Source organism: Tenrec ecaudatus, chromosome 8, assembly GCF_050624435.1.
Source record: "Tenrec ecaudatus isolate mTenEca1 chromosome 8, mTenEca1.hap1, whole genome shotgun sequence".
Classification (NCBI taxonomy): Eukaryota; Metazoa; Chordata; class Mammalia; order Afrosoricida; family Tenrecidae; genus Tenrec; species Tenrec ecaudatus.
Window position 1 is genome coordinate 13,817,522 of NC_134537.1, and position 1,024,957 is coordinate 14,842,478.

General features: G+C 40.0%; 1 protein-coding gene across 6 annotated transcripts; it reads left to right on the top strand.

Moving 5' to 3' along the window:
* The first annotated feature begins 59,175 nt into the window (after positions 1-59,175).
* On the top strand, positions 59,176-867,256 carry NLGN1 (neuroligin 1). 6 transcript variants are annotated; one of them, XM_075555594.1, is made up of 7 exons: positions 59,176-59,668; positions 60,153-60,212; positions 308,799-308,858; positions 316,575-316,727; positions 860,860-861,045; positions 864,695-865,484; positions 866,434-867,256. In XM_075555594.1, the coding sequence occupies exons 1-7, from the start codon at positions 59,176-59,178 to the stop codon at positions 867,254-867,256; spliced, it is 2,565 nt and encodes an 854-aa protein (XP_075411709.1). The 6 variants fall into 6 exon arrangements, with proteins under 6 accessions (XP_075411709.1, XP_075411711.1, XP_075411710.1 ...); XM_075555596.1 differs by lacking the exon at positions 308,799-308,858 and having other exon boundaries at positions 860,860-861,072; XM_075555595.1 differs by lacking the exon at positions 60,153-60,212 and having other exon boundaries at positions 860,860-861,072.
* Positions 867,257-1,024,957: the final 157,701 nt, after the last annotated feature.

A 1,024,957-nucleotide genomic window follows, 5' to 3' on the forward strand; every position in this document is an offset into this window, starting at 1 on the left:
CAGTGAACAGTTTAAGCTTCCTTACTATGTTATTGGGAGCTACCAACTCTTGGAGAAGAACACGATGCTTGGTAAAAGAGAAAAATCCTCAAGGGCTTAGACTGATGTCGTTACTGCAGCAGAGTGGTCACCCGGATCAGGCAGTGTCTTGTTCTGTACCTGGATGAGCTTGGAATCAGAAAGGACATATCACCTGACAGCAATAACAACGGCAGCTTTTCTGTCTGTTCAAGGGAAAGGTTGTTTTTCATTTTATCCTAAAATATATCTTGATCCTGAGTTCAAACAATCCTTCCTCATTTTTTTAGATTAAACTATTTACATGAGTAATGCTAAATCATAGCGTGCTTATAAGGAAAATTTCTCAGAGCAATTCTTCATGATGCTTATTTGATTTGTGGAAAGATGACCATGCAGATACTGAATTACAGGTTGCTTGCTGACAATGTCAATCGTTAGGATTTGGAGGGACATCCAATCTTTTGTAAATTGTTGTCTTATTTCCTTGTCCACAAGTCATCCGACAGTTTGCTCCACTATAAGAGTCAGTGACATATTCTCTCCTAAAAGCTAACCTTTCCCAGTGGGACATCATCACCGGCATAACCTTCTCTTCTACCTCAGTGATAGATTCCACAGGTCACTGGCAGATGGCGATGAGGACCTGTGTCCCCTGAGTTGGGCTTTGATAGCTGGAACCAAATCCCGAATCCTTTCTTTGAATTGGTCAAGATTTGACTTTTAATATCCCACTTGAACTTATCCACACTCCGTCTGCCATGTAGTCTTGAAGTTTGTTGTAGGCTTTGCTCTAGGACACTTGTAGGTATTTGACAACTGAAATATAAATGAGAATTAAATTGAGCCAATTAAGCTGGAGACGTTTTTGTCTCAAATTCATATAAGCAGAGATCTAGAGCAAAAACACACCAGAACACCCCTTTCTAACTTCTCTTGTTTAGGAGATACAATGTATGTCATGACTTGAAAAGTTTCATTTCTAGAGATACATGCATGGGCCATTCTAAATGGTGTTGTGTCCCCTTCTTCACAAAGGGTCCATGTCAAAGAACAAGAATGGAACCGATCTGCATCAGTTCATCCATAAGATTATGTACTTACCTTTTCCTGAAACACATTCATCACACAAACTGTGCAAACTATCTGGAAGCCATCAGATGGCTACATGGTATTTAATGCTTGTCTAAAAATCATTGAAAAACAATAGCGCATATTTAAATGCTTGGAAAACTCTCCATCTTCGTAAATCACATTTTTGATCGGGTATGTACGTTTGAGATCACTATGCATCTACCTATCAGAACCAAATGCATTGCCCATGCATCCAATGTGACAGAGTAGAACTGGCCCTAAGGATTTCCTATACTGTAATCTTTGTGGAACCAGACTGCTACGTCTTTCTCTTGCAACGTGGCAGCTGAGTTCGAACCACTAAACTTCCAGTTGGCAGTTCATGATCTTCTAATTCCATTTCCCCATCAACTTTTAGAAGTCCCCCTTATATTCCCACCTTAATATTATAGATGACGGCTTTCAACTGTAAGGAGTTAATTTAGATTTGAATTGCCCAAGGTTCTTCCATTATTCCTCTCTCTCTGTATATGGTACCTTTTGTATTCTGTGGGGGCCCTGGTGGCACAGTGGTTAAGCGTTGCGCTGTGATCCGAAAGGTTAGCAGTTCGAAATCACCCGCTGTTCCTTCCACAGGAGACAGAATGGGGCTTTCTACTCCAGTAAACCATGGCCGTCCCTGAGACTCACAGGAGCAGTTCTACTCTGTCTGTAGAGGCCCTGTGAGTCTGTGTAGCATGGGTTCCATGGCAGGGAGGGTTCTGTTTGTCTATTCTCATCAGTGTTTTCTGATATATTTAAAACTCTACCCCTCTGCTTTTTAGCCTGATAGCGATGTTTAAATAAGGCCATCCTGACTCTCTGAATATTTCTGCTAACTTAAATATTAAAAGTTCAAGTCTGCCCTCAGAGGAAAGGTCTAGCAAAACTATTTTTGAAAATTCCACCTGGGAAAACCCCACGGAGCACAACTGGACCGTGACACACAGGGGATCAGTGCACTAGGTGCTTCACGAGGTTTGAATCACTCCTGCCATTGCCTCGAACTTTTCTGTCACGTTCAACCACTGAAATACCAGTTTGAATAGGCCTGAAGTTGTGGGAATTTGGTAAAGTGGTTATCACAGAGAGTAAAGAAATATCACTATTAGTTGAATTTTCCACATGTTCCCAATGGTGTTTCATTCTGGGGAGGAAATAAGATTAAGGATCATTGTGTCTTGGGAAAGAAGCCACAAAGTGAATCTATTTCAAAGCTCAGCTAAAATAGAGCTTTTGGTTCTCATCAGCTGGTTAGGAACTCTGCCATGTAGTTGATAAATGAGTTTAAAATGAGAGTGTTTTATTTGCTTGTTTGTTATTGTTGTTTTTGTGATGGCAAGATCAATGCGTCTGGAAGATCTTCTTAGACACATGTATAGTATCCTGTAGTAGTTACACAATTTCATGTCAACTTGCCAAATAGGATATAGGGGTGGAGTCTAGCCTGTCCATCAGGTCACAACCTGATTGATGCCTCCTTGTGGGTGTGGCCTTCTCAAGAGGATTCTGGGATTTTCCTCTCTTCCTCCCTGGAGGTGAGACGTCCTCTCTCTGCTTCACCTTTCTGTTGACAAAGCACGTGGAGCCAAACTGATGGCAGCCAAAGCCCTGGAGATGCATCCACTGCCATCGGAAACACAGATGTTCCGCCCATTGGGCCTGTGATCTTTCTGCAGTTAGCATCATTGCATGTGCTGCGTGAGTCTGAAGAGGAATTTATGGGCTGATATCAGACATGTAGACTAATATCAAACTTATGGACTTGATCCATAACTGGCCTGGGGTGTTTTATTTATGCATATTTACCTCTTGTTATAAAATTCTCTCTTGCACATATATGAGTGTCATTGAATTTGTTTCTCTATTCTACCCAGAATAACACAACACAAAAGGCCTTCTACATTAAAAACAAAAGATTGTTTTGCCTTTTACATGTACTCTTGCTTTATATTATTACTCGGTTTTAAATTGTATTATATCAGTGTTACCATAATAAGTATTTTATATATCACTGGTAGCCATAAACAAGCCTTGTGGCTCTTAGTGTCAGAGCCATCTGGGTACAAATCCCAAGAGGGTCACTTAATACTCTTGTTACCCCAACCAAGCTACTTCCATTATGCCTGTGAACTTGTTTTAAAAACAGTTCCTTGCTAGTTGGCTGAATGTAAGCACGTACACTCCCCAGTGAACAATTCATACACATTTGATTCATGTCATTGACTGTAACTCCCACAAAGTGCCAGCACTGATCCCCCTTTCTCCCTTGTTCTGTGTTGAGCGCTCCTTCTTTCCGTACCCTTCCACACTTTGACCTGGACTCAGTTCGACCCTTTTGTTCTCACAGGATGGACCACTCTAAAGTGCGCACACCTCCCTCACAGTCTTCTTCCCATTACAGGCCTGTTTTTGGTCTTCTGTTTCTTCATCCCTATAATGCTGCCAATTATATATACTTTACAAGGTTCTAACAATCATGGAAGATGCCACTATTGGGAGCAGTAGTTATTACCATTGTTGTCATTCTTATAAAAAGCTATGTATTTAGTTCTAGATCCTTCTTAGGATAGTTAAGAAAAAAGTATATATCCCAGATGATAGCGAATGCTCTTTATAAACCAGCATTGGGAATGAGCAATGGAAATTTTTTTTTTAATTTGAGAGGAACGTGTTACTTCTTCCATTGTGGAATGGACTCTGGAGACCATTCTTGCTATAACCCATGTTTTAAAGTCTGTGTGTGAAATTCCTCAGAGAAGTTAATCATTTCCATCTTAGTGAATATACAGAAAATACCTTGGAATGGAAACAGCGAGAACTGGACACCAGGCAGGAGGGTGCCTTTGGAAATGAATCCCTTAATTAACAAGTAGTATATGGCCCGAGGAAGTTATGATGATTTTAATCAGAGCATAAACTTTGAGTCATTATAGGCTTGTAAGTGGGCCAAGATAACGTAAGGTTTTGTTTTGTTTTATATCCCTAGTCAAAGCAATTCAATATATGATAGTAAGAGATAGCCATGAAGGACTAATGTAATATTCTTTTTATTTTTCTGACAAATTTTAGAGCCTTGTGGTAAATGGCATATTTTAATGCTACAGTGGTAATGTCAGTTTGGCCTTCAGTGCATGTTTACATTAGATGAAAGAGTATGGACAATTACTGTGTATATGTCAAGCTCAATGAAATCCATTTAAGGAATTTTCTTTAAGCTCTCGTTCCTCAAACCAGGGCTGGTGGATCAGTAACTTGGGGTCATGTTAAAAAGGCATAATCCCAGGCCCTGCCTCAGGATTATTGACTCAGACACTGCATTTCAGTAAAATTCTCTGCCAACCCATACATGCCTTAACAGTTTGAGAGGCCCTGGGGTTGATTACAAGGCTATCCGTAACGCTGACATCCCCTATCCCTCTACTTGGAATACCCTTGCCAATCTAAAGTGGCAAAGTGATGGGACCCATCACCAGGTAACTAAGCCATCAAGAAATAGAGCATCAATTCCATGGGGACACAGGTGAAAAGGGAATTATCTTGTTAACCGAGCCTGATTTCTAGACCTACAGAAAGAACTCCTATAGGAAGGGCTACCCAGTAGAAGAAGACTTGAAATCACTCTAGGTTGGACCAGAGAACAGTTCTAGGACCAACAGATAAGCATTCACAGGAAAGGAGATGGTCATACCAGATACTTGAATTCACTGACATGACCTCTGTCTTTTTCTTTTAAATCGTTTTATTGGGGGCTCCTACAACTCTTATCACAATCCATCCACCCACCCATTGTCTCAAGCACATTTGTACACATGTTGCCATCATTGTTTTCAAAGCATTTTCATTCTACTTCTGCCTTTGGTATCCGCTCCTCATTTTTCTCCTCCCTCCCCTTCCCTCCATCATGAACCCTGGATAATTGACAAATTATTTTGTCATGTCTTGCACTGTCCAAAGTCTCCCCCACCCCCTTGTCTGTTGTCCATTCCCATAGGAGGACCTCTCTTTCACAAGGACAAGCTATCTCTCGGGGATACTGTTGATAGAGCCCAGAAGGCACGAGGTTTACACTGGAAAATCTCAAAGGAATGGTCTCAAAGGTCACTTTCAGCTCTGAAATCTGAGGGTTTGCCCACTCAGGTACATGCAAACGCCTATGGATAATTAGATATATGTGACAAGTGAAAAGAAAACTGTTTGAATGAACATAAGTAGTGGTTAGGTTTAGCAACTAATAAGAATAATCAACTACGCTGCCTGTGCAGATTTAAGAGGCAAATTACATGTTTAACAAAGCTGAGTAACAGAGGTGCCCTGAAGCTATTTTGCAAGGGCCTGGAAGTTCACTCATTGAGCCCTCTGCTGGCTAGTAGGCACTGCTTTTTTTATTTTTAATCTGGAAACCCAAACGAGTGCCAAACTCATGCCCTGGAATAGATTCGGACTCATAGCAACGCTGTCTTGGGTATTTATGACCATACATTGTTCCTGGAGCCATCTATCGTTCCTGGAGCACATCTTTCTCCTGTCCAGCAGGCCGTGGGCTCAGATAGCTGTCTCCAGGAAGAGCAAGGGTTAACCACTCACTGTTCACAGAGGCACCTGTGACAACACTATCACACGTGTTGTACTTATTTTGAAACATGAAATCAGCTTTATTTTACAAAGAGGAGGATAATGACATTTTCCTAAACTGAACCCGAGAGATCATTGAACATTACTTTTGAGGAAATAAACACTGGCTCAAGTTTCTTCTTGGGATTCTGGGTGCTTAGAAATCAATTTACAGGAAGCCTGAAATTGCAATATTGCAATTAATGGAGAATTTTACCCCCAAAATGTAATGATGATCTACCACATGGGACAGAAAAGTACTTCCCTATCTGGGGGTAGGAGGTGGGGGTCTGCTAGCATCTTCAGAAGTTTCCATTTTGATCTTTCATCCATTAAATCTCTAACACCTATACATCCAAAAAACCATTCTTCTGACTGAAATCACATTTTAATAACCGTACATTCCATTTGTTTTTTTCTCATTGTGAGATAATCTTGAAATAATAGTTTAAAATAAAGTATAAATGGATTTTCTTACTGTGTTTGGCTTTTCTGTTTTTATTTGGATTGAGAGATAAACCCAGGGTGTTGAAATTACCGGTAGTATGCTCCTATGATTGACAAACAGTATCCCACAATTTATCAGTTCCCTTGCCTGAACTCTGAGCGTGTTTCCAGGTTTGGGCTAATAGGAATAAAGCCGCTATCAGATTATATTATTTTTATTCTATAAACATATAGATGTTGAATTGCTGCTTCCCAGGGCCAATGGGAACACTGTGATGGCCTGCAGCATAGATTCCTAATGGTTGAGACTGTTCCCACCAGAACTGGAGCATTCCAGTTGCTCCATGTTTCCATTTCAACGCTTCTGGTGTCAGAGTGCTTGTGGCTTTAACTCACATGTCTATGAAGACTGCTGTTGGGGAACATCATTTTCTATCCTTATTGGTTATCCCATCTCTTCATTCATAAGTAATCTATTAGAATATTGGGTTATTTAGTTATTAATATTGGGTTATTTAGTCATACATATATATAGATACATGATATATGTATATATAGATATAATCTTTAATCTAAAGTCTCTGTGTCTGGTGCAACATGCATTGCTTGTGTAGAATTTATACCTCTTCCTAGTAGCTGCCTACTAATTGTTTATATATATATAATGATTCAGCCTTTTATTAGATCAAGAAGGTTCAGTGTTATTGCTGATTTCATGAGACATATTTTTTTAACTCTCGTCCAGTTGATTCAGACTCATAATAACCCAAGCAGGGTTACTGTGGCTGTAACCATAGTTACATGGTTATGCAGTTACTTAGAAACCAGGTTTCCTTACGAGAGCAGATAGCCCCATCTTTCTCTTGCAGGACACATGGTGGGTCTGAAACACCAACCTTGCTTACCTGACAGCTCTACCTTCCAAATGCTTTTTTCCATGAGTTTTCTTTATGTGGTGAATTATTATGAATAATACTTGAATTTTCAATCTGTCTTGAATTACTAGAATAAGCCCTAAACATTTAATCATTTCTATATATTCCTGGATTGAATAGTCTAACATATATTATGTCTATGTTTAGTAGAATTATTAGTGAGTATACCCCCTCTCTAATGTTCTTACAATATTTTCTATCAGGATTATGTAGAGCTCATAAAGTGACTTGGAGAGAGTTTTATCTTCTACTGTTTTCTGAAAGAGTTTTTGAAAGATTGATATCTTCACCACTTAAATGTTTGATGAAATTCAATAATGGAGCTTCAGAGACTATATTCTTAATCAAAAAGAGGCTATTCATATGGTGTGTTTGCTTAATTACTCTGGATAGTTGTACCTTTCAAGGAGATATCTATTTGATCCCTTTATTTTCTTCTATTACTTGAAAAATGTTTCCTTGATACTTTTTTAAATCAAGATATTGGTTATTTGTGTCTCCTATTTTTTCTCTGATTGGTCTTCGTGTTTTTCAATTTTTATTATTAGATTGAAAGAACAAGCGGTCAAAATATTTCCCTAATAATAATTTCACTATTAATCATATAAAATAAGGTGAAGAAGAGCATAACATATTAAGCCGGTTACAGGCCATGATGCTGAAAAAATATATATGGACATAAAAATATTAAGAAAACTATTATCTATACAGCATAGGGTTAGTTTTGTCTAATTTAATCTTATATCAAAGAAAACCCCAAACCCTGCTGGTCAGTAATCGCCCATCACATCTTAGAACAAAGCAGTACTTCTTTGTGAGCACAGATTTCAGTCACTACAAGCATATCTGTCATGACTTGCCCGGAGTCTTGAGTGGCCTCCCAGCCTTTCAATTTAGGAGTGGCTACTCTCTAGGAAGACTGTGAGTCCTGTGTTAGCAGACAAACTATTACTTTCTATCTGAGGGGCTCTTATCTTTACCCTAAAATCTCTTGTGTCTGGCACAACATGCATTGATGACTTGTGTAGAATTGATGTCTGTGCCTAGTATCAACTACTTCCTCCTATGTATTCCTACTCTTTGTTTCTGAATTCCACAATTCTCTACATCTTCCTCAAAACCCTATATCTAGCTGAATGCTGTTTGCATTCTGGTTTTTACTAAAAATCCAAATGGTTGACTTTCTGCCCAAAGCAAGGATGGACACCAAAATGTCTGTGGATGCATCTCTGATAACAAGATTCCCCAAGGGCCACAAACAGTATAGAAACTTTCAGCATGACTTTCGAAAATAAGACAGCAGACGTTAAATGTGATTGGCAGTAGTATAATAGAAACTAAGTACTATATAAAAGATAAACATTAATTGAAGACTTTTCTTTACCAAAGAACTATATATTCATTACCTCATTTAGTGACTCACTCTTTAAATTATTAAATAAGTTATTGAGCAAATATATCAGTCATTAAATTAGAAGCTGTAAAGAATACAGAGATTATTAAGACATTATCTCTGTCCTTAAAGGATTTAACCATCCAGCAGAAGAGATAAGATGTGCACATTAACAATTATAGCACAGGGTATAATGTGCAAAAGGCTATAAAACATGGGAGAAAAATTCTGTAATGATTCATATTATTTTCAGTGGTGTGGCAAACATATTGGAGAAGGTGGGCCATGGAGAATTAGCACAGTTGCACTTAATTTTAGAGATCAGGAAGGCTGAAAATACTTCAGGCCCCAGAAAAAATGTGGAACAAAAATCGAAGTGAGCCATTGAGAGCCATGAGCAAGGGAAGAAAGAATTCTGCTTTGATCACATGCGAGGGACTGGGGTGGGGCATACTCACAGGTAGACATAACTCTGAACAAGTGGTTACAGGTTATATTGGGTTTGTATGTTTGTGATGTGGCAGTGGGGAGTGTCATTAGTGGATTCAATTCAGTGACGGTCAGGGGTGGTTCTCTAGAGAAGCACAACCACTGATGCTTATATACACGAAGAAATGGCTAACACAATGGTATAAGCAGGTAAATACAGTCTTGTTCAATTCAGTGGGTTAGTCAATAAGCTGGAGGCTTCCCCTGACCTGTGTGGTGGCAGACACAGATGAATCAGGAATCAAAAAGTTGAAGCAAGAAGACCACAGGCTGGTGGACGCACAGCTCTACGAATCCAAGGTCAGTGGTCCCCCGTGACTCCTGGGATCGGCAGACAATCTACCAGGAAGTCAGCAAGGCAGATGGAAGATCTAGGTCCAGCAAAGGTTGCAAGTCAACTTTCTCACACCATCAATCTATATTAAGAGTGGCCCATACCCTGAAAGAATCCTTTCCATTGTACAAGGTTATGGTCAGATTAAGGAGGTGTTCCTGTACCTTATTCTTCCCACAATTGCTTTGTGCATTCACAGAATAGCCTAACAAGGAATTGATAGAATACTAAGTTAGAATGCCTCATGGGACAATCCTGGTTCAGCCAAGCTGATATAAAATTTAACGATCACAACCAATAAACCTAATGATATTCTAAATTTATATAGCACTGTGCAGTTTGAAAAGCATATTGACTTGCTATTTGATTTAATCTTCCAAAGGGTGGCTTTCGTTTGTTGTATCTTAGTGTCTTTTTTGATATCTATGTAGACATTTTCAAATTGGGGAACCCGAAGGTTCAGTCGCTAGTTCTCGTGCTGTTTTGACTTTCACTGATTCCTTTGCTTATTTCATCCAGCATCATGTGCCATAACCTTTCAACGGTGTACCTCTATTATAGAAAACTTGTTTGAATTCCAGATTTCTATACAAGGAAAATATATATTGTGGGTATATTAAACATCTCCTCCAAGATGCCTTATTGCATTTTACCTAACATGTGACTAGTTCAAATCTTAATAGCTCGTTCAGCACTGCAAAGTCATCAAACTCAACCCCCTGCACCCCCATCTTCCCCATCTTTCTTCATCTCAGATCATGGGAATTTGACTATTCTCACTTCTTGGACCTGAAGCACAATGTGCTGCAGAGATAGAGAAGCCTGCTTCCAATCTGGGTTATCCGAGGCCATGAGCTGGCCACAGGACAAACCTAAAGCTTTTCAGTGCCCAAATTGTATAGTGAGAAGTTAGTCATTAGTCAGTACATCCACAGTACATAAAAATTCACAAACACCAAGGAAACAACTGACCAACAGCAATACGAGATGTCCCACCTTTACTGGGAAACCAATGGATAAGAATCTCAGAATGAGTGAGTACATCTCTCAGAAAAGTCAAAGGAAGCTACATATAGCTAAATCTTGCTACACAAGTCAAGACCTCTCTTTCAGTTTATCCACTAACAAGGGAGATCTGTAGATGGTGCTAATGGCTAGGCACTTTGATGCTATCCTAAAGCTATTTCCCCAGAGGCACCTCAGAAGAAAGTCTTGGAGAACTAAAAAGTTAGTTATTGTATGGTATCAAGTTTAAGAAAGGCGATAAGTCCATGTCACTGAGGATTCCCGTCATTTTCTGGACTCCCGATTCTCTTCAATCTGCGCCTACATGTTTACTTTCCAACCAGTTCACATTTGACTAAGATCTTTGAAGATGCGGTAACATTCTGCAACAAGCTAGGAGAGTTTAGGGTCATCAGTGATTCATGTCTTTCTCTCACACACTGATAATCTCAGTCGGGCAACCCATTGACCTCTATCTTCACGAAAGATCCAGAATCCCACACTTTCTCAATGCATCCTTACTATTTTTCGGGATAAGGCCATGAACATTTTCACTTGGAATCCTCATTGGGTTTCTAGCAGCTGATTTTTTTTTTTCATTTCTACCCTTGGCTTTCTCCATCAACATTCAACAGAGAAGTCAGTTGAAATTGGTAGCAAGATAGCACCACTCTTCACTCAAAATCTTTGAACACATTCCTATTTATCCTAGGATGACATTAAAAGCCCGAGTACAAGTTATTCCAACTCAGTGTTTTAAGTCAATTCTGAAATAAGTCGTTCCTCTTCTTAACACTTGATCAGTATGATTGCACATTATTATCAATATCTTTATAAATCAGTTCTTTATTTGATTCTTAGGGTTGCCATAGGAATGCTAATCTCATTTCTGGGCTGCATATTGCTTAGCACTGGTCATGACCTGCAAAAGAGAATTTCAGGAAGTTCATGGCAGTGGACTTAAAAGATAATGGAATATATCTAACAAATAACCCCCCCTCAGAAATAGCTAATGACAAACAAACTGATCTGGTCTTTGATACATTATCTCTCATTTCTACCCCTTCATCTCCCTGTGCCCCAGTCACACTGGTTGCCTGAACATACCCTGTGTGTTTCTCTCTTTGGGTCCCTGTGTTTGCTATTCTTTTCCTTAGAGTCCAATCTCTGCAAAACACACATGCTTTCTCTCTCTCTCTCTCTTGTTAAAAGATGATTTTATTGGAGGCTCTTACAACTCTTTTAAGAACCCATACATCAATTGTATCAAGCATCTTTGTACAAATGTTGCTGTCATTATTTTCTAAACATTTACTTTCTATTGAGCCCTTGGTATTAGTTTCTCCCCCTGCCACCTTGTGACCCCTTGATAAATTATAAATTATTATTAATTTCATACTTTCTACAGACCGCTGTCTCCCTTTCTTCATGCTTTCTGTTGTTTGTCCCCCTAGGGGCTTGGGGATTATGAATCCATCATTGCAATCAATTCTCCTTCCTCCCCTCATTTCCCACCTCCCCCCTACCCACCTGGTATCACTACTCCCATTCTTGTTCCAGGATTCTGTGTGTCCTGAGCTCTTACCTCTTATCTGTACCTGTGCACATGCTCTCATCTAGCCCACAGTGAAAGACAGGACTGGGGTCATGACAGTGGGGGGTGAGGAAACCTCACAAGAAACCAGAGGAATAATGTGTGTTTCATCGGTGCTATACCGTGCCCTGGTTGACTCACCCTTCCTTGTGACTCTTCTGTGAGGGTATGTTTCCTTCTCTATTGATGGGTTTTGTGTCTCTGCTTAGATCCTTCATGTTCTAAATTGTTTTGTTTTTTTGTTTGTTTGACTGTTTGTTTGTTTTGGGTCTTCTGATGCCTGTTACCTAATCGTGTCAACTTCATGATCGCACAGGCTGGTATATTTCTTCTATGTGAGCTTGTTGCTTCTCTTCTAGATGGCCACTTGTTTACCTTCAGCTCTTTAAGACCCCAGATGCTATATCTTTTTATAGCCTGGTACCATCTGCTTTCTTCTCCACATTTGCTTATGCACACAATTTTGTCTCCAGCGATTGTAGGGTGAGCATCACAGAATGACAGTTTGTTAGAACAAATTGCTCTTGCATTGAGGGAGGGTATGAGCAGAGGCCTGAAGTCCATCCCCTACCTCAGTGTATTGCCTTTTAAATATATGTACATAGGTCAATAGCTCTATTTTTATGAATTAGTATATTTTCATATGTACACACCTATGCATATACCTCTATCCATAGCTTTCTTTCTTAGATCTTTCCTCTGTTTCCTTTTACCTTCCTCCGGCCCCATCATCATGCTTGCCCTTCTTCCGTGAGTGTGTTCTTATCACACAGTCCATCTATTAAAGCATAGGTTTCTGCTAAAGGTCTCTGATTTTTTTCTTTGTTCTTTATACATTAGGTGAAAAGAAAGAATATTAGAATTTAAGAGAAGTAATGAAGATTTCAGATTCAACTTGTCTTTTGTATTTGAGAAGTTTTGAACCCACATTTCAGTAGAACCATCCCGCTCATACTGGAATGAATGTGTACCTGGCATATAACCTACTTTGGCCATCTGAGTGAATATCGACAGATGTGCTACTTTTCTATTAAAAAGACCTCGGCTCATTTCTTCACATTATTTTCTCCCTTTTGAACTGTGAATTCCTGAGAAAATGGCACCATCATAAAATGGTTTAACCTCCAGTACCTTGTGCCCGTGAGTGACACCCTGAACATAAATCCAACTGCATCATGTTGAACACATTGCACAATAAATCAATCCTTGTTTTGAAAAACCCACAAGGAATTTTTTGAAGTTATTCCAAGGTAGCTTAGCTTACATTGAAAAGACACTGTAATGTCAATTCTCTCACCGATTTCTATCAGAATTGTTCATGGAGAGGTCAGAAAGCTAGCTGAAAGTTCTGAGAAAATGTACCATTTGATTTATTAATATGTGTTAATGATCATCTTTTGGCGGGCTCTAGGAAATGTGATGTTGCTAGCTACCTTTCCCATCAGTGCCAACGAATGCTACCCCTGTGCCCAACAGACCGAAACGTTGCCCAGTGCGATGCCCTCCCTGTGCTTATGATTTGTGTGTTTGAATTTCGTGTTGTTGCTCTGGCATCAGTCCATCTTACTGAGAATTATCCTGTTGTCGCTGACATTCTTCTACTTTACCAAACACCTGGTTCATCTCTAGCCATTGGTCTTTCGTGATGGCATGGCCAAAGTGAGAGAGTCTCACGGTCAACATTCTAGAACTCTGATTATATACATATTTTTTCCTGGCGCTTTGTTCATCTTTCTGACAGTTTGTGGCATGTTCAATGTTTTTTCTTAAACAATTCAATTTTATTTTAAACACCATTCTTTTATTCATTTTAAATACCAATCTTTTATTAATTTTCTTCCTTCACTGTCCTGCATTCACACCCATAAAAAGCAAATGGATAAACTGTGGCTTCAATCGGGCACACCTTGGTCCCTGGAGTGACACCTTTCCTTAAGCAAAAGCTTGTTGGATTTATTGACGGCTACCTCTATGGACATTGATTATTGATTCAAATGGAACAAAATCCTTAAATATTTCCATTTTTCTCCTTCATGAAAATTAGCACGGGACTGGTCCCAAGAAGATGGAAATTAAATATATCCCAGATGTTTCACTTTGGGCTCTATCATTCCATGGCTTCTGACATTAGCCACAACCTTCACTCTTGATATATTCCCTTACATTCGGGCTCTGCACTTTGCTGCAATGGCCACTCAGAACTCACAACATCAAGGTAAATGGCTCGCATCCTGTGGGTGCTACTAAGTCCCAAATCACAATTCAGATATCTGTCTGGAGGATCCTCCTTAACCCTGAGGCTGAAGAAGCCAGTGAAATCAGAGTCATGGATCAGATGTAGGATTTTAAAGCCATACTCCACTTAGGCATGCGCTCCTAGGAGCATCCTCCCTCCTGCAACTCGGGGAGCGGGATGACAGCACAGGAGGCAGCGGGTTAACAGTCACAATGCATCCTGTTTGCAGTCACTCACAGGTGAATTCCACCAGGGTCTTCCTCTACCTTCCTACCCAGAGCCATGCAGGAAAAGGCCACTTGATGGACGATACTGAAGCGTTTGCTAGAAGAGTCACATTGAATAATTCGCTGCCAAGAGTCCACACAGTCCCACTAGGCATAGAGTGATAAGACAATTTCTCTATAATGTGTGAGTCTGGATAGACTAGAGAAACAAATGCATAGACACTCGTGTGTATGAGAAAGAACTTGATATGCAAGGACATTGACTAGTGAGAAAACATCCCAACCCAGTCCAGATCAAGTCCATAAGTCCAATATTAGCCCATATGTCTGACACCAATCATTAATTCCTCTTCAGACTCATGCAACACATGCAATTACACAAAATGAAGGAAGATCACAGGCCATTGGTTAGGAAGTCTTGAGGATCCAGTGGTGGTGGAAGCATCTCCGTGTTGGCATGGGTCTCCATGTGGCTTCTCTAGGTCCAGGCTCTAGCATAACTCCATGTGTCTTGTCAACAGGAAAGTCTTGCAGGAGAGTGAATGTGTGTCCACCCCCAGTGAGTAATTTATCTCCATTGTGCCTCCAAATGAGGTCATCAAGCTGCGACCTGATTGACAAGTTAAATTCCACCCCTTCACTCTTAAGTCTCAAAATGACAATAGATTACATAACTACCACAATAGGGATATGCCAAGTTTTCTTGCTTTATAAAGCTAATCATGCAAGATAACTTGGAACCCAATGGTGGGTAGAGAGAAGTACAAGGTCAGCATATTGCCAGAAGGGGAACTCATTCAGGATGATGATGGTGATGATTGTGACAGTGATAATTACATACAAGGAGTGGGTGAAAACCTTGAAGGTGCTGGGCTATATTCAGTCTAAGGTTGGGGAGGTCTTATAAGACTTCTATTACTCAGTCCTGGGTCGGAATTAGGAAGAAGACAAGATCCATGACAATAATTCAACAGTGTTTCCCTCTAGTGATTCTGACTAGAGCCAAGAGAGCAATGGTTCTCAACCTTCTTAATGCAGCTCCTCTTGTTGTGGTGACCCCCAACCATAACATTATTTTTGTTGCTACTTCATAACTATAATTTTGCTACTGTTATAAATTGGGCAAACCTGTGAAAGGATCTGTCAACCCTCAAAGGGGTCGCGACCCACAGGTTGAGAACTGCTGCAATGGCGTAAGCCAAGCTAGCTAATGGATGAGGGAAAGTGGGTATAAAGCCTAAAGCAAGTATTTTGCAGTGGAATCAGTTATGAATGATGAAAGGAAATTTGAAAGTAAAACAGGAGTTGTTGGAATTTGGGAACAGGGCAGCAAAAATGTTGTGCGAACCTTGCTAAATTTGAGGACCTCGGCAGCTGAATTGCTCTTTGGTGGGGTGAAGCAGGGGAGGGCAGTAAATCTAGAAAATAGCAGGAGTGCACTGAGCAAACAAGATGCCCACTCTTCCTAATTATGATGGGATTTAAAAAGTGCTGGCACTAAGCGATAGGGGAAGAGACAGCCAATTTCCCAGAGAGCTACGTCTACTAGTTTGCATGAGGCAACAGGGGAACATTGTAAGCTATCCATCACCATGAGAAAAAGGAGGAACCATTCCGGCCCCTGATTTTGAGACCCAGATCTAAGACGGCTACTCATGTGTAGTACTCTGTACAGACAGGTGAGCTTAAGTTATTGCCAAGGTGTTTTGACATAAAGAAATGTTCTGAGAGACATGGCACTTTTAAATTCAGCAAAATTTGAGTGAATATGAATCTGATGCTACAATGAGAGTTTTATAAAAGCCATAATATATGTATTGAAAAGTGTTTTCTCTGAATGAAAGAAAACAATACCAATTAAAGCTATTTAGTGCACATTAGGATTTAGTGAATTAAACCAATTTTCTATTAATTGTGATTAGCAATTCCATCCTTCATTATCTTCATCCTCTTCAAACTCAAAGCAAACAGAATTATTTATCGAAAGAGAAGAGGGCTGAGAATACCAAGATTGTGTCAGAAACGGGCTGTAAGAAGTGAGGTTTAAGGGGCAGGTGTAATCCTATAATTAATGGCTGACAATGGTAACAATCCTTTATCATTTCAAATTACTCTAAAAAAAAAGAACGTCAAAAGATCCATCAGTTAACATGGTTCGTGAATGGGTTAATCAAGCCACAGCTTCTCAATGGAAAAGGATAGCTTCAGCACAGAGGTTGAAACCACAACCCCTAGCTCCTTTCTTTCCTGGGCTTCTACTTATTTTCAGGTATTGTTCATCACCTTTCCTAACCTTCATTTCAACCTCTTTTAGACAAATTATGTGGAGGTGATGTGACCCAAAGAAGCGTAATGTGTTTCATATATAAGTATAATCAACCTTATGCAAGTCAATACTGTACCTGTTGGTGTTGTTGCTGCTAGGTACCAACAAGTTGTTTCTGACCCATAGCAACCTATGCACAGCAGCGTGAAACACTGCCCCTTCTACACCATCTTCACAGTTATTGTTATGCTTGAGCCCATTGTTGCAGCCACTGTGTCAATCCCTCTTGGTAGAATCTGCTTTTATGCTAACCTCTACTACCAGGTCTAGGAATTGGTAACAGGTCCAAAGCACAGGAGATGAACTCTTGCCATCTTGACTTCTAATGAGCTTTATCGTTAGACTTCTTTCAAGATAGGATTTGTTTGCTCTTCTACGACTACTTTCAAAATCCATGGCCAGCACGATAATTCAAATGCACTGATCCTTGTTGTTCTTCTTTATCCACTGTCTCAGTTTCCCATGTATTTCTTCTCAGCAGAGTGACGTCTGTGGGTTTCTGAGATGGTCACGGTTTACAGGAGTAGAAAGCCCAGTCTTTCTCCTCGTGGTGTTGAAGTGCCGACCACATGAATCAGAATCAAAAGAGTAACCATTACACCCCCAGGTCTCCTACCACCAGGGCTCCATCCCAGGCATTTAACGGAAATAAAAACATAGGCATTTGAATCAGGTGCACTTCAGCTAACTCCAGGCAAGGGACTGATAGAAGAGATCATCCATTACTCAAGTAAGGTCAGGATAATGCTGAAGAACGCTAAAATAAGTCGACGAGACCAAAGTAGGACCTTGAGTCTATCCCACCTGCACTTGGAGAACATCCCGATTTGAAATGTTGAACACTAATTATGGAAGACCTGATGGACTATGGGAGGATTTGAAGACCATCATTCATGAAGAAAGCAAACGGTCATTAAAAAGATGGGGAAATACAAGGTCAAAGTGGATGTCAGAAGAGACTCTGCAACTTGCTCTTAGTTGTGGAGTAGTAACAGCAACTGGAAGAAATGATGAACTCGGAAAGCTGCATAGAAAGTGCCAAAGGGCAGCTTGAGAAGCTAAAGCCAACGATTCAGCACATCTTCAACTGAAAGAAAAAAAATCCTCAAGAAGAGATTCAAGCCTTGAATTGTAATCTTGAAAGATTCCGGAGGCAAAATATTGAATGACTCAGGAAGCATCAAGAGAAGATGCAAAGAAAATACAGTCTTTGCTGATGCCAGATGGATCTTGGCTGAAAGCAGAGATTACCCTAAAGATGTTTACTTGGGTTTTCTCGATTATGCCAATGCATTCGGCTGTGTGGATCATGACCTACTATGGACCGAAGAAGAATCAGTGTCTTGGAATTGGGGTGCTGGAGAAGAATATTGAAAGTACCATGGACTGCTAAGAGGACAAACCCATCTGTCTTTGAAGAAATGTGAGTGGAATGCTCCCTAGAGGCAGGAATAGGGCCTCTACAAGAATGGTGCCTCCTAATCTTACATGCTGTCGACATACTGATAGCAGAGACCAGTCCTTAGAGCAGGTTATCGTGTTTGCATTGACACAGTGGCTGCAACCATGGGCCCCAGAGTAGGAGCCATTGTGAAGATGGAGCAGGACTGTGCACTCTCTGGTTCTGATGTGCATCAGGCTACATGGGTCTATAACACAATGAGGCTTTGATGAGAAAAATAGAAATTTCTTTTGCTTTGCATTTTAAAAATCTGTACATTAGTTTTAATGGAAGTTGAGATGCATATGCAGTAAAGTAAACAAAATACTTTAGATTTTGTACCTCAAAAATGTTAAATATTTGTATATACTTGAAAGCATAACACAGACTTTGCTTTCATTTCTTTTACCTACCCTTTACATGGATTTTTAGACATTTTTCTATATCCCTACTTAATCTTCAACTTATAGTCCACTCAGTGTATGTACCAGATAACTTAAATTGCAAAGAGATTTTCCCAGAAAGGTTCCAAATTTGGGATTATTTCCATGGGTTAAGTTTACAGAGAAAAAAAGAGCCATTTGGGGTAGGTTGATCTCCAACAAGCATTAGTTTCAGAGAAATAATTTTTTCCTGAATAAAATGTTCTATAGAACATTGAAACTCAGAGTCCATATTAATGACAATTACAGATTATAATTATGAATGATAAAAACTATTAAATCATAACAAAAGTACAAGCAAAGTAGAAAAATAGAGATGGTTCCAGGCGGAAACAGAGTTAGGGGAAGTTAATCCTTCAACAGATTATTTGTTTTCTCGGTGCTTTGGACTAAGGGGGAAATACAAGGAAAATGCGATGCTTTAAAAGTGTGGGATTTAGACTAATATTATGCCTCGTTATTTATTCCATCGACTTTCTAAGAGTATTGCATAGCATTTGAAAGTATTTTTATTAGATATTATTTTAAGTAAAATTAAGGAATTAAGGTTTTCTTGAAAGTGACTAAACAAAAACTAAAGGGAGTGTGTGTTGGAATATAAATGTTTCTCTGTCATCTGCTTTGTAATTCTTAAGAGGAGATTTTCCATTTATCTTTCAGTTCACAAATTGAACCAGTCATGTGCCTTCCATTACTAACTCAGGTATTCTATCAAACATTTTTTTTTCATTTTGAAATTCACATTCTATAAGAGCTCTTCTTTGTTATTTTATAGCCATGTTTCCAAAGAGGACTACTTTTCTATCTTTAAAGTAATGTGTTCTCAAAGCTCTTTCAAAGCAAGCGTATACATTAAAATATATATGCATATATTTGTTTCCTTAAATATGACTCCTCATAAAAATAGCTTTTTCTCCTTATTTATCTGTTCATTCCATTTAATGCTGTTGCTTTTCTTCATATTCCTTTTTTGTTTCTAGTTTTCTGCTCGTATTTATGGATAAAAGAGTAGATTGTTTATTCTAAGTATCTGACACATTTTTCTCTCATGGTAATGGAAATTTTTAGAACTGAGAATTAAGATCTGCTGTGGGGCATGGCTGTCCTATTTTTGGGCAGTATGATATAGCACATGCAGAATGCTCAACTGAAATCCACTTCCCTGGAATGCACATCACACTTTTCCATATTCATTCTTTTTGTAAGAATGGGCTCAGGTAATAAGGTTCATTCTGGTATTTTTTATTTTCATCGCATTTTGATTGTGCTCCTCAACAGGTTGAAATTAGGAGAGAACAAAGGCAGAAAAAGTAGACAGCAGTTTGCCCCTCGGTGAGCTTACAGTTTAGTGCAGGCAGTTGGTGGAAGTGAAGGTGTGATAAGAGATATGGAAAAGGTTATATTTACTAAGAATACGACTGAGCTGTGGGGTGGAATGATGTAAGACAACTCTGAGTCAAGGCATCCTGCAGTTAGATTTTGTGTATCTGTATAATTTAGAAAGGTGAATAGAATGAGGAAGTGAGCACCCAGGAAAAGAAAACGCTTTAGAGAGAAAACCACAGGCAGACGTCAAATTCTGGTGAAAGGTTATGGTGCACAGGGAGGTAGCTTGCCTAGAGAGGCAGCATGTGCCAGGAGCTGGACTACCTGGACCAGAAAGCAGGTGGTGGATTTGCGGGGGGCAAGTGAGGCTGCTACCAACCCATCTTTGAGCCATACCAGGAAGAAGCATGTGACCAAGGATCAAGACATTAGAAGTCACTGCTTGGGTAAGGAGGAGCAAATCGCTTGCTCATTTCTCTTAGGTCTCTGCTTCCTCATCTTAAAAGGAGCACCTTGTATGCAAGGAGTGGTTGGAGGAGTCTTTCAAGAGCAACTGCTTTTAGAGAAACCTGGGGAACGGACCTCCTCTGCTTCCCTCTTCCCTCACTTCTGCAAGATCAGCTCTCTTTTCTAAATTATTTCCAATGCAGAGTAGTATCTTTGGTCTTTCTGTAGCCTATGCAAGAAACACATCAATCGTGTCTACTATTATAAAGAACATTGTTTTGAGATCCCATCGATTGGAAGTCTACAGCTAGAAAGTAACTAATTACCCAGAAGGTCACCATTTATCTGAGATTTGTTTTCAATTGTAAAATAAACACTAGCTGCCTTTTTACTCCAAAATATTAATCAAAAGTCAAATAAAGTTACCGTATATATTCGAGTATAAGCTGACCCATATATCAGTGGAGGTACCTAATTTTACCACAAATACTGCATAACAAATGCGCTGAAAAACTCGGCTTACACATGAGTATATATGATGTATTTGCTCGTGTGACTTGAAAATTGTTAAGCAAACAACAACAGCAATGAAAACTGTTAAACATTTTATAAAGGACTGGCATGCTTGAGGAAAATGTGCCCTCTCCCTAGAGAGAGCGATCTACATAAGAATGTCTTATATAACAGATGCCCTTGGTTTGAGGCATACAGTCATTTTGTGAAGGGGTCAGTCTTGTGTCATATGTTCTTAGCTCAAGTTTCTCAACCCACACGTGAGATAAATGATTTCTGTGCTGAGTAATTTTTTCCACAAGTGGAAAGATCTATGAGCATGTGTTTTATTAAAAGAAAAGTGAATATTCATGAGCATTATATATTTAATGGTAACCTGGCATCCCATGATGTTTCTTGACTTCTTCATTCTACCTATGAACATGTATCAAATTGGCCTACTGTGTACCTGATGTTCATTGTGTGTACCTTTATAAAGCTCTAGAGAAATGAGTTTAGATGTTTGTTTGCTTTTTTGTTTTTGTTGTTCCAATGGAGTACTTACAGAACCCGTAATGCTTTTTTCTTTTCTTATTTATCATTCCCAGTAGCAGAACTTAGACATATGCTAGGTTAATAAATGTTTCCCTATGCCGGATGAACAGGGGAAATCATAAAGGGGGAGGCTCAGAAAGAGACAATTCTGTGTTTTTGTAAATATCGGAAACATCCTCCTATTAAAATAATGAAAGAGAAATGAATAGGGAATAACCTAGTGAAGAAAGTTTCACTCATAAGTGATAGACTTCAGCTCTCCAATGAGGTCTGTCTGAAAGCAAAGCCCATGGGCCTCCCGTAGTGGCGGCAGGGCTCATTTGATAAAGGCCTTTGTAGCCACTCTATGAGGTCTACAGTGGACCCTCAGGGTCAGTCTTCTTAACCTTGACCGCACATAGGCACCATCGGGGAGTGTTTAAAAATGTTCTTTACCTAGCCCATGCTTCAGAGATTCTGATGTAACTGGTCTTGCCGGAAGGTCCAGGCATTTGAGAGTTTTAATCCCCAGTCTCCACCAAGGGATGGTAAAGTATAACCATGGGGAGGACAATTAATTTGGAGTCCTCATAATAATTAGAGAAATGATTTAGTCATATGTGTGTTATTAAAAAATATGTTCCAGTGAATGTGAGTAATAGATTGGAGGCAAGTTAGGGGAGGATGAGAAGATGCTGGAAATACTAGGCCAGCTTCCAGCAAGAAGCGATGCAGGGACACCTCAAGAATCCCCATGGAGAGCCGGGAGTTCTGGTTAAAGAACCTCTGCTTATGTGAGATTAGGTCCTCTGTGATGTGTTACCCTAACCTCCATTGGCCCTTGTGCTGCCATCACTGTATCTAACATGCGTTTCCGGTGTATCTGGTTACATCTTTCGATGCTGTCTCTAGTTTCTGCCCGGTGTCCTTTCCCATAACAACCAAGAAGCCAATTATCTTGCTAGGAAATCAAAGTGCTGGTTGGGGCAGTGTGAGTCTTTTCTCTCCACGGACACAGAGGATGTATTCAATCAATGAGGATTGGTGCTACTATTTATTCTTATTAGTAAGTTTGCATAGCTTCAAGGCTGCTGCTGACAGGGTTAGGGGAAAAAATTGATACAAAAATGTTAGTGCGCAATAGCCCACGGGGCCCACATGTTAAAAACAAGGAAAGGGGAGAGGGTGGGAAAGGAGGTAGGACAGAGGCATGGGGCTATTCAGAGATTTTATTTTCTAGTGCCCCATATTCTTTGCTTTATTGCTATGTTAGTCTGGGTAGATTAGAGAAACAAATCCATATAAACTCACATGTGTATAAAAGAGAGTTTTATGGAAAAGGTAATTGTACATAAAGAAAACAGCATCCCAATCCAGTCTAGTCCAAGTCCATAAGTCTGATATTAGTCCATATGTCTGATACCAATCTATAAAGTCCCCTTCAGATTCACAAAACGCATGCAATGACACCGAATGCAGGATGATTACAGGCCAGTGGAAAGAAAGTCTGGATCCAGTGGCGTTGTAAGCATTTCTTAGGCTTCTCTGTGTGGCTTCTCAGGCTTCAGAGGTCTGGTTGCATCAGGGTCCATGTGTCTTCTCCAGCTTAGGGCACTAGCATAGTTGCATATGTCTTGTCAGCTGCAGGGTCTCCCAGGGAGTGAGCCAGAGGGTCTGCCTCCTGCCTCCAAGCAGGAAAATCAGCAGTTCCCAGAATTCTCGGGAGAAGGCCATGCCCACACAGAGGTCTCATTGGCTATGTCCGGATTGACAGACTAGATTCCACCCCTTCACTCTTAATCCTCTGAAGTGCCACATTGACACCAGGTTATGTAATGCCACAATAACAGGCATACCCCCCAAACCGATCCTGCTACCACAGAGTCTGTTTCATTTCTTAGAAGCACAATTTAGGCTTTGTAAGACTATGCATCTTGATGGCACCAGACAGCATCATCTTTCCCTTGTAGATAGATCATCTGTTGGGCATGAAGGCCAATCTCGCAGTTACCAGCCTGACCCCCAATCCACAGCCTCCCCAGGGATCCTCATTGTACCAGGAGCATACTCCTCAGAGATACTTTGGGTTCTGTTTCAGTAAACTACAGTAGAACAAGCATTGCAACTGAGAAATTCACATGAATCTTCTGGTCTTTGCAGTGCATATAAAATTCATGTTTACCCTCTAGTCTATTAAGGGAATAAGGAAAAAAATACTATGAGAATTGCCAACAGGTGGTACAGACTCGAAGTGAGTGCGTGATGGTGGGAAAATGATAGTGATGGACTTGTCCTGCGCAGTTATCAAAGACCTTGAACTTGTGGGAAAATGCAAACTCTGTGTGAGGCACAACAGAATGAGGTTCACCTGTATCTGCTTCCTGGTCTGTGATGGACTAAGAAAGAGGAGGAGAGTGCCAGTCTTTCTAACTCTATTGAGATTAGGGTTAAAGAGGAATAAACATATTGCTACTATATCATGAAAATGCACTTAAAATATCCGCTGCTAAATTCAAGATACTTATTGTTGTTGTTAGTACCATCGAGTCGGCTCCAACACACAGCAGTGCTACGCACAACAGAAGGAAACAGCGCACGGTCCTGCCATCCTCACCCTTGTTCCTAAGCCTGAGCCCGTGATGCAGCCACAGTGTCAAAGCATCCCAAGAAGGGCCTTTCTCTTTTCACAGCCCTTCTACCTTAGCAAACATGATGGCCTTCTACAGGACCTGGTCTCTCCTAAATATCTGTCCAAAGACAAAGTCTTGCCATCCCTGCTTTGAAGGCGCACTCTGGCCTTACTTCTTGCAATACAGATCATTGTGTCTTTTTAGCGGTCTATGGTACTTTCATTGTTCTCCAGCACTGAAATTCAAGTGTATCCATTCTTCTACTGTCTTCCTTATTCACAACCTTTCCCGATACAAATGAGGCAATGGAGAATACCATGGCTTGAGTCAGGCACACCTGAACGACAATATTGATATCGCACATAAGTAAAATTTTGCTTAAGACCATCCAATGTTGATAGGGACCTGCCAGAAGTTCAGGCCAGATTCAGAGGAGGATGTGAAACAAGGGATATCATTTCTGATGTCACATGGACCTTAGATCAAAGCAAAGAATAGTAGAAATATTTACTTGTGTTTCATTAATTATGTAAAGGCATTTGACTATGTGGACCATAATAAACAGTGGATAATCTTAAGAAGAATGGGAATTCCAGAACCCTTCCTTGTGCACATTTGGAACTTGTAGCTGGATCCAGAGGCAGTTGTGAGAACACAACAAGGGGATACGGTATGTTTCCAATCAGGAAAGAGGGTGTCAGGGTTGTGTCCTCTTACCAGTCATGTACAATCTGTATGCTGAGAAAATCATCAGAGAAGCTGGATTCTGTAAATAAAAAGCATATAAATCAAAATTCATTACATTTTGTTACATATGCTTAGCATTTAGGTTCATTTTGAAGTTTTTATTTAATGCATTTTGTTTACAATACCGAGTCCTTTGTAGTTGTTCATTTAAATATCATCAATAAGAAATACCTTTTGATAATAAAATATACTTACTCAGATAAGAATTTTTTGTGCTGTATCAGGTAGTAAACCAAAAATAAATAGCCTTGATCCATGATGTACCTACCGTATATACTGGAGTATAAGCCAGTTTTTCAGCACATTTTTAATGCCCTTTTTGTGGCAAAATTAGGTGCCTCAGTGCATATTCAGGGTGGCTTACACTTGAGTATATATGGTATAGGAAACTCCAAAATTAAGTGTAATGATTTTATTAAATTACATTAAAATTGAGTTTACAATTTAAATTAGATTATAAATTGTTTGAGCAGCAATATTGGAAAACACTAAGGCAAAAAGCAATTGATGGCTTTGGGTAATGTTCTTCAACTTGAAGTTTTAAATGGATCAAGTTAAGGCTGGTTGTTACCAAAGCCTGCCTTATGCTTTACCACACTTCCCACGTATTCACACGTACCATTACACTAACCTGCTAAGTGGGCTGTGGCCTAATTTTGAACCAAGTTCCTTTAGAAAACTTAATCCTAAAAAAAAAGGAAAAGTTGCCATTGGAGGACTTTTGATATTGTCATCGAATGATTATCCTACTTTCAAAAGATCAGATGACAACACAGCCGTTCATCAACATTGTTCATCCCTCGCAATGTCATTCTGTTAACAAGAAAATGAAAAGTGGCAGAAAGCCCTCGATAAGATATCAGATAAAAAATGGAAATAACTTTTTCCAAAAAAATCCACTCTTTTTGAAGTTCTTAAAAAAAAAAAGTCTTTTCCAACTTGACAAACTTATTGAACACGTGTGACCATCCATTTTAGAATTCTGGCCAATATCCAGATTAATAAACTCCAGCCACTGCAATTATATTTGAACCCCAGGGTAATTACAATTTTCACGACAGTTATGGTTCTTCATTTAAAATGGATACTATTTCCAAGAATACATCTTTGATTATCTACAGTGTCTTCAATTTATGCGGGATATCCTTGATGATGTCAGATGGAGCTTGGCTCAAAGCACAGAAAACCTGAAAGATGTTTATAACAAACCATGGAAACCATTGTGAAGAATAGGAATTTCAAAGCATTTAATTATGCTCATGTGGAACATGTACATAGACCAAGAGGCAGTCATTCAAAGAGAACAAAGGGATGCCGAACAGTTCCCTCTCTGAGAATGTGTTTCTATGATGCATCTTTTTACTATACTTACTCGGTCTGTATGCCAAACAAATCACTTGAGAAGCCACACTAGATGAAGAAGAAATCATCATCTGGATTGTGGAAAGGCTCATTAGCACCATTCAATATGCACCTATTGAATTCTTGCTTGCTGAAAGCAAAGAGAACTTTCACTTAGCTTTCAGTATGCCTTAACATCTGGATGAAAAGAAAACAAAGCTGGGAGAGGGACGGCAGAGAAGGGGGGGAAGGGAGACTCCGGATAGAGCAAGATATGACAAAATAACGATGTATAAATTACAAAGGGCACATGAGGGAGGGGGGAGTGGGGAGGGAGGGGGGAGTGGGGAGGGAGGGGAAAAAAAGAGGACCTGATGCAAAGGGCTTAAGTGGAGAGCAAACGCTTTGAGAATGATTGGGGCGGGGAATGTATGGATGTGCTTTATACAATTGATGTATGTATATGTATGGATTGTGATAAGAGTTGTATGAGTCCCTAATAAAATGTAAAAGAAGAAAAGGGGGAAAAAAAGAAAAGAAAATGATTTGGGCAAAGAATGTACAGATGTGCTTTATACAATTGATGTATGTATATGTATGGACTGTGATAAGAGTTGTATGAGCCCCTAATAAAACATTTAAAAAAAAAAAGAAAAAAAAAGAAAAGAAAACAAAGATCATCAACAACTAGATCAATAAGTAAACATCGTGATAATTGACATTTTCAAGGACAACCTTTCATATCCACAACCAATCCTCATGGAATCAGCGGTCCAGAAATCAAACACTGTATTCATTTGAACAAATCAACTGTGAAAGACCTCTGTAATGCTGTAAAGAGTACATATTTGATTTTCAGGACGAAAATGCATGTGACCCAAGTCACAATATTTTTGGCAAACTCATAGTCACGTGAAAACTGAGCAACGAAAAAGGAAAACTGAAGACGAATTGGTGTGTCTCATTTATGGTGTTGGCTAAGTTCATGGAATATGCAACTGACTGCCAGAAGAATGGACACATCTTTCTTGGAATAAGTACAGCTAGAATGTTCTTTAGAAGTGAAAATATCAAGAGTTCATTGCATGGAGTTTGTATCTACCAGAGGGATCAACCCTCTGGTAAAGCAGAGGTCAGAGAAAAAGACAAGATGCTCAATGATATGGATGATCCCAACAATCCACTCAAACATAACAATGTTGAGGCTCGCACGGGACCAGGCAGTGATGGCTTTTCTTGTGCTGTGAGTTGGAACTGATCGGAGGGCACCTAACATCAATAGGTAACTAATTTGGACCTGGATATTAAAAATGAATATAAATAAACTACAGGTTTATATTACATCCCAGTTGGAATATCATTTTTCTCAATGGAGATATTGGAATAAACAGATTTATGTGTTGAAATATAGAGATAGATTTAATGATTCATTCCTTTAGGAAATGCTATATTATGTGGTTTTTGTTTGATTTTTTAAAGAATGAAATAATGGAACTACCTTTTTGAGAGAGGTAAAACATGTTCATGTAAACACTAATTTAAGAATAATGCAAATTCAGGCCAGTGTTTATTTTTAAAGATAAGTATTTTTAGACATAGGTTATTTTAAAACATATGCAGCTAGCATAAAATTATTTTCAGAGGATGAGAAGCATCCATTCTATGTCTCTGATGTCAGATGGGAATGACTGAAATGTTTAAAATATTTTGTTCCATCTGGAATATTACTTTTTCTCTTACTTGTCCCTAATTAGGGAAATTTAAAGTACATTTTGCTAATCCTGGGAACATGGACTCAAACTGATATTCTATAAAAACTTTAATAAATGATGATCAATAGGATGTTTTTTTCAGGTTGTACTCTTCTGTGCTTAAAATCACTTACAGAAATGAATTCATTGCCGACTATACTGCTTGAGAGGTACTGTTCAGCCTCTTATGTACAACATAAAATTTACATTAAAAATAACAAAAAGTATTCTACAAAACAATAGTGTGTTAAGCTATTAGTTAAATTTTTCAGTTTTACAAATTAATAAGTTTTAAATAAGTAACAATTGTACCAAATCAATGAAAATAAACAATTATACCAAATCAATGAGAGATAAACAAAGGAGAGCTCCTTCAAAAATGAACATGATGGATTCTTAATTGTTAGCATAATGGCACCATCATTTGGAAGCTATTTAACAGGTCAAAATGATTGTTTTGAAAATCTGGATTTTTTTCTGATTTAAACCTCTGGGGAGTCCCTCTGAGAAAATGATTTAATGCCTTTGTGTTAGTGCGGGTAGACTAGAGAAACAAATCCAGGGAGACTCATGTGTGTATAAGAAAGGATTTTATGTACCAGAACAATTGAATATTGAGAAAGCAGCCCAGCCCAGCCCAGTTCAGATCAAATTCATATGTCCGATACCATTCTATAAAGCCCTCTTCAGAATCATGAAACACATGCAATGATGCCGAATGCAGGAAGATCACAGGTCAGTGGGTGGGAAGTCTTGTGGATCCAGTGGCGTTGTAGCATCTCAGCACTGTCAGGGGTCTCCACATGGTTTATGCAGCTCCAGAGTTCTGGTTCCATCAGCCTCTCTCCATGTGTCTTCTCCACAGGATGTCTCATAGGGAGTAAGCAGAGAGAGAGAGAGAGAGAGAGAGAGAGAGAGAGAGAGAACCCCCTCCAAGGAGGAATACAAGAATTCCCAGAATCCTCAGGAGAAGGCTATGCCCACACAAAGGCTTCATTGGCTATGACCTGATTGACAGCTTCGACTCCACCCCTTCACTATGAATCCTCAAGGTGACATCAGATTATGTAACTACCACAGTCAGTCTGTAACCACCCTTGATGAAAAAGCCCCCATTTCCTCAAGTGACAATCACAGCCCAAAATATCTGCTCTTGACCATTTCTTCTTTGGCTTCCATTACCAGTCTTGAAACCATGGAAGCTAAAGCTTCATCTGGCAAAGTTAACATCCAAGTCGGTGTGTTCTCCCAGTACACACCTGAAATATTCAGTTCAGACAAGTTTCAAGAAATCGTTGCTAATTAAGCAGGATTGTGTGAGAGCAGCTTCTCCCTGTGGAAAGAACCTCTGCATAAATAGCAGCTACCTTTGCAGTAGTTAGTTAGACCTCGTCTCACTGAAACACTTTTGTTTTTTAATGCCTTTCAGAATTCCCAGTTGCCATTCATTTAGATCCAAATGTTGATCACTTAATACGAGGTTACATCAGGGGACCTCCGAAGGTGATGGAAGAATATCTGCCCCCAGACTTGCCTTAGAAATCTGCTTTCCATATCTTATAAATAATTTCCTAGTTCTCTTTCTATTCAGTCACGAACACCAACCATCCACAACATTCTGAAATGTTGCAACCAAGCAGAACTTAACTGATCTGAACTGGTCATAAAATGTGTACTTTTACATCACTTATCAAAACCAAAATATTGGCAGCTTGTGAGTGAAATGAGTCAGTCATTGGAAAGGACAAATAAAGAGACCACTGGTACAAGGGAAAAGATTTTTTAAATTAAAAAAATAAGAACAAACAAGAAAAAGACTTTCGTACTAAAGGGAACAGGCTTAGGATACTGCCGGGGTGGTGGGCAGTAAGGGGCTGGGAGGATGAGGGCAAGAGAAGGGCAGTACAGCAAGAGGCTAGATTGTTGATGGGTGTTAATTCAAGTGAGATCGAAGACAGGAGTCCATAAGAAAAAGAAGATAAATCAAGGAGCAGGGGAAGTAAAAACTAATGTGGTGTTTGATTCACAGTTTAAACTACTGGATACAAAGTTGAGCTGTACTATACCCCCCTGCCCGATTTACAATTAAACAATGAAAACGCATACACACAAACAGGCAGTTGGAACAAACCCGCAGCTCCCCGTGATGGACTGCGTCCTTAGATTTTTAGCTTGGAAACATATCAGGAACTGACTTGCCTTCTTCTGCAGGGCTGATCTGGGTCAGCATTGATTCAATGGCAGCAGGGTATCAAGGAAATACTCCAAACATACTTAGCAATAATAATCATTCATCTGCGTTGTTATAGAACCTTTGTCAGTTCTTCCCAGAATCCCCTTGGTATGAATTAGTTAACCATGTCTTACGTTTTAGACAGTATGAGCAAAAACGGAATGTGTGGTTATACTAGGGATTTTATCAGAACTGAACTGATCTTGACACCATGAAAACCAGAACGCCCCATTACACTCAAACTTCACTTTTCTTCCTTTTCCCCACCCCTCCTCTTTTCCCTATGTCTTTCTTGCTTTCTTTTTCTCTTCTTCCTTCATTGACTTAAGTGAAGTTTAAGTTTGCGGTTCACTGTGCTGGAAATGGCCCTTCAGCCCTATCAAGAACATGTAGTATCTGTTTAGGAAGGGTGTCGAAGTATTCATTCAAACCTACTACTAGTAGTAATTAGCCAGCAGAAATCCATCATCAAGAAGACATCGATAGTGTACTAAAGGGTTTGTGCTGTTTGTTTGCTTGCTTTAAGGTCACATCTCCTATGGGATGCAAAACGAGTTCTGGTGGCTAGTTATAGTCAGTCAAAGCCACCAGCTATTCTTTGGTAGAAAGAGAGGGCTTTCTACGCCCATAAAGAGTTATGGTCTTAGAAACCGATAGGGTGGTTATTAGTCAGCACCAGGTCGATGGCAGTGAGAATCAGATGTTTGGGGATGGAGCCAGGAGATATTCAGTAAGTGGTTGCTGACAGCTTTTGTCAACCTCTCTAAATTTCAGAAGTTTTACATCTATTCTTCCCTTTTGTCTGTTCTGTCATCGATGAAAATTAAATTGTCCTTTCACTGTTTTCTTATCGCTACGCTGTCTTGGATAGTTCCCAGAAACTCTCTTCACAATGGTTGAAACTGACTGTTTGCTAGGATAGCTCTTTTTACTTCTCTGCCTGGCTTCTAACATATTTCTTTCCTAGTATTAAGTATCTTCAGTTTTTCAATAATTAGGAAAAACAGTGTTGTTACTTTGAAATGAGATGTCTAGTTTTCATACTTTGTATAAACACTGCATCCTTACTTGAATCATATATATTTTTAATATTTGCAGAGATATTTTTTTTGAGTTGTGGTTTGACTTCCCTAGCTTTGGACAGGACCTAATACCAAGTCAATTGCCTGTTTAAAACTTCAGAGACCTGTGAAATTTATTAGGTCAAAGAAAACTACAAAAAATAGTAGTGAGATTTAAAGAATATTTAAGCATATTTTTTAATGCTTAGGGGATAATTTTGCTTCTTAGAAATCAATACACCCATCATGGAAGTAATAACAAACAAACAAACATACAAACAATCTATTTCTTCTTCTTAGGCATAGGATGTAATCACCAATTTAACCAAAAGGGAATTTCTCTATAAAAAGTACATTATCCAGATGTGAAATTCCATCCTATTTTTCCATGCCCATATGTACTTATGCAAATGGGTAATGTATGCTATGTAAGTATTCAGAGAAATCATTCACTCTATTTCATGGTAGCATTTGATACATTTTGGTAGTAATAACAAACACCTCTGTACCCAGGATTCAGAGAGCCCTGGTGGTGGAGTGGTTAGTGTTAGGTTGCTAACTGCAAGGTCAGCAGTTTGAAACTGCCAGCGGTTCTGAGGGAGAAAGATGAAGTTTTCCCGCTTCATGAAGAGTTAGTCTGGAAAACTCACAGGGGCATTTCAACCCTGTCCTGCAAGGGCGCTAGAAGTCACCATCAACTCCATGGTTTGTTTTTTTGTTGTTGGATACCCAAGTTTTAGCTTCAAGATAAAGAAAATAAAGAATTGCTATCAGTCCAAGCTTCCTGTGATTCCTTCTCAATTCCAGGAACCTCAAGTCCTTTTCACTAGTAGTCTCTGAGCTGAATGTGCTGTGGATCCTTGCCAGATGTTTATCCATTGTTACTGCATATGCATGTACTCCTGAGGAGCAGATGCTGATTAGCCTGTGCTTACATTTTATACACACGTGGGATCACCCCACAGACATCGTCCTGCTGCTTACTGTGGTCTTGTGGTTCCACATTAGATGTGTGAGATTCATCTATGCCTATTCCAGTAGCTCTAGTGCCTTCCTTTGCCTTCTCACTGCTTCTAGTACAGATATGAGTTAAAGTCGGGGGTATGTTTTGTGAAATAAGACTTTATGTAGTTTGGGCTGGCTAACATCAGCTTCCCTAGCATGTATGGAGGCGGGAAGGAGCTTCTAGAACACTCATTCCTGGTTAGTCGTTCCTGGCATGCTCCTGTGGAGCATGCCTTCCTAACTAGAACCAGAGTCACTCTTGACTGGACCTGCAGTGACCGCATCAGAGTAGGAAAGGGTAGCACTCCACCTGCGAGTTCCTGACACTAACTCTTTACAAGAGTGGAAATCTTGGCCTTTCTCCTGTGGAGCTGCTGTCGCTTCAAACTGATGACCTAGTGGTTCGCAGATCAACTCCCAACCACTAAGCCATCAGAAAAGCAGTGGCTTAGCTGTCCGGCCGACTCTGCTTTCTCTGCGAAGCCAGCTACGGGCAAGAGCAGCTCACACAAGAGAGCCTGCTCAGGTTGACGATGGTGTGGGTCAAGAGAGTCAAGGAGGCTCAAGCCAGGACTGGGGCTCCTGTGTGCCAATACCCTCCCATTAGCCCTCTACAGAGCCATACTGGGCAAAAGAGACTAGACCTATTGAGTGAGTCGGAGGAACATGGAAGGGTGAGGAGTTTGGGCTGGGTCTCCATTGTCTCATACTTGGTGACTTCCAGACCACACCTGCAGCAGTCTGGCGGAAGTGCTGCCTGATCTAAAGAAGAGGGTTTGGTATCCTGGTCTTCAAACACCTAGGTGCCCTGACACATGGATGTACAATATTAGCTTTCGGCATTGCCTCAAAGGATGGTAAGGGCACATCCTTGTATTAAAACAGGCACATCGTCTGTTAATTCTGTCTGCATTCATTTATCCTGCGATATTTAGATTACTTTAACTTTTGACCTTTTCAAGTAATTCCGCAATAGTCTTTTCTGTACACACATTTTAAATTAGGAATGAGGTTCCCCAGGAGTGGAATCACTAGATTTGGGGTATGAGTGGTCATGGTGGTTAAGGCCTTGTCTGCTAACCACCCCGTGTCTCTGAAAAAGAAAGTTACAGAGATCTGCAATCCTGAAGATTATGGCCTAGACAGACCCCTTTGGGGTCAAACCACCCTTTCACAGGGGTCACATGATTCATAACCATAACAAAATGACAGTGATGAAGTAGCAACGAAAATAATGTTATGGTTGGGGGTCACCACAATACGAGAAACTGTATTAAAGGGTCCTGGCATTAGGAAGGTTAAAAACCACTGCTCTAGAGCATCCGCAAGATTTGGTGTGTGGGATTTTCAAATTTCAGCTGATTTTATAGCTTTGACTTGAAATCTTATCATTTCCACATGGGCTTCCTATTAAAAATGTTAAATATATGTTTTTGTTAAGTATTCACCGATCCTTGACAATCCTCTTCTGTCAATCCCTTGATATCCTTTGCACATTTTAAAAATCATTCACTGTGTCTTTTACATAGATTTACAAAAACTCTTTATGTGTTTTGAAATGAAGTCTTCTTTAGTTACTTGCCTTGCAAATCTTTTCTCATCATCTTAGGCTTGAGTTTTTTTGGTGATGGACATAATTTTTCAATCTCTAATATAACAATCAAGTGTAATATTTTCCTTTGTGGATTTGCTTTATTTGTCCACTTTGCTAAAATGTCTTCTTGTTTCACTAACATCAAATTATAAACCTATTTAAAATTTTTTCTCTATCTTTAGTTTACCTTACATAAATATTTAGGTATCAAATTGGAAGCTAGTGGAGTTCTTTATGAATGGCTAATATATTGTTGAATGGTGCACTTTTCCTTCTTGCTTTCTGTTTTTTCCTGTTAGTTATCACATTTTTGTAAATTCATGGATAGATTTATGAACTCTGTATACCACACCATTTCTATTTCTGAACCCAAACTACATGGCTTAAATGACTATCATTTTATAAGTCTTAGTAGATAAGAAGAGATGTCATTTTAACTAGTCCTTCAAGGTTGTCTTGACTTCTTGACCCTTTGTTTGTGCAAACCCATCAGAGAATGAACTTGTCACATTCCGTGAAAAAAATGACAGTGGGTTCTTCATTACAATAAGTTAATTCACAATATTGAGTTTTGGCATCAAGAAACATGCATTCCATTTATTTTCAACTACTCATAATTTTAATAGGAAAATGGACAACTGACAAAAAAGTGACTGTTGAAAGTTGTGGTAGTTACATAATCTGTTGTCAATGTGAGACTGGAGAGTGAATGGGGTGGAGTTTGGCCTAATGACCTCATTTGGAGGCTCTAGGGAGATAAGTAGCTCGCTGGAGGTGGGACACATGCTCACTCCCTGTGACATGTTTGCTGACAAGACACATGGAGTTACACTAGAGCCCTGGGAATGGAGGAGCCATGTGGAGACCCCTGCCAGTGCTGAGATGCCTCTACTGTCATTGGATCCACAAGACTTTCCACCCACTGGCCCATGATCTTCCTGCATTCGACATCACTGCATGTGTTCCATGAGTCTGAAGAGGAATTGATTGATTGGTATCAGATATAGGCTAATATCGGACTTAGGGACTTGACCTGGAATGTTTTCTCAATATTCAATTGCTCTTGTATATAAAGCTCTTTCTTATACACATGAGTGCCTATAAGTTTGTTTCTCTAGTCAACTCCGACTAACACAAAAGTCATATCCTATTAGCAGCAAACAACGCTGATTGGAAGAAGGCTTCTCAGTTTTGACACTAAAATACTTAGTACTGAATCAATTGAATGGAGATTTTAGAATCCCTGTGGCAACTAAACCCACAAGAAAGCATGTGAAAGACTGAACCCTGCAATAGCCTATTGTCCTAATCACCTAAGTATGACACTCCAGGGCTCAGCAGAGATGCAAGATTCCAGCCCTTGCATGCACCTACTTCTCAGATTCTGGGGTGATTAGTAAGCAGGTATATCAAACTTTGGGAAGCACTGCTTAGCACAGCTAAGCCTTGCGATTCACTTTCTCTGAACCATGTAAAAATTGCTAGTAGTCCTATTGAGGTTATTGATATCCAGGGACTTCTGTAAACAGCACGGAAGCCTATCATGCAAATTGACTATTGTCTTGCTCTTTGACCAACAAGTCACAGTACCCATCTCCTGCTTTCCCGGATGAACATCAGATGGCTCCCATGAAAAGACATGGTCTACGTGGTGCTTCCTTAACAGAACCAGATAGCTAGAACACGTTAAGAATTTTTCTAAAAGCGGCCTATTTCAGGAAGACTGAGGCGTCTTTTGATCTGTCTAGTTACTCGGGAAACAAATACATTTGCTTTGAAATCACTGTGCTGCCCTCAATTTGGCATTTTCGCTACTAAATGCCACTGGGGAAAATTCTCCAGAAAAAAAATAAAAAGAAGATGGGATACGGAGAAGAGAAGAGCACAGAAGGTTCAGTCTTTAAGAGTAAAACAAAAGAAAGATCAGATGATTTATTCAGGCAGTCTTATGCTATTCATGTTAATCGCGGTTCGGCCTTCTTGGCCTTCTTCTTGTTTAACCACCACAGCAGTTATCTACAGCGGGAGGGGGGAAAGGTGAGGGAAGGGGTGGGGGTGGGGGGAGAGTGGTGGAGGGGGGGAGTGACATCCTGCAATCTCGCCTCTAGCCACTAGGGGTATCTTTGTACCATTTTTCATCCTGCACCGATTTAGAGTAGAAACCTATATTGGGGAAAACCAGGGTCCTCGGCATTTTTTTGCTAGCAGTGCACCCAGAATCCGAAAAGATCTTCTTCGTCTTTTTTTTTTAAAAAAAAGAAATCCCACAGTTATTTTGGTCACTCGCGCAGGTCTACGAAATCGCTCCACTGGACATCGCGCCGGGGAATTTATTTTTTGAGGTCAATTTCCAATCGAGATAAATCTATTGGATTAGTAGGATTATCTGATTGCGGCGGAAAGAAGTAGCGCTGTTTGATGATTTGTATTTCTTGCCGGATGGTCGCATTTACATGGAGGCGGCTTTGGGTCCCCAGGATGCTGGGTGCCGGTGGCATCTGGAAACCAAGCAGGATCAATCGACACGTTTTGGAAGTGTCCGTGGGTGAATAAAAAAAGGAGGGGGGGCGAGCAAAACTGAGGTTGCGGCTGCTTAAAGAAGAGCCAAAAAGCAAGCAAGAAAACGTCTCGATTTCTTAAGCAAGGAGGACCGGCTGCCAGGGATTGTTTTGTGGGGTGTTTTCTACAGAGACTCTCAACTGGTAAATACTTTGACGATTTCGGCTTGGATTTGACGGCCAGTGCTGTTAAAAAAGGTCTCCTTGAATTATCTGAAGGGGACTGGGGGCGATGGGGGGCTGCCCCAGCGGATTGCTTGCATGGAGGGTAAGTTTGTGGCCGTGTCCCCTGGGAGGGGGCTGCCTGGGGTTTTCAGTGCCACCGCGCTTTAGGGGATGCGACACGGAGCCTGGGAAATGGGGGGGCACGCGGGGTAGAGAGAGGATGGGGGTGCTCTGAAACCACCTCGCATGTCCCTGGCTGGCTCGCTCCGGGGCGACCTCACTGGAGCCCAAGCAAATCCCGATTTCCTGGCGTTGGCGGGGAAGCCAAGCTGCTCCCCTAAAGCTCCCAACTTTGCAGGGTGAATCTCTGGGCTGGGAGAGCCCCCTGGGATTGGGAGAGGGGTACTTCCTGGAGGCGGCAGGCAGCTGGGAGCACCAAAGTGGAGATGGCTGCGCCTCCGCCCGTGGCTCCCAAGGAGCAGCAAGTCTGGGCGCCTGCGGGGGACCCTGCTGGGGTGGGGGTGGGGGTCGGGATGGGGGGAGGTCTGCTTCTTTCTTCCCTCCCCCCACCTGCCCTCCCTTCCTGTCCTCATCCCAGCCAACTCCCTCCGCCTCTACAGGGGACCACGAAAGGGTTACAGGGTCTCTGCATCTTGTAGCCGGAGAAGTGGGGGGCTGGCCCCTCGCACCACACTAGCAGCACTTGCCAGGACGCAGTCCAAGGGAACTTTGTTTCTCCGAGTTGGCCAGGGGCAAGGTGGCTCCCCTGGTCCCCTTCTCTGCCCAGGGCCCGGCCGCGCGTTGCGCCCTGGTGGCAGCTGCTTTTCCCAGGCGCCAGAGTCCCGCCAGCCGGGCTCCTCTCTCCCAAGGCATGGGGCGCGCATCCTTCCCCTTGGCTCAATGCGGGAGGTGCTGTTTCTTTGTAACTGGGAGGAACAAGAGATGTGGCTCTCAGGTTCAGCTCACCTTTATTTGCAGGCAAACAGGAAACCCGTTTCAGAAGATAGAGTGAACATGAATCGCTCAGTTCCTAGGAATGGACTTAGAAATCGGAAAGTTGCTTGGAAATGCAGAAAAGCCTATTGCTAGCAGCCAGTATTGGCATCTGCAGGGTTTAAGGACCTTGTTACAATAAGCCATGGACTTACTGAAGTGATAGAGACAGATGCTCTAATCTTGTGTTTCAGAGGTTCATCAGAGCCCCTCCTCTTTTTCCTCCCGACCCTTCAGCACATATAAACGTATACAAATATTTTTTCCCATTTAAGGCCAATTCCTTCACTTTTAGCTTTCAGACATTTAAATGCATTGCAATGCAATGGGAAGAAATCATTGCTAACAGATAAAACCTTTTATTTTTTACAAAATATATCCATTTTAATCTTTTGAAGGAAACCAGCAATTTTCCCCCCAGTAATTTTTGTTTACTGATGATGAAATGTTGTGAGATACCTGATGGTTTCCCCACGGAAGCATTTTCATTATGTGTAAACTCTGGGAGAGGCCACTCGTCAATGTCACCTGAAGCACACGCATAATCCAAATAATTTAGTTCAAGGATTCCACCTATCTCAAATAATAGATTTATCCGAATAAGAGCCTCCTCAAAGTTTCTTCCTTGATAGGTGTGGGTTTCTTTAATTCTCAAGTAAAGACATGCCACATACACAGGCTGAAACAATAAAACATGCAACTTTTGTCTCTCATGAATTCTATGCAAGAGAAGTTAGATGATTCCCTGATCTGCAGGCTTTATGAAAGCTTTTCAAAAGGGCTTAGAAGTAGCAAGACATTATACCCATAAACCTCATTGTTCATCTCATAGGAACTGTCTAAGAGACTTTAGGGCTCATTTCACAGGGCTGGGTCACGTGTTTCTAGTCTAAGGGACTAGAGCTAGAAGAAAGAATGAATGTGTATTGTTGCATGATTACATCCTGGACACTGCTCGGAACCACAGAGCCCAGGGATTTTTAACGTCTTTTTTTTTCTTTGAACTTTAAATTCATAAAGCCACTAGCAATTGAATAATGAAGCACATACTGAATAATGAAAGTGAGTGTTAGGTTGGTTAGGGTTTTTTCTTTTGGGGCTTGAAGAGAATGTAAATTGTTGGTTCTTAGCACTTCTGACTACACTCCTGTGCCTGGGGTTTCTTTGCCTGTTTTTACAATTCAAGATCTAAACCATATAAGACATTTGCACACTGATTTAAAAGAAGACCAGGTAGGCGGTTTACAAAATGAGAAAGAGCTACTTTTAAGAATCGATGGACATATCTTGAAGTCATTGAACCAGTGGTCTGGGCAGGCTCCATGGTATTGAAGCAGAAGACTTCAGTGAAAAGGCCATTATCATGGCTGAGCAATCTATTTCTCTATTAAGAATAATTTACACTCGGTACTCTTTCCCTATATTCTCTTTTGGCAATGACACAGGAAGGCGAGGGTTGGGCCCGCTCTTTGCTAACCTCTTTTTCCATGGTGGTGGTGAAGGGTCTTTATTTCTAAAAGCAGTTCTGACACAAGTTGTAGATAAATGTCATAGATGATCTAGTCACTCTGGCAAGCCGATACAAATGAATATAAACACAACAACACAATACACCACAAATTTCTTTAGAGCCATAACCAGTCCATGAAGAACAAGGTAACCCTTTAGATAAATGTAGATCATTCCAAGAACATGGTGGCCTTGGGCAATGGATCTAGTTTTGTGTCACAGTATTACAAAATGTGGTGTTTGGGGATAAAAGGATGGAAGCCTTTAAGTAGCCCTGAAAATAGCATGCATACTTCCTAATGAAAGTGACAAGAAATAGCAATAGGTCCTGCAACACTTACCACTCTGCACAAGTTGATGTTCACTCTCTGCAGCGTTGCTGCACCTGTCCTTTGGAAGCTTCCTGTAATTCTAACTGGTCTAAAATTTAGGGAAAGGTAACACATCTGAAAGAGCTTCCTTCTATGATCTTGAGACCCTTAACTGCAAGTACATTTAAATATTTTCCAACATTAACTGATTTAAAGAAAATACTATACTCATTCAATTAAAAGTAAAGTGAAAAGAGGATCCTTTTTTTAAAGACTTGTTGAAATTTAACTCCTGGCACTCCAAAAATGCAAATAAATCTCCCATCTCTGTGGCTTTATAAAGAAATGCAACTATACCGAAAAAGGCTATCATGGACTTTGAAATTTCCTTTTCAACTATCTCAAATTTGTGAATCTCAGAGCAATAACTTTTTTATAGAGAGCAGTAAGAGATACTTTTCCATACCCTCTTAAAGCACAACTAGAAATAGATATTTAATGGACAACACAGCACCCGTCCAAACGTTTCAGACCAGAATATTCTCAACTGTCAGCAAAAGAATGATTCTGGAAGGCTCACAGGTTTATTTTAGTTTTGTTATGGATGGAATCACATTGACAATGGACAATATTCTTATGCTTCTATAAAACAGTATGAATCATCTCTGCCCTCAAAACAGCCTTTCCCTTCTTCACTCAGACACCGCGTAAACATTCTTTTTTTCCTTAGCAAACCTGTGTTTGCTACGCTGAACGTTGCCTTCCCTCAGTTTCACGGCAGTCAGAGCAAAAGTAGTAGATCATTCTACCTATTTGAAATGATTAGACATTAACCTTTTGGGGAATTTTTATATGAATCCCTTTTATAACAGTCAGTATAATCTCTTCTGTGCCTATTTCCGTTGCATGTAAGAGAAATTCTAGTAAGTGGGAAAATGCTTTACTACTGCCATCTCTGCAGACTTTATAGATCAGAGATGGGTCAGCATGTTAGCGTTACCAGTAATGCCTCTTTTGTGTGAAACCTGATGGGCCTTGCCGGCACGCTCTCATCCTGACACTCATAAAACGCTCAAGTCCTCGTATTTATTACTTAATTTTCTTCCTATATATAGCAGCAGAGGACTTCAACATATGAATATGTAGCGAAAAGTGACAGGCAAGCGTGAATGGGACTAATGAGTTTTAATAATACACATATCGGGGTCTGCTAAAGGAAGTTTAATTAAGAAAAACAAGTTGAGCATGAAATTCATTTTGGAAGGAACGCAATTTAAGTCCCCGCTACAGATGTAAAATCAAAAACCACGATGATACCTCCCAGGAAGTAAAGTTCTAGACTGGGACCAGGCCTATGGCTAAGTGATGCGCTTGGGATCCCAGGACTTGCCTTTCAGTTGATGCGTTAGATTGGATATATGAACTACACCATTGGTACTTTGCCACAGGTTTTTGTGTGTTTGTTTCGTGTTTCCTTGGTTTCTACAGTGATGCTAGATGGCTGTTCCTGACTATGTCAGCACTGGTACCTTTTGTACTTAATACCAGTTCCCTTGGTACTGCAGGCCCCATAGCATTCTTTTTCTATAAACAACTTTTCTGCCATTTTTAGATGCCTGTGTTTTGAGCTCCCTGAAAAAGCCCAGGCCATTTTTTGTGCTTAAGGTAGTGTTTCAATGAGAGAATTGCTGATCGATTTGCCTGAATCCATAATTATGTTTACAGTTTTGGCATAATTTAGGAAGCTAAGATTCATTAAATTGTGCATTTCCTTTATCTATCTATCTATCTATCTATCTATCTATCTATCTATCAGGTAGTGGTGGTGGAGGAGGTGGTGGTGGTGGCAATGTGTACTGCAGGCCAGGAGCTGGGGAGAGGTAAACTATTAGACATGTATTTCCTGAGAACTGGATTTCGTATATGCTGCCTGTTTCTAAGTAACACAAATACACTTTGGAAAGGACAAAAGAAGGCAGCCAGTAATATGAAGATCTTAAAGATATTCTTCAACAGTTAACCTGGCTGAAACATGCACTTGTTCTCCTGATTCAGTCTACATACTGATAGATGCGGGCATCGCTTAGGTGGCTTTGTGAGATTGGGACTCAGCAATCCCATGTACCAGATGAGTAGTACCTTGTCACATAGGGGTTACTAGGCTCTGGCCTTGATCAGAGCAAACGGACAGGTCTCTCTGGTACAGCAGCTAGTTGGGTTTGAACAGCCAACGGTTCCATAAGCAATCACAGTCTTACCTGCTGTGTCTCCAGGGCACTTTTTGGGTAATAGTCCTGGTTCGTTTTTCTTTCTTGGATACACCCAGTGACTGTGGGTTTTCAGGGGGAAAAATACAGGTTATTTGTAAAAATGAAAGTAATTAAAAAAACATTGTTGCTTTAAAAATTACAACGATAGTTATTGATACCATCATATGAAATCTTACTATGCTTCAAAGTCAACACGGGCAAACAAGAATTCAGGGACTATTAATTAACAAAAAAACCAAGTTACATTAACACTAGTTGACTTTTTCTCTGTAGGAAAATCATTTTTCCTGCGACAGCAGTCACCAGGGAAAAGTGATTAGTACATGTGTCATTGACAGTTATCCTAAGATCCGCAACTGAAAAGAATATTTGAACCATTTGATAGTTAACCATGAAGCTTAAAGGAATAAGAATTCCCTTCAGTAACCATTATGTTACAAGTCAATGCATCTGTCGTTTTTTATTTGAATTACTTAGCCGTCCAAAACTTTACAAACAAATGACAGTGCTATCTCCCCTTTGCTTAGGGGTGAAAAATAAAAGTCACCTGTTTCATTATCTCCTTAATTGTGCCAAGGATTCTGTGTTCCTATGACTGATGTCAACATTCCTATTATGTAGGCCCTGGTTTTTCTCAAGGCGGTCTAAGGAGTTACCGCCTCTGCAAAGATAAACTGCTTTGTATGGTTGGAAGAAGGGTGTAGTGCATGGACCAACTCTTCTTGAGTCAATTCTGACACACGGTGTGTGTGTCAGAGTGGCCTTTGTAGAGCTGTCAATGACTGGTTTGTTTGGAAGCAAGTCATCAAACCTGTCTTCTGAAGTTCCTCTTGGAGGGCTGGAACCGCTAGCCTTTTGGTGAGGAGCTGCAGTCTTGAACAATTCGTGCCACCTAGGGACTCCTTTGTTGTTGTCTATGAGATCACCATGCTTTCAGGGATTTTTGTCTGGCTTGTTCAATATGTGTGTTTTTCCTAGAAAACATGGATTTTTATGCAAAGATAAGTAATTAATGAAACATTTTTATATTTTCACATAGAGATGGTACAAGGAGCCCTGGTGCCATGGCGGTTACTCATTGGGCTGCTAACCACAAGGTCAGCATTTTTTTAATGTTTTTTTTTAATAAAAGATCATTTTATTTGGGGCTCTTACAACTCTAATTATAATCCACACATCAATTGCATCAGATATATTTGTGTATAGATTATCATCATTCTTTTCTAGACATTTGCTCTCTATTGAGCCCTTGGTATCAGCTCCTCTTACCACCCACCCCCCCCATGGCCCCTTGATAGATTATGTTATTATTATTTTCTGTTTTTTTTTTAAGCAAAAGGGAAGAAATTTATTGGAGCCCATAGGGGAAACCCTAGGGGGTGGGGCCAGCATACCCTACTGTGTAGGCATGCCCAGCAGAGTCATACCATTCACTGTACCCCCATGTCCCAGAGGGGCTCCCCTTGAGCCAAGCCCCAAAGCCCCAGGACTGGCTGGGGGTGGGGACGTATTATTATTTTCATATCTCACACCAACCGCTGTCTCCCTTCCCCTCTGGTTTCTGTTGTTCTTCCCCCTGGAGGGGTGTGTGTGGTATGTGCCAATCATTTTGATCGGTTACCCCTTCCTCTACTGCTCCCCCACCCCCACCTTTCCCCTTCCCTTTTGGTATTTATTGCTACTCCCATTCCTGTGCCTAGATTCCATGTGCTGTGAGCTGTCCTGGTCCAGTGTATACCTCTTCTGGTCCAGTCCAGATTGAGAAGCCAGCACTAGGGTCGTGACAGTGGGGGGTGAGGAAGCCTCAAGGAACCAGAGATTGTGTGATCCATCGGTGCTCTGCTGTACCCTGGCTTACTCATCCCTTCCTTGTGACCCCTCAGTGGAGCGTTATTCCATTGTCTAACAGATGGGCTTGGGGTCTCAGCTCCGACCTTCTTCATTCTCAACATGTTTTTGTTTGTTGTTTGTTATGGATCTTCTGATGCCTGTTACCCAGTCCCAATGATACCTCATGATCGCATTGTCTGGCAGGCTTCTTCCATGTAGGCTTGTTGCTTCACTGCTGGATAGCCGCTTGTTTAACTTCAAGTCTTTAAGACCCCAGATGCTATATATTTTTTAATAGCTGGGCACCCTCTGCTTTCTTCACCATATTTGCCCATCCACCCATTTTTATCTTCAGTGATTGGGGCATGGGGGGGATGTCCATAAAAAAAAGCCAGTTTACTAGAACAAAGTGTTCTTGTATTGAGGGAGGGTATGAGCTGAGGCCCAAGGCCCATCTGCAGCCCCAGTGTATTGCCTTATAAATATATGTACATAGGCCAATACCTCTATTTTTATGGATTAATGTGTTTACATAAGTACACATCTCTGTTAATACCTCTATCTATAGCTTTGCTTCCTAGAGCTTTCCTGTTTCCTTTGCCTTCTTCCTGCCCCAACATCATGCTTGGCCTTCTTCTACCTCTTAGTACTTCCTCTTAGCTAGATTGCTGTTGTTCTAATACCCACACTATCTCTGCAACTTCTGCCAATGACCCTGGAGGATCTTGGAGGAGAAGATGATGGGGGTGGGGGAGGAAAGCAAGGCCATAGATAGGGGAACAACTAGGGAATTGAAACCAGCAACAGAGTCAGCATTTTGAAACTCCCAGCCAGCTCCATGGAGAAAGAGGAGGCTTTCCACTCACCTAGAGTCACATTCTTCAAACTCACCAGGGCAGTTCTACTCTGTCTAGAGGGTCACTATGCGTCAAAAGCATATTATGCTCTTCTGGTATATCATTTAAACACTCTGTAATGAGATTATTTGCATATAATTTACTACAAATGCACATTCAAGTCCTTTTGTACCTTGAAAAAATGTTATCTCAAGGATAACTAATCTTGGATTAGTTTCTTGGGGTCATTAGAAACTAATCCAAGAAGGGAGAAAGTGGGAAGCAAGACAGTAAGATTGACTATGCAAGGGGACTCCACAAAAGTCCATGGAAAACAGACACTAAATAATAATGCAACATTCCCGCCCTCGGCAGCCTCCCTGTAAGTGTGGAGTTTGGGCCGTGAAGGATCACTTTTCACTTCAGCGTTTCAAAGTCATTGTTCAATATTGTTCAATTGATGATCTCATGTAGCCACTTGTGCTTCAGGTCTAGATTATAGTCGTGGCAAGAGCAGTCATCTAGTCCACGTGTGGCTGTGAATGGCTTGGGTTGTGTAACTTGCTGGTCTCTGGCGTGAAGGGAAATAAAGGATCTCAGAAGAAGACTGCCAGTGTACTTTTCTTTCCGCTGTGGGGCTCTGGTGGAAATCTAAGACAGGTCAGGAGTGACAGGGAGCTATTATGATGTTGGGTGCCTCCCATGGAAGGAGTAGCTGCTCTGAGTTCACATCGTAGAAGACAGTTATTCCTTAAACAATAGTCACTATAGCGTTTGCCAATTACAGCAGGAGCCTGGAACTGAATAGGCACAAAGGTTTAACTACGCTCTCTCTGCTGATCATCCTGCAAGGGGTCACAATGGACACCCTCTGGCACAGGGCCATGCAGAGAAAGCCAGTATCTCCTCTGCCAAGGCTGTAGCTGTTCTCTGGCAACTAGAGATGTTTTAAAAGAGAACTTTAATTAAGGCACCAGGGCACCAGGCATGACAGTTCTCCACTCTTCCCAGGCACCAGCAACTCACTCAAAATAAAAATAAGCTTCAAGAGTGAATTAAGAACGTCACACTGTTCGTAGGTTGTCCTGACTTCTCTATAAAGATACTGGCAGGCATAATTAAGTTGCTGCTGGAAGCAATGTGACCCATTGACTTACGGCCCCTTTCAGACAGGAGCATCAATTTAATATCAAGGGAAGTAATCAGCTCTACCTGATGATCTCTTCTCAATGCTTCAGTGTGATCCATTGTCTTCTGGCGGCTTACGGGGTCTCTTAGAGTTTTGTGTTTTTTTTCAATATCTGGAAATATTTTCATGTACATTCACATTGTTGCCCACCCCACGCCCTCATTCTGTCTCTGTGTTCCTGTCCCTCTCACCTACCTTATTCTTCTATGCACGTCCAGTCGGAATTCCTAAGCAGAAGCGAGGCTGAATATTTGGACAGTTTTGTTGAGAGTGGATTCAGAGGAAATGGAAATGAAGACTTAGTTTATGCAGTTAACTGTCAAATGGTTTGCTTTTTTTGTTTTAGCTGTGTGTGTACGTGCATGCACGCACACCCAAAAACAGGAGACAAACCAGAAGTAAAACAAATGGAAAAACCTCTCCAGGCATTTAGCCATGTGTTTTCATGATGGTCAGAGCAGAAAGGGACAAGGATGCAGTGAAGAAGGAGATGCTATCACTCTCCTTTGTGTTGTCAGGAAAGTTGCCGTGCCATCTTAGAATTTCTACATGCATTAAAGAATGATCGTCTTAGCCAGCACTTTGTATGGACACGTTCGAACATCCACTATGGCGAAGCATTTCCATTATCCTTTCATTCGTTCCACCTCTTTTCCATTTCACCCCCTCTTGATACAACGGTAAATAAGAAAATGTCTTCCTAGAGATCAGGTATCTCAGACTGATAAGTAACATTTGAAGCAACCTTGATGGATGAAAAAACTAAAAACGAATGAACAGATTGTTCAGTCAATAACTGTGTTTGGAAAACCTTACATGCGACGCACTGGGCTAAAGGTGATTATTAAAATCAACAAATTAAAAGCCTTGTAGAGCCAGGGTAATCTTGTTATGTCATTTTGATGTTTTCACTCTTGTCATTACATTTGGCAGAAGGTCACATATCCCTAAAAGAACCCATACATTATTGAGTTATCAGACTCTCCCTTCTCTCCTGCATGGCTTCCCACTCCTTTCTCAACTCACATGGGTCCTCTCTGTCTCAGAAACGCCCTGGGTTTCCTGTTGCTTCTGCCTGACACACTCTCTGCTGTGGTGTTCACTGCCCACTGCGACCCACCCTTCTCCTTGCATCTTACAGGCCGTGGCCTCAAGGAGGTCACACTAGCTTCAGTCCTCCCCTCGCTCCCTCCAGCCTGGTGTTCACTCTCAGCATTCGACTTTGTCCTTTTGCGCATGACTTACAAGTGTTGTTAGGTAGCATCTAGAGGTTGACTCAGTTACACCGTAGGTGAAAAACGGCCTCGTCTTGAGACATTCTCACCGTCCTTCCTTAGTTAATGCACATAGTTGCCGCCACTGGGTCAATCCGTCTCATTGATGGTCTTTCTCATTGCTCCTGGCTCTTTACTTTATCAGGCATGTCATTGTTCTCCCTATATTCCCTCCTGGTAACTCTGCCAATTTATTTTGTTCTTGTGGCAGTTCATGGAATATTCTATTAGATTGGTCAATGTGATCACTCAAATCCATCCATCCTTCAGTCTTCCTTACTCATTGTCCAGCATTTAGGTGCATGTGAGGCGATGGACTGTACCCTGGCTTGGATCCAGTGCACATTTGTCCTCAAAGTGACTTTCCTTTGGGTGTCAGATTTTCGAGTATAAAGCTTTGTTTCATTTCTTGACTGCTGCCCCCATGAGCAATGACTGTAGATCCAATCTAGAGCTGAAAATAAAGTGAAATCCTTGACCACATTGACGTTTCATCCATTATCTATGTAGCCTTTTGCTGCTTAATGGTCCCATTGTGGTGGTGATGATGATGATGGTGATGATGATGATGATGATGATAATGATGATGGTTGTGGTGTACTAGGGAAATGAAGAGGACTCTAGCTTTGGGTTTGGTCCATTTACCTATCCCTCTGGGTACGAGAGCCATGGCTGAAGCAACAATAGGAATCATCCTGTGACCATCAAGAAAGGGGAGCGCCTGCAAGACCTTGGTCTGAAGTAGTGGAGGCCGCAGGGGAGCAGCACTTAGATCACCAGGCAAAGTGGCAGAAAAGTAGGTTTCCTGACTCAGGGGACAAGTCAGAGAAACACATGCCTGCTGGCAAAGAAGAGACTGATGTTGACCAAATATGATGTGCTGAAAGTTTTATGATCCTGACTTGTGGCAACTTCCTAACTCCCCTAATGAGCCCCATACCCATGAGCACTGAGTACTGCTTCTGAGACCTGCTTAGCTATCACAGCAGGTGATCAAACCGAGCAGAGGAGAAGAGTGAGTGTCATGGGAATAGCATTGGTGTCAGAAGAGAGAAAAGAAGGTGGGGGCCTGTCTGGCCTCTCCTTGTAGCAGTAGCCCTTGGGGTGGTGTGCGGTTAGACTCTACTTTTCCCTCTTGCAGCTGAGGAGGTAAATGTGCCCCCCACCACCATTTCCTCAGTAATTCACACTCAAGGCTGTATTCTTTGATCTTCATCTGTGTTTCACGTTCTCTTCACTTCAGCGAGCAAGGTTGTGTTAATAACATTTTGCAGGTTGTAAATGAACCTTCCTCAAATTCTTCTTCATAGAGATTTTTGGATTATAGACCTAGCATATGAATTGATTATATTGGTGAAAAGATCCAACCCTGACAGACATCCTTCCTGAATTTAAACTGTGCATTGTCCTCTTGTTCTCTTTGAAGGACTTGATCATTATGCAGGTTCCAAGTGGGCACGATTCATTATTCTGGAATTCCTGTACTTTCAAGTGTTGTCCATAATCTTTTAGGCCCCACATCGCTTAAATGGCTTTTCAAAGTCAATGAAACACAAGCAAACATCTTTCTGGGTTTCTCTGCTTTCTGCTAAGATCTACCTGCCGTCAGTATCAATACCCTTCATTGTAATGTGCTGTCGTATGTGTGTGTGTGTGTGTGTGTGTTTCTGAATCGGACTTGGATTTTTGGCAGTTCAATATCAATATACTGTTACAACTGTTTCAAAAGTATCTTACGTAAGATTTAAATTGCGTGTTACATTAATGATTCTGTTAAAAAATCTCCACATTCTGCTGGCTACTTTTTTTTTGGAACTCTTGTCATTGCTTTGCTCCATCACTGTCTGCTGGATGTTTAGGCATAAACATGTGAGAGATTCCAGCAGTGGAACCATTTCTTGAAATCCACTGATTGATATTTGGTCAATTTGGGCGACTTTAATTTTCACCAATGCCTCCAGTACAACTTGAACTGCCAGTGCCCTTGGATCTTGATCACGTGCTACCTCCTGGACGGTTGAAGGCCGACTACATATTTTGGGTACGGTTGGTGTGGGTATCCCCTATCTTGTTTTGATGCATCTTTTATCCATTAATATTTTGCTCATGAATTCTTTAATAGTTCAACTTGAGACTTGATTTTTTTTCTTCAGTGCTTACAGCGTGAGAAATACATTTGTTCTTTAAAATAGTTTTCTAGCTCCAAGCATGTGCATGTAGCTATGACATGAACTTTAGAGTTAAATAGGTAAATTTGTAATTATATATATCTGACAGCCCCATTGAGCGGCAATCCCCATTGCAATCAGCAATATTTTAATCCTCTTCATGATGACCTACACAACGCCTAGCACTAAATAGCAGCTGAAAGAAGACAGAGGGAAACTGATGTGACCATTTGCACTGACAAAAGGAAGGAGCCTTAGTGCCAACATGTGTTACCTTTGCCGCTGATAATTGCGAAGTCAGTCTTGGACCCCACTGCTCCACGATAGGACGATAAGATTTACAGTCTTGGAAACCCACAGAACAGTTCTACTTGCTCCTAGAGTATTGCAAAGAGTCAGAATCAACTCAATGGCCGTGAGTTGAGGGAATTGACAGGGCAGTGAGCTGCACGAACGTGTAATTGAATTATGTGTTCAGTGACTAGAAAGAAAGGAAGTGCTTTGAAAATTGAGAGAAGGAGGTGATTTTGAGACTTGAAGGATCAAGGAATTACATATTGCCATTTGAGTTAGGTATGCAAACTGGGCCTTTTCAGGTAGGAACTGATTCAGAGAGAATTTCCAGAGAAAAAAGCTCTTGGTGAACAAATTGGGCCAAATCCACTGACCCCCCTGCAAATGCACTGTGCGTTAGTATTGTTTACTCCTAATGGTTAGCTGCCAGGTTTAACCTCTGCAGTGCCCTCAAGTTTGCGTTTCCTGCACACTTTTAAATGCTTTTTTGATACAACGTGCTTCCCATATTGCAACCAAACTTTTAATTTACTTTTTCTCGTTAACACTCTATTGATCTGCCGTTGTCTTGAATCATGTCGAGGCATATTTAGAGTGGAGCGAGTCCAAAGGGAAATGGGAAACGTACAAGCACTTACATTTGCTGCAGAAGAAAGGAGGGTGGGACTTAAATATGAAACGAGTGAAGCCTGTTCACCGTCAGTGCTGGAAGGCGACGCTGGGAAAAAATTGAGCTGCAGGCTGAGAGTTATCTTTCCACACCAAACCCACGACTGTGGAATCAATTCTGACTCATGTTTTTAGAGTCCCTTCAATCTTCTATGTGTATCCTTTTCTATTTTTTGAAACTCCCTCCACCCATAAAACTCTGTTCTGTTGATGGAAGAATTCTCCAGTGGCTTTGTATTTCTGAGCTTCAATTTAATTATCTGTTACAGGGGAGTAATAATTACCTTTACACTGCCATTGAGTTCGTTCCAAGTCATAGTGACCTTTCTCCCACGGGTTTCCAAAGACCATAACTCTAGGGAGTAGAAAGCTTCATCTTTCTCCCAAAGAGAAGCTAGTGGTTTCGATAGGCTTGTCTTTCTGTTAGCAGCCCAATGCATAACCCACTGTGCCAAATGAGATGATGCAGTCAGCTCAGGGTCTGGTCTAGGGTATGTGCCTAATGGCGTGGTAGCCATGAATCCAATCTCCCAAACTCACTGCCCTTGAGTTGGTGCTGATGCTGGAAATTGATAGAGTAGAATTGTCCCCCGAAGGGCTTCCAAGGTTGAAATCTATATGGAAGCAGAACACAACATCTTTGTCCTGTGGATTTGCTTATACATTTGAACCACTGACCCTACAGTTAGCTGCTGGGAACTTTGACCACTTCATTGCCAAGGTTCCACCATTAATCCAGCCATTAATTAATGATAGTCATGGAAAAAATATACTTGGCACCACAATAGCTTTTTATTGTTCTGTTAATTACAATTTGATAACACGAGCCATGACTTCCCTTGAAATTCACATGATCAAAGCCTTGAACTTAGATATTTTCACCTCAGAGTAGAATCTTTTCAACTTTGGGTCCTTTCTCTTGGTCACTTTTTCCATTTTGTACCCTAGTCAATTTTAGTTAATTCCACTCAATCTGAGAAATGCAATTTCTGATGACCTTTGCTACGTGGAATTTCCCTCTTCTTGCCCGAGGCTTCCCCAACTGCAGAGCATTGTCCAAGAAGCCTTAACCTCAGCAAGTGATGGCCTGTGTGTTTACTTTTGCCACGACCTCATCCTGACCATATGACTGCCGGGACTCGACCTCCATGGGAGAATGAACAAATTGCTGTGGATTACAACAGTCCTGGTCATGACCTTCACAGTTCGCCAGCTCCTGTTTTCTTTCTTGGATCTACCACTTCCTGGTTTGGGGGTCTTTATGAGAGTTACCTGGCCTCCCAAACATTCCGTTTTCTCATCACCAATAACAGTGCGTGCTGCATTTGTCTTAAGGACTATGTAACACTGTGTCTGTCACTATCATTTTCACCTAAGTGTGACTACTTCACTGAGTGACACCAAGGGAAGCCACGTCCCTTTGAACTGTATATGAAAGCAGAGGATTAGGTCTGCGATCTTTATCACTGGCCCATGTCCTAATGGTCTCCACACCCCGATGATCATGTAATGATGTGCTTTTCATAACTCAATGCAAATGTGTGTCTTGAGCCAGTTCTGAGTAGGCCCGTTCTCCATTTGCCAGACTCGACTTGTGGCCCAGAGGAGTTTCAGTGGTTGATTTTTTAACGAGTAGCCCAATAAGCCTTTCCTCTGAGTAAACTCAACCCTCCCCTCCATAGACTCCTCCAAAAATATTTTTATACATTTTGCAAAACCCTGAAAAGCCATCAGCTTGAGAAAATATCTTGTTAATCTTGATATTTGTATTCCATCATTTGTTAAAACATAACATTCTATTGCTTCGTAAGGTACAGGTTAGAAGGGAATTGAGTATAACATTAATATTTGAAGTGCTCAAATAGGTTTTTCTGTCATTTTTCCTGATTAGATTGGCCTTGCTTTTCACATGAAGATGAATTTATACTCAAAATAGGAGAAATCTCAGTTACTTGTTCTTATATTTGTATTACTACTGCGTCCTTTAGTCTGTATTTATGTGATAGATATGTATCAATCCAATAGTCTATTTTTGGAGAGCAACTTTAATTACAGTTTGATAAAGTAAAAATCTGTGAGTGTGCTACTCCAGAGTTCTAAACTCTAAAACATTGTTGGGGGTTGAAATGACGAGTGAACACATTAACAGGTCACCATTTACAGAATTGCTTACTGTCCCAAGAATACTTAAGTGTCCTATGTATTATGATGAGTAGGGACAACACCGGTATTAAATAGTTTATCCACATTACACAAAAGTGAAGTTTGCCCTCTTTTTGCTCTATATAAAATTCATGGTAAATGAAAGCTGAACCCTTTATTTCCCTTCCTTCAGTTGACCACTCGGTGGATAGGTATGGATGTACCGCTTTGGAGATGCCGGCTCCCATGTACTGCCATTTTAAGTTTCCTGTGAATAATTTGATTAAATGGATGGACCCAGAGCCTGCAACAATGGGCTCAAACATACGAATCATGAGGATGGGGCAGGACCATAGTGTTTCATTCTGTTGTATATAGGATTGCTATGAATATGAACAGACTCCTGGGCACCTAACAGCAGCAGCAACAACAACAACAACAACAACAACAATTCTCTTCCTAGGAATACGTTCTGCTTCCCCATCACTCAGTGAATCACATCGGAACCCTCTGGTCTTTTAATGATGTGCTTGATGTGGAGCCAGCCTGCCTTTTTAGCATCATTCAATGCTCCCACTCCCTTACTGTGCTCTGGACACTACGTGGTAGCCACCTGAAGTGAACCTTCTTCATTTCTTCCCAGGACATGTTGGATTTTCTGGGAGGGTGCCGTGCTTGAGAAGGAAGTTTGTCTTATGCAGTGTCTGTGTAGTGTGCCATTGGAAACCACAAGTGTGGTGTAGTAAGGGATTCACAAACAGTCCCTCCCTCTGCCCAGTCTCTCTTTCAGAGGAGTTAGGCATCAGGACAAGAAGAGTGGACCTTTGACTTGTGTGGACCAGTCATTAGAATGTGGGCTTCCCTGAATGAGGATAAGCTCTACTGGATCCATCACACACACACACACACACACACACACACACACACACACACACACACACACACACTCTCTCAGAATGTGCCCTTTGCTGACTGGAATTCCTTCCGTGTGCATCAGTATTATTTCAAACCCCTCTCCTTCTTTGAGGCACATTTAATATTTTGCATTATTCATGTAAGCTTTCCTGAGCCAGCACTGGGAGAACAATCTGTCTCTTCTTTGAAATTCTAACACTATTTCGAGCATATCTCTTTGGGCGTGCCTCCACTTTTTATTTATTCATCTTATTTTAGTGTGTCAGGATTGACTTTGGCTTTGGGAGTTATGGGAAATAATTGCACAGGAGATCCTGTAAGTGTTCTGTTTACAGATTCACTCACCGCATATCTTGATTGGAAGAGATGATACAGTCCTGTGCGTGATACGGTGTTTCCATACCTGATGTTCACACTTCCTTGATTTCCTACTCCTTCCTTGCACCGGCTCTTTCTCCAGTTTCTGACCCCTACTTATGTTCATGCAGAACAGCTTGGTTCAAAGAAACCAAGATATACTGGTGGTCCAGTTCTCCTATATTGAACTGGCTATATGGGGATATTCCAGGTATGCAGTCTTAGCTGTCAGAATCCTTAGTCTTCCCTAAAACCACGTGCAAATGAAAAATGCAGTTATTACTAACTATCAAAAGTCTCAACCTCAAAATAACTCACAGATTCATGACTACGGGATTTTATTTATCCTTCATTTTTAGTCATTGTATTGCGTTGGCTAAGGGTTCCCATAGGGCAATAGGCAATTCTGGTGATAACCATGCAGTCAATCCAGAGCAGCTGAGATCTCTTGAAGTATGTTCAAGGAGCCCTGGTAGTATAGTGGTTACACATTGGGTTGCTAACCTCAAAGTCAGCAGTTCAAAACCACCAACCTCTCCATGGGAGAGAGGTGAGGCATTTAACTTCCCCAAATACTATCGCTCTCTGAAACCCAAAAGGACAATTTTACCCGGTGCTATCAGGTCTCTGTGAGTCAGAATCAGCTCATTGGTAAATATATTGATGTTTTTAAAGCAAAACCAAAATTGTAAGTCTTTTCTCTCACACAGCACTTTCATTAAAGAGAGCTGTTTTTCAATAAAAAAATTTAAGCATCAAGGGATAAAATGATGAATAACCAATATATTTCTCCTTACAATATTACAAGGTACTTGGGAGCAATGACTAGGTCTTAAAGTAATAATAAGGACCAGTTGCTGTCCGATCAATTCTTACTGCTGGTGACCCCATGTATGTCAGAGGGAACTACGCTCCATAGGTTAGTGAGGGGCTCACTTCTCAGATGTAAATTTCCACGTCTTTCTCCTGGGAGTCTCTGGATGGACTCAAACTTCAGACCTTTCAATTGGTAGGCAAGAGCCCTAACTATGTCAATCATCAAGAAACTTCAAGAAGGTCTCAGTTCTCTTCCAATTCTCCATCAAGTTCAGCACAAAACTTGCGTATGATGCCATGTAAATATTTGTTGAGTGAATGAAAGGTTAGATTAAGGAAGCCATTGCTTCTGACTATCTAAGGCCCCAGGCTGGTCTTTCTAGTCCCTCTCCAGCCTTAGCTCTTTGACCTGGGTCTTTTAGGGATGACTTGGGTGATGGACTGCCTCTTTTGATGAATTCACACAAGTGAGATTCTATCTTCCCATTTCTAATGATTTTAATATTAATTTTTGTTTTACTTACATTAGTGGGGCTAAATAGATGTGCCTTAAGGCTTGTATGACCACATTATTGAAATGCATTTATTATTAGATATCTTAAATTTATAACCATATGTGTGTGTTTGTGCTTTTCTTTGCTCCTTATTTAGGTATGAAAACTATTCGGTCACTACACATGGGGGAGGGCTCTCCAAAAAGTTTGTGGAGAAAATGCCTTTACTTTTAATTTCTGTTTTCCACACACACTTTGGAACCTTCTCCTATATATCTGTTAATATTTATAATATTATTTTGCATACTTTATTTAAATAGTATGTTACTATCACAAACCTTCTCTATGCATAGGAGTCCTGTTGGCTTAGTGGGTTACTAGTTGGCCTGTTAGCTGCAAAGGTCAGCAGTTTGAAACCGCGTACTACTTTTGGAGAGAAATGTGAGACTTTTGAGTACCATAGATACAGTCTCAGAATCCTACAGGGGCAGTTCTACACTGTGCTAGATAGGGTGCTTTGAGTCAGAATCAACTTAATGGCAGTGAGTTTGGCTTATTGTTACCAAGTAGCCTAATTGGCGCTGTCTGGTAAGCATGGGATTCAAACCCACCTTCCTAGCAGCCGGAGAAAGCTCCTGTAAAGATCTACACCAGCAGTTCTCAACCTGTGGGCCTCGATCCCTTTGGGGCATTTAATGATCCTTTCCCAGGGGTCGCCTAAGACCATTGGAAAACATATTTCTGCTGGTTCCTAAGACCTAAATATGTTTTCCGATGGTCTTCAGAACTGAGACACCCCTCCTCCATCGGCCTCTAAGCGGGTCCACCCATAAGCAGATATGCCTACAGACAAGCACCCAGTATTAAGACTGTGACCCATGCTACATCATGCTTCAAGACAAAATTTAATTTATTTGTAATTAGAAATAAAATATTTCACAATATATAATTACAGACTGTTTTGTGATGAATCACTATGCTTTAATTATGTTCAATTTGTCACAATGAAAATACATCCTGCCTATCAGATAGTTACATGACAGTTACATCATACGAGCAAAATGACAGTGATGAAGTAGCAACAAAAATAATTTTATGGTTGGGGGATTACCACCACATGAGGAACTGTATTCAAGGGCCGCGACATGAGGAAGGTTGAAAACCACTGATCTACACCCTCCAAATCTTGAAGCAGTACTTTTGGCTTATTGTTACCAAGTAGCCTCGTTGGTGCAGTCTGGTAAGTATTGGGTTCAAAACCACCTTGCTAGCAGCCAGAGAAAGAATAGACTGACCGCTCCTGCGAAGATCTGCATCCTTCAAAGCTCAAAGCAGGGTTGTTATGAGTTGGAATCCACTTGATGGTGCTAGATGTGGTTCTAGCATAATCTGTGTGACAGTTTGTGAAGAACCCACTCCAGAACCCCATGGACAGTCAAAATGATGAAATATATCTAATGAAACATCCCAAAGGAATCATGTCAGTTATATACATTTCTTTATATCTAGGAAATCATTGGCATATGTACCTAGAATTGTCTTCTGAAAGAACATAAAGCATTTTCATAAATTAATTGTAAATGTACTAGGGTCAATTTTGATGAGACTTGCTTGTGTAATGCTTACATGATGGACACTAACCACAGGTCAGCAGTTCAAAACCACCAGCTACTCTGAGGAAGAAAGATGGGGTTTTCTAGCCTGATACATAGTTGCAGTCTCTAAAACCCACAGGGGCACTTATACCCTGTCATTATTAGTGAAAATTGGTTTCGTGGCAGTGGACTTGAGTTGTGAATGAATCAATTTTATTTTTAAATGTTTTATGTTACATTAAATTTTTATTTCAAAATTAATTTTATTTGAAAATGTGAGTTGAGAGATTGTGTATTTAAAGTGGTTAAGAGGATAGCCTTTAATGGGATGCAAGGGGCTTCTGATTCTGCTATTGATTAGCGGAGAGAGCGTGGCCGAAGTATTTAACTTCGGCGTCTGGTATTTATTTAAGTTAAAAAAGGTGTAATTTTTGGAGCCATTTTATAAGATTATTGTAAATGAAATGCAAATGCAGAGAAATTAAGGTTTTGTCATATATTCATCTACAACTAATACATAAAAATCAAACAGAAGCCAGCAAACCACACAAGTGTGAACAGCTTTGATTGTGAACTGCTTTGAGCATCTTCATACCTAGGCATCTCTGTTTTTATGTTTTCACTAATTCAAGCAAGGCGTTTTAAAGAAAAAGAGCTATATTAGACAGGACTGAAAGTTATTATCATAATGATGATTTCCCAAATATCTTGGGAGTCAATATAGTGGGTCTCTGAACATATAAGCTCATGTGAAGTGGAATATTCTGGTAATCTCAGGCTAGAGCTCTGCGGGAGCGAAACATCCTTAAAGAACATTTCAAAATTCCCTGTGGCATGTGGCATTCTAAAACTCCTGTATTAGTGACAAAGTGACACAGCAGTGAGAAACAGGAGCCCCTTAATTGTAACATGCTTCAGGATTTGTAAAAAGAGGAATGTTATTTTGTTAACAACCAAACACGTGTATTTATTATTAATGAGATGCAAAGTATGGGAAGCAGAATGATTAGCAATTGCCATACTTGAAGGTTAGACTGAATTAAAAAAAATGGTGGAGAGTCTTAAAGCCTCACTATGGGAATCTTCATTGTAGGAATCTAGGTGGTGCTTTTTAACACTGAGAGGTAAACTGGGAAGACAGTTGTGTCCTGGCCAGTTGTGTTCTGCACCAGCATACACTGAATATACTCTTAATAGAAATGGGTTTGTGTAGTTAAATCTCCAATAAATACTGGAGATGTGGAGCAGGCTTCAGATGGGTCTAAGCCCGTCTTTTGTATGCTAATGTGCTTTCACAGCAAAGGAATGCGAATTAACACAGACCAAAGTATTCTTAGAGGGAGGCATTGATCTTCTTATTACCTTCTGAGATGGATTTTTGAGAGGTAAAGGAACACCAGGGCAGAACCAAATCTCCCGCTGCCCTAGATAAGTTTTACAATCTCCTGTTAAGTAGTACAAAGTCCGGGCAGCCCCACTGCCAGGCCAGTGCTGCTTCAAGAACCTTCCTGTAATATGACAGAGTAGAAACTTCTGTAATACAAATCTGCACTATCATTTTCAATGTAAGCACTTTAAAAGGTTGCGTGGACAAGAGGAGGCGCACTTTCTGAGTTTTAGTCTACTTTTCAGCTAATGCAATATTGTGTGCCGAATTACCTTGCACTGGGATGCTACATTTTAGTCTGATGCCTAACTGTGCAAACTGTGTTAGATGTTTGTTTAGTGTTAAGATGCAGAATGCCATGATTCCGTGTGATTGTTCTTTTAAACTACTGTAAGCAGTTTTTTGTGGGTTTTTTTTGGTGTTCCTCATTTATTCTTTAGCAGCCAGAAAAAAACATTATTTCTAATTTAAAATACCTTGACTGTGACTCATAAATTATTTTTCAAATTGCAAATTTCTTGATACCTAAAAAATATAATGTGGTAGTAAAATGACCTTTTCTTGTTGAAAAATGACAATGCCAACTCCTGTCTTTTTCACCAGTAATATTTACAGCCATGTTTGCTTTTAATTTCAAGAATCTAATTTAAGGTGTGTGATGGGGGTGCATTTGAGTCAATTGTTTTATACAAACTTTGAGAGACAACAACACGGAGGTTGAGCTAATTAGAGAGGTGTATTTAACTGACCATAGTTGGATGAGTATGTATTTTCTTGTTCTAACTTCTGCTTTGCCATTTCTACGTGGCATGGGCCTGGATAGAAAGCATCTTTTTGTTTGTTTTTAGACATGTAAAGTCATCCTGAAAGAATCTGTTCATGTTCCCTGATTTCTACCTATTTCTTTTAAAACGCACCCCCATCCTCTCCCGGTACTGTATTCTGGTTTTGAGTATGTTTGCTTCCTGTAGTCACGTAGAGTGATTGGAAACTATTATCCCGGGGTATATTTCATGCCTTGAGTAAATTAAAAATACTGTGCTGTGAAATGCTCCTGAAACTGTATGTTTTGACAAGATCTGCTTCCCCTCAATGTATAGAAAATCAGCAGGTATGTTTCTCAGGAAAATTCATTTTTTTTTCATCTGTCATTTCATATCAAACCATCATTTTACTATGGTGGTATTTAACGGACCCGGCACTAGCCAGTATTAATGTATTTCTGCAGCTTGTAAAACATCTAGTGATCATTCTGTCTATGTTAGCTTGTTCATACTAATGATGTATTTTCTCTCTCTCTAGGATATAGACCTGCAGCTAACTGGAGTTGATTTGTAAGCGGGAACGCTACAGTCCATGGCCACTCGGACGACAGCGCTACTATGGAAAACAGCATGGTCAATAGGATATGGTCTGATAAATAGAGATGATTGAAGATGCTGCTTCCGTACATGTGAAATCAATGGGAGTTACTTGCTGCGTAAAGAGCTCTCTGAGCCCCTCTCCATAAAAGCTCACCTTTCAGACATCGGAGGTGTATTTTACCATCGCCCTGCGCAGCTTCCTCGGTGGATACAAATACATTTGCCTCGCTGCAACCAGGCAAATGGACAACTAATGTGGGACTATGGCACCGCCCAGATGCACGTGGCCAAATTACGTCCGGGGAGCAGCAATGGCGTGTTTGGTACACAGAGGGTTGGCCGCCTCCTGGACTCTCTGTCTGTTGGTGTGTTTGCTGCAGGCTCCCCCTGTGCTCTCACAAAAATTGGACGATGCGGACCCACTGGTGACTACCAACTTCGGCAAGATAAGAGGGATTAAAAAAGAACTCAATAATGAAATTCTGGGGCCTGTTATTCAGTTCCTGGGAGTTCCATATGCAGCCCCACCAACGGGCGAGCATCGTTTTCAGCCTCCGGAGCCGCCGTCTCCCTGGTCAGATATCAGGAATGCCACTCAGTTTGCTCCTGTTTGTCCTCAGAATATCATTGATGGCAGGTTGCCAGAAGTCATGCTTCCGGTGTGGTTTACTAATAACCTGGATGTGGTTTCTTCCTATGTGCAAGACCAGAGTGAAGACTGCCTATATTTAAACATATATGTCCCAACTGAGGATGGTGAGTTTATTGCAGGAGAATCACACACACACACACACAGACACCAACAAACAAAACCCAGGGAGATCTTTGTTCTATATTTCTTTTCAATCCTAAGTTCTAACAGTATTAATTCATGTGTATTGGTAGCATGCATGGCTTCTCCTGTTGGCATGTAGGCATATTTTACATGCGTGCATGTCGCTCTTTTCGTTTATGTGTGTTGGTGTATATTTTCTTATTTATTTTTCCTATGCCTACTCATTTCTTTCCTCCACAGCACGTCTATTTAGGTAGAAATGGGTTCCTAATTTCCATTTCCTACCGAATGACTTCCGAGAAGATGCATCAACCTGTTTCCATTGCATGTGCAGGCTCAGCGAATTGGGGATCCTTTTGCTCTGAGTAAGCGCAGGAGCATATTAAGTGAGATAGTGTTGTTGCATGCTCCGGCGGTCTGTGATGGAGCGCCATGTTATTTTCTAGTCTTCTATTCATTTTTCAGTAAAAAGAATATCCAAGGAATGTGCCAGGAAACCCGGCAAGAAAATATGTAGAAAAGGAGGTATGTATCAAAGTGGAAACAAAACGATGGGGGATTAAAGGTCGCAGAGGAAGAGCAAGACACTCTGCCTCAGGATGATTTGCTGATGCTTGGAAGTGACTGGTTAGGTGATAGTTGGGATTTTAAGAAGACTTTCAAGATATAGAAAACCGGTTAAGGAGGCTTCTAGCTGAGTAGGTCATGCTGGCAAGGATTGTTGGTGATGCCTTGTATTCTGGAACAGATAGCACCCACAAAAGTGGACTATTTGCTTGTCATTTATGTTTCGAGGTGAAGATACTCCAGTGATCATGTTGCCTGAAAGGAACTCAGTCAAACCGGTTTTACCAACTGGTCAGCTTTGAACTCTGAACTGATTTCTGCAGATAGAGATTTCTATTCTTCTTACAACTGATCAGATTGACCACAAGCCTAGGTTTCTTCTTTGTTTGTTTTTTAATTCTCACCTCCTTCTCATTGCTTTGTGAACTTTCTCACCGGGGTGTAAATCGGTTATGAGTATTGGACAGTTGCCATTATTAAGTTATGGTATTTTTGTCCTCACGGTCTTTTAATTTCAGAAGTAGAATGGAATTTTCCAGAGTTTATACTCAATATTTCTAGTCTTGGAGTTACGCTAACATTTTGATATTTGTGTTAAACAGCACAGGGAAGAGCATGATTCAGATGCTACAATTTAATCAACCTTCAAATCATCCTCTAGCCAGATTGAGCTAACGTAGACACTGACAAGTGCAAGCTTGCGTCTGAATGTGGCTTGCCCACACTCCGTTTTTATAGCACATCCACTAAATCACTCATAGGAGAGTATGCTTTGCGATGGCAGTAAATCATCCAAGTGTTATTTTGACCTTATTCATAACTCTAGAATTTCCAGTCTTCATACAGAAGTCGTATTAATATTCTAGTGCTGCACATTCTGTTTCTCTATTCACTTCAAATCTCCTGGCTGGACCAAGTCAGATTTCATTACAACATCCTTGTGGGGGGAGGGAGTGTCCACAGTGTTCTCATTTATTGGGACTGCATTATGTGGAAGACGCTTCATATAATAAAATGCCCAGCTTCAGATCAGAGGTACTGGCGTAAGTTGAGTTTTGTCATGTTTTTGGTTTTTGTTTCTTCCATGCACTGTTAACGCGGTGATTTACCTTTTATTAGTAGTATTATTATTGGCACCATGATTTGGGCTAAGAGCATGGTGATCCTTAAGAAGATGAACGTGGATGCTCAAAGGGTATTTTAACCAAGTAAAGCAAACCAACAAACAACAATAACTCTTGTTTTCCCCCAAAGAAGAATACCTGCAGCGATTCACATGCCTTCAGCTCATGTACAATGCTGCAGTGGTTGCTCTTACGCAGCTCATCAAGCATGTGTAATTAGCTAAGTGACTTTCCCCTCCTATCACAATAATGTTGACTCACAAAGTCATAAATAAAGATGCCATTGAAGAATGCATAAATAGAACATAATGAATAGAAATATGTACAATCAAGTAAATGATAAGGACGTAAGATAAGCTAGTAAATGAGAGAGTGACCTTTCATCTCATATATAGCTTCAGAGGGAAACAGATTTCAGGAAAGCCTTCTTGATTGGTCTTTAGATTATTGGTTTCCTCTGCCTCATGAGGGAATGTGAAAAGAGGTGCATAGACCTGTGCTATTTACTCAGACACACTTTGAACTCATGATTCGTGCATGGACTTTGACAGATCACCACTTCTACCTGTGCAATTTATAGTTTAGATCGGCAGTTCATTGATATTAGGCATTCTCCAAAATTACTTTGCTTGGGAATGTATGCTCTTATTATTCTTCAATAAGTTCAGCTCGCTTATTAATGATATGGACATTATCCTAAAGTCTAAATAACAAAGAACCAAGATGCAGTGGTCCATATAGAGCAAGTCCGAGAGTTATGAATGTCCAAGTTAATGGCGGCTCCTAATTGTCCTTGACGTTATGTAAATATTGCCCTTGCTTTGAAGTGACTGAGCGAACTCCAACTTTCAACAGTGCCCATCACCATCGCTCTTTCACTTGCTGCTCCTGAAGGCTTTGTAGCTGGAAGGGCTTGTGACCTTTTCCTGCACTAAAGTAAGACGGAATAAGAACTTCATGCACTCTGCCACTTATACATTGCACTTAAAGACTAAGACAGGAACATATCTCATTCATAATCTGGGATCTGTCTGTCAACAGTCTATTTAAAATTCCCCAATCAACATGTTAGAACTTGACTTTTGTGTGGTGGTAGAGCATCCCCCCCCCCAAATATTTACTTTGGCTCTTTTTTTCCCTACCCCTTACTGCCTTCTCGATCATGAAAGGTTTATTTTGATCATTTTAAGAAATCATCCTGAATGGGGTAAATGCTCATCATTTTGTAGAGATATGTGTACTTACTAGCGTATTATATTACATGTGGATTTTGAGATCTTCAGCTGAATTGAAAACGTGTATAAATGATCATTTGGAAATTATAGAAGTTGTTTCATTTGAAGTTATTCCAACTTGCTGTTATTTATCTCTTTTTAAAAAAGAGTCAAGTATATTATAGTGTGTGCATATGATATTTGCTCAACATATTTCCTCATTGCCTATTATAACTCATGCATTATTCACTGGAGTCAGTTATGATTCAAACAGAGGAGATTCCTTTGTCCATGGAATAGACATTTCAGTAACTTTAGAAGGAACAACATATATTGTGCACTTTGGTAGAAATAACAGACAATCCCTTCTCTTCAGAGATGAAATGCTTTTTTATGAAGAGCTTTGTTATAATATTTTCCATGCAGTTAAAATGTACATTTCTTATCATTAAACTGCCTCTCCTTTAAATGCGGTCCCAGTTGTACTTTTTAATCTGTCTTTTATATCCCCATGATAGTTTTAGCCATATGTTAATCACTCTCTAGCTATTTTCTTCAGGGCTTTCTCCTTGCTGAATTGGAAGGATGAGCAAATGCTTAGAATTAGACAAAGGCCGACACTCATACAAATAGGCAGATGATATTGTGATAGGAACTGAAATGTGGACGGGAAGCTCTGATACCTGCTTTTACAGGCTAGGGACTTTGCATAATTTATTCATCGGAGAATCTCCACAGTTTTATGAGGAAGGTGTAGTATTGCTCTCTATTTTGTATCAAATGAAGAAGTTGATTTTGAGGAACCATGCCACTCCAGCAACTTTCTGCTGCTTGGGAACGGTCCCGTCCCTTTTGACCTCAGTGCTTGCTCACGTTAGCTGTGCTTCCGTGATTTTGCTTTATGTAGTGTGACCCATTTCTAGTAGCGCAGCCTGTATCTCTCCACTCGTCCTTCCCAATTGCTTCCTTTGCACCTGAAAATGTATCAGGCATTCTTTTTCCTACTCGTGAACACAGTTACGTAGCCTTAGCGCTCACCTGAACTGAGTGGATTAAGGCCATGCTAGCAACTGATTTTCAGTAACTAGGCTCAGTGTTCATCGTAGTTAATTTTGTTAATTAGTTCATGGACTTTCCTGATCCCAATCCTGGCAGCCTCCTTTGGAATGCCAGCTCTGAGTGGCTTTGACGTGTTTAAATTTTCCCTTGTTTCGCTAGGTTGTTCTCATGCGAGAATTGCGGGTGAACAGTTGGGTGGCCAAATATTAAGCAAGAAACATGAAAAGGAGGAACAAGGTACCCCGAGACGCCACAAATAGATTGGTTGGCCGAGCCTTGTGTAGTTGCTGTAGAGTTGTCTAGTTTGCTATTTCTCCAGCCACCAGACCATAATTTGCATAGGTATTCTGAGGTGTTTGCAGAATAATTTTTCATTTCTAGAGTTCTGAAAAAAATTCACTTTCCCAATTTTTTATTGTCCAGAACATTACAATCTTTGTAGATAACCCTGGTAGAATTATTTACTCATTGACCATTTTATTCCTAATTTTCATAAGTATTGTATTTGTCATGCTCTGTTTAAAAGCCCTTACCTGAGGCATTATTGAATCCATTCAAGAGCTTTTCCACAAATTTAAGGTTTACTTGATGGTTTGTGTAGCATGAGAATTGAATTTCCCTAATTAAATATATGACAATGACTTTTATTACCTTCAATGTCTCTGGGATTTTTAAAGGATATTCTATTCTAGAATGCCTTGCCTACTTGCTTTTAAATCTCCAATTAATTTTTCTCCTTAGTTAACAAATATTTGTTACTTACTCTGTTCTTTGCTGCTCTTGGCTCAAAGGATACATCTTGTGAACAAAGCAAAACATGTACCTTTGGCCTCCTGAAGGTCATATTCTAATGTGTGGGGACTGATCACAAATCATAAACACTAAATACAGAGCTGTTAAAAGGCGTGAAATTGGATGTGGGGGATAAAGAGTGCCGGGTAAAGGTTAGAGATGATTTCACATAGAATTGTCAGCACAGGCCTCATTTAAACAAAAGACCTGAAGGGATGAGAGGGGAAAGTGAGGAAGTGGCCCAGGAAAAAGCTAGTAGGCAGGCATGAAGGCAGGAGTGTGCCCTGAAAATTTCCAGGAAAAGTAGGAGAGTATTGTACCTGAAGGGAGTGGGGCAGAGGCCAAGACTGCATCTGAGAAGCAGGGGAGGGTGCTGGTGCAGATCCTATTGGATCTTGCTGCCTCTTGTGCAGAGTTTGGATTTTGATTCACATTCTATAAATGCACTGAGATCCAGTGGTTTCTGACCCCAGACAGGGCCAGACTGCCTCCTTTTGAGTTCCCGAGACTCTAACTCTTTATGAGAGTTGGTTGCCCTGCCTTTCTCCTGTGGTACTCAACTGCTGGAACTTTCAGTGTGTTGATGCTGCCCTCAGCCATCTAATGCATAACTACAAGCCACCAGGGTGGATACATTCCATAGGCAGGTGTGGAAGGATTTCATGCACAAAATGCTCACGGTTCACATTCATTTTGAAAAGACTGATCCATTCAGGGTGCTGCTGCTGTCGTGGTTAGAGGTGCAGTGAACAACATAGAGATCCTCCCCCGCCCCCTCTGGTATTCTCTGCTTTCAGCCAAGGTTCATGGACTATCAAAAGTGATATCCCTCATTGCACATCCTCGTCTGAATCGGGCTGGAATTTCAAGCAGTTCCCAGTTGATGCACTGCTTAAACCAGTTTTGAATAATTTGTGCAGTGTTTTCCTAGGTTATGATATTAGGGATATTGTTCGATGATTTCCATCATTCTGTGGGGTCACCTTTCTCTGGAATGGGCACAAATAAGAACCTCTTCCAGTCTATGCCACATAGCTGTTTTCGGGATTTCTTGCCATAGATAATTGATGCTTTTAGCATTGCATATATTTGTGGAAACATCTCAATTGGTATTTAAATGAGTTCTAGGGTCTTTTTTTTAAAATAACCTTTGTTTTCAGTGCAGTTTGGACTTCTTTAAATACCATGGATTTTTGGTCATTTGCTACCACCTGAAATGGTGGAATGTCAACGAGCTCTATTTGGCATAGTGCTTCTGTGCGTTTCTTCAATGTCATTTAGATGCTGGCTGTATCATTTGATTTTTTTGTGCCCAGAGTCCATTTGAAGTTTTTCTTCATTTCTTTCAGCTTGAGAGAGATTAGGCATATTCTTTCCTTTAGTTTTCTAATTCCATTTCATTATATTCATTATAACATTTCATTATAATACATGTCTTCTCAAACTACCCCTTGAAAGCTCAGATATTTCGCTTCATCATTTCTTCTTTCACTTGAGCTATTTAATACCCGAGGTCACATTTCAGGGCCTCTACTGATGTCCATTTTGGTTACTTCTTTATTTTCTACCTTTTAACTTTAAAAACCGACCTTGTTTTTCTTTCTGTATGATGCCTTTGGTCTCATATACATCTCAACTCTGCTTTGGTCATTACTAGTCCCTGTGTCAAAATTTTTTTGAGATTGTCTCTAAATTCAGATGGGATGTGCTTGAAGCTTTTCTTGACTCTAGTAGACTACTTTTAATTTTTTCTTCAGCTTCAACTGAAATCTCTTTTTCACAGAGAACTAGGTGGTCTGGTTCAGTCATCAGCTCCAGGCCATGGTCTGACTGGAGATAGAGCCTCTCTTGTGTCTCCTGTCCCAGATTCTGTCAGTTCCTTTTGTATTTTGCCCGCCAAGAACTACACGTACAGAAGTAGTTCTTTTGTTGGAGGGAGAGAATTTTTTTTGGGGGGGGGCCTGTGTTTTCAGTATATATATTATAACTCTTGCAAAATTGTATCATGAAATCTCCCATGCCTGTTTTATCACTAAGATCATAGTTTCAAACTATTGATCACTCTTTTTGTGGCTGCCATTTGCATTCCAATCATCAATAGTTATCAAAACATATTGCTTGCACGTTTGATAAATTTCTGACTGCTGCGGTTGATAAGCAGTCTTCCACTTCTTTATCTGTGCTATTAGTTACTGGTGTAGAAATTTGAATAATGTTTGTATTAATGGATATTAATTGTAGACACTGATTTTACTTCCTGATAAATCTTCAAATGTTCTTTTTTTATTTTATTTTATTTTCAAATGTTCTTTTTGATGATGAATAAGAAACCATTTTTCTTCATTTTTTTTTCAGCCCCTGTGTTGTGACTATATGTTTTTTCAGATGCAAAATGGTTAATGCCACTCCTTAGTAGCCCCCTCATGCTTAGGACACCAGTCTTTAACGAGGCCAGGTTATTTTGACAACTTCAACATGTCTCTGACTCATGTCTTTGATTCATGTTTCAGTTATGAAAGGATGTCTTCAGTCAGCTGTTCTAATTTCAGGTGTGTCCACATCAGTGAAAGTGAGTGGAAAGGCTTAAATCCCACTGTTCCGTTAACCTCAGGTCTGCCTTGAGAAGGCAGCCAATCTGAGTGTTCACCTTCTTATCCACTGAAACCCACCTACCATGGTGACCCTGTTGGAATTGGACATGCAGGTGACTGTAGCACCAGTGTCACAGCATCGTGCAGGCCACCACAGTGCAGCATGCCAGCAGACCGTGATGGATGTCCTGGGTAAATTGTCGTCAAGCAGGAGAGAGCATGGAGAGCAATTAGTGGCCTATTTTAGTCTAGACAAGATATAAGCCTGGTCTAGGCTCAAAACAAAGGGGTAATAATGGAAGTAGTCGATTTTGGGAAAAAATATATTTTTGAAGGTTAAATTTCTTGATTTTCATTTTTCATAAACTGTGAAAAGGAATAAATGGCCAAAGAACATTTCTCAATATTTGATTTGAGTACCTATAGAATGTAATTGCCACCCAGTAAGGTGATAGTGAGTAACGTTGAGTAGTTTTGAGGAGGGCATAGTGAACACATAGTGGTGTCATTGTAGGTGCACGAAATGGAGGTGTCTCTCAGATATCTATGTCTATAAGGATACTGTTTGGATTTCAGGAGAGGAGTCCGAGTAGAGATAGAAATTTGGAGATGATGACAAGGAGGAAATAAAATGTTAAAATCATAAGGCTGAGTAAGAATTACAGGAAATGCATGAAAATAGAAGAGAGAGAGAGAGAGAGGACAACAAGAAATAATCCCTTGGACATTTTGAGGATAAGAGGTCTGGGAGAAGAAAATAACTAAGGAACCTATGAAATGCAAGCAAACCACATTTTTTGTTGCCTGAAAGTTAACTGAGGAAAATACATGAAAATAGATAGAGTGTCCAAGGCCATTTGATGGGGGGGTATGCATCTGAGATGTTGTAGCGGGTCTAAGAAGTGGGAAAACTTAGAGGCTCAGCATAACCCTTTTAAGGACTTTTACTTTAAAAGGAAGGAGTCCTGGTGGCTTAGAGTACAGCTCAGTGGGGTGCTAAACCTAAGGTTGGCAGTTCAAAACCACTGGCTACTACACAGAGGAAAGATGAGGCTTCCTATTCTTGCAAAGATTTACAGTCTCAGACACTCCCAGGGGAAATTCTACTCTGGTCTATAGGGTTACTATGAGTCAGAATCCGCTAGATGGCAGTGAGTGAGGTCATTAGAGGTTGTTCTGTTGTAGGATGATGAAGATTGGGCCGGGGGGGGGGGGCATGTTGTATATATTACAATTATTAAACTGGGAGGCAGATGGTGGAATTGCTGGAACGATATTTTTGATTAAGTGAAGCATATAGGATTTAATGTATAATTGGAGGTTTTGAATGGCAAGGGGCATGCATGGATAATCCAATGCACACTGCCTGGTTACATTAGATTCCAAATTCACATGTACCCGGGCAGAGCGCACGACTGCAAGTACCTGCGGGGACTAGAAGTGGGGTTCCATCAGGTGCTCATCTGATTGTCTGCATTTGAACTTTCTGATGTGTCAGACTTGGAGAAATAGAGATAGAAGTAACATCAGCAAGTGCTTACTATGTTCTAGACATTTGGATTTATTAATGTGTTTAATACCACAACCATCCTGAGAGATTTTTGTCTTCACTTTATAAAGGCAGAAATAGAGAAACCAAGAGCTTAAGTGTCTTACTTAAAGATGCATACTTTATTGCTTTCCAGGTTTAATTCCTTGGAGAAGAATATTTTTCAATGGAAGGCATACAACAAAACAATACAGCAGCCACGACATCAAGTTTGTCTATCTGGGATCCCAGATCAAATAGGACATGAAAACAGTGGCCAATTTGCTAGGAGAAAAATCACTACAACAAGGGATAATTACAACTTCTGGTTCATTTGGGGTTTGAAGATGAAGGAAAATCAGATTGAATTTGAGATTTGGCTTCATATTTGAATTAGCCGTCTTAAACCAATGGTGTCAAATGTTTTAAAAGCTAAACAGCCTACATTGGAACGCTGAAGTAGGTCTAAAAAGTTGTAAAAATCTAAAAGAACAACATCAAGCATTTCATTATTTACTGACGGTCAGAGCAAAGATGATTAAAAGATCATTATAGTTGTCCAACTCGATATTTCTAGATAAAACCCCCTTTTTATCCTTTGTAGAAATAGGGTCAAAGTCTAAAACGTTTGAAACATTCGCCACCCGCAGAAAGACTTAGCACACGAAATTAATCTCCTATAGAATCTGCTATCTTTTCTCCATTCCTTTTCCCAGCGCATGCCACACTTCATGTATATTAAAAAAATATTAGCTCGGTAAGTTTGGTGTATTTTTTATTTTAATTCATTTTATACATTTTAAAACCCAAACCCCACTGCTGTCAAGTCAGTTCTGACTCGGAGTGATCCCATCGAGGGCATCCTAGGCTCAAGGTCTTCACCAGAACAGACAGCCTCCACTTTTGTCCTGCAGAGGGGCTGGGGGTTTGAACCCTCATCCCAGTGGTTATCAGCCTACCCTTACCAGAGATTTGGGACTTTGATATATTTTCAATGAATATTTCTTCTTCCTTCTCATGTGGCATTACCTGCAGAAGTAGCGTAGGACACGACCAAATTAAAAATTTGCACCCACAAACAAGAGGGCTTCCAAAAAGCCCAGGGACATTATGGAATGGAAAAAAAAATCTCATTTTCATGTCAACCTGTTGGCGGCACCTTGGGTGTACTGTAAAAATAACTCACTGTCGTCCAGCCAATTCTGCCCCCTGGTAATCTTATAAATGGAAAAGAAGTGCCTTTGTGGTAAGTCGTCATGGGAGTAGAAAGCCTCATCTGTCCCCCTCATAGTACGTGGTGGTTTTGAAGTGCCAACTTTGAAGTTCGCAGCCCAACCTCTTAGCACGAAGCCTTCCGGCCTCCTAATCTCATTGTAGAGTTGATAACTTTAGGTTCTGGGCTAGCTATGATAGCTAAATTTTAATAGCAGCTCTTCATGTGGCCCTTGATAAGTGACCACCGTACTCCATATAACATTTCCACATAATATTTTCAATTAGAATTTGAAGTTATTCACCAAAAATGATTTTATCATGACACTGATTTTGTAAATTGAAGAAGTATTGATTGGTGGAATATATCATTTGCCTAAAGTTATATGATTGATGGTTAAAATGTCAGGGCTCCCATCCGATCTAAGCCCTCCAGTTGCATGTAGTCGTCATTGATGTCCATCGCCATGGTCCCTCCTATAGCTATGATTCTCTTTATTATTCTGAGGAGTTTCTTTAATTTCACAGGAGGGTACTATGAATTAAACCAGATGCATTTAAATAACCAACTGCGATTCAGCACAGACAAAATGATGCAGATACTATTTTTTCCTCTTCCTGAAATTTAAAAAATTTCATCCAGATGGCCGCTTGCATGCAAACATAGTTTTAGTTAAAATTGAGATTAGTAGCATTGCTTTTCAATTCTGTTATATTTTCTTCACATTTAAGTAATTAGACAAAGTTCCTTTTGAAAATTTTTTTAAATTTAAGATCTCTTTCTATGTTTGGTATAATCCCGTTCATTTAGTACCTATGTGATGATAGTATTGGGACAATTTAATTACAGCCCAGACTGGTCATTAAAGCATGTGTAATGTTGCAGACATCAGTTTTAATCAGTGGCTAAAGAGTGTTCTTAATAAAAGGCCCTGGGGTCCTGGTCACCACGGATAGAATTTTCAAAAGGAGAAAATCCAATTAATCACCCTCAGTCTAAATTTTTGGCTCTGGTTTCAAGACTCTGGAGGAAATCTTCCAGCTTTCCTCTGCCCCTCCCTTTGGTGTTGTGCCCTTGAGACAGGGCTTTGCGGCTGTAAAACCCAAATGAAATAGCATCTTGTCCCCAAGTTCGTGAAGAATGGTACGAACCCCACCCTACCTTTTTCCCTTTGGGCACACAGCTTCATTCTGTCCCCCCCAGACTCTTCAAGGCTCTGCTTGTAGAATCTTTTGTCTTTTTCAGTTCTTAAGTGGAGGAGGGGGGGAGGGCAGAAGGAGCAGGAGAGACTTTTGAATAACACAATGGCATCAGGGCAAAGAGGGCATTCTGGCATTACAATAAGGAAGTATTTGTAAGTATGCAGAAAACTGCTTCTAGGGAAAGGAACAGGATTTGTATTCCTGGATCTCTCAAGAACAGATAACTTCCCAGGAGAAGAATCTCTGGAAAGAAGAGTACCAACAGCCAGCCCTAACCTTCTTCCTGCCAAGTTTTCAGAGCAGCTTCCTCTGTGCCTCTGCTTTTCAGGCGGCCTGCGGGTCAAGCCTCAGTTCCAACTCCTACCTACGTTCTTATCAAAATGAGGTTCTGTGGAGCAGCAGCTCATGGGTTGGGAAGGTTCAGACCCTCTGTTGGCCTCCTCCTCCAAACACCCACTTCCTCACCTATACCCCGCACCCACAGGACAGACTGGCAGTGATCCCACACACCTACATCTATGGGCAGTCCCCATCAATGCCAATTTTTTTGTTTTGCAAACAATGTGAGAACGGGGTTCAGCTGTTTAAAATAAAAGAAGGTTGTTACTCTAGGGAATCAATATCCTTTTAATGATTTATATATCTAAATTTATATAAATATATACATCATATATAAATTTATATATATATTTATTTTAAGCAGAACATTTTTTCTTTTTTTTTAAACATTTTATTAAGGGCTCATACAACTCTTATCACAATCCATTCATATACATATATCAATTGTATAAAGCACATCCATACATTCTTTGCCCTAATCACTCTCAGAGCATTTGCTCTCCACTTAAGCCCTCTGCATCAGGTCCTCTTTTTTTTTTCCCCTCCCTCCCCGCTCCCCCCTCCCTCATGAGCCCTTGATAATCCACAGATTGTTATTTTGTCATATCTTGCCCTATCCGGAGTCTCCCTTCCCCCCCTTCTCTGCCGTCCTACTCCCAGGGAGGAGGTCACATGTGGATCCTTGTAATCAGTTCCCCCTTTCCAACCCACTCACCCTCCACTCTCCCAGCCTCGCCCCTCACACCCCTGGTCCTGAAGGTATCGTCCACCCCGGATTCCCTGTGCCTCCAGCTCCCATATGCACCAGTGTACAATCTCTGTCGTATCCAGTCCTGCAAGGTAGAATTTGGATCATGGTAGTTGGGGGGAGGAAGCATCCAGGATCTGGGGGAAAGCTGTGTTCTTCACCGGTACTACATCGCACCCTGACTGACCCGTCTCCTCTCCTAAACCCCTCTGTGAGGGGATCTCCAGTGGTCGACACTTGGGCCTCGGGTCCTTCCTCTGTTTTGTCTTTGGCCTCTGGTCGAGCATTCTCAGGCAGTCAAAAAAAAAAAAGTGGGGGGAGAGGAAAAGCAAATTGTAGAATGATTACTGGCACCTCGGAGAGTTATGAACTGACAGCTCTGATTCTTCGAAGTAGCACTTTTCATTACTGAGTGCTGAATGCTCTTGGTTCTCTTTGACCAGTCCCTGGTAACCGATAGCCTGCTCGGGGAAGGAGAGAGTCCGTGAAAAGAGGTAGACCCTCAAGGAGGTGTTGGACATAGTGCCTCCCCCAGTGGGCTCAACCAGAGCAGATTCTGTGCTCAGGGCCAGGCAGTGTTTCCTTCTGCTGTGTAGCCCCCCACCCCCATGAGTTGCAACCAACTGGGCAGCATCTCACCACACCGACAGCATTCTTTTTGATGGCGTGGTCACTTGGTTCCGCTGTGTACCTACTGCGTGTCTAGGAGGGGCTGCCTCTGAGTTCCTCGATGGCTCTCTTCTCACTGACTTGTGGCCAGAGCGTACTGTGTTCAAAGCTCAGGTCCAGTACTTGCTGGGGACACTAGCGTAAGACACAATATTTGCCTTAAAGGGTCTTATGGTGCACCTGCGGCCTGTCCCTGCCAAGAACAAGACATGCGTATCAGTGATCATCTATCAGTGATTCACACATGTCAATACCACCAAGTAAATGTGAGTCTGAATTATATGAAACTCTGAAAACACAATTAAAGAATCAGTCCTTCTCTGGGAGAACAACAAAAAAGGGAAAGGATGTTGATATTTGGCACCAGCTCCCTATCATAAAACTTTTAATTGACTCCTTCATTGTGTATGGAGTACGAAATATGCCCTTTGGAATAAAACACATCAGGCACAACCCAAACTATCATTATTTCAACCTTGTTGCCTGAACCCACCTTAGTCACACTGCCAGGTTTGCAACTCCCTATCCATCTGAGCCTTCTTTTGTTGTTGTTGTTGGTTGTATGGTAATACCCGTGCTGTAGCTATCACATCGCTGTTAAGCTTCCGCAGGTTCTGCCTCTTGAGGCAGCTGTGGAATTAGAGAATTACGTCTGTTCCTTCTCCAGATGACTAACAGCTGCCGCTCTCAGCCCCGTCCACACCTCTGATGAGGTCTCCCCTGTGCTGTCCCTGGGGCCCGACCTGGAGGCAGTGCGATGGAAAGGGCATCGGTGAGCTGCCCTTCCAGAGACCACTGTCTGACAAGGGAGGCAGGTCCACAAAGAGAATGACCGCGTCCTAAGTGCCCTGAGGATGGGAAGCGAGGCGCGGTGCTGTGGTGTAGCGGCCTCCGAGAGGTTTTGTAGGAAAACAAGCTGTCCCTGCCATGGAAGCATGGGCATGGATAGCGGTCTCCCCACATCTTCAAAGGCAAACATGATCTTTGGGACCTTTTCCAGGCAAGCCAGATCCAGGCATGTGTGAGTGTTCGTAGAACACATTTGTCAGCTTGTATGTATGCCTTTCTCCATCTTCGTGAAGTATAAAAGTGTTACCCCATGCAAATACCTCCAGGGGGTGGTTTTCCGGAACAGAAACGTACTGTTCACAGTTTGGGAGGTGAAGAATCTCCATGAGGGGCAGCTCTTCCAAGAGCAATCCTGCCCCTCATTGGTTCTGGGAGGAAGTCCTGTCTCTTTCAGTCCTCAGATCCGTGGCAGTCTTCAGGTGGCCACTGCATTTTACTGGAAACTCTCTGGGGGCAGGTCTGTTCTGTCCTGTAGGGTTGCTATGCGCCAGTATCTACTGGATGGCAGTGAGTTTTGAGTTTTAGGACTCAGCAGTAGTTGGGTTTAGGACCCGCCCTGTACTGATATGATCTCATGAATCATTCTCCCATAAATCCCAGGGCCTTTGCACTTGCCAGCCCTCCTGTTTTACAGGTGAAAGGTTCAGTTCTTTTTTTTTTAATCATTTTATTGGGGGCTACTACAATTCTTATTACAATCCATATATCCATGCATTGTGTCAAGCATGTATGTACATATGTTGCCATCCTCATTCTCAAAACATTTGCCTTCTACTTGAGACGTTAATATAAGCTGCTCATTTTCCCCCTCACTCCCCCCTCCCCCCTCCCTCATGAACCCTTCCTACTTCATAAGTTATTATTATTTTATCATATGTTACACTGTCTGACATCTCCCCCTGCCCTCTTCTCTGTTGTCCCCAGGGAGGAGGTTATATATAGATTCTTGTAATCAGTTCTCCTTTTTTACCCCAAATTCCCTCCACCCTACAGGCATCGTCACTCTCACCATTGGTCCTGAAGGAGTCATCTGTCCTGGATTCCCTGTGTTTCTAGTTGCTATCTGTCCCAATTTACATCTTCTGGTCTAGCCAGATTTTTTTTTAAAGGTAGAATTGGGTTCATGATAGTGGGGGGGGGGGAGCATTTAAGAGCTAGAGGAAAGCTATAGGTTCATCCTTGCTACTCTGCATCCTGACTGTCTCATCTCCCCACAACCCTTCAGTAAGGGCATGTGCAGTTGGCTACCTATGGGCTTTGAGTCTCCACTCTGCACTAACCCACATTTCCAATGATATGACTTTTTGTTCCTTGATGCTTGATACCTGATCCCTTCGACAGCTCATGGCCACACAGGCTGGTGTGTTTCTTCCATGTGGGCTTTCTTGCTTCTGAGCTAGATGGCCACTTGTTTTTCGTTGAGCCTCCAAGACCCCAGACGCTCTATCTTTTGATAGCTGGGCACCATCAGCTTTCTTCAGTTCAGTTCTTCTAATAATCGACTAAGTGTTGAAACTAAAGCTTTGACAAAACTCCGTTGTGTTTGCAGACCACGCTGTGGCAGTAACCTCAAGCTCTCCCTCCAGTCATTCAGCTTGGATCTTTCCTTCCTTCTATATAGTTTTCTGTACAAAAATATAGGATTCTCTTATGGGCTTAAATATTTGGTCCCTTTCTGCTACGATGTCTCTCCTTTTGCTATGATATCCCTAACACTCGTTCCTGTGCTTGACAGAGAGTAAGACTCAATAAATATTCACCAAAGACATCAACAGCCGGATGAAACAATGCACTTTGTTGAAGAGAGCTTTCCATATACCTTTATTTGAGTAATACCACACCCGCTATCATTCCTCACCAGACATGGTAAATACAAATATGTTCTCTTCCTCTGTGCTAGGGATTAAGTATTTGTTTATGGCACAAGGCTCTTAAAATGAAGAAAATTTCAAAGCCAACATCAGAGTCCTTAACTAAGAAATAACAGTGTTCGGAGCTCAGTGTCTGACAGATATAACCTGAACTCTATTGCGGGCGCCCAAGGGGCTGAGTGGCTGCCAACAGCCCAGGCTTTTGGCTCTCTGCCTGTGCACGTTACTACCAGCCTTATGGCCTCTGCACTGAATTTATATTTTAATACAGGATGCCAGCGGCGCATTTGTGTAATAGGGGCATGGAGGATGATTTTCATTTTCCAGGCCAGAAACTTCATTTTCTCTCTCACCTTCTAATTTAATTTCTTTTCCCTCATACTCAGTCTTCACTTCCCTCCCCTGAGAAATAGCTCTTCCCTTTTAATTATTTTCTTTCTTTTCCCCCCTTGCTCTCCCATCCATTGCTGTGATAGGTCATTTTTGACAACGATTCCACTAAAATGTATTATTTGGAATGACCTAAGGGACTTAACTTGAGGGCAGCAGAATCCGAGAAGAGGTACAACTGCATTTTCTGCATCTCATGCAGTATCTTTTCTGGTGGGCTGTGCACGAGCTCCGTTCCTTTTGACTTGCCTGTCAGTTTCTTGTCATCATCACTAACATACACATACCTCCAGAAGATTATTATTTTCTCTCTTTTTTAGATAGTAGCAAATACTGGCTCTCTTAGAAAGTTCCCGAATGGTTAAGTGCTCAGCTGTGGATGGAGAGATGGGCGGTTGCCACCCACCAGCTCCTCCACCGCAGAGAGATGTGGTAGTCTTCGTCCATGAATAGTATTGCTTTGGGAACCCTGTACAACTTGGATCCTGCGATTACAACTTGATACGAAAACACTATGGATGTGGGCATTTCTACTCTGTCCTATGGCTTCATTATGAATGAGAATCAACTTTATTGTAATGGGCTTTGGGTCTGACTTGGAAAGGATAAAACAAAACAAAACAAAGCCACTTTGTAAAGTGATGCATGCCAAAGAGTTCATATGCATTGGGTGGTAGCATGAGCAGCGCTTTGGTACATGGTTGTTGCCTAATGAACGGTTGATAAGTGAAGGAACATTTGGAGGTTGAGAGACATTGGCAGTTTAGAACGCTGAGAGAAGCGGGCAGGTCACAGGTTTTTCTATTGCAGTACTGAGACCGAATCCTGGACAGCTCGAGGTGGTCAGCCTGGGGAAAGGATGATCGATGTAAACCCTCTCCATCTAGGTTCTGAGGCTAAGCCGGCAAAGATAGACCCGCACTGTGTCTCAGGAAGCCTTGCAGAACAAAGAGAGAAGCGGGCAGAGGTAGCTTCTTGGGTGAGTGGTCTGTGCAGTCGCATTGAACCACGTTTCAATGAGCTCCACCCTTGGTTTGAAGATCTGCTCTTTCTCCCTTGAAATTCAGAACGATATTTCTAAAGGGGATTCCGCACTTTTATTGTACACTAAACCCTGGAAATTAAGCAACTAGCCCTGCTGCCTTCTTTTTGCTGGCTTTCTGCCCCTTCTGCACACCCGAAGCTGCTCATCTAATACTGGAAACCAGTAAAGCAGAAACTGTGCATGCTGGGCCATTCGGTTCAAACACCATGACTGTGTGTGGCCCTGACAGCCCGTTCACATCCAAGCAGAACAATGGAAAGGGGACGTGTTTTGAGTGGGAAAAATGAAAATTTGTTTTCCTTCTTATTTCTGTTTATATGTATTTGATCATTCACCATCATTAGATGCTATTGAATATCTCATATATCATGGGAACTACACTAGACATCGAGGAGGAAAACACACGCACACACACACACACACATACACAAAGCCTGACATGTCCTTTTGTTGTAAGAAGCACTCAATCAAGGGATAATATGAACAAATATTAAAGAGATCTTCGTGTGGTTCTTACTATGGGCCAGCCACTCTTTTAGGAGTTTTATAGATTAACTTGCTTGGTTCTCAAAATAACCCTTTGTAACAGTTACTATTTGTAGCTTTATTTACTGATGAGGAACGTAAGGCAGAGAACCCCTAAATGAACTATGTAAGGTTAGATGGGCAGAAAAGGGTGGGGCTAAGATTCAAAGTCGGACAATCTAGCTCTGTTGACTAAGCCCCTAGCTGCTAAGTGTGACAAAATGTTAGACATGCTACGATAGAGTGAGTCAGTGTGTTAGGCAGGGTTCTCTAGAGAAACAAAACCAGGACACTTACTATTATATATATATATATATATATATATATATATATATATATATATATTAATATATATATATATTAATATATATACTATTTATATATATATACACATACTATTAATTATATAATGAATATAACAGCTAATTAGTCCACACAGCATTACAGAAGGCTCAGTTAACTCACTTTTGTGCAACAATTAATATATTGGAAGTCCTTCACCTCACATGGGCTGCTGGTCCAATCTTCCCTCAGGCAAGGCAGGCAGCGTCTGCCCTCAGGCATCAGATAGCAGGGTGGGTCAGCAAGAGTCAGTAGCTTAGGAACTTCGCAAAACAGGCCCCCATGGGATGCCTGACTCAAGCAGGGACACAGAATGCTCCAGCCTCAAGCTCGAACAGTGATCTCAAAGGAGCTTCAAGCTCTGGTGACAGGATCCACAGGTTGGCTTGGCCCACAGGTAGTGGAGCACATAGGTTGAGGCAGAGAACTAGCTAAATCAGCAGCATGTTGGTCCAATCACCAGGGAGCAAGAGAAAGAGGGCAGGTCTTGTAGAGCCATTTTCCTCATTGCCCTCCAATCAAACCGACCTGATTAATCCCTGCCTGCATGTTTCTATTGGCCTAACTGGAACATTAAACCTAAGTATCACAGTCAGGTAAAAGTTAAGTATGCTAGAATGTTGCCCAAGGGGGAGGGGTTCATCCCTTGGATGCAGATGGAGATTACTGAGGCAAGACTTTATGGTAGTAATCATGATGGAGATAAATGGAGCATGAGACAGTGGTTCACTCACTGAAGAGTGGGTGAAGGCATAAGTGGGTGAGAGTGTGACTAGGAAAATAGAATGTGAGCAAAGAGCACAGTGAGGGAGAAGCATGAACATCAATGTAACTCCCAGTCCATCCTCTCAGAGCAACATGACGTATTTCTTTTTCTAATCTTGGCGATGGCAAGTCACCTAAGGATGGGCAGGAAAGCTTGGCAGGGTCATAAGAGCATTTTGAATGCTCTAACATGAGTGCAAAGAGTAGAATGTAACAGTGAGAAACCATGGTAGGGTCTAGTTTGAAGGTTTCTGTGATGGTGGATGTTAGTGCCAACGAGGACCTTGCCGAAGACCATAGACAGTGGATAGGGCAGTAGAACTAGAGAATTCGAGATGTTTATTGGTGGCTTGATAGAATTTGGTTATTGACTGGATGTTGGATGGGATGAGGTAAGGATGTACCAATACGTAACATGGAGTTCAACGCAACTAAATGTTCAGAAAACATATGTTGAATCCAATCTATATGGATTTTCCAAGTTGCTGTGCTCATTTCACCAAAGTGGATTCCCTTTAATCTCCTCAGCGTGGATTCTGTGTCACTACTCCAGTCTGAAGGATGGCCTGGAGAGATTGTTAAATTACAGATGGAGAGAAGAGATTATGTGATTATGGAGAAAAACAGAGGAAAAGGGACAAAGCTCTAGAATGCAAACAAAAGAATAAGGTCGACTACTAAATAAAAATTGCAACCTCCCACCTGCCAGATATAAGAAACATTCGTGAAAGTATGCATCAATGTGTTTTGTTGGTCATGTACTCATCATAAAAAGAGAACTTGGGAGAGAGATAAGTATGTCAGAACAAGCCCTAGACACATGGCAGGGGCGTGTGACAAGAAGGGGAAAAAGAAACGTCCCAACTCAGTAACCTCTCCTTTGTCAGCCATGCTTGGAAAGTGAGGCAGAAGACACAGGCAAAGAGGAAATACAAAAGATGGCTTCGAATGAAAGAAAAAAAAACAGCCTTATAAGTGCATTGTTAAAAAGAACAGACCGTTACATAATTTATGTAGATTTGTATTCACCGCTCAAAAAGGGAATGTCATTTTTCAGAACACTCACAAAGACAGTTCATGTTCCTGGATTCAGCATGTAGCTTCTGAACGGTTTACTTTGTGGCTGTCTCCACACTAGGCTTGGACTGCAGATGCAGTCTCCGTGACACACAGAGACATACATAACCACAGCACCTTCAGGTTCTTCACATTTAGTGGCAAGCAAATGATAAGGAATTTAATGACTGTGCTGTAAGACTGAGGAGGTCACTGTGGGGAGAATGGGTAGGTTTGCTGTAGGCAGACACGTGAAGGATTTTGCCTACCACAGCAGTTCTCAACCTGTGGGTCCTGACACCTTTGGGGGTCGAACGATCCTTTCACAGGGGTCACCCAAGTCATGACAGTATCAAAATTACAGAGATGAAGTAGCAACAAAAATCATGTTATGGTTGGGGGGTCACCATAACATGAGGAACTGTATTAAAGGGCTGCGGCATTCGAAGGTTGAGAACCACTGGCCTAGCAAAATACAGATAGAGCAGTTTAGGAAACCTGGGGACCAGGGACAAGGACAGACCAGCTGATTAGATCACAGAAGCTATTGGTCATGCTGAAATGTCAGATGTCCTAGAAGGCCAGATTGAGGATGCTATACTCCATGAATGAGTAGGCATCAATTTTATTGGACACAGGTGCTATCAGGAGGTGTGCTTTCAGAGAAAGGTGGGAAAGGTGACTCGATAGGAGGGAGTGGCCATACTCTTTTGTGGGGCATAGTAGTTGACATTGGAAGTGGATGATGTGAGAGCGATCGGAAAGCAGAGATGAACACCATTGGGAGTGAGTTTCACATGGGCATAGAGTGTGGACAAGATGCATTGGCAAGGCTGGCTGTAGATTGCAGCCTCCATGGCCAGGAGAAGGTTACACCCCCTAAGAGATCTTATTCCCAAATCTACCCCAGGGATGGATCCCTTATGCCACTGATTCGATGCCACCTCATAGGTTTCTGAAAAGTTCAGCAAAAATCCGATCAGGTGAATGAGTTTGTCATCCTTTTCTTTTCTCCTTAAGAAAATCTACTTATGTCTTTGCAGGGTGTTCAAGTGATATATAACCTCATCTACCCTTCTCCCTTAAAAAAAAGCAACACTCTGAAAATTCCTATATTCATTTTTTATTTTTATCTTGGAGAGAGGGGGAAAAAGACAATGTGTTTTCTGCACTCAAATGCTCTATTAGTGTCATTTCTGTGCTGTGGATAGCTCTAGATTTCCCAAAGAGAAATGAATAGGATACATACGACTTCTCTCTGGAAATGGCCACCCACTGCCATGCGCTGTGTGAGTATAATTCTCGTTGACAGGCAAGATTGAGGAATGTATACACGGCCAATTGTACAGACTCAGCCTGTTTTCCAGGCATTTAACTCTTCTCATCAATTGCTGTGCTTATTTGCATGGAAGCAGAATGGACCCAAAGAATGGGAGGCAGAACCCTGACACATCTTTCTGGGAGAAGCACGGAAGGGACTGGGGATGCTCTTTCCACACACACACATACACACACACACACACACACACACACACACACACACACACACACACACACACCTTGATTCATTAAAACCATCGACGCCTCGGAGAAACAGTGAGACTACAGGAGGTGGGATGTGAAGCAGAACATGGTCTACAGCAGTGACAGGAAGAGCCGACGAGAGCGGAGCATGAGAGTGTGCCCAGAGAGCTGGCTGATACTGACCTGCTGGAAGGAAAACAGAAAGGGTCTCAAACGGATGGAGAGGAAAGTTCCGCTCATGCTGACGTTTTAGGGAAATGAATGGAATTCTACATTTGCCTGATGATTCTGCCGGTGGCAGGTCTGACTTGGATCAGTGTTGTTAATTTCACCCAGTCCAGTCTGAAAGGACCCCCTGGTGGCACAGAGGGTTAATCGTTGAAAATCACCCAGTGTCAGGTTGGCACTTCAAACTCAGCTTTCGCTCTGTGAGAGACAAGAAGCTATTTCCGTAAAGATTTATAGCTAGCCTGGAAACCCCGTGAACCAGGTCTGTGATGTCCTAGAAGGTGGCTATGAGTCCGAATCAACTCAATGGCAATGAGTTTGGGTTTGGGGTTGTCGTTCTGTCCTAAATGATAGCTACCAAACCTGTGCCATTCGTTCTGGTTGGAAATGATCTTTGGAAACACACATTGGAAAAAAAATATGTAGAGTGCTCACAAAAGAACTCAAAGTGTGAAAACCAAACCAAACCCTTATTTCCTGGCATCTCTTAAAAAAGGAGGGAGAGCATACAGTTACTAACTGGCCCAGTCCGTAAGTACAGCGAGTCGCCATCTTTCCTGCCCAGTAGCAGAGGCAGGCCTTAGGGAGAGCGCAAGCACCTTTCACATCATCGGACCAATGGCTTCTTCGGTGCTCGTTAAGTTGAAAGAGTTAACACAGCTTCCACACCCCAAGGGGGACTGGAGACCCAGGGATGCTCAGCTGAAGGAAGAAGCAGGCAGAGTTTTCCTGAAACAACAACAACAACAAGGTCAGGGTCTTCTCAATATTCTCCAGGCCAGCTTCTTTGCTTTGTTCATGCTGATGGACTGTGTTGAACATGGCCACCACATTATTCTTTGTAAGTAAAAGTTAAGGTCAACTAACGGGTGTGTGTTCTGTGGCCAGTTAAGATGACACCCCCCACCCCCCAATACTGGTCATGCTGAAGTCTCAGCTGGCCACCACAGCCAGCTGAAGCGGTTGGACTCCGTGGACTGGGAGGCAACCCGTCCAGTGCTGTCGGACTTCAGGCCAATCGTTTTCATCTTTGTGGACCTCAGTATTGAGTTCCTTGAAATGAGGATTGGGGCTTGTTAATCTCCAATGTCATTTTCATCTCGTTCACGTTTTCTGATTCTTCTGTAGGAAGAAATGTCATGGCAGTGGATAAAAGGGTGAACTCCTGTCTGCTTTTCTTTTGCCCATTTCACTACCTTGACAAGAATTCTAGGGAAGAGGTTGAGTTGAAGACGTCACTGAATGCAGGAATTTAACGGAGCACCAGCTCGTGTCATTGTTGCAGCAGCTTAACTACCATCTGCAATGTTTTCTTGGCTTGCTACGATTGCTGCCTTCTCCTGTTTCTGAGAAGCTAAACTTCTGCAGATGCCTGCACCCCATCCTACAATGAATTAAAGATGAATTAAGAATTCAGTTTCTTCTTTCTAGTTAAGAAGACAAGCAATACCAATTTAAATAAATTAGTGGTGGTGAAATATTGGTATATCCTAGTTTTATCTGCCAGGGAATAATTTAATTCGGCTAGCTATACCGTACAGTTGTTTAAAAACATGAATGTAAGACAGCTATTTTATGCAGTGAGAATACACAGAAGCTGTTTCAACGAACGTATTTAATTCTAATAGACTGGAAAAGAGTATTAGGCAACCAATAATAATATCTCCCAAATTAATTGGTAATTCACAAGTTGTCTCCCAACATGTTTTTTTTAATAAAGGAGAGAGATGATGTGGTTTGTAATTCTTTGAAAAAACATATCCACTCTTTTTTAATGAAAAATTCAAAATAATTTCACAGCAATGTCATTAGAAAACGTTGGGCGATAGTAAACAGTCTCTGGAGTGCATGATGAATATGTATTTCTGGTGGGATCTTCTGGAACCCTCTGTAGGTGGCCAAGGATTTCATCCAGACGGGTTTGGGCAGAGAGGTCTATAAAATGATGAGATCAAGTTTTCTTACTTCTAAGGACTGGCCATTTCGTTAACTCTAATTAGGAGATTGGCAACTAGTTCTGAATGTAGTGTATCCATATAAAAATAGTAGGAGCTTCTACTCTTTGTGGTGCCTGTGCCCCTTTTCATAGGCATGTTATGCACACCATACATGTGAGTCCTGTAGACGTGGAGAAACCCAGTGCTCAGTAGTTAGGTTTTAGCAGTATCTCACCAACCAGAGTTAGAATCTTCAAGAGAGTGAGGTCACGCTAATGTGTATCGCACACCTTTTCTTGACTTCTACAGAACCAGTGAACTACTACTGAGCGAGAGTGATGAGCCACTCACACGGGCATGCCATTATATCCTTTAGGAAACTCTTTTCTTGATCTGGATTTCAGAGCTAGCTTGATTTGAATCTGTCTCTCTCTCTCTCTCTCTCTCTCTCTCTCTCTCTCGTTGTAAGTTCCTATATTATGTGATTGCATTTAGTTGGAAAGATCACTCGTTCCTCCCCCCTCCGACACACACCCTGGGTTCTTCTATTCAGTTAACATGGAATAAGCACTTTTGAGTCTACGAATTGATTTCTGTAAATTTGGTGAACTGAAGATAGTGTGCATGTACTCAGGCTGCTGCAATTTCTTCCAAGTGGTATTTCTAAGATGGAAGCATAGCATACCAGGCCAGTTTGTGATTGGCTGCTAAAATGCAAAGGTTAGTGTTAGTTCTGCTCTGTAACGCACTGGGCGTCGATGAAGGGAATGGGGGGGGGCGGGCAATACACAGCAGCTAACAATGGGATTTCCAAGTAAGTATGCTCTGGTAAATCAGCCCTGTTAGTAAACCAATCCACTGCTAACCAAAAGTTTACATTACAAGCTATTTATTTAACATCTGATATGCATTATTTGTGAATAAGCTAACATGGATTTATGTAGCAGTTATTGAGGAAACATTAAAATACAATTCATTCTCCAATAGAATAATTAGATGATTAAAGAGTATCTCAAGTTGCCTAACCTGTTCATCTTAATGCCTAGAGCACATCAGACTATTTAATCTAATAAAAGATGGATTTGAAAAGTCGATAAATACAAGCGAATAAATTTTTTACCATAGTTTTCAGGTTGACATATTAACTCTTCAGATCAAGTTGAAATAAACTTGATATACGGTCTATGTACTTTGTTATAATAGAAAGGGGTATAGAATTTAGTGTTGCTAGTTTTTCTCATAATTAGAAACCTATCTTCAATAATTCAATTTATATGAGTAAGGATATAAAAATATTCCAAATATATGGTCCCCTTTCTCTATTTAAAATGGACAGATTAGTGCTGTACACCAGAACTTTCTCTAATCATGAAAATAGACTTTACCTGCTTCTGGTAAAGTGGCTATCCAATGATAGCCACTACTTCATGTTATGGTACCTGGTGGTTGCAGCAGTCAAGCAACTTTGTAGGAAAAAGACCTAGTGATCTTCCATAAAGATTACGAGGCCAGTTCCCTGGAACAGAGGTTCTCCGTGAATTAAAAATCTCTTGGAGGGCACTTAATTTCACGAGAGGGAAACATAACTAGTGTGATTGAAGAGCTGTTCTCTTATGCTGAGTTCCAATGAATATACATTCAAACTTAAACAATTCGCTGTGATTAATGGCCACCATTCTGGACAGCATAGCTAGACGTACTATTAGACTATTAGTTTCACTAGGAGAAAAATACAAATCACCGAGGAGTTTCAAATCTGAGGCAAAACCTACTCTCTGCATGTCGCCAACTTCTGGATTTCAAAAAATAATCACTAGAAATTGTCACAGGAAAGGTACTGACTCAAATAGAGGATGTTGAGTATGATTTATTTTTAGTCTGGCGTGTTTCAGAATAGAATAATATACAATTTATTTGCTCTACATCTTTGAAGTTCTATTTTCTTAAAATGTCATCAGTTTTTCAAAATGAAAACAAAATGAATTCAGAGCAGTCAGCTTCATCAAGGACTACTTTATATAGAATGTTTTTGCAAATATCTTTTTTGGAGAGATATACAGTGAATTATTTCCCCCTGAAACGAGTATTTAGCATATTTATACTGAGATAGTAGCCTTGTGGATTTCAGCCCTCTAACCTGAACTGGTCCCTGAGAAGTGACTCTACCCTTTGGAAATCTTTTTACCCGTTTGCCTGTGCTTATGATGACTCCCTGGTTACACATTGTTATAGATATTGTTTGGAGATGTTTCTAAGGCACCTTTATAACTTATGCCTTTTTGAAGCCTTTCCTGAGGCCGTGCTGCTGATCTCTTGCAAAAAAAAAAAAAAAAGGCAAAGCGATCCCAATTACAGAGAAGGGCAGATTTCCTGTGTGCCTGCTGAACTTCTCTGACAGGGAAAGACACTTGCACCTCTTCTCTCATGCCCCTCTCTCCTTCCGCTGATCTGCCAGGGTTTTCAGTTAGATGCATTTGTATGGAAAATTTTAAATGTGTGATGTTCTACCAGGTTAACCTGAAAACCAAAACTCTGCTTAGCAAATTTTGTAGACTTGGTATTCTGTTTGCGCTGTTAAGCAAGTGATTTCACTCCAAACACTTGGCTGAAAACCTCTTGCTTTTTTGAGGCTGCTCTTTTGAACAAGTGTTCTAGATAGCAGTTCGGCTTTCCCTCACGCTTTGGAAGCTTTGCTCTTGTGGTGGCATGCTGTGATTCAAACTCAGAATAACCCCGTTTGACAGAGTACAACTGCCACTGAACGGGGCCAACGAGGCTGGGTTTATTGGTTTGATCTTATGGAAGCAGATGTCCTGCAGAATTGCTAGTAGTTTTAGATAGCCCAATTTATTATTATTGTTACTATTTTAAATACGTGTTCTTCAAAGTTACTCAACCGATTGTGTAATTCATCCAGATTAGGTGTTTTGGTGGGTTTGTTTTGTATTTTAATGTGACGCCTGCTCAGGCAGAGAAGTCATTCCCGATAACGTCTGCATTATCCCGCATTTCTTGTTCTGTCTTCCTGTGAGGCTTTGTTGCGGTTCCGTCTGATTTCAGTATTTGTCCAGTAGATTGTATTTTTCTTCTGTGTAACTGTCACTGTTCTGAGTGTGCCTGCTTTCTTTCCTGCCCATAGGACTCTTCTCTTACATCTATTTGCACAGTGAGCGTTCAGGCAGGGGAAGTAATGTGTACTGACTTGGGCTGCCTGCCTGCTAAGGGAGCTCAGGAGGCCCTGCAGTCTGCTGAAAGGGCTCGGGTTCCACATATTCGGGATCACATTGCTCTTCTCCTGAAGATGGTTTTCTGAGCTTGTTTGGAAACGTGAGCTTGTCATTTGACATGAAACTTCCGGTGAGCTCACTTACCTGGAGGAAAGAACAAAGCAACCATCCCCCATCCCTGCAAACACACCTGTGTTCTCTGTTTACTGTTGACTACTTCTGTGTGAAATGTTTGGTTTTGCCTGTCAATAGTAGTCATTGAACATACAGACTTTGCAGAGAAACATACTTGGCCTTGTGGGTAGTTGGCTGTGTAGAAGTTAGCGTACACACACACCTAGAGAGAATTTACAAAATCCTCCAGATGAAACTTTCATGTGTCTCTCCAGTCAACTTGCAAGATGCTAAGTGCTTCAGGATGTATAATGATAAAGTGTTACAGGGTCTGCAGAGGTGAGGCCTGTGTGATAGGCAGGGACGGGGGATTTGGGGAGTAAATAAGGAAGGCGGGAGGGGGCAGGGAGCACTGAACCTGATTGTGAGTGTACAACTCATTTTAAAGGTGATTAAACCATTGGGGGAGGGAATGCTCTAAGATAAATGTGGTGGGGATTGTACAATTCCCCTTGATATAATTGAACGACTTAACTGTTCAATTGTATGATATGTAAATTATGTGGCAATAAAATTGTTGGGAAAAATGTTTTTTTTAATGGTTCCCAAAATTACTGTGATTGCTGGCTAATAAAACTGGGGAGAGGCTTAGAGATATTTTAATCAAAGTCTTCAGTTTCTTAGGAAAGAAACCTCTTGGAGTCTGATGTAACTTAAAATTGTTATCCTAAAGACTTTATGTCGCAGTATTCTGATTGCTTATTTCAGTGAGGTCAAACCATTGCAGAGCAGTATATAAAAGATATGATTACTCTAAAAGCAATTTTACAATATGCATGTACATGGTCTTCTTCCATTTAATGATCACAGTAAAAGCACTTGCCTGCGCTATGAAATATCATGGTGAATTTTTGGTTGCTAACTTCTTGATAGACAGGTCTAGCTGTTTCTTCATGCAAGACTCAAGAATTCCCATTCTTCCCATTTTACTCTGTTAAAAACTAAAATTCAAATAGCAAAATGACCAATGAACAGTGCCTTTCTTGATAGACAAATATGTCTCAAATTAAAGAGAAGTATTCTGATCTAGACATGTAGCTTCAGTTATTATTAAAAATGGAAATGTGTATTTAACTATAAAGGAAGTGTTATGTAACAAGAGGTCATAAGGTATTCAATGAAAAGTTATGTGAAGCTGGGGAATCATTTGATAAAGGGCGGTTAGCAAGTTCTAGACCAAGTTTCTGTTAGACAACTTCCTTTGAATAATTATGCATAACTCATCTTCTTAGATCCAACCACCTCTTCTCTATAGATCAGATTCAACACTACCCATTAAAATACATATAGTTTCATCACTTCATGAAAACAGGTATCCTTTCAGATTGTATCCAGTTTGTACCATTATACTTCCAAAAGCTTGAAAATAGATAGATTCCTTTTCTAACTTTTATATATGTATAATTTTCAATATTGTATACTAAAAATTCCAAAGAATGTGGAAAGTACTAAAGGTCAAAGCTGGCAGGAGTTGTTTGACAGGGTCTCCTGTGTCTCAGACAAAGGAAAGAGAAACAATTGTGCACATCCTCGAAGCAAACTCTGAGTCTTCATTGCTTGTGAGGCTCTCCCGGGACAGGGAACAAAGGCACTGCTAGTCAAGTGTAATTGGGAAGTGAAGCTATTTTGGAAGGCATTACCAAGTCTACACAGACAAGGAGACGTTATTTTCAGGGTGGCACCGTCATGGCTGACATCCTCTGCACAGTAACAGGATGAATTTCCAGCCCCTGACTAGCATTGCCCACCATCGACACCCGAGATGGGGACTGTAGTCTTTCTCTGATACGGAGTAAGGAATTCTTGAGTCTACCTACTGTCCTCAAGCCTTCATATGATCTCCTGTCATGTGAGAGTAAGCTTGAGGTGGTGCAGCAGGCAGAAATCAAAGAAGTTAAGAATGAAATTGAGTAGGACTTAAAAATGATTTTCTTCCAAAAATTTGTTAACATGTGCATGGATGGCATTTTCTGGGAACTAAGTGATCTTTTAAACTTTAATTTTAGTTCTGACTTCACAAAAGCCCTCCAACCGCCCCCCATTTTCCCATTAATACACTTTAATTATTTTTATTTGATGTCATCACCTTAAGGACTGATTTAAAGGCCCTTTCCTCACATGCTTTCTTGACATATAGCATCCTTGTTCTTTCTGTCCATGCCTTCCTTGAAGCACTAGGAATCTCTTGACTTTGTTGCCCTTATTAACATTGTATGCAAATATTAGAGTTATTGGATTTTGGGGATGGAGCCTCTGGGGAAGGCGCGCATTGGAGAGCCTTCAATAAAGAAAGTGCCCTGAAGGTGAGAAGTGGGGTAGAGTGGTGTGGTGTCTGAAAGGTGATCCCAGAAGGCGTGTTCTGAGAAAGTGCCAAGAGGAGCATTTAGGTAATTGTTCCTTCCGGCACCAAGGCACGCAGGACCTCTGCCCTCTGCGAGGTCGTTCCACTCGTCACTCTGTCGTCACTTCACATTTAAACCCTGGAGAAGAAACCACTTTCTTCTGAAAATGTCCTTAGAAAGCACAGTCCAGAACACTATCCTTAACAGCAACGTCTAAAGCACCCTCTGAATAAAGACAACTCCGTTAAGAAAGCCAAGGTGGGATTCTCAGGGTGTGGAGAACTCAAGTCCCTGGAGCAATTGCATGTCAGGGATATAAGTGGTCCATCTGTTCTACATGTAGGCTATTTTTGTTTTATCTTTAGAACTTCACTTTTCATTTATTTCCTTTGAAAAATTTGGAAACTTGACTTTCTCTTAACCTTGGAACAACAACAAAAAATCCCAACAAAGACACCAATAAAAGCCTTATGAATGTTGTGTGTTTTTTGTATCTGGACATGGGAAGAATGTTATTATATCCACATAATACATGCATGTCTACAATAGAGGCCTTCAAAACATGTTCTTATTTTTTTTTTGAAAATGAAAAAGTGGAATTACGAGATGATGGAATTTTCTAAGGCGTTTTTGTAGGGTCCTTGTAGCTGAGTGTTAAAGAAAAGATCTTATTAGGAACATGGGATTCACTTCTGTGTTGTACTTTTTGCCTGTTGACTTTTGCTCCAGAGTTAGCTTTGAAGGATATGATCATTTGGAGACAACCAAGATTATAGGAGTAGAGTAGGCTAGAACCCAATCTTCTCTGGAAGGAAATGGTTAATTTGACTGCAGTTATTCTGTAATATATATGAAAATGGGTTTCCATCCCATAAATTCCTGGTCATTAGCTTTCTTGCATTATTTATGAAAGTTTTAGTCCTGCCACACAAAGCCTTGGGAGTGATGCTCCACAGCTTGCAATTTCAAGATGGAGTTTAACATGTGGATGTGTGTGTAAATATCTATTAGTTCATAATGAACTTTAGTATTTTTCCTTGAGCCAACCAAACTTGAGCCTGGAACAGATTTTTCACAGCTGGGTTATAAACTCTTGAAAAAAGTGTTGATAGTAGAAATGCTGCCATAACTTTAAATCTGGTAGTGCGAAGAGACAGCTTTCAATCTTCGGGAATTGCTGACAACGTAGAAGTTTGTTTTCAGATACATCTGCAGTGACTTATCGTGAGCCTTCCAGGCTGGGAAATGAAGTGCTTTTCTCTTTTAGAGGGAAAAAAAGAGAGAGAATATATTCATTCAGCTGAGGGCAGAGCCAGTAGAAATGGGTTCATTATATTGTACATATCACTTACTGCTTCTTGAATTTTGTTAGATATTTTGGTTGCTATATGGGGCTTTGCAAATGATGGGCGTACCAACATTTGTTCTACCTCCTTTCCAAGTGCTAGGAACAGCGTGAAGGGTTTCCCCACATTCCACTTGTCGAATGAGAACCTGTCTTTGACTGCCAGTGGAGTTCAGCCCCGAAACAAGTTTGGCAGGCCTTTTCCCCTAGCCCAGCTTTGAAAGGTCGTCTGAAATCTGCTCGGCACACCGGAGCCACACATTAGCCTCCACTGACCGAAGGGGGCGCAGCCATGCTTGCAGTGCCCTGGGCTGGATGGAAACTGGATTTCTCTCTTGGATGGAGACAATATTGCCAGTGGAACACCATTTTCCTTCGAAAACCTGTTTTCCTGGTCCAAATGCTGTGCTTTCCCAGAAACTGCCAAGCAGATATGAGAACAAGGTCATTGCATCTGCATTGCTAGCAGGCACCTTTTGTGGTCAGAATGAAAATGATAACTGATTCTTTTTGAAACTGTGATGACGCATGTATGTTGGGGAGGGGGTTGAGGACACCTCTGCTTGTACCTATCTGTCTTGTAAAATATTGTGGTCACTGTAATTTATCAGAAGGGATTTTTGCCTTTATTGCCCATACATGCACAATTGAGGGGAGAAAAACCTTGTATATCTAGCCTATTGTTTTATCCAGGAGCCTCCAGTGGTTACTTATTGGTCTGCTAACCTCAAAGTCAGCAGTTCGAAACCACCAGCTATACCATGGGAGAAAGACGAGGCTGTATACTCCTGTAAAGAGTTATAGTCTCCGGAACCCACAGAGGCAGTTCTGTTCTGTCCTAGTGGTCTCTGGGCATCAGAAGAGAATAGATGGAGATGTTAAATCTATTTATTTTTTATCATGCATGAAGTCATTCGTATATTTTAAGGACACTGGTAGAGTACACTGACTTCTTTGAATAGTTACTGTAGGTTCAAAGACTTGTACCCTACGAAAAGCTTAAGGAGTCAGACTTATCTTGCAGCTGACTCAGCACCCTTTCTCCAATATTTCCCTCTTGAGATGAGCTGAGGACAACAGCCAGGCATTTATGTTTCCCTGGTATTTTGTATTCATGAGCTACACTGAGATTGCTTCAGGTAACTGCAAAGAGCTGGCCTTGAAGACATAGCTTTGCTTGTTGCTGTCCTAAAGAATTAGGAGTCTTGATGGTATAGTGGTGATGCATTGGACTGGGGTCCGTAGGGTCAGCAGTTCCAAACCACCAGCAGCTCTGCAGGAGAAAGACTGGGCTTTGTACTCCTGTAAACAGTGGAGTGGCAACAGTAGTGTCTCACATGCCCCGTTTGCATGCCTCCACTCAAGCGTTTGGTGGGAGTTTTGAAGGCTCGGTACAGAAGTTCCATGCCACCACACAATTCCATCAACCAGTAGCTGAGACGCTGAAGAAATTTCAGCAGCATCTAATTCAAACGTTTATGATAGGTGGAAAATTTGTCACAGAGGCTCTCTGTGGACGCCTGCAATGACAGAACGCTGTCTGCAAAGGAAGGAAGCCCAGTCTATTGAGGAAGTGCTGTTAGAAACAAGTTATATGAAAAAATGCAGTTCTGAGGAGGTCTGTGGAAGAAAGAAAACTATACTTTCAGAGGCAACAACAACATTTTCTGCTTTCCTTCGGATTTTCATTTAGTGATAAAGTATTTATATGAAAAGATATTGAATCAGATTGGATGTTTTTTGTCCTCCATAACATTCTCTTCTTCACAGATTTTCAAACTTCTTACTTGCAGTCACCATATATTAGCTTATACTGTGAACATCACTTCAACATGTTGTTCTGTTGCCTATTTTAATATAATTGGGAGATGCTGTATTATGTAACAGATCACTAAATTATTTCCAATCAGAATAAAAACCTTCTACTCAGGGTTGTGTCCACTAATACAGATACCCTTGCCTGAACCCAGATAGTAAATAATAACAAAATGGCTTTTGTTTTTGAAATTCCAAAAACATACATATGTATTCTTTATTGGAAAATAATACAGTATTCAATAGAATTAAGTGATAGTCCCATTCACTTCTCCAGTCTCTCTACAAAATTTGTTAACATGCATGAAAGGTTTGAGTACAGTTGAAGATGTAAAATGACGCTTAAAATTCAACAATATGCATTTCAGCTTTCTTTTTATTTTTTAAATAGAGTGTTTTATTGGTAATTTGGTCGAATTTATAATATCATCAAGGAGATAATTGTTCTTTCATTTGTTTTCCATTTGTTTTGTTCAAAAGCAAACTTCAGAGGCTCCTCCTATGAAATATATATTACTAATTTGGAATTAATACATCTATCATATTATTCCATAGTTCAGTCACGTCTAGCAGAATTGTGCAATAGCTACCACAACCAGTTTCCAAACATTCATTTTCTCCCTGGACTCCTTGACTTGGTATCCCTATAACCCCACCATTACTCCTGTGCCCTGCCCCGCCCAAACCCTTATTCTACTTGCTCTCCCTATAGGTTCATCAAATCATATACCGAATCATATAAGAACATATGACAACACTGCATGAGGGTGACCTCCAATGATACAACACCTCTGAGATACCCGCTAACATGAACAAACAAAAGCATCCACTCAATAATTCATATACATTTTGGTTCATCTCTTACATTGCTTCTCCCCCATGGTAACTGGACCTATCTAATGTCCTCCTGGGGTTTGCTATTTCTATTCTGACTTGTTTCTGTACTCTTCCGAACCTTGTCCTTGAATGAACACTGCCCTCTTGATCTCAAATGGTGAATCATTCTGTGTGTGTACCCCAAAGTGTTATTGTTCCCTTTGTGTTGTTGTGAGATGCCTGCCGATGTGTTGCAATTCGTGGTGACCGTATGTACAAACAACACACTGCTAGTTTTCTCCTGAGAAAAGAGTCCAGTACACGAGACTGACATTGAACTTTCTCACTACTCGGGATCACTGGGGCTGTGCTTCCTCCATGACAGATACCAGTATTCTGCTGGTAACTCATGGTACTTTCAGTCTCTTTTGGCAATCCCATAATTCAAATTCATCAGTTCTTCTTTAATATGTCTACTTGTTTAGCTCTGACATGAATATGAGATGATTGAAAATATCACAGCTTGGATCTGGTCTCCCATAGTCCCCAAATTGATGTCTTTGCTCTGTAACACTTTAAAGCAGTAGTTCTCAACCTTCCTCATGCCACGCCCCTTTCATACAGTTCTTCATGTGGGGATGACCCCCCAAATAAAAAGTAAAATTATTTTGGTTGCTACTTCATAACTGTAATTTTGCTACTGTTATGAATCATCATGTAAATATCTGATATGCAGAATGTAATTTCATTGTTGCAAATTGAACATAAGTAAAGCATAGTGATTCATCACAAAACAATATGTAATTCTATATTGTGAAATATCTATTTCTAATGACAAATCAATGAAATGTTGTACTGAAGCATGGTGTAGCCTGGGTCACAGTCTTCACGCGGGTTACTCACATCTGGGCGTGTCTGCATGTGGGCGGACCCACCTGGAGACGGATAGAGGAGTGGTGTCTCAGTTCCTAAGACCATCAGAAATAGGTGTTTTCTGATGGTCTTAGGCAACCCCTGTGTCAGGGTCGTTTGACTCGCAGGTTGAGAACCGCTGCTTTAAGGAGTTGTTCTGCAGTAGGTTTGCACAGTGTGATGTGCTAATTTATTATGATATTGTATGGAGAGGACTTTCATTTTCTTCTCATTGCGGCTGCCATGCTTACACTTTATTAATGAATGCTTCCAGTCCTCTTCTCGTTTAGCAAGCAAGGTTCTGTGCGCTGCATATTGCAGGCTGTTAATGAGCCTATTCTCCACCCCTCAGGCCTTGCTCTTCTTGATATTGCTCATTATCTCTGATTATCCGTTGTTAAACAGATTGAATGAGATTGGAGGATAATGTCCAGATCCATACTCACCATGTGCTCTGGCTTGGCTGCTGCTTCTCTGCCACCCTTAGGTCCCAGCTCTCTGTCTCCTGGATCTCAGGATCCAATAGTTGTGCTCCACTCCTAGGTCGTCTCTCTTGATGGTAAAGAGATTTCCCCTTCCTGCTTCTGAGGTGGCTCATTTAATACCCAACAGGATGAACAAACCCCACTTAGAGTGACAGATGTCCAAAACTCCTATTAGCTCTGTGAATAATCACAATCATTTCCCCAGACCTTCTCTAATACAGACCCATCAGGACATAAGGATGTGGTGGGATTTACAATGGCCAGAAGATCCATATCAAGCCATTTGCTGTGCCATTCCTGTAGCAACCTCATTCATTGTGCCCGTGTAAGATATTTCTAGAGACATATTTCAAATACCTATCACATGCTTAATTATGTAACTTTTAAGCCACATCAAAACACATCATTTATACTGTTCAGTGATATGTTTTTTTTCTGATTAATAATATATTAGAGACTTCACATGACATCAGTAATTAATATTTTAAACTGATTTTGAATATATGTATAGGTAAAAGAATACACTATGGCTCATTTAACCATTCTGTATTAAAACTTTAATTTTAAATGAATATTAGGCATGATTTATTACACTAGTAATTCAGCTTATTTATTATTGTTAATGTTTTAGGAAAATTGTTCTGCCATCAGTGTGTGGGATGAATTGAAACTAGGAGACGTTGTACATTGTTGATAGCAAGAGCAATAAGAATATCCCCCTGATCCTAGTGATCCAGATAAGGATCCTTTGTGGAGCAGTGAGTTAAGTGTTGGAACGCAAGCCAAAAGCACAATGGCTAAAATTAATTTGTTACTCTGCAGGAGCATGATGAGGTTGTTTGCGTCTGTAAAGACTTACAGTTTCCAAACCCTAATGTGTGGGATGACAAAGCTCAGTCCTACAGGGTCTCTGTGAGTCAGAAAGGACTACATGGCAGTGGGTGGGTGGCATGATCCCAAATCTGAGGTGGGGAGTGAGGAAACGTTGGAACACCAGAAGTGAAGCTCAGAGACAGAGGAAGTTGAGTGGGTAGAGGATCCTTTGAGATGGCACTAGAACATCTGAGTAGAGCCAGGGGTCCTCAAACAATGGCCTGCGGGCCACATGTGGCCCCCGCCGAGGACATTTATCTGGCCCGCTGGATGTGTTTCCCCTTTTGTATTTTTATGTGCAGTGTTCATAGGAATTTGTTCATAGTTTTTTTTAAACTATAATCTGGAACTCCAATGGGTCTGAGGGATAGTGAACTGGCCCCCTGTTTAAAAATTTTGAGGACCCCTGGAGTAGACAGTCAAAGGACAGAGGAGAGTACTGTGCTATGCAGTGCAGGGCTTGTGCCTTTGGGAACACACGGGTGGATTAATTCCTTTCTGAATCTCTTCTAAAATAAAGCATACCTTAAGAAGGCATTCGTTGAATTTATCAACATGAATGTTTTTCTAAAATCATTCATAATTTTGTTAGTATTATAAGAATGACAAATTCACAGACATTTGTATGTTCACCACCTCCAGAGAGGCTCAGAGATGGTAAGTAATATAAGTTGATAGAGTGATTATCTCTTGCACTAGGCTTCCTGAAGCAAATAACTTCAGCTGACACCTCTCCGGAAGTCAATATTCACCAGGCTATCTGAGGAACCAATGAACATCAACTTGTCTGTCTTTGCCTCGGTGTTTTCAACATTCAGAAATATTTTTACTTTATTATCTTAATTTTCTCATTACCGTTATTAATTAGAAGACATTTTATGTCAATGACTAATTTGAAATACTAATTCCTCTTCCACAAAGTGTTTCAAGAATATGTCTATGGGGAGTTTAATTAATTGGATAAAGCATTTTTGAAAGGAGTGTTTTTTTTTCTTTCAGTAAAACGAGACTCACATTTCTGTTGAGTTCTTTCATGATTGAGTCTGTTAATAATTCAGTGTGGAAGAAGATAGTGATCAAGAATATTAGCCAGACTCCCCATGAGTAATTGAAAAGCAGAGGGCTGCAGTGTATGTACTGGTGATGAAGAGACACAATGAGTGGCAGATTTTAAATTCCAAGTTTGAAAAGTATTTTAATTTTGCATTTGGTAAATTATCTACCTTAGTTTCTATATTACTATTTAAAAATTAAGGCAAGAAATTGCTATTGCCTTTATCAATGTGTTCTCCAGTAGAGTATAACTAATTGGTATGAGGAAGCATGACATATCTAAATTTTACCTGTGATTCCTCTTCTTTGCTTTTGAATTTTTGCACTGAACATTTGGATATTTATTTTTGAACTTCTACCAGAACTGGAAAGGAATGGAGGATGGATGGATGAATGGTTAGATGGATGGATGGATGGATGGATGAATGGATGGATAGATGTCAGAAAAAAGGAAAGGAGGAGAGGAAAGAAGGAAGGAAAGAAAGATGAAAGAAAGAAATCAAGAATAGAGGAAGAAAGCTTTGTGGTCACCACCTTGTTCACTGTACAATGATTCCGGGAAGTGATTCCATTGCATTTACAGAGAAAAGCAAGACTCAGTGTTAGAGTGAAGAAATTCTTACATGAAGAAATTATAGCTACTGTCACTATTTAGAAAGAGTCAAGAGTTGATTGGCAATCTTCTCTTTTCCTTTGTTTTTGCTCTTGGTCAAGTTTATTATCATTTTTTAAAAAGAAGAAGATTTATCATAATCAAAAGAATATCTGAATGTCTCATTCTGCAGAATTTTGACCAAATTTGAAGTAGAACATTTTTCACGTTATCTATTTTCTCTTTGGATAATTATATATTCATACCCTTTACCTATTCAACTACTAGGCTCTTGAGGTTTTTATTATTGAATTTTATGAGTTCATTAAAAAATCATTTTATTAAGGGCTCTTACAGCTCTGATAACAATCCACGCGTTCATCGTGTCCAGCACGTTTGTACATATGCTGTCATCGTCCTTTTCAAAACATTTTCTTTCTACTTGAGCCCTTGGTATCAGCAGCTCTTTTTTTATTTTCCTTCTTACTCTTGCCTTCACTTCCCTTCTGCATTCTCTTCGCATTCCATTCCTGAACTAGGACATTCCTCATTCTACCTGGAGTGTGTGATGATTTCACTGTTCCACACTGGGGCTTCTTTGCTATGTTACAACAAAACATTTGTAAACTAAGAGAATTTAGATGAAAGCCAGAGGAAAAAGAGTTTCCTCTTGGGAGTCCTTAAAAAATGATTTATGAGCATTTAACATTAATTTGATATATGAGGATAGATAGGATAATTGTCTTTGAGAGAGTAATACTGATTTTCAGATTCTTCTTGAATGCATTCATTACTGGGCCATTACAAATATGAGCATAGTTCAAAAAGTTTGTGAAAACATGGAATGAAAAGAGCATGAAGTATTTCACTAGGTTTTGTAAGATTCTAGTATAATGAAAATGATGGTCACAATAAGCAAAGACAGAAATTTACAATGTGACAGAAGAGAGGTCAGTAGGAGGTATCTGTCCATATTCTGACAATGCTATGCTTAAACCTGGGTGGGAAATACATTTCTCTATTGTTAACATTAAGGTTTAAAGTGCAAATTTTAAAAAGTTAATTTCTAGGGGGAAATTATCTTTTTTTACTAGTCTAACAGTGAATAAAGTAATTCCATTTGCCTTGGGATGCATCAGGAGCTTCGTACCACAGTGACTTAAAAAATGTAGATGTTAACCCAAAGGTTGACATTCTGGCCCACTGGCTGCTTTAAAAATCCTAAGGGGCAGGTCTGGTCAGTCTCATAGGATCACTGTGAGTCTGAATACACACTATGACAGTAGGTTTGTTTTTGCTTTATGATATTGTACAGAATATTAATGGTAAATATTGCCCATAATTTGCTTCAAAATAAAATTCGAATTACAGGGTTCATATTAACTATGACTCATATGGATCTTTTAAAGCCATGATTTCTTCATATATATATTTTTGATGCAGAACTCTGGGCTAGCTCTACATTCTGGTGAAAGTTGTGGAATAAAAAGCTCGTCAACCCAAAGTATACTTTAAAAAATCATTTTATTGGGAGCTCGTACAACTTTTAGCACAATCCATACATACATACATTCACTGTATCAAGTACCTTTGTACATCTGTTTCCCTCATCATTCTCAAAATATTTGCTTTATACTTGAGCCCTTGGTATCAGCTCCTCACTTTTTCTCTCCCTCCCTGCTCCCCCTCCCCCATGAACCCTTGATAATTTATAAACTGTTATTATCTTGTCATATCTTACACCATCCAATGTCTCCCTTCACCCACTCTCCACCGTCCTTTCCCCAGGGAATAGGTCATATGTAGATCCTTGTAATCTGTTTCCCCTTTTCCCCTCATCTTCCCTCTACCCTCTTGGTATCACCACTCTCACCACTGGTCCTGAGGGGTTCTTCTGTCCTGGATTCCCTGTGTTTACAGTTCGTATCTGGACCAATGTATGCCCTCCATTCCAGTCATATTTCTAAGGTAGAATTTGGATCATGATAGGTCAGTGGGGGGGTAGGGGGAGGAAGCATTCAAGAACCAGAGGAAAATTGTATGTTTCATCATTGCTACACTGCACCCTGACTGGCTTGTCTCTTCCCCATGACCCTTCTGCAAGGGGATATCCAATTTCCCACCGATGGGTTTGGGTCCACACTACGCAGTCCCCCTCATTCACAATATTATGATTTTTTTTTGATCTTTGAGTGTGAGGTCCTACAGGCTGGAAGATAAACAAGTGGCCATCTATCTGAGAGACAACAAAGCCCACATGGAAGAAGCACATCAACCTGAGAAATGACAAGTATACTTAAGACCTCCTTTTACTCAGCTCTGATTTGTATGATGCTGTATTGTTTGCCGAGCGTGTTCATAGATATTATCTGACATACAGAATACTAGAAACTGTCATATTATATAGCAGGTCCATAGTTACACTAATGTTTGTTCTTTGGAAGTTTAAACTCGTGTAAACTTACTCCCATTTAAATGAGCTTAACCTACCATGATGCCTTAGAATTGAGGTAGAGGTGGAAAGATGAAGAAGAACTTACAACGGTCAACTGAGCTGATATGCAGACACATGACAATGCTTGCTTTGTGCCCAGGTCACCATAGTATGCACATGGAATATGCATTTATCTAGATGTGCTTGCATGTCTGCTGCTATATTTTATATTTGACCCTGTAGACCCTAGAGCTTACCAAAATCCCAAGAAGTATTCTTTTATACTGTATCTTGCAACATTTGGAAATGAAAAGTTGTGGAAGTTTGATGGTAAACGATTCACTAAAACGAAGAAGTTTGTTAGGTATATTGCTCGATTATAGCACAGAGGTGTGCATTTCTCACACCCTCCGGAGTTCCGCACTTTAGGATGGGACTATTCGTCCTTCTGGTTTCGTGTCACTTCACTTTTGTCAATACAGCTTACTTATTTATTTTGCCAATGAATAAACGGGCAGTGTTTTGTGTGAATGGCTCTTTCATGTAGCCATGTGGGTAAGACATTGGCTGTGTTCTTAGGCTGAGAAAGTATAATTGTAGCTGTGAGATGAAGTGGGTGTAAAATGAGTTTAATGGCTCGGTCAACTTCAGGAGACCAATGTCGATTTCTCCTTTTGTGGCAAAGGTTTTGCAACAACCATTTTTAAAAACTGTTTTATTAGGGGCCCATTCAACTCATCACAATCCATGCATACATCAATTGTCTTCAGCGGTTGTGTCTGGAAGGTGAGCATCAGAGAATGCCAATTTAATAGAAGAAAGTATTCTTTCATTAAGGGAGTACTTGAGTGGAGGCCCAATGTTCTTCTGCTACCTTAATACTATGCCTATAAATATATGCACATAAATCTATTTCCCCATCCTCATATATAAATATATTTGCATATGTACATGCCTTTATTTAGACTTCTGTAAATCCCCTTTGCCTCCTGGCTCTTTCCTCTATTTCCATTGACTTTCCTCTTGTCCCACTGTCATGCTCAGTCTTCATTTAGGTTTCATTAATTCCTCTTGGTTACCTTACCCTTGATCACGCCCTACCAGGCCTCCTACATCCTCCTCACCACTGATTTGGATCACTTGTTGTTCCTTTGTCCCTGAGTTTGTTAACACCACTACCTTTCCCCCTGCCTCCTCCTCTCACAGGTCCCCCCCAGAACTGTTCCCCCATTGTGTTATCCTCCACTCTGTTCATCCAGCCTATCTTATTTAGACAGACCTGCGGAGATAATAACATGCACAAAAACAAGACAGAGCAAAACCAAGCAACTATATACAACAGAACACCACCAACAACAAACCAATGACAGAAAAACAAAACAAAACAGAAGAAAGAAAAGCTTGTAGTTAGTTCAAGGACTGCTTGTTGGCCTTTAGGAGTGATTTCCAGTCGAGTGTGTTGGGGCACCACACTCTGGCCCCAAAGTCCACCTTCAGCATTCCCTGGGGACCTCACTGCTCCATTCCCTTGCTGTTCTGTTGCACCCATTTAGTGTTTTGCCTCGATGTGGCGTGATCAGATAATCGCAGTGTGTTGGTGACACAGTGAAGGAAATGCTGCCTGCATTGGAAAAGTATATTCATGATATTAAACACTCAAACAAGGGAGATTCCAAGGAGAAGTCAACTTCACCATAGGTTTTGTACCATCATACGTTTAAAATCCAGCATATGTGTATTAACTGTTCCCCAAGATGAATGATTCACGTGACACATGTGTTACAGGATTTTATTTTTGTTGAATAAATAAAGAGTAAATGCTTGTAAAAATATTTTAATTTTTTGATGAAATTTTCAAATGAGTGCTTTGCAAGCCCTTGTGTTTTTTGCAGCCAGTGTTGTGTGTTAAACAGCAACGATACAAACCCACAGCCCTGGGGGTAAGGGACATGGGACTGCTGCGTTGGAAACTTTTGTACTCAGTTCTTCCTTCAGAGTTGGGTTGCATTATGTTTATTTTCTTAATTTAACATAAATCAAAGAAGCCATTAAGAGTACAGTATCTGATTAGCACGTAATTGTTCTGACCTTCATGCTCTTTGTGGCTCAGTTAGAGCTTCTTTCGAGGGAAAGGCTGCCAAGCAGTCTTCTCCCTCATACCTCCCAATGGAAGGAGGCAATCGTTCGGAAACTTAGCTCCCTGGTTCAACTTGACAGGCAACTAATTTGAGTCACAGGGTAAAGCAGAGTTCTGGGCTTATTCTGGCAGTGTGAGAATGTTCCAGGGCTCACAGACTCTTTGTAAAACTGAGCCAGACCTTCCTGAGGGGGTGGGCGGAGTGGAGGGGCTGTCTCCATCCGGTGGTGTTTTAAAGCCCGTGGGCCAAATCGCACGTGTCTATGTGGAATGGAAGGGGCCCTGTTCTCAAGGTCTGAGTTGACGTGGCAGATGTAGAGAGAGGTTTCTGCAGGGAGGCATCTTCTAGACGAGCTTTACGGTAGGCAGAAGTGTATTAGTAATTTCCTCGATCACGATGCTCTCGAGCTATTAAGCTAGGAAACGGGAAAGCGTAACGACCAAGGCTGATGTCAGGCTATGATCTTACAGCTGGAAGGCTGATCGTGGCTGTCTGAGGAAGTTTTGGCTCCAGGGAGCCATGTGCATTTGAGAAAGCACCCTAAGTCTCTTTTCTCCTATTTGTATCCTCCTTTTCTTCCCTTTCCTTTATCCTTCCTCTTTCCTCTCTTGTTCTCCTCACCTTCTTTTCTCCCTCTTACTCTTTCTATTCAAGAAGCACTGGTGGCGCTGTGGCTCCAGCAATGGCCGCTAGCCCCAAGGTCGGCAGTTCACACCCAGCAGCCATTCGGAGGGAAAGATTTCACCCTGGAAGCTTCTAAGGTTTCGTTGAAATGGGATGGAATCTATTGATGTGGGAATTTGGTTATTCTTCCTCCCCTCTTTTATTCTTCCACGATAGGCTTTTAGTGTGGATCCATATTCCTACAATCTTCAAAATATGTGAAAACAAACCAAACACCCATTTTCAAAAAACCGACTATGCGACTTTGGAGGAGAACAGAGTCCAGACTATCATGGTGAACACTCTACCAAGTTTGTAAGATATGACCAAATGAATCACATTATGACCAAATTATCTATCACTAAAATTATTCGGTGAAGCGATCCAGTGATCAAAAAGACTAAAGTTAATTGTTTCAAGCTTGCTTTTAAACAAAGAAGGACATTTAACAATTTTTAAGAAAAATCTACATTGTCTTCAACATTTCAATTTGGACCATTTTAAACATAGAGAAAACCCCAAGCACACCCGTTTCCACCAAACGGATTCCAACGCAGGCCCACCTAACATGCTCCATGGGGCTGTGTTCTCTGTTATTTGTTGTTTGGTGCAATCGAGTTGGTACCAATTTATAGCGACCCCATCTACACAGACTGGAATACCATCCAAATCCTCTCCAACCTCTTACATTTGAAACCAGTCAGACAGCCACTGTGTCAATCCTCATTTTCACTGCCCCACGACTTTCCCATGCAAGGTGCCCTTTTCTAGGCTGGACTCTCCTAATCACTTGTCAAAAGGACATGAGAAGTCTCACAAGTTTTGCTTCTGAGGAGCGTCCTGTCTATACCTTCTCTAAGACAGATTACTTTTGAAGGGGGGGGGGTGTCCTTAGGGCCGTCCATGATCCTCTCAATATTCTTCACCAGCACCATGATTCAAGTGTGGCAGCTCTTCTGCTGTCCCTACGCCACGCCCACGTTTCACACGCATGCAAGGTGATTGATGACACAGTGCGTTGGGTCAGGAGCCTCTGATCCCTCCCAGCCTCGCTTGGCGGCAGCCGTGACTGTAGATGAGCATAATAAACACCGGTACGCACGTCACTAATTACCGTAGTAGTTGTAGCTACTGAGTTTTTGTATTTTGAACTAGTTGAAGATCCCTTGTATATTTTAGGATATTTTACTCCCAAATATTTCAAAATCCTCTAAAGTGAGGTCTTTTGCCACGAGGACATAATAAGGTATGAAACAAGCATTAGTTCAATAAAATAATCTAGTATGTAGTCATTGTTTAAATAGACCCTCACTCACTCATTGCCACTCAATTGATCCTGACACCCAGCGGCTCCATTAGACCAGGAACTGCCTCCTGGGTTTCCATGGAGGAAATTGCCTCACTTTTCTCCCTCAGCCATACTGGTGGGTTCGAATTGTTCCCCTTTCAATTAATCAATTAATATCCCAGGAATAACTACTGTTCCTAATTTGAATGAACTGTTCCCAGTAGGGTATTTTAAAGATTGTTTCACCTTTTTCTTTTATCCGAGATGCAATACAATTTATAAACCATAAATTTAATATTTTTATCTAGTTCTCTCACTCTTTATTTATTTAGGTGCTGTTGTTGTTCATAAAATTTGACATTTTCATTAGCCCATCCCAGGTATTGATAATAACAACTCACATTGATTTCTTACAGGTCAACTTACATAATTTTGTGCACAACAGGTAAGTGCTGTTAGGGACTTCTAACAGGAAGCAAGCAACGTCAACATGTCCTGTGAGTGACACGGGAACGTATTTGTACCCATGGATATAAAAATGTCTATTATATCACATTATTTAGAATCCATTTTTTCCTTCTAATTAACATGAGGATGGATATTCTGAGATATTTACCACTGTTTTCCAGTATCCACTGGTAATCTTTGAGGAATCAATTATTACCTTAGAGGATGTCATTTAAAAAAATATTTGAATCCCTCTGTACTTGGGATAAATTAAAAGTGAAATTTTATATGGTTATATTCAATTATACCAAGTACAAATTCTCATAATATCGTTTCCAAAATGAGGCCATCGGCAGCTCCTTTAGCTCAGTGCCTGTGTGTCCTTCAATCCCCTTCTTCTTGGAGTCCTTTTCTCCCTCGGGAACAGCAGCTCTTTTTGTCGTTTCCCTGTCGCGGCCACAGCATGAAGCACTTCTCCAAGAAGCCCTGATTTCTTTTCATGGAAAATAGTATTTTGAAGACAAGATGCCAAAGCTAGGTTTGCTCATCGCTACCAAGAGCAATGTTCTAGGATTCAAGTGTGGACATTGTTGTCTGATTTCTATTTACAGATTCCAGGAAGCACAGCCCTGCTCGCTGTGTTTACATGTCTCCAGTGTTACTTTTGTATCATCAAGGCAACCTGGCGTAGTTGCAAGAGCTACCACATGGCCTGGAAAATCTAAATTATATGGCACCTAACCTTTTAGAAAAAAATATTATTTAGAAAAAAATGCAAGTTTGCCAAACTTTTATCTAGTTGCTTTCCAGTAAAGTTTTAGGAATGCATCTTTTTCCCAATGAGCTTTTCATTTGTGATTCTGACCCACAGAGTGCTACAGAGATCAACTTTATTTCCTGAATGAGCTTTACAAACAAGCAAACTGACAGCAACAGCCAAGCAGGCACACAAAACAAGAACAACAAACAAACAAAAATACAATCAACAGAGAATAAGGATATGAAATAAGAATTTCAAGGCTTTAGACAATAGATCAAGAAGTAGAAGAGCCATTTCTGATCAACTGGAAACAAATAGATGAGCTCTCTTGCTGCCTCAAAATATTGCTGTGAAATGATTTCTGGACACAGGCATGGAGAGAGGAATCAGGATGGACTCTAACTGACTTCCAGAGTGAGGCGCTCCTGGAGTTTTAGTCTGAACATGATTCCAGGAGACCAAGGGGTTATGGAGCATCAAAGAGAATAGAGCTGAGCAGAAAGAGTCTTAAAGAGTTTCAAATGGCCTCAGCAGAGTCTTCAGTACAATAATGATTAGAGCATCTCTATCAGAAAACTATCAGTGTCATGGAAACATTTTCCCTCCAAATTCAAGTCATAGAGAATCCAAGCCTACGAACTAAAAATGCACAATGAACCCCCAATCACAAAATACAGATGAACAAAAATGATACCCAAAACTCCAAAATCAAATTGTTCAAAACCAGTTATATAAAGATACAACATTTAAAACAACAGGGGAAAACAAAGCAAAACAAACCAGAAACCAACACTTCCCACACAGAGGGTAAAGATCATAATGGCAACAGATTTCTCGTCACACACAGGTGAGTAAAAGAGAGTAGAGTGAATAAGTTCAAGCGTTTAAGAGCAAACCAAAAATTAACCTATTAACCTAGAATTATCTATATATAGCAGAGTGAAATACAGTTCTTTTGACACAAAGAATTCATCATCATTAGACAAACACTAAAAATAAGAGAACAGAAGTGCATGAAGCAGAACTGTAATATCAGGTCATAATGTGAATCTACAGAAGGAAATAAAAGCATTGGAAATAGAAATCACTTGGATAAATGCATCATTTAAATCTCTTTAGATGATAATTGAATATTTAAATAAAACACCTGGGGCACTTATATGTATAATTAAATGTATGACAACGCATAAAGATCAAGAGGGAAGAAACAGAAACATAATCTTAGAATTTTTTAGGCTACAAATGAATTTGTATGTAATTACTTGAAGGTATGCTGTGATTCTTTAAAGATGTGTGTTGTGAGCCATCGGGAACTAAAATGATGGAGCAAAAAGTTATAGCTAAGGAGTCAAAAAAGATATAAAAGGCAATTACAAAAATAATTTAATGAAAGCAAAGGTAGACAGAAAAAGAGGGATGATAACACCGATTAACTCATGCAAATGACACAGGTTATTTGCATAGTCTAATACTCCACAGGAGCACTAATATCACACTGATTAAGCGCTTAGCTGTGGACCGGAAATGCTACGGGACTTTCCTAAAGGCACGGTGAGCCAGCTCCCATAGAGACTCGGACTCACTGCCATGGGTTGGTGCTGACCCCTGGTGACCCCTGATGGGTTTCAGAGCCTGTCACTTGCTGAGGGGAGTAGAGAGCGCCATCTTTCACTTGCTGTAGGAACTTGCAAGTCTCTATATCAGTGGTTCTCAACCTTCCTAGTGCCCCAACCCTTTAATACAGTTCCCCATGTTATGGTAACCCCCAACCATAACATTATTTTCATTGCTACTTCATCACTGTCATTTTGCTACTGTGATGAATCATTGTGTAAATATCTGATAGGCTGTATGTATTTTCATTGTAACAAATTGACCATAATTAAAGCATAGTGGTTCGTTACAAAAACAATATGTAACTAGGTATTATGAAATATTTATTTCTAATCGCAAATAAATGAAGTTTTATCTTGAAGCATGGTGTAGCGTTGGGAATAGTGTTTGTGCCGTGTACTCGTGTGTGGGAATACCTGCAAGTGGGCGAACCCGCTTGGAGACGGATAGAGAAGCGGTGTCTTGGTTCCTAAGACCATCGGAAATATGTGTTTTCTGATGGTCTTAGGTGACCCCTGTGAAAGGGTTGTTCGACCCCCAAAGGGGTCGCCACCCACAGGCTGAGAACCGCTGCTTCATATATTAGATAGACAGTATTTGTTCATGACCCATTTGCAAATACTCTATTCCATTTAGCTAATTTTCCTTTGGTTTTACTTATAGTATGTTTTACTGTAGTTTTTTTCTTTTAAATGTCATTGAATTTATTAATCTTTTAATGGATGTTTCATTACTTTTAACCATAATTAAGAAAACATGCTCACATTCAAGGTTGTGCACTCTGATTGACTTGTCTTCTAGCCATTACCCAGATGCCTGTGAACCTCTTAGAGCTCAGACACAGTATTATGAGAAAATCTAAGCAGCTCCACACAGAGCCTCAGATGGACAGGAATTAGGTATCAAAAGTGTCTGGCATGGGGTTTGGGGCTCTGCTCAAAGGGATTCCCTCTGGGACTTGGGGGTACAGTGAATGGTATGACCCTTTGCTGGGCATGCATACACAGTTGGGTATGCTGGGCCCCTCTAGGGTTTCCCATATGGGCTCCAATAAATTTCTTCCCTTATGCTTAAAAAAACAAAAGCAACCTCTAGCCAATAATTGTTCCAGAGCACTATATACTTAGCAGTCATATAAATGAGTCTCCATGGAAGTGGATGCCCCTGCTATCTGAGGGGTACCCCAGTGGGTGCTGCTTAGAGTGGAATGAGCCACCTTACACCCTGCCTGAATGTGTAATGTATGCACATAGGACACACTTACTAACAATTGCAGATCCTTTTAGGTAAATATTTTGGGGATAATTTATTACACAGAGCAATGATCTCAGAGCAAATTTAACAAGATGACTATCTTTTGATTCCCCACTTAGTACTATGGTAAAATTTAAAACATTTTTAATATAATATATATTCTATTAAATTATATTATAGTGTGATCTCTTTTAATAAGAAATTTAACCTTAAGTGCATTAGTAATAATAATACGAAACACTGATGTTGCATGGAAAAGCATTAGACTGAATAGTATTTAATATTTAAGAGAAGTTTTATTAAAGGTTGGTTATGAGTCAAAATTGATTTGATGGGAGTAAGCATGGTTTGGGTTATTATCTTTTTGTCTTACCTACTGTAGAAGACCTGGGATCTGAACCCATGCCGTCCGATTTTAACATTTATGTTGGAGCAGTTAAAAATCATATATATCAAAGTATATATAAGTGATGTCATATATATATATAAAGACACACACATGTAAATGTCAAGCTATGAAAGTGTACATGTTTTTTTTTAACTGTCCTAATGTAAACGCTGAACTCAGGCTGCATGAATTCAGTCAGATCTCAGGTCTTCCACGGTAACTGTGTTGCCTTGAGATATTGGGGAAATGTTGTCTACATTATGGTTTGTGTATGTGTACGAGATAAGATCTAAGGGACACCCTGTCCTCATTATGGTTTGTTTTAAGCATTAACAAGTTAATAGTATACAGCTCACAGGAATGTACTTGCATCTAGTACAGCTCATGGTGGTGGTTGCTATCTGCAGTTGTGTCTGTGACAGACCCCTGCCTCGTCCTGGGCCATCCTCCAAATGCGTCTTATGTTTGAGCCTATTCTTGCAGCCACTGTGTCAATCCATCCTGCTGATGGCCTTCCTTGGGTTTGCTGCCTTTCTAGATTACTAAGCATGATGTCATGCTCTAGGACCGATCTCTCCTGACAGCATGTCCGAAGTGTACATGAGATGAAACCTAGCCATCTTTGCCACTAAGGAACACTCTGGACGCACCTTGTCTAAGACAAACCTGCCTGTCCACTTGGAAGTCCATGGCAATTTTAATATTCTTCACCAGCACTGTTATTCAAGTGCACCAATTCCTCTTCAGTCTTCCTTATTCAGTGTCAACGTTTCATAAGCATATGAGGTATAGAAAGACCCTGGCTTGTGACAAGCACACTGTAGTCCTCAAAGTCCCACCCTTGCTTTTCAACCCTTTAAAGAGCTCATGCAGCAGGTTTACCCAATGCAGTGTGTCATTTGATCTCTTGACTTCTGCTTCCATGAGCATTGATTGTGAATTCAAGTCAGACAGCATCCTTGACAACTTCGGTCAGGTCTGCATTTTTATCAACATGTTACCAACTGGTCCAGGTGTGAAGACGTTTCTTTTCTTTCTATTGGGTCATAATCCATGCCGAAGGCTGCAATCCTTGATCCTCCTCAGTACGTGCTCCAAGCACTCCGCACGTTGAGCAAATGAGGTGTTGCTATCTGCGGATGGCAGGTTGCTGAGAAGCGCAGCTCAGTCTCTTAAATAAAACAGGGAAGAAAGGCAGGATGTCTGAGCAAACTCTAGCTCAGTGAATAGGATAGGGGCAAAGGAGAAGGAAACACAGGACTGGGGACATTGTTGGAGGACAGGATTCATTGAAGCAGATGACATGTCTCTGTGTCGTGTCCTATTTGCTCTCATGCAGGTCCCCCTGTGACACAGGGCAGCATGCAAGGAAATTCTGAAAAGTTTCCCGGACTTCGAAGATTTGAAGCCCTGATATAGTTAAACTTCTGTGCCTGGCAGTCAGTCATTCTGTTATGTACACACATTTTAGTACAGATGGCTGTTTTGAGAGAGTGTAAGCAAAACTGGTTATAACAAATGAATTTTGTATTCCCAAGATTTGTTTTTCTCTCGGTGTGTTATCATTTTGAGCTCCGATTCTGGAAGCATAGATGACAGGTGTGCTTACCAACTGTGCCTGAACTAATTATCTTTTCGGGAGGGGGGGGCATCTGCCACTGCAAACCCCTAACTCCCCATCCTTTCTTGTTGCATTTCTTCCTGCTTGAATTTGTTTACTTCATCTTTCTCGGGCGTCTACTTGTGATTGATGTTATGCCAACTTTCCAAAGGACCTTAAGGTGGCTTTTTAAAATTCATGCACGAGAAAACAATTAAAGTAAAAATAGCTCCTAGTCCAATGTATATGAGGTTATGTAAGGGCAGGCTTCTCCGTGGAAAAGTACAATTGTCTAACATTTTGGTCACTGATATTAAAATTCGGATTTGACTCCCCAGTCGTCAAGAGAAAAAAAGAGCAGCTGCTGAAGGACTCTTCCCAACTAAATTAGAACTGATAATGAATTTATTTTCCTGGGTTTAAATTTTGAAGAATAAAAAACAAAACTGTTGGGTGGTTTCTACCAACCCAGGACGTGCCTTTTCTATAGCTTTTTTAAATAACGAGGAAAGGCTTCCCATATTTCCACCATCGATGAGCATCAATGTGCGGTCAGTGAATGAAGGTAGTCTTCGTTTTCTTGCGCTTTTCAGGAGATTTGGCTAATGTGGTTTGATCCGGTTGCCTTTCCTTCTACGCTGGATACAATTAGAATAAGGAAGTGTTTGTCTAAGGATGGGCCTGCAGCACGTGCTTTCGAATCCCCGGAAAAGTTTACAATCCCGTGTAGTCTGGGATCTCAACGGTGACTTAGATTCTTTGGCAATGAATCGTGCTAATCCAGTGCTTTGGGTGATTTTTATAATATCTGACGAGGTCAGTTCGCTTCCTTAGACTCTCAAAGTACTGGGGGGAGGGGAGAGGGCAGCAGAGGGCAACACGAGCTGCAGAGAATTTCCGATGGGAAGACTTTGGTTGTCACTACCTGAGTTTTCACCGCTGGCAAGTGGATTTTTACACCGGAGCTGCTGCTTCATCGTAAAATGAAAGATAACCGTGTTGCTTCACCTACTGCAGAGCCTTTTTGAGGGAATTATATTAGACAAGAGCAAAGGCCTTGAAAAGTATGAAATACAAAATGAGAGTTGGTTTCCCTTGTTATCACAGAAAGCATATGATTTAATAGCTAGCTCTGAGAGGCGTTTGTAGAACAGAGGAGCTTTGGGGGACTGTGTTGGCTTTGATTCCTGAATTCCACACTCGGTGGGATCTCAGATCATAACCTTACCTTCTCGTGGTGGGAGAATCTCGTGACCCGTCTGTTCCTTCAATAGACTGTTTTTACCTCCCTTCCAACTTTGTGTGCGATGCTGTCAATCCCTGGGCCATTTGGAGCTCTTCAGTACAAATTAGGTGTTTTTGCCCTTTCCTGTAGCCAGTGACAGAATCAACTTTCTTAGCTAACTTGCTTCTTTTCTTCCTGCCAAAATAGTGCACCCGTCTGCTCTTCCTTCTTTGTTATTTTAGGCTATTGCCTCTATTCAAAGCTTTGTACTGACTGTCATTTTAAGGAGTATTGAGAGGTAGTAGAAACCACTAATCCAAGATTATTACTTTGAATATATTCTTCTGAAAAGTAAATCCGTTCTCTTTAGCATCATTAGTTAGAAATTTGATTCATGCTCTTATTTTAGAATGCTTTAAAATATGGTAGCTACATTTGCTTCAGTTAAAAAATCATCCCTCCCACTCAAAGCCCTAAATCCATTCACTTCAATCTTGGTAGCATAAAAAAAAAAAAAAGCCAACAAGATCTCCTGAGACGGACAGAGCCACCAAGAATGAATATTAATTTTGAAAATAACTGAGTGGAGATGTTGGCTGGCAATGTTCTCCCCTATAATTTCTTATGGCCTCACTATTTTTTTTCCTAAAGAAAGACTGATAAATAGTGCAGAAGATGAATTCCTGAATCTCCCATGAGATTGATAGATTTATGTTTGACTGCTGGTAGAGAATTCCACTCAAACCGAGTACAGTGATTTGAAATAAATTAGATTTGGGGGATCTTACCAACATGGGTAATTAAGAAACCAATATGGCCTAACTTGTGTGTATCAGTTAATGCAATTTAGCAAATGCGATGAGAACCAACAAGTCTGCCCTTGTCGGGTCAGGGAAGCAACATTTGCAAAGGTAACTTCAAACCCTTGTAGCATGTTTACAAAATACCCTTACTGATAACTCATCCTTTGTCGGCATCATTTCTTTTGCTGTTAGCACTAGGTAGAAGTTCTTATAGAAGAATCTTGGGAGTCATAAGAATGGAACAGCTGATGTACTTTCCAAAGTGAAATCTGACAGAGAAGACAATCAGCTAACTCTAAGGGTAGTTCTAAAGAGGACGCAGAGATGTCTTAAAATAACGTTTGACACTGGCCTCTAATGTCCTGGGCTAACTATGTGGAGCCAAGTACAAGTTTGTCTGTCTGCATCTTTCTGGCCAGTTCTTTGATGGTCGAGTTAGAAGGGACGCTTAGAGACCAACGTCTTTCATTATGCATTTTAGGAATTTGATGTTTAGATAAGCCAAGTGACTTTCCCAAGCTCATTCTTCTGCTGAGGGATTTTTAAGTCTGGTAAAACAAATGAACTTTGAAAGCTCTCATTCTCCGGGACATGTGAGACTGATACCACTTTAGGGAATATGAATTTGAGGGCTATATTCGATTGAATTATGATTTCACTTTTGCACAAGGTGAAAAATGATAAATTCATGGTTAATATATTTGAGAGCAGACAGTAGGCTGCACAATTCTAGATTATCAGTCACAGGTACCACATAACCATTAGCAGTCAGGAAGCCCATAGGCCTTTGTGGAGTCACTTCCCACTGCTGAATATTCCTCCTTGGAATCTTGTCCTAGGTCTGGGAATAAGGAGTTTTCATAGCCCAGACTACTTTATTGGTTGACTTTCTGATGAGTGGAATTCTAGAAATGCTTTGGAAGCATGGCGAAAAATAGCTGGGGACTGTCGCACGCTCAGTCTCGCCAGCAAGAAGGACGTGCCACAACAGGATTCTTCCACAGGCGTTTAATGCGGGTTCGATTTGCAGATGCGGAAAAAGTCCCCGAAGCCCCAAACTACTGCTGCTTATATGCCCTCTATGGGGACGTGCTGTGCATTGATTGGTGCGTTCGTCAGAACCCTTATTAGCATACTCCAGGGTGGAGTTATGACTACGTCATCTAAGCAGTGTGCATGCTCTAAGTGGTTGTTTACCACTTAACTGGGCCACCGCCCTGACTGCCCGGCGCCATCTTGTAATGGCGGCGAGAGCTGCGGCTTCCCACAGGGGACAGAGATTTTGAAAAGCATTCTGGACTGAAAGTGGAATGCGCACTAGTGACTTAAAGAATGATCATCAAGCGTGTGATGTGCCAGGACAGTCCTTTTGATCGCCAATTGAGGCATTCAGGATGACTGTAATTTACATTTGTTGTCATTGTTGAGGTTGTGAGGTGCCAGGGAGTCAGTGCTGACTCATAGCTACCAATGCCCAACTGAACAAAGGACTGCCTGGTCCTGCACTCTCCTCACAACTGTCCCTATGCCTGAGGACATATGTCAACTAGAGTAGCTCATTGAGGTCTCTCCTCTTTAGCCCTGCCTTCCATTTTACTAAGCACCACGTCCTTCTCCGGGGACTGGTCTTTCCTGACCACATATCCAAAATATGTACAACCAAGCCGTGCCACCCTTGTCTCTAAGAGACTTTCTGGCCATACTTCCAAGACAGATCAATTTGTCCTTTGACTATTCTTCTCCAGGAGCACAATGGACATGCATGATTCTTCTTCAGCTGCCTTAACAGAGTCCAATGTTCACACACGTATGAGGCAACTGAAAATATCATGGCTGGGCCAAGCGCATTTTAGTCCTCAAAGTAACATCCTTGCTTGTCAATGCTCTAAAGAGGTCCTGTGCTGTAGATAACTACTGAAATACATCTTTTGATCTCCTGCTTCCATGAACATTGATTGTGGATTCAAGCAAGACAAAATCCTCGACAACGTCCATCTTTTCTCTTTTATCATGATGTGACCTATTTCTCCAATTGTGAGGATTGTGGTCTTCTTGACATTGATTTTGGTCTTCTTGACATTGAGTTTGGTCTTCTTGACATTGAGTTGTAATTTATACTGAAAGCTGCACCTCTTGATCCTCATCAGCATGTGCTTCAGGTTTGATTCATTTTCAACAGGTCAGATTGTGTCACCCGGTTATCCCAAGTTGTTAATAAGCCTTCCTTCTGATGCCACATTCTTTTCCATATCACCCCAGCTTCTCTGATTTTTTGATCAGCTTACATCTTGAGTAAGTATGGTGAGAGGATACAGCCCTGAAGCACACCTTTCCTGATTTTAAACAATGCAGTGTTCCCTTGTTCTGTCACACACCTGCCTCTTGATCCTTGTTCAAGTTCCACATGAGCCCAATCTGCAATCCCCATTCTTCTTAGGGTTATTCTTAGTTTATTATGATCCAAACAGTCCAGTGCTTAAAAATATCTTTGTGCTATTTTCTGATTTCTGCCAAGATCCATCTGACACCAGGTAGCTCTTCTTGTAGCAGCTCTGAAGGCAGACACACAGTCATCTATTCTGGAGTGGCGAAAAGAATTAGAAGCCCACAGTTCTCTCATTAGATGGTTCAGATATATCAACTCCTGGAATTTTTATATTTAACCATAGACTCAGGGCTCCCATTAGTGTCACTGTGAGCAATGACTAGTGTAATTAATCATAAATAGCCATTGAAAGAAAGCACAAACATGGAAAATATGAGAGTTAACCAGACATATATGCATTCTCATAATATTTCATGGTGATGTTGAGCAATTAAGGACAAAGTAAATTTAAGGACAAAACAATTTATATTGTAGGTGTTTTAAATAAGTAAAAGGAGCTTTCTACCTTTTTTATTTTTCTATTTGCTGGCTTCATGTTAGCTGCAGTTCCAGCCCTGGGGTAGTGGAAATAGCGGTTGCAGCCCAATATAACCATCCACCTAGTGTAGACAAGGGTGCGTCAGAAATATCGACCATTTGGGACTCGTAGGTAAAGCAAGCAAGTGTGGCCGAAATCCTTCAGCACCTAGAAGCTTCCATCCCAGCAGTGAAACCCATAGCTCTGGGCTACAGTGCCTTTCTTCCCTTCCTTCAGAACATGTTGGGTTTATTAGCTAAAAGGAACATTGCAACAGCGGGATCTCTGATTTACAATTTGTAGAGCATTGCTGACTTCGGGACTTGACATGCATCTTGTTGTTGCTTGCGTGCGCCTCTCAACAATCTTTGTGAGCCTCTTGGGGATATGATCTGTCCTGTGTTTTCATTCGTGGCATGCGTGTCTTTGTTTGTAGTCCGTGGCTTCCTGTCTGTGGTCCCATATATGGTCAAAAGTCCTCCATCTGAAATGCCCCTGCATTTTCTGAGTTGTATTTCATTGAAAGTAATTGAGATTTTCTTCTGCTGCGCTCCGTTGGATGGTGTCGTTCTTCTGTCTGAAGGACACAGTGAGAGAGAATGTGGCAGATGTCGAGTAAAATCAGAGGTTATTCTAGCAGTTCTGTAGAAACCTATATGAGTCGGAGACAGGTGAATTATGTTGCACTATGTCAGCCCCAAGCTAACTGGCGCTTTTTCTTCGCTACATAGTGGAAACATCTAGAGGGCATGCAAAGTAGTTTCCATTGCACACTGCATCACTCATTAATGTCAACTGACACCCAAGGAACACCTGTTCCAGATATCACAGCTATTGGGAGTGGGAAAGAAAGTGAGAATACTACTTTGGGCCAAGCCTAACTCTCTTTCCTTTGTAACCAAAAACAAACACATTTGGAAAGACATTTATGTATTTTCTCTATACCTAAGTTTCCTATGTCATATTATAAGTGTCTGAACACTTTTGCATTATTTAAACCTCTAAAAAGGTACTGTAGGCACCATGGTGGTGCTGTTGGGTAAGTGATGAACTGCTATCAGTAAGGTCAGTGGTTCAAAGCCACCAGCTTATCAATGACTGAAAGGTGAGGCTGTCTATTCATGAAAATATTTACAGTCTCAGAATTCTTACATAGGATCTATCTCTATGTGTTGGAGTCGACTCTCTGGCAATGGGAAAGAAAGTCATTGAAACTCCTACAATGCCAGAGTGATTGAGGATCCACATGATTACAGCTAATTAATCTGAGAATGCCTTTTTGTATGAAGACCAGTGGGACATGATTGTGCATATACTGATTAAGCAGTGCAACCTTAAGGCAAACCTGAAAAATTACATGGGACAAACACTGCTGTAATATATTATTTCATTCAATTGAATGAAAAAGGATGTATCTGCTTACTCTTTGCATAACTGCAAGTATTGGATTCCTTTGGTCTGAGTTTCCTCCTTTTATAAAGAAATATTATTTGAAGATCGAGTAAGTAGAATTCAGTTACAGGTCTGTTATAAAAGTTCACTTGTGAATGAGCATACCTTTAATTAAGGTTGGGGCCACTGAAGTGGAAGGAGAATGAATGAATGAATGAAGAATATTTTTATGGTGTTCCAGTAATCTGAAGTAGAATAGGGTGAGTGAGCTGAAAATGGGATTCCAAGAGGAACAAGAGAGGTTGATGATGGGAATATATTAAACTGTGTGTTTATTGAAGGCTTACTGTTGTGGTATTATTCACATTTTTTTCAGATGAGCAGCTTGACGTCAGAGAAGACAGTTACGTGGCCTTCTGCTGAGTAGTGGGAAGGTTTTAATTTGACTCCATTATCTTTACATTTCTTTTGTCCACGAGTGTTTTTGCAGCCCTATGTTACAGATACCTGACTCTTGCCATTAGCTAAAGCTGCTTGTCGATCTATGTGGTTATCCTTAGGCTACAGAGTTGTGTTAGGTTGGTTAGGTTATGTTCGTAACATAGTTGGATACCACCTGTTGCTGTTAGTTGATGTTAAGCCACGGTTGCCCCATGTGTTGCAGACTTCATACTATTTTTAAAACTGTGACATTTTGGATGCAAAATGGAAGGGCTTTTGTCCTGAGAACCCACTGTGTGGGCATGAATTACTAACTCGTGGGTTCATGGTCCCCCCCCCCACCTTTGGATACTTATTTTCCCACTCACCCTTCAAAAAAGAATGTTTTCTTTGATAAAATATTTGGCACATGGTCCTAGGATTAAGGAGTTCTGGTGTCAGAGTGGGTTATGCTTTAGCCTACTAACCACAACGTGAACATTTCCAAACCACCAGCCACTCCTCAGGAGAAAGCTGAGGCTTTCAATTCCCACAAAGATTAAAGTCTTAGAAACATTCAGGGGAAGTTCTATGCTGTCGTCTAGGGATTCTATGAGTCAGAATCCACTTGAACCCAGTGAGTTAAAGATTTTGATTCCTAGAATTGTGGTTGGTCAGACACAAGTCTCTATTGTGATTAAGAAATGAATTTTATCCCTGGCCTTAAACTAACTCTTAATGCAGCTATGCTTCACGACTATAAATGATCTAGAATCGTTAAGTACGCAACCTAATCCAGCATATTTGGCTACTTAGTGCAGGTCATTAGAATACCATTGAGTTGATTAAAAAGAGAGATTTACCAATAGAGCTAATGTAAACAGTGATATGTTTATGTTATGTGCCTGGTTACAGGGCAAAGCAGAGCATGAAGCAGTTGTGCATTTTGGATCTGACTAATCAGATGGCAACAGTTTTTTATTAATTAAGTTGCTGTGAGAAGATTGCTGACGGCTTTGATCTGTCAGAATTCAAATGACAAGACCCGTGCAAGTGTTTTACATAGTGCATTCCTTAATCATTTCACCCTGTATTGTGTGGTTATAATTCCATTACCCTCCCACTGAAAAATAACCCAGCTTTCTTTCATTTTAGCAATGGTTACTAAAGATCCCTTCAATGCAAATGGATTCATGACATGAACATTATGGGTTTTTAGGGGAAGGGGGGAATCAAACTTGTAGCTGTTGAGTGGACTGTAATTCATATCAATATCCCTTAGTGTTTTCAAACCTGTAACTCTTGACAAGAAGTGGACTGCCACATCTTTTTTACCCGCAAAGGGGCTGGTGGGTTTGAACTGCTGACCTATGCATTAGCAGTAGCATTCTTTCAACACTGCAGTACCATGGCTCCTTTGAAAGCACTGTTGACGTTGTCCTATATCATAGAGCCACCAGAAACCCTATAGGGCACCATTAAACTGCCCAATACTGTTTCCAAGCTTGGGAATCTTTACTGAATCAAACTGCTGTGTCTGTCTCCCATACAGCAAACGGTGGGCTGGAACCACTGACTTTTCAAAGAATAGAAAGGATGTCCATTCCACTGGCAAATCATCCCTCACATGGGTATTTATGGTATCCTATATCTCATAGAATAAAGATAGAATAGGAACTGAAACTTAAATATTACACTTTTTGGCATAATTCCACTACTTTAAAATATTTACATATGTGTTTATATTTATTTATGTATGAATATGTACATATGGACTTACATATCATATGTAAGTGTATATGAAAGAACAACATCTGGGCCCAGTTACTTAACTCCGTTTCCTCACATATGAAATAAAGGGTTTTATAATTCAAGGGCATTTTTAGCCAGGGTATCCTAATATTTGTTCACCTAGTCAGTTTAAGTTCTTAAAATATATGAAATTATTGGAACTATCTGTATAATGTAAAGTTTATTAATTTTTCTACTTTCGGTATGTACTTTTTTTCCGGTGCCCACAGTTTCCCTGCTCTCATTTATACCTTATATCTACTTTATGTTTGATTCTCTATTGGAATTGGACTGTATTTTAGCTAGCAGTATAAAATTTCATTAGTTTTCTTTAATAGAATTAATAGTTCTTGATCTGGTATGAGTTCACCCATAGGAGATATTAAGCGATGCCTGGAGACATTTTGGTACCTAGTGGGTAGAGACCCACGGTGACTTCATAGGACAAGGCGAACTGCCTTGTGGGTTTTCAAGAATATGGATCTTTACAGGAATAGAAAGCCCCAACTTTGTTGCATGGAGCAGCTGGTGGTTTCCAACTGGCGGCCTTGTGGTTATCAGCCCAACAAGTAATCCACTATCCCACCAAGTTTCCTATGAATTGGAATCTGTTCTATGACTGAGTTTCTCTTTTGGTTTTTTATTTGTTTATTTTGTTTTCTAGTTGAATGGGTAGAAGGAAGGAATGCTTCTTTCCATCCTCCGATGCAGAGAATAATAAACTCCATCCAGGAAAACACCAACTTATCCAAAATGTCCAAAGTGCCAAGGTTTAGAAACCCTTAACTACATCTGTACTCTCAAGTTGAGAGGAATGGCTCTGGAAGCCCTATCATCATCATCATCATCATCATCATCATCATCATCACCATCATCATCAATTAGGCATTAGAACACAGTGTCAGTTATCACCTGCCACCAAGTCCATCGTGACTCAGAGTGATCACATGTGGCCAGAAGATCTGCTCTACAGGGTTTTCTTGGCTCAACTCCATGGAAGCAGATCTCCAGTCTTTGTCTGGTGGTACTGCCAGAAGGGTTGAACCCAACCATAATGTTAGTAACAGATTGCCAACGTGTTGCAGGGAAACCTTTCCACCACCTGTGGGAAAAACATGTAAATCGTTTTATTAGGCATTCCCAAAGCTTTCCTTATTGTACGTAATTCAATTGTATTTCCATAGAGTTCTAAAGGACAAGCAGCAGGTAGGAGCGTGGGTTTTGGTTTACACAGAGGTGGGTTCCCATCCTGAATTTGCCATTGACGCTCCATGTTACCGTGGACAATCCCTCTCCTTCAGAATCACAGTGATCTCTTCAAATTGCTTAATTATTCCAAACAAAATGGTAAGGCTTAAGATAGAACATTAAGTGCTTTTATCTGAAATCTGCTTAAAATGACAGATGACAATGATTAATCATGCTATTATTTTAGGGAATGCTTTAGTTTTGTTAATTGACTTACTATCGAAAATATTGTATGAATCAAACACTTTGAGTCCTGTTATGCTGCTTCTTAAGGTTATACAGCGGTGTTAATCAGGGTGTACTAGAGAAACAAATTCATAGACACTCACATATGTATAAGAGAGAATTTTATATAAAGGGTATTTAATTGTACATCTCATCCCAGTGCAGTCCAAGCCCTTAAGTCCAATATTATTCCATATTAAAAATCTATAAAGTCCTCTTCAGACTCAGAAAACACATGCAATAATGCTGAATGCAGGAAGGTTACAAGCCAGTGGGTAGAAATTCATGGATCCAGTGATGGTGTAAGCATCTCAGCACTGGCAGGGGTCTCCACATGGCTTCTTCAGTTCCCAGGGCAATATCAGAGTATTGTCATGTGTCTTGTCCTTAGGGATATCTCTTAGGAAGTGAGCAGAGACAGAGAAGTGTCTCCCATCTCCAAGGAGGACAAATACAGGAGTTCCCAGAATTCTCAGGAGAAGGACACGCCCACACAGAGGTCTCATTGGCTATCTCCTGATGGACAGGCTAGACTCCATCTCTCCACTCTTAATCCTCAAATTGATACCAGATTATGTAACTACCAACAGGAGATACTAAATATATATGTGGGTTGTTTGTTGAAACATCGAGAAAAAATAGTTTTCAAAAAAAGCTTTTAAAAATATTCTGCATTTTTAAAAGAATATGTGAAAAAATTCATATATCATATGAGAGGAAGCACTTGGATAGATTGTAGCTGCTGCCAAAATAATACATACATTGGGAAGATATTGTAAAGAGACCTGGTCAATAGGAGAAGCTCCTTAAGAAAAAAAAAATGAGGACCTGATGCCAAGGGTTTAAGTGGAGAGCAAATGTTTTGAGAATGATGAGGGCAATGAATGTACAGATGTGCTTTACACAATTGATGTGTGTATGAATTGTGATAAGAGTTGTATGAGCCCCTAATAAGTTGATTAGAAAAACAACACAAAACAAAAAGATAGTAAACCATGTACAAATCAATCATAAAAAACTGCAGAGAGAAAAGTCGAAGTGGTTTGGTAGACAATGTGCGAATGATCTTCCGCCTGACCCATTTCTAGGCGTTTCATCTTTTCTGCACTGATCTCTCTTGCCTGGGTCAATGGCTGCGGAAGATGGTCAAGCACAGGAGAGTGAATTCGCTGACACTTGCAAGCCAAGCTCCTAGGATAACACCGGCATTACTATCTGTGCATCAGGCCTCTTCTTTTCCATTCTGAGCAGTCTTTTCCCCAAGGCATCCTGCCTGGTGAGTAGGAGGACGTGGTTTGAAAGAACTGTGGAAGGACTTCTCAGGTGGTTTTGCCTTTAGCAAACTGTTGGGAAGATGGAGGAGTATTCAGCATGAGGTATGCTGTCATTAAATTTATTCTGGGCCTTTTCAGCACTGTAATTTATTTCCGTGCCAAAACAATATGAATTGTTAAAAAATGTACCTCTCCACAAAATGAAACAATTGGACTGGATCCCTATTGAATTATGCACATATCTTAACTAAAAGACTGGTATTTGCTAAATAATAAAATGCATGTCCTTTAGCAAAAACAAAACACTTCAAACATGTATCAGTATATTTTTAAGGGCTGCTCTCCCCATTGGACATAAAATAAACGACTTTCACTCAGAGAGGGTCTGGGCAACCCCACCTTACCTTGACTTAGAACAGTATTGGATCCACCATCTCTTATTAAGGCTGTGCCACCTGGGAATGAGCATCGAACTAGAATCAATTTCCATTTTAGAATTACAGAATCGCCTTAAAGTGTGCACATGAGAGAAGCATGTGAGAACCTTAGGTGGGGACATCGTTAAACAGCTACAAAGTGAATGGTGGATAATATTTGAAGTTCTGTTCACGCTCATCCAAAGACAAACGGGAAGAGAGTGTCCATTCCTGGTGCTCACAGGATGGATGGGCATCGTCTCCTGCCTTCCCATTTGTCCTCACACGACTCTCAGAGTCATACTACAGGGTGAATGAACTATATCAGCAATCTGTCATCAACGAGGGGAAAGAGCATCCGAGTTTACACTCCATCAACTGAGTAGAAACTCTGTGTTTGAATCCAGAGGGGCAGGTGTCTAAAGTTGAACGCGCTGCCCAGTAAACCACAAGACCTCCATATTTCTATTTTATAAGCATTCTTAAATACTTCTCAAACGACTTTGAATGATCCTTGCTGGATGAGTTTGCCAGGGTCAGGTGCTGTAACTTGACCCATTTTCTGGGCTCATTCTGTGCTCCATAGAGTGATTGCAAGGGGCTTTGGTGGCCAGCGGTTAAGGACGAACTGCTAACTGAAAGGCAGAGACACACTCGTCACTCCACAGGTGTGGCAGTCTTCTTCATAAAGGCGACTGCTAGGAAATCCTTGAGGCAGTTCTCTGCGGTGTTGTCACTGTGAGTTGGAATACACGTGGAAGCGCAGAACAACAATAAGGGGTTGGTGCTTATTATAACTGCTTGTTAAGTAGATGCCAGGCTTGGGACAGGCACAAAATACACCTTCCTATGAGTGTCAAAAAAAGGTGGCAGAATGGCATACCTGTCACAGCATTTAGATATTCTGAACATCCAGGTTATATCATAGCGAGGGTCTATTTCTGTTGAAGTGACAAGGTTTACACATTTGACATTAGCGACTTCAACATGTATCAACAGCACCCCGTAGGTGTTCAGGTAAACGGTTCAGTATCTGTGGAGGACAACATGGGAAGCACAGAAACACAAGCATTTAAAAGGGAAACCTTCCCTTCCCACCCCCCCTGCACCCCCACCCTCCACACAAACGGTTATGTGAATTTTTTAATGATCCCTAGGAAAAAGTAGACTTGTGAAGAACTCTAACGTAGTAGTGACCAAAGCCTTGTTGGTAAATTGTTTCCATAATATGAGGTTTGTTATAATTAGTCACACATTTTGAATCCTTAATTGGTAGTAGTTTCTAGCCCCCTTTGACATTATAATAGAGTGTTGCCCAACATATTTTTGTTTATGGGACTGAATTTTCATGAACACCTGGAGGGTAGAAACTAGCTATTCATCTTTGTAACCCTGCAGGTGGTTAATGGGGGAGCTCATACTCTGCCACACGGATATGAGGGATGGAGGATGCAAATTGTGTTCTAGGAGCGCAGGAATCCTCGCCGGACAAGGAATCTATCTGAAAAATCTCTTAAATGCCTTGAGTTTGGGTTCCTAAGAAGGAAAGTCATGGCGTTGTAGTAGATGCCTGTAAAATCCCTTTCCTCGCTGACAAAGGTCTTCTATTAGCGTAAGCAAACACACAAGCTTAAGGATCCTTTTTTAAAGAATTAAATCTCTAGTTAGGTGCGTTTCTGGCCAATATATATGCTAATAATCATTTCTCCCTAAATTAAAATGAATAGCATTTCCTGAATTTTAAGAGTTACATCTTGTAGGGAGTTGTGAACACATTGAATGTATTAGTGTTAAAACAGCATTGGTGTTAAAACAGCCCCCATCAAAGTTTCTCATATTTTTTCTCATGTGCAAACTTTAAAGTGATTTTTGTATTTCTAAAATGGAAATTGATTCCAGTTCGATGCTCACTTCCAGGTGGCGCAGCCTTAGTAAGAGTTAGTAGATCCAATTCTGCTCTAAATCAAAGGTGCAGTGGGGGTTCAGAGGACCCCTCAGAGTGGAAGTAGTTCATTTTAGGTCCAACAGGAAGAGTGGCCCTAACACACGTTCAGATAAATGGTTTCAGTATTGTTTTTTTGGCAAAAGGAAGTGTATTGTTTTTGAAGGCAAAGTGTGTTACGTTGGGAACAGCAGAGTTCTGCTTTAATCAAGGATGTCACCATGTAAGAATCTATTCTCCTGCACAAAGATATGATTAACAGATCAATCATCCCCTCCCAGGGACTCTCCTGGTGATGCTCTGTCCCCTTGAACACAATCCCAATTCTTTCTGGATATGTCATGTGTCATAGATTCATTGCTATCCCGATGGGGGAAAGCTCAGTGCTCTAGTGATCAATGATAAATAAATAAATAACCTAGATTGGTGTGCATGCTAAAGAGACAGTGCTGATTAAGACCTTTTTTTTACTCTATTGGTCTTTATGATACCCACCAGTGAAGCATCTCAACTCAGAAGCAACTTAGTTTTTTATTGTACAATCATGCATTTAAAATGCAAATGAACTAAACCCATTAACCTAACTCACCCAAACAAATATGATATTAAAAAGTAACTGGCAGCATTTTACATTGTATATGCTGTAAAAGAGACTGTTTTTAACACATGCTTAGAAATAAGAAATCTCGTGACTTAAGCATACAAACATTAATGAAATGTATTCACGTAGAGTAGGGGATGCCTGGCATGTATTATTCTGCCTTTTCTCACAAAACGAAGATCACAAACATTTTAATGCTGCATAGAGATTTGTGTGGCTACAGCTTAATTTATTTCTTGGGAATTTTAATCTTTTAAAACAAGGCCATAAGAGAACATACATGAGAACACAAATAGAACATCATCACATTTCTGAATAATTCCTTGATTTATTATTTATTTTTAATTACTTCAGATTTACAGAAGAGTGACAGATAATGCCTGGAGTTTCTCAGTAGGCCCTTTTCTGATAAACTTACTATCTAACTTCACCATGGTATATTAAGTAAACATAGAAAAATAACATTGGTAAAATACAATGAGCTGAATTATATACTTTAGTCAAATTTCCTAGGATTTTTTTTCCTGTCATATGTTTCACCAGAATCCTTTATGGTTCCACACAATGATTTCAGTTATCATTTTGTCTTTGTCTCATTTCCAGCATTGACATCTCAATCTTTGCATGTCGGCATGACTGATTCTGTGCAAGGACACCAGTCATTTTGGGGAATGCCCCTCAGTTGGGGATAGAAGATGCTTCTTCCACATTAGCCTGAAGGAAAGCACTTCTGACCAGAATATTGCAGAAATGAGGAGTGTCTTTCACAGTGTGTTGTGTGAAGGATACATGCAGGCCATGTGTCTAAGGTGATGACTGCTGGTTTTCCGCCCCTTCTTTTTCATTTTTAGTTAATAAGCATCTTGGAGGGGACATTTTGAGACTTTGCGAATGCCCTCATTCTCCTCAAACTTTGGCCTACTAACGTTAGCAACCACTCGTTACCCTTGTCAGCAGCAGGCTCCACGGTGGCGTTTAACTCGTGGGTCTTCCCTTTCCTCTCTCTCACTGCATCTCTAGGATGATTTCTAAAGATTCATTTCTGCTTCACGTATGAGGTGTTTTCAAAAGGAAAATATGGAGAAAATGGTCTGTGCACTCTCCATGTTTAAAAAATAGGTAATAGCAGTTTGCTGCATTACGTTCAGATCTCTTGTTGGGTATCTATGTTTTGTTTTGTTATGTCTTTAGAAATGAAATGTAGAGCTAAATTGTTTTCTTTTATCCTCTTACTCTTTGTCTCATGGAGCTAGTATTTCTCTCATACAATTGTGTGTGTGTGGGGAGAGACCAGAGCCTGCGTGGTACCTCATGCTTGGTGGCGGGGCAGTGAAAAAGAGGAAGACCTTTGACAGGATGGAGTGACACAGTGCCTGCAACAGTGGGCTCAAACGGGAAAACAATTGTGAGGCTGGCCCACAACTGAGCAGTACTTTTTGTTGTTGTTCATAGAGCCACTATGGGGTGAAAGCGATTCAATGTCAGCAAATGACAGCAGCGTATACTAGGGGTACTCCTCAAAACCAGACTTCTTTCCAAAGATATGTATTTAATTTTTTTTATAAAAACAACTCTATCACCTTCAAAGGACTCCCCATTACTCTTAATGCCTATGTTGAATCTGCGATTCCATTCTTGGAAACATGTTTCAAACTCATCTATCTGGATGGCTGGCAGCACCTCCCTCGTGTTTTTCTTCTTCTCATCTGCCTTCAAGTAGCTTTCCTTTCACGTCTCTCTTGTTCACAGAAGCAAAAATAAGATGCCCAGAGGGAGTTCAGGTGAGTAGGCTGTGTGTGGTAAAAAAAGGCATGCTATTCTGCCCCAAACTGGCGCACTGAGATGGCTGCTTGAGCAGGTGCCTTGCTGTGGTGGCAAAACCAGTCACCCGTTTGCCACCAATCAGGCCTTTTTTGTCGCACAATATTATGCAATCTTTTTAGAACTTCTAAAGAGAAAGTTTGCTTAACAGCCTGACCGGCTTTAACAAACTCCAGATGCCTTACCCCCCCCTTACAATATACATGCAGGTTTTTTGGGTACCTTTTGTGTGTGTGTGTGTGTGTATGAAATTATATTTACATCTAGTATTTATCGTTATTTATAAGTGCTCCATGTACCCATATAAAACATAAACCAAAGCCATAGCCACAGGGTCCCTGCTGGCTCATATCCACCCTGTTGACGGTACAACCCTCCATGTGAGTTTCCCAAACTGCAGCTCCTGCAGGAGCAGAAGGCCTGTCTTTCTGCTCGTGTACAGTCTCAAGTCCTATAGAGTGTCTTTAAACTATTGTCTAAACTGTATACTTTGTCTACTTATGTTTTATTTGTCAGAATGATGTTATTTTTGATTCATCACTATTCATCGGATGGATATAGTTCATTTAGTTTAACTGATTTATCAGTCCATTCAAGAAAAGATGCTTCGTAGTCAACATTGATCGAGCGTTTATGGGTCACTAAATACCCTGCTGGTTGCTTCAGAGAGAGAGAATTAATGTCTGAGTACAAATTGTATTATTGTTTGTAATAAAAACACTTGGAAACACAAAACTCTTAGAATTAATAATATTCTTTATTTTATTCATCGTGAAATGAATGCATGTTCAACTTCATTTGTAGGCTCTTAGCTTGCAGATTCCTCTCCTTAAGAACTTTGTCTAATATGACGTGAATCGAGGAGGAGGAAATAGACCCGTGGATAATAATAGTGGATAATAATATGATTGTCTAAATGCTATAATTGTCAACCTTCCAGAGTACCTCAAGTTCAGAAAGTAGGCAGTGAGTATATATTTCCCCTTCGGGAGAGTAAAACTCGACTTCACGGAAGAAGTGGCAGGTGCTGAGGCCTGGAAGACGCGTGTGAGAAGCAGCTTGGTTTGAGCTTCGTGGGCAGGGTGCGCGAAGAAGCACAGGCAGCTTCCATGAGCAGGGGCTGAGCCGCGTACCTGCCGGCTGCCTTCAGATGATGCTGACTCCTGGTGAAGCCATGCCGGTCACAGCAGAGCTGTGGTTCCAGTGGGTGCTGCTTCAAAATTGGAGCCCCAGGTCTTTTTTTCCTGAGGTGACTCTGAGTAGATGTGAAAATCCAACCTTTCTATTTGAGGCTGAATTCGTTAACTCTTCACACAGTTCAGGAGCTGCTCATTCACAAGGGATTCAGAGGTGGTAGGAGGGCCACTGTAGAGTAAAGGAACAATACAGAAGTACATCCTAGATAGAAATCGTGTCAGGAAGGGACTTCTATGCTAGTGTGGTTTGCTTTGGAAAAAGGCAAAAACCAAGCTTCCTGCCATTGAGTTTATTACAGCTCATAGTGATCCCATAGGTCAGGGTAGAACTGTCCCCGTGAGTTTCTAAGGAGTTTTCTTGTTGTGGGGACCAGAAAGCCTAGTCTTTCTCTCACTGAGCACCTGATAGGTTGCTGACTTCATAAGTAGCAGCCTACCATGTAAAGACTATGCTACCAGGGCTTCTGGGAAAAAAGACAACTCCAGGAGAAATCTTGACCTGGCCATTCTCTAAAGTGGTGGCCTTGGAAAACTCATTTCCTCTCTAAGTCTCACTTTCTGTCTTTTAATATGGGCTGTGATATGGGGCACCTGAATGCTCGCTTCTAAGGGACACTAGGAGGACAGAATTGAAGTGGCAAGCCCTTAGCATGCTGCATAGCTTAGTGCTGTATCACACACTGTCATGTTGCCACCGTTAAATGCACACGCACCGTCGAATGTGCTGTTCTGCAGATGCTATGAAATCATTGCAGGGTTCTCAGCAGGAGAGTACAATGATCACACTATGAATTTAAGAACTGATCATGTGATGGCGATTTGAGGGCTGAACTTGAGAAATATAAAGCACAGGGAGACTTCTCAGGAATTCTTTGCAGTGTGGGTGAGCGCAGAGAGAAATGGTACAGTCTTGTGTTTTAGTCTTCTTGCTTCCTTCAGGTCTCCATGGTCCTCTTTAGGTGTTCCTACACACTGGTGTGATGAATAAACCAAACCAAACTCCTGCCATTGAGTCGATGCCAACTCAAACTGACTCTGTAGGACAGGGTAAAACTGTTCCTGTGGGTTTCCAAGATTATAAGCATAAGCAAATTATTTTTTCTTATAAACTAGCTTGATTTGGCTTTTAATTATTGTCAGAGGTATACACCTTCTACTTACTTACTTAAGGGCACACTCTTGACTAAAAAATTCCCCCCACAAGCCAAACTCATTGACATCAAGTTGATTCTGACTCATAGCGACCCTATGGGACAGGTAGAACTTCCCTGCGAGTTTCTGAGACTCACTCTTTATGGGAGGGGAGAGGCCCATCATTCTTGCTCATAGCACCTCATGGTTTCAAACCACTTCTCTTGGGCTTAGCAGCTCATGGGGCTAGTTAAAACAATGAAGTGAGGTGACGTTTTTAAAAAGCAGAATACAAAATCTTATTTGCAGTTTTATTAGAGCTATGTAAGTAATAAGTGTATATGTATGGTTGAAAATATACTAAAAATAGGGTTGACTTTATTTTGCTGGTGAGAATATGATTTTTTTTCAAACTGATCATTAAGCCATTGTATTTCCTTACAAGCAAGGATAAAACAGAGAAAACTCCAAAACAATAACTGATAGCAAGATTGAAGGGTTTGAATTCTAGTACTTCATTTTTACACAATCAGAAAACTCATTTTCCTGGGCACACAGAAGGAAGTTAATACAAATTTGGTTCCTTGGTGGAATTATGTGTTTGACATCTAAGTTGTGACATAGAAAATGGGCAGAGCAGGGATGTCTTGCTTTCGTTCGGTTTTTAAGGATTAAATACAAACATTGTTTGCCACTAGAATTAAGTTTCATTTTGAGGCATGAAGAAGTGATTTGTAAATCATCCATTTACAAAAAGACTATGATATATCTTGGCAGAATTTCATTTTTGTTTTCCTGAAAAAAATAATTTTGTACTCAGAATAAAGATTCAGTGCATTTGAGTGTATCTTTATTCTGAGATTAAAAAAAAATTCAAGGAAGGTCACTATTTACTAATAATGAGGGATTGGTGGTATTTTTAGAAGTTCTTAAGTAGCTCCACTTAAAAACTATTGAAATGGACAAAGGGTCCAAAGTTATTTATGAAACAAAATAATCTCTGAATGTATACTTTTTCACATATTAAACTAATAAATAGTTCAGAAAGTCCTTTGCAAATTTATCAAAATGTCATCTTCAGGTATGGGTTGGAAAATTCATAAGCGCTGGACGGTGTGGCTGTTGAAAGATGTCACGATATGCAGATGTGCAGGGGACTCTCAGGGTTTCGCTTCTGGCTTAAAGCAATGATGCTCATCATTAGTGCTGAAATTTAAAAGTGCAGAAGTTCTGAGCATAAAAATGAAGATTAAAATTATGTATCAGTTATAATCCTCATGTACCAAATGAAAACTCACTACTCAAAAGTACTCAAAAGGATGTTTGGCGTTTACATATGGGAACCTACTGTCATAATGAGCTGCTAATGCCAAGGTTAGCAGAGAGAAAGCCCTAGAAAGGAGAGGCTGTCTGCTCCCCAAGATTTAAAGTCTCAAAAACTCAAAGGGCCAGTTCTAGTCTGTCCTGCGGGGTCGTTATGACTTGGAATCACTCAATACAGTGAATAATTTGGCTTTTAGTTTCATAAGAAGTACTTAAGTAAGTTATCAGAATTAAACATGACTTAGGCAGCAATAATCTTTGTTCAATGCATAAGCAAATTATTTTTTTCTTATAAACTAGCTTGCTTTGGCTTTTAATTAGTGTCGCTCTTTTGAGTCTTGGTAGAGTATTGTATATTTTTCATACCTGTACCATTCACTTTTGAAAAACCTGTGGCCATTGCGGTGCTTTGACAAACATAATTTTGTTTCCCTGAGAAAAAATCCTAAGTGTAAGACATAGCATGACATCCTAATGAAGTGATAAAGACATTGAATCATTTTACCTGAACCTAGTTAATTACACTGGATGGAAAGAGACACAGACACCAGTTTGTCTTCTCTCTGGCTCTGACAATTTCTTCTCCCTCCACTGTACAGTTAACACCGTGCAGTTTTCGGACACTTACACAGATAGTTTGTCTGCCGCTTCCCAGGAGGCACCTTTATATAATACAGGGTGAGGTTTAAATAGGCGTTACTGTTGGACAGATGAGGAAGCCGAAGGCTCTGAAATTTTGAGTTTCTGAGCAAAGGCAAACACGTGCTATTTGAATTAGATTCACATTCAAATTTGATTTCACAGTGAAGCATTGTCATGATGTGGCTTGTCAAGTGCATGGTAATATGAACTTGGTGTTCATCGGCGTTCAAATGGGAAAGTAGTAGTTCATCTATAGTCATGAGTCTATACCGGTCTGCAAGGTTTTAGGAGAAAAACCGTGTAGTTCTATGTTCTGTATCTTCGAAAAGGGAGACAGGAATTCTTCAAATGCTACTTATTTATACCTGTTAGAAAGCACTTGTAACTCTCATGGTCATCGGAAGTTGGTCCAAATTACTATAGAGACCTGCCCAGGGTGAGTCTATTGTGGCACCTGGTGTTAGCAACCCTCAGATAGATCAAATCCTGGCCGCGTACTCCATGACATTGGACATGTCTTTTAACTACCGTGAGCCCCTTGCCTGGTAGTAAAAAGGGGGCAAGAGCAGTACCATTGAGCTATCGCTAGTGCAGATAGGAAAGGATACCTGCATCGTCAAAGAGAAGCCTACCACATTCAAAAGACCCAATCTGTCTCTCTCCTTTCTGTTACGCAAGCCTCTTCATTATTTCCATATAGGTTACCTCATTCAAATTTAAATACTGCTTACCTCGCTACTATGCTCATAGTACCTTTCCGTTTTATTCAAAGTTCAATGTCTTATTGTAAAACACCTCCTTGAACTGTCTCCTTTAGTTCCCCTTGCTGACAAATCGTGGTCAGTGTCACTTCCTAGCAGCGCAAACGATTACGTGTGACTTATTGTTTAGGGGACAATTTTAGAAGCAGACAGACCTTTAGAGAGTCAGTGTAGGTTTTGGCCGGATTTAGCCTTGTCAATAAAGGATTGATCTATTTGAGTAAAGGGATTTGAAATAGCTGAGTTTGATTTTTAAAAACCGTTGAGGTATGGCAAGGGAGTTGGTTTGTGATAGATAAATGATTAAGTCATTTTTTAAAAGGATTAAATGAAGGTTTTAGTAAATTATATGGGTAATTCAAAGATTTCTGTGATCAGTATTTTTTCCCCTCCCCTGAATAACTGGGATAACTCTGCATGATCAAAATGCCATTTTCTTGATGCTGCGAAGTCTGTTCCCAGGATAATCAAGCCAGCAAAGTCACCCAGAAAGCTTTCCACCAAACCAGTGGAGGGATGAAGAACATGTCTAAGTACATTCATTTTAGTTTGAGCATAATTTACAGGAAGCCATTATCTTGGCAAGTATGAGACACCAGTATAAAGGAACCCTGGTGGTACAGTGGTTATACACTGGGCTGCTAACCATGAGCTCAGCAGTTTGAAACCACCAGCCAATCGGCCAAAGAAAGATGAGGTTTTCTACTCCCCTGAACAGTTACAGTCTTGGAAACCCATAGTCTAGGCATGCATGGGGGCAGTTCTGCCCTGTCCTACAGGGTCTCCATGGGTCAGAATCCACTCTCTAGAACTGAATGTTGTTTTGTGGGGTGCCGGTGAGTCCCTGATGCAACCCTGATTGTGTAGTGATTTGGCCACGCCAGTGTTGTTACTTCCTTGAACTCGGTTCCATGCTTGTGTCCAGAGTGGAACTGCTCGTTGTGCTTCTGAGCACAAAGACATTAAAAAATCAATCGCCAGGCCTTTATTCTGCACCTCCTCTGGAAATACGTTGAGTGTTCTGCTCATAGTTGCATCCTGAACCTTTGTGCTCTGTAGCACTTCCTACTATGTAAGTGACAGAATTTTCTCTTACTTGCTAGGGTGGAATAGTTGTGCATTTGTTCAGAAACCACCAGCAGAATATTAAAGTGTACAGAAAGAGAAAAAGCATTAAAATAGGATGGATTGGTAATTCCATTTGAAATAGTAGTCTGGTCTCTCAAGAGTAGTATATCTGCTGACCATCGTTTTTGTAGGGATACTGACATGTAAGTTTCATAGACAAGGATAGCAGTATCAGACATGAGGCCAAGTTATCTTACCTTTTTTTTCTTTTATTAATGCATTAATGTTCTCAAAACACCCCCATAAGCTCAGCAATGCTGTTCCTTTTCACACATGAGGAAACTAGGGCCAGGGATGGATAAGTACCCTGTCAATGACCCACAATTAGTTGGGTATCAGAACACCCACTTTGAATACAACTCCTATGTTATTTTTAATTTTATGCAGTCATCTAATAATTAGTATCGTCTGATGATCCATGTGAAGACCATCAAGTGTCACTCCATCTTGTAGTGTAGAGAGAGAGCGGTGAAAATACGTTACATGAGCTGCTTCCGGGAGATTTCTGTAAAAGGGAAAAGAAAAAATCCGAGCATACTTTCAGTCATGGTGCCAAGAATATTTGAGCCTTATTAATGTGCCAAGCCCTGTGAATTAATATTATTATTCAAACTTTACAGATAAGAATTAGAGATTTTAAATGACTTGCACTAAATTGAAAAACCATACTGGAAAAACTGGAATTTTTTTCTGAGATGTCCTTAATTACTATGCCCAATCTGTGGCTGGAAGAGGCAGCTCTGTAGGAAATTTAATAGTTGATAATTTTTGGATATATTATTCAAAACTACATAAAAATGTCTCAAGATCTTAAGGCCTGTCCTTTCAGAAAATGAGTAGGTGAATGTAGCTCTACGAGATCATTACTGAGGAATGTATTCAAGCAACTCTATAATTGAAGATTGAAATCCATGAATATTAGAATTGATTTTTAAAAAGATTTTTAGTACAAAGATTTATCTTTGATCTATATATTATTTTTTTTAATTTAAGGTTAAAAAAACATAGTGAGAGAATTGACCAAGTCCCTTCAGAGATGAGACTGTGGTTCTAGGTTAGATTTGAATAAAATGATATAGGTGAGACTTGGATAAAGTGACATATGTTAGGCATCAGGCTAGGTTTTCTGGATTCCATGAGTGTTACTAAACTACAGGTAAGCAATTCCAATCCACCAAGGTGCTTTCTGGGAGAAAAGAACAGGCAGTCTCTTCCTATTGAGATCATAGCCTAAAAACCAATGGGGGAGTTCCATTTTCTCATATCGGGTCACACAGAATCAGAATCCAAGCTGTAACACAACATCAAGAGGAGCCTGCAAAAGTCGCAATAGGAACTTGATATGTATCCTTATTATTATACACTTTTGCAGAATAAGCTTGATTTTCCCATATATTTTCATGATCAGGATATTCAGGCTAACTACACTTCTTACGTGTTTTTCCCAAGATAACTAACCAGTATGGGTGTCTTCTTTTGCCCCGCTTGCTTGAAGTTTAATTTATGGGCCTGTGCCTTTCATTTTCTCAGCTAGGAATGTGTTGACTCTTAATAAATGGCATTTTCAGCCTTTGATGACATAATATCTTTGGGCGTAGAACAAAAAGGAGAGCGGAAGCAATATAAAGGAAGGGAATCCTTGATGGCTACATGTTTGGAAATGATTGCTATGTGGGCCTTCCTTAAGGAAATAATTTCAACCTGACATGGGTGGATTTCAATCAGATTATTATTATGCTTTGTTTATGCATTCAGAGTAGCAGATTTTCAAATTGCCGGAACCCCGGGCTCATGTCATTACTGAGACGTCTCTGATTTGACTCTGGAACTGAAAATCACTTGGTTGCATCTGCAAGCTTCAGGTAGCAAACTGTAAGCAGATAACTTCTATTACAACAAAGCTAACCAAAAAACTCTGGAAAGCCTTTAGATAGAACAACTCAATCTCAAAACCAAACTGTAGTTCAATACGGAAAATGTGCAACTAGGGAAAATATCATCTTTTGTTGTTTGTCTGCACGGAGTCCTTTATGACACTTAGAGTGAGCCCAAGTGTAGAGCAAAATTGCCAGTAGGGCATTGAAGGCTGCGCGTGTTAGGAAGTAGCCTAGACTAAATAGTAATAAGCAAGATGTTGTCCTGGTTTGCAGCTAATACTATTGTATCCATCATTGATGGATGCCAGAATCCATGGGAGATACTTAGCAAATAACTACTTAAAACCCACTCCCCTCCCCAAGGAATCCTACTCCCTCCAAGTTAAAACCAACTCAGAGTGACCTATATAGGTTTTCCGAGACTATCAAAACCCTTGGGTTTGAACCCCCAACCTTGCAGTTAGCAGCCCAAGGCTTACCTGACACTATGTGCATGCATGTAGAAGAAGGTTAAATAGCTTGCACAAGGTTACACAGAGTGGTCTTGGGCCCAAGCTAGTCTGATGCAAAAGCCCGTGTTTCCTTCTGCAAAGTCCCTTTAAAAAGTAATGCCCCAGAATTAAGAATGGTGATACATTCTTTCCAGGGGATGCTACTCAACAACAACAAGGACTGACCTATGGATACGTGCAACAACTGAAGTCAGTTATGGTAAATGGAAAAAAAAACGTTCCAATCCTAAAATAATACATGCAGTGTGATTCCATTTATGTAACATCCTTAAAATGACACACATGATGGAAATGGAGAACAGATTAGTGGTTGCTAGGCATCGAGGAGGGTGTGTGTGGTGGTGGGGGGTGGCAAATGAGAGGCAGCTAAAAGTGGTTTGAAAGGGTGACACAAGGAAACCTCGTGGCAAGGGGCCTGTTCTGTATCAGGACTCAGGTGATCGACACATCGGCCTGCACTGGTGATAGAGTGGCACACACATGCACAGTGAGAACAGTGAGGGAAGGCTGAGGGCATTTAGTGCAATGCCCGCATGCCAACATCCTGGTTGTGAACTTGGACTGTGGCTGGCTTGTCACTGGGAGAGACAATAAAGGATGAGGGATTGCCCTGTACGATGTCTTCATGAAATCTACAATGATCGCAACAGTAGAATGATAACATTTCATTTAAAAACTATAAGGATGCAGCCATGGATGTTGGAGATTAAAGCCTCTTGTGAGTTGAAGGGAATGCTACTCTTCCTTGGCTTCGAAACCATCACAGAGCCGTGGGGGATCTGCTTTCGACAGAGTGTGGAATCTTAGCAAGCTGCCAGGCAGAGAAACAGAGCTACAGGTCAACAGGGCCCAGATGGAAATGGGCACAAACAACAAGACCTGGCGGTGGGACTGTGGCCCAGATATCTTTCTAAACAGCATGAAGCCCAGGCAAGAACCGTGGTCTGTTCTTTCAGTGCCTGACCGTGGCCATTCAGCTTCCTATAACTAAGAAAACCAAAGCGTACGTGTGCAGTCTTTTCTGGTACAACAAAATTCCACATCACCTGGCAGAGACAGCACATATTCTCTCTTAATTTTCTTAGTGATAAGAAATTATGTACAGTGTATAGATGATTGTATTTATGAATCGGTGGTATAATTTCCATTTCAGTTTGACAATGCACTTCATTGAAATATGATATTTTGTGTGGAAATATAGACACTACATATTGGAAAGATTAAGTATATGTCTAGTGTTAGTTTCACAAATTCTTACCCTTTCAGTGTGCATCTCATATTGTAATTATCAGCTTGCAGATGTTTCTCCACTAGACATTATGTCTTAAGATTATGGAACAATTCCTTCACATCTGTTTGTGTCTCCCTTCTTCAGTTTACCACGCTCATTTTACCCTGGGTCTTCATGTCATACCGAATAATGGACAAAGAAAGCAGACTTAGCAAACCAGTTGCCTTCAGGTTGATTGCAGCTCCCAGTGACCCTAGAGCCCACAGGAGACCCATAGTTTTCCCAAGGTCAGAATCTTTGGAGACCCAGACCACATCTCTTTCCCCAGGGGGCAACTGTTGTTTTCAAACCACCGCCTTTCAGGGACCAACCAAGCACTCAACTGGAGCCCCACAGAGCTAAATGGGTCAATTGAAAAAAAAATTAAAATATAAACAACAAACAACCACACTGCCATCAAGTTGGCTTGGGCTCACAGCCATCCTACAGGACAAAGTAGCGCTGCTCCCTAGGGTTTCTGAGGCTGAAAAGGAACACAGGAGCAAACTGCTCCCGCCTTCCCCCGGGAGTGGCTGGCAGATGCAAACATCTTGCCTTATGATGAGCAGCCCAGTGTGGAACTTGGGCTTCTTGCATGGGCAAATGATAATGTGCTTCCTAGCAGCATGTTGAATTGATGTAAAAGTAAATGATGGAGAACCAAAGCTTTGTGCTGTACATGTTCTTCCCGGAAAATGACAGAGCACGTGGTACAGCCATGCATCAGCGGGGGAGCGGAAGACCCTTCCAGAGGTGGACTGGCCTGGCCGAGGGGTTGCAAACCCAGCAGCCATCGTGGGGATGGCGCAGGGCTGCGGAGGAGGGTTTTCTTCTGTTGTCCAGGGGTTGCTATGAGTTCAAGGCCTCGACTCCACCCAACAGCAGACATATCTGTTCTGGATGTGTACCATTCTTCCTTCTGGAGAATGGAATATTCTCTGGAGACACAAGGAAGGAATATTTGTGTAGCCGTCAGAAAAGCACTTTGTGGAAGGAAGGGGGGATGAGCTGATATTCAGGAGGAGCCCAGGTGGTATAGTGGATTACACCTGGGGTTACAAACCCCGTCTGCCTTTGGAGCTGCCAGCCACTCGGTGGTAGAAAGTTGGGGCTTTATACTCCTATAAAACGTGAAGGGCAGCGCTACCCTCTCTGTAGGGTTGCTAAGCATTAGTAATTGACTTAATGCAGTGAGTTTGCTTTGGGTTTGGTGTGGTAAAAGAAGGGATTCATCCAGGCCAGAAGATTCCTCTGGACCCAAGAATCACACCTAGAGGTACAATTGGAAAGCAGATTCTGTGTGGAAACCAATCTTTTACTGCACCTAATGGTGATGCCTAGTTGCATCTTCCTAGAGCTAAAAGGGAGAATATCTTTCCGACGACATCCAGGCTCATTCAGCAACATTTGCAACCCCTAGGCCTTTCTGGATTATGACCTGCAGGCATCTAATCTATAGTTCATCTTCCATTGTTATTACTTGGTTTTATTTGCCTCATTTTATTAGTAAATTTATCATTTCAGGTTCCCAATGTATCAGGAATAGAGACTGTGATTTAATAGCTGTGTAACTGTGCTTGAACTTTACAGAGTGTAAGCACACGCCATTTTCACACACATACATATTGAGATTCAGGAAGCTGGGCAAATGTCATAAAGATATGATTTGTTGTGAATCAGGCACTATGTGCCATGGATACTCAGTCTTCATAACTGCAATCCTGTCTGGCACATTAATGTCCATATTTGGCAGGGATAACAATCAAGCTTTGCAGACAAGAAACAATTTGCTGAAAAGCACACAAAAATACTGGAGAAGGTATTAAAGTCCATATCTACTCGACGTCAGAGCCTTAGTCACTCGGCAACACCTAGTAACTATATGAGAGAAAATAGCAATAAATAAATAGTCACCTGATGTCAGACATCTAATTTTCAGTTATCTACAGTTCCTGGTGCCAATTTTTTCCCCTTTTGGTTCAGTTCAGAGTGTGTGTGTGTGTGTGTATGTGTAATTTCCTCAGTTTGACCCTTATCTTGCTACATACGGAGGCAATTATGGCACCAGCTGTTGAAACTCTTTCATAATTGAAAAATGATACATCTAAGTCTACCTGATGTCTCCCAGGCTCTTAGATCATTTTCTCAGGCTCTCTGAAGAAGTCATTCAACAAACAAATATTAAGCGCCTCCTATTTATCAAGGCTTGTTCGATATACTAAGGCACCAGGGATCCTTGTGGTATGGTGGATCACACTTTGGACTGCTAGGTGCTCACCAGCCACTCTGTGGGAGGAAAATGGGACTGTCTGTTCCTATAAAGATTTACAGTTTCCCAAACCCTAGGGCACAGGTATACTCTGTCCTGGAGAGTAGGGGTGAGTTGGAATTGACTCCAAGGCAGTGTGTCTGGTTTCTCATTATGGGATTTACCCAGATTGATTCTATATACTAGGATGATTACGATGAGTAAAAGAGCATTCCTCCTCTTGAAGCACCCACAGGCTGGTCATGCAGAGAAGACTCGGTTACCAGGCAGGTAGGAAAGGACCCATAAGGCAGTAGGGGTTAAAAGCAAAAACCAGTGGTTGTGCCAAGAAGGGAGGAATTAACTTTGCCTAGCTAATGTGAGTAAATGGGGAAATCAGGGCAGAGTTCACCAATGAGGTGATGCTTACATTATGTGATGAAGGAGTAGTAGGATTTATATGATGTGGTAGTTACATGATTTCTTGTCAACTGGATAAATAAGTGTAGGAGTGCAATCTTGCCTGCCAATCAGGTCATACCCTGATGATATCTCCTTGTGGGTAAGGCCTTCTCATGAGGATTCTGGGAACTTTCTTTCCCTGTCTGCCTTGGCCTTCCTCTTGACAAGCCACAGGATCCTTGCTGAGCCTTGCTAGAGTCTCGCTTTCTCTGCTTCACCTTGCGGTTGAAGAGCTACATTTGGAGAGCTGGAGGAGCCACATGGAGACCCGTACCAGCGCTGAGATGCTCCCACCGCCATTGGATCCACAAGACTTTGCACCCACCAGCCTGTAACCCTCCTGCATTCAGCATCATTGCATGTGACTGCGTGAGTCTGAAGAGATATATATATCAGACTTATGGGGTAATCTTGGACTTATGAACTTGCTGTGGACTGGGCTAGCATGTTTTCTTGACATGCAATGACCTTTGATAGCAAGGTCCTATACAGATATGCGTGTCCCTGGATTTGTTTCTCTAGTCCACCCAGCCTAACACTTATGGGTACTTTCAGTCTGAGTAGAAAGGTCCGTGCCTTGGATGTTGCAAGGGCACTAGGACAGCTAGAAATTGTTGTCAAGGTGACTTTGGTGAGGAAGTCAAGTGGTTGCTATAAATAAGGCTGAAAGGTAAGCTGTGAGACTTATATATACTCGCGCAGAATCTTTTGGTGGCTGGAATAGTTAAGCATTGAACTACTCACTGAAAGGCAGAGGTTCAAACCCAACCAGAGGCATCTCAGGGAAGCACAAGAACACATACAAAACAGCAACCTGCTACAAAGGATCACAGTCATGAAAATCTCAGCGATGCGCCTACAATATCCCATGAGTCCCGATCCACTTGATGGCAGAGTGGGTTTGTTTTCAGTTTTTCTGGTTACTTGTTTTTATATATCAGCGACTATGTTTGGACTTTATTTTCTTGTTAGGTATAAAGTAAATAGGTTTCGTTTATGCCAAGTCAATTAGAGTATGTATGGGGTTAGGTAGGGTTGAGGATACCCGGGCAACTGTTAACTAGTACTGACCGAGGCTAGCCATCTAGATGTTCCCATCCCGCTGTGCTACGCAGCTTAGATGTAGAAATGAGCAGGTGGTGGAGAGCACAAGTGGTGAAGAATTGATGAACGGAGACCCCTTGACGGATTTCATTGGTGAGAATAAGATGTAAGTGATCCACTAGGATCACTTATACAGTTGTGAGTGTCCCTGGATTTGTTTCTGTAGTCAACCCGGCCTAACACTTGTGGTAACTTTCATTCTGAGTAGAACGGCCCATGCCATACATGTTCCAGGGGCACGAGGACACCGAGAAGTGAGTGTGCCAAAGAAAGAAGACAGGAAGAAGTGGATGGATGGGTAGAAAATGCACAGTGCGAGGAATCTGAGGTGCTGTCATTTCAAAAAAGAAAGGGGAATGGAATGAAGAAGTGGTAAGTCATGTTCAATAGTTTGTAAGAATATGGAACAATCCTGAGTCACGTGGTAGTCTGTAGAGTGAGGTGCTCTGAGGGAAATGTTTGGGGAGGAAATGTAGTTTGAGAAGCTGAGAGGTTTGATAGGTCAGCTCCATGTATTGTAGCCACTCAAGATCATCACCTGAGTTAGAAGGCCAAAGGAGACTGAGCCAAGAGCCACTTTTTCTCTAAAAAATGATCTCCCTCCACCAGCACCTAATAACCTAAGGGAATGGCCTAGAGATAGGTAAAAGGGAAGAGGAGGAAGAGCAGAGCATAGTAGAGTACAGTGTACTGGACTCAGGAAGCAGTGACTTTGAAAAAAATGGAATAATTGTCAACGGAAGCAAGAAGCCAGGCAAGTATCCTAGTAGCCCTGTGTGTGATTATGCTTGTTATGCCGTCATAGGGGGCCGCCATGGTGCAAACCGTTCATGCCCGTCTGATGACCAAAGGATTGGAAGTTTGAGTCCACTCCAATGCAACACAGAACCCACTCGTTCAAAAATCAGCAGTTCTACTCTGACGCATAGGAAGTCAGTATCCACTGGAGCTGGCTCGGTAGTGGTGCCCTGAGACACCAGCCCTGGGGTGGCAAAGGTAGAGGTGGACTCAATGGATGGCATGTGGACACATGTCATCAGTAATCACAGACAGTCTCTCAAACCCACAGGGACCCTGACCTATAGGGTTGCTATCTGTCTGAATCCACCCCATGACAATGGGTTTTCTTGCTTTGATTTTGACTTTACTTGATAACATGTTTCATATTAATATAGATAAAAGATGCTAATTGTGAGGTGATCAGAAATCTGCTTTTAGTATTATATAGCACAACTTTCATGGTCCTAGAATATCTTCAAACAAAAGTGAAGGTTCAAAGGGAATAATGCAATCATTGAATTTCTTTTAAATGCAATCTGTTTTTAGAACACTGTTAGTCTGTCTGGGTACTTTAGGGAAACAAATCCACAGAAACTCATATATAAGAGAAAGTTTTATATAAAGGTTAACTGCACATCAAGAAAACATGCCAACCCATGGATGCCCAAACCCACACGTCCAACATTGATCCATATGTCCGACACCAATCCAGAAAGTCCTCCTCCATCCCACACAGCACACGATGATGCTGACTGCAGGAGGAAAGCAGAATCAGTGAACACATAAGCATCTCAGTGCTGGCAGGGGTCTCCACAGGGCTGCTCCAGCACCCAGGGCTGCATCGGGGTAGGTCCATGTATCTTCTCCTTGGAAATGTCTTGCAGGAAGTGAGCCTTGTGGCCAGAAGCAGGGAACTGGCTAAGACAGCTGCACCCTGGTCCAACCATCACAAAGCAAGAGAACCAAGAACTAGAAAGGCGAGGCTCACTGAGCCATTTATCCCTCCACCCTTCAATTAACCCCACATGTGTTTATCGGCCAGGTGGGCACAATAAACTTTATCTATAGCAAACACTATTCTCTGCATTGTAAAGGTGGTAAATCCGGTATTCTAAGAAAAACAAATTAATTTTGCATTCTGATTTCCCATGTCAAGCATGAAGGTGGACTGAGGTTATGATCTTGTATGCATTCTATAATCCTCTTATGACCATGATGACGTGTCAGCAATCATCAGAAATGTGTTAATAATAACAAAAAATTGAAGGAGAGGAGACTGGTTGCCAACAAGGTAGGCCTCCGTCAACAGGGGTTATGTATGGAGTCTACACAATTTTGGAGGCTTAATTAAGAAAAAATATGAAAATGCATTTACTTCCTGGCTCAAACATTTTTAAAAATGCTCTGGACAAGATCTAAAACAAATGCACACTATCTAATGTTAACTTATGCAGTTTGATGTCTTAGAACTGGAATTTCAGGTAAGGGCAACTGGGTCTGATTCTCTGTCTGCTCCAGGTTACATTAAAAAGAAATAAAGAAGGAGAAATTAGAACAATTCATCTTAGCAATTGCGCATTTCCTTCATGTTAAGGTAGTATTTTTCAGGAAAATAATATTTACCAGTTGGGATTTTAGCTACATATTTTTATTTGAAAGTTGGTAGACTGCCATACATGTGATGACAGGCTTGACTATTAACTTTGTATGCATTTAGACTCCACTCTTCAAAATAGATGCCGCATTTTCTGTCCTGTGAGATGAGAGAAGCGCAAGTTGTTTTCTATGCGGAGTGGTGCTTTTATTCCTGTTAATATGATAAGGAAATATAAAAATGAACTGTTTGCTCCAAGCCAAGGTAACAGAATGACTTTATGGTCAGTGTTTGGTATATGAAAGGAAGATAGAATGGGATTGATGTTTTGATGGATAATAATTGACTCTTAGCTGCTCTCACCCTTTCTAAGGGAAGGATGGATTTGCGCTGATGCTTCCTTGCTGCTGTTCTAAATAATACATTTCTGTGGCTCAAGCTGTTATCAGTAATTGTAAGTAAGCATTTTAGTGACAGTTGGTCTTCTGGTGCCTGCGTGATGAATCCATCCTTGGCCCCTGAGAGCCTCCCCAGCTGATGAGCTGGAGGTTGGAATCTCTGTGCAATCTACATTTCAGGACATGCACTGTCTGCTTTGTACTAGCTTTGTGTGAACGTCCTGAGTAAGACACATTGTTGTCTTAGATTTTGGATTCAGAGTGCCCTGGAATATCTACTAGGAATATGGTTTGGGGAAAGTGGTGACAAAATCCTGGAAGGGTAGGAGGTTGTATGTTGAGCTCCTAACTGCAAGTCCAGTGGTTTGAACCCAACAGCTGTGTTGTAGCAGATGTTTTCATTTGTTTGTTTCTTCTGTGAAGGTTCATAACCTGAACAGGGGTTCTGTGAGTCAGAACTGACTCAATGGCAGTTGGTTTGGTCTTGGTTTTTATGCCAGAATCTAACACTGGTTATGAGAATATGATCCAAACCCAAGGCCAAGTTCACTGGGGTGGAGCCAATTCCGACTCACAGCAACCTTGGCGACCACATAGGAACACAGAGACCATCCTTTCCTGTCGTTGAGTAGATTGGAATTGACAGAAACCCTGTAAGACAAGGTCTCGCTGCCATGGTAGGTTTCCCAGACTCTTATTCTTTATGCTTTAGGAGAGTAGTAGAAAGCCTCGGTTTTTCTCCCTCATGGTTAGCAGCCCGTAAGATAACCTCAACACCCCCAGGGCTCCATCGTGACCCTCCAAACCCCTGTGGGATTCTGACACTATCATTCTTTACAAGAATGAAAACAAAACAAAACAAAAACAACCTCATCTTTTGTCTTCAGAGGAGCTGACGGTTTCGGATGGCTGATATTGTGGTTAGCAGCCACATGCATTTCCACTATCCACATACAGCTCTGGGAATATTGTAAGATCGTGTAAAACTCAGTAACATCACTGGGGGGCGGGGTTGACATTGTCTATAAAAATATGAAATTTTTGTTCCATATTTCAGTGGAAAGGCATCATTTTAAATAAAATTTTCTTTTTAATATGGTAAGGAAATATAAAAATGAAATGTTAGTTATAACATCAAATATTTTGGCATGTAAACTCAAATTTAGCAATATGGCTATAGTGTCAAAGGGCATCCCTGGTGACAGCAGTGTGTGTGTGCGTGTTGTTGTTGTTTGTTTGGCATGGCCATAACACCGTGTTAATTTGCTTTTGACCAAAAGATGTAACTTGGTCATGGTGTTACCATGCGGTCCGGCTCTATTTTGCCTTGCAACCTAACCTTCCTCCCATTTCACATCATGCCGATTTTCAACATGAAGGGGAACATGTCCCCATATGACAAAATGGAGAATGACTACACCAGAGCCTAACTGCCAAACTACATCTTGACAAGGTGCCCAAACACGGAGGCTCGCTTCCCCACCGAGCTGACACAGAACCTTAAACAGCCCTGACAGTTTTACTCTCGCCTCCCATCTCAGTGTTCCTTCATGCCAGATGTACATACTTGGCATTCGAAATAGTGGCATGGTGGCGTTTTTACCATTGTTGTAACGGAGAGAGGGAGAGGGAGATAGTCTGTATGCAAGGAATACAAGTAAGTCGTTAAATAAGCAAAAGCTTCTGCCTCATTAATAATAATTCTGTAAGGAATAACAGTGCAGATTTTTTCCTAAATAATTTTGATTTTACTATTTTATAATCTAATAAATATTCCATTTAAGAATGTATAACAATATGAGGGTTGGAGGTACAGGGAATCCAGGGTGGATGATACCTTCAGGACCAAGGGTGTGAGGGACGATGCTGGGAGAGTGGAGGGTGAGTGGGTTGGAAAGGGGGAACTGATTACAAGGATCCACATGTGACCTCTTCCTTGGGAGAGGGACGGCAGAGAAGGGGGGAAGGGAGACTCCGGATAGGGCAAGATATGACAAAATAACGATGTATAAATTACCAAGGGCATATGAGGGAGGGGGGAATGGGGAGAGAGGGGGGGGGAAGAGGACCTGATGCAAGGGGCTTAAGTGGAGAGCAAATGCCTTGAGAATGATTGGGGCAGGGAATGTATGGATGTGCTTTATACAATTGATGTATGTATATGTATGGATTGTGGTAAGAGTTGTATGAGTCCCTAATAAAATGTAAAAGAAGAAAAGAGAAAAAAATGATTAGGGCAAAGACTGTACAGATGTGCTTTATACAATTGATGTATGTATATGTATGAACTGTGAAAAGAATTGTATGAGCCCCAATAAATTGTTAAAATAAAAAAAATTAAAAAATAGAATGTATAACAGTACCGCACAGTATGATATGATTAAAATAGGTAATAAGTATGACTAAGGATTCAGTATGTTCTGGTTTGGCAGGAGGCTTTTGGGTGGCAGGTGACACCATTGAGTTCCCAAACTGGATGACACAAATCCTATGGCACCACTAGTTACTCTCTCAGTGCCACATCAATATGTTCACGGGATATGCTCAAAAAGTTCACATTTGTTAAGAAATGTTATTTCAAGAGTTCATTTAACTACTTAGTGAGCCTTTTTGATTTCTAAAACAATTGAACATTATTTTTAAGGGTTTTGAGATTCATAACACGAGCTTACTAAGAACTGACAGACAGTCAACCCGGTTTCTTAAAAAAGTGGACTGTGAAGTCTGGGAGCCCTGATTTGAACCTGATTAAGACACTAACTAGTGTTTGTCTCTAGGCACTTAGTTTAAACTCTTTTGGGCTATTTCTATAACTCCAGAATGGTGATAATAACAGTCCTGGCCACCTCATAAGTTGAAAGAATTAGATAGGAGAACGTACATAAACTAGTTGTCATAGCAGATGTCGTAGTCAAGAATCTACAACTCTTATTAATATCTTTAATTGTTTTCAATCAAATGATTTTGGGGGGGCGGTTGTCTCTGCCCACATATCCTAGCAACAATTATTACTATAAAATAATGGTTTTCCATATCTGTGGTTAGCGTTGGGGGGAGCCAGCCCCCCACCACTAATCACGGGTTCAATAAGTACAATTGTAGGGTTGAGATATATAAATATTATATTAAAGTCATTGATAGCATGAGAGATAAAATGCAATACGTCACAGGAATGGGTTGCACTATAGGTTTTACAACATTGAGATGGGGTGGTCTAGGTACATACATGCAGTAGGAAGAGGAGGGATTGGGGGTATACATGTGACAAGATGGGTGGATCCTGGATTTAGGATGGCAGCTTAACTTTGACCTGTTCTTTGGATCTCCATAGGAACCATTATCAGTAGGGTGTGAACTCCACCTACATGAACCAAATCAATGACTGCAGGCCTGTCCATTGTCCATAACAGCAGGGAGTGCTCCCTGCAGTCTGGCAACTGATCCTCCTCAGGGGGGATACCTGTGAGCATCTGACCTCCCCTCCATGTATCTCCAAATTCAGATTTTTTAAATTGCTGCCTGATTGATTTACTAGAAAATTATAGAAAGCTGAAACCTGGGTTTCTATCAAATTTAAATATCTCTTTGGATGAAGAAAGCAGCAAAGCTGTCGAATGTAAGGAGTTTATTGCAGCATGAGAACATTTGGAGATTTTTATTAAATTGTCATCCTGTGTAAGTTGCAGCTCTGGCCAATGTTGACAGAGATTAAAGCTGTGTTTTTCATCGCAGGGCATTTTGTATACAGCATGTATTCTTGTGGTTAGTTTCACAAAAATAAATTTAAATGTTGCTTCCTTCCATTTAGTATTAATATGCAGCTGGCGTATATTTATAAATGATGTATAAGTAGCTGTTTTTTGCTCCTTTCAAAATACGGAGATTTCATTGGATTTGCTTTTCCTTCATTTGTTTCCCCTTCTGTTCTCAGTGGAAGAAACTCATGGCTGCACTTTTCAACTGCCCGCCTTACATTCCCCCCGCCCCCGCCGCACCCCCTCCAAGAAAGTAATACTGCTTCATGCCCTGTGTGTTTGGAAACACCCAGTTTAGTAAGCACTGCTATTACCTTTCTAGAACATAGAGTTGACATATCCCCGGATCCCATGGATCCTTCTTCAGCCTGTCCCTTAGAGGATGCAAGGCTGACTTCAAATCAGGGCTCTTGAAATGGCAGACCGGGGATAGTTGTTGAAATGTGTAAATGGTAAACGATTAGCGAATGGACTGCATTTGATAACCTAGAGGGAATCTCTTAAACTATAATTTCCTTGGTCTCATCTCCTGATTTCCCATTCCCCTGGTCACAACATACACAAACAACAACACTTTAATTTAGCATTTATTCCATGGTAATAATCTAACGGGAGAAAAGCATTCATTCTCAATCAACCTCAAATACCCTCCATTTACAGAGAAATCACACGATTCCTCTCCCTCAGTTGAGAGAATCAAATGAGACCTTGTAATTGGGAACATAAGGCGAAACTCTAAGTTGGGAATCGTGCGTCAGGCTTATGCTTGTATTTGACACTTATTTTCAACTATAATCATCCTTTAAGCCATCAAATACATGTAGTATCAGAAAGTTGCAGATAAAGAAACAGAGGCTAATATTGCTTGTCTGGTAAGTGATTCTTCAGCTTGATTTTACAAACAGCAGATCCACCTGATGCCCGAACTACTGGTTTGGTTTTAGTTTTTTGTTTTTTTTGAAATAATTTTATAGGATCTATTCTTATTATAGAATACTACATATGAAATTCAAAATGATCATGGAAAGATTGAAGTGAAAGATGATGCCATGCTGTATGGGCTGCCTGGTTGGGTGTGAACAGCCAAGCCCACGGGACTTGGCGAGAAAGGGGTCAGCTTCAGTAGGCAGGGCGGTGCTAAAACCCTCTAGAGACCGATGGTGGTGCCAAGCTATCTCTGTGTTGCTGACATTTTTAATAGTGATTTATAAAAAAAAAACTGTTCTCATCACAAAAACACAGCATCCCTGGGGAAGGGACCCAGCCCCGAGGTCCAGCCACTGCACAGGTTTCCTCTGTCACTTTGCTGGCACTCTCTGGCCCGTGGACCATGCTGTCTTGGCATGCTTCTAAGCTGTCAGGTTTGGATTGCTTCCTTTTATGTATTGTTTATGTTTACAGGCATCTTATATTTCCCTGAAAATAAAGTAAAGTTTGGGCCTTTTTAACAGGGAAAACAAAAATGAAATCTTTGAAGCCCATTCATAAGTAACAAGGGATATTTTATTCAATGGATTGAAATTCAAACTTGCAAAAACTGAGAACAATTAAAATTATTATTGTATTTTTGAAAACGATTAATTGATTTTGGAAACAGGAAAAAGTGCTTTTTTAAATATTGGGTTTTTATCAAGTGAAATTAAGATACAATTTTATTTTTATAGACTATATGTATGTAACTTTCCAGTAACATGCGTTTTGGTTACACTGATCTATCTGATCCTGGTGTGCATCTTCAATTCAGATTCAGGAACTGAAAACATCACATTTGACCAGAATTCCAACAACGCCTTATTGGACTTTTCCTGAGAGTGGAAGTTTCAAGGGCACCTAGACAATTAGCTTTCCATACATCTGGGCTTTGAAGAACCGGAACAAAAGGAAACTATGCTTGGGACAGCTTAGGAACTCAGTTTTTAAGACTGTGCTAACGCTATTCAAGTGCATATGACATTCTGCTTTGAAAATATTGGAGATGTCAATGACAGCATCAGATAGATGATTGTCCACGCCTCAGCTTTATAATCGGATACTGAGAATTTATCATTCCCAGGAGGGCTGGTGGTGTTGTGGTTACACACTGGGCTGTTGACCCTGAAGTCAGTAGTTTGAAACCACCAGACACTCCGCCGGAGAAAGATGGGACGTTCTACACCCCTAAGGAATCATCCTGGAAACTCACAAGGGCAGTTCTGCCTTGTCCGACTTAGTCCCTAGGAATGGGCATTGGCTGAATGGCAGTGAGTGTGTGAAGTATGGTGTAAGCGGTAAAGCATGTTGCTGATACCGCTGCTAATGGGAACAGTGGTTGTTTAAACTCACCTTGGCCTCAAGGCAGAAAGATTGATGTCCAGTTTACCCCCAGATCCCAGAAAAGGGCAATTCTATTCTGTCATATGGAGTCATTGTGTAAGAATTGACGCGTCAACAACTAGTCGTGTTACAGTGAAGATAAATGAATTCTGAAGTTTTTGCATTAGGTCTGTTGACTAGATATTGATGGAGGTATTTTGTGAGCCATAGAAGTTAAGATCATAATTCATCTATTCTACAACTTAGTAAAACGAGCAGTGACATGATATTCAAACACATGTTAAAAGCAAATCCTTTTTGTCTCGCATCTGGTCTGATTCTTTATAGGTCATTGTTTTTAATGAAGTTGTTTTGCGGTCTAGAGAATAAAGCAGTTCATACTGACAGTACGTAGTCAGTGCCACCATCATCATCTGTTGGTCCCCAGTGTGGCATCTGATGATTCTTACTAGCACGAGGTGAACTCTCTTTATTAACCCATTTCTGGGCCTTTCTCTTGAATGATAGAAGCCACTTTCATGAGGTATGGTTTGTGTAACATAAAGATTATCACAGGATGCCTAATAGTTGCTCCAGTTGAAAATCTATTTGAATAAGTTCGTCCCAATGTTACAATACACACAAAAATAAAGCTTATCAGTAATTACTGATTATTGAACAAAATCTTTCAGAACTCAGTGGAGAAGGAGAGAAAATATTTGACTAATTTTTAATATATAATTTACATATATAAAATATTTGACTAATTTTTATGAGTTAGATGGAATGAGATAACTAATATATTATGAAAGTTCAGTGCTAAAAGTTTTTAATGCGTCAGTAATTTGAAGTGCCCTAAACACTCTGGTAGAAATACTCCCAAGCTTCCTACCCAAACAATAACAGGGTGACCACTGATGCTTTAAGTTAATAGCTACAGCTGTCACACATCACCTCCAGCCTAGAGCAGAAACTCCAGGCAGACATCAAGCCTGAAGAACAGAGAAGGAGTTTAAGGTCCAATTATTGATTGGAAATCAGTGATTCAAGAAGGGAAGCTATCCATTTATTAGACAAGAAGACAGCTGCATTAGAGTAAGGATACGATTCCAATAAATTTAGGAAATCAACTAAAATTGCCAGGACTGCGTGGTTCTAGATGACTCTGAAGCAATGAGTGGGGCTTTCTATACACAGTGCAAACAACAACAACATGATAAGAAGGTTCAAGGTAAATGTGGGCAGTTCATTTTCTCTTCCTTGAGCTCATGGTCAGGTGATACATAATGAATACCCTTCATACTTGATTTACATGATCAAAACTTGAATTCATGTGAGGGCAGGGACCACATCAAGCTATTAGAAGCCATCAGAGACCCACAGAAAGCCATGGTATATTCTTACAATCACCGAATATGCTCCCTTGAGGAGTTGGCTAATGGCTAATAGCTTAAAAAACAAAAACAAAAGAAAAGCATTTGTAAGTAAGTTACGAGAAAAGTGCAAAATAGCCATTCTCTTTTCATTTCATCTTCCATGAACTTTTTGAAGCTCTCTTGGATTTTTAAGAAAATCCATTGACTTATAGTGATCAGGGCCAGAACATGTTCATTTGGTCTCAGTGCACAATGGGCCTCACGTAGCATTGCCTTGCAGCAATATTTGCTAAGTGTGTGGATCTGGGAAAATTTTGACTTATTATTCTTGTACTGCTGAATCCAGATTTCACTTACAATCTTTGCTAAGATGAGAAAGTAAGCACAAGGAATTAGCCCCCAAATAATAAACAAAACAAAATCAAATTATTTCCCAGCGTGCAATGAATGGCAGAGGAATACGAGGCTATCTCCTCCCATAGGGATTTAGTCTAGGGTCTCATGACTCAGAATCCAGTGGACAGCAGTGGGTTTCTGTGTACGGAGCTACATTTCCTTTTATTTCACCTCGTTTTTTTTCCAAAAGGGATTTTACTTTTCTTGTACTTCTCTAGAAAACATGAATAAATTCATGAATATAACATTTGAAAATCTTTGAATGCTGTAACTCACTATAACGGGAAACAAATGAAGTTTTGTGGTGATTTAATTAAAAATATCTTCGGCAAAGATATTCTATGATGGCTATGTTTTTTTTTTCCATCACCATCTGAATTTCTTCCAACTCCAGATCAGATCTGTGCCCTTGTTTATGCTTGCTTGAGTAACCACACCCCAACATGAGATCTGAAAATAGACCTGGGATGACCTCGACGTTCTGTCTCAACCACATACATGCGGTCAGGTGAGGCGGTGATATGCGTGTGGCAGAATATTATTCTAGAAACTGCTCCTTCTCTGTGGTTACAAAGTGATTGGAACCCACTTCAGATATTAGACATACCATATATACTTGTGTATAAGCCTAGTTTTTCAGCACAAAAATGCTGAAAAACTGGGCTTTGGCTTATCCACAGGTCAGTGATGTTGGGTCCCCACTACCAGGGAACAGGATGAGTGCCCCTTATTTCGCAGGTGATTGCCATTTCTCCGCTGTTCATTCAAAGCCCCACTGACACTGCAGGGTTGTTAATGTTTGTTTACTCACATCTAACCAATCAGAGCCGTCCTATGACGTGGACGGCTCCAATTTGCAGAAGCACCTGTAGTGATTCACTTACACCGGCAGCTGAACTGACAAGGATGTGTCTGTGGCTGAGCTCAGTCTCTCCCTTCTGGTCTCTGTGTTAATTCACATCCTGCATCCCCTGCCCGCAGGGATTCCCCCCTCCTCCTGGGCAGGGGGTACATTACCATTGAAGTTCTTTTTCAAAGTCTTGTTTTTTTATCCAATTAGATACACTTGAACCAAAACAAAAACACCGGTCATATGAGGCTGGTTTTAAAATGAAGGTGGTGTCAACAGCAGAAGAGAGCAATAACAGTATTGCAAGTAGGGAATTCTGTGTTGACGAAAAGCAAGTGAGGGAGTGGCGCAAAATGAAGGCTGACTTGGAACAGATTCCAAAAGCTGAAAAAGCTCATTGTGGTTTAACGTCTTTTTATGGGGCTCTAGAGAGTGAATTGCATAAATGGGTTATGGAGTGTTGTCAAAATGGTTACTGCATAACACGCATGGGAATCTGCATACTTGCTCTACAAACGGCTAAGGATGAAAAATATAAAGCACCAGGCCTTGAAAAAATTGCTGCATCAGCAGGATGGTGTACCTGCTTCATGAATAGGTTTGGCCTACTATGTTTGAGACAAAGAACAATGATTTCGCAGAAATTGTCATAAGACCTTGAAGAAAAAATTATGTCATTCCAGTCATTTATTATAAAACAAAGAAGGATGTATAATTATGACCAAGCAGATATTGGGAATATGGATGAAACTGACATGACTTTTGATCTTCCAAGCAACAGAACTGTGGCAAGTTTAGGAGAAAAAAATATTTTCCTCAAAACCACAGGAAATGAAAAAAAAAAACACTTTACAGTTGTTCTATCATGTTTGGCTAATGGAACTAAGCTGTGTCCTGTCATTATTTTTGAAAGAAAGACCTTGCCTAAAAAGATCAATTTCCCACCAAGAATTACTGTGCATGCACATGTTAAAGGCTGGATGGCTGAAGACGGAACAAAAAAAATGGCTGGAAGAAATTTGGAACCGACGACCAGGAGCAGCCTTAAAGAAAAAGCCATTGTTACTTGTTTGGGATATGTTCAGAGCCCACCTATCGGATGACATAAAAATATTGGCAAGATCTAGTAAAGTTACTTTAGCCATTCTTCCAGGTGGGCTTATATCTGAATTGCAGCCTCGGGATAGATCTTTGAATAAGCCTTTTAAAGACCATGTATGAAGGATGTGGCATGAATGGATGTCATCTGGTCAAACCCGACTACCAAAGGAGGAAATCTCATGATGCCTGACTTAGGGTTAATAGCAAAGTGGATGCGAGATGCATGGGAAGACATTCCAGAAGACATGGTGTGATGTGCCTTCCAGAAATGTAGTATTAGTAATGCTATGGATGGCAGTGAAGACTGTGCTTTATATGAAAATGACAGCAGTGATGGTGATGATGGCAATCTCAGTGAAGACAGCGTCTATGACCTCACACCAGCTGAAATTCTGCATTGGGATATGGATGATGATGAGAAATCCAGTTTTGAGGGATTTTAACTCTATATTTTAGCTTGGTTGCTGATTGAGCTCACGGAATAGTACTCTTAAGGTATCATTATTGATATCTTATTGTTTTTGTTAAACCGATGTTCCACTTACTGTGCTGGTTTACTAATGTTAAATGACTTGTTGTACTTTTTATTTATGTTTTAATTTAATATAGATATTTAAATGCATTACCCCGCTGATGTCTCAATTTTTAGTAATTTTATTTTCATTTGTTTTGATTATTGAAACTCACCAATAGCTTCTGCATTTTCCACCCTAGGCTTATACTTGAGTCAATCCGTTTTTCTGGTTTCCCAGGTAATAATTAGGTACCTGGGCTTATACTCATGTCAACTTATATTTGAGTATATACAGTAGTCATTTGTTTGTAGAACTCTGATGGATCACTGAGTAAAGTGGATTCTCAATCTGATCGGGTCCTATAGCCACTTAATATAAAACCTATATGAGAGCAATTGTTTTTCCTATACCTGAAGCCTCTCAGATTGCAAACATCTGACTTACAGAGAATTTCTACTTGTCCTTTAATGTTACACAAACTTACCTACACTTTGAGAGGTTTGAGTCAGTCCTTGCCTGCAACAAAATCTCCCTAATTGCCTTCACTTACTGCACACCCAGCTTTTCAATCTCTGAAAAGCTTTGAGTGTCTTTTTGCACAACAGGAAGGCTGAAGAAGGCCCTAATGCACTCGGTTCCAATGTTCATGGGAGTTCCACTTGCAGGCACCCTCTGAACAAACCTCATTCATCATCCAGAGACTTTCTGTCCTGAAAAAAAATTCATGTTCCCTGCCTGCAGAGGTAAGTTTTTTTGCGTGATAAGAAAAATTATTTGGTGTGACTTTGCTGCCCTTTTATCACAATGCAGTATTTGATCATTAAACAAACAAACTTCTTTGTAATAAGCCTCCATGATCTTCCCATGTCCTTTATTTTTTAGGATATTTTTATTGGGGCCTCTACATCTCTTATCACAATCCATACATTTCTCCAATGTGTCAAGCACATTTGCACATATGCCACCATCATCATTTTCAAAACATTCTCTTCCCAATTGAGCCCTTTATATCAACTCCCCATTTCTTCCCCTCCCTCCCCCTCTACCCTCCCTCCCGCCCTCACGAACTCTTGATAAGATATAGATTTTTCCCCCATATCTTACATCGTCCTTTGTTGCCCCTCACCCACTTTTCCATTATATGTCCCCCTGAGAGGGAGTTTTAAGTTGATCCTTGTAATCAATTCCCCTCTCCCCCCACGCTCCCCTAATCCTCCGGTTTCTCTACTCTCCTGTTGACCCTGATGGGTTTATCGATCTTGGATTCCCTGTGTTGTGGATTCTTATCTGTAGCAGTGTGCATGCTCTAGTTTAATCTGTTTTGTAAAGTAGAATTGAGGTCATGGTAGTGGGGGGAAGGAAGCACCAAAGAGCTAGAGGAAAGTTGTGTGTTTCATTGGTGCTATACTGTACCCTGACTGGCTCATCTCTTCCCTGTGACCCCTCTGTGAGGGGATGCCCAGTTGTCTACAGATAGGCATTGGGTCTCCACTCCATGCCCCCCTCTCCCCATTCACCTTAGGTATGTTTTTATTCTGGGTCTTACATGCCTGATAACTGATCCCATTGTCATTTCATGATCACACAGGCTGGTGTGCTTCTTCCATGTGGGCTTTGTTGCTCCTGAGCTAGTTGGCTGCTTGTTTATCTTCAAGTCTTTAAGACCCCAGATGCTATATATTTTGATAGCCAGGAATTATCAACTTTCTTCAGTACATTTGCTTATGTACCCATTTTGTTTTCAGCAGTCATGCCGGGAAAGTGAGCATCACAGAGTGCCGGATTGTTAGAGCAAAGTGTTCTTGTGTTAAGAGAGTGCTTGAGTTGAGGCCCAATGTCCATCACTTGCAGATATAATTTTGTGAATTACTTTTTAAATATATATCTTACTATATCAATGCATGGGGATGGCTTCCTTTGAAGATGTAACAACATATTCATATGCTTGCCTGTGTACCTAGAATCATGAAGATAGAAGACAATAGAAACACAACTAGATAAATGTGCTATAGAGGTGATGCAAACACGACCAGCGGCTCTACCTGCTGTGGGACCATCTGATTTCCCTGAATGTTAACTGACTCATTTTTAATCAAAACCAAACTAAACTCACAACAATTGTATTTAGGAAAGAATTTCTATTAAATTGCCACAAAGTTGAAATGTTTTCAAGTGGTTATGCAAATATGAGTTAGATTATGGGCTCAGGCAAGTACACACTGTATTTCACTTCCGTTGGAGACCAACAGGTATTTGAAATATGCATAAGACGTAAGATAATTCTTTATGGCATGGAATTGTTCTGTGAATGCAGAATATCTATTTTCTCTACTCCCTGCTCACAGATGATCGATAATGTCTGATGATCAATTAGAGATCCACATATAATAGAGACCAACTGAAGCAATACAAGACAAACAAGCAAACAAAGAACAAGGAAAATAATTCTACAATTTAGAAAGCAGAACTACTGCCGGGGAGAACTCTTTCTCCATCCCATTGTGCAGGGTTTGTGGTTGCTGACTTCCAATGGAAATTTAGGGAATATTGTTTTTCTCAGAGGGTTCTAAAGACAAATAGATGGTACACAATGGCAAAAGTCGATTATTATGAGGATTCTGCGACTCACAAAGAAGTGTATACATTAATTGGACTACCGACCTAGTTCAAATCGGAATGAGATATTACTATCCATGTGGACAAATGTTGGCAATTCTAATACAGATTCCCTTAAGTGTTGATACAAAGATTGTTTTAATGGCTTCTGAGCACCTTCTACTAGGATCCTCTATTCACTTGCTCTTCAGAGTTAGTTAGTTTAAATGAGTTTAGAAAAAGTGAATGGTTATTTATATATAACATTTTACTGGTTTCTTAGGACTTTGTATTCTTCAGTGTCCTGCATGACTGAGCAGTGGGAGAGCCTATAAAGGTCACTCACGTTTTTGGTTCACCTTAGCAATACAGTGAAATCATGGAATCATGAAGCTTAGAGAGTGCTTTAATTATTTTAAGGAGCCCTGGTGACCTCTGGCCTAACTATTTGTCTGCTAAACACAAGCTTGGAGGCTCCCTTCTGTGGGACAGAGATGAGTCAGTCTGCTCCCTTCTGTGGGACATAGATGAGTCATTCCTATCAGGAATGAGTCTGGGACCCTCTCTAGGGCTATTGCTAGTCGGAATGGATTTGATGGCAAAGGGTTTGGGGTTTTGCTTGGCCGGGAGCGGGGGTTGGCATAGTTCTTTTATGGGATGGTCACAGTGTGGTTAAAGCACTTAATTGCCAACTGAAGGATACAGATTGCGATTTTGGAAACTGGACAGCTCTATTCTCTTCTTTCAGGCTTCATTGGTTCAGGGTAGACTCGACATCAGTGAGTTTAGTTTGTTAATTTTTTATTGTTCTTTGTGATTTAATACCGATATATCATTCCAAATTCCATTCATGTCAAGTAGAATGTACAATTGTTCCTACAATCAGTTTCCAAACACTTTTTATCTACATGGACTCCTTGACTTGGTCACCCTTTTGCCCCACCTCCAGTTCAAGTGGGATGATTACAAATACCATACCCTGCCCACAAAACCTCTTCTAATTAAACCAGGCTCCTCACCATTCCCCAAGTATGCCTTAAATTGCCCATTGGCATGACTGTGAGCTCTTTGTTTCTCATTTTTTGAATGACATCTCCTCTCACATCTATGTATTGTTTTTTTCCCCAGCTCAGATATATCTTTATTCGTGAATCTAAATCTGATGATCACATTGACAAATAATGTGTTATCTCCTGATATGACCTTATAAATTACTGCTTGAATTATTGTATTGTGGTATTACTGAAACTCATTAGTGGTCTAAAATATGTAAACTCATTTTATTTAATGCTTTGTCCATCGTGATCAGTAAATATTTGGTGAGTGAATAGATGAAGTATGTAAATGAAAGCCCTTATGCTAGGTTCCGCTTAAAATCTCCTAGTACATAATTGGCTCAATGGCTTTATAATCATATCTTGTAATGAGAGACTGTTCCTGATGGATGTATTCAAGGATAAAAGTATAAGGGGACATAAACATAGGTACTTGATGGATTGCAGTTGGTATATGCGGAGATCAGAGCCAGTGTGGTTCATGAGAGGTGCCAACAAGAGAAAGACCTGAGTTGATACTCCTGACTGAAGGCTTAGCTGGAGAATTATGGGAAAGGGACAGGGGGAACTTTGGGTCCTGTGGTTAGGATCTTCAGTTGTAGTCAATGGATAACTTGGAGCCATTGTCGGCTTCTAAGGAAGGGAACTTGAAGTACATGTGGGGAACACTTCCACCTGTGTCGCACGCCCACACTGTTTTTCCATTTGGAAGATCTATTTTCCTTCTTTTTCAGCTTCTGTCGATCTCATCTTTGCTCAAGGCTCAGTTGAAGATTTTTTTTTTTGATGTGTCTAGCCCTTGTGTTTCTGGTTTTATGTTTTCATCCCCCCCAGTCTCCCACATTGTCTGCATATATCATTTGGACCATAAAATTATCAGACTTCCCCCCCCCCCAATTTCTTTTTAAAAAGTTGTTCTATTATTATATGGTCTTGTTTAGTAATCAACAGATTCTGTGGAAGATAGACCCTTGAAGCTAGGAACACTTATTTTTGTCCTTTGTGTTCCCTCTACCCCAGATCAATTCCTGTGGGGCTTTTCTATGAGTTCTAAAGCATAAAGTGTGAGAAACTTTGATCTAAGCATTGATGTAGTTGAAGTGTTAGGATTAGAATAGACCTTGGAGTCTAGCTCCCTAGCTGGTTTGGGCATCACAAATTGTTATAATTATTTGCATCATATTTTAGACCTGCAGTGTTAGTTTATCAGATGCTTGGTTTTCCACATCTGATTCTGAATTATATCACCTCATCTCAAAGCAAAAGAAAAGTAGCAGCAACAACAATAACACAAAATATCTGTGTTCTCCTAGGGGAAATATTTTCACCCTTCAATGTTAAAAGGACATTGAGGTTGACATGGCATATAGATGTTAATTAAAAAAACAAACAAACAGTTAAATTCCCATTTATGAAAAGGCTCCCAACCTGTTGGAGGCAAGATTATAAAACACAAGACATATTTTTGTAAAAGCACGATAGTAATTTTATTTTGTTAACACAATTTGGGGTGGGGGACACTGTGTATTTATAATATTAGAAGGAAGTAGAATATTAATTTTTGTAGCAATAGTCAATGTATTGAATTTAATGTGCTACTAATTCTATTTAAAATTCTGGCAGTATTGTGATTCATTACTTTTTAATTGCTAGAGATGAGAACTTATCATCTGAATGGACCATGCCCAAGCCTTTTGAGCTTAAAGAAGAACAATGTTTGGTTATTCACCTGGTCCACCTTATTATGTGACTTTGTGGGATAATTACCATACCTCCCAATATAAAAAGAGGGAGGAGTAAATCTTGTTTGGTGATTAGCATATATTTGTGCACAGATGAAGCTCTATTCAATTAATAAGAAAAGAGAAACAAAATTACACGAATACACTCAGGTTTGCACTCCTCTGTTAGGTTATTGTGCAGAGTGGGTTGCATATTGTTAGGCTGTTGGGAAGATTTGCCAACGGTATTTCAAATGCCAGTAGGGGCATCTATTGTGAACAGTTTTCAAGATGTTTCAGACAGACTGAGACAGACTGGAGGAAGGTATTATTGGTCTACTTATAAAAAATGGCCTTTGGAAACTTCCTGAATAAAGCAGGACTTTATCTGTTAATGGACAGTGAATCTCTCAGGTTAGAAGACACATGAAATATATTAATGGAAGAGTTGCATCCTCAAAGTAATCTGCCTTAAAGATGTGGATGGAGCAAAGCTTTTGGACCTCAAAATGAGAGGAAACAGATGAAAACATCTATTAACACGCCAAAGATAGAACATACAAATTATGAATCTTGGAAAATGGTAGTTTGTCAAAAGTGATATATAAAAGTTTGAAAGTCACTATACTAGGCATCTAAATTGACACGGGCTGCTATTGACATGGGCTGCTATTGACATGGGCTGCTATTGACACTGGCTGCTATTGACCATTTTATTTAAATAGTCCTACGACCTACTGTGCCAGAAATAACAAATTTAACATCAAAACACGTATATCAAAACTTAGCCTGAAGTTCAATACTGTCAATGATGTCAATACTTCTATCTAGAATATGTTTGATGCGACTATTATTCAAATTTGCATACCAATCACTAATGTCAAAGATAAAGACATTGAGTATTTCTCCCCAACTCCTACCATCTGAAGTTGAGCAGCATGCAATCAAGAAGCACTAAATATTACTGGTGATTGTAATGCAAAAAAGAAATATCAGGGGTTGGAAAATATGACCTTGATAACAGAAATTATGATACAATTATATACTTTTGCAAGATCAATGGCCCACTTATTGCAAATATCTTTTTTTTGCAAATATCTTTTTTTTAACAATAGAGTACACAATAAACAATTCAGTTGATCTGTGGAAAGACAAGATGAAGAAGCTCAATATAATCAGTCATATGTAATTTCAGCTACACTGAGGAAATGTTGAAATAAATGCATGAGAACCCCAGTACATTCCACCTACATTTATAGACCAATCCAATTATAGATTTTACACATTAAAAACTACTCAAGTTGTTGGATTATACCAAGGAGTCATACATGTAGAGAGCAGCATATCATTTAAAAGCCAGGAAAGACCAAAGTGGATATCAAAAGAAACGTTTAGTCTTGCTTTGGAATGTAGATCAGCAAAATCAAACGGAAGAAATGATGGACTGAACAAATTGTGCAAACCCAGAGATAGATAATCAAAAGGAAAAAATATTTTTGGCATGTTTCCAAGAGCAATATTTGAAGAAAACTTAAAACTTAAAGGGGAAATCCCAAACAATTTTATGGACAAAATAGTGAACAAAGGAAATATCAAAAAAAGAGATAAGAACAATACGCAGAGTCATTGTCATTGCAAGAAGAACTAAACAATGCTCAGCCATTTCAGGGGATAGTACGCGATCCAGACGGAGACTAGTGGACATTTGGAGCTGCATGGAAGGCATTGGTAAGGAACAAGGCGCCTGAGTGGAAAGAATAGCATGTGTTGGAGAGTTTCAACAACTGGATGTAGCGCTGGAAGCACCAAGATGACTATGCCAACACATTTGGGAGTCAGCAACCTAGTCAATCAACTGATGAGATACGTATTAGTAGTACTGCGTCCGAATCAAAGTGACCCAAGAGAAGGAGGAAGTTAACAAATCATATCTTTTATATCACTTCCAAGTAAAAGTGTGTTGAAGGTAATTCTTAACGAGTTTCAGCAGTACATTGTTCAGGAACTGCCAGAAATTCAAGCTAGATGCAGAAGAGGTTGCGCAATGATGATGTTGGATTGCTATGGAGTGAAAGCAAAAAATACCACAAAGATGGCGTCCTGTGTCTTATGGATTAGGCAAAGGCATCCAACTGTGTGAATTAGAATACATCAACGATCACAGTGTGAAGTCTGGGAAACCCAGAACCCTCCATCGTGCTGACGTAAGAGCTATACATAGATTAGCAGGTATTCTGTAGAGTAGAGCTGAAGGAGATTTGGGGTGAGGGTGTCAGGATGAGGAAGAACATGGCCAAGGGATTGAGTGCTGACGACTCAGCCTTCTTGCTGAAAGTGAACAGGATGTTAGACACTTTCTGATGAAGATGCAATGCTCCTTCTTCCGTATGGATTTTACTCACCAGAAAGAAAACAAAAATTCGCACAAGTGTTCGGTAAGCGCCATTCTGATCATTGAAGAGTGTTTCATATTATAAAGGATTTTCTTTTCCTCTGAGACCCAATCAACTCAATGGGCATGGAACAGCAGTCAGAGACGGTATTGCATGGAGAACATCTGACTTTTTGAAGAGCGAAGATGACACTCTCAGCATTAACCTGGACTTGACCTAAGCCGTTGTTTTTTCACTCACTTCATTGGAGGCAAGAGCTGGATAATTAATAAGGAACCCCAAGTAAGAGCTGATGACTTTGAATTATGATGCTGGCCAAGAATATTTCACCTGCCATGCACTTCCAGGAGAACAAACACCTCTGTATTGGAAGAAGCACCGTTAGCTCCTTACAAGTGGGAAGAGTGAGACTTTGTCTTATATCTTGGACTTGTTTGGGGGTGGGTGCCATGAGGAACTGAGACCAAGGGTTCAAGTAGATAGAAAACGTTTTGAGAATGATTATGGCAACAAATGTGCACGTGTGCCTGACACAATGGCAGTATGGATGGATTGTGATAAGAATTGTACGAGCCCCCAATAAAATATTTTAAAAATAAAAAATAGCAGAGCATCGGGTTGAATAAACTAGAGGTTCAGTGAAAAAGTAGCCCTCCATGAGCTGGATTGACACAGTGTCTGCAACGGTGGGCTCAAATATAGCAAAAGCTGCGATGTTGGCCCTGCACTGGGCAGCATTTCATTCTATCAAACATAGCGCCACGATGAGTCGGTGCCAACTGAACAGCACCTAACCACAACTGCATGTGTGGCACACATATTAGCTGTCACTATTTCTAAAGACCCCCAAATGCCATGTGAGTACTCTATAATGGAGCTAGTGGTCGATGACTTTGAAAATATGTAGTTAGGTTAAAAGTGACTACCTTATCATTTGATTTACCTTTTAACTCATTTTAAAATTTTATGTGATTTTAATATTTTTCTTTTCTTTTATTTGTTTAAAAAAATTGTGTAATCATTGTTGTTTTTTTTGTTTCATCCTGTGTTTTATATGATTCTCTCTATATGAAATCCAGGAGTTAGATCCATAGAGACAGTCACTGGATTGATAATTTCCCTGGGCATGGCTGGGATGGATTGGGGTGAAATGGGGATCTTATAACAATGAGTAGCAGAATAAAGTGTTCTGAAATTGATCTTGAATATGATTGCACAAATCATCTTTATATGATTGAACAATTAAACTGTATGATATTTGAGGTATATGCCAATAAAAGTATTTTTAAAAAACACTATATAAATGTAAATTATAACTTTTTCAAGTTCTGTGTTTCTCTTCAGTACACAGGTAGGATTTGACTTATCAAATATCTGCAGTGAATGTTGAAAATCCTAGGTAACATTCTACTTTAACATTTATATTGAGTGTTTTAGAAATGTGTTTGATAGCTGAGATTTGGAAATGCACAGAAAGCTACAGAGCCCTGAAGGCAAAGTTGAGCTGTTGGAATTTAATGTGAAGTAAATGATAATACCTTATACTTAAAAGGTATCTCTTTTGCAAGATCCTCGATAATCTTTAGCTGCGTTAACTCTAATCCTCAGACCATATCTGTGAATATGGACTCTGTGAACAGGGTTAAATGTGAGGCAAGGCGAGCTGATGCAAATCAGGAAGGGTCACTTTCCTTTGACTACTGCACTCCAGTCTCCCGAAGGATACACGTATTCACAGGGCCATCCGAAGAGTTTCTTTTTCACCGGTAGGACAGTCAATCAAAATCAAGTAGCCTTGCTGTTTCACGTAGTAGACATTTCTGGCTGAGAGAGATGTTCTGTATGATTTCCTCAAGAATACAGGGTGAGTGCATGTCAGAACTAGTTATGAGAAGCTGGCTAAGGTATCTTTGGGAGGTAATTTTGTGGAAAAATAATAGAGTGAATGATTTGACATCTCGAGGCACATTGAGAGGGAGTACTCGAGATCTTGCTGTATTGGAAAGTATTTTGGATGACCGGTGTGTCTTCAAATGTCAGTCCTTGATACGTTTTGAAAGATGGGATTTATTTTAATCACGAAATTCAAAAAGAACGGAAATGCAATGTACCCATCCACTATGGAATCAGATGATATTATTACACATGTCTTCGTGGATAGACAGGTAGCATAAATATGTAACTGGTTCAGAGTAGAAACCATGGAGAATAAGTGAGGCTGGGGAAAATGAATAGTGCATGTCCTACTAACAAGTATTCAAATTCAACTGCATTTGACAATTGAGCCAGAAAAAGGTAGAAACATCTGCAAGCTTAATTTCAGACTGCAGGGTTCTGGCTTGAAGTTTCTGCTATATGTCAAAGGGGCTTGCCAGAAACATTAAGACAACAATTACAAAGACATTTGGTGGAGATATTTAAGTTTTAAATTCAAACTTGATCAACACTAGCAAACGTTGCATATCAGTTTGCTGAATCATATTGAGGTGATATATGTAAATTAAAATGGTCCACCCATGGAAGATCATTCTCTTTATTTAGGCATCACTTTGGCAGTCTGCTTATAGTCACATGTTATTAAAATTGTAATCCACATGATCCTTTACTCCCCTCTCCATCCTGGATTTTGGTATAGATTTTTTTCTCTCTCTAGTTTTGGTTTTAGGACAAAATCATAAATAAGTAGGGTTTAGGAAAAATGTAGCATGGGAAATAATGAATAATAATGAGAAGTGAAATTGTGGTTAGGAGGATATTTTTGAAAAGGAAAAAGGTGAATTTACCATAAAGGATAAGAAACTAGGTTTTCGTTTGTGTTGACCTTAGGCCTCTGGGTTTATCAATGCACATATTTTGTATAGAAGTTGGGGACAAAGTGAAAGTGATTAGGAAGCTATTCAAATGGAGATTGTACCTTATCAATTCTGAGCAGTGAAATTTATAGAAATTTATAGTATGAGGACTGAACATTATGCTGGTGATTGTGCACATAACATAGTTCTTGGAAAGGGGCTCTGGTTGAGTAGATATGTTAACCCAAAGTTGGCATTTCGAGTCCACTCATCGCTCCTGGGAGAAAGATGAGGCTCCCGTTCCTGTAAACACGGAGACACTTGGAAGCTCCCAGAGGCAGTTCTGGTCTTTCCTTTAGAGTCCTTATGACTGGGATCTACTTGAAGGCAGGGAATATTTTACTGGGTTTGTATTTGATAGTCACAGAGGAAATGGACTCAAAAGTACCGATAGAGTCAGTGTCTTGATGTGGACCAACCCTGCCAGTGATTTGATCTGACATGTCATCAGTGGTGGAGGCTGGAATTGTGAAACTCGGGTTTTTCTCCTTGCAGCCTGAATTAAATAAAATGAGCTGTCACATATATTTCATCTTTTCTGCGTTTAAGTCTATAACGCAGAGTAGGTCAAGGTATGAGATGACGAAGCACCTCATAAAACACTACATGATAAAGGAACTGATATTGTTTGGACATTTGGGGGCCAAAATACCATTTCACGTATCCGCATGTTTATTCTATTAGGAGACAGTGGTGTTTAAATCAGCGAGAACTGCAAAGCAATCCAGGTATCCATTTAATCAATAGCACATATTATGCTCTAATATGTGCAGCACCACAAAATATAAGCAACACTTGTACAAAAATATGTTTGCTGGTGAGAATGTGCGACGGGGTTTCTGGTTCTCAGAGTGAAAACGTGGCGTTCTTGCATCGGCACGGTTTGAAGTATTTCTATCCCATAGATCCATCCCAACTTGAATAGAAATTGAAAAGAACATAACCTAGGGCCCACGGTGTATCTAGGTAGTCCTGCAAAGATGACTATGCACGTGTGCAATTGTGTGATGGTGTTCATTCACTCTGATGTGTCATACACGCTGTGTGAACATAGCAAGTTCTTGGAGGGAATATTTGTAAAAAATGAATTCCAAGAAGTAAGGATAGAAATCTTTTGCCCACAGCCACCCATACTGGTTTGGACAGAATTAAAATATTGATAACTTTCAGATGGATTCTCTGTCTCTAATAGAGTTTACATGTATCTTTATTTGGCTTTTCTTTTCCAATAATGGCAATGACGTATATCCAGAGACTACTTAGCTATATATGTATGTTTTCATAGGGCCTCCATGACTTATAATTTAGTCTTTTTAATTGATATTTTTGAATCACATGCTGTGGAACAAAAAAAAAGTCGCCAACTATGCACTTCAAGGTTGATTTTTTTCAAGAGAAAAAGTGAAGATTGTCTATCTTCAGTGCCTATGATTTATTTCTTTACTTCGTTAGCTTTCAATATCCCATCAAACAGAAAAGCCCTCACGCTTTCTAGGAGTTGTGCTCTCACCCTTTCTTTTAGGCAATAGCTTGGGAATGAAAACAATACAATTTTATGTAGAAAATGATAGTTGGATTGGCATTCTGTCCCACAAAATCCTCCTCAAAGACAGGACCACCCACAGGGATCACTTCATACTTTGATTTTTTCTGAGTCATTGATAAAGGTTTCATTTTTGATCTGGTATTTCCCCACATTATTTGCACTAGCATTCTATTTCTAATATCTATAATTTCATACCTGTTAGAATCCGTAGTTGTTCTTTAATTTGTATTTGCAAATATGCCTCCCCTTTTCTTCTTCAATTCCTTCAGTAAACCTTTGATATAATCTCCTTTTAACACCCAGCATCTTTACCTGTAAAACTCAGCGAATCATCCTTGTGTCATGGAAGGTCTGTAAGCCTTAGAAAGAAAAGTGAAATGCCTAGTACAGATCCCAGCATGTATTGAAACATTCAATAGCTGGCTATCCAGAATTATTTGTGGTACATGTGAAGAAACTAAATTCTAACAAGCTGATCAAGAAAAGAAAATCTATTAGGTCAAAGATCCTAGAAAAGATTTAGCAATCAAATAGTGGCATGAGATTAGAACCACTGGTCTTCAGAAAGTTGCACAATCCAAAATCCAAATGCTGACAACATTCTATCTTGATCTTTCATGTTTTTGTGTCATGCCAATTGCCAATTATTTCTTCATTATTCTTGAGACAATAAAACATCACATGCAAAGTAAGTCAAGATAGGACACGAGGAACCAGCAAATAAAACACTAGGTAGGGGGTGAAATGCTATGTTTAGATTTCAAGTTTTATATTTTACAGTCATGCTTACCAACATAACAGCTTCTCTGCTCCAGTTCTTTAAGTCTTGGGAAAGGACACTTGAGTGATCCTATGATTCAGGTGAAAAACCACTGCTGAGCTGAACATTTGTGGCAAAAAGATAAAATTATTCTGAGCTAATGTGGAGATTTATTTGCTGCCCACAGGAAGGGAGTGTACTAAAGACTCAAGAAAATGGAAGATGAAGTTAGGCAAACTATTCTGTTCAACTTCAAACTATTTTGTTCCCTGCACTTGCTTGGTTATCTTTACTTCACATCCCTTCCATGATTTAAAAGAATATGTAGCTTTTGACAATTAAAATAGTGCCAGTAGACTGCTTTCTTTGTTTCTTTGTTGTTTTAATTTTGAGAAAATGCCGCCTTACCTATATGAGAAGGTATGGGTTTCTGTAAACTAATTGTACTTCCATGATTGTATTATACACATCTGTTTTCACCTATAATAGGTTCTGCAGAAATTGTAGGATGAATACTTGAACAAAATAGTTTGGTTTACAAAATTATTGCTCCGGGTTAGATTAAGATTGTAAGGAGGGGAAAAAAAAGGTCTTTCCTAAAAGTGGACATTAGACAAAGTTTTTATTTGTTTTAAGAGATGATTATACAAATTACGTCAGTGTTGCTGCCCTTGGATTGGTGCAGCCTCTTAACGATAGCATGTACACCAGAGCAAAAGCTCTGCCTCGTCTTCAACTATTCTCATAAATGTCTCCAGCTTTGGGCTCACTGGTGTAGCCACTGTGTTAATCTGTTATGTTTAGGCTCATCCTCATGTTTAGTAGTTTAGTAAACACAATGCCCTTATTTATTAAATATGGTACACTCCTTCAGAGATCGGTCTCTCCTGATAAGATGTCCAAAGAATATGAGAAATGAAAAAATCTTACCAGCCACGTTTTGAAGGAGCATCCAAGCTGGGTTTCTTCTGCTTCAGTTCCTGGTACATCCTCCCCAAAACTATCCCTTAGATACATCAAGTATTGTTTGGCCTTCTTTATCCATTACCCATCTTTCCAAAGCATAGGAGGCCAGGCCATTGAAAATGTCAAGATTTGGGATAGGTTCACTTTAGTCCATAAAGTGACATCTTTGGTTTTGACCACTTTATAGTGTAGCGGATGTCATTTGATTTCTTAACTGCTGCTTCTGTGGGCGTTGATTGTGTATCCAAGTAAAATTCAATCCTTGACAATTCCAATATTTTCTCTGTTTATTATGTTGTGTATTAGTCTGTCTGAGGGGGTATTTTTTTTCTTTATGTGAGGTGCAGTCCATACTAGAGTGTATGTAGGCTTTGAACTTGATCAAGCAGTGTGTCAAGCCCACTTTTCTCTCAACAAGCAAGTTAATGTAATTTGCATATAACAACAACAAGTGTCCTCCAGTGAATTTTGACAATGATATAGAGCTTGTTGACGTTAGGTGCCATCAAGTCAGGTCCAACCCATAAAGACCCTGTTCCCAGCAGAAGGAAGCACTGCATGGTCCTGCATCATCCTCACAAATTTCCCTACACCTGAGGCCTTGGATGCAGCCCCTGTATCAGTCCATACCATCATGGGCCTTCATCTTTTTGCTTCTCTGCTTGACCAAGCATGATGTTCTTTTCCAGGGCCTGATCTCTCCCGTCAATAAGTCCACAGTATGTAAGACTATGTCTCCCCATTCTTGCCTATGAGGAACACTCTGGCCTTAATTCTTCCAAGACAGATCTGTTTGTCCTTTGAGCAGCCCATGGTCCTTTCAATATTCTTCCATAGCAGCACAATTGAGAGCCATCGATTCTTCTTCAGTCGTCCTGGTTCAGTGTCCAACTGCCACATGCACATGTTGCACTGGAGAAAACCATGGCTTGGGTCAGGCACACCTTAGTCCTCAAAGTAACATTCTCACTCTTCAATATTATAAATTAGATGCTTCTTGTATCATTCAATATTTTGCCTACAAAATCATTCAAAGAAAAGGTTGAAGTTGTCAAGAATTTTGTCTTGTTTGGATCCACAATCAATGCTTATGGAAGTAGCAGTCAAGAGATCAAAGGACATGTTGGATTAGGTAAATCTGCTGTACAGGAAATCTCTAATTTAATTTATACATTTCTTATATTTGTTGGAACTATCTCACTAGATTCTTTCAATTCCTAGAGCCTTGCTTATCACTAATCCATTCTGTATAGCTAGGATTTCCTTCAGTACCATTGGTTCTTTATCATATACTACCTCCTGAGATATTTGAACATTGCTTAATTGTTCTAGGTACAACGACTCTGGGTTTTTCTTCCATATTTTTCCTGAGGCTTCATGCATTATTCAGTATTATTCTCATGGAATCTTTGCTATTAAAACTCAAGTCCTGAATTGTTTCACCAATTCTTTCAGTTTAAGAAATGCCAAATATTCTCTTCATTTGTCTTTTGCTACTCCAGGTGTGCGTATTTCCACACACTCTGTTTTTCTGCTTCATCATTGCTTCCATTGGCTTTAGCTATTATACGTTGAAAGGCAAGTTTCATTTGGGCTTTTACTTCATTGTCTTTGATATAATTCCCCAACTCATCTGGTGTCATAGCTTTAGTGTTAATATTGACAAATTGCTTGTTGAGATGGCTTATAAATTTACAGAGGACCAGCTCAATGTCATGTAAAATTTTTTCAATTGTTTTCAGCTTGAACTTGAGTTTTCTTATGAGTAATGTAGCACAGTTGGCCCCTGGCCTTGTTCTGACAGATAGTGATAAGCTTCTCTATTGTCTCTTTTCATAGATGTAGTCTATTTGATTCCTGTATGGTCCACATGTGTAGTCAACATTTATGTTGTTGAAAAATAAGTTTGTGTTGTATAAGGAATTTTGGTTGTACAAAATGCCAACTTCAAAGTCTCTATGGCCTTATTTCTACTATTCAAGTCATGATTTCCACCAATGGATTCTTTATTTTCAACTTCTACGTTCCAATCACCAGTGATTATCAATGCATCTTGATTATATGGTTGATAAATTTCTGATGGTAGATATTGTTCAACATCTTCAATGTCTATATCTTTGGCACTAGTGACTGGTGGATCAATTTGATAAAAGTCATATTATCTAGCGCTGCTTATAGAAATACAGATATTATCTTATTACTGATTTGTCCCTATCTACAGTGTTGTACTTCAGGATAAATGTTGAAATACTGTTTTCAGCAATAATTCAGATGCTGTTCATTTTCAGTTTATCATTCCTGCCTTAGTAGACCATATGATTGAAAATGTCCAATAACCATCCATTCATAGTTCTTATGTTGGACATGTTGATAGTTATTATTTGAAGTTTAAAGTTATATAATTTCATTTTACTCATGCTATATCAATAAATGAAGGACTATACATCTTTATCTATGTTGTCTAAAGCTGACTCAAAGTTGAGGAGGTGGCTGTTTAGCAGCTGTATTTTCAGTGTCTTCCGATCTGAGGGACTCATCTTCTGCACTATACCTTTTTATTCATAAGGTTTTACTGGCCAGATTTTATTCAGAAGTACATTATCAGGTCCTGCTTCCTAGTCTGTATTAGAATAGTCACTCTGCTGAAACCTGCCAACCTTGTGTTAATCTGCTATTATCTAAAATATTGATAACATAGCTTCTTGTATCACAACCCATAGCCTCCACAGGATGACAGCTCAGTAAATAATACCATTGCTGCTTTTCTCATATTATTAAAACATTTTATCAGAAATAATTGCTTTTATCCTGAAAGAAATTAAATATTTCTCTTTCCGTTGTTATGCTGCTTTCTATTTGCTTGATTAAATATTAATTACATATCAGTTGATTACACAATTACATATACAATTGAATACATACATGGACAACCTGATGAGAGGTATCAAAACAGTTTGTTTTATTTTTTACAAAACAATAAACAGTTTGTTTATTTTTTATAAAGCAGTTTAAAAAAAACAACATAGGCTTGGAAGTGGGCAAATCAGATCATACTTCTTTTGCTATACTCTGCCAAGCTAAGTGTGATTAAGTCAAATAAACCAAAATACTCACTATAGCAACCGATAGTGACCCTATGGGGCAGGGTAAAATCACCCTTGTTAGTTTTTGAGAATCTAATTCTTTAAGCCCCATCTTTCTCCCTCAAAGTAGCTGATGGTTTGGAACTTAGATATTGTAGCTAGCTGCCCAAAGTGTATCTACTCTGATACAAGAGCTCTTTTTACACAACATCATTTACCTTGTTTGTCTCACTATCTAGATCCGTTGAAACACACACACACACACACACACACACACACACACACCAGGTTAGTTATAGTTTCTACCACATGAGTGTCAGAATAAAATAAAATCGTACATGCAAATCAATCCATAGGACATTAGAATAAGTTAGCCATGCTAGAATTGATTAAAAATGACTCAGTGGCCACTTTTGTATTTTGACAAATGCTTTTTGACCAATATTGGGACAAACATAATAGAGTAACGTGAAAATACCTAGGTTGTATTTCTAAAGCGATAGGGAGAGGAAGGTAGATTTTTAACCCAGTACCATTTTCCTACCTACTCTCCTTTTTAGGCCAGACTCTATTTGTGATTAGAGTACAAATTGTTCACCTTTTAGTGGCACATTGCATTTTTTTCCCTGATAACTGGGACCATTTTGTAAATGTATGCTCCGGAGCAGGGAATAGTAACCAGTAGCCTAAAAGCATTAAGACAAGGCTTTAAAAAAAGTGAGGGAAATTACTTTCAGGATAGCTTAAAGACTGTCTGCTTTCCCACATTTTAAGTTATCAAGCCCATAAATCCTTAAGAGAATCACTGCTTTGTTGCACAAAATAGCTTATTGGTGGAGCTTGGCAGTCTTTTCTGCACCCAATAGATACTCAATAAATGCTGTTTAATGTTAGTGGTGGGGTATTCTACCCAAGATATGGGAATCCAAGGTAGAAAGGCACATCACATTGCAATATCAAATTATTAGATAGTGGATGTTTTCTTTCTTTATGCAAGGGGAAAACATCAGGGCTCAGGTGTTCTTCCTTCCAACATCTCATCTTGTTTTCACTAATGAGAAGTAAAATGCCCTTCAAATGATCCCATTAGAGAGTTTGGTCACAGAGGTACACAGGTACCTTCTATTGGGAGCGAACCTGTATTCTCCTCGGTGTAGGTGGCTTTCTCTATTGATTATCAAACACTTTAGAGCAATAGTCTTTCTCAGTCAATTGACCACCCTATTTACTCGGTAGGATACAATGTATTCCGTGGCATACAAAAAAAATATGTCCTCCAAGAGCAGCATTTTTGTCAGATTTCTTTCTTCCATTTTTTTTTTTGCACAAAAATACCTGGTACTCTGACTATAGGCCCCTGCTGTGCAAGGCATTTACAAATGAGTGGTTAATTTTAAAAAGATATATTGAAATTGGGAGGCTGAAAAAATGCAGAGGAAATGCAAAGAAGTATTGCACATGATGTAGGTAGAAAACAATGCTTAAACGGAAAGGAAAGGCTAGAAACGAATGCTTTATTATTGAAAACCAGTTCTGAAACTCATGATTATGTGTTTGCACATACCCATAAATCATGCTAAAATTCCTTCTCGAAGTGACAGAGCATATAAATATCTATTCATTGATCTATTGTATAAAACAACAAAATCAAGGAAAATGTTTGCTTAATCCAATTCAAATAGCAATTATAGCTGAATTAATTGACTAAGAGACTGACACATATGTTTTTTGACTGAGACTTTTGAATTATCTCACTTCTCCTTTGTGTACATAGTTTATTACTAATAATATGCTATTATTTTTCTCTCACTCTATTTCTTAAATCAAAGGCACAAATCCAAAATTAAATTAAACTTTAGAAATCTGGATTAATTATATTTCACACTTTTTAGAAAAATCATTTATGACAGCATGACTTTAACTTAAAACATATTTTAAATATTATAGACAGTCTTCTAATCAGTTAAGGTTCATTCAAAATATATATTTCCCCTAAAAACATAACAGGTTGTGAAAATATTCACTCCCCCATTAAAATAGCCTCACAATACCTTGAAACCTTTACCTATATGACCATGTTTTAAAATATATGGCAATCTACATAAGACATAGCTGCACATAAATAGATATTTAGTAACTTGATTATTAATATTTATGATATATCCTCTCTGTTCTTTTTTTCTAAAAACTGAATATTTTTTCCTTAAATTTTCTAAGCTAAAAGAGAGACTCAACACATAGGAACCACATTCATCTTAATTTTATTCTCTATTCTGTCTACCTTATCTATTTTTCCATTCCAAAGCCCAAATTTCATGATGGCTTACCAAGCATGAACATAAGAGAAGAGAATCCAACCTAAATATCACCAATGCAGTTTAAAAATGCACATCCATAAGTTTTAGGGCAAATTTAAAATCAGCCTGACATTAAATGTTAGGCTCCTCTTGTCAAGCTCAACTCTCTTGGCTTATTCTGACCTAAATTTTCAACCTGATGTTCTGATTCCAATGTGTCATGAGGGCAGCCAGATGGCCTCATTTTTCCTGCAGTAAAAACTATTCTGCTTTCTCTTGGATTATTTGAAAGATTTTTGTCCTTGCAATGAGTCTCACTGTCACCTTCATGTCGCTGTGAACGAAGTAACAGAATGAGAGTTTGAACATCACAGGTTCAAATCTGTTGCCAGTACCACATCCCCACATCATCTCTACAGATTGTTCGGTGTCCCTCTGAGGATGCATTGAGCTGCTCAGTGCAAGTCCGCTGATGGAAACCCCCAGCTGCTCTCCAGGGGAGAAGACAGGGCTTTCCAGTTCCTTAGACATACAGTCTGGGAGACTCTCAGGGCCAGCTCTAGCCTGTCCTACAGGGTCACTATGCCTCCACATTGGACGTGAGGCCAGTCTACTAGCACTAGTGCTAATTTAGTCTAGTCTGGGACTCATTGTCACTACTAGAGTCACAGTCTCGGAGACCCACAGGTACAGTCAGTCCCAGGAAACTCCCTGTCCTGGAGCGGGGCTCTGACTCGGATTGGGCTCAGAGCTTTGACAGAATTTGACAGGGCGTTTAATTTTCTCCATTTGGGAGAAGCTGGATGGAAACTGGTGTCGTCAAGGCGATGTTTTGAGGACTGGCTAACAGAGAGACCCCATCAAGCGCTGCAGCCATCGACTCCATCAGAACCATTGCGTCGATGGTGCCGGGCGGGCAGTGTTGCCTGCTGTTGGGCACAGGGTTGCTACCTAAACCGAAGTGCCTCACCGTGAGTTCTCCACTGACACCGGTGGGGAAAATAGTGCCCATCACTTGGGTGTTAAGAAAAGGAATAAGAAAAAAATGAAAGAAACGAACAACGTTGATGCTCCAGTGTACAATTTAGTGCACCGCAGCAGAATTTGCTAAGTGGACCTTAGTGGCTACAACGAGCTAATCCACCTACCAAACTGAGCAAATTTACATTCTTTCCTTCCAAAGGATGAGACCCTGTGTAGTTGCTTATTAATCTTTGGGGGAAATAACGTGTAAGATATGGGCAGTGGAGTAAATCAGCAAAATGAAAATGCATTCCCCAAATGCCCAGAACTGTGCACTCCTGGGGAATACGCCATAATGCGATTGTACATTGCAGATCTACACAAAAATTCCTGTAAATGCACACGTGCTAATCACTACTGGAAAAAGTGCTATGCTTCTTACTTTTAGACGTGTTCCATTTCTTAGAAAAATGCTAGATAATTTTGAAAGCAATCAAGAAAGTTAGATTAGTTCATTTTAATTAAGTCTTAGAAAAAGTGGCCCTGTCATCTCTGTGGTCCTTGGTTAATGTGACTTTCTCAAGGTGAGGAAAAACTGCATCCACACCTCTACATTATTGTAATGTACTTTGTGCTCTATAGGTAGAAGCAAATAAATTCCACCAGTATTAATACTTCGTGGCGAGTGTTGAACAGTGGTGGTTTATATTTTCATAACGAGTTTCTTGCATTGCACGCAGAGCTTCTGGAGCATTCCATTGTGTTTGCATAGCATCAATTTATAATGGGATACCTTTTCCTCCTTCCTGATGTAACATTTTAGGCAGACAACTGCATCTGTGGTTTCAATGTCTAGATAATACCTCAATCTAATCTTGCCTCTAATGATTTATGTTCACAAGTATTTTTCACGGGAAGGATTATATGTTTGTCCTAGAAAATATATAACTAAGAGATGGCCAGACAAACCAATTTTCCAGAAACCAGTCACCCACAGTGCTGCACTAATGTGTTTATTTGGGAGTGGCTAATAATGGGAGCGGTGGTCGAGTGGTGATGCTTGGGACGGAGTTCTGCAACGACAGTAGTTTGAAACCACTAGCCACTGCTTTGGAAAAAGACAGGGCTTTCTACTCCCGTGAACAGTCACAGCCTGGGAAACCCACCGGGAGCTCGCTGTGAGTCAGTATCGACTGGATGACAGTATGTTTAACAGAAATATTAAACTCCAGACCTCAGAACGGTACTGTCAGGAAATGTCATTAAAGTGTATCTGATTTTGTATCGATCTGAAAGTTATAAGGCATACCCATGTAGTGAGTCCCTGGTTGCAATCTGTGGTCAGTCAAGAAGAGTTCACCAGGGAGGTCCTCATTCTAATCCCCAAGGATGTCCACTTCCCTAATCCTCTCTGAATGTACTAACTTCCAAGGAAAAATGACTCTGCAGATGGGATTAAGTAATGGGTATTAGAAAGGGAGACACCCTGGTTATGCACCTAGGTGCAAGACATAGGATCCTTATAAAAGAGGGAAGCAGAAGATGTGACAAGGCAGAGATTGGAATGCTGTGTCCATGAGCCAAGGAATGAAGGCTCCCTCTAGCCCAAGAAACGAATTCTCACAAGCCAGCCGGCAAGAATGGATCCTTACTGACTTGACTGCGTGATTTTTAACCCTTTGACACTGGATTTCAGATACCCGACTTTCCAGAACTGTAAAATAATAATTGTGTGCTGTTTTAGGCCACTCAATGGTGGTTTATTTATTGTAGCTGCAATAAGAAGTAAAAGCACAGCTGTATTCTGAATTTGATTTTCAGATTTAGATGATAAAATGCTAACATTTAAATTTGAGCATAAGGATCCAGACATAACCCTGAGCCACATCCTTAGTCGTGTCAATACAACAGAGATAGATGAGATTTTAGTGAAACAAGGTTATGGCACTTGACTAACTACAACTGGGGGAAATAAATGACTTGCTCAAAGTAACACGGCTAGTGGCAGAGCTGAGACCTAACTTGGGGTGACCAGCGTGGTCAGAAGATTTCTACCACAGTGCTCTGCCTGATGGCGGGAAAGCATTTTCTTGCAAAGGTTAAAGGCTGTGAAATGATTTCAAATGTGATCAATGGGGCGAGGGGTATGATTGTGGCAGGATCATGATCTTGCTAAATTCAGAATGTACCAAGGAGTCAATCACTTAAAAATGGTCCTTGCCCTCCACATACCTGCTGTGCAGAAGACAGATATAAACAAGTAGAACTGCCATTAATTAATAAAGTACTTGCAAGGCAAACATGTTCTCAAAGAAGAAGTCATAAATCATAATATGCAAGGGATGCCCTTTTGACTAGGATGATAGCCCCCCTCCCCCTAATTACTTTTATCAGGAGATCATCATGTGGGTTTGAGGTGATATTCTGGTCCTGCAAAGATTTCATGGTTGTCCTTCACTCTGCGGGAGGATGTTTACAGGTGCTTTTCAATGTCTTGGGAAACCTACTTGTGTGTATTTTAGAAGCCTGGGTTTGTTGATGACACTTCACTGCAATTGCATCAGTTTCTATGGCGACGCTAACTATTGTGCAGTTAGGGGTGAGGGAAGACTCCCCCCTTCCCTGTGGCTTGAAAACGTTTTTTTTCTCATCTTTCTATTCCCCACTTTCAGAAAGAAAATTAAAGTGGTTTTCGTTTTCAAGAATATTGCTTGGATGCCAATACAATACAATACAACCTGCCATATAGGGGTTCGGTGTGTGTCAGTTGTACTGGCGCTGAAAGCCTCATCGTTCTCCTGGAGAGTGAGTAGTTTGGGGAGCCGGGCAATTGAGCCCTGGACTTCCGGGTTAGATGTGAAGCACGGTAACCACTGTGCCACCCAGGCTTCTGTGAGCGCCAACAGTATTCCACTGTCTATGACAAACAGGTATACATTAAGTAGCAGTAGGGCAGAAAATGAGATCTCTCCTGGCCATCCCACGGTGATGGAACAGAGAGTGTTTTCCTCTGTGGGGTTTATAAATCCCCATTTGTGTGTGGGTCATTATATTATATGAGATTAAAAAAATAACTTACACAAATAACACTACTAATACCATAAACATTGTTGTCTCCCCAGCTGTGGTGTGGAGATAACTGCCATTTGTATTAACTGGATTTACATTTTCTTGTGGTAGAAAAGGCGTGTGGCGGGGGTAGAAGACAAACTTTTCAGAACAGATTTAGTATGAAACTAAATATTAGGACAAATTTGGTCTACTTAGATTAGAAGGACCCTAACATTCCCATCAAAAAAGAAATTCTGCGCTAATAGTTGCTTTCTGGATTCTGTTGTGTCCAGTCTGCCTTCTTTTGAATCATTCATCTTAAATAAGTCTGTTTCTTTTTCCTTGCTGTGTTTTTAAATCTTAGGTTAGTGACAGATCCTCTTCTTGGGTCGAAACTCCCCTTTTAACAGTAGATTTGTTTATTGATTAATCCTGTTGGTTCATTTTAATTCCTTCTTCCAACACTGCAAGAATTTAAATCTACTTTAGCAAGGGATCGCTGTTTTTGTTGTCGGTGGTGGTAAGGCTTATGAAATACCGAGTTTCAGAAATATCAGTTAACATTGAACTGTTAGCGAAGCATACTATAACTATTAAACTTGATTTAAGAATGACAAACAAACCAAATGTCTCCCCTGAATCCACACATTCAAGCATATTTTGAAATGTGTCTTAAATGTCAAGCAGTGAATGTTAGCAGTGAATCCATGGAAATAGTGTCATACTTGGCAGTCCAAGTACTTTTACGTCACACCAGGTCTTTCAACACAATTAGCACAGAATATTGAACCCCACTAGAAAGATGAGATTCGTCATTAAATTTAGAGGCTTCTTTATCTCTCCGAGTCTAATCATGTGTGCAGAAGACTAATTGTTAATGGCATAGTCTTTATTGCTCATAGCTTCCTTTTATTTTAAGTGAAATGGCGTGCTTTGTGAGAAATAATTAGGTTTTATAGGCCTACCTGCATAGAGCCTTTTGTTAAATGTCTTATGGTTTTGCCAATTCAGATCCTGAGAGCAATTAGAGTCTGTGGCAGATCTGTTCTTTAAATCACACACATATTGTGTTATTGCCTTTCTTCTTCTTCTTCTTTTTTTACATAAACAGATGCAGAGGCTCTAGTTATTTGGGAGCAATGCAAAGTAAATATTAGCCAATGTTAAAACTTGGTTTTCAAAGCATACCTTAAGAAAGACTCATTATGTACATCTGTCACTTGGCAGTGTGTCCTGTCGTCAGACATGATTCCCAAAATAATTCTTTCCTCACCTCTAGAAAAACCGGGCCCTAGCCATTCTCTTCTAAGCAGAAAAGTATTTTGAATATTTAACAAGATAGTTATATTGGGCCTTAGTGCAATCCTGGAAGAATCGTGCATTTTTGAACCATTATAATTTATCTGCATCCATGGAACAGCCAATTGGGAAATACGTGTTATTGAGTGAATTAAATGATAGGGAGAGCCTTTTCAGAAGTGTCCCTCACAGTTATAACAATGACATTCCACACGAAAGAGCTCAAATTAGATGATGAATCAGATACTGAACCAAAGAGATTTAAGTATTTTCTAAAAGTTTTCCAATTTCAATAGTATTTTGAATGAAATTCATGTCAGGGTGGATACAGTTTCTGAATTAATTTGGCCATATTGTCCTGTTGCTTGGTCCATGACACAGAGCTCAATGGGAGTGGTGCTAATCATATATCTTACAGTAACGTCAGTATTGCTTTTATGCTAAGTGTCCTTCTAGACAACACACTGCCCCGGAATTGATTGTCAAACAATGGCGATATGTTGCTAGTCACGTTTCCAATGTTAACTCATCAAATTACAGTACATTCTCAGTGTCTCCTTTTACATTTGACTTGTATCTAACAATGTTTCTCTCTCTCTCTGTATCCTCAACATGTCAGCCTGTTGCCATTTGCTGATTCAACCACTCTCCCACTACCATGTAATCAATAACAGTCAGGATACATTCAATCTTGACAATTTGCTTTAGTGGAAAATTACTTCGCATAGGCTTTTCACCATTCCAGTTGACAATCTCCAATCCATCTTCTCTTAAATCTAAGATGCCAGGCATGATCACCCCCTCACCCCAAGCACTGACAGCCTTAGACATATGCAAGTACAAATCAATATTCCTTTTCTACTAATATTCTTTGCAAGCATTTTTTTTTACTGAAATAGTTGAACCTAGGTATATTTGTGACCTAAATCGAACGGCAAACCAGAAAGTGAGGTTGAAAATGTCTTGTGAAGTTGCAGGATCCAGTGACACAAAGTGGGAGGAAGTTGGGTGGGGCACACCTGTCATTTTTTGATATGAAAATACAGGTCACTGTGAGAATAATTTCATGCCAACCTGCCCTACTCAGATGTTTCTTTCCTGATTTTTTAAAATTTATATTCGGTCCCCGGGGAAGAGAGCAAAAATGAAAATATCTTTTGTTATCTGGCAGAATCCACTTTGGGTAATGAACTTCACACAGGAAAAAATTCATATTGCTGCTTTGAAGCATACCAAAGCCTTTTGAAATCCTAAGAGGGATACATAGTTGTATAAGAAATTGGCTAATTAAAATATTGTTGAAAGATTATTTGAAGAAATACTCCCTTTTATGGAAAACAATGAAAAAATAGAAAACCCAAGAATAACCTTAATAAGTACCACACTTTATTTGAAATAATTTGACTTTTTTTCCTTGCATAGGAATGGGATAATTATTCCGTCGTCTTGGAGAAATCCTAGCCCACCTGTCCTTTTTCTCTTAGACACGAGAGTATTTTACATTTAGGGCAAGAGCCTTTCAACTTGCTCAGTCTCTTTCTTTTCTTTGACATTTTGGACTCTCTCTCTCTCTCTCTCTCTCTCTCTCTCTCTCTCTCTCTCTCTCTCTCTCTCTCTCTGTGTCTTGTACTCAAGGGATAGTCTTATGAAAATAAGTTGCAGTAGTGGTATATTATGGTCTTTAGAAAATCAAACATAGCCAGGGCAAAACATTCTCATGGACATTTAGATGTATTCATGGAATTTATCCCCAAATGCTGTAGCATCTGAGAGAAGTGCCTGTTATGTGTGAATGACAACTTGGATTTTTTAAATGACTGATATAGAAATAATTTCTATGTTCCTTGCAAAAGATTAAAGGTGTCCAACTGCTAAATGGGACCTGGAAATTCCTTTTCCCCAGAGAGATGCATCGAGGCTTAGGAATAGACCTTTGCACACCTATGCTTCTTAAATGCAAGCGTATTCATCACATTGTAGTCTGACATTCGTTCCCTGCCTTCACAACACAGTGCCTTGGGAATGCATGTAGATGTTGTTACCTTAGGTGTTCACAAGTCGATTTCAAGTCATAGTATCTCCCCGTCATAGGGAATTGCCCTTTAGGGTGTTTTTTTTTTTTGTAATCTATGGTGGCGCCATGGAAAAAGGGTGGGGAAGGGACACAGGTCAGAACCACCAGTATAATGACACAGGGTAAAGAGACTGTTGTCTGTTTCTGTAAAGATTTCCAACCTTAGAAAGGGTTGTTGAGTCAACATCAGCTGTCCCCTGAGAAACGAGAGGGCACCATCTTCGTCTCAAAGAGATGTGCCATCTTGTGCATGCAGAGCCACTTGATGACCCCAAGCCTGGACCCTTTGGGTTAGCAGCCACACCCCCAAGTAGAGGTACTGCAACTAATATAAAAATCCCATATTATTATTATTCCTATATAGACTGTTTTCAAAACATTTGTTATATACCTTACTATATGTATAGTATATATGATATACATATGCATTTACATACTTATTCAGTTTTCTTGTTAGAATAGAGTCCTAGAATTCAATTTGCTGCTAAAAGGTTTCTGGTAAATCATACCTATTTACACACCTGCCAAAAATGTATGAAATTTCTGATTTTCACAAACAGTAACATTGTCTTTAACTCTCATGTCTTGTCTGGCATATTGAAATAGAGGTATGTGTTGTTTTTATTTTTAATTTGCTGCCCTGTGTTATTCATAGATTGATTATCTTTTCAACAATGATATTAGCAGATATTCGTGAACCTCATATGATTTTATATATATACATAGACTTAGCGATAGATAGATGCATGCACACATGAGTACACACACACACACGAGTGCTTTTCCTCATCATTAAGGTTTAGCTTAAGCTGTTTCATCTACTTGGAAACTTCAATTTGTCCATAATCATCTTGGTAATACTTTCTCTACTGAGCCATTACCCTTTTGATAACTCCTGCCAGAAATCTGAACTCTCTCATCACTGCTCTGGCACCTGAATTCTTCTGTGAACTTATTTCTTTATCTCTTCAATTTGATTTAGACATATCTCAGCTCCTTGGCTCATGTGTCCTCGCTTATCTTCCATTCCATACAGCTGTCTTCCAGTTTAGCAATATTATGGGTTTGGGGAAGGTGTTTAGCCAGTGTTTCATACACGTAGATCTTCCTGGCTGTGGGATACTAAAGGACACATACACATTTTAAAGGTAGCCAACCTTCTGGGAAAAGGGATCCGGAGTCAGAGGACGGATGATGTAATTGCTGTGTGGCTTTGGGGTTTTCCCTCCTCATCTGTGAAAGAAAGTTCAAACATAAGGGCATGCTTTCCAAAGTAGTAAGGAAGACTCAGCCACATCATGGCTTTGCAGAGTGCTCTCTAAATGTTTCCACAAGCATAACTTATGTTATTATTGTAGCTAAGATTTAGAAATGCTCATGTTCATAGAAGTAACTAAGATGACTGGGTCCTGCTTCTCACAGGGTAGATCCAACCCTGTGAATCTGAAGTTCATAGATGGTTCACAAGATTGCAGGTGTAAAGGTTGTGCCCCCATGTATCGTTAGGAATTGCTTAGTAAAAGCATAAAGAAACATCAACTCTCAAATAGGGTGATATTCTTTTTCCCGTAGGATAAAATAGTTAAATTAATGGCTAAATCTAATTAAGAGACTGAAAAATTACGGCCTATCTGCTGCCAAAACTAAACTCAATGGACTGCGAGATAGGGATACGGTACGACTCCAACAGTGCTTCACCATTGTTGACTATGAAGGTGGCTTTGCTCCCTAACCTTAGGAATAAAACAGCCCCTGCAATTACATTTTGGAATTTGTTATTGGTTCAAAAATTAACGACTTTTACTGCTATAAATGGATCATCACAGGTGACAAAGCACAGTTTTAATTAACAGTGACAGGTAAAGCCCCTAAAAATCAGATTGAATTTATATTAGCAATTATATACGAAATGATGCTTTCATCATCCCAGTTTTACATTGTTGCAAGAGTTCGGTTCTGCCTCTGCTATTTTGTCAGACCTGGGGAAATATATAATATTATTAAATAAGCTAGCAAATAGTATAGCACACTTCCTGCATAACTTGACTAAAGAGGGGAGAGAGTACCAAAAAATTGAACTTGGCTAATCAGTGAAAGGCTGGTGCTTAGAACCCATCCTCTGACTCCTTTCTTCACCAGAAGAAAAGGATGATTGATCCTCTTTCCATAAAGATGACAGCAAAAAGTGTGTGTGTGTGTGGTGTGGTGTGTGTGTGTGTGTGTGTGTGTGTGTGTGTGTGTGTGTAACTGTTCTGCTTCACGGCAGCTGACCACAACCTTGGAGCACATTTTCACAATCACTTAGAAGCCCAGATGACAGGTCAGAACTATCCACCTTTGGGACTTCCAAGTCTTACCTTGGCTGGAGAGCAAGGTTCTCACTTATCCCGGATTGCGGTTCTTCCCCTTTCTTCACTCAAGCCTGCCCCAAAGATGTCTGTGCACACGTTTAAGGAATCCCACTGCTAACCTACGCTCATTCCAGTGCCGTCTCGGGGACCCGAGGGATTCAGGCTCCATCAGCCTTCTGCTCTGGAGATGCACGCTCAATGAGGACATTCTGCCTCCAAGACTGCAGGGCAAGAAAGAGGCCTGCCCCGGTCCCTGGGCTGGACTTGAAACTACTCTCAATCACTGACCGTAGCGACCCTATAAGACAGGGCAGAACTGCACGCGTGGGTTTCCTCTTGGAGAATTAGGAAGTCACTTCTTTCTCCAGCCGCGTGGCTACTTTCAAAACTGCCGAGTTCTCAGCCCAATTCGTAACCATTCTGCTGAAACTATCAGAGTAGGAAATATCAGTATTGCAGGTCTATGTGGAATATTCTAGAAAATGACATACTGGCCCCTCGGGTAACCCCACCCCTCCTTCAAAGTCCCACCAAGCAGAAGTCGTTTCCCCTGAGAAAAAATGCATGATAGCAGAGGGCCATCCTGAGCCCGTGTAAAAGGTATAGAGCCGATGGAGTAACTATGCTCGGGTGTAGGGATCATAATGATCCATCATGAAGTATTTAATTTCAGAGATCCTATTTCAATAATGGCGCTAATACATTCACTGTGATGGCCATGATTTAGATCACATGTAAGTTAGGAAAAAGGGAAGCTTTATTATTTATGCCCTTGCAATGCTCATATATATTGTGTTTCAAAAATAAAGTTCTTCAGAACTTAAGATTCCATTTGTGTAGTGCTGCTACTTCTTTATCATCTAGAGAGATACATAGTTAGTCAGTTATTGAGAAATCTTGGCTTCTTGCATTTAAGATACAATTATTTTAAATAATTTAATCAGTAAATAATTTAGATATAGCTCACAGCCATGAGTGTAGGCACCAGTCGAGAAAGTGTAGGTTTTGCTGTGGTAGAATGCTACGAATTCAATTATTTCCAAGAATGATTTACACCACGTGGCTACTCTGAATCAGTCCTGGCCTCTGCTTCATGACAGGACCCTTCCAACTGTGGGCCTCTCCGTGATGGAGCAGCCGCTCTCCGTGGCTCCAGTGGACGGATCTTGCGTTACCGATCATGTGCTCAACCCAGAAGTGACACACAACTCATTGTGAAAAATGAACAATGATCCTGAGTTATCGGAAGGAGACGGAGACTGCTTGTTGAATACAGCGGACACTTGCTGTACACTATACACATCGTTATAAATCCAAACCGACTGCCATCTAGTAGCCAATGCTGACCCATAGGGATACCCTCCCCCTCCCCCACCCCACCCCTAGGTTTCTGAGGCTGTAACTCTCTCCGGGAATAGGAAATCCAGTCTTTCTCCCGCGGACCTGCTGGTGTATTCAAACCACCAACCTTGTGGATCACAGCCCAACTGTAACCACTACATGACGAGGGCTCACACATAGCTATAGCTAGAAAAAGAAAAGTAATGTCATGAAGGACCTTGGAGATACATTTGGAGGGGAGGCCTTACTTCTAATTGCCATTTGTTATGTGTTCTTCCTAAGATATACATTAACGATTTAAATATCTAGTGCAATACCCATATGTTGAATATTAAAATATATTGTTCACCTAACAATAGTTTTGCTTTTATACCTTGATGAGATTTTAACTTTGGTACATAAAACTATTTAGAATTTTTCAAGGGTTTAAGATATGAATATACACTTAACCTGATACTACAAGAAAATGACAATATAGAAGATATTAACTCCATATTCATAAAAGGTCAATATGGTACCTTGCTTAGTCTTCTTAACATCATTGGCACACTGTAAACAATGGCATATTTATCTTTCATTTTATACTTTAGTTTTATCTATATACTTACATTTAACAAGATTTATGAATTTTTTAACTGGCCAGCACAGTCTTATTTTTTTCACTATTTATCTAAATTAAGTTTTAAGTACAATGTTTCTAAGTTATTTCTAAATGTTACCCCCTAAGAGTAAAATTACTGCTTAGAAATATTTCACATTCTGTTAGTTTAAGAATACCCCGGGAGCCTATGCCTACAACAACCATTGAGCGTTTCACGACACGCAAGTATGGTATTTCTGAATGCTGGGGTTCTGTTAAATTAATGAAAACTTAATAATTAAAATTTTAATTATTTCTAAATTTTTCATTAACTGAGGACTTTTTAACAATGAAGTCTATTTGTAATTGGGGCACTTTGGAAGTGACACACAATTTTGAAGTCATATAATTCAGGCCATTAAATGCCATGGTATATAAAAACCAATCAAGTACCATACCTAGTCGATGGGAAACCATAAGGTAATAGTACTGCTGGGACTTTGAATGACCTGTTTGGTTACATTCCTCTTGGTATGTGCCCAGTGTAGTTGGAAATATATGAAAGTGCTGTGCTAGTAAAATTAATCACTCTCATGGGCAAGATTGGGGAAGCTGACTACTTACCTTTTATAAAAAATCAAATCCCTTGCTGTCTAATTGAATCTTCACACAGAAACCCCTTAGGACAGAGAATAACTGACCCCACGCATTTCTAACACTGTCGGTGTCTATGGGCACAGACTAACACATCTTCCTCCTGCAGAAAGGCTGGTGCGATCCATATGCTGATCTCTTAATTAACAGCTGAACACGTAACGACTGGACCAAAGGAGATCCTTCCATTTATCTTGGGGCTATAGAATTTATATCCTCTCTTGCCAGCATAGTCAATTATTCAACACTTGCCTCCATGTTATGAGTGTCATGGCTTATCATTATCTAAATTAGAATCCTCAGAAGGACTAGTGATAAGTTACTTTAAGGATATACACAGATAAGTAAAAAATATGGTCCCCAAATTATAGAAACTTTTATTAACCAAAATAATAAAAGGTGAAGCTATTATTTTCAACAGAGCCTATAACTAGTTCCCTACTTCTGGAAAAAGTGTTTCCTTTCTTTCAGCCTTTCTCACAGAGAATCTTTACTCTTCGATGTACACCGCATCAGAATGCCAGTTAGTTTCCTTGAGAGATTAGAAGTGTGTTCCCTTTCCTTGTTCTTTGAGCTTTGATGGTATGGGATAGGATATCCAGTGGGATTTCCACAAGCTACCCTTGGCTATCCTCAAAGAACCAACAGGTGCATGTTGTGTCGGGAAAAATAATATTTCTCAGTAATTTTCCTGGCCTTTTCTTCACTGATGAAATTTTTCATTTTCTTAATGTTTCTTCCTAAAGAGCTAGGATGCCACGTTAAGGACAAATGTGAGCTGGGCCTAAGCCATAGTATTTTCAATTACCTCCTATGCAGGTGAAGGTGGACATTTATAAGGGATACCAAAGAAGCGCTGTATTCAAATTGTGGTGTTGGCGAAAAATCTTGAAAAGTACTGTGGACTGCCAAAAGAACAAACAAATCTGTGCTGGAAGAAGTACAGCCATGATCCCCCCTTAGAAATGAGGATGCTGAAACTTTGTCATATGTACTTTTCACATGCTATCAGGAGCGATCCTTTCCTGGAAAAGGACCTCTTGCTTGGTTAAAGTAGGGAGGCAGTTAGAAACAGCTCTTGACTAGATGGAGTAGCGCAGTGGCTACAACAATGGGCTCAAACACAATGGCGGGTGTTATGCTGGTGCTGTGTCCCCCTGCGTGACATAAAGGATCTCTAGGAGTCAGGGCTGATGCGATAGCGCCTCACAACAGTAGACCCCTTGATCTTTCTGTGTCCCTCAAGAAAATATATCCAGATTAGCCTTATGGAACCCTCCCCTCCCCCGCAACACCCCACACCCCCACCCAAGAAAACAAAACACCCAAAAAAGAGTCACCATAAAATCTGACCTAACCTCTCTGTCTTGAATTAAGCTGACACAATAGATCCTCTTGGAAATGGCTATTTGCCTGGACCCTTTTTTTGGAAAGCACCTTAATACCAATACAAGTGTATTCCTCAAATAATATGTCTGCAGCCATCCACTGAAGACAGAGACATGTTTAAACACATTTTTTGTTGGGAGTGAATCTGCGCATGTATACAGTTGAGCTCTAGTAGTCACTACTATTGGGTTTTCCATCCTATGGTTTTGCTGAACTCATCCTGGTCTTATTTGTTGGACGTAAAAGATTCAGATGACATGTTTTACAAGCATCAGAATTTAGATGCCTTAGGGGCATGGAACAAGAGGGGACTTGCTAGGTTGTTTCTATAGAGAGCAGAAGAAATGGCAGAGTATCACTTTTATTAGGAAGACAACGGGTGAGCTCCCCTATCAAAACACGGGGAATAAAGAAGAGACATTTCCCAATTCATCAGGCGTTTGGTAATGCATGAAGAAAGCATAGCTGATTATTTTTTATTTCCGGGTTAAAAGGTAATTAAAGGAAAATGCTAGGTATTTGTTTGTGTATTTGTTTGTTTGGGTTTATCTCTTACCTCTCTTTGGGAAACCTATTCAATGCCAATAGCCTTTTATACCTCTCACTGGAATTGCCCCACAAAAGATGACATTGAGCCTTCATGACCTGACAGTTCAACAACCAAAGGAGAGAAGTTACAGACTGGGACCTGATTGGTCCTGAGACTGCCTGAAAGCCTCGCAACATAAGGAGAAAATAGCTGGCACTCACTCACTTGGAGTGGCATGGAAATATCAAACTTGCGGCATCCTGTCCGTTCTGACCGCATGCGCCCTTATGCACAACAGAAGGAAATACTGTGTGGTTCTGAGCCATTCTGACAATTGATCCGATACTGAAGCCCACAGAGGCAGGCACTGTGTCAATCCATCTATTTCTTTGAGGATCTGTCTCTCCTTTGCTCTACTCAGCCTGATGTCCCTCTTGAAGGGCAAGTCTCTCCTGACACTATGTCTAAAGTACGTAAGACAAAGCTTTGCCATGCCTGCCTCTCAGGAACTGACCCTAACCAGAGGACCAAGACTGTTGAACTGTTGGTAGGCGTACAAACATGGTCATGCTATTCAATGCCTTGTTTCCTATATTAAGGTATCTACTATTACTAAATTCTGTTTTATTTTGTTTTTGTTTGTACATATTAGGGTGTATCTCAGAGGTGTTATGTCATTGGGGTTCACCCTCTTGAAGTTTTATGTTTTTCTGTAAATGAATCCTAGAATTGATGAACCTATAGGGACAGCAAGTAAAATACGGGATTTGGGGGGGCAGGGGATGCAAAGGGGTGGAGGTGGTAAAAGGGTGACAATGTCAAGGAGTAGTGGAAACAAATGTCCAATTCTGCTTCACTTGATTGAAATATGAAGCAATATATGTATTAACTCCCAATTAATAATAAATTAAAAACAACATAAATCCAGGAATGGGTTTAGGGCTTGCACTAAGCGCCAACTTAAGAACAGTTAGTTCTTTCACCATGGCCCCGCTCTATAATTGCCCTCAGGAAAGGAATGCAGAAGATATGGGTGTGATGGCAAAATGTGACATAGAACTTAGATGGTGCCCGACTAGCAGATAAAATAGTGTCTGGGGTCTTAAAGGTTTGTCTCCAAACAAGCAGTCATCTAAGTGAGATGGCAAATACCCGTATATACTTGAGTATAAGCCAATCCGAATATCAGCTGAGGCACCTAATTTTACAACAAAAACAGCATTAAAAATGTGCTGGAAAACTCGGCTTCTACTCAAGTATGTGTGGTAAATCCACACCATCATCAGTCACCAAAGATTTGAGTCATACAATCCGAAGTCAAAGTACGGATTAGTATCAGAGCTTAATTGTGAGAATCCAGTGTGCAGAAGGCTGTGGATGGCAGTGGGAGTGCAAGGTTCATTTGTGGGAACCACGTAGGAAATCAGTCCCCAGTCAGCTCCCTCTAGCCACAATTGAGGGATGGAAGAAAGGGGTTACTAAACGGAGTGCATTGGGAGATGAGTGTAGAAGGTCAAAGGCATCAATCTGACTTGGACAGTTGACCTCCCCTCTGATGCATACTGGAACTTTTTTGGTTTTCAACATTTTCTTCATTTTTGGTTACGTTTCCAGGTGAGACACCAGAGACCTGGAGAAGATAAGGCATTTACCTATGTGCACACAGCTAGTAAACAGTTATTCAGATTTCAGCTATGTTATATATATAACAGAATTCAGATTCTTGTCTGTTTGATATCCAATCCTTAACTACCTGCTATTTACTTGCAAAGATTAAACTTGCCATGCACGGGATTCTGAACCACTTAGCTTGTCTAGAAGCTTAGCAGCAGAGCCTGTCGTGGATGATATAACCGAGCAATTAAAATTTGGGCTGCCGTCAGGCTGTGTAAGTTTGGATTCTAGCAATACCACATACCTACTCTGTGACTGCAAACAGATTATGTTACTTTTTCTTGCCTTAGGATTCTTACTGCTAAATGTGGATAATATTACATTTAATTCTTGGGGGTTTTTCGAGCAGTAAATTAATTAATACATGTGAAATAGACTAAATGGTGTTTTGTTCATAGTGTGTCTTCCATAAATAGTAGGTATTATTGCTATAATGCCATTAGCATTAAAATTTTAATTGTTGAGCTTCACTAGTTCTACAAGTACTGACTGAACTAGTGTTATAAATAAATGAACTGTGGGTTTTCTCCCCATATCCCCTTAAACCTTGTGGTATTACAGATAGGTGTTTTAAGTTATAATGAGTAGATAATCTGTTTCAAAGTAAACAAATTAAGTTTAAAATTTCTAAATAAGCTGATATGAGTAAAGAGATAAATGAAGATGAGGGGGGAATAAAATGATAAAGGGGCAGACATAGAGGGAAGAATAGTGAGAGACTAAGCTTGAAGCAACCAAGTCAGAGACAATGATAGATGTAAAGATAAAGGGACACACGGACGTTTTAGAGGCTGCATTAAGTCAGAAAATGACTTGTGATTTCAAATGGACCTACAAAACTTTAAATAAAATTATATTATCCCAATTTTAGCACAGGGCATTTCATGTCTTCTTTGTGCATTGGTTCTGATGGAGGCGGAAATTAACTCTTCGAAAAAAAGGTTTCAGAAGGGTCACAGTATCATTGGACACTCTGTGCTAATGAGGAATCAGAATGGGGGAAAAAAAGAATCACAAATGAGTAGGAAAATACCGTATATGCTCTAGTATAAGCCAACCTGAATATCAACCAAGGCACAGAAAATGTGCTGGATAAAAATTCAGCTTATACGCAAGTATATAGTTAATTATCAGTTTTGTCTTTCTTCAGAACTATACCTATTGCTATGTCTTAAAAATTGCCTAGACATGGCTTCATAATTTCATTTTTTTATTCTCCCCAAATTCACTTCATTCTCATTCTGTCTTGGGAGCCCTGTTGGTATAGTGGTTAGCCATTGGGCTGCTATCCACCAGGTTAGCAGTTCAAAACCACCAGCCGATCTTCTAGAGAAAGAGTTGTCTGCTCCCTTCAAGAGTTACAGTCTCTGAAACGCGCCAGGGCAGTGAGTTTGGTTTGGTTTGGTGTTCGTCTCTGTCTTTGATGAGCAAAGTGATCATGGGTTTGTGTGGAGGTGCTAGGAGGGGAGGAGAAGGCTTTGTATTCTCCAAGTTTCTCTCAGGCGCTAAAATTATTCTATGCTATTTTGTAGACTTGTGAGTATTTCCATGTACTTGATGTATCTATTGTAACTTGTAGTAACACTGTGTCCTATCCCTATATCTCCCGGCTTTGATCTCAGTGTCACTCCTTGCTCTGTGACCGGTTGCATTAGATTCCCGTTGATGCTGCAGCAAATTGTGACTTCTTTGGTGGCGCGACACTTCGCACATTTATTATTTGACTATGTGGAGGCCACCATTTCAAGTCAGGTTCCCTGAAATCTCTTACTCGTAAGAACTGGGCGAATAGCATGGTGTCCACAGGGCAAATGCTTAAAGGCTCTCAAGGAGAACCAATTTCCTTTCTTTTCCATTTTTCACCCATACAGGACTCCTGTATTCCTTAACGTGTATTTACCTCCATCTCTCAAGCAAACAATAGCATCCTCAGCACTGTGAGGATGGCACGGTCTCCCTGCAATATCGCTGCATCCTCTTGAAGAGGGCACGATACTCTTCAGATTCTTAATCCCATAGGAGGACTCAGTTTTGTGACTCTGCGTTGCATATTAGCAGATTTGAGACATTACGGTATGGGCTTATGAACGGGAGGTATAATTCTGTCTGCCACGTTGATCTGGGACAGTTATTTGCCTGTCCTGTGCTATAGCACCTCATCTGCGGAGTGGCCTTGAGGGCCCTCCAAGACACTTGTTGGAATAAGTTGGCTCAAAACTCCAAACAAAATCACTGCTATTGAATTTATATAAATTTTGAACGACCCGACAGGACAGAGTAGATCGGTGTCCCTGTTAGTTTCAGAGATTGTGAGTCTTGGGGGAAATAGAAATTTCCTTCTTTCTCTAGCAGAGCGGCTAGTGGTTTCAAACTGCTGACCTGTGGTTAGAAGCCCCACCTGTAACCACAATGTCATTAGGGCTCCCATGCATGGGCTAGTAGATGCCCCAACGCCCGTGGCTGCAGTGATGAAGTACTCAGCTGGTAACTGAAAGATGGTCACTTTTAATCCACTGTGACACGCTATGGGAGAAATGCCTGATGCTCAGCTTTCATTAAATATCACAGCCTTGTAACCCCAATGGGGCCATTCTTCTTGCTCTATGGGGTAGCTGTGGGTCAGAATGGACCTGACAGCATGAGAGTATTAATATAGGAAAAGAAATTAAAATAGTGCCTAACGTTGATATTTATTCAATACAAGTTTACTGCTATTAGTAACTATTGGGTACGTGATTATATTCTGTATTAAACCAATCCATTACCATTGAGTTGATGCTGACAATATGTCAGAATTGATTCAAGAAGTCATGGTAGCCTCACGAACGAGTCATTGGAAAGCAAGGAAAACAGAGGGATTAGACACACAATTGGGTGAAATCAAGATTTGGTGGCTGACTAATATTTGCCTCCTCACTTATTTAAATGAGTGAGCTAGGGTTTCTTTAATATAGCTATTTCATAAACTGCTTTAATTTTGCTTCCTGACTTTAAATCTGAGCACTGATGCATATTTCCCTGAGAACTTACTCATATAATTCTCATGTTAGTGGCCTTGATATAAGTAGTGTTCATTTCCAAATTCACAGCTATCCTGGGGAAAATCTAAACTTAAAATTTACTGTTCATCCCAGTAGCAAGACAGTAATAAGCAAAAATAAATATGTCTTTTCTTAATGTATTTCCTAAAGAACGAATAATTAGTGTGCTTGGGATTCTTCTCACTTATCAAAGAATTCCGTGTCCCAGGGTGTGGTTTTCAGTATCTCAGAATGAAGCTGGCTAAAGAGAATGAGGGCCCTGAGCTCTGTGTGTATCACGAGTCGGTCTTTGTCATCTCCTGGATTACAAACAAACCTGACTTCAGTTTCCTCTTTATTTTCTCCCCATTGAACAAAGTACAGAAGTTCTTATTATACTTCCTAATATGCTATTGCTATGAAAAATTAAATGACTTAAATGATTTTCATCCACTGACTTTGTAGACAGAAAGTCTAGTAGTCAGAAGTATCAGAACTCCACACAGTGCTTTGGTTGGAGAAAGAGAGAATCCATGGCTGATCACGTTGATCTTTTCATGTGGCAACACCAGGAAAGACTAGGGCCTCAGATTTATATTTATTTGTTTAGTCTTATTTTGCTTAATGTATTTCAGCAGACATTTAGACAAAGTACTAGAAAACCACATTTGGAACATTTTGAAATATTTTAATACGCCGAATAGCAACACATGGATACGTTCTTCTAGTCAGACATATTCATAGCGAGATTCTCCAATTAATAGAAAGCTCTGCATTGTTTTATAAAACAACATGGAGTGTGGCTCCCTCTTTATTGGTTTCCTGTCACCACTGGCTATATGGAGGAGAGGGTAAAGACAATGAATTCAGATTTTCCAGAAGGGATTTATAGATATTCATCTTACAGACATGTCTAATCTCTGAATTTAACTAAAGTATTTGTCATTTTCTGAAAAGATAGCCCACATAGTTGGCCTAAGTGTTTGTTGATAAGATAGCTGTTTTATATATTTCGTTAGTGAAAGAGGCTATATATTACATACACAAAATATATCATGTTTGTATTTCCATCTAAAATACCATATGCACATATATGTACATGTACATATCTATGTATATGTATATCTATATATAGATATATAAAATCTTAACAACAGTGACGCATTTAAGTTCAAGTCTCTCTTCCGAGAGCCTCCTAAGTGCTGGTAATGTACAGGAAGCAAGACGCAGCAGGATCTTAGCCTCCATAAGGCCTTTGCATTGCACCCCATTGAAGCTCATCAGAGCCCATTCAGGTTTATCCCGAGGGGTCAGTTGATGCACCGCTTGCTACCCGTTCTTCCAGAAGGCTGAGCATACAGCTTCAGCAAGACACCCAACTCCTGCTGGCTTGAGAAAAGTGTTATTTTAATGATGATTATAATGAGCTTTCATATTGCTGGGAGCCAAATGTATCCTTATGTCCGAGCGAGAACTCCGCAATCAGGGTGAAGTATAATGTAGTTTAGATGATCATTTTATAAGTTGGCCTCTTAATTAGGATTCCCCCCTTCTTCTGCCCTCATTTATCACCTACTGTTCCAAGGTGAATAAGTGCCCTCTACCCTTAGGAAGATCTCATAGCAACTGCGACACAGTAAGAGAAGGGGTCTGCAGAAGGCTGCTTATCCTGACAGCTTAATCAATGAGACTGCAGCTTTGATCTCAGCTCCCGAATTCATTTCTAGTATTTGATTCCCCCTCCAGCCACCATTACAAGTTCCGTTTTATTAAGTGACTCCAATCTTAGCAGACAGCCTTTAACTACTTCTTAAGCCCATTCTCAAAGTGCATCATCATGAGAAGCTGATTGCAGAAACATCTACTAAAAGAAACTTTAGACATCGATTCAGGTCTTGATGCTTAGCAATCCCTAGGGTTAGTGTAATTTAGGTATAATGGGATTAAAATGTGTCTTATAATATTTAGTTTTTCTTAAGGATAGACACAGGCAAAGCATCTGCTAATTCAACACATATGCAATTCAGTAATGTTAATTAACCTACATTCTTTGATTTGTGGAACCAATCTCACCCTTCTCTTCTCTCCTCCTAAATTAGCCTAAACTCAGTGGCTCTGAATTTCCTACCCATTCTTCCAAGTGTCTTTTGTCAGTTAGGGCCCAGATACATAGTCCTTAAAAGATCAGCTGTTTTGGGCCAGTTAACATAAACTATTCTTTGGTTTTAAGAAGAATTGAGAGACCATTTTAATAGGCTGATTGGCGTATAATTCACATATCATCAAATCTACCATTTCATAGTTCAATCATATTAAGAGTGTGCAGTGCCCCTACAATCAATTTCAGAAATGGGGTATTTGTGTTTGAAGGTTTAAAGATAATCACAGGCAATAGTTTCAAGGGTTCACCCAGCCTCCACCATCCCCACCCAACCAGGATTCTGACTCACTGCGACCTTATAGGTCCCCATGGAACTACCCCCTCAGTTTGCTAATGTTATAGGAGCCAACAGGCTCACTTTCTCTTTACTGGAGTGGCTGGAGGGTTTGAACTGACGACCTTGCTGATCGCAGCCCAATTCATAATTCGCGACTCCACCAGGGCGCCTTAACCAGGTTCCATGGCTCGAGAAAGGGGCAACTCTATGAGAAATTTGAAATGCTACTGTGAATTCCCCCTGTTCAACAGGATTCCTCTACAGAATCTCCAATCAGATTAGTCAGAGCCGTAAGTGGGTCTCACATAGATTGGTGGGGCTCATTGCAAAGCAGGCAACTATTCATTGAGGCAATTGGCCCCACATTTGATTTCCTCCTTCTCTTTCTAACTTTTATTTCTTCTCTTGAATTACGTAAATCAAGATCAATTTTAACTTGGATGGACATTTTCAGGTTTCTAAGACTGTGGACATTTTGCAATAAACTAGGAGAAAGAAGGAAGCACTAGAGAGAAATTATATGCCAAGTCACTGAGCTGTCCCTTGAAACCTTGATCTTAAACCTCAAAACCAAGATAAATCCAATGGGATGTCTGATTGTAATATACCGCCTTTGTACTTTTTAAATGATCCAGATCGCCCCATGGAAGTTTGACTCTATCGTGGTTCATTTCCATTTTTATAAAAAATATAATTTAAAAATAATTTTTCAGTTTTTTCAAAGCTTTAATTTTTGAGAGTGTTTTAAAGCTAGGGAACTTGGGGTCTTAGTCCAGGTAACAGTTATAGATCAATGATTTTCAAACTATTTAGGCTGTGATCCATAATTTGTAACATCTTCAACACGGAATACACACATGGGTGTTTGTGCATTCAAACCAGGATGCAAGACTCACAATAGAATAGTCCGAGTGTAGGCATTGAAACTGGCTTTCTTTTCTCTTATATTTAATTATATCAATGCATGCCAAAAATCATAGACTTGATTTCACAATCCATGGGTGAGCCTCACTTGGTAAAAATCTGTTGTTGGCCTCATTATAAACCTAGAAGAGAGAAGGGAACACAATGTATTTCTAAAAGTTCCCCTCATCTCATCTCAAAGCTTTGTGACTCTCACTAGAAAATTAGTTCAGTGGATGCTCTTCCAGCCATGTAGGGAAGATCCTAGTGCATGTCTATCTTGAATGGGCCAATCAATGCGTTGCTACCTGTGTGACATTCTTCAAAGTATACTCTCATCTCATGCAAGTTATTTCTAGACTAGGTAGCCAACATGTAAGACTTTAAATTAAAAAAATATATAGAACTAAAATATCCTATTAAAATCATGGCATTTTATTATGGTACCTTACATGTGAGTATTATGATTAATGACTTGAGTGTATGTTTTTTTTTTCTTGAACCATTAAAATTAGAAGTGCTTTAAACTGCTGAGCAAGAGATGACGTAATCCATGTCATGAGATGTACTTTTTTTGACCACTTCGTTTCCTCTGCTTGCGAGATTGACCGGGCTGGCAGGGAAACTTCACGAGGACAAGAATCATTTCCATCTCTGCACATTATTGATCATTTCATCTTAACACCTGGGCTCTGATTTAGCCTCCATCCAGGACAGTTGGTATATACTTTCTGACTCTCGGTCGTCAGGAGGGACCAGTCTCTGGAGGAGGACACCACGCTTGTGAAAGTCGTGGGTCAGCGGAAAGGGGGAAGACATTGGACACGATACTGTGATATGGGCTGAGTCAATGGGCTCGTACTTGAAAACGATCGTGGGCATGACACAGGGCTGGACCGTATTTCGTTTCATTCTGCACAGGGTCACTGTGAGTCAGAACCAACAACAACCGCAACAATAAATGACTTGCAGGCCTTGTCTAGGAAGCTTCTCTGACTTCTCTTGTTGTCGGCCCTTAGTTCTCAAGGTGAGTGTGTTCTGGACTTCTGCTCACTGCCGCTCTGAGTTCTGGATCTTTCTGATTTCACATTTCCTGTAGAAAATTTACCTAATCTGTATCTGCTACTTCATTTGGTTATATACTAATCAATGCTAAGGAATGAAGAAATTTTAATGGCTTATATCAAAACTGCTCCCAGGAGGATTTAAATCTCACCCTCTGGGAAAAAGCATCATGTTTGATGTTAAAATTGCTTAGATCTGTGAGAGAGGAATGGAAAAGCTAATAGGGCCTATATTGCTGGTGACCCCCAAATAAGCTCTCGTACTTGATTGAGTTTTCCTTGGGTGGGAGGAGCTGAAATTATTTTGGAGATAGATGTTAACGGGAACCTCGAGAATGCCGAAACATTTAAATAAAGTCTGATGTGCAGACTATTTTCCTTCTTTCTGTCATCTAGGAGAGGGTTTCTCAAACAGGGGCTCTGGATCTGAGGCTAGTTCGAAACCACTTCCAACTTTTGAGCTACAAATAACCCCATGGAAATCCAAATGCCTGCGGGTGGTGTCCAGAAGTCTGTATTGTAAAACCAGTTTTTACAAAAGATGCATATTTATGAAAATGTGAGAATCAACCTTTCAGTGTTTTTCTAGGCCAAAAAGTGACCCAAAGATATGTTCAATTTTATTTTTACTATGTATTAGGACACCCCTCCCCTTTATAACAGGTGGCCATTGGAGCCATGTGAACCGAACACAAAACATAATCAATAAGGTGATTGTAAGGAACTCTGCTCAGGGCTCATGCAAAGCCTGTTCTGTAGCAAGCAGAGGTAAATTCTAGCCTTCAGGTCACAGGTTGCCTTTTCTTAGGAAGGACAAAAGATCCAAACTGACAAGATAGGAGTAAATGATTTTTTAACCCTGCTTAACCTCTAGGAATAAAAGATATATTTTATTAGACCACACATGATGAGTGAGTTAAATCCACAAATGGCAAAGCACACAACAAATTCATGTTTTATTTCTCTTCCCCTGAAAATACAGTTTTATAGTCCCACTACACCCTGCTGCTATCTTGTCAACCAGAGTCACAGAGACCCATTAGAACAGAGTAGAACTGTTCTCTCGGGTTTCTAAGGCTCTAAGCATTGTGGGAAGCCACAGCTCATCTTCCTCCCGCAGAGTAACTGATGGGTTTGCATTGCTGACCTGACAGCTAACAGTTAGTTGATGAATTCACTGTACACCACGCTCCTTTGTATATTCCAGTCTTTCGCATGTTCCTTTGGAGTCTCTGTTCTGATTCCCACACTGCACTCTCCACCTTTCTGCTACTGTCTGTTTTTTAGTTCCTGGGGACTTTTTGTGAGAAAAAGATAGACTTCCTATTCCCGTAAAGAGTTAGACTCAAACACCCAAAGGAGCACTGTCTCTCCCACAAGATCACTGTGAGTCAGCATTGACTCTGGGCCGTGAGTATGGAGTTGTTGGTCCACTTTTCAACTGGGATTGATAACGCAGTAAAATGGCCACACAACGCTCAAACAACCATTATGTTTCACCATTATGTTTTCTGTTTTGTTTTGTTTTTTTAAGGAAAGTTAACAAGTTTTTTAATTCAGGTGAGAAATGCTCAGGATACAGGTGTTCAGTTGTGACGTCTTACAAATTCGTTAGGGTTGCTAATAAATGTCCAAAGGGCATGCCACTCCACTACAAGCCCGAACCAGAAGCCACCCAGCTCCATCTTCATGTGTCAGCGAGCCCAGCTTCCCCTATTAACTGTGCAGAGACACCCCACTCTGCAAGACATCCTCCTGTTCAAAAGCACTCAAATTTGCCTGCTTGGTGGGCTGGGAAGTTCACCCTTCTCTCTCATGTGTCACCTCTTCATTCTGCCTCTGCTGCTCTTCTGGTGTCAAAGCTGCCTCCTAGATCAGGGAGTTCCCATGCCTTGGGGTCTCAGGGTCCCAAGGTTCTTCTCATTGGCTGTTGGGGCTTCTTGAAGTGGTTCATTTCATACCTACAAAAATGACAATCACAATGAACTCTATTAACAAGCACTGACAACCAAATCCTGTCCACGTCTTCCCCACCACAGTCCCTTACTCAGCCCCTTAGGAAAGGGTCACTTGGTGAGTCACAAAGGCTATGATTGGAGGAGCCATATTCAGTCATGCATGGCATCACAGATTTTCTATTAACAAGGATGACTGAAAGTTAAACTAATTAAAAATATGTTTGAATGCCTAGTCTAGATGGGATAATAGTGCTAAGATCTGGAGGGAAAGTAATAAGAGACTCGATAGCTGTTCTTGAGCTGTTGATCATTGTATGGGGAAAGTTGCTTTTTTTGTTATGGAAGTCCAGTTGAAGGAGGGTTCTTGAAGGGCTTGGAGAGGTGGGTGAGAGTACCTATTCAGTCATGGGGTTTAGGGAAGGTTGCCTTGGGGTGACATTTAACGGGAGCCTCAAAGACGCAGCAGAAAGCAGTTGACTAGGCAAAAGGTCGGGGGGAATTTCAAGCAGAGGATAGTGCCAGGGAAGATTCTACCCTTTCTTTGTCATGTGTTTAGTAAGTGACCATATTGAGCACAGCACTGCAAAATGCAATATGCTTTAGAATGTTTATTTAAAGCGGTTCTAAATTTCAATAATAAAATCATTAAGATGCTTACTTGTCATTTGGTGAAACCAGTGATAGAAACCGGGCATTTTACCTCGCGCTCCACTGAAAATGAACTTGGTGTCCACTGCACTGTCCCGATTGACTCTATGTTGAAAGAAAATTTGGCAGAACTTGTTTCAAATATAAAAAGAAAGGTAGCAGGAACAACTTCGATGCTTTTCTGATTGTTGAGTGAGGCTCATTTAAGATATTTTCTAAGTGAACCCTGTAGTTGTAATTTCACATAAACACTGCTTTCTGCTTTCCAATTTCTCTGTTCTAGTCACTAAACTCTAAGGCAAAACATAAACATGTAATAATGTATAATAACAACACTAATAATTATAGTAATATGGACAGGGTGATTACTTTGTTCCAGGTACTGCTGTACATTTATTTATAAACTCCATAATTTAATCTTTATAACAGCCCAATTTATTTATTAAGGTGTTTAAGGCACAACACACAATATAAATTATTATGGAACTATTTATGGAGATAGCTGCAGAAGACCAAAAGGAAGACTTTAAAAAATTATTTAAAGATCTTTAATTAAAGATCAGGGTGCAGCTACCTTAGCAGTTCCCTGCTTCAACTTGCAAGGCTGACTTCCTGCAAGACATCCCCAAGGAGAAGCCACATGGACCTACCCCGATGCAGCCCTGGGTGCTGGAGCACCTGTGTGGAAACCCTGTCCGGGCTGAGATGCTTACACGCTCACTGACTCGGCTTTCCTCCTGCAGTCGGCATCATTGCATCTCTTTTGTGAGATGGAGAAGGACTTTGTGGATTGGTGTTGGACATATGGGTTAATTTTGGACTGTGGGCTTGGGCAGCACTGGGTTGGGATGTTTTCTTGATGCACACTTAACCTTTATATAAAACTCTCTGTTATACATGAGTTGCTGTGAATTGATTTCTCTAAAGTACCCAGATTAAGACAGTATCAGATTTTCTTTTCCCCTACTTTACCCCACCCTCACGACCTCTTGATAAATGATATTATTTTCATATATTATACTGACCACTGTCTCGCTTCCCCCATGGTTTCTGTGGTCCGTCCCCCTGGAGGGAAAGGGTGTGGTTATGTGTCCATCATTGCAATTGGTTCCCCCTTTCTCCCCTCCTCTCCCCGCCTGCCCCCTACCCTTCTGGTATCACTATCCCATTCCTGTTCCTGGATTCTGTGAAGCATAGACTTTTAAAAGCAAGAAAGCACCTGCCACTGTTAAGACCGTTACTGTAACATCTCTGCAGCACAAGAGAACCAGTAACACACAACTAGGACTTCACTGTTGACAGCAATTTGCCCATTTCAAAGGGTCGGGAAGTGGCCCTTATTTGGTCAAGACAAAGGACTAGCCATACCTTGCTGCTTCCTAGGAAGACAATTGGATGGTGCCTGGGCCAAAAGTGTAACCCAATGACCTTGAGTTAGACCTTTAGTGATTAGGATCTTAAGCATCTGTTTTTTGGTTTTTTTTTCACAATCCCTCTATAAAATGTAAATACCTCAGCATGGAGAGACACCTTAAATAATGACACCTCTGAAGAATTCAGAAGGAAACAAGATCGATGGAAAATGACATCAGACGCTGGTGCCAAAAAGACCGAGTTGGCATCAGTGTGTGTTTTTTTAAGAACTCTATGGAGACTCTTAGCTGGTAGGAGATATTCTGTGTTTTGGGGTTTTAAATGACTCTGAACTACACTCATATGTATGAAATCATGGAGACAACATTCAGTGCAGGCTAATTGTTCAGTCATGGCTGCCACACCAAATTCAGGGTCTGACATCAATCTTACCTATGTAACCTTGACGAAATTCCTCGACCTCCCTATGCATCCTTTTCTTCATCAGTGCAATGGGAATCATAGTGATGTGGTTATCAGTGATAATGTTCATAGCAATCATTAAGGTTGTTTGGAAGACAAATTGGGTCACGTTATTAGGTCACCTGCTCTGTGCCAGGCATCCCAGTGCCTTTCAATGGAGGAAAGAGAATGATAGCCCCAAAAGAGTATGGCAAGAGTAGGGTATGGAGTAAAACAAATTGACAGGACAGGGGATGAAGATGCCTTTTAAATAGAACATGTTAGGAAAGTGCCTCTGATATCTTGGCAAGAGAGCAGAGCTCTCGAGGAAATAAGTGAGGGATTCACACAGGCATGAGGAAGAGGGAGCCTTCCAGGTAGACCAGCGATTCTCAACCTTGCTCTTGCCTCGACCCTTTCATAAAGTTCCTCATGTTGTGGTGACCCCCCAACCATAAAATGACTTTCATTGCTACTTCATAACTGTAATTCTGCTACTGTTATGAATCATCATGTAAATAACTGATATGCAGGATATATTTTCATTGTTACAAATTGAACATAATTAAAACAGTGATTAATTACAAGAACAATATGTAATACATTGTGAAATCTTTCTTTCCTTTTAAAAAGTATTTTATTGGAGGCGTATACAACTCATCACAATCCATAAATCCATCTGTTGTGTCAAGCACACTTGTACATTTGTTGCCATGTACATACTTATTTCTAATGACAAATAAATGAAATTTTGTCTTGAAGCATGGTATAGAATAAGTCACAGTCTTCACTCTGGGAATTCCTCTGTGGTGTATCTACATGTGGGCAGACCCGCCTGGAGACAGATAGAGGAGCGGTGTCTCAGTTCCTAAGACCATTGGAAATATGTGTTTCCTGATGGTCGTAGGTAACTCCTGTGAAAGGGACATTCCACCTCCAAAGGGGTCGCGACCCACAGGTTGAGAACCGCTGGTAGACCTAAAAGCACAAAAGTCTTTGGACATAGGTTTTATGGCCTATTTAAAATTTGCAGAGAACATGTGGCTAGGTTATGTGGAAATGGGAAAGAATAGTGAGAGATGATTTCACCAGATAAGAGCACAAAAGGAATTTGTAGACTAGAAAGAGGACTTTTATGTTTGTTTTGCCACTTAAGATCATGCTTTTTGTTGTTCACTTCATCATTATTTCCCGTAAAAGTAGCATAATTAATCATTATAATTATTCATATATTTTTAAACTTTATGTTTATTCAAGAGTTATTTAGTCTTATTTAGACAAAAATTATTTTTTATGCCATGCTGATCTGTTTCTTTGTCTTTTTCCACACATGGTAACTTTCTCATTTCAGTGTTGAAACACAGTGATGATGTATTGACAACAATGAACTTCAGATGTGTATTCCCTGTAGTGTCTGTCATCCAATGGGAATACCGACACTACAAGAAGCTATGGAAAAGTTTGTTCTTGTGTCAACAAAGACCACTATGTCTCAATTGTTATCTTGGCCACAGTGATTATAGAACACTTATTGGTTCCATATATGAAAAAAGAACGTGTATCAGAATCCATTAAATATGGGACTATAAGTATGAAGCTGGGAGAGGACTTTGAGAAGAGGGGAATTGATTTACTCGAAGGATCAAACTAACTGCCATGAAGGGGCTGAAAGGAGCAAGCGTGGAAGTGGAGGATGAGCTGGGAAGTTTTCACTCGGGTGGATGATGTTAGCTTGATGACTGTATTAGTATGGAGGCTTTGAAAGGTCACGATCAGATTCTGATATATATATATATAATTTTGTCTAAATAAGACTAAATAACTCTTGAATAAACATAAAATTTAAAAATATATGAATAATTATAATTATTAATTATGCTAATATATATTGAAGGTAGAACTGATAAGATTGTTGAATGTGAGACACTACTGATGGAATTGAGCTCCCAAAAATGCATGTTGTAAATATTAACCTCTCTTCTCCTAGTTCTGAGGCAGGGTTACCATAGTGTGTGATATAAGTCAATCTTTTACAAGACACATTTTTAAGAAGCAGAGTAAGCAAGCAGGGAGAGGGCAAGGTTGCTGCCAAGCACCTGGGAGGTCTCTAAGGAACTGACAAGAAGGGACGATCTGCCTCTGAATTCATGCCTCTGGCCTCCTGGAATGTGAAAGAATGCTTTCTGTTTGTTAAAGTCATCTCCTTACGGTCTTTGTGTTGTGAGTACTATGACATGGGGCATGAGAAAAAGAGAAAAGTCAGGGTTATTTCATTCTATTTTTCTTTTAAACTCAAAGTGGGAAAGACCATCGAAGGATGAGTTCAAGTTCATGAGAATATACATTTGAATTTTCTATTATATACTCAAGTGAAATATTGAGTACATTGCTTGAAAATGCATCTGTGGTTTACAGGAAACGTATAGTCAGAATATAAATTTGAAATAAAATGGTAGAGTTTGGGGCGATGATCTTTGAGTACAGATGCTTTTTCAGACAATGAAAATAGATGGCATTTCCAAAGGCAATGTTCACAAATGTTTTGGGCCAGTGTCCACATTTAAAGTAAGATTTTACTTTATTAAACTACTACTCACTACATATGCACACACACACAATGTGGACTATTTTGCAGAACTTTTATCTTGCTAGATGTGATACCTCTGGTTTCCTTTATCTCTTCTCTCTCATTTTTGTTCAAAAAAGTTACTGTACATTTCTGTGGTAGAAAATCACTGACCTTGACCAAAAAGATGGCAAAGAGTTCAAGTTCAGAGTCTGAACTTGAGAGTTCTCCAATATTTAGCAGCTCACTGTTGCAATACACATAAGGGCCTTCAATGTTGCTTATTAATTGCGTGCTGTGCACTCCAAAGGTTGTTTTTATGATGGAAGGAGACTTCCAAGAATTTTCCTTGATCTCTTTTGAAATCTTTATAGTTAAAAGACTGGGACTTACAATATCAAATAGATACATTCTTCATTTTCTATGCTATATGATAAATTACCACACACATAGCAACTTAGAACAATACTCATTTATCATCTCACAGTTGCCGTGGGTTAGAAATCTAGCCACTGATTTGCTAAGTCCTATTTCCCAGGGTCCCGCCAGACTGCAATCAGGATCCACTTTTCGGTCCTGCCAAGCTGTTGGTAGAAGCCATGTACTTCATGGAGGAGCATGAAAGCCCTGGATTCCTGCCTGAGGTTGCCAAGTGATGGCGCTAAGCATCCTTCGAAAACCTGCAGTTCTGTGCTGGGCAACCCTCTCCAGGGAAAGTTCAGCTCCCTTTCCTAAGGCATGCATGAGAATCTCTGGCTCCAGTCTACTAAAACGGAGATGGATTAGGGTAGATTATAAGTATGAAATGTAGCATACCTTAATCAAAGAGTAACCATATTCTGTTGGTTAGAAATAACTCCCTTGCTTTGCCTGTCCTCAAGGGGAGAGAGTTATACCAGGGCCTCATTGGGGTTCACCTGGGAGCAAGACCTGCTCAGGTATTGCATAGACCGCAGCTACAATACCTTTCTCTTTATCTCCTATAGGATAAGCCTGTCGGAAAGAGTGAGAGTTGTGTACTTCATCTTCATTTTAAACTAGGAACTCCATGAATAAGAGTAAGAAATCTGAGCGCCAATCTTAGTACTTTTCTTTCAACATGTAACTCTGATGACAAATGGAGCCACCTCTAATAGCCTCCGTTTCTCATTCTTTTAAATGGTGATGGCAGTGTTTTCTTGAACATCATTTCTCACCAGACCCTCAAGTCTAGGATATGAAATAATGAATATAAGATTGAATTTTGAACTGTAAAACGTTGAAACCATACGGTGACATTTTTGCAGGATTCTTATACTCTAGCTCCTGGAGTTTCTGTCGCCTGTCTTGAAGCACACAGTGGTTTTGTGAATGGCCTTCGACCTTGCACTTTGTTCCGAATCCTGTTCATAATAATCTCTCAAACATCTATTGAGTCACCAGGCTTTTGCCCATCCCAGCTGCATCCTGGGAGCCTTAGATAGTTTTATCTTCTTGTATAAAATGTGTGTGAGTTTTACAACAAATCAGAAGTGTTGTACCATTTGTACTGAAGGACTATTTTATTACTCTGTATATTACCCGAAAAATGCAACAACATTTAACATTTATAACAGCCAGTAACAGAGCATGGGATAATCAAAGTTATGTTCCTTACTTCAGAAGCACCTCTGGCTTCCATTTCCTCACGAAAACTCAAACAACCACAAACAAAGATAACCAAACTGTGTGTGTGTGTGTATGTGTGTGTGTGTGTGTTTAAATCAGGGAATGTTCAGTGAAGCTAAAAGAGAGTGTGGAGGCGAGGGTAAAGGAAGCAGGGAGAGGAGAGAGAAACAGAAGACTTCATAAACTAAGGCTTAACTTTACGACTCAGCATCTCTCGAGAACCAAAGTGGAGATTGGCTTAATTTGGGCCATTCTTTCATGCCCGGAAGTGCCAGAGCAAACTGAGGGAGCAGAAAGCAGCCATGAGACATCGAGGGAAAAGCAGATTTGCCTCGAGCCAAGCAATCCTGAGAACCATACGTTAATTAATTTATTTTTATATTGCCTAAGACTGCTTCAGTTGACACGTGACAGGTTTAACTGGCCACGCTCAGCAATCGTATGTAATATACAGTGCTAACGTCTCAGGAGAGAAACATATTCTTCATTGGAGACCCATGTCTAGTTTGCAGTTATTCAAAAATAGAGAAACATTTATCAAAACCTTTTCCAATGCTATTCATTTAAAATAAATAGCGCTTTGCCAATAGCTTCCATTTATGCCGTCCGCCGATCTATCTAGTGCTAGTTTCATGCCCTTTTAGCATCTTAATTGATCTCAGAGCAATCGTATTGACATAGCTCAGGCTTGCACTTCAGCATCCACTGACTACTTCCAAATAAGTGTTCTTCTTTCAACTGAATTTACTCCGGCAAAATCTAAGGTCTGACCTTTAGCCAAGTCATGCCCAATGCATCTCCCCTTCTTTTTTCCTCAGGAAACCATTGAGCCCTCCTTCCATGTGCTCTGGGTACCCAGTTAAGAATGAATTTATATCTCCCTCCTTACCCTTCAGTCTTGGATGACAGGATGGTCCATTGACAAATCCTTTCTATTTCTGATCTGATGTGATGTGCTTTTGGAGATGACAGTGGAATTTTTCTGTTCATATTTTTCTATGCTGCTTTGAAGAAATGTCTGTCCATTTCCCTCTTGGGGGCCAGGCCATCCTAGTGGAAGGGAAGGACGAGGAGATACAATGAACCTGGGCATTAGTGACTGAATATTTCACTAAGTCAGAACAGGAAGTTGATCTGGGTAGGAGAGTTGGGCCGGAGATGGAAAGCGAATGAAGAAATCATCAGCAATGCCTTGCCCTATGGTCTGACATGTTTTGAGAGAAATGTTGCATTTAAAGTACTCACTTTAGTTTCAGGCAATAACGTTAGAGAGAATTAGGAGTGAGAGAAATGAATAGACATGAGGGATGAATAGCAGGGAGGATGTAAGGGACACAAGGATAGGATAGGGCTAGAGTTTATAAATCCCCAAATTAAGATAAAGTAAACCAAAATTTTGTTAATAAAGTTTCATTAAAGGCCAATGTTAGAAAACAGTAAAAAATGGTTCTGCAAATATAGAGGGTCATTGAATGTATAAATGAGATATTAGAATATAGCAAAGGGATTGTCTCTTTCACACTAAAGTGGTTTCTGCCCAGTCTCTTATTTTGCTAAAGTTCCTTGAGCCCTAGACAGAGTTCTAATGAACATGTATTGAACCATCAGGATGAGCATGACCCTATCTGAAAGGCTTTCTCCAGCAGTTTACAGAAACTGTATTATTTCATTTCTAAATGAGGAAATCAAGGCTTTGAGGGATGTTTTTTAACCTGAGATTTCATTTGTAGTAATCAAGTGGAACCATTGCTAAGAATAGCAGTTGGATTGTAGCTCTATGAGGCACATTATCTCTCAGATGTGTCTTCAGTGACTGAGCCACTAGAAAATGCATCTCAAGCTTTGAAGAACTCCAAAAATTATTTTGGTTCAGCAAGCAGAACTAGTAAGAGTTGCTGTCCAGATAAAATGTATGGTTTCTGTGTTTAGACCTCTTGGGCCTCCTGTGTGCCTCTGAGCCCTTGAGGGTCTGCAGACTGTGGTGATCAATTCCTTGCCTTCCCACCCCCACCTGACCCAATCCCAAGGAATTCTGGTGTCCAAGGTTTGACTGCTAACCCAAAGACTGGTGGTTTGAACCCAACCCCTGTCCATGTGGAAGTCTACTCTCTGAAATATTTACAGCCCAGGAAACCCTATGAGTCATTATACTCTGTTCACTATGAATTAGAATTAACTCAAGGGCAATGGCCTTTTACCTCATGTCCCCAGGTTCAGTATCTAGAAATTTTCATAATCCTTAACATTAATTTACCCAATGACATAAGTTATGTGGGTGGTTTAAAATGCACACACTCCCTTAAACTCAAAGTTGTAGTGAAGAAATATGCTGTTTGTTTTCTAAGTGATTTTTCTCATCATCATGCTTTTGGTAGAGTGTAAGTCTGTATTTTCCCATTTCTTCTGTTTATAGCAGGTATGTGCGGTAGTTATGTAATTGTCAATTTAAGGGTGAAGCATGTAGCGGGGAGGCTAGCCTGTCAATCAGGTCATAGCCAATGAGCCTTCTGTGTGGGAATAGTCTTCCCCTAAGGATTCTGGGAATTCTGTTATTTCCTCCTTGGTATTGGGAGAAACATACTCTCTCTGCTCATACCCTGGGAGACAGCAGTTGACAAGACACATGGACTCACCCTGATGCAGCCTTGGGTGCTGGAGAAGCCATACAGAGACCGCGGCCAACGCTGAGATGTTTCCAATGCCACTGAATCCAAAGACTTTCTACCCACCAACCTGTGATCTACATTCAGCTTCATTGCATGTGTTTTGTGAGTCTAAAGAGTACTTTATAGATTGTTGTCGGATATATGGGCTAATATTGGACTTATGGACTTGATCTGGCCTGGGCTGGGATGTTTTCTCAATGTTCATTTGCTCTTGTATACAAGCCTCTCTCTTATATACATATGAGTGTTTCCGTGAATTTGCTTCTCTAGTCTACCCAGACTAACACAGTAGTCTGTGTTAGCCTTGGCCCAGGACTGGGCACTGTTTCTTCCTGCTGTATATAGAGTCATTGAGTAAGAACTGATGCTTTGATATCTAGCAACAACAACAACATACTTTGGAAAGTGAAATATCTATATTTAATGGAAACTATCACCAACACTGAGTTTCTTTAATTTTCCAGGTCAGGAATACATTTCAATAATATGATTAACTTAATCCAATAGATCCAAAAATTGTCATTTCAACTACTGTTGATAGATGCCAATAAAATTTAGGTTCCATTAAAATAATAGTAAGGTAATATTTAGATTTCTTGCACACCTAACATTGACATCTACTGCCCATTTTATAATTATTATTATTTTTTTTACCAATTTATTGGGGCTCATACAATTCTTTTCACAGTTCATACATATACATACATCAATTGTATAAAGCACATCTGTACAGTCTTTGCCCTAATCATTTTTTTCTCTTTTCTTCTTTTACATTTTATTAGGGACTCCAACAACTCTTACCACAATCCATACATATACATACATCAATTGTATAAAGCACATCCATACATTCCCTGCCCCAATCATTCTCAAGGCATTTTCTCTCCACTTAAGCCCCTTGCATCAGGTTCTCTTTTTTTCCCCCCTCCCTCCCCATTCCCCCCTCCCTCATATGCCCTTGGTAATTTATACATCGTTATTTTGTCATATCTTGCCCTATCCGGAGTCTCCCTCCCCCCCTTCTCTGCTGTCCCTCTCACAGGGAAGAGGTCACATGTGGATCCTTGTAATCAGTTCCCCCTTTCCAACCCACTCACCCTCCACTCTCCCAGCATCGTCCCTCACACCCTTGGTCCTGAAGGTATCATCCACCCTGGATTCCCTGTACCTCCAACACCCTCATATGCACCAGTGTACAGCCTCTGTCCTATCCATCCCTGCAAGGTAGAATTCGGATCATGGTAGTTGGGGGGAGGAAGCATCCAGGATCTGGGGGAAAGCTGTGTTCTTCATCGATACTACCTCACACCCTAATTAACCCATCTCCTCTCCTAAACCCCTCTATGAGGGGATCTCCATTGGTCGACACTTGGGCCTTGGGTCTCCACTCTGCACTTCCCCCTTCATTTAATATGATATATATATACATATATACACATACATATATACATATACACATATATACACATACATACACACACTTATATCTTTTTTTTTTTGCATGATGCCTTATACCTGGTCCCTTGGGCACCTCGTGATCGCACTGGCCGGTGTGCTTCTTCCATGTGGGCTTATTTGCTTCTGAGCTAGATGGCCGCTTGTTCACCTTCAAGCCTTTAAGACCCCAGACACTATCTCTTTTGATAGCCGGGCACCATCAGCTTTCTTCACCACATTTGCTTATTGGCCCCAGCACCATAAATTAAGTGGATTCCTGCCCCTCCCCCGAAAAGAATTTGTTCCAAAGGACGACATTGACTCTGCAGCTCTGGGAGATGGACATATTTGATCAGAGCACACGGGAGCAGATGAAGGGGCAGGAGGAGAGAGTGGAGCACAGCCTGGCCCACCAGGCCGTGATGATGATGTTCCTGAGTAGAGCAGCCAGTCCACAGAGAGAACAACATGGCTGGCCCCACTATGAGACATGATGCCCCTCAGTGACTAAGGGCGATACAGGGGACAGCACCGGAGATACAGTGTGGGAATTGCACCTGACCTGATCCCACCACACCGAGGAAAATCACTGGGGGAGTGCAGCGGAACAGCAAGGGAATGGAGTGGCAAGGTCCCCAGGGAATGCTGAAAGTGGACTTTGGGGCCAGGGCGTGGTGCCCCAACAGACTGGACTGGGAAACGCTCCTAAGGGCCAGCAAACGATCCCTGAACTAACTACAAGCTTTTCTCTTGTGAACTGTTTTGTTCTGTTCTTTGCCATTTTATAATTATAATGTAGCTCTATTCAAACTAAGACATTTCAAATGAGCAATAGCCAAATCTGGCTAGTGGCAATAGAACTGGATAGTCCAAAGCTAATGTCTGGATTTTTTGTGTGGAGGTTCTCTACAAGTGAAATGGTGGGATTGTTTATTTCCTTTTCTTTTTCAGAGAATGGGAAATAAATGTTAAAAAAGAAATGAGGGTTTATATTAAATAATGTCTCTAATAGTTGGATATTGTATGATTATAGTTGTGTAATAAAACATTTTTAACTAAAACGGTCAGAAGCTTACTTACAAGAATATTCGATTTTGACAGCTGAAACAGATAATAACATTGTTGATCTATTATTTTTTTTAATAATTGAGGGAATATATATTTTTCTTAACCTAGAAACTTAAAGGCAATGCCACTTTGGGTAAGTTGGAAATGTTTTAAAATCGTGTGCAATGTGCACCTTCTGAGTTCCTGTCTCCCGATAAGAGCTCATTCTTTTGTTTGGAGCAACTGCTGTATAATTTCACCATCTAGCGTTGTGCCTGGTTTATTTCCTGGATCTTGACGTTGAGTCTCAAATGACCATATCTCTTCATCTCTGGTAGAAGTCAGTATGATTTTATGAATAATTTAGGTTATATTATTACTAGAAAGCTTTCAAGATGACACTTATTGTTTTGTTTGCTTTGGTAGCTCTTGGTTCCATTTCATTCTTGATATAGGGTGAGCTTTATACATTTATTTATTAATCATGAGAGCGGACCTGGTCATAAAGTTATAGAATGAAAAAATAAGAAGCTACTACTTTCAAATTTTGTTTTTGAAATTAAAAATAGAATCATTTAAATGCAAAAAATGGACTATGTTCAATTTTATTTTTTTATAGAGGAGATAAACAAACATTATGAGAAACTATATGGCTTTTCGATCCAGAGTCCCACTGGGATTATGAGGTTCCTCATTAGGAAAAGAGAATCATACTATCTATCTGTGGGACTATTCCTAGGAGTAAATGAAAGAGATGTGTGGTATTTAGCTTAGTCTGGCTATTCTAGCAAGCTCTTAGGAAGCATTACTCACCTTTCTTGCCTTAATTGAATTACTGGCGATTTTTCTGCTAAAAAATTGAAGCTATTTCTTCACATTGAAAAATAGCAGTGGAAACATTTTTCTTTCTTGAGCAAACTGATTTAAAAAACAAATGTGGCTAAAAAATACACGCAGAATAAAACCCTATCCCTATATATACGCGTGTACATAAACGTGTAAGTTAAAAGTGAATAATCTGTATCAAATTTTTGAAGCATGGCTGGTTCTTGATTAGTTCAAAGAGAAAACCAATGACAACAATTGATTAATCAAAAGATGAGATCTCTGAAGCTTTAACCCCATAAACATCGTGAAAGAATATTCGTGGTTGCTTTGGGAACGCTCGTGCATAGTTTGTATCAAGAAAAGAAGAGCTTAAATAATTACCTGCACACCTCCAATGTCTCAGTGGTTAGAACTGTATTTTTAGCTCCTGAAGATGAAATATTTTCTGTCATGTGAACTGCTTAAACCTTCTCCCCTAACAGCCTAAATGCCCTAGCCTAGTAGGGTATCTTTGCATAACGAGATGTTTTCAGTCTTTTAATTACTATGACTAATTTTTTTCCAGCTCAGTTACAAACCCTTGAAAATAATGACACCATCTTAATTATAACTGTGCACACAGCCCCACTCTAATACAGCGAGGCTCACATTGAAAGGAATTTCCCCAGAATGGAGCTCTCTGATTGCTTTCCACATCACGTTTTAAACAAACACTGTGGTGCTTTAGCCATTACTTGGTTGCCTAGGAGACACAGTTAATGTAGCCCTGAGATGCTGCTAACAGTTAGGCTTTGAGGCCATGTCTGTAAGTGCTGTCATAGATGCTCTTTAATAAATTAGAAAAATTTAAGAGAGGCGCTGAGCGGGCCACCTTGGGGTTCATCAAATAACCAACTGCGTTTTAGAGCAGTTACACTGAAGACAGTTATTTCAGTTCAGTATAACTTAGTTATCTGTGAGAAACGCCAAAATGTGACTGTTTTTGAAACAGATGCAAAATTGATTCCCTGACCTAATTCCCAAGAACATAGTCTCCAAGAATATAATTTTGTTTTGTCAAAAGTCCCGGAAAAGGTAACTGGATAAATCACACGGAGGCATTTCTGTAAGTGTCTTCACTTGATAGTGTCTTTGGCTGTTAGATGTTCATTTTCAGTTGGGTGGAAAAAAAAGTGCCACTGTTCATATTGGTTGAGTTGTGAACAGGTTCATGTAATAAAGTACATTTTCATAAAGTACTTATTATAATGAACATATGAGGAAGAAAGGGTTTGTAGCAGTGACTATGATAGTATCGCTGCCGAACTACAGACGCTTGCACACATTTGAATGTTACATGTGATCATAGCTTCGTGTAAACAAATTATTCCTCAGTGTGCACAGTTCATTCCACTGAAAGTCGGTACAGGTTTCAATGTGAGCTAAAACTCTAAAGCTGGTTTTAAATATCGTCAGATTTTAGGTTGTCTAATTTTAAAAATCACTATTCATTATGCCTGTGGGAAAAAATGGAATTGCTTTCTTGGCTGATTTAAATGCAAATCAAATGGGAAATTGTTGGCTGACTGGGAAGATCCAGTCCGGCACCAGCAGGTGGTGCTTGAGTTTTAAGTGCATTCGGAGCAGAGCTTTTGCAAACCTTGCAAAACCTTCAGGAAGGATTGCTCGTGGTTGCCTTTTAATCCATAGGGTCATTGCGTTCTGGAGGGGAGGACAGTCTCTGGTTCCTCTGAGCTATTACCAGGAGTGCTAAGCTCACCTTCTTTCCTTTCTGCTTCTCTCCCTCCCCTTTCTTCTGTCACTGGCTCCTATTTCTGCCAGGGCTGCTAGCGGCAGCTGCTGCCGTGAAGAGGAAAACAGGAAAACTTTTGTCCAAAACAGAGCCCCTAGGTGGGGGAGCAGAAATGCATTCTCTCCCATCAGGTAATTAGGAAGAGCTTCTGGCTGCTCGCCTGCACTAGGCCACTCTCCTTCACCTGGGAGAGGACCCAGCGGCTCTGGCATCACATTGAAATCAATGGTGTGTGCATACCGCTTCACTTTTCCAGTTGACTCCTCCATGGCTCATCTCTCTTCAGGCCTGTGATTATTAATACGCAGACTTCTTCATCGGATCCTCAAAATAAATTGTGATTCAAATGTCACAGTCATTGGTAGTCAATACCGACTCCTTGAGACCCTGTGTTCAAGAGAACAAAACACTGTCGGGTTTGCTCTATTTTTGGACACATGAACACAGGCACTGTGTCAATCCATCATGTCAAAGGTTTCCCTCTCTTGCTCCCATCTATGTTACCAAGCATGAGCTCCCTCTCTAGGGACTGGTCTCTCCTGACATGGCCAAAGTCCATGGGACAATTCTTTCCTCGAAGGAGCATTCTAGCTATACTTCTCCTGAGACAGATTTGTTGGTCCTTCTGTTAGTCCATGGTATTTTAAATATTCTTCCCCAGCCCCACAAATCATATGCATTAATTCTTCTTTGTTCATCCTTATGCAATATCTAACTTTCACAAGCATAGGAGGCAATTGAAAATACTACTGCTTGGTTCAGGTCCACCTCAGTTCTCAAAGAAAGGTGCTTGCTTGCTTTTAGCAATTATCACTAAAGGGCCAAAGGGAGTTGCCTTGCTAGGTTTCCCAGAAACTAGTAGCCAGTTAAGTCAAAATCAACAAGGAGATAGGAAACATTGATTTCTATAGACCATTTTCTATCATACTATACATTTGATTGTTGTTGAATATCATTCAGTAGATTCTGACCTATCGTGACCCCAAGAAGGAAGGTAGAAATGCCCCCAAAGGGTTGGCCTGGTGGTCGTTTTTACGGAAGCAGGTCTTTAAGTCTTTCTCCTGTCGAGTCACTAAGTTCAAACCACCCACATTTGAAGGCACAGAGAAGTCCCACAACATTGCCTTTCTAGGGCCCTGGTAGCCTACCGTTAAAGAATATGCACAGAACCCAGACAACAGAGGACACGGTACTGCGGGGTGCCTGAATGCCAGTCCTTTGCAAGAGTTTACCAAGTATACTTTACTATTGCATGTTAATGATTAAATACGGGATCCTTATAAAGGCCTGCGCGTTTGCTATTCCCACAGAGATAATCAGGTAGCAGTTCGTAATTGCACTTGTCCACCTTAGCTAAAGCACTTTCTTGGCGGTGTCCACTGAGTAGTGTTTTGGAGGTAGTCATATCTTTACACTGTGACTGTTTGAGAGCTCTGGCGGCACTGTGATTGGGAAATTGGGCTGCTAACCTCAAGATGCGTGGTTCAAATCCAGCAGCCACTCACAGGGAACAGGATGTGGCTGTCTGGTCCCTTAAACTTGGCAGTCACGGAAACCCTCAGGAGCAGGTGTACTCTGTGCTGTACCTGTCCACGAGGCCTCCTTGACTCAATGGCCATGGAATAGGTTTTAATGTGGTTTGGGGAGCCCATTCTATCTGTACCTTCAGATGGCCATCACTTCTGTTTTGTAACTCTGGGGTGTGATATGTTCTTATTTAATTGTGCCGAACATCAGGTAATGGTTAACCTAGATGGAGAGTTAATGCCTGGTATTAACCAATCTGCATAAAGTAACTTTTCTCCTCCCAAGTGTTTATTTTCCTCCACATGTCCTCCGTATGGATTTTTCCTGGCCCAAATTAATATCTTCCATCAATTAATCTAAGGACTTCTTCCTGGACTCCGACTCAAAGTGGTTAGAGCAGGGGGTCTCTAAGCCATGGCAGAGGGCAATGATGTGCATTACGGGCCTCTCCTTGGCATAGAGACAGGTTTCCTTTGGTGTGATTAAGGTGGCATTACATCCTTTTCTGCAGAGATTTGTCTTTCCCTTCTAAGAATTAAACCAAATGCTGCATTTGTCAGTTATAAATCGGGCTATGCAAATAGGGGTCTGCTAGGTCTATGAAGAAGGGAATGGAGTTCAGTCAGCCCAGGGAGCTTGGTTGGTTTGCATATCCTATTAATGTTCAGATTCCATGTCCTTGTGATTATTAATGGAGGCACAATGCAAACACGAAGGATGATTCATGCAAACTCCAACTGCTATTAAAAATAATATCAGAAATCAATACCCCTAGTCCTCTTGGCCCAATGAATTAACATTTTGATTCGTGTTTTACCCAGGCGAGTTTATTTTCATGTACCTTGTGCTATCAGGAGCCCTGTTGGCACAATGGTTGAAGGCTTGTCTACTAACTTAAAGAAAATTGGTTTGAGCCCCCCATTTTCTCCTTACAAGAAAGATGCAGCAGTCTGCTGCCTTTTAAAGATGTACAGCGCTGGAAAACCTATGGATCAGTTTGCTTCCCAGGGTCTCTGTAGGCTGGAGTCACCTCAGAGACTGCGGATTTGGTCACCATCCATGATGCACATCAGAGCCAGGGAACCGCGTGTCTCCATGTCCAGCTTGCTTTGAGATTTGAATGTACTGTAGAGCTAGAAAAGAGGAATGTAGCGCACTCAGCCAGAAGCCCCTCTCGCACCCCACACTCCTGCAAGTCAGACTCAAAGATGAGGGAAGAGACGCCTCTCACCCATTTACAAAAGAGGCTAAAACTTCTTACCAGTTCATGAAATCTGTTTAACTTTTCCCTCCTTGGCAGCTTGTTGTCCGTTGACTGATTCGGGGCGCACCAGCCTCTTTTTGGACCAAACCTGCATGGCGATAAGCTTTGAGATCTGCAGTGTCCCTTGGGGGATGAGATGTGCTTTAGCTGATTTGTGTTCTTTCTCTTTCACAGAGGACGATAGACTATGTTTTCTTCTCTGGGGTCTTGAAATCACAGTAGAGATTGGTCATTCAAGTTGGCCTCACTCTCTGTGCCCAAGTTGAGTCACGTGACTCAGGGGAAAAGCGATGCCCACGTGATGTTTTGGAATACCTTTTGCATTTAAATACTACTTTTGCAATTACAGATGGCCTTTGGAGATGCGTTCTTGGGTTGTGTCTTACTCAAACTTTTAAATTTACCTATGTGTGCGATTTTACTGAAGAATATCTACACGTTCTTTTACGGCAATATCGGCAGTTGAGAAGGCTAAAGGAAATCTCATTTCTCAGGCAAACACCAGGTGGATGGAAGCAAAGCAAAGTTGAAAGACATTATGTTGTATGACCTCGGCACACACTGAAGAAGCCCTAGGTTAGCGATAACACAATTTTGGGAACAGGGTAAAACAGCATTTAACTCGACTTTTTATATTACTATAGGCTTTGCTTGGACTATAGAACTCTCATCTACTTCTTATGTACTACCCCCACCCCCAATCACCTAGTTACCTTCTCTCCTCTCCTCTACCTTTTCTTTCATGAGGAGTTAAACCATACATTAGGGTGTGTGTGTGTGTGTGTGTGTGTGTGTGTATGTGTGTAGAATGAAGAACATTTTCCTTGTTTACTCTTGTTTTTGCTGGTCCTTGAAAAGTGTTCACTAAGTTTGGGGAAAGGGTATGGAATTCAATGATGTGCATTTTGTGTACACTGGACCAGGCAGGGGTACAGAGTGCATTTGGCAGATAGATATTCAGGGTCAATATCTCAATAGTAGAAGAGCGACACAAATGCACAGGGAGAGAGCAGCTGTTGGTATGGGATGAGGTAAAGTCATCACTATTTTTATTTTGTTTTTAGTCTTAAACAAAAATGGGGTTTTTTGCCCCTTGTTTTGGAGTTTTGGTTTTTATTTTAGTCAGGGAGGGGTCCTTGGGGTGGAATGCTATATGAGAAAGGACTAAACACAGTCACCAACATGAGTTATCGCTTGGCAATTAGTATTTACAGATATGCAATGATTCTAAGTAACCATTTATTGAACCATATTATCTTTGAAATCTCAACTAAATCAGACTACAATTGTGAGTATAAGAAGATATGTGCATGTAATTTTCCATGCACGTATTTCCCAGGAATTGGTTTGAAATGCACATTATTGATCACTTCAGATTATACATATTTGTAAGATATCTCCGCTAAATTATGAGCAATAGTCAATTTTAAAGCAGACCTGGAAATGTAATGGCCAACAGTAAGTCTTAGCACCTATATATGATTTTTATTTTACCTGCTGTAAAGTCATAGTTAATTTGCATAAAGAGCCAAATTGTAGACATATTTTTCAGAATATGGTTTTTGAATGGGCGGAGCTTCAGATCTGTTGTTGGCAGGCCTTGTCGACGCCGTTGCACCTCAGGTGTCCTCGGTACAGCAGAATGACGCTGTGCCCGATCCTGTGCCTTCATCACAGTGGTCCTGACTGGAGTCGATTGTTGCAGTCCTTGTGTCAAACCACTGTATCCAAGGTATTTTTTGTTTGCAGTGACCTGAAGTCAAAATCTACTGTGAACCTCTACGAAGTTGAAGTCCCATGTGCAAAGGGATACTGTGCACCTGTCTCACTGCGTTTCCCTACACGACAAAATAGGACAGTTCCCTGAACTAGGTGTGACCAGTAGCGCAATGGCTAATAGAGAATCTTCTCATGTTTTGAAAATTATAATAGTTTTCTTGAGATAGAATTGGCATGCAGTACAATTCACCCATTTCAAAGTGTCAGAATAGCGCAAACATAGACCATAGTCAACTCAAAGGTTTGAATAATCTCCGAAGATGCCTCGTGCCCATTAGTGGTCACTGCCTTTCCCCCCCAGGCCGTCTAGCCCTCTGCACCCAGTCTTGGGCCATCTGAACAACTCTCACAATTATTGTTGTGTGTGTGTCCATGGTTGCAGCCACTATGTCAGTCCATCTTAGAGTCTTATTTGTATCCACCTTCTACTTTACCAAACATAATGCCCTTTTCCACAGACCATACCCCACTGTGAACACGTCCAAAGTACATGGGGTGAAGTCTCACCATCCTGGTTTTCAAGGAACATTCTAACTGCCCTCCTTTCAGGACACATTTGTTCTCCTGGCAGTCCACTGTCCATTCAATGCTCTTTCCCAACACCGGGACTCAAGTGCATGAATTCTTCTACATTCTTCTTTATTAATTGCCAGCCTTCATCTACATAGGAGTGATTGAAAATCCCATGGCACAGCTGAATCCTCAAAGCGGTGTCCATACTCTGTAATATTGTAAAGAGGTCTCGTGCAGCAGAATTTGCCTTCAATTGTTTGATGACAGTTATTGCTCGTGCGTACAAGCAGAATGATGTTCACAAGTTCCCTCTGTTCTTTATGGATCCTGATGAGATCTGTAGCCCTGGATCTTCATCCATAGATGCTCAAGTCTCCCTTGCTCTCAGCAGTCATGGTTGCGTCATCTAGATATCACAGGTTGCTAAGGACCATTGCTCAGGTCAATACCACATTCTTCTTTATACATTTTCTCAGATTAGTTGCTCATTATCCAGATTGAGTAAGTATGGTGACAGATTCCAATCATGAAGAATTCCTTTAAGGATATTAAACTAGGCACTACACCATTTTTTTTTCTGTTAAAAAAACCACTTCTCTTTGGTCTATATACAGGTTCTGAATGAGCACAATTAAGTATCCTATAATTACCATTATTTGCATGGCTATCCGCAGTTATTGTTCTCCACACAACCTACTGCCTTTGCACAGTATATAAAACACAGATAAACATCTGTCTGGTGTTCTCTGCTTCAACCATTAATGACATGACATTAATTAGTAAGGACATCTGTTGTTCCAGATCATCGTTTGCATCAGCTTGAATTCTGGAAGCTGCCTGTCTATACAATCATTGTTGAATTATCTTGAGTAAAATCTTACTTGCATGTGATATAAAGGAGATTGTTTTATAATTTTTGCCTTTTTAAAGCTACCTTTCTTTGGAATGGGCACAGATATAGATATGTTCCAGTTGATTGGTGACCAGGCATCTGTCTTCCAAATTTTGGGGCATAGCATAGTAAATGCTTCCAACTCTGTTTTTTTGAAAATTGCAATGAATATTTTAAATACCCGGAGGCTTGTTTTTCCTTATTGTCTTCTGTGCAAACTGAAATTCTTCCTTCAGTGCCGTCCGTTCTTAATCATGTGCTACCTCCTGAAATGGGAGAAAGCCAATCTTTTTTTTTTTTTTTGCTTTCACAGAGCAAATCTTCTTTTGAATGGTGCTCCCTGCATCATTCAGTTTTTTGGCCATAAAATCCTTCAGTATTAAAACTGGTGACTTGATACTTTTTCTTCAGCTCTTTCAGCATGAGTTATGCTGAGTTTGTCTTTCTCTTTTGGTTTTCTAAACTCCGGGTCTTTGCACATTTCATTACAAAACCTTAGTCTGTCTTGAGCTTCCTTTAAACATTTTTGCACATCTCTTCTATGTTGCCATCTCCTCCATTCCCACCAGCTAACTCTGCACGCAAGTTGCAGGCTCTCTTGTGGCGTTCACTTTCATTCTTCTTCACTTTCCTGTTTTGTAAATGACCTTTGCTGGCTTCCTGTATAATGCTATTGCTGGGTATCACGATCATGCGTTCCTAGCTTAGTTTAGTGCTCAATGCTTCAACTCTATTCTTGAGGTGGTCTCTAAGTTCAAGTGGGTTACACTCAATGTTGAATTTTGGATCCAATTTTCTTCCACTTCCACCTGAACGTGCATATTGGCAATTGGTAGTCTGATCCACAGCCAGTCCCTGGCCTTCGCTGGCTGAGGATATTAAACTGTGCCATTAGGCCTCGCGATGAGCTAGCCCATATGTCCACCACACATGGCATCTGATGAGAGCAACCTTGTAGTTGTTGTTTTCAAGACACTTTTCAATGAAGAAGTCAGTGGTTTTACAAAATTCGATCCTGTGATAGCTGTGTTTCTCCCACCATGCTTCTGTTTTCCCCAAAGAGTGGGCTTCCCACTTGTTTCCATATGTTCCATCCCAATCACCAGTAACTATCAATTCATGTCAATTGCATGTTTTATCTATTTCAGATGGAAGAAGTGGGTAGAACACTTCAATTTCTTTATCATTGGCCTTAGTGGTTGGGGTATACGTTTAAACAATAGTTAAATTAACTGGTCTTCTTAGTAGTATAGATATTATGCTACCACAGGCAACAATGCACTTCAAGGTACATCTTGAAATGTTCATTTTGGTGATTAATGTGATATAATTCCTTTTTTAATCGCAAGTGTTTTCACAATCACTGTGATATAATGTGATGTAAAATCAAATTTATCATTCATAGCAATGTAAACCATATGAGTGTATGATTCAAAATAGTCAACATCAGTCCATTTGCCTAAGCTATCAGGAGACAGCTCTCCTTAAGTTGTGTTTTGTGCGGCTTTCAAGCTGATGTCCCCAGCTTTGGACAGTGGATCAGACAATGTTCCACTCTATTCATGAGGTTTCTAGTGACTAATCTCTGTTGGTCTCGGAGCTCTGCTGAAACCTGTTCATCACGGCTGGTCCCGCTGGTGTTTGCAAAGCCAGTGGCATAATGCCAGCATCACAGTAAATTACTAGGCACCTCACTGTGACAACCTGATAGAATAGAATGTGTTCATCTGAAATTGTTTATATATTTCTAATATACAATCTTGTATTCCAGTAGTTTGCCTAGTTGTGCTCCCTAGATACGCCCATACAAAAATCTGATAGAAGTGATGAGAGTGTTTCTGGTCTTTGAGGGGAAATATTCACTCTTTCATCACTATGGATGATTTCAATTCTGGGTTCTTTATACATTCCCCTTTATTAATGTTGGTGGCTCAAACCCACCGGTTATTGCTTTAAGGAAGGCGAGGTAGTCTGCTTTTGGAAACCATGTACAGTTCTCTGTATGTTGGAAAAGACTTGATATCCGTGAATGGATCTGTCATAGTCATTGTGCTTCCTTGTACTTTTGAGTGTTGAATGTTTTTATCGCTATTAACACGTTGGATCAGATTTTGTCTAAGTCTGCGTGTTTGTGCTACATGTGTCTATTGAAATAATACTTTGGTCTTTGTCCATTAGTCTACTGATGTAGTGTACTCTAGGAGTTCATTACAGGTATTAAACCAACTGTGCATTCTTAGAATAAATCCTACTTGTTTGTGGAATGTAACCTTTTTATGTCTCTGGATACAGATGGCTAATATTTTGTTAAGTGGTATTCTTATTTTTCCAATGAAAAAGCATGTCTGAAACAAGTTGAAATACATCATTAAAAACAGATTTTTTCAGGAATACTCATTAATTTCATTCAACTATGTGGTGTCAGCAGCATAATTGAGAACATATAAATATGAAAGGTTTACTGTTTTCAGTCCAGCTGTGCAACAGGGGCATCACTGAATATAAAGATAAAACATACAAACCATGCCAATGCTGGGCACCAATATGTAGCATGACTAAATCTGAATCTAGGTATTCAGGAAAGAAGATGTACTTGCCTTCATATGTAGGTTAAAGAATTATGGATGCATATCTAGCTGTTCTTATCTATCTGTCTTCTATCTATATCTCTATAATCTGAACAGATTTGTTGAGGAATTTATGTCTTGCATAGAGATACATTATTATTATGACAAGTAACTACCTTGGGGAGGGGGGAGCTTAATTCTTTCTCAGAGGTGCAAACCATTTAATATTAGGCCACTGAAATCTATAATAGAACACCCGGGAGCATACTGGTTTGCCAGTTGGACTGCTAACTTCAAGGTCAGCACTTTCAAACCACCAGCCTTTCCACGAGAGAGGGAGAGGTATATTTCTACCCCCATGAAACTTTCATCTCAGAAACCAAAAGTTGCCGTTCAACTCTGTCCTATAGCATTGTGATGCTCATAATTGAGCGTACGTTTGCAATGAGTTTGCGTTTTTTGTCTGAAAGAAGTATAAGATTTGTTATAATAAGTGCCATAAAATGTATAATCTTCTCAAGTTCACAGGAGGTGATTGGTTTTCTATGACGATAGAGCGTAGACTTTGTGATGTATGCTGTATACCTTGAGAGACATCAGCTTGCACCAGCCTGGGTTGGGAAAGAAGGACACTGGGAAGAATATTCGAGATGAGAGAAATACTGTGAACAAGAGCTCCCGAAAGAGTCATACTTAGGGAATGTCAAACATAGAAGTTTGGCCAGAGAGAGAATACATGAAAGGTATTGATCAAGCAGTCCAATGAAATGGTCATTCTCAGAGGCTAAGAATATCACAATAAAAAGTTTAGTTCATATTTGGTAGATGATTCCAGACCCAATGAAGTCCTTTGACTGAAGACATATTAAAATAGAAGCTCTAAAATCTAATTCAATGGAAAAATCAATCCAACAATGGAGCTCATTGCCACTGAGCAGCTTCTGACCCATAGCGACCTTATAAGGCAGAGAAGTGCCCTATGGGCTGTGAGAACATAAGCCTTCATAGGAATAGCAAGCCTCGTCTGTCTCCCACAGTGTGGCTGGTGGCTTCAAACTGCTGACCTCTGGGCTAGCAGTCCTGTCTTGTAACCCTCTCTGGTACCAGGGCTCCTGAATGGAGAGCACAGGTACCTACAGACAGTTTAGCTCACATCAATGGCTGCATTTTAAATGCCCAGGCGCTGACCACCAGCCTGGTAGAACCTCTCTTAGGGAAGGAAAAAAGGAAGTATTGTGTATCTTCTCAATGGAAGGGGTTTACCTATTTTAATTCAGGATTTAATAGCTAGGTAGACCATGGGGAGTTGCTGCCACGATGAAAAACGCCACCGGAGTCCTGGAGAGGTACTCGTGATGTAAAAGACCTCAGGGAAAGGTTTCTGGGCAACCCGTAATTAAATGTCACATCATGGCAAGGGCAGAGGAAAAATGACTCTACTTCAATAATGTTAAAATATGAATGTCTGGTCAAAATATTTTTATACCTATCAAAAATTGACTCTCCTCTCACTGGTTGTGAGTTTACAATCAACTAACCTCATTTAATAACCCATTTACAAACAAAAGAAAAATTGCGAATGCAATTTAGCTTGGTTTGCTGGTAAAAAAATTATATTCCTGATCACTGGATGGAAATGCCTCCTGCTAAATTGATAAACAGAAAAAAATTGAACAGATTGATGTGCCCGGTGGTCTATGTCTTCCCAGACTGTTTTAAAGATAGTGAGGATGAAACGTGAAACGGAGGTGGGGGTTGCCTTGCACAATTTAATTTTGTTGATGTTAAAAAAGAAAAGAGGGCAAAAGCGACTTGGCTTTTAGCTGTGTAGTCCGAGCAGAAATGATTTTGATTTAAAAACAGCTCCTTTCTCTAGAAGAGTCTAACCCACTGTGGCGCGCACATAAAATATAAGGAAGGTGGATCAGCGACAGAACCTTTCCCTGCTAACAGAGCCGGATAATTAAAACAGCTAGGCTCCAACTGACTGTAGGTTGGATGTCCTAGACTAGCACCAATACCTGTAAATATTTTAACACAAAACACTATGTCCTAGAGATGCATTGCCTTACAACCAGCCACTTAACATATATTTAAGATAAAGGAGAAAGCATACATTTTCTGTTCTTTAACATTGATTCCCACTTTAAAAAATAGCTTTATGGGTGTATACTTCACATATGATACAGTGTAATTGTTCAATTTTTTGATGAAGGGTTGGGAAATGATCAGCACAATCAATGTCAGAACATTTTCTTCTGGACACCACTGTTGCTAGCTCTCCATTTCTCCCCCAGCTTCCTGTGCTGTGTCCCCCAGTTATTAATAACCCTGATACTGTCTCTACCTATCCTAGATTTCATATACCAAAAATCATACAAAGCATTTAACCGGGAAGCAAAACGACAACAACAAAAACAAATTAAGAACAATGTATAGACAAAACAGAGCAAAATCTCAACCAAAATGAAGCAGGAAGTAGGAAAAACTGAACCAATTCTAGAATGAGTCAAAGGGAGATCCAATGATATGACATTATATTTTAACCTAACCAGATCTGTCAAAGTCAATTTTACATTGTTCTCAGTGACAGCATGGCTGTTCACATGCCTGGATTATGGCCAGCATGGATTCACCAGGTAGCTAATTGTGGTAAACAGTCTACCATGGAGTCAATGGATGACTCATCGAGACCCCCATCTGGGTTTCTGAGACTGTGGCTGTGTACTAGAGGAGAAATGCCAGTCTTGCTCTGGTTGTAGGAACCTTCAAATGGACGTGGGCTTCTGCTGTCAGCCTCTGCCTTTTGATCGTCACAGTTTAAGCTCTGATACCATTTCATCTTTAGGATTTAGATGTTATCATGCACAGTCCTTCGATCATACAGATTGATGTGCTTCTTCACGTGAATTTAGTTGACACCTCAGTTACATAGCTGCTTTTTGGAGGACATGCCTTTAGAATCCCAGATGCTATGCTTTCTCAGAATCAGATGCCACTTGGGTTCTTCACCATGCTGTGCTAAAGCACTCATATCTTCAGTGACCTCTTCATGAGGAAGTATCTAGTAGGCCATGTCATAAGAACTAATTGTTTTTAGATTGGGGCCCAAATTGAAAGTGAGCCCCAAATCTGTACATATGTCTAACTTTTATATATGTCGCTAGCACACTTGAGAGATATCATTTTCAATTTCATGATAGAAAACACTATAAATCACCCCCTGGGGCATACATTTATTCCATTGATAGTGTGATTAATTTAATCAGTGATATCTAATTTAAAATATTGCTAAAAGAGGAAATCATGCAAGTTTAGGCCAGTTTCAGACAGTAATTCATGAATTGTTGACTTGTACAGATTGTGTTAGTCTAGGTAGATTAGAGAAACAAATTCATAGACACTCATCTGTATATAAGAACACAGTTTATATACAAGAACAATTGAATATTGAGAAAAAGTCCTAGCACAGTCCAGATCAAGTCCATCAGTCCAATATTAGCTCATATGTCTGATACCAATCTATAAAGTCCTCTTCAGACTCACAAAATACATGTGATGATGCCAAATGTAGGAGGATCACAGGCCAGTGGGTGGGAAGTGTTATGGATCCAGTGGCAGTGGAAGCATCTCAGCTCTGGCAGGGCTCTCTATGAGGCTTCTCTAGCTCCAGAGGTCTGCTTGCATCAGGGTAGGTCCATGTGGCTTCTCCAGCTCCCAGGGCACACATTGTGCCATCTGTCTTGTCAGTAGAGCTTCTCTCAGGGATTGAACCAAGGAGGAAATTCAGGAATTCCTTGAATTCTCAGGAGAAGGCGATGCCCACACAGAGGCCTCCTTGGCTATGATCTGATTGATAGACTAGACTCTACCCCCTTCACTCTTAATCCTCTCAAGTCCCAAATTGTCACCAGATCAGGTAACTGCCACATAGATTAAGCTCTTAAGTGACTTGAATCTATTTACACTAGAAATAGCAGGTAGTGATAGGACAACACTTTCAATAACTGCCCTTGGGTTCTGTACAAGTATTGGTGTTCTTCCTGATGGATGTTTGCCCTAGCTGCACCAACAGAAGTGTCATCATCTTCTCTGAGAAAATATATTAATGCTCACTTCTGACTATGGGAGGGCTTGTGTATTGATTTGTGACTGTAATACAATGTTCTATGGCAGCAACTGAATGGTCTTTGAAAGTGTGAAAAAATGCAATGATATTTGGCCAGTTGAGGATATGGAAACCGCAGTTATGCCAGCAGGCAATGACATCTGCACTGAACATGTGTTTGATACTTTTTTCTCATACAATAGTTCACAGGCAAGACAATGCCCATATGTTCCATTGTTGGCTAATGACAAACTGCGGAATTCACATTGAAAAAAAATGGTTTGATTGAAAACAGATAAGGTCTAAGGCCTCAGGCTGACAGATGACAAAAGAACCAAAAGAAAAAAGATGCGATGTACATCCGGTAGGGGTCAAATTATTTTCTGTGACAATTCCAAATCCGATTGAAAACAGTTTTGACTTTACAAAAATACACTATTAAGAACTACCAACAAAAATACACTATTACAAGCTAGTAGATTTCCAAAAAATGATCAGGAGATCGGTATACCATTCATTAATGAGAATAACTACATACCCAGAAGTGTGATTTTATATAACATTTATATATTAACATTATATAAACAAAGAGTCTAAATAAATATTGTTATCAGTATAATGATCACATCTTAAATACTTTACAGCAACAACTAAAATTATCTATATAGTGAAGTGTCCATTAATTAGCTACTTAATTTTCATGGAGTGACAATAACACTATTCTTGTGTCCTGTACAATATTTGACACATAATAGACAACTGGAAAGTATTTCCTGAGTTATAATGTAAATAAAGTGTAGAACAATGCCTAAACAGAGGACATCATAATACTTCTCTTGATCCCCCAAAATATTTGCCTGCCTACTGTGTTGCAGATAGAAGAAGCATACTGATGTTCCAAAGGATTGATAGTCTAAAAACTAGAATAAATAGTCTCATTAGCAACTGTTCTACCAGTATCTTTTATTTAAACTCTAAAAGTTATGAAACCATAATCATGATGCAACTTACGAAGTTCAAGGTGCAAAGCCTGATGCATCCCTCCAATTCAGGCTTCCTGGAGTCCTCTAATTCCTACTTACTCCAGGCAGTGAGTCTCCCCTCAATTCTTACATCTAAGCTCACAGAGGTGTCGTATTTCATCTGTGACTTTCTTCATTGTTTCTGAAACATGATTTGTTTCATTCTTCCTTCCCCTTTTCTAGGACCCCATTCCACTTCCTTCTCCCCAAGGACAACTATATTTCCTCCTCGGAATGTACAAGATATCTATTTTCTGGTTATGAGGAGGTTGACAGTTTTATTTTGGAAGTAAGAGTCATCAAATCATCAACAAGGACACTTGGGAAGACGAAGGCAGGGTGTAGATGAGAAACTGAGACTCATTTTTAATGTAGGGTCAGAATCACTGAAAATGCTTATGAACATCTAATTTTCAATTTGTCCGGGTTTATTTAATATAATTAACCTGTTTTCCTAAATATTTTTCTTAATGTAAAAAGGGATAGAAATAAGAGACTCTTTGATCTATATGTTTTACATTTTACAATCAGCGTGTTACTCATTTGTTATAACAATCATTCTAAGTGGGTAGAATATCCCTATTTTACAGATGATGACAGTATCAGAAAAATTAAGAGATTACTCCAAGGCCAAATAATTAAATGTATTATAGCTATATATCCATATCCATATTTTTTCCTATTGATCCATCTATTTATCATTCACTTTTGAGCTACTTTAGGTCTTTTGCAAGAAGGAAAAGTTTGTACCTTATTATCTAGAAAGTGGTTCCTTCTGGTTTGTTCATTTTAATTGAAGTTTCAAAACCAATTCTCACTGACCATTGGTGCCACAATAGAGAGAGTGTAGTGAATGGCATCTTAAAATTAATATTGCTCTATATTTGAGAAGTTGTTGGTATTATGCTTGTAACATTATTTACATATATTAATATTCAAATAAATTTCCCCCCAAAGTGTCAACACGGAGATTTTCTAGAAAACTATATTGTAATAGAAACTGCTTTGTCTACCATCCACCAATGCAAGACCCTTTGATTCTCTAAATATTTTGTAGCTTCCAAAACTCACTTGTATAGAATGGGTATTAAGACATTTCACTAAATGACAATTTTCTGCTGTTGACCCTGGAAGACTCATAATAAACTTGCACATCAGCAATAGATAGAAACAGTTGACTTCTGCAGTCTAAATGTAATTTATTTTTAATCATTAATATTTTAAAATGGTGTTAATATTTAAAAGCCTGCAAGTGTCTAAGGAGGAGGATGACATGTAGAGAATCCTGAGTAGCTGGTCCTGGAGTGCAGTCTAAATTATGTTCTCTGTGAGAAGGCTTTCATCATGACTAAGTATTCATCAGTTCCCAGGACAAATACACCATTTACTTTATCATGTTATATTTCCTTCTTTGAACAGCTGCTACTTATTATTCATATTACTTTATGTCAATGCTCTGTGCTATCAAACATAACACAGCATTTACTCACACACTTGCCTCTCTCACAAAGAACTTGAGAAGAAAAATAGATTTTTTTCCCTTCAGAATTTCCTCTTCATGCTTTTCAGCTTGGAAGCGGTGGCACGGTTGCTAGCGTCCTATGTTCTACATCTAGATTTCACACGTTCTACATCTAGATTTCACATGTTCTACATCTAGATTTCACATGCTTTATGCTTGCGGGAGCTACAGATGCGTGAATTCACAGAAGCAGCAAGCCGCTAGCATCTCACTGGACAGTGTAAAGGTCTCCCTGCCATCGAGTTGATTCTGACTTATAGTAACCCTCGAAAACAGGGTAGAAGTGCTCCTGTGGGTTTTCTGAGACTGTAATTCTTTATGGGAACAGAAAGCTTGGTCTTTCCCCTGTGGAGCTTCTGGTGGCTTTGGACCTTGAGGTAAAAACATAATATGTAACCACAATGCCATTAGGGATCCTAATTTAATGGTAGGAAGTGGGAACTGCTCAGACTTGACTTGACCTCTCTGGGTGGGGCTCTTTATTTCTATCTCAGGTTAACCTCATCGATTCATTTGCTTTCACTGCCTACAGAATTTGATGTCCAACTGAAATTCAATTGGAATACTGGAACATCAAATTTACTTTTATTCAAAATGAGCTAATTAGAAATTCTGAGAAACTTCCAGCACATAAACTAAAACAGGAAACCGATGGGAAAGTATGGATGTGGAGGGCAAAGCTATCAAGGTTCGCATCTATATTCAATCTATTACATAGAACGCAAACAACACTAATTGCATTGACGCGCTATCGTGAGAAAGCTACAAATGCCAGACAACACGTGTAGAACATGTGGTTTCCATCCTTCTTCGTTCTTTAAACAGATAGCTTGGTGAACTCTCAGACATCATGTTAAGACATAGAAAGAGAATGAGTAGTAGAAGCAGGTGCACTGTCTACTCACCGCTATAGTGTAGTGGGGTGGAGCAGGAGAGCCACCTGGAACAGTAAGATGATGGGGAGTCAAAGGCTTGTGGACACCTTCCACTCTCCTCTAATTATATTTTGCTTGAATTTATTGAAGGCCCCTCTTGTCTGCAGACTTTCCCTGAGATAGTTGCCGAAGGAAAGGGACAGGCGAGAACGTATCTCACTGAGATGTGGGAAGAGTTTTGTGTGAGAAGGGCAACTGAGCTGAGATCTAAAAGACCAAGAGGGTTAGCTGGGCAAAATGGAGGATGAAGACCTTGATCATCATTATAATTAAAATCAATCATATAAAAGATGGTTTCATAAGTAATGAGCCTTGGATTGTTTGTTCAGAGAAGCAAAATTCACCAGAAATCCTATAAATGACAGGATTGTGTTGTGCATCACATCTTTGGTTTTCTTTCAAAACCCAAATGAAACCACGCTTGTTGCCCTTGAATTAATTCGGACTCGTGGTGACTCCATAGGACAGAGTAGAACTGCTCTAAAAAGGTTTTCTGGACTCTTATCTTTATAGCCAGAGACTGCCTTATCTCTCTCTTGGTGGATTCAAACTGCTGACATTTCAGTTAGCAGCAGAGTCCTTAACTGGTGCACCATCTGGGCTCCTTCTGTCTTCTGTACATTTCCTTGCCTTTGGCGTCTCCTGGAGGCCACTGAATAGCAGTGGTACTGACGATGCTGCCACTCGTCTCCTGGCCTCTTCATTGCCCTTTGGGGATGAGGATGATAGAGCTCCATCCACTTTTGCACATGCAGTCCGTCCAAATAAAAGCATCTCTACCCTTCAGCAGAGCCATGTCAATCACTCTTTGTCCACATCGACAACTCCAGATGTTCTGTGTCTTGTTAATAGGCCACCTGTCTATTCAGGTGTTTTTTTGCGCAGAATAGAAACTGAGTGGTACAGCGGTGCCAGTTGGTGCACATGCTGAATGGCCCGCTCCTAACTAGGGCGGATGAACCTGCATTATGGGGCAGCTTGTATCTGAGAGCACAATGGCAGGTCTTCTCATCATCTGCCGTGAAATGGCTGGAGAATTCAGCGACTTGATAATTCAGCTCTTACCATATTTCCTGTGCTCTGAGATGCTTTGCTCGTGACTAATGTCCTTATTACAGCTTGAATGAAGGGGAAAAAGGGAAAAGAGGAACAGATGACAGCTTTCCTCCGCACTGAAAGAACAGTTATTTCTTTTCTTATCTCCATGTTCTCAACAAATACGTCCCCAGCTATCATTTGTGTAAAAAAAATCACTCTTTGGCCATCCAAACGTAGTTTACACTTACTTGGGAGAATATTAGTAATTGTCTGTTTCCATTTTCGACAGGAGTACATCTGAAGTTTTTCAAAAGGAATATTTCGTTTGTGTGTATTTATTTGTTTTAAACAGATTAAACTTCAAACACAGCTAGATCTGCGTGAGTCATGTCAAGGACAAGGACAGAGAAGGAAATAATAGGTGTAATTATTTGTGTCCTAGAAGGGATTTTAAAGATCATCAGATATACCCCCATATTTTTTTCATAGGGGGGATTTTGGTACTTCCCTAGATTCATGGCATGGGATAGTTCAAGCATTGGCTAGATGTCTGGATGTAATTTGATGTAGCTCTTGGTGGCCATGGTTACATAACATTATGGAATATCTACTATAGATAAAGGGATCAGAGGTCTGTTTCTTTGCTTTGGGAAGCATTTGGCTATTGAAAGAAAAGTTTAGGCATTGTTGGCCATTGGTTTCAAAGAGATTTCAGAGCTCCACTACATCAGACACATTCACTTCCCAAATGAGGAAGCTCAGGCCCAAATATTCTAGCCACATATGCTGCATATGGTAACAGATCACCTGTCTGTCAGGTCTCCAATTGTCTGTCAGTTTGTATTACTGTCTTTGATAATATATTATCTATAGACTCACAAAGAAATCCAGTTAATATGATTATTCAAATTTATGTCCAACCACCAAGGATCTTACTAACTGCCATCAAGTCATCACTGAATCATAGCAACCCTATAGGACAGGGTAGCACTGTCTTCACCTTGCCCCCCCCCCCCCCTGAAAGTCTGTAAGGATCTAACTGTTCATGGGAGTAGAAAGCCCTGCCTTTCTCCAACAGAGCTCCTGTGGTTTCAAACTGATGATCTTTCAGATCGCAGCCCAACCAGGAACCAATAGACACTAACCACTAAAGACAGTCGTGAAGAGATCAGAGATTTCTAACAAAAATGTTTCACTCTGAAATGGATCACAAAGGCATTGATAATTATCAGTTATCACAATGCGAAAGTTTGAAACAATGAGGAAGAAAAGTAGTAACAAACTAGAATTTGGGTGCGAGAAAAGAAGCTGAAGGGTGTAAGATAGACGGCAAGTCTTGGCAAGACCGATGACTTCATTATTGAAAATACTGCTTTTCAACAACATAAACCATGACTGTACAAGTGGAATTTGCCAGATGGAATACACAGGAAACAAAATGACTACATTTCTGTGAAGGGACGATGGAGAAGTTAGATGCAAGCAGGCAAACAAAGCTGGGGGCTGACTGTGGGCATATCATGAATTGCTCATATGTAAGTTCAGATTGAAATTGAAGAGAATTAAACCATGCCTGGATGACCAAAATAGGGCCTTGAGTCTACCCCTCCTGAATTTCAAGAATATCAAGAATAGATTTGAATGATTGAACACGGATGACAGAAAGCCGACAAGCTGTGGTATGGCATCAAGTACAGCAAACATGAAGAAGGTATCACAGATATTGAATAGGCAGGAAAGAAAGGAAAAACAAACAGAATGGATGTGGCAGATGGAGATCCATTGGAGAGCGAAGAGGAATCAAGAAGCAGTAGGGGTGGGCAAGCACGGGGAGGTTTGATTTATAGTATAAACTGTTGAAAATCAATTTAATGATGTGAAATGTAAGATCCCGTGGAATTTACAATAAAAGCAACACAGAACAAAATAATGAATTAAAAGAGATGCTAACTAGTTCAAAGAGTAGCTAAAGCAAATGGAAGAAAGGATGAAACAAGAATTGAACAAAAAATTGAAAGGGCTGCTTGAGAAGACAGAGTAAAATATTATCCTGAAATGGTGAAAGACCTGGAATTAGCAAACCAAAAAGAAGAACATGCCCAGCATACCGCAAACTGAAAAACGAATGAAAAAAAAACAAACCTTATGTTTAAATAGTGAGAGATTCTATGGACGAGGGAAGGGGAAGCGGGGAGAGAGGGGAAAAATGAGGAGCTGATACCAAGGGCTTAGGTAGAAAGCAAATGTTTTGAGAATGATGAGGGCAACACATGTACAAATATGCTTGACATACAATGGATGGATGTATGGACTGTGATGAGAGTTGTATGACCCCCAATAAAATGATTTTTTTTAAAAGAGGAACATCTTCTCCCCCCCCCACATACAAAATATTAAATCCTACAGGAAACATCAAACAAAGATGGAGGGAATGTAGAGTCAATGTATGAAAAAAAACAACAACTGATAGACATTCAACCATTTGAAGATGTAACATACTATCAAGAACCGGTGATACTGGCAGAAGTCCAACTGAATTAAAGGCATTAGCAGAAAACAGTGTTCTAGGATCTGATAGAATACCAGTTGAAATGTTTCAATATGTTGATTAAGCATGGAAAGTATTCACTTATCTTTGCCAAGAAATTTGGAAAACCTGGTTACCTGACTGGAATAGATACATTTTTGTCTCTGTTCCAAATAAAGGTGACTCAAGAGAATGTGGGAATTGTCAAACAATATAATTTACCTCACATGTGAGCAAAGGCTATCATTGAGAATATCAGAGGGGACTTGGCTGAAAGCAGAGAATACCAGCAAGATGTTTCCTTGTGGTTTATTGAATATGCAAAGTTATTCCCCTTTATAAATTAGAATAAACTATGGGGAGCATTGAGAAGAATGAGGATTCTTGAAGACTCTTGTGCTTATGCAGAATGTGTCCATGGACCAGGAGGCAGCCTGTCAGCTAGAAGAAGGAAATACTCAGTGTGTTAAAATTAAGAAAGATGTACTCCTGGGTAGCCTTTCACCAGGCTTATTACTTGTATATACTGAGGAAGTAATTCAGGAAGGTAGACCAAATTGTGAGTGCCATCTTGATGGGTATAAAACACACCGTTAGAGAAGAAAGAGGGGAATTCACTACTGGCAAGAGCCTGGAACGTCACGTGGCTGCTGGACCCGGAGACCCCTGCACAGGGAACCTCTTTGATCCAGAAGACACCTTTGATATCAGAGGAGCCACAGAGGAGTGGCAGCAGAATCAGGAGGTAGAGCACCAGAGAGAGTGGTGGATTTTCTAGTCCAGAGATGAAACAAAGCTAAGTGCGGGCAGGAGGCTAGTGTGTGCAGTTGAAGATGCTTGGGACATGTAATTGGAGGGGGAGCTTTATCAAGGTCTTCAACAGGCTGTTCCCCTACATGTAATGATTTCCACTCATTCTGAAAATGTTTCTCTAATTACTTAGATCAAGTCCATTTTGCCACATCTTCCTATTGCACGTGTTTACTGGTTCTCTATAGTCACAGATGGGATTAGTCACTGCCATCGGGTTGATGCCTACTCAAGTTGACCCCGACAGGCCAAAGCGGAATGGCCCGATGGGTTCCTAAGACTCTGCTTTGTCTGGGAGGAAAATGCCTTCCCTTTCTGGTGAGGAGCTGTTGGTGGTCTGAGTGCACAGCGGCGGGTTAGCAGCCCTGGACATGGCTGCTATGCAACCAGGGCTCCTTACAGATGTAAGGTTACATACTTGTTCATACTTGTACATAAATTCCATGTGGTATGTTTTTTTCTGATATTAAAGGTATAGTTTGCATATGCCTTTTAGGAATCCATATGATTGATACCAGCATCTCCCTATCTTTCCCTATCTCCCTGTCCTGCGCACTCGGAGGTAAGTCATCTCCATCCAAGAGAGACTGCGCTCTGTTTGTCGCCCCTGTGGGAATGCACTCGATAGAGTGAGTTTGGTTTTGGAGGTGCCACAGGGAAAGAGGGGTCTGGTAGCACAGTGGCTAAAAAACTTGGCTGGTCCCTGACATGTCTGCAGCCATAAACCTCTCAACTCAGGGGGGAAAGTGATGACAGTCTCCTTCCAGACAGATGACTCCTCTTAGAAACTTGAGGAGGGAATTCTATTGTGACCCACAAGCTCCCCATGAATTGGAATGAACTTGATTCTGGCAAAGTGTTAGTTCTATTGCTCTTTATCATAAAGAACAGGGCCTGAAGCAAGTAAATCGGCAATATCTATTTGGTGAATGAAGACTCTCCGAAAATGATTAGTCCCTGCAGCCACTTGATTGGCAAGAGAGAATCCTTTCCTAACCCCAAGGGTGTTTTTTCTTACATACCCATTGAAATAATTAAGGCGATCTTTATTCACGCATGCATCCATTTCTCCATGGAAGCATATTTATCTTTTACCTGCTAATTAGCAGTGTATCTAAAAGAGCAAAACATACACTCTTGGTTCTCAGACAATTTCCAGTCATGTTCATAGGTGAAATAGTCTTAAGACACAAGCCCATACGCAGATAGCAGAAATGTAAAACCAAACTTTCTTTGTCCTGAAAACGTATTTAAGAGCCTTAAGTCAGCTTCCTACTGGATCTATTACTAACCTGAAGTCATGGAAAGTAGCTCTTAACTTTGTTGTAAGAATCAAGTAATACTTCATCTAGAAGGATGCAGGTCATGAAACTTTCAAATGCAAAAAGAGAGCAAACTGTTTACTCCTCAGGTCAACTGTAGTTGCTACCCGAACTGTTTTTGATGAGTACAATGGTCTCTTCGGTTATGCAGGGAAAGTTGAAAATTATACTGGAAGAAGTGGTATCGACTTAGAATGTCCAGGCAATCTTGAACTTCTTGACACAGCTTCTGGGAAGACGAGGCACGAGCGAAGCGTCTCTCCCAGAGTTAGCCACCAGTGTGCATGGGAGGAAGCAGATGGGACTTTTCTTCTCTGTAGAAACATATTTTATTATTCCCCTATCAGAATGAAGAAAGGGGGAGGAGAAGAGAGAGGATGGTGGTGAAACTTGTCTGGGGCAGCTGACTGTGTCCACATATTCTTAAAGCAGTCAACGGAATAATATATTTTCCAAAGAGAATATTTTTTGCAACAGAACAATTCCATTGTAATAGCGCAAATATATTCTCCATGAATTTGCCCATGGACTACTGGGTGGCTTTGACAGTGTGTGTTTTTTTCTCACTTTTCATCAGCCATATTTAGAAATGTCAATATCACCTCTCCATAAACGCTGTGATAGTTCCCTAATTTAAAAATACTTGCTTCAAAGCATTGAAATATAAATATGACATCTGGGAGTACTTCTCTGGCTAATTCCAAATTTGTCTGAATGCTGCCATTTGACATTTTTTCCCCTCTCTCAATCTATCAAGGACAGGTAAATTGCTCTGATTTAGCACTAAGAGTATATCATAGATTTAAATAATCTCTGAAAGTTTGCCACATGTTTTAGAGTTTTCTCTTACATGGAATCTTTGTGTAATTCTCTGAAAGATGTAAGAATAAGTATTATCAGAATAGTGTGTTGATTAAGGTGATAGGGATAATAAGAATTAGAGATTTTGGGGTTTCAGTTGCCAAAAACTTATTGTATGCATATTGTCATTTTATTTAATTTCTGTTCACTGAATATAGAGCTTGATAGAGGAGCGCTCTCATTTACTTACTGCCACTGAGTCAACTGCAACTCAGAGTGACCCAACAAGACAGGGTAGAACTGCCCCTGTGGGTTTCTGAGACTGTCACTCTCTATCAGAGTACAAAGCCTCTTCTTCTTTCTCCTGTGGAGTGGCTGTTGGTTTAGAATTGCTGACCTCACAGTTAACAGCCCATCGCACAACCCATTATGCCATCGATAAAGAATAGTTTCTGAAATGTATGTAAAAATGTTTAAAACATATGGTGCAATCAAGTTCTTTTGCTGCTAGGATCACCACTTGTTAATACCAGAATTTATCTTACTTGACATGGTATACAATAACTGAATTCTACATAAATTACCCAGAAATATTTGATTTGCTGACAAAACTCCATGTGGTATGTTTTTTTTCCCTGATATTAAAGGTATAGTTTGAATATCCCTTTTAGGAATCCGTATGATTGATACCAGTATCTCCCTATCTTCCCAGCACTTTTCTGTAAGTTTGGTATAGTGTGGTAGCTTGTATGTGACCAAGAAGCTAGAAGGTGTTTCCGTATACCAGCAGTTTTAAATACCAGCAGCATCACCCATGGTGAACAGCTTCCACTCGAGTTTTCAGAAGGAAAACAGACAAGGAATAAGCTCTCTACTTCTGATGGATCAGCCACTGAGGAGCTTATGGAAAGTAGTGACCACTGGATCAATAGGCATCAAGGAAACAAAAAAACAATGAAAGCTGGCAAGAGTTTCATTTTACTTAGCTCCACAACCAATGCTCATGGAAGCCATGGTCAAGAAATCAAAAGACGTTGTACAAGGCTCCTTTGAAGTGCTGCAGAACAAGAATATCACTTGGAAGATGTAAGTGCTCTTGAGCCTGCCATGGTGTTTTCAATGGCCTCATATGCGTGTGGAAGTTGGAAAATGACTAAAAATCGATGTCCTTGAAATAGGATCTTGGTGAAGGGTCTTGAAAGTAATGGGGACCATTTGAAGCGCAAAGACATCCATCTCGGTTGATGTACAGCCAGAATGCTCTTAGAAGGAAGGATGGCAAGACTTTGTCTGTGGTACCTAGGACATGTTATCAGGAGACACCAGTAGAAGGGCAGCAAAACAAGGAATGGATACCATCAATATGATGAAATGATGAAGTGACTGCAACACGGGTTGGAACATAGCTATGGGGAGGATGGTGCAGGTTCACACGGTGTTTTGTCTTTAATCCATAAGGTCGCTATGAGGCAGAACCAATGCAGTGGCACCAACCAACAATGCTATTCGTCTCAACATGTTTTTAAGTCACATGATATTTGAAATCACATTAAGCAATAACCTAATGGTACAGTATTGCACTCATAATATTGGGGTTTGTCTGTAACATTAAATTTACCATAATCTGTCTGACCGTGTATTTGTTGCATTTTAGTCAAATCACTATAAAGTCAAGAATATTCAAATGCATTTGGGTTGTTTTGTGTGGGTATATGGTGGTAAGAGTTTAGAAGAAACATAGTCCTTCCACATGAACTTTCAATGCTGTTTTGTTGATTCTGACTCTTCATGACGCATACAAAAGAACGAAAAAGTGCTGGCGTTAAGCCGTCATCACAGTCATTGATGTTGGATCCTATTGTGGCAGCTGTGTTACTAACCCATTCATTCCTTGAAAGTCTTCCTTTTCACTGAAGTTACCGAGCATGATGCTCTTCTCTAAGGTCTGCTCCCTCCTGATAACGTCCACATAGAGGTCCCGAGGACTTGAGAAGGATTCTTGCCATGTTCAAATCTAAGTACCTTGTGGGTTGTCCTTTTTCTAGCACATATTTGGTTGTTCTTCTAGACGTCATTGCCTCCTTTGATTTTTTTGTCAACCCCCAAAATGCAAATGTGTGAATTCTTCTTTGGTATTCGTTATGCAATGTCCAGCTTTCACTGTATAGAAACACATGTAAAATATCCCAACTCGGGTCAGGCACATCATCAAGTGAAAGTTCACCATCATTGAGCCAATATTGGCTCAGGATGACCCTACAGGACAGTATAAACTAATTCTGTGAATATTTGAGGTTGTAGGTCTTTCTAGGATGCTAAAGTCTCATCTTTCTCCTGCAGAGTGTTGAGTGGGTGTGAACAATGGACTTCGTGGTTAGCCTCCCATTTCATAAGCCTCTGTAGCCGCAGAGCTTCTCAGAATAACATCTCTGTCCTTTAACATTTTAAATAGCTCTTGTGCCAACAGTACGTTTTCTTTTTGTAGTACATCCTTTAATTTACTGACTACTGTTTCTATGAGCTTTCATTGTTCATCGAGATGTCTATTGCTCCACTTGTGAGAATTCAAGTTTGCTTTACAGTGAGTTCAAATTCAAACAGAAATCTGTAGTATTTGACCTCCAGTAGCAAGTACATCAAGTCCTCTTCGCTTTCAGGAAGTTCACTTGTGTCACCTGCTCATCACTGCTGTTTTATAGGACGTCCCCCAATCCTGATGCTGCGTTCTTCATCATGTTCCAATTTCTTGGATTAGTGCTCTACATACAGATTAAGTCTGCTGGAAGACACAGCTTTCCTGACTTTACACCATGCAGAGGTCCATTATTCTGTTTGAACAATTGTCTCAGTCTATTTTCAGGTTCTGCATAATCACAACTAAGTGTTCTGGATTTCCAATTCTTAACAATGGTACTCATAATTTATTATGACACACACAGTAAAATTTCTTTGCAGTCAATGTAATATAGCTAATCATCTTTTTAGCTATCTCTACTTTCAGCCATCAGCCATCTGACCTCAATAGTATACCTCCTTCCGCATTCTCTCCTGAATCTGGCCAGCATTCCTGAAGCGTCCCCATTGAGAATGGCGATGGAATTGCTTTCCAATGTTCTTCAGCATCATTTTACTTGTGTTTGATATTCATAAGAATCGTTAATAATTTTTGCATTCTGTTGGACTTTCTTTGGAATGGGACGTGCATTTGGATCACTTGCAACCAGTTGATAACATTGTTTGACAAAATTTTGGCATCGACAACCGAGCGCCTCCAGTATCACATTCCTTTCTAGAAAACCTCTCTTGGTATCCCGTCAGTTCCTAGAGCCTTCCTTGTTGCCAGTGCTGTCTTGAATAGCATTGGTTGTTGATCCTAAACTTGCACCTGGGCTTCGAAGGAGTATTGGTGGTGCAGTGGATTAAGAGAAAGATTGGTTAATTGAACCCCCAGCTGTTCTGTGGGAGAAAGATGGACAGCCTAAGAACCCCATGGAGCTGTTCCACTCTGTCCTGTGACGTCAGGCAGTAGAAATAGATGAACATAAATCTATTGGGGGTGGGGGTGCGGGGCAGGGGTTGGTGTAGAGTAACTCTGTGCTGTTCCATCTTCTTCTGTTTTTCCCAAGTCTTTCGCCATTTTCCCCCCACACAATCCTTCAAGGTTATGACTGTAGGTTTGAATTTTTCTCCAGACTTTTCAGCCTGAGAAAGGACAAGCATAATTCTCTTTTGATTTTCTCAATCTAGGTCTTGGCACATTTCATTACATTACTTTACTTTGTCTCTGGGACTGCCCTTTGAAATCTTCTGTTCAGCTCTTTGACTTCATCATTTCTTCCTTTTGGTTTAGTTATTCTGTGTACAGAGCAAATTTCAAGTCTCTTCTGACATTTATTTTGCCCATTGCGTCTCCAACCCCCCACCTTTATTAAAGGGCTTTTTTCTTTTTTATGTGTAATATATTTTAAATAAACTCATAATTTTTTCCAGCCGCTGGCCTTGTTTTGATTTATGATAGCAAGCTTCTCCACTGTCTCTTAACAGATATCAATTTGATTCCTATGATTCCACCCATATTTGTCATTTATGCTGTTAAAAATAAATTAATCATTGGTCTCACAAAATTCTATCATGCAATCTCTAGTGACATTTCACATTGGAGTAGAGTACTGTGGAAATTTATTAACAATAACTGTCTAAAAATCTTTGTGGAACAATATAATGTTTAAATACATAGATGCGTACAAGTACTAACTAGTACCTACAAAGTGAAGTTTACATTGCAAAAATTCCAGAATTACATTCTGTTTGCATTCTTTAGTGTTTCACACTGAGTACTTTACCATGCCATGTATTTATACTATTCTATAGAAAAGTTAACTTTGCTCATTAACTGAACAGCCTTTGTAGGATTTTTAAAATATTTTCTATGAAATAAGGTTGAGACCATTTATCTAATGGGATGTTCAAAGGGATTAAATTCTTATTTACACACAAACCCACAAAGCACCATTACACCTAATATAATGTCTGATCTATAGCCCATACTTGAAATATATGAAGCTATTTTCACTTTTCTTTTGAATTCAAAGCATGAAAGAGACAATAATTTATACAGGAGGAGCAAATATGTATTCAAGAGTGTGTTCAGAATTAAACTATAAGTTATGAAATATTTTAGTTATTTTAAATCCATTAATGTTTATCATACATTGAAAATAATTTGATTCTATAAGTTGTCAACTAATGTTGAACCACAGGATCCAAAAAATGTTTTAAAATTTGATTATGTCAGAGTAATAGTTTAACTTTCCCTTTTGTTGTAGAAGAATAGCCCTTCTTCAGTATGCAGCTTGTTTTGTGTAGGTGAATGTGTTCATGTTATCTCATGTTTCCTGGAAGGAAAGACTGATGCTGGGGATCTTTTGCAGGCTATTTGTTGAGAAAGTACTTGTGAGAGATAGAGCATGCAAGCATGATCCTGTAAGTAGACTAGAACACAAGGCATAGCTAAATGTCAGTATAGCTTTGGCTGAGCCATCTATAGTCTGATCCCGTGGGCTATGTTGGAACATAAACGACCCTGCAGGGCTGATCCACTCTGACATGGGGACCTGCTCTTTTATACCTTATGTCTGGCACACATAGATAGGACAGATGTATTCCAAGGATGCAAGATGGATCCTCTTTGCCCAAGGACAACTCTCCTTAGAGAGAGGAAGCTGTGAACATTAGCAGCCAGCGCACAGCTCTGGTTAAGGGAACCTGGAAACAAATGCTCTAATGACCACGCAGTGTCTCATGATGTGACATTCGTGTATTATAGGCAGTAGTTCTGTTCTTTAAGACAGTTTGTATCATATCATGATAAATATATTGCCCAATGGCGTGTCGAGCTTACACCCTCACCTGTAGTCTTGGTAATACTGTAGTCTGTAGTGCTACTATAACACAACCTGCCCGTGATGGCTTTAACAAAGACACTGTTTTATATGGGAAGCCTTCTCTCTAGGTAAGCTCTGAAGGAAGGTCCTAGCCCACTGCCATCATCTGTCATAATGTTACAAAGAGATTTCCATGTGTCTTGGCTTCAATCTCCCTGGTAGTTTTCAGTGCAGTGACCCCAGGTCCAAACATGAGCTGTGTGTGTTGGTGCTTATTCTATCTGTGTATTTCAAACTTTTGTTTGCATGTACTTCACATATCATGCACTTCAATTTTGCAATCACATCAAGAAGAGTTGGAGGATCATCACCACAATCTGTTTCAGAACATTTTCTTCAATCACATTCTCATCGTGATTGGCCCCCTACTTCTCCCCAACCATTCCTGACGTGCCCACAGTGGCCCATTAATCCAGTTACTGACTCTATAGACTTATATATCCTGAATTTCATATACAGAAAAAACATTTTAAAAAATCGACCCATAACAGGATAAGAGATAAAAATAGCAATAGAAAAGAAAGCCGAAAATATAAAGAGCTAGAATAAATGTAAATGCAACATAAAGGAGATCAAATGATAGGGTGCTAAATTTCAACCTACCTGAACTTGCAGCAATACACTGCAGTGCATTCTGAGTGATTACAAGGGTGTTCACTGTACTGGTCAATGATCGGGGGAGAATCACGGGGGGCTCAATCCAGATGTATTTCCCCTTTACTTAAAAAAAATAAAACAACTATAAAATGGTCCAAAAGGGATGACAAGATGTTGTATTTTAACCTAACTATATCTTCCAAAATAGACTTTAAAAGCCCTCTGACTCATAACAGCGCTATTCTTATCCCTCAACTATGATCAGTGGACTGGAGCTTTAATCCACGTGTGGACCCTGCAAAGGGATTCTGGTGTCCACTGAGTCCATCGCCTTCTGCAAAGCAGATGTTCAGCACTTAAACCGCAATACCATTCCCTCATCTAGATTTGGATTATATTGTTATTTACAAGCCTTGGATCACACAGGTTAATGTGCTTTTTCCATGTGGATTTAATTGACACTTCACTTAGATGGTTGCTAGTTTGAAAAAAAAAAAAGCCTTTTAGATCCCAGACACGATGCTTTCTGATAGTGGGGCACCATCTAATTTCTTCACCACACTTTGCTATAGCCCACATATCTTCAGTGATTTCTTCATGAAAGCTAGCATCAAACAGGCCCATGTCATAAAAGCGAATTCTTCTCAGATTGGGGATAGAATTAAATGCAAGTCCAAAATCCATTTGTGGTTTATACATGTCTCTGGTTTACCTTAGAAATATTATTGTCATTTTGTTAGAAAATGGTATCAATCAGCCACCTGGAGCATCGCTGACACCGCCATCAAGTCAATGTTGACTCTTAGGTTCTCATACAGGACTAGATAGAACTGCCCAGGCAAGGCTCTGAGCCTGCCAATCTTCATTGGAGTAGAAAGTCTCATTCTTCTCCTCTGTAGCTGGCTGGTGGTTTCGAACAGCTGGCTTTTTGGTTTAGAGCCCAATGCATAACCACCACGCATTGATAGTATTGTTAGTTAGCTAGTGATTTAGCACTGAAAACACTGTTGAGAACAGGAAATGATGTAAGTATAGGCCAGTGATGAACCAAAATGTCATGAGTTGTTCACTTGTACACATTAAACTACTGACCGCACACTACACAACCACAGGAGCTGCGATAATGCAAATCTGCCAATAATACCCATTCACAACAGCAAAGTCATACCTGAGAGATGAATGTGTTATGATAATGAAGCAGGAGGCCATTACAATAGTAAGTGTATGGGAATTACGCACCACCATTCTTTAGGGAACCTCAAGCAAGAGATTTGAACCAAGGTCCAAAGATCTCCAGTTCTGTGCCCTTGGCCTAGCTGTCATCTACTCCCACTAGGGAGCTTCAGCCTTAAGGCAATGACTGCAGGTAAAGCCTGCTGGTCTGAGAGGGGTTCCACGTGGAGACCTTCAGGTGTGGCCTCTGAAGGATATTCTTGATGGTAGTCACGCCCCTCCTCCCTGTTCTTTCTCTTGTAAGATAATAGGTGGGGCTGAAACAAGAGCGAGACTTAAGTCTGAGTGGTGACATGAGTCATGCCCTCTTTTAAGACTGGGGTTCAATTATAGCCCTAACTGATTATAATTTTCTTTTATTTTATTGGGGGTTCTTACAGCTCTATCAAAATCCATACATACATTATCCATGTGTCAGACACATCTATACATATGTTGTCATCATCTTTTACAAAACATTTTCTTTCTACTTGAGCCCCTGGCATCATTTCCTCAGTCCCCCCCTTCTCTCTTTCCCCCTCCCTCCTTATGCCCCCTTGATAATTCATAAATTCTTTTTTTTTCACCCCAACTCTTACACTGACTGCTGTCTCATTTCACCTACTTTTCTGCTGTCCATCCCCCTGGGATAGGAGCCATATGTCAATCATTGTGATCGGTTTCCCCTTACTCACCCCCCACCCTTACCTTCCTAGGTTTGCTGTTCTCCTTATCGGTCCTGAGGGGTTTATCTGTTCTGGATTCCCTGTGTTGCAAGCTCTTATCTATACCAGTGTACCTGTCCTGGTCTAGCCAGATTTGTAAGATAGAATTGGGGTCATGGCAGTTGGGGGTGAGGAAGAATTAAAGAACTATAGGAAGGTTTTATGTTTCATTCATACTATACTGCACCCTGACTGGCTCTTCTCATACAAAGATAAAGATTTGATGTAATTGCATTACATGAAAACATGGAGAACCACCACAGAGTACCAAGAATCATAGACTAGCCAAGTTGACACAAAGCAGGCCATGACTAAAGTATATCATAAATTAGTCAAGCTGTCTTGTCTTTCCAAAAGATCTCTTTTGGGGTTATAAGGTATATTTCATCTGCAATTCTCTTTTTAAAAAGAAAAAAACATTTCTATAAAAGAGATGTTTTTGGTAGCAAAGCAGAAGTGGGAGATTTAGCTAAGCGATTTATCTGGAAATTACATTTCTCTAGCAAGCTTCCTCCTTGGTTGAAATTTACAGGTCCAGGTTGCAGCAAGAGAGGCCCATGGAGATATGAGGTAAATATGAGATATGAGGTAAATATTGCTTTGGCACTGCCAATGAACATACCGAATCTAGGTTGTTGGTGAACCATGTTTACAAAACATGTGGGACCCTGGTATACAGGTAGTGTGATAGTGTTCATTCTGAATTATTTTTTTTAACCATAGGAGATCTATCCCAATGCATATTTATGTCTAATTTGTGTATGTATGACATCCTCTTAGGGTTTGTTGCCAGTATATCTGGGAAGGTTTATGAAAAGGTCACTCACTCACAAAGTTTCTGGTACTCGGATGCTAGCTACAGTGCCTGCCTGAGAGGGAGTAGGATCTGTGGTCTTTCCCCCATCCTGCACTTCGGCATGTATTTTTTAATCTTTCCTCGTTTCTTTCGGCATCCATATTTTTCAGTTTGATGGCTTTCCCTATACAAAAACATCCTACAGCAGACAAAAGGAAAACATTTGGGGGACTTATTTAAATAGTATTTTAAGCCGAAATAGTGTCATTAAACAAAGCCTGTGAAGTGAAAAGAGAATTTTAAGGAATGAACCTTCGAACCATACAAGCAGAGATTGTCTTCAAACAATGTTCCCTTGCTCTTGCTTTTAGTGTATATGTGTCTCTTTTAATCTTAGGATCTTTTTTGTTATACTTTTGAAAGAACTTGGAATAAAGCCTTGGTTAAAAATAATAAAAATTGGAAGATGATTGATAGACTGCTGAATGTACAGTCATTTCCCACCCCCTGCCATCCATTCCATTCCACCCCATAGGGACCCGATAGACCATGGTAAAGCTGCCCTGCTGGGTTTCCAAAATTGAGTAGACAGCCTCATCTTTCACCCAAAGAGCATCTGGGGGTTTCAAACTGCTAACCTTGCAGTTAACTTCCCAATGCTTAATCAGCTTCACCATCAGACCAATCTCCAATCTCAGTGCCATCCAGTCAGTGCTCCCTCCTAGTGACCCCTGTGGGTTTCCGGGGTACAACTGTTTACTGGAGTAGAAAGTTTAGTCTTTCTTCTGAGGAGCTGCTGGTGGCTTTGAACTGCTGACCCTGCATATTGAAGCCCAACTCCATAACCACTACACCACCAGGTCTCCTCACTATACCACCAGGGCTTCTAATAGGAGTAAATAGATCATTACAGGGATTACTGAATGGGTGATGGAGACATTATTGGTCCTTGGTGGATACTTTCCAGCCCCAACCCCAGGTCTGAATTTCTTCATCTGTAACATGCGATGGTTGTCCTTCCTGAATGTCCTCTGAGACTCCCTTCTGGTCCCATTTTAGACATTTTACATCAGGTTATAGGCTGTGAAATTTTGGCACTTTCCTGGTGAATTCCCTTAGTGTAGAAAACTTGAATGCCAATAAATCAAATCATACCTGATTATTTCATTAGCTGAGACAATCCCATTCCAAAATAAAAGTCTGCTTTTCAGTTGGAAACAGTATGTACTGATCTTTATTCTAAGTGCAAGAACATCATTTCTTTTATTTTTACTACAAAATTAATAAATGACATGAACCTTCATATTCACATATTATCTCTTGAAACAAAACTGTTTCTCTTCCAAGAAAAGTTTCTTATAATATGGTCTATGAAGCATTTACTTTACTCCCCTGTGATGAACAGTATATATTGGCTAAAAGGTCAGGGGGGTAAAAAAGTCCTTCATTATCTGGCTCTCTGCTGTCAATCCAACTTTCAACAGGATGACTATTATCGTAAAATCTTCAAAAACTATAAATAATTTTCTGGTGATGGAACTATGCCTGATAACTTTTAAATGCTGTGTGTTCACTCATGTCCAGCTGGAGAGAGACAGTGTCCAAACTAATAAAACTGCAATAATATTTGTCCTTAGCCTTTTGTGTCCATTCTTCTTCTTCCTGCAGTTTACATGGAGGTCTAAACTTTATTTCTGCTTTGCTCAGAAATTTGTCTAGATGGAACAGGGGAGTAGGAAGGGATTATATAGACTTGCCCTGGCCACCTCTGCCTTGCACCGAAGCTATGTGTCTTAGCCCATTGCTCCTCTGCACAGAGGAAGAGTTTATTATATCCTTCCCCACCTGATGATGACGCTGCTTCATTTTGTTCAGCCTTATATTTTTACTTCACTCCAGACTTGATCATAATTTACTACCACAGCTGCACTCATGCCCTCAAGGAACTCCGTAAGCTTCCTATCTTTGTTCTAAACTCAGGTAATGAACTTTCTGGTAAGACTGTGTGATTTGATTTCTTCCCCTTGGAAAATTGGATGTTGCTGCACTACAGCAGTAGCAAATTCATTTCCATGTCATAAGCAGCATATTATGTTTTATGCTTAACAAAACTTAACCAAACATTAGCTTACAGATTGAATGGGGTTTGTCAATTTTATAAAAGCGGGAACACATACAGTACAATTAAGAGTGGAATGTACCAAAATAATTTGACATCGATTGAGAAATCAAAATCAACGTATGTGCCTCAAAGGAATGACTGTGCACACTAATTGTTGTTGCACACTGCAGAAATAACAGTTAGTAAAGGTGTCTTTTTATGGAAGGGCAGATAAATCTACTTCCCTGCAGTTAATGCTTTCGTTGGGGCATGATTCTTTTATGCTGATGGAAATCTTCCTGCAGTTTTCACTGAGGTCTAAACTCCAACATAGTTATGAGGTGGGGTGGGGGAATTCAAAGTGAAGAAAGTTCTTTGTAGCCTACTTGACCCTGAGATCACGACAGCATTTTGTGGACAACTCAACCCCTGGAAGAAAGAGCAGAACTTTAATGGAGGCTCAGAAAGCAAAGGAGTCCAATTGGAGGTCAAGGGGTTGGATGATATGACAATTGTGTCTCTTGATATTATGAATTCTGGTCACAAGCTGTAAAACTATAGCATGTATTTAAAAATGCTGCAGGCTCATCATCAAAAGTTCACACCTCACGGGACTGTACGAGCTAGACTTCTGTTATCGTTACGTTTTATATAAGAAATTCCTGATGCGATCCAGTTTTCAAAGGGTTAAGTATCTGCACTTCCACTTAGTGCTTTCCCAGGAGAATCATGTAAACATGGGAATGTTTATGAATAATCCAGTATATATAAATTTATAATATATCCAGTTTGTATATATACATATATATATATAAGAAATGATGCTCACAATTTTAATCTACCATTTGTCTGTTAAATTTAAAACTAAAGAAAGTTTTTTTTCTCAATTTATTGTATTTTTATGTAAAATCAAATCATGAACCATGATTACCATTTCTCACTTATGCCAGAATGATGCATTTGTTTATCAAATTTAATTGAGATGGGCCTTCATGTACTTCTCTAAGTGAAATGTTCCGTACTAAAGGTTGGAAACTGATTGAGACAGTGTCTTACAGTGAATAAACTATAGGAAAATAAATAATTCTGGAATGTTCAAGAAAGGAAGGGCATATCCTAAAAGGAATACAAAGAAGACCATAAACTTGAAGCGATTTGAAGATGAAAAATTAATGAGTCACCGAGCAGTGCTCCACACACCAGGCTTCTCATTACCGTCTAATACCATTCCCACAACCACCTTCAACGTTACTTTTGCAATAAAACCCAATCCAACCAAGCGTGTTGCCATCGAGTTGCTTTGGATTGGAATCAACGCCATGGCCATTCCGCATTTTCCAGAGCAGAACTGCTCCGCGGGGTCTTCTTGTGCCTTTACAGAAGCAGATCACAGGCTCTCCTTATGCAGGGTCGCTAAGTGCATTTAAGTCACTAGCCTCTTGGTTAGCAGCTTGAATAGGAACTATCTGAACCACCCAATACATATTTTTTAACAATTTATTGGGGCTCATACAATTCTTATCACAGTTCATACATATACATACATCAATTGTATAAAGCACATCTGTACAGTCTTTGCCCTAATCATTTTTTCTTCTCTTTTCTTTTTTTACCTTTTATTAGGGACTCATACAACTCTTATCACAAACCATATATATACATACATCAATTGTATAAAGCACATCCATACATTCCCTGCCCCAATCATTCTCAAGGCATTTGCTCTCCACTTAAGCCCCTTGCATCAGGTCCTCTTTTTTTCCCCTACCTCCCCTTTCCCCCCTCCCTCATGTGCCCTTGGTAATTTATACATCATTATTTTGTCATATCTTGCCCTATCCGGAGTCTCCCTTCCCCCCCTTCTCTGCTGTCCCTCTCCCAGGGAAGAGGTCACATGTGGATCCTTGTAATCAGTTCCTCCTTTCCAACCCACTCACCCTCCACTCTCCCAGCATCGTCCCTCACACCCTTGGTCCTGAAGGTATCATCCACCCTGGATTCCCTGTGCCTCCAGCCCTCATATGTACCAGTGTACAACCTCTGCCCTACCCAGCCCTGCAAGGTAGTATTCGGATCATGGTAGTTGGGGGGAGGAAGCATCCAGGATCTGGGGGAAAGCTGTGTTCTTCATCAGTACTACCTCACACCCTAATTAACCCATCTCCCCTCCTAAACCCCTCTATGAGGGGATCTCCATTGGCCGACACTTGGGCCTTGGGTCTCCACTCTGCACTTCCCCCTTCATTTAATATGGTATATATATACATATATACATATACATATATACATATACACATACATACACACACTTATATCTTTTTTTTTTGCATGATGCCATATACCTGGTCCCTTGGCACCTCGTGATCACACTGGCCGGTGTGCTTCTTCCATGTGGGCTTTTTTGTTTCTGAGCTAGATGACTGCTTGTTCACCTTCAAGCTCTAAGACCCCAGACACTATCTCTTTTGATAGCCGGGCACCATCAGCTTTCTTCACCACATTTGTTTATGCACCCATTTGTCTTCAGCGATCCTATCATGGAGGTGTGCAGTCAATTATATGATTTTTTGTTCTTTGATGCCTGGTAACTGATCCCTTCGGGACCACTCAATCACACAGGCTGGTGTGTTCTTCCATGTGGACTTTGTTGCTTCTGAGCTAGATGGCCACTTGTTTATCTTCAAGCCTTTAAGACCCCAGTCACTATCTCTTTTGATAGCCGGGAACCATCAGCTTTCTTCACCACATTTACTTGTTCACCCACTTTGGCTCCAGCCGTTGTGTCGGGAGAGTGAGCATCATAGAGTTCCAATTTAATAAAAGAAGGTATTCATGCATTGAGGGAGTGTTTGAGTAGAGGCCCAAGGTCCTTCCACCACCAATACATATTTTAAGAATGAACAAATACCTAAATAGGACAACAAGTAACTGTTTTGTCACAAATTCAATCCCTGCTGGGACATAGATATTCAAATCTAACCTTCAAGCTTACATTCAAGACAGTACTGCACTTAAAAACAACAACAACAACAATGTATACCTCACTTTTAATGTCAAATTTGATCATTTGCACTAAAGCAATCCTTTTTGTTTAGCACTTGTTTATGTCAGTCCTCCATTTCATTGGATTCAACTTTTGCATAAGTGTCAATGTTTGTTACCTTCAATCACTGATTACAAATTATAGTATCAAAGGTCATAGAATCATGAAAGTTGGTATCTACAATCTGATTTTGAAGTATAGAACTAATAGTTTAAAGGGTGTCTGTCTTTCCTAAGGAAAAAAAATTAAAACCAAGAAAAACAATCGCCCCCTAATGGAGTGGATGCTAACTCATAATGACCCTATAAGACAAGGGAGAGCTGCCCTCGGGGGTTTCCATGATTGGAACACTCTACAGGAGCAGAAAGCTCCATCTTTCTCCGGAGGAGTGGCAGGTGGGTAGGGCAAGGTTGGATTTCATTCTTCAAGGAACAAATACCTTGCCGTATGCTGAATGGGAAAATGAAAGAGGAAAATCTAGTTACGTGTGTGGGTAGGTGTGTGCTTAAGACCAGGAGGAACGTATGTGAAAAGCAGTATAATCTCGCCATACTTTTGTTTTCCTCATGCTTACCTCTTCAACAGGCTTCACTATGAAAGCCATACTCAGTTGTGTTCAGCACACATGTGTGGTTGCTTAGCAAAGTAACTGGACAAACCATCTTCTTTACTTATTCCTATTGACATATTCTTTCATTAAAATTTGGCCTATGAAATTAATGAATTTGCAAACTAATTTGAATTCAAAGATATTTTCAACAAGTACAGTGACAGAGAAATTCTTCTACTTTATCCAGTAATCGTATTACTAATGATATGCATTAATATCTTGAAATTATGCAACTCACATGTTCACATTTATTAATATAACACAAATAAGTGATGATGTTCACTTTGGTAGAATCTAGTAATTATGATCCAAGAGAAAATAGATATAAATAGAGAAATCAAAAACATGCAGGACCGGAAAGTTAAATCAAGCAAAATGACCAATAGGAACTTATGTTTTATTTATTTATTTATCTATCTATCTATTTATCTACTATTTGCTGTAGTTCTATAAAGAAGAACAAGTCTTGTGTTCATTAGCTTATATTGCTATGAAATAAAAGTGTGTAAGAGAAAGAATATGCATGTATAAGAAACGGATCTTGTTTGAGTGGAGAGCATTGTAAAAACTTAGAAATATCACCATCAGTGTGTTTTTGTTTGTGTGCATCTGCGTTTGGCTATATAAATAGAATATATATATATATATTCTTTCTTAGTTCTATTCATTGAAAAGTTTTGGAAATTGTTGACATCACAGGAGCAGTGATGGTAAACATTGTAATTTCTCAATACTTATTTCCATTAATAGTAACAACAGTTTATTAGACAATGTCAGATTTCCACATCTGAATCTACATATGGACAACATGAGTCAAGATCTAGAAAACCAAGTGTGTAAGGACCCTGAAGTAGTTAAGTCAAGAGGACCCCAAAACCTACATGAAAGAAATCTCATGGGACTGTGGTTTTTAGTGGATAAAGAAAATTAGTCAGCATTTGATACAAACAGTTCGAATGTATATGAAAAATGTCAGAGTTGATAAAGATATAAAGAAAAGGAAGCTCAAAGGACTGAAGTATGATATCAACAATGAACTCTAACTCTGGTGACAAGTAGGACCCTGGCTCCTTCTTCTAATTGTCAATTCATGGGGAAGACTTAAACATTTTAGAGTTGATGAGAAAAAGATCTTCTTCCCGAGAGTACATTATATAAATTATAAAATATGATGTCCCCGAGAAAAATAAACATTTTTGCCAAACCCAGTAAAGTCTCTGATTCAAACAAAATTATCAAGGCATGAAACAATTTGATGAAAGGTTAATAAGGGATGAAGGGAGAGGAATCTAGTGACTCTCTCTTGGCCCACTGTTCAATCTTAGCTTTGCTAAGATCAGGACAACCTAACATAATGTGATATATTTATCCTGGTACGTAGAGACAAAAGTGGATTACAAAGAATTGACTCAGAAATAGTCTTGCACAAAAGTGTTACACCCGAATTTAATCAAGTCTTTACAGTTAACTGCTGGTTTACAAATGACACAAATGACTGTCAAACTCATTAAATGCTCTCATGTAACAAATAAAGCAGTAAGAATGGAAACCATTCAACAAAACAAAGAACTTTGTTTTGTCATGAAGCCAATGATAAGAAAAAGGCATGATTAGTAGAAGATGGACATATTATCCAGAATGCAAGAGATATATGATGTATGAATACTGTTAACATTTGGAATCAAACAGATGAGCAGAAACAAAGAACACTTTTGAGACAAGTAGAGAAATTAAAGCATACTTGAGCTGTTAGATAATACCAATGAATTACTATCAATTTTAAGAGATCTGAAAATGACCTACTGGCTATGTCATTAAAAGCCATATATTTCAAAATGGCACACTGAAGTGGATTTGTTGTTATTGGTGTGAGATGTTGTAGAGTAAGTTCGGACTCATAATGACCCAATGTACTAGGACCAAATGCCACACCTGCCACACCTTTGCCATCCCCTTAAATGTTCCTGCGTTTGAGCGCATTGTTTCAGCATCTGAGTCAGACTGTCTCTCTGAACTGGAATCTTCCTCTAGCTCACTGGTCCACTGCTGGACAAAGCATGGCGCTGTCCAGGGACTGGTCCCTCCTGATGGCGTGTCTGAATGACTTGAGGAGTCTGGCCATGCTCACTTATAAGGAGTATTCTGGGGGCGCTCATTCCAGCACACAATTATTGATCTTTATGGCGATCTATTGACTAATTCCATAGTCTTCACCAACACCATAGCTCAAATGGAATGTGCACATTCCTTTTTTAGTTTTCCTTATCCATTGTCCACCTTTTGCAGGCAGAGGAGACGCGTGAAGATATCCTGGATTTTGTCAGGTGCACGCACCTTTGTCCTCACATTGACTGCATTGTTCTTTGACACATTAATGAGATATTTAGGAGCAATTTGTCATTTTATGTCTTGACTGCTGTTTCCACGTGTGCCGTCTATTGGTCCAGTTAGGAGGAGTTTGTTTTTTTTTTCTTGAAGACTGTAATCTCTGATTTTCATTAGTGAGTGCCCTAAGCCTTTGCAATCAGGAAGTGGGGTGTAAATATGAAATGGTATACAGGCTTGCTTTAAAATGCTCTGTAATTAAAAAGAACATAAAGATATATGATTTAGGAGTGGCAACATATTGGAAAAGATCCGATTTAGCTGGTGGGTATATGGGAATTTATTATATTGGACTGTCATTTTAGGCATTTAAAAAATAAATTTTTCTACTGAAAGTTTCTGAGCCATGTCAATACAAATTACATGTTAATTGAAGTTAAAATTTTATATTGCTACCCTTTGTTCCCTGTCCCCAATTCATTTGATCTTGTAGCTTTCTTCCTAATATATTACCCACAGAGCTTTACAGCCTGCAAAAGGAAGTCTCAACTGCTTGGTCAAACATTGAAAGCCTTTCCCATAATTAAGCTCCAAATGATTCTTTCCTCCCAATAAAAAGTTTCTCTGCAACCTGTCTCATTCTCCAACCAACAGGCACTACCTTGACCCTATTCAACATATTTCTAATGGTCCACCAATCTTTCCAGTTCACCTCAATTGTCATATTAAAATTAAAAAACACAATAGTTGCTCTACCGAGTAATGTCTAGCTAAGTAAATGACAGTCATGTAGGTTCTAATATCAGCCTCCAATATTTCCTTCCTAGGGAACTTTTAATAACCCTTCATCAGCACAGCTAAAGGATTACTTCTGACAGAGCTGCAGATCTGTTCCTGTGGTCTCACACTAGGAGTCCCATTGGTTTAGGATGTCTCCTGGTTTCAACGCCTTTGTTGATGAGTCCTTGGATCTGCAATTAAGTGCTTGTACCATATTAAGCCCATAAGTAGCGAGTGGTTTACTTTTTCTTTTTGCATCCTCGCCTTCTTTTCCTGTCCTGCAACCAACTATTTTAGAAACACATACACCGTCATCACAATTTCACCTGCTAATAGGCACTTTCCATATTCTCTAAGGTCATGTAATTGTACATAAATACACACTCCTACTTAACAAACAGTACAAATCATTTGGTTTAAAAAATAGGAACAGTTCCATGCACTTTTGTGCATCTTGTGTTTTACTTAAATAGCAATTCACTGTGTCTCCAGCTGAAAGAAACATAACTCATTTCTCTAGTTCTTAAATGCTTCCTCCCCCCACTACCATGATCCCAATTCTACCTGAGAAACCCAGCTAGACCAGAGGATGTACACTGGTACAGATAGGACTGGAAACACAGGGAATCCAGGACAGGTGACTCCTCAGGACCAGTGGTGAGAGTGGCGATGCTGGAAGGTGGAGGGAAGGTGAGGCAGAAAGGGAGAACCAATTACAGGGATCTACATATAACCTCCTCCTAGGGGGATGGACAACAGAAAAGTGGGTGAACGAACACGTCAGATAGTGTAAGATATGACAAATAATAATAATTTATAAATTATGAAGAGTTCAAGAGGGAGGAGGAGTGTGGAGGGGAAGGAAAAATGAGGAACTGATATCAAGGGCTCAAGTAGAAAGCAAATGTTTTGAGAATGATGATGGCAACAAATGTATAAATGTGCTTGACACAATAAATGGATGTATGGATTGTGATAAGAATAATGTGAGCCCCCAATAAAATGATTTTAAAATAAATATTTAATCTTTATTCATAGAAATAAATCACAATCTATCCAGGTATTCCTTTATTGGGATATATGCAGTTATTTTTTCTAATTTTCCGACTAGTACATGAATGACTATTTTTTTATATAGTAGTGATTTTACTTCATGGGATTGATTTTTTTACTTCTAAGGATAATGGGAACAGCTCCACATGGCTTTCCAAACTTCTTTGATGGTTTACATTTCTTTAAGCAATGTCTGAAGGTACATTACGATATGGGGCTGTGCTAGGTGCTGTGTTGACCATGTGTCCATCATGACGACCTTCATTGGCACTTCACTCATCCCCAAGGGGTTCCTCAGATATATGTGGGAACCTGAGGGAACTTGCCGACCCAGAAACACATGGGAGCATCATGAGTTGGAATGGACTTAATAACCAATCTGGTCTTGCCTGGCCCTTGTGCATTTGCATTTACTCTGTAAATTATTCTTATTCTTGTACCCATTTTTCTATTGCAGTACCAATCTTTGCATATTAGTTTCAATTTTTAAGATAGACATAACTCTCTTTTATTATCTGTACTGCGGATAATTTTTCCTCAGCCATTGTTTGGTTTTGACTGCCTAAGAGATGTTTTCTGTGTACACATTCCACAGGTTTCCATAGTAAATGCAGTCATCTTCTTTGTCATAGTTTCCACATATTCTTGTTTACAGTGAAATTCCAAAATAGCTCAGTTATGTATGTAATTGTCTTTTATGATTTTATAGTTCTTCCATTACACCATACCAACTGGCATTATATTTTCTTTCAGCAGACTGATGGTTGTAACATGCACTGACTCAATCAGATCATCCTTTCAAATAAATCCAAATTCCCCTTCAATGACCCAATGTATTCCATAAACTATTGTGATCTATTTCTAAACCATGTATGTTTCTTTTTCAAACACTTTAGAAAATTACGTTCATACAAAATCTTTCTTAACTGTGGAAAATTCTGTCTCCTTGGTCTGGAGTCACATAGTACCTTATTTTACTTCTGTTAAGACCAGCGGTTCTCACCTGTGGGTCACGACCCCTTTTGAGGGGGTGTGTTTAGTGATCGTTTCACAGGGGTTGCCCAATTCATTACAGTAGCAAATTTACAGTCATGAGGTAGTAAAAAAATAATTGTATGGTTGGGGGGGGGGTCACCACCTGAGGAACTAACTGTATTAAAGGGCCGTGGCATTAAGAAGGTCGAGAACCACTGGTTAAAACAATCGCCACTCAATCCTCGATTTATACTTGTATATATACGCCCCCCAAACCAATGGATATAGTTGCTGTTGAGTCCTTCCTCCTTGTGAAAGTCTGTGTTGCAGAATTGAACTGGATCCCCAAGGTTTCCGAGGCTGGGGCATTTTGAAGGTGGGCCCTCAGGGTCATCCTGGGATGCCTCCTGGTGGTTTCCATCGTGGACCATTGAGTTATGGCCAAAGCGTTTACTGTAGGCACCACTTAGCCTCTATACGTGCCCTTGTGTGTATGCAAACCTCTACTACTCTAGTTCACTGTAACCCTTGCAATGTGTATCTATCTCATCTTTGCATTCCCCACAGTCCCCTAAGTAATGTGTAAGCTTCTGACATGTTTTTTGGAAGGAAGATACACTCATGAGTAAGCTCAAATTGTGAAAACACTAATAGGTACCTATCACTTCAGAAACCACGGTGCAGTGAGAGGAGTCGTAGCGGCATACTGATTCCGTGCGGGCTGTGAGCTGAAACGTCAGCAGTTCAAAGCTCAGCTGCTCTGAGAGAAAGTTGGGGCTTTCTCCTCCTGTCCAGAGTTACTGTCTTAGAGACTCACTGAGGCCGGTGTGCCCAGTCTTGGAGGGTCACCATGAGTTGGTAAGTGAGTGAGAGGGCAATGAGGGAGATAGTGAAGTGGTGGTGGTCAAAATGGAGCATACTTTAGTATTATCTTACCACAAAGGCTTTTGGATACAGCGAATGGAATTAAATCAAAAAGTGATACCTATGTCATAGCTTACTGTCTTATCCACTAGTATGTAATTCTAGACGGCTTGCTATGACTGTATGGAGATGTGCTGGGTAGTTCAGTTTTATTGAATTTTTGATTACATAGGCACGGATGGCAGAAGTAGGTTGTTTGGTTTTCCTGATCAAGGAAACTTTATGCATGATTAGACAAAACCACAAGAAACATGAAAAACATTTTATTAGTGTTTGCCCTTAATCGTTGCCTCTCAGATGCAGATTTTGCTGGAGCAATGCTCAAAGCAACGGAAATGTCTAACTCATTGCTGTGTGGGCATCACACAAATTAGGATGTTCAAGTCAGCAAACAGAGCAATTAGCAGATGTTTACCTGGAGCTCCCTAAAACCAAGCATTCTAACTCTGAGCCTATAACACTTTGTAGAAGAACTATTCGCAGGAGCCTCTGGGTAAAATAAACTGAAAAGTCTGCTTCACTGGGAATCATTTTGTGTAACACACTGAAAAATGGTGGATGCTGACTCAGTCTTTCCCCTTTGGGCCATAATGTTTTCTTTCTTCACATTCAGCATATCAAGCGCTTTGCAATAATCTAAAAACTTATGTGATCACATCATTTTTAATAATATTCAAAGACAATCCTTATGTAAAAACCAATTCTATTGTTCTAATAAGGTCCTCAAAGGCCACTGGAGGCATCGATTGCTTTCCTTTCTGTTAAAAAGCAGTCTGAAGATATCAGGGAGCCAGGGTCAACCATTATGAGAGCACTGAGAGGTGGCGTTGAACTGAGTAAAAACTGATGTATTCTGAAGAGGCAGGTGGAGGGCCAGGGCGGATGGAGCATGGCCAGCTTTTCCATTTGGTTCTAAGGTCACGTGAGGCTGCTCTCAGCGATTGCTACCACTTGTAATGAAACAGACCAGAATCAGCCAGCCATCCACTGAAGTTTTGATAGACTTTCTCCTCCTTCATCACTTGGCTTCCCTACAGAAATATTTCTTCCAACCTAGTAGCTTCAAGATTGGCACAATGAGCAAGTGAAAAAGTGGCTACCATTGTGGGCCCTGCTTTTCCTCTCCGTTGTCGCCAAGTCAGCCTCCTGGGGAGACTATGAGATAGAGTAGAATCGTCCCCTGGGGTGTCTAAGCTGTAGATCTCCATGGGAGCAGATGGCGGCATCTGTCTTCTTTCGCATGATTGGTGGTTTGGACCACTGAACTATCAGGGAGTCTCTCTTCTGTGATGTAAGGGCCTTAATGGAAAAGGAAGATGCTTTTGGGCCAGGAACCCTCAGAGACTAAGATCCATTTAATACAAATGAGCTTATTAAGGAGAAAAAATACCCCCAAACTTACTGCCAGCCACCAAGTCGATCCTGTCTCATTGCGGCCCTATAAGGCAGGGTAAAATGGCCCTGGGGCTTCCTGAGAGTGTAACTGGTAGGCGAGGAGAAAGCCTCGACTTTCTCCTGTAGAGAGGCTGACGATTTTGAACTGGTGACCTTATGGTTCGCAGTCCAACACAAATCCACTATCCAAGAGGGCTGGCTCCTCAGTGAGCCAGCCTGTGATCATTGCCTGAAGGCAAAGCCTTCGGTTAAATGGTGGGAATAAGCCACCAGAGACAACTGCTTCTCAAAATTCAAAGCAAAGAGGCATTACACGAAGGTCGTGAAGGCTCCACAGGAGGTTGTATGGGCCTATCATCTTATAAGCAAAGAGCTTTCTTACTGTTCAGTAACACTGAGGCATAATTCTTGCCTAAACCTGATTATTTCGTGTGTTTATCCTAGGACAGGAAATAAGGGGTTCAGCTTGGTTGATCTTGAGTTTAGAAAAGAACATCAGCAGAGTGCTCCCTTGTCAGGAAGGAAATAAAATGAGTTCGGAGCTGCAGAGCCACCCACCACCACCCAGATAATCAAGCTTTCCCGAGATCAAACCTACTGCACCCAACTTGCCTTCCCCGCACATAACAAGACAGCCCTGTGCTTGTTTGTTTGTTGTTGTTGTTTTAATAAAATAACTGACTGATTATCTTTTTACAATAACAGTGATTGCTGTGTGGAATTCATCACATCAGTGATGGTAAAATAAATAATTGTACCATGTACAGTGATGAATAGAAAGAAATGGCATATGAGTCACTGTTTAAAGTCTGAATGAGATGGACATACTATAGATTTATAAAACATTTGCATAATGCCATCTTTTCATCATTAAATATGTCCTAATGGTGGTGGGGGTAGGGGAGGGGCAAAAAGCAACCAAAAAAATGCACTTCCAATTGATACTAAAAAGAAACTGTTTTATTATGTTTACTACACAATGAGACTGCCTAAGGCTTTCTCTAGTTATGTTATACATTATTAACTGTTATAAACCATTACTCTGAATAGGACCCAAGCGGCCTGGAACTTAATGTATCTCTTTAAGTGCTTAGCTCACAACAAGAGAGTAACTTAGACATTGAAAAGTGAGTGCTTTCGCATTCCATCTGATTCTCTCCAGATTAGAATGAAAACTGGAGTGCCGTTTCAGCATGTCAGTAAACATAAATGGGAAAAGGGTTAAACCCACTTAGAGAGAAAGTCCAAGTAATGATTTTATGATACTCTAGGCAATTCATCTGCTGGCTATTGTGGAATTCTCCAACCCACAGTGTGTGTGACTGAGCCTTTTACATTACACACACACACACAGCAATTAGACAGATGTACAAGGCTTGAAGAGCTTACTTACTTCAATTATTTCTCCCCTAATATTGTAAAACAATTTGGTGCTAAAATTAAAATATATAATAATAAATCTTGGATTCTGACAAGAACAGAAGTCATTGCTGACTACTTAAAAATTGTTATTATGGTACATTATGATATAAGAGCAGATTCTCCCTTACTCTACCAGTTCCAACCCAACCTTTACTAGAAGATATGACTATATACTCCTTTGTCTGATTGAATTCCCTTTTGCATTCAGTAAGTACTTAGCTCACACGTCTATCATTATGTGCATAATAATGTGCAAGGTGTGGGGTGGAAAGAGGGCAGATATATTCCATGTGCTCACCAATAAAATCGAATCATGCTTAAGAGGAATGTATAGTTTAGGGTTTGTTTTCTATTGTTATTTTTAATTGCACATATATTTTGGTTTCCCGGGACATTGATAATGCCTAGTGCTCGCAGCATTTTGGACGCACTCAAGTGCCTCATTTTTGTTTGCATGCAGAAAGCCTAGCAACCAAGGTTCTGATTGTGCTATTAACTCTGTTCTTCCTGACTGTTTCCTCAGCAGATAGCCCCATTCCACTGTCTAGGTACTTACAAAGAGAGAGGGAGGTGGATGTCGGTGGGGGGGGGGGGGTTGATGAGGTGACCTGGTATTGGGGGGCTTTAAAGAGGCACCCTCAATTTCAGTTATCCTTTCATCCATTGAACACAACGACGCATTGTCACAATACATATAAGTGTATAGATAAATATTGATAAGTCAAAAAATTTGCTGCACCTAATAATCGAATATATTCCCATGTGATTTTATTTCAGAAATTGCAACATGCTACTTATGTATTACTTTTCATCAAGCCTGATATCTCTTTGAAGTTGCCTGAGACATTTTTAGAGCGTTCTGGATGTTTCAGACCAGCGACACAAAGCAAACAAATTCTCCCGCTCGGGGTAGAGAAATGTCCTTTAGCAAGAGCTTAGGAAGGAAAGGACTTTCCGAGCAGGCTAACAATGTGCTCTGCATGTGATGTGGCCAACCCCAACCCCAAATTATGACCACAGGTATCATATCCATGACAATGTGCAGACAGGAGAAGATAATTAGGAACTAGCCTCTCTGAGCGGATCTGCTGCCGGCTTACACAATTACAGCAGTGGACCCAGGCAGAGGATCCTCTGTTCAGAGGTGTGACGCGCAGAGTGATAAGCTGCACCCTATGAAGTTTGGCTGTAGATAGAACAAGAAAGGAGCAGATCCAGAGGGGATAGAAAAGCTGTCTTCCACTATCTACAGGACAGCCATTAGAGAGAGGTATGTTTGGCCATGTGTCCCTGCGGGGATAAGGTTGAAGGCTGAGAAATAAGTTTCTACTCACTGTTCAGAGATCATTTTCACAGCTACCGTCGTGATTAGTAGACTGGGCTGTCCTAGTAATTTCATTGTCAAAGAGTCATTATCACGCTTACCACACTTGGGACATTTGCTTGATAGAATATTATTGTAAGGATTCACTTAGTTGGTGCATCGTTGCATACAGTTTCTGTGTCACTTTCATTTTCCATGCTACTCTCTGCGTTATTTTTGATCCGTGTGGCTATGTCTGTGTCCCTTGCTACTTCAAAACCACAGTGAACGGAGCAGGAAGGGAAACGAGAAATGCATGATTGATTCTCTGAGTCTTGCCAATGTCTTGGCTGGTGTGCTGGGCTGCGAACAGCAAGATCAGTGATTCAACCCGCCAGCCCATCTGTGGGAGAAAGAGGAGGCCATTTGCCCCGGTAAAGTTTTGCAATCTCAGCGAACCAAAGGGGCAGTTCTATTTTGCCCTCTAGGGTCACTGGGAGTTGCAATTGGCTTGGAAACACTGGGTGGGCTGGTAGTTAGCACACCCAAAGATATATATTGAGACACAAATAATATTCACAAATGTCTTAATCAAGTTTTCAGAATAAGTACTTTTACTACCTCATGTCAGTCCATCATGCATTCATTTAACTCCCATAACACTACATGGATGCTATCTGATATCTCTTCCTGGAATCAGCTTTACTTCTTATTCATTAGAAAGGAAAAAAAAAATCTTTACACCCATCAATAGGCCTCGAAGCTGGGGAAGTGAAGACATGTGTCGAAATTGCACATGTGGGTAATGTGAGCATGCATACATTTTCGTGGGAGAGGTTGTTTCTTCAGGGAGATGATTCCTTCTGGCTCCGATCGTTCCTTCTGGCTCTTGAAGACTAAAGAGAAAGAATAAGCAGGCTGGAGAAGCAAAGGCACTCTAACTTAATGAGGAAATATATGGAGAGTGATGTGTTCCCAGAAATTGAAAGCCATGCAACGAGAATGGTCCATCCCCTTGATAATAAAAGTCATCGACCAGGCAGACAAGAGCCGGTTCTATATTGTGGCCTAAGCAGATCGAGAGAAACAAGGATGCACTCTCTGGAGAGATGTTAAAATGACATGAAAAGGGGCGAAGAGAAAATTTACCACCAGAGCCAGAGGGAGGAAAAAAGGCACTCCTATCCTCTCTCTCCTGTTTTGCAATCAGAATCCTTCTGCGTATGTCTTTCCCCTTTCTCTGAAAATCCCAAAGATCCAGGGAGCACCTTGGCAGGACTGGTATTTCTCCTAGAGAATGGCACACGCCTCTACCAACAGTGTACCTCCTTCATCCAGCCCATCCCGGGACACTCAACCGCCGCTCTCTCCAACTTCCTGCAGAAGCTGAGCTTATATCAAGCAAGGCAAAGGCCAAGGGATTTTGTTTTTCAAAAGTTTGGTACCCACTTGGATGCAAAATAAAAGTGAAATGACCACAGCTTTCTTTCACCCTATTTTATGCCAGTGCATATTTATTGTTCTATGAGTCATTGTTCTACAATCTCTTTCTGCCACCTGACAGTTCCTTCGCTGCTTCTCTACTGTACCATCTAATCCCTTTGTCCTTTCAAAGTAAGCTGGACTGTGGACTGTGCTGGCATAGTGAGGCTTGAAGGAAGAGAACATGATACTCATGCATGCTGTTGTTTTTGTTAGGTTCCTGCTCCTAGCTACGATAGGTGACACGGAACAAAACACGACCAGGTCCTTCGTGGTCCTCATTGCGGATGAGCCCATTGCTGCCACCACTCGGGCAGTCCATCCCATGCAGGGGTCCTCTCTGTGATGACCTTGTGTGTTGCCAAGTACACTGTCTGCTCCAGGAATTGATCTCTTCTGAGAGGAGCCTGGTAGCTTAGTGGTTACTCGATGGGCTTCAAATTCATAAAGTTTAGTTTCCAAAACTCATGGGAGCGGTTCTATCCAGTGAATTTAGTTTGGAATCGAGGGCAGTAAATTTAGGTTGGTTTATAATTTCTCCTGATAACAAAGTCCAACGTACAGGAGACAATAATCTCGCCATCTTTTCTCTTTAGAGGCATTCCGACTGTTTGTCCCAGGCAGTGCATGGTACTTCCAGCGTTCTTCACCAGCACCCGGATTCAAAGGCATCTGTCCTTCTTTGGTCTTCGTTATTCTCCGTCTAACTTTCATAATCATATGAATCTATTGAAAATGCCATGGATTTGGTCAAGCACAGCTGTCTTCAAAGTGACATCTTGCCCTTAATCACTGTAACTAGATCTTGTGCAGCAGATTTACTGATTTCAATGTGTTATTTGAATTCTTTTACAAACATGAAGGAGACTGCAAAAAACTTGTGGAAAAATCAAATTAAGAGATAATAGAATTTTGCAATGAACTCTGAGGCCCTCTCACATGTACACAACACACTTATTTAAAATGACTGTATTTTTGTATTATCTTCCAATTTTTCTCTTTTGATTTTAGTCTCGTTTTTCTATTATTATTATTATGAGTAGTAGCATATTAGTAGTTTAGTTAGTACCAGTATTTGTAGCAATAATAGTGATTTTATACATTGAATCTGGACCCTACATTACCTGTGTGATTGTAATCTTACTAACAGTTATGAAACCTTAAAATATCCCTATAAAGCGATTATTTCTTCCCTTTTTGTTACAATCAGAAACAGAGGAAAACAATGTTAAGTCATGTAGTAGAGCACATTGAACTATTTGAAGAATTAGTGTGGTAATGTGGAAGCTAAAAATTCACAAATTGTAGAGTTAAGATAACTGGTCTCTAGAATTGGAACTGATTTTATTTTGCATATGCAAATAGACTCCTTGTGTTTTATAATTTAGGAGTACATTTAGAGTCCACGATGCTTCCTTCAATCATGATCCTCCATATAGTCAAACATCATGGAGCGTGTGTAGTAATTTATTTGAGCAAAATCAGTACCAGTAGTGTCGTGGTTACCCATTGGTCAGCAATTTAAAACCATCAACTCCCCTCCAGAAGCAACATGCATTACGTCTCTATTCCCCAAAGAGTTACAGTCTCAGAAACCCACAGGGAAGTTCTACCCTCACCTCTAGGACAGCTGGATGGCAATGCATTTTACTTTTGTTTTATTTTCTAGTCCCAAGAAGTTGGAGGTTACAATGTCCCAAATGACCCAGTTTTACCAAGATTAATCTACTCCATCCACCCACCCCACTCCTCTCCTAAGCATATTTCCTCATGCCCTTGGGGTCTGTGATTTGCTGCAATGGCTCACTTACATGAATGAAACTTTAAGGACATGTGTCATGCGGTTGTGGGTGCTGTTAAATCCCAGATCTGAAGATCAGGCAGAGGTCAGCCAAATGCAGGATCCCAAGCCAGAAGCCCCAGAGGTCCCAAAGTAAAAGCAAGTCTTCTCACTCTTATCAAAGCTCAGCTGTAAATAGAGGCATGAGGTTGATGGACATGTGGTTACTGTCTTTTAGCTGCCCCTGTCCCTAAAGAAAATAAAGCATGGCGCCTTAAAACACAGCCTCTAGTAAAGTGCAGTCTAATGACACCTCTAAGGAAACAAATGTTTTTATTTATTCATCCTTTTGAAATACGTCCTCTAAATCAGGTCCTAATCCCACCCTCATCCTGTCAATAATTTTAGGAGATAACACCCTCCAAAGTGGGCGTATAGCCACAGGCAGAGTCCACACATCTAATGCATTGCCTTCGGCACTATGGCCAGAAGGGCCATATTAATTGACCACAACTCAGAATATTTGCTCAACATACAGTTTAAATAATTTCAGTGAAACGATACAATCTTCATGCATACTTTCCCCCCTGATTTTAAAGCATTTGGTATCCTTTGTTCTGTTCTAGCAATTACTGTAGATATTTGCCTATTAGCCTAGTTTTTCAGCACATTTAAAAAAATCATTTTATTGGGGGCTCCTACAAATCTTATCACAATCCATCCATTGTGTCAAGTGCATCGGTACACTTGTGTCCATCATCATTCTCAAAATGATTTGCTTTCTACTTGAGCCCTTGATAGCAGCTCCTCATTTCCCCCTCCCTTTCTGCTACCCCTCCCTAATGAACCCTTGATAATTTATAAGTTATTATTTTTTTCATATCTTACATTGTTCAATATCTCCCTTTACCCACTTTTCTCTTGTCCATCCCCCAGGGAGGAGGTTATATGTAGATCCTTGTAATCAGTTCCCCTTTTTTACACCACCTTCCCTCTACCCTCCTGGTATTGCCACTCTCACCACTGGTCCTGAAGGTATCATCTGCCCTGAATTTCCTGTGTTTCCAGTTCTATCTGTACCAGTGTACATCCTCTGGTCTAGCCAGATTTGTAAAGTAGAATTGGGATCATGATAGTGGGATTTGGGGGAGGGGGAGAAGCACTTAAGAACTAGAGGAAAGTTGTATGGTGCTACCCTGCACCCTGACTGACTTGTCTCCTCCCAAAGACCCTTCTGTAAGGGGGTGTCCAGTTGCCTAAAAATGGGTTTAGGGTCTCTGCTCTGCACTTCCCCTCATTTATAATGATATGATTTTTGTTCTTTGCTGCCTGATACCTAATCCCTTCAAACCTCATGGTCACACAGGCTGGTGCGCTTCTTCCAGGTGGGCTTTGTTGCTTCTGAGCTAGATGGCTGCTTGTTTACCTGGAAGCCTTTAAGACCCCTGATGCTATATATTTTGATAGCTGGGCACCATCACCTTTCTTCACCACATTTACTTATGCACACATTTGTCTTCAGTGATCATTTTGGGAAGGTGGGCACACACTGATATGATTTTTTGTTCTTTGATGCCTGAGACCTGTTCCCTTCAATACCTCATAGTCACACAGGTTGGTTTGCTTCTTCCATGTGGGCTTTGTTGCTTCTGAGCTGGATTGATGGTTGTTTACCTGTAAGCCTTTAAGACCCCAAACACTATATCTTTTGATAGCTGGGCACCATCAGCTTTCTTCACCACATTTATTTATGCACCCATTTGCCTTTAAAGGACAAGTACAACATGAGTCCGTTGAGGTTAGTTTATAAAAAAGTAAAGAAAGAAATTCAAAAGGAGGCACAGGGGAAAAAAACAACTGTATACAAACAGCCTAGTGGTGAGGTCCAGGTAGTATGGCAGGGCCCAAACAAAATCCAGGGGTACATATGGTAGCCAACTAAAAAGGAGGTGGGGGCGTGGAAGGATAGGGGGAAAAAAGATAGAGATGTGGGGCGGGGGAATAGGGAAGTTTCAGTGCATTTTTAAGGCAGTTTTGTGGTAAGATTAGGTACCTCAGCTGATATTTGGGTCGGCTTATATTTGATTATATGCAATGCCTCTTGTTCTCAGTACAGATTCCAGATGAGTACAGTTGAGTGTTCAGGAATTCCAATTCTTCACAAAACTATCCATAGTTTGTTAGGATCCACGCTGTCAAATGCCTTTGCATAGTCAAACAAACTCAAGTAAACATCTTCCGGGTAGTGTCTGCTTTCAGCCAAGATCACCATTGACCTCGCTTGTTTCCACACCTCTTCTGAATGCTACATGAAGTTTGGACAGTTGCGACCACTTTTTTTTTAAATCATCGCCATCAAAACTTTACTTGCCCATGATACTCATGATATTGTTGAACAATCTCCTCATTGTATTGGGACAGCTGCCTTGGTAGTGGGCGCAGATATGAATGTATCCCAGTTGATGGGCGAGATAGCTGTCTTCCACATTTCTTGGCATAGGAAAACGAGTGCTTCTAGTGCAACATCAAATGTTGAACATGTCTAAGCTATTTTTGTTATAATTCTGCCCGTTTCTAGGGCTTTGCTCTGTGTCCAAGCTTTCTTCAGAGCTTGACTTTCCATTACTAGTGTCACTTCTTGATGATGCACTGGCTCTTGAAATGGTTGATTGTGGATTTCTTGCTTCTTCTGTGGATGATTCTCAGATCATTCAATATTTTGCCCACAGAGTTCCTCCACGTGGCAACTTAAAGCTTGGATTTCTGGAAATAATTTAATCAATAGGGAAAATAAAAGAAGGCGCAAGTACGATTTTCTCCTTAAAGGAACCAAACTAAAGAATTGGAAACTACTCCTTAAAGCTACATTTTATTGCTTTAAAAGATTTGAAAATATTTCTAAATCACTAACCAGACAGAAGATAGCTAGTAATTTAAAAGAAGGCAAAGACAATATATAATGTTTTAAGAGATTTCTTACATTTGGTGACATAATTATACTCATCATTTCTCCCATAGAATATACACTGACTGAAACATGATTGATGCCTAGTTTATTAAAGGTCTTCAAAAAAGTTGATGGAAAATGCATATTTTGAAAAAAATGGTTGGGTTTCATGTTGGTTTTTTTGTTTTGTTCTGTTTTGGCATCAAAATAACCTTGTACTGACAGTAATAACTTAGTTGAGGCACAAACAAGATCAAAGACATTGTTTTACAAAGAACCCTTAGCAAAAGCCCATCAATTCCGTGAACACTGACACAAGCATAACCCTGAAATTAGAGGTGAAGCTCGCATGGAAGTATGGTGAAATCATTGATGCTTTATGAAAAATATATACAGAAAAAACCCCTGAAGAAATTGGTAGCTTACATATGAGAAGCTTATTTAACGAAGGGAAGAGATGATGAATCTATTCTTTCTGGCCTCAGAGTCACAGAGACTTAAGTTCATGTCGTTTATTCATTCTTTTTAATTATCTTCATCTTCTTTATTCTGGAGAGGAGAGACCATTAGTTGGACCTGTAAGAGCCACTCACATGCTTAAAAAACCCCAATTCCTACTCACAGAAGTGGGATCTAGAATATTGCCTTTATTACTACCCTAGGAAGATTGGCCAAGATAGCCTCCACCACTGTAGGCCTGAGCTACTAGACCCAGTGGTCCTTTCAGCCAATGTGTTAGGGTATGGCTAAGAAATTGATATCCTGTTGGCACATTTGTTCTCATGTACACCAGGGTATATTGACCGTTCACACATGCATGTAGAAATATCTGCCAAACTTCTATATAGTTGTGAGTGTATCTCATGCCTAATCATACGTGTTCATATACTTGTCTGCCTATGTACCAACTTATACTATTTGATATGACTGATGATACAAGTTGCGTATGGAATAGTATTTTCCTTTGTTTTGTGTAGCTCTTGTACACCTCCCTGTGCCTTCTTTTTTCTTAATGACATCATACTGATCTCATCTTCATTGTACATTGCCTTTCCCTTCCTTTAAATTACTACATAGCTTCTATCTAGTTAGTGATATTTCTTCCCCCTCCCCATCCATGGTATTAAATTTATGGTTATAAATTTTTATACTGTTATAATTTTCTCTGTACATAATAAAAATTTTTGACTTTTTATAATAGTGTACTCATACAATATTTGTCCTTCGGTTATGGATGTATTTCAGTCAAAATAGTGGCCTCCAGGTTCGTTAATATTAAGATATATTTCAAGGATTCTTAATTACTCTTCAGTGTCACAGAGTCTTCCATTGTGTTAATGTAGCGTGTTTTTTTATTGTCCACTTACCATTGATCAGCACTTAGGTTATGTCTGTCTCTTTGCTATTGTGAGTAATTCTGCTATCAACATGCCATCCTAATCCCCTTATAACTGATTGACTGATCACACCACATCACATTATAGGGGATAATTATGTCAATCCATACTGCCAAATTACATTGTTACTTCACTGCAAAATAACTGAGAATCATGGCCCAGCGTTATTGCCACATATTGTGAAAGACCTCATATGCACGCAAAAGCTGGGCAATGAATAAAGAAGACCAAAGAAGGGTTGATGCATTTTAATGATGGTGCTGGTTAAGAATATTGCATAGACCAAGGGACATCAGAAGAACAAAGACAAATTTTCTTGAAGTACTACCAGAATGCTGTTGAGCAGGAAGCATGTCGAGACTTCATCTGCCAGTGTTGGAACGTGTGCTCTCAGGAGGGACCAGTCCCTCAAGAAGGACATCGTGTTTCAGGAAGTACAGAGTCCATGAGAAAGAGAACATTTCCCAAGAAGATGGATTGACACCTCGGCTGCAGAGTGCCTGCAACCTTATGCAGGACCAAGCACGCATTTGTTCTTTGTCCATGAGGTTGCTACGATTCAGAACCAACTTGAATGCACTTAATAGCAACGTTTGTTGGTGAATTCATGAGTGGATGGACCACCTTCACTGATCATTGATATGCCATTAGCTTAAAACAATTTTTTATATAGAAGAGATGAGGGCAAAAAGATGGGGGAAATGTGTTCAGAATGATGAGGGCAACAAATGTACAAATGTGCTTGACACAATGGATGGATGTATGGATGGATTGTGATAAGAGTTGTAAGAGCCCCCAATAAAATGACCAAATAAGCCTTGGGAAAATTAAAGCATTTTTAAGAAAGTAGACATTTTACCAGAGGAAAATATAATCTTAATACTGAAATTATTCAGATTGCTGAAAATATTGACTCTGGAAAACTTCTACAAGGGAAGTTTTATCACAGTATTAATGATCATTTAATTAATTAAATCATACAATTTGATTTGTAAGTATACAAGCATCTAAAACTAATTAATTCTAATTAATAGCTAATTATCACAATTAGTGTACACCTTACATATTACATGCCCCAAGCTTTTCCTCAAAGCCACTTTTTAAGGCTTTGTGGATTCACTAATTTGTAGGAATCTTAAGATGATTGCAGTGATTTGTATTCTGATTTTATATATACGGAGTCATTTTCTTCCAATTAAATGATATATTTCAGAGGTGGAAAATACGATAGTCATTTAACAAAATTAGATATTTTAAATATCATTATATTTTGATACCATTGCATCCATGATCATTTTGCATTCTGCCTTAGAATAGTTGATTAGAATAGTCACTTTTAACGGTTCCTTTAATTTTTACACGTCCACTTCATTCAAGCTTCCCAGTTAAACTCGGCAGTGGTTAGTTCACAGTTACTACTCAGAAACATGTTCCTAGTATTGTGTCCTGTGTTCTCTTATAAAAGAATATCTTTCATAAACTATGGAGAAGATTATTTCAGGTTAGATATTTGTCATTATGTATTCATACATGAGAAGGCTTAAAAAGGTATCAGAGAAATTTCATTATTTTTTATTTATATTTTCCATGGACTTTTCTAAGCTCCTTTATCTATAATAATAATATAATTCAATTTTCCAACACTTGAGTTTGGCTAAAGGCAGAAGAAAATAAATGAGAAAAATATATGTTAATGCTCAGTGTTAAAGAATACCTAATTCCTATTATCTAAGAGCCAAGATGCTTTCTTAAACAGAATATATTGTTCATCTCTAGTGGAAAATGAATTTATTTAAAATTTCCACTGAATTAAAGTGAGCAACAGGAGCTCGGAGAAAACATGCTGGGGCTATTCATACCCTGAGCAGATTCTCGGTGAATTAATTACTCTCAATACCCCCCTAATCCTAGTAAATTATCTAGGGATATAGCTATGTAATTTTCAAGATGGACAAACTATTGGAATGATCAAAATCTATTATGCCATACCTTACATATTGCATATTACAAACTTTTCCTCAAAGCCAGTTTTAAAGTACTTTGGGACTGCTAAAACTGATTTATTATTTCTGCATCACTGATTTTATTATTTCAATTATTTTCCTCATTTCCTATATGAACACATATGATAGTCAAAACCGAGCTAGAAAAGCCCAACATTAATAAATTACTCTATCAAGATAAAAAAAGTGACAATTAAAAATATCATTTTAGTTGACCTATGTAAGTCTCCAACGAGTTTTGATGGAGCTCTAGCGTAAAAGTTAACGGCAAGGTCAAATCCATCAGCAGCTCTAAGCGAGTAAGATGAGGCCGTCTGCTCCCATTCGTATTCCCCTTTTGGGGTCCATATTAACAGGAATCAATTTGGTGGCAGTGTGCGGTAGGACATAGGTTTTCAATACTTTGCAACTCCATAGCACCCCCAAAAAATAAAATTAGAAGGCACAATTTGGAGACATTATTCGTGAACATGCCACCCCAACCCATTACTCATTTCTCCACAGTTACTGGATTATGATATGAAACTGCCCTGCTGAAACAATCAGTGCTTTGTCACTATTAATGATCTTACAGTTAACTTCAGTCATTAGCTATGAGGATAATACAAGATTAATTCAGCCTCATATTTGTTGCTGGCCCTTAGTCCCATTAGGTATTGCTTTCACTGGTGTACTTACCCGGGTAGGTTGGACAGAACAAGAGCTGATATCTCCTCCTTGGTTCCTAGCACTTTAAGTTCAGTCTCTCTACCCAGGCCTTTATAGATTGCCTTTGGCAATCTTGTTGGTGCTTTGACTTCATCCTGGTGTTTGAGAAGGTTTTCTCAGGGTTTCCCAGATGTGTCTGGAGCTTCTAGGTGCCGCCCTGGTAAGTGGTTTGCTTTTTTTCAGTGAATCTACAGTGATTCAGCATTTCTTACTGGGCTGTTAGTCTCTCAACATGGAGTCACTTAACTTCATAGGTGGTATGTAAGTCAGCACCTTGCAAAGAAGTTCCACGTCTTGCAAGGCAGTTCCATGTCTTGTAAAGTAGTTAAACATGCTCTCATCATGATTTCAACATTGTCTAGTAGATAACTGTCAAACGAATTAGTTTAAAGGATAAGGGTAGGCATAGCCCACACATTCCCCATTTTCCACCATTGTTTGAGTAATGCTTCATGCCCAAATGACTCTAAGCTACTTGGACCTGCAACCCACACTTATCTGCCAACATTGTCCACTGCCTGACCCTGGTCCCCATAATATAGCCTCTGATCTAGAGACTGATTTTAGCCTTTTAGCGTGTGCTCCCCTGACTTCTCATGCAATTGTCTATAGTTATATATGCTATGCAAACAACTACCTGCCTCTCTAGGCTCTTAGTTCTTTGGAAGCATCTTATGTTTTCACAGCAATCGATTCAGAGCAATACACACACAGACACACACACATACGTGCATGAATGGAGATGGGTTTCAGGCCAGCAGAGATTGGGGCAGATTGAAAGATGAGCGCATCCGAGCAACCATTACTTACTTCCCTTGTCTGTCAGTGAAGGAGTGAATAAGGGCCTGGTTATCATTTGAGATATGTAAAAAAGCCTCAGCGTTACCTAGACTTGTTGCATTCTTCTTTAATCGCACTCAGTCCATTGGAACTAGTAGAGCTTCAAAAAGTTCACGGGCAGGGCCATTACAATAAAATGGAATATTCTAGGAAAAGTTGAAGACCGCTCATATAGAAAAACATGACGTTTTCCTGTGCAATCTACCAAGAAACTGTCCAGTGATTTTGTACATTTTATTCTGAAAAGTGTCAAGCTCCTAGGTCATTAATAGTAGTTTCAAAATGTCTACTATGTTCCAAAGATGCAGCAAAATTTGCGAGTTAGGTTCACTGGAATATAACACACAGAAACTTCTGGAACTGGAAGGAAAGTAAAGGAGCTAAGTAAAATGTATTTTATGGATAAGGAAACATGCATTCTTGTATCCAGGATTTATTCTATGATTGAACAGCCCAGAAACAAAAATGCCTGGTTCTTGGCTAAAATTAAATAAACATACGGCTCCTTAGATAATTCATTATCGAGTTCGAAGTAATGACATAATTTCATTACACTTACGCATCTAACTTAACATAACTTAGGACCCCAAAGATGAGTTGATTCTCCCAAAAGTTGATGCAGAAATAATTGATTGTTGATCTGAAATCTACGATATGAATGAGGTACGGCAACATCTGTGCTTTGCTCTCTAAAATTGATAGCGTTTAAAAGGTTTGTCAGCTACAGAGCGTCATGTGGTTGTTAGTTACCTCCACGTCTGTTCTGACTTAGTGATCTTGCGCACAACAGAATGAAACACTGCATGGTCCTGCACCATCCACACCATTATTTTAACCTTTGAGCTCACAGTTGCAGCATCTCATGGAGGAGAAAAGAATGACATGGATATCATTTTATTGTGACTCCTATGCTTCTCTTTGGTTAGTTGAATGTTAAATCAATGTGGCTCATTTCGGATTCTTTTGAGAGGGACTAGGGTATGATACTGAAGGGAGCACGTTTTGGGTTGTGAGGCTTGATTCCTCTGGTTCAGCATTTAGAAGAAAAATAAGTGAATCGACCATCTCAAGTCTTAGCGATCTCATCTGTTACATGAGGATGGCAGCATTCCTCCAACATAAGGCTTTTATGAAGAGTAAATAAGATAATGCATGCAATGAAACTAGCACTCAATAAAAAAGTAAAAATTTAAAAAATAAAATTCTGGATCTTTTAAAAAAATTTCACCATGAAGGACTCTTCAACCTTTATAGTATACTTTGTGAATCAGAAAAATTAGCTCCAACAACCTAATCTTGTCCAGCTGATGTGGAATTCATTTACATGATAAAATAAATATCCTTTGCTCATGCTGTTGCTTAACCTTGCAGTGTTCTATCACCTCCATTTTGCCTATTTAAATTTCATTTCAAATGGCACTTCTACCAAGACGTCTTCACTGAGACCACTGAAAAGATCCTAATTCATTTTATTTCCCTCCCTTCCCATTGTATTTCCCTTACATCACTTTTGGATTATTTATTTCAATCATCCTGATCTCTAAACTTACTTCAAATCCATCTTTCCATCACCAAAAGAGACCTGTGAAAATGTGGGTACCAGTTTGCATCATCCTTGGGTACAGTGGATTACTAAAAAGAAAACATTTGTTGAATTGCATTTAGCTGAGTGGACAGTGAGGGACTCCATTACTTTCATCCGCCATATTCTTTTGCAATGCGGTACCATCTTTGAATGACTCCTGGTGGCTCTGCAGGTTAGGCACCGGGCTATGTTGGTCGTTAAAAAACATTAGCCATGTTGCAATGGAAAGATGAGGCTGTTTGCTTCTGTCACTAAACCCTGTGTGTGAGTCGGCCGTGACTCAGGGGCAGTGGGTTGGTATTTGGGCTTATGCCATCTCTTAAAATCAGTTGCCCTAGTAGGGGAACGCAGTAGCTTGCCAAGCAAAGAGTTGATGGTTCAAAATCACCATCCCCTCTGCAAGAGAAATAAGTGGCAGTCTGCCTCCTTCAAGCATACTTGCCATGGGAAACTTCTAGGTCAGTTCTCCTCTGGTCTAAAACATCACCATGAATTGGAGGCGACTCCATATAGCAATGGGTTCTTTTAACATAAACACTGGAATCTGAAATGCAGATTGGATAGTGAGGCTATCAAGACATAGAGAGGAGTGTTACAATTATAGGAAATTGTAGACAATGCAATCTTTTTGCCTGAAGAGCAGTGATACACTCACCAATTCTTAACTGGTGGTGCTACAGATGCTCCTCAAAGGAGAACGTCCTTAAGAGTCTAGCCAACCACTTGAATAGCACAAGGTTTTTATGGAATGCAATACTTTAAACATAACATCTAGTAAACAGGTTACTAGAGCTTCATTTATTCCTATACTATTTTAAGTATTTAATAAGCTCTTAAAGGTCACCAGAATTGAAAATATTATTCAGACCTCATTCTCCAAGAGTTCAACATTGTTAAGTTATGGTACTGATATTAGACTTGATGGGTAGTATGCTTTTACTTGCTTTAATTAAAAAATGCATATATCTGCATACAGCCAAATTTTACATATATATTTTGAAAATATGGAATTCTTATGGGAGGGAATATCTTTCACTGCCAGTTGGTTGATTGCAATGTATAGCAAACCTCTGCTACAGGGCAGGCCTTCTAATGTGGGTGCTTGAAACTAACACATCGCAGAGTGCAGAGCCTCATCTTCTCTCTCAGAGCAGCTGGTGGTTTACTTTACTTTCAGAAGCCTCATGAGTAAACCTCTACATCAGCACATGAACAATATAGATTTGATATCGTCTCAAGAGTAATTTCATGGTTAGCCTTGATAAGGATGGGAATCCCAGGACATTACAGTGTGCTCATGCAGAACCTGGACATGGATCAAGAGACACTTGTGCAAACAGAACAAGGGACTAGTGCATGCGTAAAAATCAGGAAAGATGTGCACCAGGGTTTTGTCCTCCCACCATATTTATCCAATCTGTATGCTGAGCAAATAAAGTAATGAGCAAAGCTGGATTAGATGAAGTATAATGAGGCATCAGGATTGGAGGAAGGCTTATTTATAAGCGTTGATAGGCACATGACACAACCTGGCATGCTAAAAGTGAGGAGGACTTAAAATACTTGGTGATAAAGATCAAGGATCATAGCCTTCATTATGGATCACAATTCAACATAGATAAGACCCACTTTCTCACAAATGGTACAGTGGCTAACATCCTGGAAAATGGAGAGAAGCTTCAAGTTGTCAAGGATTCTGTCTTGCTTGGAACCACAGTGAGTTCCTAAGGAACCAGCAATCAAGAGATCAAAGGACACACTGCATTGGGTAGACCAGCTGCACAGGACTGCTTTAACGTGTTGAGAGGCAAAAATATTACTTTGAAGACTTAAGTAAGTGAAGTTGGACACGGAATAAGAAAGACTCACAACGAGTAGAAGCATCCAGTGTATGGTGCCAGCTAAAATATTGAAAGAACCATGGACGGCCAAAAGGACCAATAAATCTGTCTTGGGAGAAGTATGGGCAGAATGCTTCTTAGAGGCAGAGAATTTGCAGCTCCCTCTTACATCCTTTGAACTTGTTGTCAGTACAGCCTGGTCCTTGGAGAAGGACATCAAGTTTGGTAAAAGAGAGGGAAAGTGAAACAGAGGGACACCTTAGACAAGATGGATTGACACAGTGATTGTATCTATGGGCTCGAACATAAGAACAGCTGTGACGATGGCAGAGGGCTGGGCATGTCTGTTTCCTTCTGTTGTCCGTAGGGTAGCTAGAAGTCTGAACCGACTGCGTAGCACATCTTCAATCGCACAACACCGTATTCTCAAAATAGGCACCATCCATCTCACTTTAACATGCTTTTAATTAACTGACAATTTTGTTTTAATTTGACATACAAGCCACCACCACCACCACCACCCATAACCCAAAGAAGTAAAATAAAATAAAAAGAGAAACCACATGCACATACACACACAGAAAAATGTATCCTTTATTTGAAAAATTCTCTAAAGCCTTTGGTAAATATACTGATCATTATTATTGGTCAGAAGGGAACACAGTTCATGGCACATTTTCAATGGCTTCATACATTTTTCATTTGCTTTTCAGTTATTTACAAGGAGAAGTTTATGCATTGAAAGGAAGCACCGCATTTTTATTTTTGCATTAAAAATGAAAGAAAGAAAGAAGCAACTCACTCACTACCATCGAGACCATTCTAACTCATGGCGACCCTATAGGACAAGATAGAACTGCCCTGGTGGCCTTCGAAGACTGCCACACTCTCAATGGGAGGAGAAAGTCTCAACTCTCTTCTGCAGAGGGGCTGGTGATTTCGGGTTGCTGATGGTGTGGTTAGCAACCCAACCTGTAACCCACTCTGCTACCAGGACTCCCCTCAAAAATGAAACAGTACAAAACCCCCAAATTGACTACCATCGGGACCTTGTAGGAGGACAGAGTAGAACTGCCCAGTGGCCCTAAGACTGTAAGTCTTTATGTGAGCGGAAAACCTCATCTTTCTCCTGTGGAGCGGCTGGCGGTTTCAAATGCTTATTGAGATGTTCATCAAGATTGTAACTTGTATCCTCACCTGAAATATTCTAAGGTCGAAAAATTGGGGGATTTTACTTACAATTATATCACGTTATTATCATAAAGGAATAATTACACAATTTGTTTTTTCTCCTATTAAATAATGTAATATTTTACAAAACATTCAGTTTAAAAATGGTATTTGAAAAATTAAGAAGGGAAAATTATCATTCTCAATTTTACACAATTTTGTACATTAAAATTCATGTATTTCATGACAACTTAATGGGACTATATTGTCAACTCTTTCTCTGAAATTTTAGTTTATTTCTGCATAGTTGAGGAACCCTGGTCATGTTCTCAGGTAAGTGTTGACTGCCTGCTGACCACAAGGTGGGCTGTTCAAAGCCACCAGCTAGCTTATCAGTGGAATGGGAGAAAGTTGACGGTATCTGTTCCCTTGAAGATTTGAAACCATGAAGATTCCAGATAGGATCACTCTGAGTCAGGATCGACTAAATAGCAGTGGACTTGCTTTTCATTGTAGTCATAAGTATAAAGAACATATGTGAGTATTTGTGGTTGTAATAAAGTAAAATCTTAAAGGTGAAGTTCATCTAATCTCCCTCCAGTATTCAGAAGCAATCACTGTGATCAGGATACATTTTTTAGTCATTTTTATACACTTGTACAGTTACACACAGTCATTAAAATCACATCTTAGGTATTCTAAAACAGATTTTATACTCGATGTTTTTCTTTATGTATTATTTGTCTTTTTTGGTTCTCTTTGGTAAGTTTAATGTCTTTATAGTGTTTGCAGAAATAAGTATTGACAGTTTTAAATTAAGCCAGTAGTGTTTATTATTTTTGTGAGTGAAATATGTTCTTTATATTTTATTATGGTAATTGAGGGCTCTTTATTTTTCATATGTCTATTCTTTTGTGACTCCTCCAATGCACTTTCTTTTCCTTCAGCTGGCAGCTTCTAATTCCCTTCATTTTGGGTGGAGGGGCATCATTTCAGCTTTCACTTGGAAAAGTTCTCATGGACCACTAGAATCCCATTTGGGTAGCCTGTCTTTTCAAGTGAATACAGGAATCATTCCCTACCATGAATTTCATAATCAATCATGTACATATATTACCTTTGACCCCCCTTTAGTGGACACACAAGTTTTTTTAAAAAAAGCAAACAAACCACAAACCCTTCAAATTTATTGCCATCAAGTGATTTCCAACTTCGGGTGACCCCATTGTGCCAGACAGGACTCCCCTGTGGGTTTCAGAGACTGTAATTCTTTTTTAAAGTTTTGTTTTGAATCATTTTATTGGGGGCTCATACAACTTATCACAATCCATACATACATCCACTGTGTCAAGCACGTTTGTACATTTGTTGTCAACATTATTCTCAAAACATTTTCTTTCTACATGAGCCTTTGGTATCAGCTCCTCATTTTCCCCTCCCTACCCCACCTTCCCTCTCTCCTGAACCCTTGATAATTTATAAATAATTATTATGTTTTCATGTCTTACGCTGTCCTATGTCTCCCTTCACCCACTTTTCTGTTGTCTGTCCCCTCAGGGAGGGGGTTATATGTAGATAATTATGATTGGTTCCCCTTTCTCCCCCACCTTCCCCTTATCCTCCTGGTATCTCTACTCATTATTGGTCCTATGGGGTTTAACAGTCCTGGATTCCCTTTGTTTCCAGCTCTGATCTGTACCAGTGTACATCCTCTGGTCGAGCCAGATTTGTAAGGTAGAATTGGGATCAGGATAGTGGAGGTGGTGGTGGTGGTGGTGGTGGTGGTGGTGGTGGAGGTGGTGGTGGTGGTGGTGGTGGTGGTGGTGGTAGCATTAAAGAACTAGAGGAAAGTTGTATGTTTCATCGGTGCTATATTGCACCCTGACTGGCTTGTCTCCTCCCTGTGACCCTTCTGTAAGGGAATGTCTAATTGCCTACAGATGGACTTTGGGTCTCCTCTCCGCACTCCTCCTCATTCACAATGATATGATTTTTTGTTCTTTGATGCCTGATACCTGAGCCTATCGACACCTCATGATCACACAGGCTGGTGTGCTTCTTCCATGTGGGCTTTGTTGCTTCTCAGCTAGATGGCTGCTTCTTTATCTTCAAGTCTTTAAGACCATAGATGCTATATCTTTTGATAGCCGAGCACCATCACCTTTCTTCACCACATTTGCTTTTATACCCGCTTTTTCTTCAGCCATCATGTTGGGAAGGTGAGCATCATGGAATGCCAGTTTAAAAGAAGAAAGTGTTCTTTCATTGATGGAGTACTTGAGTAGAGGCTCAATGTCCATCTGCTCCCTTAATACTAACCTATAAATATATGCACAAAGAAAATAACTCTTACAAGTAGAAAACCTCCTCTTTTACTCATTGAGTGGCTAGTAGTTTCAAACTGCTGGCCTTGAAGATCGCAGTCCAATACCTATCCAGTTGTCAGAACTCAATAAGTTGACTTAGAACTCACTGAGTTGATGCCATTGAGTTGATACCTACCCATAGTGACTGCCCTACGAATTTCTAAGACTTGAACTGTTTACAGAAGTAGAAAGACTCATCTTTCTACCTTGGAATGGCTGCTGATGGTTTCAATGTGCTGACCGTGTGGTCCACAGCCCAACTCTAACCACTACACTAACAGAGCTCCCTTCAATAAGTTGACAGTTGCCTGCATCTTATTCCCACTATGCTCAGCCAGTGTCAACATATTCACATGAGGTGTGTGAACTCGTTGAAGCTCTCCAACTTGGACTGATAGTGAGCTGAATGAAGCCTTTCTTCACGGTCTTCAGTGAGGAGGGAAGAATTGTGCTTCAATAATACTTAAAACTTTCTCCAAATGAATTCCAAAAGTAGATTTAGATGCTGATAAGTTATGAAGAAAATATACCATTGCACTGTGAGTGACTGGGAACAAAATTAAATGGGTTGCATGGGACACACAAGCTTCTCTAAAATAGATGACAATTTACTCGATCCTAAAATGAGTTCAATCATGTAAACAACAGGCAAGAGATTATTCTAATCAGAAAAAGTAGCACATGCAAAATCATATGGTTTGTATGTCCAAGAAACAGAATGAAGACCAATAACACCACAACAGTGATCTAGGGAGTGGTAATGGATGCTTTTGAATAGATTAGAATGATAAGGAGTCTGGGATTTTATTTAGAAAGTAGTTGGGGAGAATTGGTAGATTCTGAATAGGAGAATGACTCAATAATGAAACTGCCAAAGTACAAGATGGGTGTGTGGCCACCCGACCTAGAAGGCTAGATGGTAACCAGGTGAAAGAATGCTAGTGTTCTGAGCACTCATTTTTAGTAGTTTAAGTGAAGTGACTTCTTATAATAAAAAAAATGAATAAGAGAAGAATGGGTATCTTACTGACAGGGCCTTTAAATCCTTTCATATCTGCCTGTGGGTACTTACTAATCTTTCTTTAAGTTTTTAGCTTCGTTATCATCCAATCATTTCAACCAAACTTTCATAATGTAAATGTTTTTGAGAGACAGTGATTCTTGTTCCAAGAGAAGATATAGATGATATGTGGATGGTTCAACTCCGTTCCTAACATCATTAGACAAGTAGGTCATGTGTGAGTTCACCGTATACCCTTCACTTTTTAAGAGTTGACCTCTGATCATTGTCTTCTCTTGGTCATGTATTGGTTTTTTGGTAGCAGTGTTCTATTATCATTTTGTATAGCAAATTCATTGTTAAAGCCAATATAGTCTGTCTCTATTTTTCTGAGATTCCTTTGTTCTCAGTACATTTCAGTCACATTTTTATTTTCCTTGTGTACTTATTGGGGAAAGAACAAGGCTAGGACTTTTTTTTAATTAACTGTTTGAATTAAGCAACCTTGTAATACAACTTCTCCTACCCATGCTTGCATGCACATATTCACACACATAACACACACACACAGAGGATTTGTTTTATATTTTATCAATTTAAGGTAGAATTCTTTGTTATTAATGAAATGCTTAAGTTCATTCAGATAATTAAGCCACACTTTTAATATAGTATCTACTAGCTGTGACAAAAGGTTTAGACTTAACATATTACATTTAAATATTTCTCAAGTTGTGTAGGTATTGTATAAACAATTTATCAGTGCATCAAAATATTCAGAAAGCTAAAGTTAGTGTTTCCTAACTTGGGTTCATCAAAAAATATCAATTAGTATAAGCTTCTTTTTAGAAATTTCTGAGTTTTTAATAGAAAATCCTTGTTTATTAAATGCATTTAAGTTATAATAATTCTAAAAATTAAGTACTAAAAAAATAAATAAAAACTAAGTACTAAAACCCTTAAAATGCATTTCGTTGTTATGCATTTAGATTACTATGTGGCTCTTCATTCTTCATTCATGTTATGCTATGAGATTTTAAATGAGGATGGCTTTGCTTGGGTTCCCTTGATCTATTAATGGACTCTGCTGCTTCTCCTAAGATTTCAGTCTTTGGAGGAAAACTGACTTGGATGAATGACTGCCATTTATCAGTGTGTGACAGTTAGTAATATGCTAACTAATAACATTGGGATCATGCCCACCTACGATTGTGCAGATGTGTGATTTACTCAGTGCTCTTTTCACAGTGCCTGGTCCCGATGTGTTTTAGTTAGTATTGTTTCCGTTATGGATTTCATTTTTAGCGTCCAGGTTGACAGAAGCAACTTGGCCTTTCTGAAAGCATAAAACTTAGGGTTTTACTAACTGAGAGAATAGACAACTATAAAAAACAAACTATCACATAAATTCAAAGTAGGACAAACAATTAGAATGGAGCCTTTTGTTCACATAGACCATCAGATAACGTACCTCTGTTTGCTGTTACAGAATAAAAGCCGGGGTTTATTTCCTGATATGCCTACATGGCACTGACCCGACAGGACGGAGACATCAGACACTCAGTACCCCAGGTGTGAAGGCCTGGATGCTCATGTGTCTCCTTCAGATCTGGGGTTGGACTTCATTGCTGTGCATACCAGCCTCTTCCCACCCAAACACATTCACACACCCATTCACTTCATGCTTCTCCCGAAAGGCTTTTTCCTTCTTGTTTCTTTAGAAAAATATGTAGGCAAAAAAGAAAATATGCCACAGAATATATTCAACACTGACTTTAGGAGTGAAGTGAATTTTCTTGTATCTCAGTGTTTCTATGTTGTTACAGATGGCTTTTGCTGGCAGCAGATCAGAGCAATCGGAAGCCAATAAACTTGTGATCTTTTCCCTAAAAACATGAATACGGAAGCTTATTGATCTCAAAATTGAAAATGACATCCTCCTTTATTAATATCTATTTCCTTTTTGTTATCTGTCTTACACAAAGACATGATTTAACATCCATATGTCTTAATGGAGAAAATGTAAGATTGTTAGTAGAAGTCTTTTGGCTCTCAATCTTTCTTTTTTTAACAATGAGGTCAATGCTCAAAAAAAAAAAATGAATGACCAAAAAGTCAGTTTTAAATAGAAGTGGAAGTTTTTCAATAAACAAAATCAATTATATTCATATTTTTCATATGGAGAAAAGGGAATTCAGAGTTTTATATTAAAATAAAAATAAGGAAAATTAATCAACAATCTCAAATGTAGTACTCTTATAAATTAACTAATAATTTACAGTGGTGAAATTGATTTTAATGGAGTAAAAGTAAATGTAAATTTATGAAATATTAATCTGTACATTTAAGATATTCTTAGAATAATATACTAAAAGATATAGGCTAGCATTGCATTTGAGGTTTTATTCATTAGCACATCCAAGAATATTCCTTAATAAAGGTGTATTAAACATTATATATTATATCAATATGCTGGGGAAATTTAATTACAGAAACCCTGGAACTTTGATGTTAAGAAAAAATTTCAGATTATATTTTCTGATTTATTAAAAGTTGATCTAAGTATGTTCTTTATTTCAAGCTCTTTTAATTATCTTTCTTGACAGCACGAGTTTATTTTCCTGTCTCGGCTGTATACCGTGTTCAGCATACACTGGCTTTTTCTTCCTATTGTTGCACTCCGTTAGGAATGGATCTTGATGGCAGTGAGTTCGGTTGGTGTATCTGCTGCCATTTAGTCAGTTCTGATTTATTGGAACCCCTTAGGACAGAGTGGAACTGTGCCCTAATGTTTCCAAGGCTGTCAACTTTACAGAAGCAAACTGCCACAGCTTTATGCGGGGTGTGGGCAGTCCAGAACTACTGATGGTTCCATGAGACTCTGAGTGCTCAACCACTGCACCACCAGCGTGGTTGGCTTTGGTTTCCTTTTATAGTAGGTGTCAAATGCTCAGAATCTACATTCTATCTGCTAACTCTTATTATATCAGATGTTGCCTTTAACCAGTACGTAGAGGGGATTTGTTTAAACTTTTAGAAGACATAAGTTGCTCAAAGTTGCTAGCCTAAGATTTCACCTCATGTTTGTTTGTTTGATTTTTTTTTTTAACTCAAGCCAGTTTTCCTGACATCTGTTCCTCATTCTCTTATAGACAGGGTCTCCGTGAGTCAGAACTGACTTGATAGCATGCAGAAACCACAGAAACAATTGGAATATAAACAATGTCTTAGTAGTTTCTGCCCATCAACTACTATTCATGAAAAGCATACACCTTTGAATCACCACTGCATTCTCAATGTAGTATGCACTAGGAATCAAGCAAGTCTTGCTAATCAAACCAGAATGTGATTCTGAATGGTCATTTTATATGATGAGGTAAACATTCAATACAATTATCCCAGAGGAATGTAAGTTCCTTGCTAGAGCTACAATTAACTGGATAAATTAAATATTTATACTGTGTCAATAAATATTTTAGTACAAAGCAAGTCAGAGACTTAGGAGTGCCAGAAGTAATCCAAGAGAAATAGACATTTAAAGGTATGTCCAGTTTATACCAGTAATTCACTCCAGGTGTGAAGTATGTTAGTCATTCGGACCACTTGTTATTTTTTCTAAATAATAAAATACAATGCATGGATAGCAAAAACTGAAAATTTCAAGAAGGGTGTAAGTAAAACGTGAAAGCCAAATTGATCTCCCCATTTCAGATACTATATTCAATCCCTGCAGAAAATAATTTTTTTAGTTTATAGACCCTCTTTCTAGGAAATATCTCGACATTTGAAATATTTGCATGATTAATCATTTTGCATTCAAGCAGACTGATACACTTCAGACTCATCTAAAATATTTTTTTCTTTTAATTACCTGTCCTGAAAGTACCCACCATTCACTGCTATTGAGTCGAGTCTGACTCATAGTGACATCATGAGACATGAGTGTGTTTGTCTGGGTACTTCACAGAAACAAATCCAGAGAAACTCGCGTATTAGAGAGAGTTTTATATAAAGGTGAAGTGCACATCAAGAAAACATCCCAACCCAGTGCTGCTCAAGCTCACAAGTCCAACATTAACCCATTAACCCATATGTCAGACACCAGTCAACAAAGTTCTCTTCCATCTTACAAATTACACACGTTGATACCAACTTCAGGAGGAAAGCCGAGTCAGTAAATGTGTAAGCATCTCAGCACTGGCAGGGGTCTCCACTCGGCTGCTCCAGCACCCGGGGCTGCTTCAAAGTAATCCTACTATTAGGGTGTCTTCAAAAGCTGTTATCATTGCCTAATATATTAATTGTGAATAGGGTGAAATAAATAAAAGCAAATTCATATATATATATATGTCATGTGACAGTCTGAGGAAGATAAATATGTAGAAATAAATAAATAAGATAAATTTAATAAAGCACCTAGCAACATTCTTTACAGACTGATCAGCCATAAATGTTAATTCCCTAAAGCATTATAAATAGGAAAATTAATTAGACCAGTGTAATGGCAAAGGGTAAGAAAATGATAATAAACAAAGATTACTCAAAAATGCTTTGGTTTACTATAAAATATAGGAAGAAACTCTGGGTGTGTGTCTGTGTGGTGTGTGTACGTGTGTGTGTGTGTGTGTGCCTGTGTGGTGTGCGTGTGTGTGTGTGCCTGTGTGGTGTGCATGTGTGTGTGTATGTGCCTGTGTGGTGTGTGTGTGCCTGTGTGGTGTGTGTGTGCCTGTGTGGTGTGCATGTGTGTGTGTGCCTGTGTGGTGTGCATCTGTGTGTTTGTGTGTGCCTGTGTGGTATGCATGTGCCTGTGTGATGTGCGTGTGTGCCTGTGTGGTGTGCATGTGCCTGTGTGGTGTGCATGTGTGTGTGTGCCTGTGTGGTGTGTGTGTGTGTGTGTGCCTGTGTGGTGTGCATGTGCCTGTGTGGTGTGCGTGTGTGTGCTGCCTGGTAAAATGATGACTTCAAATAGAAGTTGTGAGCACTGCACAGTTTCAGAAAGTTCAGCTCCTCAATAACAGATCCCATTTTAGGAACGCTTGTTTCCATGGACTCTTGCCCCTGGGAGTAGGTAGTAAAATAACTGGAGGTATTTTATCTCTTCTCTATGCCTCGGGCAACCCCAGGGAGAAGAGCACAGGGAACAGGTGTGTCCAGGCAGCTTTTATTCTGTGCTCAAAGCTTGTGTATTCCCTTCGCTTTGGATTGCTCACACATTTCTCACCACTCATGAATTAAAATAGGTATGGAAGTTTTTTTTCAAACAATAGCCTTACAGACAGCCATTTCACTTGATTCCTTCTCCCCCGCTATGGTTGGAATGTTCACAAATATTGAGGTTTCTTAAACAAAACAAAACTGAAAACACACTGTTGTAACAAGAAGCATAAAGAAGCATTTCAGTATTGCAATAGGAAGATCACCCTGTTATATAAGTACATTAAAAGGGCCAGGTGGGAGGGTGTGAGTGGGGGATTGGAAGCAATGAATTTAGTATGCCTCTCTTAAGAAGAAATAAAAGGCAAAGATATACATACCACATGATTTCTGATGTTTGTAAAAACCATTTCCTAGAATGTGCATAGAGCACACAGAGTGTACACAGGCAAAAAGATCAGACTCTAATGGCTCAGAAAATTCTACCCCTGAGACAGCCTGGTCTCAGTTGGTGTAGGACCAAGCAGTAAGTCACAGACAGATTCTCTGCAGCAAACACAACGACAATGTTCATACAGATGGGATCAGGGGTTTGAGGAGCTAGGAATTGATAGGTAGAAGTACAATTTTTTCCAATGTGCCTTGATTTTTATCCTTTTGAATTTTGCATGACAGAATTTCTCTTAAAAATAGCTGATTATATAGCAAGTTTTGTTGGAGGAATTAATCTCAATCCAAATCTCGGTTTGGAAACACAGATTGATAAAAGTAAGAGCACATCTGAAGCTCCGACATAGTGTGAGGAACTTCACATTTCCCATTTTCAGACCAGTCCCACAGAGAGATGCGTTCATCTGCATTTCCTTTTGGGGAAGTATCAGGAGAGGCCAGTCATCGTCATCATGCTTGGTAAAGTAGAAGGGCAGAAGGGAAAACGGGAAGGTACCGGGCCAGTTGGATTGGCCCAGTGGGTGCAACAATGAGCTCAGCCATAGGAACAATTGTGAGCAGCAACGCCAGCCAGTACCCGGGGCTGCCGAGAGTCTGTTGCTTGTACCTAGGGCTGCAAGGAGTCTGTGTTGGAACCAACTCAATGCCACCTAATAGGTCATGGAAGAGTTATCCTCAGCTCTATAAAACTTACCTGTCGGGTGGGGTCAGGGTAGATATAGGAGCTGACTTAGGTACAGTGCTGTTTGGAAGCAGATGCAGGATAAGGTGGTTTCCTGTGTGTTCCCACTGGCAACCTGTATCTGAGGGAAAGTGCCTATCTTGGGAACTCCTGTCCCATAGGAATGCTCAGTAGACAAAAATGAATACATTGTGATACCTGATCAGTGATGTCCACCCACACAAGGAGTACAGAAGGAAAGAATGGAGGACAGAACTGTACCAGAAGCACAGAGATAAAACATACCAATGGCATATATACAGCAACGCAGGCCAAACACAAATCCAGAGAAGCCTACTACCGTGCAGCTGAGGAAAGGGCAAGATCAGGGAGTCACATCGAAATAAACACAAAATGGAGATAGACATGTACACACATTTAATTAAAATAACCATCTACATATCAATTGTATTAAGCATATTTGTACATATGTTGCCATCATTTTTTTCTAGACATTTACTTTCCATTGAGCCCTTGGTATGAGCTTGCCTCCCCCACTTCGTTCTCAACAATATGTGTTTTGTTTGTTTTTTTTTTTGTGGATTTTGGATGCCTGTTAACAGATCCCTCTGACACCTCGTGGTCACACAGGCTGGTGTGCTTCTTCCATGTGGGCTTGTTGCTGCTCCGTTAGATGGTCATTTATTTACCTTCAAGTCTTTAAGACCCCAGAAGTGTATCTTTTGAAAGCCAGGAATCTCATCTGCTTACTTCACCACATTGCCTTATGCACCCATTTTGTCATCATCAATTGTGCCAGGAGGGTGAGCATCATAGAATGCCAGGTTGTTAGAACAAAGTATTCTTACATTGAGAGGGTATGAGCAGAGACCCGAAGGCCATCCATTAACTCAGTGTTTTACCATATAACTGTATGTAGATTGGCCAATACCTCCATTTGTATGAATTAATGTATTTGCATATGAACACACCTATGCTTATACCTCTGTCCATAGCTTTGCTTCCTCCTCTGTTTCTTTTCACCTTCATCCTGACCCACCGTCATGTTTGCCCTACTTGTGCCTTTGGTACTTCCTCTCAGCTAGATCGCTGTTGCTCTCACACCCCCAGGAAAAATGGAGAGAAATTGATACACAGATGTCAGAGAGATTCAGAAGGAGAAGGGTAACGATTCATGTGTAAATTCATAAATGCATACAATAGAGAGACATGCACTTAGTCAGAAAGTTACATAAGCAGAGATAGGCACACAAGTAAGGAGAAAGGCAGAATTGGGCAGAGAGCTTCATGCATTGAGAGACACAGACATGTCTAAAGGCATTCACACACAAAGAAATACATGTGCAGAAGCAAATGTGGCCTCCCTGTAAACAAAAATAGATACACGCTTACACATGGAAAGAGACGTAGAGACCGGCAGCCCGGAGATGCAGGACTTCCATTATCCGTAATACTGCTGATTATAGTCAAGATACTTCCTGGCTTCCTTGGCTCCTCCACTGGCAGAAGAACAAGAATTCCTTGTTTTCCAAACCGCAGCTGGTGCCACCCCCCTGGGGTCACTGTGGTAAAATCTTGTTACGGTTTTCTTGTCTTCCATTTATTTCATTATGATCCGGGGAGTGATTTTCACTCATTCTTTGACATTTAGTCCCTTTACTGTTTCTGGAGAGCTTCTGCCGATGCCTTCGATCACGTGTCTTAGTTGGACTCTAGGACTCCAGGTGGCACAGTGTTGCAGACCTATGCTGCTAATGGAAAGGCGTTTGGTTTGAAATTAGCCAGTCACCACACTGGAGAAAGGATCAGGTGATGTGCTCTCAGTAAGACTGCTCATGTGATTTCCAGTGGTTACAATTCACTCCAACACTATGTAAAGTAGAGTGAAACACTACCCAGCCTGACACCATCCTCACAATAATTGCTCCATTTGCCCCCATTTTCGTACCACCGTGTCAATCTGTCTAACTATGGGCCTGTCTCTTTTTCTCTCATCCTCCAATGTACCAAACACAGCATCCTTCTTTAGGACTGCGCCCTCCTGGTTAAATGCCTAAAGGTCAAGACTTGAGGCAAAGCCTCTTCATCTTTGCTGTCAGGAATATTTTGAGATGTGCATCTTCATTCTTCGGGCAGTGGATCCAATGTTCTAATCCAACTGCATCAATTATCTGTCGGTGGTCCTTAATCACTGTCCCACTTTCACATGCATATGAGGCCATTGAAAATGTGATGGCTTGGGTCAAGTGCAATTTAGTCCTCAAAGTACTATCTTTGCTTCTTAGTATTTGAAAGAGAGTTTTTGGTGGAGATTTGCCCATGGCAATGCATCATGTAATTTCTTGACTTTCACTTCCATTGGAGTAGATTGTGGACCCAAGTAAAAGGAAATACTTTTCAACTTCAATGTTTCCTTCCTTTGTCGTCCAGTCTAGAGTTTACTTGTCCAGTCTAGAGAATTTCACTTTATTGCGTAAGGTCATATTCCATACACATAGCTGTAATATTTGATCTTTAAGTACTTCTAGTTATCTTCGTGTGTCAGTTTGCTAGTAAGCCCTCCATCAAATCTGATGCCATGTTCTTTCGACACAATGCTTCCGGAATTATTTACTCTGGATACAGACCAAAAAGTATGGTGACAGCTTACAACTCTGATGCACACATTTGCTGGTTTGAACCCGCACAATATCCCTTTGCTCTGTTTGAATGACTGCCTCTTGTGTTGTGTTCAGCTTCCCCTGCAGTGCAATGAATGAAGTGCTGTTGAATTCCTATTCTGCCTGACGTTGTCCATATTACTTATGACCCACACAGTCTAATTCCCTTGCATAATCAATAAAATACAAGTAAGCATAATTCTGATATTCTCTTATCTCAACTGAGATCCATCTAATTTCAGCAATGTTGTATGTTGTTCCTCCCACTTTTCTGAATTTCTGACAGTTTTCTGTTAATACACTTCTGGAACTGTTATCTTCATCAAATTTTTACTTATGTATGATACTAATGATAGTGAATCCTTTTGGATCACATCTGCGTAGAATGAGTGAAATTAAAGGTACCTTCTAGTCACTTGGCTAGATAGTTGTCTTGAGGAATTTTGGCACAGACATGTGCAAATCCATGGTTGCATCTGTTGGTTGAAACATCCCAATTCTATCACATTAATTTTTGGAGTGTTGATTTTTTGCTACTGATTCCATTGAAATTTGGACTGGTGTTTTTATTTTATTTTTAAAATTAATTTTATTGAGGCCTCATACAACTCTTATCACAATCCAAAGGGACTTGTGATGTTAATACCAGTGTTTCCTGACCATAGGTTCCTATGAAAACGCTGGAAAGCGCATTACTATTATTTTACGCTGCTTCCTTCCTTCCTGTGTTTCCCTTTTCCCTCTGTGTTCCTTGTGCACTTTATCCCAGAGAAGGTGCTGCCCTTTAGATTTCCTACGGTTACTCCCGAGAGTCTGGGCCTCCTGGGCATTATCACTGACTTGGTGGCCTGTCCGCCTCGATGGGCTGAAAGTGAAACCGTGGATGGCAGACGTGAAGAAGGTCTAAGAGTCATAGTCTGTGGGTTCCACCAGTCTCTGTTAGACAAGTAGGCCTGGTCTTCCATATAATTTTGAATTTCTTCCATGTTTTCCTCCTAGGATATTTTATTGCGATTCTTTTCAGAGAGGGCAGAGGTAGTGGCCAGTCACGCTCTAGCCCTCCTAATCTGTAGTTTGTTGAGGATGGGCTTCAAGTTTCTATCGACTTACCTTCGAGTTGGTTAGACTTGCATCTTGGATTTGTTTCCCCGTGTTTCAGCACTGAAGCTCACGGCTTGGGTGTTTTCTTTAGTTCTTTCTGCATGAGGAGCACCAGCATTCCCTTCCCCTGGAGTTTCCTAACTTCAGGCACATGTACAGCTCGTCAGCACGCTTCACGTGGTCTTTGCAAGCTGCCCTCGGAAAGCTTGTGGCCAGCTCTTTTGCCTCATCATTTCTCTCATTTGCTTCAGCTACTCCATAGCTTCTGACATGAAAGCAAACATTTTTGTTTTTTCCTATTTCCTCTCTTTCAAATGATCTGTTCCTTTCTTCATGCCTGAGATCTTCTGGTCAGGGTCATTAGTGTTCAATGGGTCAGATTAATTCTTGAGATGGCTTCTACACTCAAGTGGATTCAACTTCTCAAAATACTCATAGTCACGATATGACCCTTCTTTATTTGTTCTAATAAATAAAGCTTCAACTTGAACCAAACCCCCAACATGCTGCTGTGAAGTTTATTTCAACCCACAGTGACCCTCTGGTACACAGTAGGACGGCACCGTATTTTGTCCAACTTGTGAATCTTCCTGTAAGTAGACTGCCTTGCCTTTCTCCCGTAAGAAGGCTGAGGCCAACCTTTCAATTAGCAGCCCAGTCCTTGCCCTGAAAGACGTAAACAATGCTGTCCTTCTTGCCGTGTCTTCTCAAGAAGCATTTGAATGATCTTGCCAACACAAACATTTCACTCACTGCCTTTTCGTGAATATTGACTCATAGCAACCCAATGGGATCGAGTAGAACTGCCCCTGTGGATTTCTGAGTGTGTCTGCTGCAAGTATAGAAAGCTTCATCTTTCTTCCTAGCATCAGCTAGTAGTTTTGAGATACTAGCCTTATGGTTAGCAGTATAAGTAACTATACCACCAAAGCTCACTAAGGCATCACGCACTACGCTGCCAGGGCCCCTGAAAATGGCATAGCTAAGTATTTATACTATATAATCCATTCATATATCTGTGTGCAACTAGTGGATAGCTCTCTAGCAAGGGTGAGAATGGGAATGGAATTAAGAGGCTAAAAATAGAGAAAGAATCTGGATCTCAAATTTCCTTAAAATGTGCTCAATAGACCTCATTCATCAAAATCATTTGAAAATGTTCATTAAATGTCAATTCCAGGGCAAACTCAACTGATTGCAAGAAACTAAAAGGGTAGAAATTATCATTTTTAATAAGCTCCCTGGGCATTTCTTATGAACACATGTTTGAAAGGCACTCTCTAGAGAAGTAAATTGTATTGATTTTTTTGCGTGAGCAAGTATTCGTTCTAATACCTGTAATACCTAAGCAATGCTCAAAAAGAAGCGGACACTCGAGGGAAATCATTCCAGCTATGAAGATTGCATTGAAATAGGCCTGATTATCCAAAGCTGTTTTGTTTTCTTTAATTTAAAAAATGTTAAGCTTTTTCAGGATTTGTATGTTTCTCTTCTCCTTTTTGTCCCCAACAGTTTCATTGGCATATAATTCACATATCATGTAATTCAATAGTTTTAATCATACCAAGAAGAGTTGTATAATCATCACCACAATCAGTTTTCCTGTAAGTTTTCTAACTGCCTATTGGATTAACTGGATCCAAAACAATTAAACTGCCTGCAGAAATAGATGGTCACTGCCCTTCAAGAAAATAATGTTGACAAATTTTACTTCTTCATTTGGTGAATCAAGAGGGATATGTGAACCAGTAGTAATGAAAATATTAAAGCTTTCCACTGCAATGGGTCATATGTTAACATGCACATTTATGTACGCATTTACATATCTGTAGGTAGGGATGCGATGTGGGTTAAGCATTCAACTGCAACTATAAGGTAAGAGGTTCAAACCCCCAACAACTCTAGGGTGGGGGAATATCACTCTGTTTCCTGTAAAGATTTACAGTCTTGGAAATCCTATAAGGGGTCGGGAATTAGCAGTGGGTATGGTTTGAGAGGTTTATGTATAGAATATTAATAAAAATAAATCAAGCATTCCTATCATGTACAAAACTCTATGAACAGTTTCTGGTCTAATTATGTACAATAAAACATTAGATAGCATTTCTTCACATGGCCCAGAAGAAGGAAGACATGTTGTTTTGTTAGAGGCTGTCGACTCTATGCACAACAAAATGAAACATGACTTGCTTTGTGTCATTCCCACCATGACTATTAAGTTGAGTCAATTGGTACAGCCACTGTCAATCAGTCCAAGTATTTCCTCTTTTTCCTAATCCTTTTATTTGATCACACATGATGTCCTTTTCCAGGGACTGGTCTCTCCTGGTACCATATCCAAAGTCCGTGAGGCCACGTCTGGTCATCCTCACTTCTGAGCAGTCTTCTGGGTATACGGCCTCAAAGAAAGATTTGTTCATTCATCTGTCTGGCAGTCCAGGGTACCTTTCAATATTTTTCACCAACATTACAATTCAAGTCATCCATTCTGCAGTCTTGAGTACTGAATATCCAACTGTCAAGGGCATATGAGGATATTGAAAATACGATGGCGTAGGTCAGGCACACCTGAATCCTCAATATGTTTGCTCTTCCATAGTTGACAGAGGTCTTGTGAAGCTGATTTGTCTACTACCACACTTCTTTTGATTGCTTGACTGTTGTTACCACAAACCTTGACTGTGGATCTAAGCAAGAGGCTATCTTTGACAACCTCAGTCTTTTCTCGGTCATAATGTTCTCTAGTCATCTTGTGAGGATTTGGGTTTTCTTTTCACTGAGTTGCAATCAGTTATGAAGGCTCTAGTCCTTAGTATGACTCACAAGAGGTGATTTAACACTAAATAAATATGAAGCATTTACATTTAAAAATATGCATATGAATGGTAGCCTATGAAACAAATATTAATGGATTTATTTTTTTCCTTTGAAAGAGATTAATTTATCCAAATTATTTTCTACAGGGTGCTCCACATTGCATCCTCTCTGGGTGTACTTCAAAATGACAAACATTGATTCATGTACAAATACATGAAGCACATATTTTGCCTAAAGTCAGTTGCGTATTTTTTTGCTTTACATTTTAATAGATACTTCTATTTTTCTTCATTAAAATAAAAATTCCATGATATCTAACATAGCAGCTATTTATCTAAATGTGAAACATTTCACAAAATCAACTGTGATTTTCATATATTAAGGAAAATATAATTGTGTTGTAAAAATACTGGGCACTAAATGGAAAAAGCATTTTTCAATCTATTGTTAAAAAATTTTTTCAGAGGCAATCTTGGCTACAAATAACTAAATATTACTCTTAAAAAGTGTTTCCTTTGATACATATTATTATTCTGCACTATCTTATCTAAAACAGTTTGACTGAAATCATGTTAAGAGCTTACACGGAAGAATGAAATTGCTGGGAAGGGGAAATCCATAAAATATAGGGCCTCTTATCCTATATTGATTCTTGTAATCCAGCAACTATTAAATACTTGAAAGATAAGCCTCTTTTAAGAAGGCATGTTTATATTTTGAAGATCAAATGCCTTAATTTTGCTCCTGGGTTCCCTCAAACCACAATTCATACTCAAGCTACGATGGGAGCTCTTAGCTACCGGGTTGTCACTTGGAGAAGCTTTTAAGCTGAGCACACTATGGGCCATGTGAGCAGGGCCATTCCCAAGCCAGCCCTCCCAGCGTGTGCTGATGAGAGTCAACCCTTCCCTGGTGTTCTCCCCGAGTGGCCAAGTGGTAGACTTAGCAAAACATTGTAATATTCAAAAACCTTAGAAGTATGAGTTCCTCCAGGGTAGACCATTCTTCACGTTCCCCCAAATTTATTAGTACTATCATTTTGGGGTGGTATTTTAACTCTTAGCAAGGTATTAGAAATTCTAGCATATCCCAAACCTGTTGACTCTTTCCCTGCTGAGTATTATTACAAGGGAAAAAAAGAATTGCTCTGACATTTTGCTTTCAAATATTCTGCATTCCCCTCCCTCTTTGTTACAAACTCACCCCTGACATTCTGAAGAGAGGTGAACAAAGTGTTTATCCTCATTTTTGGGTAATCAAGTTCAAATCTATCATGACTAAAGGCTGACCAGCGTGTGGGCACTCACGGATGCCATTAAATGCAATCTGAACCTTCACCATTTTAAGAAGGCATCCCACACATGTTCTTCCTTCAGCAGTCATTGTGATTTCAACCAGTGTAATTTTTTGTGTGTTTGCTCTCCTTTTCGATTTAATATAGCGCAGTCTTTGGGTGGCACACATGGTTAAACTCTGGACTAACCAGGCAAAACCTTGGTAGTTCACATCTACCCAGCGGATCCTCGAAGACAGGCCTGGTGGTCTGCTGGGGAAAGATGTCTGCTATGAAGAGCCACACCCATCAGAAGGACAGCAAGTAGAAAGGCCACTAAGTGAACCCAGCTTTACCTCAAATGCACTTGTTCACCTTGAGTTTAAGGCTAAAACTCCCTAGTGAAATGCAGATGCTGACTGAGCCTGGGCATAGAACTGGCGTGGGTTGGACTTTGAATCTGTCGCCTTGAGGGTGCCCAGTGAATGGTAGCCCAGAACGACCACATAGTTACTGTTTTAATGCTTCCTTTTGACAGGTATCAATCTCGTAGGGCGTAGCTCTGCTGTGCTGAGTGAATATTGTTAGAAGACTTGCGCTGTCACCAACTTGCACAGTTTGTGTAATAGTGTCCAGCCACATGAATCTACCCAGTGCAAGTCAATAGTGCATGGAGCATGGTTCGTGGTCAGCCTATATGCATACACCGTACAATTTCCTTTAATCGGCCGTGTTTTAGAGTCTATATTGACTGAACTAATGGGTCAATCAATAGGATTACTGTATACCTGTGTGTGTCTGGGGACATTAGAGAAACATCCACAGAAACTCATGTATAAGAGAGAGTTTTATATAAAGGTTAAGTGCACTTCAAGAAACCATCACAACCCAGTGCTGCCGAAGCCCACAAGTCCAACATTAACCTATTAACCCATATGTCCAACACCCATCCGCAAAATCCTCCTCCATCTCACAAAACGGACACAACGATGCCGACTTCAGGTGGAGAGCCGAATCAGTGAACGTGTAGGCATCTCTGCTGGCAGAGGTCTCCACACAGCTGCTCTAGCACCCAGGGCTGCATCAGGGTAAGTCCATGCAGCTTCTCCTTGGGGATGTCTTGCAGGAAGTGAGCCTTGCCAGTTGAAGCAGGGAACTGGCTAAGGCAGCTGCATCCTGGTATGACCATCACAAAGCAAGAGACTCAAAAGGTGAGGCTCACCGAGCCATTTATCTCTTCAGCCTTCAATTAACCCAGGAGTGTTTATCAGCCAGGTTGGCACAATAAACTTTAACTATATCAATACCCCTTAAGGCAAAGGAGAATGAAAACCCCATGAAGCAATTCGACTCTGAGTATAATGAGTTGATTTAAACTAAATGGCAACCAACAAGAAAACAATAATATATGCCTTATATTTGCTAAATAAATCTTAGCGCTATACACATACTGCTACTTTGAACCTTAGAAACAACCCTAGCTATTTAGTATTATTGCTATGCTTCATTTACCTTGTATAAATCTGGGCTCAAGATTATTACAAGTGTCCCCAAAGTTGGTGGAGTAGAGGAGCCAGGATACTACTTTAGGTAATCTCAATCTAGAGCCTGTGCTCATAATGAGCAGATAAAGAAGTAAAAATATGTCGGCGTCTAAATATATACACATGTTTATTTATATATGTGTGTGTTTGTATACATACATATATACATATATGGGAGTACTCCCAAAAACGGAATTGTGCTGAGTGGATTGGAGCTTTCATTGTAAAGGTTTTTCCCCCCCACTAGACCAGCAGCCAGCAACTTGCTCTGTGTTAGCTCACCCAGTGATGGTGCCTGGGAAGCTTCTCTCTGGCCACGGTGAATTTTTCATAAAAGCAGTTTGGCTCAAACCTCTTTTTTTTGGAATGGTTGATTTAAGAGACCAGCATCCAGCTATGAAATTTTGTTTCCAGCTCAGAAAGAATGCTGCAGAAACTATTGCAATATTGAACACAGCTGACAAGGACAGTGCTATGGGAAAATCTCAAGTGTATGAGTAGTTTTCTCATTTAAAAAAAAGATGAAATGTCCATTGATAACCAACCTTGTTCTGGATGTCCATCAACTTCCAGAATAATTGAAAATATTGACATGTAATGTATTTGGAGTTCATTCCACCGGGTCAGACTGTTAACCAAGCTTTGTATTTAGACATTCTGAAAAGATTGTGTAACAGTAGGTCACAAAAAGTCCTGATTTATTGCAGACGAGGGATTGGTTTTGCCACTCTGACGATGCACCTCCTCAGACAGCCATTTCAATGCACCAGCTTTTGGCCCCAAAAAACGAGTATGCCTCGCTTGCCCCCCAACACCTGACTCACCTGACCTCACTCCATGCAAATTCTTTTCGTTTCCACAAATGCAGAGGGACATGAGAGGACAGCGATTTGATGACATAGAAGAGGTGAAGGAAAAAAACAAGGGATGAAGTGAGGTCAGCCATCCAAATAGATGAGTTTGAAAAATTGTTTCCACGAATGGAACCGCAGATTTGACAAATGTATTAAGTGTAATGGAGAGTACTTTGAAGGTGATAAGGTTGTTATGTAAACGAATATTAAATACATAGCTTTGGAGGGAAATTCCGGGGATTGTGGGGGGTACCCCCTCGCAGATACTTACGTATCTGTGGGTGTATATATGATTCATCATGTGTTTCTTCTCACATCCCCATTTCATTTTCCATTCATTTAGTTTTATCTTCATTTCAGTGCACCCAATGCCATGTGATACCTCAGGCACCCCTTGGTTCTCAGAGAAACAGCCCTGCTTTTCAATACTCTGAAGAGGCATTTTGCAACAGATTTAACTGAAGCAATGTGTCTTTTAATCTCTTGAGTGTTGCTTCCATGAACATGGATTGTGGGTTCAGGCATGACAACGTCACTCTTTTCTCCATTTATCATGATGTTACCTACCTATTATTCCAGTTTTGAGGATTTTGGTCTCTTGACATTTGAGTTGTAATCCACACTGAAGATTACAGTGCTTGATCTTCCTGAACAAGTGCTTCGATCCCTTCTCGATTTCAACAAGGTTGTATCAGCTGCATGTGGCAGGCTGTTAATAACTGTGCATTCAACACTGATGCCACCCTCTTCTTCATCTGCATCTAGCCTCTAGGACTCTTTTTCAGCTTACATATTGAACAAGTTTGGTTAGAGGATACAACTCTGACGCACACCTTTCCCAATTTGAAATCATGCACTATTCCCTTGTTCTGTTAGCATAACTGCCTAATGAGCCATGCACAAATTCCTCATGTGCACAATTCTGTAATGCACATTCTTCTCAAGGTTACCCACAATTTATTATGGTCCACACAGTGAATGCCTTTGTATAGTCAATAAAACACAAACATCTTTCTGGTATTCTCTGCTTTCAGCCCCAAACCATGCACATAAGCAATGATATACCATATTCCATGTCATTTTCCACATCAGCCCTAAATTTCAGGCAGTTCCCTGTCAATGTAATACTGTGATCCTTTTTGGGTGATCTTCAGCAAAATTTTACTTGTGTGTGATATCAAGGATATTGTTCTACAGGTTGAGCATTCTGTCATGTGATGTTTCTTGGCAATGGTTACAGATATGGATCCCTTCCAGTGAGTAGGCCATGTGGCTGCCTACCAAATCTCCTACTGCAGACAAATAAGTGCTTCCTCAACTTGAAACATTTCTGTTCATATTCCGTCAATTTCGGGAGCCTTATTTTTAGCTAATGCTTTCAGTGCAACTTGAACACTTTCCTTCCCCATCGTTGGTTCTTGCTCGTACGCTACCTCCTGAATGGTGGGGTGTCTATTCGTTCTTTTTGGTATAGTGACTCGGTGTATTCTTTCCATTTTCTTTTGTTGTTTCCTGTTTTATTCAATAGTATGCCTACAAAACTTTTCAAGACTGCAACTTGAGGCTTGAATATTTTCTTGAGTTCTTTCCATTTAAGTAATAATGAGCGTGTTCTTCCCTTTTGTTTTTCTAATTCTGGGGATTTCACATTACTTTATAATGTTTATCTTTGTGTTCTCAGGCTGCCCTTTGCAATTTGGGGTCTGCTGTTACACAGCATTATTTCTTCCATTTGCTTTCATTAGTCTAAGGTTAGGAGCAACTTTCAGAGTCTCTTCTGACATTCACTTTGACCTTTTGGCTTTCTTCCTTTCCTGTCTCTTTAATGACTCTTTCGGTTCCTCCATGATTCATGGTCTTGATGTCCTCACACAGCTCATCAAGGTCTGTCACATGTGTTCAGTGATGAAATCTGTTCTTGAGATGTTCTCAAACTTCATGTGGGGCTACTGGAGATCCCCTTGCAGAGGGATCTAGCAGAGGAGATGAGTCAGGGTGCAATGCAGCACCAATGGAGAATACAGCTTTCCTCTAGCCCCTATATGTTTCCTCCCCATCCCCCAACATCACTATCATGATCCAAATTCTACCTTGCAAGTCTGGCTGGACACTGGTGCAGATGGGAGCTGGAGACACAGGGAATCCAGGGTGGATGATACCTTCAGGACCAAGGGTATGAGGGGCGATACTGGGAGGGTAGAGGGAGAGTGGGTTGGAAAGAGGGAACCGATTGCAGGGATCTGCATGTAACCTCCTCCCTGGGGGACAGACAACAAAAAAATGGGTGAAGGGAGATGTCGAATAGGGCAGGATGTGACAAAATAATAATTTATAAATTATCAAGGGCTCATGAGTGAGGGGGGAGTGGGGAGGGGAAAAAAAGAGGACCTGATGCCAAGGGTTTAAGTGGAGAGCAAATGCTCTGAAAATGATGAGGGCAGTGAATTTACAAGGGTGCTTTACACAAATGATGGATGTATGGATCGTGATAAGAGTTGTATGAGCCCCTAATAAAACATTTAAAAAAATTCATGTGGAATAGACTCCAGGTTGGATTTTGGTTCTTGCGGACTTACTGTAGCTTTCTTGGTTTTAAATTCGAGAGTAACACAGGCTGAATCCACATCCTGCACCATTTAGTAAATGAAAGACTGTGGGAAACTTGTCATCTTCTGAGCCCCAGGTCGTCCTTTCTGGTCCCCATAAAATGGAAATTAGAATAGTTCTTCTGTATGTGATCCTTAGAAAGCTTCACATGAGCTTTGCTTGTGGACCCAAGGAAGACAGAATCCTTCACAACTACAACCTTTTCTCAATTTATGATGTTCCCTTTTGGTCCTGCTGTGAGGACTTGGGTCATGTTTACATGGAGCCATAATCCACTCTGAAGCAGCAATAGGTGATCTTCATCAGAAAGTGCTTCAAGTCCTGTTTCCATCTGCAAGGTTTGGTCATCTGCATATCAGGTCATCTGCAAATCAGGTAATTTATAAATGTTTCCTTTTCCAGGTATAAAGTAGGCTGGAAAGAAGTGGAAACTCTGAATTAGCCAAAAACAAGTCTCTAAGAATTGATGGAATAGCAGTTGAAATGAGTCAGCAAGCTGATGAAGTACTAGAAGGACCTACTTGTCTATGGCAGAATATTTGGAAGACAGCTATTTGGCCAACTGACTAGAAGAGATCATATGTGTGCCCATTCCAAAGACAGATGACTCAACAGAATGCTCAAATAATAGAGCAAACTTATTAATATCACATTCAATGAGGGTTTTTTGTTTGTTTATTTCAACATAATGTTTCTGGGTCATTAGTAGAAAGTACTACTTAATCAATTATTGATTCCTGCCTGCTAACAAGGTTTTCAGTCATAGAATAAATGAAACTTGCAAACTCATTCTTCCTGAGAAGTATTTTTCTTGTTTCAGGATATTTATTTTTCTCAAAACCAATTTGATGTGAAATATATTCATTGAAGCTTGGGGTTTGTTTTGTCTCCTTGTTTATCCAATAACATTTGGCCATATATTATGTGCAAAAAATACTTTATTTTAGTGAAATTTCTCTATGAAATAAGTGAGGGCTGGGTCAAAGTTAGAAACCCAGTGGAAATGAGTTGGCCCATTTATTCACGAGGCACTTAGTACATTGTAAGGCGTTCACAGTCCGTAAGTTCTCAGTGATATCACTGTAGTCTACAGATAGGACTAGCAGGGGCTTGGTGTCCTACTTATGCTCTTTTATCCACTGTACAATGTTGAGTCCTCACGGCGCTGTGCTAAATGTGTGTTACCTTTTACATTTGAAGGAACCTAGTAATGGAGATGGTGAGAAAATGACCAAGATCAAGTGCTGATGAGGGGACTAAGTGGGGATTTTAGTCAAGATTCAACAAATTCTTCACCCTTTCTTCATTCATAGGGAACCCTGGAAATACAGTGGCTTACACATGGGGCGATTACACAGAAGGCCAACAGTTCAAACCCATCAGTCTCTAAAGGGAGTGATTTGAATCTTTCTGCTCCTGTAAAGATTTACAGCCTTAGAAACCCCAAGTGGGCACTTCAACTCTTTTCTATCGGGATTTCTATTGGCATCTTTTTTGTTGGTTTCTTGTTTGGGTTTTTATTTGTGTCTCTTATACTAGGAAGTCTTTGTATAAAGCATAGCATGTTTAATAATGATTTGGGATAAAAAATAGTGAAGTGTTGTATAAACAAATATACTTCTCTGTGCTGTTATTGATCATCATCATATTTTAGATGGGTAATGTCTTCCTCCCAAATCTGTATGGGATAAAATAGCATGCCTAAAATGATGTAGATTATAGATAAAAGAGCCAGTATGCAAACACATATATAACTGTTTCCAAACAATTCCACAATATAAATAGTCTAGAACAGTGGTTCTCAATCTTCCTAATGCCATGACCCTTTCATACAGTTCCTCATGTTGTGGTGACTCCCCAACCATATAATTATTTTTGTTGCTACTTCATCACTGTCATTTTGCGACTGTTATGAATTGGGCGACCCCTGGGAAGGGCCGTTTGACTCCCAAAGGGGTCATGACCCAGGTTGAGAACCGCTGGTCTAGAAGAGCAGCATTTCCATTTTATAAGCTTATAGGCTTAGAAATATCCCAGACAATCACAAAGAGATAATATTAAAATTATAATGTGTCTTGTTAGAAAGGATATCAGCTCACAAGGCTATAATAACTTCCTAAAGAAACTGCCCTGCCATGCACAAGCCTCCTCTCGGGTTGTGAGTCACGGGCCAGTGGGGCATTCTGAAGGAATCACGTGGGGAGGAATGCTGTAAGCTGCACACTGAGACATTAGTTATGTACTGAACGCTACGGAAATGCTCATTATTTCATGCGGTGGTATTCATTAGCCACGGTTATTCTTGTTCGCTCAAGTCAAGGAAGTCTTTTAATGTTTCCACACTTAAATTATTCCACACACGACTCAGTTTAATAATATGCATTACTTGGGAATTATTCTTCTTAGCGGCTATTGCTCATTTGGTTGAAACTCTGAGACAGTTTGTCCTTCCAACTTGATTAGGTTCTTTTTAAGATTTCTCTCTGAGGTTTTCCATATAAAAACATGTCTATAAACAATTTATCAAAATGAACATTCCAGGACATCTAAATGAAATGAACCAGCAAGGAGAGTTGTGGTTGTAGGATCTCTCAAGTGGGTCCCGACTCATGGAGACCTGATGGACAAAAGAGTAAAAGACGGCCCGGCCCTATGCCATCCTGGCCATCATTGCTACACTTGAGCCCATTGCTGTATCTTCTATGTCAGTCCATCCCATGATGGAGCGTCCTATTTTGGGCTGACCCTCTGCTTTACGATGCATGAGGTTCTCCCACAGGCACTGTTAGCTCCTGGTCACGTGCCTAAACTACATGAGTACCAATGGCTCTATACTTGTGAAGGATTATGTGAAATGTACTGATTGATGCTGTCATTTTAAAATTTCTAGGCTAGTCCAAAGAATCCTAATTTGAACCCCCCCCCACACACACACTCTATTTATTGGACTTCCTGCCAGGGACCTGCCTGCACTAGGTGTTTTCCTATTCCCGTTTGCCATAGAGTTATCTCCATGGCAGTAGAAGCGCAGATTCATCTGTGCTATCTACACAGTGAAGAAGGCTCTGGTGACGTCCCTCTCTCCCAAAGAGAGGGATGGGAAGAACCTGGTTACCAAACAGGGTGCTTGTCCATTGCTTGTCCCTATGCATGTCTGAGTAGAATTGTACTGCATTGGACTTTCAGTGGCTGAGTTTTTTGGGAGTAGATTCTTAGCCTTTCTTCTAAAGTGTCGAGTAATGGACTCAAATGACACACTTTCAGCCATTTCTAGCATCCACAAACAGTAGAGTCTACTATTTCCTTAATATTTATGGTATCTGGTGAGTAGAACCACCGTAGCGTGTTTCAAAACTATTCCAACCTGGGTAGGAAGAAAGAATCACTGCCAAGAGCCATTCAAAACACTCTCTTCCTTTTGAACTCCTTGATAGCACGTCCCATTTATTCTGCTTCCATCACTGACCCACCAGGTGCCCCTATTTGACTTGCTATCTCTGTAGGCTCATCGATCCTGGGTTTCCTATACAAAAACACAGAAAAGCAGAGACCCCAAATTCAATAGGGTTGCCTCCGAAGACAAAATACATCTGAGATAAATCCCAATATGAAAAAGAACAACAATAAAAACACAAAATGTTGCAAATCAGATCTGGCCTTTCATGCATCAGAAGGGGGAACCAACGGACTAGCTCCCTATTTGGTAACCGGGTTCTTCCCATTCCTCCCTTTGGGAGAGAGGGACGTCACCAGAGCCTTCTTCACTGTGTAGATTGCACAGATTTATCTTGCACGTCTACTGTCATCCATGGCCTTCCGCCAGCCAAAACCTCATAGGCATTGAGCTAATTGTGAAGTCAGCAGTTAGAAACTACTGGCTGTTCCACAGGAGAAAGGCCAGGCTTTCTATACAAATAATAATTTATAAATTATCAAGGGTTCATGAGGAAGGGGAGAGCGGGGAGGGAGGGGGAAAATGAGGAGCTGATGCCAGGGTCTTAGGTGGAGAGCAAATGTTTTGAGAATGATGAGGGCAATGAATGTCCAAATGTGCTCGACACAATTGATGTATGTATGGCTTGTGATGAGTTGTATGAGCACCTAATAAAATGATTAAAAAATAAGAAAAAGAAGGTTAAAAAAAGAGAATTACAGTCCTGGAAACCCACAGGAGCAGCTCTACCCTGGCCTATAGCACGGCTTTGTGTCAGCGTTGACTCAATGGCAGTGAATTTTGTTTGGTGGGAGTGAGTCATTGAAATTGATGATTAAAGAAAATTAATCTGCTATATCACAGTGTTAAAAACTATCCTAAAGGACTTGTTTTCATTTAAAATATAAAATATCTTATTTGGGGTCATGAATTTCGAAAACATAAAAACGAGTTTAAAACACATTCAATTTTCATCTGTCATGTTATAGCTATTTAAAAACTGACAGTGACAAGACTCCCCAATCTGTTAGGCTGCCTATGTTTTGAATCTTCTTCCTGTGGAAGGTTTGCATTAATCGTCTTAGAAGGAATCACATTGGTGGGGTAAAGGAGGTACAATTTAGCAGTTGATAATTTGTCACTGTTATCCTTTCCAACTTCAAGTCTAAGTTCATGCCTAATGTGGACAGCGAGATGATGATAGCAACAGTCAACAGGATAAAACAATAATGCAGTAAGCAGGGATAATGAGCAGTTTGAGGAATTGGACGCCTCTTGAAAATTTTAAATCTGAGTAAGAACAGGAGAAAGAGGGAATGATTGAAGGTCAAGGCAGGTTAAGTTAGGGCTTGGAAACCAAGGGAAGAATTAAATCTCTGAAAGAAAAGCCCACATTGGAGGCACCTGGCTCTGGAGATGAATTGATGGGTAGCCCCACTGCACCAAGACACCAGTGAAACATCCAGCCAGAGGTTGGCAGAAGAGTTCATCTTTATAAAAATGTAGTACTACTAAAGATATCATCATTTAAAAGCAAAGTGAATGTAGGCGTACATGTGTTTAGTTTCATCTTTAAATTCTCTCTAAAGTTTCAGGTGTGCTGGGATCTTTGATATTACTTTGGGAGAATCCCCACTTTATTTGTGACCCAATCAAGAAGCTGGCATTGCTGGCTTCTTGTATGTCGACTCATTCCACTCAAACGAAGCTGGTGAAAACAGGCTGCTGGAGTCTGTAAAAATATTCTTTAGCATATTTCTTAGAAGAAATTTGCCTTATTTTGCTCAAGATTCAGAAAGAGCAGGGTCTATCAGTGTGTGCTTTGACCCTTTAAGTCGCGTCCCATTGCTTTTAGGATTAAGACAAAGTCCCCAGGCTAGAGGAGCTGCAAGCTCTGCTGGATGTCGGGCTAGCTCTCTATCCTCACCTCCCACTGTTCTCTGCTCTACCCCTTGTACACCAGCCTCATGGTTCGCCTAGATTATGCTTCTTTGGGGGCCTTCTATGTGCTATTGCTTCGGAGAGTATCTTGTTCCTTCCTGCCTTATTTTCCTAGGTGTGCCACAACCTGAGTGGTTTTCATGAGCAGAAATGTATTGTATTAGGGTTGTGGAGATTGGAGTCTGCAATGGCAGTCATGCCCTCTCTGGTAGCTTCTGGTAGTCCCGGACATTTGGGGCATTCATTGGCCTTGCATACATTTTCAAGTAGGCTCTGTCTTCCTCCTGTTTGATTCTGTTTCTGTGGCTGCTCTTCCCTCTTGTCAGACACCAACCAGAAGAAATCAGGCCCATCCAGGTCTAGCTTGACCTCCTTCATTTGGTAATCGAATCTTTTAAAATGGTATTGGTCAAAGGAGTGCAGTTTGCATTCACAGTTAGAGGTGTTAGGGCTTCTACCTGTCTTGTAGGGATGTAATTCCATCTTTAGAACACCCTCCTGCATCCCCAGCTACAGGCTCTGTGTGTGCTGAGCACTAAATAATAATGTCCTTCTCAGCAGACTCCAAAGCACTTATTCAATGAGGCCTTCCCAGATTCAGCTGCCTATCCAAGTATAACCTGTCATAACATTAAAGGTTCCCTTTATTCACACTTATCACAATTTGTAAGTATACAGCTAGCTCCCTGTGTGATTATTTTTCTTTCTCCTACCCAATGTGATTTTTTATGAAGGTGTTTTGCCACCACAAAGCCTGAGCACCTAGCATAACCCATGTAAATGACTAACACAGCCCTGTGGAGAGTTGGGCTCTCGATGCCATTTTAAACTTCATCTCTCACTGACTCGTCTCTGGGCATTGGTACCCGTGTATCTCTACCGACCTACTGTGTTAGGTACAGTGCTGTGTAATTTCTTCTTCAGAGTAATGGCAGTGGAGGATATGTCCCAGCAAAGCTTAAAGGACTTATACATCATTCCTCCAATTCATTATTTGAGACTCTTGATGCTGTGAAAACACTGCATCTGAATTTTTTTTTTAATTCAATGCTAAAAGTGCTGAAAAGCAATCCATGAGCGTGTACAGATTTGGTGATCCTCAGAGAAGGGATTCACCCATAGTATTTATTTTGTATCTACATTTTTTTTGCTCAGGTCCTATCATTTATTCTAAACAGGATTGCCTTTGACTTCAACATATTGCAATCCAAGTCATGTTCTAGAGGAAAACTTGTTTTTCTTATCAAGATATAGGAACTCTACGCAATGACTCGACCCAAAGAAGCTTTTTCATCTCCTTGTTTCAAGTTTCATAAGCTACATATTGTCCGAAGAGAATACATCCCTGAAAATATGGAACCTACTTTCAAAGGCTCTTGCCCCATGGTGGTTCAGTTCACCAGTTCTGGGAAAACGTCCACAGGAGTCCTGGTATCAGTTGATGTAAATATGGCTGGGAAAAGAGGGTGAGGAAACGGGGGACCAGGTCATTAGCCAAGGTTTCCCATCTATCACTGCGGGGCTTACTGGAGACAAGAGCTTTAAATAATTCTGAAAATTTCAAAGACGTGTTCTGTTCCTGTGAGCAGGATACATTTCTCATAGCCAGCCACCTAAGTCAGGAGCTAATAATACCTTCAACCTACTTGCCTTTCACAGATGTGTGTGACACAAAGTACGGATAATTTCTGCTGAATTGAACCTGCAATGAAGGAATTTATAATCACTTCTAATGTATTTGAGGCCTGAAGTACATTAGCCCTTCATCAAAGAGAATGATTAAAAAGCAGCATTAATATGGGTGGAGAGTAATTATTTCAGAGCACATAATTATTCTCCAGTTAACTACAGAGAGATGTTGGTCTTTTTGCTCCTTTTTTAAGAAGTGAAAATCACTGTGGTCATATTTTGGAACAAAAGAATGCATTCTATGGTCTTTGGAAGGGCCAGGATTTTGAGTTATTCTCAGGCTAATGGCAAAGAAAGTATGTGGGGATGAAATGAGCTCAAAGTTCATGGGTAGGACTTCCATTTACCTTTGCTTACCTCTAGTAGTCCTGTTGTTTCAGCACTGAATCTATTTATTGCCTATAGGAGATATAAAATATAGTAATTACTCTCCCTCCCTTTGAAAATGACAAGAGGTCTACTTTCCTATTAACTCTAATGAGAGTTATGTGCACGCTCCTCAGGGAGGACGGACCTTCTCGAGTTCCAAGGTAGAATAAATCACTTCTACACTCAGGTTTTAGAAGTCTCATTCCCTTTATATTCTGGTGCTTTAAGCCACCTATTTACAACTTGAGGTCTTGGAAATGCATTACTGTAGTTTAAAAGAAGCCTAGCTTGTGGTTGGAATGCTGCTAACAACTGTGATTTCTGTTTGAAAGATAAATGCCTTACCTTTGAGGCAAATCATGTTGCTCCATTGATAGGAATATGTGACCTCTAGAAGCAGGTGGTTTCATTTTTGCAAGAAAAATGAGCACAAATGACTCTTGACAATATTATTCTCTTTTTTAGTTTTTTTTATAGGAATCTTCTTTATAATTAAAAGGTTTCAGCTCCTGCAGTTTCATCAATTGTAACCATTTAGCATAAAGCAGTACACTGAGGGGGATGAGGTCATCTGTAGGAAGTAGGGAGATCAGGCAGTCGACAGGCTTGCTTCCAGACGGGACACAGGCATGTTGAGATCCTGTTGGGATCTGTTTCTGTAATCCTCAGGCACATGTTTACTGACGCTTCCTCCCAAGACGAATGTCAGGTTTCTCAACTTGCAAATCTGGACCTTTTCAGTTATTTATTCTCAGTGCCTTTCGGTGTAAGAGATGAAGGAAATCTGTTTCTCCTTCTTCGTATAATCAGTTTTGCCAGAAATGGTTATCAGCCCTTCTCTTCACAGGGAATCTTCAACAAGCAGATGTGTAGAAAATTCTTGATGTTAAGAAAACCCAGTTATGCTAGAATCACTAAAATAGCACTGGAGTCCCCACGGTGGAAGCAATTTAATATAATCTATAATAAGGTTTTACTTAGTATTCAATAAGTGAACGTCTTTAGCTGTTAGAAGTATAATGATGTTCTTATGCATTTATGGTGCTGCGTACCTCTGTGTGCTTCTAGTTCTTCAGTTACGTTTACTTCATCACATGTGAAAGACAGCTTATTCCATGAGTGGATGTAGTCAGTGCGCAAGTCACTGAAGAGGCACAGTTTCTTGGAAGCACGGACAGTAAATGTCACACAAAGCGGTGTCAACCTTTTCGTCCATAGAGAACCTCTGCCTATCAGGAATACCTGGCAGCGCAAAGGGTTGATGAGCAAGGCTACTCACTGAAATGCTGAAGATGTATCCAGAGGCACATAGGAGACCTTTATAAGTACTCCCCTACCCTCGCCCCAACCCCGCCCCCACACACAAACAAAAAACCCCAAAACAATCATGGCAAAATCTGTAGAGCACCATTCTGCTCAGACATACAATGGGTTTCCATGAGTGAGAATCGACTTGATGAATTTGATGGTCACTAGTTTCATATTGAATACCGTTCCGCTAGTGTCTCGGTTTATGCAGATGAAGTCTCACAGAAACAAGTAATTCTGTATTATTGTGAAGAGATGGGAGTGCGTGCCATAATAAAATATGTCTTACAATATAGCAGCTACTGTTCACCAATTAAAAAAAAACACATACACTCACTGCCCTCCAATAGGTTCAGACTCATAGCAACTTTGTGGGAGCGAGAAAACAACCCCTGTGGATTTTGGAGACTGTAACTTTTTTTTCCAATTGTTTTTTTGGGGGCTCTTACAACTCTTATCAGAATCCATCCAGCCATTGTTTCAAGTACATTTGTACATTTGTTGCCATCAGCATTCTCAAAATGTTTTCTTTCTACGTGAGCCCTTGGTATCAGCTCCTCATTTCTCCCCTCCCTCCCACACCCTCCCTCCCTTACAAACCCTTGATAGTTTATAAATTGTTATTGTTTTTTCATGTCTTACACTGTCCGATGCGGAGACTGTAAGCCTTTAAGGGAGTAGAAATCCTTTCTCCCAGAGTAGCCAGTGGTTTCAAAGTGCCGAACTTGTGGTTGGTAGGCCAAAGGACAACCCACTATGCCACCAAGGCTCCTTTATGGTTGGTGAAAGGCTAGCAATTCTGTCCACCTTGAGAATATGTCAAACGATGGCTCAGTCACTGTGGAGCCTGAGAGATTTCAGGTTAATGGCCTTGGGTAATCTAAGGAGGAAAGAAAAGGCAGGACCGAAAGCGTGGTATAGCCCTTCACAATGTGAATTGTCCAGAAGCGTGGTATTGCCCTTCACAGTGAAGGGACCGGGTTGATTTGATTGGATTTAAGGGTGATGGATTTAACTTATGCCTCCCAATAACAGTAAACGGTTGCTTTGGCAAAACACCTTGGAGCTCACATTTTGTATAGTCCTAATACAGTCAAGAATTAAGCAGGTGAACTGAAACAGGAGAGTAGCTCATGGCTTGTGGCAGTGACAAATAACGACTCAGCTACTACTGTACACGCCCTGCCTTGTTAACCAAGAAATAAAACATACTTCTTACACATCAATCCCTTGAAAAGAGGGCCGCGAGAATATATATTGCTGAAGTGTGCTCATTTACTGCTTAAAAATTATTTTTAAAAACCTTAAAAGCATAATACTCGAAGTCTACGATTCGAGGTGGTGGTTTAAAATTGGGACATTACACACACAGCCACCATATGCAGCTACTTTTAAATTTAAAATTTAAATTCAACATATTGCTATATTTCAGAAATGCATCAACCTTGTTAAATGAACATCAGATAATTCTAAGGGTCCTTTTTTGCATTGGAACCAGGTCATATTAAAGAAAAATAGATTTCTATGAAGAAGCAACTGAGAGTCAATTAATATAAGCTATTGCTTTCATCTAGATTTGCTTTTAATGGAATGATTGCTTGCTGGTGTGCCTGTCAAATGCTATCACCTAAATTGTTCTGTCTGGTTCCCGGGTCTGTCTGTGCAATGTCCTGGAGACCAAGACGTTGTTCTTTACTATTGAGGCAGTCAGTGGACCCCTTTGATTGGACCATCAATTGCTGCATTTCCAGGCTTTGCATCGTTGGCAGTTTCTCAAGCCCTCTCTTTGCTGATGAAACGTAACTAGGTTCTGTCTCACTTTTGCTCCTCCGTTTTCTGAATGGTGTTTCTCCTTCTTTGAGGGTTTGGATTATAGGTTTAGTTTTGAATTACAAATGTAATGCAGAGTAATCAATGGGAAGACTGAGAAATCTTTCTCAAAATGTTTAGCAATCTTTCCCTATGAAGTGTGCTTAGAGTTAATGCCTGCTTCTTCACGATTTACAGTATTGACATCAACATAGGACTCCCACTCCTTTTTATGTTTTCCTCTTGCTTTTACTGTGACTGTTACTTTTATGCATGGTCAGTTTCTCTTGCTTACTGCTGTATGTTTGGCTATCTTTTAGCTTGAGTATCCTGTATTTGTAAGGTGTTTTTTTGTTTGGTTTTGCTTTCATTTTGCATGTACATTATGAAATGTCACATAACTTAAATGGCTGTGGAACAAAAAGAGAACGTCACTTGCTTTTCAGTGGGTTAAATATGCCAATGTTGTGACACTTAAAATTACTTTCATGATCTTTGGCCTCCCCTTTGTGTGCTTCTTTATTCTAGCAAATTAGCATTAAGTATCCTAAAACATTTATTAAACATTGACCGTATTTTAATATAATTATCCTCCAGAAATATGATCCTATCATAAATAACTATACCATGTATGAAATTGTGCTAAGACATAATTCCATTATATTATTAAATTGATTAAGAAATATAAACCCTGACTCTCTCACAACCTTAATATCTAAACACTGGTTTTCATTTATGGTGCCTTTGGGCCAAGTGAGAAGATGAACTGGTGAAGCATCTGCCCAAGTTACAAAGGCCTGAAATTCACAGCTAAGATTTAAATCAAAGCCAAAGGGGAAATAGTTGTCTCATGACGAGTAATTTTAGAGTGTCGCATTTGAAAAATGTACGAATTAAAAAACATACAAGCCCATATGCTAGTGTGTTCACCAAAAAAGAAAGAAAGAAGGAAATAGTACTCCCCACATGTTCTTAGTTCTGTTTTGCCTAATGTTCTTTTATTCTCCTAGATTAAAGAATGAGTCTGAACTACTTTCTTTATGACTGTCACCAATTTAAATGAGAAGAGACTAAGTGATTTCAGCTAATAAAACTGATTCTCACTTTTTGTATGCATTTGATATATTTTTAAGTTCTTTTGTTTACAATCTGCATTCCAAGTCACAATGTAATTTTTATGCTGGATACATTCACAAACAAAATTTTTTTAAAGAGATAATTTAGGGAAAGGATTTTTTTTCTTAAGCAATAGAAAATCAACTTTGACATGACCACTTCTCCCCTCTTTTTGGAAATATCCTTGAGCATTTTAATATTTACATTAATTTTTTGCCCTCAGTCTTGTTTATTCTTGAATTGTCTTTTTTTTCCCCCTTCCATTTCTCCATTCTCAATCCTAGGTCCCCTTACAAAGAAACAGACAGATGATTTAGGTGATAATGACGGTGCTGAAGATGAAGGTATTTTTTTCCACCAAATATATTTGCATGACAAGGGCCTCAGTCATTTTTCCACCCTTTTCTATTTTTTTACTTCTTGTCTTTTTTGAAGAGTTGTTTTAAATTCCCGTTTTTTGATGTGTTTTGTCTTCTTGCTTGTTGTTACACATAAGTACGCATTTTTAATTTTTTTAATATAATAAGTGTTAAGTTTTACATTTTGATGCCGACCATGAAAATGCTTTAAAATGAGGGGCCTTTTTGTTCTGTTTTGTTTTCTTGAACCGACTCTTGATATGTTTCATCCCATGTTTTGACTGAAATCTGTCCATATTCTTTGAACTAACAATCCCCCTTGTAGTCTCTCTGTAACCATTTTGCATGTTTTCAAGTCTATGTAAATATTTTACCCAATATCAAAATGCGTTTCACTTTTATATTTGACTTTGCTTAAAAAGAACCCTATGCCTAATAACATGAAGCTAAATGCTGATATAAAGTGTTTCTTGAGCAATATACTTTAAACATTACTGCTTTCTATTGATTTGGTTAAATATTAAAAATGAATTTTTATAGATAATAAAAAAGTCAGTGCACCTATTTATATGACTATTGAAAATATTGTACAGTCACTTAAGTACTACTCTGGACTTTGAAGAATAAGTATTTTGGTTAATCATTATAGGTGTTATTCCAACAAGACTGATAGATTGCCCTGAAATTCCAAAGGGACATATTTCTAAAATTATTCTCTTTCCAAATTCCTTATAATATACAATTGCAAATCATAAGCTCACTAGATTAATTTGACATATCTCATTCTTCAGTGTGTCTTTAACTGGTATTTAGTATGACCATTGATCCTCTCAGTTGATCTGAATTCCAGGCATGGATTTTAAAACTCACATACAGTTATGATCACAACAGAGCTGACGGTCTTAATTCCAGGTTTTAAAGTACTTCCTAGAAACCTGGAAATTAAATGTCATAAAGTTATTTATAATAGGATAATAAACCTTTTCTAAAGCAGAAGAATCCCCAACCAATGTGACTAAAGCGCTAGTTCCATGAATTACAAGGAAGCTGTAATTGAATGAATCTTAACTCAACAATTTGCACAATTTTCATTGAGGCACATATTTAATAAATCTCTTTCAAAAAAAATCTCTTTCCAGTAGAATCAATAGTATGAATATTTTAAAAGTTATCTAGCAGATTATAAGCTTGATAACATTTAAGAATTATGTAGATTAAATGCATTTTTTGCCATTTGATTAAAATTTTATTTTCTATGAACCCTAGCAGTAGATTAAAGATTAAATAAAAAGAAGTCATTAATAGTTAAAATAAGTCATGATAGCTGCCCAAGTGTTATCATTTGGCACGTTTTATAGCAAAAATAAACTATAGTACCCAAATAAAGATTGTCATTTTTAAAACACTAATCAGAAATCAAGAAATTCAAGTTGTTTGGTGAGTTACTCCATAAAGATTTGTTTCCTCAGAAAACCCAAAAGGAGGAAGTTTCATTCTGTCCTCTATTTTTGCTGTGAGAATTAACACTTTGTCAGTGCATTTTTTTCTAAAAAATCTCAAATATTCAAATATTCAAATATTCACGACAGCTATTGGCTTTGTAGAACCTTGATGCCTGTCCCCAATGAAACCTCTCACCGTTCTTAACTACTTACTTGCTATCTTAATACCCAAACATCTCAAATAAACCCCAACATTTCCTAATGCAGCCACAAAGTTTATAGGCATCAATATCTTCCTCTTTAAAAAATAGTTTGATCAATTCTTCAGTGTGACTTTCTTTTTCTTTTCATAACACCGCATGGAGTAAGACATTCTACCTGTTCACTAAGGGCTACCTCCGACTTACTATGGTGAGCTGAGCCCTGTAAACATGAATCTATTTTATAGACTTGTTTGAAAGCCCATTTAACATTTTTAAATAGCCATTAAAAATATCCTGAGCTCCTATTTAAACTGGCATGTAGTATTCAGGTTAAGAACTAAGGTAGTCACTCAAAAGAATGATCAAATCAATAAACATTTTTAAATGCTCAGAAGTGTAGAATGTCAGTTCAAATTAAATGTGCCTTTATGTTGTTGCTGTGGATAATTCTTTAGAAAGAAAGATTAGCTCACGATTCCTGGAGGCAGGGAATAAAAACATTTCTTGAAAATCCCAAGGGTGTGTTCCATTAATTCATAGGTTATTTGGTAGACTTTTATGTGAATGAGCATTGAAGTCGCTTTTCATATTTGATTTCTTTCAACTCTTGAATTAGCACCATTGGACATAAACTCCAAACTAAAAACTCACTGTCATCTAAGCCGTTCTGAGTCCTCGCACCTCCACCCTGCTTCCCGGGCCTGCACATCCTATGGGAAGAGATAATTTTGTCTTTCTCCCGACATGGCTGATGCTTTTGTTCTGTGGTTTGCAGCCCAATGTCCGATGGCCAATGGCTGCGGGGCTCCTTTAACATAAAGCAGCACATAGTAATTACTTACAAACTCTTCTTTTTCTTTAGCCAGAAGCCTATTGAATTAGTCTTAGGAGATGATCCTCTAGGGCAGTGCCCTGACTCCTCCACCCTATTTCTGAATCCATCTCTTAGCTATCCCCTAGAACCCCGTCCTCAACCAAAAAGAGAGCTTCCGGGAGGAGCAAAGGCTGGTTTGTATTTCTGCCATCGTGCCTCACTTAACTGGCTTTTAACAGAGGCATGATGGGAATATTTTCCCTTGTGCTGGATCATAGGGAAAAATAACTGTATTGTGACTTTTCCCATCGATTAAAAAAGAAAATGGTTTAAAGAGGCACTCTAGATTTCCATCAGTTTCTTTGGGGGCTATGAGAAAACGTCTTTAAAATTTTGAAATTGACGGTGTTAAAAATCCCTCAATACTAATATGACTTGAGTTGATATCAAACATAAATTAATAGCTACTCCAGGGTTGACAATGAGGCGTGGCAACTACATGAGTTCTCCCTTTAGACCTGGGCACTACTGACCCTAAGCTCATTAGCAAATCACATGACTCAGGGGATGCAGATCCAATAGAGCTTTAAAACACAAAAGTCTCTTAGGCTTCTGTGTACTATTCGACTAAAAATGTACCAGTGACTTTATTAAGTCCATTTTAATAAGCACAAATATGGCCAACTTTCTTTTGGCAGATTTTGATAACTGAGGGTCATCAGGATAACCGAGCATGCGCAAAACTCTCTCAAAATGCCGTTTGATATATCAGAGGAAGATTTAATTGAGGCGATGCTTCACAATGTAAAAAACAGTTAAATGACAAAAACTCTACCACGTAGGCAATTAAAACTTAATGGCTCCTTTAAAAAGAGAGAAACCAGTAACATATTTGAGGGCTTATGTGACCAATAGTTATTCATTTGGACCATTAAAGGGAATTGTGATTCTAAAGCCTGGTTGTCAGATTCAAATAAATCCCTATTAACTGCTCTAGACACACTGACAATGCAGCTGCTTATAGTTTTGGTTTATCTTAAATATAAAACAGTTACTAAAATTTAAAAGACAAAGTGATTGTGTGGATTACAGGTTTATTTACTTTCTTTTGCTCTAGAAACTTAATTCAAATATACTTTTATCATGAAATTTTAGAAAATGAATAGACAGTAGTGCATTAAGATTCCACCCCACACCCCCATGGTTTAAGAAACATTAGGGGTGTTATCTATTCAGAATTAGGCTGCTAACTGCAAGGCCAGCAGTTCGAACCCACTTTCTCCCAAGGATGAGAGAGATGGCTTCTGCAAAGATCTATAGTTTCAGTAATTCTTTGGGACAATTCTACTGCTGTGGGTTTGGCAATTTTAATCCCACCCTTTTAGGAGCCCCGGTGATGTCATGGTCGAGAAGTTGACTGCTAACTGAAAGGTCAGCATCTATCATCCATCAGCCCTTGTCTGAGAGGAAAGTTAATTCACTCTCCTTCGATAAAGATTCCATTCTTGGAAGTCCTTTGGAGGTGATTCTACTCTGTCCTATAGGGTCACTCTAAGTTGAAATAATAGGTTAACTAATAAATGAGCTGTCAAAAATATTGGTGCAAAATCATAGAGACCTTTAACAAACAAACAACAATCACACTGTGTATCTCTTGCTTCGCAACCTCTTCTCCACCTACCACAGGGCTAATACTCCTCTGAAGGTTTGCTTCCAGCTCTCTGACCCATCCCTTCAGATTTCAGCACCCTTTGATTTAAAGCACATGCAAGTGACCGAATTGGCATCCTGGACGGATTCAAATCCTGTCCCTTTTCAATGTGCTCTGACTCTGGGGAGCAGAAGGGAGTTTGAGGGGGTAAGAATAGGTAGGTCCGAAGAGTGGGTCAGACACATTGCCTAATGGAATGAACACTGAGCAGCCCTCGCTACCTTGGGAGAAAGGAGCAGGAACACTGTCGTGATGAAAAGAACAGACGTCTCGAAGTCCATGTTTCGTCCATTTTCTCACCAGGGCAATTTTCGGCACACCCTTCTTGTAAACTCCCCAATTATCATGTGTCCTCCAAAATGGTCCATCTGAATTACTCAATTGGAAGTCCCCAAATCAGTGGCCATAACCTTCTGAGCTGACTTCTCTATCTTGAATTTATATGGCCCAAATGCCTCAGCAGACCCCCGAGGATGGAAGAGTTAGCATTGAACTTTTTTTTTAAGGCTAAGACAAGTGTATTACTGAGAATTGGTCTGCAGGTATCCACTGATCACACAACCCTATTGAGACACCTCCTAGTAACAAGAATTTTGTACTTACCCTCAGGTAGATTTTATTCAAAGGTGCTGGGTCTTTTAAAAACAAGGTAAAAGAGAAATCATTTTTGCTGTTTATTTTACTTTTAACATGAAACATCTTTATACTATTCAAAAAAGTAAACTCTCACTTGCATTTTTAGATAAAACAATATCCAAATGAAATCTAATATAAATCACTGATAAAACACCATCAAAGAATCCCTATAGTTCTATAACAGGAAAACTGCATTTTCTTAAATTTTACTAAGAATATTTACAGATTTTGTGTAAAACAGTTTTTCCTCTTTCTAGTCACTCATATCCTTCGTGGCATTAATCTCACATATAATTCACGAGAAAATAAATATTATTCAGAACATTGTTAGATACTTGTAGGAACTTCTGGAAAAGACTCGCTGGGTATATTAAATTCATAGGCAATCTTGAAGTGTTTCAAAAGTTTGAAGAGAGAAATTGAAAGCTAGAATAAAACCCAAACTCAACTCCAATGTTCAAAGAAAACAAGGAGTTACAGCTCAGAGCAACACCAAGGATCCATTGTGATATAGATTTCTATCTTTCCTAACCTGGTCCACTTTGTTTTGTTATTAGCCACAAAAAGTGGCAGGTCTTCTCCAGGTTTGTACGTATTGTTTTTCAGGTGAACAGAATGGTTCTACCAAGATTTCATTACTGTTCACAGTTGGTGCTTTGTAATTCTATGTCATTTTAATTAAAGAAGAATTCAGAAGTAGCCTCCCTCCGTGCTACCCCCAAGCATACAATTAGCAGAGGACAGTGTCTGCTGTGAACAGTCCGTTAATGATTTCAGCTTAATAATTTAGTATTGCTTCTTTAGTGCAGCCATGCTAGAAAAATAAGGCGCTAATGCTGTATACAGAAAACAGGCATTTAAAGTGAATAGTCCAACAATTTCACGACTTGTGTCACTAGGCAAGACTAACAACCCCAAAGGTCCCCATCTCCTTATGAGTGAGTGCCCTTTCCTTCCCAAATTTCCAGGGAAACATAAGTCTAGATTTCCCTTCAGAATGTAGTTGGGAGGAGTTGGCATGGCAAAGAGCATCCTCTGTCCGCCACTGAAAACACAGCCTCTCCTCCAGAGAACTCTCCCAAAGTGAAGGCGGTGTACGCTGAATAAAAAAGTCAAACTTAACATGCTGTTTTTTAAACCTCTCAGTGCTTCAATGAGCCATTTCCAGAAATGTTGATCAAGGAAGTTGAACTATAATTTTAGACTCTGAAATACATTCTCATTTCCACAAATCCCTTTATTATTAAAGTAGAATAATCTGAGCATTGCGATGGATCACGCTTATAGGGAATGTACATAAAGCAGCATCTAAATAATTGACAGTATTTTCAATAAATGTGTATTATATAGTCCATTTTGAAAGCTTGCACCTCAGTCATAAAAATACGGTGACATTAATATGACAAAAGATATCAAAAACAAAGGAGAAAAACCATATTTTCAAAAGACACTTTTCAATAGTAATGTTCAAAAGAGAGAAAGAAACATAAAGCACACAAATACATTTGTAAAACCATTGATGCAAGTTTGCTTCACATATGGCTGTAGGAAGCTCATGAGCAATTCTAATTAGTTATTAATATTAATACCGTTCATATCATAGTCATCTTTAAATAACTATCAATTTCATTCTCTAAAAACTAAACCAGATTTGCCTAAATGCACTTTAATATGCTTATAGAAATGAGTCATTTTTTAAAATACTAACTTAAGCTATTATAATCTTTGCTTCTAAATCGGTTGTAGATATTTGTTGTAAACTCTGTAATTGAAGGGACAATATCTTAAAAAATACATTGAATAAAAAAATCAGAGCTGTAGAAATCACTTTAGAGCCACTCTGAATTGTTACACATGGCCCTTAGATTGGAGCCTGGTGGTGTAGTAGTTATGTAGTGGGCTGCAATCCACAAGGTCAGTGGTTTGAAACCACCAGCCGCTCTGTGGGAGAGAGAGTGGGTTTTCTCCCCAGTAAAGAGTTACAGTGTAGGAAGCCTACAGAGGCAGTCCTGGATCTCTATGAGTCCGTACAGACATGATGGCAGGGAGTATGGCCCTTAGATTCAACTTTCTTGCCTCTTAGCTACAACTTGATATATCTATCAAGGCTAAGAAGAATGAAGTAGTTACACCTAGAGATGGGAAAACAACTTACAATCTTTTCTCCAATCCCAAAGAGTGAGTGTGGCTGGAATGACCAGATGACCGACATCAATTAAATGATAGGCCCCTGAATATAGCAGGAGGGGCACAGAGGCAAATGACTGTATTGCCCCAAACAACTCTGAAGGTCCTTAGCTGTGCAGTGAGGCTTCCTGTCCATGCACACAACATTGTAGCTATGTGCAGAGTTTGCAACCAAAATGTGATTTACTGTCATCATGCTACATTTGATGCAAATTTCACAGGGCTGGAGAAACACGAAAAGAGCTCATTTTATTCATAAGAGCAGTTTTAAAATTGTTTTTATCAATACATTTTATGAAAGGTCTGCAATATCTTTAAAAGGTAATTCTAAATATAATTTCCATTCCATTATTTTCTTTAGGTTTTACCATGAGTTCACGAGTCACTCCAGAAGTGTGAAAATCTATATTTCCTTTGAATTGTCCAAGTTTTGCAATCTAAGTCATAATTTGTAAGCAAGTTACATTATATTTATACATGCACACACATGTGTGTATATATATGTATTCACACACACACCACATATATATAATAAGTGGCTGTGTCCTTCTCTCTTCCGCAGTAGCACTTGATACCAATTGCTTGAGAAACACTTTTAAAAAATAGCAAATTTACAATGATATTTTACCCCCTTGTCCCCATAATAGAAATTCTCGCTGCCCTGTTTGTTTTTGAGGATAAGAACAATTGCCACCATTTCTTTTTCAGATATTCGGGACAGTGGGGGCCCTAAACCAGTGATGGTGTATATCCATGGTGGTTCATACATGGAAGGTACTGGAAATTTATATGATGGGAGTGTCTTGGCAAGTTATGGCAATGTGATCGTCATCACAGTCAACTATCGACTTGGGGTACTTGGTAAGAAGCTTCTTTCTCACTCCCTCACCGACTCTCTCCCTCTCTCCCCTCCCCTACTCTCCCACCCTCCCTCTCTTCCTGCCTCTCTCTCTTATTTTATCACATATAGTCCATGAAATATATATGATAACTTATTTTGACTTTTTGTGTCTTGCTTTACTTTATTGTTCTTTATTTTACTTTTGGGGGGAAATGTTGAAACTAAATCTTGTGATATGTTTAGCATAATTCTAGGAATATGCCATAAGTTACCAGTGAAAGTGTGGTCACAGTGGATGTTTCAGAGTTGAAACTAAAAGATAAAGAAAGTATTCACCTTATTGAGGAATGTTCTTCCTGTTTGGTTTTATAAAACTGTGAAAGGCAACAGTGCACGGACTTCCTATAAAAGAGTGAGTCCCTGGTCACATTTTCCCTTCATCTACTTTTCTTTTTTACGATGCCATAAAATTGCCTGCGGTTCGCAATGGGCTCAGAAACAGGCTTTTATTATTTGCCAGAGTCTGTACCGGGGGTGAGTACTTGTTTGCCATTGCGGGATATGTTGTGGTTGTCTGTGGTTGTCTGTTTTTCAACTGGGTCCAATAACAATTAGTAATGCTTTGTCTGGGTGTCTTTTGGATGGATTACTTAATTTTGAAAACATGCATTGATTTCATAAAGTGACGAAGTATTCAATTCAATAATGTATTCAGTTTCTCAAAGAAATGCAAAGCAAAATCTGACTAGAAATCTTATGGTTTGAAGAAAAGTATAGTGACATTCCGTTTTAAAAAATAACTTCGTTATTCTGACGCGAGGATTTTGTTTTCTTGTACGTGATCAATTTTTGAAAAGATGAATTTGTGATTTAACTTGTGTAGGTTCATTTTTGGTTGAGCTGCCATAGTAGCTGTCACAGTAAAGAAACTGTCATTAAAGAAAGCACTTTTATCTGTGATGTGTTAGTTAACACAGTTTTCTAAACTATATCATTCAGTCTCAAACACTGTATTTTTATATTAATTCTTTACCGTCATATTCCATCCTATACATTTAGAAAGGTAGGTTTTAGAATGTTATTTCAGAACAAAGGGACACCTCATTCTCTAAGCTACTTAGTAAAATTGAATTATGAAAATATCACAGTTAAAAATAATTGTGACTAGCATATATTCCATCATGTTGGAGAAAAGTTTTGTATTCAATATCACTTATTATCATTCTATTTATTTATAGTCATAATTTTATGATGATGCTCCCTCCCCAAGCACTTAAACATTTATCAAATCGTTTTCATTAGTAAAGTTTACATGTCCTCAAAAAGGAGATATTGTAGGGATACAAAAATTCCCTCTTGATAGTTTTTTTTTCATAGTTTGCCATTTTGAAATTTGGGAATTTACTGGATCTTAATAAAGATCCGCTATGTGAATATAGGTATAAGAGATTGTTTAAAAAAAGAGAGATTATTGTACCATTATTCAGAAATTATTAGCTCTGCCATGTCATCTAAACATGCATCTCAGAGGGCAAGTACTATTATTATTTTCTCAGGAATAAAAACTTTATATTAGAAGATGGGTACAGAGATTCATAATAATCATAGGCTCTTTTAGTAATGTTATTTGTTTCTTTTGATGTGTTGTTATATGTGGCACTTCAATACCTTCAATGAATTTGATGTTGATTATATAATAGGAAGATTAATTATGTTAAATTATTTTCATATTTATCTGAAAATTTTATACTAGTGAAATTTGGAATTTAAAAAGCATATATTCCATGTCACATGGTTAAAACAGCGTTTGTAAATACCTGAACATTTAGTCATATATAAATATATATATATATATATATATATATATATATATATATATGATCATATATGTATTTGATTCCACCCAATGTGGTTCCTTTGGGTTACTGGTTGTCTTCCCATGAAGTAAGAGTTTCATACATATATAATGTTGTTATTACTTTTCCCCACCTTATTTTTAAGGTTATTCAATCTACTGTAGACCTACCTGTCTTTGATCTAGTTTGAGTTCCATATTCATGCACATAATCTGTCTTCGTAATTCCACACTGAATATTTGGAGTGCAAAACAAAAGATTATCCTGCCCAACACCGTAGAACTCAATCAACTTCTTCGTCCGTCTAATGGCAAACAATGTTGATGATGGATGACTTTCTCAGTATTACCTGTTTGTCCTAGCTCCCCTGCAATCTAATAATTTAATATTTAATCAGCAACTGTGTTCCTCTCAAAGACATCATAAACAGCATAGTAATCATCTACAGCGTCTCCTTAATAGACCTCCTCTCAGTCTGACAAAGGGCAACATCTTGCAAAAGTGAAATGATGTTAGGGCCATCTTTTGCTATAGGTCCAGAATAGGCATAATCTGGGCACTTTATTTCTAAGATAGAATTGAATCGTGTGACAATGTATTGACCTGAAAGATAAAAAGCCTGAACACATATTGCAAAACACAGTGTATGGAGCTCCACAACCAGACTAACACCTTGCCTGAAAGAACTCCCAAGAGCACCGTTCAGTGTGTCTGCTCTACTGTTGCGAATGAATGCGAAGTAAGGTGCTGGTGACAAATATTGATCATACCATGGGCTGCCAGAGGAATAAGAAAACCTGTCTTGGGAGAAGCCCAGCCGGATGCTCCTTAGATGTCAGGATGCTGAGACCTTGTCTGCGTACTTTGGATATGTGACGAGGAGAGTATAGATCATGGAGAATATACCACAATTGGTAGAGTTGAAAGGCAGGGGATAGAGAAGGCCTTCAGTCCTTCAATGAGGTGGATTGACTCAGTGGCTGTAACAATGGATTCTGACATAACAATAATTGTAAGGATGGTGCAGGACCGGGGACAGTTTGGTTCTGTTGTACGTTGGGCCGCTATGAGTCAAAGCCAACTTGTTGATACCTAACCACTTCAATTGGTGATTTGCCTACTGGTTACCAGGTAAAGTAATGTTTCTTGGATACGACATCCAAAATCCCTGCCGCTTTGCTTGTTACTTAGGAGAGTGTTGGAAATCAAAGCAAAAGTAAGATTAGATCACACACCAGAAAAAAAATCCCTGGGTTTTGTTTGGGCCTTTTATTTTATATGAAGGAAATAAATTTGGGGAGTCAACTAGACCAACTGACCGATTATAAGATGATTGTTCTTCAAAAATGAGTAAGTCGGAAACAGTTCATGTTTGTTTAAGTTTGCCATCTCAGGGGGAAATACTACACACTTAAAAGAAAGTTAAAAACAAATAAAATAGGGCAGCTTGTGCTTGTAAACTGTATTTGGTTATCTAGTCATCAGCGTTCTAATTTAAAGTAGTTGGGTTGACATGTTTTATTAACAGTAGATTCAGTCTGTTGTTATGATGGAGCACTGAGTCATTTTGGACGCATGGCGGCCCAGTGTACAGCAGAAGAAAACACTGCCTTTTCTTATACCAGCCTCACAGTCTTTGCTCGGTTTGAGCACATCGTTGCATTGACCTTGTCAACCCATTTAGTTGTGGGCCGTTCCCTTTATGCTAACCCTCTTCTCTAGAAGCATGATGTCTTTCGTATGACAACAGGTCCATAGTATACAAGACAACACCTTGCCATTCTCTCTGAGGACTTTGATTGTGTATCTTCTGAGACGTCTGTCTGTCTATGGTCCATGCTACATACACTGTTCTCACCACACCCTAATTGAAAGGCATCCTGTCTTCTCCAGTCTTTTTCATTCATTGTCCCCGTCAGGCCTGCATCTGAAGTAATGGTCATTGTCCTCAAAATGACATTTTTACTTTGTAAAGCTTTAGGGAGTTCTTTGGCAAAGACTTGCCCCATGCAATTTATTGTTGAAAGTTCTCACACGTTCTTGGGGGTGTTGATACTGAATTCAAGTAAAAGGAAACCTTGCCAATTTCACCCTTTCCTTCTTTTACCTAGAGGTTTCTTTTCTTCTTCTTCTTCCTTTTTTGTTTGGTCCCCCATGGGTCGAGGGCTCAAAAAATTGTGTCTCTCCTTCCATGTAAGTGCATGCTAAAAGAGAAAAGGTTTACATGACAAAGAAAGCTAACAACATTATCTTGATGTTTCCGTTCGTTCCTATTCTGAGGTCTTGATGTCCTTATTTGGAGGAATAACTCTTCTGCGAAGTGAACTTACTGACGGTGGCTTTTCTATCCGTGGTCTTTGCAGCTCCCATGCAGTGACCGAGTGGGAGCATGAAAATGAGGGGTTACGGACTCAAACTCAGGATTTTCCAGTTTTGCCAATCCACTGGCTATAAAAGTGAGCTGCCTCAGAAGTGGGATCAGAGACCCCCACAAGTATCAAAAGAGAAGGACCTGAGCAGAGTGAGTGTCAGATTTCGGCCTCGGTTGGCAGAGGTCGCAGAGTCACCAGAAACCACAGCACCAAGAACAGGATAAAAAGCAAAGGGACCGCTCTGAAATCAGGAGTGGATGCAGGCAGATGGCAAGGACGAGACAGAGGTCTATCTGTAGACATGGTGAGAAGAGTGGCTACTGGGGACAAAAGTCCGTATCCTTCATGCTTTCTGATCTTGTCACGTAGTAAAGTATTATTTTCCCTAATAACCCCCCCCCCCCCAGAGTCCTGAGTATTGCCTGGGAATCTTATGAGGTCCTTTCAATGGGTTATCAAACCAAGCCAAGAGGAATACTGCCAGGGGATAAAAGCTGTTTCAGAATAGGATAAAGAAGGATGCCTGACCACAGCCTTGCAGCAGTGAGTTTGACTTGGTGTGCAATTGGATTATCCTTCTCCCTCCTGAAGCCAGAGGAGGCTAGGCATGCCCCCTCACTATTTCCTCTGATCCACCCTGAAGGCTGTAGTATTTCATAGCCTTCCGTAGCAGCTCGGAGTCATCGTCACTTTAAGCTCACAAGGGTTTATCATTTACTCAGTGTAGGTTTAGCATAGAAGTAGAAGGGAAAGGTGGGGGGGAGGCCAATACCTCATAGTAATTTTGATATGAAGAAGCTGGGATTGGGTTAAAGAGAATTCCTCAAGCTGTGTTGTATTCTGGGAAGCAATATTGATGATCGGTAGGTAGGTAGGTAGGTAGGTAAGTAGGTAGATAGATGATAGATAGAAAGATAGATAGATAGATAGATAGATAGATAGATAGATAGATAGATAGATAATTTTCATTGAGGCAACCATCCTAAAGGGCTCTATGGACCACAAACACAATTGTGGCCCAGGCCTGTACCTTCCTGGCTCTAAGCAATACATACCAAACCATGCTTGCATCTACCAGCCAAACTCACCCATCTCACCCAGAAGCTTCCTCACCCTTATTGGCCTTTTATGCATAAGTAGAAATTAATCCATCTGAAGGATCCTGCCTGTGCAAAGCAAGTGAGTCAGGCAATGTTGTATGACTATACAGGATGTGTACGTGTGCTTCACCCCCACCCCCGGGAACTGTATTGGCACATATGAAAAATATGTTAATCGGGGTGAAAGAAAAGACAGGGATATGCAAGACTCGAAACCCTACCCATTTCTTCAGGTTCATCTTAGAATGCTCTAGAACCTTTTCTTATTCAGTGTCATATAGCCTTATGTTGTGAGTGGTTTAACTTGATTTACTTTTGGTGATACCCCTCATTTATCCTCAGATGCTGTTGATATCATGCCTCTCACTCTATGAATAATCGTCAATGGAGACATATTCTTCACACTCTAGCACATGGTCCATAGAGATTGTTATAGTGAAGATTATTGTGAAAGACATTTACACGATGTGATCTTAAATGAAAAATAGCTATTAAATGTTTTGCTTATAACTGAAGTAAAGAGGTCTCTGCCTATGGGAAGGACTCTGAAATAAATTGCTCACAAGCCAGGATGAAAGATTTTGCAATAAACATTTTTGAAAAGCAAAAATATGTTTTATCTAGTCAGAATAACATAGATTCAAATATTTCAAATGGAAAAATACATGTTAATTTTTCACTAAAATGTTTCAACCCCTCTCCAAATTTAGAGTAAATTAAAAATACGTCTTTAGAGAAAAAAATGGAAAATGTTTTATTCCACTATGAAGGCAAATAATGTTTTTTTCTAATCTGATAAAAACTTGATTAATTATTTTACCTTTGAGATGGATTTTTTAAAACACATTATGTGATATATATTTCTAAATTATGTGGTTTACATTAGGAACAAAATGTTTTTAAGATTTGAGAAAAACTCATATCTGGAAGCAATTTGGGAGGAAAAGTCTAATTAGATATTTTACTTAGCACTCTAATATTCATACCACTTATGGAAAAGTAACTCACAATGCTAGCCTCTTTCTCCATATTTGAAGAATTTAAATTCGTTTGTATTGGCCCAAAGAACAAAATCATTTAAAAGAAAAATACTTTGTTGTTAACTTTGTTTTGTACTGTTAAAGAAGCATATATTTATGTTAATTCTACTAAGAGTGGTTAATAATTTGTTGACTCATAACGATGTTCCTCATATACGAACAATGTTTCAAGTATGATCAGGAGAATGGCAGAAATCAATGGAACTTTGACATGATGAGTCACCAAATTTCCATTGATTTCTGCCATTCATCTGATTGGTATGACTACACATATTCCTGGTAATACATAACTTTCCAAAGGCAAAAGAGGAACTTACTGCTCTGGATTGACTCTGACTCATGGGAGGGAGAATTGCCCCTGGCGGTTTCCAAGGCTATACATTTTTACAGGCACAGAAATCTTATCTTTCTCCTGATGGATTTTCAAATCCCACCAATCTACCATGACTTCTTTTCTACGCCTATAACTCAAACAAAAATAAATCGACAAATCAAACCCATCGCCACTGGATTGGTTCTCACGCACAGCACCCTTTGAGACCAGGGCAGACTCCCTCCTGTGGGCTTCAGAGACTGACTTTCTATGGGTCTCAAAAGCCTCATCTCTCCCTAGATCGTCACCTAAACTAAAGGGAAAAGAAGTAAAAATAACGCAATTCTCACCTTTAAAATAATGTTCTCTATTTTTAGAGGTAAAGATAACTTAGTAGAGAATAATCATGAATACTTTATGTTTTATAATGGTACATGTTTATTTATGAGTATAATGTGACCACATATCACTTGGGGAAATGGCAGGGGACTGGTCTGGCCACACAAAGGAGAAGATTCCAGCTTCTTGGTAACTCAGAGCCAATTATCACAAAGCAGAGTGCTTCCACCCTCCATCTTCTGGACCCCATGTTCTCTGCAGCTGTCACTCCCTCTGCACTCTACTTCTCTTCTGGGTTTGAAAATTTACTGCAGTGGACACAGGCAGTACTCATGATAACAGGGATCTCTTAGAAAAGCTGATAGGTGTTAATGTGGTAAGCATACAGCTCTGTGGGCAGCAGTGGCCCTGCTCAATTCGACAGGTGAGTCTCCCTCTGTGCCTGGGTCTCTCAGACACGTTGTCCCTTGACCTTTGCTGGCCTCAGGATCTTGGTGTGGCTCCTCTGCTCTGGCTCATGGTCTCCATTGGCCTTTGTGGAATCAGGCAGGGATTTTGCATGACTTCTGCTAGTGGCGTTCCCCTCCCCCCCACCCCCCGAAGCACGCAGTATCCTCTTTCTTCTGAGATGTCTCATGTTTAGCCCAACAGACAGTAAAACTGACAAGTCCCCAAATTTGAGTCTTAGACACCTTATTTGCATGGTTTCCCCCAATCAATTAGGAGCAGTTGCAAATATGGGAGTAGAAAAGGCAAGTAATTTCACTTCATCTCAATAATATTGAACAAACAAAAATCACATCAAGGACAACAACAACAAAAAACAAATCACAGACAGCATTAGTTTCATGCGCTTTCTCTCTCTCTCTCTCTCTCTCTCTCTCTCTCTCACACACACACACACACACACACACAATAGCAACAATTACACCAACAAACACTGAGACATCAATTTGGACCCATATTGACCATCTAGGACCAAGTGGAACCGCTCCTTCACTTTTCTGAATTTTAAATCTTTACAAGAGCAGGTGGCTTCATCGTTCTACTGGGGGGCAGCTGGTGGGTTTGAACAGCTGACTTTCCATTAATAGCCTATACAACATGTGTTATATAGCCCAAATGACACCTAGGATGTGTTTTATATTTTTCTAAGCAACATAACTTCCACACATTATTTTCATAAGCCCGATATGCTAGTATTTTTTCACATGTTGCTAAGTCTACTTCCATGTATCCCCCTTTGTTCAGTGGATGGACTTACTGTTGAGATAAAATGGATTCATAGGTTGTTTTCCTAAACCAAATTCAACCAGTGGTGAACTGAACAGACTTATGATGGAAATGGATCACCATGCTGAAACCAGAACATGAAAATTAGTGACAAATGATCGGTGGCCAAACACTAAGAATAACATGTGTTTTCCTTTTAAAAATTGCAATTTATGTTTATTCATTCATTAGTATCATCTCATCCACCTCCCAGGATCCTTCAGTCTGGTTGGTTGCTGCCCCACAGGGGTTCCTATCCTGACGGAAAGGCCCTTCCTTTCCATGAATTTAGAAATCCATGTGAAACCCACTTTGATAAATAGGATTCCTCTTGCAGTTGACAGAAGCTTCCCTTTGATCTGAATTGCTTCAGTAAAGCAGGTTGTGGTCTTTGAGAAAGAATCCACTCATGGTAGTCATTCTACAACTTGCGTCTCTTTGCTTGGAGCCCACAGTAGGTGCATTTTTCTGATTCATTTTCTGCAGTTCTTTGAGGTCTCCACTCACTCAAGGACTTTTCCAACATCTCACTCTTTGGCTGATCTGTTGCTTGCTTCTTCCCTCCCTAAAGCAATTTCAGTGTGAAGACAGAGGGCTGGACCTGTCATTTCACTCCTGACATAAGGCTCTGTGATATGGATTTAGAAACTGAAACACTGTGTACAATTTAATGGAAGGCAGACTGGCTTTACTAAATGCAAGGTGAACAAGAAGCCAGGGTCTTTTTATATGCTATCCAGCTCTAACCAAAGGTGACTTGCGATCATTGATCTAAAGGCATTGGTGTGAGGAAGACATTATTAAACTATAAAATAAATAGATCTAACAGAGCTTCGTGATTTCACTTAGATGGTCTGATAAGGTTTTAGCATTGAGCTGTTGAGCCAAGAGTTATCATGCATGTGATTTGCTTTGTTTATTTCTCCTGTGAAAGCCAGAGTCACAAGATGACGGTGACAAGTAAGCCAATGTCAAGTGGATGAAGACTGATGCTATGCATGCTAGGGGAAGCTTTATTTTAGTTACACTTCCAGTTGATGGCTCGTGACTTGGTGGATAGACTTCAGCAGTTTCAAGGTTCTGATTGCAAATGGAAAAGTGTACGGATACCATATCTACAGAAATTAATTGAAACAAATACATATCTTCAACTGTTTATTTGGTATTGTTAATTACTGGGGGTACTACCAAACTAGATCCATAATTCCTTGACCAAGGTCTATATCCTCATTGTTCAAGTATGGACAAATAGCACTTTTGAACTATTGAGTGAAGGTGAACGAGACTGAAGTTTATTTATGGAAACGCCACAATATGTGCGTGGCACACGATGCTGTGGCTCTTTTCTCTTGCCATGTCTGCAATGCTCTATGTGTATGTGCATGATGCTCAAGAGTGTGTTCTTTGTGGAAAATGCAAGGGTTCAGTATAATGAAAATAAAGAGCACCTCACTGCCAGCCAGTCATGTCCGAATTCCGATTCATAGCAACCCTCCAGGAAACTATTTGTAAAAACAATTTTTTTATAAAATACTTTTATTGGGGACTCTTATATCTCTCATCACACTCCATACATTCACCTATTGTGTCAAGCACATTTGAACATATGTCGCCATCATTTTCAAAGCATTTTCTCTCTATGAAGGCTGTAACTCCTGATGGGAATAGAGTGCCTCACTTTCCTCCCCTGGAGCAGCTGATGGTTTTGAACTGCTGATCATGCGGTTACCAAGCAGCCCAACGGATGACCCAGCTATATCTATATGGATAAGAAAACAATATTCACATTTAAATCTGAACAGGTTAGCAGGAAGGAGATACAGGAATACCTGCTAACTGTTCGTGATTAAAATAGAAAATCTCAAGTGGTACAATGCTTTGTTGTTGTTTGTTTGTTGTATTTTTCTTATTTGTTTGTTTGCATCTGTTTGGCTCTAAGTCCTAGAACATTATATCCAAAATGATATGATAATTGACAGTATTTTTGGAAATATTGAATTTTATAAGATGATAAGGTCCTATTATGCAACCAAATGTCTTAATGGTAGTTAGAATGGAATTTTGTCATTAGAAACACAAAAATGCCTAGTAAATGACTTGTGTAATAGCTATTTTTGTTATTCGGTGTCATGGAACCCCTTCTGATTCATAGAAACCCTATGCAATAGAGTAGAACTTCTGGATGTGATTTCCTACACTGCAATCTGTATAATGGAGCCCTGCCTGGTGGTGGAGAGAATTATACATAGGGCTGCTAACCCCAAATCAGCAGTTCAAAATCACCAGCAGCTCTGTGGGGGAAAAGATGAGGCTTTCTATTCCGGTTAAGAGTTACAGTCTTGGGGACCCTGTCCTCTGAGCTGGACTTGAGTCAATGGCAGTGAGTTTGAGGATTTTGTGTTTAATTGTGTGTGAATCTCCATGAGACTGTGTGGCCAGGTGAGGTCTTTCCCCTTTACAGCTACGCAAAACCCAAACTCACTACCATTCAATCGATAGACGTTCTTAGTGTCCCTTGAAGACAAGGTAGAACTGCCCTTGTGGGTTTCTGAGACTGTACCTCTTTTCGAGCGTAGAAAACCCCGTCTTTCTCCCACAGAGTGGATGGTGGTTTCAAACTACAGCACTTGTAGCTAGCCACCCAAAATAACCGCTAGAAGACTAGAGCTCCTCAGACACCAAAGTGCTGACTCATAGTGGCCCTCTGTGGGTTTCTGAGAATGTAAGTGTTTACAGGAGTAAAAAGCCCAGTCTTTCTCTTGTGCAGCTGCTGGTGGTTTCGATCTGCCAACCATGGGACTCAAAGCCCAATGCCTAACCACTACTACACCAGGGTCCTTAAGTGGGTTCAAATCTCCAATTTTGCAATTAGTAGCCAAGCATTGTGCTACCAGAAAGAATAAATTGGGTCAAGGATTATATTAAGAGATAAAAGCAAACTCATTCTTTTAATTTTTATTTGTTTAATCTTTTTCAACTTCTTATAGACACACAAATATGTGGGTTGCTAAATATGGACTGTTAACCACAAGGTCAGTAGTTCAAACCCACCAGCATCTGTGTATATATAGCTCCCTGTAGTTAGTTGCTATGGGCTGGAATTTATTTGATGTCAGCAGATAAGTAAAATCATTCTTGATCTAGAATACATATAATAAAACATAAATCTCCAGAAATGTAGGCCATGAACATGTACTGAGGCTGAGCATAAATGTGTGTGTTTCCAAAAATCAAAATGAAAAGGTGGGTGACTAGATTTTATAATTATATGATCCGATATAGAAGATTAATATATTAACCAGAAATAATATATAAACAGGGAAAATATTTTTTGCACAGTCTACTATAAAGAAGTTGAGTGTATAAGTGATTGTCTTACTCAGAAGAGGGAAGATATAAGAATCCTCTGATGTACATATCTTCATTATAAGATATTCTCAGCACGTGATTATTTTATTAACCCTCGTTACCAGCCATAGAATTAAAGCCATTTGCCATCAAGCCCATTCAGACCCATAGTGATCTTGCAAAGGGTTTCCAGGGCTGTACCCCTTCCCTGGAACAGACACCCCTATCTATGTTCCAAGGGACAACCTCAGTTTGAGATTGCTGACCTTTCCTTTAGAAGTTCAAGGTTTTGCCATAAAAGTCAATGGCATACTACTCACTTTGCACACCTTTTGAAGTACCATTTGAGTAAAGAGCGAAACAAGGGAGACATTGGCTGGCTTCACTTACACGGGATCAAGTTGAAGTCAATTTATAGCAATGGTTGGAGGGTTGACTAGTTCCAGAATGTCTTCTCCAGGAGTCGGTGTGTCAAGTAGGCTTTGATAAGGACTAAATGGAGTCAATTGCAGATTGAGTGCTAATGGGAGCACCTGCGACTGAGGGGTTATTTTTCCTGAAAACAAACAAGCAAACAAAAACCCAAACAACTTTAGATAATCAAAGAGTCTAAACTTGGTTCTCTGTTCCTTGTTTTATTCTGCTTACCCACTCTAAACTGATTTTAGGGACTTGTAATAAAGGCACTAATTTAGTTCTGTCAAGACTTAGAACCAATCTACAAGTAATTATAGCAGTTGTCTAATAAAGTCATGTGGTGGTATGTCAGGTGCAATGTAGCAGAGAAGATTCTGGGAGGGACGGAGGATCACAGTCCTGGTTCCTACAGATCTGAAGGCACAGCATTCCACGGAACATGCCCCAGAAGGATTGTGTGAGATAAGCAAACAAGTTGGAATTGTAGGAGAGGATTTATAAGTGGCAAGTAGGGTGAGCTAGTTAGATAGCACAGAATGTCAAGGCCATTGAATATTGCTGTGGTTTCAAGAGCATCAGGCATTTCTCTGGTTGTTTGTTCCCTGGCCCTGAGCCACTCACGATAGGTGAGCATGTGCAGAAGTGAGGGAACTTTGACAATGGGAGGATTCATTTCCTCAAGTAACAAAGCCTTTAGTCAATTCCTCAAAACTCTGATGAGGCAGCATTACAGGAAAATGGTGGTGTACGTAAAGTGTTATCAAAAGAAGAAAAACAATATGCCCAGGGTACAGTCGTGTGAAGGCCATTATTTACTTAATTCACCATTAACTAGCTCATTCAATGGACATTTTGTGATGTTATGCGGTAGATACTGGGTTGCTTTTTGAAGAAACTGAGTCGAGCAAGAACTATGTGATCCCTGCCAATTGGTAGGTAACATGCGGTGAGAGATGAGAAACATAGGAATGCGTGCTCAAATGACGTACTGTGGGTAAATAAGGATTCAGGACCACGTTGATTTCTTTACAATGACTTTGAGAAAGTCAGTAGGGTCGTGGCAAGTGTAATGAGAGAAGAGATAGAGACCCAACGGTCTTTCCTAAGAGGTGGCATCTAAGCGTGCAGGCCTCGTACTATTAAAAGGTGGATAAAGGTTGCTAAGGAATTCCAAGTGGCCCATGGGTTTTATCTTACTTGATCCTTCCAGAGCTCAAAGCCCATGTAACAATACCTTCTTGGCCTGTTTCCTTTCTTGGCGTCAGTCCTTCATTTCCTCTGACTCTGCCAGCTCCTACTCACTCCTGCCATTGCCTCCTCCTCCCCTGGAGTCTCATGACACAGAATTCATAATTCCTTTTTGCTTCTTTCTCTACAATACCTCCTTGGAGAAGGCCATCCTTGGCTCTAAATGCTCTCACCATGAGTCTTCCAAAATCTTCAGGACGGGCTGGTCCTCGAACTTCAACCTTTATATGTAGACATATTGCTGCCCACTGGCATCTCTATGTACATTTCTAACGAATCTCTTCCATGTAACCTGCCTATGAGATGGAGGTGTTCCCTCTCAGGCCTCTGTATTTTACTGTAATCATTGCGTTTACAGTTGAATGTATTCATCTCGGGATATATTTCAAAATATGGTCTGGGTACTTTGCAAAAAATACTGAATTTAATCATCTCAACCACCTTATAGGGTAAGATTTTGATTGTCCCCATTTTATGAAGACCCCCATGAATGAATAGAGAGGTTCATTAATTTATGTGTCATCCTTTGGGGCTCATAGTGTTTAAATGGGGGTGCCAGCGACCTTACCCAGACTGTCTTTCTTAAACACAAAATGATACTGTTGTATTGGCCCTGCTATCCCTCTCCACCAGTGGTTCTCAGTCTTCCTCATGCCATGGCCCTTTAATATGGTTCCTCATCTTGTGGTGACCCCCAACCATAAAATTATTTTTGTTGCTACTACATAACTGTAATTTTGCTACTGTTATGAATCATAATGTAAACATCTGATATGCAGGACGTATTTTGATTATTACAAATTGAACTTAATTAAACATAATTAAAGCATAGTGATTAATCACAAACTAATATATAATTACATATGGTGAAATATTTATGTGTTTTCTGATGGTCTTAGGCGACCCCTGTGAAAGGGTCATTAGAACCCCAAAAGGGTTGCGACCCCCAGGTTGAAAACCTCTGGTTTCAGTGTTCATGCTAGTATGATGGGGACTGCCCTTGGTTCATCTCACCTGTGTTGAACATCCAGTTCATCAGTTGTCCCATTAAATTATTCTAAAACACACCCTGGGTACTTTCTTTCCATTTCCTTATTTTCCAAACAAATGCTATGCTCCCTGAACGTCATAGTTTATTTCCCTCTATCAAGTTCATTCCCTAACTCTTATCGATTCTCTGCACAGTAAAGGCAGATTGCCTTTTTAAACTATAAATTATACCACCTCTCTTCTCTGCTTATCAGACTTCAGGGGCTTCTCCTTATAAAATTCATACTCTCTCCCTACCTTGTGCCCAAACTCTATGTGACGAAGCCCTTTACTGCATCTTTTAGTTCATCTCAGAATGAACCCTTATGCCAACTATCTTTTCCCTCAGACACATGAAATTCATTCTCGAGTATGAAATTTCATGTTTGCTGCTGCCTCTACCCCTGATCTTTATGGGATTATTCCTTAGCCTTTTGATTTTCATTTAAATATCATCTCCCCAAAGAGTCCATTCATGTTATCCTAATTGAATAAGAGTTACCAAGTCACAAATCACTCTGTTATAAATTGCTCTTCATTTCATTTATCATCTCCATTTTTTTAAAATTTGTATGGATATTGTCTAACTTATTAGTAACAATCTCCCCAAAGCCTTGAATGTCACCTGGCCCAGTGCTCGGTCTATCATTGTCGAACAAATTCCATTGGATATAAAGATTCAATAGATATTGATCCAAAATGGTTGTGGAAGGGAGGGACTTGCAGAATCTCAGGAAAAGAGGGGAATGTAAGTGATAAACCAGAAGGAAGGAAAAGTCCCCATGTTTATCAATTGTATTTCCCAGAAGAACAGGTGTGGGCTGTGCAGAGGGAGGAGTAAGGAAGAAAGAACCATGTGGAGGAGAAATGTCCACCCAGGGTTCAGCTCAGGCCACTCTGGAGCTGCTGGTCTAGCACCATTTGTTTGTTTGCTGATTTTTTTTATGTTGCTTTTTGTGCACTTACAAAGTTAAATTTAAAAGCAGATACAATATTTTGAAATAATTGTAAAAGATGTACAATAATTAGAAGCAAAACAGATCGTTAAAACAAGCAGCTGTGGAATAAATGCAGAACTCCAAATAAACAAACAGACCACCCACAGCAACCAGGCAGAGTTCTCCCTCTGAATTAAATGAGCAGAGCTATCTGGTTAATTTCCAAGAACGAGGGGAGAATCCCAGGAAGGATGAGTAGCCCTTACTTCCGTTTGTTGGAGGAGACAGGAACCATAGGGTGTGTACAGTGAAAACACCATGCTTTGTTCAGGGATTTAATAAGTTTTTTCTTCTTCAAATGCCATTTCCTTCCTTAAGTCTGTCCATGAGAAAAGCCAGGTAACAGGTGATAAATCAAATCATGTCTTCCAGACTTTATGTTACGTTGCCCCCCTTTTACCCTTGAATAAGACGCTGTCTGTAAATATTTGATGCTGTCTGAGGGAAAAGATAGTTGGAGCATAAGGGTTCATTCTGAGATGAACTAAAAGATGCAGTAAAGGGCTCCGTCACATATAATTTGGGCACAAGGTAGGGAGAGAGTATGAATTTTATAAGGAGAAGCCCCTGAAGTCTGATAAGCAGAGAAGAGAGGTGGTATAATTTATAGTTTAAATATTTGATGCTGACTCCCAGTTACCCCGCGTCCAACGTACCAAACACCTCTCAGTCCAGCTCCATCCGCACCAGAGTTCTTGCTGAGCCCATTGTTGCAGCCGCTGTGTCCATCCATCTGGTTGGGGGTCTTCCTGTAGCGCTCTGCCCCTGCACTTTAGCAAGCATGATGCCCTCGTCTGGGGCCTGGGCCCTCCGGATCACATGAAGTCTTGCCATCCTTGTCTCCACGGGCTGCTCTGGCTGCACCTCTGCCAAGGCAGATTGCTGTGTTCTGGCAGCCCGGGGTACTCGCCATATTCTTTGTCGAAACCATAATTCAAATGCATTTATTCTCCTTCTGTTTTCCTTATTCAATGTCCAGCTTTCATATTCCTATGAGGCAATGGAAAATATCATGGTTTGTTCATCTTAGTCCTCAAAGTGACCCCTTTGCTTTTCAATCCAAAACAAGCAAGCAAGCAAACAAACAGGTCTTGTCCAGTAAATATGTCCAATGCAATATGTTACTTGGTCTCTTCACTGTTACTTCCATGAGCATTAATTGTGGAAATTGATGCAAGATAACATCTTTGATAACTTCAATTTTTTCTCTGATTATCATGATGCTACCTATTGGTCCAGTTGGGAAGATTTTGATTTCTTTAAATTGATTTGTAATCAATATTAAAAGCACTGTCCTTCATCTTCATGGGCAGGTGCTTCAAGGCTTCAATTTCTGCAAGCAAGGTATTATCAACTCCATATAACAGGTTTTAAATAAACCTTCCTCCAGTCCTGTTGCCACATTCTTCTTCATCTAACCCAGCAACTCTAATTATTTGCTTGACATACAGATTGAATAAATATAGTGAGAAATTGCAACCCTGACTCACACCTTTCTTTTTTAAAAAAAACAATTCTTTTATTGGGGACTCTTATAGCCCTTATAACAATTCATAAAGCAATTGTATCAAGCACATTTCTACATATGTTGCCATCATCATTTCAAACACGTTTCCTTTCGCCCTGAGCCCTTGGTATCAGCTCCTCTTTTTCCCCTTCCTCCCTCTCCAGCCCCTCCAACCTCATGAACCCTTGATAATTTATCAATTATTTTATGTTCATATTTGACACCTTCTGCTGTCTCTTATCACCCATGTGTTTGTTATCCATCTTTATATTTTATAAATTATTATTATTTTGTCATATCTTGCACCCTCCGACATCTCCCTTTACCCACTTCTCTGCTGTCCATCCTCCAGGGAGGAGGTTATACGTAGATCCTTGTAATCGGTTCCCCCTTTCTCCCTAACCTTCCCTCCACCATCCCAGTATCTCCCACTCTCACCATTTGTCCTGAGGGGGAGTTCGGAATGGGGACCCAGGGCCCATCTGTAACAAATTGGACATCCCCTTGCAGAAGGGCTGTAGGGAGGATACAAGCCAGTCAGGGTGCAGTGTATCAATGATGAAACATATTATAATTTTCCTCTAGTTCTTGAATGCTTACTCCCCCCAATATCATGATCCAAATTCTACCTTACATATTCAGCTGGACCAGAGGATGTACACTGGCACAGATAGGAACTGGAAACACAGGGAATCCAGGACAGATGAACCCCTCAGAAACTCTGGTTCTTTACCCTTTCCATCATAATAATTGACTTTCTCTTCCAGAGCTGCCCTTTGAAAATGTTCTGTTCAGTTCTTTGACGTAGTCATTTCTTCCCTTTGTCTTTCTACTCCTCTAAAGAGTCCCGGTCTCGGAAACTCACAGAGCCAGTCTTGTCCTATGTGATGGCGCCCCGGTGACCAGAGAGGACTCTATATCAGAGCAAGTTTCATAGCCTTTTTTGATAAACACTTTGATCTTTTCCTTCCAGGTGGAACTAGGAATCTTCTTTTGCTGCACTAACAAGACAGTGTATAGCTGGGTGTTTCAGAAACTCAATCCATTCTGCGTGTCTTGTGCAAGGAGCAGAGGAGCCATGGACGCTCGTGTTTACAATGTCAGATACCATGTGATGACAGAAGCTAGTCCTGTATAAGTCCAGGGCTCCAAGAATTACCTGTTACTCCTAGAAAAGAAAGGAAAAAGAAAAACCTTTCCCTAGAGACAAGACTTCTAACTTCTAGACCACTGAGAAAACATTGTTTAAAACCGTACACTTGTGGTATAGTTTGCTATAGCTACTCAAAAACTAACCCAGAATTTAATAAATTAGTCTGGCTGTTTGCTAACAAATAGTCATTTGTCCCTGCTAACATTTCCCAAACAAGGAACTATGGAAGTGCTCTGTATCTTAGGGTAACCTACTCCCTTAATCCTCGATGCTTCACCCACATTCACGGATTTCCCTTTAAAATCCGTTGCAGCTCCATTTGCTGGGACACCATGTGTATTCCTTCTAGCTATTCTGTGTTTTCTTTCATTCCATTACAGATATAGTTCCCTTCATGTCCGTTTGGGCAACATCCAACCACACACATATAGTGGGTGCCAGAACCCACATTTCTGAGGGCTTTTGTCTAAAATCCCATCCCCTGCCTCAATACACACCCCTCCACACTCCCTTAGCCCTTTGGCCAGCACTATATTCCTTTTGAGATAGAGTCTCATGAGTGAGTTAGTTTTCCTGGCAACAGGCTCAGCAGAAAAGCCAGAACTGAACAGGGTACGGATCTGAGGCGCCTGCAATGGAGCTGCCAGTGCTCTGTAGTAGTCCCCAGGGCAGGGGATCCAAGAGCTCATTTCACAGACTAGGTTGTCAATGTTTAAGTTATTCTTGTCCAGGACACTTTCACATCTTGTTATTGATCCTTTCTCTCTTTACTTAGCACAGCTTGTTTTTATCCACACGATTCTCTCTCCATGTACCTTTTCTCCTGGGAACACCCAGCAAGGTCACCTTTCAGAAAGGGTCCCTTCTTCAGTCTCAGAAAGGGATCCAGGGGCTATGGGATCCACAATGGGCTTTCCCTGGGGTTGCAGGCCTGCCAACGGAGTTTGTTTCCTCTCTAAGCAAATTTATGTGTTCTTGCATTCTGGAAAGATTACGTTTCACTCCAGCCAGGCCCCCCACTCTCCTGATTGCCGAGTAGGATGAGTTGTGACCATTTATCATAACTGTTCTTGCCCCGGCTTCAGAGCCTCGTGTTGCCCCATATTCTACAACACAGTATATCTCTGCAATGCTTTACAGACTTGGGGCCCCTATGAGGCAGTCCTTTTCAACCCTAAAGGGTCGCTATATGTAAAATCCAGTAGAAAGCAGAGCATTATTTCCCCCCCTACAAAGCTAGATCAGGCTGAATTGGACTCTCTTGTCTCTAAGTTTCCCTAGGATTGCAAGCCATCGAGTATTATGCAGGAAGTCAAGTCAACTGACACTGCGTAGCATGGAGCTTCAGAGAGTTCAAGGGAAAGTTCCCTTGCCTTGTACCCCCATTTTATACAACCATTTAAAGCAAACTCATATGTCAACTGCTTAAAATTGTCTAAAACTAGAAATAAGTACTATTATCTTTTTCAAGTTCCCACCAGACTGGCAAGACATTCTGCATAAAAAACCAGGAGATTAAAAAAAAGTCCAAATGCATTACTGTCTGATCAGTTCTGACTACCAGAGTCCCTAAGCGGATAGAGGAGGATGGCCTGATAGGATTTCTAAGGTGTCTTTATAGAAAGATTGTCATATCTTCCTCTTTCATAGGGATGGATGGGTTCAACTATCTGACCATTTCATTAGCAGTCATTTTAACCACCGTGTCACACATCAATAAGCATGTAAATTAATTCACGAGGCCCTTTGCGGGGGACGTACATGTCTATGGCTACAGATCAGGTGCATAGAGTGACTGGCCGTGGAGGCTGTGAATACTTGAGAGGACTAGTCCCATGCAGGCTCAAGTCTCATGTCCAGCGTCTCAGGCACTGATAGCGATGCCAGCTATCTCCTCCAAATAAGCACATTCCAGATATTCCCTTAGGATTTTTTTTATCATTTATAATCTTGAGATATAAAAGTAATCAAAACGATTGCCAGAAAATCATAACAAACTCTGTTCAACATAAATAGGAATCCTTAGCCAAAATATTATTCCTTTCCTACTTAGGGAACAATTCAATCCAGATGCTAAATTTTGAACAACTAAAATGAAATGCCATTCTATCGCCAGGATACAATGTTTGTACTATAATTAACAGAAGAATTTCCAAAGCTGCCATTATTTCCTTTCTGGGACTTAGGATAACTAACTAAATAAAATATCAATTGTGTTCCTTGGTACCACTGGCATGCTCTGTATGTTAAAAAGTCAGGGATGCTCATGGCTGCAATATGGGCTAGCACAGATTTGCCTGTTACTGCACACATTGAAAATGACACACACCTGTTAGGGGAATGTTGTGCAGTAAGCTCACCAATTTATGCATGTGTTTTTAACCTGTACACACATAGAATGGCCCTAACATGTTCTATAGCGATATAGATACATACATAGGTCTATTGTAATACATACAAAGGAGCTAGAAATTTTAATGATAGAGTAGCGTGTTTAAATATTATCATTTTATTGTGCTCGTTCAAAAGAACACCTTTTAAAAAGCTGTGTGTATGATAAAGCTTCCTTATTTTTACATCCGTTATCCAGGGGCTTGGAAGACTGTTACTAAGATCAGTGTAATGTTTGGTTCTAATGGCTTTTACAGCGGAGAAAGCTGATTCACCAGGACACAAAAGTACAATAACATACTTAAGGAGCAGTTCCTTCTTAATCATAGTATATTTAAATCCACATAATAGTCTTCTTGATAATTCTCAAGACTGAATTCTTGTCAGATAGGATTAAATTGTCCTGGTTTCTACCTTTTAATATGGTTGACTACAAGCACATTCTGCAAGTTAAAATAATTATTAAAAAGCGTCAGCTTTGCCATTTTTACGAGGCTCATTGGTATTGCAATATCTTCGATCCGTGGTTTAATTGCAGGACTTCTTTGAAGCTACTTACATCCTAGATAAAATGCACTGAACTGGGCTCCTGCCGCTGCCAGAATCCTAAGAAGACGAAGGGGACTGCCCGGCAGCATCCTCTGGGCTCTCTGGGCACCTCCTGTCCATGGGACGCCGGCACGTGGCTTATTTACTTAAGTCACATGTTCAATTCACTAGAGATGGCCTCCGTGTCATTCTATCCATACAAAAAGTAAGATGTTTTTTCTCTCATAGGAAAGATCAATATAAACGCCTGCTTTGTTATTGTCCCCGACATGTTCAAGGATCACACTCTGTCTTTCCTGGGAAAACACACTGCCATGATGTAGGCTCTCCAAAGGTTATTTTGTCCCGGATCAGCATCAGGGGTAGTGTGGCCATATTTATATGATGATCCGAGCATTGTTTTCTTATTGATTATTCATAGCAATGTCAATATATCTAAAATAAGCAGCTAGAAATAACTGTCACTAGCATGGCTATTTTAGAACCTGTTAGAAACTCTATGTGGGCTCTTTCAGCTCTGAGTGTATAAGATCCTATCCAGTATCAGCAAGGCCTGAAGTGGGCCTAAAAAGCCCCTTCGCCCCCTTGAACAATACACCAAGAGAAGCGATGAGAGATCTGTGCCAGCTCACGAGCACATGCGCACAGTGGAGGGATTACATTCTCTATTTTGAATTATTTTTCCTCATTTTCATTTACTTCCTAAGGATTCCAATTATGTGCCCTAACATTTTAGATTATACTATTCTGTTGAAAGGTGATTTAAAGCAAAACAACAAAAACTTGTTAGCAAGGAAAAAAAGAACTCTTGTTAATTTTTGAAATATTGATAACATGGTTAAGTTTCAGCTATTGTATAAATAAATAAATAAATAAATAAATAAATAAATTTGTGCTTTGGACCATTTGTTTTCTAAATGCCCTGATGCTAACAAGCAATTCAAAGGAACTTCAAATGTATTTGCATGGGGTGAGTAGGGGTGGGGGTAGAGCAAAGGGTCTAAAAAACAAGAAGCAAATGACGTTGTTTTCCATTTCGAAATGATTACAATGTTTATCCTCTCTGTTCAGGCATATTTTACATTAAGAGTGCCTTACATTGGCAGAATGTATTCTCGCCCTTAAAGTGTTGTCCTTTTTATTCTACTTATGTTCTCCTCTCCCACGTGTAAATCTTTTGTTGGTAGTGGGGGCTGGGGACTCTTCAGGGCCTGCTTTCTTAATCTCAAGAAGTTCTCAGCCAAATTCCATATTCTCCCACCTAGTCTGTGCTTACATGCTGTTCTATACACAATTGTCCACGAATGCAAAGGACATATTTGAGAAATGGACCTTAGAAATGCAAAGCATTCAAGTCATCATACCCTTCATTCCGAGCAGTAATTGAAGGTACTAAAGTGCTTCAGCTTTCACTTGTGAAAAATTAGTACTCTCCTCCTACAAAAGATGTTGGTTCTCTACATAACCTAATCCTATACTATGGGTTTATGCAAATAGATCCTGTGATGGTGATGGAATGGGTAGAAGGTAGTTGGTATTAAGACTCTGGAAATAAGGAAGATTCTCCCACCATGGCTCAAATGAACATTTAACACCCAAATTCCTTAGGCTGGACTAGGTGCACATGTAAAATCTAGTCATTCAAAAAGGGAGCAAACTCTTGCTTTTCAAATTCTGAGTGTAAAGGTAGTATTATTTTTTGGTCACGAAAGTGCATGAACAGTGTGTGTGTGCATAGGATGCCATTTTTTATTAGAATCTGATGCAGGAACAATAAACTCAAAACAGATGTGTCTTAATTTCATGAACTGTATATTGATTACTCGTTAGAGAGAATGAAAACTATTTTAATTATCTGACTTTGGTGCAACATTTTCTTAACTTTGAATGCTTAGATCTTCATCTAGTTTCTCTGCTATCTCAGTACCTAGCTTCCTCATTTGTGCCTTCCAAGAGAGAGAGACCAGAGAACTGCACATACATTTTTTTCATTGTTTCAATTTAATCTGTGACCCTGGTGAGAACAGGGGACATGCCTTCCCCTAACTGGAAGGGCCCTGGGAGATGTAGTGGAGCAGATGCACGACATACAGAGAGTTACTGTGGACTGTGTGCAGAGAGTTTACTCGCTCATCCGTATTCTTAAGCCATTTGCCTATAACACAGAAGTTAATGTTTCAGCAGAAAAGGAGAGGAGGCTGATGACACCGAAAGATGGCGCAGGAAGCCAAATGCGGCAAGGTGCAGAGCTGGGGCGATCCAAGGTCATTAAAAATGGCTGGGTCCCCAGAGCCCTCAGGGTGAGGCAGTTCATGTGGACCACCCTGGAGGCAGGCAGGCATTGCAAGCAGGAAAGTGAAGGGGAAGAGGAAGGGAGAGGCTCCCAGTTTCTTCCTTATTATAAGACCCCATCTCCAAGGAAGACATCATTCAAGGCTGACTTGAAAACGTTGGTCTGAGCCCCCCCATAGAATTTGTCTTTTCTGTAGGTGACGGCAGGAAAAACTACTGTCCAGCAGCTGGTGGGGTGCTCAGATCTGGACACACTGCATGAAATCCGAGCTGGCTGTTCAGTTTTGAAGTGGACATGTCTCCGTGCCATTGGTACACTACTGTCTGTAGTTTAAGCGAGATTGGCAGGCTGGAGATAAATATTTGGCAGATTGTTTATACTCGCATTTACTGTAGATTTTCACAATCCAAACATGCATGGATCTCAGGGTTTAATTTCTTTGATGGAGTTTACCTGACTTCTTTGCTTTCATTCAACATTTTGTTAATTTTCTGGCCTCGAGGGCAACGAGTGTATAAATGTGCTTTACACAATGGATGGATGTGTGGACTATGATAAGAGCTGTATGAGCCCCCAATAAAATGATTTTTAAAAATTTTAATAGCTGCCATTCAGCCTCTTCTTCTAATAGCTGCCATTCAGCCTCTCTTATTTAATGCTTGGCCTTGAGTGTAGTCATGGCCAGTGTTTTTATTAAAAATCAGTGGCTCTCTCCTTGTTACTTACAGTATAGAAAAGCAATTGATCCCTAGGTAGCTCACAGAGTGGTAGAAATATTTTTTTATGGGTTTGAGGAGTTTAGGAAATTACTATAGATGAAGGGTGTATGGTGAAAAGTCTTTCATTCCACACATTTCTCATCAGCTCCCATGCACTTACATTATGTTTACTGGGACTTATCTGAACACATTGAAAAGATACCTATTTACTATTTTAAGCTAGGCCCACACTCTTACTCGCACTCATGAAGATTTATAATTCTCCAATTTCATAGGTCAGTTAATAGGATTCCCATTCAGCCTCCGGGTTGTCATAATTCATGACATTCCAGTGTGTGTGTCGGGATGGTGTTAGCCAAAGGAGGTCATGGAGCCAGTGAAGCAGAGAGAGGAAAGAAGATTGCCACGCTTGAATCTGTACCATCAAAGTGACAAAACAGGTTTATAATAAACAATAGGTTAGTGGCTTCATATGCCTGCGGCGTCAATTGCAATACACAATGGGCAAGTTATTTATGAAATGGACCTCTTGAAAATATATAGCTCTCTTAGTATGAGTCTCATTTCTATGGCCTTTCAAACAAAACAAATTGGCTTTATTCATCTATTTAGAGCACATGGTTTCTTTATTATTTTAAAATATATGGTGACACCATAAAGCTAGTAAATATTAAGGAAACCTAATCCGTGTAACAAATTGAGTGCATACTATTTTTCTTAAATAGATGGGGTTGCATTTGACTTTTCCAATTCAGTAAAAATACTATAGAGAAAGTCTATATTCATATATATGTTAGACAGGGTTCTCTAGAGAAACAGAACCAGGACACTAATGATTTTATATACATTTATATAGCTAGATAACATAAGAAATAAATAATTAATTTATAAATCAATACTAATGGCTCAGTGCAACTCACTTCTGTGAGACCGCAAATATACTGGCAGTCCTTTAAGTCTTGAGGGCCACCAGGTAGTTCTCTGTAGAGCAATTCAGGGTATCCAGCAACGGGCAGCAAACAGCAAGGCAGGTCAGCCAGATGACAGGGTCTGAAAGTCCCCAGCTCAAGCGATGTATACTCCAGTAGCGTGGTGAAGCAGGTCTTGAAAGCACCTCAAGCTACAGTGACACAGTCCAAGGGTTAGGTTTCCCACAGGTAGTGCAGCTTGCAAACTGAGATAGAGAACAGGCGAAGGCAGTTGCACCCTGGTCTGATCATCAAAGACGAAGTGACAAGAAAGGTGAAGCTCGCTGAGAAATGTATCTCTCTAGTTAATCCCACATGAGTTCATTGGCTACTCTGGCACAATAAACCCATCTATTAAAATATATTATTGATATTGTATACTAAAATAATGCTAGTGATGGATTAATGCTGCATATGAAGGAGCTTCAAAAAGACTCTGGAAAAATAAACTGAAAGAGAACAAATGTATGTCCCATGAACTTTTTGAGGCCCCCACATACGATGTTGGCTAGAAATGTGTGTCAGCTGACATCCTGGAGACGGCATCTGAGTAAGAGTCTACGTTTTACTTTGTTGTTGTGAGGAGACTTAGAGTTGGTTCCAGCTCACAGCAACCGGATGTACAACAGTACAAGACATCGCCCGGTTCTGTACCATTCTCAAAATTATTTTTATGTTTGCATCCATTCTTGCGGACACTGTGTGAATCCATCTGCTGAAGGACTTCTTTTTAGCGGCCCCTGCATTTCACCCACCATGATGTCCTTCTCCAGGGATTCGTGTCTCAGAAGCTAGCCACATCTTTATATATATATTTGACTTGGCATACACACTGACGTCCAGAACTGTACAGGAGACTAGTGCTCAATTACCTTAATCCCAAAGATGCCTCACTCTCAGCCTCCTCAGCCAGGAAGAGGTGCTGTTTTATTTTCTTTGAAATTTCATCCATAGTTGTGATTTTCATATCAATCAGCAGCAATATCCCCTTTTAAAAGCAATAATGGCAATGTCCCTTAATTACCCTTAAATGGAAATCACATCCGCTACTTTATTACTTAATTGAGTATACATTTTTTCTAACTTGGTAGGTTCTTGTTTGGGGCAATTAAGTTGGTTCCAACTCGGAGCACCATGATGAACCAAACACCAAATCCCTGCTTGGTCCTGTGCCGTTCTCACAATTGCTCTGTTGGGGCCGATTGCTGCAGCAGTTATGTCCTACCATCTTGTCCAGGGTCTTCCTCCTTTTCACTGTCCCTTTACTATACAAAGCAGGATGTCCTCGTTCAGGCCCTTGTCTCTCCTAATAACCTGTCCAAAGTACATGCGGTGAAGTGTAGCCATGCTTGCTTCTGTCGAACACGCAGGCTGTCCTTTGCCCAAGGCGGATGGGTTGGCTCTTTGGGCAGTGCAGGCCTCTTTGAGAACTCCACTCTTTTCCCAGCACCATAATTCAAAAGCATCCATTCTTCAGTCTTCCTTATTCCCTGTCCAACTTGCACACACAATGGAGGCAATTGAAAACCCCATGGCTTGGGTTGGGTGCCCCTTAGTCCTCAAAATAGCATCATTGTTTTTCAACACGTTAAAGAGACCTTCTGCAGCAGATTTTCCCTGGGCACTTCCTTGTGGATGCAAGCAAAATTGAAATGCTCGGCAACTTTTCTCCATTTCTCATGATGTTATCTCCTGGTCCATTGTGAGGATGTTGGTTTTGTTTGCATTGAGTTCTAATCCATATGGAATGCTGTAATCCTTGATCTTCATTACCAACTCTTTGAAGTCTTCCTCACTTTCCACAAGCCACGTTATATTATCCATACGCTGAAGGTTTTAATAAGCCTTCCTCCAATCCACATATTGTGTTCCTCTTCATATAATCCAGGCTTCCTGATTATGTGCTCAGCATACATATTGAATGAGTATGGTGAGAAGATACAATGTGGACACACCTGCCTGATTTTAAACCTTGTTGTGGTCCCTTGTTCTAGTTGTCCCTTGATACCCGTAGAGACTCTGCTTAACACTGTAAGTGTTAAGGAATTCCCACGCTTCTCAGGGCCATTTATAGTTGGTTATGGCCAACCCCGTTGAATACTTGACATAATGAATGAAACACAACTAAACATTTTTCTGGTATTCTATGCTTTCAACCAAGGGTCATCTGACACGAGCAATGATATCTCATGTTCTAAGTCCTCTTCTGAATCAGACCTGAATTTATGGCGGCTCCCTGTCAGTGTCCTTCTGCAACTTTTATTGGATGATCTTCAGCAAAATTTTACTTGCATGAAATATCGATGATACTGTTCTATAATTTGTGCATTCTGTTTGGCCACCACTATTAGAATGGACACAAATATAGCTCTCTTCAAATTAGTTGGTGTGGTAGCTGTCTTCAAAGTTTCTTGGCATGGATAAGGGATGCTTCATCAACTTGTTGGAATAGTTTCATTGGTTTACTATCAATTGTTTGGGCTTCGTTTTCAGCTAATGCTTTCAGTGCAGCTTGGGCTTCGTCCATTAGTGCCATTGGTTCTTGCTTATATGAGACCTTTTGAAGTGGTTAATTGTGGAATAGTTCATTTTGGTTCGGTAACTCAACATTCTTTCCCTCTTCTTTTGGTGTTTTCTGCATAGTTCATCTTTTGCCCATTAATGCTGCAATTTGCCTGATTTTTCTCACTTTAAGATGTTGATTGTGTTCTAAGTTTTGGTTTCTCTATCTCAAGGTCTTTGTACATTTCATTATAAAAGTCTAGCTTGTCTTTTCAAGTCTTCTTGTTGCTTTTGTTTTATTCATTTTATTAGGAGCTCATACAACTCTTATCACAATCCATACAAACATCAATCGTGTAAAACACATCTGTACATTCATTGCCCTCATCATTCTCAAAACATTTTCTTTCCACTTAAGCCCTTGGCATAAGGTCCCTTTGACTTCATAATTTCATTCTTTGTCCTTAGCTAGTCTCTAATTAAGAGCATACTTCAGAGTCTTTCTAACATCCACTTTGATCTTTTTGTTTTCTTGTCTTTTTTTAATACATAAGTCATTTTATTGGGGGCACTTACAACTCTTATAATAAGCCTCAGATCAATTGTATCATGCACATTTATACACATGTTGCCATCAACATTGCGATCATATTTTATTTCTGTTTAAGCCCTTGGTATCAGCTCTTCTTTTTTCCCCCTCCCTCCCCCATCCTCTCACCCTCATGGACCCCTGACAAATGATAAATTATTATTATTTTCATATCTTTCTTGTCTTTCAATGACCATATTCTATCTTCATGTACAATGTTCTTCATGTCATCCCTAGCGTATCAGTTCTTTGGTCATTTTTAGTGTCCATTTGTTCAAATCAGTTCTTGAAATCCAGGTGTGATGTACTCAAGATTGTACTTTCGCTAGCATGGACTTGTTTAATTTTCTTCAGCGTCCATCTGAACACTTACATAGGAGCAGCTGATGGTCTGTTCCACAGTCGGTTGTCAGCCTGGTTTTGGCTGCTGGTTTTGAGCTTCTTTCTCCATCCCCTCTTCTCACAGCTGTAGTCAGTAAGATCCCTGTGGATTCCATCTGGAAGCGTCCACATCTACAGTCGCCGGCCTGCTGTCTTCTGATTGAAAGGCATTTGTGTTGGAGAAGTCATTGGCTTTGTAAAAAAATCCATCATGTGATCTCCAGCTTTATTTCTATCACCAAGGCCATGTTCTTCAACTTCTATGCCTTCCTCTTTGTTTCCAACTTTTGCATTCCAGGCACCAATGACTATCAATGCATTTTTTTTTGCATGAGTGATCAATTTCAGACTTAAGGCTTTGGTAAAATTCTTTCATTTCTGTGCTGCTTGGTTTAGTGTTGGTGCATAAATTTGAATAACAGTTGTGTAGGCTGTGTTTGCTTGCATGCAGATAGACATTATCTTATCACAGACAGCAATGTGCTTCAAGATAGATCTTGATGTGCCTGCTTTAAAGATGAATGCTAGGACATTCCTCTTGCATCTGTTAGTGATTTTCTGCTTTAAATGGCGATTCCCAGCTCATTTCATCTCACTAACACCAATGATATCAATCTTTATGCATTTCATTTCCTTTTTGATGACTTCCAATTTTTCTAAATCCACACATCGTACATTCCAAGTTCCAATTATTAATAGATGTTTGCAACTATCCCGTCTCATTTTGAGTCGTGGCTCATCAGCAAATAAATGTCCTGAACTCTTTTCTCCATCCATATCGCTATGGTTGACTCTCCTTTGGGAAGACCGTTCTTCCTTAGTCATATTTTGAGAGCCGTCTGGACTGAAAAGCTTAGCTTCTGGCACTTTCTCTGGCAACACTCTGCTGCTAGTCATCAGGTTTTCAGTATCCAAAATGTTTCAATGATATCCATGAGATTTCCCGTGACTAATTCTTCTCCAGTGGATAGGCTATTTGTTCAGCTCTGCTGGAATCTTCTCACTTTGCATGAGCCTTCTGGCATCTGAAACAACTAGCGATATAGCTTCTAGCATTGGAGCAATGTAGAAGCAACCACAATAATACAAACCAAGAGACAACAGATGTATGTATATATGTATGCATGGATATATACACACACTCATGTATATATATAGCAAATTTACATGTAGGCATAAATGCATGTTTATAGGCATAATCCAAAGGTTCATCAAAAGTCCCATTATTTCTTAATTCCATTTTACCACACATTTTCTGAAGGCCTCTCATAGTTCCAATCCATGCAACGTGTATGTGTGTATACACATGCATATATGAGAGTAAGTCCAAAGTATTGCTATAAAATCATAGAAAACTTCATAAAACAAAAATCTCAAAATGCAAAGCTATCATTTCTAGACATTCTATTTCTAGGTCCATAAACTTCCCAAGGCAGCATTTTCAGGACTGTAGTAATGCAGCAGTTTCCACTTAGACAGGACAAATGGCCAGTGGAGCATCCTTGAGAGTCTGCCATCATGCCACCTTTAAATGCAATTGGAGTTTGGGAGCAAAAATAAGTCTGAGAGAGAAAAGGCTAGTTTACAAAATTCTCATAAGATAGCCCCGTCACTCTCCAAGAACGAGCAGGTAAAAAGTTATGGTGAAAAAATGTCTCGGGTAATTTTCTTCACCTTGTTCTCACCAATGCAGTTTTCCATTTCCTTAAAATAACTTTCTAATAAGCCCTGGTGAACATCCTGTTTCCTTAGAGAAAATCTACCAATATTTTTTCCATTGGAATTAAAAAAGAGAAAAGAAAAACAGTGACGAAAACCTTGTGAACTGACCTCTTTGTCTTGACTGGAACTAGTTCACGATAGAGCCCTAAAACACTGCTTTGATTGGTCATTTTTAATGTGCTGGCCTACTAAGATGAAGCCCCGTGGATTACTGAGAGGGCTGGTCTGTAGCTATTTACTGTTCACAGAGTGAGCATGTTATTTTTGGAATGAGCTTATGTGTGTATGAACTGAAATCTTAGAAGAAATATTTTTGCACTTAGCCTCAGTGTGTGTGTGTGTGTGTATGTGTGTGTGTGTGTGTGCATCAGGACATGAGGAAGGAAAATGTGTTCCCTGCCTGAAAAGCACTGTACACATAGACCCTGCTGAGACAAAGCAGCCCAACGCTGGTGGTATTGCACTTTTGGCTAATATATCACCAGGGCATTGTCTCTTGGTAAAGTCATTTCTCTGAAACAATATAATAAAAATCTATAGAAACCAAAGTAAAATCTTTGTACCTTGCAGAAAGTGCAGTAAACTGCTTTGGCTTTGTTGTGTGGGAAATGGTAATTTTTCATTTTTGCATGATAGTCTTATACATTGTGCTGCTGTCTAGCCCACTTATATCATTTAGAGAGATTGAAAATTATTTAAACTTTTAAATAAGAACCCTGGATCTAAAGTTCTCTGGGGCTCACAATAGGTCATTGTTAAATGTCATGACTATACATGGTTTATTATTTATTGTAGATAATCAGTAATATATCCATAATCTAGTAGAAAAAATTTGATTCTCTTTCATTTTCCATATTCTTTGTAGAGGTTAATTGGCCCGCCTATCTTTAATTATTAATATCTATTTTTGAAAAGCTTGTTCTGCATTTTTGTTTCCTTTTCCTAGAATATTACTTTGCTTATTAAATCCCTAAATATTCCCTGGTTCTTCTAGCATAGATCAACTATACCATATACTTTTAAAAACATCCCATACATTATTCAATTGATTGTATTTTTATACTTTTCACTATAGCATTTCTCTTTCACATAATACCAAATTCTTATTCTCTATTTTTTGCTGTTCTATGGAATATATGAACAAAAACATGGCATGTGGATTGAGGAAATCTTATTAACAGTTGTAATATGCATGTGATGCAAGCTCCCTTGGTGACAGAAAGGACTTGTAGCACATGTTAATGGAGACCGAAGATTGCAGCCTTCAGTCTAGATGACAACCCATAGCAAAGAAATCCCTGAGCGTCACACGTTGCTCACTAGAGAACATCAGAATACAGAGAGATGATATGAAGGTGATCCAGGATTTCAATTTACATCGATGAACGATCTTAGTACAAGGAAGCTGCTGTCAGGAAAGCTCGTGTTCTTTTGCACTGACTGAATGTGTTGCAAAGGCCCTTTTTAAAATGATCCAAAGATGACCCTTTTGAAGGACTCACGTGTACTTTCTCCAAGCCCAGATGTCTCAGGTAGCTTCACAATCAAGAGAAAATTGGACAATGAGTAAAGAAGTCTGCAGAAGAATTGAAGCATTTGAACTATGACGGTGGAGGAGAATATTGAATATAGCATGCATTCCCAGAGGACAGTCTGTGTTGGAAGCAGGGTCCACAGGAAGCCCCATAGAATCAGGTACTTTGGGTGCAAGTTATCAAGAGAAACTGATCCCTGGAAAAAAAGACAAATTGCTTGAGAACATGAAAGGTCAGCACAAAAGACGAAGACCTGCAAGAGGAATCGACAAAGTGGTTGCGAAGGTGGCTCAGGCCTCACTGCTACTGTGAGGTTGGTGCAGGACCGTGACCACAGGGTTTCATTCTGTTGCGGCATGGGTCTCTCTGGATCAGCACTGCCTTGATGGGACCTCGTAACAAGAATAAAAGCAACCTAATCTCACACTAGGTAGATGCTGGTCATCAGATCGAGAGTTATGTATTAATTAAATGGATGTTATTTTTCATGATGTAAATAGTATTTACCTGTGGATATTCACTGGCCAAGAAAAAGTTAAATGTGTCTACAAAACTAGCAAGCTATGTGGGAAAAGTCTATGACACTGGCTTGCGTAACTTGAACTATCTCTATGTTCTCCATCGTTGAGAGAGAAAGAGAGAGAGAGCGAGAGCGAGAGCGAGAAAGAGAGAGAGAGAGAGAGAGAGAGAGAGAGAGGAAAGGTTATACATTTCTCTTTGGAGAAGTTGATTGTCAACTGTCTGATTCTAACAGTGACAGTGGGTGCTTTTTCATTTTGTGATAGACCTAAATCTCCCTAAATTTGCCACAAAAGGAGGTAATCATATTTTGCATGATTTTTACTTACTATGTTTATTTCCCTGTACCATCTTAATTTTGCCTAAAGTTGAACCAGAAGTTTTTCTGTTGACATAGCATTAAAATGTTTTATCATAAATATATTACATTGGTGAGTATGTCATAATAATATTGTACAGAGGATCATAAGTATTGATTTTTATAAGCAAGCAGGAGGTAGATTAAGTTTCTCAATAAAAAGATCTGTTTAATTTATAATTGAGAGTGGATAAAAGTTTCCATCCTCAAATATTCCTGGACATAAAAATTTAAATTACAATAGTCATCTTTTCCAGATGATGTCTATAGGAATACATATTACTGACAATAATCAACGTCAATGTGATATTTATTTTCATGTAAATGCAATGGATAATGTAAATATAGTTGCATGAACATTCACTTTCACCTATGTATCCATTTATCTAAAAACCAGATAAACATTAAACATCCACCCGCGGTAATAATTTCTTTTAGAATTAATACTTAACTAGTTGCCAGTAGCTGGATAATAAGGATTCCTGAAATGTCCAACTTTTCTAAGATGCAATTCAGTCCATTTCCCCCCATTCCTCCCTTGGCTCTCTATCTCCTTACTTCTCTGTGCTCTGGGAATGCCTGCGACATCCCACAGAAACTCACAAAAGTTTAAAGAAATTCCACATGCTGTTCAAAATCTGAATGTCCACGGAATAAGTCAGCTGCAGTGTCCAGAAACCAGATTTTGAAATACCCAAAACTGACAACAGGTCCCGCTTGCTTCTCCTAAAGCTTAGTCAAGAAACAGAGGTCTGATTTTCCAAGAAAGGCAGATTCACCCCCTCTGTTTCAAACTCAAAACAAAACTCCTGTCAAGTCGATGCTGACTCATAATGACCCTAAAGCACATGGTCGAACTGAGACGGTGACTCTTTATGGTAGCAGAAAGCCCCATATGTCTCCTGTGGAGAAAGAAGGTTTCCAGCACCTCTTAATGACATCTGATTCCTGTTAGTAGAGAATGCCCTCCAAAATGGGATTGTACTCACAAGTGTGTAAAGTCCAAAATTATATCACTCCAAGGAATTATGACTGGAAGGGCCATATTAATGGACTATAACTCACCAGACCACAATTGACTATAGCACCATCTTCCTACACAGTGATTTAAAATAGCATGGAAGAAACATACCAGCCTGTGTGACCACGAGCTGTCGAAGCGATCAGGTATCAAGCATCAAGGAACAAAAAATCATATCATTGAAGATGGGTGCAGTGGAGACTCAAAGCCCAATGGTAGCCAACCGGACACCCCTTGCTGAAGGGTTATGGGGAGGAGATGAACCAGGCAGGGTGCAGGGTAGCAATGATGAAACATATAACTTTCCTCTAGTTCTTAAATACTCCCCCCCCCCCGCCAATATCATGATCCCAATACTACCTTGAAAATCTGGCTAGAGCAGAAGATGTACATTGGTACAGATAGCAACTGGAAACACAGGGAATCCAGGACAGATGACTCCTCCAGAACCTGTAATGAGAGTGGCGATGCCTGGAGTGTAGAGAGAATGTGGGGGGCAAAGGGGGAACTGATTACAAGAATCTACATATAGCCTCCTTCCTGGGGGAGGGACAGCAGAGAAGAAGGCAGGGGGAGATGTCAGAAAGTTTAATAAATGATTAAATAATAATAATAATATATGTATGATGAAGGGTTCACGAGGTAGGGGGGAGTGTGGAGGGAGGGGGAAAATGAGCACCAGATATTAAGGGCTCAAGTAGAAGGCAATGTTTTGAGAATAATGATGGCAACAAATGTACATATGTTCTTGACACAATGGATGTATATATGGATTGTGATAAGAATTGTATGAGCTCCCAATAAAATGATTTTTTAAAATAGCATTTGGGTAGAAGAGATAGCTAATATGCAAAGTTAGTCTTATTAAATTAAAATTATGTATCACAACCTATGGAGAAAAGGGAGAGGTGGGTAGCTGGCGAATCCTAAAAGTTAAAAATTCGGAAACATGAAAACAAACCTAAATCCATAGACAAGGGATGTCAGGAATCGACAGCGTTACTTTTGGTCCTTGTGGTGCGTTTGCATGGTACTTTCCTCAAGCATTCTTATGCTGTTCTGTAAGGTGACAAGGCAACAGCAATAACAGAATCAAAAAGAAACCAAGCCCATTGACACCAAAGTGCATCCTGACTCATAGAGAACCTCACAGACAGAATAGAAGCACCACCGTAGAGGGTCTCCAACATTGTAACCTTTTCAGAAGGAGACTGAACAGAGGAGAAGATATATCATCTTTCTCCTCCAGGGGGACTGGTGAGTTCCTTTAGGTTAGCAGCTGATGCTCAGCCATTGGGCCACCAGGGCGCCTGAGGGAGGTGTTAATCATGTCCTTTGGTAGGTGTGTAGCGACCAACCTGGGACTCAGTGAAATGAGCAAACCTCCTATTATTGTATAAAAGGGCTGAAACTTGACGCCCGGATAAAAATGTAGCTTCAAGTTCGTTAAGCCCACACCTTACAGAGACACTCGTATGCTTAGAGAGAAGAGTCATGATGAAATGTCGAAGACACCAGAGTGTTTGGGAGTCGAACTCTCACATTAAGAAGCCTAATATGTTACATCCCATCCATTGTGATAATTAGATACTAACGGGTCATGCAATATCATAGGGAAAGCATGCACCAGGATTTTTGAGTGTTGTTTGTACTGAGAGGATGATTATTCCTTGGGCTTAATAACAGAACTAATATAACTGCTGCTACTATTTTTGTATCTGATCTTATAAGAGTAATCCTGAGGATGCTAATTAGTCCAATAATAATAATTTATTAATTCACAAACCTTATTGTATGAACACAACACAGGATCTTACGAATTAAAAATATAGACATAAAATTCACATCATATTTCTTTCTTCACGGGATATGATAAACCTGAAAACGGATTTCATCAACTTGGAAAATAACTTCAGGAAATTAGAAAAAATGAACATTCAAATTTACTTAACTTTTTAATGTGGTATGAGAGCATAGAGAATACCTTCATGTAAATTAAACATTACTTCCAACTCTTCTGTATTAGTCTGGGTATTTTGAGAAGCAAATCCATAGAAACTCATATGTATGAGAGAGAGTTTTATATAAAGGGTAGATGCATATCAAGAAAACATCCCAACCCAGTGCTACTTAAGTCCACAAGTCCAACATTAGCCCATAGATCTAACACCAATCCACAAAGTCCTCCTTCATCTCACAAAATACACAATGATGCCGACTTCAAGAGGAAAGCTGAATCAGTGAATGTGTAAGCATCTCATAGTTGGCAGGGTCACATACAGCTGCTCCAGCACCCAGGGCTGCATCAGGGCAGGTCCATGCTGCTTCTCCTTGGGGATGTCTCGCAGGAAGTGAGTCTTGCTAGCTGAAGCTGGGAACTGGCTAAGGAAGTTGCACCCTGACTGACCATCACAAAGCAAGAGACCCGAGAACTAGAAAGGCGAGGCTCACTGAGTCATTTATCCCTCTGTCCTTCAATTAAACCCACGTGTTTATTGGCCAGGTTGGCACAGAAAACTAACGATATCATCTTCCATTGGTGAAAGGAAACATTTTACAGATCCATATCACCATCCACATTTGATCATTTTCCCTTCCATGGTACAGTACTATTGGTGCCATAAAAAATGAAAACAGTATGTAGTTTCATAAAACGAGTTAAAATGAGCATTAAAAAATTTTTTCTAAGCTCATCATAAAACCATAAGGCCCACATGGAGAAGGGATCCTTAATATCTCATTACTTGCTAAATTTATCTAAAGGCTTCATATTGATCTACTGGGTACCATAATATTCATTTTTGAAAAACACTATAATATGTGTTATGAAATTCATCTAAAATATATTTTCATAATAGATGTTAATATCTCCTTTGGAACATTTGGATCACTTTTACATATTTATACAATGATCTGAATAATTTTGAAATTCCATGTTGAATAAACAATTTCTTTTTTCCCCAACTAAACATAAAACTAAGAAAGGAAATTAGGAGTGTAAAATGTTCATTCTTAATTTACTTCACAACTGTTTTTCAGAATTTGGCTACATTAATCTTTAAAGACAAAAAAGAGGTTTCAAAGTGTCTTACTATATAAAGTTAAGTAAAAAAAGAGTCATATGTTTTAGAGTAATAGTTCCTTTAATTTTTAAAGAAGTATTTATATTTAAATGAATGTATAATGTCATAGTAAGAATAGAATCTTTAAAAATTGGCCTTAAGACTGTACAAGTAGACAATTCTCAGCCTTTTAGGAGCCAATGTGAATTTTAAATGAATGTGTAATATACAGTGTCTGGAGACCTCAAAGCCTTTTGTTCCTTAATGATATTCATTAATGTTCAATATGTCAAGCAAAAGTTATGACTGTCACCTGAGGTGGACTCTCCACTTTCTGTTCCCATAGCAAAACAAATCCGATAACATGCTTTCCACTTAAATTCAAATTCCACTGTTTAAAATGTTCTACATTTGTGTCTGTATATGGAATTGCTAATTATTTCTATCTAAGGCCGAAGCTTTTCCTAGCATTATTCAGTTTACATGTAAGCAATGTTTAAAAATCTTGGCAATGCAACAACCACAAAAATAGCCAAAATACGTGTGTGTGGAAAGTCTGCACAGTGGGAAGCAGGTTGATCCCGTGTGCACGTCTCCCTGTTCCTCACTCAAGGCCACAGGAGCGGGGAGCCTCCTTGTTGTCTTTGGAAGCAGTAGATGGCTTCAAATTCATTCCGGCGAGCAAGCCGGCGCAGCCCCAAGGTGCCCTGCATGCAATTCTGGACAATAGGTACTCCACAGCTGCTTAGTTTATATTCTTTCATAGGCCAGTATATCACCTTGCATATCTGATTTTTTCTAGAAACGCTGATGTCTGAAAACAAACAAGGCTGATTTTGGTTTTATCAGCTCTCTAAAAGTTAAGTAATAGAAAAATGGTGACAGAATTGAGTCAAGGACTAACAAAAAAAAATTCTTAAATCCATATTTAAGACTTGTTCACTTTTGGTGAATGTGAGCAGGTAACTTGTGCGCATTTGAATTTGAGTATTGCCTGTTCATATTGCCATTTTGACAATTGCAGTTGGGACAGGGAACATAGGAAGAAATATCTTGGTCATGTACCATTTAAGCACAAAATTCAAATTTTATCCATTTTCACATCGAATTGGCTTGAGTGCAGAGTCTTGTAAAGTAGGTCAGGTCACTGAATTTTATATATCATTTTTATTCTAGTGTATTAATGTGGCTTTTTGTTGGGCCAAATGCAGATTAATTGAGATATCTTATCTTAAAAGGCATTACTTAATCTCTATGTCATGGTTCATTATTACACTAATTAATGATAATTGATCAAATTAATCAAGTGAGGATTTCTGAAATGTTTTTTGCCATTTTTTGAAAGTTAATTTTGTTTAATCCATTTAATAATTTCAACCGACCCGAGCGTAAATTTCACTCCGCTATAACGTGTGATCGAGGTGAACTGGAGATCTACCTGCTGTCTCAATGCCGACTTCCCAGCCTCTGAGTCTGAGTCATTCCCTACGACACGGGAGTCTTTCAAGAAATGCTTTTTCATCAGTGAATGGATCATTGCTGCTCTGCTATTGAACTTGTTTTAAAAAAGAGGATATTATTTCGATAATGTTTCAGAGTATTTCTAAGAACTTCTGATTTGCTTAGCGAGAAAGAGAGGGGGAAAAACAGAATTTATGATTGCTGAGGCAATGGATTCTATACTTACAGAGTGAAATTGTCTCTATGTTTGGAATCCCGAGACTGTGTGAATAAAAATGTGATGAGCATGCAGTTGAATTTTGACTGATGCTTCACATGAAAAGTCTCGCTGCTATGGAACTATATTTCTTCTTCTGCATCTATTCATCCAGTTCAAGGTGCCGCTTACTTTTCACTCAGCAAATTGGGTTTCCTATTTCGTTTTGTGTTAGCAAGCACGCAGCCAATTGTAAAGAGCACATCAGATCCTCATTTTCTTCTCCTTTATTATTATTTTTCTTTAATTAGCTGATTTTATGTTTTAGAAAAACAAGAGGGGATACATATTAACATGTAACTTCCTTTTTAATTCCTTAAAGTCAAGCAATGTAAAACAGTCCTTAGTCTATTATTTGATTACTTTTTAAATATCAATTTAATTGAGCATTTTCACAGTTTACATGGATAGGAGATTTGTATATTCTTAAATAATGGGTTTTTTCCAAAGTTGATGGGTGAGTTCAAATCAGCAGCTTACTGCCACCCTAAAGACCCCCCACCCACCCCGATGCTTTAAAAGGTACTCTAGACATCTTCCTTGTAAATAACATTTAGAAGAATCAAATATTAGTGAGAGTCAGAGTGAAGACTATTCGAATAGGCCAACCAAGGCCTAATGGTGCTGTGGTTGTAGGTGTTGGGTGTTAACTGAAAGGTAGGAACCACTGTGCTCAAACCCATCGGCTGCTTTAAGGGAGGAAGTTGAGCTTAATTCTTGTTTCCATAAAGATTTACTGCCTCAAAGACAAAGACTGACTCTCTCTCTCTCTCTCTCTCTCTCTCTCTCTCTCTCTCTATATATATATATATATATATATATATATATATATATATATATATATATATATATATATATATATATATATATATATATATAATCTCAGAATCAAACTGATAGTAGTGTGTTTGGTTTGGGGTCCTAGGAAGTGTATGACAAGTAAGTGCTGTACCACTAGTCTAAAGGTTGTTGGTTCTAATCCACCCAGATGGCCTTCTCAAGACAGTGCTGATGATCTTCTTTGTCAAGGTCATGGCCCTGAATTCCCTAAGGAGCAGTTCTACCCTGCTCACCTGGGATCAACATGAGTCTGAACTCACAGGCAGCAGCTAAGAGCAAGTAAAAGCAGCCTCCAGAAGGTTCAAGTCAGGTACTGCAACAATAACAACCAGCCTATCTTATTGATTTCACAGCTGGACTGAGGAAGCAATTGAGGCACAGAAAATGTAAGTAACTTGAAATATTCACTCAGTTCAATACATGATGAGTGTGGCGATTTGAGGGGAACCCTGGTGCCTTAGTGGGTTACATGCAGGGCTGTTAACCACAGGGTCATCAGTTCAAAACCATCAGCCCTCCACAGCAGAAAGACTTTGCATTCGCCCGTAAAGTTTTACAGTGGGTGGACACCCATAGGAGCCATTCTACACTGTCTTATGGGATCCTTAGGAGTCAGAATGGATTGGATGGCAGTGAGGGATCGGCCATCTGTGTGGAAATTTGAGTCCAAAAGACACCAAAGGCAAAGACTGCCACCCTAATAACTGTGATGCTTTCCAAACCCAGCATGTGCACCCTCGAAAACTCACGGGGAAGTCCATTGCACGTCAGTGTCCAAAAGAAGTGTATTGATCTCTCCAGAGCTTTGCTTTGACACAATTCCCAAACTGCCTTAGCTGACAAATAAAAACGCTTTTATTCCAAACATCTGTGACAGAGTCTTACCACATGGTAGTACATAGGACAAATGTATAAATGAAGAGTGATTTATCCTATCATCATACACATACGTATGTGCTACCATGTCCCCTTGATTATATAGAACAGGAGATGGTCAGTTTGGCTGAGTGTTAACTCTTTTCAGGAGCTTACAGTGGCGAACTGCCTTACAGACTTGTCCAGGCTCTGAGTTCAGGTAAGTGGACTGACAGATCTCTCCTGCTCTACAGCTGGGTAGGTGTGAGGAGTCTTTGTAACCCTTTGTACCACAACAGGTCCGTCAAACATGTGACACTCTCTCTGTGAGTGTTTAACTAGTTTACACATCCAGGGGGAGGAGCCCTGGTGGCAGGGCAGGTCTGAATTGGACTGCTAAGCACCACCTGACTTCATGCAACAAAATTGAAGCCATCTTCTCCCACAGACACCAACTAGAGGATGGCTGTGAGTCACAATTGATTTGATGGTCCCAAGTGTGTAAATTGTGGCGTTTCCTGTACCACCGGAGTCCTGTGAGTTACATGACATCTAGTGTGTCTGCGAGGGTGCAGGCAGAAACGAGCTTGTCTACGGAAGTTGACATTGGGTGGTAAGGGTGTGAAAACTGGAATAAGGCCTTTATTCTACTGAGTTCAACAGGCAGAGAAAATCAAGTGACAGGTTTTGAGACAGAAGGATGTAGACGGCACCGTGAGGAAGTAAACGATGGAAGATAACGGCGGGACTCTACAAAGAAGAAGGGGAGGGGGGGATGTCCTACCCCAAGAAGAGGAGTAGGACAAGAAGGTGGCCTTGTCTGTAGGAGACAAGAGGACACTGAAAATGCCCAGGTGGCACAGTGGGTGAAGAGCTGTTTGGACCCAACCAGGAGAGAGAGATGAGCAATTCTGCTTCTGTGAAGTTTACGGCCTCAGACTCTGGAGGGAACCAATAGATTCTGTCCTCGTCCCAGTGTCGTGGAGTGGATGCTGATGCATCGGTGCCCTGGAGGATGGGATAGAACCGATCTTGTGAATTTGGGAGACAGTAACCTTATGGAAGTAGAAACCCGTGTCTTTTTTCACACAGCTGCCAGTGGCTTCAAACTGCTGTTCGCAACCTAAAACAGAACCACCGTGCCACCAGGGCAGACTGGGGCAGGACACTTCCTTTATCCTTGCGTGAGGAAAGTAGAGTGACAGATGAAGCTGTGAATTTGAGTCTCATAGATTGAGAGCATTGTCCTGGCATCTACTATATAGGTGAAGCATGGAAAGGTTGTTGGAGGAAATAATGCACAGGATGCATGCTGCCTTGCATATGTCGGTTGAATGTAAGGTACTAGCAAGACCATGATTGTTCTGTTGGTTCCAACTCTCCATAACTCACCAGGACAGAATAGAACCAGTCAGCTGTGTTCCCATGGTGTCAACTCTATGAGAGCAGACTGCCACGTCTTTCTCCGGAAGAGCAACGGATGCATTCAGACTGATGACCTGTTGGCCAACAACTGAGTGCTTCACCGCGGGGTCCCTGTGGGAGCAAAAACAATCCACAAACAACAAGCAAACCCACTGTCATTGAGTCAGTTCTTACTCAAAGCAGGTAACAGTGTAGCTCTGCTCTCTTGCACCCCAGATGATATCTTGACATGAATAGACAGCCTCTTCTTGCTCCTGTAGAGTCAGTGGTTGGTGAGTTCAAATTGCTGACCTGGAAGTTCATGAGGGAGAGAGGTGAAAACACCCAGGGAGAAGTACTAAATCTTGGCGTACATTTCTAAAGGGAGGTATGTGCGGAGGTACATTCGCATGTGTCCACAGCGGGGGGGTGGGAGGGGGCAAATAACCGAAGCTTTAAGATTAAAGAGCAAACAATATATAAGGCAGTTATTTGGGGGAAATTCTCAAGAAATAGGAAGGATCATAGCAAAGTACGGGATCAACATAGAGAAGAATAAACGTATTAATGAGCCATGAAGAACCAAAGGATGTTCTCCAAGGAGGCAAAGGAAAAACACTGTCGATTTTTAAGATCTTTGATGAAGTTGGGAAGAATAGTTTGTTTAGAATTATAGGGCTCCATTCAAAGAGCAAAGGATTAAGAAACATACATGGTATCATATTCCCTGACATGCTCCGTGATAGCCTCAATATATAGCAGATGCCCCGGGCTCAGTGCATTTTATAAGATAAGCTGGTCATGCAGTAACAGCTGCACTTTGTGAGGGACATCGCCCCTTCAGAGTTAAAATGTTAAGAGCAGATGAGGGATTCCACATAGGTACAAGGGGATGGGAAAAGGGAGGCTATAGTATGAATTCATTTTGGAAGTCCTTATTCAACTGACTGCCATCAAGTGTTACTGACTCATAGCGACTCTGTCTAGGGTGTGTGAGGCTATACATCTCTGCTGGGGCAGACAGATGTCAAAGGAACTCTCTTCTGGGGAGTCCCTGGTGGGGTTGGATCGTCAACCTTGTAGTTAGCAGTCCGATTGTAGGGGTGTGTAATAAGAGACAGACTATGCACAGACACGCTCAGAGAAGGCGCACCATGTGCACACCCCTCTCCAAGCAAGTAGTGTCCAAGAATTGCTAGAGCTACCAATAAAAACCACCCTTTAGACCCCTGCCCTGATTTGACTGCTAGCCTCCAAAATAGAAAGACAATACGTTCTTGTTCTTGAAAGTTACTTACTTTTACCCTGTTCCATTAATACGCCAGGGAGGAAAATATTAACTCTCCTGTAAAGTCTAATAATATTTCAAAGTTATTGCCTTAAAAAGTATATTAAAGGTGCCACTCTTACAAGTCTTCCTTTATGTGATTAAATGCTTAAAGAACAACTCCTTGAGGTGATGAAATTGCTAAAAGACAGTTAAATATATTCCTGTTAAAAAATAATAATGCAATGAGCTGGTTGTTTGAAAGATACCTTGTGATTGCATTCTGAGACGACAACTGATGAATAGCTTTGTTTTGCTCTTTTTCCCCTCTCACTCTCTCTGCCAGAAAGACTGTTTATACATTACTTAGATCTCTCAGCACATTTTTCTCACAGCTTGAAGATGGCAGGACTTTTTTATTACTTACTAAATGCAAATTAAAAACAAGAGGATAGAAGATATTTTGGTCAAGTCTTCAATTCTTCAAATAAGTGTTTCCAACTCGGATGCTAACAGATATATTATAATTGCTATCTTAATAGGAATAGCTTATTCTGGTATACAGGAAAAAACAGATAAAATAAAAAGAATCAAAAATCTGAATTTTATTCCTATAATCCTGAATGATATTTGCATTATGAGATTCTAATCATATGTATTGAAATATAAAATATTAAACTTTTATCAAATTCATGCATGCTCACCTTTGCCTACTTACTTTTTTTATGCAAAACACAGCATTGGCTGAGCAAACATAAAATAAATGAACAAACAATTAAATTAACCACATCTTAAAAATTATGCCTCATAAAAATAATTACTTACCTTCAGTTTACTAATAGAATTCTAGTAGAAAAAATTACATTTAATACTATTTCTTAATGTAATATAATAAACCTTTATTAAAGGCTTGGAACAAATTGTCGACCACTCCCCCCCACCTCCACCACCACCAAAATAAAATACTGAAAATAAAAAGATGCAAGCTAATTGATGCCAAAATTTGACTCATAGTGAGTTACCCCAGGACAAAGTAGGACTCCATGATTGGGTTTCCAAGGCTGCAAATCTTCATCAAACATACAGTTCCCCAGAGGAGCTGGGTGGTGCAAACCCCTGATGGGGTAACATTTGTTTTGAAACAAAATAAATGGAGGTAATATTAAAAAGATGAATAAAATTATCCAATAAACCAATGCTTTTGGCTCTTGCAAATCTCAGGCTACTGAAGAGAGTACGAAGCACAGCTAGTTTCCCTGTATTGAACCTTGACTGTGCACTATTACATGAGAAGAGCGTGACTTCTTGACTTTTCTGCAGGACAAAGATGAAGCTGTCTGCTCACGTGAAGACTGATGGTCTCACAGACCCTGTACACTGTGTATGGGTTCACTATGAATCAGAATACAGTCTGTGGCCCTGGGTTTGGATTATTAAGCCACCCACCACAGGAGGAAGATAGGACAATCTGCTTTGATAAAAATCTATAGCATTAAACGCCAGAGAGTGCAGTTCTTCTCTATCCTATGGGGTCACTATGAATCAGAATTGGCTTGTTGGAAGTGGATGATCCAGCTGCTAAGGTCCCTGGCTGGTGTTACTGGTTCCTTCTCCGCTGTTCACATAAAGGTCGGTGGTTATGCATACCCAGGGGTGCCATGAAGGCAGGGCTGGCTATCTGCTTCTCTAAACAGTCTAGCTTAAAGAAGCCCTCTGAGCCCTATCAGCACTGCTCTGTTACAGGGAAGTACACCGTGATTTGAAGTTGCCCGAAAGGAAGCTATTTATTTATTTACTTTCCTTCAAAGATTTTACTTAATTCCTAAACCAGGCATAACCTTCAACTGTAAAAACAAGGGATTATATCCTGCTTATTAATTATTCTTGAGATACTTACATATCTGGATGTGACTCCTAAAATATAGTAACATGTATATTTTCTCTTAATAAGATAACTACAGCATTTTTCAGTGCTCAATATTTTGCAAAATCATCATGACACATAAACATGGCACATTTTATGATGTCAATTTTAGAAAACATGTGTTATGTAGATCTGTTCTATATTCCCACAGATGGATAGATGGACTGAGGTCAATTTAAGTCACAGTCTATATGAGGATTTGGGGGGGAATCATTCGACTTTGTGGCTACATATATATTCACTTATACACACATGTGTGTAGTTTTATATACACACAACACAGTCAGGGTAAGCTTGACTTTTTTCTTTCAGCTATTATCATTATTTTTCTACTGCTTGTAATCACTGCCCTATGCATATCAAGTTGTTACCGGAAGTCATGTCAACGTTATTGCAAATAGCCACAGATTCTCCCCTGGTTGAGAAGTTTTAGCGAACAGACTAAGGAGCAGAATCTAACAGTCTACTTCTGAAAAATGGACCCATGAAAATCTTGTGAGTGGCCTTTGGCTAGCATCTGGTATAGTACAGGAATGTACATCTTTCTGATTGGAGAGCACTCCATTGTGACAGAGGACGTGCTGCCTCTTCAAAGTAGAGTTGATCTGACGGACCGGGGTGCAGGCAAGCTTTGATTCCCATCATTTCCGCATGCGAAGCTTTGGTTCCCTTCCTTTTCTGCGTGAATCAAATGAAAAGAGACAGCTACAGACACGCATTATTAATCATACCATGGAATATAAAAAGTGTAGATGTAGGAAAAGTAGAAGGTGTCCAAAATAAAATGGAGCACCAAAGGTGTGGTAGCCTAGGTATTGACATTAGGTGGCAATGGATTGTTACTGGATATTTTGAATCAAGCAATCATATGGTCCACTGTGTCAGGAATAACACATTGAAGTATTATCACATTCATAAGTGCCGATTGAATGCGATATTGCCAGGAACAAGGTCATATCCGTGCATCTCCTAGGAAGACTAGTGTGTGGGACTACTATGCAGTTTATAAGCCGGACAGAGCTGACAACCGTGAGAACATTAGAGAGTTTACCAACTTCTGCAGTCTGAGATTGATCCACCCTGCAATCAAAGTTCATGGATAATTACTGCTGATTGGAATGCAAAATTTGGAAACAAAAGAAGATCACAGCTAGACAATATGGCGTTGGTGACAAGAACAATGTTGGACATGGCATGATGGAGTCGTGCGAGACTAAAGACTGACTCGTCATAAGCACGCAAGTGCTTTTTTCTTTCTTTTCCTTTTTTAATGAGGGAGCTGAGAATACACATGTGGAGCTCACCAGATGGAATACAGAGGGACCAAATTCACTCCATCGGAGGGAACAGACAATGGAGAAGCTTAATATCGTTGCGTAAAACAAGGCCAGGGAGCAGTTGAAAAGAAGATCCTTCATCACTTAAGACCACGTTCAATTTTAAGCTAAAGAAATGTTTTAAAAGTTCACAAGAGTTAAACTATAAACTTAAGTAGATCCTTGATGGGTTAAAACAGATGAGTTGTGAGACAACATGAAGAAAAAAAATATCATTACAAAGTCAGGAAAGAAAGAAATATCAAAATAGATTTCAGTGTATGCTCTGAAGCTTACTCGCTAAAGTGAATGAAAGAAATGATTATGTAAAAGAGCTAAGCAGAAGATTTCACACGGCAGCTCTAGAATACATAGGAAAGTAGAATGATGGAATGTGCAAAGACTTGGAGCTAGACATTTAAAATGTTGAGCAACGCACGTGGCATCGATCAATCTGAAACAAGCCTTACTGGAAGAATTTTGGATTAAAATATTGAAGGAAGCAAAAAGCATCAAACGAAGATGGAAGGAACACCAAAGCCATTGTACCAGATGGTTGATGCACAGTAATTTCAGGAGGTAACATATGATCAAAACCTGATAGCACTGAATGAAAAATCATATATTTTACTATATGTGTGCCCATTCCAAAGAGAAGCAATCTAATTCAGCACAGAAATGACCAGATAATAGCATTAATATCACACTCAAAATTTTAATGAAGATAATTTTCAGCAATACCTCCACAAAGAATTTTTTTTAAATCCCTACTGCATACATGGAAGGCAGAACACCACTGCTGGTTTGAGATGGAGCTTATTTATATGCAGAGAACACCACAAATGTGTTCAGCTACTGCTTATTGATTATGAAAGGGCAGTTAACGATTACTCCAAAGCAATTGTGGCCAACATTGCAAAGGGTGGGAATCCACAACACTAAATTGTGCCCATGTGGAACATGTGTATAGACCAAGTTGTAGTGGTTTGAACAGAACAAGAGAATACTGCAGTCTGAAATTGGGAAATGTGTGTGTCATCCTAGAATCCTTTTGCTCAATCTTCATGTTGTGCATGTAAGCCAAGATGATGGATTATAAAAAGAAGAAAACTGCACACTGATTGGAGGAAGACTCACGAACAACTTGCCATATATACATGATACAAACTTACTTGGCGAAAGGGATGCAGACTTCCAGAACTTTCTGATCATGATCAGTGCTATAATCTTCAGTATGACAGTGCCGTCCACCTCAGCATCATGGAAACATTATCTTCACAACGGGACCCAGGGACAAGATTGCAATCCACTAAGAAAATACTGAAGGGGAGAAATATATCTTTTTTACCTTGATAACCAACCAACATGTAAAGTGCAGCAATAAAACAATCAAGTCAAATATTATATTGTACCAATCTCCTACAAAAGTCCTCTTTAAAGTATTAAAAAGCCAACATGTGCTATTGAACACAAGAGATATGCCTGACCCAAGCCAGGGTATTTTCAATGGCTTTATATCCCTGCAAATGCTGGATAACTAATAAAGATAATTGAAAATTCATTTGAAATAGAGTGTTCACAAAGAATATCGAATATACCATGGATGGTCAGAGAAGAAAAAAAAAATCTGTCCTGGAAGAAGTACAACCTGAATGTTCCTTAGAAGTGGGGAGGGGAAGACTTTGCATGATGTCATTTGTCATGTCACCAGGGTGCAATCGTCCACAGAGAAGGTTCTTGATACACAAGCATGCCATCAAAAAAAGAGAAGAATGTCTGAAAGATGGACTGAAACAGTGGTTGCAAATATAGCCATGAGTGTGAGGCCGATGCAGCAGCACCTGGCTGTGCATGTTCTGTTAGACATGTGGTCACTAGAAGTCCCCAAAGACACCATGGTACCTAACAACTAGAAGAGGTGCTATCCAATGGATTCCAACTCATAGCAATCCCATTTTTCTGATAGTAGAAATATACTTCATAGGATTACAGTGCCTGATCTTCGGGAAGTGGATCCCCAGATCTTTCTGAAAGACACCTCCTATTGAATCCGAATCTCTGAGCATTTGGTTAGAGACGAGCATGTTAACGAGATTGCACTGTCCAGGTTCGCTGGACCCCCATTGCCTGAGTTCAATTTAGAGTCTCCAATGCTATGAGGCCTGGAGAAGATTGCTTAATTTCTGTTTCCTGTTTCTTATCCCTACCATAGGGGTCATAATCGTATGTAAGGGAATTAAGATCTTTTAATCACAGGATACGGGTGAAGACCCTTGAAGGGTACTTGGCACACAGTACGCAGAAATCCATTCTAAGCAGCTCATGACACTAATCCTCCTTGTACATCGATGTGCTGGTTTATCCGAATCCTGGACAGAGACTGAACTTGAGAGAAATCATATCACTTCTCCAAAATTCTGTTCGACAAAAGACCGTGACTCACTCCCAATTTAGCTTACAGATCACCAGTTTCACACTGGTCTTCAAATGAATTTCAGCAGTTAGAAATCTTCCAGTCCTTGACCTCACAAACTAGTGCTTTTAAAAATCATATATATATATATATATATATATATATATATATATATATATATATATATATATATATATATATATATATTACTACAAATCTCATAATTATTTATACTCAACCGCTTTACTGTTTTATTGATTTATGAGCATACAAAAATTAGAACAATAGTACGCCATTTTCTCCTAAATTACTAAGAAAGGGAATGTTTGGAATTAGCAGTAGACCTTTCAGACTGTGTTGGCTTGCATTTAGTGAAACACGATCACCTTCCACTTTGGAATAATTTGCTTATTCAACCAAATTTTTCCTGTTCTCAATAGACATTTGACTTAATATTTATGTAAATTGTCTTGCTGCCTATGATATTTATTTTAACGAGATGTAAGTGATTGGATTTCTTGACTATCATCAAGGTTAAATAATAGCTACAGACATTAAAAAGTAGCTATACTTGCGTGCAATAGATTTCACAAACAGATTCACGGGTGGGTAATGACTTAGCAGTACACAACCACAGGCATGAGGTAGTGTGTCTGTGTTGGTGGTGACCAGGAGATGAGTTTCCAATTGAAGATAAAAGGTCTAAAATGTCAAAGAGGAGCTAGAACACATTCTGTTCATTAAAAATGCTCCTCTTTGAGTGATGGGTTATTAACCAAACACATCTACACATGCAAATACACACGAACTGGACCCCTGGTAGCTAGAATTGTTGACTCTCCTATCGGTAAATGCGTCGCAGAGCACGGCTACTTGAGCTGGTTTAGAATTTATGTCGTTATCACAGAAATGAGGGACTTTTATTACTCCTGATGTCCTGGATTGCTTCAAGTGTTGAAGCCAATAACATCCATAGATCAGAATCATAATTCTCAACCCAATACTAAAATACTAAACATAACATTTGCATGTAAAATGCTAAACAGTCATACCATTCTATGTTAGAATATTAAACATGCTTATATGCTGAGTCATAAGTATATAAAAATATTTGGCAATTGTAACTTTAATAATATTTGGCTTTATTGTTGTTTTTTTGCCTACTGGTAAGTTAATTCAGTGTTTCTTGCTTATGTGGGACCTGAAAGAGCCCTCTTAAGTAAAACAATATAAAGTGATTAGTATATGGTTGAATCCAAATTGATTAATGTATATGGTTGAATCCAAATTGATTAATGATTTAGAATAGACTAAGAAAACCCTCTTAAAAGGGGCTCATCTGAGAAAAAGTACTGATCAAACTTCAGGGTAGAGCTACACCTTGTGATGAGTTTAGAGAATTTCTAATAATTAAGTAACTTCTATTTCTAAGATAAACTATTCTTGGTCATGGCATATTATATGTTAAACATCCTAGTTAATTCTACTCATATGTTTTGGTTTTTGTCTGACTATTAATGTGAACTTTTGTTATAACATTACGATATATTTGAAGAAAAGTCAGTATACAAGTTAAAGAAATTCTCAACATTCTCTTTATTTCAGCGAAGCTTAAGTCCTTACTTAAATGTAGAATAATCTTTTATACTTTTAATAGTAGCATAGCTATCTGATTTGTTATACTGAGGGATGATGATAAATGAGAATAATACATTTTACTTGAGAAAAATATGTTTTGCATTTCAGTTTTAAATACCACCATTCATAGTTTTAAAATGAAAACAAAACAAACAAATAGCAGAACAAATTCACTGCTGGTAAGTAGGTTCCCATTTACAGTAACATTTTAAGGACAGAATAGAAATATTCCTGAGGGCTGCTGAGCCTACAAACATTGATAGGAGCAACCCACCTCACAACCTCAGCTTTCTTCTCCAGACTGGCTGGTGGGTTTGAACAGCTGACCTTGTGGTCAGAAACCAAATGCTTAACTCACTGAACTAACATAACATCTTAGTCTTTAAATATGTCTACATGATGCTGATCACAGGTTGAAGACATTGCCTCCAGCCTTCAACACTTTTATTTATTGAATTTTAATCAAACATTCCATTGGGAGGGCTCCTACTCATCTTATTAAAATCCATCATTCAGTTGTATTAAGCACAACTGTATATATGCTTCCATCATTATTTCCAAAACATTTTCTTTCTTCTTGAGGCCTTGATATCAGCTCCTCCCTCTCCCTGCCCGCCCCCCACCCAAATCCCCAATCAATTATACATTATTGGTATTATTTCATGTCTTACGCTACCAACTGTCTCCCCTCATCCACATTTCTGCTATTTGTTCCTCTGGGGGCTTGGCCAAAAATCCAACCTTGTTATGGGTTTGCCCTTTCTTACCCCTTCCCCGCCTGAACCCACCACTCCCTTACTCTCATAATATCGCTATTCCCACCACTGTTCGTGAGGATTTTCTCTGTCTGTACCAATGTGTGTACTCCAGTCTAGGCAGATTTGTAAGGTAGAGCTGTGTTACTGTGGGGGGGGCGGGCAGGGGGAGCATTCAGGAACTAGAGGAATGATGTGTATTTTGTTGGTGCTATGCTGCACCCTGATTTAATTGTCCCTTCCTTGAATGCTTCTGTGGGGTGATGTCCAATTGTCCACAGATGGGCTCTGGGTCTCTACTCCAACCTCCTATGCATCAATGCAATTGTTTGCTTTGGATCTTCTGAGACCTGATACCTGATCCTGTCAACACCCCATGATCACATAGGCTGGTGTGCTTCCTCCTTATGGACCTATTTTCCTCCCTGTCGGATGGTTGCTTGTCTAACCCTAAGGTTCCAAGGCTCTAGACACCATATATTTTGATAGCTGGGCACCATCCACCTTCCTCACCACATTTGTCCCTGCACTCATTCTGTTTTAAGTGATTGTGTTGGGAAAGCAAGCATCAAAAAATGCCAGGTTTTTAGAACAAAGGATCCCTGTGTTTAGGGAGGCCTTGAGTAGAGGCCCTACTTTACACTATTTGTAATGTAAGATACCACCGCAATGACAGGTAGTCTGCTTCATTGCTTAGCACCAGAGACTTTTTCTAAGATTACAAGTGCATCTTGCCAGGATGATGATGTCCCCATGGAGACAGTTACTACAGATGCAACCTTTTTAAAGTTATTCAGATAGCAAACAATTTGTCGTGTGTGTGTGCATGAAGGGAGTATACAAAAACAAAAATAAAACAAAACTTTATTTCCCTTATGTACTATTGATGCTTTCATTGTTAATATTTATGGGACTTTTTGAGACGAATCATGTCCAAGTACACAATTCTGACCAAATAGTCTCAGGGCATCTGAAAAGACAGGAGAGAGAATGAGCTTGGTTGGTACCGTGTCAGTTATATTGTAAAATAATAGGTAGAATGGCTTCTTCTTAGAACCTGTGACCATTTGAGGTGACACTGTGGGGTAGAGTTCTAAACTATGTAAGAGGAGCAGACCTTTGGGGGAAATGTAGCCGTGAGGATGGCGCAGGAGGGCCGTGTTTTGTGCTGTCGTCCGTAAGGTCTCTGAGTTGGAAGCAATGACAACAATACTTCTGAATTGAAAGCAACAGATTCCCATGATTGATCTAGAGAGAAAAATGATAAATACACTACAGAGTGTTCAAAAAGCATGACAGCTTCAGGAACATTGGGTAATTATATTGAGATGTCATGGGTTGCTGAATTTCACAAGTGGAATGAATGAAACTGATGTACTAGCCTCCCTTGTATGTGTTTACTAAATATGCTTTGCTCTTTAACTTTGCAAAACTGTGTATTTTGGGACACAAAGATGGATACAATCATGCTTAGAAATAGCTTATACAGGCTTCATGTTTTCTGCACCTGTTGCTTATGTCATAGGAGATTTTATTACTTAATATAGCAAAATCATTCAGTCTCATACCATCGTCAGCTATAATTTTGATTGTGATAAACTTTTTAGAGTTGTAATTAAAATGAACAAGTGATGCCACAGTGGAGCAGCTAGGAAATTAAAATCAGCAAAGAGGAGGATGGACAGATGCTGGGGTGTTGGCACAACAGCAATCTAGCTGCGAGGTGTTACTGAGAGGCAGGAGCGGGGCAAACGTGATGGTGGGGCAGGAGGAAGGCAAAAGGAAACAGTGGAAAGATCTGGGAAGCAAAGCTTTGCCTAGAGTTATAAATATAGCTGTGTGCGTACATAAATATATTAATTCACAAAAATAGAGGTATTGACCTATGTACATATATTTATCAGGCAATACATTGAGGTAATGGATGGACTTTAGGCCTCTGCTCAAGCCCTCCCTCAAGACAAGAATGCTTTATTTTAACAGCCTGGCATTCTGTGCTGATCACCCCCACCCCCGACACAATTTCAGAAGACAAAATGTGTGTACAAGCAAATGTGAAGAAAGCTGATGGTGCCCGGCTACAAAAGATATGGAGCTTGGGTTTTAAAAGCTTGAAGTTAGACAAGGAGCCATCTAGCAGAGAAGCAACAGCCCGCATGGAAGAAGCACATCAGCCTGTGTGATCACGAGGTATTAAGAAGGTCAGGTAACAGGCATCAGAAGACCCAAAACAATAAACAAACAAACAAAACATATTCATGAGAATGAGGGGGCTCATAGCAGAGACCAAAACCCCATCTGTACACAATAGGACATTCCCTCAGAGAAGGGTCACAAGGAAAGGACAAGTCAATCAGGGTACAGTATTGCACCGATTAAACACACAACAGTCCTCTGGTTGCTTGAGGGCTTTCTCACTGCCCGCGTATGACCCCACTGCTGCCTTTCAGTTCTGACTAGACAGGTGCATGTACAGATCAGAGCTCCAGACACATGGAATCCAGGTTCAGAGAAACCCCTCAGGAACAGAAATGGGAGTAGCGATACCAGGAGGGTAGAGGGAAGGTGAGAGGAGGAAGGGAGAACTGATCATAATTATTGACACATAACCAAACACACACACACACACACACACACACACACACACTCCTGAGGGGAATAACAACAAAAACCATGGGGGAAGGGAGACAGTGGTTAGTGTAAGATATGAAAACAATAATAATTCATAATTTATCAAGGGGTCATGAGGGTGGGGGAGGAGAGGGGCTGATATCAAGGGCTCAAATAGAAAGTAAGTGTTTAGAAAATAATGGCGGCAATATGTGCACAAACATGCTCAATACAATTGATATATGGATTGTTTTAAGAGTTGTTAGAATTCCCAATAAAGTTATCTTTGAAAATAAGATAAAACCTCTTTATTAAAAACAAAAGCTCAGAATAAAGCAAAACAAAACCATAAAATGGGATAATCTACTTACAAATCAATTTCCAAAATGTATACACATATAATTTGATATATACTGCTTTAGATGGCTGATATATTCTTTCAAAATATTGTTGGTATATTTAAAAATACTATATCTTTCATGAATTTAAAAATGTTAATGATGAAGCACTTTGATTAAACCCTTAAGACATATAAACAAAATATTGCAATTTCTACCATTTAAATAAACAAATTCTGATATTTGAAATCATATGCCAAAATTGGTCGATAAATAAGATACTCATTTTTTTGTTTCAGAGTGTATATTCTATTATAAAAAATGCTTAGTCCCTTGACTTGATTCCACCTCATCCTGACCCTATACTCTGGGTTTCTGAGACAGTAGCTCTTTATGGATGTAGAAAGCCTCATATTTTCCCAGCCACTGGTGGTTTCCGACAGCTGACTGCAGATATTGCAGTTCACAGCCCAGTGAATAATCCATTGTGCCACGAGGGTATATAGTATAGCTTTTGAAGAATGGTCATTACTTAGGAAATCATTTAAATTGAAGAAATCAAATTACATTTGGTATCTAAATTAAATGTCTTGCAACCGTTCTGCCACTTCAATACCTAAAAAGGAACACAGTTGAATGTCAGGTGAACTCCCCTAGCAAAGATGATCTGGTGTCAGAGCACAAACTAGCTATTCAGTAACTGTGTTTGCGACATAGGAAATCCTGTGGTGCTGTCATCAGGTTAGCCTTGGACTGCTAACCGTAAGGTCGTTGGTTCAAATCCACCAGCCCCTCAATGGAAGAAAGATGAGGCTGTCTGTTCCAGTGAAGATTTACAAAGTCTCATAAGCCATGCATAGAGTTACTATGAATTGGAATAGGGTTTGTCTGGTGTTTGCAAGAGGTTGAAGAAAACGGGAGTGGCCCGTCTATGTTTCTTTCTTCAAGATCTTCTCTTCCACTCAGGAGCTGGCCCCAGTGAGAACCAGTGACAGAGCTCTTATATGGCTCTAATGTCTCAGTTTTATCAAATATAAAATTCAAAACCATCTTTGGAAATACTGAGGTGCTGATGTGCGTGGCACTATGCTCCTAGAGTCTTCGATAAAATGGGAGTTGTTTTTGTTTTATACTTACAGGAGTGGGCACTGGTAGATTAGAGTAAATGGGATGAGGCCCCCATTTCATCTTTAAGACAGAAGTTGATTGATAGATCCATTTTATGCTAGAAATGTCTTTTGAGGCTCTGTGAAAGTCCAGGAACACAAAAAAGTACAGATTGCAAAGTGGCTCCACAGTGTTTGTGAGAGATCCCTAGAAGACTGAGCTCTCTGTTTCTTGCATTTTTTAAATGTTCTGAGCTTTATAGTTGTACAGTATTCTTACCCTAAATTTCCCCTCCTGTCTGCCTTTTCGATTTTGTCACTCATTTTTCAAAATTCAGGTGAATTTTCAATATTCCTGACTAATCTGATTGATTTTCTTCCTGTCCTACAAAATCACCACACACTTACACACACACACACACACACACACACACACAAATGCTTTTTGAGTTGGTCAAAATAATATTGGATGATCCTTGGAAATAGATCCCTGTGTTTTTAAAAAAAACAAAACCAAAAACTAGCTGTGACCTTGGAAGGATAGATCACTTCTTATAAATTGTGGCCTCTGAAAATGTCTTTCGCTAGATTGAAGAGCTTCAGGATTTTACTAATTCCTTTGTATCAAGGAACCCAACAATCCCTTTATTCCAAGTGGTGGTCATTCATTGGGCTGCTAAGTACAAGATCAACAGTTTCAAACTCTGGCGGTTCTATGGGAGAAAGACACGGCTTTCTATGCCCATAGAGTGGAACAGCCTTGGAGACTCACAAGGGCAGCTCTATTCTTCCCTATACGGTCACCGTAACAGTGAATTTGTTTGTTAAATTCTTATAGGAGTTTTGAGGGCACTCTTGGTAAGCAATGGGCTGCTAATGTAAGGTCAGGGGTTCAAATCCACCACCCACTCTAAAGGAGAAATACGGAGCTCTCTGGTCCTATAAATATTTACAACACTTTGTATTGGAATCAACTTAATGGCATTGAGTTTGGTTTGGGTTTAGGCTAAATATAATCATAAAACCATAATCATAACAAGAACTGATAATAGAAATAATGAGGGGAAACCACTACTGAGGTATAAAAATGGTCCCATATGCAAAACATCCTTGTTCTTTGTTGTGTTTTTGTTTGCTTTTGTTTTTTAATTTCACTATTTTTCACGAAGAGTCACGGCTATGCACTGCTTAAGTGCTAGGTTGCTAACCAAATGATTGCCACGTGGAATTCCCAAACTGTTCAGCAGGGGAAGGAGGCAGTGACCACAGCATCACTATGAGCTAGCATCACCCAAAAGCCATGGCTTTGCTTTGGAGGGCTATTTCTAATGACCCCATTTAGCAATTCTCTCTCTCTTCCTCTCTCTCTCCCTCTCTCTCTCATTCTGCATTCTCTGAGAACTGTGCTGGATTTTAAAAGATGCATGAGTGAAGAAAGATGAGCGCTGTCAGACTTCTCTGCCTGGGCCTGAGTCATATATTTTCCCTGTATCCATACACCAGACAAAACAGAAGGACAGAATGATTTGTCATTTCCTGCTCTAGGATGCTTAATTTCAGACACCTTTCTCAAGGTCTGATAAGAAGAGTTACTTTCTGTTTTAAAATTATAATCTGCTAATCAAGCCCATGTTGGGCCTGAGTGAAATGCTAAGATTTGATTTATTTCAGGGAGAGTCACCATTTGGTTATATTGCTAATTTTGAACTCTTATTCATCACAGTTGGTGATTAAAATAGGTCATGATTTCTATCATTGGTTCTCCCATTATAAACACACACATTTCCTATCAAAAGGAGTCAGTATGGATGGTTGCCATTGGAATCTCGAACTCACATTATTTGATTTTATTTCATTTGGAATGCCAGGTGGAAACCTTTAAGTACTGAGCCCAAATGAAAATTTCATATGAGCCTCGTCTTCATCATTAGCACTCAATTGCACAGATAATTCATACAGGTAGCTCTAGATATTGTCATGACTACAACATCGACGAAAAATATTCATCCTAGTTCTGAATATAATACCTAAACAAGTATTCATGCCTTCACAATCATAGAAACCACATTGTCGGTGGTTCATTTAAATCAAGGATAATGGGCTAGCTTGAAAAATATCTAGACAGTTTTTGTCTATGACAAAGTCTGATAAATTTTTACAAGACAGAAAATCATAATCAAATTAAGATGTTCCATTTCTAATTGAAATACACCCCCCCCACACACATACACGCATGCACGCGTGCGCAGAAATGTCCCAAAGCACTGCGCCTCAGTCTATTCTGACTCGAATGGTCCTGTGTAGGTAGGCTCTCCGTTTGTCAGCCTTCGGGAGCACATAGCTAGTGTCTGGTGGCTTTGCACTGGGCTCTTTGCAGGTAGCCATGGACTGCGTGCCCAAGGTCATCTATTAAGGCACACAACTTAGTTGGTTCAGTGTTGGTTCCTTTGCCTCTTTTGATAGTTTGCTTCATACCCGACTGCACGCCAACGAGGCTTAAAATGCTTAGAATGCAGAGGGGGATAAAGAAAGGAAATATCCTGTTTAAGGAATTTTCAGTCAAATTAACAAAGTATTTTGAGTTTCACCCTGATAACTAACAGGTTATCATGCAATCCAAGGCATAAACTAGTTCTCTATTAAATAATCAGTTTCGTTTCACTAGTATTCTAAGGTGCTTGTCATTAGGCATCCTGCTTTGTGTTTCTCCCCCCTCCCCACCCCCTCCATCCCTGTCCCTCCTGCGTAAGAGACTGTGAAGGAGCAGGGTTGAGTCGTGAAGAGAGTCCACCCGGCTGGACCTTGGAGGCAATATTAAGGTCTTTCTTTCAGAACCGTAGTAATATTTGACGTGAGCAAAGAGGAGAACGGTGAACAAGGCATTTTGGTGATAATCCTTGGTTCCAGGGATATAAGTTATCAAAACTGAGATTTTTTGGGTCTAAGGCTCAGACTTCTAATCTATATATTGAGGAATATGAACCTGATATGTTAATGCAATCTCTTGTTATATGAATATAAATCTCTCATTCAACATGTTATGTTGAGCAGGCATTTTAGAAATTATTATTCATTTCATTCAAATTTTCAATGTATTGCTCTCTAGTTTATTCATAGTGTATTCATAACAGTTTAAAGTGGTAATCATATCTCTTGTTGCATAAACAATTTTTGTTCCTATTATTTTATTTATGCTTTCTCTAGTTTCTTACTTAATTCTACTACAGAAATTTTTCATTTTTATACATTTTTTTGTGTGATTAATCACTATGCTTTAATTATGTTCAATTTGTAACAATGAAAATACACCCTGTGTATCAGATATTTACATTATGATTCATAACGGTAACAAAATTATAGTTATGAAGTAGCAACAAAAGTACTTTTTTATTAATAAATATTTTTATTGGGGCTCATACAGCTCTTATCACAATCCATACATACATCAGTGGAGTAAAGCACCCTTATACATTCGTTGCCCTAGTCATTCTCAAAATTCGCCTTCCACTTGCATTCCTGGAATCAGCTTGGTTTCCTTTTTTTCCCTCCCCCGCCCTCCCCGCTCCCCCCTTCCCCCTGCACCCTTAATAGTTTATAAATAATTATTTTACCTTACCTTACACTGCCCGGCATCTCCCCTCACCCACCTTCCCATTGCCCATCTCCCAGATAGGAGGTTACACATAGTTCCCCAAGATCGGTTCTCCCTTTCTACACCCCCTTCCCTCCCGGTGTCACCACTCCCACCGCTGGTCATGAGGGGTTCATCCGTCCTAAATTCCCTGTGTTTCCAGATCCCTACTGCACCGCTGTCTAACCAGGTCTGCAAGGTAGAATTGGGGTCATGATAATTGGGAGGGGAGGGAGCATCAAGAACTAGAGGAAGGTTTTGAGTTTCATTGTTGCTACACTGAACCCTAAGTGACTCATCTCCTCCCCACTACCCCTCTGCAAGGGATGTCCAGCTGTCTACAGATGGGCATTGGGTCCCCATCACCCACTCCCCCTCATCCACGGTGATGTCATTCCCACCCCTGCCTTTGTTGTTTGAGACCTGGTCTCCTCTGCCCTTCACGATCACCCATGTTGGTGTGCTGCTTCCGTGTGGGCTTTGTTGCTTCTGAGCTAGATGGCCGCTTGTTTGCTTTCAAGCCTTTAATTCCCCAGACGCTATATCTCTCAATAGCCAGGCACCATCAGACTTCTTCACCACACTTGCTTATGCACACATTCATCTTTAGTGTTTATGTGAGGAAGGTGATCATTTTTATACATTTTTAAAAGCAGTTTTGTTTTACTGTTGAAGTATTTTCCAGTTGCAAATATTTAGGAGTTGATATCACAATCTATTCCTTGTGTGATACATTGCTTAAAAGCATTCTTTTCATTTCTAACCTTTTACAAGATGTTATTAAAAAATAATTTCAAAAAATAAAAATTAATATCACTTCTAATTTTATTCGGTGTGTAACAATTTTTTTGTTCACGTTTCCATTTGTGGACCATTATCATGAGGAAGTGATTATCTTTTTCTAGAAACATCCATCATAGTTTCTCCAGTTAATACATCAGGGTATAAATAACACAGCAGGAAAAAAGGGCTGTGCTGGTGCTGCTTATTGATGTTGGGCTCGTTCGCATCCGTTCCAACTCACAGCAACCGTCTACGTACAACCGAAGAAGAGATTGCCTCTAGAGCACTCTTGTCTTTTAGTCCAGGCTGGTAGCCTCTGGGTTAATGCATTTCCTCCTTTCTGAAGCCCCTCTACCTGATCAAGCATGCGGTCCTTTCACAGGGCCTGGTGACTCCAGACAACATGTCCACAGTTTGTGTCACCAAGTCTTGCCATCCTTTTTCTGTTGTGTTTTGATATATACACCTTATTATTTCTTTGTTTTTTAAATGAAAATCATGTTACTGGGGGCTCTTATAGCCCTTATAACAACACATACATCAGTTGTAACAAGCATATGTGTCCAGTTGCTGCCTTGATCTCACTTTGGACCCACATGAAAGTTGGTCCAGTTTTTAATATTTTCTGGTTTCTTTTTGGTTGATGTTTGTTCCTGTTCTTTTTTCAAATTATTTTAAAAATAATTTTATTGGGGGCTCATACAGCTCTTATCACAATCCATACATCCATCCACTGTGTCAAGCACATGTGAGTCTATGTTGCCATCATCATTTTCAAAACATTTTCTTTCTACTGGAACCCTTGATATCAGCTCTTCATCCCCTCCCCACCCCCTCCCTCATGAACCCTTGATAATTTATACAACATTTTTTACATGCCTAACACCAACTGCTATCTCCCTTCACCCACTTTTCTATTGTCCGTCCCCCTCAGAAGGGGTTATAGGTAAATCATTGTGATCAGCTCCCCCTTTTTCTCCCCACCTTACCCTTACCCTCCTGGTATCGCTACTATTTGTCCTGAGGGGTTTGTCTGTCCTGGATTCCCTTTGTTGCAAGCACCTATCTGTACCAGTGTATATGTTCTGGTCTAGCTGGATTTGTAAGGTAGAATTGGAGTCATGGGGGGAGAGGAAGCATTAAAGAACTAGAGGAAAGTTGTATGTTTCATCGGTGCTCTACTGCACCCTGACTGGCTCATCTCTTCCTTGTGGCCTTTCTGTGAGGGGATGTCCAGTTGTCTAGAGATGGGCTTTGGGTCTCCACTTTGCCCTCCCCCTCATTCACATTGATCTGATGTTTGTTCTGGGTCTGCGATGCTTAATACCTGATCCCATCGACATTTCATGAGCACACAGCTTGCCATCCTTTCTGAGGAGGATTCTGACTGGACTTCTTCCAGGTCAGATGTGTTTGTTATTTTGGCAGTCCATGGTATTTTTTATTTTCTTCACTGGCACAATAATTCAAATGCATCGATTTTCTTCATCTTCTTTCTTCAGTGTCTAATTTCCACATGAATAGAGGGTGATTGATACTACCATGGTATGGTTAAAATATTACCTTAGTCCTCAAAAAAAAAATCCTTGTTTTTCCACACTTTAAAGAGGTCTTGTGTAGCAGATTTCCCTAGGCAATGCATCCTTTGATCAATACTTCCATAAGGATTGATTGTGGATCCAAGCAAGACAAAATACTCGACTACAGCAACCTTCTCTCTATTTATTGTATTACTTAATGGTCAAAGTGTGAACTTTTTGATCTTGTTTCCATTGAGTTCAAGTCCATAATGAGGGCTGCACTCTTGTTAAATTTCATCAGCACGAACTTTAAGTCATTCTCATTTTCGGTAAGCAAGGTGGTGTCATCTGCATGCAGGTTGTTACTAAAGTTTCCTCCGATCAGGATGCCAAATTCTTCCTATAGCCCAGCTGCTCTGATGAATTGGTCAGGATGCAGATTGAATAAGTTTGGTGAGAAAACACAACCCCGATGCAATGCCCTCTTGAACTTATGTAGGACCCCCTTGTTCAGTTTGTACATCTGCCTCTTAACCTCCATGTGAGAAAAATGAAGTGTTTTGGAATTCCCCTTATCCTCATGGCTATTCATAGATGTCATGGTTCTCACAATGAACTGTTTTTGAATAATCAATGAACGACAAGCAAACATCTTTCTGGCATTCTCTGCTTTGAGCCAAGATCCATCTGATATCAGGAATGATATCCCATCTTCTGAATCCGCCTGCATTTCTAGCTCTGGCAATGTACTGCTGCAACCATTGTTAGTTGACCTTCAGCAAAATTTTACTTACCTGTGATATTAATGATATTGCTCTCTATTTTTTTTCTGCATTCTGCTTGGTCACCTTTCTTTGGAAGGGGTACAAATATGGATCTCTTACAGTCAGTTGGCCAAGTAGCTGTCTTCTGAATTACTTGTATACATAAATGAGGGCATCCAGTACTTCTTCAGCTTGTGTCAGTGGCAGGTTAGTTAAGATGTGATTTTAAAAGCAATGAAGTTGACCTTGTGGGCAATGTCATCTAGGTTATTGATTAAAGAATCCAAAAGTCTGAGTCATTTGAGCCCAATTCTACTCTATCTGCCACCAATGTATTAGAAGTATAAGGTAGCTTAATTAGGGGCTAATGCTTATTTAGGAATAAAATTATAATACGTTAATATAATTTGCAGTTCAATTATCTGGAGATCAATTCCTTTGATTAAAAGATAGATTATGTGTTACAGAATTTCAACTGTGTAAAAAGGCATGTATATATGTATTTGTTTCAAAAATGCGTGAAAAAATCCTGATTGCTACCTATCAAACATGAGTATTTGGGCCGTGCTTATTTTGTATTTCTTTATAGTATGTGGTTACATTTTCCACCCTATGATGCATTGATTTTATAATAACCATTTAATAGTAAAAATTTTTGAAATCCCAGATAGCTCTCTTGACTGGTTTCATTTACTCTGAATCTCCAGTAGTCCCATGATGGCTGGGTTCTCTAGAGATTCTCTCTGCTCTAATTCCCGCAGGCAGCCCAGCCCAAACCCACTACCATCAAGGTGACCCGGACAATAAAGGGTTGGTGAGGCTATGTACATCTTAGCAGGAGCAGGCAGCCTCGTGGGTCTCCTGTGGAGCAGCTGAAAGTTTTGAACTTGGCAGTTGCAGGCACACATGTATTGTTGGAATGAAATTGTTAACAGAAGCTAAATGCCTAATGTAGCTTGTGACACATAGAGGATGCAATCAAAATAAATTATTATTTTCTTATATAGTCTACCTGAATCTGCATAAATTGATAGCTCATAATAATTAAAATGAAAAGTCCTTCAGATGACAATATGACAAATGAGTTGATGGGCAAGTTTCATTTATTTCCCCCTCTGTGTATCCCTTCTGCTTCTTCTGTAGTCCCTTTGTGCGAACCTTACATTTTTAAGATAGAGTTTGTTTTGAATGTTTACTGCAGATTGTTTGGGCTCAAGAGTTAAATTACCAAACCCTCTTATGTGGGCCTTTTCCATTTCGTTCCCTGTCATAGAACTGCCTATCTTTGTGGCTCATGTTTCATCTAGATCTCTTCAAATTGGACAATGTGTCCCCTAAATTCACTCCATTACCATCTTTCCCATCAGCAAAGGAGAAGCAGAAATCTTTATTTACTTTCAGTTCTCAGAATTCTAATAAGCAGAGTGGTGCTCCATTGCATCAGCCCTATCTACAATAAAATCCTTTTGATCAGAAAAGTATGTAATGACACTTACTTCCTCAGTTAATTTCATTGTAGAGGCATAGAAGTTGTGTCAATGAAGTCATTCCGAATATATTTGTAATGCGCTTCAGTCCCGATCAGCGTGAATGAAAGGGAAGACATGCATAGGGAAAAATAGGAAGGTTATGGCTTTTGATGGATTTCCTCTTTCTTTAATATTTGTACCAAAGTGAATAGAAACAAAAAAGTTTCTTGTGACTTTGCTACACTGTCTTAGCTTTATGCAAATCAGTTGTGTACCGGTAGATCTGGTACCGTGCATGAGGATGCTGAGCGTAGACTAGCTCTTAAAAGAAGATGGAGGGTAGGACTTTTCAGGCAAAAGACAGGTGCGTCAGTTGACACTGTTCCTTCATCGTCTGTGAATGAAGACTAAGGGACCAGGCCATTGCAACACGCCTGGTTTTCTTCCTCTCCTGTCCCCACAGAGAAGCTGACATAGTTGCTCCTGCCATTTGGATGATGAGCTCATTTAAATTCTGACTCCTCAGGACTCCATAGGTGACAGAGGACCAGTGGAACACAAGCCATGCAAACCACCTCCGCCCTCGAAGATGATAGTAAGACAAAGACTAGAAAGAATAACCATCCACCTCAAATGGAAAAGTTGTGGTCAAGAAAAGAAAACTTTAACCATTCAACTTGGTGTAAATAAAGATGTCAATCCAATAAGAGAGTGTTGAATGGCTTGTTTCAATGTAAGAACTCAGTTTGGTGTTCGTGAAATATGACCATATACTCCGTTTCACAAGCATAATATGCCAGGAAAAATAACCTCTTGTCTCCATTTTAGAAATGAGATCTAAGTAACATATTATAAATTTCTCCTAGTTCATGGCTATGACAGTTAATAGATGTATATATTGGCAATTTGCTTAGTGGATTATCATTTACTGTCACTTTTTTAATTAGAATGTGATCTTCCATTGTCTCATCTATTTACATCATGAATGACAAATTTCTTTCCCTTAGGCAAAATCTTTATTTATCATAAGGCAATCTTTACCAAAACAGCTACATGAAGTAGGAGGAAACCGTAATTGGAATCATTTAACTTTTGAATTTAGAAATGTCTTGGCATCTCGAAGAAAATAGCAATATATATATATTAGGATAAATGGATATTAGGATAAATGAGTTTTAGAGACTTTAAGTAAAAGAACATTGCAACTATGTTTCCAGTTCATATTTGTTCCAAATAAAACCCATTTCAACAAGTCTCAGCAATCGATCGACTGCACGACTGCAGGCGCGGTGTGTATGTAAGGTGCTTGCCTTTGTCTCGTTAGGGTGACTGCAAAAATAGGCGCAATCAAAACGGTGGCTTTGGAGGAGCGCTATGGGGCTAGTTAAAGTCAAGGGATGGAAGTGAACTCAGAAGGTTATGGTCACTTTGCGGGGGGTATTTCAGAGCAACGATCTTGACAGATTCTCTTATGAGACACAGAACAATCTCAGGAGTTTACTGGGGAGAAGGTTTCAGAAAGTTGAAAATTATTCTGTTGAGAAAAAGGTCAGTAAATTTGTGCTGATGAATTTTCCCCCATCTCAGCAATGCATGTGTTCAGTCTTTGAGGGGGACAAGCGCTGTCGTATGAGACATCTTGCTCTTCAGACTTTTATGTGTTCTCCACACTCAAAATATTGAAAAGGAACGTTATTTAAGCACTTAAGGATGACAAGCCTGCCGTTTTGATGTGGGGCAAACCAAGAGGGCAGACGTCTTCAGTGAAACGTCAGAAAGATGCACACACTACTTTCACAAGCGTGCAGAATGTAATGAGAACCAACAGTTTCCCATATTGATATCTCTGTTTCATGAAGTTTTCTACCATCTTGTAGCAATAGTTTTACTTGCATGACATGTATTTTTTGTCTAGTTTTCTTTCCATGCTGTGAAAATATTTCCTATCAGTTCATGATGGACGCCATAAAAACGGAAAGGCAGGGTGTGGTTAACTGTATTTCCATCGGAAGATCAAAGAAACTACACATGAGTGATCCCCAGCTTATGGAGATGTGTCTGAATCACTTACTATGACTGTGGTTAAATGGCATAGTTGTTGTTTGCAGGCACATGGAATGTGACCGGGCCCTGCGTCGTCCTGGTGATCAGTTGTCAGACTGGATTGTGCTCGATCAGATTTTCACTGGCTGCCTTTGAAAGTGGATCGCCAGGTCCTTTGTGTCCGTCTTCGTCTGGAAACACTGCTGAAACCTGTGTAGCATCATATCAATGTCAAGCCTCGACTGACAATCCAGTGTTCATTCTTCATGAGCTTCGTTGGCCAGATCTGTTGCATTATATGTGTCCCCCCCTGAACGATCACTGCACCCAGAAGTGCCAATTCCACAGTCAATTGCAGAGTTCATGTGGTCTTTGTTAAAATAAATGTGCCTCTATAATTGTCAGCTGTATTTAGATGTTTACCGTTAAAGTCCGTGTAACCTAAAGGGAGGTCTATAGCCCCATTGAGTAAACTTTGGAGTGTAAAACCACCAGTCTCTCCGTGGCAGAGAAATGAGACCATTTACTACCAAAGAGGTTTACAGTCTTGGAAACTTTATGTAGAAACTCGATGCGTCAGAATCAACTCGATGACTATGGTTTAATTTAAATTTCATATCATTTAAGTTAATCCTTCACTATCATACCTTGTATTTATTTCATTTTTTGCCATTAAAAAAATCTAAAGTGATAATGTGTTAAATTTTAACCTAACCCCATCTGTAATCATCCACTTTTTGCATGATAGAAAAGCTGTTTGTGATCGGAGGGGCTTCACCAGAGGCTTACCGCACCCATTTTAAATTGGGTCTAGTTTTAGTATGCTCTGCTTTCTTTTTGATTGAGATTTTTGTGTTTTGCTTTAATATTAAACAGTTTTTTGTTGTTTTCCTTTTTAAATGTTTCTTTTTAAATTTTTTTGTCTATGAAATCCTGGATAGGTAAATCTATTGAGACAGGAGCTAGATGAACTTGGGGGTATGGCAGGAGCTGCTAGGAGCAAATGGGTAGCTAATAAAGATGAGGGCAAGAACAATGACCATGTTCTCAATGTGGTGACGACTGAACCACTCTTCGTAATGTGATTCACCTGTGAGATTGTAGAGTTTGTGAATCATATGCCAACAATGTTATTTTTTAAAAACTCAACTTTCTTAATTCAATGACTGCCATTTATCCTCTAGAGAAAAAAAACCACTCACTACCCTCATGTTGATCTCATAGCAACCTTGTAGGACAGAGTGGGACTGCTCCCTTGGGCCCCTGACAGTCACTCTTCATGGAAACAGGCAGCCTCGCCTTCTTCCTGTGGAGTGGTTGGTGGTTTCCAACTACTGACTTTGCAGTTAGCAGCCTAATCTGTAACCACTAAGCCACCAGGGGCCATTTTTATTATATGCCTGGCTCTGGTCTAAGTCCTTTGTTGTTTATTTCATTCTAGCCACGAAAAATTTTAAAAGGGTTAGAATGTTAACGTGGTATGTTGTCATGAACCATCAGTAAATTTCAATGGATCGTGACCGTCGAGGACCGAGAAGACCCATGTTAGAAAGTTTTCTCAGATGGCATTTTTAGGGCAACAGTTGGCTGGGCCTTTTCTCCTGCTAATAACTGGAGAGTTGTAACTGTCAACCTTTGATTTAGCAGCAAAAGAGCTCCTTGCATGCTTTCCACGTGCAATCTCGATGGGGTAGGTGATGCTACATACTCTGTCTTCTATCAATAGACACCCGAGGCAGAGAAAGATGAAGGAATTTTATCAAAGTAACCATCTGGAAAGTGGAATGAGGATGGACATCCTGGCAGCTTGACTCCAGAACCTTTGCCTTCAGCCTCAACATGAGAGCGCTGATATATTCAAGCACAGACACGCTGCTGGGAAAGATGACTATCTGTGATTATTGGGTGTCATGCTTTGATGGACATATACTTAATAGTCAATGGGAGGTGGAACTTTCATGAAGAAAGTTAGCTGAAGAACTGAAATGTCGCATGCTATGAAACATCAGACGTTGCGCTCAGGATTTCCATTGCAGACATGTATGTGAGTGGTCCTATCCCGATAGCCAGATGGGGCAGAAGTCTGAGAATTCATGGGCAGCCAGCATCCTTTTCTGTTTACTCTACTTCAACAGTATTAGAGCTGCCCTTGAGAAAGTCCTCTAATGGAACCAGACTTCTGTGGCAACACCATTCCCCACACCACCTTCCCTTGAGCCCAGCACCTGTTCTTTCATTAAAGTCGTGTAGAGTTTGGGAGAATGTGGTCATGAGAATATCTTGTGGAATGCTCTGTAAACAGGTAGTAAGGTAACCAGTTACCCTGAGTGAGTAGTTCCCTTGCTGGCAGCAGGAGGGGGAATTTGAAAATAGGAATGGCTGTAATTAGATTTCAGTTCCCTGAATTATTTAACTTAGTAGGAGCTGTTGTATGTCTCTGTGTATATGAATGAGTAAATAAATGAAAGGAGGAAACAACATACTACACATTATGCCGAGAAAGTATCAATGTGATTGTCATAATTTATTTGGAGTAAAAGTTTTCAGATATCAATTAATTTAGGAGGGACTTTAAAGTCAACTTTGTTTTTTCAACTTGGTTTGAGTCTATCTCAAACTTGAAGCCATTGCAGTATCCAATTGGCTGATTTGTTTTCGACAACTCATGATCTTTGGAAGCATAGCAACGGAAAAAAACACTCTTCAATAAAGACTTGTTTTATTTTTCTTTGTGTGTGTCCCTTACCCTGGCAGTGGAGCTCTGCGGCAGTAGTGTTAGATGGTTAGGCACCCTCTGAGAAGGGCATGCTCTTATAACTGGGCATAATAGAGTTTAAGTGATTCCAGATTCCTTTAGATATTTTTGACGTCTTCATGGGCCAGAGCGGTAAAACTGAAGAAGGGCTAATAATAGAAAACTAACCATTCAAAATCATAACTTTCACACTGTGAGTTTTCCATGCATTGGGCTTTCTTGGGCACACTTATCTCCCAACGGTATGTTTTCTTCATTATCTCGCAGTGTTGTAACAGAAATGCAGAGGTAAGAAATCCAAATTCAGGGGGGAGCACTGGTTGGCTAGTGGTTACCACACTGCTTGAAACCACCAGTCTCCCCTGAGAGGAAAGATGAGGCTTTGCATTCCCGTAAAGACTTCCTCTCCCAAACCCGCACGGGCCGTTATAGCCTGTCCTATAGCATCACTATGAATCAGAACTGGCCCAAAGGCAGTGCAGTTGCTAAGGGAACACCTTCTCTCCCTAGTGGCGCTGGGGAAAGCTCCTCTTACCTTTCAGCAACTGATTAAAAAACTAGAGTTACAGTAATTGTCAAAGATGTGTTTTGTCTCATTATTATTTTAACAATTCCAACTGGAAATCCAAACTCACTGCCATCAGTCAATTATGACTCAGAGTGTTCCTTTTCTGAGACTGCCCGTCTTGGGGGTAGAAAGTCGTTGTTTTTCCCCCTTACATAGCAGCTAGTGGTTGGGAAGTGCTAACCTTTAGGAGTCAGACTAAAGTTGAGGGCAATGGGTTTGGCTGGGAAGACTGAGCTAAAGTAGCATTGATGGTACTGTGTGATAAGTGATGGTCTTCTAACAGTAAAGTGGTTCATTCAACCTTTTGGCAGCTTCATAGGAGAAAGACGAGGCTGCCTGCTCTTGGAAATATTTATAGTCTTAGCAACTGTAAGGAACAGTCCTACTCTGACTATAGGATCCCTATGAGTGAACATCAACTCAGTGGCAGTTGTCTGGACTGTTTGCCTTAATAATGGTCTCTCTGTAAAGAAGGAGCCTGATGGCACAGTGGGCGCAAGTTGGGCTGCTAGTGACAAGCTCTGTAGTTCTAAGCCACCAGGTGGCCCGTGAAAGAGAGATGAGGCTTTCTGCTCGCATAAAGATTTATGCAAATCCACATGGTCAGTTTGACTCTGTCCTATGGCATTACTATGAGCTGGAATCGACTCTACAGCAGTAAGGAAATATGTTGAAATAACATTTAAAGTGAACTAGGAAATGTGTTAGGCCTAACTTGAAATGGAGAATATAGAACTTAGAAAATAAGCATTTGAATGCCAAGCAGGTGGTCCATTCTAGAGAGTATAAAAGGAGGAACGAAATACAAGTGTAGGTATCTTTTCTTACCATGTTTCTCCATTAAAATCTGTGAAAACAATCAGAGAAGATAGAGTATGAGACGGTGAACACTGCGTCGTGATTGGAAGATGGTTTATTAACAACCTGCACGATATGCAGATGAGAAAACCTAACCTCACCTGCTGAAAGTGAGCAGGGATGGCAGCCCTTGCTGATGGCAATTAAAGACTGAGCCTTGAGTGCGGATGTCAACTCAGTACATAGCAACCGGAAACCATCACGGCTGATAACATCAGGAACATCTGATCTCTTGCAATTACGTTGAAACTGTCAAGGATTTCTTCTTGCTTGGAATCCCAATCAAGGAGCCTGGAAGTAGCATCCAGTAAACCAAGTGACATATGTCATTAGGCGAATCGGCTGTTCAAGCCTTCTTTAATGTGTTGAAGAGCAAGGATGTCGCTTTGAAGACTAATGCCCAACTGACCCAGATGATAGTTTCAATCACCTTCTATCCATGTGAACATTGGGTGTGAATAAAGACGACCTCAGAAGAATTGATGTATTAAAGTTACGGCTTCGGCCATGGAAATGGAAAGTAGCTTGGAGTCAGAGAAGAAGCAAAACTGTGTTGGGATAAGTACGTCTGGATGCTACAAAGAAGCGAGGAGGGCAAGAATTTGCCTCATGTTAGTTGGGCGTTTTGTCAGGAGAGACAGATGTATAGACATGGGCATCATGGTAAAGTACAAGTGAGAGAAAAAGAAGAACTTGACAAGATGCTAAGGGTCAGAGAGAAAGACTACCTTGAAGGATGGATGGGCACGGTGGCTGCAATGATGGGCTCCAGCAGAAAAATCGCGAGGGAGACTCAGGACCTATGTTATTGATAAAGTTGCTGTGAGTCAAAGCTGAATGGATAGGACCTCCCCACAAAAGTGTTTTATTAACTCCATGTGTATCATGATCACTTTCTGACTCAAACCAAGCATTCTACTCCAGTAAACAGTTACAGTCTCTGAAGTCCACAGGAGATTGCTATGAATCAATATGGACTCAATGGCAGTGAGTTTGGTTTTGGTTATAAATGTGTGAATGGATGGATGGATAGATAGATAGATAGAGCTATAGATATAGATATATTCTTTACATATATGTGGCACAAATAGTTAAGGGCTTGACTGTGAATGAAAAATGTGTAGTCCCAGCCTTGAGTATCCTGTGGAGCAGTTCTGCCTGACATACATTAGGGTCACTAGGAATCATAGAGCACTCAACAGAAACGGATTTGGCTTTAGTTTTTGCACATCTCATAAACTAGATATATTTGGGGGCCTTTATTTTTTATTGAATCAAAAGGATCATTAGGAAATAAACCATCTTAGGATGTCCCTTGTGTTTTATAGCGTTAACTCGAAATTCTTGTTTGTAATGTCTTATTAACTTACATTGCCTTTGGTAGGAAATCTCTGCTCTGTAATTGACAGGAATTCTTTGGGGAGATACAATTATGAATAGCTGTTAAAAAAACTGAAGACAGAAAAATAAGGTAGGAGTCAACTGTAGTATAACTTTGTTTCCAATAGCCTGATTTCCATTCTAGACATGCTCAAATGTCCTCTCCTGGTCTTAAAATTGTATCCTACTTGCTATTTGTAGTATAGGCATTGTAAGAATATAGGTGCTTTGAGATTGATGATGTGCCCTACATCTATTCATAGTGATTTTCAAGTAACAAAAATAATTGTTAAACTTTTTATATTGTCTGCTAACATATTGTTGACAGTGAATGAAGGGAAGTACTGCTTTAGGTTACATAAGATGGACCTATAAAATTAGAATGAGTTAAACAGTTAGAATGAGTTAAAATTTTTACATCAACATACTTATATGCATGGATGTGTGCATAATTATTTATTATGCCATTATATAGGTTCTGCCTCATTGCGTCCTCTATAGGATGCTTAAGCTTGTGGTTAGCAGTCCAGTGCCTGACCCTCAGCACCACCAGGACATGCATTGATATATGTACATATGCATGCATGTATCTACCTATCTATCTACCTATCAAACCCATGCCTTTGAATTTTTTCTGAATCACCTACACCGCATATGTTGCAGCTCAGAACTGCTGAATAGATTCCTTTGGCCTTAAATTGTATAGAAACATATCCCCAGGCCTTTCTTCCTTTGCAATAAGAGCAGGGAGCCCATACCTGAACTCTCTATTTCTGAGAGAGAGAGCTCGACCTGCCTCGACCTTCCACCCTCTGTGCCTATCTGCTCTGGCACCAGCCCTAGCACTCCTCTCCAAGGCTGGGCTTCTCCTTCGTTCGCTAAGTTAGCAGGTCACAGCAAGGCAAGATCACCCAAAGGACAAAACCTCTCCAAGAACCTTGGCAGCCAAGTTCCTCTACCCCTCTCAGCCACGTGGTAGCTTGGCCTTTGCCTCCGTGGGCTAGGAAACCAGGTCGTTCTGTCTCATAGTTCCCTGGTGTTGGGTCAGATGAGGAAAAGCTACCCTTTAGCCTTTGTACTGCTCATCAGAGCCTCTGCGCTGAGGTCTCTAAGTGCATCTGGTCTCACTTCAGACAGAGACCTTGGACTTGCTCCTCCACTATCTGGGGCCGTCTCTCTCTGGGTCCTCTATACACAGAGGAATGCTTTGATGGAGGTGTGGGTTTGGTCTTTTAGACAACCATACCCCAAAGGAATGTGGAGAATGGTGTCTTTCAGCACACTTTCTAGAAAAGTCGTCTTCAAGATACATCCCATCCTACTCCTGTAGCAGAGCACATCCCAAAAAGCGAGATGATAGGCACAGGTGACCACATCATGCCACTCTGTGAGTTGGAACCATGAGCCTTCGGTTCATAAACTCAAACACACTGACAGCCATCAAGTCACCCTGACTCCTAGTAACCCTCTGGGCAGGGTCAAACTGTCCCTGTGAGTCCCTGGGACTGCCACCCTTTTCTGGAAGACTAACCATCATCTTTCTCCCAAGGAGCACCTGCTGTTTTCGGTCCGCTCATCTTGCGATTAGCCACTTAATGTGTCACCACTATGCCACCAGGGCACCTTGGATAGCCCACCTAAGAATATTATAAAATTTCACTAATTATTTATCTTTGATTAAATCCTATATGGTGTCATTTGGTGTGTGCATGTATGTATTCGGTTGCTTTTTCACATGACGATAAAGGATATGGAAACAATGAATTAAACAGTGTCTGGGTTGGTATCTGATCCCCTCTGCCATCGCAATGAGGACATAATCAATATTTGTTATTGCCATTTTTAAGGCATGGGTTATTCGTCTCCTTTGATATCTGTAGTCTTTCAACAATGTCCTTTTGTAAAACCATTAGATACTATTCAAGAACGGTATTCTCCACCTTTCTTATTTGCAGGGCTTGTCATATTTTAGAAACTATTGTGGTGGGACGGTCCTACCATCTCTTGACTCACAGGGACTGTAGACTCCCAAGGAGTTTAGAATCCAGACCTTATACTTCATTCATCATTTTTAAGGCCCCGTTTACTCTCTCAGAGAATCATTTGTATTGTAAAGACAAGGTGTGTATTAAGCCTGAACTCGCCCCTCAACTTTCACAATTTTCAAATGTACATTCCAGAGACGCTAATTGCATTCGGTTGGTTGGGCAACTTCTAACTCTCTCTCTTTCTCAGCATTCTCCTCGGCCTTGGTGATTATGAAACATATTTGGTAAAGTCTAATATTCTGTTGAAAATCTTAGAAGTTAAAAAGTCTGGAAAAATGTCATCTATTTCCCATTCCTGAACTCCCTGCAATTCTAAAGTTTCTGGAATTGATTAAAGGAGGTGGAGTTCTAGCTATTAACTTAAGTTGTTAGTAATCTTAATATGACTATCCTCTCGTTAGTTTAAATGTCACCCAAAGCAATCACTTTTTCAAAATACACGAGGGAACATAATTTTTCATTCAAAACATAACAAATTCTAAAAGGAAGCGTTCAAAGTTTACCGTTGCTTCAATAACCTTATTCTTTTTAATAATAACCTTATTATTTTCTTCTTTAGAAATTAGAAATTGTGTTTGTAATATTTCAACCAGTAGATTCAACAGCAGCATTATAAACAAACAAAACAAACCCACTTCCATCTCTCACCAGCACCATTAAAATATAGGTTCTTTTAAAGAAAATAATTTATAAACTGTTAATGGAACTTTCTAAATGACTTTGAACTGATCTTCTGCCTGGATCCTGCTGCTTCAAATAATGAGGCTACTCCTCGTGTATAAGAAATGATTATTAAAAGTGAATTTGGAACATGCTAGCATATATGATTTACATGCATGAAGTCTACTCACTGCCATGAATTCAGTTCTGAGTCTTAACAACCTAATAGGACCAGGTAGAATTACCCCTGTGGGTTTCTAAGATTGTAGATTCCTTGCAAATTCCCCACGTGCAGTGACTGGTGTTTTCAAACTGCTAACCTTGTGGTTAGGCACCCAGAGTTTCATGCACCAAGTCATACGTGAGGCAGATCATACAATCCTTGTGAATTGCAAAGTCCTATTCATTCCCTTTCAGGACTCTCACTTGTAAGGCTACCTGAGCCTCCTCGTTCCAACAATTGATTTAATATTAGGTATCCAAAAGCACAAAAAATCATGATGCTCTTTCCAGCGATCAGAAGTGAATTAAATCTCATTGGGTATATTTTTGTATTAGGCTCATTTTAATACATATTAACCCTTTGAAAACTTATCATAAATGTATAATACATTTATGATTTTGACTAATGTATCTGAAGCTCCTGAACTTCTACCTAAAATAAATAATATGTCAGGGAATATGGGTGCTGGTGTTTGCCAACTCTTATGGATTTACATGATTTTTTTAGATGTTTAAGAGAGCACAAATATTTATTTTACAGATAGTGGAACTCTCTACTCTGTCAATTAAAGGCAAGACTCAGAGGTTCCCATTCATTACTCTCCATGTCCTTTACTCACGGACTGTTGACAAATCTCCATTTACAAGACATGCCAAAAGGCAGAATATTCATGATATAGTTATTAACGGATTGATTTGACTGGAATGTTTCTGTTATTGGCATAGAACTCTACATTGCAAAACCACTGTGTACTTTCTGGGGGGAAGGGTAGGGGAGTTGTTTGACTCTGCTCACTATTTGTATGCAGAATGATTTTGAAACTAAAATTGAAGGCTTCTAATTCCGTGCAGAATGACAGCCATGTATTTCCAGAAGTGTATGAACATTTTGATATGAAACTGTTATTTCTCATCTGAAGTCATAATTGTGCAGCAGGAAAGTAGGCCACGGGAATGAATGATAATAATAATTTCCTTTTTGAGATCATGGCAATAACAAGCATAATTTTTAGTGATGCATACAAGCAAAAAGAGCTTTGCCTGTAGGTGGTAGGACAAGATGGTTATTGGGGGAGACACTGGGGAATCTCTGACATGTGGGTTGCCCACTTTTGCTTCCATCTTGCCTCCCTGACCTAACGGTCTATGTAAAAGTAGCCTCTAGCCAGATTCCTGCCACGGTTTTGCTCGACACTGTGACAAAGAATAAAAACCAGAGGTCAGAGTCAGAATCCCAGAAGGTTAATACCTTTTATTCCCAAGCTTGGTGGTGTGACCATTTAGTTGTGACATGTCATTTTTAAAGCAATCTGTTTCCTGTCAGAAGAATCCATTTCTCTGGGTTGTCAACAAGTTAAAAAGAGGTTTTGCTATTGTTAAATGATGTTTAAAATGCCCCATCCAGTTTATTTAAAGAAGGTCCCTATGACGGCCGAGGCTTGAAAGCCATGGAAAGGGCAAAGAACACAGCAAACAGAAAATCTGGCAAAGATCATGATAGCTTGTTAGACAGCCAGAAGCACTTATAAGGCGAGCTGTATTGATTTGCCCCCCAAAAGTTGTTTGACTCAGATATATCCCATAAAATGCACATTTTTCTAAAGCAGTAGGGTGCATACATTTATATATTTAAAAGCACCTCTACCAAAGTCTGTCCTGAAGTTTTTTTTTTTTTGGGGGGGGGGGGGAGAAGGTATAGAAGCAAGAAAGAATTTCTAAATTATGGAATTAAGTAGCAATTTTTGCGAAGAATAAAAGCCTGTTGTTGTGTATTTCTGAGTGTGTGTGCACAAGCACATGCCTACGTGTGGATCAGGTCGGGTTACGTGCGTTCCTTAAGGCTCTGTACCGTTTTCTGGATAAAGCTCTCATGGGGCAATTGCTACCTTCGTCTACTCATAGAAATAGTGGGGATTCAAACCCACCAGTAGCTCCGCAGGAGGAAAACCTATCTACCCAAGTAAAGATTGCAATGTCATTGACCCACTTCCAACTCACCACTGCACTGAGAGACAAAGAGGAATGGACCCATGTGGTTTTCTAGCCCTTAGGGGGGCAGGAGGAGCTCGGGGTGGGAGTGGGGGGCACCATAGATAAGTACTCTGTTCTTCACAGAATGGTTGGAGGTCCCCATCAGTCACATGGATGGAAAATGTGGCAGTAGTCTTCACAAACATTGAGAGCCATGGGGAGGTTCTACTCTGTCCTAGATTATCAATAAGAATCCAAATCAACTGGACCGTGATGGGTTGGGTTTGTCATTTAGGTAGGAGAGGAGATCGCCAGGTGTTTTCTCTTGGGTAGCCGCTGGTCGAGTCAAACTAGCAATCTTTCAGGTGAAGTCAAGGGCATGAAGCACGGTGCTTCTTGAACTCCCTCCTGCCTAGGGAACCCTAGGGGACAATGCTCCTCTGCCCTACCGGGTCGCTCTGCGTAGTCAGCAACATGACAACACACAGCTCAGCACGCAGCTTCTGGGGACCCAATGCCTTCTCCAATGACTCCATCTAGGTGTCACGAGTGAGAAAGAGAGATATGGAATCATAGAGTTGTTCTCTTTAAGATTCAAATATCGGGTCTGAAAGGCTTGAAGATAAACAAGCAACCCTCTAGCTGAGAGGCAACACAGTCCACATGGAAGGAGCATCTCAGCCTGTGTGATCATGAGGTATCAATGGGACCAGGTATCAGATATCATAGATCAGAACCAAAAAAATCATATCGATGTGAATGGGGGCGTGGGTGGAGTAGAAACCCATAGCCCATCTGTAGACAATTGGACATCCCATTACAGAAGGCTCACAAGGAAGAGATGAGCCGGTCAGGGTGCAGTACAGCACCTGTTCTTTAATTCACACCCCACTATCAGGACCCAAATTCTACCTTACCAATTTGGCTGGACCAGAGCATGTACACTGGTACAGATAATAGCTCACAATACAAGGAATCCAGGACAGATAACCCCTCAGGACCAATAGCGAGAATAATGATACCAGGAGGGGAAGGGGAAAGTGTGGGGAGAAAGGGGGAGCCGATCACAATGATTGACATATAACCCTCTACCAGGGTACAGAAAAGTGGGTGAAGGGAGACATGACTTGTGTAAAACATTAAAAAAATAATTTATAAATTATCAAGGGTTCATGAGAGAGGGAGAGGAAGGGAGGAATTGGGGGGGGGATAAGGAGCTGATACCAAGGGATCAAGTAGAAAGAAAAATTTTTGAAAATGATGATAGCTATATATGTACAAATGTGCTTGACACACTGGATGGATGGATGGATTGTGATAAGACCCCCTGATAACATGATTAAAAAATAAAAGAAACTATTATCTATTAACTTGGTCTGTGAGGGGAAAGTCCCTTATTAACAAAGAAGAAGATACTACTGTTTACACAGGCAACTCTCTTTTATGTGCTCAAGCCATGCCATCAAGCACAGGCAATGTTCCCTCCATAATTTCCCAGCTCACAGTGAGAGGTTTATTCACCATCGCCCTCTCACATGCATTTGGTCCCTCGCTGAACAACAGAAAGTGTTTGTGAACAAGCTGCTTGCATCTGTCAAAGCCTGGGCCTTCGGTAAAGATTCATTTGCAGAACGAAATATAACTGACCTTTATGAGAATCGCATTAGTATCCGGCACACAAAGTGTTCAACTCCCTTACTTTTGAACCCTGTTCCCTGACCCCAAACAGAGGCATCTTGGCAACACAAATGTGCAAAGGATGGTCATTTATATAAACCGAGAAAGATACAAAGGTATAGCATTGGAAGAAAATTGTTACTGCACTCTGATCTTGAGGGAAATTGATTTATTATTATGAAATAACAAAGTACTCTTAAGGCTAACACCCTTTTTGCCCTACTTCAACCTGACAAAAAGGTTTACTTCCAAGTTATAAACCCATCCAACGCCTGGCCTCTAATGGAAATTCCGAGTGTGCCTTCGCGTAAGACAAAAGACACCGCTGTACTAATAAGAGCTTCATTAAAATGTGGTTGTGATCTCCGGACGGTGGCAGCTTTCAATGACAAATTGAAAAGGAATTAGTGCACCTTTAATGAGAGTTCAATTAAGTGATTATTTTTTTAGGAGGGATTAAAAAAACCTAGAAGGAAATTAAATATTGAGTTCTTCATCATTGAGCATTTATCTTGAAGGGAATGATGTATGAACTGGGGAAGAAAATAGTGAAAATCAACCAGGCCTGGCCTCCTCCATTTTTATTTGTATTGCTAAGTAGCCATTATCACCCAACAGGCCATTCTCAGCCAAAGGTTATTTCTGATGCGCACCGGGGTGACCCAAGAGCACATGTCCCACACAACAGAGAGAGCATTTAAGCGTCGGCAGGGATGACCTGTAAAGCAGCCTGCATTCTTTGAGCCAATAGTAATGATTATCCAGTGCTCCTTATGTGAACTATATCGATCATACACAATGACCTGGCCAGTTCACATCTTGGCCTCTCTGCTCCCACATGAGCAACTTCCGTCCAGGAGCAGTATCTCCCTACATTGTCTTGAAGCTAACGTGCAATTGTGTTGGATTTTCAAATCATCTGCATAATCAGAGGACCCTCTTAGAGAGTTCTATTCAAGCCAAGATATCTGCTGCATTGACTCAATGGGCAGCCCTAACAGGGTCCCTCATTACCATGCCTGCGACCTTGTATGGCCTGGCTTTTGTTCTCTCTGCCTAGTTTACCATTTATCTTTGTTCTTGATTGCATGCTTTCTAGATGAGAGATACATCAACATTACAAAGTGGGAATCATTTGCTCCTGGCCAATGTCCAGGGTCTTTATCACACCATCCAACCCAATCCCAAATCTTGCCAGAATAGGGGTGGGGAGTGACTCCTACTGAGAAACGCTCGGGGCTTCCATCAAGTCCAACACTTTCAGATTCAGAAGGGTTGGTCCTTCCCCATGCCCAGTGCTCAAGTACAATCTAATCTGATTTTCCCTAAATAAGCCCCGCAGCCCTGTCCTCCTCAAGCCACAAGAATGCCCATCAGGCAGAAAAGACAAAATTTCTACTCACACACTCCCTCACACCTTGCAGTGAGTAATAAATGCTTGATGAAGAATATGCAGGAAAGTGTCCTAAATGGCAGCACACATATTCTACAGCGAAGGTCAGAGTGATTATGTTTCTGGAAGCAGAGGAGTAATACTGGCTGGAAGAAGCAGTGTTCTACTTAAGCACATAAGCCAAGTGGTCTTGTTTCTTGCAAGGGGTTGATACTTGAGAGAATCTACTTTCACTTTTTAAAATGACTTTTTTTAAAGTGTATTTTATGTTATTTAAACAAGAAGGATTTTCCACACATATTAACTTTTTTTGTTGCAATCCCTTTAGATTTGTGTATTTCCGTAAGCATTCCCAATTTCACTCTGGGCCTGTGAACAGTTACTACTTTCTAAGTTTCTTTTTAAAATCATTTTATTGGGGCCTCTGGCATCTCTCATAACATTCCATATATCAATTGTATCGAGTACATTTGTACATTTGTTGCCATCATCATTTTCTAAACATTTACTTCCTATTTCAGCCCTGGGTATCAGCTCCTCTTTTTTTCCTTTCCCTGCCCCGTCCTTCCCACCCTTGCGACTCCTTGATAAATTATAAATTATTATTGTTTTCATATCTTACACCGACTGCTGTCTCCTGTCACCCACGATTCTGTTGTCCATCACCCTGGGGCGGGGCAGAGAAGCAGGGTTATACATCGATCATTGCATTCGGCTCCCCCTTCATTTCTAAGTCCGTTATGTTGTTTCCTCCAAACACTTTCTGCCATCTGTGCTGTCTAACAGTGGTTATTTTATAAAACACACTTTCGAAGTGTGGGCTGATAAGATGAAGGGTCGGCCGGGACCTTCTGCATAGTGATATTGTGCGTGCTGGATGATGGAATCCAACTAACGTGCTTGGCACAGTGACTACCCTAGGAAGACCCAGCCAAAAAATACTGAAGATGATGATGATGGAAGATCCTTGACATTTTCCTCAATGCTTTTTTATTTAAATAGTCATCACATCCTCTGTATTCTGTTAACTAGATCCTTTCAGACCTTCCCTTTTGCCATAAACCCAGTTTATATTTTACATGCTCATGGGGGTAGTTCCCATTTACACTGGGGCTACTCTCTGATGACTCACCCTGAGTCAGTTATGACCGAAGTTGAATACTTACTTTTTTGGTGTTCGTTATTATTGCCTTTTATTATCAGCATCTTTTATAAATTAGATATGCATTTGCCTTTTGTATCAGAAACGTTACACAAAGACAGACAGATGCATTCTAATAAATACATATTTTTAACTAATTGAACAAAATGAAACAAAAACAAATGACTGTTAAGTGTGGTTAATGGTCGCTTGAATATGCTGTAAGGTCATTAGTTATTATTAGGTGCCGTCGAGTCGATTGCCCTCATAAACACCCCATGTTTGACAGGAGGAAACATTGACAGACCGGCACCATCCTCACAATGGTTGTTATGTGTGCGCCAATTACTGCAGCTGCTGGGTCAGTCCAACTTGTTGAAGATTGACCTCTTTTGTGCTGTCCTTCTACCTTACCAAGAACGGTGTCCTTCTCTAAGAACGAGTCCTTCCTGGGAGCGTGTCCTAAGTAGTTGATATGGAGCCTCACCGTGCTTACTTCTAAGGAGCCTCACCATGCTTACTTCTAAGGACTGTACTTCTTCCAAGACAGATTTGTTTCTCCTTTTGGCATTCCATATCACCGTCATTATGCTTCGCCAGCACTCTATTTCAAATGCCTCGATTCACCCTTGGTCTTCATTCAATGTTCAACGTTCGCATGCATATAAAGCAACTGTAAAGACCCGGCTCTGACCAGGTGTACCTGAGTCCTCAAGGTAACATTCGTGCACAACCACATTAAACTGAGGTGGTAATATTTGGTGTCTTCTCTCAGTGGTTGTTTTCACAACTTGCTATTACCCTCTTTAGCTTCTCCAAATCAATCGTGAAACAGACAACCTGCATTGGTGTCCATGGCAGCCTTTTAGGACCTACAAATTACAATTCAAGTATGAGCATGAAGATCGGATGCATTGTACAACTGCTTAAGCATGAGCTCAGTTCTCAACAGACAAAGATTGTCCTAGTAAAAGCAATTTTACTTTTGACAAGTGCCCCGTAAATCCAGGGACAATTTACAACCTGCTCTCACTGTGTCTCAGTTACATCTGTCATACTGATAGTCTCACTTGAATGAAACGTAGGCAAAGCATTCTTGTTCTAACTAGTAAAGGTAAAATAAACAATATATTTCAGGTAAAAAATTGTGTTCCCTAAACTGGAAATGCTTTAGGGACTCAGTCTTTTAAGGAGGCTATAGATTTGTTCTCTATTTGCCATGAGCCTCTACCGCTCATGTTGCAAATCAATACTAATACACTAGCATGGTGTTCTTTCCACGGCTAGACTGCATGCATCCCCCAATCAATCAAATTTACATTTCTAAAAGCTATAGTGGACTGAAAACGTTAACACTGGGGGTAAGGAGGAAGAACTAAAAAGCCACATATGGAAGAAATGCATTTCAAATTTATGCTTAAATTGCTATGATTGCAGAGAGAAAAATCTACTAGAAGGTTCTCTTAAAAATTAGCTTTCATTGACATGTATAGTTGTTCATTTCTCTGCATGTAAAACATCTAAACCTCACTAAAAGAGGTGCCTGTCATGTCAAGACCTTTATTTATGAATTATTGTGTTTCACTCCCAATGTTTTGGGTTCAATGTTTCTTCAACTTCTTAGAGAATTTTCTTTTTATTATAGAAATATAAATTTGGCAGAATTTTTTTCTTAAAAAGGGATCTTTCCAGTTTCTCTTTTACATTTGAGATCAGGCCAATCACTTGTAATTTCTATATATCAGGAAGTGGTGTTCCCACATTGGCTTCTATTGGTTTGCACGTGCTTGTTTCTTCATGACTGTGCCGGACTGTGCCTGCGTGGGCCAGATTGGCACTATGTACAACTTTGGAAATCAACAAATGCTCTAGATAATGATTCTCTCCCTAGAGAACTAATCCTAAGCAATAACCAGTATGCCACTGATGTCACCGTACCTATCAACTGTTACAAGGAGCCCTAGTGGTGTGGGGGATTTTGACTTGGGCTGCTACTTAGAGCCCAATAGCTTGAACCCATCAGCATCTCAGATGAGAAAGATGAAGCTATCTCTTCCTGTAAATATGTATGAGAGGGCACCTCATTACAAACCCAAAAAAGCTCAGCCCACCACATTTTCCCCACTAGGCAAGTATCCAGCAACTCACTGTGAGTTAGTGCACCCTGTGGCATTGCCCGGGAAAATTCTTTCATTTTTTTGTGATGGCCAATTCAAGAGAACAATGTGAAGCTATGAAATTTTGTTTCCAGCTCAGGAAAAATGCCGCAGAAACTGTTGTGATGTTGAACACAGCTATAAGGACAGCGCTATGGGAAAAACTCAAGCATGAAAGTGATTTTCTCCTTTCAAAAGAGGTGAAATGTCAATTGATGACAAACCTCATTCTGGACATCTGTCCATGTCCTGAACAGATGAAAATATCAACTTGTCCTGCATTTGGAATCTGCCCCAAATGGTGAGACTGTTCATCAAGCTTTCTATTTAGAGATTCTGAAGAGATTGCATAACTGTGCGCCACAAAAAATGACTGATTTGTGGCAGATGAGAGACTGCCCTTCCCACCACAACAATGCACCTGCTCACACAGTCATCTCGGTGTGCCAGTGTTTGGCAAAAAATGGCAGGCCTCCCTTGCCCCACACACCTGACTGACCTGATTTCACTCTATGCTACTTCTTTTGTTGTGTTTCCGTGAATGAAGAGCCAGACAGAAAGGACAGTGATTTGATGATGTAAAAGAGGTAAAAAAAACAAGGGTGGTGCTGCCTGCCATCCAAACAGATGAGTTTGAAAAATGTTTCGACAACTGGAATCACAGACTTGACAAATGTATTAAGTGTAATGGAGAGTATTTTGAAGGTGATAAGGTTGTTTTATTTTTTTTTAATTCAATACCCAGCTTTCTGGGGGAAATCCATTGGGGCGATGGGGAGGGATATCCCCTTGTAAAGCCTCATCCACTCCAGAGAGCATTTCTACTCTGTCCTGCATGGTTGCTTTGAGTCAACGTGGTCTCAAGGGCAGTTGATTAGGTTGTAGGTTTGGATTGCCTCCACAACAATGTGGTTAACTGTTACATGGGGAGAATTAAGTGGATTGGGTCCTGATGTTGACATTTGTATGCATAGTTGTGTGTGTGTCTATGTGTTTATTTATTTTGTTTTAAAATTAACAAGCAACTTATTCTAAACTTTCTCACTGAACTGTGGCCCCCTTTATAATAGGATTGTATATATAGCGTTAATGTGGCATCAGCCACAAATAAGCACTGAGATATATAGACGATCAGACACCGAGTCAACACTCTTTGAGAAATGCCTCATCAAGCACCCCTTAATTAAAGCTAGTCCTGGAGAATTTTAAACAAACTGAACTTTAAGGGGAAAATGAAATTGTGCTGTGGGTCACTCAGATACCTTTAAAAGACAAAGGAAACAATAGTAGCTCAGGAAATGTTAAGTGTTGAGATTATCCAGCTTGTTATTACTATTGGATGCCATCCAGTAGCTTCAATACAAGGAGACACTGCCCAATCCTTGCCGTCCTATGTTTTACCCATTGTTGCAGCCACAGTGTCAATGCATCTCAGTGAAGGCCTTCCACTCCTGTATTCCCCTTCTACATGACCACTCTGCAGCAATTGATCTCCCCTGACAACATGTCCATAGTATTGAAAAAGAAGTCTCACCATCCTTGCCTCTAAGGAAAACTGTGGCCATAGATCTTCCAAGACAGATTTGTTTATCCTTTTAACAGTCTATTCTATGTTCACTATTCTTTGCTTCCATTACATCATTCAAATGCATCAATTCTTATTCTTGCATATTCAGTGTCCAACTTTCACATGTGTATGATGCAATGGGAAATACCATCGCTTGTGTCAGGTGTACCTTAGTCCTCAAAGTAACAGCCTTGCTTGTCTTGTGCAGCACGACCTAATGTAAATTGTCTTTTGATTTCGTGATTGCTGCTTCTATAAGAATTGATTGTGGACCCAGTAACACAACATCCATGAAAACTTCAACTTTTCCTCCATTTACACTGATGTTACCTAGTGGTCAAGTTGTGAAGATTTTGGTTTTCTTTCCTTTGAGTTGCAATCCACACTTCAGGGTGCAAATCATCATATTTCTCAGTAAGCAAGCTTCCTCACTTTAAGCAAGCAAGTTTGTGCCATCCACGTATCCCAGGTTTTAAGAAGCCTTCCTCCAATCCTGATGCCACTTTCTCCTTCATAAAATCCAGCTTCTCTGATTATCTGTTCAGCATACAAATTGAATAAGTATGGTGAGAGGATAGCATGCTGAATGCACCACTTTCCTGCTTTTAAACCATTCTTCAGTATGGCCCTGTTCATTTCATATAGGTGCCTCTTGACCCGTGTACATGTTCGCATGAGCACAATGAAGTGTCCAACTTAGAAAATAGTAAATATATCCATCTCTGATTATCTTAGCAAAATATTATGATCAAGAAGCCGATTCCATCATTCTTTGTTTTCTCCTGTATTTCACTTTTGTTTCAAACTGTTGGTTTCCAAGAGTTTAGCAGAGACCTATTTCTGAAATTGATAGAAACTTAGAATTGAGTCTTCTCATTTTTATAGTCCATGCATGAAGTATAGCATTTAACTTTTTAAATGGCGGAAACAAAACAAAGAAATCCAAAAATCAAAAGGCGACTAGTTTAGGAAATAAGTAAATTACATACAACTCATGTTTATAAGAAGATTTTATTAGAAAACACCTGTCCTTTGACACATCCTCTGTGACTGCCATCACAGACTCTGGACATCGTATCAGGTGGGGAGAGTCCCTGAAGAACAGCATCATGCCTAGTGGAGTGGACCAGAGGAGGGAGGGATTGAAGAGATGGATTGAGTGATGAAGTGGCTGCTACAATGGGCTCGAGCATAGGAGAGGTGGTGAGGGCTGGGGCGTATCTCGTTCTGTTCTGTACAGGGGCTGTGTGACTCAGAATTGACCTGATGGCACCTAACAGCAACAGTGACTTGGTTATCTTCAGGTAGCACCAAGTCACTGTACCAGCAAGTATATGGGCTGCACAACCTGAAATATTTCATATTACTCATTTACCTAAAAAAACAGAATTAAACTATAGTGCTGCTGCATTTAGTATTTTAATTCCATTCCTTTGACTTAAATCAAGTTAATAAGGTCATTTTGTCTGTTTAAGAATAACATGGAACTCTAGAAGTTAATTAGAAAATAGAAGCCATATGAAGATGCTTCTGCAGTCGTCTGATGTGTTAGTCTGGATAGACTAGAGAAACAAATCCAGAGACACTCATATATGTGTCAGAGAGAGCTTTATATCAAAGAGTAATTGTATATTAAGAAAACACCCACCCCCCCCAAAAAAAACACCCCAGCCCAGTCCATATCAATCCCATCAGTCTGATATTAGCCCATAAGCCTGAGACCAGTTCATAATTCTGTCTTTAGACTCATGCAATGGAAGATCACAGGCCAGTGGGTGGGAAATTGCTGGCGTGGGTCTCCACGTGGCTCCTCCAGCTCCAGGTCTCTGACTCTAACAGCATAGCTCCATGTGGCTTGCCAGCAGGAAGACAAAGCAGCAAGAGAGGGTTTCCTGCCTCCAGGGAGGAAGACAGGAGTTCCTAGAATCCTCAGGAGAAAGCAATGCCCACACAAAGGCATGATAGGCTATGCCCTGATTGACAGACTAAATCCCACCCCTTCTCTCAAATTGATAGGGTTCTGGTGTCCAGATCTCTACTTCCCTCTACTTTATTTCCAGCCAAAGGTCTGAAGCAGCTGGGGAGCTTCTTCGCTTCCTGTGTTCTCCTCGCCAGAATACAGAGGAAAAAAGTGCAGTGAATTTGGAACTATTAAATAGAGGTTAGAAAAAATACTCAACACTGAGAATACAAAGAGGAGATCATATACAGTGATGAGACTATCTTTTCGGACCATATGCATTTATAATATTCACAGAATGGACTTGCAAAAGCAGGCACTTTGTCCAGGATACAGTGTGAATGAAATTTTTTTAATAAATCCCCAATCATCCTGATAATAGTGTATTCATAAATATACTGTATGATAGTGTTTGGACTACTAAGGTTATTAACGTTGTTAAAGGTGAACTTTAAAATGTGCTCAAGTTTTGTCAACTTGGTTTGCATGTTGCTTCCTAGTCTGACCTTCCCAACCTCTGAGCAGGCCTGTTTGGATGCATCTGCCACGGTGTGGAAGTAAATATGCCCAAATGTCATTTGGCCTCTTTATATGCAAATGCAGATGAGCAGCCAGAGGAAAAGACTGTAATTATTTCCATGTACAAAACATAGATTTTGAAAAAGCATGGCTTTTCCCCATGAATCCCTTTTTTTAAATTACTTTCCTGCTATTATTGAAGGTGGTTTTGAATAACTATGCCTGTTACTTCATAACTAATGGAGGTGGATAGGTGGTTGGGCAAGGAATTAACTTCCTGTTTTAATAGGTAGGATATACTTAGGCTTATTTGAGCAAATACAAAACCATCTTCATGCCTTCAGATTTTCAGGGTATGTCCAGGTTGACTAGAAAAACAAATCCAGAGATAATTATATATATGAGAATTTTATATCAAGAAGTAATTAGGCATCAATAAAACATCCCAACCCAGTCCAGATCAAGTCCATAAATTTGACATTAGGCCATAAGTCTACTAGGCCATGAATTCCTCTTCAAACTCGTGTAGCACATGCAATGAGACCAAATGCAGCAAGATCACAAGCCGGTCTATGGAAAGTACTGTGGGTCCACTGGCAGTGGATGCATCTCCATGGCTCTGGTTGCCATCTGTGTGGCTCCAGGAGGCTTGTCAACAGGAATGAGAAGCGACGGGGCTGGGGGTGGGGTGAGGCGGGGAGTGGCTCACCTCCTCTGATGGCAGTGTCAATAGAGGATGTCCTAAAATCCTCATGAGAAGGCCATGCCCACAAGGAGAATCACCTGATTGACAGGCTAGATAGACTCTACCCATTCCTTCTTATTTATCAAGTTGACATGAAATTATGTAACTACCACAGGGTATAGTTAGAGAAACAAAATGTAAAGACCTATAGAAAAAACTATTGCCATAGAAATTGGGCAACATTCATTTTGACTGATGAGATAATACTAGAATGTCAGCAAAGCAATTCAGACTTAATTACCCTTTACTTAGCATTTATCCTGACACGGGCCCTGATAGGAAAACCGTGACATGTTTCCTCATACCACAGTAGAGAAAACTAGATAATTTGATGTATGAAGTAATTTTTTCAAGATCACAAATCTAATATCAGAGTCATGATTTAAAACCAAATCTGCAGATTTCTAATCACAATATCTGACAACTGCTTTGATAAAAAAATAACATACTGCTCAAAAAATTATTTAATTAAAATTTTAAAAAATAGCATCATGCCCAAGGGAAGCTACATGGGAGTGGTCTCTCAGGGTTTTTTTGTGGGGTGTTTTTGCCATGTAATTCAAAGATGAGTCTGTTAATTTACTTGGTTTATCTAAGCAAGAATACACATCCCCCCATTATGTTTATCATGAAACTGAAACTGACCAAGAATGAATTAGGAATTCCCCTTTCTATGTGCATGTATTGTCTGACTCACAAAAGAGAGAGAGAGAAGGGAAACCATTACATGTTCTTTCTTTTGAAGCGAACAAGTAAATATAGAGGTAGAAGGAGATTACTAGAAACCAGATACTATTTTTTGGGGGGTCTCCTTTAATTATGTGTTTTTGACTTTTCCTTGCTTGGTTTTGAATGTGTTTTCTTTCTATTGCATATTAGATTTGAATAAGGTAAACATCTTTCTTCACTGTGTTGATCTCATCCTGAACTTCATTTCATTTGTTAGCTTCCCTCTAAATAACAGCTCTTATTTTGCCGTATTCAGGAGGGGCCTCGTCTGCATGTAAAACTACAGTGTCTGATGACACCGAGATGACATTTTGCGAAGCTGCTATGTGAAAGCAGGGTCTCCCTCTTCGGAGGACTCCAGAAATTTTGATTCAGTCATTTCCTTTTGGAAACTATATTGGAAAAGGACCTGAACTTACAGAGGGCTCAATTTCTTTGCCAAGAATAGGCCCTAACATGTTGTGGGATGCTATTGATTTGCTCTGAGTCACTCACTGCCCTTCAAAAACCCTGAGCTGAATGGAAAGGACTAATTGCAGTTCCTGTGTCACAGGGGGACCCATTTGCCCTCCAACATTACACAGCAGCTTTGGGCGCTTCCCATGTATTTTGCTCATCTCAAATGCAGCTTTTATATGAAAGTCATTGTAATGACAAGCCCGCAAAAAAACAAATGATCAGATGTTCTGGTGTGGATTTTATGATGGAAAGTCTGCACGGTGTGTGGTTTCCAAACCATCTTTCTTCACTCGGCTAGCTAGGCCTTGGGATGAGGTTATTAATGAGTGGCCATACTTTTTTTCCCAAGAAATTTCCTAGGTTGCCCACTCTGCCATGTCTCATATTTCTCATTGATTTTTGCTTGGGTATTTTTCTTTAATTTTTCTACATTACATAGTTCTCCTGGTGGTCCTGGACATGGATCTATGAAATAGAACCCAGGCCCTCCCAGGAGTCTCAGGTTCTGTCTGGGGGGTTGGCCTTCTCCAAGGGCCTTCCCACCTGGATGGACGTCCCTGTTCCTGAGACGTGACAGCCTGGGCTCTCCATTTCCCCCTGGCCTGGTGAGGATTTCAGAATTGCCAAAGACCTCGCTGGCCTTTGGTGATGAAAGCATTGCTTAGGAGAGTCTACGTGAGAACTGAGAAGGAAAATGTGATATCTGAAATCGGCGAGTCAATCTGATTTCATGTACCCACCATTCCTGATAGGCACTCTTCTGGGGCAGTCGCTACATGGCCCAAACTCTGAACATACTGAACTGTTACCCTAGAGGTTGAGGTGGTTTGAGATCATCCAACAGTTCCTAGGAAGGTGACCTGGTAACCTACATTTGAAAATTTAGCCACTGGATTCTCCAGAGAGCACAGTTCTACTGGCCCCCAGGGGGTGGTCATGAGCTGGAACCCCCTCGATGACAATGGGTTTATTGTTACACTGACACGTTTTCCTAAAACATGGATAAGCTGACCTTATCTATGAACACACGTGATCTTTGAGTAATAACTGGCAACTTAAGCCAGTATCAGGGTTCCCGGTGGCATAATGGTTGCAAGTTGAGCTGCTAACTGAGGAGATATAGAATAGAGTATATTCGTGAACTCACTATTCTCAAGTGCAGCAATTAAAAACCACCCTCCGCACACACAGTCACAGGCCCTGGAACTCATGGGGCAGTTCCACCCTGCCCAACCGGGTTGCTCTGAATCAGCATTGACTCCATGTCAGTGAGTGAGTAATCCGGTTCTGAGGCTACCAAGCCTCTGGCAATGGTACTAATTTTTAAACTTGAATCATAGTTTTGGTTTGGGTTTTTTTTTTAAAAAAAAACAAACAACAGACTGGTTATTCTTAGTCATCTTATACTCACACCCCCATTCTCCATGGAGTAAGCAGAGGATAGGTGTGCAGTGATGCATGTTGGCTCTTAGAGATTAGAGTATCAAAGCCAAAACTCACTTCACAACACACACACACACACACACACACACACAAGTAGGCTTGTTTCTGTGCTGCTGAGAACACAAGAACAATTGTGTGTTTCCTGAACTCATGGGCGCCATATTAATAGATGGAATTTCACATCAATTTAACATAAGAAGCCCGGTACTGCTGTTGAATAAACATGGATGGACTTCCTGCAAGGGGTGAGGTTCAAACCCACCAACCGCCCTCTGTGGGGAGGGTGGGGGGAGGACCAAGAGGCTCTCCCCTCTCATCCCAATTGAGAAAGCCCTCCAACCCTGTGAGTTGTAATGGAGTAGATGACCATGGGTTTGGGGGGTTGATTTAACAGCCTTGCTTTGTTACTATGCTAGCCCACGAGTGAGTCACGGCACTTGTATTTACACAAATAAATAAATTAGACATTAGTGCCATAATAAAAAGAAATAGCATGGCAACTCCTTGGTTTTACACCTGATGGAGCCTTGGTGGACAAGGACATGACATTTTCAGTTCATCTGGAGGGCGTGTCCAGGATTGCTGAGCAAAGGAAGAGGTGCAGAGGAATTAGGATATTCTGAGCAGAGTGGACAACAAGAATGAGGATAAATGTAATTTCATTGCTGAGAAGAAACTTGTCCATCAGGGAATCATTGCCTGTTCTATTAAGGAGTTTATCCTGGAGATGGAGAGCCACTACAAGTGGGCTTTGCAGAGGGTTAAGACCTTACCTTAAAAGAACAGATCTACAGCAATCAAGGAAAGTGACTGATGGTCCAATGCAAGGACAAAGGGATTGTTATCCGTCAAAAAGGATACATGGTAAAGAGAACAAACCAAGTCTGACTACTGGCTTGTTGACAAGACCAAAGGAAGTGGGGTAGTCAAGGCTAATAGTGGGTGGGTGACAGTGATGAGGCTTTTACTTTAGTTCATATATTACTCTGTTAAAGAATAGTTCCATGATAAAGATAACTTGAGCCTTGTGAGGTGATATTATATACATATTTTAGAAAATTTATAAGTTATTTAACAAATAAAACCCTCTACTATTATTTGCATTTTCACATTTGCTTATTATAGGAGACAGACAACAGGCAGTCCCTTACCGGAAGAGGCGATTAAAAAGTGTGGATTATTTGTTAGTGGGGCCAGCCCTACTTCTTCAAGGAAGGTTTTACTCTAGAAACAGAATGTCGCTGGCGGGTAGGAAACTATACCTTCGGGCAACGAATATGGAGGGCCTGTGAAACAATGAAGAAATCGCTGAAAGGTGGGACAGTTTGTCTTCTATTTTAAAGTCTCAAATGAGAGTCAGTGTCAGTCTCAGCGAAGTTCCTTGAAATACTGTCATATATTTCAGGGAGCTGTAAAGGGATCTTTTATTACATCCTTTTACATCCTGATGTGCCCTCTAGAAGTTGGCTTTAAAATACTTGTAGGCTTGTCTTCCTCGGTTTGAGCTCCAAAGGCACTTTTTCTTTCTTTCTTCCTTATTTTTTTCTGCTTCCCATTTTCAAGTAGCTACAAAGTTTGCTTTTGTTTGAAGTGAAGATTTACTCTTCCAAGACATTCCGAAGGTCTTCTAGGCAGCGGTGCAATCTCAACATCCAGAACTTTGCAATATATTCAACTGATGCGACTCAGGACTGCCCGTTTGTGTTTTCAAAAGTTGGAGGGTTCCTTTGCGGAGAACAATCTGATAGGTTCCACTAAGCACTGTCCAGCTCATTAATACATGGCTGTGATATTCTGGGTAGACTAGAGAAATCCATAGACCCTCATATGTGTATAAGACAGGGTTTTACATAAACAGTAATTTTACATTAAGAAAGCATCCCAACCCAGTCCAGTCCAAGCCCATAAGTCCAACAGTAGCCCATATGTCTGATACCAATCTACAAAGTCCTCTTTAGACTCACTCCAAATACAGGGCAATCACAGGCCAGTGGGTAGAAAGTCTTTGGATCCAGTGGAGATGTAAGCATCTCAGCACTGACAGGGGTCTCCATGTGCTTTCTCCAGTTCCCAGAGCACGGGGTCTATCAGCGTAGTGTCAGGTGTCTTGTCAGTAGAGCGTCTCCAAGGGAGGGAACAGAGAGGGAGCAGTGTCTCCTGCCTCCAAGGAGGAAAATACAGGATTTCCCAGAATCCTCAGGCAAAGGCCATGCCCACACAGAGGCCTCATTGGCTATGGCCTGATTGACAGACTAGACTCCACCCCTTCACTCTTAATCCTCACCAGTCTCAAATTGACACCAGATTATGTAACTACCACAATGGTGTATTTTAAAATATAATAGGTATGATGTGAAAAATCTACCTTTTCCCTTTTTCTCTTCCTGCTTTTCTTATTGCTTCCTTTCCCTGCCTCATTTCCATCCACAGACAGTCTAGGATGTCCCTACATTCAAGGATCAGACTTTCCTTCTCCCCTGCTCATGCTGCTACTGCTGCTGTGCTGCTTCCTCTTTCCTCTTTCCCTTCCTCTTCCTCTTCCTGCTTCCATCACCTTGGTTTTTCTCTTTAAACCTTCTCCCTTTTTTATCACTCCCTCCTCTAAATGCGCTATACTTTAGGATAAAGCGTGTGTGCATGTCGGTTTCAATAGGCAAGCAGGCACATTTTCACCTTGCGTCCAGCCACTGACAGAGGGTGTGGATGGCATTCCTTTTCATTTCTTCATCTGGGGCTCTTAACCTGCAGAAGACTTGGGAAGGAATTCCCTGGTCCCACTCTGGTTACATGTATAAAACCATGTTTGGATTCTTCACGGTACTAGATAGTCAGCAACGTGGTAGTGTTAAGAGTTAATAGAAACATTCGATCAATGGGAGACAGAAGTGAGTTCCTTTCCTGTGGCTAAAGGTGGAAACTCCACAGGCTGCACAAAGCTGGAGGCATGGCAAGGGTCCCAGCGAGGAGAGCAGATGGCCCCGTGTCAGGCCTTAGAAGAACCTGAAAGTGCTCCTGACACTTTTGTGAAGTGAGGAGCACAGCAGAATGTTGTCAAAACTGTCCCGACCAGTGTCACTCCGTTTTAAAACCCCATTGGCGCCTTTTAACATTTAAGTCTCTTTCTGGCTCATTGCCAGATGCAAGTAATCGGTAATTGTTTTGCTTTTTATATATATTAAGTTCGTGCCTGAGTTCTCTTTCCCTATTGGTCTATTCCCATGACAGATCAGGCCTTGTGGGTGCCGGCATTCTATTCCTGCAGGCTCCAACTTCTACTGTGGTCTACAGCTGAATGACACTGCGTGCGTCTTTCTTATAGCTCCATTACTTTGCCCAGGTTGAATGCAACTTCAGCCCAGGTGCTGAAAAAACCAGATCGAGGATATACAAGAATGTCATATTGGCTTACGGCTTCAATTTATGCTGTCTATTTAGAACAAGCGGTTCAAAAATATCCCGGGGCTTCCTGCTTGCTCAGAGTGAGGCCTGGTCCATCAGGAACATGATCTGTAGATGGAGGCATACCTTCCTGACATTTCCCATTTCTGGTGTAGCACTACCTTAAATCTGTAGGAAAGGAAGAAAGACCTCCGGTGCATCCTTCCTTGGGGCATGCATCATCCTTTTGGATGCTGGCTTTGAGTTATGCTTCTAGTTCTGCCAGTGACGATGGATGCAGTAAGAAACACAGCACTTGAGGAGCATCTCACAGCAAGCACAGAAATGCATGTACCGTCACAGTAGACACGGATGCAGCAGTGCTCCATGGCAGATGTGCCTTGGGATCACAACGGAAGCCTCTGTGGTTGGGCTTTCCTTGAACTAAAGTGGATGTCACTGTGATGGGCAGATTTGTAGTGACACCTTAACCTAACAGAAAGAAAAAGATCTCCCATCAATAATACGTCGGCGATACCTGCAATGAAATCATAGGGAATATATCCCTGATTGATCCAACATTGAACCGCACTCTGTAAACGGACCCGCCAACTTAACCAATTGTTGGAATGAGAAGGGGACATTCGGGCCACTGATTTCCTGATGATCACGTTGTCCGTGAGGAAATGGAAGCACCTAGACCAACGGGATCCCTTTAATGCTGAGTGGAAAGGAAACTTAATGTTCATTGGTTGCACGAGAGCAGCTTGTTTTAAAGATGAGTGCACTTGAAAGTGGGGAGCTTAGCCACATTTTTAAAGGACCACATAGCAGGTTGGTGTGGGCAGAGACAAATAGAATCCAAAGACACCTGGCTTCTAAGCCTGGATAGGGCTTAGAGCTCATACTGCTTCCTTTCAAAACTATCATTTTTACCGTATATTCTCTTCCCTTCTCTATTAATCTACTACCTCTCTTCCCCTACTAAAGCATGATCTCGAGTGTGTTCAGTGCAGCAAAGGTTCTGAGAAACTCATGCATGGCTTGTGTTAATGGTTGATGGGACTCAATGCCTAAGAGACCTCACTGTGCACCTGCTTTCTGCTAGTCTTTGGGGATATAAAAACACGATCAGCCGTGTCCTTAAAAGTTCCAGAGTCCTTTTACACGGCCTCGTGTGTAGTCAATCCACTATTTAACAACAACAAAGAGCCCACTTGTGATCATGTTAGAGTTCCAATTTTCACCATGCCCAACATGAAGGCCATCAATGGGGATCGTCGCTTGAACTACAGTAAATGGGCTTCCTCCATAAAACGTTATGAGAATAATTTTTCAAAAGCATAGCTAAGAGGGTTCCAATTCAAATATGCACAGGTTTCTTTCAAATCACACAGCTTCAAGTGTGTCTCTGAAGTCAGAAGCTGTCTGCAGACAAGTTCTCCAGGGAGTAACATGGATCTTCGCCTCATCAGAGTCCCTTCAAAATAAAGGTCCAATCACAACAGTAGTATTTCAGGGGATCTACCAGGTCCATTAAATGCAAGGCAGAGCGGCCAGCTGTGTGGGTTACAGTGCTTGTTTGCAGGGATCCCAAAGGGGTACTCATTATATGACTCCCTGAGGGACAACAGGATAACCACAAGGGCTTTTGAGAGCAGAATAGTGACAACTGCATTGGTGAGAGGAGGTCAGGAACGTTGGAGTGAGGGATTGCTTTCCATCATTTTTCCATGGTGACAGTCCTATGAGAATTTCATTGGGGACCTTTACCTACCACCACTATTGTCCCATCAGATTTCTTTTGGTCCCCCAAACCCAAGGAGCATGGAAAGAAACAGTTTGCACCCCTGAAGGAGGCCAAAACGTGATGTTCTGAAGTGCTGCAAATTATGGAGAACAGAATTCTTCCGAGGAATGTTTAGAGAGATGGAAACACCACCGTCAGAGGCACAGAGTTGGAGGATATACTGAGAAATAGCAGCTGCACCTTTGATTTGTCTGCCTGATGATGAGATCTCTGATTTTGTAGCTATCCATTTTGCCTTACCCTGACATTTATTTTGCCCTTTCTATTTATGAAATACAAAGAATATTCCCTAAGGCTCTTTGATTAATTAATAACAGCCTTAAAAGTTGCCTCAAACTAGATGCCCCCAATACTCACCAGCACTGCACTTTCTGACATCACAGCCCTGCCTCTGTAGGAATATGAAGGGGTACCCTACCATAAAAAAGGAACTCTTTTTAAGCTGTGTATTTGAATTATTTTATAAATAGCCTTATCAAATTCAGAGTACTCTCCATTACACTTAATACATTTGCCAAATCTGCAATTCTGTTCTTGGAAACATATTTCAAACTTATCTGTTTGGATGGCTGACAGCACCTCCCTCCTTTTTCCTTCCCCTCCAATGTCTGTCATTTCATGCCCCTATCCATTCTCAGAAATGAAAAGTGGTTGCACAGAGTGAGGTCAGGTGAGTCAGCTGCCTGGGGCAAGAGAGGCATGCTGGTTAATGCTAAAAACGGACACACTGAGATGACTGTGTGAGCAGGTGCATTGTCGTGGTGGCAAAAAACAGTCCCCTGTGTGCCACAAATTGGGTCTTTTTTGTTGCACACTGTTATGTAATCTTTTCAGAACCTCTAAATAGAAAGCTTGATTAACAGTCTGACCTGGTGGAATGAACTCCAAATGCACCACAAGTGGATGTTTTTGTGTGTTTGGGAAGCTGACGGAACTCCAAAACAAGGTTTGCCATCAATTGATTCACCTCTTTTGAAATGAGAAAACAACTCGTACACCTGAGGTTTTCCCATACCACTGCCCTTCTTCAGCATCACAATAGTTTTGCAGCATTTCTCCCAAGCAGGAAACAAAAATTCATGGCTACATGCTGTTCTATTAAATCAGCCACCACAATAAATGAAGTTTCAGTGAATCTGCTTTTATGAAAAAATTCACTGTGACCATAGAGAACCTTCCCAGGCAATGCCACTGGTTGCACTAACTCAGAGTGAGTTGCTGGATGCTTGCATACTGGGAAGAAGGCATACTCCAAAAGCTCAGCTCCACTCAGCATGATTCCTATTTTTGTCTCTTCCCAGCTTTCATTAAACACGAAGAAGTAGAATTGGTGGCTTGAATTGCCTACTCCTTATTGCCCATAGTCAGACTCCAGAGGAGGAGAAATTCCAGAACCTAGAAAGTCTCTATCAAGGCTTCATTTTAAATAATTGCTATCAACACACTTGCTTCTTGCCGGTCTGTAGTATATTCAAATTGGTTGGTGTGGGTGTCGTTTTCCCAGCAATTTCCTTGTTACATACATTGAAATGTTGTGTCTGCATGATGCTCTCTGAGGAGGAAGCACCATTTAAAGTAATGATATTTCCAGAATTTCAGATCCCACAGAGAATTTCTTGAGGGTCAAAGACAAGCATTTTGAGTTTATATGTCCCTAAAGCTGTCTTTTAACTGTCATTTTCACTCCTCTTATCTCATGCACATGATGGAAGAGACTAAGAAGAGAGGATTACCATAGAAAAGGCATAACACAGCAGCATAATTATTTCCTTTGCCTTTCAGCCTGCTATAGGCATCCAAAGGAGAAAACTGACACGTTTTCTAGAACTAATAATAAATACATGTCAGCTGAGACAATTCAAGTAATGAGAAGAGTAAGGGAGCAGCTTATCTTCTCATGTAGAAGGAGTGAAAGCATTGAAGTGGTAGTAGCCATGCAAGTTTGATCACAGTGGTTGTATTACTCTCATTAGGGGTTCTCGACTCGGGCTATAGATTAGGATCTCTTGGGGAATATTTGTAGTATTAAAAATGTCATAAAAATAGTTGTCTCCTTGAGTCTCCTGATCTTACTTGTGATGCATAATCTTTTAAATCATTCAAAGTATGGAGATAAATGAGAATAATGCAGTAATGTATTATACTTAAAATGTCAACAGTTTAAATATCTAATGGGTAAGAGTAATCTCTAGCTTCATCACTCTATGCCGGTCAATATAGCAGGACCCCGGGAAACTTGGAAATTGGTGGTGAGCCTGGACTGGAAGGGAAAGAGCCTAGGAGTGGCTGATCTTCGTGACTTTAGTGGGGCTGGCAAAGTCATGGGCAATTAGTATTGATGTCATTACTGAAATGATTTCTTTAAAAATTAGACATTACTTCTAAGTGACCAGAATAGATAAAATGAACATAATTTGGCTTGTGGAGATCATGGGATCACGTAATCACTAATTTTCTTTCACTTTGAATTCTGTTAACATAATTTTATATCTGTACAAACATTTTAATGGGAACTTTTGGAAGGCTAAAGATATTTTTAGCTTTATTAATTTATCTAAAGATTGAAATGCAATAACACAAACTTGCCAGACACAAGCAGCTTAATTCCAGCTGGACCATTTGTCTCAGCGGTCACAGAGGGAGCATCTCTTCCTACCAGTAGGCTGGGAAAATGGATTGCTCTCCCATGCTTGACACACATTTGAATTAGGACTTGTCTCTGAAGTTTAACGTCATTCATTTGTGGAGAATGACTAGCATATCCACTTTGAAGTAAAAAAGAAAGCCATCTTTCAATTCGGGTGAACCTGAGCTTGACTCATGAACAAGGTTCATCTCATAGGCTGTGGGACTTCAGTTTCCTTCTACCATCATCAATTTAAGCATTTGATGCCAGGGGCCAATATTGCAGTTCATTCTTTATGATTGGACTTTCTCAAACAGAAACAATAGCATGCTGTGGGCATTTCCCTGAACAAGGTTGAGAGAGAGAGAGAGAGAGAGAGAGAGAGAGAGAGAGAGAGAGAGAAGTATGTGAGAGAATAGATGAAGAAGTATGTGCCAGGGCACTGCTCCTTTAACCTCACAATCCATATCAAGACCCTCATGTGTTCAGTCTCTACTGTTTTGCCCTCCATTGCCTGGAAGATTGAAGTATTTCTGTCGAATAATATCATTATGACATCTGCCTGCTGATATTTGCATTTGAGGATGGTTTCTCACCTCTTTCCTCCTCCCTTCAAAAGACAAACAAATGGAAGAAACAGCCTGAGACCCCTCTCTGACTCCAGAGGCTGATCGTCACAAAGTGGAGGTCATGCTGGCTTCCACCCTCCACCCTTCCTTCTGAAGGCATGCTCTGCTTCTCCGCCGAGGTTTATCAGACATTACTGAACCTTTTGTTTAGGTTCTATGTATGGCATTTAGATTGACATGCAGATTTAGCAAATATAATCTCCTGGACATCTTATGATTCTAAAATACCCCAATTTTTATACATCGTATCTACTGTGCTTGGTTATATGCATCTTATGTAAATGCTTAGCTATTTTCCTGGAGAATGGAGAAAGGGAATTATTTGGGTACTTATGTAGAAGGAAGAATTTATAGTTGGAGTCAGAAAACTGGATGTAAATTTGGGGTGTTTTGATTCCAATGTAACTTTGGCACATGCAAAAGTGGCCTGTGGGCTCCTTTGGACCTCTCCAGACCCTGCACGTCAGGGAGAAGGAGCAGCCATCTCCACCGCTGCCCAAGAAAAGATGTCACAACACAGAAATCAGAAACAGCTCCGTGCTCCATCTTTTTTTTTTTTTTAACTTTATTCTCAGAGCAACCATGCCTCGCTACTTCTTTGCACTGGGTTCAATGATTTTTTTGTAATTACCGGGTTCCACGATTGATATTCATTGTAATGGTCACAGAGAACTGGCAGAAAGCATTCACCATTATGGGGATTTATTAAGAAAGTTGAAGGTTACCACAGGCCAGAAAAAGGAAACATTAAGGAGGCATTCATTGATCCACAGCAATGCCTCTCCAGAACTCACAGCTCCTTCTGGTCCTCGGTCCTTCAGCCACTTTGTCCCTTGACCTGTGTTTCATGGGCCAGCAAACCTGATCATGATTCTGCCTCACAGTCTAGTCCTGGTGCTGCTCCACTGTTCTGTTTCACAGTCTGCTTGCTGAGGCCTCTGGTTCTCAGTATGATGTGCCTTTTGCTGTCTCTGTCACTTCCCGGATGATCCAAGGGATTCTCTGTCTCTCAACTCTGGAAATAGCTCACTTCTACATAGAGGAATGGCAGTGGCAACGTACCAATCCCCTTGATTCGTGTTTCACACACCCTATTTGCAGTGCCCCACCCAATCACCTGGTAGGAGTTACAGAACCATGGATCAAAGAGCCTATTATAGGATCGCTGAGGACAAACGGGTGCATAAGCAAATATGTCGAAGAAAGCTGATGGTGCCCGACTATCAAAAGACATAGTGTCTGGGGTCTTAAAGGCTTGAAGGTAAACAAGCGGCCATCCAGCTCAGAAGCAACAAAGCCCACATGGAAGAAGCACACCAGTTTGTTTGAACACGAGGTGTCGAAGGGATCAGGTATAATGAATCATCAGAAAAAAAAATCTTACCATAGTGAATTAAGGGAGAAGTGCAGAGTGGAGACCCAAAGCCCATTTGTCAGTCACTGGAGATCCCCTCGCAGAGGGGTCTAGGGGAGGAAATGAGTCAGTCAGGGTGTGATGTAGCACCGATGAAGAATACAGCTTTCAACCAGTTCCTAAATGCTTCCTCCCCACCAACTACCATAATTCGAATTCTACCTTGCAAGTCTGGATAGAGCAGAGGATGTACACTGGTGCAGATAGGAGCAGGAGGCACAGGGAATCCAGGGCGGATGATACCTTCAGGACCAGGAGTGTGAGGGGCGATACTGGAGGGTAGAGGGTGAGTGGGTTGGAAAGAGGGAACTGATTACAAGGATCTACATGTGACCTCCTTCCTGGGGGACGGACAACAGAAAAGGGGGTGAAGGGAGATGCTGGACAGGGCAAGATATGACAAAATAATAATTTATAAATTATGGAGGGCACATGAGGGAAGTGGAAGAGGGAGGGAGGGAGAAACAGAGGACTTGAGGCAAAGGGCTTAAGTGGAGAGAAAGTGCTTTGAAAACGATAAGGGCAAAGAATGTACAGATATGCTTTATACAAGTGAGGTATGTATGGATTGTGATAAGAGTTGTATGAGTCTCTAATAAAATGTTTTTTTTAAAAAAAGAAGAGCCGTATTAAGAAACTTCTGTACAACCATTGTTGGAAACTACATCTGGTACCACAATAGATCTGTTGGATGTATACCCTCAAGATATGAGAGCCATGGTATGAACAGACATAAGCATTCCCATTTTCACCCTAGCACAGTTCACAGTAGCAAGAAATTAGAAGCAGCCCAAGGATCAACATTAGAAGAATGGATAAAGAAATTGGTACATATACACAATGGAAGAGTAGGCATCCCTGAAAAACAAGAATGATACCAGGATGCAGATCATGACATGAAAGAGTATACTGAGTAAAGTGAATCACGAAAGGATCAATATTAAATGGTGTTTACTCTAAAGGTAAAAACCAAGATAAAGACTTCTATACCAATAGGGAATAGGCATTGCAGGGACCAGGGCAGGGTGAGTGAGGGAGAGACGATAAAGCAACGGACTGAAGGGTTGGCAGATGTTGACCTGTGTGAATCAGAGGATGGAAGTCCACAGGAGGAAGAGACATTGGGAGGGGTGGTGGGGTGTTACAGAGTGGTTTGAACTGTCAAAATGCTAAGTGGATTAACAATAAATGTGCATGAAGGGAGATAACGTAAGATACGGAATAACACTAATAATATATAATTATCAAGGATTGACGGGAGTGAGAAGGTGGGAGAGGGAGGAGCTGATACCAAGGACCCCAGTAGAAGGAAATGCTTTCTTCCTCTATGAAATGGATACCTGGGTCCTCTAGGACTGTTGGGATAAAAATGCCACAGTGGATGGCCCCAGCATGTGAGGCTCTATTGTCTCCCTGCTCAGGAGGGTCCCAACCCACATTCAGCACACCAGGCCTAGAGGAAAGTGCTCTCTCTCTCTCTCTCTCTCTCTCTCTCTCTCTCTCTCTCTCTCTCTCTCTCTCTCTCTCTCTCTCTCTCTGACTCTGAGGGGAAGTTCTTGATTCATTTCAACCTGTGGGGCTCAGGGTTCCTGGTAGCTCTTTATATGCCTAGGTATCAGCGTTCCCCTGGGGCTTGGATTTTCTCAGCACAGGGATCCTATGTCCAAAGGATGGCACTTCACTCAAGGCATTTCCTCCTTGGTGGCAGTGGATTCTCCCTCTCCTCTCTCCTAGCTTCTCTTACAAGACAAAAGGTGATGCAGGCCACATGCCAAGGACACTTTGGATCAGGACTATCACTTGAATGCAGATGTCGCATTGAGCTGGAATCCCCCTCCAGCACACTGGGTGACCATATCCTCCGTGTCCAGGCTAGGGGATGAGGACATCATTATATAACTGCCAAATTTCAGGATTACATAACTGTAAAAACCTATTGAGAATCAGGCCCCAGCCGAGCTGACATATATTTTGAAGGGGCATAATTCAAACCTTGACAATAGGTATGATAATATTAACTGGTTTTTGAGAAACAAAACAAAATCTGTGGGGAAAACACCATGCAAACTGAAAATACTTTACATGGTTGCTAAAATCAATTATTCATTACATTTTCATGTCCCTTGTCTGAAGCAATAAAATGCATTATTGTATTTCACACACCAATGTCCATGAGTCTCACTAAATTTCATAAGTGATAGAATAAATTAATTTTTTAAAATGCTACGTTTCATTTATGTCTGGAAAGAAAAAAGCTGTTTATTTCAATATCCACACAAAATTTATTAAGAAAGCAATGCCCTAAACAATAAAAATGCACTAATTTTTGAGAAATAATTATTGAAGCTATTACAAGCTCTGGTGCTTTTATAGCTAACATTTACTCTCTCTAGCTTTGCTAAATCTTGTAGTTTATCTCAATTATTAAGTGACAGTAATATGTAAGTACCTAAGAGGTGAAATAAATCCATATTAACCTTGCATAGAATTGTTCCTAAAACAATGATCAAACTTCAACAGAATGCAAAAATACTCCCTAAGTATTATCATCACTTGGAAACACTTGCACATGTATCTAATGACTCAAAAATATTAATTTCCTCTTCTCTCTCCCCCAATATATGTAAATGTTAGCAAGCTTGCTAAAAAGGTTGCATCAGAGATTAGCTCAAAACTGTTAAGGAGAATATCAGCACGGCACCTTCTGGGGCATGTAGGCAAACCAAATACGTAGCTGAGACAAGCTAATTTATCATCGCGCAGTTGCGATGGCAACAAGAGTTCTTGGGACCATGTGACCCAAAGCAGTTTCTGTTGACTGGCTCTAACCGACTGTCGGTTCAGCAAAGGTTCCACTGTTTCCAGTAAACGGGAAGAAAGCGCATTGATACTGGTTGAAAAGACATAATAATAACGGTGTATGTCAAGCCATGAAAGAGTCCCTTTGTCTCTTGACGTTTATTTTCATTCTAGCTAAAGGAACCCCTCCACTTTCTGCTCCACAAAGGCCCCTTATTTTTTCACAGATTAAATATGTGTTTCTCGGTTTACAGAGTTGCAACCAACAAATAGTTAAGTCTTATAATATAATTGTGATCGTAACAATTTATTCATAATGTGATCAAATGTGTGGGGCAGTGTTTTTCCCTAATAATTGCACATACATAAGAAGTCAATTTTTAATGAAAAATGGAGTCCATGAGTGAATTTCCTACATAGGCAATTTCTTTTCCAAGTGTGAAAAACAAAGGTTGACTTGCTCCTCTCTGCTCTGTGACAGCATGGAATGTTTAAGGCAGGGAGACAATAGACAGGATCGCACCTCGTTTTCCCCTTTCCTGCCTTTTCAGTTATTTTCACTGGTGGGTTTGTAACAGGGGCTAGAGATGTAGTCAGTCTTTGATTCAGCCATCCCCCTCCCGGGATTTATCTTGGGGAACTTCCCCTAAAGAAGTCGTTCTGTCATCAGGGAGGGAAGGGTGAAGGAGATTTCAAGTCAGAGAGATATGAATTACAAATCTGGTTGTACCACTTGCTCACTGAATGCCCCAGGGAGATTTTTTTTTAAGGTCTATGAGTCTAGTTTCCTCGTTTGTAAAACAGGCTGGAGAGTACCCTCCTCGGAGAGGTTAGGGAGAACCTGATAAATCCTGTGTTAAGTGCTTGTGTGGGCCCTGGTGTCTCTCAGAGCTGTCAGGAGGCCGTGGCGCCCCACGCGGCAGCATCCACAAAGCGAAAACTTGGAAACCACTCCAGTTCTCTGAATTAGAAATATGAGTTAGTAAATTCTCGATTAAAGGATTAGGCCCATCAACAAAATTACACAGGATGGAGGCTTTTAAAATTTTGATTTTGAAACATCTGACAGTTATAGGCAATTTTATGACATTCAATGAAAATAATAGTGTTACAAGGAGCAACATGAAATTATGGACTTGGTGATATATTTTCACCGTATCAATCCCAAAGCCTAGGAAGGCGATGTGCCAAACGGAAGTAGTTTTTCCTAAGGAATATGATTACGACGGAGTTCTGTGTTAATATAGATAACATGTTTTAAGGAGCTCGCTACCTTTTCAACTATACAAAACTAAAAAGTATAATGGAAGAAAAGAGAGAATGTGGAAGTTGATGGGGTGAGGAGAACATTTCAGGGGCTTACACCAATGGCCCCAATGGCAACGTGTCCTTCAGGCTGTCGTCCATTGTGCTTACAGACGCTCATTCACCCACAGCCCATGGCAGTCAGAGGCAAAGTTGATAAAATATGGTACTGCTAGCACTTTGGCCCCAATGTCTCCTGACAAGCGTCGCTTCCAGGGAGAAACAAGAAAGAATCCGTGTATGAGACTTCCAACATGTGCACAAACGAGCACACATGGAGGAGAAGTTGGAAAGTGAGAGCCATTGGCAAGTTCCATGAAAAAGTATGACTGACAACTGAAATGCCTTCCCTTTTCCATTTAGAATTTAGACGCGGGAAGCCCTAAGCAGGAACAGGACCAACTTCTAGTGGTTGTCATATGGCTTCAAATTCCTTTAAGCCCCACATTGAATGACCACAGAATGAAGAAACCCATGACTTTCTAGGCGAGTCGTTTCATGGAGCCGGTGAACTGTTTATTGAGTGCCAAGTTCAGTGCTGACAGCTGAGGAAGGCATGAGCAACAGATAAGAGAAGATATGGACCGAAGCAGCTAAGCAGGTCTCACAGTGTATGCTGACATGCCCTCCTCTCTCCACATTCTAGCAAACCTGGCCAGTGTCCACGTATTACCTGCTCTGGCCAGGAAAAGCCACATTTTACGTCATGCAAAATGCTTGTCACACTGGAGAGCTCAGGAACAGCCGTGGAAAGCGCTGGATCCATTATGATGATCTCCTAGACTCTTCTGCTTCTCCCAGCCCGCTGATTCTTACTTTACATGAGGCTTCTCTCATGGGCTTCCTGGCTATCTTCCCAAAGTGATGAAGCACATTTTTAAAGATTTAAATTATAGAGTGAGACGCTGCCCTGCTAATTTATAGTAGAATTTCTGTTGTGGTCATTCTTAGGGTCTCTAGCTTAAAACCAGAAGTGCATTGTCCTCCAGGGGACTCACAGGTTATGGGCACAATGAAGACACCCCAAACCAAACTGTGCACTATCATAAAGTCAATTCTGACTCATAGACACCCTATGGGACAGGGGCGAACTGCCCCTATGCGTTCCCAAGAATGTCTTTCTCCCCTGGCGTGCCTGCCGGTATCTAAATGCTGATGATGCGGTTAGCAGCCCCATGCGTAATCACTGCGATGACACCAGGCCGCAGCAAAAAGGAAGGATGGATATTGACCGCTCACATATGGTGGCCACCGGCATCCTCCCTGACAAAGTATGCGCCTGACACCTGGCTCTGTACTTCTTTCTTTCTTTTATAAATCATTTTACGGGGGGCTCTTACAGTTCTTAGAGCATAACACACATCACTTGCATCATACATATGTTGCCATCATCATTTCCCAAACGATTTTCTACTTGAGCCCTTGGTAGAAGCTCCTCTTTTTCCCCCTCCCTCCCACTCATGTGAATCCTTGATCAATTATGTGTTGTTGTTATTATTGTCATACCTTACACTCTCCGCCATCTCCCTTCATTTCTATCAGGCAAGGCTGTGTGGTGAAACCAAAAGCCCAGGTGCGGTGGTCCTATGTCCAGAACCTTCTGTCCGTGAGGCCTTGGCCAATAGTTAAAACGTCCACTGCTTTGTTATCCACGGGCTTCTCTCTCCCCACTCGCTGGGGAAATCGCTTTTTGTTCTGAGAGAAGTGTTAGTTCCACATTAGCTAGCCCCATACCCTCTTCCTAGTCTTCCAGGGATTTAAGTTTTTATAAAACAAAACCCAAGAGGGCTTCCAGGCTCAGCTTTATTTCTGCTCACCTTCCACAACCTCAGAGAGCAGGAAAGAGAAAAGGCGGGGTGGGGGGCATAAATATACATTATGACTTAGAGCTTCATGTTCCAGGACAAACAAGAGATAAGAGATGTCGTGGGAGTGTGGGTATCCGTGTGTGTGTGCTGTATAAAAATGAGAGCGCAGCAGCACAGAGACACACAGCCATGTAATGACAGAAACAAGCATCAGTCAATATCCACAAGATCGCCAGGTTGAGTGGAGTCACAATTGAGTTCCTGATACAGGCCCTTGAAAGTAATGCTAGATCAGCTCTAAAGCTCAGTGTTTCGTGGATCAATATGTGTTTCCAGTGTATTCATTTTGACTTGGGACCAGGTGCAGGTGATGCGCATTAGACACCGTGCCGAAATTTGAATGCTCGTGAGACATGAAATTGAATGGCATGAAATCTCTGGTTGTACCTTTAAGAATACTCAAGGCAATTATTAATTGTCTGAATTATGACATTATTTATTTTATCATCAAGCCTTCCGATCGATTTTAGCCCTTTAGATTAGCTGGTTTGGGTAACATTGACTGGACAAAATCACAGGCATGGATTTCTTGGGGGCTGGCTTACCTGACTCTGTTTCATGATTATAGATTATACTTCTAACCCTATCCAGACGGTTTTTAAATGCATTCTTCTGTCTCAAGGGGTATTTTGTAAGAGCATTCAAACTAATTAATGGAAATTGATTTCCTATTGAAAGAAACTCATATTTTATGACCTACATCTCATGAATAACCAGAAATTTTGCATATGGAAGACATAAGCAATTCATTCATTTTCAAATGCAATTACCTAACAGGCTGTCAGGGTAAAAAAGATTTACATTAAAAGCATTGCTTACTCTTAACAGATTAGTAGACTGAAGTCTATATCTGTAGGCAGAAAATTCATTGCTCTTGATTAATATCCAATTAAACTTTCCAACATTTTCCATACACTTTCTAAAGATGGGAGAAAAATATTCTTCCTCTGGTTCTTTGTCTTACACGTAAATCAGTTAACCTGCTAGGATTATTTTCACCGTTGGCAATATGATTTATTAAAAGTCCTAAAATTGAAGAAGGCCCATTTCATTTTTTTAATATTAAATTCCTTCTAGCCTGTATTTTTTATTTCAATAAATCATTTTAGTGAGGGCTCCTGTAGCTCTTACAACAATCACTACATTCATTGTGTCAAGCACATTTGTGTACATATGCTGCCATCATCATTTTCAAACCATTTCTCTCTATTTGAGCCCTTGGTATCAGGTCCTCTTTTTTCCCTCCCTCCCCTACTCTCCAAACTTCATGAACCCCTGATAAATTATGATTATGCTCATTTTTTAGTCCATACAGGTGCTATTGTGAATTGTAGTACATGTTCTAGACGTACTAGTGGGAGCTTGCAGTTGTAAAGACTCAAGTTGTACAATTTTTCTGTTAGCTCTCACTCTCCAATTCAAGCTTAATTAACCTTTTAGATATTTTTAAAGAATTATATTGATATATTTTTCTCATATTTTCACTGTCCATATTACTTCTTATTTTATTTATTTATTTGAAGCAAACACTAGTCTTTCTACTTTTGGGATTTCTTTCTCACTTTTTTGGACTCTCATTGTAGCTGAGTCAGGCTGTGTGAGAAAGGCCGGAAGCTTTAATAGGTGGGCTCTCACGAGAAGCACACATCTGCCTTGCCTTTTCCCAACTCAGGAAGCATAAAGCCATTTGTAACTTCTATGAACCTGAGATTTCATTTGTTATTAATTGTATTATTATTCTTTTCTGTGTGAATAAGATCACATGAGCATTTTAGACACTAATCCAGTGTTAGCAACTTAATAAAAGTTATCTGTAATTATTATTACAGATTATAACTATCAGATCTCAGGTTTTTAAAAAATTTTGTTGTATTTTAGCTCTCTCATTGTGACTATTTTGTAACTTTTTTGGAACTACCTGGATATTTACAGAGCAGAAATTAGGTTTACATTTAAACACTTATATACACTTTCTTTTTTTTAAATCATTTTATTCGGGGCTCATACAACTCTTATCACAATCCATACATCCATCCATTGTGTCAAACACTTCTGTTCATTTGTTTCCTTTATCATTTGTAAAACATTTCTTTCTACTTGAGCCCTTGGTATCAGCTACTCATTTTTCCCTCCCTCCCCCAACCCCTCCCTCTTGAATCCTTGATAATTTATAAATCATTATTTTTTTTCTTATCTTGCACCATCTGATGTCTCACTTCATCCACTTCTAAGCTGTCCATCCCCCACGGAGGAGGTTATATGTAGATCCTTGTAATCAGTTCCCCCTTTCTACCCCACCTTCACTCTACCCTCCCAGTGTCACCATTCTCAGCACTGGTCCTGAGGGGTTCATCCGTTCTGGATTCCCCGTTCTTCCAGTTCCTGTCTGGACCAGTAATATACATTTTTTTAACACGTCCATTATCCCTCAATGAACCATCACTTCGCCAACTTGCGGAGTCCTGTGTTTTTCTGTTTCCGTTACTTCTTGTTTCCTCCTCCTTGGATCAATGCTGCCTTATTGGCTTTAAACTGGTGATTCCTCTCAGAAGAAGGTAAGTTGAGTCTGAGACCGGAGTGGTGACTAAAATTCTAGTTCCACCAGTCTCTAACTAGTCAGCCTGGACTCTTTCATCAACTTGAGGGGGTCTTTCCTGCACTATATTCTCTTTCTATTCAGGACCTTCTACTGTGTCCCTTTCAGAGCCATCTGTATTGGTAGCTGGGCACCATCTAGGTGTGGCTGTGGACACTGATGTGCGTGGGGTCCTGGAGGCCACTGGACCTACGGTTCCCACTTGAATTCATCTTTCATCCACTTTCCAGGCAGATGGGGAACAGACCAATTGCTGTACCTCCTAATACTCCAGTTGCTACTCACCAAAATGAAGTGTACAACATTATCTTTGTGAATTACATTATGCTTAATGACCTTGGACACCCTCCGCCCCAAGTGTATAGCCCAGATCCCAAGGCCCCTTAGCTTTTTTATTATGACTGATGCTAGCGAGTGACTTCTCATGCACAGTGAGTGACTTCTAACACGGGTGGATTTTACCAACATACCTGTATGGTGCTAGGAATACGTTGCTCATTCTCTCATGTTCTTATTGATCACCCAAAGTGAAGAAACACTGAGCGCAAAGACAAAAGATGCTTGACCTCTAGAGGAGGCTGCCATTGTGAGCTTTCACATAGTGTAAGAGTATAAATAAGTAGGTCAAAGTTAATAGTTCTTTGGGAATGGTGTCATCATAGTGACCATAAAGGACCGAGTGAAAGTCTTTACTACTGGTGACCAGGTAATGACAGGTGCCATTCCGAAGAACTCCAGTGAAATGTTTCCGTTAATGTTATGTTTTAATTATCACCGAGCCTAAAGAAGAGCTCTATCTTCAGTAGGATTACACAAAAAATGTGAAGGATAGAGAGGAGGCCAACCATTTTGTTGTTGTTTTTTTTAAAATGCATCTATTGGCAGGCTAAGTGCAGCCTAACTAAATATCTGCGATGGAGGAAAGACTGGCTCCATCTGACTCTTAAGAGCAAAACTACCATGTTTTAATCAGTATAGTTTTAAAAAGATAAGAGCACATGGAATTTTATGGATGGATTCCATGATTGGACCAAAGTATCAAAGGAAGAAGAGGGCAAGAAAGGAACCTAGTTGCCTTTCAGGTTGCTATTGTTCCTCTCCCTCCCTAGGGAATGGTGTAATTACTGAGTAAGCTGATCCCGCCATACTTCTAACTGAGGGAGTATAATTTCCAAAGGGAGGAGGCCCACATTGCTAATTCTAGCAAGGAACTCCCAATAAGGACGCTCCCATAGGATTTGAAAGGCTGCCAATCAGAAAGAAATTCCAACTTGGGAGGGTATCTGATTTGGAGAACTGGCTCACAAACTTTTTTTTTATCATAGTGGAAAAATTAAAGGTAGACAGTAATATGTTTCATTATTTACTATTTTTCTGCCGTCATCCACTATCATGAATTATGGAGTCCATCACACCTGAAGTTAAATTAATTACAGAATTTGGAGTAAATGTAATGAGCCCCAGTTTTATCCTTAACAATGGAGACAGTACTGTGGATAAAATGTGGTTGCCTAGATTGAAGTTGTTAGTTTTGTGATGGTGAATGACACAACACTAGGCCCCCAAACTGGATTCATATGATATTAGATTGAAGTATTGAATGTCTAATACAGATACCAGTATTTGACCATTTCAGAAAATAACTAGGTCTGGAATATGGGTTATAGAAAGTAAATAATTATATCCTTTTTTTATCCTCAATTTTTTTAAAACTTTGAACTAGAATAGCCAGTACTGAGTTTTCTAAGGATAATTAGATCAAATACTTTTTTATTTATGAAGATGTTCAGACCAAAATATAGGCAGAAACTCAGGGCAAAAATCAACAGATGAAGTTCCTGACTGCAGCTGGCTGAAAGCCTCATATCTGTGTCAGGATGAGCTATTTGCATTTTGTGTCAGGGAGACACTTTTAATTTTTCTCAAAGAAAAATCTCTTGTTTATAGCACCCCCTTACCGCAACCCATCTCTTATCTCAATTTATCTTTGCTGAAGGCTCTGAGACTGTCAATCAATAGATCTTGGTTCAAACCCTTGTCGTTCACTTTCACACCATTTGTCCTGCTGCAAATGAATCTAATAAATTTAGTCCTGCATCTATAAAGCTGCAGTAAGCATACTTGCCTTGAGGGTAGTTTCAAGGATAGAGATAAATATGCAAAACGGTTAACACATTAGTATATAATGACTTTTCCATGAATTGAGGCAACTCTAGTGTTGCTTAACATAAATCATACATTAAAATATTGTTGATTAATATATTACAAAGTAGGCGATCCAGACCAGATCCAGGAGAGGATGCAGAACAGGAATATCAGTAGTGATGTGGTTACATGGATCTTGCCTGAGAGTACAGAATCCCAGAAAAATATTTAGTCGTGTTTTATTGACTATGCCAAGCTGAGGACTGTGTGGGCACAACAAACCATTACCTGGAGAAGAGTGGGAGTACCTGAACCCTACATTTGCTCTTGGTGAACCTGTACTCGGACCAAGAGACAGTTCTAAGGAAAGTAGCATGATTTAAAATTTTTAAAAGATGTGCATCGGTGTTGCATCTGCTCACTCTAATCACAGATCTGCATCCTGAGCAAAAAAATCAGATAAGCTGGACTATCTCTTGAAAAACATAGCATTAGGATTAGATGAAGGATTACTCTCAACCCTTTGTATGTGGATGATACAACATTCAATCACATGTACAATATTGCTTGCTGAAAATGAGGCGGACTTGAAGCACTTGCTTATGAATATCAAGGATCAAAGCCTTCAATATAGATCACAATTTTATGTAAATAAATGAAAAATCCTCAATAGTGGATCAATAAGTCACATCCAAATTGAGAAAAGTTTGACGTCAAGGATTTCATCTTGCTTGGCTCCACAACCAGTGCTCATGGAAGCAGGAGTCAAAGGATCCAAAGATACATCACCTTGGGTAAATCTGCTGCACAAGGCCTCCAGTGTTGAAGGCAAAGAAGCTTCGAAGGAGACTATTGTGACCTTGACCAAAGCCGTAGTATTTTCAGCCGCCTCCGATGGCTGTGAAAGCTGCACACTCAGCAAGGAGGACTCTAGAAGAATAGATGCATTGGAATTCTGGTTCCGGGCACAACCTGGAAATACCAAGGACTTCCAAAAGAACGAGCAGCACCGACTTGGGCAAAGTACAAGAATGTTCCTTAGAAGCAAGGACTTCTCATTCATTTTGGACACACTGTCGGAAAAGACAAGTCCCTGAAAAAAGATGTCATACGTGGTAAAAATCAAGGGGCAGCAAAAAAGAGGAAAGGCCTCAACAAGATGTACCGACACAGTGGCTGCAACGTGAACTCAAACATAACACCCACTGTGCGGAAGGTGCAGGCCTGGGCATGGCGAGGTCCCTTTGTACTATGAGTCTGTACTATGTACCAGAACTTTGACAGGAGTGACTTATATAATTTAATTTAATTAGCTAAGCTCTGGTCATTTTATTAGGTACATTGTTTCATCCCCATTTTAAATATGAGGCAACAGTGCTTTAATAACAACTTGTCTAAAAGTACAAATTCGTGGTAGAAAAAAGGATTTGAGACAATTCCTGAGATAAAGGAGGTAGCACCTTTAACTTGCATAGGCTTTGCCTATAATTCATTGTGTCTCACCTAGAAAAGAATAAAAGGCTGTCTGAAAAACAAAATCTTTTGAGCATTTTGCATTTCATATGGTTAGTTTCTTCTGCATTTTACCTTTGATTTGAACTTTTATTGAACTAAAATTTGAAAACAAACAAAAAATCTGAAGCAAATAAAATATTACAGTATACTGTTAAATATGAAAAGATTCATTGCAAAAGAGACTCATTTTTTCAATTAGCAATTTCTGAAAATTTGTTATCAAAGCAAATTTGGTGAAGAAAACTGATGGTGCCCAGTTATCAAAAGGTATAGCATTTGGGGTCTTAAAGGCTTGAAGATAAACAAGCGGCCATCTAGCTCAGAAGCAACAAAACTCACATGGAGGAAGCACACCAGCCTGTGTGATCATGAGGCGTCAATAGGATCAAGTAGCAGGCATCAAAGACCCAGATCAAATAACCACATCATTGTGAATGAGGGGGAGTGTGGAGTGGAGACCCAAGCTGATCTATAGGCAATTGGACACCCCCTTACAGAAGGGTCACAGGGAGGAGATGAGCCAGTTAGGGTACAGTATAGCACTGGTGAAACATACAACTTTCCTCTAGTTCTTAAATGCACCCCCCTACTATGATGACCCTAATTCTACCTTACAAATCTAGCTAGATCAGAGCAGATTTATGGGTACAGATAAAAACTGGAAACACATGGAATCCAGGACAGATAAATCCCTCGGTACCAATAGTGAGAATAACCATACCAGGAGGGGAAGGGGAAGGTGAGGAAAAAGAGGGAACAGATCACAATGATCTACATATAATCCCCCCGGGGGGACAGTCAACAGAAAAGTGGGTAAAGGGAGACATCAGTCAGTGTAAGACATGAAGAAATAATAAGGTATATATTATCAAGGGTTCATGAGGGAGGGAAGATGGGGGAGAGGGAAAAATAGAAGCCGATACCAAGGGCTCAAGTAGAAAGAAAATGTTTTTAAAATGATGATGGCAACAAATGTACAAACATGCTTAACACAATGGATGGATTGTGATGAGTTGTGTGACTCCCCAATAAAATGATTTTTTAATTGTATAGATTTTATAAGATAAGTGATTGGTATCAAACATGTTAATGTGGTTGCTGATCATAGGAAGGCACTACATTTTTAAAATCTTAAAAAAAAACCAACTTAAGTAGACTCTAGATCACAAACTTCCCAAAGTAGAAGTGAGATATTAATAACAGCAATCTTTCCCCCCTTTTCTAGCCTGGTATTCATTTATTGGTGCAGTTGTGAGAATTCTTGTTTTCTGTGTGTAAGTGTGCAATCCACAGTGAAAGCAGTCTTCTTTGATCTTCATGGAAAGTCCCAGACTCTCAGGAGGTAAGGCTGTGTCATCTGAAGTCCTAAAGATGCATGGTTCTTCGTCTAGCCCATAGTGTCCAGATCTTTTCCTCGGTGTACAGACTGAGCCAGTATGGTAAAAGAATAGAACACTCATATAAAGGATATTGCCATTAGTCACGACAATATCCATACTTTGCCATAATCCATATGGTGTAGTGTCTTTTTATAGTCAGTAAAACATAGGTAAGCATCTTTCTGTCACTCTCTATTTTCAGCTAAGATTCTGGTCTGATAACACACACAACATTATCCTTCCTTCATTCCCTCTTCTGAATCTTGCATGAGCTTCTGGAAGTTCCCTGTTGACAATCACAACCATTTTTTGGTTATGTTCAGCAAAACTTGGGTTTAATATTAATGGTATTTTTAGATAATTTCCACATCCTGCTGGATGATCTTTCTTTGAAATGGGTACGATATGAACCTCTTCCAGTTGATTAATCAAATATCATAGCTTTGAAAGGAGACACTTCCAGCACTGCTTCTAGCTGTTGAAAAGCCTCTGTTAGTATTGGGTCAATTTTTGGAGTCTTAGTTCCCTCGAATGCCTTAATTGCGGCTTACACTTTTTCCCTTCAGAGCCACTGTTTCTCAGTTGTATGCGAGACCTCTTAAATACTTGAATTCAACCAGTTCTTTCTGGTACAGCCATCCTGTGTTTCTTCCATCTTATTTGGATGTTTCATATGTTGCTCAAAGCTTTACCCATATATTTTTTTTCTCTAGTGCTAGAGCCTAGCATTTTTATTTTTCAGTTCCTTCAGATTGCCAAATACGTTTTTTTTTTCCCTCTTGGTCTTCTATCTCTGTGCTTTTGCACCTTTTATCACACTAGTTAACTTTGCCATTTTAAATCTGTTCAGCTCTACTATGGCACCATTTCCTCCTTTCTCTTTTGCTGCACTCCCTTTGAGTGCAAATTGAAGACTATCTTCTGAGATCCATTTTGGCTTTTTCCTTCTTTGTGTTCTATGTGTTTAATGTCATATCATAAATCGTTGGGTCTTTATCCCATCTATTTTTCAGACATTCTCTCAATTCAGGTAGGATATACGTCGACACCTGCAGACGTGTTCTAATTTCTGCAGCTCAGCTTTAAAATGTGAACAGATGATGCTCTGCACTGCGCTTGGTTCCCGTCATCTCCTGATGGGCGTTGTTGAGTTTATTCATGGTTCCTTCCCACTGGTGTCCTTGATTTGATGCCAGTGTATTGTAGAAGATTGGGTTCAGGTATATAGTTTTCGTGTCTGTCATTTAATAACAGTATTTCCAATGAAAAAGTTGTTGATGATTTGATAAAGCACATTAACACCCATCATTCAACCTCTGGTATCTTTCCAATCACTAAAGCCATATTTTCCAAATACTAATACTTTAGTTCTATTTACAACTTCTGCATTCAAATCACCAGTAACTATGTAGTGGTAACACTGGGCTGTAATCCACAAGGTCAGCAGTTGGAAACCACCAGCCTCGCAGTGGGAGAAAGACAGGCTTTCAACTTCCATTAACATTCACAGTCTTGGAAACTCACAGGCGCCGTGCTACACTGTCCAGCAGGGTCACTGCGAGTCAGCATCAGATTGATGGCAGTGAGGTTGTTTGTTTTTCATAGTAATCTAGAATGCCTTTGACTTTAGTTACCTGCTGTTGTCTTTATATTGATTTATTTTCTAGGTATTAAATTTCAGTTGATACCAGGAAATTTAGACACTTTCTAGATGTTTTTCCTTTCATCAGTCTAAAAACATCATTTCCTTTGTTTTGATTGTGATTAAATCTCATTTATTTTACCCTAGGAAAACAATGATTTCCCCAGCAACTCAAATTTAATTGAATTGATAAATATTAATTTTCCTTTCACTTGAGAGATTATCAAATTATTTTTCCAACAGAATTGCATGATCCTCATTAAAGAAAAATATTAACAGTATCCATGAATTCTGAGCTGTCCCACATCATAGAGTAAATGAGTCTCGAAGTGAGATGTGAGATGCTGTCACCTTATATCTATCACTATCATCAGGCCAAGTTCATGACTTTAGCAGCCAGGGCCATGCTACATACTTCCTAGGCTTTATCTAAACTTCTATTTTTTTGTTGTGCTGTTCTGTGGCTATTTGCTTCATTTATCACTTACAAAATAATGTTTTAAGGAAGGAGCCACAATGACGCGAACTAAGAGGATTACAAATCTCTAGGGAAGAATATAAAGATAGATTTTCTTTCTGATTTGGAGAATAAAAATCATATTTCATAAAGAAATAAATATTCGTCTTTCTGTATTGTTAAGTTGCATTAGCAAACTCTGCTTGGACTTCAAACAGAGAGAAACAGACAAATATAAGTTATTTGTTAAGAAAGAGAGAGGGAATATATGAATGGCGTTCAGGAAATATACCTGTAGCTATATATTTTCTACAATAAATTCCAACACAATAATTAAATTATTTCCTCATGTGGCAGCTTCAAAAGAGGAAGTTAATATGTATGGTCTAAAGGTTTAGATGAATTATCTTATGGAAAATTGGAATCATTTTCATTGTTTTCTTTTAGAATTTGGGAGCTCAGGAAGGAGTGGTATGGCTTGTTAACAAGTGCTCATGAAAATTATTAGGAATAACTGAGTAACATGGTAATTATTTTCATCCACGTTGAATCTTTGGATAAAAATAAAACTTTAATTTGGCAACATGCACTAATCATAAGTTATGTGACCAGTGAATTAAAGTAAACCAATTGAGTACTGTTAATCACGTTTGATTTTTTTGTATATCAAGCAATGTAAATTAACATTCTTTTTTGATATCTTCCTTCAAACTATAGAAGCAAGAAAATATAACCATTTTAAACATCTGAATAAATAATATGTAACAAGAAATTTCCTAGATCAGCAATATACTGGTCAGCAGACTGATATATAACGCAGTCCAGTGGGCAGCCATAGACTGAAGGCCCACAGACACTTATATAGTCAATATGGTACCTATTCTGGTTCGCTAGCATTGCACCGCAACCCACTCTAAACCACGGGGGATTCAAACTGATTTTTCTATCACTGACCAATAGTTGACTGGGCTCAAATTTGTTGTTCTTGCTTGAGTTTCACAAGGTTTCAAACAGTGGCTGGGGATTGAAGTTATCTGGAGACTTTACTGAGGTTGACATCCACCTTAGTTTCTCCATTCACATGTAGGACACCTCGGTTCCTTCTGGTGCTGTGCTTTGCTGCAGCCACTCGATTCGATGCAAACGTCGCCCTGTCACAAGAGGAAAGTAAAAGGAACAGAGGAAAGAACTAGGAGGCAAAGAGCATTTATAGAAATCAAAATACAGCCAAGTACATATGTAAATATATTCATCTATAATATGGAAATAGATCTCTGTGCATATACCTATTTATGAATTATTAAGACAGCAGAGGGACATTGGACCTTCACTCAAATACTCCCTCCATATAAGAACACTTTGTTCTAACAAGCTGGCATTCTGTGCTACTCACGTTCACTGACACCATTGCTGAAGACAAAATGGGTCCATAAGCAAAAGTGGCAAAGAAAGCTGATGGTGTCCAGATATCAAAAGATATAGCATTTGGGGTCTTAAAGGCTTGAAGATAAACAAGAGACCATCTAGCTGAGAAGCATTAAAACCCACATGGAGGAAGTACACCAGCCTGTGTGATCATGAAGTGTCGATGGGATCAGGTATCAGACATCAGAAACCCAGAACAAAAAAAAATCTTATCAATGTGAATGAAGGGGAGTGTGGAGTGAAGATCCAAAGCCCATCTGTAGGCAACTGGACATCCCCTTACAGAAGGGCCACAGGGAGGAGATGAGCCAGTCAGGAGGCAGTATAGCACTGATAAAACATACAACTTTCCTCTAGTTCTTTAATGTTTCCCCCCTCCCCACCTAACACAACCCCAATTCTACCATACAAATCCAGCTACACCAGAGCATATACACTGGTACAGATAAGACCGGACAACCCAGGGAATCCAGGACAGATAAGATCCAAAGTAGAATTAAATTCTTTAACAGTTTCAATGACTTCATTGTTTATCATGATGTTGTTTATCAGACTTCGTTGTGAGGATTTCTATTTTCTCCAAGCTCAGGTGTAATGAAGACTATGCTATTTCATATTCAGAAAGTAAAGGATACTTTCATACAAAGTTTTAAGAATTTCATCTCAAGTGGGCTATCCCTAAATATTTTCAAGTGTTTTGATTCATATCAATTTTGAACAACTGTCCTAGAACTGTAATTTTTTTCTCAAAATTGAGTTGATCGTGGATTTTTCATGAAGATGTTTGGGAAGGAAAAAGTTGGAAGTCTCTTGTTGGAAAGAGTTTATTATTTTGTCCCCCTTCCGTAATTCTATGCATATTTTTCTAAAATTGTAGATAGAATTTTATGACTGTGATTGGTACATAGTCACAGCAGAGTGGCTGCTTGGGATTTAACCCCCATGAACAAATTGCTCAGCTTCTTCATTCCTGAGTTTCCTTGTTATAAGATGGAAACAAATAATGACAAGCTGGAAGCGTTTTCAAGGAGTCTTGGTAGTATAGTGGGCCACATATTGGGCTGCTAACCACAGGGTAAGTAGTTCAAAACCACCAGCTTCTCTTAGGAACAAAAATGAGGCTTTCTACACCTTTAGAAATTATAGATCAGAAATGCATTCGGGTACTTCTACTGTGTCTCGTACTGCCCTGTGAGTCAGAACGGACTTGATGACAGTGAGTGTGGGGAGGGGAGCTGTTATTAAATAAGGACTTCTGGAATTTGACGTATTTGTAATAATAACTTACAATAATGAGGCAATAATGTTTATGTAATTGCTATCTTTATTGTCATTATTCATATACCTTATTTTATTTTCATTTGTTTAAAGCAGTCTTTCCTAAGCCAAACAATTGGATACAAAACCCCAAATACATTACTATCAAATTGATTCCAGCTCAAAGTCATTCAATACGAATAGAACTTCACCATAGGATTTTCATGGCTGTGAATCTTTATGGACTCTGACTACTATGTCCTCCACCTTCAGGAGAGCAGTTGAGTTTGAACTGTACCGTTTTCAGTTATCAATTGAATAGTTTATCACGGTTGTACTGGGGCTCTTGGGGATGGGGGGGAGATACAAAGTCTTATCCAAATTTATCAGATTTAATTTCTCAAACTGTACCTATATAGTATTAGAAGTGACAAAGTAGAAAAGGAGGTTTATGAGTGGAAAAATATCAGTCCATTTTGGATTGTGGATTTTTAGTGGTGAGCACGCAGGATGAAAGCTGTGTTCTTCCAACTAAAGTGGCAATCTCAGGAGTTGAAGATTTTCCAAATGTTTCAGAATCAGCTAGTTTAAAGGGATCAAAGTCCACCTCCTGGACGGTCTTTACACTTCACCTTCACATAGACCCGCCATGCCTGTGGCTGCCATCTTTTCTGCCTCTAGTTTTGATGGCCACTTTAATTCTTCTAAGGGCAGCTTAAGTTTCTACATCTCACACTTCTGAAAATGTACTGATGCCGGTTGTTTAAAAATCTCAGAAGTGGGCTAACCATCCTCCAAGTGGAACAATATGGTCCTTCCCTCTACAGGTACCCTGTAACTCTTCAAGGCAGTAGAAAGCCTCGTCTTTCTCCTGAGGTGCACCTGGTGGTTTTGAACTGAATGACAAACAAATATGATACCATTTTCTGTATTAAATCATCACTACAAAACTGAATTAAAATAGAAGAGAGAATGTAGAATATTGGAGACTGTATTGATATAGAAATGGCTAAGACATTCTTTTACAAGTCAGAAGCAGTCAGCTTCTTCTTTTATACAAAATTAAAGGAGATGTCAGCTGAGAGATCATTAGCAGTAATTTTTATATGCAATTTTGTGCATAATACTTGGAAGAAGTACAAAGCATTGATTGACATTTCTAAATCAAAACTTCTATTCACATTTACTAATTTATGTGGATGAGTTTTCTCAGAATTGATATCTCTATAGAGGAAAAACTAAGACTCAGATTTATATTGCATTTTAAAAAATCCATTCTTAAGTACATCGGAGAAACAATGTCCAAATATTTCAATAAGAAATAAAGATTTAAGATTCTTTATATTTATGCTTAGCAATTAGAAAATTATAATACATTTATTTTTTATCAACTGTGATAAACGCTAAGCATAGAAAACTATTAACTGTGTTATATGACCACATAAGTTTAAAAAGATTATATACAGGTGTGTATTTTTATTGTATATAGTCCTAACAAGGATCAATAGAAATTATTGAAACTTAAAACAATTTCATTAAAATACAATCTTGAAGGAGAGGTGGAAAGAAACAGATTTTTTAGAAACGGGAGTGTGACGGTAGTGAATTATTCAATGGGGCTCTTTGGCCAAAGTCTGTAACTCCCCTCAAAAGACCTCTTCCTCTGGGTTTGCTTAAGAAGGTAGAGATACTGATAGCTCTCACCTGAGAGTCCTTGTGAACAGAACTCCCCGGAACGCTAGCTGCTGGCTTTAAACTGAACCTTCAGAGGCATAGGTGAGGGGGATCTCATTACTAGCAAGAGGCAGGAGGGGTGTGTGTTCTCTGGACCCTAATATCCCTGCTCAGTGAGCCCCCCTGAATCCAGAAGAGAGCGATGACACAAGAAGACCAGCAGCAGCAGAATAGAGAGCACGAGAGAGAGTGGTGACTCCACAGTCCAGGGAGCTGAGAGCCCCGTGCTTTCAGGCAGGAGGCTAGCATGTGCAATGGGGCACTTACCTGGGGGAGTTGGACTTGCTGACCCACAAAGTGGGGCTTAGTGCTTTGGGGCTGAGGCTGACCGGAGTGCGGTAGATCTGAGCGCTCCATTCATGGACCTGGGTCCGCTGATCCACAGAGCTTGAGCTGAATGTCTGCAGGAGAAGGCTTACCATAGAGTGGCATGACCTTGGCCATTTATTAGCAGCCCTAAAAGAATGTTGTACTTGTCCTGATGAATGGCCATGTACTGAGCATTTATCGCTGGCATTGCAAACTGTTAGGTTCCTTAATAAACCTCATACTCATTAATATTGTTGTTCTGTGTAGCCACTGGAAGACAATTAGAATCTAAATGAAAACAGGTAGTGTTGTTTGAGACAGGGACAGAGAGAGAGAGAGAGAGAGAGAGAGAGAGAGAGAGAGAGAGAGAAGCATTGTAAAATAATGAAAGCTCATTTGTGGTTTTCATTTTTAATGTATAGGGTTGAGTAATAAACTGGTTTGACATTGAGAATCAATTCGATACAAATATTTTTGTTCCAAGCAGCCTAGAGTCTTTTCTGAATTGTGGTGATTGTCCATCTAACAGAACGAATGATTCTTGGTATGCTTGAGTCCACTGTTGGCATTCTTATGTAGTTCATTCCATGTAGGGGACTGCTCTCCCAACACTGCTTATAGCAGACAATATTTTGTTGTGATTTAGAAGATTCTCATCACTGAATTGTGGGAAGTCGATTTCCAAGCTTTCATATAAATACATGTGTGAAAAGTAACTTTTGAAGTCAATATTTTGATGTTGGAATCAAATATGTTCAAAGGTTACGTTTTTGAGATTATCAACAAAAGTTCTTTCTCACAGGTGACTAGTAAAATATTTTCACAAAACAATCTAGTTTGAACTAGAATCAATCATGTTTGCATGATTATTTCAGAAACGAAATAATCATTGACGGTCCTTAATGGTTTTATATAGGATTTTATCCAAATTTGCTTTAGAAGGATCTGGTTTTATTATCTCTCAAAGTTGATTTTTAACTTTTTCTTTTTGATTATTGAATTTTTTCCATTGGCAATTTTATATTCTTCTAAGGAAAAAAAACACGCACTGTGTACATAGAAATCAGAATAGGCGATACTTTTTTGTTGTTCTTGAAAGTGGGGGCAGGGACAGGAAAGGGAAGAAGTCAGGGATATTAATTAAAATACTGCTTAGTGTAGTAGAACATTCTCTTTTGTTGATGATGATAATGTGATCCATTTTAAATAATTAAAAATGGCATCTCAAAGAGCTGTACAAGGGTCACGAAAGTAAGCACCAAGGATCTTTTGGGGGAGGTTAGTATTTGGAAACACGTTTTGAACTAACATGTCAAAGGGGAAAATGATATTTAAAATACACCGAGAAGAGCTTTTCCACCAGTTAGAAGAGCCCAATATTTTCAAGAAGGACCCAGGAATTTACTTGGCCTGCTGCTGCCACCATTTAATCTGCCTGAATACTTTAAAAGGTATCACACGGGAGCCAATGAAAATTGTTTAGGGAAAAGGTAAAATTGGTAACCATTGATGTTCCCAAGTTTATCTTTCACTGCTTGCCTCCCAGGTCCACTGTGCTTCACCCGTAACCCAAACCCGTCACCTCTATGTTGCTTCTGACTCAAAGGGTCAGACCCAGTGTGCTCCTTGCTGCTAACACAGGGGAAATTAGATCCCTTTCCTTAATGCAAAGGAGCCCTGGTGGCGTTGCGGTTAAGCGTTGGGCTGCGATTCTCATGGTGGGCACCACCAGCAGCTGCAGGAGAGAAAGAGGAAGCTTCCTAGTGTGGTCGAAAGTTGCAGTCTCAGAAACCTCTAGGGGTCGCCAGGAGTCAGCATGAACTCTATGGCTAGTGAGTTTCCTTTGAGATTTCTTAATATGAAGCAAAAGAAAGATGGTCCATCACGCAGAGCAAACACGGGAGTCCGTCCACAGAACATGGGGTGAGCTTCTGGCTTTCTCTCGGGGACTCTGGATCTCCTGAGATACTTATACTCTAAATACATGCTAAGGACACTAATTTGAAACATTACTCCCTGTAAAAATTTTACTTTATGCAATCAATAGAAAAGAGTGGTATATATGTATATATAACATTATATATAATACATATTATATATAGAGAGAGAGTTTTAATAATGATATTAAATCAGCAACCAGATTAAGATATTGAACATGACAGTACCTTACAAAAAGTTTATTTCTTTTTAAAAATAGCATTTATGGCATTGTTCTGATCGCCCCCCCACCCTCCAATTAGGATGCAAAATTTTTCAAAAATTATAAGTGTCATTCAAATCTTCTTTAGCTGTCACTCATTGTTATTTTTAGGCCTGTCGTTTTCATTAGCTTCGTGGTCTACTAAAAACTCGATGCTCCTGCTATGATTCCGGGTTTAATTAACGTCTGACTAGTGAAATATTTCCAGATCTGCAGACATCATTATATAAAAAACAGGTATTTTCATTAGTTTTAAATCATGTTTTTGTTAGTAATGCTATTGGTTCATGTTATCTATTGAAACAGACAACACCTATGTGAGAAAATGGTTACCTATTGTGTTCTGGAAAAGAGGCTGTAATTCTATCAGCATAAATTAGGTAAACTGTGAAGTCTCAAAAAAACATTTCCCCAACTCTAATCACTTCCCAAAGCAATACTGTTTTATTTCATCATCTCCTTGTCTAATTATGAAACTCAGAAAGAAAAAATATTAGCGCTTCTCATAGAGAATAAACTTCACCTGCATCCAGTTTGCAGGGGTTCCTATAACCCTACCATCACATTCTTCCTCAGCAGAGCCTGAAAATAATCTGTCTCAAGCAAAGCCGCCTGTTTCTTACAGTCAAGCCTCCGGAATGTTCTGCCGTTGAAGCTCTTCACCTTCAAGCAGGTCTTTCTCTGCCTTAAGATACAAGGAATTGCATTTATTTGATTTTGTACATTTTTTGTTCCTCATAGCATCCTTAAAGAAACAAACAAAATCCAACCAAGCAAACAAAAACAAGGCCCAGGGAGTCATTCTGAACTCATAGAGATCTTATAGAGGGTCTGTAAGTCTAGAAGAACAAACAACATTTCTTTCCCCTGTAAATTCGCTGATGGATTTGCACCTCCAGCCTTGGGTGGTTAGCTATCCAGTGCATACATTCATAGTGCCCCCAGGGCTTAGCTACCTATTTTAAATAGTGGGTTGTCAAGTTCTCTTGCCTTTCATGTGCATATGCTGTTACTATCTCCATAAAGGCAAGTTATGTTAGAACTTTTTAGAAAGTATGTTTGGGAGGTGAGGAAGGAAAGGGTGAGAGGCTATGATACTGTATTCATATGGGCTTTAAAAATGCCTTAAACATAATTAAAATTTAAAATGCCTTTAATTCATTCAGTGTTACCAAATAATAAGTCGATACATTAAAAACCCTTTATCGTCCCAGTAAACTCTGACTTAGCAGCAGTATAGGATGGAGTAGAATTGCCCCATTGTGGTTCCAAGCCAGTAAATCTTTTAGGAAGCAAATTGTTACATCTTTCTTCCTATAAAGCAGCTGCTAGGGTTAACCCACTGAGCATTCAATTGTTATTTGGTTGATCTTGGTGTGGAGCAAGTCAAAAGCAAGTTGAATCTTATCTTTGCCCGTTTAATCAACTCTGGCAATTCACATTTTGGTTCCCTCCCTATAGTTCAGCAAGTCTTCATAGGTTGTCTGACTTTGAATGTCAAGATTCAAAATGACCAATTAATTTGCCCAGGTTGACACATAAGTGAGAAATCCTAGTTTTTTACCACTTGATCCTTTCTTCTTTTGCATCATCACTTGGCCTTTTTAGCCAGTGACAAATGGGTGCCATTGAGTCAAGGTGATGCCACCTCATGGTGATTCTGTGTGTGAGAAAGCAGAGCTCTCTGCTCCTTAGGGCTTTCTTATGACCGGTTTTGTCCAAAGCTAGATTGCTAGACCTATCTTCTGAAGTATCTTTGGATGAACTTGACTCTTAAACTTTTAAGTTAGCCATTGATTTCTTGAACTCTTTTCACCATCTAGGCACTCCATGAGCTCATTAGTAATGCACTTAAATTCTGAACACTTTCCATTGGGTCTTGTGATGAGTACTACATCCCAACTGAGTAGCACACTGGTGTATACTGCCAGTGTGTTCTAATATACTATGAGTGTACAACTTGTATGCTCTAGTACACTAATGTAAGTGTGCTAGAACCCTTATATTTTTTGTCTCAGTTATCTGTTAAACAGAATAATCTTACTAATTCTTATCTCAGTGTCTGTGACATTTTAGACCTGCGATACCAAAGACCAAGGACGGGGCCTCGGGGTGCGGGAGGCATACGATGTACTCATGATTGGTTGAACTTCATGAAACCGCACCGATTATAGGAAGGTTTTTGCTTTCATTATCTACTTCATATTTGTTTTTTATATTTTCTTTGGTGTTTACTTTTAAGCTATCAACTGAGTGAGAGTACCCTCATCAAAATGATGCAGAGATAATTTTGCAAGGGGGTGGGGTTTAAAAAGAAAAGGTCAAGTATCAAATTGCCCATTTTCAGAATTCTGTGCCAAAGAGCTTCTAAATTTCCACTGAGGTAGTCAGATTTTTTCTGTTTGGTCCAGAGGCTTTATATCAACTTGGCAAACTAGAAAGGTTTCATTTCATCCATGTTTCACATACATGAGTCACGTGAAGTTCTTAGTTCCCCCCAATTCAATGGCTCACAGTGGCATCTGAGGGAAGAACACACGTCACAGTTGCAAGATGATCAGCGTCCCTCCTGTTGGCAATCGGAGCGCCATATGGTTGGTGTCACTTAGCTCACCTTCCTGCATATCCTTTTTTTTCGGAAAATTGCCAGCTAAATTGTATGTTCACCTTAAAGGAATTCAAAGTATATGGCAGGTTGTCAGATGGGCCCACACAGTATCAGATGTCAGACCACCCACTGAGAGCTTCTATTGGAGTCATCTTGTACTGAATAGATGGGCATCAGATGACTTTTGATTCAGTGTGTATAATAGAATATTTCATAGATGATCCCTGTCATTTGCAAAAAGAGAATGAAGAAGAACAATTGGAAGTTTCCCAAATTGTTTCATGGGAGGAACAAATAGTTTTTATTAAACTGTTTATCACCAATAAGCTTTACAAACAACTTCTTCCCTGGAACTACCATCCACCCCGGTGTCATCTGATGGCAAAGGCACGAATAGGTGTTTATCATGGTGAGAAGAGACTGTCTGTCCCAGCATCTGCACTTGAAGCTTTGAGAAATGATGGATGTTTTAGCTGGAAAACTCTGGACCTACTGGGAGATATATACTTTGATGTCATCTATCAAAAGTATAAATTGCATATTATTGTGGTGTGGGACCAATGATTCTAATGATTCTTATTTATTATGTTTAGTCCCCTCCGTGCTGTGTCCAGTTACTCCAGAGAGGATGTTCAAGTTAGAAGAAGTATTATTTTCATATTTCTTAAGCGGCATCTATTTGTCTGGCTACCATTTTAGCAATAAAAAGCAAACTGTAAAATTGCAGCGTGCTGTGATGGGAAGTCCACACACTGAATGAACACTGCGGGGATGTGCTCATAAATATTCATTAAATAGGGTTTCATTGAAAATGAAATTTAAGTTCTGCAGGTAATACTATACAAGGAGGTGAAACATCGTCCCATGTCAGCTAAGGAAGCAGGGTAAAATAAGATAATCTAAGAAAGAAGAATAGGGTTTAGAAAATGCTTTTAGACATCCAAATATGAATTAGGAAATAGAGTTGATTCAAATTCCATACTTCATCTCGGTGTTTTTCCGATTCAAGTCTTCACAATAAGAGGAGCTGAGTCTTGTATGAGGAGAGCGTTTCTAGGCATTCATATGTTAAACTTTCTGTCATCATAGGAGAGATAAATCTGGTCCTGTGTTGGTTACATGTTGAGCTATGATGTGCATGGTGGGCAGTTCTAAACCACCACGACCTCTGCAGGAGAAACACTGGACTTTTGACCGCCATAAACATTGACAGTCACAGAACCCTGGGGGAGGAAGGGAAGGGAGGAATCACTGTGAGCCAGCAATGGCTGGAGGACAACGAGCTTGGTTTTATCATCATCTGAGAGCAGCCTCACTGCTCCCCAGAGAACAAGCAGGTTCTCTAGGTCTCTGTCCCAGTCAAGGGTAAGAATCTCACACTGGGATTATAGTACTCACGTTCCTTGGATCCCACAGGCTGGGGTGTTTCCTTCAGTTGGGCTTAGTTGACGTCTCACCTAGATGGCTCCTTGTTTGAAATCAAGCCTTAAAACCCCAGACGCCATTCTTTCTGCCAAGGACTGTAAGTAATGTGATCCACAACTAAAGGAGGGAATGGTATCAGAGTTTAGATTGTAGACACCTGGTTTGCAGAAGCCTGTGAATGACCTTGGAAGCCCCAAATCCATTTGCAGGGTGCACACAAGGATTAAGCCTCTGGTGAATAAATACTCGCTCATCATAGTTAAGAGTTAACTGTTAACCTGTTAACAGATAAAGAGCATTGTAAAATTCATAATGGCAGATATGGTTAGATTAAAATATAATATCTTATGATTTGATAAGATATTGGATCTTTTGACCCATTTTAAAGTTGTTTCCTTTTTTGTTTTGTTTTGTTTTCTTAAAGTGAATGGGAAGTACGTGTGGATTAAGGCCTTGGTAAATCCTCTCTGACCATAGACCATGGAGGTGAACAGCCTAGCTATCATGCAGAAAGTATTAGAAAGTGGATTAGTGAAGGTGCAGTTGGGTTAAAATTTAGCACCCTATCATTTGCTCTCCCTTATATTCCATTTAAATTTGGTCTAGTTTTTAAACATTTCTACTTTCTTTTTTTAATCAAAATCTTTATCTGTTTTACTTTGCTATTCTTGCTATCTTAAAAAAAGGTTTTTCCTGTATATGAAATCCATAATAGAGATTTAGTGGTTGTATAGTTGCTTGGAGGCATGGCAGGGGCAGTTGGAGGAAAATGGGGAGCTAACTACCATGAGTATAAAAATGAAGAAAATGTTCTGAAACTGATGATGATGATGATGACTTTACAACTTTTCTTGAAGTGACCAAACTATTATTGAATTGTATGAGATGTGAATTTAATACCAATAAAAATGTTGACCAAAAAAGAGTTACAGTCTCAAAACCTGCAGGAATATCCTGGTAGATTCCCAAGTAAGTCGTTGGTTGCTAACCCCAAATTCAGCAGTTCGAACACACACCTCACTCAGCAGAAGAACGGCCTGGCAGTCTGGTTCCCTAAAGATTTTTGACCTTGGAAACTCTATGGGGAAGTCATTGCTACCCTTTACTCTCAGGCTCCTGTGATTGGGATATACTGGATGGAAATTAAAAACCAACACAAAAACAGCATTAGATGATATGCCGAAAGGCCTGGTGGTGTGTGTCTGCAAAAGCACCGAGAGGAAATTATAGGGGCCACAGTTCTAGGCCGACACCCATGGGATCGCCATGGATGGAACTTGACTTGACATCATGATTTGCATTTGGAAAGTGAAAGTCCACAGGAGTCTGAGAGTGATAATGCGATGTAATGAAATGGAAATAACATTGGTTAAACTAGTGGCTTGTCCCTTAAGATCGCTGAAGTCACTAATGAATCTGATATTAATTTCTACCTATAAAATCAACATAACACTACACCCTCATCACATGACCATTCTAAGGAGAGAGACAGAGAGAATGAGCAAGCATATGAATTAAAAAAATTAATATAAAGCACTTTGCACTCTTCACTTTTCTTCTATAATTCATTTATAATTTTTTTTAGAGTTTAGTTACAACCTCATTTTTAAACTTGGTTATAATACCACTTTGTAATTCACTATTTCTTCTCTTATAATAAATGGATAATACCATTTACTCAACCAATAAACATATTGAAGGGGAATCTTTATATTTCAAACATAATTCTTAGGGCTGAGGATAGATCAATATACAAAAAAAGCAAAATGTCCATTCTTGTAAAGTCTATGCTCTAGTTTGAAGGGATAGCCACAAGAAGCTAGCATAAGAAATAAAGCAGGAAAGGTGCTTCTAGGTGAGAAGTATCTTGCACTTAAAAACAAAGTATGAAAGCGAGATAAGACTACATAGGACATTTACATGGGTGTAAGGAACTGGAAATGCCATACTTTCAAAATACGTTGGTTATTCAAAGTGTCAGTAGAGAAATGTCATTTGACAACAGATTTGAAATAAATGTGAGAGTTACTATCTTTAACATATAGAGACATGCATTTCAGGAAAAGTAAGCAGTTAATGTGAATTCCCTTTGACACAGTTATTCCCAGTTGTCCAAGGGATATCAAAGACACTGCAGAGTTAGACACTGGCCAGTGCGGTTGCAAATAATAATGAAGTAGGAATTTTGATATCATAGGCACTTGACGAACATTTCCTTTTACTGTGGATGAGTAGATGGGTGGAGCTTATTAGAGACCTTTGAGAAATCTCTTTCTTATATGAAGAAGGTAGGTGACCAGTTAAGAGACATCGTAATAATCTCACTGAGAAAAGACGGTGGATAGGGCAGGGTAATAGCCATGAGACTATTAAAAAGTGATAAAATTTTGGATGTCATTAGAAGGTACAACTAAATTAAATTGTTCATCGTTTGAGGAGAGGAATGACAGCAACAGCAGAGCCACTGAGTCCCCATTAGATTAGGTAAGAGGTTGTAAAAAGTGTTCTGTGTCCATGTGGGTATATGGATAGAGTACATAGAGTAGCTGGTTGTTTTTTCTTACATTAGACTTCTATAATGAACTTTTCTGTTCCTGTCATGGTCAAGCTAATAGTGCGACAATTTTACATTAAATTATAGAGTGGTAGAAGTCAGTTGCCACAAAATCTTAAGTGACTCACATCCCAAGAGAGGACCTTAGTTTAAACAACAAACTATTTCATTCAACAGAAAACAAAGTGGGATGTAACTCTTGTTCCCATGTTTACTTTTGTCTAACCTAATGATGGACAGAAAAATATGCCTGCATATTATTAATAACTCATGCATCCCAGAGATCTGTATTCAGTATGAAAATAAGAAAGAACCAATCTCCCATTAGAAAATCTATCCATAAAGAGAAAATCTGGCTGTATAGCATGGAAAAGAAGACGAAGAGGTAGGTGGATAGACACTAGAAAGAAATTAGATCTTATACATTTTTCCAAAATTCATCACCCATGACACCTGAGAACTTTGTATACCTGAACAGATTCTTCTGAAATGTAGTAGCATGTGAGACGAGAAGGAAGAAGATGTAGGGGCATATCTGCCAAACTAGATTTTTAGCTAATAATCTTTTGAGATAGTTCTGGGTTCACCGTATTCTCTTAGACACCCATCATCAACAACAAAATCAGTTAAATGCTTGTGAAGCTGTCTGGCTGGGCGACCCACTGGAAGCTAGGCTATGTATGACTGATTTGCCTGAGAACTCAGATAGATGTAACAAAGTCCAAGTGTTTGCTTCCCCAGGGAGCTGATGTGGTACAGCTTAGCTCACATGTAACCTTAGGGTTCCTTTGGCAGAACTAACCTGAAATAAATAGAATTGATTTAAACAGATAGGCAGCAGGCGTAGAGAATGGTGATGAGATTATTGGGAAGATGCTGAAACAATAACAAGTAGCAATGCATTTAGAAGAGGAGGAAGTCTAGATACCAAACGGACAAATAGTGATATAGGATAAATGATACTTGGGCATGGGGTGGGGTGGGGTTGTTGAATGACTAAATTAAAAGAGCAGGCATCAGTAATCAAAGATATTAGATGGTGTACGCATAGAACCTTTATGGAGACATAGAAATAATTCAGTGATTTGGAATAGAAAGGACCATGACTCAGATGCCAAAAATTTTGGTGAGTCATGGGACTGGATGTGTGGGGCTAGAAGTTCAATGAGTGGCAGGAAAATGGAGTACAGAAGAGGAATCATGTACAGCTGGCTCTTGTAATAAATAACATTTCAGTTGAGGTGAGACATACAAAAGGAACTGTGGATTAAGAGGATTGTTGACCGCAGATCTGGCTTCCAGAGAGAGTCCATTAAAATGAAAGCGATGAGAAGATGAAAGAGCCAGTATCTGGATTTGGATGGGATGTAAAGTGATGGTTGAGACACAGTTTATTTAATTGCCACAAAAGTACAAATGACTTACACTCCAAGAGAGGACCCAGAACCTTTGGGAACAATACAGATTTTATGTAATTAGCTATTCTTCCTTTATCTTTTCTTATTTCCCCTTTCAAAGGCACGTGATGAGAAGATAATGACAACCAATCAGATAAACCAACGGAGCTTTATTATGATATTTTATTTGCTCTCTTCCAATATAGATACAATTCCCATTAGACGCTGATGAGGTTGTTTTTGTATTATGAATAACATCAGTGAGACATTCCCTGCACTCCGTAATTGTTCATTTAATATCTGTAGAGCTCCATGTCTTACTCAGTTAGATTTTTTACTAATTTTCTTTTTTGTAAGGTTTCTGTTAGATTCTAATTCTTCATATCAATATTGTGTGATTAGTGAAGGATGTTTTAGTAAATGGTGAAGAACGGTCCTCTCAGTTGTTGAAAGAGAAATGTTTAACACCCAAAGGATGCACACTACTAGTCCTAGTGCTGGCGAAGATGCTGAAGACGTTGGGTTATCTTCTAAGATTTTATAATATCATACGGGGGAAAGCACGCATGCGCATAATACCACTACAGCCGTGCCTTCTTATATATTTTGCTTTGCTTTGTTGCATTCAGAAACCCTGTACTTTTTTTACAAATTAAAGAATTGTGGAAATTCTTTGTTGAGCAAGTCTATCAACACCATTTCCCCAACAATACGTGCTTTCGTCATGACTCTGTGCCCCATGGTGGTGATTCTTACTATATTTAATATTTTCCATAATGCGATTATACACTTACTAGGTGACGGTCTAGTGTAACTATAATTTTAAATGCAGCAAAACTCTCATTTTGTTGACTCCAAATCATAATAAGGCTCTATAGAGTTTCTGAGGCATGAAATGTTGACATGAGTAGGTAACCGTAACTTGCTTCCTAGGAGCTGCTGTGGGGTTTGAACTGTGGATATCATGGTTAGCAACCCAGCATTAACCAATAGCACCACAAGACACCAAGAAGTACATGTGATGTACTTGATTGCAACATTAGCGACTTGGTTGCAGTGGTCTGGAATTAAACTTGAAACATTTCTGCAATATGCCTGTATCCATAAGTGAACAATCTTAAACAATTTTTACCAAATTTATGGGGAAACTGCGTTAGGATGCTTTATGTTTTGTGGCAGTTATTAAAAATGAATTAATGCCTAAGCTGCTCAATCCATTATATTGTTTTATAAAGAGGTTGCTTGTAAAGTGAATAACAATGTGAATCGTAAAGACGTGCATTTGGTTTATCAACAGATATTTTCATTATTGTGACAATCATAAGTTGAATTACTATTTTGATAAAACTCAAATGGGGTTTACTTTTTTAATGAGGGATCAGAAAATAACTTGAATAATGATTTTTCATATTTTCCTAAAATGGAGATGATGACATTGAGCGTGCTTATCTAAAGCAAAAGTAAAACTCGTTGCTGTTGAGCGGATTCTGACACATAGCAATGCTAGAAGAGAGTGTGAAGTGTCCCCATAGGGTTCCAGGACTGTCACCTTTGTGGATATAAACGGTCACATCTTTCTCCCATGGAGTAGCAGGAAGGTTCGAACCACTGACCTTTGGCTTCGCAGCCGGGCACTTTCACCACAGCACCACTAGGGATCCTTTCATTAGTCACAATTAAAAAGATTTTCTCTCTCACTTTTATACTCTGAGGAAAAAAACCATAATTTACAAATGGATAATAGTTTTTGTTTAGCTTCAGTTTACTCTTTATTCAATATTCTCAAATATTTTCTTAGAAAAGTTCTTGTTGAATTTGTCTCAATCTCAAAATTATCTCTGAAGTATGAATTAATTGACAGAGCAGGCCAAGTTTATAACTTGGCAAGGAAGATGCCCCTACTTAAATATTAACTGATGTTGATTTTAAGCTCTAGAATAGCTCTTCTTAGATTCATAGGAGGCGGCTCTGTGTGCCGGTGGCAAATTCCCCAACAAGATAGCACACATTCCCACTTCATACCAGTGTGTTTCCAACGCAGAGTCACCCTTCAGGACAGAGTAGACTCGCTCCATCAAGACTGTAATTTTTACTGGAGCAAATAGTTTCATCTTTCTCCCACTGACTGGCTGATGAGTTTGAATTGCCAAACTTGAGTAAGCAACCTCCTGCTTAACCTACTTCACTAGACCGGGCTCATAGCACACAGTTCAACTAGAAATGCCTACAGTTCATCTCATCCATTTGGAGTCTTAGGGACTCTAGATAGTGTCTCCAAGGGAGTAATCTGATGTGAGCAGCTAGCCTCATCGTTCGCTCATGGAATGACTAGTAGGTTTGAATCACCTTGTGATGGGCTGTCCCACACTTACCTGGCAAAGACCCCGGGACATACATTTCCAACTCACTGCCGTAGATGGAAGTGATGCCCACTCACAGTGACCATATAGGACAAAGTAGAACTGCCCCCTCTGAGTTTCCAAGACTGTAACTCTTTATGGGACTAGAAAGTCCTGTCTTTTTTCCAGGCAGATGTTCAGGGAAGATGTATTGCCAGGTCCTGTGCTACATGTTGTTTGTGTCTTTCCCTAGGTCATTGAGTGGCTGCAGCAACCTCATGGAGTAGGGATTGTTACCTGTTTTACATAGAGGAGTAAGATGAGCATCAGCAAAGCTGTCTTTAGCACCAGTCAATGCTCTTAACGTCTGCTGAGGTCTCTTCTGAGAATTCAAGCGTTGTTGTCTTCCTCTTGATGCCCATGACCTTAGTTAGCAGGCCCCCACCATTTTGCATCAAATCCAAACTATGTCTTTAACAAACAAAGCTTCTCATGATCTTGCCCATGTCAATTCATTTCCAGTTTTAACTAGCTGAGGCTCATGGAGGCTAAAGGATTTTCCCAAAATCTTACCATAAAAATTTTCAAAGATTGCGTATATGCCAACAAAGTGAATATATATATAGATTCTATATATATATATATAAGTGAATCTATATCTGCTATATATTATATATGAGTGAATATGTATTCTATATATATAAGTGAATCTATATATATATATATATATATATATATATTTGTTAATAAAAGTCTTGGGCTATTATAAGAATTAAAAGTAAAAACGAAATCTAAAGCTCTTCTTTTCTGTAGTCCAGCATGCAAATACATTTTTTAAACCTGCTGTAGTGGTCAATAGTTTTATAGTTTTCGGGAAACCTTGGAGAAGCAAAAGATCCACTAATGCTACTTCTCCATAAAGTTAGTCAAGTTGCAATTGTTTGAAGTCCAAAATGGCTGGTGTTATTTGTGATGAGAATATAAAGTCCACATACCACGCATGCAGGCACGCGCACACACACACACACATTTTATTTAGACAAAGCATATATTGAAGTGAGAAATTAGATTTGTGGTACACTAGACAAGTTTGAGATGTTTTATATGGCCTGTATGTCGTTGAGTCTTATAAATCAGTTGTTATAGAAACAAGCAATGTATTAAGAAACAAGAGCTGAAACATTATTTGAATTTGTGAACTAAGAGAAATCATTGAATTATACCATGGGGGAAACCGATAGCTGCAATAGATTATGAAGCTCCGAAGACATAAAAATTACCTGTGGATAGTGCAAAGTCTACAGAAAATAGTGTTCTGAGCTACTTAAAAACTCTACAGCATTTTGTCAATGGTCATACTCCATGGAGTATACTGAACTGCTTGCCAAAACTTCTCAGAGATATGGGTTCTGTTTTTCTCCATCATCCTTTATTTCATACATACATTTGGAGTCTACAGTAATTAACTCTTTAAATTAAATGGTAGCCTTTTCAAATGTCATCTTCCCTCTCGGTTAGGGTTCTTCCCTAAGCGTGCACTGAGAGCAGCACCGTCCAAGGCAAGCCAGCAAACAATAGCCCTTAAACCAAATCCAGGATGCTCCCTATGTTTGTGTAGTCTGAGCGCTTAGAATAGTTTCCACATTGTAAGTGCCTGGAACAAAAGCCAAAGAAGAATGTGATTCTGTGACATGTCAAAGTGTTATGACATTGAAGTGTCGTTGTTCAACAATAAAATTGTATTGGAGAATGGTCCTGCTAATTGCTTATTCCAAATCACTCCTAACAGCATTATTGATTAGCCTAAAATCTTTAATGCCCATGCCTTTGCAGTGAAGGTGTGCCAGCCCCCATTGTAAGACAGTCATCTTCAGTTCTTCTAAAGGTACATTGAACTGGGGAGTCACCTGCTTCTCTTCTGTCTAGCTGTGATCCTCTTTTGGTGGTCTTGTACATACTCATGGTATCTGTAGTGTAACTTCAACTGAGACAATGAAAGAAAAACACGCAAAAAATATATCCTGTAGACTGCAATTTCTAAAGAGAGCCTCCTATTTAGAGGGAAGATGATGGAAATCTCCCCTTTGTTTTTAAAGTGAAAATATTGCTCCTCAGCCGATTTGCCAAGAAACCCTGATGACAGAGCGGTTAGGCGCTTCCTGGTGACCCCAAAGGTCCACGTTTCTAATTCACCAGCCCCTCCAGGGGAGAAACACCAGACTTTCTACTCCCCCAAAGCATGACACTCTCGGAAATGCTCAGGGTAGTTCTTTCCAGTCCTAGAGGCTGCTATGTGTGGGTATCAACTCGACGGCAGGGCGTTTTTGAGTAGACTATATGTTAAAACTGGAAGATTATCAGCCTGTATTCTAGTTTCAGGGTAAGACATTTCATCTCTCACATGTTGATTCATGAGTCTGAGTTATCTCGGTGCCGGTGGGCTTGACTCTTGGTGTACTCATTGAAGGAGCCTTGGTGGCACAGTATGTAAAGTCCTCAGCTGCTAAGCAATATGTCAATGGTTCTCTGTCCCCTGATGCTTGGGAGAGAGATGTGACAATGTGATTCTATAATGTGTTCAGCCTGCTCGGTCATTGTACATGGTCCTGTAGGGTGACTCCGAGTATGATCCACTCTGTGGCTGTGGACAGATTCTCTTGGTAAATGTATACGTCAAATGGGGACAATGGTCTCAACCTTCCACCTTGGCTGTTTACAAGAGTCCTAGTGAATCCCGTTCCGGATTGTCGGCAAATCCTTTTGCTTCTCCTTCACAGACGCTGGATGCGGGCTCTGCTGGCTTCCAGCTAAAAGCCCACCTAGAATCCCATGTGACGGGCGTCACAGAATAGCATCCGCATGCCCCTTTTTTGTCATTTGAAAATGTTTCCACTTTTTGGTTTCGTTTCTAAGCCCAGGCCCTGCAACTGCTTTCTTATGGACACAGTGTTTCATCTGGAGAATGGTCCTATCCGTGCCCACCTCCTCCACTTCCCTTTTTAGTACCCAGCATTTCATGTTGTTTATGGTTTACTTAGTTTGAATGACTTCGGGAGTTTATAACTTGGGCTTAACATTTTCAGATTAATAACATACTAAAAAGGGTTTATCTTATTTATTCTAGCAAGTTAAGGGTAATGATCGCTAAGCCATATGAGGCCATTGGGAATCCATGTGGATGACCAGGATCACAGTGGAAGGTAGCAACCATCAATAATACCATTACAGTTCATTGTAGCGTTGTCACAAATTCCTGCATTAACATTTTCAGCTTTAAGACTGAAGAAAGGACATTTTAAATGAAATAACTTATTTGAGCTTTCATGAATTAGTGTATTGATTCGGCCATTACTTTAGATCTTTAGACATTTGCCCTATTCTGTGGTACTGCTTCTATATAACATTGTGGGCACAAAAGCAACACTTGCTTGCATTAGCTTTTTACTTGGAAATTAGTACTCTTTATTTTGTTCTAGACAGTGAGTAAATTAGTACTGAAGAATTTTGAAGTAGCTCAAGTTTTACTTTATCTCAGATTAATATCTTTTCAATGTTCAGAAATATAATATCAAGCTCATTTTTGTCTTGATTTCTTTTCTAACAAGAATTGAGTGTAGATCATGTAAAGTAGTATGCATGTCAAGTCATGGATATGTACAAGAAACTGATAAAATATTCTGAAGTAAGTCATAACAAAATAAATTAAATTATGGACCAATGGTTTTAATTTTGTTCCTCTCTTTGTTCGCCTAGTCCACTCTAGAGATCTCAGATACTTGGTTAGCATCAAGATTTTTAGTGATATCAACTGAAGTGCATATTTCACACAGCTTGACTGATGTTGATCATAGGAACAAAATGTTGAGGAAAGAAAGTCAGTTACTCAAATGCAGCAATTCTCAACCTTCCTAAAGCCAGGACCCATGCATGCAGTTTCTCATGTTGCAGTGACCCCCAACCATAAAATTATTTTCATTGCTACTTCTTAACTATAATTTTGCTTCAGTTATGAATTGTCATGTAAATATCTGATATGCAGAATGTATTTTATTGTGACAAATTGAACATAATTAAAGCATAGTGGTGAATCACAAAAATAGTATTTTATTATATATTGTGAAATATTTATTTATAATTACAAAAAATGAAATTTTGTCTTGAAGAATGATGTAACATGGGGAACAGTATTCAGGACAGTACTCTTATGTGGGCATATCTGCACATGGACAGACCTGCCTGAAAATTGGATAATGGAGCGGTGTCTAGGTTCCTAACCTTCAGAAATATATGTTTTCCAATGGTCTTAGATGATCCCTGTGAAAGGGTCCTTCGATCCCCTAACGGGGTCCCGACCCACAATTGAGAACCATTGCTCTAATGGAATAGCTTGACATCTTCCAGATTGGGGGTGGGGTGTTACCCTTTCTTTGAATCCCATTTGAGCAACAGAGGACGACTGAGGAAGGTGTCACCTCAAGGGCTCCCAGCCTTGTGATTTCCAAAGGATGCATTGAGTGGCAGTCGCAAAGGTTAGGGCTCCTGAGACTCCTGAGACATGCTCACAATTTTTGCTTGTCAGCTGAGTTTGGGGCGGCATTTGAGGCAGAAGTGAGTAAACCAGGGTTTACCCACACTTGATTGTTATCAAAGTGGCCTTATAAGCCTATTTTAAAAGGCTCACGTGCGTGCGTGTGTGTGTGTGTGTGAGTGATATTGATGTGAGGGGGGAAATGCAAACTATAGCAAAGTGTTATAAAATTAAACAAATGGAATTTGCCTCCCCTTACCTAAATTAAAAGTTTATTCTCAAAAACACCATAATGAGTTTTTGTATGCTTGCAGAAAGCATATAAGGAAAAAATATATAATCTCTAAATCTTTTTATTTTTAAGAGGCTTATTCTATACTGCTGTTATACATGGTGCCTTTTTCTCCTTAGCATATTTTTATGGATCTGTATCTGAGGACCTTATTAAAATATTAATTACTAATTCTCCTACTGGCTCTGATTGAGCATATTTGGAGGGTGGGTAGACTCAGAGTTAACATTTGAAAAGCGATCCAGGTAATTCTGATTATCTGTCAGATTGGTCATTCCTATAATAGGAGATTTTCTTTTCACCTCTAAGGCTTTTGGGGTGTTGTGTTTTTTACTCTAAGGTTATGCTAACAAACATGGCGTCACGATGATATTGTCCTGGATTGTGCATAGAACCATCATCCTTTTTTATCTGAAATTTTAAAACAAGTTTCACTTGGGATCTTCTCTGTACTCCATTTGCAGTTAAGTTAGAGGCCTATGGGGTGGGTTCATAAACCAGGATTGCATTAATGCCTTGTTAGGCTTTGTACAAAAGCATCCCTAAGCATGGCAATAGAAGCCCGAATGATGACTGGCCGGAGGTAGATTAAAATTCCACCAGGAAGTATTCCTTTAAGCAAGTACTTGTGATAAGAGTCCGGCAATGTCGGACGCAACGAGCAGCACTGATTTTCCATGGTCTGTCTTCAGCGGCAAAGAACCCAGAAAAATCTGTAGGGAATGAAAACTAAACTGCCCTTAACATGAAAGGTCCATGTCCTGTTGCATTTATCTCTTAGGTTAAAATCATTCATTGATCGCTAATCACCTGTGGTTGTTTACACACAACAGGCTCCCTGAATCGCACAAAAACCACAAGGAGGATTATCCATACCACAGGAAGCGATCGATAGAAAAGGCTCGCAATGATCTTCCTGAGAGGAAGCTGAAGGATTTTCCCATTGTGCTGTCTGCTTACGTGTGATAGCTGGTCAAAATACACATACGGCTTTCCAGCTGGCAGGAAGGTGTTTGCTTGTTTGTTTTTAACTTCTGGATTTTTAGTTTTACTTTTCTTGTCTCGTATAATGATATGAAATATTTAAGGCACTTTTCAAATTTCATTTTAATTGAAATTAAATTCTTGCTCAAATCATTGTGAAGCACTCATCTGTCACCTTTGGAACATTAGTGTCATTTGAGGGGAGGTTGGAGTTGACAGCGATGGTAGAGTGCCCCATGAAGAGCTCAGGTTTGTCATCGAAAAATAGTTGAATGATACTTAACATTGGATTCCTGAAAGTGGCTCTGTATATCTTCAGTAAAAATGTCATTATTTGATAGCTCTGTTCCCTGGAGGCCTCCTCACCCTGCTATCACGACCTCAGGGCCACCTCCCAATCTAGACTATACTGGAGTATGTTCATGGGCATAAAACTCACACCACATGGAACCCAGGAACAGGAATGGGAATAGAGATAGCAAAAGGGTAGTGGGGAGGGGGGAGAACTGGGAAGGGAGGGGGGCACAAATCACAATGAACGACACATAACTACACACCCCCAGCCAGGGGGAAGAACAACAGAAACCAGAGGGGAAAGGAGACAGCAGTCTGTGTGAGAGTGACATTTGAAAGTAATTAACAATCTATAGTCTATTAGGGGAACATGAGGTTTGGGGGTGGGGAGAGGAGGAAGGGGGAAAAAGAGGAGCTGATCCCAAGGGTTCGATGGAAAGTAAATGTCTAGAAAAAAACGATGGAATACATGTACGAATATGTCGAATACAATTGATGTATGATTTGTAACAAGAGTTGTAAGAGCCCCCAATAAAATGATTAAAAATAAAGTCATTTGATCTTAAACATAGAGTACATTGTGTATAATTAATTAAAAGGACTGCCATAGGAGCAAATCAATAAATATAACCTGTCAGTGAATTAGAATTTACCTTTAAAATCTTGACACTCCAATAATATGTCTTGTGGCTTGCTGGTCCACCGTGTATACTTTTAAATATGCAATTCTCATCTGAGGAGATAATGGAATTGATTAACTAGATCAACAAGAATTTAAGTATCTTTTTTTTATATTTGCTTGCATTATAGGGCACTTATCTTAAAAAATGGAATTTATTATGCCTTATTCTAAAAAACTGATCTGAGCAAATTAAATTTGGGGGTAAAACTTTCACTCCAATCCATCTTGACAAGAGTGAAGATTAGCCTCTCTGAAAGTGTTACACTTGAGACAGCAAATATCACCTGAACTTCTTTGAGGTTTTTCAATAATCACTTTTCATTATTTCCCGGTTTTTACAATATGCCTTGTCATTGCCTTGATATAATACTCATACATCATTTCAATATTCGATATAATACTCATAAATAGATTTGATATAATATTCTATGTAATACTCATAAATCATTTAAAATTGTTGAATCTCTAGGTACACGTTTAAAACCCAGCCTGCTTTTTCTAGTTATAAATGTATAAGAGTAAATACCGGTTATTTAATCATTTATAAATGTTGTTGCTTTTGTCGTTAAGTGACGTTGAGTTTGCTCTGATTTATACTGACCCCGTGTCCAACAGAATGAAACACTACTCAGGCCTGGACGTTCTCGGAATAATTACTGTGCTTGAGCCCATTATTGCAACCATCTAGTCTATCCATCTCCCTGAGGAGTTTTCTCTTTACTTACTGACGCCCTATCAAGCATCAACCCCATGCGTGGCTTGCTCATCACCCTAATAACATGTCCAAGCACACAGGCAGACGTCCCACCGGCCTTGCTTCTCTGAAGCACTGAAGTGGTTCCTCTTCCAGCAAAGATTTGTTTGTTCTCTGACAACCTGAGATTGATCTGACATTCTTCACCCACACCATGATTCAAATGTATAGATTACTCTCCCGTCTTTCTCATTCACCGTGCAATATTCATATGCGTAGAGAGTGACTGAAAATACAACAATGGAGTGCACTTTAGTCCTCCAAGTACCATCTTTCCCTTTGAACACTTTAAAGAGGTCTGTTTTAGCAGATTTGCCCAATGGAAAATGTTCTTTGATTTGTTCCCCGCCGCTTCCATGCGCATTGATTGTGCGACCAACTAAAATGAAATCCTTAACAATGAGAAGATTTTCTCTGTTTATCAGGATGCTGTTTATTGGTCCAGCAGTGAGCAATTTTTTCTAGTGTAATCAATACTGGAGGATGTGGTCTTTGATCCTCATCAATAACTGCTTCAAATACTCACTTTAAGTAAGCAAGGTTATGTCACTGTTTCCCATGTCTCTTTCTCCAATCTTGATATCATGTACTTTTTCATATAGTTCAGTTTCTCAGGTTATTTGCTGAGAATGCAGATTGAATACATATTATGGAAAGATAAAATCCTTGCCTACTATTCCTGATTATAAATCATGCACCCTGCAGTTCCCCCTTGGTCTTTTCAAAGGTGAAATATATATATATATATATATATATATATATATATATATATATATATATATATATATACATACAAACACATTATTTTCAAGAATGGGAAGTCTAGAGCATGCATACATGTTCTATAACATATGTACTTAATTTTTCTATATATAGAAAATGTACATATAGAACACATATACAATTCTAAAATATATGTGTATATACATATAGAACTATATGTTCTTCACAGAATGGGGATTCTAAAACATATATATGTTATATATATATGTTCTAGAATATATATACACACACTGGTATAATTTCTATTCTTTTCCATAATCTGTTATGGTCCACACAATGTAGTACCTTTGCATATTAAGCAGAACACAAGTAAACATCTTCCCGGTATTCTTTGCTTTCTGGCAAGATCAGCAAAGATAGCCGTAATGATATTCCTCATTCCAACTCATCTTCTGAATACAGTTTATATCTGGAGTAAATTTCTGGCCCTTCGCTGTTGATGTACTGCTGTAATAATTTTGTATTACCTTCAGCAAAATTTTACTTGTATGTGATATTTCTGACCTTGTTCAATAATTTCTGTATTCCATTGACCACCTTCTTTGATATATGCACAATTGACTTTTCCAGTCAACCGGTCAGGTAGCTCTCTTCCAAATTTCTTATCATTGTGTTGCATCTGTTTGTTGAAATATTTTAATTGGTATTTCATCGCTTTCTTGGACCTTGGTTTTCAACATTGCCTTTCATGCACCATAACTTCTTTTTTCATCACCATTTTCATGCTTGTTTCTTGTCCATATGCTACCACTTGAAATGGTTGAACATGAAGTATTTTTAATATAATGACTCTGTGTATGTTTTGCATCTCCATTTGATGCGATTTGCCTTGTTAAATATTTAGCCAATGCATTTTTGTTTATTCAGATTGTTCTTCCTTAGGGTTTTCTAATTCAAGTCTTTGCACATTTGAGTATAATACTTTCCTTTGTTTTTTTGAGTCACCTTTGAAATATTCTGTTTATCTCTTTACTTCATCATTGCTTCAAGTCACTATGACTCGTCTATGTTGAAGATTATTTTGTGTCATTTTATAAAAAGTATTAATTTAGAGAACATTTATTAGGTCTGAAACAAGACAAAGAAAAAGACACATCATCCAGATGACAGAGACCATTAACACAAGACCATAATGGCGTTCAAGTTTGCTGCGATTCAGTCTTAAAAGAACCTGAGAGTGCAAAGGAGATTGTTATAAAAGCATGCTTGCTGACAGATCCGTGCATAACAGTTACATTTGGGAGTACAGAAGAGGAACAAGTTCATGATTAGGACACATACATTGTGTTACAAAAACTTACAAGATTGGTCTAGGGCCCTTTAACCAAGGCAAACAGCTCTTAACTCATGACAGTTGACCCTAGTCTGACACTCTCTATTCAGAACGCATCCAGGCATGCTCCTCAGGGAGACTTGTCTCCGGACTGGGCAGCAGGGTGGAGATAACCCACTTTCCAATGCACTCTGCCTGAGAGCATTACTGTTCACATTCCACTGACTGGTCAAAGAATTTCAGCGGAGGCTTTTCTGTGTTTTAATTGCCTATTGCTTTCTTCATGAAAGATTTTGCCCTGTCATCCCATAGCTCATTTGGTCTTCAAGCATTACTTTTTAATACATCAAATTTATTCTTAAGGTGATCTCTAAAGTTGGGTGAAATATACTTTGGCTTTGGTGGCTCTTGCGTTTTCTTTTTCTTCAGCTTCAACTTAAAAGTGCGTTGGAGCAATTGACGATGTGTTTGTTGTTCAGCCAGCCTGTGGCCTTGTTCTGACAGATGATATTGAACTTCTCCATAGATGTCAATTTCCTTGCTGTGCATTCTATCCAATGACATCAACGTGTACAGCCTCCTATTTAGGATCTAAACAATAAGTCCTTCATCTTGAAAATTTCTATCTTATCTTCAGTATTGTTTCTGTTACCAAGGTGGTATTTTGTACTTCAAATCCCAGATTTTCAATTTTCATCCTCCAATTACCTGTTCTTATTAATGCATCTTGATGTCATATTTGATTGATTTCAGAGTACAGAAGTGGGTAATTTTTTTTCAATTTCTTAATTTTCAGCATTAGAGGTTTATGGGACAACTTAAATAATAAGGACACTAATTGGTCTTTCGCTTAAGCACATAGAGAGTAGGCTGTCACTGACAGTGCTGTACTTCAAGACAGACATTGCAGTGTTCTCTGTGACTATGAATGTAAGGCTACTGTTGTTCAACTTGGCATTTTCAAATAATGACTATCGGATAGAAAACAACAAATACTAGTCTCTCTTGACCCACTAATGCTTAGAATATTAATCTTTATGCATTCAATTTTACTTTTTACAACTTCCAATTTTTCTATATTCATCCTTAGTGCATCCCATGTTCTGGTTGTCAGTGGACATTGGCAGTCACTTCTTCCCATTCTGAGTTAACCTACATCAGCAAGGCATATTCCCAAAGTTTTACCCTATCCACTTTATAAAGTTCAACTTTATATTGGAAAAAGTAGCACTCTTACTAAGCCATATGTAAGCATCTTCCACCTAGAGGGGCCCATCTTCCAAAAATATATTAGACAATATTTTGCTGCTATTTATGATGTTTTACCTGGATACTTTTTTTTTTAAAGAAATAAATTGCCAGTCTTTCTTCTTAGTGTTTGTCTGGGAGTTTCTTTAAATCTTGCCCATCCTGGGTGACCCTACTTGTATTTGAAATACAAAGTATGGCTATTAATGTCACAGCAATATCTAATGAGATAATCATGTGATATCTAATATCATACGAGGGCTGATTATAAATTGCTTAATGGCTACCACTTTCTTTCACTCTCTTAAAATTGCAAAACCTTTTCTCCGTTTTTCACAATTATATATATGTATATTTTAAGTTTAACGTATTTAATACAGTTTAATAAAGGAGCTTTTAAGGAACAACAGAAGGTGGGGGAACAGGTGGAAATTCTATACTTCTGCAAATATATGTATACTTTGAGAATAAATGTCAATATTATACAGCAGATAGATTTGCTTGCTGCTCTAATTATCCAAAGTTCACAGTATGGAATCATAATTTGTTCCCAAACTACCCAGGCCTTCCAGAGCACTGCTTGAAATTAAATCTTCTGCCTGTGCATAGCTTATGAAAAATTGAATGGCAGTTCATTTTCACAACACATGACAAACATAAGAGAAATTATGAATTAATTTTAAACCCTGCTTAGCGGAGTCTTATCAAATTGATGGCCCCCTTTGTCTCACTGAAGTCAGGCATCAGAGTTGATATGCTTAATTAGAAGCAGGGATCTCTAAATGTATTAGAGTGACAGCTAAGATCATCCCATTGGACTCCCAATGGTTTGAAGCTGAAAACAAAACAATTGGCTTAAAAGGTTGACTGGCTATGACTTTCACTTGCATACACTACATTAATCACATCAAAATGTCTTATTACATCGGATGTTCAAATAGCAAAAGCCAAATACTTTTGAAGGATTGTGTTGATGGAAGGATGGATGGATGAATGGATGGATAAATCTAGATTTTTTTTTTAATGGGCTTGTTTGTCCTTGACTCTCGAATTAGTTTCCTTTCAGTGTCTCTGATGGGAAAACATGAGGACATTAGAACCGACCATGGTTCTTCAGTCATCTTTGGATTATTTGGGGACTAATTATGTATGTGATGACTTATTTGGGTTTTTGAGTCCCTTTTGATGGTTCCACAGCTCATTAGGAACCATCATATAATTTCCCCCAGACACCAGGCATATAAGCATTATCCATTTTCATGGCATCCTCCCTTTGAGCAACATGCATCCACGGATGCTAGGGGACACTGATTCTTTGTTTCCAATTAGATGCTGACAGAGTTGCCTGCTCATCCAGACTTGCAAACTTATGACACCCACTCTTGCCTACTGTGCAGTGGGTTCTGGAGTTGAGAGCATTTTATCAGGGAAACATCATGGTCAGAAATATTGGGGGACATTTTATGTGAGGGTGATCTGGCTGTGACATCTGATCACCAGGGTTGATTTGGCTCATTCGGCTGAGAAGGAGGGGTCCCCTCCTCCTTCATTGCTCTGAATGCATCACTCTTCACCTTCCCCGATAGAAAGAAGGGTCTACAAGTAGCTCCTCTGCTGGAACCTCCAAACAAGTTCTCAAGAAGCATTAGAATAAATAATAACATACATTTTGTTGAGAACAACTATTTTATTTTTTTTATAGCAAAACTATTCCAGGCAGAATGGTTCTGGGGCCAAGAGGGATGGTCAAGCAATTTTAGAGCAATGCTTACTTAACTCATTAAAGTAGCACAAAGAGAACCCCACTTTAACAGTGTTGGTTTGATACAGGAGAACACTTAATATTTAGAAGCCAAATGTTCCACAGGGAACAGTCCAGTAGGCATGGGATGACGGTGAGACGCTGGAGGAGTTTCAGATCACGGTGCTGTGGTCCAGATTGAAATGTCATCCAGGCAGATGATGGTCCCAAAGCAGCATGGGCAATGATGAAAACTGTGGCCTGAAATTTCTAGTTCAAGGTGTTCTAATTCACAAGGAAAATGTGTTTGCGTCTCTTAAGAGTAAAAGAAAATCAAAAGACCTGTAAAATGTTCTCTCGCCTACAGGAGGAGTAAAGGATCTGTTTCCTTTTTTTTCATGGTCTTTAACAGCCTCATTATTACCTTATTCAATTCTTTATTTTCCCATTAAAATAGTGAGTCTTTTAGGCAGGGAAATATGAAAGACAATGGATCTGTGACAGTCGTGAAACTTTTTAAGTATTAATTGAAATAAAAATTGAGTCTATTTACTCTTCATTTGTTTTGCTTAATTTTGGCGGATGGTTTAAGCACTTGGTAGCTGAGGAAATAATAAACACCACCTAGCCGAACTGCCTTTTGCAAGGACATCCATATCAAGACCTTATTAAGGGGGACAGTGTGTATTGCTTTCATTATTGAGCCCTAACCAAGCCCTTGCTGAGCCAAGTAGTCTCTCTTTGGAGTTTGGAATTAAGTATCATACCAGCTCCCCACCCTCATCGCCACCAGGAACACCAAAGGTCTGGGTCTCAGGAAACCCCCTAGCACTAGGACTTGACTTCAACAATAGGCCATTCACAATGACTTGAACTCTTCCCTTTTGCTAAGTGCTTGGTATGTTGGGTGCCCTGAAGCAGATGTTATTGTCTGCTTTGTGAATAATGAATCCACAGTGGCAACTTTTGGAGGACCTTGACTTCTTAGGTTGGGTCTGTGCTGCTGTCTTTTACAGGCCTTTCCTTCCCTGCCTTCTTACTGTTGGCACATTCTAGGACTAAAGCCTATGAGAAGGAGAGCAACATTCCAGGAGTCACCGGAGCTCCCCAAGGTGAAGTGGTGCCATTTGTTGCTCCAGAACCACGTGAGGAAGCAGCGCTGTTTTTCTACTTCACATTGAATGTTTTGCAGCTGCTAAAGAATGATTCACTCAGTAGTAGAACAGGGGAAAATCAACCTTTTCCTAACCTCACTAGGAATAAAGATGGTTGCTTACATTTTCCAAGAGCAGAGACAAGACAAGACAAAAAATGCAGATCATGAGCAACAGATTGACAGACTCAAAGATGCCCGCCAATAGGAGACAAAGGAAAGCACAAACTAGTTTAATAAATGTTTAATAAAACCTAATAGATCAGAATTGTTGAAACTCTGAGCGAGGAGGAGGAACCAATGACCCTGGGGAACGGTGCATCACACCCCTCTTCTTGGAAATGCTAAGTCCTTCTGATATGAGGGGATTTTTTACTATATACTTTTTAGTTTGTGATAGCTTTTATTCTATTTTATTTTATGATAGTTCATAAGTGAATATCATTTTTTTTAGTGAGTAAGCATAGAGGAGCAAGCTGGACAGACATTGAACTTCTGTCTTCATCTTTGCAAAGGCAAGGGAACCTGCAGACATGTCCACTGTTGCATCTTCTCTTATTGACAATGCAGAGGGAAAGGAGCCGAAAGGGTCCGTCGTCGTGTACTAGATAATTTGATTGGGATCAGATGTTACCAGCCAATTATTCATTTTCGATTCAGGATGTTTATTGACTAGTGTGGCTAAGGGGGAGGGGCAGGAAGGGAGGGTCCTCTTATTTGAGCAAGAAAGGAATATCCCTCTCACCCAAGAGTATCAAAGACTTTATCTGTTGTCAATCTGAACTCAGCTCCAAGATCATGACTTTCCCTTGGCAGGCCATCTTCATCCTTCGCCATCATCCTCAAGCTTTGTGGCTACAGATTCGCTCCAGTTCGATATTTTACATTCTTGGTAGCCTGATGCACTCTGTTTTAATTGTTTGGGGCCTCTGTTCACTCTAAGATTCTTACCTCTTTGAAGGAAAATATCATGGCAAAATGCATGTGGCTTGTCTACAGTGGGTCCAATAATCATTAGTTCTAGAAATAAATATAGAGTAGAGGGTTCTAACTAAAGTTTTTGCGTTGTTTTCTTGTTTTCTCTGTCGGGCTAGAATTCTCTGGGTGATTTTTTATTTGACAAACTTTGATGATGAAAAGAAAATAAGACCAAGGCCGTTTTCTGAATAATTTAGGCTCTTAAGTCCCCTTTACCTGGACTTAAATGGAAATTTGATTGGATTGCTTTTATCCAATCTGGGCTTCATTTGACCTGATTTGAAAGTCAATAACCGGGTCTAAGAGGAGGCCTCCTAATCTACGCCTCATCTGCTTGATTTCAGGAGTGCTATGGAAATTCTGAACTAGGTGGGTATTTCCCATCTTGTCTTTGTTCCCTTTGGAGGGGGTGGTGGGAAAAGGGAGCCACAAACGGCTCCCTCTGGCGATGTTGGCGGCATCTGAGCCGCTATCAGTGTCTCCTCCTACACCTCACTCTGAACAAATACACTTTTTTCCATGTGGGTGTAAACCTCATTTCTCTGTGCATAATGTCCGTACCGCTGGAGCGGGCGGCGCCGGCTGGAGCTGCGCTAGTGGCTGGGGAGGAAGGCGTTCCTTGTCACTGTTTGCAGTCTGCAGTCGTCAGCTGCCAGGCCAGGCCATAGTATTTGTCTGATGCCTGCTGACAGCCTGTGTTGAGTTTTCGCTATGATTCTTGACATAATTTAATGAGCTGTGTTCCTCTTGCAAGCAGTATGCACATATTTTCCATGCCAATGAAAAATTGTTTGTTTTACACACATATTGTTTTTTTTCAGAATACAGGATTTAGACTGTTAACACATATTAACATTATCCACGTGTTACATAAAATGTACGTTTCCGCCACCCCCACGCCCCCACACACACTTGCATTTCTGAGAGTTGTCGTCTTCAGCATAATTGAAAGAGGAAAATGCACCCACTTGGTTGCGCAAGGCTTGCTTCTTCCCTGCTCTTCCTAATTAGCGTTTAAGAAACTGTCAATCTCTCACTGTATATTGCATTGCCAAGGAAAGGACCGGGGTGAGTTGCAATCTTTCTGTGAAAGTAGCATGAGCCCCTTCAGGGAGGAATGTCCCAGCTGTCAGGGCGGGCCTTCACACCTCAGCTTTGAGTCAAATACAATATGACTTGGGCCTGGTGCTCTAAACTGGCGCTGAGCACATGTTTATGCGCCTGTGTCATCTGCCCCATTCCTCAGAGATGTCATCAGTCCCTGCTACCCAGACCCACTTTAACAGAAGAAGAAGAAGAAAATAATTCAGTATTTAAATCTTAAAAAGAAACAAAGCCTGTATTATTTTGTAAAATATGAAATTGGTATGCATTCAGTATGCAAATAATTTGCAAATTATCCTGAAAAAACAAACAAACCAAACCAAAGTTTCCCGTGAATGTGTCACATGAAGATAACCAGTGACTATTTGGGAACCCTACTTTTAGGATTTCTTGAAGGTACACACATCTGTATGTGCATGCACATCTGCAGACAGCCATTTATTGCTTATGACACTAAACATGTCTGCTGGTTTGGGGGCACATTGAATAAATTCCAACGTATAGAGTCCCCATGGAACAGACTAGCAGGGCTACCTTAGGACGTCCTTGGTTGAACGTCACAGAGCAGGTCCTCGGGCCATTTGCCACAGAACTCCTGGGTGAGTTTTACTTCATGACAGGGAACTCCGAGTGTTGTTACAATAAAGGTTTCAGTCTCAAAACCACTGCCATCACTTGATTCTGACTCGGCCGTCCTATAGATCGGGGTAAGACTGCCCCTGTAGTTTTGTGAGACAGTAACTCTTCATGGGGGTAGAAATGCTCATCTTTCTTCCGGCAATAAAGCTGGCATTTATTTATTATATTGTAGCATCTATTTTAACTAGAGAACGATGATGCTGTCTCAGCCTATGAGGATTTATGGTCTTGGAACTCAGAGCCATTGTTAGGATCCTATAGGGTCACTGGGCGGTCAGAATTGAGCCAGGTGTGTTCATTGGTTAGCACACATTTTATTATGAATATTTCCTATGCCAGAAAACATTGCTTATAGTATGATTTTAATGTCTAGTCTTTTAAAACCACTCTATCATGTGGTAATTTGATCATTACTTAGTAGCTCCCCTGTGAGCAGACATTTAGCCCATTTCTGGATTGACTGTACTTAAATGATCTCTCTACATGTCCAGACCATCGCTTGAAGATAGATTCCTAGATGTGGAATAGCTTGATCAAAGGGTAAATAGACACATGAACTTTTTGTTTATCATAAACTACCTTCCAAAAAGACGAGTCAACGTCAGGCTTTCCAAAGCAAGAAATGAAAGGCTCTTTTCTCCACTGGTCATTTACACACAGGGATTCTCAGTCTGCTTAATCCCTGACAAAAAGACAAATGAGTGTAGGCAATTGTGTTTTTATTTACATTGCTGTTACCACATAACAAAAAGTCAGTTCTAACTCATAATGACCCTGCAAAGAACAGAAGGGAACATCTGCGCCTTTGCCTCTTCTTCACAATTGTTACTATGATGTCGCCCATTGTTGCTGCCCCAGTCAGTCCATCTCCAGGATGGTCTTTCTCTGTGTCCTTGACCTCCTCCTTACCACGCATGATGGCCTTCTTCAGGGATTGGGCCCTCCTGGTCACATACCCAGAAGAGAGTCTTACCATCCTTGCTTCTCAGGAACATTCTGGTTATATTTACTTTAAGACAGATGCTTGTTGTCTTGGCAACCCATGGCATATTTAATATTATTGAGCAACAATGTAATTGAAAGGCATCAAACAAAGACTTTCCTATCAAAGGGGATACATTTAGAGGTCAACAAAGGGGCACGGGCAAGAAGATTAGCAATTGGCTAGAGTGTGGACAAGCATTATCTTGGGCCAATGGGCGGGTGGTGACCCACAGGAAGGAGAAGTGAGATCAAAGGAAGAGGTAGCATGAGCTATTGAAGGCATTGATCAGTAGTGTAAACCTTTAAATACCAAACTCATAATCTGAAATATAAACCTCTGCGTTATATTCACAGTAAAAAAATCCTTGTTTAAAATAATAATTAGAAGGCATCAAATCTTTGGCTTATTTGGTGTTCTTTATTCATTTTCCAGCTTTTACATACATATTAAGTGATTATAAAATACCAAGGGTTGGCTCAGACACAGCAAAGACTGTAAGTGACATCTTTGCTTTTAGACACTTTAAATTGCAGAGTGGCCGAGTGCAAGACATTCTGTGATGTTTCGACTGTAGCTTCCATGGACAATGATTATGGAGTTAAGTAAGATTACATTCTTGATACTCTCAATATTTTCTTCATTTAGTGGGATGTTATTTATTGGTATAGTTGTGAGGATTTCTGTTTTCTTTACAGTGAGGTATAATACATATTGAAGATTGTAGTGTTTGATCTTCATCGAGCTTAAAGTTGGCATTTGAGCATAAAGTTGAGTAATAGTCTTATTTATGTGTCTTTTTTTCTAGGTACATGTAGCTTATATTTTGCCCATCAGCATTGAACTTCAGTATAGAGCTTGAAGTGTTCTTTGAAACAACAAATGTGGCCCACTTCCTCTCAATTTGCCATTTCCAGCATAGTAGACCATATGGTTTCTGATACAAAATGGCAAATACCAGGCTACTTCACACTGTCGTAGAAACAGGACTATTGTGTATACGGCACTCTTTAGTTGCTAATGGGTATTTCAGATGTTTCCTCTCTTTATCGAGTCATGCACCGTCAATAAATGCAACTCCCCAAATCGTTTCCTCAGCCCCGCCAGGAAGTTGTAGTCTCCTTTGAGGAGGCCTCTCATCCTCTGTCGTATTTTCTGGGCTTCAAACCTGAGGGACTCATCTCTGGCACGCGATCAGCGGGTCATCGTTTGGCTACTCAAGATTTCAGAGGCCAACTTGTTTGCATGAATGGATGGTCAAGTCTTCACTCCTAGTTGGTCTTAGGGTGGAAGCTCCAACATAAGACCTGTAATACAAGCACAGAATTAAAATAAATGTTGTCGATTTTAGAATTGCATAGACTGTGCCAGAGTGTCCAACCTACATCAGTATTTGACTTTGTGGTCTAGGCAGAACATCGGCAGAGAGACCACCAGAAAGAAGATAGACGTGTTTACCTAGGTTAGAGGTACATTTGCTGAGGAGAGCGTGGAGACTGGGAAGAGAAATGAATCTACAAACCAGTGCAATGCAGAGGACATGGAGTGAGGGCCTTTTCTGTACTCATCCAATGATGAAAGCGAACCCAAGTCCCTACAAGTCCAAAGCCATTTAACACAAGATAGAAGTCAGACGAATTTCCCCCCTCTGTCATCTCTATCCTATTCTGGCACTAGCCATCTCTCCCACAGTGCTCTAGTTCTCTGCTGGCTTTGTAAATCCCTGGTACTTGAACTCATAAATAACCCTCATAGTTATGGGGCTTATTAGGGATCCTTACAGATTACAACAAGTCAATATCCAAAACATGAAGAATATAGTCATCTTGTCCATATCAGCAAATCTTCTTAGTCATGCCAATAGTCCGTGTCTGTCACTAATTGTCAGTCTCTAAGCCATGTGATCCCTTGGCCTCTGCTTTATCCCATGCTCCTGAAAGCCTGTTGTGTTGCCTCATGGTCTGAGTGTTGCTCCAGTACTCTGCCTTCTGCCTCATTGTCTCAGCTCAGCTTTCCTGTTCCATCTCAGGGTCTCTGCACCGCTTCTTCAGGTGCCTCTCTCTGTGCCTCTGCCATTGCAGACACAGATAGATGTTGCAGGCTTGCTCCCCTGATTACTCTTCTTGATGGATAGTCACACGATCCCCTCTCTGTGTCTGAATTGGTTCCCTTTTCTATTCCCAATGTGATGGCTGAACTGCTTAATACCGTCTATCATTGTGTCACATGCTCTGTTTGCATGGTCCCACTCAATCATTTGGTGGGAGTTAGAAAATTCAGACCAAGTAATTCTGTTTCACCGCAAACACCAATATATCATAAATGGTCAAAGAAGAGAAGTCTGCTGAGGAGTTCAAGGATGTCTGGGTAGGGGAATGCAGAAAGCAAAACAGCAGTCACTTAAGTGAAGAGAAGATAGTCTTTAAGAAATTGGAGAGATTTCATTCCACCAGGTGATCCTAAGATATCAAAATATCGGCTGTTTTTAACACAAAGGATACTGCTGATCTTGAAGGGCGCAGTTCGGGGGACTCATGACTGGGAATGACCCCTTAGCAAGATGCCAAGTGAGAGGTGAGCAAAAGGGAAAAAGCTTGGTCATGGAGAGGAAGACGAAAATGAAAGAGACAGTAAGAATGTAAAACTTCCTTAACTGTGATAAAACAAGAATGGAGAAAGTAAATGACAACATATGAAAAGCTCTATCAGGTTTAGGAAGAGGAGGGAGGAAAGAGGCAGAAATAGAAGTTTCAGAAGATAGATGGCCCTTGAGATAGTGAGTGGCAATAGGACAGCTTCCATAAATAAAAGGAGAAATCTTTAAGTCATGGAAACGGAGAGAAAGGCAAAAGATGGCTACAGGCTAAAGCATGAATATTTATATGATATTTGTCTGAAACTCCAGTAACTGAATTTATGAATGTTAAGCATTCATGCTTTTTGAACCAGATACTTTCTGTAGTTTTATCTTTAAACAATAGTGTGTCTGGAAATTTTAATTGATTACAACAACCCCAATTTAGTGACAACTAGGGATTTGGAGAAATGCTCAATTTATTGCACTTTTTCTAAGATTCTATTTTGAATGGAAGATGCAATTAAATATATAAAAGGGAGCTTCGAGAAATGAGTGGTAAAAATTATGCACTTTTATTTCCATATGTGTGTGTGTGTTTGTGTGTGTGTCGAGAAAAAGGATGACTTTTATATAGAACACCTCTTTCCTCTGTTTTTTTTAACCGTGGTCAACTCCTGTTGTGTGGCAGGCTGTCAGGTGGCACTGAGTCGGTTCCAACTCGCATTGGTCCTGTGTAAAACAGAGCATAACGCTACTCAGGCCTGCCCCATCCTCACAGTTGCTTTGCCAGATTCCATGTTTCAGCCACTGTTTCCATCCATCTCCTTGAGGGTCTTCGCCATTTTCATTGAACCACGATTTAACTAAACATGATATCCTGTCCCAGAACATTCTGATACATCCCCAATGATTATGAGGTAAAGTTTTGACATACCCACTTCTAAATAGAATCCTAATCATACTTCCCCCAAGACTGGCTAGTTTGTTTTTTCAGTAAGTTTGTAGGATTTTCAGTATTCTGCAACAACACCATAATTCAAAAGTATCCCTTCTTGTCAAGCCTTCCTGTGTCATTGTCCAGCTTCCACAGTCATATGAGGCTGGGGAAATTAATCTTATATCAAAAAATATGCTACCTCCTGAAAAGGAAGAATTCAATAATTGGATAACAAGTATATATATGTATTTATATATTAAAATTACCATTTATAAATGCAGCACCTGGCACATTCCTTTTATAAAATTCCCTTCATATAAGAAAATTATTTTATATGCTGTTTATTATAGTTGTAAAACCTCAAGCACCTTCTCACACATAAATTTGTCAGTACTCCACCTGATACATGTTTTAATGATGTCAATAATTTACTGCTAAAATCAGGGGATGGTGGGGGCTTTCTATATGATGCACCCTTTAGGATTTCTTTTCTACCAGCAGAAATTATGCATTTAATATAAGATTCCTTAATCTATGATGTGGAATAAAAGGAAAACTATAAAAAAGATACAATTAGGAAGATTTAGTTTTCTAGATGACTTGGACGTTTTGTGACTTCTAATTCTGATGATTTATATTTTTAGAAAAGTTCTCCTGACAGTTAATGCTATAAATGTCCATTTATAGGCTCTGGGGTAAAAGAGACATCTGCACTGTGCTTTTGAACTTTGTCTTTCCTGTGTTCTGACTGAATATGATGAATTTCAGACTAAGCTTCAATTGCTGAACCCAACTCTTGACAAATGAAGGCACTCTTTATATTCTATTCAAAACCACTAAAACCATCACTTCATGATGCAAACGAAGTGTGGCATCTTAAAGTAAAAAATTAGACAAAGCTAGAATTTATGATAATTTTCTGTATTGAGTTTATCAGATTTTTGCAATATTGTCAGGAGCCCTGGTGGTACGTAGTGTGCTGTTCATCCACTCACTGAGCTTCTAACCACAAGGTCGGCAGTTGGAACCTACCAGCTATGCTGTTGGAAAAATACAAGGCTTTCAATTCCGATCAAGATTTACAGTCTCAGAAACCCAAAGGGGCAGCTCTGCTCTGTTCTGTGGGGTTGCTGTGAGGTGGAATTGACTCAATGGCAATGAGTTTTGGCGGGCCTCTTTTTTCTCTTTTGGAATATTTCTGTGTTGGTGGAGCAAATTATTATGTCTTACACTGTGGAGTTAATGATCATTGTGCCTTCTTAATTTTGCCTTCCCATTTTATTAGGTGCTCAGCCATCTACCTGTGGAGAAATATCCATGTCGATAGCTCACAAATATTTCAACCAAGAGCTTATTAGTCTTCTCAACTAAAAGATAGAAATACTTTTGTCATTACTGTGGAGTAAACAAAATTTGAGGTTATGTGACTATTTTAATAAGTATTTAGACAATGTCTATTTATGGTTAAAAAAATAAGCTCATTCAGTAAAATTACTGTTTTTCTTTATTATTTATAAATGCTAAGAGAGAATAGTTATTAGAGTAATTTACTAAAATTCAACTGTATTGAACAAACGGGACATTGGTGAATGCTTTCAAAATATTTCTTTAAATGTTAAACTTTTATTTTGCCAAATTTACTGTTCTACTCATAAATATTAAATAAGTATTTGGTGATATAAAAAAAACAATTACTGAGAACTACAGCATTTCTTTTTAATTACAAGAAATTTAGTAAATTCTTAAATATGCCATAATTTATCTTCTTTGATACATATATTTCTATACAAAAGAGAACTTACATAAGAATGTAAGTATGTAAGTATTCTGAATTATTCTAAAAGCGTCCCAATAAAAACTAAGGCTAAAATTGATTATATAATAACATTGAACATAAAATATATTTCCATTCAACATGAAAACAAATGAAATGATGAATCTAGGTGTTTGGAAAATTATTTGGTAGTGTTTACATTTATAACAGTTATTCTCATGCATGCAGGTAATTTCTGATAAAATCAGACTACGGCTAAAATTTTGCTTGGCATACTTCGCATTAGTCCTGATTACCAAAACAATACATTGGAATACAAAATAGGCTCTCTTCCTATTTAGATGTAGCATCTTTAAGAGAAGTTATCATTCTTATTTTTATACTCTACATTATCTTAGATTACAAAGAGAACAAAATAAACTAATTAAAAGTAACCATTAGTGTCAGTTTCTTCCAACTCACAGTGACCCTAGAGGCTAGAACTTCTTCATGAGGTTTCCAATGAGATGCTCTGTATAGAGACAGACTGGACTACATACATCTTTCTGCTTTGGTGCAGATGCGAATTCAAAGTGTCGACCTTTCAGTTAGCAGCTAAGCTCTGAATCTCAGGACTGTGAAGACTTTTTGCTGTGCGGTAGTGTCCTCCAATTAATAGACGAAACATTCCTATTTTGAATAGCTATATTCCATAGGGTGTGTGCGTGTTGTTTTTTACGGAGCCTTGGTGGTTATACGTTGGCTTGTTAACCACAAGGTCAGCAGTTCAAAAGCACCAGCTGCTCTGTGAAACTAAGAAGGGGCTCTCTCCTCCTATAGAGAGTTACAGTCTCAGAATCTCACAGGACAATTCTAATCTGAGCTATGAGTTGGAATAGACTCCACAGCAGTGAGGTGTGTGTGTGCGATATATATATATACATATATGTAGTAAATTTGAATATATGACTCTAAACATTCATATAAATTTCACCATACTGTAATGTTAAACCATTTCATTTAATTCTTTCACAGGGCAATTCGTGAACACTACATTAGAAAGCTCATGGGTTTGAGAGGGCTTGCTGTGGAGATATCAATTATTGGCACTGGTACCACATTCTGTTTATAATAATGACTTTGAAAGGGGCGTGCCCTTTAGGCCTGGCAAACTCCTTTCTGCAGAAACACAGATGACCTTGTGGCAATTAGTTTAGCTCTGCCTTCTCCCGATATAGTTAAATCAGTGGGGGGCACAAAACATGATCAGAGCCCAGGGTTCACAAGTCCCCAAAATGGGTCAGTCTTTCCCCTGAGACTCTGAGTTGAGAATTGTAAACCCGGCATTACCAGCAACTAGATTTTCTTAAAATGGAGAGGGACTATCTAAGATTGAAGAGAAGAGGTGGGATAAGGAAGTCTTGGTAACTTTCTTTAATTTCTAAATCCTGTGAGGTTTTAATTTAGTGCTACTATGTATGGCTACTATAAACTAGATAGATGGATGGATGGATGGATAGATGATAGATAGATAGATAGATAGATAGATAGATAGATAGATAGATAGATAGATAGATAGAAAATGTTCAATTACATGAGCTAATACATGGCTTTTTTATGTTTAAACCTACTTGAGTTAGATTCATATTTCTTCCAATTTAAAGAAACCTGAATAATACAGTACTCTACCAGTTTTCTTCTACAAAGCTAAGCAATTACCAGAGATGGTCAATTTCAGAAAGCAAAGTCTAGAACCATATGGAATTAGTTTCATATAATCTCTTTTTGTATTTTTTAATATTAAATCATAGATATTTCTATATTAGATGCTTTCATTTTAAATCATAGCTATTTTACTCTCCATCTTGTTTTTGTGTTCATTCTGAATGTTGCTAGTTCTTCTGCCATACTTATTACAGCTCAGAATTCTTAAAATTATACATGAAGAAATTTACTGATAAATCTAAATTTTAAAATGTTAATGTTTATCCTCATTGTTGTGTACTGTACTATGAGGAGCATATGGAATATATGCATATGCCTGTAGAGGAACTTTGCTTGTCGAGAATATACAATCTGTAGAGTCTTCCCAATGAATCACGATGGCAATGGACATTCTTTCCTACATGTAACAGACTATATAGAAGGATTAGAAATGCTTTCTGAAAAATCACAATAGTAAATGTGTTAGATGCTGTGGGCTGTATAGTATTTGCTATAACCACGAGACCATGCCATCATATCACAAAATAGCCGTAGACAGTATATATTAATAAGCATTACTATATTCCAATTACACTTTATTCGTGGAAAATGACATTTGATTTTCATATAATCACTGTGTCATTGCCTGTAATTCTCTTTCTGATTTTGTTCAGCCATGTAAAGACATAAATATTCTTAGCTCACAGACAGTACAAAACCATCAACAAGCTGAACGTAGCCTGCCAGGCATAATTTGCTGGCCATTGTCATAGAGCATCATGACACATGACATAGAGGATATGACTTCCCTCCCAGAAAGAAAGGAGATACAAAGACCCATGTGACATTCTACAAAACTTCTCTCTGTGCATCAAATTCCTTGAAGTGTGTCTAAAAAGATTGTTTTCTTCTTTCCATAAAAAAATAAGGATTATCACATGACTGGGTAGAGTTGTATAAAAACAACTTCAATTAGTTTTTAAATAAGAGATTCTGTAAGCAATATATTGTACAAAGAACATATTTTGTTATGGCTGAGTATGTCAATTTCATGGAGAACCAACTTCCTTGCCAATCAAATAATGCTACATATAGGTGTAACATCATATTTGGGAAAAATCACTGTTTTGACTGATAGTTTGGAATAAGGAATATCAACAAAAAGTTGGAAAATGATTGTCATAAAATTAGAAAAAAGTAGTTTAATAAGTGTAATAATACTAGTATAATAATATGTTAAGAATTATACTAAAGTTTTTTTTCATTTATAGTTGCCAAATAGGATCCTAATAAGAGAAAAAAACAAACTGTTTGATATAATTTAATTTAGTGTTTACTCAATTAATTACATATTCATTTAACATTATTCTCTATATCATTCTTATTGGTAATATAATTAATGATCATTTATAACTGCTTGAAACAAATACAGAATTAAGTGAAAGCATAAATAGTTGATGTCAGTTATTAGCAAGAAAGAGAAGGAGCTTTGAATTGCTACAGTGGAGTTCTGTATTTAACACAAAACTATATAAAATGAGATTTTCTAGACTTTATAAAGACCTTGAATGACATCAAAGAAACCACATTTAGAAAAGAAGTCGTCAACATCATTGCATCATACATCTGTCCAAGCCCTCGTTTAGGAAGGAGAAAATGAAAGCACAGAGTGTAAAGTAATTCCTTTAAGATTATATATACTACAGATTGAACTACAAAGGAACACATCCAGACAAGAATCCAGGTCCTTCCCATCCCAATATTCTACAACCAAAGGAACCATGGGGAAGCTGGTTGGTGAACCTGGCAAACGCCGTGTTGAATCATCCAGACCATAAGATCTGTCAACAGGATCATTACATTTTTTTCTTTTCACGTTCCTCCCTCCTTTTCTTCCTCTTCCTTTTTCATCTTTAATAAGCTCATTGTAAATTGTGTTAGTCTTAGACGACTAGAGAAACAAATCCATGGACACAGACATGTGTATAAGAAAGATTTATATATTGGAACAATTGAACATTGAGAAAACATCCCAACTCTGTCCATCAAGGCCATAAGTCCGTTATTAGCCCGGATGTCCGACACCAATCTGTTTATTCCTCTTCAGACTCACGCAGCACATGCAATGATGCTGAATGCAGGATGATCACAGACCAGTAGGTGGGAAGTCTTGTGGGTCCAGTGGTGGTGTAAGTATCTCAGTACGGGCAGGTGTCTGTGGCTTCTCTGGCTTCCGGGGACTGGTTGCGTCCATGTGGCTTGTCTTCTACAATGTCTTTCAGGGAGTAGCAGAGAGAGAGAAGTGTTTTCCACCTCCAAGGAAGAAATACCAGATTTCCCAGAATTCTCAGAAGGCCATGCCCACACAGAAGTTTCACTGGCGATCTCTAGATGGACAGCCTAGACTCCACCCCGAGACTCTTATTGCTTAAATTGACACCAGATTAGGTGACTACCACATAAATTAGTAATGTTTTAAGTAAGAAACAAAATAGGCAGGTTTGTGTATAATGTTGCTATACTGAGGGGGGCGGGGGGAGTATGTATTTTCCGTCAAGTTCTTTAGAAGTCCCAGTGTCCTCGTGGTTCAGGTTGGACTGCAACTGCAAAGTCAGCAGTTCAAAACCACTAGTGGCTCCGAAAGAGAAACATGGGATTTTCTATTCCTGGAAAGAGTTCGTCCCAGTAACTTCCCAGAGGCAGCTCTGTTCTATCCCGTAGGGTCCCGATGGTAGTGAGGTTTTCTTTTTCTTTCAAGTTCTCAGCTGGAGAACTGCTATGTTGGCTGCAGAAACCCATCCATTGACGCTGAACAGGAGATAGCCTGGTGATCCGTTTCCATAGAGATCACAGCCACTAAAACACTATGGAGCAGATCTCCTTTGTCACTTGTGGTTGATGAGAGTCAGAATGCTCTCAGCTGCAGTCAAAACAACCACAGTCGTCGCCAACTAGCTCCTTATGAAGTATTAACTCTGTCTTTGTTTTATGTGTGAACACCCCATTCGTTACCAAAAGGCAGCTGGGATACATGTCTGTGAATATATAGTCCTGCTAACAGCGACAAGGGTAAGTATCGTATTTCAGGGCAGTTTGGCTCCAGGCCCCTGGAGATGGACACCCAAGTCCACTCGCGCTCTAACCTTGACACTTCCCACAGCCTCTCAGTGACTGAGCGACTGCTTTGAGCACTTACTGGTCTTTTTCATCCTCAGAAAGAGAGACTTTCACACTTATTTTATTTTAATACTTGACTTTGTCTCCTAGAACTTCCCTTTGAAGGGTTCTACTCATATTTATTTCATCATTTTTGTCTTTATTTACCTATTCTATACTCACCTCCAGTTTTTCTTTCTTCTCGCATCCATTTTGGCCTTTGTTTTCTTTCCTGACCTTTTAACAATGGCTTTTTAGAAAATGATTATTATTAGTTGCGCTTTAATACCTATATTGTACCATCCCATATTTCAGTCACGTCAGGTAGAATTATACAATTGCTACCACAATTTTTTTTTCTTTCTTCACATGTGATGCCCATTATGTCATCCCGCAGTTCCTCTGATCTTAGGTCACTGGCGCTCCCTGTGATAAATCTCTTCTGGAGATGGTCTCTAAGTTCAGGCGGGATATACTCAAAGATGAGTGTTAGCTCTTGTGGATTTCATTTTTCTTCAGCTTTGGCTTGAATCTTCATGTGAGCAGTTTATCTGTGTGTTCTGCAGTCAGCCCCTGGGCCTGTTCTGAGTAATGATCTTGGTCTTGTCCAGTGTCTTTTTCCACAGATTTCCTCCACACAGTGACTATGTGTTCCATGTGACCAGTTCATGTATGTAGTTGCAGTTTATGTTGGTGAAAGGAATAAGCCATCAGTCTTACCAAATTCTACCTTGAACAACTAGAGTCATTCTTTCTATCAAATTTCCCCACAATGGTTCCCTAGACATTGTTTCCAACTTTTGCCTTCCAATCACCATTAATTAACTAATTATCAGTGCATTTTAATTTCACGTTTGATTAATTTAGAGGGAAGATAATGGTACCTTCTGTTTCCTTATCTTTTGCATTAGTGCATAAATTTGAATAATAGTATCCATGTAGGTGTGTGGACAGTACCCTATCACTGATCATGTTGCACTTCAAGATAGATGTCATTTTGCAAAACAGCATTATCCCCTTCAAAGCACTCTCCATGACACAGAACATTTCTCAAATCTGTGATTCCATTCTTGGAAACATTTTTTCAAACTCAACTGTTTGGATGGCTGACAGCACCTTCCTTGTTGTTTGTTTTGGTTTTTGTTTTGTCTCACCTCTTCTGCATTGTCAAATAGCTGTCCTTTCATGTCCCTTCCCACGTCAGGTGAGTAAGGTGTGTGGGGCAAGAGAGGCATGCTGGTTTTTCAACAACAACAACAACAACAAAAGGCATGCTGAGACTGCATAAGCAGGTGCATTATCATGGTTGCAAAACCAGTCCCCCACCTGCCACAAATCAGGCTTTTTTGTTGCTGCACAGTGTTACACAATCTTTTCAGAACCTCCAAATAGAGAGAGAAATAACAGTTTGACCCGGTGACACAACTCAAAATCCACTCCAAATGTGAGTCGACATTTTTGTCTCTTTAGGAAGTTGATGGATATCCAGAACAAGGTCTGCTATCAATCCACATTTCACCATTTTTGAATTGAGAAAACCACCCATACACTTGAGTTGTTGCCATAGCGCTGTCCTTGAAAGCTGTGCTCAGCATCACGGTCATTTCTGCAGCATTTTTCCTGAGCAGGAACCAAAATTTCAGCCGTACCACTGTTCTCCTAAACTGGTCATCACAAAAAAAAAGAGATTAAATGAAACTGCTTTTATGAAAAAATTCACTGTGGTCTCAGAAAACCTTCCCAGGAGACTCCACCGGGTGCACTAACTGAGAGTGAGTTGCTTGATGCTTGCCTAGTGGGAAAGGGGTGTGTACCCTTGCGTATATTAAGTCAAACACTGTTCCTAGGTTTGTCTGGTGAAAGTCCTACTATGGACTGTCAACTTTGGTCAAACCGCTACCCTCAACCAGTACCATCTAGTTGATTCGGTATCATGCCAGCCCTAGACAGGGTTTCCAAGGCTGTAATTCTCTTAGGGGAAGATAGCCTCATTTTTTCTCTTGTAGGGTGTCTACCAAGTTTGAACTGCCAACCTAGAAGATAATAGTTCAACACTTACTCGGCACCACCGCCAGCACTCCCTAAAGCTTCGAGCAGTAAAGTTTTAATTTCCCTTGTCCCGGAATAAACCAGAATATAGCTGTGAATTCAAAAACAAATGCTAGAGTGGTGTCCATATTTCCTGAAATAAACAACAAAGTTCGAAAAATCTAAATGATATGCTACGTAATAAAGACAGATATTCTATTATGACATAATGTGTTATTTTCATTAACAACTACATTATTGGATTTTTACTCAGTAGTTACAAAGTTATCCTTCTGATATCAAATCACATAAGAGTGATTTCTAATTAAAAATCTTAAGGCTGATGCGCAGTATACCAGATCTATCTCCAGTTCTAAATTAAGCTAGGATCTCTTAATTTGAGTTTATAATCTTTTCTTTCATGGCAATGTAGCAGCTGAAAAACTTCTGATTTGGTAAATCAAATCAAGTGCAACCCTAAAATCTTATTACTATAGAAAATAAAGTTAGCAGGAGTTATGGTCAAGTTAATTTATAGGACCTCATAATCCTACTAGTAATAAAAATAATAACTCCAGCAATAATAATATTCTCCCATTTATTGCCTCCTGCTGTATTCCAGGCCTTTAACTGCATGATCTCATTTGGCTCCTGCCACAACTAGATAAGGGAGTTACCATTTCAATTCTACAGCTAAAGTGGCAGAGGTGAAAAAAAATAGAACATTTTTAATTAACGCATAAATGGGAGGCTGAGAGTCAGGTGGTGGGGTAAAAGTAGAAGTTAAAAATTGGAATGTGTTGTAAAGCTCTCCAAAATGTACAAGTAATGTTTATTTTGTTGTTTTTAAATTGCTTTAGTAGTACATATGTGTCTTAGAAAATATGAGAAAATAAAGGAAAGCCAAGAAGAACGTAATGATCAATTCCATTTGGCACACGCAACAGTGCACAGATTTCCAGAGGGGATTGGGTATTCATCAGACAGGGAAGGAATTCAGGAAAGATGCTTTGCTTACAGTTTAATATAGGAAATTATCGGTATAATTATGACAATATTGGAAGTTTCAAGGTGTGGATAAGACATTTTAAAGATGCTTTAGGAAGTGAGAACAGGTAAGGATAGAATGAGGGGAATGCTGATATTTAAACAGTAATTCTAATTAGAACCCCACTAATTTGTTTGCTTGAATGGTGATGATGGGAAAGAATACTGGAAATACTATGGACTGCTAAAAGGACAAAGAGATCTATCTTGGAAGAGTACAACCAGAGTGGTCCTTAGAGGCAAGCATGGTGAGACTGTGTCTCGTGTACTTTGAACATGTCTATAGGAGAGAACAGTCCCTGGAGAAGAACATCATGCTTAATAAAAGAGCACAGCAATGAAAGAGAGAAAGACACTCAACGAGAGGGATTGACATGGTGGCTGCAACAATGGATTCAAGCACAGGAACAATTGTGAGGATGGCACAAGACATGCAGTGTTTTGCTCAGCTGTGCAAAAGGTCGCTGTGAGTCTAGCCAATTCAATAGTAGCGAACAGTAACATTGGGAGCTCTGTAGCTATCCTGCATGTTGCCATGACTCCTTTCAAGTAGAAGATGGGTGATGGCAATAGAACGTTGCCATGAAAGTTAATAGAAAAATTTTAAGAAAGAGTTACCGAGAATATTTAATTCTACAGAGCAATTGACTAAGATAAAGCTGAAAAAGTATTACTGGATTTCCTGATTCGATAGGGCTGCCTGCTCCTAGTGAGAAGACTAGGGGCAAGCAGACTTGAGAACTCCATACCATGTGTTTTCAAGAAAGGTGAGTACACAGGTGAGGTCGCAATTACCAACAGAGACAGCTAGGTCAGAATCAAGTAATCAGTTCATTAGAGAGCTATGAACACGTTTGTCTGTGGAGAAGGAGAAGTTAGAAGAATGAGACACACCAATGATATGCAAGGCGATGAGGTCTTAAAGAAAATTGAGCACTTAGAGCCCATCAGGATGCCCACAGATGGTTATGGCAGATACAGAGTTACTGTATGCTGAAGCCTAAAGCTCCATCCGTTAGAGAAACATGCTGCAATTTTACTAATGATCCTGCTAAATGAGACAAATGTTTCTGTTTATTCTGCTTAGAAGGACATATTATATAATCCATCCTCCCAGACGAAAGCCCCCTACTTCGCAAAAGCCTTGGTTAGTGGCAGGCCAAACCTGAGCATTAGACTGCCAGTATGTTATATAAACCCCTAAAGAGAGAGGCAATACGGGGCCCTGCATTCTTGTCGCGCCCATGTTAAAATTACAGAAGGCTATGATAGTAAAGAACTCGCAAGTCATCTTTTGTAATATTTACGTGTTGCCTTCATGCATATTTCATGCCAAGATTCTTGAAAAACAGGAGTGAGATTTCACTTCCATGAGATGTTTTAAATAAAGAAATGAGAGCGGGATTGGAAGTCACATGGAACAGAATGGAGAGGAGATTGCGTGGTTGCTGCGGGGTGGTGGGTTATGGGTTATGTTTGTGCTAACTGCAAGGTCACTGGTTTGAACCCACTGACCATTCCATGGGAAAACATGAAACTTTCTATGCCTGTAAGGGAAACCCACAGGGGCAGTTATCATCTGACCCATAGGGGCTGTGAATGGGGATCTATTCGATAACAATAAGTTTGGTTTTGATATCAGTTAAGATATGAGATTGCATGGCTGAATAAGACTATATGTAGTCCTGAAACACATGAGCAGGACACCTCTGAAGAACAGAATGCTCCATTTTTGGTTTCTATTTTCTGCCACCATTTCCCAAATTGTGTGTCTGAGTCTTCGTATTCAATAATAAGTATTCAATAAATAATTCCATCTGTCCACTATCATGATCCCATTTCTACCTTACAAACATGGCTAGACCAGAGGATATACACTGGTACAGATAGGAACTGGAAACACAGGGAATCCAGGGCTGATGATCCCTTCAGGACCAATGGTGTGAGTGGCGATACTGGGAGAGAAGAGGGAGGTTGGGTTGGAAAAGGGGAACCAATTACAAGGATCTACATGGTTAGTGGCAGGCCTAAATGGTATGTCCTACATGGCAGGCCTAGTTGTATGTCCTCCCTGGCGGACATACAACAGAAAAGTGGGTGAAGGGAGATATTGGACAGGGCAAGATATGACAAAATAATTTATAAATTATCAAGGGTTCATGAGGGAGGAGGGAGCGGGGACGGAGGAGAAAAAATGAGCTGATGCTAGGGGCCTAAGTGTGGAGCCAATGCTTTGAGAATGATGAGGGCAATGAATGTACAAATGTGCTTTACACAATTGATGTATGTATGTATTGTGATGAGTTGTATGATCCCCTAATAAAATGATTAAAAATAATAAAACAAACAAACAAAAAAAGAACTCTCTGTTCAGAATTACTGAAACCCAAATGAAGACTGAGCATGATACTAGGACAAGAGGAAAATAAAAGGAAATAGAGAAAAGAGCTAGGAGGAATAGCGCATTTATAGAGGTCTAAATAAAGGCATGCACATATGTAAATGTATTTATATATGAGGATGGGGAATAGATATGTGTGCATATATTTATTAGGTTTAGGATTGAGGTAAAAGTTTGACATTGGGCCTCCACTCAAGTACTCCCTCAGTGAAAGAATACTTTGTTCTATTAAACTGGCGTTCCATGATGCTCACCTTCCTGACACACTAGCTGAAGACAAAGAGGATGAATAAGCAAACATGGTGAAGAAAGCTGATGGTGCCCAGCTATCAAAAGATATAACATCTGAGGTCTTAAAGGCTTGAAGGTAAACAAGTGGCCATCTAGCTCAGAAGCAACAAAACCCACATGGAAGAACACACCAGCCTGTGTGATCATGAGGTGTCGAAAGGATCAGGTATCAGACATTATCAGAACAAAAAACCATATCATTGTGAATAGGGGGCGGGGAGAGTGGAATGGAGACACAAAGCCCAATTGTGGACCACTGGACATTCCCTTACAGAATGGTCTTAGGGAGGATATGAGCCAGACAGGATGTGATGTAGCAACGATGAAACATACAACTTTCCTCTAGCTCCTAAATGCTTCCTCCCTCTCCCCCTCCACTATCATGATACCAATTCTACCTTACAAACATGGCTAGACCAGAGGATGTACACTGGTACAGATAGGAACTGGAAACACAGGGAATCCAGGGCAGATGATCCCTTCAGGACCAGTGGTGTGAGTGGCGATACCAGGAGGGTGGAGGGAGGGTGGGTTGGAAAGAGGGAACCGATTACAAGGATCTACATATAACCTCCTCCCTGGGAGGCAGACAACAGAAAAGTGGGTGAAGGGAGATATAAGAGTGCAAGGTATGACAAAATAATAATTTATAAATTATCACATATTCATGAGGGAGGGGGAGTGGGAAGGGAGGGGTAAAAATGAGGAGCTGATGCCAGGGGCTTAAGTGGAGAGCCAGTGTTTTGAGAATGAGGGCAATGAATGTATAAATGTGCTTTACGCAATTGATGTATGTATGGATTGTGATAAGAGTTGTATGAGCCCCTAATGAAATGATTTTTTAAAAAGATCTCTCTGCTCATGCTTGGTATCTGCTCACATTAGCACATTTCCTTCCAATGTGACAGCATATTTCCTTAGATCAAGACAGAGGATGATTTGTCACTAATTGGAAAATGTCATGAGAGCTATTTGTTTGTCTTGCTATATCTAAACTGTTATTGTGAGGTAGAAAGTCTTGAAGAAATTCACATTGTGAACATGCTATGTAATGGACCAATGGACAAAAAGATGATTGAATGATAAACAAAAGAAATTCCTGAATCTCCCCTCCCACCATTTTTTTACACAGTGGAAAAGTAGATGGAGCACTGTTTATATCAATTTAAGAATGTAAAGCTACTACACCAACCAACTCACAAATATATATATATACACATATATATGAATGAACTTTAAAAACTCCTGGAAAAATCTCATTTTTAACCCCATTTCTCCCCCAAAGCCCCTTCATCCATCACATTCACTAACTCAATCTCCCATGGGGTCCCAGAGATCAGCAGCCTTTGTGAGTTGTGGCAGTTGGAAACCACCTTTGACATTTGCTAGATTTAGAAGGGGCGGTGGCGGGCTGGGGAGAGAGATCATTATTTAAAATATACATAAAATCATCCCTCACAATAGTGTTTTGGGAGCACATTGCACACTTTATAGTTAATACTATAAAACCAAAGATGGAAAGAGATTCTAATGATTCAGAATGTCTTTGTCAAGGTCAGGAAGCCTGTGACCTAGCAGTGAGGTTCACTCAAAGAGGAAGGGCCGTGCGTACATGATAACAATTCTCAAATAAACAAATAAGCAAAAATGCACCATTTCTAGAATTGCTTCATCAACTTCGTCTACAAGTCATGCTTAACATCTAGTGGAAAGACAAGGTCAGTGACAGCAGGGTCCTGAGACATCAGCGTGGAAAGTCAGCTCGCTGAGATTCAGATTTACTGGGCTGGACATGTGGGGAAGATGGATAACAGCAGGGTGGCAACGCCGTTGAGAGACTTGCTGAAATGGACTGATTGTAAGCACAGTAGGTGAGAGAAAGATTCGAAGGCCTTGCAGCAATGTGGCAGAACGGCGCACCGCTGCCGAGCAGAAGCAGCCACCAGACCGTGCTGGCACCTAGCAGTCCGAGCTGTGTGGGTCACTCCTGGGCAAAACAGGGACTCTTGCCGAAACCAGAATGAGGTAACTCCAGTGAGAAACGCAATTCTCTGCTTTCTCTTTCAAAATGTTCAGATCTAGTGAAGCCTTTATTGGGTTAATATGAAAACCATTAATATCTCCACTAGGAAAAATAAAGTGTTGCCCAAATCTGCCCTTTGACAATTTTGTTGTCACCCGTAATGTCCTTTCTCACTCGTAAGGTCCTTGCGCGCTTCCCAAATCTTTCTATGAAGTTTTTCCTGATGAATGCAGTTCCTCAGGAAGGTGGATTTGCTTTCTGTCCTTAGCCCCGTGCTCCTTGCTTCCAAGGTTGACTACTACGGTCACGCTCCTGTAAGAGCCACACGATAAAAAGGGTAAACATGAGATTCAGTGCTCATACCGTATCAGCCGAGCCCCATCGACCCTCCTTTAAGACTTGACATGGAAAGTAGCTCCTGCATTAAATCTTCTCAAACTAGAAAATTTGATTAAAACATACTCACGTTAGGGCCGTAGACGCTCTGCAGGTAGGCGATATCTGTCGCAGTAAGAAACAGCCCAAATGGAGCAACCTTCATCTTCCTGGAGGTTTCGACTTTACCTCAGTCCCGTGATGATTGGATGGCTCACACTTGTGTTTGTTTTTCTCTAAATTCTAATAAAGTGGAAATTATATTTTGAGAATCTAATAGCTCTTGAAAACACTTTTAAGTTTTTCAACTGGAGAGTCTTAGAATAGTCCCAAAATCATTATCATAAGTTTCCCAAGTTTTCACTACGCAATTCAGTTTGGTCATCAACAAGATCATTCTTGTCCCCTATGAAAACCCATACTGTAAATCTTGACTACATTTTGAGCAGTCATTGTACCCGCTGCACAGTTACATAGTTACTGGAGGTCAATGGTGACTCATAGCAACCTTGTAGGACAGAGTAGACGTGTCCCTATAAATTTTGGAGGCTGCCAATCTCTATGGGAGCAGCAAGCCTCCTCTTATTCTCAAGGAGTGGCTGGGTTTCCAAACTGTGTACCTTGTGATTATCAGTCCAACTCTGACTGCACTGCACCACTGGGCTCATCGTCTCGACAGAAGAAGGAAAACGTATATTTATGAGCAGCTTTAAAAATTTATGAAAACCTTTCATTATCACAATACCACTTTTCCAAGAACGGTTCAAGTCTCTCTCTCTCTCTCTCTCTCTCTCTCTCTCTCTCTCTCTCTCTCTCTCTCTCTCTCTCTATATATATATATATATATATATATATATATATATATATATATATATATATATATATATATATATAATGTGTGTGTATGTATATATGTATATGTATACATATATATATAAACATCTATACTATAGTGTATATTATACATACTACATATATCCTCTCACTGCCATTAGACGCCAATGCCGACTCAAAGCGACCCTTTGATCTGCCCCTGGGAGTGTCTGAGACTGCAACTCTTCATGGGAGTTGGAAGCTTTATCTTTCTGCCACGTAGAGACTGGTGCTTTCAAACTGCTGGCCTTGAGGATTGTAGCCCAACATGTAACTCACTCAACCCCCCAGACTCGTATATATCTTAAATCTCTTTCTAGAGATATTGCTAGGACCTGATATTTTATTCTGTTATTTTTATCCTATATTTATCAAAGGAAAATAAAAATATGGCTTCAAAATCATATCACATTTTAAATAAAAATATAATAATGTGAAGTTATTATTTCTCGACAGAGTCAGCATGAGGTCCATATGCTTCTAAAGTTAGTTCTTTCATCTCTCTAGCACTTCCCTGCAAATTTTTACTTTCCTGATGAACCCAAATGGTGTTCCTTTTATATTCTTTGAATTTGGGGGCACATTTCAAGCCCACAGGTACAAGTTCTGACTGTACAGCAGATGGGGCAAGATTTCCTAATGAAATTCCAGTCACGTTGCCAGAGCTGCCCTTGAAGAACGGGAGCTGCAGTTTCAGAGAAAAAGAAAGAAAATTCCTCAGCATGACTTTCCTGGTTTTTTCCTCATAATATAATTTTCCCTTTGCTTCAAACCTCTTTCTAGAAAGCCCCAGGAGAACCCTGTGTTCTTTGAGGAGAGCCTATTAGTAATATCCCTTGGAATCCCTGAAAATTACCCCATAACCTCCAAGCTGATCTCTCTCCCTTGAATTTAACTGGCCAAGCAGATCTTTTCTGAGTCCAATACTGTAATTGGACCTTTCTCTTTGGATTGTTTTGGAAAAGCCCAAGCCCCTCACTGGTTATAGTGAATTCTATAAAATCATCTTCCTTAGAATTGATCTCAAAAGACTGATGGAAAGGTCAGTGGTTTGTGCCAGCAGATACTCCCACAATGCTTTTGTCACTCAGAAGGCTAATCGCTTGCCAATACCAAGAATTTCACTTAAAATTCAAAATGCGGCACCACACGAGATCCCAATGTCAGTGGCTACTGCATCAATAGTAATTCCGTTATTTTCCTCCGCCACTTTTGGATCTTCAGATCTAATGTTTTTCATGCGTCAAGGTCAGGGGTCCTCAAACTCTGTAAACAGGGGGCCAGTACACTGTCCCTCAGACCCATTGGAGGGCTGGGCTATAGTTTTTAAATTAAAAAAGTATGAGAAAATTCCTATGCACATATCTTACTTTGAAGTAAAATAAAACAATGGGGCAAAACACCCAGAGGGCCAGATAAATGTCCTCGGTGGGCTGCATGTGGCCCGCAGGCCATAGTTTGAGGTTGCCTGGTCAAGGTTGATCATGTTCTGTCTTTTGAATCACCCTTGAGATCTTCCTGACTGCCCTAGAGCTGTCTGATCCATGCAAAACTGCAGCTTTATGCAGCTAGAGCATTCCCATAACAATGTCACAACGCTGCAATGTTTTGGGAAGATGGCTAGATGGATGTCTCGATGTTGTTGTTTTTTAATTAAAATTCAGATGGAAGCCCTGACCTCAAAATCATTTTTCCCATAATACCAGTATCTTTTTTTAAGGTACCCAAACCCACCCAAGAAGCTCTGGTAACTTGTGGGGCCACTATCTTCAAAGTCAGCAGCTGGAAACCACGGGCCACTCTGTGAGGGAGATGTGGCTCTGTATGCCAGGGAAGAGGTACATTCTCCAAGACCCTACACGGGGTTGCTCAGAGGTGGCATCCACTCAATGGCAGTGGGTTTGGTTTTTCTTCCTGTGCGTCCGTGAGCAACCATTGTGAGGGTGGCTCAGGACGGAGCAGTGGTTCCTTTTGTTGGGCACAGGGTCACTATGGATCGGAACTGACTCTATGGCAGCAACCACAATTTACCTGAATAAGACTAAGATCAGTGCATGAGGTAGTTTATTGTGCCAACCTGGCCAATAAACACATGTGGGGTTAATTGATGGGTGGAGATATAGACGGCTCAGTGAGCCTTGCCTTTCTAGTTCTCAGGTCTCTTGCTTTCTGATGGTTGGCCCAGGGTGCAGCTGCCTTAACCAGTTCTCTGCTTCAGCTGGCAAGGCTCACTTCCTACAAGATATCCCCAAGGAGAAGCCACATGGACCTACCCCGATGCAGCCCTGGGTGCTGGGGCACCCGTGTGGAGACCCCTGCCAGTGCTGGGATGTTTACACGTTCACTGACTCCGCTTTCTGCCTGCAGTCGGCATCATTGCATCCATTTTGTGAGATGGAGGAGGGCTTTGTGGATTGGTATTAGACATATGGTTAATGGGTTAATGTTGGACTTGTGGGCTTGGGGAGCACTGGGTAGGGATGTTTTCTTAATGCGCACTTAACTTTTATATAAAGCTCTCTCTTATACATGAATTTCAATGGCTTTGTTTCTCTAAACTACCCGGACTAATACAGTGCATTATTGAAAGTGTTTTTCTGTAGCCTTCCGCTGATCACAGAAGCATGTTTAAATATGTTTTGTTTGGATTCAACTAGTGCATGATGAACTAGAAACCCCGCAGAAGTAAATTGACTTACTCTTTAATGTTCTTCAGATAATTCTAGTCTTATGATTTAGTATTTCTGAAAAAATATCAATACCAATTATGACTTATTTCACAAGTTTCTACTTAGGGTGTGAGATAAAATGTGTTAACAAAATAAAACAAAATACTTTAGAATCAGAGAACAAATGAGTATAATGCTCGATTTCCTAAATGCTAACCTTTCTGGCAAAGTAGTATTGCATAAATTTGAATGTAGTCACTTTTCTCTAATACTTCACAGTTACTGATAAAACATCTTTAAAATTATTAGATTATTAGGTGACTAAGAGGAGAGTAACATACAGAAATGTAAGAAGAAAATCCCAACTTAGTCATATTCATTATACTTATTTTTGGATACTTTATGTAGTCTAAAAGGGAAAATATTCTAGGATGATTTCTATATGAAAATGACAAACCAAAAAGAAAATGCAAGAACAAGGAATACATACCAGTTCCTCTTGAAAAACATATTATTTCCTAGATCTGATTTCTAGAAGGAATTTATTATATGGTTTTTCACAAAGTACCTTTCAGTAACATAACAGTCGATGTATTTTACACAGAAAGGAAAAGGCTCTTCAAATATTCTATAGCACCCATTTATAACAGCCAATAATAAAATTCTATTAATAAATGAAATTAGCACTATCCCAAATTTAGGTAATTTAGATCCTAAATGAATACATGGACCAAAGATAGAAAAGCTAAGGCAACAGTTTCTCCCTTGAGTAGTCTATCTCAAATAATGTTGCTGTAAGTGAGATTCCTTTAGAATCTTGCTTACTTCAAGGCTGGGTTTGCGATGACAAATGTCAAATGTACCAACATTTGATTCTGTCGATACAATGGCAGCCCATACGCTTTACCCAGAAGACTGGGAAAGAGACAGCATCTGGTAGGAAGATTTTGAACTTGGTTTGTATTCTCGCTGCGGTTGCACAGAGGGGTACCTATGGGAAGAATCACAATTGGTACCAAAAAAGACTTTGACTCATCCTAAGTAATTGCCCAATTATTTATTCGAAATACCAGAGTTCTGCTTCATGAAGCATGAACAGGAATTTGGACTTAAAAACATTTAACCAGAAAATGAAAATTGTAATGGCTTATTTTTTCTTATACCAGCATGCTGTTATAGAATGAACTTTGTACATGTGTTTTAGTACAGCAAATGGATGCACATAATGCATTTATTGCAAGGATAATTTATCTTTTAACTCTTGGCATAGATTTTGATGGTAGGAACCATCAGGTTAGGTGGTCAATTTTTGTATCTTAAGATGTAATTTGGTTTGAACGTTAAGCTAGATTAGACATTTCCCTCACCTAGACCTTATGAAAAGCCCACTCTACGGTACCAAACGCCTACTAGATGGCGTGGGCAATCCTTGTGACTAAAGACCCACAGAGCACTTACCTCACTGAGGGCGAGATAAGCAAATGTTAATAGTCACATGTAAAATTGGGTGGTAATTCTATGAGAGGAACATACTCACAGTGTTTCGGGAGAACGGAGACAAGTCAGCTCACCAGCCTGAGTCCCACAGGCCATGTGGTACTTGATTCTGTGAAGGGAACTCTGGGTAGGATGAAAGCCATCGTCACAAGACATTCGTCCAAAGGCAAGAAGTTGAGTGTGGCTGCTGTCGAGATAGTTTATGGAGAGAACTTCACAGGAAGGATGAGAAGCAAGGTAAGGAAACAATTTGCTTGCCATAGAAAGAAAGGTGGAATTCTTCCAAAGTGATGTCATGAATTAAAGCTTGGAGAGATGGAGAAAGTGCCAATGCTAGAGTTATTAAAAGAACACTGTGGTTGAGAGAATCCGTTTAGACCTGAGTTTAAAACCTAGCTTAGCCAACTAAGAGTTGTACATACGATTTGGGTAACTTATTTTGCCTACACACCCAGATCTGCAAAACATATTCCTGGCACGTAGTAACTATTCAACGTATGTTCTGACTATTCAGGTAGCTGTTGCTGTTGATGTGCCTTCTACTACCAAGTCTTAAAGACGAGAGTTAAAGGCTGGATGCTCTAGGTCAACAAGGACTATGGTGCTAACGGAGAGTTGCCTGGTAAGAAAGGAAGAAGAGAAGGCATGGCATTTGGTGTTTAGATGTATTGGCTTTGCAATAGCTAATAGAGATCCACTGGGGAATTAACTGCAGTGTTGTGTTGAGGGCTGAAAGTGTGGGTGAATGGTGAACTTTCTGAGAAGGAGAATTTAGAGGAGAAAAATATCCATAGTCAGAATGCTGGTGCATGCAGTAAAATTTGAGGACCGGTCTGAGCTAAAAAAGCAGAAACAATAAAAAGCTCCTGAGTGTGAGAGGTAATGAGAGAGGATGGTGTCATAAAGATCTGAGAAAGAACAGGAGTCAGGGAGGACTTGCAAATACTATTAATCACAAATGAGAAGTCAACTTTGACAGGATTGAAATATATCCATCGAAATGCAGGATGTTACCAGTTACTTTTCAGAGATACCCTGGAGATTAATTAGGGTGAGAAGTGATTGGAACATGACAAAATGGAGAACGAAAAGACAGAAATTTGTCTGAGAAGAGATTGAGGTAAGACATTGTGAGGGAAAGATGTGTTTGATTTTATGTTGAGTATATTATTACACTGATGGGAAAAAAAAGCCAGAGAAAACTTAAGCACAAAAAAAGTGTTGAATAGTTTTGTAATGGAAATTTGAGTTGAAAATTCCTTCCAAAGTCACTGAGAAACAGTAACTGTGAAATCCCAGAATTATACAATGGACCACCTCCTATAGAGTTGTCAGTTTCTTGAGCTGCCTGGGGTCATATCACGAGTTTCCTCCACACTCAGGGCAGAGAGGGAGGACTGGTGGCCAAGTCACTTTAAGAAACGACCAGGCTTCCCTTGGCACCTTTAGAGGCAAACTCTAGTCACGGAATTATGCAGGGCCTAGGCAGTCTGAGTGAAACCTCTAAATGTACTGTGAGCTAAGACTAAAGAGAGTTGGCCTGCGGTTCCTCTGACATTTTCCCAAATGGATTTCCTGGGAGGATAATGGAATAATGATGCGTGTGGGGAGTGGACTCCCTGGATATCAGGAACCCAGAGGGCAGACAGAAGGGTCTGTCATGTATTGGTGCCATCATGGGGGATGCGGTGACAAGGGCTCAGCTCAGAAGTCTCTGAAGAACTCACAGAAGTCCTCATAGTAAGAGTCAGCTTTAGATGTGTACCAGCACTTCAAAGAATAAAGCATCTGGCCAGTTGTCATAGAGTTTTCCTTCTCTCTCTCTCTCTCTCTCTCTCTCTCTCTCTTTTCAGAAGTATATCATCAAGCCTTCTTTGGAGTAGTTTTGAACACGTCATCAGCCTTTCTGTGGTCAAACAAGTTGTTTGCTTTACCCATTGAATCTATAAATTAGTATTAAACCATACAACACACACACCCACACACACACACAAAACCTCAATGCCATCAAGTCGATTTCAACCTCTGGCAACCATTAGTGTGTCAGACTAGAACAGCTGCCCAGGGTCATCTTGGCGGTAATCGTTATGAAAGCAAATCACCAGTCGTTTCATCCCCGGTGCCAATATTTGTGTTACCGGTGGAATTGCAAACCATTTTCATTACAGGGGTATATATTTTTTGATCATTTTATTGGGGATCAAACAACTCTTATCACAATCCATCCAAGTATCCATTGTGTCAAGCACATTTGTCCATTTGTTGCCCTCATCGTTCTCAAAATAGGCATATTTTATACCATTATTCTTCAAGGGATTATTTTCCAGCTATCTTTACCTAGTTCCTTGAAGGCCATCTGTAGAACTTCCTGTAGCAGAAGTAGCTGCAACTGGGCATACAATTACAGAGTGTTTTTATATAGGGCGGAACTACTATTTAGTGCACATCCTGTGTGATTTTAGAAGCCTGGTCGGGTAAGTAGGTTAAGAATTGGACTGGCAACTCAAAGGTTTGTGGTTCAACTCCACCACAAGGAGGTGGTTTTCATAAAGTTGTACAGCTTCAGAAGTCCTATGGAATGGTTCCACTCTGTGCTGCAGGGGGCTGACCAGTTAGACTCGACTTGTCACCAGTGACTTGTGTTTGGTTATTTGTGATTTAAACTGATTAGTGATTTTGATTACCTACAAAACATTAGGAGAGGCATGAGACCACTTGAGTTTTCAGAATGGTGGTGGTGGAAGTGAGGGGTTCCTACACTGACAACATGGAAATGAACACAAGGAGAGAAAAATGAAATGATGTTTCTTCCTTGTATAAATGAGTCGTGTGTATTTAACATAACATGCAGTTGAATAAGTCCTGTGGATGTGGGAGTGGGTGTAATGTATATTTCAGAAAACGAGCTTTGCTCAGCAAGCTGGCACAGATATAGAAGAGAAGAAAACAATGCTCACAAGAGCCGACGGAGACCAATTTTAGTTGGAGGAGGGTTTGGGGAAGAAAGAAATACATCCAGTAGAAATTCGACTTTCCGGGCTCTACTTTCTTGGTAAAGTGGTACGCTCCCCGGTGCAGAGTAAGCATAGCAGTGAGGTGGTGCTTAGATGGGAAGATTGAAGAGCTTGGGGGAGATTTGGAAGGCAGTACAGCAGTCACTCTCAAAGTGTGGTTCCTGGACCAGCAGCACCAGCCATGACGGGGAACTTGTTGGCAATGCAAATGTCGGTCCTCTTCTCAGACTTGCAGAAAGAGGAGAAACTCCAGGGGTGATCCCAGCCTTCTGTGCTGTAATAAACCCTCGAGGGATTTTTCATGCACTCTAGAGTTTGAGAAATCTGATCGTAGAGTAAAGGGGCTTCAAAAACAAAGTCTCTGTTTAAATCACGGCCCTGACTCTTCATAACTGAGTGACTTTTGCAAAATACTCTTGATGCCTGATTCTTGATCTTGGAAATCAAGGTATTCCATAACAACTAGCTCACAGGATTCTCATAAAGAATACGTGATGAGATGAATCTTAAATCTTTAGACCAATCTCTTAACACACTCAGCACGTGGTAATAACTATGTTGAAAGAAAATGGTTTAAAATGTCGTTAAACTAATCTTTTTTTTTGTTTTATTTTAGTCTAATGCATCGGTTCCCAAACACCTTTGGGCTACTGCTCTCTTGGTAGGGAAAAAAAAATTACTCAGTTCTCCCTGGCAATTAAACACTTTTTTACTGTAGACCATAATCCAGGATAAAGTGTAGGCATCTGCTTCGGTTGCACCCCCTGGAACAGTGTGCTATTGCTCACGTCAGTGGAATGCACTGTTCTTTGTGATAATGTCCTGCTCTGTCTCAGCAGAGGAGCCATGTCATCTTTACCATTTTAACCTGCACCTTATCTCTAGTACCATTTAGCATGCAATTCAGGATCTTTTTGAATTAGTCAGACTCTGCAGGGATTTTGAATAAATATGTGATAACCACTTTTTGAGGAATAAGAATATGTTCTTTTTAGACTTTTTGGAAACACTTTAAATGGTTCTTTGAAGAAATATTGCTAGGAAACCTTATCAAATGTGGTTACCTGGTGAAAGACAATTTTGGCGTTAACAGAAAAAACAGCTTCCAGTATATTTGCAAGAAAATGCAATTTTTCTTTGATTATTTTTCCATTTATTAGATCTCCATGGCTTCCCTTTTGAACAGTTGAATAATGTTTTTCAAGACCCAGATCCTTTGATTGTTATGTCGGCCACACTGATGAGTCCCCAGTAGTTTGTGCTTACTATTAGTTATAAAAGCACATTAAAAAATATCCTATTTGTCTTCTTCCAGTTACCCTCTAATAAGCTGGAAAGGTGTAATAAGATACCCTAATGACTACACCTTGAGAAGTAAACCGTATTCTAATTGCTTTGATGCATGGGCTAGCAGGGTAATTGATTGACACTAAGACCACTCAGTAAACAGCCAGCTAACAGAATTAGATTAATGAAAACATATGGTAATTACGACTGTGCAGAACAAGTTGGAAGCCACAATGTAGCCTCAGGGTAAATAATCAAACGTCTGATCAAAGAGCCATTAGAGTTAATAAAAGTCTTATTGTGTGATTAGGATTAAAAGAGGCTGGCAGATAAAATTGTAAAATTTTAAGGTACTATTTGATTAAAGATTTACTTTATTCCTAAAAATAAAATGTTTTAGTACTCTGGAGGAATCATTGAATTTTTATAAGGGAGCATTGTCATATATGTTTTTGATAGTTTTATTGGCATCTACTTCACATATAATACAATTTAATTGTTCAATAATAGTGTGATGAGTTGTGCAATCAACACCGCAAGCAATCTCAGAACATTTTCTTCTAGTACTTGTTGTTATTAGCTCCCCAATTTCCCCCCAGCCCCTAGGTACTAATACAATTACTGTCTCTATAGGAGATCTAGCCTGGATGTCATATACAGGAAATCTTATAAAACATAAACAGGAAGCAAACAAAACAATATAACAATGACTAGGTGGGAAAAACAGAAAAACTTTAATAGAAAATAAAGCAGAAACATTAAAAACAGAGACAACTTTACAATGGTTCAAAAGTAAGCTCAGATAACAAGGTGTTACACTTTCACCTAACAATTATAGAATGCCTTCTGTGAGAGAGCAAATCTAGTCATATCCCCAGACTCTGTTCAGAGGGAATTCACAGGAGGCTTAATCTATGTTTGGACACTGCAAAGAATTTAGGCTTCCACTCTCATATATGTTTTGAAAACGACTTAAAGATATTTATATTGACCCCTTTTATAATGTTCATATATGTTCATTTCAAAGAGTCCTTGGGTGCATTCGTTCGTGTGACAAATCATAAGCACTTACTGTATTCAAGACTGTCAAAGAGATATAGGCATTTCAACCCCCATAAAGTGTCACACTCTTAGCCATCCGGAGGAGAGGTTTTGCTCTGACCTTTAGGGCTTGTTGTAGAACAGCATCAACTCCATGGCTACAAGTGTGGCTGTTTGTATTTAAGGCTTTAAACGAAATGCTTTTGTTGAGAAAAGGGAGCAGAGTCACGGATCCTGCCCTTTGAGATTACAGTGTAGAGGAGAACGAAAATGTATTCTTAGAAATGTGATTAAAGGTAGATGGAGGTAGAAAGACTTTTGGGAAAAGCACAGGTAAAGTAGTTGACAACCAAAAAAGAAAAAAAAAAGATGACTTTTGTTGGAACCTTGGAGAAAACTTTAGAATTAGTCTCTAAGTCTAATATCTAAGACATTTCAGGGATTTGTCACACATGCTTATAAACATACAAACCATTACTTATACTTTAATAACTTTTAATTTATGAAGGTCTTTTGTTTTATTTTTGGTTTTCCTTTTACTTGGACATAGATATGTCTACAATATTTCTCTTTTTTATTATTAAACTATTTTATTGGGGACTCTTACAGCTCTCCTACCATTCCTTACATCAATTGCATCAAGCATATTTGTCCATATGTTGCCATCATCATTTTATAAACATTTACTTTCTATTTGAGCTCTTGGGACTGTAAGTCTTTTTAAAAAAATCATTTTATTGGGGGCTCATACAACTCTTATCACAATCCATACATACATCCACTGTGTCAAACACATTTGTACATTTGTTGTCATCATCATTCTCAAAACATTTGCTCTCTGCTTAAGCCCTTGGTATCAGCTCCAGGTTTTTGTTTAATGATACTCTCTTAAACCCACTGCCCTCTAGTCAATTCTGACTGATAGGAGGGCAAATGAGCGATACTCAGGATATAAGTCTTTAAAGGAGCAGAGAGCCTACTATTTCTCCCTCAAAGTAATTGGTGGGTTTGAATTGTTCCCATAGCAGGTCAGTGGCTAGCCATACTCTCTTGAGTGAGCCTATTTTGTGTTTTATCTGTCCACACACAATATCTTTGTAATTGAAAGTAAATATTTCACATGATATTCACATTGGCTTACTTCCTTACTCCAAACTCACTGCTATCTGGTGGATTCAGACTCGCAGCGACCCTGTAGGACAGGATAGAATTGCACCAATGGATTTCCCAGACTAACTGCTTAGAAGAGTAGAAAGCCTCATCTTTCTCCGGAGCGCCCGAGGGTGGTTTCCAACTGCCAATCTGTGGTTAGCAGCCTATTGTGTGACCTGCTATGCCACCAGGATTTCTTCCTAGATTGATGACAGTATTATAAAGAAAGTGTTGCTGGGTGTCTTTGAGTCAATTCAGACTCAGAGCTCCCTATAGGAGAGAGTGCACCATCCCCAAGGGGGTTGCAAGGCTGTGGTCTTCAGAGGGGCAGCTCATCAGCTGCTGCTGAGTTTGACCTGCTGATCTGCTGGTTCGGAGCCAGGACCTCAACTGTTGGGTGACCAGGGCTCCTCTAAAGGATATCTATGGGTCATGAATATTCAGTCTGAGTCTCTCAGCTTTTATTTTGTATTCTATAAGGTCTTCATAAATATTTGTTACTAGGTTTTGTGAGCTCAAGTATAGTCCATTTTAAAACCGAAACAAACATTGACTTATAATGGAATTTACTCATTTTAGAACTAGGCTTAGGTGGATATTGACATTATAAAAATATAATATACTCACTTTCCAGATGTTACATGTGTGCATTTAGCTGTTTTGAAATGTATTCATTATCTCTTCTTAGATGCCTTGAGCTAAATATAATTTAGTTTATTCCTCAACATTTCAGACTTCAGGTAATATGGGTAGGGAGTTCATATGGATATTTGATGGATGGGTTAAACACTGAGGATTATTTCAAAATCTCCCCATGTAGGTTCCTTCACCCCTGTCTACCATCTCTATTCAGAAGCAGAAACAGGAATTGTCATGGATAAAGGCACTCTAGCAGGAAGCCCTTAGATCTGGTTAAGAGAGGATCACTGGGCAGGAATTACTGGATCAGAAGAAGGTAACAGAGTGGTGTCATATAAACAAAAGGCAAGAAAATAAGGCAAATTGATTTTCCAACAACGGTGAATTTCTTAGTACTAGAACTTTAAATATATATATTATATATTTAAGTTTTTAAAATATGAATAATGAGTATAGTATATCATCACTTTAAAATAAGAAAATGGAGACCCAAAAAAGGGTAAGAGATTTGTCCCATTTTATATATATATAACAAACTATTGTCTTGAGATAATGCCATCTGATTTCTAGTCCAGTCCCTGATTGCTTGAACATCAATGTCAAGCTCTCCCTGATCACACTTGCACCTGACCTCATTGCCTTTTGTCATCTTACTTATGGTATTTATGTGTTCATAACCTTCTATAGTTGATTTTTTTCATGCATGTCTGTTTATTCACAATTTCCCTTCCCCTAGAAAGACATCCTTTGAGGGCAGTAAAATGTTTCATTCATCACTGTCTCTAAATCTGGTCACCATTGCGTTGTAGCCAGCACCTCGCATAATGTTGGCAGACCCTCCATCCATAGAGATGTGCTGCGTATTGTATTTGCTTTCTAATTGACTTTGACTCATTGCACAGACTGGGTTGGTGTCGCTGAGTGGATTCCAGCAGGTGCTGAGTGCGTGTGCACCGACTAGAACTGCTCCTCTGGGTTTCCAAGGCTGTGGTTCTGAAGAGGAAGGTGATCCCCACTCCTCTTCTGAGAACTCTGGTGTCATTGAGCGGTTTTATACCATGAACTTTTAGTCAATAGCTTGCCACTTAACCATTTGCATCAGCCAGGGGCTCCTTAAAAATTGGATCAGATGTTGAAAAACCAGGATAACCCATACTGAGTGTGTTAGTCTGGGTACTTTAGAGAAACAAATCCACAGAAACTCACTTATAAGAGAGAGTTTTATATAAAGGGTAAGTGCACATCAAGAAAACATCCCAACCCAATGCTGCCCAAACCCACAGTCCAACATTATCCCATTAGCTCATGTGTCCAACACCAATCCACAAAGTCCTCCTCCATCTCACGAAACAATGCAATGTTGCTGACTGAAAGAGGAAAGCCAGGTCAGTGAGTGTGTAAACATCTCCACGCTGGCAGGGGTCTCCACATGGGTGCTCTAGCACCCAGCGCTGCTTCAGGATAGGTCCATGCGGCTTTTCCTCGGGGATGTCTTGCAGGAAGTGAGCCTTGCCAGCTGAAGTGGGGAACTTGCAGCTGCACCCTGATCTAACCATCACAAACAAGAGGCCAGAGAATCTGAAAGGCGAGGTTCACTGAGCCAGCCATTTATCTCTCTACCCTTCAATTAACCCCACATGTGTTTATCAGCCAGGTTGGCATAATAAGCTTTAACGATATCACTGAGTGATAAACACACAATGAAAGAGGAGTAATGTAGAGAAAGTAAATATTATAGAACTCTAGGTCTGTCCCTCTATTATTTGACTATATTAAGGAAGGTGTTTCTCATTTCTCCCGAAGAAAATTGCACATGACCTAAAATTCATTATATACTCTTAATTTACTGACCCAAGATAAGAAGGAATTATCACAAAATGAACAATTCAACAGACTTCATAACTCAGTATACCTAGGCATAAGCTTCTGTGTTAGGTAATGGGGGGTGGGGGTGGGTCATAATCTCATAATATAGAAAAGTATTTTAGAATGACTGAATTAGAATTTCACACTTATTACAGTCTGTCCTGATGAAGAAGGTATGGCCTATTTAGGCAACTAAATGTAAGCCAAGGTGTGAGATAAATTACAGAGGTAAAAGTGAAACTCAAGTCTACTTGGGTTAACACTAGTTGCCTATGTATTTTTTTTCCTTTTTGCTATTTATTGACCATGAGTAAGTGTGTCTTTAACAACAACCAAAAAGCTTCCATCAAGTGGATTCTGACTCACTGTGACCCTATGAGTAGAACAGCCCCGTAGGATGTCCAAGACCATGGCCTTTATGGGAGTAGACTGCCCTGTCTTTTTCCTGCAGAAAAGATTTCGTCTGCTGACCTTGTGTTTAGCAACCAAATGCTCTGATCCCTGTGCCACCAGGACTCTAGATGTATCTTGCCATGAATTAATGTCTTGAGTTTTCTTAATCTTATTTAGGTTTACCAGGCTGTCCTTAACATAATGTCTGTACAAGCCAATGATCCTTTCCTTGGCCCATTCCGTTAAGGAATGTCCTTTTATATCCTTTCTATGTCCTGTCATGTTTTTTTAACTATATTGACTTAAGTAAAGATTGGCAGTTCTTTTAATCTGTCCTCATAGATTGTGTTTTCAACCACTTAATCAGCTGATAGTTTCATAGTCACTTCTAATTTTCTAAGTGTACATACTGTCATCTCACTGATTTGTGTCATTTGAAGCAAAATGTTCTTAACGTGACTTCTGAGCAATAAAGAGAGAAATTCACTCAAGCATTCTTTTGTACATTCTTCCCTCTAACAAGTATTTCTTGAATGTTAGACACCATGTTGCACACTTTTCTAGGCCACAAATAAAACAGCAAGCAAATGTAGTCAACCTTCCTGCCTTCAAAGTACTTCTACCCTATAAAAAAGGTGCTATAAATCAATATTTTAAAAATGTGGAGTGGGCTTGTGCCTCTGTCAATAATGTATGGATTTCCACTGAGACAAATGCTAGAGAGTAATCCTCGCTATGCAGACTAAGCGACTTGGCACTGCCAAATAGAACAAGAGAATCTTCCTTAAGAAAATGAAGCTTCAGCTCAAACCTGAAGCGTGGCCAATTGAAAATCCAAAGGCGAGGGAAACCTGTTCCAAAGGGCCTGTCAGGGTGCTACCAAGACCAAGATTGCAGGAAGGGAGAATAGTATCAAAAGCTAGAGAAAGGGACTAGCGAGAGAGCAAAGATGTGAAGCGTGGAAAGCGCTCTATCCAAGTTGTCAAGGTTGTAACATGCAGGATCATGTAAGGACATGAAAGCACTTCATCATCCTGAAAGAAACAGGCAGCCACTGAAAATATTTCTGCAGAAACTTATGATCATCTTATGACATATGGAAGTGTCTATTAAAACCCTAGTGAGTCTTGTTTGTGCACTTGGATATTTAGTGAGGCTAAGGCATATATGAATCCCATTTTGGCCATGTTGAGTTTGAGATGTAAACTAGACAGTAAGTTACACAAGTTAGGAGCTCAGGAGAGCTTTATGGCTTAGAGATGTGGTTGTCTGAATCAGTTCTGACTAGATGATAATAGAGTCTGTGAGCCCCGATGAGGTCACTGAGGGGAGCATACACAAAGAGAAAAGGCGCCGACGCTAAGAAACAATTATAGGGGAAAGCATTCTGTCACTGGGAGGATGAGCCTGCAGAATAGAACCAACTGACAAAGACAGAGCAGGAAAATCAGGAGAGAACATCACTGGAAAAGAACGTGTTAAGTAAAATGTAAAAAAAGAAAAGGGAAAAGAAAGAAAGAAAAGAAAATGATTAGGGCAAAAAATGTACAGATGTGCTTTATACAATTGATGTATGTATATGTATGGACTGTGATAAGAGTTGTATGAGCCCCTAATAAAACGTTTAAAAAAAAAAGAACGTGTTAAGTGAGGAGCAACGGTTGTTTTCCAAGTAACTAATCCATGATGATATTCATCAACTCTGGTCATTGCAAAGTCCAGATGTAGGGATTCAAGCCAACCTCTCTCAGACAATGTCACTAAGATCGATCTCTCCTCACTCCTGATTGAAAAGAGAAGGATCGTGAGTATGAAGGGGATACAATGATTAACTCCAAGTTCAGGATGATGCACCTGATCATAGATTGCAAACATTAACCCAGGTTAATATTGCTAGAGGAAGAGCCATTTCAGGGAGAAGTTTGATTTTAGTCCTGCATCTCTAGACTGTGCGAGATATTTGAGGTATCCAAGTGCAGATGTTGAGTAGGCAGTTGGAAACAAGGGAAGGTGGTAATTGAAGCTGTGGGAATGCAGAGGATTGCCTATGAAGACAGTGTACACAGAAAAGTGAAAGCGACTTGGCCTCCAGCATTGAGAGAATTCAGCATTTGAGGATGAGCTGGAATTGAGTAACCAATAAATAAGCACAAAGGGTATCATTCAGAAAGAAGACAAAAATCAAAAGATGGTGGTATCAATAAACCCAGGGCGGGGGAAAGACTTTTTCAAGAAAAAGAAAGTGGTTAATCTTGTGATGTACTGCAAAGTCAAGTAAAATGAAGACCTGGACCATTTATTTTAATTCATAATTAAGGACACTGATGGTCACAGTAGGAGAATGACATGTTTGAGGCAATGGAAAGGTGAGTTAAGGATGAAGAACTGTCTTTACAGACTTTTGACACTATAAATCTTTAAGGGAACAGAGAACCTCATATTTCTCCCAAAGAGTAGCTGGTGGTTTTAAACTGCTGACCTTGTAGTTAGCATTCTACCTTGTAACCCACTGTATCACAGGGTTCCTGAGTTAGGCAGATGGAAGTAAATTAAGGAATAAATGGGAAAACATGAAATCTAGGAGTATAGACTGTGAAGTAGATTACTACCTCTTTTAAGGGAATTTGTTGGAAAGGGGATGGTATAAAGCAGTGCCTAAAGGGCAAATGAGGATCCAGATATTTTATGTACATTTGTTTGATGCAAGACATATGAATATGTTATATGTAGATGGTAATGGTCGAATAGAGAAGGAGATTAGATAGATAGATAGATAGATAGATAGATAGATAGATAGATAGATAGAGCTCTTCCACTGGATCATTATATATATTTATAAAGGTATCAATGAATAGGAAGGGATAGGATTTAAGAGTACAAGTTTTATAAAGTGAGGCAAGTTATGAGATCAGCAGGTTACTTAACATTACATTTTATTAAAGTGGCTCATAAAACCTAAGTTGAATAGAAAAGAATTGCAGACAAAATGGAGTCCTTCCTGGGTAAGAAGGAAAACGAAATACCAGCGATGTGAAGATTCCAATGAGAATAGCGGAGGTTCTCATCAGAACTGATAACTCCCACGTGAAGAGGATTCCACTGTTTCTATAGAGATTATAGCCAAGAAGACCTAGGGAGCCCAGTGCTTCCCTGTATAACACATGCTGTCACCATGAGTTAGAAAGTGCTCAAGAGCAACCTGTTGGTTTGGCCTTGACTGAAGTCTTACTCTTATCCTTTTGTTTATTGCTTCGACATCTATCTACATGAGCTACATTTTGAGCCTTTAAAACTCTCCATTCTGTTGTCCTTTCAGTGCCTATAAAGTGTTTTGAATATAAAATACTCAATTTGGCGAATGGATGGTAGAATAAGTTTCCATTCAGCACTTTATTGGTTCCTACACCTGAAACCCCCTGGAGCCCCGGTGGCACAGTGGTTCCGCACAAGGCTGCTGGCTGTGAGGTCAGTCATTTGAAATCACCAACCATTTCTACTCCCTTAAAGAGGTTCCGTCTCAGAAACCCACAGGGGCACAGTTACCCTGTCCTATGGGATCACTATGACTCAGTGACAGTGAGGTGTTCTTTTGTGGGGGGGAGGGGACGCTGTATGGGTGAACTTCTGATGTAGATCTGCACCTTGTCGGTAGGGGCAATGGCATAAACTTGTTCCCGTGCCATCTTCTGGGTTGTGACAATGTCCTGATGTTACAGAGATTTAGCTGTAGTGTATAGCATCGCTCTTCATTCAAAACCATTCACTTATTTTAAACATAAATGCACTTGTCCGTCATACCTCTTAGACAAATTTAAATCACTGGAGAGTGAATTTTTAGAATCATTCCATAGCACTAACAGGTGCAGTCTTCATCTGAACATATATGTATGTATATATACATAAATGTGTATAAATAAAACTAAGTGAAAAATAATACTTTGAACAAATCAAATGAAAGTAAATATTTTAATCCATGAATATTTGTTTGGTTTAAAGCTGTTTTAGGTTTATTTACATTTTACATTGTTTAATCATAGTATACCTAGAACATCTCATTTCAATTTTATCATAAAATATTTTCATATTGCTATCTTGTCTGCACCTTTATCATTCTTAATTACTTTACAAAATGTCATTGGGGTGATGCATTGTAATTTCACAGCCGCTCCCCTTTCACTTGACATTTAGTTTCTTTCTATTTTTACCTCATTATATACTTTAATGAACATCTTTGGGAATATAGCTCTTCATTTTTGTTGTACTGTTTCCTTAAGTTATATATCTATAAGTGAGATTGCTAGATCAAATGATAAAACACATTCCCCTACATGTTGGTATGCTTTCAAAGAGTTTGTAAAAAAAAAACCCAAAAACACAGTGTTCCAGATTCATCTCATCATTGCCAAGATCAATTATTTTCATTTTATATAGTTTAAATGTATAAATCGGCTTCACTGTTTTACTTTGTTTAGGTGAAAGTAAAAGTTACATGAAATTAGTGTGAATATTCCTCCAATATATGATCACTCTGGTGATCAAATTTATATTTGGATACATTTATATTATGAAGACTAGTGATTATTTCTTAATAAATACGATGAGTTCTTTTTTTCAGAGAAATGAATCACTCATAAATTGACCCATATATTTATCCAAGTCCAAACCCTTCTAACTTAGTATGACACACCCATTGGGGTCAGCTAGACTCCAATTCGGGGTAACCCTAGAGTGCTGAGTAGAATTGCCCCATAGGTTTTCCAAAGCTGTGATCCTGACAGAGACAGTTGACTTCCTCTTTCTTCTGTGGAGTAGTCCATGAAAAGTCCAACCACTGAACTTTTGGTTAACAGTCATGCACTTGAACCCCTCCACACCCTTGATTTATCATAGTTCAGTACATTTTATGATACGCAATTCTAAATGAAATCTCTTATTGAAGTTCAATCAAATCTTGGCATCTCGCTCTCTGTCAGAATGTATTGGTTCAGGCTGTGGGCATTGGAGTCATTAAGGACTTGATTGAACTCTAGTTTTGTCTCTTCTATTGTCTTAATGGTAACTGAAACCTCATTGTTTCCTCTTCGGAGAGAGTAATAGCTATTTCAAGGTAGTTGTGTAAAGATAAAATATCAGGACATTAAGCACCGTGCTCAACAAACATTAGCTCCTCACTGATTTACATTAATAGCTACTGCAAATTCGCTTTTATGTTGTTCTTTGATCATATCCTTGTAAACTCATCACATTTTAGTTGGGGAGCGCTGAATATTTTACAGTAGGTATAAAATCACAGACTACTGACCATTTCTATTTCCCTGGATAGCCTAAACAGTAAGCTCTCCGTCCTAAATGAAAAGTTGGCAATCTGCTTCTGAAAGATAACAAGCGTGAATGCTCTATGGAGCAGTTCTCTGCACCCATGGGTGCCCCATGAGTCAGAATCTTTAGCAACTAACAAAAGCTAGAACACACGTCCAGATAAATCGTCGTATCCCACAATGCTGGAAGGTCGAGGCCATGTTCACAGCTACCACGGTTACACGGCATAGCTCCAACAATTGATATGTGCGCTACAACGAGAACCTTCTTCCATCGATGACTGAAATCTGCTGCTCAGTGACATTAGCTGCGTGTGCTTTTGTCCTGTGTATTGCTATGCATGGAGGAGCTGTGCTTTTTGTTGTTGCTGGTGGTGGTGGTGGGTTTCTCACTGATTTATTTTGTTTATTTATTTTGGAATTGTCTTGTATATGTGTATTAGGGCTTCCATTGGCAGTGTATACAACTTTGTATTGACCACACATTCGCTGCAGAGAATCATCATCCAACAATACATTTTATTTATAATGCACTTTATAATTTCAAGCATTTTGCAAGCATTCATGTTCTCTGTGATTAAGGAATGTCACCTGATACAAACCGTATACCATATGAGTGTCATAATATGGAGATCGCTTGCCCTGCTTCTTTCTTTCTGCTTCAAGTAAAATTATTTTAATAGCTGACATTTATGTGCCATTTTTATGATGTTTTAAATACCTTCTATTTAAAAGGAAAACTGTTTTGATCTTCCCCTTACACGTGGCAGGAACAGAAAAGAGACTTTAGTATCCTTAATTGATGGATGAAAAAGCTAAGGCTTCAAGGCACTGAATGGCATGCTCTATGATAAGATCATTATAGGAGAGTGCGATAACCTGTGCTAGAACGTAGGTCTCTAACCCTTAGCTGGATTGTAACTGTGGATGCGTATCGTTCTTTAAGGTGGCATAAATATAAATGACAAAAGAGAGGCACCGTGAGAGCCAGAATTGACAGCAACCAACGGAAAGAAAAGAGATGATGTATCTGAGAAACATTCCTAAAAGCGCTGTCTAAAATAATGGAGTAAATGAAATAGCTTATATGTTTTATATTTAATCATTTCCTTTGTGAGCTAGCTTAGTTGTATCACCTCCTCTCGGCAAAAATGAATCACTGAATGAATCTATAGATACATGGATAGGTAGACAGACAGACGTAGGCATTGATAAATCAGGCAAATGGGAAACAAATAAAAGATTTTAGGCCCAAGAAAATACCACTGCAGTAGTCTATCATCCAAACTGTGACTGGTATCTTTAAACACTTTATCTGTGGAGCTGAAAGACCCCACAGAGAAGGAACTGGAACAGTTTGTGGAAAGAAAATGTAGACGAAGGGCAGTTAACTCTTAAAGGTGAAGGATTGTTGATAATTCTGCAAAAGGAGAAATTTTAGAAATGATCATTTGGGAAGGAGCTGATTGGTGGTCACAGCCAGCTAGTCGCTGTATCAATTTCATAGTCACACTGCTGTCTGTCACATTGGCTTGATTGATCCGGTTTTCATCTCTGTGCTGCTGACAGCTTTGTGAGGACAGTGGGGATATGGAATTCCTGAAATCCTTAAGCCTTGCCAACAAGCAGGTTCTCCCTTTGAATTTCAGTTTGCACTTTGAATTCAGGGGCATGATTGGTACCTTCCTGGGGTCAATGGAAAAGCCTTGTGGCATTGCACATGACAAGTTAGGCTGCTAACTGCAAGCTCAGCCGTACAAAACCACCAGGTCCTCAGCAGGGGAAAGATGAGGCTTTCGGCTCCCTTAAAGATGTACAGCATGAGAAACCGTGAGGGGCAGTTCTACTCTGTCCTGCAAGATCACGACGATGAGACAGCATCAACTGCATGGCGGTGAATTTGCTTTCTGAGTTTGGTGTCCAGTAAGAAGTTGCCTGTTGCGTGTCAACTTGATGAAACTCCCCAACCAGCACCAGTTTTAAAGGATACCCTCTCCTTAACAGCCCCTAAATTGCCCATTGCATTGTTCTCCAGCTTTCCTGAATGCAGGGCGCTGGTCTTATTCTACTCTGAAAATATTTCCAGATTTCTCCTTTGGGACTAGGGACAGCACCAAAAATTAGTTCAAGATTTCTTTCAGTATTTTTACGGACCTCCCGAAACAGGAACATTTGGACCATTAAAGCGCAGGTCCCTGTGTCCATCTATTGACTCAGACGTTGTGGTTTGGATCCTGTTACTGGAATCCAGGACTCATCTCTCACTCAGTTGGTTGTCTGTTCCCTTCGGCTCTGGGTTATCACAAGTTATTGCATCTTCTTGGGTGTCTGTGCACAGCTCTTCCCCCTGCCTGAGCTCTCATTGCCAAATCTCTAAAAGGTAGTTTCTTCTTGTTATTCATCCTTCATCAAATATCACCCTCTTGGAGCGGATTTCATCGACCATTTCACCTAAAGTAATCCCTACCCTCACTACTTCATTTTCTATCTCAACAGTATGTGCTATGCTCTTGAGATCAATTTATATATATATATATATATATATATATATATATATATATAAAGTCATTCTCTTTCTACTAAAATTGAAACTTCAGTAATGCAGAGTGTTCGTCTGAGTTGACTAGAGGAACAAATCCAGAGAGACACTTATATGTGTAACAGAAAAAGCTTTTTGTAAAGAGTAATTGTACATTAAGAAAACATCCCAGCCCACTCTAGATCGTGTCCATAAGTCTGATATTAGCCCATATTTCCAATGCCCATCTACAAAGTCCTCTTCAGACTCATGAAACATATGCAATGATGTTGAATGCAGGAAGACCACAAACCAGGAGGTGGGAAGTCTTGTGGGTCCAGTGGCATTGTAAGCATCTCAGCACCGGCAGGGTCTCCAAGTGGTTCCTCCAGCTCAGACCACTAGAGTAGTTCCATGTGTCTTGTTAGCTACAATGTCTCCCAGGAAGATAACAGAGAGAGAGAAGTGTCTTCTGCCTCCAAGATGGAAAATGCCAGAGTTTTCCAAGAATCCTCAGGGGATGGCTATGCCCACACAGAGGCCTCATTGGCTATCACCTGATTGCCATGCTAAACTCCACCCCTTCACTCTTAATCCTTTCAAATTGACAAAGGATTATATAACTACCACATGCAGGACTTTCATCTCTCTAGCTCATGACTATGTTTGTACAAGTTATTGAATCAGGGACTCAATTTTTTAAATAAGCCCTTCAGATCTTACACCCACAGTTTGTTAATGTGTTTTTTTGTTTAAAAACAAAATAGTACAATAGCTCGGGTAATTCCACTTCTTCTAAATAATCAGATCTTCTCAGAGGAAAAATCTTTCTTTTCCTTTCCAATTGTAGTAAACATGTCACAACTTTGAACATTCTTCACATGCATAGCTTGTATATTTACCATGTTCAATCATTTCCATTTCTAAACTTTCAGAAACACATCGTAGTCCGTGGCAGCATCGAATGTCTCTCTTCTGGTTAGCAGACCATTAGTTTCTGGGTCCTGGCTTTAAGATTTATTATATGTATTTCTTAGGCCAAATAATTATAATAAAACCAAAATTAAAAACCTATGGATTTTATAAAACTCTTGTAGATGCTCCGCCCTCTTGGAAGTCAAGGTGGCATGGTGGGTTAAGCCCTTCCCTGGGTTAGCCTGAAGCTCTGCCCCTCAGAGCACCAGTTGCTCCACGGGCGATAGATGAGGCAGTCGGCTAAAGATGAGTAGTCTGGGACCCCCTATGAAGAGTTCTAGTTTATCCTCTGGGTCTCTATGAATCAAAAGGCCTCAAGGCAATGGAGGGTTTCCATTTCTAAGTATCCGCATACAAACATTCTCAATGCATTGCGACAATACATGTTGTCTTGCCAAGACTGAACACCAAGAAATGTTCAAGCTTAGGTAGGCAAATGGTCTAGGTTAATAATTTACATGTACAGTTTTATATTACTGAAAAATCCTACATCTAAAACCTGCTCCAATTTATATTTAACTCAGCATTCGCCAAACTAATTTGATAATAGCATTTTCTTTTACTGTAACAACCAAGACTATTTTACAAAATGTAATAGGAGATACGCTGGTCTTCATGATCCTAAAGCTAGTTTCTGACACCAGTGGTTCAAAATTGGCGACTGTCACAATTTAACAAGGCCTAGCATTCTCTCCCCATGCTCTGCCTGCCCCTGGCACTGATCTTGGTTTTGTACATGGGGAGAACTATGACAATTGGAAACTTACAGCTTTCCATGTTGAGATCCCTTATGGAAGCATCCACAAGGTTGGAGGCCTTCCTACTTGAGAACAGCCCCTTCTTCTAGAACAGGGACCAAAAGCCTTCCCACTTCCACCAGGCAAGATTGAATCTCAAAAGCTATGCAACGATTTGAAAGTTTGCCAGGTTCAAGCCATGGAAAACCTTAAGTACAAGACAGAAACACACTTTTGTTCCAGGGCATACATTGACCCAGAACTTTTTGTCTTTCTCTGTAGAAAATGTGCAGGGGAAAAAAAATAAAACAAAGAATTGAAATGTGTACCTTTGCTAGCATTATCTCTATATGGACACATTATCAAAGACTCAATTGATTCTACTCAGGAAATTTTCATATACCTTGGAAACAAGCATTTGGAACAAAAGTGCTAAATACTACGAAACTTCTGAGTTCTAGATGTTGGAATTGGGTCTCTGTCTTTGAAAGCCATCCACCTAACTGCCCGATGAATTCCTCCCCATAGACTGTGAATTTGGGCAAGAGAGAACAAAGTGGTGAACCATCTTCTTCAGACCATGACTTTACTTCTTGTGCTGCCCAACAACCAACAGGCTTACCTCTAGTGTTGGAAAAGATGCCTCGATGGCATTTCTGTGACCCCTCCTTTACTGTCTGGACGCATTTTGCTTCAGCCATAAGAGACAAAGATGGGAAGAAAACACAAATATTGCAAAGATCAAAGCTAATGAAACTACTTTCAGACCCACTTTGTACAAGCCATTATGTTGACCAAACAAAATTTTGGGCAAAATTGCCTAGACTTTTAAAGTGGATGTTGGAAGCAGAGAATATAGAAAAGTGAAGTAAATCTTCCCTAAAATTACTACCATTGCTAATGGTGTTGTTTTTTCTCTTAAAGATTAGCTAATGGGATTTGTACCCCTTTTGAACTTAACTCTAAAAGGCCAGAAATTTAAAATCGCACTTGTAACAAAGGAAACCATCAAATTGCTCTTGTCGCTAATTAGTTCGGCTGCTATTTCAAATTCACTTTAGGCCTGTAATTGAATCAAGAAATCCAAATCTGAAGGAATCAAAGAAGATGATACTGTCAGCTAGGACAATTTGATTACCACTTATATTTTATGTTTAGAAGATGGATTCTATATTCATGTTTAACTTCTGTTTGTCATTAATCTCAATACAGCAGGATGAACAAAAATAGGGAAGTCATAGTAAAATGAAAAAAGTAAAGTCTTGAATTTTGACTGTGAACATTGTCGCTGCTGTTCCTAGTTTTATTTTTCCATTTAGTGTTATTTTCTATATCTTTTAGCCCATCTTATCTTAGTGGATTTGTATTATAATCTATAACACCAACAACCTCACCATTAAGTTCATTATTGCCGATAAAATTAACATGTAGTGTTTTTTCCACCTGAGGCTGCACAGAAATCATTGTTAAGTTTCATTTTGCCCATAGCTATTTAAAATTGCAAGATAAACCACAATAAGAAATACCTTAGCTTGTTGTCTTAACTATATGTCACATTGTAATTCAGTCAGACTTAGCAAATGACAGAATTCTTCTTGATTTTATCAGGAGAGAAGGGCTTTATTTTCTAGGCCTCAATGCACTTGAGATTGCCAATTATACTCAGGACTTTAGTGCAGAGAATTCCAAAGGCCTTTCCTTACAAAATCCAGTCATTTCTGGTGTATTTAGATTTTATTAAAGTTAGTGGTTTCAACTTGGGTCATGTGCTTAGACTAGAACAATAACAATCGAAGCATATGTTTGGGGGGAAATTCTATTTTTTCCCTATTATCTAAAGTTAAAAAGTAGTGATGGGCCCATTTTCAATGTTGTTTCAGATACAGTTATCTTGTTTATAATACAGCAGACAGTTGAATCACAAACAGTCCTAAGCAGGAACAGGGACTTTAAATCCCCCAGTTCAGTCTGATGATGTCAATCAAGGGTCTGGAAGATGTGACTCTTCCATTGTACTTCCCTCTGTAGAAGAGTCACACAAAAGACAGACTCCTCTGGCAGCGTGCTTTGTGTGTGTGTGGACCCGGGATCTGCGTGAGTTAGGGACACGCTTTTTCTGTAAAAGGAAATGAAGGTGCAGAATTTTTTTATTCTCTCAGCTACCATGTTTCTGTTTTTGTCAATCCTTTATAATAAATCTATTGTAGGGCATCCTATATCTACTATTTTTAGCCAATTTCAGGATAAATGAAGATAAGGACAGGTTTCTCCGACCTTAAACTAGGGAGTAGTCAGGGTGGAAAGGCTGTACCTTTGAGCACAAGCCTGTTCATCGCCATTTCCAAGGATGCGAATACGTACTCCACTAATTATAAGTCATGTTTCCTGGAATCTCAACTTTTAGGCAGATGTTTCCTTCTCTCTTCCATGTTCTTTGTGGTCCACTTAACCTTCCTGAAATCTATAGACCAATGGTTCCGTTTTGAAATTTTAGGTATCCCTGATTTCTTTTTATCTAGCACCCCTCCAGTTGATTTGATTTCTCTTATTCTAATGTTTCTTTTAATCACATACTCCTCCCACCCCCACCTTTGGTACCACTGCTTGCTTCTAAAAAAGGTTATTACTCTTCATGAAATTCTTACCAACTCTCCTTGGGATCTCTTTTAAATATTTTTCAATTTTGCTTCCTTCCCATTTCTGCTGCTCAATCCACTTTTGTGGATGCTAAAATTCTGATGGAAAAGTAAGACAGGAGAGACTAGCCAGTTGAATACCAATACATTTCATGAGGCGGCATTTAATGTACTGAATTCACCAGGCAGAGTTTCTGCTACCTTCCTTCTGCCCAGGAAAGATGACATCTCTCACAAGTTGTCACTCCTTACCTAAGCCTGCCGAATCCTAGGTATATAGTGATATCTATTTATATATATGGCAGTTACTATCTTAGGATGAGGAACCAACAGTTCCATGGGCCAATAGAGCAGTGTGTTAGTCTGAATGACTAGAGAAACAAATCCAGGGAGACGTTATGTGTGTGAGAAAGAGCTTTATATAAAAGTGCGAGTGTATATTGATAAAAATCCCAGCCCAGTCCAGATCAAGTCCATAAGTCCGATAATAGCTCATATAGCCGACGCTGAGTGCAGGAAGATCACAGTCAGTAGGTGGAAAGTCTTGTGGATCCAGTGGCGGTGGAAGCATCTTAGAGCTGGTGTGGGTCTCCAAGTGGTTCCTCCAGCTCCAAGGCTCTGGCTCCATCAGCATAGCTCCATGTGTCTTGTCAGCAGGAATGTCTTCCAGGGAGTTGAAGCAGAGTGTGTATCCCGTCTCCAGGGAAGAAAACACGATTTCCCAGACTCCTCAGGAGAAGACCATGCCCACAAGGAAGCCTCATTGACTATGACCTGTTTGACAACCTAGACTCCACCGCTTTTCAAGTTGACAGGGGATTATGTAAATGCCACCAGCAGCATCAGTTTGCCTTATTTATTACCTGTAGAAAGAATGGACATAGGGATTCACATTGCTTGCATTCCCAACAACCTTAGTCCATGTTTGCTTCTGTGGTTGTTTGTTTTTTCTTTAAAGGAATGATCCACAGATAAGAGTTTGAAAAATTATTTCTGACAGTAGGTATAACAATCATAATCTTTCAAGTCTGTTCCTGGAATTCTTTCTCTCACAATTAGCAATTGGATAGGCAATGTCAGTGTTTATTTTTCTCTCTGGTGCTTCTCTTTGTATACTTCCACGCATTAATAGCCTTGCTTAGTATTGACAAATTATTCAATTATGGCGATAAGCTAAATTAAGTTATAATCCTATTAGTCTTCTGTAACTTTACATGAAGGTGCACGCATTTGACCTCAGTCACTATAATTAATGCTTACAATGTGTTCAGACAAAAGAAACAAAAACCCAATCCACAGAGGTTTAATCATAAGGCCACTAAACAGAAGTCTGAAAGCGTGCAGCCTCAGGCAAGGTGCAATAACTTCATCTCATCTTGCTAAGCTGTTCCACCGACACTTCTCCTACTTGCTCAGTGGTTTTGCTCTGGATGTCATGATTCTTATAGCATCACATGTTTGTATAACAGCACACAAACCAAAAAGGCAAAGGGCTCTCTAATCTTGGAACGCAATGAGAAGACCCATTCATTCAAGCCAACTTCTACCTCCCGCTATTCTTCTTTTGGTGAAATCCTAGTTGTTAGGTGCTATGGAAAAGGTCCTGGCTCATAGCAACACTATGTACAACCAAAGGAAACACTGCCTAATCCTGCATCATCTCAAATCCACATGCTGGAGTTCATTGTTGCAAACACTGTATCAATCCATCTAGTTGAGAGTGTTTCTTTTCTTCCTTGACCCTTCTCTTTCTGTGACCTTTCCACCAAGCTTGTTGTCCTTTTCCAGGGATGCACGCCCCTACTACCATACCCAATGTACATGAAGCAAAATCTCACCATCCTTGCTTCTAAGGAGCATTCTGGACTTATTTCTTCCTGGACAATTTTTTTCCTTGTCTGGCATTCCATTCTATCATCACTATTCTTTGCTCCCACTGTTATTCAAATGCATCGATTATTTTCCAGTCTTCCTTATTCATTGTCCAACTGTTACCTGCATTGAGGTACTTGACAATATTCTGGCTTTGGGGTCAGGTGCACATTGGTCCTCAGGGTGACATCCTTGCTTTTTAACCCCTTTAAGAATTATTTTTTTGAAAGAATTCTTGTTTATAAGATTTGTCCAAAGCAAGTTGACTGACACTTCCATGAGCATTGATTGTGAACCCAATAAAAAGCGATTCTTGACAACCATAATCTCAGGAGGAAAGATCAAATATGCTAAGTCTATTTGTGGACACATTATAGACATAGAATAATAGGATTGGCATAATTGGCTTAGAAAAATCATGACCCTCCTCTAGCAGCTGGACACATTGCCTGGAATGGGGGACACTGGGTACTTGAGTAAGCAAGAAATGGAACTAGAGTTTAAACCAGCTACCGTAAATGACTGCCCCATTGGGTGATTATATAGCTGCAATATTCAGGACAAATAACTTGCTATCTACATCCCTCCACCCTACCCCCAGCCCTCCCAGTGTGATATGTCCTTTTCTTTCTATAGTTTAGACCTAAAATTGTTTTTATTATTTTAAAAATCATTTTATTGGTGGCTCTTACAGCTCTTATAATATTCCATACATTAATTGAATCGACCATATTTGTATATATGTTGCCATCATCATTTTCTAAACATTTACTTTCTATTTGAGCCCTTGGTAGCAGTTCCTCTTTTTGCCTTCCCCCCCCCCACCTCCCACCCTCATGACCCCTTGATAAATAATAAATTATTATTATTTTCATATCTTATCCCAACTTCTGTCTCCCCTTCACCCATGTTTCTGTGGTATGCTCCCTGGAGTTGGGATGAGGGTGGGGTTATATGTGTATCATAGCGATTTATTCCCCCTTTTGTCCCTCATCCCCCCCATTTTCCACCTACCCTAATCCTATCACTACTCCCATTTCTGTTCCTGAGGGGTTTATCTGATCTGGATTCCATATGTCATAAGCTCTTATCTATATCAGTACAAGTTTACATGATCCAGTCTAGTCAGAACTGAAAGACAGGACTGGGGTCATGATGGTAGGGGGTAAGGCAGACTCAAAGAACCCAAGGAATATTATGTGTATCAGCAGTGCTACTGCACCCTGGTTGACTAATCCCTTTCTTGTGACCCTTCTGTGAGGGTCCTATTGTCTACAGATGAGTTTTGAGTCTCTGCTACAACCCTGCCTTGTTCTCAACAACATGTTTTCATTTTGTTTTGTTTTGGGTCTTCTGGGGCCTGTTACCTGATTCCATCGATACCTCATGATCACAGAGGTTGGTGTGCTTCTTCCATGTGGGCTTCTTGCTTCTCTGCTAGATGGCTGTTTATTTAACTTCAAGTGTTTAAGACCCAAGATGTTATATCTTTTGATAGCCAGTCACCATCAGCTTTCTTCACCACCTTTGTTTATGCACCTGCTTTGTCTTCAGCGATTGTGTCAGGAGGATGAGTATTAGAGAATGCCAGGTTGTTAAAGTAAAGTTTCTTGCATTGAGGGAAGACTTGAGCAGAGGCCCCAAGTCAATCCACTTCTTCAATGCATTGCCATATAAGTACATGTACATAGGCCAATTCCTTTATTTTAATGAATTAATATATTTTCATAAGTGCACACCTATATTTAAACCTCTGTCCATAGCTTTGCTTCCTAGATGTTTCCTTTTACCTACCCCCTGACCCACCAGATATATATATATGTGTATATATATATATATATATATATATATATATATATATTCTTACATTTTACTGCTGACATCACCGTTCTCTTTTATTCAAATTCTTTGTTTTATGTTTGCTCTCTTAGTTGGAGATATTGTAAAAAGAATAGATCAATGGTACCTTAAAAAGCAAACATGTTATTTGATGTTTGTTTGATATTTGTAGCATATTTAACACTGCAAGCTGTGTGAAACGTTTTTTACAAATAAGCACTCAGATTCTTATATGACCTGTATAACATTTCAGGAACAATGTTCTCTTCCCTTAAAGTTTTCTTTTCAGAGGGTTTTCATCTATTTTACTTTTACTTGATGCAGCTAGTATCTTGAAAGTCGTTTAGTCTTTTGGCAACTTGATTGTTCCACAATTATAATGGCAGTTCAAGCAGTATGTGCCTGCTTGAGATAATGTCATTATAATTTAAAGAGAAAATTAGTAAACAACTCACAGCTGTTTTGATATGAAATGTGCTTGTATAGTTATGAATATTCATAAATGTTTTATCCTGATAAAATAGATTAATTTTCATTTTCTTAAGAAACATTGGTAATGAATCTTGCAATACAAAAATACTTCTAATTTAGAGGATCATTTTTATATTCTTACTAAAAATAATTTTTCTTAAGTTGTGCTGACTTTTTAAGATGTCAAAATATATTCAATGACATAATATAATAGAAAGACCTTTCATATAAATATATATAGTCTCTTAGAATCACGTGTATTTTAGGAGTTATAAGTAGACCCAAGTTCTGAATTTAATATGAATATATCTAGTATCAAAACCTAGTGTTCCTGACTGCATAAAGCATTGACAGCCATTAAAGCAGGGCTGTCTAGGCAACCTTTGTCTGATGATGTAAATGTTCTACATCTGGAGTGTCCAATACAATTGCTAGTAATTAAATGTGACTAGTGAGTGTTTGATGTGCTTAGTATAGTTAGAATCCTTGATTTTATTGAACACTAACTTAAATGTAAATGGCCATCTATCCAACAGTGTGGCTATTGCACTAGACGCCACAGATCTACAATGTGGCCACTCACTATCGAAGGCTCTGGACACTCACTCTCTCCCACCGAGGGAGGCTCTTTCCTACAGTGGTTCTCAAACATGAGGGCGCAAGAGAATTACTTAGTGAACTCCTGTTTCGTGAAGCTCCCTGGTACTGAAAGCTGTTTGAGCAAGTAGGTTTTGAGTCACACCTCAGATGGAATGACGGGGATGCAGGTGGTCTGATGCTCCTCCTCCGACACACGTGTTCTTGGGGTCTGCCTAAATGTCCCCTGTCCCCTGCCCCTAACCACCAGTCCCAGCCGCTGAAACTCAATAGAATAATGATGCTCACATGCTTTTGCCTTTGGCCCCACAACTTACGGTAAGAAATAAGCTTATTGTTACCTGGGTTGCAAGTACACCCGCGTGTGTGGAGGAACATATGTACATGTGCGTAATGTGTGTGTGGCCATGTATGTACAAACACATAGTACATAAACTAAAAAAAAAAACACTGTGTTGGATGGCCATGGCTTAGGGTCTGAAGCTGCCCATAGCACAGGGGCACAGGGGCACAGAGGCACAGGGACAGCACGTGGAGAGCATTTTAGGCCCCACCCTCAAGTGAGCTATGGGCCGCTCCTATAGGGCTAAGTAACTTCTGATTTAAAGCAGGCACCAATGCCTCTTTTTTAAAACACAGATTCAAGAATAAACTGCATATTTATAGGCTAACTGCCATAAAATCACACATAAACATCTCATGAAGGAATTATTTTCATAAGTAAAGTAGGTTTATCTTCTTTATGTATGATGATGAATTTGTCCAAAAATAGATATTGTGGTGACTTTTATGTTACACAATAAATGAATAGTTATAATGGCCTCTCAGGGTTTGTTATGTTTGTTTTTAATGTAGTCTTTAATCTTTATATCCCCAGGGGAAAAAGCAAGAAAAATATTAACAGCACACAAATAGTCTATGGCTGTATTCTTTGTATGAACCTAAATATTTATTATGGTCCCTTATGCTACAAAATACAGACATATTTGTGCTTATACATTTAAAACACAATAAACAGAAGAGTTTTCTGATTACAACAGTCAGTCTATTTTTCCCTCTAGTTCAGATCGATCTTAATTTTATCCACGTGAGCTATAAATGTGAAGCAATTAAAATTAATAATTGTGTGGTATAATAGAACAAGAGGCTATTCAATCCCTTGGGGATAAATGGTTCTTCATTATCATTTATTATTCTACCTGGTTCTTGTTAAAATATGTAAATAACTAGAAGAGGGACACCTTACAGAGATTGTCATTAGTTTTGATGTCACTGGAACATATTTTAATGCGCCCATAATGAGTGGCCTATATGCAGTCTGAATCCCAGAGCCCGTCATATAGCATTTTCATCAAAACGCCTTAGGTGTTTTGTTGAAACATGTAAACCATCTGAAAGATCAATGCCTCATGGATTTCCTTGCATGTGGCCAGGGTAATCCAGCAGTTTAGTTATTCATGTTACTATTTGTGGTGTGTAAAAGTTCCGCCATGTGTGCGCAAAATGACCCATTTCCTGCTAACTGTATTTGTGGCATAATGTCATATTGAATTTGGATGTATGATTCACTCACCTTGCTTCAGAACAGACACAAGTTATCACAGCATAAAAGACACAAGTTATCACAGCTACTACCTGTTAGGTCAACTGTTTTGTGTGTGTGTGTGTGTGTGTGTGTGTGTGTGTGATCTTGTGTGTCTGTAAGCATGCAATGACAGCTTTTGCTCAGTAGATGGAAGTGCAGGTTTCAGAGAAGCTAATTTTTTTTGGTATGCTTTGACCTTAAGGAGACAAATTATATAGAGATCAACTGAATAACTCAAGTTTTCTTTCAGTTCTTTAAGAGATAGGTGATTAAGTAATTGATTGATAGAATAGATAGAGATAGATGATAGCTAGAAAGAAAGAAAGGAAGAAAGAAGGAAGGAAGGAAGGAAGGAAGGAAGGAAGGAAGGAAGGAAGGAAGGAAGGAAGATAGATGATAGATAAAGACTAGCAAACCAATTTTAGGCTAACACATTTAAAAAATCATTTTATTGGGGGCACATACAACGCTTCTCACAATCCATACATACATCCATTATGTCCAGCACATTTGCACATTTGTAGGCAAACACATTTTGTCTCATGATGTGATAAGTAAATTTCTCAGATCAGTCAATACAAGTGAATTATCATAAAGGATCCCGAATGTTCAACTTTTGGTGTTAAAGGAAAATAAATTAGAAAAAGTAAATGAGCCTCATATTTCACTTAAATGTGAGGCACACAGAAAGCAGATTGAAAACTTTCATTTTAACATTGAAAAAAAGAGGCAAAAGTGCCTAATTAGTAAAGCATTGACTCTATGTTAAAGCGTGTTACAATTTCGTTCTCTCTCTCACATCTGATGGCATATGTTTTAGCTCCGGCATGATTTATACCATTTTCACAGTGAGACATTTTGTATAACTTAGACCCTGGCAGAATTAGGTAACAGCATTGATCTTCTCTTTCTCTCGACCAGCATCTAATTCCTTGATCTTAGGTGAGAATCAGGGACATGTGCTTTGCCTGAAGGGGTCTGTTATTTTTGTTTTGAAAATTCTGAACAGTTTGTGGAATCCCACGAGCACTTCACAAATGTCAGGCATCATAATAAGAAGCAGCAGCAGGCTAGGCCGATACCCACAGCTTTCCAGAGGAAATGTGCAAAACCTTACCCTTGCAAAGAGGAAACGTAAGGCGGGGATGGAAAGCTAACCGAATCAGACAGCAAATCTTCCAGCACTGTTAGATGTTGCACACGTGCACGCGCACGCACACACACACACACACACACACAGACTTTCAATCAAAATCTCCCATCTTTTTTATACTCACTTTAGTGGGTTTTCATGGACCAAAAACTCATGTTTCCAGAATCTTTAAAACCATTTATCAATAAGTCTAAAGGTTTCAAGGTTAAGCTGCACAGGGGAGGAATCAGCCCGGCCTTACTCACAGAAGGTTCTACTGGGTTTCTTACGTATCATGAAATTCAGGAGCTAGGCTCCAGTTGGTCCCCAGGAAGGGTCTGCAGCCCAGGATATTGGAGCCTGATGGAACTCACTGGCATCCTTCATCCTTTTTCTCTTTGTGCAAGCTGCTCCCTTCTCTCTGTAGACCTACGACTTTCAGGCTTTCGTAGGTCAAGGGAAGAAAACATAACTCTCCCTGTTACCCTGAGTTTATTTTCCAGCTGCATCAGGGAGAATGATTGGCGTTCTCGGCATCTCAGTCCCAGATCCCTAAAGTCTCCTAGGAGACAGAGTCAGGAGCTCATGCTTGTCAGTCTGGGTGCCACTCCATGGTAGAGAGTGTCTGCGGAGGAACTTCTGCCCGGGCGGAGGAGCGGGCTCAGAAAACCTTTGCTGTAAGTTGATCAGGTTCTTTAAAAACCCCAAGAGAGAGCTGTTTTAGTTTTATGTCTTGCTTCTCATCACACCAGTGACTCGAATTAAGTATGAAAGATGGACGAATATTTAGCAAATCCTTGAAGAGGAATGGAATGCCCGTGTAAGTGTTCCTGTATTCGCTAAATTGGAAATAAATAAATATACAACTAATTCAGAATCTCATAGTGCCAGATGGGAAACTCCCACTTCCTGCTTCTATCTAATGGATGGAAGTTCAGCATCTGCAATTTATGGATAACTCTTTGTTGCTCCACATGATTCAAATTCTTTCTATTTTGCCCTGAGTTTCCTTGTTGACAGAGAGCTGCTGTTTCCTTAAATGGGTGACTCTCATGTTCATCAGAATCTCAGGAGGTGAGAGGGGATGCAGGGGGCAGACTTGATAAAACCCATGCTCAGCCACATAGCTAGAGTTTCTGATTCAGCAGTGAGACTCGAGTGGCGGCCCCACGAACGTGAACTACTGATAAGGTGATGCTGAGCCCACTTGGAGAATTCATGCCTCACCTAAAACACAATAAAATCCAGCTCCTCCGAAGTCGGACAGTGAACAGAACACTCCTTTTAGAGCCGTGATTCTAGCCCTTGCTCCCCTTGAGATTGGCTTTCTCTTTAGAGACTGCTTTACTAATTAGCACCTTTACCATCCCCTCGGCTTCGGGAGGTACTCACTAATGTTTCTGCTGAACTCATAATTTATATCTTAATTGCCAGCAGCACAACTGGAACTAGATGAGACTATATAAACAAGGCATTATTCCAAAATAACATAAACGTATAGAAAAGGCCATCCACCGTGACATAATTCGGAGTGCAGTCTTTGTGCTATAGTCTTTCTCTGCTAATGAAGGATGGGGGTGCGGGTAGGGGGTTGGCTTTCCACACAGACAATTGCTTAACTAACAACATGACTTCAAGTGCGGGACTCCGGGAATTTCTTCAGCAAAGCCTACTGTACCACGGCATACTATAAGCCTCAAGTCCATGTACAAACAAATGTTTCCAAAGCATTTGGTGATCAGTGACCAAATCAATGGAGTGAGGTCCCTTTTCCTCTGGAAAGAGCGTGCATTACGGACTCAGGGTCAATGGTCCGGTGAGCCTTCTGGATCACACTACTGGTTATGGTTATATTAATTTAGAATAAACTTCCCTAAATAATTTTATAATCAATTTCACTGAAACAGTAGCATTACATAAGGCCAGCTTGAATTAGCACTGACTCGGTGGCATATAACAGCAATGAATACCTTTTCAAAATGAAAGAGATACGAATGAGGCCAATGTAATTACATTCAACTAGGTCTGCTGCGTCTTCTCCAATGGGGAGGAGGGGGGGATGAGGAAGCAAGATGAGGCAGCCTTCAAAAGTGCGTGAAATATGGAATTGAAAGATAACGGAAACTTTCCACAAGCAACTTTTTCAAAGCATTCCCTCCTAGAACCCATCTGGTGATTCGTTCTTCAACGGAGTAGCCATAAAATGCATATAAATGCTTCGGAAGTGGTGGCCCTTCGAAGTGACATGCACTATTCTGCAGCATTGATTGATTCCCAAGGATCTTCAGACCGTGTTTACAGACTTGTCAGTGTGTTCTGGAGGCTTCAAGGGTTGGCTAATAGCCAAGAGGGATAGCTGCTTGGTGTTCATATGACAGTGCTCCGGTTGGTAGTTTTCCCAGAACACAAGAGCGATCTGCCCCAAGGGATTTTAAGGTGCTGTCAAGAAATCTTTTGAAAAGACATTTGTCCCTCACCCATCCAGGTCATCACATTTGGGGGAACTGGATTCCCTTGGAAGCCCTTGGTCATAAGTAACATTACTGGAGTTCTTGGAGATTTTATCTCTTTAATATTTCTGAATGCAGGTTTTAAAAAGCCAGAAACATAATTTTACCTATATATGTTATAATATTGAAAAATACAATAATATTACACAAATAGCAGAAGGTTCCTGTGATGTTGTATCTGGAAAGTTTTTTGAAAAGTAACAACATAAATTTCAGGTGATCTAGGTAAAAGATGTCTTTCTTTCTATATAATCTCTCATGATTAAAAATTCTGACAATATTTGTGGAATTTCCCTCCTTAGTTGCTTTCAGAACCAATTTATAAGATAAAGAGATAAATGTCCTTTCTATGTTATATACTCTCACCTCACTTATTTTTACAACAATAGTTAAGAAAATCTACTATGTGACTATTTTGTTTCCCATAATAACATACTTCTGGCCGTAATGAATACTGAGGCAGGAGGCAGGAGTCATGCTGGTTCTGAGGGTTGAGGTTATGTCTCAACAAGGTTGGGTCATGATTCTCAATGGTTTGACATGTAGATAATTAATTATTTAATGGTTTTCTTTGCCAATTCATAATAATATAATCTGGAAGTGATGTAATGTTGTCACTTGGCATTGTGTGGTGATACACTTTGGCAGTTATGTCATGACTTAGTCAGGCTCCATGTTGAGATCTGCTGTAGCCAACCTCTATTTTTACATAACACCAATGTTTGCGTAATGACTGGTCTTTGGAACCCGAGGAGGTAAATAATTGAAGACAGAGTACACTTATTCACAGGAGTAGCTTATATTCGCATTTGACTGATTCAAAGAAGTGAATTGACTCTTGAAGAATGAGCATATGCCATGAATAAGTAGGCTGGAAAAGCATTTCAAGATATATCATCATCATCAAAAGAAGAGTAAAAACATACTTTGAACAGTATGGTAATTGAATGGATTTCTAGAGTTACAGCTTTGAGAAATCGCGGATTTTTTTTATGAGATGACTAGGTAGTAAAAAACTCATTAAAGCAGAGAAGCATAATAAAGAGCTACATGAAGGGTGATACACATTGACTATACCATGGACAACCAGAAGAATGAGAAAATTTCTTTTGGAAGAAATCCAAACAGAGCATTCCTTAGAAGGCAAGACACCATCTCATGTACTTGAGACGTTGTCTCATGTACCAGTCCCTGGTAAAGGATTTTGTGTTTGCAAAGTGGAGAGTCGGTAAAAAGGAGGTGCGCTTTCAAGGAGATGGATTGAAACCGAGACTATAAAAATGGACTGAAGCATAGCAACTGTTGGGAGGATAACAAAGGATTGCACAATGTTTCCTGCCAGGGGAGGCCCACCCCTAACACATCATCACGGGTCCGGTAGGCGCAATTGTACAGCGATAATAAGTAAGGATTAGAGCAAAGTTGTAGAGAGCATGGGAGATAGAAGTGAAGTATTGAAATAAGCGGAGTCAGACACAATTCATAGTAGCATGCTCACCTCAGCCCTGCTTGGTGGTCCACATAGAGGGAGAGAACAATCTTTAATGCTAGCCCAGGCTTTTTTTTTCTTTAAAATAAAATCATTTTATTGGGGGAGCTTACTACTCTTTTTTTTAATCGTTTTATTAGGGGCTCATACAACTCTTATCACAATCCATACATACATCAATTGTGTCAAGCACATCTGTATATTCATTGCCCTCTGGGGACATGCAAGCCCCTAATTACAGGTGAAGACATACGTCACAGGAAGGGGTTGTGCTATAGGTAATACAGTAATAGGAGGGAGTGATCTAGGGGTACCATGCAATAGGAAGAGGAGGGATTGGGGGTATACATGTGGCAAAATGGGTGGATCCTAGATACAGGATGGCAGCCTAACTTTGGATGTCACAGAGCCAGTTTGGCCTGTTCCCTGGCTCAACTGATAGAGACCATTATCAGTAGGGTATGAACTCCACCTACAGGAACCCAGCTAATGATTGCAAGCCTTAGGGGGAAATGATCTATTGTCTCCAGCAGCTGGGAGCAGGTCCACCCCTGTGGTGGGGTGAGACAGTAGTCTGGCAGTGACTGCCTTCAGGGAGGATGTCTGTAAGCATCTGACCTCCCCCCACAGTTTTCTTCTGTTGTTATAAGTGGGCAATGAGTTTTCACTAACTTGATGTGAACTAACAACAACAACATGAACCCTTAAACTATGTTATTAACCCTGAATATGTAAATGCAGAGAATTATGTTGCATTGTTTATTCAGGCCCAGGTTTATCCTGTGAAATGCTCCACTGAAGTTCCATTCTTTCTCATTTATATGACATTGACCATAGAATCCTAGCTTCCTTTCTTTAACATGGAGTGAAATTTTAAAAAAATATTATTAATCTTTTCTCAGATCCTTAATTTAATAATTATTTTACTATAGTTCCACCACAGAAAAGTTATGAAACATGTCTGTTGCTAATCAGCATTTTTACTTTTCACATTCTACTTCATCATTATAAGCAGCATGAATCTACATATTAGATTCAACTGGTACAACAAGGTCAGGAACAAATTGGACAAGTAGATAACCCACCTTGGGGCATCAAAAGGAAGTAGCAAAATCAGAGAGAATCCTACCTACATTCTGTAGATCCTAGAAGTGGTCAATAAGTTTTAAGAAATAACATGGACCTTTGGTTGATCCAAGGAGCTGCTTAATTCGAGATTAATTGATAAAATCCTAGTATATTGATTAGGGAATTATCTGTTTGCCTTATGCAAGTAAAATGTGTTAACGAATCCCATGTGAGAGTCACACAATGAGAGTAAGAATGCAGAGGAGTGAGATCCCATTGGGTGGAGCTAAGTAGAGAAGGATTCTTGTATTTAGTGGAATTTAAGTCCTGGGTAGGTTGAAATACCCGTTACAGTAAAATTAATTTCAATTTGTAACAACTCCATTGTGTCAAAGTAGATCTGTGCTCCCTAAGATTCTCAATGGTTTCTTTTTCAGTAGAGCCCCAGCACTTCTGAGGCACTCCAAGGGGGACTCAAACTTCCAACCTTTGGGTTAACAGCTTGGAGGTTGGATTACATGTAGAGGTGCCTCAGAAGAAAGAGCTAGGGAAAAACCAGCTATTGAAAATCAGCTAAAGCACACTTCTAGTCTAACAGATGACCCGGGTTCCCATGAGTCAGAATCCAGTGGGCAGCAATGGTAGATTTAAACACGTGAGGAGAGGGGAGAGAGGATCAGATGTGACTTGAGAGGAACGATGATAAATCAACAGGTGCAGGCACCACATTTTTCTGATGTGCTCAGCAAGGGGACAGGATTAAATGACTCGGAGAAGGGGCAGTGGGGTCACGGAGCTGGTCTTGGTCTCTTCTGCATCTCAGGAGATCAGCTTGCATGGTGTGCGCTCTGCATCTCAGGAGATCAGCTTGCATGGTGTGCGCTCTGCATCTCAGGAGATCAGCTTGCATGGTGTGCGCTCTGCAGTTCTCTAGTGTGGTGCGCACACCACCACTCTTCCTCTACTTTGTCAGGCTTCAATAAGATATTTGACCGTACTCAAGATTCCCCAGAAGAAAAACGAAAACCACACTAATTTATCCTGTTCCATGAAGATAAACCTGGAATGTCATGCTAGAGCAAAATGAAAGTGGGCTCTCAAATATCAGGGCTATTGTTTTTTCTTGAAAGCCCATGACAGAATGATTTGTATAGGCTATCGATGGAATTGCAAATCCAGATTTTAAAAAGGTTTATTTTTATTCAAAATGTAATATGCATTAAAAGAAAAAGAATTCAAGAAGCAAAGCACATGGTAATAGACCGATGGATAGTACCACGTGTGAGGTGACCAGGATCAAGCGCTAAGAAGGGCAGCCCAAGGCTGGGAAGATGCCAATTCAGTACCAGAGCGAGCAGCCGACGGGGCTAGATGCAGTGTTAGAGGTAAGCTCTGAATGAAAATATGACCTCTGGTGAGATACAATTCAATTTGATAAATATTGCTTTAGTCACCATAGCGTGGGAGAAATTGAGGACATCTCATTATGCGATCAGTTCCCAGAGGGGTTACAATCTTAAAAGCAGTTTAACCAGGAGAGGTTCCACAAAGTGCAACATAGGTCAGGGTGAAGAGCCCAGGAAGGAGCCCTGGGCCTGCAGAATTTAAGCAAATTGGTTGCTAATAGAAATGTGGGTGATTTTAACTCAGCAGCCACTCTGCAAAGAAAACCTGCTTCTGAATACACCACAGTCTAAGCACCCTATAAGGCATTTGGACGTGGTCCTTTTGGATCTTGAGGAATCAGAATTGACTCGATGGTAATTGATTTGTTTTTTCTTGAATGGCAGCATTCTTAATCCATCAGCTCGATGGAGGCTTGTATTCTGAAACCACTTGGATGCAGGTCTCACAATTATTGTACCCTATCTGCGTCACTGTTTCAGTTTCCATGTCGGTAAAGTATGTCTTTACCTCACATCTTTATTTGAATTGTGTCTCCCCCCAAATATATTTCCCTTTGGCTAGGCCATCAGCCCCAGTACTGTTTTCTCTGTTCTGTAATGTGATGTAATTATGCTCCGTCTTGTGATACTGTTGTAAACCCTCACTGTTGATGAAGAAGCCCTGATGGCTCAGAGGGTGGCTCAATGGTCATTCAAACCCAACATCCACTCCAGGATGGGGGTGGGGGTGGGGCAATGGCCTGTCTGGTCCCTTAAATAGGTGCGGTTGCTGGAACCCTAGATAGCTTTATTGTGAGTCCAAATAGATTTGTGAAAGTGGGATTTTTTTAATAGATTAAGGAGACATAATTAGGGGAAGGGGGAAATGACAAGAAAGGCTTGCATCCAAGAATCACTATTAGTTGACGTCCTTAAGTCATTCTTAAGGAGCCCTGGTGGCAGTTACTTGTTGGGTTACTAACCACATATTCAGAAATTTGAAACCGCCAGCCCTGCTTCTTGGGAGAAAGATGAGGCTTTTTCCTCCTGTAAAGTGTTACAGTCTTGGAAAACCAAAGGGGCAAATCAGCCTGCCCTGTAGAATCACCATGAGTCAGCATGAACTCCATGTCAGAGTTCTCTTGAGGTCACTCTCATGACATAGCAAATTGAAAACTGCTGACCTGGATGTAATATGTGATAGGCTGCTGTTGATTCCAGCATCAAAATGGACTCACAGACATACTGCGCCACCCTGCGTCACCCTCAGAATAGGAAAGATGTTCTGGGTTCATTTTTGCCGCCACTATATCAGTTCGTCTCATTCTGACTCTTTGTCGTTTTCTCTGACCTTCTCATTTACCAAGCATAATGTCCTTCTCCAAGGATTGGCCTCCTGTAAAACATGCCCAAAGCATTTGAGAAGAAGGTATGCAGCCGGGCCTTGTATTTTCTCCCCAAGAAGCAGACATATGTTAGAACAGCGGTTCTCAACCTGTAGGTCGCGACTCTTTTGGGGGTCGAACGACCCTAACAGAGGAGTCACCTGATTCACAACAGTAGCAAAATTATAGTGATGAAGTAGCTACGAAAATAATTTTATGGTTGGGGGCTCACTACACCATGAAGAACTGTGTTAAAGGGTTCCGACATTAGGAAGGTTGAGAACCACTGGGTTAGAAGGTCCAGTAAGTTTACAGTGAATTTTTCTCTGTGAGAAGCTATTTCTCTCGCAATGCATTTGTGAGGAGGAACTGAGGGATGGAGTGAAGCTGACTGGTGCTTCTTCATCTTTTCTCTGTCATGGTTCTGTTAGGATGAGGCAAGAAGAACCTATTCATGCCAAGTGGAGTTCTTTCATGCATTAGAGTTTTAAGGCTGGATGGGGTGAAGATCACTTCTCAATTCACTTATCCGCAAATTGTTAAAGTCGTAGCAGAGGTGACATGGAGACTTGTATAGGAGTCCTTGGAGCCTGTGGGTGAAGGGAAGAGAATAAGGCTAATAGGGAGATAAGATATGGAGGAGTTAGGCTGGAGTCACAATAGCAAAATGAGAGCAAGGCAGGATGGTGAAACCTGTACCAGGACAATGACCTCTCTTGGAGCGAAGGTGGTAGGGAATACATCTTTCACAATTTAAAGGATGAAAAGTAAACTCCACTGCCATCAGGTGGATTCTGACGCATCAGGACCCTAACGGGGAGAGCAGAGCTGCCCCTGTGTAACTCTTTACATGAAACCAGGGGCTCATCTTTCTGCCAGGAGCATCTGGCGGTTTCCAAGTGCGGCTGACCATGGAGGTTCCCGCCCCATGCTTAACCACCACGCTCCCAAGGCTTCTGTTGAAGAAGTAGGATGGCGTTAGGGAGAAGAATTGCATCTACAAATTCTAAAGACTTGCAACGATGAAAAGATGGGCCTAAGGTCTTTTTCTTTTTTGAAAATAGCTTCTCTTATTTTACCTTCCGTATTTAGCTGAAGTTGTTCTGAAATCAGTGATGGCATGGATGTCTTTGCTGTTCAATGAGCGGTCCTTGCTTGGATCAGCATTGTCGATATCACCAGGGATCTTGCTAGGATTGCATAAATTGAGGCCCTGGACAAGAGCTACTGGTGCATTGTGTGCATATTTAAAATTTGAGAGGCATTGACCTAAATTACAGAGCCAGAGGTTTTGATGAGTAGATGTGTATTGGAGCTAAGTGATTTTTGAAAGCCATTTATGTCATATTGTAAATCCTGGTGAGTTTGGAAACACTTGAAAAAGTTTCATTATCTAATGAATATCTTTTCCTACAGGAATGCTAGAAATTTGCATTATTAAACTGTAACTTATCTTTTTATATAAATTTTAATATAAAAATGACATTGGCTCTTGTTCAAAAAGTGGATCAAAAATAAGAGCTTTGAAGAGAAAACATGTGCATATATCTTTTCTGTTAAGTCTATGTGATTCTATTCTTCCTCAGGGTAAAAATAATAACTAAAAACTGCTTTGCGGTTGAACCTATCAAAGTAATCATTATTTTATTAAGAAGTACCTACTACATATAATCAAAAATTAGATGTGCAGTGTTTAACGTGATCTGTGTGCTGTGGGTATGGTCTAAAATAGTTTATACTTTGCATGTAATCATAAAACATTAATTCTGGAATGCATCTTATAAGTGATTTGAAAATAATTCATATTCAAGTCTGCAATCAAGTCCTCTGTATCTGTACATAAGTTCTTGCCTACCCATGTCACTTAAAATATGGGTCTTAGTGTTGACACAAGAATTATCTCCACAAGCAACAATTGCCTCCTGTGACTTAGAACCTGTACTTTGATAGGTGTAGGCTACGTAGTCCTGCTAGGTTTTTCATTATTGTTATTGGCCTTATGTAGAGTCATGTATATAAAGAATATGCTTAACCAAAACTAGGAGAACACTTTCTCATGAACTTTTCTGCCTAGAAAAGTTCTCTGAAATTCTGGACTTATACCGTTGTTTTAAAAATCATATATATAATGTAACTGGCACATACTGGTTATGTTGGTCTACATTATCATCTGAGTGTTTTTGTCAAGGTAGATTTGAATTTTATTTTAAAACCTCTTTTAAGAACTATTCTATAATGTGTACTCTGCTGATTTTAGACAGATGTTTGTCAAATGTTCAATCCCTAAGGGAGTCTTCTGCTAAAATTAAAATACTCATTCTCTGATTTGTTAATACAGTAGCCATATTAGATATAGCCACGAGAGTTGAGAGTGGTCTATGTACAAACCTATAGTATTGCCTTCTGTTCTTTCCTTCTTTCTTTCTGAATGCAAAGATAAGAAATGGGGTATTTTGTTTAATCTTAAAGATAGAATGAAAAACATCAAACTTTCAAATGGGGGAAATATTTCATGTAGATGGTGAGAGGGCACGTCAATCCAACTGTCAGTATCTGTTGATTCAGTAAAGTAAAAGATTAAATGGAGAGGGCCAGGGATGGCTACAGTGGGAGTCATAACAATGTCTGGAATTATGCCCCTGTGAAACCTCAATCATAACATCATTGTACCGTAAGGCTGTTGTATTCAATTAGCTTCTGATTTTACAAATTATAGCTTCATTACTTCTGAAGAAAATGATAAAAGTCTCTCAAGATTATTTGATGTATTTAAAATAACAAGGCTGCCAAGGTAAAATCCAATAATTAATATTTCCCTAATGAGAATAAAATTATTTCTTGCTATTACGTAGTATGATATGCTGTCTTCATTTATTAATATTGCTTTGCATCTGCAATGTTCCCTTTTTAACCAAAGGTATAATACATAATTTTTTATCTGATCTCTACTTTATTGATGGACAAGCTGGGATATGACTTGACTTTAATTATCAGTCCCATTATTGATGAGGATTTCCTTCTTCTAATGTATGACCTCTGATATCAACTAAGTTGCTCTAGTCTTTATATATTAGTGTGGTGTTGCTTTTAACTTATGGGGCATGACAACTAATCGTGAACCAATTGGATTTCAACTCATAGTGACCCAATATGACGAGGTAAAACTGCACCCAAGGTTTTCTGGGCTCTAATTTTTTTTTTGCTTAGTTTTTAAAATAATTTTTATTGGGGACTCATACAACTCTTCTCACAACCCATATATACATCCATTGTGTCGAGCACATTTTAAAATTTGTTGCCATCATCATTCTCAAAACATTTTCTCTCAACTTAAGCCCTTGGTATCAGCTCCTCATTTTTCCTCTCCCTCCTCCTCCCTCCCTCATGAACCCTTGATAATTTATAAATTATTATTATTTTTTCATGTCTTACACTGTCTGATGTTTCCCTTCACCCACTTTTCTGTTGTCTGTCCCCCAGGGAAGGGGTTATTTGCAGATCATTGTGATTGGTTCTCCATTTCTCCCCCCACCTTTCCTTGACCCTCCTGGTATCTCTACCCTCATTATTGGTGCTGGGGGGTTTATCTGTCCTGGATTCCCTGTGTTCCAGCTCTGATCTGTGCCAATATATGCTCTGGTCTAGCTAGATTTGTAAGGTAGAATTGGGATCGTGATAGTGGGTGGTGTGGGTGGGAGTGGGGTGTGAGTGGAGGGGGAAGCATTAAAGAACTAGAGGAAAGTTGCATGTTTCATCATTGCTATATTGTTCCCTGACTGGCTTGTCTCTTCCCCGCGCCTCTTCTGTAAGGGATGTCTAGTTGCCTAGAGATGGGCTTCGTGTCTCCACTCCCAACTTCCCTTCATTCACAATGATATGACTTTTTGTTCTTTGATGCCTGATACCTGATCCTATTGGCACCTTGTGATCAAACAGGTTGGTGTACTGCTTCCATGTGGGCTTGGTTGCTTCTGAGCTAGATGACTGCTTGTTTATCTTCAAGCCTTTAAGACCCCAGATGCTATATCTTTTGATAGCTGGGCACCATCAGCTTTCTTCACCAAATTTGCTTATGCATCTGCTTTGTCTTTAGCAATCGTGTCGGAAAGGTGAGCATCATGGAATGCCAAATTAATAGAACAAAACTGTTCTTGCATTGAGGGAGTACTTGAGTAGAGACCCAATATCCACCTGCTACCTTACTACTAAACCTATAAACACATGTATATAGATCTATTTCCCCATTGTCATATATAAATATATTTACATACGTCCATGCCTGTATTTAGACCTCTATAAATCAGGCTCTAATTGTTACGGAAACAGATCACCATGTCTTTTTCCCACGGAGCCTCTGGTTGGGCTAAAGCTACCAATTTTTAGTTGTTGGCCCAAAACTTCACTGTTGTGCCTCCAGGATCTTTACTAGCTTGAAAATCCAGATGTTCTGGGACCATTACTATATTTTCCCCCATCATTTCTCTAGGATCTAGATACTTGTTGAATGAAAGTATCAAAGGCCTCATATTGCTATGTTCAAATGTACAAATTTTATTTATTCTATGAACTTTCTCTTGTCATATCTATCTCATACACAGAACATTCAAAATAAGTTCTCTGCTGCATTTGTGCTGAACTAATAATAAATACCCCTCTCAAGCCCGCATCTGCATAAACGCACACCTTACTTGGTCTCTTTCTTTAAAATGGGCTCATGCTTCCCAGGCCACATTTTTACAAACTCAATGTCTTTAGAAAACAGGAAGAAGAGTCAAGTATGTATGTTCCTGATGACAATGTGCAGGACTACATCTAGGTCTTTCTTCTTTGCTCTTAATCTACTACTAGAAAGGGATTTCACTTAGCTCATGTAGAATGTGAGGATGTGCCATGTGAAAATGGCACAGGACCCAGCAACGTTCCCTTTTGTTTGTGCATAGGGTTGCTATGGGTCAGAACTGACTCGGTGGTACTTAACTGGGACATCAGAACGGGGTTATTGTAATATTTACCTCATAAGGTGTTGTCAAAATGGAATAATTCAATCCCCCACAGAGTTACCTCTGATTAGATCTCTACTTTATTTGTGACTCGGTTTCCATCCTCCTCTGTGCTATGGAATCAAGTTTCTCTCTGCTGCCTCCACGTTCCCTCCCCCAAGCTCTAGCTCCTTCCTGGACTATGGCCAAGGGTTACCCATAGCTCCCTGCTTGCCAAACACAATGACCTTTCTCAGAACTGTCTCCCCTCCCTCTCTCTGTCCCATAAACGGTTTTAAAGTCCCCGGTGAATCTGACATTTCTCTCTTCTTGGTGACTTGTTCTAGGATCTCTTTGCTTCCCTCTACATGCTATTTCTCTTTCTAAAACTTCTATTTTTACTCTCTCCAGGAAGTTCATCATTTTCGTGGTCTCCACAACAATAGAGTCAGTGGTATTAGCTCCTCAGTGCTTTACTGTCTCCAGCCAATAGCTCTTCATTATGTCTCACATTTTCCCTACGGCGTATGCCCATCTTTCTAAAATGATTGTTAGTTTCCTTTATCTGAAAATATTTATCCAATCTCTCCTCTTGCCCTATACACTCCCACAAATGTCAGTTTGATATAAATTACAGTTCTACTGGTGGGCTCCCTCAAACACACATTTTCAATTATTTCCAACTACAAATAAAACTTAACCTAATAAAATCTGACCACAAATTCTCTCTCAGATTCTCATGCTTTTTACCAAATGTGCTAGTCTGGGTTGACTAGAGAAACAAATTCATAGACACTCATATGTGTGCAAGAAAGAGGTTTATATAAAAGAGCAATTGAATATTAAGAAAACAGCCCAGCCCATTCCAGATCAAGCCCATAAGTCTGATATTAGCCCATATGTCCAATACCAATCTATAAATTCCTCTTCAGATACACGAAATAGATGCAATGATGCTGAATGCAGGATGATCTCAGGCCACGTCGCTCCCCCAGCTCCAGGGCACTAGGGAAGCTTGATGTGTCTTAGCAGCAGGAATGTCTCACAGGGAGTGAGATTGTCCTGCCTCCAGTGAGCTATTCATGTCCTTAGTGCCTCTAAATGAGGTCATCAAGCTGTGACCTGATTGACAGACTAAACTCCACCCCTTCACTTATAAATCTCAAGTTGCCAACAGATTATGTAACCACCACAGGAACCCAAACTAATTACCACTAGTCTTTGATCCTGCCTTTCTTTCACTTTCCTCCAAAAACCACTCCATCAAGAGGCATCTCCTAAATCTTTCCTGACCTCTCATTGCACTGCTTCATCTTCTATTAATTTATATCTTACGACTTATTAGAGTTGAAGATGTCCAACTTAATTTCCCCCCACAGAAGGCAACTTCTTTGATAAGATAAAACACATCTAGCAAGACACGTGTGTATTGTCCTCTATACCTACTGTATGGGGCAAAGCCATGTACAGTATTCTGAAATAAGAACTATTTTATTTTTTCATTGTCTCCAAGTTTCACATGTTTTATTTCATCAATCTAGAAATACACAAAGGAGCCATGACTTTGTGGTGGTTGTGCTTTGAGGGCTGTGATCCAAATGGTCTGCAGTTCGAAACTACCAGCAGCTCAGAAGAAGAAAGACTGGACTTTCTACTGCCATAGACTAGTTTCAGTCTCAGAAATCCACAGGGTGGTCACAATGAGTTAGCACTGGCCCGATGGCAGTCTTTTTGGTTTGAGAAAACACAAATGATGTCGTGTCACAGAAAATATTTAGAGAAGAAGTTTGAAATACAAAGAAATCTTTTTTTAAAAAAGCAACAAATGTCTTAACTTATGAAATTCATGAAAAAAGAATGTGCTCAATATTTAACTACTGAACTTTCCCAATCAGGAGTATTTGTTATACTGAGCTAACAAGTCCTGGGACAAGAGCCTGCATTGAGTGCTTAGGAGGTCTATCCAAGTAGTGGTTTAGTGAAGATGCTATACTTGAACTGGACAACTTCTGCTGGGCTAGCTATGGCAATAATTTGAGACATTCCTTCTTAATTTCTGCTAGGCTTAAATCAATGGGAAAGTGTCAAGAAAATGGTCTTATAATATCTGTTAAAGCTTCTTCTCCGTGTGGCATCAGCCCTTTGGCTCCTCTCCCATGGCTCGGTCGCCTTGCTGAACCTGATGTCTGTGGCATGAGCATTATAACCCCCAGGAGGACCCTGCTTGTCTTCAGTGGGGCTTCCTGTGACAACTGTACAATTAAAACGGGCAGAGAGCTCTCGACAGTTCCCATGCATCTCAACTCAGCATTTCTCCCTCCATGGTCTCTTTTGTTTGTTTCTCACTTCTATTCCTCCTCAAACCCCATTCTCTCTTGGCTCTTACACAGTCTGAGGTCTGTACAGACAAGCCCAGTCTAAGTGGAGATGTGCTGTTTCTCAATGTGCGCAAAATAGCCCCAGGATCAGATTTGTGGAAGTAAGTGGAAAAGTCAGACTACGGTAAGACACAGGGACAAGTGACACCGTTTTTCTACATGCTTACTTTCACCATGATGAAGGGTATGACGACTTGAATAGCCCTGGGTATAGGCACGGTGCCTCTTGGAAAGAACTTAACAAATAAACAATATAGAACCCTCCCTCAAATGAGACCTTTGTGTCTTTTGACCGCTTTAACTTCATTGAGTTTTTTTTCAGTCGTTCCCTTATTTTGCAACTAGTGTGCATTATTGTATGCTTGTGAGATATTTTCATTCATTGTTACTTAGTATAATTCATAAGGGAACACAGAATCTGACATAGCGTTTCAAAAGTCACTGCCGTCAAGTTAATTCTCCCTTAGAGTGACCCTGTAGGTCAAAGTCAAGTGGCTCCTGTGGGTTTCCAACTGTGTAACTTGTTACGGGAGCACAACACCTCAGCCTTTCTCTCTTGGAGCAGCTGGTGATTTCAAGCCAACACCCCACCCATAACCACGATGCTATATGATCATTGAGCATTAAATGGATGCCTATGAAGTGCTTCACCATTGGTCTGTCAGTCTGTCATACTATGGCGGCTTGTGTGTTGCTTTGATGCTGAATGCTATGTCACTGGTACTTCAGATGCCAGCAGGGTCACCCAAAGCGAACAGGCTTCAGCAGAACTTCCAGACCAAGAACAGACTACAAAAAAGAATTGGGCTGTCCACTGCAGAGTAATTAGCCACTGAAAACTCCCTAGAAAGCGTCCGAACATTATAAGCTACTAAAAAAAAATAGGGGAAGAAAAGCAGAATTTCATCACAGAGAGTACCAGAAGATGAGCCCCTCTGGTCAAAGACCCTCAAAATATCACTGAGGAAGAGCTGCCTTGTCAAAGAACAATGGGCCATAGTGCCATGGACGGTGCATGTCTCACAGGAAAAAAGCCTTCCAGACCTTCACTTGCTGGTGGGGCATGACTCAACATGAGACGAATCAGCTGCCATAATCAATTAGTTATGAAAGCTTATAATGTAGGAGGTGTGAATCTAGGAAAAGTAGACGTTGTTGAAAATGAAATGGAACACACGAAGATTGAGATGCTACATGTTAGTGAGCTGAAATGGACTGGTAATGGCCATTTTGAGTAAAGAGAAATCAAGGTTTCCTATGCTAGGAAAAACACAATCAAGGGCATGCATCGATTTCATAGTCAAAAGGACATTTCAAGAGCACTCTTGAATTACAATGTCTATGCGCATCTGAGGAAATTCAGTCAGTACACTAGTGTTCAAATGTATGCACCAATCACTAAAGCTAATGAATGATAAAGAAATTGAAGAATCCTATCAAGGACTTCAGTATGAAATTGATCAAACATGCAATTCATATGCGCTAAAGCCTCCTCACTTTCAGCAAGACAGGTTGTGTTATCTTGTTCACATCCAGCTTCTCATTTCATTTGCATAGTTTACAGATTGAATGAGTAGAGTGAGGGGATAAAGCCCTGACGCACACCTTCCCTGATCTTAAACCATACAGCGTTCCCTTGTCCTAGTCAAGCAGATCTGTCTTGGTAGAAGTGCAGTCAGAAGGCTCCTTATCAGCCAAGACAGAGAGAACCTTATCACAAGAACTTTGGACATGTAATCAGGAGAGACCACTCTCTGGAGAAGGACATCGTGCTCGGAAAAATGCAGCAGCAGTGAAAAATCAGAAGGTCTTCAATGAAATGGATTGACACAGTGGCTGCAACAATGGGCTCAAAATGGGCAATTATGTGTCAAGAACGATGATATAGGCATTAGCAACTTATCCTCCTGCCAATGAGTTCATTCTAACTTGCTCACCTTATATGGGGTTTTTAGTCGGTAACCTACATGGAAATAGACAGCCTCCTATTTCTCCTGGGAAGCAACTTCTGGTTTTGAACGGACGACCTTGTGATTAATAACCCAATTCCTAGGCCACAGCACTATGAGGACTCCACAGAGAAATGAAAAAAGGTATCTTACTTTAGCTGAAATTTTAAAAACCCTTATAGGTACCGGTAGGCAATATCCATTTTCTTAGGGAAAAAAAGAGGCTTAAAGAGACGACCTAGTTTGGCCCCTTATACTCAGCTATGTACAGGGAGAATGAGGCTATAAATCCTAGTCTCTTTGGCTTTTAAAGCACAGACGCCCTTAACCCTTTAGTGTATATAGTTGGTTACTTTAAGAACTACAGTTACTAACTGAGTGATGAGTAGAAGTATTGATTTTGAAATATCTAAGTTAAATAAAAAGTAGACAGCAAAATCATCGCAGAACTTCTAGTCTATTTTACATAGGGAACTAGAGAGAAAGGGGCCGTTGCGTGGAAACATGAGAAATCTTCCTAAAGCAGATAATGACTTGGGTCGACAAAAGCAGCATGGGAGAGAACAGTTCTTTCTTGGGCAAAGCCAGGGAGATGAGGTCATGACAAAGGAACAGGGCATGGGCTTGGGTGTGCCTTGTGGAAAGCAGACCTGGTTTAGTTAGGGAGAAGGAGGTTGGGTGCAAAGGACCGGAGGCACTAATACTACTGGAACTAGGGCCTTGTAGAAAATCTATAAGCAGCAGCAGTCAGCACCTCACACCGTATAAATAAACTTTGTAGTGATAGTGTAGAAAATGTAGAATGATAAATTTAAGGACTGCTTAAAATTGAGCTTTTTTCATTTTGAAAAATCAAAACACAATACCTCGGGAAGACACATTGCAATGCTTAAGGCCAGTTCAGTTTCTGGAGTTCAAATGAGTAGAAATGCAATTAGCCAGTGGCTCCCTTAAAATGAGGGTGGATCTGTCTAATGCAGCCTGTAATTAGCCAATTACACATTCATCATGTTCCCCCGAAACTCACTGAACTTGTAGAAAGGGCAGGACTTTCAATCTGTTGATCCCAAATGTTGTCACTTAAAATGCACATGGATTGTGATATGGGATTTTAAATTACAACTCAGTACAAGATCATAATCCTATGCTCAATATAATTAAATATTATTGAAAAGATTCAGGGATACTTCCTTTGGATCATCTGTCCTCAACAGTGCTTGTTTTATGCCCTACATTTGTTTTATTTGATTGCCTGCATTGTCGACCTATGGAAGTGATTCTTTTTATGATAGATTTTACATGACATCTTCATCACAAAATAGTGCAATATTTTACAGCAGGTAAAATGTTTTACTTAGAAATTGCATTGGCAACTTAAAGTTTGGCTTCACGGAAGTTTCTCATTTCCGCATGAACATTGATGAGCACGTTGATGGTTTGCAGCTGTTTCATTTGGAAGCCCCTTCATTAGTGCTATTTAGTGACCATAGAAATTCTTTTTTTTTTAACCCAGAAAAATGAATGCGATGTCTTTCTCAATTTTGATGACGGGATAAGAAGGTGAAATCTAAATCTCAGTCTTCAAGGTCAAATAGGAATTCCTTGTCTGATTCAATTACTGCTCAATTTGATCGCGGTAAAGGAGCTAAGAGCATCTCTCCTATAATTTGGCTAGATTTCATTATAAAAATAGAACACATTAACAGGAAACCATTAAACACAATTTACCTGTGAATAGGCCCCTCAGTGGAACCTTTGTTTCTGCCACTCGCAGGGTAAAATTAAGGTAACTATTTCACTTCAATTACCAGGTGTTGCAGACAACATACTTTTATTAACTCGGTGGTCAAATGCACTCATATTTATAGTTTAAGAATGACACAAATCCATTCTTTTCTATATTAATCCACATCTCCCACAATTACTTCCCTGACATTTATTGGAGTAATTAATTGGTCTTAGTGTTTGCTAATGTTCCCCCTCCTTTCAGTCCCCCTGCTTTGCTCTATTGTGTAATGTGCCTTCATTTTTAACTGATTGGAGGGAAAAAAATGTTCCCAATTTCACATCAGTGCATGCGACCCACTAACTTTATCTCCTTGGTGCTCCTAAAAGGGATATGTGTGTGTGGGGGGGGGGCGTGGGGGGGGGGGGAAGTTCTATATTGAGAGTTTCAATTCAAGAATTGTGACTATAAGCAAATGAACAAAAATGCAAGTTATTGAGAGCATAGCTGAAAGCTTCTATGAATTTTCAAATTTTGCTTAGTGACTTTTGGATCAAAAGCTGTGCTGCGATAGTGGAAATTCTGTAATTGCTAGTAAGCGGCTTGGAATGGACTTGACAGTGACAGGGAGTCAAGTCTAGATCTCTCTCTCTCTCTCTCTCTCTCTCTCTCTCTCTCTCTCTCTCTCTCTCTCTGAAACTGTGGGCCCCAGGCACTTTTCTGTATATGTTCCTATCTCATTCCCTCATTGTAAAATAGGAATTCTAATATCCCTTTTCAAATTCACTGTGAGAATGGACTAAAATAGCATATAGTTCTCTAGTTCTAACTTGTGCCAGACGAGTCCAGGATCAACGCACAGGAGCCAACTGTAAGCACAAAGGAAATCACGTTGCGTTGAACTTGACGCATAAAGACCCAAAGGGTCTCTGGGACTAAAACTCTTGACAGGAACAGAGCAGACTGAGCTTTCTCCCATGGGATGGTTCATGGGTCTGAACTGCTGTCGTAGTGGACAGCAACCCAGTGCTTTCCCATAGTGGCAGCAGGCCTCCTGTCAGTGAACAGAGCTTAGGAAAAACCTCTCACTTGCGTGTAAGAGTCCATGTTATTGTGATAGTTGGGGCCCATTCAGTTAGTTTCGATTCACAGTGACCCCATGTGACAGAGGAAAACTGCCCGAGAGGCTTATCTTGTTTGTCATCTTTCAGAAACAGATCCCCAGGCCTTTCTGCCACAGAGCCACTGCGTAGAAGCCTTTGGGTTAGCAGCTGAGCACGTGGCTGGTGGGCCAGGGTTCCCTACCTTCTAACATATGAGAAAGCCCAGTGGGCTCACTAGTCAACTTTACCTGCCTGGGATCATCGATGGAGATGACATTTCTTTTAAAAGCAATGTTTGGGTAGAGATGGGACCGTAGCTTCCCCTCAAGCATTCTCAGTATGTCCCAGAGTCCCTGTGGAGGAGGCTAAGGCAAGTTTCGAATACATATCTTTCAGACTCTGTCCCTTTCTTTTCATCCCGACTCTCTCTCTCACGTCCTCGGTAGGTTTATGGAAGGCCAAATTCCTATCACACTACGTAGCCATGTTTTTACACTAAAGCAGAAAATGAAAGTACATTCGACCCCATTCTTAAGGAGGACCCTCGTAGTTCTCATGATTTAGCCCCTAAGATTGTCTTCTTTTCTTTCCTTTTGAAAAAGTATGATGACTAAGAAAAGTTTCAGAAGAAACACCCCTACCCTCTTGCTCTTAAGAGGTGCAAGATGCAAACCCTGGCCCTTGTTTGCCTGCCAATGAGCAGAAGATAGCAGTATACCTTTGTTGATCATTCTGAATGACTACTGTATGAAGCACACCAGTTGCCCAGTCCATGTCCCTTCTACGTGCAACACGAGGTAAGAGCAGTGTCCCCAGGTCCCTTCTGCAGCTCTGAGCTTCTGTAGCCAGCGAGGAGGAGTAGGGGGCCATGGAAACACAGGAGCAGGAGATTAGATCAGGGAAGATTTGGAGAGGTCTGATAAGATGTTTAAGTTATTAAATGCAAAAAAATAATGATGATCTGGTGTGTAAACCCTCACCTAATTCACAGTAAAACATTTTTAAAAAAATATTTAAACTTTGCCACTTCTCTCCTTCCATCATTGTTTCCAAGAAACCAGGGTCAATGTTGGGTCACTGTTCAGCCCTAGGATGACGGGAGCAGAATGCCTGTTCACCTTTTCAGATCCAACTCTAGGGCGGATCGTGTGCTCTTGTCATAGACATTTTTTATTGAATTAATATGGTTAAAAGTGTTGAAGCAAAATCAGAGGGATTCAGTAGAGATCAGTGTTCTATTACCACAGAAAAGACTCAACTCAATGCAATAATTAACCAAGAGCTCCACTTCTTAATTTCTTTCAGGAACTTTGGTTAGATGTTAAGTTACCCCATCAGGGCACGATGCATAGAGCAGAAAAACTGAATCAGAGTGTGAGGCGGGACAGCAGATGCTGTATGATATTTTTATATGAGCAATAAAGCATCAATATTGTCATCCTCTAATATGAAAATCCACCTTTTGCAAAATCGTAAGGGAATGGTAACTTCTGAAAATGCGAGTGACTTTAAACCCTTAAGTTCATGACAGGTGAGGTGTTAAAATACCGCTTCAAGATTTCGCCCAGAGCAATGCCTTCATCACTTTTTGAATTAGCATATTCTCTTTGGGACGATGATAAGCAATTCGGGATTTTAGTATCAGTAGATAAAGTCACATTTCTCACACCCCTCACATACATGATCAATGTTTTGTTGTAAAGTGTTTGAAAGGCTGTGATATTTGATGACTTGTAAATTACTAGTCCTCCATCCTCACAGTAACACACTTGGCTTTAAGGCCATCACACACGCCATTGGCTGAATTCATAGGAAATGAGCAAAATATAATAATTAGTAAAAATAGTTAGTAATTTAGAAGCAATTAATTCAGAGAGTTGGGTTTATTTTCGGGAGAAAATTCAATACAATGGTGTCAACTTCAAAATAGCTGGTGTGTCATCTAACAATTATCTGAGATGATTGCTGATTGAATCGGAATTGAAATTCCAAAGTAATTTCTGGGACGCAAACAACCAAAACGTGTTTGGACCCAGTCAGATACATTTTTTAAAGCCAGTAACCATAGAAGAGAAATCTTTAGTGTCCTAGTCTCCTCTTCAATTTGCTGAATTCCAAAGAACCTAAGGTATGATTGATAGTGCTGCATGTTTTAAATAAATTGATCATTAATTCAAGATATTCCAAGCATTGAATAGTTAACGTATAGTTAACAGAGATTCTTAAAAATGAAAACAACACAAACAGTATGTAAAATCACAAAAAAGAACATAAAAGATAAAATAGTAAACTGACACCAAACTTAGAAAACTGTTAGCCACATTGATCTATGTAAAGGGGAAAACTTCTTGTTTATTCCACTTATTTTTCTACTTATTTTAAGACCAAGCATCTTACCATGACACTCTCTATCTTTCAGTACCTTTCCTGACCTACCTTTCCACATTTCCCTGCATGTTGTCTAAGTTTTAGGCCATTTGGCAATTGATTGTCCTTGAACTCGTCGATATTGTTCCTCCCCTGGAAACCTGTCAACATTCTATTTACTCTTCAAGGTTTTACTCAGTTGTCACCAGTTTAGCACTTTGGGGAGACCTAATCACCCATATTCAGCCTACACATTTGGTTCATACAGCCATTAATTACTCATTGCCACGTTACCATTTGATTATGCTTCACTCTTTATATCTTTGCATCGCATACAGAAAATCATTTGTTCAGAGGATAAAGCAACTGTGTGGGACCCCACTTTTTAATCTCTGATAAGGTGTCTTGAAAATTAGACACTTTGGAGACCGACAAGTTAGAAGTCGGAATCCTAATTCACAAGTGTCGTGCCTCAGAGCCAATCACCCCGTCTTCTGATGGGCTGTGGGCTCCTCTAGAAAGTGATGGAAATAGCTGATCCTCTCAAGCTTGTCTGGGGAAGCAGCTGAGACCCAGATGTAAAGCACCTGGGCTGACAAGTGGTCCAGAGATGAGCTTAATTGATAACCACAACGATTCTTGAGGGAGAAACAGGAAAAGGAAGACATGGCCATGCCTATCAGAGTGCTGGTGAGAGTTGGGGTAAGGACAGTGGGTTCCGGGACGGGGTTGGTGAACCCACTTGAGGAAATCTTCACACATCTAGATGATTCTTAAGTGGCTAAGAACATAGTTTCAATTACTCTGTGTCCAAAGGGTATGTTCCTCATTATAAACATTTTTATTAATTTTTACAGTTTTTATTATTAAAAAAATTAGGACATGGCTTTCATTCTATGACCATCCCTTAAGAAGCAGTATATGGTGTTCTAATCAAATAGAATGTCGACTGGCACTTTGCATACAAAAGTACTTCATACTTAATCATAGGCCTCAAAGAATTTCAGGTTTTGAAGATTTTTTTTTCATTTGACTAGAATACCTCATTGTACACTTGAGAAAACAAAACAAAAAAAATAGAAAGGATTGGAAGGTATGCCCGAGGTCATTGCACATAAAATGGAACTAGAACTCAGGGTCTTTTATTCTTTATCTTGTGTGTTTAGCATTTAAGTAGCAGATAAAGCCACACATGTACAAGGAACACTAAAGTGTGTACGTGTGTGTGTGTGTGTAATGAGACTAAACAAGAAAACAGATACATATGGCAGTAGAAGAAAGCCGATGACTGGGAATGGTTGTCAAAGGTGTGGTGGAAGTTGGGAAACTAGGAGAGAGTAATGTTAGGTACAACAAAAGCAGCCTGGAAGGATGAGGAGTTGGAACGATAGGCCAGCATTCTATGTAATGCAGTAACATGACCCCTATACTATGGAGTAGCTGTTTGCAATGCTATGTCACCCACCTTTTATTATTGGGTGGTCATTAGCAAGTGAAAGCTTGCAGCTTGAGTCTAACTCTGGGGATCCTAAGTTTCAGACATAGCTGAGGCCTAGAAATGCAAACTTGCCAGAGGAATTTTGGAGTGGGTCAAAAAGGTTTGAGTTATAATTTATTCTAAATGATAAGAAATGGGAGGTAAATATGCTCTAAAGGTACAAGTTTGATTCAGCATAGCAACTGTCACGAAGAACTTCTTCTGACCCAGTCCCCAGTGGAATCAGACCTGAGAGATGTTTCTTTAAGTGGCCACAGGACATTGTGTACAAAAGGTATCAGTAGAATCAGTACCAGCAGCGGTGACTGGAGCTGGTTCTCAGCATGGACGGTACCAGGTATTGCCAGATGGAGGAAGGGTTGCCTCAAGAAATTAGTAATACTCTTTGTAGATATCTACAATTAAAGTACTGATGACAGCCATGGAAAACGTGGGCACTATTCCCACTCAGCAGGAGAGGAGGGACTACCTAACCTCAGAAAGCAGCCAAGAAGATTCGCTCAGTCTGAACTCATACATCCACTAGAGGTGGGGGATTATGTTCCTGAGACCTTTGTGTTGCTAAGGACATTGGATTGCATTGGATTGGAAATAAAGCATGGGAGGCCATTATAGAGCAAAGAGCAACCGGGAAAATACCATTGGGGCACAAGGAATAAAATAGGTAAATGGCAGATTGAGTACATTAATTTTTTTTTTTAGTGGAAGGAGTCTACACACTTGTTTTTGTTCGGTGCTGTCAATTCAGTTCTGACCCATAGCAACCCTATATCCAACAGAACAAAAAAATGCCCAGATATGCACCATCCCATAGCTGGTCTCGAGTTTGAGCCCATTGATGGAGTCACTGTATCTGTCCATCACATGGAGGGCCTTCCTCGTTGGCACTGCCTCTCCACTCGACCAAGCATGACGTCCTCTGGGGACTAGTCCCTCCTGAAAACATTTACAAAGTCCATGAGACAAAGTCTGGCCACCCTTGCCTCTAAGGAGCATTATGAGTCTACTCCTTCCAAGATAGAATTTGTTCTTTCGCAGTCCATGGTGGTTTCAATATTCTTCGTCCACAGGACGGTTCAAATGCATGGATACTTCTTTGGTCTTCCTGTTCAATGTTCAATTTGTAAACACATATAAGGCAATTAAAAAAACCATGACTTGGGTCAGGCGCACCTTACTCCTAAAGAAGTGGATATACACACAGCAAAATATAATCACCAAATAATTTACCAGGTGACTACCGCATTGTTAGAGGTCTCACAAAAAGTAGGTACACGGTATTTAGAAGTTGACTATAGTTCAGTGAGGGAAAAAACCCCAAGATAATGGGTTCACATTTTTAATGGAAATATTTAGCTTTCCTTTTCATCGCTATTTTGGCTGATATTGAGTTGAGATCTATTTAGTGTTCATTGTTTTCTAGGATTTTAACTGGGATCCATGGTAGCTTCTGAAATACTTTGTTCAAAGTCAGTCTATGAGACAAACCTGTTTATCTTAATCTATGAAACATGTATATTAAATAATTTATTTGGTAGCCACCCAATATATTATAATTAGTTGACAGTCATATATCTTTAGTAGATGTTGGTTAGTTGACAGTCATACATAAGATGTATCTCTTTAGAAGATACTGGGAGTATGTACAGTGTGGTCTGTTTAAAGCAGTGTCTTTCGAGAAGTAAAACTAGTGATGCTTATCTGTGTACATAGAGGAAAATTATATAAAAAAAACGCTCAAATGTTTTTAGAAGTGGACAAGTCCAAGTCCAGGCAGGTTTCAAGTCTGTGGGTCAGATGTTAGGCTGGAGCTTCTCCTGGCTCATGTAATTCCAAGTGCTGAAGATTAGCAGGAAAACCAAAGAATGATGAATCTAAGGTCAACAGGTCAGGTTTGTGGCTGCAGAGGTGAAGAATACAAGGTCAGCAAGTCAGATGATAGATTACTGGTCATTCCCAAAGTGACAGGCTGCTGACTCAAGTCCAAACAACCAGGTGTTGACATGCCAGATGCAGGAGCCAGACCCAGAAAAAACCCCAAATTTTCCTACATACATTAGAAAAAATGTGATCCGCCCAAGACATCCAATTGCATCAGGATTATGTTCTAAGGAAGGGGTTTGCATTCTCTCCTACTCTTATCTGATGATAGATACTTGTCATTGGCTGGCTGTGATTACCCTTTATAAAGTCTTATCACGGGGGCTTCATAGGTGTTGTCACACCTGAGAATCCTGGTCCAGGCAAGGTAACACAACACCATAACTATCATAACCAGAAATGTTGAGAAGGTTCTACATTGCTTCTTAAGTAGAAAGATTAAATAGGCATATCTGGACATGCTGTTAAGACAACACTGACATTCCCTTTACAAGTTGTTTTCTACAAAGGTTCTTTTATTCAAGCTTATAAATCTGGCATTGATGCTATTTAATTTCTTTACTTTCCCTTATTCCTGCAATATTTTTTCCTTTAGGAAATATGTATAGACAAATACTACTGTGTCTGTCTTAGCTTCTAGACAATGTAGAAGAAAGTTGTCTTTTAACCTTTATACAATATTTTTAGAAATATCACAAAACCAATAAGATGCATATTTTTTTCTTGAAATAGTAGAGAGAAAAACTGAGAAAGATCATAACATATAAGCAGATATTTATGTAATTAAGAGGATGATGATTTCAATACGATTTCAATATCAAAAACTGGAAACTTCTAAATGTCTAAAAAATGTAGAGTTTCTTGCATTTCATATATGTAATATCACCAAATGCTAAAGAGTAGTACAAAAACCATACTGCTGCAGGAAGGTAAGAAAATGTCTTCCAAAAGTTCTTAATATAGTATGCAAGAAAATGGTAAAAGTATGGAATGACAGTATGATGCTATTTTGTTGCAAATAAACACTTTCAAATATGCAACTGGAGCTAGATGGAGGAAGTAAGAGCAGAAACACCACCGTAACAGTTGCTTTGGACATTAACCTTGTGGGTGACTTTGATGGTTTTCTTCTTACTCATTTGGATTTTCTACAGTGAATGTGGGTCACCTTGGTACTAAGGAGATGGAGAACGATTAGTTTTCACAAAACCAAAACGTAATTTTAAAAAATATTCCTTTTAAACTGTTTGCACTACAAGAAATGATTGACCTTAACTAGATCAAAGAAAGAGACAGATGCGATGTTTCTATACCTGTAAAGAGTTACTACATCCTGGGAAACCTATAGGGCAGTTCTCCTCTGTCCTCAATGATCACTGTGGGTCAGAATCAACTTGATGGTAGTGAGTTTTTGTTTTTGAGCGCAAAGATACATATAAACCACTTAAGCAATTTGTTTTGATTTTCACCAGAATTTAGCCCTCAAGCACCCACCTGATTCTAAAACTTGAAATACTAATGCCTCTAGGTTAGAGGTTCCTACTGTGGAGTTTTGTGCTGTAATATAACGTGTTGTGATTGCTTTCTTTCTCCTTGAATTTTAACACACGTTTAAAAAATAAGATAAATATCATGAATAACACAAGTTGGTGGGTCACATATGCATCTTAACCTGTCATTTGTCCAAATCGCAAAGCCATCATGTGCAATTTGTCTCAATTAGCAATTTTATAGTTTGCAATTAGCTTTACTGTTAATTGGCTCTCTGTGTAATAAATGCTCGAGGAAGTGAAATGAACATGATGTGATTTTTGTTTTTAATTTGGTCAAAGACAAAAAATTTTGAATTGAGTCTGAGTAAAAACTGCAATTCCTTGGAAGAACAAGATTCTTTCCCAGCCAAAAATGTCACCAAATGATTTATGAGAATTTTTATCAGCTCTATTTATAAGTTTGAAAATTATACAGATAATTTGCGTATTGCTTTCCTCTTTCCTTTAATTTTTTTTCTTGTTAGAAATGCAAGGCGTTAGGGCGTTTTGGGGTTGTTGGTTTTGCACATCGATGTCTAGGTCTTGTGGTTCTCCTCTCCCTAAAAGATGTGATTAGATGTGCTTTCATGAGGAAATTGGTGACAGGAACAGTTGGAGAAAGCCAGTATGAATTTGTAAAGAATTAATTTTAGATGATACGTGAGTCATTCACTAATGCAAATGCTAATTTGAAAGCTTAGCTTGTTGTGGAGTGACTGAATACATCTTAGTGTAGCAGTTTGCATTATGCTCTTTAGTGGTGGGGGAAAAATCAGTTTGAAGATTTCATTATGTTTAGGAATTTATAGGAGGGTTGGTAAAATGCAATTAGAAAACAATACAGGCAAATTAGCATGCATATTCTTACTTGAATATCTGAAATCCAGAAGTAATTCGATGCTTTTAGTGGTGCTGAAAGCAACAATTTAGCGTGTGGCCTGTGTTTTTATACAGTCTTGAGGAAGCTCAAAACTTCAGCGTTTGACTGGCCTGCCTGTTAGCTAAAATGTGGAGGGCTGGATCCACCCAGGGATGCCCGAGGACATGTGTGGTGAACTGTTTCTAGAAAAACAACATGGAACCCGTCTACCCTGTACATGAAGGGTCACTATGAGTCCAAATTGACTCAAATGTAGTGAACCCCTAGCAGATGCAAAGACAATGAGGAATGTCAATGTGCTTCAGAAAGGGGCTGGGACGGCCATACCTGCCCTCACCTAGCTTTATGATGAGTCCACTCAGTCACTGCTCTCCATCCCTCTGTCGGGGTCTGTCTCAGCTCAGAGCCCTGGCTGATTACTGTGTGGATTACCGTGGACAGTGGAAAATATAGAAAACTTAGAACGAGGCTCTCTGCAGAGAGAAAAGCGTATTAAAACAGCAGCTTCCAGAGCAGTTGGCTAGGATCTCTTGGTATGTTTGAACAATGATTTTTAAGGACTAGTGCTGCTCAATCACGATGGATTCCTGAATAGAATTTAAAAGAAAGAGGTCAATAAGGAATCATTTCCGGTTATTTATTTATTTTTATCTTTCCATTGTAGGAAAAGCAGGAAGATCTAAATACTAATTTCTTGTTTCTCCAGTATTTCCTTCATTTCATAATTCTGTGGAAAGGTACCGTGGTTATGCAGGGTTAATGCACGTAACTGCTTGAACCGACTAGTCACTCTGTGGAGCAAAGATGTGGCACCCTGTGCGTTTCTGTAAATATGGACGGTCAGGGAACAGCTGTGCACCCGTCTAATCTGTCTACAAAGACACAATGACTCAGAATCAATAAAGAAGCAACAAGTTTGGTTTTGTTTTTTAGTTTGAAATCCAATCATATTACAAGAAATCTAATGTAAAATATCCTTAAGAAGCCACAAACTAGATTTCAGGTTTCATTAAACTAGTAGTGCTAGCCAATGCTATCCTTAGAATCTACCTTTCATGGCCAGCGATAAAACTACTTTAGAATTTTCCTTTGAATTAGGAATTTTCCTTAGGTTCATTCTGCCTTTTATTCACACTGCTTTCTCACTTTACTTCAGGAACCCAGCATTATAGCTTACCTATAAAACAGAAGAAATTTAAAATAAGTCTATGAGAGTCCTCTACAACTTTCAGTCTATCCCACTAGAATTTGGAGAACACTTCAAGAATTGATTTCACACATTGAACATTAATGACAGAAGACCGGACGAGCTGGGCAATGGCATCAGGAATATCATGCATAAATAAATTCAAAAGTCATTAAAAAGATTACAGCAATGTCAGAAGAGACTCTGAAGCTTGCTCTTAATCTCAGTGTAGCTAAGGGAAGCAGAAGATGAAGAACCGGAAGTTTCAAAGCACAGCTTGAGGAGACAAAGTAAAGTATGTAATGAAGCTTGAAAAGACCTAGAGCTAAAAGATCTAAAAGCAAATGCTAACTGTACTGTTCAATATTTTTCTCAGCATATCTTCAGCTGAAAGAAGTGAGGGAAAATATCAAACCATGAGTTTCAATGTTGAAAGGTTCCATAGGCAAGATATTGACCGATGCAGTAAGCATCAAAAGAAAATGGAAAGAATATACAAAGTTCTCTACCAAAGAGAACTAGTCGGCATCCAATCATTTCAAGAACTAATGATTCTCAAGGGAAAAACCCAAAATTCACTGAGGCCATTAACCAAAAGTCAAGCCTCCAGAAACGGATGGAATACCAATTGAAATGTTCCAACAACCCACTGAAGCACTGGAAACACTCACTCATCGATTCCAAGAAATTTAGAAACAGCTACCTGGCCAGCTGATTGGAAAAGATCCACATTTTGCCCATTCCAGAGAACAGGGACCCAACATAATACACAACTTATAGAATAAGAGTAGTGATTTCACATGCAATTAAAATTTTTTTGAAGATCATTCAACAACAGTTTCAGCTGAGAGCTGCCAGAAATTCAGGTTGGCTCAGAAGAAGATATGGGACAAGGGATATTATTGCCGATGTCAGATGGATTTTGGGTGAAAGCAGAGAACACCAGAAAGAGGTTTACTTGTGTTTTATTTAGACTATGTAAAGGCATTTGACTGGGTGGAACGTATCCAACTGTGATGAGCCTTGAGAAGAATGAGAATTCCAGAACACTGAACTGTGCTCACATGGAAGCTGTTCATGAAACAAGAGCGGATTGTATGAACAGAGCAAAGGAGTACCGCATGACCTACATCACGAAAGGTATGCATCATGGTTGTGTCCCCTCACCAAATTGATTCCATCTAAATGCTGAGAAAATAATCAGATAAACTAGATTACTTGAAGAGGAAGGAACAAGGCATCAGGATTGTTAGCAACCTACAATATATAGATGGTTCGATCTTGCTTGCTGAAAATGAGGACACAGTATTTGTTGATGAAGATCACAGATTGCGACTTTCAAAATGGCTTTATTACAACTTAATGTAAACAAAATGAGAAGTCTCACAACAAGACCAATAGGTACCACCGTTCTAAACAGATAAAAGATGGTGGTTGTCAAGGATATTGTCTTGGTGAAATCCAAAAGCAATACACATGGAAGCAGTAGTCAAGAGATCTAAGGATGGATGGTATTGGAGAACTCAGCTACAGAAGGCCTCTTTCGAGTGTTGAAAAGCAAAGAGGGCCCTTTGATGACACCGGTACGCCTGGCACAAGCCACGGTATTTTCAATCTGCTCATCTACTTGTGAAAGTTGGACATTGGAAAAGGACGACACAAGGATAATTCATTCATTCTGATTATAGTGCTGAGGAAGAATCTGGAAAACACTACAGAGTGCCCAAAGAGGGTGGCGTGCCCTCATCTCACATGCTCTGCACATGCTATCAGGAGAGACCAGACCCTGGAAAAGGACATCGTGCTTGGTAAGATAGAGGGGCTGTGGAAAGAGGAAGGCCCTAGACAAGATGGGCTGATCCAGTGGCTGCAACTATGGGCTCAGCCATTGAACAATTGTGAGGCTGATGCAGGAGCGGTATCGTACATGGGGCTGCGATGTCAGAATGACACAGCAGCACCCAACACCAACCACACAGAGTATCATATGAAACCTGTAGTGTTCCATGAAATTGTGAATTACAGTGACCTCATGTGTTTTCAGAGTAAAACTGAGCACCGTAAGGTTATCAATGGTGGGTTTTTTAGAAGGAAATCTCTTCTTCCAGGGCACTTCTAGGTAAAGTTGTATTTTTAACTTTCAGGTTGCCTACCAAGGATTCCAGATATAGCGCCACCCAGGGGTGATCCACTATATCACAGTGCTCTCAACCTTCCTAATGCCGCGACCCTTTCCCCAACCATGAAATTATTTTCATGGCTACTTCATCACTGTCCTTTTGCTACTCATTATGAATTGAGCAGCCCCTGTGAAAGAATCGTTCAACCCCCAAAGGGGTTGTGACCCACAGTCAAGAACCACTGCTATATCACAACTGTGTGTTGTGCCCTTACTCATTCTTGTTGTTGTTGTTTAATCATTTTATTGGGGGCTCATACAGCTTTTATCACAATCCATCCATCCACCCATCCATCATGTCAAGTACATTTGTACATTTGTTGCCATCATCATTCTCAAAAGATTTGCTTTCTACTTGGGCCCTTAGTATCAGCTCCTCATTTTTTCCTTCCTCCTCCATTCTCTCTTCCTCATAAACCCTTAATAATTTGTAAATTATTTATTATTTTTTCATGACTTATACTGACTGATGTCTCCCTTTACCCACTTTTCTGTTGTCAATACCCCTGGGAGGGAGTTATATGCAGATTATTGTGATCTGTTCCCCATTCTCTCCCCTCACCTTCCCGTTACCTACCTGGTATTGCTACTCCCAATATTGGTCCTGAAGGGTTTATCTTGGGTTCTCTGTGTTTCCAGCTCTTATCTGTTCCCATGTACATGTTCTGGTCATTCTTATGGATAATGAGAACTATATTTTAGAGTTATCCATATTTTCTTATTCTGATTTCCTTACAACATAATATCTCAGGCAGTATTCACTAACTTAAAATCAATTCTCTATTCATATGTGCTTACAAATCCACAATAGATGCAAGTCTTGCTTCTGATTAGGGACTTAGAAACAAAAGCACAGGACAAACATTTGGGGGAAATGTAGCATGTTTTAGTCAAATTAAATGTCTTAAGGATGCTTCACTGGAGTGTTTCAAAATTACTTTAAAACAGGAGCACCAAATTATTTTGAAGTGAGAATTGCAGAGCTAAAAAAGACTTTGAAACTCTTTTTATTTTCTGGAGTATCGCTGGTCTTCATTACCCCTCATTAGCTTTGCATTCTCTTTTGGGTTGGCCAGTCCTCCCTCTTCTTGTTCTGCTGATTTCTGAGAATATGTTTGAATTAAAAAAAAGTGGTTTTTTTTAAAAAAAGCCCATTTATATAAAAGCAAATAGCGCTCCTGTGTATATTTTAATAATCAGACTTTTGAGTGTGCAGGGATCCAGTGATACTGGCAGTCTAAGATGACGCAATCAGCTCAGAGCAGTAGCCGATCTTTCAGCAGTCTGTGGTGACTGCTGCGGGGGGGGCTGCCAGTCCTGAAGGAGTTAGTATTCTTTTCCAGCTGGAACTCCCGATTTTCTGTCCAAATTCAGAATGCTGAGCAAGGTCAGTGCTTCCTGAGGGAAGGGATTCCATTCACTGCGTTATAGAGTAATGGTTTTTTATTGTTTTCAAGTCTTGCGAGAACAAGAAAAGGCCTATGAAAAATGAATATATATATCGTTTAGTCTGTACATTAGTTGGTATAATTCCCTTATAGATTGTCCAAGGTTTGTAGCAATAGTCATAATTACATAGGGATTATTTGACCAGCAATCCTACTTTCTGAAATATCATCTTGGTATCTTTTAAGTAAAAAAACTGCTTCATCCTGACCTATAGCTTCCACATTCTGTCCACATAGTCTAAAAGGGAGCTGTCAATCACAGTGATGCTCGGCCTACCTGCCCAAAGGATAATTCCAGCTGTGATAATCAGAACCCCTGGAAGCCTTTTTAATAAGACATTCTTGAAGATAAACCTGCAGCCATTGAGCTGAGAAGCAACAAAGCCCACAGAGAAGAAGCACACCAGCCTGTGTGATCAAAAGGTATCGATCGGATCAGGTATCAGACATCAAAGAATAGCAAATCATATCATTGTGAAAGAGGGGGAGTGTGGGCTGAGGACCCAAAGCCCATCACTAGGCTAGTGGACATCCCCTTACAGAAGGGTCATGGGGAGGAGAGGAGCCAGTCAGAGTGCAGTATAGCATCAAGGAAACATACAACTTTCCTTTAGTCTTTTAATGCTTCCTCTCCCCAACTATCATGACCCCAATTCTACCTTACAAATCTGACTAGACCAGAGATGTACACTGTTACAGATAAGAGCTGAAAGCACAGGGAATCCAGGACAGATGAACCCCTTAGGACCAATAATGAGAGTAGCACAATACCAGTAGGATAGGGGAAAGTGGGAGAGGAAGGAGGAACCTGTCACAATGATCTACATACAGACAAGAGCAAAATGGGCGAAGGGAGACATCGGACAGTGTAAGACATGAAAAAAAGATAAATTATCAAGGGTTCGTGAGGGAGGGAGGGAGGGAGGGAGGGTGCAGGAGGGAGGGGCAAAATGAGCAGTTGATATCAAGGGCTCAAGTAGAAAAAATGTTTTGAGAGTGATGGCAACAGATGTACAAATGTGCTTTACACAATGGATGGATGTATGAATTGTGATAAGAGTTGTATGAGTCTCCCAATAGAATGATTTTTAAAGAAGAGTTTATATTCATATATATATGTATGTATGTAGGCACATAGGTATGCAGGTAAGTACAGCTGAATACATATGTGTGCACAGATTAAAAAAAGACCTATGAGCTTGTATAGTTGCAGATGTGTGTACAGCACATGTATTCACAGTACAGATATTTCTTAGATATAACCACATACATTGTGAGATTTCACTGCAAGGTTTGAAGGCTCATGACTGTAGACTCGGTCAATTGGCGCATCGTTCACAAAGCTCCTGCCTGTGAGGTGAAGGGTATATGGAGTCCTAACCACTTGTGAGTGGACATCTAAGATACAACTGTTGGTCTCTACTCATCAGGAGTAAGAGAAGCAAGGGGAAAAGTTCCCAAGAAGAAACAGCTATAGGACGAACAGCTTACACAGGCCACCGCAGCATCGCCCCTTAGACCAGAAGAACTAGATGGTACCCGACTACTCTGCCTTACCATTCTGTTCTGGACCACACTCCTGGACCCTGAGAGAAGTGAGAAGGATGCGGAACAGAACTCAAATTCTTTAAAAAGCCTGATTTCACGGAACTCGATACCAAAGTACACCCTGAGACAATCACCTGGAGGCAGGCTTTACATCTTGAATCAGAACTCCCACCTGATATCACATGTCAGCAAAATAAAAGATTGGCGTGTAAATTTAAGCATGTTATTTTTTGGAATAATGCTCTACTTTAAAAAGAAATCTGTAAGAGAGCAAAAGGTCAACCATTTCTCTTCAGTGAAGTTGAAAAGGTAAGAGGGCAGGGGAATGACTGTAGTGATGATTAAAGAGGATGCTGACACGTTGTGGGAACCTCATTAATGCCCTTGAACAATTTGCATATAAATGATCAAACAGAAACCAATTTACTGTGTAAACTTTCACCCAGAAGACAATAAATATGTTGTTTTAAATAATAATACAGAACTTAAGAGAGAGATAGCTCCTTTCTACCTGTGCGCATAAGAAGATATAAACTTGGAAAGTGTCCCAAACCATGGCACTAGCCTTGGAAATAAAGCAGTTCTCAGTGAATAAACAGATGAGTGATGAGAGAGAGAGAGAGAGAAAGAGACAGATCATGACAGAGAGAGGAGAGTGACAGACAGACCAACACGCCGCCAGTGCCAGAGGTCATTACACTTCTGTTCTTATGGGTGGCTGAGATCAGTTAAGTGAATACTACCTTTTCCTTTTTGCCTGAAACAGTTTGAGTCGGATTTCTATCCCTTGCAAGCAGAAGCATCCAGGGGAAGGCGTTTCTGGAAAAGGCAGTCTCTAGGGCTCTCTGTGAAAGGGTCCTTGACTATTTGCTAATAACAACAATTCAGCAAAGAGCAGAAAGATATAGGGATGAGGGGACTGGCCTGGCTCCCTCTTCCTTTTCCTTCCTTCTCCAGATGATCTGGATTTGACAGGAGCCCTGGTGGTGTCATGGTTACGCTTTGGGTTGTTATCCGTGTGGCTGGCAGTGTGAAAGCCTGCGCTTTCTGCTCTCCAAAAGCATTACAGTCTCAGAAACACACAGGGGCAGTCCTACAAGGTCAATATATGTCGGCATCAACTTGATGGGAGTTTTGAGATTGTCTCTTGGGTTTTAGGATATTTTGATTATTTACTTCGATAATATAATATTTCAAAAATTCCGCAGGGTGTGGTCGTTATCAGACGGCTGTTAACCCGCCAGGCCGAGCATTTGAATGCCATGGCTGTTCAGAGAGGCTATTGCATAGGTAGTCCAGAAAATTCCAGAATTGCAAGGTCAAAAGGAATGATGACCATTTGATTTTTCAAGAGCTTCCAGGACAGAAAGAAAGAGACCTTGTGAGCTTTTTGATTTTAGCATGTTTGCACATGTCCATGCATTGGGAGTCTTTTGTTAAAATATATCTAGTACAGAGTTGAGTCCTTGGTTATGCTCAAGTGATTGACTGGTTTCCACAAGTTGGAAGTTCAAACCCACCCGGTGGATTGTCAGAGCAAATACCTGTACTATGTTTCAGAGACCCCCAACGCTGAAACCTCTGAGGAAGGAGTACAGTTAGCCTCTCTGCTACCTTTTCTTTCTTTTTCTTTGAGAATTAGTTACATCTTCTGCTTCCTTCTAGTGAAAGAGAGTCCCTCCCTATCCATTAGTTTGAAGTCTATTTCAAACTAATAATTATCCTACTCAATTCAGAGACCAGTAATATACCATTTATTTATGTATTAAAAGTCAAATAGGGAATTTCTATATCTGAAAAATGTTGGTACAGAGCAAATTAATAATATAAAAATATTATTAAGAAGCCTGGTGGTATAATGGTTGAAAAGTTGACTGCTAACTGAAAATTTGGCGGTTTGGGTTTTTTTTATTAATTAATTAAAAATTCATTTTATCGGAGGCGCTTACAGCTCTCATAACATTCCATACATCAATTGCATCAAGCATATTTGGACATAGGTTTCCATCATCATTTCTAAAACATCTTCTTTCTACTTGAGCCCTTGGTATAAGCTCTTCTTTTTCACCACCACCCAGGCCCCCAACTTCCCACCGTCATGAATCCTTAATCTATTATATATTGTTGAAAGTTTGGCAGTTTGAGTCTACTCAGCTATGGAATAATCATGCCCAATCTATGGGGGTGGGGATGCCGGTTTATCTTCTTGTCATTTTCGCCTGTGAAAGACTGCAGCCTAGCACACCCTGCAGGGGCAATGATACTGTCATTTGGGGGTGGCTTTCTTTGGGTCATACATTGGGCCAGTGAGTCTGTGGGCAAAAGATGAGGCTTCTTGTGCCCACCCAGATTCACAGCCTCAGCATCCTGTGGGCACCGCTCTTCTCGGCCCTGTGGCCCTGCTCAGTCACAATTGACGCAATGGCGTGAGTTCTAAATTGGATACTGAGAGGCACGCAACAGCATGAAGCTGGTACCCGGGGTTTTACAGGAGTTAAATCTTTGTCTGTGTGAAAGCAATCGATATGCTAATTTTGGAGCATTCATACTTTCCTCCTGAATTGTCTTGATTTGATGACAAATGTCACAGGAGCTTTTATGAGGCACACACTCTGCTGCTATGCCCTTGTGGCATAGTGAGTTAGTTTTGGACTGCTAACCAAAAGATCAGCAGCTTGAATCCATGAGCATCCCTGCCTGGGAAAGAGGAAGCTTCTGCTCCTTAAAGACTGACCGTGCCACTAATCCACGGGAGGTAGTTCGGTTCTGTCCTGTAGGGTCACTATGCATCAGGCTTGACTCCACTCTGTGGAATTGACTTTGGCTTTGGTTTTGAACTCAGATGTATTGTACCACCCTAATTATTCAGTCAGGTCTGTGGTCTGCTTAGTGAGTGTCTGAAAAAGTTTCCATTTTCATGATTCCCAGCGGACATAAAAACAATGAGGTCTCCGTATGAAGAATTTTCATAGTTACAGAGAATTCCCTTCCTCCCCCACCCCAACCCCCCAAATTGAACAGCACCATATCAGAGGGTCTGTCTAAAGAATACCTTGTGGTTAACAGTTTTGGTTAATGGCGGCCATCTTTCCTGTTGAAGGATGAATTTCCCTATACCAAGGACCACTTACTGGCCAGCCTGTGGGATGGTCTGAGAGAGGACCTTCTTCCAAGGCCACCAAGAGGATTGACTACAGAAAGGGTGGAATGAAATTTCTCCAGATAAAGTCCTGGTGTCAGAGGTTGGAACACTGGGGAGAAAGCAGCATTTGCTATCTGAGAGGGTCACTTGTTCTGAGGGCACAGTTGCTCAGGATATTTCAAACCAGTGGAGGACGCTGGGACTCACTTTTGTCCTTCAACATGTTACGGAATTTGGGAGAAACACGAAGACACTTTTGGAGGTGTTACTATGATCTCTCGTCCATCTTGGTATTATTCAAGTTCGCTCGTGTTGTGATAATTCATTAAGTTGTGCACTTGTGATTTCTGCCTTTTTGTCTGCACATGGTATACTTAGATAATCACTAATGAAGCTAAAAGGAAGCTGCATCTGATGTCAAAAACCAGAGAGAACCACTGATATTCCTAAATGACTAAAAGAGAGTCTAAACGACAGAGAGGAAACAGAGGCCGGGGGCGCGGGGGGTCTTGCAACCTATATTCCAGCTGTGACTCACGTTTCTCTGGCACCATTCCTGAAGGCTAGGAATATGCTCTGTGCTCTGGGCAAAACCTCATGTAAGGCTCCCAACAGCTGTGTGAGGTACAGATAGTTATTTCCATTTTTCCAAAGGGAAAATTGCGTGTTCGCGAAAGTGATGTGAACTTGGAATCGCAAACTTAGTATTTGCAAGGGCTGGGGTGTGCCTGGAGACCGCGCCTTCTCTCAGGATCTGCATGATGCTATGTGATAAACACGGGCACCCGCGCTGCTTGGGCCTCCGAAAGGCTGGCATCTGCTTGCAGTTTGCAAGGGTAAAGAATGGGCTCTGGGTAGGAAGGCATCGAATGAGTATCGTGAAATCTCAAGGGGATTCATGCCCATTACTTCCTTTGAGGTGGAAATCCATCATCGCAGTGTGGAGAGGCACTGCTGTTAAATTCTCTGCCCTCTGCAAACAGCCATCTGTCTGAGATCTCCCTGAAGTGGCTGCCGTCCAGGATGACTGTGTGCTGCCGTCTCTGAGTGGCTGGCGTGCTGTAATGTCTATGTTAATAGCTGAGAAATGGCAACAGCAGCAGCCAGACCACTCCAATAGAACAATTCGAATCAGGGTAAGTTTGATTGAGCAAAAAAAGTCATGCTGACTGTGTGATGAAGAGGCCAACCTGGTAAGAGTGACAGGCTTTGGAGTCAGCAGCTGCAGCTTTTATGTGAAGGACAGACAGATCTGGAAAATGGGAGAGGTGACTGCCAATAACACCTTGCGATTTTGGGGGGGGGTGGTTCTGTTCCATCCCTCGTCACATGCCTCCCTCATTCTTGTCACCCATCGCATGCTGGAGCTTAGGAAATAAAAGGCACTTGTAAGCATCACAGGGCTCAAGCAAGCACATGTTTATGATCAAAGACAAAACCAAGAGTGTATTCCTTGCAAGAATATCCAGGAAGGAACAGGGCTTGGCCCGCTGCATATGGAAGCTGATAGCAGCGTGATAAGCCCAAGAATCCTGAAAATTAAAAACAAAACAATGCATGGCCTGAACGATCTTAGAATTGCCACCTTGGCGCAGAGGCCATCCGTGCGGAATGGTGAGTACTAGTGGGATCAGAGACATGCCCATGACTTCTACCCAACAAGACTTTGTGGCTTATTTTTAAAATTATGATGGTCAAGAAAGAACCAACAATTTTGCCCAGTACATGATAGCAGGCCAAAGGAACATTATGGTCGGCGGAGGCTCTGAGAGTGAGACCCATGCCTCTTTCCCAGAGAATAGATTATCTGCCGGACAATGTCAGTTGTGTTTGAAGTGGCGGGAAAAGCCCCTTCCAAGTATTGGGAATACTTTAAGTTTATGACTTGTGTACAACCACTCACAGATGTACACTTTCTGTATCCTTCGGAGAAAAATCATCTCCCTGTACACAGGGCAGTCATTTGTGCTTCGCCTTCTGTAGCACTTTGGGATATTTCTGGGAAGAAAAATGCCATACAATAAAAAAATAGACTCATCATTCAAAGCCATGACAGACGCTGAAGACTTTTTAAAGCATTGAATAACCTGATCAAAGTAAAACCAACCAACACAGGGAGAGCAAACAGAGCCTTTCATAAGCACCTAATCACTCTCCAAATCCTTTCATATGTTTGTTGACAGTGTAAAATCACCGTCATCCAAAACTCCAAACCCAAACTACTATCGAGTTGATTACAACTTCTGACATCCCTCTGTGATTGGACACACTTGGCCCCACGTGTTTCTCATATGATAACCCTCTATGGAGCTAGAAAGCGCCAGCTTTCTCTCACAGAGAAACACAGGCAACAACTTAATGGCAGCTGAACTGACAATGCTATGGAGTTTGATGATGTAGTGGTTAGGCTGCTAGCTGCAAGGTCAGTAGTTCTAAACCACCAACCACCCCCTTGGGAGAAAGACAGGCTTTCTGCTTCCTTAGAGAGTTACAGGCTTGGAAGCTCACTGGGGCAGATCTACTCTGTCGTGTAGGGTCACTATGAATCAGCAATGCCTCCATGGTCGTGAGAAACCAGATACATTTGGGAACTGATGGTCTAGAGTTTCAGAAATACGAAAAGCAAGATCTGTGTGCCACAAAACAGGAAGCATTGTAAACAAATAAAAGAAAGGTATTACTATAAGAGAACTAAGATATTCTATTCCATAAAGGGCATTCTGGAAAGCTAACAGAGATGACAGGTTAGCAGAAGTTTTAAGTAGCACTTAAACCTGAAGCAGGAGGTCATTATGTAGAAAGGGCTCTTTCAATTCACTAACAACCATAAGGTAAGGGCCGCCAATAGGAAGTAGGCAAATATTTGCTGAAAACCATGCCTTTGACTAGCACATATGTTAACCACTAAGAAAGACAGGCAAATTAAAACAATTAGATTCCATTTTATGACAACCTAGGTGTTGTCCATTAGCAAGATAAATGAATAAATGTCGGGATTGCAGAGGATAGAGGAAGCTGGAAGCCTGCTAGTACTCTGGATAGGAGTATGAACAAGATAAAACTTTTCGAGGAAAATAAAATAAAAAGATTATAACGACTAACATGTGGACAACAGCATTGACTTTACACATATGAATAAAACACAAATACATACGCAATATTACCACTACATATCTTACAAGTTTAATGCAGGGCATCTAGCAACTATAATAAAGCCAGGTTAGGAGGAGGTTGGATGAAAGGTGTAGTCAGAAGCAAAGGATGAAAAATTGAAGCTTGAGGAAAACTGTTACCATTCTTATTATGACCATATGCATGAACCTTTAGCTAGGCAAACCCACTTCTCTGCGTTTGAGGCATAATCAAGAACTAGCACCGTACACCCACACCCAAATGATTATGTTAACAATTTTAGGGGGAAAATTTAGAATTTGATGCAAAGCTAAAAGATTTTCTCTTTGTGATGTGATCCTCGTTCCAAATAACAAACAGCCTTGGTACAAAATTTCTACATAATACATCCTTGCTATAAGAATTAGTATAATTCAGTTCAAAGACATTCATTAAGAATCAGCTATGTGAGAGATTGATGGTCTTAGGTGTTCAAGGAGACTAGAGTATAAGCCAAGTAAAGCTTGGCCAAGAAAAAAAAATAAAAGAAAAATGCAATCATTAAAATTGGACTCAGATCTGAGACTGATGTTAACATTTTAAGTCCAGGGACTTAAAATAATTATGAATAATATGGTATTCTCACCTTTACTATTAGCGAAAAGACTTAAGTGTTACTTTCAGACTAAAATAGACTTGTAAGAAATTCCTGGTGATGCGCCAATGAAAACCTATAGACACAACAGTCCAATCTGCTTGTGAGTGAGGTCACCATGAATTGAGACCCTCTTCTTGGTAGCTAACCACAGTGATTAATGCATTAAGCATTCTAGCTTGCAGGAATAAATAGATAATCTAAGCCAACAGAAGTTTCTAAGAGAAAAATTCAAAATAAATGTTGCAGATCAAATGATGGTAATACATGAAGAATTCCTTCTATGAGCTCATTAATATATATGATATAGCCAAGGGAAGAATTAATGAAACTAAAGATATTAACTTCCCTTACTGAAATGCTATAGGAAAAAAACCAGTATAAAAATAGAACATCCATGAATAGCCAGACAATTTCAAGAGTAATATATATGCAGTTGGAATCCCAAGAGAAAGAAGGAGAATGGAAGAGATGAAATAGTTGGATTATAATGGCAAAGAACTTCCTAAAGTTAATGGCAGAAACCAAGCTATAGATCCAGAAGTTCAGAGAACATTAAACATGAAAAATGCATTAAAAAAGCAACCCTACAACTAGAAATATCATGTGCAAATGACATTTTTTAAAAGTCAAATAGAAAATACATAAGGGTCACAAGGAAGAGATGGGCCAGACAGGGTGCAGTATAGCACTGTTGAAACATACAACTTTCCTCTAGTTCTTTAAGGCTTCCTCACTCCTACTATCATGACCCCAATTCTACCTTTCAATTTTACCTCCAGCTAGACCAGAGGATGTACACTGGTACAGATAGGAGCTGGAAACACAGGGAATCCAGGACAGATAAGCCCCTCAGGACCAATATTGAGAGTAGTGATACCAGGAGGGTAAGAGTAAGGTAGGGGAGAAAGGGGGAACCAATCAAATTGGTCTACAAATAACCCCCTCCGAGGGTGACATTGGTCAGTGTAAGTCATGAAAAATAATAATAATTTATAAATTATCGAGGATTCATGAGGGAGGGAGGGGGAGGCAATGAGGAGCTGATACCAAGGACTCAAGTAGAAATGTTCTGAAAATGATGATGGCAACAAATGTGCTTGAGACAATGGATGGATGAATGGTGATAAGAGTTGTCTGAGTTCCCAATAAAATGATTTTTTTTAAGTCAAAGAGAAGTATTAAAGAAACCAGAGAAGATAAGCCACCTTACCCAGGGAGGAAGAACAACAATCATGTGATTTTCTCATCAGAAATCATGAAAGCAAGAAGTAAAGTAACGACAGAATAGATGAGCTGCCCATCTAGAATAATGCCTCTGAGCATATGTAATACAGCCACCCTTTACTGGTGAGAAATACTTTCTCATTCCAATCAGAACTGAGGGAATTCATTTCCAGCAGACCTGGTCTGCAAGAAATTTTGGAATAAATTCTTTATGTAAAAGAAAAATCACTTAGGCCAGAAACTTGGATCCACAGAAAGAAAGAATATCAGAGAAGAAAATAAATAAAAGTATAATGTAATGTTTTAATTGATTTAAGAGATAATTATTTCTGTAATAATAGTAATGATTTATTAAGGGATTACAACACATGAATGACAAATGAATGATACCAACTTCACAAGATGAGAAGCAACAATTAGGAATATTCTGTTTCATATCAACTGCATTGCATCTGTGATATGATAGGAGTGGATGGTGAACTTAGATGAGTTTAAAATGGATATTATAAATCTAGCACAACCATAAGTTTGAAAAGACATAGAGTTTATATATTAAAGAAGAAATAAACTAAAATCATATAAAACGCTCATTTAAGCCAGTGAATGCTAAAAACGAGGAAACAGAAAGAACAAAGAACAATTGTAATGAGTAAAATACGAGTTACAGATATGGGTGACATCTGTACAAATACATCAGTAATCCCTTTAATTATGAATGATATAAAGAGGTCCCGCCAACAGCCAGGTGGTGAATATGGGTTCATTTTTTTTTTTAGGCCCAAATATTCAGCCTGTAGAAAGCCAATTGGCAGATAAACACTCAATTAGGGTAAATATTAATGGATGAAGAAAGATATGCCACACTAACCTAATCGTAATAAAACTGGCATATCCATGGCAAGTTGAGACTTCAAAACCAGGGAGAGTAGCAGGGTTGGAGGGAACATTACATATGAAGCACCTGGTAAATGGCTAACACCACAGCTGATCCTTAGGCTTACAATGTGGCGTTGTTCCTTGTGAAAATCTGATCAGGGGCGGCGTCTGGTCTTTGCTCGCATGTAGGAAGATCTATCCGTGTGGAATGCGGCATTGCGTAGTGGTCTTCTCTTACTAAAGAAACTGAATTGGCCCTGCGAGTAGAAAATCCGTGTTTGAAAGCTGCCAGCGAAAACGCAATGCTCCTTTATGTTTCTTCCTCTTGTATTTCGTTGAGTGTTCACACGAGCCTATTCTGTACAGCTGACAGCAGGTCACTCAGGAAGTCGTGTGGCTGGCAGAACCGTCCACACCAGCCAGTGGCATCGTGTGGTCTGCTGCTGCCTTGGCCCCAGGATACTAGAGTCATCCTCCTTCTATTGCGTGTAATCCTGGTGGTAATGTCGACTGCTTCCCAGGATCTCAGTGTTGCCACATGGCTGGATGTTTGGTTTGTGCTTAGGGCATGTCTGTCAGCTGCTTGCCAAGTTCGAGTTTGCTCCACTTGAAGCTCGTTGTACACAGCTCCCATCTCTCATCCACGAACAGAACCAGAGAGCTGCTTGTCAGTGGCAGTGGCTGGCTGGAATGCAGGGTCTTGTTGCCAGTAATCTTCAAGTTCATTTAATAATCTTAAAAAGGCCCACGGTACTGCTGGTGCAACTGTGACCAGCTTACATGCCACCAGCACTGCCCTGGCGCAGGCCACTGATCTTGTTCAGGGTTCAAGGACCTCTGGTCCTCTAGTCCTCCAACCTCACGCACTCCATTTGCAACCTAGATACTGTATTCTGTGGAATTATGTGGGAGATGAGGATTTTTAATATATCTTTGTAATAGAGACAACTGATGTCTTTTTATTATTAATTGCACAAGTCATTCAATTATGCAAAAAAAATCACTGCTACTAAGTTACAAATAGTATTGTTTTAAAAGTCAACCAAGTAGAAGGCTTTAAAAAATAAAACCAAGATTACACTTTGGAATAATACATAAAGCATGAATAATTTTATCTGCATAGTAATCCCACATTCCTTTCTCAAACTTGCTGGATTTTGGAGGGTTTGGGACAGATTTCATTTATTTAATGAATTCCTTATGGAATGCTTCTTATTTTGAGGCACTATCTTAAGCACTTTATGAATATGGTTTAACATGCATAACAATTACATAAAGGAGATGCTATCATTATCCCCACTTTATTGAGGAACTAAGATACAGAGCTAAAATTAAGCACTCAGAGTCTTACAGCTAGCAAGAGATAGAACTTAGAGCATACCCATTGATTGGAGCACTTTAATCTGACTTTGTACCATCTATGACAGAAAACAGTGTATCCTCGCTGTTAAATTTCAATCTTATTTGCGTGCAAACTGCTGGTTATGAAAATGTTTCCTTACACCTTCCAACAAATCATGTTAAGGATACACTAGGTGTTTACTGAGTGCAAAGGAATTAGACAGGGTATAAAAATGTTCGGTTTTGAATTTTAACTAACAATTCAGTGGGGCATTCAAGTCCAATGACTTGTTCACCATAGGCACACGAAATGTATAGGGTTTAAAGCAAAAATAAACAAATAAAATGAGGAATACTATAGTGTTCACAGTCACACTGGCTGCATTTGAATAAACTTTTAAAAATGAGACTGAGAATCTGAATTGAGTAAAAGTCTACTGACGGAGGAATTTAAAAATTGAACTTGTATTTTGTCCTGAGATAATTGTATTATTTTGGGAGCTGAACTACAATCTTGCAGTTTCTCCACTTCTAACTTACCAGATTCTCCTTTTATGTCTTTGAGGTGTGGCTGTATCACCCTTCAATTTCTTTTTCTTCAGAGCAAGCATCTTTTCTTCCTCTCCTCCTCCTCCTCTACTTCTTCTCCCTCTCCTCCTGTTCCTTCTGTTTGGCTTTCTAACAAATCTTGCTCGACACTGCAGGCTCTACATGACTGCGTTTACTTATTCTGCCTGTCGGAAATGTCAGTCTCTGTGAGATGCAGAAGGTTCTTCTGGACTATTAACCTTACTGTTGTCAGTTGATGGCCACGTACTATCGCCATGAAAGAAAGACTTGGCGATTTGCTACTAAAAGTTGTCAACTAAGAAAATGCCAAGGATCAGTTCCTTGTATATATATATATATATACACACATACAGACAGACAGAGATAATAATTTAAATAATTTTATTGGGGGTTCATACTACTCTTATCACAACACATACATATACACACATACATATATACATACATTGTGTCGAGCACATTTGCACATTTGTTGCCATCATCATTCTCAAAACATTTTCTTTCTACTTGAGCCCTTGGTATCAGTTCCTCATTTTTCCCCTCCCTCCACACCTCCCTTCTTTACGAACCCTTGATAATTCATAAATTATTATTATTTTGTCATGTCTGACGTCTCACTTCACCCACTTTTCTGTTGTCCATCTCCCAGGGAGGGGGTTATATGTAGATCCTTGTGACCAGTTCCCCCTTTCTACTCCACCCTCCCTCTACCCTCTCAGTATCTCCACTCTCAGCACTAGTCCTGAGGTTTCATCTGTCCTGGATTTCCTGTGTTTCCAGCTCCTATCTGTACCATTGTACATCCTCTGATCTAGCCAGATTTGTAAGGTAGAATTGGGATCATGATAGTGGAGGAGAGGAAGCATTAAAGAACTAGAGGAAAGTTGTATGCTTCATCGTTGCTACCCTGCACCCTGACTGGCTCATCTCCTCCCTGTTACCCTTCTGTAAGGGGATGTCCAGTAGCTTACAGATGGGCTTTGGGTCCCTACTTCACACTTCCCCTCATTCATAATGATATGACTTTTTGTTCTTTAATGCCTGATGCCTGATCCCATCGACACCTCTTGATCACACAGGCTGGTGTTCTTCTTCCTTGTGGGATTTGTTGCATCTCAGGTAGATGGCCGCTTGTTTATGTTCAAGCCTTTAAGACCCCAGACACTATATCTTTTGATAGACAGGCACCATCAGATTTCTTCACCTCATTTGCATATGCACCTGCTTTGTCTTCAGTGATTGTGTCGGGAAGGTGAGCATCATCATAGAATGCCGGCTTAATAGAACAAAGTGCTCTTGCATTGAGGTAGTACTTGAGTGGAAGCCCAGTGTCCATCTGCTACCTTAATGCTAAACCTATAAATGTAGGCACAGAGGTCTATTTCCCCACCATCATATATAAATACATTTACATATGTACATGCCGGTATTTAACCCTCTATAAATGCCTTTTGCCTCCTTTAACACTTCAAGTCATCAGGAGTTGGTTTGTTGACAGTGGCTTTTTATTTGGGGGAGTCCCTGAGTGGTGTAAATGGTTAAGCCCTTGGGTATTCAACAAAATATTGACCATGTCAACCTATACAGAGATACCTTGAAAGGAACGTCTGGAAGTTACTTCCAAAAACCATTATAGCCATGAAAATCCTGAGTAATGCAGTTCTAGTCTAGAACCCCTGAATTAGAATCAGCTCATAGGCAACCTGTTCCAATGGGTGTGTATTCCATACTCTGCTACTTAACTAAGCCCCAGACTATGTTTTGAGAATGCAAAACCGAGAGACATTGAATGTTGTCTTTAGCGTGTTCACTCTAGCAGGAAAGATATATGCTTAGGGTGCTTAGGTAGCGAGGGCTCAAAATCCTTAGGGATTCACAAAGGAAAAGGGCATGCAAGAAGCTGCACAAAGCAGAGGATGTGCCAACTGGGCTTGAGAAAGGAGTCAAGAACGTGCATCAATAGAGAGCTGAGTAGGGTGTGCAGAGGTGCAGCCTGGAAGAGAATGGTGACAGTATCACCTCTGGAGAGGAGGGCGATGAAGGACTTTATGCCATGGATTAGGAAGTTACAGCCTATTTATCTCCAAAGCTGTTGGCCAATGGTTTCCAAACTGTGGTCCCAAGACAGGCAGCCTTGTCATCACCTAGGAAGGAATGTAGTAGTAGAAAGGCAGCTTTTCAAGCCCTCACCTAGACCCACTTCTGGGAATGCCATCTTGTACTCTGTGATTTCACAAGTCCTCCAGCTGATTTTGACGGGGGCTAAACCGCTGATGTGGAGAGAAAGGTGGCATGCCTTATGCACCTTTTGTGGACATGTTATCCCACCATACTCTTTCTACATTAAAAAAAACAATATTGATACAGAAATAACAGACCTTATGAATCATCAGAAGATTTGAATAACATGACAAACCGAAAGGCAGAGAATTCCTAGAAAGAAAATGAGGGCATTGAAAAAATGTTTGGTCACTTTCATTGTTTGTAGAATGGGTGTTTAATCTGCAACTCCCGTTGTACAGCCATGCTTTCCTTCGCTTCGGGGTATGCTTCAAAACTGAGCACTGCTGGTGATTGTGTCTCGATGTGGCCCATTCAACAGCAAGCACAACACCTCCCTGTCAAGGGGCCTGCTCCCCTCCAGCATGAGTGAAATCCCGAAAATTAACTCTCTATTGATGTTAGAGATCATACCTTGATTCAAGCACTACCCCTTGCAATAGAGACCCCCCTGCATAAAAAGCTTCACACACGAAGCTCTGTTGAACAAATACATTCAAACCTTAAATGCTATATAACACTAAATATTTTTCACTAATAATCAGAAGTTAGATCATAGAAATAAATCTTTAAAAATTTTAGTTAAACTTATATTCAAAGGTGGACTTGATTTTGTAGGGTGTTTAATTCAGATTTTTTTTTCAGGATAAATGGGTCAGAAAGGCTATTTTACTGATTTTAGCACCTCTTCATTCCTCTGAGGTAAACACATCACAATAGAAATTTCACAGCCATAAATGGAGATCAGGCTCGTGACTGGAACCCACTACTTGCACAGATAATGTAGCACAATTGACTGTGTAGTCAAACAGATTATTGGAAAAGGGTGCGACGGGGAATGTGTTTTAATAGGTTGAAGGGGGAAGTCTTCATGCAAAAGGTAAGAGCAGAGGTCATGTCTGCTATTGCTGCCTCTGCTAGAGGTAAAAATATGTTGAATGACTTTCATGGCACAAATATATTTGCACATATGGAAAACTATGTATCTTATTCAAAGAATGTTCTGAGACATGAAGTCTCCTGAAAAAATATTAACAAAAACAAGGTAATGGAGAGAGAGAGAGAGAGAGAGAGAGAGAGAGAGAGAGAGAGAGAGAGAGAGAGAGAGAGAGAGAGAGAGAGAACTTATTACTATGGCTCTGGGCAACATCATTCTCCACAGAGTTTTGTTTCACACTCTGCATCTTAGTTGGCTTCTGTGAAGAAGTCACGGAACTACACTGCCCTGCTGACTCAGGAGGTTGAGGTCAAAGTGAGATTTGTGAAGCCGTGTCTAGTTCCTCTGTAGCCGGTCCATAGTTGTATGGACAGCATTTCTTTTCTTCAGTGCGGCAAGCTGAATCAGTTACGGGTCAGCCATCCCATCCCTGGCCACGTTCTCCACTCACTCTTGACAAGGACACTGACCATGGTCCTCTTTTTTTTTTTTTTTTTTTGTAATGTGGACTGGACTGAATGAGGAACATGTTTTCAGAAAGTGATTCTCCACAGAGAGCCTGGGTCTTTGAGTGATCTGGAGAGAAAGGCTGTACAGGAAACGCAATGACAGACTTTCTGCAAATGTCACCAGCAACGAAGTCTTAGAATGTTCCTCCTGTGAATTACATCATGGGGAATTTCCCCTCTAAGCTTCCCCTCTGAGTCCATAATAAATAAATTAATTAAATAAATAAAAATCTCTTCCTACCAAATATGTAAGATAGGAAACTTTTTGTTTTTGGTGTTTTTAATTCTTTGGGTCTGAAGCAGTTCCAGATATCTTAAATTTTATTTGTTGAGTGTTAGGGTGACCGGTTCTAAAGCCTACACATTTTTTAAAGTGAGTTTCTCCTGTCCTATGAAACAAAAGGAAAAAAAGTGACAAAAATATACTCTTTAAAAAAATCATTTTATTGCAGGTTCGTACAACTCTTATCACAACCCATCCATCCCTCATCATTCTCAAAATATTTGCTTTCTACTTGAGCCTTTGGTATCAGCTCCTCCTTTCCCCCCTCCCTTCCTGTTCCCCCTCCTTCATGAACCCTTGATAATTTATAAATTATAATTATTTTGTCATATCTTACACTGTCTGATGTCTCCTTTCACCCACTTTTTTGTTGTCCATCCCCAAGGGAGGAGGTTATATGTAGATCCTTGTAATCAATTCCCCTTTCTACCCCACCTAAACTCCATCCTCCCAGTATCACGACTCTCGCCACAGGTCCTGAAAGGATCATCTGCCCTGGATTCCCTGTGTTTCCAGTTCCTATCTGTAACAGTGTACATCCTGTGGTCTAGCCAGATTTTTAAGGTAGAACTGGGATCATGATAGTGTGGGGGAAGGAAGCATTAAGAACTGGAGGAAAGTTGTATGTTTCATCATTGCTAACCGGCACCATGACTGGCTCGTCTACTCCCAGCAACCCTTCTGTAAGGGGATATCCAGTTGCCTAAAGATGGGCTTTGAATCTCCATTCTGCACTCCCCCTTATTTACAATTATATGACTTTTTTGTCCTTTGATGCCTGATACCTGATCCCTTCAATGCCTCGTGGTCACATAGACTGAAGTGCTTCTTCCATGTGGGCGTTGTTACTTCTTAGCTGGATGGCCGCTGTTTATCTTCAAGCCTTTAAGACCCCAGAAACTAAGTCTTTTGATAGCTGGGCACCATCAACGTTCTTCACCCATGTACCCATTTTTCTTCAGTGATCATATCGGGAAGGTAGACACACACTAATATGATATTTTGGTTTTTTTATGCCTAATACCTGGTCCATTCTACACCTCATGGTCACACAGGCTGGTGTGCTTCTTCCATGAGGGCTTTGTTGCTTCTCAGCTAGATGACTACTTGTTTACCTGCAAGCCTGTAAGCCCCCAGATGCTATATCTTTAAACATATACTCTTGTGTATGGTTCAAAAGCTAGCCCATCTCAAAGATAATTTAAGGAGAACATTAGTTATGTCTTGAAAGAGACAAAGACAACACACATGCAGAGACACATGGTCTGGATGCGAGAGACCAGTCACACAGGGTCAAAATGGTGGCCAGGGAATCATAGCCACACAGCTGCTTAAATAAGGCATGGAGAACAAAGGAAATGGACCCAGATTTATGATTGGTGTAAGATCAATGCATCACCATTTTAGGTGGGACTACAGAAGGAGGAACAGGACCACGATTGGGACAGGTTTATTATGTTAGATAGAAGGGCTTACAAGATTTGTCCAGGGCCAGCCAACAAAGACAGTCCTTGTGGAACTGATAGTGCACATCTCTTGACTATGGGACCCCTTGCACTGTCCCCAACATGGTGGTGACCTCCATCAAGGACACACGCAGACAAGGCTCTAAGAGAGAATCCCCCTGCCTGGGCTGACTAGAAAGGGGTGGGGTGATCTACTGTCCATGATACTCTGCCTCAGAGAAAGCTTCTACATCCTTGGTTAATGATTTTTTAAAAATTTAGTGGAGGTATTCATTTCTGTGGGCACACTGCAAATGGCTTTGAGTCTCTTATTGCCATCCATGGTCTTTGGAAAACAATGATGCTCAGAGAATAGTAAATGCTAGATGCATAATTCCTTTCCTTTGACATCTGCAGCAGCCAGGAGACTTCTCTGCTGTGTGTTCTGAATTGTTCTTTAACTGCCTCATGTATAGCACTTTGAGGAAAATAACTTGGGGCATTTTCCTTTTGTAAACTTCCCAAGACCTACCATAGAGTTGAATTTCAAAAACTTCTCATGAAATATAAAAGCAATTCCCTTAGCTCTCTGCATCTTGGATGGAGATTGTTTCCCTTGCCCTAGGGCTTCTTGGGCAATATCACAATCAGGAAACGTTCCTGACTTTAGAGCCAGACCTTAAAGAAGGGGACAACTAGTGGCAGGTGACAGTTGCCTCATCTTGTTTTGAACTTCAGGTCCAGAATGTAATTTCTTCCTCACAAAAGTGATCAATTGGGAGAATCCTAAGGTTAGTCTCTATCTTCTAAAGCCTTTTCATTGGTGCTGAGTGATTTTCTTTTTTTCCCCCCGTGTGGAGGAAGCCTTCACAGGCATCAGGTAAGAAAGATAAGACTCAGTCAGTTAGTGACACTATTAAAGCTCATCACGTGCAAAGGACAAAATATATACACCTGCAAAGTGGAAGCAGCAATAGAGTGGCTTCAAGGGGCAAAGGAGGGGTGGGATTTCTGGCGTGTCGGTGGGATCTCGGTGAGGTGTTAGAAATCGTTTGTGCTCACAATTCCTTTGTAGGCCGGAGACCGCCTGTGCTTTGGAAGATAAGGAATGCCAAGAGGTAACAATTTGCTGCCTACGAACACGAGAAAGGAAAATAAAATAGGGAGGACCTTCATATTGCAGCGGCTGCAGCTGGAAAGCTTGTCAGAAGTCGAGATGCTGATACGCACAGAATGGAAATAAGGCTGGCCCTCTGAAGCCCTGACCCCGTTGGTGAACATGAGCTTTTTTAGGCCGGTGTTCACAGTTTAACAATTCAGAGGCGATTTCCTCTGTCCGAATTCTCCTTGACTTCCTCTCCATAATATTATACACTGACTCCCCATTAGTAAAAAGTGCCTCTAAATTGATGTCTAAATTGTCTCTAAATACATGGCATTCTACTCTGGTCTTGCTTCATTCACCTATTCCATCGTTGATTTCGTAGATAATAGGCAAGAGGTTCCTGAGGAAGGCTGCGAGCCCACCATAGTGTTTCTCTGTGATTAGTTCTTTGTGTTGGGTGGGAGTGAGGGAGAGAATACTGTGTCACTGGGAGCGTCCAAGGACAACTTGCATAAGCACTACAAGCGAAGCAGCTGCTGGCCGACTGTGTCTCCAGTGTGGGGAAATCGGGGTGGGGGGAGGGGCAGGAGGTTCTAGTCCCTTGTGAAAGGAGCTTCCTGGGGCCCTAAAAGGAGCGTAGACAATGTAAGGGGCGGGCATGACCAACCCTTCATGAGAACTGATTCTACATGTCATTGACTTCATACAAATCCTTGAGATAGGGAACAGACTTTCATGTTTGTCAGAAGATGACAGAACCTCGGAGAGTTTTGCTATTTAAAAACATGTTATTTGGAGAATCATCAAATGCCAATATAGTTGAAAGCACTTTGCGGTGACCCTTCATTTATTCATCACCCAAATTCTACCATTAGCGACACATTGTTTCCTTTAACTAAGGCGACCCCTGTATCCATGCCAAGCCATCCGATGCTCTTGATGTAAGTCTGCAAAATGCTTGGCAGACTTCGGGACATCTCTCCCCAAATATGTAGCCATGCATATCATGAACTAGATTCGATGTCTGTTCATATTTCTTTTCTTTCTATGCTTATAGATAGATAGATAGATATCTACAAAGAGATATACAATTAAATATGCAAATATCAAGTGTACATTCAATGCGTTTTGAAAAACGTCAACTCCTGAAAGCTTAAACTGCTAAGAGATTCAGAATATTCACCTTCGTGTTCCCTGTTAATCATGACTTGCCCCCATTTCCAAGGGGCAGCATTCTTGATATTGTTTCACAGTCGTTTAATTTTTTTCCTGTTTTAGGGGTTCTTATAAATGGAATAAAATACTGTTTTTATTTTGTTTTGGTATTTTTTGTTGTCTGCTTGTTTTTTTGCCTCTAAGACTCAGCACAATTTTTTTATTTTGAGATCTGGCTACTCTGGTGAATCAACATTCCCTTCCTCTTGTATTGTTCCTGCTCTAATAAAGAAACTCACCAGAGGCAGCTCCACTCTGTCGCAGAAGGTCGCCATGAATTGGCATCGACTGCATGACAGTGAGTGCGTGAGATTTTGGGTTTTATTGTGGAGTAGCATTTCTTTATGTTCTTAGTCTACCCAGTGTATTTATTTTGTTTTGCTTGTTCTAGACCATTCTCCCATTAGTGGAATGATAGTCTGTTTACAATTTGAAGCTATTATGAAAACTGTTGCTGTGGATATTAGTGAGCAAATGTTTTCTAATGCATATATCTCTTCTTATATTCTTATATTTTCATTCCTACCAACAACATATGCCAGTTGTAGTTGTTCCATATCTTGGCCAACGTGTTCTGTGGTGAATCTTTGAATCCTAGTCATTCAGGAGGAGTTTTATCCCACTGTGATTTAATTTTCATCTTGCTGCTCGCTAATGATTTTGAGCAACTTTTCATGTGCCTTTGGTTATTTGTGTATCTTTTTATCTTTAATTTTTGTCCAAAAATCTGTCCCATTTTTAAATCGAGCTGTTGGCTTTTTATGATTAACTTGTAAAAGTTAATTTTTATCCTGATATCAATTCTACATCAGATGAAGATCTTGTAAGTCTCTTCCTCCATAAGGTGACTTGACTTAAAGGTGAACAGTTCGGGTCTTTGATGTATTTTATCAGTTTTTCCTTCTATAGGAACTACTCTCTTTGATCTATGAAATCTGTGTCTACCTCCAATTCCCTTTGGATTTACTCCACGCTTTAGAATTTTAGATGCTACATTTGCCTCCACCTTCCATCCTTCCTTATCAATTCACACGCCAACTGTGTCTCTGTACAACACACTCTAACTCTCACTCAGCTGAGATAATTCATTTCAGTGGCCACACAGAACTCACAATGCTCATGCTCAGGACTTTACAGGTTACACTAACAGGTTACCATTCAGGATCAGAAATCCTTAGGATACAATTGTTTGGTGAAGGCAGCCACTTCCCATTTATGCACCCAGGCAGGCCATCAGCCCTTATGCCTGGTCTCCTGCTCTGGCAATGTTACAAAGCTCATTTAGCACTGCTGATAAATGGACATCGTCCCAGGAGATACCATTCACTGAAATAAAAATCAAACTTGGGTAGAAGACCAGCCAGAAGAAGAAGAAGACCCTCAGTGAGATGAATGGACACAGTGGCTGCAACAATGAGTTCCACCTTCACAACGACAGTGAGGATGGTGCATAACTAGGCAGTGTTTAATGCTGTGGTACTTAGCTAGGGTCACTGTGAGTCAGGATGGACTGAACAGCCAGTAACAACAACTACATAAATACATAAAGGGACATCACTCTGCTCCAAGCCTCAGCCCCCAAAACCTTAGCTCTGACTCTGGAAGTCAGCAAATCTAGCTCCCCCCAAATAAGGGTCTGGAGGCACTCCACCCTAAAAGCCAGCCTTGTACCTGAGCACACCTAGCTGTTGGCTTTTTGAGTCAGGAAGCCCATCACTCTGTCTGGTGCTCTGGCTCTGTTCCTGACGGTCCTCTGCCACTCCTCCTAAGTCCTTGGAGCTAAGATGTCCAATGGGCAGGAAGAGAGGGATCCAAAAGACACACTCCACTCCAGACTCTTCTTTCTTGATATAGTAAGATCCCTGCCTGCTTCTGAGAAGGCTCATTTCATACCCAGCCACAAAGCAAAATTGACCCATCCCCACATCAGAGTCCCAAGTTTCCGTAATCACATTCATCTCTGTTCATAATCACTCACAACGGAATTATATAACCCTTGAAGCATCTCCCTAGTCCCTGCCTTTACCTTAACTTGATTAGACCCATCAGGAAAAATCTTTGGGTGGGAGTTCCAAAGACAATGACTAAAAATGCCAAAGCAAGGACATCACAGTTCCACAGCTGCTCACTGAGGCTGTCCATAGTAAAATAGCTTTGTTATTCAGAAAATGAAATGTTTACATTTGGAGCCCTCCATTACTTTGAAAAAAGGATTGTTTAAAACCGGGGAATGTTAGGCATCGTACAGCTAACTGCAAGATCAACCACTCAATCCTATCAGCCCCTCCAATGGAGAAAGATGAAGCTGTCTGCCCCATAAAGAGTTAGTGTCAGAAACCCTATCTAGAGTCTGCTGCTAGAGTCAGAAACAACTCAGTGGTAGTAGGTTTGGTTTATTCATTTGAATGGTTTTAACCTTATATGTTTAATCTTGTTTTGTGTGTAATGGCTTTAATCTTGTATGTCTTTAACATTTGTTCTCTGTTTTACTGACATCGTTTAAGTAAATCTGGAATAAATTACTAGTCCAAGCTTGATTTATTATTTAGTGAATCAATAGTATTACCTTTACCTATAGTGTGCCAGATGTATAAAACTGATACAGACCCCATCTAAAGGGTTTGCCCTCTTCAAGCTGAAGTCTCTCTTCATTTGTACATGAATGGTTTTTGAGACAGAAGAAATCATAGGATCCTAACAACATTCATTAAGAATGCATGGGGTCTTTAAACCTACGATAAAAGGTAAAATCTACTAGATATAAATTTTTGAAAACTCACAAACTATAAGAATGTTACACAAGATTATAATTTTACATAATTAATAGTGTATTTGGACATCCCGTATAAATTTCAAATCTGCATAACAACATTGCCACACCATGTAGAAAAACAAAAATATGTAGAAAAATATTTATGATAGATAAAATTATTACCAAAAAACAAGTAAGTTAGTCTGCTGACCTATACCATCAAAACTAGTAGAGCAGAAAATAGTATAGAATAGTATAGAAAGCTTAAACTCTAAACCTGTTTTCCCTTTTCCACATCAATTGAAAGAGAGCAGGTTGTCAGTTCTCTAGAACAATTTCTAAAACCTGAATTTGAATTTCCCATCATATTTTCTTAGTTTCAAGAAGCCTGGAAAAAGCTGCTATGATTTAGGGGACGACTGGTCCAAAACTACATGAATATTTGTATGAGGAATATTTGGCCATTACACTCATAGTGTTACAACGATGACTTACAGCAAAGGTGCCATCTCAGTACGTGTGAAATTTATTACAACCATATTAGTAAGGAGAACTGTAGTCTACTATTGTGTAAAAGCATGTGAAAAATTGAGGCTCCGCATTATATTTTCTTAGATATAATTTAGCAGTGACTTGAAATTGCTTTTATATACAAAAGATGGCAATAGTATTTCCTCAAATGGACTTGAATGCAGTGTTTTGTTCTTTAAATGATAATGTAAGATTGAAAATTGGTAGGATAACTTATTCCCCCTGCTTTCTTAAGAGAAGCCTCTACTGCTTCCACTGGAAAGAACCCCACTTTATTTCTAAGGGTTTCTTTTGTTTGTTTGTACCTCCCTGTAGCAGTACACATGGTGAACGGATTGTACAGTGGCTAAGCACTCAGCTGTTAACTGGAAAGTTTGTGGCTCAAACTTACCAGCCATCTGACGAGAAGGATGTGGCAGTCCACTTCCCTGAAGATTATCACCTGGGACACTGCATGAGCCAGTTCTCTTCTGTCTGATACGGTCTCCATGGGTCAGAATGAGTCAGAATGGACTTGGTCATATGGATTTGTTTTTTATTTGTTTCTGGCTACTTATTATTATTTATATACCTACCATAATCACAAGACAATGTTACTAATATTCTGAATATTATAATGTGTCTAAATATTATCATGTTTCCTTAATTTTAACTATGGGCTTCATTTCATATATGCCTCTATAAGGTAATTGTTTTTCCATCCTCCCAAGTCAGGGGACAATGCATTCCATGAACAGAAATTCTTTTTATAATAAACCCTGAGATGACATTTTTTTCTGTCAAGTACAGGATTACAGTTTTACAAGGCCAGATACACAATTCTATATATAAGTGAGATGGTGGCTGAGACTTGATATTTGGAGTTAGGGTTGAGGGATAGATTTAGAATCTTATACAAGTCCAAGTATTAAATCATCATTATAGGTACATATTATTTGTTTTTAAACATTGGCAGTAGGAGTGGGGGGTGGAGACAAAAAGTTCAACTTAAGCACAATTGCTGTCCTAGGGAATTTGCAATGTTATAGGAGAGAGAAGGTAAATAAAAACATCTCAACACACAAACATAATAAACACAGTGTTGTGTAGCAACACACATCAAATAAGTAGACAAAAGAGCCAGAGAAGACATAGTGTGCCCCTGGGAGACAGACCCCCGGTACCAGGCCCTAACTCCATTTGACTCAGTTAATGAATATGTATATCCTGCTTAACCACCCCCAAAGCATTTAAGATAGTTCACAAAAATAAGCACTATACAAAATACCTTTCTTTGTTCATTTTCATTGTTCCATGGATTTATAGTTTGAGCGTTTTTTTTATTTTCAGGGAGGGTGGGGAAGGATAGAAAATTTCCTCTCTATACTCATTCTGCCCCACAAGATGATTCTTTTATTATTAATATCTTGAATTTCTGTCTAGTTACTTTTTAAACACAAAAGTAATGAATGAAATTTAGGTGAAAAAAAACATTTGGTAGGAAAATAGTACTTGGAAGCCAAAAGGGGAAAGACCTTTTTCAATGGAGGCTTTTAACACTTGTCCAGGCCTTAGACACTTGACATAGGTGGACAAAACCTTGACTGTGGACTTCACCAAGACAAAGGAGATTGGATCGGGTCAAATGCACATGTTGCATGGGAGGAACCCAACTCCTTTTCGGACACCCAGGGAAGAGTCTCAAGCAGAGACCATTGTGGGAGAGAGTCCACATCTTCAGTACCTCATTGCTGTCAATGCAGTTGATTGCATGGGGTTGTTTTTATGTCACCCCTCTGCATGGGCTCTTGATATCATATTAATTTGTGGGGGATGTCAATTTTGATATGTGGTTCTGGACAAGTAATAGCTTTCTCTAACCTTTCATTTTCTCATCTGCACAATGAGAAGATTAGATTGGATGCTTTACAGAAGAACTCTCAGTTTAATGTGCTAAAAGGTAATAAGCAGTTGACGTCATGAATGTCTAAGGAGTCTTGGGGAAGAGCTGCCCTTTCAGTCACACATAAGTTCACATCGTTGATAAAACTGAAGAGACTGATGGAACCAGGACCCTAGAGAGTGATGAGGGCTGAAAAGAAAGGATCTGTATGCACAATTTAGAGTTAGAGTTATGAGAAAAACAGGACAGAATATTGTGTTACACTCCTATGTGTACAATAAAGAGGTTTATTACAAGAGCAATGGACTATTGAGCACACATCCCAGTCCAGTCCAGATCAAGTCCATAAGTTCAATATTAACCCTTACGGTTGATACCAATCTATAAATTCCTCTTCAGACTCATAAAACACATACAATCATGCCGATTGCAGGACAATCACAAGCCAATGAGTGCAAAGTCTTGTGCAGCCAGTGGCAGTAGAAGCATCTCAGCACTGGCAGGGGTCTCTCTGTGAATCTTCAGTTCCCACGGCATGGGGTCTATAGGCATAGTTCCATGTGTCTTGTCAGTAGTGTGTCTCTCAGGGAGTGAGTAGAGGGAGATTGTCTTCTACCTCCAAGGAGGTAATACAGGAGTTCCCAGAATCCTCAGGAGAAGGCTATGCCTACACAGAGGCTTCATTGGCTATGACCCAACTGACAGACTAGATTCCACCCCTTCCCCCTTAATCCTCTCAAGTCCCAAACTGACACCAGATTATGTAACTACCACAAACATATAGGGAGGACACAGCACATTGAGAAGGGCTGTCAGAATTGAAGTTCAAGGAAACCACTGCCCTAGATCCGACTCCAATTCATAATGATCCTGTAGGAAAGTAGAACAGCTCCATCCTTAGTGTTTCTGAAGATATCAATCCCGTCAACGGATTGCCTCATCTTTCTCCCGCTGGACAGCTGGTAGGTTGGAACCACACTGAGCTTTTCGTTAACAGGTTAACACTTAGCTATCATGCCACTCAGACTGCTGAGCAGTCAAGAGCTGAGCAGCAAAAAGATAGTGGAAAATAGAGTTCAATAACTTAAAAATAATTTCATGAATTTTAAAAGAACAATCTTCTGACAATCTGTAGGTAGTGGAAATGGTGAAGACATCTGGCTTCTAACTGAAAAGTTGGAGATAGCGGTTCCTCCAAAGGCAGCTCAGAACCCGGGAAATTACCGTGGAAATGAAATGGCAGGGATAGAGATGGGTTACATCAAAGCCAAAAAAAGCAAGTCCAGGGCCATTAAGTAGATTCCAACTCACAGGGACCTTAGATAGGGCTTCTGAGATGGCCAATCTTTAGGGGAGCAGTGAGCCTCATCTTTTTCCTGCAGAGCAGCTGGTAGGGTTGAGCTGACAACCTCGCAGTGGGTAGCCCCACCCATATGGGCAAACGTGGAAAGCAATTGGCTATCAGTGAATAACACCTGGTAAAGGACAGTGTGACCTAAGGCTGCTTCCCCATCTCCTTTCTCACTAAGTAAAACGTGGATTGCAGTGCTTCTACCTGTACATTACAGTACATTCAGAGATGCTGTCAGAATCAATTACCCGTATTTCCCCCAAAGTAATCTAAAGTGCTTTAATTCATGGAACTGGACACTATGTAAATACGATGATTCATTATGAATAAAAGAGGAATACAGGATGATGGATGTGCCTAGCCAACATGAGGGTACGGTTCAAGAATGCTGAGAGGGAAAGAGGCTAGACGATGTGAAGCTTAATGTGCAGGGCTAAAGACGTTGCTAAAATGATACTAATTGAAAGGGAAATTAAGGAGGCTAATTCTGAACTGCGAAAGACTGATGGAAGATGGTATGCTCTGTTAAATCAGCTCAGAATGCAAAAAGGGAGTTTTGGGTTTACTAATATTTAAAAGTAATAAGAACGAAGTTCAAAATAAAACTCTGAAGTCAGTGGTAGGATTTAGGGAGTGCTAGATGAGCACAGGATGCAGATAGGAAGATAGTCTGGATTTTATATGAAAGGTTTCCAAGATGTATATGTGAATATAGAGCATAATTTCACCTCAAAGACAAGTGACTAGGGTGGACACTTCACGATGACATTGGGGAGATGGACGCTAGAAGGGTGCAGAGAAATCCTCCTAGGTAATGCTTACATCTCTAGCCATAAACAAGAAAGAAATTGGTTAGTGGAATTTAAAATGCGATCTTTAGCTACTTCCTGACTTGATGAGTTCCCAGTAGGCTTCGCACCACTGTCCCAGTTTGGGAGACAATTTGGCGTGCTACCACTCTAAGGGTCTCAGTGTGCACTCGCGTAAGAAGAAGGTTCTAGTCTCACTTTGGGCATTAGTTGGCTGCCACATACACCAAAGAGAGCTTCCAATTGCTTTGTGCGAATTGGCTTTTGCTGTAGCAGAACGAATTGGCTGCAAGGCACAGATTTTTTTGCAATCAATTTGGGATATCTCTGCCTTTCCCTTCCCCTTATGTGTGGCAATGGATGCTACCTGAAAGCCTGGAGGAAGCTTCGGGGATTAGAGGATGTGAACAGGTCTGAACGACCTATAAACCTGTGCATGTCACAAAAATGAAAGAAGAGGGTAATTATGGTACTCGGGGCTATAGGGAAATCTAATGGGATCAAACTAATAAATTGAGCTGTTGCTTAAGAGCAAGTGACATTAGCTCATGTAAGAGCCTCAAAAAGACAGTGAGTGGAGTGATGTTTGTGTCATTTAAATCCATACCCCAACCACCCAGAAGTGAAAGTTTACCCCAGGCAGACAGATGGGCCTCATATGCTTTTGCTCTATCTAATTTTCTGATTGTCTGAATAAAGATGCAATACAATGCAATTGAAAAAGAGATGTAGATTTATGTGCTTGACAGTAATAGCTCTTGGGTTCTCTGCCTCTTTAATGCAAATAAAACCTCCACCCTCCTCTCTGTGGAGAAATTTAGTTATTCATGTAGCATCCTTCGCTTTAACACTTAGCTCAAGGCTCACAAACCCCGAGCAGTTCTCCAGTAAGATGTTAATTTCTTCTTTTTCTTGCAGCCTCACACTCATATTGAGATGTCACGGACTATTTTATTCCCCTTAGTGAACCAGTTTTGTGAATTTGCCAGGTGGGAAATGTAGAATGAGATTGTCATTTCAATGTGGGTGGAAGGGAGGGCATGTGTTGGGTAGGGACAAAATTACCCAGTGCATAAATCTGTAATACATGTTCAAGAAATACTCGGGGATGATTCTGGCTATTTTGATAGCATAATCTACTTGTCCTTTCTCTTCTTAAGAATGTTAATTATTTACATTGGAGAATACCTTAAAGAGTTAACAAGATCATTTATGAGTTTTTCTGTTTTGGTTTCCAACAAGCAAGGAACCTATTTTGAATTCATAAATTGTAATAAATAAGTATCAAAACTTAGGAAAGTGATTAAGTAAAGTTCACTGGGATCTGCTCATTTCTTAACTTGAATACATGGTAATGAATTAACATATTTCTTATAGCACACATTTTAATGCACTGAATAGAGTAATATATCCGCCCCCCACCAAAAACAAAACAAAAACTGAACCCTCTATTATACCATCAATTCCTAACTAGGATTTCAGAATCTGTGAATCTTTACGGGAAGAGTGTTTCATATTTCTCCCAGCAACTGGTGGTTTTGAACCACCAACCTTGTGGTTCGCAGGCCAATGCTTTCCCGACAATGCCACAAGGGCCCCTGGGTACTCCATGGGCATATTAATTATGCCAATAAATACCCAATAGCATCACTCTGATTCATGTGATAGAAGGCTTGAAGCTAACATATTGCTATTTAATTTGTTAGTTAGCTCTCCTGAGATTTTAATGGAAGAAAGGTGAGGGAAATAGGGACTTCTGTTACATGGTATACAGTATTAGTGTCTCTCTCACCGACAACAATGACAGGCATCTACATTTTCAGTACTGAGAATTTTACAACAAACTCACAATCAATCGACTTTTCATATGATTCCCAATTTGCCGTAACCAATAGACATGGTTACTTCACAGGGCTGACTGCTTGGTTAAAGCCGCCGCAATGTGCTGTCTAATAAAAAGGTTTCTAACAAGATAGCCGTGACACTGCATGTTCTCTAGCTGACGAATGCAGCAAGGGCCGTTGTGCAATGGGATTGTCTGTCCTCTGACTTATCCTCTGACTTCTATAGCATCAGTACAAACCCTGGAGGATTATCACATATATTCAAGCCATACCATCTCTTTAGATGAGTACTGTCATGTTGAAAAAAAAAGTTCCTTGAAATTTGATTTTGAAAATTAGGTTGCTTTTCTAGCCTTCCCCATTCGCTTTCATGTGATTGGGGGCTGAATCCTTAAGAGCGCCACACCTTTTGGCACTCTTCCCGTAAATGAGAATAAAATTCCTTGTCCAACTTGGGCAATTAATTAGGCTAGCTTATTGTGATGACAAAGATGAAAGAATGATCTAAACTGTGAAGCAAGAGATGAACGCATATTAGTCTATTTTGAAAAGCTGTTTTTCTGGAAGGCTAGCAAACACAAATTCATAGCCACCAAGTCACCATTTGAAATTGTCCCTCTATAAGTACCTTGACAACATACTTAATTGTTTGTGCTTTTAAAAAAATATGGTTCCCTTAGCTTCTATTAGATGGAAAACCATTCTAAATAAATTCTTTCATGCTTTGGGAGCATTGTTTATTTTTGCGATAGATCAATTTCTATTAAAAATTAAGTAGTGTGTGAACCTCAGTGAGCATGGCGTTCAGGATGCTAATATGTGACAGTTGCTTCACTTTGGGACTTGGCTCGTTCTTCCCCTACTTTTTTCACTAGCGCCCCACAGTCTCCAGTCTCTTTCCCTTTTCCCTAATCTTTATTCTTCTTATCCTTTTGGTTCAGCTCTGTCTTATGACGATCTGCTCTCCTTGTTTGTCTAGCTATTACAAAGAAAATGTATGGCATACTAGTTGTGTCAGTTCCTCCACACCACCCACACACACCCCACCCCCAAAAAGAAAGGCATCTTCCTATGTTCATTCTGAAATTTTTGATGTAAGGAATATAATCACTCAAATATTTTAAATACTTTCCTGTATCCCTTATACACCTGGACATATTTCTAGCACATCTGTAGGCCCGACAGGCAATCGTACGCTAGACTTTTGTAGAGCAGCTACTTCGTGGCAAATAAAGCCTGTGAACCACAAGCATTATCCATTCATGTGTTTATGCTGAGTTATGAGCAACTGAAGAGCAGAGACTGAGTCTAATTTGTGGTGGCTGCCTGGTGCCTAGCATAGAGGTATGCGTAATGAATCAAAATGGAAAATTAACAGATGCCGTGTGTAGGCCTTAAGCAAATCTCTCCAAAAAGCAATGTACTTACATTAATTTGCATTAATCAAAAGCTTCACTTGCTATAAGGAGGCAAACTAGGCTATTGCAATTCAACAAATCAAATTCAATAATTATCATAATCATGATAATAATTCTATTTAAAGATTTTTTTGGTAATATAGACCTGGACAGTTGTGAGAAATACAAAGATGCCCAAAATAAAGTAAATTCTTGACAAATAGCACATCATCCTGAGGGGATGAATTAATGTGAGAACAATTGTGAGGACTGGTCAGGACTGGTCAGTATTGTATTCTGTTGCACATAGGGTGGCTATGAGTCAGCTCTGACTTGATGGAATCTAACATGAAGAAGAAGAACAACAGCAGCAAAAATAGCAGCAGCAGCAGCAGACTCTTTGTGTTGGCCCTCATGACCCTTGTGATCAAGCCTTCCTTTTTCCATTTCCTGTTAAGCCTCATTTCCTGCCGTTCCCTTTTCTCTACATTAGGTATTTTATCCCACACCGTATGTATGTACATTTAAAAAGTTTCTTATCTTCTCTAGACTTGAGCACGGCTCTGCTCTATCTGACTCAGACGGCACTCATGCCACAGTCGCTGTAGGATTTAGACATTTCAGAAGTGAAATGTTGACGGCGATGATGATTCAGCCTGCTAATGTTTCATGTCACCAAATGAAAACAAATGGAGCTGAGTCTAAGACCCTACATACCAGCTGTAGGAGTACGGAGAACTCGTGTGGAGTTTTCTTCACTGTAATCTTCACGAGAACAACTCAGTAGGGCGGCCGGAGGGGCTCAAGCTGCCGGTCATTAGACCACTAGATGACTGTTTATACCCCCAATAACTGTGTGACACGTTTACAAAAGTTTTTAAATGCTTATTTCCAATTGTGAACATAGATAGTTTGCCAGTGAATTGGTGGACCCCATCTTTAAATAACACAGTTCTAAATGACTTAGGGTTCTCTCAGCCAGTAATTGTCTCTGACATTCCACTTGCTATTTTCCCATCCTGTAATGACGACGGCTTTATGCCTTGATGAGCCCTCTTATTTCCTCAGTGGCCAAGACTCAACAACAGAGTACCAGTAATTGCCCCCAGAACATCGTCCAGGGCTGGGACTCAAAACCCCAAACCAACTAAAAGATGTGGCAGTATCTTTAGCAACAAACATAAAATAGGGAGATGTTAATTCCAAATGAGGGGTCTGGGACGGTGTCCCCGAAGAAGCAGTATTTACTAACCTGGAGAAGAAGTTGGCAAATGCAGGAAAGAGCAACATATTTCAGCTTGTGTGTACAAAACATGAATAAAAGACACTGGATCATAAATCCTGATCAAGACGCAGTGACTTGTCTCATCAACCTGGAGACAAGAAATCTAGAGAGGGGCGCTTGTAGAATTAACTTGTCGACTATAGACAAGCATTGAGGCTTGGGGGCAATATAGGAAGCTAATCCATATGTTGAGTCCACAGGGTCCTAAACAAGTGAATGCCAGATCCTATATTTTTCCTCTTCCTGAAATATAATTTCCATCTAAACAACTAACAGGATACACAGACAAGCATCAATGCAGCCTGTCTCAGTAGCTTTTTATTCATGCTAATTAAATGAGTTAATAGGTGCAAAGCACTTGAAATAGCGCCTCCCTGGCACCTTGCAAACACTCCGTAAATGCTCCCAGCAATCAGCTCCGTGCCTGACATTACTCTTTTACTTTTATTATAAACAAATCCACAAGTTTCTTCATGTCAGATATATCTCCCCAATTACATAGACCTTAGTTTGGTTTGCTGTTTCTAAAAGTTGGTTATAGCCAATCCACATATAAATTTTACTTTCTCATTAGAGCTAGCATGTACTGAGAACCCACTAGATGCCAAATATTGCACTCAATACTCTACATGGGTTATTATTTCTGCGATTTAATCATCACAACCATTCAATGGAAAAGATACATGTTATTATCCTCACCATAGAGCTTCCTTGTGGAAGAAAGACACGACTTTCTACTCCCATAAAGAGTGACAGTCTCAGAATCCCACAGGGGCAATTTCACCCCATCCTCTAGGGTTGCTCTGAGGTGGCAGTGACTCAATGGCCATGAACTTGTTTTAATAAAAAGAACCTGAAAGGTGCAAAGTAACTTGTCCAAGGGGATCGCAGCCGAGGCGCATAGCCAACAATCACGTCGTACAGCCTATGCATCAAGAAAGAACCTTTATTTTATAGTCATCCCAAAATATATTGAGTGTTATCCCTATACTCCATGCTGCATGCTCTTTGAAATATACATTTTTACTAAAAGCAGAATAATCCTCTCTCCCCCTTGTCAGCTTCAGACTGGGGTCTTGAAAGCAGTACATATGGTTGGGAGAAAAAAAGACCTTAAAGAGGTTTTCTGATTTTATTAAAAACAAATCTTTTCCTTCTGGCTATTTATCATGATCTGTTCTACTGAATTACATTTAATATTAAGTTATTAAGTCATCCTTTTGTGTTTCAATAAATAGATCTATTAGTTAATTGTTCTAATAACTTTGGTCATAATTTCCTTGACACAATGGATGGATGTATACATTGTGATAAGAGTTCTTTGAGCCCCCAATAAAAAGATTTTTAAAAATTTCCTTACAATATAAGGAGACTTTGAATCTCTCACTGGAGTACTTTTACCTTCAGCAAAATAAAGGAGAATTCAAATTTTTCACCGGGCAAATTCTCTAGAGCCAGTATACATAATGAAATTTCTGTAGTCATCCCTCAAAAGATTAATGACCACTTCGGTTTTTATTTCCTTGTAATGAACCATTAACAAAAACACAGAATCTCTGTATGCCATTTAAAAATAAGCTTAAGTGCTATATTTCAGACTTAAGAAACCCAATCTCCTTTCAGGCAATTTTAATAAACATAGCAGCTTTGTTATTTATTAGGGTAAACATAAACTCTCGAGTTAATAATAAAGTACTTCTTATTCATATTTTGAAGCATTCATTCCCTCAGGGGATACAATTTTATAATGTGACTTTTAAGTGATGTATACACTTTTTTTCTTTCATTTTTCTACATTGACTAATTACTTGCTGATTGACATTTGGATCTGGATCCTATTTTCTTTACACCTAATTATATCCAATCATTTCATTATCTTTCTGTACTTTCATGACAACTCTACTGAAAGTATTGTGACTGTGCATGAATATTACACAACTTCTCATATTCTGGTAATTTATGGCCCATTAATAGCAGACTGGGGGAAAACAAAAGCAAGGCAACAACAACAACAAAAGAACTTAGTTTTAAATTTCCCTTTAATTCATAATTAAAAGAAGCAAGTCATAACTTAAGTATTCTTTATAGCAACAAAATTTGGAGGCATAGATTTGTTAGAGCACTGTTTTGGGTAGGGGGAGGGAATTCCCTGACAATGACACATATGTGGCCTCAACAATGCATGGCAAAGAAAAAAAAGAAACTAGCACTTGTGTAGAAAGTCAGAATTTGGCAACAGGGACTTGGAGTCTTTCATCCTAACACTTCTGTTCCAGGTGCACGTGTGGAAAGATAGAATTGTGAAAGGTATAAGTAGATAGATGTAGATAGACAGATAAAACTATAGATGTAGATATATAGATAGATAGAGATATAGATATGTGTAGATAGCTTTCCAGCAAGATACGGAGCACAACAATGAGTTGCTTTATTTGAAGATGATGCTTCAAGTCAGCTGGGATTGAGTCCATACCAATTGTTGGAAACTTTATATGTAGCAGAATGAAGCACTGCCTAATAACACGTCATACATATAATAAATAGTCAGCTTGTTTGAGTCCATCAGTGCAGCTCCTGTGGCAATCCATGGTAGTGAGGGTCTCCTGTGCCTTCATTGGCACTTACTTCACCAAACGATGTTCTCCTATACCACTTATCCTTCAAGCTAGTAAATCAGGCAGTGTTCTATTATGATCATTATAGTTTTCATTGCATTAAGTTCCAAAATATTTTGCCATGTTTCTTCTTAGTCTGTCTCAGTCTGAAAATCCGTCACCTGCCTTCTAGAATTATAGCAACATTATAGCCACCACCATAGGGCAAATTGACAGTTAGTGATACTCCAAAAGGAGTCTTTTAGTGCAGCAGGTTAAAAGTTGGCCTGATAATCAAAGATTGGTGGTTCAAACCCACCAACTGCTCCTTGAGTGATAGTTAAAGATGTTGGTTTCCCCTAAAGGTGTACAGCCTCACAAACACTCTGGAGGAGTTCTCCATCCTTCGGAGTAGATTGATGACACCTGGAAGTACACATGGAGTAAGCCCCCGGTGATTTCCCTCTGACCATAGTTGAGACCTGGGAATGGCCTGGTGATCAAATAGAGAGTACTGCAGGGATGATGATGGTAGATTAAAATGATACATCTGACTTCAATGGCTAAAACCTTTTCATTCGATCTCTCCATTTTGACACACTTTGAGTTTGATCGAGTTTTTAATATTTTTCTGTTTGTCTTTTTTCAAACGCGTTTATCTGTCTTATTTTGTTACTGTTGGTAGCCTTTTTTGATTCTCTGTTATGTTTTCTGGGTAAATGAATCAGGATGGCTGAATACAGAGACAATAACTAGATTAAGAGTTCTTTGGGAGTATGATGGGGACGTTGGGAGGGTCATGGGGAGCTTATATCAAGGAATATAAGAAGTAATAAAATGATTGTGATTACAATTATAAAACATTTATTTATATAACTGAATAATTGAATGGTATGATGTCTGGATTATGTCCTAATACAATGGTTTGAAAACAAACAAAAACAACAACCAAAAAGAGAGTAGATTTTTGGTGAACTTACAGAAAGCCTTCTAACCTAAATAACCATGTAGATGTAGACACAGAGAAAGAGACAGGGATTTAGTGATGACTTTCAGTTCTGGTTGGATGTATCATTGATTTTGCAATGCTTTTAGAATGGATGTAGATGGCAGGGCAGTCGGGATGCCATATTTATCACTCATTAATTCTTCACAGTAAATTCTGCTCATTTGGCTTGCTAGGTGATGTTCTCTAACTCTTTCAGCTCTTCATGTGAAATATATATAATATGTATAACATATATTATATATATAATCCAATATACAGAAAAGGTCATCTTCCAGGAGGATTGGCATTGTGGAGCCCTGGCGACTTAGTGGATTACACATTGGGCTATTGCCTGCAAGGCCAATAGTTTAAAACCACCACTAGATCTATGGGAAAAAGATGTGGCTTTCTGCTCCCCAAAAGATTTGCCACATTGGGAACTCAGAGGAGGTAATTCTACCCTGCCCTATGGTCACGGTGAGTCAGAATAGACTCAACAGCACTGAGATTTTGAAAGTCTTCAGTATGAAGGAAAATCCATGTGAAGTCAGATAAAGAAGAAAGAGTGACCAGAGGATGTACACTGGTACAGATAGGAATCGGAAACAGAGAAAATCAAGGGTGGATGATCCCTTCAGGACCAGTGGTGTGCGTGGCGATACTGGGAGGGTCGAGGGAGGGTGGGTTGAAAAGGAGGAACCGATTACAAGGATCTACATGTGACCTCTTCCCTGGGGGACGGACAACATAAAAGTGGGTGAAGGGAGACGTCAGACAGGGAAAGATATGCCAAAATAATAACTTATAAATTATCAAATTTTCATGAGGGAGCAGGGAGGGAGGGGGGAAAATGAGGAGCTGATACCAGGGGCAAATGGAGAGCAAATATTTTGAGAATGATGAGGGCAATGAATGTACAAATGTGCTTTACACAATTGATGTATGTATGGATTATGATAAGAGGTGTATGAGCCCCTAATAAAACGATTAATCCAAAAAAATAAGAAAGAGTGGATGTAAGATCTAGAATTGGCATTCTCCCAGAGCCTTGGTTGAGATATTGAGAGAAGCTTAAGATTATTTCTTTGCATTATTCATGTAGTGACTGTAGAGGTACAACAAAGATACAGATGGCAAGAGGAAAGATACCATGTAAGAATATTGTGACCAGTATTTCTAAAATAATATTTTATTGTAAATTAGATGAATGTTTACTAAACTCCCCCCAGTAGCTTGCCGTGTGTGGGCCTTTGATTTCTCTTCTCCTTCTTGGAGAGTACGATCTCCTTCACTCACATTAACACCTGTCTACACTCTAGCCTATGACTTCCTATTTCCTCCTGTGCCATCCACTCCTTGGTAGCCATCAAGGCCTAACTTTTGATGTGAACATTTTTGTCTTTAGATAGAGAGAGATATTATCATACAATATTTTTCCTTTTGTGACAGATTGTATTCCCTCAGAAAAATCACTGGGACCATTCATACCATGAGCTGCTTCAGAGCTTCATCATAATTTTTTCACACTGTAGAGTGTACCACCGTGTGTATTCATCAAAGCGTCTTCATCCATCCTTCTCCTGATGGACCTTAAGTTGTTTCTCAGTGAACATGAGTGTGCATACGTCTATTTGTATTATGGCTCTTCCTTGTTTAGGGTATATTCTCGGCAAAGAGCTTCGGACATATAGAATTTCTATGACCTTTTTTGGGGGCGGTGGTTGTTTTGAGGAAATTTCATACCACTTCCCACAGTATTTACAAATATGTCCAGTCCCACCAGCTGGGTATGCAGATGGTAATCACTCCACACCCTACCTAGTATTTGTCAGGGTTTTTTTTGTTTGTTTCAATGCAGGTGTAATGTGGTATCTCATCATGGTTTGGATTGGCAGCTCTCTGATGGCTGGTGATCGTGAACATTTCTATGCATGTATGTCAGCCACGTGGATGTCTTCTTTGGGGAACTGTCTGTTCAATTTTCATTTGTATCCTTTTTCTTCTTCTTGTTGAAGTGATGTAGTTCTTGATTGATGATAGAGATTAGTCCCTTGTCTGATGGGTTGTTGCAGTTTTTTTCCCTGGTCCATGAGTTTATTTTTTTAAATGTATTCTTTTGACGGAGCTTTCTGTTTGACATTGTTTCTTTCTTTTAGTAGGCCCAGCTATCTCCTTTGTAGTCTGCTGTGTGTGTTTTCCATTATGCTTGGAAATGCTTTTATGCCTACGTGAAAGCCATTAAGTTTGTCCCTACATTCTGATCAATTGATCTCTACAGCTCTTGGATTTACATTGAGGCCTTCATCTACCTTGAGTTCATTTTACGTAGGAATCCAGCTTCATTCTTCTAGAGATGAAAATTCAATTTCACCAGCACTGTTTGTTGAAGAGACTATCTCATCTCCATTTAAAGTTTATGGCCATTTGTCCAAGATCAGTGGTCTGCAGGTGGATAGATTTATTTTCTGATTTCTCTGTTCTGTTCCATGGGTCTATATAGCTATCATTGCATCTGTACTAGGATATTTGGAATACTATGGTGTAAAATTGACTTGAGTTCAGAAATTGAGGGTCTTCTTGCTTTGTTGTTCTTCTTAAGGAGTTCTTAGATTTTCCTAGTTTTCTTTCATCTCCAGGTAAAGTTGGTAATTAGGTTTTCCATTTCTTTAAAGAATAAAGTTGGGATTTGGATCAGAATTGCATTATATTCATAGATTGCTTTGGGGAGTTTTGACATTTTCACAATATTAAATTTTCTTATTCATGAGCATGGAACATTCTTTACTTTATATAGGTTTCTTATAATAGTTGTAGTTTCCTTTGTAGATGTCTTTTGTTTCTCTGGCTAGGTTTATTCCTAAATATTTAATCTTTTGAGTGGCTTGTTTTCTCTGTGGATGTTTTTCTTCCTCTTCTGGAATCTCAATAAGACACTATTGAGAGTGTTCCACAAAATTCTTTGGCGTTCTTCTGTCTTATTTTACTCCTTTTGTTCATTGTCCTTCTTTTAGATTGGAAATGAGAAATTTGTCTTAGAGATTTCTAATTGAGCTTTACACTACTTCAATTCTAATGCTTTTCTTATTTAAAATGTTGTATAATTCTACTATCTTAGTATTAATCTTTTTTGTTTCTCTTTCATTTCCTTGTTGCAAGGATTCTAATTTTTCTTTCTTTTTTTTATAGCTCTCTTGGTATTTTTCTCAATCCATTGAGAAAACTTGAAAATCATTCTTCTAAATTTGTCCTCTGCTAGTTCCAAATTCCAATGTCTTTTCTTCTTTAGAAAGTTCCTTTTATTCTGTGTATTGTTTTTTTGTTTGGTTGGTTTTTGGTGACTACCTTTCCTGCTTCTTCCTGTGAACTGAGATTGACTCCTGTCTCTTCCACATCACGAGGCAGCTGTTCCTGGTGGGAGGGTGGCAGGGTCAAGTTAAGGTAAATGGCTCTGTCGGTTGGTGCAGGAAAGGAATAATAGAAGCGCACACACACACACACACACACACACACACACACACATTGTGCTATTGGGTGGCCTCCTCCCTCAGCCATGGAGAACAGTTGGGAGAGAGGATATATGGTCCACATCCCTTTCAAGTGTCATGTGGGTGTGCACTCGTCTCGGTTGTAGAAAGATGCAGGGAGCTAATGCCCCCTGCTAGACTGCAGGTCTGCAGGCTTACCGAGAAGAAAAGGCCTTTGCGTTGTTGGACTTGTCATCTCAGATCAACGGTAGCAGCCATGTCGCAAAAGGGAACGCGCCAGTGCCACCCTGGTTGTCAGCACTGCTGCTTCAGTGAGGAATGAAAGATTCAAGCAAGAGAAAGTAGAACAGGACAAGGTCATCACACGGACTCCATAGCCCCAGTCCACTTGCAGCCGGTAGACATCTCCCTCCACAGAGGTCAAGACTCCTGGGGAAACAGAGCCAGTTTGGAACTCAGTGACTCTCCTCCCAGCGTCAGTCAGTTGATTGTTGTCCTTCTTGTGTCCACACCCACAAACCCAGGAGTGTGGGGAACTTGATGTCTGCTTAGCTCAGTTCACCGAGTAAGCCTTTAGCTTGTCTTCCAGGATTTCAAGCACCTGGTTTTGCCTGTGTTAGTTTTCCCTGTTTGTTGTAGAGGGATTTTATAGTGTACGTGCCCACGTTGGTCATCTTGGCCAGGAAACCCCTATTTCCCAGTATTTTTAGCACTCTTTTATCAAGTGCATGAGTTCAAAGCCTTTTATATCAGGATCCACACATAAGACAAGAAGGAATTTCATTTTCACAGCTACCGACTTTTTAGATGATAATGATTTAGCTTTGTTAATGCTGCTTGCTTGTATATCATTCTGAAACATTCTGCAATGAAACTACGGTGAGATAAAGCATTTCATCTAGAGAGAACCAGTTTTAGTTGAATTAGACAATAGTGTACAAATTGTGCATGTTTCCAATCCCACTGCTGATGAATTTTACTTTTGCCGACTTTTGTAAAAGAGCACTAAGTATGCCAGTTTGCAATACAAATGGAGAGGCTCGGGTATTTTGTCTTCTTTCTTGCCATTTCTGAGTGCCCATGAAATTGGTGGGCAAATGATGAGCACTCGCCTTTTGGAAAATCAATACATAAACAGGAACATAATAATTTTAAACTAGTTTTGAACTCACCACCATACATTAACTAAGAAAATATATTATTACTAAATAATATATTAGTTGATTGTTAATTTCAATTATCATGCCTTTGCCTAGACGCTGTAAGAATGGTTTAACAATAGGCACGTGCTTTGGTAATTAATGTGGAGAAAGTGATTCCTTATGGTAATCAATACATAGACTTCTGAAAATTTAAAGCACTGAATTTCTATGCATAAATCTATAAGACAGTGAATTTGTTGACATCTCCTTTTCTATAGATAATTTCTATTACCCAGGGTTCACCATTTCCTGGGGCAATATATTGACAGCTCAAGTCAACCGGCAGCTCTTTTACATTTGACCCAGCAGGTATGAGTGTGAGGCACATGAGCAATATATTCTACTGATACATTTGCAAAGGACTATAAAAGCTGCATGTAGAAAGGATATGAAAAGTGTCCCTTTTGTGTTGAATTCTTTTATGTGCTGCCACAAATGTCTTGGGCTAACTGGGCACCTCAATTATGTTCTGAAATGTGTGATTATTACCAAAGCTGCCAACCATCACACTGCATAGGCCCTAGAATCCAGACAAGAAAAGCGGTAGTCTACTATTTCTTTCTAAGCTTGCCTAGCTATTTAATCTCATAAGGGATGACCTTGTCCCCCATATCAACCTAGGTTATGAATGGCTTCGAGGCTGACATGGCCTCCAGGATAGCTTAGCCTGGGAGGAAGACGTTGTTGTCAGGTGCTGTCAACGATGATGGCTCATGGAAATCTCACATGTCCAGGTTAGAACTATTTTCGGCTTTGATCTTTCAACGCAGATCTCCAAACCTATCTTCCAGGTTGCCTCTGTGTGTGTTCAAATAAAAAACCTTTCAGCTGGCACTCCAGTAGCTCAACCCATGGGTCCTATTGGGAAGAGAATATGCCAGAATGTCACATGATAGTGTCTTTTGTGCAATTGGGATGGGCTGGCAGATGAGTGGAACCACTGCACAGTGGAGTCCATTTTCTGGACTGCTGGACTGCATTAAAAAGGTATCAGTCACCAAAATCAATTTCACTTCTTATTAAATAATGTGTTGCGTTACTCCAGAATAGTCTCTGAAACTCACAGGGACAGTTCCACCCTGTCCTATGGGGTCCTGTCAGCATTGACCTGATGGCAGGGGAAGGCTAATCTAGATAACCTTCCCTGTGTCAAAAGAAGAAACAGAAGGAAACAATCCAAATTCCGACTTAAGAAAGAAAGAAGGAAGGAAACTCCTGTAAAGACCTAGAAAATCCACAATTTTCTTTTAAGTTGTGTAGCCATTTTTTCACTGACGGTGAAACTTTCCTTGGTGCAAATGACCCTCCATGAGGTTTTGCAAGATTTCAATCAAGTCAGTGCCTTGTGATGATCACAATTACCATTTACTGAGAGTCCATTCGGTAGCAAGTTCTGTACATGAAACTCTACCTTGATTATTTGTGTAACTTTTTTAACCACCCTGTGAAATAGATACTATTACAAAGTAACAGAAAGGAACCCACACACCAGGAAGTGACGTCATTGTTCACATGGCTTGCACATCTCTGAGCTAACAATTTAAGCTTGGCTCTGTGTGAAAGCAGCACCTGTATTCTTATTCCATTACACTTCTATCATGGGAGAACTCAAAGCGCACATGAATCTGTAGCTCATTTCTGTGACATCTGAATTCTCATATTGCCCTCTCTAAGACATCTGGAGAATGTGTGTGCCAGGGCACACACATAAAAAATTATTTCGCTTCTCTGAGGAGCAGTGGAGCCACTGCTGAGTAAATATTGGCTTGCTAAACTAAAGGTCATTGGTTCAAACCCACCAGGCACTCCCCTGGAAAAAGATCAAGCTATCTTTTGTCTAGAGATTTACAAAGCTTCGGAAACTCTATATAAGGTTACTGTAAGCCAGTGTATTCACTAATAATGGTGGGGTTTTGTTTCTTTGATTAGGGGCACTGAGAGCAGTCACTTACTGTCCACTCTTAGAGTTCGCTCTTAAGCTTCATGGTATTGTGAGTATTGGGCTCATTTCCTCACCATTTCCTCACCATTTCCTCACCTACCCCACCACTTGCCCCATTAGTATTTCCACATGGTTTACAATATTTACTCTATAAACTTTTAGAATGGAGGTTAAAATGGAGGGGATGAATAAAGAATTGGAACACGTTCACTTTCCCCATGAACCCTGAACAGGCTATTTGATTTCACATGGCAAGGGTCCACCCAGCTCCAGTCAGGGAAAGCATGAACCTTTGCAGTTGATACAGAGAGCAGAAAGGAAGAAACAATGGTGCGGCAGGGAATCAGAAATGTGGAACAGCCAAGCACCTGATTTAAAACGACAAAAAGAACCAGAACATGTATTTCCTGTTACTCACCTTGAGCAATAAGACTGAAAACAAGTAGAAATAATAGGACGCTCTCCTTCCCCAGGGAAATATTCATTTTCTTGCAGGGGATTATTGCTGATCAAAATCAAGCATTCCCTTCCTCTCTCTGGCCATGTCCCACCAGCCTACAATTCAACTTGCTTACTCCAACGCCTCCAAGACTCCTCCACTTTGAGTCACTCAATCATGTCTAGAGACATGCTGTAATTTTGTGCTTTTCACAACCTTAACTTAGGTGACAATGGGATTTTCAGGTGCTTTTTGCTGGCTCAAGCTGATAAAAAAGGAGGCAGAGAGAGAATGTGTTGGCTTCTTGAGCTTACTTACACCGGCGCTGTGATTTATATAGTGAAACCTGTCTGGGTTGGAATCCTAAAACTATTTCTCTGTAGCACTCCGGTAGGGTACCAAGGGAGCAATATAGTATCTTTCAGTTATTTATAGCTTGGGAAATCGGGTTCTTTTCCTCTTAGAAAAGGCTTGTTGATGCCAGTTACTCAACTTATCACATCGTCAATATTTTGTATCATCAGCCCTCAGGAAACTTACTGAATCCAAAGGTACATTTCTGTCTCTTTAAACGTGGTCCCCATATCTGTTCTGGTGGTGTTTGAAAAGTTTTCAGTTGGGATCTCCTGTGACCTTGGTGTTGTGTGCCATTTGTGCCTCATTAAAAGGTTGTAATGAAGTTCTGCCGCACACAGATTGTAAAAGGTCAAGCAGAAAGTTGGGAGCCAATAAGGTTGGGAAGAAAAATTGTGCTTGCTGCAGAAGCTGAGGGATTCATTATATTGATGCTATGGGGTTTTCAGCAGAGTAATAACTGGGTTAGCAACAGAATGTAAATCTTCTCAGCCACTTAGTCTGAATCTTCTTCTTCTTGATTTGTGGGGATATATTTTTAACAGAGTACAAGGAAAGTCATTGCATCCAGAGGAAAGCCAGTGAAATTGGTAAGTGCACAAGAGAAGGGCCAGCTCAAAGAGCAGGATCCGAGGGATAAAGGACATCAGCCTGCCTAGTCGCCACTAGCAGAAGAATTGTCAACGCGCGTGAAATAATTTTCACAGAAAGACTTCGCATAAATGAGTACTTTAATTCTTTAAAGGACATAAAGGCCTGTTTTTAGCTTCAATGGTCCAGAGGTACAAGTACAGCTAATTAAAAGTCTTAAAATAGCAATCAGTAGAATTAATTAAAGGGATTTGAGGTAAAAATAACACCAAAATAGCAGCACTCCAGTCCATTTATTTAAAATGATCGGCAAGGTAAGTTAATAAGGCTTTGGCCCCTATAAAAAGAGGCAGCAAGTCCAAAGTGATGGGCTCTCCGTTGAGTAGTCCCTGGATGCGGTACCTTAAAATGGAACCCTAGAAAAGATGTGCCACAAAAGTACAGCAGTTGATCACACGTCTCACAAGCTTACATACGGAGTGAGGTTTTTTCTTCTTTTCTTTCTTTCTTTCTTTCTTTCTTTCTTTCTTTCTTTCTTTCTTTCTTTCTTTCTTTCTTTCTTTCTTTCTTTCTGTTCTTCTTTCTTTCAATAAGCCCCAACCATCTGTTGACTTAATTCAACCCTCTGGATTGTACTTAAAAATAAATCAGAAACCTAGATGTTCAGTGTACTTCTTGAATTTACACATGGGCTTTTGATGACGTGGGGTGGTGAAAAAAACGATTCAGAGAGAAGGGATAAAAGGTCGTGGAGCAATGTCTTATAAAATTAGGACTATTATTAGGAATTTCAACTTGGTTGAGGTACGCTAATTTGAATTGATTGATTAAAAGCTTTTGTAAAAGTAAAAATGCCTTCAGAAATTTCTAAAAGTTTGGAAATGAAGGTCAGAACAAGGTTACCGATAATTATTTATAAGAACAGTATTATAATTACAACATTTAAGCTTTCACAGGATATAATCTAGATGTATAGGACTCTATACTTTTGTGTTTATGGATAGCACCTTGCATTATGAGGAAATTGATTTTTTCCCTTTATGAAAACTTGCTAAAAGAATTCTTCAGACAGAGTTCAGTTTGAGTATTTCTTAATGTTGTTCTGATATGATAATCTTAAAATAGCTGGAATGTTTGCGTTCTAAAATTTTTGACTACCAAAGAAGAGGAAAGACATAATTCAGTGACTAGAAATCATTTCTCTAAAGAAAAAAGAAATCATGCCTTATCTAGGATACTATATCACTATACTTTAGGACTAGAATATTATATATCTAATATTTCTATATATAAATATATGGATTTACATATAAATATACATATATATGTGAAATAACACCCATTCATATAGCCTCATCATTTAAAGGATGAACCTACTAGTTCTTTCTATATATATTTTTCTTCCAACATTTAAGTGGATATCTATGTGGTGGAAGAAACCTACCGAATAATTTATTAATATGCTATTTCTTTATCACTTTATAAACAGCCTTTCTATTAAACTATATCATGATGACTGTGGCAAATACAAATTAACTGTGATAGTAATATGTGAAAAAAATTACACATATGACTCCATTTTTAATGAGAGTCTACAGAGGAAAACACAGCCCAGTCCGGCACCACCCTCAAATTGTAATGTTTGTGCCAACCTTGAAGCCACTGCATCAGTCCCTCTCATTGGGGATCTTTTTTCATGATCTTTCCATGAAAGGTTCTCAGTTTCATTGAGTTTCTACAGTATACAGAGTATTAGGTATTGATAATAACTACCAGAGTCTTTGCTTGGGCAAAAAAGTACCTATGTACTTATTTGCTCACGCATCTGAAAAACAGTTACCCATAAGTGCTGACTGGCTGAATGCCAGGCTGTGGCAACTCTCAATTTCCCATCTGAGAGCTGTGCTTATTACCAAGCAGAGGATCACCGTCCCTGAAATCAAGTCAATTCTGACTCATGGTGAGTCTAAAGGACAAGGTAGAATACCCTCTGTGGGTTTCCGAGATGGTAGGTTTCAAACCACTAACCTTTTGGTTAGCAACCCAGCTGGTAACTGATAGGATAAAGGCATGGGGTTGGGGGATACGAAAATTGAACTGCATCAGAGTAATGTATGAAATGAAAGTTTATTCAAGTAAGTTAATTAATGTAATAGAATAATGTGGTTGATCCCATAGAGTCAATCAAGGTGCAAATCATCCCTTATACGTGAGGTGATTTGAGGGTAAAGCATTTATTCATTCCTCAGGATTCTTAGCATTCACTCATTCATCATTAAGCAGATATTTACAGATGGTTGTTTCTGTCACTCACTGTACGCACACTTCATGTGTATGAATAAATAATTCAAGTTCTTTGCCGTAATAGAGTTTACTGCCAAATTGAGGAACAAGTTAAAAATATATATTATCTAGCATGATATATGCTTCAATAAGACTATATACAATGCCACCAGATGTAGGGGAGTATATAGCTGCCTAAATGGATTAGGGAGGCTTTACTAAAGAGCAAAAAAAAGTAAAGCTTGGTTAGATTCTTGAGTTTTCTGAGGGGGAATAAACGGAGTGGGAATAACACAAAATGCTGGAAGGACATTATAATAAAGAATAAACATTAAGGATATGAGTCCCAGGGAGATAGTCCAGGATGAGTTAGCAAAGACAGACAAGAATGTTCTTACCATACGTTTCTGTGGGGGACCAGCCTCCCCACAACCGAATGGGTCAAAGGGGCAGTTGTGAAATTGAGGGGTAAATGAAAGCAACATCAGACCAGATGAAGCATGCACGGTCTCACCTCCTTCCATGATGATCGGAAGCAGAATGAGGCCATTCTTTATTGACTCAACAGACCTATGATCTCGGGAAACAAGCCACAGTAAACGCATATGTAACAGGAAGTGGTTGTACAAGAGGCAAACAAGGGACACGAGGAGGATGAGCTAGGGGTATCCACGCAATAGGAAGGGCTGGTCCCGCCACATATATGTGACAGGAAGGCACATGCATAACAAGATTGATGGGCTCTAGAGTCAAGATGGCAGCCTAACCTTGGTCTTCTGAGCTGGCTTGACCTTAGATGTCTTTGAGTTCCTCTTCAGGGGAACTCATTATCATTATCCATTGTCCTTATCAAAAGGGAGTGGGCCATATTTAGGATGGAACAGGCAATAGGGTCTGATTGCCTTTGATGGCAGACAACCTTCAGTCAGAGAGCCTTTAAGCAGTTGACCTCCAAGAGTATAGTCGGCGACCATGTGTTTGCAAAAGGCATTATTATTGGGGGGACATCCTGGGGGGTAAGTTTTCCCTAGGAGAATAGGCTTGGGATACATCTCCAACCCATGAATGTGAAGGTTTCCTCCATGGGAGCATTGACCCCCGAGACTCCTTAACGTATGGATTATGAGAATTTGTCTATACTGTCTTCCAAATATTCTTTCCCACACATTTCCTTAACATTCGAGCATCCACACACTTTGAAAGAACAATGATTTAAAGCATTTCTTAATTTGTCATATTGATTTAACATTGCATGGAAAAACAAAAGAGATCTTCATATAGCAAGATCAGTCTAATATTAGCAAGGTTAGTCTAAGATTGGAGAAAGTCTAAGATACAGAAAGAGAGACAGAGAGAGAGAGACAACTATACCCAAATCAACTGTCATCAAGTTGATGCTGACTCGGAATAGTGACCCCAGAGGACAGAGTAAAACACTCTCTGAGGTCCCTGAAACTGTAAATCTTCCTGAAAATACATATTTCATATTCCTCCCGTAGGGTGGCTGGTGGGTTCAGCTGTTGATCTCTTGGTTATCATCATAATGTAGAACCAATTGGGCCATCGGGGCTCCCTAAAATAATGATCTAACATAATAAATAAGAAACACATAAGTTATTATTCAAATATACATTACGATACACAATCTTTCCAGGTACATTAAGAAAGTTTAAATTAAGATCACTAAGCTTTGAGGGGGCTTCCAAAAGTTCATAGAAATATTCCACCATCTTTCTATGTAATTGACTTTTATATCCGGCCTCACTTAATGTGTGAAAGAAACCTTGTGTACAGATTGTCCAATTCACTTGATTGTTTGACTGCATCTTCCATGGACATTGACTCTAGATCCAAGTCAAATTTAATGTTGGAAAATTAAATGCTTCTCCATTTGTGTTTCCAATTGGCCCACTCATTACTCGGTGTGTAGAATGTTATTTTACATGGAGTTGTAATCCATACTAAAGCCAACACTCTTTGCTCTTCCTCAGTAGGTGCTCCAAGTTCTCCCCCCTTTCAGCAAGCCTGGCAGTGCTATCTGCACATCACAAGGTGTTAGTGAGTCTTGTTTTGACTTGATGATATGCTCCTCTTCTTCATATTCTAAATCTTCTTTCATTACTTCCTCAACATGCTGGTTGAAGAATAAGTATGGGGACTATAGACAACTCTGCCATGCACCTTTCCTGATGTAAACCCTGCCTAATCCCTTTGCGCTGTTCCAATGACTGCTTGTTAGTCTATGTACAGGTTCCACACAGCACGAGTATCCTGGAGTCTCATTCTTCAAATTTTTATCCATAATTGATGATAAATTATGCCCTTGCATTGTCCAAGATCTTATACACATATCTCTCTCTGGTGTTCTCTGCCTTCAACCACAATCAGTCTTCCACCAGTTATGGTGTTTCTGTTCCATATCCTCTGTGGCCTCAGGCTTGAATTTCTGACAGCTTTCTCTACTGTTACAATTGTTTTTAAATCATGTTCAGCAAAAAAATTTATTTGCAAGTGGTATCAACAATATTGCTCAATTATTCCCACAATCTGTTGGATCATCTTTCTTTGGAATGGGCACAGATGTGCATCTTTTCTGTTTGGTGGGCCAGGTAGCTGTCCAAATTCCTTAGCATAGCCAGGTAAAGGCTTCCATTGCTGTATCTCTTTGCTAAAATATTTCAATTATGATTCTGTCAATCCCTTGATTTTGGCACCAATGCCCTTAATGTGCTTAGGCCTTTCCCTCGACATCTTCAGTTCTTGATTATATGCTGCCTTCTGAAATGGTTGCATGTTGTCTAGTTCTTTTTGGTACAGTGACTGTGACTTATGCCCATGTCCTTTTGATGCTTCGTGCATTATTTCATAATTTGCCCACATATTCTTTCATTATTATTGCAATTCAACGTTTATATTTTTCTCCAGTTCTGTTAATCTGAGAAAGGCTGAGTAGAATCTTCCCCTTTGGTTTTCTAACCCTAGGTCTTTACACATTTCATTATCATATATGTGATACTCGTGGGTTTTGTGTCAACTTGTTGTGACACTTAACACCTAGCAGCCTCCAATGGCTTGCCTTAAAACAATGTCATCAGAGCCAGCCCATACTAATGGTCCATACTGCGAAGAGGTTAGGGCAAAAAGCAACATCCTTACTGGAGTCACAACACCCATACAATTGACTGCCTCCAGGGTGTGGCCTGCTTCCAGTATAAGCGGCCACTATGGGAAAGGTAGCCTGGATTTTACATCTGGTATAATTATGAGTTAGATATTAGCTGGGCAGCACCTATGAAGGACAACAACTCTTCTAGCATGTTTACTAGATCAAAAACAACATCTAATAAATGGAGAAAATATTGAAATTCCCGAGGATTTTACTTGGTTATACAATTAACCCTAACCGAAAAACCAAGATTGTAAGATATATTTAAACATGTGTACATGTTTATTACTTTAAGTCTTTATAGGAACAGATAGTTACATCTTTCTTCTGCGGCGTGTGGTGGGATTAAACCTCCAACAGCAACCCCAGCTGCCTGACTAGTTACTGCCACAATCTACCCAATTGAAATATCAGTTTATTGAAGAAGCCAACTTGTTGGTGGTGCTGTCGAGTGGGTTCCGACTCAGTGTGTCCCAGAATGAAACACCAACTCACTCACCGTGCACCATCTTCACAATCATTCCAACGTTGGAGCCCCTCTGGGAAGCCCTCGCCGGAGCCTTCTACTGGCATCTTAGAATACATAGATGGGCAGTGTATTTTAAAACATTTGAAATTAATTCATTGAGCAGATATCACATACCTTATCTTGATATCACTTCATTTGTTCCTTATACCACATAAATACAGAATCTCAAAAATAATCCCTGTCCATAATTTTCAAATGATTTTAGTTATTGGGTTATCTGTTCCAAGTGAGTAAAGATTTTTTTTTTTAAAAAGAAGTGGAAAAGTAAAGGTTGCACTTCCTATGCAGATTTTTATGATGAAGGCCATGAATAATTAAATGAAAAAAGCCCACTTGTACAATGGTGCAATTTCCATTAACCCTGCCATTGTGACCTTTTTAAGGTCTCAAAAGTGTTCTTAAGATATTTAGTTATTCAAATTAATTCAAATATCCAAATAATATGCCCTCTAACAAGCCCATATGTACTGATTATTTAATGGTGTATGACAAATTAACCCCAAACATCATGGCTTTACTCACGTCTACTCTCTCACAATTCCTGTGGGTCTCAAATCTGGCTGAGACTCCCCTGGCTCTTCTGATTCCGGGTTTCCATCCAGGTGTAGGCCAGTGATTCGGTCATAAGGTTGGCATGCGGATGGATCTCCTTCAATGCTTATTTGTATGCCTGTTAACAGGATTTAGTTTCTTCTGGATTGTTGGATTGAGAGCTTGGGTTTCTCGCTGGCTGGTGTCCAGAGGTTAGTGCACTAAGGTAGTTTCCCTTCCTCTGGGATGTATTCCTTGATCAGGCGGTAAACACATATGTTATGTCTGTGAATCTCATCTCCCTTTGGTGCTTAAATTGCTTCTTCCTAGGGGGCAGGTGTGCTTTGGCAAGACTTCCTATCTGAATGAGTGTGCACATCTCAACAAAGGTTCAGAGCCAATAATCTGTTCAAACGAATCTTCTGGTGTTTGATGGAAGACAGATTTGATAGCATATAAATTCTTGTGGTGACAAAAATAAGAATACTGGGAAACTTTCTTAACATAGTTAATCTCAAATCCTTTTGCTATACTGTACAACTGAAATTTTGCTCAAGAAACATTATCCCTGTTTCACTGAGAGAAGCTGCCTGCAACACCTTTTTCAAAAAATGGAAAAACACAGTCACAAAGGAAAATCAGTCAGTAATGACGCTCTGTTTAAAATGGTCAGAGTTGGCAAAATCTTAATTTTTTTGCTTCTGTTGCTCTGAGCGTGAAATACAATTGATAAATCTGCCTTTTGACATCTCAAGCCCCATTAATTAATCATACTACAAATGGGAATTTAGTAAAACTGGAATATATTTTGGGGGGTGGTGTCATTATTGATTATAAAAGTGGTCTGAATTGTAGTAACTTTTCCTTCTACTGACTGTTTAGAAAACATAGATCAATAATCACAAAGTCAATATCCAGAATTGATTTCCTTCTATTTTAAATTAAAGAAGAGATTTACAACGACATTTGTTTAGAAAATGCAGCTTAAATGTGGTGAAGAAAGCTGATGGTGCCCGGCTATCAAAAGAGATAGTGTCTGGGGTCTTAAAGGCTTGAAGGTGAACAAGCGGCCATCTCGCTCAGAAACAAATAAGCCCACATGGAAGAAGCACACCGGCCAGTGCGATCACGAGGTGCCCAAGGGACCAGATATAAGGCATCATGCAAAAAAAAAAAAAAAGATATAAGTGTGTGTATGTATGTGTATTTATGTGTATATGTATATATGTATGTGTATATATATATTATATTAAATGAAGGGGGAAGTGCAGAGTGGAGACCCAAGGCCCAAGTGTCAGCCAATGGAGATCCCCTCATAGAGGGGCTTAGGAGAGGAGATGGGTTAATTAGGGTGTGAGGTAGTATCGATGAAGAACACAGCTTTCCCCCAGATCCTGGATGCTTCCTCCCCCCAACTACCATGATCCGAATTCTACCTTGCAGGGCTGGATAGGACAGAGGCTGTACACTGGTACATAGGAGGGTTGGAGATACAGGGAATCCAGGGTGGATGATACCTCCAGGACCAAGGGAGTGAGGGACGATGTTGGGAGAGTGGAGGGTGAGTGGGTTGGAAAGGGGAAACTGATTACAAGGAGCCACATGTGACCTCTTCCCTGGGAGAGGGACAGCAGAGAAGGGGGGAAGGGAGACCCTGAATAGGGCAAGATATGACAAAATAACGAGGTATAAATTACCAAGGGCATATGAGGGAGGGGGGAAAAGGGAGGGAGGGGGGGAAAAAAGGAGGACCTGATGCAAGGGGCTTAGGTGAAGAGCAAATGCCTTGAGAGTGATTGGGACAGGGAGTGTATGGGTGTGCTTTGTACAATTGATGTATGTATATGTATGGATTGTGGTAAGAGTTGTTGGAGTCCCTAATAAAATGTAAAAGAAGAAAAAAAAAAGAAAATGATTAGGGCAAAATATGTACAAAAAAAAAAAAAAAAGAAAATGCAGCTTAAAAAAACCACCTGGAAAGTCAGTGTTACCTCTGTTTCCAGTGACCTTAGTGAAATAGATGAAGTTTTCATTGTTTCACGGCAGGCAGATGTTAATAGATTTCTATGAATGTAATTGTTCTCGGCTCTCCTCTACTCTGATGGGCATTATGCCTTGAGGACTTGCATTTGGTAGAGGTGTTATAAATCTATGCAGACCAGCTCCATTTGTCAGTTTGTATCATCTACACCTTGTGCTTAGGGTCCCAAGTTATATTTAAAATGAGATAATCAAATTCATGTGTTTGAAGAAAGCAGTGGGAGGCATTGGAAACAGTCAAAGGGAATAAAGATAAAACAAAATTTAAAAAAAATAGAATACTGAAGTACAGAGAATTTTCTCCAGGATCAGAACAAAAGGGCATTCCGGCATTTGTTGGGGCAGGCATAACACAACAGACTTATTTTCTTTGAAACTCTGTGGGGTTTCCTCGCGGGAGACTGGCCTGAAGCAGAACTGGTAATTAGGTGAGGTTTGAGTCAGCTTCTGTTTGTGCCGCCTTGTCATAATGTATGTACGCTGCATTTTTAACTGGGAATTGGCATTGCCGGCACCGTGCAGTCAGATGAAAGGAACGTACTTTTGAGGAGGGTAGATTTTGGAGCTTCCTCTCTGCTTTCTGTAAAAATTCGAGGACCCTGTCACTTACGTTTGCACATTTCATCGTGCTTTTGGTGAAAGTTTGCGCCAAATGTTTACCAAAGTAAACTAGTTTCCCGATTAATAATTCATCCATAGCTTATTCTATGATGTGGCTTGCAGTCCCTGCAATATGTTAACAGTCTCATCCCGCTTTGGGCGGGACAGTCCCGATTTTTAACATATTTTCCCGCATCCCGTGGAGTTTTAAAAAGGTCCCGATTTTTTGGAAAGAATGCATGACAAGCTAGGGTATACGGTATTCGGCTGCCATGTGGCTTATGTCACCAGGATATGAGTTTTATCAATGGTGTCCCGCTGGCGTCCCGCTTTACCAATGCTAACATCTGGTCACCTTACCCATTTCCCACCTGGGTTGCCCATCTCCAATCTTCTGGTTTCCCTGTCTCTAGTTGCTTTCTCATTTTGCTTCTAGGAAAACATTACGCTTTGGTCTATTCCAGTTAGAGTGATAAAGAGCGCATTTCTCCGGGGCATAGTTTGTTCTTTAATATTTTAGACTACTACGTGACTGGATGATGACTGCTAGCAGCGGCATGAGTTCCAAGTGACAAGAGTGGTTTGGGGGCGTCAGTGGTTTGGGGGCCCAATCAGTCCGGTCTTTTTTATGGATTTGATTCTTGTTCAACGTGTTTCTCAATGTGCAACCAGGACTTTCTATTGTGTCCGTGGTTCGGGCAGTGATAGTGGCAGCCAGGCAACAACCATCGCGTTCTTATTAGGAGCCCTTAGCCGTTTGGATTAATCGCTTCCTTGAACTCTGTGTTTCATTATCCACCTTTGCTCCAGCGAGGGATCGGCCAATAGTTGTATTTTAAAAGTCTCCTTGCCCCCTTTTTAACCCAGCAGCTACCCACCCAATTTTTATTTTTATGAACTGGGGTATGCCAACTAATCTAAATCTTAAAGACTATGGGCCTTACACTTCCAGTAGGGCCACATCTCAGAAAAACCTAGTAGGGATCTTTAGCTATTGGTTGGAAAGTTGGCAGTTTGAATCACCCCAAAATACCTCAGAAGACAAACGTGGTTATCTGCTTTCAAAAGATTACCGACTTGAAAACCAAGTGGAGCAAATTGCATGTGCATGACCAGGTTTTCTCTCTCTCTCTCTCTCTCTCTCTCTCTCTCTCTCTCTCTCTCTCTCTCTCTCTCTCTCTCTCTCTCTCTCTCTCTTCCTCTCTCTCTCTTATGCACCTTATGCACTCTCTCTCTTGCGTTGAGGGAGGACTTGAGTAGAGGCCACATGTTCTTCTGCTACCTTAATACTTAACCTATTCTATATTAATATAGTACAATACTTAACTATCTATATATTGATTTATAATAGCACGTATTAATTTAAAAGGTTAACTAAATGCATGCTTTTTGGTGCAATTGAATTCTTTTAGGCAACATGCGTAACAAATGAATTAACTGGGGTGCAGAGAGCTGGACATAGAGGAGGGACACTGAATCCCAAATGAGGCTGTATCAGAAACTCCCTAATTTATTCAGCTGTCCAGAGAGTGCCTGGCCTAGAAGTCAAGGGAAAACAAAGAAACCATCTCAGAGTGTTAGAAAAGTAATTTGGGCAGCAACCTTGATGCCATCTCTGGGAAAGTCATATAGTTGAGGAGTTGTTCACGTGGACGTTAGAATCAGAAAGACTGAGTTAGGAGTCACAGTTTTAAAACAGAATACTCGTTTGACCTTGATTGAGTTACTTAAATATGTCTACATTGCAGTATCATTATCTGTAAGACAGAAAGAATATTAAACCAAATCCATACTCATTGACCTGGAGTCCATCCCAATTCACCACAACCCTACAGGACAGAGCAGAACTGCTCTGCAGACATTCTAAGGTGAAAAAACCTCCCTGGAAGTGCATGCTGAGTTGGGCTCCAACGCTGCCCTTTTGACTAGAATCCCAGTGCTCTTACGCTGAGCCACTGAGGCCCTGGGGGGAAAAATATAATGCCCTGTAGACTTATTAGGAGCCCTGGAGGAGCAGTGGATAAGCACTTAGCTGCTAATCTGAAAGTAAGTTTGAACCTACTGGGGGAGAATGATGTGGAGGTCTACTTCCATAAACATGTATGGCTTTGCAAGTCCTATGGGAAAGTTCTAAACTTCAAGGGAACAACAAGTGATCCAAATTGGTGGTGAAGTGGGTGTAGGATACCTGGTAGAACGTGATTAAGGGTAACGTAACCAAGAGGAATTGCTGAAACCCAAATGAAGGCTGAGCATGATAGTGGGACAAAAGGAAAGTCAAAAGAAATAGAGGAAAGAGCTAGGAGGCAAAAGGCATTTATAGAGGTCTAAATAAAGGCATGTACATATGCAAATATATTTATATATGAGTATGGGGAACTATATCTATATGCATATATTTATAGGTTTAGTATTAAGGTAGCAGAGGGACATTGGGCCTCCACTCAATACTCCCTCAATTCAAGAATACTTTCTTCTATTAAATTATCATTCTATGATGCTCAACAACCCCACACAACTGCTGAAGACAAAGTGAGTGAATAAGTAAATGTGGTGAAGAAAACTGATGGTGCCCGGCTATCTAAAGATATAGTGTCTGGGGTCTTAAAAACTTGAAGGTAAACAAGCAGCCAGATAGCTCAGAAGCAACAAAGCCCACATGGAAGAACACACCAGTCTGTGAGATCACGAGGTTCCAAAGGGATCAGTTATCAGGCATCAAAGAGCAAAAACATCATATCATGTGTGCTCACCTCCCTGATCTGATCACTGAAGACAAATGGGTGCATAAGCAAATGTGGTGAAGAACACTGATGGTGCCCAGCTATCAAAAGATGTAGTGTCTGGGGTCTTAAAGGCTTGAAGGTAAACAAGCGGCCATCTAGCTCAGAAAAAACAAGGCCCACATGGAAGAAGCACACCAGCCTGTGCAATCATGAGGTGTCAAAGTGATCAGGGATCAGGTGTCATCAGAACAAAAAATCATATAATAGTGAATGAGGCAGTGAGTACGGAGTAGGGACCCAAAACCCATTTGTAGGCCACTGGACATCCCCTTACAGAAGGGTCTCGTGGCAGTGACGAGCCAGTCAGGGTGCAATGTAGCAACAATGAAACACACAACTTTCCTCTAGTTCCAAAATGCTTCCTCCTCCCCCACTATCATGATCCCAATTCTACCTAACAAATCTGGCTAGACCAGAGGATTTACACTGGTACAGATAGGAACTGGAAACACGAGTACTCCAGGGTGATGATTCCTTCGGGACCAGTAGTGTGAGTGGTGATTCTTGGAGGGTGGAGGAAGAGTGGGTTGTAAAGGGGGAATCGATTACAAGGATCTATATATAACCTCCTCCCTAGGGGATAGACAACAGAAGAATGGGCGAGGAGAGACATCGGACAGGACAAGATATGACAAAATAATAATTTATAAATTATCAATGGTTCATGATGGAGGAGGGAGTAGGGAAGGAGGGGAAAAAATGAGGGCCTGATGCCAGGGGTTTGGGTGGGGAGCAAATGTTTTGAGAATGATGAGGGCAATGAATGTACAAATGTGTTCTACACAATTGATGTGTGTATGGATTGTGATAAGAGTTATATTGAAATATGTTGTCACATTGAAAGAAAATGTACTAATGTGAGTTCTGAAATGTAGAGCTGTGGACCTTTCCAGAGAGCAGATACCAAGCATAAGCAGCGAGATCTTTTTTTAAAAAATCATTTTATTAGGGACTCATATAACTCTTATCATGATCCTTCCTTCCATCCATCCTTCCATCCATCCTTCCATCCATCCATCCATCCATCCATCCATCCATCCATCCATCCTTCCATCCATCCATCCATCCATCCACCCACCCACCCATCCATCCATCCATCCATCCATCCATCCATCCACCCACCCACCCACCCATCCATCCATCCATCCATCCATCCATCCATCCATCCATCCATCCATCCATCCATCCATCCATCCACCCATCCACTGTGTCAAGCACATTTGTTCATTTGTTGCCATCATTTTCAAAACATTTTCTTTCTACTTGAGTCCTTGCTGACAGCTCCTTTTTTCCCACCCTCCCTCCTTCACAAACCCTCACTTCTATAATTTTTCTATAGGGTTGCTGCAGATTGAAATGGACTCCCTGGAAACACATTTTGGTTTCAGGATAGAGTGATTGCAAAGATTAATAAAACATAATTTACAATGCTTAGTACACTGTTTGGAATCTAGCAATTGATCAGTAAATAAAGAGTTGCTGTTCTGGTGTTAGAGGGGTTAACACACTGGGCTGCAGTCCCAAAGGTAAGCAGTTTGAAACCGTCTACCGCTTCAATGGAAAAAGATGGGGTTGTCTACACCTCTAAAGTGTGGGTTCTTGAAAACCCACAGGGGCAGTTCAATGAGGTCGCTATGGGTCAGCATTGACTCAACGGTGTGTTTGGTGTGTTGGTTTTATTCTTATGATGGCATTGCAGTTATTCTATGGTTCAGGGAGCATAGAATGACAGACTAGAAGGGGGTTAGAAGCAATGTTGGAAATCTCTATATCTCTAGAAGAAAACTGAAGTGTGAAAGAAGACACTTTTGTTAGATTCAGGAAAGAGAACTGTGGAACTCTGCATTGTTGTTGCTTATTCTTCGCCACATAATCTCTAATGTTCTTCATAATCTCTAACATTTTAACATAACGTTATTTCATTCAAAATGATAACATCAGTTTAAAAATAAGTTTCATTAGACTATCAAGACTGACTATATATCTCAACTGAGAAATTGCTATGAAATTTTGCAATTTTCATTAAGACTAAGGGGCAAAATAGAATGTAAACATTTTAAGAAATTAAAGAAGAAAGAAGAAAATTCCTAGAAGAATAATAGGGAACATCGTGAGCTTTTTCCTCTTTCTTTAACTTGTCCCTTAATCAGACTTCCTTTACAAATTAAGTGGGTACTCTGTGCCTGGCAGACTAAGAATTGTTGGATGAATAGTGAAAGAATGAAGTACTTTGAGAAATCGAATCACTTTACTAGGAAGTAGTAAGAAGCTTGCAGTCTCAATGTGTTGGAAATGGTAATACATTTGAGCGCTAAGTAAACAGTTTGGAGGCTTGAGTCTATCAGAGGGGACTTGGAAGAGAAACCTGGAAATTGACCTCTGAAACAAACAACAAAAGCGCAATGATCGAAACCCCTGTGGAACATAGTTCCTCTCTGATACTTTAGAAGGAACTGGCTGGATGGTAACTGTTTTCTGGATGAACTTGAGTTTGGTTTCGTTGTCTGGGGTGTGTTCCTGGAGTCGGCTGTGTTACCTGAGAAGATGTCAGGTAGGCATTTGGAAATATAAGTCTGGCAAGCAGAAAGGAAATGTACTTAGTTCATCAATTTTTGATTAAATACCTGTTCTCTGGAGAAAGGATGTTTAGAATAGCCATGTATAAACACAAAAAATTGAAATATGTAGAGTGGGGAATAATATGAGAATTCATATAATACAATACCATATATAATAATAAATGATAAAATAGAATTATGAACTGATAAAAGTCAGGGATATATTAAAGGCACTGAAGGCAAAGTAAAATATTGTGGTATAATGGTGGTCTCCGTTGAAACTGAGCAACACAAATGTGCAGGCAGCTATAGCGATTACGCTGTCTTAAATTATCCACAATGTTTTATGGCCCAGGCCAGGAACAGATACTTTGAGTGACAAAGAAAATGTTATTGGCATAGGTGCTTTGGCACAGCAGAAAGTTCAAGACTTGGTTTTGTAGCCTCCAGAAGGCAGTGACCATGAGCTACAAAATGAGTTCACGGCCTGTGTTATTCAGAAGAAGCTAATGGTTTCTGAGTCAATCAGGATTGGGAGAGTGAATCATCCTCGATTTGAACCATAAGTAGCTAACATTGAAGATATACGTACATAGTATTGCACTAGAATATTTGCTTATTAATAAAGGGAATGGCTCTAGGTAGAAAAAGAAAACAAACTTCCAAATGGAATTTCTTGTAATTTTTCAATGGCTGCATTACTTAAATAATTACGAAAGCTATGCTGCCATTATACAATATATTCTCCAAAGGATAGTGAATCAATAAAAGCAAGTTTCAGAAATATTGGGTTCTATTTTGTGACTGTATGACTGATAAAACTCTCCTAAAATGGTCCCCCAACAACAGAAAGCCTTAAACTTTGAAACCATTTCTTTGGATTAAGATGGTGATTCTCTGCTTTCCAGTCCTTTCTTCCAGAAGACCATGCATGTAGCAGTGCAGCCTCAAATGTTTCTTTTGGATATTTCAAAACCATTCACGAAAACCATACTTCCTTACATTTGATTGAAAGTATAAAATCCTACTACATTCGAATAAGCTCATATGAACTGTTAGTGAAATCCCCCAAACTCTGGGAAATGATTGAGAAGACCTTAAAGTGCGCATTAAAACCAACAAAACAGTGAACAAAATTGACTGCTGTCGAGTTGATTCCGACTCATGGCAAACGTATAGGATTGAGTGAAACTGCTCCATAGGTTTTCCAGAACTATCAATGCTGTTAGTTGCAGACAGCCCCATCTTTCTTCTTTGGGACAGCCGGTAAGTTTGAACAGCAGACCTTCTAGTTAGTAGTGCAATGCCTAGGTCATAGCATCCTTGAGACTCTTTAAAAGTGCCCATAGCCTATTTTTGATATTACTTCGAGACTTCGTTGTTCTGCTCCCCTTGCTGTTCTATTGCACATCCTTAGTGTTTTGCTGCAGTGTGGTGGGGGTCAGCTCGGTCACACATCCCACACTATGTCTCCTGTGTTGTCCCATGTGGGGCTATGAGTCAGTGCAGGATGTCGCATCTCATAGTGGGACCGGCCATATGGTCCTCTCTGTGCTTTGGCTTTTCTGAGCGGAGCTATTGTCCTCAGAGATAGGTGGGCCAGCATGTGCTCCACTCCCTTCCACCCCCTTGATTTGCTTTCACTTCCTTCTGGGTATGTGGGTATGGTGGTCAGTTCCGTTCCTCACCAGAGGGTCTACTGTCATTCCCTGTGGCACACCCTTCCATAGTGGGGGTCAGGCTGATTCTGGTTGGTACTGGGCATATAGTCTAGTACCTCCTCCCTGGGTGATGGACAACAAACAGTAAAGTGGGTGAGGGGAGACATCGGGCGGTGTAAGATATGAAAAAATAATAAAAATTATAAATTATCAATATTTCATGAGGGAAGGGGGAGCGGGGTAGGAAGGGGAAAAATAGTGGAACTGATTCTAAAAGCCTGAGTGGAAAGCAAATGTTTTGAGAATGATGGGGTCAACAAATGTACAAATGTATTTGACACAATGGATGTATGTATGGATTATGATAAGAGTTGTATAAGCCCCCGATAAAATGATGTAAATTTAAAAAGTTAAAAAACTGCAAATTATAAACAGAAAAATAAAAAGTGCCCATAGCAATCATTTACTTGTTTCAGTTACAAAACAATGTTCAAAATCCTTTGGTAAATAAGATCTAGGGGTAGGGGTTCTTGGGAAGTGGGCTCCTTTGCAGGAGAAACAAAATTCTATTTTTAAGTAGCAAGAAAATTCTTATTTAAGTAAATGTAAATGCCCGGATTGTGTAATTAGTATATTGCTTGTTCACACTTAACATAATGAGAAGTCGGTTTATCACATAAGCTAGCTGGAGGCTGAGAAGGATATAGTATGAAGGAAAGACATCAATCAAAAGGAAAGCAGTAAAAATGTGAGGAACAGAATTCGCTGAGAGTGTTTGTGAAGTAAGTTTATTTATATACCAGTGCAAAAGAGCTTCTCAAATATAGAACTGGGGATTTGACTGATAAATCTCACATGTTGTTGTCCCATATTGGCTTTGTTTAACTGCCTTGGAAAATGAAGAGAATCAAATAGATGTTATAGATCACCGTTATTTCCATTTCTTATTGTCAAAGAGGATGATTTCAGAATATATTCATGATTTCATTTCCAAGTTCCCGGATATTTGTGTTTATAATTTTATTATTACATAAGTGATGATAATCATAATGGAATTGTAAGAAAAAAGGAATGAACTATTATAAACTAATTTATAACTAAACGCAAAATGACAGTGCAAAATTCAAACGTTGGGTTGTAAGACGGGAAAATTCTAGGGCAAACTATTGAACAATGAAGAGACCATCCAAAGCACAGGGAAGAAATATACAGAATCACTGTACAAAGATCAATTGGTCAACATCCAACCATTTCAAGAAGTTCATATGCTCAAGAACCAATGGTAATGAAGAAACAAGTCCAGCTGCACTAGCAGGCTTCATGAGGCACCAGGTACCAATTGACATGTGCCAACAAGCGGACGAAGCATTGGAATTATGCACCATCTATGTGAGGACATTTGGAAGACATTTTTCTGGCAACTGACTAGAACAGATCTACATTGTCACCCATTTCAAAGAAAGGCAGCCCAACAGAATGTGCCTAAACAGTCCATTAAAGCCAATGTCCTCCATGATTGAAAATTCTACAACTATGAATAAAACTTTCCTTAACCCTCACTTCGGTAGTAGGCTGTGCCTAGAAATTACATGTTCTAAAAGGGAGCAGAATGGAGTAGCATAAGAGGAGACATTTCTGCACATTCCCATGACTCTTTCTTTGTTTCGTAGCACCAAGTCTAATACTTGGGTGCTGGTGTCTCTGTTTAAAGATGAAAATTACTTCAAGATGTTTATTTTTACCAACCGAGCTAAAAACGAGAAGAACACATAAAAACAAGCCATATGTGGATAAGAATATTTAAATGTAAAACTTAGCTGAACTGAAAATTATCCATTAATATTTTAAATTCCATTACCTTAATTAACTTTATCAGTATCAAATCATGCATGAAAATAACTAATTTGACAATAAAAATACAGGGTTTATGCTGTTTTATGGAGATCTACAGTGGGTGTAACATCAGCTGAGATTATAATTAAAATAAGCAATAGCACTTTATCTTACATACCTCTGCCCACACTGTATTCTTCAATTAGCTCTTAATTGCTAGCACAATTAAGTTTTAATTTTTATATTAATTATGGTCCAATAAACATTGGCATTTTATGCTTACAAAATTTGAAGAGTGATTTTAAAGCAAAATACTTTATATATTTTTAAAATAAATCTTTTCAAGCAATTTTGTCAGTTTCAGAAATGATCCAAGCAATAATTTAAATGTTTTCTGTCAATATGAAGTGTTTCATGAGGTTTAAGAAGAGCAGCCCGTGAAGCCAGGTTACTTTGCTAATTGAGTTATAGCAGGTAATAATTCAAAAGGATGGCTAGCATATGGGCCAGATTAGTCCCTTTGGGGAAAAGGTTTAAAAACGCCTCATTTCATTATGTCAATATAGTTCTCTGAATCAGCTGTTTACTCGGTGATTGGTATAGTGGGGAAACACACGGGAGTTAAGTAGCATTAATTGGCCATATTAATAGTGATAAACTATCCATCTGAATAGTTCTGGGGAGAAATGTAGACTATAGCTTTTGAAGACACAACTCTGAAGGTCGATGTTCTCAATGATGTGTTTCTATTCATATTTGCATAGGATTCCTTCAGGAGAGAAACATTTCAAAAATAAGAATAAAAAAAGAAGCAATCATGTGAGAACCTGCTCTTTTGGTTCAAAAAGATGGAAATGTAAATCCTGACCTGAAACTTTATGTGATGACTCAGTCCAGAAATCTGTTTCTCTTTCCATTAAGTTGTCTTAAGGAAAGATATCACTTTCTCTAATTTGGACCATATATTCTCTGAAAAACAAACAACAGAAAAACTGCTATTTTGTGGAAGTAACATTGGCTGTTATTTTAGAGAACTCAGCCATTAAAAAATTTTTTAATAAATCATTTTATTGGGGGTGCTTAAAGCTCTTATAACAATGCATACATCAATTGTATCAATCACTTTTGTACATATGTTGCCAGCAACATTTCCAAAACATTTTCTTTCTACTTGAGCCCTTGGTATCAGCTCCTCTTCTTCCCCCTCCCTCCCACCCTTGTGAACACTTGATAATTTAGAAATCATTTTTATTTTATTATTTTACACCATCCACTGTTTCCCTTCACCCAGCATTCTGTTGTCAGTCCTCTGTGGGTGGCGGGGTGCATTGCATGCCAATCATTGCAATAGGTTCCCCTTTTATCCCCCTTGTCTCCCCACCTTCCCCCTACACCCATGGTATCACTACTCTCATTATTGGTCCTGAGGGGTTTAAATGTTCTGGATTCTGTGTGTCAAGAGCTCTGATCTGTACTACTTTATATGCTCTGGTCTAGCTGGATTTGTAAGATAGAACTTGGTCATGGTAATGTGGTAGAGGAAGCATTAAAGAAATAGAGAAAAGGTGTGTGTTTTATTGGTGCTGTACTGCACCCTGATTGGCTCATCTCATCCTGTGGTCCTTCTGTGAGGAAATGTCCAATTGTCTACAGATGGGCTTTGGCTCTCCTTTCTGACCCCACCCATTCTCGTCAAAATAGTTGTTTATTTTGGGTCTTCTGATGCCTGATACCTGATCCAGAACACCTGGTGATCATGCGGTTAGTTTGCTTCTTCCAATATGGACTTTGTTGCTTTCCTGATAGATGGCCACTTGTTTAACTTCAAGCCTTTAAGACCCCAGATGCTATATCTTGTAATAGCTAGGCACCGTTAGCTTTCTTCACCACCTTTGCTTCTGCACCCATTTTGTCTTCAGCGATTGTGTAGAGAAGGTGAGCAACACGGAATGCCAGGTTATTAGAACAAAATGATCTTGTGTTGAGGGAGCCCTTTAATAGAGTCTCAATATTCATTTTCTACCTTAATACTTAACCTATAAATATATGTACCTAGACCTATATCCCTAGTGTTATATAGTAATATATTTATATATGCACATGCCTATGTTTATACCTCTACAAATGTCTTTTGCCTCCTAGTTCTTTCCATCTATCTCCTTACTTTCCTCCTGTCCCACTGTCATGCTTGACCTTAGTTGAGCTCTCTGTATTTCCTCTCAGCAACATTGTACTTGATCGAACCCCACCAGGCATTCTATGCCCTCCTTATCATTGATTTTAGATCTTTTTTGTTTCTTTGTACTTGGGTATCTTGGCTCCTCCCTCCCTTTCTCCCATCTCCTCCTGTCCCCTGTCCCCCTCCTGTTGTTTTCTCTTTGGGAATGTTTATCCTGCCTGTGTGATTCTGGGTAAGCTAGAAAAACAAATTCATAAACATGCATATGTGTTTAAGAAAGAGGTTTATATAAAGAGTAACTGAATATTGAGAAAACATCTCAGTCCAGTCCAGATCAAGTCCCTAAGTCTGATATTAGCCCATTTGTCCAATACCAATCTATAAAGTCCTCTCCAAACTCACAAAACACATGCAATGACACTGAATGCAGGCCAATCACAGGCCACTGGTAGGAGGTTTTGTGGATCCAGTGGTGTTGTAAGAATCTCAGTGCTGGCAGGGGTCTCCAAGTGCCTCCTCTAGTTCTCAAGGCACAGGGCCTATCAGCATACTGTCATGTGTCTTGTCGTTAGAATGTCTCCAAGGGAGTGAGCCGAAAGAAAGAGAGAGAGAGAGAGAGAGAGAGAGAGAGAGAGAGAGAGAGAGAGTCTCCCACCTCCAAGAAGAAAAAATACAGGAGTTCCCAGAATTCACAGAAGACGGCCATGCCCAGAGGCCTCATTGGCTATGATCCAATTGACAGAGTAGACTCCAGCTCTTCACTCTTAATCCTCTCAAATTGACAAACAATTATATATAACTACCATACTGCCTATCTTATACAGATAAACATGAAAAAAAAAACAGGGAAAAATAGCCTGTGAATTTTTCCAGGGCTGTCTGCTGATCTTATGAATTATTTCTGATTGGGTCTGAAAATCAGCCATTTTATTTTTTATATTAAAAAGCTGTTTATAATTCATTTACTAATTTGGTCAAAATAGTATAACATTCATCAGGGAATGGTATTATATTGGTAATCCTCTCAAATTGACACCATATTATGTAACTACTACAGGTGGGCTGCTGTCTGTGCCCCTAAATGTTTGTGGGATGTTAGGATGTGTCCCTCTGCTCTGTACTCACCTGTGGGTATTAGGGGGATTTCAAAGGTCTATGGAATTGATATTGAAAAACATACAATGGCTACAATATGATTATTACTATTATTATTACTTACCTGGCAAAGTTCGTTAAGTTGAGAATCTAGAACTTCAATTTACAGGTTCCATTATACTGAGTAAAATTTTGTACTAGCTTCTCTACTTAAAGTAAAAACTACCAAGCAATTTAGATAGATCCTTCATTTTGAGGTGTGCATTTACATAAACTGTATGCTTAATCCCAACCAGGAGCCCTGTACACCAGGAGCCCTGGTGGTGTATTGGTTAAGCATTTAGGCTATGATCCTCATGGTTAGCAGTGTGATATCACCACCTTATCTGCGGGACAATGACTGGGATTTCTACTCTCCTAAAGTTACAGTCTTGGACACCCACAGGGCATCACTATGAGTCAGCAGTGACTCAATGGCAGTGATTTTGGTTTGGTTTATACACATAGGTGGAGTTCTTGTGGCATGGTGGTTAGAAGAGCTTGGCTCCTAAACAAAAGATCAGCAGTTCAAAACCACCAGCAGCTCAGTAGGATAAAGATGATGTCATCTGTTTCTTCCAAGATTTACAGTCTTGGAAAATTTCTATGGCAATTGTACTCTGCCCTGTAGGTTGTTGTGGGTCTGGATCAACTCAAGGGAAGTGGGTGTTTTTGCTTTTTGTGTTGGTACCCATCAATCATTCCAAGAATATTCTGTTTGAACAACTGACTCTTGGTTTACGGACAGGTTCCACATGAACACAAAGAAGTTTTCTAGATTTCCAGGTTTTCTCAAGCCTCTCCAGAGTTTGCCATGGTCCACAGAGCCAAATGCTTCCACACAGTCCATAAAACACAAGTCATGTCAGGCAGGGTTCTCTAGAGAAACAAAACCAGAATGCTAATAATTTTAAATATATTTATATAGATAAATAGCACACGAAAATAAACAGTTAATTAATCTATAAAGCAGTACAAATGACTCAGTGCAACTCACTCCCACAAGACAGCTGTGAGACACTGGCAGTCCTTCAAGTCTTGAGGACCGCCAGGTAGTCCTCTGTAGAGCAATTCTGGCTCTCCGGCCACAGGCAGCAAACCACAAAGCAGGTCACCAACAGTCAGCCAGATGACAGGGTCCAACAGTCCCCAGCTCAAGAAATGTAAATTCCAATGGTGTGGCAAAGCAGGTCTTGATGGAACCTCAAATTACAGTGACACAGTCCATGGGTTAGGTGACCCACAGGTAGTGTAGCTTGCAAATGGAGGCACAGAACAAGCAATGCAGCTAGATACTGGTTGGATGGATGATCAAAGAGCAAGAGACAAGAAAGGCGAGGCTTGCCCAGCCATCTCTGCCCCTCAATTAATCCCACATGTGTTCATTGGCCAGGTTGACACAATAAACATTAACCACCTCACAAGTAAACATCTTACTTTCTGCTATTCTCTGCCTTGAACCATTGATTAGCAATAATGATAGTAGCTTAACATCATTAGTTATTATGTTGTTTATTTTAAAACAGTATAATCTGAGCACACTCTTAACATCTGAAGTTCTTTGACAACACATAATTCATATATAGTTAAAATATACAGCAGCACCTCGGTGAGATCACTTCACATTTTTTACTATTTAAAAAATGTTTAAAAATAAAGGTTTTTCAATTTAAGAATTAAAAGAAAAATGAATGCAAAAAGGTTATTTTCTGATGCTCACTTAATTAATTCTTTAAAAATGTAAACTTCTATTCAGTATTTTTTTTAGATATTCAACTGAAACTCACTGCCGTCAAATCGATACTGACCCACAGCAATCCTGTAGGAGAGGGCAGAACTCCCACTTTGGGTTTCTGAGACCATAGCTGTTTACAAAAGTGGGAAACCCTGTTTTTCTTCCTTGGAGAGGCTGGTGGTTTCAAACTGCTGATATTGCAGATTACAGTTCAAGGCACAACCTCTGCCACTAGAACTGCAATGACAGTCAGTTTTCCCCGTGTAACCTCAACCAGAACTGAACAGATGGGAATGCTTTGAGATTAGAAGCATGTACCCCAACAGCCCTAAGATGTAGCCTATAGCCAAATAGTAATGACAGAGACAAAACAGTATATATTCAGGAGAACACAGTCCCCAAAATATCAAACCCTAGACCTTCAGGGAGGGACAGACAGCTCCTAGGGGAAAACATGATTTAGATTTTTTTTAGTATACAGAATAATAAAAAGTGAAGCTTCGGCAAAATAATTATCATTACATTATGCTCAGAATTCAGTATTTCAAAAAGCAGGAACATTTTTCATACATTTTAGAAGGTTTTTTTTATTATTATAGAACTTTGGAGTGGGATGGGTGTGGGAAGAAATACTTATATGAAATATCTGATTCTTCAACAATTTCAGATAATTGAGTACCAATACAGAAATTGCAACACCATTTAATTTTTCTTCTACTTTAGTGTTCCTCATATATTTTCTCAAATTGTGCCGGCACTTACATCCCAGCTACAGTCAATTAATTTAATTAACAGGAATTGTTGAAGAGTTTATTAATGGTCAGATGACACGGAAAATCCACATATCTACTTATAGCACTTTTTCTCTGAAATACTTAAAGTCTTCCTACTGTCTGGAAAGATAGGATAAAATTAAATCAACAGACTGAACATATAAATTATATTTTTATGTTCCTTGTCCTCTAAGAATTTAGAATACAAAAGAACTGAGATAACCAAAAATAAGGGAGAGATTATGATTATATTTATCAGTAGTCTAAAGTAAAAACAAAAAGTGGTAAAAAGGATTACTTTTGCCTAAATAAAGAGACAAAGTGTGTCAACATGTTAATAACCTCCCTGAGAAAATTTTATTCCTGACATTAATGTTCCGAAGTCTTACCGTAGTCTCTGTTCTGCATTTTCATGGGCCATAAACGTCAACTCTTTCACATCCAATCATGGTTCATGTGTTTCTATGTGAACTTCAGTCTTGATGTTTGCTAAATTTAGGCCCCAATATTGTAAATAATATTCAAATTACTCTTTGTAAAGAATTTCAGAACAGGTTTTATAATAAAAAGACTATTCTAATTCATCTTCGTTGTCAAAACTAGGACTGTGTTTCCTTAGTTTCAAAACACCTTTGACTGTAAGAAAGAGCACCAATTTAGTTACAATTCTCGAAAGAAAAATAAACACTACTGTCATAGTTAGAATATATACAGTGAGTTGCAATTCTCTTTCACAAATGTTAAAATGAAAAAATTATAAAAACTTAAAAAATCTGCTCATTAAGAATGGATACATGGCTAAGAAAGTGATAAAGCACGTGTCTTAGAATATTAGGTGTAGTTGTTACATGAATGTTTACTGTGGTCTTTTGGCTCCACTATATATTTGATTTTTTTTCAAAATAAAATCTTGAGAAAAATATGTTTCTTAGAATAGAGCATTGAAAAACTCCTTATTTAAATCCAGAAAAGTAGCATTAATTAGGCTTTCAATTGCTTGACTGAATTATCTATTATTATTCAATTCTGAATAAGCTTTTATGAGGCTGGAGTCTAATAAATCAAGGATGAGTCAAAGCAATTTCTTGTGCAACACAGGCCCCAAAAGTTATTTCAGTTGCATCCACTAGGATTAGTTTAACTTTCTTTCTACCACCCCCGCCTAATTTCTTGGTATCAGTTCCTCATTTTTCCCCTCCCTCCCTGCTCCCCTCTCCCTAATGAACCCTTAATAATGTATAAACCATTATTGTTTTGCCATATCTTACCCACTTCCTTCCCCCACTTTTATGCTGTCAATCGCCCAAGGAGGAGGTTATATGTAGATACTTGTAATCCGTTACCCTCCCCGCCCTCCACCCTCCCAGTATCACCACTCTCAGCACTGGTCCTGAAGGGATCTTCTGTCCTAGGTTCCCTGTTCAATTTTATTTCTTAGTGCCATCTTTCTTGGTCCTCACAATTTTAAGTTAAAAGACTTTGGTAACAAGAAGCTGTTCCCTTATAAAGCACCTCTTACTTTCTGCTTTGTTCTGTGGTTATTGTTCCCTGCGTTTAAGCATTTTGAAGAAATACCTTTTTATCTTTCACAACAAATAAATTATAACATGGAAAATGATAGTTTGTGAGGGAGAGGAACAAGTCTATCTATGTATCTCTTCATTGACTTATAAGTCTAAGGGCTAAAATTTTTCTCTCTTTTTGCTGCTTCTAAATTTAAATTCATTGTTTGGAAGTGAATGTATTACATTATAAATTTTCACATAACTTCAACTCTTACTATAGTCAAGAAATGTTTTTGGATATTTATAACCAACTAATATCTATCACAATTATAATTATTGGTTTTTATGAGTAAATGTGTTTTTGGATGAACTCACTAGTATCTGTTCATGCCTTTTAAACAAGTCAAATAATTGGAGATGTATGTCTTATAGCTTTTTATTCTCTGCTGCGCAGTTCAAATGTCCCACCAACTCCTTGTCTTAGTCCTAACCACATTTTCCTTTCAGAGATATTTAATGACATATATAGGTCGTGTACATATTTTTATGTTTTTTGTGTGTAAAGTTAGATTGTATTATGTAATTCTTGAATAATTGAATTTATTTAACCTTCCCTTGTATCATTTGTTTAATTGTTAATGGTCTAAAATATAATCTTATTGAAAGGCACATTTTCAAAAATTTTGTCATAGCCTTTAAAATGATAAAGATAGAGTGGAAACATGGAGTAATAAGTATCGCACAATTTTAAGTTCAAAAAGCAATTCAAAAAATTTTTAAATCATTTTCCTGGGGCGCTTATCACAATCCATACATACATCCTTTGTGCAAACACACTTTACATAAGTTGCCATCATCATTTACAAAACAAATTTCTTCTACTTGAGCCCTTCATATCGGCTCCTCATTTCCCGCCTCCCGAGCCCTCCCTCATGAACCCTTGATAATTTATATTTTCCCCCCATGTTTTACACCAACTGCTGTCTCCCTTCACCCACGTTTCTGTTGTCCATCCCCCTAGGAAAGGGTTATGTGGGTACTAGCCCCAACCATTGAAGTGGCCCAGGGGGTGGTTGTATAATTGAGGGGTAAAATTAAAGAGACATCAGCGAAGATAAAGTAAGCAATTACTCACTTCCCAGACAGTCATGACCTCAGCAGCCAGGTCCACAGAGAGAGAGATAATATATTTCCAATAACAGCATATATGCATTTTGGAAACATGCAAGTCCCCCTAATTACATCATAACAGGAAGGGATTGTATAATAAACATATGTGCAATAGGAGGGGAACAAGCTAGGGGTGTATACACAATAGGAAGGGGAGGCGCTAGAGGTACACACATGACAAGATGAGCGGACTCTAGATTCAAGATGGCAGCCTAACCTTGGTCCTCCTTGAGTGGGCTTGACCCTGTCTTTGGATTCTCCATCAGGGGAATAATCCACTATCCTTATCAGAAGGGAGTGGGCCCTACTTAGGTTGGGACAGACTGACTATAGAGTCTGATTGCTCTAGATGGCTGATAATCCTCAGAGAGATAACCTTTAAGTAGCTGACCTCCAAGTGTATAGACATTGACCATGTGTTAGCAAGCACCATCTTATGTTTGGCATGTAATTTGGGGGAACAGCCTGGGGAAAAATCTGCTTGTATCCCATAGCTTTATTGGTAGATCATTGTGATCAATTTCCCCTTTCTCCCCCTGCCTCTTCCCTTTCCCCTCTTGGTATCCCTACTCTCATTATTGGTGCTGAGGCATTCATCTGTCCTGGATTCCCTGTGCTTCCAGTTCTTACCTGTACCAGTGTACATGGTCTGGTCTAGCCAGATTTGTAAGGTGGCATTGAAGTCATGATAGTAGGAGGAAGGAAGGATTAAAGAACTAGAGGAAAGTTTTATGTCTAATTGGTGATATATTGCACCCTGATTGGCTCCTCTCTTCCTAGTGACCCTTCTGTAAGGGGATGTCCAATTGTCTACAGATGGGCTTTGGGCCTCCACTCTGAGCTCACCCTCATTCACATTGATATGATTTTTTTGTTCTGGGTCTTTGATGTCTGAAACCTGATTCCATGGACACCTCATGATCACACAGGCTGATGTGGTTCTTCCACGTGGATTTTGTTGCTTCTCAGCTAGATGGCCGCTGTGCTGGGGTCAAATAGGGCACAATTGCCACACTGTATCACCAGTGCTGTCCCCTGTAATGCTATGGGTCAGTAAGGGATGTCATGTCTGTGTCTCATGGTGGGGCCAGCCCTATGTCCTCTCTGTACTCTGAGCAGGAATATCATCCTCAGGGCTTGATGGGCCAGGATGTGTCCCACTCTCTCTCCTTCCCTCTGTTTGCTCTTGTGTGCTCTTATCCGATGTGCCCCTCTTCCTGAGCTGTAGCTTCAGTGCTGACCTCTGAAGTGCATTCTTCTGCAGGTGGGCAGTGGGGGTAGACGGGGTACACAAGCAACTCAAGTTTTATGAGTCAATATAAGTAAGTGCATAAAATATCTACTTACTTAAATTAAGTGAAAAACAAACTAAACTTAAAAAATTAACAGCCAGCCTTTGCACATTTGTGAAAGGAATCCTGGTCGTACTGTGGATTAAATACTGGACTGTTAACCAGCAAGGCTCCCTATACATTATTATTGCTTAGGTGGCAGTGGGTTTGTTTGGAGATTCGTACATTTGTGAGAGAAGACAAAAGATTCGTTGCTTTTCTGTCCAAACTCACTAACCCAAATTCCAAAGTGTTTTCAAAACATTACACTATGTATATTCATGTTACCAAAATGCAAACTGTAAGTTATAGGTGCTATGTTGTTGCATATTGTCTGTTGCCTATGCGATGGTTCCGATTCGTAGTTAACCCATGGTTTTTAAGAGCAAAGTCTTCCTAGCTAGACTTTCTTGACTGTAATCTTATTGGGAGCAGATCAAACACTTTTCCACATGTGGCTTCCAACCACCCAGCTGTAGATTCAAGTTAAGCACAAACTGTACCACCAATGTGCTATAAACATCCATATTCTTTTGATAGTATACTGCAAAATGTTATAGAACATCGGCCTTCTTTGGACATATTTTCATTTCCTTAATACGCATCTCTAGATTAGAGTTCCTTTTATCATCTAAATTCAAATTAATCTGGAGATGTGGTGGACAGTTGGCTCCACATGACACAACTTTTCATCTTTCACTTAACTATTAGTTGTTTCTATTTCATTTTTTCCCTTTGACATGCTTAGGAATGTGTTAGTCTGGGTAAACTAGAGAAAAAAACATAGAAACTCATATGTGTATGAGAGAGTTTTATATAAAGGGTAATTGTCCATTAAGAAAGCATCCCAACCCATTCCAGTCTAAGCCCATAAATCCAACATTAAGCCCATATGTCCAATACCAATCTATAAAGTTCTCTTCAGACTCACAAAACACATGCAAAGACGCTAAATGCAGGACGATCACAGGGCAGTGAATAGAAAGTCTTTCGATCCAGTGGCATTGTAGCCATCTCAACGCTGGCAGGGGTCTCCACGTGGCTTCTCCAGTTCCCAGGGCACAGGGTCTATTAGCGTACTGCCATGTGTCTTGTCAGTTGAGTCTCCAAGGGAGTGAGCAGAGAGAAAGAAGTGTTTTCCTCGCCCAAGGAGGAAAATACAGGAGCTCTCAGAATCCTCAGGAGAAGGCCATGCCCACCCAGAGACTTCATTGGCTAAGACCTGATTGACAGACTAGACTCCACCCCTTCATTCTTAATCCTCTCAAATCCCAAATTAACACCAGGTTATGTAACTACCACAAAGAGTGTACCTGATAACTCTTATTTCCCTACAGACATTTTGTTTACTTTGTTTCCTTTTACTACAGTTGGAACCAGCTGACAGTTCCTTTTGTAGTAAAGTATCACATTGCTGCTGTCTCTGCAAAAATATTTTAAAATGCCTTAATTACCTTGAGCCCAACAAAGACAGTTTGAAAGAAACAGTTGTGTCAAGTTCCAAATTACTACCAAATATGTCCCCTCCTGTCCCAACCCTGAATTCAAACACAAACAACACATCTGTACTTGCATTCTCTGGGAATGATTTCTTTTTAAGGACCATGTACCCGGGCACTTAATTTAAGGAGAAATGCTGTGCCACAGGTTACATTGGTGGCCACTCTACAATTCATCTCAGTATATTCATTATCCTCATGAGCTTATACTATTTTTATAATTAAATGTAAGGTGGCATCCCCTGTGGTTTTTTTTCTGATTTGAATAGTTATGAGTGGAAGTTGTGATGTGTCGCGTTTTTTCTTCGTTCCAAGCTGCATATCAGAGAAAGTAAGTCAATAATCTGTCATTTTGGGAAGGATTTTTATTAAATACTTTTATTGAGGGCTCTGACATCTCTTATCACAATCCATACATTCGTCCAATGTGTCAAGCACATTTGCACATGTGCCGCCATCGTCCTTTTCAAAGCATTCTCTTCCCACTGGAGCCCCTAATATAAGCTCCCCATTTCTTCCGCCTCCCTCTGCCACCCGCTCTCCCGCATAAATCCTTGATAAGTTACAGATTATTTTTTCCATATCTCACATCGTCCTCAATCGCCCCTCACCCACTTTTCCATTATTCATCCCCTTGGGAGGGGGTTCTAGTTGATCCTTGTGATCAAGTCCCCGTTTCTCACCCCCACACTCCCCTAATCCTCCTGGTATCTCTCCACTCATTGTTGGTCCTGAGAGGTTTATCTATCTTGGATTCCCTGTGTTGTGGGCTCTTCTGTGTAGCAGTGTGCATGATCTGGTCCAATCTGATTTGTAAGGCAGAATTGAGGTCAGGATAGTGGGGTAAAAGAAGCATCAAAGAGCAAGAGGGAAGTTGTGTGTTTCATCGGTGCTATACTGCACCCTGACTGATTCCTCTCTTCCTTGTGACCTCTCTGTCAGGGATGGCCAGTTGTCTACAGATGGGCATTGGGTCTCCACTTCATGCCCCACTTGGGTATTGTTTTATTCTGGGTCTTAGATGCCCGATACCTGATCCCAGTGACACCTTATAATCTCACAGTTTGGTGTGCTTTTTCCATGTGGATTTTGTTGCTTCTGAGCTAGATGGTGCCTTGTTTATCTTCAAGCTTAGCTGGGAAACATCAACTTTCTTCACCACATTTGCTTACACATCCATTTTGTGTTCAGCGATCGTGTCGGGAAGGTGAGTATCACAGAATGCCGGATTGTTAGAACACAGTGTTCTTGTGTTAAGAGAGTACTTGAGTTGAGGCCCAAAATGTCCATCTGCAACCTTAATTCTTAACATAAAGATATGAGTATATAGTTCTTTTCCCCATTCATTTTATATATATATTTACATATGTACATACCTGTATTTAGGTCCCTATAAATGTCCTTCTCCTCCTAGTTCTTTACTCTATTTCCTTTTTACTTCCCTCTTGCCCCACCATCATGTTTGACCTTCATTCAGGTTTAGTAATTCCTCACTGCTACATTGCCCTTGATTAAGCCCCACTAGGCATCCTAGGACTTTGGAAGGATGGTTTATTGTCATCGTTTGCTTTATATTCCTGCAGTGAGGCACCATGGCAGAGATTTTCAAATCATTATAAGTGCGATCAAAGTTTTAATAGGTTTTTCTGCATGATCTATAGTAGCATTCATTACATTTTGTGATTTTCTCTCTAATGTCATGGTATAAAATAAGGTAACCATAGAACAATTGAAAAAGAAAAACAATTCGTTTTGTTTCAAGATGCACTGTGTTGACATCAATAATATAAGTAAATCATTAATTTGAAAATAGTAGAAGCATCTTATTCCAGGAGCCAAGAAAGTTTCAGTTACTTTTGAAATGAAGGTGGTAGATTCAGAGCTAACCGAAGATAGAAGGTGCCTAGATGGGAAGAGAGGAGCCCTGGGGCCAGAGTGGTTGCGTATTGGGTTGCTAATCCCAAGGTAGCTGTTGGAACCCACCAGCTGCTCAGAGGGAGCAAGAGGAAGCTGTCTGCTCAAATGAAGGGTCACAGTCGCAGGAGCCCACAGGGGAATTCTGCTCTATCCTGCAGGGTCACTGTGGATCAGAATGGCTCCCAGGGAGTGAGTGAGCCAGGAATATCGCTTACTTAGGAGACTTGGAGAGACAATGTAAGGAAAGGGCACATTCAACGTTCCCAATTTGCCCTGTTCAGTGCTACAACAAGGAGTCTCGGTGCCGTTGTGGGTTGCGATAGTCACCAGGGCAGTGGATTGAAGACAGCAGTCACTCTTCAGGAGACAGATGAGGTTCTGCTGCTCCGAAGATTCACAGCCCCAGAAACCTGTCCGGGCAGTTCTGCCCTAGAGCATCACACCGAGAGTTTGCTGTTTAGTTAGTGCCACAATTTGGAGGGGGTGGGGGAGTGGGGTGGGGTCTTGTTTATTAAATCATCAAAAGAAATGTGGAGGAAACCGCACAAAGCAAGACACAATTATTCTTCCAATCCTCCTTAAAAAGCAAACGAGTACCCCTAAACTTCTAAGACACATTTTTAAAGCGCTTAAAGTACATCACCAGCATCTGCACCAAAGGGAGCCCTGGTGTGTCGTGGTTAAGCATTGGCTGCAATCTGCATGGTCGACAGCCCCAAAGCACCAGCAGCTGGGCAGGAGAAAGACGGGGTTTCTAGTGCTGTAAACAGTCTCATTGGCCCGCAGGAGGGCCACTATGCATCAGCGTTGACTCCCTGGCAGTGAGCGAGCCAAGTGCATCACCAAGTCCTGGTACCTGCTGCGCCAAGAGCCTATTTTATCACCGATTTGAGATAGAAGCTGAGGATGCGACAGTGGAGCACCACCATCTCTTTTAAAATAATAATCATAAAAAAAATCAATAGCTTTTAAAATCCCAAACACTCTCACGGCTGAGATTAATAAAGAGAAAGAATTCATTCTGAACACACACAATGACTTCTATTGCAAAAGGAAAAATGAAAATGCTGCTATTACTGACACCGTCAATAGATCCCACCTCGGTGTATACTGTATTTTCTATATTCGTAATTTAAATGCATATAGTCTTGGGGACTGGAGCATGATCAGCTTTCATTTTCTCCAGAGCAGAGTGGAAGATGTGGACGTTTGTCTCATAAATAAACATATAACCTGTCTTGGGTACTATTTTCTTAAAATATTTCTCCTGGAAAGTTATCTAGCCCTCTCGGTATGTACTTCTTCCTGTGGCCTGCTCTCTATGACTACATTTCGTCTGTCACAATGATATTTGAGCAGCATCACATGAAACTGGGGTCTCTGATTCAGGTGCGAAGAAGGCCTAGAAGGGCTTCTTTCCAATCCCACCATGCATGAGAATTTGCATTTCCACCCCAGACACTAGTGGATCAGGATCTACAGTTCAAGCAAGGCCCTCAGTTGAATCACTTGCATAGATTCGGAATCACCTGGGGAGCTGGTTAAAATGTAGACTTCTGATTCAGTGTACATGGGGTAAAAACATACATTTCCAGCAGGTAAAAGGAGCAGAACAAACTGGCCCGAAGCCCTGTTTGAAGACGTTGATCCCAGAGGGGACAAAAGTAGCAGCCGCTGTTTGAGAAACAGGAAAGGATACTGAATAAGTCTATATTCCGACTTTTGTTAGTTTGAAAGCAAACCACCACACAGACTTCCCCAAGAGCCTGGACATACCTCTTCCTCTCTGTTTATGAGCCCTTGAGGTCAAAGACACTGCCACTCAAAAGAAAAAAAAGTTGATGACATAATTAAAATATATTAATCTAAAAGAACCTTCACAGCACTTGTATGATTATGAAGGGAAAGCCTTCCCATAAATCATTCCAGAGGGCTCTGCAGTGTTCAAGTGGAGGGAACAGCAGATTCGCTTAATCCAATTATGTTCAAGAAGCAATTCTCATTGATAAGCATCCAACATTTCTATGGCACAGAAACACATGCCGTCAGAGGGCAAAATAGTCCCCATAATGTGCAAACAGATTCTAGTTTTCTTTTCTTTTTGTCCAAGATGAAATGCGGTAGGCCCACGTATTTGGGAATCACGTTAATTGTAGCCAGATCCATCATTGCATTTCTTTAACCAGTTAGCAACCTTTAATCAACCATCAAGTCCATGGATAATGATGAGCTTTCATTCAGAATTTCCATCATATGCAGGACATCACAGAGCACTAGTTATATATTCATTGTTTTAACTGGAAAGTAAAGAGCAGTATTTTTCTGTCACACCGGACTAACCAGAGTCATAAACGTCAGGTACCATTAACCTAATCATAGACATTTGGCTGAAGGGCTAGGCAAATATATAAATAAAGTAGTATTGCTTGTAACAATACAAATATAGATGGCTAGGTGAAAGGAACAAGAGACAACTGCTAGGTGCAAGGAGTGTGTGCTGTTTTGGGCTTTGTTGGGTATCATGAAGTCACTGCTGACCCAGAGCGACCCCAGTGCTCTACAGCATGAAGCAGCACCTCGCCTGGCACCGTCCTCGCAGTGAGGCTCACGTTTGAGCCCATGGTTGCAGGTGCTCTATCCATCTTTCCTTGCACATTATTTCGTGTTACAGTTTTAAATCTAAAACAGAAAAGAGATGTTTAAGAAAGGGCTTGATGATGGCCCTAAGAAGGCTCAGGAAAGAGGTTATTTTAAGGAGAAGGAACACTTGGATCACTTCCTGTGGGGAGACTTGGTCCTTTGGGGACCAAACAAAAAAGAATAATCTGGAAACAAAGAGTAGAACGTGGATGGAAGGTAGGACACACAGGATCAGAATCGTAGGAGGACTGGCAATATGCACACGCAGTGTACAGTGACATTTCAGAGAGCAACGTTTTGTTTATTTTTGGTTTTTCAAAATACCCTAGCCATCTTCAAGAAAGTCCAGAGATGGCTTAACTTCTCAAGGTAGGGCCCGTCGCCTAGCAACAGAAGCATCATCAGAGAGCTTGTTAGCCTTCCCAAGATCAGGGCCCAGTCTGGCCCAGGTGAATCAGAAACGGCATTTTATCAAGAGACCCAAGTGAATTGTATTCACTTTCAACTTAGAGAAGCAGAGTTTAGGCTTCAAAAATATTTGCCATCCCACCAGATTTTCTCCGTGTACATAATGAGGTGACATTGATACACTGCTAGACCTGAAGCTGCTGTGGCCCAAGGAAGTACAATGCGAAAGCTACAAGACAGAATTTCTCTTTTCCACCCAGCTCTGACCTCTGATTGATCTCCTATGACCTGGTGCCTGAAGGAAATTAACCTGGGGCTGTGGAGCCTTGGTGTAATTTGCAGTGGTGACCTCTAATCAATCTGGCAAATGGTTGATTCAAGGACTTTGAAATTGGTCATCTTTAGTTAAACATTTTATAACAGTGATGTGTTTTTATAGCTTTTTATTTTGGTCACCAGTGTTTCACACTGGTTTCTATATGTACCAAACAAATGCAGGACATATGAGACATTGACCCCTTGTGAATATTTTTTTAACTTTTTTAGTGGCTTATACATTTTTTACAGTTGATGTTAAAAAATACCTTTCAATAACTTTTAAAATGAAGCCCAAATAATAAACGTTTCTTGTACAGTGTCTAGCCAAAATCCATGCTAGATTCAAAACTATTTTTCAAATCTTCTATAGTGCTTTCTTTAAGACCAGCCAAGACATCATGCAGTGCTTGTTATCAGACCTAATCTAGATAATCATCTTTTCACATAGTTCAATAAATCATTTTCTCCAGGGGAAACAAAATTCATATTTGGAAACACATATTTTTGAGAGGGTAAAACTTTTATATTTATAACAGCAACCCTTTTAAGTTTGTGTGTGTGTGTGTGTTTCAGTGATTAAACAACTTTACAAACTCTAATTCTAGAGGAATTTATGAATGTGTTTAAAAGTTGATTTCTACTTTATGAATTGTGCTTCATGTTTCCTTTCCCTCTTTCTGCCCAGAATTTGAACGTTTTCATTATAAGAATCCAGTTCTGCCCAGTAGAGTCTGACTCACAGTGATCCTATATGGGCTTCCCAAGACAGTGAATCTTTATGGGAGGAAATACCCTCACATCCCCCTGCAGAGTGGACAATAATTCTGAACTGTTGATCTTAGCATTGGCAACCCAAAGCCTAACCCACAGCAGGGGTCTTTTTTCCCCCCTTGAACTAACAAACAAACTCGCTGTCCTTGAGTCCATGCCAACTCATAGTGATCCATTAGGAGAGGGTAGAACTGCCCCGTGGGTTAGCTCGGCTGTAACTCTTTACGGGAGTAGAAATCCCTTCTTGATCCTGCCAAGCAGCTGGTAATTTACAACTACTGCCCTCACTTTTAGCAGCCCAAAACTCAACCACTACACCACCAGCTCCTTTTTATTTTCCCATTTCAACTATCTGAAATGTCCCAAAGCCCCAAAGTATGGAACAAACAGATAGAGTTCATTCTAAGGCCACTGTACTAAAGCCAAACTCAATGCTGACTCATAGTGGCCCTGTAGGACCAGGTAGAACTGTCCCTAGGAGTCTCTGGGATGTCGAAAGCCCCCTCTTTCTCCCAAGATGCAGCTGGTAGTTTCGAACTGCTGGCTTGGCAGTTAGCGGCCCAAAGTATAACCACTACATCATTAAGGCTACTTGTCACTCTACCTAGCAAGGCTTTCAACTGGATCATTCTGATTCAATCCACTGCTGAGAATCTGCATTTCTACCCTAGACATACTGAATTGGACTCTATATTTCAGATCTCCAGGTGAGTCTTACAGGTCTTGTTAGAAGGTAGATAAAAGTCTGTACAGCTGAGGGGGAGACAGGAATTTTCAGCAGGTGGTCAAACGGGAAGGTACCACTTCAAAGAACTGAAGCTAAGAAACCCCTGGAGTAAATGAATTAAGATTTTTAAACCCCTGACCTCGCTGAGCATATAACTGGACTGAAAAACCAACCTCTATAACAAACAAACAAACAAAAGAGAACGTCAAAATTGATGCATCTGTACCTAGCATTTCTGAGGGGTTCCAAAGCCACAGGGCCGGCTGTTATAAAGTACAGTCGCTCTGAGAAAGCAGCAAACACGGACGATTCATTAGAGCTTAAAAATACAGTAGGGAACTGGCAAGCGAACGCAAAAAAACACGAGTATGTGTGGTGAAAAAGACCTGAAATGAACCAGGGATAAAAAGGGACAGAGTGGAAAGGAAGGACGTTTGATAGAAAGAAGAAGAAATGTGATTTTAAAAATAATGGAGAATGGATACCATGGAGAGCACCTGTTACCCATTAAGCCACTACAGGGGGAAAGGAGTGTGAGCTGAAAGGAGGATTTGCGGAACAAGGTTAAACGTTCGGCTGCCAACCAGAAAATCGGCAGTGAAAAGCTACTGAGCACTTCTGGTGAGTAAAGACCTGGTTAACTGCTTCTGTACAAACTTAGAGTTAACATAAAAATCCAAACTCACTGTCCTCAAGTTAGTACCAGTTCACAGCAATGATCTTATAGGAGAATGTAAACCTTCCTCTGTGGGTGTCTGAGACATGAATCTTGTCGGGCACAGAAAGAAAGCATCATCTTTTTCTCTGAGAATGACCGGGAGCAGACCTGCTCATAACCTACTATGCCACCAGGGATTCCTCTGAAGTTAAAAACAAACAAATGCCAAAGTCACTGCCGTGGAGTCAATCTTGACTCGTGGTGACCCATGGGGCAAGGTAGAACTGCACCTGGGAGTAGAAAGCTTCTCCTTTCTCCCCTGGTGCTGGCTGATGGTTTCAAACTCTAGACCCTGTGGTTGGTAGCCCAATACATAACCTTTATGTCAGCGGGCTCCTCTGTAACAGTTGCAGCATAGAACATCTATGGGGCAGGTCTCTTCTGTCACGTGGGGCCTCTCTAAGTAGAAATGCACTTGATGTCACCTAATATGTGTATCCAAAGAACTGTACTGACTTCCTATTAAGAACTGTTATCAAAATGATTTGCCATTGTGTAACTCAGGAAAACCAAATTAAAGTGATCTCCATGGCAGGTTTCTCCGTCCCACTCTTCTGAACAAACAAGGGGCATTATTTGCAACAATTCTATGTATTTTTTTCAGTTAGGACTTGGGGGAACTAGCCACCTCAACATTTGGTGGTCAACTCATGAAGATACATGGACTGCCCACTCCTGGCATCCCCAAAGACAAGATGAACATTCAGCCTAATGATTTTATTCAAATAATGTAATTCCCACTATTATTCAAATCATAATAATTTGAGGGATGGACAATTGCTAATTCAAATGTTGACCAAGGGTTCCAACTTCAGACCTGTCTCGTATCTCCCTCTCTTATCCCCTGGAAATCTAGCAAGTCTTTCCATTTTCTAAGCCATTATCAAGATAAGCTGAATCCATCCCGGGGTTCTAGAAGGGAGTAGCCCTATAGCTCTTTTGTCATCCTCTGAGCTAGTCATTCCCACAAGCTATGCCTAACAACAGTGGATGAAAAAAAAATAAATCACACCCAAGGCTGGATTGTACAATCTGTGTCTTGTGAGAATGAAGCTTTAACCTTGCCTGGCACATCGGGGTTCTGAAGGAAAACAATCTTCCATTTATTTGCATTAGCCAGAAAGGCCATGTGCCAACACGCAGCCTTATTTCCAGCAAACACAATTTTGCTGGAAAGAAGGAAAAGGAAGAATTGAGATATCTATCTGAAGTAATTTTAACAAGATACAAGGATCCAGTTATGGCTAAATAAGTGAAAGCAGCAAAGATACATGCTTGTAGAATGGTGCTTTGTTTAATAAGTGAGCCTGTTGCGAGATAAGGGTGTTTGGAAACACAACTTCCAGCTAAGCAGCTGCAGTACATAGCAAAGCCGTACATGAAATATTGGTTAGAGAAAGAAATAAGGCAGATCTCTGTATACTTAAGAGAACAAATTAAAACAGTAGTTTGTCTTTCTGAGGCAAACTAATTAATTGGTACACACAAACTCATCAATAATGCTAATGCCTACCAATAGGTTAACACTGCACGTTAGCTTACTTGGTATAAATAAAACCACAGGAAACATACATTAAAGTGTTCCTTTAATACTGCAATTGTTTCTTTCTGAAGTTTGACTTAAAATTTCAATTGTTTGTACCTCCAATAAAGTCGTCTCCTCACTATTTGTATACATTTAATATTTGGACAATCCCCTTAAGCTAATGACATTATAATTTAGCTCTGTATTAGTTACATAATCTGTTGTCCATTTGAGACTATTATGAGCGAAGGGGTGGAGTTTAGCCTGTCAATCAGGTTTCAGATTGATGACTTCATTTGGAGGTGCTAAGGAGATAAATAGCTCGCTGAAGGCGGGACACACACTCACTCCCTTTGAGACATTACTGACGAGGAGCCTGATAGGGCTCAGTGCCAGCACTGAGATGGTCACACCGGCCACCAGATCCACAAGACTTTCCGCCCACTAGCCTGTGATCTCCTGCTCGCAGCATCATTGCATGTGTTGTCTGAGTTTGAAGAGGAAATAATAGACTGGTACTGGACCTATGAGCTAATATCAGACTTACGGACTTTATCTGGACTTGGCTGGGGTGTTTTCTTAATGTATAATTACTCTTTAGATAAAGCTCTTCCCTGTACACACGAGTGTCTATTAATTTGTTTTCCTAGTCTACCCAGACACGCAAGCTTGTATTCGCTACCTCTTAGAAATAGTCTCTTTACGTATAGCTATTTGAAAGTATTTCATTAATTTTCCACCTCTAGTGTTTTCTTCCCTCCATGTTTCTTTGTAATGACAAAAATATATTGATATTTATCATTACAGTTTTAGAATGTTAGGAAATTCTATTTTCCTCTGTGTACCCTGGGGAAATGGTGTCTTTATGATATGATTCTACAAATCTGAATCGTATCAAAGAAAGTAAAAATTAATAATCTAGTGTTCTGAATAAGGAGATCTGTTGTAATGGCTGAAAACTTGTCAAATAATTTAAAGGTTAGTGACGCACACCCACCAGCTGCTCCATGGTAGAGATCTGGTGATTTGCTCGTGTAAAGATTACAGCCTAGAAAACCCTACGGGCAGCTCTACTCTGCCCTGTTTGGCTGCTATGAATTCGAATCAACTTGAGAGGGCACAGAGCATCGTTCGTGTCGTCAGTAGCATCGCTAGAGTTGATGTTGCACAGTGTCATGACTCATGGTGGCAGCAGTCTATACCCAGGGATGTGCTCCTGAACCAGACCATACTGATGCCTTTGTGCTACTTACTATCATTAAAAAATAGAATGTGATATAGTTGTGAATTGCTTAAATGTCCCACATCTCAGATCAGATGAAAACAAGCATCACAATTGTTTTGTAAAATCTCTCTGTTGATAGACAACATTAGTAGTAACTGAATGCATTCTGTTTTGTCTCAAATCCTATTCCCTGCCCTTTTAAAAAAATTCTAGTTACTATAATCCATTACACTGGCTATACAGAACTCACAGAACATGTGAATGATGTTCGGGTCTCTTTAAGAAGTTAACAGTTTTCAGTCCAAGTGAGAAATACTCCGCATACTATTGTTCATCAGGACATGTTACAAAGTTCTTTCATGGTTGCTAACAAAATGGCCAAAGGCCATGCCCTCAGAGTAAGCCTCAACCTGAAGGCATTCAGCTCAATCTCCAAGGCTCAGCAAGTCTAAGTTCCCAGGGGCACCCCACTCCATAAGGCAACCAGAGTACAGTCCCAAAGCGCTCAGCTTTCCTTGGAAGTCCGCCGCTCCGTTTCATGCTCTGGCTCCTGTTTCTGTTGCTGCCGCTCCTATGACGTCACAGCTATCTTCTGGATCCAGGAGAGTCACTGTGCGGGGATCTCCAGGTCCAGAGGATGTGCTGCCCTCCTCCTGCTTCTCAGAGGGCTCCTTTTATACCCAGCAGGATGGCACTGCAATGAACATTACCAGTCTCTTCCCCTGCCTTTCACCCAGACCGATGTAAGAAAAGGTCATGTCGTGGGAGTCAGGAACTCTGTCTGGCTAGAGTGACATAATTCATTGCCCCTACAGTGGGGAAGCTCCTATAGAGTGGCTGCTGTTTTCCTTTAAATACTACGTACTTTGTTCTTTTAAAAAAAAGTGATTGATATAGGTTTACTATTCCAAATTGCCACAGGAATGTGGCTAAACTAAGAGGGACTCTGACTTCAGCGACTATAAAGGCCCCAGTACTGATGAAAGCATTTAGCACATGCAGATACGACTATGTGATGTACTATTGCAAGTGGGTCTTCTGCCTTGTGTTCTTTGTTGTTAGGCACCTGCCCTTAAGTCACTCTCTTCTCACTCACTGCCATGGAGTGGATGCTGGCTCATTGTGACCCTCTAAGATAGGGTAGAACTGCCCCTGCAGGTTCCCAAGCCGGTTTGTGGGTGCCCACACCTTCACCTTTCTCACACGGAGGGGCTGGGGATTTTGAGCTGCTTGTCGTTAGCATCCATAGCTCCTCGATGAGTCATGAGTAGATTCAAAAAATAAGTTTTGCCTAGAATTTTAGCCTTGTGGTAGATAGATACTTCATAAACTGGGCTTATGAACATTTTTTGTTATTATAATTAACTTCGGGGGTATTCATACAAACAGTGATCCATTTCTGCTGAAACATGGCACAAAAACTCTATTGACATCTAATCTGGTGTCACCCCTCTTACGACATCATTCAGTTTGGTCCTCACCCCCCTCAACCCACTCGGGATGGCACTGTGTATAATGCAGAGTGGATGCAAAGCAGCAGTGGTGCTAATGACAAATTAGGAGTGTCAAGATGATTTTATATGTATTTTAAACGTTTTAGTCACATTGTATTTCATTGTTATATCCCCTGGTTACCTAATAAGCAATTTTGAAATCGTATGCACAAGGCACACCATGCAGAAACATACATGAAACATTCATTTTTACCTTTCCTCGTCTGTTGAAAATGTTTGAACATTTGCTTTTCAAGGACCTGTCTCCTGAAGGAGCCAGTTGCTACAAAGGGAAGTCAGTCATGTGTAGCCTGATGGAAGCCAAGTTGGATGGAGGCTTAGGGCCTTTCATTTCACATTGCTTCAGTTCCCTCAACGGACATGAAGCATTGGTCATTATGATTTAATAGGTATCGAGTTTCATTTCAGTTGGAATCACATCTGAGGGTTACAATATCTACTAATCTACAACAGCTCTTTTATTGAAGTCTAACTGTTTCATCAAATAAATGCGGGATTGTCTGAATTCCACCTATTTACTAGAGTTGTATCTTAAGCGATTTTCATTCCTCTGAGATTCAGTTTCCCCTTGCTCTGTCTTGTTAGATAGAAAGATGCACTTAAAAATATAGAGCTGCAGTTTCAATGGCCTTTGAGGCTCCTGGCAGCACCACGTGTATCTGAGGAGCACTATGTTCAAAGGGTTTTCAATGACTGATTTTTCAAAACTAAGTGGCTAGGCCTTTCTTCCAGACACCTCTAGATATGGCTCAAATCTCCCACCTTTCAGTTAGCCACAAGTCACAGTAACCATTTGTGTCACTTGGGAGTACAGAGATAGGGCTAGAGAAAAAGGTAATCACTAGATTTTTGAACAAAATAAAGAACTTTGTTGGGAGAACAATGAGGCTTTATATTCCAGTACAGAGTTATAGTTTCCCAAGCTCACAAGGGCAGTTTGACCCAGTTCTACAGGGTCTCTTGAGTTGGGATCAATTTGATGACACTGAGGGAGTTTTATTTCTATATAAAGAATTTTGTAAATTATGATTTGCTGTATATGTTAACCAATATAAATTCTAAATATTGATATGGCCCATTTTATAGTGTTTGGCAAAGTAAAGCAAAACATTTGCCTTAACTTTTGAAGTCGCATTGAAAATATGCATTGGTCTCCTTTCCCAACACAGGGATTTGGCTTCTCTATAGTAAGAGCCCACAGAGGCCTTCACCTTGCCTGCCTCCCAGCACAGTCCCAATATCTTCAACCAAGCACTCTTCATCATGCACCTGAATGCTTCACCTGGGAAATGGAGGGATTCTAGTGAAAGGGAAGTTGGGAAAGTGTTCATCTTTTCAAAGGAGCCTTTATTTGAATACACCTCCTTCCTCTTTGTGGTCAGGGGACAAAACTAGTTTCTGATTTGATGTCTACTTGGCATTCCCATTTCATTGACTCTGCTACTCCCACCTAACAGCGCCCTCACATTCACCTGGCCCCACACTCTTTCTGAAGTTCTCAAACGGACACATTCTTCTTCTTTTTAAAACATTTTATTGGGGGCTCATACAGCTCTTATCACAATATGTACATGCATTCATTGTATCAAGCACATCTGTTCAGTTGTTGCCATCATCATTTTCAAAACATTATCTTTCTACTTGAGCCCTTGGTATCAGCTCCTCCTTTTCCCCCTCCCTTACCTACTCTCCTTCCCGCAAGAACCCCTGATAATTTATGAATCATCATTTTTTCACGAACAGACACGTTTATATGGAATTCTCACACATGCACGATCAATATTCTGCCTAAAACAATGTTCTCGTCCCCAGCTCCTTCCCATCTCTTGAGTCTCATTTAGAAAGCCCCAGATCGGGAGTCCCCGACCAACCAAACAAAAACATACCCGCTTGGTCTACCCCTTGCCTTTTCATCCCAGAACCCACCACCAAGACCTACTGGAGCAGTCTCGGCTGTGGACAGCACATCTCCCTGTGGCTCTCCTGAGAACGTGTCCAACTTCAGCGTGCCCTCACTCTTTCTCTTCTCCCTCTCCTCCCCTCTGCTTCACCTTATGCACTGCCTTACACCCTTAGCACTTCCCCTGGGTCAGCCAGAGTCAATTTGGGCATCCTAGTCTGGTTATCAGTCTTTTATATTTCCTACATCTCCGCAAATTTCCTCCTCTGAGTCTCTGTTAGTCACACCTGTGAGTGTTGTTGCTGTTGCTAGGTTCCACCAAGCAAGTTCAGACCCAATAGGATGCCGTGCACAGTAAAAGGAAACACTGGCAGCTCCTGCGCCGTCCTCTCAATTGTTCTTATGCTTCAGCCCATTGTTGCAGCCACGGTGTCAGTCCATCTCCGCAAGGGCCTCCCTCTTTGGCACTGCCCCTGTACTGTACCTCTAGTACTACCCATGAGTATTTCATATTGATATATCGCTTATCTTCATATTTGTACTGGTCCCTGCCTAATTGACCTAGCTCTAGAGTGTTTCCACTCTTATTTGCATGCTTATATCCCCTAGTAAAATAAAAGATATATAGTAATGATAGAAAGAATCCTTGTTAGCACAGGTCCTAATATGGTAATGCAAAAATGCTAAATTCCTGCTAAGTGTCCATTGAGTTATCCCAAGAACCAGTAGTTTCTCTAAATCTCCATAAAGACAAGTTTTCCTCTGGAGCATGGGGTGACATATTTGTTCACTTGCTCTTCAAAATATCTTCACAGTCCAAGTCTCAGAGCTTAGTTCCAATTGGGTAGTCATTCAAATGACAACTTGTAATTATCATTAAAAAACCTACAGACTTTTAGGCAGTCTACTCAGAGGGTCTAGGAAGGTATAAACATAATTTATCCTGCAGAATTCCCTTGTTATGCCTTATTAAACTTTGATAAATATTCTCCAACAAGAAAAGTAAATTACTTTTCTGCGTAGTGTTCCTAGCCCCCTCCCCACACACAGGCGCATACACAAAACAAAAGAGTTGGAAATATTTATTTCAGCAAGAAGAGAGGAATGTGGTGAGCCAGTCTCGACAACAGTAACTGTTTTTTTCATCTCGGCACCTTTGGGGTTGGGCAAGGGACGTCCTTCCTTTTAGAAAGCAGACCTAATCAGGGTGAAGAGAAGGGCAGGGATCAGGTGATCACAGAGCATTTGCTGGTTAGATGAGTCCGTCCCCTGCTCCCAGGAAGGGCCAGAGAGTTCACCAGGTTTCCTGCCATCCTATCAACTGCTCTGGGTTTAGAAGCATTTTGTGGAAGGGCAAATGGACAGGGTTCATGACCAGGCAGGCCCTCTTCATTGCCATCACATATCTTCACTGTCAGGATGACAGAAACAAAATGATGTGTTAAGGATTACTTGACAGGGTCCAAGAAATAGGCAAATAATCCTGAACCTGCTTGGGGGGAAAAATGTCAAGAAGAAAAGTTAAAAGGCTGCTTTGTCAGAAAAATATATATATTACATGGTTACAGAGATTGGTTATACTCGAGGAAGGAAAAATGATTTTGCTAGTAAACCCATAGCCAATGAAAATCAAATTAAAGGTAGTCCTCACACATCTAGATTACCTCCCTGCAAAGTCACTAGCAACTGAAATGATGTATGGTAAATCAGACCATATATGCATGCTAGGACAGAGAATATAGAACCATAACATTTTATAGATAACACAAGTATGTTTTTAGCAGAGAAGTGACTGGTACGAATTTTAAATAGACACCCTGGATCTAAAGTAGGTAAAGATGGGGCGACCATGACTGAATCAGTAATAAGGAAGGGCGTAGTTATCTCACTTACTACATTCCCTTGGCCATATCCCACATCCACCGACATGACCCCCTATAAGATTCCACACAAAACACGGGCTGATTAAGATGTGCTTAAATGGTCCAAGTAACCCAATCCCAGAAATTTCATTTACTAGAGCATCCATTTTCTGTGCAAAATTCCATCTCTTACCTTATATTTGGAACAGTGAATCAAAACGCATGTAAATATTTTCAGAAAACTGAAGGGCTCCTTCCAAGGAAACTGGTAACTTTGTAACTTTCTTCCCATTATAAAGAGTATGCTCATTAGAAATGCCATTGTTTCTCGGTATCTGGCATCAGAATTCAATTTCCGGGAACAGTAATGGCAACATGCTCATCTGTTTCTTGTTCATCATCCGGCCATAAAGGATACCACGGGGCTTAAAGGATATAGCCACATATTACAACAGATCAAAGAGCAGCAAGATCTGAGATTGGAGGACAAAAGGAGATTGGCTTTTAGCTACTCAATGGATTCAACTCCATTCGAGTAACTTTTGAAAGTCCGATTATGTCGTGCCTTGGAACTTGTATTCAAGTAGGTTTTTATTAATATTTACAAGGCTACAGGGCAAAACTGGCCCCACATTTTGGATTGAGACATTGAAGTTCATGTCCATGATCTCAAACCCTCAAAAAAAAATATTCCTGGTTGGCCTCATACCCGAGGCATAGAGAGGCCCCTCCTTGTCCGGAATCAGTGTGGGACTAGGAGACAGGAGTCAGAAGGCAGTGGATTGTTCATTTTAATCCAGGCTAGTTTTCGGTTTACCGGCTTCTCGAGTAAGCACTTATTTATTTTTTAAATCATTTTATTAGGGGCACATCCAACTCATCACAATCCACACATACATAAATTGTATAAAGCACATTTGTACATTCATTGTCTTCATCATTCTGAAAACATTTGCTCTCCACTTAAGCCCCTGGCATCAGCTCCTCATTTCCTCCCCCTCCCCCCCTTGGCCCCCCCTTCCCAAATGAACCCTTGATAATTTATAAATTATTATTTTGTACTATCTTACATGGTCCAACATCTCCCTTCACCCACTTTTCTGTTGTCCGTCCCCCAGGGAGGAGGTTATATGTAGATCCTTGTAATCAGTTCTTCCTTTCCACCCCACCCTCCCTCCACCTTCCCGGTATCATCACTCTCAACTTTGGTCTTGAAGGGATCTTCCATCTTGGATTACCTGTGTTCCTCATTCCTATCTGTACCAGTGCACATCCTCTAGTCTATCCAGATTTGTAAGGTAGAATTGGGATCATGATAATGGGGATGGGGATGGGGGGAGGAAACATTTAGGAACAAGAGGAAAGTTGTATGTTTCATCATTGCTACACTGCACAGACTGGCTTGTCTCTTCCCCAAGACCCCTATGTAAGGGGATGTCCAATTACCTATAGATGGGCTTTGGGTCTCTACTCTACACTTATCCACATTCACAATGATATGATTTTTGTTCTGATGACGCCTGATACCTGATCCCTTGACACCTCGTGGTCACACCAGCTAGTGTGCTTCTTTCATGTGGGCTTTGCTGCTTCTAAGCTAGCTAGCTACTTGCTTAACTTCAAGCCGTTAAGACCTCAGATGCTATATCTTTTGATAGCCAGGCACCATCATCTTTCTTCACCACATTTGCTTATGCACCCATTTTGTCTTCAGCAATTGTGTCCGGAAGGTGAGCATCATGGAATGCCAGTTTAATAGAACAAAATATTCTTGCATTGAGGGAGTACTTGAGTGGAGGCCCAATGTCCATCTGCTACCTGAATACTAAACCTATACATATATATACATAGATCTATTTCCACATCTTCATATACAAGTATATTTACATGTGTAAATGCCTTTATTTAGACCTCTATATATGCTGTTTTCCTCCTAGCTATTTCTTCTATTTCCTTTAACTTTCCTCTTGACCCACTATCATGTTCAGCCTTTATTTGGGTGTCAGTAATTCCTCTCTGTTGCATTACCCTTGGTCATGCCCTACTAAGCCTCCTACCCATCCTCACCACCAATTTGGATCACTTATTGTTCCCTCGTCCCTGGGTATGTTAACACCACTTCCTTTCCCCGCCACCTCCCCCTTTCTCATGTCCTCCCGGAATTGTCAGTTATTTTATCCTCCAGATTGTTCATCCAGCCTATCTTATTTAGACAGATCTGCAGAGATAATAGCATGCACAAAGACAAGACAGAGCAAAACCATGCAACAAAAGAAAACAAAACAACAACAAGCCAATGACAAACAACAAAAAAGAATAGTTTATAGTTAGTTCAAGGACTGTTTGTTGGCCTTTCCAAACCCTGGCCCCAAAGTCAATTTTTGGTATTCCCTGGGGACTTTGTTGCTGTGTTCCCCTTGCTGTTCTGTTCCACACCCTTAGTGTTTTGCCTTGGTGCGGTGGGATCAGATCGGGCAGAATTCTCACACTGTGTCTCCAGTGCTGTCCCCTGTAAGGCTGTGGGTCAGTGAGGGATTTCATGTCTCATAGCAGGGACGGACATATGGTCTTCTCTGCGGATTGGCTGCTCTGAGTGGGAATCCCGTCGTCAAGGCTTGGTGGGCTAGGATATGCTCCACTCTCTCTTCCTCCCCCTTCATTTGCTCCCATGTGCTCTGATCAAACATGTCCCTCTCCCTGAGCTGTAGCTTCTGTGCTGTCCTCTGAAGTACATTCTTCTGGGGGGAGGGGCAGGTGTCCACATAGTTGGGATTGGGGCTGGCCCCTCCATTTTTTTTTTTTGCACAGCTTCAGGGAAACAAGATAATGCCAACATTTGGAAATGAAGTAGGCAATCGGGAGAGGTCTCCTATTTTAGATTAATTCCTAATCTACTAGTGTTGTGAAAAATCCCTAGAGCAGTGATTCTCAACCTTCCTCATGCTGCAACCCTTTAATACAGTTCCACATGTGGTGGTGACCCCCCCCCCCATAAAATGATTTTTGTTGCTAGTTCATAACTGCAATTTTGCTACTGTGATGAATCAGGTGACCCGCTGCCCTAGAGTCCCAAATCCTACTGATAGCTTGAATAAGTAAGAATCGAGCCTCATTTTTAATTCTTCTTACTCTAAACTGTTATATCTTCAAGATAATTCATGGAAAGGGCTACTGTGCTTTTGTGAACACGATGAGTAAGAAGGATTAATTATTAGTAATTATCATCCACATCCAAAAGGTAAAAATGTGACTTTTCACATCAGGATGGAAGGAGAACATGGACATGAGTTTTGCTCCCCAGGAATCAGAATTCTAAGTGGGGTGTGGCAACTACATTAGGTTGGTGGAAACCCCCTCTTAATCTGATCACAGAAGCTTTTTCTCAGATGCTGAGTCCTGTCTCACTGCTTCCTGTATGCCAGTGGAAGAGGGAGATGGGGGTGACATTTAAAAGTGAAAAGTAAAAATTGGGGTAACTCACTTAGAACACTCAAGAACGATGAGCCATTTGGGTACTTTGAGCTTCATAGCATTTCTTCTGCTGCGTTAGGAGAGAAGTCTCCTTCAACCACATGCCTGTCTGGTATCCTTACCCTGCTACCCTTCATTCAGCAGGGTGACTTCCCTGAATTCTTTATTGATTCTCCAATTCCCTCAGGCTGGCTCATTTGTGCTTCTTTTTCTTCAAAAAGCTTGCTACCCTCGAGCCCATTCTGACTCATCAGGACCCTATAGAGCAAGATGAAACTGACCATAGGGGTTTCTGAGCCAGTAACTCTTGACAGAGGTAGAAAGCCCCATGTTTCTCCCACCGAGTGGCTGGAGTTTCCCACTGCTGGCCTTGCAGGGAGAAGCCCAGTGTCTAAACACTTTGTTAGGTTTCTGGGGTGGTTGACCTCGGTTCCTGCTTTGAAATGCTGAAAGAATTCACACAGCAGAAGAACTTTAGTAAATCCAAGTGACTTTATGAGGGAAAGGAAGTTTCACTTCTTGCAGTCTTAGAACCTACACACAATCTTTGGATAGCAATGCAAGGCCATGCACGAGTTTTTGACTGAAGGGTGGCGAGAAGCCACGAGGAAAGAATACCAGAACAGGAGTGCCAAACCACGTGTTCCCAACCCAGAGCAGGAAATCCCAAAGGCCCCAAGAGTGGGGTGGCTGGGAGTCCTGCCTTTATCCCCCTGTGGAAGGACTGGAGGGGCATGGTTGGGGCACAAGCCAATCTTATTGGTTGAATCCAGATGCAGCTGCGTGTTGTCACATCGCCGGTGCCTACGCGTTTTCCCCTAGGTGTCTGATGGGTGTTTGGTGTCCCTGCAAGCCCATTGTTGTGGCCCTGCCAGGCGATTTCCGCTAGTGCAGGCATTTGGGGGAGATAAGCCGTCTTCATCCCTTTCCTATGTAAGAAAAACATTCTTGATGCATAAACAGGTCCATTCCCTTTGAAACAAAGTTAAGCTATAATCATTTATTTGTTGGCATTGCTAGGTGTGGGAGAGTCAGTTCTGACTATAGCCTTGTAGGTACAACAGAAAGAAACTCCTCCCGGGTCGGCGCCACCCTCGCAGTGTTCTGTTTGAGCCACTGGGTCAGCCCATCTTGTCTTGTCAAGGACTTTTCTGCTTTTGGCTTCCCAGCTACTTTACCAAGCAGGGTGCTCTTGCTTGTCAGGGACTCTTCTCCTGTGACATGTCCAAAGGACAGGAGGCAAGTCTCACCAGCCTTGCTTTGAAGGAGCACTCTGGCCGTATTTCTCCCGTCAGATTTGTTTGTCCTTTTGGCGTCCATGGGAATTCCCATATTCTGGTTTTTAATTGGATAACACCATCAGTTATTGTGGGAGAGAAACAAAAAAACCAGAGAGTGCCCTTCCCTCGTTCTGCTCCTGAGAAGAACCACCAGGTGGAAAGTTGATTTTTCTACCATGCTGCTGCTTGGCACGAGACTTACTGAATCAGAATCTTTAACTAAAAAAATAAATAAATCTGACTTTCTAAAAGAGCCTTAACTGGACTGTTTTCATTGTATAATATATTTTTATTCCTAGCTGTAATACTCATCAGAACTCTGGTGGCATAGTGAGTTATGCATTGAGCTGCTAGTCACAAGGTCAGCAGTTTGAGCCCACTAGCGCCTCTGATGGAGAAAGAGGGGGCTATCTACTCCCACAGAGCTCTAAAGTCTTGGAAAATCAAACAGTCAGTTCTTTTCTGCCCCGTGGAGTCATTATGAGTCCAAATGGACTCAATTACAGTGGGTTTGGGTAAAGGGTCATACACAATGATCAAGCAGTAGATGTTATCAGTGAGGGCTTGCTGTCTAGATCTCTTTAATTCTTGAAAAGAATGTGTGCATCAACAGTGACCTGCAGAGTCAGCAGGGGTCTTTCTCACTTGCAAGAGCTAGTGAGAGGCAGGAGTAAGAGAGTGTAGCAATGCTGCTTCTGATCAAAATAGAAAAGTAAATGGAAGGTCCGTTTGAAAACTGGTAAATCTTAAGGGTGGACACCTTCAAGTAAATGCTTGTGTCATCTTCGTGATTTAGTTTGAATATTGGACTGAAATGGCACTTCTAGTTAAAAGTAGTAAATTATCTTTCAATAACAAAGCTGATGTTGAGTAAAACTCCCTAGCTAATTTTATAATATATAAATTTTTATTAGAAATGATGTTTTAAAAACTTTGTAGTATGTCATCTTATTGGGCACACACAATATTGTTTTTGTCCATGAAGAATATTTATTGGAATTTGTTAATGTAATTGAATTTGTATAAACCATGGTAGTGATATTTAGAAAATCAATGGAACTTTTCTCCATTTTTCATGGTAAACAAAGAAACAGATATGAAATATATAATCATATTATCATCTCCATTTATTATGGTATGGTTGTGAGGATTTTAATTCAACATAAAATTCTTTACATTGAATTGTAAATCCATAGCGGCAGTCCTTGATCTTCATCTGCAAGAGAAATTGTCAAGGATTTCATCTTGCTTAGAGCTACAATCAATGCTCATGGAAGCAGCTGTCAAAAAATCAAGTGACATCTTATATTTGGCAAATCTGCTGCACAGGGACCCTCTTATAATTCTGAAGAACAAGAATGTGACCTTGAGCACTAAGGTGCACCTAACCCAAGTGATGGCAATTTCAATGGCCGCACAGGCATGTGAAAGCTGGACATTAACTATGGGGGACTAAGGAATAATGGATGCATTTCATTAATGGTGTTGGTGAGAAATATTGAAAATACCCTGCATTTCCAGAAGAACAAACAACTCTGTCTTGGAAGAGATACAACCAGATTGCCCCTTAGAATCAAGGATGGCAAGACATCATCTCTCATTCTTTGGATATCTTATCAGGAGAGGCCAGTTGTTGGAGGACATCACGCTTGGTGAAGGAGGAGGACGGCCGTCAGTGAGATGGATCAACACAGTGGCAAAAACAATGGGCTCAAACACAACAAAAACTGTGTGGCTGGTGCAAGGGCAGGCAGTTTTCATTCTGCTGGGCATCTGGTGGCAGTGAGTCAACTTGATGGCCCCACATAACAATGATACTTTCAAAGAAGTCCTGCTATCCTAAGGGTTACACAGTCGGAAACTTCTACAAGGTCAGCAGTTCAAGCATAGGAGTCAATTCTGGGGAGCAAGATACGGCAGTCTACAACTGCAAAGATTGAGGGATTCCGCACCCATATGAAGTAGATTTATCCGATAGCGTTATTTTGAGTCAGAATCAACTCAGTGACAGTGGGTTTGGTTTTGAAGTCTTGGTTATGAGCCTTCTGTAGTGACTGTAGAAGACAAGATGACATATTTCTGGGGTTATTATAAAGGAATGAAATACTTCGATGCATGCATACAAATATACATAAGTAAGTAAATGTGTGATTTTTTTTTATCTAATCACTTGTACTATTTGCCATCACGGAAAATCTACAGGCCTTCCATTTCTCCTCTGCGGGAATGATTTCCGGGTTAATGGGACAATGTGCTTATAAGTGCATTGTAGAAAGATGCTAGCTACATATAAATGATTATAATTATCCAATTTTCTGAATGTTTTCTTAATAAGCAGATGGGAAATTTCCGTTCATACCAGGGAATTTCAAAGGCTTAATCATTTCGTATTTTACCAATTCACATTTCATGTATAGCTGTTTAGAGCTCAGAATCACGTTTTAGAAGCCATTCATATCTGTCACTCTGAGCACAAGCTGGGGAAGGGGTGTGAATAAGTATGGACTAGCTGCAGACCGAGCCACACACTGAACACTTGGCAGTAGCTCATTTGATTAGGTTGGTATAGTTAGGTAAAGGGAATAGTTGGCCCAAGATGGGGCCTTTACAGTTTGAAGTTAGAGCTGCAAAGGATCGTTTTGGGGGGTTTTAATGTTAATATAATTACTTGAGTTATTTCTATCCATCATGTGTTAAAAACAGATAATTCTACCAGTCACTCACTCAACCCCTTGAATAGTCAATCATTAAATCCCAAATTATTTCGGTGGATATGAATCTAGGTCACAATTATATCGTGTTTTGGAGTCAGGGTATCCAGCTGTGAGTAAAAACACAGTATATAATCGAGGTAGGGGGAAAAAAACACAAAACACCTCTCTGCTCAGTTTACAAAGACAGCAGTTAAAAAGAGTAACTGATACAGCTCCTGGGGCATCATAGAGAAATCAAGGCCCGATAGCAGAGGTTCACAGGTGTGGCAAAGCCTCTGATTAGCCACGAGGATACCCGCTCATCATCACTGTACATGAGCTTGAAGGCAGGGAGTCGGTGTCAGAGTTACCAGCATCACTGCCCACCATTAAACAAGCGCAGCTCTAAGCATGTGCCTGGATTAGCCATTTTATCAGCTGGTTCTCCAAGCGCTTTATCTGCAGCATTTCACAGAGGTGGTATTAACACACCTCTGATAAGATCAAAGACATGCCCCTTAAAGATGGGACCAAAGCAAACAAGAGTCACAAGAAAAAAGAGAAATTTAAATACAAATCGCCTTCCTGATGTTGCTAATTTGTTGCTACTTGCAGTAAAGCTCTTAATGAGATTAGCCAGGATTGGGGTTGTTTCCACTGAGAGTTTCATTAGCTTCCAGAACATTTTCTTCTTTCCTTGTGGCCGGGTACCTTCTATATTTGATTAGCTCTATCACACATACCGTGGTCCATCGTTTTTGAAAATTTGTAAAATTTCTTCATGCAAAAAAAGGGGGAGCAAACAAAGGTAATTATGATAAGGGTGCAATTTTCTTCATAAACATTTTGTAGCCCTAATCCAATTCACAAGAATGTCTATTTGTCTCTGCAGCCACCAAGCGAGGTAGCTCAGTCATGATAAGGGTTGGGGCAGAGCACATCTTTATCAAACCCAGGTGATCTGCTGCCTCAGGTGAGGGCTCTCTTGTAAAGACTAAGACAATTACATCACAGTGGCTATTTGGTCGTCTCACATTACTGAATCCTATTCAGGAAGGCTAGTGAGCCCAAAGAATGCAAGTGAGTGTTCAGTTACTGAGGGAAAAAAATTGGCAGTTCACATTCACCCAGAGCTGCCTGGCATGGAAGTCTGGGCAATCTACTTCCGAATGTCCTGGCCATTAAAACCCTATGAAGCTCATTTCTATTCTGACACGGTTGGGGCAGCCAAGAGTCGGACTCAACTAGACAGTGACCGATTTGCTGTTTTATTGTCGGGAGTGATCCGCTAAGTAGAAGAGTATCACACAGCCTTCTCAAAGAGGAAAGTCCGTCTAAATCACTGGAAGGAACCCTTGTGACACCACAGTTAAGCATGAAACAGCTCATCTAAATGTCAGCGATGCAACCCTGCTCTGCGGAAGAAAGACTTGGCGGTCTTCTGTTAAGATGACAGCCATTAAGACGCTACGGGATAGTTCTACTCTGGCTCAAGGGTTTCCTTTGAATCTGAAACTGACTTGAGAGCATCTAACTCCAACAGCAAGAAGTCACCAGGGGTCTTGTCAAAAGGTCAGGTTCTGATTCAATCAGTCAGGTATGAGGGCAAAGCTTTTGCATGTACTGGAAAAGCCTACAAAAGTGGATCTTCCACAAATTACACTTTGAGTAGCAACAGCAGAGAGTGTGGAAAGACTGAAGTCGTCTCTTCTCGTTTCAAAAACTGAATAGTCCACAAGGGAGTGTTCTTACCGAACCCTGAAGAATGCCTGAAAAATATAGGGACCACTAGAAAATGCCCGGCCTAGGAATGTGGTGATACACTTTGGGTGAGCTTAGTATTTGTCCCCTTAAATGTTAATGATTGTCAGGGGCCTTCTGCGGCAGTTCCCAGTCCTCGTATCCCTGTGCCCAACAGAATGAAACATGGTCCAGCCGTGCGCTCTTCTCACCACGGTTGTTAGGGTGGAGCCCTTGGATACTAGCCTATTAAGTGAAGGCAAAGGCCACAACATGGAAATAGCAACGAGGCTGGGCTCTCTGCTGTGAAATTCTCATAGTTAGTCATCTTAAAGATAAATTACTTTATTAAAACTAGACACTTCTATTAAAACCAACAGTGGACCCTAAAAACAAATCTGTCAACCATGGAATGGATGTTCTAGGGAAAACCGCAGGCGTTCTAGAAAAGGCGTTCGAAATCCCAGCCCAGCCCTGAAGCCAGCTCTCTCTTTTTTCAACTCTCTTTACCTGTAGCCGGGAGGTGAGAGACATCAGGGGCAAATCCCACAAGCGTGTGGTGAGATCTCAATTTGACAATCTGTTTCTAAACATTTTGAAATCATTCGAAAAGACATTGGAAACCTTTTTGAATCGCACACATGATTTCCAGCCGTCGGTGCCAGGACACAATAGAGGCCAGCCTTCTACATGTCCTAATAGGCATTGTTTCTGTTTGTTTATGATCTCTCGGTTTTGAAGTACATGAAGGAGATGGTGATCGGTTTTATTGGGCAGCAGCACATTTCAAATGCCCAGTTTCACCTGAACATGCATACAGGGCCTCCCCTTGTGCAGACTTCATTGACATCTATGGTACATGATTAGTTCCGGGAAAGCCTATTTAAAACCTTCTAAGGAGCCCTTGTGACGGAGTGGGTTACAAACGGTGCTGTGGAGTGTGACTCAGCAGCCGCTCAGCAGGAAAAACAGGCGGCTTGCCTTCTCTGGAGCGCCTGTGGCACGCTCTGCTCTGTCCTGTGGGTGGCTATGAATGGGAGTTGACTCCTTGACAGCGCATTTGGAGGCTTTAGAGAATGAAAGGAGACGCTGTGGCGCTGTGGATACGCACTGGGATGCGAACCTCAAAACCGGTGACTTTGAGCAAGCAGCCACACAGCCAGAGAAAAGTGGGGTTGGCTGCTCTCAGGAGTCTCAGACTCTCGGCACAGTGTCACTGAGCGTCAGCGTTAACTCGATGACTGTGCGTTTCGTGTCTGGGTGACTGGCTCCATGAAAGTGAGGTTGCTTTTTGGCAGAGGTATCAAATGTTTATCAAACGTCGCCACGAAAGACCCCTGGTGGCTTAGCGGGACACCGGTTAGATTGCTAACGATAAGGTCAATAGTTAAACTCCACCCGCCATTCTATAGGAAAAAGACGAGGCTGACTGTTCCCATAAAGATTGACAGCTTGGAGGGTTTTTTTTTTTTTTGCTTTGTTTTTAGTAGAGAGAGGGACCTCTGAAGAAAGATCCAGCATAGACTCCCCCAAACTCAGCTATTGAAAATTTCTAGAGCACATTTAGACTCTGAACTCTAAGGGGTCACCATGAGTTTAAGTTCATGTGAAAATAAATGGTCACGTGTTTATTTTATTATTCCTTTTAAGTGTCCCCCCCATAAAAGTATTTATTGGAGGGGATACAGATATTGTATCATCCAGTAATTCAGTCACATCAAGCAGTATTATACAATTGCGAATACAATCAGTTTGAAAGCCTCCTCTTTCTTCTTGAGCTCCTTGACATCAGGTCCCCTTTACCCCACACCCTCCCTCACCGTACCCCCACCCCCCGAACCCATATTCTACTTGGTATCCCTATAGGTTTATCAATCCTGGGTTTCCTATACTGCAAAACCAGAAAACACATAACAAAAATTCAAGAGGGTCATCCCAAATGGCAAAATACATGAGAGCCCAACAGCAATATGAAGAACAAGAAACAACAACAACAATATAAAATATTGAAACGTCCAAACGTGTACACGAGGGACCAATTGACAAAGTTTGGACTGTTCAAGTCAGGTAACTTGCAGTATATGTATAATCATTTTAACTATTCAGGGAAACACAGGAAAGAAATGAAGAGGGAAGTTTTAAATTTACAAGTAAAAAAAATGAAATATTCTAGCTTATAATAAGTTCCGCTATGAAAGGTCCTTGCTGTTAGTTGCCATTCAGACACTTCTGCCTGATGCCAACCCTGTGCACTGTCGAAGGAAACAGTAGTCTGCTCTGTGTCATCACAATTGTTCCTGTAGTTGAGCCCGTTGGTTCAGCCACTGTGTTAAGCCATGTCCTTGGGGTCTTCCTCTTTGTCACGGACCTTCTTCCTTCTGGGTTTTCTGACACCTGGCCTTTGCACATTTCATGCTTTTACTTTCCTTTGCCATCTTGAGTTTCCCTTTGAAATTTTCTATTCAGCTCATCTACCTCTTCCATTTTTCCCTTGCTTTAGCTAGTCTACGATCAAGAGACAGTTTGAGAGTCTCTTCAGACATCTACTTTTCATTCTATCTCATCTTTCTAATGACCTTTCATTTTCGTCCTGAATGAGGTTCTTGATGTCATCACGCCGCTCCTCAGGCCTTCTGTCATCAGAATCCAAGATGTCAAAGTTCTACTTAAGATGCTCTTGAAATTCAGGTAACATATACTCCTGGTTGGATTTTGACTTTCCTGGGCTGGTTTTAATTTTCTTTGACTTCAATTTAGCTTGCTTAAGAGCAATGGATGGTCTTCTCCACAGTGGCACCTGACCTCCGTTGGGCTGCTAATACTAAGCTTCTCCATCATCTCTTCCCAAAAGCATAGTCAGTTTGATTCCTGTGCATTCTGTCAAGTGAGGTACATCTGATAATTAAGTAATTATCAATGCATCATGGTAGCATAGTTGTATTGACTGGCATTTCTTATATTCCAGTCTCAAAAACTCACTGTCATAGAGTTGATGCTGATTCATAGATAACCTATCGGGCAGGATAGAACTGCTCCTGTTGGCTTCGGAGACTGGCTCTTTATGGGAGTAGAAAGCCCTATCTCTCTTGGAGCAGTTGATGCTTTTGAACTGCGGTCCTTTTGGATTTCTGCCCAACGTATAACCACTATGCCATCAGGGATGGGGAGCCTTTTTTCTGCCAAGGACCATTTAGGTAATTATAACATCATCTTGGGCCATACTAGTCAAACATTTAATCAACTCACCCCCAATGTGAGGAGGGCTGGAGCTGCTTCTCTTGGGTGGGGCGTGTGATGGTAGCTGGTTTCACAGGCCGTATGCAGTCTGCGGGCAGGATGGTCTCCTCCCCTGGTAGAGGTAGCATCCTATTACAGACAGCTTTATCCTTCAAGCTGTATCCTGTTTGACTACGAAGGCAATGCCATTCTTCTGGTCAAAGTAACCAAGCATAGTTATCTGATCCAAAATAGGCAATGCTGGTCCATGTTAGAGGACTAATGCCCAAGACAATGAGCTTTATTCATTCTGCTTCGTTTCTGATGAAGTCTAGTTGTCCTCGACTCACACTTTGTACATTCCATGTTCTGATTAGTAATGGATATTTGTGACCTTTTCTCATTTTGAGTCATGCCTCATATGAAAATGAAGGTCTCAAAAGTCTTACTCCACCCCCATCATTATGGTGGACTAAGCTCGAGGAAGCAGTCGGTGCTAGGCTGGGTCGTCTAGAGAAACAAATCCAATGACACTCACCTGTGTACGAGAGAAAACTTCTATCAAGACGTGATTTTGTATCAGGAAGGCTTCCCAGCCCAGTCTAACTGAAGTCCATGGGCCCAATACTAGACATAGGTCTTTTCAAACTCATGCAGCCACAGGCAGATGGAACAGAAAGGTGAAATGGGAAGAAAGGAGACCACAGGCCACTGGGGTCAGTCATTTGCATCCAAGGTCAGTGGGAACATGGCTGGGTGACACCCTTGGAGGGAGACATAGACTCCAAGCATGTAGGAGGAGAAAGGCAAAAGAGAATTTCTTACTGCCCCTCTTATAAAAAGGGTTGAACTCTATGGTACCACCATACAAGTACCATCACATTGGCGGAGCCTCTAGCTACCCTGTAACTCTTCCTTGGTCTTATTTCGAGTGCCTTCCAACCTGAGGGATTCTCTGGCGCTGTATCTGTCCATGTCCCTTGCTCTTCGTCATGTGTTCAGTAGCGAGTCTCTCAGAAGTAGACAGGCTCGTCCATCTTTCAGCCCGACACCTAGCAATGTTCCACTGCTACTTGTAAGGTGTTAGTGGCAGAAACTTCCTAGGTGGACAGTTTCCTCCTTCTTTTTACTCTGTTCTTAGCGGGAAAGCTCCACTGAAATATGTTCGTGTTGGATCACTTTGGAAAAATCCTGCTGTATTTAAATACTTGGAGCATAGTTTCTAATCTCACAGTCACCACAGTCTGAGAAATTGACAGATAAATGGCAGAAATAAAACTTAGTTGATAATAGTATCTCAATAAGTGATGAGCAGAGAAGAAAATCCGTCGGGGAAAAAAGGTGGACTAGAAAACAATAGACTTGTTCCAAAGCATATAGTGTTCCTCAGTGTTCCCGTATGGAGGATGGACAGGCAGTTTGGATGTGTTTTATTGAGTCAGGATCCCTCATGGTTGATCCATGATCCATGTGCCTTAGAATTTCAAAGGGACCCTTAGTGACGCTTAAACCTTTCTGTCCTTCAGGAGAGGTATAATTTAATTTATTCCAGCCTTGTTTGAATTGCACATACGATATGTGTTTCTCCTTGAAAAACAGTGGAAGAAACACGTGCCTGGAGTTTCCAGTCTTACCTGAAATGAAAACCTACAATCAAGTGTGGTGCTCTTATTTCTGTTTACAGTTTTTCAATGCCAACGACGGCAGATACCTATTGAATTGGCAACATTACTTTATGTTCTCTAAGAGTCAAGAAATTATTCTTTTAAGTTTGATTTATACCAAGTCACAATTTCTACATGCATAAATCAGTGGCTTGGATTGCATTTTTGAGTTCTGCTACCATCCTCCTCTCTTTCTCCAAGTCATTCTTCCCTCAGTAACATCAACTGACTGCCCCCACAAACTTCTGATCGCACTTTGCAAGGTGTTCTCAAGTTGATCTCATACACATGGTTCATTAAAAGACCATAATGCTCAGGGTAGCTATGCTGCTCAATTAAGCTAATACATTGTTTGCTTTATAGATGACTGAAAAGGATATGTTTTTCTATTTGAGGCTTAAAGTTTAAAGATTATGCCTAGGCAATAGCTTTCAGTTCATCCAGCCTCAGGGACCTTAGACAGAGTGGAGTGTATGAGAATTTTGAATTCTGTTCCCCACACCACCCCCTTTTGGTCAAGATTCCTTTATACATTTTTTGACACAATAACTATTTATGTGAAAGGAGTTTGTGTGCTATTATATACTTGCCATGCCATGCAATTACTTCCATTCAGTGAGTTCAGCCTACTATATGAGGTGTAATGCATTCCTGATCTGATATAAAAATGTCTTCAATCCTTCAATGACTCCGATCCCCTAGACTTTTCAACAAAGTGAAGTATTCCTGAGGTGTAATCTTCAAGCTGAAGTCCTCGTTACTCTGATTCCAGATATGTCCTCCTCTTCCAGCCTCTCACATTATGTCCTGGTTCCCAGCCATGCAGCCTCTCACATTATGTCCTGGTTCCTAGCCATCCAGCCTCTCACATTATGTGCTTGTTCCCAGCCATTCTGAACTTCTCTGTTGTGCCACAGGAGGCTACCAGGCCTTCACTCTGGCCTCTGTGTGTCAACACCACTTTTACCGTTTCCAAAGACTGTCTCAATTTCAGTTAGAAGTCACCTTCTACCAGAGATTTCTAAAATCCCCCCCCCAAAGCTATCCCTTCAAGGTGGAGTAATTATTTTTTCCTGGTTTACGGTGCATTCCAGTTGATGTATATTTGCCCAGCACCCTATGTGTCTAGCAGTCCCTTACCCTACAATGTGTTTCATTGCCTTGAGTTGGAGACTATATTACATGGTCACCTATTTCTCAATGCACACTGTATGGTGTTCAGCAAGTGAGAGGCTAAGAGCATGATAGTTTTGGAGTCAAACAGGTTTGGATAGAAACCAAGATTCATTTCCCATCCATTGTGTCATGTCCATATAAACAGTCATTTCGTCTCTGGCTTTAGTTTTCTCATCTATAAAGTTGGGACAATGCTATCTAACTCTTGTTAGTTGTTTTTTGTTTGTCTAATTTTCAACCATCCCTGAAAAATGTATAGCTTACTGCCAAGCACATTGCAGGCTCTCTGTAAATGATGGCTTTGTTATTGTTAAGATTGGCCCGATGTTGTAATTATATGTTATTTCTTCCATGAAACTGAGTCTTCTAAAGAGAGTGAAGATATTTGTCTTTTTCCATTTCTCCTTGGAGCCTAGTATACTAGTTGCACACCGAAGACCTGTAATAAATGTTGATCAACTTGAGGAATGAATCGAACAATAACTGACTGAATGAAGGACTGAAAGAATCAATAAAAGAGACATATTACCTGTCCTCACAAAGGAGCCACGTAGGGACGCAGACTGTCAAACTCTGGCCTAGTAACTTCAAGATTGCTGGTTTGAATGCACTCAGAGGTGCCTAGGAAAAAGAGACTTGGTGATCTGCTTCTCAAAGGTCACAGTTATTAAACCTTATGAAGGTCAATGCTATTCTGCACACATGGGTCCACCCGGCGGTCCAAATCAACAGCAACTAACCATGACAATAGAGGAAAAGTACCGTTAATGTAAGTCATGTTATATGTTACCAGTGTCTTAAAAATACATTAAAATACACCCTCTGAGTATGTCCTCAACACAAGGACACTTTGTTCTAATATGCCAGCATTCTGTGATGCTCACATTTATGACATGATCACTGAAGACAAAGTGGGTGAGTAAGCAAATGTGGTGAAGAAGGCTGATGGTGCCCGGATATCAAAAGATAGAGCATCTGGAGCCTGAAAGGCTTGAAGATAAACAATCGGCCATCTGGCTCAGAAGCAACAAAGCCCATTTTGAAGAAGCACACCAGCCTGTGTGATCATGAGGTGTCAATGGGATCAGGTATCTGGAATCTAAGACTCAGAAAAAAATCATACCAGTGTGAATGGGGTGGGGGGGGTGTGAACAGAGTGGAGACCTACAGCCCATCTGTAGACAATTGAACATCTCCTCACAGAAGACTCACAAGGAAGAGAGGAGTCAGTCAGGGCGAAATATAGCACCAATGAAACATGCAACTTTCTTCTAGTTCTTTAGTGCCACCCCCACCCCCATCATGACCTCAATTCTACCTGAAAAATCTGACTAGACCAGAACATGTACACTGCTACAGATAAGAGCATGCAACACAGGGAAGCCAGGACAGATAAACCCCTCAGGACCAATAGTGAGAATAGAGATACCAGGAGGATAAGGGTTAGGTGGAGGGAGAAAAGGGGAAATGATCACAAGGATCAATATATCACCCCTTCCAGGGGGACAAACAACAGGAAAGTGGGTGAAGGGAGACAGAGGATGATATAATATATGAAAATAATAATCCATAAATTGTCAAGGGTTCATGAGGGAGGGAAAAATGAGCTGATATCAAGGGCTCAAGGAGAAAGAAAATGCTTGGAAAGTGACGAAGCAACATATGTACAAATGTGGTTGGCACAGTAGATGAATGTATGGATTGTGATAAGAGCTGTAAGAACCCCCAATAAAAGTATTTTAAAAAATACAACATCTGAAGAAAGGATCCAGGGGGAGGCTAAGGGAATGGCCCTTGAATGTCTGGACAGGGAGAAAGATGTGAGAGGATGGACATGCCAGTAGAAGGCCCGGTTGCCGTGTTTTCATCACAAAACTAATATCTCAGTTTTTCATATGAACTTGAACTTTAAAAACTCATAAAAAGTGCTTCTGAAGTTGTCTGCAAATTTTCAAAAGTTTCGCCCTTTAAACTTCACTTTGTGGGTGCCGTTCTTTTCAATGATGAAGGTGTTACTGAGTGTGATTCGTCCTATTTGTATGCAATTAAAAAATTCACAGCTAAACTCTTCCCCCTGATCTCTCGGTTTAACTGTTGCATGCTCATGATGTGTGTATATGTGCAGTGGGGAGGGAGGAAGATGTTCATCCCTCACCCCCTTTGCTTTTTAATGTGATAATCATCTCTTAAAACTACAGTTGAAATTAATAAAGATCTCTTTTTCTAAAATTAGAAGGATCCATTTGCTGTGACAAGGCCTAACTGTTTATAGTGTCAGACTATTTTCAAAATATTTCAGATGGGGGAAAAGGGGTAGAATTAGTTTTGAGTCAAATTATGGCCTGTCGGCAGATAACACAATCAACCTTTCAAAAGCAAACACCTGTTTCCAAGTAGAGTTGTTCAGAAATGAAAGCCTTATTCAAATGCTAAATAAGAAAAAATGACTATAGGAACACAGACTTCATGGGAGGCGAAAGTAACAAAGACCAAAATTTTAGGCAGGGGTTTCAAAATGCTTTCTACTTGAAGGTGTTAGCTGGTTGTTGATTGGCTGAGTGGAAAGCCTTGGCAGTATTGACAGCCCATCAGAGCAGGGAATTCAGATTAATGGACAACTAATGGCATGATTGAATGATGCCTGATTTATCAGAAAACGGAAAATCAATAGTCTATTAGATTCATCAAGAGAAGAGGACCACAAGAAGCATGCTGTATTTGTCTGCATTGCCGGGCTCTGCTAATTAAACACCGCCGTAAGATGGAGGGAGTCTGGAGAATTGAACTTATAATGAGATTCAGGCTTGAAGTAAATGAAGCAACTTCACCATAAGGCATACTGGCAGACAATTAAAGCTCTTTATCAATGCAGCTTTCATCTAGAAATAAAATCTCATATGGCAGCTATAAAATAAATAGGGAAGTGAGAAGAACTGTAAATCTTTTTTTCTCAGCTTGCAGTTGCAGTCATAGCTTCTGCATTGTTTTGACATTTGAGTTTATTTGCATCAAAAAGTTAGCATGAGTAACATTTCATTTTTCAACGTAGAAGTTCCTGGTGTATCACATTTGTTGAAATGTTTCAAAAAAGATTTGATTGAAGATATAACTTCACAGAGGTGGGGGGGGAGCAATTTCCTCAAAAAATTCCTGGATGGGAGAAGGAATATTCTTAAAAATTATTCATTGTGGTTAACATCTCAAAATGGGGAAAACATTTCATAGTTAATTTTTCTAGGAAAAACAAAACTAAACAAAAGTTAATTCTTTATATTCCAGTGTCATCCTTTATATTTCAGTGTGATTCTTAGATGTAATTAGAGAATCTTCACATCTGTGTTTTCAGAACGAGAGCAGATTTCATTTGAACCACAGTGATGGATCTTTATTGATAATTAAATATTCTAGGGACTGGACATTTCTCAGATACGCTACTATAAGATGTTATAAAACAATATAATCCAACTGCATTTTGTAAGAACCCATACCATTGAGTCAATGACACGTGTTAAGTTGGAGTCTGTTGTTTAGTACCATTGAGTTGGTACTGACCCTACAGACTGTGCACACAGGATGAAACTACGTGGGCCTCACCTTTGTTACCATGTTGGAGCCGTGGTGTCAGTCCATCTCCCCAGGGCCTACCTTTCCCCCTGTCCATCTACTGTTTGTCCTTCTCCAAGGGACAGGTCTCTCCTGAAAACATGTGGAAAGTATGGAACCCGCAGTCTTGCTGTCCTTGCCTCGAGGCACTCTGCTCAGACTTCTTCCAATGTAGATCAGGTTGTCCTTTGAGGCGTCCATGATACTTCTAATATTCTTCTCCGGCACCAAAATTCACATATATTGCTTCTTCTTCGTGTCTTCTTTATTCAATGTCTGGTTAGTGGTATGTTAAGTTGCACATAATATGAAATAAGATTTCATATTAGAATCACACCTACATCTCTCAAAGTTGTCTGTACTGCTGTCTGGATTAAGAGTTTGAGGGGAGATGATCAGAGCCATCTGTCACCTTTCTTCAGATAGCTCTTGGTAGTATTTTCTAGTCTACCTTTTGTGTAAAGGCAAACATATAAAAACAACTGTCTTGTACTTCTTCTTTTATGATGGCATTTCACTTTATGTCTTGCTTACTCTAATATTTATAATACTTCTGTTTTTTTGTGTTCTTCTCCTTTGCAATGGTCTCTCATTTTTTTTCCTTCACTGAAAATCATCCTTTTAAAACTCTTGTCATATCCTTATTCATTCACAGTTATTTGATTATTTCTCCTTCTACTCATGTTCAAGGACTTAGCTGTTTTCAGTTCAGAAGTATTATAGTAATACTTCACTCAAATTGACCATTTGAGATTTAAAAATATTATAATAATATTTCACTCAAAACTATTTTGCTCAAATAGCTTCTATTGTACACTTGTTAGATATATTGCACTGGAACATATTCTTATAGCAATAGAGATGTGTGAAGTCACCATTTATTTGTTCAAAAATATCTATTGGGTGTTAAGGACTGAGTGCTCTATGTGTGTTTGACACCTTTGGGTATACTTGGGATTGAATGATGATTGCATTAGACATGAGTCATACTTTAAAGCATTTTATAATATTTATTTTTTAAAATTACTAGCCTAATACAAGTTAGATCCATATGAAAGAATGACAGATATAAGAATGAAATAAGTACTAAGATAGAAATATGTTTGTGAGCTGCATAGTTCTATAAAATGGTTTGACTTTTATACTCTTTAAAAGTAGTGTGTGTGTGTGTGTGTGTGTGTGTGTGTGTGTGTCTGCGCGCAGGGTCTAATGCATGCGGCATAAAAAGTGCCCAGAGGGAAGTGATTATATCTGATTGCAACCTTACCAATGATTAGGGGTCTTAGTAGATAGAGGAAGAATTGAAAGGAATTCATGTATGTGAGGAGGTGTTTAAGTCAAAAGGGGTTTAACTATCATTTTATAATAAATGGAAAACCAGTAATGATTTTTTTTCTGATCAGGAAATTGCATGTCTATAAATTTTCATGCTAATAACACAAGAAGTAATTAAGTGCTTTCAAGAACAAATTAGCAGTGAGAGGGAAAGGATGAGGAGTCCTGGAGTTCCGTGAAGAGCTTGTGTTCTGGCTAGGAAATAGGAAAGGGTAGAAATAGGAGAATCTAGTCCAGCTTTTTGTTCCAAAGGACTCTGATTATTTGGCCAAAGGTTTTTTTAAAATCATTTTACTGGGGACTCATTCAACCCTTATCACAATCCATACATACATCCATTGTGTCAAGCACATTTGTACATTCGTTGCCCTCATCATTCTCAAAACATTTGCTCTCCACTTAAGCCCTTGGTATCAGCTCCTCATTTTTCCCCCCTCGCACCCCACACCCCCTCCCTCATGAACCCTTGATAAGATATAAACTATTATTATTTTCTCATGTTTTACACTGTCCAATGTCTCCCTTCACCCACTTTTCTATTGTCTGTCCCCCAGGGAGGAGGTTATATGTAGAGCCTTATGATCAGTTTCCTTTTTCTACCCCACCTTCCTCCACCCTCCGTTATTGCCATTCTCACCACTGGTCCTGAAGGATTCATCTCTTCTGGATTCCCTGTTTCTGGTTCCTATCTGTACCAGTGTACATCCTCTTTTCTGGCCAAATTTGTAAGGTAGAATTGGGATTGTGATAGTGGGGGAAGGAAGCATGTAAGAATTAGAGGAAAGTTGTATGTTTCATTGTTACTACACTACACACTGACTGGCTCATCTCCTCCCTGTGACCCTTCTGTAAGGGGGGTCCCGTTACCTACAGATGGGCTTTGGGTCTCCACTCTACATCCACCCTCATTTACAATGACATGATTTTTTTGTTGTTCTTTGATATCTGATATCTGGTCCCTTTGACACCTCGTGGTCATGCAGGCTGGTGTGCTTCTTCTATGTGGGCTTTTTTGCTTTGGGGTTCAATGACACCTTATTTACCTGCAGGTCTTTAACACCCCAGATGCTATATCTTTTGATAGCCGGGCACCATCAGCTTTCTTCACCACATTTGCTTACGCACACATTTGTCTTCAGAAATCGTGTCGGGAAGGTATGCATCATGGAATGCCAATTTAATAAAACAAAGTGTTCTTGCATTGAGTAAGTACGTGAGTGGAGGTTCAATGTCCATCTGCTGCCTTAATACGAGACCTATAAATATATGCATGTATCTATTTCCCCATTATCCTACATAAATATATTTACATAAATACATGCCTGCATTTTTGCTGCTCAAATAAGTGACACAGATCATTTTCATCCTTAGCAAATGTCTGTATTATATTGAGGGATCATTTTTCTTCTTTGTGTAAATATACTTTTCTCTAACACTTCTAGTACTTCCACCTTTTGAAATTTTGCCTACTAAGTACCTGTTACTATCCCAAGAGACTAGTAGTCAAAATACTTAAGGACCCATAGGAATATATATATATATATAACAATTATGTAACATTATCATTGTTAAGTTTGAAGCAATTATATGAATGATGATTCAACCCATGTTGAGTAACACTGATAAAATACTCCAGAAGGTAGAGGATTAGTCATTGTTAAGATTGTTTAAATCCTGATAATAAAATAAAATTACTATTGATTGACAGTTTATATTTTTATCTGACCCAGTTATAAGACATTTACAAATATTTTACCCAATCCTTATAACCATATGTTAGTCTGGGTAGACTAGAGAAATTAATCCAGGGAGATCTTTATATCAAAGAGTAATTGAGTATTAAGAAAACATCCCAGCTCAGTGTAGATCAAGTGCTTAAGTCCAATATTAGCCCATATGTCCTATATCAGTCTATAAATTCCTTTTCAGACTCACGCAACACATGCAATGGCATTGAGTGTCGGAAGATCACAGGCCAGTGGTTGAAAGTCTTGTGAATCCAGTGGCAGTGTAAGCATATCAGAACTGGCGTGGGTCTCACATTCCTCCTCCAGCCCCAGGACTCTGGCTACATCAGTGTGGCTCCATTTGCCTTGTCATCCATAAGACCAAGTGGACAGAGTGTGTTTGGCCTCTACTGAGCTATTTATCTCCATCGTGCCTCCAAATGAAGTCATCAAGCTGCAACCTGATCGACAGGCTGAGCAACACGCCTTCACTCTCAATAGTCTCGAGTTGATACCAGATTATACAACTACCACACCCTATTAGGTAAAAATTATTAGCTTTATTTTAAAACTGAGAAAAATGGTACTCAAAATTATTAAAATACTTTAAATGCCATAACTACAATAAAGAATGATGGATTTGAACTTAAAGCTAGTATTCTATCCAAAATATACAATTGTTTTATATTGTATTACAACTTTGTAAAGACTAGACTGCTCTTGGAGATTTTTCCAATTCTTAGCATCATGCTGCACATATAATAATTCCACTAAAATTCAGGAGGGGTGTGATAGTTACATAATCTGGTAAGAATTTGTGAAGGGATGGAATCTAGCCTGTCAATCACATCGCAGCTTGATGACCTCTTTTGGAAGCACCAAGGAAATAAATAGTTCACTGGAGGCCAGATGCACACAGACTCTCTGCTTGTTCTCCTGATGACGAGCCACATGGAAACCCCTGATGGAACCAGAACCCTGGAGATGGAGGAACCAAATGGAGACCCACACTGGTGCTGAGATGCTTCCACTGCCACTGGATCCATAAGACTTTCCACCAACTGACCTGTGGTCTTCCTGCATTTAGTGTCATTGCATGTGTTGCATGAGTCTTAAAAGGAATTTGTAAACTGGTATAGGACACATGGGCTAATATCAGACTAAGGGACTTGATCTGGACTGGGCTGGACTATTTTCTTAATATAAAATTGCTCTTTTATATAAAACTCTTTCTTACACATATGAGTGTCTCCCTGGATATGTTTCTCTAGTCAACCCTGACTAACACAAGAGGTTTCATTTTATCTTATTTACTTAGGAAGTAGTAACCTATCTCTGTTCTCTTCTGTCACTATTCTTTGGTCTATAAGCAATATACAAAAATTATACAGGTGTCTCTACTCAGACGTCTATTTATTACAGAATTTAGAATTATTTTTACTCCATTTTAAAGGATTTAAGCTTTATTCAACACATCTTATATCAATGTATTTTTGCACACTGTGTTAAATAAGTATTTTATTCACATACATTGATAATATATCATAGAGAGAAGTCCTGTGTACTTTTAAAAATTATCATTAATTGGGAATTAATACATATATCATATCATTAAATAGTTAAATCACATCAAGCACAATTGCACAATTGCTACTACAATCAATTTCCAAACAGTCTTTCTCTTCCTGGACTCCTTGACACCTACTCCCTTTAATTCTGCCCCCACCCCCACCCCACCACCACCACTACACCCCCTCCCACCCCTGAACCCCAAATTCTACTTGGTGATCTTATAGGTTCATCAGTAGTGGAAAACAAACAGAAAACCCCAGAAAAACATTTAAGACAATTCCATGAGGGTGACCTCCAATGACATACCATTTCTGAAATACTTTCTAATATGAACAAACAAAATCAAAACAAAATAAGAATACGGGAATTGTTGAAAATCAGATCGGGTCCCAGAAATGATTCTTGGGCACCCACTGCCATCCGTAATGTTCTGCAAACCAGACTGTCACAATTTAGGCTCTGACACTAATCCCTCCTTCTACTTTGAATTTTATGATTTACAATCCTTTGGTGACTGATGATGGTGCACTTATTCAATGTGGTCTCAGTAGACATTTCAATTAGATGGCTGCTTTCATGGAGACAAACTTTTAAGACCCCATGCTATTCTATATTATATCCGGGCACCATCTAATTTCTTTGTCACATTTGCCTATAGCACTCATATTGTCTTTGGCCCCTTACCTTCTGTGTTCCCTGTACTTTTTACTCATTTTGTCCCCAAGGGTGAATTTTTGTAAGACTAAACATTTTGGGCTAACCGCCCCAAAACAGAATACAGCTCCATGGGGGCTGAGCTTTTGTAGTGCACATTTTTCCCATTAGGTGAGCATCCAGCAACTTTCTCTGAGTTAGTTTAGTGCACCCAGGGGCCTCACCTGGGAAGATTCTCTCTTATCAGAGTGAATTTTTTATTAAAAGCAGTTTCACTGGAACATCATCTTTTTGTGATTGTGGATTTAATGGTGTGCAGCTGTGAAATTCTGCTTCCTGCTTGGGAAAAATGTTGCAGAAACTATTGTGATGTTGAACACAGCTTACAAGGACAGTGCTATGGGAAAACCTCATGTGTTTGGTGTTCTTCTAATTTCAAAAGGTGAAATACTGATTGATGACAGAACTCCTTCTGGATGTCTGTCAACTTCCCAAGTGGATGAAAATCTCAACAAAATTTATGCCCTTGTGCTCAAAGACTGATGGGGAAGTTATCTGGACTATCTTGGATCTTGGAATAGCAAATTTTAGCAGAAGTTTTGCTGTGAAACTTGTGCTTTGGATTCTGACTGACCAGGAAAAAGAGCATCAAGGGAAAACATGCTGTGCTTTGAAAGCACAGCTCCGAAGAGACCCATACTTTTTCCCCAAAGTCATTACTGGTGATGAGACATAGTGCCATTGTTATGATCTCAAAAGCAAACATCAATCCATCTAGTAGAAGACGCCATTGTCACCTTACCCAAAAAACACTAGTCAAGGGAAATCAAAGATCAAGACAATGCCCTGTTGTTGTTTTTTTGATGTGAGAGGGATAGTGCATTTGAAGTTCATTCCACCAGGTCAGACCATTAATCAAGCTGCCCATTTAGAGGTTCTGAAAAGATTGCATACCAGTGTGCGACAAAAAATGCCTGATTTGTGTCAGACAGGGGACTGGTTTTGCCACCATGACAATGCACCTGTTAACACAGCCATCTCAGTGTGCCAGTTTTTGGCAAAACACAGCATGCTTGTCTTGCCTCATGACCCTACTCACCTAACCTCACTCCTTGCAACTGCTTTTTGTTTCCATGAATACAGAGGGACATGAAAGGATAGAAATGTGATGATGTAGAAGAGGTAACGAAAATAACTCAGGAGGTGCTGTCAGCCATCCAAACAAATGAATTTGAAACATGTTTCCAAGAGTGCAATTACAGATTTGACAAATTTATTACGTGCCGTGGAGATTACTTTGAAGGTGATAAGGTTATTTTGTTAAAAAAAAAAAAAAAAAGAAAGAAAGGAAAATTAAATACATAGCTTTGGGAGGGAAAAATCTATTTTTTGGAGGGTGCTTTCCAGTATAGTGCATTATCACAAACAGAATATTGATGTTGAGAAAGTCAAGAAACAAAATGGTTTCATCTTCATCAAGATTGCCATGTTACCTTTATGACTACACCCACTTAGCTCCAGTCCTTCCCAATTTTTAATCACTTAACCAATTGGTTTTCCATTTCTGTATTCCCATTACTTTACCATTTTGAAATGTTGTTCAAGGATAAGCCAAAATGTATTGCTACCAGCATTCCAATTCATACATGAAATTATTTACTTCAAATAAAATTATTTTAAACATATTTTGGCAAATAGCTAGTTGAAGACAGAATCTCTTTTATACAAGCCTTTGTCTTGTTAGGGTGCATTTAAGGTGGTATTTAAAGCAGAAATACTGTATCAAGATGATCGAATCTAGCTTAAAGCGTCGATCTTTCATCCATCTTCTAAGCAAGACTGAAGTTAATGAAGATGATTTTCTTAACACATCTTCCTGAGGATGTGTCCTGGTACCTACCAGAGAGCAATAGCAATGCCATACTGAGAGTAATATTTTACCAAAGCAATGATATCCAAGAAAATCTTTTGGGACAGTTCATTTCAAGGTCAACTGAGGTTATAGTGATTTTTGTTTTTTGAAAGGGTGTGTGGGGGTTACCAATGGGATAATCTTGGTAGATTTTCTCAAAGAATACAAGATGACCTAGGGGCTTATTATGAAGATATTTAGGAAAATTAAAAACTGCTGTTTAGCCCTGGTGATGTACCATTAGGCTTTTAGCGGCAAGGTCAGCAGTTCAAAACTACCAGTTACTAAGTGGGAGATAGATGCGGCTCTTTACTCATGTAAAGACTTACAGTCTCAGAACTCACAGCGGCTGTTCTACCTTGCCCTATAGTGTCTCGTGGAATCAGAATTGACTTGAAGGCAGTTAGTGAAGGAAAAGTGGGTTTAGAAAAAGTCAGGAAACTTTGGCTGAGAAATATTGTTCCCCATCACTATCCTCACCTATCCTTCAAAGATTAAAAGAGCTGTCTCATAGGAATTCCATTAGAAAACCTAATTCAATCCACCCAGCAGAATTCGTGTTCCTCGATCTAAAAGAACGCGTCAATGAAACATTATTTGAGTCCCAGTGGGATCATAAAACCACCATTTCTATGTGGTGAAAATTGAAGAGGATAGAATTCTTTTGGGGAAGGTAAAGAGATAAAAACACTGCCTGGAGAAATGCATTGTCCTCATTAAAGAATAGGTCTCTAAATAATACCTTTATATTTTGAATGTTTTTATTTAATAAAGGATTCCATCATTTTATAGCCATATTTTTTGGCTTACTCTTATACTACACGAGACTCTGCAGAAAATTGTAGTGTGGGAAAAAGACCATTCCCAGTAAGTTATTCATTGTATAATTCCATTTTTATGAGGGAAAGTTAAAAAAGGGGATTTAAAAAAAATTTTTTTTTGCATGACCACAAGTTCTTTGACATATTCCTATGAATGCAATGACTGAAATGGACAGAACTCCAATTGGGACGTGTCAACAAACGGATGCAGGACTTGAGGTGCTCACTTACTTATCCCCAAAAGCTGAGAATTCAGCTACTTGGCAAGAAATTTGGAAAAGATACACATTTGTGTCGATTACAAAGAAATGTAGCTCAACAGAAAGCAGACATCATTGAATAATATCACACGCATGTACAATGTTGCTGGAAATAATTTAGAGTCAGTTGTAGCAATAAAAAGAAGAACTGATGTACCAGAATTAAGTTTGGGCTGAAGAATACTGAGTGTGCCATGGAGTTCCAGAAGTATGTGTAAACCTATATTAAAAGAAATAAAGCTAGAATGCTGCTTAGAAACGAAGATCTATTTTGTATGTTATCAAAAGGAAGTAGTTCCCGGAGAAGGATATCATGTATAACCCACTTGAACAGAGTGAGCAACAGAATTGTACATAAATGGATATATTGGATGGTGTAAGAGGCAAAAATAAATAAACAATTAAATTGAAAAATAAAGAAGGTTTGGGGGGGGGAGGATAAAAGAGAGCTGATGTCAAGTTGTTCAAGAAGAAAGAACATGTTTTGAAACTGACTGCAGTAGCAATTGTCCAATACTGCTGGAGGTGGTTAAACCGTGAAATGCTATGATATCTGTCAGTGCTCCCAATAAAATGATAAAGGAAGAACAGTGTCAACAATAAAAGCAAGACCCTCAATAAGGCAAAGTGACGCAGTGATGACAGCATTGAGCTCCAACATGACAATAGTTGGAGGCTGGCACGGGGTCGGGCAGTATTTCCCTCTGCTGTACATGAGTTTCAAGCACGGATTCAATGGCACCTAACAATAACTACATGCCTAAGATTTGCTAGGGGAGATATATTTTGATACACCACTTATAATATGATCAATTGAAATCTTAGTCTTCCTAGATAAATCAAGGGTATGCTCTCTGTTTTGATAGAATCGGTATTTTACGTTGGTATTGATCACAAGTGGAAGAATGTGGAACAGGAACTAGTGATTTCCTGATTTCCTCGCATCATAAGGGTTCTTGAAACCTATACTGTCATTGATTTGGCCCAAAAGACAACATTTTCTTAGTAAATACCGGTGTCATATTATCTTTTGAGCACATTATATTTCATTATTGGTGATCATCAAAAGTGAAAATATTGATTTTTCATTCATCCCTTATCCCCAATATTGATTCACTTCCTTTAATTCTACCAATTCTTCTAGCTCAAATGACACCTCCTCCATAAAGCCTTTCTCCCTGGTCTTTGTCACCGTTTTCCATGCATTAGAGTCATGCTGTAGCTGCCTCGGTCTCCTTTACACAACAGTGACTTCGCAACACTGTCACATTTTTCTCCTGTTCATGGAGATTGTTCTAATTCAGAGTGTCTCTATGTACAAAATAACAAGACACTGGCCAGTCCAGCACCATCCTCACAATTGTTATGCTGTGCCTGTTTCAATCCATCTTTTTTGGGGGGGGGGGTGGGGGTGGTGTTAGGTACCTTTTATGTTTATTGGCTATTTGGATAACTTCTTTTGTAATATGTTTGGCCAAGCCTTTTGGCCATTTTTATCTTATTGGTTGGTGGGAGCTCTTTATATATTCTGATTTTGAGAGGGCTTTTTAAAACAGTTTAAAAAAATCATTTTATTGGGGCTCGTACAACTCTTATCACAATCCATACATATATACATTGTGTCAAGCACATTTGTACATTTGTTGCCATCATCATTCTCAAAACATTTGCTTTCTACTTGAGCCCTTGGCATCAGCTTCTTCCTTTTATTCCCTGACCCCTCCCTCATGAACCCTTGATAATTTATAAATTATTATTTTGCCATGTCTTACACTCTCCGATGTCTCCCTTCATCCACTTTTCTGTTGTCTGCCCCTCAAGTAAGGGGTATATGTAGATCCTTGTGATTGGGTCCCCCTTTGTACCCGACCTTCCCCATCCCCTCCTGGTATGCTACTCTCATTATTGGTCTTGAGGTCTTTATCTATCCTACATTCCCTAGATTTCCAGCTCCTATCTGTACCAGTGTGCTTCCTCTGGCCTAGCTGGATTTCTGGTGGAATTGGGATCATGATAGTGGGGGAGAGGAAGCATTTAAGAACTAGAGGAAAGTTGTATATTTCATCATTGCCACACCCTGACTGGATCTTTAATCAACCTTATTGTGGGTAGTCATCAATTTTTTTTCTGACCCACTACTTTACCAAGCATAATATCACTTTCCAGAAACCCATATCTCATATTAAAATGTCAAAAATACAGAAGGTGACCTTTCATCACCCTCAATTCTAAGGGACATTCTGACTATAAAGGCTATTTTCCAGACAGATCATTTGTTCTTTTTGGAACTCCATAAGACAGTCCATGTTCTTTGTAAACACCATATTTCAAATACATCAACTCTCTGGTCTTCCTTGTTCATTACCCCACTTTCACATGCTTATGAGGTGACTGGAAATACCATGACTTGGGCCAGGTATACTTTAGTGTTCAAAGTAATATCCTTGCTCTTTCACACTTTGTAAGGGTCGTGTGCAGCAGATTTGCCCAATATAATCCATCATTTGATTTCTTGACTGATGTTTCACCCAAATCGTTTTTTATAATTCCAATGAAATGAAGTCCTTGACAGCTTCAATCTTCTGTTCCCCACTTATCATGAAGTGGGCTATTGGTCCCATTGGGAATATTTTTGTTTTCTTCAGGTTGTGTTGTAATCCGTAATGGCTGATTTCCATCAACAATGCTTCAAGACTTTTCAACAAGCAAAGCTATGTCATTTGTTTATGTTAGGTTCCTAGTTAGACTTCCTCCCATCCGAATCCCCTGGTCTTCTTCATACATCCAGCTTCTCAGAGTCTTTGCTCAGGACACAGATTGACTAAATATGTTGAAAGAATAACATCCTGATGCATACCTTGCCTAATTTTCCCCAGAATACTCCTTAGAGGTAAGGGCGCTGAAACGTCATCTCATGTGCTCTGGCCATGTTGTGAGGAGAGACCAAGCTCAAAAGAGGAAGACCTTTGAAAGACAGTTGACACAGTGGCTGCATAAGAACAACTGTGAGGCTGACACACGCCTGGGAAGTGTGCCATCGATTGCACATCGGGCCACCATGAGCCAGAACCAAGCTGGTGCCCCTGACAACAGAAGCACCCCTTGTTCTTTCAACGGCTGCTTCCTGGTTCATGTATAGGTTCCACCTGAGGACCATGAAGCATTCTGAAATTTCCATACTGCTCATGATTATCCATAGTCTGTCATGATGGGTTGTAAGCACAGTCCAATGCTTTCACATAGTGAATGAAACACAAATAAACATCATTTTTTTTGGTATGCTTTTCTTTCAGCCAAGATCTACCTGACATTGGCAATGCTATATCTATACGATGCTACGTCCTCTTCTAAATCTGGCTTGAATTTCTGGCTGGCCCCTAGTGTTGTACTGCTTTGACGATTTAAAAATTATCTTCAGGAAAATTGAATGAGCACGTGATATTAATAATAATGTTTAAAGGTCAGCAGTTTAAACCCACTAACAACCATTGGGGGGAAAGTAGAGGCTGCCTGTTGCCATAAAGACATACATCTGGAGACCCTATAGAAAGTGGCTATGATTTGGAATCAACTCGATGGCAGTGAGTCTTGGATTTGGTGTAACGAAACCTTGATGGCATCGTGAGTACGTGCTTGGATGCTAACAGAAAGTTTGATGTTTTAACCCACAAGTTACTCTGATGCAGAAAGATGTGACTTTCAGCTTCCCCCAAAATTAGTATCTTGGAAACGCTACATGATAGTTCCACTGCTCTGTGAGTTGCAATGGGTCACAGTGGACTTGATAGTCATATTATGCTTCGTCACTTCCAAACCATTTGCTAATTGTGGACTTAACTGCTTTTGAAAAAGTGGTGTGCTACTGAATGGTCAATGTAGCTTTCTAGAAATGCTTCTCACTGTCTCTTCTCCATGCCTAGCTTCATCTCATGTGATCAGTCAGGATACTATCTTAAGAAGGGTACCATGCTTGGTAACAGAGTCTACGGAAGACTGTCAACTAGATGAGGAGGCACACTGGGTACAAAAATGGGCTCAAACCTCAACAAGTGTGAGGATAGTAGAGGACTGGGCAGTGTCATTCTGTGGTGCATCTGGTTGCCATGGATCGGAACCAAATCCATGGCATCTATCAACAGCAACATGCCTAACTCATAAGGTCCTCTTCCTCCCTTTTGGCTGTACATTCTAGAAAGGCACCCCAGTTTTACTAACACGTGGTTAACTGCAACTATCTAACAAGTTCTCTAGTTCTTTTCACAGTATCCATTTCTCATTGCTAACTATGAATCTATAAAGAAACCACCGTATTAAATTTATGATTTTAGCTTTGTGTTTTGGCTCAGTTCATTTTTATCTTAGGTGGAAAAAAGAGGAGTCACCATCAACATGCCATACTCTATTGGAGCATCATAATAAGGTGTGAATAGCTTTTGAGCATCCAAGGATTTCTTTCAGTGTCACATTTGCTGTTGCCTTCTAGGAACAGGTTCTCTGAAATTTAAATTGGGATTCAGGGAGTCCTGAAGCTGTAGCAGCCATGACTGAAGTCAAATCAGAAGCCGTTCTTCAGATCCCACATGATATTACATGGCTGGCTGGGCCAACTGTATAAAAGTATAAAAGGGATTTTCCCCCCACGTAAAGATAGGTTGCCCTAGTGCACAGGTAGTTGATGCCTCACGTAGTGAGTCTATAGGACAGAATCATCCCACAGAGTTTTCTAGGTTCTCTCTCTTCTGCACAGAAACCGAAAGCCATCATTTCAGGAGCAGCTGCTAAGTTCAAACAGTGCTTCTTCGTCGCTGAGCAGTTGAGTCCTTCACTACGGTGCCACCAAACTTCCTTCAAAAATCTGTGAACATAGAAACCACACCCACTGTCCTCCCGTTGATTCCAACCCGTAGCAGCTCCACAGGGCAGAGTAGCATCACCCCCACCGGGTTTCTGACGGTGTAAATTGTTCCTGGGGCAGACAGCCTCCTCTTTCTTCAGCAGAGCTCTTAGTAGAGATCAGATGGCAGGGTTTTAAGTTGCCAGCCCAACACTTAGCCCTCTGCACCACTAGGGATCCTAACGATGAAATACAGAACGACACATACCGAAAGCATTTTCTTTGGTTAATTCTGTGGAATATTCCACGTTTTATATACTTGATTTGTCATTTTTAGAAGCGAGTATTCTGCCAGTACACACTTCTCCAGACTTATTAAAGCTTGAAACTACAGATGTTCACTGGGGTGGCGTCTCCTGAGTGAGCATTACCCTGATTTGTAGTTATTCAATTCACTATTCCACCGGGTACGATGCTGCATTTCCCTGGAGATTTGCGCTTGTTTTTCCACATCTCTACCTCCCAAATGAACTAATCACAGCCTTCAGTTCGGCTGCTTGCATTCTTGCTATATCTAGGTTCTTCTTTTCTGTGACTGCTATAAGAGGATGCTTAGCTCATTTATTTTTCTAATATGGTTAGATGTTATTCCTGTTTTCCTTGGATATGAGATCCATATGAAATACATAAATACCTGCAGCCACCGGAAACAAGTATTTTGAATCCACACTAATTGGCTCATCTATATTTTCTTCCCTGAGTCTCATTTCATTGTAAAAGTAAATAAATGTAATTGAAAGATGGTTGGAATTGGGACGAGAGTCCCAAGTAGACATCAGACACATAAGGAGTCTTGAGAACATTCATGAAAAACTTTCATTTTCTTTTAATTATATTTTTTCCCTGAAGTTTTTTGTTGTCCCCTCCTATAGTAGATACTCAAAAATATTTCAGTGGATAAACAAATGGGAAGGACTATGGAATGTTTGCTTAATACTGACTACCAAATTACCTAATATTGACCGTGAAATGATTTTGCTAATGCCATGACTCCTTGACTGAATTATCCTGATAAACACCTCAGTTTTTAATAAATTTCTTACTATGTAAACAGACCCTTAGAGCAATGGCTTCTAGTCCCGAGAAACTTTTGGTGAAATATGGATTGTTTAAAAAAAATGGGAAGCACTAAAGCAGAAATGCATTATCCCAAAGGGCAATCTTTGCTGGTTATTGATAGTTACTGACGCCGTTTAAAGGTCATGTTCAGAAGCACCCAAGGCAAAGGTTGAGACGTGTTTATTGCCTGAACTTCTTCTATGTGCATGGAGACCCCCACATTGAGCAGCCATTGTTTAATCTCCAAGTACCCCTCAAAAGAGACCACTTCAAATTTTTTATTTTAAATGATAAAAAGTTATCTAACAGATTTGAAATCCATAATTTAAAAAGTTACCAGATTACGTGAGTACTAGATTCCTAATCAGACGGTTAGTGGGTCTGACCCATCTAGGGTTGCCTTCGAAGTAAGACCTAACGGTCTGCTTCTGAAAGGTCGGGCATGAGACGCCTATGGGGCTCGCTTTACTCTGCACACACGAGGTCGCTGGAAGAACAAAGCCACTTGACGGCAGCCATCAGCAACAACAACTGATGTTTCTTTACTTACAGGAACTGCCACAATTATAAAATAGCCATGTTATTATGTGTGACCCTTCAGTGTTTTTGTAAAATCCACCCATGTTCTTTATTACAAAGATCCTTATCAGAACACCATGAGTAGTAAGCAAGTTGGCTTGTACTGTCTGTAGCACAACAGAAGAACTTGAACGTGAAGACAGTTACGCACATGGTCAAGCAGCACCTGGGTAGCCTGGAGCACTGGACAAGAACCTAGGACATCTAGCTAGGAATTCACCTTTGGAAAAGAAAAGGGGCCAGCTGAGATTGCATATCATGACCAAGAATGGTAGGAGGACAGGCGGATATGGTGCAGCCTGGGAAGCCCATGCTCATGGAAAGTGTATAATCGCTAGTCACTTCTGAACGACTCGTCAAACTGATTGATCAGAGCTCTCCAGCCCTCCCAATCGTTGGAGAGTCTTTAATTTTGCCTTTTTATGTGAATTCTCCCTTCACATTTTAAATGTTGGCAGTTTCCTCACCTACTTTATGCTCTGTGTGATCAAAGCAATTGACTCAGGATAAGGGAAAATACAAATGAAACTTTGGAATATACCTATTCAGTGAAAAATATGTCTCTACCTATTAAAGTTAACTGTTCCCATTTTGTAAAGTTTAGCTTTATAAAATGTATAAGCATATGTTAACACTGTACATAAACCGGATACATACAATTTATAAAATACTCTTTTGAATTCATATACATATACTGTGTTGGAAACTGCATGTGTGCATATATGTGTGTGTCTTGAAAAAGACAAGCAAAGAATGATGACCACATAGCTTCAGAATTGTAATGGCATTATGCAGGAGAAGGAAATGTTGAAAGAGTAGATTCAGGTTGTCATTGATTTAGGTTCTTTGGTGCTGAGTCAAGGGTTTCTGAGTGCTATTAATTATTAAATCTAACCAATGAAAGAACAACAAACACATCCAAGTCTCATTTTAGATTTACAAAGAAGAATATTGCCAACCATGTGTTAAATTGTGTCCATGATATATGTACATGATGCGTGTGTGTGTGTGTTACCCATCTTGCAGTGTATTCCGGTCAAAGGCATGTCCTCATTTTGTTTAACATCATACCAAGTAGTATGTAGACTGCATACTGTTTGGCACCACATCATTTGTTGATATTATATTTAGATATTTGCCAACAGATATTGAAAAAATCCAATTAATGAAGATACTGATAACAAAGTAATAATAATTAAAATGATATAGGAAGATGTATGTGACTTACATTTGAAATGATTAGTGACAGTCATTAGAAAAAAACTTCATTGTCAGTTGATATATTTGTTTGCCAGACATATATACATGTTTACACATCTGACAAAGCAAAACACATTTGCTCTTGGATCTACCGGACCTATTCTTTAGCCACCAGTTCCCACCTTCTGTTTTAAGAGAAGGATCTCAAAGCATGAATCTGTAAGTGAGAAGATGATACAGAGAAATGTGAACAGTTCTGAATGATGCAAAGTAGCATCTGGAAAAAAATCACCAAATTAATATACAGACAGAACTAGACCGTGAGTTAAGGGAACTCTCTAGCAGCTGATATTTTCGTAGGAAGTATAAGAACAAAATCTTGATGTTCGATTAGTATGTATATGAACATTCCAGAAGGCCAAAATACCTAGCTGAAAATGAAAGTCACTGGATATTAAAACAGAGAGGTAATTGATAGAGAGGAAGATAGATATAAATCTATTTAAATTTTATCTGATAACTTGCATTTCATTTGTGGGCTCATCAAAAATTTAATCAAAATTTTCATTATCTTTAAATTCTTTTCCCCTCACAAATGTTTGGAATCCCTTCTTATATGCTAAAAGATAAATAAAACCTCCTTATTCAGAAACTTATACAAGAAGCCTGTAACAGAAGGAATTCACAAGATTAAATTTAAATTTCATGAATATACATTAAAATTAATGTGGAGGAAGTCAGCACTAACATTATTATTCTGAACTAATGACTATGATCCCCATTTCTTCCTTTTTCATTTTTCCCATCCTCTCTTCCCTCCCTCTCCCTCACCTGTTCTTCCCTGCCCCTTTCCTCCATTCCTGTCTGTTTTCCTGGATCCATGCCATTTCACTGATATTTGTTCTACCACTCTACTCTGCTCACCATTCAATAGATCCACAGGATAGATTAACGATCCAGGTTGGATGCAGAATGCACTTTATATTTTTAGTGTTATTGAAAAGCCATCCTAAAATGTCAATCATCACTCCTGCTGCTTCTGTGTATGTTAAAATAATGGATTTGAATGGTAGAAGACCAGAGCAAATAGAGATCCTTATTTACAAAGCAATCACATCACATTTTTAACATATTGAATCAACTGTATACAAAATTAAATTTTTATTTTGAGCTCTTTACTAAGTAATTCTTATTCTGATAAAGGAATCACCATATAGGATTTAGTCAATAAATAATTGGTGAACAAATCTTTGTTTGGGCTCCTCCAGTTCTCCTTTAAAGCAACCTGATATGAACCACAAATATGTACGGCTCTATGTGGTTTGTAGACTGTGTATATAAACACACATATATGTACATAATAGCCTCTATGATTTCTGCATCTCCAGTTTCCATGCTATTAATTTCGTCCTAGGTTTGGGGGTAAATCAGTAACAAAAAGGAAGAGAATGCTTAAAATAATATAATCCCATTACTTGGGGTACATTTTTATTTCTATATTTTATGTTAGATATCACAAATAACGACTTTGGCAATTTTTTTAACATAATGTATCATTTCTAAGAGCATTTGCTGATTGAGAGTATGTATTCTCCAAAGACACATTTCACATCCTAATTCAGAAAATTTGGGTGGTAATTCTTTACACTTTCAAAAAATGATTCTCAAGAACTTGAACAATATCCTACAATAATGTTGAGCTCCAAATATTTCTGAAAGAACCATGTGTGTGTGTGTGTGTGTGTGTGTGTGTGTGTGTGTGTGTGTTTAATCATTTTATTGGGGGCCCATACAACTCTTAATACAATCCATACATATACCCATTGTGTCAAGCACTTTTGTACATTTGTTGCCATCATCATTCTCAAAAATTTGCTTTCTACTTAAGCCCGTGGTATCAGTTCCTCATTCCCCCCTCCCTCCCCACTCCCCTTCCTCCATGAATAATTTTTAAATTATTATTTTGTCATATCTTACACTGTCTGACATCTCCCTTCACCCACTTTTCTGTTGTTTTCCCCCAGAAGGAAGTTATATGTAGATCCTTGTAATCGGTTCCCCCTTTCCAAATCACCGTCCGTCCACCCTCCCAGTTTTGCCACTCTCATCACTGGTCCTGAAGGGATCATCTGTCCTGGATTCACTGTGTTTCCATTTCCTATCTGTACCAGTGTACATCCGCTGGTCTAACTGAATATGTAAGGTAGAATTGGGATCATGATAATGCGAGGGGAGAAAGCATTTAGGAACTAGAGGAAAATTGTATGTTTCATTGTTGCTACCCTGCACCCTGACTGACTGGTCTCCTCCCCGCCACTCTTTCATAAGGCGATGTCATGTTCCTACAGATGGGCTTTAGGTTTCCACCCCACACTCCCCCTCATTCACAATGATATGATTTTTCATTCTGATGATGCCTGATGCCTGAGACCTGATCCCTTCAACACCCCATGGTCACACAGGCTGGTGTGCTTCTTCCATGTGGTCTTTGTTACTTCTGAGCTAGAAGGCCACTTGTTTACCTTCAAGTTTTTAAGACCCCAGCCACTAGGAATGTGTGTGTGTTTCTTTTCCTAAACCAGACAAAGTTTAATAAGACATGCATTACTGTTTCATTTGAATGTATCTCACTGTAGGGTCTGTTATAGGAAAGCATCAGCCAAATGTTCTGAAACATTGGAACTCTGGTTCTCTCATCGTTCTTGCTTCACCTCGCCAAAATGAACTTTCAGTCCTTTCGTTCAGAGGACTTTGCCACAAGGCTTGCCTCCACCACAACTGGAGCCTCCATGTTCCCTCCCCAGAGAACTGGTGACCATGCCTCTTCAGATCACCTGAGAATCACCTTTCTCTGGTACCCAGACCTGCCTGTTTGATCACTAGGTGATTTTTTAAATCCCTCAACTTCTCTGAGCCTTAATGCCTTCTTTGCCATTTAAATGCAAACTACCGCCTTTCCTGCCTGTTGTATAAATTTAGGAAAATGATCTTACATAGGTCTTAGGATAGCTCCTAATACTTAGGAAAATGAGAATCATGCTTTCAAATGTCCCTTCTGACATTTTGATTAGTCCAGTATTAACTTTTTACGTATCAGTAACTGCAGATTAATGAAAGAATTTAAAACTTTAAGGCTGAAAATTTGAAAGGTCTTTATCAGCCATTTGGGTGGTGACTGACATTTTAAATTTCTGGAAATGAGCAGTTACATGAGTGTAGACAGAACTGAATTGCAACACAGCAGTATTACAGGTAGCTTTGATAATGATATATATCATTATTAATAACATATGTTTATTTTAATAGATGTATTTTGTTTTGCCATAGCTTTGTGTTATATTTACATTATTATATTTCTATCATTATATTATTAAGTATAATATATTAAATATACATATTTTTTTATTTTGCCAGAAGCTTTGCCCTCGGACTTTTTGTCCCCTTCTCTCTCTATTTTTAGATAAACAGTACTAAGGGTAGCCAGAAATTTTCAACATGTGTAAATAGAACTACTCTTGTATCACAACAATACCTTTCTGGGTTGTATTTATTGAGGCTGAGACATTGGCTCTTGGTGTTCTGTGATGTGCATGCCCAAGCGTTGGTTTCCAGGCCACATGCTCCATTTGCCTGTACTTTTACCGTTAGCAGTGCCGTGGCTTTCGGGGGATTAGAGGTATTTAGGCACTTAAGTTTTGAAAGCACAGCCTGCAGTAGCAAACACATGTTATAAATATTAAGGTTAAGGAAAGACTTTATGTAATTCATTAAAATACCAATCTATGAGTATCAACTTAAAGCTCACAGTAATATGACAGAAGTTATAAAAATGATCTCTTCTCTCACTTTGCATAATGCTCAGTTTTAAAATGGCATGCAAACAAATGTAAAATTCTCAGGAGTGCTCTAAATATTATAAAGTGGATGCTTCATACCAATTTCTGTGATGCCTCACCCAATGAGGCTTTAAGTTTCCACTAGAAGTTACAAAAAGAATTAATCTTAAAAAAACCAAGAAAAGGAAATGTACACATCTAAGTGTGCTTTCTTTCTGTTAAACTCCGTTTCCTTCCTCTAAATTATGAATTTTGTCAACACCATTTCACTCATGAAGCCTTTAGTTAGATTTGGCAAGCATTTTATAATACCCTAATTTACATACACTTTTACATGATCTCTAAAGTTATCACGAGCTACCTTACAGATAAACCCAGAAAACTTTTTGCCCCCTTATATACATTTACTTCATCTGGGAAGTTCCTAACAATAATTATAATTCTCCCCACCTCAAGACTATTTCTGGGCAACAAATTATTAAACAAACACAGAACAACAACAAAACCTCTGTTCCATCAAATTAGTTCTAGTTATAATCTTCAAAATCTCAATAATCACTGATTCTCCAAATACCTTAATCTCAGAACCATTCTACACAACGGTACCCATTGTTATTAAGTCAGTAAAACTGGTAAATTGAGATTTAGATTGAAAAATTAAAATTATGCAATGACTCAAGAGTAACAGTTGACCTCGAAGTAAGGCTCTCGATGTTTGATGTAATGTCCTTGCTGCTCATTTTCTAAGGACTACTGACACTACCCATATTTAAAAGTGCCCTGGGATTTTAAACTATCTCCATTAAAGTTAATTGGGATTTCTGTTCTCCTATTCACACATTGAAAATCAACATCAATAGATTGTGGCTGGTGAAGCAATCCATTGAAGACTTGGGTTCAAGTCTTGTATGTCTACATGTGAGCTCTGTGAACATGGAAAGGTAATTAATCTCCCAGAGTTTATTCATTTGTCAATGAGCAGATTAAATGAGATAAAGGGCTTAGTTCAGCACAATACTTGACAGGTAAGCTCAATAAATCATAGATACTTTTATCAGTGAGAAAATTCCTGGTGGTATAGTGGGCTATATATTTATTGCTCATTAAAAGATCAGCAATTTGAATTCACTAGATGCTCTGCAGGATAAAGAGGAAGCTGACTGTACATATCCACCACTTGTCTGTCTGTCTGTCTTACTGTGATGGCTTGTGTGCCTTGTAGAATCTTATTTTTGTGCCATTATTTGCTGATGGGGCATCACTCAAAATGAAAAGAAATAGCTGCAAACATCAATTTATAATCAGAACTTGTACAAATTATGAATCTAGGAAAATTCAAAGTTATTGAAATGCAATGTAACACATAAAAATTGATATTCTCGGTGTTAGTGAGGTGCGATGGGCTGGTATTAGCCATTTTGAATTAGAAAATTATATCATTTACTGTGCCAGGAATAACAGATTCGTAGGAATGCCTTCAAATTCATCTTCAAAAAGGATATTTCAAGATCAATCTTGAAGTACAACACTGTCTGTGATAGGATCATGTCTATCCATATAAAATAAATTTCAATCAATATAGCTATTATGGAAATTTATAGACCAACCACAGAAGATACTGTTGCAGACAGAAAATGAAGAATTCTACAATCTTCAGTCTGAAATTGATCAAACATGCCATCAAGATTCACTGGTAATTGCTGGCAACTTGAATACAAAGGTTGGAAACCAAGAGGAAGGAGCCTAAAGTCTTGGTGATAGAAGTGAAACGAGATTGCATGATAGAATCTTGTGAGACCAATGGCTTGCTCATAAAGAATACCCTTTTCCAACCACCCCAAAAGCTTCTCCCAATGGAATACACAGAAATCAAATTGACTGTGTCTGTGGGAAGAGACGATGGAGAAGCTGAATATCAGACACTAAAATGACCATGAAACAGTCAATTGGTTCTATGGAAGTTCAAGATAAAGCAGAAAGGATATATATTAAAACAAGTTCATGAGAACCAAAATAAGACCTTGAGTCTATTCCATGTGGATTTTGAGAACATCTCAAGAATAGATTTCATTCATTAAACACTAATGACAGAAGAGTTGATGAGTTATGGACTGACATCATGAACATCATTCGTGCAGAAAACAAAAGCTCATGTAAAAGATAGGAAGGAAAAAATTAAAGTGGATGTGAGAAGAGACACAGACACTTGCTCTTAATCCTAGAGTAACTAAGACAAATGAAAGAAGTGATGGAGTCAAAGAACTTAACAGAAAATCCCAAAAGGCAGCTTGGGAAGACCAATTAAAATATTATAATGAAATGTGAAAAACTTAGAGTTAGAAAAATAATAAGGAAGAACATGGTCAGCATATCTTAAACTGAAAGAACTCAAGAAAAAAAAACAAGCCTTGACTTGCAATATTAAAAGATTATGTGGTGAAATAGTGAATGATGCAGAATCATCAAAAGAAGATGGAAAGAGTACAGAGTTACTGTGCCCTTAACGGCAAGTTGCCATTTAATGATTTTAGAAAGCATACGGACAAGGACTCATGGTATGGAGGAAGAAGTTCAAGCATCAGTGAAAATATTAGACAAAACTTTCATCCAGGAACTGAATGTACACCAATGAAAATATTTGAACAAACAGATGAAGTCCTAGAAATAATCACTAATCTATTCAAGGGCATTTGGAAGACAACTACTTGGCCAACTTACTAGAAGTGAATCATATGCATACTCATTCCAAAGAAAGGTGACACCATGATATGCAACTCTTTGAATCATAATATATTATGGATACCCTTGAGAAGAATGCAAATCCCAGAAACTTCATTGTGCTCATGCAGAACTTGTGCGTGAACAAAGAGGCAGTTATACAAAAATAACAAGAGAGTACTGAGTGGTTTAAAATAGGAAAGTGTGTGCCAGGGTTGTATCCTCTCACCATACTGGTTCAATCTCTATGCTGAGCAATTCATCAAAGAAGCTGGATAATATGAAGAAGACTGTAGCATCAGGAGTGGAGGGAGGTTTATTAACAACCTACAATCCGCAGATGACACAACCTTGCTTGTTACAAGTGAGTGAAACTTGAAGCTCTTGCTAGTGCACATCAAGGATTGCAGCCTTCAGTATGGATTGTAACTTAACATAAAGAAAATCCTGATTCTTACAATTGGAGCAATAGGTAACATCATGATAAAAGGAGAAAAGATTGAAGTTGTCAAAGATTTCATCTATTTGGGATAAACAATCAGTGCTCATTGAGGATAAGTTAACAGTTACACTGATAAAATTTGTTGCACATGATTTCTTTAGAGCAGCAGTTCTCAACCTGTGGGTTGCGACCCCTTTAGGGGTCAAACGACCCTTTCACTGGGGTGGCCTAAGACCATCAGAAAACACATATTTCTGATGATCTTAGGAATGGGGGCGCAGCTCCTCTATCCGTTTCCAGGTGGGTCTGCCCACATGCAGATACATCCACCTGTACCCAGCATGAGGACTGTTCTGTTACCTATGCTATACCATGCTTCAAGACAAAATTTCATTTATTTGTCATTAGAAATAAAAATGTCACAGTATAGACTTACATATTTTTATGTGCTGAATCACTACTTTAACTATGCTCAATTTATAGTAATGAAAACACATCCTGCATATCAGATATTTACATGGCAATTCATAACACTAGCAAAATTAATTATGAAGTAGCAACGGAAATCATTTTATGGTTGGGGGTCACCACAACATGAGGAAGTGTATTCAAGGGTCATGGAATTCGGAAGGTTGAGAACCACTGCTTTAAAGGACTGAAAAGCAAGGATGTTACTTTGAGGACCAAGGCGGGCCTGGCTCAAGTCATGGTATTTCATTTGCCTCATATACTTGTGAAAGTTGGACATTGAATAGGAAGATGGAAGGAGAATTGATGCATTTGAATCATGGTGCTGGCAAAGAATATTGAAAGCACTATGTACTCCCAAAAGAACCAACAGATTTATCTTGGAAGAAATACCATCAGAAAAATCCTTTGAGGCGAGGATGGTGAGAATTTGTCTGGTATATTTTGGGCATGTTGCCAGTGAAGACCAGTCCCTGGAGAAGGATATCGTGCTTGGTAAAGTAGAAGGGCAGGGTAAAAGAGGAACGCACTGGACAGGATGGTTTGATACAGTGGTTTTTAACAGTGAGCACAAATGAATTGTGATGATGACGGGGCCTTGTTTTGTTCTGCTGTACATAGGATGGTTATGAATCAGAACCAACTAGATGCCACCTAGCAACAGCAGCCGCTCCTGTAAAGATATAAAGTCTCAGACACCAAAAGGGATGGTTCTAATCTGTCCTATAAGGTCCCTATGCGCCAGAATCAACTTGATAGTCGTCGGTTTGGATTATCTTCTTTAAAAAAAAATCCTAATTGGGGCCCCTTGTGATGCAATGGTTCACAGCTTGGCTGGAGCCAAAACGTCAGCAGTTCAAACCAACAACAGCTCTATGGGAGGAAAAAAAATCAAAAATCCTCTCAGGACTACAGTCGATAAAATACTATGGGGAAATTCTGCTCTGCTACAAAGAGTCACCTAAATGGAGCACAGCATATTCTTTTTAGAAAAATGAACAGGTGGGGAGATAGGGCTAGAGATCCAGAGTCATTTGTGATTGAACCCAAGTTCATGAAGCCACAGGCTGTATCTTATGCAAATCTACCTCCTGGGTGTTTTGTTCTTCATATGTTAAGCATATGTTTATGTAATAACTTATTATGGAATTTATGTAAATACCAAAGATTCCATGGTACAAGGCAACCTTGAGGCTAGAAGTCAGGAGGATCATGGGGAAATTGTTGATCCAAGAAATGAAAGAGATAAATGCACCTAGGGGAGAGTATGGGTAATTTAGCTGAAAACTCACTGCCATCAAGGGAATGCTGGCTCAGAGCGACCCCTTGTGGGTTTCTGAGACTGTAACTGTTTATAGTACTAGAAAGCTCTGTCTTTCTCCCAGGGAGCTGCTGTTGGTTTCGAAGTGCAGGCCATGCAGATAGTAACCCAATGTGTAACCACTGTACCATCAAGGCTCCATACGCAAAACCTAGACATGAAATATATGAGGGAAGCTTTGGATATTCTTACATGTTAGGGGGTATAATAAGTAGACAAATCCCTAGAGGCTAGAAGTTTGAACAATAATCCAACCCAACCAAAAAATGTATACCGGTATATATTTTTGGATGACTTCATTTGTAGGCCTGCTCCGGGACTTATTTGGGGTGCGAATTCAGAGAATTGCCTGGACTAGACCTTATCGGCTTTAGTTTCTTATATATGTTGTTCCACAATATGTTAGCTACAAAGTTATTAAAATGTATTAGCATATTCCTTGTACATAGGAAAAGAATTCAGACCCGCAAATTACAGGATAAGCAAAAAATGTAAGAAAGAGTCGAAAATGAATTAGGTATTGAGGGACTTCCAAGAGATGCTGTGTATGGACCCATGGTGGCTAGTTGGTTACTTACTGAGCTGTCAGTCATAAGGTTACTGATTCAAACCTATTAATCACTCTGCGGCCTTTAACAGATTAAAGGTTTGGAAACCAAAGTGGTATCTCTTCTCTGTTGTACAGGAGCATTAGGAATTAGAATCAGAAGGCAATGAGTTTTTCTTTTGAGTATAGGAGGCTGTGCATTATATACAGAGACTAGGATTTGGATACTGGAAAGCTAGAACACATCTCGAGAAGAATGGAACCTAAAAAAGACCATTGAAAAGGAATATCTCTGAAAGGTGTGAGGGCAATTTAGAAGGTCGAAAATGTGAGACTCCATAGATTTTTTTCGCAAATATTTTGAAGATGTAAATTTAGTAAACATTTCAGAACACATTTTAATATACAGAAGTTGAAGGCTGCATCATATGAAATATTTCAGATGTGAGGCTGAATCCACGCTCTATAAGGTCACTTCTGACTTTTCTCTGAACTATTTCTGGGGACAGGTGGAGAATCTGTGCCATCTTATAACAAGACTGGACCAGTTTAACTTTCATTCTAATTTTCATGAAGGAGTTTGAACTCTGACGGACTCATTTGGGGTTTCAGAATATTTGAATCTCTGCTTACTGCACTAAACTCTCTGTCAGTCTGTCAATTGTGATGCACCGTAATCCTATAGGACAGAGAGAAAATGTCCCTGTGGGTTTTTGAGGCTGTGGAACTTGAAGGAAGCAGAAAATCCCATCTTTCTCTCACAGATAAACTGGTGGGCTTGAATAGGTGACCCGTGGTAAGCAGCGAAACATATAACACACACTGCCTCCGGAGCTTCTTATAGTGTGATGGCCTGTGATGCAGTTTCTAAGGTGAAGTGAGGCTTGGAGAAAATTTCAAGTTCAGGTCATTTGCACTGTTTCAATCTATCTTTGAATCAAAGGTTGCCCTGTGAAGCCTAACTTGACCTAATTATTGAAGACAACACAAACTATTTTAAATAAGACTGGTGTGCACTTCCTCCACCCATATTAAAACATCTTGATTTTTTTATGGGCAAGTGGAATGAAGAGTGGTATATGGATTGGTATATGTTTTGTGTCTCAAAAACTAGAGCTTATAGGGAAAAATTAGTGCCGTCTTTGGAATCAGAAGGTCAAATATGCCCCCAAACAAGTCTAGCAGTTGAGGCAAAGAAATGTGTATTGATTGACTAGTGTAATTTCTGTGCTACCATGGGTTTATTTTATATGAGGGGGAATCCCAAAATAACTGGGATATTTTTCAAAGCTTTGCATTACTGTGTATACTAGTGTATAAACTGAGTTTTTCAGTTTTTATACACGGGTCAGTGGTACCTCAGCGAGGTGTAACATCTCCTCCACTGTTCATTCAAAGCCCCGCTGACACTACAGGGCTTTGATTGTTTGCTTACTCACATCTAACCAATCAGAGCCGTCCTATGATGTGGACGACTCCAATTCGCAGAAGCACCCGTAGTGATTCACTTACAGTGGCAGCTGAACTGGTAAGGATGTGTCTGTGGCTGCGCTCCGTCTCTCCCCTCTGGTCTCTGTGTTAATTCACATCTGCATTTCCCACCCTAGGCTTATACTTGAGTCCATCAGTTTTTTCTGGTTTCCCAGATAATAATTAGGGACCTCAGCTTATACTCGCGTCAGCTTATATTTGCATATATATGGTAAATTAATTTTACAAAACAAGCCTATCACTTTCAAAGTACTCTCCATTACACTTAATAAATTTGTCAAATCTGTGATTCCATTCTTGGAAACACTTTTCAAGCTCATCTGTTCGGATGGCTGACAGCACCTCCCTCATTTTTTACTTTACCTATTCTATGTCATCAAATTACTGTCCTTTCGGGTCCCTCAGCATTCGTGGAAACTAAAAGAAGTTTCACAGAGTGAAAGTCAGGTGAGTAATGTGCATGGGGCAAAAGAGGTATGCTGTTTCTTTTGCCAAACACTGGTGCTCTGTGACGCTGCGTGAGCAGGTGCATTGTCAGGATGGCAAAACCAGTCCCATGTCTGCAGCAAATCAGGCCTTTTTTTGTCACACGTTGCTATGCAATCTTTTCAGAACCTCTAAATAGAAAGCTTGATTAACAGTCTGACCTGGTGAATGAACTCCAATTGTACTATTCCCCTTACATAAAACAAAACAAAAACAAAATACCCATCATCTTGAACTTTGATTTCACTTGATGAGTTTGTTTGTTTGTTTGTTTGTTTGTTTGTTTGTTTGTTTGGGCAAGGTGACAATGGTGTCTTCCACTGGCACCATATCGAGGCACCAGTAGAAAACAGTCTGGGTTGCTTTGTTACTATTCCTTCAAAGCACAGCATGCTTCCGTTGGACGCTCTTTTGCCTGGTCAGTCAGAACCTGAGGCACAAATTTTGCAGTGATTATTTTCTCTCCCAAATCTTGTATTAAAATTCACTGAACCAAGCTCCTAGATAGTCCAAATAACTTCCCCATCTCTTCAGTAGTTCATCGTCAGTCTTTGAGTATGAATTGTGTTTACATTTTCGTCCATTAGGGAAGTTGATGAATATCCAGATTGACATTTGTTGTCGATCACATTTCATCTTTTTTGAAAAAAGAAAACTACTTAAACACTTGCTTTTTTTCCCACAGTGCTGTCCTTGTCAGCTGTGTTAAACATCACAACAGTTTCTGCAGCATTTTTTCCCAACAGGAAACAAAATTTCACAGCTACACTCTGTTCTCATAAATTGACCGTCCCAAAGAATGAGGTTTGAGCGAAACTACTTTGACAAAAGTAATTCACTGTGACCAGAACCTTTCCAGGCAATGCCATTGGGTGCACTAACTCAGAGTGAATTGCTCAATGTTTGACTAATGTTAAAAATGCATACTATGAAAGCTCCTCCCAGTGGAGCTTTTACCATTTGCGTGTGGGGGAGGAGTACCCCACATATGTAATTTTAATTCCCTGAGCTTCAATGCACTTATCTGCTAAATGAAGATACTACAGCCATGGTATGTGACTGTGGTCTCCTTGGGTGCTAAGGTTCTATATTGCTATGCTTTGGATTACCCAGAAAACCAAATCAAAGGTATTGCCATCAAATCCATTGCGTGTGTTTGAAACCACCCTGAAACGTGCAGTAGGATATAGGGCTTCAAAGGCAGGATATCTGTAAAGCAGCAAACAGTGTTATCTTTCTCCCATGGAGAAGCCACCGTTTTCATTAGAAGGCAAATGTTTTTACTAGTGTGCAATTGGGACTCCTCTGCCTTACGTTCGAACACTAAAATATATACCAGTAAACATTTAATATTTTTTGATGTTTGGGGTTGAGAGAATGGAAAGTTCCCTTTGGAAGGCTGCATATGCCAATCACCTCTTAAAATTCGCAAAATCAATTCCATATGACAGATCTGGAAAGTCTGATGCAAGCAGAAAACTATTAATCCCTCGGATCACCAATGTAACAGCCCCCATAGAACTAGGATATATACTTTTCTAAGGACTGCATGATCTACTCTTAGGGCTTTGAAATATATAATTTTGAATTCACTGTAGAACATTTCACCTTATCATTCTCATCACCATCATAACTGAGATAGTCAAGGCTATTTTTCAGCATGACTAGGAAATAATTTTCAGTGGTTTGGCAAGTATTATGCAATTGAACTCCATTTTGTAATCTGATGTGAGCAGCCAGTTAACTAAAAGGGTGTTTCTTTGAAGGTGTGACCAGCATCTAATATGGGCAGATGAACTGACAAAACTATTCCACTCTTAATAATGTATTTGCTCCCATGCTTTGTACATCATTCTCTCACATAATGTGAGCCAGCAGCTTGCCATCTTAGCTTAAAATTGTGAGTTTATCAGCTCCTGCTTCCCCATAAGTCACAAGAAGCTTCTAGCCTAATATCTGACCACAGAGTAGGGGCCTGTCAGCCACTATAACTTTTTGAGCCATTTACTTAAGAAAAACAAACCTCTATCTATTTACACATATACTTAACTGGTTTTGCTATTACAGAGATCTCAGACAAGATAATCATCATCATGATCACTATCCCCTTCCATTGATGAATAGCAATTTTATATTCTACCGCATAAATGGTGTTAGAAAATTTTAGGAACACATAGGTCAAAACAGCATTATGAAATTGTGTCTATGCATATTAGAAATCTGGATTTTGAATTTAGACTTCAATATTAACTCAGTGCCAATATTTCATTCCAATGTTCTATGATCATGACAACCAAATGGAAACCACAGGAGCCAGGATATAGATAAGTTACATTTCTTGATGAAACCGGAGTTCATTTATTACATTTTCAAATTTCTAGCAAGATTTATATGACATGATTTGGACTATATATTGCGGTAGAAAGTGTATGTCTATATTGACATGCAATATGCTGATATTGACAACCTTAAAACTTAATAATAAACAGTGTTCAAAAACTTTTACATTCATTATTTTATTTGATATTTGTAACCATTGTATGAAGGTAGGCTTGGCAGTTGTTAGCTTATAAATCTTAGGACTGAGAACACTAAGGATAAAAGAAGGTAAATCATTTCATCAAGAAAATGATATAAATTTTATTGATAATGTATTTTGATACTGTATATCCTATTTTGTTTTCAACATATTCCCTCCAGCTGTTTTACAGTCTGCCATAGGAATTTATCATAAAGCTTATTTATATGAAAGAATAAAGATTTCAAATAGTAGATCAATGTTTTTATTTTTTATCATAGCACACAAAGAAAAACCAAGGTGCTAAATGAATCAGCCTACCTACTAATGAGGAGTAGGCCAGGAAGGTTGTGAGAGGCCAATAAATCAAACACATGTCACCTCTTCATAACACATTACTATGTTGTTGCCCACTAGCTGGGAAGCTCTGAAATTCATAAAAAGATGTGATTGATCTAACTACAGGTTAGAAGGAAGCTCTATTACTTTCACTTTCATAGATGTTTTTGTATTACCCATTATAAATGTCCTTTATTTAACATTAAAGTCTTAACAGAGACTCAAATTCAGTTATTTCAATGTCTATATTAATCAGGCTTCAAGGAGAACCAAGACATCCTATATAAAGGAGATAAATTTTCTTCAGAAAGAGTTATTTTTTTAAACCCTCAGCTCATTAAAAATATTTCAATTATTTTCAGTTGATTTTTCGTCTGCTGTTTAAATTGATGATTTTTCCTCCTTTTACTTTACTTTTTAAAAATGCATCAATTGTTTGAGCCAGTTTCATTTTTTCATGGATTAACACACCCCCCCTTTTAAGAGAGGAAAAATGCATAACTTCACAATTCTTCTTAGTTTATTAATTAATTCTCATGCATTTGAGGTTCTTGACATTACCGTGGCTAGGCTCTTGTGTACCTTAACGTGACATGCTTGCTCTCCATCACTTGAAAGAGATCATGTGCAGCAGATATACCCAATTTAGGGATTCATTGGATCATTTGATGGCTGCTTCCATGAGCATTGATTATGAATCCAGGCAAGAGGAAATCCACACAATTTCCTTTTTTTTTTCCTTTTCTCATGATGCTGTCATTTTGGTCCAGTTGTAAGGATTTTGATTTTACATTGAGATAAAATCCACACTGAAAAGCTATAGTCTTTGATTTCCACCAGCAAATGCTTCCAAACTTCTCAGTCAACAAGCAAAGTTGTGTCAACTGCATACCACAGGCTGTTAGCAATCTTTCCTCCAAGGGCAAACAGATTGGAAGATGGTGTAGGAGAAATCCCTGCCCACACATTTCTTGATTTTACACCATGCGCTAAGTCCTTGTGTTCAGGCATCTATGTTTTTGTCTAAAGAGAGCTTTCACAAGAGCACAAGGAAGTTTGCAAGAATTCCTGTTCTTCTCCGTGTTTCAGCCTATCTTGCTATGATTCACACCTTCTTGTGGTTGTTGCCTCGTCAGTAAAATGAAAGGGAACATCTTTGAGATATTCTCTACTTTCCAGCAAGCTCTATCTGAAGTCAGTATGAATACTCTCCTAAATTTAACTTGAATTTCTGGACGCTTCCTGTGGCCGTATGGTTGCAACTGTGTTTTCATTATCTTCAACAGAATTGTACTTGCAGGTGATACTAATAATGTTGTTTAATAATCTGTGCCTTCTGTTAGATCCCCTTTCTTTGGCCTGGGGCACCAAAAAGAAACTCCTTCCATCGGTTGATTAGAGAGCTGTCTTCCATTTCCCTGTGATAGACTCATGAGGGCCTCCAGTGCTGCACAGCTTTTGAACAGACGGCAGCACAACAGCCATGCATCACCTTCTGATGGGTCTTCTGGAGCCTTGTTTTGAATTCATACATTCAATGGATCTTAAATTTTATTTCGTCAGCACCATCAGTTTCTTGGTCATATACTAACTACCTCTTGAGATATTTTCATGCCAATCATTTTATTATAGTCATTTTTTAAAGTTTTAATTCTCTTTAAAATGTGTCCAGCATCGCTCTATATTTTCTCTCTAGGATCCATTGATCCTGAAATTTGATGCTTGTATTTTTTTCCCTTAAGTTCAGTCCATGAGAGACGGGTTGAGCGTGTTGTTCCATTGAGGTTTTCTAAGTCCAGGTGTTTGCTCTGTTCATTGTAACATTTTACTGTACCTTCTTGAGCTGGTCTTCGAAATTATGTACAGTTCTTTCACTGCATCATGCTTTCCATTTGCTTTGTCTATTGTGTGTTCAATATCTTTGCAAATCTAACTGCAAAGCCTGTGATTCAGACACAGCAGCCACTCCGTGGGAGAAAGAAGAGGTAGTCTGCTCCTGTAAAAAATTACAGTCTCAAAAATCCTATTTAGGGATTCTATGAGTTGGAATCTATTTGATGGCAATGAATTTGGTTTTTGGGTAGTGCAAAATAAGCTATATTCAAGTGTGGTATCAGGTAGGATGTTGGTGGAAAGTGGCAGAGAGGTTAGGTGAAAAGAGTACATTTAGAAAAGGCAATGTATTTCACACTGGAGTCTGTAGTGTGGCTTTTCCCGTTTGCACCTTTGACTTGTGAGCATTGCTTGCTGTGTCCTAGATAAGTAGTAAACAATCCTATACATTCTTAATGTTTTCCTCTGTAAGCTTTTTAAAAGTAGTAATATCTAGACACAAGACATAGGGAAAATAATCTGTGGAATATGTTATCCCTGTGCTTAAAATATATAGTATACAATAAAAATAAATTATTCCAAAAGCAATACAGATTTTCTATTAACCACTCAAATAATACTGGGTTTATTAGAGTAATAACTGAATGTCTTGTCACCCAAAACTCATTATGCACAATTATCTTTCTGCAGTCACCATTGAGAGTTTTGTATTCCAGATGCATTTCTGTGCATTTTAAATGTACTTGTTTCTTAACATTATAAATGGAATCATTATGTGTTCATTTCTGTAATTTTCTTTTTCTTCACTTAATAATAGATCACAGAAAATGTTCCTCTTCAGCACACATAGGCTAATCTCACTCACTTGAAACACTTCAAAATACTTCATAGATTGGAATTCATTATAATTTATTAATTTAAATCTATTTGTTTTATAATATTGTCTACACTTAGTTGTAGACGTAACTTTATGCACCTACTCTTCACTTAGTGATATGGATAAGGTTACAAATACAAAGTATCTTTGCAAAATTCAGTGCTATGGGAAAATGGAAGATGATCACATCTAATCACTAAATGGAGGATGACAGAAAAGTGGGTGAAGGGAGACATTTAACAGTGTAAGATATGACAAAATAATAATAATTTATAAATTATCAAGGGTTCATGAGAGAGAAGAGAGCAGTGAGGGAGGGGGAAAATGAGGAGCTGATTCCAAAGACTCAAGTAGAAAAAATGTTTTGAGAATGATGATGGCAACAAATGTACAAATGTTCTTGATACTATGGATGGATGGATGGATGGATGGATGGATGGATGGATGGATGAATTGTGATAAGAGTTATATAAGCCCCAAATAATATGATTTTTAAAAGGAGGATGACTAGATTATCGTACAACTTCCAGAGTACCTCATGACATAACTACCAAGCCACTGAGCATCATCGCTCAGCCAAGGTGACATGTAGCCTAAAATATTAGAGCCAGCTGATGGTTCACACCTCAGTGTTTGTTACTGCCAGTTATCCTTAATGTGCCAAAAAATGGGATGTATGTTTTTAGATTATTGCTATAAATGTGAAATTTCTGGCATCAAGAGAGGTAATAATTAGGATTATCAAATGATATACCCAAGAGGATGGATATATAAAAACTTTGACATATATCTAACTATTCTTTAAATTTATATGAAGGCAGTGTAGTGAGCTGCTAACTGCAAGAACTAACAGCTAACTTGAAGACCAGCAGTTTGAATCCAGCAGCTGTTCTGCAGGAGCAAGATGAGGCTTTCTAGTTCAGTGAAGAGTTATTGTCTTGGAAATCCAAAGGGGTTAGCGCTTCCTGTCCCATGTGGCTCTTTGTGTTGGAATTGATGGCAGGGCAGTTTGGAGTATTAGGGGAATTAAATTGGCCGCAGCATTACTACTTATTTAGAAATACATCCTCAGATAGTAGCCAGTTTTTTGTTAGAAACGCCTCTGAAAAGGCTATCCAGAAACTGCATCCCTGTAAGATTTATCTAGTTTTGAATTTCTCACCTGATGTTTTGTTGCAGTACCAATGGATATTCAAGGTTAAAGAATTTTGTGTGTGAAAAATAATACATCAGTATTCGATTTTACCTCAGATATTCATACGCATTGCCTCTTTATAAAGATTGAGAGGTCCTTGCAAAAGTGAAACATGGCTTTGATTAACCTATAGCAACTCTCAATATGAATGCTTTTATCAGTAACATTCATATCTCAAGAAAATAGGTCGTTAACCTTTTGGAACCACTGAACTAAAGCTTAGATATAACAACAAATCTATTAACATAAATAACAAGCACTAGCTAAGTGAAGCCAAATAACATAAAATATCAGAGTTGAAAACCTCATTAGAAATACTTGTGAGGTTGTTGTGTGGTCTAAATGAGATAATGATGAAAAACAATTAACATGGATACAGCAAATGTTCAATTAATGCCAAGTTATATTATTATTAGTTCCACTTCCCTGGTCATCTTATTGATCCATTCATTAATCTGGCTCTAGAAATATTTACCAATAAGTCATTGTGAACTAGATACTAGAACAACTTAATTATCTTCCCTGTGGACAAGTTCTTTCCTTATTAGGGAAGAGATGAGCATGCAGTCTGTTTAAGAGAAGATGAAGTGGAGTCAGTGCTCAAACTGCTGAGACAGTAAAGTTATTAACATAGCCATAATGGAAGCAAAGAAGGGGAAGAGAGAAATTTCCACAAGTGCGCCATTTGGGATATGCTAGATCGGTAGGAATTTTCAAGGCAAAGGAGAGCCTCCAGAGAAGAATCCATTTTTCAAAGAATATAAGGAGAATTTAGCTGACAAAGAGGAGTGTATGAAACCGTGATATGCTTCATTTGGACTGTGGAGGGTACAAAGCTGTGTTTGCAATAAGAGATTGCTGAGATAATTAGAAGCCAAATCTAGTTATAGAAATTAACACACATATTTGATCCATGGGACCTATAATTAGCAATAATTATAGACACCATTTGCTGGCTCTTCTCTTCTCGCAAAATATATTGAACTTTCAAAATTAAAATTGAAGCATTTCTTAAACTGTATCTAGTCACACCTCCTATTTTAGAGATCAACTAAGATCCAGAATGGTTAAAAGCATCATCTTCTCTGGAACCATACAGAATTAGAACTCACTTCTCAAATCCTACTTTTTATTCTTTCCATGAACACTTGTTGGCATATTCCAGCAGATACAGCAAAAATAATTTCTTCAAACACATATTACAGTAATTATTTTTCTCATTGTATAGTTCTTTATTATAGAGATCAGCAAAATATCCATTGGACATGGAGCTTTGTGTGAACATCACTGTCTACAAGCATAGATTGCGCTTCTGAGCTCAAAGATAAAGAAGGCCAGGGTGTTGGGCTAGTTGGTTAGGGTGCAGATTGAAGCCACCAATTGTCAGCTTGTCATACTGTGTTGTCCTCTCTGTTGCCGTTCTCTTGTTAACCATTCTATAGACGGTTCAAACGCTAGCGGGATCGTTTCTAGTGCACAGGCTTCAAGGAAACATCCAGAATAAGACAGACTAGAAAGAATGGCATGGTAGTGTACGCTGGAAAAAGAGAGAGAGAGAAAGAGAAGCCATTGAAAGTGTTTATAAAAAGCTGCTGAACAGTGCTCAATTCGGCAGCACCTATACTAAAAAGCTGCAGAACATAAAATCATATACTGCTAAAAGATGATCCCTTCAGTTTGAAAAGACTCTAAATATGACAGAGGGAGTGCTCCCCACAAAATAGAATTGAGCATCATGAAATAGACTTTTGGGACTTGCCTTTGCTGAAATGGCATGGCTCCAAATCAGAAAACACAGTGGCAATCACCCATGAGTGATTGGAACCTGTATGAAGTATGAATCAAGGGAAGTTGTCAACAATGAAATAAATACAGATACATAAATATAGATATTTTAGGTAATCGTGATGTAAATGAACTATTATTGGCCTTTTTGAATCAGATAATCATATACTGTACTGGGGCAAGGATGGCCAAAAAATATGAATGGTATTTAATTCATCAAAAGAAACATTTCAAGATTTCAAGTACAACACTGTCAGTCATAGGATGGAAAACCAAAGTGAAGTCCACTTATTATGATTATCATTCACTTATGTGCTATAACCACTAATGACAAAGAATAAAACGAATATATTTATCTACCCTTTTACATTTGAAGTTGGTCATACAAGTAATCAAGATTCATTGATAACTGCTAGTGATTAGAATAGGAAAATTAGAAAAATGAACAAAGATCGGAATTTGAAAATAGGGTCTTGGTGATGGAATTAATATGTAGATTGCAAAATGGAATTATTTTTGCAAAACCAACAATTAGTTGTAAATGTTTTTAATAACAAAAATGACAACTATGCACATGTTCTTTGCTGTTTAATTAATAGGAAGCAAACCCATTACATCTGTAGAAAAATACCACGAAGAAATTCACTATCTTCTGCTGAAAAAGGTCAAGGACTTACTGTGGAATACATCATCAATTGCTCTTATAAAAGTTCAAGTTCAAGTTGAAGAAAATTAAAACAAGTCCACAAGAGCCAAAGATGAACCGTAAATATATCACCTGCAGTTAGAAACCATGATAAGAAACAGTTTTATGTACTGAGCACTAATGACCAACCACAGGTGTAAAGAAACACATGGTTAAAAAAAAGAAAAGACAAATAATGACATGGGCATAGTCTCTAAAACTTGTTGTTCAATATCCCATAGCTAACGCTAATGGAAGAATTGATTCGGTAAGAATTGAACAGACGATCTCAAAAAACAGCTCAAGAAGACAAAGTAAAACCATTGCAATGCAGTGGGCATGGGCCTGGTGTAGGAAAACCAAATGGGGAAAACCTGCACCACATTTCTCAAGTTTAAAGAATGGAAAAAATTCAATCCTAGCTTTTCAATATTAAATGCGTATGGGCAAATGTTGACTGGGACAGGAAACGTGAAAAGAAGATGGAAGAACTGCCATTGTACCAAAAGGATCAGGTGGATTTTCCTACCATGTTGAGTGGGATCACTTGATCAAGAACCAATGATATTGAACGAAGTCCATGCTTCCCTGAGGTCATTGGTGCAAACCCAGTCTCCAGGAACCGACAGAATGCCAATCGAAATGTCTCAATAAATGGACGCAGCACTGTAGAGGCCCACTCACTTATGCCGAGAACGTCGGTCGATAAGTAAGTACATGACAACTAAGTGAAAGTGAGAAATATGTGTAGCCATTGCAAAGAAAAATGAATCAACTTATTGTGACAATTATTGGGAGATATTGCTAATATCTCCCTAATATTGTTAAATTTTTGGTGAAGATAATTCAGAAAATGTCAAAAATTCAAATTGGCTTGAGAGGATGTGGAACCATGTACCCTATTGCTGATACCTGATGGATTTTGACTGCAATCAGATAATTAAAAACAGATATTTACTTGTGTTCTAATGACAATGCAAATGCATTTAACTGTGTGCGTCCTAACAAAATATGAGTCCCGTTGCAAAAACGAGGAGTTATGGAAAAGTTCATTGTCCTCATTTGGAACCTGCGTGCAACTGAGGGCGAGCTGTTCCAAAAGAACAGCGTGGTTTTCAGTCAGGGCAGGTGTGAATCAGGGTTCTATCCTTTCACTTACCCAGTCGCTATGCTGTGTGAACAATGCAAGAGACTGAACGATGCAGACGAAGCTAGAATCGGGATTGGAGGCAGACTCACTGGTAGCACGCAGTATACAGATGACACAATGTTCTTTGCTGAAAGGAAAGACAACTTGAATCTCTACATGAGAAATATCAGAGGTGGGACCACTGTAGGGATTAAACTTCAATTTCAGGAAAATGAAAACATCACAACTGGACCAATCAAAGTCATGACAATTGGAGAACATATTGAAGTTGTAGAATTCCTTTGGCTTGCAGTCAAGAAATCAAAAGACACACTGAATTGCTATAGAAGATCCCTTTGAAGTGTTGAGTGGGTAAGACTTCGGTTCTCTTGACCCAAGCCATGGCATTTTCCATTGTCTCATATGCTTGCCAAATCTAGACAATAAAGAAGAAAAACTGAAGAACTGATGCCTTTGCATTCTGATGCCGATGAAGCATATTGAACATACCAGGGATTTCCAGAAGAACGAACAAATCTGTCTCCTAGAAAGTATAGCCAGAATCCTCCTAAGAAGGAAGGCTTTTGAAACTTCATCTCACGTATTTGGGCAAGGTGTCAGGAGGGACGAGTCCCTGGAAAGGGACATCGTGCTTGGTAGAGTACAGAGCTAGTGACAAAGAAGGCCCTCCGTGAGGTTGGCCGAGTGACCAAACCAATGTGCTCCAGCACAGCAATGATTACGAAGATGCGACAGGACTGAGCCGTGTTTCACTTTGTGCCATGGAGGGTGGCTGGGAGGGTGTCCAGATGCTCGAGACTGCGCCTCTCACTCAGTTGCATCTTGGTAGTTTGCTGAAATGAAGCCGCAGAATGTAAGACTAGAAAGTAGCGAAGAAGATCGAAATGATCAGAGGTTAAGATGGGATGAAGAAGCCAGAGGAGGAAGCATTTAATATACCTCCCTAAGGAATTTGGGCATTATCTTGTGATCCTGTTAGAATTTGATCAGGATATAAGATGACTGTTTTTATACTTTATACTTCATATAGACTCTCTCTCTCTCTCTCTCTCTCTCTCTCTCTCTCTCTCTCTCTCTCTCTCTCTCTCTCTCTCTCTATTGTAGAGGGCAGGTTGATATAAGAACTTAAGACATCAAAATATGAATTTAAAGCCTCAAAAAGATACAGTTTCTTATCCTAGGTAACACAACCGACAAGGGCTAGACATCAGACTAGAACTCATTCTCTCTTTGGATCTGAATCCAGGCTTCCTACCATGCCATGGTGTCAGCTCTGCTCCTAACTGAATGCCAAACGAGGGCCGGCCGCTGCAACTTGACCTGCAGTTTATTGAGTCTGCTAAATAACAGGCCATGTAATGTGAGCCGTTTGCTTCAGTAACCTAGCGGTCTACAACTTTCAAATTTGTGTAACTTTTGCACCAGGAAGTGCCTTAGAGCTGGGGACATTCAAGTTCAGCTTGAATGATTTCTGGAGTCAACTCGGTTGCCCTGTAACGTGCTCTAGAGTTGGTGGCACATAAAGGGCTCAGGGAAAGCACACATGCTCATTATTTCTGCTGCTTTGGAGCAGCGACTGGCGACAACATTTGAAAGAGCAAAAGCGGTCATTTCTGTCTGAGAGCCACTTGACCTTTCCAACTCCACTTGATCTCCACTCTGTCCAGAGGTCCTAAGTGGAATGAGGGTGCCAGAGAGTGCGATTGTCTACTGCATTTTATTTTGAAATTACTGACCAGACATTTCCACCCAACAGGGCGACCTGTGCTTTGTTGGAAAACGCTTTGTGTGGAACAGAGGGCAACCTGGCCACGTTGGTCCACATTAAACTGGCTGGCGTATGAAATGAACTAATGCAATCAGCAATTGAGCTTGATGTTCAAGTCACCCTAGAAATTAGTTCTAAGATGGGTTTGCAGCAAAGGGAACGAGAAAGAAACAGCTATTTTTTCTCCCTCCATAGTTCTGGGAATAAAATGGAGCTCTGAATAGATCCTTTCAGCATATTCACATCTCCAGTCCTCACCACGGACTCTTTCATCCAATACAAACAACTAGTGCTCTCTTCAAAACTCCCACACCTTCAGAATCTTACACAATGAGCCCCGTGCGCCCGCCCATAGATTAAAGCACACATCGTTTCAGGGCTGTGGGATTTTATGGGGACAAAAATCATAAACTAGAAAGTACAACCAGAACATATGTTTCCAATTTCTTTCCTTTGTAGAGATGAGCCCACATGAGCATATAAATATGAGAAACGGAGCCACTTTGCTTGCATTTGTCACTCTCTTCTTTAAATCAAGCCGACTCTTCTGCTTCTAATTTATACCCACGCTCTCCTCCAGCTATTCCTTGATGCCATTTCATAGAGGTGAACAATTGTCCCATCTTTCAAAAGCAAAGACTTCTCTTTCCCCTCCTCCAGGGCCCTCCACGTCGGTGCTGGCTCTTGATCTGGCTGCCTTGGAAGGTCCTATGTAACTAAGGAGCTGGACGAACGGAGGCCGGGAAAGGAGTAAACCAAATTCCCAGGCTCAGACATACTGCCCATTTGTAGTCCCCATAAAGCATTGTAAGTTGTTTATAATGCAACCTGTATATAATTATTTTTACTTTTTAGGAGCTAAGTCCCTTGAAAGCAAGCATATTTTTTCTCTTTTGCCTCAAGTTTTAACCCATTTGGAAAACTGCTTCCCTGCTTGTTCTATAACAGATCGAGCATGCAGGAGAGGCTTCACCACCATAACATAGAAATAGCGGGGTCACGGGAAGGAAATGTAGCCTTGTCTGCAGTCTTTCTTGCTGTAACTGAAAGGAGGGTCATGCACTCTGTTAGCTGAAAATCCACCAGGATCCCTTAGTCTTTCATTATCGTCTAACTGGAGGGGGAGATTATTTTTTTCCACCTCTCTGATGACATTTTCAACATAATTCCTGCTCTATAATCGCCTCTTCAGGGAGAAGGAGGGCATGCAATGTATGAAATCCCCACAATCATCCTGTGGCAAATTTGCCCTTTAGACTGAATGATGACATTGTTTTCAAGGCAAACCTAGAGGTAGACCTTCCAGTGCCAGGATTGTCACGCTGGCGTGTCCTCTGCCTGGAAAATCATCCTCAGCTTTGATAATTTTATTGCTTTTAGATGACAAGCTTTCTTTTTCCTGATGCCTGGATCTGGCATGCATCCTAGCTACAGTGATCATCAGAGATGTACCAATCCGGTCTATGTCCGCCGTCTGCTTTGTCGAAGGAAAGGAAGCACACACACACACACATGGCATAATCAATTGTCCTCCTTTAAGCGAGATAAGGGGATAACTTCTCAAGAAGTTAAGCCTATGTTAAAATATCCAGTGATCTATATGCATAAATTAGAGCCAAGGAGGATAGGGAGGCCAAGTTATACCAGGTGAGCATGTAAGTAGAAGAGAAGCAAAACTGCGAGTCCCTAATCTGGGCTGATTCACTGAATGCAAAACTGATGTTGACTCTACCTTGTCAAAATTCATAACTGGGAGTCCCCTGGACAAGGCCATTTGCAGGTAGACTTTGGAGAAGAAACCTATAGACAGCAGGCAAACAAAGGGTGTCTGTCTGAGTAAGGAGAACAAAGGAATTTATTATTAATTAGCCAAGATCCACTTGGCCAGGGTGGTGGTCAAAGCTTGCTCCCACGCGTGGAGAGCGCTGAGGATGCATTCAGGTAGAAGTTTCGTGTGTTTGCAGTTTTGCCTTGAAATCTCATCCTTGGCTTCAAAAAGATTCCCTCCGAGCCTTCAGACCCTGTCAGCGCTCTTTTCCCCCTCTTGCCTCCTAGTCACAATATGCATATTTTTCTGTCAAGCTGCTGTAACTTTGTGGGGTTTATTCACCCCTTGGGGTTCTAGAATTATTCTCTTCCAACACTCCTCACTGCCTTTACTGTCCTTCTCGGCTCCACACCTCATTCAAAGACTGCTGTCGTCATCATCGCAAACCCTTTGATCCACTCTTCCCATAGCTGGCATACTAACCTTCCTATGAAACCATGACAGTCTCTGTGTAAAGCTGAAAGAGCTGCAGGAATTGTCTAGTGCCTCCTGGATTGATCAGCTCTTTGGCTTTTAGAACAAAGTCTGTGAATAAATTCTATGTACTTCATTTGCCTGCTCACCTATTTCTTGGTGCATCTCAAGTTGATCACTTTCATCATGAGTATCAACCATTGGTTGAACATTAACTCATTCAAAGCTATTTCTTGACCACCTGTTTTGACCAGGAAGCTCTATTAGAAGATAGATTAAAGGTACATAGGAGAGGGAGAGAGAGTTGAATGATAGGTAGACAAATGTATAGTTGAGATATGCTAAGTGCCAGGCATGTAAAAAACAGATTTCTATAGAACCATGTAAAAAGATCTACCTTAATGTAGAAGTTTTCGAGGTTTCCCTGAGAAATGTTATGCTCAACATTGAAGACTTTATGCTAAAATTTATGGGAAAGAAGACTTTAATGAGAAACTTTATGCTAAACAAAGAGAAAGATGGACTAATAGTTACAAAAAGGTTGACTCAGGAAGGAGTTTGGGGCACTTGAGGAATTTTTAACAAGGGCCTTTCTGACTGGAGAATATTGAATGCAAATGAGGACAGCATCTACAAAACCTGAAGAGGCGGCCAAGGATTGATTAAAGCATGGCATTGTAGTCAAAGGCTAGGACTTTTGCTTTTATTCTAAAAAGGGGGGAGGCAGCCATGAAGGCATTTATATTCGAGGTCTGAAATGAGAAGATGCTTAGTTTTAAAAGAACTTTTTGACAGTCAACTCAACAGTCTGGTGACCCGTGCCTGGCTCTTCCAATGATCACTGCTATGAAAATGCCTTAGGACCACAGACTGGAGACTTCACTCAACAACATGAAGATTTCCTAGGCAGCGGCAGCAGACTTGAAACTAGTCTGCATTCACAATGCTCAACATGACTGGAGCATCTTCCAGGAAAAATCATTTTAGACTCTAAGAACTGTTTATTTTTGTAGAAAAAAGTAAGCTTTCAATGAATGGTGTGTTAGTCCAGGTAGACTAAAACAAATTCAAAGACACTCATACATATATAAGAAAGAGCTTTATATACAAGAGCAGTTGAATATGGAAAAAATACTCCAGATCAAGTCCATAAGTCTGATGTGGCCCATATGTCCAAAAGCAATCTAACAAGTCCTCTTCAGACCTACGAAGCACATGCAATGATGCTGAATGCAGGACGATCACAGGCCAGTGGGTGGGACGTCTTGTAGATCCAATGCCATTGTAAGTATCTCAGCACTGACAGGGGTCTCCAGATGGCTTCTCCAGGTGCATGGTTCTGGCTGCATCAGGTTAGGTCCATGTGACTTCTCAGGGATGTCTCAGAGGGAGTGAGCCTCCTCAGTAGGGAGTCTCCAAGGAAGTGAGGAGAAAGAGGGAGAGAGAGGCAGTGAGTGATACTACACACATGTCTACTTTGTCAGTACTTAAGATCTACTTTGCCGAATTGTTTGTGAACTCTATTTCACAAGGATAATTATTTTATATACAGTGGGGCTTCAAAAGACTCATGGGAAAACTGCATTATCTTTCATTTCATTTTTCTACAGAGTACCTCAGCAGGGGTATATAAGAAAAAATAGTAAAAAAAAAACCCAACAACAAATATATTCCTCCTTAATGACAACAAGAGAGTTTATTAGAATCAAGAAAATGCAAATAAGTTTCATTCCGTAATTCTGGTTGATAGCAATGTTGCCTTGCATTAAGGCAAAGAGAAAGGAGACAAAAACTTAAAGTTTAACTTAAAATCTATTTTACAGGGGGTTATGAAAGACTTAGTGATGGTGGAATCATGGTCCCAGGGAAACAAAGAATCAAGATTGTATACCTTAATGTGCGTACTGAATAATTAGGGACAGCCGTGGTATCCTTTATTATGACAGAGGAAATCCCAGGGGAAGGGAGTTGGAGATGAGAGCGGAGGGCTACGGGGACAAATTGACCTCTGTGTGGACAACTTCATCTTGGGGCACTGGTGGGATAGTCAGGAGGCGGTTTTGAATAGGCAGTCGCGTAAACCAGTTTGGAGCTCAATAGAGTGAATAATCAGAAATAGCACTCAGAGTTGTCAGAATATACAGACATATATATCCCATTTGTAAATGAAATTATGAAAGAGCCGAATGTACATAAAAGAAGTAGACTGAGGTCCAACTAAACTTATATTGACAAATATAAAGTATTATTAAAAAAAAAACAACCAATGCTCACCTCTATCGACATTGTTTTAAGGAGGGATTTGCTCCTAAACAATTCATTAAGAGTAATGATTCAAGGTTTATTTCCAATCTGCTTCCAGCTGGAATTGTGAACCATTCTGAGAGTCATAGAAGTATAAGGTGAATAATTGACAGGAATTACATTTAATATTTTCCTAATTGTTTTTTCATTCCGTCCTCTCCTGGCGACAACTCTGGTAAATGGAAAGAAAGTATCCATCACCTCGATTTTACAGCCTATGAATACAGTCTCTCTCTTCTCTGCTGTTCTGATTGAATGGGATTATTTATTGACCCATTGTCTTTTTTTCTTTTTTACTTTTTAAAAATCTATTACTGGGGGCTCATACAACTCTTATCAGAATCCATACATACATCAATGGTGCAAAACACATTTGTACATTCATTGTCCTCATCATTCTCAAAACATTTGCTCTTCACCTAAGACCCTGGCATCAGCTCCTCATTTTCCCCCTCCCTCTCTGCTCCCCACTCCCTCATTAACCCTTGATAATTTATAAATTATTATTTTGTATTGACCCATTTTCAAAGCAATTCCAAAGCCCATGTAGTTCTTTTCTTTGTACATTTAGTCACGTGGACTGGCCGCCACGTGGAAAACAATTCAAGGGGTCCGTAAAAAATTAAACATGGAATTATCATATGCTGTTGATCTGAGTCAACAGCTGGCACTGAGTCAGTGCCTAATCAGAGCAACGCTCTGAACAACAAAATTAAACATTGCCAGGCCTTTGCCATTCTCACAATGATTGCTGGATTTGTGGCAGCCACTGTGCCGATCCATCAGGTGGGGTTCTTCCTCTTCTGGGTGGATTCTCTATTCATCGAGTACAAAGTCCTTCTCCAGAGAAGGGGGCTTCTGATAACGTGTCAGAACTCCATGAGAAAAAGGTTCCGTTTTCCACTCCATTAAAGACTTACTGTCCAGGGCCTTCGTCTCCAGCTCACCAGTAAACCTGGTCTTTTCTAAGATGTTGAGTTTTGCTCTACTCCGTCCAGGGCCTTCTATATTTCTTCCTCTCAGAGCATTAGGCAATGGTACGTGAAAACGATCCAGGTCTCCTGATCTTGGCTTCTTAAAGGTTGGCATTTGCAGGGTTCGTCTCCTTTGGGGACTAATGGTTTCTTAGGGTCTGCCCTTCCTACATTCCACGTGTTGGTGATTAACGGACGTTTCCAGCTTTGTGGTCTAATTTTGAGTTCGGTCCTATCAGCAAATGAAGATGCTCAAATCTTCACTCCAACCCTATCCTTCAACTCAACGTTGAGGAGGGACATCTTTCCAAGGTGTACTTTGAATGACTAAAACCTGAGGGGCTCACATTCTGACTTTATATTTGACAGTGTTCTTCTGCCGTTTATACAGTTTCACTTGTGAAATATTTTAGTGAATTACGAAAATCTTTTGTTTCCCCAGTCTTTCTCAAATGGGAAGCTCAGATTTAAAAGACCATGATAATCTCTAGCACTTGGGCCACACATTAAATCACCACAGAGTAAGTTTGACCTGCTGCATAGAGCGAGATTAAATTAGTATTTATTATATTGGATTCTTAGGACAGGACCATAACCTAAAGCCAAACCCACAGTCATTTGAGTCCATTCTGACTCATAGCGACCCTTTGGGTTTCCAAGACTATCCATCTTTATGGTAACCGCTGTTCTTATGGTTAGCAGACTCTCCCAAAGCACTGGTGGAGTTGGAGAGTATTACCATAACCAATTGCCGTTGAGCTGATTCTGACTCGTAGTGACTCCCGAGAAGGTAAATCTTCATGGGAGCGGGTAGGTCCATCTTTCTCCCTCAAATGGTGCACTTGAACCACAGATTTTGCAGTTAGCTGTCCAATGTTCACTGACAGTATTACCAGGGCTTATATGAACAGTACCATCCAAAAATCCATAGCCAAACTCACTGACATCAACTCAGAGCTGACTCATACTAGCACCCTGTGGGTTTCTGAGACTGCACTATTTGTAGGAGTAGAAAGTCCAATGTTTCTCCCAAGGAAGTGCTGGTGATTTTGACCTGCCCACCATGCGGCTTGCAGCCCAATGCTTAACCGCTGAGCCACAGGGCCCAAAGATTCCACTCACAGTTATATACTCAAAATTATTGAAAGGAGTGCTCGAACAGACACTAGTACACAACCATAAACTACAATGCTATTTACAATAGCCAAGAAATGGAGAAAAACACAAATTTCCATCAGCAAATGAACAGATAAAATGTAGCGCATACATACAATGGAATATTTTCAGCCATAAAAATAAATTAAAATTATATATGAAACAATATGAATAAGTTTTGAGAAAACTGAGAAATCTGTTCAACTCAAACACACTATGTGGTTTCATTTATGGGAAATACATAGAGCAGAAAATGTACAGAGCAAATATTTTCAATTGTTACCAGAGACAAGAGTAAAGAGAATAGACAGTTATTGCTTAAGAAGCTAATGGGTGATATAAAAAAAAGTTTTTCTTTTTGGAAATGGATATGAGTGGTGGTTTCACAGCATTGAGAGTATGATAAATGGTACTGACTTTTACGATCAGGACTGGTTAAGACAGTAAACATTTTGGTGACATATATATATATATATATAATGATACATATATTGTACATATAGAAATACATATTGTTATATATTGTGGGTGGGGGTACACACACACACTAAAAATAAAGGTAGGAGGAGACTCTGGCTCACAGCAAGGATGTAGTGCTAGAGAGACGGAGCCACAGACTATCCTCAGCCAGGCGGGCTACATCAGGTCTCGCTTTTCTCAGTTGATTTGCATGGCTGTTGCTGTAGTTGCTGCTGGTGTTTGCTCACATGGCACTAAAATCCCGAGCCCCCAACTAGACCTGCTTATTCTCTTCTGCGAGGCAGCAGCCTTGCTCCTCCACTAGATGTATGAGCTCACCAAGGGCAAGCACCAGAGCCTAGTGTAGGAGAAAGACAATCGACCTCGCCACCTGGCGGGCCTGGTCACAGTTGACAAATCATAATGTTAGTGAGCGTCCACTGGAGTGACATAGATAGATGAGCCAATAATTGAAGGGGCGAGACCTTTATTATTTCTTTGTATCCCCTTTAGTCCAACTGGCTGCACAGAGTAAGACTAAATAAATATTTATCAGATGTCAGGCTTAGGCTACAGTAACTGATGATAAAATTCTCACCAGTTAATGGTACCCATCATAATTGTTAATATAGCGTCGGAGTCGACCCACTCCTGAGAGTGAGAACATGCGTTGCCCTGGGACTGAGAAGAGAACAGGAAATGAGGTGATCTGCCTCTTCTTAAACCTGTGCAAATGCCACCTTGGAAAACAAGACCCTTGAAAATTGTGATCTCCTTGGGACAAGCTCTGCGGTTTCGCTCAGCTGCCATTCTCAGTGAGCCTAATCGAGCGCCGTGCACATGGTATTTGCATAGTACTTACTAAAATGAAATAAATAACTGTGATGTTTGTTGAGAACAAGTTTTAGCCTCCAAAGACATTAGAAGCTTTCCCCCCTTGAACTACAAAATGTCATGTGCAAGGGTGACATTCTAACTTTTTCACTACTGCTGTAAACTCTCTGGGAAAAAATATATATATCTTAAAGTAAGTAAAAAATTGCTATAAAATCATAGAAACGTTTATTAAGCAAAAACATCAACATTTAAAACTATCATTTCTCCACACATCACCCATTCGAGTCTATACTCTTATGGAGGTGGTGTTTGTATCTCTCTAATCCTTCCCTGAAGAATCTGTCTCTCTTTGATTCATATGATATCTAAATATCTAAATACAAGTCTAGGGAATCACTTTATGATTCCCCAATGTCCTCTGAGTTTGTCAAACAAGAGGAAGGCGGAGGGGTTAAGATCAGAGTAGTGGGTTGTGAGGGTCATGGGCTCCAATATCATTCTGGTAGGGGCATCCTTTCTACCAGAAAATAATAGTCATTATGAGAAAAAAATTCTTTGGTTCCAGTTTCCTGACCTTTTTATCATCAATTCAGTTTTCCAATTTCTGATGTTTCCCCTAATAATTCCCTGCAATTTACATTTGTCCTTTGAGAAAACCTATAAAAAACCACACACCTCCCAAAAATAACCCAGCCATCATAATCTTCAGAGATGGTTTCTGTTACATGAATCAATCTCCGGAGTCCTGTTGACCTAAGCGGTTGATTATGGGTGCAGTAACATTCCCATAAACTTACTACAGAGCCTCGAGGTTGCAGAAGATGTTTTGTTAAAAACGTCCTAACATCATTTTTCTTTAATCTTGGCATAAAAAAAGGTATCCTTTGTACAACGCAGGCACTGCGAGGAGATCAAGACAAGTGCACGGAAGGGAGAGCTTGTCTGCAGCCATCCACTGATGGATGTAGAAACTAGAGCCCTGGAAGCAATTCTTTTCACACACACACACACACACACACACACACACACACACACACACACACACACACACATACACACGTTGTTACCTCATCATATTAACGAAAAGAATCTTGGGGAAATATCATGTTAGAGGTCATGTTTGATATATGAAATAGTTGGGTTTTTTTCTTTCTTTCTAAAATGAAGCCAAGACTGAAGAAACAGTGCTACCTTGATGACTCATGGAGCTCAGTATGCTGGGAGAATGCTTATCTAAATGGAGTATGGAAACAATTGAAAGGATCAAAAATTGATAGGATCATACTTGTCAACACTTTGCCATCATATATTTTGTCATTTTAAAGATGTAAGCATAGTAACAATTTTGGGGCCCTATGAGTTCTCATTTTATATTATTTGGGCATTAGAAAAACATAGTGTTTAAAAATCACTTGTTTCTATCTTACACTTTTTTGGGGGTGGAGAGTGGCACAGTGCTTTTGACTATGTGCAGGTTATGAAAGAGTAATCTTTAGCTCTTGCCAAACTGATTTCTTCATCACTCTCACCCGTGTCTCTTAGTATCTTAGTCTGACAAGCCTTTCCCTTCCCCTGCTCATTTCCAACATCCCTCCATCAAGGAAGGTATTCAGTGCAGTCTTGAATTGAATTTCATGACCATCAGCTCTAAATTAGTCCTTCATGTCCTATTTGGACTATAAAAAACTAGGTCCATTTCAGGTTTCTTTCTAGAACTTAAGTGAATATGTATGTATTTCAAATATGTTTGGGGAGGCACAGAAAGTAATATAGGGGCTGGAGAGTTGAAAATAAACATTTAGTAGACCTAACAGTCAGAATACAATATGGGGCAGGCGGGGTACTATTATAACACCAGAGACCGTATCATTTTTTAATAGAGATATATCAGCTCTGGTTGATTTTGTGCCAGACTTTGTCCTTTCAATTTCCCAATGCCTAGGAAAGTACCTGGCACATAATAAAATCTCAAAAGATATTTCTTTAATCGGTGCCAGATCTTCTAATTTCTCAATAAAGAAGAGAAATCCAAAATTGTTTATTGTGGACATCCTGAACCCTTCATCTTGATAAGTAATTCATTCAAACAAAAACTTTGTTATGACCAAATGCATCTACAGATCAAGTTTGGCCAGGAATTGATCATTTATCCTGTGTTTATGTTTTAAGGAGGGATTTGCTCCTAAAAAATTCATTAAGAGTAATGATTCAAGGTTTATTTCCAATCTGCTTCCAGCTGGAATTGTGAAAAATTCTGAGCGTCATAGAAACGTAAGGTGAATAATTGACAGGACTTACATTTAATATTTTCCTAATTGTTTTTCATTCCATCCTCTCCTGGCGACAACTCTGGTAAATGGAAAGAAAGTATCCATCACCTCGATTTTACAGCCTTTGAATACAGCCACTCTCTTCTCTGCTGTTCTGATTGAATGGTGATTATGTATTGACCCATTTTAAAAGCAGCTCCAAAGTCCATGTAGCTCTTGTCTTTGTGCATTTAGTCGCGCGGACTGACCTCAGAGAAGCCATCGTGCAGTGCTTTTACTTGCTCAGTCGGTAGCTTGTAACTTGTCCATTTTGGGACGAGTTATTTCAGTGGGCTTCACAAAGGGACCACCTGCCTGGACATTCAGGGAAGCTGGCTTGTTTAGACATGGCGCTGCATAAAGCCGCCTGAAAGGAACATCAGAAAGCACGTCTCAGTTGTTGCCTTCCTTGCTGCCTCCTCTGGAAAATGTGTCTGCCCGCCAAATACAGCAGGCCCTGGACATGAAAATAGAAGTGGGAAGCAAAGGAAATTTCAGAGGGAGAGACAAACACCTTTTTAGATGGTGCCGCCATCTCAGGATGACCAAACGAACACTCTGTCTCTCTGAGGTCATTACTGAGACATGGTGGGGAACAATTCTTCACTGAACCCTAGAAGATCTGAAAGTTCCAGACACACATAAGAATGTCCAGACAAGGATGGCCAGTTGGGTAGTGGATCTGAAGTTGAGAACCCTAAAATCAGAAGGTCAACCCCCCCCACACATTAATTTGCTAATGGATCCAAACCACTGCCCTTTCAATCAGCAACCCAATGCTTAACCCACTGTGCCACCAGGGTTCCTACTGCGTGCCCCCCACGCATGCTGACAGCAACATTATGTGAATGTCTGGGGACAAAACAGAATAACTATGAGGTTTCAAAGCACTCCTCTTTAAATTATTTGTTAAATGAAAAAGAGAAATTTTATCTTGACTATGGAGAAGTCTGCAAGAGACCTTAGGCAAGATAGGAAATTTAACTTCATGAAGACTGAGTCTAAGAGTCCCTGAGAGGCAAAATGTTTAGGACGCTAGTTTTTCTCTGAAACATATGAAGTCGCAGCCATTGTTCTGGGTTTAGTTTGTTGTTGTTGTTGTGCCCATGTCTGTAGACAGTAAATACCTTCAGATTTGGTATGACATGAAAAATACCATCTAGTCGAGGTCTTTAGTTTCCCTTGGTGCTCACCAGAGAAGCCCAGGAGAAAAGAACATTTTTAAGAACATGAAGAAGAACCCATCAGGGAAATTCAGCTGTGACACATCCTGTAAAACAATTGAGTTGATCTCCGTAAGTCAATGTCATGGGGGAAATGGTAGGAGATTTCTCTAGACACAACAGAGGAATGTAGTATGGAAACCATTTTGAGGGTCTTGGTTTCAGAAGATCACTGAAATACGTTTTTCGGTATGTACAATGTGAAATTTGGCATATAGTTTGGTTATTAGATCATATGGAAAAATTGTGTGTAGTGTAATAATATCAAGGCTACATATTAAAACATGCTGATTCTTAGAAGATAGAACTGAATTATTGGATGAAGGGGCATTGTGTGTCTGATGTATTTTCAAATAACCCCACCCAGGAATAATGGTAAAGACAGCAAACATGGCAACATATGAATAAATTTGAAAAGTTAGATGGTAGGAATTTGAATTTATTTTACTTCTCTTTTAGCTATTCTTCTGTTTGAACGTGTGCACAGTAGCAGGTGGGAGAAGGTATGGTTGAAGAAACAATTTAAGCCTTTGTACGAATGAAGGCTTGTCATGTTGATGATATTTGTAAAGCAGTATCATACTGGTAGATATTTAGAATATTCGCTCATGGCTCTTTTCTTTGAAAGCTGCTTCAGAGAAAATAGTGTGAACACTCTTGTAAGTCTGGCTCTGAGTTGAGCGATTTATGGATTTTTTGTTTAGTCTGTTTATCACCTCCTATAAAGCCTCTGGAACCTTTTGTATTAGTAATCAATAAACATTTACTAAACACTTCCTAGGGTTCAAGACACTAAGAGTCACAAAGGACTTAATAGTCATGTGCAGGCTCAGTCACTGCCTCAAGTGTGAGATAAAGGAGGCCTTTCTTGATCTGGTAATGAGATAACCTCATGTGATCTCAGCAATGACATTTGATTCAACAAATGACTGACTATGTTTTTTCACACTGAGTATTCATTTGGTCAAGGGAGTGGGTGGGTGAGTGTACTTAAAATGCCTGGGTGTTGAGAGAATCAGGGGAGAGTGTACTCCTGATACATCCCATGGATCTGCTAGAGGCACCCTGCCCTTAGGCCACCAAATAAATCATGCTGAAACTCTATCCCATAATGTATGGACAGCTCAGAGACCTCCTCAAAGATCTTGTAATTTCGAGGAACCCTGAATCCTTAATTAATTTTTGACTCCCGATGATTCAAGTTATGGATTGTATCTTTATACCCTTATGATGTCCGTGTCAGCCGAGCCCCACTGCTGGATTTTCTTATGAACGTACAAGGACATTGTGTGTCTTAAATTTTCCTGAGAAATCATTCCTTGAGAATATTAACAGCAGTCAAGAAGTGAAGACGTTCATTGTTTGGCCCCTCATAGAAGGTTCTAGATTCCAGTGCAGATGAGTTTATTCGGGAAAATCTCTTCTGCTGCTAACCTTTGCCATATGAATCTCCAGCCACTTTTCAAGGAGTGCCCATTTAACCTCCCCTTCACAATCCGTCTTCCTTCCCCACAAGAGTGTAAGTGCCCAGTCTGAGAGATTCCATGATTAAGGACCAAGTCCCTTAAAATTCTGAGAGGAAAGGGTTCCAACGAGATGGAAGTTCCGGGCAGGGATGGTCCCACTGGGAATGGGAACGATGAGCTGGGCGGGACATGATCCTCTTCGCAGGCACCCTCCTCCTCAAGCTCAAACCTGGGCCATGAACTGAAGTCCCGTTTTGCTCCTTGGATGGTAACCTCAAATTCACACACTTGCCAAAGACAAACACTGTTTCTGATGGGCCACGTGTTCAACGTCCCCTGATAGAAACACCCTTCTCTAAAGATCGTCCTGCTGAATTAGCAAAGGCCTCTTTCTCATGGCATAGTTCTTGTTCAGCACACAGAGCAATGCTCATGTCTTTCAGGAATCTCGTTCCTTCCCCGCCCCCTGTTACATCAGCCCTACCTCCCTGCCCAACTACACATACACAAATATTACCTCTCAGTCACCTCCCACTCGTGGTAACCCACGTGTTTCAGAGTTTAACTGGGTTCTAGACAGCGGCTGATTGTTCAGAAACATAGCGTTAGATCTTCAACGGAACCTTAGGGTGCCTTCAATGTCTCACTTGGGGGTTAGTGCCTGATCTTACTAACCTTTTCCAGCACGCACATTCATTTTTGAAGTGGGGTTTTTTCAAAACTGGAAACTGGCTGACTGACTCTCTCTGTGATTCCAAGGCTGGGGCAGAGCTTTGAAGCCACTACTAAGAAGATTTTAGATTGCTAGTAATATTTTCTTTTTTAAGGAAAAATCTATCCCCCTATGTTTTTTATGTTAAAGGGGAGGGAAAGTGAATAAATGTATTCTATCATAGCCAGAAGACTGAGAAGCAATAGTTGGGATTAAAACACAGAAATAGGATCGGGGGAGGCTAAGTAGCCAGTAAAACAAGAGGAGTCATTTTAGGAAATGGCAGAGATGAGAGCCAATTTGCATTGACTCAATCATGGGGGATTAGTGAGGGAGAAACCACCATTGCTGTACAAATCTGACAGTGAAATTGAGAGAGAAATGAGAAAGCAAGATGGCCTCTCTGGTTTGATTATCCAGTGAACAATTTGCACACAAGACAACCTCATTAGAAAAGTAATTATTTATTCATTAATCACTTGGGAAATCTTATCATTTAAATCAACTTTATTTGGGGCACAAAGGATGAAAACGTGATATTCCTTTATGGACCCACATGTGATGATCAAATCGCCTTCCTAAGTGTGCATGGAGAGGATAGAAAACTAGCCCCATGGTGAGTGACCGATGTGATAACACGTGAATAAATCGAGGTGTGCGAAAGAATAAAATAAACTTGATTTGTCAGGGTATTTTTACATAGCCAGAGAGGATCCTGTAGCTTCCACGTAAACAACTTGAAGCTGAATATTGTTGGCCCTTAGAATTCTGAGAAAACTCTTCTGTGCTACCAGGAGACAAAAGACTAGATGCATTCATCACTTCTCACAGTGAAATGCTACCTGGACAATGGAAATACAGTTTGGTGCCCAGATAGAAGCAGAGGCCACTGTTCATCCCTGCTTCCCAGAGATGCAGCAAATTCTCAGAAGGGTATGCCAGAGAACCACAGGGCTTTGGTTTGCTTGTGTATTCCTGGGGAAGCTGACATTCTTCTCCCTCCTTATATGTATGCTCCTGTTCAGCAATGATTGTGACTACTTCTGATATAAAAAGGGGAGGGGAGCAATTTAATGTTCCACTAAACTTCTAAGATTATTAAACCATCTCTCTAATGTCTTTCTTTATTATAATAGCTATCTATCTGATCGTCCCACATGTGACTTTATTGTTTCTTAAGATTTCTAATGCATCTTAATCAGACGTTTGGTTTCCTATGTTAACTGCTTCTGAGTCAATTTGATAAAAACTCTATTTCTCAGAACTTTGTTTTAAATATTTTATTAGGTAAATGTCTAAAATTACCTAATAAATGGTTTAGGAAGAGGTTTTATTGGTTCCAGCCCCCACCCCCCAATTATGACTGTATCATAGGATAGGCTTCTTTTTTATCATACCTCACTGCCATGTTTCGACAGGTTTTGGGGTCCCCGGGTGGTACAGGTGGTTAAAATATTCCATGACTAGCTAAAAGTCAAAGGGTTGAATCCTCCTTGAGTTTCTTCAGAGAAAAGCCCTAACAATCTAGAGAGACAAAATCCAGCCTTGAAAACCCTCTGGGAAATATAGAAAAGAAGTAGGAGGCAAAGGTCATTTATAGAGGTCTAAATACAGGCATGTATATATGTAAATATATTTATATATGACAATGGGGAAATAGATCTATGTGCATATATTTATAGGTTTAGTCTTAAGGTAGCAGATGGACATTGGGCCTCTAATCAAGTACTCCATTGGGTCTCTAATCAAGTACTCACTTTGTTCTATTAAACTGGCATTCCATAATGCTCACCTTCCTGACACAATCTCTAAAGACAAAGCAGGTGCATATGCAAATGTGATGAAGAAAACTGATGGTACCCAACTATCAAAATATATAGTATCTGGGGTCTTAAAAGCTTGAAGATAAACAAGCAGCCATCTAGTTGAGAAGCAACAAAGCCCACATGCAGACGCACACCAGCCTGGGTGATCATGACATATTCATAGGATCAGTTATCAGGCATTAAAGCACACAAAAATCATATTATCTGTAGGCAACTGGACATACCCTTACAAAGGGTCATAGGGAGGAGATTAGTCAGTCAGGGTGCAGTGTAGCACAGATGAAACATACCACTTTCCTCTAGTTCTTTAATGCTTATTCCACCCCATTATCATGATCCCAATTCTACCTTACAAATTCACATAGACCAAAGGATGTACACTGGTACAGAGAAGAACTGGAAACACGGGGAATCCAGGACTGATAAACCCCTCAGGACCAGTAATGAGAGTAGTGATACCATGATGGTTAGGGGAAGGTAGAGTAGAAGGGGGGGAACCAATCACAAGGATCTACATATAATCCTCTCCCTGAGGGACAGACAACAGATAAGTGGGTGAAGGGAGACGTCAGACAGTGTAAAATATGACAATATAATAATAATTTATAAGTTATCAAGGGTTTGTGAGAAAGGGAGGTGGGGTGAAAGGGAAAATGAGGAGCCAAGGGCTCAAGTAGAAAGAAAATATTTTGAGAATGATTATGGCAACAAATGTACAAATGTGTTTGACATAATAGGTGGATGGATTGTGATATGAGATGTATGAGCCTCTTCTCCACAAATACATGGAAGTACTCTCACTCTCATATACGCTGCATGGTAAATTTAAAGTTGTGAAGTATATATTACATGCTAAACACTTTAAGAGTGATCTCTCGTTAAAAAATTACTATGTTCCTAGTACCTAGTAAAACTTGTAAAAGCCAGACCTGTGTAAGGTAGAAACCTGTCAGAGAAGAAAAGCTCAAATAGTTCCCAACAATAAATGATATAGAAAATAGGTAACACTGCACTCTGTGAAAGGCAGACTGCGAGACCCAAGAAAACCAGGAAATCCCATTACGTTCTGGCTCTCCTGAATTTCACTCCATGATTATCCCAACTTGACATATGAGGAATCTGATGGAAAAGAAAGACCCACTGCTTATTGAAAGGCAGAATTTGGATTTGAACTCATGTACTCCTTGTGCAGAAGTTCATGCACACACTCTAGTATGACATTTTAGAACAACATACATCCACTGTAGTACATATTAGATGGTACTTTAGACACATTATTAATTGCTCTGAAGTGTAATAAAGTAGGAAAACAAATTTAAAAAAAGAGTTGTATGAGCCTCCAATAAAATGATTTTTAAAAGAAAAGAAAACCTGTTGGAACACAGTTCTACTCAGGCACACATGTAATTGCTTTCAGTGTGACTTAGTAGGACAGCGACAGATATGTGACATCAAGGTAAATGACAGACATGTGACCACAGGCGAAGCAAGTCTTTCAGAGTAAGTAGTACTAACCATGTTTGGGAGGGGGGCAATGAGGGAGTAGTAGTTTAGAAAATATTTGGTTCAAGCAAATCATTATAATCCTCAGCAGATTTTGTTGATTTTGCTTAATAGTCCAAAAAATATTTGAAATAGTGAGTTCTGTTAGTCACTCTAGATGAATTTGAAATTCTAATAGTTTTAACATTTAAAATCAGATTTGTTATTTATTCACAGATCTTACATAGAATTGAATGTTTCCACTTTGGGAGTTCTAAATTCAGCCTAGAAGATACCAAGGCTGTGCAGGAACCTGCTCTGCACTTCCTGTTTTAGTTTTGTTTGTTTTTAAAAAAACATGCCACTTTCTCTTTTAGCTTAACCTTAAATGAAATATTTATTGTTAATAAGCAGTGATTTTGGTGACAAATCAAGAAGTCTTGAATCAGGCATTTTTAACTATTTGACGTAGCTTCAGGAATGAGAAAAGTCATTTTTAATCTTTAGATCTAGATAGAATCTGGCAGGCGTACGAGGGGAAGGGAAACTTTATTTCCCTTTTAAATTTTATTGGAGGTGGAGATTTAATGAATTGAAAATGACTGATTTATAAGCCACAGTTTTTAAATTTGAAAATTCTACCACTTTATTTTGTGTTGTCCCCAAACGTGGCTTAGTTTCCACTGTACTGCATCTAAGTCAGCGCCTGCATGCAAAGGAGGCTTTGACTTTGTTCAATCTGGAAATAATTTGAAAATCACAAGATTGAAATATTATTCAATTACTGCACATTTGCAGTTCACAGGATATTGAAGATGTATATAAGCTGATATATATGATATCCCAGGGGATGCCTTTATTAATATTCAGAACATGAAAATAAAAGATGCACAGCAGTAAATACCATTGTAGGCTGTTACCTCTACATTTCAGATATTGTATGAAGAAACCAAGTCTAACTGAATAACAAAACCTATTTTTCTGAACTTCATTTGTAAACGGATCTATCCCTCATTATTCTTAAATAGTCTCTCAGGCCACCACATCATGAGACCCTAACGCTTGATCAGAGATAGGGAAATCATGACCAGATAATGACATTTTTGTGGATCACTCAACAAGCTTATTATCACCGTGAAACTGATCGACTTGTAATTTAAACGATAACACCCCAGTCCAGACCAGCTGATTATTAATAAGAGGCTGAGGAGGAAATCCAACTTGAGTTAGGAAAGATATGTGGTTTTCTTAATAGTATTCATTAGATTGAGGGTAAATAACTCTATACCTTAAATAAATCAGTTTTCATCCATTTGAAAACCTGTCTCCAGACGGATCTGCAGATTACAGCCCTTCAAGTGATTTTAGGGCCAGGAGCTAGGGTCCTGTATTAAGTCAGTTCTCTTGGTTCCCCAGCTGTCTCTAGAGCCAGTTACTGCCAAGCAGAGGCCGTCATTCCTAATTGTAATAGCACCCAAAGGCCATTTTGGCTTTGGCCCAGAATCTCCACTCGCATAGCGTTCCGTGATCTATCCTGGCCATTATCCTGTTGTGCAGTTCTCTGCCCGAGGCTTTAATTGGATGCACAATAGTGTATATTAAGTCACTGTGTTTCCACTTTGGGTTGTAGGATAATTTTCTGTAAATATATTCATTAAAAACAGTGAAAGTCATCTGAATTTTCAACGCAAGGTACTTTGAAGTCTCTGATCCCATGAGAAAACTAATCAAATTATTCTGAAAAAGTCTTTCATTCAACCATTTGTTCAACAAACACCTAGTATATGTCAATATGCAGCAGAGTTTTAGGTATTATCTGGTGAATATAATACTATGATTATCTTGAATAAAGAAGTTTCTGCCATTGGAGAATTTTAATCTGAATGTTCTACTAAGGACATTAAGAGCATTATACCTGAGGATGAAAATTCATACTCTTTCTATCCTGAATCTTTGATCAATAATCTACACACACACACACACACACACACAAACACACACACACACGCACACATGCACACACAGCTTTATCCTATACATCCATCCTACTTTTTTTTTTTTCAAATGAGTGGGTACATTCATGTGAACAGGTGAACGATAATTGTTTGTCTTGCCAACACCGAAGCCAGTCAGTTTCCCTCTTGTCAAATGGAAGGAGGGCGGGATAATTTGAACTATCAACTCCTCTGTTCCCTCCCAACGAGTGAAAGACTGAAGTGCTCTTACCTGAAGGTAGAAGATTCTCCTGGCCATGAGCTACTCGTCTTTCTTCATCATTTACTTAGTCAGCATTAGAAAAGTTACTGCAAATTAGTTATGCATTTACCTTTTAATTCAATGGCATTGCCCCATAGCATAGCAACTCCAATAATATAAGTTGTATATGCAGAGACTTTCCCCCTATACAAAATATATCCATGTAGTATAGTCTCTGCCAACTAGGGACCTATAATGATGCAGATTTAAACTTTAAAAACCAGTCAAGGGATAAATCTTCAACCAGGAAAAACAATTCTAAAATGGATAAATTATTTTTCATTGCATTTTCTTTAAAACAGTACTTCATAAAATATGTTCATTTTACACTCATTTCTTCCCTGGGAAAAGAAGCAGAGGACGATATTAACCTGGGAGATAATACATGTCACATGGCACAAATAGTTCAGTGCTGAACTAACCAATCTGTGGTTCGAATCAACACAGAGGCCCTCTTAAGGAAATACCTGGCAATTTGCTTTCATATCCTATGAAACTCAGTTTGCTCTGCCCATCAGGTTGCCATGAGCTGGAATCAACTAGATAGCAACTAACAAAACAGATTTTAATCGACTTGAATTTACTTCTCAGGACCATGGAAAGCAATGTCAATTCTGAAACCCAGTTAGCTCTTGTTTTTTGTTTTGTTTTTTTTTTACATCTGTTCTATGGGAATACTGATATCTATTTTTTCAGTCTTGTTCAGAATCCCAAATGATTCATGGATATGAAAGAACTTGAGAAAATTGTACATGGGCAAATTGCATTGTGTCTTACCAGAGAAATGTGATTTGTCATGTAACACCTGGGATAGCAAACACTGTACATGTGTTTGACGAAGTAGTGTAGTTATGTTACTGTTGGCGTTTCTTTGGGACAAATATTGACAGATCTATGTTATTTCAGGAAAAGTAAAATCATGGAGTGCCTCTGTTCTTTGTGGGCAGGAAGTGATAGTAACTTCTAGCCCAGCTCCGGATGTCTAGAAAGAAACACATTCAGGCTTTATTTGCACATGTGGTGCCCACACAGTCCTGAAAACTCTTTATCTGATAACATTTGGTCAAGCGACACTCTACTTGATAACACCACTAGCACAGAATCAATTGATCACCTCTATTACACTGCTAATCCATTTGACTCAAAGTTGGAGCTGGCAGTATGTTCAAAGCATGCTGTTAGGTGTCATTCCAAAACACTAACTAGGGAGTTTTGAGTCCACTAAAGTCTAAGCTAATTCTTAGGATAAAATATAAATAACTTGATATTGGGAAAAATACTTTGAACATATATATAGAACTTTCCTGTATGTTAAACAGCTTCCAGTTCTTCGGAATTTTGCATAAAAATTCCAATATATACGGCCACTTGATAAACTAACGTGTTAGAAACCTTAGCTACTGACATTTATTTCCATTATTTTATTGTTTGTGGCCAACTCAAAGCTTAACTGTAGGTTTCAATTTATAATTAAGCAATTAATTGAAAGTTATAACCTAGTCTACTTTTAGTAATATTATTAGTTCCTACTACTGTTGGTTTAAAAATTAGTTATTCTTGTACAGCTGTATATGTTTTATGATTTATAAAATGAATTTATCTCTTTACTCACTAATCTTTATGTCCTCAATCTTGGATGTTTCCAATTTGGGAGGAGGGACAGACAAGGAACATCTAGATTCATTGATTCATTAATTTCAGGTAGGCAGTGTATTTGAAACTTTGTTGACTGTGTATTTGAACTTAATTCACTAGTTATTTTATCATTAGGGCAAAAGATTTTAGGTCAAATATACTATTAATGGGTTTCCAAATTTCTTACATAGACATATTAATGTATATACTCTAACAATACTATGCAGACTGTTTAATCAAAGTATTGTATATTTTTCTTCTATAAAAATATCACCTATGCCTTTAACTAACTTGTATATGTTTTACTTTAACCAACTTGGATGATATTTGCAATTCTAGAATTGTTATTGTAAAACATTAGGCAAAAAGTTAATCCAAGATTGTAGTCCTTTAAATAAATGTATGCCAAATACATTTATGTGCTAATTTGAATATTCCTATATAATTATAATTACAGTTTAAGTACGTTCATAAGCATTTATAGCTACTTTGTAAAAATGTATAAGCTATTCCTTATTTACTTTCTACTGAACATATTTTTCTACTCAATGTTTCTCATTTTTGATAAGAAAAATAATTGGACATTTAATGGTAGACTCTCACTCATTGCCGTTGAATGCATTTTGTAGAGACCCTCCAGGACAGGGCGCAACTTCTCCTGCGGTTCTGAGACTGGAACTTCTTGTGGGAGTGCACAGTGTTGTCTTTCTCCTGCAGAGCTGGCTGGTGGTTTTGAACAGCTGACCTTGTAGTTAGCTGTCTAATGTGTAACCACTATGCCACCAGGATCCCTATATCACTATGCTGGGGTCTTTTAAATAGCTTATGGATACTATTATATACAACATTAATAATCCTATAAGACAAGGACTAATGTTATTAACCTAATTTTATAAATGAGAAAAATAGAAAGCAACTTTTTACCAACAATGGATTAGAAGTAGAATTATTGTTAAAAGTCACCCCATACAGTGTAGCAACCTGGGTTACATCTATGATATCACTTTACTCTATGCTAGAAACTTCTCTGACATACTATGATTCTTGATGGGCCTAGGCAAACAGAATACCCTTCTGGCAAATTACTCTTTTCTTTTCCCTTACTTTTATTGGGGGCTCTTACGTCTCTTATAGCAATCCATACATTGATCTACTGTGCCAAGCTCATTTGTGCATATGCTTCCATCATCCTATTCAAAGCATTCTCTTCCCAATTGAGCCCCTGATATCAGCTCCCCGTTTCCTCCCCCTCCCTCCCCTACCTGCCTTCCCTTTATAATTTATAGATTATTATTTTCATATCTTACATTGTCGTCCATCTCCCCTCACCCACTTTTCCATTATTCCTTCCCCAGGGAGGATGTTATATGTTGATCCTTGTGATCGATTCTCCTTTCTCCCCCCACCCTCCCCTAACCCTCTAGCTATCTCTACTCTCCTTTTTGGCCCTGAGGGGTTTGTCTATCCCGGATTCCCTGTATTGTGGGCTCTTATCTGTAGCAGTGTGCATATTCTAGTCTAATCCAATTTGCAAATTAGAATTGAGGTCATGATAGTGGGGGGAAGGAAGCACCAAAGAACTAGAGGAAAGTTGTGTTTCATCGGTGCTATGCTGAAACCTAACTGGCTCATCCTCTTCCCTATGACCCCTCTGTGAGAGGATGTCCAATTGTCTATAGATGGGCATTGGGTTTCCATTCTACCCACCCTACCCCACCCATTCACATCGGGTATGATTTTGTTCTGCATTTTAGATGCCTGATACCTGATCCCATTGACACCTCATGATTACATAGGCTGGTGTGTTTCTTCCATGTGGACTTTGTTGCTTCTGAGCTAGATGGCCGCCTGTTCACCTTCAAGCCTTTAAGACCCCAGACACTATATCTTTTGATAGCCGGGCACCATCAGCTTTCTTCACCACATTTGCTTATGCACCCATTTGTCTTCAGCAATCATGTTGGGAAGGTGAGCATTACAGAACTGGCAAAAAAATGTATCACTCCAAATGGATTATTTTCCCCCCAGATGTGTCCCAAAATCACACAATTAAAAGCAGCATTTTTATCACTCAGTGATTTGAGGAAGAAAAGTTAAATTAGTTAGTATTCAATTCTTGGACTTAATTTTGTTAGTGTTGCTAGATATCACTGAGCTGATTTTATGTCACAATGGCCCTATGTCCAACAGAAGAAACATTGCCCTTTTGTCTGCCCTCCTCACAATCAATGCTATGTAAACCCATTGTTGTAGCCATTGAAGGTCAACCTCATTGAAGGTCATTCTTTCACTGACTCTTTACCAAAAATGATAGTCTTCTCCAGGAACTGATTTTCCTTGATGGTGTGTCACCATCTTCACTTTTAAGGAACGTTTGCCCTGTGCCTATTCTATGACAGATGTGTTTGTTTTCCTGACAATCCATGGCAGAGTTAATATTCCACACCAAACCATACTTCGAAGACATCAATCATTCTTTATTGATCTTACTCATTGTAATCACTACATCTATTTCTAAAATAACTAAGAGCCAAGTAGTACAATTTGATTAAAAGTAATATTTTAAAAGACATGTTAGATGTTGTTTAATAGATATTTAGCTCATTTTCTTATTGTTTTTAAACTTTCCCTAACACTTTTCCTGGTCTTCCTTTAGCATTTAAGTACTTTTCCATACTATTTAGGTAATAAATTCTACACTACTTTTCATTAAGAAATTAAAAAGAAGAAATCATTCCTTTAACACAAGCAACGTATTTTTCAGGCAGTTAACAGCTATAGGATTATATCCTCCAGGAAATATGCAAATAATTTTCCTATTCAGTGATAGAGTCAATGAGAGGAGGTAACTGAAGTGTGTCTTAATATTTCATCATGCCATATTAGGTTTTATGTAAAATTCAAAAATTCAAAATACCTCCTGTGGAGAAAACAAATTCAAACGTGTCATTAGCCAACTACATGAGAATGATCAATGGGTGTATCTATGACAAATACTATTTGATTAAAATATTGTTAATTCATTTAAGGTATGTACAATTGAAGACAGTTGATTGAAACTTAAGATGCTTTAGGAAGAAAGTGCAGATATACGTATTAATGGTTCCTTCAGGCCTTCTAATGCATGCCTTTGAGTTGATTTCAACACATGGGTGGGAGAGGACTGTCCATGGAGTTTCTGGGGTACATATGTTTACCCAAATATATGGCCCTACCTTTCTCCCGTGGTTGATTGCAGGTCCAAACTGCCAAGCTATTGGTTAGCAAGTCAAAACTTCACCCACTGTACCACTCTGTTAGGCCGGATTGACTCAAGAAACAAATTCAATGACACTCATATATGCGTAAGAAAAAACTTTATATCAAGAAGTAATTGTATATCAAGAAAACAGCCCAGCCCAGTCCAGTTCCAGTCCTTAAATCCTATATTAGTCCATAAGTCCCTCCTCAGATTCATGCAGCAACATGCAATGATGCAGAATGCAGGAAGATCACAGGCTGGTCAGCACAGAGTCCTGTGGATACAATGGCAGTAGACGCATCACAGGACTCTGGCAGCAACCAGTCATCTAGCAGGAAGGTGAAGGCAGAGGGAGAAGAGGAGGTTGCCAGGGCTCTCCTAAGGAAGAGGCCACCCCCGCAAGCAAGCATCATTAGGCTGTGACCTGATCGACAGGTTGAATAGCATCCCTCTACTTTTGTATTTCTCAGGTTGACATGAAAAGATGGAACTGCCACAGCCACCAAGGTTCCTTAAAACATTTTGTAATCAATATATATGTAGTCATACCTGTGGACAATTTGCAGTCCACAAATACATTTGTTGTCTACTAAATGATGAATGATCAAGTGTTCAACTATTAACTAAAAGTTTGGCCATTCTAACTCATCCATGAACTCTTAGGAAGCCAGGCCTGAAGGTCTCCACCTGAAAGACAGCAGCTTTGAAAACCCTTTGGAGAATTCTCTTCTCCACACTTGGGGTGACCGTGAGTCGAGGTCAGCCTGGTGACCACGAACAACGACAATTGTTAGACATTATCCAATCTTGAGCACTGAAAATGCTGGCTTTGGGAAGTTTGTAATCTGATGAGGAAGACAGAGGAAGCACATGATGAAGAGCTCAGCACTGAATTAATTAAAATAATTGCAAATAACGACAAGGGATAAGAAAATAAAAGGAATGGGATGCAGAAGGACTGACTCATGATTTCCTTTTTAATTGTTAAGTAAATATGAAACATATGGGTCATGTTATTGTTGACTATCATTTATATATTACACACAACTAAAACTAAGATATTAAAACCCAGCTTAAAAAAGAAACCATCTTGTGTATACTTCCTGAATGCATCTTCTCCTTCACTTCTATTTAAAATTGTTTTTCAAATCTTTTGTTGTTTCAGTAATTGTTTTCACATATTTTAGGCCCTTATAAATACTATGTAAAATATAGTATTTAGTTATATGATCTTAAAATATTGGAAAAATACCTATTTTTGTCATTGAATTTTGGGGTTAACTTTATTTTTGAGATTCAAAAATATTGATCCATATTCATTGGTTTTCACTACTCCATATCTCAAAGTGTATGAGAATATGTCCAAAAGTATTGCTGTAAGGTTCTAGTTAATAAGTCATGGATTTGCTCTCACCAAATATTTTGTTTCAACATATCTCTACAATTGCTGCAGATTTATATGTAATACACTTACCTTAGTCTCCTGGCGTCACATTAAAAAAAATGATCCACTCCAAATAATGCCATCCAAAGGTATCTGTTGGGCCCATTAACTTCAAAGTAGGGAGGTCAGCTCATAAGGTCATAGAAACTAGCTTTTCTTGTTCCCACATTGATAGATATTCATGAAAGATATACTCTGAACATGGTGGCTTATTGTGAAGGAGATTTAAAAAACTTAAAATCTGCATTGGTGAGAGAAAGCTGTGCTGATAAATTATTTTTCCCTCATGAAATTATACCTGCTTATTTGTTCTTCAAGGGTAGCCAGAGATGTCCTACAATTATGTCATTGGGAAGCCTTTACTTCATTCACTCTACAGAATTGATCTTGTGCCTCTAGACTTCTTTTTGTTCCTCAAACTCAAAGGACATTTCAAAGAACAGAGCTTAAGTGCTTTGTTGCTCTTAGGTGCCACTGAGTGGGTTCTAGCCCGCAGCTTCCCAAATCACCTGATCCTGCTCCATCTTCATAATCATTCCTAGGGGACAGCTGCTGGGTCCATCCAACTCTTTGAGGACCTTCCCTTCCTCTGCTGAGAAACATTACGTCCTTCTCCAGGGACTGGTCTCTCCAGAAAACACGCTTAAAATATTTGAGAGAAAGTCTTACCCTCCTTGTCTTTAAGGAGCACCCTGGTCATACTTCATTCAAGACAGATTTATTTGTCCTTTTAGCATTCCATGATACTTTCAATATTCTTCTCCAGCACCACAATTCAAATGTATTAATTTTTATTTTGTCTTCTTTATTCAGTGTCCAACTTACACATGCACAGAAGGCTACTGAAAATACCCTGGCTTGGGTCAGGTGCACCTTAGTGCTCAAAGTACCATCCTTGCTTTTCAGTGCTCTAAAGAGGTCTTGTGCAGCACATTTACCTGATGCAACTCATCTTTTGATCTCTTTACTGCTGCTTCCATGAGCACTGATTGTGGCTCCAAGCAAGACAAGATCTTGGACAACTTCACCATTTTCCCCATGTATCATGGTCCACTTGTGCGATTTACTATTGGTCCAATTGTGCGATTTTGGTCTTCTTGGTATTGAGTTGTAATCCATACTGAAAGCTTGATATTCACCAGCAATAGCTTCAATTTCTCATCACTTTCAGCAAGCAGGTTGTGTCATCAGCATATCGCAGGTTGTTAATAAGCTGTCCTCCAAACCTGATGCCACATTCTTCTTCATCTAGTCCAGCTTCTCTGATGATTTGCTCGACATGCAGACTAAATAAGTATACTGAGAAGATATAATTCTGTCACACACTTCCTGATTTTAAACCAGGTAGTATCCCCTTGTTCTGTTGACACAACTTCTTCTCCATCCATGGATAGTCTTTGCATAACTACAAGGAAGTGTTCTGGAATTCCCATTCTTCCTGGAATTCCCATTCTTCCTGAAGTTATCCATTATTTGCTATGGTCCACACAGGCACTTTCACTTAGTGAATAAAACACAAGTGAACACACTCCTGCTATTCTCTGCTTTAAGCCAAAATCGACCTGACATCAGCAAGGATGTATTTTGTTCCATATGCTCTTCTGAATCTGACTTGCACCTCGGACAGCTCCCTATCTATGCACTGCTATAGCTGTTGTTGGATGATAGTCAGCAAAATTTTGCTTGCATATGATGAAAATTATATTGCTCTATACTTTGAGCATTCCTTTGGTTCATTTTTCTTTAGAATGGGCATAAATACGTATCTCTTCCAGTCAGCTCTCTTCCAAATTCCCTGGCACAGACTAGCGGCGCTTCCAGTGCTTCATCACCTTGTAGACACTTTTCAGTTGGTAGTCCATCAACTCCTGGAGCCTTGTTTGGGGGCGAATACTTTCAAATCAGCTTGAACTTCTTCCATCAGCATGACTGGTTCCTGATCCTATGCTACCTCCTAGAATGGTGGGATATCAACTAGTTCTTTTTGATACAGTGACTCCGTGTATTCTTTCCATCTTCCTGGATGCTTCCTGCATCAGTCACTATTTTGTTCGTGGAACCTTTCAAGATTCCAACTTGAAGCTTGACTATTTTTTCTTTCAGTCTAAGAGATATTGAGTGTGTTCTTCTCTTTGGTTTTCTAATTCTAGATCTCTGCACATTTCATTATAATATTTGGCTCTTTCTTCTCGGGCTTCCTTTGCAATATACTATTCAGCTCTTGGACTCCATTATGTCTGTCATATGCTTTAGAGACTCTACAATTAAGATACAGTTTCATAGTCTCTTCTGACATTCACGTCGATCCTTTTCTTTCCTATCTTTTAAAGATCTGTTGCTTTCTTCAAAAATGGTATTCTGATGTTGTGATGCTCATCAGACTTTCTGTCATTAGTGTTCAATGAGTGAAATAAGTTCTGGAAATTCAGGTGCGATAGACTCAAGGTCATATTTGGGCTCTAGTGGACTTGTTTTAATTTTCTTCAACTTTATCCTGAACTTACATATGAACAATTTATGGTCTGTTCCTCACTCAACCCCTGGCGTGGTTACAAACCACCCTATCATGGACAGCCTTGTCCTTTCATTGTACTTTTGGACAAGTAATATCACACCATTGGCCATTACCAGTCTATCTCAGCTCACTAGTGACTTGGGTGTTAATCTTGATGCATTCTATTTCATTTTTTACCACTCCCAATTTTTCCTAGATTCATTCTTCACACATTCAAGTGTTGATTAATAAACAGCAATTCCTCCTTAACTTGAACCATGCCTCATCAGCAAACAAAGATTCTGAAGGCTCCGGTCCCACAGACTTGACCCTTCTCACATCACCTGGGTCGACTCCACTCCAAGAAATCAGCTTCTTCTCGGTCCCATTTCCAGTGCCCTCAGACATCAGGGGCCCATCCCTCTGGCACTGTCTCCACCAATGTCCTGCTCCCATTCTTGAAGCCCTTGCTAGCTGACAATATTTCAAAGCTATGTGGAAGGTTTCAGTGGCCATGTCTCCCTAAGTGGGCAGGCAATTCTCCCCTTTTTTCTAGTCTGTTCTTAGTCTGGAAACTCAGCAGAACTCTGTTCTTTCTTGTGTAAAGACACAGGCTGGTTCCAGCTTGTGTTTGCAGACAAACACCCTCGACTGGAAACGGCTATGTATCGGTTCTGGGCAAGTCTAAAAGAAATGAAGGAGTGGTTGAGGGTAGTGTTATTGAAAGCTTCCATGGAGGAAGTAGCTATGTCTGCCCTTTCTAGCTAGCCAGGAGTTCAGAGAACTGACAGATTGAACCGATGCTGAGATGATTCGAGCCAAGCCTCGATTCCTTCTGGAAGCTCGGGGTTGGGGGAGAGGGGCGGGGAAGGAATGGGTGCCTTTTAAGCTGAGGTTGGGAAGGTCTAGTAGGGAAAGGTGGGTCCTGAAGTAGATGGGTTTTATGGTCTTTTATCAACATATAATAAACTTCATATAGTCTCAAAAACTATCGGTGACCCTGCTGGAGTTTGAAATGCCAGTGGCACAGCTTCCAACAGCATAGCAACATACAAGCTGTCCGACACACTGACAAGCTCCATTCGCTGGAATGTCCCTTGAGAATGTTAAGGTTGCCCTTCTGTAGTGGTATAAGTGAAAGAGGACAGTGTCTTTCCGTGAAGCGTTACAGAAAGGGGAACACCACTTGCGGAAGTCTAGACACATGGATGGAGAATGTGCGGCATTTGATGTTTTTCTTAAAGATTTCTGTGATTTTATAACAACACTTTTAGACTTACCCTCATATTTAACCGCACTCTTATTGATTAATATTTGAGTTGCTTCCACATTGCCTAGTTTGGCTCTTTGTTTCTTATCATAATTTACATAGATCGTTTATTTTATTTCTGTATGTTTAACCCCAAAATATGTGTAAGCCTTGCTCTGTTGGGTATGCATCTCGTTGAAGAATTTCTAAGTCACAAGGCATATCAATATTCACCTTCTCTCAAGTAAAGTCTTTCTTTTTCTAAAGTGGTGAAACTGATGAGAGAAGAAACGTGGTCACTTGGAAACAGAGGGTACTGCTCAGAGAGAACCAGGCAAAGATGCCAAGGTGGTTTTGAGTTCACAGATCTGAAAAAAAAATGAAAAAGATCTAAGGGGCCAAAAGATGACAGAGTCCATAAAATTAGGAAGATGCGACATCAGATAGGACCATCTAGGGCAGTGTGAACAGGTGGAGGTGCCCATGCTTGTGCAATGCATGGAAGTAATTGTTAACCTTAAAATTACACCCACAGTTACTTCACTCCCCCTAGCCCCAAGCAAAACAACCCTACTGCCTTCAAGTTGATTCTGGCTCTTAATAGATTCTGAAACTGTAGACATTTAAGGGTGCAGACAACCTCAAGTCAGAGGAGCAGAGGGTGGGTTGAACCTCAGACTTTGTAGTTAACAGCTCATCAGTTAATCCACTATGCCTCTTGGTTTCCACATACACAATAGTATTATTTATATATTTAATTTTATGACATGAATAGGTGCGTATGTGTGTACATGTATGCATGTATATTTAATATATGCCCTTTTTGTGCTATGCCTATGTATATGTGTATGGGTGCATACACATAGGTATTAAATGGATATATTATCTTCCTCTCAGGGAATGGCTCGTGGCTTCAAGCTGCTCGCCTTGAGACTGGCACCCAATGTGATCCACGACAGAACCAGGACCCCTGCTTTGAATAGCTTTCTAATACTCACAAGCCAATTTTCTAAGCGTCATTGAGTGCAACAAAGTACCTAAATCAGTGGTACAGCTGAAATTCATTGTTAGCCACTGGGAAACTGGTGTTTCCTGGCAGAAAAAAAATCCATTTAAAACTGTGACACTGAAGTGGAGAGAATCACAGCTCGCAGAGGCTCTATGGCATTTGGCTTAACATCGTGTTGACTGTGCCCAAACCGCACACCACCTCTCGGCCGCTCATGGCTTCAGTGGATGTGCAGTCAAAACAAAAGGCTTCAGATGTTTGTCTTTATGCAGTCCCTGCATTAGATTTTGTGAAGGAAATTCTGTTTATGAAATGCATGGTTGTAAAATAGCGGAAAGTACCTTTGTAGTCAGAATGGAACATTTCTTTATGCTAAGATGCTCACTACATTTAGATAGTATGCATGATCATTGAGATAGGCCCTGTTATGGAAGCTGAATTTTAGCTGGAGTACCCCCTGTCTCCCTCCCCACCCCCACAAACTCACTCACTTATACACACATGCACGTACACAGGAGTGTGCTTCAAAAAGTTGGCTGAGCAATTCCATGATCCCTGATCTCCATTTTTTTCACCAGCTCTCAGAAGCCTCCCACCCCACTCATAGATGTTCATCCCAGCTGCAGCTAATGCCATAGTCTATCTGTTTGAAGTGCCATGTAAATAAGGTGTCATGAGTGACGTAGATAAAAGACCCAGGGCTCGGTGAAGTCCTCCGTAGACAATAGGAGAGGAAGCACATGTCTTGGGGACTGTGTGAACTCAGGGCACAGCAAATCTTTGCCTGGCAGAAATAAGTGTAGGCTTCCGATACCACTCTGCTGATTTTATTCAGGGCTGGAAATCTGAATTTGTGTGTCATGGTTCCCTATTTTTAGATTTGGGAAAATAATGTTTTAAAAATTAAACACTGTGTTGGCCATACAAGACACATGGCTGGCTTGATGTGGCCATGTGGTACCGGTTTATAACCGCTGATACAACTCAGCCTGCAGATTCACACTTGCTGAGACCAGAGAAAGGGAGGGTGTGGGAATTAATTAAATTATCATGAATAAGAGTTTCTTAATATATTTGGAAAGACCTCCACTTCAAACACTGCATATGAATAATACATGATAATGACATGAATATTATTGTACTTTAAACATAAATGTACCACCACATTAAAATAGCTCCTAAATCCCCCTCTTGTTCTTAGCTCCAGAACAAATTTGCATGCCCCAATTACCAACAGTCTGGGGTGGAAGAACACGTTACAGAAGAACGCGTGCCATGCCACCAGGAATGCGACATCGCGGGTTTTGAGCTACAAACCTGGACAGTGCATTTTTAATTTCTCGGTGACAAACAGCAGTTACCCATCAACTTAATGAAGGGGTACAGGTGTTGTCCCACTTGTAGATGTTTTACTCTTTTTATGGTTAAAATATGCCGTTCGCAAATGAGTTACTCATCCGAACAATGTGAATGCTTCAGATGGCATTATGCAGTGACGCACTACATCGGCATTATCAAACGTTCACCCGGGGTCTACATTACCTGTATTCGTTGGAATACAAGTGCTGGTATCCCTGAGTAACACCTCATGACTAGCAGGGCAATGAGTAAATACGTAATACCCAACATCTCTCTGCTCTAGTAATTTTTCAACATATGTCAAATTGTCGCACTTTCCCCCCCTCTCCTCTTCTCATTCTACCGAGTTTCCTTTAAATTGATCACCAGTAACATCTAATCAACCCTTGACCACATCACTGAATATTCCAACACTTGGGGTCTACTACCGGAGTACCGAGAGCTGTTTGGTGCCTGCACCATCCAGTTTGACGTGGATCCTAGGAAACTACTTGTGATAAATCTAATTGGGATTACTGTGGATGCGTCGAAGAAGTCATAATGATCCTGGAAGACTCTATATCACTCCTCGCGTTATTGCACGCCTTCATTCATTCATCAAATATTTACCTACCACCTCACGGTGCCCAGTGTAGGCGAGGTGTGGGGACACAGGAGTAAAGTAAAACATTTATTCTTGAGTAGGACGTATTCAGAATTATACTCCTTCTTTTTGCCGACCTTCCACACATCTACGGAATGTGTAAGCTGCCAGTAGGTGCAATGAAAAACCATTGCGATAGGCTGCGAGCTCTTATCGGATTCTTAATCATACTTCCTCGAAGTGTTTCTGGATTCTTTATCACACTTCCTCGAAGTGTGCAATTACTGCCACCACAGCTGATCAGGTCACTCATTAGAAAGGTTTATGTGTAAGTACCATGTGAACAAGGACACTATCAGGAGAGGTGAATTTGTATTTACTTATACGTCATGAGAAGGCATATTGCTTTCAACGTGTCACCAGGGTGCCCCGGCCTCATTTGTTAGAATGATATCAGGTGCGCATGTTTTAACCAGGACAACTGCTTGTTGTGACCCTTGTTTGTCTGTTGGATTTTCTCTCTGCTGCTTCTCCTAAGGCCTTCCTTTGAAATGCCTTCTCCGGGCATCTCCACCAGCACACGCATTTTGATGATCGATGGTCTCAGGAAGCCTTCTTAACTTAAAAAAATCATTTTATTGAGGGCTCCTACAACTCTTATCACAATCTTTTTTGCACACCAAGGACGAATGGCTTTGTTTAGAATAGGCACTGGGTTCCTAGCTTTCTTTTCTAACTTGTCTGTGTGGTAAGGAAGTTATTAGTGGGCTTATCTCCATTTGCAGATCCAGGGATAAGCGCTGGTGAAGGGAAAGGATATTAGATTGGTGCAAACCTTTCGACATTTTATGAAAATAATACAGGCATTGAGAGAATATTTGATAAACTGAATAAAGATGACAGCAGTTTAACCCAGGTGTCTAGAACCATTTACAACCTACAGAGGTGAAAGAAAAAAATAACAGAATGGTATATGAAAGGGAATAATAAGATGCAACAGAGATAGCCTAAGAAACAAACAAACAAAATTTGGTGCAGCAGACATGTGGGCAAGGAGATCACTTAGGTTGGGTTTTTGAAAATCTTTGAACGGTAGCAGGAAAGAAAAAATGGTGAGATATACAGGTGTTGCTTTCAGTCAAAAGCAACATACAAATTATGCTTTCCCATAAATAGACTCACAATAGGTATTTAACATATGTACATATTTAAACCTTAATTGATTTTTAAAAATCTATCATTTCATTGGATTGCCCAGATAAATTTAAAGCATCATTTTTCTCCTTATATTTTTAAAATTCTATATTTGGAGTCAGTAACTTGGTCACAATGTAGTTAATATTGCTGGAGGAAAGCAATGTAACTTTTGAAACTCACTGCCATAGAGTTTTAGTAAAAACTGGAATTCATTTAGTAGAAAATTCTTTATTCTCTAAAATGTCATGGAATGGTACCATAGTTTAACACTTGGGGGATTTTAAGTGTAAATATATACTAACATATACCAACATTACTTATTCTGTCCTCCTTCCTTTTCAGAATGAGATTCATGCCTCTAGAAAATTGATTATAACAATTTATGTATTGCCTCTATAACAGCATTTCTTAACCTGAGATCTATTGGCATTTAGACTGGAAAAGTATTAGTTGCCGGGGAATGCCCTGTGCATTCTGGTATACTTAGCAGTACTCCTGAGCACTCTACTTACTAGATGCCAAAAGCATCTTAGCTTTTATAAGCAGCAGCCATTGCCAAATATCCCCTATAGAACAAGATAACTCCAGGTCGAAGACCATTTTTCAGGAATCAATCATATGTTTTCAGGACCATGGTGGGACCAACTTGAAGCAGGAGAGTCACTCACATAATATACCATGATATGACATCATATAAATATATAAAGTCGTTTAATTAATCTCGGTTGAGCTTTGAGTACAGAGCACAGCCAAACACTTAGCAGAGGTTCAGAATGTATATATTAGGAAGGGATGATAAATCACTAGATTTGTATGGAATGGAGAGTATAGGAATGGAAAGAATGGAAAACCCTCTTTTTAGCGAAAACAGTGACAAAAGAAACGATTAAGTAATTCTGGGTTAAGTTTTTGCTAATAACTATTCTAAAATGCAAGCTCATCTGTCACCTGCTGGACACTGGAGTAAAATAACCGTGCCTCCTAACATGAGTCTCTCAAACTAGCAGGAGGGAATCAAGCAGGTATTTTTCTCCTGCTCTAGTCAAAGGTGGAGGAGAATGTTTGTAGTTGGTGGACAACTCCATATTCCTTGGATCACACACATTCCCCAAAGTCTAGAAAGAACTCTCCTCCTCACAACACTCTCTCATCTAAGCATGCCCGTCTGCTGGCGCCGAACCACAATGTCATTTCTAGGAAAATGATGGACTTCCTACCTAGGAGACAACAAACACAGTGCAAGGTGAAACATTGAGATGGATACACTAAATGGATTCCTCAATTATATATCATTTTTAAAATGGTTTGTGTATGATAGCTTTAAACATATGTTCTTTCACATCGAGATGGTAATCTATCAAAGTCATTGTTAGTTGTCCTTGAATTGGTTGATGGCAACTTTATTGATGACATAATATGAAGCAGTTTCCTAGCCTGGGCCAACTTCATGATCGTGGTGTGTTTTGGCATACTGTTGTAGTCATGGCTATGAATGGATAGATCTATATGCATATGCTTGTTAATATCATATATATTTCACTTTCTTCCCCCATTCTCTTCATTGCCTCTGTGGGCACTTGATATAAAAAAAGTCATTTTTTCAATTCTGACTCATAGTCACCTGACCCTCTAAGTCAAGGTAGAACTGCCCCTATGGGTTTCTGAGACTGTAACTCTTTATGGGAGTAGAAAGCCTCATCTTCTCCTTAAGAGTGGCTGGTGGTTTTGAACTGTTAACCTTGCAGGTAGCAGCTGAATGTGCAACCCCATAAATCACCAAAGATCCATAGGCACTTAATACATTCGTGAGATTATTGAATATACAGGTCAGATGCCTAATTTTTCAAAGATAATTTTAAATTTCTGTCAGGGTATGTGTGTTTGCATTTCTGTGGAATGCTGAATTGTCCTTGAGTCTTTAAGACAGAATATATTTATGTTCCCAAATAAATTTCTCAGAAATACTTATCACAGGAAGATTAAGTTCCTATGAATCTATGGAATTTTTTCTTTGTAAACCTTTACTTAGCCTTCAGAAAACATGCACACCTTGTACTGATTTATTCAGATCATTTTGTGAGGTTGATAGATTTGCTTTGTGCAGCCTACTTCTGCAAAGGGTCTTTGCATTAGGGGCTGAGTGACGGATTTTGACAAAATATGCTGCCGGGATCATTTGTGTATTAAATCAGATCCACATACTTCTAAAGTCATTACAATAGTTAGGGGGTTTGTTCTGCTTTTAACTGCTTTCCAAAGTACCTGTGGACAGCAGATTTATTTCAAAATCCTATTTCAGAATGAAAAACGAGTGGAGAAATGTCCTGTGAACATTTATACAGCATATTTTTAGACCTCAGAACATGCATAGAAAATAAAATGGCTATGAGTACAATAATTCAGAACCTCAAAGACCTCGATGTATCTGTTTCCATATCAGACATTATGGAAAATCTTTAATCACATGCAAAAACAGTCAACCAGAACAATTCCTATTTATTCTTCTTAATCATACAATTTATAAATTACCAATTAAAGTAAAAATCACCAATTGGAATGCTAAAAAATATAAAGGAACATAGAACTCAAATTTCTATCTGGAATTATTGCAAATGTACCATGTACTAGTTATACCTTAGCTATGTTTGCAATATGATCTAGTTCTACCTCTACCATGGCTTCCAGACAAATGAATGAATCTGGTTGGGAAGAAATGCAGCCAGAGTAATTTTAAAAGCAAAGATGGTGACACTTTGGAGGCACCAGACCTGGGAAGGACATCGTACTTGGTAAAACGAAAGGACAGTGAAAAAGAGGAAGCCCCTCAGCAAAATGGATTGACTCAGTAGCTGCAATAACGAGGTTAAACATAGCAACAGTTTTGAAGAGAATGCAAGAGTGGCCAGTGTTTCATCTTTTGCGCATGGAGTCAATACGTACCTAGAGTCAACACGAGTGACCCACAGGGTCAGTAGGAAGCAGAACTGATTTACGACACCAACTGCCTATCTAAGCAGTCATCCATCCATGTATATGAGCAAATATATCACCCAAATCATATTTAAGGTAAAGATTCTTTGCCAGAGTCAAATGATATCTGTCATCCATACTAAGGATACAATAAAGCAACTTAGAGAAGAATATACTCTCTATTTTTATTTTAGAGGATATAGATAAAAGCTTGCACATAGTATTTATTGAACATCTAATGCATGCTATCCCCAATACAAATCCAGATAACAATGTAACACGATGATCCTAAATTCTTCAATTCTGTCTGCCATCTGCTATTATTACCAGCTATTACCCATGTAATAACCTATGTGATTCTTTTTTTACATTTCAAATCACTTTACTCATTTGTCTAAAAGTCTTAACTAGATCTTCTGGCATTTAGAATAAAGGGAAAGTTGTTTTCCAGGCTCCACTAGATTCTCTATGATCTAGCGTTTGTCTACTTTTCCAACTTTACCTCATGTCTCCCATGCCACTTTCTCACTATGATCCAAGAAGCTTTCTTTTTTATGTATTGAAAAAGTTTATATTGAGCATTAGCCAGCTGGACTCAGTTTAGATGATTCCGATTTTGTTGGCAACCGTGAATGCATCATAGTCAGGAGCCAGCCTTCTTCTCACTGTCTGGCCCTATCTAGGTGCTGAACTTGGCTATATCCGGTGTTTGTTGGCTTTGACATCCACTGCGAACACACAAGTGTGTTGTTATCTTCCATCTTCTTCATGGCAGACTCTGTGGTCAAGGGGAACGTGATGATGGCACAATGGTCCAGGTTTGTTTCTCCTGGGGGCTCTCTTCCAAGGGTATTCTGGCTGCCTTCTTAGTCACAGAGTCCTGGGCCACCTGACTGTGGGTGACATGCAGATCTTCTTTTTGTGTGTGGCTGTGGACACCTTTCAGCACGGCCTTCTTGGCTTTTAAAGCCTTTGCTTTGGTTTCCGTTTTGGAAGGAGCAGGAGTGCCTTTCTTTTCCTTGGCGCCATCTTCGTGAAAATGGCACCCCAACAAGAAGCCTTAAACATGCGTTTATATGTCCTCTTCCTTGAGGGCTCTTATCTGTAGCACTGTGCATGTTCTGGTCTAATCCGATTTGTAAGGTAGAATCGACGCCATGGTAGTGGGGTAAAGGAAGCACCAAAGAGCAAGAGGGAAAGTTGTGTGTTTCATTGGTGCTAGACTGCACCCTGACTGGCTCATCTCTTTCTTTTGAGGCTTCTGTGAACAGGTGCATGATTGTCTACAGATGGGCTTTGGGTATCCAGTTCACAAACCCTTCATCACTGCCACTATTCCCATTGGATATGATTTTGTTCTGGGTCTTAGATGCCTGGTACCTGATCCTATTGACATCTCATGATCACACAGGCTAGTGTGCTTCATCCATGTGGGCTTTGTTGCTTCACAGTTAGATAGCCGCTTGTTTATCTTCAAACCTTTAAGACCCCAGATGCTATATCTTTTGATAGCCAGGCACCTTCGGCTTTCTTCACCACATTTGCTTATGCTCCCATTTTGTCTTCAGTGACTGTTTTGGGAAGGTGAGCATCGCCGAATGCCAGATTATTAGAACAAAGTGTTCTTGTCTTGAGAGAGTACTTGAGGCAAGGCCTAATGTCCATCTGCAACCTTAATCCTTAACATATAGATATAAGTGCATAGATCTATTCCCCTCTCATTATATATATACACAAATGCCTGTATTTAGACCTCTATAAATGTCCTTTGCCTCCTGATTCTTTACTGTATTTCCTTTTAATTCCCTATTGCCCCACCATCATGTTCAGCCTTCATTTGGGTTCAGTAATCCCTCACTGCTACATTGCCCTTGATTAAGCCACACTAGAAGGGTATAAGGTGCCTTCAGGCTTTTTCGTGTTTCTTCAATGACATTTATGATGATATTCACTTTCATATGCACATCTGAAGTATTTACATGTATGCATATACTTGTATGGAGCTTTTTTAAACAGGGCAAGTAATATTGATAATAACACACAGTCTTGTTAGAGGTTTTGATAAATTTCTTTTGGACCGCTAAGATTAATTCCACAATTTACTAATCACATTTATGTTTAGTCTTAATTTGTCATTATTTTAAAGTAACAAACATCTTTGAAATGCTTACTATTCTATTAGATTTAAATTCAGTTAAAGTTAGCAAAGGAACTTGGCTGTTCAAAAGTCCAAGCTCTTGATGGCTATGGAAAGGTTGGCTGTAACAACCCACCATCAACTCTGAAGAAAATGGCCTCCCTATCTACTTCCTTACAGATTAGAGCACAGAAAACTCTATGGGGCAGTTCTACTCTGTTACTCAGGGCTGCAATGGGTTGACTTGATAGCACTTCACAACAAAGTTGGCACGTCACTACAGGCTGAATCAAAATGTGTAGTGATTTGGTGTTTTGAATAACTGGCTGTAAATGAAATCCTAGGAAATGTGAATTTCTGAGAGAAAGGGTGTTTGATGCTTTAATCAGTTGTGTGCGCAACAATCAAGTGGTAATATGTAAACATTTTTAACTGCAACCAGTTATGAGGGCTTACTATGTTTGGAAACAATCACAGGATCCACATAAGTAGTATGAGAACATATAGATGGATATAAAATTTACCATTGATTCACAAATGTGGTTGGTTTGATTAGATTAAATTGTTCTTTTGTCTTCTGAAGTCACTTCTTACCTCCCAAAACAGAGTGATTCAAAATGGCTGACCATGGTTTTTTTTTATACTTGGGTTATTATTTGTATTTTTTCACAAAATAGAAGCCGGAATGTAATCAAATGAAATTTAGCTGTGATTTATTTTCATCTGCAATTAACGTTAACCTATCTTCACTGAATTATAGACTATTAGATGACCAGGAAAAATCTAAAAGTAAAATTATTCTTCAATAAAGACATAGTTTCCTCTCAAAGAGGAAGTCAGCAGAAGATATTCTTCATGGAAAATCGATCACAAAAGAGATATAATTTATTTGTTGTTTTTAATAGTACGTTATTGAATATATTTTTATTGAATGTGATCATATAAATTTGCTTTAAGATACTTTAATGGAAACATTGAATTGTATTTTGGTGGAAGAAACTGGTGATATTCCAATTTAGTCTAAGGATCTCTTCAAGTATCTTAGTCTGTCAGTGACATAAGTAAGTGCCCCTTTCTAGACAGGTTTTTTCAAATTGAGCATTCCTGAAGGAATATCATTACAAGGAAGGTGAACCATGAAGTGTAAATGAAGCATCATTAATGAACTATGTTGAGAGGAGAGCAAAATGTGAACTGCTGCTGAACTCAAGTGAACTTGGCTTTGTCTCCCGGGCAGCCTTGACTTAATGAAATACTGCTAGGACAGGATAAATCAGATGTTTCACAGAAAATTGACAATTAAAGTAGTAAAAAAAGAAACAAACCACAAGTTCCCTCCAAAAGATTATATATGTGTATATGTATATATATATATGATTATCTCTTATATATATACATTTGTGTGTCAGTATATACAAGTATATATGTGTATACATGAATGAATGTGTTTATGTATAAACAAAAATATTTTCATTTTCTCTTCATAAAGACATCCGAAATATCTGTAACATTTTTCTTCTATAAGCCTCAAAGATCAAAAACCCATCATTTTAACATCAAAGAGCATAATTTAGTTGTTTTTGTTGTTGTTCTATTAAAAAAAAAAAGACTTTCCCTTACTATGTCTTTTCTCAAAGACAAGGTATTGCTTCTCTAGCTGGAGACTGTTTATATTTCTTTCTTTCCGGAGATGCTTGACAGCTGTTCCCTGGAGAGGCGCTCGGACTCTTTAAATTTTTATTAGGTTACAGTGTTTGAAATTTGGAGCGAAGACATTAGCCTTTGAGGTGTGAGTGTTTGATGGTATGAATCTTTTAAGCTGTAGTACTGTGAGAGAAGATTGTAGAGATTTGCTACAGACCATTTGTCAGGGGACAATGAAGCATTTGTAAAGAATATATGGTGAAAATATGCTTCCAAACTCTTTCATTAGATTATATAGAAACATCTTACTATTTTTTCCCTCTTTCTTTCAGTTTCAATGATATGTCAAATAACATAGCTACTTTGTGTATTCTGAGGATCCCAGGTGATGTGCTGGTTACTTCTTAGCCACTAACTGCAAGGTCAGCAGATCAAAAAGACCAGCTACCCTGTGGAGAAAGATGAGGTTCGCTACTCTAGTTACATTGCAGGCTCAGAATTCCCCAAGTGCAGTTCTACCTATTAATTCACTGTGGGTTGGAATTGAATTGCTGGAAGTGAGTTTTTGGGTGTACTAGATTTCTCCCCCTTTTGGTTCTCACTTGCAGACCAAAAAAAAATCTCTGCTTTACACAAATACTAGGTAATGCAAATTGCAAAGAAAATAGGCAAGAACATGTACACTGAATAAAGAAGTATTAAAATGAATAAAGATATCAGAGTAGCAAGCACTGTGGTGGTGTGTTGTTCACATTTTATTTAATACAAAGCCAGTCTTGCAATGTTTCCAAAGAGCATTGTCAATCAAAGTGAAATCCCCTTTATAACATTAGCTTACCATATATGAAAGAAAGTTATGCCTTTCATTTTTTTCTACAAACTCTTGTCTCCGTTTTTAATCTAGCTATACGACTTGTCATTGGAATGCTTTTCAGTGACAACACAAACTGGCAGGATGCGATATTTAAGGCACATTCTGATTATTTTAAGTAGCCTCATATGCAGGCTGTGAGATTAAAATTTACTGTTAACCAGTCCAAAAAAAAACCTTGATGAAAAAAGTGTGTCTTCCTTGTTTCATTTTTAAGTCATGTCATGGTCTGCTTGTATTCTACATGCTACATGGAGCAAGGTCAACTGATGAATTCAGCCATTGTTTGTTAGGTGGGAACTTCAGGAATAGCATTTAAGCTAGACCAATAGAGTATAGTCCTGCCTTTTCAACTGGTAGCCTTACCCAGAAGAGTTCACTTCTCTGGGAAAGTTGTTCAAGATTTTTCAGTTAGGTCCAGTTAGTATTCTGGAAATATGTTCATTTTTACTACCTGGATTTTCTTTTTGGCTTCACTATCTTATTCTTTTTTTTTTTTTTTTCGTTCTGGTGTACTCCTATTTTTCTCAGTAAAACCTGCTGTTGTCAGGTACCATGGACTTGATTATGACTCACAGGGACCAGCCACTGTGTGCACAACGGAAGGAAGCAATGTTTGGTCCCGTGTCACACTCAGGATCGTCGCCAGGTGTGAACACGTTGTTGGAGACACAGAAGCAATCCTTTTTTGAGAGTCTTTCTCGTTTTCATGGCCTCTACTTCAGCAAGCTTCATGTTCCTCTCTAGAGACGGCTTCTCTTGATAGCTCTTGATAACTTGTCCAAAGAATCAGAGACAAAAATCCTACCATCCTCGCTTCTCAGCAGTCTTCAGCTTCTTCCTAGACAGATTTGTTTAGTCTCCTGGCAGTCTGTAGCATCTTCAGTATTCTACACTAGCACCACAATTCAAATGCTTCAATTCTTCAGATAAAAGAAAGTATGCCATTTGAATAGAATGTGTAGAAACTCCTTTCAATCAGCAACTGTACAGTTAATCGTTTGCCAAGGAGTAGAGTTCGATTTTCCAGTAAAACTCAATTATGGATTCACAAATACTTGTAAGGCTCCATATTTAATATAGCAATGCTAATTGTATGAGTGATACTGTTTAAGAAATAGTCTCATAACATTAGAGATGTACTCACTTAAACAGATCCTGATATTAAAACAGGTGAAATGTATTTTGCAGTCTGTAAATTTAAAAGGTAAGATATCAATAGTATTAACAAAGTAATTTTGGCACAAAATTCACCATCAATACCAACATATAAAAGAAAAATCATCAGAAATAGCATAAATGCTAATCTAGTTCGGAAGTGAAGAGACATATACACTATATTTACTCTATTTCCACAGAACAGTTTCATTTTAATCAGCAAATGAAACTGTCACTACATTTTGAGGATTAATTTTAAATCATGTGATATTAAAATGTATAATCATCACCATTTCTTAGTACATATAAATATGTATGCTCACATATACATACTTGTATACATTCCCTAAATAAAATGCAGATGTCCTGTATTTTAATTACAAATAGCATTCACAAATAAATTTCAAAAACGATTAGGGTGAGGTAGACCTGGGGATGCATTAAAGAGAAAATGGATGCTTTAGTGCAAAGCCAATGTGATCAAAGTGCTGTGAACAAGATTTTCAGATCACTTAGACTTGAGGATGCTACATAAACAATATTGCTTACTTAACAGAAAACATTGACACAAGAACCAGTATAATGAGTAACTTCAAAGTAGTTTTCTTTCTGTTTTTCAATTGTTCTGTATTAGTGTGTTAAAGAAAATAACCAATAGAAAATAACCAATAGAATATATTGGTATATGATGAGTGCACCCTTGCTTATTCAAAAAGCATGACATGTCAGATTACTAGATATGACTGATAAAATAATTTTAAGCAGCACTTTGGTCTCACTCATCAATAGATTTACATAATCAAAAGCTCATTATTGTATGCTTTGAGATGCCACACAGACATCGTTGTTTCCACAAACCCTTCCAAAGTTATATAGGGATAAAATACCTAATGCGATAATGCTAAATGTAAAATATTTGCTCTCGTGTTGGAGTGGTTAGAAGTTGGGCTATTAAACTCAAGGTCAGTGTTTCCGAACCATCAGCTGCTCCATGGGTGAAAGTTGAGGTTTTCTACTACTGTAAAGATTTACAGTCTTGGAAACCCACACAGGCAGCTCTACAGGGTTGCCATATGTAAGAATTGACTCACTGGCAGTGAGTTTGGGTTTTGGTGGAAATGTTTTTAAAAATAATTTATATATATATGCATGAAGGAACTTCAAAAACTTTACTAGAATAATATAATTTAAAATATGAAGGTTAATTCTCACCATAAACTCAATCAAGGTCAAGACTTTTAGAAGCAATACCAGCCATTTAGTTCACCCCTGACAAAACTAAGGGTTCTGAGAAATTAATCATGACAATGCAGTCAATTTTTTCCATTATTAAAAGAAAGTAGTCATTCCATTTATTATTTTTAAAATAGAAAACAAAAATAAATGTGGTAGACTCAATTCCTGAATGCAAAGTTGAGCCTTAATGATCGTCCATTGAAACTCTCACAAATTGTCCCTTATCTGATGAAATAATGGAGCAGGAGCATTTTCAACTCCATCCTCCAGTGAAGTTTCAAAGGTGTTTTTCTATTGATGTTTTAGCCAACTCTCTCAAAACACTCAAAATATGAGTATAGCAAAGTTATTTGGTCCTCCAGAAAAAAAAACAGCATCTAAAGTATCTTGGGCATCCAAAAATAAGTATTACAAATACTTTAATTCTGGACTGATATGCTTTTGCTTTGGCCAAACCACTGCCCCTTCCATTAGCCATTACTTTGATTGTGATTTGCCTCTGGAATCATACTACTATAGCCATGTTTCATCTCCTGTTAAATTCTTTCAAGACATATTTCCGAATTCTTATCCCACTTGTTTAAAATTTCCACTGAAAGCTCTGCTCTTATACCTGATCCCTTTGAAAGGTATAAGGCATCATCAAAAAAAATAAAAAATCTTACCATACTGAATGAAGGGGGAAGTGCAGAGTGGAGACACAAAGCCCATTTGTCAGCCACTGGAGATCCTCTCACAGAAGGGTCTAGAGGAGGAGATGAGTCAGTCAGGGTGCGATGTAGCACGGATGAAGAATACAGCTTTCCCCCAGATCCTAAATGCTTCCCTACCCCCCACCAACTACCATGATCCAAATTCTACCTTGCAAGCCTGGATAGAGCAGAGGTTGTACACTGGTGCATAAAGGAGCTGGAGGCACAGGGAATCCAGGGTGGATGATACTTTCAGGACCAGGGGTGTGAGGGGTGATACTGGGAGAGTAGAGGGTAAGTGGGTTGGAAAGGGGGAACTGATTATAAGGATCTACATGTGACCTCCTCTCTGGGGTACGGGCAACAGGAAAGGGGGTGAAGGGAGACGCCAGATAGGGAAAAATATGACAAAATAATAATTATTTATAAATTCTCAAGGGCTCATGAGGGAGAGGGGAGCAGGGAGGGAGGGGAAAAAAAAGAGGACCTGATGCAAAGGGCTTAAGTGGAGAGCAAATGCTTTGAAAATGATCAGGGCAAAGAATGTACAAATGTGCTTCATACAATTGATGTATGTATAAGAGTTGTATGAGCCCCTAACAAAATGTTTAAAAATGAAAAAAACTCTGCTCTTATATGCAGGAGATCAGGACACATCAGATTTTTTCATCCATGCTGCCTAAAGTTTGCTCAGCTTTAATTTTTCAGTCAGAATTCTGTAAGTTGAACCGATTGAGATGCCTATGGTACTGGTTTTCATTTCTGCTGTTAATCTTAGGTCCTCTTCAACTAGGGCATGAACATGATTTTTTTCCCTCAAAAATTGATATGGATGGTTTGTTACTGCAAGCTTCCTCTTCACGATCATCTCATCCCTTCTTAACATGAATTATCTATTTGTAAACTGCCTACTTCTTTGGGGGCAATGTCCACAGAAGCTTTTCATAAAGCATCAATAATTTCTCCACTCTTCCACCCAAGCTTTACCATAAATTTGATGTTGGTCTTGTTTAATTTTTGCAACACGTATATTGCTCTTCCAAGAGCTCTAGTCAACTGATGTTTTATTGTTTGTTTTGTTTTTCATTTACCAATATTTATTGTGTACTTCTGTTAAAGTATGATTTGACATGCAATATTGACCAACAATATTCCCACATGAAATTCAATATACTTTGAGTTTCTAATAATATATAAAGAATAAGAGTAGACTATGACTCATGACAACTCTATGTTTATGTTAGAGTAAAATATTTCACCGTTTGATTTTTAATGGCCAGCTTTTAAAACGTAGATTGCCATACTATAATTTTGAAATTACTCTAGGTAGGCAAGAATTGCCAACCTTTGGGTTAGCAGGCAATTGTTTTATAACTTGTACCACTTATGAACTCTTTAAGTATAGGGGCGAAATTTAGAAAGTTAATGGAAAAGTACAATTAAGAGATAATGGATTTTATCCATGATCTTTTATGCTTCTTACTGCCTCAAACTAGATCCTGCTTTCATACATGTTATAACAAGGTAGCAAGAGCACATTTATTTTGGTGCAAACATTTTTTTTTGAAATTAGCGTATAGGTTTTTATTGGTTTGATTGGGTTTTCATAACACATATCTTCTATATACATTTTGTCGGAGGGGCAGGCTTCGTTTTAAGAACATGTTTAACTTTTAATTAGATGACAGTTTGTAGAGCAGACCATCAGTTTTATATGTTTAAAAGCTCATCAAACTTTCCATCGTCTTGCCCTGTTCCATTATTCCCCCATCTCCATCTTGTTGGATATTGTTTTCTCCTTCACGCAGATAACACCTACCTACCCGCTAGCCTGTGCTTCCCCCTTGTCTGCCTTCCACCACCTCACCGGCGCTCCTGCTCCATCCTGGCAGGCACCGGAGGGTTTTATTTTTAGTGTGCAAACGTTTTCTTGATTTTTTAAAATAGCAGTGCTCTCCTATAATATTGGCCTGTGTGTTTGAGTAATTTCACTTACCATGATGTCTCCTAGGTTCATTCACGTCATGAAGTGTCTGAGGGCTCATCATTATCATTTCATGTTTCATAGAATTCCATTCATCCTTCCAGCCATGGGCTTTTATAGTGCTCTCATGGTTTTGCTACTGTGAAGAGGGTTTCAATGAACATGGGCGTGCCTATATCTGTTCATATCAGAACTCTTCTTTCTTTCCACTCTGTTCCCAGCAGGGGGATTGCTGAGGAGATGTGGTAGCATAGTGGATTATGCATTGGGCTGCTCACCACAAAGTCAACCGTTCAAAGCCATCAACCTCCCCTGGGGAGAGAGATGAAGCTTTCTACTTCCTAAAGAGTTACAGTTTCAGGAACTCACAGGGCTGATAAGAGTCCTAATCACTCTATGTTGGAGAGGTCTTGCTGGGTCATATGGTGACACTAGTCCAACCTTTTGAGAAATGCCATACCGCTCTGCACAGTGACTGCTCTATTTTACAGCCCCCCTCAGTAGTGTATGAATGTTCTCCTCTCTGCACCCTCTCCAAAATGTATTATTTTGTTTGTTGGAATCTTGCTATCACTGATGGATCGGATGATAACTCATTATTATTTTAATTTGCATCTCTCAGAGGGCAGAAGAGCTCAAGTATCTTCAAAAGTTTGTTGGCTGACAGTTCATATCTTCTGTCCACTTTTGAATTGGATTTGTGTTCTTTTCCTTGTTGAAGCTTTGAGGCTTGCTGTAGATCTTACAGATTAGCTCCATGTCTGATGTGTCACTGCTAAAAACGTTTCCCCAGACTGTGGGTTCTGTTTTTACTCTTTACATTCCATGAACTTTTTGAAGGCTCATCTTATATATACGCAATACTCTTGTTGTGTGTCATTAAATTGATCCTAACTCAGATTCTACAGACAAATTTGAACTGTTCAATAAGGTTTCAAAGGCTGTAATCCTTTTTGTATTATGATTAATACTTTTATGGGGAGCTCTTACATCTCTTATCACAATCCATACATTCATCCATTGTGTCAAGCACATTTGCACATGTGCTGCCATCATCATTTTCAAAGCATTCTCTTCCCACTTGAGTTTCTGGTATCTGCTTCCCATTTCCTCCCCTCCCTTACCCATCCTCCCTCATGAACACTTGATAAGTTATAGATTATTATTTTCATATCTTACATCATCCTCCATTGCTCTTCACCCACTTTTCTGTTGTTTATTCCCCTGGGAGGGGATTATAGTTGATCTTTGACAGACTGCTACATTTTTCATCCAAAGAGTGCATGATGGATCTGAGTTACAGGCCCTCTGATAACTTAAGCACTGCATGACCAGGGATTCATATAGATGCGCCATTAAATGTCCAAAATCAGTTCTGTGGACTATGACATAATGGGATTTGAATGCTGAGTGAATATCATAGGAAATGTTATATGAAACCATTTCTGATTGTCCAGGTCGCTGGTGTTATCAGTGCTACTTTTACTCAATCTACTAAAGGAGGTGTGGGAGGGGGGTGGGTTCCAGTCATGGTGGTGGCAGAGAGGGCACCTGTGGACGTGAAGCAAGAAGAAGCCAGGGAGGAGAGAACAAAGTGTGCCCAATCCCACTCACTCCCCTGCACACCAGAGCACTAGGAGTAGACCTGGCCCCACAGCCTCTATGGCAAACCCGAAGGGTTGTGCCCAGAGCCATGTCCTATGCTTAACCGCTGGCACCCCACCTGTGGGCTACTGCTGCAAGAGCCTGTGTTTGGGAATTCTATACCATCGGTGGAATTAGGAAACAAGCAGAGGGCTCCTTTCCCTTAAAAAATGTTACGGGAACCTGAATGTATTTGCAGGCAGGCATTGTTCAAATCAAATCGAAGCAATGCGTACTTTTATGTATGTGGAGAGAGAAACAAATGCAAATAGTATATACAGGGGGCAGGCAGACGTGTCTTCCTAATTTTATGGAAATTTTCAATGATTGTTCAACCTAATTTATCATGTGCACATTAAATGCCCTTGGTGTATATTGTTATTGTTGCCCACTCATGTGATTGTTAGCATGTAGTACAGAAACCTGCTCCATAGGATTGTCCTGCTTCGATCTTTATGAAAGCATATGACTACACCTGTGCCTTCCATTCTGCCTCTGGATGGGCTCCAGCCTCTGGCCTTTCCATTGCCAGCTGAGTGCAAACATATTCACATCCATGTACTACTGCTTGAAGGTTTGCACTAGATCCAGGCAAATGTCTAAGAATCTATGGGATAATAAAGCACTGAGGTTTCTAAGCCTGTGAATGTATCAACACTGGCTTCAAAAGAAAGACAGAAAACGAACATGTGATAAAATATTAACATTTGGAAATTATATATGAAAGTTATATAGAACTTGCTTCCATTCTCCTTGTAACTTGTTTTAAGGTTGAAATTATCTTTAAATGAACATTTTTTTAAATTAAAGAATTGATTATTCTCTGTGTGTGTGTGAGAGAGAGAGAGAGAGAGAGAGAGAGAGAATTCAGAGACGGAGATCAAAGGAAAGAATCCATACTAAAACAAGGGAACAAATGGCATGTGTGTTTTTCAAGGAAGAGAAAATCCTGTAAGAAATTGATTTCATTTGGGCAACTTATGTAATGATATTGCTGGGGCTGCAATGCTGCCTCAAGAGAATAAAATCAATCCCCAAAAGAGGCTGTCGTGGCGCCCAGTTAAATGCTGACTGAACGGGAAACATAATAAGAAGAGTGGACGTGCTGCGATGAAGGGATAATTGCTGAAAAGCTCATTGAAATGCCCAACGGCAGGGCTAACGGGTGATAACTTACTTTGATGACTATAGGACAGGTAGACGTGGAATCAGATGCAGCCTGACTTGATTAGCACATCAACCTCGTAGACGAAAGAGCTTGTCTCTTCCTACCTGTAACAATTTTGTTTGTTTGTTTTTCTACTCTGTGTGATCTTTGTTTGTGTGTGTGTGTGTGTGTGTGTGTGGTGTGTGTGTGTGTGTGGTGTGTGTGTGTGTGTGTGTAGTGTGTGTGTGTGTGTGGTGTGTGCGTGTGTGTGTGTGTGTGTGTGTGGTGTGTGTGTGTGTGTGTGTGGTGTGTGTGTGTGTGTGTGGTGTGTGTGTGTGTGTGTGTGGTGTGTGTGTGTGTGTGTGTGTGGTGTGTGTGTGTGTGTGGTGTGTGTGTGTGTGGTGTGTGTGTGTGTGTGGTGTGTGTGTGTGTGTGTGTGGTGTGTGTGTGTGTGTGTGTGGTGTGTGTGGTGTGTGTGGTGTGTGTGTGTGTGTGTGTGTGGTGTGTGTGTGTGTGTGGTGTGTGTGTGGTGTGTGTGTGTGTGTGGTGTGTGTGTGTGTGTGTGGTGTGTGTGTGTGTGTGTGGTGTGTGTGTGTGTGTGTGGTGTGTGTGTGTGTGTGTGTGTGGTGTGTGTGTGTGTGTGTGTGTGGTGTGTGTGTGTGTGTGTGTGTGTGTGCGTGTCTTTGTCATTCCCTCCTCTTCAGGGGACTCCTTTTTCATACTGGTGTCCTTTTCCTTTCTGTTGCTTATCTTTTCACTGCATCCTCTGCCTTGACCAGGATGTTCTGTCCAATCGGCACAAATTAGAGTTTATAAAATTGAGCTGTTGAGTATGTATAGGTGTGTGTGTGTACACAAAATTTAACTTAACAGGTATATATAGTTTATAGGAGAGAGAGGGAAAAAATAAAATAGATCTCAACAATTTTAAAAAGTATATATATATTTTTAAGTGAAATTTTTGTACAGTGAGGGTCTGGGAACTTAAAGGAGGCCATGCAGGATGTGCAACACTGTAGCTTGAACAAACCCGCAAGGCTTAGTTAGTAGAGTCGACAGAGGCCTCCCGTCCTCATTCCTGATCCCTGCTCTACAAATGGACCCCTTCTTTCTTTAGGCCTTTCCAGTAACTTCTTTGTTAATTCAGTCATTGTAATAGGCCCTCACCACTACTGGGTGCCTTCGTCTTTTTTTAGCCTCAATTTCAGAAATCTTGTTTCTGAAGTCTAGAATGTAGGTGAAAAGTATCAAACTCTCATTTCTGCAGAGTAGAAAAGAATTCCTTCCTGGGTAACAACTGGGTCAGCTCAGGAATAGCGAGGCTAATCTTCATTGGGTATGCACTGGATACTGGTATATCTGTGTAAAATATGTTTGAATATCACTCTAGGGAATTCTCCTTGCCACAGAAGAAAGATTCTTTCATACATCTTCACACTTATCTGAATTCAACACACTCTGAAAACCAAGCATCAAATCAGATATGAGATACATTTTTAACATGTGGTACCTATAACTAGGCCTTATGTCTACCCTTATGTCTACCAGTCATCTGTCAGTCTGTCTTCCTGTGGTGGCTTACATATTTCTCTGTTGCTGGAAGCTACGTCACTGATATTTCAAATGCCAGTAGGGTCTCTTCTGGTAGATAGATTTCAGCAGACCGTCTGGACTCAACTTGCGGCCATCAAGTTGATTCCGACCTTGTGATCTACTTCTGGGGACAATAGAGTATGAGCAGTAAAAATGTTGTGAATCGCTGTGGAACCATGTCGGATAAGCTGCCAATAGATGCCTCCCTCAGGTTGAAACGCATGAAAAAGAAAACTGGGCCAGAGTTGCCTCTGCAAAGGGGAGTGAACCTTAATGATGTTCATGGAGAGAAGCTTTCGGCATCTTCACTTACTACTGGGACGTGGCTCAGGATGAGAAGAAACAATGGCCAACAGATGCATAATCCGAAAGAAGAATTAATTATATAGTGTGAATCTAGAGGTTTAGAAGTGGTCAACAATCAAATGGGAACGCTTAAAGATTTAGATCCCAGACATTAGTAAGATGAAATGAACTAAATTGGATAATCATATACCAGGAGTGTCAAATACAAAGAGGAACATATCATGTTTATCATCAAAATGAATATTTCAAGATATCTCTAAAACACAACATTGCCATTGATAAGCTAATATCTGTGCTTACAAGGCAGACTAGTTAATAAAATTATGACTCAGGTTCATGTGCCAAAGATGAAGAAATTGAAGCTTTTAATCCATGTTCATAGTCTAAAATTGATTAAACATACTCTCAGCATGCATTGATCATAATGGTAATTAGCATGTGAAAGATAGAAATAAAGAAGTAGGATCCCTGATTGGAAATATTGCCTAAGAGATGGAAACCATGCCAGCGATCACATGATAGCAATTGGTAACACTGATTTATGCATTGTATTTTTCAGCTACATCAGAGAATGACTATCCATGTGGTCCTCACCAGATGGAACATACAAGAATAGAAGGGAGAAAGACACTATGCTTGGTAAAATAGGTCAGGTGAAAGAAGGCCCTTCAGGAGATGAATTGACACAGTGCCATTATGACAAGGGGCTCAGACACATGAATGATTGTAAAGATGGCCCAGGACCAAGCAATGTTTGTTCTGTTGTACAAGGGATCAGCAGGAGTCACAACCGACTCGGTGGCACCTAGCAACAACAAAAGCTACCCTGAGAGGCAGATCTGTACAGATTTGTTCCCTTTCTGTACTACTGAAAGTCTAGAGGCTCATATCTTTTACCATTGATCAGCCATGTGCCCACTAGGGAAGTGTTTGAAACTTCTTCTGAAAGTATCAACGAACAGACGTCATTAAATTTTAAAGAGATTTCTTATTAATAAGTTCTGTTCACATTAAGATTGTTCCTGATTAAGGACACCCATATCTGTCAAACTAAAATGATTTACTAGGTAGGATTTGAGGGAATGCCGGTCTTCTGCAACTTAGCATGTCACCATTTTTTCTTTTTCCGTCCTTTTTATTCAGGTCATTATTCACTGTCTAAGAACCTTTGTAGCCCCGATCTCTCTAATTAAACTTAGGGTCTTCCTTTAAGATGCACAATGTTCATATGAATCAGAACCCAGATATCTTATTGTTACCCCTTCAAATTGTATTAGGTTAGTCCACCAATATTTCTCGTGTCCTATAAACTTTGATAGCACTTTGTAAAATATAATAATAACTTATTACAAATTGGGATGTTCCCTGGAATGTTTGGCCTGTTCAAAGCTGCTTTGCTTGGCTGTCCCAATAGTGGCGCATTACCGAGCACAGTGGAATGTGGATGATCCACAGTCGCCATCCATCAGCAGGGCTTCTGGCCTCCAAGATGAATTATCGTATTGCATCATCATCCCAGGGGCTGACAGGAGACAAAGGGCATCCAACAGGTCTCTTTCATAAATTGTTTTAGTCCTAATAAAAGAAAAACATGGTTTGAAGAAGTATAGATAAGTGAGAAAATTCACTGTCCCTGTTAGCTCAAACTGAAATATAGTACAATAGCAGCCACCCAACGTTTCTGGTTCATAAGGTGGACTTCTTCACTTTAAAAGTATGATAGTAGGCAGTGCACAACAGTAGTGAAGCATTGTGAAACATCCTTAACAAATTTTGGATCATTTAAATCAAAGGGAAGAAACAATTTTAGCAAAACCAGTAGAGGTCTTATTCATTTGCCTTTTCATTTTGTTGTCTCATACACGTACAGTATTGTACGATAACCCCAAATATTCAATGAGCCGCATGAGAGTTTCTATCCTTCATCACTTTCCCAGAACATAAATGTAACCATTTACATATGTGTACTGACAAATGTGAATCCAAACTATGTACTCTTATCAAGGAAATCCCTAATGGATGTATGATCTATGAGGTCAATACTCGACATGTACTATGCTCCCAAGAAGCTTATTGAAAGAATGGAGAGGTAAGTAAATCATCATACCTCTACATTTACTTCTTTCTTAAAAAAATAATTTTAAATATACACTAATATAAGCTTTCTGAGTGCAATGAAACTAATTCAAATATTTTTGCAAACAAATTAAATAAATGGCATATCTAAATCAATCAGAAATGAATTAAAATCAGGTGTCTAATTGGTTATCATTAGAGAGTTGTACAGAAAACATGGGCTTTGTAAGCCTTAAAATGCACATTAATTTACCTGCATTGCTCTTCTTTATTCCTAAATGAAATAGCATCATGAACAAAATGAATTTGAGGACAAAGCTCGCTATTTCTATTATCCTGAATATGCCCCTTCTGCCTCCTTTTCTGATGGTAGACTTGGCTTGTTAAAAAGAAATAGTGACACTCGTTATGATATTGGCAGAGAGAAACCTGATCTAGAATATGAGCTTGTAAACTAGTTTCTACCCTTTTATAATAACTCATTTTGTGTCCTAAAGAGATCTTTAATGTTGAAAAATTAAATATTAAAGCCTTTAATTTCCTTCCGAGGCCGCTAATAAAATTGGGTAAAATGAGTTCATAAGCATTTTTACAGAGCTCTCATAATGCCAGTGCTGCAAATCATATCATACTCTGGAATTCTGAATTTTCAGGTATTGCATTGCACCTGAACTGTGAGGCATTCCGAAACTAAAAGGGACTTATTCTCTAGCAGTTTCAACTTGCCTCGACTTCCGCAGCCTTGAGAAGCTCTGTCGGTTATATGTGTCTGATTGACCAGTTTGGGTGGTAGCCAATCAATCATTTGTTCCACAAGTTTTTTATCTCTGGAACAGTGTTAGTGTAATAACCATGCATCTAGTTGTTTGCTTAGCACAAATGCTAATGTAACCCCTAGATGGGATTCAAACTCAGATCTCAAGACTTTCCTCAGCCAACCAACTCAGAGAGACCCTAGAAGACAGGGTAGGATTGCCACTGTGGGTTTTGAAGGTTGTAACTCTTTACTGGAGTAGAAAGCCCTGTCCGTCTCCTGAAGAGTGTTGGGTGGTTCCAAACTGATAACCTTGAGGTTAGCCACCCTACTCATAACTTACTATGGCACCAAGTGTCTATCAACATCTATGAAGTGCCTCAGCATGTAATCATTTTCGATATCTGTGAGATACTAGATTTCTTACATACTACAGAAAATGACACCAGAAGTTAAAAGATCTATCCAAGGTGGCAAGAGGCTAGTCAACTCAAGAATCCCATCGATCCTGTGTTAACAACTCTGCTACCACGCTCGCTTGCTGACCTGGTGGCCATGGATAATGCCTTTAGGACTTGGCTTTCCTCTACTTGTGATTCAGATGATAGATCTGTGTCCAGGCCTGAAGTTTTCCTCTTTAACTTCATCTTCCATTAACCAGTAGCTAAAAGTATCTTCTCTTAGGAGGACTTATAGACTCATTATTCATCTATGAATGCTGTTTCCAGGTGGGGTCTCTTGCCCTGAAATCTAGTATACTGAATATTTCATTTCACTGTGAGCTTTACAAGTCATTTGTGGAAATGGGAGTTAGTAGTGTCCTGTCGAGTTGCCCCTGGCCTAGAGTGCAGAGTAGGACAGCCCTACTGGCGGTTGAGTTCCTTGGGAGCAGATCACCAAGTGCCATTGGTACTTTCAAGTCATCCATCTTCCCATTAGCGGCTAAATAATGACCCATGACCAGCGCGCCTTGTCAGGGAACTTGGACCTTCTCATTGTATGTTTTAAAAGTATTAGGGCATGCATGGGTCTAGGAATGTGAAAACATAGCAGAGAAGGTACGTTGCAAACCATACAGCAATCGCTCAATGTCCACGTATGGCCCCGATGGCCTTCTTCAAGTCCTGTCACTGTTCTTGCCCTCCTTTTCCAAATTGTGTGTCCTGTTTGGCATAAATAAAACTCATGACCCCTTCAGTTTTCAATCTAATCATTTGAGTGGCTACTGTCAGTGTGCCTTCTACATAGGTCTTTCTCTAGAGAGCATGATGCTCAAGGCACACATTCCTTATTCGTGAAGCTCCACTCTGCTCGGTTTGGACTTCAGGGGCATTTGTGATTGAAGGTTCAAACAGGATCTCTGTGTAACCATTGCAGGCACTCAGGCAGCATCTGTTGGCTCCAGAAAGTCTGAAGGTCACCAAACTTAAAATTCTGACCTGCATCATCTCCCTTTAGTTCAGGTTTCGTCTAGAGCAGTGGTTCTCAACTTGTGGGTCGTGACCCCTTTGGGGGTCAAAGGATCCTTTCACAGGGGTCGCCCCATTCATAACAGTAGCAAAATTACAGTGATGAAGTAGCAACAAAGATAATTTTATGGTTGGGGGTGGGTTACCACCACATGAAGAACTGTCGTAAAGAAAGTTGAGAACCACTGCTCTAGAACTTCAGTAATAGTGGCACCACCATCCTGTTCTGGTCTCGTGACAAAGGAGACAGTTGTTCATGGAAGTAAAGATCCTCCCAGTCCATTATCAGTGAAAAACGAAATGTTAATTTATGTTCAGATTTAAAGCCCTATTCTTTGGCAACATATTCTGTTTTATTTATTTTATTATAATTTTGCTTGTTAGTTTTACACATAATAAATATTAGGAAACAACTCATTACCCGTCTGCATTTTCAGCAAACATTATTGAAATTCGTACAACTGGGTTTGTTGCAACTTCATCTTTACAAAGAAGAAGAAATTTGTCAAGAAGGAAGGGATTGTTCCTTGATTGGTAGGTGTCCATATAAAGAATATATAACATCGTGATACGAATTTGGTATTATGATGTCCTTAAAATCATTTATAGATGGCCTTTATTGTCTTTCATTGCGGCATATTTTAAGACGTATGTGTTACTCTTCACAATGGAAGTGACAACATAAAAATAATCCATAAAATTTCAAGTGATGCTTCATGTTGAAATCCGTCGTTAAGCAGGACGTAAGTTCACCCTGAGAAGTTCCTGGACAGGGCACATAGTGAACTGATTGACTGCTTAAACCTACGCGGGGGTGTGTCAGCAGACAGGCTGAGCAATATGCCTCCTAAATGTCACAGCTTTGCGTACTCCATAGAGGAGCATCATCACTCAGTGTGGTGAGAACTGGGCTTTTTGTTTATTTGTTTATCTCCCTATAACCGGACCCTGATGATGTGTTTGGCTTGTCATTGGAAGGTGTATGTGTGAAGCGATGTCTGCACAAGCTCCAGGGCCAAGTGCGACATGAATTCTTTGCTCAACTGGCCAATAGAGTTAATAGTGCATCCTCGTGTGTGACATATGGGCCAAAAGGAAGAGAGTAAGCATCTTCATGGTGCCTAGAACTGTGGGAAGTTTACAATGAAGACTAGCTATTATCATAATTATAATTTGGGATTCCCACTAATTTAGGCATCGATACAGGAAACCATGTGGAGAAATCACATTATAAAGTGAGCGGTGTGTTGTTTGTGTTAAACTTGTTGCAAATAAGCTGTCCATGTCCTCAAAAGAGTAGGTAGAAGAGAGAGCTAATTATCTGGCTAACTTAGGACAGAGAGTTTTCTTTGATTTTTTTTCAGATAACTGAGCTGTGAGGTGTCTTTCTTTTATACACTTGAGTTATAGCCATAATTTTCCCCTTTCTCCACACTGTGTGGAGTCAGCCTAGATGTTATTCAATAGACCTGCTCTAATGTCTACTGTGATTGATTTATTTAGAAATACCTCCGGGCCAAAATGAGAAAGAAAATAAATGGAACAGATGAAAGTGTCCTGCTGCAAGCAAGAGCTACAAATTGAGGTTAAGAGTAATTGCTTTGGTATAATTGTTATTTGTAATCGTAGAACAAATGCAAATCTCCCATTAGAAGCAGTAAATCTGGCGCTTAACGTAGAAGATGAGTATTTCACTGCCTAGCAATGGAAAGCCATAGCTGAATACCAAACGCAGCCATGCCAAGATCCCCTGGGGTCTCTCCTTTCCACTATTAGTGTGAGGGTTAGGGTGGGCGCAGGCGGACCATGGGAAAATGAATGCCTGATGGTGTGATTGATTTGCTCCTTGGTAATTTCTTTTTCAAAAACACCTTTAAATTTTTTGTCATTGTATTTATATACTGGCAATGTGCTCAGGGTTATGAATACTTTATATCTTTACTGAGTCGGACTTCTAGAAAGTCTGATGTTCGTTTTATGGTGATTAGTCTTTACACCTTCATCACTGAAGTAGATAGATAATAAGGTGAAGTTATTATCTTTATTTAAAAGAGATGAGAATCAGAAGGAGAGAGAGGTTCAGTGACTTTCCCAAGGTTATGAAAGTGTTCTGTACCAGGTGTGGAATGCAGATAAAGAGTAGATGACGCAAACGCATTTTAACTACCAAATCTTCTGGGTTTGGGGGGAGGGGTTATTTGTTTGTTTGGTTGGTTATTTGCAATGTTAGTGGGTTACTGTTACCAATGAGAGTTATGATCATTTTAATGATAAACCAAAGGTTGGCACAGACTCCATAAGATCCGACAATTGAGCCCAAATAACTGTATAAGAAATACCATGCTTATTTTAAAATGAATTACCTGCCTCACGAGAACATTACTTTTAAGTATTGTGTGAAGGCTTAGATGGGATTAAATTGAGTTCTTGGTTACATTGCAGACTATACGGTGATCTTTATCGTATGTTCTTATCATAATGAAATTCCAAGGACCAGGTGTACCTGCAAAATATTTAGAAACCTGAGAAGCTGCAGAGAAAGGGCGGTTAGGTAAAACTGAGTATGTGCTTTTGAAAAGTGATGGCTACAGTGGGAGAGAAAATACGCTGTAGGTGCTGCAGTAGAATAATAAGAAGCATCAGTATTCAGAAAGGCTCCGATACATGCCTAGAAGAGGTCAAAAAGCAAGCAGATGATTTTTTTTTAGTCTCCCTGACTGAGATCACAGTCCCTCAATATTGCTTGTTAAGTGCTGGCAGCAAGAAAGTGTGTATGATATTAATGTGTTTTTAACTTCAAACCTTCATTTCCTAGATATTTCATAAGACTATCGTAACACCCCTTAAGAGGAAGGCAGTCAATGTATAGTCTAAACTCGGGTAATCAAAAAAGCTTTAAACAAATGGATATGTCTGAACCAGTGGTAACTCTAGGGGACTCTGGGAGGGGAGGGTGAGGGACCAAGAGCCCACAAGGTGACCTTGGCAAAGGGGTGGCAACAGGATGTATAATAAATTTTGTCTAGTGTTTCAGGGTAAATTTATTGTGTTTTTAATTAAAATATCCTTATAATTAGTTACAACCACAAAAACCTTTACACAAGCCCAGTTCACAAGCATCGCTATACCTACAGGGCTACAAATGTGTGATCATTTATTTTTGCACTTTCTCATACACTCTGGCAGATCTGTATTATTACCACATTACGGTGATGCTTTGAATCAACGTGATCTCATCTGCGCATGACTACTAGCCTGACCTGTTGTGTTGTTGCTGTCAGTATTTTTCATCGGATTTTTTATGTTTGTGCTATAATATCATGTTAAGTAGTATTTATGAACCTATACCAGTAACTCTTCAAATCATGAGGTAGTAAGTAAAGTAAAACAAGGGGGAGAGCTTTTAAAGAGTTCTGCTCAGTTATTAATAATGTTGAAACAAATAATATTATGATCCAATGTAGAAGGATTTTACAAAACATTTTTGTCGTTAGAATTCATATACGAGTATGGAAGCTAAGAAATATCACTAAGCAATTTACAACGGTATGGATTACATGTACATCATTCTATTGCTAACATTGTGTGTGGTTGAGACAAGAAGAGGTTGGAGTCCAGGGGGCTGCTGACATCGTGAGTTATCCAACTGGGTGGCATGAACCGTAGCGACCCCATTATTTTGGACCAGAGAGACAATGAAAGGAACTACGGACAGCACAAGAGCTAAATACTCGGTTCATTTAAAGGTCTGCAGTTCCAACCCACCTTCCACCTCCTGAGTCGAAAGGCCAGGCTTCATAGTACTTCTGTGAAGTTTACAGCCTGGACAACCACACAGCACAGTTCTACCGTGCGGTCTGAGGTGACTGCGAGTCAGAATCAGCGGGATGACATGTCTCAATCACAAAGGAAATGAATCTCTTTGCAAAGGGTGTCTTGGGGGTATATTTCTCCATAACTGCTATCCAAGTGAGATCTCTGTTTTCTTACAAGTTCCATAATAGTTGTAGAAGAGCGCATCCAGTTGGAATCTCTCTCTAAAAGGCGACAACCACAATACCAGGGCACCCTCTCATAATTGTTTTGACCTGTGACTTCTTTTCAAAGAACCCATATAATGTCACCATTTGAACGCCATTCATAATTAATCATTTCAGGTGCCTTGGTCTGAGAGGGACGTTCTGTCCTCACAAACAGTGGCGGAGTTATAGCAATATCATCACAAGATGATTCAGAGAGACCATTATTTTTCTATAATAAAATGAAATAAAAGGGCTGTCAAACCCTATTTATACCCCCCCACTGCTATTCTATATGAAAAGAACACAGCCCCTTCTTGCAATTTAGCGAGAAGGCAAAAGAGTCGCAGAAGAGTTAGAGATGAAAGAAAAATTAAACACCGAGCCAAAGCAAGATTGGCTTTTAGCACCCATTAGGGAGAGGAGAGGAACACATGAAGGGCAATGGTATCAGCGGCAATCGTTCTCTTGCAAAAAGCAACTGCCGGTGATTTAGAGAAGGTTACAGCTTTGTAACTCTGTCTTTCTGTTTCCTGCAGGCGACAGCATGTTGTCCAATTTTAATGTGAAAGTAACCTAGCTGAGTGACTACGTTTAGCGATCGAAGTGAGTCAGCAAGTGCCATTCTGTTTTCGAGCGTTTATGGAGAGATGTCATGTAAATGGAGAAGAAACTGGAATTGAGTCCAGAAATACTGTATCAGCCACAAATAGCTTTAACGAGGTGCCCAAGGTCCCCAGTCGTTTGCCTTGAAAGCTAGTCTGATTTACTAATGATTTACACATAAGCGACGCACTAAGGAATCGGCTCCCTTTCGAGTTCTTTTAGAGATGGTACCTCTTATGTTGAGCAGCTGTCTTATATGTAAGGCGGTACTGAAGAACCCGCTTAATTCATTTGAGATGAGAAATCTTATTCCCCGGGCCGTACTCTGTGCCAGGAGCTGTGTCCACTATCGAGGTACTGATAGGGGCAAACAGTGAGTTTGAAACCTTGCCTTCCTGGGGACCGAAAGGGCATGAAGCAATAAGAAAGCACAGGACCTGGCAATGTTTTATTTTCTACATGAAGTCACTGAGTCAGAGCAGACTGGATACCATCTAACATAAACAATAACCCCCCGTGGGACCCCTTCTTTCTGTGAAGCATTGTCTGTCACCACCACCCAGGTCTAGGTAAAGCATTTCTCTTCAGGGTCACCGGTTCTCTTGTTACCACATCATAGCTCTCAGTCACTGTATTTCAGTGATCAGATTATTTGTCTTTCTCCTCCACTCGATTCTAATTCACTGAGAGTTATGACCAAATACTATTGGATGATAGTTTGTGTATACATCACTTGGAATGGTACCTGCCCTATGGCAAGCACTGGCTGAGGAAATACCCGTTGAGTGGAATAAAAGATAGAAAATGGCTTTGTATAAACTTGGAATATCATCCGATCTTGAGTTTGCCAGCTGAATCAGTGGGTGATTTAACTTGCCTTATCCTTCTCCGCCGTACGTGTCACTCACCCTCACCTTTTATATCCTTAATAAACAGAGCCTTCCCATCCTTTCTTCTGAGTAAACCTTTTCCATCCCCTGTTCTTTATGGCCTCTCCTACCATTGTCTAATGCAGACGCTCATTTTTCAGCTGGACAATATTGCAATGACTTCTTAACTGGTCTCCCAGTTGCAATAAATGTCTATTAAATTGAAATGGTTGAATTGTTTAAAGTAACATTCTTATTTGGAAAATAAATCAACAGAAAGTACTTGCTGCCCACCTACAATATCTTCACCCTGTTTTATGTGCTGAAGAAAAAGAGCACAGGAGCGACAGGATGACCTTGTTTTATTCTTCTTCACTTGGTTGTTCACCAAAGACTCTGCCTTTTCACTAGGTGAATGTGGTCATGCCGAGTCCAACAAGCCCATCGGTGCCCTTTCCCCAATCGCATCCATCCATTTCAGGGGTCTGTGTCACATTTCGGTGATGACCACATTTCATAGTTTTTCATAATGCTATTGCACACTTAATTATATGAGTATAAACATAATGTTTATGTGCACTGGGAAGCCACCCCCCCCCAAAGTGTGTGACTCGAGTTATTGCCATCTTCGCCTTATTGCGAGGAGCACCCCACAGCCCCACATCTCTGAGGCATGTCTGCAGGGCTCTATTGCCAAAACATCGTAAGGTAAGCATGCAGAACTAGGGAGCCGTGCTTTTCAAAATGCATTGTGCATATTAATAGCTGGGGGTTCTTCTTAAGACCCAGTTTCTGGTTCAGTGGGCCTTTTGTGAAGCTGAGATGCTGCAGTTCCAATAGGATCCTAGATGGAGCAGTTGGTTCTGGAGTGGTGGGCCCCTCTGCAGTGGAACTATCTGAAAACCCACTAGGTGAGCGCATGCTCATCCTAAAGACCCGAGGACAGACACGTTGGACTCTAAACAAATGCACCTGATGTGCAGCCGTCTCCTCCAAATCAGTAGGAGGTTCCCTGTTGCTCTCATACTCCAGAGATGTCCCCTGAAGTTCCGATTAAGACAAAGATGAAAGGTTTTGCGATCCACATTAAAAAGTCAGCTAAGGAAAGCCCATGAATCACAGTGGTCTGATCCACGCCAATCATAGGAAGGATGCAGGAAGAGACGATGTTTCATTCCATTACTGGTGTGAGACAAGGGTCAATTGTACAACAGCTGAAAACAGCAACACAGGGTGCCCAGGCTTCATGAAGGCAGTAGGTGATGCAATAGGGCTGCTTCCTCCTTGGGCTAAGAGAGCAGGGTAAGCTCGTGGGCATAGTTCACAGCATTTTAATCCATTGCCCTGGTCCTGTCCCCGGTGGTTTTTAAGATGGGCCCCCTTACTCCAAGCTCTCTGAAGCTCCCTGGCCCAATTTCCTATTGCTTCTCACTCTCCCAAACACTTGCTTCCCATCTTCTGGAGTGCACTCAGAAAAGTCTGGCGCAAATGCAACTCTGACCTTGGCACTCTGAGACTGAATGTTCTTCAGTAGCGCTCCATCCGTACAGTCTAGACTGACCTTGTCCAGTTCTCTAGCCCCTCTTTACACTGCTTCCACCACAGGTAATCTGCAGTCAGCCAGGCTTCCCCTTCCTCTTTCTTACCTTTTGATTACCTGCAGGTTGCTGCCTTCTCCTTGAATACTGCTGTCCACATTGTCTACCAAGCAAACTGTGTCCTTTCTGCCAGGAAGCCTACCTTGACCTGGCCAGGTCAATGCCATTTTAGTTTCTTACCAATCACAAACCAAACCCACTTCCTTCCAATCAATTCTGGCTCATAATGGCCTTATATAAGGTTTCCAAGGCTGTAAATCTCTATGGAAGCAGACAGTCTCAACTTTGTCTCTTGGAGCAACTGGTCGGTTTGAGCCCCGGATCGTGTGGTTAGCATGCCAATGCTTTAAATCCTAGCTCCACCGAGAATTCGAATTATTGTCCTCTATACAGCAGACCTGGACTTGATTTCGGGTCAATTTCCCTCATGCATAGCTGTGGTATGAGGTGGGGGGCTGCTATCCCCCACCTCATTATTACAATAATGCAGTCAGACATATTACATAGTAGTATTGCTCACCTCAGCCCCGCTTGGTCCTCCATGTGGAGAGAGGGGGAAGGGAAGGAGGGCAAGGGGAAAGGGAACAGAGGACAGGAGAGGAGAGGGGGGAAAGGAGGGAGCGAGGGGGCGAGAGGAAGAGAGATCGCTATTGCTAACCCAGGTCTATATACCTTTGGGGGTGGGCAAGCCCACTAATTACAGGTAAGGACATGTGTCACAGGAAGGGGTTGTGCTATAGGTAATACAGTAATGAGCGGGGGTGGTCTAGGGACATACACTCAATAGTAAGAGGAGGGATTGGGGGTATACATGTGACAAGATGGGTGGATCATAGAGTCAGGATGGCAGCTTAACTTTGACCTGTTCTCTGGTTCTCCATAAGAATCATTATCAGTAGGGTGTAAACCCCACCAACAGGAATCAAGCTAATGGTTGCAAGTTTCAGGGAGAAGTAATCCATTGTCTCCAGCAGCAGGGAGCACGCCCCCCTGTGGTATGGTGAGATAGCAGTCTGCCTCCAGGGAGGGTCTGACCTCCCCCCATGCACAGCCACAGGTCTCCTATCAGTGGCATTTTGTATGCTACTGTCATGCAACATGGTATCATTTGAGTTTCCAAAATAAGATGGACTAGGAAGAAAACTCTATAGATCTACTTCCCCCCAAAATCAATCACAACGGGGCTAACTGTAGCTAATGGGAAAGGTGCACGACTGGGCAGCGTGTTGCTATAATTTGCACGGGGTAGCTATGAATAGGGCCTGGCTCCATGACCTTTAATACCAGCAACGAATATAGATTTTTCCGCCCACTCTTCAATTTTTCAATATTTGAATATTTTCAACTGATTCGGCAATTACACCATGAAGCACTATTTGGAAGGACTGGGTTATCCTTTTTCTATTATTCCTAAAGATATGTTCAAAATACAGAAAATTCTTCAATTGGGAGAAATAATAAACGAGTAAATAAACCCTACCTGGAGAGCACTAGCGGCAGAGTAGGGTGTGGGTTGGCTTGCTAACCGCAAGATCAGCGGTTCAAATGGAACCACAAGAGGACAACGAGGCTCCCTCTCTGCCCCTGTAAAGATTTACAGTCTCAGAACCTACTGGGGATGGTTCTATTAGGTCCTATAGATTCTCTATGAATCAGAATCGACTCAATGGTAGTGAATTTGTTTTTTTGCTATTTCCTCGAATAAACTGAATCTATTTGACTGCACCCTTTTCATTAAAACAATAATTTATGGTAGCATTAATAATACAGTGATAATATGTTGGAAATTTAATACTAGGGCGATGATTGTTGGAGTGCAGGGAGGGAAGAGATAGAAGGTAGGAAAGGACATGCTCGGGTGCCCTACGTCAAAGAGATGGAGAATGGATATCAGATAATTCTTTATTCTAGTCTTATGGAACTCTCTGCTCCCTTCTCAGAAAAATACATTCAAAAAAACTTCCTTAAAAATCATGCCAATTGTTTTAACTTATTTACAGAAAGCAACAGAAAAGATAGGAAAGTGGGAACACTTTTAAGCCATTTCATTATATACCTATGTCCTGGAAGTTGTGTCTGAGATACTGGATTACACTCCAACGAAATGAAGAGCTCTGGGTGAGAGCAGTCTATGTTCCTCCGATTAGCAGATGGAGTGGCTGTGCTTATAGACAACATATGTGAATTCTTTTTTAGTTCAAAGGGAAGCCTAATTCTGCATGTCAGGGAACAGTTCAAAGATGGTCCTGAATAAAAATATAGTGGGCCCCCTAAAAGCCACGCACATGATGCTATTGATGAAAGAGTAGGATTCTTCTCTCGACCGCTGCTCACATAAAAAATATAAATGTTGAATTTGTTAGTGGTATAGGAAGTAAACAGATGGAAGGTTTAAAAGCTGTCATTTACACTGAATAATGTCTACAATCACAATTATTTTTTCACAAATGCTATATTATGAATATGAAGAGAACTTGACAATAAATAATTTAACATTATCCAGCATATTGTACTTCAACATGTAAAAACATTTAACCAAATATTAATGTTAACTCAAAAATCAATGGCTATTTATTCACGTTTCAAAATACAGTTAAACTGGGGAACCGAACTCAATGATGGGTGCCTAGTCCCACCGCTCCCAGTGGGATGAACCACAGAAATGTGAGTGAAGGGAGACAGTGGTAGGTGTAAAATATGAAAACAATAATAATTTGCAATTTATCAATGTGTCATGAGGTCAGGGAAAAAAGAGGAGCTGATACCAAGGGCTAAACTAGGTTCATGTTTAGAAAATGATGCTGGCAACTTATGTATAAATATGTTTGATACTCTTGATGTATGGGATGTTATCAACACTGTAAGAGTCCCCCCCAGAATGATTTTTTAAATAATAATAAGTCCATGGGCATGGCTCCATGGTTAAAGGGTTGGATAATAACCCAAAGGTTGGTGATTCAAAAAACAATAATAAAATAAAATACAGTTATATGAAGATTAACCTCAGGAATATTTCATTCTTCTGAAGCAATAAAATATACATCCTTTTATTTGCTGAAAAAGGACAATACTTTCCGAACTCGTCCATGGTGTTCATCATGTCATCCCCAGGACTTGTTATTAGCTGTCTTGCGTCAGTTACAGCTCATGAGCATCCCCAATTACAACAGCCTGGCTCAGCCCCAGGCCCACAGCATTGCTCTGGTTGAGCTTGCTGCAATGATGATGGTGTCAGTGCATCTTCTTGCTAGTTTCCATCCCTGTGCTGACCCTCTGTTGCACCAAGCACGATGCCCTTCTCTGGGGATCGGCTCCTCCCGATGACATGGCCAAAGCAGCTTGACTTCTAAGGACACTCTATCTCCCTCCAAGACTGATTTTGTTTCTTTTCTTTCTGAAGCCTGCAGTCAATTCGGTCCTCTTTGCTGGTGCCATAATTCCAAGGCATCCGTCCTTCTGTGTTCGTTTTCCACTTTCTCACACCCATGAGGCCATTCAAAATGCCGTGGCTGTGATTTGGTGCCCTTTGTTCCTCAAAGTGACATCTCTCCTTTTTAACATTAAAAAAGTCTTCAGCAGCAGATTTACCCCCATGCCACACATCCTTTGACTTGTGGTCTACTGCTTCCCTGTGTGTTGATTGTGCATCCAATCAAATAAGATGGAATAAAATAAATCCTTGACAATTTCCATTTCTCTTTTCCTATCTGGGCATTCCTCCTTGAGCCCCTTGTGAGCAGTTCTGTTTCCTCTCTGCTGGGGGTCTAATCAATATTGAAAGCTGTCATCTGTGGTCATTATCAATAAGTGTCTCTAGCCCTATCCACTTTGACCGAGCAAGGGTGTCTCATCTGCATTTTCAAGTTGTTAGTGAGTCTTCTTTTAATCCTGATGTCAAGTTCTCCTTCATAGAGTCCACCGTCTCAGATTATTTCCTCAGCATACAGATTAAATAATATAAGGGGGAAAACCCACATACCTTTTCTGATTTCAAATCACTCAGGATTTTCTTCTGTTTGAACAACTGCTTCTTGAGCTATATACAATGTCCACATTAGCACAAGTAAGCATTCCCGACTTCTCATTGTTTGTAATATCCATAATTTGTTATTATCCATGCCACAGAATTCCTTTGAATCATCAATAAAACACAGGTAAAATATTTATGGTTTTATTCTCTGTTTCCCTGTGGCGCCCATAATAGCATCTCATGTGCCATATACTCTTCTGAACCTGGCTTGAATTTCCAGCAGCTCCATGCTGGTGTACTGCCACAACCATTGGATCACTTTGCTTCACAATAGGCATGGATATGGATCTGTTTTGATCAGTTGACCAAAAACCTGCCTTCAGAATTCCTTGACATGGTCAAAGGATTATCAGCCCATGATTTCAGAGTGCCTAGTAATGTAAGTTTAATAAGTTAATGAATGCAATGTACACTTAATTATAATATTAATCCACCAGCCACTGTTTCAAGAGTATATGCTTAGTATTGCTCTAAGAGAAAGAGCAGCACTAGTGGCATGTCCTCTGCCTGTCTGCTGACCATCTTGAGAACTGGAATACCGGAAGGGAAAAAGTACTGTTGGTGTGAAAAGCAAGACCTGTGGAAGACAATATAGAAGATATACTTTTAAAAGGTCAGGGGAAAGGTTCATTTATCTTTTAATTCTATATTTCTCTGAACCCTGAAATTTCCTTGAATATGGTACCGTGGTGGTTCAGTGGGCTGTGTTTAGCTGCTGACTACAAGGTGGATGGTTCAAACCCATCAACTGCTCCATGGGCTAAAGATGAGATTGTCTGCTCCCATTAATATTTAGTCTTGGAAACTTGTATAGTGATTCTAGTCTGCTTTAGGGTTCCTAAGAGTCAGAATCTACTCAATGGCAGTTTAATATGTAAATATATTTTTAATACATGTATTGACACTGAAATTGCCATGTTGATGCAGAGTACAGAAGGTTATATAATTCTGCCATAATCTTATGGGTTGGAGAAGGAAGGATTAAAAATGCTCAATAGGAGCTAGGCATGGAGTGAAGCACAGGGTGAAGAGAAATGAAAGTATGGGAAGACTTCTCTGTTCAGAGACGCACATGTTCACAGCCCCAGAGACGGGACTGAGCAAGTGCATAGCCCAAACCCTGAACTATAAGCCTTTAGGATTATGACTGGCACAACCTGCCCAACTCTAGTAATAAAAATAATATCTTGCAGGATTACTTTGCTTTTTATGCTTTTATGAAGTCCATTTGTACATTTTTGTTCTGGTTTTAATTTTGCGTTGTCTACTGGGAGGTGCTTCAGAAATTTCATGGGGAAAATTCCTTATGTTTAAGTGGTAATTGACCACAATCCTATTCAAGGCAGCATTATCCAGTGTAAATTCCTGTGATTGTGAAAATGTAATATATCTTCAGCACCCAACACAATAAGCTCTAAACAGATAATTCTCTTAAGTACCTTAAATGCGGGTAGCATTCCTGAAGAAGAGAATTGTTAGTTAATTTTAATAAAGTTTAATTACCATCTGCATAGCTGCATGCAGCGAGTGTCTACAATACTGCACAGTCTGCTTCTAGACTATGAGCATCTTCTGGACAGGGACTGTGTATCCCCATTCATACAGCTCAGCGTAGTCAACCATGATATGCATCCCGTAACGAATGATTGAACCCATGAATAGTCATAGCTGAGTAAATCACCACGTGCTTTTGACAAAGTAATAGATATAAAGATCAGACACATACGCAGGGCTTTGTGGGGAGGGTATTCAGTGGCAGAGGGGGGTTGAAAGGGAGATTATGTCAAGGAGTCCATGTAGACAAAGAGTGTTTGGAAACAATCGATAGCGATTGTACAATTGTGCTTGACGTGATTGAACTATGGAATGACATATATATATTAATTATTTTAAAAGGTAAAACTTATTGGCACTGAAATAAGTATTGAAACATGTGGTGGAAATAGTCTAGGCATGGATATAGGTTTTTTTTAATTTTAAATGTTTGGTAGTGGTGTCCTACACTAGAAATGAACATATACATCAATGTTAATGCCCTATGTATTTTATGTCTATGTTTTGCAGTACAAAACATAGATGTAAAGTTGTACTCTCATGTATTAAATAAACTATAATTATATGATCATTTTACCATTCCACACACTAAGCCATGACCATTGCTATTATTTTATCCCCAGTTTATTACATAAAGTCTAGAACACAGTAAGCTCTCCAAAATGCTTGCTCTTAAGTGAAATGGATGATTTTTAAAAAAACCTATTTTAGTCCAACCAGCACAGCTGATGTTCAGAAAGGAAAGCTCAGGATCACAAGAGCCTCCAGTGGCAATTGTCACGTCATCATTCTGCAACGCCCACTTTATACCTTGTGCTTGAAAAAACCTGCAAAACTCTCTCATATTTTCTCAGGAAGCAAAATCACAACTCTCTCTCTCTCTTTGACCTTCTATAGCGCTCCTTGCCCTCCCCAGTCACATTTGCTTTTACTTCTTTTGTTTCTGTTCCTTTGAGTCTTTTACCATTTCTGTAAATTGTTCCATGGCCTAGGAGTGGAACAGCAGTTCTTTTGCTCACACGTGGGAGGTGGTTAACAGTTTGCAAGCACACAAATGTCACCCAAGACTAATCAGGAAAAATTGCAGCAGTTTTGCTTCATGCTTACGCTTCAGGCCTACTATGTAGACTAGCATATGCAATGTATTATTTATGATTGGTTATGGGTTCTGGTTTATTATTTCAAAGCCAGTGCTGCTTCTTAGAGCATTACTTTTTAGGTTTGTTTTCATTATGTCAGGTCAGAGAGTTCGTTTTTGCTTCTCTCTGTCGGAGTGCCAATTTGGGATACTGTCTTTCTCTTGTTCCTTTTGGATAGTACAGGCATCATTAAAACAGTTATCTGAACCATGGTGGAAGATTGGCTTAAGCATTAGATTGCTCACCACAAGGTCAGTGGTTCAAATCCACCAGCCATCCTTCAGGAGGAACAGTGAAACTATCTGCCTCCCATAAAGATTGACTCTTTCAGAAGCTCTCAGGAGAAATTCTACTCCCTTCTAGAGGGCCATTACCAGTCAGAACCTATTCCACTGTAGTGCACTTTTGTTGTTTTTTGCTTTGGTTTGGTTTTGGTATTTTAAAAATTAATTAATTACCAAGGGCTCAAATGGAAAGTAAATATTTAGAAAATAATGATACGTACAAATATGCTTGATACTATTGATGCATGGATAGTTATAAAAGCTGTAAGAGCCCCAATAAAATGATCTTCAAATAAATAAATAAATATTGATTGTTGATACTTGACTGATACTTAGTCATTGAAAAGATATTTACAGACTATGTACCATGTTTTAACTACTGTGAAGGATATAGATGTAAATCATACATGAACCTGGCCTTAAAGAACATAGTCACTCTGGAACATAATATATGTTTGTAAGAGGAAGCACATATTGGTCAATCTAACATAATGCTTAAAGAGAACTGACCTTGAAAAGTAGCCTTGGATTGGAAATTGGCTCCCACATTAGACATTACATTTGACAGTAGACAAGATGCATTAACCTCTTTGAGTGTGATTTTCCTCCTCCATATAAAGGGTAAAACTACCTTGGTCTCAATATTATTGAGCTGTAATATGAATCAAGCCACGTCCTACTTTGGAGAATGGATGGAGCCAAGAATATTCACCCCTTACACCGTTATATCCCTCCACGCAGGAAAGATAGCTAGCCAGTATCTGTCACAAAGCAAAATACTTTCAGAGTTTAGGCAGATAATACCTTTGCTTTATGGGCAACAAGAAGATATTCTAGAAGTAAAGGAATGTTATCTGAGACTGAAAAATAGATTCTCATATAGAAATTACAAAGGCTACATGTACAGAGGAGACCATTAAATATACACAATCATTTAAAATACCAGCAGATGCAGTTACCTATTATTGTCAAGTAGAGTCTGCCGTACAGTAAACCAGTAGGACAGAATAGCAATGCCCCATTGGATTTCCTTGACTGTAATCGTAGGGAGCAAAACAGGATTGCTCCATCTTTCTCCATTAGAATATGTGATGGGTTTGAACTGCTGACCTTTGGGGTAGCAGCTGAGCTCTTCACCACCACAGGGACCTCCAAATTGAGACTAGATTTTCTGCATAATTACATCTATCTAATGAAAAGTGTGATATACATATTGGAGTGAGATGTATTAACAGCCTGTGATATGCAGATGACACAAGGATGCTGGCTGAAGGTGAGGAAGGCTTGACGAAGTTGCTGATGAAGATCAAGGACTGTATGCAGCTTTCAGTATGGATGACAACTCAGTGTACAGAAAACGAAAATGCTCACAACTGGACTAGCATGAGACATTATGATAAACAAAGAAAAGATTGGAGTTCTCAAGGATTTCATCTTGCTTGGATCCACGAGCATTGCTCATGGAAGCAGCAGTCAAGTTATGACATGACAAATTGCATTGGGTAAATCTGCCACCTCAGTCCAATGTTGAAAAGCAAGAACGTCCCTTGGCAGACTAAGGTGCACCTGACCCAAGCCCTGCTACTTTCAGGTCCTGCATGTGCTTGTGAAAAGTTAGACACGGAACAAGGAAGACCAAAGAGAACTGATACATTTGAATCTTGGTACTGACAAAGAATATTGGAAATGCTGTGGAGTGCTAAAGGAACAAACAAATCTTTCTTGGAAGAAATACAGCCAGAATGCTGCTTATAAGTAAGGATGGTGAGGCTTTGTCTCACATACTTTGGGCGTCTTGTCAGGAGAGATGAGTCCCTGGGAAGGACGTCATGCCCGGCAAAGTAGAGGGTGATGGAAAAGAGGACACTCTTTTGCAAACTGACAAGTGGCAGCAACAATGGGTTCAAGCACAGCAACTGTGAGGAGGCCCAGGCCAGGCCTGTGTTTTGTTGGCTTGTGCACAGGGTCACTGTGCATCCGACGCTCCTTGATGATGCCTAAGAACAATGGAGTACAGGTCAGGTCCTTCGGGGAGGGGTGGCATGAAGATGAATGGTCTCTGCTCTCAGAGAAAGAGGAGAGAGCCTCAGATGTAGCTTAGGGAAGGAAGTGTCAAGAGAAAGATGAGTCCAGGAAAAGTGCTCGAGGCAGACGCGGTGGGAAGTAGCAAGACTTTGGATTGCAAATCAGGCCTGCCCGGTGTTGTGAAATATTTTCTATACAGTATACTGTTTCTGTAGCAAGGTGAATGGTTGATTACTCGATTTCCATCTCAGAACCAGCTGATGGGCCAGAGAAAAGACCACCTTTAAATCTTACCATTTTAAACATTGGTAAACACCCAGCAGTTTGGGGAATCACAAATTAAGCAATCCAAAAACAGAAGAAAACTGTGGAATCATTAGAATGGAACCACCACCTGGACAGGTTCTTACATTAAGAATGGCATGGACTTTGAGCTTGACCTTGACTTGGTGGAGTCCTGGAAAAGAACCCTTCCTTTTCTGGAGTCTCCATCTGTTTTGCTCATTTGTAGAAGTAACACAATGGGTTTGTTGGGCTACTGAGCTCCTGGATGCCACAACTGTGCTTTAATGGTCTTTGTATTCTCCACATAAAGCACAGCTCCTCCTGGTCGTAGTAAGTCCTTGATATGTACTTTCTGAATGCATTGCTCCATAGGGTTTACTATCTCAACTCTAAAGGAAGAAGACTGCAAGCCTTCTCTTCCATGGCTGGGTGGGCTGGAACCTCTAAGATTTACATTCGTAGTCAAGGGCATAATGTTTGAGCCACTTGTGAGCCATATCAGAAATAACGTGACAAGGCTTGTATAATGTTATTAGCCAGTTGGTTTGACATTGTTACTATTTCATGGAATTTATCAAAGAGAATAAACGGTTGGACGCAAGAGTAAGAATGAGCTGAATAATAAAGACAGCCACGCGCATGCCTTGATAGCAGTTCAGGCTCATCTAAATTCCTTTTGGACATCTTGCTTCTGGTTTGAATTTTGCATCTTCCACTAAGGGCTTCAAAATGGTTGCAGCAAAAGTTCGCTATCTTTTCATTCCAATTTTCCTGGAAATTTTCCAGGTCTCTACATATGTTTGTGAACTCTGGTTTTAGAATGTGCATAAAATACTTGTCTGGACATCAAGAATATTTGGGTAGACTAAAAGATATAAAACAATAGTTGAAATAATAAAACTATAAAACACTCATGCAAAAAGACATGGGACATTATTGTTGCGTAGTTACTAGGTTTGAATTTTGAAGGAAGGTAAACTGCCTGTTTTCCTAAAGACTCACAGCAGTCTTGGAAACCTATAGTAGGATGACTCTTTCCTGTAGGGTCACTACAACATGGAATTGATTGATAGCAGTTGAAATATGGTCAAATTCCTGCAATAAGCACTTCGTGTGTGTTACCCATGTATTCCTTCCTGCAACCCTATTGAATGGGAATTATTAGAAGGTGTCTGTTACCAAGGAAGAAGCAATGGGATGGGCAAGACTAGAACCAGAACCCAAATCAGTCCAACTCCTGAACTCATGCTCTTCCCAGTTTTGAGACATTGACTCTCCAGCCATGAACGAAATAATAAGAAAAAATTTTTACCATAATACATAATACTGTGTAAAAAAATCACTCCACATTTCAGGAGTGGATCTTCCTTTTATTTAGGTAAATTTTTAAAAAGGGGGGGGGGGTTATCTCCACGAGGGTCCCAGTTCATAAACATGTGGATTCTCTGACAAGAGTAGGTGACTGTAGAAATGTCCTCTCAGCAATACATTTGTTTTAGTCTCATGAGGGTGTCTTCTACCAAAGGTCACATTGCTGACTTGCTGAGGGGTTTGCTGGGCCACTAAAATTCAAGGCAAGGAAGTCAACTCGCAAGGTTATGGTCATGGTTTGGGGGAACTTCAAAGGGGATATCTTGATAGACTTACTAGAAGAACACAGGAAAATCAGGGGAGCTTCTAGGACAGAAATTTGAAGAAAATTTAAAGCTGCATTAGTGAGACAAAGGCCAGGAAAATTGCACCAACAATTTCCACCACCACCACCCCCCATTGCAAAAATGTGCCTTCTCATTGTTAGGGGATAGCCAGGGCGGTGCTCCTAGAATTTGAGTTCGAGAAAACTTTCCCATCTGCCCTACAGCCCCCATCTTTCCCCTTCCATCGTCCTTTTGTTCCCCAAACTCAAACAACATTTCAAATGAATCTGATTTGAGTTCTTTGGGGATGTGAACACCTTTGAAGTGGAATAAATGGAAGAGAGCAGAGTGTTCAGGGAAAGGTTAGAGAAACGGAAACGGCTTCCAGAAAAGAAGACAACGGATATTGAGAAACAATAGCTTTAAATGTCTACATTTTTACAACGATTTTGTAGCATGCCTTTTTCACTTACCAATGTATTACTTATTCTCGGTGGGAAGTTGTAGATTTCCTGCTTTTCCCATGATAAAAGTGAAACCTAATGAATTTTGACTCCATGTCAAAGTTTACCGAGATAGTTAGTGTCCGGATAGAGAACAGGCTCCAGTGTGTTTCGAAGAGCTAGCAGGATTCTTAAGCACCGCTATCTTCAGCCCACACTGCTGAGATGTTCTGACTAGGCAAAAATTCTTACACTCAGAATATATGAATCCGTACGATAGCTGGAAAAAAATAGCAAGCACTTATCATTGAAGTCACACCAAATATAATTTTGCTTTCCATGGTGATTAGGAAGGCACTCTAGAATCTTGAAGTGCTTCACCATCATACATGTAATTAGCATATAATGATATTTTTACGGTATAAGTATCTGAACTGCTTGGCTATTTAGCTTCTGCATATGTGGGGGTTGGCTCTCAAGGTTTCCTATGACTACAACAGTGTCTGGGTCAATTATTTTGAAAATATTTCAATGGATGACATATAGACAGGGCACTCTTAATCCAAGCCTTAGTCCACCACCTGAGAAAACAAACAAGCACTTCCCCTGGCAGGATGGAAGTAGAGCATGGCTCAGGGTTTGTGATTTTAAAATTGCTCTTCAACAACCATTTCATTCTTTTCAAATATATACCATTTGAATAAGGGATAATGAGCAGAAAAAGTTTCCCAATTTTTCAAAAGTGTTCTGAGTGTAACATTTTCCCTTGCACCACTGCAGACAGACTGTTAAACTGTATAATGTGGAAATTCTTGCCATTTCATTTGAGATTCTGGGATTCTAAATATATATATATATATATCTCCATCACCCAGCATGTTTCAAAATCTCTGGGTTTTGTAATTTAAAAAAACTAATAGAACTCATTACACTAATAGTCTTATATTATGTAAATATGCTTTTTCCAAATACCTAGTATCCATAAGTAGCTTATGCTCCCTATTCCTAATGTAACATATCAAACAATGACTATTTGTCAAAGGGAGACAATTCATTACAATTCCACAACCACTGGTCAGGGTAAAACAGCAACGATATAAAAATTGGTGTTGTGAAACTTAACAAATGAGGGAATAAGGAAAGTGCGAATCAGGAAATTGCAGGGCTGCCCTCTGGGGCCATTTTGGGTCACCTGTCTGAATTTTAATATTACAATTGTTTTACAAAAGTCTCCAAGTTATTAGGCTGGGAGGGAAGCCAATTTACAGCTAGGTGACTTGCCTATCAGGGGCATTCAATAAATGAAAACATGATTCCACTTGGGACGGAGGGGAAAAAGGCACAGCAATGAGCGTTGGGCTGCGGCTGAGTCTTTAAAAGTGAATTATTGCAGGACTTGGGAAGCACATTTCATACTTTGTTGAGTTGTAGTTAAGTGACATCATGAATATGAATTTTCTCCCAAATGCAGGGTGTGCTCCATGTTTTTAAAAGAGAGAGAAAATATCCAGAGCAGAAGTAACACCTACCAGAGTTTAGGGCACTTTAGTAAGGAAAGCTCACAAGGCTGTCGACCCACTGATGCCTGTCCTACTGTGCAATTCACAGGATTAGAAGTGACGACGCCATGGTTCAGTTTTAGTTTTAGAAAAAAGATATCAACTCTCCAACTTTTTTAAGATCCTGCCAGGGATACCGATAATTCTTTAAAATTGTTTAAGAATGCTTAAATGATCAAATCTTTATTTTTCTATTCTTTGACCTAAGATTTTGTTCAAATAATTAAGGTGCGCAATTATACATCGTGAGTTCAGTGGTGGCTTACTAACTGCGTGGTTGGTAACCAGCTACGCTTCAATAAAAAGGTGGGGCGGTCTGCTCCCTCTAGATGGGCAGCCTCAGAAACTGCATCGACGGTGGGCTCGGCATTTCAGTTTGCCCATCCACAAGGCAAATTCTTTCTGCATGCAGGTGCTAGTTGGCACAGATGTAAAAATGTACGTTGCGGGGAATTGGTGGTTCATCGGTAGGTTCTTGCGTCCCCTGATAATGACCCCAGTTTGATTCCTGCTCCATGCACCTCAGGTGTAGCCACTAGCCATCTGCCAGGAGAGGCTTGCTTGTAGTTATGAGCACGTCTCAGCAGAACTAGAAAGAAATGCCTCCAGGCCCACTTCCAACGATTAGCCGGTGAAGCTCAATGGTCCCATCGGCAAGCATTTTTGGAGACGACACAGGAGTGGGAATCCATTTCGCTCTAGCGTGTGTGGCGTTACTGTGAGTCAGGGGCAAACCCCACAGCAACTCACAAATGTTAACTGACAGAGTCTTCAACCAGATGTGACCCACACACATCCAGAAGTGCGTTCCCACATAGTAACAGGGAATATCATATTTGACTTTCATGTCATATGCACAGGAGCCACTGAACTGAATGATGTCTTGTTTTTCCAAAGGCACATAGTCAGTTTGATGAGGTTTTCCTTTCCGTTGACTGTAATATCCATTCATATGCTTGTAACAACACTTAAGTCGACTTGTATACATATGTAGAGACCTCCTTAACATATTTTTTTTTCAATTTTAGAACATTTTATTGTCATTCTCATTGTTATTAGCTCCCCAATTCCCCATATCCTCTCGTGCCATCCCCCAGGGCAACTAATTTCTCTGTGGATATACAGAAAATCATATAAAACACAAACATGAAGCAAAAAACAACAACAAAACCAACAATAACTTGAAAAAAAAACATAGAAAAACCTCAATCAAAAAGAAAGGAGAAAGTGTTAAAAACTGAGACAACTTTAAAATGAATCAAAAGGGAGATCAAATAATAAAGTGCTATATGTAAACCGAACTACATTTGCCATAATTTTTTTAACATTTTATTAGGGGCTCATACAACTGTTATCACAATCCATACCTATATCAATTTTGTAAAGCACATCTGTACATTCATTGCCCTCATCATTTTCAAAGCATTTGCTCTCCACTTAAGCCCTTTGCATCAGGTCCTCTTCCCCCCCCTCCTTCCCTGCTCCCCCTTCCCACATGAGCCCTTGATAATTTATAAATTATTATTTTGTCATATTTTGCCCTTTCCGGCGTCTCCCTTCACCCCCTTTTCTGTTGTCTGTCCCCCAGGGAGGAGGTCACATGTAGATATTTGTAATCAACTCCCTCTTTCCAACCCACTCTCCCTCTACCCTCCCAGTATCATCACTCACACCCCTGGTCCTGAAGGGATCATCTGCCCCGAAATCCCTGTGCCTCTAGCTCCTATCTGCACCAGTGTACATCCTCTGGTCTAGCTAGACTTGCAACGTAGAATTCGGATCATGATAGTTGGAGGTGTGGGGGGGGGGCATTTAGGAACTAGAAGAAAGCTGTATTCTTCATCAGTGCTACATTACACCCTGACTGACTCATCTCCTCTCCTAGACCCCTCTGCAAGGGAATCTCCAGTAACATATTTTTCTTATATCAAAGTTCCACCTGCTTTTAGAACGTAGCATTAGATGTCAACAACACTGCTTTGTTATGCTTGTGAAAAAACAGGAAAATCAAAGAGTAGCATGTATTTGTTTATTATTACCTAGTGCAACAGTACAACCGTTTCCTTTTAAGCTAACCCTATTATTCACATTACACCATTCATAAGCAAAGGACAAATGAGCAAAATTGCGTTCTGTTCTGTTCTTGTCAGAGATCAAAAGCAAGGCTGATTTGCAACTCTGTGACCTGTCATCATATGAAAAATGTGCCTTTCCAAACAGTGAAACTAAAAATCACATGTCTTTGATGGTGTTCACATACGTCTTAGAACAAGCCGCCCCGTCCCCATTCTGAAGAACGCGCTGACAGGTGTTATCTTCTTTGCAAAATTGTAATTACAACCAAGCATCATGGGGTGGGACCTTGATGGATGATCAATGCTGAATCTCACACTTTACAATGTAAACACCTATTTTCAGATTTTTCCCCTTTTTTTCAATTCAGAATATTTTTCTTCCAATAAAATAAGCTGAGTGGTTGAACGTTTTATCTAGCGATGGAATTAGCTTCAAGTAGTTTTCTTATTCAACCCTGCAAAAATGAAACAAAACAAAAAACCCACAAAATGGCAGTGAGTACTTCTTTTCTACTCAGCTGGTAGTGATCTATTTGAACAGAAGTAACCCTAAATATGGCTGCATGGAAGCCAATTACTCTCACAGTCCAACCAATCCACGGAATCTAAATCCTTGGCATTCATTGTACATTGATGATATAGAAAGATACCCAGGACAATTATGTTTTGTTTTTTGGATAGTATTAGACAATGGAAATATCTGTTAATTTCTTGCTTAAGGGTCATATGAGATATGTTATAATAGGATTTTTTGAAAAATATTTCTGAAACTTTATCTTAGAAGAATTCAAAACTATAATCCGAAAACTGGTTTACTCTGAATTTACTTTTTGAGAAAGGCTTGGATTCAGCTAAGTGGTCAGGATTTGGTTTTGTTTTATTTCTTACCTGCTTGATGACTGTTGCCTGTTCTGAGTGAGCTTTATCTTTTGCACAAGCCTCCTTTCTGTCTTAAGATGAAATTTAATAGAAGATAAATTGTTCCTCTGGAGATCAGCATTGCTGTGAAGTCATTGTAAGCCATGAATTGTGTGCCCAACAAATTAAGAAAAGTATACATATTTATGTCTATATTCAATACCTACCTATTAAATATTCTACTGTGTGTTTATTATTGAACTCAGTGATTGAAGAAATGTAGATGTACAGAAATAATGTAGGTCAAATAGTTCCTGCTATGATTTACTGTTAGTTTCATTTTTTAATTTTTTAAAAAATATTTTCATCTCTCTGTCCCCATTGGCAACTCACAAGGATAGTTATTTTTTCAATGTGCTTCCCACTCAATTACCTTTTTTATTTATGATCGAGAAGCACATATTATGATGTGATTTCCTTCTTTCATCTCTTGCTTCTCTCCCTCCCCAGCAATCGTTCTCCCTGTCCACGCAGAATTGCTCACTGTCCCCTATCCTAAACTGACTCGCTTTCCCATGGATCGTGGCATTTACTATTGCTCATCTCCTGCTAAAAGCATCCATCATCACTTTGTTCATAAATTCTTCCTTCAAAGCCCAGAAGAAATAGTTTCATATTAAACATCCGACTATTATAGCATTTATCTCATTGACTTATAATTGGTTGCCTTTTACTTCACTAACCTACTGGATACTTAGTATCATTAATTTATCATCCTAAATTCCCATAGTCTAACAGAATTCTGAAGGTATGTGATGAACATTTTAAAAATTAGCCTAGGCTTTGAGACACTGTAATTATTCTTCCCATCATTAGAAATACATTTGTCAGATGTTATTTGTCAGCAATTATGCTTTTATAAGGCCAGAGACATTTGAAGCAACTAAAATAAATAGATAAATTTCACATTTTTAAATGCAGCAAATAGTCTATAAAGCAGATACCTATATATGATTGTTAATCACACACATCCTATCAATGACCCACATTATGCTTCAGGATAGGGAAACAATAAAATAAAGTTCAAATAGAATGTAAAGGGTTGAGTTAAGGAAAAAGTGAGAATGGAGAGTGGAGTAAGCTTAAGTGATATCTATTTGCAAACTTATGTTTGTGCTTTATAACATATTCTGCCACATATGAACATTTATAAGATGACACCTAACCCTTGGCATAAGGAAACAGATAAGATGAAATATTATTATTAAAGCAATGTGGGTAAGGTTGAGTGTTTATTCACTAATTGACTGTTGCCAATATCAGCTAAATAATGAAATACCATGGTGCACTCTTCTCTTTAGATTTCTCTTCAGGTTTTCCACAATACCTCCCCCATATCCTCTTCACCTCAAAACTTGTGTTGTTTTGTTATTAGGTCACTAAATTTAAGTATGCATTAAGATATTCTCAAATAGTCTCTTTTAACATTCAGCACTTATTCTATCTACTGAGTTATTTTAAAATTTAATTTAAAACTTTATCATTTTTTGTCATTTTTCTTTTTCTACATTTAACCTGAGACTCCACACAACACAATTGTTGTGTTTTTATCTTATTAGATTAGGTCACGTTTTTATTTGTAGGATCACTGCGTATTTCTACATCTGTACTTTTCTTCCTTAAAAAACAAACAAGCAACTAACCTCAATATCTCCTTGCTGGAGGTAAGATTTCACTTTCTATCATTTACCCCAAATACCAAGAACTCAACATTTCACTAAAAATTCAAGAAATAATTTTCACTTATTTACATTTTCCACACATCCATCTTCATTGCTTGCAGTGAAATGAACATATTGTAGCCAGAGTTAAAACAAGCTCGGATATACAAAATCATAAGGCTATTTGTAAAGAAAGAATTACATTTTGATAGTTTTTAATAAAATCTGGCAAAAATGATACTAGTCTCTTAAATATGGATGTATACATATATGCATATTTAAAACAGTGAATAGATAGATATGAAGCATCATCTTTTAGATTCAAGAAGAGTCTAAATGTATGAGAAAGTACAACCTCTTCACTTAAAAATAAACAAGGCCTGGAGTGTTCAGTCACCTGCTCAGGGTCCCGCTTTTATTCATGTTTTATCTTATATCAAAGCTAAAGACACACACAAGTGTTCTGCCTTTTAGACTCATTCCCTTTCTGTCCTATCAATTAGTTGTCAGGATATGATTTTTAAAGTAGATCACATGGGAACTTTTTGATCTTTCTTGTTTGACAAATGGGGTCTTTTAAAAATATCACGGATGGCATTTGTGAACTATCAGTCCTAATATCAATCATCAATGAATCAGGAAATATAAGTTTAAAATTATATTTACCTTCACATAATTAATATATTAATACTCAAAAGAAGAGTCTGAAGAAACAGGGTAGTAGGCTACATAATTTAGAGATGTTCTTATGAGATTGCCCTCAAACCAAATTTAGACTTTGGATTTGAACTTAGCCTGGTGAGTGATCTGAGAACTCAACTCAGGCCAAACTTATGGTTGTACACAGTAGTCCAAATGTCTGGGCATAAGCAGGATTCCTAGCCTATCATGCCAGATCATCTTAATTGCACTTGATTCATCTTGATTAGAAGAGAAACCATTGGAAAGTTTACATGGGAAAGACTACACAAGTCGAAAACTCAGCCATGCAAACTGTAGTGTGAAAGAGGCCGCATTCCTCACAGGGGAAACAAAGGTGGCGGCAGAGGTGAAGGGGAAATCTATTCAAACAGACTGCCCAAGGAAACATCCACAGTTGCAGATACACCAAGGGTCAGTTCTAGAGACTAAAACCAAATCCTGAACGTCTTCAGGGTTCTAGTTCTCTGCCAAAATCGATAAAAATTACCTAGCAAGTAGAACCAGGCAACATTTTGTTCAAAGTATATAAAAGTCCCAGGAATTGAAGGCAGCTATAAGGCAATTAACACCCACAGGCCAGTTTAAACATCTAGGTTGAATCTTGAGTCACAGAAGATAGATGGTCTACAAGAGCATAGAGACTGGTCAATGTAAAGCATTGAAGAAAGTGGAGGGTCCCTGCTCCCTTCAAGATTTCCAACCTCCAAAACATACGGAGAATGTCTATGCATTTTCAACAATTCAATGGCAATGGGCTTGCTTCTTGGATATTTGTGGTACCTGGGGGAGAAAGATTTGATAGTCTCCTGTCATAAAGGATTGAAGGTCTTAGAAATCCATCAGGGAAGTTCTACTCTGTCCTCCAGCATCACTATGAGTTAGAATTAGAATCGATCCGATGGTAGTGGGTACTACAAACTGTGAGTTTGTCTGTGGTTTTAGCTGTCAAGTTGTCATGCTGTGTCATGCCTGTTACAGCAATGCTGGAAGCTATGTGATCAGTATTTCAAAGACCAGTAGCATCATCAGGTTTCAGTAAAGCTTCCAGACTAAGAACAGTCTAGCAAGAAGGAATAGATTGGCAATTTCTGGAGGATTAGCTACTTAAAACATTATGGACAGCAAGAGAACCATTTCAGATATAGTGCCAGAAGACGAGCCCCTGAGTTGGAAGGCACTAAACATGTGATTAAAGACCTGCCCCGTCAAAGTAGAGTGAGCCTTAATCATGTGGACGGAAGAAAGCTTTCAGGACCCCCATTGCCCTTGGGCATGACTCAAAATGAGAAAGAACAAATAGTTGAAAACATCTATTAATAATCAGAAAAAAAAATCAGATCATGTATATGGCAATGGCTTTGGTTTTTTGACCCATACCTGAGATTAATTATATTTCATGCAGTTTGAAATGCAGGCAGCAAAGGAGACTAGCCCAATTTTCAAAACATTTAAAAATAAAATAATATAATAGGGGTAGAGGAGGAAGAAATGGGCAAATGGACAACATTCTAGTCTCTCATCACCTCTCCATGGGGAATGAGCTCATCTTTTCAATGGAAAGAACATTTCCGTGGCCTCTGGATGTATATACAGAGCGGGAGAGCAGGGCCTGAGTGCAAACACAAGCACACACCTTCACCTAATTCCATCCGAGGCCACAAACAAACAAGGGGCAAATCCTTGGACGGCACAAATTCCAAGAGACTGGGGTTAGCCCTGTCCCTCCCTTGGAAGCTTCATTCCTAAAAAGGGAAGTGGTGGTGAAAAAAACCCAAAAAACTAAACTCTACCAAGAAATCCATCTTTAACCGCACACGTTAAGGAAAAGCATAAATCCCATTTGAGAATGGATGGTTCTCTGCATGGTTAATGAGACGGTCTAGTGGTGAAGGCGGCTACAGGTTGGGTTGCTAACACTGGAGAACAAGGAGGCTGTCTGCTGTCTGTTCCGGATGCCCTGAAGAGCCTTGCTGTCACACAGCCGTCATTGTAAAGTAGAGAATGGCCATGGAGTCAGGTTACAATGTCAAATGTAGCCTTATCATTTGATCTCCCTTTTACCCATTGTAAATGTGTTCCAGCTTTTAACATTTTCTTTCTTTTCCATTGAGGTTTTTCTTTGTTATTGTTGTGGGATTTGTTTGTTCGTGTTTTTATTTGGGGGTTGTGTTTGGTACTTTTTATGGGCTATGAAAGCCAGGGTAGGTAAATCCATAGAGCTGGCCGAGGAGTGAATAATAGCCCAGGGGCATGAGAGGGGAAATGGGATGCTGACAACAGTGACCACAAGAAAGAAAAACCTGTTCTAAAACTGATTGTGGTGACGATTGCGCATCTCTTCATAATACCATGAACTCTCCAATTGTGAGACATATGATTTATATGCCAGTAAAATTATTTTAAGAGAGAGAGGGAAATGTATAGTCTCAGAAACCTCTGGGGGCAATTTACTCTGTCCCATAGGGTTGCTAAGAGTCAACGTCCAGTCAAGGCCACTGAACTTGGTTGGGTTTCGTGTGTGTCGTTGTGCTGCGCTCAACTGATGAGTCACAATTAATTTATGATGGCGAGACCAAAATGAACAAATGAGTGGATTTTTTTTAGCCATTTCTTCAGAATTTCAAACAAGAAATTTCCGGCCCCAAGAAATAAAAGCAACTCTGGGTATCTTAAACAAAAGGCATCTCCCGGGAACAAGAGGTACTACTGCCTGGAGGAGGAAGAAGGCAGAATTTCTCTTAGGCACAACATAAACAAGGAAGTCATATGAGGGTGAATGTGTTCAAACATTTTCAGTACATTTAGCACACTGCCTGAAGTTCAACTACTAGGAAAGGAGGATCCAATTAGGCTGACTCAAGGATGCACGAGAGGGATGTGCAGTTCAGATTTGACAAGCTGTGTTTAATGAGGGAAATGTACCTTCTCTGCTGGCAAATGAGGTTGTAGGGAAGAAATGACAGTATTTGTGGGTAGCCAAGGGGAAGAAAATACAAGTTTCAAAACAACTGTGCATGTGTGTGTGCTGATAGGAGGGGCTGATGAAGGCAATCTTGTGACAAGTATTTAAAAATGTATTTTGCCAAGATTGTTCTCTACTGATAAAGGTAACACAATGTTTTAGAAAACTTGGGAAGGACTTTTAAAAGTCACCTATACTCCCAAGAACGATCTAACATTAATATCCCACTGCCTTGCTCTTCATTCTACAAACATTCATACCTGCTCAGATATAGTCTATATTATATAATAACACAATGATCATCTATATATGTGTGTAGTATACATTTAACACTAAATTTATTTTCATTCATGCATATAATTAGTCTTCAGAAAACATGACCCATTAAAGATCTGATCATGTTTGAGGGAAGCATTTCATATTACTCTATACATAGGTTAGGGAGTAAGAATGATAACAGTGAAGATAAAATAAAATCACTAATGCTCATCAAGAGCATACCCTGGGTCACACACTCTGTGCAATGGCTTACATGGACTCCTCATCTTACAGAAGTGGAACTTGTTTGAAAACTTTACAACTTAGGGAAATACATTCCCCAAGCTGGACTAACTAGTAGCTTGATTCTTGAGACCGGAACCCATTTTCCAAGCCTGAGTTCGTATCTCTTTTGTGAGATCATAAAATATATAATGTTACACACTCGTATAGTTATCTGAATCAAGAGATGTGAACATTTATAACCCCTTGACACATTTTCCTCCTTTAAACACATTATATTATTTAAACATAATAGTATTGAATTGTTTTCAAATCTTATTTTGCTTACATGTCTTTGATTAATAATGAGAACGTCAATCTCCCCTTTAATTATTGTACCTTTAGTGTGAATAATGGACACTCACTGAATCATATTGACTGGAATGTACTCTTCTGAATCCATCCTGAACGCCTGGCAGTTCCCTCTCAATGTACTGCTGCAACCATGATTGGATCATCTTAAGCAAAATTTGACTTATTTGTGATTTCAAATATATGGTTTGATAGTTTGAGCAATCTGTTGGTTCACCTTTCTTAGGAATGGGTATACTCTTCCAATCAGTTGGCCAATTAGCTGTCTTCAGAATTTCCTGGCATAGATGGGTAAGTGCGTCCAGTGCTACCTCAGCTTTCTGAAACATGTCTATGAGTGGTAGATGCTGATTATTAGTAATGACCCAGAGACTGACCATCCACTTCGCTGCTGAATTTTATGTTCTCAACTCACGTGTCTTAGATTATCCCACAACGGAAACTTAAGTCCTCGTATCCTGCTCCAGATAGAGACCCCCTTCACTCCTCTGGCATCAATACATCAAATGCCCAATAAGATCTTGATATGGATTAGAATCTTTCTAGGTGCTGAAAAAGATACTAAGAGCAAGCAGACCCAGATTCTGCATTGAAGACCCTCACAATTTAGCCAACAAGATGAGATGTGACAGCAATAACTGATATTCAGAAGAGAAAGTCGGCATTGACTCAATGACAGTGAATGAGAAAATCTCATTCCAACCTTCCTCTCTGCTATTACTCTGTACAACTGTATCTTACTTGGTCCCCTATCCCATCACGTATATTCTTGTTCATACTTAGCAGTATATAAACATCCCAGTTTGGGAGTGGTTAGAGTCCTGCTCATCTTATTTTCTTCTCCTAGAGAAACAGTGTTTCCAGAGTCCTTACGTGTGTCTATCTGGAGCTGAGTTATTGTTTGGAATCAGACCTGGTTATGTCTTGTCCTCTCTGAAAGTCTCAAATACTTTGGCATTCCGGTAACTGATGCCTAGTCTCCTGCTTCCCAGGTTCACTGTTCCAGATTGTCTCCCATAAAAAGTTACGTGTCACTCAGCCTATGGATTAAAAAAAAAGGTCACCTTCAAGTAGAGACAACTCCGACTCATGATGATAGCACGTGTGTCCAAGCGCAGCTGTACCCCACAGTGTTTTCCATGGCTGCGTTTTCAAAAATCCATCAACAATGGAGACACCTCTGGATGCATTCGGCCCTCCAGCTTTTCTGCTAGAAGCCCAGACTATGTTAAACATCTACACCAAGCCGAGCCTCCCAGTCCGTGGATAAGCTTTGCCTGGGGATCTGGTGGTTGGGAGTGTTAATGGTGGAAACCAAATCAGAAGTAGGAATCAAGATACGAGAACATTCCATATTCTTCTAGAGTTTTAAAAAAGAGACAGGAAATATCAAAGGACATTTCTCACCGGGATGGTCATTTGCTCCTTCTCCTTCCCTTGTACTTCCTTCTCTTTCCATTTCTCCTTCCTTCTTTCTTTTTGCACTTCCCTCCAGTCCTCCTTTGGGCCCTCCCTCCTTCCCTCTTGCGGTGTATGCTCTCACTCCATTTCTTCTTCTCACTCTCTTAACATGTCTGTGTAGCTCTCTCTTTCTCTCCCCTTTCTCCTTCCTCTCCCTGGCAATACCGTTTTGTACATATGATCCAGAAAGAGCCCTGGTAATAGTTCTTGTCTGCCCATCTAAAGCATGACGGTCCAAATCCATCAACCGCTCTCGATGACTGTCTGCATCCACAAGGTTCACAGACTGGAGGGGCAACTGTATTCTGTCCTAGGGCAGCTCTGTGTCAGGGTTTGGTTTGAGTACAAACTATTCATGGCACATGGTGATTGGGAATAAAATGTCCAGGGTGCACATACAAGCCCTCTTGTCTGACTAAGCTAAGTTTAGAAGGTCTCCTCTTTCATTCTTGCTCCCTATTCATCTCAAGTTGCCAATGTCTACTTCCAAATGAGAACTCTGTTAATGATCTGGCAGGTTCTCAGTATAGATGAAATCCAATTATCTGCTTGCTTCTTCTTCTTTTTTTTTTTGGCGAACAATGGCCTTTGTGTCTGCCAGGCTATGCACTAAGCTGTGAAAGAAGCATTCCTCTGCTATTTCATAATCACTAGGGTGTTTTCAACTACTAAAAAAATGAAGGAACACAGCCCTGAAAAATAGTTTTGCAACTCAAGAACATTTTATCCCAGATAGGACATTCAATGGAATTTCTTTTTCTTGCTATTTAAGTTGCTATTTTTCTGCACTATTAGCTACAGTGCGTATATGTTTTCGAGCTTGGTTCTCTCTCTGCCCCTACTGTTAGATTCTGCTCTAAACCGATGGTCCTGCCTGCTATTCAGAGCATTCCTTTTCCATGGCAACAGAGATGCAAATGGAAAATTGTGGTGTTGGTGTGGGGAAGAAGGGAAGGGGTGCCTGAGTATGACTCATGCAGAAATAGATTATTTGAGAATAAATATGTGCCCCCGCTGTATTCGAAGGTCAGGCATGTCTTCTCGTCAACACAAGTCAGGGAAAGTTGCCCACAAGTGGTAGAGGGCAAGTACTGCCCCCGCCACCTCGCCCCCCTTTTTTTCCTCAATTAAGCATTCTAGGCATAAAAGGAAAACATTTATTTTACACGTTGGGAGGGGCTGTATGTCTGTTTGTTCTTGACATATTTGCGACAGCTTTGAGCACGCCTCTGAAGAGTGCTGCACCGGAACAAATCTGTCTGTAGCATGTGCTTGCTTACCGCAGCAGAGATGGAGGCTCGCTTCGCCTATGATTACTAGAGTTCTTGACTTGTCCACCCATCATCTCCAATCCCTGACACCAGTCACAATCCCCTGATGGTTCAGAGACCTAGCTCAAAGGAGTGAGTTCTAGTCCCCACGCTATCTGACCCAGGTTGCTTTTCTAATTGTTGCTAAAGCTCTCTCTTGAGAGATGCTTCCCACAGGTGGTTTGCAGGCCCTTCGGAGGGGCAGAGAAGAGAAGGACATATGTTCATTCCTCTGTGAAATGGAGTCTGTCATTCCTCTCGATTAGCTGGCTGCATGTTTGTTCTTGTACAATTTGTGAGGGAAGCTATTGGAAACAAGAGTGCTCCAGGCTTTCTGCTATTGCTTAGGACAGTACTATTCCACCACTGGGTCATGTTTGTTTCAGCTACGGAAGGCAGAAATGGACCAAGTAGCAAGTTATATGAAGGATTGAAAGAAAAGGTGTCCAGTGTGCCTTTTTCAGAATCACCAACAGAGGATGTCATTGTACATGAATATCAACTAGGAAGCCATGGACTTGGAACTTACAGAGCAGAGCATGAACTGGGCAGACTTTCTATATTTCAGTTATATAATCATGATGATGCTTTTATTGTTATGGATTTAATTCAATCATTCTTTGTTAACATTTCCACAGCAACCCAGATGCAAAACAGATTTCCAGGGTAGATATTATAATTAGATTCAGATAATAAAGAACTTCCATTGAGTCATTATTTTAAAATTATGATCATAGAGACATTTCTTCTCAAATCATTAAGAGAAAGACACCCATGCCCAAAACTTCACTTTTGTATCTTCCTGTTAAACATAAGAGAGACTAGAGTTGTATCTCTGTAAGTAGAGTTATAAATTATAAAATTATAAATGAAATATGGCCGGGTTCTCTGGGTCACCAATTCTCTGTCACATAGAGTCGTTCGGTTTGTTTCCGTTTTCAATCCGTTAAAGCTATCGTCAGCTCAAGTGTCCCCGTGCCTGTCTTGACTGGCGGCGCCATTTGGTTGTTCTTTAAGGACAGGTCGTCAAACTCTGTATTTAACATAAGTATTGTTTACATAAGAAGAAATACCCCCTCCTGAAAAAGAGGGTTTTTTTTAAACATAAATTTCCATTGAGCAAGAGCATGGATTAATTGTATCTCCAGTGATGTAAAGAAACAGTTTTTGAGCATTCTACCTGATCAGACACTGGATTACTACATAAGACAAATGCATGCCTGCATCGGAACTGAAGTTCTGTGTGTTTTCAGTGGAGTGTGTCAAATTATGTTGGTGTTTGTACCACTAAGCGTAGGGGTTCTTTCTTTCTTTCTTTCTTTCTTTCTTTCTTTCTTTCTTTCTTTCATTCTTTCTTTTGTTATTAATAATGAAAGTTGATGTGAAATAACCGAGACAGCAGAAGCCTTGGAAGAATTAAAAATGGAATCTGATTAGGAGGGTTTGTTAGCTATGCGGGGTCAATTATTGAAAATTGTGGGGTATCCAAGACTAACACCCTAAAAAGCTTCACAGATGAGGACTTTATTACTGTGGATGCTTTGGCTTCTCTAAGATAGTTTAGTATATCACCTAGCACAAGTGTACACTTTTTAAATTTCTAGGCAGGTAAAACATTAAAATGCATTTTAACTAAACTTCGAGCAGTCATTTTTACATGCTACCTGTAAATCCTTATGAATTTCCCACTTCCAGATATCATATCCTTGTCTACAGGGGCTTATTAAAGAAGGATTTAAATGTGATAAGCAGCAATGAGTTCACAGAAATGGATTTTGAAAACCTAGGCACGTAACAGTAGTGAAGTCTCTTGGTCCACAAAGTCTGTAATTGTACTTCACATAAAGTAGTTAGCAAACTATTGTGGTACATTTATTAATTTCAATGTGATTCAAAATAAAGAATCATTATTATATGTTCAACAAATATCTCAAGTGATATGAAAATATAATTGTGGTAATTCTATGCTGAAGAATTCACTAAATTTTCTTCTTAAGGAAGTTAAGATATTCAAAACGAAGCACTTGAAGATTTAATAGTACTTCTGTCATATTCCATTTTCAGAATACAATTAGCCTGAGGTTAGAACTAAATATTATCATTACAATTTTCAAAAAGATAATAGAGATGTTTAGAATTTTATTACTTCCTATAACTTTATCATTTCCTTCATAATTAGTCCATACAGTCCTCTAATGGTAGTGCCAAATGAAAATTGTACTTTTTGTTAACACTTAAAAATCCAAGTCAACGTTTTTGTTTTATTTTAAGCAAAAGGAATATGTGTGTGCTTATCTATAGGAGTCATTTAAAAAGTTTCTAGCTCTGAAAATTTCTATGTTTTTTGTCATTATAATATCTGTGTACATGTGGCTTCTTTTTCTTTTCTTCAATCTCCAGTGAAGTGGGTGAAGTTTTACAGAGATCATCCATTTTATATTAAATAATTCACGAACATTGTGCTTCAGCTCTTCCATTGCAATGCCCGTAACACACTATGCTTTATTCCACTCCTCCCTGGGTTTCTGGTTCCCCTTCCTCTTTCTTAACCCTCTGAACTTTGTCCTCTACATGTCTGTTTAAGGTCCAAGGAAACCTGTAAGCTCGGGAACACAATAGGGCTGCCTTGCTTATCTACAAGTTTTCTGCCTTTGACAAGATGCAGGCTTACTACCTTCCTTTCTCTTCTTCATATGGAAAATATTTGAGGTCCTCATCTCTGACAGGTTTCTGCCTTACACACAGTCCAGCTTTCACAGGTTTTGCTATACCTTAAGATTGACATCTAAGAGACATGTTTTACAATAACAAAACGATGCATCAAATCACCAGAAGATCTGTCCCTCTTTCTTACATCTGTGGTTTCCCTTACAGAAAGAAAATACTGAGATTGATGATGACATTATACACATTTGTTTTAAATAGAGAACCCGTGGTTCTCAAATTCTGGAGAAAAAATATGTGCTGTTTTAATGATGATATGTTCCTAGACCATATTCTAGAAAAGAAATGTGCCCCCAAGTTTTGAAGTTTAACTTTAGAAGGTACTGATGAGGATTTCATGAGCAGTGACTATAATTTTATAATGCTCCCAGGTTTCAACGGGACTTTCAGACTAAGATAGACTTGGGAGAATGATCCCCATCTCCGTATCAAAATCAACCAGGAAACACGCTCTGATTCAGAGTCCCCTTCCTTTGGGTCCATGGTTGTCTTGGGGGAAGGGCCGAGACAGCATTATGATCTTCCTTACGTATTTGAAGCCACGTAGATGAGAAACAACAACGCAGACAGCCCGCCAGCGCAAAGGCGAGCTGAACCGCTGAGAAAGTCAGCCAGTTGTCAAATTCCAAGAGTTCAGCTCAAAGCTGTCGATACAATGATTACATCTGTTTCCAATCAACACTAGGAACAAGTTTTCTGCTTTCAAATCAAGAAAAGGCCATGGTCATTAGCCAAAGGAAGCCTACCTATAGCCCTAAACAGGCCCCTCAAGGCCTGGGAGAAGACAACATGCTCATTCTGTTGTTTGCTCTCTTCCTTTGGTGTCTGCAGTCACAGCAGAAAATGTAAGCAGATACTGAAATCAGGACTCACATGAGCTCTGGGCCACTAAAGCTTGATCCAGATCAAAACCCAGCAAGTACCATAGAAGCAGGCCAATTGTGGACAGAATGCTGAATTGTGTCTTAGCTAGAGCACCTTGCCGTCTTGGCTCCAAGAGTCCTACATTATGTCACAATACTTCACTTAGGTATCCCCTTATCCCAAACCCTGTGTTTACCCAGGACCTCCCATCCCTGAGACCCCCCACTCCAAGACAAGGAGCGCTTCTTCCTCCAGGTCATGTTCTCCCTGCTGTGGAAATCTGCCCATGCTCTCTCGAGGTAAACTCTACAAATATGCTCAAGCCTTTAGCAAGATAATGTATGCTGAGATCTTCACTGTGAGCTCGTTGCTACGCTTCCCATCTTAACTGGCCTTCCAGCGTGGCCCTGCTTGGGCACTTGTCGTAAGCTTGTTATTGCTGCTGTTCGGTCCCGTTGAGCCGGTTCTGACTCCTAACTACCCAATATACAACAGAACAAAACATCCTCACAGTCGTGCCTATGTTTGAGCCCATCACTGCAGCCACCGCGTCAATCCATCCTGTGGAAATTCTACACTTACAGCCTGCTTTCTAGACATTGAATAGCGGTTGAAATTGTTCTACTGCTGTATACTACCCTCTACTGAGTTTCGTTTCCTCTGGAGCAAGTGATCGATTCTGTGGGTGTTGTGAGTCTTCAGCACCCACCCACGGCACCCTAATAACTTCCTCTGAGGCACAGCATCGCTGATAGTGCCATCTCTTTTATTCTGCCAATGCCTCGTCTACATCAGTGGTTCTCAACCTTCCTAAGGCCACACACCTTTAATACAGTTCCTCGTGTTGTGGTGATGCCCCCAACCATAAAATTATGTTCATTGATACTTCATAACTGTGCTTTGGCTACTGTGATGAATTGGGTGACCCCTGTGAAAGGGTCGTTCCACCCCCAAAGGGGTCGCGACTCACAGGTTGAGAACCCCTGCCCAAGATGGATGTTTAAACGAACCTCCGTAAACTGAAGCACATCCTAACTTGTTTTAGAAATGCACCCAGGCCTATGTCCAAACTTTGTTTATTTGTTGGTTTTAACAGCAAGGTTTCACTTATTTTTGTCACAGGTGGGATGTCTATAGGTTTTTGTGGACCAGATTTTAAGATGGAGAGCACGGGATGCACTTACCTGTGCTAAAATACAATGAAACCACTTTAAAGTGGTCTAGCACAGGACCCGACAAAACGCCGATACTTGATTGATTTGAATCTCCCAAACTGTCCAGAATGAGACAGCCTGAGAACTCTTCCCACCCTGCACCCACTCAAACCCCCAGCGGCTCCCAGTGGGTAAAGCAGCACTGTGCCCAGCACCCAGATGGTGGATGGAGCTTTTGTGCGTGAAGTATTCGCCTTCACACAGGGTGGTGAAGTTTTGTGAGTTAGTGGTACTTGCATTTTAAACAATTGAAAATTACCTTGGGTTGTAATAGAGTAGAGGGAGCAACAGGTGTTCATCCCTGTCTGTTTGTTCTTGTTCAGACTTTAAAGAAAGAAATGTGCAATGTGGTGTCTGTGCGCTGCCCATTGTTTTGTGTAGTTTATCCAAAATGGAAAAGGCAAGGTTAAAGAATGAGAACTCTAACGATGAAGAAAGATGACCTGCCTGTCTAGTGTGCCCATTTCCCCTCCCCACCCTTGTCTCCTGAAGTCACAGCTGAGACAAGGCTCTAAGAGGTTACCTCTCAGGGAGATCCCCCAAGAGTAACCCAGAGCCGTTAGCTGCAGGCACAAGGCTTGGCATATAGTACAGACTCAGTGTATATTTGTTAAATGAATAAACCAGCACAATGACCCAGACTGAATGCATTTCTCTCTCAGCTCAATTAGAAAAAAATGAATATGTTTTCCATTGCAAAAATAAATTGATTCATATTGTCTTCCCAGGCCAAATGTGTGAACTGAATATTTTGATTATAGTCAAAATACACAGGGCACCTATAGGTGAAGGCCGCGGGCTATGAACCATTTCTTCTCTAAGGATATGTTGTACTCCAGAATAGCTTCCTTACCCATCTCCAAGTGAGACGTTCAGAAACAATTGTTCCCAAAGACAGTTGTTGGCACCTTTTCGTAGCTATTAATAATTCTTTGTGTGCCAAACCAGTGCAACAAAACTACAATCTCTATTCCTCTTTGAACTTCTCACAAGGCTAAGTGTAGATAATTTCTCTACACTCTAGGTCTTCAGGAACAGGTGAATTAATATTCCTATTAAAGATGCACAAATGAATGTTTATTAATTTGAAGACATGCAAACTCATACTGCATGCCAAATTCTAATTGGTAAATAATGCAAACACGGAGCGTGTTTACTTTGCTTTCTTTGAATACTTCCGATCGTTTTCATATGCCTTGACACATTATAAAACAAAGTTTTAGCAAAAGGCAGATCGATTGATTTTCTCAGAGTGCCTCTTGAGGCTCAAGACTGCCTCTTGAGGACATGAACGAGCGCTATAAAAGGAGCATCCGTTCCCATTCCTTCCAGATCAAGAAAATATCATGCATTTTCAATTCTATGCGTCCTGCATGACCACCCGAAGAAAAGCCGCAGGCTGAGTTTGCATTCTCATTTCAGAGAACAGTCTGTCGGAGGTAGGGAGATGTGGTTGAAATATTTGAGCTTTTTTTCCTCTTAGCCAAAAAACCCCCAAAAGCCCGCCACCCACTGTCATCGAGTCAATGCCAACTTGCTGTTACACAGAACAGACCAGAAAGGCCCCTTGGAATTTCCAAGACTGAATCTCAGCAGTTCGTACCCAGCCAACAGCTCTCTCAGCCAAGCTTGTGCCGCATTTGAAAAGCAAAAGCAGGGTGAAGCGGATCCATCGTGCTAGATTGACCCTGAGTTCATTTGGACAAAAATAGGTGCTCATCCACACAGCCCTCGAAGGCAGACGATACCCCTTTACTGTAGTGACATGACCCCCATTTCAAACATTTCATTTAAATCCGATAAGCCTTAATTTAGAGAATTAAGTTTGTGATCATGTGCGACTTAGGTTCTCATTGAATTCCCTAACCCTCACGAAGCTTGCTGGCAAATGGCCCCCCTTAACTAGCCTGCATTTATAAATCTGGCAGCCTATCCACATGTTGCCTTTAATACTGGCTGTTATCAGGAGACGATGCCATGATGGGGGACGAGGGGGAAAGGAGAAAGCTCATTTATCAATCATGAGAGCCAGGGAAAGAAGCATAATGCCTGAAACTTCAATCAGCTTAGGCCCAGCGGAAACCAGCAGCAGACCTTCGAGAACCGGATGCTCACCCTTTCTTTTGGCCTGTTTGTGAAGATGGCTGGTAGCATTGCTGCAGGGAGAAATGTGTGCGTCTTAAGCCTATTGGTAAAGGCAGGTAGTAATTCCATGTTGGAAGCTTAGGTCCTGCTACTTTGGTTTTGATGATCTCATTTGCTAAACCTTGTCTCCATCCTTCCCTCTTTCTGAACCATTCTTTCACTTGTTCTTTATTGGGATCAGCGTGCTGTGTTTTATACATAGTTCAGATCAGTGTATGAAAGAAATCAGAAGTACACAGTAGTGCAAGCTTGTATTTTCCAGTGGGCCATTTCCACCACACAGTGTTTGGTGAATTCTTCCAGGGAAACGTGAATACAGCGATGGGTCGGTGAGAATATGTGCTTGTTTGAGCAGATGTGTATCTCACTCTAGAGAAATGGTGATGGTCACCACATTGATGGGAAACTTCTGCCTTCTCTGGTACCTGCTCATCTTTCTACACGAACCTCCTACCCTGCTCACCCAGCTCTCCCTGCCACAGGCCAGCTGGCTTTCTTTCCTTCTGTAGAACAGACCAAGAGCAGGTCTACCTTAGTGCCTTCCAGGTTCCTATTTCGGGAATATACTTGCCTTATGATACGCCTGTGCCTTCTACAATTTGCATCTCACTATCCCACCTTCTGCCTCACATGCTAGCATTAGGTTTAGAAGATGCCCTGTGCCCTTGTTTTATAATCTTTATTGGTGAATGCACTTATTAAGTGTATTCCTTTCTCTTTCTCCCACTATGAAAATTCTGTAAGATCCAGGGCCTACTGTATAGTGAACACTTTTTTTTTTAATCTCAGCACCTACAGAAGTGCCTAGCACATAGTAGCTATTTAGCAGATATATGCTGGGTAAGTGAATGTGCTCTAAAGAATCATGTAGCCTTGATGAAAGGAGGTGTCCACGTTGTCAAAGGTGAATGGAATCATATTATCCAAAATAACTAGATTGTCTGTGGGATGAAAGGGTTGATAATTAATAAGCTAGAAAGATATTGAGGTCCAAAGACAAGGAGCCCCTCAGACTCCCAGCTAGCAACTGGCAAGATGCAGCCCCTGTCCAAAATGCTGGAAGGGCTCTGCTTCTTCACTACGCCCTTCTCTTCAAGTTAGGGGCTCTAGCCTGTGCTTCCTACTCATGTTGCAGTACATTACATTCCAAAATTTATTACTGCAGCTTTTGTAGCAAATTGTGAGAAACCCAGTGGCTTAAGAGGAATATGTTCTGAAAGCGATGGTGAATGGCAATCAGGATGTCCACCAGGGCTTCATTCCTTTCTAAGCATCTCTGTCATCTCCTTGACTTGTAACCTTTTGGAGAGACTGCCAGTTTCCCCTTCTTGCACCTTGAAAGTCAGCAACCACTCAAGTTCCTTTTATCTCAGCACTATGGCCTGTCCTCCTCTTTCACCTTCCAAGAATCGTGCAATCGCATTGTGCTCCACCAGGAAATCCAGAATAATCATCCTATTTAAAAGTCAGTGGTCAGCAAAGTTAATTCCATCTGCTACCTGGTTTTCCATCTGCCATCGAGGGCTGCTTGTTTTTCACAGGTTCTTGGAATTAGTATGGAGCATCTTTTGGAGCAAGGAATAGCTACAATAGAGTTTTCTGTCTTCCGTAAGAAGCAACATGAAAACAAACAAACAAACAAACAAAACTCCACAGGTTTTCTACTCCCATAATGCATTACAGTCTCACTGTTGAATTGGAGAATGTTTTATTGTGTATATTTTTGCCACCATTATAAAAAAATAATTACATGAATAACAGTAACTATAAGGAAGAAGAAAATATTCTGGCACTGATTGTGGTGATGATTGTACTCTTCTTAATATGATTGAATTATGGAATTGAATGGCATGTGGATGAAGTGCCAATAAGCTCTTTAAAACAAAACAAAACAAAAGTACAGTCCCAGAAACCCATAAGGTTAGTTCTACTCTGCCCTACAGGGTGGATATGAGTTGGCATCAACTCCCTTACAGTGAATAGTGAATTTGTGTGTGTATGTGTGTGTGTGTGTGTGTGTGTGTGTGTGTGTGTTGAATTCCAAGATGGGGGAGAGATGAGGCTGTCTACTCCTGTAAAGAAATCCACAGGGTCAGGTCTACTCTGCCTGATGGGGTCCCCATGACTCAGAATCTATTCTGTGGAAATCGCAAATAGAACAATAGTTTATATTTTGGAGTATATTCTGTTATTGGGAATTTTTTGGTATTATTAGATTCTACAGAATTAGTGTCCACATCCATAGGAAACTTGCTGTTGAAATACAACTTTCCAAAAGTTATAAATGAAGATCTCATATAAATGTCAGGCAAACATAGCCCAAGATTTTGTCACAGAGATGAATGAGCAAGCCATGATGATACGGGTGACCCAAGGGAAGATTGAGGGACAGAGATTTTATCATCAGTGGATAAAATAAATGCTGCAGTGACTTTATTAATATTAAAAAGTCAAACTATTAAAGTTCTTTGGAACCATAGAATGGTCGCATTTGGCGTTACCCTTTTATATCAGACAGGCATTTACAAATTAGCATGTTATTTCACAGTGACTGCACTGTAATAATGGAGCAAATAACAAGATCAAATACCTAGGTGCTTTCTCTTAAATAATCTTTTGGTCCCTGAGTGAGCCTGTTAGGCAATGGCATTACAAAGAACTACAGTAATTTTCCAGCATTTCCAACCTTGGGATCAGTTTTCTTCCCCGAGTATATTCTAGAAGTAGAAACACTGGATTCAGTACAGCCCAGTTTACATTTATGTTGGTGGTGACTCAGAGTTTGTGTTCCTTGGGTTAAGAATGGAGGCGGCACTAGCCCTTTTCAGCTCCGGACACTTCACCTTACCTGTTTTACCCAATGATGCTGTTTCACCACACTGTGTCCGTCTGAGTGGACAAGAGAAACAAATCCATGGACACTCATATGTGTTTAAGAAAGAGGTTTATATGCAATAGCAATTGAACATTGAGAAAACATCCCAGATCAGCTAATGTGGACATATTGGCCCATATGTCTGACACCAATCTATAAAGTCCTCTTCAGACTCATAAAATACATGTAATGACACTGAGTGCAGGGTGGTCACAGGCCAGTGGATCCAGTGGCGTTGTAAACATCTCAGCACTGGCAGGGGGCTCCACCTGACTTCTCCAGCTTCCAGAGTGGCATCAAGAGAGTTTCATGTGGCTTCTCCTCAGGGATGTCTCACAGGGAGTCAGCCTTGTCAATAGAGAGTCTCCAAGGGTCAAGAGAGAGAAGTGTCTTCTGCCTCCAAGGAGGAAATATCAGAATTCCCAGAATCCCTCAGGGCAAGGCCATGCCCACCCAGAGGCCTCATTGGTTATCACCCGATTGACAGACTAGACTCCACCCCTTCACTCTTAATCCCCTCAAATCTCAAATTGACACCAGATTATGTTATTACCACACTTGCATGCAATATTTCTCTCAAAGGACTTCTTTTTAAGGATTAATCAGGAAGATGAACCTATGCAAAACATGACTTTAGGACCCTGTGTTGCCAAGTGATTAGCAATCAATCACATGGGACAGTTTTACTCAAAGGATTTTTTCCTTGTGCTCAATTTTCTTATGTTCCTCATGCATCTTTTAGAATATTTGCTATTTGTATCAAAACAAATCAGAGCCAAGATTATCAGAAGTGCAATGGAGAGAGATCTGTGATGTTCTCAGAATATAAATACCCTTGCTGTTCTCATTGGTTCTCTGGATTTGTGACATTTCCCACGGGTCCCGTTTCTGAATGACACCGACTCTTTACCTGGGTTTGCAGGAGCTATTTTGTAAGGTGTTGTCAATTGCTGTGAAACTAGTTGGAAACTACAATGGAATCCTCAGCTGTCTTTGCCCAGGCAACAGCACTTGGGTTTTTTAAAATGTCTTTATGCATTTACCATCTTTGCAGGCTTACCTTCTTAGACAATATTTATCTCCTTAAGAAAGGGCTGGTACTTGTACACATCCTTGGTGCCCATGCTGTTTACCTCAAATGACAAACAACAGAACATTCAGTTACTTAGTTTTTAAAATCCAGTTGGGTTGTATGTCATGTCAAGATCTCTAAGGCAAGAGTGCTAACAGAGATGGCAGTTCAAGCTCACCCAATGTGGTCGTTATATAATGGTCAATTTATGGAGTAAGTGTGTAGGGGTTGAATCTAGACTGTCAATCAGGTCGTAGCCAATGAGACTTCTGTGTGGGCATGGCCTTCCCCTTAGGATTTTGGGAATTCCGGTATTTCCTCCTTGGAGGTGGGAGACTCTCTGACACACCGTGGGAGACATAGCAGCTGATAAGACACATGGACCGACCCTGATGCAGCCCTGGGTGCTGGAGAAGCCATGCAGAGACCCCTGCCAGAGCTGAGATGGCTCCAATGCCACTGGATCCAAAGACTTTCTACCTACTGGCTTGTGATCTTCTACATTCAGCGTCATTGCATGTTTTTTGAGTCTGAAGAGGACTTTATAGATTGGTTCAGACATGTGGGCTAATAGCAGACTTATGGACTTGATAGGGGTGGGCTGGGATGTTTTCTCAATGTTCAATTGCTCTTGTATATTAACCTCTTTCTTAAACACATATGTGTGTGCATGGATTTGCTTCTCTAGTCCACCCAGACTAACACACCCAACTACTCCAAGGGAGAAATACCCTGTGGCCTGCCCAGTGAACGAATACAGCCTAGAAAACCTCATGGGGCAGAAACAGCTTGGTGACACCTAGTAATAAAAAGGGCATATAGAATATAGGAAACCTAAAGGACAATGACTTTAAAAATAATGGTTTCTTCCTCAAATAAAAGAAAGTCACGGAGTCCTAGCAGGGAAGAAGCATGGTCCTGGGAGATCCAGGACTCCAGACCTCTCCGGGGCTCCATATTGAGGAGCCCTCCATCGTCTACCGTGCGAGTCTGGGCACTTTAGAGAAACAAACCCACAGAGACTCGTGTATAAGAGAGAGTGTGCATGTATAAAGGTTGAGTGCGCATCAAGAAAACATCCCAACCCAGTGCTGCCCAAGCCCACAAAGTCCTCCTCCAGCTCACAAAACACACACTGTGATGCCGACTGCAGGAGGAAAGCCTTATCAGTGAGCATGTAAGCATCTCAGCGCTGGCAGGGGTCTCCACACGGCTGCTCCAGCACCCAGGGCTGCATCAGGGTAGGTCCATGTGGCGTCTCCTCAGGGATGTCTTACAGGAAATGAGTCTTGCCAGCTGAAGTAGGGAACTGGCTAAGGCAGCTGCACCGTGGTCCAACCATCAGAAAGCAAAAGACCTGAGAACTCGAAAGGTGAGGCTCATGGAGCCATTTATCCCTCTGCCCTTCAATTAACCCCACATATGTTTATTGGCCAGGTTGACACAATAAACTAACTACCTCATCTATGATGAGACTACTTGGAAAACCAATAGCTATCTACACAGATATTATATTATCATTGAAACTCTCCTGAGAGATGTAGCTGATGATCACACATACGTGGTGCTGTCCATAATCAAACCAGGCAAAGAAGGAGGAAATGAACATCTAGTAGCAATCAGCAGAATTTTAACTAAATATTTTAACTCGTTATTAAAGAAACTGTGGAGCAGTTGACAAGTCAAATGAGAATTGAACCTTCCAAATTACTCTCCCAGCTGTTATTCATTTGTTTGTTCTTAATTCGGTTGCCTAAACTTTGAGCTTCAGATGCTCATCTTTGTCTTTAATCCTGATCATATCCTAGGTGTCTTCTATCTCAAAAACCCAGAGATTTCATCATTTCTTGTAACTACAGGTCCCTATTTGAGTCACGCTTTGGCCCATGAAATAAATGATGGTTGGATGTGGCAGGAGAAATAGTTAGTTGCTGTCCCAGTAACAAACATGTGACACTATCCAAAGCATGTGGATAAGCCTCAAAGCAGAAGTGACTATTTAACATTATATTTCCTGCCCACGATGGAGCCAAGACACTGACTGCTTCCCTTTGTCTGAAATTTGGGGGATGATTTGCATATTCGGAATATAAATCTTAGCTAATCCAGCAGGAGGGAATGTATTTATTTTGCCCTGAGAAAATTTTGTTTCAGGCAGAGAGAAGATATTTGACTGATGATTGTCATCTTTTATATGCCTCGTAACTGTGATAGATGGTCTCGAGCTTCAGTGATTCATAATGGCATTTGGAAGCATGTAAAAAAATAAAAAGGGAGCAGAAGCTAATTCAAATGAAGGCGTCAGTAGAACATCACAGCCAATGTAGGTCGCAGAAAACCGTGGAAACCTAACAGAAGGGCAGTGTGTTGCCAGTGAAGATTCTTGAGAACAATAAAAGAAAAGTTATTTTTTTACACTCACCACTGGCTTCAACTAAATTGGCGTTTTTATCTTTGCCACTGCAGCCTCCCAATGTGACAGCCTTCCTCCCTCCATTCCTTTCATCCCTCGCAATCTCCAACTGGCCTTCCTTGTGCTTGCTCTCTCTTAAACAGTCAAGTCCCCTTGGTTTTCAATGGACTAAAACGATCCTAGGAAAGATATGGGACCACTCGAATGGGTGAGTTTGAGATAGGACAGAGAATAGGAGTCCAGTTTTACTGAGTTTTCAATCCACATTGAATTGCAAAGCTGCGTTCTTAAATCATTTCTGTTACCGTGTGTCCGGTCTGGCTGGAGTGCCTGCTTAGTAGGTCAGCTGAGGCCAGACTTTCTACTCCTTGCACTGACAGCTTGGGAGAACTTTCTATACATCATGGCTTCACATACTAAGATAAATGGATTGCATCCTCGAATCATTTATCAATGGGTTTTCATCTTCAGCTAAATGAAAGCTGTAGGGAACCAGATAGCGACAGAGGGAGCGATAAACAGATGGGTATAGGACTCCCCCAGCACACCCCTGAGATCCCACAGCATATGGTGACTCCCTGTTGTGAGAATAAAGCAATTCAGGCTTTGTAGAGAGATCATTATTTCATTCATTCTTCCAAGTAGCTGTTGAACACATGTGATGGACACTATGCAAGGTGCTGGGCATTCAAGAAAAAAGAATCCAACTCTCTGTTAGTTGTGTTGACTTTGCACCTCTTTGTAAACGGGCACGCTTCTTTCTGAAGTGAAGAACGGATCAAAAGTAAGATGGCAAGAGAAGAGAAGGGTATAACCGATTGCCAAGTAGTGCACACCCTCCACCAATCATAGCTGCTTTCCTCACTCTGTCACTCTCTAGTTGAAATACCTGGGCACTGCAGTTCCAAACAGAACAGCTTCAATGTCAGGTTGTGATGTCTGGTCAATTCAGAGAATCCCACAATTAGAATCTGCCGTGTGTCAATGGTGGGTACCACGCATTTCTTCCCGCTTCCGATTACCTTTCCCATTGACCTGTCAGCTACCTGAGTCATGTCATGAGTGTTTTACTTCTGCTATGTCATTCCCATGGGCCGACCTTATGATTATGAACATAGGTAAGTTATTCAGAAATAACATTTTAATAGCTTAGATGTCATTCACACATGAAGCAAATATTAAGTTATGCTAGACTACAGCTAGCAGGAGGCAGGCACCCTGAAGGAATGGGGAAGCACATTGGAGTTTGTTTGTTTGTTTGTTTTTTAATGACATGAAGAGATAGGCGGGCAGCAGAAAAATGTGAAAAAAAAGCCTATGTACTCTCGGAGAGTTGTGAGCGAAATTGCAAGGACAGACAGTGTGTTAGTCCGGGTACTTTATAGAAACAATCCACATAAACTCATGCATAAGAGAGGGTTTTATGTAAAGGGTAAGTGTGCATCAAGAAAACATCCCAACCCAGTGCTGCCCAAACCCACAAGTCCAGCATTAACCCATTAACCCATATGTCCAACACCAATCCACAAAGTCCTCCTCCATCTCACAAAACACACACTATGATGCTGACTGCAGGAGGAGAGCCGAATCAGTGTAAGCATCTCAGCGCTAGCAGGGGTCTCCACACGGCTGCTCCAGCACCCAGGACTGCATTGGGGTAGGTCCATGTGGCTTCTCCTCAGGGACGTCTTGTAGGAAGTGAGCCTTGCCAGCTGAAGCAGGGAACTGGCTAAGGCAGCTGCACCCTGGTCCAACCATCACAAAGCAAGCGACCTGAGAACTAGAAAGGCGAGGCTCACCGAGCCATTTACCTCTCTGCCCATCAATTAACAAACATGTGTTTATTGGCCAGGTTGGCACAATAAACTTTAACTAACTGAAGCAGTTTGAAGCCAGCTGGAAGACCAAGGATTGGGAGCAAGGTACCAAAAAGATATGCTAGCCAAAGGAGAGAGGTGAGGAAGACAGACTTCCCAAGTGTGTGGGGGCTGAGAAAGAAAGGAATTGAGGATGAGTTTTGCCATTTAAAGTCAATTAAGGCAATGAATAATTTCCTCTGAAAATTGTCTTTGGCCCTCTCACAGCTCTTTCATGGCATAGACTAGCTTGTTCATGGGCCAAAAAAAAAAAAAATAAAAGAATGCTTTCGACAAGTTGAATCCTTACCACTTAAGTACCCTTTAGATAACCAAGCAAGGTTAAAATGAGAATATTCGTGGTAAGGGATTCTGCTCCCTGGGGAACATAGCTTACTAAGAAAACGATGACTGACGTCATCCATCGACCACCCCTTACCTTCCCCAGAGCCATAAGGAAAAATCGCAGTTGGAAGGGCTTAAGACAGGCAGTGAAAGATGCTCCCGGTGGCGGAGTTGTTTGTGTCTGTCCTTTCTTTTGTTTCTGTTCTGCTGCATCATCTTTCCTGGAGGCAGATTAAAAAGTCAGAAGGGGATTATCTGAAATGGTTTAAGGTGAAAGCTGCCTTCTTTTCGTAGCCTTAGTGATTTTTCATGTTTCAACCCAAATCCTTCCGACAGCAAATGTTCTCCTTTGACTCTCAGCGCACCAACTGGGGGTGGCATCCCTACAAACTTGTGTGTCCTTGAAAACCTCGCTTCACAGTGGAAATGTCGTCAAGGCCATGGCAGGGACCTTCTTAAAGACGTCTCTCCTGGAAGGGGGCTAAAGCGACCATCCCAGATGGTGCCACTCTGCAGAGGAGTACCTCGGGGTCTCTGAGACCTCCCTTGTTGAGCCTGCAGTTAGATACGTGGCCTCCACTCCTGGAGCCTTGCTTTCTCCCATGACCATGATTGTGAGTTTTCTTTCTCAGCTCTTGACCTTCTCCAAGTTGCCCACTCTGTTCAGACATCCACTTGACAGGAGCCCAGTTTTCATTGTTTGGGAGCATTTCATCAGTGGCTAGGTGGGTGCATTGCCTCCAGCCAGCTATTCCTGTTACTGACATGGGGATGACGCCACAGTTCTGACAGAACAATCCTGCTCTTTGTTCGGCTGGTGACTCATTCTGACCTAGATCGTTTTCTGCCATATTCGTTCTCACTTAGTTGTTCCTCTTAAAAATAAGTACAAATATCCAAGTATATCTCCAAGCAACTTCTGAAGATCATCACTGTCTCCCTGTTTCTTAAAGGCTAGCCAGTGCTCCCAAGAGGACCTGTTCCTGACATAATTACATATAGATGATCTGGGAAACCGGAAATGAGAGCCAGAGACGCAAGGGGGACATCAATAGGAGCTGCTATGAACGGTTGCATGGGAAAAGTACTGGTGGTCAAAACATAGGGAATAGATTTTGACCCTGTCTTTTCATTTATCACTTGGAAAAGTGAAATAACTCTCAATTTCTCATGATCTTTACCCGAAAAGGGGCTATTAAACCTGGTTGTTAGAGTTGCAGTGAGAGAGGGGTTACCAGAACATGATCCTCTGTGGACCTGCTGCAGAATTATAGGGCTGTGTGCTCAAGCAGGGCCCTAGGCCGCATTCTTGGAGATTCTGAATAGAAAGGCAACTCTCCCATTTGAGCAAACCTTCCTGGTGATCTTCACCTCTGACAAATGTAGGAAACCACAGCTGTGAAATTTCAGTGTAAACTGCTTGCTACATAGCCCATAACTCGTTGCCATTGAGGTGATGCTGACTGATGGAGGCCTTTCTCCAGTGCATTAGACTACAGCTTGGATCCACAGGGTTTTCAAGGACTGATATTCCAGATGTAGACACCAGAACTGTCTCCCAAGGTTCCTCTGAGTGGAGTTGAACATCCAATCCTACTGCAACAGCACAGTTGTTAACAACTGACACCATACAGGGACGCTACTGGAATAGAGTCGGAGGAAAATACACAAGGTCGAACAGAGGAGAGACCGGCCAGTTCTGGAAAACAGGAATGTGTTTTATCATTATATCCCCAATGACTACCCCCCTACCTCTCTCAATGTCCAGAAGAAATGAGGTCTGTTTGGTTCAAATGAAGCCAAGAGTGGAAGTATGACACACAAACACAAAATGGGCAGGAGTTCATTTTTATTATGAAAAGATCATTTTATTGGGGGTTCTTACAACTCTTATTATGACCCATACATCAATTGAATCGGATAAATATATATATATATATATATATATATATATATATATATATATATATATATATTGCTATCATTCTTTTCTAGACGATTAATTTCTTTTTTCCCTCCCTCCCTCCACCACCCTTGTGACCCCTTGATAAATTATTATTATTTTCCTATCTCACACCAACCTCTGTCTCCTCCCATGGTTTCTGTTGTGCTTCCCTGTTTCTGAATGAGTGTGCGTGGTTATGTGTCCATCATTATGATCGGTTCCCCCTTTCTCCCTTCCCTCCCCACCTTCCCCCACACTTCTGGTATCGCCCTTCCCATTCCTGCTCCTGGATTCCATGTAAGCAGGGATTCTGATTGCAGTGCAATGGCCACTAGTGTCAGCACCAGGACAGAAGAGCACCCATCAGCTATCAGATTGCTGTAAGCGAACAGAAGAGGAACTAGAAAGAAGAATGGCAGAAGAGATGATAGACAGTTGAGTCGGAAGGGAGCAGGCAGAAAGACGGTGCAGATGCATTGGCAGTCTGGACAGCTGGATTCACAAGGCCTGAGCCCAGGACACCCCAAGAGACCTCTGCCTGCGAGTTGGAAGCAAGAAACCTGAAGCGCCAGACTGAGTGTGGAGATGCTGAGGAAGGTTCTGGTGGGCAAATGCATGAGTGGCATCAGACGAAATAAAACTGGACAACATGGGAGAGGAAAATGTAAGCTTTACTAATTCAGTGTGAAAGCAGACAAACGGAGGACACCATCTCAACCAAAATGCAGATTGTAAATCTGTGTGGAGAGATTCTGCACTGGTGCCTACAGTTCGCACACTTTGGTCAAGGCCTATCTTCCTTAGCTGCCATTAAGTCCATTCTGAGTCATGATGAGCCCATGAGGGCAAGGTAGAGTTGCCCCGGGCTGGGGGTGGGCATCTAAGGCAGTAACTGCAGAAATACATCACTAGCTTAATCTTCTAAAGTGCCTCTGAGCGGGTATGACCCACCGAAAACCTTTGACTAGCAGCCCCCATTTTACCATCTGAAATAACCAGAGACTAGTCTGGGCCTAGGAATATATAATTAATCCATGAAACTAGAGTTAGCAGTGTTGTTATGGAAACCATAAGTCAGCAATGATTGGATCCTTATATTCAGAAGATCCTAATAGAACTACTTAGAGTCTCTACCCACACACATGAAGACACGTTGTAGCATATTTATTTCAAAAAATTAACAACAATTATTTCAAAATCCATAGGGAATTGACCATGTGGAAATTCCCTTAACACTTTAAGAAAGACGCCCCTGACTATCTTTTTGCATTTGATTCCCTCATGTACCATCTTTCATTTGTTTCCCTTCTCCAGGGCTGAGGGTGAGACAGTTTTCCAGGATAACACTGTACATCTGCTTGTGCTTTCCCAACGTCTGAGTTATAGCCTTACATCTGATTATACATATGAAATATTTAGACAGCAATTAGCCCAGTGAAGCAGTGTATTAATTACTTGCCCTTTCAAAAGTAATATGCCAACGCCCTGCAAAGAGCGCCCCAGAAAGAATTCTAGGGCAATCCAAGCATTTGTGTGTTTTTACAGATAAGTCCATTACATCAAATCATTCATGGAGAATAAATGGGAAACAAAAAACAGGATTTATCAGGGAAGAGCCCTAAGGGTGGTAGACTACAGTGAAAAATCCAATTAGGACCGCAGGGAGTTGGTTCAATCTCTCAATCGGCACTGCAGCACAGCAGATTAATATTATCACCTACTATTTAAACTTTATTACTCCATTTTTCTGTCTGGGGTCCTCTGCTTTGCCAGTCCACCTTGAAAAGATGGCAGGCAGAACCATATAATGCTTTTTATGGCCTTGGCATCGGTACTGTTTTGTGGCTTGAAAGATAAGTACCATTCTGGAAATGATGAGGTGAGGAGCCGGCGACACTTTAGCTTGTTTTATAAGCCAGAGTATGTGGCTGTTTGCCCTGCATTCTAGTCACAAAAGCCATCAGCGTGGACATTTTGCCAGCACCCACTGACTGACAACAGAATTTATAGGAGTCATTTTTCTACAGAATTATCCTCTTAAAGTCCGGGGCACCAAGAGGCAGGGACTAAGGTAAAGCCTTCTGGGAGCATGAGTTCTACTTCCAACCAAGACAAAGATTCGCCAAATGACCTTGGGCAAGTCAATTTCCTAGTGCAGTGATGAAGTCCTGAAGCTGGTTGCGATCCCAGGCAATTGGAGAGCCGGTACTGTGATAGGCGAACATAAACCTTAATTTCCTTTGAAAGTGGGAGAATCACTTTCCCTTAAGTTTTTGGATATCTTGAGATGGACAGCCGTAGCACAGGGACACATGTTTTGACATCCGGGATGCATTCTGTGAATTAGGTTGCTACACGATTTGGACATTGTGTGCTGAGTCTGTCTCCCCAACCACTGCTGCCTGTCCCCAGGCAAAACCGTTGGCCTCCCCTATCAGACCCCCCTCCCATGGCCCAGCACTACGTGAGGCTGGGTTTATGGTCTTTAAAACCATGAGGGGGAGATGGTGAGCAAGGGGAAAACAGATTTCCCTTCAAGAAAACAAGCGACAAAACCCACCAAACACCATGAGAACAATGACCATCTGCTCAACAGACATTAAGGGATACATAGTTGTCTGTATTCAAATAATTGAAGTCATGAGTCTTCACATTCATGCATTATTGCCAGTGTCTGTTAGAGGACAGCCTTCTCAGGGCTGGACAGATCCTATACTCCATCTGCTTGATTTCATCGTATAGCAACTTAGGCAGCAAGCATTCCTAGTATTGCAATGTCTTTGCTGTGGTCATTGCTAGGTGGCTTGGGATCAAATGACCCTTTGTACAATGGAACGAAACACTTCTGAGTCCCATCACCATAATTATCATCACTGGTGTTATGTCGAAGCCCATTGTTGCAACCCCTGTGTCAATCCCTCCCATCAAGAGTCTTCCTCTTTGGGGCTGACCTGCTCCACCCAGTAGGATGTCCTTCCCCAGGGACGGGTCTCTCCTGAAAACGTGCCCAAAGTAGTTGAGATGAAGTCTCGTCATGCTGGCTTCTAAGGAGCATGCTGGTTGTCCTCCCTCCCAGACAGATCTGAGCTGTTTCAGGGTATTTTCCATGTTCCTCACCAGCACCGTAATTCAAATGTCTACCTTTTCCCGTCTTCTTCTCAGACACTTAGCTACAGTAGCAACGGTTTATAAAATTCATTCTTCTCATTTATTTTGCAACTGTTTCCCCCAATGAAAGATTTTTAAGGGTAGAGTTCGTTCTTTACACAGAGAATCTGAAGGCAAAGGGAATCTAATCCCAAGTTTGGGAAACGGCTAAATCAGGCATCTCCCTGCCAAAAAACTCAATACACACCTTATTTTATGTAGCTAACAAATGTAATATGTGACTTGCAAAGCAAATAGTTTGTCATCTCACAATAGAAATGTTTTCATCTCACTTAGTCCCTTGGAGAATAAAGGTTAGGTTCGCATGCATTTTGCATTGGTATAAGAACTCCGATTCAGCTCAGTCAAGATAGCTGGCCAAATAAGATTCCTGTTTGGGCAAGCAAGTTGCCTTTCCTTTGAGTTTGCAATTCTCTTTCATTTTTCAGGTTCACAAGACACATGTAAATGTAATCTCCTTTCTACACATCACTGGTTCATTTCTTTCTTCCTTTGATTCCCAAGTGTTGATTAGACCATCCCAGTTGCTGTTTGTATCTATTTTATAGTACGGAGTTGTTAAATTGATATAAATGGAAGTGTTTATTTGAAAACGAAAACTCTTTGTCTTTGTATGTTTAATATTCCAAAGATGCACTTTACTTTTCAAAGTCTACCATTAGTAATTTTTCACATTTTCCAAACCAATTCTCACGTGTCCTCTATTTTACTTACCTACATGCTTACATTCTTTTTGCCACTATGGGGGAATAGTGGTTCTCAACTCCTTCTGTGATTTTGTTTTTCTTTCTTTTGTGAATCACTGAGAGTATTCTAGCTTCTCCTAGCAAGGTTTTTACATTTATCGAAGTAGACTGACCATTTCCCATTGTTCTTATCCTTTGCAGTAGCTCCCAGATGGCCTTGTACCCTTGCCTTCTTATCTAATATGAGGGTACTTCGAAAACTTCATAGAAAAATGGAAACAATAAAAGGAAATGGGACTTTTTCATGAACTTCATGGAGTTCCCTTATATGTGTTCTTGTAGTTTACTCTCTCTTTGTACCAAATAAATGCATCAACTTCACTTTTTATATGTTTTGTTAATCTGTTCCATGAAATTTTGAACCTTGATAATATCCTACAGAAAAAACTCCAATCTTTATCAATATTATTTTTGGAAACAAAGCAAAGAATGACACACCGGGATGCTTTTTCAGTTTCTTTTTCTGACTTCCATTTCTTCTCTATCTTAGGTCGACATCGTCTGTATTTTGTCTTCTCACTTTCCCGTTAGCAAATCGTACTTACTCACGTACCTTCAACTGCATATGAGTACTGCCAACCAGTGTGACCAGCCAAATGCTTTTTTATGACTTTTAAATATGTGTCTTAGGTGTGAACATTTATTTTGTCTTGTCAGCACTGCACTGGTGTGTCTTGAAGGAATGCTTTTCAAGTTATGTTGGCTACTGTGTATAAACAAAGGGGCCTATGTAATACTACTAGAGAGGGTTGGTCCTCCTGGCTTTGCCATCTTAGCCGTAGAGCAAGAAAGGTCAGAACCATCAGAAAGGATGCTGAGACCAGAAGCACCAGAGACAGAGGCAAACAGACTATAGGACAGAGCAAGAGGAGCCGCGTGGGGACTGTGTGATTGTGAGGCAGAGGCCAAGGGATCATGATGCTAAGAGACTAAGAACCAGAGAGAGATCTGACTGATGTCTGAGGAGAGGTGTTGCTGTGGGCTGCTGCCTCCATCCTTACTGCTTACTGATCCTGACTTGTTGATAAACTATGAACTTCCCTCAGACACCCACATAATTGTATTGCCTTTAAATTCTGTGTGGACGTTGCAATGGAGTCTCACAAAGAGCTGTGATAGGAAGGTTTATTGTGCCAACCTGGCCAATAGGTATATGTGGGGTTAATAAGGTTGCAGTTCGACTGGAGGGCAAAAATGCTAAATGGCTTGGCAAGCCCTGCCTCTCTCCCTCTCTTGCTCTCTGGTGATCAGACCAGAGTGTGTGGCTGCCTTAGCTAGTTCTCTGCCGTAACTTGTTTGAGTTACATTATCTCTGGGACAGCCAACTCAGAGATGGTATTGCTTAGAGCTTGAAGTTCCTTCGAAACCTGCTTCACCATGCTGCTAGTGTATGCATCACTTGAGATTGGGACTGTCGGATACTGTCGTGTTGCTAACTGTTGGTGACCCACCCTGCTGTTTGCTGCCTATGTGCAGACTCTGTCTGCTTTGCCAGAGGGAAGATTCAGCTGTCTGTTTCCTTTACCTTGGACCTGGGAGCCCTTGTGAGTTGAAGGACTTCCGTTATATTACTATTCCACAGAAGGGAGTTGAACTGAACCCTCTGAACAGCTGTGTGGATTAATCTGATATTATATTCCTCCCTGTTATATCTAGCTAGCTAGCTAAAATCATTAATGTCCTGGTTTTGTTTCTCTAGAGAACCCCGTCTAACCCGACAGCATAGAAGTAGCGTGTTGTAGGAGGAATGGTCTGTGTCAGTGTAGGTAAAGAAGGGTGGACTGTGAGGCAATCAGGAATGCAGAGGGGCCACATTTGACCCCTCACACTAGTTACGGCACTCAACCCTCAGCCTCACTGCCATCGAGTCAATTCTGACTCATGGCAAACCTCTAGGGCACGTACGGTAGAACTACTCCTGTGGGTTTCTGAGGTTGTAACTCTCTGGGAATAGAAAGCCACATCTGTCTCCCTTGGAGAAATCAGTAGCATAATGCAGACCTCATGGTTAACAGCCCGATGTGTATTGTGCTAAGCACATAGATTCTGATATAGGACAGGATCCAGGAAAGACAAAGCACCGAACTTCTTGTTGTTTGTAGACAGAACTCACCTCTCCCAGAAAGGATGTGTGACAATCGGCACAGACTATTGAAACCAGGGTAGTTACCCCAAACGTGTCCAGCATTTCTATTGGTGGCTCATCAAATACACATGGCTAATTGCCCACATGGCCAAAGTGAGTCTGTACCTCTCCAATGTTCAAATTGATACTGTGGCCCAAGGAGCCCACTGTAAGTAACACTGATAGTGCAGACTAGCAATGGTCTATTCAGCCAAGAAAACTTGTACTCTGGTGGTAAATATAAACATGTATACTTTTTCCAGGCCAAGGTATTGCAGGGTCTTATAAGTTGGCTCTTAGAAGCTGAAGGCATGGGCCAAATCTCTCCTTGAACAAGATTAATTCTCTAGTGCATAATACCCCAAAGCACCAAAAGGTTTTTGACTCATGCCCACGTAAGCTCAACACACTTAGCAAATCATGCTTCCTAACTTGATCATTCTTATGTATTTCTCTTCTTGGTTAAAAAGACACCAATGAGAAATCTGGAAGTTGTTTTAGTCACCCCACCCACCCGCACTGCCAAGGTTCTTACCATGTTGACCACAAAGTTCTATTTCTCAAGTTTAACAATCGTTCTCCATCTCACTGCAAGGAAAATTACTGCACAATAATCCTAATGGTTCCCATTATTTTTATCATCTAGCTCAGGGACATTAAATCCATCTCCCATACCATTGCATAAATTATCTTCAATTTCCTTCTCTGCTTGCTTTTCTTCTTCCATGGAGCAGACACTTCCACAGATGACAAAGAGATAAATACCTCTCCTGGTTGGTTTGCAAGCCTGCTAGGGAACTAGAACTGCAAGGCACCAATAATTGAAGCACCATATGGAGCATATTTGCATAGGGGTTTGAACAATTTCAATTTTCAATAGAGGAGCAGCATCAGAATCCAAAAGAACCAGCCAGCCTAAATTGAAGTTGCTATTTTGAAAAGGGAATCTGCTCACTGTCCTCCCATCTACCACATCTAGAGGGCTCATGCAACCAAACAAACCTGGTCTACACTAGTCTTTTTATCCTGGGAAGGACCATAATGCACCTGCCCAGAGCAGTCAGGACTTCAAGGAATACACTGAGCATCTTCCATGTAGTCCAATTATTGGTGAGATTAAAGGATCAGAGGCCAAGAGGGGTCAACTGGAAGGCTCAAATTAATGGGTGGTGATATTTTTTTCTTTGAAATAGTTTTATTAGCATATAATTCACATATTACAATTTAAGAGTTCAATCATATTTAGAAATGTTGTGCAGTAATCACCATAATCAACTTTAGAACGTTTTCTTTAAGGGGTTAAGTAAGAACACCAAAAACTTCCATGCCTTGCTCCTTTTTAAAATGGGCTCTCTCTGCCCCTTCTACTTCTTTCCCCAGTCATTCCCTATTGCGGAAGCACCACTTGTGCAGTTTGAGATTTTGTTTACATGTTTGTATACAAAATATTTCATGATAACAATTTTAAATGATGCTTAAATTCTAATACAAATATCCCTATTTTCTTTAGATAACCAACAATATGTATTCAGGATTTTGAGTTTTTCAGGTCCTGTCAAAGTTTTTCCAGAGTCCTACATGAAAAATATTTGCCCCAGAGCTTAGTACACATTCAGTTGGTGTGGAAGGCAGGGGGAAGATAAAGTTCTGTAGCCAGCATCTGTCCATTCACTGTGGCCCATGAACGTCCATCGCACTATACTATGGACTGTGAGTGTCCTGGACTGTCAGCTTTTCAGTGGTCTGTTAGCTTACCCCTGCATGTCAGAAACGTAAGGTAGAAGACAACTGGTTCAATAGTCAGGGCCAGGGGTCATTTTTACCTTTCATAGCATTTTGGTTTTCAATCTTTATAATAAAATTCTAAAGTGGCAATATATATTGAACAAGTCACCAAAAAGATTCCTAGAGTGGAAATAACAACTTGAAACATAGCAAAAGACTGTAAGATTCACATTTTATTAGAGGTTGTTTAAACAGGATCACACATTTCCATATAGTTTTATCCTCTTTACCAAATGCCATGTTTCCTATATCGACCCAAATTGACACCCACCAATGGCTGCCAAGAGTTAATTAGCCCCTGGATCATTAAAAAAAAATCTGTTCAGAGAGATCTTAAGGGGACAGATGGTTGGGATTGTCTCATGTATGAAGAAATCATAGAAGTCTTTTATGAGCTCCGCTAGGAAATAATTGCAGATGCCAGGACAGCGTGTGGTTTCAATGAGGGCGTCTGAGGAAGAAGAGATGGGCCATTAGCCTTTCCTCCTGGTTCCCAAGGCATGTTTGTAGCCCCTCATCCCTCACACAGTGCGAGAGGCAGACCTGACTCTGTGCCAAGGGCTAAAGAGGTCAGGAGTTAAGGAGAGAATTCCTCCAGGGCTTTTTCTTTCTTCATTTGACTGGCATGCTTTTTTGTTTTCGTTAGTATTTTTCCGGATGCCGTGAGCATAACTTAAAAATGATCCTTTTACATTCCAGCCTCTATGCTACTTCCCATGATGCTTCAGCATTGGGGTGCTATTAGAGACAATATAGAAGACACTTTGGGGCGCATTCTTACTAAGCTCAGCTTTTACAACACTTGCAATGCATTAAATTTTATTTTTACTCCCTCTCTATTTTAAGTATCTTATAACGTAAGAATCAGGTGTTATATGTCTATTACTTAATGACATAGTGCTATATCCCATCCACTAAATTTTAAAACATCAGTAAAATGAGAAAATAAATGACTTGCTGAAATGTTCCTTTGTGAATATATCCATGGTGTTTTGACTACCTGATTATGGTCATTCCAGCCAAAATGACAGCTCAGGGTATAATTTTGTTCTGAGGCAATGGTTGGGGTATATGTGTATCAAGGAAGATGTATTTACATGGTTTATTTATTAAACTATAGTATCTTTGACTTAAGTAATTCCAGTGTTAAAGATAATTCCAAGATGGCCTAGTACAAATTACAGTAGGTGAACTGTTGAGAGTAATAATTAGTTTCACAGCATGCCTTAGATTTTTATAAATGTCAAAGAATAATTTTTGTATTTATGTACCAGGTTCAGCCAAAAATCCAAGACCATTGAGTCAGTTCTGACTCATAGCAACCCTAACTAGGCTTTCCCAGACTATCCATCCTTAAAGTGGAGAGAGACTCTAATTTCTCTCTGGTAGCTGCTAGTGGGCTTGATCAGTTGACTTTGCATTCAGTAGTCCAAGACCTGATCCACCGTACCACCAGGGATTCTTAGGTTCCTGTAGACTTTGAGAGAACCCCAAAGAGTATGTTTTAATTACTTACAAAAGTACATAGGATAATTTAATAACTATGGATTCATGACATTAAACCAAACACCTGCAAAACTATAAGACTCAAAACAACCATGTATGGGAAAACCTACTATGTCATGGTACAAATAAAGTCCGTGCTACCATTTTAAAGACGAGGGGTCTGAGGATTGGAAAGGTGAAGAGGACGCTGAGAGCATGATGGCAAGGATTCAAACATAGCTCAACTCCGTTCCTTATTCTTGGCCTGTGTTTCCGAAGCACTCAAACATTAAAGCACTTAATATAATAACATTTTCAGCAGCATTGGATAGTTACATCACTCGATGTAAGAACACATTATCAAGGTCACCATGATTAGTAAAGCAGAGAGGCAAGGAACCCTTGGGAAATCCTCACCGGCATGAATTAGCACCCTAGCCACCACTGTCGATTCAAACAATTTAGAGGGTGCTAACCCAGCTCCTTTATTTCACAGATGAGGAAACTGACCAAAACAGGTGAAGAAAATGTCTTAAAGACTTTATGCCTGGGGCAAATATACCATGTGTTGAGGTCTATTTTCAATAGTCTCTTAAAGTTATTTATTAAATACTATTATCTAACTATTCTATATGGAATTACTTTGTGTACAGATGACAAGTTAATGGTAGCATAATCTAATATATAATTGTTTTATCCAAACACCCAAAGTGTACTAAAAATATAATTTGGCTAACTGTCTTTAAATTTGGCCATCCTGTGAATAAGAATAACAGATCCAAACTTGGCATCCTTTACACATAATATATAACTGTGGTAGTTACATAATCTCTTGTCAACTTGAAGACATTAAGAGTGCAGGGGTGGAGTCTAGCCTGTGAATTAGGTCATGACCTGATGCCTCCTGTGGGCATGGTCTTCTCATGAGGATTTTGGGAACTTCATCTCTTCCTCCCTGGAGGTGTGGCACCCTCTCTGTGTTAATTTCCTGTGGATAAGCCATGTGGAGCTACGCTGAGACCTGAGCGAGCCATGTGGTGGAGACCTGCAGAGACAGCCTTGTGATACTACGTCTTATGGGCTGATATCAAACTTGTGGACTTGATCTGGACTGGGGATGGGATGTTTTCTTGATATACAATTACTTGTTGATATAAAACTCTTTCTTAGACATATATGAGAGTCAGTGGATTTGTTGATGTAGTCAACCCAGCCTAACACAATCACTAAATTATTTTTGATGTCACCATTCCAACCATAGCTTTAAGAAACTCTGTGCATCTATCCTGATGGTGACAAGGAAGTGCTTTATCTGCACAGAATAATTAGAATTTTATCTCTTGATTTTTTTCACATTGAAATAATTTCTCAATGCTTTTCCAAAGAGACTTTCTCAGTTAGGTATTTATTAAGATAATTGATTCATGAAATTAAGATTAGCTTTTGTTCATTTGATTTTGGAGGGGCACGGCTGTAACAAATGAACAACTCATCATTTGTTACTTTTCTTCCAGTGGGTGCTCCTGAAAGTAATTAAAATGGTACAACATCAAGGGATCTTCCTTGTCAAGTAAGAAGGAACAATTTTTTCAAATTGAGAACATCCAATTCTACATAACAGGGATATGGTTCAATTATGAATCTAGTCATGGCTCTGTTGGCATCAATTGTCTACCTTCATCACCAAGGAATATAATTCACAGGACACCTCCTACGTAAAAGGGCATTGGGGAAATAAACTAGAGTCATCAGTGTAGTCTGTGAACTTTGCAGTTAAGAGCAATTCCAGGAAAAAAAATAACAAACTCATTGCCATCCGGTCAATGCCAAGTCATGGTGGCCCCAAAAGACGGAACAGAGCTGTCCCTGGGGGTTTCCCAGGCTGTAAATCTTGGAGCAGCTCATAGGTTCCAACGGCAGACCTTTCAGTTAACAGTCCAATGGGAAAGAAAGCACTCTGTCCCCCGGGCTTCTCCTTCCAGAACCTAAATGTGACATAGGTGCTAACTCTACAGCATGGGCTAACTCTACATCGTTGCTAGTTTACTTCCAAAGTTATAGAGTCCTTGGTGGAGGGGAGGTATAATTTCCTGTTTATGTATACCAAGTGGGGGAAAAAAAAGAGTTTCATTTCAAAATGCAGTGTTAAGGGTGCCCTGTTACCCCTTCTTTTCTTGGCTCTGCTTCAGAATATGTTCTTCCCACAAATAAACATTTTGATGCAAATCTAGTTGGGTGATAAGGAGTCTTCCTGACAAAAGGGGTTAAGCACTTGGGCACTAACCATCCACAGAAAAGAGGTGAGGCTGTGCGCTCCCATAAAGACTTAGAAATTGGGAAGCCTTAGAAGCAGCTCTCTGTTGTCCTGTATGGTCACTGTGAATCAGAATTGATTCTCTGATAGTGGGGTTGGTTCTTGATTTTAATCTTCTATTTTTCCCTGTACCCTAAATCCTGTACTGAATCTATATGGGGTATGGAGAGAAGATAGACTCTTAAGCCTGGTTCAGTTGGTCCTACATAATAGGACTCCAGCATATATAATACCCAATAAATGTCAACTGTTTATTATTACTTTATAAAATTTCCTTTTGATATCAATGTTCCTCTAAGAAGCCTTCCCATCTTTCCAATTAACCACTCCATTTTTCTAGGCTAGTGCTCTAATTTGTACACATTCTGTGACACAAGGTCAGCAGTTTAAATCCACTGGGTGGCCTTCAGGAGAAATATGAGACTTTAAACTCCTGTGAAGAATCACAGCCTTGGCATCATGAAGGGAGCAGTTCTACCTGCCCTGTAGAGTCACAGGAAGTCAGTGTTAACTCAATGAGTTTTGTTGGAGATTATATGTTTCATATGATATAGGTCGGCAAAGATTGGATTTAAATACCTAGAAGTAAATGCTTAGCATTTATGTTTAGTTCCATTGAATTTACCTTAGGGTTTATCAGATGTTTTCCAGTTCACAATTTACAAGAAGGAAAGGAAACAAAGAGGACTGTAGGGACCTATCTGTGAACAATTAGTCAATGATACTGAAGAAACATGCGGATGGCGGGAAGTAATGGAACAGAAGTCGACGGGCCACTTTTCCAATTTTCCAAAGCATTTTCAGCAATAACACAGGCATTATAAGAATGTTTTTCAAAGAAACTCTCTCTCTCTCTCTCTCTCTCTCTCTCTCTCTCTCTCTCTCTCTCTCTCTCTCTCCCTCTCTCTGTCAAACGTGTCACCACGGCTCATGATCCTGGATGTCCCGAGCTGTCGATGTTGTGATAGAACCACAGAAGCCCAAACTGGGATGCTGCTCCCAAGTCAGGATGACCTCCTGAGCCCTAATGTGCTTCACAATTACCTCCCTTTGATCTTGTCTCCCACTCATGCGCTCACAGGGTTTCCCTTTCTGGTGATTCTTTGGAAGACTTTTGCATTTATAAATCTTGGTTTTGACCTCTTACACCTTTGAAGTTAGACATTCGTTGGCTTTGGCTTTGTGGAGTAATGGTACATGGTTTAGATTAATCCTTTCGAGTAGCTTAGCAACCTCTTTAAGGGAACAATTTCTTGAGTCCAAGGAATGTTCTGCAAAAATGTGGACTTTTCAGCAGAGGTAGCTTTGCACTAAAATGGCATCTAATTTACTTCGGTAGACGTGAAACCTCGACAGGACGGTCACCGATACTTTCTCTCTAGTCATTTAATTATTTAGAAGTAAGAGAATATCACCACTTATTACATGCTAATTTCTAACTTATTTTAGTTGTGCCTATGATACTTTGACATAAATGTTCCTTTTAATCATTCTGCATGTAGGCATTTAAACTTTAATTGCCTGTCATTCTTTCTCATGAACCTACTTTAAGTTCCATACGACTCAGTCATCTCACCCTGAAGCTTAGTCATCTCACCCTGAGTCACTCAGTTATGTTTGTAACATCACATTCAAATTAAAATTTTAGTAGATAACCTCATCTTTTCAGTGTAGAAGAGCATTTCTCTATCAAATGATTGTCTGTTGTGTTTCTTAGTAACTCCTTTCCATCGCTTCCCCTCATGCAGGCTTTTATACTGCATTCTCTCTGACGTGGTAAAGTCGGGAATCTTTCCTGCTCCCTTTGACTGGCTCATCATCAACACATCATCAGTCCAACACATAGAATACTTAACCTGACTTTTTCAAACTTGCCATTGATTTGGCCTGAGAATTCAGATTTCATGCATCTTGAAGTGTGAAATCAACTCCCACAAATTCACTTAGAAACCAAGTGGAAATTGCACTCAGTCCACTGAAACAGGAGAACCAATTAGAGCCAGCTACCTCCCTGCCTTGTTGAAAATACTGTCTACAATGCACACTCATTCCCTGCCCCTTCCCAGAACAGCTTCTTCTTGGCTGAGCCCTCAGTTCCAGGGAATGCTATTAAGAAACCCCAGTGGGACAGGTTCAAGGAAAAAGATCAAAGGAAAACACACTCTTCTTAATATTATCATTTTTTATCCTCTGAAATTAAGGGACATCAGCTCAGTGGTTGAAAATATATGTTTTAGTTACATGCCATCCAATTATTCTCTTAATAATACATTAGTTTAACACATCAGATGGTACCTTCGTAAGACTTGTAACAATATAAAATAGAAACATCCTCTTTAATAAGCACCCCGATATACTTATCCACTCTTTGTGGTTCTAAATAAAAGAAGTGGTTGCTTCATTAATATCAACAGTGGATTGATTAATTACACATTTGTGTCATGGTCTGGTTGCTTACAGAAACCAATAAAAAGCTCAATTATAAATAGAATAGTGTCTGTGTGAACAACAACAAAAAAGAATATGCTAAATCCTATTAGGTTTGGGAACAATGACAACATACAAGAAATAGACTTGACTATTTCAACATTCAAGAAATAGACTTACTATTACCTCTGACTTGCCTTTACTCATTTTTGCTTCATCTTCATGAAAATTTACACCTTGGGTACAATGTATTTACTTATGTATTTGCTTATCCCTGTTCCCTTTCACTTACAATATCAATTCAAGGGGTAAGGAGTTGATTCATTTGGTTTACTGCTCTATCACTGGTGTTCAAAGGAGTAATAGTGTTCAGAAGAGTAGCAGTAATCTCTCGAAATATGAATACATAAATGATTAAATGAATGTTACTAATTTTCTTTTTGGAATGTATGAAGGTTTGTGGCCTGTTGGTATAATCAATTTGAGTAAATATGACTTGTATACTTAAAAAAACAGCAACTAGTTTTCTATATCAGTGAATATAATTCAATGCAGACATACACATCCAACATATAATTCAAGCATATAATTCAAATCACGTAATGCAAAGTAACTGTGCTCATATATTTGCTTAGAACCAAGTAGGGAAAATATGTTGCAAAAGACCTCTTTAAAGTGACAAAGACCAAAGTTCTCAAAGCAACATCTTTGCATTTTTTCATCTTTGAAGTAGTGTTGATGCTCCTCATTTAGTTGAGTCATTTGGAAATTGTCTCCTTAAGTATATTGAAAAACTCATGACTCTGAAAAGAACAAACCAAACTCATTATCATGGAGCTAATACCGACTCACAATGACTCAATAGGACAGGATAGAACTGCCCTGTGAATTTTAAGGAAGAAAAAAGGCCAGGTTTCCTCTCAAGGAGTGGCTAGTGGTTTCAAACTGCCAACCTTGAGGTTTGCATCCCAATATCTAACCACTAACTCTTCCTAATCCATTAGTTATTAATTTTCATGTGTTTTAGATGTAAGAGAGTCATTCTATATAATTCCAGTTGCTAAATACTAAATCAGCTATCCAGTTTTAAATCCAAAAAGGAAATTCTTCTAGTTGACAGTTAACTGAGTAGATCATGTCAACACATAAAAGCAAACAACAACAACAAAAATCTTAAAACAAGTCAATGCATACATTTTGATATTTTCTAGGTCTGGATGCAGTAAATTATTTTAAAAATTTAAAAATCAAAAATAAGGATAATGTTCTTCCACTTGAAAGATTCTTAAGCAAGAAAACAAGAAATATTATATAACAGAAGTACAGAGCTTTTAAAATTACACAGAAACCAGTAAAATATTTTAGAATTTTGATCTTCCTCATAGAATGTACGATATAATACCATTGAACCAGAAGTATAAGTCAACTTGGAAAAAATAGAATGAAATAAAAAGACAGTGACTAATATTTTAAAAAATGAGTAGGTGAGATAAGACAGGATACCAAGCGAATTAAATGGTAATGGCAGATTTTAAATCTGTATTGCTTGATATTAGTAAATAGAATCAATACAGTCGAAAACGAATCATTGATAAGGAGGCTATTTATGCATGAAAAGTTTAGCAATAGGGGCAAAAATGATGTAGAGTTTATAATGTGTAGGGAAGTGATGAGTATGATATTAAAAATATGGAGATCTAGCTTTAGAACAGTAGGTTCTCATAGGAAAGTTATGCAAAGTAGAAGAGTATCACAATGAAGTGTTGAATAAATGGCCTGAGTATGTAAATGGAAGAATCTCTATCCTTATTGCTCTCAGGAACTAAAAGTTCAAGATGCACTGAGATAAGCCCTGAATTTTTCTTTCCTTCTTTCTAACTTACACTCTTTTTTTAAAGTAGAAGTGCTCAATAACAAAGGAAGAGAAAGCAAACAAGCAACATCAAAAAGCCAACAGGCCAATCAATAAGCCACGGAATACCTAGAAAAGAACAAAAAACACTCTGAACTCCCCCTCAAGGTAACGGGATTTCAGAAGGCAACAGAACACCACCCGCAGAGCTTTAGGTAACAATGTGACCCAAGAGTAAGACACTCAGCAAAATTTGTTCAGCTATTCAGGGGCTCAGAGTATACACTACTCCTTGAGTATACACTTCTTCTGAACTCAAAATAAAGGATATAAATGACTCTAAATAAGGGAGTGTGTGGATCTTACTTGATTTGATCTGAAGCTCAGAAATAGAAATGGATGATGCTTTATCTGAAGACTTTCACATCCCAGGGAAGATAATCAACTCTATCATTTTACTCATTTGTTTCCCTACTATTTCCATATCTTCTGCTTTTTTTCCCCTTCACATGTTCTACTCTAAAACCAAGATGACCTACAGTACATAATTGACTGTAGCTTAAGACCAGGCACAGTTCTACCCTAATGCTTGAAATCGATGATTTTGTTTCAAGAATAGTACATGGCTTTGAGCACTGAATGCTTTCTTTTCCTAATTCGGTTCCTAGAAATGTGGAAGTAAAGAAAACCAGTCATTTTAATTGCTAGAGGAATGGATAAGCTTACACTTTAGCCACTAAAAGACAAATGCCAGGTCAGTTCTGCCTCCTAGTCACCGTCTGGGACAGAGTCCAGCTAGCCCGTAGGGGTTGGGAGATTGTAAATCTGCCCAGCAACAGACAGCATCATCTTTGTCTCTTGGAACAGCTGCTGGATTAGAGCCACCAACCTGGTTAGCAAGCCAATACTCAACCTAGTTCATCACAAGGTCTCTATTACCACTCGATTCTCTTATTTCATAATGTATTTCACTATTCTTCTGTCTGTTACCGAACAGTTTAAAACACCGCGTGAAGGATATGATATACTAACAACTTTGACTTCTCACTGCTACTTAGAATATTTCAACTCATACTGACCCAACTGGACTGAGTAGAACTAACTTCGGCGGGTTTCTGAGACTTGATTTTGTATGTGATCAGGAAGGCTTATTTTTCTCCTGTGGAAAGTCAATGTAATATCTTCTTTTTGTGATTTGTAAATATACCTATGTTATTAAAGATTTAAAAGCAATATGAAAAATACGAATAGGAGAAAAACGGACTAAGAAATACTTGAAAAGCATAAAAGTCATGATCTATGACTAGTGAGAATTTGGTTGATTTATATTTCTTTCTATTTTATATAATACAAAATGGATATTATTACTGTTATAGTTTATACAGACTACTAAAATAAAAATAAATATTTATTACATCATTTAAATTACATAAAAATAGACCACATAGAGTAAAACTCAGGAAGGCAATGCACTAAAACACTCAAAGTTGTTTTTCTAAGATGGTAATCTCAAATTTCTCTGTGTCTTTATTATAAACACAAGAGAACTACAATTTTTTGAAGAAAGTCTCATGCAAGTGAGAGAGGAATGCCCAATCAGGTGCGCACCTTGGACCTGTGAGTCTAGGGTCTTGGAAGCAGAGTACTTGGCTTGTGCTTATCCTTCCACCTAAAACATACCTGGATTCCGTCCTGGTAATTAAAGCACACAGGAGATCAAAATCGACATCACCAATGACTACATGTTTATACCACTTAGCCTTGAGTTTTTGGTGTTATTTCAAGCTTTTTTACTTTCCTTTTATCTCTCTATTGTGATTTGGGAGAAATTTAAGGGCAACCATGTTGATGTAGTCTTTGGGGATACAGTTCTTAACCACAAATCTTGCAAAGCTGAATCTAATATATAAACAAACCTAGGCTAGCAGTGTACTTAAATGTTCACTTATAGACACGTCCAAAATATTTAAGCCCTTTGCCTATTGCTCTGATAACCTTGCTTCAAGGAAGAAGATCATCTTGCTAGCCCTCCTTTCAGCAAGCCTGTCTTCCAGGTCTAGGGCTCATAGAATGACTTGACATGGCTCGTTAGCCTTGTGGGTAAGCAAGATGGTGACTGAATGACTCTGGCAGTAACAGTTATGACTAAATGGTGTCAGCAATCTAAAGAAGCTACTGCCACTAAACTGGGATTCTGGACCAAATAGAACCACAGCCCAGTGAATCTCAGCTCAGCAATTTTTACAGGGCCAAGAGCCCTGGTGGGACGGTTGGGTAAGCGTTGGCTGCTACCCATGAAACCCTTCCTTAAAACCCACCCACCAGCTTCTCCTGAGCAAGAGGAGACAATTTGCTCTCACAATGGTTGGCGCTATCTAGGAAATAGTCACTCCGAGTCAGAGACAAGAGGATAATCATAGGCTTTGGGTTTCCCCTTTGGCTTTTCCTTTCTGAAAAGGTTTTAATATCTCTTTCCGCAAACCTTTTCCTATTCCTATTTCTTTTTTATTTTTTAAGTATTCCTTATGTAGCTTCTGATGGCACAGAAGGTTAAGCATTAGGCTGTTCATTGAAATAGAGGTGGTTCACAGCCACTAGCAACACAACAGAAGAAAGATGAGATGCTCTGCTTCTATGAAACTCAGTTTCAGGAAACCTATGGGGCAGTTTTATTTTGTCTGTCAGGTCACTATGAGTCAGAAATGTCACGTCAACTGTGGGTTTGGGGGATTATATCATCTATGTCCTCGGGTAGTACAAGCAAACCTACAACTTGGTATTGAAACCTACCCAAAGGTGCGGTGGGAGAAAAGCCTGATGATTTGCTTCCTTAAAGAATTAGCCAAGAAACTTTTCTGGACCAGTGATATTCGGCAACACGTGGGGATGCCACGTGTTATAAGTGATTCAGTAGCAAAGGGTAATCTAGTCTCTGAATGCCATGTTCGCTTGGGCCTGTTCAGGCTCTAGCCAATTATAATGTATGATTCACTACTCCTAAGAGAAGAGCCACAGAGTATTAGTACAGGTAAACATTTTAAAGTTCTTCTGGCCTATTTTGATAACTCCTGATAAAAAAGATCGCTTCCCTGAGTATACAAAATCAATAAACTTTAATGTGCTTATTTTTCACATCATATATAACGTGTCAACCCATTTTGCTGAGAACTTTTGAGTTTACAAGGTCAAAGAGTTGACCCCAAATCCAGACCACTAGTATGTCACAGATGCGCGTCAATGCAAATGCTCTGACTTTACTAAGCCGAGTACTTCTGCCTGTCTTCTCATTGTGAGGCTGGAGAAGAACAAGAGGCAACTTGCCACACTACTGCCTGTATTTTCCTTCCAACTCGAAAGAGTCAACAACTAATGACTGAGAGCAAAACAGCGCCTTTTCTAATAAAATAAAGATGGGCTTTTCGCTACGGTTCCGTTTGTTTTCCATCGGACAACAGATGAAGAAGGAAAAGAGAGCAATGGTTTCAGTAAAGCTATGTTTAGTTCTTTTTTTTTTTTTAGTTTAATGTTTCTTTTAGCCATGTCTGTGTCGTAGACACTTAAAGAAGCAGGGACTGATTTGAGAAAGCATAATCAAGTGCTAATCCTCCTACTTAATTTGCGGGGAGTTGAAAAAGGTCAGATACTATCCACAAAATTTCCCACATGGTGATTTTCATCTACTAAGACTTAAAATTTTAGTTTAAAGATAACAGTAATTAAGAATCTGGTCTCTCATCATGACAAACACTATGTTTTCTAATTGTTAAGAGTTATATATGCTCGCTGGAATGGAAATAAAATACAGAATATTTGAATAATAATGTTATCCAAAGGAATGTCTTTCTACTATTACTTTACTGGGGAAAATGTCCCTTAATTCTAAGAACTGATACAAAAGGGAAAGGAATAGGTAAGTGATAGCAAAATAAGAGATTATTACAATTTATTATGAACCCCGAATAGTTGTGGTTTGGGGAATTTAAAGGGGGATGTAATAGATGTGTAGACTAGGTATATCGAGTCTTTTGAAAGGCAATTTGAGTGTGGCTGGTTTCGGACCAGCTATTGGGACAAGGGGCTTCAGAGAGACACCCATTAAAATGCTTAGAGAGCACTCTCGAGGCTACCTGTGAGTTAATCGGTGATTTTTCACAGATGGCATCTAATCTTTGGGTATAAATTACTTTGCTATCTTATTGCTCCTTAATTGAAGGGCACCAATGTGAAATTGCCATAGATGTTGCGGGCATGACGTTAGCCTCAATTTAGTAGGGTATAATTGGAGCACTTTCCCCCGCCCTGAAACTGGGACTGTTGTCTGACATCTTGTATTTATTTAAATTGGTGCTATAAAGTTAGAGGTAGACTGTGTGTGGCTAGGTGCTTTATAGGGATGTTAGGGACTAGACGAGCACCTACATAACCCATTTCTAGTGTAATCTTCACCCTTTTATGCAGCTGTTTTGTGTAACAGATGTGCCACCAGCAGTCATTTAGCCTCCCCCGTTTCCATTTGGGAAGTGAAGATTAACACCATTTATTCATGTCAAAGTGGCATTTAGAGGATCCATCATTTTTAATTCAAAAATCAACCACCCCTACTACTTTTTAAAACAAATTCTCCTATATTGCTGTTGTTATTTTGTAGATGACACACGACCTATGCAGTATGTGTAGACAACGTGGGTAGTTCATACTACACCTTCCATCCCATAGGTGCTGACACTATGGGGGAAACATATGAATTGAGTCAATAGTTGTTGAGTATCAGTATGTACCTGCTGTAAACATATGTTCCTTTGTTTATTCTTGACACCAGTTTCCTTTTGCAAAACATTCTGCTCTTATTGGTTTTTTCTCAGGAGTTACAAACTGAAAAGGAAAAAATCCTGATGGCTTATTGTGTAGTAACTAGATTCCCCGGTACACTTAAATTTTCAAAGACTGTCAAGTACTGATGAATTCACTTCCCAATTCTCCGCATTTCTAGTACAAAGTATCAAGGACGCATACTTCTCCATATTTTCTCTAAAAGACTAAGTTTCATGAGCCTTGTATTAAATGTTAATAAAGTGATCATTTTAATTTTTTGATTCAAATATTCAGCCGAATTATTTTTCACATTCTTATGAACTACAATCACCTTTGATGACCCCCAGAAATGAAAATCAGAGCTTTCAATGGCTACAGTCTTTTGGAAATAGAACACATCATTCTGCCAAGGTGCCTTTGAGGTGGGGGGGACTTTCAGGTAGAAGGTTGAACCTTTAACTACTTGACATCTCAGTAAATTGAGCTAGTGGAGCCATGCCCATCTCTCCCTTAACCTCGGAATATTGTATATTAAGTTGGCGGGTGCACAGAATTCCATTTTTTAAGAAACACTACCATAGGATCCTATTCCCTTGGAGAATTTCCAAATCCAAAGACTGATAGAATTTACAACCCAAACCAAACTCCCAGCCAGGGAGTCCAGACCAACTGACAGGGACTCTTTGAAACAGAGTAGATGCATTTCCAAGATTATACGTCTTCATGAGAGTAGGAAGAGGCCGTCTTTCTCCCATGGAAGGGCTGGTGGTTTGGAACTGCTGCCCTTGCCGATAGCAGCCCCCAGTGTAGCCCATGATGCCACTGGGGCTCCTGATCCATTTCAAGAGTTCTCTAACTTACTATGGATCCATCACATACCGGGAATGTTTCACATGCTTTCTAATGCCAATAAAGACAGCAAGCCGTCGTTGTTTTTTGTCACTGCCTCAAGACAGACCCAAAAGGTGATTCTCTAGTTTGATGGAGCGTATCCCCTTACATTTCACTTCGTTTACTGAGTGCCTGAGGTGTGCCAGACGCTGGAGATCAATATCATGTGGAGATTGTAAAGACAATCCTGGACTTCAGTGTGCTTGCTGCGTGGTGAGCTGCTTCTTCACCAGGGTTTTCTATTGTTATCTGGTAGTAGAACTACCTGGAAATCTGTACGAACAAAGCCCACCTCCGTTCCTCTGTTACAGAGCCAGAGCTGATGTCCTAGGGCTTCCCTGTTGCCCACGAGCAAGAGCCAGACATGCCTCCCCCCTCAGTTCTCTTCACCGAGTCTGACACTAACCACTCCTGTTTGTTGCAATGGCCACACAGAACTCAGTGTCAATCTTACAATGATGGGGAGGGGGGTCCTTAGGGAAGTTTACAGGGGACCCTCGTCCAGATCAGTGACCAGTTCTTCAAGCAGCACTCACATCTCTCTCTGGTCCTCAATCTCTCAGCCACGTGGTTCCTTGGCTTCTGCCTGTGGCCCAGGATGGTCCTCAATCTCTCAGTCACGTGGCTCCTTGGCTTCCACCTGTGACCCAGGATGGTCCTCACTCTCTCAGCCACATGGTTCCTTGGCTTCCGCCTGTGGCCCAGGATGGTCATCACTCTCTCAGCCACGTGGTTCCTTGGCTTCCGCCTGTGGCCCAAGATGGTCCTCACTCTCTCAGCCACGTGGCTCCTTGGTTTCCACCTGTGGCTCAAGAAGCCAGCCTGCCTAGCACTCTGCCTTACAGTTCCATAGCCTAGGGCCAGGTGAGAAGAAGACACCCAATAGCCTCTTGCTGCTTCTCTGAGGCTCTTTCACACAGTCACTGTTGCCTATCCAATAGACGGACTTTACCATTTCAGGCAAAGATCTAGAACAGCGGTTCTCAACCTGCGTGTCACAACCCCTTTGGGGGTTGAACAACCCTTTCATTGGAAAACACATAAATTTTTCACAATACATAATTACATATTGTTTTGTGGTTAATTAATACTATGCTTTAATTATGTTTAAGTATGCTCAATTTGTAACAATGAAAATGCATCCTGCAAATCAAATATTTGCATGATGATTCCTAACAGTAGCAAAATGACAGTGATGAAGTAGCAACGAAAATAATTTTATGGTTGGGGGTCACCACAACATGGGGAACTGTATTAAAGGGTCACAGCATTAGGAAGGTTGAGAACCACTGATCTAGGACATGCTCTTCCATGGTCCTGGGATTTCTCTCAGTCTGGGATGGCTCTTACACACAAAGGAAATGATGGTTTTGATTAAGGTGTGTTTTTTCTCTTGTAGTCTACTGTACCTTCAAGGAACACTAAGGATGATTTCTTAAGCCATGCCCTCTATTAAAGTAGAGTGTAAAGATCCTCCTAGTAACCCAAGTAAAGAAAGATCAAGACTTAGCCATACTTTTATTCTGTCCATTTGTGTAGTAGGGAACACCCTTCAAAATGTGATTACAGCCACAAGCAGAGAGCCTAGAATTATCATACATCAGATAAGGGATTATGACTCAAGGCAAAGTTACCACCGTCGAGTTAACTGGGACTCATAGCGACCCTATAGGATAGCATGTAACTGCCTCTGTGGATTTCCAAGACTGTAACTCTCTTTATAGGATGTGGTAGTGACATAATCTGGTGTTAATTTGAGGATGAAGAGTGAAGGGGTGGAGTCTAGCCTGTCAATCGGGATGTAACCAATGAGGCCTCTGTGTGGGCATGGCCTTCTCCTGGGAACTTTTGTATTTTCCTCCTAGGAGGCAGGAGACATTCTCTTTCTCAGCTCATTTGAGACATTTCTGAAGAGAAGCCACAAGAAGCTACCCTGAGGCAGTCAGTTTCAGAGCTGAACCACATGGAGACCCCTTGCCAGTGCTGAGATGCTTACAACGCCACTGGATCCACAGGCTTCCAACCCACTGGCCTGTGATCTTCCTGCATTAGGCATCATTGCATGTGTTTCATAAGTCTGAAGAGGACTTTATAGATTGGTATTGGGCCTATGGGCGAATATCGGACTTATGGACTTGATCTGGACTTGGACTTGCATGTTTTCTCAATATTCAATTGCTCTTGTATATAAAATTATTTCTCATACACATATGAGTCTCTCTGAATTAGTTTCTCTAGTCTATGTGGACTAACACATGGGATTGGAATGCCAAGTTTTTCTCCTGAGGAGTGCTGGTGGGTTTGAACTGCCTAATTTGTAACCCGTACGCCAGCAGGGCTCCTTAAAGAAGTATGGCTAGAAGGGCCATATTAATTGACTACATCTCAGGAAACCTCCTGGCGCTTCTAGCCGCTAACCCATTCATGCTGAAGAACCCACTTCCCTCCTCTTTCAGTTACACTTTCTACCATTACATTTTTTACAATCACCTTTAACCCTCTTGAAACTCACTCTGGAATGATATCCACATATTCCTTCACCCCTCTTGCCCAGACCCACAAATGAAAATATTCAGTAGGTATCCTCTCTTGTTTCCTTTCTACTTATTTGAAGACTAAACACACCCATGAAAGCACTCAAGTCATCAACTTTGTGAGTTTATCTCCTCCCATTTTAAAACCAAAATGAAACTCAATGCCATCAAGCCCATTTTGACTCAAAGAGACCCTATAGGACAGAGTAGAACTGCCCCGGTGGGTTTCCTGGACTCTTAACTCTTTATGGGAGTAGAAAGTCTTATCTTTCTCCTGCAGAGTAGCTGGTGGTTTCTAACTGCTGACCTGGCTGGAGGTTGGCAGCCCAGGTTGGAACCCACAAAGCCACCAGGCTCCTCTCATCATTTTACATATCCAGTTTCTAAATTGCCTATTCTAACAACCCAGTACTCTGAGGAAACACATTTGTTGTTCTGAACAATCTTCATGCCATTTGAAGTCTGCTTCCATAAGCCAAGTAAAGTTCATAAAATTCCATCTGAATAGAGCAATTTACACCAGCTTTCAAGGTCAACCTACTTCTCTTCATCCTGACAGGTTCTGGTCATCTCAGCCCTCGCCATCACTTGGTAAAATGGGCACCACACGTCAGAAGATCTGACTCCACCACATACCTTCATCAGCTCTCAACCCTTGGTGCTAGGTCATGCCCGTAGGCTCAATGCCCCACTCAACTCTTTAAACTTCAGAGCAGCCAGCTCTTCCTGTTCTCTCTGTCTCTTGTCTCTTTGGTTCTGGTCAACAGGCATCAATGGAATATATCCAGCTCAGCCCCTCTCTTCACTGCTGCCTTTCCACCACTTCCAGGGTGCCACCCAGTAAGTATAACAGTCTACTCACTAGCTCCCTTTAATCTTTAACTTCCATTCCCAGAAAGGGATGTTTTCTGATCCCCACAGATTTTTCTAGCTTAAAGGTCACCAAAGGCAAACTTTCTGCTCAAAAGTCAGAACATTAGAATTCACTTATAGAGAAAGCCTTTTAGTCCCGATTCTCTTCCCATAACTTTACCTCCTATTCAGACTTCCCATTTAAATGATTTGATCAGTGCTACCTTAAACAGTCTCCAGTCTTTACACTTAGCTTACAGTTATCTATAGCCTCTCAGTAGCTGACAGCTGTCAGCTAACCAACCTGAGTCCATCTTTTTCCAATCAAGCGGTCCAGCTCAGAAACCAGATAAGAAGCCTAAGCCAACCGTCCATTAAAGCTCGCAAGAAGGCAAGAACAGTCATCTCAGCTTGAAGCCACCTGTGAGAGACAGGTACTTCCAGTCTCTTCGTTGATACCTGCTCTTCGGCTTTGCCCCATGTCTCTGATCTCTGAACAAGGACTGTGTCCGTAAATCTGCCTGAAGGCTGCAGATGTGTGACTTCTCTTAACTCCGGATTGTTGAACAATGATCTGGAGATGTTTTTTTTTGTTGTTGTTGTTTCTAGTCTGTCTGTACACAAGACACCTCCAGCCCAGGCACAACTAGTTCATGCATATCGATTAATAAGGATTACTGAACTATCAGTTTACCTTTGGTCATGGCAGGACCAGACTTGTAACTCCACATTTCAGAATTGCAAATGGATCTCAACTAGATCATCACATGAGAGGATATGCAGAGGTTATAAACTGAGCCAAGGACACCATTTCAGTTTAGGATGCCCCAATTTAAGTACTTAGTTATTCATTCTGTACAGTATTAAGGAACCCTGGTGGGGCAATGATGAAGCATTCAGCTGCTAACTAAAAGGTCAGCTGTTCAGACCCACCCAGTGGCTCTCCAAGAGAAAGACCTGTGATTCTTGGCAGTTACTAGAAGCTCAAATCCACAAGGAAGTCCCCCCACCACCACCCACCCCCTTGATTTATATGTTAACTTCAGTCTCTAGCCACCTGAACTTTAAACAATTAAATATATTTCTTTAAAACCACCCACTTGGGGTTGGAAAGGGGGAACTGATTACAAGGATCCACATGTGACCTCCTCCCTGGGAGAGGGACGGCAGAGAAGGGGGGGAAAGGGGACTCCGGATAGGGCAAGATATGACAAAATAACGATGTATAAATTACCAAGGGCACATGAGGGAGGGGGAAGCGGGGAGGGAGGGAAAAAAAAAGAGGACCTGATGCAAAGGGCTTAAGTGGAGAGCAAATGCTTTGAGAATGATTGGGGCAGGGAATGTATGGATGTGCTTTATACAATTGATGTATGTATATGTATGGACTGTGATAAGAGTTGTATGAGCCCCTAATAAAATGTTTTAAAAAATTAAAAATAAAATATTCCAGAAATGTTAAAAAAAAAAACAACCACCCACTTGTGCTCCTTCAGTTACTCAGTACGGTACTCAGCATGGAGAAATAAAGGAAACTCCTTAGACACAATAAAATGATATACACCTGAAACCATATTCTCTAGAAACAGGTGAAAAACAAATCTGCTTTAAGAACAAAGCCCCACTTTGTATGATCTCAGTCCCTCATTTATTCCCAATAATAATCTTAAAGCTTCGATTACTTCCTTATCTTCTAGATAATGCGAGTGCTCCAATGGATATACTGCTTATTTCCCTGCCTCCGCAGATGCACCGTCCAGTGTAGTGTCTGTCAATAGGTGTTTCCTTTGCGCTACATTCGAAGACACGTTCTGAGTGTAATTATGCAAGGTTCCCCTCCATGCTTAGTGCCATATAATACCAGACAGAAAAATACAAGGAAGGGCAGACTCGGAGCAAAAATCAGTGCCAGTTTCGGAGGACCAGGAACTTAGCCCGTTCTTGAAATCAGACTATACACTTTTTGTCCCCAGGAGCTCGAACTCAAAGTGGCTTCTCTTTGAGCTGAGTGCTCATGCCAACTTCAGCCAGTTCCAAGTCCCTTTGCAGTGAATGTCGAATTGAACGCGTCCTTTATCCACTTGCTGACTTTATGAAAAGTGAGTCCGATTCTACTTAAATGAAGGCTGAAGAAACCACAAGTCATTAGCCTGGAAATACATTTGATGAGAGACGAGTTTCCAGGGGAGTTTTCTCTCACTTTCCTTTTTGCTTAGTTATGTTTCTTGTCTCTGATTGTACCTTTGTATGGTAAGAAGGAGACTGCTGGGTTTCATTGTCATAAATGGGTCATGCGTTTGTTCCGGGTGTGACCTCTGGAAAGAAGAAGCTTGCGTTACCAGGGAAGAGAAAGAAGCTGTGCAGGCTGGATGATTTGTGAAGAAAGAAAAAACGTTACGTGTTCAAAAGCGAGGTGCTTAGAAGAAAAGCCACTTTTAGGTGGTTATTGCAGATGAATATTTTAGCCCACAAAAAGATCATAACTAAAGACACACTTCATTATCAACATATGAAGTATAACACTGTGTTCCTTTTATTTTTGAGACAAAGCTTTTCAATTTTATACTCTGGTTAATTCATTAGATGACCTCAAACTCTCATCTCTTTATCAGGTCTATTGTATCAAAGTATGAAATATGGTAAACAAAGTAGTTAGCCAAGTGCCTGACTTAAAGTAACTCAAACCTGCTCACACTGCGTTGATTCTGACTCACAGTGACCTTATGGTGGAATTGCTCCACAGGGTTTCTGAGACTGTAAATCCTACGGAAATCAACAACCTTCTCCTTCTCTCACAGAAGAGATGGTAGGTTCAAAGCCACAACCTTGTGGTTAACAACCCAGCGTATGCCATCAGGGTTCCATAGCAGAAAGTGGGGCTCTGAATACACTCTAGTTCTATTGTATAGGATTCATCATGAGAGTTAATTGCTCTGTAATAGAATGGGTATCACCAGTATCACACAATTCATCTCTATTCTGTAAAGACCAGACACATCTATAGATTTTGAATGTTATGCAGGTGATTTGAATTCATTAAGTTTTCTTGTGTTCAGGGGAAAGAGTTGTAAAAGAAAAAGATTGCTCGAAGAGTGAGAAGAGTGCAAAGGAACCACAAACAGAAAGTCAAAGCCAGGAGGGAGAGAGTCAGAGGTCTGGGAAAGAGGGGAACAAGTCAACGGGGTCTGAATCAAAAGAAAAAGAAAAAAACAAGGAAGTCGGTGGTGGGCCTTGAAGCTGAGTTTGAGAAGTTAGCACTCTTATCCCAAATATTTTAGGGGGAAAACTCTGGTCAAACTCAGGGAGTAGCAGCTGGGACCTAGGACATATCATGTTATTGATGGCATTAAGACTTCAAAAAACATGGATTGTAAATCTTAACCTTTATGCTTCTGGTGAGAATCCCATTTGTGAAGGGGTTATTTTTATTAGTTGAATGAGGATAGATTTTGTGTCAATCTCTTTGGACATATAAAAGAGATTCATAAAAGCGAGTAGATCAGAAATGCAGTAAGATAGTTTTCAATCCTGGGTTTCAGCACCAAAAAAGAGAAAAGAAATATAAGTAGATACCAGGGGAGAAGAGCTGAGAGCCAATCAGTGCTATGAATCCAGCTTCTAGCTTCCTTAACTACAAATCATATATTTCTGTTTGTTAAAACCATCCACAAGGGGTACACCTGTTACTGCAGCACCGATGACTCAGACATACGGACAGCCACATTTGGATCACTCCTTCCACCGTGGGAGACTCACCTGATGCTCTGAGGGAGGATTCTCGGCAGCATCTGATGTACTTATTTAAAAATGAAAGCACATTTTTGTCTCACTGATAAGCAGAGTGCAACTCTACCAGCTTAGATTAATAGGAAAGTGAGATTTGCTCGAATTATTCAGTCGGCATCTCTCATTAGTGCAGATTGACTTTTATCAGTCAGCCTATCCTTTGTGTTGGGTGGAAATAGTTATCTGGGTCCTAGATTCTGGGATGATAGCAACAGTACTCAGGTCTGATTAAAACTAAATCAATAACTCAATGAAAAACTACACTCAACAAGTAGAATGCTGTTTTTATAACTAACTTTCTCCCAGAAATGGCTATTGGAAAACAAAAAGGAAGAACTGTTTTTGCGGGTTTTTTTTCAAATACAGTTGACTTACTATGGGCGTGCTGGCTGTATGTGTCACCAGAGAAATCGGTTGGTTCTGGCAGAACTGGGCTTTCCTTATTGGCTAGGGCTGTAACAACGGGGTGGGGCTTTACAGACAGAAATGTACTTTCTCGAAGGTTAGGAGCCTAGGAGTTCGAATTCAGGGTGCCAGCTCCGGGGAAAGGCCTTCTCTCGCTGTCTACTCGGGAGGAAGGTCCTTGTTTTGTTTTTCTAATATCTGTTTTTGTTTGGTTTGGTTTGGTTTGGTTTCTCTAATATCTGTGGCCTCAGCATTCCTTGGTGAATTCCTTGTTTTGGTTTTGTTTTTTTTTCCTGTATCTATCTGTGGCCTCAGCATGCCTTGGTGATCTGCGTATGTCTTGGCACCAATCTCGTCCTGGGTCTAAGAACTTCTCATTGTGGGAACCTCGGCTGAGCAGCCTCTCGTTCTGGTCTTCAGGTTGTGGAGACTGACGTTTTTGTGACCCAGGGTCCACTGGTTGCTTGTTCTCGAGTGTCCTTTTGCTTCCATTCTCATCGCTCATCTTTCTTCTGGTCAGAGAGACATTAGATCGCTGCCTACGACCTTTGAAGACCTCAGTCGCTCCTCCCAAAAGGATGTAGAACATTGTGCTTGCACACTAGGTGTTGCCAACTGACCTTGCTGGCCTCCTGAACATGGACCTGTGTCCCCAGGCCAACAGACTCATTCCACTGAGATGTTCAGTTATGTCTACAATGCTTCATAATATTGTTTGCCCTTTGTATGCTCTACCACACCCACACCCAGGGACATATATCCTCTATCAAACCTATACAATTGCAGATATATTCCCATTCTCCTTTCCACATCCATTCAGTCTGCTTGTCTGTCCAGGCATTACTTAGCTCACCGTTATGGCAGGATGTAGTACATGACAGTATTTCTCTTGATGGCCTTGCACTCCTACCAATTTTTCCCTGTTTCTATTATTGTATTTGTCACCCTCCCTCTTACTATATATTCCCTTCCCCATCATCTGGATTAAATCTACTTCCACTCCATTTAGAATTTCTGGGAGTACACTATTTCCCCATTTTACATTGCAATTGTCTTTATTACAAATTGATACTGCTGGTTCCCTATTGCCAGAGTTGTCCATTTCTTTTACTTTGGACCCTTTGTAGTCCGGTTGACTTCTGGGTGGTATTGTCAGGAATGCTAATCTCAGGCTGTTGTCTGCTATTGTTACTCTTTGATCCAAAAATTCTGTTTAATATTTCTCAGAAATTGGGCTGCTTTTTACAAATTCCTTGAATTTTTGTGTATCTGAAAATATTGTAATTTTTCCATCAGGTTTAATCAACAGTTTTGCTGGGTGTGATCTGGCATATTTTTTTTTGTTCATGTCAGAGTTTTATATGTTTACTTCTCTCTCCTTTCACGTGTTATGAAAGAGAAGGTGATGTGAGCCACACAACCCAAGGAAGCTTCTCCTCCATCAGTTCCAATACATTATCTCATGGAGGGCATTGCATTCCACTCTAAATGTAGGTTTAGGGCCGATCACTCGGACAATATCATGAGGGGTGATTATATCCTTATATAACTCTCCCATTATATAATTATATAACTGTCAAGCCTTTGAGAACCATGGAACACCAAGTTGATACATATTTCGGGGAGACACAATTCAAACCATCCTCTAAAATCTGAGGCTGTCAAGTTGATTCCAACTCATAGCAACTCTACATAGGGTTTCTGAGACTGTAAGTCTTTACTGGTACAGCGTGCCTCATCTTTCTCCCCATGCACGATTGGTGGGTTTGAAAGCACCAACTTGTGGTTTGCAATCCTATGCTTAATGAACCACCAGTTTTCTTGGCCAATGCCATACTTCAGATGCACCAATTCTTCTTTGTTTTTTCTTACTTGCTGTCCAGCTTTCACATGCATATGAAGTGAACATAACCACAATGGCTTTCACCTGGCATCCTTTAGTCCTGAAGGTGCTGTCTTTGCTTTGTCACACATTGAAGAAGTCTCCGACAGTTTATTGGTCAAACACATTTGATAATTGACTACTGTTTCCATGGATATTGATAGTGGATTCAAGTCAAATAAAATCCTTGGCAACATCAATATATATCCCCCTTCTCATGATTTTAAAGGAGCCCTGTTGGCTGTGTAGGTTAGATGTTGGATTGCTAGCCCCAAAGGTGTAGTTCAAATCCACCAGCTGCTCCAAGTGAGAAAGATGAGGCTCTCTGCTCTCATAAAGATTCACAGTCTTGGAATTTCTACATAGGGTCACTCTGAGATTGAGTCATGATGGTAAGGATCCCAGTGAAGTCAGTGGATCAAACACACTAGCAGCCCTGGAGGAGAAAGACGAGGCTGTCTGCTCCCATAAAGAATTCTAGTCTCAGCATCCCTGAGGAGCAGTTCTACTTTCTCCCATAGGGAGAGTCATAATTATCAGAAGATTATTGCCTTTAATCTTCGTCAATAAGTGCTCCATATCCATTTTGCTTTGGACAAAGGAGGTTTTATCTTCTGCATGTGGTAATGAGTCTTCCTCCCGCTCTCCTTATGTTACCTTCTCTTTCATACAGCTCAGTTTTTAATAGTTGTTAGCTCAACATACAGATTGAATAAATGTGGAGAAGGGATACGAACCTGAGAAACACTTTGTTTGTTTGTTTGTTCACCTTTATTGATTACGAACCATCCCCTTGTTCCTTTCAAATTTCTGTTTCTTGGTCTATGTACAGATGCTGCATGAGTACAAGAAAGTGTTCTGCAATCCTCCTGTTGGAAATGGCACCTACTGTTTCTCCTTTTCTGCACAGATGATGGTTTTCATAGTCAACGAAACACAGGAAAAATACCTTTGTAGTTTCACTGCTTTCCATCGAGATCCATCTGACACCAGCAATGATGCCACTTTTTCCTCCACCTTGTCTGAACTCAGCTTAATTTTATGGCAGTTCCCGGTTCATGTATGGTTTCACCTGTTTTTAATTATCCTCAGCATATATTTCCCCTCATGTCATATTACTGATATGATTAGAATTTTATCATAGAGATCCCTTCCAGTCCATTTTCCGGTCAACTATCGACCAGATTTCTTGGTGTTGATGACTGAGCCCTTCCAATCGTGTATACATTTGTTGAAACATCTTGTTTGGTATTTGGTCAATTCTGAGAGTTTTTGCTTCTTTGCCTGAAGCTTGGACTCGTTCCTTCACAACCTTAAGTTCTTTTTCGCATGGTATTCTGAAATGGTTGACTGTGGATCAGCTGCTTTTCCAGTTTTTGTTTTAACAGTGGGTCTCTGTATTACTTACATCTTCTCTTAATGCTTCCTAAATCACTCAATGTAAGGAAGCTTCAAAAAGTTTGTGGTAAAATTCCATCATTGTTTCATTTCTTTATGCTTGAGCTTTTTAAAGTCACCTATTTTGCCTAGAAAATCCTTCAGGATTGCGGCTTGTAGCTTGAACTTGTTTCCATCGGTATTTTTCTTCTTGAGAAATCATGACCATGATCTTTCCTTTGGGTTTTACAACTTCAGGGCTTTGCCCATGTTATCATAATAATTTGTGTTCTGAAGTTACCCTTTGAAATCTCCTGTCTATTCCTCTCACTTCCTGATTTCTTCCCTTTGATTTACCGATCACACATTCAAGAGCATCTTGAAAAAAATATGGTTTTGGTAACAAATGATGCTTGAAATTGCATGATAGAAGTTTTAAAAACTATTGGCCTTTTCATTGCAAATGCCTTCCTTGAAGACCATAAATAGCAGTTGTACTTTGACATTGCCACATGGAATATCCAAGTATCAATCCACTACCTCTGTGCAAAGAGTCAACCGAGAAGCTTAATATCAATACCCAGAACAAGGCTATTGACCAGTTTCAGAGCAGATCACCATGTGCTCATTTAAAGTTCAAGTTCAAGCTCAAGTAAATTTTAGAAATTCCACAGGAGCCAAAGTATAGCCTTGAGTATATTCCACCTGGATTTAGAAACCATCTCAAGAAAACTTTTGACAAATTGAACACTAATGACAAAAGATGAAACAAATTGTGGGATGTACACAGGACATCACGCTTTAAGAAAGCAAAGGGCCATTACAATGATAGGGAAGAAAGAAAACACCTAAATGAAGGCTGCAACACATTCAATTCATATGGTGACTTTGTGTAAGTCAGATAAAGACATCCGTCTAAGTCGACTCCTTGTCTAGCATGACAATCTGCTCAAGCATGAGGGGGTTCTATTTAAGGCCTAATCAATGACACATGGATAACCCTGATTAGCTCCATTAGACAGGCAGCCCTTTCCTCTTGGATAAGTCTGCAGGAATTTTCAACATGTTATATGAGGAAGTACCCCCCCCAAAAAAAGACACGATGCTCATTTGTTTTATTGTTGTGAGGGGAACAGTGCATTTGGAATTCATTCCACCAGGTCAGACTGTTAATCACACTGTCTATTAGAGGTTCTGAAAAGAGTAAGCAACACTTTGTTAAAAAAAAAAAACCACATACACAAAAAAATACCTGATTTGTGGCAGACAGTGGACATGAAAATGCACCTGCTCACGCAGCCATCTCAGTGCAACAGTTTTGGGCAAAAAAATAGCATGCCTCTCTCAGCCCATGGGCCTTACTCACCTGACCTCACTCTGTGACACTTCTTTTTATTTCTGTGAATGAAGAGGGGCATGAAAGGACAGCAATTTGACGACAGAGAAAAGGCGAAGAAGAGAAAACGAGGGAGGTTCTGTCAGCCATCCAAACAGATGAGTCTGAAAAACGTTTCTAAGAATGGAATCGCAGATTTGACGAATGTATTAATTGTAATGGAGAGTACTTTGAAGGTGATAAGGTTGTTTTGTTAAAAAACACTTAAATACATAGCTCTGGGAAAAAATATCCGTTTTCTTTAATGCCCCCTTGTATATGTATATATTGTTTGGCATGGCTAGCAGGCAAAAACCTAAAGAGCAAATTATTTTTCTGTAGAATTTATAACATTTGCTTTTGTTGTAATTGACTTTACTCAAATAAATTGGAAATTAAGTTACTCTAACTTGGCTCTGATCAACAAATATCCATCAACTTTATACATTCACCCATTTATATAAAAGCTGGAGAATAGTTCCATACAAGGTTAAAAAAAAAGGATTGAATTTTGCCTGGAAAGTAAAGAATGCATTTGCCTTGCATACGCTGCCAGAGAAAGCTGCCAGGTGTTTTCCATCTTCCCTGAACAGAGACCAAAAGAAAACTGGCTGACGCTACAGAGAGACGTTGGCCCTAAAAAGAATTTCCTAGCAAAGAATATAATAAAATTAGCTTCTAAGAGAACTTTTTATCTGGAGTAAGAGAAACTTTAAAGGAAAATTAAGGATTATATTAGCCCATAATTTAAAATCCAATTTCCTCCCTTTCTTTTGGAATTATAAGGATAACTTGTAGATTAAAAACAGCATTTTTAACTGCAAGAAGAATCAATGCAATCTTCCAGCATGGGCCTCAACAATCATTCCTTGTAGGAGCACAGCGCTTTTTTCACGGGAAGTTACTTCTATTTATCTAGAGATGTACATAAAGCTTAAAAGGTAACCTTGGAGGAGGCGCAAGAGAGCGGTGCTGCTGCTGTTGTTTGCTCTGTTGAGTTGATTCCTAATCAGGCTAATGCCACGTATAGGAAGTAGAGCTTCACTTTGGAAGCTAGTCACCAGTTGTTGCTTCCAAGGCACTAAGGTTTAAAAGTCAAACACATGCCGCCATGACTATAATATAAAGCACTATTTCATAGAAAGAGTCGCTTCGCATCATGAAGTGAGGTGCTGAGTTAGTGCAAATGCAGCTGAAACGCATCCGGTGGCATTTCTGAAGGAAAGTCCTGGTCCTGTGCTTCTGTTAACCCCCGAGCCAAGCAAACTCTATAGATCCATTTGGCTCTACAACACATGGGGTGGCCATAAGTAGGTTTCAATTTGCTGGTGATTAGCAACAAGAGCTATAAAGCAAGAAAAGGGAAATGTATGCGTTCTAACAGTTCTGAGATTGTTATAGGATATTTGCAAGAGCATTGTCATGGAGCACGGAACCTGAGGTCCTGAGCAGCTGTGTGCTGTATGGCCATTCACCCTCCCTCTCTGATCCTGAGTTTTCCTCAACTATAAAATTGACTTGTCACTTTCGGTATGACATTCTTTGATGGTTACCTAGGGTGGGAGGACAAGAGAGGGAGGAAATGCCAAAGACCAGAAACAAGAGACGTGTTAGCTAGGGGGAGTGGAAGACAACATGAATAAGAAGGGGTTTGGCAAAATATGATGGAGGCAGGGGAAGGTACTGACCTTTTTGCTAGGGTTAAAGGCAACAGAAGCAAATATCGTTCCTTACAAAATCCTACACTATCGGTGATCGCGGAGTAAATGCTTGGTAACCACACAGGCTGAACAGGTATGTGAACGTGAGTGAAAGTATACTTACAAATATCTACGGGCTTGACAGAGGCTATTTGTATATGTGTACTTACCTTTGCTGTGAATAGATCCCTGGGCGTGATAGCACGTGCGGTCCATGAGAACTTCTTAGGAATACCCAAATACTGCGAGGGAATGAGTCCATTGTCCCGGGCGATCAGGACCATCATCTCAGGAAACACTTAGGTGACATACCCTAACCACAAAGACATTGTTCTACAGCTTAGTGGGGTGCGTAGTGACCGAAGTATTAAAGGTATTAAATGACAGCCATCTAAGGTGCAACTGTCAGTCTCTCCTGTCCGTAGGAAAGACAGATGATGACAGATACCGTGCCTGTGGAAACAATGAGTCCAGTGGACTACTGGATCGCAAAAACATCAATCTCTACAACCCTGAGCCCAGAGGAAATAGATGGGGCTCTGCTACCACTTCCAACTGCCTGAAAAGGATCATACTGGAAGGTCCTTGAGAGAGTGGGAGGAAAATGTGTAACAGAATTCAAAATCATAAAACAGACTAGATGTACTGGTAAGATAGAGGCCGGAGGGACTCCCAATACTATGACCCTTGTTCACCCTTCTGGTCTGGAACTGAACCCTGCATAGTATTAGGGTAAACAAGAGTTAAAATCCATAGAGCAGCATCTACCTACCGCCAAAGGAAAGGAGGTAGAATAGAAATGGGAACTACTGGGAGGAAATGGGATAAGGAATTGTACATTCAGGGAACTGCAGTAGATGAGTTGAAACAAAATGTCTTTTCTGATTCTGTAAATCTGGGGTGCAATTGCAAATTCTCAACAGAGGGTCAAAATGGAAGTAACTAACTGGAAGCCCACTTCAAAAAGCTAACTTCTTGTTAATAGCCAGGCACTTCACCATGCTGTCACCATGAAATTTAACATGCATCAACATCACTAGGGACCTTGTTGAAAAGTACACCTTCCATGCCCAAAGATTTTGAGTTCTCCCAAAATTTACATTCTCTGGGTTGAGTCCAAAGAATCACCTCCCCGTCTCCAATGGTAAGATTACAGGAAGTCCAAGAACATTTTAAAGAACAATAACTAAAACGCAGCATCTTATCTTATAAGAGTTTGTATATTGAGCTAACCAGGATGTCTGGGAGGAATAAACCAAAGAATCACACTCACTGGCATCAAGTCAATTCCAAATCATAACGACCACATAAGGTAGAGTTAAACCACCCCAATGGGTTACAGGGTTTCCAATGCAGTAAATATTTACAGAAATAGACTGCCTCCTTTTCTCCAGCAGAGCAGCTGGTGGGTTTGAACTGTGGACCTTATGGTTAGCAATCCACTATTCTATCTACTGTGCCCCAGGAATAATCTCAGAGGGATAATTACCTGGTAAAGGACTAGTTTAATATGATAATTTTTCATTAAAGGAGTCTTACATCTTACATTAATTGATCATCATTGCATGATTTTGTAAGAGGAAGAAGAGAGATTTCTAAGAGAGGAGATAGGCTATATCTATCTAAAGATTAGTTCCTCTGTAACAAAGTCCCTCTGTTGTGTTAAGCATTATGTGGGATCGACAGTCAACAAAGGTGGCAGTGGGAACTCATCCAGAAGTGTCTCAGAAGTCAAGCCTAGCCATCTGCTCCCAAGAGGTTAAAAACAAAATAAAACCCCATGGTCACTGAGTCGATTCCACCCTTAAATGGTAGTTCTACTCTGCCTCCATGACTCAGATTCAATAAGGGAGCATAGTCTCTCTTGTAGCAGTAATCAACAACTTGCTCAATAGCTAAACGGCGATGTAGAATTGCTTGGTGAGAATGTTTGCCTTTAAATACTGACTTGCCACCCTCGTTTCTAGGAAGCTTTCTGGCTGTACGTCTTCCAAGACAGATTTGTTCCAGCCCCTGGCTGTTGTTAGGTTCTATTAAGCCAGTTCCTACTCACAGCGACCCTATGCACAACGGAAGGAAACACTGCTATTCCTGTCCTCTAGTCATGATCATTGCTAGGTTTGACTCGCCCACTGTGGAAGCCACCATGGGTCTTCCTTACCATGGCCCAAGTCTCCTGTGCCTGAGAAATACCTAGGCTTGGGTCAGACACATTTTAGTCTTCTAAATCTTTGCTTTGTAGCACCTTGAGTCTGTGGTAGATGTGCCCAGTGACATATGAGCAAAATAAATAAATAATAAGAATAACACTTTCTCTTCAACATAATTCCCAATCAGCTTCAACATAAAACAATAACAAAAAAATCTTCCCTTGTATACATTTTGCTAAGGATATGCTTTTTAATCTGAAAGGAATTCTTTACATTGATGTGTTAAGAAATTAAGCCTTTCCTTCAACCCATGGCAACTGTCTCTTGCTCCACCTCTGCTCAATGTCACTTTTCCTCCTGGGGTTTGATTCTGCTGCTGGACCTGTGGGTGTAAGCTTCCCTGTACAGGGAGTAGCATCACTGCCGTGCCTATCAGACTCAAATTCCTTCTCATTTCACTTCATGTATATTCACATTGAGATTAGTTTCAACTCCACCACCACCCCCTATGAATAGCTAATTACTTGGCAGCCAACATCCCACTGTGGCATTGCAGGTCAAATCAGCTGAAAAGGACAGTGACTTCAAGTTGGGAAATATAATGCTTAGTGAAAACTGCACCCAGGACAGGGCTGCATCCTTGTCACCCAGACATGAAAGATTTATTTTCAATTACAAATCTGAGCTTAATGTGAGGGCACCCCCGGGAAGATTCAGATCACTGCTTCTTCTGAATTGACCTTCTACTTGTCTCAATATTTCCTTCGTGATTGCACAGCATTCTATGACCCTCTGAGTTGAAGATCCATATTAGCTACTGACGGAATTGCAGGGCTAGGGGAAAATCTGAAAGATTTCTCTAACTGAAGGCCAAGTTACATGAAGAATTTCCTCCTTGGTGAGCCTTCAGTAGTTAACACAACAATAGATTTGGGGCTCCTGCCAACACTTCTAAAGGATTGTAGAGGTCAATACCACTGTGCTACTTAGACTTGATTAGAACTCCAGAGAAAAAAATTATTTCCAATTATCAATACTGGTTGGATTAATTGTTAACGGCTAATTAAAATCTATCACATATCCCCCTTTGGCATTAGCAAACAAGACTAGCTGAAGCTAGCTGCCGGTGCTGCTACGGTGGTCACTGGAGTTAATGGTTTGCCTTAGGATAGGTTGGATCCCTGTTCTACTACCTTTATGCATGCTGGCAACGGCTGCAAAATACAGATCATATTATAGATCGAGCAGAGAGTTCACAAGCATGTCATTCATCGACAATTCCTAAGGGAAGTTGTTTTCTTTTAAATCATTGTTAATTTAAAATTGGGGGAATGAAAACCTGCGATTATAAATTTCATCTGAGAGCTGATAATTAGGTAGTAGATTAATATAATTAAAAATATATATATGATAGATTACATTACTTCTGGCCTGAAATAGTTCCTCTTTCTACTTAACTCTGCAGCCTTTGGCATAGAATCTTTAGACCTCCCTTAGTTTTTGCTTTTGAATCCAAGTATTAAGGCTCTAACCATATATAAGTGAATTAGAAAAGAATAAGTTCATTGCTATCACTCTGCCTGTTAATACAATATTTGTTTTATGCCTAAGTGATTGTGTCTACATAGTGTGAGGAATGGTCCTTCCTTTTCCTATAGTTGTAAATGCAAGGCAGTCCCAATATATGTACATTTAGATTGTGCATAAGAAAAAAATAACAATTCTCTAATGTTTTATGGATTTCTATTTCTCTCTGCAATAAAGATATGTAGAAATGGTATTGTTAGGTGACATTAAGTTAATTCTAAAGCACAGCAATCCTATGTCCAATAACATGAAACACGGCCTGTCTTACCTCATCCTCATCATGACGGTTATGTTTGAGTCCATGTAGCAGCCGCCGTGTCAATTCATCTCAATGAGGATCATCCTTTTTTATTTATTTATTGTTCTTTGATGACCCTCAAGTTTACTGAGCATGATGACCATTGCCAGGGACTGGTCTCTCTTGAAAACATTGATCAAGTACTTGAGACAAAGTTTCTTCATCTTAGCTTCTAGGGGATGTTCTGTGTCCTTGTGGTACTGCCTTCCACACAGCTGCGTTTGGTCTTCTGGTAGGCTGTGGTATTTACAGTACTCTCCGGCGACAGCATAAATCAGAGGCATCAATTTTTTTTATTATTTGTCCAGCTTTCACATACCTAAGATGCCATTGGAAATACCATGATTTAAGACAGGCTCAGCTCAATTTTCTGAGCAACATCTTTGATTCTTAATATTTTTAAATTGTCTTGTGCAGAAGATTTTCCCCAAGGGTATATTTTTATTTTGTTGTTCAGCAGCTGCTTCTGTAACCATTGATTGTGGATCCAAGTAAAATGAAATCCTTGACCATTTCAATCTTGCCTTCCTTTAGCAGGATGTTACCTATTGGTCCAGTTATGAGGATTTGGGTTTTCTTTATACCGAGTATCAACTCAGACTGAAGTCTGTAGTCTTTGATCTTCCTTCTCTTCAAGTGCTTCAAGTTATCTTAACTTTCAACAATTAAGGTTGTGCTCTCTGTATATTCCAGGTCGTTAGGGAGCCTTTCTCCAATCTTGAGACTCTGTTCCCTCATATAGTCAAGCTTCTGGGATTATTTCCTCAATATGTGGATTGAATAAATAAAGTAAAAAGATAAAGCCCTGATACAAACCTTTCCTAGTTTTAAAATATGTACCGCCCCATTTTAAATGACCACTGTTTGGTTTACACCTAGGTTCCACCTGAGCACATAAAAATTATGATTCACACAGTCAAGTACCTTTGCATCATCAATGGAACACAAATAAACATCTTCCTAGGGTTCTCTGCTGTCACTCCAGATCTTTCTCCTTTCAGCATTAATATCCCTTATTACATATATCTTTTGAATACCACTTCAATTTCTGAGAGCTTCTTGTCAATATTCTTCTATAGCTATCTTTACATTATATATGCATGCCATGTCAATGATATTTTTCTGTCATTTCTTCCTTCTTGTTAGCTCATTCTTCGTGGAATGGGCAATAAGTTGGATATTTTCCATCTGGCTGGTCTGGTAGCTCTCTTCCAGATTTCTTTGCCAAACTATTGAGTGCTTCCAGCACCACATTCCTTTTTTGAAACATTTTATTTAGGTTCCATCAATGACCACAGGCTCATTTTTCCCTTCTGTGAATGTCTTCAGGGGAGCTTGGACTTCTTCCATCACTACCACTGGTTCTTGATCATATGCTACTTCTTGAGATGGTTGACTATTGACTAGTTCTTTTTTTTGTTTTGTTTTGTTTTGGACAGTTACTCTGATTTTTCTTTCCATATTCTTTGATGCTTCCTGCAGCATTCAATCCTATGGCCTTAGAATTGTTCAATGTTTTAACAAAAGGCTTGATTTTTTTTCCATTTCTTTTGGCTGGAGATATTCTGAGCATATTCTTCCCTTTTTTTGTTTTCTGATGGAAAATTTTTATACATTTCATGATGCTTTCCTTTGTCTTCTATAGCTGCCTTTTGGAATTTTCATCCATTTACTTTAACTTCATCATTTCTTCCATTGTCTTTAGCCACTCTAGGTTCAAGAGCAAATTTCTTTTTTTCTTCTTTTTAATTACCTTTGGATTTCTTTATGTATGATGTTCTTGATGTCATCCTACATCACACCTGTTCCTGAAATGACTCTAAATTCAAGTAGGGTATACTCAAGGTTATATTTTGGTTCTCATTGGCTTGTTTTACTTTTCTTTCCTCTTTACTTGAATTTACATACTATCAACAGTCATCCCCTGAGTGTGTTTTGGCTGATGATATTGAGATTCTCTACCACTCCTTCCCACAGGTGTAGTTAATTTGATTCCTATGTATCCCATTTGATGAGGTCCACATATGTGGTCACCATTTATGCTATTGAAATATGTATTTTCTATGAAGAAGATATTAATCTTGCAAAATTCTGTCATGTGATCTTTGGCTTCATTGCTGTCACCAAGGTCATAGTTTCCCCATATTGTCCTTTCCTCTTGTTTCCAACTTGCACATTACAATCACCACAAGTTATCAATGCATCATGATTGTGTGTTTGATCAATTTCAGGCTGTAGAAATTGATGGAATTCTTCAATTTCTTCATCATTGGCCTAAGTACTTGTGTGAAAATCTGAATAGTAATTGTATTAATTGGTCTTCTTTGCAGGGGTATAGATATTATCCTATTGCTGACAGCATTGCACTGCAAGATATATCTGGAAATGTTTATTCGTGGTCATAAATGTGATGCCATTCTTCTTGAATTTGACATCTAACATAGTAAGCCATATGATTATCTGATTTAAAATGGGCCATTCTGGTCCATTTCAGCTCACTAATCCCTAAGATATCAATCTATATGTGCTCCATTTCATTTTTGATGACTTCCATTTTCCTAGAATCGTGTTGTGTACATTCAGGTTCTAATTATTAATGATGTATGGACACAGCTGTTTCTTCTCACCTTGAGTCATACTCTATCAGCAAATTAAGATCCTCAAAGTTTTCCTCTGTCCATTTCATTAAGGTTGACTCTACCTCGAGCAGACAACCCTTCCTCAGTCATCTTTAGAGTTCCTTCCAACCTGGGGGCCTCCTCAACCAGCGAGATATCAGACACGATTCTATTGCTAGTCATATTGTTTTTGGTGGCAAAGCTTTCAGAAGGGAAACATCTTCATAGTCTGTTCTTAGTCTGAATAGTTCACTGCGACCTATTCACCATAAGACCCTGCTGGTATTTGAAATACTAGTGGTGTAGTTTCCAGCATCACAGCAACACACAATCCACCAAAGTACAACAAACTGACAGGCTAGTGGAGTATTGAAAAATAGCACCTTTACTTCCATTAGTAGTGACTGCACTCCTACTAACAACCCTGCTGGTGCACTGGGTAAGACCTTGGTTGATTTGAAACCTGCAAGAGAAAGATGTAGCAATCAGCTTCTTTAAAGGTTAACAGCCTCAGGAACCCTGGAGAGCAGTTCTACTCTGTCCTTGGGGATCATTATGAGTCCAATGGACTTGATAGGAGTTATATGTGTACCATTGTACTTAATCTTGGAATAAGATTAAAGCAATAATTAGAACTCAATGGCAGTTTGTACTTGGAGAAAATTTACAAAATTATCTAACAGTTTAGAGAAAGCTATTTTAACATTATTTGCAATTTTTTCCAGTGGATCAAATTTCAAATCCAAGCTGCGAACTGATTAGATTTTATATTAAGTTTTCCATATCGCAGTGGCACTCTGCAGAAAAGTGTCTATGGATGAAGGGTGACGTGATGGAATCAAAACCAGGCTCCCTCTCATGGACATGTCCAAAGAATATTTACCACTCTGAGATTTAAAAAGAACATTTGAGATTACTAGAGTACTTATTCAATGGTGATGAAGCAGTAAAGATTGTGCTACATGTCAGGTACATAAAGACAGCCTAAACAGAAGGGGTCTTTATGTAGAAGATAGGCCAATTCAACAATGATGACACAAGATGTTAAGAGCTAAAATGAGGGTAAGACCAGAAATGGGGTGCTAAGCTCTCTGGTCTGTATCTTCTCCATCTTCCCAACTTCAAAGTGCACATGAAGTATCCAGGAAGGAGTCATCACCCTGCCTTTCTCTTTGCCTTTATCTTTTAAAAATGTTATCATAAAAGCATTTTCTGCCTACTTTATGTGATTGTGCTATTTCCATGATCTACAAAATATTAGTGCCTTATGAATATTTAGTAAATTATACATTTACTATTGATTTGTGGTTGTGTTTGTTTGTGTGTAGGTAGAAGACCTTGTGATATAGTGGATCCTGATTGGGGCTGACATTCTCAAAGTCAATAGCTCAAAACCACCAGCCCTCCAGTGGGAAGAGACAGGGCTTCCTATTCCTGTACAGAGTTACCATCTCAGAAACCCACAGAGCCAGTTCTACTCCATCCTATGGGGGCTCCCTGAGTTGGTATCTACTCAATGGCAGTGAATTTAGTCTGTTTGCTTTTATGTGTGATTATTTTGTGTTTATGAAATTGTTTAGTATTGCTCAAGGTGATTGGTTTTACGTCATTCTCTTGCCATTTTAAAACAGGTCAGACATTCTTAGACTAAAAAGTTTAGGAATAAATTTGAGTTTCCATTTTGTTTGTTTTTCAAATTACTAAAAGATTGTTTTATGCGTTTTTATTCATGTTTTTGTGTAAGCTCTCTAAAAGTTGAACGACAAAAAAATGAACCCCAAATCCTCAACTATGAGTTAGAAGATTTTTGCCAAATTGCTCAGACCTGAAGGTAATGTGTCCAAAAGACTTAGGAGCCAGCTTGAAACGGCTCCTACTGACCACACTAGAGATCATATGAGCAGCAAAATAAGGAATAGTCATAACAGGTGATACCCCCAGAGGAAATTAGAGCCCATCACTTTAAGAAAAATGAAGAAAAGGGCTTTTCTTTCAAATTAAAGCTTTTATATTAACAATATTTTTAATGAAGTTACCATTTATTTCATGTAAGAATCATAAACAGATGATAAAATTACTGTGTGAAAGTAAGAAAAAAGATGCTACATACTCTCAACACAACTATTTTTGTGGTTAATAATAGGATTCCTTAAAATGTGTTTATGTTACAGCAAATTCCTTCCTTGTGTGCTCAAAACATACATTTTGAAGTGTCTGTCCACCCAGTAGTCTCTACAGCAGTTTTAAAACCTTTCTTATAAGCTTACTTCTGCTGCCTACATACAGAATTTTAACCTGTCCTTTTTTCCTTTAAAATATTTGAAATTTATGTATTTTCCATTAAAAATGGAACTAAGTTTTATTTTGTTGTTTTTTTAAATGAAATGTAGTGCTGAGTAAAGGTATGCTTTATTTGTTCAAAGGCAAAGCATTTTTCCTCAGATTCATTAAATTATGTGTTAAAAATTGACTTGCGGGGTTCAGTGATTAAACTGCTCAGCTGAAGTGTTGGTGGTCCAGACTCATCAGCCCCTCCAGAGGGGCAAAAATGTCACAGTAGGAGGACCAAACCTCAACCTGGTGCTCCAAGACTTGAAGGCAACACACCTGCATGAAGCTGTGAACCAACAGAGAGGTCTGTGTGGCTGGCCCAATCCCAGCTACATGGACCCCCTCCACAGAAAATGCACTGCAGAGAACAGCACTGGGGAAACAGCTCGGGGAGAGGAGTGGATCTGCTCAGAACACACGGGAGCAAACTAAGAGAGAAAGAGAAAGAGAGAGAGAATGGACCGCAGCCTGCCGCACCAAGCCCCGAGGACAACATCCCTGCTCAGAGCAGCCAATGCACAGAGAAGACCATAGGGCTGGCCCCACCATGAGACACAGCATTCCCTCACTGATCCATTTTGCTATGGGGACCAACAGTGGAAACACAGTGTGGAAATTGTGCCAAGTCTGAACCCCCCACACAGAGGGGAAACATGAAGGAAGCACAACACAGCGGCAAGGGGAGCAAAGCAATGAAGTCCCCGAGGAACCCCTAAAATGGACTTCAGGGGGCAGAACTTGGCGCCTCATCAGACCTGATCAGAAAACGTTCATAAAGGTCAACTGACGGGCCTGGAACTATTTAGAGGATTTTTTTTTTCTTTTATTTTCATGTCCATCTTTTTAAGATGAGCAGGATAAATGATCCCGAGGAGAAAACAATGGGATAGATGGTTAGGGGGAGGGCATAGGAGAGGGGGAGAGGGAGAAGAAAGGGGGAGCCATTAACCCAGAGACATGGGAAAAACAAGCGATCTAAAAGTGATGATGAGGAGGGTGCAGAATAGCTGGTGGAGTTTGAACAAGTGCAATGTAGCCGAGAGGAATCCCTGAGAACCAAATGAAGGTCAAACATGATAGTGGGACAAGAGGAAAGCAAAAGGAAATAGAGAAAAGGACAAAGAGGAAATGATTTTTATAGTAGTATAAATACAGGTAGGTACATATGTAAATATATTTATAAATAACGATAAGGACGTAGATCTCTGGACATATATTTATATGTTAAGTGTTAAGGTAGCGGACAGACATTGGGCATCTACTCAAGTACTCCCTTAATGGAAGACCACTTTGTTCTAATAACCTGTCATTCTGTGATGCTCACCTTCCTGACACAACTGCTGAAGACAAAATGGATGCATAAGCAAATGTGGGGAAGAAAGCTGATGGTGCCTGGCTATTAAAAGATATAGCATCTGGGATCTTAAAGGCTTTAAGATAAACCATCGGCCATCTAGCTGGGAAGCAACAAAGCCCACATGGAATAAAGCACACCAGCCTGTGTGATCACGAGGTATTGACAGGACTAGATATCAGGCATCCGAAGATGCCAAACAAAAAATCATATGGATACAAATGATGGGGTGGAGAGTGGAGACCCAAAGGCCACTTGTAGATAATAGGACACCCCCTCACCAAAGGGTCGCAGGAAGGGATAAGCCAGCCAGGGTGCAGTATAATACTGACAATATATACAACATTCTTCTAGTTCTTCAATGCTTCCCTCCTCCCCTGCTCCCGATCATGACCCTAGTTCTACCTTACAAATCAGGATAGACTAGTGCATGTACACTGCTACAGATAGGAACTCTTGACAAACGGAATCCAGGACAGATGAACCCCTCAGGAACAATAATGAGGGCAGAGATACCATGAAGGTAGGGGGGAGATGGAAGTGGGGAAGGAGGAACCAATTGCAATGATTGATATCGAACACCCTCCACCCCTACCCAGGGTGACAAACAACAGAAACATGGGTGAAGGAAGACAGCAGGCAGTGTAAGATATGAAAATAATTATAATTTATCAAGGGTTCATGAAAGTGGGAAGGTGGGGAAGGGAGGGGGAAAATGAGCTGATACCATGGGTTCATATAGAAAGAAAATATTTTGAAATGGGTGGTGATGACAACTGTACAAATGTACTTGACACAATGGATGTATGGATTATTATAATAGCTGTAAGAGCCCCCAGTAAAACAATTTTTTTAAAAGAGAGAGTAGTTTACAGTCTTGAAAACCCTATGTGAGAGTTCTACTGTGTTAGGCTAGGTTTTCTAGAGGAATCAAACCATGACATTCATATATGTTTAAGAAAGAACTTTATATAAAGGAGGCAGCCTAGCCCAGAAACCCATAGTCTACTCTATCATGTGGGAACACCCAGAGTCAAAATTGACAGATGGCGAACAACAAATATTGAGGAATCTGAGTTGCCTCTCAAACATTATGTCCTTAGACCAATATTCTAAGCTATTGCATTAGTATGTGTCCCATCTTCTACCAGCAAGGTTTCCACCCAGGGATTTACTATTTTAACCCCTTTACTACTGCCATCCATATTCTATCTTAGGACATTTTCCCATAAAACTGGTGGCTATATCATGTCCCCAATTTTCACTACCACCATCAAAAAGAGATACATCGAGCTCTTTCATTGAGAAAGTTTTTCAATGGTCTCTTTGTGGTAACAGAGAAAGATAAATAAAATATGACTGTCTTCCTTTGATCCACACACATGTAGAAGAGTGATCTGGAGTCATATAGTGGATCTCCCAGGCTAGTGAAGAATAATAAGGCGAATGACCAAATGACAATATTACAAAGCAAGTGCACATACACGTTAGAAGGGGAGCACTTAAGACCAAAAAAAAAGACAAAGAAAGAAGGAAAACCACGCACAGCCATTGTGACCCTGCAGTCACACTGTGACCCTGTGGACAGAACAGAACAGCTGTGGGTTCCCAAGGCTCTAAATTCTTAAGAGAACAAAAAGCTTCATCTTTCTCCTGAGGAGCAGCTGGTGGATACGAACCACTGACCTTGTGGTTAACAGCCACTTTGCTGCCAAGGCTCCGACTTTAGTTTTGAGTAAATATTTTAAAAATTAGAACATTATTAAATGTCTCTAGATATGGGTGTCCCTAAAGATGATAGCTGTTTTAGCTCACCCAAAAGAATACTATACATTAAACTGTGCAGTGAAATCACTAGGTACATTTCTACATCATCAGAAAAAGTACCTATGTCTATAATATCATTTCTTTTCTCTCAGTAGCCCTTTAGAAAGGGAGAATTTTACTTTTTCTTCATTGTTTCTTCAGAAGACATACAGTTTGCCAATTTTGCCACAAAGTTTGTTGCTTAGATTAAAATGGGTAAGATTGGGACAATAACCTAAATCAGGGAAAATTGATTAAACTTTCTTGACATGCAAACAAAAAGTATGCATCGTAGCAGGCTTAAGGATTAGAGGACCAAGCAGTGGCTGGGCTTAGGCTTGGCTGCAGGAGCTGGATCAAGATGTTATCCTTTCCACTGTAACTTGGGACATTGTTGAAAATGCAGTCATGATTCTGAGTGAACCAAATATTGAACTGATTTCTTTCTGTCATCAGCTACATTCTGAAAAAAAATTATTAAAATCAAAAGCAAAACAACAGTGGGGAAAAAATTGAAGATGGACCAGTTTGCTGCACTTAGGGGTTGGATGACTCAGAAGGATTTCATTGGTCCACAAAAGAAGATTTTGTAAAGAACTCAGTGACATGAGGTGGGAAACAAGAAACAGAATGCAGAACAGACTGGACTTGGCAAGTGAAAAGATCAGGAGAGTTAGCAATGGGATTTCCAATTGGATTTTTTGCTAGGAGGATTTGAACATTTAATCCACAGGTTTAAATCCTTTTATGTTTAAAATGTAAAATCCTTAATGAGCTATTTTTCTGATCCGTATTCCCAAGTCCCTAGAAGGATGTCTCACTATCATTCAAAGTCTCATGTCTGCAAAGCTGACACTTTTATATTCCGTATGGTTTCTATTTCGTTGTACTTATCAATTTGGCTCCAAGAGCCAACTGCAGTCATTTGTATCCAAGCAACAGCATTGACAAATACTGTCATTTTTCTTACTTCTTTTATAGCCTGCATAAATAATATAGACACTAAAAACTCCATTAAATTTAATGTTTCCAGAAAGTAAGCCCATAGACATTTAAAATCACATATATATGAGAGAGAGAGAAAAAAAAAAAGAAAGACAGAGAGAGAGATTACAATCGCAGTTTAGGATCACTGATTTATCATCTCAAATGTAAAGAATCTGCTTATTTCCTGGTTCCAGGTCTCTCCTTTAATCCTGTTAGATTTACTTTTGTTGGTGTTTTCCTAAGAAGTCTCCTGTTTACTTTTAAAAATACATTTCAAAATATTGCATGTAAGTTTGTACTGTAACAGAACGGAGTGGGAAGTTAAGCCAGTCAGCAGTTGGGCTGTTCACGTATCATTCCACTTAGTTCTAATAGCCTTTTTATTGTGGTTAGGGGCCCTTGAGCTGGTACTGACCCACGGCAGCCCTACTGACAACAGAAAAACCAAAGGGTCCTGTGCCATCCTCACAAGTGTTCCTATGTCTGAGCCTCTTCTTGTAGCCATATTGTCAAATCTATCTTGTCAAGAATGTTGCTCTATTTCCGTTACGCTCTCCTTTACCAAGCATGATGCCCTTTTCCACGGACTGGTCTCTCCTTTTCCAGGGACATGTCCAAAGTATGTGAGGTGAAGTCTCATCATCCTTGCTTCTAAGGAACATTGTGACTGAACTTCTTCCAAAACAAGATTTGTTTTTCCTTTTGGCAGTCCACAGTCCCATCAATATCCTTAGCCAACACCATCATGCAAACGCATTGATTCTTCTTCGGTCTTCCTTATTCAGTGCCCAACTTGCACATTTATATGAGGCAATTGAAAAATACCTTGACTTGGGTCAAGTGCACCTATGTCCTAGAAGTAACATCTTTGGATTTCAGGAGTTTTAAAAGTTTTTGTGCAGCAGATTTACCTAATGTAATGTATTGTTTGATCTCTTGACTCCAGCTTCTGTTAGAATTGATTGTGGATCCAAGGAAGACTCAGTTCTTGACAGCTTCAACCTTTTCTACAATTATCATGATGTTACCTATTGGTCCAGAGGATTTGGGCTTTTTTTATATTGAGTTATAATTCATATTGAAGGTGACAATCCTTGATGTTCATTAGCAAGTGCCTCAATTCCTCCTCCTTTCAGCAAGCAAGGTTGTGACATCAGCGTATTGCAATTTGTTAATAGCAATCCTCCAATTCTGATATTACATTCTTCATCCAGTTCAGCTTCTCTGATTATTTGCTCAGCATATAGACTGAATAAATATGGTGAGAGATATAACACTGAAACACATCTTTCCAGATTTTGAACCATGCAGTTCTGTTCTGTTCACACAACTGCCTCTTACTCTACCTACATGAGCACAATGAAGTGCTCTGGAAATCCCATTACTTTCAAACTGTGTTGTGGTCCACACCATTGATTGACTTTCATAGTCGATAAAGCACAAGTAAACATATTTCTGGTATTCACTGCTTTAGGCAAGATCTGTCTGATATCAACAAGGATATCTTTTTTCCACATCCTCTCTGAATCCAGTCTGAATTTCTGGCCACTCCCTCGCGATGCACTGATGCAACTGTTGGATGATCTTCAGCAAAATTTTGTTTGCATAGGATATGAATGATATTTTTCTAGAATCCATGCCTTCTCTTGGGTCACCTAGGAGCCCTGGCGGTGGAGTGGTTATGCAGTGGGCTGCTAACTGTGAGGTCAGAAGTTCAAAACCATCAGTTGCTCTGTGGGAGAAAGATAACCTTCTAGTCCTATAAAGAGTCATAGTCTCAAAACCCCACAGGGACCTTTCTACCCTGACCTGGAAGGTCACTATGAGTCAAAATTGGCTTGATGGCAGTGACTTTGTTTTGGGTTTTTGTTTTTGTTTGGTTTGGTTTTGGCTGGGTCACCATTCTTTGTAATGTGTACAAACATGGATCTCTCTGTCAGTTCCTCCCCCCCCACCCCCCGTTTCTTGGTACAGACTAGTGAATGTTTCCAGGGTGGACACATGTCAGTTGGTATTCCATCCCTTCCAGGAGCCTTGGTTATGGCTAATGCCTCAGTGCAGCTTAGAACCCTTCCTTCAGTTCTCCTGGTTCTTGATCCTATTCTACCTCTTGAAATGGTTGAATGTCAACTGGACATTAAAAAAATCATTTTATTGGGGGCTTGTACAATTCTTATCACAATCCATCCATCCATCCATTGTGTGAAGAACATATGTACATTTGTTGCCCTCATCATTCTCTAAACATTTGCCTTCTACTTGAGCCTTTAGTATCTGCTGCTCGTTTTCCTCCTCCCTCCCCACTCCCCCCTACCTCATGCACCCTTCATCATTCATAAATTATTATTATTTTGTCACATGTTACACTGTCTGACATCCACCCCCCACCCCACCGCCTTCTTCTCTGCTGTCCCTCCCCCAGGGAGGAGGCTATACATAGATTCTTGTAATCAGTTCCCCCTTTCTACCCCACATTCTCTCCACCCTCCAGGCATCGCCACTCTCACTGCTAGTCCTTTTGACACAGCGACTGAATTCCTTCCATCCTCTTTTGATGCTTCCTGCATCATTTCATATTTTGCCCGTAGAATCTTTCAATATGGTGCCAGAGGCTTTTTTTTCTTGAGTCCTTTCAGTTTAAGATATGCTGACATGTTCTTATGTTTTGTCTCTCTAACTTTGGGTCTTTGCACATTTCATCATGATATTTTACTTTGTCTTTATGAGCTGCCCTTTGAAACTTCTCTTCAGCAACTTGACTTCATAATCCACGTGACTTCGCTACTCCAAGACGAAGAGCAAGTTTGAGCCTCTTCTGATGATACCCACGTTGATGCTTTCCTCTGTCTCTTTGTGTATCATGATCATGGTGTCATCCCACAGCTCATGCGATGTTCTCTCATTAGTGTTGAATGCATAAACACGTTTCTGGGATGTTCTCAAAATTCAAGGAGCATACACACAAGATCATAGTTTAGATCTCAGGGACTTGTTTCCTTCACCTTCAGCCAGGACTCACAATGTGCACTTGATGGCCTGATGAGAACTCTTTACCATCTGTTTATGGGAGGCTGGGTGAAGTGTACCTCAATTGACCAAGGAAGTACCTTGACTGCATGATGTATTTGTATTTCTTTACCCTTTCTCCAATTTATTTTAGTCCCAATCTGCATTCTTCCATTCCAAGGGTTTATGGCCATGTGCACTTGCTTGATTTTGCCTAACATGTAATGTTTATGCAACTGGACTGTGATTCGCAAGATCAGTAGTTCAAAACCACCAGCCAACCAGCTAGGAGAAAGACTTGGCATTCTACTCTCTTAAAGAGCATCAGTCTCAGAACTCACAAGAATGGTTCTATCCTACCCTATAGGGTCACTATGAGTCGGCATCGATTTGATGGCAGTGCATTCAGTTTTGAAATTTAAATGTAATCCTAATGGTTTGACTAAGTAGACATCACATTGAATCTGTATCTGCCTACTCACTAAATTTAATTAGACAAGAAGAACTGAGTTCCATGTAGGCCCAACATTTGGAAATGATTTAAAAATATAAAAATAATATTAAATAAATTATATCAAAATAATTTAATAGCATTTGAAATGGATATATGGACCTGTGCCCTAATTCATAGCTTAATCCCAATTTTAAATTTATATTCATGAATCAATAAAATTAGTTGATTATTTTTCTGGATAGTTCAGTGATTCCTTCCCATAAAAGAAAAACATGTTTGCTTTTATGATATTGAAGATCAAAATAATAAGTTCAATATGTTATTTGGGGCGTCGATTGCTTTTACTTAATTCCAATTCAGAGTGATCCTATAGGTCCCAGCAATTCTCAACCTGAGGGTCGAATGACCCCTTCACAGGGGTCGCCCGATTCATCACAGTAGCAAAATGACAGTGATGAAGTAGCAACGAAAATAATTTTATGGTTGGGGGGGAGGGGTTCTCCACCACATGAGGGCGAGGTATTAGGAAGGCTGAGAACCACTGTTCTAGGATGAAGTAGAAATGCCCTCCAGGGTGTCTAGGGCTTTAAATCTTAAGAAAAGCAAACTACCACATTTTACTCCAGCATAGAAACTATACTAACTAAAAATATTTACTTTCATATGTTCAATTCTGACTCTTGGTGATCCTATATGGAAGGGTAGAACTGCCTGAGGATTTGAATGTTCAGGTGGAACAGGAAACCTCAGCTTTTCCCCATGGTGTAGGTGATGTGTTTGAGCTATTGATTTTGGGGTTATCAGCCCAATTTGCAATCCACTATGGCACTGGGAGTTCTCTCAAAGAGCATAGCTTATAACAAAGACGGAGAACGTCCAGATAAAGTAAGACCATCTGTTAAGAGTGATTTAATGGCAGTAAGGAGAATATGTTCTTCCCCAAAGTAATCAGATAGCCAGCACGTCCAGGTCTCTGTGAAACTGAGTTTCTGCATGTCTGAATTAAGGATCCCTGGTGGTGCTGTGGGCTAACTAGTGGACTGCGATCTACAAGGTGGGCAGTTCAAACTCACCCGCCTCTCTACAAAAGAAAGATTAGTCTGTGTAGTCAAGGAAAGGTTCCTAGACTCAGAAATGCTACACAGGTGGGTTTATTTTTATTTTATTTTTTGTGTCATTTTACAACTTGATATAGTTGGTGCAGTTAAATGTAAAGTTCCAACAGTGGTGGTTAGAAATCATTCTGTTTTAATGCATCTAATAGCTACGTGAACTAAAAAAGAATTTTAAAAACATTACTTCACTGGATAGCAAGGTATAATGAGTAGAAGCCGTGCGTGCCATCTGGTAACTAGCAAACTGCTTTGTATTTTGTTCTTCCGATGTGCCAGTTTATTTAAATTTCCTCATAGTGTGCCCTTAGCTGAACTACCGATACTGTTTTAATGCAGCATTAGAGATCGCTTTTAATCCCAAAGAAGTCATAAAATCATGGACTTTACTATGTCTGAAGTGATGTAACTTGATTTACTGCCTTTCTGTAAGTTTTTCCCAATTTCAAAACTCAAAGTTACTCTGATTTCATAGTAATAAATAGTTTAAATACACACAAAATGAAATATACACATACAGACATAAAAGCATTTCTACTATATATTATATATTAGGTATGCATGTATATAGTACATATTTTGTGTTTATTTAATATTTATATATAATACACATATAATAATACATATAAACTGCCAGCAATTTGATTCTGACTCATAGTAACCCAAAAGACAAGGCAGAACTGTCTGTGGGTTTCCAAGACTGAAAATCTTTGTGGGAGTAGAAAGCCTCATGTTTCTCTCAAGGAGCAATTGGTAGTCTCAAACTGCTGACCTTTCAGTTATAAGAGCAAATTGTAACCCACTATACCACTAGGAATATATATGTATATATACACACACAATCACACATTCATATACACACAATCATACATTTATACACGCATATACATATTTATATACATATCTGTCCTTTGTTGTGTATATTCTTTGTTTATGTATATCTATATATAAAAGTATAGAACATTCTATATGGAGCACACACCAAAGAAAACAAGCCAAAATCCTCACAACTGAGCCAACAAACAACCTGATGGTGAAAGGAGGAAAGGTGGGATCCGCCAAGGATTTCATTTTGCTTGGGTTCCACATTTAGTGCTCAGAGAAGTAGCAGTCAAGAAATCAAACAGCATCTTGCATTGGGCCAATCTGTTGTTAAAGAACTCTTAAGGTGTCAAAGTTGTTATTGTTGGACTGAGGTGCGCCTGACTAGGACCATCGTCTCTTCAGTCATGCCATATGCCTGTGATAAGGAAAACCTCGGATGAACTGACGCATTTGACTTACAGTGTTGACAAAGGATATTCAACGTACCATGGGCTGCCAGAGCAAACAAATATTCATGGAAACAAATCTGCTTATAGCCAGAATCTCGCTAGAATGCAGGTGGAAAGCCTTCTCCCATTCTTGGAACTGATTTTCAGAGGGGCAGAGAAAAAGAGGAAGACACCCACCCCACCCAAGGATTGATTAGTACAGTGGCCACAGCAACACGCTCAAACAGAACTACAGTGGGTGAGGAAGGCACAGGACCAGGCCATGCTTTGTTTACTTATTCATAGGGCATCTATGACTCAGAACTATTTGAACAACTATCTAGTATAGGTTAGTAAAAGAAATGTAGTGCTAATAGGGTTTCAGTTTTTACAAGAATGGGCTTATTCCCAAACAAAAGATGTCTGGATATGTCTTCTGTGTTCACTGGGAGGCTGCAGACAGGTTCTCTCAGCAATATGTTTTTTTTTTTGTCTCATTAGGGTACCTTCAAAATAAAAGTCCAACGAACACAGTGGCTTTTGAGGGGCTCTGCTAGACTAGTTTAATGCAAGGTAGAAAAGTCAGCTCAAAAGATTTTGCCATTGTCCGGGGGTTTTCCAAAGTTAACTCAATAAAGCTTATGGAAGGACGGAAGATGATCAGTGAGGCTTATTATGAAGTTTTGAGAAAATTGAGAAGCTAATTTGTAAGAAAATTAAGTTATACTGAGGAATTTTCCTTTTTCTATCATAACAATGCACCTGCTCATTCTTTGAGGATCGCAAGAACTGTCCTACAAGAATTTCATTGAGAAACCATTTCCCATCCACCAGATAGACCGATTGTATGGTTTCAGATTTCTCTGTGCTCAAAACTCAAAGACATTGAAAAGGAACATGATTTGAATCCCTGGAGGATGAAAAATACCCTACAATTTGTATGTGGTATCAGATGAAAAGCGGAATTCTTTGGGAAAGGGTTAGAGAAATAAAAATACCACTCTCAAAAATGTCAAACAACTAGATTGGAGAGATGTTAAGAAATAATAGCTACACCTTTGGGTATATTTCTATTTAAGATTTCTGTGATTTTATAGCAATAATGTTTGTCTATCTATATATACATATTTACAAACATAAATATGCACACATATATATAAATGCTCAGACACAGGAGGGCAGGCCCAAAGGTACTGCTCCTCTCTGTCCGGTTCATACAGCATAGGTTAATTACAATAAGACATTTTAAACATGACTCTGCATGCAATGCATTGCATGACTGAATGCAAGTTGTCTAAGGAATACCTTTGGAAATATAGCTGCAATATCTAGGACCATTTAATGTTCCCATTATTATATAGAAAAACACACACAGGACTTAGAGTTCATAATCTTGTAGAGTTCATAATAATGTCTTCATATTTTAGTAAATCACTCAGCAAAATGTACGTAATCATCTGTTGTATGCAGAATAGTGCTAAAGAATTCCTTGTCCATCCATATATACTTCATAGGTATAGATTAATTTACTCAATGTATAGATTCTATAATCATAATGTTTTTATAACTATAATTGATTTTCTGGATTATTTTATTTAAAACAAAGGTGTATTTCAAATTGAATAAAGTAATTTCCTTTAAAAGTATTGACCATTATGTTGATTTTGTACAATAGACTCACAATAAGAGAATACACCTGGAATTTCTTTTTCTCAATTAGCTTAGTAAATTTGTTGATATTAGAAATCAACTCCCTAGTATAATTAATTTACATATAATGCATTTCTAAATATTTTCTATGAAATATAGAGTCCATAAATTATTTGGTAGTTTTTAAATTGTTTTTCTACATATACTAGTGTAGAAATAGAGAGTAGATGTTTATTTTACGTGTTATATTTAACACATTGCAACAACGATTTAATCAGAAAAACGGATGAAGCCTTACTAAAGTTATATCTTTGGTTCTTTTCTGAACAGTAATGTCCATCTTAAAGATGTCTGGATTAGGTTCTAATAAAACAGTATGAAAAAGGAAAAAAAGAGCAAGATTGTAAGACAGGGCCACACAGTTTCAGTTTGTTCTATGAAATTCAAGACAACGATGACTTTGGAAATTATCTGGGATCAAATGATACTAATACTGGCTACAAAGAAGAAAAGCCCCATAAATGCCAACACCACAATATATTTTTAATTCACTTTGTTGTTGATTGAGATCCTTATAACCACTCCTCTACCTCCATTCTCTCTGGTATTCAACATAGGTCTCTCATGCTGATCAGATTCACTGAAAGGTACAGTCCTGGGCACTCTGAAAGAATCCCTAGCAGTGCAGGGGCGAAAGTACCTGGTAGCTACCAAAAACTCAGCCATCGGACCCACCAGCCACCCTGCAGGGGAAGATGTGGCTGTCAGCCCCCATAGAGTTTACAGCCTTGCTTGGAAGCCCTCAGGGGCAGCACTACTTTGCTTTACAAACTCGCTTTGTGGCAGAATAGAGTGTATGGCAGTATGTTTTCAGTCAAGTATTACAGAAGCAATATAAGCCAGGACTCTTCAAAAACCTACAACTGTTCTATACCGTTTAATTACTGAACTGATGAAAATGCTTATATTTAAAATATCCCAACTGAAGGTGGTCCCTAATGACATCGATCACAGTAGTTATTTCTTAATTCTCAACCTTAAAAACACTTGTTATACTTGGCTGCTAACCAAGAGATTAAAGGTTCAAGTCCACCCTGAGGCTTCTGGGAAGAAAGCCCTGACAACATATTTTTTTTTAATCAGTCATTGATCCTGAATTGGAACAACTCAATAGCAACTATTTTAAATTACTATTAATAAAAATGTACATATGCGTATACATGAAAAATGTTGTGTATAATTGTGTGGAGTTTATAAAACCTCTTTCACAACTTTTAGCCAAGTACTTGGGCTATGCTCTCTCTAGTCCTGTGACCCTGCTACAAATGCTTTAAATCCCAGCCTGGCAGACCATGAGTGACCTGAGGACTGAGACTGTCTTTGATGCCAAATATACATGTACTCATCATTCCCATGATAATGTCCAAAGGTCTCCATCAAGGAGCTTGGCCTCTGCCACAACTCGCTGGAGACCTTTCAGAATGTTTTCAATCCCTTTATCTGCCCTCTGTTACTTGTTACCTAGACAACCTAAGAAGCATTTGGGAAGTTCAGGGTCTTTTAAAATTTTAGTCACTGCTGCTATTCCTACATCAAATCATTTTGTTCTAGTGGAGAACAGTTTCTACAATAGAACTGGAACTAGCCTCACTTTGACTAACACAGCCTTCTGTTGTATTTAAACTTTATCATTTTAATTAATGGCAACGCTAAAAAGGATGATTCTCAACTGACTTCTCTTTTTTTTTTTCTTCCACTTCTGTTTTTCAGGTTTCTTAAGTACAGGCGATCAGGCTGCAAAAGGAAACTATGGACTCCTTGATCTCATACAGGCTTTAAGATGGACTAGTGAGAACATTGGATTCTTTGGTGGGGATCCCTTAAGAATCACTGTTTTTGGATCTGGCGCTGGGGGTTCATGTGTCAATCTGCTGACTTTATCCCATTATTCTGAAGGTAACCGTTGGAGCAATTCAACCAAAGGTATTATGCAGGTTGCAACTTTTGACAATTTGGGTGTCTGCATGTCACCACCATCCGTAGTATGTGATGCTTTGTATATAGTTCTCTGTACAAACTCAATTGTTGTTTTATAAAAACTACGTTTCTTCAGCTTTTCTATGCATGTTTAAATTTTTCTCAAACTCCTTTCTGGGTCTCCTGGGATGCTTTGTAAGAATGCCCTGTCAAACAGACTTCAAAATAGAATGAGAGTGACTTTTCTTTCTTCCAAAAGAGCCCTGGTGTGGTAGGTGTTCAATGCAAAGCTATTAGGCACAAGGTCAGTGTTTGGACCCCGCTGCGCTGAGAGAGAAAGATGTGGCAGTGTGCTTCTGTCCAGACAACAGCCTAGGCAGCTCTGTGACAGTTCTGCTCTGTCCTTCTGAGTCGCTACAAGTCAGCACTGACTTGGTGGCCAAATTGTGTTTTGTTGGGGAGTTCCTTCTTCCAATGGGGTGATCCTTGGGTTAATCAAAGATGTTCCCAGTCTTGTCCTCTCTTGATTCTGCAAGCAAAGAGAGGAACTTTTAGGATTTTTTATGACCTACTTTCAAGATAATAGACAGTTTCAACCATTCAGTAGTAGTAAGACAACGAAGAAGCTGTATGGTAGTGTGTCTGATAATGCGTGCTTTCACTTGGAGAGAATGAGTGTTTGATTAAGCTGCATGCATGATCCAAAATTGTCAAAGCATTGAAGTTACTAGTAGAGCTTTTGATTAAAAATAAAAACACATTTTTCTGTGATTTAAAAGAAATTTTTCAATTACAAAGTGTTATTCCTTCCCCCGTCCCGCCCCCCACAAAAATAAACCTTATGAGGCAGCATGCAAAACAGAGACTGCTTGGATTAAATAAATATTTCTATGTCTCTATCATCTGGCCATAACATTCCTTTTCCAACATGCTTGCCCAAAAGTCATCATGTGGTTCTTCAGAGATTTCCATTTTACCATGAGTTTAGTCTCGTGTATAGCCACATTATTAATTTTAATATTTACAAGAACACCTTTGTTGGAGAAGCCAACAGAAAACAAATATTTTCTCTTCTTAATAGTAGATAAAAAGATAAGCAATATGTATCAAGATAAACTGTCTTGAATTTTCTTTTTCTAATATGCATACATATCAAGTATCAACATTAACAAGTATAATTCATGAAGCATATATAAAATGGAATCCTGTGAAATGAGCACCTGTCATAAATATTTTTATAGCAAAGTTACATACAGATTAATTTTTTTAAGAATAATTTATTAAATGAGTCATACATTATTAAATGAGTATATTTATAAGAATATATATTGGAAGAATCATATAATATTTTAGGCTGAATTTCTCAACATAGCTTACATAACCACCTAATTTATATTAGCATTCTGACTGAGATGACAAACTGACATATATAAACATCCCTAGTTGTATAAGAATTCAAGTTTATAATTAAATGGCTTGTTTTTAAGTGACTTTTTTTAATGAGGAGGATTAGATTATTCTAGCCTTAGGACTATACAAAAACCAATACTTAGCTACACCAACTTCAGGACGTCTGTGTCAACTTCTCAAGGTCATTTAGCCTCAGATATTATTTCTGCCACTTTTTCTATAGCTAGTTCTAGCCATTATTAAACTAAAAACCCAAAGCTGCTGCCCTTGGGTTGATTCCAATTCATATTAACCCTGTGGATAAAAAGTGGACATTCAGTGGATAGAAAGATCAATCCATTAATTCATCAGTGCTGGCCTTCCTAATCACTGACTGATGGTGTGGTAAACAATGGCCAATGGCTGTACAAACAGTTTCAAATGCATCACTAGATTACATCCTTCCGTGCTAGCTGTCTATCCCTTGTGAGAGACACAGATACTGGATGGCCCCGCCCTACTCCCATCTCTTCAAACAAAGCTGCCTGCTTTGGCCAGGAGATGCTCCTTGGAATCAGGGTGCTGATTTCCTGTCTCCAATGCAGACATAGACTCTAAAAAACATTGAAGTCCCACAAAGACTGTGGCAGGCCTGTATCTACCACAGAGCAACCAAATTTTACAGCAACGTAATAAGCGACTGTCACTAAGGATAAAACACATGATTTTCCCCCCATTGTCGTCTGAATTGTACATTTCAGGGTGTATTTTATACAGTGTGTATTTTCTCCTGAAGGCACAGACACACGTGTGTGCCTACATAGTCAATGCCCTCGAAGGACTAAAATGGGGAGAAAATATAGAAACCAGAGGGCTTGTTTTAGTTGGAATATGTTCAGTTAGTAATGTCTTTCCCAGATCAAGTGTGAAAAAATAAACACATGGTCTATAGGATTTTTATAAAGGATATGCATTTGTACAGTTTGCTATAAGATACTTGGCTTTAGCAAGCTGACATATGTTCATATATACTCCAGAAAATGAAAACCAATTTAAATTCATATTGTTTAGATCATGCATACTTTTAGAATTGTCTAGAAACACCATACATACACACTGATGAAATAGTCATGTGTCCAGGGAAATCTTAAACTTTGCATTTAACTCAAAAATGATTTAGCACTTTACAAAATAAGCTATTAAGTATTTCATTTATACATATGAATACTAAAGCATGTGTATAACTTGTTGAATTATAAAGCTATATTTGAAAGTTGATCATAAATATACATTATTAAAAGAAATGAGAAAATTTGTATTTTTAACTAAGAATTTTATTACAAAGTAACCTAACAAATAAATTTAAAACATTTAAAATTTTGAATGACATGCTGACTTTATCAAACTGCATATGGGCCCTGATTTACAATGCTTAAATGCAAGTAAGCACAAAGTCATATGATGTGTACTGTTCATCCTATGATAAAATATAAGTGTGCACAGTCGACGGAGGAAAAAAATCAAGTCACCCCCACTAAATCATTCTCCTGATGGATGGCTTTTTCTTTAACCTCGTGAAAATACTTCAAATATTATGTCTTCTTCTGAAAGATAAATACTTAGCATACTATGTCTGACATGAGGAGCTGGGAGAGCATGTCTGAAGTGATATTCTGTTTTATGTTCTTGAAGGGCCACCCCCAGGGCATTCCCCATTCCCCGCTCCAGTAGCTTTGTGGCCCCTCAGCATCTCTTGTCCAACTGAAATCTGCTTAAAAGAAGCACAGAGAGCCATTCTGATGGGCCCCCAAAGCAGGCAAATATAAGAAAACCCTGCCAAAAGACGCTGAAATGTCTGATGGGGAGTTTTCAAAATGGGAGAAGGTTGACCCCACATCTGACTGGTTGCATTGATTATGTAAGTGTTTACATGATTATTCAAGAAAATCTTTGGGGCTCTTACCAATAGTATCTATGCCTTTTCTTCCTTGCTTCTTTAGACCCTCTGCTCCCTGAGGCAGTTGCTACCAAAAACACAAGATGTAGGCTTAGCTCTCTGGCTCACTGAGCCCTGGGGATGGTTTTGTGTGCCTTCTATTAAGAAAAAACACAAACGTCTCTATATACCTGTTTCTTGAGTTGCACTTGAGTTTTTAGATACGTGTTTAAAATATCAAGTAATATGTTATCACAACGTCATTCAAAGTTTATCTGAAAACTCTTTTGTCATTTCTTATAGGACTTTTTCAACGAGCAATAGCTCAAAGTGGAACAGCCTTATCCAGCTGGGCTGTTAGCTTCCAACCTGCAAAATACGCCCGAATGTTGGCCACAAAAGTTGGGTGCAATGTGTCAGATACCGTAGAGTTAGTAGAATGTCTGCAGAAGAAGCCTTATAAAGAACTCGTTGACCAAGATATTCAACCCGCACGATACCACATAGCCTTTGGACCCGTCATTGATGGCGATGTCATACCAGATGACCCACAGATATTGATGGAACAAGGAGAGTTTCTCAATTATGACATCATGTTAGGCGTTAACCAAGGGGAAGGCTTAAAATTTGTCGAAAATATAGTTGACAGTGATGATGGTATATCGGCTAGCGATTTTGACTTTGCTGTTTCAAATTTTGTTGACAATTTATACGGATATCCTGAAGGCAAAGACGTTTTGCGAGAAACAATTAAGTTCATGTACACTGACTGGGCTGACCGTCACAACCCTGAAACCAGAAGGAAGACCCTCCTGGCGTTGTTTACGGACCATCAGTGGGTGGCCCCAGCCGTAGCTACCGCAGATCTGCACTCAAACTTCGGTTCACCCACCTACTTCTATGCCTTTTACCATCATTGCCAAACTGACCAGGTTCCCGCTTGGGCAGATGCGGCGCATGGAGACGAAGTTCCCTATGTGTTGGGAATCCCCATGATTGGCCCGACAGAGTTATTCCCTTGCAATTTCTCCAAAAACGACGTGATGCTGAGTGCGGTGGTAATGACATACTGGACTAATTTCGCTAAAACTGGGTAGGTAGCTAAGGGCTTAAGGTCAATGTTAAAATGATAGCAAAGTATCCTTGCAGCCGTTGAAAATCGTACTGCACCCAAAGTTTTAGCACCAGAAAGAGAATAAATCCTTTCCTTCAAAAGCAATTCTATATTGTATTGTTTTTATATATATATATATATATCACTGCTCTATTAGGGCTTGCTTTTAGAAGTTTACTAAGAAAATATTTTGGGGGGCTCCGTTACAGTAGCAGCCAGTATAAATTTTCTTGTTTTGGGAAACACCTTGGGATATTGAATTGCTCAGGATTAATTATTGTTGTTGCTCAATAATAACACCTTTTATAGTGTTTTCCAATGCACCGAACTGTACACCCTTCAATTCTCTCAATAACCTTGTGAGGTTGTCAGGACAAGGAACATGATAATTCCCACTTAAGAAGGCGCTTGTGGTTCTGAGACCCTCCTTTAACAGATAAGGACTCTGAGACCGGTGCAGGCCCTGGCGGCGTTGAGCTGTGTTATGCATAGGGCCACTGGGGTTACCAGTGCAACAGCGCCACTGCTAGCAGCTAATAACACGTCTAGTATGTAGCAGCGCTGAGTGACAAACCTGCATCGCTAATTCCCCATCCCCAATTATTTGTAATACTTCATGCCTTCTCTCCCAGTTTACCAAGCGAGAACTCATATGCAAGGCATATAGAACATCACTGATGGATAATTTAATAAAAACTTTTAAATATTTGCATAGATAATAGCCAATTTCTAAATGGGTAGCAAGGACCCTACTGTAATAGGAATCACCAGCATTATGGTATAATCCATCGAACAATCCAGCCTCTATGCAATTGATGTTCCTAAATGAACCCACATGGATGTTAGAGCCCCCTCTAAAGCCCTGATTTTTTTTTAAAAGGGGGTAACACAAGTTTGTTCTCATGGTTTCTTTTTTTTCCTTTCCTAGTGATCCAAATCAACCAGTGCCTCAAGATACAAAGTTTATCCACACCAAGCCCAACCGCTTCGAAGAAGTAGCATGGACCAGATATTCCCAGAAAGACCAACTTTATCTCCATATTGGATTAAAACCCAGAGTTAAAGAACATTACAGAGCCAATAAGGTCAACCTCTGGTTGGAGCTGGTCCCTCATCTGCATAATCTCAATGACATTTCTCAGTATACCTCGACAACAACTAAAGTGCCATCCACCGACATCACTTTCAGACCTACGAGGAAAAATTCAGTACCTGTCACATCCGCCTTTCCCACTGCCAAGCAGGATGACCCCAAACAACAACCAAGTCCATTTTCAGTGGATCAGAGGGACTACTCCACAGAGCTGAGTGTCACCATTGCAGTTGGAGCATCGCTGCTGTTTCTGAACATCTTGGCCTTTGCAGCCCTTTATTACAAAAAGGATAAGAGGAGACATGATGTTCACAGGAGATGCAGCCCCCAGCGCACCACGACCAACGATCTCACCCACGCACAAGAAGAGGAAATCATGTCCCTCCAAATGAAGCACACTGATTTGGATCATGAATGTGAGCCCATCCATCCGCATGAGGTGGTTCTTCGGACCGCCTGCCCCCCTGATTACACACTAGCTATGAGAAGGTCACCTGACGATGTTCCTTTAATGACACCCAACACCATCACAATGATCCCCAACACAATACCAGGGATTCAGCCCTTACACACATTCAACACATTTACTGGAGGACAGAACAATACTCTGCCTCATCCCCACCCCCACCCCCATTCACATTCAACAACCAGGGTATAGCCAGAGAAGAGAAACAAACTCTATTTTTTTGATGGATTGCAGTGCAAGGTGACTGAAGATTACTTGGCTCTCAACCTACAAGACTCTTAATATTTAAATAAGAAGGAATATTATGTGAATATAGATATCAAGGATTTGGGGGGTTTTCAAAATATGAAATGTACATATATACACAAGCCAACTTTAAAAAAATGGATTTCAATTGCTTGAGGCAATTGTTCTGAATGATACTTTTTCATTCACATTCAAGAATTAATTTTTTGAAGATTTAAGTTACGTGATGGAAATTAGGCATGTGGAACACCAAACAGGAAAGAACTATGTCTGATATACAAAAAATAAATAAATAATCAAATTAAAAACAACAACAACAACTATGAATATGCACAAGGGACACACCAATGGAATGTCAGATAATTTTCACCAGTTTTTATTTGAAGCCGTTTTATTGTGTAGACCATATTTACATATTTGGATAAGTACACAAAGCACCAATGCTGTTAATGGCCTTAGCAGAGGCTCATGCTGAAATGTGCCAGTAAAGCAAAGAAGTTTAAAGACTGGCAGGTACAACATGATCACATAAGTGCTGTCAATATAAAGTTGTGGGGATAAAGGAAACTGGATATTTTTAGCACGATGTGCATGATAATTTATATGCTTGGTGGCTGTGCTGCTGATTAAGCCGTAATTAAAATTCTTCTCATCCCATTGGAGTTCTTAATAGAAGCTTCCTCCATCAATTGGCAGAACCTAAAGAAGATTTTAAGGGGCCAAAGTAATTACAATAAAATAATTCATAGTACTCTCGATGGTAGAAGGAATTAGTTATCAAAGGTATTGGAAGAAACTGTAGATGTAGTGGTGAATCCTCACTGATATGGATCCCAGGGGTAGGGTAGGGACGAGGAATCTGTGTGTTTTATGTTCTTTTCATTCCATCCAAATAATTTATAGAGATATTACCTGAATTGGACATGTATGACAGGATCTATAATTTGCTGTGGTTTTTGTTCTGTATTTTTGCTCCTTCGGTCAGGTGCAGTGTGTCCAAAGAGTTACTTCAACAGTATGTTGTGTTACGAGGGCGCCCCAAATGCTACCACGCTGATGACAGTTCTCAGTTAATTGATTTACTCATGTTGCATGACAAAATGTTTACTAATAATAATTCAATATAAAATTACGTCCCGGTTCACATCACTTATCTTTCTCACTGAGGCTCATTCACTGGAATTTACTCACCCAATCTCAATAGAGTACAACCTAGATACAGAACCTAGAAGGAGCGTCAACACCTGGAAGATTGTAGTGTTACACCTGTGTGTGATTTCAAAGGAATATTCTAAGACCACAGGAAACTCTTCATCCCCCTGTTGTTTACCAATAACGGTACCACAGACCTTTCCAAAACTTTGTATATGTAATCAGATGTACATTTATATTAAAAAATTGAGATGGACTTCAAGAGCACATCCCTGATAAATACTTTCTCTCTTACCTGTATTATATTTCTATTAGACTAAAGTTATGTGATTTTTTTTTACATTTTTTCAGATGACTAGCAATTTTGATAGTTTGTAAGATAATGCAAAGAACTTTCTCTGACAAACTAACTGCAGTAACAGAAACCTTTCTTTTCAGTTACTCTTTTTCAAGAATGAAAGATTATTATACAAAAAAATTGTATACTACTTGGTGGAAACAACTTTGTACATCTTGGCCATGCCACAGGCCGTTGCGTGAAATAAAGAGAATCTGGATAATGACTATTAGTCCAATGCTAAGAGACATGATCTTTGCTCATTAAAGAGCTAAAATGTTTATTGCTGTTTTGTCTTTTTTTAAACAAACAAAAAAACCCAAAAAACCTAGAACTAAAGAAATATGTCTGTCTCAAAGAATCATTTTTCTAGACCAGTCGGGTGTTTGAAGACATGTAGGTTACTTCTACAGAAAACACGACTGCAAGTCTCTTCTAAGATGATCCCTGATGAACACCCTAACAGGATGAATCTAGAAGCCCTGAGAACTCATGATTCAGGTCGGTTTTGTATTTTGGGGGTACCTATCATGTGAAGGTGATGTAGAAATAAAATGTGCCAGTGATTTTCAGTTAGAAACATAGGTTTCAATTCTGAACATCAGGGAAAAGATCAACTTGGAATGAATATTTCATGGAATGAAAGTAGCTAGGTTCATAATATAAGGATAATTAAACTATCATAAAGTAATAAACAGAAACTTATCCTTCTAAGATGATTTTAAAGCACTGGAAAAGACATTAACACTGAAAGATAAAAATCTACTTCAAGAACTTTCTTTGCCTATAAAACCCCCTCCCAAGAATATCAACTACTACTACTGTGTAGATATTGCTCCATTATTAAAATGAAAATTTAGGTTAGAAACAAGTCTTCAAAATCCAGTGTGGTCTACATACAGTTTTTGCCTGGTATGGTTATGCATTCAAGACTGTGAACTGCCAATGTAAATCCATTTAAAAATTGTTTGGCATCTAAAGAAACTGTTTAATCAGAGAAGTGGCTTTTACTATAGTGATTGAACAAATGATTAAAACAGAAATAGAAATGGCAACAAGATATGAGTGAATACCTCACCTGTACATGACATCACTAGGCAAAACCATACTGTCAACTATATTTTAATGGTGCCCATCGTTATATTTGCCTACCTATCAATTGCTCTACCTTTATCCATCAAATAATCTCTCTCTACCACACTGAAATAGGCTTTGTATTTTTTAGGGAAATGACTTAGGGAAACATCATGGCCCTATTCTTTCTCAATTAATTTCTGTAACTTTGTAGTATCAGTTTTGTGAAAGATAAAGCTGTCTCTGTTTTATTAGGATTTTCAAGTCATGTAATAAATTTATTTTGACTGAAGTATTAATTGCAAATTTTCTAATCACAGCAGCTGTTTTTTAATGTAACATGATATTCCACATTAAACAGAATATTGAGAACTATTTTTAAAGCTGAAACATGCTTTATATATTGAACATGTAAGAAATGTCTTGAATATTGTTTTGAATTTTAACCAGTATGTTCAAAATATATTTGTGTAGATAGTCATTTTCTTTAGGAAAAGAAAAGAAAGAAAAACACAAAGTTAAGAAGACTGTTTTTCACATTATTAATTAATTCAAAGTCCTCCTTTTGGGATAAAATTGCAAATAGTAAAAGCTGCTTAGACCTTACACAAACACTAAGTCAAAAAGACATTATTTCCATGTTTTGCTATTATATAAAATTGTCACCTAAAGTTTATCAAAGATTCATGTTGTTTTACAGTATGAATTTAGAAATGCAAAAGTGACCATTTCCATCTTCTTAAATTTATATTTAACATGACTAAGAGCAAAATCTAGTTAACAAGTCCAAGTAAATCACGAGGTTCACTAACAACGTTTATACAAATGGAGCATCATTTGCTACTGCATTAAAAATATCTACTCAGATTTGGAAAGATTATACGACCAGCTCAAAACAGAAAATCTGGGCAAAGTATAGATGCTCTCATTCCTCATTTCCAACTGAAAACTTGACCACAATGATGCTCTGATTTATCTTAGAGCTGTACCACCTGACAACACGAACAAAACTTTACCATGAAGATCCCCAGGACAACGCTATCATTCAAAGGAGTAAAACAGACTCGGTATTGTACACACATGTTGCTTTTCAGTCATTTCACTTGTTGGTCTCTTTGTGCTGGTCACACATTCAGATAGATCGTGAAGCAACAAGGAGAATGTGGTCCATTTGTTGCAGCTTTGAAGACACCACTACATAGAAATTACTGGAATGCTTCTCTTGGGCAAGTTCCGCCGAGATATTTTCATGGGACAAAAGGATGAAGGGAATTTTTAGGAAACTGCCAAACACCATGGCAATCCTTTGATGTTAGTAATTTTGTTTTCCTCGGTGTTACTGCTTCAGAGTATCGGCCTTTCCCTTCGTTTCCAGTAATTAGTTGCTATGGACTATCACTTTTTAATGTAAGCGAAAATTAGATCATTTGGTTATACGTGTGAAAACATGCTTCCAAACAAATTCAATTAATGGGCACTTCCCTGCTGAGATTTTGTTATCATTCATTTAATTATCTTGTCAAGCTTTTTCGTTACAATTGTCTTGACTTCTCAGTCAATAAGCACAGAGGATTGTTCTCACAGCCGTATGCCTCTCCTGCACTTGATAGGCTAATAATCTGTTTCACAGTTCCATCGGGGGTCTCTAAGAAGATCGCCTACTGATGGGAAACATTGGGTGACCAAGTGGAGTCTTTTTCAGAAGCATCCCAGTTGAATCCCATCCATGTGCTTTGCTGTATGTGTAGGCAGACCAAACTTGCACTCTCTTTGGTGATGGCCGTGGATGGAGAGCAGACTGAAATAACCATAGACAAAGTTTAGGTGTCTTTCTTCCTGGAGTGTTCTATCTAACACTGTATTATCATTATTTTAAATTCACAGTTGCTGATTATTCCATTTAAAAGACACAGTGGGATGACTGTATTATAAGTTGCCAGTAAGAACCATTTGCTTCGGAGAACCTTCTCCCGTCATTCATTTGACTTGGGTGTGATGTCAAAGGAGTCCAAATGGCTTCTGGAAAAAGACCAAAGGAGGCACATTTTTGGAAAGTGACAAATAATTTATCTTCCGGTGCTCAAATACGGAAACATAAATCCCTAACAAACTTTTTAAAATTACCAAATATATATAATCTAAAAGAAATTTCAAGTGGTCAAGGACAAGCATCAATTAGATAGGCATAATTTTCTAGTCAGCTAGAATATGTACTATGTGGTATCTGTACCCCATATACCCATGTGGTACATAGGATAGGTGTGACGGGCCCTTCAAACACATATGTTTAAGTGATATTGTATATCTTCTTACCAATGTACTCATGTGACAGAACACAGTCCTCTATGGAAAGACAAGCCACAGTGCCAGCATTTTTTGGTGTTGAAATTAATAACAATTAAAGCTTTAAAGAAGCTCGAAAGGGTATTGAAACAAAAACTAAGCAGATGAAGCTAAAGCAAGGGGATTGTTTTTAAGGGATCTTTCCAGAGTTGATATATATGTTAGATGGTGTGTTTTAACAGGATCTTGGTGTTTTCTTATTTATCCTTTCCCTCAGTCTTATTATTTGACCAACTAACGGGACATGTCATAGATTCTGTATTTTTTAAAAAAGGAAAAGATAAAAAGGGGCCACTGGGTAGTCACGACAATTAGTTTGTGTTTGGATGTCCATGACTTTCATTGAAAAACATCTTATGAATAAATATGACCATTTTTCCAAGTTGTGTTGACTGTTTCTAAACTCAGAAATAATGGCCCCCATGTTTGACACACACAGGATATTTCCAAGATAAATGTTTCTTTGAAACTTCTTATACTGACAGCTCTTATTTGATGGAAACAATTCTATTTTATGGTCTGTTCACTTCCCAGTGAATGCAGGGCAAGAATTTAGAGAGCAACGTTTGGGAGCACGGACATAGCTGTTACACTTCTTGGCAGAAAAGAAAGGAGCGAGGGAAAAAGAGAAATGGGGAAAAGGAAGAAAGGAGAAAAAGGGAAGGTAAAAACAATTTTAACATAAGAACTTCTTAAAAATTAAATAATTATTTTTAAAAATAATTTTTAAATAGAGATGTCGAATAGTTGGTCAAAAAAACAGCAAATTGTTTAAATAAACCCCTGACCATAAAGAATTATCTTTAGATAACAAGAAGTAAAGTATTTAGAAGGAACCAGAAGATCCAAATCTTCATTAAATTATTGTTATTGAACACAAATAGACAAAATAATCTAGTGACATATCTCTATTTATTGTACTTCTAATCAATACTACTGAATAAGTGAAGTATGTTTTCTGTCATCCATATATACCTTATGATAAGAACACAATAAATAAACTATCGGAGAGCAGTCCACTTCATAACTTATGGATCAATATTTCCAAACTGCTTAATGAAAGAATTAGCATAGATTGGCACATCTGCGACACATTGTCATCAACACTCAATAAACTGGGCAAGTTGGAAACACATTCTAAGAGCTTCACGTTCCATAAAAAGACTTGCAGTACTTTGCTGGATCTTGTTTTGCTTAATGTGATAAAATCATTTACTGTATTCTTACACTTCCATGCAGGTCACAAAATGCTTCACTCCACAAAAAAAGAGTTCTGTATAAAGAATAGTTAAGAAGTGTTGCTACAAAACGATAGGGTCCTTTATTAAATAAAAATATCAAAATGTAAAGCTGATGTTTCTAAATATAACCTCCATCTATGTCCCAATAAGTGTAAGCACCTGATGTTCTTACTGTCACCAACTCTTCCCCAAAGACTTCTGCACTTCTTGATTTATACCTCATCAAAGCAGCAGTTTGTGTATCATTAAGGTACTTGCCTGCTTTCGGTAATCTTTCAATTTAGGAAACAAATGGAAATCTGAAGGGGCAAGATTAGGCATGTGGGGTGGATGATATAAGGTTTCTCAAGGAATGTCTCATAGGTCAGCCTTGCTCCCCTCATTGAAAGAGCCAGCGCATTAACAGAAAGGGAAAACGTTATTTTCATTATTATTAAATCATTAGATGGGGCTCGTGCAGCTCTTCTCACAGTCCACACAAACATCCGTGGTGTCGAGCACTCCTGTACATTTGTTTCCCTCATCATGCTCAAAATGTTTTAAAAATATCTTACTAGGTTAACATTACTCCATCCATTGAAAGCCTTTCGATTTTTTTTTAAAATCCTGGTGGGCATTTCTTCTATCTTTAGCCAAGTTATGAACAAAGATGGTCCAGCATATTGAACTGAGGACAGTGCTCTAAAAAAATAGTAATGAAGAAAGCATATATAGTCATAAAAATAATCACTACCTTTAATGAATATTTCCTACATTCCAGGTTCTGTATCATGGTCTACATAAATAACTACAAATATTCCTCAAAATATCTCCTAAAGAGTGCTTTGAATTTTCTCATTCTGTAATTCATCCTTTAAAAGAGGCTCACTAGAATCTATTCAAGAACAAAACAATCAGGATCTAGAGTTTTTGTAGCGCTATTATAATTAAGCAGGGTGGCCTTAGTGTAAAAATCCAAAACCCAGCTCCCTACCATCCAGCCAATTTCAACTCAACGTGACCCTCCCTGTAGGACTCATTCGAACTGCCCCTGTGGATTTCCGGGACTTGCAACACTGCGGAAGTAGAAAGCCTCATCGTTCGCTATTGGAGCAGCGTTTCTAACTACTGCCCTGAGGTTAGCAGCCCAGCGTGGAAGCACTGTGCCTCCGGGCTCTGTGGCATTGGTATGGAGAGAGAGAGAGACAGAGTAAACGATGAACCCTGTCAAAAGGGAAAGCTTTCAAACAGAAACAATGTCCTAAGATTGGGTGCGGTGATGATTGTATATAACACTTCTTGCTATGAGTGAACTCTTGAGTTGTATAGTTTGTAAATTATATGCTAATAAAGTGGTTGATTTTTTTAAAAAGGGGAAAAGTGCTGTATGTCAATGTGGAATAACACATCAAAGTCTAAAGATCGATTCTTCAGACAACAATAGATATCCACATAAAAGGGAAAAATTAGTGCTCTATCATACTACATACAAAAATTAATGCCAGTGAATAATGCATATGAATGGGAAAGGGATATTAAATGTTTTAGAAGAACATAAAGTGAAATATGGCCATGTTCTTGAATATGAATAGATTTATTGAATGATGAAAAAAAAAACAAAAAAGTCAAAGCCCTACAGGGTAAAGGATAAGAAACAAACTAAAAATTCAATACATCAAATAGTAAGAAAAATATGACAAGGCAAACACATACTGAAAGTTAGTATTTGCAACTCCTACAAGCAATGAAGGATTGGTGAGTTCAGTGTAAGATGCTTACACGTCCATCTGTCAGAAGACGAAAAACAGCCCATAGGCGTAATGCGACTGGTAAATGTGTGGGTTGAAAACATGACTTTATTTCTTTCCTCTCCTATTCCTAACAAAAATGTGTGAGGACAAATTTTTTGACAGAGAAACTCACAAGAAAAATAAAAAGATAAAACATTCTGATAACTTTTTGCAAGATAGGAATTAGATAAGCTGAAGAACAGTAATAAAATATTACAGCCTATGGAATAACCAGATAAATCACTACTAGAAAATAAGGAAAATTAAGAGAGATTGTGATGGAACTCGATAAAGAATTAGAAAAAAAAATCAAAAGTAAACATTAAACAAACAAAAAGCCAACAATAAAATACACAAGATCGAACAGCTTTTTAAGAGATATAGAAAATGGCTAAAGAGAAATAGAAATTGTAAGGAGGGGAAAGTACAAAACTAAAGAAGAAATTGAGGAGTAAGAGACAGATACAATTGATAAAGAGGATTTAGCTTACAAATGTCTGTAATTCTCAGAGAAGAAGAATCAAACCAAACCAAAAGATAAAAAAGCAAAACTGGAATTCAAGAAAATGCTCACAAAACAAAGGATAATAACTTGAAATGACATTTTGAAAGGGCTTACTGAGAGGAGAAAAGCCATCCAAAACGATTCGTGTCAAATCGCTGTGTAGGTGACACCAATGGTAATGAGTTGCAATGTTGACCATTTGAAACCACCAAGAGACCCTTCGGCTGACTGACCTGGTCGCCCGTCTGAAAGGGCACTGCCGTTCCAACCCAGGCCTACAGATCCACCTGCACACTTGATATGGCCATGAGCTGGAATGCAACCAACAGCAATTAACAATTAACAACCACAAAAATCTAATGAGAATGCAATACAAAATAGAACTAAAGATTTTTTTAATGACAAGCATCAAGATGTATTCTATTAAAATCATTAAAATCCAAAGAAAATAATTAGCAAGCACTCACATTCAAGTTAAAAAAATCAATCTCATAATGGAATGAAAAGTAGATTGTCATCTGGCTTTTTGACCACAAGGTTTTATGTAAGACACACGGAGAAAAAGAGTGTGAACCCGCCAGTAATTCTATATCCAGTTACACACAGGTCTCAACATCCCCATAGGAACTTTAGGCTTTCGCTCGGGGCCATAGAGTCAATGTTGACTCACAGTCAGGAGCACAGGAGCACATCACCCACCGGGTCTTTATTCTCACGTCACCGGATGGATTTGAACCATCAACCTTTCAGGTATAAGCCAAATGCTTAAGCTTTAAGCCGCCAGCTTTCCTCATGAAGAGCTAGGTAAACTACTGTTGATATTTAAGAAATCAGAAAATTGTTTTCCTCAAAGAAATTTTTTGAAAAATTTACTAGGAAGTGAGCTTCAAACAGAAGAGTGGCATTGTTGTAAGGACTGATTGTGATGTATGTGTGTGCACAGAGAACTAAATTAAATTAATATCATAAATTAGGGTTTGGTTATAAGATATAATGGCTAGATGTTTTGCCAATGTAGACATAATGTAGCTATGAAAATGAAAAACCAGTAGGGAAAACATACAGACACACACACACACACACACACACAAACAAAAACTATATTAATGGTGACAAAAGTACTATTGCTCTTTTTACTTTTGCATGCAATGTAGGATAAACAAATGAGTGATTTTGAGATATTCTAATTCTACTAATAAAAGCAAAGATCTCATTGTGGTGACTAAGGTGTGCCTGATCCAAACCAGGGTCTTTTCAATCACTTCTATACACACAGGAGACCTGGTGGCACAGTGGTTACAAGTGGATTTGCCAACCACAAGGCCAGCAATTCACAGCCATCGGCTACTCCTTCGGGGAAAGACTAGTGAAGGGCCCCAGTCTCATCAGCCCAAAGAGGCAGCTTCACCCTATGCTACGAGGGTGCGATGAGTCAGAAGCGACTCATTGGCAGTGAGTTTGGTTTTGGATTTAGAATAAGAAACTGAACTCTGGATAATGAAAATGGACTATAGAAGAAGGAAAAATGTGTCAAAGTGTCGTGTTGGTGAAGAATGTTGAAGTAGAGCATGGACTGTCGGGAGAGCAAATAAATCATTCCTAGAAGAAGTACATTCAGAATATTTCTTAGAATCAAGAAGGCGAGACTTTGAAAAGAAGGCCAGTCTTCAACTCATTTATTTGGGACAATTTATCATAAAACACCAATTGCTAGAAAATAACGATATGCTTGGTAACACAAAGTAATCCTCAATAAGGTAAGTTTATACAATAACCTCAACTCAAACATGCCAGCAATCAAGAAGATGAGCAAGAATGGGGAGATTTTGTTCTGTTCCATGTACAGTCACGTGGCTTCAAACGGACTCAACAGCAGTTATCCATGACAACAATTTGCTCATCTTCAGTGTACACACATAGGCAAGCAAACACTGACCGAATCAGTAGTTTACAACTTCTGTAGGAACCAGATTGGGGCATTAAGATAACATGCCTCACTTTAAAACACACACACACACACACACACACACACACACACACACACACCATGAACAAAAAAACACACATAGGTTTAGAGTACAACCCACACAAGAAAAATTTGGAATAACTTTCATTACCAACATTGCTAGAATAGTATCGAAAGGACTCAGAAAGAGGTTACCGCTAACAATGAGAAAATTAGCACCTTAGGATAATAATTTCAATTGATTGAAAAATCTAAATCTTAATTCATAAACCAATCACAATGAAAAAGAAAACTCTTCTGTCACTTATAGAGAATGATCTGAATCTAACTCTTACTTTAAAGATTGAAAAATTGATCAAAATAGTTTTTCCAGGATTTTCTCTAGAAACTGTTGGATTAGTCAGCCAAATGACCAATAATAAAGGAAGAAATAATTGAATTAGAGTGTCAACCTCTGTCATTTTAATACATTGTTAGATTTTGCTATCAAGTACCAAAGGCAAATAGCTTTGCACAAAAAGTGACGGGTGGGTCTTAGATGGAAGGACAGCATTTCTAAGGAAGTTTTACACCCACAATTGTACTAGGAGCTGATCAAATATTCAAGTCCAACTTATTAAAAATATGTACAGCAAGGAAGTAAGTTAAAATATACCAAGGAGATCAAATTAGCCAAATCCATCACCAAAAATTAAATGGCAACATTGCTTGGTTGCTTCAACAAACACATAGTGAGGGCAATAGGGAGGGGGCGGGGACAGAAAACTTGTAGACTAAAATAGACTTACCCAAAATATTTTTTAAAATATTCTTTAGTGAAGCATTTACATGATGAATATTGGGGGAGGGTACTACATGGAAGGAATGGTAATACAAGTTCTTCGATCACATTGATTTATAGGAAAGGAAGGGAGCTGAGGTTGAGGTTGAGATGGAGCATTGAAGGGCTTTTGGCTGTCTTGCAAAATTCTATTTCTTTTTCTTTTTTTAAACATTTTATTAGCGGCTCATACAACTCTTATCACAATCCATACACATACATACATCAATTGTATAAAGCACATCAGTACATTCTTTGCCCTAGTCATTTTCTTTTTTTTTTCTCCTCTTTTCTTTTTTTTACATTTTATTAGGGGCTAAAAAAAAATTCTATTTCTTAATTGGGGTGTTGTTCTCCAAAGTAGTTCTCTTACAATGATGTATTAAATCAAACATTTGTTTCATGAAGCATTTGGAGTCTATGTTATATTTTATAAGACAGTGAAAAGGAATTCAATAAAAGAAATAATGCATTAAAACTTTTCACATTTGAAGGAGTGTGTTAGCTGCTCAGTTTCGTGTATGGAAAATATCCCCTCAAGGTCAATGATCAAAAAATGTCACAACATTGGAGAAGAGCCACTGAGGTTTCTAAGAAAGAAAAAGAATATTTTCCAAAGTAGTCTTAGAAGCTAAGATATTTAATAGATGCTTTCAAAATTTTGAGGGGGGAAAACATTATAAGCTAAAAATTTATATCTAGACAAAATATTAGAAAGTGACTCAGTCTCAAAGACATGATTCAATAACCAGGGAATCCAGTCCAGGGGACTCCAGAAGCACCGCTCAGGAAGCCAAAGGATAAAAATCAGCTCAGGAAGGGACACTCAAGAACCTTAGGAAGATTGTCTTCAGGGAAGAAAAACTAAAATAAATGAAAATTCTGATATATTTGATCATGTGGGGAAAAGTATTTGGATTCATTTTGTTTCTTTTTTTTCTGAAATTGTGAAGAATTATGTCAGGGATCTGGAGAACCAAGTAGTCAACAGATAAGATGATAATTGTTCACGTGAAAAAAAATACAAACTATATCATCTAATCCTTGAATATCTATTGTGTATACAAGAAGCAGTACAGGAAAAGCATAAATATGTGTCTTTACCAATGAAAGGAGTGAATCAGAGGATGTTTTATTTATTTATTTAGATTTTACTATTGCCTGGGTGATCCTCAATGATGTCATACAAATTTATAATCCCACCCACCATATCTGAGAGTTTCCTTGCACTGTGTCCAAAAAGGTGATTATCAATGTTTAGCTTTGCCATTGTAGTATAAATGGTATGCTTCATTGTACTTTAAAATTGAGGTAAAACTTTTTTTGAATCTTTATAGGCCATTGTATTTCTTTTTATATTAAATGACATTTCCTTTGTATATATTTTGATTATTAATCATTTTACAATTATAAGAGCTCTTGCTAGAAAAATAAAAGCAGTACATTTTGGCATGTGTGTTGTAAATTTTGCTCAAAGATTCCTTAAAATTTGTTACATTGTGCTAAACAGAAATATTGGCCTTTTATTATTCAAGTGTATCAGTATTTATTTTATGTCTATTGACTTTTATGTCTTACTTAGAAAAGCCCTTCCCATTCCAATTTTTTTTAATTCATTCACATCTTCTATATTGTCAACTTTATCGCTTACAGTAAGATCTTTTATTCATCTGAAGTACAAGGGACCTTTGAAATGTTTGTGGCAAAATGAAATTCAAGATAATGGAATTTTTCCATGAATATTTTGAAGCCCACTCATATATTTTTGCATGAGAGTTAATAAAGGTATGTTGTGTGCTTTTTTTGCCCCCATACAAATCAAAGAGACTAAACCAATCTCAACAGGAGCGAATTGATTGGGCTTTATTATAGAATCAAGAGTTTTCAGCCACTGAAATCTTCAAAAATAGAAGAGAAACTGTACTGACCAAATCACTTGTGGCTTATTACTGGGTCTGTCTATCTTCTTCTATGATTATGACTCCAACAAACTCCTTTGTTTCTACGTGAGGGTCTGTTTCCAAATTTCACACATTCCCAAACAGGTGGCCTCCTGTTTATAAAGCCCACTTTGGTTCGCGTGCTCTCATGAAACTTTGCCTTTAGAAGAACAGTTGCAAAAGGATCCCTTGGCAAACTGTCAGTCGGTGCTAAAATACCTTGGGAATGACAAGTTTGCTTAGCCACATGATCAAAATAAGCAGCAAACGAGAACTATAATAAGTAAATGTTCTCCAAACAGTTGGAGTCCAAAGTGAGCCATGGCCACAAAGGAATTCCTTCAGCTGCCTCCAGATCTAGAGACTCAAAGCAAATGCCAAATGCTAACCAGGGCCCTAAGATTACCAGAGATGTCTACCAAGTAAGGTATCTTAAAAATGAAAGTGGTGGTCTTGGCGTCTTTAAAAGGCCCTGCCCAGTTCTACTATGTTTCTTTCCACACTGTACAGCCATCGACCAGCCTGTTGTCTGATCTTTTTCTCCAGCTACTGAGAAAAATCTAACTTAAATATTTGTCTATTTTTTCACCTGTTGTTCAGGACTTCATCTGTACGTCTGGGCCCATTGATCATCAACTTAGGAGGTTAGCAACCATCATTTCATATTTCCATACTTTTTTTACTCTATAAGAGCCTAGTCAAAGCTATTTAAAAAATTAAAAGGCTCTATGTTAGAGTCAGAGAATATTTAACAGAAACTATTTTTGTGTAGAAATCAAGGAAGGCGTTTAGCAAAGATGAATGAGTTTCTGCTATGATTCTGCGCATGTTTCAAGACGTGATGAAATGTTAATGGGGTACTGTGTGGCAAGACTGCCTATGGAAAATCGCCTCAGCAGATGGTCTAAGTGGTTTTAGTGAACGTTCATATACCTTATGAACCAGATTGTACTTCTACACAAGGTCTGCACAATGTCTGGGAAGAACAATAGTTCATCCAGGGATCCCATTATGAACTCAATGAGCTCACAGTGTTTAATAAAAGGGATCAGGAAGGTAGATGACAGAGTGGGAAGGGAGGGACAACTGGACTGTCCAGCTGAAGTGAAAAAGCATGTGAAAGAATTATCAGCCCCACCTCCCACTCCTCTGCGACCAAGCCGCCTTGCTTCCTCTTGTTTTCAAGTAACGAGCACCAGGAGGTTTTTAAGGGCTGTAAGGCTGTAGGGAGAGACCGAGGAGCTCAGGAACAGGAGCGGAAGCTGAAGGAATGATTCCAGAGAAAAGCCTTCGAAGGCAAGGACGCAGTCATCAAGGTAATATCAATCCATCCCATCAATTTCCTCTTGAATTTTTAACAGCCCCAACTTGGTCGTTTTTCCCTGAGATAAATCAGTAAGCTCTTCCTTTCACCAACTACATATTTATCCGAATGTAACTTTAAAATGACTGAGCTCACAGCCAGCAAATGTCATGTCCTGGTTTATTTACAGCAGCAATACACTGAAGAGGAGGCACACTTCAAAGCACTTGCGATGTTTCTTTCTTTTTTTTAATGAGGATTCAGAACGTAAAATCTTGGCCAAATAATTTGACCACAATCCCATCCTGCTGGGTATGTTGCAAACGCTCTTAAATTTGCCTTTAGCAAGCTCAGGTGTCTTCATTACAAAGATCACCTTGCCGTGCTTAACAAGGCTCCATGTAAAAAGAACATCTTGGTAGAAGGACTGTTCGTGCTGAGCTCCTCCTTCCATGCCCGGCATTCCATAATCCCCAGCACCTCTTTTCTTTTTAATCTTGCTTGATCATTTCCTCACGATGTACCACCGAGGCTTTCTTACCTCCCACCCGTGGCTGCTTTCCTAAGAGTATCTCCATCTCTGTTTTCTGTAGGATCATGTTAAGAGGGCCTCTCAATTAGATCATTAGCGATATCTTTCCTACAGGCACGACAGCAATCTCATGGTGCTCTTAATTCACCTGTGTTGTCATTTCATAGTTTTGACTTCCAGGACTCTTAACTGTGTGGGTAGAACAGATTCTTACTTTTTCCCCACATCCTGAACCATCCTGTGTATTGTCCCCTCACTGAACTCTTCTCACAGTGCTTTAAACTCTGGGCTTCAGGGCTTCACAAAGACTCCCCCATCCTCTTATCTTTCCTTGGCCAACTCAAAGTCATGTCTCTGCTCAAATGGCACCTCCTTTGGGGGCCCCCTCTGGTCTATGAGACTGCCCGTTCTCACTGCCATAGACGCAATTCTGACTCATTACAACCCTGTATCCAAACTCATTGCCATCAAGTCCAAGTGGCTCTCGGTTTTATCTCGGCCACAACATAAATCACACTTCAGTTGTCAGATTCCTTCTACACTCCTCAACACCATAAACTCTTTGCTCTCAGGACACCTATTTGGTAGATACCCACCCCTGTGCTTTCTGCTTGGTTCATAGTTTGGAGGACAGAGGAATTCCTAGATGGTACGAATGACTTACATGTTGAGTGATCAGCCAAAGGGGTGGAAGTTCAAATTGACTCAGAAGCATCTTAAAGTAAGACCTGATGATCTACTTCCAAAGCAGCAGCCATTGGAAACCCTAAAAAGCACAGTGCTACTTTGGCACACCAACGGTCTCCAGGATTAGAAATCGACTTAATGACAACTTCATGACGATGACTTTATGGATCCTGCAATGTCTTGACTTTCTACCTCCATATTTCCTCATGCGATTCTTTGTCATTGAGTTTTATTCCTACCAATTTTCCTTCCCTCTTACTCCATGTAAGTGCCTTCATTTATTATAATCTTGCTTGTTTCCTCCAGGACAGACTTAGTTGTTGTCCTTTCCATGATAGTCCCTCTTCCTAGCCACTAAAATTGGTCTGAATTCCATTCTTCTATACTCTAGGCAAGTAGCAAAAAACACACTGCTTTGCTTTGTGCTCAGTATCTGTGTCCCCCCCCCCCCCACGGTTGATGAATTGAAAATAGGCTCTGTGTTGTAAAATCTTTGTTTGCCATCCATCACCGTGCTTTTCAGAGAGTTGCAGCTTCATATGTACTGAATAAATTGTTGGGGAATAATTTTTCAAGGCTGTGAATGTTTCTGTTTTCTCTATATAATTTTTAGTAATAGCACTCTTTTTTTCCCTTTCATGAATTTCTTCATCATTTCCATTCTACCGAGGAAGCATGTGATTTATTTCGACATCTATCCCTTACAGCACTGTGGCAGAAATACTTCTGAAAACTTGGTGGAAGCAATGGAAATCTGTCAATAATTCTGTTTGGTTGAGGCAAGATTGTAATTAGGAATTCACTTCTCCTCCCTTGTTGTTGCAAAGACTCAAAGCAGTAACTTCTTTTTTTTCCTCAGAGCTCTGGGAAGAACTTTCTTTCTACTGTGCAAAATAGAGCAATGTTGATCTGTGCACTTTTGTCTATGTGATCTTTTCTCTCATCATACACATGGTCATAGTTTAGAGATCTCAGATGAAAACAGACATCACTTATGAAGTCTCCCCTGCTTTCCCTAAGCTGACATATTTTTCTTTTATCCTTACAAAGCCGAAGTTCTATATCTATATTTCTCCTATGCCAATTATCTGCTCATGTTTGAAGTATATCTAGATGCATGTCTTGCTCGGGAGCCCTGGTGGTGTAGTACTTACATATTGGCCTGTGATCCTCATGGTTGGCAGATCTAAACCAGAAGCAGCTCTGTAGGAAACTGGGCTTTCTACTCCTGTAAAGAATTCCAGTCTCAGAAACCCATAAGGGTTGTGATCACTGATCAGTTGTAGTGAATTTATGTCTTATATTCTTTGTAAAACATAAGTTACCCATGACCAGCATGGGGTCTTTTTAATTGTCCCCCCCCACACACACTAATAGAAAAGTGCCTGTCACACACTGGTTTTACCTCTGGTGCATCTGTGGAATAGTGCAGGACATATGCATAAAAATATAAACATGACATTTATCTTTGAAGTGTCACGTCTTTCTGTTCATCATTGTGAAAATGATAGAATCAAATTGATTGATGCCATGAGAAACTAAATTGATGTGCCAAACTACCAGTGCCATTACTATTCCTCTGAAAATGTAGCAAGCCTCTCAAATACAGTTTTCAGCCTCTGTCTTAGAGTCGTGTCTTCCCAAAGCCTTCCCTGATGCCCAGGTACTTTATATCATTTTCATTATCATTTCACAGCAGATTATTTTGTTTCTTCCAATTACCATGAGACCAAGGACTCCATACTCACAGGTAATGGTGTAACTCCACTTCTTAGGAAGATGGTTGTTGTGGGAAGACTAGGGACCTCCCCAAACTATCCTCATCGTACATCCTACTGGGGAGACACATGGACGTTGAAGATGTGACTAAATAAGACAGCCTAGAGAGGAGATCTCCTGAACTATGTGCTGGACTCAAGGTGTTTATAGGAACCCTTGTAAGGGAAGGAGAGCAGAGAGTGCAGCAGGGGAAATCCAGTGACAGAACCCGAGTTGTAACATGATTGCTGGCTTGGAGGATGGGAGGTGGGGACAGCAAAGGAATGTGGGCAGCCAGAAGAAGCATGAAAAGTCAAGGGAATGGACACCCCCCTGCAGTCTCCAGATTCGATTTCTAAATCTCAGAAGCCTAAGAAAATGGATGTTTTGTTGGAAGCCATGCTTTGTGACAGTAGCCATACAAAAATGATACAATAGCGACCACATGGCAGGTGCTCTGTAAATGTTTGTTCCCTAAAAGAGCCAGAGGATAGTAGGCCTGCAAAACGTCTTTGAGAATGGATTTATGTAGGTCATTAATTTAAGGTGAGAAAAGTCCTTTTCTGAGGTGGGCAACTGAGTAAACAATGCCGACGAGGAAGCAGGTTGAAGGGGAAGGTTTCTGCTCACAATTCAGGGAACATTTGGTTTTAGGCTTTCCTTGGAAAAACAAGATGGAGACGCCCAGGTGATAAGTGAGAAATTGATGTAGAAATTCACCGGAGATGTGACTTAAACCATTAGCAGGGGAACACGGTATTCGAATAGGAAACTAGCTGGAGACGGGGCTGAGGCAGTGTGATGTCAAACCCAACCCATTCTTGAGGGGTTGGAGCTAGAAAACGAGGTCATCGGCGTGATGTTTTCAGAAGATCAATCCAGTGGCCTAATGTAAAATGGATTGATGGAAGGAGAATTTTAAGACAGAAGCACCATTTCGTTTTATAGGTCACTTTTACGTCCCTCACTCAATAGCTCCTCACAGCAATCTTTTCAACAAAGTACTATCAAAGGTAAACTTATTTTAGACCCTCATAAAATTGCTTATGTCACAGTAACGGCGTTCCAATATATGTAAAGCTTCACACTCCGTTTGCAATATGTTAAACTGCTGAGCACTGCATTTCAGCGGGTCCTCAAATAAAGGAATCCTGATATTCAACACATTGTCCAAAAGAGGGCAGAATGAGTGGATTTCACCCATAGAAAAGAGCTCCATCTTCATATGTGCCAAATTGTCCTGATGAGCAAAATGCCCATTTATTATTGCTATTGCTGTTAGGTGCTAGGAGTCGGTTCCAGCTCACAGGGACCCCCTACAAACAATAGAATGAAACATTAGCCAGTCCTGTACCATCCGCACCTAGTTCTGATGTTTGAGTCCATTGAGGCAGCCACTGTGTGACGTCGCTTTATCAAGGGCCTTCCTCTTTTTCACGAGCCCGCTACTTTACCAAGCATGATGTTCTTCTCCAGGGATGGGTCTCTCCTGACAGCAAAGTATATGACACAAAGCCTCACTATCCTTTCCTGTAAGGAGCATCCTGACTATACTTCTTCCAAGACAGATTTGCTTGTCCTTTGGTCAGTTCATGGTTTTCAATATTCTTCCCCAGCCCCGTAATTCGCATTCATTGATTCTTCTTGCATCTTCCTGAGTCAATGTCCAGCGTTCACATGCTTATGAGGCAATTGAAAATACCATGGCTTGGGTCAGGCATACCTTAGTTCTCAAAATATGGTCCTTGCACGTTCAAGGAGTCTTACGTTGCAGATTGACCCAATGCCATGCAGTTTGATCTCTCGACTTCTGTTTCCATGAGCACTGATGGTGGACGCAAGCAGGATGAACTCTTTGACAACTTCAATCTTTTCTCCATTTATCATGATGTTACCTACTGGTCCTGTTGTTAGGCTTTGGGTTTCCTTTACCTTGAGTTGTCATCCATCCCGAAGACTGCAATCCTTGATCTTCATCAGCAAATATTTCAAGTCCTCCTCATTGTCAGCAAGCAAGGTTGTATCAGATGCATATCACAGGTTGTTGGACCTCTTCCTTCCAGTTGGTTGGAGGAAATTTGTTGACGCCAAATTCGTCTCCATAAAAATCCTATAATCCAGTTTCCCTGATGATGTGCTCAGTATATAGCTTGAATAAAATGGAACTTTATTTTTAAATGGAAAAACCAAGATATTCTATAAATTGTATAGAATTGGGCGTTTTAACAGAAAAAGCCATGGTTGTATTATAAATAGCCTTCACAAGATCCTGCATGAATTCACATTAACTGAAACTTCTTATTATCCAAAAAGTATTCCTGTGAACCTTTGTAAACTTTCTCCAGAAGGTTTCTCACAGGGTGCTGGAGATTTCAATATTGACACTAAGATCATCCGACAAGGCTTTAAAACCACAGAGCTTAAAATTACATACCGGGATGAAAGAGTCTCAGGGGCTATCTTTAGTCGCTGTTAAATCACCAGGAATGATTTGGTCAGAACAAGAGAAAGATAACTGAGAGAGTACCCAGGTAAATCAGTTAGGAGCTCAACATTTCTCACCAGTACTATTCCCAACTCAATCCTCTCCCTTTGATTTATGTGCGGCTGCTATGAATCACTCATATGAATTATTCAACAGATAGAGGCATGAGAAACAATGGGGGCCTCTCTGCCTATGGATTCACATAAGTTTTGAGGCTGATTTCATGGTGGAAAAGCTTGCACTGGGGTTTGTGCTCAACATATGATTTGGTTCTACAGCACCATTAGTCTAGACGAGACCACACTTGTTTGGACATCTTTACTTGGGAGCTGTGTTTTTAAAGTGTGTGTATGTGTGTGTGTGCACACGCGCAATTATGCATGAGATTTCAATGCTTCCTAAAACCAGCAGCTTTCCCCTGGTTTCCGATGGCTGGCAGTCCCACATGTGTCAGAGGAGAACCATAAGACACAGCGTGTTCCATGGCTGGTTTTTCAGAAGCAGATTGCCAGGCTTTTCTTCTGAGGTTCCTTTGCATGGATCAGAATGTCCATACTTTCCGTTAGTCCCCGCAGGCAGAAAAGTGCGTACCGCCCAGGGGCACCACCTCCGTGTTTCAGTAAACCACATATGGCCCTGGCCATCGCAGTCTGAAACCCAAGCACTTAAAAAATGGGGCACTGTCGTGTGAGAGAGGGTCCTGGGGCATTCCCTCAGGGAGACCTACGGAATTAGCATCCTGTGTGAGTCATCCACCCTGAACAGCTGGGGAGGTTCTGCGCTGAAGCACAGCTGCCCCAAATTGCTTTGGATGTTACTGCCTCAAAACCCTGCCAGTAACATTCTCTTTGAAATAACCAGACTTATAAGCCTCTCTGAGCTTCCCATGCCACCCTCCACCCGGCTTCCTGGGTCAGTTTCTGTGAGATTATCAAATAGCCCATTGTCTAAAAAATTCTCAGGCACCTGATTCTGGAGCAGAACCCATCACATGGATGTGATGGTTTGCTTTCTTTTCTAAGTACACTTCTTGCTTAATTATCCACCTGCAATGTTGCCTTTTTCCCAACTTAATTTCGCTTTGTTGAAATCAGTACAAATTGTAATAGGGTGGGGAGAGAGAGTACGCCGTTGGCAGAGAGAATGAATAGGGTGCGCATTAACGCTCAATATCTATTTCTCTCTGGTTCCACTTCATGGGTAATAATTTCAATTACTTGATGTATGATTTTAACCAATTTATGTTAACTAGATATTCATTCATGGGCAACAGATAAACCTCTGCAGTTTAATAAATTACGGACGGTTTGACTCTCTGCATGCCCTTACTCAGAAACAGTGTAAGTGTGTGTGGCATGCCCGCAGGCGAGCAGGTGTGCAGAGCCTTCCCTGCAGGGGAGTCTTGGGCTGCGTGAGCGTGCCGAGCAGCAGGCTGACTGCAGAGACAAGCTGTTTTCTACTTCCTCCTGGCAAGTTCATTTCCAGGCCACACTAAGGGAGCAGACATGTGCCCACTCAGAATGCCCAGGGCCCACCCCCTGCTGCTGTACCACCCTGTGCCATTCTCACCCAAGCGCGGTGCCTACCTGAGCCTCTGTAGAGGATGGTGAAGAGAGGACTCTCACTGTGACGCGTGCCTGCTTTCATTCTGTCTTACGCTCAGGTTGCCTTAGATTCCTCCCAACATTTCCAGAAAGGCACCTGGGTGTCTAGTGTAAGAAAATGAAAGTTTTCAGAGGTGAAAGTTGCCAGCTCTTAACACTGTCAGGAACCCAAGCAAAAAATTACAGTCAGGCCACTCTGATGCTGAAGTCCCTGCTTCTTGGTTTTTCCTGTAGACTATTGTCACAACTTGCGGAGGATGTCGTGATGCGTGCAAGTTGAATAACTGGACCGAGAGCCACCCAAAATGAAATCCCCTGCTATCAAGTTGATTCCAACTCACAGTGACCCTACAGGACCGCACAGAATGGTCTCTGGGTTTCCAAGGCAGTTTCCAAGGCTTCTGCAGCCATCACATAGACAAGCCAATGACTTAAAGACACATCATCAGGCATGGGAGGTCAAGAAGCAAGGCCAGTTCCCAGACCGTGAGGTCTGTTAGGTCTGTTTGCCCATTTTGTTTCCGTAGTGGCAAGACACAGGAAGCCGAAGCAGAGCCAAAGCAAGTCCATCCTGTTAGTAGGTCTCCTGAGTCTGGGAAGAGCCAGAAACGTGATTTTCCAAGTAGATCTAAGGATCCATCTGTGGATCACCAGAGGCCAAAGTCTAGATCAGACACCAGTGACAAGGAAATGGTAGATAACTTGTCCTGGGATGTAGGGGGTGGGGGGGCGGGACTTTAAAATGAAAATCCCAAACCATACTTGCTAAAACATCTGACTTAATGTGGGCTTTTCTGTGAGGGCTTCAAGCAGCAAGAGGTTGAGTTGGGGCAGATAACTTCATAGATGTGGGCCACCTTGGGGGTGTGGAAGCATTGTATGAAGGGCCTTTTGATAACAGAGATGCACCCAAAACATCCTCAGTAAAAGTAAAACTGAAAACCAAGCCCACTGCCCTCCAGTGGATGCCAATTCTGAGTGACCCTACAGGAGAGAAAGTAAAACCGCTCCGTAGTATTTCTGCAGCTGAAAATCTTCAGACATGCCATCTTGCTCCCTCTCTGAGCAGCCAAGAGAGTGAAGCCGCTGGCCTTGCTGGCAGGGTTGAATTTTAAAGAAGATACAAAAAAAATGATATCCCTCCCTCATAGAATGTGCATTCTTCTACATCAAAGTGGATCTGCAAAGGCAAGGCAGAGTGGAATGGGTGCTGTAGAGAGCTTCAGGAAGCTTTTCCAGGGAGTGCAGAACAAAATGCTGCGTGCTGATGGAGGGTGTTAGGGACAGTTTCGGAAGCGTGCCTCATTTACGAAGAGTCAGAAAGATGAGCAGACTGTGTGAAAATGCATGCTGTGCCAGGTGGAGAAAGAACAACCAAAAAAAAAAGGTAGGCAAAGGCACAGAAGCTTAAAGATGTGTGTGTGTGTGTGTGTGTGTGTGTGTGTGAGAAAAAGTATGGAATTGAGGTTATGTGTGTGTGTGTGTGTGTGTGTGTGTGACAAAGTATGGAATTGAGGTGCCTACATCAGGAGGGAGAATGGTCCTAGAAAGGAAAGAGAGAAAGGTTAGTTCTTTTAGCTATAGCTATTTTAATTTTAGTTGAGCTTCTTCAAGCATGCATATACTGCTCTTAGGATTTTTCTTTTCAATTTAAAGGATGTCAGATCTGACAGGTGGGGGTGTGTGGAATGAGCTAGATGTACAATGGGAGATGATTTACATAAAATTTCTGCTGTGTCATGTGCTAATTACAGGTACCAACAGTTAAAACCAAGAGGTTAGAGAAGGCAGAGGGTTCCCAAAGAAGGGAAAGTTTTCAAAGGAAGTGCAATAGGAGTTGGCCTGCAATGAGAGGTTAGGCACAAGCTAATAGAAAGGAGGAGAACTGAAAGACTAGAACAATATGTCATTTCAATCTGGCCCCTTGCCTGGCCCAGGTTGCCTGAATGGAACTGTGCAGACAACCCTGGAATTTCTCTGCAACCATGAGTATGCCTCTCCTCGATTCAGTTCGATTCAGTTTAAAGACACAACCATGCCACGAGGAAATGAAGGGGTTTTGATTCATCTTTAAAGTTCCTCTTTAGTCATTTATATCTTCTCTCCAAAAGCTTGGAGCCAATGGAAAGCCATGCATTTAAATTCACCTCGTTCTTCTCTCACATTCGGTGAATGGGGAAGGAGGAAAATCATCATTTTTAAATTTTGAGGGATGCTTGTATGACATCACTAGTTCTTTACAAACTTATATCTGCGTATAATTTAAAATGTAATCGTATTGCAATGATCAACTGTGTTAGTCTGGGTAGACTAGAGAAACAAATGCATAGACACTCGTGTGTGTATAAGGGAGTTTTATATAAAGGGTAACTGTACATTAAGAAAACATCTCAAAAAGATTATAAATTATCAAGATTTCAGGAGGGAAGGAGGGTCAAGGAAGAGGGAAATGAGTTCACACCAAGGACTCAAGTAGAAATATATGTTTTGAAAATGATAATGGCAACAAGTGTACAAATTTGCTAGAGACAATGGATGCATGTATGGATTGTGATAAAAGCTGTAAGAGCCGCCAATAAAATGATTTTTAAAAAAAAAGAAAACATCTCAACCCAGTCCATAAATCCGATATTAGTCCATATATCTGATACCAATCTATAAAGTCTTCTTCAGACTCATAAAACACATGCAATGACACCGGATGCAGGAGGATCACAGGCCAGTGGGTAGAAAGTCTTTGAATCCAGTGGTGATGTAAGCATCTCAGCGCTGGCAGGGGTCTCCGTGTGACTTCTCCCGCACCTAGGGCAGCATCAGGGTAGGTTCATGTGGTTTCTCCTCAGGGATGTCTTTCAGGGAGTCAGCCTTTTCAGTAGAGAGTCTCTAAGGGAGTTAGTAGAGAGAGAGAGAAATGTCTCCCGCCTTCAAGGAGGAAAATACAGGAGTTCGCAGAATTCTCAGGAGAAGGCCATGTCCACACAGAGGCCTCATTAGTTATATCTTGATTGACAGGCCAGACTCCACTACTTTCTCATAATCCTCCCAGATTGACACCAGATTATGGAACTACCACATCCACACATAACCACCACCACCATTCATTCCCCTCTCCAGGGGAAAGAATAACAGAAGCCATGGGGAAAGGGAGACAGTGTTTGGTATGAGATATTAAAATAATAATAATTTATAATTTGTTAAGGGGTCACGGGGGTGGGAGGGGGGAGGAGGGACAAAAAGGACCTGATCCCAAGGGCTCAATAGAAAGTAAATGTCTAGAAAAGAATGACGGCAGCATATCTACAAATATGCTTCTTGATACAATTGCTGTATGCATTGTTATTAGAGTTGTAAGAGCCCCCAATAAGGTGCTCTTTTAATTTTAAATAAAAATTTAATAAAATGTAGTTGTGTTTGAAGGTGAGTATCAATAAAGGGGACTCAAGTGCAGCAGTTCCTTGCGGCTACTAGGCAGCTCTGGAGTAACCGTTTATCACACATAGAGCCTTCTGGAACACTAGTTACATTCATCCAAAATACAAATATGCATCAGTTAATCCAATGTTCAGCATTACTGATAGACTCAACCCTGTTCTTATTTGATCAATAATTAAGTTAATAAGTATTTATTGTGGGTAATAAACATTTATGTATTAGTAGGTAATATTAACTACATTGTTTTAAAAATAATAGTGCTTCCTTATGTTCAAAGAACACTTAAGAGGTATGTTAGTTGGACTAATTTTAAATCTCTTCTTTTGCATCTGAATGATTGCATCTGTGAACCTGAAACCAGATTTTGTAGACGCTGGCATGGGCCTGTCCCTTGATTAGCAAATAGGTCAGAATCCGCATATGGGCCTAACCGTCTGCAGAAGGCAAACCATCTGGGTGAAAATGGCCTTAGAAAACAGACTATTCCTTTAAAGTTGGCTACCCTACAGATAGACCATGTCTCTGTGTCCTGATGCCTAAATCTTGCCCTAGATAGCAGCAGTGGGTAGTCGAAAACATATTTGTTCAGTGGGACAGCAATCCAGGTTGAGGGCCTACTATTGGGCCAGTTGGAAGAATGTTAAGATATATTGTCTACTTTTCTTTATTGAGAACCTTTCACACATACATAAAATTGAGAGACCACAACACGGTTGTGGTCTGGGTTACTACAGATCCATGTACCAGCTTACTCCTCGCATTCAAATCTGGCAAACTCTAAAAGACCTCTTACTCCCTTGGGGTCCCATGTGCCAAGAATCATTTACAAATCTATCCACAGGTACCATGATATCCCGATGTATAATAGTGTCTTCCTCAGCATGACCTTATTCAAATCTGTCTGTCTTCTGGAACGTCAGCTCTGGTCAGTCATGTCAAATCAGGGAATCAGAGTCCTTCTCGGGTTGTTCCAAAGGATTGGAAATACAAAGTCAGTGTTGTTACTGTTGTTAAATGCCATTGAGACAGTTCTGCCTCAAGGCTTGAAAGATGACGAAGGGAGATACCGTATAGGGGCTGCCACCAGAATCTGTACAGCTAGGAAGCCTGGCATCGTTCTGATTTTCCAGTCTGCTGCACATTTCCTCCTACACTCTCTCGGAACTTCTGCTGCAGTATGCTAGTTTTTATTACGTGATTTAAGGCATCCAAAGGTGGCACTTATGTATCCGCAAACTGAAGATCAAAGACCAGTGACTAACATATCCACTGATTATAATCGTATCTGTGTTCGTGTGTAACCTACAAGCACAATCTTAGTCCACCTCACTTGAAGCAGAGAACTTGCATATGTGGCTCTTTCCTTTTTGCCTTTTTATCCATAATATTCTCTTCCACAGAATATTGTGTGGAAGCTCCATTTCCATTACTATCCTTCAGTTCTCGGTACAATTAGGCCTCTTAGGTCAGAACCCAGACCACATGAATAGCACAATCTCAGAAATAGAAAAAGGTTCTTTTACAGCCTGCAATGTGCAGATGGCACAGCCTTGCTTGCTAAAAGGGAATTGAACTTGAAGCACTTACTGATGAAGATCAAAGGCTCCAGCCTTCAGTGTGGATTGCACCACAACATAAAGAGAACATAAGTGCTAGTAACTGGATTAATAAATGACATCAGATTATATGTAAAAGCTAAACAATGAAAAAAGTGGACTGAAGAAAATCGATGCATTTGAATCATGGTGTTGGTGAAGAAAGTGGAGCACACCTAGGACTTTCAGAATAGCAAGCAAATCCATCTTGGAGAAAGTACAGGCAAAATGCTCCTTACGCACGATGATGGCAAGACTTTGTCTCACTTACTTTGGACATATTCCCAAGAGAAACCAACCACTGGTCAGGAACATCATGTTTGATAGAGTGTTAGCCAAGAGAGAAAGACCCTTAATGAGATAAATTAACACGGTTCTTAAAACAATGGGCTCAAGCATGAGAGTGAGGGGAAAGTGGTGCCGGAACAGGGAATATTTTGTTTGCTGTACTTCGGCTCATTGTGAGTAGAAATCTGGGTGGCACCGAATACCAACAAAATAGCTTCAGTCAGATTTGTACAGTGTTGGCTTACGAAGACATCAAATATACTTGTGTAAGAATCACATCGAATAGTGCTACGTCTTGCTTACAGAAGCTTCAAGAGTGTTTCAAAAGCATCCTTACTTATGATCATACTTAATGTAGAAATACTGGGCATAATAGATGTTTTTCTTCCTTTAGTTTTCTTATTCCATGTATTAAAACTTAATCATTTGTCACTATTTACCATGAAAAAAATGTGTCCTGGCTTTTACCCCTGCTACAGAGGTAATTTTGAATTATAAATGATATAAAAGCCATACTCACTGCCATCAAGTCCATTTCAAATTATAGCAACTCTAGAGGACAGACATGGGCACAATATTGAATGAAGCAGAATTCATCAAAAGAGGATGGAAAAATACAGAGTCGCTGTACGAAAAAGAACTCGTCAACGCTCAGCCGTTTCAAGAGGTAGACTAAGATCAAAAACCAGTGGGAGGGAAGGAAGAAGTTCAAGCTACACTAAAAGCATTAGTCACAAACAAGGCTCCAGGAATTGGTGAACTCCCACGGGGAAATTTTCAGCAAGCTTGTGATGCACCGGAAGCACTCACTCATCTGTGCCAAAAATAATTAGAAGACAGCTATTAGGCCAACTGACTGGAAGAGAGTCTTATTTGTACCCATTTCAAAGAGAAGTAACCCAATAGAATCTTCAAATTATAGAGCACTGTAATTAATGGCACATGTAAGTGAAACATCTAGCAATACATTGACAGAGAGCTGCCAGAGGTTCAGGCAGGACACAGAAGAGGATGTGAAACAAGGGATACCATTCCTGACATCAGATGGATCGTGGCTCAAACAGAGAATGCCAAAAAGATGTGTACTTGTTTTTATTGACAAAGGAAAAGCATTCAACTATGTGGACCATAACAAGCGATGAATATCCTTGAGACGAATAAAAATTTCAGAACACTTCATTGTGGTGATGTGGAACTCATACATGGGTAAAGAAAGAAGCAGTTGTGTGTACAGCAAGGGAATGCTACATAGGTTAAAATCCCTCTGGTTTGCATCCTATCACCATATATATTTGATCTGTATGCTGAGCAAATAATCAGTGAAGCAGGCTTATATGAAGAAGAATGTGGCATCAGGATTGGAGGAAGGCTTAGTAACAGCCTGTAATAAGCAGATGACACAACCTTGCTTGGTGAAAGCGAAGAGGTCTTGAAGCGCTTGCTGATGAAGATCAAGGGTTACAGCCTTCAGGACGGATTACTATTTAGTGTGAAAAAAATCTAAAACATAATATTCTCACAATTAAACTAATCTATAACACCGTGAAAAAACAGAGAAAAGATTGATGTTGTGAAGGATTTTGTCTTGCTTAGATCCACAGTCAGTGTTCATGGAGATCCAAAGAACTCCTCGTGATATAATGGTTTTGCATGGGAATGCTCTCAGCAAAGTTAGGAGTTTGAATCCGCCACATATGTGGGAGAAAGACCAGGCTTTCTACTACTGTAAAGAGTTGCAATCTACAAAGTCCTCCTCAATCTCACAATCTCAATCTCACAAAACACACAGTGAACGTGTAAGCATCTCAGTGCTGGCAGGGGTCTCCACATGGCTGCTCCAGCACCCAGGGCTGGATTGGGGTAGGTCCATGTGGCTTCTCCTCAGGAATGTCTTGCAGGAAGTGAGCCTGGCCAGCTGAAGCAGGGAACTGGCTAAGGCAGCAGCACCCTGACCAGACCATCATAAAGCAAGACACCCAAGAACCAGAAATGTGAGACTCACAGAGCCATTTATCTCTCCCCCCTTCAAGTAACCCCACATGTGTTTATTGCTCAGGTTGGCACAATAAACTTTAACTATATCAATGGCAGTGACCTTTTTTCCTCCTTCTCCATGGGGCTTTCACTAGTCTTCTCTAGCACCATAATTCAAATGCATAGATTCTTCCTTGGTCTTCTTATTCAATGTCCAACTTTCACGTGCATATGAGGCAATGAAAACCATCCCAGCTTGGATCAGGCACATCTTAGTCTAGAAAGTAACATCCTTGATTTACAACACGTTTTGGTTTTTTTGAAGATTGATTTATATTTACATAAGAGCAACTTTACCCGGTGAGTGGATCCTTTGATCTCTTGCCTGCTACTCCCATGAGCATTGATTGTCAATCCAAGCAGCATGAACTCTTTGACTTCAATCATTTCTCCATGTATCATAATGTTAGGGTTCTCAACTTTTGTAATACTGTGACCCTTTAATACAGCTCCTCCTGTTGTGGTGACCCCACAACCATAGAATTATTTTCATTGCTACTTCATAACTGTCATTTTGCTACTGTGATGTATCGGGTGACCCCTATGAAAGGGTTATTCGACCCCCAAAGGGGTTGCAACCCACAGATTGAGAATCACTGGTCTACAGGAAAATGTTACCAGCAAGTCCAAAATATGCCCTCCACTGAAAGGATGAGGTAGAAATGTATTTGTACCTATTCTGAAATCAGAGAAGAAAAATAATATTGAATAAGACAAGGAAAGTACATTGTTTAAGAAAACAAATCTGAAAATGTAGATCTCTAGTGGGAAGACACTTTTATCTGGAATCCAGCCGTGGGGTAGCCGGCATGGAGGGGGTTTTATGGACAGTAAAGTTGGTCTTTGGTTTTTATTTCTCTTTTAGATATTTTGTGGTGCCCAAGCATCTCTTTTGATCCTATTATCCTTTTGGGTCAATAAAGATTTATAAGATGTTCAAGTCAAGTTGTTTTTCCAATGTATATTTAAACTTCAACGGAAAACGTATCTGTTTTTCCCCTCTGGTGTGATACAGTTGTCATCTAGCAACTAATAAAAGAGCAACTCATATCCCTACACAATAATCCTTTTACTCTAAGACTTCTTGCCAAAGGGTAATTTGGCTTTAGAACGTCCCTCCACTCCTCTTTCACTTCCCAACTCTCTCCACAAGTAGAGGCAAAAAGAGGAACTATTATATCCCAAGCATTTCTCCAACAGATGAATGAGGTTTGCTTTTCTTTCTTTAACGAATAAAAGAAATGATTTCCTGAATCTTTTAACTCTTTGGTTTTGGTTAAAAGGGAAAAGCACTATTTATGAATCCCTTTCCGTGAGTTCCGCTGTGTATTTTAGGACATTAAATGCTATCTCATAGCCCACAGGAAGGGAGGAGGCAAACTAGGAGGAGGAAGTTAGAACAAGAAGATCCATTAGGAAGCCCTCAGCTGGAGGGTGCAGAGACAGAGCAGTGGGCCGGATATGCGGTTCTGATGACTCCCACGGGCAGCAGCAAATATGGCAGGTTACTAATAGCTTCCAGGGCGGCAGGTCACATGGTGGACTGCCGGCCCAGGTCTAGCTTAGATGTAGAAGTCAGGCTAGCAGGAAGGAAGGAGGGAGACCGGCACAGCATCTATTTGCGTAAATGATGTAGGCCACACCCCCAATGGGTGATCACCAGGCTCTGCCCTGAGTACGAAATTACCTTGCTACATAGGGCAGCCTCGTGTGGTCTACATTAAGTCCAAACTAGTGACGATCCTGGCCCAGCCAAATTGACATAAAACCTAACTATTCTTTGAATTTGCTGGGATAGATGCATAATTGTTTCTAGTTCAAAAAAGGGTGACATCGTAGAAGACAAGCAATGTGGTTGCAGACCTCTGAAGCCAGGGAAGCCACAGAGAGACCCCTGCCTGCACTGAGATGCTTACAACACCACTGGACCCTAAGACTTTCTACCCACTGGATTGTCATTATACTGTCTTTGGCTTCATGTCATGTGTTTCATGCACCCGAAGAGGAATTTATAGATTGGTATCGGACATATGGGCTAATATCAGGCTTATGGCCTTGGACTGGACTGGGTTGGGATGTTTTCTTAATGTACAATTGCTCTTATATATAAACTTCTTGCTTATACACATGTGTGTACATGGGTTTATTTCTCTAGTCTACCCAGACTAACACGGTGTACAACAGGGTCATATCCTCATACCACACTTAATATGTAAACTGAGTATGATAGGTTTTGTGTCAAATTTGACAGGCTGAGGATCCCCATGGTTTAGTAGGAAGCCCCCCTCCATAAGCTATAGGTCACATAGTCTGATTGTCTCCTTGGTGAGTGGCCCATCTTAAGGTTGCTATGATTTAGAAGCATCAAATAAACATTCTGATATCATGAATAGAGTCAGAGATAACAACTTTTTTCAAGTAAATTTATCTTACTAAGAGGTTTATATGATTAAGCATCAACTTATACTACAACATAGCCTTCACATGTGCTTCTCTAGAAGACTGAGCCTAACACAGGATATACTATGGAAAACTGATCCCTTTCCTTCCTTCCCTCTTGTTGGCACGGATCCTGCATCTGGTCTCTTGGGGAGTGTACCTGCAGCCTGGGATGTTGCCTGCCAATCCTGAGTGCTCTCCATGCTCGGCCTGACATCTGATCCACTGACCTATCTTTGCTTCCACCAGCCTTCGATCGCCTGGCTTCCCAGCCCCAGACACCTATGCAAATCAGGAAACGTTCCAGCCTAGTCTCTGACAACCATGCTGGGCTTCACCACCTCTACAACTGTCTTAGTCATGTTTTCTGTTATAAACATTTAAAGATACCTACGTGCCACTGATTGTGATTCTCTAGAAAACCAAGCCTAACACACGGGACCTAAGACACTGAGTCAACGAGTGGCGAAGCTTGGTTCTAGAAAGAAAAGCTGTTATGAAGATTGGGGGAAAGGTCATTAACAGCCTGCAAGATGTGGATGATACAATCTTGCTTATTGAATGTGACCATAAGTGGAAGTACTTGCTGTAGACAAAATTGAAGCGTTCGGTATGGATTACAACTCAACGTAAAGAAAATAAAAATCCTCACAGCGGGACCAAAATACGTCGAGATAAATGAAGAAAAGGTTTATGTTGTCAAAGATTTAATTTTATTTGAATTGACAATCAATTCTCTTGGTGGGGGGAATGTCATGAACACAGACAATGCATTTCATTGGACATATCTAGTGAGCAAGAACTTTCCAAAATGTTGAAGAGCAGATGCCACTTTGAGGAGTAAGGTCTGCCTGGTCCAAGCCATGGCCTTTTCAGTTGCTTTCTATGCATATGAAAGCTGCATAGTACAGAGGGAAGACTAGGAAAAATAGATGTATTTAAATTATGGTGTTAGTGAAAATAATTGAGAGTATCATTAACTGCCAGAAGAACAAACAGGTCTGACTTGCAATGTGTCTTAAAAGTGATGTTGGTGAGATGTCATCTCATACACCTTGGATATGTAATCAGAAGGACCAGTCCCTGGAGAAGGACCACATCATAATCGGCCAAGCATGAGGGTCAATAGAAAAGAGGAAGGCCCTAACGAGATGGTCTGACAGAGTGGCAGTGACAATGAACTCAAACATAACTATAATGTGAGGGTGCTGCTGGGCTACGCAATGCTCAATGCAGTTGTACATAAGGTTGCTATGCGTTAGAAGCATCTAAGAGCATGCCAATATCATGAATAAGGTCAGTGATAACAACTTTTTAAAAGTAAATTCATCTTACAAAGAGGTTTACATGCATAAGCTTCAACTGATCCTACAACATAGCCTTGATATTTGCCTTCTATCAAAATTAAAGGACATTTAAACTGAGTCAAATATGTAGAATCAGCATAAAGGGAATTGACAGAGACATACTGGGGAGTTCTACAATCAGCTACCAAGGCAAAAGGTAAGGTGGCCTTCACGTGACGTATTTTCCTTTTAACACTACTGAATTGCTTTGAAGCTCTAGTAGGAATTTCTACACTGTACTTCTCCGTGTGCTCTGCAGGTGAACAGTGTGTATATACGTGGATGTGTTAAAATGTACAGTTTCCGTCCTATCTCAGGTATTTTCCTGTTGATTCTCCTGCACACTAATATTTGAGGACCATTATTGATGGGAAACAAGAGGTAGCACAGGAACTATTTGAAATTGTTTTAGAAACATAAAATATATAAGTGACCATAAATGTCCCTGTATTTGAAGATATAGCTGAAATATTATTTATCAATGATTGGGCATAGTGCCAGGGCAGTGTCACCACCGTCCAGAGTTGATTGTTGTTGAAGATAAATGATGAAAACATGGGATCATTATACTATTCTACTTTGTATGTATTTTAAAATTCTCACAACACAAAATATTCTAACATGCTGTGACAAAGTATATATAACATGAAAAAATATAAAGACTCTAGCTGTGGGAAAAAATTTCACATGAATAACTGAAAATTAGTAATCCTGAGTGCCCTAAAATAATTTCCTATATACCTAATATTTCAAATTTAATTTTGACTGAGTTAGATCCAATTAAAAACACACATCTGTATGTTTGACAGCATTTTGTCTTTTCAAAACAGCCTTCTACATTATACAATGGCCATTAGGAATTAGGCTTTTACCTTCTTGACATTTCTCATAGTGGTTCCAATAGCACTTATTAATTATAACTACTCTGTGTGACATCACCTTTCATTCTCCAATTTCTTTTTTCTCACATGACCTTGTCTACCTTGAAAAATAAAACTCTTACTTTGGAAAAGCAACTTTAATATCTGGGATCAGTGGAAAGGGTCATGTCTCATTTATTAATGTGTAGGAGTCTTTGTCCCTTTAGTCTTTTTTGATCTGAAGAAAAATAACTTCATTTTTTTCCTGCTAGCCCCAAATACTCTGAGGAATTGAACTCTTAGCCTCTCTGTGCCTGGCAGCTGCTTTTTAAAGGGCTGAGCTCTCCTTAGATTGGTGCGTACAAGTAAAACAATTTGAAGTACATCCATAAGGTTTCTGAGATCAATAGACAGGTCTACACAGGAGATGGAAGACTAGCTTTAAGAGCTGTCCAAGCCACAATTTTCTTACAAATGAGTCTCTTCGGACATCAGTAAGATTGAGCTAATCAATACCTCCCAGCATCTGTCAATCACACTGGTGCGCCAACAAGCCGCAATTGACTGATTTAATCAAAGTCACGGTCAGAACAGTCTACAGCCCTGAAAATAGAAACAGTGCAAGTCTTTTTTTATTATTATAATTATGAAACTACTTTTTAACGTTACTTCTAGTGGCTTTTTAAAAAAGAGGCAGAGAGACAAAAATAATCAAGAGTAAAGTATGTAAAATGAAAAGGTGGAGAATAAGTAAACTGCATAAAAAACCAACTACACTCACTGCCATTGGGCAAATTCTGACTCATAGTGACCCTATAGGACAGGGTAGAACTGTCCCTGTGAGTTTCCAAGACTGTAACTCTTCACAGGAGTAGAAAGACTCTCTTGGAGTGGCTGGGGGTTCTGAACTCCTGACCTTACAGTTAGCCAAATAGAATGGGTATTTTCATGTCACTTCATTTCTTCTTAATACAGAAAATGACTAGGCTGTTTTGGGTGGAATTCTTTGGCTATACATCATACTAATTGTGCTTAATAAATATCAAATGGTGATGACTACAGTATGCCTGTATCTGAAGCAGAGCTGAGCATTCTGCATCTAACAAGTCATGTCTAATCACAAACACTTTGTCTTCATAAGCAGACAAAACTGAATTCTACTATTTAGACATTTATTCTTTAGTGTTGAAATCATATTGGAAAACAAAGGCATGATTTCCATAGAAGCTGGATTAGCAGTTTGCTCTTGAAGCCATCTAAGAACTATAATTGGGAAGGGACTCACACAGGGGTTTCAGGTTGCTGGCACAACATTCTCTTCCTGAAACTGGGAGGTGGCCACCAAAGTGTTAGCTTTTACATAATACATCAAGTTTCTGGTGAATGTGTAATATGTGTCATAATTTTAAAAAAATAGATTCTTAAATAAAACAATGACCCAGATACCTAAGATTTAGATCTCTTTTGTTCACTATGGCTGTGATCAATCTGGAACAGAAGCTGAACCAGAATTCCCCATAGAGACTTTCATACTGCTAACACTATTTTATGTATATTACATTAGTTTATTTTTCAGTAACAATGTTCAACTGGAAACAACATTTCTGGCATCTGGAAAAATTCTGAGTCCAATTTCACTTCATGTCCCAAGCTGAATTTTTGGGTAGAACACTCACACGCTAAATCTTTTCTTCAGCTTTGTGTTCTTTCATAGTATGACTTCACATTTCCTAATCAACTCCAGCAATGGGCGCAAATATAACAATACTGTGAGCATGGTGCAGGACGGGGCAGAGTTCTTTTCTGTTGTACATAGCAATGCTACGAGTTGGAACTGACCTGAAAGCACCTAGCAAAAATTATCAACTTAAGGAAACTCCTAGCTTGCCTTCTAGAATTGCCAATCCAATGACCAAGATCAGTTGGTGGACCCTCACCAAACATCACTTTGAGACGCTTCCTATGTACTTTCTAGCCCTGGTTAAAATAGAGGTCCAATGGTGTAAGTGACTTAAATATGACTACAAAGCTGGAAAGTCAAGTCTTTGGAAACCAAAAGTAGTGCTAACTTCTAATCATATCCCAAAATGAGCCTTACTAGACTACCTATAGGAGCCCTGATGGCTTTGGGTGACTTAACACGAGGTCAGCAGTTCAAAACCACTAGCTGCTCACTGAAGACAAAACAGATGCATAAGTAAATGTGGTGAAGAAAGCTGCTGGTGCCTGGCTATCAAAAGATATAGCATCTGGGGTCTTAAAGACTTGAAGGTAAACAAGCGGCCATCTAGCTCAGAAGCAACAAGGTCCACATGAAAGAAGCACACCAGCCTGTGTGATCATGAGAGTCGAAGGGATCAGGTATCAAAGAACAAAAAATCAAATCACTGTGAATGAGGGGGAGTGAAGATTGAGGACTCAAGACTCATCTGTAGGCAATTGGACATCCCCTTACAGAAGGGTCATGGGGAGGAGACAAGTCAGTCAGGGTGCAGTGTAGCTATGATGAAACACAACTTTCCTCTAGTTCCTAAATGCTCCCCCTCCCTCCCACTATCATGACCCTAATTCTACCTTACAAATCTGGCTAGACCCGAGGATGTACACTGGTACAGATAGGAACTGGAAACACAGGGACTCCAGGACAGATGATCCCTTTAGGACCAGTGGTGAGACTGGCTATACTAGAAGGGTGGGCGGAGGGATGGGTAGAAAGAGGGAACCAATTACAAGGATCTACATATAACCTCCTCCCTGGGGGATGGGCAACAGAAAATTGGGTGAAGGGAAATGTTGTACAGTGTAAGATATGACAGAATAATAATTTATAAATTATCGAAGGTTCATGAGGGAGGGGGTGGTGGAAAGGGAGGGGGGCAATATGAGGAGCTAATACCAAGGGCTCAAGTAGAAAGCAAATGTTTTTTGAATGATGGTGGCAACAAATGTTCAAATGTGCTTGACACGATGGATGGATGTATGGATTGTGCTAAAAGTTGGATGAGCCTCCAATAAAATGATTTAAACAAAGAAAAAGATGAGACTTTCTACTTCTGTAAAAGATCCACCAAAAGGACAAACTGGTGTTTCTTGGACAAAGTACGCCCAGAGTTCCTTAGAGGCAGATGGCAGGACTTCCTCTTACTTGGGACATGTTGTCAGGACAGAGCAGTCGCTGGAGAAGGACATCGTGCTTGGGTGAGTGGCCGAGGAAAACGAGAAGGCTCTCAAGGAGGTGGCTGGTCACAATGGCCTCTACAAGGGGCTCGAGCACAGGTACAACTGTGAGGATGGTGCCAGACCGGGCAGTGCTTCCGTCTGTTGGGCATAGAGTTGCTAGGGGTTAGACCTGTCCCATGGCATCTGACAACAATACGCCAGCTCCCACAAAAACATGGAGCCTTGGAAAACCACAGAGGCAATGCTATTCTGCCCTATAGAGTTGCTGTGAGGCAGAATTGATGGATACCAGTGTGGTTTTAGGTTTTTGTTTGGTAAACTACGTATATGATACATTTGATCCTAGGCTTTCATTACTGCTAGTATCCATAAAATCAGCTTAATAGAATTTTAAGAACTTTTATCACCCCTGACCCTGAACCCAGATGTTACCAAGCAAGTCATATCCCATCAAATAAAAATTAGAGAAAAATTAAATCAAGATTTGGAGGGGGAAATAGATGCTTTCTAAAGAAAACTGCACTTGTAATTGTGGCAGAGAATTAGTAAAATAAAGTAAAAAGATGGCACATACATCATGTTACACGGGACTGACGAAAGTCAGTGACACATGAAATTATTGAGTTACCTGTATTACTCTCTACTTTAACTACTTCTCCTCCCAAGCATCTCAGTCACCCACTCTTCTCAAGTTATCACAGTCTCCACCTTCTGCCCCTCTTTATATGCTAACCCCTCTCGGGTAGGCAGCTTCCTTCATTTTCCCCTTTCTATTGAGGACACCCCTATCTTAATGTACTCATGGGCTGTAAGATAAGATTCTCACTATACTCACAAACTAAAAAAGAAGACCCTTCTGGGGTCCAGAACTTCCTTTACCTAATGAAATAATAATAAAAGAGTGGTAGTTATGGGGCGGGAACTATGCCCAGGCCAGCTATTGTGTAGGGATACCTCTGTAATCTCATCATGTAGGTGTTGTTTACTCTCTGTGTACATAAATTGGCATGAAAATCAACTTGCCAAACTACAATTCTTGGAACACCGACACCCTGAGAAGAAGTCACACGAATCCTCAAACTAATAATATCTGAAAAATTTCTAGAAAAAATACTATTTCTCTCATCACCCCCCACCTTCCTTCATGGGTTTCTAAGGCTATAATCTTTATAGAAGCAGACTACCATATCTTTCTCCCCCAGAGACACGTGGTTTTGACAGGGTAGTCTATTTAAGCCTTTGCCACACTTCGCCTGAGTCATGATGGGGAATTTGCTTAACACTCTGAACTTATGATCCTAAATCAGTGATTCTCTACCTTCCTAATGTCGTGACCCTTTAATATAGCTCCTCATGTTGTGGTGATCCCCCAAACCATAAAACTGTTTTCATTTCTACTTCAATATTGTAATTTTGCAACTGCTATGGTTCAGGAAACTCCTGTGAAATGCTCATTCAACCAATAAAGGGGTCGTAACCCACAGGTTGAGAAGCACTGTTCTAGATAAACATGTTCCCTATTAATATCATGAGCATATTGTTGTTGTTGTTGTTGTTAGGTACCACTGAGTTGGCTCCATCCTATAGAGACCCTATGCACAACAGAACAAAACACTGTATGGTCCTGGGCTATCTTCACAATTGTTCCTATGCCTGAGCCCATCGATTCAGCCACTATGTCAATCTGTACTATTGAAGGTCTGCATCCTTGTTGCCATTCTTCCACGTTACCATACATGATGTCCTCCAAGAACTGGTCTGTCCTGACAACATAGCCAAAGGATGTAAGATGAAGTCTTGCCATCTTTGCCTGGAAGGAGCACTCTGTCCTTACTTCTTCTAATGCAAACTGGGTTATTCATTTAGCAGTCCATGGGGCATTCAATATTCTTCTCCAGAACCACTGCTCAAATGCGCTGATTCTTCTTCGATCGTACTTATTCAATGTCCAACTCTCACAGGCATGGGATGCAATGGAGAATGCCAGGACACGAGCCAGGCCCACCTTAGTCCTTAAAATAATACCCTTGCTCTTCCATACTCTAAAGAGATCTTGTGTGGCAGATTTACCTAAGGTTATATGTTTTTTGATCTCTTGACAACTGCTTCCATGAGCATTGATTGTGGATCCAAGTAAAACAAAATCCTTGACAATTTCAACCTTTTCTCTATTTATCATATAGTTAGTTACCTGTCGGGCCAGTTTGGAGGATTTGGGGGCTTCTTTATAATGAGTTTTAATGCATACTAAAGGCTACAATCCTTGATGTTCATCAGTAAAGTGATTAAATTCCTCCTCACTTTCTGCACTTGTATCATCTGCACATCATTGTTTGTTAAGAAGCCTTCCACACTCCTGATACCACATTCTTCTTCGTATAATCCAGTTTCTCTGATGATCTGCTCAGCACACAGATTTAACAACTATGGTGAAAGGATACAAGCCTGGCACCCACCATCGCTTGTCTGTCAGTTTGCTGTGCTGTGGTAGCTTCTGTGTTGCTGTTATGCTGAAAGCTATGTCGTTGGGATTTCAAATGCTCGCAGGGTGAGCCAGGGGGACTAAATTTCGGCAGAACTTCCAAAGGACAGACAGGGAAGAATTACTTGGCTTCTCACTGTTGAGGAAGAAACTACTGAAAACCTTATGCATAGTTTGAAGCCCTTTCCAATAAGAGTATAGAGTCCGAAAATTCAAAAGGTTCTATTAGAGTTTAAATTCTAGTCTAGGCCATGAGATTGAGTTTGGGGAGGTTTGCAGAAGAAGGTGATGGGTAAAAGTGACTGCCCCAAATCCAACAACAGAGTCCCCACAGGGATTAAGCCTTTATTGAATTTCTTCTCATCATTAACACAGGATAACAGTCTTGCTCTCAGGGTGAGTGCATGGGAAAAACGGATTGCCTCTGCCCGCATGACTAGCCCAGAGAGAAGCAGACTCCTTTGGAGGCTCCCTGGGGCGTAGACGGAAACTGCCATACTGTGGCTACATAATCATGGGTCCTGCCCTGATTGCCTTGATCAGAAGGTCCTGGAACAATTTTGGATGCTCTTCAGGCTAACATGATGTACTTGTCCCAATCATGGTCCCATTCCCACTTGTGTAGTGCCACCGGTATGCGTGATGTACGGATCTGCTTCCAATCATGTTTCTGAGACAGTTTCTTTGTCTTCTCATGTCATCTTTATATTCTCTGGTTCCCTGTAAACCTTTGGATGCCCATGTGGCCTGGTGCTGATTGCTTCCCTCCTTGGAATAATGGGTCTTTGTCCTGTTTAAGACTTAATAAATACGCTCTTTACACCATTGTTTTCTCCTAGCGGTTTCAACAGCTTCCCCATGAATTCATGAATGGTGCTCTAGGGGACAAAAGGAGGACCCAAAGCTCAACTACAACAAAATGTCATTATTATTGGCTCTATTGTGACCGCTCTCCTGTGCTCAGGGGTTCTCAGTCTCTGGAACGGAACACGGACTCAGACCACAGCATGGTGAGCAGAAAGCAGTTTATTTGGACATGAAAGAAAAGCACCTGGCACAGCAGGTGAGGACCCAAGTGTGTTGCCGCTGAGTGAACTGGAGTCAGGGGCTTTTCCCCGGTTGCAATACTTTGTCCCTATCACGGGGTGATGAACAGAGCAGTCCTGGGGCTGATCCTATTTCTCAGGGCCAGTCATAAACCCTATCATTGTGGGGTGAGTGCAAAAGTCTTTCTCCAGCCAGCCTCTTCAGCATCTCCACTTCAAATATGTTATCTACCCTTCATCTTCCCTTGTGCTGGAGAGGTATGTTGGGGGGAGGGGTGGGGGAGGGGAGACATGTCTGTGCCTCTTCTTTGTGTTATGATTGCTGTCAGTTTCCTGCCACCATCTCTTCTCCCCTTGCCAGAGTCTGTCTACCTAACAATATGAAACCATTGATTTCTGTTATCAATTGCTAGTATGTTCTTCTATGATTGTTATTATTATTATATTACTCTGGTATGAAAGAACACAAAAGAGCCAGATGCTTGGCTTATATCTGAGATGCAGGCCAAACTATTTTTTCCCTTTCTCCTGTTTGTTTCTAGTTACTGCTTTCTGAGCTTCTTGGGTTTTTGGGGTGGATGACCACAGTTCTTGCTTCACAACACTGAAGGAATTCACGCAGCAGAAGCACTTTTGTAAATCCAAGTAACTTGTAAGAGGGAAAGGGAAGCTGCAGGTATCACAGTCTCAAAAATACACACTATCTCTGGAAAGCGTGCAAGGTAACACGAAACCGCTCAAGTTTGTCTGAAGCTGGAAAACACGTGGAAGAAATACCAGATCAGCAGCGCAAAGCCCCCAGGCAGAATCCAGAGCAGGAAAACCCAGAGTCAGAAACCCAAGAGCACTACTGTCCTCTGGGCCCTGCTTTATCCTATGTTAATCAAGGGGACTTGGTTGAGGCTCCAAGCCAATCTTATTGGCTGAGTTCAGGTGCATCTGTGACTTTGACCTGTGGAAGTTGATCTTCACCTGTGCCTCCATGGCCTTCGTCTGCGCATGCTCAGATTTAATGGCTAAATCCAAGGGTACCTATGATGTCATGTTGTTGGTGCCTAGCACTGTGGGGGGCCCAGGTTTGTATTTTCCCATAGGTGTCAGATGGCTGCCTGACTTTTCTGCAACCCCATATATATATGTGGCCTGAACAGCTGATGTGCACTAGCTCAGGCATTTGGGGAAGACAACCCCCATTTGCCCCTAATCTAGCTACCTTTGAGCGGGCTTTCAAAAAGTAAGTTCTTCCCTCCCCCCCACGCCCCCCACCCCCATTTCTCTTACAATGGCTAGGGAAGAGCATTCCCTCAGGCTGACCATTGACATATCCATAGCAAAGGCTGTTAACTGAATCACAGCTGAGAAGAATTGCTGTGTTTGAATTGGGGTGCTGGTAAAGAATATTGAAAGTACCATGGACTGCCAAAAGAACAATCAGTCTTAGAAGAACCACCATTGACTAGAAAAACAAATCCAGTGACGCTCATAGATGTGTAGGAGAGAGCTTTATATCAAGAAGTAATTATATATCAAGCAAACATCCCAGCCCAGTCCAGATCAAGATCATATGTCCAACACTAGTCCATAAATCCCTCTTCATACTCAGGCAGCCACATGCAATGATGCAGAATGCAGGAAGATCACAGGTCAGTGGATGTCGGGTTGCATGGATCCAATGGTGGTGGCTACATCACAGGGCTTGTAAGGCCTCAGCGTAGCTACAGGGATGAAGTTGAAGATCTAGAGAGGGAAAGGTCCCCAGGACCCTCCATATGAGAAGGTCACACCCACAAGGAGGCACCGTCAGGTTGTAACCTGATTGACAGGCTAGACTCCATCCCTACATTTTTATATCTTCAAGTAGAAATGAAACAGTGTAGCTATCAATACAGCCAGAATGTGTTAGGTAGCTAGGTGTAGGGCTCCCGTGCTTGCAAAGCCCCCTAGAGGAGGTTGGAAGGAAACCAGGCAACCATTCCATGCCTGGAAAGGCTTTAAACTGAGCATGCTCCTACTCAGAGCCTCGGAGCCAGGTGGGAGGCACACCTGTGAGAACCAAACTTGGCCCAGATTTATGAGCTCACCCAGGTGGGCTTAACCCAGCCAGTGGGGTCAACCCATACCATCAACCACGCCTGCTCAATCAGAGGTTTGAAATATCCTGGCTGTGAGAAGACCATCCTCTTTTCACCCTGTTCCTGGTCAGAGGTAAGTAGGAGGGTAGGGCCCACACTCACTCTTGCCCCACTCGTGCCACAGCCTTTCTGGCGACCTTGCACTCTGGCCCGGCCCGCGTTGCACACGTGTGGGTGTGCTTTTCCATGAGGTTGCTCATGCCAAGTTGTGAACCCTTTTGAGACTGTAAAACCTGAAACTTCTGTCCTTCTTAACAACCTAGTTGAACTACACAGCGGGCTTCGGCGTGAATTCTTTGTTCCTGCGAAGCCACGAACTGAAGTAATACCCACTCCGGAGGCCTCACCAGTGTTCCTAGAGGTAAGGATAGTGGGGCTTTGTCTCATGTACTTGAAGCATGTTATCAAGAAAGACTGGTTCAGGAGAAAGGCATCATGCTTGGTGAAACAGAGAGGCAGCAAAACAGAAGGAAAGTCTTTGATGAGATGGATTCTGGCAGTGGCTGCAACAATGGGCTCGCGTATAGGAACAGTTGAAAGGATGGCACAGCACTGGGTTGTGTTTAATTCTGTCACTAGGGGTTGGAATGAGTGGCAACATAGTCAAATAAAAATTTAAGTGCTATCCCTTTCTATTGACTAGAAAGGAGACAGGCTTTACAAATTAGACATTTAGAAATTAGACCCAAGGCAGGGAGTTTATAGGTACAGACAGAAAAGCTTTTGGTAACAAATCAACCCTTTTATATCCATAAAACTATGACAGTTTTAGTATGTAAGTAGTATAAATGTAAACTAAACGAAACGTAAATATATTTTTTAATGTTTACATTAATTTATGTTTCATTTTCTTAGTTTTACTGGCTGTGGTAGTTACATAATCTGGTGTCAATTTGAGGATTAAGAGTGTAGGGGTGGAGTCTAGCCTGTCAAGTGGGATATAGCCAATGAGACTTCTGTGTGGACATGGCTTTTTCCTGAGGATTCTGGGAACTCCTCTATCGCCTCCTTGGAGGTGGGCGACACTCTGTCTCTGCTAACTCTCTGCGAGACATTTCTGAGGAGAAGCCACATGAAGCTACCTTGAGGCAGTCAGTTTCGAAGCTGAAGGAACAACTTGGAGACCCCTGCCAGTTCTAAGATGCGTATGCCACTGGATCCACAAGACTTCCCACTCACTGGCCTGTGATCTTCCTCTATTCGGCATCATAGCATGTGTTTCATGAGTCTGAAGAGGACTTTATAGATTGGTATCAGACATATGGGCTAATGCCAGACTTATGGACTTGATCTGGACTAGACTGAGATGCTTTCTCAATATTTAATTGCTCTTGTATATAAACCTCTTTCCTGTACACATAGGGTATGTCCATGAATTTGTTTCACTAGTCAACCTGGATTAACACACTGGCTACCATGACTTTCCATGCCTCAGTTCCTTCAGCCCTCCGACCAGTCTTATGAGATTGTTTGTTGTTCACTGTCAGGTTAATTCAGACTCATACTGACCTACCGTGAGAGAGCAGACCTGTCCCACAGAGTCTCCAACACTGTAAACCAGCTGGGAGGATGCATGTGGGTTAAGTGTTGGGCTGTTAACCGCAAGGACGACGACTCAAATCCTGAGAGAAAGATGAGGCTGTCTTTCCATAAAGACTGACTGACTCCAAAAACCCTAAGGAGCATCTTTTGTTCTCTGCTATAGGATTAAAGGGAGTTGGCACTAACCAGGTGGCAGGGAGGTGACAGGTAATCTTCACTGAAACAGATCCGTAGGTCTTCTCTCCTGCAGAGCTGCTAGGGGGTCTGTCACCACCTTTCAGTGAGCAGCCAAGCACTTCCCACTGCGTGACCAGGACGCCTTGACCCTCACAGGCAGTGGTGCTGTCGTTAGGTGCTGCAAACGTGTAAATCTTAACATGAAAGCAAATAATCCCTGACACATGTCTGAACAGAATGCACAATACAAGTTGACATAGTGCTTTTTAGACACTGATACTGCTTTGATTGCTGAGGGCTGTGGTGCCCAAGGTACGATCGACATGCGTCCATTTTCCTGTCCTCTTTATTTTTTCTCAGCGGCCTTCTGGTTCATAGTCTACTCCTAAGTTTTTCTAAAACTTTTCTAATCTTTTATTTTATTGATGGAAACAACAAGAACAACAATATAACATTCAGAGAATTATAGGGTCAGCTACCTTCTTTATGAAAACAGGCTTTTGCCCAAATGTCTGTTTTCTCTAGAGAATGAAAATTACTCAAATCCATATCGCCCTTGAAGAGAAAAATAAAGTACAACAGTTGCAAATAAGTTGAAATCTGAAAAATAAACGCTTTAGGGACTTGGAAGGAAATTGACTTTTGTAATGACGCATTTCATGCCTTCAAACATGGGATCACTTGTTATGACTAGTAAGGTTATGACATGGATGTCACTCTTACCTTTCAAATCCTCATGCTTCTTTCAAGTACACCAGCTTCCAGAATTCAATAGCTACTCCATAAAATTACTCCTAGTGAATATGGTCATAGGTAGTGAGCTGCTGTTACAATACACAGGACACCAAGATATTCATTGATTGATTTAACAAATACAGTACTTAGACACATTGTAATTCATAGTAACATTTCAAGTGCTCGGTTGTTTCATGGAATTAGTGACTACTATATTATACACAGTAAATACAACTAGTATGTATCTTCATTGTTAGAATAATGGTGTTTATGGAACATTTTTTTAAAAAAACCAAAACCTTAGAATAGGTCCATTACAGAAGCCAGTGGAAGAAGGATGGGGTAAGCATTGAGGGAATTGTGGCAATCTTCTGTCAAGCACAAGACATCTGAGGAGGTCAAGGGAAGGACCAAAACCGAGGTCTTACTGACTGAGCTAGTAAATATAGAATGGGTCATTTTTATGCGCAGAGTTTTTCTCATGTTGACAGTGAAAGGAAGACTAGTCAAAGATTCTAGCTCCCTGAATTGTCCCATATACCAAAAAATGATGACATAAAAACAAAAAGGGTATAGATGACACCAAGACAAGTTGTTAGATACCCATTGCTAAGGAACCAATCTTGGGCTGCAGCTCAGCAGTTGTATAGCCTGTGATTCTATCCTGGAAAGCTGAACAGAATGCTTCACACCTCATCACGACATGGGATGTGATGAAAAACTGTCTCATGATAGGGAGGTAATTGGGTAATTGCTTCATGGCAGTGCCTTGCAGTCCTAATATCCCTTTAGTTTGTGGATGATCCACAAAACAGTGTACCATGTTCTATATTAGATATGGTTCAAGTACTTGGCTACCTGGTCTATGAGATACAGTTCACACTGAGGACACCTAGACAGAGCTATTCTTCAACTTTATCCCAAACCAAACTCATTGCCATCTAGTCAATGCTGACTCATAATGAACACCGGAGGTTACTGGGATTGTGACTGTTTACAGGAGTAGAAAGCTGAGTCTGTCTCCCACAGAGCTGCTGGTGGTGGTTTTGAACTGCTGACCGTGCGGATCACAGACCAACTCATAACCACAACACCATCAGGGCGCCTGCCTACTTTATCAGGGCAAATACAAAAGAAAGGGGATCCTAGAAAATTAAAAATGTGAAGAAGTAGAGGGGCAAGAGGTCTGCCTATAAAACATGACAGGCGTGTGACTTGGTATGGATTAAGAGGTTTAAAGTAGCTATGAACACACCTTGATGAAGTTTACACAAGTATGTAATGATGGGATCAAATTTCCATTTGCTTTAAAGGTAATACATCCTTTGAAGGTATTGCAGGAGAAAACAATGGGATCCCATTTAGGTATTTGAAAGAGCTCTGACAACCCTGTGAAGACTGATGTGAGCCTATATTGATCATGGGGCCCAGGGCTCATCTCCTATTTTCTTCCTGTTTACCCATTCCACAAATGCTGAACTGAGCAAGCGAGAAAATTTCACACCTCTGTGTATTTTATCCAGACTTCTCACTCCCTAAAAGTGTTCTTCCTTGTGGTACAGGATAACAAAGCAACACACAACAAAATCTTAATTTACTATGGATGTGAACTTTTGTTTACTTGTTTTGGTTTGGTGCTTTCATGAAAAAAAATTTTGCTGTTGTGAGTAGAACTCTTTTGATTTTCCTTAGCTCTTTCATGCATTGGATTTAACTTTTAAAGTATGGGGATTCTCCAAAGAGTTCATAGGAAATGCATATTATGAAAAACCAATGTATGGATTTCAAAATATTTTATACCAAAATAAACCTGTACTAATTTGTTATAATATGTTTGATTAGGATCTGGGTTGAGGAATGGAGAAGGATTAAATATCATGTGAGAATTTATATGATTTTTTGCTAAAATTGAAGCAAAAACATCTATTTTATGATCAAGTATGGATGAAAAAATGGTGAAATCATTCATGAGGTATTAAAAGTTTGTGGGGCAAAGATATTATCAGTTCCCAAATGGATAACTCATTTTAAGAAATGATGATAATACCACTTTAAAGAAGAAGCTAATAGTGGCAAATAAATCATCCACATGAATGTGCAGAAAAAAATTAATATTGTTCCTATCTTAATTGAATAGTACCTGTGATTCAAAACACAAATAATAGCCCAAACCATAGGCATCTCAATTGGTTTGGCTTACACAATCCTGACTAAAAATTATGCTTTCTGCTTGATGGATGTAAAAATTACTGCATCCAAATTAATTGCAGCCAAAAGCAAAAGTTTCCACTGGAATTTTAAACAAATAGGAGCAAAATCCTGAAGCATTTGGGGGATGAATTGTAATAGGACATGAAACATGGAGTTAGCCAAACGATCCTGAAGGCAAACCACAATCAAAGCAATGCCTACTAAGAGTTGGACCCAAAAAACTCACTACCACCATTGAGCCAATGCTAATTCATAGGAAGGAGTCAAGTGAAATCAAAAGCAAATCTGTTAAGAGCAGAGTTCAAACCTACTGTTTTTATGGAGGACCAAAGAATGATAACATCTGCTTATTGTGATGGTATTTTGAGAAGGTTGACCAAAGTTGTAGTTAAAAAAAAAAAAAGACCCGAAATTTTTACCAGAAAGTCCTTCAAAATAACAATAATTTTGCTCATTCCTGTCATAAAATAAGGCCAACTTTCTGAGAGTTTCAATCGTGAGAAATCATTAGACATCTGCTTTAAGTCCTGATTTGATTCCTTTTGACTTCTTTTGTTTGCTAATCTTCAAAATATTTAAAGACATGCCATTTCCTTCCGTTGATAATGCAAATGAAGACTGCATTGACATGGTGAAATCCCAAGGACCCTCAGTTCTTTAGGGATGTACTAAATGACTTATCATATCTCAACAATTTTTTAACTTGATCTCATATTGATCAAATAAATTAGTATTTTTAATTTTTATTTGTTAATTCCATTGTCAAAAACATTTTAACTTCTCTTATATTTCTTCTACAACTATAGTCACCATCTAGAATTTATTATTTCATAAGTGATGGATAACTAATTTATTTCAAAAATCTTTTTAAATAAAATTTTCTTCTGCTCTGGTGCGATCTTAGTAATACTCCTTTTTACTTATGCTCATTAAAAAATTCTCCATATAAACTTCTGGATAATATTGAGTTCAAAAAGTCAAATAACACAGGAATTGTTAATGAACTGCCCCTTTGAAATTTTAGGAAAGGCCAATTATAAGTGCAATATTAAATTCCTAATTTGAGACTGTCTACAGTAAAGTGAAATTATTTGGTATGTCTCTTTATTCATAGCCTTTGTTACTCCCACCAAATGACTGGGTGGGAGCATGTAAATGAAGGGCAGAGGCCTCTAAGGACAGGATTGGCCAGTTTCTTCTTCTCTGGATATAAGTGCACTATCCCAGAAACAGGAAGAGAAAGAATTCCATGGTCAGCATAAAGAGAAGCCGTGCTTGTCCGTGATACCGACATGGAGTGGTGCTACAGGGGAAACATGAAGAAGGAGCTATGGTGGCCACAGAGACCATGAGACGGAGAGGTTGGCTCAGAAAGAGTAAAGTTCAAGGCCTTTGGACAGAAAGTTGACATTCAGAGTGAGATGACCTTTGGGCATTTATCACTGTTAAAGGAATTCTGTAAAGGCTTGTCTAGCCATTACACAGGACAAGGGGCCTCAGGGCTGAGAGACAGACAGGCCTGCTGGCATGGCTGAGAAACACATTGCTGTAGACAAAAGTACTGTATCCTTAATATTTTCTGATCAAGATTTGTAGCAGATTGTCATCATTCCTAATACATCTCCATAGTTGTGAATATTGTCTTTGAGTACTGTATGACCGTTGAAACTTATTATTATCAAACCCAGCAGAGTAGAGTGCTGTGAGAGAGATGGTTGGTGTCAGAACAGGGTAAAGCACATTGCCAAGTGGAGACAGGTTCTTGGACAGATTTGGAGTTAGATTCTCCATCACTCTTGTCTAGCCATCACACTGGCTTTTAATTGATCCTTTAGGTCTCTTTACAAAATAGTTTTTCCCATTCTTTGGGTTCAAACGCGAAAGAGAAAAGGACTATATGTAAGTTCTGAGAGCCCCCAACTGACCAAGAACCAACCTGAGAGATGGCATTTCATTTGTATGTAGGACAGGGCTTACAGAGCACTTACTGCTTCTAGCAAGTGGTTGGGCAGGAAAGTTTCCACTAGGAGGCTCAGGGAGAGTCATTGTGCTTTCTTGTTTTGTTTTATTTAAGTCATTTTATTGGGGCTCATACAACTCTTATCACAATACATACATGCATCAATTGTGTAAAGCATACATATACATTCATTGCCCTCATCATTCCCAAAATTCATCTTCCGCCTGGGTTCCTGGAATCACCTCCTCATTTTCCTTTTTCCCCTCCCCCGCCCTCCCCATTCCCCCCTTCCTCATGAACCCTTAATAACTTATAAATTATTTTTTACCTTATCTTATACTGCCTGGTGTCTCCCTTCACCCACTTTTCCGTTGTCCATCCCCTAGAGAGGAGGCTATTTGTAGATCCCCGTGATCGGTTCCCCGTTTACACCCCTACTTCCCTCCCGGTATCGCCATTCTCACCGTTGATCCTGAGGGATTCATCTGTCCTAGAGTCCCTGTGTTTCCAGATCCCAACTATACCACTGTGCATCCTCTGGTCTAACTAGGTTTGCAAGGTAGAATTTGGATCATGATAGTTGGGGGGAGGAAGCGTTTAAGAACTAGAGGAAGGTTGTGAGTTTAATTATCGCTGCATGGAACCCTGAGTGACTCATCTCCTCCCCACTACCCCTCTTCAAGGGATGTCCAGTTGTCTAAAGGTGGGCATTGGATCCCCATTATGTCCTCCCCCTCATTTATGATTCTATGACTCCCCCCCCACCTTTGATGCTTGAAACCTGGTCCCCTCGGCCCTTCATGATCACACATGTTGGTGTGCTGCTTCCATGTGGGTTTTGGTGATTCTGGGCTAGATGGCCACTTTTATACTTCCAAGCCTTTAAGACCCCAGACGCTATATCTCTCGATAGCCAGGCACCATCAGCCTTCTTCACCACACTTACTTATACACACATTCGTCTTTAGCATTTATTTGGGGAAGGTGATCATACAATGATGGTTTTTGTTCTTTGGTGTCTGCTACCTGATCCCTTCAACACCTCAAGTTCACATAGGCTTGTGTGCTTCTTCTCTGTGGGCTTTGTTGCATCTGAGCTAGATGGCTGCTTGTTTGCCTTCAAGCCTTTAAGACCCCAGATGCTATATCTTTTGATAGCTGGGCACCATCAGCTTTATTCACCACGTTTGCTTAAGCACACGTCTGTCTTCAGCGATGACAGCTGAGCAAGGTGCTCTTATATAGAGGGAATGCGCATGAGGAGGCCCAATGTCCACCTACTACCCTACTACTAAACCTATAAATATATGCACATAGGTCTATTTCCCCCCTAATCATAAATATATTTCCATATGTACATGTCTGTATTTAGGCGTCTATGTGTGCCCTTTGCCTCCTACTCCTTTCCTCTATTTCCTTAAGTTTTCCTTCTGTCCCACTACCATGTTCAGTCTTCAATCTGGTTTCAGTAATTCCTCTCAGTTACCTTGCCCTTGGTCACTCCCTACCAGTCCTCCCATCCCCTCCCTGGCACTGCTTTTGAGCCATTCATTGTTCACTTGTCCCTGGGGTGGCCAACACCTCCTCCCTTCCCCTCCCTCCCACACTCTCATGTCCCTCCAGGACCATTGGTCCTGTTATTTTCTTCTCATGTTGTTTGTCCGACCTATCTTATCTAGGTGGACCTGCAGATATATTAATATGTGCATAAAATTGGAGATGGCTTTGACAGCACCACAGTGGCACATAAGAACATGGCAACGATGGCAGCAATACCAAAATGCTAACAAGCAAAAATTTCACTGACATAGAAATTTTAAAAGAAGAGGAAAAAAAGGAAAAACATAGCAAAAAGAAAGAAAAAGGAAAAGTTTGTTTGTAGTTAAGGTCTGTTTTTTGACCTTTAGGAGTGTTTTCCAAACGAATCTGATGGGGTGCCACATACTGGCTCAAAGTTCATCCTTTATACTCCCTCGAGACCTCCTTGCTCTGCTTCCCCCTCCACTCCCCAGTGTTTTGCCTTAGTGTGGTGGCGGCAGCTCAGTCGCACATCCCACATTGTGTCTCTGGTGCTGTCCCATGTAGAGCCATGGGTCAGTGCAGGATGTCGCATCTCGCCATGGGGCTGGCTATATGGTCTTCTCTGTACATTGTGCTCTCTAGCCAGGCTATTGCCCTCTGAGCTTGGTGGGCCCAGGTGTGCTCCACTCTGTCCTTCCTCCTTCCTTTGCTTCAGATTCCGTCTGGGTGTGGTGTGGTAGGTCCGTTCCTTTCCCACACCAGATCTATTTTCATTTTCTGTGGTACTCCCTTTGATGGTGGAGGTCGGGCTAACTCTGGTTAGGGCTGGCGAATGGTCCAGTCTCTTTGTGGATTCCTCCACACATTATGTTGCATTCCTGGTTTTGCGTGTCATGGTAGGGTCTATATGCATGCTCCCGTTCTGTGGGGACACAACCTGTACTCTCCCCCTGGGTGATTTAGTGTCCTGTTCCCCCCGTGTCATGAACTCGTTTTCTCCCCAACCCACTTCTCCCTCTACCTGCCCCCCTTCCCTTTCTTTATATTGGACTCTCATTTACCTCCCTAGGTGTGGCCTGCCCTCCCTCCAACTATCTATGCTTCCACCTGTTTATTGCAAGATAGGTGTTTTATTCTTCTATTCCTGGCATCCTGATTGTACTTATCTCAGGGGACTCATGTTATACCTGTCCTTTTGAGTTTGGCTTACCTCACTTAACATGATTCCTTCCAGCTCTTTCCACAAAATGATGTGTATCATGTGATCATCCGTGCTTTATAGTACTCCATTGTGTGTATGTGGCAGAGTTTACTAATCCACTTATCTATCGATGGAAACTTAGGCTGTTTCCAAGTCTTTGCAATTGTGAATTTTGCCACAATAAACATTGGAGCACAGATAACTGGCCATGTTTTGTTTGTTGCTTCCACCGGGTACATACCCAGGAGAGGGATTTCTGGGTCATAAGGTAGATCAATTTCAATTTTCTTTAAGTATCTCCACATTGCTTTCCACAGTGGCTGAATAAATCTACACGACCACCAGTAGTGGAGGAGGGTTCCTACTTCACCACAGCCCCTACAACACTTGTTGTTCTCTGATTTGCTGATTTGGGCTAGCCTCAGGGGTGTTAGGTGGTATCTCATGGTTGTTTTGATTTGCATTTCTCTTATGGCTAATGACCTGGAACATTTTCTCATATGCTTATTGGCCATATGGGTCTCCTCCCTAGTGAAAGTTCTTCTCAGTTCTTTTGCCCACTTCCTTAGGGGGTTAACTGTTTTCCTCTTTTTGCAGATCATGATGGTGTTGTAGATTTTAGTAATGAGCCTTTATCCGATGTGTCATTACTAAAAGTCCTCTCCAAGTCTGTAGGTTGTCTTGTCACCCTCTTGGTGAAGACTTTTGAGGCTCACAGGTGCTTTATTCTTATTAAATCCCATTTGTCGAATTCCAGTTCCCCTGGGTGTGTACCCTTCCCTATTGCAGTGAGCCTATGAGTTCCCTGGGCCAGTGCTTTGAGGTTAGTCCCAATTCCCTCCTTGATGGTCCTGATGGTTTGCGGTTTAACTCTAGGTCTGTATCCACCTTGAGTTTATTCTTGGGCATGGGGTGAGGTAAACATCTTGTTTAATCTGTCTACATGTGGATATCCATTGTTTCCAGCACCACTTGTTCAAAATGGCATCCACTTCCCACTTGATGGTTTTGGGCCCCTTGTCGAAGATCAGTTGTCTATACGCTGATGGTTTTATTCTTGGGCTTTCTATTCTTTTCCACTGGTCTGAGTGTCTGTCGTTGTGCCAGTACCATGCTGTTTTGACCACTGTAGCTGTGTAATAGGCATTAAAATCGGGTAAGCCGAATCCTCCAACTTTGTCCTTTATCTTGAGGAGTTCTCTGCTAATTCTGAGTTTCTTCCCTCTCCATATGAAATTGGTGGTCAGTTTTTCCATTTCTTTGAAGAAGGTTGATGGTATTTGAATTGGTATAGCATTGAACTTGTAAAGTACCTTAAGTAGGACTGTCATCTTTACTATGTTGAGCCTTCCAATCCATGAGCAGGGGATGTTCTTCCACTTGTGGAGGTCGTTTTGGTTTCCTGTAGTAGGGTCTTATAGTTCTCCTTGTATAGTTCTCTAGTATTTTTTGACTATATTCTTAGGTATTTCACTTTTTTCTTAGCTACTGTGATCCCCTCTTCCATGGTCCTGTCCGATGTGTATAGAAAACCTACCGACTTCTGTTTATTGATCTTGTATCCTGCGACTCTTCCATATTCCTCTATCGCTGTAAGGACTCCAGCTATGGAGCTTTGGGGGTTTTCAATGTACAGGATCATGTCGTCTGCAGATAGCGATAGTTTCATCTCCTCCTCTTCCATTTGGATCCCTTTGTTGTCCTTCTGCCGCTGTCTTATGTTGTTAGCCAGAACCTCCAAAACGATATTGAATAGAAGTGGGGACAGGGGGCATCCTTGTCTTGTAATCTTTTTCAGTGGGATTGTTTCTGTCTTTTCTCCATTGACTATGATGTTGGCCGTTGGTCTTTCATAGATATCTTGTATCAGCTTGAGGAACTTACCTTCCAATCCTATCTTCATGAGTGTCTTGATTAGGAATGGGTGCTGGATGTTGTCAAATGCCTTTCCTACATCTATGGATATTATCATATGGTTTTTATCCTTTGTGATGTATGATATTGATGGATTTTCGGATGTTAAACCATCCCTGCATCCCTGGGATGAATCCTACCTGGTCGTGGTGGATGATATGTTTGATATACTTTTATATTCTATTGGCCAATATTGTGTTAAGGATTTTTACATCTATGTTCATTAGAGATACTGGTCTGCAATTTTCTATACCTGTGGGGTCTTTGCCCTGTTTGGATATCAAAGTAATGAAGGCTTCATAAAATGAGTTTGCGAGTTTGCCATCCTCTTCTATGTTATGGAATACTTTGTGGAGGATCAGTGTCAACTCTTCTCTGAATGTCTGATAGAATTCTGCTGTGAAGCCATCTGGCCCTGGGGCTTTTTTTGTTGGTAGGTTTTTGATGACCCACTCTATTTCTTCTTTCGCTATGGGTTTGTTGAGGTTCTTGATATCTGTTTGAGATAATCTAGGGAGAGACTGTTTTTCCATAATATTTATCTATGTTTCTGAATTCATTAGAATACAGACCTTCATAGTACTTTGTGAATATCCTTTTAATCTCATCGGGATCTGTTGTTATTGCCCCTGATTCATCCCTCATCCTGGCTATTGATTTTTGCGCCTTTCTACCTTTGGTAAACTTTGCCAGAGGACTGTCAATGTTGTTAATTCTTTCATACAACCAGCTTTTAGCTGCATTTATCTTTTGCATTGTTCTCTTGTCTTCCCACTGGTTTAACTCTGCCCTGAGTTTAATTATTTATTTTCTCTTGCTATTGGAGGGTTGTTGTGCTGGCTCTGTTCTAGTTCTTGGAGGTTTTGTTTTAAAGTGTCTGTCATATGCCTCTCTTCTTTTTTCATATATGCATTTAATGATATAAAGTTACCTCTGATAACTGCCTTTTCAGTGTCCCATAAATTTTGATATGTTGTATTCTCATTCTTGTTAGTTTTTAGAAATTTCCTAATATCCTCTCTGATCTGGGCCTATAATAATTCATGTCATAGAAGATCATTGTTCATTCTCCAATTGCTTGTCCTTGATTTTCTGGACATCCTCTTATTAATTTCCAGCTTTATGGCATGGTGATCTGAGAAAGACGTCTGGATAATATCTATGTGTTTGAATTTACTCAGGCTGGACTTGTGTCCCAGCATGTGGTCTATTCTTGAAAAAGATCCATGTGGACTTGAAAGGAATGTGAAATGCTTTGCGTTTGGATGGAAAACTGTATAAATATCTATCAGGCCATGTTGCCTAATTACATTGTTTAGGTCTATGACCTCTTTGCTGAGCTTCTTTTCAGTGAACTGTCTTTCTATGATAGCGGAGTGTTAAAGTCACCTACTATGATTGCTGAGTCCGTGATGTATTTTTTCATCTTTTTAATAGTTTGTATGCTGAAATTCACCACACCATTATTAGGAGCATAAATATTCAATATGCTAAGTGCCTCTTGGTTTACTGAACCTTTGAGCATTATGTAGTGTCCCTGTTTGTCCCTTTTTATGTTTTGAATCTTGAGGTCTATTATTTTTTAAGATTAAGATAGCCACCCTACCTTTTTTGAGTCACAATTCGATTGGTAAACTTTCTGCCAACCCTTTATTCTTAGCATATTCTTGTCTAGGCCCTTAAGATGTGTCTCTTGCAGGCAACAGATTGATGGATTATGTTTTCTGAGAAAATTCTCAAGCCTTTTTTTATTTTAATGTACAAATTGTGTCCATTGGAATTCAGAGTTATTATCACTACCTGTGGATTCATAGTTGTCATACCCTGTTTTGTGTTTTGGGTCTATACCTATCTCACTTCATATCAGTGTGCTGTGTTTGAGTAGAGAGTTTCTGTCTTGTTTTCTTTTCCATCAGAGACCCTGTTGTCCTGGTAATTGTTGCTGGCATGTTGGCTTCTAGATAGAGATGGGCTATATGGTGGTCTCCTGTTTGTTCTTGGTGGAAGTTGATCCTCTGGCCATAGTCTGTCAGCCAGTATCTTCTGCAGGGTCGGGTGTCTTGCACCATATTCTTTGAGTCTTTCCTTATCCTGGAAGACCCTTATCTAGCCATCTATCTTAATGGATAACTTGGCAGGGTACAGGATTCTGGGAGAGGCGTTGTTTTTTCTTTCAGCTTTTGGAAGATGTTGCTCTGCTGATAGGTCTGAGCATATTCTTACATGAGCTCCATTGTATGTGACTGTCTTCCTTTCTCTTGCTGCTCGTAAAATTTTCTCTTTTTCCTCTAAGTTCGATATTTTTACTATTATATGTCTTGACATGTTCTTTTGGGCATATAGTCTACCTGGTATCCTTTCTGTTTCCTATAAATGTTTCCCCTTCTTTCCCCTCTAAGTTCTAGTGATGCCTAATAGAACACGGAGGTGAGGGAGGCCTCGCTGTCATGGGATGTGGTGCTGGTTTGGGCTCGGGAGCCGGGCTATGTGGGGTGGAAAATGCTCTTCAGATCAGCAAGCCCTCCCAGGTCCCTGTAGGCCTGTATATTTGAGTCTGTGGGCAGAGGCTACCCAGGCCAGAACAGCCCCACAGAAGCAGACCTCCTGCACCGGCCAGGAAAGGTTGGGGCCACAAGGGGTGCTGAGAGAGGCACAGGCCACAGCGCCCACCTCCTAGGCCGGTTGGGAAGGGCTCAGCAGGCTTAGGAGCTGGCACTGGGGGGCCCTGCAGGGAACCGTGGTGGTGAGAGCCGGTGGGGCACTCAGAGGGCTCCAGCGGGACTGCAAAGCTGTGTCCTAGGCTTCCTAGCAGGCGGGAACATTTATCACTTAAGCCATCGGCCGGCCCTGTGAGCAGAGCAGTCTCCTCAGTGACGTGGTCCCAGCTAGTTCTTTGGACAGCGGTGGCTCTGGCGGCAAACTGCGGCAATGTCGCCTGCCCTCCACCCTGGGAGGAATGTGTCACGGCAAGCTCAGAGCTCTGAGTTACCGGTCACTGGAAATCCCACAGCACACAGGGGAGGCTGGAGCCACTCAGGCTGGAGTGCAAAGCCGGGTCCTTCACGCTCCCAGTAAGCAAGGGCACTCATGCCCGGCACTGTCAGAGCTGGATAAGGGTGCCCTGCAGCAGGCAGGTCTAGCACCCGGGCGGTGGGTGCAGGCCTCCACCACGGTCACGCAGATCAGCCTGAAGTGGCTCCGGCGGAAACGCAGCATCGGGAGGGTAGAAGCGGCATGAGTTCTGGCTGCAGGCTGAAACCGAGTATACTGCTTTGCTTCCGGACCGGGAGTGGTGCGGGCGCTAAGCTGATGTGGGGTAGGCAGCCAGGCAAGCAGGGTGTGGGTGAAGAGGTCCCAGGCATCAATGGGGTGGATGGTCCCCCGTGGGGTTGCCCAGACAGCCTGCAGGCCAGTTACCCGGGCCTTGGATGAATGGAGGTCAGGATGCAGGCCCAAGGGCAGTTGGCTGCCACGTGGGGAGAGGGGAACCACAGGAAAGGGAAGCTTCTCTCCTAGTGGGGTCCGGCTAGTGGGCAGCTGCTGTAGGGGGTTCTGTGACGCTGCACTTGTTTCCACAGGTCAGGCAAGCGACTCTGGGATTGGGGTCCTGGTCTGGGGGTGGAGTGGGACTACAGCTAGTGTTGGTCACAGTGGCAGAAGCCTACTGATCCGAGATGTCCCACGAATCGGGTCCTGGATCACTGGGGCCCCAGATCAGGACAAATGCAGGGGTGGGGGGGGTGCTGTCCCGGGGGAATATTTCACTCACCAGACTCCTATCGCTCGGCTACCTGGATACCAAACCCGCTTTGTTCGAAAGAGCTCTCACAGGGTGTGGGTCCCCTGGTCCGCCATCTTCCCAGAAGTCTCCTCCTTGTGTTTTATAGTTTGAATGAGGTGAGCCACTGAAAGCCATTCAGTTACAACACGAACCTAATTAAAACTCAGTCCCTGCTATTTTAATAAGCGGAGGAAGCAGGGAGCCTTCACAATGACTTTGAACATGTTGTGGTGCTCTGGCTACCACCACATATCGTCTAGGTGGTACCATATGCTTGCTGAAGTGCAGCCACTTCCAAGCATAAACCAATGTACCTACATCCATTTCAGAAGTTAGAGCACATATTCCAATAAATTTATTAATTTCTAGAATGATAATGAAATAGTTTTCAACATAAATACTCCCCAAATGATAATATTTAATTCCATCAGTAAGGTGACTGCTTCAGCAGTGGAATGAAGGTCTGGGTCACCCCACCTGGCAAAAATCCACAGCCAGCTGAGGTGCTTGCTGAGGGTAAAGGTTATACAGAATGGGTAGTAGAAGAAGGTAGTTCTATCTACTTCTAGTTATAACCATGTGATCAATTGCAAAAGCTGAATTTGTGATTGTCCATTTATTTTTTATATGTGCTTATTGAATATCTTTCCTTTGTTCATGTTATCGATGTATCAGATACAATTAGACTCACTGTGTTTTCATTTATATGTGTGATAGATGTTTGATGTTAAGTATAAGTGTGATTTAATTAATGTCTGGAAATTATATATGGCTAAAAATTGTGTACAGGTGACAAGTTAGCAAGGAGTGGATTATAATAGGTGGGTTTATTGTGCCAATCAGGTCAATAGACACATGTGGGATTAATAAGGTTGCAGTTTAATTGAAGGGCAAAGAGATAAATGGCTCAGCAAGCTTTGCCTGTCTGCCTCTTGCTCAATGATGATTGAACCAGTGTGTGACTGGTTGCCTTAACTAGTTCTCTGCCTCAACTTGCGAGCTACACTACCTGTGGGACACCCAACCCGTGGACCATGTTGCTATAGTTTGAGATTCCTTTGAGACCTGCTTCACCACACTACTGGTGTGTATATCACTTGAGCTGGGGATTGTCAGACTCTCATCTGGCTAACTTTTGGTGACCTGTCCTGTTGTCTGTTGCCTGTGGCTGAACTGACACTATTGCTCTACAGAAGGCTCAGCTGTCTGCTTCCTTGACTTACACCCAACAGCCCTTGTGAGTTGAAGGACTCCCAGTATATTAACTATCTCATGGAAGTGAGTTGAACTGAGCCCTCTGTACTGCTCTGTGGACTAATTAGCTGTTTATTTCATTGTGATATCATAAATGTCCTGATTTTGTTTCTCTAGAGAACCCTGTCTAACACAGTACCACTTGTTTCCTGTCTGATCAGGCTGGGGTTAGGGTTCAGTATGGTCTTTGTAATCGTGCAATTTGTTGGCTGCTTGATCTAGAGAGTTGAGGAAATTAGAATACTCAGCTGGACGACTATTTGTAGTTAAGTTTTATCCTTGAAATGAATGTGGATAAGAATATTAAGAGTATATAGTCCAAAGAGAAATTGAAGTAGTAAAGAGCCAGGTGACCTAAGAAAGGCAGTAACCAAGAGCTCCATGCCATACACTGGAACAGGAACACCAATCTTCTTTGGCCTGGGCCTGGGGTTCTTATCTAGGGAATGCTGTCTATGACTTTGAATTTGACCAGTTTGGTTAGCCCCCAAACAATACTTTTATAGATGGATGGCACAGAGTCTTCCCCACACAGCTGCTAACATATCCAGTTCTCGTCTATTTTGGAGTAAGATTGCTACTAGGAGTGAATTTGGTTTTGTTGGATGAAAAGAGAGGCTGCCAAGTGGGTGTTGAGTTGGGCCATTTCAAGAGACAAGTTAGCATAAATTCAGTGGAATTAAATGGATCCAAAAAAAGAGAAAGAAATGTTTTCAATTATAATGATAAAAGGTCTATCTAAGAATTGATTACAGTAATTTTGTGTAATACTTATTTTCTGATGATTAAATTTTCTTTTATGATGTATTTTCATTTGCTCATTTATAATTATAGTGTTTATTATAAAAGAAACATCAAAATTAAAGCATGAGCTATCTAAAGTAAAATTGGTGAGAGTTGATTTTTCATTGTGCAAAAACAATAGATGTTCATATTGATTGTTGAAACAACTAAGTTCACTGCCTCTTTTTCTTTGTTAGAATATATATGTATTAGGCTGGGTTCTTTAGAGAAGCAAAACCAGTGACATACCCGTGTGTGCATGTGTGTGTTTGTGCATATGTATGTGTAACATGTATATCAAGAAAGTGACTCACAGTTATACATGTGAGCAAATTCAGTCTGGTTCAAATTTATGATTTAGATGTCAAGCTGGAGGACTTTCCTCACTCATGAAGCTGCCATGGCTCAGGAAGCAGGAAGCAGGATGGAGGAAGAGTCAGATTAATCCAAGAGAGCAGATCAGGTTTGTGCTGTAGAGTCTAATGTGTCAAGATTAGCAGAAAACTTAGCAGACTGCAGTTAAACCCCTGGGATTAGTGGGCAATATGGCAGGTCATTGGCTCAAGTCCAAAGAACCAAAAGTCAAAGAAACAAATGCAAGGTCCAGACCAGTAGCAAGTGGCAAGCCATCCCACAGAGTTTGCTTAAATAGGATTGAGCCACACCCTGAAGGAAGTTTCCTTTTAGTTGCATCAGGGCTGTGACCGGAGCAAAGAGGCTAATCCTAATGCTGGTTGCATACATTATTTTAGACCACATCACGGGGTAGGTTTCACATGCCAATTTATTAAGAACCCTGGCACAGCCAAGTTGACAGATCTTCGTATTCTGGGTCCATTAAAAATTGTATCATCCAGTACATTGCATTCTGCTTAAATGCCACACACTATTCTTGCAATCAGTAATATCTAAACCAAACCAAACCAAACCCACTGCCATTGAATCAACAGTAACTGACAGCAACCCTATATGGGATTATTGGGGCTGTGAATGTTTATGGGCGCAAGCAGCCTCAACTTTCTCTTGAAAAATGTCTAGTGGTTTTGAACTGTTGGTGTGGTTAGCAGTTCAACATTTACCAACACCACCATGTTTAAATATTGTCACCTTTAAAAAGAAATTACATCATGGATGGATAACATACACACATACCATACTGTTTGCATTTAACACAGTGTTTGGCTGGGAAATCTAGAGAAACAAACCATTGACACTCATCCATGTACAAGAAAGAACTTTATATCAAAAAGCAACTTTACATCAAGAAGCTAGTTAACCTCAATAAGTCACCCCAGTTCTGCTAGCCAGGTCCCTTTTCAGACCCACATAGCTGCAGACTGATGACACCAAAAAAGTGAAGGCCACTGGATTCAGGGTTGTGTGGATCCAAAGTCCATGGAAACATGGCGGGGCTTTGACAGCTCTCAGGGCTTGGAGGCAGACACAGAGTCCCAGAAAGGATGAAGGTGAAGGACAAGAGAGAAAGAGACAAGTTCTCAGTTTGTCCTTGATATAAAGGCCACAGTCCTACGGAGAGCTCATCAGGCTGAATAACAGGTTTGATTCCACCCTTACATTTTTATACAAATTCAAGTTGACATAAAATTTGACTGCCACACGCTCATAAATAATATGCTTCCACATTTAATACACATAGCATGCAGTGAACACTAACACCTGAGGGGATTGTATGGTTTGTAAAGTAATAATAATAATAACATGTATTATATATGGGGGTGTGTGATGAGTAAAACTCACATATCCCATTAGAAGTGGTAAGTAAACTGAAGATGGGACACTACAGATTATCAGTTTTATGGGCCCTCATATGCCTTAGTCAGGCAATGTTATCCCTTTATGTGTATCTCTCTTTGTTTTTCTATGTATATACCGGCATATTAAATAGCACTTAACATGTTGAAGTTTATTGCTTGGCTGATGCACAAATGGGTAAATCATAAGTCCACTGTGACTGAGTCCATTCCTGCTCATAGCAACCCTGCACAGGATTTCCAGGACTGTCACACTTGACAGAAGCAGACAACCTCATCTTTCTTCTACAGTGACTGTGGGGAGGGTGGAGTTGAATTACTGACCTTGCAGTGGTAGCTGCTCAATGCAAAACCCACAAAGCTACCATTCAGATTCAAGAACAGTGCCAGCAAGAGTAAGGTGGTCACCAAACAAAGAAGGTGTCAGTTTAGATGTTATCTTTCATGCAGTTAGACCTAGTAAGAACTAAGGGTGGGAAGCAGCAACTAAATCTTCATCTGATGATGATCAGGAGATGGAGAGACCTTGGCTATATTTCCTTTAGATTTGACAGGTAGTGGATATCCTCATCTCGTTTAAGATTGTTAAAGGCAATCCCTTAAATGTTTTCCCATTAAGTATGACACGAGCTGATGGTCAAAGATAGATGTTGCTTCTGATTTTAAGTCCAGGTAAACATTTTTCTTTTTCATTTTTCTTAGCATTTGGGATTCTACTGGTAAGATCATAAGACTTTTACCCCCCACCTTCCTTTTAGAGTTTGAAGTGAAACGTTATGTGACTATTGATAGAATTCCTAGCGTTGAGTGATCTCTATTTTGTTGGAGTAAACCAAACAGGTCATGAAGGATGATATTTATAAATATAGAGTTTAATTCAGAAATGACCTGATGACAGTGAATTTAGATTTTGGTTTGGAGAATTTAATTTAGTGTGCTAATATTTTATTTCCAATTTACACATGTTCTTAAGTGATACTGGCTATAGTTTGTTTTATTCTTTATTAATGTTAGTGTATACGTTTTTAGTTTCAAAAAAGTTGGATAGTTTATTTTCCCATGTTATATAACATTATATAATATAATTGTCTATTTTCATTTCTAATCCAAGCAAAGAAGTGATTTAACTATCAAACTTCAATAAATGGTAAAATTTGAACATGTAAAGGAACTTATTTATGCCTTACTTCAAATATACGGGATGTCAACAATCAGGGACATTGTTATTGAAATTTGCAGAACAACTCAAGGAATAAATTCTGATTATTAACAAAGGAATCCTATTTCATGAGAACAAAATTAAATGAAATACTAATTTGTCTCTAAATTTTATTGACCACTTTATATGTTCTGCTGCTATTTGTGAGATATCCAGTATCTGACAATGTCCCCCTCCTATTAATGAAGACATGGAGTAAACATTGTTAAATATGGAAAACCTCACAAACAGTAGCAGAGCATTCTCAGTTAGTGCCAGGTAGTGAATCTCTAAGCTTGGGATGCAATCAAAATATAAATGTGGAAGGGCTTCTTTCTCAAGGACGGTCTAACCAAAATGCTGAAGTGAGGAGGACTTGAGGCACTCACTGCTGATGATCAAGGGCTGCAGCCTTCAATGTGGATTATAACTTAATGTAAGGAAAACAAAATTCTCATACCCAGACCAGTTGGGACCATCTTAATAAATAGAGAAAATATTTTCATTGTCAAGGATTGCATCTGGCTTGGATCCACCACCAATGCACTGGATTAGGTAAATGTGGTGAGCAAGACCTCTCTATAAAGTTTTGAAAAGCCATGTGAAAAAAAAAGAAAGAAAAGAAAAGCAACATCAATAACATTTTATATGTAATTTTTCAAATCAAAGAAAAAACAACATGTGTCATATAGTCTAAAGGAAAGTAGTTTATGATCATATTATATTCAATTGATTATTTGATAGCATTTTTCTCTTCCACTGTAGAAGCAGGTTCAATTGCTTCTCCACTCACCTTCCAACTAGCCTCCAGGTATCTGTCATTGAAGGTTTGTGTGTTGCTACCTTACTGCACAGGTTTGAGCATAGATTCTAGACTGTTATGAACTAGGAAGCAAGGTCTGGAAATCTACTTCCAAATATAAGTCAATAAAAACTTTTCTGATCACAACAGCTTAATCCTCCTTCAATCAAAGAGATGGCTGAGACTGGGATTTTTTCATTCCATTGTACATGGGGTCACTGAAAGTTCAGAGCCGACTGGATGGATGGTCACTACCACCAACATGTTCAAATACAGCATAGGATCCAATGAAAAATAAAGTCTCACTAACCTGATTATACTGCAACATAAACGAATTAACAAAGCAGATACAGAGTATAACGCATTTTTCCCTGGAGAGACATTCATAAAAACACAGACTTCTCAAGTGTCTGCCATTATAATTTATGGAATATGGTCATCTTCAGATGTTGACTTAGTAGTTGATAAGTTCATTAACAATGCGCTTCTTGATCTCCTCTCGCTGTTTTCCACATAAAACAGCCACAATCTGTGAGTATTCCATCTGTTTTACTGGAACGAATGGATTATTGAAGCTATCAGAGCTTCTTTCTGACAGTTAGGGAAAACTTTTCAAAATGCACTGTGAAAAGAATATCGATATAGAGATACCTAAGGAACACCTAGATTGCATACTCTCAGCAAGTTAAAAGATATATCCAAAAACTTCTGGAAGGTAGTGACAAGGACCTAAAAATGATGAGGGCTAATGGGGCAGTCTGAGATATAATAAATATTGAAGGTTTCCGAGTGATGAAAGAGCCTGTTATGTAGAATAAAGATGTCTCATGTGTCCAACACTTGATTAGATGTTGGGAAATAGCCAGGAATTTGGTCAATGATAAGGTTGAAAGGCCAAAAATGGAATGTATTAGTTTAATATATGTTCCAATGCCGAATATACATGATACAAAGACATATATCACCAGCAGAAGCATAGAACTGGAAAAGTAGATTGTGTGAAAATGGTGGCAGTCTTGGACAAGTTGAAACTTTAATTTTGGCAGCACACCCTTGTGAAATGTTCAACAAAGCAGTTGGAAAGGTTGTTTGGAAATTCCAGAAAAAAATTAAGGTAAGAAAAATCTAATTGGGATGTAGCAATACAAGTTATCATGGTATATAATATCATGAAGAAAAGTAGAATTTAATAATAACAAGCAATGAGAGAGCCCAAAGCTAGGAGAGCTTTGAGATTTATGAGTGTACAGATTAAGAGTAAACATAAGTTTAAGAATCATCATATATATGGATATAAAATATAAACAAAAAGAAAGACACTGGAATATTTTTATGTATGGATTTGTGTTCTGGAAAAAGTTATCTTGAGATCTAAACTCTGTCACTGTAAATATGACCCCTTTTATGTTTTTAAAAAAGGGCTTTCTGTTTATTATACTATGGGGACATACTAGAGTAAGGTGGCTCCTACTTTGAATCGCTTCTGGATGGTGTCTGATAAAAAAGAACATGTTCAGCCCAGAGGTGTACACACACACATGAAAAAGACAGAGGCCCTATGAGAATTAGGCGTGCCAAAGACCACTGCTAGTGAGCAAACGGAGGACGTAGACCCATGGGAGAAATCCACGACTGTGATCTCTGATTTGAATTTTAGTGTTCAGAACTGTCAGAAACCCCATTTTCCGCCCACTTTTAGTATCTTTTTGTACAGTAGTATTAGTTAACTAAAACCGTCATTACTAAGGTCTGTAAAAGAGAGATACTTTAAAGTGAGAGTCATCAGGATCTTATAAACAAAGAACAAGAAATTGAACAAAAAGAAAAAAGTTTTGGAAGGAAAGTGAGGTGTGTTAGACTAGGTATACTAGAGAAACAAATCCCCAGAAACTCATCTCTATATAAGAAAGAGTTTTATATATAGGAAAGTGTACTTTCAGAAAGCATCCCAACCCAGTCCAGTCCAAGCCCGTAGTCCCACTTAGCTCATAGGTCTGACACAGATTTACAAAGTCTTCCTCAAACTCACAGAACACACACAATGGTGCCAAATGCAGGGGAATCACAGACCAGTGGGTAGACAATCTTTGAATCCAGTGGCGGTGTAAGCGTCTCAGCGCCGGCAGGGCTCTCCACAAAGCTTCTCCAGCACCCAGGGCTGCATCAGGGTAAGTCCATCTGGTCTCGCAGGAAGTGAGCCTTGCTAGCTAAGGCAACTGCCCACCATCAGAGAACAAGAGACCTGAGATCCAGAGAGCAGCGCCTATGATGCATTTTTTACCACACTAGCTGAACAAATATGTTCTAAGATTCACCTGTTCTTTTTTTAGTCCTCATGTATTATCCTCACATACATTTTATTCTAATGCAGGCAATAATCACACAACATAAACTGTTTCGATATATAAATGAAGCTGTGCCTTTAAAAGTCAAGATTTAATCTAACAGAAGAATTAGAAGGCATGAAAAGGTGAACATTTGTATTATACTAGTGTACAGGAAGATGGGTATTCATATTCACCTGTTACAGCCATTATTGCTACTAATGGCAACTGAACAGATTTATTGGTGTGTGATATGGATTACAATCCCTGACGAGAGTATCTGAATTTGTATCTCCTGCATTGTTGTTCAAAGAGTGTCATAACTGTGATGAAAATTCCCTGCATGCTTGATTGCAAAGGTTTAGAAAAGACACACCAACTTCCTCTTTAAAGGTGTTTAATACTTTCCATGATACACATAGGTGATAGATCATTTATTAATAAGGTGATAGACTGGAAAATAAATATGAATACACTAAAGTCATGAAACCTAAAATATGAAACCATATTCTTTTCAAAGGATTCTAAAAATATCATTGTCATCAAACAGTTCTTATCGATTGTGTTCCTTACTGTGGCCGCTTATTTTTGTTCACTGTTTTTTTTTATTTTGCTTTTTCTACCTTCTCTTCGTGAAACAAGCCTGTGACTCTGTATTTAGACAGTAACTGATGATCACAAACAATATCTATTTCAGCTTGAGTGCAGTCTGCATCATTTTTTTCATTTTTCATTCTACAATCATCATGATGTACGATTAAAAGCAAACTGAAGTCAATATTCATGACATTTCATTTCAGTGAAGAAACAAAAACAAACTCATTGCCATCAATTCGGTTCTTCCTCATGGAGACCCAACAGGAGAGAGTAGAACGGCCCCTTTTGATTCCCAAGCCTCAAAATCTTTACAGGAATAGAAAACCTCATCTTTTTCCTAAGAAGCTGCTGCTGGATTTGAACCGCTGGTCCAACACATAACCCTCTATGCCGTCCGGGCTCTATGTTAGGATCAATTCTCTAGAGAAGTAAACACAGTCATATGTATATCTACACAAATATATATGTGTGTTACTTGATACAAAATTCTTTACATAAACATATAGAACTGATATAAAGAATTTTACATCAATAAAATGGCTCACATAGTTGTGGAAACAGTGAAGTCCAATCTGGTTCAACTCCAGGGGTTAGAGGTTCAACTGGAGATCTTCCTGACTCACCTAGCTGCTGGGCCTGATGAACAGGCGGCAGGAAGACCCACGGCATGTGGAGGCCAAGGCAGTATCAATGGCCAGCCAGCCAGCCAGCCAAGCTATGGCTTTTCTTGACATAGCTGTTGGGGCTGACAAAGCAGGAAGAGGGAGATTAATGAAGCAGTGAGTCAGGCTTGTGGATGTAGAGTCAAATGAATCCATTGTCGGCAGGCACTGTGGCAGTCTGAAGAAAGCTCCCAAAGCCAGTAGGCACAAGAGGGTCTCTGAGTCAGGTGTAAGATCCAGTCTGGCAAGAAGATAGAAAAGAGCCTTCCCATAGAATAAGCTTTAAAAGGAGCAGGCCACGCTCGCAAGGAAACTCTCTTGGACTGCAGCGGGATGGGGACCTGAGAAAGGAGGCTGCACTGCCCCCCAATCCTGTTACGTCTACCTGGTGCTCACAGCACATCCCATCGTCCAGTTGTTTGTATTATGTAACAACACAGTTTGGGGGGGAGGGGCCCTCACCTGCTAAGCTACTAAAGTGCCTGACCCAGCCAACCTAAATGTCACAAGCTCAAAATTAAAATTGTAAGAATTCATCTTATACAGTTCATATAGAGATATTCAGGTTTATCTTGCATAAATTTGTTTGGTGTAACGTAGGCTAGTGTTGACAAAACACACAAAACCTCACAACACTTCTTTAATGCTGGAGAATCAAAATTAACCATCCCTATGTTCGTTCAAAGGTTGGAGTCTAACTCTAGACTTCAGGTTTTTCTCTTGAGCAAGCAGACTCTGCAGAAAGGCTTTATCACTTTTCAACTTGGTAGTGATCTTTCCTACGGAGGGTGTAAGATGTGTTTCTTAGGAGGTATTTGCTATTTGTTTTTGTTGTCTCTCATTGAGTGAGCAGAAACGTAGGGTGTGTATGTGAATTTGTTACCTTGGCTGCACACAAGAGCCAGTGTGATGCCAGAGACGAGTATATCTGTTTTCCAGAGTTAGAGATAAACCAAATGGCACTTTTTTTCCCATTAAGATTAGAGAGATGTTTAGATGTGTGAATCCAGGCTAGTGCACAGATTAACGATGTTCCGTCTTCTTTTTTCATATTGCTTCAGATGAAAATCAATTTGACACCAAAGTTTTGTTTACTATGGTTTTCCCATATGTCTATGTCTAAGATGGGAAATTTTCTAAATCACTTCCTTATGACTTATATGTTTTTAATGGCATAGAATTACTATGTCATTAAATGTTGTCAGAGATCCTCACAAAAACAGACATTTCTATTTCAACATTCATGGTATGCGTGCTTATGCATATGTATTTTGAAATATGGGAGTAATTTATCCCTTACTGAATATGACATCATTATAGGAAGATACGGAACCAAAATGATTCAGCAAAAGTGGTTCTTCTGTTAGATGAGTATTTGCTGGTTTTTTTGTATTTCACTTCCAAGGTTGCTTCACATTAAAATATTTTGCCAATTTTGAGGGTTAAATAATTCAATCCTCAAATTTTTTCAGAAATCCTACCTCTTGTCTACTCATCACCAGTGTGTAGTTGTTCGGTGCTCTGGAGTTGATTTCCAACTTCTAAAGATCTCATGTGGAAAAGATGTGACCTTTACATGATCAGATCACCAGACCACCTGCTCGCTCACCTCCACCCCCTGCACCCCGCTCCGTGGGGTTCAAATCACCCATCTTTCTGACAACCATGAGCTCTTTGCCACTGTGTCACCAGCATGAATAGCTTACATGGCCACACTAGGCTTCCAGGATCATTATATAGATTATAAAGCCAGAGTGTTTCTTAGACTAGGTTCTGCTAATTGTACATATGAGAATCTTTGTTAATAGGCCTTGTAGGGAATGATCAAGGGTAAGATAACAAAGAGTTATAGCTGAAACCCAGGTGGGGATGGAGCATGATCGTGGGACAGGAGGAAAGTCAAGGTAAATAGAGGAAAGAGCTAGGAGGCAAAGGGCATCTGTAGAGGTGTAGACAAAGACATGTACATATGCAAATATATATATGAGGATGGGGAAATAGATCTATGTGCATATATTTATAGGCTAATATTAAGATGGTGGAAGGACCTTGGGCCTCTACTCAAACACTCCCTCAATGCATGAATACTTTCTTCTATTAAATTGGCATTCTATGATGCTCACCCTCCCGACACAACCGCTGAAGACAAAGCAGGTGAACAATCAAATGTGGTGAAGAAAGCTGATGGTGCCCGGCTATCAAAAGAGATAGCATCTGGGGTCTTAAAGGCTTGAAGATAAACAAGTGGCCATCTAGCTTAGAAGCAACAAAGCCCACATGGAAGAACACACCAGCCTGTGTGATCACGTGGTTCCAAAGGGATCAGTTATCAGGCATCGAAGAAGAAAAAATCATATCATTGGGTGCACACCTCCTTGATATGATCGCTGAGGACAAACAGGTGCATAAGCAAATGTGAAGAAAGCTGATGGTGCCGGTTTACAAAAGAGATAGCATCTGGAGTCTTGAGGGCTTGAAGGTGAACAAGCGGCCATCTAGCTCAGAAGCAACAAAGCCCACATGGAAGAAGCACAGCAGCCTGTGTGATCACGGGGTGTCAAAGGGATCAGGTATAAGGCACATCAGAAAAAAAAATTGTACCGTAGTGAATGAAGGGGGGAGTGCAGAGTGGAGACCCAAAACCCATTTGTCAGCCACTGGAGAGCCCCTCACAGAGGGGTCTAGAGAAGGAGATGAGTCAGTCATGGTGCAATGTAGCACCGATGAAGAATACAGCTTTCCTCCAGATACTAAATGCTTCCTCCCCCTGCCCCCCCGACCCCAACTATCATGATCTGAATTCTACCTTGCAAGTCTAGATAGAGCAGGGGATGTACACTGGTGCAGATAGGATCTGGAGGCACAGGGAATCCAGGGCAGATGATACCTTCAGGACCAGGCATGTGAGGAGCAATACTGGGAGGGTAGAGGGTGAGTGGGTTGGAAAGAGGGAACTGATTACAAGGATCTACATGTGACCTCCTCCCTGGGGAATAGACAACAGAAAAGTGGGTGAAGGGAGATGTCGGACAGGACAAGATATGACAAAATAATAATTTATAAATTATCAAGGGCTCCTGGGAGAGGGGGGAGCAGGGAGGGAGGGGGAAAAAAAGAGGATCTGATGCCAAGGGCTTAAGTGGAGAGCAAATGCTTTGAAAATGATGGGGGCAAAGAATGTACAGATGTGCTTTACACAATTGATGTATGTATGGATTGGGATAAGAGTTGTATGAGTTCCTAATAAAATGGTTACAAAAAAATTCACATTTCTGGGAACTTCCAGCCACCTCTTCAGGAAGAATATACCATGTGGATCATAAGAATCTGTGACTTCAATATTTTTCCCAGGAGACTCAAAAACATTTCTGTTTGAGAAGTTCTGCCTTAGATATTTAGACCTGTGAGAGGGAGAACTCAGGACTGCCTGGTTATTTTAGTTTTGCCCCTTCTTAAATCACTTGATTTAAAATGTAGGTAATGTTTGTTTGTTTGTTTGTTTATCTGACAGCATTCCACCTTTCATAGTTTCTGACACACACAGGTGTTACAGTATAACAACATATTTAGAGATTTTTCTTGTCCGTGGGGTCCGGGGATGGAGGGGATAAATGAAGAGAACAAGTTTGAAATTTGGAGTCATGTGTCATTTTGTTAAAATACAGGTCATCACAACTTAAACAGGGTTTTGTTCTGAGAATTTCATTTTAAAGACAGTTATGACATATGTAGAATACTTCAATTTTTATTTTTTAGTTTTCATTATTATTGCCATAGTGATGTTTTAAACTGTAAATCAGCACTGAGTAAGCATGAATTGAATGCACATCTGAAAATAATAACATAAGCAAATTACAATCTTCAACATGGTATGTACTGTGCATTATTAACAGAGATGTACCAAAAATAACAATACTTTTTGAAAAATCCTGAACTGCTTATATATACCACTGTAGACTTAATTGTCTACATTTACCGTATATACTCAAATATATGCCAGAATGACTATAGGCTGAGGTACCTAATTATTACCTGAGAAGCCAGAAAAACTGATTGACTCAAGCATAAGTGTAGGGTGAAAAATGCAGAAGCTATTGGTGAGCTTCAATAATCCAAACAAATGAAAATAAAATTACTAAAGTTTGAGACATCAGTTGGGTAATGTATTCAAATATTTATTTTATATAAAAACATAAATAAAAGGACAAGTCATTTAACATTAGTAAACCAGCACAGTAAGTGGAACATAGGTTCAACAAAAACAATAAGTTATCAACAATGACACCTTAAGAGTACTATTCCCTGAGCTCAATCAGCAGCCAAGCTACGATATAAAGACTTAAAATCCTTCAAAACTGGATTCCTCATCATCATCCGTATCCCAATGCAGAGCTTCAGCTGGTGTGAGGTCATCATAGACGCTGTCCCCACTGAGATGGCCGTCATCACCGTCACTGCTGTCATTTCATACAAAGCACAGTCTTCACTGCCATCCATAGCATTACTAATACTACATTTCTGGAAGGCACGTCGCAACATGTCTTCTGGAATGTCTTCCCATGCATCTCGAACCCACTTTGCTATTACCTCTATGTCAGGCTTCATGAGATTTCCTCCTTTTGTTAGTCGGGCTTTACCAGATGACATCCATTCATGTCACATCCTTCGCACACAGTCTTTAAAAGGCTTATTCAAAGATACACGTCATAGGACGGCTCTGATTGGTTAGATGTGAGTAAACAAACATTCAAAGTCCTGCAGTGTCCGTGGGGCTTTGAATGAACAGCGGAGAAATGACAATCACCCGTGAGATAATGGGCACTCGTCCCGTTACCTGGGGGGGAGGGGGCAGCGAGATGTTACACCTCAATGGGTTACCTACTGACCTGAGTATAAGCCAAACCCCAGCTTTCAGCACATTTCTTGTGCTGAAAAACTCGGCTTATACATGAGTATATGCGGTAGGTCAAATATATATTCTCCTACAAGAGGCAGCTAGGCTTCTGAAATGACCTTGGGATGCCCGCCCCTGATGTAAATGGTTCACTCTCCCTGCTGCAGTGTGGTTCTTGCTGTAGCTGTTAGCTGGTGTTGAGTCCGTCTGGACAGCAGTGATCTTATAGAAAGCATTGCCTGGTACAGTGCCCACCTCACAATCATCGCCATGTTCCCGCCAGTGTGTCAGTGAGGGTCTTTGAATTTTGTACTTTAAAGGATGAATTAACTTAAAAAATAAAGATTATCCTTTGTGAGTCTAATCTAATAATGTGAACCTTTTCAGAGAACTAGACACTTTTTAAAGTACACAATTCAAATTGTAAAAGGTATTTGACACAAGACTGATTCATCATTGCTGATTGTGAAAATGAAGGGCGCGTAAGCAAAGTGAAGTGTAATTATTTATTTAACATATTTCTTATAGCCATAATCTTTGCACCTACCAAGATTCTTCCTGATGGGTCTGGATAAAAGAGTGTAGGGGAGCATAAGAAGCAAACGGAAGAGCGAATTCACTGTCATTAAGTCCATGTCATAGTGACTCTCTAGGACAGAGTGGAACTGCCCCTGTGGGTTTCTGAGACTATAAATCTTTAAGGAAGTAGAAAGTCTCATATTTCTCCAATGGAGTGGCTGGTGGCTTCTCACTGCTAATCATGCATTGAGCATCCCAGTGCATAACTCTCTACAGCACCAAGGCTCTTTGGGGAAAGATACTGAGAGGATTATATAATTCAGTTGTAAGTCATTGTAAAAATTTGGAAATCTAAAGAGGGAACTGGTCAGTTTTTGTAATCCTTCATTTAAAATGTGTCATCTCAAAAGCAGAAAGGGGCAGGCGGTGGGGGGGGGGGATGTTAATCTTACTGTCATCAAGAGAACAGAGCCAGAAGTGGAGCAAGTCATTTGGACCTCAGTATCCCTGCACATTGAAACACTTGGTCAAGGGACAGACAGCTGTGACACCAGAGAAGTAGCAGGGGAATGGCATAGGTGCAAGAGCTGTGAAACCAAGAGTCAGCGCACAAGACAGACAAGTGAACTTCCCAGACCACACAGTGAGCAAAACTATGCCTTTAGCATGAGGCTTGCTTGCAGAGTAGGGCGTCTCCAGGCACTTTATTGGGGGGCTAGATGTGCTGTTCCTTGCAGCTAGAGCTGAACCCCTTTGGGCTATGGCTTATAAAGGAGCAGCATGCTTTGGAGGCATTTATTGGCAGCATTTAATAACATTGTCAGAGCAGGGCAGAGCCAAAGTATTCATGTAGATGAGAGGTCATGTACCAGATAGAAGTATGCCTGTGGGCACAGCTGAGAAGGGGCCATCCTGAACAAAAACTGTATCCTGAATATTACAATCCCTAACTGTAACCTGTTAACTTCCTTAATAAAGCTCATCACCATGAGTATATTCTCTGAGATCTACGTGGCCATTGCAATGAATTTTCTAACCCAACAGCGTGCCTTGGGACGGATGATTAGTGTCAGGATTGATAAGGAGGTTGGGGGCTTGGGGCATGCCTGATTTTAGCCTCACAGGAATGTGCTTGGGCAAATGATGCCGATTGTGACTCTCTTTCTCTTCTCTTATGAAGCTAGAGGAGAGCAGACGTTATTTCCACACTTAAAATTTTTTTAATATAAATAATGTAAGCAGGCTCCAAGACCTGACATTGGAACCCATTATATAACCAGCTAATTAACAGGAACCTCTTTCTTATACCTCAAGACATGGAATCCAACCAACCATTTGAATAAATTTTGGAAGCAGATTCTTCCCCAAACCCTCCCAATTAGAATGGAGCTGGCCAACACCTTGATGCCAACCTGAAAAACCTCAGAACAGAGTCCTTCCATGCCTGTACTTCTGAGCTACCGAATTGTGAGCTAATACAGGCCACTAGAATTGTGTGCTCTGTTACAGAACCAATGAATAAATACCTATTTTCTTGCACAAAAGTGACTTTTGTCTTTGCTAATAGAGGCTCTACAAAAACAGCCATGGTGCATTGCTTGATCTCCCTGCTTCATGTATGTGAATGAGTTTAGAAGCATGGGGCAGTAAATTATTTAATGTGGTTCTTCTCGTCAAAGTCTCCTACGTCCACCAAGTGAGTGTTTCCTGAAAGGATTCAGTAAGAAGATGGGGGCAGACACTGAAAGTACCATTCTGCTGTGTATAAAATGAGCCCTCTGAGGAACAGGACAACAAATCTCATTACCAGCAATAACCAGAGCGGAGAGTGTTTGTTAGACCCTGGACACCTGTACAGGGAACCTCCTGGATCCTCAAGACAGCTCTACCATCAGAGCAGCAGCAGCAGCAGCAGCAGCCAGAGCATGGAACCGCCTGGTGGACTTCACAACCCACAGAACAAGTAATGATCAGTGATTTGGGGCAGTAGGTTGGCTTGCGGAATGAGGCACTTCTTTGTACTTAAATTGGGGGAAGTTGGGTCTGCTGACCTCCTGAAGTGGATCTGAGTGCCTCCGAGCTGAGGCTTACTGGAGGGGGTGCCTCTGGGCACTTAAATCAGGAGAGTGGTATGCTCTTTGGGCCTTTATTAGCAGACCTGACACCTTTGTAACATATCCTGATAAGCAACTCAATCTCAAGCATTTTTCACTGGAATTACAACTTGACAATAAGCTTTTTAATCATGAATATTTTTTGTAAATTCTGGTAGCCATCACAATGGATATTAGAATCTAGAGCTGAGGTTCTCAACCTGTGGGGCACAACCCCTTTGGGGGTCGAACGACCCTTCCACAGGAGCCACCCAATTAATAATAGTAGCAAAATTACAGTGATGAAGTAGCAAAGAAAATAATATTATGGTTGGGTGTCACCACAACTTGAGGGACTGTATTAAAGTGTCATGGCACTAGGAAGGTTTAGAACCACTGATCTAGAAAGACGAAGTAGATATTATTAATTCAGATAACATATATTGTCAGATTTTTTTTTAAAAGAAAGAACTCTGGTTTTTAATAGTTTTGATAATTAAAAAAGTTCAAATCAGCATAGCAATCATTTCAAAAAAAAGTAATTGTCCATAATTAAACGGTCCACAGCCTAGTCTTGGGGCTCAGAAGGCAGTGAGGTGAGTTGGGAGCAGTTCTGTGGAGTCCCAGTTGAGTTCTCATTGACCTTGGTTTGCTTTGTCATTTGGTCCATCTAAGTTTATTTTGCTTCTTGGCTCGATCAGGCTCCAGGACGATGTGGGTGGATCTTCAAGGGGAAGAAGGCAACTTGAAAGGGTCCCTCCTTGCTGCCCTTTCCCCACTCATCCGATTCCACAAAGTCTCAGTGTTTTTTAATCAGAATAGAGACCTAATATTTTAAGAGGTTGTGGCCGAGTCCCCTCTGAGAGTGGATCAGCAGCATGGAGCCAAAATAGCTTGCAAACATATTCATGAAACTGCCGCTGGGGACAGTGATCAGGGTCAGCTCAGCAGGAAGCCAGAGAAGCCCATCTCATCATGGTCTCCTTATACTGTTTCTCCTGGGTCACTTTGATGGGAGGCAGTTTTGTCACAGCAGACACCAGGAAATTCATGAGAATATCCTCACAATTGGCCCACCATGTTCTTTGTGATAGCTGGCAGGAAATGAGTGTACAGGCTGTGATAATATTTGAGGTAAATAACATCTCCTGTCAACACCATTGATTAGTCCTTTGTCCATTTGGATGTTTATCTTCACCATTCTTTAGAGTTATCCCAGAAATGGCTTCGAGTCAGGTACCCCATTATTTCTCAGGGAAGCTCTGCCACACTGTTCATTTGGGTTGATTAGAGAAACAAATGCATAGAGATACTCATATGTGTATAAGAAAGTGATTTATATATAAGAGCAATTGAATATTGAGAAAACATCCCAGCTCAGTCCAGATCAAGTCCATAAGTCTGGCATTAGCCCATATGTCCAGTACCAATCTATAAAATCCTTTTCAGACTCACGAAACACATATAATGATACTGAATGCAGGAAAATTACAGGCCAGTGATGGGAAGTCTTGTGGATCCAGTGGCATTGTAAGCATCTCAGCACTGGAAGGGGTCTCCACATGGCTCCTCCAGCTCAGGGTACTAGCATAGTTCCATGTGCCTTGTCAGCTGGAATGTCTCCTAGGGAGTCTATCTGCATCCTGCCTCCAGTGAGATATTTATCTCCTTAATACCTCCAAATGAGGTCATCAAGCTGCGACCTGATTGACAGGCTAAACTCCACCTCTTCACTCTTAAGTCTCTCTCAAATTGACAACAGGTTATGCAACACACTGTGAAGGCAAAATCCACCTCTGTGCTGGGAGCACAGTGTCCTCATCAAGATGCAGAAGGCCTCCATGACAATGTTGTACGACAGGACTCAGCTGCTCATAAGCTTGCCTTCTCCATCAGTGACGATGACAGTCACAGCTATGACAAGCCACTGGTGTTTGGCAGGTAGGGGCTTGTCACAATTTCATAGAATTAGGGTCATGAACCAAAAATTTTTATGCAACAAAGTTGGTTATATAGCGTCACCAAGATCTGTGTCCTGGGATTGCATCATGTCCCTAAAAGTATGTGTTAACTTGGGTAGGCCATGATTCCCAGTATTGAGTTGCTATCTTCCATTTTATTTGTCCTTACATGATCTGATATATCTATCATCTATGTTGATGTGTTATAAATTCTACATTAATGAGGCAGGATTAGTGTTTGGAATTCTATTAAGTCATATAGTCTTCCCACCTTTACTCAACCCTCACACTAGTTAAATCCTATCTTTACTTAAATTGTACCCTTCCTCACACCACACTCTTGTTGCAGCCATCCCTATTATCTTACAAGCTGTAAAATGAACGGGAAATGTGTTGAGGTGAAAAGGAGCTCTCTACAACCAAAAAGGAACATCCGAAACAGAACCTGCCCTTTGGACCGGGGGTCCCTGTACTAAGAACCTCCAAGACCCTGGGACAGATTGGTGCCAAGACACATGAAAATCTCCAAGAAATATCAGGCCCACAGATGTTGGGGAAAAAGACAAGAAGTAACATAGAAAGCTTTCCTGTAGAGACGACTCCCTGAATTGGGACGTGTAGCTTTCTAAATTTTGAGAGAATAAATTTCTATTTAACAAAATCTTCTGCTTGTGGTATTTGTTACAGCAACACTAGAAAGGCAAGACAATTTTTAAAAATACTTTTTGTGTTAGCTTGGGTAAACTAGAGAACAGAATTCACAGACACTCATATGTCTATAAGAAAGAGCTTTATATAAAAGAGCAATTGTACATTGAGAAAACATCCCAGCCCAGTTCAGATCAGGCCCATAAGTTCAATTTTAGCCCATGTGTCTTACCCCAATTTATAAAGTCCTCTTCAGATTCACACAGCACATGCAATGACACTCAATGCAGGAAGATCACAGACCAGTGGGTGGGAAGTCTTGTGGATCCAGTGGCGGTGGAAACATTTCAGCGCTGGTGTGGGTCTCCTCCACATGGCTCCTCCAGCTCCAGGGCTCTGGCTGCCACCAGCTTAGCTCCATGTGCCTTGTCAGCAGGAATGACTCACAGAGAGATGAAGCAGAGAGACTGTGTCGATCTTCCAGAGAGGAAAACCAGAGTTTCCAGCATCCTTAATAGAAGGCCATGCCCACACAGAGGCGTCATTGATTATGACCTGATTGCCAGGCTAGCCTCCACCCCTTCTCAAGTTGACAGGAGATGATGTAACTGCCACAGCTTGGTGAAAGACAAAAACCAGTAAGAAGCAATTGGTCGGAAGAGCAGAGCCGGTATCAGAAGTCATGTTAAAAAACGTTCCCCAAGCCTGTTTGTTGTAATCAAGTTACAAGTTGCCTAATTGTGTGATCACTATTACCACAGTTGCATAGAACTTAACTGGGCGATGGTGCAGGATTGTGAGCTACATCTGCCAACAGAAAGCCTCTTTCTCAGAACAGCCCCTCTTTCCTTCCCCTAAAGACTCTCGTGACTCCTCCTATTCAGCCCAAATAAAAATCCATCTATTTCTCTCTTCATCTGTCCATGAGCAGCATCAGTGTTCCTTTTCTTCCCTGTGGTCACAGAAGCATTTCATTGACTATTTCTATAAATAGTTTCACATGCTCATGCCCCCTTTAATGACTTTGCGATTCTAATAAAGTGATTAGAACTCCTTATTCCTGCTGCGGCCTCCACAAAAAACGATGTGAAAATACCCCTCCTGCTGTGGTTACCCCGCCAGCAAAATTCAAATGACCCACCAAGTACATCTGACTTCCTTTGCCCTTGGTGCTTGTTCTACAACTTATGGGATCTTTAATTTTCCCCTCGAGGCGCTAACTTCCTTTTTAATTATTTATTTATGGAGACGGTGCCACTGGGGGAAAAAAGATATCAGGCTGATTGGTCTTCGACTTTTCCTCTGTCGAAGCTCTGAGAAGTTACCTACTCTGAAATCTCACAGCTTCTTAATTAATATGCGTCCTCAAACCATACGTGTCCTCATCTTATGTTGCCTCAGATATTCATTAAATGTGTGATTGTGGATCCCAATACCCTGCTCGACAAGGGTACACTTGCCATCTCACTGAGGAAAAATGTGGAAGTGACTCTCTGAAACACAGAGTCAATAAAATGTTGTGGAGTAGTTTTTGCTCAACCCAGGAGGTAATTTACAGTGGCAGTACATTTAACTCCAACTGCTGTTTTATAAATCTTCAAGATTTATGAACAGCAAAACTGAGTTTTGAGGCGGATTTTCTTCCTTTGGACTCTGACTTAGGTGGTTCACACTGGCAAAATGAAATATTGGCCATTTGCTGGTTTTTGCCTGTCTAGAATCTTTTTTCTAACATGAAGTATACTGATGAAGAATATTGAATATGCCATGAACAACCAAGAGAATGAAGAAATCAGTCTTAGAAGAAATACAACCAGAATACTCATTTTAGCCACATAGCAAGGCTTCAGATGACATCTCAGACGGACATGCCATCAGGAGAGATTGATTGTTGGAAAAGGACATCATATCTGATAAAGTCAAGTCATCAAAAAGCAAGAAAACTATTCCACAAGATGCATTGACACTATTGTCAATCCAGCAGATGAAAATATGCTAATATTTATGAAGATGTCACCAGACCAGGCAGAGTTTTCTTTTCTTCTGCTTTTTTTAAAAAATTAAAGCATTTTATTGGGGGCTCTTACAGCTCTTACAACAATCCATAGATCAACCATATCAGTCACATCTGTGCATATGTTGCCATCACCATTTTCAAAGCATTCTCTTTCTACTTGAGCCCTTGGTCTCAGCTCCTCTTTTTTTTCCCTCCCTCCCCAACCTTCCTACCCTTGTGAACCCTTAATAAATTATAATTATTATTTTCATGTCTTACCCCATACACTGTCTCCCCTCACCTGCATTCTGTTGTTCATCCTGTGTATATGTGTTCCCTTTCTGAGGGTACGTGTCAAGTAGGGCCATGATGTAAGAACTGATTGTTTTTAAATTGGAGCTAGAATTTAATGCAAGCCCCAAACCCATTCCTGGATCTATGTTTGTTTTTAATCTGCTTTTGGATCCCTTTCAAAACCTCCTTGTTAATTTTTGGTACAGAGCCTTATCCCTCATCTCCCTGAAACATAGTGATCTTCCATTAATATTGTCTTTGGTTACCCCTGGTACTAATTTTTTGAAGCCCTGTTGAGAGAAGGATATTGGGCCAAGCCAGGCTAACTCCGAATCACAGTACCTGAATTATTCACTTGTACAGAAGCAATCAATTCATGGTTGGACACAGTTAACACAAACAATGGGAGTTGATTGTCAGGGGAATTTTACAATAATTTTCACAAAGAATGTCAGTCACAGGATTTTCAGGATCACATATATCTTAATACAGCATTGATGTGGCAGGACCTTGTTTTTCTGCCTACCAACAGTTCAACAATCTTGGTACAGCGGTCTTCCGCATCCTCAGATGTCATGAATTTCAGTCTTATGTCCCTCGTATTGCCTGTATTTCTTGTATTCAAAAATAAAAGGCCTGACGATGTCATCTGACCTCTTCTACCTTCACAAAAAAGGAGGAAGAGAACTATCATCTTCAGCATAAGCTGCCTAAACCCATTCGTGTGAAGTGAGCCCTACATGACCGTATCCTTCAACCTCCTTACCAATTCTGACACCAACTATCCCTCCTAATCCTAAGACCAACAATCCCTTGCAAAGCTCTCTGTTTGGTTAGAAAATTCACTGTGATGGTTACACAGACTTCAGATACCATGCTCATGATGATGAGCTTTATTAGGGAATTTTAGAATCAGGGATCATAAATGTTCGGGATACAGTCCTTTGTTCAAGAGAGCCTCTTCTCAACTGTACTGGCAGGATGCCTCTTTCTGGTACATGGCCTTTCAGTACATGGCCACTGGCTTCTGACCTGCTCTGGTAATGTTACTTATAATGCTGTCAATAAATGCCCCCCAAAGAATACTAGGCCTTCATAAGTCCCAGCCCAAAGGTACTCAGCTCTAGCTGCATGGATCAGCAGACCTGGCACCTCAATTTAGACTCCCCACTGTACAAACAAGCCTCATGCCCAAAGGCCCTCAGTTTTGCTCGCTATGAGAGCTGGGAAGCTCACTACTCCATCTCGTGCTCTGTGTCCTTGTTCTGCAGCTCCCACACCTCTGCTACTGCTCTGGTGTCACTGTGTTCTATCCCTGGATCAGATGGCTCAATGTGCAGGGATCATAGGATCCAAAGAATATGCTCCACTTGCAGCTCTTCTCTCTTCACGATCATGAGATTCTGTGGTAGTTAAACAATTTTATGTCAACTTGATAAAAAAATGAAGGGATGGAGTCTAGCCTGTCAATCAGGTCACAGCCCTATGGATCCCTCCTTGCAGGGTGTGGCCTCCTGGGAACACCTAGAGGGCTCTGGGAACTTCTTCTTCCTTCCTGGGTGCAGGCCACACTCTCTGTTTCATCTTCCTACTGACAAGCCACATGGAGCCAGGCTGATGGCAGGCAGAGCCCTGGAGAAGCGTCCACCACCATTAGCTTTACAAAACCTTTCACCCACTGGCCTATGATCTTCCTGAATTTGCATACAATCACTGCATACAATATTATATGTATAGAACATGTTTTTTAATCATTTTACTGGGGGATCATAAAACTCATCCCAATCCATACATCGATTGAATCAGGCATGTTTGTACATATGTCACCTTCATTCTTTTCTAGACATTTACTTTCTATTGAGCCCTTGGTAACAGCTCCTCTTCCCCCCCACCTCCACCTCCCCACCTTCATACCCCCCTGATAGATTGTACATTGTTATTATTTTCATCTCTCACACCAACCGCTGTCTCCCTTCCCCCATGTTTTCTGGTTTTCTACCCCCTGTAGAGGGGTTTATGATTATATGTTGATCATTGTGATCGGTTCCCCCTTTCTCTCCCCCTCTTCCTCTACCCTTCTGCTATCACTATTCCCACTCCTATTCTTGGATTAGGTGTGTTGTGAACTCCCATCTCTTATCTACACCTATGTACATGTTCCAGTCTAGTCTGAATGGAGAAGTAGCACTGGGGTTATGGTAGTGGGGGATGAGGAAGCCTCAAGGAACCAGAGGAATATAGTGTGTTTCATCAATGCTTTACTACACTCTGATGACCCATCCCTTCCCTGTGCCCCCTCTGTCGGGAGATTGTTCCATTGTCGGTATACCTGCCTGTATAGGATAGACACAGGAGGCATGCCCCAGGAGAGAGCAACAGGAACAATGGTCCCTGGGAGACCTTGGAGGTGAGGGCAGTCGGGGAAGAGGGCGGTGATCAGGCTGTGCCATGGATAGGGAAACAACTGGGGTGTTAGTGTCAATAACAAGGAGGAGATAGGGATCTGAAGGGGAAGGTAACAGAGCAACAGCAAACTAGCTAAGAGGAGGTACCCAGAGACGGAAATAACAAGAAAGTGACAGTGGGGCAGGAGGAAGGTAAAAGGAAATAGAGGAAGGATGAAGGAAGCAAAGCAATTGGTAGAGGTAGAAACCTAGCAGTGTACATATGTAAATATAATAATCCACAAAAATAGAGGTATCAACCCATGTACATATATTTATATTACAATATACTGAGGTATGGGATGGACTTCCAGCCTCTGCTCATACCCTCCCTCAATACAAGAACACTTTGATCTAACAAATCAGCAGTCTGAGATGTTCACCCTCCCAACACAAACGCTGAAGACAAAACAGGTGCATAAGCAAATGTGATGAAGAAGGTGGGTGGTACCCGGCTATTAAAAGATATAGTGCCTGGGGTCTTAAAGGCTTGATGTTACACAAGACATCATTCAGCAATGAAGCAACAAGTCCACATGGAAGAAGCCCATGGCTGGTGTAATCATGAGGAGTCACAGGGACCAGGTAATAAGCATCAGCAGATACATAACAAACAAAAACATATTGTTGAGAATGGGAGGGGCTGGAGCAGAGATACAAAGCCCATGGGTAGACAATGGACCAATCTCCCTTTGTCCCTTACCTTAAGGAGCATTTTGCACCTCTTGTCTCTTGCATGCCTGGTGCTCCCTTTGACGCATTCCCCTTGAGGGTTTGGAATATTCAAGGTTAGGACTTTTCCCGTTTGCTTGATGTGTGTATGACAAGAGGCCTGCATGCCAACACCCCATTGGTAAAGAAACTCAAGGCTCCTCTCCTGCTCTCTCCTTTCCTAAGAATGGAGTTGCGCCCCCTGGACCACTCTTTCTGTCTTCTTTGCCTTCTGATTTATGCATGTCAGCATGTCGCCCTGCAGGACTGTTCAACTGTGGGGCTGGACCCACCATCTCCCTGAAAACAGTGGAGGCAAATCCCCTAATTACGATCAATTATAGTCTGGGGAATTTTAATAAGGCTTTTAGGAAAGATAAACTGTTCTTCCTCGTGACTTTTCATATGAGCTGGAAAAACATCTGAAGGGTCTTTTGAATAAGTTTGCTCTTTCATAAGAGAAACCTACCTAGGAATAAAAATAAGAGGATATTAGACGAGAACCTGACCATTTCTTTAAGCTATCCATTGACACTATATACGTAGCCCTGCCTAATGCCCCCAGGCTTCTCAGTTACTTGAGCTGATGCTATACCCTCTTTAACCACTAAGTTCCTTGGGAATGGGTTTTCAGCCTCACATTAAGAAGAATTTTACCTTAGAAAAGGTCCTTCTCACAAAAGATAATTTAATTTGAGACTGTACCCTTTAGTCAAATGACATTATAAAGTTAATTTACTGACTTAATAATGTTTAATGAAATATAATCGAACTTCCAAAATATACCTTTGGTGATCATTTTAAAGTCACGATCATTTATATTGTTTGAATTTTTTTTTCAGGATTTAAGGTATTTCCATAATATTCTCTTACTAATTCCTACAGTGTCCTTTTGAACAGCCCAGGACAGGCATGCCTATCTACTAATATAATAGTCCTGTTCCCTCTTGTACTTCCTGAGGGAAGGTGCAATACCAACAGAGGAGATCACCTGTATAAGCCCCTATAGAAAAGTACAGGCAGGATATCACTGTACAAATCAGAATAAACATGGCGGCATAAATTCATCACCATTTGAGAGACTATTTTTTCAATAAGAACTTTTAATAAGATGAATATAAAATTGGTACATTCTATAACTGCATGGCTGTACCTACAAGGTCTAATGTGTGCCTGACTTAAATAAACCATGATATTTTCAACTGACTCCTATGAAAGCTGGACAATGAATAAAGAAGACCACAGAAGAATTAATGCAGGACTGACCCAAACCAAGCTATGTTGACCCCCTCCCCAGTAGAATGTAATACAGAAGACGGCACTGAAGACATAGCCCAGGAGATAGAGACCTCACAGGTACAAACTAAGAGGGAAAGTGAGAGAGAGAGAACTTCATTATGGCCCACCAAGCCCCGGGGACAACACCCCTGCTCACAGCAGCCAATGCACACAGAGGACTATAGGGCTGGCCCTACCACGAGACACGACATACCCTCACTGACCTATAGCACTACGTGGGTGTGGAAAGTGTGCCTGGTCTGTCGCCCACAGAGTGGGGCAAAAAGTGGAGTGGAACAGAGCAGCAAGGGGAGCAAAGTAACGAAGTCCCCAAGGAATCCTGAAAATAGACTTCTGACTCAGGGGACACGGCTTGGCACCTCATCAGACCCAATTAGAAAACATTCATAAGGGTCAGCAGACAAACCTGGAACTATTTATGGGGTCTTCTTGTTATTATTGGTGGGTTTTTCTTTCTTTTGCTCTATGTCTATATAAGACAGCACAAACAATCCTGAAAACAACGAGGCCAGCTGTTCCCGGAAGGACAGATGAGGGTGTGGGGAGGAGGAGCAGGGAGCCAACAAACTCAGGGGTAAGGGAACAATAAGAGATTTAAAATTGATGGCAAGGAGGGTGTATAATGCCTGGTGGGGTTTGGCCAAGTACAATGTATCTGAGAGGAATTACTGAGAGCAGAATGGAGAGTGAGCATGATAGTGGGAAAGGTGAAAGAAAGAACCAGGAGGCAAACACTATTTATAGAGGTAGAGCTATAGGCATGTATATGTGTTTAGGGAGGCCTTGAGTAGAGGCCCAAAGTTCAACTGCTATGTTAATAGTGAACATATAAATATATGTACTTTGACCTACAGCCCTATCATTATAAATCAATATGCTTACATATATACATGCCTATAGCTCTAAACACAAGAATATTTTTTGCTAATAACCTGGCACTCTTTGATACTCACCTTCCTGACACAATCATTGAAGATAAAATGGGTACATAAGGAAATACAGTGAAGGAAGTGGATGGTGCCCTGCTATCAAAAGATATAGCATTTGGGTTCTTGATGTTTCCAGCCATCTAGCAGAAAAACAATTAAGCCCACATGGAAGAAGCATACCAGTCTGTGTGAACATGAGGTGTCGACAGGATCAGGTATCAGGTATCAAAAGATCCAAAACAAACGATTATATCGAGGACAAAGAGGGGAGTTGAAGTGGAGACCCAAAGCCCTTCTATAGACAATTGGACAGCCCCTCTCAGAAGGGTTACAAGGAAGGGACGATTCAGCCAGGGTGCTGTATAGCACCGACAAAACATACATCATCCTCTAGTTCCTCCTCCTACCCATTACCATGACCCAGTTCTACCTTACAAATCTGGCTAGACCGGAGTACACATTGGTACAGATAAGAGCTCTGGACACATGGTATGCAGGACAGATAAACCCCTCAGGAAGTAGTGGGAGTAGTGATATCATGAGAGTAGAGCGATTGGGGTGGGGGTGGGGGTGAGGGATGGGGGAGAAAGGGGAAACCCATCACAAGGTTTAATATATAGCCCCCACCTCCCACAGAGGGTATTAATAACAGAAATGTGGGTGAAGGGAGACAACAGAGCATGAAAGACAGGAAATAACAATAATAATATATAATTGATCAAGGCTTCATTAGGGTGGGAGGGAGAGGAGAAAAGAGCTGATACTAAGGGCAAAAGTAGAAGGAAAATGTTTTGGAATTGTTGATGGCAACCTATATGCATGCAGTTGAATGATAGATGGTTATAAGATTTGTAAGAGCTCCCCAATAAAATATTACAAAGTGAGAGAGGATACAAATTAAAATAATAATAGTAATAATAATGCATTTAAATTATGATGTTAGCGGAGAGTGTTGAAAACACTGTGGACTGGCAGAAGAACAAGGGGCTCTGTTTTAGAAGAAATATAGCCAGATGGCTTCTTCGAAGCAAGGATGGTGAGACTTGGTCACATATACTTTGGGCAGGCTATTAAAAGGGACCGGGTCCTGGAGAAGAACACATGTTTGGTAAAGTAGAAGGGCAACAAAAAAAGATGAGACCTCCGCTGAGACCAATTGGCATGGTGGCTGAAACAATGGGCTGCGACCAAATCAGTGTGAGAGCGGGGCAGAGTGGGCAGTGTTTTGTTCTGTTGAATGTGAAGTCACTAAGGGTCTAAATGGACTTGATGCCACCCAACAACAAAAACAGATGTAAGGTGATCTGGCTTGTAGTCTACTTGATGACAACAAACAAACCATGTAGATGTTTAGTCAACATATTTTAATGTCTTTCTTTTTGTCCTTCATTATATGCATGTTTTATAAGGGCTAAAAAAAAAGACATCACTTTAAACACTGAGGTGTGCCTGACCCACACCTTAGCCTTTTCAATCTTCTCATAGGCATCTACAAGCTAGGCAAGGAATAAAGACCCAAGAAGCACGCCTGGAAAGGATAAATCCACGAAGAGAAGGATGTACAGGAAAGACTGCTGCTCTTTTGCTTGAAAAGGATTTTTTTCAAGAAAGAGAGTTTGTTATGATTAAATGTTGAAATGTGGTTGAATTAAATAAAGAAGCGCCGGAGATGGCTAGAAGTGGTGAGTGGCATATACTCCAGCTTGGCAAGTAATTGGCCTACATTGCGTTGAGGTTCAATTTCTCTTCCACCACTTAGAACATAGATGTAATGCTCCTAACTCCATCAAGCTCTCTCTTTCGAGTCAGAGGGTTTCTGCACCTGCAGCACCTTCTCTCCAGAGAGCAAATGCCCCTGCGTGCATGCAGAGATACATCTAGTTCTGTCCTCAAACCCAATTCAGCCTGTCCTTCCTGGTTATCCCTATCCTCTACTCTATTTGGATGCCTCTTCTTTTACTCTACTGCATGTTACCTTCCAGTTATCAACATGTGTTCTTTCTGCTGACTCATCTATCCTTCCTATGACTATGAGCTTTATGAGAAAACAAACCATACTTTTCATCTTGACAACCTGATTGTCCCAAACAGTGCTCAATACATTTGAGCTATCGGTAGGCTAGATGAGTAAATAATGAAGGAACAAACAGGAAGGGAGGCTGGGAGAGAAAGAGAAAGAGAGAGAGCATGACTATATGGTAGTTACATAATCTGTTGTCAATTTGAGGATTAAGAGTGTAGGGGTGGAGTCTATCTAGGCTGTCAATCAGGATATGGCAAAAGAGGCCTCTGTGTGGGCGTGGCTTTCCCCTGAGGATTCTGGGAAAAGCTCTGGGATTTCCTCCTTGGAAGCAGAAGACACACACTCTCTCTCTGCTCACTCCCTGGGAGACATCCCTGAGGAGAAGCTACATGGACCTACCTGATGCAGCCCTGGGTGCTGGAGAAGGGATGTTGAGACCCCTGCCAGTGCTGAGATGCTTATAATGACACAGGATCCAAAGAGTTTCTACCCGCTGTCCTGTGATCATACTGCATTCAGCATCATTGCATGTGTTTTATGAGTCTGAAGAGGACTTTATAGATTGGTATAGGACATATAGGCTAATATCAAACTTACGGACTTGTATTGGACTGGGTTGGGATGCTTTCTTAATGTACGATTATCCTTTATATAAAACTATCTTTAATACACATTTGTGAGCCCATGAATCTGTTTTCTCTAGTCTACCCAGACTAACACAATGGGATAAGGAAAAATTATTCAAAGTTTATTTGGTTTGTAGAATTTTGGAAGAGGAGCTGATGCTGGCTTTCTCAACCCCTAATCCCGGCCCCCAAGCCACAACCCTGTTTCAAATGAAGTCTTTAGTTAGTTAGCTCAAGGATAACACAAGACATAAGCTATATATGACATTAAACTGCTCATGGGTTCATGTCCAAACCAATTCCCTCTGCAGGGAGGTAACATTTCTGTAGTCTTCTATGGTGCTTTTAGAATCTCTTCAGGCTACAGAGGCAACAGATTTAGTAGACATGAGGGAACTAGAAGCACATCACATGAATTGAACTGTAAAATGTCCTGGCCAATTAACAGCAAATGTTCCTAGCAATTAACAAATAGCCTGGGAACAAAGACTATCTGTGTTATTATGCTCAGTCCTGGAATGTTTATTGTCTCTTCATGTCTTTGGTTTTATAGTTGCAACATTTGAAAGATGTATATTCCATTCTTTCACTAGTTTGAAAGCTCCCTTGAGGACCCAAAACCATTCACTACATCTTTTTATTCACACAACACCTAGCACAGTGATTGACTCAAAGTAGAAATGCCATAAATATTTTTGAAATGGAGCTTGCTACCCGAAATCTGCAGCTGAGTTTAGGCTTCCTGCCACCCAATGTCTGCACCATAGTAGAGGCATTCAAATGAAATGTTATGGGTTCTCTTCTCTCTCTCTCTCTCTCTCTCTCTCTCTCTCTCTCTCTCTCTCTCTCTCTCTCTCTCTCTCTCTCTCTCTCTCTCTCTCTCTCTCTCTCTCTCTTGTTTCTATCCAAATAATGATAGGTAACCTCTTGCTGAAACTTTGGTTTTATTGAGAAGGACACTTGGAAGTCATCTAGCTCAACCAAGGCCATAAATTACTTCCTAATTCTCAAATGCAAGAGACATTTCCAGTGTTGTCTTATGATAGAGTTTAGCAAACCCCAAGAAGGGACTCCATGCTTAGCAGAGTGTTAACACAAAAAGAGAAATGCACTTGACAAGATGGATTGACACAGTGGCTGCAGCCATGGGCTCAAGCATGATAACAATTGGTAGGATGGTGCAGGACCAGGCAGTTATGTCCTGGTATAGGAGTCACAAGTGACTCACTGGGACCTAACAACACTACATGTGTTACTTCTCAAAACAACTCTCTGTTCTTTCGGCTTCTATGACTCTGCCCTCACTTGATCCCCTGAACATGCGTTTTGTGTGCTGTATCATTGGTTCTCCTTCTTCTGCCCACGGTTTACTGTCAGTGTCCCACAGGTTTCTGTCTCTCATCAATTGTGCTATCATCGACGTGGGGTGAAGTGAAATGGCTTGGTATGACTACTCTATCCTTAGTTTTTATAACTCCCAAAAAAATGATTTGGTAGGACCAGGCAAATAGAAACTCTAATACAGTGGTTCTCCACCTTCCTAATGTCACGACCCTTTAATACAGTTCCTCATGTTGTGGTGACCCCCCCCCAAACCATACAATTATTTTCATTACTACTTCATCACTGTAAGGTTGCTACTGTTTTGAATCGAGCAACCCCTGTGAAAGGGTCGTTCCGGTCGCGACCCTCAGGTTGAGAACTGCTGCTTTAATAGATGGGTTTTGTCAGCCCAGGAATCATGAAGGGAAAGTTTCACATGGTTTTGTAGGCTGGCAGGTCCAAAATCTGAAGTTCAGACCAATTTACACCAAATTAGCACTCTTGAGTCACAGGCTACAGAAATTGGCAAATCAGGTCAGGGGATCGGATGCTGGTTCAAGTCACAAAACCAGTGGTCAGGTGAGTGGAAACCAGTTCCAGGAGCTACAGCAAGGAAGCAAACTTGGCCAAAGCTACTCAGCACAGGTACAAAGAAGTCAAACATCTCGATGTAAAAGGTCTTGCTGGCTTGGCCAGGCAAAGGAACATGTTGGGATTCACTTCAAGATAACTCCGAGTCCGGGCCCAGCAGGCTTTCAGGGAGTAACTGATGTCTGATGTTCGACACTGGTGACTCAGCACTACTGTTCTGTATTTGCTCAGCTAGAAAGGCGAGGTCACAAAGATGGCAATGATTTTGACCAGGGGCTTTGACGTAAATGTGGTTTGGATATCAGACAGGTTAATAACTCTTAGGTACATCAGGCCTAGTCTCAGCCAGTTTCATGACCCCACCATCCTGCTTTTCTCCATTGAGGAAATAGTTTAGCACCCTAAGTAAGTTCTTGTTTTAACACATCCTGGGACCACAGCTGTCAAGACTAAGGTTAATAATACGTAAGTAAATGAAGGACTTTGAGGCCTTCCCCCTTCTCGATTCCTCCCAATCCTGCTTGTGCTCTCAAAGCAAATCAATCTTTTCACAGCTCTATGCTTTGGTCCTTCCACTCTCTTGCCTATTGTCTAGTTTTAAACAGAAGCACCACAAATGGATGGCTTTCATAAACAGAAATACATTCTCTCACAACTTAAGAGTCTAAAAATCAAAATTCAGAGTGCCAACTGTAGAGGAAAGCATTCTTTCTCAACTGGCTCTGGGGAAAGGTCCCTGTCTCCTCTCGGCGTCTGTTGGGCTAGTGTCTATTTTACCCTGGAAGTAGAAGCTTCACAGTGCAGGGACCCCAGGGCCAAAGTATGAGCCTCTCCCCCACCCCACCCCCCAGGCTCTTCTTCACTGGTAGTAGCAGGTTCTTCCAATCTCAGATCACTTTTTTCTCCTGTGACCTCTTATAAGATAAAAGGTGTTGTAGCCTCCAGCACAGGACCATAGCTAGATTAAGGTTGTTGCATCTCACAACTAGTCAGATTACATCACTGAGGATCATCATGCCTTTGCTATGTTACATCATTACATATCTACCAAACCAATTAAGGTCATGGCTCAGCCTATTGGACACATGTTTTGAGGGGACACAATTCAATCCATGACACCCAGATTAGTAGACAGCTTTATTGTTCATGGGCTACCACTGTCCTGTTAAGATTAAGGAGGCATACTGAGATAACCTAAGTGATATGTGGGACTACACCCCTGCACTTCAACAGCTTCAAGCTTACATAAAATCTAACTGCCACAGTCACTTTATTTTTTCTTTCCCACTAAATTGGGACCTATACATTGCTTGCATAGTGTTTATATCATTTTTTTAAACTACGTTCTTCTTATGCATATATGTAATGGCTCAGAGACCTGGCAGCAGAGTGGTTATGCCTTGGGTCACTAACAGCAACATCTGCAAGGAGCCCTCCTTGGGAGAAAAACAGCTTTCTAGTCCCATAAAGAGTTACAGTCTCAGAAACCTACAGGGGAAGTTCTACTCTATCCTATAGGGTCACTGTGTGTTAGAATTAACTCAAAGGCAGTGAGGATGAAATATGTCACGGAGGTATTAAAATCTCCCCCCAAATCAAATTCAATGCAGGGCGGCTGTGTGAACAAACTGCAGAAAAGAAGACTCTGTGCGCTTATTCTGTCACTTTCCGAGTGACGCCTTCCAATTGGAAATGAGTCTACTTTCTTCTCTGTTCAACACACCTTGACTGTTTAACAAATGAGAGAAAGCCCCCATTGGCCAGAATCATGCACAAATACTGTGTGATAAGTAGGTTTATTGTGCCAATCTGGCCAATAGAACATGTGGGATTAATCAGGTTGCAATTTGATTGTAGGGCAAAGAGGTAAATGGCTTAGCAAGGCCTACCCCCCCTCTCTCTTGCTCTCTGGTGATCAGAACAGCTTGTGGGTGCTTTAGCTAGTTCTCTGCCTCAACTTTTGAGCTACACTATCTGTGGGACAAGCCAGCCCGTGGAACCTGTCACTTGAGCTTGAGGTTCCTTCAAGACCTGCTTCTCCACCTGCTGGTATGTACATCGCTTGAGCTCAATGCTGGTGAATTCATTCCTTGAGTTTTCTATCACATCCTGGCCTGCTTCTTTAAGTTCCTGAGCTTCTGACTATTGGTGACCTCCCTGCTATTTGCTGCCGGTGGGCAGACTCTGCCTGCTCCTTGCTTTTCTGCATGGAATCCCTGTGAGTAAAAACCAACTCAATGGCAACTAACACCAACAACAAAATTACCTAAAATTAGCGTTATCACATAAAATTGACCCATCGATTATTTTCGCGGTGATTTCTACTGCAGAATTTTGGGGACACTGATAGAATTCTGACCTGACTTTTTCCCATAAGACAAATCATATCTTGTTATGCATGATATCTAGAATTAATATCTCACTCATTTCCTGCAAGTTCCCACTTGACATAAAGAGATCATATAGGCACTAGATGTTCTTTTGGAAATAATGTAACCAATGGCAACTCCAAATTTTCTACATAGAAATTACATGAGGACAGTAATTTAACTGAAATCTGAGGCTAGAAGACTTGCCTGAAATATGTGTTTGCCAAGCACATTCGCTATTTTACTGGACTGTATTTTAACCTGGCAAAATTTTGAAGAAAAGAATGTGCTAAATGGAGACTGTAATGGAGATAACTCTTGTTTTGAAACAGTTTTATTGGGGCTTAATCCACATATCATACAATCCAATAGTCCAAACATATCAAGAAGAGTTAAACAATCATTACCACAATCCATTTTAGAACATTTTCTTCTTTCTCTCTTTTGATATATCTTAGTTCTTTTCTTTTTTATAGATACATAGCTTCATTGGGACATAATCCAAATATATAATTCAATAGTTCAATCATATCGAAAGTGTACGATGAAGAGATCAGTGAAGATCAGAGTGTTACCGCAAAATGTTGTAAAGAAAGCAGAGGGAACTGATTATCTATTAGAACAGTGTCTGGGGTCTTAAAGGCTTGTATTCAAACAAGCAACCATATAAGTGAGGCATCAATCCACAGCCACATCAAAGAAACACATCAGCCTGTGTGAGCCAAAGATGATAACAAAATCCAAATAAGATGAGGGGAAAAGAATCAGAACTTAAATTGGGAACAACCAATTTGTACCAGGCTATGGAGGACAATAGGAGTTCAAAATCCATCTGCAGAGTATCTAGTTATATTTAGCCTCTGGCTGATCTCCTCTGGCAATCAGCAAGGAACTAGAACAGCTTTACTATCAGACAGAGATAATTGCAAACTTGATTTTGGTGGCTCAAACCATGGTATAATATGATACTTGGTCAGTTGACTTCCCTCTTCATCCAACCTGAGTTTGCTCTAGGCTCAAAGAGGTCTTGCTTGTTCCACAACAGAAATTTTTTTCTGGCTTTTCTTTTTAATATTGTTGGTGGTCACTTCTTTCTTACCTTTTACTTTAATGTTTGCCTTTATATTATTTTATTGCTATTTTGTTTTGTTTTTGTTTTTTATTGTTTATGTTGGGTTTCCCAGTCTGTTAAGCACAGAAGGAGTGAATGCATGGACACAATAATTGATACAATGGATTATCAGGAAGGGGAGGTGGGAAGGGTGAGGAAGATGAAGGGAATCGAGGGGTAAACAATGAATGCTGGATGGGGAAGGGAGCAGTAGAACTGATTATGATACTGCATATCCAACTCTCAGAAAATGGCTTAACTATGGAAGTGTATAATCAAGGAAACTTTTTTTTTAAATGATCATTTTATTTGGGACTCTTACAATTTTATAACAATCCACACATCAGTTGTATCAAGCACATGTGTACATATGTTGCCATCATTATTTTCTAAACATTTACTTTCTATTTAAGCCCTTGATATAAGCTCCTCTTTTATTTCTCCCTCCCCCTTCCCACCCCTTGATAAATTATAAATTATCCTTATTTTTGTATCTTACGCTGACTGCTGCTGCTGTCTTCCTTCCCTACAGTTTCTTTTGTTCACCCCTGGGGGTGGGGCGGTTATGTGTCAAACAGTATGATAGGTTCTCCCTTTGTCCCCTCCTCTCCCCATCTTCCCCAACCCTCCTTATCGCTGTTCCCATTTCTGTTCCTGAGGGTTTATCTGACTTGGATTCTGTGTGTCATGAGCTTTTATCTGTATCAGTGTACATACGCTAGTCTAGCCAGAACTGAACGGCAGGACTGGGGTCCTGATGGGGGGTGAGGAAGCCTCATGGAACCACAGGAATATTGTGTGTTTCAGGAGATGTCCCATTGTCTAAGGATGGGTTTTGGGTTTCTTTTCCAATCCCCTTGTTCTCAACAATGTTTTTGTTTGTTTGTTTGTGTCTTCTGATACCCATTACCCAATCTTGTCAACACCTCAGGATCACACAGGCTGGTGTGCCTTTTTCATATGGGCTTGTTGCTTCTCTACTAGATGACTGTTTATTTAACTTCAAGCCTTTAAGACCCCAGAGGCTATATCTCTTGGTACCCGGGCACCATAATTTTTCTTCACCACATTTACTTGTGTACCCATTTTGTCTATAGCGTTTGTGCAGGAGGAAACATCATGGAATGCCAGGTTGTTAGAACAAAGTGTTCTTGCATTGAGGGAGAGCTTGAGCAGAGGCCTGAAGTCCAAAGACTACCTTGGTGTATTTCCAATAAATATATGTACATAGGCCAATACCTCTATTTTTATGAATTAATATACTTGCAGATGTACACACCTATGTTTATACTTCTATTTATAGCTTTGCTTCCTAGATCTTTCCTGTTTCATTTTACCATCCTCCTGTCCCACCATCACTCTTCCCCTTCTTCTCCCTCTTAGTAATTCCTCTCAACTAGATTACTGTTGCTCCAACACCCTCAGTATCTCTACATCTTCCTCATTATTGATTTTAATCCCCTAGTTGTTCCCCTCGTTATGGTGTTGTTTTCTCACCCTCCTTCCCACCCCCCCTCGACACCCTCCTCTCCACAAGCCCTTCTGGAACCACTGTCCTGTTGCTTTCTCTTTGAGCTTGCTTCCCTTGCCTATCTTATAGAGGTAGGCAAACTAACAATAATGGAGACAAGACAAAAGATTGAATATAAAGGGGAAAAATAAAAATAAATAACTAGCCAAAAGAAAACAACCCCCCATAAGAAGAAGCAATGTAGAGTTCCAGTCTGTCCGCTGACCTTTGTGATGGTCTCCCCACTGGTCATAGGGGGTTCCAGGAACTGCCCCTCCTAGCCTGAAACCCATATTTTAGGCTTCTCAGGTGCGTTGTGACTTGGCTTTGCTCCTGTTGCTTATCTATTATGTTCCTTTCTTGGTTTGCCCCACTTTGGTGGGAGGAGGGGGTGGTTCAGACCAGACTCACTCCCCACCATGTGTCCCCAGTATTGTCCTCTGTCGCAGTATGTGCCAGAGAGGGGAAATCATGTCCCCTACAGTCCTGTCTGCCCTACCGTCCTCTCTGTGCCTTAGCAGCTCTGTGCAGGCATGTCATCTACAGGGCTTGGTGTGCCAATATGGGATCGAGACCCTCACTCAATGTTCCTCTTGGTTTGCTTCCACGTGGGTGTGGCAGGCCAGCCCCCACCCCCCAACCTATAGGTTTAGTGTTGTCCTCTGTAGCCCATACTTCCAGGGAGGGGGTCAGTTTGTCTCTGCTTGGGGCAGGCCTCGTAGCCTACTCTGTTCATGAGTTGCTCCATGTAGTTATGTTACCCGTAAAGTTTGGCACACCGTGGTGGGGTCTGCATGCACACTCCCATCTCTGTGCAGACATAAACAGTACCCTCCCGCTGGGTGAGTTAGTGATTTGCTCCCCGAATGCCATCATCGTCTTTCTCCCTACCCCCCAATGCCTTTCTCCCTCTGTCAAAGCCAAAGTTGACCAGTGGTTACCGTGGGTGAAGGAAGAAGAGTTTTTGCTTAGGGGACACTGAACTTATGTTGAGTGGAATAATGTAGAAAAAGGAAATTTAAAATGTTTGCATAATATGAAGAGTATAATCAGTGGCATGGAATCATACATGTAGAACTTGTTGAATTGGAAAATTTGTTGTGCATATTTTTGCCACAATTAAACAAAGGAATAATTACCCTAATAAAAAAGAAATGTTTCATAATCAATTTGAGAATATTTTCTTTCTCTCTTTCTCTATTTTTTGGCACTCCTCACATTTCTCCACAACCCCACTTGCTGTACCCACGGGAATCATTAATAAATCTAATTAGTATCCCTATAGATCCATCCATCATGGATCTCTACATATACTAAAAAAACATACAAAACAAAGAGTCCAAAAAGCTAACAACGATAACAAAATAAAATAGAGAAAACTCCCTACTGGAAAGAAAGCTGAAAAGTTTAAGAACTAGAACTTTAAAAGGAGTCAACAATCCACTTTCCAATGCATGCAGTATGATAGCAAGTCTATTTACACCCCTCATCTATATTTCATCCATGTATCCCTCCCCCCCCTTTATAACTGCAAGAACTTGTATATGTGCCAAGAAGAGGATCGAATCAGCTGTTAATCATCTAATCTATTATGATCATCTCTACAATAATCTCTGTGTTAGTCTGGGTACATTATAGAAACAAATCCACAGAAACTCATGTGTATGAGAGAGTTTTATGTAAAGGGTAAGTGCACATCAAGAAAACATCCCAACCCAGTGCTGCCCAAGCCCACAAGCCCAACATTAACCCATATATCCAACACCAATCCACAAAGTCCTCCTCCATCTCACAAAACACACGCAATGATGCCCACTGCGGGAGGAAAGCTGAATCAGTGAGGGTGTAACTATCTCAGCACTGACAGGGGTCTCCACACGGCTGTTCCAGCACCCAGGGCTGCATCAGGGTAGATCCATGTGGCTTCTCCTTGGGGATGTCTTGCAGGAAATTAGCCTTGCCAAGCTGAAGCAGAGAACTGGCTAAGGCAGCTGCACCTGGTTGATCATCACAAAGCAAGAGACCAGAGAACTAGAAAGGCAAGCCTCACCAAGCCATTTATGGCTTGGCCCTTCAATTAACCCCACATGTGTTTTTTGGCGAGGTTGACACAATAAACTTTATATCACTCTCTGACTGATAACCAGACTATTCACATCCCTCAACTATGGTCTAAAGGACTTGAGGTTTGGTGTAAGTATAAATCCTCAAAATGAATTCTGGGCCTCCACTCTCATCCATAGTGTTCTGCAAACTGTGTGTTCACAATTTAAGCTCTGATACTGTTTCCTCCTTTGGATTTGGATTGTATTGTTTACAATCTTTGGGTCACACAGACTGGTATGTTTCTTCTATGTGGACTTAGTTGACACGTCACTTAGATGATTGCTTGTTTGAAGACAAGCTTTTAAGATCCCACATACTATTCTGATACTTGGGCACCATCTAGTTTCTTTACATTTAGCTGCCGCACTCAAACCTTCAGTGATCTCTTTGTGCGAGTTCATATTAAGCAGGGTCATATCATAAGAGATAATTTTCTTAGATTGGGGCTTGAATTAAATGTGAGCCCAAAATAAAAGTGAAAACTCTTATCAAGTTATACCTGGGTGCTAACACCAAGCAATCATACACCTAGGTAATTGGATGTGTGTGTGTGTGTATGTGTTGGGGGGTGTTACTTAATAATGCATAAAATAATTAAACAAAAGACTTAAAATTATATTATCTGGAAATGAATCCTTGTGATCATAAACCTTGTTATTTCTATTCTAGAAAATTAAAGTACATGTATACATTCATGTATGTAAAAATACACACATACATACCCACATATATTACCTTTGCAGAGAAATGTGGAATCTCTGAGCATCCAAGTGATCCATAATTATGCCCATTCCAAAGATACATAACTCAATACTCTGCAGAAAATTTTTTTTCCAATCTATAAATTCCTCTCCAGACTCATGCAACACATGCAATGATGCCAAATGCAGAAAGATCACAGGACAATGGGTGGAAATTCTTGTGGAATGGATAGAAACACTTCATTGTGATCATGAGGAACCTGTACTTGGTGCAAGATGCAGTCATTCAAACAGAACAAGTGGATACTGCGTAGCTTAAAATCAGGGAAGATGTGCTTCAGTTTTGTATCTTTTCACCATTCAAATCTACATATGGAGGCAGAATTCAAAAAGGTGAATTCTGTGAAGAACACAGCATCAGGATTAGTGGTAAAGGCTTATTAACAGGCAGCAATGTGCAGACAAGGCAACTTGCATGTGGAAAGTGAAGAGGACTTGAAGTACCCTCTGCTGGTGGTCAAGACAAGAGCTCTCAGTAGGATTACAATCCGCACAAAAGGACCAGTAGCCAGCATCGTGACAAATGAATAAAAGATTGGAGTTGACGGGGTTTTATTTTACTTGATTCCTCAATCAGCACTATGAAAGCAGCTGTCAATAGACCAAAGGCATATTACACTGTACACTTCTGCTAACAATATTTCTTTAAACTTTCAAAAGCAAAGATTTCCCCTTGAAGACTAAGGTGTGCCTAACCCAAGCCATGCTATTTTCTATCACCTCATTAGCCTGGGAAAGCAAAAGGAAGACTGAAGAAGAATCCATGCATCTGAATTGTGGTGCTGGTGAAGAACATTGAAGATACCATGGACTGCTAAAAGGACCAATAGATGTGTCTTGGGAAAAGTGTCGCCTGAGTGCTCCTTAGAGGCAAGGATGGTGGAGTTCTCTCGCAGTTGGGATAGGTTATTAGGAGAGACCAGTCTCCAGAGAAGGCCATCATGCTTGGTACAATAGAGGGGCAATACAAACGAGGATGGTCCTCAATGAGATGGATGGACACAGTGGCTGCAACAATTGGTTCACCTATAGGAACAATTGTGAGGATGGTGAAGGAACAGGCAGGGTTTGATTCTGTTTTACGTACGGTCACTATGGGCTAAAAAAATCTTGATGGAACCTAACAATTGATGACAACATCCACAACCAGAAGAATAAACCAATCTGTCTTTGGAGAAATAAAGCCAGAATTCTTGTTGGAATGGAAAGCCAAAAGATTTTGTCGCATGTACTGTGGACATGATATCAGGAGTACCAGGACCTGAAGACGGACATCATGCTTGAAAAGTAGAGGATTAATGAAGAGGAGGAAGACTCTCTTCACTAATGGATTGACACAGTGACTAGAGCAATGAGATCAAGCATAGCAACAAATCTGAGGGTGCTATCAAACCAAGCAGTATTTGATTTTGTTGTATATCGGGTCGATGTGAATTAGAATCTACTTGATGGCACCTAAGCACAACATATCAAGGCTATACTAATAAAGTATATATATGCATATCTAAGTATATTTGTTAATATAAGGCACACACATATTGCATATATAATGTACACACATCCATAAATATAACATGAGGGAACTTCAAATTGTGAAAAAAAATGGAATGAAAACATAATATAATTTTTCCAAGAACTTTTTGAAGCCCCCTAATATATTTATATATATTCATATATATACATATATATATATGCAGTATCCCTTGCTTCATGCGACTTGACTTGTGTGAAGGGCATTAATGTTGATACTATCTAGGGAAAAATTATGAAACTTTTGGATTCACTGTCCTGGATTTTATCTGAGGTGCAAGAGAATGGGTGGAAACTCTCACTTGTCTCAGATTGAATTTTTGAACAGAATTTGAAGTGTGTGCCATAAGAAAACCACACATTTTCCCTAAACAATCGTTTTTATCCCCTAAACTCTTTTTAGTTGTAGGGTGGCATAATGTGACACTGAGTGTCTCCAAGTACCAGTCGAACCAAATTACACTCTCGAGCTTGTGCGTGCTCTGCCTGTCGATGACAGTGTTCCTGTTGCTGCCTGCCTTCCTCATCAGCTGTCTTGCTCAAGTGTACAGTGAGTAATGATTACTAGGTGATATTTAATGAAAATGCTACCCATGACTGTGAGCCAAATGTGACCCCTACTATTCTTCTACTATTAAAGAATAATTACCGATTCCCTGCACTATTGCAATTGCAGATGCTAGAGATCTTATATTGCCAAAATATGCCAGTAAACTATTATGAGCTTTTAAATTCCTCAATATCTTAAGTGCTTATAATGATCGAAAATGCATAAGGAGCAAAATGTCTGGCTCTTGGGAAAATTACATATAAATAACCTTGTTTTCACTAATTTGGGTGAGAGATGTGACATCTTTTCTTAAACAGATGATAGAAAAGAAGCCAAAGATTAATGTCGTCAATTACAATGACCAGCATGTATCCAAGAGACAAACATGTAAATCTAAAGCACATAGAAGTGCATTGCTTAATTTCTGGTTATCATTCATTACACGGTTGCCAGGAAGTTAACAGTTACATTCTGCAAATCTATCACTTCTTATATTCATCTTGGAAAAGTTCCTTCTTCCATTATTTTATTGGGCTTTTATGGATCTTTGATGGCTCTCATGGTAATCAGCACTGCAGAAACTACAACATTAAAATAGACTGAAGCCTGGAAAGAAAGTCAAGTGTATTCTAAATTATGCTCTATTTTTTTTCCCAGTGCCTCAAAACTATGGACATGAACTTTTTATGTAGGCTTGTGAGAGCCTGCTTTCAATGACCATAATTCTTAAAAGAACAATAAATAAGTTTTGGATTTCTGGTTACTGTTAATTATTATTGATGAAATAAGGAAAGTATAATTTTTTCAAATTTATTATATTATATAATTTATTATATAATAATAATTTATTTATTATATAATTTTGCAGGCATTCTTAGTAATGGAAGAAATCTTTTAACCTTATTGAAAAAGTAACACTATTTTGTATTAAATAAATGTTTTTAAATATGCTTTCTTTACACATGCTTTCCTGTCAATTATTTCAATTTATTATTTATTCAATTAATATCATTTCAATTTATTATTTATTCAATTAATAGAGATTGTTTAATTCAGTCCTTGGGCTAGGTAATAGGGTTAAAGTAGGGGAAATATAATTGTTTCCTGATTTTAAGAAATGTGTAATCTATCAGATCAAACAAGTATCAATTAATATAGATACTGAAAAAGGATATTACATGTACTAAAATAGAAGCAGCTTCAAAGAAAAGTAGAACAATGGTGAAAGTGGCTAGTTTGAAGGAGGGAAGGTGTGAAATGGAAGGTGAACTTGGTCTAAAGAATTCATGGTTGTTGCCCTGAGCCCCAAAAGAGACTCTCTTTTGTAAGTGTGTGTGGCAGGTTAAAAGCATATTCTCTTATAATTCTCCCACTAAGAAGTGGAATCGAACTCCCTTCCTCATGAAAAGATATGACTTAGTGACAAATGCATAGCAGCCAAGATGTCATTGGGTGACTTTCAAGTTATGCATAAAATATATCTGGGGTAATAATTTCATTGAGAAGAATTAATCCCAAACTAGTCCAAGTAAAATGGAGGTGAAAGATCTCCCAAATGTCCAACTCTTCCAGGATGCTCTTCTGCCCCATCCTCGCAAAGCCCCCACTCTTCCCTGAGGATAACCTCTCAGGTCCTTGTGATTCACTTCAATGTCCCACAGAAATTGTCCACACTTTAAGGAAAGGCTTCATGTAGTGGTGGGTGCTGGTCAGTCACAAACCCACAGCTCAAGCAGAGGTGAGTCACAGTTGGTCTTCTTGCTCTTACCAACACATACTCGGGTTAACAGAAGTCTGGCTTTTTCAAGTGATACGGTGCTACCAGCATATATACCCCGTCCAAGGAAGACAAAGGATGTCTGAAGTCGCACCTTCTAGTAAAGTAGTCTTAATGATGCCCTTCAAGGAAACAAACGGTTTGATTTGGTCCACATTTTGTCATAACCAAACCAAAGCTGAGTTATCAGCTACTTTATAGGGCATGGTAGAACTGCACTGTACGTGTCCAGGACTGTAACTCCTTATGGGACTCGAAGCCTCGACATTCTTCCTCAGGGCGGTGGGTGGTTTCAAACTGCTGACCTTTCAGTTGGTGGTTTCCCACGGCTGAACTTGTAGTTAGTGGCTGAATAACCATTATGACACCAGGGCTAGAGGTGTGTCCAAGGAAAAGGGTTTGGCTTGTTTCACACCCCCTCCTAAAGGCAGGTCTCAATCTCACCCTAAGTCTGTTCATTATTAAAGCCGAGAATGCTCTCCAAAATGGGATTGTCGCCACAGACATAGAGTCCAGGGTTACAACAGATTATGTAAGGGATTGTGGCTACCAGGGTCGTATGACTTGACAACAATTCCATAGACTGTCCCTGACTCACCAATTCAAACAAGACCTGCGTTGTTGGAGCCCGGTGCACCATGTGAGCAGTCTGATTCCCCTAAGTCCCCATACTGGAAATACCATCTCAAGAGATTGCACAGAGAAAGAGCTGCTCATGGAAATAAAATTGCTCTGGGTCCAAGCCTTCTGAGCATTTCAAGCCCAGGCACCAAATATGTAGTTGAGCAAGTAAGTCTCAGGCGATTCTCCTTGTATCTACCATCTAACATAAGCACATGAGAGACCCACTGAGCAAGGAACCCCTAGCTAATTCCAGTCAAATCTTACAACCACCATTAAGGTTTGATATAATGTATTACATTTAATTTTTAAAAACAACGACTCACTGCCATCCAGTGTTGATGTAGAACAACCCACCTGTGGGCTTCTGAGCCTATCCCTGTTTCCAGGAGTCGAAACCCCATCTGATTACAAGGCCATAACCAGAGACCATGAGAAAGGCTGATAAAGGAGCCACTTGTTAAAAGCCCCATAAACCCAAACATCAGAACAGGTGATCCTAAGCCAGAGACGTAGGTCAATATGACCAGAGGATAGAATATGAGCGAGGTCAAGGCAAGAGACAAAGCTGAAAAGTTAAGCAGAGACTGTGTCCTGGAGATTTTACATTCGTCCTGCCCTGGAATTGTACCTCTGTCACGGAATCAATAGATCACCCACACATTGAGAATGCTTATTTATATTTATTAGATTTATGACTTGTACACATTTGTCAGAATAGTATTTATTGACTAAGTTGTGGACAGGCACACACACACACACAATTCCTTTATTGGCTCCGTACCATATAGCAAGCAATGTGAGTTTGATTTGTTGGCATGCATTTTCTTGGGTCTCTAGAAACTCTGGAGAACGAAATGCTTACATGAGCACTTCACTTACTGAAATCAAAGCAACCCATAGTGGATAATGGCTTGTCCAGACATATTTTAAGTCAGGGGTTATTTCCTAGTCAGCAGCTTCAATGACTCTCATTGTGTGTGTGTGTGTGTGTGTGTGTGTGTGTGTGTGTGTGTGTGTGTGTGTGAAGGATTCCAGGGCTCTAAAGAGGTACAGTCCATTGATTACTTACTAAGAGTCTTTAATTACAGGAACCCCGAGTAGAAGAGAGGTTAACATATTCGCCAAGCTCACACAGCTATGTAGCACTCAGGTCCAAAATAAGATCCTGGCCTTTTCCCCATTCATCTCTGCTTTGCCGAATGTTTTAGACTGGTCGCTGAGAGGCCTTGCTGGAAAGAAAACAGAATAAAAGGGTAAAGTATATTCCCATATACAAATATTTTGCAGCTTGGTAAATACTAATATCTAGACAATCTCTAACTGCGGTGCAAAATTTTATCAGTAGCAAAACATTTTCTGTGATCATAAAGGAAAGCAGGAGTAGAAATTAGAATTCTACAAATAGATAAATAAATAGATGTAATCACATGAAACTTCTAAAGTAAGGCGAATACTTTAAGATTGTGAGTAGATCTTCCCAAGATGGATTTTATGAAACCACATAATTCATATGTTTGTGTGTGTAGGCTCCCATAACACATAAACACATGAACTCCTGTAAAACATACACACATGTATATATATATATATATATATATATATATATATATATATATATATATCTATGAACTCCTTTAATAAAACTATAAGTTCAAATTGCTTCTGAATTTCACTGAAGCCCAAAGAAGGAGAAAGCGGGGTGATGTTTACTCATTATAGTTTAAAGAGAAATATTAGACAAAGCTATGTGAGCTACAAAAAGATAGCAAATCAAGTCCAACAATTGGTGGCATAGTGGTTATGCATTGGGCAGCTAATCGCAAGTCAGCAGTTGCTACCCCCAGCTGTTCTTCAGGAGACAGACAAGCTTTCTACTCCCGTAAAGAGTACCAATCTTGGAAACTCACAGGGGCAGTTCTGTGCTATCCTATAGGGTCAACTATGAGTTGGTATCAACTCCTTGGCAGTAAGTTTGTTTGTTTTGGGTACTAGTTGTATCAAGGGCTGATTCACTAAAGAGGCTAATCAGAATCATAATTTTGTGGAGGTACTTAATGTGTCCTTCCCCGAGATTAGTGAGAAGCCTACCAAGAATGGCCCTAAATAATAGGAGGGTCTAAAAAGAAAATATTAGTATCTTGCTCCTCTGTTGACTATTGGGCATTTGTGAAAACTTTGCATGTGTACCAAATGGAATATATAAGCAGGGAGACTGATCTCTGTCTCTCACCAAGGAAATCCTGAAAGCTGAGGATATTTGAGAAGCTGAGTTGAATGGAGCAGACAAGCATACAGGACAGTGGTGGGGACTAGGATGCACTTACTGTTTGGTGGAACAAAGATGTATGAGCTCCCTTATACCACATGTTTTTCAAACAGTGTCTCAGATTATTTTGATGGATGCCTGACTAAAGATTCCACAGTAATAAGATGGCAATGTCCCTCTCAGTGGGGGATGTGAAGTTTCTAGAAATGGCTCAGAAAGTGAATTCCTTAGGTCTACCAGCATTTAGAAACTTGTCATAACTAAAGGAGGCACCAGCAGATAGGTACCTCGAGTCTATTGAAAGAAAGAATGGGCCCATGTGCCCGTATGGGGCAATAGGTAAACACTTCATTGCTAGTTGAAAGGTTGGCACTTTGAATCTCCTCATCAGCTCCCTGGGAGAAAAACCTAGTGATCTGCTTTCATAAAGATCACAGCTACGACATTCCTATGGGGCAGGTCTGCTCTGCCATGTGGTGTCATGAGGAGTCAAATTGACACTAAGACACTCACCAGTGAAATGCATTGCTTTGGTTTTTTCTTTCCTTATTTTTCCCCCAAACCATTTTATTAGGAGCTAATCCAAACACCATACCATTGCACAGTTCAGTCATCCAAGCTGTGTTGTACACTTTCTACCAAAATCAGTTTCAAAACATTGTAACCCTTCTTGACTCCTTGATATCAATTCCCCTTAACCCCACCCTGACCTCCCTGGACATACCACCTAGGAACCCTTAGTCTAGTTGTCTGTTGTCTCTATAGATTCACCTATCCTGGGTGTTATACCCTGGAAAACATAGAAAAACACATAACAAAGAGTCAAGAAGGCTACCAGCAATGACAAAATACAACCAAGACAAATCCCAATATGAAAAACCCCACAAAATATTAAAAACCAGATCTAACCCAACGTGTATCAGAAGAGAGATCACGTGATAAATTTTGACCATGCAAGTCAGATCTATCCTTTTAATCTAGTTTAGTCCTCTCTCTAGGACTCTCGATCTGACAGCCAGGCTATTCCCAAACCTCAATTGTGTTCGAGGGAAACCACCCGAGGATTATTCCCTGTGAAAATCCTGCAACTGTGTTTTGGGCTTCCGTTGTTATCCAGAGCCTTCTGCACGCCAGAGCTCACAATTGAAGCTCTGATATTATTCCCTCTTTCGGATGTGGATTGTATCATTTACAATCCTTGGATCACAGATGTTGATGTGCTCCTATGTGGGCTTAGATGGCTGCTTATTTGTTTGGAAGCAATCCTTCAAGCCCTCAGATACTATTCTATCTGATAATTGGGCACCATCTAATTTCTTCACCACACTTTGATACAGCACCCATATCTTCTGTGTTTCCTTTATGAGGGTGAGTAGTGAGCAAGGCCACTTATAAAAACTCATTGTTCTTATAATGGAGCTAGGATTAAGCGCAAGCACAAAATCTATTTTTTGATCTATGTTTTATCTTTATTTTAATCTGCTTCTCGTTCATCTTAGAGACATCCTTATAAATTTATTGTAGAGAATCTTATTGATCATCTCCCTGGACCATAAAAACTTCTGTTTATAGTGTCATTAGTTAGCCCATGGTACCAATTTTAAAACATGACTGAGCGAAATATATTGAAGGAGAGTAGGTTACTACATATCACAATACCTGGATTAGTCACAGAATAATCCCTTACTTGACTGGGCACTATCTCTACAAAAAATGGTAGTTGGTACTCAGGCAAGACTTACGATAAGACTCACTGTGTTAGACACGGTTCTCTAGAGAAACAAAACTAGAATGCTAATAATTCTATATATATATTTATACAGTTAGATAGATATATAACATAAGAAATAAACAGTTAATTAAATTATAAAGCAGTACAAATGGCTCAGTGCAACTCACTCCCATGAGACAGTTGTGAGACACTGGCAGTCCTTCAAGTCTTGAGGGCCACCGGGTAGCCCTCTGTAGAGCAATTCTGGCTATCCGGGCACAGGCAGCAAACAGCAAGGCAGGTCACCATCAGTCAGCCAAATGACAGGGTCTGGCGGGCCCCAGCTCAAGAGATGTACCTTCCAGTAGCGTGGTGAAGCAGGTCTTGAAGGAACCTAAAATTACAGCAACACAGTCCATAAGTTAGGTGTCCCACAGGTAGTGTAGCTTGCAAATTGAGGCACAGAACAAGCAAGGGAGCCCCACACTGGTCTGATGATCAAAGAGCAAAAGACAAGAAAGGCGAGGCTCACCAAGTCATTGATCACTCCACCGTTCAATTAATCCCACATGTGTTTATTGGCCAGGTTGGCACAATAAACTGACTACCTCACTCACTAATGTCAGACACAGGTCTGTTAGAATCATACATATCTGAATACAGTAAAGAAGGCATTGAAGTAGTAAGTAAATGCTAGTCTACCTACTGACAGTTCAATACTCTTGAGATAACTGTTTTCTGCTTCTTCAAGCTCCAAGTAAATTCAGTCTTAAGGCCCCAGGTTACAGGTGTGTTGAGGTAGAGTCTAATTCACCTGCTGAAGTTTCATTGCATCCCTCTGGTACGGCCTATGGAGTGTGTTGTGTGCCTTGAAGATCCAGGAATTAATGCACCAATGTCCTAGGACACCTACCTTGGGTCCTCAGGAGGTGTACAGAGATGCAGACCAATGTGACTTTTTAGGAGCATATTGCCAGGCATAATCCTGCCCTTTCAGTATCCTTAAAAATATATGAGTCATTTTTCCCCCAGTAGGAAGTTAGTCCTTCCCCGATTCTACCAACAGACACATCTGCCCTCTTTCCCCTCTCCTGATTCGACTTCCCCATCAGTATCCCTCATCCCTCTGATCGGAATGTCTGCCAGTCTGGGGAAACCTCCTCATACCTTCACCTGGCAGCCACTAAGCAGTCATCCTTACCCCCCCCCCCACTATCTTGAAAATTTGATCCCAGCTGACGAGGACTCCTCCCCCAGAGTGGCCTTCAAGACACATGCATAGAGATGACGTTGCATGGTTCATGGGATCCAGCCAGGCTCTCTACCAAGATAACTGGCCTCTTGGCCAGCAGCCTGGATGGCCTTAAAGCCGGAGCCTGCTCCCATCCTGCGCTCATTCCTACAGCAGTGGGCTCAGCCGGTATCTGTCTTTTCGTGACTAGGAACATCACTCGACCCTATGGATTCCAGACCCCTCCATGCCATGAGGTGTTTCAGGGTTTCATCACTGCGTTTTGGGGATACATAGTATCCCATTGTGTGTGTCTATCAAAATTTGTTTTATCCATTCTTCTACTTTATGGGGATATAGGATGTTTCCAACTTCTTGCTGTTATTAACTGTGCTGCAACAAACGGGGGGTGAGGGTGGGGGGCATATATCTGTTCCTGATATGAAACACAGTTCGGTGACTCTCAAATCCACAACGTTGGGAAAGTAGTCACAGAGATATCAAAAATTCAAAAACAAGCAACCAGATCTATGTGAAGGGGTGTGGATACAGTGTAGACCCAAAGCCCACCTGTAAGATAATTGAGCAGTCCCTCTCAGATGGGCCACATGGAAGGGAATGATAAATCCAGGTTGTGGTGTAGCACTGATGAACCACAGAACTATCCTCTGCTTCTTTCATATTTCCTCCCCTTACTATTATGTTTTTATTTGTTTTATTTCATTAATCATGTTAGATTTGCATATGTTCATTTGTATATGTAAGATCATCGGACATAAAAGCCAAGGTAGATAACCCTACAGAAACATTAGCAGGAGTAATGGTTCCCTGAGGGTATGCGAAGAGAGGGGAGTAGAAGGGGGTAATAGGGAGGGGATAGCAGGATTGTATAAGATATGGCCCCAAAAACACTATTATAGGGTTCCTAGTAGGTACGGGGGGGCAGGGGAGATGGAGGGAATAAAGGAGAGCTGATATCAAAGAGCTCAAGAAGAAAGAAATGTTTTGAAACTGGTTGTGGAACCAATTGTACAATACTGCTTGACGTGATTAGCTTATGGAATGTTATGATCTCTGGAAGAGCTCCCAAAAAATGATTAATAAAATAAAGGAAAAGAAAGGACTGCATGGTAAAAAGGGGCAGCAACAACCTAGTGTTGCTAGGAGTCGACATTACCTGGATGGCAGTGATGTTTGTTTTGTTTTTTATGTCTTTTTCTTCTATTTAGTATAAGCCCCCTGGACACTGTAGACCATCCAAAGAAAAAGGAGGAACTTTGGGTTTACTTTAATTAATTCTATTCTCCTCTAAGGAGCTTGGGTGGTGTAGTGGTTATGTGTTGACCTACCATTAGCACGATTGGCAGTTCAAACCTACCAGCAGCTTCTCACAAGAAAGTCTGGGCTTTCTAATCCTACAAAGAGTTACAGTCTCAAAAACCCATGGTGGGGTCACTATGAGTCAGTATTGACTCAATTGCAGCGAGTTGTTTGTTTGTTTGGGGGGGGGTTGTTATCTACATTCTGTGAATTCAGTGTCTTGAGTTTATTTTTTTAAACAGACTATAAAGCTACTTTGTAGTCAATTGTTTTGAGTGATCTTTCCTAATCTGTCTGAAATCATCCTTCCACTTTTTTTTCTTTCAAGATGTCTACTTTTTCCTCTCAGTTTAGTCTAATTTTCTTTTTTTCTGATCCATTTAGATTTTACAGTCATTAGTATGTTAATGGGATCCACAGCCCTGGTAATGAAGGAGATCACTCAGCAGGAGCAGGGATTGAGATGAAATGTGGGGAGAGCAAACCAATACTTTGGGGACAGAAAATAGAACAAGCATCAAAGAAAGAGATCAAAAAAGCATTAACAGTGAAAAAGTTTCATAAACAAACAAAAAAACAAAGTTCTATCATAGAAGCTATGAAAGAGACGTCCCATAGGAAGAGGGCAGAGCACCGAACAGAGTTCATAGGAAGATATAAGCTAATGATATCTGACAATGTAATGATAATTAATGATACAAAAATAATTGATATCACAGCATATCACATCGTATCACAGTAATAGGTGAATGATAGATAAGAAATCTCTCACCATTTCCACAGGTGACAAGAGAAAGAAGAAAATGTGTCAAAGGAATGAGGTTGTTTTTGCAGCTGAGATGACAGGAGAATGCATGTTCACAGTGGAGGGAGCCAGCAGAGCGGGAGAGCTAAGAAAATATAAGGAAGCATGATGGAAATTTCTGACATGTCAAAAGAAAAGAACATGGACTGTGAAAACAATTTATATCAAAGTGAATCCCCTTGTTGTTTAACTTTTTTATTCTTTCAAATTAACTTCTAAAAATACTGCAGCTTTCATTTTTTTCTAATCAGGTTGCTTAAGTGAAAATCTTCTGTATTTGAAGTCTCACTTTGTCTAACCTATGTCAAAGTGATAACCATACAATGTCCCATAGCCCTTTTTACTCTCTGGTCTATCATAATATTTACTAATTGCCTAATTTAAAATATAAATATTTAGGTATTAGGTCGGTATTGTACACATGAATCTGATATTTTTATCTTGTTCTATTCCGATACCAAGGTAATAAATAAGAAAACATGTCCCAAGCGACAATCCGGTTTAAAAACACAATATTTACAAAAACTATTCCCATGGAAATAAAGTGCACAATACCAGAGGTGTGGTGAAGAGAAGGGCGAACTTTGAAAAATTCATTTCTAATGTACCCACTGAAGCTTTGAAAGGGGAACTGCTAAAGCTACATTAAATTAAATAATACCCTACTGACAAATACCAAGTGGATAATGTTCTGTATTACTGGAGTTTATCTGATATCTGAGAAAATGATTGAATCCAAAACAATCATTAACATCACAGGCTACTATGTTACGTAGTAAAGAGTGTATGGACCTTGGTCTTTTAACACAAGGAAAAAAGAAACTTCTGGAAACTTCCCAATCACCTCCTTAGATAGAGCCTTTCCTTGTGAATAACAGGGACAAGTCATGAAAGTGCTGCAAATTAAGCATCAGCTCTGTTTACAGGATCAGGGCTTGAATGACCATGAAAACATAATGCAGTTTAAATGTGACATCTGATGGAAACAATTATCAGGGCACCATCACACCCATCTGTATTTATAGTTTCATTCCAAAACAATTCCAGGTCAGGTTCTTTGGGATACCCCGTGATGACTAAAAAATGATAAGCACCCACTCAGCCTGAAGCAGAGTCTGTAGTGTTTCTTCCCCCACTTGGAACAAAATAGCCCTCCCAGTTTCAGTCCTCAATGGGGGTGGATATAGATTGGTTTTCAATTTAGACCAATGTTGTTTAAGCCACCCCATGGGCGCTCTGAGCTCTTCTCTTGGAAGTAAGCTCTGCAGGGCGCCAATTGACCACTTCCAGTGTTACATCCCAGCTTTGTTCTGTGTCTCCAGTAGATTAGAAAATCAAGCCAGTCTGGGGAGTTCAGAGTAATGCGCCCAGTGGATGACAATCTATGCCTGTCAATCCATAAACAATCTACTCTAAATACATCTGGAACCATTCTGACCTCTAGAGGAAACGGTACAAGCAACTGGCAATAGGAAAAGGTAATCTATGACCAAGAAACTCAATACAAAGTCATGCCATCGATTCCATTCCCACTCAACTGCAATCCCAAAGGACAGGAGAGCGCTCCCCTGTGGGCTTCTGGAATCTTTATGAGACAAGCAAGCCTCACCTTTCTCCAGCAGAGCAACTGGTGGTTTCAAATCGCTGACCTCAAAGTTAGCAATGCAATGTGTAAGCTACTATGTCCCAAGGTCCAGAGTTTGAAACCACCAGCCATTCCAGTTGAGGACTGAGGTTGAAGGCTGAGGCTTCTACTACTGTAGAGTTAGTCTCAGAACCGCCCCCCTCATCCCCCCTCCCCGTGGCAGTTCCACTCTGTTATTGTTGCGGTGAGTCAGAATCCATTGAATGGCAGTGGTTTTGAGTGTGCGGGGGGGGGGGGGGGAACAAAAGTGAAATTACAAATCTGTGTTTTTAACTTGTTTAGCTCAAAATCTTTAAAAAATATTATGAAAAAGTTTAGATTGCAAAATGAAGCTAAATTTGAAAATTTTTTAATTATTTCAACTTTTGTCCGTTTGAGCTCTTATGCTTTCAAGAATTCAAATAATCAAAACTTTTTCTTTCAGAAATGAATTGAGGAGTTTGGGTTATATGTTAGGACATAATGAATCATCTGTTATCTTTACCTGGGACATAAAGAGGGAATTGAATAAATCTCATATTACATTATTCTCCAGTGTGAAATACTATCAACACTCCTTTTTATATGTATTTCTTGTGAAGATGTTGAGTACTGAATCTACCACACAGATCAATCCCTCTGTTGTGAAAACTCTAAAGAATATCTCATTTCTAAGAGAATAGGGCCTTGTCTTCAACAAGTAATTTATCTTTTATACATATTAGGGGTATATAAAAAGTGGTGCTACTTAAGGTTTCAGTTCATATACACACAGATCTATCCAAACAAAGTCTGTTTAAACATGACTGGGATGAGGGGATGATTACAGACAAGTTCTCTCTGTGATACATTTACTATCATCTCATTAGCAAAGCCTTCCAAAGCAAAAGAGGGGCATGGGGACGTGGATTCAAACCCAACTAGTTGCTTCTAATGGGATCTTTTGGAAAAGTTAAATTCATGTAGGTCGTCTTGGGAGGTTACGGCTCTGTATTTTTGGGACTCTATAAAGTTAAAATCTTCATATATTTTCTCAGAGGGCTCAGGACAATTGGAGAAACTTATTCTTAAGGATTTTTAAAGTTGTTATTGTGAATTGGGTGAAGGTTTACAGAGCAAAGCGGATTTCTATTCAATAATTCATACACAGTTTGTTTCATGTCATTGAGTGCAATCTCCACAATGCAACATCACTGATCCACCCTTCACTCTGTGTGTTCTGATGCCATTCCTCTCTATCCTACTAGTCCAAACGTTCCTTGGATAAATGCTGCCCTTTGGATGGAAATGGTTGATTCCTTCATGGTGGGCATATACCCCTAATGTCATTGTTTTGTAAACCTGCCTATTGCTTGGCAGAAAATTGAGTGATGATGGTGATGAGGTGAGTTCACCTCCAGACCCTCAGGGTGATTAAAGACCATAGTCTCCTAGATACCACCATCTGACCAGCAAGACAGGTGGGTGTTTTGTTTTGTTTTACAATTTTTGAGCTATGTCCTCATTTTCTTCCTGCTCTATGTAAGGCCTACTAAGGTGATTCGTTTTAGAGTAGTTGGCACTGGATGGATGTTTGCATAGTTCATTACTACAATAGACTAATTGTTTCCATTCATCTTCAAATCTTTCCTCAGGACAGGGACAGACCAATAGTTGCATCTAGCTTTTAAGACCCCAACTTGCTACTCACCAAAACAAAATGTGCAAGAATCTCTGTCACAAGGTCCTTGGTTCAAAGTCACAGCTGTTTCACAGAAGAAAAAACAAGGCTTTCTGTACCCATAAAGATCGACAGCCTCACAAAGCCACAGGGGGAGTTCCACTCTGCCCAATAGGGTTACTGTGAATCAGAGTGAACTTGATGGCAGTTGAGTTGAAAATAGAAGGTAGGATGTTCTCCGACTATGGTATGCCAATTGACTTAGGGTCCCCAGAGAATATGGTCCTACCCTGACAAATCTAGCAACTCATTCTCTCAAGGCTTGTCTTAACGGTTTCTATGACTTTTCCCTTTGTGTGCCCTACCACATTAATGGATATATTTGCAACAAAAGTAAATGCATACGTATAAAGATACTCTGTTAAACCTATACATATCCAGGGCTATGCTCCCCACTCTCCCTCTCATACTCATTCAGCCTGAGGTCTATCCAGGCCTCCACTCTACGTCACCAATATTGCAAGATTGTTTGTATATGTAAATATTTAACTTTGTTTCCTTTATATATCACACGCATCACAGTGTCTTCCACTTCCATCTTTCTTTACGTTCTCCTTTTCAAATATCATTTGTTCTTCACATAACTTCACATGGATCTACCCTTTAGTCCTGGGGACACAGTGGTTACTCATTGGACTACTAACTGCAAGGTCAGCCGTTTGAAACCACCAGCCACTCAGGAGCTTCTTTCCCTCAGGAATAGTTGAAGTCTTGGAAACCCACAGGGGCAGTTCTATCCTGACCTTCAGGGTTGCTAAGAGTCAGCATCTACTCTGTGGCAGTGATATCTAATTGTTGCATTGTGAGGTGATATATAATTGTGGGGTGAGGTGATATCTAATTGTTGCATTGATTTTCATTTCTCTCTGCGGGTGATGGAGAAATTTCAAGATAAATTAAATTATCTTGATAATGGTGATAATAAAAGGCTCAGAAAGTGACACCAAGTCATTTTTCCCCATCATGACAATGCATCTCCTAATTGTTCAAGGGCAGCAAGGGTCATTCTTTGAGAATTTTGTTGGGAAACTGTATCCTACCCATTCTCCAATCCCGTTCTTGACCCCTCGAATTGCTTTATGCTACCAAAATTCAAAGACTGTTTCAAATGAGCATGGTTTCAATCCTTCATGTGGTTGTCAGTTTAATGTGGTATAATTAAAAATTGTAGAATACTTTGGAGAAGGATTAGAGAGAGGGTAACCCCATCTTCAAAAGTATATATGAGGGAGTATCCACCAAGAAAGTATTTTTTTCTTCAAAGCTATGTATTTAATTTTTTTTTTTTTTACAAAACAGCCTTATCACCTTCAAACAGCTCTCCAGTACATTTAATACAATTGTCAAATCTGCTATTCCATTCTGGGAAAGTTCCGTTCTTTCAAACTCTTCTGTTTGGATGACTGACAGCACCTCCCTCACTTTGTTCTTCACCCTTTCTGTACCATCAAATCTCTGTCCTTCAATCGTTGAAGCAAAAAGAAGTCACACACAGTGAAGTCAGATGAGTAAGGTGAGTGGGACAAGAGGGGCATGCTGTTTGAAGCGAAAAACTTGTGCACTGAGATGACCTTGTGAGCAGGTGCATTGTTGTGGTGGCAAAACCAGAACCTCATCCACCACAAATCAGGCCTGTTTTGTCACACACTGTTATGCAATCTTTACAGAACCTCTAAATATAAAGTCTGACCCGGTAGAATGAACTCCAAAAGCTCAATCCTCCTCACATCAACAAACAAAGAGAATCAGGTGTTTTGGGTACCCCCTTATAGATTTATTGCACACCTCTTCTTAATATGATTAACTGATTGAATTGTATGCTATGTGAATTATATTTGAAAGATTATATTAATTGATTTTTAAATATTGAACCAAATAAAAATACTCAATTTCTAAATATTTATACTTAGCCCAAAACCAAATTGGTTATGTTGTATAATTACTTTAATGCATTGATGGATTCAATTTACTATTAGTTTATTGAAGAGGTTGTAGTATTTATATAATTTAGTGTTGATTTGAAGATAGGAAAGGATAGGGGTGGAGTCTAGCCTGTCAATGAGGCCAAGCCTCATGGTCGCTCTTTCTAGGTGTAACCTTCTCAAAAGGGGGTTCCTGGGAACCTCCACTCTCTCTCTCTGCCTTCACATTCCTGCCAAGAGAAACTTGGAGATCAGCCAGACCTTCCACCGCCATTGGATCCACAAGACTTTGTACCCACTGGCCTATGATCTTCCTGCATTTTGCATCATTGCATATGGCTACATGAGTCTGAAGAGGGATGTATGGACTAGTATAATACTTTTGGGTTTGATCTGGCCTGGGCTGGGATGTTTGCTTGATGTAGAATTACTCCTTGATAGAAAGCCCTCTCTTACACATAGATGGGCGGCATAGGGTTTGCTTCTCTAGTCCACCTGCCCTGACACAGAGGGCTCTGTATCAGAGTGATACTAACATAGTTTTCCTCTTTGGAAATGTTTCTTACTGATTTTTATATTAGAGTAATATTTCCCTCACAGAATGAATTAGAAAGTGTTCTTTCTGCTTCGACTTTCTGAAGGAGATTGTGGGAGATAAGGAGATTTCCTTGCTTGACTCTTTGGTAGACTTTTTAAAGTGAAATAATCTGGGTCTGGTGCTTTCGTTTCTTATATCTGCTGTGGAACCCGGACCTGTGATCTGGGGCCAGGGCTACTCCTGCCTGCACTGCCCGCACCGTTGGTGTCAGTTCTGACACCAGCCATCCTACCCACAATGCACACTATGTCCCTGCTGGGCTTCACAATTCGTTCAAATAGCCACACGGAACTCACAGATAGCACAGTTAGAGGACTTATTAAGGAAGTAACAGATTACAACTCAGAATCTGGAATGATGCAGGGTACAGTTCTTTGCTCAATATAGCTTCTGGGAATGCTCATACGTGCCCCTCTCTCCCTCAGCTTCTCAGACCTGACCACTTCCCTTCTTGGACAAGTGTTACAAAGCCCTTTAGCTCCATCAGTGGGTACCCACTTTGCCAGGAAGCTCCTGCCTGAAAGCACTTAGCTCTTTTGTTCGATGCCTTTGCTTCTGGTTCTGGCTGCCTTGCACTGTTTTCAGTGAAAGCTCTCTATCTCCTGGGTACAGGAGGCTTCTAGAGCAGGGCCCTCAGATCCTCTTTCATGGTGATGGTCAGGTCCCCCTTCACCTTCTCTTGGATGGCCCTCTGAGAAGCCAGGTGGGATGGCAGAACAGACCAATCCCCTTCATTAGAGATGTGTGCACCTTGTTTCATGGTCCTACCTCCACAAAAGAAGCCCTGCGGTACACTGGTTCAAGTGCTCAGCTGAAACCAAAATGTTAGCAGTTCAAATCTACCAGCCTTTCCAAGGAAGACTGCAGTATGAGTTGGAGGGGTGCCAGCCCCCACCACTAATCACGGGTTCAGTAAGCACAATTATATGCTTGAGATATATAAGTATGCTATACTAAAGTAATCGAGAGCATGAGAGATAGAAGAGATATTTCAATAATGGAGTTGTTAGGTAGTTAGCATTAGGGACTGGGAAGTCCATTAACGCATGCCCAGGAGAGCCAGCATAGGACAAAGCTGGATTTTCCCGCAGGTGGGCGCAGATGGACGTTAACCTGGATCAGCCCAATTCAGCCAATGGGATCGACCTGGGGTCGTTCACCACGCCTTCCCTGGGAATCATTGGAAAGGCAGGAACCGAGAGGGAGAGGGGCTTGTCTTGACCGGTCTGATCGTCTTTGTGGGAGGAAACTTGGGAGAGAGATCCTTGCGTGACCCTGAGCAGTCTCTGCCAGGCCGCATGGTCAAAGGAATCCTATGGGTGCCGCGTAAAACCTGAAGCTTCTTTTAACTCTTATTAAATTCACTTGGATCACGAGCCCGGCTTCAGCGTGAAATCTTTCTCATGCGGAGCCAAGGACCGAGGTTGGAACCTAGCCAACAGAGAGAGACCTTGCAGAGTCAGCCATTTCATGGTAGCATGCTCACCTCAGCCCCGCTTGATGGTCCACATGGAGAGAGGGAAGGGAAGGAGGGCAAAGGGAAAGGGAGCCGTGAATGGGAGAGGAGAACTGGAGCTGACAGAGTGAGTGGGGAAGAGACCAGCCAGAGAGACCTCTATTGCTAACCCAGGCTTATATACCTGGGGGGGGGGGGGTATGCGAGCAAGCCCACTAATTACGGGTAAAGACATACATCACAGGAAGGGGTTGCACTATAGGTTATACAGCAATGAGAGGGGGCGTTCTAGGGACATACATGCAGTAGGAAGAGGAGGGATTGTGGGGTATACAAGTGACAAGATGGGTGGATCCTAGGTTTAGGATGGTACTTTTGCTTTGATCTGTTCCCTGGATCTCCATAGGAACCATTATCAGTAGGGTGTGAACTCCACCTACAGGAACCAAATCAATGACTGTAGGCCTGTCCATTGTCCTTAACAGCAGGGAGTGGGGGCCCACTGCAGTCTGGCAACTGATCGCCCTCAGGGAGGATGCCTGTGAGCATCTGACCTCCCCCCACAGAAGAAAGACAGGCAATCTGCTTCCAGAAAGATTTAAAGCCTTGGACACCATATGGGGCAGTTCTTCCCACTCCTTAAGTTTGCTATGAGGTAGAATCAAATTGATGACAGTGGCTGGGACCATCACACAGATGTTGTATGCCTCACTTGCATAATTAGTGGGCCACAAGCAGCTTATTTGCATACTCCCACTCAGGCATTAGATGAACAAAAGGGTCCATGACACCACAAGGACAAATTCACAAAGTTGGACAGTCATCATCACCCTCCAATTCCAGGATGTTTTCATCCTGCCCAAAAGTCCCTGCAGTCACTCCCCATTTGTGACTTGGGCCCATGCACTGGTGACACCATCCCCCAGCCCAGCCTGGCCTCCCCCAGCCTGCCTGGCTAGCTCCTGCACAGTCACCCTCTCTGCTCAGCATTTCCCTGTCACCCTGAGTCCCCGTTAGAACTCTGAGGTGCCACAGGAAGCCTCCACTGAGGTCAACCTCAAAAAGGTGGCAGATGTGCCACCAGACGCCTCCTAGTTTCCTCTCTTCCTGTGGCTGTCTGGGTAGACTAGAGACACAAATTTAGACCATTTGGATAGATGTAGCATCACTTTCAGGCCAAATATTTCATTAATTCATCCCTAATGTGATGGCTTCTCTTTGGTAAGGCATGTGATGCTAGGTGGAATTAATGTTTTCAAGGGCCTGATATTTTCCACCTCTGATTCTCATGTCTTTATCTATTAACCATTACCTGAAAAATAAGCCAAAGGAAGAGAAGTCTGAAAATAAAGTTGGATCAGGAGACTCAGTTCTCACAAACTGCCGTAATTCTAACACAAAACTACCTTGATGAATAAAACCAGTTATTCATTTATAGAATTTCTTTAGGAGAAGGAGGAAAATCAGCCAAATCTTTTTCTTTCAGTCCTCATTTCTATAAGTAGTGGCATATCCATTCTCTTGGGGGGAAGTAAGCAGAAAGAGTTGACCACAATATTTAGCAGAGGGAAAGGAGAAGACCCAGGGGCATTTTAATTTACTTGGTCAAGATCACCCAATTAAGTAATGCCTGCTCTAGAATGAGACAAAACACTGTGCATTTCTAGCTATGTGATCGCAGTCACTAACAGGAAAGTGAACAATCCAGTTAATGAGCTAATTTTTATCTATGTGATGACAAAACATGGGTTTGGCTCATCTTACTTTTAAATTAACCAGCTGTTGAGGTAACATGGCACAAAACCACGGGCATCCCAAACCAACCATTACTTCTTCCAATTAAAGTGTATTGCCTTCTAACTGTTCGGAAAAGAGCATTCACTCATTTGTTCACGCATTGTTCACTGGTTAAACACTTAGTGAGCACCAGCTGTTGCCAGCCAGGCACTGTGCTTAATAATAAAGGAAATGCAGAGAAGAGCAAGACCCACTGTCTGCCTCTGCAGAGCTTACAATCTCACAAGGGATTTATGACAGAAAATACATATTGATAAATAAGTGACAGGGTGTGATAAGTGTCATGTTATAGTGACAAAATGGCAGGTGCTTGAAGTCTACAGGGCTTCGGAGAGATTACTAGATACCACTCTGGTATGTGGGACTTAAGTCCTAGGGTTGCAACTGACAAAAGTGCTAGTAGCGCGGAGGTTTAGTGCTCTTCTGCTAACCAAGAGATTGGTCAGTAGACCCCACCAGTTGCTCTGTGGGAGGAAGATGTGCTCGTCGACTTTAAAGATTCATAGCCTGGGAACCCACAGAGGTCAGGTGGGTTCTGTCTACAAGATCAGGATGAGTTGGAATCTACTCAAACGGTGGCTGTTTAGTTGTCAATTAGCAGCTGCTGTCTTTCTGGTTGACAATAACTTTCTGGGGTCCCTCTTCGCATTGGGTTGCATTCAGTTTTTGTCGATGCTTCTCCAGTCCCATTGTCCTAACTTTTGATGCTTTGAGCTCAGGGAAGAAGTGAATTAAAGTAGGCTTCAAGTAATAGAGGCAGTCATTTTCAAAAGGTAGAGAGATAGATCTCATTAAAGATAAAATAGGTGCACTAAAGATAATTGGTGCATATGATTTAAGTATACTCTAAGTAAAAGGAACTACCTAAATTAACTACATAGATAAGAGATCATAGGGAAGATAGTATGTTTATCTTTGAGATTAATGTCTGGAAAGAGAATCCCTTCAGAAAACTCTCTGGAGGCTTCAGACAAAAAGCAGACAAAAACATTAATGAACAGTTTCAATGGACAAAAGAAAAGATTCTTCGAGTCACCTACTTTTTGTGTGTAGACAGTTGCATGAAGAAAGGAAAATTAAGGAAGTGATGGGGGCGAATTTTTCTTGGTTGTGGATAGAGGCTGATTCTCTGCAGACAAAAAAGAAACAATAGCATCAGTCCCAGAATGATGGATTCTTCCATTACATTGCAGGATTACTTGAAAGTGGTGCAGTTTTAAAATGAATTTTTTAGCACATCCCATCATACAATTCAATCATTTGATCAGATCAAGAAGAGTTGGGCAATTATCACCACATTCAATTCTAGAACATATTTTTCTTCCTTGGACTCATTGTTATTCATATATTTATTACTTTTTCTAATTGTTGCAAAAATATATACAACAAAACATTCCTCAGTTCTACAACTTCGTGTATATTCCAGTGCCATCGATGATACTCTTCAAGATTCAGCTCTCAATCATGAGATGCCAAGACATGTGAAGATCACCCAGAAACTTAAGTAAACTCACAGAGACAGGGTTCTTCCTTCAGAGATAGCTGTTAAATAAAGCCTTCCTCCAGAGCAGTGGTTCTCAACCTTCCTAATGCCATGACCCTTTCATACAGCTCCTCATGCTGGTGACCCCCACCCCCCAACCATAAAATTAATTTCATTGTTACTTCATCACTGTTATTTCAATACTATTAGGAATCAGGCGACCTCTGTGAAAGGGTCGTTCAACTTCCAAAGGGGTCGTGACCCACAGGTTGAGAACTGCTGCCCTAGAGCCAGCATCCTGAAGCCAGAATTTCTATCCTCCTGTATTGTGTGAGAAAGTACACTTACTTGTTAAAGCCACCCACTTGCAGTATTTCTGTTATAGGACTAGGTGACTAAGACATCTTACAACAGAATGAAGCGCTGCATGGTCCTGCATCATCCTCACCATCATTGCTAATGGTCAAGTCTATTGTCACAACCTCTGTGTCTGTACCTCTCATTCATTGTCTTTCTATTTGTAGCTTACCTCTATGTTACCAAGCATGATGTTCTTCTTCAGGTCCCTCCTGAGAATATATCTAAAATAAGGTGATATCTTGCCATCTTTCCTTCTAAGGAGCTTTCTGACTGTGGTTCAGTCAAGACAGAATTGTCTGTTCTTCTGACAGTCCAGAAGGGCACAGAAGTTCTGATGCTTCAGCATCCCTAACAACTTCACTCTGGCTTAGCTGGGGCACCTCCATGGAACTCTCCAGGACTATAGCTGATTAGGTCAAATCAAATCAAATTGGAAACATCAAACGAGTGAAAATTATAAGAATATCGGGGCCTTGAAATTTTAATTTATGACAATATCAGTAGAGAGGGAACAGATCTTCAATTTAATGTTTGTATTCAAAAGCTTTTTGTAAAGAGCAACAGCCCCAACAAAAGGAATGGCAGTTAGCAAAGGAGACTGATTCAGAGCTGTGAATATCGGATCTCGCTCACTTAAACTCGCTCACTTAAACTCCAGAAGTGTAAAAGTGCATGGGCCGTGTGAAGCTTGATCCCTTTTCCTGATTTCTCACTAGTAAGGGATTTTATCCAAAAGGAGAAGGTCGGATTTTCACCTTTAGAAACTTGAAGGATCTAGTGTAAAAATGAAGAAGTGTGGTCCTGGCTAGCTCAAGGCTAGCTAGGAAAGGTTGATGTCCATTTATACCTATTAACTGAGATCCAGTCTATGGCATAGAACTTCTGGAGGTATAAATGGCTAGATATTTTTCCATCTCCCTAAAGCAGATTCACGTCTCCTTCTTTCCCTCTTTCCTCTTCAACAAAGGGGCCCTGTGTGATAGGTAGGTTTGTTGAGCCAACCTGGCTAATAGGAACGTGTGGGATTAATCAGGTTGCAGTTTGATTGGAGGGCAAAGAGATAAGTGGCTCTGCAAGGCCCACCCCCCTCTGTCTTTCTTTCTGGAGAACTGCTGTAGCTAGTTCTCTGCCTCTGAGCAACACTATCTGTGAGCCAGGCCAACCCATGGATTATGTTGTTAGAGCTTGAGGCTCCTTTGAGACCTGCTTTAGCACACTGATGCTGCACACATCACTTGAACTTGGTGGATTCCATTACCTTGCATTGTTTGCATTCAATATCCCATCCGGGATTGCTTCACTAATCTCCAGAGCTACCTTGATGTTTGCTGCCTATGAGCAGACTCTGCTTGCCTTTCCCCAGGGAGGACTTCGTTGTCTGCTTCCTCGACCATGGGCCGGGCAGCCCACATGAGTTGAAGGACTTCTAGTATATTAACTGTTCCATGGAAATGAATTGAACTGAAACCTCTGTACTGCTGTGCAGACTAATTAGCTGCTATATTCCTTCTTGCTGTGTGTGTGTGTGTATGTGTGTGTGTGTTTCCTGGTTTCATTTCCCTAGAGAAAGCTGCCTATCACACCCTAGTGGTATAATTGGCTATACATTGAGCTTCTAACCTCGTGATTAGTGGTTCAAACTCACCAGCCACCCTGAAGAAAAAATAGGAAGCTGTATGCTCCTGTAAAGATTTACATTCTCGAAAACACAAAGGAACAGTTCTACTGTGTCCTAGAGGGTTGTCGTTGGTTGGCATCAACTCCGTGGTAGTAAGTTTGATGTGTTATTTTTTTGTTCCCCCCTCCAAAAAAATAATACCAAAAGGTCTAGAAAGTTACTCATAACCTTTCTTTTAGGGAGAGATGTAAAGACATTTGGAATTCATGATAAACTATCATTTAAAAGTTATCACAGGAATTAAACAATGGAATAATTTTCTTCCTCTCAAGAATAGACTCAGATCAGATGGTTCTACTCACAGGATCTGTAGATCTCCCACAAAGTTAAAAGGAAAGAAATAGTATGCCATGTGAAATTGGGTACACAAGATGTTCTAGTTACTAGAATTAACATTAAACTTACTGGGGTTGGTTTTACAATGAGCAAACCCTACTGTTAGCCCTATGATGCAGCTGGGATTCCTTGAAGCACTTATGACTAAGAACTAGAAACAACTTTTGTAGTGCCAACATTCATTAACAGTAGTGACTTGTACAGGGAAAACTCTCTCTCTCTCTCTCTCTCTCTCTCTCTCTCTCTCTCTCTCTCTCTCTCTCTCTCTCCAGGTTGAAGAGCACTATGGCTACCACCCTGCACTAAAGAGATATTTAACCACATCAAACATACCTAGTGCACAATGCCTTAATCATACCTGGAAGCAAGAAAAGAAACTTATCACTTATTTCCTCCTCCTTGGCATTAACCTAGACATCTGCATTTGGCTTTCTTGCAGTTTGATGTATGTTTGGTATCAAAGTAGAAACAGAAAGAGGTTGGGGTGAAATGTGAAGTCAATTCCTGCCTGCCTGACTCGTGGGACACTCCTAAAGGGAATAACACTATCATGTTAAATGACTCAAGGACATTTCCAGAACAATCTAGGAGGATTGCTTTGTAAGAGATTAATGAACTAAAGGATCATTTTAAAGGATTGTTGGTTAATAGGATCATTACTGAATCATAGCCCATATGCCTCTTCAATTGTGCTAATGAGAAAAGATCCTGCGAAAAAATTGAGAGTGTATGAATTACAATACTGTTACTTGCTGAACTCAGAGTGATCAATAGCATGCTTGCAGGGGACACCTAAGGTTTGCTTGTTCTGTTTGCAGAATGAGTATTACTAAATACCATTTAGCAATTATGAAAATTAAGAGAAAATAACTTTTATCTGACCAATAAGGTTTTATCCCTATGTTCATTCAGAACTTTCAACTCTCAATGCAAAATGTGGTTGGTTTCTGATATGAAAGTCTTTTTTTAATGGAAAAATAATGCGTAGCCTAAAATAGCTGGCATATCCTTTCTTTAACCAGAAGCCCTTCTAAAGGCCAGTACCTACGTCAGTTCTTACCAATTATTAAACTTTTTACTGTGATTTAGATGGAGGTGTGCAGAGCATAGAATCAGTTGTACATCTTACAATCCATACACATTTTGTTTCAATCCATCCATTGTAATCCTCCCATGTACCACCATTTTCCCATTCCATCTTTGTGCTTCCTATTTCCAGTTCTTTCCCAGCCATCTGCCCTTTGATGGTGGGGCAACGCTATCCTTTTGACCCTAAATGCTTGATTACTCAAAAATAGGACTGATTTGGGTCTCAGACTGGAAGGGTGAATAAGAGCCAATGTCTTGAGGGTCCCACCAGTCTCTATTTGACCAGTAAACCTGGTCTATTTTATGGTTCAGAGTTTTGTTTTACATTTATCTCCCACTCCATTGTTTTCTAATGTGATCTTTTTCAGAGAAGTTGGCAGTGGTAGCCAGGCACTATTTAATTCTTCTGGTCTCAGAGTTGTGGAGGCCCATGTTTGCATCATCCATTGGTCCATTGGACTAATTGTTTCCTTCCGTCTTTTGGTTTTCATCCTTCATCTTTCCTCCAGAAAGAGAGAGACTTCAGTCACTACTTACGAAAGTAGGATGTAGAAGATTGTCTTTGTGAACTATGTTATTCCGCTTGATCTTGAGGTCTCCTAAACAATGGTCCTGATTCCGTAGACCCAATAATTCATCCCTACAAAATGTTTGGTGATGTCTAATTAGTTTTCATAACTTTGTCTCCTGTGTGCTAAACTACACCCATGGATATTGTTTCATCATAGTTAAATGCGCATATATAGCCTATGTCAAATCTATATATATATACCCATGGGAAACTCTCACTCTCTCCCACACTTGTTCAGTCTGTGTCTCTATCCAAGCATCTGCTTGTAGATCACCACTATGGCAAAGTTGTGTAGCACCCAAATTAACAACTGTCTCTCCTCTAGGCAGTGACTTCCTCTTCCATATTTCCTCTCCCTTTCTTGTTAAACAACAAATGGTATTTCTTTTAATTCTACTCTTCTTTTCTTTAACAAAAAAACAAAATCTTCAGCCAATCAGGGAACAATTACTGTCCACTCATTTTTCACTTCTAAGTTTTCTTATTTCTAGGTTGAAGTTGCTTATAATGAACACAAATAAGCTTCAAAATGTTTGTGGTCAAAATGGAATTAAATTGTAATGGAATTTTACCATAAGCATATGCTTACAGAAAATATATTTGCAGATAAATTCAATTATGTATTTATGCAGTTCTTAATTTATAAGCTTGCGGAGGGTGAATTTTTATTTTATTTTTTACTTTTTGCATTGTGTGTAGGTTTTTTTTACTTTGTGCATTGTGTGTAGGTTTACAGAGGAGACTTTTTATTTTATTTTTTACTTCTTGCATTGTGAGTAGTATTTTTTACTTTGTGCATTGTGTATAGGTTTACAGAGGAGATCAGGTTTACCATCAATAATTTATACACAATTTTATTTCATGCCATTGATTGGAATACTCACAGCACCGTGTCACATATCCCAGTTCTTCTTTGTTTCAGATCTCCTTTGCCATCCTTTCTTCTTTCTGAATCCTCCTTGACTTGGTCTCTGGATAAATGCTGCTCTTTTACTCTCAAAGATGCGGTTATTCTATAAGGTGCATACCTCCTTAGTGTTACTGTTTCCCATTTGTTGTTCGGCTGAAAATTAAGCAATGGGGGAAAGTTTGTTTTCAGGTCTGAAGGGTGACTAAGAACTGCAGTCTTGGAAGTTTCTCTCATTCTATCCAAGACCTTGGAAAGTGATCTCTTTCAGGGCAGGTGGTAGCAGGCACCATCTAGTCCTTCTGGTCTCCGTATGGTCTAGGAACTTTTTGAAGTCCTTTCATAAGCTTAGCTCATTCCTGGATGGCTTTTATTGTAACTTCAGTGCACATTAAGCTAGCTAGAAGGGTAAACCAAATAGTGCTTTGAGCTCATGTCTCTGGAAGCCAGCCTCAAACAATAAACAATTGTTGCCCCATCGTTGAGGTCACTGTACGATTCATAGACTCTTCGAATTCCTCATATCTGGGGGTACTGTGCATGAGTTCTTGGTGTCTGTCTCAATGGATTATCAAACATGGCAGAGACTCAGAGTTCCCTGGGAGGGTTGGTGTCAGAATAGGTAACAGAAGTTTAGCAAGTGGAGCATGTCTGCCCTCTGCCTCAGAGAAATCAACCTTGGGTGAATGTACAATTGGATTGCTCTCCCCCACTCCATAGACAGAAGAAGTCCAATTTTGGCCCCATGCTATTTCTTCCGTATGTTTCTTATGTATCAAATCACCAAAAAAGGAAAGTCGTAATTTCCTTTAATATGGGCTACTTGTGCATAAAAGAAAAATATTGGCTGCCAGAATGTGTAATGAGCTTCCAATATCCTCTAGACAAAGATGACTCAGAACTCATCTGCCCTTTAATAAGGTTTTTATTATTTGTTGACTCAAGGGAAAAAAAATGTCATGGGAGCCTTAGGGCATACTAGTTAGAGGGTTTTAGAATGCACATATTTTAGGATTGAGACTCCCGTTGGATAATCTGAGTAGGACCTAAGAAGTAGGGGTTGATATGAATTGAGTGCTGTCAGAAGAAGACAGTGATTCTTCATTGTCATAATATCTTATCTATAAGAGCAGACAATAATGAAGCCAAAGCTGTAACTGATTTTAAAAATAGTAGTCATTCATAAACTGGAAAAGTCAGATGCTTTCTGTTTAACAGCTCAGATGATGCTCACGCTTTGTTTGCGTTCATTCATGATTACTGAGTGGTCTTGTTTTTTGTTTTGATCAATCCAGGTCACAGATTGGTCCTATGCAACCGTGATGTTCTGTGATTTGTTGTTGTTCAACAGGAGAACCCCAATCCAAGCTGTGAATTACAGGCCAGTTTATTGTAATACCAAGGACTAGGAGAGAGAGCTCTTATTTATAGTGCAAAACTGTTTCTCAAAAAAAAAAAAAATCACTGCCATCAAGTTGATTCCAACTTAGAGCCATCATGTAGGGCCGAGGAGATCTGCCCCTGTGGTTTCCAGAGATGATCCATCGTTAGAGGAGGAATAGACAGTCTCTTCTTGCACCCACAGAGCAGATAGTAATTTTAAACTGCTGAATTTTCACTTAGCAACCACCAGGGCATCTCTCAAAATGGTCTAGAAGGAAAAAGCAAAACACCTCCTGAAATGATTTTCTTAGACACTGCTTGAGCTTTGCCAAACAAATAACAAATAAAATATTCAGCCAGATCATAGAAATGATGTTGCGATTGAAATGTTTTGGAAAATGGTTCACAGAACTGAATTCCAAAGTCTAAAACACTGCACTACATAATCAGATTTCTAGAAGCAGGGGTTGCAGTCAGACTTGATGGAAGATAATGGAGACAATGTAAGTAAAATCAAAGGGTCAGTTTGGACAGGAAGTAAATTCCCTGAGTGAACCAATACTGCCACCAGAAATTAGAAAATTGTCTGTACCCTCCTTCATTTCCAAAGACTATGATTGACTATGATGAGACTGTGATTGAGAAATGGGAAGAAGTGATTACTTCCATAACTACTGTGTACTACGAAGTGTTTTCCTATTGCCTAAAACTACAGGAGAACAGGACCAGAGTACCTTCTGTCATAGAGTACACCAGCTAAAGGAGAGAAACAGACCATGAAAAATGGCAGTTCAGCCAGTGAATATCGTGCAAATAAATAAGAGAGAACCAGGATGCAGAAAATGGAGGAGGAGATTGCTTTAGGTAGTGTAGTCAGGAAAGTTCCATCTGAGGTTATAATATTAGCAAGAACACCTGAAGGATGTGACAGAGACACTATCCGCAGGGTTGAGGGCAAAACGTGCATGAGAAAACAGATGGTGCAAGGACTCTGAGGAGGATGCTTACTAGTCCCACAAAAATGGCTAGATGACATTGATCCGGAGGAAAATAGTGCAGGAAAACATTTAGACAGTGAAGAAATGCTGCAATTCTTTTATTTGCAGTTTTTAAACCTGTAACATCTAGGCTATCAATGGTGATTTCTAGGTGTCATTGACTTCATTCCAACCCAGAGAAACTCTACGTATACCAGAACTAAACACCGTAAAGACTGCGACTGTTGTATATCAGAACTAACACTGCCAGGACCTGCACCAACTTCACAACTGTCTCTATGCCTGAGTCCCTGGTTGCAGCCACTGGGCAATGCATCCTGTTGAGAGCTTTCCTCGTTTTCACTGCCCCTCCACTTACCCAAACATGACGTCCTACTCCAAGCACTGGTCCCTCTTGAAAACATGCCCGGAGTATGTATGATGGACACTCATCTTTACCTCTATGGGATGCTTTGGCCGTTCATCTTCCATGGCAAACTTGTTTATCCTTTTGGCATTCCATAGTACTTTCAACATTCTTCAACAGCACCCAATTCTAATGCATGGATTCTTCTTCTGTCTTCTTTGTCCAATGTCCAACTTTCACAGACACATGAAGCAATTGAATATACCATGCCTTGGGTCAGGCTCACCTTCGTCCTCAAAGTAAGATCCTTGCTTTTCAGTATCCTACAGGGGTTTTGGACAGCACAAGTACCTATGGCGATGCACCTTTGGATATCTTGACCACTGCTTCCATGACCATTGATTGTCAATCCAAGCAAGACAACATTCTTGACAACTTCAACCTTTTCTATCATGTTACCTCTTGGTCTAATTGTGATTGGATCTTCTTTACATTGAGTCATAATCCATCCTGAAGGCTGTGATCTTTGGTCTTCATCAGAAAAGTTTGCAGGTTCTCCTCACTTTCAGTAAGCCAGGTTGCATCAGCTGCATATCACAGGTTGTTAATAAGCCTTCTGTTAATCCTGATAGTGCATTCTTCTTCGTGTAATTCAGCTTCTCTGATACAGCATATTGATTGAGTAGGTGGATGGTCAGAGGATACAACCCTGGTATACACTTTTCCTGATTTTTTTACTGTGTAGTGTTCCCTTGTTCTGTTTGCACAAGTACCTGTTGATCCAAGTAAGCATTCTTCAGGAACATAAGCAAGTGTTCAGGAATGTGCATTCTTCTCAGGGTTAACATAGTTGCTATGATCCACATAGTCTAATGCGTTGGCATAGTCAGGGAAACACAAGTAAATATCTTTTAGGTATTCCGTGCTTTGAACCAAGGTCCATCTGGCATCAGCAATGATATCCCATATTGCACATCCTCTTCTGAATGTGGCCTGAACCTCCGCCAGTCACCTGTTAATGCACTGTGGCAACCATTGTTCGATGATCTTCAGCCAAATCGTACTTGCATGTGAGATCAGCGCTACTGTTTGAGCTTTTTGCTGTGTCACCTCTCTTTAGAATGGTACAGATATGGATCTCTACCTGTCCGTTTGCCAAGTAGCTGTCTTGCATGTTTCCTGACATAGATGACAGAGTGCTTCCAGTGTCTCATAAGTGTGTTGAAACATTTCACTTGGTATGCCATAAATTCTGGAGCCTTGTTTGTTTTGTTTTGTTTTTGGCTAAAGCTTTACATGCAGCTTGAAGTTCTCCCTTCAGCGCTGTTGGTTCTTGATCAAGTGCTACCTCTGGGTGTGGTGGAATGTCGGCCAGTTCCTTTTGGGACACTGACTTTTGTGTATAGTTTCCATCTTCGTTTGATGCTTCCTGCATTATTCTATATTTTTCCAATATGCTATTTCAATATTTCCACTCAATGCTTCAATTTTTCTTGATTTCCTTCCTTTTAAGATGTGCTGATGGTGTTCTTCTTTATTGGCTTTGAACTCTATGTATTTGCACATTTCCTTATAATATGTTACTTTGTCCTCCCTAGCTTCCTTCTGAAATTTTCTAATCAACCCTTTGGCTTCATCATTTCTTCAATTTGCTTTAGTTACTCTACAGTTAAGAGCAAGTTGCAGTCTCCTCTGACATCCACTTTGGTCTTTTCTTTCTTTCTAGTCTTGTTAATGACCTTTTGCTTTCTTCTTTAATGGTGGCCTTGATGTCTTCCCACAGCTCATCAGGGCCTCTCTCAGTGATTAGGGCATCACGTCTCCTGTTGAGGTGGTCTCTAAACTCAGGTGGGATAGACTCAAGGTGGTATTTTGACTCTCCTGGACTTGTTTTAATTTTCTTCAGCTTTATCCTGAATGTAGAGAAGAGGAATTGGTGATGGCCTTTTATTCTTTCCATCTTCTTTGATACTTCCTGCATTATTCGATATTTTCCCCATAAAATCTTTCAGTACTGAAGGTCAAAGCTTGAATTTTTTCAAGTTTAAGATATACTGAGCATGTTCTTTCTCTTTGGCTTTCTAACTCTAAGCTCTGGCACATTTTATACTACTTTTCTTTATCTTCTTGAGTTATCCTTAGACATTACCTGTTAACTCCTTTATTTAATTTTTTATCCAGTTTGCGTTGGCTACTCCAAGATTAAGACCAAGTTCAAAAGTCTCTTCTGACATCCCCTTTGATTATTTTTTCTTTCCTGTATTTTCGATGACCTTTTGCGTTCTTCATATAACATGTTCTTGAGGTCACTCGCTCCACAGCTTATTAAGTATCTTGCTATTAGTGCTGCATGCGTCATATCTGTTCTTTAACTGCCATCATCATTCAGATGGGATATACACCAGTTTGCCTTTGACTCTCATGGACCTATTTGAATTTTCTTCAACTTCAACTTGAACTTACATCTTCACAATTAAAAAAGTATAGCCAGAATGCTCCTTAGAGGCAAGGATGGTGAGACTTAGTCTTACATACTTTGAACCTGTTGTCAGGAGAGACCAGTTTCTGGAGTAAAACATCAGGCTTGGAAAAGTAGAGGAGAAAGAAAAATGAGAAAGGCCCTCAAGGAGATGGATTGACCTAGTGGCTACAACATGGGATCAAGGGTAGGAACAATTGTGAGGACGGTACAGGACGAGGCAAGGTTCCATTCTACTGTGCATTGGATCACTGTGGGTTGAAACTGGCTCCACTGTACCTAACAACACCAGTCCATTCCAATAACAAGAGTTGACTCGAATGATTTACAGATCTTTCTGTCAAACTATTATTATTATTCTTTATAAATATATTTATGCTCATTTTATCTACTTATCCATCCATTTAATCTGTGAGGGGGGGAATCCAGAAAATAATGGAATTTGTATTTCTCTTGAAAGCTATATATTTAATTTTTGTTTACAAAACAACCTTATCACATTCAAAGTACTCTCTGTTACACTCAATACATTTGTCAAATTTGTGATTCCATTTGGGGAAACGGTTTTCCAACTCATCTGTTTGGATGGCTGACAGCATCTCCCTCATCTCTTTCTTCACCTATTCTCTGTCTTCAAATTGCTATCCTTTCATGTCTGCTTTCACAGAGACAAAAAGAAGTCGCACACAACTAGACTGGATGAGTAAGGTGTGTGAGGCAAGAGAAGCATGTTGATCTTTACCAAAAACTGCCTCACGGACATGGCTGCAGGTGCATTGTGGTGGCAAAACCAGTCCTCCTGTCTGCCACAAAGCAGGCCTTTTTTGTTGCACATTGTTACGCAATCTTTTCAGAACCTTTAAATCGAAAACTTGATCAACAGTCTGACCTGGTGGAATGAACTCCAAATGCACTACAAGTCGACATTGGTTTGTCCATTCAGGAAGTTGATGGACGTCCAGAACAAGATTTGTCATCAAGGTTTGAAATAAGAAAACCATTCAGACACATGAGTTTTTCTGACAGTGTGGTTCTTGTCAGCTGTGTTCAACATCACAACAGTTTCTGTGGCATTTTTCCTGAGCAGGAAACAAAATTTCACAGCTGCAGGCTGTTCTCTTGAACAGGCCATCACAAAATAAATGAGGATTGAGTGAAGCAGCTTTTACCAAGAAATTGACTGTGACCAGAGAGAGCGTTCCCAGGAGACATCACTGCTGCACTAACTCAGAGTGATTTGCTTGATGCTCACCTAACAGGAAAAATTCATACCACTAAATCTCCACCCAGAGGAGCTTTTCTCCAGTTTTTTATTGGGGCCCCCTTGTATTGATCTTCTTATAATTGTCTTCCTTTCATCCTTTGTTATTACAGAGATCTGCCCTGATTCACTGTTGCTTAGGTGGTGTTCTTAAGCAGCTTTGTCTTTGTAAGACTACACGGAGACTTTCTCCCAATTCCCGCTGCTTTGCCGAAATCGTGCCTTCTCTCTGGCAGGGAACATCTAGGCAAGATTGCTATCCTTTCCTGTCTGTGGTTGTCATTCGTTTTGATGATGAGTTGTGCAATATTGTGATACTGGAGCGAGATCAAACCATATTACTTTATGAACATTAAAGAATAAGACTTTCATTACAGCTAGCCGGACTGAGAGGAGGCCAGTGCCTAGAAAAAAAACCACTCTCGACCCTCATCAAAGGTGGTTGTGTACAATAGTTAACCCCGGGGGTTAGATTGGGAGGGGACATTTGGTAAGTACATTCCTTGCTGATAGGGCAGGCAGGACATTGGGAGGGGGTCAGAAGGCGTCACCTACAGATGCATCAAGGCCTGTCAGGATTGAGGACATTCCTTGCTTTATCTGGCAGACAGGCTAGTGGGAGGCATTAGGGAGATATTGAGAATTGGGTCAAGGTCTGTCAGGAGGTCGGAGGGACTTATGGCAAGAGTATTTGTGGATGAATAAGTCTGGAAGGCTAGCAGAAGCGACTAGGGACTGCAAGGTTGAGGTCATACAGGCTGCCAATTTTAACAAAATGGAGTTCTTCCAGCTAAACAGGGTCACTACAACTATCATTGCAATTTTCTCCCCATTGGTAAGAAATTTTCTCTTTCATCTGCAGTTTTTAAAATGTTCTCTTTCCTTGTAGAATTAAAGATTTCTATCATGATACATCTAATCTGTCTTTTCTGCTCAATCCAGTGTGGAATTTGCTAAACACTTAAAGTCTATAAACCAATCTATCATTCATACATGATTTTTTCTATTTCTTTTGCAATTAGTTCTCCTTTTCCATTTTTCTTCTTATCTTTCTTTAGAACCCCTGTTATTCATATTTTGAGAGTCTTGAATCTAATTTCTTCCCTCATCATTTTTCTTTGTCTTTTTTCTTTGTTTTGAGATATTGATTTCATTTCATCTTCAAAGCCACTAATTCAAGTGATGGCTTTCTCTTCAAAATTACTATTTTGGTTTGTGGGAATTCTTTATGCAGTGTGCTAAATTATTCTTTAAAGGAACAGAGTTATTTAGCTTTGGGATTTACATGAGTTCTGGTTTATCCGTATTAGGGTATGCGTTCAATAAATAATTAATGTACTGTTGCATGCTGTTTTCTAAAATAGAGTGTTCAACATCTATGTTTTCAAATTAAGTCAACCCTTTAATTAATGGGTGTTAGCAGTCTTCTATGGAAATCTAGGATTGATTCTCCGTTTAGCTGCTCCTGGAGGTGGGAAGACGAAATTACCTGCTCCCTAAGGCAGCACAGCTGCAGAACCCCTGTATAAAGTCACCAGGAATCAAAACCAGTGGTTTGGTTTGGATCCCTTCCAAAATAGAAAACCCTTTCCGTGTCTCAATCTATTCATTTAGTTTAATTCAAACACCAAGTCTTTTGTTTTCCTTCTCCTTCTCCTTTCTTCTTCTTCCTCCCCCTCTTCTCCACGGGGCTACTTATCTCCTGAAGCCCTCATCAGTCTTTATAACAATAGCTAATTGCCACCACTGGTGGGTGGTATTTCAATTTTCTCAGTGGGATTTGAGTCCAGCTACTAATCTGTTTTAGTGGCAATAATCCCACAAGTGGAAGCCGATGCAGCTGTCTCTGCATCTGTGAGCTTCTCAAATGTTAAAGTGCCTGGGAGCCAACTGGGAACCTTGTTAAAATCTACTGGCTCTTAGTCACGTGGTCTGAGTGGGTCCTGAGGTTTTGCATTCTTCTCGAGGTCCCAGGAGATGCCAATGTTGCTGAGTCAAGATCAATGCTTACTTAACCACCCAATGGCATTGAGTCAATTCTGATGCACAGTTACCGTGTATAGGTTTTCCAAGGTGATAAATCATTACAGAAACAGAAAGCTTCATCCTTCTCCTGAGAATCCCTGGTGGTTTTGAAGTGCCAGTCTTGCAAGTCAGCAGTCAAACACTTACCAGAGAGTGGCACTAACATATACCAAGCCCCAGGTTCTCAGCCCCAAGTGGAAGCATCACCAAAACAAAAAAACAAAACAAAAAAAACCCTCCTTTCTGCTTGCGGCCTACTGATGTGCAAATCCTAGCACTTTCCAGATCTTGGTATTGGAAAGGACCTGTATTACCTGTTTGGGTATCTTCTCTGTATTGCGGTTAGGGGGAGGGGAGGCATCAGGTCTTACCAGAAAAATTCCTCTATCCCCCGGAGTATTTTCAGGTCTCTGTAGGTCAAGCTTTCTCCAGAATTTATGAAATTTGAATACTTCAGTGTTCTCACTTGTCTCTAGAGACATGCATACGACCAGTATGAGAAAGATTGTACATTTCTCTCCATCTGTTCTCTGGAGAGCTCAGGCCTGGCTCCTTTCCTCCAGACTCCCTATCACTTGTCCAACAGCTGCTTCATCCAGGAAAAAAAAATTGTGGTTAATTTGGATGTAAGGAACATGTTCAAGTTGCTATCTTCACAATAAATTGTTTGCTATACTTTTAAAATGAGGGAGTGATTTTCATAACCATAAGAAACATGTATATATACTTTTTAAAAAGTTTAATATCTGTGAGAATGCTCTTGTGAAGACCTCAAATTTTAAGTCAAAAAAAAAGGAAATGAAAATAAGTTGAAATTACATCACTGAGCTAAAAGGGGTAAAGAGCTAGCATTCCATTGGACAAATCTTCCTTTGACATATCATTGGAAAGCAGAAATAATATTCCATACCTTAAGATTCTGAATAAAGAAAAAAATAAAAGTCATTGAAAATTGAGTACAAAATCACTATATTCTTTCACCCCTCTTCCTTCTATGAGAGGATTCTGACCATATGTTGGGTATACAGATAAATGAGAATAAAGTTTGTACATTATGTTTTCTTCCCATCCATACCCTCAGGGGAATGTAGACTCATTTTTGTAGCTTTCCTTGAAATAAATAGCATCATAAAAGAGGAACCCAAACGCACATGCTATGCCAATGCTAGCGGTCTCCTATTATAGCTATTCATTCTGGAAATGTCCAGACATGACTTGTAAAATATAGCCTCTTTGTCTCCCAATTCAGAACTATCTATTTAAAGTATTTATGATGATTGGTTAAGCCAATAGTGGACCACCGCTTTCAGAAGAACCACTCTGCCCCTGTTCATAAGGTCGGTGCATGGAGAGCAGAGCCACAGAGCAGCTACAGGCAGAGCCACTGGGTCTGCTGGGAAGCAAGTCGGCTTACCCTTAGGAAGGACCTGGGCCTCTGACAGTGTGACCTCATTGAAGCATTCCAGACACAAAGACTCAGCCTGCCCAGAGCGTGAAGCTTTCAGTCTTCTGTGACCGCTTTGGGGAGAACAGCTCCCAGAGACTATAGGAGAGTAGCCTTGCTGGTATTACTATTCCCGGTAAAGGACAAATCTTGTAGGTCAAGGAGTTTGTTTTCTGCAGGGTTTCCCCCTCTGCCCCTTTGGTTTCTAAAGGATCTTTAAAATCTTAAGTGAGATCTCAGGACTCTGCTTCTAATCAATAAACCCAACCCAATCTCATCCACTCCACACAGCTCAATTAAGATAGGTTGTTACATTTTGAAAAAAAATCATCTCTGAGTATTTACAACCTTGGTGTCATTTCTGGGGTGTTGTGGGCCATGTGTGAACTAATCAGCACGTAGGAGATTTTTGTGGAGCAATAAATAACAATCTGCATGACAAAGGCTGGCATGTTATATTTCATCTGCTAGTTGAGGATATCATCATAAGAGTACAGATCTGGAAGAAACTTCTAGAGAACAACATAATGACATTTTCCTCTCCAATATCTTAATATCATTTCTGGCTGATGGTTGTTGGCGTTCTTTTTTTTTTTTTAACGTTTTATTAGGGACTCATGCAACTCTTATCACAATCCACACATCAATTGTGTAAAGCACATCTGTACATTCTTTGCCCTCATCATTTTCAAAGCATTTGCTCTCCACTTAAGCCCTTTGCATCAGGTCCTCTTTCCCCGCCCCCTCCCCACTCCTCCCTCCCTCATAAGCCCTTGATAATTTATAAATTATTTTTTTCATATCTTGCCCTGTCTGACATCAACCTTCACCCCCTTTTCTGTTGTCCGTCCCCCAGGGAGTAGTTCACATGTAGATCCTTGTAATCAGTTCCCTCTTTCCAACCCACTCACCCTCTACCCTCCCAGTATCGCCCCTCACACCCCTGGTCCTGAAGGTATCATCTGCCCTGGATTCCCTGTGCCTCTAGCTCCTATCTGCACCAGTGTACAACCTCTGCTCTATCCAGATTTACAAGGTAGAATTCGGATCATGGTGGTGGGGGCAGGGAGGAAGGAAGCATTTAGGAACTGGGGGAAAGCTGTATTCTTCATCGGTGCTACATCGCACCCTGACTGACTCATCTCCTCCCCTAGACCCCTCTGCAAGGGGATCTCCAGTGGCTGACAAATGGGCTTTGGGTCTCTACTCTGCATTTCCCCCTTCATTCACTATGGTACGATTTTTTTTCTTAATAAACATATTCCAAGATACTATGGCACAGTTTTCAAGTTCTTTAATTCTCTAACTTTTAAGAAGGACTCTTTGTATCCCACCTAAAAATTTCAGTTTGATAATTATAGTTTAAAAATTATAGGCTTTTCTTTTCTTTCTCTCTCTCTCTCTCTTTTTAATCTAAAAGGACCTGAGGCATGTTTCTTAAAATAGTTGAGATATTATATTTTAGTAAAAAGAAAGAAACTGAGACCTAAAAAGAGTGAGTAGAATTAGAGCCCAGTATTTGGGTTTTTAACCAAGCTATAAAAATTGAATTTCTACCTCCAATATCCTCACACCCTTGCTCCCAAATAGGTGTTGAAATCCTGATCCTTGTACTTTTGGATATAACATTAGTTGGGAGGTGGGTTTTCTTTGTTACACTCATGAGACCTATGTGTTCGATGGGTCTAAATCCTAATAACTTTTGAGATATATAAATTACAGATACACAGATAGAGAAGCAACCATAGCTGAGGCAGGCAGAAACATATGGAAGGATTCATTGAAAAACACCAGGGCTATGGGAACTGAGACTACGGTCTCCCACCAGAGAAGACTGAGAGGCTTCCCTCAGAGCTGGTACCCTACATGCAGACTTCTAGCCTCCTAAAGTTTTCCGTGATGGCATCCACTCGTGCAATTTCTTGTATAGCAACACCAGGGGACGAAGACACCAATATCTTTCCAGTGCAATATGCTGCCTTAAAAGTGAACAAATATTCTAAAATATCTGCAACCATTTTTAGTTAGATTCACTTTGACTTCCAATTATATATCCTCACTATTCATCACAATGTCCTACAATGTAACCAATGAATAAAAACAAAGTAATGATAAAAAGCAACACATTTCTGGTGCTTTCACCAATTGTAGCACATGAAATGTAGGCGGTAATTGGTTAACAAATTCTAATGATGTGGTAGTTACATAATCTGGTGTCAATTTGAGGATTAAGAGTGTAGGGGTGGAGTCTCGACTGTCAATGAGGATATAGCCAAGGAGGCCTCTGTGGGCATGGCCTGAGGATTCTGGGAATTCCAGTATTCCTCCTTGAGGGTGGTAGACACTCTCTCGACTCACGCCCTGAGAGACTTTCTACTGATAAGTCACATGGAACTACACTGGTGCCCTGAGCTGAAACAGCTGCATGAAGACCCCTGCCAGTGCTGGATCCACAATACTTCCCACCCACTGGCTTGTGACCTTCCTGCATTTGGAATCATTGCATGTATTTCATGATTCTGAAGAGGATTTTATAGATTGGTATCAGCCATATGGGATAATATCAGAAATATGGGCTTGATTTGGACTGGGCTAGGATGTTTTCTCAATATATAATTGCTCTTTTATAGAAAGTTCTTTCTTATACACATGAGTGTCTATGAATCTGTTTCTCTAGTCTACCCAGACTGACTCACATGGTTGAAGAGAAAATTATTCCATCTAGGTTATAGAATCTAGATTATATGACTCTTCTGCAATGGAATCAATTCTGACTCATAGGGACCATATATGGAGTTTCTGAGACTACAAACCTTTTTTATAAACATTTTATTGGGGGCTCATACAACTCTTATCACAATCCATATATACATCCATTGTGTCAAGCATATTTGTACATTTGTTGCCCTAATCATTCTCAAAACATTTGCTTTCTACTTAAGCCCTTGGTATCAGCTCCTCACTTTTATCCCTCCCTCCCAGCTACCCTCTCCCTCATGAACCCTTGATAATCTATAAATTATTATTATTTTGTCTTACACTGTCCAACATCTTCCTTCACCCACTTTTCTGTTGTCTGTTCCCCAGGGAGGGGGTTATAGGTAGATCCCTGTGATCGGTTCCCCCTTTCTGTCCTACCTTCCCTCCACCTTCCCAGTATCGTCACTCTCACCATTGGTCCTGGAGGGATCATCTGTTCTGGATTCCCTGTGTTTCCAGTTCCTATCTGTACCACTGTACATCCTCTGGTCTAGCTGGATTTGTAAGGTAGAATTGGGATCATGATATGAGGTGGCAGGGAGGAAGCATTTAAGAGCTAGAGGAAAGTTGTGTGTTTCATCGTGGCTACACTGCACTCTAACTGGCTTGTGTGCTCCCTGTGACCCTTCTGTAAGGGGGTGTCCAGTTGCCTACAGTTGGGCTTTGGGTCCCAAATCTGTACTCCCTCTCATTCACAATGATATGCTTTTTTTGTTCCTTGATGCCTGATAACTGATCCCTTTAACACGTTGTGATCACATGGGCTGGTATGCTTCTCCCATGTGGGCTTTGTTACTCCTGAGCTAGATGGCCACTTGTTTACCTTCAAGTCTTTAAGACCCCAGGTGCTATATTCTTTGATAGTCAGGTACCATCAGCTTTCTTCACTACATTTGCTTATGCACTTACTTTGTTTTCAGCGATCATGTCAGGAAGGTGAGCATCATGGAATGAGGTTTAAATCTTTATGGGACCAAAAAGACTCACCTCTCTCTTGGAATGGCTGGTGGAGTTGAATCTTAGACTTTGCCGTCAGCAGTCCAATGCTCCAAGAATGGTCAAAGCAGCTACGCAATTGCTCCCTGGGTGTCCTTGGACCCACTTAAATGATACCCTTCTCCCACAGATAGCCAGGGGATCCGCAGCACAGCCAGAGGCATTATGAACATGTCTTGCTCTCTCTCTTCTAACTGAGTTTCTGGAGCTTTGAGTATGTTAGCATCATTATGTGACCGATTTCAGCTGGTCTCTGGCGTCCCCTTTTACCCCTGGCCCAGCTCACTGGCAGAATAAAAGGGAATCCTAAGCACTAGCAGGCCTACCCTCAAGTGGAAATTTTCCTGTGGCAGCCAACTGCTTACTGCAAGGAGCAGTGATGTCCATCTGAATCTGAAAGCCCCCAAATATAATGAAATAATGTCTCTCAGATTTGATCCAGGTCTGTGTTTTGATTTCTCTGTGCCTGTGTACAGAGGACATCTCTTCCCTTTGGGGTTCTGTAGACCACCCGCCAGTTTCAATCTGACACTTTGTTCTTTTTTGAGGTCCAATTTAAGAATCTGGAGGAAATCAAGGTTAATCAGTCCATCAGAGATCAGAATGGCAATTCTCTGTAAATTACAATTCTTTTTATACTTCAAAGTTCCTCTCCCACCCTCAGGAATACACTGTGATTTCAATGCCATATTCTTTATAAACAGAACACAGGAATAAATGGGGCTTGGGGGATGAATAAGAATTGGTCTTTGCAAAATAAGAGGCTCTCAGGCTACGCATTCTTATGATAATCTGCACTGAATGAATACTATTGGGGGTCTCATGCATCTTACAGCCAGATTTCTTCCTCTTAAACTCAAATCTAACTGAGAATGGAATGGCATCTCATCCCTGTGGTACAAGGACAAGAACTAGAACAAACAATGTCAAAATCATCACAGCCTCCTTCCATTTCTCCAACTGTCCTCAAATCCTCAACTTGACTTCACTTCATTAATCCCATCCCTGCTAACAGATGGTCTAATCTTATGGTGTTGCTATAATAGAATCTCCTGATTATAATTTCCTCAAATTCTTTCCCCCCTGATATTCTTTATCATCATCTATTCACTTTTCAGCACTATAGAGACCAAGCAACCAATGCTCAGCCCTCAGACCGATCTGCCCAGCTCCATTGCTGGCTTGCTAAATTCTTTTGGCAATGCCATCAGGAGAGACTAGCCCTGGAGAAGGACAGCATGCTGATAAAGCAGAGGAGCACCAGAAAAGAGGAAGGCCTGGACACGAGGGATCGACACAGTGGCTGCAACAATGGTGTATTAGACAGGGTTCTCTGGAGAAACAAAATCAGTACATTCATAATTTTATATATATTTATATATAGAGAGAGATTGATAACATAAGAAATAAACAGGTAATTAATCTATAAAGAAGTACAGATGGCTCAGTGCAACTCCCTCCCATAAGACAACTGTGAGACATTGACAGTGTTTCAAGTCTTAAGGGCCGCCGGGTAGTCCTCTGTAGAGCAATTCAGGCTATCTGGCCACAGGCAGCAAACAGTAAGGCAGGTCACCAACAGTCAACCAGATGACAGGGTCCAACAGTCCCCAGCTCAAGAGATGTGTGTGGCGAAGCAGATCTTGAAGGAACCTCAAATTACAGCGACACAATCCACAAGCTAAGTGTCCCATAGGTAGTGTAGCTTGCAAATGGAGGCACAGAACAAGCAAGGCTGCACACTGGTCCAATGATGCAAGAGCAAGAGACAAAAAGGGCAAGGCTCACTGAGCCATTTATCTCTCTGACCTTCAACCAATCCCACATGTGTTCATTGGCCATGTTGGCACAATAAGCCTACCTGTCACAAATGGTCTCAAACAGAACAACATTTATGAGGATAGTGCAGGACTGGGCAGTGTTTCATTCTGTTGTGTTTAGGGTTGCTATAAGTAGGATACAATTCCATAATAACAACAGATTTGTAGAAGGCTATGGATAACAGAGAATCCCCCCAAATCCACTTGCAGAGTACACAAGTCCCTTAAGTCTTCACTGATTTCTGTCTGCCCATTAACCAGGAATGTGAGCAGTCTTACTTTCAGGCCAAACACATTAGAAAGTAGATTACTACCATTTTCCTAACCAGTCCAAGCAGGGACAACCACCTTGCAGGGCTGGCTTGGATATGTCCTTGAAAGAGATTGGAGTACTTGGGTCACATTGTCATGAGTCATGCCTTGACTGCCTTGCTCCAAAGACCCTGGAGGGACCTATCTTATAAACTCTTCCATCGAGCACAATATGTGTGTCCCATTCCCACTTCTGTAGTCCCACCTGAAACTCTGCCATTTTGATTTGCTGCCAATCATACTTACTTGATGGTTTCCTTTGTCTTCCCATGCTCTACTTAAGCCGCCGGCTCTCTGTAAACCATTTGATACCATTATGACTTCTTGTTAATGGTCTCCCTCTTCCAGATGATATGTCTTTGTCTTGTCTTTCCCTTTGTGAGACTTACAAAACATTCCCCTTAAATTATACTTGAGATTTAGGGTCTCTTTTGTACAAAAAAAAAGAACCCAAAACATATTTAGCTCTGATGGAAAACTGTCTTTCCTCCTTACTAAGCCTATCTTCTTCAGGACCATCAAATGTCCTCTGCTCCTACTGGTGCGGAATCAAATGAATACCAGCCACGACAATGTCTTGATAATTTAGAAGAGTCTTTATTCAGTTATAACCAGACTGCTAGAATCTAAAAGCGATTCTTTGATTGCAGTCTCCAGTCCACATTTCAGTCCATCTTTCAAAGGCAGAAAACACATTTATCCTTTTGCAAACGTGGACAGAAGCAGAAAGCAAAATTAGCATTACTATTCTTTAGGGTTAGGGAGCATTACAGAGTACAACATTGATTGTAATATTCTGGTAAATTCAAGAAGAGCAAGCATGCATTACAAGGTACATTCCTTATCATAAAAGAAACACTACCAAAATTGACTATAACATCCTGGTTACCATAACAAGATTGACTACACAAAGGGAAAAATTTCAGATTTCAACATAAAGGGAAAAATATTGAATCAGAACAAACGATATATTGTAGTGTCACAAAACACACACTATGATGTTGACTGCAGGAGGAAAGCCAAGTCAGTGCATTTGTAAATATCTCAGTGCTGGCAGGGGTTTCCACGCGGCTGCTCCAGCACCCAGGGCTGCATTGGGGTAGGTCCATGTGGCTTCTCCTCAGGGATGTCTTGCAGGGAGTGAGTCTTGCCAGCTGAAGCAGGGAACTGCTAAGGCAGCTGCACCCTGGTCCGACCATCAGGAAGCAAGCGACCGGAGAACTAGAAAGGCCAGGCTCACTGAGCCATTTATCCCTGGGCCCTTCAATTAACCCCCACCTGTGTTTATTTGCCAGGTTGGCACGATAGTCTTTAACTATCTCAGGGAGGAGAATAGGCAGTCAACTTTCTGAGATGCGAGGGAGGAATGAGCAAAACACTTAGCAGCTTACAAAACTGGAATTTCTTTTGCTAGTCTGCCTCACTGCTCCATTTAAAATTGTTAAATCAGGGATCTACCTGAATTTTTAAACATGGTCAGTTATACCATTTTAGGGAAAAGTTGTATGGATTTGGATAAATGCATACATCATGTAACCACCGCCACATCACACAAAATAAATGTTCTACCTCCCCTCCATCCTAAGGCCTTTCCTTCCCCCAGCTCCGGGTAATCACTGATCCGTTTCCTGTCCTGATTCTTTACTTTTGAAAATATGTCACATACATGGCCTCTTAAGGTGTGCTGCTCATTGAGATTGACTTGTTTCATTTCACATAAAGCATCTCAGATTAATCTATCTTGTTGCATGTAGCAGTAGTATTCCTTTCAAGCAGTACTCCACTGAGAAGAAATAGCACCTTGGTGTGTCCATTCATTCCCCAGTGAGGGGCCATTTGGGTTTCTTCAGATTTTGGCAATTACAAATAACAAAGGTTGGTGGAAACATGGCAGGGCACCAACAGCGCCCCCATGTGGCCTTCCCCTGGAGACAGACAGTTCCAGGAAGCAGGGAGGCGGAGTTCCATTGGCCATTGAAATGCATTATCAAACCCAACAAAGAAGTAAAGAGTGCCTTGGGAGGGCCAATTGGTGTCAGAATTGATAAAGGAAGAAGAGAGTGGAGGCAGGACTGGTCTCCACTTCACAGGAATCAGCCAAAGACTGATTACAACCACAAGATGAGTAATTCAAAACTGTCTTTATCGTGTTCTCATGATTTATTTTTGCAATTTTTTGCCAATCTTGTGTCACTATGTAGATACTGGGTGTCTTATAGACCGTAGATAGCTGTGTATTTTTTTTCCTTTTCTGATTCAGCCTGATGAACTCTGCTTTTGAATTTTTGTTATCACTTAGATTAAACTTGTCATCTTGCTATTTTTTTAATTTATCCTCTCTGCTCTTAATTTTCTTTTTTCTTTCATTTTCTTTCTTTCTGTTCTGTCTTCCTTTCTTTCCCTCCTTTTCAAACTTTTTTTTTAACATTTTATTAGGAGCTCATACAACTCTCATCACAATCCATACATACATCAATTTTGTAAAGCACATCTGTACGTTCATTGCCCTCATCATTTTCAAAGCATTTGCTTTCCATTTAAGCCCTTTGCATCAGGTCCTCTTTGTTTCCCCCTCCCTCCCTGCTCTCCCCTCCTTCATGAGCCCTTAATAATTTATAAATTATTATTTTGTCATATCTTGCCCTGTCTCATGTCTCCCTTTACCCACTTTTCTGATGTCTGTCCCCAGGGAGGAGGTCACATGTAGATTCTTGTAATCAGTTCCCTCTTTCCAACCCCCTCTCACTCTACCCTCCCAGTATCGTCTCTCACACCCCTGGTCCTGAAGGTATCATTTGCCCTGGATTCCCTGTGCCTCTAGCTCCTATCTGCACCAGTGTACATCCTCTACTCTATCCAGACTTGCAAGGTAGAATTCGTATCATGATAGTGTGGGGGCGGGGGGAGGAAGCATTTAGGAACTAGAGGAAAGTAGTATTCTTCATCAGTGCTGCATCACACCCTGACTGACTCATCTCCCCTAGACCCCTCTGGAAGGGGATCTCCAGTGGCTGACAAATGGACTTTGGGTCTCCACTCTGCACTTCCCCCTTCATTCACTATGGTAAGATTTTTTGTTCTGATGATGCCTTATATCTGATCCCTTCAACACCTCGTGATCGCACAGGCTGGTGTGCTTCTTCCATGTGGGCTTGTTGCTTCTGAGCTAGATGGCCGCTTTTTTACCTGCAAGCCTTTAAGACCCCATACACTATATCTTTTGCTAGCCGGGCACCATCAGCTTTCTTCGCCACATTTGCTTATGCCCTCAAGAGATCGTATCCTGGAGGTGTGCACCCAATGATATGATTTTTGTTGTTTGATGCCTGATAACTGATCCCTTCAGAACCACGTGAACACACAGGCTGGTGTGTTCTTCCATGTGGGCTTTGTTGCTTCTGAGCTAGATGGCCGCTTGTTTACCTTCAAGCCTTTAAGACTTCAGACGCTATATCTTTTGCTAGCCAGGCACCATCAACTTTCTTCACCACGTTTGCTTGTTTACCCGCTTTGTCTTCAGCGATTGTGTTGGGAGCGTGAGCATCATAGAATGCCAATTTAATAGAAGAAAGTATTCTTGCATTGAGGGAGTATTTAAGTGGAGGCCCAATGTCCTTCTGCCACCTTAATACTAAACCTATAAATATATGCACATAGATCTATTTCCCCATCCTCATATATATATTTGCATATGTACATGTCTTTGTCTAGACCTCTATAAATGTCCTTTGTCTCCCAGCTCTTTCCTCTATTTCCCTTGACTTTTTTTCCTGTCCCTCTATCGTGCTCCATCCCCACCTGGGTTTCAGCAATACCTCTTTGTTACATTACCCTTGATCATGCCCTACCAGGCCTCCCACACTCACCTCACCACCAATTTGGATCTCTTGTTGTTTCCTTATCCCTGGCCTTTTCCATCTTTTTTTTAAAGACTATCTCCTCCACTGGCTGTTTAGCTAGTAAATCTTGGTGAAGCTTCTGTATTTGGGTGGGTTGTTTGGTTTGGGGTCCTTATGGAGTTTACAATATGCATTTTTAACCATAGCTTTCTTGAATTATGATTTTGCTACTTCAGATATAATGTGGGATTTGATTTGCACAGTTCCCATTCTTGTGATATGTTTATCATATATTTTAGTCCTGTTATAAATCTACCAATATAACGTTAATTCTAAATAACCGAATAGATTTTAAACAATTTAAGAAAATTATGAGATATATATTTTTGTCTACGTATTTAATGTCTTAGTTACAATTCATGTCTTTCTGTATATCTGAGTGACCACCTGTTATCAATTTAAATTTGTTTTCAGTTTGTAATGGCCTATTACTAAAACCTACCATACCCTCCTGTGGAAGTGGGCAAACGACCTGAACAGTAGTTTCACTAGGGAGGAGTGGCCAATACATTTTTGAGAAGATGTTCCCAATAATTAGCCATCAGAGAAAAGCAAATGAAGACAACCATGAGATACAACCTAACACCCTTGAGGATAGCCCAAATCAGCAAATCAGAGACCAACAAATGCTGGTGAGGGTGTGGCAGGTTAGGATCTCTCCTCCACTGCTGGTGGTCGTGTAGATACGTACAACCTCTGTGGAAAGCAATCTGGCAAGATTTAAAGCAAATAGAAATTGAGCTACCTTATGACCCAGCTATCCCTCCATTAGGCACATCCCAGAAGAGGTAAGAAATAGGCCACGAACAGTCATCCACACCCCCATGTTTATTGCATCAAGAGCTGTAAGAGCCCCTAACAAAATGATCATAAAAATTTTTTTTCAGTTTGTATTTTTTGTGCTCGTTTTATTTACTTTTTGTTGTATTTAATTTTGTTTTTTCCTTTGACTACTTTAAAGGCATCATTTGGGTTGAGTTTTTTTTTCTAGCCTCATTTGCAAAAATCTGTTTTTTTGTTTAATAAGAAATCGGTTGCCATTCTGATTATTATTCTTATGTAATGAATCATTTTTCCCCTAAAATTTCTTGCAAGAGTTTCCATTTAGACGTATAATTTGAACAGATTGATGATGATATGTAATTTACATATATTTTTTAGTTATCTTGCTTAGAATTTACTGGAACTGAGCTGCTATATGACTGTGCATCTATTTAACTGCATTTGATATTTTCAGTCATTATTTATTTCAAATATTTATCTCTCAAATTGCTTTCACTCTTATAAGTCTTTAAGGGCCCGTTTATTTTATTTAACTTTTTTCTCCTTTGTGTCTCAGTTCAGACTATTTTTACTCACATATTTTCAAGTAGACCTCATGTAATAAGTGATCCAATTCTAGGATTTTTATGTGTTTTAAATTTTCCTTTAAAAATAATTTCTAATCTCTTGAAATTTTCTATGGTTACCTATTATGTGTTTGTCTTCTTATAAATCTTTGCTATTCACTGTGGGTATATATCCTCCCTCTCTTCTCTCTCTCTCTCTCACACACACACACACACACACACACACGTACTTTTGTGTTATATTCTGGATTGCAGACTGCTCTGTTCCTCAGAAGAATATTGAGGTTTTCTTTTGTTTTTCTATTCTGGAGAATTAATTTTAAGCTTTCTTAGTGTGGATCTATCTCAATATTTTTCTTAGTCCTAAGGAACATCCCTTAGTCCTGGAACACTGTCATTTCTCATAAGCATAATCCCTCTGAGGTTATCATGGAAAGCCAAACATGTCTACCAGTCATTTCTAACTTGATAAGATTGAAGTTTCTTTTGCTGAGCAATTGCTGAAATCGATAGGCTCCTTTAGCCCTATGCCTATTATATTTTATTGGGCTCTTCGATGTTTTTAAAATGCCTGTGTGTCAAATTCAGAAACTATCCAAGCTCACAGAGGTTTCATATGCCAGTGAGGTTTTTTTTCTCTATTGCCCTTCTCATTTTTAGGCTTTGTCCCCACTTCTACAGCAGTTCCATTTTCCCCTCTCTGACTACCGAGATCAATAAGAATGCAGTTAGGTGCGTGAGCTCTATAGGCTGCAGTCCATAAGCACTTAGGAGTGTCCTCAGGGTAAAGTTGAATCAATGTGCATTTCATCCATATAGTTATTCTCTTCCAAGACTCAAATCCTCCCCAGTTTCTCAACTTAGTTGCCTTTTGTGGAGAAGTGAGGTTTCCTAATATATCCTTTCTATCCAAGTCTCTAGGGAGCCCGTCTGTGTTAGTGGGTTTCGGGTAGCACAAGGTCAGTAGTTCCGAGCCACCAGCTGCTCTGCCAGAGAAAAACAAGGCATTCTACTTCTGTAAACAGTTACAGGCTCAGCAACTCACAGCAGTGCTTCTAGCTCGCCCTGCAGCATCTCTATGAGTCAGAATCAATGAGAGATCAGTGAGTTGAGTATCCAAGTCTCTGTCAATCCTCCCAAATGATTGGATGGGAGCGTGAAAAAAGGGTGTATGAAACATTAGGACTGAGGATTGGTCCAAGCTAGTTTGCTTGGCCCATGGAGGCAGAGGACAAGGGACCAGAGAGAGAGCCATGGCTGCTGTCTCATCAGAAGTGCTACTGTGGACCAAGGACGATATCCTTAATGTTTTCTGTTCCTGGTATGGTAACCTATTAAATTCCTTAACAAAGCCCTTAATCATGAGTATTGGCCATGAATTCCATGTGTCCATGGCTGGATTCTTGGACCCAGCCCGGACATAAAGTGTCATCATAGGGTGATGAAGGATGGAGGGTGGAGACTTGCCTGGCCTTGTCTTGTGGCAATCTGGCTTCAGCTGGAATGGAGGGGGATTCTCCTCCTTGTTGCAGTCAAAGGAGGTCAGATGCAAATCCCATCCCATTTCTTCCCCTTCAAACAGTTTTGCTTGTAATACTTTCTCCAGAATTGTATTTGTTAGCAACAGGTTGCTATGAGTTGGAGCCAATTCTAGGATAGTGAACAACATCAATGGAGGATGTATATGATACCTATTTATGAACAGAAAGTAGAAGCATATATTTTTTTCTTACCTATAATATGTCTCAAAGATCTTTTAAATAAATATCACATAGGCCTATCTCATTATGTCTACATGATGTTCCATAATAAAGGTAGCACAATTTACTTAACCATTCTTTAAAGTCAATTTATTTATAGAATTTTGCTATTAGAAAGAATGATATGGTAAATTATCTTATAAATATATATCCTTCACTTATTCTAACAATTTCATAATTTAGAATCTCAGAAACGGAATTGCTATGTCAAAGAATCTAGTGTTTAAATTTTCATAGACATTAACATAAACTTTTCAATATACTGTTCTCTTTTGCTTTTACTCATCAAGAGAGACTTTGGAACTAATTTGATATCATGAGAATTTAATGTGGGATTATATTTTTGTACCTTATTTATATTGTATTTTCTTAGTTATCTTTTATGCTTTTAGACTGCTGGGTTTAGTGCTGATTAGATACACTCTTGAATAAATTTCAGTAGATATATATTACCCTTAAGCATGTCTAACATAAATTGATAAACCACAAATTAGGGAACTTTTGAAAACATGAAAGATAATGTGTTTGTTTATTTTGAGAAAAATAGCATTTACTTTCTCCTTTGAAAACTTTCCTTCATTTCTTTTCATATGCACAGATTTTGCTTTAAAAATTTTTGATCATCCCAATAACTTACCGACAGCCACTGATTCAGTTCATAACATCCCTACAAATGTACTGCCATCCAGTCGATTCAGAGTCCTACCAACACGATAGGGCAGGGCAGTTGTGAGTTTCTGAGCGTGTAATTTCTTACCACTGTTGAAAGCCTCATCTTGGATTGGATGGTGGTTTCCTGCTGCTTCTCTAGCAATCCCATGGGGTAGAACATAACTGTGCCATAATGTTTCTGAAGGCGTAAATCGTTAGAGAAGTAGACCATAAGTCCGATACTGGTCCATAAATCTCTCTTCAGACTCACACGGCTACATGCAATGATGTAGCAGACCACCTAATTTTTCTCCCCCAGAACAACTGGTGAATTCAAGCTGCTTCCCTTTAAGTTAGTAGCTCAATGCTTAGTCCCCTGGGTCAATAGAGGTCTTTCAGATTAACCATCCTGTACATAAAATAATATAGTTAACAAATAATAAGCATTTCTGTTCTTGCTAAATACCTTTTCAGTTTAGGGTTTTTTGTTAATTCTTTTTTTCCCCTCAAACACTGCAGTGATTTTATGAATTCCTTCTTAGTAGTTTTCCAAAAATGGAATTATCTGATCAAGATTATTAATGCATATTTATAAATATTATTAGATTGTTTTTCAAAAGCTTTGACAGCTTTATTTTCACACGATTAAAGTATCTACTCCATTATACCTTTGCTAATAATTTTCTATAATCTCTACTAATTTTATAGACACAATAAATGGTTTCCCATTGTTTTAATTTATAGCTATAAATTTCAAAGTTGAACATTGTTTTACAAGTGTATTATTCAGTCAATTTTCTAGTGAAGATTGCTACTGCTTTTTAGTAATTTACTTTGGATACTCACCATTAATGCTGTCATCTATTAGCACCCTAATCACTGTCCCTCATTTATCATAGGCTTTAAAATTTCCTCAGATTTTCTTAAATTTTAGAATTATTCTATCTTCCATTGTCCACTTAAAATCTTGGCCCATCATTTTATTGATTCCAAATTACTTCTATTTGCAATTCACTTTGATAAGGATCTCTCTCTGTTCACTTTTTAACTGCAGCTTCAACTTTTAAGTCTTAAATCCATGAATTCCCTTTATTTGGGTGACCTCTCGCATGCCCCCAGCTCTCCGCTTTATTATTACCACAAGCCCTTATCTTGCCTTCCTTGAGGACTACTGAAGAATCACCAGCGGTCACAGCCCTGCGTCTATTAAATCACGTCTATCTTGCTATCCACCTCACCCACAGGGTCTCTTTGAAGTCAACTCTGACTCTTCATGACCTCAGGTCTGTCAGAGTAGAATTATGCTGTAAGGATTTTTCAGTGGCTCTTTTTTTAGAAGGAGATCAACAGGTGTTTCTGCTGACAAACTTTCAACTTCTGCTTAAGAAACCATCATAGTAGACATTTAGCATAGGTTGCCAAACTTACTGGGCCTACTGACCATGGTTAAGAGAAAAAAATTACTCAACAACCTGCTGGAAATTACCACCTTTTGTACTATAACCTATTACCTAGAATAAAGTGTTGGCATCTGCTTTTGCAGTCCCCCCTGGACTATTCCAGCTGCCCCCAGGGGGCATTGCCGCTAACTTTGGGAAACACTATTTATATGAACCAAGAACTGTAGATATGAATCAAAATTAAGTTCTTAAAGGACATGATATTTTGTGACAAGGACCACACACCCACATAAAAAGTAATATATATGATGTACATCTTTATCACATAATGCAATGATAAAAAAATCAATTCTGTCAATAGAGGTAAAAATGGTAAAAGAACAATGAGCTCTCAGTCAAATACTAAGGAATTTAAATACACAAATTTGCTTTAATTTCCTATTGTAGATAGGCTGTGTTGTGCATGTATATTTTATTTTGTTCAGTATTCATGTGCTTGAGTAAAAAATGATTTTATCTGTGCTTCATACATCTTTAAAAGACTTCACTGTGTAGCCAATAATGGAAGCAACAGCATCAAGTGCAGTAATTTTGGTTTGATTTTAGGTTTATAAAGAAAAGTGAAGGGCACTGATAAGCAATATAGTACTGTCTTTTCAACTGTCTTTGAGTCAATTCCAGTTCTTAGCAACAGTACATGGGTTCTGAGATTTTGTAAACTTTGATGGGTGAAAATAACCTCATCTTTATCTCATAGTGGCGGGGGGTTCAACCAGGCACCTTCCAGTTAGCAATCCAGCACCTACCCAGCAGTGCCGCCATGGCTTCCGATCAAACATCCAAATAGCCTATCTTTCGTAAATCTATTAATATTGTCTAATTACTTGGTTCTCCTAATTATTTGAAATAGCTTAAGAACTTCATTCTCCAATTAAAATGTTTCAAGTGAGGAAATTTTAGATTAATTTAATACTAGCAGCAGGGACTATAAACATGTTACACATATGGCTTCTTATATGAAATTTGAGACAGCTTTTCATAGTAGATTCCTAAAAAGAATTCAAATATCCGCTACCCTGAACTTTATGATTCCATGCACCAGATGTCACTGTTTCCCCATGTCAGTAAAATACACCAACCAATTTTGGCAGTTAAAAAAGTATTCTTGATCTTTCAATCTTTCTTTTCTAGGTATAAAACCCAAAGACCTATGTAAATGTGTGTGCATACACAAACAGGAACTAGAACGCTCATGGTGACAGCTTCAAATATTTAAATCCGCAAACGACTCACATGCCAATCAAGAGTCTAAATACATCGGAGGCAGAGCCAAACAATGGAGCACAATCCACCAATGAGAATGTAAAATCTATGATAATGTAAATCTCAAAAACACATTTAAGTAAAAAACGGTCAACAAAGGAGAGTATATACTCTATGATTCTGGTTGTTTTGGGATAAACAATACAAAACCAAAAATATCTATCCAATTATTTGTCACTTTTGTAGAAAGTTTGTGACCAGAAGAGGGAGAGATGCTATTTCTGGGGTAGTGATTACATAATATCTCTCGTCCTAGATGGTGGTTACAGAAATTTGTTCAGATTGTGAACATTGATGACAAGATCTTTTTACAGCACTGTTTATATGCTATGCTGGTGGTATAGTGGTTACATATTGGGTTGCTATCCGTAAGGTCAGCAGTTCAAAACCACCAGCTTTTCTGCATGAGAAAGAGGCCTTTTGCTCTTGTGAAGATTTACAGTTTCAAAACCACAGGGGCAATTGTACCTGTCCTACACAGTCACTATGAGTTGGAATTGTTTTGGTGGTAAATTTGGATTTTGGTTTATGCTCTATTTGCTGATTTTAAAAGTCAAATCAAATCCATGGACTCTGCTGAAGTGCCAGGATTCTTGTGTTTTCCCTTTCAACTGATTCCAGAATCCCCTCTATCTTGGTTTGATCCATATCAATCCTTCCTCCGTTAGTCGCACCAATCTTATTTTAATGAATCTCTAACTGTGTACTCTTATGGATTGGCGCTGTTCTTAATTATCAACTATTATTTCCTCTCTATTAACTCTTTTTCTTATATAATACACATGATTGAGTTTATCTCATCATACACAAATAAAATTAAGTGAAACACCAATATGTATTTAAAAAAATTAACAAAAGGGAAAACATGATCAGCTGATCACATTCTGGAATAACTGAAGAAAGATATCAATGAAACAGATAGACAGAGTGGCTGTAACAATGGATTCAATATGACATTGAGTGTGAAGATGGTGCATGACTAGACAGTGTTTTCAATGTTTTGTTCTGTATTCTTGCACGTATTTACTAAGTGCATGCCAACTCACTCCTAACAACAATTTAAAGGCGTGCATACATTCCCACACATCTATTTTCTTGTTATAAAGCCAAAAAAGGAAGAACACACTCAGTATATCTTAAATGAAAATAATTAAAATAAAAAAGGTTGGATGATGTAGGAAACATCAAAAGAAGATGGAAGTAACACACAGAGCGAGTGTATCAAAAGGAACTAGTTGATATTCAACCATTTCAAAAGGTAGCACGTGATCAAAATCTAATGGTACTGGAGAAAGAAGCCCAAGATGCCCTGAAAACATTAACCAAAAAAAAAAAAAAAGTGTCCATGAATTGACAGAATACCAGCTCAAATGCTTCAATGCTCATCGATGCCAAAAAATTTGGAAGACCTGGCCAACTGCCTGAGAGTTCCATATTTGTACCCATTCAAAAGAAAGGTGATCAAACAGCCTGCGTGCATTATAGAACTCTATCATTGATAGCATATCCAGGTAAAATGTTGCTGAAGACCATTCAAAAATGGCACAGCAGCACATTGACAGGGGGTTGACAGAAATTCAGGCTAGATTCAGAATAGGCCATGAAGCAAGGGATAGCATTGCTGATACCAGGCAGCTCTTGGGTGAAAGCGGAGCTTAACTTAAAAATGGGTGTTGTTATTAGGGCCCATCACGTCAGTTCTGACCCAGAGCAACGCTGTGCAAAGCAGAACAAAACACTGCTTGGTTCTGGGCCATCCTCACAACCTGCCCTATGCTGAGCCCATAGATTCAACCACTGCGTCAATCCATCTCATCAAGGCCTGTCCTCTTTTTTTGCAGCCCTTGCACTTTACCAAACATGATGTCCTTCTCCAGGGACTGGTCTCTCCTGACAGCATATCCAAAGTATGTAAGCGGAAATCGTGCCATCTGCTTCTAAGGAGCACTCTGGCCATACTCCTTCCAATGGAAACTGGGTTGTCCTTGGAGCAATCCATGGTACTTTCAATATTCTTCTGCAGGATCACAATTCAAATGCATTGATTCTTCTGTGGCCTTCCTTAGTCAATGGCCAACTTTCACATGCGTGTGAGGCAGTGGAGAATACCATGGCTTGGGACAGCCCCACCTTAATCCTCAAAGTAACGTCCTTGCTCTTCAGTACTCTAAAGGGGTCATGTGCAGCAGATTTATCTAGTGCAGTATGTCTTCTGATCTCTTCACTACTGCTTCCATGGGCACTAATTGTGGATCCAAGTAAGACACAATCATTGACAATTTCAACCTTTTCTCAATTTATCACGATGATACCTATTGGTCCACCTGTAAGGATTTTTACCTTTTTTACACTGAGTTGTAATCCATATTGAAGTCTACAATCCTTGCTCTTCATCAGGAAATGCTTTGATTCTTCCTCACTTTCAGCAAGCAGTTTTGTCTTCTGTATACCACAGGTTAATAAACCTTCCTCCAATCCCAATACCGAATTCTTTTACATATAATCCAGTTCTCGATGATTTTCTCAGCATACAGATTGAACAAGTGTGGTGAGAGGCTACGACTCTGAACCACACCTTTCCTGATTTTAAACCAAGCAATACTTCCTTGATCTGTTCACACAACTGCCTCTTGATCCATGTAGAAGTTCCGCATGAACACAATGAAATGTTCTGGAATTCCCATTCTTCCACAGTTTATTATGGTCTGCACAGTTAAATGCCTTTGCATAGTCAATAAAACACAAGGAGACATTTTTTCTGGACTTCTCTATTTTAGGCCAAGCTCTATCTGACACTAGCAATGATATCCCTGGCTTGGCAGTGGCTTCCAATTTATATCTAGGGAAACATCTAACTTTCTGTAAGCCTTACCATTAGACAGGTATCCAGTGCAAACAGTGTAGGATGTGTCTGCCTAAATTGTGGTCTGTTGTGAAGGTATGTGACATTTTGAGGTCCTTTTAATGTTCAGGGTTAATTTAGGATAATTGGGGTGGTCACTTAAGTTACAGCTGCCCCCATTGATCCTCTGTATTATTGTGACTTTTGTTTTTTATGTAATTTCATTTTTTAACTTTACAGAATTTCTGTTCAGCACTCTGCGTGGCAGCCTATATCATAGTAGATAGATGTATCTGTTTCCAGAAACAAACAAATTATTTGAGCAGGGAACCGCAGTAGCCTTGAGATGGCTTCAGAGAGTATCTTTTTCTTTTTGCGCCTAGATGTTAACTTCTACGTCAGTCACAAACTCCTGGCAATCCTTTATAAGACAGAATAAAACACTTCCAAATCTTGTGCCACCCCATGATCAAAGGCAACCCAGAGAGTTTTCTCTTGCTGATTTGGGAAGTATAAGCAGGCCTTTATTTCTAGTCCATTGTAGTCTGGAAGCTCTGCTAAATCTGGCTCAACATCCTAGCAACAGACAGACTTCCAAGAACCCATAGGTAGTTGCCACACTCAAGGTGTATTGGCTGGTAATTAAACCTGTGTGTCCAACAAAGAAGGCAGGAATTCTAAATACCCACACAACTGAATACCCAATGCCTGCTGACATTTATGTATGAGTCCATAAAAGAGGTTATTAGAAAACTGTGGTTTTAACCATACACACTGACTCTTCAGTCAATGACATTATCATTAATGTACTTGGAGGCTTGGAATATTATTCATTTTTCAGACAACTTCATTTTCTTGATGGTACAACCCTAAAGTACATTAATATTCTATAGGGAGTAACATTTTGATATTATAATTCCAGGTAAAGTCATACCAACTGAGAAAACGTCATACGGAACAAATCTGAAGCATGTACCTTGTTTGGATGAGCCTAAGAGGAATGAAGAGGTAGAATGTTTTGCTATTTCTTCATCTTTAGTCTGTTATGTTCTTTGGATATGACCATGTTTCTCAGATTCTCATGTTGTGGTTATCAATCATCCGAAACACCTTTGTCATAAGGCTATTTCTCTGGAAATTATAATTTTCCTTTTACAAAAATGGTGTGAAAAATAACCATGGCCCTCAAAGATCTGAAAAAACTTATAAAAGAACGACTCACTAGAAAATGACTCCCTTGCACCTTCTTCTACTCTTCTCCTTCCACCTTTACTGGAGTCGTCTCTCGCTTCCGCTGATAAATACAACACGGTTGCGTGATGTTACAATTGATGTGCCAATTTTATGAGGGGACCTCAAACTGTGGGAGAAAATCATAGGAGTGCATTTTTCCATGGACTCTTTGCTGACCCCTCATGTTTACTGTACATTTTGGATTACTGTTTGCATTCCCTGTTTTTCTTGTTTCATCGATATGTTTAATTTATGGACATTATTTGATTTACCCGAGATGGTGATTGAATGCAACAAAAATCATCCCATTAAAATGAATGGAACAATTGCTTAATTTAAGAGGCTCAAAGTAACCATTTTCAGCAAAAGTCAAAACTGTTAAGCAAAGAATCAATGTACTTACCCTTGACTTTTCAGCAGCTATGCAGATTGTTTGTCTCCTGCTGTTTTAGTGAAGGGGCTACAGGCCTTCAGTGGTTAAATGTGAATTGTAAGGAGTATCATTTCTGTGCCCTGGGGCTACAAATGCTAGTCAGTCTTTTGTTTTCATCCAGAGAATGGAACATGAAAAGAAGCTCTACTGTAATGATCACATTGCAAGTCAAAAGCATTCTCTCTTGTCATCAAATAATCACAGCCAGGACATTTTGGAAACAGCTTGATTTCATATAATTTATCAGGAATTTGGTACGTTAAGAAAGTATGGTAGTTACATAATTCCGTGTCAACTTGAAGTGTAGGGGTGGAGTCCAGCCCGTCAATCAGGTCATGGCCTATTGCTTCCTCCTGTGGGTGTGATCTTCTCATAGGAGGGTCCTGGGAGCCTCCCCGCTTCTCTCTACCTTCACCTTCTTGTTGACACCATGTGGAATTCTGCATGAGCCCTGGAGATGAATCCACTAACACTGGATCCATAAGACTCTGCACCCACCAACCTGTGATGTTCCTGCATTCTGCATCATCGCATGTGGCTGTACGAGTCTGAAGAGGGGCTTATGGACTTGATCTGGACTGGACTGGGATGTTTGCTTGATATAGAATTACGTTCTGATATAAAGCTCGCTCTTAAACATATATGAGTGTCTTTAGATTAGTTTTCCTAGTCAACTTGGCCTAACACAGAAGAGAAGAAGTAGAAAATTTAGGAACAAATTAACATTGCCACTGGTAATCTCACCTGCATTTACTAATAAATGTGAAAAAATTGAGGAATGAAAAGGATTCTAAGAGATATACAGTGTAAGGACACAAAAGCTTTATTAATTTTCCAAGAATGGTCTGTTTTTGTTTTTCTTTCTGTTTACCTCCCAACCCCCACTTTTGGAATGAAAATACTGAGGATAAAATAAGTAGTATTTTTCCAGTGTGCATGTGCATAAAATTTAATAACTTGATAAAAATAAACACGTGGTTAAATAAAGCATTGTATTAGATAATTCATCTTATACAATGTGAAATTGTGCTGACTTGAACATTCCTTCATGCACAATTATATTACATTTTCAATCAAGATGATTTCATTATACCATTATTTGTTGATTTTATTTTCTTTCAATGTGGGCACTATACCATTAGAATGTCAGCAATTAAATGAAGGAAAGCACAAAAGGAAGATTCACTAAGCTCCCCTTTGCACTTGTTGTCACACATCACTGCCAGGAGAATCCAGCACACCTAGGGGACTCCACTGAGAAATGGCACCGCAAACTCTTAGATGCTTTTTCTAGACTTTTCGTTTTGCTGATTTCAAACTTTAACCTTTCATTGCCATGAATTGTAATTATACTGTTAGTAGAAGTGATGTCACCTTTAGTGGAAATTTAGAAATGACTGGACAAACAGGCACTATTTACATTGTAAATATTTTGCTATATTGTCCTTGTATACTACTTCATTTATGCTTTATTAATTAAAAGCATAACTTAATAGGTTTTAGATGTTATTAAATGTGTTTATAGACACATATACAAGTTAAACAAATTATTGTCTATAACTTAGGCAATTTGACATAAACAAATTATAAACAGTTTTACAAATATTTACTAACCCAATGTATATGTGTGTTTGCTTAGTTACTTCCCCATTGGTGGACATTTAAGTATTATTAAATTTTCATTATTATATATATTTGGATGCCATTGAGCTTTCAGCATTCTATTAGACTGAAGTACTGCATTAAGCGAGATTCCATGAGTAGACTGTCTAGCTCAAGGATCATGAACATTTTGAAGTGTGACTAGATAAATAGGATTACACAAAGAATTCTTAAAGAAAAATAGACGATTCCAATAGCGATATTTTGTTGTCTAAGACCATTCCAGCTCCAGCAACTATCAGACTCTGATACATTGAGAGATATTGTGTAAATTGGAATGTCTCTTTGAGAAATTTAATAATAGAGACTTGGGAGAGTAGGATTAAAAGCAGATAAGCAAGATGTAACAGTAACCAGGTGAGGTAGCTAGTTTATTTTGCCAACCTGGCCAGTAAACACATGTGAGATTAATTGAAGGGAGGAGAGATAAATGGCTCCATGAGCCTCACCTCTCTTGTCTCTTGCTCTTTGATCATAAGACCAGTGTGCGGCTGCCTTGCTTGTTCTGTGCCTCAATTTACAAGCCACACTACCTGTGGGACACCTCATCCATGGACTATGTCGATGTAGCTTGAGGTCTCTTCAAGACCTGCTTCGCCACACCATTGGAATTTACATCTCTTGAACTGGGAACTGTCGGACCCTGTCATCCGGCTGACTGTTGGTGACCTGCCTTGCTGTTTGTTGCCGGTTGCCTGAATAACCTGAATTTCTATACGGATGACTACCGAGCGGCCCTCAAGACTTGAAGGACTGCCAGTGTCTCACAACTGTTTCACGGGAGTGAGTTGCACTGAGCCATTTGTGCTGCTTTATAATTTAATTATTGGTTTATTTCTTATGTTATACATCTATCTAACTGTATAAATATATACATAATTATTAGCATTCTGGTTTGGTTTCTCTAGAGAGCTCTGTCTAACA

Coding starts and splice junctions, on each gene's coding strand:
- NLGN1 (XM_075555594.1), top strand. CDS start 59,176: ATGGCACCGCCCAGATGCACGTGGCCAAATTACGTCCGGGGAGCAGCA. Junction 308,859..316,574: donor TGACGGTGCTGAAGATGAAG/GTATTTTTTTCC, acceptor TTTCTTTTTCAG/ATATTCGGGACAGTGGGGGC. Junction 865,485..866,433: donor ACTAATTTCGCTAAAACTGG/GTAGGTAGCTAA, acceptor TTCCTTTCCTAG/TGATCCAAATCAACCAGTGC.